Below are 1,153,433 nucleotides of genomic sequence, written 5' to 3'. Positions count from 1 at the left end.
TGCAATCTCAGTGGGCGGCTTGTCATCACTGCCGCCCCGAGCCGAAAACGAGCCGCAGAAAGCCAGCAAACGGAACCGCGGCCGTTTCCGTGGACCCCGGATGGCACCCGTCATCTAGGAACCGCCGTACCGGCGTTGATACCACCCGGTTTTTACACAAGCTGACCTTTAATTAGCACGTACTTAAAAGGAAAAAAAAAAAACAAGCAGCCTGCCCTTACCCCCTCCCCCACCCCCAACTTCCACCCCCATCACCCATTGCCTGCTAGAAGTAATTTCGGTTTTAAACCGGTTTCCTTTTTTTAAATTAAGATCGCTAATACCCATTTTCTCCGTACAGGAGTGTAAATGCGATTTCACAAACGGCCGCTAGAGGCTGTGTTCTAAGATGCGTCTCGTTACATGCTGTATGTTTCGCTTAAAAACCCGGCTTGCTCGTTTGACGAAAAAGACTATTAGCGGCTCCCGTATCTCAACGTTCCACCGTCAAGCCGAATGTTCATGTGTCTCCAACTCACCTCTCCCCACCCCCAGCCCTTGTCACATGATGCCAACTGAGTGTTGTTTTTGTAAATTTACATTTTTTTTTCTTCTTTAAACTAAATTAAATTACCCGAACGCATTAATCCCATCGCCAGGATAGGAAGACTTGTTCCTCGTGAACTCCACTGCACAAATTAGTTCATATCTCATTTCGGCGTTTCATTTTCGTTTTTAATTCATTTGTTCGACTAAGATGGCGTTCAGCTCTGGCGAGTGACGAAGGTGGCATCGTTCGGTGTCTATGCTTAAACTGCGTTTAATGAAATTTGCAACAGAATGCAGCCTGTGGGCTCATAGCTGCCTTCCCCCTCCCCTTGCCCTTTTTTTTTTCTCTTCGTTTGCTCTGATGAAAAATGTCGAGTGTTTACAATCATTCAGTTCGCCCCACGTGGTGCGCGACCATTGTTTGACCAACCTCTACCCGACTGACTAACTGGACTGTTTTTGTTTTTTCCGTGCACAGTTGCTTTTTTGTTGCTGCGATCGCCAATGTGTTGTGTTAATTTGCGCTTAAGCTTTAGCCGATCTTGTTATAGCAGTTACACCTCAGTGTTTAAAAATATTTGTATTTTTTGTATCCTCCGCTGTTTGTTGACTTCCCGTTCACAGGTTTTGCTTCGGCGAGTTTGTGACATTTGGCAGTTTTAAATTACTACGTTACTTTAGTCGTGGCAATGGTGGTTTGAATTATGTGACACGGCATGGCCGATTTGTCATGTCACTGCACTGATGTGATGTGGCGAATGCTTGCTTGCAGGTTCCGGTAACAGCTTGTCGATAATTTTGTGGATGATAAAGACTTTTGAGCCGTTATAACGATCTTAACTTTGCAGGTTAAACATTTCACCTAGTGTGGTGTGGTCAACGAGTTATGATCATGTGTGGGCGAGTGAGAAATATACAGTAATGACTGAACGACTGTTACACAACACCGCACTCTCAGAGATTGATAGAGAAGTGTTTGTGAAGAGTGCAACCTCTCTTTCCTCTTAAAGATAGCCTTAATTTGCTTATCTGAGGTGTCCATTAGGGAATGAGGAAGCGATTTTATCATCAGAGATTGGGGGATGTATCTCGTGGGAGAGTTTGTATTGTTTATTTGATCATTTCATTGGAGAGTTCAAAAGAACACTTTCATACGATAAGAATGGCACAATGCTGGCAGTAGGAATGTCCGTACAAATCTAAAGGCATAGAAATTATGCTCGAGAGGAGGAGGCCTGGACACGGGGCGTCAACTTTGAAAAAATTTGCTCTCTCCCTGTTTCCGCTAAAATTTCATTTTTGAAATTTTTGCCAAATACTGCTACATGTACAAAGAGAGCAATAACACTAGTGCCATACCTCACAATTTTGAAAAAAAATTTTCGCAGGTTGCTTTGCGAAAATGCAACTTCATCAGATAAACACATAGTACAGCATTGCGTTAAATGTATAAAATTGTACTAATTCACCAACAATTATTTGATCTCTACTTGTGCATACCTAGCTGAAATGTAACTTCAGCATATCGATATTGATTTTGGATTTCTCAGTCCTGAGTACCTGAAATTTGGTTAAAACCTTTCCTTTTGGTTTTGCAGAATTCTGAATGGCACAGAAGCTTGAAAGATGGTGCTAGCAGTTAGTGACCTCTTGCTTGTGAAAAAAAAAATTTTTGGCAATGTCTGTGATTGATCAAGTTACGCTTTCAAAAATGCCGCTCATTTTTACCTTCCCCCGTAATCCACAAATGGTGCCCAGTGATTTACTAGCAGTAATGTTACAATGTGGCACCTGGTACAAGATGCTATCCGTGCATCATGTCTTTGTTTTCGAACTGTACATGTTAGAACAAAAATATGTATTGCATATAAAGTTGTGTCAAGTGAAAGTGCTGGCTGCGGTTTCATCATTGCTAGCTCATTCTTCAAAACATGTTTTTAATAGAGTTTTAAAGATCGTAACACCACAATAATGCGTTTTTTTTTTTACATTGTCCAAACCACACCCATTGGCCCCATGCATAGTTTAGCATTCTTTAAGCATTTTAACTAGCCATCATGTTGTGGCAATCGTCGGTACATTGCGAGATTCTGTTATCACCTTATCATGAAGTTGCTTAAAAGAAAGTTGTGAACTTGGTTGTACAACTACTGCTTCTAACGCGTCCTCTTGTCTGCATGAAGGCATTGACGTTGCACTTTCAGATGTGGGAAACGTTATTTCAAAAAGGCAACACAATAAACGTTCAAGGTTCGACGAGTAGGGTTTACAGAGTCAGTGTGGTATGATGAGTTGTCGCATTCCTCTTGAACAACTCACAAATAGCACAGGCTCTGAATGTCGAGACAGGCTTTGATTTTTTTTTTTTTTTGCAACGTTTAGCTCAGAAAGGGAAAGACCCTGCTTATGTGATGCAAAAGTTAGGATTACGCTAAACCACGAGTTAGCTTTGCTAGCGCTTAAACCAAATTTTGCAAATTAGTAGCAAATGTTGGCTTCAATACAATTTGCTGATTTGCGAGGCTTTGGTGCTAAAATGCTGAAAAAAATAGGCCAAGCCGTTTGGCAGTCGGAGCAATTGACATTTTAAGATATAGTTCCGAAGTGGGCTTTTCCGCAGTCTTCATTTTAGCTTACGACACATTGCAGATACTCAAATTTGCTCTTCCGAGATTAAAAGTTAAAGCTGGTTTGCTTTAATTTATATTTGTTATGTGGCATTAACCCCTTTCTTTTTGTAATAGAGAACACTGCTGACATTAAGTACGTTTAATACAATTTAAAAGAAAACCAGAAATGTTATAGTATTCAGCTAAATTTATGGTTTTTAAATTTTGTATGCATATTTTTTCCATGCATCGGATTGAATTATAAATTAAATAACATTATGTGGAGTCGTGTGTTCATGGTCTGTGTTAGGTGACCCTGTCCTCTCAAGTGAACACGTACCAAGGTAAAATATAGAAAGAAAAGCCTACATGCTTACGAGCTTGGAAATGTACAGAACATGAATGTTGTCTGCTGGAAAGGTCTGCTGCCTCAATTGCAGCCTCCGTGCTACAAAAAGATGTCACTGCTTGCATATTTGTTTACGCAATTGTAGCTTCAACAAGATGCCGGAAACATATTTTATTAGACGTAAAGGTGAACAATTCTTTTGGCAGGTCGAAAAGTGATTTAACATTATATACACTTCCTATTAGTGTTCTTATTCAACCAGAGAAAAACAACTGCGTTCATTGTAAACACGTAAAAAACACCGGCCTTTTTATGCATGTAGCTCATGTTTTAATTTATGAGACTAGCCATGAAAAATTATTTCAAAGCTGTTGATTTGAACACCTTCATCATTTGTCTCCAGAGGACATACTTCGTTTAAAAATATTCACCATGCTATCAACAGAGCTGATGTCACAAACTTATTTGCGTACAAATTGCAAGTGGAACTGAACGTATAGTAGAATAAAACATTTCCAAAAACAGTTCAACTGTCTCACACACACACTTTGTGCTGTCTGTCTTGATGCTGTGGTGAAAACGATGATTGTAAACAGTCTTGATTCGGGAGTGAAAACGATGATTGTAGTCTGGCACGCAAGCGGTTTGCAAATCTGAGAGAATGCTCACTGCGGAAGATAGGTCAAGAAGGGCCATTCGACTCTTTTGAAACTGGCTGGGATGATTGTTTCAGCTTCTGGCTTTCTCGGGACTGTTGGCTCTTTTGAGGGCGTTTTTCTTGTTCTGTACTCTCTTGCTGCCTTTCTTGGGTTTGCAGGCACTCTGACGACTGTTGACTCTTTTTCGGGTCAGGAGGGCGTTTTTCTTGTTCCGTACTCTCTTCTTGCTGGCTTTCTGATGACTGTTGGCATTCTGGAGAGTCGGGAGGGCGTTTTTCTTGTTCTGTACTCTCTTGCTCGCTTTCTTGGGTTTGCAGGCTCTCTTGTGGGTCTGGTGGCACCTCTATTTCTTGGGCTACAATCTGCTCAGGGCTCTCTTCCACTCGCAAACCCTCTTGCTCCCTGACTTCCACAAACTGTTCGGAGCCCACCTGAGTGTGCAAACTCACAAGCTGTTCAACGACCATCTGCTCCAAGCTTTCCTGTAGCTGGGAAGAAGTCTGCACTTCTTCGACTTCCATGTGCTCTGCGCTGTCGCTCTTCTGAGGACTCTCCTCAGACTCTTGGTCTTTGGCTTCCATGTGCTCTGCGCTCACTCTCTTCTGCGGACTCTCCTCTTGCTCTTTTCCTTCGACTTCGAGAAGCCCCGCGCTCGCTCTTTTCGGCAGACTTTCCTCCTGCTCTTGGTTTCTCGTGTTCTTCTTTATTGCTTGCGTCCTGACTTGTGATTTCCTGTTGAGCAGCATTTTTCGCAGTGTCTTGCATGGTGTACATATTGCTCCTGTTAGGGTGAAAGCAGAGACAAGGCAGTTAGGAAAAGCTAGCAAAAGAGGTCGGTCTAATGCTAACTAAATGCGGTTTATTTATCCAAAGCTTGGTTTGTATACAGAAGGGTACACAAAAATGCACTGCATACATAGTACCATTTTGCTGCCCTGAAGTATCAAAAAGCATTGGGCTACACTGAGACCTTGAAGCACACAACATTAGCAGCCTGCTGAACCGCTTGACTTAGTCAATAGAACTCGAACACTTGCGGAGTTTTTGAGCAAAAAAAAAAAAAAGCAAGACAGGAACACCGAAAATGGTATTTTCAGTGTGCCACATAATGGCCATACGCAGTTCACCATATGGATGGTATTCACTGAAAAGTTTAGCTGTCAATTTCTTCGCTTGGCAACACTGGAAACTGCCTAAGACATGGCCGAAGTGCCACAGACCATAGAGTTTCCTACTAATATATACTAGAGGGAAATCTGTCGCTGCAGTTGCAGGCCGCCGTGGGCGGCGCCATTGCCGCTAGCGACGTTCCTCGCCTACTTGGCTTGGCTAACCATACGGCTTCTTTTTTGTCGCGAAGCCAAAATCAACGAAAAAGGGTAACATTTTTTTCTTGTTCATCGTACCTGAAGCTTCTAACTACTGACAAATTAACCTTTTTGGAGTTTCAATTTTATAATAACAAAACAAATTTTATGAACCATCTACGGTAATATTGGTCCTTTTTTGCAGCCAGAGCCAACTTTTCAGCCCGTTCATGAGCCATGCCAAGGACAAGTGGAACGCGCCTGCCGGGTACATGACGGAACGCTCGCTGAAGTGCGGCTCCCCTAGACAGTGGCGCCAGATTTCCCTCTAGTATATGTTAGTATAAAACTCTATGCCACAAACATGGTGTGGCTAATGCCACAGTGCTCACACGGCACAGAAAAAAAAAAACACTGGCGTGCATCGTCTGCTCCGCTTCAACCCGATTCTGAATGGTAGTGTCAATAGAGATGTTATCAATCGCACTCACATTAGATCGGAGGCATTACTTTGCATTCGGTGGGGTAGAGTTTGGAACGTCTAACGCACGTTGTGTGCTTAGCACGGACAAGTACCGCCATCCCGCGGAGCCCGCCGCAACCAGCGACGGCGCGCTCACATGGTTGCCTGCATGCGTGCCTCGCCAGTGAATACAACCTACAGTTATGTGCCAATTTTAATGGCAAAGCTTTTATAAATATAAAACTCAGTGTGGGGGAAAAAACCACTATGACAGTGCCCCATAAAAGCACTAATGGAGCTGTGTGTTTTAACATGCACACAGATCCACTAGGATTAACTTTTCGTTCACAAAGCAACAAACTGCAAGGTTCGATTTCTTGCAAATCTGAGCCAGATGTTTCGCTACCGTGGCAAGTTTGAATGCGGCAATAGGAATACGATGAAAATTTCGCCTGTACCCAGTTATCAAAGAGACGCATGTTACCGTTGAACGTGTCACAGAAGTCTAGCCGCATACTGCCATAGACATCATCATACTGTGTACAACATGAAAACAAAACGAAGATTCAGAATTTCAAGAACAGCTGCTGAACAGATGTAGTAAAAGCAAAGCAGAAATGTTTCACGACCTGCACTACAGGCAACAAAAGTGGTAAGTAAAGGATACTTATGCATTTTGCATACTTGACGTGGATGAACACACAAAGCAGGTTTTACGAAACCCTCTACTACAAGAACGTTCTCCTTACGCTTGAAGACCAAGTGTACACAATGGTGGTAATACAGACAGTGCTGTATGCAACCAAAATTCTCCCTGCCGAAAAGTTTCGAACAAACCAAAAAATTTAAGAAAGGCCCCTGTTGAGTTTCTGGCGCTGCTAACAAATAAGGTGACAATTCGCAGTTCATGGTAGCAGTATCATTTCGTCAGAGCACTTATTAGATGCAGAGAATGTATGCACCGTTATCATTTGTATAGATAAGCCTGTCAAGCATTCCAGCACCAGCCAAGTCGACAGCTATCTGAAAAAAGTACTTCACGTTGGTGCATAAATGTAGACAACGTTATTGAACTCCCTTGTTTCCTTGTTTAAAGCTAATGTGCATAGCTAGGACAGTTGTTGAACTTTTAAAGATGGTACGAACTGCCCGCAGCATTGTGTTGTGAGCAAGAGTTGGTTGGCAGAGAGCGATTTTCACGGATTAAAGATTTGAAATGCCACGTCTGCTTCTATTTAAAGGAGCCATGAAGAGAAAACACAAGTTTGGTTCATTCAAAAGATTGTCTCGTTAGAATCATACTGACACCACTTTTAACGTAAACTTCGCTCAAATAAGCTACATAATTAGGAAAAACGGGAATGGTCATGCGACCCACCAGCTCATTTCCCGCAACAGAACCTGTGATGTCACATGGGCTAAGCTCTGCGATTGGCGGAGGCTGGCAGAAGCAGACGCAAATTAGGTAGAGCTTACAAACTAGACGAACGAGCGATTTGCGCTTAAATTTAGGGCACATTCTTTACAAAGCAATAAGAATGATGGGACAAACAGTGGAAGTTACGAAAGCACATGTAAACATAGAAGTACTGATGCGTTCTGCTGTTCGTACTGCGCACAGCATGCTTTGGTTTAGCTGCACAGCACTACGGGGCTTGGGGTTGTCGCAGACGACACTGGCCGATTGACGCAAGCAACGGTGTCTTACGTGACCCCATTTGTCGAGCGAGCACTGTTTCAGGGAACGAATATTTTCTCCCAGAACAAAAACAAGCCAGGTTTAAATGCGGGCAAAAACAAACCAAACGCTTGCCACGGTATGGTGGCGCCATCTAGGTTACGGAACGTAAAGAAACGCGGGAACAAACCAACACCGCTGTACAGGGTGGAGACAATTTTTGAACGGTCCCGTGCCGCCGCAATTGGGCCAACGGGCTCAACGCGTTATTCTTTTCGTTTCCCACGAGACCTAGCAACGCGAAACGGACAATATGATTCAAACTTCTTCAGTAAACCGCGTTGCGGCGATAATTTTAGCGTGGTTTTGACACAATGACTTGCTTCGGCGGCGAGCGAGCAACCGAACATGGCGGCGCCAGCGTTACGTGTCTCTACCCTGTACGGCGGATGCGTGAATGAAGGTACTCTAGGCTGCAGAGCGGTCGGTTCCTGTGATATCACTTGGGACCATGAAAACGCACGATTGAGCGGGAAAATCAAAATTTTAACCTAAACTGTTTAATTTCTCAGTGAATAAAACACCGTTTGTATCCGGACAAGCGCTGGGGGCACTATAAAACACGAAATCTTTCGAATAAAACCAACTTGCATTTTCTCTTCATGGCTCCTTTAAGGAAACGCTTCGAAACTTTAAGCACTTGTACTTAGCCTCAAAAGTGCCGTAATTCTTCTACTGCACTGAGAAATACTGACGTGTATGGAACGTTGTCCTAGCGGTAAGAAAATCAACACGTCCTTGTATTCGCCGCGAGCTCGACATGTAGGTGGTGACAGCGTCGCGCTGCTAGTGTGGATGCTCTGCTGAGCGGCCCGTAAGAATGTACACTGTGGGCGCGCTTCGTGCCTTTTTCCCGCCGTATGTGCGCACGAAAGGTGCAAACAAGAGTGGTATGCTGTAGTTCGGTTCCTCAACGTTCAATGTATAGCATGGAAGTGGCAGTCAGTTTTCATTACTACGCCAAAAAAAGCGACGACTCATCAGGAATCTCAGAATGGCCGTAATTGTGACAATGAACTTGTACGCTGTGGCTCATAGCAAGCTCAATCTTTCCAGACTATGGCTTTGAGCCTTCAATAAAAGCATAAATAGAAACAAATCAGGAAGCCTCGATCTCTGAAATTCAGTTTACAAAGGCAATCTCAATCGCTTTCACTGGTAGCATGACGCATTCTTGCATTTGTGGGATTCCCTGAAATGGTAACACTACTTAACTGCCCCGAAATTCTTTCTAAGAGCTTACGATATATTTTGTGTGTTCAAAAGGCAACATAAAATTACTGAATTTCGATCAGCGCAGAGATATAAATGTAACCGCTCTAACGGGTCTTTTAAATGAAATTTTAACGACTCTGAAGGAAGGTTTGATGAATAACGGTTTCGGATCACTTATTTACGGCTTTCGTCGCAAGTGAACGTGCGAATTGAATTGTCAACGCACGCACTACAATCAACATCTCATGTTTAGCTAGGTTTTCGCGAAGTGACAAGCAGGTTTACGGTGTGCAAACCAAGCTTCTGGGACCTCACAGTGAGCACAAATTTTCTGTTACGGCTGCTCTGCTGACCATTTGTGTTCCTTTTAAAATCTAACAGGTGCCTGCAACAGCGAGATGTGTTTGCATTCTTGCGTATAAATGTCGCTTATGAACCCTAAAGATGGCAATAAATGAAGTTGCGCTGTTGCAGATGTAGTAAAACATTTCCTTTTTATTTCTCGTTGCGAATCAGCGCAACGACTTCCCAGTAACTACTTTGTTTTGTATACTGAATATCACCTTTGTCTTGGCATTTAATTCTTGAGGATTGGTTAAACAATAAAATTCTGTGCATTTAGTTTTTTTTTTTTTTCGGGAAGGGGGGGCGGGGGTCCTGCCAATGTTGCAAGAGCAGCGAGAAGAGAACGCATGTAAAGCGAAAAGCCAATCATGGGAACAGGTTAAGCGCCAGGCACAACTGGAGGAAGTAAAACAGACAGGAAGTAAACGCCCCTTTCCTGTCTGTTTTACTTCCTCCAGTTGTGCCTGGCACTTAACCTGTTCCCATGATGAAGTACCAACTAGCTCGCATCGACACACGAAAAGCCAAACTGTGGTTATCAGTATTACTTACAATCGAAACTACACTAGGCGTCGTGTTCTGTAGCGGTGAAAAAGCAGTACGTATTTTCAAAACTGATTAACCCCCCTTTGGTCCGGGATTGTCCAGGAATTGTGGCTCGCCTTTTTCAAAATTGTATTGAAAGCAAGCATTGTGGGAAAAAATTAAAAAAAAAACAGCGATTCATGGCACACACCCCTCACACATGTGGGCAACAACGTGCATTATATTACGCGTTTTCTCGTCTTTCTTTAAACTTAGGTCCACCGTAAGAGGTTCTGAGTGAGACACGTTTCTGGACAAGGTGATTCATGTGGGATTTGAAAAAGATATATATGACAATGACACACGAAATGCCACATGACAGACGCGAACTCACAACTGCTTAATTTTACCTAAAAATCCTCCCTAAATACTCTTGCGCATCCATAGAAACGCATTTTAAATAATACGTAAAATTAGCAACTCGATGCAGTTGAATAAATGTTTATTCCTCCTCCTCAGTATAAACAACGACTGTCCAAAAATGGTATTTATTTTAGAAAAGGTACGGGAAGAATTCGATCACACAGGCGCTTGCGTGTGTAAAATACGTGTCCGGTAATGTATGGGCGATAGCGCACGGGTCGTGTGCAGTGTAAATGTTTTTGTTTGTTTCTTCTTTCTATAAAGACACAGCGCAATTTTACAAGGGTGTGGAGTTTGCACGCGTACGCACAGGTCTTGTCGCTTCTTACCCGTTTCGCGTACTAAACTTTTATCCTTTAAATAATCACCACGCCACCTTCAAAAAGCACCCTTCGACGTTCCCGAAATGGCCGACGACTGCACTCAACAATACGAAAAGTGCAATGTCTGGAAGCAATGTTTATAACACGTTTCACACTCAAGCGGTGACCAGGGCGAAGATGTTTCGTGGAATTAAACCAGCGCATTAACCCGCAACGGCCGCTGATTATTGCGTTTCTAGAGGAAATGCGCAAGCAGAGGTAACTATGCCATTGTTTACTGCCAAACGACCACACATATTGGTTGTTTTGTCGTGTGCAGCACGTGTCTTGCGCCGCACGCAACGTGAAAAAGCAGACGACGCGAGAGTGCCATCCACACTAGGAGCGGTTCGTCCCGCCGCCGCCAGGGGCCGACTGTGTTCGCGCTCGGGGCGAATACCGCTTGTTTGTAGGCAGTGTGGTTGCTGGAAGTGGGCATTTGTGCTTCTCGCCTTCACAAAAAAAAACTTTACCGTCCCTTCATAAAGAAAGTTAGGAAAAGCACGAAAGCTTTTTCACATTAAAACTGTGTCAAAACCTTCACTAAAAGTGCGTCCGACCTTCATTGAAAGTGCATCTACTCGATCATCAAACCTTGAAATACCAAATCGCAAACGAAGAACGCACCCATGCGACGCTTTTTGCGCACTAGGTAAAGACATCTACAAACGATCTAAATGTATACCGATACGTGGTTTATGAGATAAAGGTGTACTATTGTACTCCTACTTAATGATTGATGCACGCATTGTCTTATTTACAACCGTTCCTTTTTCGCGATTTTCAAGTCACCGTTTTGACACAATGGAAGGCCAGTTTCACGCACCTTCCGTGTGCCCAGAGACTACCTCTGCTATTCGGTCGACCAACTGGTCTATGGGGAAATGCATTAGTTTTCTGACAGGACGGCATCGGTCCCACTAACAAAGCTTTCGCTTTAAAAAGGCAGCGAGTGCGGTACGCCCGCTTCGAAACAACACGACTTCAACGAAATTACCTTCAGCAGCGACATTCCTCTCACAGTCCAAGCTGAAGATGGTGCCTTCTTCGTTCTTGCCCATTTTCTCCTTACAGCGAGTCGAAATCACTGTCGAAACCTCCGCGAACTCGGGCGCTGACATCGTTCCTTTACAGGTGTGAGTGGTGTGGGCGTCTTGCACGATCGCCTCGGCTTCCTTGAGCGACGAAATAATCGCTCGACAGCAGAGCACGCCGTCGAAGAAGGCCTCCGCCACCACATCGGGTCCCTCGACCGTCGAGAAGCTCACGCACTTTGGGTGCGAGATTTCTATCCTGTCGCCGGTCGTTTTAATCACCGACGTGACGTAGACCACCCTAACCGTTTCCAGGGTGTGTATCCGAGACCAGCCTTGCGAGGGAAGGCCGAGATTGTTCTTCAAGTAATCTATCGTCAACGGGCCGTCTTCAACAGTCTTCGGAGTATCGCAGGGTGTGACAGTATCGACAGTATCGCAGGGAGTGACTTCCTCTTCGCACGTCTCCACAACAGTCTGCTTCCGCTCGTACGTCCTGAGGTGGACCACGGTAGGCTGAGACGAACGAGCGTTTTGCGACGTCGAATCGGTCAAAAAACGCCGGTTCGGGGACGATCGGGGGTTCGGTAGCTCGCCGTAGGTTTTCTTTGGTTTCTTGGACGGCGGATAGCCTGTCAGCGTCGTTGGCTGTCTTCCCTTCGTCGGCCTCGGCTTGGAGACTTTTTTGGAAAGATAGCCAGGCAAATCGGGCAACAGCGTCGGCACTGCACCTGGCGCAAGAGACGGCTTTCCACGCGGGATTCGGACTTCGGCGCCATTTATGACGTGCACGTAGTCGCGCAGGATAAACCGCGGCTCGAAGTGGCGTTCGCAGACCGAGGAACGCACGGTGAGGGGTCTGTCCAACCGTCGCAAGTTGTGTTCCCACTGTTTCCTCAGTTCGGCGTCTTTGGGGGCCGAGAACAGGGATGCCTTGGGGGCCCCGGCGTAGCCCGTCCGACAGCCGGGAGCAAAGCAGAAGTTTTGCTTGCACAGTTTCCTGGCAGTGTTGGACATGTCGCCGCCACGAAAGTCGCGAAACGGAATTGTCGTTCGCGTTACTGCATTTGAAGGCGCCTCGAAGTGACACACTGACACAATGACAATTAGAGCATCCGAACGCACAGTTGTGGTAGTTGCGGTTGTGGCTCCGTTGTTCGATTGATTTGTTTGTCGACTGTGGCTTGTGGCTCGCTTTGGATGGTTATCAAAATGAGATTCAGTTTCGTTTCGCCAACGCGTAAACCATGAAGTAAAAGTTAAACTATTACTTCTTTCATAAATAGGTTTTTACATGTTTTGTGCTTTCCAGCTATGTTCCAATCCTTACGGATTGATTTCTGCTCTTTTGCCGCTATAGGTAGCGCAGTGGCTGTAGCCGGGGAAACTGGCGGGGGATTTGGACGAAGGGGATGTCGCCAAGGGTCGGCTTTTGATTGAGCTACTGAAGATTTAATAGTTTGCTGTCTTATGCTCACGTAATTAGTACCGACCTAAAACCACCAGCAAACCGCCCTCTTTTCGCTGTTAAACTCGTACAGATTTGTGTCTACGCAGAGCCGTTGACCTGGATCACCACTGCACGTGCTTCGTTTTGTTGCTATTTTTTCTTGGCTGCTGTGTCCTAAACGGTTGTTTTCATTCTGTAGTTCTTTGATTCGAGGATATCCCGGAATTTATTTTCGTTATGGTGAAGGTAAGGCGCGCAGTCCTGGCTATAACAGCGACGAATTGAGCCAAGGCGTCTCGTTTCACTGCTTCCAGTACGTGAAGCCGTGGACGCAAGAAAAACGGGATAAATGCGCTGGGCTTTCTGATTGAACTTCGTCGCCTAGTGTGTTCTGTGCACTTCGGGAGGGCCTGCTTTGATGGAGGACCCCAAGTGTTGCAAGATGCGAGATACAAATGGCGCAGGCTTCGTCGCGGTGCTGTGCCAACCACCCGCGACGATGGGCAAAACAGCACTCGTGATCAAGTACCGTATTTTCGCGCCTATAATGCGCCCCTACATATAATCCGCGCCCCAACTTTCAGCCCGCCGGAAAACAAAAACAACAACAAAAAAATCCCTCGTATTGTCCGCACATTTGATACAGGAAAGGCTGCACCAAAGCTACTGCTCAAGCAACACATCACGTGCTATGCAGACAGAAAAAGCGTATATTTAGCAAGTAGAGTACACTGACTGCAAGGCGAAAGTCACAACTCACTCATAAAATTCAGTTAGAGTGCGCTCGTCCTTGTTTTTTTTTTTTTTTGTCCTTGTATGTTTTGTGCCTTTGCTGCCATTGAAGGATTAGTCAGTGTTACTGCGTAGAAGCTTCACGGCACAACGCGCATTGCCATGAAGCTGCACTAAAGGAGAGACCCCGCGTATTATTTATCCGCGCCCCTACTTTGCCACTGAAATTTCCGCATTTTTGGTGAGGGTTATACGGGTGAAAATACGGTGAGTACTGTTTTCTCGGAATATTGATTCCCGTGGGTGTCAACTGCTGCATATAAACGCCCGGGCTGCTCATTCAGCATCGTGTGGCGAAGCTAAAAACTTTTAACACGGCTCGGTTAAAGCTTTCCACTCTGAAATGGTCCGCCTAAGTTCCCCCTAGTGCCTCGCAGTGTGTCTAGTTTGATAGAAAAAAAAAGCCAGTATATCAGAGTAATACCGTGAACGAGGCGCCCGCAACATTCACTGCTAGGCAATTGGGTTGCGTACTACGTCAGTCTGTGAGTCAATGAACTTAATGGGCTGCTGGTTACCTGCCAATAGATATTAGTAGTTAGTGAGATCACTGTACCACTGATTATTGTGCGTAACATGCTATTAGTGCAGTCACTGAGTATGGCCACAGATGGGTTGGTCACTATATATGGGGTGACCCACCGATTGCCAGTGCTTCAGTAACCGAAAGCTAAGTAGGTAGCAGTTTGCCGTACATTTTTTAAGGCTCTTGAAAAGGCCTCTTCGTGTGTGCGACGCTATATAGGATGCAAACACATTCTCAAACAGCACACACATGCTTTGCACAACCTTCTGCAAACGGACTCTTTTTATCCTGCTGTACGTGCAGCAAGATCACAAATCGTAGCTGTTGCGAGAGAGAGAGAACGCCTTTAATGAAAGCTGAAGAGGTCAGCCCCACTAACGGTAGGGCTTGCTACTCCAGATGGGGTGAATACAGTAAGGTGACAGCGAAAAATAGACAGTTGCGTGTTATGTTGAACACAGCCGGATGCTTAACACCATAGCGTTATTAGGTTCGTTGAGCGATTTTTCCAGCACACTAGGCATCTGCACCTGTCGTGCTCCTCAGGCGTCCGTGAAAACAATAGAGAGTTTTAGCAGTCCGTATGTTCCGTGTTGCACGTGGTTACCGTGTTGACCGGGACCCGTCTGGGTACTTGCGCATTCGACGCGGTAGGGGGATTAGTTCCACGGGCATGCCCTCGCCATGCTCGTGCATTCGTCACGGTGGGGTGCGCCTCCTCGCCCTTCGTCCTCGCCCTTCCGCGCGCGCAGGCGCAGTCGGGTCCCGATAATCACGGTAACTACGTAAACGATGGAACATACGGACTGCTAAAACTCTCTAATGTCATCCCCGCGAACCAGAAACAACGGCGACGGAGTGTGAATGGAGGAGGAGGCATGGCAGCAGGCTCGCCAACAACGATATGCAGTAAAAGCTCGTTAATTCAAAACTGGGTTAATTCAACCTTCCGGTTAATTCGAACTCACGCCCCGGTCCCGCACAGCGCTGTATATTTCAATGGGATAAAACTGCCGGTAATTCGAACGCGTCGATATCCAGAACGGTTAATTCGAACTATGATCCCCTGGTTTCCATCGCTCCTGGTAGAAGAAGTCGGCCCAGAGTGATTACAATGTGTTGCAGATCCATACCAAACCAAATTTACTAGAGATGCAAAACAACGAAGCAGAAAAACAACTAGGTGACGCGCGCGCTACGCTCCTGCAACAGCTTATTTCGCAACGCCAATGCTCCGGCGCATGCCATTATTATTTACGAAGCATTATTTACTAAATCACCCGCCACAATGAATGTAGTAGCGCCTAATCCGCGATAACGAGTCCAGAGGTGGCCTCTTTGTGCTCTGCCCGCGCAGTGTGGCGCGATTATTCGAATTCCGCTTCATTCGGACAATTTTACGGTGCCCTTCGAGTTCTAATTAAAGAGCTTTTACTGTAACAGTGTAACAAAAGCGGATACGTGTTTTCAGCCCTCGTTGCGTGCATAGTCGGGTGCGTTCTCCAGAATTCTGTATTTTCGCTGATGAGTCATTGTTTTCGTGTGCCGCTGTATACCGTTGCTGCTATAGCCTCGCCCTCTAATAGTTGATCTTCAGCGCTGGAGAGCTTCGATCGTGAATGCAGCAGCTCCATTACAGAATGCTCCCTCACCCACGAAGTAATGCCATTGCATCTGAAATGTTAAGACCTAAATGTAGATGTCCCGTGCAACATTTCTTTTTTCGATACTCTAGAAAAACATTGCAATTTATAGGGGAAGATAGTAGTGTCCCCCAAACTGTGCAGACTTTGATTACGGAATCGGTGCATTTGCATTTGTACTACGACAGTTCAGAACCTCGGTGCATGCATTTACTGTTGTTCTTTGTGCAAAATATACGCTGTGCGTTTTTTTTTTCCAAGATGACCTAAAGATAAATCTTGCCGAACGAATTAATATTACAGGATTGTCTAGAGAGTGAAACTACATAGCAGCTACTAGCATTCCGTCCGAACAAACTTTCACCCTGTGAAACTGATTTAGCCCTTCTTGTCTGCGCCGCGTTGTGGCCCAGCGGGAATGGATGCAGTCTTCTTGTTTTTCTATCGTTATTTGTGTAGGCTTCTTATCCTTTGTGGTTTTGTAGGCCTGGAATTGGCCGCTACCTCATGGAGGCCTTGCTTTGAATTTAGGTAGGTTGGTAGCACCCAATGATAAGATTGCACTTGTGAGTTGTGTGGGTATACGGTTAGACGTAACTCCGACGCATACAGTTGATTGATTGATTGTGGGGTTTAACGCGCCGACGCAACGCAGGCGATGAGGCGCGCCGTAGTGTAGGGCTCCGGATTAATTTTGACCACCTGGGGATCTTTAACGTGCGCCGAAATCTCGTACACACGGGCGTTTTTGCTTTTCGCCTCCATCAGAAAAGCGGCCGCCGCGGCCGGGAATCGAACCCGCGACCTCGTGCTCAGCAGCGTAACGCCTTAGCCACTGAGCCACCGCGGCGGGTTTGAACCCCCCACATCTTCGACAAGCTCTGGACGTTGTTCGGGCCGTGCATATCCTCCTCGAGCTCATCGAGTTTGCGAGCAAGATCATGCCGGACGTCTCGGGATCATAAAATTGGTCCTGAAGAGATGTGTGTTGTTTGGGGGTGTAATGCCTGTGCACCCCCGGTATAGCTTGTATTCACTGGCGAGGCACGCATGCAGGCAACCATGTGAGTGTGGCGTCACTGGTTACGTCGGGCTCCGCGGGATGGCGGTACTTGTCCGTGTTAAGCGCATGATTTCTGTTTGACATTCCTAACTACCCCACTGAACGCAAAGAAATGGCTCGACTCCAATGTGAGTGCAATTAATAACATCTCTGTTGACACTACCGTTCAGAATCGGGTTGAAGCGGAGCAGACGATGCATGCCACTGTTTTTTTTCTGTGCCGTGTGGGCACAGTGGCATTAGCCGCGCCATGTCCGTGCCGCTTCGGTAATGCCCGTGGCCGTTTACAGTGTTACCAAGCGGAGAAATTGACAGCTAAACTTTTCTGTGAATACCACCTATCGTAACGCAAAATATAGCGCATGTCGTTGCGTCGTGACTTCGCTTGTTCTCCTAGAGTTCCCCCAGTAGCCCTGCACGCTTTACCAATAATGTACCAAATTTCTCAGACCAAGATGGTACTGAAGCTTGCAAGTTCGGGTGAATACTTTCATGTTCAGGTCTCATTTCATACTTACTGCACATGAATAACGAAGCCGTTACAAGCGCCAGTGCAGACATCTGGCAAAAACATAAGTGCGACTGCGGTAATTTAATATAAGGGCCATTCATTCTCTCAAGTTCACCGGCTCATAAAAAAATGGCCGGTAAGCCATAAGGGACTGAACACCTATGTTCGGTTTAGAAGAACTAGCCCTTGGTAATTCGCTCAGCTCTATGATCCAGCCACGAAAGGCGTTAATTAAAGCGCAGCTTTTTACCTCTACCGCCCATAGGGTCTGTCGCGACCGTTGGTGTCAACAGAAAACTCCCGCAAACAAATAAAATAAGTTGCTGGCGCCATCAGGAATCGAACCTGGAATGAATAGATAAATGGAGCCAGAGCCCGCCTCACCGATTGAGCTACGAGCCCACGCGGAGACGGGGGAGACAGACGGTGCACTCACCGAGCCCATCTACGGGTTTACCCCCTGCGTCCTCGCAGAATTCCACGTGATAGCGTCACGCGACCTCTCGCGCCGCCGTGCGCTCCGCCCATGGCACGTGTAGCGGCTGTGTGCGCGCCTTGCGCATGTGCTAGGAGTTAAAACAATTAAAGGAAGCTCGCACCAACACATGACACTTATCTTCTCGTGAGATGGCATGAGTTGGTTTGAGCTTCCTTTAATTTTATAAAAAAAAAGGGTTTCCACTCATGTGCTTAACCAATACCACTCAACCAACCAACCACCGTTCATGAATCATGCACTGATTTAACCTTAGCAAATAATACCTCTTTGAAGTAATAAAGGGTGCGGTTAAGCGCTTTTAATTGTCCCTGGTTTCACTCTTTGTAAAGCCACGTGTGTGAGTTCAAGTGGCGTCGTATGGGTGATCGTTGTGGGTGTCGTTTACAGATTCGCTTTCCAGCCACCTTCACAGGGTGGACTGGCGCGTATTTTTTCTAACCGAGAAAAACGCAAGCAGTATTGAAAAGCTTTTGCATTTCTTGTTACAGTGACGTAACCCGAGGAGCGGGAGTGACGTAATGTGAGCCAACACTAAAACGTACTTATCAGTGTTAATTACACGTTAGCATGCAAGTGATACGATAATACGGAACTAGAGGCCGCACTGCAATCGCCCAGTCATGTTTCTTGGTGGTGGTCTAGGTTGGCACCCGCTAATCACGTGAACAAGATTCTCTGACGTCATAGATAAATCGTCGGAAAGTGGCTGAGGATTCGCCACTGCTTCATACGTTTTCTTTGCTATCATCTTGATTATTTGTTTGAAGTTTGAGATAAAATTGGTGTCATTGTTATCGGGACAAAGCCGTCTTTTTAAAAGGACTCTGCAACACTTCCTATGGAAAGGTTTCCCTCTGTCCTTCGCTTCTGGAAGCGCGGCGAGAGCTACAGCTAGCGCCAGCACGGAGCGGTACTGCGTGATTTGCTCGTCGCACCAGATACGTCTTCCGTTCTTGCTTTGCTTTTGGGGCTTGCTATCGAAGGCGTTCATTGCTTCAACAGATGGAAAGCCGCTACACCGCTGTAATGACGTAATTCCAGCGGTCGGAGAATGCCAAGACCGGGAAAGAGAGAGGAATCTTTTGTGCAAGTTTACAAGTTATCTGATAGGCACAGAGCAGTAATTTGTGGCCGCGGTACTTTGCGAGACCCTAACCTAAGTACTGGATGTGTTGGCTAAGTTCTGCAGGTATTTAAGATTTCGAAAAAAAATTGCAAAAGGTGTTGCAGGGTCCCTTTAATGAACCAAACTCGTATTTCGTCTTCATGGCTCCCCATATCGAAACCGAAGAAGCCTTCAGCAAACTCGAGTAGAGCGGTTCCAACGTCTGCGTCGGTTCGCGTAGCCACGACCGAAGCGGATCGAAAACGAACGAGACAGCATATCAGTAGCCGAGGACGGGGCTTAGCGTCGAGGCGCCAAACCAAACGCGCACGATTCGGTGAAGGGGCCCAGATTGGCTTAAGTGGGATCCATGTTTCCGACGCCGAAATGGCTCACCCGCGCCGCCTGGCGGCTGGAGGCGGCGGCGTGGCACGTGTCCGGAGTCAGTAACGAGCGTCAATCAAACGCACGCCGAGGAGACTTTCCCTCTGGGGTTGCAGCGACCGGAAACAAGAAGGGGAGGAAGTGGCAGTCGCGGAGGGGACGAGAAAAGGTGGAAGCTTGTGGGGATGGAGTGGCGTTAAGGGCGGTGCCCTGATAGGAAGTAACAGGCCGTGGGGACATGCGAAGCTATCGTGGCGAAACATCGACGAGGGTGGCGAAATGAAATGGACTTTGCCCCCTCCCCTCATACACACCTCCCTCTCTCCTGGCTCCATTCATCTGGATTGTCTCGGATTGTTCGCGTGCTGTTGTTTCTGAACGAGACTGGGTGACGCTGTGAATTCCTATGGTTAGAAAAACGGAGGCCAACATATCGCTAGCCGCCTTCTTGTGAGAAACTATACTGTGGCGTCAGCATAGGAAATAAAAATGTGCTTTGCATTTAAACAAAATGAATGCATTCTGGGAAAAGCTCAGGGATATTGTTTCATTGACTCTGTAGAAGGATTTGTACTAGAGTTTAACACGGAATGTGTTACATGCCTCGTTTTGCTAAAAAGATAGTTGACCAGTTCGACTGACGCTCTAAAACCCACACTGCTTCAAAAGAGGTTTCACCTAAAAGGTGTTATTGCTGTCGACAAACCCAGAACTTCATTCAGAAGGGGACGGGGAAGGGGGGGAGGGGGGGTTGTTTTGCGCGTACCGTTTCCACTCTGTGTTTACAAACCTCGGAAGACACCGCAAGAAATACGAACAATTGTCTTAAAGCGGCCGTGAAGACATAACAATAGTTTGGTTTATTAAACATGTCCGAATAAGAGCAATACCATTTTTTTCGCCCGCTTCAAACAAATAATCTAGGTCAGTAGTTCTAAAATGGTGGACCGCGGACGGTAGTAGCAGGGGGGGGGGGGGGGAGGCGCGGGAATTTTGGGGGCTTGCAAAGCCCTCCCCAAAACTCCCCCCCCCCCCCCCCTACACACACACAATTTTATTCCCCTTTAATTTCTTTAAGGCCGAGCGCAAGTTTAAACGTTGGCTTTCTGGACAGCACTCCAGCCGTGCGGAAAAAGGCAGACGCACAAAAGGCCGTATATAGGGGTTTGGAAAGTTTTACCTACAGGGTCCAATTGTTGGACAATATCACACACAACAAAATAAAAGTCAGACACAAAAGGCGGATATTGAATACGTACGTGGGATACTTCAGATCTAGGTGCAAATTGTTTGACATTATGACACGGATCATCGCCTCCCATTCTGGGGTCCCCATCACTTTGGCTAGTCTCAAATGGGTCCCCTGCACAGAACCATTGATCTACGTATTGAATGGGCCATGAACACAAAATACAACCTTGTTTAATTTCGCAGAAAAAAGCCTTTGGTAACTTACTCAGCGGCATCCCACCCACGAAATGTCGAAAAAAATTCAAATTTCGCGCTACTGTGACGTATTATGGGCAGGAGGGACGTAATATAGAAGCCAGCACAAAAACGTAGTTTTTATTGTGTTAACTCCAAGTTAGCATTGAAGTGATACGATCATACCGAATTAGATGCCCCAGTATACAACCGTCCAGTTATGTTTTTTTCGGCGGCCGCCAATCGCACACGTTTTTGTGACGTCACAGAAAAGTTGCCCGAAAGTGGCTGGGGAATCGCCACGGCTTCATCTGTTTTCTTTGATATATCAATTGTTTTTCCGAAGCTTGTGATAAGACTGGTGTCATTGCTATCAGGACAAAGCAGTCTCTCTAATGAACCAAACGTATTTTGTCTTCATGGCACCCTTGAAAACACATGAAGCAGTTGCCACTCCCCACCTACCTTCTGCCGAGGTATCTGTGACGTCACAGAATCGTGTGTGTGCGATTGGCGACCGCCGACTAACACCACCGCCAGAGGGCAATTCCGTTGGATCGCGACACTTAAAAATTTTGCAGGCTTTCTCCCTTTTTTTGGTTAAAAAAGAAAACGTCTTAACGCCTTTCGTTCCTGGAATGGCGCTGAATGAGTTACCAAAGGCTATTTCTATTAAATTGAGCAAACAGATTTTATTAACAGCACAGCTGTTTAGGCCGGCCGAAATTCGTCCGGTGTAGACAGAAAAATTCCCCGCATTTCCCCGAGGGGAAGAATGTGAAAGTGCGAATGCACGAGTTGAATTTGCGTGGTTCGGTAATGTTCGCGAAAGAGAGATCACACACACACACACAACTACAAAGAAAGAAAGATGCATTTATTCACAGACACCTATTTGTGTTGTCGTTGTACTTGATTGCTAGAGCGGATCTCAGCTTTGAAATTTCGTGTCAGTACTCCTTTAAGCGGGTGCATTAGCCCTTCTCACGCCCGATTCCTGGCCAATCCCCCACGTGGGTATGTGCCATGTCAGCGGCCAGGCAGCGCGCGCCCATCTCCCCCCGTTGCCAAGGAAGACGAGGAGATTCCTGGCCAATCCCCCACGTGGGTATGCTATGCGGACATCGCCGGTGGACGCAGGTTCAGGGTCGCTTAAGAAGTGCATCGCACTTAAAACACTGTACATACTTTAATGGTCTTTGTTTTACGGTGCCGTTCAAAACGGTTTTGCGCTGATGTGGTCCGGCTGCTCCCTCTCTCCTGGGATCCGCTGTCAGTGTGGGAGAAGCTAGGTCGACCTCCAGCTGTGCTATTTCTCCAGCCTTGCACCACTAACGCAAGCTGCACCAATTTTTTTATTTTAATGGCCCCTTTAATTGCAATCCTCATTCGTAGGTTGCCTGTGCTTATTACATTAGTATGCAACAACATAAGGGGTCGTTGCGAAACCCGGTTTCTTCGTGCTGCCACTCATTTAAGAGTTGCATTAGGGATACTATTACGATCGCTTCTTCATTAACGGCATGGTCCCGTATCTTGTGACTGCGTTACACTAGTGCAGCCAGTGTAGTATAATGCATCGTTTCCCTGCACCGAACCTGCACTCTGTGTTGCCAGTGCAGGCTGAAAGAATACGCCGAGGGACGAATCGTATGTCTTTCCGCTGTCTTTCGAGTGGCGCGGGATCTCTTCTCTGGAATGGGATGTTGGACATGGTCGCAGTCGAGAGGCCGCGCGAAACGTTACGAGTAGACGAAGACGATGGGCCTTTCGGGTCATATACGTCCGGGAAAATTTCTCTTCGAGCCGAAAATGAAACGTCACGTACTGTGATAAAGTGTATGGCGGACTTCTCTCGGCAGTCTTCCGCTCCCTAGCAGCCTCCAGTAACTCCTTGTTCTCAGATACTCATGTAGTCATGATTTTCATACTGCAAAATAATTTACACCATTTTTGTCTATAGCTAAACCCTTACACCATATAGAAAAAACAACAACAAAGAAAAACACTTCCGAAGGGTGTAATTAACGGTGAAAAACACTTCCGAAGGGTGTAATTAACGGTAAAACGCCCTTTACAAGGGTGTATTCTGGTGTTTCTGCAAAAGTGTACGGGTGTTCTTAACAAGAAAACACCTTTAAATGGCGTTTTTATGTGTTTTCCTGCTATTTATAGACCGTGATGTACACCCTGAAGGGTGTAAATTATTTTATAGTGCAGACACGCTATTTCCGTGTGCCTTATACGCCTCGAGCGTGGCCTGTAGGGGCGCCACTGAAATCCCCCTAGCGGCCCGTTTCGAAAGCAGGCGCGGGAGTCGGCGACCCGCTCCCCAGTGCCGCCGCTGCTTTTGGGGCACGTTCACGACTGAGATTTACCGTTTGTGGGCGTTTGAAATTCATGTTTGTGTGGAGCAGTCACTCTGTTCTCAAATGGGGTGTGTTTACGAGAGTGTAAATGTTTCAGACGCGATCTTAGTGTGGTATTTTCTGTCTGTATAAGCGCCAGGTGTGTGTCACAGGCCAGCGTCGCGGAACCGGCGCATGATGGAGCCGATTGTAGTTACACTGACCTGAATTTACTAGCCGTGTCTCCGTAACCACCGGTTCCTCAGATGTTCATGCTACGGCTATACACTACGATTTAAATCGGTTTTGGGCGCTTACGTAATCAGCGGAGCACTCATACCTGACACCACACCAGTTACGTTTGCCAATATTATACCTCAGATATTGATCACCACCATTTACAAGCCAGTCTGTGCTAATTTCGGGAATATTCAACAAAAGTACGATGGACAATGCATAATTATACTCGGGGATCAGCACACGACAGAGTCGTCTTGTCGTGAGGTGCGCGCCCGCAGACCTTCATTTGCTACATATATCCTCTGCGAGCAGCGCGGAGACGGGCTTACAATATAATCCACGTCCGCGACTGAATGCTTCTTCGAAATATCGTCATATGGCACAGGGAGCCTGCAGAATAAACCAGAAACTGAAATCAGAGGGCCTTATCACATACCACACTCTTCCAACGACACATTTCATTGCTTGTTGAACAGCCTACCCTTTATACTTCCAAAAATGCGTCCGCCGTACGATCAGCTCTTCGTTGAAGTAGAAAAACAAAAGAAAAGTGAACGCGAGATTTATGTGGGATTACTAAAACGTTCATTGCTTGATTCCGCTCCCCATTTGTACACGGCGTCCCCCTCCCCGCACTCGCCCCCCCCCCCCACCCCTACCGATTTCTCGTGAAATAGCAGTGCATTTCGCGTATAGTTGGTCTAGTGAAACCTACCTGGCTTAAGTTTAGACGAACTTCACGTCTTTAGCATGGCAGAAGCTGCACTGTTTTTTTTTTTTCATTTCCGTTAGAGCTATTATGTTTCTAAATTCCGCATTGGCACAGCATTTATTTTCCTGTGGTTTCATTTCCTTGGTTATTGCTATATGGCGTGTGTGGGCACATATTTAACGACGCACAGGCTTGGAATATACTTTACATTTTCGCATGGTTTATATTCTTATAAAAGGCATAAGTTATTGTCCGGGATTGGGTAATCACATCCCCGAAACATATTTTTCTGCGGCGTATATATGCGAAACGAAGCCGTATTCGTTGTCCACGCTGCAAAATGAAGCCAACCTCTCATTGTGCCAGTATCAGGTCTAAACGAGGCGTCAGTAGAATTCATTTGTGCCTCATGTTTCGGAGGTGACAGGGGTGATATGTTGCTGCCGTCGCCGACGCCCGGAAGAGCGGCGACGAAGCGCGCAGAACCGCGTCCCCGGGTAGCTCTTGCAGGCGATCGCGTACTCTACGAAGACGCAGCTGCTTTTTAAGTGACCTAAACGTACTCTTTGCCTATAGTCGTCACCATAACAAGTTTTTTTTAGGGCGCGGAAAGGCGAAAAGAAGCGAAATAGAACCAAAACACTGCACGAACCCCTATCAGTAACGCAGCGCAAATCCCGTCAACGCCGCGGAGAAGCGGCGGCAGGCGGCGCAGCGATCGCAAAGCTCGAGGCGTATAAGTCTTCGTCAATCTTCGCCTGTAATGTGTTCTAGAAAACCAGCTTTCCAAGTAACTTATTTTTCTACTCATGATTAATTAACTTCTTTGATTCCACATTCGCACATTTTTGCGAAAGTCGCTCATCAGTAAGATAAACGACTTTCGCTCGCCATTGGGCATCGTCGACTTATTACAAACACCCCGTGCTCACTCTCAACCATCAAGTTGCAAACAGTCAGCAAGTGCGATCAATCTACGCGGCGACGAGCCGACAGCGCGGGACAAACGGCCCACAATCCGGGACGAAAAGTAACTCAAACAAGCCAAAGCAAAACGGTGGTAGCACGAAAGGTTCGACGGCTTGTCATGCATGTCAGTCAGCTGGGGACGCTGGCGGCCGGCTACTCTCCACGACCCCCCCTCCTCCTCCCCGTCCTTCGCGAACCACGTGTTCTTCACGTAGCGGCAGGCCATCCAGCTTCCCAATCAATGGCCTCGCACAAAAAGATCGATGATTCCTCGGGCCACCGAATCACAATGGCCACTCCCGCTTCCCCCACCCGTCGCATGTACGTCGCGCGTCACTCAGAACGGGGGGAGCTAGTCCACCCCACGCGCGCGCGTCCCATTCAAAATGCCGAGCGCGAGTGAGCTGCCTTCCTTCCCATGACCTGTGCACCCCAGCGCCCCCTCCGCGTCGGCTTGGGTCAGTTGCTTATTCCCTCAACCTATTCGGGCGAACTACTCCCGGCTGGATGGCTGGATTGTGCTACGGAGCCGGGGCTCTGATTAGCCCCACCGGAGTGGCAGTCGCCGCGTTGTTGGTTTTGTGGATACGAAGTTTTTTGTGAGCCTGATGCATGTGCATAGGCGGAAAAGTAGTGAAATTAGAGGTACAAAGCTTCTACGCGTTCATTTTCTTATTTTCTAAACGCAGTGACGCCAGTAGCTTCTTTTGGATGGTAATTTTGTTTCCCCACTGTGGCTCCAGTGCTGCCCGAGGGTCGCCCCAGTGTTGCCCCAGTGTTTCGCCTAAGCAAGAGGGCAGATGAAAGCAACGCATAAAAACAGTGAAACTTGAGTTCGAGGTGAATCGGAACTATTTAGTAACTGCGGAGATAATTGTCTCTTAGCATGACTTTACTTAACTGAACCTACGGTTACCTAGCCTATCCTAGCCTAATCTACCTCTAAAATCAGTCCTTTCCACTGCATTACGTACTAAAAAAAAAATCAGTTCCGACGTAAACTAACCAAATCTAACCTAACGTAGCCGAACCTAATCGTTTTAGGGGAGAAGCCCCTTAGGGTCTGGGTCGGTTGGCGTCTCCTGTCGTCGTCGTAATCGTCGTCTCATGTAGTCACGTTACTAAAACACCGGGACACTCGTTTACGCCTCGCGCTAGAACGCTACGCGTGCTAAGAAGCACTGGGACACTCGTTTACACCTCGCGCTGGAGCGCTTCGTAACGCGTATTAAAAAAAAAATACACCGCGGGACCCTCGTTTACGCCTCGGGCTACAGAGCTTCGTGAAACAAAGGAGACTCTTACAGCGAAGCTGTATACCTCTACACCCCCCCTTCACGGCGTCATCTCAGTTGGGAAAGGCGCCAAGAATACACTTTACCCTGCATGCTTCGCCAGTCCCCCGGTTTCACGTTAGTGGAGATGGCCCGGGATTTTCGTTCTTTACGACTCTTACCTCGTTGTTTACCATATAACTAACAACTGCTGGGGCACTCGCCCCCTGTCTGTGAACTCAGCCTGATGATACAACAACGTCGACACATTCCGCGGGAAACCGCACCTTCAACTCCTCAAGGGCAAACCTTTGCCTTGACCGTGACAGAGACAGTTTGCCAGCCTGTCCAATCCTCCGCTCAATGCCAATCTTGGAGCATTTTTTAAAGCAAAGCTTTCTAGCTTTACCAGCCAACGGTTCTTTCGTGGCGTGCGGGAAAACAAACTCCAAACGCGGCGGAGGCGGCGGGGGGGGGGGGGGGGGGGAGGGAGGGGGTGGCAGAGGGTTTCACTCACAGAGCACACTGTAGATGGCGCGGCCAATTTACCCAGCGTTCCCCGCGCGGAAGTGCCTGCTCGCCGGTGGTGGCGTTGGCGGTACGGCTTTGTCTTCTGCTTTAGCGACGGTTGTTTTGGGCCTATTTTGGCGCAGCTTCCGTCCATTGCGCGCTGCCTTCGCACGGCTTGATTAACTTCTTCTACAGCACCTCCAGGGTAACCCGTACCCGAAGGAATTAAGTGGTCGTACGGCAAACATACGTTAAGGATTGGTTTGCAGGGCGGGAAAACAAAATGTACAAACGACATACAGACATCTGAACGCTGGATAAACGCTACCTTTTGCGCAATGCTTGCCACGAATGAAACTCCGTTTTATAAATTGGTAAATACCAATTCGGTTGTGTTTTAAGAGGTATTACAAAAGGCAAAGTAGCAACTGGTTCTTATAAATAGCGATTATAAAAGTCCCCTCAGCTTCTCGAAATTCTCAAACTTACTAAGCTAAACTAGTTTAAATCGGTATAAAAGCTCACATGCCGAATTATTTTCGTGTCTGCACTTGTGTCGCGCGGTGGTGTAGCCCCAAGCTAGCACATCAGGATGGCTAGGTTCTGCTATCTCACCCTTCGAAAGACGCTCCTCTCCGTTTTCTTTATCCTGACTCACGGCCGGGCTAGAGCGGCGACGGCCGGGTTACAGCGGCGGCATCCGCCGTTCTAGCCCGGCCGTGGCCGGAGCTGCTGCTGCGTTTGGGACGCCGCCCCCGCGAATTCCAGGTAACGGCTGGCAGAATCTCTGTTTCCGCTCTTTGTAGAGCCCCGTGTGTGAATTTAGGTGACGCCGCATGGGCAATTGTTGTTGGTGTTGTTTAAAGCTTGGCTTTCCGACCACCTTCACAGCGTGCGTTGAAGCCAATTTTTTTTTTTCTAAATAGGTAATTTCATTCACCAAGAACGCGTTACTGCGAAACGAAGTGCTGCTTCTTCCTTATCGTGAATGTTTGCCTTTAAAGGGTGCTCCATGGCAGACATAACGATGCTGCGGTGAAGCCATCAAAACAGAGTTAGCAGAGAGGGAAAAAAACAGGCGGCATATCTGCTTGCTTCAGTGTGAATGCCGCTGAAAGGTGATGGCAGTCTGCCACACTTGCCACGTAAATCCTTATCCGCTCCCACCCCTCACGCTCTGGACCTGCCCTCTCGCTCCTCTCGGGATAAATTGAATGGAGGTATGTTCAATGCCACCTTAGATTTCAGTCAACCTAATTTACAAGCAGGGTTCCGCAAAGGCTGTTCAACAATAAACCCTATTCATACGATCAATCAGGTGATATAGAAATGCGTGGAGTATACTCAACCCCTATATTTATTTTTCATAGATTACAAGAAAGCATTTGACTCGGTCGAAACTTCAAAAGTCATTAAGGCATAACGGAACCAGGGTGTAGATAAGTATTATGTAAGAATACTAGAGGTTATCTACAATGGGTCCACAGCTACCATTATCCTCCGTAAGGAGAGCAGTAAAATACCTATAAGGAAGGGCGTCAGTCAAGGAGACACAATCTCTCCAATGTTACTCACAGCATGTTTACAAGAAGTATTCAGAACATTAGATTGAGAACAGGTGAGAGTAAAGGTTAATGGAGAATGCCTCAGTAACCGCAGATTTGCTGATGACATTTTCTTGCTAAGTAACTCTGGGGACGAATTGCAAAGCATGATTGCCGCACTGGACAAGCAGAGTAGAATCGTGGGCCTGCAAATAAATGTGCAAAAAAGTTAAGTAATGAGCAATAGTCTCGAGGGAGCACAGCGGTTTGAAATAGCTGGGACTTTCCCAAATCCCACCTATCTTGAACGAGATTTTACATATTGAGATCAGGCAAAGTGATGACATCGCAGAAAGGAAGGAAATGTGCCGTAATAGGCCGTTTGACTCCTTTATTTTTCTTTTGTTGAACCCTACTGTTTTCTAAAGGCAAGTTCTACAATATTTTTATATTGGAAAGCCTTCTACAGTGCCATATTGCTTCACGTGCTCGCCGGCGGGGCTTGTATTTCGTCGGTGTCCGCTCTGCGACGATGTCCTTGCGGTCACCGTCGTCTGCTTAAAAAAAAAAAAAACCTGTCGTCTGCGCGCTTCGCCCGCACCACGTCGGACGCAAAAACGCCGCTCGGTCCAAGTCCGGCCTCGATTTAAATGTCACGTTTTTTCAGCATTGCGATAAGTCAGAATAATGCACACCACGTAATTTTGCGTCACAATGAACAACACACCGTTTCAAGTGAAGTCAAGTAATCCGGTCATTCGTGTTTACACAAATGTACGCGTTGGCGTTATTAAAGCCGAGAATCTTTCTTGGGTCATACCAATACGCGAAAATTTTGGTCTGTCTGCCGGCATCTATGTCACTATTCAGCCGCCCGACAAAAATTTTAAGACATGGTTCACTAAAAAGTATATGTAGGCAAAACCTTTCAAAACTACTAGATTTGGTGGCATGTGTAGTAGTTGTCAACATTGCTCAGCAAAAAGAAAACATGGGCCATAATTGAAGCACAACATAAGTACATAAACACGACTAGCAGCGTTCTTCTGGTTAAAAATTGGCATGGGAGGGGCTTTTTGTGATTGCAAGTAAAAAAAATGCGCTCAAAACGGTTAAAAGTTAAAAAGCTCGAATTCGATCTTGTGGTGCGCGAAGCCTAACAGTAACAAAAGATCCCAAGAGATGGCGCGCGAAAAGTTCGAACGCGGGAAAATTGAATCGAATTGAGAAAACCTGCATTGCACTTTACATTTGAATGGGGAAGAGGGGAGGGGAAGAGCGTCAGAGGTGGGAGGGGAAGAGAGGAGGTATTGTTATAAAGCAAGGGGTGGGGGGTGGGGGGCGGAAGTCTATCGTTGCACACAAGCAAGTTGATACGCGACCAATTCTTCGTTACAGAACTTTCGGCACTCGGTGCTGGACATTGTTAGAGAAGAGGCCATGATCGATACAAGGCACGTGCTGCTGCTCCAGCTTCCAGCGGCTTTGCCGCTTACAGCGACGCCCTTTTACGGTCACGGAACGACGGAAGTCGGGAGAGAAGAGGGCGGGAGGGGTCCGGATGAAGCCTGCACAGAAAGAGGAGAAGGTTGTCCGAGTCCCACTACACGGCAGAGCAGGGAGAGGTTGAAAGAAACCGGGCGACGAACGACCATCGCGCACGTGCGTGTGTGTGCGCCGGGGGGAAGTGGCCGCAGCCGCCCAACGTCCCCGAAAGCGATAACCCCCGTCTCACTCTCTTCCTCGCGCCACATTCCCTCATCCGATGGACGGCGCCGGCTGTTGGGCCCATTGTGCGACCTGCCACTTTCGATTACAACACGGGCATTCATCTCCTATCGCGGCGACCGGCGTTGTTGTCGCCGTCTGCAGGAGGCGAGAATAGCAGACGACAGCGTTTCGCAAGCAGACGACAAAGGCAACGTCGTGACTCGGTCGTGGCCGGCGGGAGACCGTGGTCTGCAGCGTGCGGAATAATACGCTGCTGGGGAAAAAAAAGTAGCTTTACCAAATGTGAGAGCCCTTATTCGGCGGAATATGTCTCGGACCTCCGACAGAAATAAGTTGTCCGGCGTCGGCACGTGCTGGTCCTATTTTCCTGTCTCTTTTCAAATGCGAAAAATACCAACCATCACCCGATCTTCTGACACAGGTGTGGTCTATGACACACACACATGCCCTATGTGGGTACCTATATGGGAAAGTTTCGTTTTCGTTGGAGCCTAGAGTTGAGTCAGCTGTTTTCTAAACCACTGCCTCGTCGGAACCTCGTGTCGACTCAGCCAAACTGCCCTGCTATGCCAACTCCACCACGGTGAGCTCTGTCAAATGACTCCAGGTACAAAAAAAAATGCAGGGCGGCAGCCTTCAATTTAATATCGTGCGGCTCTGATCTCGCAGTTCTAATATCTTTCGCGAAACCCTAAATTAAAGGAAACAAATCTTAGTTAATTACTTGTCGCCTACTCCCGTTGTAGATTTAGCGTGCCCCTCCTATACCGACGTAATCGAGCTGCCGAAAAGGCTGAGTTTCTACGCTGAAAACCAAACCATTTCTCAGAAAGAAAGAGGAAAAAAACCATGGCTATAATCTTCACGAAAGACGTCTGCACTACGAAGCAATAGTAAAACATTGACAAGGCTTCCTTGCAGCCCCCGAAGTTAAAAATGTGCTGAGGTGGCAGTTATTCGCTTCAATTCACGCTGTATAGACGTAGGAGACGGGGAAATAAGTGGCCCTGTCCTCCCCGCTGTACGGATCGCTCTGTCTGTCCATTATAGCGACGGCGACAACGACTTCGGGGGCGAGAATTGGATTTCGCTTTCGTCCTTCGTCTTCGAGCAAAGAAATCTCGCCGTGCGCACACCACCGGCCCAAATCGCGTCGAAATGGGCAATCGAGGAAACGCCCGGCTTACTTTCTCCGCTCCTTTTTAACGACCTCTCGACACTTCGACAATTTGAGTGCGTCGTCTCCTTTCTCTGTGTTAGGTTCCTCCTTTTGTTTAATCGATCCCCTTCGCTTGAAGCTTCTTTCAGTTAAGCGCCCTAAAGTGTGTGTCGACCTGCGGGTTTATAATAGCCTTCGCTATCTCTGCTTCTGGGTGCGCAACGCTATCAACATGCGAGGACTTTGACTCGTAAAGCTGTAAGTCACTCGAACTCCAATAGGGCATGCCCTTATTTCGCAGAACTTAAGTCTGTGACCCTTCGTCAAGCAGCACTTCGTGCGTCAAGTGGCGATTCGGATTTATCACCTACTCAGTGCAACGTTAAAGCAACGTAATGGAGGTGGTTCCGTTAGTCATTTAAAGCGCAGTCAGTTTCCCGCTGTTCATCAGCTCAAACTTCAGAGGCAACTGCACTCTCTGAGCTAAGGGTAGCTCTTCGCTCGTTACAACGTGAAATGACCCGGATGATTTAAGGATTTGGCTTTCCAAAACATCACGCGACATTTCTCGGAGTACTGTGTCATTTTCACCGTAGCAGGTGCAACAAGTGCAAGAGCCGCCGTTTTCATTGACGTAGACCCAATACCTAGTGACTTGGGTCCACTGCCGGCAGGGGTTTATGTAGGACGCATTTGTTGAATGATGCAGCCGAAAAAGTGGGCGGACGATTTTGGTACTCCCTAAAGCGAAATTTGTGCGCAAGGTGAACTGCAGTCTTCTGGTTGACGGCGCATACCTTCTACGTGTCACGAAGTGATCGCCGCATCAGCGAACGCACGACGGCGCGTGATATAGCGTCGCCGCAAGAGACCACGCCTTGCGCCATTCGCCATAATTTCATGCTCCGCTTTCCTGCTCGCTATATCTTCGGTGGCCTCTTCGTTCTCTCTGTAATCTCATAGCACTTCGCCGACGAAGAGAATGTCTCCCGCCGTGTCGGCATACCGTCCTCCCCCTCACACTTTCGCCATATTTTCATCCTCCACTCGCTCTACCTCAGTTGCCTTCGGTATCCCCTTCGTTCGCTCAGTTACAACGAGGGACGACGGAGCCGCGAAACCGCAGGAGCGGGTGCTTAAGTGCTGCGCGCCAAAATACGTCACGTTGTCGCCGGCAATGAGAGCCGCAAGCGGTAGGCGGCGTGTTCTAGCGGCGTTTTAGGTTCAGTATAATTAGAGCGAGTTTTTTACGCCAATTAGGTTTAACCAGAGATCATTGTGCACTGACAAAAAATGGTTTAAAAATTACTTTGAAGCATGATTTAATTTGACCCGAGCTTGAAACAGCTGCTGCGGCGTTGCTTCGTATGACGTTACAGCTTAGGCTTTGACGTCAGCGCCGCCGGGGTTCGTTGTACTGGCAGAATTGTACAAATATCTGAGGAATAAAAAGTGGGCTACGCCGAGAGGGCGAGCACTGTAGCCAATTTATCTTTAAACCTCAACGTTTAAAAACAAATGAAGTGAAACAAACCCAATGGTTTCGGACAAGTAATTTCAAACCTCAAGCGGCGCCGATTTGGTTAAAAGAATTTAATCGGGATCGTGGTTAGCTGCAATGAAAGCTGTAAATTCACCGCTGCCCTCATGTATGCAAAAATGAAGTTAAGATTACAAGCTATCCAAACCAAAAGCGCAGTAAATAAAAAGTGTAGAAGGAAGCGCCCGTAGCCTATCCAATCGCTCGTTGCCCGACTTTTTGTATTCCTTGAGTGATTCGGCAACCCTACGCAATAAATCAACACAGAAAAAATAACGCGTCCAACAACCAACATATTTTCCTTCAGTTGTGCTCTTTTCTCATTCTCAAGCGCATCAAGAGAGAGAGAGAGAGAGAGAGAGAGAGAGAGAGAGAGAGAGAGAGAGAGAGAGAGAGAGAGAGAGAGAATATGGACTCATCAAAGCTTAATAGAAGTACCGCAGGCGATGCATTTTCGAAAGTCCAAGTATTCACTCAATGCGAGTAACACGTCGCTTATGTCTCGGTCGTCTGCACAACTGCGGACGGTGCAGACGGTAAAATAATACAGAGTTGCTATAGCAGTTACTTAATACACACCGGCTGCGAAACTCCCCATGGGCCCCATGTATCACAAAACCGGTCCGTGGTTGGCCCGCCTGCTCTGGGGCAGACAGGGACAAGCACGGGGCAAGTTGACTAGCCTGACATCTGTTGACATAAAGTTAAAGTAGTACTCAAGTGCTTTGCTTGAGACCGCTGCCGTAAGTCATAAAAAGGAGAAATACTTGGAAATTTAAGCAAATATTACCTATTTTTTGTTTTCTAAGTTGAAAAAGAAGCTTTATTTTATTGTGTTTTTTTTTTTGTTAAGTAAATGTTTAGCAAAATCAAGTTTATGTCCCCTAAGTGTCGCACCAGTACACTTGCTCATCAACCTCCACAAAGCGGGGGTGCCCGCGCCGTCCGGATTCAGAAGCGGAGTTTCGCCAGGGGCATATTTTGAAGAAATCTGGTTATTTTAAAGCAGAGCTTCACTACTTTCGTCCAGCGATTTCGTGGAGGATGCGCAAGGTGACCTTTTGACCGGAGACACCCCCATCGGCGACACACCCCTCGCAGCGCATTGGGTGATTCGCCGGGCCCACTGTCGGCGCTGCGCACAAGGCCCCGTTTTAAGCCGTTTTGCGACTTAGTGGCGGCGGCCGCTACGGGAGCGGCCGCTCAGCTGATCGGCAGCCGACCGAACCTGCCGCCTTCCACGCATGCGCCGTTGCCGCTTGGTTGCCTAGGGCTATGTGACTCATTTTGCGCCGTTTCTCCGAAAATGAAAGCGAGGCCGGGCCTGTGAGCGTTGCACGGGACCGAACGGCGGTGAGCCGTGGTCGGCAGTACAGCTACATGAAAGGTTAACCAAGCGAAACCAAGACTCAAGCTTTTGCTTTTCATGTCCAAGATTAGCTGAGCTAAGCCTCAACCATTTTTTAGGGGCGAAGCCCCTTCGCGGTTGGGGCTGTTGGCGTCTCCTGTCGTCGTCGTCGTAATCATCGTTCGTCCCATGTAGTCACGGTACTAAAACACCGTGACACTCGTTTACGCCTCGCGCTAGAGAGCTTCGTGCTTCAGAGACACGAGACTATCACAGCAACGCTGTAGACCTCTACCACCCCCCTCCCCCCCCAATGGTTTCATCTCCGTTGGCAAAAACTCAAAGGCGCCAAGAATACCCTTATACACTGCATGCTTTTCCCTTCCCCGGGTTTCACATTAGTGGGGATGGCCCGGGATTTTTTTACATGCATGGCTACCGGAACTAAATGCCTTAGTTTGCGAGCTCGATACCCATGCACGCGTTCTCTTTGTTCGTCTTACACCGTGTAAGAAGTGGACGCCATGACTGCATTCGCCGCCATCACTGACCACCGTGCGAGCCTCTGCGTCCGTCGCGGGCTTACGATCACTTTTATTCGGCCGTCGTGGGTGACGGTTCACTGAAGTGACAGGAATTTCGGCGACCGTAAAGGAGCTCGAAAGTGGCTTCGATATATGACCATAGGTACCTAGAGGAAGCCAACCCAGAGGCACAGAACCGTGCAGATCTATCGGGATTAAATGACAACTGCACTCAAGTTGCAGCTCGGACAAATTTATTTTTAACAAACAGTACGTACCACCGAACCAACTGGGACCTGGCAGCCCCAAGAAACTCCCCGTTATTCATCTAGAGCCGTTTAAAATAGCTCCGTCGCAGACGACGCTGCACCTGCCGGCGGATCGCGCAAACAGCCATGAAGCGGAAGTGACGTGCCGTTCGGCCGGGTGCTTGTTCCTTCGGCTAGCCAGGAGAACTGGTCGAGCGCATCGAGATTGTGTTGGCTGAGCCAAGCTGAGCGCGCTTCTTCGAGGGCTTTCGCGTTGCGCGCAGGTTTGCTCCGGCCTGGTCACTTCAGTCTGGTCGTAATGGCCGCGCTCTTCGCAATTTCGATTTAAAAATGGCCGAATTCCGCTGGTCGCCTGAGCCGTGCACGCGCGTATTTTAGCTGTCATATTTTGTATCTGGAAGTCTTTTTAGGAATATTATACGGAAATAGGGTTTTGAAGATGTCGAAATTTTCAGTGCAGTTGGCTTTATGGGGAGCTGCCACGGCCATTAAAGGGATGAATCCACGAGTAAAATTATAGCGGAATCGTACCCTTGGAATGGGAAATCTACTTCATGTGGCTGCAAACAGAAATTTATAGCAAGAGAAAGACGAGATCCTTAAATTGAACGTAGTGTCTAGAGTGCCGTCCGACGGCACTCTAGCTGATCGTTGCAGGCATGGATAGAGTGCCGTCCGACGACATTCGAATATTTAAAACTAGGCTAGCACCACCGATAGAGTCTGTCGTTGTAGTGTAGAGGATCCGTCTTAGCTTCTTGATCCCAAAGTCGGTGGTTTGAGACCGGCTGTTGCCTCGGTTGTTTCTTTTTTTTTTTTTCGTTATTTAATTGAGGTGTAATTTTTATGCCTTAGGTTAGTTTTGGTGTTTTAAATGATTTCTTTGTGTGCGTTAGGTTATCTTATGCTATGTTTAGGTTAGGTTGCCTAGCTTTACGTTATCTAGAGCGATGTACTGCCAGACTCTGCAATTTTGCCCCCAAGCGCCGGTGGACGTCGATATAGTGGAGTGCTTATAATACCGTCGGACGGCACTCTAGACACGGCCTAAATTGAAATCTGTCTAAGCGAACTTAACCGTCACTGAAACGTGCACGGTGGTAATAAACAAGAACTTTTTTTACACCGAAGCTGTTCACCTAGCTCCTGGGTGCATCCAGCGCATGCGTTCCCGTGGCGGAGAAGACATCCCCGAGCCGGGATGGGTCCGCGGGAACAGAAATCCGGGTGTGGAGAGAGTGCGGCGTCGGACGCGACACAGCCGCTCCCGCCACCAGTCACGTGGACACCGCCGGACGACGAGACGCGGCAGTATGGTGCACTTATTTGGACTGCACCACCGTCGTCAATCGTGTTGTTTTCCGTCAGTGTGTGTAACTCAAAGAAATTAAAGTGGCTTTTCTAGTAGGAAATTCTCCAACGTATGAATGGGTTGGCGCTCTATTTTCTCGATACATTTTTAGAAAATGGCTGTTAATGTTTCAGTTAGACTTTTATTGCCTGTGCAGTCAGTCAGTCAGTCAGTCAGTCAGTCAGTCAGTCAGTCAGTCAGTCAGTCAGTCAGTCAGTCAGTCAGTCAGTCAGTCAGTCAGTCAGTCAGTCAGTCAGTCAGTCAGTCAGTAAACTTTGTTGAGGAGAAGGAGGAGGAAGTAAACAGTAAACCGTGTTAGCAGCCCAACTAGGTTAAGTCTCATTTCACTATGCCTGTGCCACAATATATAGTCCAATGGAACTGTCGCGGCCTCACAGCAAAGATTGGAGAGCTTTGGGAACGTGTTCGCCTAGGCAAACTCCGAGCTTGGGCTTTCCTACTACAAGAGACAAACTCTCTACCTCGCCTACCAAATTTTACGGCTTACGCTACGCCATCCATACATGACCGGCGCTGTGGCTCCAATGGAACTCCGCCAGGCAAAGCCGCCATCTACGTGCTCACGGCTTATCCGCAGACTCAGATCCCCCTAGACATGTGGTGTACGGAATGGCAAGAAGTGGTTGCAGTGAAAGTTCAACTGCCCAAGTCAGCAATAATCTTGGTGTCATGTTATGTACGCCCACACAGCGGACGTGCGCCTCGTCTAAGATTGGGCTGGTTAACATCTCTACGGCATTCCCACGCTGCCTGCCCAATACTTGTGGCCGGGGACTTTAATGCCCCTCATTGCTACTGGGGTTATGCTACCTCAAGTGCACGCGGACGGGTGCTACTTGACTACTTCAGCGATGCGCACTTCACCCTGCTTAATGATATCTCATGTCCTACGCGCCGATGTACTCATCCCCGGATGCCACCCTACTCGCCCGACTTAACCTGGTGGCTTGGAAATGATACGGTCTCCTGGCACCGAGAGGCCGACTGCTGGGGCAGTGATCACCATCCCATCATGCTTGGCATTGTCCCAACCATGACGCGTCGCTTACGACGACGCTGCACTGTAACAAACTGGGATATGTTCCAGGGCAACATCAACACAATGCTCACGGTGCCAAGTCCGGACCCCATCACTCTCGTTAAGGAAGCCCTGCGAAGCGCCTGTGAGGACACATGGGTAGAGGAATCCCGACCGAAGCCTGACCTTCGACTCTTACAGCTATGGGCCCAGCGCAAACAAGCTGAAGTGGCTGCCTCCCGAGATTCCTCGTCTGTGGAGGCCCGAATACGCTTACAACGTCTGACTGCGGCTGCCAGGCGTCATGAGAAGCGTCTGTCAAGGCAGCGATGGCTGAGCTGGTGTGAATCGCTCGGCCCATCGGCGACTACGTCATCCATCTGGCGCACCTTTCGTGCGATGGAAAGTGGAGGCCGCACTCCAGATGCGGCAGCCAGTGCATGTTTGGCATCGGACAAGGATCCTGCTCAATTTGCCGCCGATGTTGCCCGCGCCTTGTTTCCTGCCTTTGACATTCTTCCAGCCAGCAACCCGTGCCCGTTTCCTCTGCCGAGTCACGTCGGTTCCTCTCCTCCTGACGACGCCGTGCGTGGAATTCAATCGCCTTTCACCATAGCCGAGTTCCTTGCTGCGATTGATCACGCCAAACATCGAACCGCTCCAGGGCCAGATGGCCTTACGTACGAGGTGTATAAGAACCTCGACGATCCAGCCCTCAGCAAGCTCCTTGACTCCGTTAACGAGGTCTGGCTCTCTGGTAACATACCAGAATCTTGGCTCCTCGCTGATATCGTCCCGATACCGAAGCCTGGTAAGCCACCCGATCAGCTCCCTAATTTGCGTCCAATAGCCTTGACGTGCACCCTGTGCAAACTGTTGGAGCGCATGCTGGCAACCCGGCTTCAATGGTGGATGGACACTTTCCGGTGGTATCACCCGGCGCAGATCGGGTTTAGGCCCCGTCTGGGTACCGAGGATGGGCTTGACCACTTCTCGTCAATGGTGTTACTGGGCGGCCGATCACACAAAGTGCGCACAGTGCTTGCCATGGACATAAAAAAGGCATACGACAACGTTAGCCACGGAGCCATCTTGGAAATTCTCCAAGGCCTTCTTCTCCCGGGCAAGGTTTGCTCTTTCCTCCGGAACTTCCTCACCAAAAGATCCTTTCGGTTCGCATTGGCGGGACGAGTTACGGTCACTTTACGCCTGTCCGCGGAGTGCCTCAGGGATCGGTAATCTCGCCCTTCCTTTTTAATGTTATTATGTTACCACTGGCCTGGCATCTCGGCTCTATGCCTGACATGCACTTTCTGATGTACGCGGATGACATCACAGTGTGGACTGTACACCCAGACCTGACTCGGCAAACCGCGTGCCTCCAACAAGCCTTGTCTGACACGCAGAAATGGTGCGAATATGCTGGACTGACACTCTCCGTCGAAAAGACAGCTATTCTGCCTGTGGCCAGTGCTTGGGGCCGTCGCCGACTGGCGATGTCTCCAATCGCATTGCAACTCTGCGGGCGACCCGTACGCACTGCCACCTCACTTCGCGTGCTTGGATTAGAAATTTATGCGTCTGGGTCAGCGTCTATGTGGATACGTTCAGCTCGCCAAAAAGCGGGACAGATGCTCCACCTCATCCGACGCATCTCACAGAAGTCTGGTGGCTCCTGTTCCAAAATGGCCCGTCTACTGGTGCGGTCTGTACTCCAGCCTCGGCTTGTTTACCAGGCACAATTCCAACACCTGAACCAGGCGGAGTGGGCTCGACTTGAGGCAGTTAACCGAGCTGCAATGCGTGCAATTACCTGCCTCCCTAGGATAACACCGATCCCGGCTCTTCAGGCTGAAGCTCAAGTTAACACCTTGGATGAGCTTGTCCATCAGCGTCGGTCCGCCCGCATGCATAAACTCACCTTTGTTGCCGAGGCAGCGGCGTTAGGAAATTACATGGGTCGTTCACTACCCACATCTCCAGCCTGCGTCGTTACCAGGCCACCTTGGCTATACCACCAGGTGACCGACAACAGGCCACTAACGCGACTTCACAATCGATGCAGCGGACATACTGATACGCTTTTCGCTGTCGCGCAAGAACTGGCGGCGGAGTCTCAACCCCAGGTGGTGCAGGCATTTGCGGATGCTGGGGCCAAGGACTACGTGGTGACGACAACACTACAATGTCCTTCCCAGCCAGAGGCCTGTCAAACGTGCTTCTACGAAACACACCGCACCCTGCCGTCTATGCTGGCTGAGCTTACGGCCATCCGGGACGGCTTGCAAGCACTAACTCCTGCTCTTCATCAAGCCCCTGGAGGTACTACTTTACAAATTTATACAGACTCCACGGTGGCCATACGTGATTTACGTCGAGTGAATAACAACTCGGCTATCTCGAGGGACATTCATGACATACTGGATACGTACCCCTGCCCTCTGCGGCTCTCGTGGGTCCGGCGAAATACGCTTCCCGCTCACATTGCGGCGGATGGTGCCTGCCACACTGCATTTGTTCCACGACCATTGCCTTTACTGACATTAGATACCCCAGGACAGTTTTTACAAAAGAAAGAAGATCTTCGTCGCGCCACACGAGCTCTAATTCCACCGTGTGGAACGGACCTCCCTAGCCGACTCGCTCGCTGGGAGGAGGTCTTGCTGCGAAGACTTCGTGTTGGTGTAGCCCTCTCTCCCGCTGTTACCCGGGAGTGGCCACCACGCTACCATGCCCCGTTCGACCAGAGCTGCCCCTTTTGCACGGCTCCTGCCCAAGATGCCGACACAGAACATTTGCTGTGGACGTGCCCTTCATTGCAAGCGGCCAGAACACGACACCTTCGAGGCACAGGCCTCCACCCTGGCAGACCACCTGACCTCCATCGGTGGATATGGGGACCCCACCACCGCTCCCTTCTTGCGTTTGTTCGCGAAACGGGAGTTAACCTATACTTGTAGCATAGTATTTATGCCAACGGGCATACTGTCGCAAAAAAAAAAAAGTACAATACAGTTGATCACATGACTAAGTATGCGCGTACCTAGCCCCTTAGTGGCCGAAACGTCAGAGAGAAGTCTGCCATTCGTTAGTCTTGCTTTCTTAACCTTTGTTCTGGAATATTATGAAGAGCGAACTTTCTGCAAGAAAGGAGGAAAGAAGAAGAGGAAACTGTAACGCGCGAAACCCTACACACGGCTGAGTCAGGCGTGGCCCCGAAAACGGAAATCGCGAACTCGCATCTGGAAACCCGGTCACGTTGGCGCGAGCGCATTTCCGCGGCGCATTGCTGTTTGACACGCTCGCAGCTTCAAGCTGCGTTTCCTTGTCGGCTTCCGCCGTTTCTCCATTGATTTTTTTTAATCCGCCAAGCCACACAACGGCGCGTCGATGTGATTCGGATTTCGCTAAAGTGCAGGTCGGTCCCCAAGTAATGTCCCGTCTTTTTTTCTCTTTTACTCCCTCGTTTTCATCGCACGCCTTTGTTTTTTACCCTGCGGTTTATCTTGTGTGGAGGAAATAATAAAGATAAAATATTCACTGCCCCTTACCGAACTTCGCTCTTACCCGTTTTGCTTTCCCGTTTTTATGAAACGCGTTGAGCAGAAAAAGATATCTACGTCGAAACTACTGCCGCAAAACGTGCCTTTCGGCTTGTTTGTTTATGTTTTGTTGCCAGCGCCTGGTTGCGTCCTGCTATCTCCTCCTTTTGTACGCTGCACCGGCAAACTTTGTTTTGATAGAGCAAGGTAGCGACACTAGATAAGATACAGAGTGCGGTCACTGAGGCGTACAGGTCAGCAATGGCGGCCATTTTGGCGTTTATCGGTGTTGCCAGATTGCCGCTTCTGCGGCCTCGCTCCTAACTTTGATGAGGTCATTTGTAAACTACACTGCCGAGGACGCAGAAACACGGCATCTTCGGACATATTTCTGCAGCTGAAAGGGTGCGAAGCGTCGTTCCGAACGCGTCGGTTCCGAACGCGTCGTTCCGAATGCGTCGTTCCGAACTGGCGTCGTTCCGAACACGAATGTTTGATTCGCGTTCGGAACGACGCCAGTCGCGCGAAGCCGCAGAGCAGGCAGAATAAGCTAAGGCTGCCACATTTGACCCGCAGAAAACGCATAAACAATAAAATGGTGGTGCCCATGAAGCGTCGCAGTGTAAACAAGTGTCACGTGGTGCGAACTGACCAATGACCATCGCGGCGGAACGGAACAATAGGAGAAAAGAGTGCCGATACTCTGTAACCTTACCTAGTGACACAAGGGCAAGGGTGTTGCATTGCGGTCGCTTTCCTGGACTGTTCTTGATTAATCTACGATATTCTCGATCAAAATCGAAGTATCTAGTAACTAGAGCACTGTAGATACATTTGTGCTGAGGAATTCAACGACGATAGACAGTGCGTGTAGCTTTGTTGGCCGCTTCTTCACCCGACAACTACCCATCCGACCTGATATCGTCTACACAGATGCTGCAGAATACAGGCATCAAGATGCCTACGCGGTGGCAGTTATCAACCACCTGCACTCCACCCCGGGGCAATGCTATCATTATCCGCACTGATTCCCCAACTAAGGCGGAAGAGATGGCAAACGCTCCGGCTCTTATTTGTCGGCCACAACCTCGAATCATAATCTCAGATTTGAAACTGGCCAGTCAAAATTTTGCGCGAGGCAATATCTCCTCGAATATATGCGATCCAAATTATCCAGCAAAGTCCACCCACTATTTCAGTGGCACTCGTCTGGGTACCTTCTCATGCAGGGATAGAGGGGAAAGGCTGCCAGGTCTAGCGCTTCGTCGCCAAGCTGGCGACTTTTTAGAGGCTCGTGGTGACAGAAATTCCATTGTGGCGACTTGGCTACTTTCTGGCTTCTCTGAGCATTGGTGATTTGGTATACAGTAGCGGACCGATTTTTCGGACCTGGAGGGGAATGAAAAATAGTCCGAATAAAAGAGCAGTCCAAAAAGTCCGCGTGCCGCAAATACGAACTTTGCTTCATTTAAATAGGGCTAACGAAGTCGCGAATGGTTCCTTGCCTTTAATTCCTGCTTCGTGTGAGAACGTCTGCTTGCATATCTGGAAGCATCACGTTTTCTTCGTCGAAATTGGACAATAATCAACACCAAAGCGTTGGCAATGTTGGCAATCGACACTGTTGCAGAGTCCCTTCAAAGAAAAGTGCCATTTGACTTCGCCGCGTGTGCGTTAGTAGGCGAGGCACATAAAGCAAGGCAAACACGCGGAAACCTAAACTATGACGAAAACGGATACTATCGCTTGCACAAACTTGCAATGCAATAACCCTAACACACTCCACGCACGCTAACACAGAAGTACTGCTCCGATTTAAAATGGCATGCTTCCCGATTATCCAAGTCACTCCTCATTAGAAAATTCCCCGTAATCTCAAGGCGTTCGCACAACAAACGTTGCTTCTTTCTCTTTTTTTTTACCCACCGCATGACATCAGCTTGCAGATTTGCAACGTAGACGCGCCTTTCTGTTTCATCAAAAGAAAGAAAACGACGATGCACGTACAAAATAAACTTGCAGAACTAAATCTCCCCCAGACCTGACTTGGATGGCGGAGTTAGTGAAGCCACATTCGCCACAATGAGACCGCAAAAGCACGAACGGGGGAGCTTCTAAGACGCGTTTTATATTCGACAGAACTCGACGGGGGCGACGTTTTGTGTGTTTTTCTTAGCTTCGGCCAATCCCCCGCACCCCGCCACTTGAATTGCTCACGGGGAAGAGGGCAAACGGATATGGCTCTTGTTTTTGCGAAACAAAAGAAGGCGAAAGGGTCTAGCGGACAAGCCAGGAGAGGAAACGTGTTATGGGCACGGGGGAAACGCGCGCCGCGTTTCGGATTGGACTTTGGCTAGGCTTGGATTCGCTCGAGTGAGGTCGGGACCGGTCAGAGGATTCTCCCCCGGGGGCTCAGGCGAAAGGGAATCCCGGGCCGGAAGACGCTTTGGGAGGGGACCGGAAAGGCTGCCAGCCGATATTGGCCACGCTAAGGCAACATTGAAACTCTCGACAATCCCCGGGGGATTTCTTCTGGAAAAGGAAAACCACCAAGCTCAGACGAAAAGCTTCTTTTTCTCTTCTTTCTTTCTCGTGCGTGTTTGTCAGAGGACCTGGGCGCACGTTCGAATGGAACGCATAAGGCAGGTCGCGAGGTTCTATTCTGAATCCGAAAATCGCTGCCCGAGATGCCTCGATTCCGTTGTCTTCGCGTGTTTGTTGGCGGTCTTCACTGGATTGCATGCGGACGCGATGTCGGCTGCTAGCAGCTTCCTGCGGCTTTCTGCGACGATCGTCTGCTTGCATAACCTCGCTCGCAGCCGCCTACGGGGCCTGCGGTGGTCGCAGACGATAAGTAGGTGCTTATGAAAGCAGAACACGAGTCGAGTTCAAACGGCGCCTGAGCTAGCTTTGAACGCGTTCGCATTGCGGTAAGGGCCGCGTTAAGGGAGCGAAAATTCAAGCACTTTTTTGTCCACGTAGGCAGTGTAAAGAGGAAGAAGAAAAAAATGCTTCCGAGAACGAACATGCCGTGACTGAGAGCTCTTCAATGCGTCGTCTGCGACGTTTGCTCTCGACCTCTTATTTTTGTATTGCGGTTGGAAGCGGAAGCCCGGCGGAAGCTTCGGGCGCGATATTCGTGTCACGTTGCCAGTATCGGATTGCGGGTGACAAAAATACGAGAGGCTGAACTGTGGTGGAAAAGGGGAGGGGAAGGGTGGGGTGCCTTGATGCCTAAGTCGATATTACTATACGTTTGCGTTAAAAGAAACGAAAGAGAGAGAAAACGCTGCTGTGGGTAAAACGAAAGTTTATTCCGGCCTTCCGTGCGCGCAGGAAAATAAAGAGGCAGTGTGCGTTCTTTATTAAGACTATCTGTTTTTCTATTTTTTTAGGTTCTAACCTCGTGGTGTGCTAAGCATGCGCGAGCTTTGGGTTGAGCTTTGTCCGCCACTTATCCAGAGAAAGGGATCACGTTATTCTGTTGGACTGCTTCTTCGACGTCGGTTATTTTTATAGCTTCCTTTAAAAAAATAGGTTCAATACTTTGCTCAGTGCATAAATCCTGCGGCACGTCTCACTGGGTGGCAATATTTACGTCATCCACGATGATACCATGTTTAACGTTCCCTCCAACTTTTACGTATAAATAATACGATTATTATTAATAATATTAGTTAATAGTTCCTTCATTTTCTATCCAAAATTGATTGGGGAGATCGGGAAAAAATCTGAGAGAAAAGTGCAAAAAAAAAGGAAAAAGAAAAAAAAACAGCTTGACTAGTTTCCTACTCCCAAATGAGAAAAAATACGAACAAATACAAAGAAAGATCGGCAAACAGGGCAGAATACACCGTGCGCTTACACTTTGCACACATAAAAATAAAAATTATACAATATCAAATACAATAAACACGTGATTGTTGGAACAAAAATATCAAGACTAAACAGTAGTGGGCGCTAAAAACATACTACCCTCCCCTCTACCTCCTTCCGTTGTTTTGTTATCGAATTGTATTGTACGTATGCACGCACGTGCGTTTGTGCGACCTGGGATAACTTGTAATTAATTTCAAAGCTAACGCATTTGAACGAAATGGTGAACGCGACCGACGTATGTTTAAAAAATAACGCGAATATATTCAAAACCTGTCGTCACGATGCCAATACCCTTGATTCATGCGCGATGGAAGGTGACGGGAGAGGCGTCTCATTTGCGGAGAATGATAGTCGTAATCTCGTTTTGGGATCACCGCAGCCTTAACAAAAGCAGTTGGGCTACCGAGAGAGAAGAGGTAATAAATAAATTTAAATTAAATTTCCTTTAGGGGGAGCAGGCGGGGAGGTGCTGTATCGCCGAACGTGTGCGCTTGGAGGCGGACGTTTCGAGTCGAGTGGTTTTCAATGGTTCCCCCGGGAACGCTTCCACACCCGTGATTGCCTAACGGGACAATGAAATCAAGTGAGGTTGGCAGTGCCTAATGTAACATCCTTTCTGTGTAACAAAAAAAATGATGTAAGCTTTGATGGCGACAGCTATAGTCGCGTGCGCATGGCTTTGTTGGCTAAAATGTGTAGGGAGGGGCTGTGGGACAGAAAAAAAAGTATAACAAAGAAAGAAATTGGGCGACGTTGTACTCCCTCGTTCACGTTAGTTTTCAAACCTCGTTTTCGGGTGGAAAGAAAACGTATACAGCGATTAAATGAAGATTGCGTATGGCAAGGCTGAAAATAGGGCAATGGCGAAGTTGCCAGCTTTTCGCGTTTGTTTTTTGCATGCTGAACTCAGAGAAATGTTCGCCTCGCCGCGTCTTTTTGGGTTTTTTTTCTTTTCTTAGTGATCCATCCCACCCGAAAAAGGCGCAACATGCAAGATCTCTTTCGAAGAAAACGTCCGGTAACGTATCCTCGTTAACGGCGGCCGCAGGTGAGGAGTTTCGAAATACCACTTTTGTCTGATGCTATATCAACACTTTTTTTTCGGTTGTTTCCTGTTTCGCTCATTATTTTCTTTTCTTTGAAAGCAGAGATGCTTGACGCAAAAAAGAAAACACGAAATGATGTGAACGATTCCTCTTCTTTTTTTCTTGCAGATCAAGAAAGGTATCCCGAAAGCTCTGTCATGGAAAATAACAAACGTTTATTACACTCCTACTAAATAGCCTAAATAAAACGTCAAGCATCTAAGCGACGAAAAAAAAAGAGGCCTTGCTGCCTGATGACTCATAAAGTTCTGGGAATTTGAAAAAAAAAAAAGCATAATTTAGCTTTCACGGCTGCTGTTCGTCAATTGAGAAAGCGCATAAAGCGCCTTCTGAAGTACACGCTTTCGCTACTAAGTGATACCGTCGCTGTAAAGTGTTACGGGTAATAATTAAAGGTAAGGTAAAAATGAAAACGTACTTTTCTACCTGCCTGAAGGACTCTAGTGTTATGCAAGATAAAAGAAGTGAAGAACATACGTGCACGTTATTGTGTATGACTGAAATTGTTTAGCACATAGCGCCTTTAGTCGTGCTCTGATAGCGAGGCTTCAGCGTACCATTATCGCTTAAGTGGTGAGGTGTATATGCTAGATGGACCTTATAAGTGACTTTACGCTATCATCATCATCACGTCGTTGCTGAGCGCAAAACGCGATCGCTTTCCCAGCCGTCCCGTGCAGTTCGTTGTAACAACATTCCGTTATCTGCTTGTACACTGAACCTAGTTTTCTTATCACAACAATTTTTAACACGAAAGTGTTTTATTCCCGGATACACAAAGATTTCACTGACGTCATATCCGTCACGGAAGTGACGCCAGTTCAACGAAGCACGCGGCCCGTAAAGGGTGCACCCCTGCACACAGGGTCTTCTTGCGGGGAAGCAACCTTCAGTAGTATAGAGTACGTTATACTTGGGGTTGTTCGTTTTCGGGTTAGATATTTTAACACGAAAGTGTTTTATGCCGGTATATACCAAGATTTCACAAACGTCATATCCGTCACGGAAACGACGCCAGTACACCTTTGCCGAAGCGACCCACCAGCAGGACGTCGCTCGCCAAGCACACCGACAAGACAGCCGCCGACCCGCAAATCATGCTCAGCTGCAGATTTCGCTGCACATTTCACTTTCGTGTTTTACCGATTCCTATGACAGAGGAATCAATCACAGTTTTTTTTTTGCTATTCTCAACTCATCCCGTACGACGCTATATAATAAGCCAATCGTCCTTTTTAATAAACTCCGGACTGTAGGCTGTTTGCTTCTGGACATTGTGAATAACGGGAGTGATACGCCTTGCCCAGCCTCCTGCGCCTACGTCGCGACATCGACAAAGTCAGCTCATGACATTGCTTTTTTATATCCCTGCGTAGGAAGAAGAATAACGGCTTAAAGTGTCTTTCAGCATGTACAAATACAACAGAAATAACTAGACGATTGTGCAGGAAAGTTGACACTACAAAGACTTCACCACACCCAGAAGCTTTATCATTCACTTATCCCTAAAAAAATGCAATTAATCATGGATAAATCGGGGCTTCCTTACAGAGCAAGCACTCCCGCTCTAAAGTGGCACTTTTCAAACCCTGCGGTCAAAATGCGTATCATTGATACATTTGCATTCATAAGTTTCCTCTACGCCTCCTCCCCGGTTCCTGCTTTTAAAAAAAAAGGAACTAAAACCGGAAATTCGGCCATCGTTACGGTTCCCCCATTGCGAAATCCTCCCCCTTTTTCATCTCATTTCTTCACCTATCTCATTGCCCGGGGGTGCGCCCGATCATAACGACAGTAGCGTGCGTGAAGATAAGTGCGCAGACAGATAAGCGCCCTGCGCATAACAAAGATCACGGTAGAGAGTCGTCGGGCTAAGAGGAACGGCGTCGATTCAAAATCAAAATCGGGGAGACCCCGGCGGATAAGGTGTGGAGAAGAAACATAAAAGTTCAAAACGTGGGCTGGGGGAACGGTACGTTACGGCGGGCGACAGCACGGCGAAAGAGATAGCTTCCAACTTGCAAAGCGAAAAAGCCGCGATGAGTCAGGGTCAATGGATAATCCATGCAAATGGCGCGCGCCGCGAGCGGATCCTATCCTCGGACCCGGCGCCCTAATCCGGAGAGATTAGGGAAACGTGCTAACAATGGCGCAAGGGTGCGTTGGTCGGTTCGTTCCGGAAACGCCTACACGTCGGGGTGCTTCCTCTCCACGATCGTGAAAAGTGCGCGCAGATTACGGCGGGCATCAACAAAATAGGGAACGATGCCCGGTTCGTACCCTGAGAGGGGCGGTGTAGCAGAGTGCTGCAAACAATGGAATTGCGCATGCGTGAACAGAAGTGACGTAGACTAATGACAGGACAGTGCAGACGATCTGTGCCGGCAGCGAGCAGGCGGCGGTCTTTTTGAGCAGACGATATTGCGGAACGAACTGGCGGACGGGGCGATGAGATTCGGCGACTAGCGACCTCCCTTCTTTTTTCTGATGTTGTTTATAGTCCTAGACGTGGCATCTGTCGTTTCTGCGGAAATCGACCGACGTGTTTAAATACCGCCCGAACGAGACCGGCAAAATTACATTTATGAGCGGCCGATGACTAGGGAATAACTCTCAGACATTAACGTATTAGCACAGTGCTGTAAATTAGTCGTTAGTAATATACAGGATGTCCCAGCTATCATGCACCAAGATTTTTAAAAAGAGCAATGGCGTTACTCGAAGAAAACCTAGTGCATAATGTTTCCAGTACAGTAGAGTAGAGGCCACTAATTGTTTCGTTAATTAAATTGATTATTTAAACATAAATAATTATCTTACTCGAGAAGTATTTGCCTAATCATTAGAGTGTCATTGAGGCATTTGTATGTACCCACGAGGGGCATCTAACTGCGATATTTTCAGCGAAGAATTAATTGTATACTTCTTTATTGTGACCGATAAAGAAACCCCGAGAAATATGAAAAATACCACGTGAAGGCGCTCTTGCTCGCTCCATAAACGGGCACCTTCAAATAAGCTGATTGAAAACAAATGCTGTGCCCGTCACACGCCTGAGGAGAGAGCGCATCACCTTGATAATGGCATGGAAGGAGCAGCAACAGCAAGTTTCGCGGGTCGCGTGTGGCCGATAAGACACAAACTCGGTCGCGATTTCGTCCTTGTTTTTTTTTTTTTTCTTGATTTTATTCTGGCTAGCTCAAAGGCAGCCTGTTCGAGGGCACTGCTTTATGACACGGACGGAAGCGCGTTCACGTGGTTTTTTTTTCATATTTCGCGGGATTTCTTTATCACTCAGAATAAATGAGTACGCAATTAGCTAGTCGCTGAAAATACCGCAGTTAGATGCCCCTCGTAAGTACCTACAAGTGCCTCATTGACACCTTAATGATTAGGACAGTACTTTTTGAGTTAGATAATGAATTTCAATTAATGAATTAATCCCGATTAGCGAAAAAATACTGGCCGCTACTCCACTGTACTGGAAACATTATGCGCTAGGTTTTGTTCGAGCGACGCCATTGCTCTTTTTAAAATTGCAGTGCATGAGATAGCTGGGACACCCTGTATACAAGGTAATGCGCTGACCGATGAACGTCGTACTTTTGATTGATTGATAGTAGGGTTTAACGCGCCGACGCAGCGCAGGCAATGAGGCGCGCCGTAGTGCAGGGCTCGGGAATAATTTCGACCACCTGGGGTTCTTTAACGTGCGCCGAAATCTCGAACACACGACGGGCGTTTTTGCTTTTCGCCTCCATCAGAAAAGCGGCCGCCGCGGCCGGGAATCGAACCCGCGACCTCGTGCTCAGCAGCGCAACGCCTTAGCCACTGAGCCACCGCGGCGGGTGGGGCCGTAGGCTGACTCAATAAACCTGAGTAATTCATTCAAAAGTGGGGTAATTAAAAATGGTAGCTGAGATAGATGAAAATACGCAGGTATACAAATCCTCACAAATTGCAACCGTTTCGTATCATAATTTTCTCCATAAATCTCGGTATTCGAATAAATTACTGGTACTATATTCCAAATCTGCAAAACATAAGCTCCCATAAATCTATAAAACATAAATAAGAAAACTTTTTTAATGTATAAAAAAAGAAAACATCCCAGCAGTAAACTTTTTTCTTACAGTTAGACTAAGCATGCGTAGTTTTGTACGTGTTTAATTCCATCCACGAACAAACTTCGTGAATAAGAGAGAGAGAGAGAGAGAGAGAGATTAACGAGGAGAGTTATTCAACTCGGAGAGCAGGAGGTGACGCGAAGTTCCCGATAGAGACGCCAGGGGCGGCAGTGGCGCTGCGGTCGTCCCGCATCCCAACCTCCTCTCCATAAAGGGCGATGCCAAGGAAGAGGGGCTCGGAACACGGGGCTGGCTCCATCGAGTTTGGCAGCCAGGGAGAACGGCGATCCGTTCCAGTCGGTGCCCTAGCCCGCTGGCGGATGGGCTGGAGCGGGTCGCGGCTCTTTCTTCGATCGCAATGTGCCGCCGAGGATACCTTCTTTTGAAGCGGAAAGTCGCCGACCTTAGACTAGGCATCAGATATGTACTGTTCTCTGACAAACGTTATAAGACGGTTTAGGCCGGCAGATTAACCAACTCTACCGCTGTGTAAACAACACGTCCTCCAAAACCGGGCAGGTGAGGAAACGTAAACACGGCAGTTGCGATGGTTCGCCTCCGCGATCACGTTTCGCCGCTCACACGTCTGACGTAAGACAGTCCTGGGAAGGCCTGAGAGGAACACTCGGACGATGTCATGATGGAGTGACGTCTGCGGAGCTACGTTCTATGTTGGCGACGTGAGATGGTGGCTGTACGGGAACGCGTAGGACTGCGTTTTCGTCCGCTGCCCTACTGTTGTTTTCTGCTGCTATTTATCGGTTCTCGAGCATTGACCACTGGTGTTGGGGTGAAACAGCACGTGACGTCACGGCAGCAGCAGACGATAACAGGAAATCTAGCAGGAGACGATTACGACGATGACGACGTCACGGGAACTCATGTGGAAGGGTCGTCGGACTACGAAAGGGCGGCTGATGGATGGACGGCTGTTCGAGCCCGTGTTGCCGGACGGAACGATGCGGAAGACAATAGCGGGGGCAGTTTTGAGAAACTTGAGAGACGTCTCCCGGGTGCGCTCATAATAGGCGTGAAGAAGGCTGGAACCAGAGCACTCTTGGAGTTCCTGAGGCTTCATCCGGACGTGCGAGCTACGGGACCTGAGACGCATTTCTTTGATCGCCACTACAACAAGGGCGTCGAGTGGTACAGGTGAGAATGAATGAATGAATGGCCTTTATTTAGGAAGAGGCCTGAGGCCCTGGTGGGGGTTAGGGGGAAGAGGAAAGGGTAAGACCCGTATTACAAATAATGATCACATGACGTTGTAATCGTTTAGAGTTTCTGTTCCGGTTGGCTGCAGGCACGGTTTGAGCGTTCCATAGGCACTGGTCGTTGGTATGTGGAACACTGTCAGGAAGGTCCACAGGAGTACAGTCGCGTGCACGAACACTTGACAAAAGGAGTCAGTCAGCCACTATACAACTCTGTACAGACCACTTTGTAGAGCAAAGTTTGCTACCCTTTCAAGGGTACGTGGATCGCCTCTAATAAGCTGCAAGTGCGCTATCAGTGTATGCGGGGCTGCCTGAGAGTCTATGAGTTGCTCTCTGCCTCTTGATAATGCTGAACAAGACCAAATGAGATGAAAGAGATTGGGGTTAGTATGAGCCACACAGAAGGCACATTTAGATGCCGAAGCCTGATTTCTTGTCCATTTAGAAATTATATTCGGTGTGTAAGCCGCATCCGAATACACCTTGTTGGCGAATACTTCTTCTCGTCTCGATATCGTCTTTAAGTTTCAAAAAACCAGGTGGGGAAGCTTCAGCCAATCGTTGTCTTCTGAGTCGTTTGAATCGGTGGTACTGAAAAGTTGTTTTTTTTTCTGTCCAATAACTTAGTATTGCGGAAACAACGGCAGCATATTTGTCGCGGGAAATAATGAAACGTCATCGACAATTGGTCAACTAGACAAGACTAGAGCATGATCTTCGAACGTTGAATGACGACAAGAGCAAGTGATATCAGTGGGTCACCACCGCAAAGCAGGCACGAACGTTCTGGGTTAGGATAATAACGTTTTGACATGAGAACAAGACTTTTTCGCTCGTATATTTTAGGAACGGGCTGTCATGCGGGGACCCTCTAGAATAAAAGAATAGGTAACTCTCCGAAATGCTTCACTGATACTGTGATGCTCACTTGCGGCACGTGTGTAACTTCTCGAGTGTGCAACGGATGAGTTAGTTCCTAAATCTTAGCGCTTGGGACTGGTGCTGCGATATCGCGAAGCTGGTTGTTGCAATATGAGCTTGCACCGAACTCGGAACGGTGCCGTTAGCGTGATTTTTTTGTTCATGTTCAACTGTCAGACGAAAACATCTCTTCGACTGGTAGCCTCGAATTGATAACAGCCCTCATTCAGTTCTTGTTTTGATTTTATGGGTTTTTACAAGCATTTAACGCGCACACGTTTCGATGTCGATCATTATATTTGTGTCCTAGCGAACGTATATTTTGCGGGAAATTCTGCGCTATCGTCATTTTGTTACATACGTGTTAAGCATCGAGGGTTTTGTTTTCGTCGATTTCATCTAACCATACCCTTAATATTGCTTCTTCAGCTGCTGTTTTTCCGCCAACTGCTCGTAATCTATTTACGCATGAGTTCGGGATCACTGCTTTCAAGCAAGAGGTTGGTTTTCATCCGGATGATTGTTTGAGCTCCTGATGAGGGCATAATACAAAAGCTCTCGCTTGCACGAAATTTCCGCGTACGACTACGTGCTTACAAATCATCCACAGATATTATGTGAGGCGCGCATCATAGGCGTCGCTTCTACACGTCAAATCGAAAACAATTTTTTTTTCAGTGTTTTCCTCCGTAGAACGCTGCGAGCGTCGCTCGTTAGGTGAACTTCCTAAGCGTACGCACCTACCTAACAGGAAAGCGTGCTTTACAAGCAGCGTGAACGTAAAGTGGCTGAAGGAGGGTTGTCCAGGATAGGTCGTCTTGCCCAGGTTAGCAACCCACGTCTCTCAAGTGGAAATGTGATTGTGTAGGGAGGGACGTTGCGGTGTATGGTCTCTGGGACAGGTCCAGAAAGTGGGGCTTAGTGTGGGTATGGAGCCGCGTTTTTGGCAGGTGTTCGGTATTTGACGTACAGCATCGGCGTTTGGTAAGGAGTACGTTTATGCTTGCCTTAAGAGCGTCGTCTACTTCCGCAGGAGAAAATAGGGTGGTCTGGGCAGTTCACTGCGTAATATCCGAAGCATCTTCATGTAGGCTCTTCGTTCCTAGTGGCGCTTTTTTTCTGTCCTCTGCCGGCAAATATGTCTTAGGCCAACCATTCGAAGCATTTAAACATCAGGGTGTTGTGGCTTCAGCGTGGGCGTGAGCGGTGCCAATGAAGAAGAGTACTCTGGCGGCCATTTAAAAGAGGATAGCGTTGTCTATATATCAGTGAGCATAGCTGGTATATTTGGAGGCGGTGAGACTGTTGAGACTGGCGTTCGGCGCCTACGAGGACATTTTGCCAATACAAACAAAATATAGTGCCAGAAAATAAACAATAACGCCTTCCGGCGAAAGTACTACCGAAAAAAAAAATCTACGAAAGATTGCGCGAAAACTTTAGCCTATATCAACAAAGCAAGACTTGGAACGTATATCTTTGTGTGATGAAGAAGCACTTGACAACGACGCACTCCGCCTTCAAAGGATGCGAATTATTTTGAAAAACCAGAGTTGCTTTTTAAATTTTTACTTGCCCGAAGGAATGGTGGGTGTGGTCGCTTCGTAATTTTATTCGATTGCAAAACCAACCGCGAACAGAAACTGCAACCTCTCGCGGAGCAGCAGATCATCTAAGCTACCGGGCAACCTCGGAATGAATGAATGAATGAATGAATGAATGAATGAATGAATGAATGAATGAATGAATGAATGAATGAATGAATGAATGAATCTTGAAAGAAACACGCACAGCGCGCAAAACAACGGGACGAAAGACGGAGGGATGTACAACACAAGCGCTGTACATCCCTCCGTACAAGTACAAGCGCTGTACAAGTACATCCCTCCGTCTTTCGTCCCGTTGTTTTGCACGCTGTGCGTGTTTTTTTCGAGATGATTTACCAACTCGCCCAACTTTCGGTGTTACTTCAGAATGAATGAATGAATGAATGAATGAATGAATGAATGAATACACTTCTGAAAAAGACTATTTTTAACTTTATCCTTGCCCTTGTAAGCTGGTTGGTTTTCTCAGTACAGGAAACCACACAAAAAAAAGAGAAAAACACAAAGAACAAAACAAAAAGCACTGAAAGAATCTACGCGAAGCACACAACACTGGGCGTTCTATCACGGCGCCGCAGCAATAGCCTGTCCAGGGGGCGCGCAATCAAAAGGTGCCTTGCGTGTAGCGGGCGTCAGGTTGGAGGGCGATTAATAAGCAGTAAATGACACGCATTAGGGGAGCAAGCGCGACAGGTCGTAAGCGGCGTTGCTGCTGGGGCCCGTGCTGCCACTCCCATCAGATTGTTCTCTCCGTTCCCCCCTTTTATTTATCCCCTTCTACACCCTCCCCTTTTTCTCCCGAGTACATTTATTTTTTCTTCGCGCCTCGAATTGACTTGTCCCCTGTCCGGAGAAACCGGCAAGGGCCGTGGAAAACGGTTGCGCCCCCTACAGCCCCTTACTTCGACCAAGATAAAAGACGGAGCTAGAAGCAAGACAGTTTTTTTTTCTTCCTGCGTTAAGGAAGAATGTTTTCGTGGCTGCTTTTAGTGGAAGATATCACACCTCCCAGCTGCCTGGTGATAAGGTAATCTCCACGATCAGTTGTCATCGTCTTTGTAGAAGGGGGAATGTCCAAGAAGCCAAATCATCACTGTAATGAGATAACAAGGGCGGGAAACTTGGGTTTAAGGGGAAAGATTGGAGAGGCGAGAACATGTGTGGCTGTTGGAGGTGGGGCGTTGACTGCACTTAACGGTAGTGCACTTAAGCGCCTAGCCAATTACGGTGCGTTAGCTGAGTCCAGTCAGGTCGCGCCTTCTGGCGGGCGTGACTGCCCCCACTAGACGAGAAGGAGTAGCGGTGCGTGTGAGGGCGGTGTGTTTAAAGAACACTTACGCCGCCTTGAGGGCTTCCCTTAAAGTTATTCGATCTGGTGACACGTATATAACACACAGCCCAGGTCTACAGTTAAAAAAAGGGTGACCCGTCCTCGCGTTTTTCTGCCGTCGAATGTGGCAGCTCGATGCTGCCTAACAAAAATGGTGGCTATGATTAGGGTAACTGGCGGGTATTGAAGATATCTAGTAGGCAGCTTAAGTTGGCTAGGGCACATTTAGCCAAATGCTTTTGATTCTACTTACCTAGCCAGCTATCAAAAAAGACTGTCCGAAGGCTTCACCAAGTCCTGCCAGAAATTCCTGAGGACAGTAAGCGTACAGGAGCTTGGGTCAAAAAATCGGGGTGGAATTGAGTGCGAGATACCAATAAGCATGGGTACACTTCGGTGCAAAGCTTTTTTCTAACTGTCATTGTCAGCAATATGCTTCAATTGATCCGGCAGACGTCCACAAAGTGTGCGCTGCCTGGGTCGTTTGGCTTCCCGTCTGTTTATATTTCGAGCCCTAATAGTCCGCCCACACATCATAAAAGGCACTGTACTACATGTCATTGGTGACACAGATGCTCTCGGTGGAACTAATGAACAGCAACGCAGGAACAAAAAACCGCAAGGAGCGTGTAGTTAAGAAGGCACAGCTGTTGAACAGAAAGTCAGACGCCCACCAACGATGTTCGGCGTTCCGTCCGAGTCGGTGAATAATGCATACGTGGCCTTCTGTCCCCCACATCCATCCCTTACTCGCTGACACAATGAATAACAAACAATAGAAGAGTCATTTGGGAAAGTCCTTCCCTCCGAACAACCCCGTTCCCCCCTTTTCTGCCTCAGGGCGCGGTTCCGCACCACTGCCCAGCAAAATAAAAAAGAACCGCATGAAGAGGGACGTGAGCAGACGATAAAAAAAAGCTGCAGACGACAGAAGTAGAAAGGCAGATGAAGCAGGAGCAGACGATGGCACTTAGGCGGGAAATTTGAAAAAGTAGCAAAAAAAAAAGAGGAAAAACTGCCAGGACGCACCGATTCATATAAATGTGTACGAGCTGAAAAAAAAAAGCAACGAAAGAAAATGAGTGTAGGAGGTGAAGTAAATTCACACAATGCAGACGCAAACACGAAAAATAACATTGGATGTAGCAAAAGCTAAACAAAAACATAAAAGAACTAACAAGCGTGACGACAAAAATGGTATAAATCATTCCGCAGAAACACCACCAAGTATCTGGGGTCTTCATACGGCTTTCTATTTCCAGCCTGCCTGGCGACCCCCTGCCCGCTATCGGCCCCTTCAGCCGCCGCAAGAAATGGCAACATATAAACCGATAGATGGAACGAGGAATGTATGAAGGCGTAAGAGGCGGCGCTGTTTCACGCACGCCACAACGGAGAAAGCGTCGGGAAAGGAAGGGGGAAAAGGGGAAAAAAGGGGAAAAAAGGAGAAAGGTCTGCGCCGCAATCAATGCACAGTCACGTTTTCTAATAAAGCTGTTTCCTTGTTTCAGGGGGCAGGGTCTGGGGAAAAGCGAGGGGAGGAGGGCTCCGACGCCGGGAAAAAGGGGAAACAAGGCGCTCGACAATGACGTCACAAATCATTGCGCTCGAAAAACGCAAAAACCTAAAACGTCACGATGCGTTCACTGCGTTATGTATGAACAAAAAAAAAACACACAACAGTGACAAAAGAAGCCCCGCAATTGAGTTCTCTGCCGCGCTAGCTGCCTTGTATGCCTTTTTAGATTTGGATCGTAACTTTTTCGCCTGTTTAAGTAAGTGTACGCCGGTGGCTCTTTTGTAGGTTTTTTGGTTTTCCTTTCTGCGTGATAAAAATTGCTTACCAACGCTGCGAACGTGGCGGCGTGTCGAGACGCGGAAAACAATTCTTCAGGCAGCCTTTTGTTTTGTTTGTGCAAACGTTTATTTAAGCACCTTTTATTTTGTTCTTTCTCTCCTTTCCGGGTTCAGCGCTCCGTCATGCTTCGTTGTTCGGGATCGCTCGCGAACGAAATTATTTTGAGACGTCGTCGGCGCGCTTGTCGGGTCGTCACAAATGGTTTTCTGGTTCTCAGGGCGCGTTCCGGACGCTTGGTATAGATGTGACGAGATATGGCGGGAACGAGCTTCACGTCGTAGCATCGACGCCCATAAGATGAAGTTCGAAAACATACACGAAGTCCAAAAAAAAAAAAAAAAAGCTTACAGCATGCATGGCCCTTTCTTGCTCGACATACACACTGCAAATTATTTATATCCCAAATCGAATCGGATTTTCGTGCAATTCTCTCCTAACGAAATATTGCATCCTAAATTTGATCATTCGGAAGGGGGGGGGGGGGGAGGGGGAGGTATACTCCGTTTCACTGAGAGTTCTTGTTTGTTTCTTGGGGGACAATCACGTTACGAGATCTTTGGGCGAAATATAATTTTTCATTCGGGTGATTCAATAATTCTTCGCCGCTGCCAACGATGTAAGATGTGTATCGTAAACAGGCTTACGATTGCGCTGGCTAGGCCCATAACTCCATTTCTAGCCTGAACCGTGTTCTTGGATAGGGTGAGGGCTGTCGTCACAAATTTCGTTTGTTTTTTGAAAGGGGACGCGGGTTCGATTCGCAGTCGCGGCACCCGCTTTTCTGATGGAGGCGAAAAGCGAAAACGCCCGTGTGTTCGATATTTCGGCGCACGTTAAAGATCCCCGGGTGGTAAAAATTAATCCAGAGTCCTCCACTACTTCGCACCTCCATCGCCTGTGTAGCGTCGATGCCTTAAACCCCCAATCAATCAATCAATCAATCAATCAATCAATCAATCAATCAATCAATCAATCAATCAATCAATCAATCAATCAATCAATCAATCAATCAATCAATCAATCAATCAATCAATCAATCAATCAATCAATCAATCAATCAATCAATCAATCAATCAATCAATCAATCAATCAATCAATCAATAAATCAATCAATCAATCAATCGATCAATCGATCATTTAAGACTAACGGAGACAGCGCAAAGAGCGTGAGGAGGAAAGCGTAGGAAGAAACAACGCGAGGCTTTCCAGTGATGAGAAAAGTCTTCTCACAAAAAAGAAAAAAAGATAAGGCGAAATTGAAGGAAATTCCTGCTAACGTTTTTTTTTTTCGGTGCATAAAAATATAATTTCAATAAAAAGATGGTTCGCGCAGTGAGGAAACGAGACGGGGAAATAGTGACGCATAAAAAAAAGCTCTCGCAAATTTGAGTGTTCGTAGGTTAGTGCCGAATTACCTTTGCTCTACGAAGGAAAGTTTAACATCCACCTCGATGCAGCCGTACGGCGACAAAGGAAAGCTCTACAGCTTTCTTAGAAACTTCGCAATTTAAGAAAAATTTGTCCTGGTCCAGGATTCGAACCCGAGACAGCCTCTTAACCTGAGCAGTCGCTCTACCAACTGAGCTAACCAGGAACTAGCATTGAGGTGGATGTCAAACTTTTTTTCGTAGAAACTTACTCCACCTTGGTGATTTCGCCTAAATCTGGTTGATTAACGACCATTGCTCTGTTTCGTGGTGTTCTCTTTCTTTTCGTTTTTTAGAGATTGCCTGCGCTTGATACTCTTACGTGGGCTCTATTTGGAAATTCCCAGGTGGTCGAAATTAACGTCGAGCCCTTTACTACGGCGCGCTACATAGCCTAGGTCACCCCCAAATTTGAGGTTTCTACGCGAAGAGCAAAGGTTAACTGCGTATCACTCTAACTTTGTTTTATTTTCCCTTGATTTTTTAACACTTTATGTGTTTATCTTGTATTTGTACCTAATGTTTAGAGCATAAATTACTTTTCCGTCGTTCCTTAGGAGAATTTGTTTTCGGGCAAGCACTGTTCCTTCCGTGTTTTCGTTGTTTTCTTTTGACAGTGAATTATTGCTTCGTTTCTGCTGTGTCGCCGACCCCGCTATGTAAAACACTTCTCCGTGAAGGCCGTTAAGGGTAATTTCATAAATAAATAAATAAATAAATAAATAAATAAATAAATAAATAAATAAATAAATAAATAAATAAATAAATAAATAAATAAATAAATAAATACACTATCGAGTACCCCCAGGCCTTTGCGAATTCGAAAGTTTTGCGTGAGGTTCATGCAATTAACTTAACACCGTTAGAATGACGTTATTTAATTTGTAGTGTGTTGATGCAAATTTTCGAACTACGGTTTCATGACTACATAGAGTGAGAGCACTGTGTATACGTTGCTGGTTTGTACAAAGCTCGTTTCTAAGGTCTCCTTCGTTATTCTCGCGACAGATTCCAAGAAAAGAGAAAGGCTGAGGCCGGCCCTGTAACGTATCAGACACAAGTTTCAATAAAAATAAACGTAGAAAAAATGACACAACGCCTCAACCGCGGTCTGTTCTGCAATCGAAAAAAAAAAAAACTTCGCGTAAGCGTAAGGTTTTTTATGCAGCAAGGTTCTTGCCTGGTAAACAATATATGACAGCTTTGTATGCAAAAGACGACCTTGTTTGGCAGGCGCGTCTCTCAAAGTGTCAGCCCTTGTAGTCGCTTTCCTTTCGTTGTTGTTTTTTCTTCCTCCTCAGCTTTATTGCTTACTTGTCTCGCATGCAAAACACTTGTTTACTCACACGCACCCCTCCTTAAGGGCTTTCCAAAACTTTTCGTACTCCTGACAGCGAATTCTCGGCCAACTATCGAATTTCTCCCTTTTTTCCCTTCCGTTTCTTGGCGTTGCAACCATTCCATCGCAGCGGTCTCAAGAGGGTGTCAGCTTCTTAGCGCCCCGCGAGGCCTTAAAGCCTCTACTCTCCGCCTTGGCTTGGCCTGGCTTGTCTGGGCTTGGCTTGGCTTTTTCGTTTTTGTCGCAGCCCGTATACAACTTTCCTTGTTTGCCCCCGCGCGACACGATGCCCGTAGTATGAGCCGGGAAATGCGCACCCAGAAGTGTCGCATTGATCTGCGATGGATCGATATCACCCGAGTGAAATCGACTCCCCGGCTCGATTCCAGCCGGCCCGTCAATAAACGGTCGAACAATGGGTGTTTGAGGAAGCAATCGATGCCTTCTGACAGGACCGAAGCCACAGCCGGGGTTTAGGGGCTCTTCCGCAGTGAGTCGGAATTTGAAGTACACGGATGAGAACTTTTTTTTTTCTTTTTTTAAATACGTGTTGAGTACAAACTCGCGTCAGCGATGGCGTGTCGTATCCACACCTGGGGCGTGAGATTTGAAAGCGTTAACACCGCTTTGGAGAGGTCGACATGTATCGCTGTGGTGACAGCGGCGGATTTCAAAGTTGGCGGCTTGGGAAGGCTCGCTAGCGGCTCGACTCAAGCCAGGATGCAGTGGAAGACTTTCTTGTTCAATTTCTTTTTGCGTGCCTGCTTGCTCGATTCGGATGCAAGTGGTCATAAAAGATATTTTTTGTATGCGTTTTAAATGTATTCTGGTGAATCCTCGCCCGAAATCGTACGCCCGTCCATCTCTGAAAAAAAAATTGAGAGAAAAAGTGAACTGATAAGCATGCCGAGAGGAATTTGAAGTGCAGTTTTACTTCATTACGCAGTTCGCTTATATCGAACAAGTTTCGAAGCTCTGTAAATTTGGAATGCTTTTTTGAAGCCTGAAGAAGCTTGGTGTATATAGTGAGTAACAACAACAAAAAACAAGTGTTGGCCATTTGTGACCAAACTATGGCTTTGGTTGCCTATAAACTGTCTATAAAAGTCGGTCTTTTATGTTTACAGGTTTCCTCGGTAGTGTTTTCCTTTTTCACGGCTTGCTGCGTTTACCGCCGCTTGCCTGATATAGCCAGGTGTCTATTGTCAGCCATTCGAATGTCTTAATTATCGCCTCTGCCTACTCGCGGGCCCTTCTTAGCTGGTACACTTCGGCCTTCAATGCCTATATCCGCACACGCAAAAATCTTTAAAGCGACTATGACGGCAAATACAAGATTGGTTCAGTGGAAATAATGACTGTGCAAATTATAACGCAGGCTGCAAGGAGCAAAGCTAGATAACGTAAAAAACAGACGAACAAATTCGTAATCGTCTGTGAGTTTCGTGTGTGTTCGAGCATTAAAAGCATTATGGTTAAGCGTCTAATTTCAACCATTTCATGCTCGCTTTGTGCGCAGGCTGCAGATGCCCCTAAGCCTTCCCGACCAGATCACCATGGAGAAGACGCCGAGCTACTTCGTGACACGAGAGGTTCCGGCACGGATACGAGCCATGCGGCCCGACGTACGCCTCCTCGTGGTCGTCCGGGACCCCGTGACACGTGCGCTGTCCGACTACGCCCAAACAGCCTCCAAGCGCCCCGACACCACTCTCCCTTTCGAGGTCCTGGCCTTCCACAAGTCCCCAAGAAGCAACAGCGACGTCCTTCTAGAAAATGAGGGAAATCGGACCTCTCAGAAGACCCGTGGGAAGAGTCGAAACGTGGCTGTGAAAGGGCGTGCAAGCAGGCCATTGCGGAACGTCAGAAGTAGAAGAGCGTTAATAGTGTTGAGCAATAAAAACGACAAGAGTGACAACGAAGCTTACGTAACCGACAGCAGTTTGTACGGTCATCCTGGAACTGGGCGCCAGAATTCCAGGAACACCCACGAAGGCAAAAGCAACGAAAATCGCGAAAACAACCGTAGAGCTGCAAGCCTTGCTGCTTCCAGCAGTGAAAAAAGTGAAAAAAGTCCGGCACTCGAAGACGAGTACAGTGGAAAGAATTACGGCAGTGAAAGAAGTCATACAAGTTGGGGCAACGAAAAGAATGACCAAAAGGTACTCCACAAAAGAGAAGAGGGGAAAGGATACGTCAATTCCTACTTGAAGTCGCCCACGGATACAAGGACTGTTCATCCTTCTGCGAGGACGAGCAGCGGCCACCATGCGACAAGAAGTACGAGCAGCTTCATCGCCGACGAACAAGACGTCGACACAACAGGCGACGGCTGTGATGGGCCCGACGTCGTCGTCAACGAGAGAGGCGAAGCGTGCAACAACCGCACCAGTGACGTAAACGAGTCCTGGTCGGGAATACGCATCGGTCTCTACGCCCGACACATGTCCCGGTGGTTGAGGCACTTCCCGCAGTCCCAGATCCACGTGGTCAGCGGCGAAGAGCTCGTCAGGAACCCAGCCCGCGAGATGGGCATGGTGCAGGACTTCCTGGGCCTCAGACGCCTGGTGTCCGAAGACCACTTCTACTTCAACAGAACCAAGGGCTTTCCTTGTCTCAAGAAAAGCGAAGGCAGCGGCAGCCCCCACTGCCTCGGAAAGACCAAAGGCCGGACTCATCCGCGTCTCGACGAACGAAGTCTGCGCAGGCTGAGGACGTTCTTCGAGCCTCACAACAGGAGGTTCTACAAGATGGTGGGACGGGACTTCCAGTGGGAGCGCGCGAGGTGAACGACGAATGCGAGGCGTTTAGGGTCTGCTTTGTGAACGCTAAAAAGCCTGGTGGTAGAACAATGCGCTATTGGTCGACGCAGCAGTAGAGACAATTACTAGTGAAGAACTGCGCGTCAGGTCCTGCGCGGACGTCAATCATCCCGGGCACCTGCGAAGCTTCTTATTAAAAATGTGTTGGTGTGTGATGCAGCAACGGTCAAAACACATATCTTCTACGTTAAAAATACGCACGTTTGCATTTTGTCACGTAGATCCACAGTATAAAAAACTGCCATGCATATGTAGTATGGAGGTATGTAAAGCAGGCGGTTTTGAAGAAATATCTATCATGGCAGTCTAATCACATTGACTTTATTTACATTTGATAATAACGATGAAGGTCACATGCTGCCCACCGTGTATTTGTGCGAAATGTGAAAAAAATGTATTTTTGTTCGGGACCAAAAAGAGCCCCTCTTGATGTTTAAACATATAAGAGATAAGTCTAGGGAGAGCAACAGTTTCGCATTAGGGGCGTGCTACTAAGGGGACGACAACATCGTTAGAGGGAGAGGGTTGTCTGTACGCACTGTCGCCTTGTGTCTCAAGTCGAGGCATTTGCCGCTCTCTGGGGGGTCTTGTTAACCTTTTGAAATCGGTTGGTTCATGCATTTAGACATCGCGCCAAGCAATAAAATATGCGTGTCCCAGTAAATATGCTGCAAGCACAGCGTGAGTATTTTTCAGCCCCTGACTTCGAGATGCCACCATGGCTGCAGTTGGTACAGCCATGGTTGGGGTACCACGTCGCTTCCCAGCTCTTGTAGTTTTAGTGTGGACTAATAGCCCTGATGAGTGGTCTGTTGAACAAGACAGGCCATGGGCTCCAGTGGCAAAAGTAAAAAATAAATTAGCGATTCATTTCGACGCATTGGAGGAGTACCTCTATCTTCTTGACCTGCCGTGGTAAGAGGCATCTATAATGGCATAGGACACCTGTTCTTTTTTTCATTTTTATTCGAAGAGCACCTCGTATGAGGACATTGTTTTATTTTATACCGCAGCGGCACTAAAATTTTACGCTCTGCGACTCGAACTCTAAATACCGAGTCACAGCGGACTCTTATGGTTTTACTCACGCTCGTGTTACTGATGATAGCAACCATTCTACAGATCTTGTATTGATTGCTTAGTTTAAACTTTACTACAAACAAGTTCTAAACTAGTTTTTTTTTTTTTTGGTTCCTGACGATTGTAGTGCGCGACGCATGCGATTCTCTTACACGCTTCCTGTTTTCCTTGCCGATAGCAACGATGTTTATAAAACACGCGTTAGTTATTTCGCGGCTAAGGGAATTTGAAATTCTGCAAAATTACATCCAAATGCTTGTTGCCAGGCGCAAAGCTTTAACCATATCCATACACTGTGCCTAGGAAGTGACCGTATTGGGCTTGAACATGAAATAACTCCTCGACTGGCGTTATCTTCTAGAATATTTCCCCACTTATCCACTCAGAAAAAAAAACTATACCACTTCAAACTTCTTTTGTTCTCCAACTTGTTTTTGAGCTCAATGGTATCTCCAGTGCACTTTTTCTTTCTTTTTCCTTTCCCTTTAAACCCAATTACTTTTTTTGAACGTTGAGGTTATTTCGAGGTTCCTCTTTATTTTGCAATTCTGCCTTTCCGGGGCGGTAACTCCTTGCCTAACCGAAACGTGTTTACCACTGGTATTATCTTAGAGTAGATGGACGAAATTTTCTTAGAATTTTCCCTGAAGCTCGAGCTCAATCCCCCCAGATAAAAGAAATACGCCTTGAATTCTTGTGACAAACGGAGCCGATCCTAAGCGCAGTTTGTTTGCTTGCTGGTGGGCGTGCTGCGAGGGCTGCTGTGTCCTCACCGGCTAGCTGCTACGGACATCCGTGGTCCTTCGACAACAATAAACGAATGTCGTGTTTGTTTTGTATGTTTTGTTTATTTATGTCTGAATGATTCTAGAGTAGAAGAACCCTTGTTAAACGATTGCTTTATACGCAGTCTCCCTTTATACGAAATATTTCATGCTCCCAACTGCGCTGCGTAAAGAGCAGTTAATTTCCGCATTTAACGAAGCATTACTTACAACAAGGTAAGTTTCCCGTTCCGAGGGCTTCGTTAAAACTAGGTCTGGCTGTATGTACTTGCTTTACCAAAAGGGTCGCGATGGTTAACGCTTTTTTCTATTCATCAGTTTTGCTGTGATAGCTGCTGTTACTACTGCACAGCGCCCATCCTAGGAGCGTCACCACGGTTTTCAAAAATGAGAATGGCAGCGCAATTATGTTCGCTGGCGGTACAGAATTTACGAAGAAGAGTGGCGGTCAAAGAAACAACGGCTCAGGTTTAACCTTTTTAAACCTAGTTACCACGAGCAAGAGCGAAGTCTATGCAATAAATGCTTCGCGAATGTTGGCCTTTGCTTGAGATTACGCAGCCTGACGTCTAGCTATACCAACTGGATTTCTGTATTCAAGCTTTATCTTGCACTGGAGGGCACACGCGGACACCCCAGCCGGCACTGAGCGACCATGCGCTGGCGAAGCAGCGAGTTCACCCTCGCTTAGTCACGTGGGGCCGCAGAAGCGAAGTTTCGAGCAAGGGACGCGATTAGAAAGAAAGGTGCACCTTGCATGCCGGCGGCTGAAGCTCACTTGTGACGTGAAGATTGAGTGCGGTAAAGCTATCATTCTCAAAAGAAAAGGTGTGACGACCTTAGGCTGCGCGATACAAAAAGCCGGAGTAAAGAAGCGCTATGGCTTAAGATAAGAAGGAATAAAGTGGTGGACCAAGCGTAAACTTGCACTATTCATAGACTCGTGGAGCGCGTACAATGCACGGCGACATTACCGCAACACGCTGTTTTCGCTTGTGCCTTCGCACATTAGCGTGCGAGCTATAATGCCCCCAGAAAAAAAAAAAAAAAAAAAAAACCTCCTTGCATTTTTACTCATCATCATCCCGGACAGCCTATTTAGGTCCATTGCATGACGAAGGCCTCCCCCATTGACCTCCACCCGTTTCTGCCCTGCGCTGCCCGAGTGCATTCTTTGCCTCGTAATTTTCTTGTTTCATCTCTCCATCGAGGGCCTTCCCCCTCTTCTAGTCCCGTCTCTCGGCGTCCATTCTGTTGTCCTTGTGGTCCACCTGGTGTCCGTTCGTCGTACCACATGACCAACCCAAGTGCGTTTCTGTTTCTTAACCTCTACGATATCATCAATTCGAGTTTGTTCCCTAATCCAGGTAGCTCGTTTTCTGTCTCTAAGCGTTACTGCTAATATTATTCGCTCCATGGCACGTTGAGCGGACCTACGTCTGCTTGCTAGCCGCGTGAAAAATGGTTGAAAATCTCTTGTACGAGTAAAGAAGTCATCTTGACCGAACGCGTTGCCCGGTATCAAATGGAGAACAAGCGAACGCAGTAAAATCGTAAAAAATCGGGGAAAATACGCAAGAGCAGCATGCCCTGGCATTTAACTGGAAACTACTGGGGAAAACGACATGCTGTCGGGGCAACTTTCGAAAGACTGAAAGGTTCTATGAAACAGGAGTCAATAAAACAGCTTTTTTTAAAAACAGCGAAGCTGTTTAGCAAATCGTTATTTTTTTGTCCTCAGTTAAAAGTAGCAAGAAAATGCTGAGCTCACGTGAGTGCGTCCTCCCGGGCCGACCACCCGGCAGTAAAAAAAAAAAGAAAGAAAACGCCGAGCGCTCATGTGTGCGTGCCTCAGGGTGACCGACCTGCCTCCCCAGTGCCCGTTTGTCAAGCCAAGCATACACACTTAGGGAGATTGTCCAAGATTGGACAAAAAGAACTCCAGCGGTAACCGTAATCGTGGCAACACTTTCTCGAGACGAGAAAGACACGTCATAGCGTACGCCCATCCAAGGTGGTATCCAATGATTATCACTTCCAGGAAAATGAGGAAACCTCACAGTTATAGCAACAATGATGGAGCAAAGGTCATTGCGGCAGCGAAAAAGAAACAAATCGGCTGCAATCATGGACTTAAACTGCCATGATGCTCGTGAAGGTTGCGTAAAGCTTGGGTACCTTCAAGTCTTACGCGTTGGTGTGAGCTTCTTTCTTCTTGTTTTTTTTTACTCTTGCAAAATGCGGGGAACAGACATAACCCGTTAAATAGCATCAAGAGAAGTGAAAATCGATTTGTTTTAGAATACGCCTTGGAAAAGCATTACCGGAAGTGAATAACCAGGAAAGACTATTCTAGAAGGTAAGTACGAAGGAGAAGCGAGATTACGGGCAGAAAGAAACACCACACGATGGCGTGTCGTACTACACGTGAAGCGCTTATCCCCACGTAATGTATTAACGGTACCTGCATAAGATCTAAATCAGCTAAAGATCTTGCTTGCGAGAAAAAAGTACAGTAATTCACAGACGGAGGGCAAGTCGGAATCTACATGCTCAGCTAATAAAGTGATACCGGAGTAAGCAGTTTGTCATGTAAGTTTTGAAACATGGAAATTTTGAAACTGAACAATGTTACCAATATGACAGGGTGAGCGCTGGGACCTTTGCCACTGAACCACCGCAACGGGTGTGTTTACGAAGGATGAAGTCATGAAACTCCATCAGCCCTCAGCTGGCGTAGCTGAGGAGTAAATCAAAGGCTAGCTGGTCCTGCAACCGTGAAATGCGTTATCATATCCTTGCTGTTTATTCATTTAATTTTATTAGACACTGCAGTTCGTAGACCAAGCAGTTGGGGAAGTACAAACAGTATTACATTCAAAACAAAGCATTTGAAAACGATGTAGGTAATACATGTTCACAAAACGGTAATCGAACCTGAAAAAAGAAGAAAAACAAGAACAAGGGAACAAGTCTTGGCAGAAAAAGCATACCCCAGTGACAGCAGCAGGGCGTAAATGCTAAAGCAGTGCAATAGAATGTATTTTTTTCTTTTTTTTCAAAATGGCAAACATCACGCGCAGAAAGCCCTTCCTCCGGCAACACATTCCATTTATCGATTGAGCGGGGGGAAAGAACGATTACTTGAAAAGGTTGGTGCGATCGAAAATTGGGTTAAAGTGTGCTTTTGGGTGTATCTAGCACGGCAAAATAAACAGGGCTGTAGGTAAAATTCTGGACTATTATTGAATTGATGTGACATAAGTGAAAAGAGAAACTATAGCCGCGCAATCTGCCTCCTCTTTTCCAAGTTTATTATATTGTTGTTATCCATAAGAAGCGAAGGCGACGTACTGGTGCTATAAGAGTTATAGATAAATCGGACAGCTTTCCTTTGTACCATTTCTAGTTTATGAATATCATTTTTTTTTATTTGACCCGTGCTGCGCATGCGTATTCCAGTTGAGGTCTCACAATACAACTATAGGCTAGTAACTTCACATGAGAAGGTACGGCTTTTAGTTTATAGCGCAGAGCCCGAGTTTTCTAGAGACTGACGTGCAAATTTTATATATGTGAGTGGACCAAATCAGACGGTTAGTTATACAAGATGGACTTTAGAAGATGGACGGACGGACGAACGGACAGACAGACAGACAGACATACAGACAGAGTGACGGACGGACAGACGGAGTGACGGACGGACGCGCGCGAACTGAATGAAGGAAGGAAGCAAGTGAGTAAGTAAGTAAGTAAGTAAGTAAGTAATAAAGTAAGCGAGTAAGTCCCTAAGAAACTAAGTAAGTGAGTGAGTACGTAAGTAAGCAAGTAAGTAAGTGTGTAAGTAAAAAAGTAAGGGAGTGAGTCCCTAAGAGTAAGCAAGAAAGTAAGTGGGTGAGTGAGTACGTAAGTAAGCAGGAGGAGAGGAGAAAAGCGAACGGAAAGTCCGATGGGTTATCCAGGCGTAGAGCCCGGATTCCTACTCGAGAATGGGGAAGGGATGTTCAGGAGATGACAGAGAGGGCAGGCGAAAAAAAAAGGAATAGGAGCGGGGCCGCGCACGCACTTTAGTCCCTTTGTGGGCGCTATAGCCTTTCATCCAAGCATGTGTCCTTCATGAAACGCAGAAGGGCTTTTATTGCCTATTGCGAAGTCGATTGTAGGGGTCGATGTCCTAGAATAGTCTCTACTGTGAGTGGTTGATTGTCCTATTTGCTGAGCTCGGCGGCCAAAACACGTCTTTCCGATTAATACTGGGGGCAACGACAAAGCACATGTTCGATTATCTTGTAGGTGGCCGATGAGACGGTGCGGCAGGGCCTACATTTATTCAGAGTTGCGTGGGGACGACAACATGGGCCCGAGAATCGGAGAGCGCCCGTAGAGAGCGGCCGAGCAACGCGGAGGCCATCGTGTTCTGTCTTGCGTCATCATCTGAAGAACTGATGATGATGCGGTGCCGGCGTTGATTATGATGCCGCTACAATCTCTTCAACCTCGCAGGCATCGCAGTGGGCACTACTGGCCATCCCGATGAGGAAGGAGTAGGCTTTCGTGAAGGCCACTCCCAACCACAGTTTACAAAGTAAAGTAGACTGTGATTGAGACAGCCCACACAGAAGACGGCTCTGGAGCAGACGGACCTGTTTGTGGAGGCGCGGAGGAACAAAGTCTGGTGTATTACATTGACTTATTGAGGCCCCGCGCGCAAACTGACGAAGCACCCTAGCGGCATCGGTCCTTGAAAGCGGAAGCAAGATGGTGCTTTCATTGCCATGGCCTGTCCGGGCAGCTGCATCAGCCAAAACATTACCGGTTATTCCACAGTGACTTGGCAGCCACTGAAATAAAATATTATGGCCCTTTATGACGACCTGGTGGAATAATTTTCGAATTTCTGTCACCAATTGGTGGAAAGGACAGTAGCGCAGGGCTGCTTGTAAACTTTGCAAGGCGCCATTGGAGTCGGTAAAAATAGACCATTTTTGGGGAGGAGCTTCCATAATCTATTGAAGAGCTTCATGGGTGGCTGCAAGCTCAGTAGACGTCGAGCTAGAGACATGGGCGACTTAAGTAACTAGTACGTAGGAAACTAAGTGAGAAGTAAGCAAGAAAGAAAGAAAGAAAGAAAGAAAGAAAGAAAGAAAGAAAGAAAGAAAGAAAGAAAGAAAGAAATGTAAGTAACAAAGAAAGTAAGAAGGAAAGAAAGTAAATAACTAAGTGTACATGGTGACAACTGTGTCGAGAAGCGTCGGGGTGCAACCCCACGGATTTCTTGCATTTTAAGTTCTCGCTGATAAAATTACGCCTCTTAACTGGAAATTGTTACCAAGTTGTCGCCAGAGCCAAAACGTTTTGTGACACGTAATGTTCCACAGACTGCGACTGTTTTATAGTTTCGATACATGTAGCCTTTAAACAAAATTCTGCAAACTTCTAGAATTAGCGCTGACGTTTCCTCCTGGGGTGCTGCGCGCTCCCAACGCAATCGGGATCGCAAGAACATGAGAGAAATCGCATAAATGTCCACGTTACAGCCCGCACCGTGTTCACCGCACTGTCAGCTTTTTTCGAAGACCGCGAACCCAGGGAGCGGTTAACGAACGGGCGTCCAGCCCCCGGGCGGTGAAAAAAGCCACACGGCTTCGGCTTTCTAATTTGATTTCCGATGTGTTGCATCGCAGACCGCACCGTTATACTCTACCCTACAAAAAAGTTAAATACTCAAAGGAGCTACAGTGAAACCAGCTTGCTGAAAAAGCTTGGCTGTAACTTTTCTGCAGTAGCGTGAAAGGTGCCTTCTTCCGTTCCCACCCCCGCATCCCCCAGCCCCCCCTCCTATACTGGGTTCAGTTGCCCGAGTTAACTTACCCTTTATGACGCGCGCTTAAAAAGCTGACTGCGCAGTGCAGGCTGGAGCAATTAGTTAACTAGATTAAAACAGACCCGGAAGAGCGAAAGGGGGTGGAAGCCATGGATGCCTAAAGGCGTATCTGCGATCTGTCAGTGAAACACTAGTCGTAACAGCGCGATCGAGTTAGAATTTTACGAAACAGTTCGCTTTTCAGGGGAGAGTTGTGTGACACCACAATTCAACCTTTTGTGACTCTGTTCCTTTGTAAGGATTGGGGGGAGGGGGGGGGGTGCAGGCGTACAAAAAATTCCCGGGCCATTTCCACTAACGCGAAACGCGGGGAGGGGCGAAGCATGCAGTGTATAAGTGTATTCTTGGCGCCTTGGCGTTTTTGCAAACGGAGATGAAACCGTTTTTTGGAGGGGTAGAGGTATACAGCTCTGCTGTAAAAGCCTCCTGTCTTTCAAGCACGAAGCTGTCTAGCGCGAGGCGTAAACGAGTGTCCCGGTGTTTTTTTCAGTACGCGTTACGAAGCGCTCTAGCTCGAGGTGTAAACCAGTGTCCTGATGTTTTTTAGTATGCGCGTTACGTTATAGTGCGAGGCGTGAACGAGTTTCTCGGTGTTTTAGTACCATGACTACATGAGACGACGATTACGACGACGACGACAGCAGACGCCAATAGCCCCAGCCCCTAAGGGGCTTCACCCGTAAAAAAATCATTTTAAGGTACACATAAACGCACACAAAATCGGAGCTCGCCCCGGGAAACGGGAACAGCAGACCCCAAGGAGGCTTCTAAGATTCGGTGACGGTCCGTAGAACGTTCTGGAAGCGCCTTGTATACGTTGCCGCTAGGGCTGAGAGCTTCAACCCACATCGCTATGGGTGACGACGCGCCAGGCCGTAGTCGCGGGTCGGGAGCACAGAGAAAGTACGCCATGGCGGAAGAGATATAGAGCCGTTCTAAATGCCACCGTCGGGAGGATGCGACTGTGGATAAAGCTGCTTCCGCTTCATCCACAGTTCTACAAAGAGTTCCGATAGCAGGTCAACAGAAGGCCCAACTACAGACTTTCGTTTTCACATTCTTAGAGAGTAGGCAGTTTCAGTGCGCGAATCAAATTTGAGGGGCCAAAAAAAGTTCATTAGTGTTTGTAGTCAGCAGCAGCATCAGGTAGGCTCCCCGCAAACGAATTTGTGGATCAACTGAGGGAAGACTCATTAATAAAAATTGCGCCCACCTCCCCGCGAGGGGAACCCTGTGTAGATGCGACGCATCGTGGGGTTCACTTGGTGTTTCCGTTGGATTGATTCTGAAATCGCGTGAAACGTGTCGGGAACGCGTATGATTCGTATGTTTTATGATTATTATTATGTTTTATTGGCCAATCTTGGTCAATCTCTGCTTGGGGCTTCGCTGTCGCAACGACCTTTACTCCATCATTGTTGCTGTAAGTGGGAGCTTCTTTTCTTTTATTGCAAGTGTTAATCATTGCCCCATCATGCGTTGTATCAGTAGCATCTTGACGTAGTCTGAATGAGTCAAGGATATAAGGCGCGTTCGTAGCATTTGATTCTGTGTCGGTTTTGTGGCGCAGTGGGAAGAGCACCATGTACCTCGCGTTCCGCCCACAGGGTCGTGGGATCGAAACCGGGCGCCGCTGACTATTATTTTTTTATAGTGTAGGGGGAGGGGTGTGGACGGACAACAACGCCGTATGGAGGGACAAGGCGAGTGAATGAGATGCAGTCGCATCTAAAAAGGCAGAGAGTTTTGCCGGCGTTTCCAATCGCTTACATGCTTCTCTGCTGAAGATTGGAGATGTACACTCTTTGAAAAAATGCTAGTAAAAGGGAAGTAACGAGTTGTGTTTACTAACTCCTTACGAACTTTACTACCCCCAGCACGGTACGTACATCCTGCCTCTAAGTTATGGAACTTAAATACAATCGTTACTAGTCAAGACTGCGCACTTAGTAATTCCTGCTTGTTTGATACTAACATTCACTGATAGTAGCAAAACTCCATGAATTATTGAAGATATTAAGTACAGAAGTTTTTCCACTCCACCTCACGATTAAAACGTTCTTGCAAATCCACATGCTTTCTTGTATATGCTCACGTTAAAATGCCTAACTACAAAACTATCGCTAAAACATTTGATTTTTACGACAAGCCCGCCGACTCTATCCGAGGACTATCCGTTGCTGGCTATAAAAGCAAGAAGAGCAGATGTATTTCTAACGCAACTCTGTGATACTCGCTCTCCTCGTGCATCCCGTTGGTTTGATTGCTCAATGTAGTTGTTGCCTAAATGTGATATGGGCGCGTTGAATATGTCTGTGCTCCGCGCTCAGCCGATCCACATTGTCACGCGTATCTTTTTACTTTGGTTATGCACGGCCAGTTAGTAAAAGCACTAAGTACCTACTGTGACAAGTAATTGGTTAGTGTTCTATGAGTAAGTGCCACGACCTTTTTTTTAAGAGTGTAGAGGAAAAAGGACCTAGAAGAGAGACAGGAAGGGAAAAAAATGATTGTCCTGTCTTGACTTGCGATAACGGACTATTTTGTAAGACTGCGTCCCAGAATTCACAATTCTGAAATGCGGTCAATGTCCTCCCAATAGGAAAACAAACTTTTTAGAGCCTGGCGCTGCTTTGAGGAGCAAGTGGCGCTGCAAGTTTGAGGAGCAAGTTTGAGGCGCTGCTTTGAGAACCGGCCCTTGCACTGCGCGCAAAATGTCCTGAAAGAAGACCTCTCATGGTGTCATGTAGGCCGCAAACACTAATAAAATATGTGCGAATTAAAATTTAGTTGGCTCCCCACCAACGAAATTTTAATTCGCACGCCGCTTTGCATCTTTAATGCTACTCTTCCTATATCGGCGTCAGGGCCGCCATTTTCTCGGAATGTCACGATATTCGGCGAGAAGCCTAAACGAAGATAGCAACACTACAACGCCTGAAGTAGTGTCAGTGTGACATCGCGACGTGGCTCGTTGTGCGAACTCCAGAAAAACAGACTTCAAAATTCCATTAGCTACGACGTGTTCCACTGCGCGTGATTCAGAAATAATACACAAAGAAAAGAAGTGCGAGCGTTGCTAGGCAACGTCTGCGCATGCGCAGTACCACGCGGAACAGTGGAGAGGGCTGCAGCGGTAGTAGCTGTTCCGCTGCGCAAATTCACTACAATGCAAAAGTGATTTACACCCCTTACAACCTACCAAAATACAAAGATAAACACCCTTTGAAAGGGCGTAATTAACGATAAAAAACTCTATTACATGGTGTATTCTTGTGCTTTTTCTAGGGTGTAAGCTTGTTATAGACGACAAGACACCCTCAAAGGGGGTTTTGTTTGTTGTTTTTTTCCTAGGGTGTAACGGTGTCAGCTATAGACGGGTATTTACACCCTTAAGGTATAAATTAATTTACAGCGTACCGAAGAAGTACGAGACCATCGAAGCGCGGTGAAACGCGTGAAGGGACCTGCTGTGGCGTATCAACGTTCATCTACCACGCAGCAACACTAAATCCAGCGACATGACTCAGCACCAGTGATGCTCTAGTATTTACACATAAAAATAATTACTTATGTGTGCGCTTGGTTTTTGGCCTGCAAAGACGGGACCTCAGCGAATACATAACAAAATTGCAATCTTACAGAATGGTGTCATCACAGAAGCCTAACTTTTACAAGAACGTTACTCTCAGTCCGCAGGTGGTTCCCTCTCCTTTCCCGAACCGACGCTTAAAGAAAATCACAATGTCTAACTGACTTCGAAAATAAGCTTAATGGAGTGCTTTATTCAAGTCTCTAAATAACTCTTGTTCTTGCTGCAACTGAACTCACTGACTTTGAAAACAGACTTAAAACTGTGCTTTATTCAAGTCTGTTATTGATACTTATTCTTGCTGCAACTGAAATTTGACTGTTTCATCCTGATTTTAGCCGCACAGCGCAACACCGAGGCTTCGCAATCAGTCGTTAATTGTTTTCCAATGACTGATTCTCATTCACTACCAAAACTCAAAATGAAGGTATCGTGTGACCACTTGTAAAAGACTTTAACATGGTCAGGCACGAGATCTGGATGAGATTCAGCAGTCTACAAAACAACGTGCTCCCATACACAACTTGATTTATAAGCACACGTCGCCTGCAGTTACAAGAACACAGCACCCGCTATCTACCCGTTATCTGATCCGGAAAGGCGGCGAAAGATAGTATTCATAGCATACGACGCCTGTACATTAGTATCCGTCGGTTCATTAGCGAAAACGACAAAAAAAAAGAAAAAGAAAACAGGAACGTTAGGTATACGTCTTTCTGGTACTGTACTTGATACCTTGCAGAGAAGAGCCGATGTAATCAGCAAACAAGCGTTTGTTTGTCTTAAGAATCGACGCACCGGATCGGCTTCTTTCCCCCAGAAGACGTCATTAGTCCAGGTGCAGCTATAATGCGCGATACGAGAAGGCCGCTCGGACCAAAGGCAAACAGGGCGTCAAGTCAAAGCCAATCCAAGCAAAGCCGGAAGAAGGAGTCGCGCTGCCTGTCGTGTACGAAGACACCCTACCTTCAGTCAATGCTTACGTACTACGACCGTAACGGGCAGACAACAAAAAGAAAAAAAAGTTGTCCTCTTATTCATAGCGCCCTGAGTTAGGGTTACGCCCGCGCTATCATCTCTTTTCGGCTAGCTCCATCGGCCCAATCCTGTTTGCGCAGCAGGCGGTCGTTAATCACGTCGAGCGGGAAAACAAAAGACGAATGGCAGAAGATCGATACAAAACTCAGCGCGGAAATACGTAACGGCGGGGACGAAGTTATCTACGAAAGTCGCTCGATCATTATCGTCGTCGCAGAAAGGTCGCTGTCCACGATGTAGCGCCGAAGACCTAATGATGGCCGCGCGACGTTGGACGGGCGGACAAACGAACACGTTTTCGTCGCTGAACCTGGAGGCAAGGTAGAACGCACACAGATGCGGCGCATTTGCATCCGCAGACGATGTGCAACGCGTGATGAAGCGTCTGCTTCGGACGCTTTCGCCCGGGCCAGCAGGTCTTCAGTATATATGCGGCCGCGGATACGCCGTTCTGCGATGCAAATGAATTTCGTGTCCGCGGCGAAATGAAACGACCGTTAGATGGTTTTCTCTGCGAGCTTACGAGAATCGTAATAGCGTTGCTCAAAAAATGTAGCAAGCACGATGCGTGGAAAGTTAAAATAATAAGATACTGTGAGCCGACACGCGTAAACATGCCGGACGTAATGTGGTTTAGTCGAAAGCGACGAAATGAAGATTGGCAGTCGATTATTCCGTCCGATAATGCGAAAATTCGGGTTACCTAGGATCGGAGGCGTAGCCAGAGTGGGTGTTTCGGTGTCAGAACATTCTCTGAAGTTTTCTTAACGGTGCATTCCCCAGTCTGTCCCCTCCGCATTTAGGCCTTTTTTTCAGACCAGGCTGCTCACACACCGCATCGGTAGATTATTATGTCAAAACAAAATGAGAAAATTAGATAAGAATATTAAAATACAATGATATTTTTGCTTACGCTGCCTTTACTTTTGGAGGAGGAGGAAGAAACGTTTATTTTACATATTTAGAGCAGATGGGCGGCCGCCTTAGTCCAGGTAGCCGCGTGCTGTCGCTGCTCGGGTGGCCCGCTGGATCAGGCTTTGCTGGTCCTGCAGGTCCGAGCTGGTCAGCGCGCATTCCCACTGCTCGAGAGTAGGTGTGGGGAGTGGGGAGGGGTGGTGTGGGCAGAAGAATACGAGGTGGGGGGTTGTGTCTGGGGTGTGGCAGTCACGGCAGTTATAGGTGAAACGGCTGGGGGAGATATGGGAGAGGATGGTGCCGTTGTAGAATGTATTTGTTTGGAGACGTCGCCAGATGCGGGATTCTTCGTTGGTGAGTGCAGGGTGTGGGGGAGGGTATTCTCGGCGGGTGTGGTGATAGTGCGCTAAGATGTCGGAGTATGTGGCTGGTAGTGGGTGTAGCGTGTCAGTCAGGGTGTCCAAGTCGCCCGGCCTCGTCGGGAGTGCCCGGAAGTGAAGTTCGCGGGCCGCAGCATGGGCTGCTTCGTTCCCGGGGAGGGAGGCATGACCTGGGGTCCAAACGATGGTCACGTTAGGAGGTGATACTAAGGCTTGTAGAAGCTTGAGGGCAGGTAGAGGAATTCCTCCAAGGAGGTATCTTCGACAGGCTTGCTGCGAGTCCGTGATAATTGTGAGGTAGTCGCACGTAGCTGTATGCATTGCTAGGGCTATTGCAGTAGCTTCCGCTGCAGATGGGGAGAGGTGGCGGTATGTGGCCGCAGTGTATGAGGTGCCGTTGGTGTCGGTGACCACTAGGGTTGAGTGGGAAGTTGAGTGAGCGATGTCGGTGTAGCGGGTGTCGTTGTCCGATGAGTACTTCTTATGTAGGTAGTGAACACGAGCGTTGCGACGTCCTTTGTTGTACTCGGGATGCATATGTCGTGGAATGACTTTGATGGTGGCCCGAATATGAGGTGGTATCGGCTGTAGTGCTTCGTGGGGTTCTGGTGTAGGACGGCCTTAATTCTGGAGGACTGTGCGGCCTGTGGGGGTGAGCGTAAGGCGAGAGAGTTGGCTGGTTCTTTGGGCTTCTATAAGTTCGGAGAGCGAATTATGTATGCCAAGTTGAAGGAGCTTGTTGGTGGAAGTGAAAGCCGGTAGTCCCAGGGCTATCTTGTAGGCCCGACGGATGAGAGCATCCAATTTGGAGTGTTCTTGGGGTCGGAGTTGGATATAGGGAGTGCCATATGTAAGCCTGCTGAGCAGTAATGCTTGCACAAGTTGACACGTGTCTTGTTCTTTAAGACCGTGTTTGTGCATGCATATACGACGGATGAGGTGGGCGAGTTGCGATATTGTGGAGTGTAGTTGGGGTAGTAGTGCTCTTCCAGATCCATCGGCGTGGAAGCTTACACCCAGGATTCGTAGTGTCTTCACTTGCGGGACAGGTTCCTGGTGAATCATGACCTGAGGGTCCGGTGCCGGTTCGGGGGGTCTTCCACGGGTAACGTGCACGAAGGACGAGAAGGGCCGATTTTGAGTGGTGACAGGTGAGACCACGTGGTGCTAGGTAGTTGAGGACGGTGTCCCACCCCTTGTTGTAAAGCGGATTGCTGGGTGCCGGATGATCCTTTGGTGATCCAGAGGGCAAGATCATCCGCGAAGAGAGCATGGTGAAGGTTAGGGATCCCGGAAAGCTGCTTAGGCAGGTCTAGAAGGGCGATATTAAACAATAAGGGGGAGATAACAGAACCTTGTGGGGCGTTTTTTTTTTTTCCGGTGGTTTATAACACCCTCCAAAAAATGTTTCTTTTCCGACGATATTGTTGCGAATGGGGACGCTTTTATGGCATTACGTCAATAATCCGATTACATTGGGTTATAATAGCGATGATATTGCATTTTCAACGGCTTCTAATATTCCCGGTACTGATGTCGGCTACGAATGGAACCAGAAAACCGGAACGGGTCGTCGACGGGTCGGTTCTGAAGCAACGCCACGTCTACGCCGTACGAGTACTGCTCTCGCTTCGAAATTCATTCAATGGTCTTCGCGCTGCGTTATCGGGCCAACGACGCTTCTTCCTTTGCGGTGGGTGGGTACACCTGCGGTGCTTTCACACTACGCGTTACCATGTTGACCACGTTACCAGGTAGCCCAAGGAAGGCCATCGTCTCCGGCAACCGGCACGAGAGGTAAGAAGTCACGAGAGGTAAGTCACTCTCTCCAGTGAGCAACGCGAAACATGATGAATTTGGAAACAGCAAAAGCATCCAACGACGGCAACTTCGATGATCATGACGAAGATGATAATGATGCTGACGATGACGATGATGATGATGCGTAGGGCATGCACGCGCCGACAAATTTTTGCCCGGAGTCAGGCATATATGCTTACCTGAATATACATCAACCCAATATATCGAATATCGGGTCAATCCCCCAATCTTTTAATGTACACGTCGAGTCCCCTCTGAGATTTTGGGGAGGAGGAGGAATAACCTTTATTTTTTAAGGGAAAGGGGAGGGGGAAAGGAGAGTGGGTGGTGGCCTCAGTCCAGGCCGCCTTCAGTCTCCCCAGCAGCCCTCGCCCGGGAGATCAGGTACTCCTGATCCTCGAGCTGGAAGCTGGTCAGCCTGTGCTCCCACTGCTCCAATGTAGGTGATGGAATTGGGTTGGGATGTTTGGCGCACTCCCATACGAGGTGATAGGTGGTGTTTGGTGTATTGCATGTTGTGCAGTTGTAGGGAAAAGCAGTTGGTGAAATATGATGCAAGATTGCCATGTTGTAGTAAGTCTGTGTTTGGATTCTGCGCCAGATTCGAGAGTCTTGTGTATTGAGTGATGGGTGAGGAGGAGGGTAAAGGAGGCGCTCCCGGCGATAATGATACAAGATGTCCGTGTATGTTTTTGGGACTGACTGGCTGGGCGAGGCGATTGGAGGTGTGTCGTCGGCCTCCCTTGGGAATGCCCGGTGTAAAATGTCGCGGGCAACGGCGTGAGCCGCCTCATTCCCCGGGAGGGAGGCATGACCAGGCATCCGAACAATGTGAATGGTCGGGAGAGTTTTGGCGTGTTTTAGTAGTGTGAGCGCATGCAGAGATATTCGTCCTGATAGGTAATGCCGGCACGCCTGTTGAGAGTCAGTAATGACTGTAATAATTTGCTTTTTGCTGGAGGTGGCCGCTAGGGCGATGGCTGTCTCTTCTGCGACATCGGTGTCGGTTGTTCGGACTGTTGCCCCTTCGGAACCCATGACCACTGCAACGTGGGCCTGGCGGTGGGGATTTCTTGCGACGTCTGTATAATATACATCCAGGTTGTCGGTGAATTTATTGATTAAGTATCTTATTCTCGCCTGTCTTCTCCCTTTGTTGTATTCCGGGTGCATGTGTCTTGGAATGGGGGCTACTTTTATGTTGGTTCGTATGTTTAATGGGATCCGGGTAGGCGCGTTAGATGGTGCAGGGATGGAGTAGCCCAGTTTGTCCAGAACCACCCGGCCCGTTGGAGTTAGAGCTAGTCGAGTTAGTTGGCTTGCTCGTTGTGCTTCCAGAATTTCGCTCAAGGTGTTATGGAGTCCAAGCTTGAGTAGGTTTTGGGCAATCTAAAAAATTATAATGTCAAAATTGTGAGTGAATTGGCCATAGCCATGCAGACTGAGTAATGGAATCGTTTAGGACTCCTTATCGTCGCCGCCAGCGTTTCGGTTAGAGAGGCGACGTCCTTCGAATGAATAATTGTTTGGGGGACAATAGGACAATACTCGTGTTGTCGGGCCCGGTTCTCGGTTTCATTGCGATTCGTTGCGCAGTTACGAAATGCAACAATTACCGCAATTCAGCGCTACCCGTCGAAATTAAAATGTTCGCTGTTTTGTTTTTTCTTCGCTTCGCGTTTTTCCCGGTGGCATATGAAAGAAGGTTTAGTTATGGGACGAGAGGAGAAAGTAGGAAAGAAAAAAAGGGGGGTACGAAAATCACAGATAGTGGGAAACCGATAACACTGGTCCAGTTCAGTCTTGTGCAGAAAGTTCATGTGTGACCTGCGGGTCTATCTTGCACCCAGCGGATGTAATCAACCGGTTTATCCCACCGGAGATTAGCCCCTCTAGGCGCGTCGTCCCGAGCCATCGTTGTTCCCGAGAACATCTACACAAGATACTTAACATCAGCTTCAGCAGCCGGAACCGGACAGTGTTTATTCCTTGGCGAGGGGGCCAACTTCGTCGCATTCTGCTATAAAAAGTACCCAAAATGAGGCATACGTTTGTGAACTTCGCAGGCCGTAAAAACTACCCCATAATACTACCCCCACCTACAGTTACAGTTCTTACGGGTACGGGTACAGTTACGGGTCTTGCAGTTAAGCTGTAACCGAAGAGGGTTTTAAACACTCTTTAATTGCGATACTTTGTCATGTTCAAGCTTAGAGTATGGAGGCCACATTGTGAAGCTTTTTCAGCCGATTCATGAGAATGTTTCCACAATGATTTTTTTTTTTTTCAAAATTGATGTTTCTGTGGCACCATTCTTTCCCAGTGTGGTGACGTCGACTTTAAGGCGCCAGAAAAAAAGTAAAAGCCCATTTGATAGTTAAAACGCAAAGCTTTCCCGTGCAAGCTGAGTAAAAATCGAAGTCCCTAATTCAAACTGCTTTGACCGTGTAGGAATGCTTCTTAGTTACTCACAACCTTTTGTTCCGCATAACATGTCGATTTTTGGAAGGGCCCAGGCATGTAACATGTTCTTGGCATAGAAATTGGTCTATGTAATGCAAATTCTTATTGTGCTCGGAGTCACATACAGCGGCTCCATGGGGTTTTCACAACATTTGTTTGGTCGTCTACCATACAGCCAATGAGGCACGACAACCTTTTTAGACTAGTCTGCGCTGGCGGGCTAGGCTTAACCCATCTCTTTGGGCGGCGCATAGTTCCACGGTTGTTCTTTTTTCGGGAGTCCACCCACCCTGTTATTGCGTTTTTTTGCAAGTTAACCTCACCGATGTTTTGCGTGATCTCGCTGTATCATCATCGCCATCATCATCATCATCATCACCACCATCATCAGACCTTGTTTGCGGGATGTATATTGTACACCTCGATATGGTTTTGGTTGGTTTGTTTTTCCCAAGATTATATGTTCAGTGTGTCTCGTGTTAAGCACTACCAGGACGTAATCTTCATGCTTTTCCCAGCAGCACTGTATAGAACTGCTTGTTCAAAGTTGTCTGGACAAGATGCGCTCTTACGTGTCCGTAAAATGCCGCTTTTTCCCTCAACAAAAACGTTCTTTCTCAAACTGCACACCTAAACTTTGCATGTTAAGACGTGGCTGCACAACCGAAACATTTTTTAGTCTACTGTAAAATGCGCCTGTGCGGACGTACCGGGAATAATCGAGCACTGCTTCATAAACTGTAAGGATACCATACTCTTTCGGGATGTCCTCCAAAGAACTTTTAAGAACTTTGAACTGACTTCACATGGTATACGGCATCTCGTATCACCCGCAGACGTTGACGTGCCGTATGATTGTTTTTTTTTTTCATTTTGATCGCTGTGCATAGTTTATGGAAAACGCGAATTCTGGATAGGTACGCTGAGTCTATGGTTCCTTCCAGATCGCACTTCTGCCAATGATCATTAATATTAAATATGCCTACGATCACGATGATTCTCGCCCTGACTGCATGGTATCCCCTGCTAATTAAGGCTTTCACTCCTATTGGGGTTTTCACTCTTGCCCCGTTTTATAACAAATGTACACAATTTTTTCTTGTGTTTATTTTTGTTTTTAACGTTGTATTGAACTAATTTTTGCGTGTACGTAGTTGAAAACATGTGTTATATTATCATTTCCTACGTTGACCCGCAGTGCGATAAATATCATGTGGAAAACAGAAAAAGAGAAAAGAATGCCGCAATTGGATAGGCGTCGTCATCATAACGCTAGGGACCCAGGTTCGATTCCGACCAGGGGAAGAGTTTTTTTTTTTTTTTTTCTTGAGGTGCTTGTGCAAAGTTAGCTTTCCTGTAGTGCATCTTGCCGTGCGGCGGACACCATCAGTGAGACATAGAAAGCTTCGCTTTAATAAGGCGCTTGGATGTAACAATTCTGTAGCGCGTTGAAGACCCCGAACCGTACCACTTAACCCCTACGGAGATCTTCTGAGCTCAAGTGTAGCTACAGTACGTAAAACCAGAGTTACCGCGGGTAAAGCCGAACAGGAAGAGGGGATTCTCAAGCAGGAAATACCTGTCCTTTGATCTGTCGTGGCAACCGAGTAATCGCTCTCCCCACATTTAAATTTTACCCGGGCAGGGTATACAGAATTTACCCTGGGGGAAGAATTTTTTTCCAGTTTCAGCGGGATAAAGTTGTAGGGACGCAGCTTTTACGTATGGTAGAGGCTGCGTCGCACACAGCGCACTGAGCGCGCGTCGAACACAGATAGTGACGTCAGCCCCGACGTGTCATGTGCCCCGTGCGTGCGTGTGTGATGAACAGTGAGCCGCAATGAACACGAGTAGTGCGCATCAAACCCGGTACATGCGCACATACACCAAGTCCGGTGTAAAGGCGGCACTCACGAGTGCAGCGGGGGAGTTGGGCGGTACAGCCCGGCCCCAGCTGATTGCCCGGATGGGAGCGGAACGAGGCCGTCAACCGCAACCACGACCCTTGGCCAGCCCAGACTAACCAATGCATCTGGTGAGGGGTGGGCGGTGCGTCTTGGGACAATGAACTCTGACACCTTTGTGAGGGGCGGGGAAGCGCTGTCTTATTTTCTGCACAACCGGAGCAGTTCGCGTTTTAGTGCCGCGTTGCTCCCTTGACCGTTCTGTTTCAAGCGGATATTTTTGTACGTGTCGTTTTTAACACGAACGTGTTTTATTCCTGGATGCACAAAGATTTGCATGACGCCATATCCGTCACGGAAGTGACGCCAGTACAACGAAGCAAGCGGCCTGTAAAGGGTGCACCCCTTCACACAGGGCCTTCTTGCGGGGAAGCAACCTTTAGTACTAAAGAGTACGTTATACTTAGGGTTGGTCGTTTTCGGGTTTTATATTTTAACACGAAATTCTTTTATGCCGGGATATACCAAGGTTTCACTGACGTCATATCCGTCACGGAAATGACGCCAGTACATCTTTGACGAAGCGACCAGCCAGCAGGACGTCTCTCGCCAAGCACACCCACAAGACAGCCGCCGACCCGCAAATCATGCTCGGCTGCAGATTTCGCTGCAAATTTCACTTTCGTGCTTTGCCGATTCCTATGACAGAGGAATCAACCACAGTTTTTTTTTTGTGTGTGTGTGTGTGTGGTCCCGGAATCAACCGGTGATTTCGGTTTCTTGTGTGTCGGCGTCGCTTGGTCGGGCGGGGTCAGGCTCGCGAACAGTTCACACAGGATGGAAGTTCCTTAAACGTTTAAGGGCATTTCGTTTCATATAAATATTTACAGCGAAGCACACTGAAGAACATTATTTGTCCAAGTGCTTTCTACAGCACACCTGCTTTACACGTTTAGCTAAACGTTAATTTAGTTCCACCGCTAGGACCGCGCGTGTGTGAATCTGCGTATGAAACGGCCAGAAATATATCACACTGATGTACGATAACTGATTTTTTATGAGGGAGAGGTTGCGGTCACTACTACAGCGTGGACAGCGAACCCGGGTTAGAGCAAATGTGGAGACACTGATATCGAGTACTGTGTCTTCCAACCTAGAGATGGCATGCCCGTAGCCGTGCGTCTATAACTACCCTTCATTGAAGCATCTTGCACGAAACATGTGATATGTCTGAGGCTAATGCGGTTTGTTTAGAAGACAAAGTTTCTGATCATTTTATTCCTGTTTTTTCGCATCTCAGTTCTTTTGTTCGTAGGCCCCAAGGATAAATCGATTTCAGACAGCTGCACCGGATGCAGCCACGTCAAGGCACGCGCATAGACTTTGGAGGCACGTACTCATCTCGTACGTACGCACTTACGTCTAAAGATGAGTTCGGAACCCTTCTTCACGGCTGTTGTCGAAAGTTTGCAGATCGAACTTTCACCTTTGGTGTAGTACGGGTTAACGACTTCCCTGTCTAAGCGCAGCCGGTCAACTTCCCTTATTCCTTATGAAGCAGGCAAGTGATAAAGCGTATATCTCCACTCATCACATGAACAATAACAATAGACAGGCGGCGCAGAAGGATAGTGTAACTCAAAAACAAACAAAAACATCTTAGGGGCGCTCATCTCCACGTGCACAGCCGCCGGCTATAGGGACACCAGATGTTGACGGAGGCCCCGCAAGATGTGCCAAGAGGAATTAGGGAGAGTGGGGGAAGCGCAGAACGAATTCGAAGGAAGGGAACGTTCGCCATCGTAGAAAGGGGGAGAACGGTAGGGGCCCGTCAGGAAGGAGCACGCGGCAGATGTCATTGATCGACCAGGGAGGGAACCCCCACACTCGCTAGAGCGCGGCCAACCCAATCAGAGATGCTCGGCACGCACTGCGCAGCGTTGTAGTACGTTGGACGCGCCACCCTACCCTCCCTCCCACTTCGGCATGATGATAGTTGCAGTTCCCGAGGCTTCCGGGAGAGCACGGAGCTTCCTCGTCCGCTGCCCCATCCAGCCCGCCACTTCGTCGCGTCCACACATCTCGTACACGTTCGCCGCGAAATTTGTTCTTTCGTCGGCTTGTTCCCTCTTCACGTGCTCGGGCCGCTGATTGCGCAGGAGTGCCGCGCTCCTTTGTCACGTGACCTGGCGCTTCGACGAGACGGAGGAGGGAAGGAGAGGACGGACGACAGCGACGACAAGACGTGTTGTGTCAACTAAAACTCGACGCGCGGCGGTGTCGACGGTGGAGGGAGGTCGTTAGGCCGTGTTTTCTGCGTCGCGGGGGTTAAACGTTCGCGGCCGGGACGCTGGAGGTAAACAAGTAGTACGTGGCCGACCGAAGCCGGGTCGATGAATTTAAAGTACACACGGCAGGGGGAGGGGGGTTGCAGAGAGTGGCTACAAAAATTGAAAAAGATCGAGGTCAGGTTGTCCTGCTCGGAATAAATGGATGACTTCGGAACACGACTAACGGGCTCCCTACTCGATCTCTACATCTGCTCGCGTCTTTCCCAAGTACGTAGACACGTAGAGGGATCTTTGTAAAACGTTACAGCAGTCAGAAACAGATCCTCTATCATAAAAGACAGACTTCGAGGGAGTTGAGGGAAGCAGTGTGCCATATAGAAACCTGCAGTTTCTCGCACAAAAACCTGTTAAGATTTTATTTCGTTTATTACACTTCCTGGAATTTTCAGAGTTACTAATAAAGGGCTTCTAGTCAAGACTACTCCCAAAGAACAGTTTAAACCGGGCAGAGAAACAATTATACCCGACAAAGCAACTAACAACAAAATAGAACAAGCAGAAACATGCTATCTAGTTCGGTTTTGAAACTGTACGTTTCGGTGACAGATTCAGCTGGTAAGTGATTACCTTCACAACGCTTTTTGGTTTAAAATCAGTGTTATCTGAACTCCGACTTTCTGCGAATGACGAGTATTATTGGGTCCGGGGATGGTCTCGAAAAGACCAAGTTTCATCACTTTCTGCAATCATCTCTCATCGGTCTTTCTTGTTTTCTCTGTAGCTCTACACACTTTTATTCAAGGTGTTCGAAGTTTTGTCCCTGAGTGCATGTGTTCTGTGTCTTTCAATAGCAAGCTCCTCTTCTGCCGTATGCTTCCGTCTATGGTTAACGTATATTCAGTCCAGTAGGCCGTTTGGCCTTAGGCGCGCATGGAAAAACAATTACAAAGCAGTGCAGGGAGGTATGAACTGGGCGCGTCGTTTGAAGTTTGAGAAGCGCAGAGTAAAATATGTTTTGAGAGGAGGCTGAGAGCAATGGATTAACGTAGGCGGGCAGCTAAGGTGTTTAGGTACCTATAATTGAAAAGTGTAGACACGCAGTGGTTAAGGAAGACTAGAAGGCTAACGATGAAATACGGAAAGAACAGTGGAGAATCCAAAACAGCCAAGGCAAGGCCAAAAGTGGTCTTGATAAAAGAGGCAAGGCAGATAGAAACGGATAAATGGAGAAAAAAAAATGGAAGCCAAAACGTCGTTAGAGATGTACAGGGCTGAGAAACTGGACATCAGAAAGGAAAATTTCTACGATAATTCCCAGGGCAGTGCTTTGCTTTTTGAGGCTAGAGCAGGTTGCTTGCGAACTCAGAGCTTTGTGGGGAAGTATTAACAAAATGATGGGGTATGCGTGGTCTGCGGAAAAGAAACAGAAACTATGCGGCACATAGTGTTAGAATGCGAGGGTATCCATTTAAATCTACATGAGGGAAATATTCGGCTTCGAAGCCCTAGGATTTTTGGGTAGCACAGAGGAAGTTAATTTCAAGGCTGTCGAGGTGACGAAGAGAACATTAAAATGCTGGTGAACGAAAAGCAGAGAGAGAAATATCGCCTAGGACAGCTACCACCTGTAACAGGAAAAAAAAAGTATTTTGTGCCTAATAAGTTTTTATTGTGCCTGCCCTAAGGAGCGCTAGTAGGAAACCAAAAGTGTAAAACATAGGGATATTAGTCCTTTTTGTTAAGATGACACGTCATCACCCCGCTACAAAGGGGAAACCAATAGCAATCATCATCATCATCGTTGCCGTTCTTAAGTTATAATTAGTTGTACCCGAGTACAGGCGCATAATAAGCAGGCGCTCGGAGGAAAGGCCTAGAGCCATTTGATGCACTGCCTCGCAGCTGCATATAAAAGTATTGGCCGTGGTCCATATATTGAAGCTGAAGCTCTAGAGGGTCCGAAGGGGGCGGGTTAGCAGTTTGTGAAGCGCTTGTTTGGATATAGCCTGTTTATATACTTTGAGTGATTTTTGATGTCCATCTTTGAGTCCGAGAGCGCAGTAAGCTTTATGGTAAGGATATTTGGCTACGTCCACGTATACCATGTGTGCCGTGGGGGAGGGGGTCGGGTTCTACATGCGATGGGCGGCTCGGGCTTTGCGTCTACTTGTGTGTATGTCTGGGTTCATGTTGCAAAGTACTGGTCAAAGCCTCAGTTCCCAATTCATTTACTCTTCTTTTGCTGTCCGAACGTAGCGATTGTTAGCAAGCACCCTCTGCTGTTTCGTTGACCTGACCGGCGCAGTGACAGGTGCTCTAGAGCTGCTGGGTGCCGAATGTCGTGTGTTCGGTTGTGAGTTTATTTGGGAAGTTCCGACCAAATACCGCACCATTGTGACAATTATGGTTAGGGAGTGCTGTTTGTGTCTCGGATAGCCCTCCTAGTATGGGAAGGCCACAACTTTTAGGCGCTCGGGCGGTCGGCGTCTCCTGTCGTCGTCGTCGTCGTCGTCGTTTCATGTCGTCACGGTACTAGTCCTAGAACACCAGGACACTCGTTTTCCAGCGCCTCGCGCTGGAACGTTTCATCTCCGTGGGCAAAAACGCGTACTAAAAGAACACACTGAGACACTCGTTTTCCAACGCCTCGCGCTAGAACGCTTCGTGCTTCAAAGACACGAGACTTTTACAGCAAAGCTGTATACCTCTACCCCCCAACGGTTTCATATCCGTGGACAAAAATGCCTAGGCGCCATGAATACACTTATACGCTGCATGCTTCGCCCCTCCCCAGGTTTCACGTTAGAGGAGGTTGCCCGGGATTTTTTTTTTTATTGCTCGCTTTGTTATCTCTTTATGCTTACCGAAGCGGTTTGTAAATCGTTTCAACGCTCGCCGACCGGTTTGAGAACCGTTTTGGTGCTTGGTTTAGTTTAACCAAAAACTGGAGCGTATAGAAATGTGTCCGAACCGTAACCGAACCAGATTCTTTTTTTATTATTATTTCTTTGGTTTTACTCCATGAGAAAAAAAATCAATGAAGAAAAGCGACCGTAAGTGTAAAAGGAGTTCATTTGGTCGCAGTCTCCCACGCACTTTCGGCACAAAAATAAAAAGGGCGCGCAATTCAAAAGCGCCATTATGAATAGAGGGGCCGAACCGGACCACGTCGCTTCCTGAAGTTACGCAGCGTCGCAGCCACCGGCCTTTGCCGTCTCCCTAACGATTAGCGGCCCGAACAAGAACTGCGCGAGTACGGGATAGGGAAAAAGAACAGGAGGAGGAGGAGGAGGAGGAGGCAGAGGGGGAGGAGGAGGGAAACAGAATGGGCGAAACACCTTGGGCTACAATTTCGGTGCGGGTCCAGACACCGACGGCGGGAGCGAGTAGCAAGTACGGAAGTCTCCGGGCACAAAGCACCCGAACGCAGATCAATAATACCGGGCACACCAAAACAGCGGCCTGTTCGTTCGAACCCCCTCCTCCTCCTTCTCACAAAAGAAATTGGCGACACAAAAAGCCGACGTGGTGTTCATGCTCGGAGTTCGGTGTAAGGGGAAAACGGGGGTGGAAGGGAGTGGGGGGAGATTGGAAGCAATTTGATTTATGAACAGCGTAATATTGGAAGGTCATTTCGGGAAAAGCCGTTTCATTTCATGGCGCGACTGGAGAACTCTTCTTGAGGATGTGGGCGGAGCCAAAGTTCCTTTCCTCCTCTTTTTTGTTAACCCCTCCTGCCTCCTCCCATCGCGACTTTAACGCGTTGCGAAGATGATGTACTCGCGAATGCATCACTCCTCGCAGTTTTTATTTATCTTTTACAGTTTTTCTCCGCCTGCACCCCCCCTCCCCTGCCTTCTTTATTGTTTTTTATGTGTATGGACGGGATGCTTGTGTCTTAATTCCGCGGGAAGAGACGGAGAGATTGAGCGAAAGAGAGAGAAAGCGCGGAATGAAACTTCTTCGCGAGCGCTAAAACTGTAAATCAGCGCCTGGAAAATATGGGCGCCGTGCTTTTGCAGGAAATTTTGAAACTCGATGAGGGGAAACCCCCCCGGGGTAATATTGAGTGAGAGATGGAAACAAGAGAAAAACGAGGCAGTGAAAAGACAGAAATAAAAACGAACCATTTTCTTTCTTTCTCCTTTTTTTTTTTTCGTGCACTCTTGAGCTCCCATTCCGCGAGCCATTTTCCATTTGCCCTCCCCCTTGACAATTGGTGGAGCAAAACGAGACGGGAAATGACGACGCGTCCGACCTTATTATTAACGGTCCCTTTGCTTCTTGGTGACCCAGATTTGTTAACGTTTCTCTCTGCGTGGTTTATCTGATATTCGCGAGTTACCGGGATAATTATGCCTCATCGGCCTCGCAGGGACTGGACCGTCCAAAGCTCCCTCTGGGCATGCGATCACGAAAGGAGAGGTGTCGAGAATCGAGCTCCTTCGAATTTGAAATCTTTCGTTGTATCTGTTTATTTGTTACTGAGTGATGTTAAGGGGCCATAAAGACAAAATACAACTTGAATTAATAGGAAAAAAGGTATCCCCTGGTAAATTAATTCTTTTCCCTGCCTTGGGATACGTTTCAAAGCGAAAGCAAATTTCTTAAAGGGCTACTGACACGAAATTTTTGTGTTACGTTTTTCTCGCGGCTATAAGTGATTACGAGCTTACTAATCATAGAATGGCACATTGGATTGTCGAATACAGCATAAATAATTACTTACACCTCCGTTTATTCGTTCCTGTTTCTATTTTGCCGAAGCGAACACCGAGGCAGCCGCCATGACCGGAAGGCGCATTTGACGTCACGGTTCTCGTCGCACCCCAGCCGATTCCGGTCTGGGCCACGGTGTAAGATATATTATTAGGTGAGGACACAGCTTACAAAACGAACGTGTGCTCTTTGTTTTGATAAAGTCGCCAAACTGGCGCCGCTGAGACCGTTGATTGCAGCGCCCGCCAGCGGCAGAGAAAAGAAGCTGCCCGAGCGCCGCCCACTTGGAGGTGTTCGGATCCCTTCGGCTCCTTGTCGGGCCTTCTCGGCAGCTTCCGTAACCGGTCGTCTGCTCGTTTTCTGCTCGCCGCAGCTTGGCTGGTTCCGCCGACCGGGGGTGCAGACGATAATTGGAAGAAAGCCGTGCGAAAGCCTTTGCGCTCGGCCCAGTGTTTCAACTTCTAAGCATGTGTTTTGAGTCGGTAACAATCAAAAGAAGGTATAAAACACTAAACCGAAGGGAATGTGTGCCTTGGTAGCTGTTGAGCGCTCACACCAATGAGATTTTATGCTGCGCTTTTTATGCTTGCGCAAAGAAAAGATGGGGTGCAAATGTTTTATTGAGTACGTACTGCAACGGATGGCAAGAAAACGTGACAGTAATCAACGTTACCTGAGATCCTAAACGAATGAATGCGTACTCTGCAGCCATCCCCAGCAGAAAATGATGCTACTTGCGGTCAGCATTTTTTTGAGAGTGCGGTTGCGCGAAAGGGTTCTTTTTGGTGCTTTGAGGGGATGTACTACTGAATGTCGAAGAGGTGCGCGCTAGCAAACGATGCAGTGCTGTCGACTTTACCGTTGGCTACAGCCCCCCAAGCTACTCCGTACAAGCAGCGGCAAAAGAAAGCGCCCACTGCCGGAACAACGCTCTGACATACAAGGAAAGTAGGTAGTTTGTGAAATGGATTAAACTGGCGGCGAGTACGCTGATGTTTCTTCGTCGTAAATGACGTTGCACAACTGGGGCTCCAGCGGAGACGAATCGATGTTGTCAAACTCACTGCCGGTGTCCATGTTCTGAGGAGCTGCGCGCGCGTCTTAATGAACTTAGGACGCCCGAAATCTCGCAGCTGTTTAAACAATGCAATAAATTACGCGTTAAGATCGCGTTGTGTTAGCTCACACGGTGAGCTCAAACAATGTTGTTTTACACGCATGCCGCCGGTGCCTGCGAGCCACCTGTCTTCGGACAGTCGTTGTTCAAGTCGCTTGAAGCCTCGGTCACCTCGAAGCTTAGTTAAGAGTTCTGCCACCAGATGTCCTTTCAATCAAAGGTCCACGCGCGGCGCCACGGCGCCACCAACTCTATTTGACAGATTTTTGGGCTGCTGTGTCCACACCTAAAGCATATCTTACACCGTGGTCTGGGCGCGGGCGCGCGCCAGACCGGCCCAACCGGCCGTAGTCGCACGAGACGTCAGTCTCAAAAACCAAGACATGATGCACAAGGCGGAAAAGAGCGCGCCCACAGCACCGCGGCCGCCTCGATACGTCACGGGAGCCTTGACGTCGCCCGTTTGGGTCAAAGCGCATATCACGTCATGTGCTCCCTCGATGTCGCGGATGAGCTTTCTCGTGCGCGCGAGAATTACAATTGATTTAAAATATGTTCTACTGAACGGTTACGGTTTAAACTTCCGAGGGGGTATCTTCATATACAAAGGAAGCCTTTTTCATAGTGATCTGAGCTTTGAAATTTCGTTTCAGTACGCCTTTAAGAAGGAAGAGGACCTTTAAACTCTCTACAATATCTGCAAACAGCACCTAGTGTCACGTGGCGGGTGGTAAGGTTGTCTTGTCCAGCTCAGAGGGATGACTGCAATAAAGCCGTTGACGGGTTTACAAAAACGTACATTTATTTTAGACACATGAAAGACCCGTACGCAAAGCACTAAAAAAATCAACTGCACACAACCGATAAACACTCAAACCCCTAACTGAAAAATCCAAAAATACGATTCAAATCCGAACCCAAAAGTGTCTACAGTAAAGTTCTACACAATTCGTTAAAATATCCTTATTAGTAAACAATAACACTGTCCTCAGCCAGGTCTCTACCACAACTACTTTCTAGTTGTGGTAGACTCAAACCCCTAACTAAAAATCCAAAAATACAATTCAAATTCGAACCCAAAAGTGTCTACAGTAAAGTTCTACACAATTCGTTCAAATATCCTTATTAGTAAACAATAACACTGTCATCAGCCAAGTCTCTACCACAACTACTTTCTAATTGTGCCCTCGGACAAGTGTCCCTAATGGACTGGCCTACCCCGGTCGTCGGCGCTGACGTGTTGCACCCAAGGAGGTTAAAAAAACTTGCTCAATTTTTTTAACTTCCTTGGTTGCACCCTTGGGTGGCCACGACTCGGTGGTAGCCGTAGTCGTCGCTTGTTGACGCCGGCGTTCGATGCGCGCGGTCGTTCCTTGGACGGCGTGGGTTCCGGGCGTCCCGACGTGTTTCCTCGGTAGTCGCTGCCGCTGGAGGTCCCAGGTAGGTCTCGACGAAGGTCGCCGAAGGTCGACGGGGCGTGGACGCTGAAGAGCTGGTGTCCGACCAATGCCGCTGGGGCCGCCAAGACACAGGTTGGTGTAGCACCTAGGACGCCGCAGCCGATGTGAGGTCGGCCCCCTCCTGCCCAGGCTCGAAATGTATATTCTAGGCACTATGCCCTGGCTCGTTCCTCACGTGCTTCTTCCCGCTCCTGGTTCCGTGCCTCCTCCCTTCCACGTGTGCGCCCCGCTTTTGACCCGTCTGTGCTTGATCGCGGCAGACTATGATTAGTTCCATGCCCTTTCGTGTCCATATATGGCTATTACGCCACGTCTCCTGCGCGGCGTTCTCTGATTGCCTGACCAGTGCGCTAACATATTTGGCCATGATGCCTCGGTGTTTAGACGCGGAGTTCGTTTATTGGTGCGTTCCTGGCGCGCACTTCAAATTTCCGTTTCTTTGTTCCTATCTGTTCTTATCTCTGGGGGGGTGTTGATGCATCCCCTCTCCGGGAATGCCCTTGACCCATGACTCCCAGACATCGAAGAGAGCGTCGAGTCATTTGTGTATCTGGGTAGAGAACGTCAAAGAAGAAACAAAGAGTACTCTCAAGTCTCGAATTTCGGTCACCCTCGGCAGTGCAGTACTTTCAATTTTATAAGCGTATTGCGACTGTTGAGTTTTTACTATAGGATACAACTTTCGTTTTTGAGGGGTTCAAAATTACATCGTTTGTGGTACCAACAATGAAATGACCCAATATCACTCTGCAGAGAACTACAGTCGTGAACATTGCGCACTTCTTTAAATATTTTAATATCAACAGCGTACAACAAAAACGAAGAATTTTGTATGGCAGGAGCAACAACGTTAATAAAAATGGAATAAAGAAGGGGACCCAGAAGAGAGCCCTGGGGCACACCACTGGCTGCTTTGTACCTAAATGATGTCTGACCGTTACCACTTATATAGCAATATCGCTCCTGGAGATAGCAACGTATAAGATCCACCAAATAAGCGTGGACATCCAACAAAATGAGCTTGGCAAGCAAGAACGAGTGATTGACTACGTCAAAGGCCTTGCTCATGCCACAGTGTACGGCATCAAGCTGGTTTTTACTAATGACTGCTGAGACAGCCTGCTCCACGAAGCGTCCGAGGTTCGTGAAAGTTGAACGACTTCACACAAAGTCATGTTGATTACGAATGAGGACGTGTCTAAGCGAGAAAGATAAGACCATGTACAGAGAGAACTCGAATATTTTAGACGCAGAACAAAGGAGAGAGACTGGCCTATAGTTAATGACGTCAGTTTTGGGGCCTGGCTAAACAGGGAATACACGAGAGATTTTTCGGGAGCGACGGTACGTGCCAGACTGGATAGAGTTATTAAATATTTGAGGTAATACAAAACGAATATATTTTCATACGTTTTTAGAATGACAGCAGGAGTACCATCTGGCCCACAAGAAAGCGAGGGCTTCAGCCGCTTGATACTGGTCCGCACGATGTTCTCGTTCAGTTTTCAAACAAACGGGGTTCCCACTCTTGTGACAAGAGGCGTTGCTGTCACTACCACCACTAACCCAGGCGGCACAGAAAGTGTGTCCCAAGACCGGCCCGTCTATGGCCGCTTTCTGGCATGTCCGGCCAGCATCCAGGTTCTCGCAGCCACTGATCATACGTTGCACGGCCAACATTCGGCAACAAGCGCTTCGGTATTTCTCCGGCCGCCCGTATTCAGACGCACAATGGCAGCTACCCGGCAGCCAGATATTTAGTTCACTTTCGGCTGCCGATGTTGAGAAAGAGAACGGCCGAAGTACGGCCTTAGGACATCCGTTTTTCCTTCGGGTAGCGGTGTTCAGCCGAAGCACGGCAAGCGACCGGTCACAGAATATCCATAATAAATGTGGCAGTTGGTGTTCGAAAGGAGACCGGCCGGAGCGCGGCTACCGCGCATTCGCTCTTTCAACGGTGAACAACAGAATATTCGTTTTCTTCGGGCAACCGGTGTTATAAAGAAAACCGGCCGACGTACGGCCCCAGAATGTACGTTTTTCATTCGGTTAGCGGTCTTCGGTCAAATTAGGGCAAGCGAACGGCCGCAGAATATTTCGCAACCGGTGTTCAACAGAAGACCAGCCTACGTAAGGTCCCAGGTTATACGTCATTCTTCCGGTAAGCGCTGTACAGCCGAACAACGGCACGCGTCTGGGCGCCGAGAATTCTTGCACAGACGTGTTTGGAAGGAGAGCGGCCGGTGTAGGGTCGACAGCTTTTTGCCTGGGTGAAGAAAAAGCCCTTAGGGAGCCGAACTTCGCAGACGCGCTTTTCGTACGCTCGGTGTTTCTACGTTTGAAGTGAACGAACATTGTTTGTCAAACAGTAATGAGTGTTCTCGGTGAACGGGCAAGGTGCAAGGACTCACTGGACATGAGCAGGGAACCTTCTAGGCCATCGAAATGTCATTTATTGCCACAAGAAGACTGCGCCACACCGACGGGTGAGCTAAGCCTCGCCAGTCATAGCCGCTACCACGCCTCGCCCGCCGGCTTCATCGAGGCATCAGCTCTAGGCTATTCGCCCTCTGAAGGAATGGACAGCATTGGAGACATCAACCCGGCAGAAATGTCCGACCCGAGGTGGCTGTGGTTCACCAAAATAACTGGCCTTAAAGGGGGTCGAGCAAATGGCCACCACGCAGGAGCTCAACCGGCGCCATGTCAAGGACTCCCCACCAAAGAAAGGCAAGCACGCGCAAAAGCGCAACTTTGCGGCTATTCTTCTTGCAATAATACTACGAAAAACAATGTTGCACTATTTTGTTGTAGATAAACGTAGAAGAGGCTCAGCTGGTGCATTGGTAGGCTCAACTTCGTGCCCTGCACTATGTTACTTCATGGGATTTCATGACTGCCTATTTAGAAACAAGTGGTATTTTAAATTTGCGATAACAATAGAGCCTTGTCAATGACGAAGTCTGGATGTTAATTTAGCTGCGGTGTTTGAAGGTGAGCTTACCTACACATGGTATATGACTCATTTGGTTAAACATAATCGCCAGCATCCTAACAAACACGGATTTCGTCAGGTTTTTCTTGCTCAACGCAGCTGTTGAGTTCACGCACGATTTGGCTCTACCAATAGATAAGCTTAAAGTAGTTGACTGTATTTTCTTGGATTGCAAAAAAAGCATTTGACGGTGTTTCATATCACCTTCTTAGTACTCTGCGGGCTATAAACTGAATGAATCGGTTATTGCATGGATAGCCCAGTATCTCTCTCTAAGACAGCAGTGGGTCGCTGTCAATGGTTGTTCGTCCGGATATGTTCCCGTGACCTCAGGAATTCCCCGAGGCTTAATTGCGGGCCCTCGTTTTTTCTGTTATATATAAATGTTATTAATATTCGCCCTAAACCTTTGTTCGAAATGTTCGGGAATGACAGTGTAGTTTAAAGGACTATAGTGAATGAACGTGATTCCGAATACCTGTAGCAGGATTCGAATTTAATTACATCCTGTGTGCTGATTCACAAAAGTCGTTGAATGTTAAAAAGTGTGTTAACGTCACCTTTACAAAAAACCTTTATTCAAATAAATAACTAGGAGTTTATTTAAAGAGTGATTAGAGGTTAAATAGGCACGTTCACAACTTAAGAGTTACGGCTGCACGTGTTTTTGGCTTTCTGAGACAAATTTCAGCGAACCTCTACCTAGCTTAAAAGAACAACCGTATTTCGCTCATGTGCGCTTGCTGTTGGAGTACGCATGTGTTTTATGGAATCCCTACGCCAAAGAGCTGGTTGATACACTCGAAAACATACAGAATAGAGCAGTGCGATTCGTATTAGGTAATTGGCACTGTCAACTTAGCATGAAGGAAAATAAATGTAAACTTCAATGATCAGACGTGAAAGATCACAGACGAAACCTCAGGTTGAAATTTTTTCGTAATATCTATCATTCGAAAACTGGAATAGAAGGGGAGAAGTATATCCAAGCGCCATTCTACATGTCCCCAAGTGGGACAGCTAGCTTAAAGCAAATTATTAACTTTCCTTTAAAGGTGACGCCTTGCGCGATTCATTTTATCTTAGATCAATACAAGAGTGTAATCATCTTCCACGTATTGTTGTATCCACTGTTTATAATGGCGATTTTCACCGCGCTTTGTAGAATCATTTTGTTATTTGGTCTCAAATTTGATGCTTAGGGTTATGTATGCCCCTGCTGTAATACATGCAAAGGCGAAGCAGGTATCTAATAAATAAATAAATAAATAGATAAATAAACTTGCGGAGCCGCAAGTTCGCCATCGACGGTTTGAGAACCTTACACATTCAAACTCCACTAATGAAACATGTATTGTTTTATTCGTTCCAGTATGCTAGGTTTGCTGTATGAATAGTACCATTGCTATGCTGTTGGTTTGAAACAAATTATGAAACTCTAGTCTTACGCCTTTCCTTGCGTGAACACAGAGGGATAGAACTTCAGCCACCTGAAGCATTGCGTCATTCGCAACGCGTCTAGAATTTTTTTAACGTAGTACGGCGTTAGAGGAAAATGAAGTTCTGTTGGACTATTAAGTGGTGTGCACGTAACTCATGAAAACAATACGGAAAATAGATTGAAGATGAAAGCACTTGTTCGATCTCTCCTAAGATCAGCCCTGTGAAAGATCACCAGAAAAGTTGATCGAATAAAAACTTTCTTTGCAAGAAAAAAAAAAGACATAGTTTTTGTGTGAAGGAAATTATATTTAATGCTCCTGAGTGTTTTGTGGAGTACTAAACCTTTCGTAAAGGCATTCGCGTCGGTTTTATACACAGCAAACCTGGTCAAGCAACTGTTGTAAAAATAGTTGATTTAGTCAGAGCATGAAGGTGTTCAGGAAGATTGTCCTAAAAGAAATTGGTTAAAGCGGGACTTTCATCTTTGTGAAATCAAACCCATTAAAGTATGCGCGTTCCGCCCCCTCTTCTTCCTTCCCCATTTATTACAGGTAAGCTGCCCCGCAGAAGATATCAGGACCTGGACAATACATCTATTCCAGCTCTGCAAAGAAATGAATATTTTCTGTGTAAGACGGTAAAAGAGGAACAGCAATTAAAGGAGCGACAATTTGCAAGCACTGTTGAATAAATAAATTTTGCTGTCAACTGACGCTGCGCTGAAGGCTGGACTGCTCGTGGTGGCGCGCGGGCTCACTTTGATGTGGGTGCAGTGGGCCCATTATGGTGGGTTTGTGCTGCTGCCAAGCGCGACTGAGTCATCCTCTTGCGCTGCATGCAGTGGTCGTTCACCGGCCTCAGTACAATTAACGTACTGTGGCTGAACTCCGATGCCCGTTCCGTGGCCGAACTTCCGGCAGCTTTACTCCGGCTGGAGTCCGACGACCACATCTCGGCTGTCCTCCGGTGGCCGTACTTCGGCCGCTTACGGGTGGCTTTGGAATGGCCGGTGCCCTGCGGCTGGAATTTGGCCGTATGAACGTAAGCCGGTTGACTGGCCGACGGACACTGGCCGTTGGACAGCCATGGGAGTGCGGCCGTATACGGCCAAAAGGCCCACGGCTGCCAGAAAAAGGCCGTACAGAAAATCACCGGCCGAAGGACACCGGCTTGAGTTAGGCCGAACAGTCCTGTGCTGCCTGGGAAGCCCAAAAATAGAAGAAAACTGACGAACAAAGCAGTCGGCCACCTCGGCAACTTTATCGCCGTAGAAGTCTAGTAGACGAATAGATTCTTTAGCTGTACTAGATCTAGAATGGATGTATTCCAAAAGGCTCCAGGTCGATGAGTTGCTCTAGCTTCTACTGACATCAGGTACGAACCACGATCATGCTTGTGCAATATAGTGTGTAGCGTCTGTGAAAGGGAACTAGCGACACTCGGCCACATCATGAAGTGCGGCGGTGAAGTGCGCGATGGGGACGGGCAGTCCCTGGATGCCACGTACCCCGAGCAAGTGGAACGCTGGTTGCGCTCCATAGGCTCATCATCACAGAGATGGGCGATCCAGCGGCTCGAGGAGGCCCTGGCTAGGCAGAAGAGAAAGGGGACCAAGGACCCGGTTACCGGGTGCCGTGGGACCCCAGTACCGGACGCCCTGCCAGGAGCACACCCCGAGATCTAGGCCCAGTGCCCTAGGACTTTTAATAGACTAGGGCATTAGAAGGGAAGCCCCGAGCCCTGCGCGGCCGGTTGGCAACCCCACGCAGGATCTGTAAATAAAGTCTGTTCTCTCTCTCTTTGCATAGGGCACGTAGGCGCCCTATATAATAATAATGATGATGATAATAATAATAATAATAATAATAATAATCGCCTTTTGCAGGTATATCTTATTGTGGATATTAGCCCTGCTATTCCCTCCGTATGGCTACGTAAAACTAATCGATAGAATCATTATCATAATAATCATCATCATCATTCTTGAAACCCTCGCTTCCATTACGTTACCATCAACATCATCGTATCCCCGCAGCCGGGTACAAAGGAAGGAGCCCCATTCCGTGCTGTCGTTTTCTTTTGGTTAGATTACTTCTTCCTCGTCACTATCAGCACCATCGTATCAGCTGCCAGCGGGGCAAGAAGCAGCAGCCCCGTTCCACGCTCCCGTTTTCCATCAGTGAGGCCCGCCCAAAAAATGCACCAGCAGTCGTCGCGGTCCGAAGACCTGGGCGCAGGTGCCGGTCCCTCGGCCACAGCGCTGGCGGCGGCGCTAGACCAGCGCAGCCTCGGTGCCCTGGGTCAGCTGGCGAACAAAGGAACGTCCTTGCTACGGCGCACGGGGGCCATGCAGGGCGGATTCAGAATGTCCCGGAGGACCCTGATCCTCTCAGCCGTCTTCGTGACGGCCGCCTCGGCGATCGTCGTCTTCGCCGCCATGACCTTCCACGAGCGGCACAAGCCACAGAAGTATAACGGCCTTCTGGACCTGAGGCCGCCCCGCGAGAACCCCTGGCAGACGCGGCACATGCCGCTGTACTACGAGTGCAGGTCGAGCGCGTGCCGCGCCACAGCCGACGACCTGCGCAAGCACGTCGCCTGGTCGCTGAACCCGTGCTCGGACTTTTACGAGTACGTCTGCTCCAGTGACCGGCTGCAGACGAACGTGTACGACGACGCCGTGGGACACTACCTCCGCGAAGTGCGGGAGGTGATTCGGAAGTACGAGGGCCTCGGATTGTTCTCCAGGACCAAGATGAGCAAAAAGATCACCCGCTTCTTCTCGTCCTGCGTCTCGAGTCCCCACGACAGGGCTTCTTGGAGGTCCCAGTTGAAGAAAATCTGGACGTACCTGGACCTCGACAACGACCTTCAGGGAACCGAGAGTGTGTTGGCGACGTTCTCAAGAGTCCTCCAAGTCTTCCCCATCGTTCACGTTTCAGTGCTGGAGGCGTCGCACAAGACGTGCGTCGTGCTGAAGAAGCCCGAAGGACACGGCGCAGACCGACTGTTCCACGTTCCGCACGCTTTCACCAAGTCCTTCCCCAAGTTCGCTGCAGACCTTCTGGCACACAAGGGAGAGGTCAGTGGCGACGTCGAGGAGCTCATCAGCTCTGCAGCCAGGGTGGAAACCCTACTCCAAAGGTACTCGGGCCCTCAGGGCGAGCAGTACTACCCCCTGAAAGAGTACGGCGACCTTCCCGCCTCGGAGGTCGGGAACGGGAGCACGGCGTTCGACTGGACGTCTTACCTGAGGAACTTCCTGAGTGGAGTTGTTTCGGTAAAGGCTGACTCGTGCGTGATCGTCAAGAGCCCCGCATACTTGCGTCACGTGAGGAAAGTCTTCAGCAAAGTGTCTAAAAAGGACTTGCGTTCCTTTCTGAAGCTAAGGGCCGCTATGGCTCTTATGCCCTTCCGAAAGTTGGCCGACGCGTCGACGTCGGAAGAAATCGAGAAGTTGTGCACGCTGGCTACGTACAAGATCTACCGGTTCGCGTTCCTGAAGCTGTTCAACGACACCCTCATGATACAGGTCTACGTGAGTGCGGGTGAGAAGGAAGTCATCGTCAGGCAGTCTTACAGGTAAGACAATGGCTAGGCTATGACAAAGACCAGACAAAGACCAGACCAGGCTAGGTAAGACAAAGACTAGGCTATGCTCGCTCCAAGCGTAGTTGATAGCTGCCTAACGGTAAAAAAATGCCCGCGTATCTGCTCATTTTGTTGCAAATGTCGGCGAAAGACGATAGTAGACTGGCACGCCTGGCAAGTAAATGCATCCCTTCTCTTTCCCGCTTACCTCACAGGCTGTCCCACTCCCGCCTCGTTCCTCCCAAGATAAGACGCGAGGTTTGCTCAAATTTACCTCGTTCCGCTGCTCCAAATCGGGTCCCGCGATGCCTGCGCTGCCATACGGCAGCGACGCGCTCGAATCGAGGCATCCTACTACAACGTTTATAGAACCAGGTTGCCATACTCCACGAGCGTTCCAATCGGAACGTAGAACCTATCTAGTGGAACCCTTCGTTGGTGTTGCCGTTTGATGTTTTAAATGCCGCCAGGTAGCGCGGGAGACCGCAGGCGATGGTTTTCTGCAGTTGATGTAGTATTTCATTTGCTATGGCGAAAACCAGGCATCCGTGAACTTTTTATTAAAGGAACACTTCAAATATCACTCATGCATTGATTTTCTGCCTTATATTTGCGTAATGTCTTGTTCCTGTTCAACAACATCGACAAGTATGAACATTAACACCGGACTTAGGCGTTTAGATTTGGCTGTGGGCATATAAGACTATTGGGCAGTTTGTTTCACTTTGGCCAGGTGGCTGAATCGAGTCACAGAGACATACAGACAGACCAAAATTTCTGCGTTTAAGTAGCCCAAGAGAGACTATCGTCTGTAAAAAAACGAATCTGCGAACATGCTTCCGCAGGGAAGCCAAACTAATCCTCTATACGAAGTATGAGCAGCAGAGGTGCAGTAGATAAAAGTGCAAGATTCAAAGCACGGTTGTTTCTAATTGAAGATGTAGCCTTATTCCTAGTTAGTGCGTTTTCTACAGGCAGACGCCCGGACACTATTGAACCGTTGGGGTGTAACACTGACATTCCACACACTGGTACTGCCGGTGTTCCTTGGTACTCCGAGCAATCCCTGGAACACTGGAATAACAAAGATGCGCCAGATATTCTAGCGCAAGCAACTTTAATGATAGTACGTATAGGCGCCCCGCACAGCATCAGCAGCCGTAGACGATCGCACAAATTTTTACGGAGGTGGTCAGGTGGCGTATGAGATACCCAGAAAAGAGGGCATCACCAAGCTTAGTTCCGGAATAAATGAACGAATATAAAAACAACAGAGAATTCCTATAATCTTAAGGCATTGCTTAAAAAAATAGCTGACAGTTACGACACTCTTTAATTCAAAATTAATAGCTGTTCAAAATTCAAAATAGCTGTTGCTTTGGAGGCGCGCACCTATGTATGCTGGGGTCGGCGGCGCAGAGACTCTGCTAGAGCCGCTCGTTTAGCGGTAGCAGCAGACGAAACACTTCCTTCGTCTCAGGAAGTGATCGCGTCATCGGTGAACGTATTACGGCGCAAGCTAGTCTGGCGTTATCTCGTAGCCGGTTGCCGCCGTAAAGCCCGCCTCGCGCGGCACCCTCGGTATACCGCCCTCCTTCTTACACTTCTTCCATACGGTCCTCCTCCTTCACTTTCCTCCTCGCTCACTTTTCGGTGTCCTGCTCGTTCTCTCGGTTACAATGAGGCCCATGCAAGAGACGCCGCAAAATCACAGGAGCGGGCGCTTAAGAGCTGCGCTCTAAAGGGTTGTGGCATGTCTAAGCACTCCTTGTGATGTGGTAAATGCTAAAGCATTCGTGTTTAATGGACCAGCAGAAAGGGTGATTGGTTCCCTTCGCCCGGTTCCACCGCTTATGCACCTTTTCGGCACGTAATTGCTGTGAGATAGCCCATTTTGCTGCTGCTATTCAGGTAGACATGAGGCAGAGATAACTAGAAGGGTAAGAATGGGGTGGAGTGCATTCAGTACGCATTCTCAGATAATGAATGGCAGCCGACCGTTGTCCCTGAAGAAGAGAGTATATGACAGCTGCATCTTACCGGTACTCACCTACGGGGTAGAAACTTGGAGGCTCACTAAAAAGGTTCAACTTAAATTGAAGACGACTCAGCGAGAAATGGAACGGAAGATGATAAGTGTAACATTAACGGACAAGAAGAGAGCGGAGTGGGTCAGGGAACAAACGCCTGTTAAGGACATATTAGTAGAAATTAAAAAGCAGAAATGGACGTGGAAATGCAATGCGAAGGCAAGATAACCGTTGGTCATTAAGGGTAACAGAGTGGATCCCTAGAGAAGGCAAGCGTGGCAGGGGGCAGCAGAAAGTTAGATGGGCAGATGAGATTGAGAAGTTTGCGGGGATACATTGGTCACAGTTGGCACAGGACCGAGATAATTGAAGAATCATGGGAGAGGCTTTTGCCCTGCAGTGGGTGTAGATAGGCTGGTGATGAATATGATGATGATGATGATGATGATGATTCAGGTAGGCCTTGCTCCCCATGACCTTTATTTGCTATGTCTATATACACCATGAGGACAGTGCACACCTGATAATATAACGATCTATTTTAAGCGGTCGCATACACCGTATAGTTTGTCCACTTATACTCCTTTTAGCCGCATACATCCTTTACCACATGTTTATTTGACTATACTGCTGGCACCCTTACCCTACCCTTGCGCTAATAAACTCGAAATAAAGTACTGTCTCTTTAGAATGTTCGGGCTAACGTGCGAGGGAATGACGATAGGACACAAAGGGAGCGGACCTGTCTTCACACGATTTTAAGTTGAGGACCACTGGGAGCATTCCAGATGAAAGCGAGCCTACACGAGCTACAACCCTTACTCGCAAAGTTGCAATTCTCAACTCGTCCATTTTAAAGCGAAGCTTTCTATGCCACACTGATGGCGGCCATCCCATCACCAGTGGTTTCACTAAACAATGATGAAGATAAGTGAAGGCGCGTCACGCGCCTCAAGAAAAAAACAAAATTAAAGCCGTTCCACTCGATGTGAAAGTTGGCGGAAGTGCAGAGCAGTGATTCGCTATAATCAGCTGTGGCGCCATCATCCGCTCACTGCTGCCACTTACAGCATTTCAAATTTCCCGCCTTCGCAGTGCTCGCGCGCCGCCTGCCTGAAACTGCGCCAGCAGGAGTTCTGTTCTATTTGTGCTTTTCTCCCCGCACGTGCCGGCGTTGCACTGCCACATTTTGCGTTTACTATCGTAAAAACCAACCCAACGGGCGTCCTTAACTAAAGGAACGCGGGCGCTGCCGGTTAATTACGTATATTTTTCCTCAAATGTACCTATAGTTTTCTTTGCTCTAAACAACGGGAAGTTGTATGACAAGCGCCAGCGTTTCACGAGTTTCGAATGCTTATGACTATATAAACCACTTGTCTTTCGAAGCCTCTGGGGTACGCCGCGAACAGCGTTACCCCGGGACGCCGCCTTGGTGCTGTATGTACTTGGTGCTCAACATGAGGGAAATATTCAGCTTCCAGAAGCCCTAGGATTCAGGGGTAGCGCAGAGGAAGTTAACATCGAGGCTGTCGAGGTGACGGAAAGAAGATTGGAATGCTGGTGGACGAAAAGCAGAGAGGGAAATATTGCCTAGGACATGTAACAGAAACAAAAGTATTTTGGGCCTAACAAGCTTTTTGTACCTGCCCTAAGCAGCGCTAGTATCAAACCAAGAGTATGAAACAAAGGTATATTAGTCATTTTTGGTAAGGTGGCATGTCATCACCCCGCTACAAAGGGGAAACCAATATCAATCAATCAATCAATCAATCAATCAATCAATTAGTCGAGCGAGCGAGCGAGCTAGGACGACAAGGGGAGCGCCTAAAGTTCTCTGCACTTAAAACGCTTCCCGTGGTCGGAATAGAACCACGGTTCCTCGTGTTATACAGCCGACGTTCATCCGACTGCGCCACTGCACGGTCGAAGCAGTTTGTATTTTGGACTTTGACTCAGGTTGCATGGGAAAAAGCTTCGCGTTTGTTACAACCTTTCTCGAAAAATCGAAGGGGCTTCGATTTTTACCGGTACAATGGCTTCATTGCGCTCGACCGTTCGTACAGGAACATCATCACAGAGACGGGGCCATCGACCAAGGGCAAGTCCAAGGTGGACGAGGCGTTGAAGGATGCCAAGTCGAAGTACTTCCGCATCATCAAGGACGTGGATCGCTTCTACTACAACGACGCCACCTATCCCGGCAAGGATCTGGCCTTCAGCTACGTGCAGGGGCTGGCCTCCATGACGCAGTCGTGGCTGAGCGCCGTGGTCGCCTCGGGAGGCAAGGTGCAGGACAACCAGCTGAACGTGCGCTACGACTTCGACCCGGACTCGAAGAAGCTGGTCGTTCCCGTGTCGATCGGCCAGATGAAGCTCAAGGGCAACAAGGAGTTCTTCCTGGAGACGACGCACCTCGGAAGGGCCATAGTGCGCTTCCTGTACAGGGCGTTCCACGAGAGGGCGCTCTTCTCGTCGGGCCCAACCAAGCAGCCCGGCGGACGCAACGCGACACCCATCGACTGCCTCGAGAAGCAGTACGGATCGCAGGTGGGGAAAGTGAAGATTAAGTGTTGATTGATTGATTGATTGATTGATTGATTGATTGATTGATTGATTGATTGATTGATTGATTGATTGATTGATTGATTGATTGATTATAGGGTTTAACGCGCCGACGCAACGCAGGCAATGAGGCGCGCCGTAGTGTGGAGGGCTCCGCATTAATTTCGACCACCGGGGGATCTTTAACGTGCGCCGAAATCTCGTACACACGGGCGTTTTTGCATTTCGCCTCTGTCAGAAAGGCGGCCGCCGCGGCCGGGAATCGAACCCACGTCCTCGTGCTCAGCTGCACAACGCCTTAGCCACTGAGCCACCGCGGGCGGGTGAAGGTTAGAAGTGCGCTTGTGCGGGTTACTGTGCGTGCGTGCATGCGTGTGTTTGTATTTGCACGAACGCGCGATGTCCTTTCCTTGCACTGTGACTATTCTCTGTTTTGCAGAACGTTCCTTCTGGGTGTTGCTGCATAGTTCTTGCTGGTATTTGAACTTCTACCCTTGCTAGTATTTAAGCTCCCAGGTAGCGGTACTCTCCTTTTGTTTTATTCCGCCAGATTTTTTTTTTCGCCGAGGGTTGCGCTGCACCGATTATATTTGAAGTATGTCCTAGATGTAACGTGGAATATTGATATTGCTGCTGTCATAGGGCAGTGGGTACGATGGGCAGTTCTTTTAATATCCCGATTTGTATACGTCAATCTTCCAGGAAAGAAGTTGGGTCCTCTAGCTCCTCGCTTTTATGGATGAAACATTGCCGAAGAATCAGGCACTGCTCCTCAGGGTACCTGAGGGCTTCTCTTTCCGGCCTCCTCTCAGACTTGCGGAAGCGGAAGTTACGGGAAGGAATTGTGTCTACAGACACGATGTCACACCTTTAGCGGGCAGACTGCGGCCAAAAATGCTACCGCTAGAAGATTTACGCTGCAATTTATAATACGTTTTCTGTATGCGTTCCCCCCTTTTTCCTTGTCATACAACGTTATGCATGCATCGCTATAAGCAGAACTTGAAACCATGTTTTTCTCGACGCATAGCAAACGTCGTCATTTTGACCCGTGCCCACTAACCGGGGGAGGAGGACCTGCTCCAGGTATGAGGAGCGGAGGAAAGGATGATCTCTTTCAGTGAAGAAGGCAGTGACGAATCATCTGTTCCTCGGGTTAGTGCGCAGTGCGGGTAGATTGAGCAGGACTGTAGGCGTATACGTGCAACGCCATTCCGTTTCCAAGTCGGTGCAGCCCGGGTGCTACCTGTTACGCCATCTAGTGGTCAGCTTTGAACTCTGCTACAGTATTTCTGCTCAACTGATAAAAAAAAGGGTGGCTTTTCGGCCTCTGTGTCCTAGCGGTTAGCTTTGCGCGTTCGAACGGTAACGTCATTGCTTCGAGTCGTAGCAATAGCACCTCTTTTATTTACAGACTTTCTAAATTAAAAAAATGCTCCCTTGTTTTGAAAATCTCATGTTCTTTTGCCGCATTCAATGCTCTTCCCAGGCCATCAACAATACTAAGGTGAACGGCCGTCGCGTCATCCGCACCGTGGCGGCGGACAACGCGCTAGTTCCAGTCCTGCACAAGGCCTTCAGGACGTCGTTGTACATCCACAAGATCGAGGTGATCAACTACAAGCGACTCGAATTGTCCCTGGCCAACCTGCCCGACGTGGATGCCGACCAACTGTTCTTCCTCATGTACGGCCAGACCTTCTGCGACCCGCACGAGGACACGGCCCAGGTCCTAGCGCATGCGCCGTGGCCTCCAGCAAAGATTAGGCTTAACACCCAGCTGGCCAACTACCCGAAGTTTGCCGCGGCCTTCAAGTGCCCTGACGGGACGAACATGAACCCCAAGAAACGCTGTTCCGTCTTCCGCTTCAAGTGAGCCACATCGAGAAGAAAGACGCTAATTCCTTCTGTGTGTGTGTGTGTGTCTTGTGGTATCAGAAACTCGGAAGACAGGGAAGGGAAATGAATGTCCGTGGCTCACCGTGCGAACACGCTTGTCATTTTTTCACCCTCCTCACTCATCAGCTCAGAGTTCACTCTCCAGTTTTTGCTCTCAGTTCTGTAGGTTGATTCAGTGTCGTACTTTTTTGTAGCGTGAGCTACACCGACCGAGGTTGAGCAGTTTCGCGTGGCTCCTGGAGAGCCGTGCTGCGCATGCGCGAGGAGCAGTGACGTCTCACGGCGCACAGCTGGCACGGCGGAGCCGCCGCCGCCACCGCGTTTGGGATTGAATTGAATCGCATTAAATTAAATTAAATTTGCTTGGATTGGAAGAGAGAGAGAGAGAGAAAAATAAACGTTTAATAAAAACGAGCAAATTTGGTGCTAGATGGCAGGGGCACCAGCCCTGTGGGGGTCATCCTTAGTCCGGGATGCCCTGGTCCTGGCTGGCTGCCCGGGCTCTAGCGACGACTTCTTGTTGCGCCGCAAGGTCCGAGCTGGTCAGCCGGTCCACCCACTGCTCGTAAGTAGGGTTGGGGATTGGAGATAAAGACGGGGATTGTTGGCATTCCCATACCAGGTGGTATAGGGTGCCAGGGGATGGGCAGTAAGCACAGGTCGTGTAGTATTGGGTAGGGTACATTTTGTGGAGGAGTGTAGGGTACATTTTGTGGAGGAGTGTACGGTGGGGGTAAGAGTTAGTAGCCTTCGGAGGGTAGTGGCTTCGAGACGACTAAGGCGAGGGTGAGGGGGAGGATATCTGCGGCGGCTGAGGCGGTAGTGGGTGAGGAGGTCAGGGGGGGTGATAGGGATATCTGGGCAAGGAGACTGCCAGTCGGAGACGGCCTGGCGTGCATACTCGCAGACAGCGGCGTGGGCCGCATCGTTTCCGGGGAGTTTAGCGTGGCCGGATGCCCAGATAAGTTGGATGTCGGGTAGTTCGTAATTAGCCTGAAGCACGGTGTAAGATATATTATTAGGTGAGGGCACAGCTTACAAAACGAACGTGTGCTCTTCGTTTTGATAGTCGCCAAACTGGCACCGCTGTGACCGGTGATTGCAGCGCCCTCCAGCGGGAGAGAAAAGAAGCTGCCCGAGCACCGCCCACTCGGAGGTGTTCGGATCCTTTCGGCTCCTTGTCGGGCCTTCTCGGTAGCTTCCGTAACCTGTCGTCTGCTCGATTTCTGCTCGCCGCAGCTTGGCTGGTTCCGCCGGCTGGGGGTGCAGACGATAATTTGAAGAAAGCCGTGCGAAAGCCTTTCCGCTCGCCCGAGTGTTTCAACGTGTTCTAAGCATCTATTTTGAGTCAGTAACAATCAAAAGAAGATATAAAACACTAAACCGAAGGGAATGTGTGCCGCGGTGGCCGTTGAGCGCTCACACAAAGGAGATTTTATGCTGCGATTTTTATGCTTGCGCAAAGAAAAAAAAATGGGGTGCAAATGTTTTATTGAGTACGTACTGCAGCAGATGGCAAGAAAACATGACAGTAATTAACAACGTTACCTGCGATCCTAAACGAATGAATGCGTGCTCTGCAGCCATCCCCAGCAGAAAAGGATGCTACTTGCGGTCGGCATTTTTCTGAGAGTGCGGTTGTGCGAAACGGTTCTTTTTGGTGCTTCGAGGGGATGTATACTACTGAATGTCGAAGAGGTGCGAGCTCGCACACGATGCAGTGCCGTCGACTTTACCGTGGGCTACAGCCCCCACGCTACTCTGTACAAGCAGCGGCAAAAGAAAGCGTCCGCTGCCGGAACAACGCCCCGACATACAGGGAAAGTAGCCAGTTTGTGAAATTAATTAAACTGGCGGCGAATACGCTGATGTTTCTTCGTCGTAAATGACGTTGCACAACTGGGGTAAGTCCATGCACGAAGGACGCCCGAAATCTCGCAGCTGTTTAAACAATGCAATAAATTACGCGTTAAGATCACGTTGTGTGAGCTCACACGGTGAGCTCAAACAAACAATGTTGTTTTACACGCATGCCGCTGGTGCCTGCGAAACACCTGGCTTCAGACAGTCGTTGTTCATGTCACTTAAAGCTTCGGTCGCTTCGAAGCTTAGTTAAGAGTTCTGCCACCAGATGTCCTTTCAATCAAAGGTCCACGAGCGGCGCCACGGCGCCACCAACTCTATTTGGCAGATTTTTGGGCTGCTGTGTCCACACCTAAAAGTATATCTTACACCGTGGCCTGAAGGATGCGGAGAGCTTTGGGAGAAATGCGGCCGCGAAGATATCGGCGGCATGCCCCTTGCGAGTCACTAAGTACGGTGACGTAGTCTTTGGCTGTAGTGGCTGCTAGCGCAATGGCTACTTCTTCGGCCGTTGGGGCAGTGGTGGTGCGGATAGTGGCCGCCGAAAGCTGTTGAAAGCGGTGGTCGACAACGGCAACGGCGTAAGCTCGCTGGGTGTAGTAGCGGGCAGCGTCCGTGTACCGAGTGATGGAGCTAGTGGAATGTAACCGGTGCAACGCGGCCGCACGAGTAGGTCGGCAGGCGATGTTGTATTCCGGATGCATATTTCTGGGGATAGGAGCCACCGTGATTCGATTCCGGATATCAGGCGGTATGCCAACCGGGCAGTCGTCGGCTGGGGGAGTGGCATAACCCAAGCGTTGAAGAGTGCAGCGCCCCGTATATGTAAGGAGAAGGCGTCGTTGCTGTGACAGCTTGTGCGCTTCAAGAAGTTCTTCCCAGGTGTTGTGGATTCCTAATTGGAGCAACTTGCGGGTGGATGTAGTGGGCGGAAGGGTGAACGCGGTCTTATAAGCCTGGCGAATGATCACGTTGAGCTTGTCTCGCTCCGCAGGTTTGATGGCCAGGTATGCGGTCCCGTACATAAGGCGGCTGGTCAGCAATGCCTGAATGATGCGAACCGCATCGTGTTCTTGAAGGCCGAATCGACGGTGGGCAACACATGGGACTAATCGAGTGAGTTGAGTGAGCGTCCGCTGGAGTTGGGGGATGGTGCTAGACCCACTACCGTTCTTAGGGATGTTTAGTCCTAGTATTCTTAGTGAGGCGACATTGGGTACTGGGTGGTTGTCGATGAAGAGGTCAGGATCTGGGATTGGGTCGATGCGTTTCTTGTACGTGCGAGCGCACAGTGGGATGAGCGCAGATTTTTCTGGGGCGCATTTGAGGCCCCTCTCCTGCAGGTACTCCTGAATGACATCAATAGCAGCTTGGAGCGAATCCTGCTGCCGGCCGGTGGAGCCCTGTGCAACCCAGAGTGTAAGGTCGTCAGCATACAGAGCATGATTGACCGTGGGGATTGCGCTAAGTAATGGTGGCAACTCTCGCATCGCTAGGTTGAATAGTAGCGGAGACACCACTGATCCTTGCGGTGTCCCCCTGGAGCGGAGAGTGAAAGTCGTGGATCGGAAATGCCCGAGGCGGACTGTGGCCGTGCGGTTTGTGAGAAAAGCAGTCAAATAGGCGTTCATTCGCGGACCGCAGTTTGTGGTTGCTAGTCCCTTGAGGATGGCCTCGTGTGTGACGTTGTCGAATGCGCCTTTAATGTCAAGGGCAAGGATAGACTTCTTGCTCGAGGTGGTGAGGTGATCGATGATGTCCTCTTTGATTTGTAACAGGACGTCCTGAGTAGAAAGGTGCGGGCGAAATCCAAACTTGGTAGCGTGGAGGTAACCGTTGTCCTCGATGTAAGGAGTGAGGTGGTTAAGCACCATGTGTTCTAAAAGCTTGCCAACACAGGACGTGAGGGAGATGGGACGAAGGTTTGCGGTGTTTGGTTTAGGGACCAGCGTAATGTCCGCATGCCGCCACTGCTGGGGGAGAGTGCCAGCAGCCCAATGGTGGTTATAGTAATCTAAGAGACGGTCAATTTCCGCGTGATCAAGGTTCCGGAGAAGCTTGTTGGGAATTTGGTCATTGCCTGGGGTGGTGTTTCGTGTGAGCCTCAGGAGTGCAGCTTCCAGCTCCTGCAGCGTGAATGGGGCTTCGAGAGAGGGATTAGGGGGTCCCTTGTAGGGCGGGTAGCGGGCTGGGGGTTGCGTCGGGTCTTCCTGGAGGGACTGCTTGAGACTACTCAGCAGCTGGTCTTCCGTACCGGGGTAGGAGTGAATGAGGCGCCTGATGTGATGGTGTGTGGTAGCCTTCGTTTCCGTCTTGCCCATAAGGGAGCGGAGCAGGTGCCAGGTACGGCGAGTGCCCAAGGTACCCTGAAGTCTCACACAAAATTCTGCCCAGCTCTGCCGGCTGAGCTGGCGAGCGTAGTTCTCGGCCTCTTCCGTCAGCTTTGCAATGCGGAGCCTAAGCTTACGGTTAGTGCGATTGCGCTTCCACCGTTTGGTGAGGCTGCGGCGAGCTTCCCATATGTGGAGGTCCGCTTCCCATACGTGAAGTCCGGAGTAGTGTCCCTGGTAACGCTTGTGCCAATACGGGTGGGGAGACCTGTTGCACAGGTGAAAATGCTGTTGTTGGAGGGCATGGAAAAGACGTTGGCCCTTAGGAGTGTCGTAGCGGTATCCCCACGCCATGTGGGGGGCATTAAAATCACCAAGAAGAATAAGTCGGTGGCCACAGGTCCGTTGCCGTAGTGTTTGTAGTAGGGCTTGGATGCCATGAAGGGTTTGTCGGGGGGTGCTGTAGATATTTAGCATGTATAAGCTCGGTTGCGTTTTCTGCGGAGGTAAAAGTTCCACAAAGGAGCAGTCAAGGTCCGTCGGTAAGGAATGGGTCTGTACCGCGTGCGCAGTACGAATGAGGATGGCGGTGCGGGAGGTGGGTTCAGTCTGGCGAGATTTGTAACCCTGAAGGGTGATTGGAGTGAGCTGAACCTTAGCTCACTCTACGTGTGTCCTGGCATAGCCAAGCTATGCCACTGCTAATTTTTTTCTTTGCTGTGTTTATCCTCTTCACTTTCATGTCCCCTCCGCATTCTGAGTAGGCGTTGTTCTTCGACGGTGGAGCTGTTGACAAAGAAGAAATAAATTTCATGTCACCTTGTGCGCGGCTATTCTCGTGTGAGGTTTTCTTCTGCCATTCGCGTTCTTCATTTTGTTCCCTCTAATACCGTGACAGGCAAGAAACGCTTCCGGGGCAACGTAAAAGCAGAGTCCTTAAAAGCATTGAATGACTCTGGTAAAAGCCATTACTTCCGTAGCTCGAGCGCTATGTTTTGCGGGCCATATTTGCAGAAACATGAGCATAATGCGGATGGGGAGGGGGGGGGGGAGGGGAGGTGAGAGGAGTTTGACGCTTAAGACCACTACACTCCCCATTTCGGCTACCAGTGAAATATAGGAGGTACTTCATAAAATACTGAGCGGGAAGGGGTCCTGCATTGTGACCAGCCCTGTGGTTCCTACTACTTTCATTCTAAGTCTTGTACATATAAACACGGCGACCTGAATCTTGAATGAGGTGGTGGGCGTAACGTATATCGTATGAAATATCGCACGATGCATTTGTATGAGCGTAACGCACGAGCGCCAGAGCTGCGAAAGCTTGAGGTGAGCGTAAGCTAGAATCACGATTTTATGTTTTACTGATATTAATATCTTGCTGGCGCATCATGCCAACTTGTATCATAAAACTGCCAAGCTTACCTGCTTTCGACAGTGTTTAGTAAAAGGGAGGGACAGAAAAATTTCACTAGTGTTTAATCTGACACGTTCTTTTTTTTTTTATGTGAATACACTGGTACGCCGGTCACCACACCCCCCTAAAGTGCCTGTTAGGGCAAGATGCAGCCGGGTTCAGTGTCATGGCTGACCGGAATGGGGTTCTACGCTTTAATGGCATGATTATGTACACGATGATGATGATGGAGCATACCCCAGAGGGGATTCAACGCCCTGCCGCCGCCGCATAATGCCTGTGCCACAAGCGAAACGCACACTGACGCCACTCTTGCTCGCAGTTCGACACTCTTTCTTTTCCGGCGCTGCATATAGACGATGTTCTCACGTTGCAGGGTGTTGTACGTTACCTTAGCAAGCCTTTTTGGGAGCAAGGCTAGCCCAGCGGATTCTACAGTTTGTCGAAACGCCCGAGCCGAAGGTCGTGCTCCTCGTAGCGGTTCCCACTGATGCAACGCTTTTTACAGGCCTCGGACATGTCCGCGCTGCGTCGTGGCTTCACGTTGAGCACGCCGATTGCGTGCTCGTCTCTACTTTTACTCCCGCCTTCGAGAAATGGAGGTGGCAATGAAGCATTAGTCCGTAGTCTTAAAACACGGGTTTTCCGTCCATAAAGTTTCTGCTTCTAACGTCCCTCAGGTGTGGTCATCACTTCCGTTTTCAGCGGTGCTTCAACCGTCGTCTCTGCTTCAGCAGCGCCAACGTGGTGTGCGGCTGAACCACAACGTGTGACCAGCTTCTGTCTGGAACGCATACCGAAGACGGCCTCGAACAACTCTCGACGGGTTGATTGTGTTGCGGTAATTCTTGTGGCCTAAGTTGACTGACGTTCGCTGATCAGACTTGCGCCTGCCAATAGTTTTTAGTGTTTTCTTTTCGGTGGAGTGCGCTTCTGACGATGTTATTGCCCTGATGATCCTCAACGCAAAAAACGGTTCTGCCTTTTCTGGATAAGGCTTCGCTGTTTCCTCAAGTTCATACGCAGTGGTGAGCAGCGGTTGTTCAGATTTTCCAGCTCGAGTAATATGTAACGACTTATATTCGTGCACGGGTGCAACCTCACACATTTCGGCGATTGAAGTTAGTTTGGCTTGGGGAATTTCCGGGAAGGATTCACCCTTCGTGAAGCCCGGAGCGAAGATGTACTTGAACTCCCACGATGGCGGGTCAATGCGTGATTTTTGAAGAGATCGTGGTACTTTCGATTGGATAGGGGCCATTTGAGTTTCCCCTAGCTGCGTGGTCGATGAAAAGTTCTCGCCGTCTTTTCTGACAGGCGTGGGCACGCTTTCGGTGAACGAGTACAACAAGTCTCTGGGCGTTTCTAGAAAGATTACTATTTCGGAAAATGCTGTACATTTTATACGTAAGAGTTCATTGTTCTCGAGGCATTGTATCCAATTGCTGAGGCAAGCACTCGATCGGAAGAAGCAGAGCGTGTAGCGATCCGCCTCCTCAACTTCCTGCTCAATTTTATCATCGATTAAGTAAAAAATATCGGAGTCGAATTCTATAAGATCATTTCTGATTTGATGAAGGTCCTCTAAGTTAGTTTTCAGCTTTTATACGTGGCGATTTACCCTCAATCAGGTCGATTAACACCTGTCCTTCACTTCGAGTTGTTGATCAATTCGCTCTCGCGCTACGAACGACTAGCCTCCTGGTTAGTTTAGTTGGTAGAGCGACTGCTCCGGTTAAGCGGTGGTCCCTGGTTGGAATCCTGGACTAAGACAAATTTTTTTTTCAACTGCGAAGAGCTTTCCTTTTTAGCCGTACGGCTGCATTCAGGTGGATGTCAAACTTTCCTTTGCAGAAGCTTACTTCACCTTGGGGATTTCCCCTAAATCTGGTCGACTGAATTGAACAGCCTGTCGCTACTGCTCACAATTCTCTTAAAGCCGGCACGAATATCGTTCCGCGACGAACGCAGAGCGACCAGCTCCCCAGCTTGCTCTTCAGTAGCATTACTGTGTGTGCCAAGCATGGTGGAATGGACGGGACGTGGTGTGTCTGCGTGGGTTGGAGAGCTGCGGTCTGTTTTTGTCGGTGCACCGGGGATGGCCACCCCGGTGTCAGTCGAGTCTGATTAGTCGCCCGCCGCTCGAGGCCGGCGGTAGGAACGCCAGTGTCGGCGTCGGTGCCTTCGAGGGAGTCGGTGTTCGGTACACGGTCGCTGTCAGCCATGGTGCCAGGTGGCTCAAGGTGAGTCGGCGGTGAACGGTTCTGGGTCTCTCATGCCTACAGCCCCTGGCATCCCTGCTGCTCTCCACGTCGGTCCCTGGTCTTCTTCCCGGGTTTTGGCACCGGATTTTAGGGCAAGGGGAGACAGACAGCAGGGTTCGGAGTCATGGCTGAGCGGAATGGGGTTCTACGCTTTAATGACATGATTATGTACACGATGATGATAATGATGGAGTGTATACCCCAGCGCGGATTCAACAGGGCCTTTAAAGGATCAACAAAAAATGTGGTTCGAATCCACGCTGTGAAGGTGGTTGGTCTGCGTTGCTGTGAATGACACCCGACACGATTGCCCATGCGACGTCGCTTGAATTCTCGCACGTGGCTCTACAAAGAGTGAAACCAGAGACAAGTGAAATGTACTTAACCATGCTTTCTATTACTGCTTGACGACATTCACGACTGTTTTAGATGCGAATCATCTCGTGCTCGGGGCTGTGTCCCTCCCTCCCTTGTCCGCCGTCCGCACTCTACTGCGCATGCGCATCTCTTCCTCCCCGTCAGCGTTTGGGCTGACGTCAGCGCAGTCCACTATAAAAAGAAATGGTAAGGCGGCGGCCGGTTTCGATCCCACGACTCTCTGGCCTCAACGGGAGGTACGTGGCGCTCTTTCCACTGCGCTACAAAGCGAGACGGGAGCATGTGCTAAGAACGCGCCTTATGTCCTTCACTCATTCAAACCACGTCAAGAAGCTACTGATACAATGAAGGCACGCGAAGCTGAACGTCAACGGAAACGACGAACTGAAAACTAATGAGAACTAATGGGGACTGGCTGTAGTTCTGGTGTCTTTACTTTCCGTGGTCTACCCAAGGTAGCCTGGAATGAACTGAATGTGCTACACCGGTCTCACGATTTATATATGAAAGCGTGGGGACGTCACTACGTTATTTCTATGCTGTTGGGTACTTTAGCATTAGGAGCAGCTTACGCAACCGTAATCATTACCGGTATGACCAGCCCCCTTGGGTAGGTATGTGCCGGCTGTCAGTGAGTATGTGTACGCCTTCTTAAGGATGATAGTTTTCTTCTGACGTCACCCTGAAAATTTGCTTTGGTGGTAGAGGTATGCTATACCGGTAGTTCTTATATATGAAAGCGTGGTGACACACGTAATTTCATTGATTGATTGTAAGGTTTAACGTGCCGACGCAACGCAGACGATGAGGCGCGCCTTAGTGGAGGGCTCCGAATTAATTTTGACCACCTGGGGATCTTTAACGTGCGCAGAAATCTCGTGCACTCGGGCGTGTTTGCATTTCTCCTCCATCAGGAAAGCGGCCGTACGTGATTTCTATGCTATTGAAAAAAAGCATAGAAAACAGCTCTCTATCTATCTATCTATCTATCTATCTATCTATCTATCTATCTATCTATCTATCTATCTATCTATCTATCTATCTATCTATCTATCTATCTATCTATCTATCTATCTATCTATCTATCTATCTATCTATCTATCCTCACTCTCTTCCTCTCTTTCTCCCTCTCTCTCACGTAATGCGCTGGAGTCATCGCAGTGTACCTTTTTTTCACTCCAGCAGTCTAATTCCATCGAATTATCATCTAGATACGCGAGCAACAGGGAGTTAATGGGGTTCTTTACCGTATTTCTCGTTCATATTATCTCAACAACATGCTTTAATCTCAGGCGCATGCCCGAAAGCGAAAGTTCCAGATGGCGAGTAACATCCACTTCCACTTTGTAACTTTCACGCCAGTTAAACCTAACAACGGATGAATTCAGTCTGATCAATGAGGACTGTAATGCCTGAAACAACAAACGTAGCCATTATCGACCGTAACCGAGAACTTTCTTCCAGGAGTGCTTCGGCCTCACAAAAACCACCCTAGTGCCGTCTTAACGCCCCATAGGGCTCCTTACGTACGAGCCCTCCTGGACGCCATAACACTACGAATAAAAAGCGCTACCAAAAGTACCAGCTGCAGAGAAGACGAGAATTACAACGCACCCGCCCTGCAAGGGCCGTCTGTACGTCTGTTGGCACGTTTGCGCGTAAGAGTGGGTGGGTGCGTGCGAACGTACTGACCGTTATCCCTATCTTTCCCCGACGCTAACTTTGTTCCGGCTAACGGTCAGTGCCTGGAAATGAGACCCACTGGCTTCCCCCTCCGACCCGTCTCGGCTTAGTACGCGCCTCCGAGTTCGCGGCTACAACGCCCACGGGACGAATCGCGCCGTGCAAGCCAACGCTTATGGCTCCGGCTTCGGCTTGATCCGGTGATTCGCAACTCTTTCCCCGGCCGCTCAAGGCCCCCCATTTGTTCGCTGTTTATATGCTTTTTGCTACGGACAATAGCCACTCGACGTGCTTAGCGTTTTCTTGATGGCCGGGGGAAAGATTCGGCGGCAGTTGTGCTCTTGATTTGCGAGATATCTTGCGCGGGATTACGTAAGCTAGAAAGCGTTACTGTGTAATCTCTATAAGTTTGGCTATTGTAACTCGAACTTTCTGATAATCGAAGTGACACACTGGCACTGAGAAGCGTTGTTGAAGCCCTGAACAGTTGAAACCTGGCGTAGTTCACATGCATTCCTAATTCCAGGACCGTTGAAACTACCGAGATCGAGCTTGGAACGGCTTTTGTCTTCTAAACCAGGAAAACAGGAGATCGAGTGATGGGGAGGGCGCGGGAATATGAACGCGTTCCTTTTAGGTGCTGGTTACTGGCGCGGCAGAAAGTAAGGTAGGCAGGTGAGATTAAGGAGTTTGCGATGTTAAATTGGTCGCAGTTACCACAGGGGCGGGATAACTTGAGATCTATGGGAGAGGCCTTTGCTCTGCAGTGGGAGTATAGATGATGATGATGACGACGACACCGACGACGACGACGACGATGATGATGATGAGGAGGAGGAGGAGGAGTAGGAGGACTGGCGCGAGGGCGGATTAAGGAAAACAGCGCCATTCAAAAAGTGAGTGAGTGAGTGAGTGAGTGAGTGAGTGAGTGAGTGAGTGAGTGAGTGAGTGAGTGAGTGAGTGAGTGAGTGAGTGAGTGAGTGTCCTTCCGACGAATACAAGCGCCCGGTGCAAGTTTGTGATACAGAAAGTAATCCCTATCACAACGCACCTGATTGAGCGTGAGTGCATTGTAACCGGGATTTTATCCCCATGATGTCGAGTCCCCGTACCACACCAGCCGCCACCTCAACTCTACGAATTTAGAAGAAACTCCTTCCGTTCGGCGAAATTGTGCACAAAATTTCCACAGGAAGCTTGCGGAACCAGTTTTTTTCTGCACGTTTGATACAGACCTTGTAGGGAAACGTGAAGTGTAAAATAACTGAAGACACAGATTCATGTTTTTTTATTTTTTTGTTCTCTTGTTCTCCTTCGCTCTGGTCGTTTGCACCGAGGGCAACAGCTGGGCGGAGGGCAGAGTTCATCGACCTGAAAGCAGCTGGGCTTACGACAGTCCTTAGGAGGTTATACGCTCCTCACCTCGAGGAGAAAAGAGGTTGAAGCCAAGTTCTCTTTTTTAAATATTTTTTTACCTCCTTAAACCCCGACCTCCCGGTATCCCGTTAATACCGTAGAATCGACGAAAATGCTATTCACTGTTTCTTTTCTGTGCTGAACTTTCAACACAGCAAAGTCGAACTTTACCTCTAAGAGGTCTTTCTTTTCTACACAAAAGTTGCTCCAACGAGTATAGAGTGCGATGAGGGGTCGATGTTGCCTAGGTACGGTAATTGTTTACTCGTGATCTAAATTTAATAATCTACCTCCATATAATCGCTATCCACAAAAAAATGAGAGTGTTCTTGACAGGGTGAAACTTCCTTCGTGGATCATTCCTGGATGCGAAGGAACTGATAGATAGCACAAAAAAAGGTTAGAGTGTGATGTGATTGATTATGTGGTGATAAAGACACGCCAAAAGCTCTAGAGCCTGGCGCGTAAAAAGCTGTGTTTGTTTTCCGTAACTTCAGTTTATTTCGTTATTGTAGCAACTTCCAGCAACATATTCAAAGGGGCCACGAAAACAAAACATCATCAGCAGCATCATCGTCATCATCATCAGCCTGTCCCCGCCCACTGCAGGGCAAAGGCCTCTCCCATTAATCTCCGATTCTCCCGGTACTGTGCTACCTGCGATCAATTTATCCCCGCAAACTTCTTGATCTCATCTGCCCATCTAACCTTCGGCAGCCCGCTGCTCCGCTTGCCCTAGGGATCAACTCTGTTACCCTTAATGACCAACGGTTATCTTGCCTTCGCATTACATGGCCTGCTTACCTCCATTTCTTCTTCTTAGTTTCTACTAATATGTCTTTAACACCAGTTTGCTCCCTGACCCACTCCGCTCTCTTCTTGTCCCTTAATGTTACGCCTATCATTTTCCGCTCCATTGCCCGCTGAGTCGTTCTCAATTTAAGTTGAACCCTCTTAGTGAGCCTCCAAGTTTCTGCCCCGTAGGTGAGTACCGGTAAGATGCAGCTGTCATACATTTTCCTCAGTTTCCTCTTCAGGGACAATGGCGATCGGACAAAATGAAATTTTTCTTCATTTTTTTATTGTCCCAAACAAGTGAAATCAATTTTAGCGCGATCTTTATGACGTCACAGGACCTTGTTCGTGTGATTGGCGGCCACCCACCAAAGCCACCACCAAGAAACATGACTGTGACGTCATAGTGGCGTTTCCAGTTCCGTTCATAAAATTTCATAATAATCGATATGCTTTTAAAAAATTAGGTGCTTAGATGTACGTGAAAACTACCTCTGCAGTGAGGTTATGCGCCCAGGAGACGCAGACGGAAGTGGTAATTATTTATGTCAGTGGCTTAGTTAACTAAAACTGAATAATTACTTTTTAGTGGCTGCAGTAAGCAGGCATGTTAGCATTGAAAAGTTTGTCGCAATTATATTTCTACGAAGTTCTATTTGGCAAAATTGTTCTAACAAATCTGTGCCCCGAGATATCGAACTGCGAATTTTAATTGCCGTTCGCATGATTACGCATGCAAGACAGTGAGGACCGGCGCAAAGCTCCTATAGGCTAAAGTGACAACTGGCACCCATTCATTCTTGGCTGGCGTTATCGCAATCTTCAGTACTCGGAACCGCTATCGAAACACAGAACAAAAGGGCGGAGCTTTGCACCGGTCTTCACTGTCTAGCGTGAGTAATCAGGCGATGGGCAATTAATCTTCGCAGTTCGATATCTCGAAATAGGGATGCGCTAGAAGAATTCTCCCAAATGAAGCTGCTTATAAGCACGATTGCGGCTAACTTTTGAATAGAAACGTGACTCCTTACTGCAGCCACTAAAAAGTTAATTGTTCAATTTAAGTTAATTATGGCACCGACATCAATAATTACCCCATAATTTTGTGTCCGTAGCGTGTAATCTCACTGTGGCGTGTAACCCCCCTGTAGAGGTGGTCTTCACGTAAATATAAGCATCTATTTTAAAAAAAACTGTCGACTTAATTTTGATCCCCCTATACTAGAGGAAAATCTGGCGCCACCGTCTAGGGGAGCCGCTTCAGCGGGCGTTGGCCCGTTTCACTTGTCTTTGGCATGGCTAATGGGAGGAATTAGAAGTTGCCTCTGGCTGCAGAAAAAATAAAAACAATATTACTCTAAACAAATATTTAAATTGGTTTCATTATTATAAAGGTGAAGCTCCGAAGACGTTTGTTTGTCACGGATTATTTCGAAGTTTAAAAAGAAAAAAAATGTTACCCTTCTTTTGTTAATTTTGGCTTCGAGACAAAAAGAAGCCATGTGGCTAGCCAAGCCAAGTAGGCCGGAACGTCGCTAGCTGCAATGGCGGCGCCCATGATGGCCGGCGACTTTTTATAAAGTTGAAGCTCCGAAGACGTTTGTTTGTCACGGATTATTTCGAAGTTTAAAAAGAAATTCGATTGGCTTGGCTTGGCTTGGATTGGATTGGATTGGATTGGATTGGATTGGATTGGATTGGATTGGATTAAAGTGGATTGTGTTGGATTGTGTTGCGTCATAGCCGCGGCAGGGGGTTCACGGCACGTTTCACGCGATGGGAGAATCAACCTAACGAAAAAAACCACAACGAAACCCCCTATGCGTCGCATCTACACAGAGGTTCCCGCGAGGGGAGGTGGGAGTAATTTTTTCTTATTTTATCCCCTCCCAATACTCCTCCGGTACCAGCGTCACATCTTTAAAACAGTCCATTTCCCTTCCGTCACTTGTATCTCGCCGTCATATCGCACGTTTATGCCTCCTTCATGGGGCCTACTATCATCCAAAATCCAGGCATGAATTATTAAAACCATCCCACCGCACGTCAGTGTACCTAAATCACACCCAGCCAATAGCACACTTACCCGGTCGAACATCGGCATTCACAAGTTCATTCTTTCCCAATGCAATAACCCTTTGGAATTCGCTACCCGACAATATAGTATCATGCACTGAATCTACCTCCATATACTCGCTATCCAGAAAAAAATTAGAGTGTTCTTGACAGGGCCAAACTTTCTTCGTGGATCATTCCTTGATGCGAAGGAACAGATAGCACAAAAAAGGTTAGAGTGTGATGTGATTGACTATGTGGTAATAAAGACACGCCAAAAGCTCTAGAGTGTTGTCTAATAAATGAAGTGAAATGAAATACATATAAAACGAATGTTTCGGAACAAAATGAAAGGAACTTTCAATATGAAACAAGAAGTTCTGTGTATTAAGCACTGACAATCAAATCAATAAAAATTCAAGCAACACATAACCAGTAAAAGTGAAAACAACAGGTTTCCTTCTAGTGTATATTAGTATGAAACTCTAGGGTTCCGTTTGGACGTATCACCCGTATTCTAACCTGGAGCTGACACACTGATGATAGTGCTTTCAGAAGGGCTCTTCGAATGTCATCTCCAGACTCACCGCAGATTCCCCGAGAAGCAATCCTGCATTTGTTTTTCGCATACATCTCGATAGCGTGGGGAATACTCGGAATACACCCGGATTATTGACGGAGAGCCCGAGACCCTATATCGAAGAGCCCAATGTTTCCTTCCCTCTACTGCGTCAGTGCTGAGCTTGAAATTCGAAAGGTTTTCTTTATTTCGTTCTCTGTTTCGGTTGGAAAAAAAACTTTCCCGTCCCTTCCTAAACAAAGTTGAGAGAAGCGTGAAAGTTTTCCCACATCAAAACTGTGTCAAAAGTGCGCGAAAACCTTCGCGAAAAGTGCGTCCACCCTTCGTTGAAAGCGCGTCCAATCGATCGCCAAACCTTGAAAGACCCAAATCGCAAACGAAGAACGAAACAATGCGACGATTTTTCGCGCACTAAGTAAAACCATCTACGAGTGATTTTAGTGTACAGCCTAGTCTTCTTATAACAACATCCAGTTGCCAAGATAATCCCACCATTATAACCGATAATTGTTATAAGCGGGTTGCGAAATAAAAAGAGGGAACAGAGCTCAAAATGTTTTATTCGCATGCCAGCAAGGTGGTACTACAAATAATTTGCGGAAAAGAAGCCACAGTCAGTCACCTTTCTTTGCCGCGTGTGAAGCTAGTGCAAATCTTTTCTAATAGCATCAATTGGTGTTTCACCTAGCTGAGGTAAATGTCCTTGGCGGAAACAAAGTCCCCGAGGGACTGTGTCACGCACTGGGCCTCGTAAGAAGACACTACCTAAGTAGGCTGCGCAAACGCGTCACTAGAGTCATCACTGTTGCACTTTTGGTGCACAATATAGCCGGATTCAATCGTTATATCCGATATCGTGGCACTGTATCATTGTAATAAGCGGTTTATTTTACCATGGAAAGAATACAAAAGCGGACGGTGTCATAGCTGTTCATCGTTATATCCCATATATTGTTATAAACGGTATTGTTATAAGTGGACTCGACTGTATACCGATACGTGGTTTATGAGAGAAATGTGTACTATTGTACTCCTTCTTCGTGATAGATGCGTGCATTATCTTATCGAGAACCGATCCTTTTTAGCGATTTTCAAGTAACCGTCTTGGCACAATGGAATCCTGGTTTCATGCGCGCGCCGTGTGTTCAGAGATCTTATCAGATCTTTTCGGTCGACCAACCGCTCTATGGGGAAATGCATTAGATTTTTGATAGGACGCCATCGGTGGCCTTAAGCTACAACAGTTCAAATCATTAGAGAAAAAAGAAGAAGAGCTTTGGAACATTTCTACACGATCCGAATGTTCATTGTATGTAAATTTATTTTAGTTCACAGACCCTCATGTTTTCGTTCCTTCTTATGGCGTAGCATGCTAAGCGATATGGCTCGGCTAACCTCGCGTTTACCATTAAATGCATTCATTCTCTCTATATATGAACATTGTATTCTGCTGATGGGCGAGCGTCTCCTGCTTAAAGCATCTGTTCTGAAAGGCCGAACTGTTTGGAAACGTTTGTTCGGCAAGTTGACATTGATAGGTGTAACCAAGTCGTCCTCCAAAATACCGGGACGAAGAAGTTTATAAAAGTATCAGCTCGCATTTGTCAACACCAACGAGAAGGAATACTTCTCAGAAAAGACCTGCTGCCATTTGCGTCTTCTTGCACGTGACGGAAACGGTGCTTAAGATTGAAAGGAACTTATTTCGAACCCTTTCGATACGATCACTGTTGGACCTGCAAGTTCCATTCCAAACAACATAACCGTATTCGAGAAGTAGTAAGCAGAGAGCCGGTTACAACTTTAAGTGCCTTTATGTCATTTCAAGTTTATGTGCCGTATTTATTAATGTAAATCATGTTCTTGTGTGCTTGTTTGTTTTCCCTTTTACTGGTTATGTGTTGCTTGAATTTTTATTGATTTGATTGTCACTGATTAATACGCAGAGCTTCTTCTTTCATATTGACAGTTCCTCTCATTTTGTTCCGAAACATTCGTTTTATATGTATACTCTGTCTCTAACATTTGCATTGTGTATTTGCTTGTATATTTTCTTCTTTCCACGTGAACGTTTCGCTTGGCCGGGTGCCATGGCTGGAACACTAGAATTATTTTTATTTTTTTGCTTTCTCCAATTTCTGGTACTATTTTTACTTTATTGTTTCTGTCATATATATGGTTTGTATGTTTTGTTTCGTCTTGATTTTTGTTTGTTTCTATGAATGTTGTGTATAGGGTGTACTAGCACCAAGACCCTAGGGCTGTTCCTGGGCACCGAAAATAAAGATTGATTGATTGATTGATTGATTGATTGATTGATTGATTGATTGATTGATTGATTGATTGATTGATTGATTGATTGATTGATTGATTGATTGATTGATTGATTGATTGATCGTGACTGTTTACACGGTCGTAGTGAAGAGGATAATAATGCGGACTTTATCTAACTCACCGAAGATAGCATCCTCAAAACGGCAAACTGAAAAGAGCCATGTTACGACAGTCTCTTCGCTCAGCCGACCACCTCCCAGAAATCCTCTCCGTGGCCTTGAGATATTTTCTTCTTTCTCTTTCAGCCCTGCCTATTTTCTCCGCTTGGAGGCCACGCTTTTCACCGCGTCCAGTGCGAAAAAGAACTCCGCTTAGCCATCGAAGAAAAACCCTGGGGGAGAAAAGTTTTAACCCGGCGGCCACGCGCCTACTGCCGAACGTGCTTTGCCTCATTAGCATAGAAATTACGCACGCCTGGTCAAGGCCCGACAGACTCGACATTCCATCGTTTCGCCTTGCCCTCTTGATATCTCAGCCAGCCGTGTCACTCATAAGCCTGTAGGCCGAACACTGCCGTCACTTTGCGTGGAACTTTATAGTCCACGGGCACGACGACTAAAATTGAAGTACGAAAAATCAAAATTCTGGGAAACAAAATTGAACTCTACCAGCTGGGAAGGTCGTACAGGGGAGGTCAGGCTCTAGTTTGGAGTGTCTAGGTTTCGTCGGCGGGAGCAAAACCCTGCATGCCCCAGCATTTTTATATTTTGTTTCTGTTCAAAATAACTTTGGCCACTTCATTGAATAATGGTAGGAGTAACACCTAGGGACAGGAAACGAGCTTCCTGGTTCAGGAAACAAACTAGGTAGATTGTATCGTAGCTGTAATAATGGAAAAGAAATGGACTTGGGCTGGCCATGTAGAGAGACGGACTGAGAACATATGTACCACCAGGGAAACGAAGTGAATACCGAGAGACGTGTCTAGAAGAAAGGGAAGGCCAATAAATTCGATGGAGAAACGCAATAAGGAAATTCCGGGTGAAGAGTGGACTCGAGCAGCGTAGGACGGGGTCGGTTGGAGGTCAATAAGGGAAGCCTTCGTCTTGCAGTGAACCTGAGTAGGCTGTTGATGATGACTGGGAGTCGAACCCGCCCTCTCGCACAGCAGAGGAGTGGGTGGCCTTGCACGCTATATTTCGATACAGTGCCTCGTCTTCTGCTGGGATTTTTACAGTGTACAGGGCTCCGCGATTAGTGGTGACTCTCCGGGTCTTTGATACGATACGGCGTCCATTATTAGGCCGAGCAACCGTCGGCAGCTTTATGCAAGGATAATCGACCTCATCAAACAAGATATGCGAGACTACTCGTTGCAACAAAATTTCTGTATGAGAAAGTGTTCTACGGCTTTCACTGCTGTGTAATAAGGGCAAATTTAAGCAAGGCTAAAATGGGGGCTAGTTGGTTCTGCATCTTCTTGTTTAAAACAGGACATGGAAAGAGCACACAGGACGAGACGAAGCGCGAAAACAGCACGGTTTTAAAACAGAGGGTTTTAAAACAGCGCAATTCAAGAAGGGCAAATTGCTTCTTTTTTTAACCAAGTATCACTTACAACTAAGCACGTCTTCGTTCCAAGGTACGTCGTAGTAACGACGATTTACTGCATTATAACAGAACCGATGCCAGCTTCCACATTCGACACTTCGACTAGCAAAATGTCTTAGGAAGGGCAGTTTGAATATTGGCATTTTATTTTTCGCGTACGCAGTTGGTCTCAGATTTCACAAAAACCTGCATTTTACGAATGTCCCGCTTTTTGCGAACAAAATATGATTCCCCCTCCGGTGTCCCATAGGGTTAATGCTTCCTGATTTCACGAGGTTCCTGACTTTACGAAATACAGTAACCACTCGTTATAATAAAATCACTGTATTTGGAATGTTTTATGGACATCACACCCGCTTTTAGCAAAGTCTCGCTTATAACGAACGCAGCTTCTGGTCCTAATGATTTTGTTATGACGACGGCTTATGTAATTCGCAGGTTCCGGTGCCGTCATTAAATTGAGATTAGACTTTAGTGCTGTTACTTATGCGGACGAACAAAAGCGACATCTTTTCTGGCATTATGAATCGGTGACTTTTCAACTATGAGGAAGGAAAGAAAAAAGGTAAAGGAAAGGCAGGAATGTTAACCAGGCTACGGCCTAGTATGCTCCTACACGTGGAAAAGGGGAACAATGGGGGGAAAAGAGGAAAAAAGAAATAGAAGGGGAAAAGTAATGCCAGAGCGTAAAGGGGAGTTTCCAGCGGTAGGGCACCATCGAGAAAAAGTTTAGTGAGTTCATATAGGGAGTCTTTTATGTATAATCCTTCTGAAAACACATTCAGACACGGAGGCGTCGTTAAATGATAGCGCTTCGTCTTCGAGAGTGATATTGATAATGCCGTTCGCAATGAAGTGTAACTGGCGTCAACTGATATAAGGCGACATGCAGCATGATTAGGAAAATCAGCCCTTCTTTCTTGTTGTTTAAATAGTTTGCTCATTTTTCGTTCAGTTTTACCCCAAACGAAATAACCGTCTTTCGTTTGATTGATTGATTGATTGATTGATTGATTGATTGATTGATTGATTGATTGATTGATTGATTGATTGATTGATTGATTGATTGATTGATTGTAGGGTTTAACGTGCGACACAACGCCAGCGATGAGGCGCGCCGTAGTGGAGGGCTCCGGATTAATTTTGACCACCTGGGAATCTTTAACGTGCGCCTAATTCTCGTACACACGGGCGTTTTTGCTTTTCGCCTCCATCAGAAAAGTGGCCGGCACGGCCGGGAATCGAACCCGCGACCTCGTGCTCAGCAACGCAACGCCTTAGCCTCTGAGCCACAGCGGCGGGTTATAACCGTCTTTCGATTCATTTATAATTTAGCTCTGTCGTTAGCTGCGAATGACAAACCCAGCCCATAGTTGGTAAAAGTAAAACTTACTTTCCCATTTTTCCTAACTAGTTTCAATAAGCGATGTTTGGAAAACTTCTTATCCCGAGGGAACCGGGGACCCGCTGATGCGAAAACAATGCCGCTTACTCGAGAGGTAAAGGAAAGACAACAACCGGGTTCAAACTCAACGTCTCGAAGAAAAAGTGCTGGAAGGCGGCCATGTTTTGAGAGCGCCTCTGCCGACCCCTTGGGGCACTTTCAACAATGCCCTCCAGAATAGAAGGTCAGGATGAAAGCGAAAAAGAAGGCGCTCCTTGTGAGGGGAACAAAAGGTTGCGTTCGCTTTTATTATAAGCACTTACAATGTGCCTAATTAAAGGAAAGACGGGGTTGTTTCGAGTTCGTTCAAACTTGAGGGCGGCTTTGTATCACAGGACGCTTTGATCAAGGAGCAATACCACGCGAGTATCAAAGAAGCGGGAAGAGGTTCTGGAGCAAGCCGGTTTGTTTGAGCTGGGAATTTGCGCAGAAAGCTACATATGGGCTATTATAAGGCGTGGTCGTAGACTAGGCTATTGCTATAACATTCCTCCAGGGCTACATATCAATATAAACCACCCGGGGCTTTTTTTTTTTTTTTTTTTTGAGTGAGCCTAAATTTTGTACACACGGTCGTTTTTGTTCGTCTCCATCAAACAGGTAACCCAAACGGCACAGAATGGAACCCGCAAAGGCTTCGTAAAAACTGGTCGAAGCTGAAAATCGACGCAAAAGGAACTGAATTCAGTTCCATCAAGTGTGAAATATGCTTAAAAAGCGCAGCTGCGGGTTGCCTTTACGAATATTTCTTTTAGCTTCGGCTTCTTTCTTGTACGTAATGTTGGAGTCTTCTTAGCGGGTAATTGTCATATAATTTGTATCCGGGTAGTTCCGGTAAAACAAGAGTTGCTGCCGCTTCCTCTAATCATACTCCCTCCGCAGATGGCCATTTATTGACAGGAGATAGTAATTCTGTAACGTTTACAACTTCACTCCGAATTAATTAGGACAAGCAAATGAAACTCGGCATTACGGTAAAGTCATCTGAACGGCTAATTGTCATATAATTTATTTTGCGACAGTTTTCATGACACAAGAGTTAGATCCGTTTTCTGAAATCATACTCCATCTGTAGATGGCCACGCTTCGCTGCACAACGTTAAAAGCAGCTTAGAAAGGCCGAGCTTACCGATCTCCTTAAAGCCAGCTTCACCTCTAAACACAAATTGATTTGTGGGAAGACATTTTCCCAGGGGCAATCTAAGACGTCTGATATCAAAGAATGAAGGCCCTGGGACATTTCTTTTTTTCATCTTTTTTTAATATTGGGAACCGCTTTTTGGGGGAGGCGGGAAAACCTGCTCCGAAAGGATCGTGACTCGATGCCAAGAGAGACTGTCATGACGGCTAGCGCGTCAACTCCGTCAAAAAACCGCGTGTAACTCCGCTGTTAATCTCGTCACTGGCGCATGCCCGGAATGCTAGCGCGATTCAGAGTCACCCTTTCACTTACCGCGTTAACCCAGCAAACGCAGTACTATATAACATACCAAGAAAACCGGTTCGTGTGCTGTGAACATCAACATGCGCTCAAGGATAAAAAACCGGTTGTGCGCATGGGTCATGACACTAACGCTGCACCAGGTACCGTTCCGGAACTCTTTTCTTTATGTGGAAAGAACAGGCCACAGCGGTACCCAGTGCAGATAAACTTGAAAATGGCTCCAATCCACCCTGTGAAGGTGGTTGATCTGCGAAGCTGTAAACGACACTCACAACGATTACCCATGCGACGTCACTTGGATTCACACACGTGGCCCTACAAAGAGTGAAACCAGAGACGACCGAACGCAGCAATGACGCCAGAAAGAAAACGGAGGAGCGTATGGCGAAGGTTGAGGAGGACGGAGGCTTGCGCGGGTATGGCGTCATCTCTCTCACCACCTCCCCTTCACTCTTGTTTCATGCGTCACCGCCAAAGAGCACCCTCCCCGCGCTCCCTAGAGGCTGTTCCGTTCACCGCTAATCTAAACCACGTGAACGCCGTTATCACAAATTACGCGGTTTGCCCTTCACACGATGGCGTTGAATGAGCGCAGGTAGACCCGCCGCTGTGCTCGTTGAGTTCACCGTCTGTCTCCCCGTCTCCTCGTGTGGGCGTAGCTTAGTCAGTAAGACGACGGGCTGTCGCTCCGTTATTCTATTCGTGTCCAGGTTCAATTCCTGTCGCGGCCTGTAGTTTCTTTTTGTTCGCGGGAGTTTTCTGTTGAGCCGACGGTGGCTACAGAACTATTGGCTGGTATAGGTACTCTGCTCCGTAGTAAAACCGGTTTTTATGCGGTGCCGATAGGCATAGTAGACCACACTGCGCGTGCGCAGTGGCAAATTCAACCACATCAGTGTCATCGTGCGCATGCGCATTTCCACCGCCCGCTTCCCGAGACAGTCTTTGCAGTACCCTTCACGCGGCAGTGTCACCGCATGCAATCTGCCTGTGCAAAAAACCGCGTGCTCCAATACGTAGCGCGACTGTCACGTCATTCTGCAATTACAACAACGCCGCCAACGCATGCACGACTTTCCCATTGCCACCTTTCCAAAGCCCACTTGGCCACGACATTCCAACATTGCAGCGTTTTTCTTTTCTTCAGGCACCGGGAAGTGTTGGGCGAAGGCACGCTTGCCTATTCTGTAAATCACGGCTGCAAGCGGGAGGCTGCCGACCGTGGCGAGCTCGCACTTTCACCCCGTGAGCCAAACGAGAAAGAGAGAGACATACATCACGGAGTAGCGAACGTACGAAGAAGGGGTGCCGCGGAGAAGAGATAGTAATACAGAAGGGACGCGAACTCGCATTAGAGCGGAGCACGCGTGACTCGTAAATAAAACCGATGCGCCGGAACAAATAGCAGCAGTCTGCGAACACTGGTGGTGGGTGGGTAGGGACGAACAGGGTTGCGGGGGAGGGCGTTTTCGGGAAGTAGAGACGCTTTCGCTGCCCTCACTGGAGTGGCGTCACCGGTTAAATTGTGCGCTGAAGGTAGAAGGGGAGCTGACTGGTGTATCCCTGAAGGTGATGACGTTCGATGAAAGCGACCAATGCTTGAAGCCGACTGTAGACATAATTTGTAACAAGCCTTGATGAAGTAGCTGTTGGGGAACATATGAAACCTTGTCGGATGCTACGCGAAATAGGTTAGGTAAAAGAGTGCTAGGAAACAAAATGGTTACGGACGGCGTCAAAAAAAAAAAAACTGAAGCAATTCTGCTCAATGCGAACCCTGTCAAGTGCGGGGCTGTGATTCGCCAAAAAGGCTGGGGCGCCTTCTTTTGACTAGTCTCAGTATCAACCTGGCATTGATACCCAAAGTTATCGCGTTAGTGGGACTTTCTCATAACGAGAACAACCTATAATCATGTTTACATTCAGACTTCTGCAGCCTTTCTAACACTTCTGTGTAGATTTTTTTTTGTTTCCTTGACAGGAAGGCAACGAATTTACGCATGTAATTCATGCACTTTACGAAGTTTCGCGTTTGTTTTGTTTTTTTTTTGTTTTTTTTGCGTACTTGCTAACTTTCCCTCTAGTTAATAATTTCGTTCTTTTTAGCTTTTTGTTTTGTTCCTTAATTTCAGTTTTGATTAGTCTCATATGGACGAAATCGAGCAAGCATGCAACCTATGCAACGCATTAGTCGCCCGTTGTCAATAACTTTGACCTGCGCGGATTCTACGTCTTTTGTCTTTTAAAATCACCGCTGCTCGTCGATCCTAATTATGTGTAACTGCCTGGCATTTTGTACTTCAACACGGAAATCATGCGTGATCATCATCTGTGAAACTTTAAAAATAATCTCAGCGTACCCACTCTCCAAGCAACCGCCGATGTTATTCTCTAACGAGTCGAAAATTACTAATACACTAAGTGCATGCTGAACTACCCTATGATGGCGCAAGTAATTCATGTCTTAGCTACGATTTTCATGTCGTATAAACTATTCTGGGTGATAGAGTACAAGTACGGTGCGAATGGCCTTTGAGAGTGCCAAACTAGCGCCGTGCGTTTCTATAGCTTACAGAAAAGCTTTTCTGTTATATTCTATAACTCTTTTTTATAATTCTGTAAGTTTTCTTGTGATTCAGAAGCTTTTTCTCACACACAGCATGCAAAAGTCAACTAACGCGACTCAGCTTATGTGCAAAAGTTCGGACTTCCACTCCGCTTGGGAGAAACGTGTAGGTTGCAAGCCCCACATTTCCCTAGCTCCTGCCTGCGCCGGCGCGCAGGGCGTTGCAAGCCGCTATGGAAAAGAGCAGCTCACGGTCGTGACCGCGGAAGAGAGGAGAAAACGGGGGCGCGGGCACTTTCTTTCTGGCGCCGTTCGCAGGAATGCCGTAATTAGCTAATTAATAAAGTGGCCCCTAGACAGCGCACTGGGCGGGGGACTTGGAAAACGAAACAGCCGGCCATCGCCACTGAAGGGGGAAGAAGAAGGAGCGAGTATTCAAAGGCAGCGAAAACGAATACACTATTCGCCGCGAGCAGACGATTTCAGCGGACGGCTGGAGCGGGGCATCACTGGAGCAGACAACTTCTGTAAACCACTTGAGTAGGCCACTTTAGCAGACGACTGCACTAGTTGCCTTGCGCAGACGATAGAAGCAGTGCAGCGCACACATCGCAGTCAATCGCGTAAACGCAGTTTGGTGAAGCGGGAAGGAAAATAAAGTGGAATTACTTTGTTGTTACACTGTCATTAGTGCGGGGAGAAGTGGGTGTGCTGCTTTTATAAGGACTATGGAGCATAAAGCAATGTCCCAAATAAACATGATAATTTCGCCGCAGGCGGTGATAAGTGGCGGGTTCAATCTCTTCTGGACATGTTTACCTTATGCTAGGGTAACTAGTATTGTAAATAGGCCTATATAATAAGTAAATCGTCATATGGCGCAAAAAAAACAACGGTAAACAAGGATCAAGAGAAAGAGATAGTACACATACACGTGCGTTAGCAACTGAGCCCTCTTGATCGCCCCAGACAATATAAAGGAAAAAAAAACAGAATGACGTCAGAACGCGCCAGTGAAGAAAACAAATAAAAAGCAAACAAATGTTCAAGGTGCAAGCGCATCCTTTCATTATCCTTGCTTCTTTTCTTTCCTTTCTTTTCTTGGTCCTTGTTTAGCGCTGTTTTTTTCGCCATATGGTTTAGGACGAACTAGCCCAAAATAATACCTTAGTTAGGAGTAAAGCAAAGCATTACGTCTCACCATGGTGCAACGCTTTGTTCAACTCAGCCGCTAACCGAAGCGGACGACTCTATCGTTACGTCAAACTAACCCCTACAAGCTCAAGGCCGGCAGGTTACAAGTTTGCATACGACGCTCACGTATACACGCTGAATCGGGCAAACCTTCAATTCTCTCGATAATGTTGCTGTCTTCGCTTGACATCTAAACTGCGTCATTAACTCATCTCATTATAACGGCATTGCTTTAGGAGGCATGTCTGGCCGCTAAGAGCTGCCGCGATAGCCCTAACAGTACATTTATGACAAAATCACGCTACTTTTAGAATTACATAACTCTACTATAGTTGTAGCTAACGTATAAATCAAGGCGATTGCTCCGATCAGACAAACTTCTACTTGTTGACAACGGCAATGCCAGAAACTTTAGGAACGGGAGACGTTAAAAACGCGGCAGTTTAGAAACAAAAAAAAATCCCGGACCATCTTGACTAACGTGAAACCTGGAGAGGAGTGAAGAATGCAGTGTACAAGTGTATTCTTGGGGCCTTGGCGTTTTTGCCAACGGAGATGAAACCGTAGGGGGGTAGAGGTATACAGCTTTGCTGTAAAGGTCTCTTGTCTTTGTAGCACGAAGCGCTCCAGCACGAGGCGGAAACGAGTGTTCGACTGCTTTTTTTTTTAGTACGCGTTACGTTCCAGCGCGTGCGTAAACGAGTTTCCCGGTGTTTAGTACAGTGACTACATGCGACGACAATTACGACGACGACGACATGAGACGCCACCAGCCATAGCCTCTGAGGGGCTTCGCCCCTAAAAAACAGCAACCTCCTCATTTTCGCCGCGATTGCTGGGAAGTACTAGACAGCGCGCGTCTGATATACTCATCAACGTCATCTGATTATGAACAGGGCCTAACACGAGCTTTTTGACGACTTGAGCGTAACCTGCCCCGCCATGGACTACGTCACTAGCCTCGCTCACCGCTCACGGGAAAAGTTGGGGGTTAGTTAGGGATGCAGGTATTGGGAGTGCTGGCATCCAGTGACAAGGTGATTCGTGTCTAGTAAAGTTGACAAGTTACGTCCTTAAAGGGGCCATGAACCCAAAATACAACTTCGTTTAATTTGAAAGAACTAGGCATAAGTAGCTCGCTCGGCTCCAATCGAGCCACTAAAAACGTTTTTTTTAACCGAACAAATGCGAGAAGTGTAATAAAAATTTCAAATTTCGCGCGACACTGGTGTAATATGGGCAGCAGTGGCGTCATATGGGCCAGCACTGAGAACATTTTTAACAGTGTGTTAACATCACGTTAGCATTCAAGTGTTGCGATCAAACGGAACTATGGGCCCCACTACATAGGCGCAGCCATGTGTCTTAGCGATGGCTTAGGGCGGCAACCGCCAATCGTACCAACAAGATTCTGTGACGTCATGGACAAGTTGCTGGAAAGTGGCGGGGGAGTCGCCACTGCTTCTTTTGTTTCATTTCATTTCATTTCATTTCATTTCATTTATTTACTCTCAGGGCCGCAAGGCGTTACAGAGAGGAGTGGCATTTTACAGGACTAAGAAGTAATACAGCATATAATATTAGTAACAAAAATTACAAAAAGTCGCACACCGCGGACTTGAAATGAGCTGGGTCGGTGATAGCGATGATTGAGGCGGGAAGGGGGTTCCATTCGGAGCTGGTTTTGGGGACGAAAGAGTAAAAATGAAGATTTGTTTTGCACATCGGTACTCCAACCTTGAACTTATGATCAGTCCGGTGCGAGACATATGATGGTACTGAAAAAAGTGCATTTTTTAGATATTCGTTGTAAAAAAATATTTTGTGGAACAAACACAAACGAGAAATGGCTCGCCTTTTAGCCAGGTCAGGAAGGTTCAAGGTTAGTTTCATATTAGTTACACTTTCTGTCCTGGAATAATTGCATAGTACAAAACGAGCCGCACGGTTTTGAATACATTCGAGATCAGTGACGAGGTTGTTAGTATATAAATCCCAGACGCAAGAAGCGTATTCCATTTTTGTTCGAACGAGGGTTTTATATAGTAGAAGTTTTAACGAGATTGGTGCTGAGGCAAAGTTACGCCGAATAAAGCGGTGCATGCTGTTAGCCTTGTTAGTAATGTACTCTATATGTGTGCGCCAAGAAACGTCACTGGAAATGTGAACGCCAAGATATTTGTACGTGTTAGCGGGATCAAGCGGGGACCATTCAGACTATATGTGGGCAGTTCTACTTCTGTTTTGGATTTGGTTATACGCATTGCCTTACATTTACCGACATTTAATTTCATCAGCCATGTGTCACACCAAGCACTTACGTTATCGAGGTCGTTCTGCAAAATAGAAATGTCAGATGTGTTAGAGATTTCTCTATAAACTACACAATCGTCAGCGAAGAGTCTGATAGGAGAGTTTCCCCTAATGTCTTCACTATTTGTATGAAGTAAGCAATAAAATACCATTTTTCTCAGGTCAAAGCAGTGTTTTATTTTTATTTAACTTTTTTAAACTTTCATTTTGCCTTCAAGACCCCCTTAACACTTTCCCAACGCTAAAAACGTTGCAGAATCTATCATGTCTATCCTGATTAGGCGCTCGTCAGTTCAACATGCTCAATGTTGAACTACAAGGAATGATCACATGAAACACCTTCTCGTGCCTTTATTAAGACGATCAAAGCAGTGTAACAGTACGCGCAGTAGAGCGACTAGAGTAGAGTAGAGTGGTAAAGCGAGTAGAGTAGTAAAGCGAGATATAAACAAGCAAGTTCTGCAATGCTTCCCTATAGAGTCGCCGAACGCATTCAGGCACACTCTCCGCTGCTTGTGATCGTGGTAAATACCGTCACGTAACAAGACGGTGGTTGCTCCTTGTTTCATTTGGTCACCGCCTCCATGACGTACAGGTTGGTATAGAATCGTTGTCCGTTTGAAGCTTTGGGACTTTGCAACACTTGTGATAAACGCTTCCCTTTCTTTTTCACGTCTCGAAGCACTGCGAAAGCTATAGTTATCGGCAGAACAGAGTACTAATGACGTAATGATGTAATTCCAGCTGTCGAAGAACGCCAAGACCGGGAAAGAGAGAAAAATATTTTGAACAAGTTTTTAAGTATCTGATCGGTATAGAGCAGTAAATTTCGGCTGATGTACTTTGCGACCCCTTAACCTAAGTACTGGATGTGTTGGTTGACTAAGTTCTGTAAACATTTAAGATTTCAAAAAAAGTTGCAAAAGTGTTGTAGGGTCCCTTTAAGAGTCCAAATAATCGCTTCACATGGTGCCTTATCGGAGCTATAACCCGAAGGGCGAAGAGCCTTGAGTATCTATCTGCACTAACGCATTCTGTACAGTCCTTGCAACATGACAACGAATTGTTTCTTCTTGACAGCGTTAAATGCGGGAAACATTAAAAATGAACGAAATAAGATATTATGCTGTGATTGTTGCGTTGTACAAGGCAGCATGTGTCGGAATTATTCAAAGGCGTCATTCGATTTTGGATAGGGCTAAATACAAGTTTTCTCGTGACATGAGCACAACGCCCCACGTCACAGACGACGTCTATAATGCATTTTTGCATGTAAAAACACTTCTTGTGCAACAGAATCGTAACATACGAAAACATTCTGGGCTGCTCTTTCATCGTGGCTCTATGCAGTCTTTTAGATGCGAAGAAGCTTATTGTGGTGCCTGTACCCTTCACCGTTGTGTGGGCGCTGTTGTGCGGCGTCCACACCCCCACTGCGCATACCTGGCCAGGCACCGCTGATGATGGTTGTGGCAGGATGCCCCTAGGGATTGGCCAACCAAAGAATCTGTCACGAGATAGCTTCACGTTCAACCGCCGTCGTCATCTTCCCTTAGGGGAACCTCCTCCCGCAACGCCGCGACGAGTGCCACGGGCAACGCCGCCGGTAAAGCCACCTGCAACGCCAGAGAAGAGGGCACAACAAGAACAAGACGAATAAGGAGCAGCACCTCCTCCTGCCGTGATCGTCCACCCGGAGCGTGAAGACGCCGACCTCATCCCGAGCCAAGACTTGGTGCGCCGTGAGTGGCCGTGCGCAAGCGCCAGGAAATCATAAACCGGGACGAATACTACAACTTCATGAGGATGACAAACGCGGAACAACATGAGCTACTGCGCGAGATCATCCACCGGCAGACGACGCCGTCAGCACCTCCGTTACGGGTCTTTTTCACCGGACCGGCCGGTTGCCGCAAGACGTTCGTCCTCCGCCTTGCATTGGACCTCTACAACCAGTACAGCAACAGCGGCAACAACACCGCCTACAAAGCGTTCGTCATCTGCGCGAGCCCCGGAAAGGCGGCTGTGGCAGTGGGAAGAACCACGGCGCACGCGGCTTTCAAGCTCTCTCGGAAGACCACCGGCCCCAACAAGGACGGAGGCCTCAGCGCCAGCGAGTTGAACACCTTCCGCGTGGCCTTCCGCAACGTGAAATGCGTGATCATTGACGAGGTGAGCATGATGTCTGCGGGCAATCTAAACGCAGTCGACTTGAGTCGACCCCATGGCTACTCCGCACAGGGTCCCCCTACGGGAAGATGGTGAAACATTTTTCAATGTATAAACTTGCTATATACAATGCACACTATATTTTATATTTTCAATATACGGCTGGCATTCTGGCTGACTTTCGACGGTTCGACACCCTTCGGCACTGCGGAATCGGAACACCGCTCGATGATCCACATTGGACAGATTTCTCATCACATGTTGTCTATGCTGTCAAACACAAACCAGGTATACGAGGACAATGAACTCTTGCTCGTCTGTACTGAGGCTTGTGCTAGTCAGAGTAAGTGCAACGTCTTCGAGCTCTTCGTGCGCCGGTCTGCTTGACGCGAAAGAAACGGGTTTCAGCTGATCACGCCCCGTATGTGGGAGAGGCCTTCGTCCGGCAGTGGTCACAAATACAATGATGTTGATGGTGATGATGATGGTGAATAATAATAAAGAAGAAGAAGAAGAAGAAGAAGAAGAAGAAGAAGAAGAAGAAGAAGAAGAAGAAAAATTCGACGACGACGACGACGACGACGACGACGACGATGATGATGATGATGATGATTGTGACACTGGTGGTGGTTGCAACGACGACAACGAAGACAAGAAGGAGGGGGAGGACGCGTACAATTGGCATATCTTCTGGGCGCTCCCGTTATTAGAAATTAGTCCCTTTAAATCCTTCGTCGATATTCAAAAAGCAAGTCAAGGCAAGTTCGGTACTCGGGCCAAACCTATAGCCAGTCCACGGGAAAGCAGCTAGTGTTATCGCGACGCTCGAACACGAGGGTGTGCTCCAATCCCGTTAATTCCCGCACTGAGCCCGCAGTGTCCCGCCGTGCTTTTTTGTTGCTTCGAGTTTGTTATATACACCCCCAGTCCCCGTGCGGATCATTAGGTAGTTAGCGGGAACTTCCGCGACCGGAAGGCTTACAAAGCTCCAGCACGCAACAAATCAGCATACGTGTGGCGTGAAGCATACCGCCTGGCGCAAGTAGTAGATTCACGCCCGCGCGCTTTGGTCGAACGCGAATTGCGCTTCACCGAACGTTTTCGCGAGCGCTGCTCGCTCGAGCGCGGTGCGCCGCGGTATGCCTGAGAGCAGTGCGCGCGGGAGCGGTGATTTTGGGGAGCAACGGGTTTTGGCTGGTCGTGGGGAAATAGCGTAGGGAGGCGGTTGTTTTCTCTTTTCCTTTCTTTCTTCTTTCTGCGGACGCTACTCTTCGCATAGCCGAATCATTTCGCCTGGCGTCGCGTCACTGTTCAATCTGCAGTGCCCGCTTTAGAGTTGAAGCGCTCGGAAAAGTTGTGCCTTCGGTCGGTGTTGTCTTTCTGCGCTTTTCTTGGTCCTCTTCGAATGCGGAAATTTTAAACGCGGCCCAGTGAAACTGAGTTGTGCGCGGTAATGCCTCCGCGAAGCTTCTTTTATTTTGCTTTCACGGTTCCTCTCGGGTCGGTTAATGAGCCGTTATACGCGCAGCGAAGCAGCGGAGATAGACTTCCCGTAAACTTGTTGTAACGTTCGCGCCGGAGGCGTGATGACGGTTTTTAACTTGACCTCCGCGCGTAGAATGCGCTGTCGTTATCGGAGCGTCCGGAAGGAATGCGGAAGTTGTGTTATGTCTCTCGAGTTTAGTTTTTCGTCGCATTTTCGGACGGCATTCCACGATCGTCGGATGCCAGCCAGTGTTACGATTGACGTTGGTTGAACGCAGTTGAGGCTTGTGGCACGCTTTTTCATTGAAAGGAAAAGCGTACAGCCAATCTGTACAGCCAGTGATGACTTTTGGGGCAGAGGCTGGGGTGACGTATTAAGCATGTTCAAGCAAAACTTATTTCAGCTCAAGAAGCAGTGGAAAGAAGGTTGGTAGGAGTAATGCTTAGGGATTGGAAACGAGCCTTATAGATTAGGGACGAAAATCTGGGAGGAGATATCACCGGTCAAACGAAGAGTTGCTGAGACTTAGACTATAGGCTTGCAATGCGGAGAGAGAGAAAGAGAGAGAGAGAGAGAGAGAGAGAGAGAGAGAGAGAGAGAGAGAGAGAGAGAGAGAGAGAGAGAGAGAGAGAGAGAGAGAGAGAGAGAGAGAGAGAGAGAATAAACATCTTCAATTGCGAAGGCATTGGTGTATGGTGGTGAGAGCACCGGACTGACAACCAGTGGACCATCAGGGCAGCAGAATGGCTGTAGAGAGACAGGAATAGAAGTAGGGGATGACAATAATGTTGACGGAGCGAAGAATAAAGATAATCCAGGGACAAAGAGGGGAATGGGGCGTCCTAAAACAGGAATGTCTTGAGGAACACGGGGAAGATGTAGTGAATACAAACAAGCCTACGATAATGGTGACGTCGACGACGACGATGAAGAAGACGAACAATTATAATACGAATAAGAAGAAGCAGCAGAAGAATTCGCCCACCTTCACAGTCGAGATGCGAAAGCTGAGGAGACAATGGAGATGGTGGTCTTTACCAGCTTTATCTTGGCTTTTCTTAGGTCTGCCGAGCGTACGCCGTCTCTCTCAACTAGAACACCAGCACGTCAGAGCTTACGGTCATCACTAGGCGAAGCCAATCCCCGACGCGCGCTTCCCCACTCGAACATCTGCGCCGCGACGCCCACTCCCCCCACCCGCTTGTCGGCTCGTTGCCTCCTCGCCACTTACCCTCACACCTCTTGGACTAGAGTTTTTCCCTCTCCACTTTGCTTCGCCAATTTTTGAGCGACGCCCGGCACGGATGGAACTCAGGCTTAAACAGCTCCGCGGTTAAAACTCACCCTGGTTTCTAGAGCCACATAATATTAATAATCATCATCATCACCACCACCACCGCCATCGTCATCGTTGTAAATTGTATTGAGCCCTCTCCCCTTTCAAAACATTTCCGAAGCCTTTGTATGGGAACGGTGGCTGAGTAATTTTTTACTGTCGGCTCGAATCCTTCGTGTACGTCTTGCGCAAGAAGACCAATAATCGCTTTCCGCGATACTACTTGAAGTGCGCAATGTTTTTGATCGATGTGCACCAGACAGCAGCGATGGGTTAGTTCTCGTCTGAATTACTACGTCCACATATAAAAAGCAAGATCCCAGATTATTTTATTGCACCTATCTAGAAGCACATATATGTCAATTAGTTTAACAAACCTCAGTTCTGTGCATGTGTGGTTAGAGATTACGCTAATACCAATCCTCAAACGTTATACGGAATAATTCGCAGAATGGTGGGGCTCATATTAAGAATACAGCGTGTTCTATCTTTGAAGTCCAATTACCGGGGCACGTCCAAGTCGCGGCGTTCCCTTCTTACCTTCGGCGTATCGATAAATCGAAATTAAATTGCTTTCCGCCCGCTCGGTTACAAACAATAGCGCGCCCCCAAAACTTGCCGCTATGCGGAGTTTCGTGTGTCACATTAAAGGAAGGACATTTCGCCCGACGGCTCCTCCCCATCGACCGACGCTTTAATTTCTCGTCTGCGCAAGCTGCTGCAACCGTGACGCAATAGCTCGTTTGTGCCCTCCTCTTACTCTTTGTCGGGTACCCCTCTTTTCTTTCTTTCTTTCTTTCTTTCTTTCTTTCTTTCTTTCTTTCTTTCTTTCTTTCTTTCTTTCTTTCTCTCTTTCTTTCTTTCTTTCTTTCTTTCTTTCTTCTATCTATCTATCTATCTATCTATCTATCTATCTATCTATCTATCTATCTATCTATCTATCTATCTATCTATCTATCTATCTATCTGTCTGTCTGTCTGTCTGTCTGTCTGTCTGTCTGTCTGTCTGGTCTTCCTTCCTTCCCTATCTCTCTGTCTCTCTCTTCTTTCTTTCTCCGCAATTTACGCTGTCATCTTTTTTTTTTTCACAAAGCTTGAAAGCTGAGAACTTCCAACTTCCGTCATTCTTGAATGTGTTCCAAATGTCTTTCAGCGTCTTTCAGTGTCTGTCACTCTCTCGTTTTACACATTTGAACATCTAGATTTAGCGCCGTATGAGATTATATTCTTAGAATAGAGAAAGATGAACGTACGCCCGAATACATTTTCGGGGACTTATCTCCACCTTGTGGGATGTCAGCTTAGAAAAAGTCAGTCGCCTTAGTACTGCGTTTTGATTGATGCGTTCTAAACTCCTTTGGCGTCGAGACTAAGAGCCTAGGGGGGAAAAACGTCCAAACCAGTTTTAGGGGCAGAAACTTTCCTTCGTTTCTTCTTTTAATGCTGTGAGCATTGTTTACCATACGTCGAAAAATATTTGTCATCCTGTTGACGGGTTTCCTATTCTCGTCTCGTGTCCACAAGAGATAATTGTTCGTCCATTACGACGACATTTACATGCAGATATTACTCCACGCATTGGCGTACGCAGGATTTCGTCGGCGAAGTGGCGCAACCATTAAAACAAGGGAAAGGAGGAAACAGTTAAGAGAGAAAAAGGGGTAAGAAAGCACAGCGAAAATTTCTTAAATATTAGCAAACAAGAAATTCAGTATGTATTGGGAGAACTCTAGATAACCTTGCAGCAGTCATCATATTTTTTCTTCGCGATCACTGCGAGAGTGCTAATGGTAATTGTGAGAGTAAACGCCGATGCCGCCTTGGCTTAGTGCACAGCTTGCGACAGAAAAAAAAAATTATCGGAAGTCGTTATTTTTGATGACACACGGGGTCAGTGAAAGGCCTCGTTCATTACACCTTCCTACCACCCTGCTCCCCAGGATGGACCGGACAATTTTATGGGGGAAGGCTTTGGATTGTTCCCGCCTCCCTGCATACGCCAGTGCATGATAGTGTTTATTTTCGCCAGCTTGAAAGACCAGAGCAAGTTGCTTAGTGCTGTCTAAACACATTAGTAAAGCTGGGTTCAGCTTCGCAGACGATTCGGCACTTCAGTCTTATCCCAAGGTTTGCAGCAGATCTGAAGTACACCGAGTTTCCCATCGACGCTGCTTCCGATGCTTATAGCCATAGTTACGTCCTTTTCAATGGCCTTAATTGACTTTTTTTTCCTGCAAAGAACTTAGTTCTGTGTCACATGAACCCCGTACTGAACTGGAGCATCAAGACCTTCATGCCATGACCGTTTTGCACGTCATCCACGTAATCCGCGACACGTCAGCGGTCTCAGCGCGTCCACACGTGCAGGGTAATTCCAGAGACACATCTGCTCCAAATTCCACGGCGGCCAGCCGCCACTGTGACCGCTCCAGTCAACGACTTGCGACGCCTCGCTTTGTGACGCCTTTCTCAAATGCTTGGACCACTACCATTAGTGGGCGAGGACAGCATGCTACACCAGGTGGCTATCCATCGCCTTCGTTCGCACGACGCCGTATTTGACCATTCACGTTCATCTGAGCCCCATTGATCACTCCTCACGTCCAACTAAGCCTTATATGTGTTTATCTGCGTGGGCTGGTATACAAGCTGGCCGAAGGCTACCTTCAAGCTCAGAGGCACCATAGTGCGTGCTGCGCCTTCATAACCTGTTGGGTTTCACGCACGCATGGTAACGATGGACCAACGGTCGCCAGTTCTACGAGGCCCCTGAGCGTACGTCATGTCTGGACCGCTGCTTTCCACGGACAACTGAAGGTCCTCATCGTCGTTCGGGTGACTCACAGAAGCTGTTCCTGTTGTGCTTCTTAAATCCGTCCTGTTCTCAAGGGACACCTAATTGGCGCTCCTTACACCCACGAAACAACACTTCATTTTCCTAGCGAAACCTTCATCACAGCGCCCAGAAAAGCGCAATTGCCTCCCGACCACATCGATGACCTCTTGGAGCTCTTCCGGCTTCTTCGCTCGGTTTCCCCACGATTGCTCCAGCCTATCTGCCACCTTCGCCTTCGTTCGTCAACCAGGACCTCCGTCAACCAGGACCTGCAGCGTCCACTCAGGTTTTTGCGGGTCGGGAAGGCACCCGCCCTAGATTAACTGCATCCTATACAACGGGCCCTATACCAGGTTCTTCACCGAACAGAGAGGAGTGCTTGTATCTGATAACGTCGGGTAAGACTTAATTTTAAGTGGCTTATTGTTATTAAGGACTTATTGCGTGGTAAACCTCGGGAAGGGCAGATAAGAGCGGTCAACGGAGTTGCGTTGTACTGGTTAAGGGTACATGCACTCGTAGACGCGTGTACGAAGATGAGGTATTAAACGAATGGTTTAAGGGCTACTTACTCAGCGTGGAGTAACAAAAACGAAGATTCCGCAGTTTTTTTACACCAGGCACGTATAGAGGAAAGCCGAGTGGAGCCGTCATGCTTTTTGCATATAATTGCGCAGAATATTCAATCTCTTCCACTTAGGAGCTGTGCCTAACAATTATGCTTTGCTTTTTGCTGTAGCGAGCAAGGACTCCTTACAAGGATCACGTACATTAAAGTAAAATCAAACACATCATGATCAGATTTATAGATAAGGATTTAGCAATGGTAGTGAGCAACTGCCGTTATGTTCCCAATTAAGGCGCAAAAAAAAAACAGACGAAAAGATGGAGCCAAACAAAGGCAGGGTGTCCTGTCTGTGTATACCCCCGTCTTTTCGTCTGTGTCTTTCTGCGCCTTGTGAACATGAACCTAAACCAACTAGCCCAGCTATCTGTTTTGGATGCAGTTATGTTGCGAGACTAACAATGACGTCGAAGCCACCCATTCTTTTTCCTGAAACATTTGTGCTCGACCAGAAGCAAGAGCTCATTGGTCTGTATAAACGCAAAACCCGGCTCGGCCACAGCGGAACCGGGTTCACTTCTAGCGAGCAAGAAATTGGATTCCCAGCACGCCTTCTACCAACACAAAGGCAGGGTCGATAAAGCTGTCTCTTTCGAAGCACGATGTCTTCTTAATCAAAGACACGACCGACGCCGAAATCCCTCTGAGACAGCACGCAATCCCACGAGCGTCTTAGCTTGCCACGCTGTGCTGTGTACAAACACAACCGAAATTCCAAATAAACGTGCAATTGGATAGCACGAGTAAATCAAAGGGGCTTGCAAATGGTAGCGCTAAACACATAACAAAAGGGCCGCGGGGGCTATTAAAGCAACACATTGGTGAGTGAGACCGGAGTTAACACGCGGCATTGTCGCCACAACAAAGGGGAAATAAAGAGGCAACAAACCCGATAAAACGCAGTCCCGCAACGCTACAAGCGAAACGCGCATATATAAAAACGGTGCACGAACGTGACCGGCATTACCGACGAAGACGTCTCTACCACAGCGCATAGCTGCGGTGCCAACGCGGATTTCGCCCAAAAAGGCGGCAATGTCCCACCAAAAAGGCCGAGCCCATGGTGCGAAGTACAGTGACGCGAACGCAACACGCGGGCCCCATTCATCACCATCATTCCCTGACTTTCCCCCTTCCCCGTCCCTCCTTCTCTCCCCATCCATCCATCCATCCAGGAGAGCTCCCCCAACCGTTGTTTGATTTTTGCGCCTCTGGCATTGGCTTTGGCTTGACTTGACTTTCTTTTTGTTTTACCGGCGGCAGCAGCAGCGCCTGCTCGCGTTCGGCGCGCCTGCTGCAAGTTTCGTCTGCTGCGCTCGTCCCTCGGTCATTATGGCCGGGATGCAGTTTGCTTCGGCTGTGGTAGCCGCAGGGGTTGGCTTTGGATGCGGCTGCGGCTGTGACTTCGTGGAGCGGTTGAGCCGGGCACGATGCCTGCTGCGCGGGAAGTTCCCCCACCTCACGGGAGAAGGGGGGGTCTAAGCACGGTGAAGGCTAGCACTTCATGCACCTTCGATCGTCTTTCTTGCATAGCTTATCTCTTCTTCTCGTTTGTGTTCTCGGAGTGGAAACTAAGCTCATACTTAGAGCCTGAAGCGGGTGATAAATAAGCTCCTGAGATTCTGCGCTGACTTTATTGTGAGATCCCCATCTTGGCCAAGAAATGACCCGTCGTTCAAAAAAAAAAAAAAAAAGGCATCCGAAATTGCTTTTCCCACTCCAAGCTTTTCGAACCACGCAACGAAATCCTGCAATGATATAGTCCCCGTATAATGCTACAGCATTAATGCATCCTTGAAATGTGTTTCACTGGTACCCATCACCTTATCTCTTTGTCTGCATTGAAATGTTGCGTTTGTCGCAACGTTTTTCCCTTCCTCTACAAATCTAACTACCATTATCACCACTCCCGTTCTCAGGAAATACAGCGGACTTTGATGCCCTCCCAATTCTCGGGGAAACTTGGACTGCGATGCAGACAGACATCGGATCTTTGCTTGGCGGCCTAGTAAGCGTAGAACTAGTAAACGGGGATAAGTTGGTAAGCGTGTAGTAAGCGGGGATAACTTGGTCGCAGTTAGCACAGGACCGGGATAATTGGAGATTAATGGGATAGGCCTTTGCCTTGCTGTGGGCGTAGATAGGATGATGATGATGATGGTGGTGATGATGATGAAGATGATGAAGCGTAGAACTTATAATACAAAAGTATTCGCAGCTACTGTCGACTGAAGGATAATCGATAAGACAGCGATGCTGATTTATTGATAAAATATACGCCCGCACATCGTTATCAGTTCATTTATTTATAAAACTATATATAAGCTCGAACATTATTCGCAGCTTTTCAAATAGTGGCGCGGCTTTTTACAAGCGCACGCATTTACGACTTGCAGCGACACACTCAAGGTTGTTTGTGCAGGGCGTAATATATGGGCGCCAACTAATTTAATGACTTGCAGCCGCTGAGCAAGTCTGAAACTCAGAAAATATCCTCTTGTGTGCCAAGCAAAACGCCACCCCCACTCCCCACCCGCTGAGAAAAAATATATAGGGTGTTAGAACGCGCGGTTACTCAAAGGCGCATGCAAGAACACGGCGTTGGCAGCGAGAAAATGCGTAAGAAAATGCAGCAACAAAATCTCGAGAAATCTTTGGCCGTAATGGCCGTAGCAACATCATAAGCGCACTCTCGCGTTATCGGCCGCTTCGTCCGGCAATTTGCGGCGCCTACCTTCAAGGAACAGGTGCCGGTAAGTGTCAGCTGCGCGTTTCTGGGCCATCGTCGCTTTGCGCATACCCGAAACGCGTTTAAAGTTGGAAGACGGCTTTTATTTTTTGAGCGCGTATTGCGGCGACTAGATTTTTCAGCGGTCATCCGAAGCTCGGGAGTCTGCTTGTGACCCGCTGTTGCTTGCTTGTGCATACGGGTGATGATGTTTGCGTGCAAGTAGCATTACGGTACAACAACTTTATTGATAGTGCCTGCAGATTGCTTGTAGCCCTGGTCTTGTTAGGGTACTTCCCGCAACGCGGCCTTGAAGTTGTCTCGGTTGGTGTCGTCTCTACTTCGAAAAGATTCTTGCAGGGGTTGCTGAGATGTTTGCGTGCAACTAGCAATAGGTGAGATATCTGCAAGGGTTGCTGAGGCAGATGCTAATCATATTATAGCGCAACCACTATCGGTGGCCAACCACAAGAAATAAAAATATGTGAACGCACTCTGAAGCTTAATAAAAGTGCTGGGTACCCACATATTAGACATTCGAGCAGTAGTGTATTGGACGCGCTTTAAACCGCCAGCCAACCCAGTCGTTTCAGCTAGTCAAAAATACCGACCGACCGACCGATCGATGAATCAATCAATCAATCAATCAATCAATCAATCAATCAATCAATCAATCAATCAATCAATCAATCAAGCAAGCAAGCAAGCAAGCAAGCAAGCAAGCAAGCAATAGAGTTTGCTTTGCTGTTGATTCGGGTTTTCTGTCTCATTCTCTGCACCGCTAAAAAAGAAGACTAGTCATGAAAGACACTGACCCCTTGCGAATCAATGGAGGATTCGTTCTTTCACTGAACAAACCACATCTGTGGCACAATTGCGCCCCCTGTCGACGTCATATTCAGAACGACGGGACGTATTTATTCCAGTCGGGTACCTACCACCACGAGGCCGGTATTTTCCCTACATCGCAAAGTATCCAATAAGCTGATTCCGAGGTGTGTACGGATTCGCCATTCGCAAAGATTTATATTGCGTTGAGTAGGAGAGTCGTATGAATTTTAGATCAATCGGAGAGAATAAGTAGGAGCGCATGCGAGTACTAGCCAAGTGATTTCCCAAGGGAATGGGGAAGGGGGGGGGGGGGGGGGCGGGGGGGCTAGTAATGATTATAGCGGGGATTGCTGAAAGACCGAATAAGCGATCCAGAGTTTCTGCCATCGACGGAATTGGGAAGAAGGTACATCAAATCTTGCGAAAATCGGAGCAATGTTAGTCAATGTTAGTTAAAGTTTGGCTTGCCTTGACCCGTCGGGCAGTCTCAACCACAACATTACAATCATTGAGAAGTGCGGCTGATACTTAAGTACAGGTTTATTTTGGGTAATGCTGCGGGAATTTCATTGTATGATCAACATATTGGCAACGGGAAACGACGATAGCCTCATTTAGCGGGTCTGCTTCTTCTTTCGCTACCAACCTATGGGACGACCATTTGGAGCAATTGGCGCATTTGTTCGGCTACCTGCTGCAAGTCATTTCTCATACAGTTAAACCGTCCCTGTAATTCTCTGATGCCATTAAAGGCCTTCTGCCATTCTTTTGAATTCTGAAATTTGATTTTGGCGTCAGGTTGGACGAGCATCTATTCCGTTATTGGTTGTGAGCAGGCCCCTGAAGACTGCCTACTGTTGAGAGGCTGGAGAGACTGACCGTTTCCGATCGTTGGATTTGCGTATGAAGCTGAGTTTCCTTCGCACTAGATGAAGCTCTGTTCGATGAAGCTTTGAGATATACTGCAGTATCTTAACCGCAGAAGCCAAATCATGTTTGCACGACGGGAAAACATTCGCTAAGCTTTATAATTCAAACTCGTTGGATAAATCTCCTTCATTGCTGATGTTCTAACTTCAAAATATTCTTTACCCTCCCCTTATTGAGTTGGCGATTTCCACGAACTTTTCCATTTCTTCGTTTCTTTTTCTACGCCCTTATTTCCGCATGATCGTTTAGCAAAATAAGGTTCACGGGACTTGCCGTTATATATCTGTGACACCCTAACCTCATCTCATCTCGTCTTTTCTATCCCGCAAGCCCGAAAACTGTGAAACGGGGTCCCAAACAGGCCGGACCGCCCTTCCAAAACCACTCTTTTTAATCTCGGCGCACGTTGACCGATGAGGTAGAAGCAGCCAGTTGCTTCTTTTTTGTTTTCTCTCCTTTCTACTTTCATATTCTTTTTTGTTCTCACGTCTTGTTTTTGTTTTTGTTTTCTCCTTTCTAATCTTCCCCATCTTCGGCATCCGGGCCTCCTCCCCACTGCGCCCTATTCTTCAATCTCATCGTTTCGACCAGCGGACCCCTCACGTGGTTTTATCTGCCCTTTGTTCCTATTTTATCTTTGTTTAGTACAAACTCCTCTTTTTGTCTTCCTGTTCCGCACGCCATTCTGTTTCTCTCAATTTCGCGGCCGGTTCCCCTCGCAAGGGCCACTTCGAGGCTCAACCTGGCTTGGCGTGGCTTGTCTTGGCTTGGCATAGCTGGCGCCTTCTTCTCGGAGGTCTTCAATCTTTGGGTGATCGTGGCCAGCGACGCCTTCGAGTTTGGTTCCCGAATACGCCCGCGTAGCTACCAGGAACAACGCGAATTGGGGGAAAAAAAAGAAAGGTGTCCTAAATTTTGTCCGGATCTTGCCAATCAATCACGTGCGCGCCGCAAGGAACAAAAGTTTCTTGGACTTCGTCCATCCGCCAACTTTTCTCCTCTTGGTCCCCTCGTGGCGTGAAGGTTTGGGAGGAATGGCTTTACAAAGGAACTAAACGCATCACGCGCCGAGGCATTCGCAGACACCATTTTAAGTTGATGATGGCGCAGACCCGACCGCGCTTGTCAAGCTAATTCTACACGTTTATTTTCTCTTCCTTCGTTTGTTTTGTTCACTTTGCATATATGTTTGTTAGCTCCTTGTTTGTTTGTAAAGGAGGTCTCGGCAAGAAAAAGGCACAAATCTAAGAGAAAATTGGTGTTTTTGTAGAAGGCATTGAGCAGAGAAAAAGAAAATGCAGACAAAGTTCGATTTAACCTGGTGAATTTGGTACTTAATTCCTTGATTATGAGGTCTAGCTCCCCGACGGTACATATGCGACGAGGCGTGCCGTATTGGAGGGCTCCGGATTAATTTTGACCACCTGAGAATCTTTAACATGCGCCGAAATCCCGAACACACGGGCGTACTTGCTTTTCCCCTCCATCACAAAAGGGGCCGCGGCGGCCGGGAATACTATTACCTTCCTAACCGCCTTGCTGTGAGAAGGTTCCAAGTTTTAGTTATGGAGGGGCATATACTGCTTGCATTAGCTTGTAATTTATCCTATAGAGCGAATTTTTTTTTTCAGCAAAACTGTTCATGCCTAGGATCCAGGAGAGATTATCTCTGGCAACGGAGCGATGTAGACAAAAAGGGCCCATCACCCCGCGAGGGGGACTCGAGTAAATGCGTCGCATAGGGGGTGGTTGTATTGCGTTAACGTTTAGTGTTTGGGGAGTTGGTGGTAGTGAATGCATTGTATCAGCAGCTTCTTGACGTAGTTTTAATGAGTCAAGGATATAAGGCGCGTTCGTAGCTTTTCATTCTGTGTCGGTTTTGTGGCGCAGTGGGAAGAGCACCATGTACCTCGAGTTCCGCCCACAGGTAGTGAATGCGTTGTATCAGCAGCTTCTTGACGTAGTTTGAATGAGTCGAGGATATAAGGCGCGTTCGTAGCCTTCCATTCTGTGTCGGCTTTGTGGCGCAGTGGGTAGAGCACCATGTACCTTGCGTTCCGCCCGTTGGGTCGTGGGATCGAAACCGGGCGCCGGTAAGTATTATTTTTTTATATAGTGTAGGGGGAGGGGTGCGGACCTGTTGTTGAGAGCGAGGAGGGTAGCGTGATGCGGGAGAGGGGGAGTGGGGGAGAGGGCGCACCTGGAACGGCTGTTGCGGACGCCGAGGCACGCCAACGCCGGGTGACATCGTGAGTTAAAGAAGTGCTCTGCATTTAAAAAGCGCACGTCAGAGTAGCGCCACGTTGCGGCGCTTGCTCAAACCCCCAATACCGAAAACTGTGCGTCACAGATTCAGCGTATGGTAAATATTAATAAAGTAAAAAATTAAAGCCACTCCACTCAACGTGAAAGCTGTCGTAAGTACAGAACAGTGATTCGCCATAATGGGCTGTAGCGCCGTTATACACTCACTGCTACTACCCAATGCATTTCAAATTTCCCGCCTCCGCAGTGCTCGCGCGCCCCCTGCCTGAAACTGCGCCCCTGAGAGTTCTGTTCTTTTTGTGCTTGCTTTTCCTCCCGCACGTGCCGGCGTTGCACTGCCACTTTTTGTTTTTACCGCTTACTATCGTAAAAACCAACCCAACAAGATTTCCTAACTAAATGAACGCGGGTGCTGCCAGTTAATTACCTATATTTTGCGTCAAATGTACCTGCAGTTTTCTTTGCGCTAAACAACGGGGAGATGTGTGACAAGCGCGAGCGGTTCACGAGTTTCGAACGGTTATGACTATTTAAACCGCTTGGCTTTCGAAGCCTCTGCGGGACACGACGGGTACGCCGGGCTCTACTTGGGTCCGTTATCTCGCTGCGCCGCCTGATTCTGGCAGTCGCTTGATATCGAGCGTTACAGCGATCTACGACGACAAGGCGAGCCCCCATTGGCCTTAAATGGGTCCTACGGCTTTCATATTTTGATCAAAGACGGCTGACATTGCCTCTGAAGAATGTCTTCTGAGCAAGTAATTCGGGTTTCGAGTTGAAGCCGACTTTAAGGGTACCGGTGTAACCTTGGTCTTTGTAAGCTGACTTTAACAGCGAAGCTGTTTAGCAATTCGTCGATTCCAGCGTTTCCCAAAACTCAGTATAGCAGTATAAAGAAAAGAAATCACCGGCACGATTCGAACCTGCGTCTAATAGATCAACGGAGTTTGATGCAGTCGTCTTACCCACTCGGCTACGACCGTGAGTCAGTACCCGAGAGTCAAACGGTTTACTCACTCGGCTGTGATTGTGGGAGAGGAATCACGTCACCTTCTAGACACAGAACACGTGACAGGGTGCACGATGCACCTGCGGGCGCCTAGTAAAAGTGTGCGTCTTCCGTTCGTTCTTTCTGCTTCTTCCATTTGCTTCTTCTTTGCCGTTATAGCAACGGAGACGGAGTAAAGGTCGTTGCGGCAGCGGAGAAGAAGCAAATCGGCTGCAATCGGGGGCCTAAACCGTCGTGATGGTCATGAAGGTTGTGAACAACTTCGCTACCTTCAAGTCTTACGCGTTCGTGTGAGCTCTCTTCCTTTTCTTTCACATTGGGGGCTTGGCCGCTAGAGGGTCGAATGGTGAAGGCGGTTCATACTAAAAACGGTTCAAGAACTATTTATAGTTTTCTTTTATTGAAAAATTCAGGATTCTTGACTTTCGAAGCACTCATCCACTGCAGAAAAAAAAATTTACTCCTAACTCTTGTTCTCCCCTACCCCGTCCCTGTTGTTTCAATAGACGTTTTCTCTCTCTCTCTCTCTCTCTCTCTCTCTCTCTCTCTCTCTCTCTCTCTCTCTCTCTCTCTCTCTCTCTCTCTCTCTCCATCGCCTGCTGTCGCCCGCGACACTATGTCTTCTGGCGGCATTTTAAGAAATCAAACGGCAACGGTAAAGAAATATTCCACTAGATAGGTTTCGCGTTTCGCTTGGAACACGCGTGGAGTAGGGCAACGTAGTCCTATAAACGTTTAAGAAGGGGCGCCTACCTTCACGTGAGTTTCCGCAGTACGGCAGCGCTGCATCGAGGCATCCGGCCTGGAGCGGTGGAACGCGGTCCGCATGGCTTGGACACCGGCACATACAGCAGGAGCACAGGGTAACCAACTGGAAAAACTCCCACCTCCCCTCGCGGGAACCCCTGTGTAGATGCGACGCATAGGCGGAGCGGCGAAGGAAACGCGTTTTATAGAGCGCATAACGTTGAGGGGACTGCGTAAGCTGGTCCCAGTCGATGACGACGTTGGCGTACTTGCAAAGCGGCGTGGACTCTAGGTGTTTGAGCAAAGCGTGGATGTTGCTTCGCCGGAGAACGGCACACCGATTATATGCGCAGCGCGCCCGAAGGAGAGGAAACCGCGGAAGAGAGAGTACTGCACATGCGCCGGCCCCAGCGCGTCTGCCGCGGCTATGACGCAACGTGCCGCGGCTATGACGCAACACAATCCAACACAATCCACTTTAATCCAATCCAATCCAAATCCAATCCAACCGAATCCAAGCCAAGCCAAGCCAAGCCAATCCAATCCAATCCCAATCCAATCCAATCCAATCAAATCAAATCAAATCCAATCCAATGCTCCTCGCGAGAGAGTGTTCGTTATCGGAGAGGAGAGGGGGTGAGCGGCGGAGAGCGCAGCTCGCGCGGCAAGGAGAATGGCAGAGGGGTGGACAACGCCGACAACAACGACGACGACGCCGGAGGGACAAGCCGAGTGAATCAGATGCTCTGCATCTAAAATAATGTTGCCCGGGAGTGTGCACAAAATCCTCCCTCGGTCATCCCCGTCGTCACTGAGTGCGCTGCATCCGCCCAAACAGACGCACCCACTACCAACTGGCAACTAGAGTACCGACGATTTAAACGCAGCAGGCAACGATTGGCTAAAGCTTCACCACCTGACTTTTTGACACCTTTAAAGACGTTATCGAGACGAGAAGAAGCCTTCGCCAACAAGGTATATGCGGATGTGGCTTACACACCGGACATCATTTCTAAATGGACAAGAAATCAGGTTTCGGTGCCTAAATGCCCCTTCTGTGCACCACAGACTACCCCCAATCTCATCTAACTTGGTCTTGTTCAGCATTTTAGATTGGCAGAGAGCAACTCCTAGAGATTCAGGCAGCCTCGCATTCACTAACAGCGCACTTGCAGCTTATTAGAGGCGATCCGTGCACCCTTGAAAGGGTAGGAACCTTTGCTGCACAAAGTGGTCTGTATAGAGTTGTAGAGTGGCTGACTGACTCCCGCGCTTTTTTTCAGGTGTTCGTGCACGCGACTGTACCCGTGTGAACCTTCCTGACAGTGCTCTACATACTTATGACCAGTGCATATGTGAACGCTCAAACCGGCAATATGTGCCTTCCCGTTTCCTTTCCCCCTAGCACCCACACCAGTCCCTCCAGCCTCTTCCTAAGTAAAAGTCATTCATTCATTCATTCATTCATTCATTCATTCATTCATTCATTCATTCATTCATTCATTCATTCATTCATTCATTCACATTGTGTGTTGTACAGTGAAGTATGTCAATCAACGGCTCTAACTCTTGTGTCATCGAAAGTATCCTGGAACAAATTATATGGCAAGTAGCCGCTGAGACGACCCTACCGTCACGTCGCGTCTCATTTACTTGTGAATTAATTCACAGGGAAGTTGTGAACATTACATAAAAAATGGCCGCGTATCTACTACTTTCGTTGTAAATGTCGACGGCAGAGACTATCGTCTTTCGTCGAAATTTCCGAAGTAAATGCCTCCCTTCGCTTTCCCGCTCGCCTCTCATGCTGCTCATTTCCCGTCGCGCTCTTCCCAAGGTAAACGCGCTAGATGTTTGCTCAAATCGATTTAAATTTACCTCGTTCCACCGCTCCAGGCCGGATGCCTCGATGCAGCGCTGCCGTACTGCGGAGACTCACGTGAAGGTAGGCGCCCCTTCTTAAACGTTTACAGAACCACGTTGCCCTACTCCACGCGTGTTCCAAGCGAAACGCGAAACCTATCTAGTGGAATATTTCTTTACTGTTGCCGTTTGATTTCTTAAAGTGCCGCCAGAAGATAGAGTGGCGCGGGCGACAGCAGGCGATGGAGTAAAATTTTTTTCTGCAGTGGATGAGTATTTCGAAAGTCAAGCATCCTGAATTTTTTTAATAAACGACAACTGTAAATATCACTTATGTATTATTTTCTGTCTTAAACTTGCGTAATGTGTTGTTCTTGTTCAACAATGTTGACGAGTACGAACATTGCCACCGGCCTTGAACGTTTATATTTGGCTGTGAGTATATAAACCTACTTTGCAGCTTCTGTTTCACTTTTGCCGGCTGGCTGAATCGAGTCACAGACAGACAGGCTGAAATTTCTGCGTTTAAGTAGCCCAAGAAAGACTATCGTCTTTAATACTGTATTCTGTGAATAGATGGCCATCTACGCAGTGAGTATGGGTACAGGAAAACGGCTGTAGCTTTACCAAAACTGTCCGTAAACACATTATATGGCAAGTAGACGCTAAGACGACTCTAAGATTACGCACCACAGCTTTGCTGGTCTCCCTTTTTCATAGAATGGAAGGGCACTGATTTTTTTATTAGGTTTCATTGCAATATTAACTGCTTCATTCAACCCAGTGAGGAATGTCCCTGCACGAGCTCCTCTCTTCCTTTGGCTCAGTTCAATGCGTCATAGAAGTTACAAACTACCTGGCATTTCGAGGTCAGAACGCCTGAGGGCCACAGCCCTGGACTCCACCAGCTTTTAATGCCCCTCCCCCTTCCGCTTTCACAAAATCCATCCAATGGCACAGTGGATAACGACGAGTTTTCAGTTTTCAGCACGATGAAGCTTCTTTTCTGGGAGATGTATTTATTGTGCTTATCGCTTGGCCACTGGCAATGCTTGATGTACTCCGTGACAGGCGTTGAGTGATCCTGGATTCTAAAGCGAGGCTTGCTTTCTATGCCTCGCTTGCGCCATAGATCGTAACACCAAGACGCACTGCGGGAAAACCGACTTTACACAATGGGTTTCCCCAAAGGGCACATGAAGAAGAAGAAGAAGAAGAAGAAGAAGAAGAAGAAGAAGAAGAAGAAGAAGAAGAAGAAGAAGAAGAAGAAGAAGAAGAAGAAGAAGAAGAAGAAGAAGGAGGAGGAGGAGGAGGAGGAGGAGGAGGAGGAGGGGGAGATGGTGATGACGACGACGGTGCCTATTATTATTATTATTATTATTATTTTTTTTTTTTTTTAGTTTGTTTTTATGAATGCTTGTATATGGTGTACCAGTACCAAGACCCTAGGGTTGTTCCTGGGCACCAAAAATAAAGGTTGATTGATTGATTGATTGATTGATTGATTGATTGATTGATTGATTGATTGATTGATTGATTGATTGATTGATTGATTGATTGATTGATTGATTGATTGATTGATTACGACGCAAACGGCATCATGTCTCTTCTGAAAAGCATTCCTTCCCTTCGGTGTCGACGAATGCGAGCTGATATTATCTTTCTCTATAAACTTCTTCATGGTAATATTTTGTGTGACGATTTGGTTACACTTATCAATGTCAATTTGCCAAATAAACTTTTCAGAAAATTTCCAGCTTTCAGACCAGTTGCTTTAAATAGCCGACGCTCGTCCATCTGCCGAATACAATGTGCATATAATGAATATTCCGTTCGGCTTGATATATTCCAGAGCTCCTTTACTTTGTTCTCTAATGAGTTGAAAACTGTTGTAGCTTAAGTCCTTTATGTCATTCCAAATTTATGTACCCTATGTATTATGTGCAAACTGTTCTTGCTTGCTTTTCACTTTTTCTTGTTTTGTGTTGCTTGAATATTTGTACGTTTTTAGTGTCAGTGTTGGTAATGCTGAAGGTTTTCCCCCTTTTTTTTTTTTGGAACTTCCTAATATGTTGTTAGAAAACCTTGGCTATATACGTATACTCTATGTCATGTTGATTCAATATTTGCTTGTATAGTTCCTATTTTTCACATCTACTGAACGTTTCGCTGTCCGAGTGGCATGGCTTGCAACACTAAGCCTGCCTTTTCTTTTTTGACTTTCTGTTCTTTTTTTTTTTTCCTTTTTTGCTTTCTAAGATTTCTGTAACTATTTTTACTTTATTGTTTATGTCATACATATAGTTTTTGTGTGTTGTCTTGTCTTAATTGTAGTGTTTTTTTTTGTATGGTGTACCAGTACCAAGACCCTAGGGTTGTTCCTGGGCACCGAAAATAAAGGTTGATTGATTGATTGATTGATTGATTGATTGATTGATTATTATTATTATTATTTCCAAGTGGTGCTCAGACAATAGATTAAATCTTAACTCTACAAAAACAAAGGTCATGTCTTATAGCAGAAAAACGAACCGCTCTTAATTTTGCTACAGTATTAACGGCGGTTACTTGTCTAGAGTTGAAGAGATCAGAGACCTCGGCGTGCTTTTCGACAGTGCCTTAACTTTCTCACCTCATGTCACTCAACTTACTAGGCGGGCGCTACGCTCTCTTGGGGCTGTATGCAGGTTTTCTCGAGAATTCCGGTTTCCTTCTTCATTCCTAAAACTATTCAGAACGCTTTGTATTCCGCAACTAGAATATGCTTCTGTCGTTTGGAATGCAACCTGTAGTTCCAACTGTCAACGTATAGAGCGTGTACAAACCAAATTTTCATCAATATTTAGGCATCGTTTTCCTTCGGAGCCTATCCCTATAACTGTTTCTCTCAGTTCCCGGCGGACCCACTCAGACCTTCTTTTCATGTACAAATTGCTTCATGGTATTATTTTATGCCCGGAACTACTTGAATCAATCAGTTTTCGCGTTCCACAAAAAGCTACAAGGCTCGCCCACCCTTTTAAAGCAGCTGGAGCTCTCAGCACACGTTCTCCTCTTCAAAGGATGCAGCATCTGCATAATGTTCACTCCGAGAAGCTCGATATCTTTCAGCGTCCTCTTCGGGAGTTTTTGGCCGGGTTGTCAGCTCTGACACACTAGGTTCATCTTGGCAGTGCTCTTTTTCTTCACTTATAGTCCTGACGTGTGCATTGACTTCACCGAGCTTGTTCTTGTTCCTGGTTATTCGTGTATTGTGCTGATACTGCGACTGTAATTATCGTAGAATTTTTCTTTTTCTGCCGTTTTTATCATTAAAAGTTGCCATATTCACTTCATGCGTCCATTTGAAACTGAAAATGTACGCTTCCCGAATCTTGTAAAAACTTTCTTCTTTTTACTCACCCTTCCGTATAGTTACGCTTATTGTAAGATGTCTTCTTGCAACTGACCAGACATTACAGTTTCTATTGATTGTGTAATGTTGCCTAAAATTACACTAGGGTATTTTTATTCTTCTTTGAAGTTGTAGTTTCTTCTTATTTTTTGCTCACTCACTGTTCTTTTGCCAGCTGTTGATGCATTTCATTGCTGTCTTATACCTTTTCTGTGCGCCAGCACGACTTGATTGTGTAAAGGCGGTTGGATTGCACTATTTTATTTCTAATCTTCTTTGCCGTTTTTGTAGGTCTTTCTTTCTTTCCTTTTTTTTTTTTTTGCTCACTGAGTGTTTATTAGCCAATTGTTGATGTACTACAGTGCTGCATTTTCCCCTCTTAGTGCTCCAGCACGAAGGGCTCCGCTGTTCCTGGGCACTATAATAAACATTGATTGATTGATTGATTGATTGATTGATTGATTGATTGATTGATTGATTGATTGATTGATTGATTGATTAGGATGATGATGATGATAATAATAATAATAATTTGAAATGCGAAGCGGCTCAAGAAAAACTCTTCCTGTGGTAATGGTGGCAGAAAAAGTTTATTTTGAGCCTGGTGGTGTCGGAGTGATCCCTCAGTACACGAGGCCGTGGAATCGGACCTGTGTCCTTCGCGTTGTGAAGCCGACGTCTATCCCATCGCGCCATTCCGACACGGTCGAAGCAGTTTGTATTTTGAAATTTGACTTCGGCTGAGGTTGCATAGGAGAAAGATTCGCATTTAAACAATCTTTCTCTAGAAAAGGGGCATTGTTTTTTATTTTGTTCGTCGAGATTGTTGCACATAATAGATTGCTTGTGATGCGACAAATTAATTTTCCGATACCTTTAGTTTCGGGCACCCCCGTCCCATCGTTGCACCTTAGTGAAAATGGTTTTCTTCGAAACCGGCTATTTTCGGCGGAGCCTGTACAAACTCCACCGTTTCCTTTCCGGTGTTATTAATTGCACAGGTAGAATTCATTCACAGATGGGGAGAGCGACTGCTTCTACGGGTATTTACAAATCCGTTCACGAATTAATGCCCAACTCCAAATAATAACCGGGACGTAATCCATCTACGTCGGCTGAATTCTCGTACCACGCTCTACTGAAGCACTACGCTTTGACTGCGGCGGGGAAATATTCATTAATGAAATCGGTGTCTTGTTTCCAGTTATTCGGTTTCTTTTTCTCGACCAACCTGCGTCAGTCCACTTCAGCAGATGATCTCCAGATCCAAGTCAATAAATGACCCATTCTGGAAGCCGTGTTGGTAGCACTGAAAAGGCCCAAAAAAGAATGAATGAAAGAACACGCGTTTATTGAAAGAATAAAAAAAGAGAGACGGAGAGAAGTCCCCTTGACATAACCGGAGGCCTCGTTCAAGAGTCGGAAAATGGATAGGAAGTAAGGAGTAGAGAGAACAGGGAAAGAAAGGCAGCTAGAAGCAGTCCTCAATGCCGGCTTCTGGGATGAAAATCAGCAGAGTCCAGCAGGTCCTTCCTGTGAGGTGGGGCTGCAAGAGCATTAACCCAAAGTTCGTAGTCTGCAGGTCGTAGCGGGCCAAGTGTCTTTAAGCAGCGTTCTTCAGGATGTCTCCTCAGCAACTGAGTTAAGGGAACTACCGGACTGATGGCGGCGCAACGGGAGGGAAGGACGCAGGTATGTGCGGTCATTATCGGGTTGGTGACCCGACATACGTAAGCTGGCAAAGGACGTCGACCCTAATTAGCGTGTTTCTGTCGCCATCGCCCGAATCGGCCCGTGCAGCGTACGCCTCCTTATTGAAGAGAGAATACGCAATATTGAAGGCAGGTCGTCAACCTTGCGTCAGTCCCGCACTTGAAACTCTCTAAATAAAAAAGGGCGGCTGCAAGACAAAGGAGGCGACTTCCCCAGCGGGAACCGTGGAATCGGTAATCGTCGAGCTACAAGCATTTAGGTGTGTTCCGTGCTCGGACAAAAGGTCTTCACGTCGGAGCAGCGTCAACGCTTTCTCGCCCTCGCGGTCACGTGAGCTAGCCCCGGGGACGGATTCAAGCATGGGCGGGGCCTAAGTGTTTTGAACTGTAGGTTTCTGATTGCGCCATACTTTTGGGGTTGAATTCCTCAGGGCAACTCTAGGGATTTTTGCTGTGAACCAAAAAGTGCACGGTGTTATGCGCCACCGAGTGTTGCTCGTTGCCCGATTCGATTACAGACCCGGTATCCAAACCTGTATAATCATCATGCAAATATTTGTATAAACTTTCCTTCATCAGCACGCCTCGGACTCCTGATCAAGGTTTTGGGAGACCAGTCACGCGACCAAGATGGAATCCCAAACCCGGATCCACGACAGTGCGCGTCTGACATTAGGCCTAACGTTGCGCTTTGTGATCTAACGTCATCGACCAGTGCTGACAGGTTGACGTACAATGAGTTTTATGCCACGTTCAGACTGTTGCCGCAAAGGTCGTAATATCTTTAAAGAATGACGTATTTCACGTCTCAGCCAACCGATCGTGACAAACCGTTTTTTTTTTTTGCGTCCATAGATCACGATAGGGCATTTGCGTAGGTACTCGGAACATAGCCTCAAATTGCCTGGTACGTCGTTATGTTTAACGTTAGGGCTACATAACGTTATGCTAAGTATAGACCTAACAACGGTGATTGGAGAAGCCTCTTAGCCGTAATGAATGTAATGATGGTGGCGGTGATGCTGATGACTATTATCATGATTATAAGGGAAAAGTCTTTTTACAGGTCATTCCCCACTATCACGCTGTTTCGAGTTGAATGAAAATGCAAAATAGCAGATTAGGTCCGATTACTAGGGTTGGTTAACTTTAGGTTAGTTAGGTTGGATTTAGGTTAGATTAGGTTCATGATTGAAAAAGCGCTACTTAGACATGAAGACGAATGAAGAGACACACGGGACGAAGCGCTGATGAACGTATACCAAGAAGCCCAACTAGCAGTTCTTCTAAGTTAGATTAGGTTACACTACGTTGCGTTGGTAGGTGATGTGACTGCACGGCCTGCAAAGAGACTCTCCACGTTGTAAGACACCTGATTACAGCATGCGCTGCGCCGAGCTTCGCAACGCCTCCACTGCATGCCTCACACAGTGGCGCACCAGTCACTGGCAATGCAGGGCGCTCTGCGCGGTGCACCGCCGCCAGAACCTGCCGGCGATGTGCCCACAATGCTGCCTCTATCTGTTCGGCCATTGATCATTAATGCTTTCGTAATCGAAACTCACAAGAAGTTCTTCGCTGTCGGCCGAGTTTTAATTATTGTTAGAATTGACGAAACACGTGACAAAGACGCACTTTAGCTTAAACAGAGGTAAAATGAGCTGAAACAAAAGCGGATTATATGTTTAATCAAACCCATGGTCACCGACAACGTATTTGGAAGTTCGGAGGGGGTAGCGGAAAGCCATGCATATTTTATATGGCCACCCACGCTCTCATTGGACATTTGTTCTCATTTTTATTATTTCTTTCCGTCCAATGGCTGTTTAGGCACCATGTTTCCGTCTTTAGCCGTTTCAGGTTATTTGGAACATGTAATTAGACATGTTGCATGTCTTTTTCATGTCTACAGAAACCAAGCGTCGTATGACAGATCTAAATTGTTGGAACTAGAGCAACCGAGGCTCTCTCTCTCTCTCTCTCTCTCTCTCTCTCTCTCTCTCTCTCTCTCTCTCTCTCTCTCTCTCTCTCTCTCTCTCTCTCTCTCTCTCTCTCTCTCTCTCTCTCTCTCTCTTTTAATAAAAGCTTCGCATTAGAACCCTGACTTTAAGTACTGTCCCGCTCTCAAAGCACTTCGCTTCGTTCAGCAGCCACTCAGCATCCGATTTCATCAATTTTCCTTCTTTCGCGCTGCTTTCGTATCGTTTCTGTTTTACGCTTTATTCGACCCATGTGAATTACCAATCTCTGCAATTAGCCGGTCTGGCCTCTTGAGCTTTCATTAAGGACCCACCTCTTCCCCACCCCCCTCTCCACCCTGCCCCCTTTCCTCTTCCTTCATTACTTATGCTGCCTTTTATACCATGTTACTTATACCGTATGACTCTAAAATTTCAAAACGATGGCGCGTGTTTTTTCACCAAATAGACCGAAACAGTTTCCACAACATCGTGTTGTTCGGTTTCCCGGGCTAACGTAACTCAACTAAGCTGCACAACCAAGGAAGCCTCGAGAGGTATTGGGGGGAAAACAACGAAAATCCACGTAAACCGCGCGACTCGCCGGCTTCAAAGGACAGGAAACTGGAACGATAAAAAGAAAGGAAAATAAGAGTGGTGGGTTAAGCGAAAAAGCGCGGCAAAATTTAAAATACAAAACAAAACGCGAGGTCCTCCCAAGGGGAAGAATATTCCCAATTTAATTACGGTAATGACCCGAGACGCGGGAGAGGCACCCGGAGTGCGTTTCACCGGAACAACCGGTAGCAGCCACAGCAAGTGGGGAAGGAGGGGAGTGGCTGCTACTTTTCCGGAAGTAAGGCGGAAGCAGGAAGGAGGGGAGGAAGTGTACTTCCACTTGTGTCGCTCATCCTTCCCCACTCTCCTTGACGAAGGGAAGAAAGTTTCAATCTTAGGTCCCTTGTTTTTCCCTTGTTTGGCCCTCAGGCGACCTTTTTCAAGTTTCTCGTACACAGCGAGCTTTTCCTGTCGAATGGGAGGAAAAAGAAGAGAGGGTGAGAGTGAGAGGGACGTGAAATTGGAGCCGAAATCGAAGCGCGGTTGTTTTGGGCGCATCGCTGTTGTCTTGTTTTCAAAGTTGTAGCGGCTCTCGCTGCTTGGTGGTCGCTGGTAAACAGCTAGCGCACGATTTGGAAGATGCCGCATTGGGGGAGACGATACCGTTTGTAACGGAACAGGCCTCCACGGAGGGACGCATGGTTTGAAGGAAATCAGAATACACGACTGTTTATAAGCATCGTATGAAAGGCTGTTGCGGATGTTACTCCGAAAATGTAAAGGAACAGGGTAAGCTCACAATAGAAAAAAAAAATAGTTTGTTTCTTGCTTTCTGGCCGTTCTGAATCCATGTTTCTTCTGGAATGCGTTCAGATTATAACCAAATTTTCCGCGCCATTTTTGGGTGAAAACGTTGGCTTTACGAAATGAAATGGTAAACTGATCCCTTTCCGCGTTCGCCACACTCACTGGACTAAAAATGAGATAGGTTGGCGAAAACAAAAAAGAGAGACGCTGTGGCTGTGGTTTTGAATACAACCCTGGCGAATTTTAAAGAAAGGGATCAGTCAATGTTTCTTTTCCACCAACTTTGCAATGAATGTTGTTTTTTTATGCTGAGCCTCTTTATCTAGAGATCAAGTTTTTAGAACGCATGCCGCTGTTATTTGTAAAGTAAAAAGGCCTAAAAGCTTGTGCTTTCCTTGATTTTTACTGAGCCTTAAGCATATGCATGGTGCATGGTGCGTACCAGGGTAATTGCCAGAGCCGTATAGTCGAGGTGAAAATGATTGCGAAACAGGCTCACAAATACACTGTGCACATAGTGTGCTTAGGCAAACGGAACAAAACGGAATGCTGCTCAGATGGGCCATTGTTTAAAGTCCAACTTATCGTAACAAATAAAAACAAGGCTGCGCCCCATGGATCGCCGCCTGGTGTAGCCAAGACTCAAATCAAACTTTGTTATGCTTACGATACAACAATAAAACGTATATATAAATACAACATTACAGTACAACAATACAACACAACAAAATTGACCACATCTTTCCGCGGGGGGAAACCATGGGGTGATACGACGCATCTGGGCGGTGATTGTTACGGTTGCATGGTAGCAGACCTGTTAGTCTCCATTCAAATCATCGGTGGTCATCGGATGTCATCGGAGCGGCGGCGGTGGAGCGACTGAGCGGAGCGGCGCAGTTATCGCGTTTATATGTAGCGCGCGTTAACGGTGAGGGGAATGAGAGAGAGTAGCGCATGCGCATGTGTTAACCGAGCGCTAACGCGCGCTGACGCACAGCTGGCATGGCGAGGGGAGCGAGCGCTAACGCAAGATGGCGCTGTGGTGAGAGCGGCGTTACCGCGCAGCTGGCGTGGCGAAGAAAATGGGGGAGAGGCGTGCGGATGGACGCCGGATGCATGCATGGAGGGACAAGGCGAGTTAAAGAGATGCGTCGCATCTAATATACATCGCTCCGAGGAGTAGGCGCAGCGAGGGCGTCTTTGTCTACGACTTTGTCTACGTCTTTCTATACGACTTTGTCTACGAGAACATCTTTGTCTATCTGTCCCAGTCTACGAATATGCTCGCGATCGCAACCTCTCCCCATATTATGAAGATAGCGTGACGTAAAAAAAGCAACAATTTGCGCTCTAACTTCCTTGGCGTATAATCGGGCTCAGTATCACCTATAACGATCACTAGCACTCCTAGCTTTATACGATCTGTGCCTGGTATCCAGGGCTCAAAATCAAGTGCACAGCGTAACGTCTTACTGCATCTAACCACACATCGATTTTCCCGGCGAGTGTCATTGTTTTTACTATATTACCGTCTGCGTACTTACGAGCGTGGCAGTTCATACTGGGTGAGAATGTAGAGAGTCTGTAAAATTTTTCCAGGCCATGCTAAAAGTGCATATAGACCACAAAAATATCCTAGTATACAAGGTTATGCTTCGAGTGGGGCCGAAACGTTTTATACCAATGAGGCAGAGAAGGCGTCTTTCTTTTTTACTCTCATAAAATAATCTGGTCACAGTTAAACGTTACACTTGTGCTTTGATTTCCTTGTGGCCAGAAATTTTTGGCTTGGCCTAGAAAATTTTGTCAAAGACTGTGCACCATATTTTCTGATAAAAAAACTAGATGGCCTTTGGACGCGACCGTCGCGTTGCTACTTTGCCCGCTGATGGTTTAAGCCCCATACCAGTACATCTTGTTAGTCGGGGCATAAATGGCTTAAGAATAATTCAAGTGGCGGCGATGGGTGCAATAATTAATGCCTGGGAAATTTTCCCCCAGGACGCTATTATCCCATGTTTATCCCCTTTCCTAGCACGGCCTCAGACCGACTTTATATCGAATAAATTTACGAATTTCTATCGATCAATAGAACGGAAGGGCTCAAAATCCAATCTTGGTTTTAACAAAAGCCCCAGACCGAATCATCTTCAAGACGGCCAGGTCGAAACCCAAGTGGTGTCGCCAACCCACGGAGAATCTCGACCGATAAATACATTCGGGGGCTCCCGCAGTGGAAGACGACCGCTAGCGCTTCGAACAAGAAAATCGAAAGGTATCGAGAAAAGTATCGAAAGAAGTACCAAAAGAAAATTTCAAAAGCGCCTCTTCTCCGGTGAACTCTAATGATTGAATAAATCTTTGGAGGCCGGGCATTGCTTAACCGTCGGACGTATTTTCTCTCTGCCTTAGCGGCGGCGTAAGCGTCAAAGGCCGTCGTTCTCCTTTTCCGAACGTCTAACTCGAGAGGACTTAGACGGGAGAAACGTGATTTGTTCCTCGATGGCGCTGCCTAGATCGGAATTCAGGGCATTTAGAGGGGGGAAAAGGTTTCTTTTTCCTTCCATCTCCCAGGCTTTTGCCGCCGAGTTCCATAGATATGCCGCTCCGTCATCTCATATATATATAATTGCGGCCGCCGCTTCGCGTGCGAGACTGCGGTTCAATACTTGTCGCTCAAGGACCTCCGCTCCTGCAAAATGAGAAGCTTCAAAACGACCCACCATTTCCGGTGGTTTGGGATTTAAATTCGTCTCTTTATGCGATTTTAAATACGGGGGCTGCCGTCGAAGCGGTTATCGAGGGTGGGTTCGCGATCTTTTGACTGCGGACGCTCTCGAGCGCTCACTGAAAGGCACAAGAAGGTTCGCGAAAGACGTATCCGTCTTCCCTTTTTTTTTTTTTCGGAGATTTGTATAACACAGTGGAAGCGGCCAGTTGAAAAAAGTTGGGTGAAAAAAAAATTATCTGAAATTAGAGGAGTGTCTCACGTTTTCAAAGCGGATTTAATTCAATGGCACTTTTTGCGGGAGGGCCACATAAATACAGAATATGTTCGCGGTAATGTGAACGCTGGGTGACTGTGGTTTTAACCAGAGGCTGCAGGTATCATAGCCGTTTCGGCCCCTGTTCGAACGCCACCGATGCTTGTTCGCTGAGAAGCAAGTTGTTAAAGCTGGCATTAATGCTGTTTCACTTCCACTTCCTCGTGACGTAACGTCAGAAGGACTTCGTCCCAAAGCGCCCCGAACAAACCAGGGTCATATTCTCGGCAACACATGCAATGAGAGAAGCGAGAAGCGTGGCCTGTTACGAACGACGCATTCCCCGTTTTGTACATTGTACTTTCAAGGGGGCAATGCGTATCATGGTGTTCCTAGGCTTTTTAATACCGCGAGATCTCTTATGAACAATAACCAAGCGAGAATAAATGGTTTAACTGGTTTATTGATTGGAGAGGCTGGGAGTGAATGTGCGCCCGACTACTCAATTTCACCAATAAATGGTCAAAGACCCAGCTTTGGTGCTTTTCCGCTTTCGTGAAATACACCTTGCGGTATTTTCGGTAAAGAAGGACCTTACGAGCCGCTTCGTCGGCTTTTTGGTTACCTTTGATGCCGCTGTGCCCAGGTATCCACTGCATTTTAATGTTGTGTCCAGCAGACCAGGCAAGATGGTGAATGTATGATATATCACAGGCTGCGATTTGGTGGGGGAAAAATCTACTTCTCCTACATTGAATTTGCAGAGCTGCCTTGGAGTCCATGAGGATACTCCATTGGTGCGGCTTATGGCGCAGGATGTAAACGATTGCATGGACTAACGGTAAAAAGCTAAAAGACCCAGCTATACAAATCAAGTGTTCACGAGAATTTTCGTGGATTATACTAGTTGTCTGTAAAATATCCTCCTGGGTTGGTGTTCATGGACTATAGAGAGAGAGAGAGAGAGAGAGAGAGAGAGAGAGAGAGAGAGAGAGAGAGAGAGAGAGAGAGAGAGAGAGAGAGAGAGAGAGAGAGAGAGAAGGCTCTTTATTGGAAAAGCAGAGAGGTTTGCCGGCATTTACGGACGCCTAGATGCTTCTCTGCTCTGGGTTGGGGATGGGGGAAGAAAAGGCCGAAGGAAGAGCTGGGCAGGAAAGAAAACGAAAACTGTCGTGGACTTGGCGCGGTAACGGACTTACATGCATATTTTTGTTATGAGCTTCGGCCACATAATTACAATTTTGAAATTATGCCAATTTCATCCAAATAAGAGAATAAACTCCGTAGAGCTTGGCGCTGCTTTGACGGATGCATCCATGGTCCTAAAATAATTCTGAGAGTAATTGGTCCCTGTTCTAGACGTTCCACGCTTTCAAGGAAGTGGGATCTTGGTTACATACAGGCCGCACATTCTAATAGAATGTGTTCAATTGTTTCGACACAAGCACAATTGTCCCAGTGCGGATTTGGCGTCGCTCCAAGGTGAAATAGGTAGCTATTTGTGTAGGCACAGTTCAGGCGTAGATGGCGGTACAACGTTTCCAGGTTACGAGGAATCTGTGTCGGGAGTTTCGACTTCAATTCTGGGTCAATAGTGCGCAAAAAGCCGCGAGTATTTTGTAAGTTGCTCCATACACGGCTTCTTTCAGTCACCGCAAAGTGGTGAGCCATGGAAGAAGCTTCTGCTTTCGTGAAATACACCTTGCGGTATTTTAGGTAAAGAAGGCCCTTACGGGCCGCTTCGTCGGCTTTTTGGTTACCCTTGATACCGCTGTGTCCAGGTATCCACTGTATTTTAACGTTGTGTCCAGCAGACCAGGCAAGATGGTGAAGGTATGATATATCACAGGCTGCGATTTGGTGGGGGAAAAATCTACTTCTCCTACATAGAATTCGCAGAGCTGCGTTGGAGTCCGTGAAGATACTCCATTGGTGCGGCTTATGGCGCAGGATGTAAACGATTGCATGGACTAACGGTAAAAAGCTAAAACGCCGCCTAATACTTTGACATTCGAGGCACGAATAAACTTATTTTGAAGACCCGCATCAGGCCACGGTTTTAGCAAAGTATTGGTGCTGGTTCTACGTTTTACGTACGAAACCCACCTCAAAAGCCAATGTTCTCGAGCACATAATTTAACAGGAATGAGAGAGCAATTTAAACGCGCGATTGTCTTAAACTTTTTCGTGGAAGCGCTCGAATACTCAACACGCTGCCTTGACGACTGTTGTAAACAAGCAGTGACACGGCCGAGAGCTCATCGAAATTACGCGGGAAAAAAAAGGAGAGAAAGAAAACACAGAAAAGCTTTTGAATGAATGCGGAAAGAAAACTAATATAACAGGCGAAGAATTACCCTCTCTGAGACAAAGCACGGGCGATATGCATTAGCCTTCTCGCGAGCCGTTCGCTGTGCGCGACTGTTTTCCGTCTCGGCGATAAGTAATCGGTCCACTTAAAATTCCTAAGCCCTTTAAAAGACGGCGGTAAGGGAGGAGGGGGGCAAGGATTTCTCCTCTGCCTTACAGAAGAGCAACGAAAAAAAATTTTTTTTTTCCACGCAGAGCTTCGGCATCTCTGAGTAGAACCGTCTGGTAACGCCGAGAAAACAAAAGATGACACAAACTCACTAGGTGGCAGAATTGGAAACTGAAGAAGAGTGCAAGAAATTACGAACGATACAGAAAGCGGAAAGGGGACGAACTCAGCTTAGGAAGAGGGAGCGGAAAGTGGACTTACAGGGAAAGAAAAGCAGAAAAAGTCCAGAGGGCGAACGCGGAGGCAACTGCCTGGAGCGGAGAGCTAGGCCTGTCGGTTTCCTTATTGAAGCCATACGTTTTCTCCCAAATCCCCCGGGGTTGAAATTAGGGAGGAACAAAAATAGATGAACGGGAAAGTAGTGGTGGCAGAAAAAAAAAAAGATACTCGCGAGGTGGAAAAAAGTGAAGCGTGGGCAATGAAGAAAAAAAAATAAAGAGAGGGAGGTTTCCCCGAAAATGTCACTGTCAGTGTGAAATGTAGGAGCAAGACGTTTTGAGAAACAGCGAGCTCACTGCGGTAGCAGGAACTAAGAAAAGAACTCGGATATACGCGCCTTCCTCACTAACATTTAGAGTTCTCCCATCATTCATGCTATTCCTTTTACGGAGAACGGCGGACGTTTTATGGTTGAAAGCGCATGACCTCGTTAACTGTTACACGCTCATGATTACCGCGCCGAACCGTCAGTAAGAACAAGTTTGTGAATTAACTTACTAGATGGGCACTGTGTAAGACGTAAAAAGTTGCCTTGTTGAAAAGGAACTGAGAGAGTGACCAGTTGACACAAAGAACAAACATCTCGACTAACGTGAAACCTGGGGAGGGGCGAAGCATGCAGTGTATAAGTGTGCTCTTGGCGCGTTGGCGTTTTTGCCAACGGAGATGAAACCGTTGGGGGGTAGAGGTATACAGCTTTTATGTGAAAATCTCGTCTCTTTGAAGCACGAAGCGTTCTAGCGCGAGGCGTCAACGAGTGTCCCGGTGTTTTAGTACCGTGACTACATGAGACGATGATTACGACGACGACGATAGGAGACGCCAACAGCCCGAGCCCCTAAGGGTATTCGCCCCTAAAAGGAGATCCGATTGTATAGCCGAGACGGAATAGAATTATACAAAATGAGTGGAAGTGCTTATAAGTGCAAAATAGTGTCGGTTATGGAAATATATGCAAGTTAATACCTGTGCTATGCAATAACTATTATAAGCGTGGCTGTATAAGGCGCCACTTCGCAGACCAGTAAGCATGCAATGCCCGAGATCCGAAGGCAATGATATCATCGTCATCATGCGCACTAACATATATATGTCCACTGCAGGATGCAGGCCGGCAAGTTCCTGACACCACGCTGGACTTCGCAGATTGACATGTTACATGGTTTAAAGGAAATCTGGGCATCATCTGCATACATGGAATAAGAGATTTTAGGTGGCAATGCCTTTCCAAGAGAGTTCATCTTAATTATGAAAACAGTGCAGCTCAACACTCCACATTGTGGCACGCCATTTTCTTGCGCGTGAAACCTTGAGAGTGCACTACCGACTCACGCGAAAGGTTCCCTCGGACAAGTAACTAATAAGGGTGTTTAACATGTTACCCGAGACACCGAATAACTTGAGGTCACTAAGTATGTCGTAACGCCAAGCAGAGTCATAGGCCGTCTCTATGTGGAAAAACACCGTAAGACATAAGTAAGGCCATTGACTTCCAACTGCTCCTGCCCTGCGCTGTCCGAATCCATTCTTTGCTACCAAATGCTCTTGTCTAATCTATCTATCGAGGTATCGGTCTCTCCTAATTTTGGTCCCATCTCTCGGTATAGCCACTCTGTTATTCTGGTGGCCAGTTTTCTGCATTACACGCCCAGCCCAACTCCACTTTTCTTGGCTCACGTGACTTAATTTGAGCTAAGATGTCTTCCTTAGCTTTGTTCCCTAACACAAGAAACTCGTTCCCCACGTATACGCCTTGTTCCTACCATTGTTCTTTTGATGGCTCGTTGGGTCGACCTAAGTTTCCTTTGAAGTTGCTTAGTACGTCCAAAAGTTTCTGCTCCACAAGTTGTCTCCGGGTTGCATTGGTTGTCCACAAGTTATTCAGAGCGCAATTTTTTATGCTCTATACGAATAACGGCCGTGCGTAAGCATCTCTTCGGGATAAAGGCAATGTTCAGAGTTCACTTTCATGGCGTAGCTGCGGGCGCATTTCGGGAAATCTTAGTATTCTTTTTTTTTTTGACAACGTGGTGACATTTCGGGCTGATAGATACTGTCCTTCTGGCACCAGGATAAGGAATCGCTTGCTGATACAACAACGTGGGCACTGATACGAAGCACAACTCGCGAATACCGTGAGGACCACGTCGTGACCCGTATAACCTTCGGCTGTGTAAATATGCTTTCACTGACCCCATTTGAATATGTCGCATAATATACTGGTACACGCGTGAACTTACAAACACCCTACTCTTTCTCCACTGTGATTGGATATTCGGTTGCCTTGAAATTTTCCTTGAAGTGCTGAGAGTAATTCGCCGAATTAGGCACCGTATCTGCTACATAACCATTAGCCAAGTATTTTTTCTTTGCAATAAACAGTAAGAAGAGCTCTAAAATCACAACAGGAATACGGCAAAACCCTAACAATTCCTGTTGTACGGCAAAAACTTTGTTGTGACAACAGAAGTCCTGTTGTTACGACAAAGCCATCTGTTGTTGCGGCACACATTGCTGTCGTGACGACAAAGTCAATTTTCTCAACGACAAACATTCCTGTAGTCACAACAGAACTGCCATTTTACGCTACTCTTCACAATGGGCAATAACATTAAAAGCATGCGCAACTACTGATGGAACATCAGGATCACGACAAGACAGGAATTCGGCACGACGGAACATCAAAATCAGGACAGGAATACGACACATGACAGAGCTTCAGAATCACGACACGACAAGATAGACGACAGTACGACACGCGAAAATACGACAAACTCTACAGAATTTTTTCTTGCCGTCATTTTCGACTCAGAGAGATCAAATAATTCACTTTAAGTAGCAAAACTTTAAAACATCTGTAGCAAAACACCCCGTGAATTATTTGAAGAAAAAAAAGAAGCGACCAGGTGACAAATAACTGAGAAATGGAGTAGAACATAAAAGGTCTTTGTGCGAAATCGCAGCGTTGAAGGTCCGGCAATAGAGAAAAACTATTTTGCGAGAGTTCGTATACGCGAGAATGTAGTTAAAGCTTTGAGGAGTTACAGTAACATTGCTTCTTCTTGTTTCTTTCCTTAAAGAATGGCTTCAAAATACGAACACAAAACAACGGCCCCAACGAAAACGACAAAACTAGGTGCAAAGTTAAAAAAAAAAAAACGGGTAATAACGAACGCTCATTTCTTCTGAAGCAATATTCCCTGGACAGGCACGAAGCTGATAAGGGCTAGATAGTTTCCCGCGAAACAATTTATATTGAACCGGTGCAAAAAAGGGGGGAAAAAAGTATGAAGGTGGCAACAATGTAAAACTAAAGGCGTCTTCCTTGAAACAGGCCGGCGCGAAGGGCACTTTATTAAAGACATACGTTTTCCCAGAAAACCCCGGGGGCTTCAAATTACTTCAAATTAGGAAGCTTTAGGGAAGGAGGAGGGAACGTTTTTATGTTGGCCCCGGGTTTTTCGCACAAGCAAATACAAAGATGGCCGATATAGCCCATGTGCGCACTCTATCTTCCGTTCTTCCTCACAGTAAGTTAAAACACCGGGGTACGGTACAGGCCCTTATGGAGGAGAATTTATTTTAGCCACTGCATTTAGTATCACCGGACAGATCTTCACATTTTTGTGCTTGCTTGCTTGCGAGCTTGCGGGAGCACTTTTCTTTTAGCACAGATTTGAAAGATCAAACGCAATTGTCGATACTAGAGACTGAACCCGGCCCGCACCAGATTCGAAGCTGGTGCCACCTCCTGTATCGCTCCAATGTGATTACTATAATCATTGGTTATTACTCCAGTTCCTTCCGCTTACAGATTAAGATCACGTGTAGTTTGGTAACACAGCACGCGCTTTTTTTTTACGGCTTCACACTTTGTGACCGCCTGCATTTTTGTTCTGTATAATGTCCTTATACGTACGAGATAAAAGGCTGTTTTTTTTTTACCGCCCTTTACAATCCTGAGTTTTCAAAACGAAAACAACTTGCTTTGTGCGCTCTGCCATCGATAAATTTTGGCTGGGTGTGTGCAAGAAGTTTTCTATTGAGTTGAATTGATATGTGTTTATCTTCTTACCTGCAATGTTGAAAATGATAATGGAACTCTCCTCGAACCACCGCCAAAACGAAAAGCAGCCTCGGCCGATTCCGCTCCTACAGCTATTTCCCCATTTAGGAAGAACGACTGACTTAATTGCAGCCATCAAAAATGCATGCAGAAATGCACTGGCTGAACAAAAAGACGAATACATTAATCTTCATCAAATCCCCTTAACTAACCAAACCACTATGCAAGCTAAAATTGAAGCGCTACGTGCTGGAATGCATAGCTTCATACAAGGACTGGTATCCAGCAATACTGCCCCAACCCTTGCGCAAAATATTCCCATCCCTCATTTCAATCCCGCCAATGGACAAACGTCAAAAGCCAATTAAAGTCTGGCAGTGGAATTGTAGGGGCTTTATCAGAAAACGCCCTAACCTGGAGATGCTTCCTTCAACGGAATCAGAAACACCTCCCGTTATATATCTTACAGGAACCTGGCCTCAAAGTAAAACTCACAGGGTACCAAACATTTCAATCTAGCAATAATCCGTGTATAGCTGCGCTTGTACAACGAAACGTCCCCGCGGAATGTCAGCAATAAGATAATATCGACGTACCTCATGATCTTGTCTATATCCCCCAAAACGCACTGCCTCCCGACCTTATATACTGAATGCATATACCAGCACTCGGGCACACGCCCACAGCTTTACTCAATTTTTCGCTCTAGCCTCACGAGCCGCGCAACAGCACCCACTAGTTGTACTAGGTGATTTCAATGCGTGGGGCTAAAGCCAATCCACACGAAAAGGGCGCCTGTTATGGAAATTGGTACAAGCCCAACGACTCACTGTTAAGTCAGATCCTTCCATCCCCACGATGATATGTAATAGTGCACAAAAGGACACTTCGCCAGACCTCTCTTTTACACGCCGGATAGATGTGGCAAAATGGAGCTGCACGACCCACACTTTGGGCAGCGACCACATTATCATTCAACTGGACATTCAGCTTATTTCCGCGTTAACACCACGCCTTCGACAACAACACCTCACCGATTGGGACGCCTTCAGACGTGCTTGCGAGCAGAAAACTCTCCGAGAGGTCAATGCCGCTACACTTCAGGAGTACGTTACCGAACTGATAGACGCTAAACGGCAGCATGATCAGCTAATAGATCCGGATATTCCCGGTGAAACGGTGGACACTCGCCTACAACACCTGTGGGACGCGTACAAAAGCTTACAACGCAGATGGAGGCACCAGAAACATAACAGACGCCTTCGCCTTAAGCTATAGCAAACGTTGGTAAATCAATCGAAGCATACACAGCCGAGTTGACCCGCGCGCAATGAGGGCAGTTTTGTGACCAGATGAAAGGCAACCTTGGCATGCGTCGCACTTGGGCCATATTGCGCCATATGCTCGATCCCGGTCACTCCCGAACGGCCAACAACCATCGCCTCACAATAACAATCCAGACATTCCCTGGAACTAAACAAGAGCTTCTAGGACGCCTCCAAGCCCTATACATTGCCCAGGGGAGCACGATATCACTTCCGCCTTATCAAGGAACGGACAACCAGGAGCTCGATCAAGATATAACTGAATCCGAGGTCAGAGCGGCACTCCTTACCATCCGAACTGGGTCAGCACCAGGTATGGATGGCATAACAAACAAAATGCTCTGCAATCTTGATGACAACTCCATCACAGTATTCACCCAATACTATAATTATTACTGGACCAATGGAATCATACCACCTGCGTGGAAACACGCCAAAATTTCCCTGATACCTAAGCCTAGAAAACCGCTCAGCCTTGAACACCTTCGCCTAATTTCTCTTACGTCATGTATGGGAAAAGTCATGAAGCACGTTGTTCACGCGCGTCTGGTAAAATATCTTGACCGAACCGGGGCATTTCTGCATACTATGATAGGATTCCGGCATGGGTTATCTACACAAGACATACTTCCACAATTACAACTCGAGATCATCACACCTCCCTCCAAAGTGGATGTGGCAGCCATTCTTGCACTTGATATAAAGAAAGCTTTCGACCGAGTATCACACACAACCATACTCCAAAATTTATAATAGATGGCTCCAGGCCAACGCAAGTACAACTATGTGAAGAGCTTCTTAACCACCCGCACAGCAGTGGTACAAATTGGGGATATTGTAACAGACACCATACCCCTTCCTTCAATAGGTACTCCTCAAGGGGCTGTACTCTCCCCCCTGCTTTTTTAACCTAGCCTTGCTCAATCTTCCTCAGCAGCTTGCTCGGATTCCTCATCTTCGACATAGTATTTATGCTGACGACATAACCCTTTGGACGTCGGGAGATAGCGACGCGCAGATAGAAGATGTTCTTGAAACCGGGACTGACATAGCCATTGCAGAAGCCACTAAGGCAGGCCATCAATGCTCCCCAGAAAAGTCCGAACTTCTTGTACTTCCAGCGAAACGAACTGCTCAGTCAACCACCTCAATAAAAATCTGTATGAGCACACAAACGTACCGTCAGCATCGAGCATAAAAATCCTAGGGCTCACTATACACAGTAACCAAGCCAACACTCGTTACATAGCCCAGCTCACCTCCCGGGTCAACCAAACGATTGGCCTCATACGCCGCATTACTGTCCGCAACAAGGGGCTAAAAGAAGCCGAGCGAATACAGCTAATTCAAGCTTTTATAATTAGTCGCATTACTTACTCTTTGCCATACCTTAATCCCTCTCCATGTGAATTATCTAAACTCAATTGTCTGATTCACAAAATTTATAAAACTGCTCTCCAGATACATCAAAGTACTTCTACTGCCCGACTGGAGCAGCTCGGCGTCTATAATACCGCGGAAGAGCTAATCGAAGCTCACCTGCTTAACCAGTTCTCTCGCCTGTCGGAAACACCTACCGGCTAGGCATCAAATCCCCAATAATAAGTGACGAGCGTGCCCCCATTCCCCAAGAAATGCATGGCGTGCTACATGTGCGCCCACTACCGCGCAATATGCATCCAGTGCACAATCACAAGCGAAAAAAACAGCGTGCACGGGCATTGGCTAAAAAGTACCCCATCAGTCCAAATACAGTATATGTAGACGCTGCTATAGTTACAGACATCACGATGCACATGCAGTGACGGCTATATATGACCCCATGGCACCCCCCATCAATTCCCTCACCATACGTACGCACCACGTGGCATCGGCGGAAGAGGCGGCCATTGCGCTGGCTATATCACATCGGCCGACCCCGGAAATTATAATTTCTGATTCGAAAACGGCCATCAAAAACTTTGCCAAGGGGACTATTTCTCCCCTGGCGCTCAAAATTCTCCTTCAAAATTCTCCAACCTCCCAGATGGAGCTGATCTGGACTCCTGCCCACACAGGGCTGGGGGGCAATGAAGCTAGCGGTCAACACAGCAGCTCGAGAGCTTACCATCCGAGCAGGACCTAGTCTTGTCCCCCTCCATGGAGCCCAGTCGGCTCGCGACAGCCTATTGAGCTTCCACGAAATCACTGCGCATTACCGCCTTACCCGCCGTCGATACCCGCCTGCTCACCCGGAACTGACTAACGCCGAGGAGCGACTGTGGCTCCTCATGCAAACTAACACATTGCCATGTCGCGCCAGGCTGAATTTAATTTATCCTACTGTGTACCCCTCCCCCAACTAACCTGCCTGTGGTGCACACGACACCATCACTCATCTTATTTGGAATTGCCCCAAAGACCCTTTTCCCTTAATACCCACTGGCGAGCACTGGTAGGAGGTGCTGCGCAGCTCAGACCTGCAGGTTCAGAACAATCTAACGGAACGAGCGGCCGAGGTCACCAGCAAGATGCAGCTGTCGGTCGCCACACCTCAGTAACCCAGAATGTACAAAATACAAAATTCTCTCTCTCTCTCTCTCTCTCTCTCTCTTCCTCTCTCTCTCTCTCTATCTCTCTCTCTCTTCCTCTCTCTCTCTCGCTCTCTCTCTTCCTCTCTCTCTCTCTCTCTTCCTCTCTCTCTCTCTCTCTATCTCTCTCTCTCATGTGCAACTCCAAATAACCTTTTTTGTGCGTTATCTTCTTTTTCTCTTTGCTGATATATAACGTGTTATTTGTTGTACCGGTTTTGTTCATCCGAAATCTGATCTTATTTTACAATTCTGTCTTCACACTTACCCTTTGTTACCCCCCTTACACAATGCCCTGCAATAGGGACCTGTAAGGTTTTTAAATAAATACATAAATTGAATAATTAACCACTCAGTCGAAGCTCCTTTGTGGCACGCAAGCGTTAGGAGCATCGACCACGAGAAATCTGTGCGCGTATCCAAATAAGCTCTGAAGCCTCCTCAAGAGCGAACGTAGACAAGAAAACGAACGCTAGTGCAACAGAGAAGAAAGAAAACGCGTGACGTCAGCCCGCACCGCACCTCCGCAGTGGGGAAACGCGGCGGAGGTCGGTGCATGACTCGGCGCGCTGGTGTCTGTGCGTATGTATGTGCCCGGCCTCCGTCATCAGCAACGGCGTGAGGGAGTGGAGAAATGCCGTGCCGATAGGGGGAAAGGGCGTTAGGCGCAGGAAGAAACCAGTAGGGTGCAGCACGCGTTAAGTAAGTCAACAAAGGCCAGCTGAAGCCGGCTAGTGATGAAAATGAACCAAGCGAGGTGTGCTTGGGCTCGTAGAATGAATTCGTACAAAATTTTTCGCAGTTTTTTCTTAAATTAAAGCGTTTATTTGCTTATACCAGCATACCCACCAAGAAACGGCACACACGAGTGGATGTATACGTGCGAGAATACGCGTATACACTCCCACGCATCATGTGAGTCGACAACTTTTCGAAGAGTTTGAATTTATGCATTGAGGCTGCATAATCCTTACTGGATAGGGAAGAAGGAGGGCCAGTCTTAAGAAAATAACTTCCTCCTCCTCGAACTATTTCCTCAATTCCCACAATTCGGGGCGACGCTTCCGAGCAGTCTGCGCCAACTCCTATATACTGAATAGATAACAAAATCCTTAAAGCCATTTAGGGCCCAACTCCATACAACAGCAGGAGGCAAACGATGCGCGTTGCGGAAACCCCGAAGCCATGATGCTAGGCCCAACCTGTACACCGCGTAAACAAATGCCGCAACGACCGCATTAAAGCATAAACTCGGGATATAACGGGGAAAATGAGCGTACGGACGCGAACAAACCACGACCACATAGGTGCACGCTCCCTTTTCCTGTTTAAGCCTTTCATCCCAGGCCTCGCTTTGCGCAGCAAAGCCAGCGGCGGCCGTTTGAATGTAGGAGAGGAAATGCGAGAAAGTGGCGTTCTAGGACAGCTCGTAAGACAACGACATTCGCTTTCGGTGTCAAGTCGTGATCCCACTTGCGGCTTTCCCGGGCTTACGAAGGCGACACGTACGCATCGAGGCTTTTGGGATGCCTCCGAGTCCGGGCGTCCGGTGAAGGCGCAGAGAAAAAGGGAGCGTGCGCACAAGACTGTGGGACTGTGTGTGAAGCAGAAAGGCACCGGCATGCAGGCCTAGGTGTTTTGCTTGTACGGAGAGCAGCTTTGACGCTGTTGCGCTCAACCGAAGTCGTTCCAAGCGACCGAATGTGCTCTAGAAATGATGGGGGCTTAGAACATGGAGGAAACCTTTTCTGTACTTCCTCCCTTCTCAATTGCGTTTACCAACCTGCCTCAACTCACAACAACGCCAACCGTATACGGCTTGCTGCGAACGTAGTGTTTGCATTACACATAGATCATTTTAAGCGTATGCGCGTATGCCTACCACGTTTCGCGTTGTATTCGATGGAGCCGCACGGACTGCGAACAAGGTAAGTCGTGGTTGTGCAAATTTCGAATGAGCGCGAATTAGAAAAAAAAATGGACGCCACCCCGCTATGCGAAAGTGGATGTCCAGCGCAGCTGTTGTAATCCCCTACACACGTTAATGGGGCAGGGTACGAAATGTTCCTCGTCTCGCAAGGCTTGTCGCTTGCACTCGGCTTCTCTGGCGGCAAATGCTGGGTCCCGATGCATGCGCTCGGCGTTTTGGGTGAGGACTGCTGGGTCCTGCTTAGCGTGACGCTTGCGCCAGCCCTCGAATGACGTCAACCTCCTCCACTTTCGAGAGCAGGTGCAAACGTAATCTTTACCATGCAGGACGCATGAGGCGTTCCCACTATTCACCACCGGTGCCTTATCATCCATCATGCGGTTTCGATGCTTGTTTTGTGGTTTCTTCTTTACAAAAATACTGAGTTCTATGATGCACGTCTGATTATCCTGGCGCATGCGGTTGGCGTCTTGGACGAGAACTGCGGTGTCCTGCCTGGGTTTTTAATTTACGACACGAAATTTCCCGACCAACGAGAGGCTAACAGCTTCGCTGTAAAATCCGCTGGAAATAACGCACAATGTGACCCTACAGCCTATATACAGGCCCACGTCAGAGGTGACCGTGGACCTTCCTCAGACTGTTTGCTCCAGCGGTGATGATGTTGGTTTCAAGTAGGAGGCGTCGGTTTGACCTGGGGCTAATTCTGACCCTGATACAAAGTGCTTAGCAATAAATTAACATCATTGGCGATTACAAAACACAATTCCTTCATGTACTTGCGCGTGCGCAGGAGCGGAGCGTGCATTGGATACCGCGAAAAATTGGTAGGAAGGGAAATTGGGAGGTCACGCACTGTATAGTGGCGCCATACTTGCGCAAGCCTCGCCCCCTTGGATATGACAGCGCCTGCGTGTGATTTTCTGTGGTTGTGTATGTGTGTTTGTTCCTGTGTACACTTGTAGGTCTGCGTGTACGTGTTCATGCGCATGCGCGCGTCGGTGCTCCCACAGAGGGAAGCACACTGCTCTAGAGCCGGGCTGCCAAGATTACATTAACATTCCAGCTCACCACAGCGAAGATCAGGGCCCGCCAGCAGGGGATATATCACCGCTGGGGCAAGTGCGTAAGCAAAGCGTATCGTCCTCTATCTGCTCTCACGCGAATAACCTCGTGGATCTCCACAGGGCCTCCCACGCACCCAAATCCCAGCTGCAGCCTCTTCGCCCGTACCACGTCTCCTCTCCCTGAACTGCCTTCGGCCGAAATGGAGTTTCCCTGTTCCTCGCCTTATTCGCTGACAGCAAGGAGGAAGGTGGTGGATTAGGAAGGAGCCGCCATTCTGCCTCGCCCATAACTCCTGTTTTGACGGCCCGCCACCGCACACGCCGCGGAGTCTCGGAGAAATATGCCGTATGCTTGTCAAGCGAGGACTTGGCGACGACGGCGCCCGCAACACTGCAATAGAACGCCGGCACACGCGACACATTAAGGTCAGACCACCCTTTGTGCGTGGAAGCCATTTTGGATACTACTACTACTACTACCACTACTACTACTACTACTACTACTACTACTACTACTACTACTACTACTACTACTACTACTACTACTACTACTACTACTACTACTACTACTACTACTACTACACAGGAATCTAAATAACGCACTTTCGCTAAGTCGCGGATTAGTGATCATAAATGTGTTAATGAAAAGTTTGCAGTGACACCAGGTGTCCTCTCTGATCGCAGCCAACCAGTTTTGAGCACCGTGTCACGTGCTTTATGAAGGAGTCCTGCTTATACAACTAATTTTAAACGCTGCAGCTTTTGCTCCCGTGAGTGCAGTTCATTCACTGCACTTTTATGAGAGGAAAATACGTCTTCCTACCCACCTTTCCCTTTCCCGTTCTCCTCTCTCTCTCTCTCTCTCTCTCTCTCTCTCTCTCTCTCTCTCTCTCTCTCTCTCTCTCTCTCTCTCTCTCCAGTTCATAAATGTATTTGCCCTCATCATGCATTGAACAAACATGACTTTGCTCATCTAAAAGCAGCAGATCTAGCCGTTAGCAGAATCCGCCTCTGAAAAATTTGTTGACGACTACGACCTCTCTCTTCCTCTCTCTCTACATCCACCCATCCACCTCTAACGCCATGCTCTTATGGCACTCCTCGAAGCACCCTTACTTTCGCATGGCAATAGGACGTGGCTTGCCGAAGGAAATTGTCCTTGCAGCGTAAACTGAAGTGATATCGGCCTCCACACAAAGTAATGTTATGGTCCTATCCGTTACAATTACTATTCGCAAACAATTGTTCTGCTTCAACAGTAGAACAAATCAACTGAAACGATTTGGGCGCTGTTGAATGAAAGATAAACAATACAAGGGGAAAAATTATACAGGTTCCGCTCGTCAGCTGTAAGCCACAAAGCTGTAAAGTGTATGTATAATATAGTTGTATTTCGCGCGCTTTAAGCCGCTTAAGAGTGCTGGTTTAGTTTTTTCAGAAAAGGGAGGCAACGCGTATTCCACCGTTATTTTTTTATTTTTTATTTTTTATTTGACATACTACCAATCCCATTAGGGATTCTAGCAGGAAGGGCGTGAACATAAAAATTCGAATAAGTACACAATCAGAATCAAGTTAAGAATCAAGTTACCTTGCAGCTGTGTAACCGTATTTCCATAGAATTCAGATTTAAATCAAAATTACTGGCCATTATGCATAAGCAGATCAGGCCGCAGCGCGGAACTGTTGGCGCAAAGCAGTGAGTGATTTGTTTAAACAAGTTTTACTATGGCAATAGCTGCCACGTGACAAGTTAACTGTATTGAGCATGCACGTTCACAAAAACAAACAGTACGGACAGTTGGACCAGATCAACGATCGCTCTTCACGTTGCTCTAAAAGCAGATAGAAGAGGCCCTTGCTTGGACCGCCGCTTCTTTACCACGTGACACCCCGCACAGCCAATCTCAAACGCCGCCGCCCCTCTCCCGACAAGCAGAAAGAAGAGAAGACGAACTTCCACGCTCACGTCGAGTCGAGGTTACGCACGAAGTGTGGCTTTCATCTGCAAGTCGAAAGCTTCTCCGCCGCCGGTTGGGGGGCGCTACAAAGCCGGAAAGGCTTAGCGAAGATGCGCCTCCTCGCGTATATTTCTTCGCCTCCTTTCCCCGTCGGCCACACCGCCTGGCCTCTATTAACTTCCCCCCAAAAGTGGCTTTGTCCCCGTCCTCCCGGTGGTGTTTATCTTCGCCGATGGGGGCGCTCCCCAATCTTCATAATCCGCGAAGCCTAACGGTGTATGCGGCCGCACATCACGCCGAATATATGGAAAGAAAACAAATAGAGAACCTCGCCTGGGCGTGCGTGTTGGTCTTCGGACGTGGAGTAGACTTCCCGCTGCAAGGAAAACTTGGAAGCCCGGGTGCACTCTGATAGCGAAGCCTACGAAATTTCACTTCAGCTTCATCATTGTTCGAGTCATTTCGGCTTTCTTCTTGTTGTTGTTGTTTTGAAGCACGAGCGGAGACCAGCTTTTGAGTAAGGAGGGCGTAGTCTATAGGAGCGAAAAGGAAAAAAAATGTTGGTCGTACACCGAAGCAGCCCTTATGATGCAGTGAACGCTAAGTGTTTAATTGTCGAACGGAGATGCGGGGATCGCGCACGCCGTCATGTTCTATATATATATATATATATATATATATATATATATATATATATATATATATATATATATATATATATATATATATATATATATATATATATATATATATATATATATATATATATATATATATATATATATAATATATATATATATATATATATATATATATATATATATATATATATATATATATATATATATATATATATATATATATATATATATATATATATATATATATATATATATATATATGTACATCGCATACATCGCCAGCCTACCTCAACACGGGGCGTATACCTCAACAGCGTGCGGCTGTGAAGCAACTACGATGGGGTGGCGCTGACCCAACAGATGGAGAATCAAACACGTCACGTATATATATATATATATATTACCTCAACACGGGGCGTATACCTCAACAGCGTGCGGCTGTGAAGCAACTGCGATGGGGTGGCGCTGACCCAACAGATAGAGAATATATATATATATATATATATATATATATATATATATATATATATATATATATATATATATATATATATATATATATATATATATATATATATATACGTGACGTGTTTGATTCTCCATCTGTTGGGTCAGCGCCACCCCATCGTAGTTGCTTCACAGCCGCACGCTGTTGAGGTATACGCCCCGTGTTGAGGTAGGCTGGCGATGTATGCGAAAAAGAAAAAAGAATGTCGGATTGCGCCTGGGACAGACCGCGGTGAGCCCGGGACTGCCTGGCGTCTTGACAATCAATGATCGATTGCGAAAAAGATGGCCTTACCGGAACAGTTAAAGATATCGCCACTACGTGTGCAATAAATGTTGAGCCCTCCAGACAAGTATATGGTGCGTTTGTAAAATAAAATGAAATACCCGGACGTCGACCTCAGCCGTCTCGAATTTTGCATGGCGGCACACAACACTTCATGGCACGGGTACTGTGCGATAAGTTTAGATAAGCTGAGTAACTTTAGACCACTCTGCCCGAACACTTCATCCGTCTAACCGACTTCCCGCCTCGGGTTTACCAAGTGCAAACCCGAGACGCTCAGCTGAGGCGCCAGAAAAATTACCGCTGTCCGGTCACACGAGTAGGGTGCATTTTGACAACTACACAGTTTTACTTTTTTAGTAGACTTCAAGATTGGTATGTCACGGTCCCTCTACAGTTACCTTGCTCCATGGAATTCCCCTTCAGTCCTCGGGCAAAGCAATACGAAAGCGCCAGTTACCCCTAGGCCCCACGCGGTGGCGCGACAATCCCGTGACTTCTTTGCGTCACCCGTTCTTAGCTACACTTTTGAAAGCTCGTTTCTTCACTTGTAGTTCAAGCATATAGTTCCTCCTAGCGCACATTCAGACCGCTTCCCACTACTGCTTCATCCGCCTGGTCAACAAGAATATTTCGATAGCTTTCTAACTGTTGGAGCGACCTACGTGAACGCTGGGTGAATAATTGAGCCCTTGATTGCGTTACCCTTCATCCTGGTCGTCTTATCGTGGCTTCCACTCCAGCCAATACCCTTTCAGGATAACATCACCTGCTGACCTCCAGACAAGGTAGTTTCCTCTCTACTTCCATGCACGGTGTCTTTGGCGCTGTCAGCGCGGTCAATTTGGCGAAGCCGCAATTGATTGCAAGAGACATCTCTCCTTGTTCACTGAATTAGAACGCTATGCACGGGTTTCGAGGGCCGGCTATAAAATTCTTCAGAAGCTACCTAACTAATCGCAAATAACTTGTGCAGGTGGCTCAAAACAAATCATCGGTGAAAAAATACCCAATGGCGTACCACAAGGCCCTGTTCTAGGTCCAATACTCTTTTCCCTATTTATTAATGATTACCCTAGCTCCCTTTATATATAAAGAGCGCAAGCTGTCCTACATGCAGATGATACCGCCCTAGTTATTATATATCCGTCACTTACTGAAATTCAGTCAAGTGGAAATAACGAGTTTCGGAATACAATAGGAGGGTTCAACACCAGCAGGCTCTTAATAAACCTAAAAAAAAACAAGTTTATTGTTTTCTTCTCTAACCGTATAAAAGGACCGATACTATGAATCCTAACAATAGGAGGGATAGAAATAGACCAACCAGGTTGACCAGTACAAATATTTGGGAATAACCTTAGCACTTGATTTCATTGAACACCGCACATATAAGAGTTAAGCCTGAAACTAGCTTACGGATGCTGCACGCTAATGAAGACAAAAACACATTTTAACAAAGAAACGTTACGAATAATCAATTTTAATATCTTTTATTGCCACCTAACCTACTGTATAGAATTATGGAGTTTAACCTATGCATCATATCTATAACCCCCATAAATGTCCTTCAAGAAAGAGCCTTAAAAACCGTGGTATCAGCTCCAAGGACCTCAGCCTACGTACCAAGTTTCAACGAACCCAACGAAATGTATTTTAACGTAATTCGCAAATACAAAACCGCCATTCTCGTTAAAGGAGCCATGAAAATAAAACACAATTTTGTTTAATTTGAGAGAACTATAGGGTTCAGTACCCCACTCAGCTCCATTCCAGCCAAAAAATACGGTTTTTACCGAAAAAAAGTAATGAGCATTAAAAAAGTTTCAAATTTCGCGCTCCAGTAACGTGTTATGGGCAGGAGTGACGTCATGTGGGCCCGCGTTAAAAACAGTTATCAATTTGTTAAGTTCCCATTAGCATTTATGTAATGCGGTTGTCCACTTCAGTAGTTCAGCCTCGTGTCTTAGCGATGGGTTATTTGGGCGACCGCCAATCGCACAAACCAGATTCTGTGACGCCATAGAAAAGTTGACGGAAAGCGGCCGGAGAGTCGTCACTGTTTACATATTTTCTGTAATATCTTCATTATTTGTTCGTCGTGCGCGATAAAAGTGGTATCATTGTTATCGGGATAAAGCTGCCTTTTCAATGGAGCAAACTGTATTTTGTCTTCATGGCTCCTTTGTGTGTCTTCAGTACGAACGCGCCTTAGCGGCCAGCAGTTTTTTCAGTGACTTCATGAGATACGCGACATGCGTAAAATAGCAACGCCAATTTGCAAAACTGTATAATTTATATGGTCGTCACCTCATGTCTTTTATTTGGGGCTAAAGTATACGATCACTTATCTGTCGGTATTGATTGCTTGTCAAGCTTTGCACTGGCATTAAAGAAACACCTTTTTTTTCGAATTCAGTCCAGCACGCTCATAACAAACAAATCGGGAAACGGAAATCAGTTCGTTATATCTGTTTTTCGCTATATCTGGACATAAAATGTATGTATACAAATGGTAACGAGAAACGAAGATGTGTTCGTTTAACCCGGGATTTCGTTAAAACCAGGCTCGCTATAAGTGTGGTATACTGTATTGAACTTCTTATAACCCATGGAGTGTTATCATTTGTTGCCTGTACTGCCCAGCTGATGGGATTGTATACAAAGGCATTTTTGTAATGGGTCCTTACTAGCCTTGTCAGCTGAGAACCCGTATGCGTGATTCATGATTTTGTCATGAATCTTTTGGAATAAAACATGATATTTCTGATATCTTAATATTATTATCGCTATGACTTATTTTTCCTAATATAATAGTAATTTTCTGGCGGTAAACATATCAATTAAGACAACAATGTTCGTGTCGTTAACCCCGCGCCGAAAGTACTCCTAGTGTACTATTGCTACCCACTTAAAATATTTTGAGAGATAAACTTTTTTGTAGCTGCGATTTGAGTGTCGCAGTAAAGCTATGTTTACATAGTGTCTCTAGATTCTAGGTTGTAAACAGCTTAGCACTCATAACACCCCGACAACGCACGAAGCATATACGAGTGTGGGCATGGCAGCTTGTGCAATTTCCTATTTGCTACAGGAGGTACCTATACCTAGAATCACGGAGTACTGATCTTAACCTCGTACTCTTACAGAATGCAACGCACTGCAGCAACACGTAACGGCGACTTGGCCGGACGTGCGTTTGCCAACTCCACAGAATGTGCCGCGAAGTACGAGGCCTTGGTCGCGGACTTGGCTCCCTCCCTGACAACCATTTTCGATTCCTTCAAGACGGCGTTCCTGCCAGACGACCGCTCGTTTGCTAATGCTGCAGAGACTGGTGAGAGCCGGGAGGCGGGGCAGTTTTTAGACGTCGGATGTGGACCGGGAAGGTAAGCAAATCATAGTGAGTCACCCCTCTGATTGGCTAAATATGGCCACACACACGCCTGCAACTAAACGCACGAAATTGAAAAGATAGCTAGCTCACTAAAAAAAATGGGCCCATCTCCCCGCGAGGGGGACTCGAGTAAATGCGTCGCATAGGGGGTGGGTGTATTGCGTTAATGTTTAGTGTTTGGGGGGTTGGTGCTATCACGTGTACACCACGCAGCTATCACGCCGCTAGCACGCCGCTGAGTCGCCAACGCACGCCGCTGACGACGTATATAGTTTGAATGAGTCAAGGATATAAGGCGCGTTCATAGCCTTTGATTCTGTGTCGTTTTTGTGGCGCAGTGGGAAGAGCACCATGTACCTCGCGTTCCGCCCACAGGTAGTGAATGCGTTGTATCAGCAGCTTCTTGACGTAGTTTGAATGAGTCAAGGATATAAGGCGCGTTCGTAGCCTTCCATTCTGTGTCAGCTTTGTGGCGCAGTGGGTAGAGCACCATGCACCTTGCGTTCCGCCCGCAGGGTCGTGGGATCGAAACCAGGCGCCGGTAACTGTTATTTCTTTTTATAGTGTAGGGAGAGGCTGGCTGCTGCGGACGCCGACGCACGGGTGACATCGTGAGTTATACAAATGCTCTGCATTTAAAACAATATTTGAGCCAGCGCACATACGACAAATGTGATCCCGAAACCGCCTACGCAGTTTACAGGAACTCAAAAGTTTTTTTTTTAGTTATTCCCTTAAAGGAGCCGTCTGCTTAAAAAAAACATTCTGCTTGCAACTGTACGTGCGAACTTATCTTCTTTTTTTTTAGTGGTAAACAACCGATAAACTGTCAGGTCGTTCAGTATCACACCCGCCGCGGTGGCTCAGTGGCTAAGGCGTTGTGCTGCTGAACCCAAGGTCGCGGGTTCGATTCCCGTCCGCGGCGTCCACTACGGCGCGCCTCATCGCCTGTGTAGCGTCGGCGCATTAAAGCTCGTAATCAATCAATCAAATCAATCGCATTTCCTAGCGCATCCGGCTAATCCGATCGATGCGCCAGCTTTTACATGTAGCGCATCAGTTGTCGCTCCCTGGCCGACACCTGCGCGGCCCTGTACGAGGCAGTCTTCGCGTGCCTCCCGCACAGGGCACCCCGTGCGACGGATTTCTAGTTCGATACGTTGGCCTTCGCATATCAAATTCAATTCAGGTTCTTCAGCATTTTAAAGCAAAGCGTTACTACTCTCGTCCAGTGGCCTCGCTGCGGATCCACAAGTTGATTGATTGATTGATTGATTGATTGATTGATTGTGGGGTTTAACGCGCCGACGCAACGCAGGCGATGAGGCGCGCCGTAGTGGAGGGCTCCGGAATAATTTTGACCACCTGGGGATCTTTAACGTGCGCCGAAATCTCGTACACACGGGCGTTTTTGCTTTTCGCCTCCATCAGAAAAGCGGCCGCCGCGGCCGGGAATCGAACCCGCGACCTCGTGCTCAGCAGCGCAACGCCTTAGCCACTGAGCCACCGCGGCGGGTCGGATCCACAAGTTAACCTTTTGACCGGAGACGCACGCCCTGCGATACAACCCTCGAAGCGCAATGCGTGATTCGCCGGGCCCGCTTTCGGTACTGCGCACAAGGCCCCGTTTCCAGTCGTTTTGCTCAACTAGCAGCGGCGGCCGCCGTGGTTGCGGGCGTTCAGCTGATCGGCAGCCGACAAACCCCGCCGTCTCCCACGCATGCGCCGCATGGGTCGTCTCGGGCGACGTGACTCGTCTTGCGCCCGGCGAAGAGGAACGCCGCGTTCGCCGCGAATGAAAGCGAGGCGGGCCTCCTTTTGTGAGCGCTGCACGGGGACCGAAAGGCGTTGAGCTGTGGTGGGCAATACAGTTGCATCAAAAGTTAACCGAGTGAAACCAAGACTCAACCAGACTAAGCCGAGCTTTTGCTTCGCATATCCAAGATTAGCTGATTTAAGCCGCAGCCATTTTTTTACATTCATAAAACAATGCCAGGACAGAAACAAAAAGCCACAGAAGGAGCTTGACGGGGTTTCTGCCCCACAATTGTCGTCGGATGCAACGAGATAAAGACTCATTGTGCACTTTCATAACATACAGTCAACAGGGACTTAAAACATGATACATTTTCGGTTTATCCTAAACACAAGCATGATATGCGGGTATGAGATACTGGTATGAGGCAAACGCAGCATACAATCGAAAACAGAAGAGTGGGTACAAACAAACATATGTGCAAGAAATGAGCAAATGAACAATAACATACGTGTGGGCATATTATAAACGTACGAGTGTCTGCAATTTAGGATATGGTCAATGAGCAATTGATAAAATATTCTTTCCACTTGCGCTTAGAACGAGTATTTATATTAACGTTGGCGTTTTCTAGGCGATTTAAAAAAATTGTCATAGCATACTCTGTTCTGTGCATGCCGTGGTTTGTTCTGCAAAAACGTACAAGCCGATTCTATTTTTGTCTCATATCATAACGGAATTCTGCGGTTGTACGGAGATTGCATAGCGTGAAGAATCATTTGTTGTTAATATGTAGGTATTTATTATATTTTGTAATTAAATTGTACCTGTACATTTGCGTGACAGGAATAACATTAAAGACGGCAAATAGCTCTTTCGGATGGTTCCTATATGCACGGTGTCCCAGCTACATGCACTAAGATTTTAAAAAAGAGAGAATTGGTGTTACTCGAAGAAAATCTTGTGCATAATGTTTTCAGTAGAATGGAGTAGCGGCCAGTAATTTCTGCCGTAATGAAATTCAATTAATTATTCTACAGACAATAAACATTATTGGTAATTATTCTAATTAATTATCTAACTCGAGAAGTACTGTCCTAATCATAAAAGTGTCAATGAGGCAATTGTAGGTACTCACGAGAGACATCTAACTTCGGTATTTTCAGCGACGAACTAATTGCGTACTCATTCATTCTGAGTGATAAAGAAACCCCGCGAAATATGAAAAACACCCCGTGAACGCGCTTCCGTCCGTATCCACGTGGTCCGTATCATAAAGCAGTGCCCTCGAAAAGGCTGCCTTTGAGTTAGCCAGAATGAAATAAAGAAAAGAAAGAAAGAAGAAATCGCGACCGAGTTTGTGTCTTATCTGCCCCACGCGACCCGCGAAACTTGCTGTTGCTGCTCCTTCCATGCCATTATCAAGGTGCTGCGCTGTCTCTTTGGGCGTGTGACAGGCAAAGCGGTTGTTTTCAATCAGCTTATTTGAGAGGGCTGCTTTATGACGTGGGCGGGAGTGCCATCACATGGTATTTTTTTTTTTTTTTCATATTTCACGGGGTTTCATTATCAGTCAGAATAAATGAGCACGCAATTAGTTCGTCGCTGAATGTACCGCATGCCTCCCGTCGGTACCTACCGTCATTGACGTTTTAATGATTAGGACAGTACTTTTCGAGTGAGATGATTACTTAGAATAATTAATTAAATCGCATTAGCGATAAAAATGACTGGCCGCTATGTACTGCAAACATTATGCACTAAGTTTTCTTCCAGTAAAGTCATTGCTGTTTCTTAAAATCCTGGTGCATGATAGTTGGGACACCCTGTATACCTCCGTTTCGAAAGTTTATGGTATCTGCCTTCCTATGGCGCATTGGTCCCCAGTACGTTCATGCGATGCGCTACTGTCGCATTCATGTACACGCGCTTTATTTTTTGCTGTGTTTGAGTGAAATCAGCCCAACGCCTCCTGCATACGCAAGGGGCGCGGAAAGAACCAGGATGGCTGTCCAAGGAGGACCCGGAGGATCCTTCCAAGGACCGCCGCGTATGTGCGCATTGAAAGCAAAGAGGGGTAGCTCTACTTTTCAACGTCGGCAGGCGGCGGTGACGCTAGATTTCAACGCACCACTGTCCTTAAGAGATCTAACGAGCCGCATTAGAATTAAAGACGAAAAAATTCGAGCAATAAATAAAGGTAAAGAGACATAGCAAAAGACACTCATGTCGTTTGCTGCGGCGGGAAGGTGCTCAGCGCTCGATCTTGGACACTATAAAGCTTCTGTCGGCAGATATCAGGGGTTCACAAGCCAGCCAGTCCGTAAGGGAAACAGCTTTATCAGAGTACGCGAGCTTACTAGGCGTTTCATTAACGCCAGCTTACTTGATCAACCTGGCCTGTATAAGGACGGGTTGGTAGTATACCATTAGGTAGTACGTTTCGCCGCCCCGTGGAGGACGCGCAAGTCAATGACCTGACCAGCGTGATTAGTGACAGCTTTCCACTAGACCTGTTTTATCAACAGCGAAGGCAACGACGTAGACGCTTACCCAATCAAACTATTTGAGCGTGGCCGGTTGACGGCTGACGGTATCCTATATTAGTAAATACGGTATTAGTGCTGTGTAAATGCGGTATTAGTGCAACGTTTTTACGTTGTTTCCACAGCTTTACGCTCCAGCACCTGCTTCCCCGCCTACCTCCTGGACTCAAGAGGCTCGTGGCAGTGGACAACTTGGAGTCGATGCTGGAACTGGCCAAAAGGAAAAATGGCCACCAGAAGATAGAGTATAAAAGGCTGGACATCCTCTCGGAAAGAGACGTAGCCACCTTTGTCAATATCGAAGGCAACTTCCGGATGGTGTGCTCCTTTCTGACGCTGCACTTGATCGGTGACCACCAGCGCGCCATGAAGAACATCGCGACACTGATGGAACCAGGCGGAGAGTGCTTCATTATTTTCTACCAGAACCACGCTCTTTGCGAGATCTTTGCGGCCATGATCGATTCGCCGCGATGGAAGGATTACTCAGACGTGAGTATACTCACAAAGTAGGCCAGGGAACCATTACACTGTAAAGTGAATTAGCTTCCTTTACGTCCTACCAAAAGCACAAGAAAGCATAAATGGTTCAGGAGAGCTGCATTACACTCTGGCATAAACACGTGAAGAAACCTTTTACAAGGTGTTTTGTCATTTACACCAGCCTTAAAAGGGGCCATGCATAGAAAATACAAGCTTGTTTTATTCGAAAGATTTCCTGTTTTATAGTGCCCCCAGCGCTTGTCCGGATGCAAACGATGTTTTATCCACCGAGAAATTATTCAATTTCAGTTCGCGTATTTTCGTGGTCTGCAATGGCATCAGGAACCGACCACTCTGCGGCCGATTGCGAAGCCTTGTTTACCGTTAGTGAACCTAGATGGCGCCACCACACCACAGCAAGCCGTTTTCTGCTTTTGGTTTGTTTTTGACCGTATTTAAACCTGGCTTGTTTTTGTTCAGGGAGAAAATAATCGTTTCGTGAAACATAGGGCTCGCTCGACAAATATGGTCACGTAAGACACCATTGCTTGCGTCAAGCGGCCAGTATCGTCTGAGACAACCCCAAAGCCCCGCAGTCCTGTGCAGCTAAACCAAGCATAGTGCGCGCACTACCAACAGCAGTACGCATCGGTACTTCGATGTTTACATGTGCTTTCGTAACTTCTACTATTTACCATACCCTTCTTACTCATGTAAAAAGAATGTGCCCTAAATTTAACCGCAAATAGCTCGGTCGGCGAGCTTATAAGTTCTGCCTAATTTGCGTTTGCTTTTGCCGACTTCCGCCAATAGTAGAGCTGGCTAGTTGCGGGAAATGAGCTAGTGGGTTGCATGGCCATTCCCTTTTTTCCTACTTATGTAGCTTATCTGAGCGAGGTTTACGTTAAAAGTAGCGTCATGTATGACTCTAACGAGGCAATCTCTTGAATGAACCAAACTTGTATTTTCTCTAGAGGGCCCCTTTAAAACGGTGTTTTTTGTGTTTCGGCTGTTGTGTAAGGGCGTCAGTTACAGACAGTAAAAATTCCTCTTAAGGGGCTAAATCATTTTACAGTGCACGGCTGCGAGGCTTCTACGAAATGAGAAATGTTGCGAAACTTAGAGCTGAGTTTGACTACAGAATTGTCAAACAAGATTATTGGTTAATTATGAGGTTGCCGAAACTATACAGGTGATGAGGTGCGCCGTAGTGGACAGCTCCGTATTAATTTCGACCACCTGGGGATCTTTAATGTGCGCCGAAATCTCGAACACACGGGCGTTTTCGCTTTTCGCCTCCATCAGAAAAGCGTCCGCCGCGGCCGGGAATCTAACCCGGGTACATGTGCTCAGCAATACACAAGATTATTATAACGCACACCATCGTTTTAATACCTGAAACGGTGTGCTTCATCTCCTTCTAGGGCTTTTTTTCCAGAGGCGGAAGTAGGCATATATTTTGATATTTAAGGAAAAGATGCGGAATTAGAAATAAATAGTACAGTGCAAAAAAGGAGACAGAGAAAACAAGCGACGTGCGTTCTTTTGCCTCTCCATTTCTGCGCTGTTCCGTTCTGAAGAGTGCCAACTCCCCAATTACAAACCTTATAAGTAGGAGGGTTCGTCGTCACATGGCTACGAAGAGAATAACACATAGAGTGTACGTAAAAACGATAGCACAGAAGGCGACCTTTTACGGGGAGAAGAAGAGGCCCATAGACCCCATTACCTGCATTTCCTCTGTCAAAACTCATGTGCATCTGTTTTGTGAATGTCAACACACTATTACAATGTATTTAGCTAGAGCCACAGTGTGGAAGATTTGTCGCTCAGAGCTCTCGCAGTGACCTTGCCGAACCTCTGTTCCTCGGTTCTTCCCAGAACGTCTTTCAAAAAGAGAACAACCAAGAGTCACGGGTTTTGATGAAATAGTCGGTGTTTTAGTGCAACTAGTTTCGTCGGGCAGAAGCAAGAATTTAGAGACTTCCACTATTGTAAAGATGGAAGACCAGCGAAGCTGTATTGGCACATAACTATATGGTAGTGTCTATTATACCAGCATCCATGAGAATTACCGCCAGAACTTTCTTACGGCAGTCTCCTCTCATTAGGCAGCTTTAGCATATCGGTACCGTGTTTGCGTTACCGTTTACCGTGTGAGTGCACAGCGCGAGAGTTACCGCGAACGGTAACTTACCGGCACAGGCTTCACCGTCGCCAGCGGCTTCCGGTAACACGTACGGTAAACGGTAACGCAAACACCGTAACTATATGCTAAAACTGCCTATTGGCTAAGCACGGTATGCGGAGATTCTATGGGATAAATATTCCCTAAAAAGCCGTGCTTGCAGCTGCCCCTGTAGCGCTGTATATAGTACTTAGTTTTAAACGAGAGGGCTGAGGTTCGAGTCCGACATTGCGATGTTTTCTTTTCTTTTTTTTTTTAGCTATCTGAATTTTTTGGTCATCGCGATTTTGTTAACACATTTTTTTTTACTTTTTACTATATCAAGAGATCGACGCACAGGACTTGTAGAATTGGTTGAATTACGTTTATTATAGGTTGTGTTCTGTGTCGTTGGGCTGGGTTAGATTAGGTTTGTTGCAGTTGGGCTGGATTTGGGTAGGTTATGGCGCGTTCGGTTAGGTTACGCTAGGTTCGGTGAGGTATATATGTTATGTTAGGTTACGTTGGGACGTAATATTATTTAGCAGATTTTATGCCAGCCAGCTTTTATAAAAACTGCCGTGAGAATTTTCTGGGGGTAATTCTCACGGCTGCCGTGAGATTAGACGCAGCCTAACTGTATTGAATTATGTGTGGTGACCTACTATATTGATCGACTAGAACCACGCACAAGTAACTTCCTCAGAAGTAATTGTAAATTTATTCTTACATAGTTAGTTTTATGATAGTCCCGGTAAAATAAGCGTTACGGCAGTTTCTGTAACCGCACTCCCGCTGTAGCCGTTCATGTAGTGAGAGCAGGCGGCAATTTTTGCAACGTGTATAACTTCAGTGTGCAACTAATTCTGACAAGTAAGTGAAACTCTGGAAAAGGATATAGACGTCTTAGCGGTCATTTTCACTATGATTCTTTCAGGGAACTGCATTAGATTGAAGACTGCAGAGCATTTTGCACTCTTTCTGTAGTGAGCGCGTGCGATTCTTTGTCAACGCGACCCGATAGAGGCAAGGAATTTCGGTCGGAACCTAGCGCAAGACATTTTCACTGTAAAAGGTCACGTAGGGAAGAGGGGATATTATTGCCGTGGTTTCTGTGCCGTGTTCAACATTTACAATTTTCTAATAACACTGCAGAATGATTTACACCTTTAAGGGGAATTTTCACTGTGTATAACTAAAACCTTGCCTCGAAGAAAAACCCAACAAAACACCCTCAGAACGTGTGTATAGTATAACTAAAACCCTTGCAAAAGCGTGGAAAACAGCGCGAATCAACGGGACGAAGAGTATACAAGACACACACACACAGCGCGGTCTTCTACTCTGCGTCCCGTTAATTCGCGCTGTTTTCCACGCTTTTAACATGCACCAACCAGCCCACTTGCTTCCCGTTCTAAGACACCCTTACACCCTATCGAAAACACAAGGAAGCACCCTTCTACAGGGTGTTTTGACATTTAAAACACCCATTTAAGGGGTGTTTTGTGTTGCAAATAGACAAAAATTTACATCAAAGGTGTAAACTAATGTGCAGTACAGTACAAAAGCTACATTATTATCCCTTCAAAATACATCTGATTTAAGTTTTTTTTTCTCCCCTAAAGTTGCTCAAGGGACTGATACCACCCACGAGGCAGATGGAGACGGCCTCGTCCATGCGCTCGCACCTCTTAGGCATCGTTGAGGCTGCCGGCTTGACTGCACTGGCGTGCGAAGTGTACCGTACCTCGGAAGGCATGGGTCGCTGCACTGAACGCGCTATCGGTGCGTGATTTTTTCCTTTTTGTTTAACTTGCTGTTTTTCAATCGGAACGTCCAATAGATTTCTGCTGACGCTAAGCCATTTGGCAGCAATAAGAAAGCTAGTGATAATGTTCATCAGTGTCGGTCCTCAGTTCAGTTAAACCTTGCTCTTTCCGAAACGTAGTCAAGCTACATGTTTAACACTAATATGTACTAATATGTATACCTTACTCTAGTCTGTAAATGAGCCACGCTTCAGCGAGCGTTCTACCGTGCACCGGGAAGCAAAATTACTTTTGTCCTTAGCATGACTTCCCAACAAGCTGAAAACTTGCCTGAGGCTGCAAAAACTAAAATATCATTGAAAATGATTTTTTACATTGTGAAAAATAAAGCTCCGAAGCATTTATTTGTCAGGGATTACTTGGAAGCTACATGCTAGACGAACAAGAAAAATATTACCGTTGTTGCTGCTTTTCGCTTCAAAGGCGAGAAGAGTAAGCCAATGCGGTTAGCCAAGCCAAGTGTGCTTTGCTAGGTGCTATGGCGTCACCAACGACGGCACACGAGTGTAGCCACAGATTTCCCTCTAGTGTGTATTAGAGTAAAATCCTATGACTCCATCAACCCCGCAAGGTGCACCTTGAGCAATCTCAGTAATGGCGAGTGGCGACACCAACAACCTTTAGCCGACGCGCACAAGCTTTGTCCAGAGGGTAATGTGATGAAAGGTGGAGGGCAGAAATCATAAGCGTTGGCCGTTGGAGCGTTGATAAACTTCGGGCTGATGTGCTCTGCGCACCAGACAAAGAGTTACGGGACCGTGCTGAGACAAGGGTAAACTCACGGGGCTTAGTACCCCGTATACCCCGCCTTATATAATGCCGCATGATATCGTCAAAACACTACCCCTAAAACGATCAACCCCCAAAGACCGCCCGCATCGAAATAATTCACCAACCTGTTGCTTAGTAAGCCAGACTATATCCCGCGATTTCTAGTCATCCAATCTGCAGCATATGGAACTGCGATGGGCAGCAGGCCTGTCTTCAGAATCACCAGGTTTCCGGAAGGCGCGGTTGGGGGAAGACACTACAAAGCAAACAAGCTTTCATCTAGTGGAATACTTAAAATGTATACAGCCATCGACGAATAAAATGCGAACACGAAATATGAACCAGAACCCACAAATAGCTCGATTTTAGGCCAAATTGATGCGTGGCTTGATTACGGTAACAATGTTGGGAAATGTGGCTTTCCAAATGTACCAATAGCGCGCCATTGTTTGAGCTCCCGAACAGTATTTCTCAATCATGTGTGTTCTGGTTGATATTTTCGTGTTCGCATTTCATTTGTCTATGATTGTACATAATAAGGAATAGTCAGGCAGCCTCCTCAGCCAGGCGAGCATGCAGTACTTCGAAGCAGCCGGTACAGCACATCGAAACCTAAATTTCTGCAGGAAGCGAACTCTGAGAGAGAACATCAAGCGAAGCTGATGCAGATCTTGTAGAAGGTAGACGGCGTACAAGAACAAGCCATGATAGGAGTCAAGCGGATCGCAACCGTCATCCGCAAGATTTCACGCGAACTTGAAGAACACGTCTCGATGCAGACGTCTTCCGAATGGCAACGCATGCAGAAAATGCCATGTACGGGCAGAACATTTTCTGAAAACTAAACTGGAAACGAAAGCCTGTCGCAGTTACTTTAGAAATTCCCCCGAAGAAATCCGGGAGCAACCTTCGAAGAAATCCGTGAACAACCTTGCAACCATTAATCTTCCAAGGTTGTTCCCAGCGGCTCTACCTTAGAGACCTTGGTTGAAAATACGGCCCTTCCAGTATACAGGGACAATATAGCACAATGTCGCTCTTTTTCACCTCTACTACGTTATATCTTTAAATTTCATTCACCCTTCACAGGCTACATTCAGCCACCGGCGCGCAAGCTGCGCCTTTCTGATCGCTTCGCTATCTTGGAGCATCGCTGCTGTTGTACAACGTGACTAGGCGAGGATTTACGGGCTGCTTCGCCGACGCTTGGTCCCTCTGTCTCGCTATAGATGGCACGCAGGCAGACTGGGCTGTCTGTGAAAGCCCTCCCGCGCAAGTGCAAGGCTGAATCCAAGCATCTTTTACATACAGCTAGACGGAAAGATGCCAAATATCAAACAAAGGCCAATTATCACGAAACACTGTGTGCATAGTTTTTGCTTTTGCTCGTGATAACTAAGTTTAGATGTGTTAAACCTGAGTCATTTTTCCCTCGATGACCTTTTTAAAGGGAAAAGACAACCGATTTTTGTGGACTGCATGTCCACTAGCTCATATGAAAGCCAGAGTTTTATAAGCTGGGGTAACTACAAGGTCGTTTTAATAAACAGGCGGCAATAATTTTAATATTGCACTAAAATCTCTAAAGCCGGAAAGGTGGCGACACGTTGTGTCTGAAGGTGAAACAACCTCCTCGATTTCAACGCATGATTCGAAAACCACACGAAGAAATAGGAAAGGTTGCACATTATTGTTGTTTTAGCAGGATACAAGTTTTTAAATACATCTTCTAATCTAACATGCAGTTAAAAGTGTGTTGCAGCACGGCTCGCTGCCATGGTTGCCAGCATTCCTTCTGGTGGGACACACATGGCTGGTAGACCTAGAAATTGCGATTTCAAAAGTTCTACGGCGCTATCAGCACATCCGTTTCACGTTAAGGTGTTTTAAGTGATGTCCTTTCATTTTGGGATAGAGAAAATATACTCGAAAAAAATTTGTTGTCTGTCCGTTTAATGCTGTGCCATCTAAGAGATCAGCTATGGTTAAAGGACAGCGGGACCTTTGTTGGCTACGTGCCCATGCGAATGTTATCGATTACATTCAATGCTCTTTGGTTCCCTGTTTGCAGATTTTTACACCTATGGGAACCCGTTGTACACTTTCCTGGAGGAAGACGAAAAGCTTGAGTTGCGGGAGTTTATAAAAGAGTTCGTGGAAAACTTGGAACGATCATCGTGTAGCGTTCTGCGACAGCGGAATATGCTTGTCATACATGCATACAAGTCGGACAAATAAAAGAGTGGTTAGAATGAATGAATGAATGAATGAATGAATGAATGAATGAATGAATGAATGAATGAATGAAATCTTTATTGAGAACAACAGGTGCAGTTGTTGGGGCACCCGCCCAGTGGAGGGGATCCCTCCCTAGTCCGGGATCCCCTGGCGGCGGTTGGCTGCGCCGGGCCCTTGCACTAGGTTAATAAGCTGGAACGTGGGGTACTTGCTGGTCAACCGCGCCGTCCACTGTTGTAGGGGAGGTGGGTTGGGGATTGGTTGCAGGTTCGGTGTTTTCTGGCACTCCAACACCTGGTACTGGGCGCCGGGAAGTGGCTTGATAATCTATTAGATAAATGACATTAAGAAGCGTGCGGTGTGGATATGGGTTATAGTTTACAATCGCCTGAAAGTCATTGCTTCATCCCTTGCGTGTTGGTGGTGTGAATTGGGGAAAATTCACCGTTTGTGTCAGTAGTCCGCCAAGACGTCTCCAGGGTAGCGCAAGAGATGTTGCAGGTTCTTGCACGGGTCACTGCCCCGTGAAAGAAACAGTCCGGTGTATGCAATCGCGGGAAGCGGCGTGAGCCGCCTCATTCCCTTCGAGGAATTCGTGTCCTGGCACCCAAACTATATAAAATTCGGGAATACTCGGTCTTGTTAAATAATAAGTGCTGTTTTCGAAATGCGACCTTGCCAGGGGCCCCTGACCCTTGTCCATCTGGCGGGGCCCCCGGCCTTCATGCCGCATTGCAGCATTACCGGGGGTGAAAAAGTGTCTGGCGGCATGTACTGACACAGCCGGTGACAAGTTGAGCGTCCACCGTGGCTGCGGAAGTCACCATGTGCACTCGTGTGCCTTGGTGGCGCCGGGCACCTATCGGTAAAATAGGTACAAGCGACTCCCCGTCCATGGCGCACGGGACTACAACGGGACTTCCCTTGTGTGGGACTGCAACGCTTGGGAAGTTGATTCGGCTTGTACGGGAAATCGCCCCTATGAGAAAGGGGTGGCTGGAAAAATGAAACGTTCACCGCAGCGATGGCTCAGAGGTACAGCGCGCGCATCGCATGCGGGAGGCACCGGGTTCGAATCCGAGTACCACCGTGCACCTAGTGTTAATGAGTACAGGAATCCACGCCTGGAAAGCTGCTTTTACCCTTGCGAGGAGCCCCTGACCCATGCTCATCTGGCGGGGCCTACCGGCCTTCTACAACATCGCATTGCCGGGCGGTGAAAGGGTCTGGCGGCAGGTCCTGCCACAGGCGGTTGCAGAGTTGAGCGTCCACAGTGCGAGGGTCCCTTGTGCGAGGGTTGCAACCCTTCGGAATGTGAGCCAGCTTGCACGGGAAGTCGCCCTATGGAATGGGACGGCTGCAAAAATGCATGCAACTTTTTTTAATGCCTTACCTACGGCACCAAGTTGTGTCCATGTGTCTAATGCCTTACCTGCGGCACCAAGTTGTAACCGTGAATGTGGCAACGGTATAGCTTTACCTACTGCATTAGAGAGAGAGAGAGAGAGAGAGAACAACTTTATTTAGCCACACAAAATTGCGGCGACTACGTGCCGGATGGGGTGGTTCCCTCTTCACGGGACCCATATGCTTCCGCGGCTGCCTGGCCCCTGGAGATCAGGACGAGCTGGTCTTCCAAGGCGGGGCTGGTTAGCAGGGTCTCCCATCGCTCGTTAAAGGGTGTGGGAAGGGTGATTGAGGGTTGGGTAAGGGGTGGGGGGATTGCCTCGGTGAAATCGCACTCTCCGATGACGTGCCGGAGCGTGCCCAATTGCCCGCAGAATCTACACTCTTTCTTGTATATCTCGGGGTACATTCTGCTTTGGAGATAGGGGTGCGGGAAGGATCCTGCTTGTATTTGGCGATAGATCGTTTGCTGTACTCTGCTGAGCGACTTGTGCGGGTCAGGATATGCTGTTCTTTTCAGTCATGTGCTGGCCCGCATTCCGAGCATGGCCGGTTTACATTTTCACAATGGAGCATATTTTTAGCCTAGTGCCTATTAAACTTTTTGAAACCACAATATGATAGTTTCTAGTTGAACGTTAACAATTCCACCTCAGACACATTGCCATGGTATCTCTCAATGTATTTAGGTTTTGTTACTATACACTAGTAACACATTTGAGTATATTTGAAGCAGTATTTTCTGTGCATTTAAAATGCATTACTAATACATTTTGCACGTATTTAAAATTACATTTTCTGAGCATTTTTAATGCATTTAAAATGCATTAAATATATATTTTTCATGCACTGCTTAAGTATTTTTGAGGTACATTTTAAATACATTGTAAATGTATTCTAAATGCAGTTGGAATGCGGACAAAATAATGCAGAATAAATACAAAGTTAATACGTGTATTAAATGCATTCAAAATACATTAAAAATACGGCATCTTTTCGCTAAGGGTACCGCCGTCTGCCTTCCCTGTAGTGGCTGGTGATGTCCTTGTAGGTCGTTATGGCCTGCGGCTCGTGCTCGCCTGCCCGGTGTTCAAGTTCTCGGGCAAGCTGGTGGGCGAGTTCGTTGCCCTCCAGCCCTGAGTGAGCCGGTGTCCATATAAGTTCGACTTTCTGCTCGGGTATGCGGCGTATTCCTCCCTCTAGTATTCTGACTGCCGTCAGAGACACCTGCCCTTTTCTATAGCTGGCATACGCTTTTTGCGAGTCCGTGATTATTTTGCTCGCGTTAGGCAACGTGAGCGCCAAGGCTATTGCCGCCTCTTCCGCTTCTTCCGGGAACGCCGTTTTGACAGATGCGCACGTCACCAGAGCGTCTTTCGTCGTGACCGAGATCGCGGCTCGTGTCGAAAACTTGGGTAGAGAGGCGTCCGTGTAGAGGGTGATCCCCGTTCCACCTTCTTGTTCTTCCGCTTGTCTCAGCGTTTCGATGAGGGCCTTGACCCTGGCCTTTCTGCGCCCGTCGTTGCGACCCGGTCTCATGTTTTTGGGCAGGGGTTTGCTCTCGATTTTCTGAGACCAAAGTTTGGGTAAAGGTCCCATTTCCGTGTGGTCGGCCTCTTGCCAGCCCAGCTTGGCCAGTACCATTCCGCCCGCCGAGGTTTGGCTGAGCCGCACTCTCTGGGTAGACAGATGAGCTTCTACCAACTCTTCCACCGTGTTGTGTTTGGCCATGCCTAACAGCTTCTCGGTGGACGAGTGGCGCGGGATACCCAGCGCCACCTTTGTTGCTTTGCGGAGGATCGCGTTCAGTTGATCTTTGTCTTTCTTGGGCAGCTGTAGGTACGGCGCCGCGTATACGATGCGCGACGTCACAAAGGCCTGGACCAGCGTGAGCGCGTCGTCTTCCTTCAGTCCTCTTCGCCTGTTTGTGACCCTTCGTATCATGTTCGTGACCTGTTCCGTGGTGGTCTTTATCTTGCTTAGCGCCGCTGCCGCCTTGCCGTTGTTCTGGAAGATCACTCCCAGGATTCGGGCTTGCGTGGTCGGCGTTATGTTCGTCCCGTCTATGGTAATTACGCACCTTCTCTTGCTCTTCTTTCTTTCTTCGGGGCTTTATGATTAGGAACTCCGATTTTTGTGCCGAGCAGTCGAGGCCGCATATCTTTGCATAGTCGTGTACGGTGTCGGCCGCTCTTTGAAGGGTCTCTTCCATCCAACTCTCCGACCCCGCTCTAGACGTCCACACGGTGATGTCGTCCGCGTAGAGAGCGTGGTCAATGCCCTCTATGTCTTGGAGCAGGGCTGGGAGCGGGAGTAGCGCCAGGTTGAAGAGCAGGGGCGATAGGACCGACCCTTGCGGGGTGCCCCTGTCTCCCAGCGCTATCGGCCCCGACGTCTCGTCCCCGATCTTAATCTTGGCCGTTCTATTACTGAGAAAGTCCCGGACGTACTTGAACGTTCGCTCTCCGCACCCTGTGTCTCGCAGGTTACGAAGTATGCTGTCGTGGGTTACGTGGTCAAAAGCTCCCTTGCCATGAAAGAGGCGAGGGCCTTACTTACGACACTTAGTTGTGGCCGTGAAAGTACAATGCTATAGCCTTGCCTGTGCTGGTAGGCACCCATAGCAGCAAAAAAAAAAGGAGACACAAAAGTTTGGTGACAGTACTCCTCTAAAGGGTGTATAGTGTAAATAACACGTACCTCTACACCATAGCAAAAACATGAGAAAAATCCCTTTTAAAGTGTGTAACGGTTTTATTTGTAAACAAAAATCGCTCTCAAGAGTTTTACAGTGTATAGAAAACTTTGGCTGCAGCCGAGCAGCATCTTATTAGCTTTTATTACTTTCAGAGATTTGAGGTTACAATCAAATTAATTTGCAGGCGAAGTCGGAGTAAGGAAAAGACTGCATCGGGACTCCGGTTACTTATTAGGAAACAATAAATGCATTTAGCGGAGGGAAATGAGGCGGGAAATGTTTTTTTAACTAAGGTATTAAATTGGACTGGTTGGCTATGTGTCATATGGCGCAAAAAACCGAGCTAAACAAGGGCCAAGAAAAGAATACACAGACACGAGCGCTGTCTGTGTATTTTTCTCTTTGTCCTTGTTTAGCGCTGCTTTTTTTTCGCCATAAAATGTTTTGTAAGTAGAAATATATGCTAGCTTGCCGAAGGGACGTTGCAGATGACATACGGAGCTGAAACTTGGCGCCTTACTAAACAACTAGAAGCTCAACGGGCCATGAAACGAATAACGTCAGGAATAACACTCAGGGAACAAACTAGAGTTGACGATATCATAGCTCAATTAGGAAAAAAAAGAAATGGTCTATAGTGGGCTGGCAATGCAGTGAGACAAAGCGGTGGAGAATTAAGGTAACAGAGTGGATACCTGGGTCTAGAAGAAGGGGAAGGAAAATAACACGATGGAGAAATGAAATATGGAACTTCGGGGGTAAACTCTGGTTTCGAGTGGCCCAGGACGGGAGTGGTTGGAGGTCAATGGGAGAGGCCTTCGTCCTGCAGTGGACCTGAAGAGGATGATGATGATGATGATGATTGCGAAAGGTTTGCTTACGGATTACTGGTACATTGTAACTCCAAGGAATCAGCGCAGACAACAGGACTGGGTTACGTGTTATCTTGCTTAGTCCCGTCGTTTGCGCTGTTTTCTAGAAGTTGCAATATGCTAGCCTGCCCCGCAGCGACCCACGCTGCTTTCTGGAGCATGCGCCAAGGATTCAAAATTCTTTAAAACGCAAGTTAATATACCGAACTCAAGGTGCAGTAATGAGCAAATAATTCACTTTTATGCTTGGCATTGCCATTATCAACTGAAGGCGTAATGAAATCTGCTAGAACCGCTATGTGCAAAAGTTTTGTTTTGCCATGAAATCTATTATCGATGGAGGCGCGATTCATTTATGGCTATTTTTATCATTGATTGTTGTGTTGTAAAAGCAGCGCAAACTGGATTAATAACTGCGCAATAAATATCTTGACCCGTTTCTCCAGCCTTAACACGTTAAAATGCAATAAAAAAATAGCAGTGGCTTAGCTCGGCTATGCCAGGATATAGACTGAGCTAAAGTTCAGCTGCTTATTCTTAGCTTTCCTGGTTGTCTAGGATTAGCTTGATTATCATGCTTACTGCTGCTTCAATGACACACACACGGTATACGCATTATGTGACTCATGTATATTTATCAAGCGGCTCCGGCACAGCGTCACCAATCGCCCCAGAGCTAAGCTGGTTCCACAGGCGCACGCCGGTGTTGCTGCGACGCACGAGCCATCGGTTCCACACCCGGCCACCCTTCGCATGATGATCAATTGATGATCATCCACTTAAGTGGACCGGGTCACCACGTGCGGAATGGAGGTCGGCGAAGACGCTGGGCGCGTGGGGAGTGTAAGAGACGCCGGGCAGCGAGCAACGTTCTATGCGCCGTGTGACGTCACTGCTCCTCATGCATGCGGAGCACGACTCTCCAGGAGCCACGCGAAAATGCTCAACCTCGGCCAGTGTAGCTCACTCTACAAAACTGTAATCAGAGAGGAAAAGTAATAGATAGGGAGGGAGGGCAGATAAACAGATAAACTGCGTATAGGTGTATATATATACCTTCCACAGGGCCACTAAGCGTAGCTTGTTTGGTGGCTGTAGGGGCTGCGATTAAAATAACGATGATAACGCCGACTTAACAACAATTCTCTGTAAACGCTCCTCTTGTAATACCTAATAATACGTTTATTCGTACTCAGGGAGGGTTAAGCGAGGCTAGAGTAGCGATTGGAAGTTATTTTTCGTGGAAAACCTGAATATTACTTGAAATTATATACTATTATAGCTAACACACGCGCTACATGCTAGGCATTATAATTTACAGTATTGCTAAAATAAACGACAGACGAAAATGTTGGAAACCAAAACGTTAAAAGAACCGCTTTCCGTTTTCGCATGCGTTTCCGAAACCGAAACTCTCGCACCACTTTGTGATTTACGAGACAGGCTCGCCACCTGTCGACTTGCACGCCAAGCAGCGAATGCGAAAAATGGCGCAGCCCAGGCATTCCGTGTGATCGGGGGTGGTCTAGGCGGAACGAAAACACGCTCTCGATCAGTTGACGGACGCTCATTCATCGCAATGGGATAGTGAAACGCCCATCGGTGACTCGCGAAGGAAAATGATTCGCGTATTTGTTCCGTGTTACCGTCAGGTCGACGCACCGAACGGGCGTCAATACGTCGTCTACTGCGTCGAAGTCAGCGTCTCGGGCGTCTGCCACCGACTGGAACGAAGGTACCGCACCTTCCACGCCCTCCACAAGAAAGTCAAGCGTATGCTGGGCAACCAGGCGCCCTCGGGGTTCCCGCCAAAGCGGCTCCGGGGTTTGAACCCCAAGTTGCTCGAGCAGCGACGCGTGGGACTCGAACGCTACCTCCAGGACTTGGTTCGGATTCCGGCGCTCTCGTCACAGCTGCTGTCCTTTCTGGAAGTCCCCGCCACTCCGTTGTCGCCCGCGGCGAGCAACGCGTCGATCGACAGCGACGAACAGGAGTTCAAACCGCTGCACCAACCCGTTCTGGGCTTCCCGAAGGATCCGTACTTGGACACTTCCAGCAGCGACTCCCTGCCGGATATCGTTATGCAGGGTGTGATGACGGGACTCTTCGGTTATGAGTACGACGACTGAGCGGGTTGCACCTTTACTATGTTTCCCGAAACGTTTAACACTTGTTTCTGTAGTGTATCGGTTACGCGGAGTTATAACCGTTGGTCTTGTTTCGGGGCCTCAGTAGGCGCGGTTTTGTTTAGTCAGCGCTTGGCGCTGAAGTCGCTTGCGCGTTCGGTCACAGATTTACCGTCGCTACCGTAACGACGGCTCAGGACACCGAACAGCGTTCGATTCTAGTTTTATAACCGCGCTTTTTCGTTAAAATAATATACTCATACCTTTAACAGCTTCCCTGACCAGAATTTGCGCTTAGTGTAGCTGTAGGAAGCATTGTGTTTACGGTCTGTTTACAATTTTACGCTCTACCCGAGTTGTTGTTTTGTTAACCAAGGAAACCTCTACTGCGAAGCTTTTTTTTGCGCAAAAATATGCGAAGCATTTGCAGTTGTGTCACAAATATGTACGTTTGTTCTGCAGTACCTGCATTAAAATTATCTGGAATACTCTAGTAATGAACGTTCTTGTTTGCGCCGCCAATTTCACTGCAGCAAATTACAAACTGTTGAGATTAACTGTCGTGCTGCAAAAGGCCGCCAACACAATTTTCAGAAGTCTTAGCTTGTCTGAAATTGATTACTTCCTTGTGTTTGGCTGAACAGCTTCCCCGATATATTCGTAGACAAAACGCTGTGATTAAATTTGTTTGTAGAGTCTATTTTTTAACAAGCTATCTGACAAGGATCAGGACCTAATATTGATTCCTTAAATATCTATGAACTGCTGCGACAGCAATGTAGAGATATTAATAGGGTCTTCGAGAACCCCTTAAAAAAGCCGAGTTTGTCTAATAACACCAGCCGTTCTGTACAGGCTGCCCAGTGATGCCAATTGGCAAAACTATTGCCTCGAGGCCCTGATAGCATTTCTTATTTCGCAATTATTTAGCCTAAATAGCGTTAATAGGGGCCCTATGTCGCAAAAAAGCTGGCGTCAGCAGCAACGTTGGCTGCGAGCACAAAAACGGCTTGAGTGAAAGGTCCCATAGTGCCACTTTGAGGCCCCCACTGAAACCCCCAGTGTCATAAGCGCTTGTCCCAATAGATGGGGTGCATGCAGGGGTGGAAAGTTTTCACCACTTGTGGGTGCTGCTAGCGTGTAATGTGCCATTGGTTGAATGATGATGCAATGCGAAAGGGCCCCATAATGCTGTCGTTTTCCACATTTAACGGCGAATTTTCTATTCCATTGCTATAGCCTTCTGAATGAAGGAAAGTTGTCTACGTTACGCCTTTACGTCCCCGTTATAGAACATTCCTTTGTCTTCCGATGACCTAGAAAGAGTTTCAGTAAATTGATGGTGCACCATAGCTTGCCAGTCAAGCCTCTACTGTTAGTACCTCTTTCATTTGCTCAGTTCAAGAGTTACTTTCGTGCCGGTGCAAACTTTTATTGTTTATGCACTCCTGTTCAATCTTGCACAATACCGAGAAAAAAGAGAGCATTCTGCTGAAGGTGTGAATTTCAAACAACAAAGCAAGCTGGGCTTGGGCTGTTTGGTCCATTTCCGTTAAGCACTCCAAAACAGTGCATATATTGAGCTTTAAAGCGCACTACAACAGTACTGTCTGAATGCCCGTGTTAAATTAGCCCCTGGCACCAGTTCTTTTTTGTCACAAACTTCGTGTCATCGCCGTCAATGCCGTTTTCGAGTCTTCGTCACTAGGCTGAAACCACGAGCAGCCTGATTGGCTGGTGTGGGCTAGTCGAGCAGAGTTATCTATTGCCTCGTTTTGAGGAAACCCTGATGATTTATTTTATTTTGTTGAAACCAGTCTGAACCGAGGCCTGTGTTCTATGTCATGCTAGAATGGTGGCGATAAGGTCATCAGCCCGAAGTTTGACGAGTCACAGCTACTGTTATGTCAAAATGTCACAACTTATGCATTCACCTTGGCTGCTCGCACAGTTGAATAAACAACTTTTGGGGAGAATGCAGTTGGAGTTTTGTGTTCTTGGCTTTACATTTGCATGTTTTTCTGCACGCTTGATTTGTGCTTGTAATATGGAGGCTGTGGAGACAAAATACAAGTTTCGTTTGTCGAAATGGCAGCTTTCTACAAATAACAATGGTACCAATTTTGTTGAAAATTTCAACAAAGATATTGAAGGAAAGAAAGGAAGCAGGGCTGATTCGTAAGCCACTTTCTGGTGACGTCTTTATGACGTCTTGTTTGTGCGATTGGCTTCAGTCGACCAAAGCCATTGCGAGAAACATCTATGGGCAAATGTAGTGGGGCCTCTTGTGCGATTGGCTGCAGTCGACCAAAGCCATCGCGAGAAACATCTATGGGCAAATGTAATGGGGGGCCTCTATCACTTGAATGCTAGCATGCACTTAACGCACTGATACAGTTGAACCCCTTTATAAGAGACACGTACTGGGGAGCAGTTTCTGTCTCTCATACGAGATGTCTCTTATAAGCAGGGAACCATGTTTTCACTAACTGATTAACCCCTAGTTCAATGTGGGCACCATGCGACTAAAATAAGCTCAAAAGAACGCTACAGCAGGTTGCAAAAGATTCATTCTGATTTATGTTTGGCCCCCAGAATTTATGAAATAGTTCTGAACCTTTGCTTGCTTCATGACTGTATTTACACTGATTTTTACAACAGATTCTACAAGATTTCTCTCCTTTCACTGTTTGCAAAAGATGAATCATAGATGTCGAGTTCACAAGCCTGATGAATAGCCAGAGCGCACAACTTCTTCCGCTGTGTGCTGTGGCTATCCATCAGGCTTGCAGGACTTAACACCTGTGATGTTTCTTGATTGGGAGCTACGTGATTGGGAGTGCACACTCCCAGTATCTTTGGCTTGCGCAGAAGCTCGCTTGTGTGGTTGCGCTCGTTCTCATGACGGTAAGCTTTAACCACTTCTGTACGTTGCGTTTCTGTTGGCAGGGCTTCTCGTCATCGTTTAATAGCTGATTGATTCACTGTGTGTTTGCTTAAGTTACAATAAATAGCGGCTGCAGGCGTCTATCGTCTCCCTGTGTTTCCACAACGAAAGCAACTGCAGTTCGCCACTGGTGGCACCGCATCAAAAGTTAAAATGTCTCTTACAAGCGAGATTGTTGACCAAAGTTGAAGGATAACTTGTCCCTTTTAACCAACTATCTTCTACATCCGATGTCTGTTACAGAAGAAGTAAAAATTATGGGAGAGATAGGGTTGGCAAACCATGTGGGTGAATAGTGTCTCTCATATCCGATTGTCTCTTACATCCGTGTCTCCTATAACGCGGGCCTGAAGAGAGCCGAAGCCTGCCTGCTCCACCGAGTAAGAACAGACTCAGCCCGTACACCAGCTTGGCTACATAAAATCAACATTGTCTCACCCCCTTTGTGCCCCTCGTCCAGTGTGACTGGTGACAATGATCATTACATTATGAACTGCTCCAAAACCAACCCTGAGCGGACAAACTTTTTTCGTGATCTCCAGAAGTTAGGAGTGCCCCATGCTACATCGGAGGACTTTATTTTTACTAGGGACCACTGGATTGTGCGAAGAGAGGTGTCTCATCTCCTACTCGGATTCTTGGAGTCCACAGGACTAAGTGAGGTGTGGTGACATTGTGTGTCTGCGAGTTTAGGACTAAGTGAGGTGTGATGACTTTGAGAGCTTCTGATATTGTATTGGGGACGATTAGGCGGAGCAATGGCCGGCAGATGTGCAAGGCTAAGTCCGCCTCATTCAGCAATACTTACTACTACTACTACTATAACGAGGTTCAACTGTAACTATGTTTTGAGTGCTGGACTCTATTGCGTCGCTGTAACTAGAAATTTGAGTTTTTCGACATTTCTCGCACTTTTTCGGTTAAAAAGCATCTCTCATGGCTGGAATAGGGCTGAGCGAGTTACCAAGGCTGATTAGATTCAAATTGAAGTAGGTTGTGTTTTGTCTTCACGGTTCCTTTAACCTGTTGGGCCAGGCAGACAAAATACAAGCTTGTTTTATTCGAAAGATGTCGTGTTTTATAGTGCCCCCAGTGCTTGCCTGGCAGCAAATGGAGCCATGTTCACTGAGAAATTGATCAATTTAGGTTCAGATTTTTATTCTCTCGCCGGATCGTGTGTTTCCGTGACGTCAGCAATGAAGTCCTAAGTGCGCGTATCCAAACGAACTTCCAGTGCGCCATTAGGCTCTGCAGCTTTGCTTACCTTGCTTACCGTCAGTCCTCCCAGACAGCACTACCATACTGAGCTGCGGACCGTCGTCTGCCGTGGCTTTGTTTTTGACGTATTTGCGTCTGGATTGTTTTTGTTGCGGTAGAAAGTAGTCTTTTCATGAAACAACTACTTTCTCGACAAACAGGGTCACTTAAGACATCGCTTATGCCAACTGGCCAGTGTTGTGCAAGACAAACTCCAAAGCGGCGGACTGCTGTGCAGCTAAAACAAGCATAGTGCGCCAGTACCAACAGTAGTGCACATCGGTACTTCTATGTTTACGTGTATTTTTGCAACTTTCATTGTTTACCCCACCATTCTTACTACTGTAAAATGAATATGCATTGCAATTAAGCGCAAATAGCTCGGTCAGCGAGCTTATAAGCCATGCCTAATTTGCGTTTGCTTTTGCCGGCCCCAGCCAATCGCACAGCTGGGCATATGACATCATAGGTTCTGTTGCGGGAAATGAGCTTGTGCGTCACATGGCCATTCCCTTTTTCCTAGTTCCATTAGGTTATCTGAGCTGAGCAAAGTGTGCGTTAAAAGTTGTGTCAGAAGTATTTTAACAAGGCAATCTTACGAATTAACCAAATTGTGTTTTGTCTGCATTGCCCCTCTAAAGCACTAGTCTTGTCCGAACTCATTTTGTGCGAGCATCATTTCTTCACTGTATACGGCACTCCTGTAATCCTTACCTGTACACTGGATATGCTTTTGTTTGTAGAGTTCATGTTGTGCTACAAATAATCGAAGCTGGGAGGCAGTAGCGTATATGCAAAAGAACAGAACATTTATGTACACATTATGCTTTCAACAGCGTTCAAACAACATTTTCCTGCCAACACAAACACACAACAGGTTACAGCGTTGCATGGGGAAACAAACGGCAATGCAGTATGCTCTCACTGTGGACGATTACAAAAATCGTGTTGTTTATTTTTCCCGGCTTGCGGTGGCGCGGCCAAGTTTTGTTTCGAGGGTTTTTCAGTTGCAAAGAGCGAGAGGTAACTGTTTCGTGGCTTAGCTTTTTTTTGGTACACCTAGCCTCTATAAAATTGCGCGTTGCACTTCATTTAGAAGCCCTTTGTTAACACTCCTGTACACATGTGCGGTGCTGTGAACTGGGTCGTAAACTTAGCGGTAACAAATCAAAAAGTTGTGGATTATTGAAGACGGCTTACGTGGGTGGCTGTTAACATTGGCTGATTACTGGAAGTACAGTGCTCTGATTTCACCCTCTTTTATCCCTTTGGTGTAGCTCTATCTGTTAGTGATTCACAAATTGACGATTCAGTGGTTGACCTCTGCATGGATTTGCGTCGGATCTCATTTTGTTGAGAATGAAAAGCATATACTTCAGTATCGAAAAATTTCTTGAGCTACTTGAGATTCTAGCAACTCCTTGGCTCCCTGTAGCAAAGGTCTTGACAGTGACTACATATTGCTGATTGCGCACCAAAAACTGCTCTATTTCTAGACCCAGTTCGTACACACCTCACACTGTACTTCGCGCCATTGATAACCCTAGCCTGAAAAACATTACCCACTGAATTTTGTATAGCGTGGCTCCTTCGTTTGAATACGCAGTATTTTTTTTCTCCTATGGTATGCTTACCAGCGGGCATAAAACAAGCTTAAAATGCTCAACACCTCTAGACACTGAAAATGGACGATGCATATTCAGGTGCGTTTCACTTTGCGGTCCTACCCAGAGAGAGAAATGTACAACAGCGGGAACAGGGACAAAGATATATATATGTATATATATATATAACACATTTTTCTTCAGTTACCGCAGCCTAGGAAACACACGTCATATCACAAGACACACTTTGACTACGGCTGCCACCTTTTCACCCATATCTGTGCAACCTTCAGGGTCCACGCTGCCGAGATCTCGACAGGCCGCTACAAGTAGTGGCCAGCAGCAATTAAGTCAGAATGACAAACCATTGCCCGCAATGTTACCATTCCTCAACACGCTTCTTCTTTCATCAGAAGTACGACATAGTAGTCACAGACCTTTATGATGTCTGCCTTTTTTTTTTTTTTTCCGAGGTTTCCAATTCGTGGAACCCCTCGGGCTTTACAGAGATTCTCCAAACGTACCACAGCAAAGCTCTTTAGTTCCAGCGAGTTCTGACGCTGCTTTCCCCACACACTCTTGTTTTGGGTACTTTTCAAACAAACCTAGCATCACTTTTCTCGTCTGTCGTTACGTTTTCCTATTTAAGTTGTACGCATTTGCCACTCTACCACTTTGCATGTTGGAGCAGGTTACTCTAACAAAGATTCGAACATAACAGTGACATTTAGTTTAGTATTTGGTGGGAATTGAGGAAAACATTTGTGTTTTGTTGAAACCTTTTCAAGAATATACTTTTAAATCGCATCGCTTCAAATGAATTCGACCTCAAGTGAGATGATAATCACGTATTGTAGTATTGCCATTATTCATGTTGTATTAATTTCATTAACAACTAAGCTTGAAATTTGGTAAAAGAAAGTGTTAAAATGTCTCACTGTGTGCTCTAAGTTTGTTTTGCCTAAAGTCATTGAAGCCTCAACTTCAAAAAAGGTGCCCTAAAGGAGCTGAAAGGTTTTGCCCCCATATTTTCCTAGGTTTGCACTGTTTTTGAATCAAATGGCTGGTTCACTTAGAGTCATTGTATAACAGATACAGCTGGTCACTATTGGTCAAATCTAATTACCTGCGTCTCACACAGAAATGTCTTCGATACACTAAACAACAGACTCTGGATCCCTCAACGAAAAGAAAGTTACACCTAGTAACAATAACATGTTGTTGCCCCGCATTACATTCGGCTTTGCGATGATCAGAACTGTAGTGGCTTTTCTGTCTGCTAAGGCACCTTTTCATCAGTACTGTCGGCTCTTGTTAATTCAGCCTCAGTTAATTCGATTTCACCACTTAATTGATCTAATTTATAGAGACCAGGAGGGTGGGAAGCAATGTATTTTGACTTTGGTAAGTTCACTTATCTGCTTCATCCAGCGCAGTTTTAGTGGTCCCAGCAGGTATCAAAATTAACAAGAGCTGACCGTTGTTTGTATTTAGACTTCCTATCCACACTACATGTTATTGGTAAACACTTTGATCTTCATTATGAGCACTATTGCTCAAAGCGAGCTCACGTTTACTCTTTTTCACTTCTGGTTATGATGCCTTCCTTGAACACTATTACAACCATTTTTTCAGCCGTACAAGCTGCCACTAAGTGGCTCTATTTCAGGAGTGCTATAGTACTTATTGTTCTGCAAGCACACCAGAGCTGCACATAATGCTCACTTTTTGGCCTGTAATACTTTCTGTTGGATCTAGGTTAAACTCTCGAAACAAATTTCTACGCAGAAAACACCTCGCAGAAATGTCAACATGGAGCGAATTTCCTACGCACACCAGCACACTTGCCCCGGCTTTCTACTGTGGCAGCCCGTCTCACACACTGGGAAAATGAACGACGCCCACGACAAACACGCTATCACAACGATCAAAATAAATTAGACAAAACCAGGATGGCGGCGCCCAGCACCACTACATGAGAACATACTTTGAAATAAATTAGGAGCACGACGTGAACCAAGCCAGCTCGAAACCGCACTTTCCCAGTGCCAACAGTTATGTCTGTCAACAATTCACAAAGTTCCGCAACGTCGACAGTGTGTATAGTCAGCCTCCCTTCTTGAATCGCCGATGAGTTGAAGAGGCTTTAATAGTAGTAGCTTGCGTGATTGCTTGTTGTTTGAAATGCTTTGTTCACTACCTGCGGAAATAAAACACTGTCACCGCGCACGTCAGTCAAAAAGGTGTCGCTCGGTGCAGCGTCAAAATCCCCCGTAGTTGCTGCCGGAGTGTACTTGCAGCATCGTCGAGTTTACCCTCAACTTTTAGCTGCCATGTTACTCGGGAGAAAGTTCTAAAACACATGAGCACACTCCAGTCTCAACAACGCAATCGCAGACAGCATGAATTGACACACTGCGGAGTCTACATTTCCTCCGAGTTCCGTAACCTCACAAACAACCGCCCCTTGGTCCATGGGTTCTGTAGCTTCAGCGGCTGAAAGTCTCCGCTGAGGCAGCGCTCGCGCGAGCCCACCACAGCGACGAGGCAAAAGTCCGCCAGCCGCTCGTCACCGTACAGCGGGCCTGTCCGCCCCTTGGCGATCACGGCTGTGTTCAGTTGTCGCACCACGAGCTCCACTACTTCCCTCGCTGTCGTCTCCGCCGTGACGTGAAGCTTGATACTCGTTCCGGGCGGCAGCCCCGACTCGTACGCCGCGTACACCCGGAGGACACTGGGTGCCAGCGACGACGACGACAGGGTGTCTTCCTCGTAGTCGTCATCGTCGACGTCAAAGGACACCGATCCGTCGCGACCTTCGTTCGACGACGTCTCGTCCATCTCGTCCGCGTCTTCTTGCGACCTGTCCAGAGCGAGGCGCGACGCCGATGCACAGCGCCGGATTTCAACGGGTGCGCCTCCGACGGCTCCCGAGGTCGTGGTGTTTGGTCCGCCGACGGTGAGGAACAGCTTGGCGTCGATGAGATCGTCGACGCGGGAGACTCGTCGCGCCTGGGCTGACGACGTTGTCATGGGCGGCACTATGGACGGCTGCGTCGGCCGTCGCCGAGTGGGGCTTGACGATGTGGGTGACGGTGCCGTTGAGCTGGGTGTCGTCCAGATGGCGCCAAGCGGCAGCCCTCCGTTGAGCGTGCGGTCGCGGGCGAAAGACAGTGCATCCATGATCCAGCGCATGCCACGCCATGTCTGCTCCAGTTGCGTCTGGAACTCCTGCAGCTGCATGAGCCGGTTCCGCGCTGCTGCAACTTCTGGAGCCGAGAAAGCCTGAGAGCAAGAGAGTGATTGAGAGTTAAAACTCCTCGTAGAGCTGAAGACAAACATGCTGCCTTTTGCAGCATCAGTGAAGCAAATCTATTAACATGGAAGATTTAAGCAAGAAAGTATTTTCACTGCAATGACTCCTGGTACTTGTACAACATCTGAGGAGAAATTTCTCCTAATTAAGTAACAAGAAAAGAAAACTTGATGGTAGTGAGAACTTGATGCTCCATAACTGCACGTCCCAATTGGCTTTCAAGCAAATTAAAGTTCTGCCCACTATGAACTTATGGAATATCCAAATACAAATATCACAGAGGTCAATAAATGAAAATGAATGTCCCAGTGAATTGTGTTCATTCCCTTATTGCTGTTTGCGCTGTTAATTTTCCGTTCATTTTTATCAGACACCAAGAAAACAAGGACGCATTGCCACCAGACAAAGCACACTTGAAGGCTAGCATGTGGTAAAAGGCACTTAAGAAAGCAACGGGAAAGTACCACTTTGGCCATTTTCAGCTGACGCGACAGGGAATGTTATACAGGTGGCGTTGGCCCGTGAAACAATAGCCGTGCCAAGTTGTCTGTCGTCCATAGATCAAGTGCTTCTTTCTACTGCTTTTTGAATGCACAACCCTGAGCCATAAATAGTGTATAACTTTGGTCCAAAATGTTCCTCACCAAGATGAGCCTCACCCTCCGTTAACGATTGAGGATTGGAATCAGCTTCCAAATGAAATAGCCAATGAGCATTGTGAGCCAGCGCACCGACTACTAGCGACACCTGCCCGACACATCAGAAGCCAGCGCCGCAAGCGCACAGACTACGGCGACACCTGCCGGCCACATCGAAAGCGAGCACGAAGCCGAGGAGAGCGAGTGTGCGGCGCGCGGCCGGCGGTAGTAGCTTGAGAGGCTCCTCGAGGCGTCTTGCCTCGCTAATAAAGTTAGTTTTCTGCCTTCGAGTGCCTTGGTCGCGTCTCGGGCCCTCGCTGGCCCGCGTCGCCCCTCACAACTGGCGCAGTCGACCCCGAACCGTGCCTGGAGCATCGCCCCGTGAAGTTTCGTCGCCCAGCGCTCCCTCCGTGTGCAAGTGCTACCGCCCACTTCGCCGGAGCCATTTCGCGCTTCGCCCTGTGTTTCGCCAACTATCGTGTTGGCGCCTGCCCGCCCGATGAAGTAACCTGCCTTCAGTGCCCACACCGTTCGCCCTACTCGCCCTCTCGTCTCGTAACCAGTTTGCTGCCTTGTACCGCCATGCCGCTCGTGAATTGGAACGAGGCTACGCCAGAGGACCTCGCAGGCTTTACAGCAGATTATCTCCGTGAAGAGTTGGCTCGCCGAAATCTGGACGCTACCGGGCCGAAGGAAGAAGTAATAAACCGCCTTATCGCCGACATCGCTCAAAACCGCTCAGCCACGCCCACTTCCCCAGACTCCGCGGCGTCCACCCAGCGCCCTGACACAGCACCGCCTACGCCGGGCTCCGATGCAGCACAAACTACCGAGTTGCTGACAGGTTTACTTCAGCAGCTCCTTCATGTGTCGCAACGCGCTGCAGTCCCTGTTCAAGTCACAACTCTTCCAGACCTGTCCGCATCGCTTCCTACTTACAGTGGGGACGGCGGCATTTCAGCGTCCCACTGGATTGAAGAGTTGGAGCGAACTCAAAACCTTGCTTCGTGGCAGCTTTCAACACTACTCGCCGTCGCCATGAGCAAACTTCGTGGAGCGGCCGCTGATTGGAAAGCCGTCATTGGCCGTCAATGCCCGACGTGGGAAACGTTCAGGCAAGCGTTCCTAGATCAATTCAGCGCCAAGCAGACCTTGCTGCAGTGGCAACAAGTAGTTACTTGTCGCGTGCAAGCACACGAAGAGAATCTTGTCAACTACTCTCTGGCAAAGCTGAAGCTCATCTCTGGATGCCCAGTCACTCTCTCGGACACTCAGCGCATAGAGTATGCCCTTCAAGGCATTGCCGACTCGAACCTGGCCACTACTATAGCAGCACAACGCCCAGCGACCGTCGCAGCATATATGGACATTGTCACTCAGCTTGATCAAACACTGAGCCATTCGGCCATTCCATTTTTACGCCCAGGGTATCTAAACGCCACACCACCCACTCCAAGCCTACAGTCGCCTTCCCGCAACTCAGCGTACAACGAGCCGGCCACAGCGAATTTCAGCCCTGCCACCAGACCAACAAGAGTTCCGATACCACACCATCTCCGCTAAACATGGTGCTCCTGCCTACCGTCCTGGACAGAACTTGGCCGAAGCTGTGTGCTTCCAATGCCGCCAAAAAGGACATCTCGCATCCAAGTGTCCATCTGGAGCTACCGCTCCAACGTCTAGTACACATTCTTCCCCAGCTCTCCACAGTACCCCTTCGGAAACCCTCGATGGATCACTGGTCCAGTGTGCCCTTGTTACCACCACAATTGCTGGGATTGGTCAAGTGGATGCATTTCCCGACAGTGGATCGAAAGTGACGCTTGTTTCCCGCTGCCTGGTCAGCTCTTTGCCCCTCTTGCCCTGGACTAGACCCCCTCTAGTCGTCGTCGGTGGAGAAACAGTAGCTCCAGCTGGTGCCGTATGTTTGAAGGTTTCTGTCGGACCTATCACCGCCTTGGTTGAAGCAGCCGCCCTCCATAATAATGCTGTGCCACTTATATTAGGTGAAGACTGGTTTTCTGCAAGCCATGCACAATTGGTGTTTCAGCCACCCATGCCAACTGAAATTCGCCACGCACCCACAGGAACGATTGTTCGGTGCCATGAACGACTGTTGCCCAGGATGTCGAACGCTGTTATGATCCAGGGGCCCTCTTTCAATCACCATATGCCTGGACATCACAGATCAGCAGGCCTCCAGCGTTTGCCACTCCCAGGACCAGAAGAGCAGCCGTGGTTACCACTATCTTGCCAAGATAATGTTCCAAACACCTACAGCCCCTCTGCGGCATGCAAGCAAGCTGCTTCTCCAATAGTTGAGCAGAAACGCAGCCAATCCAAAAGCAAGTTGAGCAAAAGTCGCAGCAGCAACAGCACAAGTGGCAGTTCCCGCAAGCCCTCGTCCTCATCGAGCAGTAAAGCGCACAAGAGCAGTTCAAGAAACAAGGAGCGGCACAAAGATCCACCCCAGGAGAAAAACAAGTCATGTGACGCCAAACCTTCATCTGCAGGAGATGTTGAGCACAAGGCAGAGCACAAGCCACCCGAACTAAAGCAGTTGGAAGCCAAAATCACAGAGCCAAAATTGTCTGAGGCCAAAAGTTCATCGTCAGAAACTGATTCAAGGCGAGCAGACAAGTCATCGCAGAAGCACCGAGACAAGTCGTTCAGCTACAAAAAGCGTTCCTCCAAGGGGCACAGTTCTCAAAAAGAAGCAGCATTGAAAGTCTCTTCGCTTCTACCGCCAGCACACGCAGAACCCGCCTCCGCAAAGCCTTCAATGAGCAACTCCGTGCTACGTCGTCCACCATCGTCGCCGCCTCCCCCTTCCAACAAACCGCGAAAGCAGAAGTCGGAACGGAAGAAAAAGGAGTCTTCCAAATTGCATCAGCCCAAGAATTCGGCCAAAAAGCCCCGGTGTCGGCAAAGCAGAAGCCACCACCAGAACCCTCGGAACGGAAGTTACGGCCAGAGCCTCTGGAGTGGAAGCTGCCAGCGGAGCCCCTGGAGCAAAAGCCGCCCGAACCCCTAAGCGCTTCAAGGACTATTCTCTCTCGCAGTGAAGGCAGCAAGCAGTGCCACTTGCGTGACCAAAGGGACTTGGTCCAACAGAGAGGGGCCGGATGTGAGCCAGCGCACCGACTACTAGCGACACCTGCCCGACACATCAGAAGCCAGCGCCGCAAGCGCACAGACTACGGCGACACCTGCCGGCCACATCGAAAGCGAGCACGAAGCCGAGGAGAGCGAGTGTGCGGCGCGCGGCCAGCGGTAGTAGCTTGAGAGGCTCCTCGAGGCGTCTTGCCTCGCTAATAAAGTTAGTTTTCTGCCTTCGAGTGCCTTGGTCGCGTCTCGGGCCCTCGCTGGCCCGCGTCGCCCCTCACAGCATAATCCTCTGAATGAAACACATTTGAAAACTGTACCGTCGTAATGTCTGTGTATTAGTTGTGTAACCAGTTGCTTTTTTATATTTTGCACTTTTATGCCACTTCGAATTGTGGCATTAGTTGCGTAGCGAGTTTTATGAATATTATTTCCCTGTAATCCCAACTTTGGAATTGTATCCTGCTTTATGTTCTTGGTCAGCAATTGCCTTTGTGTATGCTTGTTCGACTCCCCCCCCCCCCCTTTATGTAATACCCTGTGAGGGGTCCTTAAAGGGACACTGAAGTGAATTTGTCAAGCTCCCGTTTTTGCTTGCACTGCGTAGACTGGCTCAAATTAGCACACTTTTCATCGTTTATCCGGTTGACAAATCGGTAATTATTTTACAAAGCGCGAAAGAAGAAAAACTACCATGCGCGGTTTGCGGCGGCCGCACCAACTAAGGCTGTGACGTTGAGAGGAGGGGCGCCGTGATTGGACGATGCCCAAGGTTAGCAATCACACAAGTTTCGGTTTCGGTTTCGGTTCTGTAAAACATAACCAATGGCTTTGTTGGATGGGCATTCTCAATATCTCAGTAATCATCGTACCGCGCTTCTGCCATGTTGTCGGCTGTAAAATGCCCAAGATAAGCCTCCCAGGACGGCTTGTAGTCGTAGCATTCACTAGCCGAGACCTACGCAGTGCATGAACGCCCTCCGCGTACCCGCAGACGCCCAAATGTCATGCGCTTTTCCCCCATATTTGGAGCTTGCCTCCCTCATGCCTGTATCGTAAAAAGCGTGTTCGCACCAGGCCAAGGGTCTGTTCATTCTGGCCTGTGCCCACTATCTGCAAGCAGTCGGTGCTTATGGCAACAGCACGCCAACGAGAACTCGCTAGCGCGCCAGTGCCAGCCTGCGCGCGTTTTGTGAACTAGTTCGTGTAGCCATGAACGTTGCGGCCCAAAAAAAGGTGAACTCAATATAGAAAACATCGGCGGAAAACAAAAAAGTCAACTTACAAAAAAAAAAGCACGTACCCGCGGGGATTCGAACCCGTGACTCGCAAAACATTTGCGGCGAAATTCCAGCGCCCCAGACCGCTAGGCCACAGAGCCGGACGCAAATGCTTTGCTAATATAGGGTATATATTGTACAACCGGTTTACACTTTTATTTAATTTTGGCATTTCAAGCCGCTTAGGTGACTATTTGTTGTACTGCGATCGTGCAGTAAGCGTCGCCCGAGTTTCCACAGTAGCTCACGTCTAGCAATTGCATTTCGTAGACGGAAAAGCGTTCGCAGATGCGTAGTCGTGCTGCTGACCGCTGTGCTTGTTCGCCCAGCGCAAAAAAGTGCTTCCCGCGCCCTAGTTTTACGCCGTACGGTAAAAATATCAGTTGATTTTATTTGCTTAGTACCTATATTGACTTCGCTGACTCTTCTCCCGCCTTCAAGAGGCCTTATATTTTCCTACTGGCGTACCAGTCAGCGAAGCATCGCATGTGCAGCGCTTGTGTGAAGCGACCTTGACTTGGAGCTAGATACAGTGTACAAACAAACCAAGTAAAGAAAGGCACATTCTTCCATTCACAAACGTGTCCTGGCTTCGTTTCAACTAAGCGAACGAATTGCGACCAAGCAATTTTTTTTTAACCTCCTTGATTGCGACGACCCGCCGGCGGCCGGCGGACGAAACGCTGGGCCGACGGACTCTGTCGGCCGGGGAGCCGTGCAGTAGCGCAGCCGTGGTGCAGCCAATTGCCAGCTCATCCCCTCCTGACGTCACACGAAAACGCCACAGAAAATGGGCGAGCGTAAAGAGAGGAGGACAGCGTTTTCGAATTAGTTTTTCTACTAAATAAAATCGCGTAAACGCGCCTACAGTGGTTGAAACATGGCCTGGGGACTCCGGACTACAATTTGCGCTTGTAATCCCGCAATGTTTAGATATCACTTCAGTGTCCCTTTAAAGGCAAATAGATGATGATGATTAAGGAGGAGGAGCAGGAGGAGTAGGAGGAGAAACATGTTGTTTGGATGTTTGGAAACACAGTGAAAGAGGAATCACCTCTCGGTTGGCGTGTTGTGCGAGCACCGTGTCGGTCTCGAGGATGGCAGAGACGCGGGCGTAGCGCGCTATGAGCGGCGCCTGGTAGGTGCTGAGGTGCACCACTTCGAACACCTGCACGGGCAGCGCCAGGCAGTCGGCGCGCGAGGTCAGCTCGTCTCGCTGGCCGGGAACCGAGCAGACGCTCTCCACCGCAGGCAGCACCAACAGGAAGCTCACTCCCTCCGCCAGCTCCACCACCTCGGCGTCGTACAGCCTGCGTGCGGAAGAGAAGATGCACCATGTTTGTCATGCTAGGGTTTGCACGTCGCACTACAATTGATTGATTGTAAGGTTTAACGTGCCGATGCAATGCAAGCAATGAGGTATTGCATAGTGCAGGGCTCCGGATTAATTTTGATTACCGGGGATCTTTAACATGCACTGAAATATGCACACACGAGCATTTTTGCTTTTCGCCTCCATCAGAAAAGCAGCCACCGCAGCTGGGAATCAAACCCGCGTCCTCGTGCTCAGCAGCACAACGCCTTAGCCACTGAGCCACCACGGCGGGTAACGTCGCACTGCAAACAACGCTGCCGAACACAAAATGTGAAGTTCCAGAGTTCACATCCAGGCTGGCCATCTGACCACAGAGCTCACTGCAGAAAGCAGGCTAATTCTCGCGACTTCAAATATAAAGCAGGCTGGAAGGATGTAAATCTTTTTTTCAGATCTCGGCTAGCCAGAAGATAGCTGTGGGGCTATTATAGTGTGAATTGACACTAGGCGAAGGAGGGTAGGAAGCACGGGGTGATATTTGAGCTGCGTAATACTTGAGCTGCGTAATTTCGTGCAGCGCAAAATCTGGAAGCCTTAATACTTCGTGCACTTTTCCAGTTAAAAAGTATCTTTCACTGCTGCAATAATGTGAAGTGAGCTACCGAAGGCGAGTTGTTTCAAATAAAGTGCATTTTGCATTCACAATGTGTTTAAAGGAACCCTGCAACACTTTTTTTAACTTTCTTCAAAGTCTCAAATGCTTTCAGAACGTGGTCACTGAACACATCCAGTACCTATAATAGGAGGCCACAAAGTAGTACCTCAGCCAAAAATCACTGCTCTATGCCCATCAGATAACTTAAAAACTCACTCAAGTAAATTTTCTCTCTTTCCTGGTCTTGGTGCTCTTCGAGCGCTCGAGTTACGTAATTACAGCGGTGTAGCCGCTATTGGCCGGCTTTCCTTCAGGTGCAGCAATGAGTGCATTTGACAGCCACTTTAAGAAGAGAGCCACAAAAGCAAAACATGAACGGATGACGTATCTAGTGTGACAAGCAAATGACACAGTGCTGCTCTGTGCTGGTGATAACTATAGCTTCTGCAGTGACTCCAGAGGGGAAGGAAAGAGTTAAAGTTTATATCGGAAGTAGTACAGAGTCCCTATAAGAGATAGAGTGTTAGGGACATTGCTGGGTCCATACCTGTGGGCGTCGTACAGCTCCGGTGGAATCTCCAGTTGGGTGAAGAGGTTCCTGGCCGCTTTCGAAACCGCCCGCTGGAAGCGCAACTGCGATTCATCCGGTGGCTGCCTGCTGCATTCAGGCTCTCCGCCAGTCTCTGGCGACGATGACGGGGCTTCGTCAGGCCGCAGTTCGTCGCCGCTTGTTTGGGTTGGTACCGGCTGGTTGAGATCACCCAAGCTCTTCAGCCACTGCCACTCCTCACTGAAAAATAGTAGAGTGGAAGTGGAAATGGAAATGGGTGGTTGCATGCATTGCCTGCTCGACACAAGTTCCGGAGCTGATTTAAGATGTCACCAGCGCCATGCAGCAACTACCGTATTTACTCGCGTAATGAACCCACTTTTTTCCCCGAAAATTCGGCATGAATTTCGGGGGAGGGTTCATTATGCAGGAAAAAATTTCAACAGATTTTTAGAAGTTGAAATTTCATACAATAAAGCTGCTAAGAGAAGCGCTATCAGAGCCTTATTATTTTTGTAAAAACATGTAGGTAATTATGTAATCAAATTTCTTTTATTTCTAACTTGCTAGAGGCCCCCTACTCGCCACGGAGCTGTTCAAGTCGCTTGCGGCTTAACATTCATTGTCGGCCCGCAGCGTATCATCTTCCGCGCTGTCAAGGCACTCCAAAACTTTTTTTCCCGCACCGGGAAATTTCTTTTCTTTGGGGCTGCGGAGCACACGGGGATCTCTTTTCATCGCCCAAAAACGTCTCGCACGCAGTGGGTCAACACTGAAATGCTGCCCAGCCACGTGGTTGCCATGTGCATCAACGCATGCTCCACCACCTTCAGTTAAAAACCGGCTGTGTAGCTCACGTACTAGCCAATCGTACAGCGCGCGCCAGGAGCACAAAAAAAGGTCGGAACACAGCTGAACAACAAAATCACACAGCGTAACCGTGGAGCAGCAAGAGCAGAGGGGTGAGGAGTACGTTTAGTGCTTTGTTTGGACGCCGCTAGAACCAGCCGGTAGAGCAAAGAGCAGGGAAGGAGTGCGGAGAACGTTTTGTGCTTTGTTCACACACCACAACATTTTCATGACGCAAGATGGTCCGTTTTGTGTTCAACAGGTGGCGCTACGCAAGCGCGCAAATTTTAAATTGTGAGCCACGGCATTCGCGCTCACGTCTCCAGCTACCGTTGAGATTTCTTTTTTGTTATATGCGTTTTTAGCATTTCTGCGCATACTCTAGCGTGATGCCAGGTTGGTGCGATCATCTACGGCATCATCAACGATGCTGAGATAAAAGCATATTCTCGGTGCATTTTCTATTTATTCAAAGTGACAAAAAAGGAAATTCCCAAGAAGAAAAGTGGGGGAGGGTTCATTACGCGAGTGGGTCTATTATGCGAGTAAATACGGTAATTAATTAAGAAGGTTCAGTGGCATTTGTGGTGGTAGATGGTTCACGCTTTTTAGTATTGGGTAGCCATTCAGTCTACACGAAGCTCAAAGTCAGCTGAGAATCATGGTTCACTTTTGAAAGGCTTGATAACTTGTTGAAGCAGTTATCCGTTTCCAGTAGTAAAAAAAAAAAAAAAAAAACAACTCCTGTTCTAGTTTGTGCTCTGCCTACATGATCTGAGTTGATCACATCTGGGTATATACCGTATTTATTCGAATCTAACGCGCCCTCGATTGTAACGCGCACCCGTTTTTCGTGACCTCCCCCCCCGAAAAAAAAAAATCTTGATTGTAACGCGCACCCGTCAGCCAGCACCTGCTCGCTTTGAAATCGCTCCTGTTTGTAGGGCTAACTGCATCGCCCGGACTTTGAGCAGCTCGGTCGTCACGGGCCACTGCGCCGCTCGCTGCTCTTGAACGTATTCTGCGAGCCGCTCTTCTATTTCGGCGAACCGGCCCTGCTTCGGTCCACTGAAGCCCTTTCGTGTAGCCTTTCTGGCGAAAATAGTCTCCTGCTGCTTGCGCCAGTCCCGCACGCATGTTTCCGGAACTCCGAATGCGCGTGATGCGGCCCGATTTCCGTCCGTCTCCGCACACATTATGACTTTCCTTTTAAAAGCGGCATCATGATGAACTCGGCGTATCTTCGCTGTCGGCACGTCCATGCTGGTAGATCAAACGCAGAAAACGGGTAGACTAACCTAAGCACATGTACTACCACAGCACACGGAGGACGCTACGAGGCGGCCATTTTGAAATGCCGATGGCGATATGATATCGGAGATTTAGGCTCGTACTCGATTCTAACGCGCACCCAATTTTTGGACCCGATATATCGGAAAAAAGGTGCGCGTTAGATTCGAGTAAATACGGTACGTGTAATGCCAGTTTCACTGTGATGCCAGTTTTTTGTGATTGTATGACTCATTTTCATTTGTAAGCTCTCCTACAATAACGTCATACTGGCACCGTAGGTATTTGCACTAAATAAATATATTTATTTGTTTATTAATACATATATAAATGAATGAATGAATGAAATGTGTCACGAAACAAAACAAACAGTGCCTGCCAGTGCTGTGAAACAGTTAAACTGTATGAATGTTCCAATCTTGAAGTTTCCCCATGAGCAAGCGGCGTACCGTGAGACGTGCGGGTTGTCCCGTATGCGGCAGTGAGGAAGCACGTTGGGATTCCGATAGGGCACCATGATGCTGATGAGGTCCATGGAGCTCTTGAGTTTCAGGTAGCCCAGGTAGAGGCCTCGAGGCAAGGGACGGCTGCTTGTTTGGTTGTATGTCATCATCTCCTGCAACCCACATTGCGGAAACGTCATCACCGGTTGCAACAGCCACGTTCCAACAAAACTTTCAGCACACTTTTGAGGAAGCATTTGCAGGCACAGGCAACGCACAACATGCAGTGATCACTTCAAAATGTTTGTGTACAGAAAACATCCAGCTTTAGTGGAACAACGAATAGTAGCATACTTGAGGAAGTGGGGTGGGACTCACATGCAAAAATTCCTCAGAGTTTACGAGTACTGCTTTTGTGCGTGTGTTTGCATGTTTACTGCTTACACATTACTTATACGTGATATGTGATATTTATCGAAGACTTTTGAACGGGGGAGCTGCTTAAGTTTGAGTTCCATCCGTGCCTGGTCATCAGCGAACACACAGCAGATATATATGCAGCAGCTACGTGCAATCGCCCAGAAGACTGCAGTTCACACTGCGCTCAAATCCATTTCGCATTTGGGAGTATCGTAATTGTCAGCCAATTCTCTTCTTTTATTTTTAGCGAGCTTTGTTCGGCTTTCGCCACACACAAGGCCGAACGGATGGAGCAGCACGGACCTGTATGGAGGAGACGAGCAGCTCGGAGGCTGATGGCAGCTCCCCGCCGTCGCTGACGCTGGGCATGCGGCGCTGGATCTTGGCCAGGGGGATCCAGCGCACGGACAGCGCGCTCACCGTCTTGGGCTCGCTCACGTACTTGGCCACGCACACCACCGCCGTGCCCTCGTAGTCCCGCAGGGGCTTGTAGTACACCTGGCCCAGGTCTTGCACGCCCAGCGCAGACTGCAGCGTGAATTCAAGCAGAGTTACTCAGTATACCGCAATTGTGAAACTCCCCATAGGCCCCGCTATCAAAAGGCGGTCGGCGGTTAATAGCCTCCTGTGCTGGGGCAAACAGGGGGCCAAAGTTGATTAGTCTGCCATCTGTGAGCAGAAAGTTGAAATAGCACACAAGTGCTTGCGGCTGCTGCCGTGTGCCATAATAGAAAAACAGTTGAAACATTAGTGAACATTACTTAATTTAATGTTTCTTGAACTGAAAAGCAAGCTTTATTTTATTAGGTTTTGCTAATAAGTAAATCTTTATCGATTTCAGTTTTCGTGCCCTAGTTGGCGTGCCAGAACACTTTAACAAAGCAGGGGGGCCCGTACCTCCCAGATTCGGAAGTGGAGCTTCGCAACTGAAACTCTGATTTCAAGCGGAGTACGGAAAGAAAAAAATAAGAAAGCTTTGAGATTAAATGCGGTCGAAGGACAAGAAAAAGAAAACGCCACGCAGTGCAGACTAACCAACTGAAGCTATTTTCAACGTGCATGTAAACTCACACTGCTAGTCTGCACTGCGTGGTGTCTTCTTTCTGTTTGCCCTGCCCTTTTCGTGCATGATATATCCTGTCATGTCAGAAGACCAACTATCCCCTCGGATTCCTTTTAAGGAAGAGAGAGCAGTTGACATTACTGCCATTTACTATACTTCACAAGAAAGCTGCATTTCCATGTCAAGCTGCCAAAAAGTGTGCAGAGGGAGGAGTTGCTTGTAGCTAGGTTTATTTGGCACATCACTGACTGCTCCCTTCAGCGGTATCTGAAAATAGTTTTGTTCATCCACTGAACAGTGTTCACATTTTCATGCCAAGCAAGGTTGCTACATACATTAAAAGCAATCCCTGAGAATTACGATGTTTGGAAGTCCAGGCAGAGATAACACTTGCCCTTGTATGCTAAGCAAACCCCGCCAGATGTTCACCACAAAAAGTTCTAAAAGAAAAACTGCTTCAGGTACGTATGCACTGGCCTGCGCACGCCATTGGGATATGCTGTACGTAGAAACCCCCGTGAACATGAAAAGGGCATTTCTAGAAAGAATAATTTCCAGCTTCATTTGTGACTATATTTATAGATTCTAGCCAGAATTGATAGCTTCTAACTAGAAAAATTCTTAGTCTACCTAGACACAATTATCTCCAGCTTGCAGGTTTTTTTTTTCTTCCAGCCAGACTGGCAAATGCTAGCTGGAAGTAATAGCTGCCAGACAGCTAGAAATGAGCTAGAAACTGAATTTCTGGCTAGAAATTTTGCCTATTTCCAGCTAAGAAATTTCTGTTTCAATAATTCAGCTAGAAAAAAATATTTTCACCTCGGAAGGTTATGCAAGCTGAGTTTTTTACTTGGCAGTTCTATTCCAGCTTCATATGCCTCACCTGCATCTGTTCGACGGTCTGCAGGAGCTTGCTCCGGAAGTGAACGTTAGACGAGCTGTGGCTCTTCTCCATGTCCTGCCTGAGTGTCTTCACATCATCCCACGTGCACGCAACCTGCATAGGCACAAAATTTCGACGCTGTAATCATGCCCCACCGCACAAGCGGGGCTCCATGCCTCCCGGCTATACCATCGTAATATTGTTCTTTTAGTGTCAAGGCACTCATTGCCCCGTTAAGCAAAAAAGCCAGCTACGGCACTGGTGTCGGTAACAGCAAAGTGGCTCCTCGACCACATTTCTTTGGGGCGTTTCAAAGCGCAACGCATTCCATAGCACATGCTTTAACTAGGCTGTTCCTAAAAGTGGCCATCCACTCCAGTATACCGCAGATGAGGGGAGTGGATGCCATGCAAACGAACGCAGCCATGCAAACAAACCGACGGGCCGAAAAATCGACCATTGCTGCCAACTCTCCCAATACATGGTGGCAGGAGCGAGCAGCACACATTTTATAGTAGTAGGAAGCAGATGGAAGCCATTTGAAAGCTTAAGGTGGATGCCAGTCACGAAGCAAATCATCTCACGCGGCAAGAGGACACAGCCTTTTAAGAACACAGGGCAGAAGCAAAGCATCTAAGGTGTCCAATCGGGTGTTAATGCTTTCTCATTCAGGATCTTTAAAGGGGCCTTGAAGACACGTTGCAACTTCGTCCAGTTTGAAATAACTAGCCTCTGATAACTCAATCAGCTCATTACCGCCACAAAATATGTTTTTAAAATGCAAGAAATATAAAAAAACTTTCAAATTTCCTGCTACAGTGACTTTGTTATGGGCAGGAGTGGCACAATGTGGCCCAGACCCGAAACCCACAGTTATCAGTGTTTTAGTTACACGATCGCATTCAAGTGATTAGATCGTCGGAAAGTGGGAGGGGAGTCAACACAAGTCCATTTTCTTGACATCTCGGTTATGTGTGTGAAGTCTGTGACAAAACTAATATAATTGTGATGGGGACAAAGCGAGCTTTGTAATAAACCAAACTTGTATTCATTGTCTTCATGGCTGCCCTAAAAAGTGCTTGGGTGTCCCTGAACATTTGTTTTTCGTTTCTTTAGCTATACGTGGCTTCCTCTGCAGCTACAAAAGCGGATCGGGAAAGTGACGAGGAAGAGGAGGGCGCCGCCGTGCCTTCATGAGCCAGTGGAAGTCCGTGTGGAAGGAGGCCGGGTAGGAGTCGTCCACCTCCAGGATGGGCAGCGTCTCCTCCGTGGTGACCAGGATGCGGTCCTCGTTGTAGAACAGGCAGGCCAGGTACACGCCCCGCTTGAGCGTGCGCTGGAACTTGGGCGCTGCCGCAAACAGCTGCCGAATGCTCTTGCGCATCTGCCGCCTCTGCGATATGGATGGAGAGGGAGAGAAGAGAGGAAGACTCGTCAGTTCGTGAAGCTTTGTTGAAGATTTGGCAGTTGGTAGTTAAAAGTCTGACAAATGTGGAAATGTGTTTTCTTTGGGGTTACCGTATTTGCATGATTCCAATGCACACCTGATTGTAATGCGCAGAGCCCACTTGAAAAAATTTGGAAAAAAGTTTGGTTTAATTGTATTAAATTACATTTTCTGAGGCCTTTGTCAACATGGGAATACTGATGGCTGCTTTGAAGCTGATTCCAGCTTTGAGCCTGAGTGTAACACGCACACAAATTTGAAGGTTACTTTTAGAGAATAAAAAAAAAATGTGCGGGTTACAATCGTGAAAATAGGGTACGTGTCACCCTGAAAAGCAAAGTCACGATCAGGATAGAATGGTGGACTAGTGGGTGAGACACTTCGCAAGGTAACAGCCCTGAAGATGAGATGACAGATGAAGAGACAAATTAAGATGCAGCGCTGCGATGGTTCCTCTTATCTTATGTGCTTGATCCCTTGGTACTCCTAGTATGCACTCATCAATGCATCTGCTCCTTATCAGCAATTACTATGAAGACACAGGTAACTGCAGGTTAATTGAATCTTGACAACAATGTCAGTGCTTTCAGCGCACTGAGGACCAAAAAGTCGAGCCTACCTGCTGCATGGGTGTGACCTCGCACAGCTCTCCAGATCCCCCAAGTGCCGTCGCAGGACCGACGCCGCTGCCGGTGTTGCTTCGCTGGAGTTCGGTGCAACCGTGCAGTGGCCGCGACTCCATGACTTGTAGGAAGAGGGAGTCAAGCCGGTCAATGCGGCCCGTCCACCGTGGAGAGCAGTCCTCCACATCACGCCAGCCTGGTTGGGTTACAAAAGAGGAAGAGCGCTTCTTAGTGCTTCTCTTTCTATGCCCAGTCCTGTCATTGGTAATACGTATGGGACCTCTTCACCGAAAGAATTGTTCTGTTTCTAAGGACTGATTTTCTGTGGAGGCGTCCTGCTAGAACATGAAAAAAATTAGCCCAACTTCACTGACTTTAATGTCGCAACTTTGATGTTAATAATTAAGCGAAGCTGCCTGCGGTTCCCTAATCACAAGAACTTGTCAAAGCCAGCAGATCGATTCCCCTCGCATAGCTATTCCGTCTCCACATCTCTGCGCTCACGTCACCACGCCTCGTACCATGAAAACCACGACGAGGAACAGCGAAAGAAATTGGGTGCGGTACGGTTGTCAACAACCTTGGACGTATACGCGCCCGCGGGCGTGCTTCACCACCACGCGTCTGGGCAACCAACCACTGCAACCAACCATTAACTCAACATGTTGAGTTAATGATAAAGGCCTGAACAACACTTATTCTTATACCCCGCTCAAGAACCCCCCACCCCCCCTTCCAAAAAAAAAAAAAAAAAACGTACTCTACCAGTACAGTTGGCCGTGTAGTGCACTGTCGGCAGATCCTCACAAGAACGGTACCGTATTGCAACATAACAAGAACCTAGCTGTAATTCATTTCAGAACTTCTTAATTTTTTGTTTATCTCTCCTCACCCTCCGGATATGCCAACCTCCTTCCTAGCTTACAATCAGCTGCGATTAAGCTACACTCTCGCTATTCGCGCCTTACGCGGCGCCTAGCTGCCTAGCTGTTATCTGTCACTCCCGCTCGGCGGCTTCTGACCTTTCAGCGATAAAGGCGCGCTCGCGATAAAGATAACGCCGCGCCCGTGCGGCGGCATTGCAGAATGAAACTTACCCGGTTTTGCCAATAATAAGCTAAAAGCTGTAATTTACACTTCCTGGAACGTCGCCCGGCAGCAAAAAAGTTTAGCGCTCGGGGGAAAAAAAAAAAGAAAAGAAAAGGCTCTGCGAGCGTGTTGGGCTGCTACCTCCGCCACATTGACATAGATCCCAACCTCAAATAGATCCGCCCTTCCGGGTTGAAGCGTTCGAAACAGCATTAAATTGCGGAGTTTTGCAGAACCTTCCCCAAGCGAACCATCCCTGATAAAGCCCGGGCACCGAGGGCCGACGGGACGCTTGTACCCGTTTTTACCGGTGGGTATCCGGCGGTGGGTTTCGAACATGCCACCTCCCGATACCGCGACGGGTGCCCCAAGCCACTAGGCCACGGTAACGGTAGGTTACGCGGTTTTAACATCGCAATTTATACACACCAATTAATTGACGCGTTTGTCTATGAAACTGATGCTTGCTTTTTATTATTATTGCATTTGGTCATAAACGATGGTGGTGATGTTTTGTTTGTCACACGTTCGAACAGATGCACACGGGCGCCGTTCGTTATAAATTCTGGGGCACTTAGAGGGACACTGAAGTGAATGTCAGCTGGGCTACCGTTTTTGCTTGCACTTCGTAGATTGGCTCAAATGAGCACACTTTTCATCGTTTACCCGGCCGATAAGGCGGTATTTATTTTATACGCCTCGAGCGCGGCCTGTAGGGGCGCCACTGAAATCCCCCTAGCGGCCCGCTTCGAAAGCAGGCGCGGGAGTCCCCGGCCCGTTCCTCACTGTCGCCGTAGCTTTTGGGGCTCGTTCAAGACAGCGATTTACCGTTTGTCCGCGTTCGAAATACCGAATAACGTGGAGCAGGCACTCTGTTTGGAAGCGTGGTATGTTCACGAGAGTATAAACGTTTATGAGGCGATCTTAGTGAGATCTATATGAGCGCCGGGCGTGTGTCACAGGCCGGCGTCCCGAAGCCAGAATTTGCATGCAGCTGATTGCAATTCCGCTGCCTTGAAATTTTGTGACTGTGTCTTCGTAAGCAGTGTTTCCTCCGATGGTCATGTAGCGGCCATACACACTATGATGTGAATCGACTTTGTGCACTTAGAAAATCTAGCGGAGCACTCATACCTGACAGCACGCAAGTTACGCCTGCCAATATCACATATCAGATATTGATCAGTACCATCAACAAGCCAATGCGGCATAAATTTCACAAACATTGTACCAAAGAAGTACGATGGATAATGCAAAATTACACTCCGGAGTCCGCACACGACGACAAATTTAATGCTGGGTCGTCTTGTCCCGAGGTGAGCGCTCGCAAAGATTCATCTGTTACATTTATCCTCCACGAGAAGCCCGAAGATGGGCTTATAGAGTAATCCGCGTCCGCGACCAAACTCTTCTTCGAAACACCGTCATATGAGTCATCACACAGGGAGACTGCAGAATCTAGCATAAACCGAAATCAGAGACCCTTATCAGATACGACACTCTTCCAACGAGCCCGTGTGTACGAGATTTCGGCGCGCGTTAAGGCTCTAGGTGGTCAAAATTAATCCGGAGCCTCCACTACGGCGTGCCTTATCGTCTCCGTTGCGTCGGCGCGTTAAACCCTGCAATCAATCAACCAACTCTTCCAACGACACCTCGTATCGCTTGTGAACTGCCTACCCTGTATTCTTCAAAAAATGAGTCCGCCGAGTGATCAGCCGTTTTTCAAGGCGAAAAACAAACGAAAAGAGAACACGCAGCTTGTGTGCGTGATTACTAAAACGTTCATTCGTTGATTTCGCTCCGCATTTGTAAACAACGATAGTTGAGCGTCCTCCTCCTAATCCCCCCCCCCCCCCCCCCATGTCTAGCGAAATATCAGTGCATTTCGCATCTAGTTGGTCTGGTGAATACTACCTTGCTCAAACAAACGTCTTTAGCATTTCAGAAGCTGCACTCGTTTTTTTTTTAATTCCCGTACGACTATTCTATTTATTCCTTTCTGCAGACCATTCATTTTCCCGTGGTTTCATTAACATATACCTTGGCTCTTACTGTAAGGCATGAGTGGGCACATATCTGACTTAAGATTTTATTTTCTGTACTTAACATTTTCGCGTGGCTTATATTCCCATAAAAGGCACAAGTTTTTGTCAGCTATTGGGTTATCACGTCCCCGAAACATATTTTTCTACGACGTACATATTCGAAGCAAAGCCGCATTTGTTGTCTGCGCTGCAAAACGAACCAACCTCTTACAGTGCCAATATTAGGTCTAAACGAGGCGACAATAAATAGAATTCACTTGTGCTGACGTGTTCGAAGGTGACAGCGGTGATATGCTGCTGCCATCGCCGACGCCCGCAAGAGCGGCCAAGAAGCGCGCAGAACCGCCTCCCCGGGTAGCTCTTGTTGGCGTTAGAGCGCTCTACCAAGACGCAGCTGTTTTTTTAAGTGCCCTAAACGTGCAGTTAGCTTACAGACGTCACCATAACAAGTTGTTTAGAGCGCGGAAAGGCAAAGAGAAGCGAAAGAAAACCAAAACACTGCATGACCACATATCAGCCACGCAGCGCTAATCCCGCAAACGCCGCGGAGAAGCGGCGGCAGGCGGTGCAGCGATCGCGAATCTCGAGGCGTATAAAGCATGAAAGAAGCAAAACTATAACCATGCGCGGTTTGCGCCTGCTGCAACAACTAACCGCAGTGACGTCAGGTAATGCTGCTACGTGATTGGACGATGTCCAAGATTAGTATTCAAATAAGTTTCGGTTTCGGTTCTGTGAAACAACATGCTTGGCATCCGACGTTATCGTTGGATGGGCATTCTCGATATCTCATTAATCGCCATACCGCGATTCTGTCATGTTGTCAGGTGAAAAATGCCTCAGATAAGCCTACCACGACGGCTTGGAATCGTTGCTAAGCAATCACTAGCCGAGGCCTACGCAGTGGATGAACGCCCTCCGCGTCACCGCAGGGGCTCAAATGCCATGCGTTTTGCCCCCATCTTCGGAGCTTGCCTCACTCAAAGAAAGGCACATTCTTCCATTCACAAACGTGTCGTGGCTTAGCATTTAGTCCGCCGGCCCCCGTCGGCGGCCGGCTGACTAAATGCTGGGCCGACTGACTGTGTCGGAAGGTCGGCGAGCCGTGCAGTAGCGTAGCGTAGCGCCGTCAAGCCAAGTAATTTTTCCATACGTCACACGAAAACACCACAGAAATTGGGCGAGGATGCAGAGAGGAGGAGAGCATATTCGAATTGATTTTTCTACTAAATAAATTCGCGTAAACGCACCCAGAGTGGTCGAAACATGGCCTCGGGACTCCGGACTACAATTTGCGCTGGTAATCCCGCAAAGTTTACAAATCAAGTTCAGTGCCCCTGTAAGCTGTAAGCCTGCTCGGAGCACTATTGTGACGGGGGCAGTTTCCAACCACCCATAGAATTAATACTACTGACTCGGCCACCCACACAGCTGCCACGCTATCTTACGGTACTTAATCCACCATAATTTATCTTCATTCACCTCAATCCCACTTAACTAGTAATTACTACCAATCACTAATCAATCATTCATTCATCTGAAGAGTGCCAGTTACGACTTCGAAACGCAACCGGGCATCTTCCGGTAATTTCCAGTTTATGCATTTATCCATGCGTTCATTACTTTTCAATGGCGAACAGCAGAGCCAATCAGAAACGAGTTTTTTTTTTCTTTTTTTTTTTTTAGTGGATTGCGACGTTGCGACATTTGACTACGGTCCCTAAAATACACAAGCAATACTATGGACCGTAGTTTGGCCAGTTTGGCTTTGTTACCGCCGCCTTGGGTCAACGTTTTTAGATTAGGTCAGTTGGCAAAGAGCGCGGCCTTCCAAGCAGCGCGGCGCGGGCCGGTGCTGTCGCCGACCAGGCGGTGGCGCTGCGGTAGCGTTGAGATCGGTCTCGGCGCGTCGTCTGCTACTCCTTGCTTGGAAAGGCGCCGGTGAACGACCACCGCACGCCTTTAATGTTCTTCTTTGACATGCGAAATCCAACTTCGCTCTACTCTTACGCTTCAGTGACAAGAGCTTTACATTTTTATCGACATTATAACGAGAAACAAGCTGTACTTAAAGGTGTTGTGCCACCAAATTTGTTGCTTGTGCATTCTTTGTTGCAAACGTTTTATAATTCGTTAGAAAGCATGATACATGCTCTCACACGCACATATTCTGAGTGAAAAATTTATTATCGCACGATTCATGTGAACAGGATTCGGTTTCGGTTTCTGGGCGCCGCTTCAAGCAGTGACGTCACATTGTTGCGAGGAGCCTCTGCCACGGCGGCGCTGCGGTACGTTGCGACTTTACTGCGGCGTCTGCTCCCCCACATACGTGCTTCACCACGGAAGTAAACACGCCAACTCGTCACGTCAAGCCGCGACAGCTCCGACGCGGATTCTTTGTCTGCATCCTCGGATGCAGACAAATGAAAACCATGGATTTGCAAACCATACAAATGCTAAAAAAACGCTCAAAAAAAAAAAAAAAAAAAAAGGTGCCCCCGCCGCGAATCGAACCGGCAACGTTGACCGGATGGGCGGAACGCGCGAGACCACTGAGCCACCGAACAAACAATTCCACACCGCGATATAGCCGGTGTACTAGATGGAGGCCCATCCTTGGAGTCGTACGTCGGTGTTTACTAGCTAGTTTACAGAATTCCTGGCTTGTAAACTCACATTTTTTAAATAGCGCTTGCGCAGCAAGGTTCCGCGAAGCCCCCACGACAGCTTATCGCCATCAACTCTGCTCTTCTGCGAAAGCGCTCGCAAAAATAAGTGTGCCCGACTGCGACTGCGATTTTGCACTGAAGGGATAGTGCTTGCCGTACTTTGGTTTTACGTTTTACGTTAAAAACCTTTGCCGATACTGATCTCTTATTACCCAAATTACCCTACGTAACTGTTCTTCTGCACGAAACTGACCTTATATTTTCTACAGGCGAGCCGATCACACACGCATTCCGGGGTAGCGGCGTCGCAGAAGAGCACGGCCGAAGCGTCGAACGCCAAAATACGGATCGCATTAGCGCTAGTGTTGAGTTGCATGGGCTTCATGGAACTTATTGAGTTTATTACCCTCCAGAAACTAACAAAATAGAGCCGCGTTCATTGCGGCACGAATGTTGTCGGGGCGCAGTTTTCGCTTCTCGGTCGATTGACGACGCGTCGTGCGAACAGTCAGGCGACCGTTTTTGTTGGCGTCTTCGGTCGGCGAGTCAGTCACACTACGGCGACTTTCCATCGGCCGACGTGTTTGTGTCGCCGTCGGCGTGGTGTGACAACGCGGTCTGGCAATTCGGCAGTTGGCCGATGTTTTAACGACTCGTCGGCGTCGCGCGTCGCGTCGTCGTCGCCGTCGTATCGGTATAGTGTGCCGATACGACCAAGCGACCAAACAAACTGTAGTAACTGGAGTTCACGTTGACGTCGCTCGAGTCGCTAGCGTTGTATGACGTCACAAACTTTGCTGAGCTGGCAATTCACTGACGTCATGGTTAGTGGCGCTAGCGATGGGTCCCGATTTCCAGAAGAGCATTTAGGTAATTTTTAGAAGCGAATTAAAATATATATTAAGCGTTTGCTGTACCCAGCACTTCGTGTTGAGGGTCGTTGCATGCAGAGGAAGCCTACGGCAGGCTTTTTACAGACTTAAAATTTGGTGGCACAACACCTTTAAGAAGAAAAAAAAAAAGGCAAGGCGAACACTGCACAGTCCGCTTGTCTTCGGCTGCTTCCCGTTCTATTTATTTATTTTTCCATTTAGTTTTTCCCCAGTACGGGATCCCTTATAGCTCAATAATGTTTAAAGCATAGCCGAACACGTCTTACACTTCTGAAACTGCGGGAAAGCCTACAATAGTCAGCCATCTACTTGGAATCAAGAAAAAACGCCTCGACATTTTTATTTATGCTGTGTAAGAAAATGCAGTAGGTACGTTGTCACAAGAAAATGTTTACAACCCCAACAAAACTGATCAATTGAGCCGATTGGAAACCAAGTGCTGACGTGCGCGCTCACGTGCACGCGCTCACGTTCCCGCGCTCAGCAAATTCTTGGTATTTTAACTGCGGACACGAAAAATTACGATTTGTTAAACAGCTTCGCTGTTAACAAAGAATATTGAACCAATTAATAAACCAGTGTTTTTTTATTTCTTTGACAGGTATAAATGTGGTTTCTTAAAAGAAATAAACGTTTTTTCTCGGATGAGAATGCTTGTCGTACTGCTATTCTTTTTTGTTGGTTGTAAATCTGATGGACTATCTGTTAAGGTCACAGAAACTTTCATTTATCTCCTTGTAGTCCTGATAAGCCGATTTTTTAAAGCGTTTCGCCTGGTAGTTTTTCCGCTGAGCCATCGCTTATGCTGTCTTCTGCGTTGATTTTTCCTGCTCGTTTCTTTTTGCAATCTGCAGATAGGCAACACTTCTCAGTTTTGACTAGTCAGATTGATTTATAAGAGGTTTAACGCGCCGACGCTTCACAGGCGATGAGGCGTGCCGTAGTGGAGGGCTCCGGATTAATTTTGACCACGCAGGGGATCTTTAACATGCGCTGAAATCTCGATTGATTTGATTTGATTGATTGATTGTAGGGGTTTACGCGCCGACGCAACGCAGGCGATGAGGCACGCCGTAGTGGAGGGCTCCGGATTAATTTTGACCACCTGGGGATCTTTAACGTGCGCCGAAATCTCGTACACACGGGCGTTTTTGCTTTTCGCCTCCATCAGAAAAGCGGCCGCCGCGGCCGGGAATCGAACCCGCGACCTCGTGCGCTGAAATCTCGAACACACGGGTGTTTTCGCTTTACGCCTCTATCAGAATAGCGGCCGCCGTGGCCGGGAATCGAACCCGAGTCCTTCCGCCCAGCAGCACGGCGCCTTAGCCACCGCGCCGGGTTGGGATCTGATCTGACAGCACCGTGAATATGTTGTGCCGCACACACTGCATGCCCTTTCACGGCAGTTGTTGCGGATGAAACGTCTGGAAACAGGTAACATTTGTTCCAAGGGCTGATCTTTAGCAACAATGTAGCGAATAAATGTTGTTACATTCTTCTGCCTTGTCAGCTGAGGGTGAATATTCCCATTTTTATCGCTGTAGCTACACGGCGTAACAAGCAAACCTCTTGAATTAACTTCAACCGACAAGTTTTGCCCGACTATTGCACCCTTCTCAATGACCACAATTGCACCCAGAATCTCCGAGCTTGTAGAGGATAACCTGGGTAGGCGAAGCCTTCACATTCTACGATTGAAATGTCGGACATTCGCTGAATTCCTGCATAACCGCGAACCACAGCTCAGTTCCCAATGTACGTGCTGACATCGGCGCTTTCTACACCACTCGCGCCACTTACGCCAGTTTCCTCGTGCAAAGACCCATCATTTTCGCAGGACCCAACATAGGTGGGAACCACTGTCATCCATTTGGGTGGTTTTCGGCATGACTTTGACGTCTTTGGTGGCGACAGATGCTCAGGTATGTCAGGGAAAATACGGGGCGCCGCGGGGTCCCTCAGAGTCCACCTGCCTTACGGTATCCTTACAGTTTGACCACTCACGGCGTGTTCGTAACAGTTGACGATGTCTGAAGGCTCACAATGAATGTCACAAACGTATGTTTACGGCGTAACCTCGAAGTTTTTCCGCGGAATAGGCCTCCTGCGCTGCCCAGGGGGCGCTGCGCAAGCGGCTTCCGGGCAGTACTTCCGGGTAGTACAAAGCTGCGCGGGTCCCATAGGATCCCGTGTTGACAGAAGCAAAATGAGCTCGACGCTCCCGATTATTTTGCGACGTGGTCACCAGCTCATCCCCGACGCGTCCGATCTATTTCAGCGATCAACTTGGCACTAGGGGAAAAAGCTTTGCAGTGCTAAACACGTTTACAGCGCCGACGAAAGTGCCGGGACCGTGACGGCGTCTGCTACTCTCAGGTTCACCAATCGATGGTCGTACGGAGTGAAATTTTAAGTGAAGTTTCTAGTTTAAACTAATACTCTAGGTGACAAAGACTTCTCAAAAACAGCCGATCAAAACAGAAGAGTGGCGCTATCGGCGATGATCGCGCTTTAAAAAGCCAGCGAGTCCGGCGGACCGCAGGCTCGCCTGCTGCGGTGCGCCGCTCTTTTTCGTACCTGCACACTATGCGCGCACTTTCACTAAACAGTGCTCGTTTGCGTCGCCGTTACGAATACATGGTGCAGCGTTAGCTTGCCGTTTTGTTGCGTGTCTCAGTGACAAAATGCCGCGACCGTCAGACGCGTGAAATCTGTTTTGCGATTCCAAAATTACTGGCCGTAAAACAAAGTGGTCGAGCGAACTAAGAGGCCGCCGCTCGCGCTTTCCTTGTTTGCTCTCACTTTACTTAATTACGCTCTTGCAGCATACATTCCCAGTTCGCACTTAATAGCCTAGGATGAGGGTCAGCAACGGTCGAGTTCCATGCAGCCGACACGGCGGAGGGCTGGACGGCAAATGGGGGGGGGGGGGGGGGGGGGGGGGGGCGCAAAAAGAAAAAAATTCTGTGAATTTCTAATAATATTTGACAATAATCTGGCGAAGTGTGAAGATGGGAGGGGGGGGGGGGGCAATTCAACTGGAGGACGCTCGCTGTCTAACTCCATTTGGAGTCAAAACTGGCGTGTCGGCGTTCAGATTCGACGACCCCTGCATGCTAGGAAACCAACACAGTCAGTGATGATCGTATATAAATATTCGGGGCCCCGCGCCGTGTATGCGGCTGTGTTATGTGATGTTATAGAAGTACACATCTCTGCAGGCAGCGGGCGTGTGATTTGGTGCGTGTTTTGCGTCCTTTAATAGCGCTTAATTTGATTATTTAATGGGCACTATTGCCCCACCTATTCGCTAGTATACATGTACCCTAGTGCGGCGTAAAACGTTACTCAAGAATCATTTAGTTTGCGAAAATACGAAACAAAATTTCCACTCGTTTCAAAGGCGGTGCCAGGCCAGCAGTGTCAGCTGAGTCGGCTGCCAAATTCTTGCGTTCGCTTGCATGCTCCCGCTGAGCAACCTTTTGGAGTTACCTCAGGCTATAGTATGAGCAGCGTTCCGTGTTTATGCTACTCGTGAACTTTCCTTTGTCGACCGCACGCAAGAATAAAGAACGGTAATCGTCGTCAGAAAGTTAGACCACCCGACCCATGGCGATACTGTCCCACGCCGCGACGACCGCGACAGCTCGCTCAAAAGAAAGCCGACAAATCGGCTTCTTTTAGCGGATATTATTTTGTTTAGCCTCTGCAGCTACTTTAAAGGCTATCTCATACAATATGCAGTCATTTAAACACGCCATAAAGCGCCACAACCAACTTTCACTCTGGCTTGTAATTGAAAACACATGAAGGGCGGCGAGGGTCGTCTGCTTTTGTACTACCCAGAGGCGTTAATTGGCCGCTAGGGGCGCTGCCTGTCGCCAAAACTCCAGCGCAGGAGGCCTATTGGTTTGGCGCTCTTCGTTGGTCACACGTCCAAAGCTTGGGTATCTGGCTTCTTGCATCGGGCGCTCTGCCGCGTGGGCTCGTCGAGCGCTAACACCCGCTCGGCTGCCCTTCATTGGAGTCTCTTCTATCCAGCAAACTTCTTGGCTCGAAAACATCGTGGACGGCTCACTGCGCTAGCTCGCCTCGTCGCTTCACAATTCGAGAGCGTCTCACGGATGCCGCACGCCACACTGCAGTTTGCGTGATGCGTTTTGTGCGCGGTGGGTCGAACCGCGGGGGCAAAACTGTCTTCTGCCGCTTACCTTTCTATCCTTTACGTATCCCTTTCTTATCGTATTACCTACCCATATAAAGGGTGTTACAGGGCAGACTACGTAATCTTAAAAAATAGGCTTTCGGAGGTAAAATTGTTGTTCTTGCGCGAAGTGGTCCGAGGCCGTGGCGGACGCAATAAAACGAGTTCAAATTGCTATTTAGCAAAAGAATTGACTATATTTTTGTTAATTACCTCTTTAATTATTCTAGTTCGGTGTTTGATTGTAATGAGGAAATTGTAGAGGATCATCGGGCAAACCGATAATCATCATTACATTTGCGAAATCGTACTTGTGTGCAGAGCTGCAGTGCTCAGAACCTCAGCTCTTTAGATGAGCGCAACGGGCTCCGTGCGGCCGTGGAGCGACGTAAAGCCACGCCCACGCGCTCATGTCACCCGGAGCTGTACACGTCACACGCCCACATCTTCGGCTCCAGCGGAAAGTGTTGCGCCGTGGGCGCCGTTTGCGTGCGAAGATAAAGCCGAAACTAAAGCGCGGAGGGCGTTTGACAAGTGCTGCTCCGAGTGACGTGAGCGCGTGGGCGTGGCTTTACGTCGCTCCACGGCCGCACGGAGCCTGTTGCGCTCATCTAAAGAGCTGAGGTTCTGAGCACTGCAGCTCTGCACACAAGTACGATTTCGCAAATGTAATGGTGATTATCGGTTTGCCCGATGATCCTCTACAATTTACTCATTACAATCAAACACCGAACTAAAATAATTAAAAAGGTAATTAACAAAAATATAGTCAATTCTTTTGCTAAATAGCAATTTGAACTCGTTTTATTGCGTGCGCCACGGCCTATGAACACTTCGCGCAAGAAAAACATTTTTACCTCCGAAAGCCTATTTTTTTTTAATTACTTAAAGTCTTCCCCGTGACACCCTGTATATTCCCTTCCCGCTTTGGGTAGAATAAGGTGAACTCCCAGCTGAGTTCAATATTATCCCAAGTTAACGTCCTTCATTCTTTCTTTAAAACGAACTACTTCAACATCGCAGTAAACTAGAATATTTCACTAGAAGCTATGACGCCGGCATGACGTCATTTCGGTTCTCTTTGCGGTGAAGTTTCCCTGTGGGGCAGAACTCGCGTGTAACCCGGGCACCCGCCGGTGCGGCTTACATGCGCGAAAATACGGTGCAAAGAGGTGCTCACTCGATGGCCTCGCCGACGGCGGCCAAGAGGTCTGGTAGTCGCTGAAGCCCTTGGCGTTGCCGGCTGCCACGCGCACGAAGTAGGGCCTGCCTTTCTCCAGGTCCCGGATCACGAACTCCAGGCTTTGCACGTCGCTCAGCTCTCGAGAGCCGACGCCCAGAGCGAAGTCCTCGCGGTCGCACCACTCCACTGCGCATGCGTGGTGGGAATAGGGGTGGGGGGGGAGTGTTCGGGTTTAATGCGTCCCCGGCAACCGGTAAGAAGCTGTAACGTGCTTCAAATTCCAAATTCCGTGTCGCTTTTCAAGCTTGCTGCGGCACCGGGCATAAACTCTCAACGCGCGCCGCTGAATAGAACCCACACTGACCCTTTCATCCCGTCACGGAACGTAGAGGAATCAAGACGACAGTTTCAAGCCGCCTCAGCTCTGCCAACAGACTTAAGGACGTCGCTTCCGGAGTTCCGCCTGTGATTCTGCAAGGTTGCGCTTTGCCAACTATACGACTAGAAGGCAAGTGCACGCTTTCGCTTGGAAGCTGCGGCCTTACAGCCGACGGCACAAAAATTGAGTAAACAATGGACGAGGCAATGAAAGAACGGCGCCACCATGCAGTGCACCGTATATACTGTCTGTGGTACTCGCCCGTGCTTAAGCTATTGATGCCGCCCATTTTTTAGCCTACACGTGTCACGTTCGCCAACATGCCAGAACCTTGACTGCTCGAGACAGGGCGATAGCGAAAGGGCCAACGCATTCAAGGTTTCAAGTAGGATAGAAGACCAGTACCCGTGGCAGCCTCTCGGTGCCCTTGTCTCGGTGCCTCGGTGCAGCTAGTCGGCTTCGGCCGCAGTGTTAAAAGCGGTTTGCAAGCGCGTGTGCAAATGTGGATGTGCGCACGAGTAGATGAGTCGGTTAAACCATTGTAGGCGGTGCTGGTGCCATACTGTGCGTTCGCACAGCCGCAGTTGGTCCCTCAGCACATTCGGGGTGCCGCACTGAGACCTATTTCCCGGAGTACTGCAAATGCCTCGTGAGCCTCATCACACAGAGTGTCTGAGCTCCCTACCTCGGTACTTGGTGACGAAGATCCTGGCTTGGAGTGCGGACAGCGGCTCGGAGAAGCGCACTCGGAGTGAGCGCGTGCCCACCACATCCAGTGTCACCTGGCTGGGCGGGTCCGGGGGCCCTGCATGCCGAAAGGAAGCGCTGTTATGACGCTGCTGCTGACCGTGCGCACAGGAACGATGCATGCGAACTTTGATTGATTGATTGTAGGGTTTAACGCGCCGACGCAACGCAGGCGATGATGCGCGCCGTAGTGGAGGGCTCCGGATTAATTTTGACCACCTGGGGATCTTTAACGTGCGCCGAAATCTCGTGCACATGGGCGTTTTTGCTTTTCGCCTCCATCAGAAAAGCGGCCGCCGCGGCCGGGAATCGAACCCGCGACCTCGTGCTCAGTGCATGCGAACTTTATGCTGACATCTACGGTAGCAGGGTGGTTTCCGAGATACAGAGATTCCGTTAACATGGTGGAGGGATAAAATCAGTGAGAGGCAAAGGATGGACTAGGGCGTCGTAAAACATGAACGGCTGGAGTAGCCCCGGGGAGGCTTTCGTCTTGTCGTGGACATTGCTGCTGCTGATCATGATGATTATGATGAATGGAGTCACTGAGTACAAGTGCGCACGTTCCCCTCACGATGAAGAGCAAAATATAGCTAGCATTATTTCTTTAGTAGCGTCCGTGTTGTAGGGATAAAGAGGTAGGGAGAGTAGGGAAAACTCGCAGTGATGACGTGCTCAGAAGGATACACCAGCATAATACACTCAATGCTAACAGAACAGAAAGACTCACGGAGTTCGTCGAAGCCGGCCTTCATCTCCGAGATGAGCTCCAGGCGCCGCTTCCATAGGCTCAGCTGGCGCTCTTTTTCCTAGGATCGAAAACAATTTCATGTTTCATCATCATCATAATCATCATCATCATCATCATCACCACCACCAGCCTATCTACGCCCACTGCATGGCAAAGGCCTCTCCCATTATTCTCCAATTGCCTCGGTCCTGTGCCAACTGTGACCAATTTATCCCCGCAAACTTCTTGATCTCATCTGCCCATCTAACTTTCTGCCGCCCCCTGCAACTTTTTTAGGCTTAACTTTTTCCAAAGCAACTGATAGGACAAGCCGCTAAAAGAATGCACATTAGAAACGAAAATTCGCAATGCGTCCGCGAAACGCGCATATTCTACAACGGCTTCAAGGGCTAAACCCCGCGCATCTGACCCTTTGTTTCTTGCGCGCTTCAGTGACTGCACGTAATTCTATTTCCAAAGGTAGACCAGAGCGCAGTCTATGTCCACGGTAGGTTTTTCACCAGAATGCTTATATGCACCAACTGAACATGCACATGTAGTTCCCAATGGCGCGGTGTAGGTGCGATAATGGCGTTGTGATTCGGTGCGGCAGATACTAGCAAATAGCGTTACCTCTATTAACGTTGAATGTCCAATCGGCCTAAGCAGTGTGGTCTGTTTCTACGGCCTGGTAGCAGCCTTTTATCGTGGAACTATGCTAGCGGTGGTATAGTTGACGGAGTCGACAGGACGATCTTACTGGGCATGCGCAACGCAGTCCAAAACATGCATTGACTCTTATCAAGCTCTAAAGAATAAGGAAGTCTATACGTGGCGGGGCGGACGACTTATGAACTCGCCACACATGCGTGTTCCGAGGATCGACAAGGTAAATATCGCTCGGGGTTTTCGCGAGAGGTGGCGCGTACCTTGAGCAACGCGTTGGACAGGCTCCCCTGGTTGGCGGACGCCGACGCGACGCATCCAGTCAGGTCGTCGACGCATCGGTGTGCCTCTCGGAGCAGCGCCGCCAGCTGGCTCGCTCGGGCCTCGGGGGTTGGGAAGCGGGGACTCTCGCTGGCCCCGCGGGACTGCAGGAGACGAGCCAGGGAGGACTCGCCCGTGAGGACGGCCACATCCAGCGCCGTGAAGCTGTCCGTGTTGACGCTGCGGGGAGAGATGCGACCGCAAGGATTTAATATATATGTGGCGTCTTTGTGCAGGCTGACTAAATTAATCTCAAGCCCGCCACTGCGCAGCATTTCAGAGCCTAAGTCTAGCTCTGACTCGCAAAAGCTCCCCAAATTTGGTTGCACGCGAGGAAACGAGATCCTCGTGCACGCGTGCGCTGGCTGGCAGTATGGATCGAAGGCGATAGGTAAAACAAACAAACAAACAAAAAAAAAACGACAACATCTGCAAGTGACGTGTGTGATGCTATGTCAAGATGCTCTTTTATCCGAATACTCTACATTGCACGTTGGTAGGATCAGGTATATCTTGCAGTCGTTATGAAGTAGCCCTGGGTACCCTTCTTTGGTGTCCGTTACGTCTAACAGATGGAACTATCCGTAGGTGGGGTCAACATTTCTGCACATAACAATATGTCTGCAAAGAACGGATTCGGAAACCAATATTGCAATCTGCAGAACTGCACATGGGTAGGCAAAGCTCACGCTTAATTCGAAGTAAGTCCCGGGTATCCTTCTTTGGTGCCCGTTAGGTTAAAGAGATGGAAGCCTCTGTGGGCGGTGTCAAAAGTTCTGAATATGAACACACGTTTGCAAAAAACGGATTCAGAAACCACGATTGCAATATGCGATACATCGCTGCCCACTTAAAAACAAAGCAGCGAAGCTCAATCCAAAACGACGAAAACAGTCAACACCAGAAGGGCCGCCGGCTGACACTTACACGTATTTGCGTTTCATCGCCAAGCGAAGAAGCTCCTCTCTTCTCCTTTGATTGGCTATCCGAACAGAATTCACAGAGCGTAGCAACACAACCGTCGTGGACGCAAAAGATCGATCATTGTCCAGTGGGAACAGGTGGTCTTTTCAGCTCAAGCCAGGTGACGCTTTGGCTCCTTACAGCAGACGACCGTTTCGCCGGCGTTGCAGACGACGACTTACCGCGGAATGCAGGCGATAACTTCGCAAAGCAGACGACGACTTAGCCGATGTGCAAGACTTTCACCGATTCGCAGACGACCGAATGTGTAGCTCGTAGCAGACGAATCGGCTTCACGTACGTGCAGAAGACGTTGCAGCTATGGACTGCCGGAGTGCAGACGACAATTTCGCAGACGTGCAAAGCAGACGACGGATTAGCCGGTGTGCAAGACTTCGCCGGCTCGCAGGCGCCTCGAACGAACGTGCGGACTCGTAGCAGACGATTTTACTGCTACGCGGACGATCGTCTGCGCGGACGTGCAGACGTTCCGGCTCGCGCGCTGGGAGCAGCGGAGGCCATCTGCCAAGTCCAGCGTTCGACAGCCGTCGTTCCCAGCGAACAAACGCCACGGGGCAGGAAAAGAGCGGAGGAGGCTGCGAACCGGGAAAGCCATTGGACCGTGTCTGCTCTTTAGCTCGCCGCCCCGGCCCAGGCACGGGCGTCGGTGGCGGAGTCACGGCGGTTCGTTCGCGCACCTCTGACGTCGGCAGCGTTGCTCCGCGCGTGGAGGCAGCGGGCCAGAAGATCCGTTGTTTTGCTTTCTGCTCCCCCCCCCCCCTCCCTCACGCTTCTTACAGCGTATTTCTTTTTCTCTAAATGCCAAGCAGAACAAGGCGACGGTCTCATAGAGCGCGAGAGGGCTAGGCGGAAGTTTACACGTCTTTGGCGTCCGCGAATGACACGTGCTCGCCCGGGGAGAACGACAACAAAAAGTGACAAGGAAGGAAGATAGATGTGGATATAACAGGTGCACGATCCCGAGCTCAACAAAAACATGTTTTGCATGTAATACTAGGACGGATACCGCTGTCGCGGAGATAATTGTAGGAGACGTGAACGAAGACGTGACAAATAGTTGGCAAACGCTTCAGCTGCAAGTTGAAATATCAACGTCATCTAAGATATTTTCGAAAATAAAAATAGAGTGCAGCGGGTCTGGCGTAGCTAAAAATATCGAGCAGAACATCACACAGCACATACCGAGCCTGTGGTGGAGTATGAAGGGTGGTTGTGGGTCTCAGTCCATAACTGTTCGTGGAACGAAGTGAGCCCGCTTTCGTGGTAATAATGTCGGAGAGAGCGGGTGCCTATCTACCAAAACCCAGAATTGGTTTATTTCCGAGCAATGGTCATATAGTAAGCGAAGTACGCCAGGTCGATGGAAAAACAACGAGTGTACTGGAGGACTGGTCGAGGTGTTGCGGATTGACCATCTCGCCTGGACACGTCTCGGTTCTCCTCGGCGGGTCATATACGCTGGCTCCACTGTATTTGGGAATTCAGCCTGACCATGGTTATTCGGGGCTGGGACGGACTGACTCTATCCAGCGATCTTTAAGCGAGCATAGAGCAGGGGTGGGTTGAAGACAGTGCGAAGATGGGGATGGCGTTACGTGGTGGCAGAACCAACGAACGATAACAGCCACGGCTGTGCGGCACTGGATTCGTCTTCGGATTATTATGACGACGATGGCTTACAGAAAGTGGTACATACATACTCGAGGGGATTGGCCAAGAAAAATTTGGTTTAATTGGCGAGGATAATTCAACAAGACGAAAACAGAAGCGCGCAAGGAAAAATTAAATCTGAATGGTCAAGCATGGCGCGCAGTGGTAATGATGATAATAATGATGATGATGATGGTGATTTTCTAGTCGAACGGTACATACCAAATCAGGGGATCGGCCAATAAACAGGGTTTGAAAATATTCTCAGGCGGCTGCAACTGACAACAGTGCACCGCTGTCAACTACTTTTCTGCAGTAAATGCACGTGTGGTTAACTGCCGAAGTTCACACCTTTTTAGCAGCAATAAATGCCTTCGCGAACATTTTTTCCGCCAAGTTAGGAGCACTGTACATACACTTAAAAAAAAACCCTAACCGACAACATGTTCTACTGTTGTTTTTTTCTTTTTCAGTCATGCATCGAAACCAATTTTGAGCTATGTAAGATGCTTTGGGCTTTGCAAAGTGGAGTAGGCTGATTGTGGTGTGATGATGATGATGATAAAAGCGGAGTAAGTTTTCTGCAAGCTACCATGGGTCAATTTCACTTCGGCTAAGCTGGATTTATTTGAATTTCGGCAACAGGTCGTTCACCCAGCAGTGCTGCGAAAAGTTTCCAATCAGCTCGGTAGACAAGGAAGGCCACCACAACATTGTATTTTGATTAACAAAAGCATTTTGCGCACACTTATTTAAACTAAAACGACACTTGCATCTACTGTGAGACTCAAATTCAAGGTGCAGGATTACGAGTGGTTTTATACCTGCGTTGCACGTGTGTTGCAGATAACACGGCATGGGCCCCGCGGCCAAGTGGCGGGGTACAGATCTTGGGAGGACGCCACCTCTACTCCGTCCCCTCTTACTTTTAGGAGCGAAGCCCCTTAGGGGATGGGGCTGTTGGCGTCTGCTGTCACCGTCGTAATCGTCTTCTCATGTAGTCACGGTACTAAAACACCGGGAAACTCGTTTACGCCTCGCGCTAGAACGGGACGCGTGCTAAAATAACACCGGGACTCTCCTTTACACCTCGCGTTAAAACGCTTCATGCTTCAAAGAGAAGAAACTTCTGCAGCAAAGCTGTATTCCTCCACCCCCCAACAGTTTCATCCAGGGGTTTATGCAGAATTTCGATTTTGGGGGTGGGGTGTCGGTCGGATGTTTGGGGGGTTGTATAAATCCCTAAGCGCTTGTTGTTGTGGAATCTTTTTGGGGGGGTGTCGAAGTCCTTCTGGGGGGGTGTTGGGGGGGTGTTAGGGGAGTGTGTATAAATCCCTGGTTTCATCTCCATTGACAAAAACGCCAAGGCGCCCAGAATACACTTATACAGTGCATGCTTCGCCCCGATGGCCCGGGATTTTTTTAATGACCCTAACTCGGCATTCTCCGGAAATATTGTTGCCCACACATCTTGAGAATACCCTGGGACCAACTTTATTATGCCGGCAGGCAATATTTCCTTTTGTATTTAATCTTTCCGAACCCCGAAACATTCGCAAAAAATACACTGGCGTCACTGACCGCTTCCATTACGCCACAGCGCAAAAATAAACCGACACTATTTCGAGCGAAAAAGCAAACGTCAGCCGCGTCGTCGCCAAGACGTTCGCACTTCTCCGCGAACACGAGCGATTTGTCTTGGGGAGGGGAGCGAAAGAAACAAACCTCCGCTCGAGTGGTGCACCGGTTTCGCGCCGAGGGATAAACCGCTCCCAGCCGTTCTGAGCGCGCGTGGACCTATCAGAAATTAAGGTCGAAGGCTGACAGCGGGGTAAAGCTCACACTTTATTTGTCTAGTAGCTGCGGGCTTTGAAAACGCGCAGGACAGGCGCCCAGGGTGGTTTCTAGCGTCGATGTTCCAGAACGCGTACGTGAGCTCGCACACGCCCGAGTTGCCTCCTCCTCTCTTCCGGAAATCAGTTCCGTCACGCTTTTCTGCGCCGTCACAGAGACGAAGCCATCTGGGGCGAGGCTATGTGGAGATCCCGGCCGGCTTGTCAAAGGCGCGAAAAGGGAATTTGCGAGCGGTTGCGGATGCCGAGTCCTAACGGTCGCACAAAAGGAAACACATTTTCTTTTCGGCGGAAAACGGAAACTGGCGCTTGGAAATCCTGTTTTGAAGCTAAATCTTTCTTAGTGTAACCCATGGCGTCCCGTAAAAAAAAAAAAAAAAAACGAATGCATTTCCCCATAGACCGGTTGGTCGCCCGAAAAGCTCTGATAAGACATCTGGACACACGGCGCATGCGTGAACCCGGGCTTCATGTCAAAACGGTCGCTTGAAAATCGTGACAAAGGAACGTTTCTAGCCAAGACAATACATGCTTCGATCATGAAGGAGGAGTACAGTAGGATACCTTTATCTCACAAAACACGTATCGGTGTACATTTAGATTGTACACCGATACATGAACGCATCAATAGATGCGTTCACTTAGTGCGCGAAAAATCACCGCACGTGTTCGTTCTCCGTTTGCGATTTGAGTCTTTCAAAAGTTTTGACCATCGATTTGACGCACTTTCAGCGAAGGTTTCAAAGGCTTAAATGCTGTCGAGAAAAAGACGATTAGAATACTAGTGGACGAAAAGCAGAAAGGAATAATGCCTAGGACAGCTACCACCTGTAACAGAAAAAAAAAAAAGTATTTTGTGCCTGCCCTAAGAGCAGTGCTAGTATTAAATGAACAGTATAAAACATAAGTATATTAGTTTTTTTTTGTAAGATGACACGTCATCACCCCGCTACAAAGGGGATACCAATAGCAATCATCAATCATCATTTGACGCACTTTTGACGCAGCTGTGATGCCAGAAAGCTTTCGCGCTTCTCTCAAAATTGTTAGGAAAGAATGCTAAAGTGGTTCTTTTTTTTTTTTGCCTCGAATTTTCGCGGGATGCCGAGCGTTTTCGGAGCGCCTGGCATGCCCCGTTTTGTCTTGTGGTCGGCTGTTTAGGACTCGAGGTCACGTGACACTGAAGTTAGTGAACGAGGCAACACCACTACGGTTTTTAGCACTGCGTGTTTCATATTGCAGTCTGGAAGGAAGTTTTCAATTGTCAAATAAACGGAATACGTTCGCAGCTCGTTAAGCCTCGAAGAACATTTCCACCTTGTAAAGCATTCTGGCTTCAAATAACCATTGACACTCGTGGCCAAGCATTGTTCGCATACACACATCGCAGAATTTACTAAAATTGACTCTGCAACACTTGCGATAAACGCTTTTCCTCTTTCCTTCACGTCTGGAAGCAAAACTCCAAAACGGCCGGGAGGGCGATCAATGACTGCACGAGCGGAAACTATCAAAAAAGTGCCCAGGAATTCCTAAATTGAACGATTTCGAACGATACTTGACGACGGGAGATGACACAATTCCGTGGCTCGGCCACGGCCACGTTTTCTCCTAACGTTTTCCCCTAACGTTTTCCCCTCCCTAACAACAGAGCGGGAGCGCCACGATATTTTAAAGCGAAGCTTTCTACGCCTCACTGGTGGCGCTGAACGCAAAAATGCACTGCAGGAAAGCCAGCTTTACGCAATGGGAGGGCACATGTTGATGATCATGATGATGAAACGCAAAGCATTCTTCAAGAAAAGAAAAAAATTCATTTATGTTATTTTTGTTGGCTGAAATAAAAATGTTTTTACCGCCGCAACCGTAGTCGTTATTGAACCTGGGTCCCTCGCGTTATGAGCTCAGGCGTTGTGCTGCTGAGCGCGAGGTCGCGGGTTCGATTCCTTTCTGATGGAGGCGAAAAGCAAAAACGCCCCTGTGTACGAGATTTCGGCGCATGTTAAAGATCCCCAGGTGGTCAAAATTAATCCGGAGCCCCCCACTACGGCGCGCCTCATCGCCTGCGTTGCGTCGGCGCGTTAAACCCTACAATCAATCAATCAATCAATCAATCAATCAATCAATCAATCAATCAATCAATCAATCAATCAATCAATCAATCAATCAATCAATCCTCGCGTTATGAAGCCGACGTCTATCCCATCACGCCATTCCGACTTTTTTTTAGAGCGAAGCTGTTTAGCAAATCGTTAGAGTATGGCGTCCGCCGCTAAAAATACCAAGAAAATGCCGAGCACACGTGAGCGCGTGCCTCGCGGCGACCGCCCAGCGTCCCCGGCGCACGTACCCGGCGCACTTTTGTGGGGGGTCCCAGTGGGAACCTATGCTCAGGGACAATTTGTTTCTTCCATTAGTATCTGGGGTGCCGGACTTACGCCATTCCGACACGGGCGAAGCAGTTAGGAATTTGGACTTTGACTGACTCAAGTTGCATGGGAGCAATTACCTTCGCGTTTTAACCATCTTTCTATTTTCCCATAACGCGCCCACATTTCGGATTAACAAGCTTCCCGATACACTCACCCCATCCACTCGTCAGATTTCATACGAAGCGTTCCCGCAACGTAAGTTTTTTTTCTTTTTAATTGCGTATGCACTGGTTATAACGAGTTGCCGGAGCAGGAAGCCGACTTCGTCAGAAACGGTACTTCGCTAAAAGCGGATATTATTCGTTCTCGATGCACTGCTGCGGGGACCGCAAAATACTTCGAATAAATCGAATTCGTTATAACGAAAGTTTGTTGTATGTAACAAACGTCGTTTCAGCTTACCTGTTGACGTCCACGTCGCTGGATTCGAGGATGGAACGCGCCCGTTCGATGTGGTGATGTTCGACGGCGGCGAACAGGGCTGCGAGGTGGAAAGAACAGTCCGCACACAGTGAGGACGCGAACCCCGGCCGCGAAGCCCGAGAAGTTTCTAACGCGTTAAGCGCCTAAAAGTAGGACTGCAGGACGAAGACTAAGCCAAAAACTAACCGTCCTTCGCGACATACGCCCAGCAACAAAGGTACGGCTAGCGCTCTATAGCCTTGCCCGCAAAACTGTAGTTGAGTGTAACCTGAATAAAACCAGACAAGTACATGAAGCGTAAATCTAACTGCTATGGTCAGGCGTATAAAGGATGGAATTATAAAGAAATTCCCTGAGTTCCCTACAAGAGGAACCAATTGAATGTACTGCAGATAACAATCACAATTCAAATGGAAAAATTTATCGCTATGCACGCTGCATCCGAACAGCTTACATAGGTAACAATCAGTCCACAGCTTGACGTACAGCAAGTACAATTTGTACTATTTTGAATGGGTACCGGTTTACGGCAGTACACCTCAAAGCGTTACGTATACATATGGTTGAAGTCCCATGTTTAGGCTTCACGTACAGGATGACTCCGCACGGCGCCCGGGCCGTTCCATTCGTGGGATACTCTCACGCTAAGACACCTGACATCAACCCTCGCGTAAGGCAATCTCGAAAACCCCCGCGGTTTAGTACAACGTCGCCGAGAAACACCGGTCACCGAGCATGCGCAGCGTGTTAACTCACCCTGGAGATCAATGTTGAACTTGTTGAGTTTCTCGAGCTTCTTGCGTTCGGACTTGGACAGCGAAAAGCCGTCGAGAAGCAGTTCCACACTACTCTGACGCAGGCCTGACGTGTCACCATCACCGCAATCACCACCACCATGACCGTGCACACCGCGACGATGCAGGGTGCGGCAGCAGAGTGCGCAACAGGCCGGAAGAGGGCGCACGGCGCAGAAGGCAAGACCAGTGACGGGTGGTGATGGTGGCAGAGACACCGTGCAGGTTTGGGGGGTTTGTGATGGGCGGAAGAGGAAGAGGGTGGAAGGGAGGAGGGAGGAGAGGGAGAAAGAACAGTGAGGTGGTGCTTGTGCGATTCACAAGGGTAGAGAAGTGAGTCACAACCATCATGCCCGGAGGTGGAAGGAACCCCCAGTGAAGGTCGCACACGCCTAAGAAGGTGCAAAGCCGCGTGACACCGCACAAGGCTCATAATAAATATATAATTCACACTGTATAGATCAATGATGGCTTTTCCACACTTTCTAACCTGGATGGTTCGATTTTTTTCGCGGCGTAAGTCCGTACTACATGGTGTTTTTCTCTTGCGAATTCGGTGGCGCGAATCTCAGCACTCGCGAATTTCGCAGTTCTTTTTCCATTTAGCGGTTTTCGCATTTCAGAGACCCATTATTGCAGTTCAATTACATATGCACCGGGAAAAACTTTTTGCTCTTCTAAAAGTAAGAAACGCTTACCACTTAAACAAGTTTTTACGCCTCATCGCCTCATATTACCGTTGTGAAACAGTAACATTCACCTAGCTGTGTTCCGACTGGCCCCCAGTACGGCCGGACTACGCCGCAGTAGTGGCGTTCGCACGAAAAGTTCGCCCGTCGCAAAAATTTGGAAATTTTCGGCAGCTGCGAAAATTCATAGCTCTCGGCAGCACGAGCGGCGCCTCAGCTAGCCCCGACACTTGCTGGACGGGGCTAGCTGAGGCGCCGCTCGTGCTGCCGAGAGCTCGAGCTTCAACGCCCGAAAGTGTCACCCCCACCCGGGGGTAGGCATGAGTAGGTGACGGAAGCCATGTGGCCGGCTGACACGACGTGAGGCCGCGTCGCGTTTGCAGGACAAATAAAGATGTTTTCTCTCTCTCTCTCAGCTAGCCCCGAATTCGCAGGCGAATTCGCACCATGTATACGACGGGCGTTAAGATGCAAGCTGCATAAAACACCTTTATCTCTTTATTTTGTTCAATGGGTTCATCCAAGAAAAGCAAGTTACGGAGCACCGTGCCGTTTACACCGCGGGAATTAACACTGTTGGCACCAATTATGGAACGATTTTCGCCGGCGAACTTCGCGCGGCGGTGCAGCGGAGAGCGGCAACGGCGTTTGCCGTTTTTTCGCCGCAGTTTCGCTCCATGTGAACGGCGCTTAGCTCAGATCGTTAGCCGCACAGACTAGACGCAAAGCCATAAAAAAACCGCCATGCACTCACTTCTCAGACAGAAAGGAAAATCAGTGCGAACTGTGAGCAAATCCATAGTGCTGACGAAACAGGCCATGCACATTTTGCAAACATCCAAAAAACGTGCAAAAAATGTCGTACGCTGCGTCAGTTAAGTGTTCCTCGCCGTTCGAGGAACACGAACAGAAGCTGCTGCTATGATGCTTTTAGCGCTCTACGCGACTACTCACGATCACTTTAAAACGTCGTATCGCGTTCACTGTGAAAGCGATCGGAGGAGATGGGCAAGGCAAGCGAATTTCTGGACGCCTTTGCGCACTACCTCGTTGTGCGATCTGTGTACCACACATGGCACCCAGGTGCGTGTAGACGCAACTACAGTCAAACCTCGTTATAGCGAAGTAGTATTGGGGCAGTAAATTATTTCGTTATATCCGATATTCGTTGTAACAGTATAGGTAAAAATCGGCTCTAATCTCGGCAATCTGGCTCTCGCAGAAATCCTAGATACTAGGACGCATTATTATAGTCTTCGAACCCGCTATAAATGAGGTAATCCTTGCCTGTCCTCTTGTGGAATTTCAGACAAAAACGGAGCGGAATATGGCAGCGTGAAATTACAACAAAACAAAGTTCGTTTGACAAAACAGGCCTGCTATCTTGTTTATTTAAAAGAAGATGCGAAATTCGCCTGGCGGGTTTTCACAGCACTGCAGGATGGAGTTTCACGCAAAAAGGGACGTTTTCTACTTTTGTAGTTATACAAACTGTTATCTTCAATTATTCGTAGCTTTTTTAAAGCTGGCTTTCGAGTTTCGGGCCTCGCGCGAACAAAATATTCCTTCGTTATAGCAGATATCGCACAGGGCTCTGGCGGTTTCGGTTTTGTCATAAAAAGAGTCAGTGAGACTCAAATAAAGCGTGACCAACCAAAGTTTGTATTTAGTTCGCTGTAGCCGATAATTCGCAATATGAGTGTTCGTTATAACGAGGTTCGAATGTGCTCCCGCAAACTACTCCCTCAAAAAAAAAAAACTGCGACAATGAAAGAAAATAAACAGCAGCGGTTGCAGTGCTTGCGAGCGAGAACGGAGATGCGAATCGTCAAGCAATGAGCTCAGCACACGTGCTACGAACTTGACATGTTTTCTCCAGTAACGCGTGACGAGAGGTGTCCATGCTGACTCAGGCCGTGCAAAAAAGAAAGTCGAAGTGCAGCGGACGAGAAGATGACAAGCTGTGTCATGGCGTGCGGACGCCGTCACCTCCAACTACGCGAACTGCTTCTGACGGAGCGCTAGGTACACCCACAAAATGCACGGTATAGGTATATGAGCACGCAAGGGTTTACCATACCAGTGAGGTAGGAGCCAAACTTGGGAATTTGTTAAAATAGACAGTAAGGAAGAAGATGAAGAAGTTAAAACAGTAAGCACGAGGGAACATCCTCATCATCCCTTTTCTCATCATCGCTATCGTCATTCAAGCAAGGAAGAAGCTGAATAAGTTAGAGGGTCTAATGGGACACTATATTTCTCATCCGCCCATATAAACCAGCGACCAACGCATTGCGATTTTTTGTCTTCCAAGTACTTGGACAAGCGAGAATTAAAGACGTCTCTTGAGCAATCTAGCCCAGAAGGCAGATTTGCTCCTCCAACTGGGGTCTCATTTGCAGAACCACCACATGTTTGTAAACAACGTGGTGGAAACTGTAAAAGCTCGCAGCTGTGGTTTTGCGCACACTTTCGCAGCCGCCATTTTGACAGCAGTTGCTAACGGCACCAGCACCACCGCGCTGATACGGTGGAGGTAACAAGCATGTTTATTTACAGAGAGGGACTCAAAGACACCATGTTAAACTTTGGCGAAGTTCTGTGTCTAGGGGAAAACGCAAAGGTTGCGGGAACTAGGAAAAGAACTAACTTCAGAGTTGTATTATGTCCGCGTCACCGAGATGCTATGGTGGCGCTAATATCATCCGCAACTGCAGTCAAAAAAGCAGTGGCTGCAGACGTGTAGGCAAAGCTGCCTACAAGTGGGCATTGTAGCGACTGTGGGCAATATTTGGCGTAGCAGAACCGCAGGCGGTTTAGCGGCAGCCGCTCTTCGTTCATAAAAACACATGCGCGAATTCCCACCTGGGACGCCCTTTGCGAGTCGACTGGGAACGCTGGGCGAGTTGGGCAGCGCCCCCGGTCGCGGCGAGTGGCCCGACGTCGGGGTGGTCTGGAACGGTGTCTCGTCGGCGCCGTCGGTGGTCCCAAGCAGGCCCCCGCACGAGCCCTGCTGGTGGGACGCGGCAGCGACCGCGGCCGCCGTGGCGTCCAGCAGGCTGTCGATGCTGGCCGAGCGGCGAAGCGGGGTCGACGCCACGCCGGGGAAGCCCGTGACCCTGTTTGTGCGTCGCCGCAGGTCCGGAAGACGGGAGACAAAAAAAGCAGGGGCGAAAATGTCATTAAAGCCCCCAAGGTATTATTTCCGAAGATGGAGGTGCCGTCAAACCGGCAATTTTCTCAAAGGCTGTGTCTAGAGTGCCGTCCAACGGTACTATATGCACTCTCTTAAAGCGACGTCCACCGGCGTTTCGGTGAAAAAATGCCGCGCCCGGCACTGCTTCACCCTCCAGCAATGTAACGTAAGGTAACGTAACGTAACGTAAACTAACCTAACATAACGTAACGAACAGAAAAAATCATCTAAAACACCGAAAACTAACCTAAGCCATGAAAATTATAATTAAAGCTAAAGACGTACAAAAAATAAACGAGATAAGAGCCGGACTCGAACCACCGACCTTAGTAGCACGAAGTTACGCTCTACACCATAACTGCAAACGTACTGGCCTGGGGGTCAGCCCAGTTTTAAAAGTTCGAATGTCGTCGGACGGAACTCTAGCCTTGGCTGTAGCGCTGAGCTGGATTGCCATCGGACGGCACTCCAGACACTGCGTTTCTCAAAACAAAGAACGCAAAGTTGACAGGCCTTGTATATACTTCCGAACATTGTAACTGCACAATGTTGGGAGCGGATTTGAACTTTACAGCGGAGCACGAACGACAACCTTCGACGCCGTTCCTTACGAAAGGAAATTGGAGGAGCGGGACGTCGCTCCGAGGATACAGAGTTGGTTCAAAGCGGATCGTGTCAACTTCAATGATAGCTGCATTTCGCGTCGCGCGTCCCGCAGCGATTTCAGAGCCCATTTTAGTAACGGTAATACCTCATTCCAAAGAAATCGTCGGTAGCAAGATGAAGTCTGTTATAAGCGGTATTTTGATATAAGCAGTTTTACGCGACTATTCATGTGTTTGCGTACACTCTTGATTGGGAATGCGGCCAACTTTGAATGAAGCGATGATTCTCATAAATATACATAAAACCTCGCTATAACTAAATAACTTTATCCGAAACTTTGCTTTTTTCAAAGTGCTTCAGGGTCCCCACTGCAGTGTATGCAGAACACATCATTCTCGCTTTTAACGACGTATCGCTTCGCTTATAGTGAAGCCAGTTTTCAGTGCCTAGGAATTCGTTGTAACGAGGTATTTCGTTATAGCGAGTGTCCAGAGCACGCGTAAGCGCACTACTCACGGGTCGAAGACGGACGACGTCGAGGATGCGGGTCCGGGCGGCGAAAGCAGCGTGCTGCTCGCCGATGGCGACCGTTCCCCGGGAACCTTCTCCTTCTGCATCAGCAGCCGCGCTAGTTTGGCGAGGCCGCCCCCAACGCCTCCTCCCGCGTCCTGCCTGCAAGTGACGCGTAACGGCTGTGCTTAGAGACGGTCAATCCTCCAGCGGTATCCACAGCTACAACCCACGGAAGCAAAAACTTCGGAAGCAAAAGTTTAGAGAAGAGCGAAAGCTTTATCACATCGAAAAGTGCGTCAAAAGTGCGTCAAAACTTTCGCTAGAAGTGCGTCCAATTGATCAACAAACCTTCAAAGACCCAAATCGCAAACGAAGAACGAACCCGTGCGACGATTTTTCGTACACTTAGTAAACGCATCTACGAACGATCTAAATGTACACTGATACGTGGTTTATGAGATAAAGGTATACTACTGCACTCCTCCTTGGTGACCCATGCGTGTGCATTGTCTTACCTAGATGCATTCCTTTTTCGTGATTTCCGAGCAACCATTTTGACACTGAATGGAAGCCATGTTTCACGCACAATGCGCCGCGTGTCCGGAGATGTTATCAGAGCTTTTTGGTCGACCAACCGGTCTATGGGGGAATTAATTAGTTTTTTGGCACAACGCTATCGGCCACACTAGAAAGCTTTCGCTTTAAAAAGCTAAATTAACACAATAGAAAACACCCGAACTATTCTGCTGATCCTCACTCAGGAGCAGCAGTTCACAGCAGTCCGGATGGCCGAAGCCGCAGGACACAAGGAATCCTGGCTGACGGCTAAGCAAGGCAGATCGTTCAAAACTTCTACCTTTCAAAACCCATCTCGGGCGTCAAATGAAGTCTTCTCTCTCTCACACACACGTTGGAATGTTAAAAAGTTACGATTACCGCGAAACCCTTCTGGGTCCCTCCTCGAGGGAAATGGTTAGAAGATATAAAGCAATTCCTAACTGAGTTTGGTGCAACCTGACAGAATTTCGTATAGTCCAACGTCGTGTATAATGCATTTTAACCTGAATTAAACGTATAATCATGGAAAAATTAAACGCGAACCCGAAAATATGAACCAGCCCCCACAAATAGCGCGATTTCTTTCCATGCAAGTCAAAACGACGCGTGGCTTAGTTACAAAAACAAAGTTGGGAAACGTTTCTTTCCAAATTTACCACTCGCGAGCCATTATTTTATCTCCACTATCCATATTCTGTGATTTTGCATATTTTGGTTCGTATTTTTGTCTTCTAATTTCATTTGCCCATGACTGTACATTAGGCGTACGTTAAGCGTACTTCACTCAGCTAGAACCATCCGACGAGACGTGGCGTTGGGGAAGCGTTAGCCTCGCCTTCCGGAGGCACCTCGGTTCGATTCCGACACAGCCCCAGATGTACACAAATTAACCACTCACTTCTTGGCGCTGGTCCCGTCGCCGCGGGAGCTTCCCTGCGAGGCGCCGGAGCCCGCCGACGAGAGGCTGTGACGGGGCGACGGGCTGGGCGACACCCGGACCCCGTCCTCGTCCTCCACCAGAAGCTGGCATCCTGTACGGCGAGATTGCCGGAAAGGAGAGGAGACATCAACGAGGGAAACGCCACCGTCATCCTCATCGTGCACCACCACTACGGCATTACTTTCACGGCTAGTTACTCGAGAGCTTCTTGAGTTTTTTGCAATGTATCTTGGCGCTATCCAGAGGTGAGAACTGGTTTTGTGTACAAATGTGTTTCCGCAAATTTTCATCGAGAGAGGAGACACGAGGTTAAACCTCCTGTCGTCGTCGTAACCATCGTCTCATGTAGTCACGGTACTAAAACACCAGGCCACTCGTTTACGCCTCGCTCTAGAGAGCTTTGTGCTTCAAAGACAAGAGACAAATGCGTATACCTCTGCCGCGCAACGGTTTCATTTCCGTTGGCAAAAACGCCAAGGTGCCAAGAATACACTTATACACTGCATGCTTCGCCCATCCCAAGGTTTCACGTTAGTAGGGATGGCCCGGGATTTTTGCCACTGTTCCAGCTAAGTCGACCAGAGTTCACACTTTTCTAAAAGTAGCACAAGCTGCAGAACCTATCATTGGGGATGTGCACGGTTTTTTTTTTAGTCAAAACAGATATGGGAAGACGAGTCGTAAAGGGCAGACAAGTTGGTGGCTAGATAACGGTATTCTGGCCGTGTTAGTGCTCAAGACTTTCCGCGAAACATTGCCTCCACAAAACGGCCCTGAGAGCTTTTGGCGAAACACGCATCCCCCGTGTTCAAATCTCGTGAGTGCGGTTTCTAAGTGAAAAGCCGAAGATAAAAAATCTAACACAATTAGCGTTATCTGCGGTTGCACTCGAGTTTCCTAATCTCATATTTTGTCGAACAACTCCGACGACTCTTTCCGCTCGTGCCTTTGTTCGTTTTATCATCCATGCTAAAATACTCAAATACTCAACAATACCCCTACACGCGAGCGAGTCCCTCAGCATCACGATGAGCGAGCTTACACGGCGTAATTAGGTCATTACCCAGGGGAAGTGGCGACGGATAGCCATTATGGAGGCCCAATTTCGCCTCAGTTATATAACGCAGTGCGCTTTATCGCGCAAGATGCCGCGGGGAGCAGCGGTACGCGGTTATCATGTAATTGTCAGTATAAACGCATTCGCCGTGTTGTGGCTCCCTGTAGTTTAAGCGCTCCCTCGTTATCGAGCGATCCCTTTAAAGCAGGTAATAAAGCAATACGGGGACAGGCAAATTTCCGCACGGCAACACAACAGCAAAGCGTAAGAAGGCAGCGTCGTGTTCATACTCCGTACTTCTTGTTCTGAGGTTTCAGGCTTTTTTTTTTTTTTTTTTCAAATATCTTGGGGAAGCCCGATTCCCCGTAGAAACGTCAGAATGAATCTTGTTATGTTTTTCACTGTGACTGTTCAATCGTACAGTTAACCTAATAGCCAGGAAATCTTTTTCTGAACTATATATAAATATGTGTATACGTATAACATTCAAGAATTACCGATTGGGCTCCTTGTCGTCACTTTACCATACATTTCCACATATTCTTATGAACGTTGCGTTACCATACGTGAGCTTCATCTAGGCAACGAATTCGCTGAAATCCCTGGCACAGCTCACCAAGTTTTTTAAAAGGCTAGCCACAATTCGAAACCGGGCGTATCGCATTCAAGAAATATCAATAGGTGCAGAACGGCCTTGAATCGACCGTATTTCTCTCAGAATCGCGGTGAGAAGATAACGTGCTAGAAACATAGACCTATACCAGACGAGAGAGAGAGAGAGAGAGAGAGAGAGAGAGAGAGAGAGAGAGAGAGAGAGAGAGAGAGAGAGAGAGAGAGAGACTAGGCATGTGAACGCGACGAAGAGGACACCTAAAAGCAGCGAAATTCGGTAAGCGATAAGGCAATTCCGTCATTTCGAGGAAAACTTCCAAAGAGGCTACACACTTCAAAGGAACACCGCTACCCTAATGAGAAGAAGAAAAAAAAAACGCATAGGCACACGTCCGTGGCGATCATGAAACGGATACGAACGCCCTTGTTCGCTATCCGCGCACCAGAAAGGGCAAAAATAAAACGAGCGGCAGATATGTGTGATTAATGACGCGATTTCACAAGCAAGCGAATGGAAGGGAAGAAAATAAAGAGAAGCTCGTGAGGAGATGTGGCACGAGTAGCCTTTCCGCCCTGATTATATTTCCAGTCTTGCCCGCATCTCCCGCGGTTCGACCCTGGATCACATCCAATAAGGTATTGCATTCGAAAGCGGCTCGCACAATTCAAGCGAGGCTCATCTCATGAGGAAGCCGGCAGAGGTGAGGACGGGGCTATTTACACTTACAAAATCCGCCGCTCGATGGATCGGCTTTCTTTTGAAGCTCAGAGTGCTTCGTCAGAGGCAAGCGAGAGCTCTGGTCACGTCCGTGAACAACAGACGTCTCCATGCATGCAGCACGCCTAAGGCATGCATCGGCCGCTTCAAGCACCGGGAACGGACACAAGGACGTAGAAGAGGCACTTAACATTTTTTTTTCTAGAAATTCTCCGCGGCAACATTAGCGGAAGATTAAGTATCGGGCGGGACTGAATGAATTTTCATTCGGTTCACGGCGAAGAAGATGAGGCACTCATATATACGACGGGTGATCATATTTCGTTCCGTTTTTTATCGTTTTTGGGAATCAAGGCCGCCGAAAGTCTCAGTTCTGCTGAGTCGGCCGGCGCCAAGTTGGACGCTGGGGGAATCTTCCGTTACGGGAATCTCGACGATTATGGCGTTATCTTCGTTTCTTTTTCGCGCGTATTGCAAGCCGAGAAGCAAATTTCACGGCACAATGCGGCGGTTTTATTTTGAGCGCGCCACTCCCACGTGCGGGTCTGAGTGAGATTTTAAAAGGCTAAAAAATTCCTCGGGGCGCTTAAATCTGCTCACGTGATACAAAGCCGGAATCATTACGACTTCGCCGGGGGATATTAACTGCGGAGCTGTTGTGCAAGCCGTAAGTTCGGTGTTGCAGGGAAAAATACCAAGAAAATGCGGAGCGCTCGTGAGCGCGTGCCTCACGGCGAACAGAAGACGCAGTGGCTTTAGCAAAAAAATAAAAAAAAGAAAACTCCAGCGCTGTCGTCAAGCGCCATACCGCGCATGTAATGCTTGGCATAAGGAACGCGATGACATCGATAGATATGACGATCACTACTACTAGCACAGTGAAAAGCGGCGACGGAACACGTAAATAAACAATTTCAAACTTGTATAAATGCGTGGTGATGTGTCCTTGAGTGTTCACGTGTAAACAAACCCTGCAGCTTCGCTTTGGTTCAAGCCTTGCGCGACTTGGTGTAAGCTTCGCCAGTTGAGCTGGTGGAAGTGTATACCATGCTCATGATGACTTTGAATCCACCACTCGCTGTAAGAAGACGACGACCCCTCCGATGCATATTAGCCGACGATTACTATCGCCGCAACTGTGCAAATAAACATTCATAGTAAAACTTCACTACGTGTCGGGCAATGCTCACCAACAACAGTTTCGCCATTCAAGTCTTGCGCGTGAGTGCAAGCCCCCCTGAATTTTTTTTATCCAATACTCCTTTACCGCTACAGCGTGCTTGCGTCTCTTTCTTCGTTCTCGTTCCCTCGTCTTTTTGGCGCCTGTTGGCAGGCCCGCGACACTCAACGCCAAAGCTTCTCCCACCCAACAATTTATCCAGTTGAGAAATAAACTTCTAGCCGAGAGTTGGTTTCGGTTTATATCAGCGGTTTCGCTTCGCTCGACAAGAATGACTACAGCGCTGGCATATACGGTGCCCGAGATCTGTGCTCACGATCTCTGCGATGTTAACTGTGATGCCGGAAATGCGTTGCGCTGGAAGAAATGTCATGACCCTAATGATGACATTTATCATGACCGTACAGTAACGCAGCACAATGATAGCGTGCGGCGGCGTTTTCCAACCCGTGAGCAACGATGTATGATCAGACGATAAAATAGACATAAAAATGGGAGTAGGTGCTGGTTCACTCACGCGCAGGTTCGATTCAACTCCAAACAAATCTGGCAACCCGAGAACATAAATGTTCCCTAAAATGAAAGCAAAATATATAAAAGTGGGAACAAAGCTGCACCAGCAAAGCTTTAACGGGTTACAGCCAATTAGAAAAATAAAAATAAGGGGAGCCAGGCTCCAATCACCTTTTGGGAAGAAAGCCAATATAAAATAAATAAATAAAAAGACCACTATTTTGGGAAATGGCGTTCAACTATGCCCCTTTTGGGGTCCTTTATGCAACCGTGTTTTGAGGACGCACGGGCTATAGGGAGTCGCGAAGTCCTGAGCACTTGGAACGCAGATAATAGCATACCGGAATATCTACACGTCTCGCCACTTGATAAGAACGGAGAACTAGGTGTTGCAACACCGTCTACGGAAAGAAAAATATATTGCTACTTGGCGCACCTCACACTAGCGGTGCAAGGCTGGAGGAACGGCAGAGCTGGCGGCCCCGCTTCCTTTGTCGGGGACCCGGATGTTGCACCTCGCGCGGATTTCCGAACTTGCCGCTCAAATTCCTCCTTGACTGGCAGGCCCGGATCCTTCCGTCCGGAGCCTTTCACAGCTCTCCAAGAGTGGACCGCTTTAAGGGTGACTCGCCGGTTAACATTTTTATGGAACTCACTACTCCATGACCCTCGGATCCAAAAACCATCGTTGACCGATGCAAAAAGCTTTACATACGCATATCGATTTTCACAACTGCCTAGCTTTCCTATTTTCGAGCTATGCCACTTTTGTACTGAAATAAAAAAAAAATAAAACTCTTGCTTGCTCGACGGCTAGCGCCATCTAGCGATAAACCAAAATGTTTTTTTTGTTTATTTTTTTTATCTCACTAAAGAAGTGATATATTTCTAAACGAAGCAAACTAGGCCGTTTGAACATTTCTATGAATTTGAAAAAAGCTTTTCGTATCGGTACACGATGTAAGTCGGTGGGCAGTGAATTAGTAAGTATACCACAGGAATATGATCAGTCGAGTCCCCCCTTAACACGTAACCCACGACAACCGGCTTCGCGAACTCGGCGCCTGTCTTTTCGACTTGAGGCGCGAACGCACGTGAACTGGCGAGTAGAAGAGTGAGCGGGAGAGAACGCCACGCCGAGATTTCGGCGCACGTTAAAGATCCCCAGGTGGTCAAAATTAATCCGGAGCCCTCCACTACGGCGCGCCTCATCGCCTGCGTTGCGTCGGCGCGTTAAACCCCACAATCAATCATCAATCAGAACGCCACGAACGCTGGGCAGAGTGTTCGCGAATGTCGAGCTGGCCGACGCCGGCCGCTCCTCACGGGGCGCACGCTCACGTGCGCTCTGTATTTTTTCTTGGTATTTTTTTTTTCTGGTGACTCTCGACGGCGGAAGTAAAAACTTAAACAGCTCTGCTGTTAATAAGGTGAGCCATGAGACAGGCGACCCATCTTTCAACAGTTAAACAGATAAGTCGACAAAAATTCGCAAATTTTTCGTTACATTCAGGTTTCGAGTTAAGGCTCACGTGAATGAAGTAGACACGAAAACCAAAATGCTAGACATCAGTGACGGTGAACTCACCCTTCAAGGATTTATTTCACAGCAAAAAAACTGCCTGATTTCCGCCGGCTGCTTCTCCGGCAGCTTACTCACTACACGGAACTTTAAAGAAGCACGGTCATGCACTCCCGTATATTCACAAACGAAACTTAAGTATCACTTTTTGCTTTTGACACTCTTCGGAGCCTGAACGAGTTTCAAAGACCAAACTGATGCTGAAAGGACGCCTTTTCGCGAACGTGATGCTGTTTGCCGCACTCAAAATTGGTGACAGGGTGCTATACGCCTCGAGCGCGGCCTGTAGGGGCGCCACTGAAATCCCCCTAGCGGCCCGTTTCGAAAGCAGGAGCGGGAGTCCCCGGCCCGCTCCCCCCTGTCGCCGTTGCTTTTGGGGCTCGTTCAAGACAGCGATTTACCGTTTGTCCCCGTTCGAAATACCGAATAACGTGGAGCAGGCACTCTGTTTGCAAGCCTAGTGGGTTCACGAGAGTATAAACGTTTATGACGCGATCTTAGAAAGATCTATATGAGCGCCGGGCGTGTGTCACAGGCCAGCGTCCCGAAGCGAGCATTTGCATTCAGCTGATTGCAATTCCGCTGCCCTGAAATTTGTGGTCTCTCTACCTCGCAATATGCATAACCCTAGCATTGCACAAGGCAGGCATTCATGCACACTGCGAGGAACCACCGTGGGTTCGAGCTAGTTGAGCACGCTCACGATACTGCAACGCCGTCGCGCCAACTTAACACCGCCTCTGTTGGGCAGGTGGAGAAGGGAGCGACAAAGGAATATGCCCAGGGTACGGAGGGAAGACGTTTATTTTATACTAACGTTCTAGTCACATATTTTACAGACCCAATTACATAATTTACAGTACAGGTATACGTACTTCCCGTTAGGTGAAAGAGGCGATGGGGCGCCACGCGCAAGTGCGCACGTTTCGTCGGCGCAGAGCCAGTGGGCTCTTCTGTCAGGGCAAATTCCGGGTTGCGCGCACGTTGTGCGCGCGCGCGCATCGCCGTGCTGGCCAGATCGGCTCGCAGCAGCGAGGGAGACGGGGCCCATTCGCTCACAGGCGCGTACCGCACGGCGTGATCGTCGAGTGTTAGGTACGGCCTTACTATATGCAAGCGTAGGGGCAACAGGAGCAGCCTTAGGCACGGGCCGCAGCCGGAAGGGCTGGTGGGCTTTCGCCGGCGCATCAGAGTTGCCGCCGGCTGGTAAAGAAAGCGTCACATACCTTCGGCCAACGCCTTCGGCGTCCTGGAAGCGTCTCTCCGAACGGACCCCCGCGCAGGGCGCGCGTTCGCCTCTCGGCGAGAGTCGGGTTCGGGCCTCGTTCAAACGAACCAATGAGGTGAGGTTAGCTCCGCTACCAGGGCGGAGCGCCCGCTGCGTGACAGTGTTTTATCGCCACAACGGTCTCTGCAGGCTTCACCTCACGCAAGAGTTTGAGAGACGGCTCGGCTCTACACAGAGGCGCCAAGACGAGCCGGAATTTCGGAGGAGAGAGGGGAAAAGCGCCGCGTGATGGCACAAACCCAGTGCTCGCGCAATGGCTAGGGCGTCCGGATCCCCACACTGGCAGGCATTCATGCACACCGCGAGGAACCACCGTGGGTTCGAGCTAGTTGAGCACGCTCACGATACTGAAACGCCGTCGCGCCAAATCAACACCGCCTCTGTTGGGCAGGTGGAGAAAGGGGCGACAAAGGAATATGCCCAGGGTACGGAGGGAAGACGTTTATTTTATACTAACATTCTAGTCACATATTTTACAGTCCCAATTACATAATTTACAGTACAGGTACGTACTTCCCGTTAGGTGAAAGGGGCGATGGGGCGCCACGCGCAAGTGCGCACGTTTCGTCGGCGCAGAGCCAGTGGGCTCTTCTGTCAGGGCAAATTCCGGGGTGCTCGCACGTTGTGCGCGCGCGCATCGCCGTGCTGGCCGGATCGGCTCGCAGCAGCGAGGGAGACGGGGCCCATTCGCTCACAGGCGCGTACCGCACGGCGTGTTCGTCGAGTGGTAGGTACGGCCTTACTATATGCAAGCGTAGGGGCAACAGGAGCAGCCTTAGGCACGGGCCGCAGCCGGAAGGGCTGGTGGGCTTTCGCCGGCGCATCAGAGTTGCCGCCGGCTGGTAAAGAAAGCGTCACATACCTTCGGCCAACGCCTTCGGCGTCCTGGAAGCGTCTCTCCGAACGGACCCCCGCGCAGGGCGCGCGTTCGCCTCTCGGCGAGAGTCGGGTTCGGGCCTCGTTCCAACGAACCAATGAGGTGAGGTTAGCTCCGCTACCAGGGCGGAGCGCCCGCTGCGTGACAGTGTTTTATCGCCACAACGGTCTCTGCAGGCTTCACCTCACGCAAGAGTTTGAGAGACGGCTCGGCTCTACACAGAGGCGCCAAGACGAGCCGGAATTTCGGAGGAGAGAGGGGAAAAGCGCCGCGTGATGGCACAAACCCAGTGCTCGCGCAATGGCTAGGGCGTCCGGATCCCCACAAATTTAGTGGCAGTGTCTCTGTAAGCAGTGTTTCCTCCGATGGTCATATTGCGGTCATACACACTATGATGTAAATCGACTTTGTGCACTACAAAATCTAGCGGAGAACTCATACCTGACAGCACGCAAGTTACGCCTGCCAATATCACATATCAGATATTGCTCAGTACCCTGAACAAGCCAATGCGGCATAAATTTCGCAAACATTGTACCAAAGAAGTACGATGGATAATGCAAAATTACACTCCGGAGTCAGCACACGACGACAAATTTAATGCTGGGTCGTCTTGTCCCGAGGTGAGCGCTCGCAAAGATTCATCTGTTAAATTTATCCTCCACGAGAAGCGCGAAGATGGGCTTATAGAGTAATCCGCGACCGCGACCAAACGCTTCTTCGAAACATCGTCGTATGACACAGGGAGACTGCAGAATCTAGCATAAACCGAAATCAGAGACCCTTATCATATACGACACTCTTCAAACGAGCCCGTGTGTACGAGATTTCGGCGCACGTTAAGGATCTTCAGGTGGTCAAAATTAATCCGGAGCCCACCACTACGGCGTGCCTCATCGTCTCCGTTGCGTCGGCGTGTTAAACCCTGCAATCAATCAATCAACTCTTTCAACGACACCTCGTATTTCTTGTGAACTGCCTACCCTGTATTCTTCGAAAAATGCGTCTGCCGAGTGATAGCCGATCAGCCGATCGCAGCTTGTGTGTGTGATTACTAAAACGTTCATTCGTCGATTTCGCTCAGCATTTGTAAACAAACGATAGTTGAGCGCCCTCCGCCTCACCCCCCCCCCCCCCCATGTCTAGCGAAATATCAGTGCATTTCGCATCTAGTTGGTCTGGTAAATACTACCTTGCTCAAACAAACGTCTTTAGCATTTCAGAAGCTGCTCTCGGTTTTTTTTTTTCATTCCCCTACGACTATTCTATTTATTCCTGACTTGCAGACCATTCATTTTCCCGTGGTTTGATTAACATATACCTTGGTTCTTACTATACGGCATGAGTGGGCACATATCTGACAATGCACAGCCTTTGAGTGTACTTAACATTTTCGCGTGGCTTATATTCCCATAAAAGGCACAAGTTTTTGTCAGCTATTGGGTTATCACATCCCCGAAATATATTTTTCTACGACGTACATATTCGAAGCAAAGCCGCATTTGTTGTTTGCGCTGCAAAACGAACCAACCTCTTACAGTGCCAATGTCAGGTCTAAACGAGGTGACAATAAATAGAATTCACTTGTGCTGACGTGTTCGAAGGCGACAGCGGTGATATGCTGCTGCCGTCGCCGACGACCGCAAGAGCGGCCAAGAAGCGCGCAGAACCGCCTCCCCGGGTAGCTCTTGTTGGCGTTCGAGCGCTCTACCAAGACGCAGCTGTTTTTTTAAGCGCCCTAAACGTTCAGTTAGCTTACAGACGTCACCATAACAAGTTATTTAGTGCGCGGAAAGGCAAAGAGAAGCGAAAGAGAACCAAAACACTGCATGACCACCTATCAGCCACGCAGCGCTAATCCCGCGAACGCCGCGGAGAAGCGGCGGCAGGCGGCGCAGCGATCGCGAATCTCGAGGCGTATACTCGGTTACAATTCAAGAACGGCACCACCTCATGTGTATCACTCCGCCAAAGCGCCGGACCTGTGACGTCAGTGCGCGCGCGTTTTGAAAGGGGTTTGCTATGAATGCGTGATATCGTCTGCCTTGTCTCACGCAGTTTGTTTGTCGTCACTGGAGTCGTTAATAAGTATATGAAGTCCAAAAAATCACGGGAACGGCTCACGCCATGTTCAAAATATTCCCAGTAACGCCCTACTTGCGCTGCGCGGAGAAACATCCGGCTACGGTGATAAGGCACAGCGGCAACTTCCGGTGCCGTTCTTAAGCTGTCACCGAGTATAGCTGGGGTCACGGAGCTAGCTCCGTGGCTGGGGTACTGTACCCGGCGGTGACGTTCGTCTTTCTAGCCGGCGGAGACGACATTTAAAATTGCAAGCCTGTCTTGGAAAGACAAAACTTTTCGTTTTTTTTTGGCAGCAGAAATCATCACCCACGTACCGAAACTAAATACAGATAGCTGCGGAGACGAGCGATAAAAGCCAATCAAACCGACACCTCACTCACGCGTGCACTGCGGGCAGAATTCGCTAAATTAGTGCATTTCGCGAAAACATGGATTTCAACGGGGTTGGAAACGGGGAATAGCGAAACTTCGTTAAATCCAGGAATTCGTTGCAAAGAGGTTCGTTACATCCAGGTTTAACTGTACAGCATTCAAATGGCGGCCATGACAGAGCCGGCGGCGGCTGCATACAGCTGCTTCTTCCTCGGAGCTCCGTGTGTGGGGGGATTGTCCAGTTCGTCTTCTCGTGACAATACGGTAGCACTGATTGTGTTGGTAACGGACGGTCAGCAGGAACACCCACAAGTTTCGCGCCATTCGCGAAGGTCCCGGTTCTGTTTCGCGAATTCGGCACTTCCTCCCACGATTTCGAATAGGCGTATCGTTCGATCTCAACCAGTTAAAATCGGGTGGTTCCCATCATTCTCTCGTTTGTTCCCCTCGATTAGGAACAAATTTCCCGTTTCACCTTTTCCCATTTCGCTTAACTCGGGAATAACCTTCTCGGTTCGATTCAGGTGATTCGAACTGAACCGCGTGAACTGGATCTTCTTTTTCGATTTTTTTTTCTAGTTTAGGAATAGAAATTACGTGTCGCCGAGCAGCAGCCATTTTTTTTATCTGTAGTACCGCGGAAATTGCATATTACCGTTCATGTTTTCAAGCAAGAAGTTCGCAAAGCGTTCTTAAACAGCTGTCGGCTTCTGTTTCGTAATAGCCTGCTCAAACGATCATGTCAAGCACAAGTGCAATTCCCTTTAACGTGATTCTAAACGGTGTTAAACTTCTGAGGAGGCAGATATCAGTGGCAATCAATCCGAACTCCGAATCGCCCCAAATACCTCGAACACTACTTTTCGAACCACCCGCCGCGGTGGCTCAGTGGCTAAGGCGTTGCGCTGCTGAGCACGAGGTCGCGGGTTCGATTCCCGGCCGCGGCGGCCGCTTTTCTGATGGAGGCGAAAAGCAAAAACGCCCGTGTGTACGAGATTTCGGCGCACGATAAAGATCCCCAGGTGGTCGAAATTAATCCGGAGCCCTCCACGCAGGCGCGCCTCATCGCCTGCGTTGCGTCGGCGCGTTAAACCCCACAATCAATCAATCAATCAACTTTTCGAACCAAGTCCGATCAGATCTGAAGTGAATGTATTTTGTGGGCTCTCCTGCTGATTCCGCCCCATATTGGTTTCCTGAGAACTTATCCTTTTGACGCTGCCTATGCTTTTAAAGCGTTTTCGAACTATCTCCAAATCATTGTTTCGTTTCGGGGCGATTGTTTCGTTTCCGAGGCGGTTACGAATGAACAAACCTTGTGGATTCCATGTGCACATCAGGCGAACCGGAAACGCTACAACGCTTACGTCGAGACAAGCTTTGTCAAGAGAGGAATTTCATCTTCTCTTACAGCTAGGGAGGGGCAATGGGAAGTTGATTGATTGATTGATTGATTGATTGATTGATTGATTGATTGATTGATTGATTGATTGATTGATTGATTGATTGATTGATTGATTGATTGATTGTAGGGTTTAACGCGCCGACGCAACGCAGGCGATGAGGCGCGCTGCAGTGGAGGGATTAATTTCGACCACCTGGGAATCTTTAACGTGCGCCGAAATCTCGAACACGCGGGCGTTGCCGCTTTTCGCGTCCATCAGCAAAGCGGCCGCCGCGGCCGGGAATCGAACCCGCGACCCATGGGAAGTTGAGAAATAGGGAGCACGGCCTGAGGACGAACATGTGACTCCAGTGGGAAGCGCACTAAAACTTAGATCACCGTCAACCCTCGAGTTTCCGTACTGAACACAAATGACAGGACGTTATCAGCAGCCTGCCTGCTTCCCCAGTGAGTCAAAATCCCCCTCTCGCCAGGCAAAATTTCTGCTAAACACGATGCGCAGGCGATCCGAACGGGATTCACGTCTTGTAGGAATGTCGGGCCATGAAACCGCATCTCCAAGTTCTGCCATTGAAAACGCTAGTTGCGCAGCCTGGCTGATTCAGGCGGCTACATTGCCGTATCAACTAAATCCTGCGACTCATTTTAAAAATGCGTGCGTTACAACTGCGCTACAACAGCGAAAGAGTGCTGGATTAAGGACGCTGAATTTTTTGTGATAACAAATATTTCCAATCAATCAATCAATCAATCAATCAATCAATCAATCAATCAATCAATCAATCAATCAATCAATCAATCAATCAATCAATCAATCAATCAATCAATCAATCAATCCAATCAATCAATCAATCAATCAATCGATCGATCCGTCAATCAATCAACTAATCAATCAGTAAGTAAGTAAGAAGTCAGTCAGTTAGTCAGTCATATAAATAAATAAATAAATAAATAAATAAATAAATAAATAAATAAATAAATAAATAAATAAACAAACAAATAAATAAACAAATAAATAAATAAATAAATAAATAAATAAATAAATCAGCTAACAGAGGTTTCCATCCTACCCTGCTTGTCGCCCCGACCCTCGGTAGCCGTACGGTCCGCAAGTCGTCTGTCCTTCGAATTAGATGCGCTGCTCGACGTCTTCCTCTTCACCGCATTCGCTCTCACCAACGATCCTGTAGTCCTAAGCGTTACGCTATCACGCTTCTTCGACGGCTGTCGGGCCATGGAAACACCCTCCATTGCGAAGCTGGCCATTCGTTCGACTAACGCGTCGTTTTGCTAGCATTCGCATCTATTCACCAGAGCCGAATGCATTCCCGACGCACCCACTCAATAGAAGAAGAACGTGGGCGCCGAATGAGTGCTTCCTGTATGAACAAGCGACGACGATTTCGCCACGGAGGCACCAGCGGGTGGTCCCGAGTGTCTTGACCCAGTCAAGCTCACCAGCGAATCCTCGAAAAGATTCGCGCTAATTTTTCAGCGGGAAATACCCTCTAAGCGCAGCCTGCATGCAAACATCAGCTTCATGCGAGCTACCAATGCAGAATAGCCGCCGGTTTGCGCAAACGAACGGGCAGGGTGCGTCCGGCGACACACGCGGCATAGCGGGATACCAAACTTCCAGGTGTACGCACTCTATCGCTCGCATCCTGGTTCCGCTTTCGCAACCCGCGAGAAATCCCCCGAGGGAGGATTTCGCTCGCGAACTTGCCGCCTCGAGCAACGCCGACGTCATTTCCACGACGGCAGCTAGCCGAGAGGCATGCCCGGAGGCTCGCATACTGCGCGTGTTGCGAGCGTAAGAACGCCCGAAAAGGGGCCCTGCAGCGAGCGACGCGCTCGGAATGTCAGATGGGGGAACACGAACGCGGGAAAGCCCCTCCACCGACGGCTAGACGAGCGCACCGGCCGACCGACTGACCGACGACGGAGCGCCGGATTTCGTCTCGCGACAGGGGAACGTGGAACGAATCGAAAATTGGCGTTCATCCGCAGTGTGTTCGGGGCTGCACAGCGAGTGCACCACACAAAATACGAGCGACCGAGTGCGAGTAACAAAACGCGGCTGTTAGTAACTTGCGATTTAGTATACTAACACTGCAACAAAAACAACGTTGGTTCGACTGCACTGGTTTAAAACAAAAGACGGACTAGAAAGGACACATACACTTGTCGCGCAGCTTATTCGTCATGTGTATGTGTCATTTCCAGTCCATCTTTTGTTTTAAACCATCGCAGTCGAACAAACTATGTATAACCAAGTAGCCCGCCACCAGCACTACTCAAACAAAAACAAGGATTAAAAGCTGAGGCGTACAGGACAAGCGCTCGTCCTGTGCGCCTCAGCCTCAGCCTCTTCATTAACTCTTCGTTTACAAACACACAGTGAACTAATTGTGACAATTAAATAAAATTTTTCGGAATGATAAATCGTCTCAGCGGCCAATTTTAGAACGGTTTTTCACAATATATCTGCATCAGATCGAGCGCTACACGGTAATCTCGAGAAAGTTGGTTTTGCCGCAAAGCGCTTTCTGTCTTGGTCGCCAGGGGCGCGAAAAATTGTCTGCGAGTGAAGCAGGCGACGCTATCATGACGCCATCGAGTGCTACCAGCTGCCCCCCCCCCCCCCCCCTTCCTGTGATTGATGACGTTTGCGTCGCCAGCCGATGACGTCACCACACGACCCAGTTTTCACATGTTCGACGACCCCGTCATTCTGGCAGGCCGCGGACGGCAGAGTAAACATTCCAGCCGCGGTGACAGCTAGGCCACATCGCCGTCGGCGCCGAAGAAGTCGTCTGCAGAAGGCCGGTGGCCAACTTGGCTAGTGGCTTCACGCGATTTATAGACACTTCTATCGCTGGCAAGCGGGAGCCAACTACGAGTGTTCGGGACTGTTGAAAACGCGCGCGTTAAGATGTGTGATCGCATGAGAGCTTGAGCTCTTTGAAAGTCCTTCAAGAGGACTTCCGTACAGTACACTTCAGTCGCCAACGCAGACGCATCTACAATCTCGGAATTCTAGCCCCCGGTGGGCGCTACAAGTGCAGCTTTTCGAGGCATCGCATTTCTTTCGGAAGTGACTACTCCGGAGTTATCCAGCGTAGTGCAGTTACGTTTCGCGCAGCTTATAGTAAGTGAGAAAGCTCGTTGTTTAGAACGCCGTTCTACCACGTTCCACCTAGAACTATGGAAACTATCCCATTGAGACGGATGCGCAGTAACTTCGGACAACGAATTGCACAGAAACTATCAACAGTTCCGCAAAGCTTTTAAAACAAAGCTTTACTACTTTCGTCCAGCGGTTTCGCGTAGGATGCGCAAGTTAACCTTTTAGCCGGAGACACACCCCCGACGACACACGCCTCGAAGCGCATCGCGTGATTCGCCAGGCCCGCTTTCGGCGCTGCGCTCAAGGCCTCGTTTTCAGTCGTTCTGCTCCTATGAGTGGCGGCCGCCGCCGCGGTAGCGGCCGATCAGCGGATCAGCAGCCGACCACCCCCGCAGCCTCCCATGGGCCATGCATGCGCCGCTGGGACGTCTCGGGCTACGTGACTCATCTCGCGCCCGGCGAACAGGAACGGCGCTCGTTCGTCGCGATCGCGTTCGCCCCTGCGAACGCCACCGGGCTTCCGCGTTGCACGGGACCGAACGGCTTTGAGCCGTGGTCGGCAATACAGCTAAATCAAAGGTTAACCAAGTGAAAGCAAGACTCAACCAGACTAAGCCAAGCTTTAGCTTTGCATATCCAAGGTTAGCTAAGCTAAGCCGCAGCCATTTGTTTGTAGTGTTCACATCCAAGTCGACTGCCTGATCTGTGCGAAATATTAGTCTGCTGCTATGATTTGGCTACGTTCCTGAGCGGTCGGATTTTTGAGCGCGAAAGCTGGGGATGCAGAAGTAAACTTTATTAATCGGAAATGGGGTGGAGTGAGGGGGGAATGAAATGTGTAAGGGAAGGCAAAATACCCCAGAAATTTTAAAGCTCACATAAAAGGTCATTGTCCATATTCAAGTTCACTCAGTACTGGAAGACTGACGGCGTTGGCCAAGACGTATTCGGTTACCTGTTGAATGAAGGAAGGATTTGTTCTTGGATATTATTTGTGAAATTTAAAGAACTTGCTTGTCAGTCAGCGAATTCAAGCACTGACGAACGCACGAGATGCATTTTTTCATCCGAGGCCAAGACGCAGCTACAAACCCGTTGCGGACGGTAAGGTTGATGATGATTGATGATTGCGTTTGGTATCCCCTTTGTAGCGGGGTGGTGACGTGTCATCTTACCAAAAGAAAAGAAACTAATATATTTATGTTTTATACCCTTCGTTTAATACTGGCGCTGCTGTTAGGGCCGGCACAAAAAACGTATTACGCACAAAATACTTATTTTTTCTGTTACAGGTGGTAGCTGTCATAGGCAACATTCCCCTCTCAGCTTTTCGTCCACCAGCATTCTAATCTTCTCTTCGTCGTTTCGACAGCCTTGAAGTTAACTTCCTCTCCGATACCCTTAAATCCTAGGGCTTCTGGAAGCCCAATATTTCTCTCATGTACGTTTGGATGGATACCCTCGCATTCTAACACTATACGCCTCATAGTTTCTGTTTCTTTTCCGCAGACCACACATACCCTATCATTTTGTGAATACTTCCCCACAAAGCTCTTAGTTCGCAAGCAACCTGCTACGATGAAGTTGGTGAAAGATGTTGGCACCACCATTATCATGCCGGTAAAGTCACGCGCTTTTTTTGAACGGTCGCCGAATTCCACCGAATGCACATATACACGACGCGAGGACCGCTGCCGCTAAAGTGTTTGCAACGACGAAGGCGACACGAAGCTTGTCGAGAATGACGCAAGTCGTTTTTCGTTCAACGAACGCGTCGGCGCGTTCCTCTTCGTGCTTGGCTTCCCTTATTAGCTCACGGTTCTTCGGAATGCTGCGTTACTCCACGTCGGCGATCATGGGGCCAAACGCTGTTACAGCTACCGTGGTGAGCTTACGATTGGAGTTCCGCCAGAGAGCGCAGAGTTATCCAGGTAATAATCAGCAGCCTGAAAGCCTTCCAAGGAAGCCCGAGGACGTTTTCGTAGACGAGATTCGGTTGTTAGGGCTCTAGTCGTCGTACAAAGATTACTGACTGCACCGGCTAGCTACATCTTACCGGCTGGGTGAGGGATGTGAGAGCTCTTGACCAATGATCATGGTGATCGGTGTCACCAGCAAGCCCAGGAGAAGGTACTTTTCCTTGGCTGTCATTTGCCGCACAGAAATGATACAGCACGTGAACATTACCGCATTATTGCTGCTGTTACCTCCTCAGTAAGCCTGACAGTGCGAAACTGGGCGTCAAACGGACACAAAGGACAGCCGAATGCACGAACATGCACTCACAAACATCCACAAGCACAAGACGCACTTTGAAGGCAAGAGTGTAACAGAAGCCAGACTCGTCGTGACGCATTTTCAAGAGTGAAAGGAAGGCCAGGACGCCGACCCCGAAATCAACAAGTGAAATTTTAACGTTTCGGCTCCCATATATGTGAGCCTTGGTCACAACATGTACTCAGAGGCTTGTCTCAATGAATGAAGCAAAAAAAAAAAAAAACAGAAAACTTTAGAAAGATGGCCCTTCAAGGGAAAGTTGGCCCTTCAAGGGTTGTCCCTTCAGACTGCCCAGCGCGAAAAAGCGCTAGTAAACAACGGAGGAGGGGCTGTATCGCTGTCTTCGGGAATTAACGAGGAAGTCAGGCATTCGACGTAATTAAATGAGTCGTGGGGGGCCGGCCCCGATGTTCGTGAAGAGCTCCTCAGAGACAACGTTTTGAAATGTCGCGAATTCTTGACGTCATCCCGGACAACTACCGAAGTTGAGGATAGTATTTACCAGGTTCTGGTGGCTAAACTGGAATGGCGCCGATGTCACGAGCTTTCGCTTTAACTGTGGCTGAAAAAGATAAGCCTTTCGATAGCCTGCACACGTGTCCCTAACTGCGCGTACGCGTCAAGCAGTCTATATAAGACCTTTCCACCCTGTCTTACAGTTACGTTGCATGTAGACAAGGTTCCGAACTTTTATGACCCCAGCGTACGAATTACGACTTTTTCCGATCAGGAAACAAAATTTGGAACGCTCGAATAGTTTCACCACACGATACCAGAACGCTTTCCACAGTACCTTAATGATAAAGACACGCCTGCCCAGTGCAAATGCCAGTGAAATATATATTCGTAGTGAAAAATAACGCATAGTAACCCCCTTGTTGTGCACTAGACTGCACTAAACCTTGTGCTGTTTTTAACACGAAACTGTTTTATTCCTGGATACACCAAGATTTCACTGACGTCATATCCATCACGGAAATGAAGCCAGTACAACGAAGCAAGCGGCCGGTAAAGGGTGCACCCCTCCACACAGGGTCTTCTTGCGGGGAAGCAACCTTTATCACTAAAGAGTACGTTATACTTGGGGTTGTTCGTTTTCTGGTTTTATATTTTAACACGAAAGTGTTTGATGCGGGGATTTGACCAAGATTTCACTAACGTCATACCCGTCACGGAAATGACGCCGTACACCTTTGCCGAAGCGACCCTCCTGCAGGACGTCGCTCGCCAAGCACACCCACAAGACAGCCGCCGACCCGCAAATCATGCTCAGCTGCAGATTTCGCTGCACATTTCACTTTCGAGTTTTACCGATTCATGTGACAGAGGAATCAACCACAGTTTTTTTTTCCTTTAATTTTTAAAGCGTAAAATGTAAAAAGAATACGGTGTCGGAAGCGTGTAATCCGCCGCCGACCCCGCCGTCCCTCTGTGGGTCGGCGCAAGTGCAATGACGCGGTACGCTGAGCGTTCAAAACGCCGGCTGCGCTCTAAGTAAACAGTGGGCACCCCGCCACGCAGGCGCCGTCCACTCGGGACGCTCTCGGACGCGCCGGCTCGGGTATTACCACTAATAAATTTCACGCTGCCCATTCCCGGGTGCGCTCACTCCGCCGGGTCAAAGAAACGAATATTTTAATGCTACCAACGACGACGCCGATTGTAGAGCACTCGTCAATGCGACGGTCGGTCGACGAACCACCGCGATTGGCTACTTTCCAAAAACGTCACCGCGATACGGCAGAAACGGGCCAGTCAGTAGCGAGAAAAGAGCAGTGGGGATAAAGGAGGCCCCTGCGGAACACCAGCGTCACTTGCGCGCTCGCGGTTGCGCAAGTCGCGCGATCGACGTGCGAGATAACTTCCTCGCATTTTTCACGGCCTGCTTTATCGACGACCTACCGCCATTTCCACGTGCCAGGCGGTACTATCTCGTGGGCGCTTACTTCTTTTATTCTAACGTCAACGCTGAGCGCGATATCGAAATTTACCATCGCGCACTCTTATTTATATTGCCTGCGGACACGACGGCGATGTCCCTCGCGCGTGTTTGGCCGCGTAAAAATCTTCGCCTCGAAAACTGGAATGCTGGTGGAGAGTTGTATGTTGACAGCAGAAAATGGTATTTCCCTGTTCCCCGGAGTTTGCGCATCCTGTATACTGGTCGTAAAGCGGCACGGCGAAAGGCGCGTTCCAAAAAAAAAAAAAAAAAGTACACGAAGCGGCGACGGCTCTCGCGTTCCTGGCGTACCGAGGAGTCCGACGGCGAAAAAAAATCAGCAAACAATGACAGCTGACTTCAAGAATTGTGACAGCGCGGATTCTTTGTTAAGCGAGGACTATGACAAGTGCACTTCAAAAGCAAAAGTTGAAAGACAGAAAGAGGAGGAGGGGGCGGGGTACAAGAAAATTAGGTTAACAAACCGCAAACGTGGGGAAGGGACATGTGATAGCGTGAGTGATCATGCTAAGTGCGGAAATGACAGCTTCGGCGCATGCACAGTAACGTCGACGGAGCTGGACGGTCACGGTGACACGGTTCCACGGACGCCCAAAGCTCGGATCAGGCTTTAACTATAACCCAAGCTACAACGTGACTATAAGGTGTGCCGTATATAGTGCTAACCGCGAGAAAAAACGTTCGCAAGCGAACACCTCAAGGCACCACATTAGATCCAGCAGTGACAAATGTTGGCGCAGGGATATGCGATTATGATGATCTCATAAGAAAAGTACTTCACGCGGCACCTTCTGAAGTTGCTGCTTTCAAAAGAAATAAAATATAAGCCTGTCGGGTATTGACATAGGGCAGATGATCCTCCAGACACACATGGTGTTGGCGGTGCCCCCTTTGGTGAATCGCCCCCACCGACGCGTGTACCGTGTGAATGGGTCTGCAGGCATCAACGGCGTGTATTTTGGAGAAGCTGCAGCGGCAAAATATACACGCCACAGTGGAATTTTTCTCCCGCTGCAAAAGGCTGTCTTGAAGCAGCGCACAAAACTTCAAGTACAAATCCCGCAATAACAACTTGTAAGGAAATGCTCATGGCCGATTCGCACCCCCCGCCATCAGTGCGACCTGAGCTCCATTCCTAATACTTTTCAACTGGGAAACAAAGCATTTTGCGCTTGAAATCTAGGCCCGGCCGCGCATGCGCTGTGATACCGGCCAAGGACACAGCGACGCGGACACACTCCCGTAAAATGTACAGTGACCTCTCGTTATAACGAAATCATCTTGTTAGAGCTGGTCCATTCGAGATTTTTTGCTGTGGAAGGAAATGATCCTCGCTTGTAACGAAATACGCTTTAACAAAGTCAGTTACCGGTCGCGATGACTTATTTATATCGGGGCTTACTGTACGTAAACTGTACAGGTCGTAAATCCCTGTCCATAACTACACAGTAAAATTATTTACACCCTTAAGGTTCTATGACTAACACCCTTACACCCTAGCGAAAAAACCAAAAGGAAACACCCTTTAGGGTATTTTGTAGTTTATAACACCCTTACATATTAGCAACAACACAGGAACACAATCCTCTAAAGGGGTTTTATCGTGAATTACACTATACTGCAAAGGGTGTTTTTTGCTTTTTGAAAGGGTGTAGCGAAAAGGGTGCAAATCATTTTACAGTGTAACATCCTCACACCCTAGCCTAAAAGGGTGTTTTTCTTTGTTTTTGATAGGGTGTAAGGTTTGCTACACGAGCGTTTGAAAGGACATTCGAGCCGAATGGCCTTTGAAGTTACAAATGCCATTGGAACTGGAAGGAGTTCCGCCGATCTACACGACAATTCTCAAATGCACTTGAAAGTTTCCGCGTTCACCCACCACGTTTTGATATCGCCGCTGCTGTCCGGTTCCGTTCTCATAACTTAAAATTTAATTTTAGAGTTAAACTGGGCAAAAAAAAAAAACAATTATTATTGATAGACTTGATAACAACCCACAAACACGTAGCTTTTTGTTCTTTTTTTCGCACCACCGGTGTTGAGACTACCAAGTTACCTTGTATTTGTAGATAGAATGATAGAAAACAAAAACACGTGAACAATGGTAACGATCGTGCACTATTAAAAACCAGGTTTTACTCTTAAATAATTGTTTTTGCAATTACGGCACGCAAGAACTGAGCGCGAGAGTATGACCGTTCTCGTTTGAAAGGCCTTTTAGAACCTCAGAGGTCGTTCGCCCTGTTGACTGAAATGGCATTTTAGCCAAATGCCTTTGAAAGCCGTCGTGTATTTAGCAACTCAAAAGTGGCATTTGATTGATTTGATTGATTGTCAGAGGCGCGCCGTTGTTGAGGGCTCCGGAATAATTTCGACCACCTGGGTATATCTAACGTGCGCCGAAATCTCGAACACACGGGAGTTTTCGCTTTCGCCTCCATCAGAAAAGCGGCCGTCGCGGACAGGAATCGAACCCGCGACTTTGGGCTAAAGTGACATTTGAGTCAGATGACATTCGCTTCAAACGTCTTTGAAACGCCCGTGTAGCAGGGGTAATAGTTAGAGACAAAATAAGTGTAAATCATTTGATATGGGTACCTAATATGGCCAGCTTTCGCTGAACTCGTGTTCAGTAGCACAACGCCGTTGCCACTGATCCACCGCGGCGGGTTGCCCGTACATTCGTCAAGCTATCAGCAGCTCGGACTACTCCACAGCTCTCAAAAGGAACTATCCCCCTGAGCAAGCTCTCCGGATCTGATATTCCTCCCCGGCACGTTCACATTCGAAGCACAATCAGCCGCCTTACATGCTCTTATACAACACGGACACACCGCTGTGCAGTCCATGTGCAGCGAAGTCCAGTCACGTACGATCCCCAGCACCTGACCTCCAAAGGCCGCATCCTTCGCCTCTGCTTTTTCTTCTCATTTCTTCGCATATATATCTTGAGCCGGAGAACGCACTCAGCACGCGAGGCTTAAATGCGGGCTAATTTTCAATGCTCCCGGAGTTTCCGCCTCGCTTTGTTGCGGCCCAAGTGAGAATGTGCGGCGAAGAACCGATTCGGGGGAAAGTCCTCGGTGGAAGACAAGTTAAGAGGAAACCGCCATCATCCCCATCAGGGGAATTGCCGCTTTCGACACTCTCCGACGCGGGGGGTATTGTTGCAGGAGTGACACTAATCCGCGGGTGGTAATATGCGACCTCGGCGGCTAATGTGCACAGAACAGTTCGCACACGTGGTGCTCCGTATCCGATGCTGTAAGGTATGTATACCTTACCCGAAGCTGTGAAACAGGTCGTAAAACACTGGGCGTCGCCCGCGTTTTAGGTGCAAGTTACACGCCTTGTCCGCGCAATTTTTCCTCGATTGTTTTTTTTTGTATTAGCTGTATTTTTGTTCAGTTTGAACAGCCGACTTGAGCGAGTTGAGTTCAGTTTTTTGTTTAATGTTGGTCTTACGTTCCCTCATGTACCTGTCGGTCCTCGACGCCTCCATCGTGTACTACACCGTCACGTGGAATTCATAATAATGACAAATTGCGACGGACCAGCCGACAGATAGGGGCCGCCCCTGAAGGTATTGGTCCACTGACCGTGCTGTAAGACCTCGGAACGCGCCACAGAAGGGATTTCGACGAAGCGTGTAAGACTACAAGGTCTCTTATAAGCACGTAGCGCAAAGCAATGCATTGCGGGTAAGACTACGAGGTATTTTATTGGCACGTAGTGCAGAGCGGCGGCATTGAGTGTGAGTCTACAAGGCCCTTTTTTAGGCACGTATTAGAAAAACAACGCATTGGAGGCAATACAGGTCTTGCGTAGGCATGTCGTACCATGTCGTACAAGGCAACCCATTGCGTGTAAGACTACAAGGTCTTTTATGGACACGTAGTTACGAAGTAACGCATTACATCGTAACACACCTGTGCATGAAGCAAGTAAGTTGCTTCAGTCCGCTGTGAAGCTGGAAACTAGGACACGCAGTAGTCGCAGTGGCGAGTCAACAAAAGGTCGGCGTTTCCCCCTCACTCCGTTTCGTTGTCGAGCGCATTCTAAAAATGTCGGTAAGCCGAACCTGATTGACGATTTTTTCCCCCACTGCAAGCTTGGAAGGTATTAAACGTGTTAAGGAGGACTGAAGCAACGGTGAAGACAAAACACACCCTTGTTCTGGTTAACAGAATTCTAGGCTTCGATAACTCGCTCAACTACATTCCGACCCCGAAAGAGGCTGTTTTTTACCGAGAAAAGCTAAGAAATAACGAGAAACTTTCACGTTTTGTCGTCAAGGACATCATTAAGCTTTACGTTACGGCAGCCAAACGTTAAGCCTAAAAGTAGGCCTAACGCGATGGTCAGGGCAACGAAAAATAAGGGAAAAGACACAAAGGAAAATGATGATGATGACGGGTTTAAATCACTCATCTCTGTCCTGCTGCGATTCATTGAAAATTCTAATCGAGTCTCGTTATAATTGATTTTTGTCACAGCAGACTAACTGCGCATGCGCAGCCCAGTTCACAAAAGGCCGAGATGTACTCTGCGCTTACTGAACAAAAACTATGCACTGAATTTTAGCACCCAGCGTAGAAACAAAGCGGTCCGCGTGTTTGAGCTGCAGCCTCCCCTTTGAGTCGCTAAATAAAGTGTATTCTCTCTCACTTCCCCTTGTCGTTACAGACACAAAATGAAGCTAAAGAAATCAAAGCCCCTTTCTTAAGAGAAGCATGGTTAAAATGTGAAGCTTTCTCCCACGAAACCACTCAAAATCAAAGTTGCAAATCCAAACTTTCGACCACGTCGCAATGGCACAATCGGATTGACGTCGGCTTCATAACGCGAGGTATACCCAGGTTCGATTACGAACCAGGGGAGCCTTTTTAGATGCGACCGCATCTCATTCACCCGCCTTGTCCCTGCATCCGGCGTCGTCGGCGTCCGCCCCTCCCCCATTCTCATCGCCGCGCCAGCTGCGCTCTCCGCCGCTCACCCTTCTTTTCTCCGATAGCGAACACTCTCGAGAGGGGCATTGGATTGGATTGGCTTGGCTTGGCTTGGATTGGATTGGATTTGGATTGGATTGGATTGTGTTGGATTGCGTTACGTCATAGCCGTGGCAGACGCACTGGCGCCGGCGCGTCCCCTCACCGTTATGCGCGCTATAAAACGCGGTGCCTGCGCCGCTCCGCTCCATCGTTCCAGCGCCGTTCCTCCGCTGTCCAACGCTGCAACGTGAACCCCCTATGCGTCGCATCTACACAGGGGTTCCCGCGAGGGGAGGTGGGAGTTTTTTTTTTTTTTTTCTTGAGGCGCTTGATGTGCCTTCGCTTATCACCATCATTGTCCTGTCAAAATCATTGTTTAAGGTTTGCTTTCCTGCAGTAAAATTCGGTCACGGGACGGGCGCCATCAGAAATGCATACAAAGCTTCCCTTTAAAGAGAGAGACCACTAAGCAAGGTCGGTCGCGGACAAGGGTAATAAAACCCGAGTAGCAGTAGGATCGGTTATTCCAGAGCGCCTCGGCCTTTAGGACGCAAAATATCTCGGGTTGGTTAAAAAAAAAAAAGAAACAGAAATGGCGGCACCCATCCATCTCAGCCGGGAATGCAGCAGGCCTGCATGAAAGAACCACCCACAGTGCTGAGCACGGCTTGAAGGACGTTTAAATAGGATCCGGTCCGGGTAGTTCCCCAAGTAGTCTGTTTTCGAAGAAAGGCCATCGCTGTCTAAACGAAGAGGAAGTTGCGGTCTTTTCGAAGGTATACGACGTTCGCAGTCCACCGCCAGGCCATATTGCGTCAGTGACGTCGAATTCTGGGCGCACGTGTAACAGACGCTCAACTTTGCTCTCACAGGCCTCACCATAGTTGAAAGCGAACACTTGAAAACAAAACACGTACGAAGACAATAATAAAGTACCGTATACTGGACTTTCGCGGGCGTTGCTCGGCGCTCTTCAGCAGCTGCAGTGAGACCACATTGAAGGTCGCCCATCCATCGTGGCAGACCCGCTCCCCCTTTGGGCAGGCCTTCGCGCGCTTATACGGTGGTCACGTAGCTCGAAATATACAAATGCAAGCAGCCGCGCGCCGAATGCTGCACAAGCGAACAGCCTCAGTGTTTGAAGAGCTAAGGCACTAGGCTATGATCACGAGGCGGCGGGTTTGATTCAAAGACCAGTGGTTGTTTTTCTGGTGGAGGCAAAGAGTAAAAAAAAAATTGGCGTAGTTTTCACTAGTGTTGCAAGGCTGGAGAAGCAGCGGAGCTGGGGGTCGACCTAGTTTCTTTCGGTTTTGCTAAGTTTTGCTATGTTTTGCTAGGGTTTACTAAGTTTTCATGCTGTACTTCAATTGCGCGAAAAAGGGACCAACGAAGACTTGAGAGAAAGAAACGACACGAAAACGTCGTTTTCTGAAACCCATTGTGTAAACTTGGCGTTCCTGCAGTGCATTTCGGCGCGACATCGAATGCCATCATTGAGGCAGAGAGAGAGAGCTTCGCTTTAAAAACTCGACAAACTAGGGTCTAACAACTTCCCTATCAAACCATCTGTAACGTTTACAAATGAAGCCAGCTTTTTTTTTTTTTTTTCGTAACGTTACGCGAGCCCACCCATAATCCTCTCTTCAGAGCCGCGCAGGGTTCGGTGCGTCTGACGTCATAGCAGCCAACCTCTGTCGTCCATTCACGCAATATGTCTATCCATCTACAACGTGTAAAGAATATGTTAGCACACGTTCAGAATTTGATAGCTCTGAATTCAATTCCGCCGATCCAGCGAGTGACATTCTCACGGCGTAGCACTCTGTGGCTACGTTCTCGCAGCACTCCTCCTTACAACTTAAATTTACACGAATACAGGCCTGTCTAGCGTTCTCGGATGTAACCGAGGTTGCCTGTGTAGGCACGCAAGCGCGGGAAAAAAAAAGTGTCACGTTCCGAAGCTTCCCCGAAGCGACCGACACCGCAATCAGGGCAAGGTCGCCGCGCATCGCGAAATATGAATACGTGCGCACAGATCAGCATTGCCTCCGGCCGCGCCGAAAGAAAGAAATAACTAAAACGTGCGAGAATGTAGCTTTACTCGTCGAGAGGTGGGCCGCGTACTGTAGACTGCTTTTATTCGAACAGTACTGTGAAATTTTAGTAGCTCCGTGAGCTAAGCAACTCGATGTCGTGACCCGAGAGGTGGAACGTAGGGCTTTTATCTGCTGCTTGTAAGGCCGCGTTCAGACTGTTGCCGCAGACTGTTGCCGCCGTAATAACTTCAAAGAATGACGTAATTTCAGCCAACAAAACTGGGTGACATGCCGTTTTTTACTTCCATAGATCACGATATGGCTTTTGCGTCGGTAGTCTGAACATAGCCTAACACACGACATAGCGATAAAATTGCCTCACGCAAATTCTACCCTTATTCGTAAAACGTTATACAGATTATAACTTTATAAATCTCGTAAAGTTTTATAAAAATAATGACCTGCGTATTATCGCGCACATTACAATATCCACTGAAAATGATAAAATAGGCAAAGTTATTGCGTAATAATCAAAGTCATTATGCAGATATCTTTTATCTGTACAATAAAGTTATGAAGATTATAATTTTGTAAAATGTTGTAAATATACGGTTATGTTCATACACAGTAAACCGTCGTTACAACCAAATCTTCGCGGCTTCGTTATAACCAGTAGTTATAACCGGTAGTTATAACTCACTTCGTTATAACGGGTAGTTCGTTAAAAACGGGAAAGCGATGGAATTTCCGTCGGCGTATACCCCGGTCGGAAGGCGTCCTTCCGTTGAGGTCGCGACCCTGGGGTGCATATTTACGTTGAAGGATGCGGCTAGGAGTATTCCAGATTGAGATAAGAACGTCGAGATAAACGATCCGACAGTGGGCAGGACGTTTGTGGTTCACTTGATGTAGCTGTTCGCCGGGCACACGACCGGCGCAGTCACGCGATCACCGGAATCGTGCGCTCACCGCGCGAAAACGACGCGTGCGGCTGGTTTTGGCGTCAAGTACACACACGGGCGAGGTTAAGCGTCAGGGCCACGTTTTGTGACGGCTATAAATTTCCAAACGGAGGCAAAGAACTTGCCAGAACCTCTAATGACTCTGTGGTGCCCGATCGGTAGGAGATAAGTACGATGCTCTGCCACGGGCCGCCGGCTAATGTTATTTTCGTGATTGTGGTTTGTGGGAAAGGAAAAGGAACGGAAGTTCACTGGTGATATTTTTAGCTCGGCATGCAGGCAGCTCAGCTGCATACAACCCAGTGCGGGGGAGGGGAAGTAGAGGGGGAGTGAAAGGGCAAAGTAAAGTGTTAGATATATGTAGAAAAATAGGAGAAAAAAGAAGAGATAGGGCTGTCAGTCCGGGCACATCAGTCAGTCAGTCAGTCAGTCAGTCAGTCACTGCAGTCCGGGCTACAGCCGCTGCGTGAGGCCGGTCGTCTCCAGGTAGTGGAGCAGACGGACGAAGACTTCCCGTTGGGTTGCCGCAGGCCCCTTCGGGAACAAGGTCCTCCAGCGCCGGGAAGGCCTTGACGCTGGAATGCTCGGTGGAGCTCTGCACTCTTCGCCGCGTGGTGGGGGCAGAAGCAGAGTAGGAGCTCGAGCCGGCCGGTTCCGAACAGTTCACACATGTAGGGAAGTCCTCGCGCCCATCTCGGTGCAGGCGGTCCGCCACGTTGCCGCAGTCGAGCCGCATGCGGAGCAGCAGGCAACAGCGTTACGTGCACAGGTGACTGTCGGCGAATCGAATGCCACGGTGATTGCCTTGCCGGCATTTATCCTTCGGCGTTCAGCCTTCGTGAACAATCGAATCAGATCTAGAACGGTACTACAATAAAGACATGACAAAGGCAACTATCCAGTAAAGATTCAATTAAATTCAAGGAGAGTGATTTGTCGTGGTGGAACTTGCAAGCCTCACTGCACCAAACAACCAGACGCCTTCGAATGACATTGGAAATCTCCCAGTGGCCCCAGACAGACCAGACAGACCGCACACCCAATGCGACCACAGCTAAAGGAAAACATTCCGTTACGAGGTAACTGCACCTTGATGAAGCACAAAATATACTCCCACGCAAACACCAGATGGTCTTGGACTTTAGTAACACGCCTAACCTTACACGTGGGAAAACTGACGACTAAAACCTCACCGAATCATCGGCGGGTCACCGCAAATCAAACAGGCCCACCCATGGTGACGTCAGCGCGATAAGTTTAATCCCCCTCGTAGCGGTCGCTCCACATCCAGTAAACATGTTTTCAGGTATTCGCGCCAAATTGATGGCGACTCCGTGCCTTACCGGGCCGAGTGGAATGCGCGTGGTTATCGGATTTGCCCTCGTCGAGAGCAGCACGCCATGGCGCCGTCTCGGGCAGATGTGCAGACGCTGACGCCACCCAGGCGCAATCGCTAATTGAGCACCGACGTTGCGGCTTCCAATTTAACGAGGTTCGCTACGGTAATCGCGCTTCTCTAAAACGCTCGCAGCACGTAAATCCCCCGAAAGAGAAGAAGAAAAAAAAAAAGAAGTCGCCTCGAGCCAAACACCGCACCGGAAAGGAATGGCTAAGTCGGTGAGGTTTCCCCGCAAGCAGCGCGGTTAACTCACGTTTTGAATTTATTGCTTTGAAAGAAAAGAAAAAAAAAGCGCGGGGAGATAGTAAAAAAATGAGGAAATGTTTCGAATATGTGGATGAAAACAGCTATACGAATGTCGTCGGCGTAAATCTTCGGCTTCCCGTTCGATGCCACTTGTATACACACACACGCGGAACACGTCGCGACAGTGCGTCGCGTCGTGCGTCGGAACGCGGGCGCCAATTAATTTTGCCGCGGTAAAAAAGCGGAAAGATAGCGGTGAGTGTTGCTGTACGCGGTGAAATATCAAATTCCGGTGATGCGAACGTGAACTCCGCGCTTTCAAGCCGGCCGGCAACCGAGGAGTGACGTTGATGGTACAGCCCTGTGAAGTGATATATTCAGCGCAAAACAAGATGCCAACGCGTTCATCGGGTCACAAACACACAGTAAACTCGCGCGGAATGCGCTGACGACCTTCAGGGCTACCTTCACTTTTTTTTTGTTTCTACTCTTAACGCTTGGGTGAGGGAGCGAAGCGGGTTATTTGATTTTAAATCACGTCGACGGCAGTGTTTGCAAACTCGGTGAAGTTGTGCGCTCTTATATCCGCATTGGTGAGGCAAATTACGCGAAAAGAACGGAATGTGACCATAAATTTTGCCTCGCGTACTTCGCTGTCGCGTAGCGGCTGTTCGCTAGTTAATAGAAGCGCTGATTTCACGACCTCAGTGTATTGGAACGGCGTTAACTGATCACTGTTTCATAAGCAGTAACGGCCAGGTTACGAATAATTTGAGCAACCTGCGAAGTAAACTGAAATATCGACTGTCTGTCTCTCTGTCAATCGAGTCAACCGCCGGGACGAAAAAAAAAAAAACACTTGAAACAATGCCTGAGCATGGAATGTATGCAGGCAGGACCGTTACAAACGACTATTTAGTAGCTTGTGGCATGTCTCACAAAATATTCAGCGCAAAGAAAACTTCAAGCATTTTTGCTGCAAAAAGAAGTACGTAACCGAGAGTGCCAGCGTTATTGTAAATATAAATGCACGTTGGATTAAATTTTAAGATATTAAATGAACAATAAAACACTCTAAAAAGGGGGTCGGAGAGAGGGGAGGAAAGTGAAAGAAAGACCCCCTTAAAGGGTGTTTTATCGAAGCGCGTGTTTTTGTTTCTTGATAGGATATAAGGATGTTAGTTACAGACAAAGATGGCGTAAGTAATTTTACCGTGGAGATACACGGCCAATGTCTCTTTAGAGCGAAAGCTGTATTACTTCACGTGCAAACCCGCAAAACGCCTCGTAGCGTCCGTCTCACCTTCAAGCGCAGCCAAGGTCAAGTCAGCGCTTCGTGGAGTTGCACAGTGAAAGCGTCTAATCGTTCTCGCCGTGAGGATGAGTGCGAGGAGGGGAATATAGGGAGAGAGAGAGAGAGAGAGAGAGAGAGAGAGAGAGAGAGAGAGGTGATTTGGTGGAAGAAAGGAAAGGAAAGTGCCCTGGGGATATTATTGAGCTCAGTAGGGAGCTCACCTGCATACAACCCAGTGCGGTGTAGAGGGGAAGAGGGGATAAAAGACTTGGGAGGAGGTTAGGGGTGGAATAGAAAAGGTGTGAAAGAGAAAGACAGGAAGAAAAGAGAGAGAGAGAGAGAAGAGAGAAGAAAAAAAAGAAAAAAAGAAAAGAGGGGGGGGGGTCATTACATAGGCGACAGCGGCACGAGTGTTGGGGATATAGGGAGGGAGCAAGGGTGTGTGCCATCAGACAAGAGGGCGCTCAACTTCACTGCGCGTTCGTGTCTGCAGCGGCGACTGTGCCCACCCTCGCCTGCGCTTTCTCTTGAGGTGCAATTGTGTGCGCGTTCACTGCACGCTCTCGCAGCCAAAACCGGGTCATCGCTCGACAAACTTGGTTTAACTGCATTCAACAACGGCGTTTTTTTAAAGCGAAGCTTCAATGTGCTCACTGATGCTCTTGTACGCCAGTATGTCCTGCAGGAAAGCCAACGTTCTCTGGCGATGGGGATGGATGATCGTGAATGAAGTGAACGAAAACAAGCTCCCCGTGGCCTGAATCGAACGTGGGTGCCTCAATTTATGAAGCCGGCGTCTGTCCGGTCGCTCCGTGTCGACACGGTCGAAGCAAACGCGAAGCGGCAGGTGCCGGTTCACGCCGTACACCCCAAACCCAAACGTTAGGCCTACGGAGTGCACACCCGATAGTTGCTGTGGGTATTCTAGAAAAGTGGTGCGTATACTTCCAGTGCAGCACACACTCGCCGTGTGGGATTGGCCGACAAAAGCATCCATCACGAGAAAACTTCCCGTTCAACCATCCTCGTCGTTAGACGGAGGGGTGCAATATTTTTTTTTTTGTTTTTGCTTCCACCTGAAAAACAGCAGCCCGGACGGCGGTACTGAACCCGCGACCTCACACTCAACAGGGCAGCAGCTGCGTACTTCAGAAGTGCGTACATTTCTGTTTACACCAACACGAGCGCGCGTAAGGAAAATACAGCCGCTGCACCGAGGTGAGATCCGTCCTTCCAGAATGACAGACGAGACAAATATCCACCCACGGCGAGCTGAATCTTAAGACGCGCCGTTTTTACTTCGTTCCAAGTCGCACCTTGGATCTTTCCCGACGCATCACGAGAAACTCCTCATACTTCGATTACAGCTCTTAATCGCATAATAGATGAGTTATTTTTACAAGTTGCGCCAGAGACTCCAGGAAACACGACAGGCCGAAAAAGGCTGCGACATGTCGTAAGTTGTTTTTAAGTGCTTTAATACCAGCTTTCTCTTTCCTGGCCCCTATCGGTGTTTCCTCCTCGCAGCCGCTATATGAGATAACCGATTTCTTTTTATTTTGCGCTTCGCAGCACTGCAAGGCCGTGCGGCGGCCTTCCTTGAGCAATATTGATAAGCCTCTAAGCTCCTTGGCACGCGACGAAAACATTTCGCTAGCTTCCTTCTTTAAAGGAGCCATGAAGACAAAATGCAAGTTGGGTTTATTAGAAAGAGTGCTTAGTCCCGATAACAATGATACCAATATCATCGCAATCTTCGAACAAATAACGGAGATATTAAAGAAAACGTTTGAAGCAGTCGCGACCCCCTAGCCAATTTCCCGCAACTTTTCTATGACGTCACGGAACCTTGTTTGTGCGATTGGCGGCCGCCTAACTGACCTATCGCGACCACACATGACTGGACGTCTGTAATGGGGCCTCTAGTTCCACTTGACCGCATCACTTGAATGCTAACGTGCAGTTAACGCACTGAAAATTATGTTTTATTGTTGGCCCGTATGACGTCATCCTTGCTCATAACACGTCACTGTGGCGCAAAATTCGAAAGTTTTTAAATATTTCTTGCGTTTTATTCGTTAAAAAAACAACTTTTGTGGCTGTAATGGAGCTGAGTGAGATACTGAATCCTCCTTCTTTCAAACTAAACGAAGTTGTATTTTCTCTTCATGGCTCCTTTAAGAAAAGGAACGCAAGCACGAACGAGATATGGACATTCCGGACATTTTTGAATAAATGCCCGGATTAACGGAAGGCGCGGGGTTTCACATGGGCAAGACACACGCGTGCAGTGAGCGCTTATACGGTAGAGTTGTGGCTTCACACTAATAAAGCAACAGCGCACATGTGTCCTCGTGCAGTCGACCTTAAACGTCCTTGGCGTCCACACCTATCGTATAGTAAACACGAGGGCGTGCTAGTGAACGCCGTGCGCTTCAAATTCATGCGGAGCCTCCACAGTCGCGCAAAATATGATGGATAACTCAGCTAATTAAGTGAATTTAGGCGACTAATGAAATAGCTTATTAACGTTGCTAATTGAAATAGTTAAAGCGAGATACTGTGGATGACAAAATTAATTTGTGTGGACGTCAATATAACGGTTTCCGATGGAATAGTCACGCGGGAGGAGGAAGAAAGATATGCCGACGGTGGACGGGAAAATAGCGCCGCTAGAGGGAGTATACACGTGCACAAATTCAAAAACTTGTCCAAACAGGGGAGTCGCCACTCGGGCTTCCTCTTTCAAGTCGTCTTAAGGATAACATAAGAGACCCCGTTAATTTTTTTTATGCGACAGTTTTTAGATGCAGAGCATCTCATTCACTCGCCTTGTCCCTCCGGCGTCGTCGTCGTCGTTGTCGTCGGCGTTGTCCGCCCCTCCCCCATTCTCCTCGCCGCGCCAGCTGCGCTCTCCGCCGCTCACCCCATCTCCTCTCCGATAGCGAACACTCTCTCGCGAGGGGCATTGGATTGGATTGGATTGGATTGGATTGGACTGGATTGGATTTTGATTAGAGTGGATTGTGTTGGATTGTGTTGCGTCATAGCCGCGACAGACGCGCTGGGGCCGGCGCATGTGCACTACTCTCTCTTCCGCGGTTTCCTCTCCTTCGGGCGCGAACCGGTGTGCCGTTCTCCGACGAAGCAACATCCACGCTTGGCTCAAACACCTAGAGTCCACGCCGCTTTACAAGTACTCCAACGTCGTCATCGACTGGGACCGGCTTACGCAGTCCCCTCAACGTTATGCGCGCTATAAAACGCGGTCCCTTCGCCGCTCCGCCTATGCGTCGCATCTACGCAGGGGTTTCCCGCGAGGGGAGGGGGGAGTTTTTTTTTTTATTTTTTCAACATCGGGCTTTTTCAACCAGGCACGAGCATTCGGCCTCCACCAGGAACCCAAAAAGAATGCCGCCATGCTAAGCTGGCTCTTGCTGTACTCATGAGCGGAACGCTTTGGCGATTGCCTCCCGAAGATGCAGGCGGACGAGCACGCTGAAACGCGGTTGTCGCGTTTGTACAGCGACTTTATGATCACTCTCCTTTTGAGAGGGACCCGTGGTGTGTCAACGGAGAGGAGGAGGAGGAGGAGGAGGAGGAGGAGGGAACAATAATAAGAATAAGCACAATAAGAAAAAGAACTGTAAGAATAAGAACAATAAGAATATCAATAAGAAGAATAAGAGGAAGAAGAAGGAAAGAAGAAGAAGAAGACTAGCAATTTTTTAGCAATCTCTTTTCCAAAAGAGAAATTAACCCTGAGATTTGCTTAGTACTATTCCACGGTACTAAAGAGCGGTGGCATCGGAACGTCCGATGGAGAGACCAAGGCCGTTCCTTCAAAGATAGGTGTCTTCGCACTTGGGAGCTAGTCTCCGACGTGGCGAGCCCTGTCGCCGACGACAGCCTCGAACCTTAACCGTAGACGTTAACCTAAGCTGCGGAAAAACTAGCGGAAACCTTCGGGTCAACGTAAACGAACAATGTTCGACATCTTACAGAGCTCCACATTTTGTGTATTCGTACCCCCTTCCCCCCCCCCCCCCCCCCCCCCCTCCCCCCCCTTCTTTTTTAAAGGTTGCACTCAACGATGTAGTCGCACTGCTGTGAATAACAGAAACCACCTCACGCCCAGCATAAGAGCATCGCGGCGTTACAGAAGGCACCACGGATGCCATGGCTACTTCACTAATGTATTCTCTGCGCAGCCGGAACTATACACCATTTTCCTTGCTAGAGGTGGGCGCCGCCATTTGCTTTTTCTGACCAGACGCTAGCGCCGTCTATGAAGCGACCGCCGAAACCTCCGCGCTGGGCTGTTAAGTGCGCCGTTCTTGGCGTGCGTCTGCTCGGTATCCGTGCATTTCCGAGTGAACCGTAGTGGTTTGGCGTTAAGTTAGCGGTTGCAGTGCTTGTGTGTGGGCGTTCTGTTTTGTTTTCATCATCTGCGGACGGATTTTAGGCCCTAATTTGCTGCCAGAGCGGGAAATTCCGACCCCGGCTGTTGCGAGCAGCAGTAGCAGTGTGGTGGTGGTGCCGGTGGTGCTCCGCAGTTCCGCGATGCAAACGTACCGGTATGGCACCGACTGACATAGAAATCGATATCAGGGAGTAAATACGTGTTTTCAATGCCACCGTGCTTGTTATGTTCACCGATTAGTCATGTTTACGGAAGCGCGGACGTCGAATGCGGAGAGCGCACAGCATATGTGGGTCACGGTGATCCGTGCTCGCGATTGACTTTCGACGAGGCGATTGCTAAGCTGTTGACATTGCAATGCAATATAATCTTTCTTAACTAGACTCATGACGGTTACTGACGAAACGAAATTACCTGGGCGGAAAAATAACACGACCGCACAACCAGTCAAATTACTATTCGAAGGTTGAGCAAAAGGGTTGACGTTCGGGCGAGTTAATATTGGTTGATCATGATCGTGATCATGATTGACCTAACTCTGCGCAGCGCATGTGGCCTGTCGCTCGGAGGCCACCTTTGTGAAACCGCTGCTTGCACCACAAATGCTTTACGCGACCAGCAGTAACTGTTTTGTGATTGTAATACTTTAGATTCCGTGGCAACGCAAAAGGATTAGAAGCTTTTCCTTTGACCGCGTTGTGAACAGGTTGAGTTATTTTCCAAATGCAGCGTTCACGCGTATCTCAAGCTGCGTTTTCACATTGGGCTGCCTGCTTATCCTGCTATCGACCAGCAGTGTGCGATGGAGAAAGTTATTCTTTCATATCGTTTGGCAGTGTAATGAGTTGGGCTGAAAAAAAGTAAACAAAACGCCGTGATTTCAAAGGTTAGATTAGATGAAAAGGGGATTGTTTAATGCCAATCGGCTGTAATGACCAAACAATATATGGTATTTTAAATTGACTACAAGGAACCAGAAGTTATTGTAATGTTGTATGGTATAGGCGCTCGTGAAAGATCCTCAAGTGGTCAAAATTAACCCGCAGCCCTCCACTACGGCGCGCCTCATCACCCATGAAGCGTCGGGGCGTTAAACACCATAATGAATGAATGAATCAATCGATCAATCAACCAACCAATCAATGCTGTATTGTAAAGGATAAAGTTGCTTCTAACATTTCTGGGGGTTCCGTTCCCTGACGCAGCTTTGCGTATGATAAATGGATTTTGCTCCGTCTGCTTGCCGTCCAAGTGCACACAACAAACCCTGGAGTTGGTCGTTGGTACGAAGTCGTTACGATTTATGAACGGATTCCACCGATATCTCAACTCGGTGTGCGTTGGGAAGCGATGCCGCAAAAACACGCCGCAACCGCACTGCATTTTCTCCAGGCAGTGCCGTGCACATGCGTGCTGTCAGCGACTGTTTCTCGCTTTCTCTGGTTGTTCAATAACCCACCACCGCGCAGTGCTGACCAAGCGACGCTTGCGCCTTGAACGGCATCGCAGCATTGGCTAAAACAGTTGAAAGTTCCGCAAAAACTAAGCACACGAAGCGAAATACTCCTGAACTACGCAGCGGAGCACACCGCGCCGAGCGATGTTAGCAGCCCAGCGCGCTCAGGCAACGCTGGTCGGCCGCCGAGAGAACTGGTTTGAGAGTATTTTCCTCCTTTCCCGGCTGCTTATGGAAAATGGTGTATACGCCTCGAGCTTCGCGATCGCTGCGCCGCCTGCCGCCGCTTCTCCGCGGCGTTGACGGGATTTGCGCTGCGTGGCTGATAGGGGCTCGTGCAGTGTTCTGGTTCTGTTTTGCTTCTGTTCGCCTTTCTGCGCCCTAAAAAAAAAAAAAACATGTTATGGAGACGGCTATAGCAAAGAGTACGTTTAGGTCACTTAAAATAAAGCATCTGCGTCTTCGTAGAGTACGCGATCGCCTGCAAGAGCTACCCGGGGACGCGGTCCTGCGCGCTTCGTCGCCACTCTTCCGGGCGTCGGCGACGGTAGCAGCATATCACCCCTGTCACCTCCAAATACGTCAAGCACAAATAAATTCTACTGTCGCTTCGTTTAGACCTGATACTGCTACAGTGAGAGGTTGGCTTCATTTTGCAGCGTGGACAATGAATGCGGCTTCGTTTCAAATATATACGTCGCAGAAAAATATGTTTCGGGGATGTGATTACCCAATCCCGGACAATAACTTGTGCCTTTTATAATAATATAAACCATGCGAAAATATTCCAAGCCTGTGCGTCGTTAAATATGTGCCCACACACGCCTTATAGCAAGAACCAAGGCAAGTTAATGAAACCACGGGAAAATAAATGCTGTGCAAGTGCGGAAGAAACATAATAGCTCTAACGGAAATGAAAAAAAAAAAAAACAGTGCAGCTTCTGACATGCTAAAGACGTTCGTCGAAACTTAAGCCAGGTAGGGTTCACCAGACCAACTATACGCGAAATGCACTGCTATTTCGCGAGACATCGGTTGGGGGGGGGGGGGGGGGGGGGGGGTACGCTGTGTACAAATGCGGAGCGTAAACAATTAATGTTGCGGTAATCACACACAAATCTCGCGTTCACTTTCCATTTGTTTTTCGACTTCAACGAACAGCTGATTGTACGGCGGACGCATGTTTGCAAGTATACAGGGTAGGCAGCTCAACAAGCGAAGGTGTTGTTGGAAGAGTGTGGCATGTGATAGGCCCACTGATTTAAGTTTCTGCTTTATTCTGGAGGATCCCTGTGCCATATGACGATATTTCGAAGTATTTATCGCGGACGCGGATTATATTCTAAGGACGTCTCCGCGCTGCTCGCAGAGGATATATGTAGCAGATGAATTTTTGCGGGCGCTCACCTCACGACAAGACGACTCTGTCGTGTGCTGATCCCCGAGTATAATTATGGATTGTCCGTCGTACTTTTGTTGAATATTCCCGAAATTAACACAGACTGGCTTGTAAATGGTGGTGATCAACATCTGAGGTATAATATTGGCAAACGTAACTGGCGTGCTGTCAGGTATGAGTGCTCCGCTGATTATATAAGCGCACAAAACTGATTTACATCGTAGTGTATATCCGTAGCATGAACATCTGAGAAAACGGTGGTTACGGAGACTGCTAGTAAATTCAGGGCAGTGTAATCTACAATCGGTTCCATGATACTCTGGTTCCGCGACGCTGGCCTGTCACATACACCTGGCGCTTATACAGACCGAATATACCACACTAAGATCGCGTCAGAAACATTTACACTCACGTAAACAAACCCCATTTGCGAACAAAATGTCTGCTCCACATAAACATGGATTTCAAACGCCTGCAAACGGTAAATCTCGGTCGTGAACGTGCTGCAGAAGCAGCGGTGACATTGGGGAGCGGGACGCGGACTCCCGCGGCTGCTTTCGAAACGGGCCGCTAGGGGGATTTCAGTGGCGCCCCTACAGGCCGCGCTCGAGGCGTATATAGCTACCGCGCGCGTTCATTTCTACTATGCGGCGGCGCAGAAGCCGGAGAGAACACGCCAAAGCGGAGCGCTTTAGCAGCGCGACCGCGTTCGACAATGCCTTACAAACGCCGATCACGCTCACGATCGCGCATGACGAAAAAAGAAACCGCCTAAGTGTAAGCCCGCAAGCTACGTCGTTCTTCCACGCGCGTTTCCAAGCGGAACTGCATAACTGGAATACCCTTCCCCATATAGCACCCACGGGTCGCGCGCCGTCGTGAATGCAGTATGCGGGACGTCCCCATCTGCTTGCCTCTTCCAATCCACGCTGTGGCGACAGGCTGGCGCCGAGGCGTCGCTCCCCGAAGAGGCTCCGGGGATTGAAATAAAATAAAAACAAAACGGACCTGGAATACTGAGAAACGCGCACTGCATCGGGTTCTGTTCGAGCTTACTGTGGCGCCATTGTAGCGCTGCGCCGAAGACGCCGATAAGAGAACGCATTCCAAAGCTCTCTTTGCTGCTTCTTGCTTTTCCCCGTTTTCCTTGCCTTTTGTTCGCCGTTCACGGCCTTCCTCGCTGTTTCTAGGTTATTTCCTCGTCCTTTTTAGTCTCTTTTTTTTTTCTTCGATAGCGAAGAGGCGGCGGCGCGTTGAATGCTAAGAGATCAGCCGCTCCTAATCGCGGCTTAATCGATTGTTGCCTTTACGGTGGTCGGAATATATCTCCCCACTGAGCCACCTCGCAATGCCGCCGGGCGTAATGTCGCTTGCGCAGAGCCCCCGAGCTATACAACGCAAGAATAAAGTAAAAATATAAGAAAACAAGCGGTGAGAGTTGGTTGTGCATAACGTAGAAGAAAAAAAAAAGCGAGCGATCCAGGAAGCGATTCACTTTTTACGCAATTAATGATGACGAAATCGTGCGCGGGTCCACGCACACACGCTTGTGTGCCGCCGCGGTGAAAGTAACTGTTGACTGGTGAACATTAGCGCTCTGAGTGAATTCCGAGCGCAGTGACCGTAGTCACGCATGACCTCGAAGCGAGACCGCAATGCGCCGAAATACCGGAGGAAATCTCACCACAACGTCCTTCCGTTCCAACATCGTCTCAAGAGCCGTGCATATCAGGGTTATTATCGCCTTACTGTCGCGTTACTTTTCACCGTATAAGCGACTGAAGCATTCGCTGGAACAGAAGCTTTTTTATTCGTTATATACTTAGTTACGAGAAAGAGAGAGAGAGAGAGAGAGAGAGAGAGAGAGAGAGAGAGAGAGAGAGAGAGAGAGAGAGAGAGAGAGAGAGAGAGAGAGAGAGAGAGAGAGAGAGAGAGAGAGAGAGAGAGAGAGAGAGAGAGAGAGAGAGAGAGAGATCACTTTATTCTGGTAAGGAGGCCAAACGCCCTCGGGGCTAGCAAGAAGGGTAAAAAGGTAGGGGAACAGCAGCTCATCAATTGTTCTCTGTTCACAAAAGGTTCCGTGTTCACACAGAGGTTCGCTGCTCACATGGAGACCATTACCACTTTTTCTGACATGCTTCGGCGACTGATATCTTGAGTCACAAGCTCATTTCAGTAATTTTCGAAGGAAGTTTAATAACTTTACACAGTGTCTAACTAGTAATGTGCCATCAAAGCCAGAATTTATATATTTATTCAATAAATTTCAAGTTACTAGCCAGCTGCAGCTACACGCAGTCGGGTATGTAATGTCCGCGTGAAAGCGGACTATTGGGAGCGGATAGGCTAGAGTTTAGCCAACAGGAAGAGCGCTCGCAATTTCTTTTATTCGAGAAATAGTACACCTTCATCATTCCCTACAACTGGAAACTGATTTTGTTATAAGATATTATTCGTTAAAAGCGGAAATCCTGCACTGCAGTTGGAATCGTACAGAACTTCGAATGAGCCTAGAATTCAAACAAAGCGATTTCGTTATAGGGAGAGTTGTACGAGGGTGAAATAACAGCGATGTCCAGACTACTGAGACCACAAGTGGCCACCAAGGGCTTTTAAGTTCACGTGGCATTTAAGTTCACACATCCACCTACTGTCCCTTATAGCTAAGCTTGAGCGATGAGTATAGTTCTCGCGAGAAAAAGGTAGCGGCCAGAAAAACACCTGGTCGGCCTTTTGTAATGCCAGCGTGTCGCACACGCACACCAAGTCCACACGCAGGATCAAAAGACTGCCGTAACTCTATGGGAGCAGTTTTCTATGCTGCCTTGGCATTTTCCGACATTTCTTCCCTCGAAGGTCGACGCGTAAGGACAATCTTAGCGCGAAACTCAAACGTTTTTACATGCAGTGACGTCATCAGTAGTTTCGGCACCGAGAAAAGGAGCAGTTTCACGATAAATTGAACGTAAAATGTGCCTCGATCGACACAAAGCTTGAGAGTGGACGCAAAATGCACGAAGACAAAATACGAACAAGTTAATTACAAAGACTTCTTTGTTCCGATAACATTTATACTAATTTTATCGCGAAATTAAAAGAAGCAATGGGGATATTAAGGAAAACATGCGAAGCAGTGGCGACTATCACGTCACAGATGATCGATTATGAGAATTAACGCGCCGACACTACACAGGCGATGAGGCGCGCCGTAGTGGAGGGCTGCGGATTAATTTTGACCGCCCGGGGATATTTAACGAGCGCCGAAATGTCGAACGCACGGGCGTTTTCGCTTTTCGCCTTCATCAGAAAAACTGCCGCCGCGGCCTGGAATCGAACGCGCGTCCTTGGACTCAACAGTACAATGCCATAGCCACTGAGCCACCGCGGCGGGTTATGACGCCACAGAGCCTCGTTTGTGTGATTGGTGGCCTTCAACGCAACCCCCATGAAACATGACTAGTGGGGGCCCTAGTTCCGTTTGATCACATCACTTGAATGCAACACACTGACAATTATGTTTTTAGTGCTGGTCCCCTCCCCTGGACCCCTGCCGGACCCCCCTCCTTCCCATATTACGTCACAGTAGCGCGAAATTTGAATGTTTTTTTTCTCCATTTCGTGCGTTTTTCAGGCAAAGAAGACGTCTTTTTGGCTGTAGCGGAGCTGAGTGCGTTACACAAAACTAGTTCTTTCAGGTTGAACAAAGTTGTATTTTATCTCCACAAGCCGCGCACTCTATAAACTTTCCATTATCGTCTGTTCGTCATCAGAGTCGTCCAGACAGCAGCGCGAGCATGTAAACGCTGTTTCGAAGGTCCGCCGTTTCCTAAGGCGAATTGAATCGTACGATCGCCTCCCGTGTCACGCGAGACCGCGCACAAATGCTCTAATGCATGTTGCGATCGTAATCCGCTACCGAGCTCCGAAGCAATGGCCGTGAAGTTCGGCGCGCGCGGGAAACTGCGCGAAGAACAATGGAGCGGTAATCTCCGAAAGCGCTGCCGCACGTCGCAGCGGATCAATGAGGCCAAGGGATAACTACTGTGTAACCTCGTTTTCGGACGTATATATCGTAGCAGAGCGGGCCGCTATAACGCGTGCGGAGGCAGTTTGTGAAGCTGTATAAAGAACATCCATTGCTTTGAGTGCGTTTCGTATACAGCGGCGTCGTGTCGTTCAGGAGCCCGCACAAATAACTTCAAGATCGCTATTCGTTTCTGAAGTTTTCATCATCATCATCATCAGCATCATCATCATCATCAATACCATCCCCATATCCGTTCACCCAACACGAATGTATGCTGGAGAAAGAAACCAGTGCAAGATAGAGGAAGTACAAATGTAAAGTAGAACCAAAGTAATTTCGCTCCCGCCTTAGTAAGGAAGTGCGGATAGGACAGTTTTTCGGAGTTTAGGGTAGTTGGTATTCTAAAATTAGAGCATTTTCAAGGGGTATGGAAATACAACAGACAGCGCTGCAGTTCGCTCTGTTAAGTTTTTTTCAACGCTCATAATTTAACGCATAAAACCCGTGAAAAAGTTCCTGAACAACAAGTGAGCGAACTACTCACAAAATAGCGACCAAAGCGCTCTGGGTATATGACGAATGACTACCAACCTCCTTGGTGGTCATTCTACATAACCCGGAGCGCTTTAATCACCATTTCGTCGCTACTAACTTACTATATTTTTTACCTCCAACTTGCCTGCAATCGTCTCAGGGGTGGCATCAACACATTATTATTACCAACCCAGTGCTGTCTGAATATACGTAAATACAAACTCACGGGAGGCCGTCAAGGGAGCCGGTTCGTCGAGCTCGTCGTCGGTAGACCCCAAAGAGCGGTCGCCGCCATTGCCGTTGACGAGGGCACCGTTGACACCTCGACTGACACGTTTAGCCGGCGAGAGGGACTTGGCCCTCGGGTGTCCGAATTCATAGCCTGAGCCGTTGCTCCAGGGATCGGGCTCCGGGCTCTCGCTGCCCGACAGGCGCGGTTCGGGCGTCAGGCTTCGGCAGAAGGCCTTTCCGCGCCTGACGACCTTGCTGAGGACCACGACCGACGCCTCGGAACCCCGCCTCGCCCAGCGCGACGCCCTCTTGGAGGCCTGGGTAGGGGCGTCCACGATGATTCTCACGGGACCTTTCCCGACGGGCCACAGCGGATAGGATACGCAGGGGGGGCCCGACTTGCGGCGCCTGAACGCTTTGTCCATCATCTTGGCGGGCGACGGTGCGGATGGAACAACTCCGTGTGGAACAATTCCGGATGGAACAACTCCGGATGGAATAAGTCCGAAAGGTTTCTAGGTCTCGGAGGTCTAGACTCGTGGGAAAACAGCTGCGATGCGGGTATTTCAGATGACGTTCCCAGTAAACTCTTCAAAGAAGCGGCGTTTCTGCCACCAGTGTGAAGGATATAGGTACAAGCGTAGCCACTTCAATAAAGAACGAAGCTGTATTAGTTGAAATTATTGAGCAGACTTTGGTTGAGAGCAAATATTTGGCTCGATAATAATGCCCGGTTTTTGTAAGTGCTTGTAAAACACTTCATAAATCGACGGGAAAAATGCCGTACTGCTAGCCGCCGTTCCTTTTTCGCGCAAATGCGTGGAAGTTGCTGAAATGTTTTTTTTTTTTTTTTTTCGTTTAGAAAGTCGCCGAAAAAGCGGCGTGGGACATTTCAAACTAAACGCGTAGCCTGACAAACTGAAACGAACTGGCCGTTGTCGTACTCGCGAAAATGGAGTGTGCCAAATAATGACTAAGCAGTTCGATGGGTGGTCCCTCCAAGGTAAACAGAAAGGCCAAGACTTAATGACTCACCGGCTAGGCTTGCTAACGTTACCTCGCAAGCCTAGAACAATTAACTTCCGGCACGCAGTGATTATGTCGATCAAGGGAAGGCGGGAATATTTAACACCACCGGCTCTCCTTTCGAAGCAGGCCTTGACGGCGACATGTCAGAGCCGCCGGTCATGTAGATGAGCTGCCATAAAAGTACAAGGTGAAGACCCTGACTCGAATAACCTCCAGAGCTGACTCGACGCGAAAACTTTCGCTGTGTTCATGTTCTGGCCGGAGGCTTTTTGGTATAACGTGCGGCAGCCTGCCGGCTTTTAGAACGGTAAAAGGCACCGTGTCTCGTTGCAGTCAGTGAAAGCGTTAAGTTCAGGTCTCTAACGCGGTAAAAGATGCGTGAAAACAAAGTGACCTTCGCTATGATATTACAGTTATGTCTACAGGCAGGATGAACGATCCGAAAGCCTACAAACGGCGAGTTCAACTAATACTAACGGCACTACGCAAGTTAACCTATCGCGGCGAGTAGCGGCAGGTGGTGGAGGAAGGCAATCAACGAAAAAAGTTAGTGAAATGAGCTTGGGTTAAGGTAAGTCCTCACGACAGTTCTCTCTTCATCACTGTGTACCAGGCCGGAACTTGCGCGAGGAAACGGGCCCCTCCAGAAGACTATCCGGCTGACCGACGTCCGTCCACGGAGAGGATGTCCAAACAGCCGACGACGAGAGACAAAGCGAAGCGCGAAGTGTCCGTCTCTTGTTTTCTCCAGGTCAACATTTATCCCGACATTCCGCGACCTTCTTTTCACAGCCGCTCGACGACGATGACAAATGGCGTCGTACACAACAAAACCGCGCACACACACACGGTCACACACGCACGAAGAAAAAGACGACGACAGACTCCGAAGATCAAGGGAAGCTCCGGAGGACAGGCCAGCACTGGCTGTCGCGACACGGCGCCTTCTCCAGAGCTAACGGAACACGGAGTAGAAGAAGGCGCGTTGTGGCGCACTTCGGGATTCCCGCGCAATTTTCCCCCTCGCGTTCTCCCTCTCACTGGGCACTCTGCCGACGCCGCTCCGAGTCGCGGAGTAGGAGAAACACGTTCGCACGCGGCAAAGTCCAGATTCGCTTTGAGTAGACAGCCACCAACCGACACAGCCGGTCGGTCTCCGTGCCCTCTCTTGCAGACGAGGCGAACGGGCCTACCAACCTTGCTGTTCTCCTTCGACTTGTCTCTATCGTCGCTCTCCCCCTCCTCTTGATTTCGTGTTCCTCAAAAGACGACGCCCGCGAAGAGGGTAGAGGGGGGCGGTCAGAGAGAGGTGGCAGAGGGAGAGGAGGCGGGTAAGACAGCAAACAAGCCTTCGGGCGCGCTACAGGGGCGACGACGGGGCGTCCAGAAAGCGACGGCGCCTACGCGCCTCTCGACTACGTTGCCTGCCGGCCCGCGTGGAAAAGTCGGCGCGTGAGACCTTTCGGCGCGTGCGGCCGAGCCTACGCCGATGTAGATAAGGATATAAAACCCCGGTCGGCCCCCGTGCTCGTGCGATACGGAGCTTGTAAAGGCCAACGTGAGGTGCGTTTGCGATTTCGCTTGTTCTCCTCGGGTTGCCGTTCTTGATCGTCGTTGGCTCCGCGTCGTTGTTCCTCACGTTACGCCGAACGGAGTTCATCCTCTTGGGGGGAAAAGAAGCGTTTATGTGGGCGGCGGTGTGGCTAGAATGTCGTAGGTGATCTTGCCGTTTCCGTTCTTCCAACTCAGCTATGCTTATTTGACGTTCGCAGGACTGGATTGAACGATAACGACGCGAGGAATTGGTTTCTCACTGTCTCTTTTTTGCTGGGTGGATTTAAGCATCGCAACATCACTTGCTTCGATTAGCTTATCTGTTTTCGAGTAAAAAAAAATTTGTCAAGACGCCCTTCTCGTTTCGTAGAGTTTTGCCGCATTGGATCAAATTCACCGATGATGACGACGGCGTACGGAATGTTCACGCTGATAAGCGGGCATGGAAAAAATATGCCCGAAGGCGCTTAAGGAGCTTACTCTTATGAGTTATGATTGCGAAAGGGAATTCATGTTGAAATGAACACCCCGGGGTGCTCTTTGGATTGTCTATGTTGGCGTCGCAGCCAAATGGGAATTTGTGAATCAGCCGTGAGCCTCTAACTTAGCAGTTGTCATCGTCACTGAAAATCCCACTGAGTGGGTATGTGGGAAATTCGGTTGGCTATGTCGACGTCGCAGCCGAAAGAGAATTTGTGATTCGGCAATGAGCTTCGTACGACCCATGTCATCACTAACCTGTGAACCTGAGTGGATATGTAATAGGGAATTGTGGTTGGGTATAGTGACGTTGCAGCCAAACGGGAATTGGTGAATCGGCCTCGAGCTTTTGACGACAGCTGCCATCGTCATTATCCTCTCCTGTTGAGTGGGTATGTTAGCATTGTGTGCGGGTACAGTGGCGTCGCAGACAAATGGCGATTGGTGAATGGGCTGTGAGGTCCTGACGACAGCTGTCATCATCATTGATCAAGCAACCCGAGTCGATATGTCGTCTGGTTGTAGGATTGCGCTCGGTATAATACAAAAAGCATTGGAAATGACACACACACTTAACGTAAAGACTGTGCATGTTACATTCAGCCTTAACATGTGGTTACGTTAAAGGGACCCTGCAACACTTTTATCAACTTTTTTCAAAATCTTAAATAGTTGCAGAATGTAGTCAACCAAAACATCTAGTACTTAGGTTGGGGGTCGTAACGTACCTAAGCCAAAAAAATTTCGAATCTATGCCCATCAGATAACGCGAAAACTTGCTCAAAAGTCTTTTCTGTCTTTCCCAGAGTTGGTGTTCCTGGACCGCTAAAATGACGTCATTAGAGCACTGTAGCGGTTATTGGCCGTTTTTCCTTCAGTTGTATCAATGAACGCATTCGATATACACTTTAGAAAGAGAGTCACAAGAGCAAAGCGGAAACGGGAGGCGTATCTGGTGCGACGAGCAAATTGCGCAGGGCCGCTCCGTGCTGGCGCTAGCTGTATCTTTCGTAGTGCTTCCAGGCGAGAAGGAAACAGTGACAGCGTCTATCGTAAGTGTCGCAGAGTCCCCTTAACGTTCAGCTTAACGACGTGCAAAGCAACGTTCCACCACGCGACGTCCTACAGCGCCTGAAGGCGCTTGTAAGTGCAGTCAGAGTGGCACGCAGAGGGTACGATGGTCTTTGCCTAGTCAAACAAATAATAGCCTTAATTATTGCATTACGTAGGAAGTTTGCAGATGATAAAGAGCTGTCATTTGAAATAAATGAGATTTGATTCTAGATTCAGTCGGAGAAGTCAGTGCCGACGTCTGTGGAAAAAAGAAAAGAAAAACATTTCCATTTGAGACGCCGAATAAAAAGCGGTATGGGTTCCAGAACCACAGAACCGTCATTATCGTCGCTGTCGTCGTCGATCACCACTACTACCACCACCACCATCAACATCATTATTATCACGGTTTGTCGCGAACTACCCCCCACGCGTATAGGCATTTCCTAGTCAGCACAACCAAGCGACGCGTGGCGCCATCTAGGGGAATGTTTGAAGGGGAATGTCCAGGTGCATGTCGCCTTCAATTGAATCGCTCAGAACCGCTTGGTCTCGTAGTGTAGTAAATTCCGCTCCTGCGAAGCAAGCATCCTAACCCGGGTTCAAATCCCGTTACCGCTTTATTTTTTTCATTTTCAAGGGTTTGTCGTATTTGAATGTTAACATCTGTTATCACACATATAATCTATTTATGACATCTTTATGCGTTATAAATGGGATTTAGGGGATTTTCGTTGCCTTTTGGTCAGTTTCAGCTACTGCTTCTTGTGCGTTCTTGCGGGTTTGCCCCCTTTTAGTCGGCTTCGGCTATTTATGTTGAATATTTTTCTACACCGTGGTTTTCAACCATTGCAGGTCCGTTTTCGTCGTTATTTATTTCAGTTCGGGTGGTTTTCTATGCTTTAGGTACGCTTACCCCCCACCTTCAAAAGATTTCCAAAGCCTGACAGCAGATCAACAGAAGGTCCAACTAAGCTTTAGTCTTCTCATTCTATAAAAGTTCTAAGCATCCCCCCCTTATTTTTTCACCTCTATCAAAAAAAAAAAAAAAGATCCGTCGTTGCTTGGATCGAACTCTTGTTCCCGCGCTCAGCAGAAGAACGTCTTGCCGCCACAAAGCCACCGTGGCGGGTCGCTTGTATTAATTGTATGTGTAGTACTCCCTTCGTCCGCTGACAAATACCAAAGGTGTGAGTTCTATAGGCACGTGGTTAAGGGGAATCCCCCTAGCCGGATCAGCTTACGTTGCAGCGACGCAGATAATGCGAGCACTTATTAGCGAGAACAAAGTCGTAAAACCGCCACACAGGCAAGGAAAGGCGGACAGCTCAAGTTTGAAACTTCGCGACTTGCAACGCTGAAAAAAATCCCCTCGTAGAAATGCGCTGGGCCGCGCCAGTCGACTTCCGTTTAGGCGATTCCAAAATGAAGCTGCAGTGTACTTCTTTCTGTTTCGTTTTCAGATCTGCTTGAGCGTCAGCCACTGGATAAACTGAGTGACGTCAAGAACGCGTAAAAGTGCGGGGCTTTACTGACATGTCAAATGCCGAGCTGGAATTCGCGGTAGGCGAAGTTGTGGGTAGACCCCGCCTCTTCTCTCCGCCGAACGTTTTCTAACTTTTTAAAAACGACAGTCGTTTAAACTCGAACATTTTGGTTGGTCTGTTTGTCTATCTCTTGGTTCAGTCGTCAGGCCAAAAGGCGGAAGAATTCTTGAAGGAGAGGTTTATGCAGCCTGCGTTTTTGCAGTCGCCCCTTTCCATAGAGGCGATTTCCCGTGCAAACTGGGTTCACTTCCCCAGCGCTGTAGTACCACATAAGGGCCGAGCGCCAGGCCGGGGAGTCACTCGTACCTCTCTTACCGGTAGGTGCCCGGCGCCACCAAGGCACACGAATGCACATGGTGCCTTCCACAGCCACGGTGAACGCTCAACTCGCAACCGCCCGTGGCAGGACTTGCCGTCAGACTCTCTCACCCCCGGCAATGCGGCAACGTGGCATGATGGCCGGGGGCCCCGCCAGATGGACAAGGGTCAGGGGCCCCTCGCAAAGGTAAAAGCAGCTTTCCAGACGTGAATTTCCCTGTCAAAAGTCCGCACTCGACCAGGGACGCCTGTACCCATTAGAGAAACAGGTGGGTGCCCGGGGGTAGGCGGATTCGAACCCGGTACCTCCCGCATACGAGGCGAGTGCTGTACCTCTGAGTCATTGCTGCGGTCCATCTGTCTGTCTGTCTCTGTCTGTCTGTCTGTCTGTCTGTCTGTCTGTCTGTCTGTCTGTCTGTCTGTCTGTCTGTCTGTCTGTCTGTCTGTCTGTCTGTCTGTCTGTTCCTTGATACAGCCGCCAGGCCAAAAGGTAAAGGAATTCTTCAACAAGACGTTTATGTGGGCAAAATATTTACAAACTAGTTAATTTGGTGGCGATGTCCGTACTGCTCAACATTCTCCAGCCAAAAGAAAACATTACGCATACGTGAGGCACAACATCAATACGTGAATATTACTTTCGATGTTCATTGAATTAATAATCCATGGCTGAATGATTTTCGTGATAGAAAAATTAAAAAAAAAAACGCACCCAAAAAGATGTTTTGAACCAAAAATACAGAAAGCGTCCTCTGGCGGCATTCTAAGAAGTCCAACAGTAACGGCAGGGACCAGGTGATGGCGCGAGCAGTGGAACGCGGGAAAATTGAATTGACTTGAGCAAACCTCCACCGTGTTTATCGTGGGAGGAGACAGAGAGAGAACAGTCTTTAATGAAAACTGGCGAGCGAAGTGCATAAGGTGGGCGGGAAAGAGAACAGAGGCATATGCACCACAGAGGCGGCAGAAGACTATCGTCTTTCGACGACATTCGAAACGAAGTGAGCAGATACGCGGCCAATCCTTTGTGGTAAGGCGAACGCCTTCAGTGCCCCTTTCTGCAAAAATCCCAGGCCATCTCCACTGACGTGACACATGGGGAGGGGCGAAGCGTACAGTGTACAAATGTGTTCTCGGCGCCTTGGCGTTTTTGCCAACGGAGATGAAAACGTTGGGGAGCAGAGGTATACAGCTTTGCTCTAAAAGTCTCTTGTCATTGAAGCACGAAGCTCTCTAGCGCGAGGCGTAAACGAGCGTCCCGGTGTTTTTTTTAGTACGGCTTACGTTCTAGCGTGAGGCGTAAAAGCGTGTCCCAGTGTTTTAACACCGTGACTACATGAGACGACGATTACGACGACGACAGGAGACGCCAACAGCTCAAGCGCCTAAGGGGCTTTGCCCCTACAAAACATGTTGTAGTCGTTGTTGTCCAGTCAAAAAAAATGGCCGCCGCTGTAAACAGTAAACAAAAAAAAAACGGGTGTTCCCATTGGAATTCAACCCCCATCGCCACAGTAACAGCCCCATGTGGTATACCATTATGCTAACTCCGCACTTTTTCCCGCACGTTGCCAAAAGCGGAACAAAAGTTGTCGTTGCTGCTGTTTCTTTCTTTGTGGCACATATCCACTAAGGGAATCCACCTTCACTAAGGGTAAGGAACCGGGAGCTTTGATGGTCTAATGTGTCCGCTTCACAAAATTTACAAAAACTATGAACCGCAAACGTGAAATTGGTAGAAAAACGCGCGTCACGTGACACCTGAACGTGATGGCACGGGAGTAGAAGGGGTGCCCACCATTTGTACAAAACCCTGGAAGCTGTAAGGTGTGCCAGTCTGGTTACTTTCGTAATTCGCGCCGTAAGACAAAGACACGTTGTAATTCACTGATTTGATTGACTGATTGAAGGGTTTAACGCGCCGACGCAACGCAGACGATGACGGGCGCCGTAGTGGAGGGCTCCGGATTAATTGTGACCACCTGGGGATCTTGAACGTGCGCCGAAATCTCGAACACACGGGCGTTTTTGCTTTTCGCCTCCATCAGAAAAGCGGCCGCCGCGGCCGGTAATCGAACCCGCGTCCTCGTGTTTAAGAAACGAAAGAGGCTGAGAAAGAAAGAGGCCGAGAACGAAAGAGGCCGAGAAGAAACGAAGAGAAAGAAACGAAAGATTACTGGGATTTGCAGAGCGCTAATTGCGGTGCATCTATTTTCGCCAGGTCTGAAAGCGCTTGGGTCAACTGTTCTTAAGCGGCAACCCCATGGAACGTGTTGCTCGCGTCTGGCGGCCGTCGGCGTCTCCTGGCGGCGACGCGGAAAACCTTGGAGAGCGCAATTTACACCACCCCCATCTGCCAGATTGGCTTGTTAGCTAAAAACCGCCTAATTGGTCAAATTAGCTCTTTCCTTTCTTGGCTTTGGTCCTCTTCAACGACCCTTTCACGTCGCCACTAGGAGACGCCGACGGCCGCCAGACGGGAGCAAAACGATGCATGTGGTTGCCCTCATGCGTCTCAACGCACAGATTGACGCAGCCATGTCACGACAGCAGCGCCGGCAAAATAAATAAATAAAGGCCAGGCAGTTCTTGCTTCCGAACGGGCAACCTTTGCACAAACATCTGATTGAAACTGTATAACGAATAGGGCCTTCCTATTTGAATAGGCCTGTTGACCCAACTGTCAAGCGGATGGGGTACACTTCCCTAACCCGTCATTTTTGTACGCAGGCAAAAACGCCGCGCACTCGAAAACGTAGCAACCGAAATAAGTGTGCCACGACAGGAGGAGATTGCCTCACATTCGTACAAAATTGTAAAGCTCAGTGTTGGACTGTTTACAGTTGTCAGTAGGTCAATGCGCAAGCCCTTCCACTGTTGCACTAGTGTCGACACTCCGGCGCTCTTGCTGGAGTGCCGGAAATGTTGCAAATAAACGTGTCTTCATGAGCCATTTATGCAGTTGAAAGGTCCCATATCGGGAGAGGCCTTCGTCCAGCATTGGACATAAGGATAATGATGAATTAATAAATGGAGTAAATGCATGAACAAACAAACAAACAAACAAACAAACAAACAAACAAACAAACAAACAAACAAACAAACAAACAAACAAACAAACACACTGACCAACTAGTTAACTAACTAATTAAATAATAAACTAATCAACTAACTAACTAATGTGCGCCACTTGGCAGCTGTCTATTTAATGTGGCCCATTTATATTTAATGTACGCAAATATATCTGCTAACTGCAGTACCCGACGAGGCCCGAGTGGGCCAATATATTAATGGGTCTAACCCATATTGACTTATTCATTTCTTCTCATGATTTCTTAGTTTCCTGCGGAGTTGTAGCTGTTAGAAGAAAACTTGGTAAAACGGTTTCTGGACATTGGTGTGGGTTACCTATATAAAAAAATCCCGTTCGATATCTCAGCAGGCCTGCAATAAAACGAGGAATTCCTGAAAACAAATATTTCAGAAATTTTCACTCTCTCAAAGGCATAATTAAAAAAACAGCATTATACGAGCTCTTATAGCTCCTACATGCCTAGAAGCGCAGGTAGCCGGGAATTCCCTTCCGTTTTAAGGCCAGAACTTCCTCCTGTCATAGCGCCAATTTTGGAATCTCGGCACGAGTTCACTGGTAAGGCCCACTACAACACAGCCGGGTGACATAATTCTATTTTGGACTCCGAATTCTACATCTCTCAGTTGAGGCAAGGGGGTTATTAAGAAGATGCCTAATGTCCCGCACCAGGTGCTGCGTTCCGAGGCGATAAGTCTTAAAGGGGCCATGAAGACAAAATACGTTTGGTTTAATTAAAGAGACTGCTCAGGCTGCTTTGTCACGATAACAATGATAATAATTTCATCGGAAACTTGCAACAAATAAAGAAGATGTTAAGAAAAAATTACGCCCACCTCCCCTCGCGGGAACCCTGGTGTGATGCGACGCTGAGGGGGCTTCAAGCGCAAGCGGAGAGCAACCGTCGACCGAAATGCCGCCGGAGAGCGGCACACCGGTGCGCAGCGCGCCCGAAGCAGAGGAGACCGCGGAGAGAGAGAGCACTGCACATGCGCAGCACCGCGCGCAGCACCGGCGGAGTGAGAGCGCGCTGGGTCGCACACCCGCAGATGTTGAGAGAGAGTGTTCGCTCTCACCTGGGCACGCGCCAGTGCGTCTGCCGCGGCATATGACGCAACACAATCCAACACAATCCAATCCAATCCAATCCAAGCCAAGCCAAGTCAAGTCAAGCCGAGCCAATCGAATCCAATCCAATCCAATGCCCCTCGCGAGAGAGTGTTCGCTATCGGAGAGGAGAGGGGGAGAGTGGAAAGGCTGCGGACAACAACGGACGCACGCGGACAACAACGGACGCACGCAGGAAGGACAGGGCCGCCGACAAGAGATGCTCTGAGCGTCGCATCTAAAAGAGAAAGCAGTGGCAACTCCGCCGCCACTTTCGTCACGTGACAGTAAGTGGCGCCTCTGACGTCTCTGTGACGTCACAGAAAGTGACGTCTCTGACGTCCCTGTGACGTCACAGAATCTCGTGTGTGCGATTGGCGGCCACCGACCGAAGCCAGCGCCAAGAAACATAACTGGGCGATTGCACACTGAGGACTCCAGTTCCGCTTGATCGTATCACTTGAATGCCAAGATGCTGCTTTAGATTTTCGTGCTGGCCCGTATGGCGTCACTCCGGCCTCGCGTCACTGAAGCGCGAAATTTGAATCTTCTTCAGCATTTCTTGCGTTCTTTCAGTTAAGCAGAGATCGCTCGTGGCTGGAAAGGAGCTCAGTGCGTCACCAAAGGATAGTTCTGTCAAACTTAACAATGTTGTATTTTACCTTTATTGTAGATTTCAATGGGTTACCGACTTAAGCTTTTTAACTGACACTTGTGGACAAATCAGAAACACTTAAGTGCATGGCAGCCCTGGAAACAACGTGACCCACACCACTGCAGCAAGAGGACATGTTTCTCAACGTTCGGGTTCGGCAATTTGCGTACCTGTCGGCGTTGCCCCGTTCTGACTTAATCCTACTGTCGTACTGTGTCCTCATTCGCTTCCTTCAAGGATGCGCCGACATGGACTGAAACGTTTAAGAATTAATTGATACTAGTCACATTATGCAGACTTGCTTTGTCGAACGAGACTAGCGATTCCTCACGGCGGGTGTTCTGACGCGATTGATTAATTACACGCTCCGCATGCCCTCAGCAGCTTTCGGAAGGATGTCTCCTGATTTTTCCTTCACCGCTGTAGAAGTAGCGCACAGGAATGCGTAGGAGTGAGGCAGGGGTCTTACGGTAAGAAACGGGAAGTACTGTCTCGCATACGCAATATGACGAAGCGTCTAAAGGGCAACTGAAGTCTTACCTCACCATGGAGTTTCGCGGCCTGCGAGGCTCCTACAGTGCGCCACACTTCACCCCTCCCAACGTTCCCTTCCCCAACTAGGCCTCGCGCCATACCGTTGAATAAATTGTTCTACTCTCTCTGGGATGCGCCAGCGCATGGCGGCGCCATCCTGGCAGCGGAGCCGTCGTGGTCGGGGCGGCGTCGACCCTGTGCAAGACATTTCTAGACGCAGTGAGGCTAGAAAACGTTGCAGCTCTGCGTCCCCAGCGTTCGCCGTCGGCGTATCTTCAACTCAACAAAGTAACAAGTGCATATAAGATCACGAAAAAGCTGGGTAAAGCAGTGGTCATCGGTGGTCATCGGGACGAAAGCTACGCAGATACATTTATTCTCTTCATCGGTAGTCAATATTAGTCTAGAACGGAGGGGGATTATTAAAGCGAAAGACATATGATGCTAACGGGCGCGCATTGCTTTTGGAAGCCCGGGCGGATAGCTTCAGAACAAGCATACTGTTACGAGGTGAGGATGTGGCAGTATTTATGCGAGTGGGTAGGGGAACAGAACTGAGTGGAGGCTGCGGAAGTGGACCAGAAGCCATGCGACATATTGCAAGGGTATCCAAAAATGAGGAAAAAATTACCCCACCTTCCCGCGAGGGGAACCCTGTGGAGATGCGACGCATCTTGGGGGTTCACTTGGTGTTTCCGTTGGGTTGATTCTCTAATTGCGTGAAACGTGAGGAACGCGTATGATGTATTCTTTATTTCTTTGACCGGTGCGGGAACGACCGCGGCTATGACGCAACGTGGCGCGGCTATGACGCAACACAATCCAATCCAAGCCAAGCCAAGCCAATCTAATCGAATCCGATCCAATGCCCCTCGCGAGAGAGTTCGCTATCGGAGAGGAGAGGGGGTGAGCGGCGGAGAGCGCAGCTCGCGCGGCGAGGAGAATGGGGGAGGGGTGTGGACGGACAACAACAACGCCGTAAGGAGGTACAAGGCGAGTGAATGAGATGCAGTCGCATCTAAAATAATTAAAACCATAAATTAGACTACTACAAGGGCTCAGTAAATTACAAGACAGTTTCTTCAAGCTAAGAAACCGAAGTGAGATGTAGCGGCGTGCGTTATAGGATGATGTGCACCAACAACCCCGTATTACGAAAGGGGAACTACTAAAAATCACCGTCATCGTTAAACGCAGCGATCAGTGCCACGACGCTGCTTCAAGAGCGAACTTTACTATGAGCTGTGTTGTGTCGCTCCTAAATGGAGATCGATGCAGCTTGTATAAGTACCAGCCATACCACTCTCAGCCAAATGCGTTTACATATTGGGTCATTCCGCTCCTACAAGCATTGCCGCCATTTATTCAGGAATCTCTGCAGGGCAGAATGATTCCAGAGTCATAACTCCGAAACCGGAACTCTGGAACATTGATCCCTTAAAGAAAATGGCGGATGGAACATTTCAGGGTTATACAGCAATGTTTCTAGCGCAACCCGCAAATAAATTGCCGGATCGACGCCAAATAAATGTTATGTATACATGTATTGAAGATACTGAAATTCTGCTATCATTCGCTTGGGGTCGGCGAAGAGTTTCGAACTTGGCCTTCCCGAAGAGCAGGTGATGAGTGGTTCGGCGCAGCCAACTTTAGTGACTCAAATGAATCCTATAACAACAGTGATTTAGCTTGCATAACTTCAAGCTGATACGCGTAAGGATGTTTTTTGCGGTCTTATAAAACTTAAAAAGCAACTTAAAGCTTGTATAGTAAAATCTGAAAAGCGGTAACCTCCGCTGAGGAAGACGCCACTCAGAGAGAGGTGCACAAGGACAGGCGCCTGTCCTTGTCATTGTCCTTGCTCCTGTTTTTTTGTACTTCTGTCCGTGTGGCGTCTTCCTCAGCGCAAGTTATCCCTTTTGAGAATACGCACCAACTCGCCCAAGAAGTCCTTCTAAACTTGTATAGTAACTTCTTTGACTGAGTAAATCCTTTAAATTATCCAAGCGAAAATGTGGAATAACACGTGATCTGGTCCCAGCTTATAGCTACAGTTGAATCGACCATCAAGCCGCCAAGTCAAGTCAAGCCGCTAAGCTGCGGCTTTTTTTTCCTCCTCCGCAGCCGTAATTTACATGCCTCAAATAAACTTGAAACTTGAAAACTCGGTGTATCCCTGTCTCATGTTCTGAGTTAAAACGCTCCAGTATTGCACACCGCGTTTTAACAAAAGTTGCACTTTGACACGACGATTAAAGTAATGTGTCATCCAAGTCTTCGAAGGAAGGATACGTTGAATTACGGGTCAGAGTAAGTGGCACGGAGAATAGTAATTGCACGGAGTCGAACCAACCTGGCACGAGAAAGGCCGAGATGTCGCCGAGAACTGCATACTCGCTCTGTGCGGCAACACCTGTTATGGTTAAGCTCTGCGTGTCATCACGCTTCCCTCACTTCCGTTGCTCGTAAAAAACACGAGCAGTAGACGCACGGAGAAGACGCCGAGGTAATGTCCGCCACCAAGGCCGTGCGGGGCAGGGCCTTGTTACTACTCAAGCCGCAAACAAGGCTGTCTCTGTTCCGCAACTCGTGCACAGCAGCGAGTTATGCAGTAACGCACAGAGTAGAGCTATAGACGTATCCGTCTAATGAATAAATGAATTCTTTATATTCAACGATGTACTATGGTCATAAATTGAAATACGAACAATGGTGCGAGTGGTTTTCAGAACATGTTGCACTCCCTGACGACGGGCCGTGTATACACAGCACGCGTGGAGTGGGAAAGCCCGCTGGTAACTTATTCGTACTGCGCAGGCGTGGCCCTTCGCTTAGAATGCGGATCATACATTAACAACCACACGCACCGTTGTTCATGTTTCAATTTATGATGACAGTACATGCAAACGTGCACACATGAAAAAGATGGCCAAAGACAAAATTGGCGCAGCTTTCTTGCACTATATAGCAGTGCAAGGCTGGAGAAACACCAAAACTGGGGGTCGACCTAGCTCCTCTCCACACTGACAGCAGATACAAGAAGAGAGGGAGCAGCCAGACCCCAGCAGTGCAAAGCCGTTTTGGTCGGCGGCACTGTAAAGCAAGGACAGCTAAAGTATGTACAGTCTTTTATTCACTAGCAATCAACGTCACCCCTTTCGTCGTCATCTTCCGACGGCACAGCCGCGTAGGGCAAATCCTTCTTGTAGCGCGTCCTTGCCTCGGTAACGGGGGTCTGGTTGAGATCCCCACTGCCCGACAGAGCCGTTCTCGCATTTCACGCAAAAAAGCAGATGTATCTTCGCAATCGACAGGTTTCAGCTCCGCGTCTTTCATTACGCAACCAGTGTTGGTGCAACGGGAAGCACAACTAAAGTTTGAAGCATCCAAGTAGTGGCAAAAGGCTTTCAGCAATATTGCGGATCTTCAGGGGCAATTTGCCACTCTGAGACAAGACATACAGAAGAAGATCATGGAGGAAATGCACAAAGTCACACAAATGGCCACTCCGCATACTACGATACGTAAAAATAAGGCGCCTCAATAGATGCCCCACTCGATGCCCCCAAGTCGTCGAATAATGCAATGGAATTGTCGTAGTTTCGCTCAAAATGGACCGTTACTCACCTCCCAGATATTTTCAATTTGTCTACTCGCCATACTTGTCCAGGAGACTAGAGGCTCATGTAGGATTCCCAACTATACAACGTACATGAATCCTAAAATCACTTACACTCCCCAAAAAACGGCGAAACTTCCAAATGCACCTGGACAGACAGCCGTGTTGATGCATAAGTCTTGTCAATCTGTTCAACACCGATGGGATGCAGCAAGTAATCCTAACAGACAAGTCGTCGTCGTCCGCACTGAACCGCCAAGTGGCAAAACTCTGAATGCAGTATCAGTCTACTACCGGCCGCAATGCAACTCAGGAACAAGGGACACATATGATTGGATTTCGCATATATTTTCTCTAAATTTTAACGGCACGGTTATTATTGGTGGAGATTTTAATGCTAAAAGCACACTCTGGGGTTTCTCCCATTGTGATCTCCGTGGAAATATTTTGCAACAAACGCTGGAATTTGGCCCCCAACAACTGTGCAATAAAACTTTTGTTCCTACTCGAGTCGGTCTTCACAGCTCACAACAATATAGCACTCCGGATCTGACCATCGCTACTCCGGGCATTGCAAAAAGATGGCAGGCCCTGACCTGTACGTGGGGCAGCGACCCCTTCCCGATTATAATCCATCTAAACGGTAAAAAATTACGCACGAGGAATACGTATACTGCCGTCAACTGGAATGTATTCCGTTCTCAATTTCATACGGTTCCTCAACCTGACCTCTCTGAGTTCGTCGCCTCCCTGAATACCTTGTCTTTGCTTGTCGGTTGCAATAACGTACGCGGGAAACGTACTAGGAGTTGCATGAGAGAGAGTGTTGGGTCACCTGACCGCAGGTGGGGACATGTGTAGGATTGGTTGGTTCTTGTGGCCAATCAATGGTTCGTATTAATTATTTTGAAAGGGGTTTTCGCTCTTTCTTGAACGCACCCTTTGGAGGCGTGGTTTTTGGGATCAAAACCGGAGTGTTGGGTTTTGTCCGGGGTCGGTCGAGAGGGATCTAGTTCAGCATAGATCTTGGCTGAACAGGCTGCTGCGGGCAGAGTGACAATGTAACCGTCATTCGTTCTGATGTAAATACTTGGAGTAATGTAAATAGTGTAAATAAACCTAATATCCAGCAAGAAAGGCAGTCTTCATCCCTCACCTGCTTCAAGCATCGGACGTCGGTCATCGGAGTGAGTCGAGATTGCCCTCTTGGGTCGAGCATCGACAGAACATCATTATTTCGTCTTCATCATTCACCAAGAAGATGGAGAGGCGAAATCTAACTTATGACTCCAAAGAAAGTATGCAAATTGAGCTTCAAGCTGCTGTGTTCAGCTTGTAGCGCACCCTCGCTACATTCTTTTTTTTTTATTGCGCCATTTTGCCCCAGGGCATCAGAGGAATTGAAAGAAAAAAAACGAACATTCAATCTGCAATTATCTCCTAATAATACAGAATTCCTCAACGTGGAGGGCAAGCGCGCGACGAACCCGGATCAAACCATCGAACTTCAAGTGGACAACAAGGTTATTACCTCTAAAAATAGCATTATTAAGCTCCTGGGGTTGCAGATAAGCAGCTGTAATAGTCCCGCTGCATGGATTCGCCATTTAAGAATTACTTGGCGCTACACATTACACTTGATAACTCGCATCTCTGGAAGGTGGATCACGTCAAAATGCATGTCTCATGCTTGCTCGTGCCGTTGCGCACGGACGACTGACTTACGGGTTCCCCGTTTATGAATTGCGACCCCGCCATTTAAACGAGCTGAACATCCTCAACAGACATCTAATCCGTATACCATCTCGGGGCTTCCACTCCATACCAAAACGGACGTACTGTAGGAAGCAGTTTCGCTTCCTCCCGTCGCTAACCTGGTAGAGGAGACGACGCTCCGCTTTCAGAAGCACTTTGGACACGTGCCTCAAGGGCAATCTATTTTGAAGCGGGACACATTAAACAGTACGTTTAATGCTGACACCTATCCACCTGCTATACCACCCTGGGCCACCTCAGACGCCGACCCATTTCGCGCCGTAACCGCGCTGTGCGGGAACAATATGTTCACACTCTCGCCAAAGACAAAGCTCCAGATGAAATCGATATATTTACCGACGCAGCCATGAACGGCACAACAGCAGCAATGGCCTGGACCTGCCCTGACATCCCCCAGCGCAATGGCTCTCGCAGTATAACAAGCACACACGGTCACACTGATGAAGTCGAACTTTTCGGAATCCTCGGCGCCATTCAGACCATACAAAGTGCGAGCTCATTTATCACCACCAACAAGTTCCGTGTCATCACTGACTACCACGCCGCTCTACGGGAACTGAACAGGACCTTCTCGGCCAATTCGACGGCCACCAACAATCTTTACAAAATTCGAGACCTCACTCACGAAGGGTTCAAGATACGCCTGGTCTGGACTCCTGCTCACACACATGGAGCGGGCGGAAACCATTCGGCGCATAATGCTACCCGGGAGTGTTTACGCAATTCTCCCATGGTTCCCGCGTCCATCCAGGAAAGACCTGACCCCCAACAGGCATTCGAATTGGTCTGGCAGCAAAAATACCGTCGAATTCAGAACCTCAGCCCTTGCCGACGCCTCACCACCTGGTTTTCTTGCTCCTCTGCAGTCCCCGCCAAGAACAGGAGAAATGTTTGCCCATAAAGTCTACGCTGACTCGGCCTACACTCCGGACGTCATCTCCAAATGGACAACGCACAGGCACCTTGCTAGTCCTCGGTGACCCTACTGCGGCAGCAACAATACACCGAACCTTTTCCACCTCATCTGGGCTTGTTCAGCTTACTCAACTGACCGCGACCAGTTCCTTACAACGCAAGTACGCCCGAGGACTTCTGAAGAACATGTCCAACATGTCAGAAACAACCCCCAAATTTTACAGCAAATTAAAGAATTCGGTCTCAAAATAAGTCTCTATAAAGTAGTATGATGGCGGATCGTTCATCCACTCTCTAGGAAACAAAAACACCCTTTGTGATACCTGGACGGCTCCTTTTGGATGGCCCGATGATGGTCCCATTACAGTGTCTCGCCACAACTTCAACTGTGCATACCGTGATAAGTGAACCCTCACAGTGCAGTGACAAGACTTTATTTGAACCATCTTCCCCTACCCTTTCATCCCATGTCCCACAACAGGGCCCATTGGCCTCCTCCTATAATTAAGTCATCCATTCCATTCCATTGCCTCGGTAGACCTCGACTTCTTCGTCAGCTGGTTCCTCGGAGCTCTGGGAGGCAGCGCTGAGCTGCTCCGACCCGGGGAGACAGAAGATCATCATAGCCCGGGCTGCGAAGGTCGCCGCACAGCTCCGGCTGCCGGCCACCTCCCCCGCTTAGAGGTCTTCTTTAATAAAGTCTCTCTCTCTCTCTCTCTCTCTCTCTCTCTCTCTCTCTCTCTCTCTCTCTCTCTCTCTCTCTCTCTCTCTCTCTCTCTCTCTCTCTCTCTCTCTCTCTCTCTCTCTCTCTCTCTCTCTCTCTCTCTCTCTCTCTCTCTCTCTCTCTCTCTCTCTGTGGCCGTCTCCACGTGTAGGGAAGGTGCCATTACCAAATTGAGAAGAGAAGATTGTGAAGGGGCCGGGCGGTCGCCGCGAGGCACGCGCTCACGTGCACTCGGGGTTTTCTGTCTACGCCGGACGGATTTGTGTTGGCCTAAACAGCTCTGTTGTTAAAAAGCTGTTCTAGACGTTCTGATTATCCCTTGGCCCCATTGGACACAAAACAAAAACAGGGTGGTCAGCACTCTGAATTGCGACTGAGTACAAATAACGAAACCAAGGCAAGACAAAGGCCGGCGATATAGGCCATTCGAAACCCAAAAATACACGAATCTGGGGTCGAGTAATGAGCAAACAAATAGGAGTTTGTGTACTGGAACTGATGACATGAGTTGATAACTTGTTCAAAATAAATGCGGAGTAAATGACGATGTGCCGAGCATGGCGGGAATTTTTGCGAGCGTTTTAAGAGCAATTATTCGCGAGAAATCTGCGTTAAAAGTTGATGTCTCCTTCGAGCCGTCTTCGTGACAAAGATCCTGACCTTTGGCCGTGACGAACACATTGGTGAGTCAGCGAGGCGAGGCTTGGCGGTCTGAGCACGTTTAACCTTTATAAACAGAACGTGACGAGCTTACACCTGTCGATATGTCCGCTGCGAAGTATTCATCTGCGGCGGTGCCCCCTGCACCGTTCCACTTCTCGTTGATTTGACGCCTATTTAGACGCACAATTTCACTTATACATGAGCTATCTAACAACAGAATGCGGCCTGCAAATTTGAACACACCATCACTCGCCGTAAGAGAGTAAGGCAGCCCACGAAAGTTATCACTCGACATTTATTTGCAAATGTCTGAAAAATGGAACATATGAAAAGCATTTCTGACTACTTTTTGTTCTGTGCAAGACACAAAATCTGTTTTTCTTAATTTTTTTTTCAGAGTATCACGCAGTACGACGACATATTACCAGCAATGTTTGATAAACAGTGATACCTCGTTAACTCGAGATTGCACATCTCGAAAAATCGGCTAATTGGAAGTTTCCCGCGGCACCGAACCATTTTGTGTATGTCCCATGTATTTGTTGCCCTTTATTTCGAAGTATTGTTGGGAAAAACTGCGGATGTCTTGAAATCTCGAATGAGAGTGGAAGAAAATTTCGTCGTTGTGGACCGTTTCACAACATTCGCGTGATGCTGCCGCGCCTAAGTCCCTCGATTTTTCTCGTTTAGAAGCGCCTACCACAAAGCCGATGTTATCGCCTCTTGGAACTCTGCCAAGAGGTGATAAAGCTTACCGATAACGGTGCCACTGAAAGCGACGCGACCTTTCTGGAGTAGGCACTAAACGCGCAGGATGTGCCCGTGACAGGAGAACTTACGGACGCCAAAATCTTTGAAATGGTCACAGAAGGAGGGAGGGGTCGGCAAAGACGGGGGCGACGAAGACATCACGCAATATTACCGGTCCGACAGACAACAATTCCCTCCCCCTCACCCTGCACTATCCAAGGAAGAAGAATCGCTTTGACAAGCTGCAAGATTCGCTCGCTTTCTTATCATCAGAAATGCGGGATTCCGCCCACGGAGGTCCGCTTGCTCTTTGGCCATCTTCAGCCATCTTCGGGACACTGGAAGCGTATTTGCGCGATCCTGAAGTCGGAACTCCACCGCCAGATCAGACACCTGAAGGATTGGCTACGCCACTTCTGCTTCCAGATCGAGCATCCATGGGCGGCTTCAAACAAGCTTCGGGAGCATCTTCGTCTTGCTGCACTTCTCACTGAGACATACTGGAATGACTGTAGACGGTCCCTGCCAAAGAAAGCCAAAGGAAAGGTGGAGGCCTCTGCCGTGACGTACTTGGAAGGAGCCTGTCTCCCCTCAGAATTTGACAACCTTTTGCAAAAGGGTCCCAAGTTCTCCTTGGAACCTCGGGCTCGCAAGCATGAACTTCTGGCTGCGGTGCACAGAGTTGCGGATAAGGTCGTTGCTGAAGAGAAGACCCACTGTGTTTCTGAGGGAGTTGAGTGCCTAAGTCGGACCTGGACTGCCCGTCATGGGACTAACAAGGATCTGCGCCCCTTGGTTAATCACTTCCAACAGGAGCACCTTTCCCTTGCACAGGCCGACAAGGAAGGTGGGTTTGTGGTTCTCCCTTCTTCCACTTTCAAGAGAAAAGCGTCTGAAGCCATTGATAAGAATTTCAGAAAGTGTGAATTGAAACCGCGAAAGGCAAGGGCTTTGGCCTTGAGTCTCCTTAACCGGTTGAGTTTGGAGCGGCTAGAAAAGGAAGTGCGCAAGAGCCAACAGGACGTTCTGCGTGTGTTCTTTACAGCAAAGACGCACAAGCCTGGGTTTCCGTTCAGAACGATTGTTACAGAAGAAGGATCTTGGCAAAAAGTGGTGTCCAACTATTTGAAGAAATCGCTAGAGGGTCTTGTGCCTACAGATCCGTTTCTTGTGCGTAGTTCTTTGACTTTGGTTGAGTGTCTTCGGGGGGACTTTCCCAGTGCGAATGCTGCCTTCTCGGTAGACATTACGGACTTGTTTTACTCAGTCCCTCATGATGAACTTTTTAAGGCTGTGCGGGATCTAATTGAAGAAACGGGTGCGATTTCCTTTCAGAATAAGTCTGGAATCGCGGTGGATTCTTTCCTTGAACTTTTGAAAGTGTACCTGAATTCCACGATCGTTCAACATAATGATGGGTTCTTTGTTCAACGGCGTGGAATATCTATTGGATCCTGCGTCGCGCCCGTGCTGTGTGACATATTTCTAGCCCAGTTTGACACAGTGCTACACAGCTCAATACAAGACTCCCGCATTGTCAGGGTTTTTAGATATGTTGATGATTTTTTAGTCTTCTTGCAGCTAACAGATACGGACGAGCTCACTTGTGTAGCGGACCAGATTTTAAACCTGTTTACTGCCTGTTCCCAGAACTTGGTTTTTACGCATGAAGTTCCTTCTGACAAAACCATCAGGTTTCTAGATTTAGAAATTAACTTCATGCCCGACCAGCACGTGTGTTGGAAGTATTGCCCAAGGTCTAAGAAGGCGATTTTGCCGTACAGCTCGGCACACTCAAAGTTGGTTAATTAAGCGAGGGATTGCAAACCTGTGTTTTCTGAATGCCCTGAACAAAAGTTGTCCGCACGTCATGCAGGTGAGCCTTGCAGAACAAGTAGAACGCCTGAAAGCGTCTGGTTTTCCCTCTCATATGTTGCTGGCGGTTGGGGAATCTTTGAGTAGGAAATTAAACAAGCCTCCTGGAAAGTCTTGCTGCCCAGAGAAGAATGCGAGAAAAAAGGTGGAAGTGATTCCCTACTTCCACAGGACATCGCATGGACTGAAAAAGGTTGCGCAAAGATTTGGTGTCACCATGGTATTTTCAGCACCACGAAAACTTTCTGGGCTGTGTTCCCAAATTACTGGGGGCCATCGGAAAGGCGACCCCTGCAAGACTAACCACCAAACAAAGTTTACGTCGTGCGCGGGGGGTGTTGTTTACTCAGTCCCACTGTCCTGTGGGAAAATTTATATTGGACAAACGGGCGGGTGCATTAATGAACGTTTGAGGCAGCACCGAGCAACTTTGAGTTCGGGCACGGGTAGCAATCTAGCTTTACACACAAAAAGCTGCCAGGATTGTGTTCCAAAATTTCACCATGCCGTAACTGTGGGGAGGGGCAAATCAAGACGTGAGCGTGAGTTACTTGAGGCGTTTTTTATAAGAAAAAATAAGAAGACATGTGTCAGCGTTCCTTCGGTTGTTCTAACAGATAAAGAATTTCACTTCCTAGATGTATAAAGTTGTCTCTTCATGCTGTCAAGGTGTGCGCGTGCGCGTGGTTTTGCATATAAGTGTATCGTAGTTTCCCGATTAAATCAGTTGGTAGTCCAGCGTTGTGTTTGTGTCCCTCCTTCTCTTGTCCTGCGTGTGCTTGCCGCTGGTTTCTTTTTTGCAAAAGAATCGCTGCTCCGCAGACTACAAACCAATACCTTTCCTCACCCGGTTCGCCTGCATCGTATGTTTCCAGCTCAATACTGTGCTATATGCCAGTTTTGTTCACAACCCGGAACTCTAGCTCATATTATAATACAGTGTGTGTGCAATCCCAAACTTCCACCTCTCCGATCCCCTCTTCCCACACCTGAGCTGCGGGAGAACCTGGTGACCAGCGACCATCTGGACGTCCAGCAGCTCCTGGCATCCAGAGCGAAGGCTCTCTGCTCACTTGATGGATTCCCGGACTAGGGAACCACTACCACTTTAGAAAGCTCGGATAAACGTTTCTTTCTCTCTCTCTCTCTCTCTCTCTCTCTCTCTCTCTCTGACGAACCTCCTCGAGAGGTGCCGACATCTGCCGACACGAGGAATTTGCTGCGCTTGCTGTGAAATACGGTTGGGTGCAGCGGCGGGGAAGATCGGCTCATGCAATGCGTTAAGCAGCTAGAGGATTCCTTAAGCCCGAGTACGACCGCAAAGCAGAACAACATTACGCAGTTCTTTTCTGCTAAGTAAAATTGCAGTGCCACAAAACCGAGCCGGTGATCGTCATGTTTTTTATCTTTTTCAAACATTTATGCAAAGCAAGATTGGAAGCTGCTGTTGAAGAGCTGGTAAGTAGTAGCGCTTTTTTTGCAAAGAGCTTGATATTTCGAGGCAATTCGCGCAACTTTGCTTATCTCGAAATATTTCCCGGTTTTTGTATCTTCTAGTTAACGAGATATTACTAATTAAAATTTATGTTAAATATGATAGTGAGCTCAAGGTAGGCGCAGGTTTCATTCGATTACTAGATTAAAGATGATTCGAAAGACAGAGTAAATATTGTACGAGTTAAGCCTCATTGCAATAATGAACAGTTATAACATGCCTTAGAAAAAGATAACTAGAAGCGCTCTATGCAAAGATGTTCTTTTTTTTGGAACACTGGCATTTCGAAGCAGCTAATTCGTAAGATGAACAGGTGCCACATTAGATTAAAATTTATCTTTCATGGCCCATTCGGTGTTATCATCGTTAAAAGGGTAAATAACAAACACTACGGTTTTACGCTTTGTTTGGCCCATCGAAAATAAGGTTTCCAAGTTAGTGGGAAGTTGCTATTTTGATATGTGTGAGTACTGCCACGGATCATTCTGCATAGGAAACACAGTGTGTATCTTTCATAGCAAGAGTTCACAGCACGGTAAAAACGACCCTGATGCAAATGAAGATGATCATCACCACGGCTGATCTGAAGATGTAATGGGCCACCTGGGTAGTTTTCATCCGTAGCACGTTACCAAAGATAGAAGCGTCAAATAAGTTTACGTAGCCGTTAGTCTGTTATAGAAGAAATGAATACGTAGTTTCATTGGTACTCAGGACGGGTGGAGCCAAGCGTAGCGCAGCAAAAAGCGCTCATGTCATTGTCGCCCATACTAAACTTGAGAAGCGTCCGACAAGTTTACGTAGCCGTTAGTGCGTGTAAGAACCCAACACATTTGTCCAGACTTTGTTTCACCGCACATATCCGCCAATAACAGCACAAAACCTTCAAAGCACCGTAGCAGACACGGCAAAAACAACGGGAGGCTGCACAGTCCAGTGCACCGGCTCATTCCACTAACGAAATGAGCGCCGAGTGGTGGCGCCACCCGTCCAGCTGCCCAGTCCCTATACACGGCTGTCTCGTACACAGAACGGCAGCGTCGATGCGAGATTCACGGACGAACGAACCCAGCCATTGGGGAACCGAGATTTATTATGAGAAATTAAGCCTATATCTAAGCGTCGCTTTAAAGTGAAATCGAATTGTGTGAACACGGTCTGAAGTTCAACGAACCCTTCGGAAAGGCGTCGGACACCAACTTTTGCGATGGAGAGAACGTGGAGGCTGGGTGCGAAAAGCACGCAAACATTTAGTCACCACACCGGCGGAAATCACTGACCAACAAGCGTTCTACGTGTAAATGTTGCATGTAATGTTACTCCGCCCATCCAGTCGAGATGTATAGAGGGTGATCAAAGTTAAGTCGACAGGTTTTTAATAAGTAAGGCGCTTAGAATTTTGTGGAGACCACCGCTACAGTGAGGTTATGCGCCAAGTGGAATCACAATGAGGTGGGTAACTATTGATGTCGGTGGCTTAATTAACTAAAATTGAATAACGACCTTTTTAGAGGATGCAGCAAGCAGGCATGTTTCTATTGAAAAGTTAGACGCAATCGTGTTTCTACGCAGCTTCGTTCAGCAGAATTCTTATAGCGCACCCGGACTCCGAGAAATACAACTGAGAAATTTAATTGCCGTTCCCTCAGTTACGCATGCAAGACACTGAGGTCTGGCGTAATGCGCCTCGCTTTTGTGACGTTCGTGCTGTGTGAGGCGTTTAGTTTGACAACGGAATGGAAACACAGGCAAAAGTGATAACTGGCACCCTTTCAGTTTTGGCTGGCGTTATCGCAATCGGCAGTTACTCGGAACTGCTATCGAAACACAGAACAAAAGGGAGGAGCTTTGCGCCGGTCTTCACTATCTAGCATGTGTAATCATGCGAACGGCAGTTAAACTTCGCAGTGCGATATCTCGAAGTACAAATGCGCCCGAAAAATTCTGCTACATTAAACTGGCCAGAAACATGGTTGCGTCTAACTCTTGAATACAAACATGCCGGCTTACTGCAGCCCTGAAAAAGTTAATTATGCAATTTTAGTTAATTAGGCCACCGGCATAAAAAATTACCGCCTAATTCGGTGTCCCTCTGGGCACGTAATCTTACTGTAGAGGTAATCCTCGCGTAAATTTAAGCGCCTAATTAAAAAAAAAAAACCTGTCGACCTAATTTTGATCACCCTGTATATGAAAAAGCAAGGTGCTGGTCGTGAACTACTCCAGGAACCAACGATGTGGGTTGTGAATTTTACAGGCTAAAAGAGATCTTCTTAAAACAAGGCAAGGCCCACTGCCAGGATGGTAAAACCAGGTTCCAACGAAATTTAACAAGAAACATTTTTCTGAAGTTTTCTTTCCTTTGTAATTTAAACGCTATAGAATTTCGTGGAGAAATTTTATTTCAACACCATAGCGGCATTTAAGTATCAATAACCACGCAGACCCCCACACTAATGATGTTGTGCCTTTAAGAAGAAAAAAAGACTTATCTGCAAATATCAGGAATGCATTACCATGTGGGCTGGCGTACAAACGATTAAAGGTCTACGATCCCGACACTAAACGGTGATTTATGACGCTTGACCTGAATACGAGGAAATATTAATGAATACTGAGAGCGCTGCGCGCCCAGTCGTACCCGGGACTGACGTATTCAGGATTAATTTAAGACGTCTTTTCCTCGGCCTCCATAAAGCCAAGATAGGTTCAAAGACTGCATACGGAATTGTCGTACTGCTTGTTAAACTGCTTTCAGTTGACCTCGAACACAGATGATTATGTGTGGATTTTAATGGCGCAAAGCACACAACACATAGCTCCGGAATCGAGAAAACAAATTCAGGCTCTTTATTATGAGAAAGATGATTTAAACGCGAAGCTTTCTCGCATGCAACCTGTGTCAAAGTTCAAGTCCAAAATCCAAGCTTCTTCGACCGTGCCGTAAAGGCGCCATTGGATTGACGTCGCCATCATAACGCTAGGGGCCCAGGTTAGATTTCGGCCACGGGAAGCGTTTTTTAAAAACGTCTGTCTGTCTGTGTCTGTGTCTGTGTCTGTCTGTGTCTGTCTGTCTGTGTCTGTCTGTCTGTCTGTCTGTCTGTCTGTCTGTCTGTCTGTCTGTGTCTGTGTCTGTGTCTGTGTCTGTCTGTGTCTGTCTGTGTCTGTCTGTCTGTCTGTGTCGGTCTGTCTGTGTCTGTCTGTCTGTGTCTGTCTATCTGTCTGTGTCTGTGTCTGTCTGTCTGTCTGTCTGTCTGTCTGTCTGTCTGTGTCTGTCTGTGTCTGTCTGTGTCTGTCTGTCTGTCTGTCTGTCTCGCGATTCAGCCACCCAAGCAAAAGTAAAGAGAATATTGGAGGAGACGTTTGTATGGGCAAAGTATTTCTAAACTGCTAAATGTGTGGCAATGTTTATGCTCGGCAACATTGTTGAGCCAAAAGAAAAAAGTTAGGCATATTTCGGGCAAGGAATCAGTACACAAGTGATATTTGGCATTGCTCTTTTAATTGCAAATACATGATTACTTAACTTTTGCGATAGCAAATATAAAAAATTAGCCTTAAAATTTTTTTTTATTTGCGACAGTATGCCCGTTGGCATAAATACTATGCTACAAGTATAGTTTAAAATTGTTTTTGCCATAAAAATACAAAAAAGCGCCCGCGGCGCCCTCTCGTGGCAGTGCCGCAAGTTCAGAAGTAACGAAACGTCCCACTAGATGGCGCGAGCAATGGAACGCGGCAAAATTTAGTTGACTTTAAGAAGCCTCCAGTGTGGTTACCGTGAGAGTAGCAGAACGGGAGGGGATGAACTTGAGAGGCGGGCGGGAAAGGGAAGCTTGATTGTGGGGTTTAACGCGCCCACGCTTCACAGGAGATGAGGCGCGCCGTAATAGAGGGCTCCGGATTAATTCTGACCACCTGGGGGTGGGGGGGGGGGAAAGGAAGAGAACCACTGAAGTGGCAGGGACGGCAAAAGACTACTGTCTTTCCACCTCCACAGAGGAGTCAGCGGACACGCGGATTTTTATATTGCGGCGCTTGAGGTGCCTTCGCTTCTCATCATCATCGCTTTAGGAAACCCACTGCGCAAAGTTGGCTTTTCTGTATCGGATTTTACGCAATCAGCAAGGCATAGAAAGCTTCGCTTTAAAACGATGTTACGTACTTGGCTGAAACATAGCGCAACAGAAGCGTCGAGCACTGCAGCCACAGCCAAGCACGACCAAGGGCTATTGACATTTGGATGCAGAACACATTCAAAGAAACAAAGCACGACCCCAATCTATTAAAAGATTCAACAGCGAATGTCTTTTAATGGTCTGCGAGCTTATTTTCATGAATGTGAAGCACGAAAATAAACCAGCTGTTATCGATGGTGTAATCGTTTTAAAGGATGCTCGCATACAAAACATGTGGTCCTCAAGGCTGAATAAATTGTTTCATTCGTTCTTTAGATTGCCTTTTCGAATTATGAAAAAAAAAAAAAATCTGCTGCGAGGGTGTTGTGACCGAGTTGTTACAAAGCGTTTGGAGAAAGTACCGGAGAAAAGGAGAACGAACTTTTCAGACCTTACAACTGACGCTGGAGATCGTTCCCTAGACGTTCCGCTTCATTTGCGGTAAGCGTCCGTTTTTTAGATATTTGGGAGCACTCAACGCGTCATAGCCGTCACTTATGCTGCGTCCGTGCCGCCTCCGGACGCCCGAACCTCGCCCCGAAATAGGTACGAGGAAAGCCGGAAACGCAGCCTATGCGTATACGACATACCCATACACGTATATATCGAGATAAGGCATAACCGGTCCACAGACTGCCGAAAAGCAAATGTCAGAATGCCGCCGATAGGAGAGCACGTCCACAGAGTGAACCCAGAGTGCTCTTTGCGTGGACAGGGAAATGGGTCGCAAGAGGCCTTTTGATTTTTATTCGTTTGACACGCGGAAAGGATAAAGTATCGCGACGTTACGGCGCGTTGAAAGAAAAGTTGGGCCAAATGATTCCGGAGAGATAAAGTCTACACAAGCGTCATGTTGGTCCGGTCACGATTTTTTTTTTCTAGCAGACTTTCTCGCAGCATTGACGTCCTTAAACAGGTTTTTTGCCTACGAATTCCGAATATGCTTAATACAGCATTTGCATTCACGGAAGTGTTTGTTCAAGAAAGTGCATATGCCTTATGTTTTGTTTTATTTGAAAGCTAGCTGTACAGCATATTAGTGCGGAAGCAAGCGGATTTAAATCTACTGGAACAGGTTATTATCACTAAGAACTACTAAGAGGCGGCGGTAGTATGCGATAACTAAGAATTCATAGTCGCGTAGTCGGCCGGGATGTAGTCGCACACTTTCTACGTTTAATAATTATAGACCCCACGAATAAAAAATTTACACCATCTTCCCGCGAGGGGAACCATGGGGTAGATGCGACGCATCGGGGGTTTCCGTTGCGTTTGAAAGAGATGCGTCGCATCTAAAAAAAAAATCGAAGGGCAGACAAGTTTGCTATGGATGAATACACGAAAGCATAGTTTTGCTACGCGGTGTTTCCAAGATCTGTTTACGCTTTTACACAAATCAGGTTCAGCGAGGTTCCAGTAAAGAAATGAAACTTGAGCAAGTTGCTACTGTAGCATTTTTAAAGCGAGAGCTTTTTTAGTGGGACCAGTGGCGTCCTGTCAAAAAACTGATGCGTTTCCCCATAGACCGGTTGGTCGACCGAAATGCCCTGATAAGATCCATGGACTCACGGCGTGTGCGTGAAACCAGACTTCCACTGTGTCAGAATGGATACTTTGAAATCGCGAAAAGGGAACGCATCTAGATAGGACAATACACGCATCGATTATGAAGCAGGAGTATAATAGTATACATTTATCTCATAAACCTCGTTTCGGTATACATTTAGATCGTTCGTACATTCGTGTACTTTGTGCGAGAAACGTTAAGTTCTTCGAGGGTGGGACGATCGATTGGACGCACTTTTACAGAGGGTTGCACGCACTTTAAGCTCTCGCGCTTCTATCAACATTTTTAAATGAAAAGAAGGTACTTTTTTTTTCCTTCTTGAAAGCGCCAACTACGGACGCGAACAACAGAAAGGAAATGACGACACGAAGCGCTTTGTGTCGTCGCCTCCTTTCGGCCGTCTACGTCTGTAGTTTGCGCTTTCCTGCAAAGAGTTCCTTTTCAGTAAATAAAAATCCAGTAAAGAACCTTGCTTTTAATGACAGCGAAGCAGAGCCAGCGGATTACTCTTTGGAGCTCATGATATGCCCCCGCGGACATTGCATTTATCGTCTGGGCGACACAAGACTTGGTAACTCTTGATGTGCCGCCAGTAGTTATGGAGACGGGCTGGTCGAACGGATCAGTTGCCGGTACCCTTGGCTATAGGTACGCCTCTTCGTCGACAAGCCACACGAACACGCTCTATTTGAGCCACAGTCAAAAGCACAAGTTTTTGTAACCGTACTTCAAGTATCTGAGGTCATCGACGTTCTAATCGCTTGCCTAGGATGAGTAAAAAATGAAAGAAGTATTGTAAAAATAACCTACGTTCAAAGAAATACTATTAAACAAAGGAAGAAGTAAAGTAAGAAAGAAAGAAAGATAAATAACGGAGGAAATAATGAAAAAAGCCGAAGAAGGACAGCAATGAGTTAAGAAAGGGGCGAAGAAGGAGAAAAGATAGATAGAGCAATGAGTTAAGAAAGGGGCGAAGAAGGAGAAAAGATAGATAGAGGGAGATAGAATGCTGACACACCACATTGACAGACCACTACGACGATTGAAGTTACAATGCGGGAGAATCGAGTGATCAAGGTCATACCGCCGTTTCATTAAATGCAAGTCACTTTCTCGGCTTCGGCCAACTCCTTCCCCCTGGCTTCGTTCCGCCGCACTAATAAAGAGGAAGCAAAAGCTACACGTGGAGCCATAGTGCCCATAGTGCAATGGGCGACAGTCAGCCATTGCAACCCTAAAGCGTAAGGATGTAAGGCTGGTTTATATCCTTATGGTTCTTATTTTTCGCCCGCCGTCCTGTTGAGAGATATACGGTGTCAGAAGGTATATGCGGAGGACGCGCGTGCCGTTCCCAGTCTGAATAACTACACCAAGATTTTAACGCCCTGTGGTGTATATACAAAGGCCACCTGCGAGTCAGTTGCAACGGAAGGAAAACAAACAAAAAGGAAACCATGCTGAGATAAACAGCGAGGTTGCATCTGGATACGCTCCAGCTTCAGTATATAAAGTCCGCAGTTTGCAGACGGTAGTGGTGTAGTGGCAACGTGTTGGAACACGTGCTACTAGGGTTAAATGTGTCTGCGGGGATGAGGGAAGTTGGCGCGCTGGTAAGACACGTCACCATTCGGAACGTATACGTAGGCAACACTTGGAACTCTCTCACTCTCCGCACGCACGCACGCACGCACGCACGCACGCACGCACGCACGCGCACGCACGCACACACACACACACACACACACACACACACACACACGCACGCACGACCGCACGCACGACCGCACGCACACACACACACACACACACACACACACACACACACACACACACACACACACACACACACACACACACACACACACACACACACACACACACACACACACACACACACACACACACGCACGCACGCGTACACGCACGTACAAACACGCACGCACGCAGCATTTTATTATGAACAGTTAGTTGTTACTGATCCTAACAACATGTTGTACACGCCATACCGCCAGCGTTATTTTTCAGCCCTCAGCATCTAAACTAAAGTGCTTTGATGCGGCCCGTTTTTTCTGCCCCGGCAACATTTTAGCGCGTTGGACATTTGGAAACAGTGACACTTCGCTGCGTGGGCAGTTGACGCGGGAGGCGAACTCTAGAACGACACTTCGTGTGGTCCCCAAGTGGCAGCCTCCATGACTCTTCCGAGGAAGCAAGGCGACTGGTACAAAATGAAGTGTTTTTTTTTCCTTCAGCCATTTGGAAAACAAGCTTCAAGTCAACTGAACTTTAGAAGGCTCACGTGTAAGCTATGAAAAAGCAGTTTTCAGTGTTTAACGCGCCGAAGCTACCCCTGGGATATGAGGGGCGCCGTAGTGGAGGGCGCGGGATTAATTTTGATCACCTGGGGATCTTTAACACGCGGCGAAATCTCCGCACAAGGGTGTTTTCGCTTTTCGCTTCCATCTGACAAGCAGCTACCCCGGCGGGTAATCGAAACCACGTCCTTGGGGTCAGCAGCACAATGGCTTAGCCTCCGAGCCACACCGGCGGATGCGTGTAAGCAAAGCAAACATGTGTCAAGTTCCACGTCAGCTCGATGTCTTGCTACAGAAGTTCCTTTTGATTGATTGATTGTGGGGTTTAACGCGCCGACGCAATGCAGGCGATGAGGCGCGCCGTAGTGGAGGGCTCCGGATTAATTTTGACCACCTGGGGATCTTTATCGTGCGCCGAAATCTCGTACACACGGGCGTTTTTGCTTTTCGCCTCCATCAGAAAAGCGGCCGCCGCGCCCGGGAATCGAACCCGCGACCTCGTGCTCAGCAGCGCAACGCCGTAGCCACTGAGCCACCGCGGCGGGTAGAAGTTCCTTTTTAACATAACACTATTAAAATAACATAACACTATAAACATAACACTATTTAACATAACACTATAACAATATTTTTATAGAGGCGCCCCGCGAACAGCCTCGCCAATTCTTCAGCGTCCAGTGTTGTCCACTTTCCTGTCTAGTTCCAGCGCTGTGTTTTTGCAACATCAGTATGTACCGACAAACCCGCAGTAATCCGCTTTTGCAGTCCACACACCCTTCGCTTGCAGCCGTAGAAAGTCGGCAGAGCAAGTGCCCCCTCTCTGCTCGCTCGTGTAGCCTGTACGCAGGTGAGTTTGTGGACGCGGCTGAAGAGATCTGTTTGCAAGCACGAGCCGTTGGGTGAACAAATTTAGCCTCGCACGCTTTGGCGTACGTGACGGAAGGGCACAGTCGTAAAAAAGCAGAATGTAGTTTCTAAATACTGACCCGTCTCCCTTCCCAGAAAAGAAATAAGCCAGACAGGGCTGCGGTCGACGTTGGTAGCGTTCGTTTACACCAGCGATGGGTGTAAATCACTCAGCCCGAAGGGCTCGTAACATACTCGATTTACGAACGCTGTGTGTGTCGTATGAAACCACGTGTAATATGCGCTTCTGGGCAGGAAGTTCAGTCTGATGCGTACACTGTTAAATGGTTTATACCCTTAAGGGTGTAAACCACTACCTATAACTAACCCTTACACCCTAGCAAAAAAACAAAGGAAGACACCCTTTAAGGTGTTTTGTAGTTTATAACACCCTTACACACTAGCAGAAACGCGAGAATACACCCTTTGAAAGGGCGTTTTATCGTTAATTACATACACCCTTTCAAAAAGTTCTTTTTGTTTTGTGATAGGGTGCAAGGGTGCTGTTATAGACAAAAAGGGTGTAAATAATTTTACAGCGCAGCTGCCATCGAGGAACGCAAGAAGGGTACGCCGGTAATTGCGTCGTCACTACACCAGGTAGCCCAGCTAAGCCTACTGTGTAACGCTCAGTAATAAAAAATGTTTCAAGGCTAAAGTAGCAATATTTTTCTTCTGGTAGCTTCGCAAATGTTAGGATCCGGTCCAGTAACCACGGTCCACAAACCACGTTTCCAGTGCAATATAATATACAGTATGAAGTACACTTTGTACCTCACTCGGAAAAAATCAGCATCATCATTGTTCTGTGGAACTGAATGTGTAAAGTTGGTTCTTCTGCAGTGTGTTTTGGCGCGACAGCCAATACTATCAGTGAGGCGTATAAAGCTTCGCTTTAAAACCTTATATGCGCCTTCTGCAGTTCATTTTGAGAGTTCACGGCAACCTTGGCAAGTAAGCACGGTTCCCCTGGAAGGCGTTGCCTCACAGGCGCTAATTAATTCGCCACATCCGGGCGGAAAGGACGCCCGGCTGTATGAGGTATACGCCGGAAGACGACGCAGAGTGAAGACGTTCGCTCCTGTCCTTCGCCCGCGCACGAACGACGTAGGTTAAACGAATACTTGAGTTGCCACGCTTAGGCGGAAATTAGAAACGACAAAAAAGCTGCAAGAAAAAGAGAGAGAGACGAAGAAAACGTAATCGCGCTTTCGGAAAGATTGAAACGTCGTTCGAAATGCGTCCCGACGCCAACGCCTTTTAACTACACGTTTATTTATTTTCAGGCCTCGAGTGACGGACGTCCGCGATGTGTTTCGCGTTCTATGTTTAAAGCCCCTCCTGGATTTGCGTCACACGAAGCGCTGCCTATAGCCCTAATAGGGGCGCGTCTAAGCCAAAAAAAAAAAAGAACCATATATAAAGCAACGAACCGGGGATGAAATGAAGTGATGAACAAATCGTCATCGCGCGGGCACCACTTAAGGAAGAAGAACCAGAAAAAGGATCGCGCCTTGCCGCGGCCGTAATAGTCTCACTCTGTAGGAATATTGACGGCAATTTGACTCGAATTTTTTAAAGAGCGAAGCTCTTTAGCAAGTGGTAATTTTTTATGTCCGCAGTTAAAAATAGCAACACATTGCCGAGCTCGCGCACGTGAGCGCGGGCCTCGCGGCGACCACCCAGCGTCCCCTGCGCACGTTTGTCAAGCCAAGCATACCCACTTAGGGAGATTGGCCAAGACTGGCCAAGAAGTCCAGCGTTCGCCGTAATTGTAGCAACACTTGCTCGGAACGAGAAAGACAGGTCATAGCGTAGGCCCCTCGAAGTTGACGTCCAATGATTAACTCTTCAAAAAAAAAATTACAGAAGCTCCCACTTATAGCAACAATAGTGGAGTTAAGGTCGTTGCGGCTGCGAGGAAGAAGCAAATCGGCTGCAGTCGTGGACTTAAACCGTCGTGCTGGTCGTGAAGGTTGCATGCAGCTTCGCTACCTTCAAGTCTTACGCGTTAGTGTGAGCTTCCTTCATTTTTTTCGTGAAAACTAGACGGAACATTTTCCAAAGAGTACAAGGCGCACTGAGCGTCCTTTAGGAAACTATTACATTGTAAAATGATTTACACCCGTAAGACTGTAAATCACCGTCCATAAGTAACACCCTTACAATCTAGAACAAAAAGGAAAAACGGAAGACGCCCTTTAAAGATGTTTTGTCGTTCATAGCCCCCGTACACTCTAGCAAAAGCAAAAGAATGCACCTTCTAGAGGGGGTTTATCTGTAATTACACCCCTTCAAGGAGTGCTTTCGTTTTTTAAAGAGTTTAAGGGTGTTAGGTATAGACAAAAAGGGTGCAAATCATTTTGCAGTGTAGGGTACAGATTAATATAGATTAAACGCTATGTACTCTAACGTGTGCCAGTCCTCGCACATATCGAAATGTGTATTTTCTTTCCGACGCCAAAACAGCCTTTAGCGGCGGAAATTCGACTTGAGACCAGTGTTGCGGAGTTACGAGTCCGGAATTGGAATGAATCCGGAATCATTCCACATTTTTGCGACCCCGGAATGGAATGGGAATGGAATGGCGACAATACTTGAAGGAATGGAATGGGAATGGAATTAAGCGCCTTTTGCCCGGAATTGAATGGGAATGGAATTACATGTATTTTTCCCAAAATAAAGCGCACTTTTCCTTCTACGCGCTGTTTTTTTGTCAAAATATGCAAAAATACGCAAAAGATCCCACCAGCCCAAGTTCAAACATTAGTAAGCCGGAGCCTTGAATTTAACAATAACTCAGTACTGTTACAATCGATTGGCTGATTACATGCACGGTATATTTAGAAGCAGCGATTCTACTACAATTATGTCCCTAAATACAGCGCTGCTACGAAGTTCGTCGCGATTCTCCGCCTAATAAACGCGACTCTAAGCCGTTGGTATCCGTCGTGGGGAACTACCGCGGTGGCATCCCCCCCTATCTCTCCCACCAACTTTTTTTTTTGCATTGGCGGCGCCTTCGCCCCGGCTGTGAGCTGTCTCCCCACGCTTCACTTTTTTTTTTTTTGCGTCCGGAACCGTCGGTGATCGCATCCCACCTTGCCGTCATCGGGACGCTGGCGCGGTGCTTGTGTTCACTGCGAAATTTCGCATATCAGCTTACGCCCCATCTTCCTTCGCGCTCCCCCCTCCTCCCCCAGGACGTTTTGCAATACTGGCCCTCCTGTCTAGACACTAGGAAGCCTTTGCCCGAAGCAGCGTCTACGAAGGCCTAAAATATTGGTTCGAGAATCCACCCGAAACAGGAGAGCCCATGTGATAGGGACTGCGGTCACGCTTGCGCCTGCAAGCTGCACGCTGCAAGCTTTGTTCCTAAACGGTTCCGACCTAACGGAAAGTGAACGCTAGCCACTTTCCCTTGCTTTCCCGACTCGCAAGGGCAGTTTCCGTTGTAAATGTGACGTCAGCTGACGTGGAACGCGTGTTTTCCACGGCATCTCTTTTAGTGACAGACAGCGAAGTGAAACCGGCTCTCAAACACCTATTTCAAGCAGCTCGTTTGTCAAGCGCAACACACAGGCAGAAGGCAACTGTATTAGTTTACTTTTTTTTAGAACTGATCGTTGGAGCAGCCCTCATTTACACTTCGCGTTTTCAGAACTGAACGGCGAAACGCCCATTTGGCTCACACCATTTTGTTACGTAATTTTGATGAATGAAACCAAAATAAACTTGTTTCGACCTTTCACGGCAGCTTGAGACCTTGCAGCATATAAAATTCACGAGGAGACCTAATTGCGCTGCTGAGCACGAGGTCGCGGTTCGATTCCCGGCCGCGGCGGCCGCTTTCCTGATGGAGGCGAAAAGCAAAAACGCCTGTGTGTACGAGATTTCGGCCTAAGGTGGTCAAAATTAATCCGGAGCCCTCCACTACGGCGCGCCTCATTGCCTGCGTTGCGTCGGCGCGTTATACCCTACAACATATCAACGAGGACACCTACGCACTTTTTTCTGGCGTAGGGATTTCCACAACACTAGACTGACCGGCTGCCGAACGTGTCCTTCTATTATTATCGTTATCATTTTTCTTTACATCTTTTCTTTCGGTTGATCGCCCAGATCAGAGGACACTTGGGGGAACCTTCATTGCTACTCCACTGCATGCAACTCCTCAAATACAGGCCTCAGTTATACAATTAGTTACGCAGGCCTTGGACTCAGTTTTGCTGAGTCCAAGGCCGCAACGCATTCTCTCAGTACTTCTTCAGTTAGCTAGAGCCAACAGTTGCATGGTACTAAAGTGTGAACAATCTCCCAATTTCTAAAAGAAAAAAAAACAAGACGCACATTAGTATACGAACCAATGCACTATTTCAGTATACACTAACGAGAGAAAAAAGAATTTTTTCAGCGCATTGGTTCTCATCGAGACACCCATACAAAGGTCGCGCATACTCCAAGCCCAGCCTGAACTTTCGCTCGTGCGCAGTGGATGATACCTGACCCACGTAACTAAGCTTTTCGGCAAGGGCGACATTGCATACCTGCGCACACGCAAACACAGGAAGTTCTGAACCTATCCGTGCTTTTAAGGCGCGCTTGACACGCGTGAGTGCTGACGACCTCAGCGGCCCGTGATCCGTATTTGGTGCAAAGGCAGGACAAAGTGCTCGAGCGGTAATTCTTCCAACTGATACCACCAAATCCGGTGGTTCTGTTCCTCGTTAACAAAATTATAGTTATAACCATGGTCACGACCGCTCCATACGCGTGATAACTGCTTAAGGAATATAATGTCTTCTTCAACCATACATTTGACAGCACAAAAATAGAACATGTCGTCACGTTAGCATTAACACATTCACACTTAAACAATATTAAAGCATCACAACTCGTAAAGACGTGCTGACCATGCAAATACTATAATAACTACCTGGAGAACTGCCCCTGTGGGAACTAGTAGGGTGATTGCACTGAACGAGATATGCCACAAAGCCACTATCCCTCGACCTTGGTTACGTGTTTTGCGTATTTTAGCAGTTCTTAACGCGTGTAATAACATCAGCTTAATGGTGGGTTCATTGGTAACTTGATAATCACCCGATAAAACGTTGAGGAATTAGAGGAATGGAATTGAACTGCCCGGCAATTCCCGGAGTGGGAATGGGCGATGTTCCGGCATTCCGAGGAATTGAAAGGAATGGAATTCAGACAACTTGTAATTCCCCGGAATGGAATTGGAATGGAATGGGGACGCCCATTCCGCAACACTGCTTGAGACACCGTGACACGCAGCGCAATACAATACGCTAATGCAGGCAATACCACACAGCTAATGCAGCTAATCCGCTACAAGGACAATTACTACCGACGTCGCTGAGTGGTTTTAAGCACACGGTGTCGGGCACGCGACTTATAAGCACTACGCTACGACGTTTCTTTCGAGTGGTTTCGCTTTGAAAGGAACCAAAGCCCCTTTCTTGGGAGAAAGTTGGCAAAAACTCGAGGCTTTCTACCACGCAACCTCAGTCAAATCCACAGTCCGAAATGCACTCTCACAGAGCCGAAAATATTAACTGCCAAATTCCAAAGCCAAAGTCTACTTCAATTCAGACAAAGTCCAAGGCCAAGTCCAACCCCACATCAGCAAAATCGGAAGCAAAAGTCCAACCCTGCTTAGAGAATGTATTACATCACCACCACCACCACCACCACCACCACCACCACCACCACCAGCATCATCATCATCATCATCATCGTCGTCGTCGTCATCATCGTCATCGTCATCATCATCGCTAACCGTGTGTACTTCCAAACTATATTTTGCGTATTACGAAAGGTACGTTATGTGTGCAAAGTCATCGTACTGATATGTGTTAGGGTGTATGGTTGATGTACCCTTCGGGAAACCCACTGTGTAAAGTTGGCTTTCCTGCATTGTGTTTTACTCGCACGTCAACGCCATCAGCGAGGCATAGAAAACTTCGCCCGGGTTCGATTCCCGGCAGCGGCGGCCGCTTTTCTGATGGAGGCGAAAAGAAAAAAAACGCCCGTGTGTTCGAGATTTCGGCGCACGTTAAAGATCTCCAGGTGTTCGAAATGAATCTGGAGCCCCCCACTACGGCGCGCCTAAACACCTGTGTAGCGTCGGCGCGTTAATTTAAACCACACCATAATCAAAAAGAAAAATGCGCTCTGAGAAAACGCCGACATGTGGGGTAACGCAAGGCATGAAAAATCAGCCGGATTCATAAACACTCCTCTGCGTCCCTTCATGGCGTGAGAGAGACATGGACAAACCAGGCATATAGCGTCTTTCTCAGATTATCAGCGACAAACGTGCTAACAGACCACGGGTGGTTGTACGCGCGCATGCACACACGTACGCACACGACATTAGCCACTGAAGATTGCCGTGTCGGCTGCTGGTGGAATGAAACTCATCTCTCCTGTCGTATAAGCAGATGCATTTGACTCCTCACCAAAGAAGGTTAACGCTTTTAAGGAATGCTCAATGTGCGCAGATGAGTCTGGCTTCTAGACGAAATTACCTTGGAGCAAGGATTACTAATTCCCTGGCTATAGCACAATCCACGGATCTTACGGACTTTCCGCGTGACTGGTGGTGTCAGCAAAGCAAAGATGCCTAGTTTGCTACTCCAGACTAATGCGGTTACGGCCACTACGGTAAATTTGATGACGACGATGACGACGACGACGACGATTATGATGATGATGATGATGGGTGACGTGCGCACAGGGTGTAGGATATTTACAGTGTCTGGTGAAGACTTGATCCTAGTGCGAGATCCAGTTTCGAATTGTGGTACCCGTAGGAACACCGAAAAATATCCTGGGGTTAAAAAGGGTCTTCGGGTGTGTGCCAAACACACAAGGCGTATGCTAGTCTTGAAATTCGCATGCTCCATCGCTACCAGATGGGATGAATGCCAATTCCCTTTAGTCCTCGCTACCAACGCGCGTGCTCGCCTTCACAAAAGGAAACGCTGCCGGTAACACGACCTCACACAAACTCAAAAATCTAAGCGATGTCGCATACAAGCCGTTCGCGAGAGACGTCAGTTTGTCACGTACACAGAAAGCGTGCGAACCACCCGTCGCACAATCAGGGGTCACTTGGACAGGCACCACGCCACGTGTCCCGGAAGAAGGGCGCTCTCCGTGCTCAGTTCGCTATCGGCATCGAAGCCGATTTTTACGACCCATGGCGTGATAGTTTGATGCCCAGCCAAAACGCTCCATTTGGCTCGGGGCGGTAGTTCGGTAGCCGAGCGGTAATTATGACAAAGTGCCGGTCCTTATCAAACACTCGTGCAACTGCATCATCAGCATGCAGAGCGTTAGCATACGCATGTGCGACCTAAGCCTGTTGTTTATCAGTGATAATGAGCTAGGACGCAATATTAAGGCATTTGCGCAACGAGACAGCTGAGGTATGCATAACGTATTGGCAACTCGTTCCGTGGTAGCTGTCCACGAAGACGGGGGATAGCTGCCATTATTCGGCGAACCGTGCTGACGCAAGCGAGCGGATAGCGCGACGGAAATGTTAAGAGGTTTTTTCCCTATTCGCTTTTGATAAGGGGCCGGAAAAATGAACGAAAAAAATTAATTCAAGATTCATTGCTGGATCTTCGAGAATGAGCGAACACTTCGTCCCTATCCCTAGAGAACTTGAGGCTCGGTTCGGTGCGCGCGCCTTGCGGCGGCCTCGTGTTTTGCCGCCCCGCACTAGCTCAACACTCCGTTGTACAGCGCGTGCAGTGGTGGCGGGAGTAAAGGAACCTGTCGAGACGGCGTACAGGCGGGTGGCGCGTCGCGTTTCGACTTGCCTTTACCCTGGCAACGTCGGTATCGTTGCGAAGGCAGCTCTCTCCCCGCGGTCTGTCCACTCTGCCGCTCTGTGATCTTCGGTCGCCCGCTCTGTTGACAGATCGACGCGGGTCTGGGGAGTGACGCGAAAAATTTTGCCGGCATGCCCAATCTATTGTTCCCAAAACAAACACGGGAAAACGAAATTAGCGTCGCTCCTTAACCCAAGTAGCAGAAGGAGTGTGCGTCTACTCTTTGAAATGAACTTCATCTGCCGCAGTATCAACGGCTAAGAATTGGCCGCGTATCTGCCCGCTTCGCTGCAAATGCCGTCGAAAGACAATAGACTTCTCCTGCCGCCCCTGCCACGTGACTGCCCCTTCCATCTCTCCCGCCACTTCTCAAGCTGTGTCTCTCCTGTCTCACTCTTCCTGTCTCACTCTTCCCAAGACTGCCCAACAAACGTCCATTGCTTAAGCAATGGACAACGTTTGTTGGGCAGTCTTTTATTGCCCAGTGGTAACTTTACATCGGTATCTTGAGATGCCACCTGAATTATCCCAGTCGAAAAACACAACAGAAATTTCTGCCGCACAACAGAAATGTCTGTTGTGCAACAGGAACATCTGTAGCAGAAAAGCGAACTTTGTTGAAACTACAAGATGGTCTCTTCAGCGACAGGAATCTGTGTAGTAGAACTAGAGATTATCTGTCACACAACCCGCCGCGGTGGCTCAGTGGCTAAGGCGTTGCGCTGCTGAGCACGAGGTCGCGGGTTCGATTCCCGGCCGCGGCGGCCGCTTTTCTGATGGAGGCGAAAAGCAAAAACGCCCGTGTGTACGAGATTTCGGCGCACGTTAAAGATCCCCAGGTGGTCAAAATTAATCCGGAACCCTCCACTACGGCGCGCCTCATCGTCTGCGTTGCGTCGGCGCGTTAAACCCTGCAATCAATCAATCAATCAATTTATCTGTCACACGCCAGACATTCCTGTTGTACAAATGACAAAATGTCCCAACCCCTTACAGGATCATAATGTCGTATTTTCTGTTATGTTTTTCGACTGGGATCCAAGCACTAGGAAGCAGCACTCCACCGTATGCGCGGCTGAACGTCGTCTGCACGCGATACTTCCGCTTCAAGCTCAATCAGTCCGACTCGCCGCTGTCCTCAAAGAGCGGCGTACATACGCGAAGACCTGCAGTGCCTAATCTGTGATTGTGCCGATTTAGTGCACAAACAGCGTCCCTCGCACCGTCTCCAGGCCGGACTAGAACTGAGGGACTTAGTCCTTGGAGTTGTTCCAACAATCCCTCTAAGGCGTACCTAAAAAAGGCACAATCTTGAGCAGACCCTGTAAGTAGTTAAAAGCATATTGCCACGAGAAGACGATGACCTGCCTTCACGTAACGATATGTACACCTCATCATCATTAGTATATATGATGACATGTATATATGATATGTATATAGATCCCGCGCCGCTCAGATCAACCAGATTAAATCACTGTAAAGTTGTGCGCCTCTACTTTAGCCGAAGTAAACGGTTTCAAATGTCGTATTTCCCCCGCACAAGTGAAGACTCGAACGCGCTATCTGAAAGGATTGTTCAGTGTACAAATGTTAACTGTTTTGAAAAATTGCTACTAACACAACTTTAATAACCCCTCTCCTGCTAGGGCAGCAGTGCTGCCTGCAGTATTTGTAAATAAATAAATGACCATCGTCACCGCCTTCATTTGGCGCAGCAAGCCAGGCAGCTTAGGCCGGCTGCCACCGCCAGTTTCATTGAAGATCGTTCTCTCTCTCTACCTCTCTCTCACTTCTTCAAGTACCGCAACACGTTGCTGTAATTCTTTTTCTGTTTCGTTTCCTTTTCAGAAGCAGCGGGTGTGCAGGGGTGAGACAATAGCGCCGTATACCAAGGTCCCGGGAGCGCAGCGACGAAGTACGGAAACTTCCCACTGCGGGCGGAAAGCTGATATACCCGGCTGCCGCATCAAACCTTCTCGCCAGTGGGTCTACCACGCTGAGTCTACATGAATCCCCCCTCCCCCCAAAATGAAACGACGCGAAGCGCACGCCGATGTTGTACAGCCCTAGCCCACCCTTCCTTCTGCCCAATTAAGATCCACTCCCACGGCTCCGCTGTTGCCCTCTTCCAGTCAACTCTCTCCACTCATTCCGTTAGTCTCGCGGCCACCGCGAAGGCCAGCGAAGCCACCCGGAAGCACTGCCGGGCACAATGGGGTCGTTTCATTCACCCCGACGGGAGGAGGAACTTGAGCTGCCTTCTCAAGGCTTGTCTGGACGGATGAGTCCTCTCTCATTTAATGTCGCAGCCCATTACTACAGCGGTGCTGTCTCGCGCTGGGGTCTGACCAAAATTGCGGGTGTGTGTGCCGGGTCCCGTTGACAAAGAATCGCACACGCTCGCTTCTAGAGCTAGTGCTAGACGCTCTGTGTATCTCTCAATCTAATCTAGGTACCTTCGATCCCCAAGAACCATATGAAGCAGGTGCGGAGAAAGCCTATCCGTAACCCACATGCCCATTGAGTGCAAGACACTCGACACACCACGACGCAAACACTTTCAAGAACTACACAGAAGACAACCCATTCCACGCCACCCATCATAAGTTTTAGGAGGCGATCCCATGTTTCTGTCAGGCGCGTTAAGTATTTATCGGAAGTTATATTTCCACACCTAATTTTACACCACGCGTAATCACAACATGACCTTCTAAACCAGCCATCTTAATTGTCTTTAATCGATTGACTTTTGTTCTGGCTAACCGATCTAAGTATTTGCCTTTTAAGCTTCGTTAGCTAACCACTCTTCTATGGCGCTCCTTGCCCGAGTTGGCCTTGTGCCATTACAATCCAACCGTCATCATCATAATTTCAGTATCGTCGATAAAATTCTTCTGAAATCGGCCGCTAAGAGGACTCTATCGTTACGCCGATGTTCATTTGCTTGTCATAATTAGTGAGTTCACAGTTCAGTTGTAAAGGTTAGAGATTACAAAATGAGGATGGTTGCAGGAAATAGCTGTCAATTTTGCTTGATCGGAACTATCCCAAAACATACTAAATGAGAATTAATTTAGATTTTTTTCTGAGGTAGTTACGTGCATGTATCCTCATTCTATCAGCACAGTACGTCACAACACATAACTTAATACAGTTATCCACCAACACGGCTTCGCTGGTCTTCCGTCTTCACAGTACTAGGCTCTAAATTTTTTGCCCTCTTCTGAGCATTCCGAGCTCCGCGGGTGAACCGTAACCGTCCGGGTGATCCGAACAAACGTTTTATCATCAAAACGAAGTTGCGGACTGGCCATTCCCATCCACGACCAATGTCAACAGTGCAAACTGTGCATTTTGGTGCCACTGACAGAGTGAAATGTGCATCTTGTGAATAGGACCTTACAACTAGAAGTGCGTACACTGTGTGAATTGTGATGAATTGTGACCTCTCCCTTTCTGCTCCCCCTCCGCCATCCTCACTTCCCCACAGGGCCTCATGGCATCTCGTCCTTAATAAAGTATTTCACTCACTCACTCAGACGTAAAAAAGTGAAAAAGGCTTACGGAAACGTTGAAATTTGTACCAAAGTGTGCGGATTAATCTCGATAAGGTAAATCGGTCTTTATAAACTAGCGATAATTCACGCTCGAAGGCACTTCCTGATTTTGTTTGCGTTCCTAGAAGTTCAAATTATCAGAAGTTTTCGTAAATATGACTCGGGGCAACATACCGCCTTATGTCGTAATGAAACATTCACATATCTAATAATACAACCTTCACACACAATACTGAATTCGAAAGTGATATACCAACTTCGAGAAAATAAAATAAACGCGAATGGATGATTGCTTTGTCTGTGCGTGAGGGTTCAAAACAAAGTTTTCGATGCCAGCAACGGCAGCCCGCTCATTGCGGGAATCGTCTGCGCTGATCGAGAACTTGCAAATCCCAGCAATGTCCTGAAAGGCCTGGGCAGCTGTCATGGGTTTTTCACTGTCACTGCCGCAAATAAGTTCACAGTAATATTAAATAAGGAAAAAAAATCACGAATAACACCTTAATTACACCAAATAAATGAAAACTCAATCCAGTGTTTTTATAGGCCTTTTCAGGCACTCTGGCACCCTCTCTGGGCTAGTCAAGAGAGGACGCCACAGCCATTCTGGCGGATGACTGCCCCGCACTTGACACCTGTCACGTTCAGTGGAACTGCTTGAATTTTTTTCTATTTTAGCGGCCTTGATCTGCCTTCGTGGAAAACCATTGTGCAAGTTGGCTTTTCTGCAGTGCGTTTTGAGCGTAGCCATCTGGATTTTGGACTTTGAAGACATCTGCTTTCGACCAGCCAAAGCTTCGTGTTTCAGCCATCTTTTATTTTACCCACGATCATCATCATAGTAAGAGGGAGTTGGCGTTCCTGCAGTGCGCCCGCCGCGGTGGCTCAGTGGCTAAGGCGATGTGCTACTGGTGCCCAAGGACGCGGGTTCGGTCCCGGCCGCGGTAGCTGCTTTTCTAATGGAGGCAAGAAGCGTAAACGCCCGTGTGTTCGAGATTTCGGTGCACGTTAAAGGGACACTGAAGTGAATTTGTCAAGCTCCCGTTTTTGCTTGCACTGCGTAGACTGGCTCAAATTAGCACACTTTTCATCGTTTATCCGGTTGACAAATCGGTAATTATTTTACAAAGCGCGAAAGAAGAAAAACTACCATGCGCGGTTTGCGGCGGCCGCACCAACTAAGGCTGTGACGTTGAGAGGAGGGGCGCCGTGATTGGACGATGCCCAAGGTTAGCAATCAAACAAGAAGTTTCGGTTTCGGTTCTGTAAAACATAACCAATGGCGTTGTTGGATGGGCATTCTCAATATCTCAGTAATCATCGTACCGCGCTTCTGCCATGTTGGCGGCTGTAAAATGCACAAGATAAGCCTCCCAGGACGGCTTGTAGTCGTAGCATTCACTAGCCGAGACCTACGCAGTGCATGAACGCCCTCCGCGTACCCGCAGACGCCCAAATGTCATGCGCTTTTCCCCCATATTTGGAGCTTGCCTCCCTCATGCCTGTATCGTAAAAAGCGTGTTCGCACCAGGCCAAGGGTCTGTTCATTCTGGCCTGTGCCCACTGCCTGCAAGCAGTCGGTGCTTATGGCAACAGCACGCCAACGAGAACTCGCTAGCGCGCCAGTGCCAGCCTGCGCGTGTTTTGTGAACTAGTTCGTGTAGACATGAACGTTGCGGCCCAAAAAAAGGTGAACTCAATATAGAAAACATCGGCGGAAAACAAAAAAGTTAACTTACAAAAAAAAAAAAAAAAAAAGCACGTACCCGCGGGGATTCGAACTCGTGACTTGCAAAACATTTGCGGTTAACTACATAACGCCTCAGCCCACTCGGCCACGAAGCCGGACCCGCACGGCTTCCTAATATAGGGTATATATTGCACAACCGGTTTACACTTTTATTTAGTTTTGGCATTTCAAGCAGCTAGGTTGTACTGCGCTCGTGCAGTAAGCGTCGCCCGAGTTTCCACAGTAGCTCACGTCTAGCAATTGCATTTCGTAGACGGAAAAGCGTTCGCAGATGCGTAGTCGTGCTGCTGACCGCTGTTCTTGTTCGCCCAGCGCAAAAAAGTGCTTCCCGCGCCCTAGTTTTACGCTGTACGGTAAAAATATCAGTTGATTTTATTTATTTAGTACCTATATTAACTTCGCTGACTCTTCTCCCGCCTTCAAGAGGCCTTATATTTTCCTACTGGCGTACCAGCCAGCGAAGCGTCGCATGTGCGCTTGTGCAGCGCCTGTGTGAAGCGACCTTGACTTGGAGCTAGATACAGTGTACAAACAAACCAAGTAAAGAAAGGCACATTCTTCCATTCACAAACGTGTCCTGGCTTCGTTTCAACTAAGCGAACGAATTGCGACCAAGCAATTTTTTTTAACCTCCTTGATTGCGACGACCCGCCGGCGGCCGGCGGACGAAACGCTGGGCCGACTGACTCTGTCTGAAGGCCGGGGCGCCGTGCAGTAGCGCAGCCAGCCAATTGACAGCTCATCCCCTCCTGACGTCACACGAAAACGCCACAGAAAATGGGCGAGCGTAAAGAGAGGAGGACAGCATTTTCGAATTAGTTTTTCTACTAAATAAAATCACGTAAACGCGCCTAGAGTGGTCGAAACATGGCCTGGGGATTCCGGACTACAATTTGCGCTAGTAATCCCGCAATGTTTACATATCACTTCAGTGTCCCTTTAAAGATTCCCAGGTGGTAAAAATTAGTCAGGAGCCCTACGACTCGGCGCGACTTATTTCCCAGGTTTAGCTGCGGCACGTTAAAACCAACAATCAATCAAGAAATTTCTGCAGTGCGCTTTGGGGCAACGTCGCCATCAGTGAGGCATACAGAGCTTCGCTATAAAATGCCATTGTTTCATTCTCACACCGTCCAGCAGTGTCTTCTCAGCAATTCATTTGTGTATTGTTGTGAAGAAGACTGAAGGGGCTCGCTGATTCGAACTCCGAGGGATACACGGGACCTCAGGGACGTATTTATTGCAAGACACTAGTTCCATCATGGTGCTTCGATATCAGACTTCTTACAGGGAACTCTAAGGTTTTACGAAATCTCGTCTGGTCGGGTCAAAGATTCATACTTGAAGAAACTGGTGATCGCCGCCCAAAGGTTTATTATAAAAAGATAAAAAGACGTTTCGGCTTCCATACGGAAGCCTTGTTTACTCTAGGTGAACAAGGCTTCACGTAGAGTGAGGCTTCTAGTGAACAAGGCTTTCGTATGGAAGCCGAAACGTCTTTTTATCTTTTTATGATAAACCTTTGGTCGGCGATCACCAGTTTCTTCAAGTATCAGACTTCTTATATTGCTCTCCGAAATGTGTCTTTCTAGCAACACCTACCTGTATAGCAGTGAAGGCACCTTTAAGGTACTCAGTGTATAGCACAGCGGCCTTAGCACCCATGTGGCAGTTCCTGCAAAATCTTCCGTCCAGTGGATCACAGGATCCCCTGTGTAGAGCCTACGTGGATATCACATGGCCTAGCTCCTACTTATCTTGCAGCGGCGGCGCAAGCATCCTCGTAAAGATAGGCACTTGTCTCCCAAAACAAGGACTCGTCCCGCCAAACTGCACAGGTGACGTCCGGTTGGTGTTTGCCGAAACGTGGGGGCCCGAAGTACTTCCTTCATAAATGATTAACCAACCTGTTGTGGACGACGGAAAGAGAACGTAAACAAGGCTTGGTCGTCTGAAACCGCACGCGTCGAACGAAGGAAGAAAAATATAACGGTACGAAAAAGCTGCTATAAACCGACAGTCAACAACGTAGCAAGCTGACGGCAAAATTAATAGCGCTCGCCGAAGCTTGTAGCAACTTTACAGTCGGAAAGCTTCCCTGACGCGGTGGAAATGGCTTAATCAAGTTTGTGCGGCAGACGACGTCGAGCTCTTAAAACAAGGGAAAACAGTCATTAAATCGAATAGAGCTGAGACAACATGTGAGACGCGTGAACACGACGTCCGGCTTCAGTGCCGAAGAACATCATGAAATCAAGCTGCATGTGTGAGTGGCGAAAACAAGGCGGCGATACCGCTAGAAGAAGAAGCTGCTGTATAGCGGGCGCGACGAACTAAAGCACGCGCGCAGAGAAACCGGCTTGCATGGTGGCTTCGCATTTTACGAGCTCGCTTTTACGACCTCCGTGGACAGGACTTGTATCTCTAATGTCCACACACGGGATGAGGACGATAACAGGCCACCGAAGAAAGTAGGCAGGCAGTCCTGAATTCCAGTACAAAAACTGAAAATGAAAAGCGCGGGGAAGAGTGTGCGACCCTGCGGCGTCCATTACAATTCGCGCCTGCGTTCGCGACGACGTTGGACGGAAGCACACGCACGCGTCTTGTCCCGGCTGTTTTCGCGTGCACGAGATGCGCTAGCGCATGCATGTTGGCGCGTTCCATGTGCGTCCGCGCGGACGTAGTCTGCGTCATTATAGATGAGAACACTTCTTCCTACGCGCGTGGGCGGAGGGTGCGAAGCGAGAAAGAAAAACGGAGGCGTTTGTGCTGTCAGAGTTTGAAAGTATTATGCTTAAAAATTTCAACACGTTCTCTTGAGAAACTTTGAGGCCTAACGCTTTTGGGTAATTTAATGGAAATAATTTTGATTTATAGGTTTCGCGCTAATTCGCGCTGCACAAACGTGGACATGATATTGAACAGGATGCTGACATGTCGATGATGGAACGTAGATTTTTATCAGGCGGGCGAGTACGTTATTTGGTGGTGCTTTACTATAGTATAGCATTTTACTATAATAAAGACAAAATACAGATACAGGTGCACCGCTTGATATACCATTTAAGTACCATTTCACTACAAGTATACCCTTTGTACTGACCATAACTCGTGATATAGGACGCATATGTGCTTGAATTATTATGAACTGCCCTCACCTACCCGATTCAATTTTGTCGAACATTAAGAACACATGTGGGAATGGAACGGATAAACTATCATCTACACAAATACCGACCAGGAAGGTAGTTTTGTCTTGTTCACGAATGCCTGCTGCGGTAGTGACTGATCCCGCTATTTTTGGACCAAACAGGTTTGATTGGAACTTAACTTACGTCTGAGAGTAACTTCTTCCTACCAATTCTAGGATGTATACACCTTGGAAACAGACTCCAGGAGTACAAGACATTTGACTGTGCTGTTACAGTTTCCGAGGTAAACCGTGTGACTGGGATATTTCAGTGCAGTTGAAAATGCGAACGTCCGTTTTGTTTGAAAAGACGAACGTCAGTACCCAAAGGGGCTGTCAGACATGCCCCTAAATATTAAGAATGCGGGAGAACAATGTTCAGATTATGTGGTCATGATGGTCATCATCACTAAAGTGCCTTGGCTCCTTTCGATTCGCTGCGCTACGACTGCGTTATGCCTAATAACACTTTGGATAAAGCTGAAATTGGAGGAAACTGACAACACCCCGTCTCATGCAAAAAGGAAAAGAAAATCCCACAAAACTACTACTACTCTTAACACTAATTCAAAGAAAGCAGCAGCTGCATTCCGTACCCCGCGCTCCCTTACTTCTGGTAGCCCATATACTCGAAGCCAACACTAAAGCAGTATACGTCCACGCCCGACGAGAAGACAAAGAACTCTGCGGCGCGCATAGTTGAGAACCTACCGCTGCGAGCAGATACACCTTCGGTGGACGCACACTCCGCCACACAACCCGCACAGACAAGTTGCAACTGTCTCGAGCCCTAGCTCACCTCCACAGACGTACGTGGTGGCTGTTTTCAAGCGAAGCCTGTATTGGATGACTCGTGTCGCCGTCGGTGCTGGCGCCGTACGCCAAAACCCTCCCCCATAGCTCGGCAGACTCACTCACGAGTGCACTCACAATCCACCCCCCTCTGACCACTCATGAGCGAGTGGTGAGCGAGAATCGCCATCGTTTTTAACTGGCGAGTGCGAGTGAGAGAGAGTGCGAGCCCATGAGCTGTGAGCCCCGCTCACCACTCGCGAGTGCACTCGCGCTACTCGCACCATTTGCGAGGCTTACCGCGGTGAGCGCCACTATGGCGCTTGTACTCGCTGTTGGCTATTTGTCGCAGGAGCCGCTCGCCGTGATGTCTGTTAATGGCGGGATTGCTTTTAGCTTCGGAAATATGTCGTCACTGAGCTCCTGCTATCGGCAACCTTGAATTAATTCTCTGGTGGCGTGTTGATTTAGGAATATGATTTGGATGGCCTTCTGACGCCGTAATGCACTAATGCTGTTCGGTTTCATGACTCATGCATGTGCTGCACACACTCGCGTACGAGGGGAGACGACGAGTGGTGAGAGCGAGCGCGAGTGAGTGCGAGTGGTGACGGCGAGGGGTGAGCGTGAGCGCAAGTGAGTGCGAGTGGTTGTGGCGAATAATGAGCATGAGCGCGAGTGTGTGCGAGTGGTGGAGGGCGAGTAGTGAGCGTGAGTGCGAGTGGTGAGGGCGACTGGTGAGTGTGAGTGTGAGTGAGTGTGAGGAAAAATATGTTTTTGTGTGTGAGTGTGAGTGAGTGGCGCCCAGTTTTGACGAGGTATGTCCTCCCCACCCGCAGCGCGCGTCCGCTCCCACAAGTGGCGCGCCGGACAACTCCTTACTCCCAACCAATCAGGCACTCCCTCCCTCCGGAGAAGGGAAAGGGAGCTTAGCTCGCTACGCGCGCGCCACCTGCGCCATATGTAGGCCGCGCTTGGTCCGCTCCGCCGAAGAGCAAACGAAGGACATAGAACACAACATACCGAAACACAAACGCGGGGCATTTGCGCTCGGGTGAAGCTCAGTGGAAGGACAAGGGTTGGGTTGGGATTGGTCGAGAGTTGGGCCCTTGGTTTGACAGGGATTTGTCGAGGAATTGGTTTGCGGTATCACAGGGTTGGACAAGCTTCACAGGGTTGGACAAGCTTCGCGTGCACCCCTGTTTTCGGTAGTGAAGGGGTTGATAATTTTTTTAAGTGACCTTGTGTGCCGCCTGCTCTCCCAGGACAGTTGCGCCGCGCGGTTGGCAACACGGAGCAACGTGATCTACGCGCCGACGACATCTATAAGGCTTCATACAACGAACTATCAACAGCAGCGAATAGTAAAGGCAGTGCAGAGCGGTGAAGTATCGCTGAGTGGACCTTCCATGGAGGACCCCATGCCTTCTCTGTTTTGGAGAAAGCACGGGGGCTAAAGTACGAGTCATGGTAATAATGTGAGATGAAAGAGAAAGACGCAGATACAGTTGTGGATCACTGGTACCTCCAATGAGCCGGGACGCTTTTAAGAAACAGCTGCACGAGGTTATTCTTTGGGGACGTGGCCGCTGAATGCCAGCTGTGTCGCGTGGTCGCTTTCGCGTCGATCAAGGGGCGGCCCACTGCTTCTTAACTTCGGAGGACGGCGGTTCGCAAGGACTTGCAAAACACCTGAGAGAACAGTCTGTGAACACACATCCTGCAGACGTGACTGGGGTGTTTGCGCGGAATCAAGTAAGTGGGCCCCTAATTCTAAATGCTGATCGCATTTCTGCGGGGCTTGTCAAAAAGCTCTTGTTCTTTTCGTCTGCACGTGCTCTTCATCCGGCGAGCGAGCTCAGTATCAGCTTCACGCGCTCCTCACCACACTAACCACGTTAGTGAGGAGTCCGATAACACTGTCTGAAAAGCGTTATCCCTACTCCGCTCCTAAAATTACACTGGTCAGGTTCTGTTCACCCCTCCGGTTACACCGATAACACTTCTCCTTAGCTTAACATTCTTAAGGCCCTTGAGTGCCCAAGTGTGCGCAAAGCCATCGTCGTCATTGTTGTTGTAGTTGTTGTGCGTCACAAAAAAAATGTCACCACTATAAAAAGAAAATAAAAAAATGGCGGAGCATCTACTACTGGCGCAAGGCTGGAGAAACAACAGACAACGACAACGGCGGGAACTCCTTACGCGGCGTAAGACCACGCGCAAGCCTGGACGACGCCGGATGCTCGTCGCGCTCACGTGTACACGCTCACCTGCGCTCGGTATTTTTTGCAAGAGTATATACTGCACGAAGGTCGTGCCTCGCTCCTAGCGCCGGGGGAGTTTTTAAATGCAGAGCATTTCAGTAACTCACGATGTCACCCGCGTTGACGTCCGTAGTCCGCACCGCACCCCTCCCTACTATACAAAAAAAAATAGTATCCGGCGCCTGGTTTCGATCCCTCGACCCTGCGGGCGGAACGCAATATGTACATGGTGCTCTACCCACTGCGCCACAAAGCCGACACAGAATGGGACACTACGGATGCGCCTTATATCGTTGACTCATTCAAATTACTGCTGACGAGCGCTCTCTCGTCAGCAGTTGCCACAAGTGCAACAAAATTAACGTAACGCAAACTGCTTAACGTCGTGCGCCCCCGGAAATGCTCTGCATTTGATCGTGCCCCTCGCGGGGGGGATGTTTCACTGCGTCTTCTCTCGGTCGCGAGACCCGTGGCGCCATCTGGCAGAGGCGCGGCACAACTCGTAGCACTTTTTGTTTCTTGGTATTGTTCTTTGGCGAACGCCAGCGGGCGGTCGCCAAAGAATAAAGCGGTTAAACAGCTATGCTGTCAAAACACATTTGGGAGCGCACGAGATTTGAAAGCGGGTATCCACAGTAGGAGCCCACTGCATTATCACTGCGCCATCTCCGCGCGTTGTTAGCGCTGGAGGAAAAGTTGCACCTGCGCGTGACGCGTGACAGGTGAACGTGACGGCACGTGCGTAGAACCGCTGCACTCCAGCAGCGCAAGGCTCTGATTCTCGGGAAGCTGTGGCGTGAAGAGTGGCCAGTTTGTTCGTTGAAAGTACTTGGGGCCAAAAGAAGACGAAACGAAAGCGAAGAAAGGGACGCAAATACGATGTAGTAGTAAATAGATTGTTTCACTCAGTTTTTCGCCTTCGAAGCACGTAAGCAGACCTAAGTACCCCAAATAATTTTTGTGAGCATTGCAACGAGAAGCAGGATGAGGGACTGTCGCTTTTGAGGGTCATCCCGCTCCTTATGACGCTCCTCATGTTATTTACGAGAGATAATAGGACTATTTTTCCAACCTGTATACATTGGCTGCACTAATGCAGACAGTGCAGTGGGATGTCGGGGCCTACTTGGATACTTGGGGAAAACTGACGGTGCGTCTTTGTTAAAGCGGAGCTTTATTGTTCTCACGGATGGCGGTGCTGTAATTAAAACGTACTGCCGGAAAGCCAACTTTACACAGTAGGAGGACACATGATGACGATTATTATTATTATGATGATGACGCGTACCGATGATGAAATAAAAAAAAACGCTTCCCGTGGTCGGACTCGAAACTGAGTTCCTCACGTTATAAAGCCCACGTCTATCTGATTCTGCCATTCCGACACGGAGGAGGAGGAATAAACTTCATTTAAGAGGCATTAATTGGTAACTTCGCAATGAACTGAGATGGTTCCCTGTTCACGGGAATCCACATGCTGCTCTCGCCTCCTGGCCCCTGGTGACCAGCCGTAGCTGATCCTCCAGGGCGGGGCTGGTCAGCAAGATCCTCCATCCCTCGTTAAAGGGTAGGGTGGGGTTGGTGGGGCGAGGCTCAGTTAAGGGGGGCCGACGATGGATAGGGGGTGACGCGCTCAGCTTTCTCGTGAGGGGTTGGATTGCTCTCATCTGAGTTTAGACATTGGCTAGAAGGCACTATGAACTTTGATCGTTGTAGATTGGACTGAGCCTCAGGCTGTTTGCGCTTTGATCGTTGGCGCTTTGACTTTGACTGCAGCGGCTTCGTGTTTGGCATTTCGCCATTTGATATTCGCACACAAGCAAGCTTCGCGTTTTAGCCATTTCTCATGTTTGTAATCCCTTGTTGATTATTCGGTTTTTTATTTGTTAGGTCTTGTTTCGAAAGCACACATACACGCGTTTCCTTGCAGAAAAGCGGTCTTTCTTCGAACACATTTTAAGTTATCATTAGCTAGCTCTTGATTTGTTTTCTGTCTGTTCCTATTGAGTGAGTGAGTGAGTGAGTGAGTGAGTGAGTGAGTGAGTGAGTGAGTGAGTGAGTGAGTGAGTGAGTGAGTGAGTGAGTGAGTGAGTGAGTGAGTGAGTGAGTGAGTGAGTGAGTGAGTGAGTGAGTGAGTGAGTGAGTGAGTGAGTGAGTGAGTGAGTGAGTGAGTGAGTGAGTGAGTGAGTGAGTGAGTGAATTTTTGTTAGGGAACACGTGTACCTAGTCTTGCTTGGAGTTCCGGCAACCGCTCCACCCAAGCAGCACAAACTTTATGCGGCCAATCACCACGAGTCACAGAGGTTTGTGTCCTTCAAAAACTGGAGAACCAGGCGCTTCTAGTGATCCAGTACCCGTACGGGAAAAAGAACGTCCCCCAAAGAGGCACACGGGGCGGCTCTCCCAGTTTTTCGATGCACCCATTTTGAAGTTCGACGTATCCCCTCAAAAAGAAAAAGAATGTGAACCGGGTGGAGTTAGCGAGAGGAGAAGGATAAGGAGCTGCGTACTCCTGTTCCGCATTTAAAACACGCGCCAGAAACCACAACAGTCGGATACCGTCCGCTACAGTTCGTCCAACATGTTATTCCTGCAAAAGCATGTGCGAGAAGTTTCAACCAGCAAACACTACTGCAACCCAACGAAAACAAACAAAAACAACAACAAAAGTATCGTACATTTCAGCCGAAAAACAAGAGACGCAAAGGAGAAAGTTTCGTGCGAGTGCAACCGTTTTACGAGTCGGGTGGGGGTACCTTGAGACAGGTGGATGATGGAATAAAGATAACCTGCGCGGCTACGTGGGAGAAGCGAGGGGATGACGAAAGCGTCAGCCGCCGCCAACGTTGGCCGCCGCCACCGAAGAGCCTGAATCAGCCATTTGAGCCGCAGGATCCCTCACCGCGAAACACACGCGAAAGCGGTGTGTCGTGTATACATTTGCGCAGGGCGTGACCCAAGGTTGCGCAGCAGAAGCTCGCTGTATCTGCCTCAAGTGGGGACCGAATAACGGATGACAGTAACACCACCCAATCGACGAGAAAGCCTCGCTACTTGGTTATCGTTCAAACGAGTACCTGCCCGTAAAATGGTCACTGTTTAAAAACTACGAGTAGGCGGTGGCCCGCAGGGCGTGCGCCTGTATCCCACTCTGACGGTGATCAGATTAAGGAAGACAGTGTTCCTGGTCTTCTGATCGAGGAGGTGTTGTGTATACATTACACCGCTCCAGGCGTCACGAGTGGCTTCAGACAGGGAGCGACAGTTACTCAAGATTCACGTGCGTTTCGAATAGATCTTGAGTAAGAGAAGGCATCTCATAGTCGTCTTCATTTCAAGGTCCGCCACTGAGAATGAATGCGGAGAGGCATTAAGCGAAGCGTCTTCAAGGTGCCATTCCAAGCCGCGTATTCACCGGAGCCCGGCCACTCCTACAACGTCCGTCTACGCGTACCCCGCCCACGCGTGGGAATCCGACAGACTGCGAGCCGTACGCGAGCCAACCGAAGTACAGTTTTCGAAGCATTACTGAACAGGATGTCATGCCGTCTTGGTAGCGGAAAGTAGGGTGAATTAATCCTTTCCTCCCCAGTTACTGGGTGCCGGTGCCGAAGCAATATTTTTGTGGCATTGCCTAATGCAGCTTAAACGATCTGCACGTCACATTTTAGTGGACTGCTGCAGCCGTCGATTTAAGCCACCGTCAACACGACTGGGCGATTGTAGCGGGGCTTCTACTCGTTCGATCGCATCACTTCAGTGCTAACGTGCCCTTAACACTCAAAAAGCTGAGCACGACGTCGCGGGTCCGATTCCCGGCCGCGGCGGCCACTTTTCTGATGGAGGCGAAAAGCAAAAACGCCCGTGTGTACGAGATTTCGGCGCACGTTAAAGATCCCCAGGTGGTCAAAATTAATCTGAAGCCCTCCACTACGGCGCGCCTCATCACCTGCGTTGCGTCGGCGCGTTAAACCCTACAATCAATCAATCAACACTAAAAAAGCCACGTTTTTGAGCGTTAACCAATGTTACGTCACTCCTTCCCATAAGACGTCACTGTAGCGCGAAATTTGAAAGTTTCTGTGTCGAAAATGACAAGAAAAGTTCCTCTAGTTCGTCGTAATCTTTTGTTGTGATTCTGGGAGTTGGCTATGTCACGACAGCATGATGGCTGCCGTAGCGAGAGGCAGTTTTGTTGTGACTAGAGGAATGTTTGCCTTTGAGAAAATTGACCGTCGTTACGACATAAATGTGTGTCGCCACAACGGGGCATCTGTTGTCACAACAATTTTTTTTGTCGCATGACAGGAATTCTTGCCAGGTTTCCGCGGTATTCCTGTTGTCATTTTAGACTGGGTTGTCAACATTTCTTGCACTTTTTCTGGTATAAAATGCCTTTCGTGGGTCGAATGGCGCTGGGTGAGTTACCGAAGGCTAGTTATTTCAAATTAAGCGGAGTTGTATTTTGGCTTCATGGCCCCTTTAACGGCGACGGCAGTCGCGGAGCGGACGCGGGTCGACCCGACAAAAGACGGAGAAGCCCAAGACTCAGCGGATGTTCAAGGCAACGAACTGTACGCACAAGCAGGGAATAACGCAATCGCGGTAGGCACAAATCAACGAGGTGGGCGCCGTGCTCGTACGCAGGTAGAGGAGCAACAAACCACAGGAGTGGCGATAATGCGTTCCAACCAGTGGTGCCGCCCAGTGGTCTTCTGGGAAGGTCGCTCACGCGCGTTCCGACTCCCCCTGTAGGTAGAGGAGGTAGGCGCTCGAGGATACCCTAGCCCCACTAGGGAGAGGGCGTCGTCAGCGCCTCCGTGCTTCATATCCCAAGTTGTATGGGTTCCATATGATGTTCTCGCTTTGAAACGTTCTGTATATACGGAGTTATAGGAATAAGAAATTCTTACCTTTGCTGACACTGTGCAGGAATAGAAACAGGGATTTGTTTCCGCAACACTGGATAATAGAGCATGTTATTAAGTTAGACCATTTTGACGCCGTTTTTATCTCTGTACGACTTTCAGAAACGCCAAATCATAGTCCGTATTAATTCATTATATACAGAGTATATAGAAAAAATATCGTGCCGAATTTCGTGCTTTAATTAGGACACAAAGACAAGTGTTGAAACGTTTCTGTTCTGAAAAAAATATCTTTGATTCTTTTCTTTCTAGAAATATTATCTCCATTAGTGATTACTGGGTGCATAAAACTCCGTGTGAATTTCGTATTGCCATAATTCCGTATATACGGAACGTTTCACTAGGGTCGTATGGTTTTTTCGATAGGGAGCTATGTTCAGGCAGGCAATGCTTTTCCTTTTTCGCGAACTTCCCTTTCGCTAGCGAAGGAAGCCCGTTTCCGTCGTCACCTTACCACCGAGATGGTCAAGGCAGCTGGTACTTACCTTCTGTTTCCCTTCAAGCGCTTGAGCGGACCGAGCCACTGCAGTTGATTGCCGGCGAGCAATGGCTCCCTTAACTCCGGCCGTAAGTCAACATAATGGCCGCAACGACGACGAGACCATCAGTGGTGCCGATTTTTGTACTCACGTTTTTTTACGGACACCGTGAGTCAGTCTCACTGGTAATCGCTGCGTGAACTTTCTTCGAGTGGTCGGACGACTGCGAAGAGGCTTTTCAGCAGCTGAAGGCCGCGCTCACCTCAGAGCCTATATATTGCGCCATTTTGATGAATCGAGGCCTGTCATTCCTCATACTGACGCTAGTGGCCGGTTCTCGTGCAGTCGGATGAACAGCGTCGGGAGGTGGTTATTTCATACGCCAGTCACAGCCTCAGTTTCGCGGAGAACTATAGTATCACACAAAAGGAGTGTCTCGCCCTGGTTTGGGCCGTCCAGAAGTTCCAACCCTACCTCACGGCAGGCACTTCACGCTTGTGACGAACCTCCATGCCCTATGCTGGTTGCAGACGCTGACAAATTTAGCAGGACGCCTCGGACGCTGGATACTTCGACTTCAGGAATATGACTTCACTGTAACATACCGATCCGGAAAGAAGCACCTCAATGCCGATGCTCTTTCACGTTTTCCGCTGCCACTTCCTGACACTATTTCAACATCAGTGCCATCAGACAAGATGCTTCCACTCGTACCTATCAAATGCACGTCGTTTGACCTTTCAAGCCTCCCAGAACTTCAAAGACAAGACCCGTACTGCCGTACTATAATCGACCGGCTTGCCGGCTCAACGCAGCCTCCTAACAGTCGGTCCCGTCGTCAAATTCAGAGCTTCGATCCGACTCTTAAATGGTGTGCTGCATCGTATCAACCATCACGTATCTGGCTACGAATGGGTTCCCGTTGCGCCGCGCACCATCCAGCCGCAGATTTTGGAAGCCCTTCACGACGATGCCACAGCGGGTCGCAGAGGCTTCGACAAAACATATGATCGCGACCGCTGTCGTTTCTTCTGGCCCAGTGAACTATCGCGTCGCCCCTACTTGCGCCCCACTGGACCGCCGCTACCGTGGCAAGGAAGTCGTGCAGGTGGTCTCACGCCTCGAGCCGTTCGTGCGCCGCGCTTCCCGAACACTTGCGGCCGGGCGGCCGCCTCGTCCGGAGGGGGAATGTATGTGAGCAGTTAGTCGTGCGCAACCCCTTTGGGACAGTGGCCGCTACTACAGTTACCCAGTGGTCACTATCCCATACCTCATCTCCCTTTCATAGTCATCCTCATCATCATCTTCCATCTAATCGGCTCGTGGTCCTTCTCTTCACCTTCGGTTGAGTGTGTGTTCCGCGACGGCTGCTACGCCTAATAAACGTCCTGCAGCACCTGTCCTTCAAGATCCTTACAATATGTATGTATGTATGTATGTATGTATGTATGTATGTATGTATGTATGTATGTATGTATGTATGTATGTATGTATGTATGTATGTATGTATGTATGTATGTATGTATGTATGTATGTATGTATGTATGTATGTATGTATGTATGTATGTATGTGCGTGTGCGTGTGCGTGTGCGCGCGCGCGTGTGTGTGTGTGTGTGTGTGTGTGTGTGTGTGTGTGTGTGTGTGTGTGTGAAGAGAGAGCAATTGGTACCCACTCGCACAACAAAGTTCAAGAAGCGCAAGTTAGAATAACCAACCCAAGTGTATGCGCCTCGCTTGTCATCTTTCTGTTAGACCTTTTCTTCTACCCTGTTGCATCCGGGAAGGCGTACCCTAGCTGGGCTCCGTCGCCTACGACATACGTGTGGTAGCGTGGTGAAGCGAGCGGCCAGCCAATGTTGCTGCCCCGAAGAAGACCAGAAGCCGAAGGCAAACGTAACTTGTTTACTTCATGGAGAGAGATGGCCGAAGCCAGACAAGAACAATGCCCCGACGGGCGAGGTTAGAGTACAGGACTCGAGCAGAGTGACAGCATTGATTCACTGCTCAAACAAGAATGAACTACAGAGCTTGGAGGGGTCTTATTTATACCCAAAGCGCCAACGGTCAAAACAAGCGTTCCTTTTAGATTCTGCACACGACACGAACGGCACAGACACACACAGCACTCTTTCCAGAGTTCGTAAGCGGTCGGTAGTAGCGGCGCACGCTGAGTCCGAGAGAGGGGAGAGAGGAGGTCTCGGAAGCGGACGCGGTGCTCCCACGTCCTTCGGACAAGTTGAAGCCTACCTCGTCTGCCAACGCCGGTTTGAATCACGCCGATAGCGAAGCGCCAGAGATCCAGACACGTCGCAGTTTGTTTTCCGTCGACTGCAAGTGTGAGTCAACGACAGGAAGGCCTGCTCTAAAGGCGCACGTAGTGGAGGCTTCGCCGCACATCCGAGGAGTATTGCACGAAGCACAGCGGCGGGCTGATTCGTAACAACGCCCACTAACAGTCTTATACAAGCGAAGCTTGTATTGGCTGACTCATGTCGGTGTTGCTGTTCGTAGTACAGCAAAACTTCCTCCTCACCTCCCTCCTCTCCCTCCTCGCCCGCAGCTGGCGACTGGAAACCCCTGCTCCCACACGTGGCGCACCGGATCACGCCCTACTCCAAGCCAATCACAGGAGCTCCCTCCCTCCGGAGAAGAGAAAGGAAGCTTAGATCGCTACGCGCGCGCCCCCGCCGCCAGGGTAGGCCGCGCTTGGTCCGCTCCGCGGAAGAGCAGGTTGTCCTGAAAGAACGACTACGGAAGCGGGCCCGTGAACATGCGCGGGCTCGGCGAGCTTGGCAATTGGAAAGCCATGCGAAACGACATCGGCGGTCCACTGAAGACGTCCGGCAAATAGAGGTTGGACACTTGGTTTAACAGATTTTACAAGGAATTGGTTTACTGTTTCATGGTGAATGGACAAGCTGCGAGTGCACTCCTGTTTTCGGTAGCAGAGGGGTTGGTTTGTTTCGACGACTGTTGTTTTCTTTCCTTCATTCCTTATTATTGTCCTGGCAAGTCACACACCCATGCTGTAATATCACGAGTGCTTCTTCAATTACGTTTCTTAAGGCTGAAAATAAGTGTCCGCTCCCCTTCCAGATAAGCGGCAGTCGGCCTTGCTTTCCATCGCGGCGATAAACAAAATTATACCCGTACTTAGGCTTCTTCCAGCGTTTCACGCGATGAGTTCCTCTGGCGGCGCCGCAGTGCCAAGGTTTCTCCCCGCGTGCAGCCAGCAAGGTTACGCGCCAGCGGTAGACGCGTATGATAATGCGGCATATTAATGCACGCGGACACTCTCCACTCGACACCCTCGCTTTCCGCCCAAGTGGAGCGGAAGCTGCACAAGCGGGACTTTCGATGATAAAAAGGGCGATTTCAAATTGAATATCTGTTTTCTTCCTTACTGCCTTCCGCAATTTATCGTGTGCTTACGTGCACTCACGCACACACACACATACTACATAACACATACATGTAGATATGTCAGCAACAACGTCCTGTGCTAGAGCACGAGTGCGCGCGCGATTTTGCGTGCGTGAATGCGTCTGTCTGTCTGTCTGTGTGTGCGCGTGCGTGCGTGCGTGCGTGCGTGCGCGTGTGTGGTTTCTAACGCCAAAACTGCGTCGGTTATACGTCAGTCTACTCATACACCCCCGCCACGGCTACATGAACCGACGAGAATCAACACAACGAAATAAGAAATAAACAAAGCGTTGGGAGGATCCTGGTAAGCGGAAATTTCAGACGCGCCGCTCCGCAAGGAAGTGCCCAGCCATCACCTTCATTTTTACTGGTTGTTGTTTACCTCATCCCTCGACGACCTCAGCGTGACGCGCTCTAATGAAAAGCTTAGCGCGCGCATAGCGAGCTCTAAACGGGCGTTTGACCTTATTCGAGACATAGGCGGATCCCCAGGCCAGGCAGATCCTATGCGAATCATAACAGCGATAACTGGAAAACAGCCCGAACAGATGCATAGACAACAGGTAGAAAGACAGAAACACGACGTCTATTCGCGTCTGTTGTCTTCGTCTGTTCGCAGTGTTCTCCAGTCATAGCATACCAACCCGCCCAAGCTACCGCCCTTACATAGCATCGAACTCGATGGATACGAACAAGAACTTAGGTTATTCGACAGATCCCCCTTTCCGAGCTTCAGTCGAATGAGACGGCCGGCAAAAGGACGAAGAACTGCGGCAAGGAATGTCGCAGACACCCGGACACAACGTGACAGGTTTCGGTTCTTCGATTCCATCTGAACACATTTCCTTTCGCAAAAACGCTCAGCGCATGCAAAACATGCGAGCGTGCAAGCAATATGCCGAAGTAGCACGTGATGACACCGGAATCGTGCGACCGTACCGTTGAGCGGCACGTAACAACCGCAGGGTAGATTACGAGGTAAAATAATGCATGCCTGCTACCGCCGTTATTGATGCCCAGAGTATTGATGATTGACATGTCAGCTGGTTAGTGATCGCGGTCGGCCGAGCACGTGCTGTTTAATAACGCATACGGATGGTAGAAGTGTCAGCAATAACAATGACAGATGTGGATAAGGCAATTACGGGAGGCCGCGAGAAAAATAGCGGCGCCAAGGCGGAGCCTTGCGGAGTTCGGGGCCATTGCTATCTCGTTCGTATGACTGCGGCGAAAAGTGACAATCAATCCTCCCGAAAGGCGACAAGACGCCGAGACGACTGCACGTGCAGTCTTCATGAATCCAATCAGCCCTCTCACAGAATAGATTCAGTGACCTAGGAAACACAACCTCGGTGTTTTTTAGGGGCGAAGGCCCTTAGGGCCTCGGGCTGTCGGTGTCTCACGTTCTCGTCGTAATCGTCGTCTCATGAAGTCACGGTACTAAAACATCGGGACACTCGTTTACGCCTCGCGCTAGAACGCTTAGTGCTTCAAAGACACGGGATATTTACAGCAAAGATGTATACTTCTACCGCCCAACGGTTTCATCTCCGTTGCAAAAACGCCAAGGCGCCAAGAATACACTTATACACTGCATGCTCACCCCAACTCCCCGGGCCCGGGATTTTTTTGACATCTATGCTTGGTTACGGCATCTTTTTCATTCATCGCAGATTTTCGCCAACTTGCCAAATAAGTGACCGCTCTGTGATGTCTGCTTTTAGTCCTGCCGTCTGGTCTGGTTTGCTGTATGAAGCGAGAACCTTACGTCATTTTACAGCAAACCTGTCTTGCGCTAGCTGCTGACAGAAATTGAGTGCGTTTGTATACAAACTCATGCGTTCACACAAAGGAAAAAAAACGCGCGCGGTCGCTTCAGAACTAGGGTAAAATTCTCTACCTGTCACTATCATACAGGTGTCAGGTAAAAATTACAGTGAAATTGGTCGCTAAGATGACTGTCATTGCGCCCAGTTTCATTTACTTGTGATTTCTAGTTAGACCACAGTAACGTTTTAAAGGTTACACAATTCCCGTCTGCTGTCAACTCATGGCCGTCTACGGAGGGAGTATGGATGCAGACAAGGGCGGAAACTCTTGTTTCACCGTAAATATCCCGGAAAAAATTATACGAGCAACTATTTAAAAATATTTCCCAGTCGAAAGTGACGACAAGAAACTTTCCTGGGGTTTGTCGTATTTTTGCGTGTCGTACTGTCATCTTGTCGTATATGTGTGTCGTGATTCTAGCAGATGGCTATGTCCCGACAGCATGATGGCTGTCGTAGCGACAGACAGTTCTGTTGTGACTAGAGGAGTGTCTGTCGTTGAGAAAATTGACTTTGTCGTTAGTACAAAAATATGTGTCGGAAGAACAGATGGCTTTGTCGTAACAACAGGGCTTCTGTTCTCACAACAATTTTTTTGTCGTACAACAGGAATTCTTGTTAGGTTTCTGCGGTATTCCGGTTGTCATTTTAAACTGGATTCTGGAGAAGTTTTGTGTATGTCTTTATTGGATCCTTATAGGAAGACACCATAGAAGAACGCAATACAGCTTCGCTGCTCTTCGCCATTGGCTGTAGCGAAAGGCCCTCAAGTTTTCCCTCTCTTCCAGGAGCAGCGGAAGAGAAGGCTCTCGCGCGGGTTTGTTTACGTTGTCCGAGATCGTGCCGTGGTTACCTGAACAGACGACTCTGCCAGGCCAGTGGGTCAAGGAGAAACGGCCGAGCGATAGCAGACCATAGCAGACGACGAGCAAAGGAAGAGCAAAGGGTCCCGTTGCAACGAGGAAGGCACGGCCGTTGTGGGTCGTCCGGTTCTCACAACAGCAGACGAGGAAAGGGATCTGCACTTTACTCTCTTGAAGTTTTTTTGTTCGTAACTTGTTATTTTCTTACTCTCCCAGGAGACAGGAAGTAAAGGCGGCTGTTTGTCACGGTCGCACGACCTCGCTTTTCTTTCAATCGGCGTTCACACTCGCCAGCACAACTATATATATGACGTGGAAACCGGTCCCCCGAACTGGTTTAAATCAAACCGAAGTTGCATGGCGTAGACGTGCGCTACTTGAGAGGGTACACGTGTGGGAGGTTGTGCGGACGCCGTGACAGGCATTACGCTGGGCGAACTGATGCGCACAATAGTCGAGGTCAGCGAGCAATATGTCGGCGAGGTAAGTCATAACACCCGGAGGCGTGGTAGGTAGACAGGAAGGTTAAAAGATGTGTGTGCCATGAGCGGTGAGCTCCTCAGATAGCTGGCGATTTTCGGAGCAGAGTTCAAGCACGTGCGTAGGTGCCTTAACGAAAACAAGATTGCTCTGCGGATATGGCGGTATTTCCCGGCGTGCGGTGATGCATTGATGATGTTTACCGGACTCGCCGAGTATTAGTGGTTATCTAATTGGTGTTGGGGTTCTAACAGTGGAGGTGGTGTTGCTGGCAGTAATGTGTGCGGCGTCATCAAAAAACTCCGGGCCATAGTTACTCCCGCCGTATACCAAGCTCATGAGCACGCTCCTTACGAGGGGCGCCCGGCGTCGTACAGGCTTGCACGTGGTGCTCACAAAAAATGTCAAGAGAACAGCTCACGCGCCTCAAGGGGGCAGCTTAAGACAGCTCGCGCTACGGACGCCCAGTTCGCGAAGCTGGTTTCCGCCGGTTTTAGTGCGTGACTACGCGTTACACTTTGGGAGAGAGAGAAAGAGAGAGAGAGAGAGAGAGAAGGAACTTTGAGCCCAAGCTGGTAGAAGGACGGAGGTGACAGGGAGGAAGTCACCTGGCCTTCCTCGTTAGATGGCGGTCATGAGCGCGTGGGCCCTAGCGGCATCTTCCGCCCGCTGGACGAGTAGTCGTTGTGAGTGGACTATGGGGGTGAGAGCTGAGCAAGGCGGCCTCCCACTGCTCTTGAGTCCTTATGCTCGATTAGGTGAACGAGGTTTCTGTGGGGCCACATGATGCGTTGTACGGTAGCTTTGTCTGCACACCACTTGCATCTGTCGGAATAGGTGTCCGGGTAATATCGGTCGTAGAGAACGGGGATGGGGAAGGTGTTTGGCTGTAGTCGTCTCCACGCAACCGGCTGCCATCTGTTGAGGGAAGAGTGTGGTGCAAGGTACTTGAGACGGCTCAACCTGTAGTGGTGCGTAATCTCCCTGTACGGGACCAGCCTGTCTCTGCTCCCCATGAACGTAGGCCCGATGTCTCCGTCGAGGTCAGCCTGGTTGCCGAAATCTCGGGCTGCCTCGTGAGCCAGTTCATTCCCCGGCAGGGACGAGTGTGCTGGTGTCCATACAATGCGAACATGCTTGCATCTGTCACCAATAAACGTCAAAAGGATTTCGTCCGCTGGCAGGGATATTCGTCCCACCAGGAAGTTTCTTATTGCCGTCTTGGAGTCAGACACAATAATTTTGGCTTCTGTGCTAGCTATTGCGAGCGCAACAGCCGCTTCTTCCGCCACTTCAGGGTGCGTCGTCAGAATTGTGTCCCAGGTCACTGCCTTGCTGGTCTACCACGGCTACGGCCGCAGCCGGTCCTTCGTGATAATCCGCAGCATCCACATAGAGGACATGTGGGTTCCCGCACAGCTTCCGGTGAAGTGCCGTAGGTCTGGCGGTTCTTCTGTCTTGGTGATGATCCGAGTGCATATTTCGTGGTATGGGAGAACCATGGATGTATGATCGAGTGCTGTCATCCAGAGAGCATTTGATACCGTGTTGGGAGAAACGTGAAAGTCTGCGGACAAAACGATCCGGACCCGCCAGTCATGCATAAGGAAGACGACGATATAGATGGATATGACGATGACTACTACTATCAGAGTGAAAATCGACGACTGAACACGTAAACAAACAATTTCAAGCCCAAGGCATTGCGTGGTGGTGTGCTTTTCAGTGCTTGCACAGATATAAATCCTCCAGCTTCGCTATGGTTCAAGCCTTGCGCGACTTGGTGCAAGGTTGGACCATTTTTATCGATGCACAGTTAAATGTTTCTCGCGTTTAGCTACCTGGGACCCTATTCTCGACTGCATAAATTCCCGGGAAATCTGTGAATTTGTCGGCAGTCTTTTCTGCTTGGCTTTCAATTTTGGTCACGTGCTTCCGGTTGACAAAGCGGTTGCTAGTGCTGTCGTCATTCTGACGTTTCATGACGTTTACTGTCAACAGGTATACAATTTGCCTTATTTGTCCCTACATGAAGTGCACAATTCTTGGCCTGCAATGAAAAACTAGGCTGACTACAGCGGACATGACAACGTAAGCCTCTCTTTGCTATTCAACAAGAATATTGCTTGTAATACACGTCCTCTGTGTGATTGGCTGAGAAGATGTGACGCAATTTAAACAGTTGGCGGTAACGATTACGTCATCATCATCATCATCACCAGCCTATCTACGCCCACTGCAGGGTAAAGGCCTCTCCCATGATTCTCCAATTATCTCGGTCCTGTGCCAACTGTGACCAATTTATCCCCGCAAACTTCTTGATCTCATCTGCCCATCTAACTTTCTCCCGACCCCTGCAACGCTTGCCTTCTCTAGGGATCCACTCTGTTACCCTTGATGACCAGCGGTTATATTGCCTTCGCATTACATGCCCTGCCCACGTCCATTTCTTCTTCTTAATTTCTACTAATATGTCTTTAACACCAGTTTGCTCCCTGACCCACTCCGCTCTCTTCTTGTCCCTTAATGTTACACCTATAATTTTCCGCTCCATTGCCCGCTGAGTCGTTCTCAATTTAAGTTGAACCCTCTTAGTGAGCCTCCAAGTTTCTGCCCCGTAGGTGAGTACCGGTAATATGCAGCTGTCATACACTTTCTTCTTCAGCGACAATGGTAGGCTGCTATTCATTATCTGAGAATGTCTGCCATATGCACCCCACCCCATTCTGATCCTTCTAATTATCTCTGCCTCATGGTTTGGATCTGGGGTCACAACTTGGCCTAAGTATATATATTCGCTTACCACTTCCACTGCCTCGCCACCTATCTCAAACTGCTGTGCTGTCCCGAGGTTATTGATCATTACTTTAGTTTTCTGCATATTAATTTTCAGGCCCACGGTTCTACTCTGTTCGCCCAGTGCGGAAAGCATGCTTTGCAATTCCTCCCCCGAGTTACTTAGCAAGGCAACGTCATCAGCAAATCTGAGGTTACTGAGGTATTCTCCATTAACCTTTACTCCCACCTGTTCCCAATCCAACGTTCTGAATACTTATTCAGAACGTTGAATACTTCTTCAGAACCTCCCATGAATACGCCAATTAACGATTACGTCATGTATTGGCAACTTAAGCCTGCGTAAAAGTGACATTAAGTTACGTAACACCTTGAAAATGGCGGCTACTTTTGCCGCAAAATAGGGGAAAAAAATTTCCCGACCTTCGGCGCCGCGAAATGTCCGCGAATTCGCAGCAGGCGCAGTTTCGCATGCACGCAGTTTAAAGTATGTTTTCTACCGAAACAAATTATAGTTTCAACTTATTCCAAGTCAGCGATCACGGAGCATACAAATAACGTGCAGTATTTTGCTTTTATGTTTGGAAATAAAATAAAAATTATTTGTTTGGCGTAACCGCAACATAAGAGGGCAGTACGAGCCTCTCCATGACAAAGATAACCCAATGCATGGCATTTGCTCACACTCGTCCTAGTAAGCTGCTGGGTCACACGATCGAACTCAAGAGAAAAACAACAAAGAAAAGTGACTCTTCTGTTCATTACAGCGCTGACTGAAGTCGAGCATGACGAATGAGTGAATCGGCGACATCGGTACGCTCCGCGGTCATCAGGCGTAACGCTTCGCTGCTCTTATGTGTCATACAAGCAATGGTCGCGGCCGTCTTTTTCTGTGATCACGCCATAAACTAGTAACATATATATAGCAGCAGACGATGGCGTGGCGGCGGTGGCTGCCGGGAAGGTGATAACGCAACAAAGCTTGCATTGAAGCAGAGAGCCCAACTATGTTACTAAAAGCGATTGAAATAAATAGATACATACGGCAAAAAATTGCATGGTGTTCTTTAGCTCGACATCCGCTTGGATCAACGTTACTCGATCGCCTTGTGGTGTTGACTCCAATTTTGACCTGCAGAAATGTGTTTCTCTTGCCAGCCTCAGCTACCGTCTTAATTTTTATTGTACATGTCAAGTGTTTTTATATATTTTATGCACAATATTTGATACCTTGGGTGTGATCTTTATGAGTGAAGCGTCAAATTACACTGCATGTCGTCTGACCTATACGTGCATCGCGTCACTGATTGCTTACGTTGTGCTTACGCAAAAAACATGGCGAATTTCACGGGAATTTGTGCAGTAAGAATAGGGCCCCTGGCTTTGTTATCAAGAGTCATCACGAAACAAAATATATCAAAAAAAGACGCGGGCTGTCCTAGCAGATGGCACGCGCGCGGTGCGAAGGCGGGAAAATTGAATTGTATTAAGAAACTACCATTGAATTCATCACGACGGAGCGAAAGGGGTCGGGAAGAACGGCAAAGGAAAAGGAAAACGTGGCAGGGGTGGCGGACGACTATCGTTTTTCGTCATTTTCAGTAAAGCAAGCAGACACGTAACCAATTTTTTTCGCTCCCAGTTGCGAATATTCTCTCTCTCTCTCTCTCTCTCTCTCTCTCTCTCTCTCTCTCTCTCTCTCTCTCTCTCTCTCTCTCTCTCTATTCCCCCCAGTGCGCCGAAGATGAGGTAAAGCGGAAGAACGCACGTATCCAAACGAGACAACACATAAGGAGTGAAATTCACCAACGTCTTCAACTATCCCATTATACAGTGGCAGGAACGAGCAGAAGCGCGACGCGTATGAGACAGATCGAAGCCTTTAGAAAGCGTCTCGAGCGGCAAGATTTCAGAGGCCTTCGGCAACGCGAGGTGGAAGCGCGGCATTTGAAGCGTTGAACTTGAGCGAGAAAGAGAGTATAAACTTTCTTCGACAAGACATTTACAAGACATTCATTCATTCGCACGCACAACCCATGAGAAATGCTAGGGTGTCGTCGGGTCTTTCTGACTACTCTCATTTCATTTTCCCTGCGTCGCGCAATTAACCGAAAACAACGTGGAAATTCAGTTCGAGTGAAACTAGAGCAGGCCTTTCCTCCGCCGAGTGACGAAGGAAGCAACCTGTAAGCCTCGCTTGCCTGAAAGCGGCGTTGGTGGTTTTCGCACACGGTATTCGTCGCCGGCACGTCCGGAGACACGCGTCGTCCACGTGATCGCAAGAGATCTGAGCGCGGCTCGGGGAAGAAAGCTATAGCGCGATCTGCTCAGCTCGTTCTCATCTCAGGCACGTATCAGCGCCCGATACCTGACGTCTCTCTTTGCGGGAAGCTGCTGTTGCAAATACCAGCGATGGGCATTGTAACGTGCAATCAACCGGTTGCCTCCTTGTTTCAAGTTGCCGCAATGGACACTCGGTGTTGTGTCCAGCTGGGTAGAAGGCCAGAATCACTTGCACACTAAGGAAGGCCCGAAATTATATTGTAAAACCATCTGTCAAAGGAGTTGGCGAGGCAGTAGGCAGTTATTTAAAGGAACCATGAAAACAGCATACAAGTTTGGTTCATTTTTTTAAAGGCTGTTTTGTTCCAATAACAATAATACCAATTTAATTGCCAATTTCAAACAAACAATCGATATATTAAAGATAACATATTCTACAGTGACGAATTCTAGTGAAGAATTCCAGCCAGTTTCCGGCGAATTTTCTATGACGTCACCGAATCTTGTTTGTGCGATTGGCGGCCACAAGTTACTGCCAAGAAATATGACTGGAAGATTGTGGTGGGGCCTGTAGTTCCGTTTGATCAGGTCACTTGAATGCAACGCGCAGTGAACACACTGATAAAGACATTCTTAGCGCCTGTCCATAACACGTCACTCATGCCCGTATTACGTCACTAGGGCGCATATTTTGAAAATTGTTCAATATTTATTCTGTTTTGGCGGTAAAGAAAAACGTTTTGCGTGGATGGAACGGGGCTCAGTGAGCAACCAAGTCTAGTTACTTCAAAACTGAACACCGCTGTATTTTGTCTTCATACCCCGTTTTGTCTTCATACCGGAAGCTGGTTCAACTTGGGCCTTCCTCCTATAGCGCTTAGTGGCGAAAGCACGACAGCATGGCTTGAAAATTAGAATGAAATACGCACTTCCTCAGCGTCACGCGTTCAATCTTGCGTTTTCTTATATAAACGTGGCCCCCGCAAAATACATGGGCTATCAAAGTGGCCCGAAACACGCTTCGTAAAAAATCAAAGTCCATTTCTTAAGAGGAATACGGTTAAAACGCGGAACTTTCTCCCATGCATCGTGAGTCAAAGTCAAAGTCCGAAATCCAGACTGCATTGACTGTGTCAGAAATGGCGCAATCGGATAGACGTCGACTCCGATCACGGGAAGCGTCTTTTAAGGCACCTCGCGTTTCATCATGAGTGTAAGATTGGCTTTCCTGCAGTGGGGTTGGGGTGTTACGATCTGCGGCGTAAGTGAGGCATGCAAAGCTTCGCTTTAAAACGGTAAGCTCATATTTCCCTAAATCTGTTGCGACGGAGCACGCAGAATTCTATGCCGTATAACACAGAAAAAGGACCCACACTTGGGGTGTACTGAGTTGTGTGGTGCTCGGCGTTGGTGGCACCAAAAACGCGACGACGCGATTGCTTCCTCGCACACATCTCCTTTTAGTACCTGCCCGTCAGTGCTCTTAGTGCTTCCTTTTCACAACTTCTCTGCAGCCGCCACGCAAGATGCGGTGGGTTTAAGGCAGATTCAAGACGTTCTGCGTCTTCAGCGATGGTCGAGGGGTGGCGCTATAAACCGCAGCTCGAGTCAAGAGGGAGTCGCCGCCGTAAGCACGCGTTATGCGGAGGTGGTGGGTTCGATTGCCGCCTACGGAACTCAGCTGATTTTTTTCAGGGCTTTCATGTCTTTGTCGTTTCTGACGGAGAAAGGACAATCTCACGATAATTCGGCCTTACAAAAAGCCATTTGAAGCAGCCGAACACCAATGGTAACAAGGGCTGAAACCTCCAATTCATATATTGAGAGCATCAATGTGGACGCTGCAATAGCGCTCGCTTCAGGGACACATGGAAGGTGCCTGTTAGTTCTGCTTCCAATCCACCTTGCACTTCGTCTGCTCCTCACGACCATTATCATCATCGCGTCCTACCTCATCTGTTTCTCATACCCATCCACATTATTCCTGGTGCGGGAGTTCTGCGCTGCCGCTTGGAATAAACGTGCTGTGTCGACTGTCTCTCCGGAGCCCTTCCTGTGTGACGGCTGTCGTTGACGCGTCTCTAAATATATATATATATATATATATATATATATATATATATATATATATATATATATATATATATATATATATATATATATATATATATATATATTGTAAGCGCAAGTGACTGCCGAGCTTCCTTCATCGTTTTCCCTCCATTTATTTGCCATCAATGCATCGTCTTCGCCTTCTTACCTCGCCCGTTCATCATCAGCACCTCATCGCCTGGGCGCGGAACGCTCGATCATCATCATCGTGGTTTGAGGTCCCTTCTCGGGTTCGGGCTGCTGCTTGCCGAATAAAAGGCCTTCTCGCCTTCAACAAAGCCTTCTCGCCGGAGCCTCTCAATATATATATTGGCAGGGTTGGCAGTCAAGAAAACCTCGGAAAGCAAAGGGGAGGTTGTGGTGGGTCATAGAAACAGATGAATTTTTTTAGTCAAAGAAAGTGGTCTTATTTACTTTTTGGACTTATTTACTGTTTTATTTCACCGAGCCCCTCATTCCATATATATATATATATATATATATATATATATATATATATATATATATATATATATATATATATATATATATATATATATATATATATATATATATATATATATATATATATATATATATATATATATATAGGGAGCAGTTGAACTTTTGAAGATGGTAGAGAACACAAGAAAAGAAAACTTTGAACAAGGTAAAAGCACCCGAAAGCAAGTCTCTTTGCTGAAACGTTGGCAACAATCGTGCTTTTACCTTGTTCAAAGTTTTCTTATATATATATATATATACAGAGAGAGAGAAAGAGAGACCCTAGCGGCATTATCAAAATAATGGATCTGCGCCGCAGATTTTCGCCTGCGAGAGTCTGCTATTCACGGCAGCAGTTTGGAACAGACCTACGCCGTACTGTTACCGGAATCAGAATGAGGTACGTCGTCCGGGCATCTTGGGATTTCGCTTTATGCAACAACTCGCCTGAGAAAATCACCAACAGATGTTTACCACGATAAGAAAAAGGACCCCGATAACAGACCGGTTGGGGGGGGGGGGAGGGGGGGGAGGAGGGTGCATGGAAATATTAAGAACGAAAAAATGAACACGAACGAAAACTTGGCGCCGGTTTATCGCGCCCTACTGGCCGCATTAGCGGAAACGACGATTCTCAGATGTGACTTGCCTTCCGCATACACCCGAACGTCCCCGCGAAGCCAAAAAACTGTGTTCGGCGTGTTTTCAAGTCCAACTCCATAAAATCAAAATTTCCATTTTGGATTCTCGCCCATCGTCTTTCCGGTAGCTCATTCGTGAAACGTTGGTTTCTCAATACAGCGAGAGCAAAAGCCATTAGGCTGAAAGGGCACGTTCTAAACCGCGCGAAGTGCTGTTGAGATATGCGGAATTATGAAACTAGGGTTCGCCGATTATCTTATCGATAGCCCCTGGTCGGGAACATCGTTCGAGTTGAGGAAGAAAAGCCTCTATAGATCAGATAGCCTTGAGAAAGAGTCCTTATTCCAGGACCCCTTAAACCCTTCTTAGGCTCAATCTACACCAGCCAAAGCTGGTCGTCAGGGTCCGAGCTCACGTAAACACTCCCATCACCGCTTAAACCACACGCAAAGTGGCCCTTTCTATTCTGGGAGTCTAGAGACAAAGCCTGAGAAAGCGACGCGGCATATCTGAATAACAACCGCTCGCGTATGCCAGTGCCATCTCCACAAAACGTGCCTCTTCGTAGAAGACAACGGAAAATGTAAGACGAGGCACTGGTGGAGGACGACCTCCGCTAAGGACGTTGCTGTGGCGGGAAAGCGCCGTTTCTCGTACAATACGTTCTGTGAATGCTAACTATACCTCGTACGTCACATAACGCTGCGCGAGGACAATTTTATGGGGCTATACCAGCCGGTTAGAGCGTGGAGAAATGCTTTCGGCGGCAAGACCGACGTCAAACGGGAGATCTATAGGGCGACGAAATAAATGTGGGGACAACGGGGCAAGAGGGAAAAAAAAAAAAAAAAGATGCCGCTTCGTGCGCGTTTGCCTTTCTTTTTATCGTCGCCTTGCCGTCTCGCGTTTTCAGCCTTTTCCCGTTCGGGTCTCCGTTCGAATTGCTTCGTAAATTACGGTCGAGCGGTAATTAGTGAGGCCGCGCTTTGGAAACGATACGTACAGCCCGGATCTTCTCTCGCGTGCAATACAAGAAAGAACGCAATTCCTAGAGCGCCATGCAACGGCACTCTAGCTCGGCGCTGCAGCCATGGCTAGGGTGCCGTCCGACGACATTCGAGTTTTTAAGATAAGGCTGACACAGGCCAGGCGCTTGCCGTTGTGGTGTGAAGGTTCCGTCTTAGCTTCCTGCTACTAAGTCCGGTGGTTCGAGTCCGGCTCTTGCTGTCCTAATTTTTAAGTGCAGAGCACTTTATGGACTCGCCTTGTCGTAGTAGCTCGCTAACGGTCGATGCTACTGCCGGAATCAGGCAGCGCAGCGAAAGAATAACGGACCCAAGAAGTGAAGAGGTTTGTTTGTCCATCGAAGCAGATACATTGCCTCGATGGAACTATGCATCGGGTAACAAATACACATGAGTCTGACGTACCGTCGTGAGGGGTTCACGCTGAGGTTTCGAAAACCATGCGGTTTAAGTAGTCATAACCGCTCGAACCTCGTGAACCGCTGTCGGTTGTCATACATCTCCCCGTTGTTTATCGCAAAGAAAACTGCATGTAAGTGCATTTGAGGCAAAATCAGTGTATATAACCGGCAGCCCCCGCGTTCATTTAGTTAGGAACACTCGTTGGGTTGGTTTTTACGATAGTAGGCGAAAAAAGCGGCCGCGCAAGAAAAAAAAAATGGCGCGTTCGAAATGCCGCAGAAAGGCTCCAGTCGAGCGAGAAAAGAAAATGGCACGGTCGAAATGCCGCTTAAAGGCTCAAGCTGCGCAAGAGAAAAAATGGCGCGTTCGAAATGCCACAGAAATGCTCCAGCCACGCAAGGAAAAAAAATTACGCGCTCGAAATGACGCAGAAAGGCTCCAGAATACGAAATTAAAGCAAGCACAAAAAGAACAAAACTCCCGCTGACCCAGTTTCAGGCTGGGGGCGCGCGAGCACTGGGAAGGCGGGAAATTTGAATTGCATTGGGTGGAAGCAGTGAGCGCATAACGGCGCTGTAGCCATTATGGCGAATCGCTGCTCTGCACTTCCGACAGCTTTCACATTGAGTGGAACGGCTTTAGTTTTTGTCTATATGTAAAGTTTAATTATAATTTTTAAGGCTTAGGTTGGTTTTCAGTGTTCCAAGTGATTTGTTTTCAGTTCCATGGGTTATGTTAGGTTAGTTTCCGTTACGTTACGTTACAGTTAATGGGAGCGAAATAGTGCCAGCCGCGGCATTTTTTCATCGAAACGCCGATGGACGTCGCTTTAGTGGAGTGTTTAGAATACCGTCAAACGGCCCTTTAGACACAGCAGAGAAAACAGAATCCTCTCCCCTTCACCCTCCTCCCTTTCAAAGAGTAAGTGAAAATGTCCATTTGTACGTTCGTATGCCCCTGCATTTTTCCATCGCTATCATCATCAGCGTCACTACGGCTCGCTGAAGAGAATTATGGCTGGGATAACGAGGATAATGACACTTTGTTTTCTCCCCTGAGGTGCTGTATCACAATTAATCCCATCCATCATCATCACCATCGTCGCCGTCATCATTACAGGTTTCAGAAGTAGTTTGAAGATGGGAGAGGGGGGCTGAAGGCAATCATTGACTATTAGTAATTCATTATTAATATTATTTTAGTATTATTATACTTTGGTTTCTTGATGCCACCGGGTTATCGTATAGCCAAGAAGCGTCGTGCAAACATTAGCCGCGCCTATCTGAAATCTCCTGGTCTATTTGCGAGGAAAGATATGTGGCAACTTCAAAAAATGATTCGTGTAGTGGTCATTCTTATACACATTTAAAATAGAAACAAGAACACTTTTGAGCTTCAGGTCCAGCTTACGCAGTTTTTTTTTCTTTGGAGCCACGATTTGTCTGATCGTGCCCAGACCCAGTTCCCCCCCCCCCCTCCCCCCTTCCCCCCCCCCCCTTTCAGAGCCCCTGGCCGTCACCGTCGCCCTTATCGTCGCCATCATCATGTAAATCACCGTCGACCTGGTTACGTCCACAGCAGAACGACGGCCTGCGACATTTGTGTGTCACCCGCCGCGGTGGCTCAGAGGCTATGGCGTTGCACTGCTGAGCACGAGGTCGCGGGTTCGATTCCCGGCCACGGCGGCCACTTTTCTGATGGAGGCGAAAAGCAAAAACGCCCGTGTGTACGAGATTTCGGCGCGCGATAAAGATCCCCAGGTGGTCAGAATTAAATCTGGAGCCCTCCACTACGGCGCACCTCATCGCCTGCGTTGCGTCGGCGCGTTAAACCGTATACAATCAATCAATCAATCAATCATTTGTGTGTCGTCCTGTGAAGTGAAGGGCGGGATCTCTGCCCTAGAGAGGGACGATTTAAGTGTGAGTGCGAGTGTGAGATGGAAGGCGAGTGTGAGTGTTCGTGCATACGCACTTCCCCATGCCTAGCACATCCTGTGTTGCTCCGAATCTGGTCGAAACAAAAGCTAACCCTAATTTTTTCATCGTTTTATTCTCTTCTAGTCTCCTATAGAGCACGTTTGGAGTGCGTCAAACTAATTAGACAATTACAAAATGTAGGCCAATTGAGAGAATTTTCGAAGTATATTCCGGCGAACCTCGGCAAGTCCTTTGGAGCCGATATTTTGGCGTCGCCTATGCGAAACCGTTTTCAACTCTTCGGGGGACTCGCATATGTCGTTGCAAACGTAATTTTCCCCCTTCTGTCCTTTCGTAAGCCTACCATCATCTACTCCTGAAAATATGCGCTGGTAAAATTCCGTGATGGCATGCATTTGTTCCCCCGGGCATTTAATTTCGGCGCGCGTCTTGGCGATCAAACAAGCTTGCCCAATGACGTAGTTTGGTACGCTTGCGTTAGATACGCGTTGAAGGCGACGATAATTATCTATGTCGCAATTACATCTCGTTGAAACGTAGCGCTGAGCCATTAAACGACCAAAAGGAAAGTTGAATGAAAAATTGTGGCTCCACCGGTCTCTAGGCCGGGCGTAGCCCCTAACGTTATTCTTTCATCTGGGTTTCCTGTTGTGAGTCGAAGCTTTGCATGTATTTCACAGCGGCACACTCGTCATATCGCCACGTAAAATGTGTCTTTAAGAGCTTCTTACATCATGGAATTGGGACTGCGCACCGCTTATATATGGGATGTTATACGACAAACATGGGCATATATTTACCATCCACGCCTTATTAATGTTTTCTAGAAGCCGGTTATTAAGCATTGAGCGTATATGATTTAACCGGCTCGAGTTCATCTCAAAGCAATGAAGAAGCGTAATTAATGTCTTGGGCCTAACGAGTCGAATGCTACCAAAGGCGGAAGTGATTCAGTTATCGCAATTCGGCATTGCACACGGAATAAGATTGATTGATTGATTGATTGATTGATTGATTGATTGATTGATTGATTGATTGATTGATTGATTGATTGATTGATTGATTGATTGATTGTAGTGTTTAACGCGCCGACGCTACACAGGCGATGCGGCGCGCCGTAGTGGAGGGCTCCGCATTAATTTTGACCACCCGGGGATCTTTAACTTGCGTCGAAATCTCGAACACACGGGCGTTTTTGCTTGTCGCCTCCATCAGCAAATCAGCAGCCGCGGCAAGGAAATCGAATCTGCGTCCTCGTGCTCAGCGGCAAAACGCCTTAGTCACTGAGCCGCCGCGGCGGGTACGGAATTATAGCGCACACGAGAAGTACACTTAAAGATCGCGAAGCGACCTGGATGAGCACCTATATAAAATCGACGCCGTCCGGGTAAAAACGATTGTCTCCTAGGCTGCTTAGGCGAGCCTTGTGGCATACGCTTTAGAGCGTCAGCCGACTTTAGAACGACCGCTAGTTGATGCACGCGTAAGTCAGTTTCAGCCGAGGCCTAACAGGAAGAAATTCGCTGTAGTGAAAGAATAACGAACGCCACTTCGCAAATACAGTCGACACACCACGCATCCGAGAGAGAGAGAGATTTAATGAAAACTGGCGATGTCAGCCGAGCTAAGCTGCCTGGCTTGCTACGCCAGATGAATGCGATGACGATGATGATTTTAATGATGAAGAGGAGTACATATGATTTTAACTAATTACAAAGCCTGATCAAGACTTGTGTCTTTTAGGTACGGCAATAAGGCTTTCGTTGCACGAGCGGCACGTTTGGAAGAATTCCAAGGGCCTAATACGTCCCTGAGTTCTAGTCTTACGGAGAGCGGTCGGCACAGGTTCACTGCGAGAGACACTCTTTGCGTACTAAATCGCGCACAGTCACATATTAGGTGTTTCAGATCTTCACGCACATCACACTCCGGGCACAGTGGCGAGGTAGACTGGTTGATTTTGCAGCAGTAGTATCACGTGTAGGCGACGTTCAACTGCATGCGGTGCAGTACTGCTTCGTCATGCTTGGATAGTCCAGGTGGCATCTTTAAATTGCAATGCGGGTCGATAGAGTAGAGGGGCGCGTAATGACGGCATGCGTCTGCCCAAAGCGATCGCTGCATGCTCCATGCCACACTGGATGCAAGGGCTGAAGCATCTTTGCGAGAAAATGGCACAGGTATTTTTGATCCACGTTGGTCATGCGCTGTGGATGCTGCAACGTCCGCCTTCACATTTCCAGTTATCCCGCAATGGGCATGGAGCCACTGAAGTGCTATTTGATGGTGCGCTTGCAGGTCTTGAAGATGCAATGCTTGACATCAAGCACAAGATTATCTTTGGGGAAAGACGCCAGACATTGCAGTGCAGCCCGATAGTCCGTGAAGATGGCCCAGACGCGTGCCGGCTGCTCGAAGATGTGAACCAAGGCCATCCGCAGAGCTGCAAGTTCGGCAGCTGTAGACGATGTTTTATGGCTGAGCATGGCACTGAAGGTGGTGCCGGACGGAGGTATCCACACTGCGACAGTGGATGATGTGGATGACACCGATCCATCAGTGTACAGATGTGTATGACCTCCGTATGCGTTGTAGATATATTCAAGAGCAAAAAACCGTAGAGCGGCAGGTGGAATATGCTCCTTGTGTGTAATTCCGGGCACCGTGGTCACTATTTTAATGGGCGGGAACATCCAGGGCGGGTGGAGATGAAGTGCTGGCGGCTGGTACTGCTGCGGCAGCAAGTCGCACATTGCCTGGCCACAATACGCAGTCGCACGCGGAGAAGCTCCTGCGTGCCGAGAGCCAAGGGCGCAGACGTCGACATTCCGTCAGTGCTCCAACAGTAGAGGTAGTTTTTGGAACATACCAACAGTAGAGGTAGTTTTCGGAACATTCCAACAGTAGAGGTAGTTTTCGGAACACAATGGAAGGCCTCAAGATCTGTGCTTGCGTGCACTCTAGGGCCTTGATAGTTCCTTTAGAAAGAGGGACCAAAACGGCGATGCTGTAGCGTATGAGGCCAACCCAGAGCGATTCGTAGAGCCGAAGGAGAGGGTTAACGGAGCAACTGCCGGAGTTTCCGGAGAGCATACTGAATATAGGGGCGATTGATGCAAGCTTCTCCTTGAGATGGCGGACATGAGGTGACCAGGTGAGTGACCTGTCGAATGTCACCCCCAGAAACCTATAGCGGAGAATGTATGGGATGACATTGCCGCCAACAGTGAGTCGGTAGTGCGTGAGGTCCCGCTTCGTAAAAGCCAACGCAGCACATTTGCTTGCCGAAATTTCCATTCCTCGTGCTGCCAAGAACGATGCAATGGAGTTGATTGCTCGCTGCAGCCTCGACCGTAGCACACGTCTGTTACGGCCAGAGCTCTATATGCAGATGTCGTACGCGTACAAGGAGATTTCAACCGACTGCGGCAAGCATTTTTCCAGGCCTATAATGGAGATGTTGAACAGCGTGGGGCTTATCACCCCGCCCTGGGGAACACCTCGAGTCACTCTGTACAGTACTGAGTCGCCGCTGTGTGTTGACATGTATACATACCTATCGGAGAGATAGTCTGATAGCCATGCATACATGTGGCCTCCAATTCCTGAAGACTTCATAGCCGAGCGAATAGCATCATGCGCTACGCAGTCATAGGCTGATTTGATGTCCAGGAGCACGGCAATGATGATGTTCCGCCGATACTTAGCTTGTTTGATGCTGGTTGCAAGGGTAATGGTATTATAGATGCTGCTATGGCCCTTGCAGAAGTCGGACATCTGGGCCGGGTACACATTTCTGACTGTCAGATCCCAGTCCAAGCAATACAGCCCCATCTTCTCCATCAGTTTGCCGACACAGCTTAGGAGGGCTATGGAACGGTAAGACTCTATGGCCGTTGGAATTTTCCCTGGCTTTAGAACTGGCGCAATGCGGGCGTGTTTCCGTTTTGGCTCTAGACGGCCGGTCTCCCATGAGCGGTTAAAAACGTTTGGAAGGCACCCTTTCCCCTTTTCGCCTAAATGCGAAAGGGTTGTATAGCTGATGTCGTCCGGACCTGAGCACGTGGATTTTTTGATGGAGGCCAGTGCAGCCAGCAGTTCTGCCATTGAGAATGGCACGTCCATGGCAGACGACATCGCTGGGGAATTCTCGCTCTGGGGCGAAGACGATGGTGGTAAAGGTGTCGGCGCCGTGGTAATTTTGCTACAGAAGGCGTTAGGAACGTGTAGGTCAGTCGTGTTTGTGCTGAGTGCAATGGAGCTGAAGGGGTGCAGTTGACTTGGTGGGGCCCGCAGGCTTCGGAACAGGCGCCATATTCTGGAAAGCGGCTTCCCCGGGTCCAGCTTCGAGCAGAAGGACTCCCATTAGCGCTTGGGAAGCTTGGCCATATGCTTCTGGACCGCCCTCTGAGCACGCCTGGAAGCTCGGATATCCTCAGGCGCTAGCGTCCGACGGGCTCGTCTTTCGGCTCGTCAACGCACTGCTGGAAGCCTCTCAAACTCTGCGTCAGCAGTGCTGTATTTGGGTGGCAGCCTCATCACTTTGGTGCTAGACTTACGAGCTCCTGACATTGTCTACGCATCGTATAGTGTGCAGTAAGCTCTATGGATAAAGTAAAGAGCTATTTAATTTTGTGCACCGTACGCAGCAACGTATACTAGCCGACGCAGAGCATTATGCACGGCACGCGTCAAAAGGTTTTTGGGCCACCACCAATCTCCCATGTCGTTAAATATTTAGGCGCAAAAGTCTACCTGCGGGCTGCAATTACTGCATTGGACTACAAATGTAATCATAGAAAGCCAAGCCCAGTTTTCTGAAAATAGGGCGGATGACGTGCAGGTTGTCGTATTAATAGCTGTAATGGCGATAAGAGAGAGAGAGAGAGAGAGAGAGAGAGAGAGAGAGAGAGAGAGAGATTGTACAATGCTACGCTTGCTACTTCAGATGGTAGGTGAATACATAGTGGGCTGGAGGAAGTGCGAACATAAATGGGACCGGAACGTAGACACGCGCACACATAGGAAAAGAAGGTAGACAGGGCACAGTAACAAACCAGTATCTAGCCATGAGGAAGCACTCTAGACACAGGCTTGTTCTTTTAGGTTAGGTTACCTTGCTTTACGTTATGTAGAGCGATATATTGGCAGACGCGTCATCTTTTCACAAAATATCGGCGGCCGTCGATATAGTGAAGTGCTTATAGCGCCGTCGAACGGCACTCTAGACACAGCGTTCGTCGGGATTCCGCCAGTGCTGCAGCTTTGCGCGCCGTCCCCTGGTTGCAACTACTGCATCGGTGGCCTCCTTGGAAAAACGTGGGATGGCCCTCGCGTGCGAGCTGATTTGAGATCACATTGCTCGTGATGCCACAGTGCCCGCGCGGCTACTGCATACCTCAAACAAAGTTAAAAAACGTGGAGCAAACTAGACGGGACAAGAGAGACAAGAAACACAGATACAGGCGCCAACTTCCAACTGTTTTTTTTTTTTTTTTCTGAAAGAGGGTCCTGGCTAAACGAAGTCAGTACTTATCTTCAGCGAAGCCTCAGCAAGCTTGCTCTGCACGACCCTTTCTTGGTGCGAAGCTCGACTGAACTGGTGCAAGCTCTAGTGGAAGGCGATCTGGCATCTGCTACTACTGGGTTTTCGATTGATGTGCGAGATCTATTTTATTCAGTGCCCCAACAAGGCTTGTTCAAGGCTGTCCGTCATACCATAGAAGAGTCGGGTGAACTTGACTTCCAGAATAACGCTGGCATAAGTACAGAACAGTTTTTAGAGCTTTTAGATGTTTACCTGAAATCCACCATCATTTCTTTTAATGATTCTTTTTATGTCCAAAAAGATGGCATTTGTATTGGTTCTTCTGTAGCACCCGTTCTATGTGACATATATCTTGCTTTCATTGACAAGCGCATTAACGCAAAATTCACCAACTCTGACGTCGTTAGAATTTTTAGATACGTAGACGATTACCTTGTGCTTTTAAATTTAACTCATTCTAACCTTGACTCTGCTGTGGCTGAAGTGACTAATACCTTTCTGTCGGAATCAGGCGGACTAGACTACACCTGAGAGTTACCGCAAGGGAATTCCATTCAATTTTTGGACCTTAAGCTTAGTTTCGCAAAAGACCACACGTGCTGGATGTACAACCCTAGAACTAAGAAAAGCCTTCTTCCGTATGACAGCGCTCATTCCAAACTGATAAAGAGGGGAATAGCTACCACATGCATTAATTCGGCCTTAACGAAATCTTGCGAGCACAATCTGTTTGCAGGTTTTCGAAATCAGATTAGCCGCTTGGAAGCCGCTCGATATCCTCCCACGGTCATTACAAGTGTCTGTGAAAGCACCCTGCAGAAGCTAAAGCACGGGAAAAAACTGCAGGAGCAGAAAGAAAAAATGAGAACGCACGTTATACCCTACATTCACCGGCTCTCGCACAATGTAAAAAAGGTTGCCGCAAGGTACAATGTGCGAATTGTGTGTTCCGCCCCGTGCAAGCTGGCCAAGGTTTGCCCCATGATGACTAAGAAGCCACCGGAAACATGCTCGAAGAAGCACGACACACGCTACACCCAGTGTGTAAAAAACGTCGTCTACAGTATCCCCTTGAAGTGCAAAAGGGTATACATTGGACAAACGGGACGTTGCTTTAATGAACGTGCGAGAGAGCACCGGTTGGCCGTCAGCAGCAACATGGGTGGGCACCTAGCAGACCACTGCAAGCGCTGTGGGTGTGAGCCATTGCTGAATGAGACGACCTTTTTAAGGCGAGCAAAAAACAAGACCGAAAGGGAGATCATCGAGGCGGTATTTATAAAAAGAGCTGGTGAAAAGTGCGTCAGCACGCCATCACTGGCGTTAAGTGATAAAGAGGTGTCTTTCTTAAAAGACAACGTGTAGATTGGCACGTAACGCTGCTCTCCCCTCTTTGCTGCTGGGTTTGTGCTTGGACTATGTGCGCACGCCCTGTTTTTTGCACTCCTGTGCACGTTTGCAGTTATCATGTATGCATTCTCGGCACTTGATCTTGCGTGTTTTTGGCCCCTTTTACACTTGTCATTTTGATTATACATGGTTTGTTATTCATGTTGCTGATATATCGTATATAAATACGTGTGGTTTCTGGTGAATAAACAGTTGGAAGTTGGCGCCTGTATCTGTGTTTCTTGTCTCTCTTGTCCCGTCTAGTTTGCGCCACGTTTTTTAACTTTGTTTGAACTATGTACCAACTAGAACAGCAACAAGTTTTGTTACTGCATACCCTTTTCGCAGTGTCTCTGTATGTATCCGTTGATTTCATGAACCAGCAGGCTTTGGCGAATTCCTCGCTTCCAGAGTTCTTGTAACGGAGAGCGAGATTGCAGGAAAATAAATCAGAGACTCGGGGGAAACTCGTCGATAAAGCACAGCTCGCCCTTCTACCAGCTCGGTTTTTACGGCCGATGTTCTTTGGCTGAGCTCCTGGCTCTTACAGCTACCCTTGAACGGTGCACGTACACGTATACATGTGAGATTCCGAGGTAACTGACCCATGAGCTAAAACATGGCTATACATGGCGTAGCAGCAAGATATGTGCTGATGCGTGAAGTAGGTGAATTCCGATGGAGGCATTGTTGAGTTTTTGCTTGATCCTGGAACAGGGAGCAAGAATATATAGGAGACAAAACGGCCCATTGCGGCAAGCGCGGGTGAGCGACACATGTGACGTCACAATGAAAACCGAGGCGGACTGCCAAGCTTCGTAGCTGTGACGGAGAAGGAGAGGGTAGCGGCACCTGATGGACGAAGTGATAGCGGCCGCAGTTCATTGCTCCGTGATCCCGGCACTGTTGTTCCTATCGACCACGCAGAAAACAGCCCCGGTGGCACGCGGGACAAACGGGCTTTAATAGTGGAGCGGTAGCAATTGCCTGACACGACTAAGGGAGCTGGCGGTAAAGTAATGCCCGAGACAGCAGCGTACAAGCACCGAATAATTCGACGGGCAATGCTACTAAAAGTCAAAGCGAAAATTTATACTGTTGACGAAAACTCGTGCGTCCAACATGACGCTGGCAGTCGTAACCTTAAACCGCACGCTTCGGAGAGCTGTCGTTGGAATCGTACACTTGGGGATGTGGCCCTCTTCCAGAATTTGAGTCAGCGGCACTCGAAAATGGTTTTCACTTGTTTTTCTCGGTATCGCGCCGCTCGTACGTCCATACCCAACAGGAAAGAGCTCAAATTTCGGGCTATCGTTCGCACTTAGCTTCGCCCCTTGACATTTTACCCTACAGCTACACAGCCCGTCAAGCCCAATGCCGACACAGCGCACAACGCACTTCCAAAGTGCAAATTTTGCGCGCTTGTAGAACAAGCTTCGTCCGTATACACATACGCACACCCTCCGCAAAGACAAAGAGAGCCGACTGTGTCGGCGGCTCAAGATGGAAAACTTCCTGGAACCGTTAGACGCTGCCGATTCCAAGCCGAAAACAAAAACGCGCCCAGAGCGAAGATGAATGCAGACGGAAAGACAGAAACGAAAAGACAGTACACAGAGAAACTGAAGGAAGAGTCTGTTTCGGCCGGCGCCCCGCAGACCCGACTGTAAACACTCCTTCTTCGCCCTGACTCAGCCCAGGGGTGAAGGGGGCCTCCCCTACAAACACAGTTTTTTGCGTCACGCGCAGTTTTGACAAGGACGCGTTCTTTCCCCGGGAAAATAACAACGCCCCTGCGTGTGCCGACGCCAAGTCATCCCAACTGTGACGTCACGGGCACGTGTCTGCGTGACGTCACCAGGAGGCGCTGCCTAGCGCGCGCTTTCGATCCGGCCAGCTCTCGGGGTGATGCTCAACAAAAAAGCAACACAAACGGGAGAGGGGGACACAAGGTCGTTCCTGTGTTTCCGTTTATTTATAATCCGTATTGTGTAACGCCGCACAAAGGGTTGTGCTGGTGTCTTAAGTTTGGTTTTTGGCTGAGGACGCCGCCAGAGCCCAAGGGCTCACGGCCGGCGACTAAGCAACACAGCTGGCAAACTGAATAAAGTTTACTCTCTCTCTCTCTCTAGGGGATTTCATCGGTGTTGACCTTCCACGAGGCCCAGCTTTTCCGACCCGTGTAAGGACAGGGAGTGACTAGAAGATGCAGTTATACGAGGAGCCGCGTCCCCAGTTATGTCGTCAATCTCCTGGACACTGCAGCCATGACTGCACGGCATTAATAGCATACCCAGCCATGGCCTTGTTATGAACCACGAGAGGACGTTCCTGACGAAGCACTAACCAGATGCGTTACTGGTCGAGGCCATCACCTCGTCCCTGAGGGCCCCGTTAACAAATGGTTATGCGAGCTCCGACGACCTTCCTTGGTCGTTAATGGATGATGGTCGTGGAGAAACGCATGGTAGCCGGCGGAAACGACGTCCTCGAGCTTGTCGGTTGTTCCGTAGTCCTCAAAACAGCCCCCATTTTTTGTGTTGTTTTGTTTCAATGCCAGATGGCGAAGAAAGAGGGGGAGGAGATGGAGAAGAAAAAAAAACAAGAATAATGGATTCATTCTTCTATCGGTCAGTGTCATTAACATCATACTTCTCGAAGGTCATGGAACGGATAGTCCACGACTGGTTGGCCTGGGGGGTAAAATCAAGACACGGACTACGTGACTGAATGACCAGCTTTGGATCACGGCTAAAGTATCCGGGATAGTATCCTAGACCTGGTAAATAGTATTAAGTACAATCCAAGGATAACCTGTCGATACTTGCGGCCTTTCTGGATGTGGTAAAGACATACGAGTGTCACTGGCGGAAGCCATTCCTGACAAGCTCTAATGCATGCAATTCCAACGCTCCTGCTGCTTTTGTTTGTGTGAATGTGATTACTATTCCAGGATTTAACGTTCCGTATCAAAAAGGTTCCTACCAATTCGCGATAAGGCGAAGCTTCTGTTGGCGTGGTATGCCAGGCCAATCACGCCGTCAGTGGCAGAAACAGAAGAGGAAGAAGATGAAGAAAAGGAAGAGGAGGAATACGACAAAGATGCGGAATAAGAAGAAAAAATGATGAGAAAGGAGAAGAGAACGAATGTAATGCACTGATTTTCTATTTTCTGTCCACTTAGCTGAGTGGCTGCCAATAGACCAATTTTCGAAATCTTAAATGCTTGCAGAACATAGTCGACCAACACGTCCAGTAATTAAATTGGGGGATCGCAAAGTACCTCAGCCAAAAATTACTGCTCCATGTCTCAATGAGATAACTTAAAAACACGCTCAAAATTTCTTATCTTTATCGGTCTTGGCGTTCTTCGACCGCCGGAACTATGTCATTACAGCGGTGTAGCGGCTATTGGCCGGCTTTCTTTAAGTTGCAGCTATGAACGCACTCGATAGCCACTTTAAAAAGACAGCCACAAAAGCAAAGCAGAAACGGAGGGCGCATCTGCTGCGACGAGCACATCGTCCAGTACCGCTCCGTGCTGGCGATAACTATAGCTTTCGCAGTGCTTCCAGGCGCAGAGGAAAGAGTGGCAGCGTTTATCGGAAGCGTTGCAGAGTCCCTTTAAGGCAAAAGCCTAAAGTGCCCTACTGTGCGAAAAACCGGTGATATTATCGTTGTCCAGCACACAAAATTACCTCCGCCCCGCTGCAAAGAGTAATTAAAAACACAATTTGAGTTGGTATGGGAATTGAACCGGGGTCTCCGGATTAGGAACCGCCTGCCTTACTACAGCGCAACCTCTGTACGTTGCCACCGGTGGAACACGAATTAGCCTATAGTGCGCGCGTCGCGCGACAGGAGAGCGTGACGGCAAGTGAGGAGAACAGGTCTGCGCCAGCCACGGAGAACGCTGATTCCGGCGAGGCTATGGCCTGAAGTGTCTCAGGTGTACATTTAAAGTCATTCGCGCCAAAAATACGAAGGAACGGAAACGAAGAAAGGGATGCAAGCGCCATGCAGCGGTGAAGAAGTCGTTGATAAATATCGAAGCCCTAATATTTCGCGTTCAAAGCGCGTAAGCATAGCTATTTTCCCTGAGAGAGAGAGAGAGAGATTTGATGCCAGAGATTAGTTTCGAAAGGTAGACGCCTTCGACGATCTCCATTCCTTAACCGTCAGACACGATTCTTTCGATCCTGGCGGCTTCGGCGATCCGGACTAAGCACCTTTTTCATCCAACTCAGCTAGGAACACGCGGCTTTGTTCCCTACACCACGACTTTCGGCTCCCGTGCCTAAGCATTGCACACCGGACGTCGTGTCGGTCAGAGCGGTAGGTGCAGAAACAGGATCGGGTCAGTGAGTGGAAGCGAGGCAGCAGCGAGAGAAATAGAGAGAGAGGGAGGATGAGGGAACAGCGTCCGAAAAAAGCATCGACTCCCCATCGACGTGTGCGGGTCGGCAGTGCGTGTCAACAAGTCGGCACGCGCCCGTTTCTAAAGATAAACCGCGCTCTGTTACGATCCGAACACGCGTTCACCGCGCCCACCACTACACCGGGCTCCCCGTGGGGGGAGAAGGAAGAAGCTTAGTAAAGATGGGAGGGGAAAAAAAGTGAAGCAAACGGGGCCAATCCACTGCCCGTGCATGCGCGCTGTCTACATCGCGTGCGCGTCCTCGTTCAATCGTGTGCTGACAGCGTAGCAACGCATTTGCTACCGCACCAATCGCGCTTTTGTGAACGGGAAAGAGAAGCGCTGGTAAATTGACCCAGAAACACTTCCACAGCTGGCAGTTGAATGCGTTCACTCGATCAACCTCTTCGATTCCGATAAACCCACCGTACGTTTTGGCGCGTAATTTGAAGCGTTGTTAAGGCAGCCTCTCTTTGGACGACGCAACCAGCACTGCGCGGCGCGTTTTTAAACGCTTCCGAGCCGTACTGCGTAAAATAGCAAAGCTACCGCTGTGAGTGCATAGTGACGTCACACGCGAAACGAGATATGCACGCTTTGTGTCGGCGTTGCCATACTTTTTACAATTCCTGCCTAGTCCCTCGATTCACACTGAGGTGTCCAGCTTGTTGTTCTGCCTATTTGGGAAGCGAGGATGTTCTAAGATTTCGCGAGATTACATTGGGTGGTATTGTTGGTTCGTCAATACGGGCCAACGAAGAACTCCCTCATGGCGTCGAAATCAAGATGTCGTAGCAACTGCCGATACTGCGGTGATGACACTGTAGACAGAGTTTATATTTTCGCGCGTGGCGTGTCAGTAGAAGGGAGTTGGATTTCAAGCCTTTCACAGCACGTGGGAAAAATAATTACGCCGAGGCTGCAACTTACGTTTAGATCCGAGTGAACGTAAAATGATGGAAAACGAATTTCATGATGGAAGAAATGATGAGGCTGAAATAAGACGAAATTAAGTTGGATCGGAATAATCGGATTATGTAACGGCCTTGTGGTGGTTGAAACATGGCGGCCACACGTAAACGATTTTAGGCCTAGCCTAATGGGTATAAATAATTGCATGGAAATACAGACTGTTCACCTTCACGCTCTAAAAATTTTCAAAATTTTCCCGCTTGTAACGAATTCCTGTCTGTGCCCCTAATCGAAGCATCAGGGAACGACCGATTGTAAAATAAATGACACCGAAACGTGAAGGTGCCGTCTGTATGCGCCAAGGTGATGACTTGAGTGTGGATTTCAGCTGTCGCTGAAGTTTATGTCGCGCACCTAACGGTTGTTACTCGTTTATAAAAATATTCGACAGAAGGGCTTTGTTAGAACTGACCCAGTTTCAGCCATTACATAAAAATGACCCATTTTACGAATCATTGTCCGTGAGGCAAGCGGCGAGGTATTGAACGCACAGACCTTGTCTGGGGAGCTTGGCGAACCCGAAGTGACGAGGAGTAATGTTGGACGTAGTTTTAGGGCGTACCGGGGACATACTTGACAGGGCTCGGTACAGGGGGAATTAAAAGAAATGCGAACAACGGAGTGCACAGCCTCCGTCGCATGCTGCGCCATCTGGCTGCTAAGGCAGTAAACTGGGCGCATGCGCACTTCTTCGAGAGCGTTTGAGAGTGTGGCCTACGTGAATCGCAAATGATTGACCAAGAAGCGACGGCGGTCGTTTATTTTGAGGCGTCTTTTCACGCTGCGTCGCCACTGAGCAGGATGATCTTTGAAGGGCATTATGATGCCTCAAATAAATGACCGGCGTCGCTTTTGTATCAAGCATTTCCCCTAACAGTAGGCCATACTCTCACACGCTCTGAAAGAACTACGCATCAATCAATCAATCAATCAATTTATTAATATCTCCAAATGATACCTGGGGGTTATATACAGAAGGAGGTCCCAAGGTCAAAGACTGTAGCGGGACCTCCTGCCAAGAATAACTTAAAATACACTGAATAATAGCAGCAAATGAAAAGAGGGATGTGTACAAGAATGATGTAAAGCAGAGTCAATAAGTTAATTACATGGTAGCAATAACTATACACTATCAATTTAGAAAAGAAAAGCACTGAAAAACAAAGCATCAGGAACAATCTTGGTTACGTCTGAGACAGGGACATCAGGTAGCACTTTAATTCTTTTTTGAATTTGTGGAATGTGTTCGAAGACTTAATGGTGGGTGGCATAGAATTCCATAGACAAATAGCCGAGAAGTGCGCTGTCTGTTTGCCGTAGTTAGTTTTTACTCTCGGTAAAATGAAATTGTGCTTAAAAGCAAACCTAGTGGTGTTAGTATTAACAAGACTAGCGGCCAAAAAAGAGAAACACGGAAACTCATTGCGAAGCACCTTAAACAAAAAAATACCTAGGTTATAACTCACCAGTTTGGAAACAGACAAAATATTATTTGAACAAAGCAATGAATGAGCATTCGCGCCATACGTGCTTGACGAGATTATTCGAATAGCTTGATTTTGTATTATTTGTAATGGGTTCAGGTGAGTGTCGTATGTATTGCCCCAGCATGAGATGCAGTATGTAATATGTGGATGAATAAATGAATAGTATAGTGATATTAGCGTTGAATGACTGAAGAAAGATCTTGCTTTAATGAGGATGCGCAAGCCGTAAGCCATTTTTCTCTTTACGTTAGCAATATGATGATGATACTTCAAGTTGGAGTCAAGTAGGACGCCTAAAAATGAGGAGTATTCACTAGCGAAAATTAGCTGATTGTCAATGGTAACAGATGGTGTGGATGCTATGGCCCTTTGGTGGGAATGGAAGACAACAAACTTTGTTTTAGAAGCATTAATTTTTAACTTATTAAGATTACACCACTGTAACACGTTACGAAGATCTACATTTAGTTTAGACGTTAGAGACAAAACAGTACTGTCATAGTTGTAGAGGGTGGTATCGTCTGCATATAATAGACATTTTGAAGAGGCAAGGCAATTCGGTAAATCGTTAATGTATAACAAAAAAAGTAGTGGCCCCAATATGGAACCTTGGGGTACGCCAATGTTAGTTGTTCTAGGTTGCGAGTAGACGTCACTTACGGAAACAACCTGAATTCTATCTCGTAAGTAATTTTTAATGAGTAATAATGGAGGACCACAAATTCCAAGCAATTCGAGTTTAGTAAAAAGGATAGAGTGATTGATAGTATCAAATGCTTTAGACAGATCGATAAAAACTGAACCAGCGTAGAAGCCTTCGTCAATAAATGATTTTAGCTTGTCGGTAAGGGAAACGAGGGCCAGATCAGTGGAATAACCAGGACGGAAACCAAATTGGCATGAAGAAAGAATATTAAATTTATTTAAATAGTTTGTTAGACGAGCTGCAATTAGTTTTTCAATTATTTTACTGAAAAATGGCAATATGCATATGGGCCTGTAGTTAGGAAGCAATGATCGATCACCGTTCTTAAAGACTGGAATAATTTTTCCCTGCTTAAGTTCCTCCGGAAACACACCGTTTTTAAACATTAGATTAATTAAATGAGAAAGTGCCTCCGAAATGAGATGAGCGACCATTTGTATTTGGCTGGGGTGAATATTGTCAAGCCCGGAGCTGGTTATTTTTTGGTTGTGTATGGTATTAAAAATTTCGTGGGGTGTTGTAGGTGAAAGGAAGAATGAATGCGGTAGCCTTGCGTAGTTAGGCTCATAACTGAAAATATCACTTTGATCATGACTGAAAAAGAAATTGCAGAAAGCGTTAGCCATATGAATGGGTTGAACGTACTCGATACCATTGTGCGATATTTTGGAGACATGATCGTGACGCATGCGTCTATTTAAGAAAGAATTTATAATTTCCCATTTTTTCCTTAAATTATGGCCAGCTTCTGTTAATTTATGTTCGTAATACTTTCTTTTGGCGGTCTTCAGTTGCGCAGAAATGTCGTTAGCTAGTTTTTTATACCGAGCAAGTAACTTGATGTTGAAAGGCCGTTTTTTTGTTTTTTTGTAAAGATTATCTCGCCTGCGCATGGCCGATAGGAGTGTATCGGTCATCCAGGGATTGTGTGCAAATGGAAATTGCCTTTTACATTTTCGGGTGCAGGAGTTAAAAAGCAGGCATGATGAAATTATCAGTAAAAACTGGGAATAGGCTTTCTGCGTGTCATCTGTGTGCATAACTTCAGACCAATCTACTTTTGCGATCGCTTCAACGAACTTTTCTTTGTCCAAGATATTTTTTACAAAAGCAGACGAACGTTGGGGCTGGGTACCGTTAAATTTGATAAAAATGGGGCAGTGATCAGTAATATCGATGTCAAGAACACCAGCTAGAGGCGGAGTAAGTAGATTAGACAGGGCGTGATCAATAAGAGAACCACCGCCGGTACTGGCATGACGAGTTGGAATATTAATAAGACACTCAAATCCGAAGCTGTGAATTGTATTTGTATAGTTAATACATCCGGAAGATGTGTTATCAAGTAAATTTATGTTAATGTCACCCAAGATAACCACATTTTTGTTTTCCAAGCACACACTGTTCAATGACTGTTGAAGAGCTAGGCAAAATTCAGGAATCGATGTTGATGGGGAACGATAAATGCAGCCACAGATAAAAGATTTGCCATCAATATTTAGAAAAGAAGGATCGAACTCAATAAAGACAGATTCACAGTTGGTCACCGAGATGTCTAAATCATACCTTCGCTTATAGGACATATTAGAAGACACAAATAAAGCTACACCACCGTGGTTACTTGTTAACCTGTGACAATATTCGGGTGAATAGGAAGGGAAGCAGTACAGGTCCTTATCGTCGTCCTTACCAGTAAACATGCGCGCAGTTTACTGACAGTGCAGCCAGACGGTGTGGCATGTGTCAGAGGCTGTGTGCTCCTTTGTTCATTATTATTTTTTTGGCCGGACTCACCCAAAAGAGACTGTTATGCCCCCGTGGACTTTCGCAAGTACCACGGGGATACACAAGAGGATGTAGCTGTCCTCACCTCCTTTACCGCCTTCCCCATCCCTGACTAGACTTTGAGTCACCCTTTCCGAACAAAGAATTACAATATAGAAATAATAATCTCCCCTGTATGTTCACCCGGTGGCAAAATAAGCCGGGGCACGCGAGCGCATGGATGATGATGATTAGTTGCTCTCCCTTTGAATCGGGGCGTCGGTTGTCAGCAACCGACTTGCCTGTTTAATTACTCTTACTTGCCCTACTCCCAGCTAACCTAATAAATTTGCATCCTCCCTCCCATCTCCCCCTCTTCCCTGTTTTAAACTCATCGCTCCCACCCCCCTTTTTTCTCCCCTCGCTGATCTAAATTCTCGTCCGTATGATTACTCCGCCTGCGTATCCATCCCTTCCCTACTTTTCCCTACGTACCCACATCCTTTCCCTACCTTCCCTGCACGGCAAAATGCATTACCGCGCCATCTGACGGCGCCCTTCTGGTGTAGAGACACCGACGTACGCATGTGCGTCCAACCACGCTTGCTGACCTGTCTTTTCTTTTGCTTCAGGCGGCACAGCTGATCACATTCAGCGTTTTGGGGACTAGGGGCACCTTCTCTGCTGGACACCTATCGCTCGCACACGCTTAGGCTGCGGGTGGCGCGGCTGAAGTGTACGTGGCCCGCTCCGCCCTGATCCGACAGATAACATATCTTGGCCGACTCGGAGACGACATTGTGCAATCTGTATTCCAGCACGTTTTTTTTTAAAGCCAAAGCAGAGTCCTTCAATGCTTCTCTAGTCATGAAACTCCCGGCCAAGTTTCGTACGGGGACAGAGGCTACCGCGAGTGGCGCCACTGCAGATCGGAGGGCATCGGGCGGCCGCCGCTGCTCTGTAGCCAGACCGGCAGGCAGGAACGCAGTAGCAGTATGCCCGTTCGCACCAAATTTTTTCGCCACTCACAAAATGATAAGTCCATTTGAGCGGCCCAAGACACGTAAAGCGAAAGCGCACTGCTGATAAGGTGGCGAGCGTCTTACTCCGTCGTCCGTTCCCTGCCAAGCGCGCTCTGACCACGCCCACGGCTGCCCTCCGATCAACACGATCGAGTGCCGTGGCGCGGCAGCGTACGAAGCTCTCCCATAGCGTGATGGTGAAGTTTCATGACTAGACAGGTATTGAAGGACTCTGGCCAAAGCTTTGTTCCCATCCCCATCCTCTGGACACGCGGCACGTGCGTGAAACTGGGCTCCTATTGCGCGAAAAATGTTACTTGAAAATCGCGAAAAATGTACGGTTCTAGATAAGACAATACTACACCCATCGATCATGAAGGAGGAGTTCAAAAGTATATACCTATATCTCATAAACTACCTATAGGTATACATTTAGGTCATTCGTACATGTGTTTACTCAGTGCGCGAAAAATCGTCGCATGGGATCGTTCTTCGCTTTTTGCGATTTGCGTGTTTGAAGGTTTGACGATCGATTGGACGCACTTTCAGCGAAGGTTGCACGCACTTTTAGCGAAGGTTTTGATGCACTTTTGACGCAGTTGTGATGCGAGGAAGCTTTCGCGCTTCTTTCAACTTTCTTTTGAATGGAATAGTTTCAATAATTTTCCCCTATAACGCAGTTGGTTGTTAAATAAAAATGAGCACACCAAAGCAGGAATGGAATTGAGGCGAGAAATAGCTTGTTGGAATAAAGTGTGACGTGAAGGCATCTTGTACACGTACGAAAACAAGTACAGAAGGAGAAAATACGCGAGGAGAGATAGGCGCAGTGACAGGCTTGACAAAAAATTCCCCCGCATTCTCCCCGAGGGGGAGAATGTGAAAGTGCGAATGCACGGTTGTCGGCCCGCTTGCGGCGCTTGCGCTCGGCCCCCGCAGCCCACCGCCTCGCCGCCTTCTCTTCCATCTCTTCCATCGGGTTTGTAGTATCACGTGTGCACCACGCAGTTATCAAGCCGCTATAACGCCGCTGAGTCGCCAACGCACGCCGCTGACGACGTAGTTTGAATGCGTTAAAGATATAAGGCGCGTCACTAACGCTGATATCACCGTCGCGTCCGTGGCTAGGTCGGTAGAGCGTCGCGCTGCGGCCGCAAAGTCCTCGGATCGAAACCTGGCGCCGGATGCTGTTTCTTTTTCAAATATAGAGGATCACTGCGGACGCCGACGCCGCCGCCGGCGGTGGATGGTTTGGGGTCGCTTATAAAGTGCATTCGCACTTAAAAGGACTCAAAAGAAATTAAAGCCGGCATTCTACACTAGCCTTTGGCGTAAAAACGAAAGCACCGTAAAAATGAAGGCAACGTAAAAACGAGAGGGACCCCAAAGCGCCAAACTCCGAATGTGATCAGCTTTGCCGCTTGAAGCGAGGAAAAGACAGGGAAATGAGCGTGGTTGGACGCGCACACGCACATCAATGTCTCGACATCAAAAGTGCGACGTCAGATGGCGCGGCAATGCATTGTGCCACGTGCTCGCGTGCCTCGGCTTATTTTGCCTCCTGCCGTACCTTAGTATCACTCCCTCCTCACCTCCCCTGTTAGAAACAGTCTGATTTGTGCCGGAACATGCCGTTTGATGGTGTTATAAGTGCTCGTCTGAGCAGGTTGATAAAGTTTATTGGCGAGTGCCCGACCACTGGTATTGGAACGTAAATTACAGCAGCAGCTATGGGCTGACGTGGTCAACGTGAGTTCATATTCAGATCCTTTAAATTTCGAAGTGTGTTGCATCCAGATGGAAGCAACCTCAATTTAAGCCCTGCGTGGCCGGGAATCGTGTCCTTTGCACGCCGGATGCCTGAATAAAGTTCCATCTCTCTCTCTCAATTTAAGCTGTTTAGCTCGAAAGCCGTGAAACTAATTAAACTGCCTTTGTGACAGGGTTTCGTATGCTAAACGCAGCGCACCATGTACGAACTAATTCCTAGACACGCACGCTTGCGCGTCTTGTATCACCACAACTACCACCACCGCAGCCATCAACATCGTCATCATCATAATCGTAGTCATGTTCATCATGAGCACCATCATAACCATCACCATCATAAAGTAGTGCACCAGGTGCAACCTGATTTCTAGAAACTGACTTATTTCATCACAACCACCAGCAAAATAATAATCATCGCTGTAGTCGTCACCACTACCACGTTCATCATTAGCATCAACATAACTGTAATAACCATCATCAGCTCGTTTTTGTCCATTACAGAAGACCTCTCCCATGCTCCTCCAGTCGTCCCTGCCTTGCGAAGCCCTAGTCCATCATCTTACTTAATTCCTCAGACCTCAGAGCTACTCTTACGTAGATTGATCTTTTAACACAAAGACTACTGAAAAGCACGTTGTTTAGCAATGGCGCCCGGCTACAAATCAGCGATCCGCCGCCTTGTAAGCACGCGATTCCGAAACGGACCATTTTCGAACGCGCGCGGCTAGCGGGAGTTTCGAGCTGCAATTCATGCGCTGAGCCCGTTTCGCCGCCTATGCGAAAAGAGCTCACTTGCGGCGCTCCGAGCTAGTGGGTCACCCCAACAGATGGCGCCACCAACCTGAATGTCGTTCGAGCAGACCCGCGAGCTGAACGCTTTCTTCGTCCTCCTCTTCCAGGCGAAACTTTTTCCGTTTTGAAGTGCGCTTCCCCTCCCCCTTCCTGCTCAATATAAACTTACTGCACAACTGCTCCTCCCAATTAATGGTGAGCGGCTTATTGTCATTGCGGACGCAACTGGCCTCACAACTGGAAACGACGGTGCAGCAGTATTTTTATACGGAGACAGGGAAGCCAGCAGTCAAGCATCTATCGCACTAATAGATGAGGAAGTAGATTTCCTAGACAAGTCTTGTGTGTAAGTGCGTACGTGATATGTGTGTGTGGCTCGGGTATGATTTCATCATTTTTTAATCTCTTCTTGGTTGCTTACATAACACGTGTTCTTCCAATAAAATTTCATTTGCTAGACAGCGCCTGTGTCGTCTATTCTCTTCTTCGTGTGTTGTTTCCGTTCGCGCTGACCACCATGGAAGCGCTATAAGGAATCAAGGGGAAGTAGTTTGATTGTGTTTTGAATGAATACAACCATTTTTTGAAAAAGTTACATCCTAGAGCAGTCAAAGCACGCGACCAACTACGGCGAGGAGCGAACTCACGAATTTACCCGCTCAATGCCTTACGAGCTCGGCTACCCTGGAGGCTGCATTCTCCGCCACTTTCTGTGGTGTTTATGTTAATGAAACCGTACCTTGCGCCTTGAGCGTGGTAGCTAGAGCCTCTCCCAAAGGTGTCGAGCGTCTACATCCTGCTATTAAGAGCAGTCGACTGGAGGGAAACGGTCTTGCGCTTTGGTGTCGGTTAAAGCTGATCATCCTTGGTCAGACCCCTGAGTGGGTATGTGTCTGATCTGATGATGTTGATGATGATGATGATGATGTGCGAAGAGTGGCTGACGGGCAACAAATCGAAGGCCAAAAAAATCGAAGGCACCTTAGCACTTGTTATGAGTCGTGAATGCGATCGAACTCCAAGTGAACTCCACTGGGTGCTCCTTCCAGTTTTGCGCTGCAAGTAATTATGAATGTTCCGCCGCTGTGTGAGGTCAGCGGAGAGCGTTCTTAATATTCCGCCGAACAGCGCACACACAGTCACAGCTGAAACTTTCAGCTTTGCACATGGCTTTGCGTAGCCTATAGCCCGGACGGTCCTTAAAAGGATAGACAACCAATTTTTGTCGACTATATTTTCCTTATACCAAATGTAAGGGCATCACTTAAAACCCCTTAACCCGAAATGATTTCGCTAATAGCGCCGTAGAACTTTTGAAATCGGTATATTTAGATCTACCACCCACATGAGTCCCGCCAAAATGAACGCTGCAACCATGACAGTGGGCCGTGCGGCAACTATAGAGTTAATACTACTATAGTGCCTAGAATATACTAGTACACTATAATATTCTTGTATATTCCAGGCACTATAATAGTACTGCGGCAACACACCTTTAACTGTATGTGAGATTAAAAGAGGTATTTAAAACTGCTCCACGGGTTAAAAAAAAAAAAAAACAGTATGCAACTTTTCCTATTCCTTCATGAGGTTTATAAATCACGTGTTGAAGTCAACGGAGTTATTTGGACAGGTAACGTAGTGTCACGTTTAGACACTAAGTGTCGCCACATTTCTGACTTCGGAAATTCTAATGCAAAATTAAAATTATTTATCTCTGATATTTAGAAATTCCTAGCGGTTACCCCAAAATATAAAACGCTGGCATTCATGTGAGATAGACTACATGCACTAAGCAGAAATCGGTTGTCTGTCCCCTTAAGTAGTGTTCATTGATTGCGAAGTACATAGTTTGCACTGACGTCAACGGGGCTGCCATGTTGGTGCACGCGTGTGAAATGGGAGGCTGTGAACTTCTCCGCCGCTCTCATTTCGAGCACTGCCGAGAAAACCGAGCGCAGTACATCAGAAAGCTCACTACAAGATTCTGTTGGGCTAGTTGGTGTTGCATATTTACAAGAAAAAGTGCGCACCAGGGGCATGGTGCAAAAAAAAAAAAAAAAAAAATCCCGGGCCATCTCCACTAACGTGAATCCTGGGTATACGGGCGAAGGATGCAGCGTATAAGTGTATTCCTGGCGCCTTGGCGTTTTTGCCAACGGAGATGAAACCGGGGGGGGTGGGGGGGTAGAGGTATACAGTTTTGCTGTAAAAGTCTCTCGTCTTTGAAGCACGAAGCTCTCTAGCGCGAGGCGTAAACGAGTGTCCCGGTGTTTTTTTAGTACGCGTTACGAAGCGCTCCAGCGCGAGGCGTAAACGAGTGCCCCGGTGTTTTTTTAGTACCCGTTACGTTCTACCGCGAGGCGTAAACGAGTTTTTCGGTGTTTTAGTACCGTGACTACATGAGACGATGATTACGACGACGACAGGAGACGCAAACAGCCCCAGCCCATAAGGGGCTACGCCCCTAAAAGGAACAACAAGCGGGGCGCAAGTCTTGGTATTTCAACAGCGGAGCTGTTGTAAATCGAGCTTTTCCGTAAGTCTCCTGTAGGTCGCTCGTCACGCAGGGGGAGGATCAGGTTCCAAGGCCCACCGATAGAGGGCACAGTGGTCCCGCAGGGTGGTTCATCTCCCTCCCGTTAGGGGAGGGAGCGCCTCCCACGGCTGAAATTTAACTGCCGATTTCTTTGCGCGAACCATAGAATTTGCGCGGGGACGGCGCTGTCGTTCTCAGGCGAGCGCCCGTTGACGTTCGATCCGAACACAAGAGAATCACAACTACCTTGTTTCAGAAGATTTCACAGTGAATGGAACTGGGTTTAATTATTTTTCACTGTCCCGACCTTGTGCGCAGTTTTTCCTGTAATTAAGGAACACCGTAAAGGGGGGGGTGGTGACCTCACGTGCAAGCCATGCTACGCTCCTCCAGAAGCTGTTTGCCTGTCCCAGACGCCAAGGCCAGATTTTTAGCCTATTGAAGCTTTAAATGCTCGCGCATTAAAAAAAAAATAAACACGATAGCAAGGACAGACAGAGTGGCATGGGTGAGACAGGACCAGCATTTAATGGGGGAAGCGCTCCCCCGGGAGAGCGCTTTCTCGCCGTCGCATAACAGCCACCAACTTTCCCGGCGTCTGCGGCAGTGTCGATTGCCGTCCCCGAGGGTGAAGTCGCGCGGAAGACGAAGCAGAAAGACCTCTACTTCGGCCGCCAGGAAGACAAACAGGGGCCCTTTCGGCGGGGCGTCTCGGTTGACGACGGTTCCCGTGGGTGGCTTCGTATTCCGTCGCTCGGTCGACGCCGACCCGCTGGGCCAGTGCGCACATCGCTCGGCCGTCCTGTCGGGTCGTCGCCACTCATTATGGGGGCGACACGGTCTCGCGGCGCCGCAGACTGCTCCTCGGGGAGGGGAAACTTGTTACTGCGGTTTGGCGACGCCATTTGCAGGAGGCTTTCTCCACCCTGGTCACTGGACGCCTGTTTTGTAAGCGGCCCCAGACAACCCTGAGAGATGGCTGCCGAAAAAAGTTTGCGAGACAGTGTGCCGCATGCGGGAGCGTCATCTTTTGAACGATAAGAACAAAACTTTGTGTGAGGTTTAACACAACGACATGCCGAGATAGACGGGGGTAAAAACAAGTACTGGAGGTTAAGAGTCCTGAAGGCCTCTGGTTATCCCAATGCTATTTTCGGTACACATCAGAGACCAAAGTCCCCGTACCTGGGCGAACGCACGGATGAACGCAGACGGACAGAAAGACAGAAAAAAAAGGGACCAGACACACAGTAACGAGGCTAATATTACACACATTGTATGCAGAATCAAAATGACTGCATGGCATGTGGTACCCTTTCAGATAAAAACCGGACGTTCGCCACGGCCGCAGTAGTGTTGCTAAAAACACTGGACACCGGAAGCGCGCACGCACACGCATGTACATATTACATATTACATATTACATATATATATATATAAGGTAAGTAGAGACAGAGCCACACGAGAAAAACATTAAAAATAATAAAAGTTTACTCACGTTTCAGGAAGAGGACTTCCTTTCTTCAGAGTACGGAACTCGCACTCTGTGTGAGTTTTTATGCTTCCAGGCTATATATATATATATATATATATATATATATATATATATATATATATATATATATATATATATATATATATATATATATATATATATATATATATATATATATATATATATACTTATATACAGAGAGCGAGAGAGAGAGAGAGAGAGAGAGAGAGAGAGTATGTGTGCGTAGCGAAGTTTAATTTTTGAAATGAAAAGGAGAAATTGGAGAAAAACCTACTACCCAGACAAAAAATAAATAAAAGGTTAATGACAATCCAGTCTTTGGTTCCCGGAAAGACACACCAGCGGCTATAACGGCCCCGTTCCAGGAACAAGTATATCCGGCTGGCCATTTGCCACCGCTTAGAATCCCTATTGCTGCGCCAGAATGGGTTCAAATGGCAGCGGCGCGTGGAATTGCACGCGACGGGAGACTGAAACCGGACGCTACACTGGACCGACCTGGACACGTGGCGAAACCGCGTTAATCCGCGAGGGCAGGGCATAAAATTCGCGGGTCCCAGGGAATTATCGCCGGGTAGAAGCGGAGACGCGCAGTTAAAGGGCCACACAACCGAGAGCATGCACGGTGAACCAGCCGCTTCTATGGCGCCGAATGCAATCCCTTTCAGCCGAACTGGAAATAGCCGCCATTAGAAACTTCGTCGGAATCTCCTCTCGGCAGCCTGCAACAACGCCTCCACGTGTACAGCCGAAAGGCTGCGACTGCAGCGCAGTATGTTGTTTCACTTGATCGGGAAGCAACCGCAAAAACCGCGTTGCTTTTTTGTTTTTGCGGTTGCAAGCGAAACGCAGCCGGTAAAGTTTACTGTCACTAAAACACCAGGCGGACTGACTATCACTGTCTTAGCTTATACGGCGGTCGTGCACTCTAACCGGGAACAGTGTGTCTGGGATTTGATACACGGAAAAGGAAGAAGAAAAAAGTTTACAGCTGGTATTGATTGCTTCGTGGCAGATTCTGCGAAGAGGAGGTTTCGCTGGCTGTCTCGGCTAAGCGCTAAGGAAAATCCAAGGCACGGACTTCTGGTACGTCTCGTATCGCACCAGCCGAGACAGCGCGTCTAGACACTGTATAAACATCCGCAGGGCTGATACGGGGGTCGTATAAAGTTACCCGAAGAAACGAAAAGAAAAAAAAACGTTTAAAGTATGCAAGAGCTATCCTGTTTGGTTTCGCGACGGTTTGGAGCTAAAATCGAAAAAATCATTGCACGTAACTGTTGTCGTGCCAGCGGTAGACATAGAAAACCAGAAGGTTGACTTTGTGATGAACATACCTGGTGATGGGCTTTCTGTCTAAAAAGAACAGAGGGCCCGACATATGATGAGCATTATTCTTTTAAACGCCAGGATAGCCTCAATAGAGTAACATTTTGTCGCGATAACTAAGTTTACAAGGGTTAAACCCGAACCATTGTTTTTTGACAGCGAAGCTCCTTAGCAAATCGTTATTTTTCGTGTATGCAGCTAAAAATACCAAGAAAATGCCCAGGATGGCCACTTAGGAGGATTGGCTAAGAATGCCGAGCATACCGATTAAGGAAGATTGGCCAAGGTTGGGCAAAACGAGCATACCAACTTAGAGAGATTGGCCAAGATTGGCAAAAAAAAAAAAGAAAACCACAGCGTTCGCCGTAATCGTGGCAACACTTGCTCGGTACGAGAAAAACCCGTCATAGCGTACGCCACCCCAAGGTGACGTCCACTGAGTATTACTTTCAAAAGAAATGAAGGAAGCTCGCACTTAGAGCAACAATGATGGAGTGAAGGTCGTTGCGGCAGCGAAGAAGAAGCAGATAGGCTGTAATCGTGTAATGAAGCCGTCGTGATGGTAGTGAAGGTTGCGTACGGCTTCGCTACCATAAAGCCTTACACCTTAGTGTGAACTTCCCTCATTTTTCAATGACCAGAACACGACCGATGCAACCTAGCAACCTTAACAAAACTTGAGACATGTCTGAAGTTTCAGTGAGATAACTCACCTTTTGTTTTCGGCCTCTTTGTTGTCGTTATTTATCGGGTTGACTGACTTTGTGTGTGCTTGTGCGTGCGTGGGCACGCGCCTATAAATATGATACGTGTCTGTACTAAAATGTAGTGTTAAAGACAGCACTCGTCCGGTGTGCTTCGCTTTCGTCCTGATCCGCTTTTCTGATGGAGGCGAAAAGCAAAAACGCCCGTGTGTACGACATTACGGCGCACGTTAAAGATCCCCGGGTGGTCAAAATTAACCCGGAGCCCTACACTGCGGCGCGCCTCATCGCTTGCGTTGCGTCGGCGCGTTAAACCCTACAATCATCATACTTTCGTCCTCATCTTTACGGTACTGTACCCGATCGAATTACACGACTCAGGTCATTTCGCACTATCCAGGATAACACCCCTGAGGCCGAGTCCAACTCAGCCACACGACGCTGGCAGCCAACGGGAATTTACATGCAGTTTGCCAGCCACGGGTTCATCACGACGGTAGGGTCAGCGCACTATAAGCGAAGTAATACTACGAAGCGAATCTTTTCAAGTTCATTTAAACGCCTCGCATCATCATCATCATCATCATCATCATCGTCGTCGTCGTCGTCGTCGCCATCGTCATCATAATCTAATATCCATCCCCTGCGGCAAAATAAACAATATAAAATATTCCGCAATACAAACAAAACACACAGGCTTTTTATCACTGGAGGGGATATGCCAATGCTATGCATTTCATGTCAAACAAACAGGCCGACTTATTGGTAGTGCAACCCAAGACCACCAGCCACGCTGTCTTAGTGGGTCAAGAAAAAGATACAAGGAAAGCGCCAAAGGAGACCACGGATACATCTGTGAAAGGAGACCGTGCTAGAGATGAAGGCCTGGCAGGCATCGACTGCTGCAATGTTGCCAACAGGTTCAGATGCCCGCAGCAACTACCAGGTTTTGGTAACGATGCGCACTTGCACGTGCGCAAGGTGTCTGGCCATGGATGTGTGACATAGCGCTCTTCACCTACGTCTCTTTCTCTCTCTCTCTACCTTTTCTGACTTTAGTTGGGCGGGCATCGACAGGATAGACACAGTTACAACGCTCTCTTTCCCTCTCTTTTAAAATATTTAAATCAATTTTGTGTGTGAGAAGGTGCTCTGTACCTAGGTCTTTCTCTTCCTCATTCCCCTCTCTTTTACGCTTGCACCCCGGATATCAGCAAGATTCATTAAAGTTACAACCGACTGAAACGTTCGCGTGGAGCAAATATAGTTCCTCAGACCCGTGAGGACGAGGACGCGGGTTCGATTCTTGGCCGCCGCAGCCGCTTTTCTGATGGCGGCGAAAAGCAAAAACGCCCTTGCGTACGACATTTAGGCGCACTTTAAAGATCCCCAGGTGGTCAAAGTTAAGCCGGAGCCCTGCACTACGGCGCGCCTCATCGCCTGCGTTGCGTCGGTGCGTTAAACCCCACAATCAATCAATCAATCAATCAATCAATCAATCAATCAATCAATCAATCAATCAATCAATCAATCAATCAATCAATCAATCAATCAATCAATCAATCAATCAATCAATCAATCAATCAATCAATCAATCAATCAATCAATCAATCAATCAATCAATCAATTGATTGTCTATGACTGTACCTCCATTTTACTAAAAGCGAAGATCCAATAAAGGCGAGGTCCTAAATGGTTGCTCACAAACCAGCTCAGGAGATAAAGAAACCTAAGATCAGGTAACGAGGGACACCATGCAACTCGCTTTCTAGTAAATTAAACGCGTTGTATACCAGTCGTCAATACAGAGCCGCACGCACAACTCGCGCTCAAAAGTGGACTCAGAATGTCGGTCATGATGCAAAAGTAATGAGCGTAGTTTCCGAGGGAATTGGCTAAAAAACAATGACCTCCTTGCGACACAGTCTGGTGTCGTCACGGTACAAATTGCTGTCGTCAAGGCACGGCACTTTAACCCAACGTCGTGTTTTTTTTTTTTTTTGGCACGAAGGGAATATTGGGTTTGCGACGACGTCAACGCGAAGCCAAGTTGTTCAAACTTACATCCACCTTGTCGGCAACTTGCACTCTAAGTGGCTGACTAGACTGGTAAAGGAGTGCGCTGTGAAATTTTAAGCACCTCCAAAGCCGTTCCGGCGCAATAAACCCATAAATACGTGTAGTCTGCGCTAACTCGTTATCGGCATTTTTTATAGATCATCAACCATTTTATGGTCCCGGCACAACTTGAGCGCTTGTCCTGACGCAACGCCTATAATTTATAGCGAAGATCATTTTATCGAAGTTATGGTTCCACGCGCGAGAACCGCATCTTCCCATTGAAGCACGCCTCCGTCAGAGGTTGTCGAGTGAATTTAGACGACCTGGGCTGCTTTGTGCAAATGGCGAAATTTTGCCCGAATAATAGGGCGTTGGTACTCAGCGGAGACAGGATTCACTGTTATAAATTTTTACCTTTATTTCTGGTTGGGGTTATATTGTTTAGAAATACCACTGAAAGCGGCGCCTTACTGCACTGCCACACCTTTGAATAAATGTGGAAATTTGTTCGCCCAATGTCGGCGCATGTAAATTAGCTTTTGCTGTTCGCTTTCAAAAAACAGGGAAGTGTGACGAAGAAAGACAGAAAGAAAGAAGGAAGGAGCGAAATAAATGAAAAGAGAAAGCAAGAAGATAAGAAAGTATATATAGAGAGAGAAAGTGAGAGAGAAAAAATGTTAGGCCGATACAAACTGTAGAACGAGGAGGCAGAGCGGGTTTTTGATTTTAGGAGCGGACAGAAAGAAAATTAAGGGACCGGCAACTTAACCACCACACTAAAATGCTGCGAATTTATGGGTCTCCATATAATATCAAAATTTCACGTGCGTGGTGTCGGGTGATATGTAAGCAGTGTTGATCACGGGCAGATTATTCGTTCCCCCGTTAGTAATTCGCTCTTTTCATTTCTATGTGGGGCAACAAGCCAATTGCTCGGTGCTAGACTAACTTCAATCAATCAATCAATCAATCAATCAATCAATCAATCAATCAATCAATCAATCAATCAATCAATCAATCAATCAATCAATCAATCAATCAATCAATCAATCAATCAATCGTTTATTTTTCGACACAAGGTTGTGGTTACATCAGATACATACTGCTTGAAGGCGCCTGGCGACCCTTGCAGGCGGCAGTGCTTTTTAAAAATGACCTATTTTTGGAGTGCTTAAGGTTTTTAAAGCGCTTAAGTGTTAATCAGGGAACTTCTATGTACCCTTAAAATGATCTCTCTTTCCTCTCTCTCTCTCTCTCTCTCTCTCTCTCTCTCTCTCTCTCACCCTTTGCTATCACGGGAGTGGTGACCCCCATCTCACATAGCCAAAGCTGAAGCAGTACGCGGGTGTGTGGTTTTGAGAGGGTTCGGAGACGCGTGTGTGAGAGGGTTTCGCACTATTTCACAGTCAACGTTGTTGCTATCGTCGAATGGCCGAAGGTCACTTCTGACATAAATTAACAGAGTTCTCGCGGAAACATGGCCAGATACGTCAACTGAAGGACTTCCACATATTTACGTAGTTTTCTTCCGTCGTCGTGCTTCGGGGGGCACAACGCACATTATCCGCCTTAAATACCAGAGAAGTCGTTAGTGCGCGCCAGTACGTATACTTCGCAACGAAGTTCTTAACGTGGGCGAAACGGGATACATGCTCCATTTCACCACAAAATATTACTTCGGCGTCAGCGCGGCGCCCTTCCCGCCATCTTGCACTCCTTCAAGACGTGCAACGTTCGCCAAATCTGAGAATTAACAACGAACTAGAGAAAACGATTACGCGTCGTCTCATGCCGCAGGTCAGAAAGCGCAAAATTAAAAATTCGTACGAAAGTGGGCGAACGTACTGTTAAATAGTCGTGATTAATGGTCCAACCGCAACAAAAACCTCTTATTTTTGAACCGCCTTGCTTCGCCGCAAATTCGGTTCACGACGACCAGCGGTGCCGCGCCATTGAACGGGAGAGAAAAGTCGGCAAACTGCGAGGAAATGGTGTTGCGCACGCGAAAATTTCGAACTTTGCAGCACTTCCTTGCTGTAACTATTCTTGTCTCCTATAATTCCTCTTGATTCTAAAAAAAAAGACAGCAAATCCGCCGGGTAATGAAATAATGGAGTTTCTAAAGTTTTTAAACGCTTCCCCCGTCTGGGTGGAAATATATGAAGTTCGGATAACAGAACAACATTCTTGTTGCGCACTGTCTGTTGTTTGCCTCGCTGATCGCGACGTAGATCTAAAAATTCCGATTCCCAAAGTTCTAGGGCGACATCCGCAAAACCATTTCGGGTTAAAGGGGCGCTAAATAGGGTGGCGAAGGCTATAACGCCTGTAGCTCTCACTCTTTCCTCGCGTCTCAAAGCGTTGTGGATGCTACGAGCTGATAAGTTCGAGCAAAACAACCTACAGACACGCCTTGTCGGGATGCTTGCGCTCCTAGGTACGTGCATCCATTGGCTACGCTCAGTGGGTCGTCCGGCTATTTGTTTTGAGCTGCCGGCGCGCATGCTCCACCTACTACTGGCTGCGTGGCACTGCCTCTCGCGTCAGCTGCGCTAGCGATGACACGTCAGTTCTAGCATAGGAGAAACTAGCGTTTGGAGGCCAGGTAGAAGGGCCCCCAAAACTACATTCTCGCTCACGACAGTAATAGAAGATTTCCAGCTACGAGTAGCGGCCCGCTTGCGTTTCTTGCATGCGGCACTGTCGTGGCGAACAGGCCTCTCCGTGGCTGGGTCATGCAAAAAAGATTTAGCATCGCCGCAGTTATTCGGTCACCGCTTTATGAAACCGCGCCGACGACGATCACCAGCACAACCTTTCACCACACTATCGTCCCCTTTCACGCATTTGTAAACTTATTTTCTGCAATAGTCCGGATATGGCAGGCGGCGACGAGTTTGAGCTGCTGCGATGTGTCCCAATTCGTGCGGGGTCTATGTTCACCGTGAATGGAGACGGTTGTCGCTGTCGCGTGCGTAGCGTTTCTGCCTGCAGAAGAAGCTCCGTGCTTGTCAGCGTTATTGATATCTTGTCAACGACGCGCTATATCAACGAACTCAGCTAAGTTCGTGTGACGGATGGCGACGATCGACATTCGTCCCTACAAAATACGCCGTGCCGGAGTGTCGCTCTCGTAGACGCCGCCCGTGCCGCCGAAACCACCTGCGGCCTCCCACAGAGCAGGAAGCGCTGATTGGCTGCAGCATTTGATGGAACTCGCCAATAGCGCCGCCGCCGTCTTTAGCGCTAGGAGCGCTATAGAGGCTACGTCAGAGGCAAAAAAACGACGCCAGAGCTTCATTGAGTGGTGGAAAGACTTATCGTGTAACCAAGGGAAGAAAAAAAGGCTTATCTAGCGATAGCGCGCTCGAAATCGCGACCTATTTAGGGCCCCTTGAAGGTGCTCCAAGTGACGCCGCTTCATTTGGGATAGACAAAGTATACCCGACAAAAGTCGGTTGTCTGGCCCCTTCAAGGGACCCTGTAACACTTTCGATAAACGCTTTCACTGTTTCCTTCGCGTCTGGAAGCACTGCGAAAGCTATAGTTATAGCCAGCACGGAGCGGCACTGCGTGATTTGCTCGTCGTACCAGACACGCCTTCCGTTTCTGCGTTGTTTTTGTGGCTTTATTTTTAATTTTCTATCGAAAAGCGTTCATTGCTGCAACTGAAGAAAAACCGGCCAACAGCCGCTACATGACCTTAATGACGTCATTCGAGCGGTCAAAGAACGTCAAGACCGGGAAACAGAGGAAAATGTTTTGAGCGAGTTTCCAACTTATCTGATGGGCATAGTGCAGTAATTTTTGCCTGAGTTACTTTGCGACCTCTTAATCTAAGTACTGGGTGTGTTGGGTGACCACGTTCTGCAAGCATTTATTATTTAAAAACAAAGTTGAAAAAAGTGTTGCAAGGTTTTTTTAAGAACGGGGCTTTGATTTTTTGAATGCGAAAGCATTTAATGGCAATTTAATCTCGCCTTTTCACGTCTGGACCTTTTGTTTTTCTTGTGTTGGAAACAGTCCGAGCCACCAGCCTTCTCTTCTCCGTCCCTCGCGACCGGCCGGTCGGTCTCTACCTTTAGGCATCGAAGCTTGCTCGGTACGTGGCATGTTACCATCGCCTAACCGCTACTCGAACGACGCGACGCTCTATAGACGTCATCTTCCATCACCTGTCGGTGACGTCACACCCAATCCACCCGTTCAGAAAATCAGGAAACAAGGGTACGAGGTGGCGATCACCTGACACCCGACACCAAAGTCACGAAACGCTCGACCACTGGCAGAAAAATGTTTGACGATGAAATTTCCGGAACTTTGGCCATTCCGAGGCACTAAGCCAGCAATTCTAGAAGACTGACTGAAGAGTCCCAAATGATCAGTGCAGGCCTTAGAGGGGTTCCATGAAGCTCTCTCTTCGCAACCCAGTACCACGTTTTTAAAGCGGAGCTTTATATGTGTTACCGATGGCGTACGCCGCGTCAAAAATGAATTAATTCCAGGAAAGCTAACTTTCTCACACGTGATCGTGGGTGAAGCGAAGAAAAAACGCCTCCCGTGGTCAAAATCCAACCGGAGTCCCTCGTGCTATGAAGGCGACGCCTATGCGATCGCGCCATCCCTACACAGCGGAAGCAGTTTGGATTTGGAGAGGTGTGCATGGACGCGAAAAATTAGACAAAAAACCAAAGCTATTCCATTCAACGTGAAAGCTGTCTGAAGTGTAGAGCAGTGATTCGCGAGTGTTTCTCGTGTTATTCCGGGGAGTACCTCGTGTCCGTGTTGTTCTTTGCAACGCCGCCTGTATAAAATTGCTCGATACAGGCGGCGTTACTCCTACTCTCCCGCCAAGAGTGCCAAGAGGGCTGTAGCGCCCTCTCTTGACGAGTTTCAGCATCAGTGCAAATATCACTCCCATCACTTTGCATATGAGTAACGTGTGCCTCTGTGGCACAATGGGATATACATTAGCTTCGCGACGTGACGGACCCAGTTTCGATCCCGACGGAGGGAAGCGGTTCCCTTTTCGAAGCGACTGTTCGGGAGCGCGACGCCGTGACCTTGGAAGAGCTAAGACGACAAGCCGGACCCCTAAAGAGCTCCGCACTTAAAATCATGCATCCCTCCGTCTAACGACGACGATAGTTGAACGCGAATCTTTCTTTGCGTGAGAGCAAACGGCGAAAGTTCAAAGTCAAAGCCGCTGCGATCGAAAGTGCAAACTGCTTGCGAGTCAAAGTCAATGCTCAATGAATCAAAGTTAAAACCGCCTGCGAGGCAACGTCCAAATTGCGACGACAACCAAGGAATCCCTCCCGAGAAAGCTTCGCGTTCAACCATCGTGGGGTGCGTGATTTTCCCTCTCCCCAACCTTGACGTTAATGCGAAAAACTGGTTGTGTCGAACACAACACGTGCAATCCTTCTTCGCTCTATAGCATTGCGCAAGCTGTTAGGTTAAAGGGACACTGAAGTGATATGTAAACATGCCGGGATTACTAGCGCAAATTGTAGCCCGGAGTCCCTAGGCCATGTTTCGACCACTCTGGGCGCGTTTACGCGATTTTATTTAGTAGAAAAATTAATTCGAAAATGCTGTCCTCCTCTCTTTACGCTCGCCCATTTTCTGTGGCGTTTTCGTGTGACGTCAGAAGGTGCCGAGCTCGCAATTGGCTGCGCTACTGCACGGCTCCCCGGCCTTCAGACAGAGTCAGTCGGCCCAGCGTTTCGTTCTCTGGCCGCCGACGGGTCGTCGCAATTCGTTCGCTCAGTTGAAACGAAGCCAGGACACGTTTGTGAATGGAAGAATGTGCCTTTCTTTAATTGGTTAGTTTGTACACTGTATCTAGCTCCAAGTCAAGGTCGCTTCACACAAGCGCTGCACAAGCGCACATGCGACGCTTCGCTGACTGGTACGCCAGTAGGAAAATATAAGGCCTCTTGAAGGCGGGAGAAGAGTCAGCGAAGTCAATATAGGTACTAAGGAAATAAAATCAACTGATATTTTTACCGTACAGCGTAAAACTAGGGTGCGGGAAGCACTTTTTTGCGCTGGGCGAACAACCACAGCGGTCAGCAGCACGACTACGCATCTGCGAACGCTTTCCCGTCTACGAAATGCAATTGCTAGACGTGAGCTATTGTGGAAACTCGGGGTACGCTTACTGCACGAGCGCAATACACAAATAGTCACCTAAGCTGCTTGAAATGCCAAAACTAAATAAAAGTGTAAACGTGTTATACAATATATACCTTATGTTACCAAGGTCGGCTGAGCCGGTTTTTCTTTAAATTACACACTGGCACGCTCCCTGTTAAAACTTGGATGAAAGATCGGGGTCTGTCTATAGCTTGGTCGACAGACTGTCGGCTCTGTACTCGACCAGAGACAATTGATCACTGCTTTGTAGACTGCAGAGATGCTGTCTTTTTCTGGGACATTCTACAGCGAACGCTCAAAAAAGACATGGATATTACGCCTTTCTCTATCCGGTTTTTGCCATTCGACTATCCTGGTGAGCCACCTTATGACATGTTCGTGTTGATTGGTTTGTACAGTCTGTGGCGATGCCGCTTATGTGATAGGCATGCTGAGCCACCAAGATCAACTAAGTCTTATTTCCGAGAAACTGTGGCATTTGTACATAGTGTGTATAGTTCGCTTGACCAACCACCTGACTGGTTCCCTCTTTTGAACGCTTGTGTGTGTTTGCCTGAATTTTGATGTATATTTGCTTCTCATAACTTCAGGGTATTCTTTTGTTTGCTTGTATTCATCGTACTGCAACGTCTGAGCGTATTTTCCCATGTAATAAAAAAAAAAATTCGTGGCCTAGTGGTCTGGCGCGCTAGGTGTGTTGTCGCAAGTGTTTTGCAAGTCACGAGTTCGACTCCCCGCGGGTACGTGCTTTTTTTTTTTTGTAAGGTAACTTTTTAGTTTTCTGCCGATGTTTTCTACATTGAGTTCACCTTTTTTTGGGCCGCAACGTTCATGGCTCCACGAACTAGTTCACAGAACGCTTCCAGGCTGGCACTGGCGCGCTAGCGAGTTCTCGTTGGCGTGCTGTTGCCATAAGCACCGACTGCTTGCCGGCAGTGGGCACAGGCCAGAATGAACAGACCCTTGGCCTGGTGCGAACACGCTTTTTATGGTACAGGCATGAGTGAGGCAAGCTCCAAATATGGGGGAAAAGCGCATGACATTTGGGCGTCTGCGGGGACGCGGAGGGCGTCCATGCACTGCGTAGGCCTCGGCTAGTGAATGCTACGATTCCAAGCCGTCCTGGGAGGCTTATCTTTATGCATTTTCACAGCTGACAACATGGCAGAAGCGCGGTACGATGAGTACTGAGTTATTGAAAATGCCCATCCAACAACGCCACCAGTTGTGTTTTACAGAACCAAAACCGAAACCGAAACTTGTTTGGTTGCTCACCTCGGGCATCGTCCAATCACGGTGCCCGCTCCTCCTAACGTCACAGCTTTAGTTGGTGCGGCCGCCGCAAACCGCGCATGGTAGTTTTTCTTCTTTCGCGCTTTGTAAAATAATTACCGATTTGTCAACCGGATAAACGATGAAAAGTGTGCTAATTTGAGCCAGTCTACGCAGTCCAAGCAAAAACGGGGGCTTGACAAATTCACTTCAGTGTCCCTTTAATATTAGCCGCGAGAGCAAACCAGCCTTTCCGCAGCGTCACCAACCCACACCGCATCTTTTCAGTAGGCTATTCTCACACTCAGCTTCTCCAACACAAAAGGGGCTCCCGGCCATTTCATTAAGCAAATCCACTGCCTCTCCTGGCACGTGGCCTCGTTGCTCGCGTGCCTATACAATTTATTCGTATTATCCCATTAAACAGCGAAAACTGCTGCAGTACTCGTGGTAATTATGCCGCGGCTGTGTCATGCAAACTAAGAGGAAGATATCGCAGAAAGAAAAAAAAAAGCCCAACAGTCGGTACGTTTCTAAGGCATAGCGTGCGGCATAAAGCAGGCCATTTCCAGGCAAAACCATTTAGGAATGCAAGCCCAGCCAGCCCGATTTCGCCACGGTATGACTGACGACAACACCTTTTGGTTTGCCTAATCGACCGCTGTCGATGTACAATCGTTGGAGTACGACAGAAGTTAAGAGTTGCCTGAAAAAAAGCAAAAGTAGACAGGGAGATAGTAGAGGGCGGAGTTGGTTTGCAGGCTTCCGTCTTAAGCTCCGAGGTGTTGCCCATCAGAGCAGACGCGTATAGTACTCGCAAGGTCGTAAAGAAGCAGCCGGGTAGACCGCCTCGTACAACAAACGAACACGGGCATATAGGGACGACTATCCACTCTCCCCTGCGCCAACCACAGCTGCGAAGCTGGCAACCCGCACCCCGCTGAGAGATCGGCCCTCCGCTACTTCTCCCTCGCTCAGCGTTATCCCCAGGGCGAAAAAAAGCAAACTGTACCGGAGGAAACGAGGGCACTATGCAAGCGATAAAAGAGAGAGGAAGAGAGAGGAAGAAGAAAGGGAAGTAGGCTGGGAGGGAGAGAGGGGGGCAGTCATTCTGTCCGCCACAGGCGCGGATGTAATAAAAATTTACGGCGCCAATATCCCAGGAGTCGCCGCTTTTTTGTTCCCCTTTTGCCTTCGGCCTGCACCGCCGTCGTCTCTTCGTCTCCCAGCCGTCTTCGTTTTTTGTTCTGTCCTTATTTCCGTCGGAACATCTCTTCCAAGTGAGCGGTTCTCGATCTCCGGACCTCGCTGCCCCCTTTCATTCGTCGTCCTCTTCTTTCCCGGAGACAATCTGGCCAGTGCTCCGGTTCAGGGACGACCTCTCCACTAAGCACCCGTGCCCTCCTCACCCATCTAATACCATCTTCCTTCCTGCGTTTCGCAGGCGACCGGACCATTTACGAGTGCAACCTAGCAGCGTGCCACTAAAGAGAGTAAAGGAGCACTTGCACAACGACGGTCGTGCTCCCCGTGTCGCACATCTTGCCTCGTGTGCTCTGTCCGAGCAGGCGGCGGTTCGCCTCCCGGCTGCAGCTGTGCATTTTATCAGGCTCGTTTTACGGAGTTGGGTCTTTAGAGATGACGTCGACTGTACGTCGTGCCCGTGCCACGATCATCAGGCTTGCCTTTAAAGCGTGCTTCACAGCAAGAAAACCGATGCTGCGGGAGAAAACAGCTAAACAAAGTTAGCAAGTGCGGCATAGACCAATAAGTTTCCTGTGCCTCAATTATAAGCTTTGCCTTGAAAGCGTGCTTCACAGCAAGCAGACTTATGATGCGGGGAAAGCAGCTAAACGAAGCAGCATTGATACATTATATTTGGTGGAATGACCGACGTCACCAATTCGATACTAATCCGATACTAAGTATATGCAATCAATCAATCAATCAATCAATCAATCAATCAATCAATCAATCAATCAATCAATCAATCAATCAATCAATCAATCAATCAATCAATCAATCAATAAATAAATAAATAAATAAATAAATAAATGAGGGAAACTTTCACAGCGTCGGCCGTTATACGAAAATTCCCGCTGAAGGAACTAGCAGTTGGAAGGCGATGCCAACGCAGAACAATCACATTGAATTCGCGCAATAACCGTATGCGACCTCCTTTTCTAGGATATCTTCCTGTTTCTCTTTTTTTCCGCTGTGTTGTTCATTTCAGACAAGTCACTGACACAGCTCAGCGGGAAAAACACTGCGTGACAGGAGGGCTTAATGGACACTGTAGATATATTGTCAGAGCAATATCTTAATGATGCGTGCTTCGCGTTGGAAAACGGAGAACAGATCGTTAAAAGGAAAGGAAACGAACATGCGAGAAATTTTATTAACCTCAATAATGCGCGCTATCATTAACCGCCCACAGCGTTATTCCCTTAGGACTGGAATCAGGAAACCTGGACCGTTGCCCAACCCGGAAATGTGGAATTGTGGTAATCAAGGAACAAAGCCATCCGCTAATCAACGAACGAAGACGAACAAAGCCATTTGCGAGCACAGGCTTGGGCCCGTACCTAAACGTGGCTATCATCATACTCCAGTCCTGGTTATCCTTTATAGCCCTGGTATACGTTCTTTTTGCCTTTGTTTTTGTTTAATGTGCAGCCGAAAGATTCATAAGAGCTGTAAATCATTTATGGTGTTTGCGGCACGTAAAACGAATAACATGAGTAGTTCCAGGTAGCAGGATGTCCGGTACACAAAATAAGGTCAGTTCGTTTACGTCGAGCCCGCGTGGCTTGTGTGGTTTTATCACCCAATTGGGATGCTGCCATTTCACTCAATGAAGGTAGACACGCACTGGGCTTAGGAAAACAATTGACAAGAGCTGATATTCTACTTCCTCTTGGTGCCGTGTCACGGCGCTGTATTCCTCATGAGTATGCACGATTCCCGGCATCGACCCGCCGCGGTGGCTCAGTGGCTAAGGCGTTGCGCTGCTGAGCACGAGGTCGCGGGTTCGATTCCCGGCCGCGGCGGCCGCTTTTCTGATGGAGGCGAAAAGCAAAAACGCCCGTGTGTACGAGATTTCGGCGCACGTTAAAGATCCCCAGGTGGTCAAAATTAATCCGGAGCCCTCCACTACGGCGCGCCTCATCGCCTGCGTTGCATCGGCGCGTTAAACCCTACAATCAATCAATCAATAAATCAATCAATCAATCAATCAATCGATTCCCGGCATCGGGCCTGTCTGTCCCGTTACCCGTTATTCTCGATTGTTTAATGTCAAGAAGCAGCGCGACCGCTACTTCTAAAGCAGCCTGGAAAGTCCATCGAACGCGGACTTGAACACGTACAGTCTCCAGCAGTCTTAGCTGGAGCAACGCTTTCCGCAATTATGACCATCTCCTTTCGTAGCGTAAGGTAATTTAGCCATAACTTTTGCGCTGCTATGAAGTTAAAGGTGGCACTTAAGTCCTCCCCAATGGTTTGAACTGTTTTACATCACAGAGTTCGAGGTATGTCACGGCAAAGTAGAATACAGTCAAACCTCGTTATAAAGACGTATTATCAAAACAGTAATTTAGTTCGTTATATCCGATATTCGTTGTAACAGTAGAGCCAAAAATTGGTTCAAACTAATCGGTTAATGTGGTTCCCGCAAAAATCCTTGATACAAAAACGCATTACTTTAATATTCCAACCTACTACAAACAAGGTAACCCTTATCTTTCTCGTTGTGGCATTTCAAGCTAAATGAACCAGAACATGAAACAGGAAATTACAACACAACAAAGTTCATTTAAAGAAACATGCCTGCGTTCCTATTTTTCAGAGGAAGGATGGGATGTTTGCCTGGTGGCTATTCGAAGCACTGAGCATGATGAAGTCTTCCACAGTGCCGACGAACAAAGGGGCCTTTTCTACTTCGGCAGTTTCGGACGCCGGGAGTTTGTCCAAGTAGCTTCTCAGCCTACTCGTCAAACAATTCTTCGTTATATGCGACAGTTCGCGCGGCTCTCACAGTTTCACTTTCGTTATAAAAGAATAAGCGTCATCGAAATGAAGCATGACCACCCAAAGTTCGTATTAAGTTCTTTATAACTGATAATTCGCTATATCATTGTTCGTTATAACGAGGTTCAACTGTGCGATGTGGACGATCGTTCACGTAGGTAGCGGCGTACGGGATGTCATGGCCGAAGTAAAAGATAGTGTTTCCATTCAAAAGCGCCTTGACGGCCGCATCACCGCGTGCGAGATGATACTAATGAACTGCTCCTAGGGAGGCGTCCAGTGGTAAAGCTCCGCCCGCAGTTAGAGAGGCCCGTGTATAGAACACCTCAGGAAACAACGCCAGCGAACTCAACGTTACATTTTTCATCGCGATTTGTACTCGCGTAGGCAGGCGGTGCCATTATCTTAGGTTTTGAAGAAGGGATGCTCCGCTGGATGCGTCTTCATCTTCATCGACGGAGAGAAGCGACTCTAGCAATGGGTGACGTGTCTTGCGCCGATGGTTATAAAACTCAGGGAAACATTCACGCTCTAACGCAAGCCGGTGTCCCCTGCCTTATTTGTGCAGCTGTGCATGCGGCTATGCACATTTCTCATCGAATTCCAGGGTTCCTCGAACAGCCGTTCAAAAGGGTAATCGCGGTATTACGACCGAGAAATCCTCCTCCCCGCAGTCCCGCAATACCAGTATTATGCAGGTGCTCCCGACCGGTCGCCTTCCGTAAACACAGCCGTTTATATTGAATAGCCCACCATCCCATCAGTTTAGTAGGGCGCAACGAAAGCTGGTAGCTTCCGTTGCCAGTCATTGCGTACCAATCACTGCTTCAGGCCGGGCTAGAATAGTTCCAGAACGTGTCCGCATTCATATCTCCCGCGACACGACCTCCGAGCAATACGAGTACCTCACTCCCAGCAGATATATGAGAGGCCCGTCACTCCGAGGTCGCCATCCAGGAGCCGTGAAGGGCCCTAGGAATGGGCGAAACTATCCGTGGCTGGCCGAGGTTCTTTCGAAGTACCTTAGGCTGAAATGGAAGCTTTGGTACTACACACAGAAGACTTCCGGCAAAGCAAACTCGGAGAAAGCAGGAATACCTGCCAGTTGATAGCCTTTTAGAACTCCCTCTTATGGGATATAACAAATAAGTGATTTCGGCGCACGCTCAAGGTCTCCAGGTTGTCGAGCCCTCCACTAAGGTACGCCACACAGCCCACGTGTTGCTTCGGCGGGTTAAACCCCTAAATTTTTTTAGTGTGCAGCACTTTGGCGTCCGCTACTGTAGTTTGACGGTCACGTTGTCCTGTCTACCAAGCGAACGAAGGGAGAACACAAGACAGAAAGAAAAAGGAGGAGGACTGTGGCAAAAGTGTGAGGTGGAGGGCGGTATGCTGAGCATACACAAGACGTTCCCCGGCGGCGACGCATGGCGAAGGTGTGAAGGGGAGGCATTGAGACACGCTGGCGAGGCGACGCGGTAAGAGTTGACGCAATAGCAGCGCGTGCAGTCGTGCGCCCGGCGATGATGTGCGTTCGCTTCCTGAGACGCAATTCGCGCAGCTGACGCAGAGGCCCACCACCGCTGCCGTCGAGAGAACCCACGAGTGAGTGCTGCATCAGCGCACGGCAGCACCCAGGAGCGAGTGGTGAACAACGAGTGAGGAAACCGGTGGATTTACTTCCCGTCCTCTTCGTGCATGGCTCATGACATTTGCGCGGGAGGTTCAAACACGATTCGCAAGAACATGCTCGGTAGCGGCAACGCGCTGCGAGGTAACGGCAGAGTCGCGCGAGCAGCCATGCGGTTGCTGATAACGCGATCATTTCTTGAGACGGAGAAGATATGTGTCACGACCGAGAAGTCTGAAGTTCGCGATACGCACAAAGTTTTCATTAAGGAGTATAGTTATCGTCAGCCATTTTCTATGAAAGCAAACACGCGGGCTGAATGCGACTTTCTCTCTGCGGGAGGTCGACCGTGAACGCCGCTATATACGTGCAAGGAAACACATGCCCGCCGATTGTTTCACTCACTCGTGGCGCCGTCCTGTGCACGCGTCCGCAGAGCTCCACCCGAAGGACTGCGTCTGGTGAGGAGTCTTGCAGGAGGGGGCGAGGCTTCCGGCTTGTCCGGTGAGCCTGCAGTGGGCACAAAAAGAGAGAAAAAAAGAAGAATCATGGGCCATTCCACTCCGGGTAGGGGGATCACGGGGAAGATATTTCAGCGCACGACATTTAAAAGAAAAGAAATTTTGGTATACATTTGCCGTGGTTGAGCGCGGTTAAACCAAGTTGATTGGATGAAACAAAAACAAAAATTCCCCGCATTTCCCCGTGGGGAAGAATGTGAAAGTGCGAATGTACGAGTTGAATTTGCACGGTTCGGTAATGTTCGCGAAAGAGAGATCACACACACACACACAACTACAAAGAAAGAAAGATGCATTTATTCACAGACACCTATTTGTGTTGTCGTTGTACTTGATTGCTAGAGCGGATCTCAGCTTTGAAATTTCGTGTCAGTACTCCTTTAAGCGGGTGCATTAGCCCTTCTCACGCCCGATTCCTGGCCAATCCCCCACGTGGGTATGTGCCATGTCAGCGGCCAGGCAGCGCGCGCCCATCTCCCCCCGTTGCCAAGGAAGACGAGGAGCGCGCGCACCCGCAGCTGTTGCTATGCGGACGGCGGCGGAATGCGGACGGCGGCGGACGCTTCAGGCTCGCTTAAGAAGTGCATTCGCACTTAAAAAACAGCGGTGAACACAGCACACAGTTAGAAGAAAACGGCGAGACAAGCTGGCAAGCTCACAAGATGCAAATTGCTGGTCACAGAGGAACGAAACGTTGTGGTGCTCCGCTCTACCTGCCGCCATGTTGTCAATACGGGAACACGCAATGGTCGTAGCGTACGCAAGCTACTTTGCAGAAATAGCGTGTGTTCATCTTAAGACCACTCAAAGCAATACAAACTTTGCGTTCTGCGCATGTACAGTGCAAGCGACACAAGGGAATAGCGTACGGTAACACTTTGCGTGGTGCTAAAAACGCGCTACGAAAACTCTATATTAGGGTGTTCTAGCATACCGTTACCATGTTTACGTTACCGTCTACAGTGACTGCAGGAGTCGACTGCGCATGCGCGAGTAGTTACCGTAAACGGTAACTTACAGACAGAGGTTTTACCCCCCCCCCCTCCCCCGAGCTCTCTGCATGCGCCGGCGAAGTGTACCCCCGTCTTGATTACAGCAAACGCACTGCGCTCGGAGCTTGAAGCTTAGTGCGGCCAATTAAAGCAACCTTAGTTGATGTTGTTTATTACGTTATTCCTCCAAAATTATGCTCAGGAGTACAAGTGGCTATTTTTCTCAGGCGGAAGAGAAAAATGGCCACCCCACTTGGGCTAAGGCCGCTAGCCTCAAATTCTTCGGACGAGTTACTGAGTTCGCAAAGCGTTATTACGCCTCCAAAATTGTTCTGCAGACAGTAATGTAGGTTCATGCGTAATTATTACAACGTTTTCTGCTTATTTGATACCGGAATATTAAAGCAAAGCTCTCTAGCTCTACCAGCCAACGGTTCTTTCGTGGCGAGCGCGACAACAAACTCCCAACGCGTCGGAGGCGGCGTCGGGGGAGGGAGAGGGGGGGTGGGGGGGGGGGGGGGGGGGACGGAGGGCTGGTTTTACTCACGGAACACTCTTGAGATGGCGCGCGAATTTACCCAGCGTTCCCTGCGCAGAAGTGCCTGTTCGCGGGCGGCGGCGTCGGCGGTACGACTTTGTCGCCTGCTTTAGCGACGGTTGTTGTGGGCCTGTTTTCGCGTCCATTGCGCGTGCGTTCGCACGGCTTGATTAACTTGTTCGACAGCACCGCTAGGGTAATTCGCACCCGACGGAATTAAGTGGTCGTACGGCAAAGATACGCTAAGGATTGCTTTGCAGGGCGGGAAAACAAAATGTACAAACCACATACAGACATCTGGCGGCTAGAGAAACGCCACCTTTTGCGCACTGCTTGCCATGAATGGGACTCCGTTTTCTAAATTGGTGATGACCAATTCGGTTGTGTTTTAAGAGGTATTCCAAAAGGCGAAAGTAGCAACTGGTTCTGATAAATAGCGATTATAAAAGTTCTCGCAGCTTTTTCGCAATTTTCAAACTTACTAAACTAACTAGTTTAAATCGGTATACATGGGAATCACTATGCTCACATGCCGAATTGTTTCGGTGTCTGCGCTTGTGTCACGCGGTGGTGTAGGTCCAAGCTAGCACACCAAGATAGCTAAGTTCTGCTGTCTCACCCGTTGAAAGACGCTCCTCCCCATTTTCTTTCTCCCGACTCACGGCCGGGGCAAAGCAGCGGCGTCCGCCGCTCTAACCCTGCTGTTGCCGACACTGCTACTGCGTTCGGGACGGCGCTCCCGCGAATTCCAGGTAACGGCTAGCAGAATCTCTCGTTTCACTCTTTGTAGAGCCACGTGTGCGAATTCAAGTGACGTCGCATGGGCAGTTGTTGTGGGTGTCGTTTTATTGCTTTCCAACCACCTTCACAGCGTGGATTGGAGCCAATTTTTTTTAGCGTAAGCGTGAATTCTAGTTTCACTTGATTCCAACTGTCCACAGTAGATTGCGGCAGAGTAGATTGCGCCACCGACATCATGTTTTTTTTTTTGAAACTGTACAGGAGGTGTCTAAAACATTCTCAAAACAAATAGTCTATTGTGAACGCTTAATCGTAAAAGTGAACGATTCAGGCTCTTTAAACAAGAGCAAATAGCTCTGAGCAAAAACGTTTTGCGTCATTTGTTTTGAGACTAATTCGTCAAGTGTCGCTACCAACCGCAAAGGCTGCGCTAAAACGCGTCCTACCGTTTTCAGTGGTTAACGGAAACTCCTGCTTCAGTTAACACGGTAAACGGTGACGTGAAAACGGTAAAGATAAGCTAAAACTCCCTGTTAGACGCTTCCAGTTTTCGTAAGCGGCCGAGGCGCTGGCTTGACCATTGTTGGTTTTGAAGGTTAGATAGACGCTACGAGCAAGGGACCTTTTTTTCAGTTTGACTTGTAATAATCTTCGCCTAAAATAGAAGTGCAGTCCTAGCGTGGGATAGCATGTTTAGAGGGCGTCGTGTTCTTAATAGCGTTAAGCTATTTTTTAGCCACATACTCTCCAAACGTTCAGAAATTTTATTTTGCCGACAGCTGAACCCAGTTCTAAAATCTCATCAGAGTCATCTCTACACTTCAAACTCTTTGAGCGGTTACTGTTGTTGCGGTCATCTTCGTTGGACGAAATAAAGCAAAAATATGAGTAGTCGGAGTCCGTACTCCTCGGTTCGAGGAGCACACCCCTCAAAAATAAAAAAAAAAAGAAAGAAGTGAAGGAAGACCGAAAGGAATGGTGAAAGAAGGAAAGAAAGAAATAAAAGACGTAAAAAAATAACACAGAAGGTAAGGAAGATCGAAAGGAAGAAAGAAAGACGGGTAAAAGGAAAGAAAGAAAGAACGAAGAAGAGAACGAAAGCAAGAACAAAAGGAAAGACAGAAAAAGAAATGTAGAAAGAAAGGGAGAAAGAAAGAAATAACGAAGAAAGAACGAAATGAAGAAAGAAAGAAAGAAAACAACAATGAAAGAAAGAGAGGAAGAAGGAAACAAAGAAAGCAAAAATAAAGAGACTAAGAAGGAAAGACAGGAAACAAAAAACAGAGAAAAAAGACAGAGATAAATAAAGAAAGAAAAAAGAAAGGAATAAGGAAGGAAGGAGAGAGGAGAGAGAGATCAAAACTTTAGTTAGAAAATATTTAGAAAACCGGGTTAGCGAGGGGGGTGGCGGAGGAAGAAAAGATTACACAGCCCACTGCGATCTGTGAAAACAATAAAATTCTCCGTGACCTTCTTTTCCGCCATCAAAAGCCGGACAAGAACTTCCACACTGCTACTCTGGGTTTGTAAAGGTCGGAGGTGGCCCATAAACCATTTCGCGGCTCAAAATGTCCAGAGAAGGAAAGCCGTCTGCGGATTTAATGGCCGAAAACGGCAAGTGTACGTGTAGGAAGTTACTGTTATAAAGCACTTAGACTGCGCGGGCAGCCGCCGTTGAAACGGTTCTCAAATATGAAGAGCGGCGTTGGATATTTTGGAACAGTGCAATTCTAAGCTGTCAACAACAGATGGCAATCTGAAATCTTGTTCAAGACACAAAAAACGACAGTACACCTCAAGAATTCAAGCGTAAATGCAGAACTGGGCGAGCAGCGTTGACGGCAGAAATTTTAATATTCGACCATAAGAAAGAGGCGATTTTGAGCAGTTCTGTTGGACGCTTTTCAAATGTTTCGTAAAAAATGTTCTCGGTTCTGCCGGGAGCCCACCTTTACCGTTCGAAGTATTCGGGGACCTGAAATGCCAAAAAATTACTGATAATAAAAAATGCTGAACTGTGGTCTGCCGAAAGATTAGAGCGTCCTTTTCAACATAATGTTGCGCGGGACTTTTTAAAGCGAAGCTTTCTGCGCCTGTATTGCGCCGTAGATCGTAACACGTAAACGGACAGCACAAAAGCCAACTACACAATGGGGTTTCACAAAGCGGACGTGATGATGATGATGATGATGATGATGATGAGGCCAACGTCAATCCGGTAACGCAATTCCGACACGGTGGAAGGACTTTGACTCAGGACCTTTAGGACTTTGACTCAGTTTGCGTGCGAGAAAGGTTAGCGTTATAACCATCTTTCTCTGGAGAAAAGGGCTTTGATTTTTCTGAAGGCACAACGGCAAGCATGTACTGTCGGGAGCAGAAGTTTTTATTCTACGACAGCAGTATTGGAAGGGCAGCGCGCCGCTACCACTTGAGTTGGGCCCTTCATAATTGTACGCCTATTACCTATACAGCTTAACTGCGCACCTGTTCGTTTTCTCGCGCGCTTAGTCCGCAGAAATAACAGTATGATTCCTGACATGGAATACAGAGTTTTGCTCCCGTCTGTACGTCGCAGATGGAAGAAGAACTTGAGAATATTTCTTTTATTTTTTATGCTTAGAAAAGGCATGAAAAGACACGAGTTTCAAATTTCGCCGAATTTGAGGAGATGTTTTGACATGTCACCACCTTAGTTCGTACTATTCGCGTCCAATGATATGCATTAAACTGATGGAAAGGCTAATGGCCATTGCAGGTGATCGATGCCTAATTTTTTCATGCTTAGATTTAGGAAATTGAAGTTGGGGCGTGCCTTACCACTCGACCAGTAGCTCGCTGGGCCTTATCATCTACAGTTTCTGTGGCGACGGGTTGGCGCTCATGCTTCTCTTGTTTGAATCCCCCTGGGGCTCCAGCATCCATTTGTTGCGCGCTAACAGCCCCTTCGCTAGACTGCGCGGCCCTGATGTCACTAACACTGACGTGGCAATGAAAAGGACCAGAAAGCCAGAAAGAGTGGTGACGAAATTGACACCAAAAGCTTCGCTGTAGAGTATACGATCTGGCACCACGGCGTGCCAGCATTCAGGCATTGCTTCTTTGCGGCCGGCCCATTGGGTGGCATTGCTAGTGGCCCATCATCACAAACTTGTCCGCCGCGGACCCAGAACACTAAGCGCGCACTTAAAACAGGCCATGCGCCGGTTCAACTCAGCATCAGCTGTTTCAGCCATAACGGAGGATTGCAAGGTAATTTGTCACTCACTCACTCACTCACTCACTCACTCACTCACTCACTCACTCACTCACTCACTCACTCACTCACTCACTCACTAACTCACTCACTCACTCACTCACTCACCCACCCACCCACCCACCCACCCACCCACTCTCACTCACTCACTCACTCACTCACTCACTCACTCACTCACTCACTCACTCACTCACCCACCCACTCACCCACCCAGCCACCCACCCACCCACCCACTCACTCACTCACTCACTCACTCACTCACTCACTCACTCACTCACTCACTCACTCACTCACTCACTCACTCACTCACTCACTCACTCACTCACTCACTCACTCACTCACTCACTCACTCACTCACTCACTCAAAAACGTATGGAGATAATACATAAATAACAGTAACGGAAAGAATAACTTAAAGATGATAGTGACAGTGCTCTGATATTGTCGGCTTGCTAAGCTTGAATAACTACTAGCGCTAAGCGGACAGGACCAATAGAGGAAAAGGGGCAGGGCAGACGATAATCTTTCCATGATCCTCTCATCGCAGCCTCTCACTCCGCAGACGCCGTGATTATATGCCAAGGAGAAACCGGGCACACCGAAGTGATTTTCCGGGAAATGTCAGAGCCGCAAAGCGGATAAAGGCAAGAGGTGGAAGAGTCTGTCGCTCACAGGAGTCAGGCGGCGTGAAATCGCGGAGAGACAGGATCAAAATGACCCTACAAACAACCGTACGAGATGCTCGACAACGTCAAGTTTTTGTCCCCAAAACTTTGGTGGCGCTTAAGCGTTCTTGTCGTTGTTTGTTCATCTTTTATAGAGAAAGACATCGCTGCGTAAGTGCCAACAAATTTTAATTAGCGCGAGGAAACGCTAGTCGTTGGCCTGACAGTAGTGAACTAATCCCCAAGTATCAGCGACAACAAGTGCCCTAAGCCTTTGCTATTCGATCTGTGGCGTGTTTACGGAAGTGGCGGCTACGAGGAAGCTCTTTCGCGCTAATTCCCAGCGGTGCAACAGCAGCAGCCATGATCTAGTGCCGGAGGGAGCGGCGTGCCGCCGCGAGAAAACAAGCAGCTGTCGATGACAACTCTGCTCATTCTGGGCACGTACGTCACCACAAAAGAACAAACTGACCGAGGTGACTGCCGCTAGGAGCAGGGGTTGCACTTTGTCGTACCGGTGGTATTTGCCTGGGTTCACGCTAAGACGTCATAAACGAAAACCGGCGTAGGTGAGCATGATTCCTGTCAATTCTTTACTGCGTTTTATTTTGCAGTGTTAAATCTCCGTTACGTTCAGTATTCTTGTATTCGGAGGCTGTATGTTTATTGTCTTGAGAAATGGTGTTAGTAATCGAGTTCTTACGAAGAGACTCAAAAAAAAAAATCCTGGGCCATCTCAATGTGAAACCTGGGGAGGGGCGAAGCATGCAGTGTATTAGTGTATTCTTGGCGCCTTGGCGTTCTTGCCAACGGTAATGAAACCATTGGGAGGTAGTAGAGGTGCACAGCTTTGCTCTAAAAGTAAAGTATCTTGTAACTGAAGCACGAAGCTCTCTAGCTCGAGGCGTAAACGAGTGTCCCGGTGTTTTTTTAGCACGCGTCGCGTTCTAGGGTGAGACGTAAACGAGTTTTCCGCTGTTTTAGTACCGTGACTACACGAGAAAACGATGCGACGATGACAAGAGATGCCAACATCCGGCCCCTAAGGGGATTTGCCCCTAAAACAAAAGTTATCTCGAAAGCTAGCCTTGTATTCCTTCTTCTTTAAACGTGATGGCGTTTGACACCAAGCTCACGCCGGTAACATCTACGCATGCGCAGCAGGGATTGAAAGATTTGTTTTATTTGAGATGTTCGTGACACCTTTAGTACCATTTTTAAAGGGGCCGCCGCGTGCATAGATAAATTTCTTGCTGTGGATCATCAGCCCGACTCTTCTCCAGCAACTGTACTCTGCTAGCTTCACCGCACAAAGACTCTACTTGCAGTGAAGCAACCTGTAAAGGCAAACTTAAACCTTTTTTTTTTTTAAAGTGGTGTGCGACGGGTACAGTACCGCTTAATTCCGTAAAACAAATTTTGATGTACGCGCCTGTCTGTTCTATGGCATTTATTTTCATAAGGGGTAGCTGTTCAGGATAAGTTTCTTGCTACGGATCGGCCAAACTCATTCCCGGCAACTCTGCTCTGCTAGCTTCACCACACAATGACTCTACTTGCAGTAAAGCACCCTTTGTAGGCAAACCTAGATCTCTTTTTGAACTATGTCACGGGTTCGGTGCAAATTAAAGTTCGTATAACCCCTTTTGAAGGACCAGCATTGGTCAGGGGTCGAGAACAAACAAGTACGGCTGGCCTAGGAGCATTAATCTGGGAAGCGACTAAGGCCACAATTATGAGGTCAGTTTACGCAGGGTCGGTTTGTTCGCCAGGGCAGAAATTGAAGGTAAAATTAATTGACAGTAAAATTAATAACTGTTACTGTAGGGCCCACCCCGTATTCATCCCGACGTTTACATGTCCCAGTGTCTTGATGTTCTGAAAAGGCCGGAGTACTGGCAATGCATCCCCTGAGCTGCGCGTATGTGGTCAACCCTGTTATCACCCTCTTTTCAGCACAGAACCAGGGTCCAACAATCTCATCCCCACCTCTTCTCTGCGCCAACTGAACCCAATGTGGCCAATTGCTACCACTCCATTTCCAATTTCCAGCTGACCCGTACCTAACCCTCCCCACAACTTAAACATGGGAGCTGAGTTTGAGGAGGTAGTAGGTCTCAGATCAGGTGCTTGGCGGAGGGCTTCGGGTCACCGAAGCCCTCCGGACCACGGCCTCCGCCTGAGACAATCGTCTCATTTCCCAAATAAAGTTTATTTCAAAGGTACGAGCTGAAGCCGCACTGACAGATGATGCCATATAGCCAAGAGACGAGCTCACATACCTCGTAGTGGACGCCAGCAACCTCACAACTTCGAGTCCTAGAACCCTGATGTAACCTGCCGAAGATGGGACTTGGCGGTCCGCCCCACTATGAAGCACATCGCGTGGGAGTGTGCTGGGACTGAGGGTGTTCGCACGCTTATCGCATTCCAGTGCCCAGGTATGAGTACTGGATATTGCCACGACGGCACTCCAATGTGGCCCGTGTCCTGCGTTTCCTTTGGGGTTTCGCACGCGAGGCTGACATCGTGAGCCGGACTTAATAGGTGACCGGTAAAAAGCGCAAAGGCTCATGGGTACGTCGTCTGCTCCCTCAACTTCCGGTTCGAGATCTTTCCTGGCCTCCCGCACGCCAGCGGCTTTCAGGCGTGTGTGTGCGTGTTGTTTAGTTTAAACAGGATGCTTACCTTTCGGAGAAACCCCTAAAAGGATCAATCATTATTGTTTATTGAAAGCGCGATGCATGAGCGCTTTTTTTCTAGATGGAAACAAATTAACAACAAGCACACACGCGCGTGGGAGCCGCCTATGTACGGAAGGCCAGGACAGCTCTCGAACCGCAAGTGGTGGCATTCTGCGGTACAAAACAATGTACCCATAAGCCTTTGCGCTTTTTACTGGTCACCAATTTGACCCAGTTCCTTCCCTCCCCACCATCTTTACAGGTCTCTGTACCATCCCCTCCTTAATAAAGATTAATTTATTCATTCATTTCCTTCTCCCTTTCCTGCTGCGCTGTGAGTCACTGATGATCAGCCGTTAGATGGCCCAGCATCGTCACACCCTGCAGCCCCACCCTAGAGTCCGTCCGTCCATACTGACCCCTGAGCGACTCGGCCTGCGGCTGCTTCTTCTTTGCGTGCCGCTGCCTGTGCTGCTGCGTCATGGCTGCTCCGGCCAGGGAAGCCTGCTGCTGCTGCTGCGCGCCGGCGTCCAGCTGCGCCTGGATGATGCACAGGCTGGGCGTCACGATGGCCGGCAGGGTGCGCGCGCGCAGCAGCGGGGCGGGCTTCCGGCGGGAACCGGAAGCGGAAGTGGCGCCCAGCAGCAGGCCCTGCGGCAGGCACGAGCCGCCCGCGCCGGCCGCCGAAGAGGTGTTCGAGACGCGCTCCGACACCTGGCTGCAATAGAGGAGGAGAAAAAAGGGGGGAGATTGGAATTAGAACACTGCTCACTGGAATCTGTATAGCGTTAAACTCGAAATGCTAGGCTGTCAGTTCAGAAGCTCTTTATCGACCTAGGTTAGCCTTCGGAAGCAGGTTACATGATTAAGGGCAGTATGATTAAAGGGGCGTCGCTGTAGTGTATAACACTGGGACACCTTCCTGCATACGTCTTCTGCATATATGGACTCTAAATATTACAACAAATTGAAGTGAAATTGCAACTGAGTTGAGTATCGGGACCTCGAAAGCCGATAAGAGGTATTGAGACTATTCTCAACAACGCAAGCAGAAATGGATGACTATAGGATAGTTTGATATAAGGATACTGGCGTGCGAAAACGTCGACCAAAACGACGAGCTCGCTTTGACCTTTCTCAACATAAGGTCATTGACATGCCATGACGCTGACGTCAATCACGACCTCAAAACGATACTAAAACCCAACTTTGCATCCGTCATTGATCGCCTACAACAGCTTTGCCATTCAAGTCTTGCGTGTGAGCGCAAGTTTCCCTGAATTTTGTGTTTTGTGCATGCAAAAACGCATTGCAGAAAAGCCAGCTTTTCCGCGAATGCTCAGCAGAAAACGGTGGCAGTGTGTCTTTCTTAGGAATGAGCGCCATGAACGCCCTAGAGAAATAAAATTTGCTGATATCTTTCACTTAAATTCTGTGTCACCAATATGTCGCGCTCTAAAAATCGCCCGTCATCATCCACCATTACGGGGTGGAATGGATCATGATTTTTGCTTGTTTTTCTTCCTCGCTCTTTCACAAGAACTTCGCGATAATCGGAATTGTTCCTAGTATTTACAGAATCGCGGTGGTGTATGTTTTCAATACACAAAAAATGTAATTACGATTTTATATCAAAGTGAGCCGTAGTTAAGCGTGATTACTGCTGCAGCCTATTTACACAAAAACACACAGTCACGCACGCACGCAGACGCATACGGGCTTAAATATGCGTGATTGTTACTGAAGCTTACACACACGCACACACACGCACACGCACACACACAAAAAACACACACACAAGCACACACCAAAAATGAGGGCCCCACATCTCCAACTTTCTTCGAATTGAAACCTTAGATAAACAACTGCGCTCACCGCTGTAGTAGGCCAATTGCAAGGGGGCCTTTTATCCCTACAAACCCAATGCGGGTTACAAGAACTTTGGTGCGGGTTGTTGGTTAATGGTTTGAAGCAGATTTGAACAGGGAAGAACAATTGGACGCAATACTCGGTGTTCCACGTGTTCCGAGTCTTTCGTCTCGTTTGTCTGTGCTCTTCAAATTTGCTTCAAGACGCTATGCGGGCGTGTCTCAATAATCTCTAACATAAACGGAACGACAACCTTACCAGCTCTACAGAAAATATGTTCGTTTCCCAATTTCATAAAATGTGCCCTATGAGGGTAAATGGTTGAAAAATAAATTCACCAACTCCAGATGTTTTCTATAGTTAAGACCGTGAGTTGGCCTGTAAAGATAGCGTTAGTTTAGCACGTAGTTTTCGCACAAATTTAAGTATTTTCAGGTTTAATAATCACCACCACCACCACGACCCCCGTTATCATCATCATCAGCCTATTTGTATTCACTGCCGAACGAAAAATTTCACCATAGGTTTCCAATGACCCTTTGCGCTGTACGAGTCAATTCGCTGTCAGCAATTTTCTCACTGCACCCCTCCATAGAGTCAAATGTGTTCACTTATTTCTATTCCCGTGCAAATGTATCCACCCTGCTACTCGGATACTTCACCTGTCATCAGTTCTGAGGATTACATGACCGGTCCAATCTTATTTTAATGAGACCCTGCAACCCTTTTTTCAACTTTTTTAAAAATCGTAAATGCTCGCGGAACGTAGTCACCCAACATACCCAATGTTAGATTAGGGGGTCGCAAAGTACCTCAGGCAAAAAATTACTGCTCTATGCCCATGAGATAACTTAGAAACTCGCCCAAAATATTTTTCTCTCTTTCCCGGTCTTGACGTTCTTCGGCGGCTCAAATGACGTCACTGAGGCCATGTAGCGGGTATTGGTCGGTCTTCCTTCAGTTGCAGCAATGAATGCTTTTCAATAGCAACTTTCAAAATAAAGCCGCAGAAACAAAGCAGAAACGGAAGGCGTATCTGGTGCGACGACCAAATCATGCAGTGTCGCTCCTTGCTGGCGATAACTGTAGCTTTCGCAGTGCTCCCAGACGCGAAGGAAAAAGTAAAAGCGTTTATCCGAAGCGTGTCACGGTCCCTTTAAATGCCTCATTATGCAAAAAGCCGGCATGGTTGTTATTGTTGTCCGATACAGAAAATGGCCGCCACTGTAAAGAGTAAACCAAAAAATTGGAAGCGTATCCGCTCTCTTCGCTGCGAATGTCGACGAAAGACGATAGTCTTCTGCCGCCTCTGCCACGTGAATGCCTCTCTTTTGTTTGCAGCCCTCTTTTGTTTGCATCTGTCACGCTCTTCCCTCCCACAATAAACGTAGTGGAGGTGTGCTCAAGTCAACTCAATTTTCCCGTGTTCCGCCGCTCACACCACCTTCTAGAACCTTTCGTTACAATTGAACATGGAACACTGCCACAAGGTCCAGGATCGCGCGAGCTTTTTTGTATTTTTGGGTCGAAATATTCTTTTCAGTGGATATTTTTTGTTTGGTATCGCAACTATCAACCACAAATTTATTTTCATTGAAAAGAACACTGTTAGTACTAGTTGTGTATTGATGCCTTGCCTCAGATGTGCCTAATGTTTTCTTTTCGCTCAATGATGTTGACATGCATTGAGTTTATTTCCAGATTTAGTGGTTGCAAAAAGCTTTGCCTGCATAAACCATTCGTTACCATAATCTTTGAACTTCTGGCCAGAAGGCTGAGTCTAGGGGTAGACAGACAAGCAGACAGACATTTTCCTGTTTAAGTATCCCAAGGAAGTCTATCGTCTCTAAAACACGCGGCTTCGTCGCTGCCGTACGAAAAATAGCAGCCAGCCTGGTACGCCTATGCTGAAAACTCTTGCCTCACGAAGCGGCGCGGAATAACTTGAGACACTTTTCGAAGCTAACGGAGCATGAACCAGTCAACGCTTCACAGTTATGCGTGTCCCCTTTTTGCGCACTGAACGCGCCAATACCGTCGTCGTGGTAGCCGGGGCGGCTTGTCTGATGACGGTGATTATGCTTAGTATGTTTACTGGCTCCCCCTTCTCGATGAAGTGGTGCTGCGCAGTGAACTTAGTAGTAACGCCGCTGTAAACTCACCTCGCCTTCACAAACAAAAAAATCGCGGGCCATCTCCACTAACGTGAAACCTGGGGAGGGGCGGACCATGCGGTGTGTAAGTGCATTCTTGTCGCCTTGTCGTTTTTTGCCCACGGAGATGAAACTATAACGTGAAACCTGAGGTAGGGCGAAGCATGCCGTGTACAGGTGTATTCCTGGAGCCTTGGTGTTTTTGTCCACGGAGATGAAACCGTTGGGGGGTTCAGGTATACAGCTTTGTCGGAAGTCTCGTGTCTTTGAAGCGCGAAGCGTTCTAGCGCGACACGCTGGAAAACAAGTGTCTTGGTGTGTTCTTATAGTACGCGTTACGTTCTAGCACGATGCGTTGCAAAACAAGTGTCCCGGTGTTTTAGTACAGTGACTATATGATACTACGACATGAGATGACGACGAGATGAGACGCCGACGGCCCGGGCCCTTAAGTGGCTTCACGCATAAAAGCCGCGCGCAATTCCCGTCTGCGAGGGTGGATGACCAGCGGAGCTTGTTAGCACTCTACATAGAGGCGACCCACAATTACGGTAAAAATGGCGAGAAAATTTTAGTTCTCTTGAACAATCGCGGTGGTCATCACTAAGAAAGACGCATAAACGCTTTTGGTTTGGCTCTACTGCACTCGAAAATGGCGCGAATCGATAACCAATCTACCCAAATGCCTGTCCAAGTCATGAGACATAATCTTGCGGCTTAATTAAGTTTTGATCTTAGAAATGGTGCCTATTATTAACTCTCCGGCTCAAGACGCATATCCAACTAATGAGACAAGTAATCTCGAGGCCCAAATCAATGTTTCGAATGGCGTGCGATTTTGATGGTGGCTGCGGACCAATAAAAAACGCATCGGGCCGTTTGTTTTCCAGCGCCTCGCGCATCGAAGACGCGTGGAGCCTCGGAGTTTTGTTATAGAAAAATACACGGAACCCTGGCCACAGAAGGTTCACTCAAAAAAAAAAAAATGCCGTCTACTATATTCGACTTCGGGCTAGTGGGCCTTATTAAAGCGAAGCTTTCTACGCCTCAGTGATGACGTCGATGACCGAGGAAACGCACCGCAGGTAAGCCCATTTTACACAATGAGTTTCACAAAACGATGATGATGATGATAAACGAAGCTGTCTATGCCCAACTCATGGCGCCGTTCGCCTCACTCGTGACGGTCATCGTAACGCCCTAAACGCACTGCTAGAATGCCAAGTTATATATTCAGTCTCCACAAGGACACGTGAATCGGCTCAGTTAAAGAATGCTTCCCGTCGTCGGAATCGAACCTGGGTCCTTCGCGTTATGAAGCCGACTTGTTGCGCCAGTCCCACCCAGTCACCACTTTGGATTTTGGACTTTGACCTTGACTCAGGTTGCATGGAAGAAAGCTTCGCATGTTAACCAGCTTTCTCTTAAAGAAGGGGCTTCGAATTTTTGTCCAGATTCCGTCCTGACTTGCTCGCTGCTTTCGCCCTCTTTTCTTTATCTATTTTGTTTTCGTCGTTTTTCTGTCTTTCACCGATGTTTAGCGCAACCGTCGATGTGGCGGGAAAAAATTACACCATCTTCCCGTAGGGGAACCCTGAGTAGTATGCGAAGCAGCCATGGGGTCGACTGGAGTTCCCATTAGTTTTCAGTTCGTCGTTTCCGTTGACGTTCAGCTTCGCGTGCCTTCGTTGCATCAATAGCTTCTTGACGTAGTTTGAATGAGTGAAGGATATAAGGCGCGTTCGTAGCACATGCTCCCGTCCCGGTTTGTAGCGCAGTGGGAAGAGCGCCACGGACCTCCAGTTGCGGCCAGAGAGTCGTGGGATCGAAACAGGGCGCCGTCTAACTATTTCTTTGTATAGTGGACTGCGCTGACATCAGCCCAAACGCTGACGGGGCTGAAGAGACGCGCATGCGCAGTAGAGTGCGGACGGCGGAGAACGACAACGAGGGAGGGACACAGCCCCGAGCATGAGATGCTTCGCATCTAAAAAAACGAAACAAGCACCGTAACCGGCTGAGGGGCGCACTCGCCAGGTCGCACGTCCCTTTCATCGAGTGTCCCTGCAAGAACAGCGACGATGAAAAACCTGATAGAACCTGTCTAAACAGCTCTCAATAGCAACTATAGAGGGTAAAAGAAATAAAGGTTGCATTCAGGAATAAATAAGAAAAAGTAGTGCGGGGATATAGACTGTGAACTTAACAAACTAAAATCATCAGACGCGTACAGAAAAAGCTGAAAGGCTTAACTTATATTGAGGACATGCAACAGCGGTAGATTTTTCTTCGTGTTTTTTCTTTTTTCTTCTAACGATACAGCGCAAGTAAGGCAGTGAAAAGCCGCTTAGCAAGATCTCAACAAGAGATTACATTAACCCCACCCCAACCCTACTCCATTAGGTGGCCAAAACCCAGGCTACGAAGCTATCGGAGTATGAAGCTTACAACAAAACAGACTTTAAACAAGGCGCCCTACCGGAAGTAATTACAGCGAATGCTTATCGAAGCAAACACGTTTTTTGAGGGGAAAGAAGCTCGGCGCATTACCCACCCCCAGTAATCCCCACGCTATAGAAAAAAATCGCACGGAACTCTCGGGATTAAGAAAAACAGAAGAGTGAACATTTAATGAACTTTGCTTGAGATGTACGAGCGAATCCGTTCTGATAAGATGACAGCCCACAACACGAGGGCGCTGATCGAGATTGAAGTGGGGATGCTATGGTTACGCGGGAGGAACACTCAAAGCACGCCTTTATCCATTTGCCGGCCCCTGAATCATATAGCTACAGGCCCGCGACCTAAAGGGGAAGACAAGGAAACGTTTCATCGTTGCGTAAGCGAGTTATTGAAGTAATGATTAGCTAATCCGCCCGTCATGCTTAAAGGAGCCATGAAGACAAAATACGAGTTGGGTTTATTAGAAAGACTGATTAGTCCCGGTAACAATGATACCAATATCATCGCAATCTTCGAAAAAATAACGGAGATATTAAAGAAAACGTGTGAAGCAGTCACGACCCCCTAGCCGATTTTCCGCAACTTTTCTATGACCTCACGGAACCTTGTTTATGCGATTGGCGGCCGTCTGGGAACTGACCTGTCGTGACGACACATCACTGGACGTCTGTAATGGGGCCTCTGGTTTCATTTGACCGCATCACTCGAATGCTAAGGTGCAGTTAACGCACTGGAAATTGTGTTTTATTGTTGGGCCATATGACGTCATTCGTGCTCATAACACGTCACTGTGGCGCAAAATTTAAAAGTTTTTAACTAGGTAATTCTTGCTTTTTTTTTCGTTAAAAAACATCTTTTGTGGCTGTAATGGAGCTGAGTGAGATACTGAATCCTAGTTCTTTCGAATTAAACGAAGTTGTATTTTCTCTTTACGGCTCTTTTAAAAAGAGAGACAACCGATTTTTAATAAGTATATTTTCTTTCCCCCAAATGAAAGGGCATCATCTTGAAAACAGGCGCGGAAAAAACGTTGACCACAAAAAAAAAAAAACACTTAGGACGACGCGCTGTTTTCAAAATGAGCGCGTCGTCCTGTGCCTTTGTTTTCTTGGTAAACGTATTTTTCCGCGCCTGTTTCCAAGATGAATCAACACCAACTCACCCAACTTTCAATCCCGTTAAAGGGCATCACTTAAAATTCCTTAATCCGGGACGGTTTCTCCGACAGCGGGCCTGGAACTTTTGAAATGAAGATTTTGAGATCTGCCAGCCATACGTGTATCACCGAAAGAAATGCTGCCAACTATGACAGTGAGACATGCGGCAAGACGCTTTTAACTGGATGTCAGATTAAAAGAAGTTTTTAAAAACTTGTCAACGGCTAAAACAACAATAATGTGCAATCTTTCCTATTCCTTCATAAGGTTTTTGACCCACGCGCTGAGACCGAAGGACTTGCTTGGGGCCCTATTCTCGACTGCGCAAATTGCCGGCATTTCGCCCATGTTTTTTTGCGTAAGCACGACGTAAGCAATCAGTGACGTGCTGCACCTATAGCTATGACGACATGCAGTGTAATTTGACGAGTCACTCATAAAGATCGCTACGGAAGTATCAAATATTGTGCAAGAAGGATATAAAAACACTTGGCATGTACTATAAAAATTAAGACGGTAGCTGAGGCTGACAAGAAAAACACATTTCTGGAGGTCAAATTTGGCGCCAACACCACGAGGCGATCGAGTAACGTTGATCCAAAAGCGAGCGAAAGGCGGATGTCAAGCTAAAGAATATCACACAATTTTTTTACCGTATCTATTTATTTCTTTCAATCGCTTTTAGTAACATAGCTGGGCTCTCTGCTTCAATGCAAGCTTTGTTGCGTTATCACCTTCCCTGCCACCACCGCCGCCATGCCATCGTCTGCTGCTATGTTACCAGTTTATGGCGTGATCACAGAAAAAGACGGCCGCGACCATCGCTTCTATGACACATAAGAGCAGCGAAGCGCTACGCCTGATAACTGCTGAGCGCACCGATGTCGCCGATTCTCTCATTCGTCAAGCTCGACTGCAATCAGCGCTGTAATGAACTAAATAGTGACTTTTAATTGTAATTTATCTTTCAAGTTGGATCATGTGACCCAACAGCTTACTAGGACAAGTATGGACAAATGCCATGCATTGGGTTCTCTTTGTCATGGAGAGGCTTGTACTGCCCTCTTATGTTGCTGTTACGCCAAACAAATAATTTTTATTTCATTTATTTCAACATACTGCATGTTATTTCTGTGTTCCATGATCGCTGACTTGGAAGCAGTTGAAACTATAATTCGTTTCGGTAGGAAACATGCTTTAAACAGCGCGCATGCCAAACTGCGCCTGCTGCAAATTGCCGCACATTTCGCGGCGCCATAAGCCGGGGCAATATTTTGCCCTATTTTGCTTGTATTTCGTGACAAAAACAGCGGCCATTTTTAAGCTGTTACGTACACTACGTCACTTTTACGCAGGCTCATGGAGGAAAGAAAAGGTTCGCAGGCTGAAGTTGCCAATGCATGACGTAATCGTTCCCGCCAACTGTTTAAATTACGTCACGCCTTCTCAGCCAATCACAGAGGGGGTGTGTATTACAAGCAGTATTGTTGTTGAATAGCAAAGACAGGCTTACGTTGTTATGTCCGCTGCATTTAGTCTGGTTTTTCATTGCCGTCCAGGAATTATGCGCCTTTAGTAACGAGAAATAAGGCAAACTTTAGAACTGGTGTCCGTAAACAACATGAAACGTCAAAAAGACAACAGCACACACAACCGCTTTGTCAACCGGAAGCACGTGACCAAAACTGAAAGCCAATCAGAAAAGACTTCCGGAAAATTTCCTGAATTGCCGGCAATTTGTGCAGTCGAGAATAGGGCCCTTGGACACGTAACTTAGTGCCACGTTTAGACACCGCGTGTCGCCACCTTTTAGAGTTGAGAAATTTTAGTGGAAAATTAAAATTATTTCTGCCTGTTTACTTAGGAATTCCTTGCGGTTACCCGAGTATAGGAAACGCCGGCTGTCATATAAGCTGGACGACATACACACCACAAAAGCAGGTTGTCTGTCCCGTAACGGTTATAAAGATGTCATTTAACGCACTCTGTTCGAGCTTTTTAATCACGTACGTGCGTTTATTGCAGTGGAACCACACACTGGTTCGGGGCTCTTGGAAATAGTAGGACCTCCTAGAAACAAAATCGCTGAAGTCTTTTGCTAAGTTCAGTAGAAAGGATTCCCACGTCATCGCGCAGAAAACGGGAAATTTCGACAAAAATCATGAGCTGTAACGGTTAAGGCTAATACCGATGCCCGTCAAGCTATTTCTTATCGTCCCTATTCTCAACTGCCCGTCTAAATTTTTTAACGCGAACATCACCAAAGAGATAAAGAAGTGTTTTGACGAAAGGAATCAGTAAATACACATCCTTGATGCCTTGCGTTTGAGCTCCAACCGGTCCACAGGCCTCATTCAAATTCCGTTATAGTGATTCTGTGGAAGCTAAACGGGGTCCTCCAAACCACCTAAGTGTAGGTTTACTGGATGTTTCTTTAACAACGGAACTGTTGTTGCTGTCCATAAAATGTGCAGCGTCAGAAAAAAAAAAAAGAAAAAAAATGTGTGTCATAGTTACTCCTGCCGTGTACCGCGTTTGTGAGGACGCGCTATACGAGAAGCGCCCGCTGTCACCCGGGCTTACGCATGGCACTCACAAAAAATACCAAGAAAACATTTCACGTGCGTCTGCACGTCAAGCGGGAGTACAAGACAGCTCGCACTACAGGCGCCCTGTTCGCGAATCCCGTTGCCGCCGGTTCAAGCGCGTGCCGACGCCTCCCACTTTGAGAGAAACGTGAAAGCCTGCGGACAAAAAGATCCGGGCCCACCAGTCATGCATGAGGAAGACGACGATATAGATGGATATGACGATGACTGCTTCTACCACAGTGAAAAGCGACGGCGGAACCTGTAAATAAACGATCTCAAAGCTAATGCAATGCGTGGTGGCGGGTCCTTCAGTGCTTACATAGAAATAAATCCTCCAGCTTCACCATGGTTCAACCCTTCCACGACTCAGTGCAAGCTTCGGGAATTTTTTGTCCAGCGCACACGTATCCACAAACATCCGCTCTATGTGAAAAGAACTAAAGCGCGCCGCAAGCTCGTCGTTTCCGCTGCAAAACATGTTTTCCGGACAAGCCTGAGCACACACGAAGCGCCCGCAGCGCTGCACAAAGCAAAAACGTTCCCTCAGAGATGGGCGAGACTCCAGATCATGCTTGTCTTGGCCGCGGTAAAGTATGTGCGGATCGAAAGCCCCCCAAACCTCACAGCGTTTGTTGTATTTATCGCGACTTCCGCTTGTGGAGTGTTACTCTCGCCGGTGAGCCCTGTTGAACGAGCCCGATTCTGCGAGTGTTCATTCGCCAGGCATGAGTTATTTTAAGCGACTTTCGTTCAAGTCGTTAAATGAATTGGGGAAAAATTCAGAATACTAAAATTTATTAACACGCTTGTTGAAACGTTTTTGGACGAGGAGAAAAATGTTGACGACGGAAACGGTATGAATGAACTGTAATCTTTCAACAAGCTTTTTTGATTTATTGAAAAGAAAAAGCACCTGAAGCACGTTTCTTGGGCTACCTAGGCCTTTCTGGGCTACCAAAACGCTATAATTTCGGTCGTTTGGTTGGTCGGTCAGTTGGTCGGTCAGTCGGTGAGTAAGTCTGTGATTCACAAAAGTGAAAAAAAGTGCTTGGACAATAAGTATATATAGGCAGGACAGTTCCAACTGCCACCACGGCTCCTATATTTCAATTTTAATTTATTCCGGACACAACTAGATACATATAGTTATGTACACGAGGCGTGGCAAAAGGAGAATCGTACGTCTCTTGACGAGGCCTCCGCCCTGGAGAGTAAAGATCGGAAAGAAGTGGATGCAATAAAAGACAACAGGATAGTGCAAAAACTCTGCACTACGTCCACACTATTACGCGCAAAGGAAATCTTGGAATATTTGAGGTGTAATATAAATACATGAAGAAGAGAGTAACATCGTTCTATTAATTAGGAGAGAGAGAGAGAGAGAGAGAGAGAGAGAGAGAGAGAGAGAGAGAGAGAGAGAGAGAGAGAGAGAGAGAGAGAGAGAGAGACTCTTTATTGAAAGGGGAAACGCACAGAGGTTCGGCGACATCATCATCACCACCACAATCCCCCCACCACCACCATAATCATCATCATCACATTATCATCATCATCTTATCTACGCCCACTGCAGGGCAAGGCCTCTCTCTCTATCCCCGCAAACTTCATCTCCTCTGCCCATCTAACTTCCTGTCGCCCCTGCCACGCTTGCCTTCTCTACGGATCCACTCTTACCCCTAATGACCAACGGTTATCTATTGTTCCCCTTCCCCACGTGTACGATAGCAAACTAGGCCACAGCCTGGTTGACATTGTTGCCTTTCCTTTACCTTTATTCTTCCTTGCCTTCGCATTACATGGCCTGCCCACGTCCATTTCTTCTTCTTAATTTCTACTAAGATGTCCTTAACACGCGTTTGTTCCCTGACCCAATCCGCTCTCTTCTTGTCCCTGAATGTTACACCTACCATCTTCCGCTCCATTGCCCTCTGAGTCGTCCTCAATTTAAGTTGAACCCTCTTAGTGAGCCTCCAAGTTTCTGCCCCGTAGGTGAGTACCGGTAAGATGCAGCTGTCATACACTTTCTTTTTCAGCGACAATGGTAGGCTGCCATTCATTATCTGAGAATGCCTGGCGAATGCACTCCACCCCATTCTTATCCTCCTAATCATCTCTGTCTCGTGCTACGATGCCAAGTAGCATGTTCGCCGACATGCTGTTCTGCAAAGAAAGGAGGAGAGGGAAAAAAAAGGTAGTAGGTTAAGTGAGTAAAAGTGCCATTAGAGAAAAAAAGAGAGTAAAATCAAAATAAAATACAGCCCTGCTTCAGGGCAATGAGTTAAATGTGTCTTGAAATGGCAGGAAGGCTACAACGTCACAGATAAACCAATATCCAGGAGAAACCCGTATAACGCAGACAGGGCTTTGCACTGAGCAGAGGGAGAGGGGTATGGCCCAAGTAGCAGTCTCAGTGTTACTGGCCAGTGGTGGAGGCAGTCAATTTTATGCTGTCAGCGGCACCGTGATTCGGCATAGGCAGAAGAGTCCAGTAATATGTGTACGGCAGTTTCAGTTGAGCCACAGTAATAACAATATGGGCTTGATGTCTGGCCTATTTGATGTAGATAGGAATTTGTTAATGCTGCGTTGAGATGGAGCCTATGGAATAACGTTTCCAGTCGACGGGGTAGAGAATACACGCTGGATTAGCTTTTACAATAGTAGGTTCACTACTCGTCGATTTCGGGGCTGAAGAGGGGCGAAATATAACCAAGCACTGATAAATAAAGATGTCGACTCGTGCAGTTTCAAGCGAGAATAAAAAAAAGCTCACACATCTCCACGCCGTGAACGATGCCGAGAGTGCGAAGCACTGGGACGCAAGCTGTGCATTGCTTGTGTGATGAGCGTCACCGTCCGTGCGTGCTGGTGCACTGGGATTTTTAAATGATTTTGAGGTGCAGTAAATGCACTCTAGGTGACAAGTACCACACGAAAGACAATTCGCGTCCCAGTACTTCGTACCCTCGGCATCGTTCACGGCATCTTTTTCCTCGAATTATCGTTAGATAGTTTAAGGTTTTTGCTTTATTTTTGCGTTTTCTACCCTTTGAAGTTCGCGCTCTTTGCTACTACAGTTACCGGCGCTCTCCCCAGATGGCGCGGGGATGGTACTACGGTGTGCGCCGCTCTCGATAGATGGCGTACAATGCTGTGCGCACGTAAAGAACCTTGCGCACGGACATTGCCAGACATCGGCACGGACATTGCGAGGTCGTAAAGGGCTTCGCCTTAAAAAGATAATGACAAAAGGTGCGCCGTCCCAACAGGTGGCGCGAGAGCAGTGATAATTGATTTGACTTTGGTTGTTTCATTCATCATGGGAGGAGGGAGAGAGGAGCGGATGAGTGCAAGGAGGCGAGAGAAGAGGCTGCTACGTGGCAGTGGCGGCAGCCGAAACTCGTTATAACGAATAGGCATCGGGGCAGTAAATTAGTTCGCCATATCCGATATTTGTTGTAACAGTAGATTTAAAGATCAGCTCTAACAAATCGCCACCTCTCGTCGCCACACGAGCTTCCACAATTTTTCCGTTCTGTTCATGTGTGCGTGGAGCAAGCAGCCCAGACGACAAAAATTTTCAAAATTTTTAAAGCGATTAAGAAACACGGTCGTGTTATCTTTCAGTATTGTATTTTGCCATTTTTATGCCAGATTTTGAATTTTGAACTTGGCGCGAACCAAGTAGATTTCTTCGTTACAGCCGATATCACGCGTGGCTGGCGCTGTGTCTGTTTTGTTATAAAGATAAACTAAGTGGCACAAAGTAAAGTGTGACTGAACTGAAGCGTGAAAAACCAAACTTCGAATTTTTTTGCTATACACAGTAAGTACCTATATCAGTGTTTGTTATAATGTGGTTCAACGAGGTATAGTCCTTCGACGACATTTTCAGCGAAAAAAACAGATAACGGCTATTTTACGGAGGAGCTGATATTGCTAGGGGGTCGTGCATTTTTCACGTCTTGAACAAAATCTCGTGGGGCTTCAAGTGTCTTTAAAGCGCGAGGCATTCTATTGCGCGATCGCTGGAAAACGAACGTCCCGGCCTGTGTGCTATAAACACGCGGTCGCTACAAAAGTCGCATGCCGTTCAAAACATGATTTCCGTCAAGCTTATACGTATCAGCTTATACATATGAGTATTGAGTAGATCACTAGCACCATTTGCAAGCTCAGAACACCACCGATACCTAAAACGTATACGTCTCGTCACTTGGATGTGTTTTAACACGAAAGTGTTTCATGCCGGGGTACACCAACATGTCACTCACGTCATATCCACCACGGAAGTGACGTCGCCAGAAAAAAGTGCCATTGACGTCGCGGCGCCCGGATTGGAGCCCATGCCCTCCCGAGCCCTCTCGCCGCTACGGGAGGTACGTGGTGCTCTGCCGACTGCGCTATGAGCTGAGACGTGAGCAGCTCTACGAATGCACCTTATGTCCTTCCTTATGACTCATTCAGCAGTGCTGCCGTCTAGGAGAGGCGAAGCGAAGTAGTGCATCATGACAGTAATGAGCGCCGGCAGTTGTCTCGATGCCAGCGCCTTTGTGTATAGGGGACGCGCGTGAATTGAGGCCTCCTCCGCTATGGCGTTGTTCCCATGACCGTTGTGTTTCAAGCTGGTGTTTCTGTGCATGTCATTTTTGGTTTTGTCGTCCCGGAATAAACAGTTTACTTTTTTTGGTTTCTTGCGTGTCAGCGTCACTTCGACTGGCGGGGTCAGGCTCGCGAACCCTTCGTTCTTTAGGAGGTTCTTTTAACATTCAACTGCTCCTGTGAAGGCACCTTTCACTTTCGTTTTTTTTTCCGATTCCAGTGAAAAAGGGATCAACCACAATTTTTTGAGTGGATTAGTTATCGCTAGGAACTGTTTTAAAGGTTAGCATAGTCAAGATTTCCCAAAATGAAGGAATGGCCGCCACCAACACTAAAAAGAAGTAAAATATACTCATACTTTTCCACCAGCTAACGTGTTACTTCTATGCCGTGTGCTTCTAAAAAGCTTCGCTGGTCACCCACCTTCACAGAGTGGAACGGCTCATGATATATATATTTTTTAAATTCCGCTTTTGCGCATTTCTGCAAGGCGCTGTACAGATATTACTCCCTCGTTAGTTTCAAGTCAGCGGCCAAACTTAAACAGCACTCACACCCCGCGCTTTCTGAGACCAAAAGAGTCCCGAATGCGAGCTCTGCAGCAGTCTTTCTCTAAACAGGCCCGCGGCAACTTTAACGGCACTCTTTGTGCGTTCCGTGTATACCGAAGTACGCGTGGGCGCTTATCTGAATAGCCGTTTCTTTAGGAAACGCGCCCGCGGGGTTCCCACCCATAGTACCTTCAGAGTTTCGTATGATAACGAGGGTACCGCCACTACGAGGATCCTCTGAAAGCGAGGAAGAGGGAAAGGGAAAGGAGGCTCGCTATTTTCGCTTCGAGCTCGTGCTCGCTTACGGTGCGCTACTCGAGGTTTGCGCTCGCTGTCCTGGCGTTCTTTAAAGACTCCCTGTCCCATGCAGAACTCAGCGCGCGTATATAAACTGAATACAGTAACTCGGACGTCGGTTGGTCTGTCTGTTGGCCTGTCTGCTGTAAGGATTAGGCGGTTGCTGGTGCTAAACGAACGGCTGCCCCATGCTAAAAACCAACGCATTTTAACACGAAAGTGTTCTATTCCTCGATACACGGACATTTTGCTGACGTCATATCCGTCACGGAAGTGACGCCAGTACAACGAAGAAAGCGGCCTGTAAAGGGCGCACCCCTGCACACGGGGTCTTCTTGCGGGGAAGCAACCTTTAGTGCTAAAGAGTACGTTATACATAGGGGTGTTTGTTTTCTGGTTTTATATTTCAACACGAAAGTGTTTTAAGCCGCGATACACAAAGATTCCACTTACGTCACATCCGTCACAGAAATGACGCCAGTACACCTATGTCGAAGCGACCCGCCAGCAGGACGTCGCTCGCCAAGAACACCCACAAGACAGCCGCCGACCCGAAAATCATGCTCAGTTTCAGATTTCGCTGCACATTTCACTTTCGCGTTTACTGATTACAATGACAGAAGAATCAAGCACAGTTTTTTGTTTTCTCTCGATCACTGAGGTTGCGCAGGTGCCGAGTCCGTTTTCCTTGCGTAGCATTTGATAGGAGCGGATTGAATTAGGGTTCGGGATTGTGACCCGCATCCTAAACAAAATTTGTAGAGTGCGAGACAAGGAAAAGTGAGGTTTTGAGAAGATTATCAAAGCGCAGAGGCCATTCGTCAACGGAATAGCCATAACTCTCGAATGGCGCATTCAATTGCAGCACTGGCGGAACCCGGACCTGCAGTACGCCCCCCTTTACCCTATCAACCAGCAGTGTACGTTTCGTATACTCACGGTTTATACAGGCAAACAGAGTGTGCTATACATCGCCTGCGCCTCAAAGTAGCCTATACCAAACGCTTTGTTAAGAAAATCGGCCCGGTGGCATCACCTCTGTGTCCCCTTTGCGGTGTACGAGAAGACACTGAACACCTGTTCTGTGTTTGTCCACGATTCAACTCGGCGTGAATGACAGCGCGAAGTTTATTACGGGCGAGAACTCTCAGCATGAAGGACTTTTTAGGCCCATGGAACAGCGAAGACAGTGAGGTGCAGGGTTTTAAAGCTCTTGTGCGTTTTCTCAGAAACTCTGGACTCGACTCCAGCGTGTGTCAGGCTGGTGGATATTCTTTCGTTTTTCCTGTTCTAATTTGTACTATTCATTTTAGTATTAATCCTCATCAAATTCTCACCAACCATTTAAAGTTGCAAGTCCAGCATTATGCAGGGCTCACCTCTTCAGTCTCATTAAAGAATTCTCTCTCTCTCTCTCTCTCTCTCTCTCTCTCTCTCTCTCTCTCTCTCTCTCTCTCTCTCTCTCTCACGATGCGCTGTTGTCTTATGCATATAACTTGTTTATTTAATGCTTTTCTGACTTTGTAACGGTGACTACCATGGCAGAGTAGGAGACCTGCCCTGACGAATAACTTTCCTGCAAGGTGAAAATGTGAATGCACAAACTAAACTCCCGCATCGTGTATATATATATAGAATTGCTGGCAGTCTATAATGCAAAGAGTGCAAAGAGAGGCATTCGGGGTGAGTGTTAGTTTTTTACTACGATTAGTGAAGTTAATACTATTTTTTTTTTCAAATTTTATACAGAAAAAAAAACAGTGAAGAAAAACACGCGCCCAGAGAGAGGACCTCGTTCCCCCCTCTGGGCGCGTGTTTTCTTTACTTTCCTTCCATGCGAAATTAACATGTTCTCACCAAGCTTAGTAAATTTAAACAAGCCTAACACTTCCCCTCCGCCTCCCTTAGCGTTAAAGAATGCCGGCCATACAGTCTGCATTTCCCCAACTGGTCTCTCATTCCTAACCATACGAAAAAAGTAACCCTTGGGGAGGCGGGTAACTCCAGCCTCTGCATTAGGTTATGATGATGTTGTGGATGACGATGATCCTGCGGAAAGACGCACGCACAGACAAATGTTACGCTTAGAACTAGGCACACATAATATACTACGCTGACACCTTCTTACCTAACACGCTTTTCCAGGCAAGGGCCCTCCATGTGAAGGACTGTGTCACTACTATCAACCTTCAGTATAGCGCGGAAGGGCAGGATTCCCGCGTGACTAAAAGCCTGAAAAGAATCTCGAAGCGATGAACGCGTTATGCACCCCCGTTTCTCCGCACGTGCGCATTCAGTCTCCACACACGCGCGCCCTGAAACGTGAATGCACGAGCGCGCGCACTCATTAGTGCCTTCACCGCGGCAAAGCTTGGTCGCTCCCGACGACCCCTTTTGAGAAGCGCGTTTCCCGTTCCAGCTAGTCTAGGCCTCGCGTCGCGACGTTCTGCAATATCTCAAGCAAGCAAAGCGGTCTGCTTGGTCAGCGGAAACTCACGTCCGCCCCAACGATCCCGCATTGCGAAAGAGGAGAGGGCGGCGTGACTTTGCTCCGAGTGTGTGTGAGGAGGGCGCGTCGAGAAAAGCGCGCGAAATAGCGAACGCGGGAGAACACTTTTCCGGGGAACGAAAAAAGGGGGCTTTGCCGCGTAACAGCGGCTCCGCCGCCAAGCAAGGGGTTACGCGTTGGCCCCGAACATACGCGCCGTGGAAATGAGACTAATATACGCTCGGGTCGAACGCCGGAGCTGACGCCATCATCGCACGGAACCCCTGGCGGTGTCCTTTGAATGTCTGTTTCGTTCCTGTCCCAGCAAAACTCCTTGTTGTGGATATTTGCGCCGATGTCAGCGGCTTGGAGATTGTGAAGCAGGGCAAATACGCAGCAACGGCTCGGACAAAGTTGGAGGATTTGTATGTCTGTGGTGCCTGCTTATAAAGCTGCAAAGCTGAAGACAAGGCGACGACTATGTCGTTAGCTGATATATATATATATATATATATATATATATATATATATATATATATATATATATATATATATAGCGAATCAGAATGGGACATGAGGGGCTCGTTGATTTAAGACACAAATAAGGTTTGGCAGTCAACAAAACCTCGGAAAGCAAAGGGAGGATGTGGTACGTCATAGAAACAGATAAAGAATTTTCGGAAAGACAGAAAGAAAGTGTTGAAAAAATGCCCGCCGGGTGGGGTCCGAATCCAGGACCTTAAGAATACGCGTCTGGTTCGGTGACCACTACGCTACTGGCGGGGCTATTTTCCCCTCCACTTTCTGGGGTATTAATGTTAAGGTGTTTTTGTTTCCTGCGCTTGGGGGGTTGTAGCCAGCGCCACTCGAACTACTCGGGGTGAAGGTGACCTGCTTTTTAACCCCCGGACCGTGACTCGAGTGTCTACGACATGTTGAGAGTCGACCAGCGCTGAACCCTCTTAAGCTCCCTATTGCACCAAGACTGCCAGAACAGAGGCCCTCGCTGGCTACCACCCCCTGGCTGGCTGCCACTGTCTGACAACCCGAAAAGCCGGAAACACAAATACCTTAACATAAATACCCCAAAAAGTGGAGGGGGAAATGGCCCTGAGGTAGCGTAGTGGTCATCGCACCAGACGTGTATTCTGCAGGTCATGGGTTCGGATCCCACCCGGCGGGCATTTTTCTCATTTTTTTTCTGTCTTTCCAAATTCTGTATATATATATATATATATATATATATATATATATATAGTGAGAGAGAGAGAGCACTCAGTCAAGAACGCCAGGGAAAGCAAAGGGGAAAATGTGGTAGGTCATTTATTCATCTTGAAACAGGTTAAGCTTTGAAATGTTTGTTTGAAAGATAGCAAGAAAGTGGAGAACAACATGCTGGCCGGGTGGGGCCCGAACCCACGACCTTCCCAATACCGGTCTGGTGCGATTCCAACTACGCTACAAAGAATCTCTTGTTCACTCCACTTTCCTGGGTATTTATGTTAAGGCAATTAAGGTAAGGCGAGCACGTTTTTCTACACTTTATTTCTATAGGCGAAGAATTCGAAGGCGAGCAAAGGAACCCAGAGGGACTGGTCTGCCGAGTCGTGCATGTCGGCAGCCGCTGTTGCCACTGGCGGGGCTTTAATTAAAACCCCCCGTCTACGAAGGAGCCTAGCACTTGACACGTTTCACGCATCGTCGCAATACGCGGGAGAAGGCTCCTGAAGCGCTACGTCTCGGAAATCAGAACGCGCAAGGAGAGCGGCATTGCCTGCTAATTCTACCTACCTCGCTTCCCCCGGCGGTTGAACGCCAAAGGCGACCCGGAGAACAGATTATTAAGGGACTAACTGGGCACTCAAGCGAACGTTCGGAAAAATTAAAGGCGAATCACAGTTAACAAGCTAGTTAAGAACACTGGAGACAGCGCCGACACCTCTTTTCTAGAAGACAACCAAGTCCTTGCTCCGTAAGTTGCTACCCGACTTACTTCATTGACGTCACTCTGACGTCACTGATCTCAAACTTGACAGGATGTGTCGCAAGGCGTATATTCAAGTATAACGAAAAAAGCGAACCTTATCCAGACAGGGGAAAACCCGGTGACGAAACAGATATGACGGAGATTCGACGACACATTAAAGAAGCCCGCGTTCCTCTTCTAAATTTAGCGCATGAGTAACTGAAGCGGAAAGAAATGACGTCGCATTCGATTAAAGGGAGGGTGGGAGTTACTAAGAAACACCCTGCCAGACGGTGGCGGGAGACAACCGCTTTCCGCGTCATTTTACCCCAGACGGTTTTCCATTGACGGCGCCAACCACGAACCATGAGTCAATCAATGTACACGTAGATGTGGGTCGCAGAAATCGTTCGTGTATATATATATATATATATATATATATATATATATATATATATATATATATATATATATATATATATATATATATATATATATATATATATATATATATATATTCCCTTTAAGTTAAAAAAGCCACAGGGTTCCGGTAGTTAAAAATAACCTCGTTCCCAGAGCTGATGACATCCGCTTTTGTTCCTTCGTTCTGTTTAAATGTGCCCGGCGACTGTCTTGCACATCCGGTAAAATATCGGAAGTGGATATATGGCTAGTGGGAGAAAAAAAGGGGGCCAGGAAGTTGGCGTGAGGTCGATCAGTGTCGAAGGACTCGCGAGGGCCTTGGACAAGAGCGACCGTCCTGTGTGAGGTTTGTTTCGATCCACTTTTGCTTTTCGTCGCGTCGGGCCTTATAAACCTTGAGACAGCTAAAAATAGCCGAAGCAAGGACAGTTCAATATTCGAACTTAAGTATGAGTCGCGCGGCGGGGGACGGTTGGCAGTATGCCTAAACTACGCGAGAATTCTTTAACGCTTGTTAAGGTTTTATATTCGCTCGTGTTGTCTTTGTACTTGAGGAAATAATTAGATTCGTTATGGTCTATTAACGCGCGGTGTTAAAAGGCACAGAATACTGCGGAATAAAAAAACGCTTAATCTGAAAATTTAGGGCGAATTAAAGAAGAGGTTACAATGGGACACAGCTCGCCTAAAGTAACAACTGGGTAACGCTCTAATCCGGAATGTTTCAATAGTATTCTACTATTTCGCATTCCGATTTGTTTGATTCCACAAAACGCTGTATTGCAGATACTATATATACCCTCCAGTTTGATAGTTTGGGCTTTCAAGTTTTTGTACCATTTGTGTGTTTGCGATTCACGCTGATTTACTTGTACACGTTCTAACAACCGCCAGAGCTTAAGTTTCAACTCTGGGATCTCTTTCTTTATACAGTTCATTCTTGCGCAATGTTAAATGCAAGGAATAATAAGCAGAAACTAGATAAAAAAAAAACCAGCATACTGGTATTTAGTATGCTGATTTCACCGAAATATGTAAGCGGTAGTTGAAGTGTGATTTGTAAACTAGCACTAAAATTCCCCGCATTAACCCGAGGGGAAGAATGTGAAAGTGCGAATGCACGAGTTGAATTTGCGCGGTTCGGTAATGTTCGCGAAAGAGAGATCACACACACACACACAACTACAAAGAAAGAAAGATGCATTTATTCACAGACACCTATTTGTGTTGTCGTTGTACTTGATTGCTAGAGCGGATCTCAGCTTTGATATTTCGTGTCAGTACTCCTTTAAGCGGGTGCATTAGCCCTTCTCACGCCCGATTCCTGGCCAATCCCCCACGTGGGTATGTGGCATGTCAGCGGCCAGGCAGCGCGCGCCCATCTCCCCCCGTTGCCAAGGAAGACGAAGAGATTCCTGGCCAATCCCCCACGTGGGTATGCTATGCGGACATCGCCGGTGGACGCAGGTTCAGGGTCGCTTAAGAAGTGCATTCGCACTTACAATAGGATCGAACCCAATTCCAGGCAGCGTGAAATCTGCTGAAACCGCTGAGCTGTGGTTCTCGTCCGTCGGCTCGAAAGTCAACGGGCGCTCGCCCAAGAACGGCAGCGCCGTCGCCTCGCAAATTCTGCGTTTCCCGCAAAGAAATCGACAGATAAATGCCAACGGTCAAAGGTTCCCTCCCGTCTCCCTCCCCTCCGTTGCGCTGCTGAGCACGAGGTCGCGGGTTCGATTCCCGGCCGCGGCGGCCGCTTTTCTGATGGAGGCGAAAAGCAAAAACGCCCGCGTGTACGAGATTTCGGCGCACGATAAAGATCCCCAGGTGGTCAGAGTTAATCCGGAGCCCTCCACTACGGCGCGCCTCATCGCCTGCGTTGCGTCGGCGCGTTAAACCCTACAATCAATCAATCAATCAATCAATCAATCAATCAATCAATCAATCAATCAATCAATCAATCAATCAATCAATCAATCAATCAATCAATCAATCTCCCTCCCCTAGCGGGAAGGAAAGCAACCTGTCTCTCTTTGCAAGAACAGTGCGCCCTCTACCGGTGAGCCTGCAAAACCGGTTTCTGCGAGGCCCCCGACGGGTCTGTGAACATGCGTGACGCACGACCTTCAGCAGACTTACGAAAAAGCTCGATCTACAACAGCTCCGCTGTTAAAACAATCCTACCCAAGGAATTTCGTGCCGCCGCAATCGCACGAAGCAAATGAAATTGCAATAAAACATTGCACAAGTAAAAAAAAATGACGGAAGCTCACCCTAATGCGTAAGACTTGAAGGTAGCGAAGCTTTGCGCAACCTTCACGACCATCACGAAGGTTAAGTCCACGATTGCAGCCGATATGCTGCTTCTTCACTGCCACGATGACCTTTACTGTATCATTGTTGCTATGAGTGTGAGCTCGTTTCTTTGGAAGTGATAATCATTGGACATCACCTTCGAGGGGCGTACGCAATGAAGCGTCTTTCTCGTTCGAAGCAAGTGCTGCCACGATTACGGCGAACGCTGGAGTTTTTTTTTTTTTTGGTAAATCTTGGTCAATCTACCTAAGTGGGTACGCTTGGCTTGGCAAACGTGCGCAGGGGACGCTGGGCGGTCGTTGCGAGGCACCCACACACGAGCGATCGGCATTTGTTTTTTTTTTGCCGGCAGGTCGACGCAATCTTCCGCAGTCTCCCTATGTGGGTATGCTTGGCTTGACAAACCTGCGTAAGAGACCATGGGGGGTCGTCGCTGGGCACGCACACACGCGCGCTCGGCATTTTCTTGGTTTTGTTAACTGCCACACGGTCGCCGCGAGGGCCTCACTCACGTGCGCACGCTCAACAATTTCTCGGTATTTTTAACTGCGGACACGGAACATCGTGATTTGCTAAACAGCTTCGCCGTTAAAACGTCACATCTGCGACACACTGACGTCACCTAGTAAACCTGTCACTGCGAAGTGTACACGATGTCGCACTCTCGTAAGATGATTACAGGGAGCCGCGCTGACTTTTCGCATTACCGGACCAAATATTCGTCTGGAAGCTCCGTATTTCGTTATCTTGATTTTCTCTGTTCCTCGCAGTATCGGACTTGATGGAGTCCCACAGTGTTCATTTTCTTCGAATTCCTTCAATTATTAGAGAATACGGGCGAGAAAAATGCAAAAGCGAGCGGCACGGGGCGAGAGAAAAGTGCTACCGCCAAAGCTTTTAATAATAAAAAGGTCCTTGATTTGACAGGTACACAAGAAAATCAAGAATTTCGACGACACGTGTTGCCATCCGCTGCATTAAAAACGTTTAAAAAACGGAGACTGTTGCAGTGAGCTGTCTTATTCTGGGTCTCCGAGTTACAAAAAAAGAGAAAAAAACTGTTAGCGCTCTTTCGCAATCCTCGAGAAGCTAGAAAAGTGATGTAGTCGCATGGAACTGCCTCGGCAGGGGACTAAGCACGCGCTCAGCCGCCGAAACGGAGATTTTATGTTTTTTTGTCGTCTCTCAACGCTGCAAAGACGGCCTACAGCGGACGGCATTTCGTACTCCTAAAAGCAGGTTATGCGGAAGATACGCCGAATTCGTTCGAGGAGCGAGTTTTTACGCAGCCGCGTCCGTAGACGCCCGTTTTTTGCAGCCGGGGGAGCGAATAAAGCACACTTAAGCTGTTGCTGCTGAACTGAACACGAGGACGCGGGTACGAATCCCAGCCGCGGCGGCCGCTTTTCTGATGGAGACGAAAAGCAAAAACGCCCGTGTGTACGAGATTTAGGCGCACGCTAAAGATACCCAGGGGGTGAAATTTAATCCGGACCCCTCCGCCACGGCGCGCCACATCGCCCGTGTAGCATCGGCGCGTTAAACCCTACAATAAATCAGTCACACCTAAGCTGCTACCTCGTCTGCATCCTTTCTTCCGCAATCGAGCAGGGTCACAATACATAAAGCAACCGTATGGGGATAGCGTTTAGCGTTTTCGCCAACACCCCGCAGTAACGCGTAGAATACCAGCCGAGAGGAGAATGGTCAGGTGTTCAGTTATCACGTTAAAAAAAAAGAAGGCGTAACCCGCACTTTCCTTTTTTATTCTTGGGTAAAAACCAGCGCGAACTCAGACAAAGACGAAGGAAGTGAAACACAAGGACAGCGGTTCGTATTCGTCTGAGTTCGCGCTGGTTTTTATCCAAGAATGTCTTTCCAACTGGCCCAGCTTGCAACCCTCCTGCAGTTCCTTTTAAGTGCGAATGCACTTCTTAAGCGACCCTGAATCACGCGTCCACCGCCGTCCGTCCGTCCGCACCACATACCCACTTAGGGCGATTGGCCAAGAAGAGGTTTTAAGTGCGAAAGCGACCCCACCACATACCCACTTAGGGCGATTGGCCAAGAAGAGTTCTACCCATTCGGCATATCTTCGTGACACTAACCACTTCCTACGGGAAATTAACAACATAAAAATCCCTGATGGCGCCTTCCTTGTAACTATAGATGTAACTTCTCTGTACACAAATATACCTCACCGAGATGGGATTGAAGCCCTGGTTGAATCATATAGCATACATCGGGATCACGAGGCGCCAAGCCCACAAGGCATTGAAACTTTGACCAGGCTACTGTGGAATTAAATAGCTTTTAATTCCACAAACAGTATTACCTACAAAATAAAGGCACTGCGATGGCTACTCGAATGGCACCCAACTACGCTAATATATTCATGAACGATCTCGAAACAAAATTCCTATCAACCCGTGAAATTAAGCCACGGTTGATATCACCCGTGCATTCGCACTTCCCCATGCTCCCCTTCGGGGAAATGTTTTAAACAGCAGCGCTGTTAAGCTTTCAGTTCCGCCGTAAAGCGTTACCAGAAATGAGGATTGGTTTGACTGATTGATTGTAGGGTTAAACGCGCCGACGCAACGCAGGCGATGAGGGGCGCCACAGTGGAGGGTTCCGAATTAATTTTGACCACCTGTGGATCTTTAGCGTGCGCCGAAATCTCGTACACGCGGGTGAAAAGCTGCGGAACAAACCATCCGGGACTGCCAATCATGGAGAACTCTCAGCGGCAAGTTCGGAAACCCATGTGAGGTGCAATAGCCGGGTCTCCGACGAAGGGAGAGGAGGCCGCCAGCTCTGCTGTTTCTCCAGCCTTGCACCACCGGTGTAAGCTGCGCCAATGTTTTTCTCTCCATGTTTTAATGACGTCGCAAAGCACTCAAAGGAGAATCGATGCATACATCAGGGCTAGCTGGGCATTTTTTTGGAATGAATCCCGGCATCTAGCGTAGCCCGCTGGTGTCCCAGGCAACCGGTTGGTTTAAAGCCAGAGAGATCTGCGGCTTGATTGCATTGGAAACTAGATGACACTTACTAGTCTGCATCCAGGCTTTCCGGATCTCAGCCCAATTTCTGTCCCATTGACTATGTCTAGGGTCCTCATTCATGAATATGTCGGGGATCCCCAGTGGGCTTTTATAAAGTGGTCGAGACTCCACGATGAAGTACTTAAAGGGACTCAGTAACACTTCCGGTAAACGATTTCACTCTTCCCTTCACGTTGGGGAGCACTGCGAAAGCCATAGTTATCGCAAGCATGGAGCGGAACTGCGTGATTTGGTCGTAGCAGCAGATATTCCTTCCGTTTCTGCTTTTCTTTTGTGGAGCCTCGTCTTTTTAAAGTGGCTATCAAGTGCATTGATTGCTGCAACTGAAGGAAACCCGGCCAATAGCCACTACATTGCTGTAACGACGTAATTCCGGCGGTCGAAGAACGCCAAGACCGGGAAAAAGAGAAACATCCTTTGAGCAAGTTTCGAAGTTTCCTGACGGACATACAGCCGTAATTTTTTGGCTGAAGTATCTTCGACCCCCTAATCTGAGCACTAGATGCGTTGCTTGACTACGTTCTGGAAGCATTTAGGACTTCCAAGAAAGATAAAAAGAGTTAACAACGTGAGGGTTCGAGCTAGTTGGTACTCCATAGTGAAAATTTAAAGCGCAACAAATTTAGACAAAAGACGAATGACACAAGGACAAGCGCTTGTCCTTGTGTCATTCGTCTTTTGTCTAAATTCGTTGCGCTTTAAATTTTCAATAAAAAGAGTGTTGCAGGGTCCCTTTCAATACAATCGAAATGGTCAAACACTTTGTTCTTGCAGCTACGGTCACCGTACACATATCCTACGCCTACCTAGAGACCGCTTAAGGGCCCCAGACTGCGATTTCACAACCAATACACTACGCCTTCGGGCCGTGGAATTAAACGTATTCACGGAAACAGCAACACATGGTTCTATATCCTCCTAACCATGCCGCCAACATATATTTCACTTTGTTCGGAAACTATTACTACGTTTCGCAACGCTTAGAACAAACCGCTTAGGACACAGAAGCCACCGCAAGCTTGTACGGTAACTTCGGGAAGAGCGGTGGTATTTCCGTCGAGACGGGAAGTGTAACCGATCGGCTTTCTTTAAATCCGCTTTCGCAAAGCCACCCGCTTCGTAGCGTCGTTTGGAATTACCGTTTCACAATAAGCTTTCCTTTCCCCTAAGCTGCGGATTCGGCGGCACACTCCAGATCTTGTATCATAGCCAGAAACTTGAACGGTAAGAAAATGCTTCTGAAACCTCCTCCGTAGGGCTTTGTAAACTGAACCGCGTATTTTTTAGGCGCTTCAAGATATATGCGTCGTCTCGCTCCTAACTCCGATGGTGCGTTTCCACTTGGTCGGGGACGAAATAAGGAAGAAAGTCTGGCGGCGATAAATGACCACGACGGGCCATTTCAGGGCTGTCGCCGCCGTCGTTCGGGCTATTGCGTCACGTTACCATAGCCTGTAAAATGAAGCGGTCCTGTCTTTAAATGCACTTTTCCTAAAACCGCAAGGTACAGACAAATAAAAAAAAAACTCATCACACTTTACCGTAACCCGCATTTAAAGGAGTGCTCGGGTTGCCAGTTTAGCGACGAGAAGATGCAAATGCAAAGTTCCTTTTGTCATCGCGTCGCGATTCTGCATAAACCCTGCAGTGTCGCAACGCAGAGACAAGTCCTGTAACAAGAAGAAAGACAAGTCGCATAGCCGAGTTTTTTTTATTGTCTAAAAATGAAGAAACCGTGCGCTGCTCGGTTGACTGAACGGTGCTCTCTCTCTCTGTATGAGAGCGCACGAAAGTTTTGGTAAGAATTATGTTCTCCGCGAGAATAAAATTGAGTGTTTTTAAATACACATATTAGAGAAGAGGAACAGGTCTGGGGATGTAGCGCGAAAGACTTACAGCCAGTGGACCACCGGAGTCATGGAGTAATCACTGCGAAACAAGATTAGAAGAAGAGGTACACCATAAATTCAACAAAGGGGTGAAACCATAAACTTCGGAGGCAAAGAGTTAGCTTTGACACGCGAAGACAGGAACTCTTGGTGCGAACAGGATCATCATCATCATCATCATTATCGTCATCATCATCATCATATTCAGTGTAACGAACGTAGTGCTTCGCCTTGACCACGTCGGTTTGGTTACTTCAATTACCAAGAGTAACCAAGTTCAGTTTGGTTACTCTAAAGCGTAACCACACCGGGCACACTCATCTCGAGCGCACTTATCGTGGTACCTGGCGTGGTATGCTTCGCATACAAAATGAAAACACAGCCTCGTCTTACCAACTAATCAGGGCATGTTCTAATGGCCAGAGTCAGTTCCCCTTTTGAATAATTTGTTGACAACATACAGTAAGCTGGAGGTAGGCACTGCTCCGCGAAAAAAGGCCCTCATTTAGTTCTAAGCCACCTTGCGTGCGTCGTTAGGTTTGGCCAGGCATTGCCTGGTAAACAAGCACAACGGCTTTATTTGCGGAGTACGTTTGGTAGAATCCTCGTCTCACCAGCCGTCATTAGAGAGTTTTAGCATGGCGGGTACCGTCCGCTAACGCTACGGCGGCGGGTAGCGGGGCCCGACTGGGCAGGTGCGTGTTCGTTAGGGCAGGGTGGATTAGTTTCGCGGGCCGGCCTTCGCCATGCCCGCGCATTAGCTCCACTGAAGGGCAACCTCCTCGCCCTCCCCGCGCGCGCCTGCGCAGTGGGGTCCCGGTAACCCGCCGCCGTAGCTCGAGCCTCCGGTAGCCGCGATGTTAAAACTATTGGTACCACGCATCCGCAAAGATTTGGTATTAAGTAAAAATTGTAGTAACTCAACGGGTAACTCAACCAGTCATCAAACCAGCATACTCGAGAGCTACCACACAACGCCTGAAACACCGCCTACTGCGGTAGAGTTACGGCTCCTTTATAATCTGGATCACCTCGCACGCAGCGATGCGTGGATCGTCGTGTGCGTATACCCAATTAAGTGTGAGTTTCCCGCGCCAAATCAACGCCTGGGTTATGAGGGACACCTTAGCGGAGAGCTGGACAATAATTTATTCCGCCTTGTTATCTCTAGCGCGCACCTAAATATCGACACACTGGCGTGTTATCTCTTAATCTATCAGAGAAACAGCCACGGCTCGCTACGTAGCGTTCACTGGGCTACGTCTTACCCACTCGTCCACCATGGCGGGTGTGCGTATAGATGCACGGCGAGACAGCGGGGAGATTGAAAAACGGGCGAGCATCCTAACACAGAAAAAAATGTCAGCAAAGAAAGTACTGAATTTCGGGGCACCATCTATCTTTCAAGTTTTCATAGATATGTTTTTGCATTTTTCTTCTTATCCGGCATTGCAAGCAAGCGAAAAGCTCGGCTAACATCGCTGTTTTTATTATATTTGATATGTCTCTCTCTCTCTCTCCGTTCCTCTGTGGGTTTATATTCATCTTTTATAAAAGCATACTGAGCATTCTCATCACGTCGGGAATTCGCTTTAGGATTTGAAAAGAAAATAAAGATACAAACACAACCCGATGACTCTAAATGATTAAAACTGGAATACAAATATCTACTGCCATCCTTCAACTACAGCATCGCTGTCTCCCGCTCCCATTGACAAAAAAAGCGCGGAAAAAACAGAGCTTGTTCGTAACCATCCCGTTATAAATAGGCGGAAAACATGTTCCCGGAACCGGAAGAAATCCGGGGACTTGCAAACCCAATTACGTGGAGGTTCGTCGTCATTCGGGAGAGCGTTCCTTCGGTCACACGCAGTTCGCACGTGCTTGGGAGGAAAAATTTCGACGGCTCTCTTTTGCGGACTCAGCGAGGTCTTCCTTAGCGGGGGGGACGACTGGGCTCTACCCCGAGTGTCGATGCTGCGCGCAAGGGGGACCTGTGCGAGGAACATAGACACACGAGCTTGACGGAAGTTCTTCGAAATGAAAAACCCCCCTGGCTGTCTCGCTGCAATCACATTACCGAGAACCCGAAAGGAATGGGACCTCTTCTAGAAGAATAAAAAAAAGCAAGAAAGAGAGCAACACAAAACCCCCCCAAAAAATCCTCTACCACCAGAAATTATATTCACCGCGAAAGAACTTTAAGCGAGCAACAGGGAACTGAATAAGGAGCATAATATTGTCACGAAAGTATAAAGGGTTATCTGTAGTTTCAAGGAACGCAAACCGACACGAACGGAGAATACGTGGGTAAGTGCTTATAGTAGTCTTCTCTCTGTATGTCTTTTTTCGTGGGCTCAAACTACAAATACGGAATACCAACTAGCGCAAATCCAAACCCTTCGTCATATAAGCAGTTACGGTACCATTAATTTCTAATAACGAATGAAATGAACGATCAAATATTCAATCCTGAAGAGTAATTCAAATTGAACAAACCACTTAAGTCTTCGTACGTGCTTGGAAAGCGAAAGACGGGCGATACTTATTTGGGCCAGGGCCTATTTTTAGCGTTCCTCGTGTTTTCGTTTGTACGTCGGTGTTATTTCCCTACTGTCGTCGAGCAGTGAAAACCAAGTTCGAGAAACCTTCTGCCCGAGGCAGTACCTGCACAATTGAATGGGAGAATTACCTCTCGAGCAGCGTTTTTTGTTCAGCTGCTCCCATATCTGGAGGAAAAAAAATTAATGATGGTGTTTCATGCTTTGACATTTCATGGGACAAAACTCGCTTTCCGCCCCTCTAATGAAAGACACTCTCACAGATGAGAAATTATTGTCATCCTTCAGCGCAGCGTGCCAGATGTTGTCGTCATCGATAAGAGGAAGTTGAGACACGGCGGCTTATTAGAGCGCGAACAGGGAAAAGGACAACGGCGTTATCTTTTTTATCTATCTACAATTAGTCACTGTGCCTCGGGTCAGTGGGATCGCAGAATAGAGGCTTTGAAGCCGTAATTCATTTTTAACGCTGTGATGCCTCAATGCTAGTGAGAAAAATCGGAACGAGCTTTGTTTTAACTGTGTAGATATTGGTTCGATTGCCTAGTACTACGCGTGACTACAAGCGCTGGGACCGCGGCAACATGAACGTTCGTGTTCTATCCATCAGTCGAGGAACACATGCCATATTACTACTACCCACGTCTTATTCACGTGGTGCACTTTCTTGTCACATCATGTCACATCATGGAAACCGCCACCATAGTTTAGGTAGGACAAGAATGGGAATTTTCCTCATCCCACCCATGGTTGCCCTGATAATGATGATGATTGATAGTGGTATGCCCTTTGTAGCAGGGTAATGCCACGTCATCTTACCAAAAAACAGTAGAAAGAAATTAATTTACCCATGTTTTACACTCCTCGTTTAATACTAGCGGTGCTCTTGGGGCAGGCACAAAAAAAAAAACTTATTAGGCCCGAGATACTTATTTTTTCTGTTGCAGGTGGTAGCTGCCCTAGTCAATATTCCCCTATCTGCTTTTCGTCCACCAGCATTCTAATCTTCTTTTCGTCCCCTCGACAGCCTTGAAGTTAACTTCCTCTGTGCTACCCTTAAATCCTAGGGCTTCTGGGAGCCGAATATTTCCCTCCAGATTGGGATGGATACCATTGCATTCTAACACTAATAAACTTCTATCCCTCTCCTCCTCCACTAAGACTGTTTTGCCTATCCAGTTACCTCGGTCCTGTGCCAACTGTGACCAATTTATCCCCGCAAACTTCTTGATCTCATCTGCCCATGTAACTTTCTGCCGCCCCCTGCAACGCTTGCCTTCTCTCTCTCTCTCTCTCTCTCTATATATATATATATATATATATATATATATATATATATATATATATATATATATATATATATATATATGTACAGAAAGAAATGCCGGCAGTCTACAACGCCAAAAAAGGCATGGGGGAATGGTTAGACTATGTTTTACCGTTAGTGACGTTACATTATTATTATTTTTTTAAATTATTACGTGCGAAAGAAAGAAAGAAAAACACGCGCCCAGAGTGGGAACCGAACCCACGCCTTTCGATTAGATCTCGAATGCCTTACTCGAGGGCCTCGGTTCTGGCAGCCTTGATGCCAAGGTAGCATAAGAGGGTTTCCCACCAGTTACCCGCTTATGACAGGCTGTAGACGTTCGCGTCACGCCCCGGGGGTCGAAAAGAAGGTCCCCTTCTCCCCGTGTAGTCTGAGTGGCGCTGGCTACCACCCTCAAGCGTCAGATACAGTTGTAGTAAATATAAATACCCCAGAAAGGGAAAGAGAACACAGTCGCCCAGATAGCCGAATCGGTAAGGCATTCGAGATCTAATCGAAAGGCGTGGGTTCGGTCCCCACTCTGGGCGCGTGTTTTTCTTTCTTTCTTTCTCACGTAATAATTAATAGTAATATTAATAATAATATTGTAACGTCACTAACGGTAAAAAATAGTCTAACCATTCCCCTATGCCTTCTTTGGCGGTGTAGACTGCCGGCATTTCTTTCTGTATTTCCTAACGAGCCCCTCATTTCCAAAAAAATACCCTATATATATATATATATATATATATATATATATATATATATATATATATATATATATATATATATAACACAGAAATAAGGGTTGGCAGTCGAGAAAACCTCGGAAAGCAAAGGGGAGGATGTGGTAGATCATTGAAACAGATTAAGAATTTGGAAAGAAAGAAAGAAAGTGAAGAAAAAATGCCCGCCAGGTGGCTGGCGGGCATTTTTTCTTCACTTTCTTTCTTTCTTTCCAAATTCTTAATCTGTTTCAATGATCTACCACATCCTCCCCTTTGCTTTCCGAGGTTTTCTCGACTGCCAACCCTTATTTCTGTGTTATTTTCAACGAGCCCCTCATTTCCTATTCTGATTCGCTACATGCATAGCGAGGGCCTCTGTTCTGGCAGTCTTGGTGCCATAGGGAGCTTAAGAGGGTTCAAAGCTGGTCGACCACTCTGGACATGTCGTAGACACTCGCGTCACGACCCGGGGGTTAAAAAGAAGGTCCCCTTCACCCCGAGTAGTCCGAATGGCGCTGGCTACCACCCCCAAGCACAGGAAACAAAAATACCTAACATAAATAGCCCAGAAAGTGAAGGGAAAATCGCCCCGCCGGTAGCGTAGTGGTTATCGCACCAGACCGGTATTCTGGAGGTCGTGGGTTCGTATCCCACCTGGCGGGCATTTTTTCTTCACTTTCTTTCTTTCTTTCCAAATTCTTAATCTGTTTCAATGATCTACCACATCCTCCCCTTTGCTTTCCGAGGTTTTCTCGACTGCCAACCCTTATTTCTGTGTTATTTTCAACGAGCCCCTCATTTCCTATTCTGATTCGCTACATGCATAGCGAGGGCCTCTGTTCTGGCAGTCTTGGTGCCATAGGGAGCTTAAGAGGGTTCAAAGCTGGTCGACCACTCTGGACATGTCGTAGACACTCGCGTCACGACCCGGGGGTTAAAAAGAAGGTCCCCTTCACCCCGAGTAGTCCGAATGGCGCTGGCTACCACCCCCAAGCACAGGAAACAAAAATACCTAACATAAATAGCCCAGAAAGTGAAGGGAAAATCGCCCCGCCGGTAGCGTAGTGGTTATCGCACCAGACCGGTATTCTGGAGGTCGTGGGTTCGTATCCCACCTGGCGGGCATTTTTTCTTCACTTTCTTTCTTTCTTTCCAAATTCTTAATCTGTTTCAATGATCTACCACATCCTCCCCTTTGCTTTCCGAGGTTTTCTCGACTGCCAACCCTTATTTCTGTGTTATTTTCAACGAGCCCCTCATTTCCTATTCTGATTCGCTACATGCATAGCGAGGGCCTCTGTTCTGGCAGTCTTGGTGCCATAGGGAGCTTAAGAGGGTTCAAAGCTGGTCGACCACTCTGGACATGTCGTAGACACTCGCGTCACGACCCGGGGGTTAAAAAGAAGGTCCCCTTCACCCCGAGTAGTCCGAATGGCGCTGGCTACCACCCCCAAGCACAGGAAACAAAAATACCTAACATAAATAGCCCAGAAAGTGAAGGGAAAATCGCCCCGCCGGTAGCGTAGTGGTTATCGCACCAGACCGGTATTCTGGAGGTCGTGGGTTCGTATCCCACCTGGCGGGCATTTTTTCTTCACTTTCTTTCTTTCTTTCCAAATTCTTAATCTGTTTCAATGATCTACCACATCCTCCCCTTTGCTTTCCGAGGTTTTCTCGACTGCCAACCCTTATTTCTGTGTTATTTTCAACGAGCCCCTCATTTCCTATTCTGATTCGCTATATATATATATATATATATATATATATATATATATATATATATATATATACACACACATGTGGGTAAGGGCCCCCACAAGCGCCGTTTATTTTTTCCCCGGTTTCTTTTTTCCCCCACATGTTAAAATTCATACTGTCAGGAAAAAAAGAGGCAGACGTAATACCACGGCCGCATAAAACCACAAAGCCAGACGAAAGAGCATTTGCGTGCGCGAGGCAGTGGTGAGAGTAGATGCACACGGGATACACGGCGGGATCCTAATTTCAAAAGACCCGCGGCGCTTTCTTACCTAATCCAGTTGCGAAACCGAGCGCGCAAGAGGGCATGCAGCCAGGCCTGGCTTTAAAGGGATTTGCGAAAAAGGCGGCACGTGCTCAAAAAGTTCGCGCGAGACGCTGCGGGGTTTCAACTCTTAGTATCACAACGTAGGCATCAGGATGCCGTAGGAAAGACAGCGGCGTAGAAGAAGAACACGCGGCGAGGCAGTCTTGCGGGTCTTAGCCCCGGGGCCGGTTGGCGCTGTTGTTCCTACGATTATAGCGCGCGCTCCATAAATCAGCATGGCTGAAAGAACAGAAAGAGGCGAGAGATCGTTGCACGGAAACTTCACGCTCTAGACAATATTAAGCGAAAGAGAAGCAGGAAAGGGGGTTGGGAGGCGAGATAATATTTAGCGGCGTCTAAGAGGATTTAGAAATCGCGGCGCGGCGACTTAGCCGCAGGTCGTCTGAAATCTCGCCCCGGGCTGGAACGCTCTCTCAAAGTCGATGCACTGGAAGCCAAGAAAAAAAAATAGTAGGTGGGGACTTAGGGAAGACTTTAAGTAGTTACTTTTCGCTCACTACTACTCCGTACGACGATGCAAATGGTAAATATATGGCCCTCTCTTATTTTTGCTAGTAAGAGCTTTTTCGCCGTTCTTACCAGGGTCTCGAGTTCGCTGTTCACAGGAGTTTACTGTATAAATTATGTGGCCATGTTTAGGTAGCTTGGTTTTTGCTCTTGTCCTGGTTGGATTAGTGGATGTTATACCAAGCGTTCGCTCTCGTCCAACCTGGCCAGACTTGGGCCTCGTGAAGCAATCTCAGGCGTTAAATGAGTTTAGGTGAGCTAAACGCGTTTCTTTTTATTTTTTTTGTTCGCGTGCGTGCGTTCCACCGCAGGTATTTTCGGCCTTTAAAATTTTAAACGCATTCCTATGTATTGAGGTCACGGGAAAGGCAATCTTTCGTATTTTTAGATGCGACTGCATCTCATTCACTCGCCTTGTCCCTGCATCCGGCGTCGGCGTTGTTGTCGGCGTCCGCCCCTCCCCCATTCTCCTCGCCGCGTGAGCTGCGCTCTCCGCCGCTCACCCCCTCTCCTCTCGGATAGCGAACATTCTCTCGCGAGGGGCATTGGATTGGATTTGAATGGATTGGCTTGGATTGGCTTGGTTTGGCTTGGTTTGGCTTGGATTGGATTTGGATTGGATTAAAGTGGATTGTGTTGGATTGTGTTGCGTCATAGCCGCGGCAGACGCACTGTCGCCGGCGCGTCCCCTCACCGTTATGCGCACTTAAAACGCGGTGCCTGCGCCGCTCCGCTCCATCGTTCCAGCGCCGTTCCTCCGCTGTCCAACGCTGCAACGTGAACCCCCTATGCGTCGCATCTACACAGGGGTTCCCACGAGGGGAGGTGGGAGATTTTGTTTATCAACATAACTAACAAATGAAGTACACATGATGTCTTAGGACGACAGGAGAACACTCGAATCACCGGTACCAACGAACGCCTTTGAAGACGAGAGAAAACGCTGTCTGTTTATTACAACGAAAGAAATGTCAGCAGGGTACGGAACTTTTCGTTTAACATGGTCGACTATTTATTTAAAAAAACTGCAGACAGTTTATGTAGCTCAGGCTATATTAAGGAGAACTCGCGTGTAAGTATACTATGCATAGACCATTAGCAAGAAGAACGTGTTGAAATAGGGCTGAGTCTAGAATCACGACCGCAGAACAGACGCAGAAAAGATAGGTCAAGGCACAGAGGGGAGACCTCAGGTTTATCGAATGCGGTCCAGGAGGTCAGATGACAAATCTTCGAAGGTGATTTCTCATGCGTCTCTCTCACACACACAAAGCTTTTCTTCATTTGAGTTCGTTTGAATGATTTTTCTCGCATGGCCATATACTCTGCATGGGCGTGTTCATGGCAAAGAGTGAATAGCAACAAGAAGAAGTGGTATGTGATCAAGAGTTATTTCGAGTAATCACAGAAAAAGCTAGTTGCACATAACATTAATACATTTTGTTGCCTTTTATCGCACAACACAAATCGCCCGTTCGCGCTTACACACACACACACACACACACGCACACACACGTATATACATATGCAGGAACATGAATGCATGCACCATCCATCCATCCATCCATCCATCCATCCATCCATCCATCCATACATACATATATGCATACATACATACATACATGCACACATACATACATACATACATACATACATACATACATACATACATACATACATACATACATACATACATACATACATACATACATACATACATACATACATACATACATACATACGTACATGCATACACGAAACACCGGGTGGCAGCCGCACGTGTGGCAGTGCGAGGGCAAAGGCGGTCGCGGACGTTTGTCGAAGGAGAGCGCATGCTCTTGTAATCTAACGTTAGCACACGTACCGCCTTTGCCCTCACACTGCCACACGTGCGGCTGCCACCCGGTGTTTGAGGAAACGGATATTGTTACCAAGCACCCGAAGCAGTTACACCGCGAGAGATGGTTGAAGCCTGTCACATTAGCAAGAGGGGCGAAAAGTGCCTGAGCCACCCTTCAGTGGTGCTTACTGATAAAGAGGTCCAGTTCGCGGATAACGACAAATAAGTCAAGTTCCCTTTTTCTTTTTCTCTTTTTCTTTATTCTTTATTCTTTTTTTCTTTTTTTCTGTTTTTCTTTGTTTTTTGTTTGCTATTTTGACACGTGTGATGTTGTTTGCCTTCGGCATAAATTATTGTGGCTGGTTTGCAATAAATTCAGTTGAGAGTCAGACCCCGTCTTGTGGTTATTCTTCTGTGTCCCGTCGTTCGCGCTGTAAATATGAACCCGTACCAACTCGCCCAATTGCAACTGTCCTACACACATACATACCTGCGTACATACATAAATACATACATACATACACGTACATGCATACATACGTACATCCGTAGACATAAACACATACGTACATACATAGATACATACATACATACATACATACACACATACGTGCATACATACATACATACATACATACATACATACATACATACATACATACATACATACATACATACATACATACATACACACACATACATACATACAGATAGACAGACAGACACAGACAAATGTTGTACACCGGAAGCCGCCAAAGGCTTACGTCCCCCATTCGGCGAGCTTTCGTTAGTACCTCTTCGACATGCTGCACTGACCACGCGGGCAGCGTTAATTATTTCAGCTACCCAGACAGGTAGCCCAATTCATCTGAGACGTAAGTAACAGACAGGCCGACAGCTCAATAAGCCTCATCGCACACAAACGCCCTGCGCAGAGCTACCAAGTCCAGCCAACGGGCCTCCGGAGCCAAGTTACGTCTGTCGCATTGCACGCAGTTCCCTGGCTATCCTAGCTTTGGCGAATCAATTGCAGTTACCGTCGACCGCACGCGAAACTGCGTGTAGGCCGCGATCGGGCCCGGAGTTCCTCGCAGCAAAGTCTGGCGGGAAACTGTCCAATTATCTAATTCCCCCACTTTCCGGGCGCAACTGGGCAACGCAGTCGACTTTAGCGGGCAGCCGGCCAGATTGAGCTGGCGGCGCGAGGCGCAGATTCAGTCGTCCCCCCGAGAGTCGGTCGGGCGAGGCGGCTCGCTACACCGCACGCACCGGGATTAAGACAAGAAACGTATACCCGGACGAAATTGAGGAGGATGCAGAACGTAGGCGGGTAGACCAACCAGCCGCTTCTCCGTGATTGCTGCCGGTGTTAAGTCGCCTAAATACCGCCAGGTCTCCGCGCACCGACACCCCGGGGAAATTAGGAGTAGAAAATGAGGAACGCCAACACCATAGACGACCTACGCTTGCGCCGGGAGACGGCTTGTTATTTTTCTTCAGCCCTCTCCGGACCTTCTTTGCGTCGTCCGGAACTCTGCCTACTCCTCCCTCCAATTCTTGTCCTCTAGCGTCCCTTCCTCCTATTTCCTCGGCGACACCGCGTTTTATCAAAACGAAGTCGGCATTCCTGCTCCGCATTGCTGCTTTGCGCGCAAGCCGACCTTTCAAATGGAAGGGTAGCGGCGCTTTAAGAGACACGCGGAATAAAAGGGGGAAAAAGAGAAAATGCAAAAAGAAAAAAACGTGGAGCAATATTGGGTCAGGGTAAGCCGACTCCGTGTAGAGACTTCGCCCTTCGTTTTATCCTGACTTCCTTTTTTTTCTTCCGGTTTACCTTTGAATGCGCTGGCCCGGCTTCATTTGGTGTTATTGTGTCACTGGGACCCTCCGGCATGCGACAAAGATGCTCGTTAGTCGGAAAGTTTACTTAGGGAACAAAAAAACAAAATTTGTCAGCGTGACTTTTGCTATAGCTTAAGGGTGTTCACGAAAATGAAAGCGAAAAAAGGAATAAAAAAAAACGAAGAATTCAAACACCTCTCCGTCTAATGACGACGACGGTTGACACGCGGAGATTTCTTGCGTGTGACTCAAACGGCGAAGTGTCAAAGCCAAAGAAAGAATGACTGCAGTGGAGTGATCCCTGAGGGTGGTACTTAAACGTTAAGTTCGGTGAAGACGCGTATTAGGGAGACTGCGCTCCGTGTCGACTGAGTCAGAATGGCGAAATAGGCTCCATAACTCGAAAGACCCAGGTTCGATTCCGACCAAAGCAAGCGTTTTTTTCTTGAGGCACCTGTGTAAAGTTGGCTTTTCTGTATTGCGTTCTGTCGTGCGCAGGACTCCATCAGTGAGGAGTAGAAAAATTCGCTCAAAAAAAAAAAGGCTCAAATATTGAGGTTCACTCAGGCGTTCTCCTAATCGCGACAATATTAAAACCAAGCAATGCGCAAGTGAGAAAAAAAAAAAAACGCTGAAGCTGTAGGCAAATGAGAAAAAAATACTAAGATTTTTCGTAGTTTCATAGGATAGTTACGTTATAAGGTCGAAACAGAGAAGGCGGGGTGTTGTGTTTGGAGGAAGGAGGGTGGGGTGGGTTTTTTTTTTCTTTTTCGCATCGTTCTTTAATGCAGGAAAATACCTTACAAAAGGTATCCTACTTCAGGGCTGACAAAATAGAAGTCTTGGGAGCTGGGTGAGTACAAAAAATGAAAATTCTCACGCAATCTACACTAACGTGAAACCTAGGGAGGGGCAAAACATGCAGTGCACATTCTTGGCGCCTTGTATTCTTGTATTCTTGGCGCCTTGGCGTTTTTGCCAACGGAGAGGAAACTGTTGGGGGGGTAGAGGTATACAGCTCTGCTGTAAAAGCCTCGCGTTTTTGAAGCACGAAGCGTTCCAGCGCGAGGCGTAAACGAGTGTGCCGGTGTTTTACTACCGTGACTACATGAGACGATGGCTACGACGACGACATGAGACACCGACAGCCAGAGTCCTTAAGAGGCTTCGCCCTTAAAAGAAGCCAGGCGTCAGGGGGAGTTTGAAAACGCTAAAAAAATAGTCACAGAAATAAGTTAAGCATAGTATGTGTTACACCATTTACACGATTAAACACCGAGATAATTTTGATCATTTGCTTCAACATCTAAACAATATCAAATACAAAAAAAATTGGCCGCGTATCTGCTCCTTTCGTTGCAAATGTCGACAAAAGACGATAGTCTTTATCGACTTTTGCCAGGTAAACATCTCCTTTTGCTTTCCCGCTCACCTATCATGCTGTTCGTCTTCCGTCCCATTCCTTTCAAGGTAAAGACGCCAAAGGTTTGCTTAAATCATTTTAAATTTACCGCGTTTCACAGCGCTGCCCCAGCGAATGTCATCATTTTGCCGTTTCTCTTTTACTTTCACCTCGCCCTTTTTGGGCCTTGTTTCCGACCCGATGCTTTTCTGCATTCCTGAAAATCCACCAAACGTCGGTTATTAAAGAAATAAACGCTGGCACTGACGCAGTTTAGCTATGTTTTGCTTCAAGCACGCCAAAGATTTGCTTAGCGCTATACATTGTGGACACGTATGAGCCGTACCAGCCAGTGCAGTCCGTTTGGAAAGAAATCGCCTGTGTTTACTCCGCGTTTCCTTTGTTAAGGTAGAAATGCATTTGACAACTGTATACGGTCCCCCGTGGGTTCAAACGGCTTCAAAAAGCACCGAAACAGAAAAAGAAAGCAGAAAAATCAAAATCCCTTTCTTAAGATTAAGATGGCTAAGACGTGAAGCTTTCTTTCATGTAACCTGCGTCAAAGTAAAAAAATCCAAACTTCATCGATCGTGTTGGAATGGTGCAATCGGATAGACTTTAGCGTCACAGCGCGATGGACACAGGTTCGATTCTGAACGCGGCAAGCGCATCTTTTTCTTGAGGCGTTAGATATGCGCTCGCTTATCATCATCACCGTATTGTGAAACCTACTCTGTAAAGTTGGCTTTCCCGCAGTGCGTTATACCGGGACTAACGACGCTATCACTGAGGGATTTAAATTTTCGCTTTGAAAAATTCGCCGGGATTCAACCACGTTATCCTGGGCCACAAAACCCTGTAACAATAAAATCGCGGTTTTCACAGCCAAAAATAGCTCGTTGGCAAGCCAAGCCAAGCCAACTAAGAATGGAACATTTTTCCACGCTGCCACAGTGTCTTAAATGAGGTTCGCCCGTTTGTGTTCTAAGTGTTTCTTTCCTCGGTCCTGTTTCGTTCGCGCTGTTTGGGTTTTTTTCATGAACATAAACCAACTCGCACCAGAGTCCGGATTCGCCGACACACTTTTGGTAGGACTTCTTCCAGTGTATTTTTGTATAAAACTGCACGAGTCGTACGAAGTTTGCCCTGAGCCGGAAATGACGTCACAAAATGTCACTGCCAACGCAGAAATCTTCGTGCACGATGACCCCGCGGCTGCTACGAACGTACATACAGGACGAAAATTGAAGACAGAAGAACCGTCACAAAATAGCGCGCACTGGTTACGGCACCATTGCGCGAAAGAAAATTCAAATGAAGCTGCTGGGCAAACATAGCCCAATAATCGAGAACACCTCCGTCCTGTTTGTTCGCTAACGAACAGTGTCAACAGAAACGAAACCCGGGCTTCGCGAGCGCGCTAACGAAGGTCTCATCGCGAAACCGAGCCAATTACAAAGCGCCGTCGCTTCCTTCGCTCTGCTCCTTCCCGCGCCCACACGTCACTACGAAAACGTCGTCGCCCCAACGTGTTCGCCTTTATTTTGGAGTCTAGTGTAAATAGAGACGCGGGAGGTCGCCTCACGTTAGCGGCTTTGATCCTGGGGGTAAACAACCTTTTGTATGAAAGACGTCCCTCGGGCTGCTCCTATGTTCAGCTGTATACGTTCGCGCATACATTACGTGATAAGCCCGTCAATCCAGATGTCGGATTCCGTTTGTGTTTTAAACTGGATCTGTTGCATATCATATTGCGTCGACATTGTGCGTTAGCTCGCTGCTGAAGCTGTGAATGGGCGTTTCTTGATTTTTTTTCCAATTAGCTGGAAGCGAGATAACCAAGCATCGGGACGTTGCATTAAGATATATCGTAATCAAATGTGACAAAACGTAAACGCAAGCACAATACACGACCATTTCAGAGCATTGGCCCAGAGAACCCCCCCCCCTCCCCCGAACCCTTTCTCAAAAAGAAAAAAAAATAATACACAAGAAATTCATCGGCGCACCTAAGTCTGTTTTCGCGCTTTCGTTTGTTTGTCTTACGGTGCGAATTTTTGTTCGTCTTACGGTGGTCAGCAGGCAGACTGGCGTCCATAAAATCAAGGTTCTTCGCGGCTCGGGTGTACCTGTTTTATTGGCGTGCAATCACATTCACGTGTCACGCGGCCCGCACCATTCTTTAACTTTAACGTTTCTAATGAACTGTTTTGTGAATATTATGAAGCGGCCGCTTTAGCCCCTCATGGCTTTCGATTCCTGGCCAATACCCAAACGCGCATGCGCCAGGAAAAGGAGCAATAACGACAACAACAACTCTTGTGGGAAGGAAAGAACAATAAGAACTGTTGTTCCACCTGTTCTATGAAGGAACGAACGATAGCAACGACAACAACAGTTGTTCCACCGGTTGGAGAAAGGAAAGGACGATAGCAACGGCAACAACAGTTGTTCCACCGGTTGGAGAAAGGAAAGGACGATAGCAACGGCAACAACAGTTGTTCCACCGGTTGGAGAAAGGAAAGGACGATAGCAACGGCAACAACAGTTGTTCCACCGGTTGGAGAAAGGAAAGGACGATAGCAACGGCAACAACAGTTGTTCCACCGGTTGGAGAAAGGAAAGGACGATAGCAACGGCAACAACAGTTGTTCCACCGGTTGGAGAAAGGAAAGGACGATAGCAACGGCAACAACAGTTGTTCCACCGGTTGGAGAAAGGAAAGGACGATAGCAACGGCAACAACAGTTGTTCCACCGGTTGGAGAAAGGAAAGGACGATAGCAACGGCAACAACAGTTGTTCCACCGGTTGGAGAAAGGAAAGGACGATAGCAACGGCAACAACAGTTGTTCCACCGGTTGGAGAAAGGAAAGGACGATAGCAACCGGTTGGAGAAAGGAAAGGACGATAGCAACGGCAACAACAGTTGTTCCACCGGTTGGAGAAAAGAAAGGACGATAGCAACGGCAACAACAGTTGTTCCACCGGTTGGAGAAAGGAAAGGACGATAGCAACGGCAACAACAGTTGTTCCACCGGTTGGAGAAAGGAAAGGACGATAGCAACGGCAACAACAGCTGTTCCACCGGTTGGAGAAAGGAAAGGACGATAGCAACGGCAACAACAGTTGTTCCACCGGTTGGAGAAAGGAAAGGACGATAGCAATGGCAACAACAGTTGTTCCACCGGTTGGAGAAAGGAAAGGACGATAGCAACGACAACAACAGTTGTTCCACCGGTTGGAGAAAGGAAAGGACGATAGCAACGGCAACAACAGTTGTTCCACCGGTTGGAGAAAGGAAAGGACGATAGCAACGGCAACAACAGCTGTTCCACCGGTTGGAGAAAGGAAAGGACGATAGCAACGGCAACAACAGTTGTTCCACCGGTTGGAGAAAGGAAAGGACGATAGCAACGGCAACAACAGTTGTTCCACCGGTTGGAGAAAGGAAAGGACGATAGCAACGGCAACAACAGTTGTTCCACCGGTTGGAGAAAGGAAAGGACGATAGCAACGGCAACAACAGTTGTTCCACCGGTTGGAGAAAGGAAAGGACGATAGCAACGGCAACAACAGTTGTTCCACCGGTTGGAGAAAGGAAAGGACGATAGCAACGGCAACAACAGTTGTTCCACCGGTTGGAGAAAGGAAAGGACGATAGCAACGGCAACAACAGTTGTTCCACCGGTTGGAGAAAGGAAAGGACGATAGCAACGGCAACAACAGCTGTTCCACCGGTTGGAGAAAGGAAAGGACGATAGCAACGGCAACAACAGTTGTTCCACCGGTTGGAGAAAGGAAAGGACGATAGCAACGGCAACAACAGTTGTTCCACCGGTTGGAGAAAGGAAAGGACGATAGCAACGGCAACAACAGTTGTTCCACCGGTTGGAGAAAGGAAAGGACGATAGCAACGGCAACAACAGTTGTTCCACCGGTTGGAGAAAGGAAAGGACGATAGCAACGGCAACAACAGTTGTTCCACCGGTTGGAGAAAGGAAAGGACGATAGCAACGGCAACAACAGTTGTTCCACCGGTTGAAGAAAGGAAAGGACGATAGCAACGGCAACAACAGTTGTTCCATCGGTTGGAGAAAGGAAAGGACGATAGCAACGGCAACAACAGTTGTTCCACCGGTTGGAGAAAGGAAAGGACGATAGCAACGGCAACAACAGTTGTTCCACCGGTTGGAGAAAGGAAAGGACGATAGCAACGGCAACAACAGTTGTTCCACCGGTTGGAGAAAGGAAAGGACGATAGCAACCGGTTGGAGAAAGGCAAGGACGATAGCAACGGCAACAACAGTTGTTCCACCGGTTGGAGAAAGGAAAGGACGATAGCAACGGCAACAACAGTTGTTCCACCGGTTGGAGAAAGGAAAGGACGATAGCAACGGCAACAACAGTTGTTCCACCGGTTGGAGAAAGGAAAGGACGATAGCAACGGCAACAACAGCTGTTCCACCAGTTGGAGAAAGGAAAGGACGATAGCAACGGCAACAACAGTTGTTCCACCGGTTGGAGAAAGGAAAGGACGATAGCAATGGCAACAACAGTTGTTCCACCGGTTGGAGAAAGGAAAGGACGATAGCAACGACAACAACAGTTGTTCCACCGGTTGGAGAAAGGAAAGGACGATAGCAACGGCAACAACAGTTGTTCCACCTGTTGGAGAAAGGAAAGGACGATAGCAACGGCAACAACAGCTGTTCCACCGGTTGGAGAAAGGAAAGGACGATAGCAACGGCAACAACAGTTGTTCCACCGGTTGGAGAAAGGAAAGGACGATAGCAACGGCAACAACAGTTGTTCCACCGGTTGGAGAAAGGAAAGGACGATAGCAACTGCAACAACAGTTGTTCCACCGGTTGGAGAAAGGAAAGGACGATAGCAACGGCAACAACAGTTGTTCCACCGGTTGGAGAAAGGAAAGGACGATAGCAACCGGTTGGAGAAAGGAAAGGACGATAGCAACGGCAACAACAGTTGTTCCACCGGTTGGAGAAAGGAAAGGACGATAGCAACGGCAACAACAGTTGTTCCACCGGTTGGAGAAAGGAAAGGACGATAGCAACGGCAACAACAGTTGTTCCACCGGTTGGAGAAAGGAAAGGACGATAGCAACCGGTTGGAGAAAGGAAAGGACGATAGCAACGGCAACAACAGTTGTTCCACCAGTTGGAGAAAGGAAAGGACGATAGCAACGGCAACAACAGTTGTTCCACCGGTTGGAGAAAGGAAAGGACGATAGCAACGACAACAACAGTTGTTCCACCGGTTGGAGAAAGGAAAGGACGATAGCAACGGCAACAACAGTTGTTCCACCGGTTGGAGAAAGGAAAGGACGATAGCAACGGCAACAACAGCTGTTCCACCGGTTGGAGAAAGGAAAGGACGATAGCAACGGCAACAACAGTTGTTCCACCGGTTGGAGAAAGGAAAGGACGATAGCAACGGCAACAACAGTTGTTCCACCGGTTGGAGAAAGGAAAGGACGATAGCAACGGCAACAACAGTTGTTCCACCGGTTGGAGAAAGGAAAGGACGATAGCAACCGGTTGGAGAAAGGAAAGGATGATAGCAACGGCAACAACAGTTGTTCCACCGGTTGGAGAAAGGAAAGGACTATAGCAACGGCAACAACAGTTGTTCCACCGGTTGGAGAAAGGAAAGGACGATAGCAACGGCAACAACAGTTGTTCCACCGGTTGGAGAAAGGAAAGGACGATAGCAACGGCAACAACAGTTGTTCCACCGGTTGGAGAAAGGAAAGGACGATAGCAACCGGTTGGAGAAAGGAAAGGACGATAGCAACGGCAACAACAGTTGTTCCACCGGTTGGAGAAAGGAAAGGACGATAGCAACGGCAACAACAGTTGTTCCACCGGTTGGAGAAAGGAAAGGACGATAGCAACGACAACAACAGTTGTTCCACCGGTTGGAGAAAGGAAAGGACGATAGCAACGGCAACAACAGTTGTTCCACCGGTTGGAGAAAGGAAAGGACGATAGCAACGGCAACAACAGCTGTTCCACCGGTTGGAGAAAGGAAAGGACGATAGCAACGGCAACAACAGTTGTTCCACCGGTTGGAGAAAGGAAAGGACGATAGCAACGGCAACAACAGTTGTTCCACCGGTTGGAGAAAGGAAAGGACGATAGCAACGGCAACAACAGTTGTTGCACCGGTTGGAGAAAGGAAAGGACGATAGCAACGGCAACAACAGTTGTTCCACCGGTTGGAGAAAGGAAAGGACGATAGCAACCGGTTGGAGAAAGGAAAGGACGATAGCAACGGCATCAACAGTTGTTCCACCGGTTGGAGAAAGGAAAGGACGATAGCAACGGCAACAACAGTTGTTCCACCGGTTGGAGAAAGGAAAGGACGATAGCAACGGCAACAACAGTTGTTCCACCGGTTGGAGAAAGGAAAGGACGATAGCAACGGCAACAACAGTTGTTCCACCGGTTGGAGAAAGGAAAGGACGATAGCAACGGCAACAACAGTTGTTCCACCGGTTGGAGAAAGGAAAGGACGATAGCAACCGGTTGGAGAAAGGAAAGGACGATAGCAACGGCAACAACAGTTGTTCCACCGGTTGGAGAAAGGAAAGGACGATAGCAACGGCAACAACAGTTGTTCCACCGGTTGGAGAAAGGAAAGGACGATAGCAATGGCAACAACAGTTGTTCCACCGGTTGGAGAAAGGAAAGGACGATAGCAACGACAACAACAGTTGTTCCACCGGTTGGAGAAAGGAAAGGACGATAGCAACGGCAACAACAGTTGTTCCACCGGTTGGAGAAAGGAAAGGACGATAGCAACGGCAACAACAGCTGTTCCACCGGTTGGAGAAAGGAAAGGACGATAGCAACGGCAACAACAGTTGTTCCACCGGTTGGAGAAAGGAAAGGACGATAGCAACGGCAACAACAGTTGTTCCACCGGTTGGAGAAAGGAAAGGACGATAGCAACGGCAACAACAGTTGTTCCACCGGTTGGAGAAAGGAAAGGACGATAGCAACGGCAACAACAGTTGTTCCACCGGTTGGAGAAAGGAAAGGACGATAGCAACCGGTTGGAGAAAGGAAAGGACGATAGCAACGGCAACAACAGTTGTTCCACCGGTTGGAGAAAGGAAAGGACGATAGCAACGGCAACAACAGTTGTTCCACCGGTTGGAGAAAGGAAAGGACGATAGCAACGGCAACAACAGTTGTTCCACCGGTTGGAGAAAGGAAAGGACGATAGCAACGGCAACAACAGTTGTTCCACCGGTTGGAGAAAGGAAAGGACGATAGCAACCGGTTGGAGAAAGGAAAGGACGATAGCAACGGCAACAACAGTTGTTCCACCGGTTGGAGAAAGGAAAGGACGATAGCAACGGCAACAACAGTTGTTCCACCGGTTGGAGAAAGGAAAGGACGATAGCAACGACAACAACAGTTGTTCCACCGGTTGGAGAAAGGAAAGGACGATAGCAACGGCAACAACAGTTGTTCCACCGGTTGGAGAAAGGAAAGAACGATAGCAACGGCAACAACAGCTGTTCCACCGGTTGGAGAAAGGAAAGGACGATAGCAACGGCAACAACAGTTGTTCCACCGGTTGGAGAAAGGAAAGGACGATAGCAACGGCAACAACAGTTGTTCCACCGGTTGGAGAAAGGAAAGGACGATAGCAACGGCAACAACAGTTGTTCCACCGGTTGGAGAAAGGAAAGGACGATAGCAACCGGTTGGAGAAAGGAAAGGACGATAGCAACGGCAACAACAGTTGTTCCACCGGTTGGAGAAAGGAAAGGACGATAGCAACGGCAACAACAGTTGTTCCACCGGTTGGAGAAAGGAAAGGACGATAGCAACGGCAACAACAGTTGTTCCACCGGTTGGAGAAAGGAAAGGACGATAGCAACGGCAACAACAGTTGTTCCACCGGTTGGAGAAAGGAAAGGACGATAGCAACCGGTTGGAGAAAGGAAAGGACGATAGCAACGGCAACAACAGTTGTTCCACCGGTTGGAGAAAGGAAAGGACGATAGCAACGGCAACAACAGTTGTTCCACCGGTTGGAGAAAGGAAAGGACGATAGCAACGACAACAACAGTTGTTCCACCGGTTGGAGAAAAAAAAGGACGATAGCAACGGCAACAACAGTTGTTCCACCGGTTGGAAAAAGGAAAGGACGATAGCAACGGCAACAACAGCTGTTCCACCGGTTGGAGAAAGGAAAGGACGATAGCAACGGCAACAACAGTTGTTCCACCGGTTGGAGAAAGGAAAGGACGATAGCAACGGCAACAACAGTTGTTCCACCGGTTGGAGAAAGGAAAGGACGATAGCAACGGCAACAACAGTTGTTCCACCGGTTGGAGAAAGGAAAGGACGATAGCAACGGCAACAACAGTTGTTCCACCGGTTGGAGAAAGGAAAGGACGATAGCAACGGCAACAACAGTTGTTCCACCGGTTGGAGAAAGGAAAGGACGATAGCAACGGCAACAACAGTTGTTCCACCGGTTGGAGAAAGGAAAGGACGATAGCAACGGCAACAACAGTTGTTCCACCGGTTGGAGAAAGGAAAGGACGATAGCAACCGGTTGGAGAAAGGAAAGGACGATAGCAACGGCAACAACAGTTGTTCCACCGGTTGGAGAAAAGAAAGGACGATAGCAACGGCAACAACAGTTGTTCCACCGGTTGGAGAAAGGAAAGGACGATAGCAACGGCAACAACAGTTGTTCCACCGGTTGGAGAAAGGAAAGGACGATAGCAACGGCAACAACAGCTGTTCCACCGGTTGGAGAAAGGAAAGGACGATAGCAACGGCAACAACAGTTGTTCCACCGGTTGGAGAAAGGAAAGGACGATAGCAATGGCAACAACAGTTGTTCCACCGGTTGGAGAAAGGAAAGGACGATAGCAACGACAACAACAGTTGTTCCACCGGTTGGAGAAAGGAAAGGACGATAGCAACGGCAACAACAGTTGTTCCACCGGTTGGAGAAAGGAAAGGACGATAGCAACGGCAACAACAGCTGTTCCACCGGTTGGAGAAAGGAAAGGACGATAGCAACGGCAACAACAGTTGTTCCACCGGTTGGAGAAAGGAAAGGACGATAGCAACGGCAACAACAGTTGTTCCACCGGTTGGAGAAAGGAAAGGACGATAGCAACGGCAACAACAGTTGTTCCACCGGTTGGAGAAAGGAAAGGACGATAGCAACGGCAACAACAGTTGTTCCACCGGTTGGAGAAAGGAAAGGACGATAGCAACGGCAACAACAGTTGTTCCACCGGTTGGAGAAAGGAAAGGACGATAGCAACGGCAACAACAGTTGTTCCACCGGTTGGAGAAAGGAAAGGACGATAGCAACGGCAACAACAGCTGTTCCACCGGTTGGAGAAAGGAAAGGACGATAGCAACGGCAACAACAGTTGTTCCACCGGTTGGAGAAAGGAAAGGACGATAGCAACGGCAACAACAGTTGTTCCACCGGTTGGAGAAAGGAAAGGACGATAGCAACGGCAACAACAGTTGTTCCACCGGTTGGAGAAAGGAAAGGACGATAGCAACGGCAACAACAGTTGTTCCACCGGTTGGAGAAAGGAAAGGACGATAGCAACGGCAACAACAGTTGTTCCACCGGTTGGAGAAAGGAAAGGACGATAGCAACGGCAACAACAGTTGTTCCACCGGTTGGAGAAAGGAAAGGACGATAGCAACGGCAACAACAGTTGTTCCATCGGTTGGAGAAAGGAAAGGACGATAGCAACGGCAACAACAGTTGTTCCACCGGTTGGAGAAAGGAAAGGACGATAGCAACGGCAACAACAGTTGTTCCACCGGTTGGAGAAAGGAAAGGACGATAGCAACGGCAACAACAGTTGTTCCACCGGTTGGAGAAAGGAAAGGACGATAGCAACCGGTTGGAGAAAGGAAAGGACGATAGCAACGGCAACAACAGTTGTTCCACCGGTTGGAGAAAGGAAAGGACGATAGCAACGGCAACAACAGTTGTTCCACCGGTTGGAGAAAGGAAAGGACGATAGCAACGGCAACAACAGTTGTTCCACCGGTTGGAGAAAGGAAAGGACGATAGCAACGGCAACAACAGCTGTTCCACCGGTTGGAGAAAGGAAAGGACGATAGCAACGGCAACAACAGTTGTTCCACCGGTTGGAGAAAGGAAAGGACGATAGCAATGGCAACAACAGTTGTTCCACCGGTTGGAGAAAGGAAAGGATGATAGCAACGACAACAACAGTTGTTCCACCGGTTGGAGAAAGGAAAGGACGATAGCAACGGCAACAACAGTTGTTCCACCGGTTGGAGAAAGGAAAGGACGATAGCAACGGCAACAACAGCTGTTCCACCGGTTGGAGAAAGGAAAGGACGATAGCAACGGCAACAACAGTTGTTCCACCGGTTGGAGAAAGGAAAGGACGATAGCAACGGCAACAACAGTTGTTCCACCGGTTGGAGAAAGGAAAGGACGATAGCAACTGCAACAACAGTTGTTCCACCGGTTGGAGAAAGGAAAGGACGATAGCAACGGCAACAACAGTTGTTCCACCGGTTGGAGAAAGGAAAGGACGATAGCAACCGGTTGGAGAAAGGAAAGGACGATAGCAACGGCAACAACAGTTGTTCCACCGGTTGGAGAAAGGAAAGGACGATAGCAACGGCAACAACAGTTGTTCCACCGGTTGGAGAAAGGAAAGGACGATAGCAACGGCAACAACAGTTGTTCCACCGGTTGGAGAAAGGAAAGGACGATAGCAACGGCAACAACAGTTGTTCCACCGGTTGGAGAAAGGAAAGGACGATAGCAACCGGTTGGAGAAAGGAAAGGACGATAGCAACGGCAACAACAGTTGTTCCACCAGTTGGAGAAAGGAAAGGACGATAGCAATGGCAACAACAGTTGTTCCACCGGTTGGAGAAAGGAAAGGACGATAGCAACGACAACAACAGTTGTTCCACCGGTTGGAGAAAGGAAAGGACGATAGCAACGGCAACAACAGTTGTTCCACCGGTTGGAGGAAGGAAAGGACGATAGCAACGGCAACAACAGTTGTTCCACCGGTTGGAGAAAGGAAAGGACGATAGCAACGGCAACAACAGTTGTTCCACCGGTTGGAGAAAGGAAAGGACGATAGCAACCGGTTGGAGAAAGGAAAGGACGATAGCAACGGCAACAACAGTTGTTCCACCGGTTGGAGAAAGGAAAGGACTATAGCAACGGCAACAACAGTTGTTCCACCGGTTGGAGAAAGGAAAGGACGATAGCAACGGCAACAACAGTTGTTCCACCGGTTGGAGAAAGGAAAGGACGATAGCAACGGCAACAACAGTTGTTCCACCGGTTGGAGAAAGGAAAGGACGATAGCAACCGGTTGGAGAAAGGAAAGGACGATAGCAACGGCAACAACAGTTGTTCCACCGGTTGGAGAAAGGAAAGGACGATAGCAACGGCAACAACAGTTGTTCCACCGGTTGGAGAAAGGAAAGGACGATAGCAACGACAACAACAGTTGTTCCACCGGTTGGAGAAAGGAAAGGACGATAGCAACGGCAACAACAGTTGTTCCACCGGTTGGAGAAAGGAAAGGACGATAGCAACGGCAACAACAGCTGTTCCACCGGTTGGAGAAAGGAAAGGACGATAGCAACGGCAACAACAGTTGTTCCACCGGTTGGAGAAAGGAAAGGACGATAGCAACGGCAACAACAGTTGTTCCACCGGTTGGAGAAAGGAAAGGACGATAGCAACGGCAACAACAGTTGTTCCACCGGTTGGAGAAAGGAAAGGACGATAGCAACCGGTTGGAGAAAGGAAAGGACGATAGCAACGGCAACAACAGTTGTTCCACCGGTTGGAGAAAGGAAAGGACGATAGCAACCGGTTGGAGAAAGGAAAGGACGATAGCAACGGCAACAACAGTTGTTCCACCGGTTGGAGAAAGGAAAGGACGATAGCAACGGCAACAACAGTTGTTCCACCGGTTGGAGAAAGGAAAGGACGATAGCAACGGCAACAACAGTTGTTCCACCGGTTGGAGAAAGGAAAGGACGATAGCAACGGCAACAACAGTTGTTCCACCGGTTGGAGAAAGGAAAGGACGATAGCAACCGGTTGGAGAAAGGAAAGGACGATAGCAACGGCAACAACAGTTGTTCCACCAGTTGGAGAAAGGAAAGGACGATAGCAACGGCAACAACAGTTGTTCCACCGGTTGGAGAAAGGAAAGGACGATAGCAACGACAACAACAGTTGTTCCACCGGTTGGAGAAAGGAAAGGACGATAGCAACGGCAACAACAGTTGTTCCACCGGTTGGAGGAAGGAAAGGACGATAGCAACGGCAACAACAGTTGTTCCCACCGGTTGGAGAAAGGAAAGGACGATAGCAACGGCAACAACAGTTGTTCCACCGGTTGGAGAAAGGAAAGGACGATAGCAACCGGTTGGAGAAAGGAAAGGACGATAGCAACGGCAACAACAGTTGTTCCACCGGTTGGAGAAAGGAAAGGACTATAGCAACGGCAACAACAGTTGTTCCACCGGTTGGAGAAAGGAAAGGACGATAGCAACGGCAACAACAGTTGTTCCACCGGTTGGAGAAAGGAAAGGACGATAGCAACGGCAACAACAGTTGTTCCACCGGTTGGAGAAAGGAAAGGACGATAGCAACCGGTTGGAGAAAGGAAAGGACGATAGCAACGGCAACAACAGTTGTTCCACCGGTTGGAGAAAGGAAAGGACGATAGCAACGGCAACAACAGTTGTTCCACCGGTTGGAGAAAGGAAAGGACGATAGCAACGACAACAACAGTTGTTCCACCGGTTGGAGAAAGGAAAGGACGATAGCAACGGCAACAACAGCTGTTCCACCGGTTGGAGAAAGGAAAGGACGATAGCAACGGCAACAACAGTTGTTCCACCGGTTGGAGAAAGGAAAGGACGATAGCAACCGGTTGGAGAAAGGAAAGGACGATAGCAACGGCAACAACAGTTGTTCCACCGGTTGGAGAAAGGAAAGGACGATAGCAACGGCAACAACAGTTGTTCCACCGGTTGGAGAAAGGAAAGGACGATAGCAACGGCAACAACAGTTGTTCCACCGGTTGGAGAAAGGAAAGGACGATAGCAACGGCAACAACAGTTGTTCCACCGGTTGGAGAAAGGAAAGGACGATAGCAACCGGTTGGAGAAAGGAAAGGACGATAGCAACGGCAACAACAGTTGTTCCACCGGTTGGAGAAAGGAAAGGACGATAGCAACGGCAACAACAGTTGTTCCACCGGTTGGAGAAAGGAAAGGACGATAGCAACGACAACAACAGTTGTTCCACCGGTTGGAGAAAGGAAAGGACGATAGCAACGGCAACAACAGTTGTTCCACCGGTTGGAGAAAGGAAAGAACGATAGCAACGGCAACAACAGCTGTTCCACCGGTTGGAGAAAGGAAAGGACGATAGCAACGGCAACAACAGTTGTTCCACCGGTTGGAGAAAGGAAAGGACGATAGCAACGGCAACAACAGTTGTTCCACCGGTTGGAGAAAGGAAAGGACGATAGCAACGGCAACAACAGTTGTTCCACCGGTTGGAGAAAGGAAAGGACGATAGCAACCGGTTGGAGAAAGGAAAGGACGATAGCAACGGCAACAACAGTTGTTCCACCGGTTGGAGAAAGGAAAGGACGATAGCAACGGCAACAACAGTTGTTCCACCGGTTGGAGAAAGGAAAGGACGATAGCAACGGCAACAACAGTTGTTCCACCGGTTGGAGAAAGGAAAGGACGATAGCAACGGCAACAACAGTTGTTCCACCGGTTGGAGAAAGGAAAGGACGATAGCAACCGGTTGGAGAAAGGAAAGGACGATAGCAACGGCAACAACAGTTGTTCCACCGGTTGGAGAAAGGAAAGGACGATAGCAACGGCAACAACAGTTGTTCCACCGGTTGGAGAAAGGAAAGGACGATAGCAACGACAACAACAGTTGTTCCACCGGTTGGAGAAAAAAAAGGACGATAGCAACGGCAACAACAGTTGTTCCACCGGTTGGAAAAAGGAAAGGACGATAGCAACGGCAACAACAGCTGTTCCACCGGTTGGAGAAAGGAAAGGACGATAGCAACGGCAACAACAGTTGTTCCACCGGTTGGAGAAAGGAAAGGACGATAGCAACGGCAACAACAGTTGTTCCACCGGTTGGAGAAAGGAAAGGACGATAGCAACGGCAACAACAGTTGTTCCACCGGTTGGAGAAAGGAAAGGACGATAGCAACGGCAACAACAGTTGTTCCACCGGTTGGAGAAAGGAAAGGACGATAGCAACGGCAACAACAGTTGTTCCACCGGTTGGAGAAAGGAAAGGACGATAGCAACGGCAACAACAGTTGTTCCACCGGTTGGAGAAAGGAAAGGACGATAGCAACGGCAACAACAGTTGTTCCACCGGTTGGAGAAAGGAAAGGACGATAGCAACCGGTTGGAGAAAGGAAAGGACGATAGCAACGGCAACAACAGTTGTTCCACCGGTTGGAGAAAAGAAAGGACGATAGCAACGGCAACAACAGTTGTTCCACCGGTTGGAGAAAGGAAAGGACGATAGCAACGGCAACAACAGTTGTTCCACCGGTTGGAGAAAGGAAAGGACGATAGCAACGGCAACAACAGCTGTTCCACCGGTTGGAGAAAGGAAAGGACGATAGCAACGGCAACAACAGTTGTTCCACCGGTTGGAGAAAGGAAAGGACGATAGCAATGGCAACAACAGTTGTTCCACCGGTTGGAGAAAGGAAAGGACGATAGCAACGACAACAACAGTTGTTCCACCGGTTGGAGAAAGGAAAGGACGATAGCAACGGCAACAACAGTTGTTCCACCGGTTGGAGAAAGGAAAGGACGATAGCAACGGCAACAACAGCTGTTCCACCGGTTGGAGAAAGGAAAGGACGATAGCAACGGCAACAACAGTTGTTCCACCGGTTGGAGAAAGGAAAGGACGATAGCAACGGCAACAACAGTTGTTCCCACCGGTTGGAGAAAGGAAAGGACGATAGCAACGGCAACAACAGTTGTTCCACCGGTTGGAGAAAGGAAAGGACGATAGCAACGGCAACAACAGTTGTTCCACCGGTTGGAGAAAGGAAAGGACGATAGCAACGGCAACAACAGTTGTTCCACCGGTTGGAGAAAGGAAAGGACGATAGCAACGGCAACAACAGTTGTTCCACCGGTTGGAGAAAGGAAAGGACGATAGCAACGGCAACAACAGCTGTTCCACCGGTTGGAGAAAGGAAAGGACGATAGCAACGGCAACAACAGTTGTTCCCACCGGTTGGAGAAAGGAAAGGACGATAGCAACGGCAACAACAGTTGTTCCACCGGTTGGAGAAAGGAAAGGACGATAGCAACGGCAACAACAGTTGTTCCACCGGTTGGAGAAAGGAAAGGACGATAGCAACGGCAACAACAGTTGTTCCACCGGTTGGAGAAAGGAAGGACGATAGCAACGGCAACAACAGTTGTTCCACCGGTTGGAGAAAGGAAAGGACGATAGCAACGGCAACAACAGTTGTTCCACCGGTTGGAGAAAGGAAAGGACGATAGCAACGGCAACAACAGTTGTTCCATCGGTTGGAGAAAGGAAAGGACGATAGCAACGGCAACAACAGTTGTTCCACCGGTTGGAGAAAGGAAAGGACGATAGCAACGGCAACAACAGTTGTTCCACCGGTTGGAGAAAGGAAAGGACGATAGCAACGGCAACAACAGTTGTTCCACCGGTTGGAGAAAGGAAAGGACGATAGCAACCGGTTGGAGAAAGGAAAGGACGATAGCAACGGCAACAACAGTTGTTCCACCGGTTGGAGAAAGGAAAGGACGATAGCAACGGCAACAACAGTTGTTCCACCGGTTGGAGAAAGGAAAGGACGATAGCAACGGCAACAACAGTTGTTCCACCGGTTGGAGAAAGGAAAGGACGATAGCAACGGCAACAACAGTTGTTCCACCGGTTGGAGAAAGGAAAGGACGATAGCAACGGCAACAACAGTTGTTCCACCGGTTGGAGAAAGGAAAGGACGATAGCAACCGGTTGGAGAAAGGAAAGGACGATAGCAACGGCAACAACAGTTGTTCCACCAGTTGGAGAAAGGAAAGGACGATAGCAACGGCAACAACAGTTGTTCCACCGGTTGGAGAAAGGAAAGGACGATAGCAACGACAACAACAGTTGTTCCACCGGTTGGAGAAAGGAAAGGACGATAGCAACGGCAACAACAGTTGTTCCACCGGTTGGAGGAAGGAAAGGACGATAGCAACGGCAACAACAGTTGTTCCACCGGTTGGAGAAAGGAAAGGACGATAGCAACGGCAACAACAGTTGTTCCACCGGTTGGAGAAAGGAAAGGACGATAGCAACCGGTTGGAGAAAGGAAAGGACGATAGCAACGGCAACAACAGTTGTTCCACCGGTTGGAGAAAGGAAAGGACGATAGCAACGGCAACAACAGTTGTTCCACCGGTTGGAGAAAGGAAAGGACGATAGCAACGGCAACAACAGTTGTTCCACCGGTTGGAGAAAGGAAAGGACGATAGCAACGGCAACAACAGTTGTTCCACCGGTTGGAGAAAGGAAAGGACGATAGCAACGGCAACAACAGTTGTTCCACCGGTTGGAGAAAGGAAAGGACGATAGCAACGGCAACAACAGTTGTTCCACCGGTTGGAGAAAGGAAAGGACGATAGCAACCGGTTGGAGAAAGGAAAGGACGATAGCAACGGCAACAACAGTTGTTCCACCGGTTGGAGAAAAGAAAGGACGATAGCAACGGCAACAACAGTTGTTCCACCGGTTGGAGAAAGGAAAGGACGATAGCAACGGCAACAACAGTTGTTCCACCGGTTGGAGAAAGGAAAGGACGATAGCAACGGCAACAACAGCTGTTCCACCGGTTGGAGAAAGGAAAGGACGATAGCAACGGCAACAACAGTTGTTCCACCGGTTGGAGAAAGGAAAGGACGATAGCAATGGCAACAACAGTTGTTCCACCGGTTGGAGAAAGGAAAGGACGATAGCAACGACAACAACAGTTGTTCCACCGGTTGGAGAAAGGAAAGGACGATAGCAACGGCAACAACAGTTGTTCCACCGGTTGGAGAAAGGAAAGGACGATAGCAACGGCAACAACAGCTGTTCCACCGGTTGGAGAAAGGAAAGGACGATAGCAACGGCAACAACAGTTGTTCCACCGGTTGGAGAAAGGAAAGGACGATAGCAACGGCAACAACAGTTGTTCCACCGGTTGGAGAAAGGAAAGGACGATAGCAACGGCAACAACAGTTGTTCCACCGGTTGGAGAAAGGAAAGGACGATAGCAACGGCAACAACAGTTGTTCCACCGGTTGGAGAAAGGAAAGGACGATAGCAACGGCAACAACAGTTGTTCCACCGGTTGGAGAAAGGAAAGGACGATAGCAACGGCAACAACAGTTGTTCCACCGGTTGGAGAAAGGAAAGGACGATAGCAACGGCAACAACAGCTGTTCCACCGGTTGGAGAAAGGAAAGGACGATAGCAACGGCAACAACAGTTGTTCCACCGGTTGGAGAAAGGAAAGGACGATAGCAACGGCAACAACAGTTGTTCCACCGGTTGGAGAAAGGAAAGGACGATAGCAACGGCAACAACAGTTGTTCCACCGGTTGGAGAAAGGAAAGGACGATAGCAACGGCAACAACAGTTGTTCCACCGGTTGGAGAAAGGAAAGGACGATAGCAACGGCAACAACAGTTGTTCCACCGGTTGGAGAAAGGAAAGGACGATAGCAACGGCAACAACAGTTGTTCCACCGGTTGGAGAAAGGAAAGGACGATAGCAACGGCAACAACAGTTGTTCCATCGGTTGGAGAAAGGAAAGGACGATAGCAACGGCAACAACAGTTGTTCCACCGGTTGGAGAAAGGAAAGGACGATAGCAACGGCAACAACAGTTGTTCCACCGGTTGGAGAAAGGAAAGGACGATAGCAACGGCAACAACAGTTGTTCCACCGGTTGGAGAAAGGAAAGGACGATAGCAACCGGTTGGAGAAAGGAAAGGACGATAGCAACGGCAACAACAGTTGTTCCACCGGTTGGCGAAAGGAAAGGACGATAGCAACGGCAACAACAGTTGTTCCACCGGTTGGAGAAAGGAAAGGACGATAGCAACGGCAACAACAGTTGTTCCACCGGTTGGAGAAAGGAAAGGACGATAGCAACGGCAACAACAGCTGTTCCACCGGTTGGAGAAAGGAAAGGACGATAGCAACGGCAACAACAGTTGTTCCACCGGTTGGAGAAAGGAAAGGACGATAGCAATGGCAACAACAGTTGTTCCACCGGTTGGAGAAAGGAAAGGATGATAGCAACGACAACAACAGTTGTTCCACCGGTTGGAGAAAGGAAAGGACGATAGCAACGGCAACAACAGTTGTTCCACCGGTTGGAGAAAGGAAAGGACGATAGCAACGGCAACAACAGCTGTTCCACCGGTTGGAGAAAGGAAAGGACGATAGCAACGGCAACAACAGTTGTTCCACCGGTTGGAGAAAGGAAAGGACGATAGCAACGGCAACAACAGTTGTTCCACCGGTTGGAGAAAGGAAAGGACGATAGCAACTGCAACAACAGTTGTTCCACCGGTTGGAGAAAGGAAAGGACGATAGCAACGGCAACAACAGTTGTTCCACCGGTTGGAGAAAGGAAAGGACGATAGCAACCGGTTGGAGAAAGGAAAGGACGATAGCAACGGCAACAACAGTTGTTCCACCGGTTGGAGAAAGGAAAGGACGATAGCAACGGCAACAACAGTTGTTCCACCGGTTGGAGAAAGGAAAGGATGATAGCAACGGCAACAACAGTTGTTCCACCGGTTGGAGAAAGGAAAGGACGATAGCAACGGCAACAACAGTTGTTCCACCGGTTGGAGAAAGGAAAGGACGATAGCAACCGGTTGGAGAAAGGAAAGGACGATAGCAACGGCAACAACAGTTGTTCCACCAGTTGGAGAAAGGAAAGGACGATAGCAACGGCAACAACAGTTGTTCCACCGGTTGGAGAAAGGAAAGGACGATAGCAACGACAACAACAGTTGTTCCACCGGTTGGAGAAAGGAAAGGACGATAGCAACGGCAACAACAGTTGTTCCACCGGTTGGAGGAAGGAAAGGACGATAGCAACGGCAACAACAGTTGTTCCACCGGTTGGAGAAAGGAAAGGACGATAGCAACGGCAACAACAGTTGTTCCACCGGTTGGAGAAAGGAAAGGACGATAGCAACCGGTTGGAGAAAGGAAAGGACGATAGCAACGGCAACAACAGTTGTTCCACCGGTTGGAGAAAGGAAAGGACTATAGCAACGGCAACAACAGTTGTTCCACCGGTTGGAGAAAGGAAAGGACGATAGCAACGGCAACAACAGTTGTTCCACCGGTTGGAGAAAGGAAAGGACGATAGCAACGGCAACAACAGTTGTTCCACCGGTTGGAGAAAGGAAAGGACGATAGCAACCGGTTGGAGAAAGGAAAGGACGATAGCAACGGCAACAACAGTTGTTCCACCGGTTGGAGAAAGGAAAGGACGATAGCAACGGCAACAACAGTTGTTCCACCGGTTGGAGAAAGGAAAGGACGATAGCAACGACAACAACAGTTGTTCCACCGGTTGGAGAAAGGAAAGGACGATAGCAACGGCAACAACAGTTGTTCCACCGGTTGGAGAAAGGAAAGGACGATAGCAACGGCAACAACAGCTGTTCCACCGGTTGGAGAAAGGAAAGGACGATAGCAACGGCAACAACAGTTGTTCCACCGGTTGGAGAAAGGAAAGGACGATAGCAACGGCAACAACAGTTGTTCCACCGGTTGGAGAAAGGAAAGGACGATAGCAACGGCAACAACAGTTGTTGCACCGGTTGGAGAAAGGAAAGGACGATAGCAACGGCAACAACAGTTGTTCCACCGGTTGGAGAAAGGAAAGGACGATAGCAACCGGTTGGAGAAAGGAAAGGACGATAGCAACGGCATCAACAGTTGTTCCACCGGTTGGAGAAAGGAAAGGACGATAGCAACGGCAACAACAGTTGTTCCACCGGTTGGAGAAAGGAAAGGACGATAGCAACGGCAACAACAGTTGTTCCACCGGTTGGAGAAAGGAAAGGACGATAGCAACGGCAACAACAGTTGTTCCACCGGTTGGAGAAAGGAAAGGACGATAGCAACGGCAACAACAGTTGTTCCACCGGTTGGAGAAAGGAAAGGACGATAGCAACCGGTTGGAGAAAGGAAAGGACGATAGCAACGGCAACAACAGTTGTTCCACCGGTTGGAGAAAGGAAAGGACGATAGCAACGGCAACAACAGTTGTTCCACCGGTTGGAGAAAGGAAAGGACGATAGCAATGGCAACAACAGTTGTTCCACCGGTTGGAGAAAGGAAAGGACGATAGCAACGACAACAACAGTTGTTCCACCGGTTGGAGAAAGGAAAGGACGATAGCAACGGCAACAACAGTTGTTCCACCGGTTGGAGAAAGGAAAGGACGATAGCAACGGCAACAACAGCTGTTCCACCGGTTGGAGAAAGGAAAGGACGATAGCAACGGCAACAACAGTTGTTCCACCGGTTGGAGAAAGGAAAGGACGATAGCAACGGCAACAACAGTTGTTCCACTGGTTGGAGAAAGGAAAGGACGATAGCAACGGCAACAACAGTTGTTCCACCGGTTGGAGAAAGGAAAGGACGATAGCAACGGCAACAACAGTTGTTCCACCGGTTGGAGAAAGGAAAGGACGATAGCAACCGGTTGGAGAAAGGAAAGGACGATAGCAACGGCAACAACAGTTGTTCCACCGGTTGGAGAAAGGAAAGGACGATAGCAACGGCAACAACAGTTGTTCCACCGGTTGGAGAAAGGAAAGGACGATAGCAACGGCAACAACAGTTGTTCCACCGGTTGGAGAAAGGAAAGGACGATAGCAACGGCAACAACAGTTGTTCCACCGGTTGGAGAAAGGAAAGGACGATAGCAACCGGTTGGAGAAAGGAAAGGACGATAGCAACGGCAACAACAGTTGTTCCACCGGTTGGAGAAAGGAAAGGACGATAGCAACGGCAACAACAGTTGTTCCACCGGTTGGAGAAAGGAAAGGACGATAGCAACGACAACAACAGTTGTTCCACCGGTTGGAGAAAGGAAAGGACGATAGCAACGGCAACAACAGTTGTTCCACCGGTTGGAGAAAGGAAAGAACGATAGCAACGGCAACAACAGCTGTTCCACCGGTTGGAGAAAGGAAAGGACGATAGCAACGGCAACAACAGTTGTTCCACCGGTTGGAGAAAGGAAAGGACGATAGCAACGGCAACAACAGTTGTTCCACCGGTTGGAGAAAGGAAAGGACGATAGCAACGGCAACAACAGTTGTTCCACCGGTTGGAGAAAGGAAAGGACGATAGCAACCGGTTGGAGAAAGGAAAGGACGATAGCAACGGCAACAACAGTTGTTCCACCGGTTGGAGAAAGGAAAGGACGCTAGCAACGGCAACAACAGTTGTTCCACCGGTTGGAGAAAGGAAAGGACGATAGCAACGGCAACAACAGTTGTTCCACCGGTTGGAGAAAGGAAAGGACGATAGCAACGGCAACAACAGTTGTTCCACCGGTTGGAGAAAGGAAAGGACGATAGCAACCGGTTGGAGAAAGGAAAGGACGATAGCAACGGCAACAACAGTTGTTCCACCGGTTGGAGAAAGGAAAGGACGATAGCAACGGCAACAACAGTTGTTCCACCGGTTGGAGAAAGGAAAGGACGATAGCAACGACAACAACAGTTGTTCCACTGGTTGGAGAAAAAAAAGGACGATAGCAACGGCAACAACAGTTGTTCCACCGGTTGGAGAAAGGAAAGGACGATAGCAACGGCAACAACAGCTGTTCCACCGGTTGGAGAAAGGAAAGGACGATAGCAACGGCAACAACAGTTGTTCCACCGGTTGGAGAAAGGAAAGGACGATAGCAACGGCAACAACAGTTGTTCCACCGGTTGGAGAAAGGAAAGGACGATAGCAACGGCAACAACAGTTGTTCCACCGGTTGGAGAAAGGAAAGGACGATAGCAACGGCAACAACAGTTGTTCCACCGGTTGGAGAAAGGAAAGGACGATAGCAACCGGTTGGAGAAAGGAAAGGACGATAGCAACGGCAACAACAGTTGTTCCACCGGTTGGAGAAAGGAAAGGACGCTAGCAACGGCAACAACAGTTGTTCCACCGGTTGGAGAAAGGAAAGGACGATAGCAACGGCAACAACAGTTGTTCCACCGGTTGGAGAAAGGAAAGGACGATAGCAACGGCAACAACAGTTGTTCCACCGGTTGGAGAAAGGAAAGGACGATAGCAACCGGTTGGAGAAAGGAAAGGACGATAGCAACGGCAACAACAGTTGTTCCACCGGTTGGAGAAAGGAAAGGACGATAGCAACGGCAACAACAGTTGTTCCACCGGTTGGAGAAAGGAAAGGACGATAGCAACGACAACAACAGTTGTTCCACTGGTTGGAGAAAAAAAAGGACGATAGCAACGGCAACAACAGTTGTTCCACCGGTTGGAGAAAGGAAAGGACGATAGCAACGGCAACAACAGCTGTTCCACCGGTTGGAGAAAGGAAAGGACGATAGCAACGGCAACAACAGTTGTTCCACCGGTTGGAGAAAGGAAAGGACGATAGCAACGGCAACAACAGTTGTTCCACCGGTTGGAGAAAGGAAAGGACGATAGCAACGGCAACAACAGTTGTTCCACCGGTTGGAGAAAGGAAAGGACGATAGCAACGGCAACAACAGTTGTTCCACCGGTTGGAGAAAGGAAAGGACGATAGCAACCGGTTGGAGAAAGGAAAGGACGATAGCAACGGCAACAACAGTTGTTCCACCGGTTGGAGAAAGGAAAGGACGATAGCAACGGCAACAACAGTTGTTCCACCGGTTGGAGAAAGGAAAGGACGATAGCAACGGCAACAACAGTTGTTCCACCGGTTGGAGAAAGGAAAGGACGATAGCAACGGCAACAACAGTTGTTCCACCGGTTGGAGAAAGGAAAGGACGATAGCAACGGCAACAACAGTTGTTCCACCGGTTGGAGAAAGGAAAGAACGATAGCAACGGCAACAACAGTTGTTCCACCGGTTGGAGAAAGGAAAGGACGATAGCAACGGCAACAACAGCTGTTCCACCGGTTGGAGAAAGGAAAGGACGATAGCAACGGCAACAACAGTTGTTCCACCGGTTGGAGAAAGGAAAGGACGATAGCAACGGCAACAACAGTTGTTCCACCGGTTGGAGAAAGGAAAGGACGATAGCAACGGCAACAACAGTTGTTCCACCGGTTGGAGAAAGGAAAGGACGATAGCAACGGCAACAACAGTTGTTCCACCGGTTGGAGAAAGGAAAGGACGATAGCAACGGCAACAACAGTTGTTCCACCGGTTGGAGAAAGGAAAGGACGATAGCAACGGCAACAACAGTTGTTCCACCGGTTGGAGAAAGGAAAGGACGATAGCAACGGCAACAACAGTTGTTCCACCGGTTGGAGAAAGGAAAGGACGATAGCAACGGCAACAACAGTTGTTCCACCGTTTTAGGAAGGAAAGAACGATAACAACGACAACGGTTGTTCCACCGGTTGTAGGAAGGAAGGGACGATAACAACGACAACAACGGTTGTTCCACCTGTTGTATGAAGGAAGGAACGATAGCAACGACAACGGTTGTTCCACCTGTTGTATGAAGGAAGGAACGATAGCAACCACAACAACAGTTGTTCCACCGGTTGCAAGAAAGAAAGGGACAATAGCAATGACAGCAGCGGTTGTTCCACCGGTTGCAAGAAGGAAGGAACGATAGCAACGGCAACAACAATTGTTTCACCTGTTGTATGAAGGAAGGAACGATAGCAACGACAACAACGGTTGTTCCACCGGTTGTATACAATGACAATACTTGTTTCACCGGTTGTGGGAAGAAAGGAACAATAACGGTGACAACTCCTATTTCACCGGTTGTAGGAAGAAAGGAACAATAACAACAACTATTGTTACACCGGTGGCAACAGGCGAAGGTAGCACAGCTGGTCGTGCACTGCGCTGCTATTGTAGAGACCCGGGTTCAAATCCGATCGCATCACAGATGCATTTTAAATCGAAGCTTTCTGTGTCTCCCTGATGGCATTGAAATGCGGAAACACACTGCAGGAAAGCCAAGTTTACACAATGGATTTCACAAAACGATGATGATGATGATAAGCGAAGACGCATCCAGCGCCCCGAGAAAAAAATGCTTCCCAAGGTTGGAGTCGAGCGTGGGTCCTCGCGTTATGAAGCCGAAGTCTATCTGTTTGCGCCATTTCGACACGGTCGAAGGAGTTTGGATTTTGGATTCTGACTTTGACTTATGTTGCTTAGGAGAAAGCGCCACGCTTTAACTCTTTCTCTTTACAGTGGCGTCCATTTTCTTGAAGGAATAACCGCTACAAAGACCACTGCGGTTTTGCGTCGAATGGGGCACTTAAAGGAGCACTGACACGAAAATTTTATGTTACACTTTTATTGCTTTTATCGATGCCTAATGGTCCGGCGAACCTGAAACAGCCCTTCAAATACTTCAGCGCGAGAGAGTTATTTACATTGAACGGACTGAAAATCGTTTGTTTCAAATTCCTGCGCTTTCATCCCGAACGGCGCATATGACAGACTCCCTGCCTGACCTCACCGCTTTGTGCGGACGTCACCGGCGCCCGCTTGAGAGGGTGTTGCGCCCGCTCTCCGCTCGTGGGGCCGCGCGCGTGAAGTGACGTCACGAGTTTTTGACGAGCGCTGCCGCGTCACTTCTTTTGGCTTCACGGGATGATGTCACGATGATGTCCTTTTGTTGAGTGCCGCTCCGCACGCTGCTCCCTCGGCGCGATAAATGAGGTCCAATGGAACTATGTTCTTCGCGTTGCAGGCCGCTCATATTTGAGCCAGTGTATTCTGTTGAGTGAAGGAAGAGAACGGTGCAATAATATTAACGCCGAAAATTGGTGTCAGTGCTCCTTTAAGGCTTTCGCCTTATGGGAGAAAAGCAACGGTGAAAGTGGACATGCGGAATCCGCAGCCCGTCTTCCTGACCAGGCACTAACAAGCTGAAGTCAGGGCGCCAAGGGTAACAGTAACTGCCGAATCGACCTATAATCGATTCTGGCCGTCGCAGATGGAGGTCGGATTGTCGCGACATAGGTGGGGGAAACCAATTAGCCCACGTGGCGACCTTTAGCCTGTACAGCGGAATCAATATCGCGGCCGGATCACTTTTTCATTCCTATAGGAACGAAGGTTCTAAGAAACACTGCGGAACGGATACATTGCGACTCCAAACAGAGAGACCCAGATTTCAGCACAAAAAGCAAGGTTTGCCTTGACCCTTCTGTCGTAGATAATAATGGGCCGTGGCAGTTCCAGGTACGGCGGCCGAATCGGGCAGATGTACTAGATGAGAAAAAAAATAGCTGTCGCAACTTCCGAACCCACTTCTCGCTTAATTTTGGCTGTCCAACTTTACCAGTGCATCAGTATGCCTACTTTACTCAAGGGCACGTCGAACATTCCTAGAGATTGAGGACCATGGATAGAACTACGGCGGCCTTCGATGGAACTAACGACGTCCCTAGATGAAAACAGGAAAAGCGAATACAGGAAAAGAACTAGTGAAGGAAATAAAAGGGTCAGACAACCGATTTCTGTCAAATTTTTTTTGTTCTATACCAAAGGAAAGGGCATCTCTTCAAAAACCTTAAAGGAGCCATGAAGATAAAATACAACTTCGTGTAATTTGAAAGAACTAGGATTCAGTATCTCACCTAGCTCCATTACAGCCCCAAAAGATGCATTTTAACGAAAAAAAAGAAAGAAGTATTCAAAAACTTTCAAATTTTGCGCCACAGTGACGTGTTATGAGCAAGAATGACGTCATACGGCCCAACAATGAAACATAATTTTAACTGGGTTAACTGCACGTTAGCATTCAAGTGATGGGGTCAAATGCAACTAGAGGCCCCATTACAGATGTTCAGTCATGTGTCGTCGCGACAAGCCTGTTAGGCGGCCGCCAATCGCACCAACAAGTCACCGTGACGTCATAGAAAAGTTGCCGGAAATTGGCTAGGGGTCGCGACTGCTCCACACGTTTTCTTTAATATATCCGTTATGTGTTCGAAGATTGCGATGATACTGGTATCATTGTTATCGGGACTAAGCAGTCTTTCTAATAAACCCAACTTGTATTTTGTCTTCATGGCTCCTTAACCCGAGGCGGTCTTGCTGATAGCGCTCTAGAACTTTGGAAATCGAAATTTTTAGATCTACGAGACATACGTGGCCCGCGGAAAGGAATGCTGGCAACGATGACAGCCAGCAGTGCAGCAGCACACTTTTGACTGTGCGTGAGATTAAAAGCGGTGTTAAAAACTTGTCCCCGGCTAAAACAACAACAATGCGCAACCTTTCCTACTCCTTCATTCGGTTTTCGAATCACGCGCTGAGACCGAGTGAGTTGTTTGGGCACGTACGGTATCGTTACGTTTAGACAGTACACGACGCCACCTTCTAGACTCCAGAAATTTTAGTGCGAAATTAAAACTATTTCCGCCTGATTATTTAGAAATTCCTTGGGGTCATCACAGTGCATAAAACGCTGGCTCTCATATGAGCTAGACGACATCCACTCCCCAAAAATCGGCTGTCTGTCCCTTTGAGCGTAACTGCTGGTGGAGACTGTACAACGACGAAAATTTATCGGGAGTTTAATTCTGTCAACCTGCTTTGAAGGCGAACGCAAAGCGATTACCGGGCTTTTTTTTTTAGATGCGGAGCATCTCATGCTCGGGGCTGTGTCCCTCCCTCCCTTGTCTGCCGTCCGCACTCTACTGCGCATGCGTGTCTCTTCAGCCCTGTCAGCGTTTGGGCTGACGTCATCGCAGTCCACTATAAAAGAAATAGTTAGGCGGCTCCCGGTTCCGATCCCACGACTCTCTGGCCGCAACTGGAGGTATACGGGGTGCTCTTCCCACTGCGCTACAAACCGAGACGGGAGCATGTGCTACGAACTCATTCAAACTACGTCAAGAAGCTGCTGATACAACGAAGGCACACGAAGCTGAACGTCAACGGAAATGACGAACTGAAAACTAATGGGAACTTCAGTCGACCCCACGGCTGCTTCGCATACTACTCAGGGTTCCCACTACGGGAAGATGGTGTAATTTTTTTCGGCTACATAGTGTTTGCATCTCTCCCTTGGCTTTAGTTTTTTTCCTCTTTTGACGTGAACTGCTCCCACAGGCAGAGTAAACGTCCCCTCTCCTCCTATCCCCTCCTTTTCGCCTGCCTTCTATTTCATCCCCTGAACAGCCATCATTCAGTACCGAGTACCCCCAACGCCTAGCTAACTTCTCGGTCTGTACGTTCGCCTTCCTCCTCCTCCTCATTGACAAAGGATCTGCCTACTTAATATTACGCAACCACTCAACCAGAGACGTAACTAACTAACCAATCAACTAACTCCTCCCGTGGGTGACCAGCTAACCAACCTTCACGAGTGACCAACTAACCAAACACCGACTAACCAACCATGACCGTATATCATATCTTGCACTCGTCAGGCTGTCTCCGTCAGTAAGGTTGCTGATACTAAGGTCGTTGTCTCAATCCCAAGCCGTGGATAGCTTTTTGGGGGGGCAAACGCCTTAAATGCTTCATGAAGTGCGAAAAGTGACCTCCGTCCGTCAACACTAATTGTACTGAAATGACTATCACTGTGGAGAGAGAACAAGTAAATAAGAACATATTTGGGTTCGTGTGGGATTTTAACCCGATAGGCTAGAGCAAGAGCCAAGTGCGCTAGCAACAGCGCTAAACCTGCACACATCCGAACAAAAATAAGCCTCGTGAGGGCCGCGTGACGGAGGAACGTGACGAAACGTGAGTAGAACAGCTGCACGCGGAAGAGAGTTTTGACAGCGTGGAAGATGCCGCGTGAATTGCCGCCGTCTGCCTGTCGGATTCACTCGCGTCAAAAGACAAATAATGGAAATCGAAGAAAGAGACTGAAAGACGATTTAGATGAAAAGAAGTCTGGTAATTCCTAAGCTCTCGCTTTCAAAACATTTAGGCTGACATAGGTTTCGGTGAAAGTTTAGGGGCCAAGCTCCTTAGGGGCTGAGGCTGTTGACGTCGCCGGTCGTCGTGGTCGCAGTCGTCGTCTCATGTAGTCATGGAACCAGAACACCGGGAACGTCGTTTAAACCTCGAGCTAGAACGTAACGCGTACTAAAACAACACCGGGACACTCGTTTACGCCTCGCGCTGGAGCGCTTTGTAACGCGTACTAAAAAATACCGGGACACTTGTTTAGGCCTAAAAATACCGGGACACTTGTTTAGGCCTCGCGCTAGAGAGCTTCGTGCTTCAAAGACGCGAGACTCACAGCAAAGCTGTATACCTCTACCCCCCAAAAACGTTTTCATCTCCGTTGGCAAAAACAGCAAGGCGCCAAGAATACATTTATACACTGCATGCTTCGCCCCTCCCCAAGTTTCGCGTTAGTGGAGATGGCCCGGAATTTTTTGTATATGAAGCGATCACTTCAAATGGCCTAAATTGGCACCAGACAACGAGCCCGCCACCACGGTTTAAATACCATAATCCAGCAATTGATCTGGAGAGCGTTACACAACAATCTTGATCACTCTTAGTCGTCTAATAAGCCTATTTTTGTCTGTGTCATCGTTCACACTCTAAACTCCGCGCGTTCCTGTCCCCACAGCAGGAATGGGGGCACCGCATTGGCTCAAGCCGCTTGACGTCACGCGTGACGCCACAACGACGAGCCCTCACTCAAGCTATTATTCCCTCGCAAGACCGAAGGCGTAGCAGATACTCTCAGGGAGAACCATTCACCAAGCCGGCCTTCGTTATTTTTTTCTTTACACTTTATCCGCAAATTAGCGTCCGCTCTTCAAGACCCTGCAACGATGGCGCAGCACCCTTTACGACGCGAGAAAAGTTTCCCGTGTTTTCTAGGGCGCCAAACTGAAAGTAAGGAAAGGCAAACATTCGCCCCGCCCCTTTGCTTCCGCGGGGAAGAAAAACAAACAAGGAGAGCGGTCCGACCAGCCGTGTGTCCATTCGGGGCGGTGGTCCTTTCAGGCGGTCTCGTGTCCCCTCCACGTCTCATTACCGGGGCGCTACTCAACGACACCGAAAGAAAAACAGAACCGGCGTACGGAGAAAGAAAAAGACCCCCGTGAAGAGGCACCCGCCCAACTTAACCTGGAGGCCCTCCAGAGCTGGATCCCTATAATAGGAACCAATTGGAGAGAAGTGCATGCCTGCCTTTCTTTCTTGGTCGCGAGAAAGAGGGAAACAGACGGAGGGAAGGCTGGGGGGTGTTTCTTTGCTTAGAGTCTTTGTTGGCGAGTACATGGGATGCAACTCATCTTCAAGGAGGACGTAATGGCGTACCGGCTGTCTTTGATAAGCATCTGCGTGTATCGAAAACGGCCGCTGTGCTCGTATGGAACAGCAAGTACTCATGTGCGTATCGAAGCACAGATGTGTACTTGAGCGACAGAAAGAAGCATTGGTAAAAGGTCAAGGACCTGACCCAGCAAAGGTGACGACCGCGTATCCGACTCGAAAATTTCTGCGAAGCTTAAACTGAAACCTAAAACAAAAGAAAGATGTTTCGAGATATGTGGTTGCCAGTTTCGGTGAGGAACAACTGTTTGTTAAGACTGGAAGTTAAATGAATCTGCACCTGCGCACAGTGTTTGCGGACAAAAAAAAAAAAAAGTCGGAAGCACGCACTGCGTGAGTCTGCGTGCGTTTATCCTCTTTTCCCGCAAAGAATCCGCAGAGAAATCTCACCGACAATTTCTGCATGAATGCACAAAGTTTTCCAAATTTTTGCATCCTTGAATTGGAAGGAGAGATATCTTTTATTTGGGCAAGATAAGTCAAGTTGGGGTAAAGGGGAGTAAAAAATAGAGGTGTCTGTGGCCACGGAAATTTGATGGTCTATCGGGGTTTCAGCAGTGAGACCGTTGGGCTCCTTAAAAAGTCCGGGCAGGTCGAGCAGGAGGTATGAGGAAAGCAAACTGACGGCTGTGAACTGCTCGCGCTAGACCACTTTTTGTGAAGTAGTGCGCAACAAGAGAGAGTGTGGAGGGGTCCAGTGTATAAAGGTCGATGTGTGAGGGTAAGGACGGGAGCACAGAGCACGAAAATCTACGTTAACGTATTCTTTTTTGACTGCTTTATGGTCCGCGTGAAAGAAAGAGAGAAAGAAACAAAGAAAAAAGGAAAGAGAGAGAGAGAAAGAGAGGGAAATAAGGAAAGAAGAGATATAGAAAGCGAGGGAGAGAGAAATAAGGGGAGAAACGAAGAAAGAAAGGAATAAATTAAGAAAGAAAAGAAATAAAGAAAGAAAGAAAGAAAAGAAAGTAAGCAATAAAGGAAGACGGAAAGAAATGAAGAACGAAAGCAAGAAATTAATGAAAAAAAAGCGATAGAAAAAATCAAAAAGAAAGAAAGAAAGAAAGAAAGAAAGAAAGAAACAGAGAAAAACAATGGTAGGAGAAAAGAAATAAAGCAAGAACTTAAGAAACAAGGAGAGAGAGAGAGAGAGAGAGAGAGAGAGAGAGAGAGAGAGAGAGAGAGAGAGAGAGAGAGCGAGAGAGAGAGAGAGAGAAGGAAAGGAAGAAAGAAAGAAAGGAAGCAAGAAGGGAAGGAGAAGAAAGAAAAGAACGTAATTAGAAAGGAAGCAAAAAATGGAAACGGCGGACAAAGACCGCCGTTTGCGATTCCTTCGATTGGGGTCTTCGTACGTGTACAGAGTTGTTTACTACAGGTCCTTAAGGAATATATACAACAAACTGCTTTGTGACAATACTCTCCGCAACTATTGGGGGACCGTTGCTCGCAGTGGTACAACGTTCCTATGCTCATTCGGTGTCCGTCGCGGCTGAGCGGGTAGCGTGCGCCCCGCGTATTGATTGCGCGTCCAGAGATGAGGCTCGCCAATTAGGGCGCAACGGAGGGAGGGAGACGAGAGACTGAGTTTACCCTCGGCGTATACCTATAGTACAGATGACCGAGCAATCGTCCAGAGACGGACAGGGAAACACTTAAGCCAGAGCAAAGACCGACGTGCGGTGACACTTTGTCACCCCCGGATGCGTGTTTCCAAAGGCTTCGCTGCACATAGCAGTCACGTGACATGTGTGGCGTCACTGCGTGCGCTATTCTTTTGAGCGCCTACTAGAACGAGCCCACCGTTCGGGCAATGTAGCCTCGATGTAGAGTACTGAGTATTGGCGCTGACGGCTTGTGTTCGAGACCCAGCAGGTCTATCTCTTAGGTTTTTTCTTTATTTCCTGATTTTTTTTCTTTAATTCTTTTTCTTAAACTCAAATCTACGCGTTGGTTTGGTTAATAATGGTGATTTGGTATGTGTTAGGTCGCTTTAGGTTTGGGTCGCTTTAGGTTTAGGTTGCATTACCGTTCTCCATTACGCGACAGACATGTCAGGTGGGGGCTCAGCAAGCGTGAGGAAGCGGTAGTGCACCGCCTTCGTCTCAACGTGGCGTACACACGGCATTTCCTCAGCAAAATTCAACAGGACATTTCACCACTCTGTCCAACATGCCATGTAACAGAAGACATCAAACATGTCATCTGTACCTGTCGAAACTTTACAGTGCCAAGGCAGACTCTCCAAACATCTCTGTGTATACCACACCACGCAGGCCTTGAACTAAGGGCAGTTATGGGCCCTTGGTCGGACCCACGCCAGGCCGTACGGGCTACCAAAGCTCTGCTCGTGTTCTTGCGTAGCACTGGCCTGGAACAAGTGCTGTGATGAACTTAACTTCCAAACTCTGTGTATGTGCTTGAACACTTGTGTGCATTACCTCGTTATTTATTTATTTATTTATTTATTTATTTATTCATTCATCTATTTATTTATTTATTTATTTATTTATTTATGTATTTCAGTTCACAGACTCTCATGTTTTCGTTCCCTCATATGGCGTAGCATGCTAAGCGATATGGCTCGGCTAACCTCGCTTTTACCATTAAATGCATTCTCTCTCTCTCTCTCTCTCTCTCTCTAGCTGTGCAGTGAAGCGCTTGGAAATACGCGCCCCCGGATAGATCCCGCAAGGTAAAATGTACTTTTAGAAAAAAATATATGGCCTAATAAAAATCTAACATCCTTTATTGAAAAGTATGGGTGAAACGCGAAGCTTCTCCGATACAAATGCAAAGTCCACAATCCAATCAGCCAAAATCCAAACGTACGGCAAGGCTGAACTAAGCGAATTTGATGTTGTGGATATATATTCGATTTGAAAAGGCTTTATTGACAAAGATCCTGCAGGTTGATGTTGTGATTTGCTATCTGAATGTACTGATTCGATTAGATCAGCGTTCTTGTTGATTTGCACTTTGGCTGTTTGGGCTGTGGGCTTTGCATTTGTATCGAAGAAAACTTCATCATCATCGCCATCATCATCACGTGTCCTCCGATTGTTTAAAGTTAGCTTTCCTACAGTGCGTTGCGGCGTAACATCGCCATCAGAGAGGCATAGAAATCTTCGCTTTAAACTATATTCATGAATTATAAATGCCGATTCGTAGACCTCCCACAGTCATTACGCCAAGAAGAAGACGGCGGTAGCTGCCGGAGATGTGATCGCGTTGCATCGTCGCAGTCCTGATCGAGCGTGCATAGAGGGTACCAAGTTCCGGTCACTGACAGATTGCTAATTAACGCAGTTCGAAAGTGACGCGCCGGCAGCGGTTACGTCACGGATCACCTGTTTTCCCACGCAGCTAGTAACCGCGTTCGCCTCAGCGCAATTGTCTGAGAGTCATTGCTGCACACAAGCACACCCGCACGCGCGCGCGCGCTAATACACTGGGTTTTAAAGGCGCAAGAAAAAACGCGGACACTAGAAGAGAAAAAACAACCAAAACAAACGTTTGTCTTTGTTGTTTTTTTCTCTTCTAGTGTCCGCGTTTTTTCTTGCGCCTTTAAAACCCAGTGATCATGTCGAACCAACTGGCCCACATTAAGCGCTAATACAACCCTCAAAACTAGGGCTTCGGAAATGCTCAACGCTCAACGCTCAACGGCTTCGGAAATGCGATAAAGAATGGCTTCAAAAACTCGATAAAGAACGCCATTTCTGCGCTTTCTTCAAACTCAAGTGCAACGTACCTCCTCAGATTACCGGCTAGAACTAAAACCCCACCGCGCAAGCTATCCACTTTACGTGCCGACAGAGAAGCGAGCGCGCAAGCAAACTACTCGGCAGTCAGGCCCATTGCACACCGCTGCTACACGCGCAGGCCTTAAATTGTTAAACACGGAGTAATACTTAAATACTATCCAACTATGCGCGAGGGCCTCGGCGCTGGACAACACTATCTTGCACACCTCGTTAACGAAGCATGGGTGAGTGGCTTTCGCTACAACATTGCAAACAGGCTGTAGTCGGAGGGATACCTAAAGCCGAGAAACCCCCATTAAAGAGGCAGACTTCCACCAACGTGCGTTACCTCTACTGTGAACAATCTCATCAAGCGTGCGGCGATCAACCGACTGAAACATCCATTTGAAGTGAAAACAAACAATACTACCGAGTAGAAGCGTGGGATTAAACATTACGTGAGAACTCATGATTGTATGTGGATGCTTAGGAGTTTGATCGCACTCACTTAGAACCCCTCATTAAAAGAATAACATATCTCTGTTGCCGAATATTTCAAAAACCCTTTTCGTAAATAGGTCCGTGAATATTGTTATCTCGGGAAACGTGTGTGTCCTTACACTGCAAGCTCCACAAGACGTTGGACCTTCTAAATGGGGAGACCATACAAGACATCAACGCATTCAGCACCGCGTCAGGTGGGTTCCACAAGGGTGCATTTTATTCCCAATCTTGTTCGGACTGCCCTTGGGACGCATACCGATGAATATGCAAAACTTATTTCGAGCAAGCATAATGATTCACAAGGGAGGACATGGTAAACAGAATGAATAGGCAGGGACTGCATGCGTGCAGACTTTTTCACGGTGAGGGTCGTATCTTGACCACCAGCATGCTCGCCTCTGCTGAGAAGTCCCAGCTCCTTTTTATATAAAAGCCATCGGTGGGTTACGTCAATCATCTGGGTGTTCCGTCAGACAGCCGGCAGAGCAATTCCACTCCCTCAGGATCAATCAGCTCATGAGAAGCTGGGACGCCGCCCTACGCCTCACCAACTGAATGGGATCCGAAGGGCCGGTACATCCATTACACGTGCGGTGGGCCGGGCTGTTCCTACTTCAAAAATTACACGGGAAGGTGGGGCGTTGGGGAAAGCGCGTGTTTTGTCCTCAGAGGGGCCTTGAAAAAGGGGTACAGTTTGTTTAACTTCAAATATCGAGCCTTTGATGACTGACTCAACTCCATACCGCCCTGAAAGACGGTTTTTCAACCGGACAATAAAAAAAATGCAAGAATAATTGGGAGACTCAATTTTCGCTTTACAGAACGTCACCGGTGACGCAATAAAGGGAAACACTTAAAAATACTTGCAGGTGTGCTAACTGGCAGTTACCATTCGAGTATTGATTGATTGTAGGGTTTAACGCGCCGACGCAACGGAGGCGATGAGGCGCGGTGTAGTGGAGGGATCTGGATTAATTTTGACCACCTGCGGATCTTTAACGTGCGCCGAAATCTTGCTCCCACGGGAGTTTTTGCTTTTCCCCTCCATCAGAAAAGCGGCCGACGTGGCCGGAATCGAACCCGCGTCCTCGTGCTCAGCAGCACAACGCCTCAGCCACTGAGCCCCTAGACACACACGAGCTAGGCACACATCATCAAAAGAGACACCTATATTCCGCTCACTACGCCCGCAGCAACGCCACACAAGACACACAGCTACGCAATAGTAAACTCGGTAGTTCGCTATTATACAATGAGGGCTAAATCACATGCATATGACTTCAATACCAGAATAGAAGGTACACACCCAATGCAAGATATGATAACTGTTTGGTGTAACTGGACCACAAACCTGTACAGAAACATGACCTTTAAACGTTTTGAAAAATAAGAAGACAGCAAAGAACGGCCAATCGACAAGAAAATGTTGAAGAAAGGATGGAAGGACTAAAGGTAAAAGAAAGGCAGGAATGTCAACCGGGCTGTGGCCTAGTTTGCTATCCTACACTCGGGGAAGGGGAACAATGGGGAAAAAAGATGAAAACAGGAAAAGAAGGGGAAGGTAAAGACAGCGTAAAGTGAAAATGTTGCAACGCTCGTGCATAGGTACGCCCTACAGAAAAGACAAAAGGACTAGGATTATAGGCGACCTCTCCTCAATCCCTCCATGCCACGTGCCGATCGAAACTTGTACCTTAATTGGCGCTGCAGAGGGTGCTCCGGTGCACTTAAAATGGAATTTTCCCGAGCCAGGAACGATCGTAGAAAAGAAAGGGCGATGGAAAGGAGAAGGAGATTATGAGACGCGGACAAAGGAAGGCGATCAGACGACGTGGAAGCTCAACGGCAAACAGGGCAGCGGCCCGCTCAGCGGTTATGCGCCGTCTGGAAACATTGTGAAACGTCTTGCCGTCAGCTCCTCCCTCCTTCGCGTGTTTACTTATTCGAAAGCAAATTGAAGACTCCAGGTCGTTCCAGAGGAGGAGGCGGGGGAGGTGTGCCGCTTTCGTCTGCATTCCCCACTTCTCGAGGTGATTTTCCTTAAACGGGATGGCGATGTCCAAAAACTCCCGGGCCATCTTCACTAACCTGAAACCTGGGAAGGGGCGAAGCATGCAGTGCACAAGTGTATTCTTGGCGCCTTGGCGTTTTTGCCAACGAAGATGAAATCGTTGGGGGGTAGAGGTATACAGCTTTGCTGTAAAAGTCGCCTGTCTTTGAAGCACGAAGCGTTCTAGCGCGAGGCGTAAACGGGTGTCCGGGTGTTTCTTTTTTAGTACGCGTTACGTACCAGCGCGAGGCGGAAACCAGTTTTCCGGTGTTTTAGAACCGTGACTACATGTATGTATGTATGTATTTATTGCACAAAAGAAAGAAAGGAAGGTCCAGCAACAGGTGTAAATTGTCTCGCCTAGGCGGACACCGGAACGCCTGCTGGTGTAGGGGAGGTGGGATAGAGAGGAAAGAGTACATAGGAATAGGGAGATAGGGTAGAGGGCTTGCATCAATCATATATAACACATAGGCATGATTAACAAGAAATATAAATACAACGTATAGGTAAAAACGGGGAGTTAAACAATTGAGCAAAGTAACATATAAACACACACACGAGTTAAACAGTTGTGCAAAGGACGAATGCCGCGACTGCATGAGACGACGATTACGACGACTACAGGAGACGCTAAGTGCTACAGCCGCTAAGAGGCTTCGCCCCTGAAATATACAAGGTAATTAAACTACGCAAATTAACATTTGCTCACGTAAATCAGCGCAAGCCAAAGAAGCCATGGGAAAAGCTGGTAGAGGGGGATGGAAAATTATTGCCGGCACCGAAGAAAATGTTGGGCATGGATCGGGTTATATATTGCAGGTAAAATGTACCGGAATATATACTGGCACACTATAATGCAGGAAACAATTCAATGGGCAGTGACGATTTACGCAAATTAGAGTGAATAAATGCGACAAACTTTTCGGAGCAAGCTTTTTACCCAAACTAACCATCGCTAACTCTACAGAGAACGTGCGTAGATTATTGCAGTAAATACCACAAATGCCGCGTGATTCCGTTCTAGACTGTCCCTCAGATGTTTTTTGCAGGAAAGTGTACCGGATGACGCAAGAAAAGGCGCATAGAAACATACAAGGATGGGTTGGGGATCGGCGCGTCAAAGGACAAAAAATTACACCATCTTCCCTTAGGGGAACCCTGAGTAGTATGCGAAGCAGCCATGGGGTCGACTGAAGTTCCCATTACTTTTCACTTCGTCGTTTCCATTGACGTTTAGCTTCGCATGCCTTCGTTGTATCAGTAGCTTCTTGACGTAGTTTGAATGAGTAAATGACATAAGGTGCGTTCATAGCACATGCTCCCGTCTCGGTTTGTAGCGCAGTGGGAAGACCGCCACGTACCTCCCGTTGCGGCCAGAGAGTCGTGGGATCGAAACCGGGCGCCGCCTAAGCATTTTTTTATAGTGGACTTCGCTGACGTCAGCCCAAACCCTGACGGGGCTGAAGAGACGCGCATGCACAGTAGAGTGCGGACGGTGGACGACAAGGGAGGGAGGGACACAGCCCAGAACATGAGATGCTTCGCATCTAATAACAGGGAAATCCGTTGGAGGTTGTAGCGCAAACATACCCCCACATTGAAAGTGGGCAGAGGTTCGAGGTCTTCAAACAACCGACAGCTGCGCAAATTATGTTTCTTTAAAATAAAGCTACTCAAATTTCTAGAATGGTCTGCTATTGCGCAAGCACTCTTACACCCCTTCTGTGTTTAAAGAACCTTTCGTTTCTTGGAGGGATTAAAAGAACACGTCAACCCACACAGCGGCTTTTCTTGCTTTTTTATTTCTACAGTTAATCCCGCGAGGGCGCTGGATTACATAGACTACTGAGATTTAGGGAGTTCATTTTCAGTTTTTCGCTTACTATGTTTTTGTTAATTCAGTGGGTGCGGTGGATTAGGTCAGAATTTTTATGCTTTTACTCCATTTTAGTTTTTATGTATTGTTGTATTTGTTCCCGTCTGATAAAAGAGAAAATGGTTTGCAGATTCGGTGCTGACAGCCAAACTGGGTGACTTCTGTTTCAATATTTTTGTTTTCTTCTCTGTTTTTTACAATAATCTACAGTTACGTTTATTCAAAGATTTAAAGATTCAAAGATTTTATTTCCTGAGAAGTACGAGGAGGCAGGCTGGGACTAAAGGCTACAAAGCCTGACAGAGGCCCCAGACCACTTTGGTACAGTACAATGATGAGGCAAAATCAAACAAGCTAGAAATTCTAATGTGAGTTACAAAAATACAAGCAACATGTACAGCACAAGACATTAGAGAACAATATGGGAAAGGTACAGTAACGCACATTGGAGTACAAAGCAGTAAATAAACAAAATACAAGTGGACAATCAGAGTACAACTATGATTGAGTTTTACAGATAGACACAATTACAAAACGTTCGCATTTATAACGGGTCTAGACGACCTCCACAGTTATAGCCATTGAAGCAGATATTCTGATTTAAGAGGTATTCTTTCGCCTCTGTTTTAAATATGTTTCTACTGCAGTTGAAATCAATGTGGTCTCCAAATTTGTTGGGTATGTCGGTGCGTTGAAACAGAGAAGACTGCCTGCCGTAGTTTGTTCGCAATTTCGGTGTATGTATTTTGGCACACCTAAGAGGGTATATACTGCTATTGTCGTTATGTTTGCCATGGAGAGTTTCTTTGTGTATAGCTTGTAAAAGCTTCATAGAATAAATTTGGTCAGCCTTATGCATTAACCCCGTCGATTACGCATTTTAGTGACGATTTAAGGCCTGAAACTTTTCATGTTGGGGGTAGTCGTCGAAGAACGCTCACACATAGAAAAATATAAAGCAACGGCTTTTCTTCCTACCCTGGCATTTACCCACGTTACCCAAGGGCCGAACTTGTCGTGGTAGTGTGCCTAACAAAATATCAAAGCCTCTTTATTAAGAGAGAGATTGTTGGAACGCGAGCTGCTTCGACCATGTCAAATATGGCGCATTCCTCTGGTTGCCTACGGGATCAGGTATCCACCCATCGAAATCGGCGTGGATATACGCCATCACGACACATCGACGCCAAACAGTCCGGAGAGCACTTTTCAAAGTCTTCTCGACTGATTATTTAAGTGTAGAGGGCTCAGTCCGGCCCCTGGAATGGCTGCCCGTGTTTGAAACACTGACAAACATGAAATAATTTTAGTCACTTCTTTGTTGGTCAAGTGTTGGCTAGTAGTTTTATGAGTGTAGTGCCTTGTTTGTTGTTTTGTGTCAGAGTACGGCGATAAATAAGAAAAACAAAGTCAGAATAGTGCATTCGGATGGCCGCCGGCTTCATAACGCGAGACACCCAGGTTCAATCCCCACCACTGGAAGCGTTTATTTCTTGAGGCGCTTATACGAGCCATCGTTTATCATCATCATCGCTTTGTGAAAGCCACGGCGTAGAGTTGGCTTTACGGCAGTGCGTTCTGCCGCGACATCGAACGCCATTCGTGGACCATAGAAAACTTGGCTTTATTAGATTATTACAATGATTGAAAGCCTTCACATCGACGATTGCGGATTTTTGTGCCGGCACAAGGACCCACACCTATCGTCTTCCGTTCCAACGGAAGATGATAGGTGTAACATTAAGGGACAAGAAGAGAGCGGAGTGGGTCAGGGAGCAAACGCGGGTTAAGGACATACTAGTAGAAATTAAGAAGAAGAAATGTACGTGGGCAGGGCATATAAATACGAAGGCAAGATAACCGTCGGTCATTAAGGGTAACAGAGTGGATCCCTAGAGAAGGCAAGCGCTGCAGGGGGCGGCAGAAAGTTAGATGGACAGATGAGATCAAGAAGTTTGCGGGGATAAATTGGTTGCAGTTAGCACGGGACCGGGGTAATTGGAGAACAATGGGAGAGGACTTTGCCCTGCAGTGGGAGTAGATAGGCTGGTGATGACGATGACAAGGACCCACACTGTTCTCCTCGAAAGTACTCCTCATAGAACGCTTACGCAATAAAAGTATAGGACAACGGTACGTCAAGCCAGTTCGCGTGCTCCCCCGTTCGTGGTACGTATTCTTACGTTACCTAAGCGCCCAATTTTGCGCGTGACAAAAGAACGGAACACCACGCTCGACTTAGTTGACATTTTGCAAGGCGGAGTTCCGCGAACGGGGCGATGACAAAGGGACGTGGGATCAGGTGTCAAGCTTTTTTAATCCCCCTACATGCAAGCAGCGGGGTAATTAAGCGCCGGGACACTCGCGTTTCCCGGCGATGCTCGCAAGGCAGCGAGCGACAAGCTTAACTTAATCTCGGATCTGCCATTCAGAAGCGTTGCCCGAGCAGCTCTCGTCCGCCAACAACAGGCGTGTAAACTGTAGACACTCTACGTTACACCATAAACTGGGGCAAAGAACGGGAAACTCAAGTAAAGAACGAAAAAAAAAATCAAAGCCGCTTTCTTAAGAGGAATTGCGAAGCCTTCTCCCCCGCAACCGGAGTCAAAGTCAAAGCCCAAAATCCAGACTGGTACGACCATGTCGAAATGGTTCGATCGGGTAGACTTCGGCTTCATAATGCGAGGGACTGAGGTTCGATTCCAACCGCGGGAAGCGTTTTTATAGCGAGGCGCGTGTGTAAGCTGGCTTTCCTGCAGCGCGTTTTCGGCGCAACGATTTCGATTTTGGACTTCGACTTTGGGGTTCGAAGACATTGGCTTCCGAGCAGAGAAAGCTGCCGTCAACCATCTTTCCCTTCACTCACGGTCACCATCGTCGTCAGAGAAAGTTTGCGTTCCTGAAGTGTGGTTTGGGACAGCGTCCCCATCAGTGAGGAATAGAAAGCTGCGCTTTAAATAGCCAATCCCACCGTTAAAAAAGTTTCCAAGCGTAAGTTTACCTGACGACGGAAATTCAATACGAAAAGTTCATTTTTGTAACCATGATGGTATAAATTATACCTACATATATGTCTTTCCCCCCTGAAACGTTCCGTATATACGGAAGTATGGCAATGCGGAGTACATTCTTAGCATGACACAAAGTCGCCACAAAACAAGAAAGATTTTTGTCAAGCACATGAAAAGTAAACAGTCCATACCTGTAGGAAAATTTGACACCTGTTTTACGTCTGTATGATCACTAGAACCGCAAAATCATTGCCCGTATGAATTCCGTATATACGGAGTATGCGGAAATCATACGGAGCGGGATTTTGAATATTGATGATGATAAAAACACGAAAACTGTGCCAAACGTTCATATTGTGCGAACTCATATGATTCCCATGTTTGTGGAAATAATATCTAATTTCATTATGCTTCATGGCGTAACACTCCGTATAAACTCCGTATTCCCATAATTCCGTATATATGGAACGTTTCAGTAGGGGTTAACGAACGGTCACGGAATAGCTACGGTTCACAATCACGGAATTGTTCCGCTCGCCCTTAATAAGAGTTCGACTTGCATACATTACGACATATTTGTCGTAGTTGGGCTTCCGTTGCGCGAGCACTGCACCGAGACCACCGCCACTGGCGTCAGTGTGTACCTGAGTAAGAACTGCTGGGTCGTAATGCCGGAGGATAGGTGGTGAAATTAACAGATGTCGTAAGGAGGAAAATGCTTCACCACGCTCTGAGGACCACGCAGAAAGAGCGTTATGGTCGTTCAGCAGTCTTGTTAGGGAGGCAACGATGGCGCGAAATTGCGGACGAAGCGCCGAAAATAGGAACAGAGCCCGATGAATCTGTGAAGGGTTTTCATGGAAGTCGGCTTGGGAAAGTCGGCGACAGCACGTAGCTTATCGGGATCAGGTGACACACCATCCTATGAAACAACGCGGCTCAGAATAGTCAACTTGCGCACACCAAAACGACACTTCTTTAAGTTCAGTTGGAGGCCGGCAGAGGTGAGACATGGCGGGATCTGGTGGAGACGAGTTAGATGTGTGGCGAAATCGGGAGAGAATACGACGACGTCATCTAAGTAACAAAGACATATATTTTGTGCAGTCAAGAAACACAAAACAATGGCTGAGATGTTGGGCGACGAGGAAGGCGGTGAAAAACTGCGAGTGAGCACCGCTATTAATTCGGCACATTCAGCGCTATTAATTCAGCGCCACTATTTGTTTGAGCTATTAATTCAGCACATTCTGGTGATGATGTTAACTATGTCCCCCAACGGTTACATCGCGATAGTGTATTTCCTTTATAGTAGATATGTACTTTATTCTGTTCTGAAATTAAAAAAAGAAAGAATGACCACCCAGCCTGCGTCACAGGTGAATTACTTAATTACGTTGTTTTTGACTGTTATAATTGAGTGACCAAGGAGCTTAGAGAACGCAATAATTAGGACTAGGACCAGTGAGATATATATATATAACCTTGCGACGTGATTTCATAAAGGGAACGGGTTCCGGTATGGCGCCCCCCCCCCCCCCGGTACGCAGCGGGTGGAGCTGCGCATTCAAGCAACCAATGCGCGCCCCTCTGAGAATGGGTGTAGTCACGTCACCAGTATACCATTTACCCGAATCGGTTATTGTCCGACGGTTTCGAAGATACCAGGGGCGGTATTCTCGTAACTGTCCCTTTTGAAAACGTCCCTTTTGCGTCCCTTTCATCGTGACGTTCTTCCAGTTCAGAAGTGGACGTTGGCAGCATGACGGAAGGTTGGCAGTAGGTTTGCTGCGCTTGCGTTACGTCACTTCCGGTTGTTTGCTTTTAGCCAATCAGGGCTCGCCAAAAGGGACACTGTTGAAAGGGACGCAAAAGGGACAAAACTTGAGAATACCGCCCCAGGTCAGTGCCGTGCGGATGGCCGGGAAAAGATTGCCACATCGTCATTCTCCCCGATAACGATAGCCACCCCGCGTCAGGACAGAGGGCGGCGGAGATCGTACACACCAGCTCTCCTCTGCTCTCCCCAACCCCGCATCTCGAAGAAATAAGTTGGAAAGGCGTACGTACCCTACTGCCACCACTTGCTAAGTAGGCGCAAGAAAGCGTGATTAGGCTCCTGCCGACCAGTGCGAAAAAAAAAAAATCAAATCCCCTTCCCTAAAACAAAGATGGTTGTCTCCCGTGCAACCTGAGTCAAAGTCAAAGTCCGAAATCCAAACTGCTTCTACCGCGTCGGAATGGCGCAATCGGATTGACGTCGACTTCATAACGAGAAAGACCCAGCTCCGTTTCCGACTTCAGGAAGCGTTTTATTCTCGAGACCATTGGCGGATCCAGAGGGTGTGTCCGGATGTCCTGAACCCCCCCCCCCCTTTTTCCCACTTAATTTTGGAATTTATACCCCCAAGAAGATGACCCCTCAAATCGTAGAAAAACTCTAGTTGATTCTTTTTCTATTTCTTGTATTTCCGGTTTTCCAAAATTTCCGTGAACAAAAAGGATGCTATCACCCTTCTCCGTCTTATCATCATCATTATTATTATCATCATAATCATCATCATCACTGATAGAAGCTGACTCTCCCCTCAGAAAAAAATCTGGAAGGAAGGAAGCAATAAAGGTAAAGGAAAGGCAGGAATGTCAACCAGGCTGTGACCTAGTTTGCTATCCTACACGTGGGGAAGGGGAACAACGTAAAAGAAGGATGAAAAGCAGTAAAAGAAGGGAAAAGGTAACGAGAGAGCGAAAAGAGGTGTGGCCAGCGCCACGACGCTATAGGCGATAGAGGTCATTGACTTCACAGAGATCAGTCCCTTGCGCTACAGTCTGCTGTGCGAGTTCGTCGTTTTTAGGAAGTACAGGAGGGCTTTTGTGGCCTTGTGCGTAGATGACGGTGAAGGCCAGTGGCCCAGGATTTTCTCCTCAGAGAACGGCCGCCGAGAATCGAGCTTCCGTAAAGTTGAGGAGAGTTGCCTTCTTGCCGATGAAAAACGCGGACATTCGCATACAGAAAAAAAAAAAAAAACTGGAGCCGCCCCTGCTTGAGGCGCTTGATGTCCATTCGATTATCATCATCACCATTTTGTGAAACCCAATTGTGTAAAGTGAATTTCCTGCAGTGCGTTTGGAGAAACGGCGGCACAACTGAGGCACAGAAGGTTTCACTTTAATAAACGTCAGACAATGGCTCCCACGCAGTACGACCCGCTTTAACCGGCCCTATGGAGCCCCATGTTCACTATATCACAAGGTATAACCGAACCAAGACGGCCACGACTCAATTATCAATCAGTTGGTTCAGCAGTGGAAGGACGAACTGAACATCCTAGATTCAGAAATCCCCCCGCGACTGACTGTACGTGTGGAGGTGGCAACAAGATACAACGGAGACCTAAAATTGATTCTCCGCTCCCATAAGGTTTTAATGTATGTTAAAGTTCGTACTTTCTCTTTCGCTCTCACTTTCAGATCACGGCAGCACAGTCCAGTTCCCACGAAAAATATGTGGGCTGCGATGTACTTCCCTTAAACGGGCGGCCCTCAGGCAGCACCATCCTATATATGCAGACTTCGGTGTAAACTGACGAAATAGTAACCCTACCAGGAAAATAACAAAATACATTTCTTAGTAAAGAACATGACAGACAGTTTGTTGGAAAATCCTGGGCCATCTCGACTAACGTGAAACCTGGGGAGGGGCGAAGCAAGCAGTGCATAAGTATATTCTTGGCGCCTTGGCGTTTTTGCCTACGGAAAAGAAACCGTTGGGGTAGAGGTACAGCTTTCTTTTAAAAGTCTCTTGTCTTTGAAGCACGAAGCGCTCCAACGCGAGGCGTAAACGAGTGTCCCGGTGCTTTTTTAGTACGCGTCACGTTCAAGGGTGAGGCGTGAACGAGTTTCCAGGTGTTTTAGTACCATGACTACAGAAGACGACGGTTACCACGACGACGACGACGACGACGACGATAGGAGACGCCGACAGCCCCAGCCTTTAAGGGGTTTCGCCCCTAAAAGAATCACGCGGCGGCTCTACAAACACGTGATGATGCTATTAGCGTTGGCTTGACTCATTGCTTTGTGCCCCGCCCTAGGGATAAGTTATACATTGCCCTAACAATTTCCATAAATTATCATCATTATCGTCCAAAGCGTACTACAGTGTGCGTAGCAGGTAAATGTTTTTCTGGCTTCCTCACAGCAAGAGTGTACTTGTTATACTCTTTCTGAGAGAAAGCATGTACGCTCCTGTACTTGTTAGAAGAGTGTACAGGCAATGTTTGGGGACGATGTATATCACGATGGCGCGGAGGACGTGACGAACAGGCGACGTCATTTCTCTATAAAAGTGAAGGTGCTAGATCGATGTGAACACAATAAAGTTACCAGATAGGAGGGCCCCTGTGCTAAAAACCACGGAGAGCGGCGAGAGGAGGTGCCGACACTACTACTACTACTACTACTACTACTACTATTACTACTACTACCACCACCACCACACCACCACTACTACTACTACTACTACTACTACTACTACTACTGCCGCTACTACTACTGCGACTACTACTGCTACTGCTCAACTACTACTTTTACTGGCACTACTGGCGTACATGCACGTGTGTGAGGAAGGGGGGAGGAGGAGACGGGTCTATAAATTTAATGGCGTGGGGTAAGTGTATAACAGATTTTTTTTTAAAGTTGAAGTTACATTAACAGGACATGAGTACAGGCTAGCTGGTGCTGCAAGGCTGGAGTGGAAAGAACTTAAACTTAGACCAGTCCTGCGTTGTCTTTCTGTTCCCTGTTGCTATTGTTCTAATTTTAAGCACTTTCCACTCCAGCAACAAAGTTACTTGCTTTGCTTATCCTCAAATAAGGGCTGTCGAAAATTACTTGCTTTCTGAAAGTTATGACCCCAGCTTAGGCGGCTTCGCTGCCTCCTCTCATCCCCACGATTTGTCATTTTGCAATGCTTCTTGCAAAAACAAAAGCGAATAGAAGAATTCTAACAGTGTGTACAGCGCTCCCACTTCTCAGGGTTTTTTAGATGCAGAGCATTTCTTTAACTCACATGTAGCGTCCGCCGTCCGTCCGCAACAGCTCAGCGCGCAGGTGCGCCCTCTCCCCCACTCCTCCTCTCCCGCATCACGCTACCCTCCTCGCTCTCAACAACAGGTCCACACCTCTCCCCCTACACTATATAAAAAAATACTATCCGGCGCCTGGCTTCGATCCCTCGACCCTGCGGGCGGAACGCAATGTACATGGTGCTCTACCCACTGCGCCACAAAGGCGACACAGAATGGGAGACTACGAACGCGCCTTATATCCTTGACTCATTCAAACTACGTCAAGAAGCTGCTGATACAACGCATTCACTACCACCAACTCCCCAAACACTAAACGTTAACGCAATACACCCACCCCCTATGCGACGCATTTACTCGAGTCCCCCTCACGGGGAGATGGGCCCAATTTTTTATTTTCAATTTCTAGTTATCTCTTGCTCATTTACCTCGTACCCCTTTTACATTCTCCCTGTCCTGTTTTCCTTTTATGTTTTTTTTCAAGCTTACCCTCCATACTGGCTTTGGGCACAAAGAAATGACCGCAGCAGACACGTACTTTGATGCGCAAAAATGTAAAAACGGATCGGGAGTAAAAAAAACCAAAGCAATGCATTACAAAATCCCTTCAGGGGCAACTCTTCAGAAATGGGCCCGGTCTTTCAGGTGCGAGGACACGTTCGGACAAATCCGTTGAAGCGAGCTTCTACCGCACACGTCCGCCGGACACGCTGCGCATCGACCGAATCCACATTCGGCCCAACCCAACCGTGCCCCCCAGCGCTTACTCAGTGACCACAGCAACCGTTCATTGATTGCACACCGTTGCGACGTGTCGTGCACCCACATCAGGTGTATGACGAGCTGGCGTGCGGCAAAATAATCAATGCCCGTCGCTCGCTTCGGTTTACTTTTTCCCGGTTCGACGACCATCAAGGAGATTCGGTCGGGCAGCGGTTTCCTCTTGTTCTTTTTATCTCGTCTACGCAAACGCGACGGTTTGCCGTGTCGCGTTTTGCGAATTTAACGAGGCCGGGCGTTTCGCGAAACTTCGTGCGCCCGGCCCATTGCCAGCCGGTCGATCGTATATATATCGCCGCCCCGCCGTCGGAATAAGCACGTCTATACGGGGAATTCAGTAATGGCATGCTGGAAGCAGGAAACCTGGTTCGTTCTGTTCGCCGCACGGTATATTTCTTTTGCTCTGTGTAAACACGTACCAAACGTCCGTTCTATGAAAGGAAAGTGGGTGACTACGCAACCGGTTCGCCCACAGATTCAAGCTGGCACCGCAACCTAGACGGCGCGATATGGCTGGAAACGAGCGTGTACTCTTTTCCTCTTATCTCATTACAATGTCGCGTAACACTGACGGCCACGTCGTGAACGAAAGAAAGGGGAGATAAGAACAGCGTCCGGATTTAAACGATTTTAGGTTTTCAGCAAGCCCGTAGAAAGCATGGCAATTACGCAAACCCGGCGGAAAGGTGGGAACGGGGTTATTGTAAGGTGACATCACAGGGTACAGGGTAAATGACACAGGGGAAAAAATTCCTGACGACTAATAGATCGACAACTAAAGTTTTTAAATGTTGGTTGATCGATTGTAGGGTCTAACGCGCCGACGCAACGCAGGCGATGAGGCGCGCCGTAGTGGAGGGCTCCGGATTAATTTTGAGCACCTGGGGATCTTTAACGTGCGCCGAAATCTCGTACACACGGGCGTTTTTGCTTTTCGCCTCCATCAGAAAAGCGGCCGCCGCGGCCGGGAATAGTTTTTAAATGTGTTAACAACAGCAAAGAAGCGGGTGCCAGCTAAAATCAGTGCCTTTTCTTAAGAGAACGATGGTTAAAACGCGAAGATTTTTCCTATGCGACCATAGTCAAATTCAAAGTCCAAAATCCCAAACAGCTTCGACGTATCCGAATGGCGCACTCAGATAGATTCGACTTCATGCGAGGACGCAAGTTCGATTCCGACCACGGAAAGCGCTTTTTTGTTTCTTGAAACGCTTCATGCGCCAACGCTTATCATCATCATCTTTTAGCGAAACCCACTACGTAAAGTAGAATTTCTTGCAGTGCGTTTAGGCGCTACGTCGACCGGTATCAGGGATGCATAATAAGCTTCGCTTTAATGACGCGTGAAGCTGTTCTTTACTCGTCAGCCATGTAATACGAACTTGCCCAGAAGTCCGCACTAACATCATTTAATAAACAAGCGGGTGCCAGCAGATGCCACGAGAAGTGTCCCCAAAACCAGCGCCGTTTTTCGTTCAAGCGCGGCGAAGTGGAACGCAAGATGTTCTACTTCAAAAGAAGAGCGATAGAAAAACTTCAATTTCGAAGCACGCGCAACAAACTCATCACACAACCCAACGAGGTGTGCGCGCAACAAAAAAGGCTGTAATCCGGCTTACCTGCGAGCGGCGCAATATTATTCAGAGCGACGTACAAAAAGGGCATTGCAAGTGGAGCCGTGAATACGGCACTTATGCACCTCATAACCCATGCTCAGCGAAGGACCGCCTACACACAAAGAAACTTTCGTTTCGTTTCTGTTATTCTCCCCACGGCGTGAATGCGCGTCACTCAGAATACTAGAGCTGCGGCTTCTCGCAAGATGCGCGAAGACGCCTTCGCGGCTGTGTTCCCAGGAAACGAGACTAACGCTTGCCGCTGACGTCACGTTAAGTCAGCGAGACGGGACAATAAGGCGGTCCACGCACGACGCCGGGAGAAAGGCCATCTTTTCCGCGCTGTCTACCCGCTCCCAAAAGCTGTTCCTGCAAAGTGCCGCTTTGGCGCCCGTGACGGATGTAAAAGACAACAAATAGGGCCGACACGGATGGTCTCGGTGAATAAGATATTCGAAACGGCACAGGGGAAAGAAAAACAGAAGCGGAGGTTAAATTACACATGTCTTCCGCAGTCAAGAAATGTTTCCGGAGGGAACCGGAGGGCGATAAGCGGTGACATATCGGGACAAAAGTGGTAAGAAAGGAAGCAGGAATAGGGAAGGAACTAAAGGGTAGAGACGGAAACTCGGAAAGGGGTGGAGGCGGTAGCGGCCGCCTTTGTACCCAAGTGGGGATACCGGAAGTGGGGATACCGGAGCTGGAGGAATTGGGTCGGTGCGTTGTCTTTCGACAAGCATAATACGCGAACTTTAGGAGAATCGCTAAAGAGTGGGGACAATTGGGGGAAAAAAGGAACGACGTCATCACGAGGTTGAGTGGGGGTGAGTGGAATTGTGAGCGACGACGACGACGCGAGGAGCTTTGCGGTGCGTAGAGACGCTGCGACACCCTGTACTTCCGTCGCTTCTTTTTCCGACACCCAATCCGAAAGCGCGTAACGGCGCCAAGAAGCCCTGCGCGACGAGGTTGCGAAACAATAAGGAAGTTCCCGCGAGCAGGGAAGAGCGAAACTGTACTTGCTATTCCGAACAGCGTTTGTGCGATTGGAGAAAGCCCGTCCCGTTGTCTGAATCAGTACATGTCCGATTGAGTTGGCGACACTGGCGTTACAAGCGTGACCCCTATAAACGAAAAAAAAAAAAAAGATGCTATAGTCGTATCTTCCTTCGTGCGACCAGCTTCGACTTTGGTGAGAATACTTGGAGGAAACAGAATCTGATTTAGTCAGGCGCGCTAACGGTTTTCTTTGTTGTTGTTTTTTTGCTCACCTCATATTTTATGCTCTCTTCCTAGTTGCTTTATCATTTTTTTTCTGATTCCCGTATTTGGGATAACGATTTGCTCTGTTCGATTGTATACATAGACAAGTGTACTGAGATATGCGTTGCTGACACAGTGTGTAGGGGGCTGAGAGCCGCCGTCAGGCCGTCTATGCCTTTAGTCCCAGTCTCCTCTCGCTCAGACGAGAAATATAGAGGTTTTCCAATGTCGAGGAAGCTACTGCCGAGACAGGACTGGACAAGACCAGTGATTTGTGCAACGGTTGCGACATTCGGTCCGCTTTAAATGACGGGCTGCTTCCAGAGAACACTCGTCAACTCTTGTCGTTTCCAAATGTAAAAAAAAAAAAAAAAAAAAGTACGAGAAGTTGCAGAGTCAGAACACTGGTATACAGGCCTATACATTTATCGCGGATTTTTTGTTTATCTACACTGTAATAAGACAGCCCAGCGAGTTCCGCATACAAGCCATTCTCGCGAATTTAAGTCTGTTTACGTGCTTCGAAGGGTAAGCCTAGCGATTATCAAGGAATTCGTTACCGATATATGGTGTTTGCGTCTCTTTCGTCGCTTTCGTTTTTTCTGTTTTGGAACGAATTACTCGGGCGCGCAGACTGAACGCTATTCACGCGGCACCGTCCCCACTTTCAGAGCTCTCTCCTCCGCGTGCACCACTTCTACTCACGTGCCGACACGTGCACCGGTCCCGCGGCGCGCACCAGGCTTAGCCTTTTTTTTATTCCCCAGACTGCGTCCCAATTGGCATGGCCAACAGCCCTGCTTGTGATGTGTGCGCCACCGAAGAGACGACCGAACACTTTCCCTGCCATTGCGACCCATTCATAACGCCGAGGCGACAACCTCGAGCACACTTCGCCGACTCGACGACCACCCCTTCACAGCACAGACAGTTTTGTGTCCTGAGCGTTGCCTCTCACAGGCCGAAAAATCTACGAAAGCCTTACTTCGCTTTTTGAAGGACACGGGTCTATCTGAACGATTGTAGGGACATTACTACAGTGCAGCGTCCCTACTTTGTCAATTTTATCTGGGTACCGCCTTAATATTGAGCATTTTCTTGTTTTGTGTGAGTGCTTTGTAGTGCTTTTGTGTTTGCCATGGTCACGCCTTGTGTTTTTATAATTTTCTTCCCTTTATTTTCTCTTTTAATATGTACCCCTGTCCTTCCTTTCCCTTTCATTTCCCGTATCCTCTCCTCCCTGAGTAGGGTAGCCAACCGGACAGTACCCTGGTTAACCTCCCTGCCTTTCCTGTACTGTTCCTTCCTTCCTTCCTTCCTTCCTTCCCAAGCCCTGCCAGTTAGCTCAGTGGTTAGCGCAAATAGCTGGTGCTCCTCTGACGCGATCCAGGCTCAAATCGCACACGAACCAAATGTGTTATTATTTCTTTATTTCTCTTTACGGCGGGAGCCATTTACGTACCATTCTTCTCAAAGCGTTCTTCTGAAACATGTAAAAACAAAATGTAAAAACAAATTGTAAGCGGTAAATGTTGCCCAGCCCTTGTGTTTTTAAAGACAAGCGTGAGCTAGCGAACATCACGAAATAGGACGCGACACCGTAGCCCGAATGCTTTGTTTCAGCTTCGATCGCCTTAGTTGGAATGTATTGCCTTACGTCACAAGCGCAGGAAAAAGGTGCACGCGGCAGCGCTCGAGAGCCTACCGCAAGAACTCAACCACCAGCGCATACATAGGGAACAGCCAGGGGGAACAGTAATTGAGTATTAGCGCAATCAGCAGTACAGACTGCTGTGACAGCCGACAACTTTATTTACCACCCTCCTCGCGCAGGTTTTCTACGCGTTCCTCAAGACGGAGGTACCTCACGGGAACGCTTGACAACGTCAGCTCATAATGGCCGTGTGGCCGCCACGCATATTGTGGACTTTCCCCGGGTGTCGGCCTGTATAAATGACGTCGGAAAATGAAGGAAATTCAATTCACACTAACGCGTAAGACGTGAACGCAGCAAAGCTGCACGCAACCTTCACGACCATCACGAGGGTTTAAGTCCACGATTGCAGCCGAATTGCTTCTTCTCAGCTGCCGCAACGACCTTTACTCCACCATTGTTGCTATAACTGTGAGCTTCTTCCATCTTTTTTCTTTTTTTTGAGGTTATAACCATTGGACACCCACTTAGAGGGGCGTACGCTAATACGTGTATTTCTCGTTCCGAGCAAGCGTTTCCATGGTTATGGCGAACGCTGGACTTTTCTGGTACTTTTTTGGTACGTTACTCTGCGGACAACAAAAATTACGATTTGTTACACAGTTTCGCCGTTAAAAGACCTTTTCTTATTGGCTTTCAGCTTTTGTTAGTGAAGTGACCGCCAATCAGAACAGGCTTTTAGGAAGGTGGTGATGGCGAAAGATAGCGATGATGATGCGCGGCTAACGTCACAAAAACGAACGTGAAATGGCAGAGAGGAATGCCAGCTTTAGTTGCAGCCCTAAATAATTACCACGACATAAAATTACCTTTTTGGATTCGGTATCGGTCTTCGCTCTACCGATGCAAGCCGTTTCGCCGCAAGACAGAAGCGTGCTATGCCTGCTGGTCCACGGGACACCGACAAGATGTGTGCCCCAATGCTCAAGTCACCCCCCGCTGCCCCCGCTGCGCCACCGCTAACCCCGCCGAACCCCATGACTGCTCCCCACGATGTATCGTCTGTGAAGGCCCCCACATCACCGGATCGGCTGACTGCCCACGTCGATATCAGCCACGACGGCGGGCACCTACATACGCCCAAATCGTCACAACGGGTGATCCAGCCTTATCTACCTATGGACAAAGTGTTACACAAGAGTTCCCACCACTGCTGCAAACCGGACCCTCCGGCCGCCAAGGTCCCCTGAAGGGATCTCCCATCAAGCCACCAGCCGGCCAACCACAAGGACTTCATGCCAAGCATAAGCACGCGTCTCCAAGTGGACAACAAGCCACCCCGGACCACCAGGTGAGCTGCCCGGTAGCGCCTGCCCACTGCTCGTCAATCAATCCCCCACCTCCTCCCCTTAGCCCCTCACTGGATATCCTTCGGGAACTCAATGCTATCCGGGCTGAAATATCCCACCTCTGCCAAGAGAATGCGGCTCTGCGACAAGAAAACCAAGCTCTCAAGTCGCTAATATCCCCTAGGCAAGAGGACCCCACTTCTCCCACCCCTCCTCCCCCTAAGCGCAAGGCGGTCTCAGATGACTCGCCCTCCTCTGAATCTCCCCTTACACCAGACGAGCAATTCCAAAACCAAATTACAGAGGTTGAGGTCGCCTGCAAGCAGGCGCTGACGGAGCAAAAAGCTGAGTGCTCGAATATTCACCAAGCCCTGCAAGCCGGCATATCCAACGTCCATGCTAACGTAGAGGCCTTACGCTTAGAATTGCGCAACAGCGTTCAAGAGCTCGTGAACAAAATTAATACCCTGTGCAATCCTAATCCGGCCCTCGCCCTTAATTATGACATCCCCAGGGAATAAGAAGAACCCGCGGCCCATTCGGGTCTGGCAGTGGAATTGCAGGGGGTATCGGCAAAAACGACAAGCCCTGAAACTTCTAACTCAGGCAACGGAAACTCCCCCTACGGTCATCGCGTTACAAGAAGTAGGCTCGTTAGTTAAGCTCCCTGGCTATAAGGCATTTCAGGGTAACGGCAACCTCACAACAGCCGTACTAGTTGATCGTAATATTCCTGCTGAACGCACACAGTTTGATGGCATCGCGGTTCCTCACGATCTGGTGACTCTCTTTCCGAACAAAAGAGACGCTGAGCGGCTGCACATCCTCAATGTGTACAGCAGTCCGAAAGCAACAGGGCATACATTTAATCTCCTCTTCTCTTTTGCAAAACAGACTATTGGACCCCATGCGCTTATCGTAGTAGGCGACTTTAATGCGCCACATACAGCCTGGGGATACCACCATTGTACACGCAAGGGCAGACTTCTCTGGGATCAGATTCAAGCACATCGTCTTACTACAGAGTCGGACCCGTCGATTCCAACTAGGATCGGCAATAGCGTGCAGCGTGACTCATCCCCCGATCTCACCCTCACCGTGGCCTCCGCGATCGGCTACCGGCGGCGCGAGCAACGGCGCGCCGCCGGCAGCAAATCGCGGAGGCCACGCCTTCACTTATCGCGTCAAACACGCATGTTGGACCTCCACTCCTGACACATTAGGAAGTGATCATTTCATCCTCCAAACGGATGTGACCGTAGCCAGCTTCGTGCGCGGCCGCCCTCGGCAGACCTTTTTGCCGAACTGGGACAACTTCCGACAAGTACGTCAAACTCTTGATCCCCCAAAATTAGTACCTCGGGATTAGACAATTGGACTCAGCAAATTCTTAAAGATGCTCGGCACACAAGTATCATGCTAGATCCAGACATTCCTTCAGATATGGTTGATTCCCACCTACAACATTTGTGGGCTGCCTACCGCTGTATACAACGCTGATGGCGCAAACAAAAGCACAACAGAAAACTGCGCTCTAAACTATCCCGCCTCAAGGATGAAATTGAGCGGTACTCCGCCCAGCTTGCCCAAGATCAGTGGCGTAAAATTTGTAATCAAATGAAGGGAAACCTCGGAATGAAACGCACTTGGTACCTCCTCAGGCATCTGTTAGACTCCACTCGCGCGAAGACCGAGCAGACCCATCGGCTTACAATTGTCACACAAAATTTCCCTGGTACCAACGAAGAACTACTAGACAAAGTTTGCTCTCTATATGTCCCCACTGGTGACACCCAACAGCTCCCACTATATAAAGGACCACCCAATACTGATCTTGATGCCGATATTACAGAGGCAGAGGTACGCAGCGCCCTCCTTGATCTCCGCCCCCGGTCAGCGCCGGGAATAACCAACAAAATGCTCCGTAATCTGGACGACTCCTCCGTATCGGCTCTTACAGATTATTTTAACCACTTTTGGAAGCTCGGTTATCTCCCCCAGGCATGGAGGCACGCCCAGATCACCCTCATTCCGAAGCCCGGGAAGCCTCTTACCATCGATCACCTCAGACCCATCTCACTCACCTCATGCATAGGTAAAGTCATGGAACACATAATCCTCTCTCGCCTCACGCTCCACCTTACATCTACTGATGCTCTTCCGCATTCAATGATTGGCTTTAGGCCCGGATTATCCACCCAAGACATCCTGCTACAATTATCTCGAGACGTAATAACACCTACTACCAAGCGCGACACAGCAGCAATATTGGCTCTAGACCTCACAAAAGCCTTCGATAGGGTCTCGCACGCTGCCATCATGCGCGGCTTAGAATCGATTGCCCCTGGAGAGCGCACTTACAATTACGTGCGTGCGTTCCTCACGGCGCGCACGGCATTTCTTCAAGTAGGAGATCTTAAATCGAAAATTATCACTCTTCCTTCCATTGGTACTCCGCAAGGGGCAGTATTATCACCCCTCCTTTTTAATCTGGCTATTCTTAATATTCCCAAACGCCTAGAAGTAATACCCCACCTTCACTACAGTCTGTATGCGGACGATATAACGCTATGGGTAACAGGCGGTAGTGACGCACTAATTGAGGACACCTTGCAGCAAGGGGCCCAAGCGGTTGCCGAAGAGGCTCTCTTGGCAGGCCTTGCGTGTTCACCCGCCAAATCCGAACTGCTCCTTCTACCATCTAAATTCAGATCGCGAAGCCCCCCAGACATCGCAGTTTCCATAGATGGCCACCTGATCCCAGAGGTGCCTGCACTTAAAGTGCTAGGGCTGGTAATACAGCGCAACCGAGGCAACACGCAATATATCTCAAGATTAAGTTCCCATGTAAATCAAACACTTGGACTCCTTAAACGAATTTCCGGTCGAAATCATGGACTCAAAGAACAGGACAGGCTACGACTCGTACAGACATTTGTCATCAGCCTGATTACTTATTCCCTCCCCTACCTCCGAGTCACCAATGCGGATTTGGCCAAAGTTGATACTCTAATTAGGAAGGCATACAACTACGAATTCCCCAGAATGCACCCACTGCGAGACTTGAACGCCTAGGGATCCACAATACGGCTCAGGAGCTGATTGAAGCCCACCACATCAACCAACTCCGCCGACTTTCAACTACCTCCACTGGTGAGCACATTCTAAAACGTTTGGGTATCCGCGCACCAGAGATCTCCGACACGAAGGTCCCCATTCCAAGAACCATCCATGCCTGTCTCCGGGTTCGTCCCCTCCCACGGAACATGCACCCCGAGCACCACAGGGCTCGCAGGGAGGAGCGAGCGCGGAAACTAGTGAAGAAATTGCCAATCCGCCTAGACATCATGTATGTTGACGCGGCAGAATACCGCCATCACGATGGCTATGCCCTCGCAGCCATCAACAGCCCGGATAGCCCCCCGGTTACCTCTCTTACCGTGCGTACCACTTCCCCAGCGGTGGCGGAGGAGGCTGCAGTAGCACTTGCGTTAACAACCCGGCCTACTCCAACAATTATAATCACAGATTCGAAAACGGCCATTCAAAACTTCGCCCGTGGGTCAATTTCCCTCGTGGCATCCAAAATCCTCTTCAAAAATCCCCCGACCTCTACGGTCGAACTCATATGGACCCCGGCGCACACTGGTCTGGGAGGGAACGAGGCGGCCCACAATGTGGCACGAGGGCTTACTATCCGTGCCGGGGCTAGCATCACCCCCTACCATGGTGCCCGATCCGCGAGGGACCGACTAATTACCTATCACGACATCGTCGTGCATTACCGCCTCGCCCGCCTCCATTATCCCCCCGCTCATCCAGGGCTCACCAACTATCAGGAACGCCTCTGGCGACTCCTGCAAACTAATACCCTCTTTTGCCGGGCAGTACTCCATCGAATGTACCCCGATCAGTATCCCTCACCGAATTTCCTCCTTTGTGGCGCCCCCGCAACACTTGTCCACTCTATGTGGGCATGACCCCAAGACCCCTTCCCGTATGTAAATAGTGATGAGCAGTGGGAGCGTGCGCTGGGCAGCTCGGACCTGGACTTGCAAACATACCTGGTCACAAGAGCTGCCACAGTCGCCGCCAGGCTTCAACCGACGGCCACAACGTACCGCTGACCACAGGACTCAATAAAAGTGTTTCTCTCTCTCTCTCACGGTTTTAAATATTTAAACGACTGGTTTGTTTGCGGTTACTTCAACACTACCAAAATCTTTAAGGTGAAAAAAAACCCTCTGCAGGTCACAAGGGAGGAGAAAAATGAAAGTCGGGTTTTCGAAAAAATATCCAAAAACACGGAAGAGTAAATGGGAAAAGAAAGACGGACGTCAATTCATTCCATCTGTAAGGAGTACAGAGGGAATGAATTGACTCTTAACTGACTCCGTACTCCAGCTGCACAAAGAGAACGAATAGAGCCTGACTCTGCACTCCATTTGTACAAAGGTAATGTCTGAATCTGCACTCCATTTGCACAAAGGTAATGAACGAAAGTACGAGAGGCCCTTTTCCTAAGTTGCTTCCGCCTACGGTGCGTAGGACTGATATATCGACCACTGGACGAGTGCGTGGGCGACTCTGACGTAAGAGGAACTTGCGAGAAGATGAAGAAATCGTGAATGGTGACCGGGATTCCCGTTTGACGCGTATGCTGTCTCCGTGCTTGCGGTCATGACTCAGCGGCGGTGCCGGACCCCACGCGGACGAACAAATTGAGCAGTCTGTCGCAACCAATATTCATTCGGCTTAACGCTAAGGCGCTAAAAATATCGGCATCGGAGTGAACATCGCATCGTAAGTAGCGCTTGAAACGGGACGACAGAAGAGAAGACACACACGACGGCGCTAACTCGCAACTCGTAACACACGACAGCGAGTTAGCGCCGTCGTGTGTGTCTTCTCTTCTGTCGTCCCGTTTCAAGCGCTACTTACGATGCATCAAAACCAACTAGCCCAACTGTGAATTTTATCGGGGGAACGTCTACCGAGTCTGAAATATCGCTTTCAAGCGGAATTAAAAAATGTGTTCAGGCAGCCGTCAGCCCCGTAAACTCCCGTCGGTCTAAATGCTATCTGCCTCTAATCTCACGGCAGCCGTGAAAAATACTTCTATAAAATTTTCACGGCAGTTTCCATAAAAGCTGGCTGGCCTAAAATTCGCTGAGTAATATTACCTCCCACGGTAACCTAACATAAACTAACCGCACCAAACCTAACCAAACGTAACCTAGCCTATTCTACCCAAAGTATTCCACCCTACCGAGCGTGCTATCCAAATCGAGCACAACTGTAACAAATGTAACCTAATCCAGCCCAACGGAAAGAAACACAACCTACATTAAACCTAATCTAACCAATAATAAAAGTCCTGTGAGTCGACCTCTTGATAATATAATAACCAGAATAAAAAAAAAACACTACAAAATGAAGATGAGCAAAAACTTCAAAAATTGCGAAAGCTAAAAAGCACTTCTCCCATGCCGGACTCGAACGTGAACCTTCTCGCTGAAAAGCAAGTGCGATGCACAAGGCCACAGGAGGAGCTGTAAAACGAGTTTTCAGGGAATATGTGTCCCAAAGAATCTCCAGGTGGTGTGTTTAGCCAAACAAAAGCGACTGCCTTGAGATATTTCTGACGGTAATTCACGCGGTTGCCGTGATAACAGACACTACCAAGGGCGAATTACGTAAAAAACACCCCCCATTTGCAGTGGATGCGATTGTCAGCCACACAAAAAAATTGGCGAAGCGTGCACTACGTCACGCAAGGCTAGAACCACTGCGAAGCTGGAAGATTTCTTTTTATGTAAGCACTGAAGGACACACCACCACGCATTGCATTAGGTTTGAAATTGTTTATTTACACATTCCGACGCCGCTTTTCCCTCTGGTAGTAGTAGCAGTCATCGTCATATCCATCTATATCGTCGTCTTCATCATGCATGACTGGCAGGCCCGGATCGTATCGTCCTCATGCTTTCGCATTTCTCCCAAAGTGAAACGCGTCAGCCCGTGATAGACCAGGCGACCACCGGCTTCGCCAACTGGGCGTCTGTACTGCGAGCTGTCATATACTCCCCCTTGAGGCGCGGACGCACGTGAACTGTTTTCTTGGTATTTTTTTGCGAGCGCCACGCGCAAGCCTGGACGACACCGGGCGCTCATCGTGAGGTGCGTGCTCACGTGCGCAGTAACCGGCGGGAATAACTACGACCGCCGCCATGTTGTAAACACAGGGACACGCAAGCGCCTCAACGTACACTAGCTATTCTGAGTAAATAGCGTACGTATCACGAACGTACGCTAAGCGCGAAAATAGCGTAGCCTACCGCGCATGCGCAATGCAGTGACGTAAGGACATAACGTACGCTATTCCTTTACGTAGTCCTCCGTACGCTGTACTCAAACCCTCTAATACTCCAAACCAAGTGCCTGTACGGTGAAGGAAATTCAACGATTTCCATTCTTTCAATTTGAATGCAGAGCATTTCTTTAACTCACGATGTCACCCGTTCTAGATGTCCATCGTAGTCCGCACCCCTCCCCCTACACTATATATAAAAAAATAATACTTACCGGCGCCTGGTTTCGATCCCACGACCCTGCGGGCAGAACGCAAGGTACACGGTGCTCTACCCACTGCGCCACAAAGTCGACACAGAATGGAGGGCTACGAACGCGCCTCATATCCTTGACTCATTCAAACTACGTCAAGAAGCTTCTGATACAACGCATTCACTACCTGTGGGCGGAACGCGAGGTACATGGTGCTCTTCCCACTGCGCCACAATAATCATACCCACCTGCTAATAAATGGTGTCACGTGACCACGTAATTACGTCTCCTCATTTATTTACAATACAACAACCAACAGCAACAAGTGCAACAACATTAACGTAACGCAAACTACTTAACGTCGTGCGCCCCCGGAAACGCTCTGCATTTGATCGTGCCCCTCGTGAGGGGGATGTTTAGTTTCCTGCCGCAGCAAGAACCAGGCGGCCTCCTACGCAGTTTGTGGCGCATACCCACTTGGGGGATTGGCCAGGATCGCTTTACTTACTACATGCCGGTTACGGCAGGGTTTGACTCGAACAAATGTTCTACATGCGCATTAGCGCTTGACGACAGCGCTAAAGCTCTCCTCCTTCTCTTTTTTTACAAGAATCCAATAAAACTCAAAGTAAGGCCCGCGCGCCCCGCGCAATTTCCCACGGCCTCAAAAGCGGGAAGAATCCACCGCTGAGTGCACGTGCCACGCCGTGCAAGGCTTGACTCGGCCGAGCGGCGAAACGCTGGTCGTCGACGCTGAGAAAAAAAAAAAAAAAACAGCGAGGTTAGCGCAGCGCCAAGGAGGCGCTAGCTTTCAATATTTCGCCGAGGCGGAAAGCAGAGCGCGGTGGAGATCGAACGACCGGGGCCACGAGGGCTATTCTCGGAGGGGGCCGAGATCGATGACCGCTTCTCCGTGCCTCTGCCCCGTGCCTGTGGGCACGCGTAAGGTGGACTGGGAATCTCCTCCCCACCTTCCCGGAAAATAAATTCGGGGAAAAAGGTAGTGGGTAAGCGAATGGGCGCGACCCCGTGGAAGAAGGGAACGCGTCGTGCCTATCCACTTTTCTTCCCTGACCGACATCGTAAATAAACGTAACGGGAAGAGGGGAAAAGGAATGCCGAGCGCCTTTATTCCCCACGCCGACGCACATACGCGAAGCGTCGCAGGCGCGAATGAAACGGGCGGCGGGAGAACGGGGAGGTGGATGGTGTGTGTGAACCATGGCAGAAAAAAAAGGAGTCGCAACTGAGTGCAGCCCTTTGGCAACCCTAATACCTCACACTAAGAAAACAAAACGAAACAAGGAACCCCCTTTTCTCCCTCCTTGTTCACCTCTCAAAAGTGTTCCCTAAGCAGGGACCATATTTCCTGCGCCCGCCGTTCGCACATGACAGGGTAGTGCGGTGGGGAAAAGAATAGGGAACGCACTGGCCTATTCTCCCTAACTTGTATTTGTCTTCGTCTCCGTTTTCGATTGGCGAAAGGAGACGGGGAACGGCAACGCAGGGTATGCACCTGTGCCCCGGACAAATAGAGGAAGCTCTCGGGCTGTTGCACATTGTGCGCGCTAAATACGAACTTCCGATTAACGATCGTGACACGTCGACGGGCTAGGGAACTCTAAAGGTTTTGGGGGAGCGAAAATCATCAGGGCGTTGAGCTTCATTTACTCTTTTTCGCTAGGTGTTTTAAAATGATACAGTGGTCACCGTAATAAAAATACCTGCACTTAATTGCAGCAGTGTGATACAGGTAATTGGGCATGGCGGCAGCTCTCACCTCGCCCTCGGCCATAGTTTCATACTCTAAGATATACTAGAGGGAAACCCGTCGCTACAATCCCACGCCGCCGAGGACACCGCCATAACAGCGAGTGACGTTCCTCGCATACTTGGCTTGGCTGGCCACATGGCTTACTTTTGCTCCTGAAGCCAAAATCAACAACAAATGGTAATCTTTTTTGTCTTGATCGTCTTGCATAAAGCTTCTAAACAATTCCTGAGAAATAAATATCTTTGGAACTCTATTTCTATAATAAACGAACAAATTTAAACACTATTTTGCAGCACTAATATTGCTGCCATTTTGCAGCCACAGGCAACTTTTCAGCCTGTTCATAAGCCATGCCAAGTACAAGTGGGACGTGCCTCCTCTGTACATGACGGCACGCTCGCCGAAGCGCGGCTCGCCTAGACATTGGCGCCAGGTTTCCCTTTAGTATACGTTTGTATGAACTCTATGGCCCTTGACAACAACTTTCAACTTCCTCAACAACTTGGAGGAGACCTGCTTTGAACTTAGAGAACCCTTGCAATTGAGTTTACATGTACTGCCTGACCACCTAATCATACAACTGAGTTTACATGTACTGCCTGACCACCTAATCCTTCCCACCACAAAATTGTAAAGTCACTCGTGCCGTTCGAGTCGGCGCGCATTTCCGCACAAAACCACGGGACGTATGCGAGATCGCACGACGGACACGTACGGACCGCCCAGCCGCACGAAACGCCAGGCGAAGGTAGCACGTTTCCCCGATTATTCGTTAGGGCAATCAATTTAAACGCCAAGTATCTACACCTGGAAAGGGGCGGGGCGGCCGCTGATTACCTAATTGCGGCTACCGAAGCTCCAACTATCTCGGTGCTAATTAAGAAATGAACGTGCCCGAGTGTTTCCAGAGTTTCTAGAAAATAGGGAAAAAAAGATATATTAAAAAGTAGTTTTATCCTTGTCTCTAGCGTTGCAGAGTAAGGAAGGTAAATATTAAAGGAGCAAAAAAAAAGCATACGCCGGAGACAAACGATAACGAAAGGAGACTGCTCTCATGTTTCCTTTTGTTCCCTTTAATTTAGTTTGCAACCGCGCTAAAATACGCGAGGTACACTGCCTAGAATCCTTAAAGAAAAGAATATGCCCCACATCAAAACTTTCAAAACGTTGTTTTCTCTCCGGTGCGTATTTCTCGCGAAAATCCCCCCCCCCCCCTTTTACCTCCCCAACGGCGTGCATTTGACGTACGTTCATTAGTTTACGCCCGTCACGCACACAGGTTAGGCAAACGGGGAAGTACTTCATATTTTTACGGTAACCTGGAAAGGAAGACACTAAACGTGTACGAAGATTCCTGGTTGTAGCAAACAGAAGCGAAAAATAAAAGCAACTAACTATAAAGGGGGTGGTAATATCCGAGCTCGAAACCGGAAGAAGAGATAAGAATAAGCATTCATATCCATTACTGCTAGAGCTATACGCACTGGTGCGGTACGGCGAACATAGGGAAACAAAATGACAAGATAGCGACGATAGGGTTCCGAGTATTCTGCGCGTTATGTTTTTTTTTTTTTTTCATTCGGCACGCGAACTTCATCAGACCTGGCCAACCGGCCCGCTGAAAATCATTCGGGCGTGCTGAGGGTGCTTTATTTTCCCCACTACTATTCCCTAGAAAAAAATAAGTGGGCTAGCGAAGTATGTAATAACGGATGGAAGAAACGGCTTAACGATCCTTTTTTTTTTCATTAATGGGGAATAAAGAGTGCGATACACGGAAGAGAGAACCGGATGATGCGATGCGAGATTACATTCATCCGCATCCTCCCCATCAACTGCAAATTAAGGATGAGAGAGGAAATGATGAAGTGTCTCGACCGTACTGAGAAAGATGGTCTCTTGTTTTCTTCTAATTACGTCATTCTTAATGAAGCCGTTCATGCGAAGAAACGCGGATCGCGATAATGTGGTTGTGAGCCGCTCACACGATTACCCCGTGGAAGCAGAGGTATGCGTCAAAGGTTTCATGAGCGCGCGAATTTTGAAAAAGAGAATATTGCGTTGAGTTTTGGGGTATTTTTATGAAAGGGTAGTATTACGCCCCAGAGGCTTCGTAATTTGTTCGAAATACCGACGATAGGGCTGCGCTTCTCAAGATACGCTTCATTAGATGAAAAATCGATGTAAAGAGTTTGCGGGGGATAGATATATTGCAAAGTTTATACACGAAGGTATGTAAACTTTGACTTTGATGGAGCGCTATTCCAGAGCCTCAGGGCTTGAGTTTACGAACAACGTAAATAACGGAAATCGGGAGACATTAGGCAGTTTTAGCATATTGTTACCGTGTTTGCGTTACCGTTTACCGTGTTACCGGAAGCCGCTGGCGACGGTGAAGCCTGTGCCGGTAAGTTACCGTTCGCGGTAACTCTCGCGCGGTGACTCCCGCAAACACGGTAAACGGTAACGTAAACACGGTAACGATATCCTAAAACTCTCTATTAGAGATTTATACCAGAGTGGAGAACCGGTCCCGGTACGGTACTGCGTACGCCTGCGCGTGCGCGAAACCAGCTCTTTCGCCTCAGCAAACGCGCAGAGGTGCCGGCCGCCTACCGGGTACCGTACAGGGACCGGCTCTCCGCTCTGCTATAACTCTCTATTAGAGAGTTTTAGCATTCCGTGTGTTCTGTGCGTTCCGTATGTATCGTGCGTACCGGGACCCGACTGTGCCTGCGCGCATGGGCACGACGAGGAGGGCCACACCTCACCGGAACAAATGTGCGCGGATGGCGAGGCAAGGGTGGCCCGTCAACGGAAGTGAGCCACCCTTCCGGAACGAATGCGGATGTGCGGTGTCCGGTCCGGGTACTTATAGTATGTACGGAACGTACAGAACACGCGGAATGCTAAAACTCTCTAATGGGGCACAGTTTGAGAACTATTCGATGTGTTTGTCAGGTTTCCATTATAAAATAATCCTGCATTATGAAATGTGTCATATGTATGGCGCGAAACTTTTATCAAAATAAAGCGAAAACTGCACAATTGATGCAACTCATCCAAATATTTTTTTTCGCGTAGAAAAAAATAGCCTAGCTGTACTTGCAGAGGTGTGTACCCTGGGCTTGCCCAAAAGCGAGCGGTTTACCCCTGACCTATGCACGCACGGAGGGGACACACAAAGCAAAATGTGCTGTATTTTCTTAGGCGATTATATTTTTTTACTTTAGAATAAAACCAAAATCCTTTCAGGTTGAAATGACAGCTCCGTGTGCTCCATCCGCATAATCAGGAGCAATCGCGATTTTATACATAGTACCGTGAGGTCATTATCACAACTATGCACCCCGATAATTTCCTTCGTATTGAGCGAACTTCATGTAGCTGGCGCTGCAGCATCTTGCACATTGGAGGCGGGAAGTTTTTGACTGTTTCTTTATTTACCGCCGTAAAAATGAGTTAACTAAACGAACGAAATCAAATAGGTAAGAGTAGTGATATTTACAAACGCCAAAAACAGATAATACGCAATCAATGTTTATAAATGAGAGCCGGTGTCATTAAATAAGCCTAAAGGGACCATGCAACACTTCGATCGACTTCTTCAAAATCCTAAATGCTTGCTGAACGTAGCTAATCAACACATTCAATACTTAGATTAGGGGGTCGCAAAGTACCACGCCCCAAAATTATGCTTTCTGCCAATCAGATAACTTAGAAACTCGCTCAAAAGAGGTTTCTCTCTTTCCCGGTCTTGACGTTGTTCGACGGCCCGAATTACGTCACTGAGGCCATGTAGCGGATGTTGGCTGGTTTTCCTTCAGTTGCAGCAATGAACGCTTTTCGATAGCAACTTTAAAAATAAAGTCACGAAAACAAAGCAGAAAGGGAAGCCGTATCTGGTGCGACGACCCAATCACGCAGTGCCGCTCCGTGCTGGTTATAACGATAGCTTTCGCAGCGGTTCCAGACGCGAAGGAAAGGATGAAAGCGTTTATCGGAAGTGCTGCAGGGTCCCTTTAAACAAGTTTATAAGTGGTTTTAACACGTCCGTTTAGCGAGAGGCGGTGTCCACGCCTATACACCACTGATAAAGGAGCGCAAGAGGAAGAAGCGGCGAAATTCCCCATCCTCGTAAACTCTCCCACAACAGGGCAACGTGTAGAGGACAGAACGAAGGCGTTGGAAAGCGTGAAGGCCGACCGCCAAGAAAAGCGTCTCACTTGGCAACATTTCGAAGCCCTTCGACAACGCCAGGGGAGAGCGAGGCGTCCCAGGCGTTTATCTAAGCATTGGTGCTCTCGCGTTCGCAACCGACAAGAAAGAACTAGGGGTCGTCGAAGTTTTTAAGGCGAAAGCCTCTTTAGTGGGACCGATGGGGTACTGTCAAAAAACTAATTCATTTCCACATAGACCGGTTGGTCGACCGAAAAGCTCTGATAATACCTATGGACATACGGCGCGTGCGTGAAACCGGGATTCCACCGTGCCACAACGGTTACCTGAAAATCGCCAAGAAGGAACGACTCTACATTAGACAATATACGCATCGAGCATGAACAAGGAGTACAATAGTATACCTTCCTCCCATAAACCAAGTATCGGTATACATTTAGACCGTTCGTAGGCGCGTTTCCTGAGTTTTCGAAAAATCGTCGCTCGTTGTTCGTTTCGTTCATTCTTAGTTTGCAATGTGGGTCGTTGAACGTTTGACGATCGATTGGACGCACTTTCAGCGAAGGTGGGACGTGCTTGTAGCTTTAGCGCTTCGCTCAACTTCTTTAGGAAGGGATGATAATTTTGTAGCGTAAGCTACACTGGCCGAGGTTGAGCAGTTTCGCGTGTGCCGAAAAGGGCCGTTCTGCGCAAGCGCGAGGGACATTGGCTTGGCTTGGCTTGGCTTGGCTTGGATTTGGATTGGTTTGGATTGAAGTGGATTGTGTTGGATTGTGTTGCGTCATAGCCGCGGCAGACGCACTGGCACCGGCGCGTGCCCAGGGGCCCTATTCTCGACTGCACAAATTGCCGGCAATTCAGGCAAATTTCCGGAAGTCTTTTCTGATTGGCTTTCAATTTTGGTCACGTGCTTCCGGTTGACAAAGCGGTTGTGTGTGCTGTCGTCATTTTGACGTTTCATGTCGTCTACGGACACCAGTTCTAAAGTTTGCCTTATTTCTCGTTAATAAAGGCGCATAATTCTTGGTCGGCAATGAAAAACCAGACTAAATACAGCGGACATGACAACATAAGCCTGTCTTTGCTATTCAACAACGATACTGCTTGTAAAACACACCCCCTCTGTGATTGGCTGAGAAGGCGTGACGTAATTTAAACAGTTGGCGGGAACGATTACATAATGCATTGGCAACTTCAGCCTGCGTAAAAGTGACGTAATGCTACGTAACAGCTTGAAAATGGCGGCTGTTTTTGTCGCAAAATACAAGCAAAATAGGGCAAAATATTTCCCCGGCTTACGGCGCCGCGAAATGTGCGGCAATTTGCAGCAGGCGCAGTTTCGCATGCGCGCTGTTTAAAGCATGTTTCCTACCGAAACAAATTATAGTTTCAACTGCTTCCAAGTCAGCGATCATGGAACATACAAGTAACATGCAGTATTTTGCTTTTATGTTTGGCAATGAAATAAAAATAATTTGTTTGGCGTAACCGCAACATAAGAGGGCAGTACAAGCCTCTCCATGACAAAGAGAACCCAATGCATGGCATTTGTCCATACTTGTCCTTGTAAGCTGTTGGGTCACATGATCGAACTCAAGAGAAAGATAACAACGAAAAGTGACTATTTAGTTCATTGCAGCGCTGATTGCAGTCGAGCTTGACGAATGAGTCAATCGGCGACATCGGTGCGCTCCGCGGTTATCAGGCGTAGCGCTTCGCTGCTCTTATGTGTGATATAAGCGATGGTCGCGGCAGTCTTTTTCTGTGATCACGCCATAAACTTATAACATAGCAGCAGACCATGGCGTGGCGGCGGTGGCGGCAGGGAAGGTGATAACGCAACAAAGCTGCGATTGAAATCGAGAGCCCGGCTATGTTAATAAAAGCGATTGAAAGAAATAAATAGACACAGTAAAAAAATTGTGTAGTGTTCTTTAGCTCAACATCCGCCTTTCGCTCACTTTTGGGTCAACGTTACTCGATCGCCTTGTGGTGTTGGCGCCAAATTTGACCTCCAGAAATGTGTTTTTCTTGTCAGCCTCAGCTACCGTCTTAATTTTTATAGTACATGCCAAGTGTTTTTATACATTCTTGCACAATATTTGATACCTTGGTAGCGATCTTTATGAGTGACTTGTCAAATTACACTGCATGTCGTCATAGCTATAGGTGCAGCACGTCACTGATTGCTTACGTCGTGCTTACGCAAAAAAACATGGGCGAAATGCCGGCAATTTGTGCAGTCGAGAATAGGGCCCCAGGTGTGTGCCTCAATTGCGCAGTAGCCAAGTCTGACGCTGCGCCTGAGCCGCTTGATAGCCGTTTCGCGTGGCTCGTGAAGAGCCGTGCTGAGCATGCGCGAGGAGCAGTGACTGGACAGGACTGAATTAGACTGAATTGGACTGGACTGGATTGGACTGGATTGCTGAACTTTAGCTCACGCTACGTATATCCTGGCATAGCAGAGCTAAGCCACTACTATTTTTTTATTTCCTGAATGTCTGCAACCCAATGGAACCGGAACAGCTTCTCTAGGCAATGCGGCCCCCACACGAATGGTGGGGCCGTTAGCTGCGCGTATTTCTTTTTTGAGGCCGCACAGGCCACATTCGTGGCGTCGCTCTTGCTGATGGCGCGCTACAGGCTTTTCTTTTTCGGTTATCTGGCGTGCTGCGGACACAATTATCAGCAAACATGCGATATTTTAATTTTGTTTAGACAACAACCAACGCAATGTTTATATCCAATTAAAAAGAAGACTGTTAACGTCGGTTATATGTACCTTTGTTTCGCCTCATCTTCGCTCAGTGGTTCATCCGTATTAAATAATTTCGCCCTGCACAAACTGTGCCACCGGTTCTAGAGGTTGGAGAACGTGTTTCCCTATAGAGAGAGAGAGAAAGAAAACCTTTAATGAAAGCTGAAGAGGTCAGGTCTACAAACGGCAGGGCTTGTTACTCCAGGTTGGGGGGAATGTAGTAAGATGACAGGGGGAAATAGAGAGAGAAAGAAAAGTGGGGGGAGGGGGGGGGGTCATGCACAGATATATAAAATGTATATGTTCAGAGGGTTTCATGATTTCGCCAGGGTCCACGGAAGTGTGAGAGTTCTAGAGGACCTCCACGTCGGAGTCGCACAAGTGCCTCCGATGCTGTTCCCTGTGTACTACCCTATCGCGGGCAGTGGCTTAAAATGTGCCTGATGTTGTCGATAGTAGAGCACACTAAACACAATGGCGACTCTACCCAGCCCCGCTTAAACAAGAATCTTCGGGTGTATGCAACGTTAAGTTGCAGCCGGTGTAGGACGCCTTCAGTGCGCTAAGGCAGACCCCGTGGATGCCAGAAATCGCACTTTGGGTCTATAGCCTGAAGAGGCGCGTAACTTCTCAGAGGATCCTGCCAAGCCGGAAGCTGGAGTTTCCATCTTAGGTCAAATGCCGCTGCTTTGCTATCCTCGTTGGAAACGGGATTCCAACGGTGTAGTTGAGGTCGTGGGCTTCTCTGGTGGCCGCATCGGAGACGATGTTGCCCGTTATATCAGAAAGAGCTGGTAGCCAGTGAAGGCAAATTTCGTGTCCTTCGCGCACCGAACTTGTGCATATTTCATTCATATCCTGGACAGGTTTGTTGCGACAATCAGGCGGCTCATTTAGTAGTTTCAAGGCTGGCGGCCGGGAATCGGGAAAAATTATCCACCGCCCAGGAGGACTTGTGCTTATGTGAAGGGGTGCTGTTCTGACAGCTGCTAGCTCAGTGGTGGTGGAGGATGTTCTGTGGCTGAGCTTTTCTCTAATGGACCACCCCGCTGAGAGAGAGAGAAGGCTCTTTATCAGAGGAGAAAGCCGAGATGTTTGCCGGAATTTGGGCACCGACATGCTGCTCGGCGGGGGAAGGGGGAAAGGGAGAAAGAAAAGGCCCGATAGAGTACAGGGCAGAAGAAAGAGGAAGAAAGAGAATAAAATAAAAGAGAAAAATAACAAAAAGATGACGTTCAGTTCGTGCCAGTAGTGTGATTGAAAAGTCTGTTTTTTTTTTAATTCTAAATCACTGCAATGACACCAATCCTGTCGAGATAGGCGAACAACGCCTACAGTACTTCACGTTGAGCTCGTGGGGATGACCATGGACCAAGGAGGGCTTTCAAGGTAATTGGTCCTGGGATGAGGCGCTGTAGTTCCTGCTCAAGATTGCACCTTGCGTTGATATATGCAGGGCATTCCAACAGCAGATGCTCCACGGTTTCCAACGATCCGCTGTTGTCGCAGTAAGGGTTTTTCGTGATACCAAGCCGAAAAAGGTATGACTTCGTAAGCGCTGCTTTGAGGCGAAGTCGGTGGTACAGCGTCTCTAATCGGCGCGGAAGTACCTCTGGCAGCCTCATCTTGAGCTCAGGGTCTATGTGGCGCAGAAAGGCATGGTGGTGATCTGGACGGGACCAGAGACGGTTCCGTTCGGAATCCATGAACCGATTGCTGAAGAGGCCGAAGTCACAGATGCATCCGTGTACAATTGGATGTGTTCTCGATAACGCGTGTGGATATGCTCCAGGACAAAATATTCCAAGGCCGATGCGGGCATAGACGACTTTTTGCCTATTCCAGGTACAATGGTGCACACAACCCATGCCGCGTGCAACTTCGGTGGAGTAGTAGCAGGCAGTCTGGGTAGGAGGTGATTTTGCCCCTCATTTCCTTAGGCTTCATTGTGAACGAAGCGCGCGGTACGCCGATTTTCGAACGGAAATACGGGCTAAACACGATCTTTGTTAAAACACGCTGATACTAGAACGAAGAACTCAATATGACTCTAAGCGGTACAGAATTATACACGCTCAGGACGCCCAAAGGGAATACTAACGCGACCAAATTGCAGAATGCTTCCCAGGCGCAGTCTGTTTGGCTTATTCAAAATCATACTCAAGAAAATTGAAGCGCAGAACAAGAAACCAATCCGAGACGACAGAAGCATAATATATTCGCAATATTTTAACTAGGTTGTTTTCGCCTTGGAGCCGAAGTGAGATAAATGTTTTTTTTTTCCTCGCCCACTTTGAGGTTGAATCCCGGAAATCGGGCGATAATAGATCCTACAGAACGCGCGCGCTTGAAAAGAAAAAATAAAAAACCAAAGATGATGGGCCTAATCTCGTACAGCGTTTTCAAAATTGGACGTCAAGTTTCTCTTCAATTTTGCTTCTCTAAAAAATGGGTTCATATTCGCCTTCACGATGCGTGCGCCAGCAACATTCCGACCCGCTTCGAGTGAGAAAAAAAAAAAAAAAAACCTTTCGCCAAGTTATTTGTTTGCTTCAACTGCCAATCTCGTTTCCGAAGAAGGCTACAATATTGCCCTTCAAAACTCCTCCCAATTTATTTTTCTCCATAACTGTTTCGTGTAACCACGTTCCCTGAATTGTTTACTTAAAGCCCACGTCGAATGTGTACGTGGGGCCAGCTGGAAAACCAGACGAGAAAATTGGACGCCTTGAAGCAGCCTGGACGTATAACCAATTACCGTTTTTTGTTCTTTTTTTTGTTTTCTGGGCGTAAGTGGGTGCTGAGAAGCAATTTACGGCTGTATGTGCCCAAATCGAGTTTAAAAAAGAAAAAGGAAATAAAAGCAGCAGCGTCAACATATAGAGTCTGGCGTGGGGGAGCGGCATTTGCGCTTTTCTTTTTTTTTACAGGAACCACGAAGTATGAACGATTGGTTCGCGGTGAGATTAAGATGTTTACGTGTTTCGCGGCTGCTGTTGTGATTAGGTAGGTTATCGTCAGGGCATAGATGTACACTTTTACAGGAAAGCAGAAAACGCAGAAACCGTATGCTCCGGGACTAGCACCCACGCCTAATATGGCCAAACGTAAGCCTCAGATTCATTGCAGTAATATTAGCGGTTCTACTCGGCTAAGACCGTATTTTCGCGCGTGTAAGGCGCACCAAAGATGCGAAAATTTTAATGGCAAAGTAGAAGTGCCGATAATACGGTGGGTTTTCCTTTACTGCATCTTCACAGCAATGCGCGTTCGGCCGTGAAGCTACTACATAGTAAGACTTGCTAAGCCTTCAATGACAGCGATTGCTCAAAACATACGAGGGCAAGGAAGAAAAATTTATTAGTGAATTGTGACTTCCGCCTTGCACTCAGTGTATTATACTTGCTAAATGATAAGCTTTTTTGTCTATCTACACAGTATGTGATGTGTTGCTTGGGCAGTAGCTTTGGTGCAGCCTTTCCTGTATCAAATGTGCGGGCAATACGTGAGGATTTTTTGTCTTTTCCGGAGGGCTGGAAGTGGGGGTGCGGATTATAGGCAGCGGCGGGTGATATGCGCGAAAATACGGTATCACCTCTATTCACACACACAAAAAAAATGGAAACTTAAGTGCGCTTACGTAATTTGAAGACAAAAGCCAATGATTTTATCCGAGACTTATCCGTTGCTGCATTGCGTTAGCGTCTATTTCTTTCGCTTTCGCTTCTTTGTCTTTTCACTCGAACGACCCCGACAGGCAGGTTGGCCGCAATTCACACGGCAACTTCACAACAGTCTGAACTCTCCCCATTCTGCACCGGTTCTAATCACTCGCCGTCGCGTTCACATGTCGTGGGCACGCATCAGGCTCTGGCGCGGTGCCGGGTTAACGCTAGAGTTATCGTTCTTCTTTGCTTCGCCGGCGTCGCGGGTTCAAATCTCGCACGAACTAAATGCGTTCTTAACAGCGGAGTTGTTTTAAGGTTGAGTTTGGTCCGGTGGCGTTAACAAAACAAAAAACAAGAAAAAACTCCTCCCGCGCGAGGCGCCCTGAACGACCTCCGCGAAGCTGCGTAGGCGGAGCGAAGCCTGGCCTAGCCATGTTTATTTATTTATTTATTTATTTATTTATTTATTTATTTATTTATTTATTTATTTATTTATTTATTTATTTATTTATTTATTTATTTATTTATTTATTTTCGGCAGAGACGGCCATTTGGTACCATTCATGCTGTCGCTGACAACTACGGTGACTTTTCGCGTTTGATGAGACATCAAAAGGCTTTAGCCTGTAAACTACTCTCTACAAAATCGTTGAAGCGCCTCATGTATTGTGCATGTTTTGTACCACGTTTTGTTAGCGGTACCTTTTACGTCTTTTCCATGTGGTGTTTTACGTCGAAAACTGGTAATAAAAAAAAAAGAACGCTTCCGGCGCTGGAAATACTTGCTGGTCAAATAATCGGGAGCCCTGCGTTCGATCCCCATCCATACCTAAAGTTACCTATTTGTATTTTCAACTCAATTGGTTTTCTTCATTTTTGCACCATCACCCATTTTGAGTGTCATTTTTTTCTAAAGCGAACACCAGATTTCAGACCTATCGAGTCAACTAATCCTTCATCGTATCACAACGTTCACTGACCCCGATACGTACCAGTGAATTGCAGCCACCGCATTTTACATTCATTGATTGATTGTAGGGTTTAATGCGCCGACGCAAGGCAGGCGATGAGGCGCGCCGTAGTGGAGGGCTCCGGATTAATTTTGACCACCCGGAGATCTTTAACGTGCGCTGAAATCTCGTACACACGGGCGTTTTTGCTTCTCGCCTCCATCAGAAAAGCGGCCGCCGCGGCCGGGAATCGAACCCGCGTCCTCGTCCTCAGCACCGCAATTTACAAGCCGTAATTGTGTGGTAATGGTGGTAATGATGGCGGAGGCGGTGGGGCGATGGTGCTAACCAGCGCACGCGGTCGTCACTGATTTGGCTGTTATCTGTTCGTGGCGTCCCGCAAAAGCAAGAGATAAAACGCTAAATCACCGACGGCGCAGAGATAATTACAGTAACTCAACTATAACAAAATGGCCGCCCATCTGCCCGCTTCGCTGCAAATGTCTTCCAAAGTCGACAATCTCCTTCCGCAATTACTGGTAAACTGAACAAAAAGCGACGATTACATCTACTTCGTATGTGGACGTCCGCTCCAGTAGGGGACAAAACCCCGCAGGGTGAAAGGAGAAAAAATATCTTACAGGACAGAAATACCGTATTTTTGCGATTCTAGCACTCTCCCCTGCGTCCGAAAAAAATATGAAAAAGAAAAGTTTGCATGCCAATCTAAGCACCCCCTTTTTATTAAGCAACCACCGCAAGGTAGATTTCAGACGCGTGCAAGCGGGCCGAGTTGACGTTGTGGCCTAGTCATTTATGAAGTTTTCAATTACAAAACACTTCAGCGCAACAGGAGACGACGTGCTGGGGGACACTGATTTTTCTCTTGAATGTTTGCCAGATAAAACATTATTAAATGCCCCCGTCTCGTCAACGGCCGCGAAAAAAAGTGGCGGGGGCGGGGGGCGGTAATTTATGCATTTCGAATCTAAGCACCCCCCTCACTTTCGGCATCGCGATCATGGAAAAAAAAAAGGGGTGCTTAGAATCGAGTAAACACGGTACGTTTGCCGAAAAGAAACTGCCGCTCCGTCGAAACGACAACGATGGGGGAGCGCGAAGCTTTCCAAAATCAAGTCCAACACCAACCGAACCAACCAGGAAGCGAGCGCTTCTTTCTTGCCGGGGGCGTTTTTCGCACTGGGATTGTGCTCTCCGGTGCTTGACTGATACGGACATTCTTCCATGGCTTTCGCGAGCGTTCAACCCTCGTCGTCGTTAGACGGAGGGGTGCACTTTCCGTCCGATTTAGCACGTCCATGCACCACTCCGCAATACCAAGCTGCTTCGACAGTGTCCGACTGGTGAAATCGGATAGACGTTGGCTTTTAACGGCGCGACGGACCCCGGTTTCGATTCCGAGCACGGAAAGCGTTTTAATTTTTATTCACTACACCCACCATCATCATCACTGTCAGAGAAAGTTTCCTTTCCTGCAATGCGTTTTGGGTGGACTGTAGGCGACATCAGTCAGAGGCTGAAGCTTCGCTTTAAAAAGCGGTGTTTTACCGCAAGGAAGCCCGAGAGGAATAGATTTGATTGATTCATTGATTCATTGCAGTGTTTAACGCGCCGACGCAACACAGGCGATGAGGCGCGCCGTAGTGGAGGGCTCCGGAATAATTTTGACCACCTGGGGATCTTTAACCTGCGCCGAAATCTCGTACGCACGGGCGTTTTTGCTTTTCGCCTCCATCAGAAAAGCAGCCGCCGCAGCCGGGAATCGAACCCGCGACCCCGTGCTCAGGAGAGAACGAGAACTGCAAGAAGGGTAAAAACTGTGCGTTGTTCCAAACAAGTCGGAGATGCCATTTCCGAAAGAGAGAGGAAAACAGTGAGTTACTCCAATGTTCGAAATGGCCTCCTATGCCATTGAGAGAATAAACCCCCCACCAAAAAGCAAGATTTTTTTCAGTGCTCTAATCTCAAGATCCCGGAAGGGGGATGGATACAAAAAAGGACAGAAACAGACAAAAAAGGGTGTAGAGAAGCACCTTATGCGTTTTTTTCTTTCAAAGTTTTACAGCTCGGACAAAGAAACAAGGGTGGCGACGGCGGCGGCAGGAAATGCAAGAGTTTAATGCGGAACCTATTTTAAGAAAGTGTGAGGAAAGAACCGTACGGAGCCGACCGCAGAGGGCAATCCGGGAAACGAGCTTCGGTGCGCGATGAGCGAAGCCCCCCGGGCATCTTCCTTGGAGCGGCCGGCGGACGCGAAGACGCTGCGTCGAAGAAAAGGGCGCCCGCCCAAATCCCTGTTTACTCTTCGGCGAGCCAAAATTACGGTTGAACTTTTTTCTACTCTGCTGTACTCTCCGAACGTCGTCGGTGCGAAAGGCAAACAAGAGATGGAGAACAAACACGGGAAGATGAGAGGATGAGATTTGCATAGTAAATGAGATAGAGGAATAACTAGAGGGTCGGATGGACGGGCGGACAGAAGCTTGTATGTAAGTGTTCATGCATGCATCTGTATCTATATACTTACGTATTCATGCATTAAGGACAAATGTAATGCAAACACGAACACATGCACTGGAAAACACAAATAGCACGGCCTATTTCCTTATAAGACAAATAGTCGCGTGCCTCTATTACAGTAACAGAGATTTAAAATGTGTATTTCCAAATATATCACTAGCTAGCCATCATTTCATATCCACCATCCATATTCCTTTATTTTGCGTGTTCTGGTTCGTATTTTTGTGTTCTCATATAATTTGTCCATGGCTGTATGTATGTATGTATGCATGCACGTATGTATGTATGTGTGTATGTATGTAGGTATGTACGTACGTATGTATGTATGCATGTATGCACGTATGTATGTATGTATGTATGTATGTATGTATGTATGTATGTATGTATGTATGTATGTATGTATGTATGTATGTATGTATGTATGTGTGTATGTATGTATGTATGTGTGTATGTGCGTATGTATGTATGCACGTATGTATGTATGTGCGTATGTATGTATGTATGTATGTATGTATGTAAGCAGCCGCCTTTAAATTTATTTTCTTGACCGAACCGTATTTGCGCCCGCACTCATACTCTCCATGGAGGCCGCATTTCGTGGTGATTTATGTTCAACACCAGGGGCCGAATTCGCTAAAGCGACTGCCGCCATTTTAAAATGACGCGATATCGGTGAACAAACGCGTGTATTACTCGGCTCGGCAGTGCCTGTTAAGGGTCAGTAGACTGTAGAAATCATATCCCCCTGGTGCAACGTCGCCATCAGTGAGGCATAGAGGGCTTCGCATTAATGACACGCTAAAATAATTTTCCCTCTCAAATCCCTGCCTACAACTAACACCCTTACGCCCTAGATAACAAACAACGGAGGACACCATTAAGCGCGCTTTGTGGTTTATAACACCCTTACACCCTAGCAAAAACACAAAAATACACCCTTTAACAGTGTGTTATAGTTAACTACACGCTTTCGAAGGGTTTTTATGTTTGTTTTTTGATAGGGTGTAAATGTGCTAGTTATAGAAAAAAAGGCTGTAAATCATTTACGGTGTATTATTAACAAAAATAATAAAAGCTACACTAGTACGCTCTCCAACATTCTGCGATGACGAAAGCAGGGAAGCTCGCCGAAAACCCACAAAACGCGCAATAACTCGGTTGCTTCGCTGCAGGATCGAGTCGTGCGCTCGGGGTGAATATATATTGAGCATTTCGCAGTACACGCGCTGCATATGACGCAACGCGCCCGGCGCCGCGCTCTGCCATTCCACGTTTATCAACTATTCCACGCACCGACCGCCCATAACTCCCTGAGTTCTCTATTCACAGCTCCATCCCAGGAGAGTATACGGCGTCGGCCGCATCTCAAGCGTCCCGACGTAAAAATTCTTACCGTGAGAATTATGCACGGACCGAGAGGAAAGTTACTGCTCGACGTATGCGGCAGATGTGTCGAAGTCTTGCGACTTTGCAACTCGAAGCCAAAGGTATGTCGTTAACCCTTAACACTTTTTGCGACGGAAACTTAGCTGTTGGTACTCTACGAGTGCATGCAGAATTATGTCAAAGGTAAGCTACTAGATTCACGGCGTCGTTAATGCATAGAATTCATGTTGTTACAGTATATTGTAAAATTATTTGCACCCTGTAGGGAGTAACTCAGTGTCTATAACTAACACATTTACACCCTAGGAAGAAAAACGAAAGAAAACACCGTTAAGGGCGTATTTTCGTTTATAACACCCTTGCACCCTAGCACAAAACACAAGAATACACCCTTCTATGAGTGTTTTATGGTTAATTACACCCGTGTGAAGGGTGCGTAAGTTTCTTTTACGATGGGATGCAAGGGTGTTAGCTATAGACAAAAACGGTGTAAATAAATTTACACTGTACTCAAAACTTCCGCATGCTTAGCGACCACTTGTACAGGAAATGGCAATATCCCCACGCATATAGGAATGGTTCCTATAAAAAAGATATTAAAGTTACGCCATTCTTTTTTCGTTTCGGAATTGTCGAGGAAGTTTTGGATAAATTTCTGCTTCTTTACGCTACGCTATAGGCTGGCCCGACGACAGCAGCTTAAATCTCAAAGAGCACCTATAACTCTTGCAGACCGGTAAAATGACCCGGCAAGCGGGCACTGTGCCAGGACACTGGACGCGCCAGATCCAGATTTGTCGGCGATAGAACATTAAAAACACGGCGGCGACAATCTTTTTATCATCATCATCATCATCATCATCATCACCATCCCAATCATGCGTCCACTATGCGGACAGCATGAAGTAAGCTATAGCCGGATGTCATGGGAGCTGTGGGGGGCGCTCTGCATAATTTCCGGCGTTCAAGAGGCATTTCGGGTTGTTTCCTGCATGGAGAAAGTTGAAGCAGACGGCTGCGCATGGCGCACTTCTCCGGACACCGTAACTGCTTGGACCTACTGCACGCTAGTCGACGAGCGCGTAATTTGAAACCTCTCGCATTCAGGTGAACGTGACACTTCTGTAGGCACCACCGTTGCTAAAGATTGTTCGCGCACCGTGCGTTGCTGTGGACGCCGCTGTCGCAAGAGACTCACTATATGAGGGGAAAGGATCGGCGAGTCGTTTGCTTGGATTCAATTTGATTTTATGGGTTGAAGTACTAGGTGGTAGGACATAAAAAGGAGCCTTGAAGTTACCAACGGTTTAACCAACATGCGCTATCGTGATTGGTCCGTTGCCCATGTAACACGAACCCAGAACAACAGGCCGGCCGCGATTTCCTGCATCTTTTTAGTATCTACAGCTTTGTGTCGGTCAACACGCTCATACACCATAGCCACCAATCGCGGTGTCATCAATGGAATGCTTTGTAAATTCTGCGCTCTCATAGTCAGAGATAAGTCTTGATTGCCTACATCGCGTGAGGGCGGTGGACACGAAAGCTTTTTTTTTAAAGGAAAGCTTTCTTCGTGGTACCGATGGCGTGCTGTCAAAAAACTAATGCATCTCCCCATAGACCGGTTGGTCGACCGAAGAAGATCTGATAAGATCTCTGAACACACAGCGGGTGCGTTAAACCGGGCTTCAATTGTGCCACAACGGTTACTCAAAAATCACAAAAAAAGGAACAGGTCTAGATAAGACTATATATACGCGCATCAGTCACGAAGAGGGAGTGCGGCGAACTGGGCAAGTTCGTGTGCGTTCCGGGTGAAAACAGCGCAAGGAAAGACGAAGACAGAGGTCGGGTAAACACAAACACGGCGCCGTGTTTGTGTTTACTCTACCTCTGTCTTCATTTTTCCTTGCGCTGTTTTCACCGGGAACGTAAAGAAGGAGCACAATGGTATACCTTTATCTTATAAATAACGTATTAGCATACATTTGGATCGTCTGTAGATGTGTTTACGTTGTGCGCGAAAAATCGCCGCGTGGGTTCATTCCTCGTTTGCGATTCGGGTCTTTGAACGTCTTGCGATCGATAGGACTCACTTTCAGCGAAAGTCGCACGCATGTTTAGCGCAAGTTTTACACACTTCCGACGCATTTTTGATGTCAAAAAGGTTTCTCGCTTCTCTCAACTTCTTTTAGGAAGGGGTGGTAAAACTTTGGTTTCGCAGTAATTTCTATTTTTAGATTTCTCCCTCTCTTTGTTTCGAAATTTTCCAGAAATAATTTAGAGTTGTACTAATAAAGCGGTTGAATGACCTAACTCCACCAATTAATGCATTTTAACACGAAAGTGTTTTATTCGGGGATACACAAATATTTGAGTGACATCATATCCGTCACGGAATTGACGCCAGTAGAACGAAGCAAGCGGCCTGTAAAGGATGCACCCTGCACACAGAGTCTTGTTGCGGGGAAGCAACCTTTAGGACCAAAGAGTACGTTATAATTAGGGGTGCTTGTTTCCGGGTTTTATTTTTTAACACAAAAGTGTTTTTATGGCGAGATACACCGAGATTTCACTGACGTCACATCCGTCACGGAAATGACGCCAGTACACCTTTGCCGAAGTGACTCGCCAGCAGGACGTCGCTCGCCAAGCACATCGGCAAGACAGCCGGCGACCCGCAAATCATGCTCAGCTGAAGATTTCACTGCACATTTCACTTTCGTGTTTTGCCGATTCCTATGACAGAGAAATCAACCATAATTTTTGTGCCGCTACAAGGCGTTAAATGGTTAGTGCTCCGTGGTACTCAGCATGGAATGCTCCCACGTTAAAAAAAAAACAGCACATTCGTTTTCCCGCAATATTTTTGTCCATTCGCGCATGGAGCAACGTTTGCACCGGCCTGGCGAGTCGGCGCATTGCGGCGGCAACACCAGGGAATTGCAAGCTTTTGCTAAAGCGGGCATCCCTCGAGAAACCATGCGAAAGAAAGAGCAGAAGAATTACGCGGCCATTGCAGCATCCGAAGCCGACGGACATCACTGCGCGAAGAAACGAATTAAGCGAACCAAAGCGGCTGCGTTCGTTAATTGTTCCGCTTGGAGGAACGGCTTCTCGAGCAGTGCCCGCATAATAAACAAGGGCGCGCGCTAGCGCCTTCGACGCGTTTTATCGTTCGAGTGGCAGGCAGTCACGAGAGGCCGTGAGGAATGACGGGATGCGATGCGGGAACGGGAAGGTACATCAGCGGGGATTGAAAATTGGAACAGTAAACCAGTAATTGCCCACATATTATTAATTGATTCAAGAATTTCTATGAAGGCTAAACGAAAACAACGCATTAGTTCGTCTATAACATTTGATGTGCCCCACTTCTGACGCATGCTAAGATGCTATTAATATTCGTAACTGCTAATGAGACCCTGTATATCGCCACTTAAAAAATTCCGTCCCAGCAATGCCTTTGTAGAAGTGAAGCAGACCTTACAAAGGCTGCGTACATAGCGTTTTATAAGCACACACTAGTTCTTATGGAGGTATATATAAATGACTTTATGGAATTCATACCTTGATATCTGACCCTCGATACTGCATCCGTATAAAACATTACTCAAGCAACACGTACGTGTGTAGTTCTGAAGCGGACGTTAAAAAAAGTTTAGTATACAAGGTGTCCCAGCTAACGTGCAACAAGATTTTTAGAAAGAGCAATGGCGTTAATCGAAGAAAACCAAGTGCATACTTTTTCCAGTACAGTGAAGTATCGGCCAGTAATTTTCTCGTTAATGAGATCTAATTAATTAGTTATGATAGTGATATAACTTGAGAAATGCTGTCCTAATCATCTGTCTTAATACTGTCCTCAAGTACTGTGCGAGGGCATTGCTTTACGATGCGAAAGGGAGCGCCGTCACGTGGTTTTTTCATATTTCGTGGGGTTTCTTAATCAGTCTGAAAAATGAGTACGCAATTATTTCGTCGCTGAAAATACTGCAGTTAGATACCTCTCCTGGGTACCTACAAGTGCCTCATTGACACTTTAATGATTAGGACAGTACTTCTGGAGTTAAATAGTTAATTGCAATTAATTAATTAATTAGATATCATTAGGGGAATTGCTGGTTGATACTTCACTGTACTGGAAACATTAGACATAGGTTTTCTTGGAGTAACACCGTTGTTCTTTTTTAAAACCTTGGTGCGTGATCAAAGGGTCTTAAGGAGGCATTTAAAAAACAGGCTTAGGGCCTTCCTACTACGGTGTCAGACAGCCTATATGACACATGAAAAAAAAATGTCTTCCGAGCAACGTTTGTATGTAGGAGTGAATCCGGCTTCTAAGGCCTCTGTTTATACCACAGCGGCGTACAATTTCCCATTGGGATCCAATTTCCTGTTCGCCAATTTCCCCTTGGGAGTTAGTTTCTCGGACTTTCTAACCTAAATTTTGTATACTTAGTAGCGAGGCAAGAGAGAGTGCTATCCGCTGCACCGCGAAAGCAGGATTGCTTCACAGCGAGAAAGCATGAGCATGCGCTTACTATTGTAGAAGTCCGTCTTTTTCCCTCAAGGTTTTATCGCAGGTATTTTAACACCGTCATCTGCTAGTACATCCGGAAACTCCCCTAAAATCCCGGTAGATAGAAAAAAAAAACAGACAGGTAGCTAGTGACGGCTTACCGCACATAGATGACGACTTCCTAGACCCATATCCAGGGTGTCGAACCGGAATTTTTTCGGGTTCGGTTCGGGTTCGGGTTCAAGCCTTTCGGGTTCGGTTCGGGTTCAGTTCCAGAGCACCATTCCGTTCCGGTTCGAACCGGTTAGAACCGGTTCAAACGGGTTCAAACGGGTTCAAACGGGTTCGAAGAAAAAAAGCAGGTGTGTTTTTTTCTGTTAATTTTTTGTGCTCGTTTTTTGTTTCCTTATCAAGTCGGCATAAAAACAAAGTCATAATGAAGGTTTCTTTGTCTGAATATTTTGTCTTCGCCAAACTAAAGCGACCGTGCCACACTTTTTTTTTTAACTTTTTGCTAAATCTTGAGTGCTTGCAGAAAGTAGTCAACCAACACATTAGAATATGGGGTCGCAATGTGCCTCAGCCAAAAATTACTGCTCTCTCCTCGCCAGATAACATAGAAACTTGCACAAAATATTTTTCTCTCCTTTCCGGTCTTCGCGTTCTTCGACCGCTGAATGACGTCATTACAGAGGTGTAGCGGCTGTTTGCCGGCTTAAGTTGCAGAAGTTGAAGTCCTTAAGTTGCAGAATAGAGCGCATTTGATAGCCACTGAAAAAAAAGCTACAAAAGCAAAGCAGAAACGGAACGTGTATCCGCAGCGACGAGCAAATCACGCACTGTTGCCCTGTGCTGGCAATAGCTATAGTTTTCACAGTGCTTCCAGGTGCGAAGAAGAGTGAAAGCGTTTATCGAAAGTGTTTATTTATTTATTTATTTATTTATTTATTTATTTATTTATTTATTTATTTATTTATTTATTTATTGTTGGGTTTAACGCGCCGACGCAACGCCGACGACGAGGCGCGCCATAGTGGAGGGCTCCGGATTAATTTTGACCACCTGGGTATCTTTACGTGCGCCGAAATTTCGGACACACAGACGTTTTCGCTTTTCGCTTCCATCAGAAAAGCGGCCGCCGCGGCCGGGAATCTAAACCGCGTCCGTGTGCTCAGCAGCGCAACGCCTTAGCCACTGAGCCACCGCGGCGAGTTTATCTAAAGTGTTGAGGAGCTCCTTTAACTGTACTTGCAAAATGTTTTCTATGGTAGTGTGACGAGTATGTGGCGCCGACTGCCAAGCGTGGCAGGTGGCATTTAGAGAAATTTCCTTCTGCTCATCTTTTATCTGCTAACAGAGCTGTTAGAAAGAAAGAATTGCTATAAAGACTCATTGGACGACGTGTAGGCGTGTATAGGACGGCAAGTCACAAGCAGCAGTAATGATCACTTGTAGAGAGAGAGAGAGCGAGAGAGGGGACAGAGAGAGAGAGAGAGAGAGAGAGAGAGAGAGAGAGAGAGAGAGAGAGAGAGAGAGAGAGAGAGAGAGAGAGAGAGAGAGAGAGAGAGAGAGAGAGAGAGTTTAATTATCGAGGCAAAGTTTCAGAGAGGCGTCCTCATTCGAGGGGGCCGACTCGACAGCCGTTTCTATCAGTAGCAACTGATCTTTCAGGCCGGAGCTGGCCATGGCTGTCTCCAAATTCTCTATGGAAACGTGGAGGTTGGATGGATCTACGGCACACTTGTCGCAGCCGCCTACTATGTGTATGAGGTTTCCAGGCTCTCCACAGAAGCAACGAAATGGAAAGAGTTGTGTTCCGTCAAAGAGGCGAAGTCTAGTGTTGTGTGGGAAGGTGTATGCCCACAGGGCGCGGAGTAATCTTTCCTGGTTAATCGGTAGCGGTTTGTGCAGGGAGGAATACGTTCTATGGAAGAGGCCATAGTGCTGAGTAACTTCCTGGTCTGTGATTTCAGGGTGCATGCACTCGGGCCGGGCTTCATCAGCGCTGGCTAAGTGAGTCAAATCTCGACCCACGAGGTTGGTGATCTTGTTTGTCGGGGATGCCAGTATGAGCTGGTGCCCATACAATCGTGACTGGTCTCGTTGGTAGTCTCTGAATGATCATCGGAAGTGTTGTAACATACAATCGACCGTTGGCAAAGTTGGGCCACGCCTGCTAAGAGTCTGTTATGAGAGTTTTGGCGCCGCGTTGGCTCAGCGCACGTGCTATCGCTGCTTCCTCAGCTTAGAGGGGGCTGTGTTCCGGGGTTGATATGCTACACCTGTGGGAGGCTGCAGAACGGCAACACAAAGAAACAGAAGGTATTGAAGAATGATATCGGGCGTCTCTTGCATCAAACCAGTTGATCGTTCCTCCTTTTTTTTTCTTGCAGTTTATTTTCTTTCCAACTGTCTCCCCTCATATATACACACGTTTTGAAAACCCTTTGATGAATATAAAATATGCATTAATCATTTAGTTATTAACTTTAGTGCGAGATGTCAATTTTAATATAGCAAGAAAACATAATAGCGCAATACGGGCATGAAGAAAGACCTTTTATAGCATTAAGGCGGTCGTCACATAACTCTGCGGCTACTTTGTGAGTGACAAAATTTTCTGATTGGTCGACAAGGAGAACGATTTCAAAATGCCAAGGACCCCAAAGATTTCATAATTGGTCCGACCGTCGAATCCGCCTTAGCTGACCCGCTAATTCTTTTAATCCAAATTAATCAACTCACTACTCCCACTAATTCACATTAGCTCATTCACTCACCTAACTAATTCACCTCAGTCGACCCGCTAACCCGCACTAATCGACTTCAATCCATCCGCCTCTTAAGTTTAAGGTTGAGCAGATTCAAGATAACATGAAAATGCTATCAAATATACTTTAAAAGTGGAAATTAGGATTCCCCATTTTTTTATATCTCATGTTCTCTTAGAGCAGTAACCAAAGGACACAACGGCACTGTATACAAGAAAAAGTGACGCTAATTTTTAGAATCGCGAGTGTTTGTGTCTCACTGCTGTTTGTATATAACTGCCCATTCAAATTAGAATAAGTGGAAGATATGGATTTATTGTTGATGGTGACCCTGAAGGCCTTCACAAGCGGACAGGGGTGCATGCGAATTAACAACACATTGAAACTTTACACGATTTTAAACACCATGTAGATAGAAACCATGAAGAATATTCGATGATATGTTTCCTCGTAATATGCGTTATAACTTAAGTTATGCTAAATGTAAAAGATAATTGGGAGAGATGGGCAGTACCTAACGGAAACTGATAGTATATACGGACAACTTTACATTAAATTGAGGGCAATAATTAGAAGAGAACATGATGGGCCTTGGGAACTGCAGACTGCGCAAAATATTTCATGGTTCTGTCTGGCGAGTGGCAAAATATCTTCAGACGCAAGGTAGGGTACCGAAATGGAAAACTAGAAATCACATTCTTGAGGCCCCGGAACCGGTTCGGAACGGTTCCTTCGATTCGTTCCGGTTCGGGTTCAGTTCCAAAATGGCGGAGAAAATACGGTTCCGGTTCAGTTCCTGTTCCGGGCGAAAATTCGGGTTCAGTTCCGGTTTTCGGTTCGGTTCCGGTTCCGGTTCGACACCCTGCCCATATCCCTATCCCCCCCCCCTCCCCCTTTACATTCGTTTGCTAATTTGTAGTTGAGCCAATAGCATTTTTTTAGCTCGCTTTAAAATAATCAGAAATGAGGTAATATGCCGCAGCGAAGCTTTCTCAATTTAATTTCTTTGTACTTTAAGAGAGGCTGCAATAAGCAAACACGTACGCATCATTGACTAGAAGGAGCAGGGATGCACATTTCTGTGCATTCATGGAAGCTGCGCACCGGCTTCTAAGCCTCGATAACCAGGTGGATTTGTGGGTACTTCCCCACATTTAAAAAAGTCGTCTATGGTCACTTTTGATGTCGGTCGCCACCCCGGTACTTTTAGATTATTTATCGCTCACCAGCTTCCAGGTTGGATGAGGACAGTTTAAGAACAAAATGTAGATTTTTAAAGCGAAGCTTCACTTACCTCATCGAGCGGTTTCGCCGTCGCTATAAATGTGACTTTCATTTGACCGAAGCTGCGCCGTACCCTTGGCAACGCGTCACGTGACATATCGGGATGAGCTCCTCCTGCGGCCACGTTCACCGCTGCCGCCAGCGCTGCCGGCTTGGCGCATGCGCGCTACGCAGCTGGTTCGCGCCTGACCCGTGACTCTCCACGCGCATGCGAGCTTGGCCACGAATGAGAGCGAGGCGGGCCGTCTTCTCTGAGCGTAGCGCGGTAGCGGGAGGCTTTGAGCCGCCGTCGGCAAGCGACGTCTGACTTCACGGATATGGCCCGACGAGCTGTTCGGCTAGGAAAAGGCCGGAAGCTGGACCGGAACCGTTGACAAAGGCGGGCTTTGGGCGAATAGAATAGTAATTACAGCTAAACCAAAGGTTAACCAAGTGAAACCAAGACTTAACCTGGCTAAGCCAAGCTTTCGTTTTGCATATCCAGGGTCAGCTGAGCCAAGCCGCAGCCATTTTTGTTTCCTACCCTCTTTTTTCGTCCCTACAGATAATTTGCAAGGCACCGCAGGCACCGCCAGCCTCATCGCCAATGCCAAAAAACACTCAGCACCCCATCGCATGGGAGACGTACAGGCTCCCGACTCGGACCCCAATGCAGGCACCGCAACACAGAAAGCCATGACGGGCGCCTCATGGACCCTTTTCAAACCACGGGACCCACACCAGCATCTAATTAACATAATTAATTAATTAATTAATTAATTAATTCATTTATTCATTCATAATGCTGTGATGGACTGCTTTTCCCACAAAATTTTAAAACATCTCGAGCTTCCAGCCGTTATCTACAGATCTTGGTATCGTTCGTAAAATATCCCAATATTCTAGCGCACACAACTTCTGGACATGTGGCAGCGTTCCCCAGTGTTTCATCCCGATGGTGGCACTGATGGTCAAGTGTTCAACGCGAGAGCGGCGTCCCGGCCTAACTGAATCAAAGGGGATAAGTAGTAAGAGGAAGATGTGCTCAGTGAGTCAGTGTGGTCTCTGCGTCAAAGGCCACAGGCGCGCCCAACTGGGAGGAACAAAGTTTCTCACCCCACTACTTCGACAAGTCCCCCAATTTATTCGGGTAATTACGCATCCGATAATCAAACTTTCTTTTCCAGCGAGCTACTTTTGATGGAACGCCCGCGATGACTACACGCGAAGAAAAGCGAGATAAGGAGCGCCAACGGGAGCTAATCTTAATTAACATACAACGCTTTAACAAAGGGACGCAGAGGAAGACACGCCGTTTCTCAACTCCCGTTCGCATAGACTCGACAACTTAAAGCCCCCCCCCCTCCAAAGTTTGGTGAAATTGATATTCAGCCCGCTTCGCCCGTCCGGAAAGGGGCAAAAAAACTTTCGCAATCAATGATTGATCGCGGCTTTTCACGATCTAGGGGAAGCCGCCGTCAGTAAAGCGTTGCGTTCGGCGAAGGCAGCACACAAGCGTTGACCGCCTCGCGGCCCGGTGGCTCGCTCATCGGAGAATGGCCCCGGCTATCGAACCAATTTCGTCTGAGAGCACAGTGTTGTCGGACGGACGCGAGGAAAGGCCTTAAGAGATTGAACACGCCTGCGGGCGAAGCGCTGTGAAGTCTTCCCGCTCGCTTTTGAAATTTATGCCTCGACTGAACGCTTAACGTGACCAAAGTTCGCCGTCATCTCCCCTATAAATGTAATTGGGTAAACTCAACATAGTCCGTAAACCCTCGTCATGAGAAAATCCCTTTATGCGAAATTTCGGTTTAGTGAAAGCGTTTAGGGGCGAAGCCCCTTAGGGCTGGTGATGTTGGCGTCTCCTGTCGTCGCCGTCATCGTAATCGTCGTCTCATGTAGTCACGGTACTAAAACACGGGAGAAACTCGTTTACTCCTCGTGCTATACAACGTAACGCGTGCTAAAAAACACCGGGACACTTGTTTACGCCTCGCGCTGCAGCACTTTGTAACGCGTACTAAGAAAAAACCGTGGCAGCGGGACAGCCGGACACTCGCTTACGACTCGCGATAGAGAGCTTCGTGCTTCAAAGACAAAAGACTTTTACAGCAAAGCTGTGTACCTGTACCCCTCAACGGTTTCATTTCCGTCGGCAAAAACGCTAAGGCGCAAATAATACACTAATACACTGCACGATTCGCCCCTCCCCAGGTTTCACGTTAGTGGAGATGGCCCGGGATTTTTTTTCACGGCCCACACGTACTTGCAGAACCCGTTTTCAAGGAAACACCGGTTATAACGTGGTTAATTTGTTGCCCCGAAGACTTCTTTATAACGAATATTTTCTTACGTAAGTTCTCGCTATAACAAAATCCCTTTACGCGAAACCTCATTTCATTCCAAGTGTTTCATAGTCCCCGCTGTAGCGCACCGAGAGCGAGTCGTCTCCGCTTTTAACGAAATACCCCTTATAACGAACCCCGTTATCTGCTCCGTGGGCTTCGTTACAACGGGAGTTTAGTATATATAAATTGTATCAGGGAGGGATTACCTAAAGTTTCTCATAAAACAGGCTACCGAAGTATTACATGGCTCCACTGAGCAGCCAGAACGTGAATTCAAACGTACAGTCTTTGTCACAATTTTCTAGGCCATTCTAAAAGCTTCTAGGCTCCAATAAATTCAAAGCAAAGCTCAACTTTAAAATGTGAACGAGTTATTTGACGACAGTGAAAAGAAAGATGCTTTGGCCTGTTTTCTGGGTTAATGTACGTAACTATCACCCTCGAGATAAGCATGTACTTTGAGTTCTTTGTATCCTAGTAACTTTTGGTATGGCCCAGAAACTTTTGACACAGACTGCACATATGCTCATGTTACTTGGGTGAAATGCAGGTGCAGTAGCCTAAGTTCTGCGTCACCTCGCTGCTGGAATGTCCTTGAGAAAACGTATCGAGCGCAGGAAGGCAGCACACCCTTAAAGAAATCCTAAACAGGATTCCAAAGGTTGCATTTTACGTGCGTGATCGCTAGAGTACTATCTAAGGATTGTCCTGTCGCAAAAATGGTTTAGAAGCGCTGAGTATAAGCCGAGTTATCGTTCATTAAAAGGGACCAGCAATAAGGCCTGGAGCTTTCCCTTTCATCGCACCTCCAAAGCACTGTGGAAGCTGTGACGTCACGACCAGGCGCAAGACCACCTAGAGAAGCAGGACAAGGCCCTTGCGGGTTCGATATGCGCGCAGCCCTTGGATCCGCTCGGCGCTACGTCACGGTTTTGAAAGACGATAGTCTTTCTTGGGCTACTAAAGCGCAGAAATTTTGGTCTGTCTGTCTGTGACTTGATTCAGCCACCCGGCCAAAGTGAAACCGAAAGTGCGCAATAGTTTTATATACCCACAGCCGAATCTAAATGTCACGGTCCGGTTTAATGTTCCCACTTTTCAACATTGAATAAAAACAAGACATTACGCAAATATAAGGCAGAAAATCAATACATGTGTGATATTTGCAGTGTTCCTTTATCAAAACGCACGCGGATGCTTGGTTTTTGCGATAGCAAATACAATACTACCTCAACTGCATAAACCGTCACCTGCTGTTGCCAGCGCTACCATACCATCTGGCGGCATTTAAGAAATCAAACGGCAATAGCAACAAAAGGTTCCACTAGATGCGATCCACGTTCCGCTTGGAACGCGCGTGCTGTAGGCATAGAGTTTCTACTGTAGGGCATCGTGGTTCTATAAATGTTGTTAGTAGGCTGCCTCAATTCACGCGAGTCTCCGCCGTACGGCAGCGCTGGCATCGAGGCACCCGACTTGCAGCAGTAGAACGGGTTAAATTTAAATTGACTTGTGCAAACCTTTGGCGTGTTATCTTGGGAGGAGCGAGACGGGAAAGGAACAGGATGAGAGGTGAGCGGGAAAGAGAAGGGAGGCCTTTACTTGGCAGGGGCACTCAGTGGACTATCGTCTTTCGGCGACATTTGCAACGAAAGGAGCAGATACGCGGCCATTTTAGATGCGACGGCATCTCATTCACTCGCCTTGTCCCTCCATACGGCGTTGTCGTTGTCCGTCCACACCCCTCCCCCATTCTCCTCGCCGCGCGAGCTGCGCTCTCCGCCGCTCACCCCCTCTCCTCCCCGATAGCGAACCCTCTCTCGCGAGGGGCATTGGATTGGATTCGATTGGCTTGGCTTGGCTTGGATTGCATTGGTTTAAAGTGGATTGTGTTGGATTGTGTTGCGTCATAGCCGCGCCACGTTGCGTCATAGCCGCGGCAGGGGGTTCACGGCACGTTTCACGCGATGGGAGAATCAACCTAACGGAAACAACAACGGAACCCCTTATGCGTCGCATCTACACAGGGGTTTCCACGAGGGGAGGTGGGAGTAATTTTTTCTTTTAGCTGCTGATGGGCGTGCTCCGCCTACTACGGCCGAGCCGGGTCGGCACGCTCGAACCACCGTGCGGCCGTGCTCCTCGCGTCGGCACGTCAGGTTTAGAATAGTAGAAACGAGCGTTTAAAAAGGGGGTTCTAAACACAACGTGCTCGCTCACAATAGGAATTGAAGATTTCCACCGACGACTACCGACCCGCTAGCGTTCCCGGATGCGGCGCTGTCGCGGCGAGCAGGTCCCTCCGAGGCCGCGCAGAAAACGCTTAGTTTGCATCGCCGCAGTTATTTAAGTCACATTTTTACAAAACCGCGCCGCCGACGATCCCCAGCACAATCTTTCACTGCACAATCACCCCTCTCACTAATTTATAAACTGATTTCCAGCAATAGCCCCACTCTGGCGGGCGGTGCCAAGTTTTAGCTGCTGCGATGCATGCCGTATCGTGCATACACTGCACAGTGGGCTCCTCGCTGTATGCTTGGTCTTAGTAGATAGCTTTTGTCTAAGAAGACCAAAGCACGTTCGGAGGGAGTAAAATACAGAAAGCGGCTCTAACTGTTGTTTTACTGTAATTATCCCGAAACAACTTACATGACAGTTAGCCGCTAAGACGACTTTAACATTACACCGAGTTTTATCTGTTTTTATATTTACATACTTCACAGTGAAGTTGTGGAATTATCGCCTCCTTTGTGGAATTATCGCCTACTTGTGGAATTACTACTTGTGGAATTGTGAAAGTTGTGGAATTATCGCCTACTTTCAATACATGGGCCTCCGCTGTAGCGAATGGACAGCCCGATGTTTGTCCACCGGAATAACGCTCTAGTTGGTCAGTTTTTTTCTGGTAATAACTGTGAAGTATGTTCAATCAAAAATTACAAACAAACGTGTTTTGCTTCGTGCACCCATGCTTGGACTACGACCCGGTCCAACCATATTGTCGCTCACGTTGAGGCTCGGCACCACATCTTTGCTGGGCAGCTTTCTTCACAGAGTGGAAGAGCACTAACTTTTTTTTTTTTAGGGGCGAAGCTCCTTAAGTCATGGGTCTGTCCATCCCTTGTGTCTCGTGGTACGTGACCGCCGCATGCTTTCGGAGATGTCGCAAAGTGGGCCGCGTTGCACGCGCAAGAACCGGCTGCAACCGGCAGCGCAAACTCGGCACCGGGAGCGCGAGCTTGTCTGTGTTCGCCAACGGAGGCGCGAGCGCACGTGCACTGCGAGGGGGAGATCACGCAAGAGATCACGCCACGAACGCAAGCAGTCGTTCTCGGAGATCAAACGAGACGCAAGGACCTTTGCTCGTTTCCTCTCGTCTTGTTCGGGCACAAGTTCGCCCTAAATAAAAGTTCTTTCTTTACCGTTGTGTCCCATCCTACGTGACAAATTCTGGTGGAGGTGCGGGGTAGTCCTCGATGGCGCGGGGTCTTTCACCAGGTCTGGGCCTGGGAGCATTGACTCCGAAAATAAAAGTTGATTTGTACAATGCACGCACACAGTCTTACGTCTTTCTTAATGATGTAATGGGCGAACTTTCACGGGAGAGTTACGGTTACCGATGATCTCCCCCTCTCGAGCTTCGCCCCACTTATCATCATTCATTCCGTGGACATGGCGTGATTTTTTTTTTTTTTTTTTGGATCTGTTCTCCGCGGCGCAGGGCATAGTGTGGCCGACGGCCACGCACACGCAGCCGCAGACGCAGCCAAGAAAACGTACGACTTATAAAATTACCCCGTATTACGACCTATCCGAAGCTAAAAGCAAACGCTAAACGTTCGAATGAAGAACGGCGTCGACGCGCCGGAGTTTGCAGCGCTACAGCGACGCGAGGACAGTTTTGAAATTTTTACGCCGACGGCCCTCGACACGAGCGGGCATTGCTGGCGACAGCTTGCTGGCGTTTCTGCGTGCCCGTAATTAAATCACGATGGCGGTGTACCAGCTGACGGCATAAGAGAAATTTAAACATGGCGCATCGCTGCCACCGCACTTGATTGGCTGCTATAAGTCGCGCTCTGATACTGGGTAAACTTTTCGTGTTTCCCAGTGACGGATGCTGGAAGTTTCTTGAGCGTGGTCCATCTGTTTTGAAGTACACGGTCATGCGGAGTTATGCACAAATAAAATGCGAACGCGCAAATATGAGCGGGAACACATAAGCAGCGCAATTTCTCTCTGTAAACGTCAGATTGTCGCATCACTCCCTAACACCAGCAAAGTTCTTGAACGTGACTTTTTTTTTTCAAAAACGACAAAGCCGCGCCATTATGTAATCTCCACGAAGTAAATCTATCAATTTGCGTGTTTTGGTTCATATTTTTTGCGGCTTCGGCTTCGCTATCTTCAAGTCTGACGCATTCGTGTGAGATTTCTTGATTTTTTTTTTTTGCTTTCATTTCTTCGTCTTGCGACGCGAATCACTCCGATAAGCTTACTTGTCCGTATTCCCCCGGCAGCTTCTGCATGGTCAGACCTCTTCCAAGTTTGCACCTGTTCTAATCCCGTGCCGCCACGTTTACCTGTCACGGGACGCGCGTCTGGTTCATTCGTGTTCCATTCCGGCAAAGTGGCGGGCTAATGCTAGTGTTAGCGCGCTTTGCTGCTGCTTTGGATGATGATGATGATGATATCTGGATTTTAATGGCGCAAGGCCAGCTAAGGGCAAAGAGCGCCAAACATAAGTGATTTCATGACAGCGATGTGAAAGTAAAAGTAGAGGGTTTCAGTAAACATACACAAACTAAAACAAGCTAATGAAGATGACTGGTGTAAAGGGCCAGGTTGTCATGATGCATGATAAGAGATGAGATGTAAAAAATTGACATTGGTGAGAAACTTAAAAACAAGCTTGGTGGAAAACATGGGCTCATCTCCTAGAAAGTACAATGGGTGAAACGGAACGTGTTGTCTGTATAGTTGTGGGAAGTGTTTGCGTCGTGTTGTGTCAAGTGCCTTGCATTGGATGAGTACGTGGATTACGGATAGGCCCTCGCGACACCTGCTGCACATGGGTTTTGGAGATCCAGTGAGCAAGTGCGAGTGTGTTGCATGTGTGTGGCCTATCCGTAACCTTGCTAGGGTCACTTCAGTGTGTCTGTTGTGTGAGTCAGTTGTGTATCGTCCCAAGTGTGGCTTTATTACATGTAGTTTGTTGTCTGACTGTTCACTCCAGTGTGTTTGCCATGTTTTACGCAGGTGTTGTCTGATGACTGGCTTCATGTCAGTGTACGGTACTGTTGTTATGTCTAGAGTGTTTCTCAGTGCAGCAGCAGCGGCCATTTCATCAGCAAACTCATTGCCCGCGATGCCAGCGTGGCCTGGAACCCAGCAGATGGTAACATTCAGACCTGACGCATACGCCGACATCAAAGATTTAAAAACCAAATTGACAATGTAATTTTTGGAAGACCTTTGGGATGATAATGTACGCACGATGCTTAGTGAATCCGTGATAATGATGGAGTTTGCGATATTATGTTCATTGATGTGATTTAAAACAAGGAGTATACCATATGCCTCCGCTGTAAAAATGCTAGAATTCACATGCATGGTTTTACAAGCACTGAAATTGGGTCCGTGTGCAGCACAAGACACCGCAATGGATGTTTTTGAAGCATCAGTAAAAAATTCTGTTGCCCCATATTTCGCCTGAAGATACATGAAATGCTGCAAAACGGCAGTTGTGGGCACCGTGTTTTTCTTAAATTGCGTAAACGACAAATCACACAATACAGGACGAAGATGCCATGGGGCTATAGAATCAATGAGAGATGTTGTAAAAGTGTCTAAAAACGAGACAGAAAGTTCAGAGGCTTTCTCCCTCGCCCTGAGCGAGAAAGGCGCAGAAATAGATGGACGATTTAAAAACAGTTGGGATGTAGATGTATCGTTCATTATAGACTTAATGGGATAGTGAGACATTGATGAAACTTTAAAAGCATAGAGCAAATCAACATACTCGCGCTGGTACCCAAGACACCATCTGTCACACTCGACGTACAGACTTTGCACGGGGCTAGTCCGGAAAGCACCAGACGCAAGTCGAAGGCCCAAGTGCTGCACTGGGTCGAGCATTTTCAAAGCAGTTTCCCTTCCCGAACCATACAAAACACTCACATAGTCTAACCTCGAGCCTACCAGGCTGGTAAACACTCGCAGCAGAAGTTGTTTGTCAGCACCGTACGAGTGATGCGACAAGACCTTTAGAATATTCAGTGTTTTAATACATTTTTGTTTAGTTGTTTGATGTGAGGGATAAAGGAAAGTTTTTCATCAAGGACTATACCTAGGAACTTGTGTTCTTTTTTGACCGGTATCGAGACACCATTCAGTTTGATGTCTGGATCTGGCCTGATCCCACGCCTTTTGGAGAACACAACACAAGTGCTCTTAACTGGGTTTAGCTTAAAACCGTTCTGATCAGCCCAGCCAGCTAGCTTATTAACACCAAGCTGGACTTGGCGTTCGCAAATTGACATATTACACGACTTAAAAGATATTTGGACATCATCTACATATATTGTACAGGAAATGGTTCGTGGCAACGCCTTTCGAAGTGAGTTCATCTTGACTATGAACAACGTACAACTCAAAACGCCACCTTGAGGCACACCATTTTCCTGCACAAAAACATTTGAAAGGGCAGTACCAACTCTTACACGAAAAGTTCGTTCTGCCAGGTAGCTATAAAGAGTGTTAAACATATTGCCCGAAACACCGAATGATTTCAGGTCGATAAGTATCCCGTATCGCCAAGCGGTGTCGTAGGCTTTCTCAAGATCAAAAAAGACCGTAGCACAAAACTGTTTGTGGACAGAGGCATCCTTTATATACGACTAAAGGGCGACGAGTTGGTCGTTTGTGGATCGCCCCACCCTGAAGCCGGCCTGGCAGCTCTCGAGAAGACCATTGTATTCTAAGAAGTACACGAGTCTCCTGTTAATCATCTTCTCGAGAAGCTTGCACAGGCAGCTGGTGAGGGCGATGGGTCGGTAACTGGCGGGAGAAGACGGGTCCTTACCCTCCTTCAGGAACGCCACTACAATAGCCTCCCTCCAAGATTTCGGAATGTGCCCCGAAAGCCATATGTTGTTGTATAAGTGTAGGAGTGTTTCAAGAGTATCTGGGTGTAGGTGTTGTATCATTGTGTATGTAATCTGGTCTGCGCCTGGAGCTGAAGGTTTACATGTGCTCAGGGCAGCCTTCAGCTCATAGAGAGTAAATTCAGAGTTGTAACCAGAATTTGACCTGCTATTATCACGTAAGGACTTCTTTTCACAAGCGGTTTTATGTCTCAGGAAAGTGTTTGTGTAGTGTGCAGAGCTGGAAACGTGTTGAAAATGTTGTGCAAGTGTGTTAGCCTGGTCTTCCAGTGTGTCCCCTGTTGTACTAACCAGGGGCAGGCTGTGTGTCTGTTGTCCTTTTAGTTTTCGTATTCGTGTCCATACCTTGCGTGCGTCAGTGTATGAGTTTATAGATGTAAGGAAGGTGCGCCAACTCTCTCGTTTTGCCTCACGGCGCACACGTTTTCCTAACGCCTTGGCCCGTTTGAACAAAATGAGGTTACCCGACGTGGGGTACCGACGGAGGATACCCCACGCCTTGTTCTGGGCCTCCCGCGCCCGCCTACAGTCCTCATTCCACCACGGCCTCCGCTGGTTGCGCGGGGCACCAGAGGGGTGGGGAATGGACTTTTCGGCGGCGTCGAGGATGTGCGCCGGAGGAGTTGGGTAGCTTCTTCAACGTGTAGGTGTCCTATGGATGTGTGGTGTAGTTTGGTTGTCTCTGTAAATGTATTCCAGTTAGCTCGTGCTTCATTGAACCTATTATGGGAAGATGGACTGCTCGGGCCTGTACCTATATACGTTAATGAAGTGGGGAAATGGTCACTGCCATATGGGTCAGGTCCCGCACCCCACTCGAGAAGAGGAAAGAGAACTGCGGAGCCAATAGCCAAGTCAAGACATGAGTATATGTTGTGTCCTATGTTATGATATGTAGGCTGTTTATTGTTGAAAAGGCATGCTCCAGAGGATGTAAGAAACCTCTCTATCAGGCGACCTCGGGCATCCGTACGAGAAGAGCCCCAAAGAGAATTGTGAGCATTAAGGTCGCCTGTTAGAATGTATGGTTCAGGCAGCTGGTCAACCAGCGCCTCGAAGTCAGAGCTCAAAAGTGTAACATCAGGAGGAATGTATATGGAGCATACCGTTATCAACCTATTAAATATTATTAAGCGTATTGCTACAGCCTCAAGGATAGTGTTTAAAGTGACCGGGTGGCATGCTAAGGATTTCCGGACTATTATGGCCACACCGCCAGAAGAGTGTGTGCAGCCATCCCTGTCTTTCCTGTATACCAGGTAACTATTCAAGAAATTTGTGTGTTTAGAATTCAAATGTGTTTCCTGAACACACATTACACTTGGCTGATTGGTATGCAGAATCTCATACACGTCGTCAAGATTATTCAGAAGGCCTCTGCAGTTCCATTGTACTATGTTCTCTCTTCCCATTATGAAGTGTTCGGAGCTACTGGACTGTGTTGTTTATGTGTCGTCTTTCGGGGCTGTGACTCTCGTCTTTTTTGGCTTGTCGGGAGGCTTTGGCGTCGGGACGCGTTCCTTGCGGTGCACCGCAGACAAGAACGGACCGACGTCCATTTCATCCTCGGATGTCCTCAGAGCGCCTGACGGATCAGGCTCCTTGGACCGCGAACCCTTTGGGGCGCGCTTTTCCTTGCCCGCAACCACCGAGGGATTCAGGAACACCTCGGATGGCACAGGCGGTGCGGTGGGGTGGGAGCTGCCGCTAGTTCCTCCGTCTCCATCTCGTCTGCGCCCTCGCTTGTGCTTTGGGACGCTGGAGTGGAAGTGGAGGATGCAGCATCGCTTCCACCAGACGTGGTTGCCCCCACAGCCGCTGCTGGCTCAGCGAGCGGTGCGGAGGCGGGTTGGGCTGCCCGAGGCAACCCAGGGGGGGGCGGGGGCGGGACCAAGTCCGACTCGCAGTACTGGGTCCCCGCAGAAACCAGACGCCGCTCCGCCCTCCGGCGAGCTGCGTCGGCGTACCTGCCCAGAGGGAAAGAGGCGAACCTCTTCCGCGCCTCTGGGAAGGTGATGTTTTCAGTGAACTTGATGTTAATGATTTTCTTTTCTAATTGAAACTTTTCACAGCTGCGGGACCATGCTGCGTGCGGCCCCTGACAGTTTGCACAGGTGAAGGTAGTAGAGTCACAGTTTTCAGTAGGGTGGTCATGTGCGGCGCATTTCGCGCAGGTCGTTTTGCCGCGACAAGAAGTTGTAGCGTGCCCGAATCGCTGGCACTTGTAGCAGCGGCGCGGGTTAGGTATGTACGGACGTACACCACACCTAATGAAGCCAGTATTGATGTGCTCAGGAAGTTTTGATTTGTTGAATGTCAAGATTATATGCTTTGTGGGGATTTCCTTATTGTCTCGTCTGATGGTGATACGCCTCACTGCAGTTACACCCTGATCTTTCAGGCCTTCCAACAGATCAGCTTCGGTCTCATTCAACAAATCGGTCTCCGAGATCACACCCTGAGAGCTGTTGAGGCTACGATGGGGAGTGACTCTGATGGCCAGATCTGCCATGCAGGTTTGCGACAGGAGGTTAGTGGCTTGTTGCTGCGTCTTGACATTGACTAGGACTTCACCGGTACGGAGTTTCTTAGCATCAAACGATTTTCCGAGGATGCCTTCCAGGAACTTAGTGATCAAGAATACGGACATGAAAGAAACAGGGTTTGTTTTGTCAACTGCCTCGATAACCAAGAATCGAGGATAGTTGTCAGGTTTCGGAATGTGGATTGTTGGAAGGGATGGAAAGGAAACTTCGGTGCGGCCCCTTTTCGGGGGCCGATCACGTCTGGGGGGGGGGGGTTTGATTTATCCATATGGCATAGGAAAAAGCAGGGAGACGGCGGTACTTTCTTCTTTGACCTTACCCTGGTAGCCAAAGAGGTCCCGGAGCTCCCTGCCTGGTGAACAGACAGGGAGCCCATCCGCCGGAGCTTGACCTGGGCTCCGACGGCCACCGTTCGTGGTTTCTAACCCTCCACCTATAAACACATCGCCACGGTTGAATCCAGCTTATGTTTGGGGGCTGGGGGTCCGCGGTATCGCCAGTACCGTCACCAAGATTGCTCGAGGTGCCCCGTGCGGGGTGCTGCTTTGACGGCCCAATGCTCAAACCCCACACGAACTGAAATGTGTTTTGATTTATTTATTTTCTCTTCGCAGTGGCAGCCGATTCGGTAATATTTGCGCTTACGGGCGACAACTACAGTCACATTACGGGTTTATTCGCATTAATAAGTATTGGGCACCTGGCAAAATATATCAGTGTTCCCGCGCTGCGAAGATGGAAGTGCCGCGGTATGCCGGCTTCCAGATAACAAGCGTTGTTGGTATCGCACCACCATGTGGGAGCGATGTACGTGGACACGCTTCGCTATACGACGGTGCTTTAGCGTACTTAACTCTACAAACTAGATCGCTCTAGCTTGTAGCGATTATAGAGTTTATAGTAGAGTATAGTATGTACAGTTTATAGTAAAGCAAAGTACAGTATGTTGAGTTTATACTTTGTGGAGTCTATAATCGCTCCTTCCGTCCTCGTCTACGCGCTGTTTTTGAAGTTTTAAGTGTGCGTGCCCGACAAGCCCGCCGTTAAGCCCTTGTACTACAGCGCTTACCTACTATCGACATCAAATGAACAAAGAAATAGTGCTCAGTCCTGACTAGCATTTTAGCACAATTAACGTACGGCAGAATCAAAAGCTTTTTTGCTCCGTGCTCCTTAAAACAAAAGCAGCAGGGTATGCTCAGAAGTTTCGGAGGATGGCAAGGCGAAAGACTAGTTGGAACTTCTGTTGATCTGCTGTGAAACGCGCATGAAACTGCCGTGGAACTCTGCCCCCCCCCCCCCCCCCCCCGCGACCGTTACCACTGACCGGCACTTTGGACAGCACCCCTATAAGCTCACTCGATCGCCCGGTGCCTCCTGTTCTCCCCGTCGGTACCGTCACCTCTCAAAACGGCTGGCATTGTGTATATTGTGGGCATTGGGAGTGTGCTGCTCTGATATCTATGCGTGGAAGCGACTTCACCATGGTGTGGTTACATCTAGTGTGGAACACGGCGGGTCAATCTCTCTGATCTTTCTGCGCATCCAAGCCCATCGCCACTGTCATCTGTGTATATTTATCAGGACCATCATCATCCCCGGGCGGTTCCTGCTTTATTGTGGCCTGTGATCGGCAGCATAATTAAAGGTGGTCCTTTTGCATCTCGGAAGTCTGTCTCTCACGAAGGCACTGAGTCCCTTTGCTGAAACGTTGGCAACAATCGTGGTTTCTACCTTGTTCGAAGTTTTCTTTTCTTGTGTTCTCTGCCGCCTTCAAAGTTTTATTGTTCCATATATATATATATATATATATATATATATATATATATATATATATATATATATATATATATATATATATATATATATATATATATATATATATATATATATAGCGAATCTGAAATGGGAAATGAGGGGCTCAGTGAATTAAGGCAAAATAAGGTTTGGCAGTCAAGAAAACCTCGGACAGCAAAGGGGGGGATGCGCTATAGGTCATAGAAAGAGCTGAAGAATTTTTTGAGTCAGAAAGAAAGTGGTGAAAAAATGCCCGCCGGGTGGGATCCGAACCCACGACCTCCAGAATACCGGTTTTCTTGACTGCCAAACCTTATTTTGCCTATATATATATATATATATATATTATATTTATGCGTGTGCGTGCGCGCGTGCGTGCGTGCGCGTGTGTGTGTGTGCGTGTGTGTATATGTGTGTGTGAGAGAGAGAGAGAGCAAACCGTCACACCTTTTTAAACTGGTGTGTTTTAGAGACACATTTTTATATGCAGCCGAGAAGTCACACTTATGCACCAAAGCTTAATTTGTATTCATTTGTATTGCATTATTTTCCTACGCGCCTTCGACATTGAAAACGCGTTTAGAAGACATTAGTAGTACATAGGTATCGCCTACACCAACGGCCGCGCAAAGGAATTTCGCCCACGCTTTCAGTCCCCTATGCACCTGCCAAAGCGTAAACTTGTGCGCCATTTATAGGCTGCTCTATACTCACCAAAACAAGAAGGGATGGAGGGGAGGCGGGGACGACTGGAAGCAGCGCGGTAATGTCCATTACAATTGGCACAACCCGAACGGCCGGCACCCGGCAGCCGACAACATCTAATGCAAACCCGGACACAAAGCCCCAAAATGAGAATTCTTCGCCCCAAAACTGAACGATCCGTGAACACCGTATTTCCGCAACTTGTTTACTGCTCTATATTGCGCCGGCCTCTGGAATTCACTAACGACGTCTTTTTTCTTCTTCTTCCTCTTTCGAATTCCTCTCTTATACGCGCGGCGTTTACGACCGAGGTTTATAGAAGTTTGGCCCTGCCGACCGTTCGTTCCCGTTCTGGGCCAATAAAGCCTTTTTTTGTTCCTTATACTTCTGCTTTTTTCTGTTCGTTAACTCGCTTCCCTAACTTGAAATCAACCGCCGAGCGCACCCGGTCCCCGATCGCTGATGCGGACGACAGCTTTTCCGCGAGAGCCGCCTGTCCCCGAACAACTCTGGCTTCGACTTCGGCTCGGACTTTTACAGCTGGGCTCCCGAATGGCAGCGCCGGCTTAAAAGGGGCTTTAGCGCCGCAAATAAACCCTCGCCTGACTTACTTTGTTTCCGCTTCATGGAACACGGAAAGTGTGGTCGTGCTGTCCAGTCAACGACAGGTTCCATGGCGCACAGTCCAACTCGGCTTGCCTCACGAGTAATACAAAATGAAACCTAAAAGGAGGTTCTACTTTTTTATCGCCTCAGTTGGGTGTTTACGTACCGTTGGGCTTGTAGCCTCGCAAAACATTGTCGGAAAGGTTCGACATGGTGGAAGTTTTTGCCTTTCGAGAAAGATTTCTAGTACCTCCTTCGTCCTGTTCCCTTCAGGCCTGCCAAGCACAGACGCTTCGTAGCATCGCGTGCAGAGGTGCACAACGGAAACAGCGGCGAATTTGGGGTTTCGAAAACACACAAAAAGAATCTCCCGATAACTTTTTTCTCTTTTTTTTTGACCATAGGAACGTAACTTCAGAAATTATGGGTGATCTGATAGGTTCGCTCTAGGCCCGCAGGCGGGCCTAATGTTGTTCATTTGGGTCCGCAAGTGAGCTCAAACTTATTGTACTTGTTTTGTCAAGTCCTTTCATCCCGTTCAGAATTGCTACCTCGGGATCTCCAATGGTTATTGCTCTACCGCATAGCGGGCTCTCAGGGAGACCGTCAACGCGTCCCGTGCCGCTTCGTAGTGCTCAGACCACCTACTCCTCCTCTCCGCTATCATCTTTCCGCGTGCGCCGCCATTTCCTAGTGTAGGCGTGGCGCCTATTCTCTGTCGTGCCATTGCTAATCTCGGAGGCAGAGTCGACATAGATACACATAAGCACCCCCTTTGTCCGTTTGTTTTTCCCGCCCTGTGCGTTCGCGTGTGTGTGAACACCTCCCACCCATATAATAACTCTGTCTTGCCCAGCCCAACATGTCACCAAGGGGTTCACAATGCTGTATTAATTTACATTATGTTAGGACAACGTTGCATGCAATACGTTAAAATAACGTTAATTTATTTAATGTGCTAGATGTGAACTTGGGTTAAATTTAACACGTTAAAGAGAGAGAGAGAGAGAGAGAGAGAGAGAGAGAGAGAGAGAGAGAGAGAGAGAGAGAGAGAGAGAGAGAGAGAGAGCAATCCTTAGCACTAACACGTTAACAGTTGACGGGTTAAAAGTTAACGTGTTAACCCGTTCATTAAGTTACCACGTTAACTTAATACATTCGATGCCAACGTGCCCGACGAAAAGATTACCAGGATGAGACAGGTGTTGCCTAATAAAATCATGCACCTCTCCGTGAAACGACGACGATGGTTGAACGCGAAGCTTTTTCGTGACGGATTCTTTCTTTGGTTGTCGTCAAAGTTTTCCAAACAGCTGCGACCATGCCAGAATGGAGCAATGGGATAGACGCCGGTTTCATAACGCGAGGGACCCAGGTTCGACTACGGCTACGGGAAGCGTTTTTATCTTTCACTTCGCCGTTCTCGCGTTACAGACGCCGTTACTGAGAACACTAAAGGTTCGCTTCAACAGCGCACCGTCCGACCACAAAGTCGCAATTCACGAAGCGGGTGCAGCACTGACCACTGTCACACCACGCCTGGCACTACAACACTGCATTCTAAAATGATTTACACCGTTTTTGTCTATAACTCGCAACCTTACCCCTATCAAAAAACAAAGACAAACACCCTCTGAAATGGTGTAATTAATGATAAAACACCGTTTAAAAGGGAGTTTTCTCGCGTTTTACTAAGGTGTTCGGTGTTATAAACGACAAAAAACCTTAAAGGGTGTTTGGGTGTTAGCTGTAGCCGTGTGGCCTGGTTGTTCACCGCATTCGCCTCAACGTCGCTTCTACCGGCCACTACTTGCACAAGGCGCGCCGAGTTGCCTCCCCTCACTGTCATGTATGCAGTGTCCGTGAGGTCATAGAACATGCGCTGTGTGTGTCCCCGTTCCGACACCCCGCGGCTAACCTTGAAGATGACTTTAGGACTGCGTGCTGATGCACCACTGAAACTTTGCGACGCCATTGGTCCATGGCAGTCAACTGCCGCGGCAACACGGAGTACACGGGCCTTGGTGTCATTACTTCGTCGTTCCGACCTGAACGAAACCCTGTGAACGTTTACCCTAACTTTACTACTGTGCGTATGCTGTGTGCGTGATCCTGTGTCCGATAGTTTCTGTGTGCTTATTTGTGTTCGTAGTGTCTGTATGAGTTTTTGTGTCATCGCTTCCTTTCACTTTCGCACCTCTCATGTTCATGTGGAGTAGCAAGCCAAACTCGCTGCCAGGCTGACTTCTCTTCATTATTGAATACATTCCTTCTCCTCCTCCTATAGACAGTGATTTACACCAAAATCACTTTCACCCCTCATTTACACCCTTATAGGTGTAAATCATTTTACAGTGTGCGGCAGGAGGTAAATATTTGGCTAAGGTAAATAAGGGGAAAGGGGGCTCCGGTTGCTCGAACAGCGGCTCGCCCATGCGCTGCAACTGGCGATTATTCAGCCGGCGGCACCACGCCCGTTTATCTTTTCGTCATTCCCGAACAGGCAGGCAAGGTAATATACAGAACGTCTGACGGAATTGTGTTAGCCGCGAAACTTGGTTTCAACGTAAGGCTAATAAAAAGTGACGACAAATTCCCTGGCCCGCGCCGCAAAAGCGATAAAATCGAGGGGCGCAGCGCAGCCCCTCGCAAACAAGGAGGTGCTAATAAAATCAGTTTGTCCGCTTTCTTTTCACGCGGAGTCCCAAGAGAGGGGGACCGCTGTTCTTCACAGAGAAGTCCGTCGCTGTTGCCGGAGCGCGCATTCGTTGCAACGCGTCCAACGTGAACGCAGAACAAGATATCTCCGCGTAAAGCAAGAACGTCTCTGACTGTCGAAACAGTTTGGCTACGACGGCGAGCCCGTCTGTCGGGAAAGCCCCGCGCACACTCGCAACAGGCTGCAGGGCTGACGAGATAAATCCATTAGCGAAACGGTGTTCTGTACGCGGAACCGGCCCGTCTTTTCTAATTAGCCGCGGTTGCGCCGGTAGAAGAGGCCGTATGCAGATAGCTCCCCGGTATACGTGGTTTGGGGGTTCGGCCTGAGCTCGTTTCGAGCCCCGGATAGACAGCGCACGTGTTCGGGCGTTGGGCTTAGAAAGGTTAACGGGTGCTCGGGTTCTTGCACCTGCCCAGCCTCGCGCTGAGTTTGTGTTGACGCTGTGAAAAGTTTGGCATACACTTCCACAGCTTTCCTGTGTACCGCGGTAGCCGTATACTATACCTTAGAGCATGCACGTCGTATAGAATGGTCGTCAGCGTAAGCGTCTTACTGAATGAATAATAAAAATATTATTAATAATATTAGTACTAATAATAACAACAACAATAATATAGCAAAGTAGAGATAGTCCATATATTGCTCCACACGTAAGATGCAGTATGGTTCGGGGAAAATGATTTAGAGCGAAAGCTTTATCACGCAATGCCAAGAAACGACATTGATCGAGTCGCAATGACCTTGAGCGGCAGGAGCACAAGTGTGGCAGCCGTGATGCTACGCCACGGGATGCGATGCAGAGAGGCACCGCAGCTGTGCTTACGTCGAGCTTCCTAGCTTCTCTACGACGTGACTGGGAGAGGGTTTAGCGGCTGCTTCGCCGGTGCTTGATCGCCAAGTGTCGTTATGAACGGCTAGCCGGCTGAGCCGTCTGTGCGTGTGCTTCACCTTTCGCTCGTGGTAACTAGGTTTACAAGCGTTAAACGTGACCCATTTTTATTATGTTTATTTGGGGGGAAGCGGGGAGCCCACCCTGCGTACTCACACGGGTTCGTCCGTATCATAATCACGTTTTCGCAAGAACTTCTTGGCCATAAAAATCGCGCACTCAGGTCAAAAAGAGCAGTGAAAATGTGGCAGAATTGCCTGACGGGCAGTGCCCTGCTATGAGTGGTCAAACTACCGCCAAATTTGTTAAAAAGCATTCCTCAGTCCCGACGGCTCTCCCTCCGTACCGCCTGCACGCCCACCCCCGACGTCCGCGGACGGCACTTCGCGAGAAACCGCATATATACTTTGACGTCACTAAGCGTAGGGTTTCCTATTACTATGTAGCAAAGGGAGATTTGTCGCTGCAATCGCATGCCATCGTGGGCTCCACCTTAGCCCCTAGCAACGTTCGACTCCTACGTGACTTGGCTTGTGTTCGCTTTTGAAGCCAACATCAACAGAAAAGGACATTTCTTTTTTTTCCGTCTTGAATGAATGTTTTCAATAATCCCGAACAAAGAAATCCTTAAAAGCTCCACTTTTCAGTTGAAAAAACAACTTTAAACAATTACTAACAATGATGCTGTTGTTTGTTACAGCCATAGGCAAGTTTTAAGCCTGTGCATGAACCGTGCCAAGGTCAAGTGGGATGTTCCCCTGTAGACGACGACACGCTCCCTGAATCGCAGCTGGCCTACACAATCACGCCATATTTCTCTCTAGCATAAATTAGTAGGAAACTCAATGTGCGTAACGACTCCCGTTACCCGCTAAGACAGCGGAGAAACACTAAAATTTTTATTCACCCTGAAACTCGTATTTGATTGCTCGCTCGAAATAAAGATGGCGGGTGCTGCACTTGGAACGTGCAAATGTAACGCCAAGTTGGAGAAAACCACGCAACAATTCGCTTCGGTTTTTAAGAAGGACATGAAATAACGAATGGATTATTCCCATTACGCGCTGTATGCTGACGGAAAACGTCAATTTAATTAAGACCGGAGAACGGCCTACCCTTCTCCTCTGTTTCTGCGTCCGACGGACGAGGCTCCGCGTTCGGCTGCCCAGCACGCGCGCACGCCGTTATTCCGCTCCAACGCCCCTCTCGGCAAAACCGCATTAGGCGCGCTTCAGCGCTTCTAACGACGTAAGTCCCGGGAAAATACGAACCGAAAAGGCGTCGCAGATTGCCGGAGACACGTGTCGCAACGAACACACGTAGGTCGTCTCTTCCAAAAGCGCGTGCTTCATTTAACAGCTCTCACCGCCAACGTCAAGATGAGATAGAGAGAGATAGATCGAGAAAGAGCGCCGTGTAAACCCCTAATGTGTATTTTCAGATTAGTGTCCACTTCTGCCATTTAACACATCTCCCCCCCACCCCTCCCCCTTTTCTGAAGCGGGATGTCAAATGGGCCGTGAGAGGCAGTGGAGTGAACGCAGGGATGAGAGAAAGGATGAGGAAGATGCTGGGGGAAAGAAGATGGGGACAGAATCGTGATGGAAGAACATTAGATTTAACGGCGGCGTCAGACGGACTGCGGGCTATCCACGTGGGACGTACGGAACATTACGACGCCGCTGCTAATGTCTTTCGATGCGGTGACTACACTGGGCGGCGCAAGCGGACACTCGTGAATGATATTTAGAGTGAGAAGGAGAGGCTGGAAGAACGTTTCAAAATGCGGTAAGGCAGGCTTACACGAGTGCGACGCAGTAGCAGACAGAGAGGAAAGGACATAACCTCGCGCGCGGATTGCGATACAGCTGGCTGTATAGGCCGAAAAACATCGCTGGGACCGAGTTCACTGAGACGTCGAGTGTCACTTACAGCAACAGACCGGCGGCGGCAAAACTGTGGCAGCAGGTGAGGGAGCACTGTTGCGTTATTTAAAAGACAGAGGGCGGCTGTTATAAAGCGATTGTGAAACAAAGAAGATGGGGGACAGAAGAATTGTCTAGAGAGACCGGAAAGTTCGATACAAGAGAAAGACAACAGTGTTCCCGTCTCAAAATTTAGTTTACCGCCCAACAAAGAGGTCTGGTCGCTCTGAGAGCGAGGGACTACAGGGGACAAAGACGCGGTCGTCGGGCCATTGTCTTTGTCACGTGTAATTAGGTTATGGGTTAGTAAAGGGCGAAGTGTCGGCGGGATAGGCAGATTTCGCAGGGCGCCGGTTTCGACACGAAGCGCAAGCTCTGGAGTACAATGAACCGGTTGAAACTATCGACGCGAGCAAATAAACGTTTAACAAGGCGTTCATTAATATGTCTCGTACGACTCTGGTTTGTTTGAACGCGTGCTCTTCTCGCGGGAGACGGCCGGGGAGCCGCTGTTTCAGACCGGCGTAATTGGCTCCTGCGTTGTAACAGTTAAGCGCTCGCGTCACCTCTGTGGCGTCACAATTGCGAAAGCGCGGCGCGCTCAAAGTCAATTCTTCATCCCGTTTGTGTGACGTCACTCGAATGACGACGCGACTTTTCAGGGTTAGAGCGGCTCTATTTATAGATACATGAGAGGGCAACTATACGTAAGAATTCACGGCTTCTGTTCCATCTCCATGATCGTGCCCTTATTTTCTTCGTGCTTGCTGCGTCGCATATCATTGATGAGCATTCAGTATGGCATGTTAAAAATGGAATAGCACACAGGTTTAAAAAAGTCAGCTCCGAGCACACAGCAGTCTGAAAAAGAAACGATGCATACGTGATTTCTAAGCACTAGAATATTAAAATTGATTCATTGTTTTCTTTTTTTCAAATTCCCTAAATCTACCCAACGGATGTTTGCTGTTTAATGAAAAAGATGAACTATAATCTAAGTTATCACAGCACGTGCTACAACGAAGACCTAAGAAAGATATAAAATAGCTTTGTTATAACCGAAAATCTACTATAAACGGTATAATGCGCTCATTATACGTTGCAAGAGGGCGTTCCTAGTTACACTTGAGGCTGAGTGGCATGGTAAACGCAACCAAACCTGCATACCGACCAGCGGCCGGACAGAGTGACACTCAAGCAAATCGGGGAGCACGAAAGCGACGGAGTTTCCGGGGAGCGCTCGGAATGCGCCCGTAACGCGGTAATTGCTCGGAATGCGCGAGCAGCTACACTCTATCACGCGGACGCACGCGTGCAATGTGGCCGCTGGAGTGCTCAGCTCGAATCGATATTCTCCTATGCTTGCTCGTAATTATCAAATGCAGCCACGACCCACCGGACGCAGTGGCACTGATTCCGGAGAGGCCGATAATTGGGTAGTGTGGTGGACTCGCGCTAGTGAAGCTGCGAAAGGTTTCAGAGTCACGAGAGGGCTATTAGGGTGTTTTAGCGTAGCGGATAGCTTAGCTACGCCAGCTCGGTACCAGCCGCTGCTAGCGTAGCGCACGCTATCCGTCATGCTTTTTAAAACACTTTATTGAGAGGCCCATCCAGATGCTATTGGGTCTAGGAACCCGTCGATGTTCTGCAACAAAGAGGGGTCACAATAATTGTTTCTTTTTTTTAGGGGCCAAACTCCGTAGTGCCTGGGGCTGTTGGCGTCTCCTGTCGTCGTCGTCGTAATCGTTGTCTCATGTAGTCACGGTACTAAAACACTGGCAAGCTCCTTTACGCCTTTGCCGCCTCTGTGTACGAGATTTTGGCGCACGTTAAAGATTCCCAGGTGGTCAAACTTAATCCGGAGCCCTCACCTACGGCGCGCCTCATCGCCTGCGTTGCGTCGGTGCGTTAAACGCTACAATCAATCAAATCAATCGTTTGCGCCTTTGCGCTAGAACGTAACGCGTACTAAAAAGCACCAGGGCACTCGCTAGAGAGATTCGTGCTTCAAAGCCAAGAGACCTTTACAGCAAAGCTGTATACCTCTACCCCCCCAATGGTTTTATCTCCGTGGGCAAAAAAGCCAAGGCGCCAAGAATTCACTTATACACTGCAAGCTTCGCCCCTCCCCAGGTTTCACGTTAGTGGAGATGGCCCGGTTTGTTGTTTTTTTTTTTGCTGAGAAATTTGTGGATATGCAACACGTCGGCGAAAGCAGCTTAAACCGCCGTTCTCTATCTAAAATGTCTGTCTTTGTGAGGGTCAAGGTAAGTGAAGCAGCTGAGAGCTTAACGAGATGTGCTTAAATAAAAATAGCTTACTTCACCGAGCCCAACGCTATTAAATGAAAATGACTGTCCAGCGCTACCCTGTGCCGATATCGATTGAAGCTGCCGAAGTGTACAGGTAATAATTAAATCGTACTGCCTTAACTGCCGGAGCTCAACGAAAACGCCATAATTTACTTAACTTCTAAAGTTAAAAACTCAAACGCTTTTCCCTCCTACCTTCTTCAGAGCATCACCCTATAAAAATCTACCTAGCAGGTTTTTTGCAAAGGCTGGGGCGGATTCGGCGGTAACTGCACACGACAGTCACGTTGCGCGCAAGCGTCTCGCACATTAAGCAAACACTTAATGCAATAACTCGCTGGGTCCCACTTAATCCGCTTAATTCGGAAAGTCATTCAACTTCGGAGCACATGCTTCCATTCCAGCTAGCCGATGGCATCTCGAAACTCATCTTTGAACAGTTCGCAAGGACTCCTCTCGCACTTGCGCCTGTTTTTCGAAGAACGTGCCCCAATTTAAGATATTAGCCGGGGCGCCCTGACCGATGTTAGTGCTGGGTTTTACTACACAAAAGCCGCGGGAATAGCGCGAGCCACCCCACGCCGTCAAACCAAGGAGGGAAGGGGATTGGATCCGACGACGCTTATTGCGATTGCCGGGTGAACGAAAGTCTGAAATAAACGGCGCAAACTTAAACAGCGTACAAGTAAAGCTGGCGTAATACTTCCCTTTTATGGACCGTAAAACTAGCCCGTCTGTTTTCTACTACCCGCAAGCCACGCAATTACGAAATACAATTCCCACGGGGTATTGTTTTCTTGGGAAAAACAGGAATCGTGCAATGAAGGCACGGATAGCAACTCTTTGTTTAAGCATGTCAATAAAAGCTAGAGAATAGCCGCCTTTGCGCTCAGCACACACAAACTTCCCGTAGGGAACCGAATAAACGAGCACGCCCCCGGAGACTCCACCCTGGATTTCGAAAACGTTTTCGCGCGAAAAGAAGAATGCGTTCCTAATGAAGCTAATGGCTCGAACTCAAGCGGCGGTCAAGTGGCTGGGAGTTCCTTTGTTCCACGCCGAAAACAACCGCGAAAGCTTCCCTCAGACGCCGCTCTTGTTGCTTTGTTACTCCGCTTTTCTCCATTATTTCCTTAACTTTGTTACCAATTTCAAACACAATGCCGACCTTCTTTCGTTCCGCTTGGTCAATACTTTTTGTTTCTTCTCCCGAAAGAGCCACACACAGGCAGACCGTTCCCTACAGGAGATCGCATCGTGAAAGTAGGCTCCACTGCACAACGGACACGCGGCTTCACCTTTGTTGCGCAGGCTTCACCGCGCGTCTACTCATGTTGCAAGAAAGCCTACCATCAGGAGCGAAGAGCCGACGGGGATCCTAGACTTCTTTCCAATTTTTATTTATCGGTGTCATCCGAAGCTTTCATTCGAGTAAACAACAAACAAGGAAAGATGAGCCAACGATAAAAATTTGCAGGAGACGGGGGGAAAAAGTATAAAGAAGCGACAGGCGGGAGATGCTCCCAGGCTAATGCGCTTTGAGCCCGTCTGACAGGGGATGCCTCGAGAGTCAGTGGCACGTTGACCTTTTCAAAAACCGACTCGCCGACTACGATCGCCCTTGCTTTTCTGGACGTAACCTTTCCGGTGGCATTACCCTACCTCTTGTTTGTTTTATTGTTTGCTATCATCATGCACTTAAGCAGAGCCCGGCGAGTTCACTCAAAGGAGAAACAAGCACTGGTAGCAAGATTACCACAAGCCTTTCAAGGATAGCGCAGTACCAAAGACTCAACAGTGGTTATCCAAGAACGTGAGCTTGACAACGGTAGCTTAGTGCCTACAGTAAAAGGACACTTCCGCGACAGGATGTGGAGTTCGCTGGCGCATTTCCGGTTTCCTGAACGGAAACTTGGTAATAGTGTCGTTACACGGAAAGGCTACGGGTCATTTTGGTTGAAGGGCTTAGCCTAAAATGTTGCACCGAGACGAAGTAATATCTGTTGCACCACGTGAGACCTGACGCGGTTGGTTCACAAGCTACTTGGAAACTATTTTTAAGCCACTGTTGAGTAACGTTTCCGAATCGGATCAACGGGCAACTGAATTCGCCAAGATGACCTTTAGCTGGCGTCACGCGAGGGGAGTACAAGAATCCTTGGTGTCGACGTGGCACGTTTTCTGAGGTTGTGCCACGATGAAGAGGCCCACGAAAAGCAAATACATAAAAATGAAGGAAGCTCAAACTAACGCGTAAGACTTGAAGGTAGCGAGGCTGTACGCACCCTTCACGACCACCACGACGCTTTAAGTCCACGATTGCAGCCGATTTGCTTCTTCTTCGCTGCCGCAGCGACCTCCAACTCCATCATTGTTGCTATAAGTGTGAGCTTCTTTCATTTTTTGGAAGTGATAATCATTGGACATCACCTTGGGGGGGCGTACGCCGTGACGTGTATTTCTCGTTCCGAGCAAGTTTTGCCACAATTACGGAGAGTGCTGCATTCTTTCTCGTTCCGAGCAACGGCGAAATCTGGTGCTTTGTTTGGACAATATTGGCCAATTTTCCTAAGCGGGTATGATGGTCTTGAAAAACTTGCCCCGGGGAACGCTGGACCTACACCGCGAAGCACGCACACTCAAGCGGTCGGCATTTTCTTTGTTTTTTAAACTGCCGGGCAGTCACTGAAATCTTGGCCAATCTCCCGAAGTGGGTATGCTTGGCTTGACAAACGTGCGCACGGGACGGTGGGCGGTCGCCACGAAGGCCGTGCTCACGGGCACCCGCTCGACAATTTCTTGGTATTTTCCTTCTACAAGTTTAAATCCTTACTTGGGAACTACCTGCTTGAAGTCTAAACTTTCCTTTTAGTGTAACATGTCCCTTCACTTTTATGCCTTTATCTTGTTTACATTTTTGTTCTGTCGTATATTGTTGCTGTATCTATGATTTCGAGTAGTTCATGATTATCACTGTATATAGTTATGTTTACTTCTATTGTTATGCAAATGTTTCTTTGTCTTTTGCAATGTCTTCCTTATTCTGTGTATCTTCAATGAAGGTTCCTTATATGGCTTCGGCCTTGGGACCTGCCTCTACTACAACCCAGCTGTAAATATGCATAAATTACTGCAATAAACTTGAACTTGAGCCTGAACACTTTCCCAAACATGTCTCCTCCTTGGCAAAATTCGCGACCGATTCGTCAGCCAAGCTTTCAGTAGCACCGACCCCTAGCACCCAATTCCAACCGGGTCCGTTTCTAACGCGAAACAAATGAGAATCGGACCGAATCTCGTCGGCAAGTACCCAGTCTGCTGACCACCGTTACAAACGAGAACGATAAATCTGTGCCGTATAGATTACCGTCTTGTTTGCACCGGAAATGAGAATCATTAACTCCTTCCCCAGGCTTATAACGGAGGGCATGAAAAGGTGCTTTCACCGATTGGGTCTCCGCCTGGTAACTGCTTTCGCGCCAGCAATCAGATTCTCCATGCGCTGCTGCTTACGATTAACGCGGATAGATGGGGCCACTCCTGCTTGGGAAGCTGACAAATAGGGCTGAATCGAAAGAGGAAACTTTGTACAAGAAGGCTTAAGACAGCGACGAAGACGAAACAGGAGCGAACGGTGTTCCGAGGGCTCTAACCACATTCGCGCCCCTTACAGAAACAGTAAAACCGATGCGGGAAAAAAAGGAACGAAGGAACGACAAGAGGATGGAAGATGGATAAACTTTCATCCTCGAGGGAGCTCGCCGTCGCCTTAGCACGCTAATGAGCGGAGCCATTCCGATTCGCTAACGAACCTTCCGCAGATTGCTGCGTCTCCTTCAGCTCTCCCCTGGGGTTTCGCCGTTACTTCCATCAAGGAGCTCCGCTCCGTGCCTCGTTTCCACTGCCAACGACATTTTTGGGATGTGCGTTGGGGATTTATTTTTGTACGTCGACGTCCGGAGGACGTCCTGACGACGTGCCGCATTTACGCGAAGGTCTGCTCATCACCCATTGGGAGCGCGGCTTCCGAGCCGGAAAAAACACTTCGTGGGAGATGAAAGGAGATGCAAATCGCTGTTCTTCCTTCTGACTGTCTTCGCCTGGTACCGGAGCTGTCTAAGCAGTACGTGCGCGCCATCTCGGTTAAATCACTCGTAGTCGGAGCACACGTGTCGTATGCATGGCAATGACATTTACTATCTAAGAATAGTTTTCACGCCGTTGAGATTTTTTTTTGAGGCTGGTAAACAATAGGAACCTAGTACCACTTGTATCGTCGACGTGATAGTTAAACTACCCCACGTCAGGTTTAAGTCAGACAACAGTTGTCGCCAACATGGATGTTGCAGTCTGTTGCCGTACAGTCAACTATTCGTTCGATTAGCAAATTATTTGAGGTCATATCCAATAAAAGAATGATTATCATTCACAGCTCGCCGTCTGCAGGCCAGGGCCTTCTCTGATGACTCTTAACATCTCTCGTGACGCGTCATCAATTACCTCCAAACTCTCAAGGCGTCACCGCAACACCCAGTAATATGCCCCGCTTGTTTCGTCGTGTTACACCAGCGATATTTTTGTAGCTCTTGTAGGATAAAGGTGTAGCAGCCACATTTTAACAGCTGGGTCCACTGGAGTAGGTGGCAGCAAAGTTCGACTATCAAATACGGTAGGCGTTGTCACGTGTCTCCACAGTGACTCTGCAGAAAAAATGGTTTAATTTTTGAGCATTCAGCAAAAGAACAAATGGCGCACGGCGGCCGTGTCAGACCACGGACGTTCCTGTGGTGACTTTTATTTTTGACATTTAGCTTGCCCCTTCAACTCGCAACGGCAAAATAACCAACTAGAAAGTGGATTACCCTTGTCCTATACCTATTTCCATCTCTATCGCCTTCCCAGTCTCTTCCCCCGCAGTCAACACAAAGGGCGTGTAGCTTTCATTCCTTACATGTAGGCACCCGATGCATTAGCACCTAAAGTACTAAAACACCAAGCGGCTACTTTCTTTTGCGCGGAGCGGTGAGAGCTACAGCTTCTGGATAATTGCCGTCCAGATCACGGGGTGCGCTTGTTTTTTCGTGATTTAGAAATTTCGAAGACATGCGGCTGAGCGTGAGTGTAATCGCTCGACATCACCTTTCATTTTGGTGTTTCTTAATACACTCCACAAACACAGTTTCTCCCCTCCACACCAGACCTGAAACTTCGAAGAATCCCACAGTCTGTCGAACGACGCAGTTAATGACAGAGGGCACCTCCTATACTTTGGACCGCTAGCTGCGCGGAATGAACACGTTTTTTGAATTTTGAGCCATCCAGGAAGGTACGCTCACCGCTTTGAGTAGGACGAATCGAAAAGTAAGTCGTTTTTTCCCCTACTCAAGTTCGGCAGTCACGAGGCAGAAAGCCGCCGTGGCGAAGCGCGATGTTCAACGGGACACTGCAACCAAACTCCTCCTATCACCCGAGATCCTTGTGTGGCCTAATCACTATGATTAACGGCGAGTATCGGCTTCCCGAGAGCGACACCAGCGGAGGCCACAACAACGGCGACAACAAATTACACGTCGCGAACCCCCACGCCCAGCTATAATCACTTCCGACGCGCGAGCACGGAGGCCGCGAAAGCGTAGGGCCGGACATGGATGTCGCAACGTTTCACATGAGACAACGCTAAACCAGCATTTATCGGAGGGGGACATCGAGAGGACGCGTGTGTGAAGGCTGAGAGGGCATAATTAATAACTCGACGCCTTTCATGCTCGACGTACGTCGAGAGTGTCCTTCCGAACACCTTTCCGGGGGCAAGGCCTTGTGTAGGGGACGCGTTGGCGGCCTGGTATGCGGCAGCGCTAGTAAGGATGATCTCTACGTGGCAAACATCTTTTAGTTAAAGGCGCGACTAAAAAAATCAATTTGTCTGTCAAGGTGTACACTTGATTCCCTTGATAACTACCATACGCTCCTCCTCAGCTGGTAGTGCAGGCATTTGATCCAAGCTTCTGGTAGCTGCCTCTACTGTCCCAACTGGGACTGTTCTTGCCGTCACCATTAGTGATTATTAAGATGCACTGATACTACAGTATACCCACTTATAGCTAACCCGGTTTTAACAAATTCCGGCTATAACGAACATATCCTCGCTTGCAGTTACAATTTGTCTACAGATATTTTATGTTCAGATGTAGCAAAAACGGATATCACGACCTCATTCCAGTTTCACGATGTACTCCTTATAGGGAGACTGAAATGTATGTGCATCACATTTCACAGCTCTCCACAACACCTATTTTTGTAGAAGAAGGTTGAAACAAAAAGAATGTTGCCCACGAACGGTTGTAACTGAAGAGCTGTTAAAATTTATTGTGACTCATTTGGATGCTCGCCATATTCGGGAAAAGTTTATGAAGCTCTCACCGGCGTTCTTTTACAACAACTTCAAGAGTATTTCAACTCTTTGAATTCTCGGTAGAGTAGTTGGGCTTTTCGCCCCGCTTGGTTTTGCACAGCACAATCAAGAAAGCGTGAAATATCCCCCAATCAAGCATTCGCGATGAACAACACGTGCGTGACGTTTTTACACGATCTCTGAGCGTCGTTTTAAAATGAAGACCTTTTTGACGCCCCTATGAAACTGTCCCCCTTCAAGACTGCTTTCAACTTTTAAGGAGAGAAAAAGCGCGTCGGGATAACTGCTTTCAAGGCTTTTCCGCGCTGTTGAACTTTCGTCTGCGATATTATTATTTTTAGGGGCGAAGCTCCTCTTGCTCGGGCCCTGTCCCGTCCCTCGTTGCTGCTGTATACGGCACGGCACATTAATGATGATTGTTTCAGGATCACCCTAGGGATTGGCCAACCAAATATTGGCCGAAGAGGTCAAAACGTTCAACGCGTTCGTTGCTACCCAATAATGAGAAGAGGAAGAAGAAGAGGCTGTCGTTCGTCGCTGTTGTCCCGTTACGGTCTCTGGTGCAGCTCGAACGACCGCACACGTCCCACCAACATCAGAGGGACCTGTATGGACATTGCCTTCTCCAACTTCCAAATACAACCTCTCATCCAGGATCCTCTCGCCACGTACTTCACCGACCACAAAATTATAATTTTCAAAGGAAAGCGCTTCCCACAGCTTTGCAATAAGTAATGCAATCCTTGTATATAATTTCATCGATATGTAAATGATTACATCTTGTGTGTATATAAGTGTATATAATTGCATCGATATGCAAATAATAAACACCGTGTATATAAGTGTACATAAAAACACCCCTACAACAATGTGTCGAGTCTTCAATTGATGTGCGGGCGAATGTTGCACGCTTTCACCGATAGGCATTGGAGCTTCGCGCCTCTCATCATCATTCACTTCGTGAAGATGGCGGAATTTCCTTTAAACTCAGATCCACCCCGTGCGTAGTCTGCTGAAACAGCCGATCTGTGGTTTTTTTCTGGCGGCCGGAGCGTCAGCTGGCGCTCTCCCGAGAACAACAGCGACGTCGCCGCGCAAATTCTGCGGTTCGCGCGAAGTAATCGGCCGCTAAGCGTGAGTGGCGGGAGGCTCCCTCCGCTCGCCCTCCCATAGCTGGATGGAGAGGAACCATCCCCTGCGAGGTCACTGCGCCCTCTATCGTTGAGCCTGGGAACCGGTTTCTGCGAGGCCGCCGGTGGGTCTGGGAACCTGCTCACTACCCTTGCGCACGGAGTAAGAACAAGGGAAACGACTTTTCTTAGTAAGGCCAGATAACGTCACAAGCGTTTGGGCTGGGCTAGGCTACCTGCATCTCTCGCGAGAGATTTCACGGCCGCCGCGCTCTTCATTTCTCTGTGCAGCCCCAGAATGAAGTTTGGTCGCTGTCCTTTCGCCGATCAGATGCCGCTACCGTCTCCTTCGCCGTCGTAGCTACGGAACTGTGTAGCCTGCGTTAGTTTTTTTTAGTTGTGACATTATCTGGTTGCTCGCCCGCGCTTGCCGCAATGGGCCGTTCCACCTCCTATATATTATTCTTGCTGCGTCCCCATGCGTGACGCACGACATACAGTAGACGGACGAAAAGGCTCGGCTGAGCAGTCACGTACCGCGTTCATCGGTCAGTCGATTGTTTTCCGGCAGACGGGCGGCACTCACCTGCAACGACAAAGAAAAGTAAAACGAAGGTTAGCGTCGTGTAGAAAAAAGGAATCCAGTTTAAAAATAAAGAATTTCTACAAAGGGCACCAAGTAAGCAATCTGCTGCGGTTCTACGTGGTTAAACAAAATTGTTAAGCGATAGCCCCGTTTACACGCCGAGAGCGCACAGTGAACGCGCACACAACTGCACCGCAAGACAACACACAGTCCGCTCGGTGCAGTCGGCGCGTAGACGCAAACGCAAAGGGAACTTGGATGCAGCCAGCACCTTCTAGTATTATTACTAATGACAAAGGCTTTTACCCTTTCCCTCTATCCTCCTGCCCACACCCCAGCCTCTTTAGGGACGAACGAGTAATTAGGCGCTTTCACTGCGCAACCGCACGAGGCGCTGGCTTGACCTTGGCTGAGCTTGAAGGTCAACATGACGGAAGGAGACGTTTTCTGGGTCTACACATGGGGAACAGAGCTTTCGCTCTAAAAGCCAGATTTCAAGCTTCCGATTCGGCGCCGTCGGTAATAGCTGCGGTTACCCCAAAATGCGGCCAATGAAACACGTTACCGCAAACACTGAACCACACGCAATCGTCTTACACTACGATGGCACTCATCATTGTGCACAGCAGCCATGTTATCGACCACGTGGTAGCTAGCGCATCATAGCCAGGTGGCTTTAGAGCCAACCAACGAAGATTACATCATCTGTCTCAGCGCCTGCGCATCAGGATCCTCATGTACCAGCTCTTTTTGGGAGTATTTGTAAAGAGGGGAAGCGCGCTTCCACCTCAGAATGAGGCAACCATGCCGCGTCAGCACTCGTGCTGACGTGCAGCGTTGCAAAAGCTGTGGCCGGGGTATATGTAAACCGGAGAGAGAGAGAGAGGGAAAACTTTATTGGCCGAGAAAATGGGTCAAGGAGAAACGAAGTCTTGATGCTGCTGGTGGGAATGGGGCTGAAGGCCCCCTCCCTTCAGGACTTTTTCTCCTTGAGTTAGGATGGCGGTCACGTCGTGGCGTTAGGCCGGTGCCTTCTGCGATCGTGTTTGAGAACTCCTTTCTTTGTCCTTACTTAAGCGCTCTTTTTCATCAAACTATGAGCCGGCGGACCTGTACGTACAGGTCGGGGCTGCGAAACGGGGCCTCCCATCCCTCCCCAGAAGGAATTTCGGGGAAAGGGTGCTGGGGGCATGTCCCCATGATGTGGGCCAGCTCGGCATAGGCACCACATAAGGGACCCGTAAACAACAATCTGTACTAGTAGCTCCGAAGCCTAGATTCTGCCCCACATTTTTTTTGCACTACAGGAGACAATAGCCGTTGACAAATTTCGAGGTTATAAGGCCTCTAAAAGCGCAAACGTGAAAGCGATGGCTCGAGCGACTATTCTTTGCAAACATCAAGAAGCGACGACTGATCGGGAGTGCAAGCGACCTCTATGCACGTGAGCGTAAGAGGCGATCAACAGCGAAGATCTTCTCCAGTGGTCTACCCGAGATGAAGAGACCCACCGATAATCCCATAATGCCTGCCCTGGACGTGAAGTGCGACGACTTAAGTGAACACAGCCACCTTCAATACCAGTGCTTTTAAAAGCCCACTTAACGAGTGCCTGAATGCGATTTTTATAGCGTAAACAACTAGGCCAACTACCGCGAGCAATATCCGCATCAATATTGGCCTTCACTGCCTACGCCCAAAGGCTTTTTTGTTTGCTGCAAATGCACTGACAAAATTGTCTTGAGCTTGCAGCGTTTATTGAAGGTTCGTGAAATCGGAACAATTCAGAGTGAATAAAAATGCATTGCATTCCAGCATACATTCTGGCTACACGTATGCTGCGAGTGCGTTTATCGTTACAAAACCTCCATTGCAGCACAGAGTACATTTACCATTTCAACAGTTTACGGTAATTATGCTTGTTTACTTTATTACTGCAACATGTGCAGTAAATATACACTGCAACAGAATTCCGGTAGTTAGAAAGAACCGGAATGGTACTGTAATTACGTTGTACAGTACAGTTCCTGTAGTGTAGTTGCACGGAACATGTTCCGTACTGACCTAATAGAGTTTGTTCCGTAACCCACCTATGCGGGACATTCGCTATGTTCGCTATGAATATGGAATATGTTCCGTAGCCTAGCTACACGAGACTTTTACTGCTGGCCATTTGTACGGAACATTTCCAGCATCCAGTTAATACGAAATTTGTTCCATACCCTATAACCACGGAACGCTTTCCGTCACCTAATGCTGCAGAACTTGTGCCGTAATTTTGTAGTACGGCACATGTTGTAACGGCAAAGTTAGCATAAACATGTCCCGTAAATTAATGTTTTTTAATAGTGTGGCAGTCGTGAAACTGGGAGTGGCCGTCGTCAAATTTTTGTGCAAATATATTCAAACATGGAGAAAAGTTCCGACATTAAGGAGTACATTTACTCCTAGATGGCAGCAATTTGTCCCACGTACTCTACGAAAGCATAAAGACTATTTATACAAGTCACAAATACACCTACATTTTCTTCACGTGTACTAGAGGCCGCCAAATGTCAGAAAGAAAGCGTATCAGGTACGAACGTGAAAAGGAGGTGGAAGGCGTCAGCAAGAAATCGATATTTCAAGGCTAGAGTATTGAGGAGTACCCTGAGGAGTACATTTACTCCCCAATGACGCCGATTGATCCCATGTGCTGTATAGAAGCACCAATAATTTAGTAAGACTCGCACACACACCTACTTTTTTCTCCGGGTGTATGTACTAGGACTCCGCATATCACAAAGTATAGCGAGTTTGTAACAAGAACGAAACGTGAAAAATGGGTGGGGATGTAGTACGCAACGAAATCGATATATTAGAGCCTGGAGCGAATTCAGTGGAGAGGCGAGTACATTTACTCCACGATGTCACCGATTAAGCCCATGCGCTCTATACAAAAACTACTACTTCTAGAAGTCACAAATGCACCAACTTTTTCGACACGTGTATACGAGGTCACCGAATATCAGAAGGAAAGCTTAGCGACGTAGTAACCGGAGCGAACGTGAAAGAGACAAAAAAAAAACGGAACCCCACGAAATCGATAGCTGAAGGACGCTCGAAAGCTATCGACCGGAAGATCAAAACACGCGTGTCGTGAGAGAAATTCTCATCACCGCGAAAGCATTTTTCGCAGATGCTTTTTTCTTTGCGTCTCGTCTTGGCGCTTACAAGTCCGCCCACCACGATGGGAGAAAAATGGAAGCGCCTGTCCAGGCCTCCAAAAGCGAGCGCTCGTGGCTCGAGCCCCATCCATGTTCCAAAAAGACCGTGACAAGCCATAGAGAAGGGACGGACATTCGTAGCCTTCTTCCCTGCACTTCACAGCTAACTTACCGGAAGCACCGTTCGCCAAATCTGTGGCATCAAATGGCCTTCCTATCAGGTCTTTAATTACGCAGCTTACGGCGCGAACTTTGGTAAACATGTTTATCGTTTACGGTTACTTCATAGAAGAACGACCGCGGGAAGCTTTTTTCGTGAGTGCATATAGATCGCATATCACAGGTGTAAGCCAGACCAAAGTTGCCCCGCTAAAGGGCTTTTGAAAGGTACACGGGACAGAAGCAAGCGCGGTTGAACAGGCACTGGAGGGAGTTGTGAGGATCGTCAAACGACCTTACAAGATTAAAGTTTAGAATGCGTCATGTTTCGATTTTTTGTTGCGTGTCAAATCGACGAGGCATTTTGGCAAAATGTATCGCCGTCGATCCGCGTTCAGGAGCCGACCGAATAGATAGCGACAGAGCGCTTGCGGAGAGATGTGACGTGAGCCGAGCTCGTGGCGGCATTGGTTGCGGTTGCACTGCGTTCGCGCCGCTGCCAACCATAGGGAAACATCAAATCGAAGTGCGGCTCACTCCCTTTCCCGCCCGGCGCACCCTGCGCTAGACGGATGGACGCGTCCCGTCACCGCTGTAAAATTGGGCGTTCACAGGGTGCAGGACCGAACAGGAGGCTTGAGAGGATAGTTTGGGAAAAGCGCCGGCAAAATGCCGACACTGGTAGACAACAAACGAGGCGGCAGACAGCCAATGCCTCGTCTAAAGCGAGTAAACGTGACCCCTTATGCCTGTGCTACACGGCTACTTTCAATTGACAATTGAACGCTGCAAGTGCGCCCTGTGCATTTACAATGGGACACTCGATAGACAATTGGTTCAACGGCCTTCGGAAGGCCTTTGAAACGGCCGTGTAGCACAGGTGTAAGACGGTTAAAACGCCAATCAAGCAGTGTTAAAAAGCAATACCCTAGCCGTCCAGCGTGAGCTGCTGGAGAGTCCCACCGAGATATACTGGACTGAGTGCACTCGGTCTTAACGAGAGAGTCTGAAGGTCGCGCTTGCTGTAGCATAAAGTGTATTCCTCCCTCACCTTGACAAGGCAATGAGAACAATTTGAGTAATACCTTTGTTGAATTGCCGTTAAGGCTGATGACGCCGCCAGAAGACAATGTGATGTCATAGCTGAAACTGACATCACGGTCTGCCTTTAATGACGTCACTCGTCCAAATTCCACTTGAAGTTGCGGCGTCACGCGCCATGTTAAAAAAATTCGCATTATCATTCTCGTACATGACGAACCTTCTCCTACTTGATGACACTTTTTGAACCAATGACCTTGAAACGTCCTTGCGGTTTTCCAAAGCGACTTTTTGTCTCCGCTACTCTTCGAAACCATTTCGCCTGGATATATCCCCGTCATCTAGGAGCGCACACAGAGGTAGAGTCGTCACTCGCATCGTTGGACACCGCAAGGCTTTGCTGGTAAGACTCCACGCGGTAGGTGCGTAGTTAACCAACCTCACCGTAACAACGATTTTAAATGTGCGCGATTCAAAAACTGCCCTGCGTCCTGCTTCGAATCGGCGCGGGGCCATTCTGCCTGCGAATGGCGATGGCGTGGCAAAGAAAAAGAAAATATCCTTTTTACGGCTTCACCCGAAAAGGGGCACAGGAAAATTCCGCCTTGCGCCGTCCGGGTATCTCTAATGCAATTCTTCGGTTCTTTTGTATCTGCTTTTTTACTTTACGCCAACTGCGCGCATTCTTTTTTTCGATGGGGAAAGCTTTCATTACGTATACGTAAGGTCGTTTGCGCAGGGAGGTAAGAGTTAATTATAAATAATCGCGTCTGCTTACAGTGTAGGTTGGGCGTCTAAGTCGTGCATGATTGACGAGAAGCGCACGCGCTGCAGCTGGCAAACTTTGTGAGAATTACAACATCTAACAATGGGATTGCGAGTTTTGTGTTAAATATTCAAAACACGCCGGCGAGGTTGCATGTTAGACCATGGCTGGACAGTGGGCGGAGACCGTGGCTGGCAACCATGGCTGAAGAGGGAGCGTATGAATCTGATGGGGAGAAAACCAAGCGTTGTTATTGGAAGCGCTGCGCGATTGCGCTTTTCCCACGCTTCAAATAGATTAGATCGCACTCGCCGAAGCTGCACCCGGGTTGTGAAGAGCGCCGTAGTGTAGGGAACCGGATTAATTTTGACCACCTGGGAATCATCTTTAAAGTTTGCCCTAACCCCGACATACGTGCGTTTTCGCTTTTTGCCTCCATCTGAAAAGCATGCTACCGCGGCCGGGATCGAAGGCGCGTCCTTGGGCTCAGCAGCACAACGCCTTAGCCATGGAACCACTGCGGCGGTTCACACGCCTCGATACCTACATACCGAGGCTACGAGTAGGGCCTACCGTGCAAATGCAGTTTTCTGACCTAAATTCGAAAGCCTTAAATCGCTGTCGGGAAGGGAGAGGGGAGGGGGGAGGGGGGAGGGGGGAGGGGGGAAAGCCGCCGTCCTAGAAAGGTGACACAGAAATTTCGGGGATATAAATTCCCATTGGATGCGACGTATTCTATAGCGTGCGCCTCGAAAATAAAGCACACAAAGAAGAGAGGCCGCGCTGCTAGGCAACGCCTGGGCATGCGCAGGACCACCCGGCCGTGCCTGCTCCTCACCCCGAGGCGCAGCAGTCACCAAAGAGCCAGAGCTCTCTCCGCCCGGCTCAGAACGCCAGCGACGTTCCACTGGACGAATTCTCCAGTCATATGAAATACTTAGGTCTCCTCGGAGGCTTTTATTCGTTTAGTGCGAAATCCCCGTCAGCTCACCCCTTCCATCTTATATTATGAAGCCTGTTTCGTGCGGAATAAAATTGGGAGAAGATAAATGAGCTAAGAAAATGAGGATGAAAATACTTTTAGTTCTAAAGCTCGCTCCCCTTTCTTCATCGTGTGGTTGGAGTGGCGATTTTGTGGAGCGTTAAGATCGACGGAAATATCTTCATCAGAGAAAGCGCCTCCTGTAAAGCTGTCTTCGACCATTCCAACATGTACATACACAGAGCGCTCGACCCTTCACGGCCAAATGGAAAGAAAGAAGGCCAGGTTGTGGACAGCAGTTCGAGCAGGCCATTGAACTGTTTTATGACCCGCATGCTCTCCTAACCAATCCACGCCTATAAAAGTGGAACCTTACAAGTAACTACATGTATTTTTTCTAAAGGCCTCTGCCATTTTCCGCCCCATTACTGGACTACTCAAGTCCCTGGGCGTTCCACTCATTAACCTTGCTCCCCTCATTGTCCGAGCTCATTACTCCGGGCTGACCCCCTTTCCCCGCAATTAGGCGTGAATGTCAAGTCTGCGCACGGCCACATCGGCGGAGTGTATAACTTGCCTCGCGCGCGGTAAAGACAGGGTTGAGTCAATCGATGTGAAAGCGCTCAGCGTGCGCCACCGAGGCGTGACACACGCACGCACGCGAGACTAAAGGGCAAGCACAAACCACCCATCGCGCACGCGCTTTCTACGTTGCTGCCATGTATGCCACCACATGCACATCCGCTCCGCGCGTGTAGCAGACGCCAGCGCGCCGAAAAAGCGGCCAAGGCGAATAAAAGGGGAAACAATACAGAGAAGCGGGAAGGGGGACACTGAAAGTCGAGAGTACAGAAGTGAAAAAAATCGATGAGGAGAAGGGAATTTGCTGGAGACAACGCCGTCGCAAGATTGTCTCGTACACGCACGCGTGGGAGAATCCTTTCCACCCCAGCCACGGCCGCCGCCGGCAATCGATGGCCAGATAGCTATCGATCCCGGCCGCCACCGATCGATCCCCGATCGATTCCTTCAAATTTCTCTATCAGTTTCTTACCGTCCCAGCCTCCCTGCCCTTTCTCGCTCTCTCAATAACTTCGCGCGCGCCTGGTGCTCCTCTTTAGTTTCCTCAACGTTTCTTTTTGTACTGTATACGTAGTTTATATCTTCAAGCGATGCCACTGCGGTAGCAACACTAAAAAAAAGAAATAAAATTACGCGTCATGCGAAAGCCCGAAATAAGGGCAATACAGGTGCGTACCCCTTTCGGTAGCAAAAGGTACGGGTTGTCAAACATCGATTACGCTGTTATTACACCGGTCGTCCGCGTCCCATGGGCTCCATTCATAACACTCTCCCTATTACCCGAGTATCCTTGATAGCGCGGCGAAAAAATCGACATTTCCATCTTTCTTGTGAGCGGGCGCGTGTCGTGTGTGAATACACTGCAGCCGTCAGCGTTCCCTCATTTTAAATGCAGAGCATTTCAGTAACTCACGATGTCACCCGCGTTGACGTCCGTAGTCGTAGTCCGCACCCCTCCCCCTACACTATATAAAAAAAATACTATCCGGCGCCTGGTTTCGATCCCTCGACCCTGCGGGCGGAACGCAATGTACATGGTGCTCTACCCACTGCGCCACAAAGCCGACACAGAATGGGAGGCTACGAACGCGCCTTATATCCTTGACTCGTTCAAACTACGTCAAGAAGCTGCTGATACAACGCATTCACTACCACCAACTCCCCAAACTCTAAACGTTAACGCAATACACCCACCCCCTATGCGACGCATTTACTCGAGTCTCCCTCGCGGGGAGATGGGCCCAATTTTTTTTACATTAGTAGCGAGCCCAGAATTCTGGGAAGCTCACCTCTCGTGTCATTAAAGAATCCTCCCTCTCTATATATATCTTCATTTGTCTCTTTCAGCGCGAAAATACCAGAGAAGATTTTCACAAAACTCAGGAGTGAAAAAAAAAGCTGTGTCGATTCAAAGTCAACTTTGTTTCCAATGCTATTCGATTGCTATTGGAGGCCAAACAGTGCCTCGCATTTTTTAGGGAAAAGTTCACTATGATCCTAGCGCGGGATGATGCAGGTAATGATGATTTTAACGACTATCTGTATCAATACTTCGACCACCATAAACATAACATGGCTGATTAATATGTTGTTTAAAGTACGACGATGAGGATTGTAAAATCTCGGGAGTCTAACATAAGCCCAGCAGCTTGCACTAATACGAAGACAGCAGCTAACTTTCTCCTTGGTGGACACTTGACACGCTGGCCCTCAATTCCTCTGTCTACTGAACTCACCAACTCGACATGTCTGAAAGAATGATACTACACCATATAAAAACGCACAAAAAATTGGCCGCGTGTCTGCTCCTTTCGTTGCAAATGTCGACAAAAGACACTAGTCTTTCGTCAACATTTGGCAAGTAAACGCCTCTCTTTGCTTTCCCGTCACCTCTCATGCTGTTCCTCTCCCGTCGCGCTCCTTCCAAGGTAAATACGCTAGAGGTTTACTCAAGTCAATTTAAATTTACCGCCTTCAACTGCTCCAGGCCGGGTTCCTCGAAGCCTGCGCTGCCCTACCGCGGAGACGCGCTTGAATCGAGGTGCCCTACTTCGACGTTTATAGCACCACGTTGGCCTGCTCCACGTGCGTTCCAGGCGGAATGTGGAACCTATCTAGTGGAATCTTTCGTAACTGTTGCCGCTTGATTTATAAATTGCGGCCAGAAGCTATAGTGGCGCGGGCGACAGCAGGCGACGGCGGAGTGATTTTTTTTCTGCAGTAGATGTAGCATTTCATTTCGCAAAAAATCAAGCATCCATAAATCTTTTTACAAAGGAACATTGTAAATATTACTTGTGCATTAATTTTCTGCCTTATATTCGCGTAATGGCTTGTTCAACAACGTCGACAAGTAGGAAAACATTGACACGACTTAGACATTTAGATTTGCTGTGGGTATATAACACTATTGCGCAGGTTTCATTTCACAGTGCCGGGCGGCTGAGTACAGACAGACGAAAATTTCAGCGTTTAAGTGGCCCAAAAAAGACTATCGCCTTTAATAACAGCGGTACACTATTTAATGCGGTTGCCCTGACAAAGAAGTCTTCTTGTCGAAAAGTTGGCACCGGGAGTCCAAAAAAATGGTCGGCTACCGTGCCGTGTTTATAGTGCCATGTTGCTTTATATATATATATATATATATATATATATATATATATATATATATATATATATATATATATATATATATATATATATATATATATATATATATATATATATATATATATATATATATATATATATATATATATATATATAGTGAAACAAGTTGACTGACACGTTTCCCGTTTTTTTCCGGTTTTTTTTTTGCCCCTTTTCCCTTCCCGCTGACTACTGTTACACCATTGGCGGAGCGCGCAGGACTCACTCTTGTTTTTGATCTTGTATTTGCTTGTGTGCCTCTTGTACGTGTTTTCGTGCTGCCTTTTCGTCCGTGTTCTTTCCCCTTCCCTCACTTTCCACCTTTTTAGCCAATCGGAATGCCTCCCTTGCTCAAACTGTTTGAAACACCCCTCACCCGCGACCTCTCCTGCAAGGATGAGGGAAGTAACCCTCCCTCACAGAAGTTTTTGTATAAAGGCGCAATGTGAGAAATTAAAATACAGCTCTGAAGAAGGAGTTTCTAACTCCGAAATTGTTGGCAACAAAAACGGGAAACGTGTCAGTCGACTTGTTTCACTATTTTTATACTGGCCCATCGAACCTCATGATCTCTCTCTCTCTCTCTCTCTCTCTCTCTCTCTCTCTATATATATATATATATATATATATATATATATATATATATATATATATATATATATATATATATATATATATATATATATATACATATATATCTATAAGCAGTAAAAGAAACTTCTCGAGGAGCCAGAAGAAATAGTTGAGAAAATGGTAGACAAAAACGGTGGTTTACTGACGTTTCGACTGGAGGACCAGTCTTCATCTTGAGTAAACGTGCGTCTACCATTTTCTCTCTCTCTTTCTTTTTATATATATATATATATATATATATATATATATATATATATATATATATATATATATATATATATATATATATATATATATATATATATATATATATATATATATATATATATATATGTATATATATATATATATATATATATATATATATATATATATATATATATATACACTTATACACTTGCACGTGAAGAGAGATGGAGAGACAGAAAAGGAATGCGCACTCGTCGTCATGTTGCCGCCTCGTTAGACAGGCAAACAACGAGTCGACAACCCCAGCCGAGCGTAGGGACAGGCTGATGACCACAAGGCGCCTCGAGACAAGGCTCCCCGCCACCAGGCCAAACAACGTGTCGCGGTTTCTCCCGTACAGCACGTCGCAAACACGGCCACACTAGGGCGCCTCGCGCATACAGAGTAGCTGCGACCCCCCCCGCCCGACAATAAAAATAAAAGTGCGAGACGCAAATGAGCACCCTGGCGGAAAGTGACCGCACAAGTGGGGAATAGAAGTGCCCTCAACGGAGCGCGACCCACGAGGTAGCAAATGCACTTGAAGGCAGCCAACGACAAAAAAAGACCGCGAAAGCAACGAGGTAGAGAAAACAGGGTGGCAACTCAGCAATGTGTGCACGTGGGAGGCTTGCTTCAGAATACATCAGCGAGCGCATCGCAGAGCCAACGCCCCTTGCGATTTTGGCAAGCGGGCCGCGTCTCCACAACCTGCTGACTCGACAGCCCGGTGTTAATACTGAAGAACACTGTCACTGAACGAAGCGGGGCTGAGTGTGCGTTCTGTTTTGGGGACTGCGCGAAACAAATATCTCCGCGAGGACTAATGGTAATGCGGATACTGGTTTACGTGTGGGGAAATTAAGGGTAGAGGTAGTCGGACCCACCAAGGCCACGTATGGCCGTGCATATAGAACGTCAGCGCGTGGCAGTGAAGAGAACCCCTTGTTAGCGCAGTGCAGGCGTTGTTTGATAAGTATGCCAGACTTCAGTGCCATCACACTCTATAAAGGTGGATGACCAGCAGAGCTGCTGGTGGTTTTTTGGTTGGTCCTTAAACTGCACCGTCACGCTGGGGAGGAGTTCAGAGCGACTGTAGCCATGCCAACGTCTTTCGTTTTTTTCCTAGAGGTATACGGGGTCTCGACGGGCATCGTGCGTACGCTTCGCATTGTCGGCCCGATCGTCGTCGGTGGTTTTCTTCCGCCGCGTTCCGTAAGTTTAGGCTTCACCGTGTAACTCACAGTGTGGGAAAGCCGCCTTACAAAGACCATTCTTACACAAGTCGGCTTCACTTCTAAACACCAACGCATTGCTGGGAAGACTAAAATATGATAACAGGTGCCGTAGGAAGAAGGTGTGTGACAAAGTGAGACGGAACGGAGCGACTTTTCTCGGCCTACGCCCGCAAAACAGGAGTTAACCAATAACACCCTAGCCGTAAAAGTACAAGTTAACCACCTTTTTATGGGAACAGTAACCATTTTGCTAATCAAAATAGCCTTCGGTGAGGGCCGCACGTGTGGCCCTCCCTGCTGCGAGCGAGCGAGCGAGCGAAGCAACTTTATTAAAAATGCCTGCAGAACGATTAGCCATCCCATGTAAGGGAGGCGTCACTGTGACGCGTCCAGGATGTCTTCCAGGCTGTTGGCACCTGTACTCCGGCCGGGGCATCACTACTCCCTTTGGTCGACTGCGCCTGCCCCTGTTTTAGGGTGGCAGCCTCGCTGCGGATTCACTCGGTCGTTCCCTTTCGAGGGCTGCCGAGATCTTCTGGACGGCCTGGGCTTGCACCTCTTGATCCTAGCAACGCGTTGTGGCCTCGAGCAGCGGCGGGATGAGAGCCGGAAACCACTTGATCGCATAAAACCGACGTTTACTCGCGAGATCTATGGCACGCAAGACACGTGCGGCTTCACCACACACTCTTCTTATGGCGTAGTGTTTCACTGCCGTGGTAAAATGACAGTGCGGATTTTTAAGTGCAATGCACTTCTTAAGCGACCCTGAACCTGCGTCCACCGGCGATGTCCGCGCACGTGGAGATGGGCGCGCGCAGCCTGGCCGCTGACATAGCACATACCCACGTGGGGGATTGGCCAGGAATCTCCTCGTCTTCCTTGGCAACGGGGGGAGATGGGCGCGCGCTGCCTGGCCGCTGACATGGCACATACCCACGTGGGGGATTGGCCAGGAATCGGGCGTGAGAAGGGCTAATGCACCTGCTTAAAGGAGTACTGACACGAAATTTCAAAGCTGAGATCCGCTCTAGCAATCAAGTACAACGGCAACACAAATAGGTGTCTGTGAATAAATGCATCTTTCTTTCTTTGTAGTTGTGTGTGTGTGTGTGATCTCTCTTTCGCGAACATTACCGAACCGCGCAAATTCAACTCGTGCATTCGCACTTTCACATTCTTCCCCTCGGGGAAATGCGGGGAATTTTTAGTGCCGTCCCAAATGTAGAGAATTATCAAGTGCAGCAAAATACGCACTGACGGCGGCGATGGCGTCTTGACTGGAGGAAAATGTCCCCCCCGAGCCGCATGTTAGATTTGCAAGGTGCCAATTCTGGAGAATATGGGAGAGGCAGTGACTAACCAGTTGAGAGATAAATTTATACAATTCTGCCATTGCGACGAAGATAAATGGGAAAGTGCTTTGTCTGGGGAAAAAAGTAGTCTCTTGCCCGCAACGGTGGGCTGTTTTTAAGCTCTTCTTCGAAACACTCAGACAACTTTGCATATACTCAGCTATTATACTTTTCAGTATCCATTCTGGATTCCTAGAAAAGGCAAGAGTGGCAGGGGCGGCAGAAAGTTAGGTGGGCAGATGAGAACAGGAAGTTTTCGGGGATAAATCAGTCCCAGTTAGAACAGGACCTGGATAATTGGAGATCTGTGGGAGGGGCCTTTGCCCTGCAGTGGGCTTAGACAGGGTCATAATGATGATGATGACAATATTTCTAAGTTTTGCAAGCTGCCGATAACGGTTACTTCATACGTTTTCAAAAGCCCCCCCCCCTCCCCCCCCTTCCTAAATTGCAGCAACCATAATTTCCTATAGACGTGAAGGGAGAGCGAAACTTGAGAATAACGTCATTCATATAACTATGCACTATGACGCACATTACAACGTTGAAAAGCATGCCTTTGCAAATAACCCTTTAAGGTAGGTTCCAAACGCCCTCAAAGTGGCCAGGCACACCAGATGGCGAGCAGCGCGACCTCCCAGGTTCCGAGCTGCAACCTTCTATTCACCCATTTCCCGTTACTTTCTTGTGCTACAGCTGCTGATGCGTTGCCGGCCGTCCGGTGTCCGCGCGATCGGTGGCTGAGTGTGCGCATGTTCGTGGTGATGTCTGAAACCTTCACGTTTCAGTTGTTCACATAGCCTTCTCCCGGCAGACCAACGGGAAGTAGTCCTCTGTGACCTTGACAGGCGCGTGAGCGACTGTGTCGCCTTCATTTTCTTGTCGGCTTAGTTTATTTTTTTTAATTTTTGTTTTCCTGCTATCAGGGCGGACGTCAGCTTGCAGGATCAGGGCGATGATAGTAGCCTCCGTACGTCGGACACATCCCGCGACAATAGTCAAGAAGGTGGCGCGAAAACCTGCGGGTGAGTTGATTGACTGTAAATACCATAGGAAGGGAGAGAGAGAGAGAGAGAGAGAGAGAGAGAGAGAGAGAGAGAGAGAGAGAGAGAGAGAGCATTTCAGTGAGACTTTTCTTTCGGTACGAGGGTATACCCATTGCTTCTGGCGTGAGCCGCGCGGTGGCCTCTGTAGCACGGGTTCAAACTACGTAGGGCCTCCTCGGATGGGATTAGGTGTAAGTTATTTTGAGGGCAAGCCATGATTATGTAAGGTAGATTGGTTGGAGGGCCGCATTGAGGCAATCAGGAGTGAAGTGAAGTACGCGGACAAGTGTATGCGCGTTAGTTTTGTTTAGTTTGGAAATGTGTTTGCAAGTGGCTCTAGAGGTGTGCTTGGTAGTTGGTTAGTTTTTTGACCACCTGAAGGTAGACCAGGCAGGAAAGCCGGTGATAGGACGTTGTTTCGTTGTAAGAGACTGCGCCGTCTCTTACAGATCTGTTTCGGTGGTTTGTAATGGTCTAGCTCCCGCCCGTACAGTGAGGCCTGGCGCCATTTTGTGAACTGCTAGTTTCCGTCAAGGCCAGACTGTACCGGTACATGGGAAGAAGCGACGACGTCTTGAAGTGAAAGGCTCGCCTTTCGCGTGCGCGCAGCCAAGGCGCGGCCGCACGTATAATTCAGCTGGCCTGCTCAATATTTCCGAGATAAAGAAAAATTACACTCACGTCTTGTGAGACAAAGAGGACTTTTTTGTACGTGGGTGGTGAAAATGACGTCGGGGATGAAAAGCATGCCGAAGGCAGCCTTCAGTCCCGTTCGCGGTTTCGTTCTTATTAGAAGGTTCGCGTGCTCTGCCCGACCGCGCCCACGAAAAGGGATGACATTGTGTGACCCCAGTTTGCATAGGATCTTTTGCGGGCCAAATAAGGCATCGCGGCCAGGGTGACACGGCGAAAAAATATACATAAAAGGCATATGCCCGAAATAATATACAAAATTCAGATGTTATGTATTCCGCACGCCGAAGCTACATGAGGAGCGCCATAGTAGAGGTCTACGGATGAATTTTTGACCGCTTGGGGATTTTAATGAGCACCGTAATCTCGACACCGCGTGTTTTGGCAATTTAGCTTTAAAAAAGGCTGCAGGCTCCTTGATGCCAAGGTAACATAAGAGGGTTTCCCGCCAGGTACCCGCTCATGAAATTAACAAGAAGTAAAAAATAAGAAGAAGAAATGGACTAGGGCAGGGCATGTAATGCGAAGGCAAGATAACCGTTGGTCATTAAGGATAACAGAGTGGATCCCTAGAGAAGGCAAGCGGGGCAGAGGGCGGCAGAAAGTTAGATGGGCAGATGATATCAAGAAGTTTGCGGGGATAAATTGGACGCAGTTAGCACAGGCCCGGGGTAATTGGAGATTAATGGGAGAGGCTTTTGACCTGCAGTGGGCGTAGATAGGCTGGTGATAATGACGACGACGACGACGACGATGTCGATGATGATGATGATGATGATGATGATGATGATGGCCTGCTCATGACAGGCTGTAGACATTCGAGTCACGCTCGGGGGTTGAAAAGAAGGTCCCGTTCTCCCCGTGTAGTCAGAGTGGCGCTGGCTACCACCCTCAAGCGTCAGATACAGTTCTAGTAAATATAAGTACCCCAGAAAGTGAAGGAGAACACAGTCGCCCAGATAGCCGAATATGTAATGCATTCGAGATGAAATCGAAGGGCGTGGGTTCTGTCCCCACTCCGGGTGCGTGTTTTTCTTTCTTTCTTTCTTGCGTATATTTTTAAAAATGTTAACTTCACTAACCGTAGTAAAAAAAAAAGTCTAATAACACCTGCCTCCTTTGGCGTTGTAGACTGCCGACTATATATATATATATATATATATATATATATATATATATATATATATATATATATATATATATATACCAAGAGAGAAAGAGAGAGAGAGAGAGAGAAGAGAGAAAAAAAGGTAAATGATTGTCAGAAAGATAACACAGAGGAGACTTTTTACAATATGTGTAAAGGTCTCATCATTGTCTCTCCTGTGTTAGTAACAAGAGTTGGTTCTCCCGTCTCAGAACTCCCTATCCGTGCGGTGATAGGGTCGACGTGAATTCAACACGTACGAAACGGCCACCTAGCCGGTCTCTAAAAATACTTCGCCGCCGTCGAGATCGCTGTGGGCCATAACTTCTTCCAAGTGAAGTATCGCCGCAACCGGAGAATCGTCGGGGAGGAGAGGAATTTCCGAAAGAGGGCCCGTAACCTTCTAACGCATGCGAAAGTCATTAAGAACACTTGACGCACACAATTTTCGAAAAATTCTTTGAACTGAACTGTTTGTTTAAGCAAATTTTCAGCTTCTGGGCGCAGGGAAATGGAAAAAAGAGGGTTCGTGACTTTCTGACGCCTACTGAAGTCACTAAAAAGATTTCAGGCACAAATGTTTTGAAAAGTTCTTTAAACTGAACCGTTCTTTATAGCGAATGTTTTGCAACTGGAGCTTTACTGTATACGGCTAGCGCACTGGTGCGAGCATTGTACCCCCGACCTCCTCTTCACTCAGACGCAAGATGTTCCCGGCCACCCAACGAACCTGTAAGCGCAGAAGAGGCAGCCCACAAGCAAGGACTACTTTGCACGCGAGAGGAGGCAAGTGATCGATCTGAGTATAGTCGACACGGCCACAGTGTGCTGAGCAATCGACTTCGCGGCTTCTCTGGTGGTCGACCTCGTAAGGCTCTCTCGTCCTTCGATCCTCGCCCGAGTGCTCCCAATACTCTACCCCCGCCTTCGTCTCTTCCCCAGTCCCCACACACTGTCCGTTTCCCTCCCTAAGTTCCCTGTTGCCGTCGCTGGAGACTCTTAACCTTTATTGACGGCCCCCGGCTGCCATGTTTCCCAGCCGCCGTTTCTCGCCGGGGGAAACACTAGAGTTCATGACCTCCCCAGACTCTGTACAAACAGAGTACGCCAAACGCGCACGCCAACCCGTCCACCAATGGATGTGCTACTCCCTGTAAGGGCAGTCGGGAAAAACAACCCGGGAAGAGATTCGCGGGGGAGTTGCAGAGCTCCGCTAAAAAATGACTCCCCCGTGACCTGGAAACAAAACAACAACAGCAACAAAGAATGCAGCAATAGTAACCGAAAAAAAAACGGGAGTGCATCTAAATTTAGAATGGGACCCACACAAAACGCTCCTTTCGTACCGATTTCTTTCGCCTCGTTGCGTTTGTCCGCGATACGTGCCAGGCTGCGCCGCAATGACGAGTGGTCACGACAGGCTTCCAGTTCGATCGAAGAGAAAAAAAAAAAAAACATTTGTGCTTTTACAGTAATTCCGTGCAGTGATGATGCGCCTTAGGATGGAACTCGATACATGTAAATCAACGCCAAGGCGCCTAATACGAGTGATGCTACATGAAGGAGTAGCAATACATGCCACCCAGATGTTTGTGGAAAAAGAAAACATCAGTACTACTGATGAAATGCTGTTAGGCATCATGTTTCCAATTCGTCGAAAGAACAGAGCAGTGACAGCTCGCGATAGCTAGTGCTATGTTTTCAACATGTGCGCGCACGTTCCAATGTCTGCTGAAACTTTCCCGCCGATCGCGTTCCTGTTATTAAGGAAACAAATCAGCATTTCACGCTAAAAAATTGCTCGTTTTTTATTTAGTTGTTGCTGTTTTGATTTTGGTATCGGTGTGTTTGTTGTGAGCGGTTGAACTAGAATTTCCCATGCGAACCAGACCTTGGCGAAACTCCAGAAGCTCTTTAGGCGTCGCATATTTCAGCGGCACTTTTGATACTATAGCTTTATAAATTTCATTGAAGACCATTGAAACTCACTCGAGTTCACACGAACCGTACCGTTGTAACAACAGTTGTGCCCAAACATTTCCATGACCATTATGTATGCATACGCTTAATCACCTTACTACTCCCATCATCTCCTCCTCATATTTTTTTTATTTATTTTCTTTTCTCTCCGTTTCTTGATGTCATCTCCCTGTATTCACCCCCATCTGGAGTAGCAAGCCCTACCGTTAGTGGGGCTGACCTCTTCAGCTTTCATTAAAGGCTTTTTTTCTCTCTCTTTCTCTCTCACCATCGCTGGCAAGGTTTATAGACGGCAACACGGCAATTCGACGACATCCCAAGCTCATGCATACATACCACAAAATGACAGCGTTTTGTCAATTAAAAAGCTCACTTCCATTCCACTCCGTTAAATTGTATGACCAGCGGAGGTGGGTTATTGATTGGCCGCAAATTCCCGCTGAAACCGCGCCGTCGCGCCGGGAAAGCGTTCAGCGGGATTGCAGCCACGCGGACGCCTTGCGGTATGCGGGGTCCCGTCAGGCATCGCGCTTACACTTGGTTTCTGCGGCCGGATCGTCGTCGGTGGTCTCCCTCCGCCGCGTCCGCCGTTTTTTTTTTTTTTTTTTTTATGAAGAGGCTTCACTGCGCAATTACAATGTGGTAAAGCCAGCTTGCCATCCCCAAGTGCTTACACCGATCTCCCTAATGTCGGCTTCACTTCAAAAGCGGAAATCACTGCTTAGAAGCCATCTTTCCAGAGACACTCGAGGGGCTGGCGAAATATTGAAATGCCCTGAAGCACTGGGGCGAGATCGACCACGATGACGCCAGCAACAACAACAAAAAAAAATTCCAGGGAAGCCTTTTTTTCTGCCCGAAAATTTTGTTACAACCCGCCCAATAGTTCACAGAATTAGAATAATTTATGGTCTAGCGGCACGCTTTCTGTTGTCGAAGGAATGAAGGTGAGTGTTCCCTGCTATGTCGTAAGCGCGCAAGCCGGAGCGCTGAGCGCATTATTTTTCGTACGGGCAAGATTCGTTAGACACGTTTACAGTCTTACATAAGATTCGTTATACACCTTGGTCATAACAAGGTTAGGGTGCAACTTTTTTCAACCGTGAGTTTTCCATGCGGTTAACAAAACAGACTACCTCCACTCAGTACAAAAATCGCCTCCAAAACGCATTGAACACTTCGACTCAACTCCCCTGCACCTGGGAAGTCACATTTCGGTCCACAGTTAGGTTTTCAGCCAGCATATTGATCTGATGTAACATTTAACCACTGCGTGTAATACCAATTATATAAGCGGACGGTTGCGGCGCGTCTTGTTCAACAAGACGCTGCAGATACTGACGCATACCTGATTTCAATAGAGGGTAAACACGAATGAATAAATGCAACAAGCCAGGAGCGTTCCTTGTAAATCTAGACTAGTTTTGTTCTCTCTCTTGAAAGGGAAGGTGACGAACATTTTCATGCACGGACCGGTGGTTTTCATAAGTATCCTTTTGCGAGTGTTTGTCAAGTATTATACAACCAAGAACAAGGTTATATAAGAAAGATCCAGCCATGACATCCAGTGGGGTGAAAGGTACCGGCTTGTCAAGATTGTGTAATGCGCAGGGTAAAAATGGCCGTTTCGGTAGGCGTATGTTTGAAAAAGAAGCGCGCAAGACAAATAGAAGCCACCTACTCTCGTTTAGAAGCAGCGCGTGATCTCCCTCCCTCCCTCCCTCCCTCCCTCCCTCCCTCCCTCCCCCCCTCTCTCTCTCTCTCTCTCTCTCTCTCACACACACACACACGCGCGCACGCACGCACGCACGCACGCACACTTTCTTTCCACCCCTCTCTCAAACTATATATCTCTCTCTCTCTCTCTCTCTCACACACACACACACACGCACGCACGCACGCACGCACGCAGACTTTCTTTACATCCCTCCCTCAAACTATCTCTCTCTCTTTCTCTTCTGTTTTTCCCACACACTCGCACGTACAGACGCAAACAACACGCACACGGCAGGTTGCTTCACAATGAGCACTCATGATCGCCCTAAAGCTTTTATACAAACACGCCACTTACCTCAGAAGCCCAGCCTAATTAGCAACTCCTGATAACACATGCACGCAAGTTTAGGACATATACAGACAAAGAAGCCCTACTGCTCGCCTTTATTTTTTCCATCTACATCCAACTTAGCGGGCTCATTTGAATGTTTAAACAACGAGCGATCGCCCCTCGGTCTCTTTACCCCCTTCATCTTCGCCGTACTAGGTTTAGGGTACGATTATTTAAACTTCGCGAAGAACTATAGCCCGCATAAAGGAGACGCCCTTAACTGTCACCATCTGCAAGTCTCGGGGCTCAAACTTCTATCACACGTCTCCCAAAATAATAGAAAAGAAGCTGCTACGACCAGGAATCGATCTGCGAAAGCTTTCCTAATTAAGCTAAAGAGTTGAAGATTGATGAAGGTCAAAAATGAAAAAAAAAAAACTGTTCGTACTTAAGCAGCGATGAAGGTGCACTAAAAACAAAAAGTATGAGAAAGAGACACAGGTATAAGTAAAGTAATAAAACAAGACAGGCGCTGCCACTCCCCCTTTTTTTTAAGAGAATTTCACAAGTCTGCGGAAGAAGGAGCATAATTTGATCGAAGAGCCGTTCGTGCTAGCCAGTAAGAAAACAAAAAAGACGACGAAAGGAGAGGGTGCTCGTTAAACACATTGTACGATCGTATACCCTTATGTCTGAAATTGATAACCACGTCTTTGTGTCTGTTCTCACTAAGCCAGCTACAACACAGCAGTACCGTAATATGCAGCGAAGTTATTAAATTTGAACACGGAACGGGATAACCAAGTTGCACTACCTTAACAAACATATCTATAGGAAATCATGCGGGAATACCCGCATCTAACGTCCTGCTACGGAAGACCAATTACGTTTAAGAAAATAACGTGCTTCTTTTCCTGCCCTGGAGCTGTATTTTCACTGGTTGCTTTTAAACGATACTAGAGTATTGAAAATTGCGCTCCCGTATGTTTTCCAGCAGTAATCGTGTTTTACTGGCGCAGGAGCACCGATGTTCAAAGAGAAGAAAAACGTTTTGGCTGTCGTCTTTCTGCGGCTACGTATACAGAAACCTTCATGATATGGGTTTGGATAATATGAGGGTGTATGCGCAGCTCCATCTAAAACGTAAATAATGTAGCCAAGCGTTCTTTCGGTCAGCAAAAATTCGGACTTGCGGGAGATTCCGGACTCTCACGCGGCACCGCCAGTTGGACGATAGGAGTAATGACTCGCGGATTTTTTTGGACTTGCTCTTTTGTTCGGCTATTTTTCGCTCCCCTCCAGGTCCGAAAAATCGTTCGGCTACTGTAGTGTAGATGATAACAATATGAAAGGAGTATTGAGTCAAAGATGCCAGTTACCTTAGAAGAAGCAGTGGCTAGAGAAGTGCGGATGCCGGCGCTACAGGGGAACCATCAGTTCCACCTTCATTGCTGAGGATATCTTGGCTTACATGCCTTACCAGTTGAGACTTGAAAATCTAGTGATGTCAAAGTTATATAAAAGACGTCTTTTCTTGTGTGTCAAAGAACTGACAGTGGGTTTGGCTGCACCAACCACAAAATATCATACGAGAGCATCATGCCATAACCTTCGCACGCATTTTTCTGGCGTTTCTGCGCATGCGCTTGATGCTGGCTCCTCTTTGACCGTCGTTGCGTATGCGCAAACAAGGAGGTCAAGTAAAAAGGCGGGTACCGCAGAGAGCAATGTTGGGGCTATGTGGCACAGGTTGCATTCGGGCGACATTCCATATGCCCACAGAAACCCACATACCCAGACTTTCTCCGACTTGCGTCGGCGCGGGATTCTTGCCTAGTGCCCCCAGCGACACGCAGTCGGTCGATAAAAACAACTGGCTCTAGGGCTCCTGGTAGATGTCTGCCTAGATCGACGGTCACCGTACCCTGCGCTCATCGTCGTCGCTGGCTAGGCTACTCGGGCTGTAGCAAAGTACTTGGACAACTCGACACGTGCTGTCATGCACGTGAACGACACAGGCACTCGTAGTTTGCTACTAAGCGCAGCTTAGCTACTGCACACCACCAAAGACTGACGTCCTTAAGGTAATTGCGCAACTAAGGCGTACAAGGCTAACGATGCTATCACACGTGTCCAATGGAGCGCGGCCAATTTCAACAGCGGAGCTGTTGTAGGTCGAGACTTTTTGTCCGTCTGCTGTAGGTCCTGCGTCACGCAGGGGCTCAGACCTACCGATAGAGGGTGCAGTTGTCCTGCAAGTCGGGTTCCTCTGCCTCCCGCTAGGGGAAAAAGAAAAAGGAAGCCTCCCGCCGCTGACGTTTAGCCGCCGATTCCCTTGCGCCAACCGTACAATCTGCGCGGCGACGTCCCTGCCGTTCTCCGGCGACCGCCTCTGAGCCGACACAAGAGAACCGCAGCTCCGCAGTTTCAGAAGTTTTTACACTGGGCGGGAGTGGGTTTAATGTTCTTTTATCTTTCATGCATCGGCTTCTGGGAAACACAAAGCAAATAAGTACACCCTAACGTTAGGTTGCAGTTTATTCTCGCCTACCACGAATACGCCACTTAAAATTCCGCCGTACACAAGACGTCAGAGGAAAAAAACGTCCCACGGGCTAAGACATCCTTGATCACCGCTCTTTCAAAGCTACCGTCATCAAGAGCTGCATAAGCTCGCATCAGGCAAACTTAAACAATCGACCTTTGATTTGATGGGGCAAGTAAACACAAAGAGAAAAAAAACAAGCCAAACTTCTTTAGCTATCAAGTAGAAAGAAGGGAATGAAGCGGGTTGGCAGCCGTCACATATGACATGCGAGGCTTCAAACTATAGTAAGGTACCTAATTATGCTTAGAACCCAGCCGTCGACTGTTTCCTTTGATTTTTCGTTGCTTCTCCAAGCTAAAGAGGATTTAAAGACGCAGAGTGCTGTTTTTTGTTACCATTAATTATGCCCCAGACGTTGTTATAAGCATACTTTGGAGGCTGTCTACGCAGTCAGCGCAGTTGGAGAGGCTTCATCACTCGTCCCTCATCTCCTCGAAACTGCGCCGGCCTAAGTGACTTTCCTCTGGAGGGCACTCAGTTACGGCTTAAAACCTAGCCCGGTTTTCATAATGCATGCGGCACTGGCTCGGCCCTGAGGGTAAGCTCATCTGAGAGCGGATGGTTTGAGAGAGACGAATGGCGGATGATTGAATAAAAACTGAGAAGTTCTTGTATGGAAGCGCATATTCTTAACTGAGTTTTGACCTTCCTTGGGCGACTCGGGGTGATCGCTTGCGTTGCTTCTTCATTGCTGCTTCTGATGCGATTTTGAAGTATGAAAGAACGCTGGGTTACCCTACGAGGTGCTCAAAAGAAAAGGCAAGGATTTGCACGGTGAAGTGCAATGCAAAATTTAACTGAAATGTTCCACGCGTGCGTTCCATGCGTGCGCCACTTCATTTGATCGAATGTCAGGGGGAGTGCGGTTGGATGAGAGCAAAATGAATGGAGGAAGGTTATGCAATGCATATAACTGCTGCCTACACAATGTTCCCGCACAGTGTTCATCCCACAAAACGGGTACTGAGCTAGACGCCTGATGCAACACGAGATGCAATGCCCATGCGATGCTTGATAGGAGCCTAGATGCAATACCATATGCGATGCCCGAGCATTGGGGCCCGATGCGATTCCCCATGCGATGCCGCATCCGATGCCAAATGTGGTGCCATATGCGATGCCAGATGTGATACCATATGCGATGCGATTCCCGATTAAAAAGCGATGCCTGAGCGACCGAACTTCGGTACACGTTGCGCGGAATACCAAGTACGATGTTAACTAGCGAGACAAAACATCATTAGCAATTACCCAATATGAGGTCACAATGTTTAGAAACATCAGCACAGTCTCGACGGCAATTACGCAATTAGTAGCAGCTATTTCAATGATGAAAACGTGAGGAATAAGATTTAGGAGCGCGCGTTACGTTCCCAGGCAAAACAGAGCAACTGTGAGCGGCGCAGAAACGTCAGAGTGAATTTTTCAAGACGTCGACGGGAAAACATTTCCTGGAAATGGTTCGCGCATAGTAAGCGTTTCCGATTGTTTATGATATCGCTAACAAGCCTACCACGAAACCGTCGATAACGTTCACGTATGTACCCAACAAAGACAGTTCAAAATACCACTCCTCCTGAACTTTCGATCGCTGTTTACTGCCGATGCACTTAGATTCCAATACTATGCATCGAAGAAACATTAATTAACTGACATTTCAGGTTCAGTTCGCGGGACTTATTTTAAAAGATAACAACGATTCACTTGTAACTTAGATATTAGAGAATCCGATTCCCAAGCTGTTCTAACGCGGTTGTCCCTGCGCGTGAGGCCACTCCTCCTAGTTATCAGCGCTACGAATAACTTAATTTGACAAAATCGGAACTCCACCAACGTCGCGCCACGACGGGCATACCGTTCCTTCTAGGACTGCACTTAAAGGGACCCTGCAACACTTTCGATAAGCGCTTTCACTCTTTCCTTCACGTCTGGAACCACTGCGAAAGCTATAGTTATCGCCAACACAGAGCGGCACTGCGCGATTTGCTCGTTGCACCAGGTCTATACGCCTTCCATTCCTGCTGTGTTTTTGTGGCTTTTTTTTCTTCAAGTTGCTATCCAAAAGCGTTCATTGCTGAAACTGAAGGAAAAGCGGCCAACAGCCGCCACATGGCCTTAGTTACGTAATTCGAGCCGTCGAAGAACGTCAAGACCGGAGAAGAGAGAAAAATCTTTTGAGCGAGTTTACAAATTATCTGATGGGCATAGAGGAGTAATTTTTGGCCGAGGTACTTTGCGACACCCTAATCTAAGTACTGGGTGTGTTGGGTGATTGCGTTCTCCAAGCCTTTAAGATTTCAGGAAAATTTGAAAAAAAGTGTTGCAGGGTCTCTTTAAATGAAATAAAGGACGGTTACGAAACAACTCGCAGAGCAAACGCAGGGGGCAAGGGTCGTAGCGGGGACCGGAAAATATTGACAAGTGGAAACTACGAAGTCGAGTTAGGTTGACGTACGAGAAGGGTATCTCCAAAGACACCTTTAGACAGAACAAAAAAGAAGAAATTGTGGTGCCGAGATAACTCGAAGAGCAAGTGGAATGGGGGATGGCCAGAGGGGGTGAGGAAATATCGGGAACACCAAAACGTTGACCAGGAAACCGAGTTAGGTCGGGGTACGAGAAGAGCCGCTTTACATCCAACGTTTAGACAGAAGCGGAAGAAGGGAAAAAGATGCCGCTAACGTGGCCCCGGACCAAGTCACAAAAACACCGAGATGCCGGAAGCGTCCGAGTGTAGCCGGGGGTGATCGGCTCACAGCGGAACCGGAAACGAAGGCCGCGAACCGAACCGGCAAGAGACTGCCCAAGTTCTCTCCGAGAGAGCAAAGTTGGGAGGCACACAGCAGGAAGCGCTGCTAAATAAATGCGGCCGAAGATTGCGGAGCAAACATACGCGATACAGCTCAAAATACCAGAGCTGGCGCCATCAGCGACAGCGTCGGCAAGGAAGCCGAAGGGGCCTGTGTCTAGCAACGGCCGCGGTGTCGGCATCAGCTTGAGCAAGACTATACACGGTCATAGAGTTTCATACTAATATTTACTACAGTTGAAACTCGTTATAACGAACACTGATATAGCGAATTATCGGCTATAGCGAATTATATACGAACTTTGGTTTGTCACGGTTCATTTCATTGGCACTTGACCTCCCAGTCGAAAAAGACGACAGAAAAAATTTCTGTAGTTTTGTCGCATTTTCGTGTGTCGTACTGTCGTCTTGTCGTAGTCTTGCCGTGTCGGGACTGTGGTGTTCTCTCGTGATTCGTATTCCTGTCCTTATTTTGATGTTCCGTCATGCCGAATTCGTGTTTTGTCGTGTTCCTGGGTGTTCCATCGGTAGTTGCACATGTCTTGATTGTTATTGCCCATTTTGAAGAGTAGCGTAAATGGCAGTTGTGTCGTAAGTACAGGAATGTCTGTCGTTGAGAAAATTGACGTTTGTCGTTACGACAGAAATATGCGTCGTAACAACAGATGGATTTGTCGTAACAACACGACTTCTGATGTCACAACAAAAGTTTCTGTCGTACGACAGGAATTCTTGTTAGGTTTTTGCGGTATTCCTGTTGTGATTTTAGACTGGGCTTTTATAACGAAAATGACAATGTGAGAGCCGCCCACAGCCGGATATAACGAAGAAATATTTGCTCAATAGGGTAAGAAGCTAATTGAAAAAACTCGCGGCGTCCGAAACTGCCGAAGTAGAAAAGGCCCCTTTGGTCTTGGACACTGTGGAAAACTTCATCCTGCTCAGTGCTGTGAATAGCCACCAGACACAGATCACATCTTTCCTCGAAAAGATAGGAACGCAGGCATGTTTTGTTAAATGAACTTTGTTCTGTTGCAATTTCCCATTTTATGTTCAGGTTCATTGATCTTCAAATGCCACAAGAAGAAAGATAGGGGATACCTTGTTTACGGTAGGTTGGAAGATTAAAATAATACGTTTTGGTATCACGGATTTTCGCGGGAGCTGGATTACCGATTGGTTCGAACCGATTTTTAGCTCTAGTGTTTCAACGATTACCGGATGTAATGAACTAAATTACCATCCCGATGCTATTTCGTTATAACGAGGTTCGACTTATAGGAAAATCTGGCGTCAGTGTCTTCGCGATTGTCGCTAGAATCGTTCCACTGTAACTTCGCATGGCTCCCCAACAAGTTCGAAAGTTGTCTGTGGATGTATCAACCACAATTAATATTTTTGAAAGATTAGTTAAAGCCATTTTATTATTATAAACGTACCACCCGTAGATTTGCTTCAGCGATGAGGCGAGATTCGTCAGCTTCGCGCGACCATGCCTGATTCGGTTAGAGACCAGGGCGCACAATACTTTAGACATTACGGCACATTTCCGCCTCTCACGCCGCCAGCTCCCTCCCGCACACCCGGATTTATCCAACAGGGAATAACGGCTGTGGCGACTGGTGCTAACCCATACCCTGCCCTGTCGCTACCACCTGCACCGTATTTATCCTTCCATCTGCCCCTCCCCCAACTGCCCGGCCTGCGGAGCAGTGGAAACCCTGGACCATCTCCTCTGGAACTGTCCCCACAACCCCTATCCCCCCTTAGCAGACGGTGGGCACTGGGCTGAGGCGCTGGGCAGCTCCGACCTGTCTACCCAAGGGGTGGTCACGGCGAGGGCTGCTGCGGTCACCGGTACGCCGGTCACCACGCCCCCCTAAGGGGCCTTTAAACGCTCAATAAAATGTTTGTCCTCCTCCTCCTCGACCTATACTTTTTTGAAGTTCGTAAGGTGTGGCATTCAAGCGACGAGTGGTCGTACCCGAGGAGGAGGTGACCTTGAACCGCATGCCAGGCTGAAGAAAAAGATATGAATGAAAGATCGCAAGGAGATGCCGACGGAATGCAGTAGAGACCGGGCACAGCGCATCTCGGCCTTTCCCTAGAAAGAAAATAAAATGTCCTTCGAAGAAAAACAATGGGGAGATCAATTAGAGCGGTATGCGTTCGTGTCGTGAAGACAAACGGCGGAGCGCGGAGGAGATTAAAAGCCCTTCTTCGACGTCTAATAACAGATGGTAATGCAGAAAAATACAAAGGATCGCCCGAAACAGCTGGGGTGGAGTAGTGCTTGGAAATGGGAACCACACTAAGAAAGTGAAATGGCCAGAAAACAAAGGCGCAAGTAGGAAGGGGGCGTCTCTGTCTCTAGTAAACTTATATATATATATATATATATATATATATATATATATATATATATATATATATATATATATATATATATATATATATATATATATATATATATATATATATATATATATATATATATATATATATATATATATATAAGTAAGTAAAGACCGAGACACACGAGACAAACATTAAAAATGAAGTTGCTTTAAAAGCAAAGGGGTTTTCATTGTTTTTTTTTCTTTTTTTCTCTCTCTCTCTGTACTAGGGTTAGCGCAACCTCCATACCAACAAGCCCAACACCAAGCCTTACTCACGTCTTAGGTCTCTCTAATATGTCATATTTGGGGTTGCTTAATTTTGGCTTCCACGGAGGGACGAGAAACACGCGTGCAATATGTTTTCCCTACTTCTTACCAGCTGAATTTCGCCTAAGCTCGTTTGTGAACAGAGGAAGAAGTGTAGCAAAACGTTCTTCAAGTGCAGCGTTCCAACGGCTTCAGACTTAGTCTCTAAGAGTCCCCAAGAAAGTTATGCAACTCACTGGATACTAAGCTGCCACCTGCACCACATTTGTCGTGTTCTTACAGGGGTACTTCACTTTGATTATTCCACTGCCTACGTTGATGTCCCTGTGTTTTAAAGCACGCACTCCAAAAACTCTAGACCATGCACCACAGCTAGCGAGCGCTGAATAAGCCGTATTGAAATTCTGGACAGATGTATTCAAATTCAGCTAAAAAAACTTCGCCAAGGAAAATTCGAAAGGACACAAGCCACCCGACCCAATTTTCCGAAACGCGTGGTCCTAAACGGCTTGAAAACGGCTTGGAAGTGTGGCGGTTTATACAGACACTTGAGCAACATCGGCTTCCTGTTTCGTAACTCCAAAAATGAAATTCTCGCCGATCTTTCGACACGCGTACACGCTTTCCAAAACGCTGACCACAGTGGTGGTTGCGAAAGGGATTATTCTATGATCCACGCTAGCGTACGTCGTGGAATTCCAGAAGCATTCCCGCTTCTATACAGACCCCGACCAAAGTTTGTAGCTCAGAAATATGTCGATGGCAACACCTAACCCGGAATAAAAGGATAGACGTTACTGTACACACGGAAGACTGAAAGGCGCTTACTATTGGCCCAAAAGGGCTTGCAATCGAATGTCACCCGCACACGACACGCGAGACAGCAATCCCCGTTTGCATGCCCGCACGCAAGCTCCATTTATAGACGGCCTCTGAAAGGCGCAAAACAGAGCTCCGTGCAAACAACGTAGACACCCTGAATGTCAACCCGCGCGTCCGGAGTTGAAAGAAGGCAGCGCAGGACAGCACGCAGTTTGGTTTAGGCCTGAATTTTGAAGCTGCGTGGCAACGGGGCAGAGTTATGTTGTCCTGGGCGTAGGGGGAAGTGTAGCGACGGTGCATGGCATTTGGATTTTTTTTTTCTGTACCTATTCGAAGTGAGCTGTCACGAAAAAGACTTTTTTAACAAAAGCTTCCGGGTCGACCTCGCTCTCGCTGCTGCTTTGCTTCTAAGCAATGGCGCGAACACCTACGACGGGTGCGTGAAATGTCAGATGAGAAGGGGTGATTATACAGGCCCGATTCGAAGCGAGAAATGCAGAAATCAGCGCATTATTTTTATCATTAGCACACACACAGCGGTAGGTATAGAAAAGGGCAATGCAAGTTGTATAAACCTAGAATTAAGGTGGCAAAGAGGGCGTCATTGGCACAACAGCAGATCTTGATAACAAAAACAAACGCCTGCGGCTTACCTCAGCCAACCTTGAATATGCAAAACGAAGACTTGGCTTAGCCTGGTTAAGTATTTGATTCACTTCCATGGTTAACCTTTGCTTTGGCTGTAGTTACTTTACTATCCATCCAAAGCCCACCTTTGTCTACGGTTGTGGTCCCGCTTCCCGCGTTTTCCGAGCCTAACTGCTCGACGGGCAATATCCGCGGGGTGGTCAGGCGCCGCTTGCCGACGACGGCTCAAAGCCTCGCCCTCCCGCACAACGCTCAGGGAAGATGGCCCGGGCTCGCTCACAGTCATGGCCAAGCTCGCATGCAGGCTGCGAGTCACGTGGTCAGGCGCGAACCAGCTGAGGAGAGCGCATGCGCCAAGGCGGCAGCGGCATCGGCGGGGGTGAGCGAACGCGGCCGTCGGCGGACCTCGCGGCACGGAGAGTCACGTGATACGTTGCCAAGGGAGCGGCGCAGCTGCGGTCAAATGAAGGTCAACTTTACGGAGACGACCAAACCCCTCGACGAGATTAGTAAAGCTTCGCTTTAAAAGCAAGCCGGAGAGTGCCCCACGGCTAAAAGAATGCGATAAATACACACGCGGGCGTGAGGATGGGGAAGGGAATTAGACATGTTACTCCTTACGGAGGGGAAACGCGGTGACTCCGCTCGGCATTCCACTTGGCACATGTGAAAGCAACGAGCACGTCGCTCATTTCGGTCCACACGTTACCGGGCTTGCTTCTTGTTTCTCTTCGCCTAACTGGCAGTCTTCAGGCTTTGGGTGAGCTCAAGCTGCGAGTGCCGGGAAGAGCGAGCTTCACTGTGCAGCTCGCGCATAGTGTCATAGTCCCTGTTACCAGAGTGCCCGGGGATTCGGAGGACATTGACGTCAACGTTCTAGTCGCGCTGTAGCTAGCGGCAAGTGTCTTTTACGGCACATTCTGTGGCGGTCACTCGCCGCGGACATACGGGGTTTTTCTGTGGCGTGCGGCTTTCCGGGAAAGCCCTAATTCCCCGCAGTTGTGTCATCCTTTCTCTGGACGAGGACTCGGCGGAAAGAATTGGTGAAGGTAAAGGGGGCGGAGTTCGAGTTCTGCAGCAAGGGAGGAGTTTTTCAAGAAGACATTCTTCTGAGCGGTAGAGGCAGAGTCCTGTCTATTGGCTGCAACAGCGGCAATTCGAGTCTCGGGGTCCCACGAGCAGTCCGAATAGATGCGTAGCTCCACAGAGAAATTGGTGGTCCTGGGCCGTTATTTCCGCAGGTAGTCGTGTACCGCTGCCAGCTTTCCTTACGTGATTGGGGATTAAGCGAGATTCACTGATCAAATTCTTGCGGAACTTACTAATTCCTGACCCACGAGATTAAGAAGCATCGTGTGCTGATAAAAATGGTTTACAGACACACGAAGATGTTCCTATAGCCCTGGTTTGCTTCTTTTAGAAATATTTCATTTATTTACTGAAATCAGAAGTAAACAAGAAACGAATTTCAGTTTGCGTAGTTTTCTCTAGACGGCGCTAGCTGTGAAGCAAGCGATGAATTTATTTCTTTGTTTCAGTGCATAAGTGACATTATTTCCAAAATAAGTAAACTAGGCCGTTTGGAGCACTTTTGCGAATCTGCAGAACTTCCCGTACAGGTGTCCGATGGCTTTTAAGCTTGTGAGTCATGAAATAGCAATAACGAGTCCCATAGGAATGTTAACAGGTGAGTCAGCTGGTACGGCTTTTGTCAGCGGTTCCTCATGCAGTACAGCCGATGTCCTTGTTGGGTGTTCGGTAGGCTGTGGGCCTCGCCCTCTTTCGTCGATCGTTTATAACCTTCGGGAAAAAAATAAACTCACGCGTAACAGTAAAGTCCGCGGCTCGTGTGTGTGCGTGGGCAGGGCGGTCACCCCTCGTAGATCCGCTCTATACCTCCGAATACGCCGAAGTGTAGTGTGCGCTGAGCATACCAACTTGCGCCACCTGGTGGAAAGGAAAGAAGGTTGCGTGTGACAAACATAGCCCACCTTCCCCTACACGAGGATTGCATGCTGTCAACTGCTCTAGAGAGCTTTGCGTGTGAAGCTTGCGCAGTGAAACTGTGGCGAAGCATGGCTTCATTGCTTCCAATCGAAAAGCGATTCCACAACTTTTCCTGTCGGCGGTGTGTACACGGCCGTCGCTGTAGTGGAATGTCGCTCGCGCGCTATCAGAACACGACAGAGCCGCCGGCCGCCACGCAACTAACACAATTCCCGTTCCATTTTCCCGCCACAGTGCTCCGCGTACCTTAATGTTTTTAAAAAATGTACAACAACTAGAAAAATAACAGCAACAATAAGCACATATCCACGTTACCGCTGGCTGGGTGATAAACCACATAGCTGTGTAGATACGCGTGCACTGGAGTTACGAGCGAAACGAAAAAATTGAAACATTTCCACCACCGGGAACGTAGGCGAAGTTTATCTAACTCTGTGAAACTGTAAACCAACCCCTTGTGAAATCCCTGCCAAACAAAATGCACAACCCCTGCTTGCCGAACTCCTGCCTCGGCCCGCCGTCGCCATTTCGCCTGGCTTTTCAATTGCCGAAACTCAGGATTAGCTCGCCCAACGGTCACACGCCCGCTCCCTTTGTCGTTCTTTCTGGGCTGCCTCCTCTTCGGCGGAGCGGACCAAGCCCGGCCTATCCATGGCGTAGCTGGCCCTGAACGGACGAGAAAAAAGCGCGCACGTGGCAAGCTAACCTCCCTTTCCCTTCTCCGGAGAGAAAGATCGCCTGTGATTGGATGAGAGTATGGCGTGATCTATGCAACCGCTGTGGGTGAGGAGGAATGGGAAGGGGTAAGGAGGGAGTTTTGACGTACGTTGCCGTTAGCAACAGCGATGGCGACATGAGTCGGCCAATACAAGCTGCGCTTGGAACAGGAGTGGTCGCTGTACAATAATGTGTGAATAAGAACCAAAGGAAGCAAAAAACAATAAAAATCGTAGGTGTCAAAACGAACGTGTTGGGTAGTAATCCAAAACAACTATAAGATGACGAGAAAGCCGGTTGAATGACCGTTTCTCAAAAAAGGCGAAAGGCGTGAGAGTGGAGACTGGCGGTGTAGTCGACAGGTGCGGAATGTAATCGAGTTTGGTTTCCAGAAGAAAAAAAACGCGAGCATGCTGGCTTCCTAGCCACTGAACGACTGTTTGGTTTGCTCATTTTTGTATACCATGAATGGAATCGTCTCCGTATATACGTTAGCTTCAAAAACTTCAATGTAGTAGCCACTCACTTTAATAGAAGTAAACGCAACGCAATGATTCCTACAGAAAGAAATAGATGATAATCTATATCTTCTTCCTACTCATGTTCATTTTTAGACCGTTCACGTTAACTGCAGTACCAACGCAACTCCCAGCGGCGTCTAAACACTCCTATCCTGAGGTACCCGTATTCATTCTTTGGCACCAAATGTCCGTACTCGATCAACAAAAGCGAGTGTGTTACCCGTCTTCCGTACTTCAGGTCCCTTAACGGTAGTACTTCCTTTACATCACAAAAATAAACACTCACAACATGCAGTAAAACCGGAAATACGATTGGTTATTACGTGTGGATAAAAGAAATTAAAGAAATATACCAAGAATACGGTACCTTTTGAGCCACAGAGGCGACTTACGTCGAGAGGTTTACAAAATCAAAACAAGACAACATGCCCGCGCCTTTCTTCAGTCGTTTCTTGAAAGCACTTCATTCCCCTTTCCGAAAAGAAATGTTCGCTAACGGTAAAAACTAGCAGCGAAAAAGGTTCGCGGTTTGTCGCGGACACCTCGCCTCCTTTCAACGACGTCCATTTATTCCGCGCCGAGCCCCTTCCGAGGTGCCCATTAAGAAAAAAAAGAAAGATCAAACCTCGCCCCAAAGTGATTTAGAGTTGTTCCAGTAGCGGGAAAATATATTTCGCGCGCTTTCTTTCACGCCCGTACGGCATCAACGATCGTAACTCACCTCCGGCTTCGAAAACGCGGGAAACTCTCTTCGAGCAGGTTCGGAAGCTCGGAAGAGGCTGCGCTGCTACGAGCCGGAGTCAACTTTTCCCTCGCAAACTTTTGGGGCTCGTAAACGGGGGGAATGGTCGGCAAACGCGAGCATTCGTATAAGCGTGCACGTACAAGACAAAAGGGCTTTTCGTTTTCTTTTGCTTTGCCACCGTACGGCTCGAACCAGCTTCCAGGCGCCCTCAATTCGTCTAAGAGAAGGAGAGGAGATTCCATGACGCCAACGCTTCTCCCAAAGCTCCATCAGAAAAGAAGCAGAAACGAGTTCGAAAAGGTATGCAATCGAGGCGAACGTAACAGCTGTCGGCACTTAGTGAGGAAGCTTCGGCGGCTCTTGGGCGGAAAGTGGAAAATTTGGACGCCGACCAGCCCTGAAAGGAGCTAAGCACAAACGAAGAGAGTGGGGGACGAGCCTGCATGACAACAAAGGAGCGGGTTGTGTCCTTGGATTGATTTTTTATTGTACGCCTGGCACAACACCCACAACTCCCGCCAGCATCGCGGTCGCAAAAGTCAGAAAAGTGAGAGCCTGCGCGTGTGAATTTATGCACACCATTCTCGCTATCGCTCCTCCTTCCGTCCCACACTACCCTCATATAGTGCATCACTTCGCCGGCGAAGCGACAGGTGCGTGACGTCAATGCGCGCTCGTATTTTTAAAGGAGGCAGCGCTGAATGTGTGACGTTGTCTGCTTTGTGTCGCGCAGTTTGTATGTCGTCGTTGCGAAGTTAAAAGCAGGCTAACGCCGAATAATCTTGTAAACAACTCGTGTCACGTTCTAAATTATCGAAGTAACGAGCTCTCAGTTGCGTCGCGAGGAGAGAAAGACGGCTTCGCTGATGAGGCGCAGGGGCAAGTTCTGTTGTCGTTCTTAGTTGCACAAGAATATAGGCGTGTGTGACAGTGACCTGCGTTCGAGACCTAATGATATCGGTTTTTTCAAGCCTGAGACCTTCGTGTTCCGAGGCACGTGTTTCAATTACCACAATTTCAATTAACGACGGACTGTAGAACGTTCTGAGCTTCAATCCGCATCGCTATGGGTGACGACGCACCAGACTTCGACATGCCGCTCGCCGTAACCGCCATCGGGAGTAAGCGACTACGGGTGAGGCTGTGGCGGCGGCCCGAAGAGAGAGCAACATGCATGTTAAAGAGAAAGTCGAACAGAAAATCAGCAAGAAATCCAACTAGGCTTTCACGAAAGAATCAACATCTGGGCGAGTAGGTATTGGTGGAACATCTTCGAACAACAGTGCAAAAACACTGACACTACGGGCAGAAAATGACAGGACGACGGTGTACTCACAACTAATTTTATTGAAACGCGAGTTTGGGTACTTATATGGTACTTATACGGTACTTATACGGGTACTTGTCTGGTGATAGGCTTTCGCTTTCACATTGTGAAAATGTTCAAAGCACACCGCGGATTTTTTCCTGTGTTCTTCGAACGTAAGTTTTTTTACTAGTAATTCGCACAACGTGTTAAGTCAGCTTTTTTCTATTATTTTTGTTAGTTGTGACAGCTTTGTACGTGTTAGACCATTTCAGGCCGAACGCCCGAAAGGTGGTAAAACATTACCTGTTTAAATGCGCTAAATGCTTCGGCCATCTCCGTCGCGTATACACTTCAGACTGGTGATTACGACTCGTTCGGCGTGAGACTCTGACCCCTATTGGCAGGATACAAAATGTCCTTCAGGCAACATATCCTTGCCGCAAAACGGCCGAACACACGTCTTGCTACAGCAAAAGCCCGTCAGTGCTTACATCAACCCCCCCAAGAAAATTCAATGCCGCTTATTAAGGAGTGCCGACCGCTGGGGCGAATACTGCCGAAGTCGCTAAGGCCAGAGGGCCCTGAAGACCATAAATTAAACTGATGCTCATTAGAAAATGTTAACACATTTTTAAATTAGGTGGTTGGTCTACAACAGTACCGAGTTGGTGCTAGATAATGTGTTCTTCGCTTCAAAACTGCGCTTTCAATGAACTCAATTACCTAAAATTACCTCTTGCTAGTATACATGACAATGGGTTATTTCATGAAGCTATTTGCGTTCGAGCATTTGTGATTGTAAGTGCCAGTGTAAGTGTAAATGTAGGTGTAAGTGTAAGTGTAAAAATAAGTAAGTGTAGGTGTAAGTGTTAATGTAGGTGTAAGTGTAAGTGTAAAAATAAATGTAAGTGTAAAGGTAGGTGTAAGTGTAAGTGTAAGTGTAAATGTAAAGGTAGGTGTAAGTGTAAGTGTAAATGTGGCGTAAGTGTAAGTATAGAGTGTAAGTGTAAGTGTAAATGTAGGTGCAAGTGTAAGTGTAAAAATAAGTGTAAGTGTAGGTGTAAGTGTTAATGCTGGTGTAGGTGTAAGTGTAAATATAAAAATAAGTGTAAGTGTAGGTGTAAGTGTTAATGTAGATGTAAGTGTAAGTGTAAAAATAAATGTAAGCGTAAATGTAAGTGTAAATGTAAATGTAAGTGTAAGGGTAGGTGTAAGTGTAAGTGTAGATGTAAAGGCAGGTGTAAGTGTAAATGTGGCGTCACTGTAAGTATAAAGAGTAAGTATACATGTAAGAGTCAGTGTAGGTGTAAATAAGTGTCAGTGTAAATAAGTGTAACTGAAAGTGGAAGTGTAAGTTGGGTATGATTTACCAGCACGGAATTAAGCCTGAAGGTACCTTCGACTCCACACCCATCGAGAATGGCAAGCGAGTGCACGCTGATGCCTAGCGTAGCCGGATGCTATCTAATGTAACAGACGCGTAACTATACCCTGTGCATGCCAGGAAAGGCACTCTTAACGTATTCATTCCGACGCACCCTTACGCAACAGGAGCTCGTCTGAGCGTTCGAAAAGATTCCTGGACAACTCGAACGGCCGCCAGGAAGTTTGTTGTCAGCTTCACGCTAGGGCTCAACCCACGAACGAGGACAGAACTACCCCCAAAAAGTTCACCGGGGCTTGCGAAGCGCGTAAAATTTAAGAACAGGAAAATTTTCTTTAAAATATAAGTAATCGGTGGAAATAAGTCCGCACGGCTTCAAATAAAACATGCTCAAATTCTTGCCAGGTTCGTTTCGTGAGAAAGCCGTATATCTTCCCTCTGAAGCCGTGCGGCTTCCTCAAAGTTGACGTGCAACTTGCACTTCCGGAACGCTGTTTCCTCCCGGGGCTTCCACTTAACATTTGTCTGATACCCTTACCAAAACGCGCGAACGCATATCTGATGAGATGATTCCCGTGAGTTTCGCTTCTTTGCAGCAACAAATACGCGCAGAGAAATATCACCAACGCCCCGCAGCCTTTCACGCATATAACATATGCGGGAAGCAATCCGATCTGTAAGTCAGAACGGACGAAGCCGGGAAAGAGGACATTTGCATGGTATTGACTCGCGCCGCCCCGAGTCGTTCTTGCCACTCGCGCTGAGAAACACAATTCCCGCATGACAGATGGGAAGCGGCGCGTTGCGTGCCTCCGTGTCAAAACTGAAGACAGAATACAGATGAAAAGTAACAAAAAACAAAGCCCCTTTCTTAAGAGAAAAATGGTTTAAACGCGAAGCTTTCGCCGGTGCAACCTGAGTCGAAGTCAAAGTCTAACATTCAAGTTGCTTCGAGCGTTCCGAAACAGCGCAATCGGATAGACGTCGGCTTCATAACGCGAGGAAAGCAGTTTCTATTCTGGTCACGGGAAACGTCTTTTCTTTTTCTTTTAAGGAGCTTGATGTGCCCTTGTCGAAAGCCAATATGTAAGTTAACTTTCCTGTAATGCGTTTTGGCCGTAACTATGCGGACGGTACCAGTGAGGTGAACGACGCCATGACTGGAGCGCAGAAATCTTCGCTCATCATCATCACGGTTTTGTGAAACAAATTCCGTAAAGTTGGCTTTCCTGCAGTGCATCTTGCTCGGACATTGGCGCCATGAATGGCGCATAGAAAGCTTCGCTTTAAAATTAGGGCACTGCACTGCTGGACGTGGGCTCTGGGTGTGACGTAACCACAAAAGAGGTTTACCAAAAGAAGAAAAGATCGTTTCTCACGTTGGCGTTGGTGTGGGATCTAAGCTTTGCCGTGGATAGATATCGGATCCACAGCTCTGAAGCCCACTAAAGGAAGAAAAATATTTTCTGTGACTGAAGATTCTCTCCCTATTTTCGCTGCACCTTACGCTATATGGTATGGTAGTAGTTTTTCTCGATATTAAAACGAAAGTGTTTTATTCCGATGATTGATTGTAGGGTTTAACGCACCGACGCAACACAGGCGATGAGGCGCGCCGTAGTGGAGGGCTGCGGATTAATTTTGACCCCCTGGGGATCTTTAACGTCCGCCGAAATCTCGTACACAGGGGCGTTTTTGCTTTTCGCCTCCATCAGAAAAGCGGCCGTAACGGCCGGGAATCGAACCCGCGACCTCGTGCTCAGCAGCGCAACGCCTTAGCCACTGAGGAGGAGGAGGATAAACTTTATTGGGAGCATCGTAATGTGGTGTGGGGCCCTCAGTCCAGGACTCCATTAGAGACCCCTGCCTCTACGGCCCTTTCCACCAGCCTAAGCTGCAAAATTTTGCGCTTCCCCGGGCACCCTGTACCATATGGTATGGGAGTGTTCGGCAAACCCCAAAATTCCAAGAATCGCGCACCCTTCCCGTGAGCAGTGGGAGAAGGAGCTGTCCAGCTCCGGTCTCTTAGCCACTGAGCCACCACGGCGGGTGAAAGTGTTTTATTTCGGGATTCCCGAAGAGTTCACTTACGTCATATTCGTCATGGAAATGACGCTAGTACAACGAAGCGAGCGGTCTGTAAAGGGTGCACCCCAGCACACAGGTTCTTCTTGCGAGGAAGCAACCTTTAGTACTAAAGAGTACGTTATACGTAGGGTTGTTCGTGTTCTGGTTTTGTATTTTCACACGAAAGTGTTTTGGTCGGGATACACCAAAATTCCACTGACGTCACATCCATCACAGAAATGACGCCAGTACACCTTTGCTGAAGCGACCCGTCAGCAGGACGTCGTTCGCCAAGCACACCCACAAGACAGTCGCCGACCCGGAAATCATGCTCCGCTGCGGATTTCGCTGCACCTTTCACTTTCGTGTTTTACCGAGTCCTATGACACAGGAATCAACCACAGTTTTTCTTTCCTCTCCCAATCCCACCCAGGAGCAGTGGGAGGGCCAGCTAAGCAGCTCCACCTGGAGGATAAGTTTCAGCTGATCTCCTGGGCACAACTGCACGTGCTCAGGAAGTCCTAAACTGAGGACATTTCCTACGCGACGAATAAGCTCAACCATCGTCCATTTACCCCTTTTTAATGAGCGTTAATTTATTAGTATGCATTAGTACGTGCGTGTGTGTATAAGTATTAGCGTGGGTGCATGTGCGTGGGTCGGTCGGTTTTTCTGTTCACCACGAGATTATATACCTAAAATGACCAGACCCCTTTCTCCTTATTCGCTGTTACTTTACGTGGCAGGTGAGAATTGTACACATTTGTCGCGTTCCACCTGCTAATCGCCGACAGCTTATGGTCGGGCGCTTACACGATATTTCTATCTTGGCCTCCTTACAGCCGAACTGGGACCAACTGCGACCATTCCTTTTATTTCTACATTGTGCAAAAAGTAGTCCCTCCTCTACGAGTCTTTCTACCGCAATGAAACACTAGCAAAATCCCGCCGCCATTAAGCTTCAGGCGTTCGCAGCTCCCTGCTGCTTATGACGGCGCCTTCAACAGCTCTCTGACCTCAACGTCGCGACATCTCTCCCGACGGCGCCTCCAAAGGTCGCGAGGGTCGCCATAAGGATTAGACGTCAGGCTCCATCTCTGCTCGCTTCCGATACTCGCTCGCCCCTTCCTTCGACTCACACGTCAGCACCCAGCACTTTGCGCTTGCTCCGGTCACAGACGAACAAACGAACCTACAAAGCAGAAGACAGCGGCGACAGATGTCACGCCATACTCTCCCGATCTAGGTGGTCGTGCGGCAAGGCTTAGCACGCCGACAAGAAAGAAGGGGCGCGTGGGGAGATTTCGGCCTCCGGCTCGGATTGGCTAACTGCTCGCTGTCACGCCATGTCCACCGCGCGAGGGTGGTGGTGAATATGTCTCAGCGCGTATACTCTCGACGCCGTTATCGCACCACGGGCACCGTGTGGAAGCGTTGATGGGCTTGCTACCCATGCAAAGGTTAGCGGACCAGGCCAGAGCTGGGCATGATCGTTCCCAGCAAATTTGGGGCTACCTTCAAGCTTTTTTTTTCTTTTGTCTCCTTCACTTTTCCCCACGCACGTACCTGAAGCTGGGGAGAACAACAGGAAGTTCTGACCTTTATTGTCTTTCGCTGTGGTGAATTATACAGTGGTGGGCTTAGCGAAGGCTCTGCCGGGAGTAAACGCTATGTTGACGAATACCCTGTAGACCGGAATTAATCAAAGTGAGATCAGAGGTTTCCTCTGGGGTGGCGGGATTAAAACGTTACTGATGTCCCTTGAATTCGGGTGTTGGCGAAGTTACAGCGCTATAACAATATTCCTTTATTCGACGTGCTTTCAAAACCATGTTCCCAACTGCAGTGAACGGAGAGCAAAACAACCCCGCTTTTCGCGGAATGTGGGTATAACGAGGTATGTTTTCGCACCAAATATTTGGTTATAGCGAGGGTACAGTGCATGTGGCAAGAGGAAATCGTTGATACAACTTGTGCTCCCGATCTCGTACGCGCGTGCGTAGTGAACTAACCCTAGCGAAGTCGTGATTTTAAAGGACAATAAGAGCGCTTTAATCTCGCTACTTCCGAGTCAAGCTTCAGTTTCGCAATAACTCTACTGAGCTCTATTCGCGGGGTATACGAAAGGCATCTGTTGATGGAAATGCTTGTTCATCAATGCGCACAGGCGAATGAGGTAAGCACTCCTTTCCCCAGATTTCCTTTACTCTTTCCACTCTCGGCTGCACGCACACGTGAAAAAGAGGGTGCAAAATTTTATTTAAAAGTGGGAGCACGTCCATTATTCCTGCCACGTACAGGTGTAAGAAGACTTTCACGCTCACACCGACGGCCATGTTTACACCGCTGACTGTCGGTCGAAGTCTGTGCGTGGGCGCTCAATTTATCAAATACAGGTGCAGAAAACAGAAGTTTACGGGCAGCGTTCAGGAAGGACAGACCAAAACAAATGCCAAACGGAGCAGTGGAATGCCGTGGACGTTGTAAGACGGTTCTTGGAAATGCACCGTCCGTACACGGAGAACAGGCGCACTTCTGAGACAGCGATAACCCTTGCGCACTTTGACCGGAAAGGACAGCTAACGTCGCATCAAACGCAGCATCTGAGGCGAAACACCACTCAGAACAAGAAGGCATAGGGACGTGTCAGTGTGATCCACGTGGTCATTCGAATCGTAAAATCATGAATGCGGGTACTGCAGACCACATGCGACTAATAAACGATAGTTGGATCGAAGCAGAAAATTGGTGTAGATGAAAGAGAAACAGACAGAAAGAATTACCATAGGCCTTGCGCCTCTAAGTGGCGTCTCAAAGAAACTTTCACTAGCGATGCCATGAATCTTCGCCGACTGCTCATTCGTCATCGTAGCTTGACTTCGGGCCCCTCGGGAATCGGCGTCTTCGGGCGTTAAGACAATGTTTTGTCTAAGATAAACCAGGACCAACGCTGCCTTGAAGCACCAACAATATAAACGAAGTAACCGAAGAGTAAAAACAGCACCAAGCCACCTGGGAAAACACAGATTCACGGCGTGGACGATTGTCTACCCTAGCACTTGCGTTCATTTATCACTGCGTGATCACTACGCTAGGGAGAACGAAACACATCAGACTAGTGCAAGTTTTCATATCTTATCAGTGCTGCTGCAAGGGCGCTCCTATATAGCAGAAGCCGCTGTTCCTGATGTAGACCACGCATTATTAGGGATATCGCCTTAGATGACTCTTGAAACGCGAAAAGTAACCGCGAAAATTAAACTGCAAAAAGTAAAGGAGAAAACGTTGCTTGCCGGCGAAGCGGGCGGCAGCGGCTCGCCCGCCGCCGCCCGCCTGCCGTATGTAAACAAACGTTTCGTTTCCGGCTACGTCACCCGACTCCGCAGCCATAATTGGCTATCTGGGTGTTCGATGTCGTCACGCGATGAGGGATCTCGGTCCAAGAGCGATCGGCTCCGCCATCGCAAAGCGACGAAAAGCAACGGCCGCCTCATCGTTTTGCGACGGCGCGCGACGTGGCGAATCGCCAGTGGGAATGTGCCTTAAGACAAAGATAGTTCAAACGTAAAGCTGCTTCGACCGTGTCGAAAGGGTGCAATCGGATAGACGTCGGCTTCATTACGCGGGGTACCCAGGTTCGATTCGCACCACGGGAAGAATTTTCTTCTTGAGGCACTTGATCACCTTCAATTATCACCATCACCATCATCGTTGTCGTCGTCGCCGTTTTGAAAAACGCCATTGCGTAAGTGTGGCTTTTCTGGAGTACGTTTCACTCGGAGGGACTACGCCATCAGTGGTATATAGAAAGCTTCATTTTAAAACCTATCGACAGTGGCATTAAATAAAGTACTTAAGTTGCATTAACTAAAGTGGCATTAAATAAAGTACTAGTTCAGGTCTTCAACGGCGAGGCAGCGCTCGACAAAGTCTTTGCGGCCGACGACGAAGTATATGAAGATTGCAGAGGGCACTGTACAAATGAAGCACTCATATACTTCAATTTTCATTTGATTTAATACTTTGCTGACGGGTGCCATATATATAAACAGGGTAAATGGATCTCAGCGGCCTATACGGCGCTCGTTGAGTTTAGCTAGGGAGACGAACACACCTCTGCTGTGAGATCGGCCTTCCACCGATGTGCAAGCTGGCTTTGATTTTTTTTTTCAATGCTTGTCCACTTAGCTGCCGTCACGACAACAGCGACATCCTTACCGTACATCACCTTACAATTCCGTGTTCTCGTGTTGGACACATGCGAATTCAACATGAAACGAAGGCCCCCCTTTTCATGCTAAACCTAGGAAAGCGCTGAATTATTTGGTTTTATTCTGTCTTTGGGAGGCGCACTCGGAGTTCAGTTCAGTTCAGAAAAAAAAATTATTGAGGTTGGGGAAGGAATTAAACGGAGAATCTCGGGTGGAGTCCTCTGTCCAGGGCCCCATAAGCTCGTGTCCCGGCCAGGCCCTGTCGATCAGCTGGCGCTGGTCTTCCAAGGTCCCGCTGGCCAGAGTCGCCTCCCACATTTCTAGTGAATGAGATGTATTGTTCTTGGTTCGCCAAATAACTGGGCAGTTACGTACGGTGTGGAAAAGGATGGCTTTTTCGTTACATCGAAAACAGTTCTCGCTAAATCTGTCTGGGAACATAAGCGCCAGTCTTGATTTGTGTGGGAATGTGTTTGTTTGTATTCTTCTCAGTGTTTGTGCATCGTGGGTGTTCAGTGCAATGTGAGGAGCGGGTGGTGTTCTCCTTTCAAGTCTTTTCTTTTAAGACGTTCCCCGTAGGATTCGTATGGTGGAAGGGCGTTGGAGTGGCCTTTGTCGCTGCGATTTGTAAGACTTCTCGCAAGCGAGTCCGCTTTTTCGTTTCCTTCCAAGCCTTTGTGCGCTGGCCACCATGTAATGTTCTGTTCCCGGTTCAGCTCCCTTGGGATGATATGTTTAGAGCCAATTGGTATTACCTCGGCAGTGATGTTTTTGATGGCTCTTGTCGAGTCCGTGATGGTATTTAGGCTCCTGTTGTTTGCCTTTCCTCACCTGATAGCCATCAGAATAGCACTGGTTACGGCTTCTTCAGTGTCCTGTCCTCTAAGCGTGGTGTAGTCTATGGGCGAGCCTTTGAAGTCGGCAGCTGCTGCAATGGAAGAGCCGTGTGGCCTCTTACTTGCGTCAGTGTAGACAGTGTTTACATGATTTCCGAAGTATCGTCTTAGAAAATTTGTTCTTGCTACTCTCCTTTTCCTATTAAGGGTTTGTCCAGGTGTTTGAGTATAGGTAATGTTTTTATGCCCTTCTTTTGGTCTGGTGACAGTTCTGTCGTTCTGTTTTTTTTTTCTTTCTTTTGCCGGAAAGCCGATGTTGGATAGGATTGCTCGGCTTATACGGGCTTTGAGTAGTCGTTATTTCTGGTTTGCGAGCACTGCATCCCTTATTTCTCCGAAGGTATTACACACACCGAGATCGTACAGCTTTTGATTAGCTGCGTAGATGGGGAGGCCGAGTGCTCTTTTATAGGCTGTCCTAATTGTCGCATTGATCTTATTTCCTTTAGAACATGGAAGGGTAGGCTGTAGGCTATCCTGCTGTTATTAGGGCTGTATATTGGAGATTGTAATATTGTATTGAAGAGGCCGTCCTGCAGTGGGCCCAGTAGATGATGATGATGGCAATGACGACGATTATGATTATGATTACGATTATTATTACGATTATTATTATTATTATTATTATTATTATTATTATTATTATTATTATTATTATTATTATTATTATTATTATTATTATTATTATTATTATTATTATTATTATTATTATTATTATTGAGCCCTCTTCAACGTTTGCCGGTGCTGTGGCGAATACGAACGGGACGGTGGCGGACCCTGCGCCCGACCAGCTGATGCCAGGGTCGACAACTTCTTCGCCTTCTCCCCTACTAGGTCCCCCATCCGGTGCGACTCCTCGCACCGACTCGGTGAAGTCCAACAAAAAGAACGTGAGTGCGGCGTGTGTAGGCGCAGCAGACACAACTCTAATCTCCGTTGTGCAGCGACCGAAGCACCCGAGGCGCATCTTCGTTTCGAAGCTATCTCCCTGCACCACCTCTGCGCAACTGACCGCGCACTTATCGTCCGTGGACGTCACACCTTTATCGTCCCAGCGGCTGAAGACAAAGTACGACTCCTATTCTTCCTTCTGCGTGACTGTAAACGAGGACTCGTCTCAGCGTCTGGCAGATCCCTCCTTGTGGCCTAAGGATTGTCTTTTTAAACCGTTCCGAGGAAAGCTGCTTCCGGAGATGATACTTACTACCGATGTCGCGTAAGATGACAAAAGGGATAAATCGAATAGACGTCTATTATCAGAATGCTCGCGGTCTTCGCACCAAAGCGTCTGAATTTTTCTCAGATTTAGTTTCTTCAAGTATTCAGGTTATTGTTATTTCCGAAACCTGGCTCTGCGGTAATATTAGCTCTTCGGATTATTTTCCACCAAACTACCAAGTCTTTCGTAAAGATAGGGATTTTCGTGGTGTTAAGCAAAAGGGAGGGGGGGGTGTTAGTTGCGGTTGACAGTACTTTTCAATGTGTGCGGCGTCATGAACTGGAGGGCGACCACCAGTCTGTCTGGCTAGATATACGACTAAATGAAGGTGAGATGCTTTTACTGGGGGCATTCTATATTCCTCCGGATATTTCTCCTTCATCGTTCAATCATGTTCTTACATCTATAGAACAAGTATTCGCATCTCACCAAAACCATCAGCATGTTATCCTGGGTGATTTCAATACACCTGGTGTGCAATGGGATAGCCTTACTCTTCAACACTACAACTATTACGTGCAACAGAAATCCAGCATGCTATTAGACTTCGTAGCCTTTACATCCATGATGCAACTTAATAATATCAAAAATAGCTCCGACAACATCTTAGACCTCTGCTTTTCAAACATTCAGAATGCACGAGTATCGAGGTCTGGTATTTCTCTTGTTAAACCCGACAAGTTTCATCCTCCGTTTTTAGTTTCTTTTCCAATCTCTTTTCAACGCCGTACTGTCTCGTCGAAGAATAACGAATTATCTTGCTACTGTTATGCTCGTGGGGACTACATTGGCTTGTATGACTTCTTTTGTACATTTGATTGGTCGGAAATTCCAGATCTTCCTGTTTGTGATGCGCAGGTCGAGCGGTTCACTGAGGTTGTCAAAAGCGGTATGGACAAGTTTATCCCCAAGTTCAAGCCCAGCCGCTCAAAGTACCCGTATTGGTTCTCCGCAGAACTTCGTACCGCGCTTAAATTAAAGGACCGCGCCCACAGAAAGTCAAAGAGCACTGGACTTGCTAAATGGAAGGAGGAATTTCGGTCTAACCGAAAAATATGTAAAAGTCTATATGAGCGTGACAACCGCTCCTATCTAGATTCCGTGGAGAGCAGCATGAATTCCCAGCCTGCAAAATTTTGGAAGTATATCCGGTCTCGTCAAAACAACTCTTGTGATCGCATCAGCCTGGTTAATCCCTCTGGGGAACTGGTTCATGACGTCGCCAACTATTTTGCGCAGCAATTTAGCGCTACATATGGCCAGCGCGATGAGACAGTAATGAACCTTTTGTTAAACCATGTACAAGGCCCTAGCCTTATACTATTAGACGAAAAGCTGGTTCTTGAGAGCCTAAAGCGCATGAAACCATCTTTGTCCTGTGGCCCTGACGGAATCCCTCCAGCCATTGTTAAAACCTATGGCAGTATTTTTGTACCTGTTCTAACTTCTATATTCAATAATTGTCTAAAAACAAACGTCTTCCCCCGCACGTGGAAAATCTCTCGAGTGCGTCCAATTTTAAAGACAGGCCCGACGTCTGACGCAACAAATTATAGGGCTGTTTCTCTCCTTTGTGCCTGCTCCAAGCTGTTTGAGACAGCGCTTCACAAAGTCTTATCAAGTTCTGTACAAAACGTCCTTATACCTAACCAGCATGGTTTTATATCGGGAAATTCGACAACAACAAACCTCGCCTGCTTCATGGAGCAGGCCTCCGCAGCAGTTTCAGAGAGGGGCCAGTTGGACGTTGTATACTGTGACCTGAGCAAGGCATTCGATGTTGTCTGCCACTCGTTGTTACTTAATAAGCTTTTACTGTCTGGCGTTGATGCACCACTCGTGGCATTGTTATGGAGTTACCTACACAATCGGTTTTGTTATGTGAGTGTTAACGGCAGGAAGTCCGCTATGTACAGGACAACAAGTGGTGTGCCCCAAGGCTCTGTGTTGGGCCCTCTGTTGTTTTCTATTTTTATAAACGATGTGTCAGTTGCAATCAAGAAGTCTTCGTTCCTAATCTATGCTGATGACATCAAAATATTCAAACGTATTAAGTCTGCTGAGGACTGTGTTTCCCTAAACAAAGATGTGTCCTTGTTCTCTAAATGGTGTTCAAAGAATAGATTAACTCTTAATCCAAAGAAAAAAAAGGTCATCTCTTATAGCCGAAAAACAAACATCCTTTACTTTCCTTACACCATTGACGGCGGCCCCCTGTCTAGAGTTGATGGTATCAGAGACCTTGGAGTGCTCTTTGACAGCGCCTTAACTTTCTCGCCCCATGTCGATCAACTTACTCGGCGGGCTCTCCGCTCTCTTGGTGCTGTATGCAGATTTTCACGGGACTTTCGGTCCCCTAATTCATTCCTGAAACTATTCAAAACACTTTGTATTCCTCAACTAGAATATGCCTCTGTCGTATGGAATGGAACCTGTCATTCTAACAGCAAACGTATAGAGCGTGTTCAGACCAAATTTCTATCAATATACAGGCATCGTTTTTCCTCTGGGCCTCCCGAGACTGCCTTAGCAGTATCCAGATTCCCATTGCCTGTCTCTCTGAGTTGTCGGCGAACCCGCCTAGATCTTCTTTTTCTATATAAACTGCTTCATGGTATTATCACATGCCAGGAACTACTTGCACAAGTCAGCCTTCGTGTTTCGCAAAAAACAACAAGGTTTACCCCCCCTTTCCATAATGCTACAGCACTCAACACCCATTCCCCCCTCCAAAGAGTGCAGCGTCTCTATAACTGTCACTCTGGGAAACTTGATATATTTCAACGTCCCCTTCGGGAGTTTTTGACTGGGTTGTTAGCTGTGATACAATAATTACTCTTCTTTTCGGCACTTTTTTTTTAGTTTTTTATATGGTTTTTATGTATGAAATGTCTTCACAGTTCTTGTTTCTGGTTTGTAAGTCCAATATATTCGGGACTTTGTGGCTGTAACTGCTTCATTGACTTGTCATATATTACGGTATGCTACTTGCTTTCCATCGCACCCGATTTATTGTGATGTGTCTGGTACTTTCCATCTTCTGTTGCTGTTTTTCATAAATCAGTTCCTGTATTTTGTTTCATACATTCATGTTTAATTGAAGCTTTGTGTTTTCGCCTATATCTGCGAATATGTTTTTATGTCTGCTTACTTCACCCAACTGCTGTGACCATTTTTCCATATACTTTTGCCATTGATCCACCATTAGAGTTTTTTAATCGTCTAATTGTGTTTGGAATACCTTTTTATTATCTTTAGGGTTTTACTGCTCTTTTTTTTTTCTTCGCTCGGTCTTCTTGTTGACTGTTTATATTGTGAGTTTCTGCTGTATATTAGTGCCGCATTTTGTCTTCCTCAGTGCGCCAGAACCAAGGCCTCGGCTGTTCCTGGGCACTCTAATAAACATTGATTGATTGATTTATTGATTGATTGATTGATTGATTGATTGATTGATTGATTGATTGATTGATTGATTGATTGATTGATTGATTGATTGATTGATTGATTGATTGATTATTGTTGTTGTTGTTGTTGTTGTTGTTGTTACTACTACTACTACTACTACGACGACGACGACGATGATGATGATTATGCGTCTTCTGGCCTATCGCACTATTCGCACTTCTGTTTGCACAAGACCGGCGGTAAAGAAACCCTTTAGCAGGCCACCAACCCCTCCCGTTTTCAATTCCAAGTATCCGGATAAAGCGCGGTGCATCGGCACAGGGTATCAAAGAGACACGAACGCAGTTTCCTTTAAATGAACGCCCCCGGTGACCTTTCCCTCCAGGCAACCACAATAGTTAGGTCTTCCTAGCGACCCAGTCCATACCGTATACACGCCGGCCGAGTTGGCGCCGAAAGTCCCATTCAAAATTCGCGTTCCGCAGAAGGGGTCCATTTTTCAGAGAAGAAGCCGTGCGCACACGGTTAACAACAGGCCAGAGATCGCCCGCATTATGCGCGCGCGCGCACGCGTGCTCCAGGCGCGTTAAGCGCAATGCTTCGGGAGCTCGATGCATGCAAATGGGGCTTCCAGCGTCGCTAGTCATAAAGCCACGGTCGGAGCGCGCGCATTTTTCGGAGGTCATACGGGGCTTTTTTCATACGACACTCGCAGCCGTATGCAAATTATTTCCGGAGCTGACTCGGACCGTGCCTCGCGTGCACCCGAGTTTTCCTAATTGTACTGCGCCGATCGAAACTCTACTCGGCTGACATTGATCCGCGCGCACCGGTGCATTTCTTCTTTGTTCTTGTTCACGGGCTTTACCGCAGACCAATTGTTAGCGAGCTGCTTTGCGTTTCGCTTTGTTTACGCTCTACGGTTCACTTTGATTACGCCGAATAATACGAAACTGACGCCTCGAAGGGGAAAACCTGTCGCGTTAATGGAGGTCGATCCGTGCCGCGAAAGTGTCAAAGCTGCGCTCCGCCAGCCTCGCTCATTGCTGTGAAGGTGATTTTGAGGGTGAGGTTCCCTCCTCATCAAATAACTTTGTGTTTGGCGCTCTTCGCCCATGTCGGCCTTGCGCCATTAAGCTCAAACCATCATCATCATCTGTTTTGAGGTTGAAGGTTGCGAGGGAGCGCAGAGCCCATAATTGGCCGGGTGCGAGACGATTGTATTTTAGAACGCAATTGAAACGAAAATTGACACGAAAAAATGAGAGCCGGTGGCGGTGACATAAGCATTCCGGGCGCGCGCCTTTAAACGCCGCGTTGCGTTTCGCCCGCAAAAAAAAAAAAGAAAAAGAAACAGCTTCGAAGGAAGTCCTCTTGCTGAAACGTCAGTAAACTTTTAAACTTTTATAGAATGTTTTTCTTGTGTGTCTCCGTCTTTAAAGAAAAGAAAACTTTGAACAAGGTAGAAACCCCGATAGTTGCCAACGAATATATATAATTATATATATCTATGTATATATAAGGTTTGTAGAGACAGAGACACACGAGAAGGACATTAAAAATAAAAATAAAAGTTTACTGACGGAGTCTTCTCCCTGCAACGTCAGTAAACTTTTATTTTTATTTTAATGTCCTTCTCGTGTGTCTCTGTCTCTACTAACCTTAATTTTTCGCGCTCTGTGTGAGTTTTCGTTTCCAGACTATATATATATATATATATATATATATATAGGGAGTAGTAGAACTTTGAAGATGGTAGAGAACACAAGAGAAGAAAAACTTCGAACAAGGTAAAAGCACGATTGTGGCCTACGTTTCAGCAAAGAGAACTTGCTTCGGGAAGCCAATTCTCTTTGCTGAAACGTAGGCCACAATCGTGCTTTTACCTTGTTCGAAGTTTTTCTTCTCATATATCTATATATATATATATATATATATATATATATATATATATATATATATATATATATATATATATATATATATATATATATAGAAATTCCGGCAGTCTACAACGCCAAAGAAGGCATAGGGGAATGGTTAGACTATTTTTTACCGTTAGTGACGTTACATTATTTTTTAGTATTATTACGTGAGAACGAAAGAAAGAAAACCACGCGCACAGAGTGTGGACCGAACCCACGCCTTTCGATAAGATCTCGAATGCCTTACCAATTCGGCTATCTGGGCGACTCTGTTCTCCTTCACTTTCTGGAGTATTCATATTTACTAGAACTGTATCTGACGCTTGAGGGTGGTAGCCAGCGCCACTCAGACTACACGGGGAGAAGGAGACCTTCTTTTCAACCCCCGGGGCGTGACGCGAACGTCTACAGCCTGTCATAAGCGGCTAACTGGCGGGAAACCCTCTTATGCTACCTTGGAATCAAGGCTGCCAGAACCGAGGCCCTCGCTAAGCTTTCGCACGATAATAGGGTTTTGGAAAAGAGGGGCTCGTTAGGAAATACAGAAAGAAATGCCGGCAGTCTACAACGCCAAAGAAGGCATAGGGGAATGGTTAGACTATTTTTTACCTTTAGTGACGTTACATTATTTTTTATTATTATTACGTGAGAAAGAAAGAAAGAAAAACACGCGCCCAGAGTGGGGACCGAACCACGCCTTTCGATATATATTTATTTATTTATTTATTTATTTATTTATTTATTTATTTATTTATTTGTATTCGTGGGTGCATGTGTGTGAGCAAAGCGTGCGCGCGCTCGTTGCAACCCGCGCGTGTGGCAACAGTGGTAACTTCCTCCAACCCTCGCACGTCGGAATCCGAAACTTTGCGTCCATTTGTCTTTCGCCGCCGCCGAGAGCTGCTGACACTAGGCGATTGGCAACTCAGTGAAGGCACGCACATGTCATAGGTGGGGATGATAAGAAACTCGTTACTGATAAGAATTGTACCATGCTTCATCTGCTGATAAGAGCGATGCGAAGGATGCTTTACAATGTACAAGCTCATCGAAAGCTGCGATACGAGTTTTGGAGGAACTGGCGCCGTTAGTAGAGCTGCTGCGTTAGCTTCGTGTGGAGCGTTGGCAGTTACACCCCTGTTCAAGAGCAAATCGACATTTCATCGACAGCACTCAGACTTTATACACGAAGAGAACTTGTCCGTGTTCCTCTTTATGCCACAGGGCAAACTTAATTAGGGGAGATGGACTGCGCGCTAACAGGACAACGGGCCCCGTCTCGAAGAGCACCATGGCATAAACTGTGATATTGGGAATCATATGCTGTATCAATTACCCCCCCTCCTCCCCCCAAGTACTGAGTTTCTGGTAAGAGCTTACACCGCCGGTACAGCCTGTCAGTGTTTTTTTCTTCGCAAGAATCTCTCTCTCTGCACCGGGACTCGGTGACTGAGTATAAGACGATGCTGTAGGGTGGGTGACTATGTTAGTGAGAGTGAGAAAAAAAGCATGCGAAGGAATGGAGGAATGGCAAATGGAAAGGCAGAGATTAAAAGGAGCACAATGTGCGTTTACATGACAAGCCTGTTTCCGCGTTAGACGGTTTAATAGTCCAAACTCTTAACTGCGTTCTCCTAACCTGCATCCTAGCACCAGTAGTTAAACGACCACATTTAGGGGAAATCCCCAAGGTGGAGTAAGTTTCTACGATGGAAAGTTTGACATCCACCTCAATGCAGCCTTACGGCCACAAAAGAAAGATTTGCAGCTTTCTCGGAAGATTCGCAGTTGAAGAAAAATCCATCCTGTACCAGGACGATTTTTCCTTCAGCTGCGAAGTTTTCGAGAAAGCTGTAAAGCTTCCCTTTGCAGCCGCGAAGGACGAATTTTTCTTCAATTGCGAAGTTTCTGAGAAATCTGTACAGCTTTCCTTTGTAGCCGTGTGGCTGCATTGAGGTGGATTTCAAACTTTCCTTCGTAGCACTATTACTGTGCTAGAGGGTTTATTTACATAAGGAAACGGGAACAACAGCGTCGAAGGAGGCGGATCACTGGACCATCGGTCCGTACGAGTGTAGGTCGGCATAACAGCGAACCGGCTCTGCCGTTGTCTTTCCATTAGTGACCGTCGAGAGCTACGCAATTGTATCGTTATTTGGCCGCGCAGTAACCTCGACTATTACGATTGTTCAAACACGCTGCGCTACGGTTCTTCCGGCATTTCCACGCTCGCACCGAGTGTAATAAGAACGAACCATCTTCCCCTTCGGGAAAACCAAGTTTCTCGCTAGAAGACGTAAGTAAAAAGCGCAAAAAAAAAAGAGGAGTGAAGAATTAATCCGGTAAAGCGAGTGGATAAAGTGCTAGAAGAAACGGCCACTCCAGAAACTTCCTTATCACCGAAAGGGGGTGGACAAAAAAAACGAAAGAAAAGAAACAGAGTTTGGGGAGGAAAAGCCCGACTTTCGCTGCCTGGCGGTGGCAAACGAAAATTGGCTCATCGCCTCCCTGGAAGAGCCAGCAGCTCAAAGTGGCACACACTCTTGCGCGTTGTCCCACCGCAGAGCGACGGTCGCCGAAGAGAAAAAAGCGACAGGAAAAAGGCGTTGCGGGAAAGTCTCGTCGTTCTTCGCCGTCTTACCAGCAGCGAGGAACTTGGGGAGGCATGGGGTAATGCGACGTTCAAGTAAAACGGGTGGCAGCGAAAAAAGGAAAGAAGGAAAAGAAGCAGCTGGTTTATCGCCGTAACCACTCCGATCTTCCGCTGTTTGGACAGGGCTCCTCTCGAACCCGGACGAAATGGGGACACTTAGCGGCAACTCCGCGACAAGCCCGGGTAAAACACTAACGCCCCTCCTCGCTTCTTGCCTTTTGGGGGCGATAGAAGACACCGGGGCAGCAGACGGCAGACGAGTGGCTGGACAGCGAGCGGTTTCGTGTCTTCCTTGGTACGCCGGAACGCCGAAGTAATGGGGTCTTGACGCGGTACTATTGACGCACTTCCGCGAACATATTATCCTGTAAAGGATAATAACTTCGGATATAAAGGAGCGAGAATATAAGCGCCGAGGGATCGACATTTGGTCGTGTTGATGTTGGTTGAACATCTTCGAACAACAGCGTAAAAACAGAGACCCTAGGAAAAGAAGATGACAGGACAACGCTGTACTCGCAACTAATTCAGCGTGCAGCTTGTTGACTGTCTACGCTCACTGCTGAGTCCAGTGAAAAATACGCGCATCTCCTATCAGGCAGGATACATGTAGCACTGCTGCATAACCTGGTGAGAGCCCTCCTGACAGGTGAGCGTGACGGCGCGCGAGTAGAACAGGCACACGCGCGGGGGAGCTCTGGCTGCGGGGGAGCTGCCGCGTTTATTGCGACCTGTCAGAGCACCTGTCGGAGTATTCCGCCTCTAAACACCAAAAAAAAACAAAAAAAAAACGGAAGCGATGAAATGGACGCCCACACGAGGTAACAGAAAAGAAGTCTGATAATCGCTAGGCTTCTGCCTTGAATGCACGAAAGCACACAGGCTCCCTGGGAGTTTTTTTCATCCCCTTGGCACCCTTTCATACGAATGCCATGTTCCACGCGCACGCGGAACATTGGGACCATCCGCTACTCGCAACGCCAGCCCTCCGCTACATATAGGACACCTAAAGCAAACTCCTTAAAAACCCCATTTGGCTGCGAACGCGGGTACGCACCAGCCTCACGTCCCTATTGGCTGCGACGCGTCATGTTACTGCGAACGCAGAAAAGTGATGTCCGGACGACTCCACCGTATATGCGACGGCGCGACATTTACGATTTATTATACGTCAGCCGGAGCCCACGGATTGACCTACAATAAGTCTGACATTGCTTGGCACGTCGTAAAACTTAACGTTAAGGTTCCCGGACGTTCAGGATGAATATGGGCCTAACAGTATTCGCATATCCTCCAAAGGGGTTTGGCCAATCACGATGGCAGCTACCATCGGAGGCTTGCGGCTGAATCCCCAATGCTCGTTTGTCTGAACGTCAACATACCCGTACACGCATCTTTCTGCAAAACACCCTTGTAAGAAGTCTCAGGGGCCTCCCTGAAATTTTCTCTCCTTGACCCAACTTGCTTTCGCATATTAAAAGATGCAGGTATGTGGGTGCAGCGGCAACTAAGCTTTACCAGCATCAGTCTCCGCATCGGGTAGTTCGGGTTGCTCTCATCACGGGCCGTCGACAGCTTCAGAAGCCGTTGTGAAGCCTTCTTAAAAAATCACGCTGAAAATGGGGTCGATGCAAGCGAGACGGAGCTAGACGAGTGTTGATGAAACCTGCCACGGCCGACGATGCCCAGTCCAGTGAAGTGCTAAATCCTGCGCTGCACTTTCTGCTTGCGCCTGCACTTCTTGACGTGTTATGCAGATGAGTTAGGCCATATGGCACGTTTCATAAACGTCGCCTTTTCTTCATACGACTCTCCTTTTTTTTTTTTGTGTCGTTTTTCGAGACAGCGCCTCGGAGCTGTTTCAGCCCAGCATTATGAAATGAAAGTTGATTCAGCGAGTGTCGTGAAAACAAAAGACGAAACATAAATCGAGAATTGCATAAGAGGTTCATATTATATAAACGGAGAGCAGTTGCTTCAGCCGTATGCATTTAAGTATAAGTGGCGTAAGTGCTGCAAAAAAATTTTATATTACGCAGAAAGGGCCAGAACAAAAGCCACGTTTGCTTGTAAATGAAACACTAGTGCAATCAGCTGAATAGCAACAGAAAGGACTTTAACCCTTTCAGTCACCATGTCTCCATATGGAGACGCGACTTCCGTCGTCGTTTTCCTCGTGGAAACGAAAAGAGTTCATGCTGCAGAGCGGTGCGGCTGTTGTTCGAAACCTACGGAAGTGAAAGGTAGCACCATGTGATGTGGAATGGCGGAACCGCACTCATAAACATCGTTTCAAAATGGACGCCACCAAGCGTACATCGTTTAAAAACGCTAAAAACACCTCTTTCATGTGCAGAAATTATTATTTCACCTCCTTGTTTGTAAACTGCCTCAGGATATTTATTATTTTTATAGGGAAATTCAGGATTGAGTAATGGTGTCTCCGTATGAGGACACGATGCCATTTGCGTAATAAGTATTCTAGAGAGACTGAACTTTTTTTTTTCTTACCTCTAGACACTTGACACTGCTAAACTTCCAAGTGTGGAATTTTTCTGCAGTGAATATAATATTTCATGACTGAAAAGGTTAATGTGTGACCACTGGCCGTGCGAGCAAGTGGGATTTGGTTGGAGTTCAACGGAGACTTGTTAACAGGTGGCCTCCATTAGTGTGTCTGTCTCCTTCACTGCGCCGTGGCAAGGCCACTCGCGACGTCGTGTATTTGTGCATGCATGCATGCATTCATGAATGTGATCAATGCTTCCATGTATGTATTTATTCATTAATACATTCATGCAGGAATTTATTCATCTTTACATTAACGCATTGATTAGGTCATTTATTAAAATATTACAGCATGAACTAAAGCATACATAAGTGAATTGTTCATTGATTGATTGATTGATTGATTGATTGATTGATTGATTGATTGATTGATTGATTGATTGATTGATTGATTGAATACATAACACAGGAATGCATGATTGAGTGACTAAATAAGTGCATGCCTGCATGAATGAATGAATGAATGAATGAATGAATGAATGAATGAATGAATGAATGAATGAATGAATGAATGAATGAATGAATGAATGAATGAATGAATGAATGAATGAATGAATGAATGTGAGTGCAGGCGCGTGTATGTGTGGGTAAACGACACACCAAGTTATCAGCAAGATATCCCCGTCTTCCGCCATACAACCGTCACGACATATCAAACACCCGCATCAACACTCCGGTGACTGATCGTCCACGCACAAATTACATTTAAATTTAACTTATCGACGGGAACTCGGCGACAGCAACAGAAAGCAACCCCACGCACCCGAAACAAGGACAACGAATCTTTGAATACCCTGTTTTCCAAGCGTCGATGTCCGTACTGTGCGACACTATTCTTTTGCTAGAAAACGCAAATAAGCTTACCCCTTCACATGCGCAGGTGTGCTTGCACGTGCTCCCCCCACAAAGCGGCTGTTTTTCACGATGTCCGCTTGCGAGCAGTCTCGGCTATCAATCTCTTTCAACGTCAGCCGGCACGGAAGCACCGTCCACACAGGCGCGGCCTTTACGGGCTCAGGTTTGCCTGGACGCACGCCCACTGCACAAACACTGTGATGCTCGCCCCGTCTCGGCGCTCTCTATCAAAATACGGTTTGGACGGACAGAGAGGCGTTCCGGAAGCTGTGCCCGCGACCTCCATTCAATAGCGAGGCAAAAGCGACGCACACACCCACAACCGCGACTACGCACCGATGCGCCCAACATTTCGGGGCTTCCGGGAAAGCCGGCACTGTTCGATATCAAAAAAGGCCTATAGTTTTGACCCGCACATGGCCTGAGGCAAAACAGGTCAGCGATTTCAAAGGTGCCCCTTGCCACAAAAAAAAAAAAACGCCGGGCGCGCCAGCCACCTGGCCCCTGGCCGTTGCCGTTTTCGGACTCCGCACGGGGAATTGTTTGATTTTTCTACTGTGGTGGAGAAGGAAACAGCTATTATTTACGGGGGAAAATATCCCGAAGGTTTATTTCGCTCGTTGTTCGAATGTTTTGAGAGTCCCCTGAAGGGCCAACATTTTGCAGCTAAGAATAATATCGCTGCATCCAGTTCATTCCCAGTAAAAGTTGGGGGTTGACGTCGTAAAGTAGCGGGGCAGCGTCGAAATAGCACACGACCAATCACCAGGCGATAAAAAAGCACCGACACGAAGGAACCGACACCGACAAGCACGGAGACAAAATAGCGTGCGAAAAAGGGCACAGCGACAAAGCAGCAGAGCGATAAAACAGCACGCTTTTGTAGAACCAGTGAAGCGGCAATTATTCACAGTTTGAAGAGAGAGAGAGAGAAGAAACTTTATTTAAGAGGCGTTCATTGCGAACTCCACACTGGACGGAGGTGGTTCACTGTTCACGGGAATCCACATGCTGCTACGTGTGTACTATCAATTAACCGGGACACTGACTAGCCAGTGAGCGGAAGGGGCTTGGCCGGTTGGGTAAAAATCAAGTCCCACTGCTTTCTTTCGAGATGGAGCAGTCCATTTTTATTTTGAGCCAACCGGCCGAACTTTGCATAATAGTAGTCACTCAGGTTACACATTAAGTAAACGAGACGAAAGAATATAAATCAAATCCCTCGACTAGACAGTCAGCGGAAGCGGTCTTGCCGGTTGGGTAAAATCATGAGGGAGTGCTTCCTTGCAGAACCCGACGACGCCACCGAGGACAGCTTCCCAGCACAGAAGTCTGTCTGGCCCTGTACCCAACCGAGTCCTTCCGTTGACTGTCTAGCCAGATTGATTGTTAATTATTGATAGCGACCCTGGATAGTCACAGACTCCGGCTACTCAATGAACGCAAGCGGCTTGATCAGTTGTGGTAAAAATCAAGATCGATTGCTCCAATACAAGACGGCCGACATGATGAAACTCTGTTTATACCGTTATCCTTGCTGCCTGCTGTTTTCTCGCATGCTGGTTTGACTTTTCGCTGTTTTGTCACTACGCCATTTTGTCGCTTGCTGTTTTGACGGCGTGTTATATTGTCGGTGCTGTTTTGTCGCACGCTGTTGTGTCACGGTACCCTCAGGCAGGACAGTTGTAACATTTTTTTAGGACGCCGCCCTTTGTCGCCCGTCTCTGGGCTGAGCCGCGTCGCCGTCGTCGTGACCGAGCGAACGATGGGAAGACCGACGAGTGAGAGAAAGCAAGGAAGGAGAGTGTCGCGAAATTGGGAGGGGAGGGCGGTTCGCTGTGGCGGCGCGAGCCAGCGCTTTCCGAAAATGTGCGGTGGGGGAGGGGATGCGGCAGTATGCTGTGCCCGTACGAAGCGCTCGACGGCGCGACGCTTCGCAAAAACGTGAGGGGGGCGTGCGAGTGTCTATGATATGCGTTCACTTACGACGCAGCTCGCGGTCACTTCCTGAGACGCACTTCGCGCCGTAGACGCAGAGGCTCACCATAGCTGCCGTCGAGAGAACCCACGAGTGAGTGCTGCCTCAGCGTAGTGCTGCTGCGCCCAAATATGGCATTAGGGAGTACCGTAATCGCCAGCCTATTTTTTAAAGACGTGGTCACTGTCTCACTGCGTTCAGTGATAAAACACGCTGGAAAAGAGAGAGAGAGAGAGAGAGAGAGAGAGAGAGAGAGAGAGAGAGAGAGAGAGAGAGAGAGAGAGAGAGAGAGAGAGAGAGAGCCATTGCTAAAGCTTTAACATTATTCAGCCAGGCCCGCAAACTAGGAAAACATCACGCACAGACTACGATGAGCTGCAGGGAAGCGAATGCAGTGCGCCATTCTCTTTCAGTGCACAACCGCATGCACCAACACACAGTGAACATCGCGCGTCGCCACTGCATAACCCTATTTACCTACTTAGTACAGCAAAACTGTCAATGGATAGGATCCAAGAGACCGTCTCCGGCGCCAGACCGAGCGTAGACCAACAACTTCCAGCGTATAGGAGAAAAGTCAAGAAATAAAAACAGGTCCTAGGGACTTTACATTTTGGTATAATCCGACTTATCCTGCCCCTAGAGAACTCTCTTTTCAGCAAAGCACATATGCTTAGAAATGAAAGTGACTTTCGGAGATTGGTGTAAGCTTGGTATCTGTAAGCTGGCTTTTCCACTTCAAGCGTTTCGCAGGGAAGCATGGCTATCCATGGAGAGAGTATGGTAATAGCTCCGCTTTATACTCCTCTCCCCCATCACCGCCTCTCCTTCTATTCGCGTATACTCGTCGCAAGGCGCTGCGTCGCTAGGCGCCTAGCTCTTTGGCGGACACCTGTGCGGCGCACTAGAGCCTGCGCCGTGATTGCCATCATCATCATCCCCATCAGCCTGTCTACGCCCACTGCAGGGAAAAGGCCTCTCCCATATATCTCCAGTTATCCCGGTCCTGTGCTAACTGCGACCAGTTTATACCCGCAAACTTCTTGATCTCATCTGCCCATCTAACGTTCTGCCGCCCCTGCAACGCTTGCTTCTCTAGGGATCCACTCGGTTACCCTTAATGAGCAACGGTTATCTTGCCTTCGCATTACATGCCCTGCCCACGTCCATTTCTTCTTCTTAATTTCTACTAAGATGTACTTAACACACGTTTGTTCCCTGACCCACTCCGCTCTCTTCTTGTCCTTTAATGTTACGCTTATCATCTTCCGTTCCATTGCTCACTGAGTCGTCCTCATTTTAAGTTGAACCCTCTTAGTGAACCACCAAGTTTCTGCCCTGTAGGTGAGTGCCGGTAAGATGCAGCTGTCACACACTTTCGTCTCCAGGGACAACGGTAGGCCATCATTATCGGAGAATCCTTGCCGAATGCACTCCAGCCCATTCTTATCCTCCTAAGTATCTCTCCTCTGGTTGCGATCCGGGGTCACTACTTGGCCTGATTAGATATAATCGCTTACCACTTCCATTGCCTCGCCACCTATCTCGAACCGCTGCGCTCTCCCAAGGCTATTGAGCATTACTTTCGTTTTCTGCATATTAGTTTTCAGGCCCACGATTCTACTCTTCTTGCATAGCTGCGCTATAATAAAAAAATGTGACGTTAAGCCTGATGTCCTAAACCTCAAAATGCGACGTTAGAACTAATGGCCTGCGTCTAATAGCCTTACAGCAAGCAGAGTAACGTCATAATCATTGTACGTGAAGCGGTGGGTAGCGGCTCTCCACATTCACCTCAGAACATGGCGGTAGGCCTATATATGTCACGCCGTGGCACGCCTGCTTTACCTCCTGCATCTCCTGCATGCTCACATCACCCATTAGCGGTGGGGCGCTTTATGGAGCTGTCCCCAATCTTCGTACGAAAGCATTTTCATTTTTATATACTTTACCATGATCGTAATCAGCGTCAGCAAAATTCGCCTTTCCTGCAGTGCGTTTTCGCGTACGGACATCATCAATGAGGAGTTGAAAGCTCCCCTTTTAAAGTAACTGTCCCTACTCACCAATCTTCACTGTCTTTAGTGTGTGACGACGAAATCGCCCCACTATCCTTAATAACCAACTTAGCCAATACTCAATATAGCTAAACCCGAACAGGGCAAATCTCACCGCAGCGACACCTTCGCTGAATTTTCCCTGTAAGGGCTGTGATTTTAACACAAAAGTGTTTTATTCCGGATTCATGAAGATTTCCCTTACGTTGATGCTAGTACAACAAAGCAAGCGGCCTGTAAAGGGTGCATCCCTGCACACATGGTTTTCTTGCGGGGAAGCAACCTTTAGTACTAAAGAGTACGTTATACTTCGGGTTGTTCGGTTTAGGGTTTTATAATTTACACGAAAGTGTTTTACGCCGGGACACACCAAGATTTCACTGACGTCATATCCGTCACGGGAATTACGCCAGTACACCTTTGCCGAAGCGACCCGCCAGCAGGACGTCGCTCGCCAAGCACACCCACAAGACAGCCGCCGACCCGCAAATCATGCTCAGCTGCATATTTCGCTGCACATTTCACTTTCGTGTTTTACCGACTCCTATAACAGAGGAATCAACCACAGTTTTATTCCTAATTATCGCTCACCTTTTTAAGTGCGATGCACTTTATAAGCGACCCCAAACCATCCACTGCCGGCGGCGGCGGCGTCCGCAGCCCTGCTCTCCCTAGCAACGGCGCAGAGCGGAGAGGAGCGTCGGTAGCAACGGCGCAGTGACGTCACTCACCACGTGATGCCACGCCCTCACCGCTCCCTCGCGGCGCGGCGGTGTGCGCCGCGCGCATCCCTCTCCTCACCCGCGCCGTGACGTCACGCACCACCTCCTCTCCCGGCAGCTGCCGTGCGCCGCTGCGCGCGTCCCCCTCCCCCTTCGCTCGGTCCTCCTCTCTCCTCGCTGGCTGCAGCTGCGCGCGCACCCCTCTCTCTCGCGCGCCCGCCTTCTCTCTCAGCCACCTGGCTCGGCGCGCTCAGCGCGGCGTACCCCCCTTTATATGCAGCGCTAAACCGCCAGACCTCCGTGGGTCGGCTCGCGCGCGCTCTCTCGCTACAGTCTCCTGCTCGCTCTGCTCCAGTTTAGACCGTTCGCTGGCTGGGCGCCTCTCAAGGCGATGTCAGAATTACTACGCCGTGTACTCTCGGCGCAAGAAATGCATTCGCACTTCCTCACGATTCCCTTCGGGGAGGTGGGGGCAATTTTTTCTGGTGTAGTTGCCGTGGTTCTGCTGAGACTGCTTGGTTCCTCACCGCGTTGTTAACCACCGCCGCAGCGTATACGTTCTGCGCTTGTCTTGTACGCGCCGGCGCGCGAAGTCACGGGTTGAATGACCACCCACGCTGATTTATTTTCCACGCACCCTCCTATCTGAGCAATCAGAACGCGTTAGAAAAGACGCGCAGGGATTAAAATTACCCGTAGCCATCCTCACGGCATTCCACTCATAGGACGCCTATTTCCTCAGCGCACTCACCATAAAGAAAAATTTTATTACCGCCTCGACGGCATAGATTCTATTTCTTTTGTCCCGACGTATTTCGGCCACCGTTCAGCCACGTAAGGCGATCAGGTCATCGTTCCCCGTTCCACCGTCGTTCTTTTGGCATGATCGAATCGGTCAAGCAGGATGAAGAAATGGGAAGGGTGGCGGAGCGGCGTATCAGCAGAGCGGGAAAGTTCGAAACGCCGACGAAAAACCAATCCGTTTCATTCTCGAAGAATCAAATTTCAATCGGGGGAAGCAATGCGAAGAGAAATAAAGCAAGTGCCGTCGGAACCAAAAGTTTCGTATTGCGCTCATCTAGCGTCGACTCGGCTCATCAAATCTCTCTCATTGCTCTTCCATCACGGTGAAAAGAATCGGGGCCCCGGACACAGAGCGGAAAAAAAGGAGGGGTAGGATGAAATTGAAGTGAAGAGGATCATGTTGCCTTTCTTTCAGGGATTCTCTCGAACCGTTGAGGCAAGAAACCATTCTTTCCCCCTTTTTTTTGTCACAATACGTTGACCGTCACGACATTCTAAAAGCGACGAAGCGCGCAAACCCGAAGACAGATTGAGCCGAACGCCGTAGCAACGGTAAAATAAGTCGCGCTCTATAATAGCCCTGTCGCCGCGTGAGTGGTTAAACATCTCCGTCAGATCGGCTGGTCGAGAATGGCCCTCTGAAGGGCGGAATTGTTGTTTTTGTTATTGTTGCTGCTGTTGCCGGTATTGTTGCTGCTTCTATTGCTGTTATTGATGATGCTGCTGCTCCTGTTGCTTGTGTTGTTGTTGTCGCTTTTGCTGCTATAACTGCTGCTGGTATTGTTGTTGCTTCTGTTGCTGTTGTTGACCATTCTGCTGCTCCTGTTATTGTTTGTGTTTTTTGTGCCATTACTGCTGCTGGTGTTGTTGCTGTTGCTGCTGCTGTTGTAGTCATTGATGATGTTGTTGTTGTTGTTGCTGTCGTCGTCGTTGTTGTTTGGTACTCGATTGAAAACGGCACATCGACGTGCCACGCCCGAAACAATGTCCGGAGTGGAATAGCCCATGCGCGAACTCTACTAGTAATACTGAGAGAGATTTGAAACTACTCCTAATTTATTGCGGCAATCGTATTTTACAGAAAACTTGGAACAAAATTTATTTTGCCGACCTTTTGCTTGTCTCCTTTCAAGTTGCTCCGTACATATGACTCAGACTGGTACAATGCTTGCTTGATTTTTAGTGCGTAGCACTTTGGCGGCCGCTACTGTGATTTGGCGGCAGCGCCGTAACTGAGCGAACGATGGGAAGTCCGAAGAATGAAAGAAAACGGAGCAGGAAAGAGTGGCGAAACTGTGACAGGGAGGGTGGTTTGGCGAGGCGGCGCGAGACGCTCCTCCGAAAGTGTGAGGGGAGGGAGCAAGCGTCTTGTTCTTTCAAGTTCACAAAAAGCACAGAAGCCCAGCACGCGCTGCGTGCTGCACGTTCATCGGTCCTTCGGGTCCTTCGTCGTCTCGTTGCGTGGCTCATCCGAACCACGTGACATTTGCGGGGCACGTTCAAACACGATTTACAACAGCGTGCTCGGTGGCGTCGACGCGCTACTAGATAACGGCACAGTAGCGCGCACCGCCATGCGTTCACTGGTCACGCGATCATTTCCTGAGAAGCAGCAGCTATGCGCCTTGATTTAGAAGACTGAAGTTCGTCTTGCGCACAAACTTTGCATTATGGAGCATTGTAATCGTCAAGCAATTTTTGCTTACATCGTATACTGCAATGAGAATTTCAACCGCCGAGCAGTGACTCCCAAGCTGAAGACAATGCATTTACCTCGTTATTATGACTACGTATCACTGCAAACCTCAACCCAGTCTGCATTATCATCCCAACATTATTGGTGAATCATAATCGTTACGATTATTGTCATCTTTATCGTTATCAGTACCGTTGCAACTGTTGATGTTAATGTTACTGTTGCCGTTATTTTTTGGGTGAAGGCCCTTAGGGGCTGGGTCTGTTGGCGTCTCCTGTCGTCGTCGTCGTAATCGTCGTCTCATGTAGTCACGGTACTAAACCACCGGGAAAGTCGTTTAGGTCTCGCGCTAGAACATTACGCGTACTAAAAGAACACCGGGACCCTCGCTTACGCCTCGCGCTAGATAGCTTCGTGTATCAAAGAACAGGGACTTTTACAGCAAAGTTGTATGCCTCTACCCTCCAACGGTTTCATTTCCGTTGGCAAAAACGCCAAGACGCCAAGAATATACTTATACACTGCATGCCTCACCTCCCCAGGTTTCGCGTTAGTGGAGATGGCCCCAGGATTTTTTTATTGTTGCTATTGTTATGGTTATTACTGCTGTTGTCGCTAAATTTTACCGCTGTCGTTTTTGTCCCTGTTGCCGTTATTGTTACTGTTGTCGCTAATATAATCGATGATGTTGCTATTGTTAGTATTCCTGTTCGTATTTCTACGAAACAAGAAACGCAGGAAATTGACAAACTAACGTGCAACCACAATTCAAAAGAAGCCTTCGTAGTTACGCGGAGCGCTCGAGATATCGTGATCGATAGCGTAACCATCGCTTTCAGAAACTATAATAATGCGTACGTAGTTCTACGTACCCGAGCCGGAGCGCGCTAGCAAGAGCTTCACTTCACGACAGAGAATGTCGTAAAGACATTCCGCCTGTCTCTTCTATTTCAGGAAACGCGAGAAGACTCCCCCTTCGGCAACTTTGTCATCCTTTCGCGGACCACGGCGCGCACACACACAAAAAAAGGAATCAAATAAGAATTTTCTACAATTCCTTCCAAGAGGGAGGCATTTTATTTCTAAGTCTATTTTCGAGCAGGGCGCCTTAAACAACTTCGACATGCGCGCGTCGGTCTCCACTTCGAGAACAAAGCACTTCAGCGTAGTCCGCGAACGCAAGCGTATATGTTGGTATTCACGGCGCGACCTGTGCCGAAGGTCCGTGTGCCAGCCGACTCCGCCGTGACGAGAGGTCGCAAGTGCGTCTGGACGGACGAAGTCTTTTTCCCGCAGCCACTGAAATCCCGTGTGGGTGTGGAACTTTGGCGATGCTACGCTAGGATGCAAATAAACGTTCTTCGCGTGGTTGAGCTGATAAACCCGTTGTCTGTAAGAATAACAAATAACAGATGTGGTCTGGTTGAAAAATAAGGAACCGGTTGAAAACTGTATGTGGACAACGCAAAATCAGATTAAAATTTTTCGGACCAACTGGAACTTTGTTACGAGCTTCAGACAAGCTAAGCCGCCGGGAGAGAATTAAGAATTGAAAAGTTGAAAAAGAAAACTGACTAGCCTGCAGCGCAAGGAAAACACCAGCCGGTGATTTACTTACTTCTAAGGAGCATTGAATCATATGTCTAAACTGTTAAGACAGATACAGAGGAAAATTATGTGCCCCAGCACATCGGTGTTTAGAGAAAACACGCAGCTATAGAGCGACGAAGAATAGAAAAGGTAAAAAGGAACGATTTTTCTTTGCCGCATTTCGAAAGACTACGCAACTTTTTCCCACACCCGAGTCGCGTCGTGAACTTCGTAATCGACTGTCGTTCCCAAAACGGCGGAAAGTGCACTCCACTGTTCACGGAACATAGGAAGCAGCAACAAGGGCATCGGCAGTATTCAGAGACAAAAAAGACGCGGCCGCGTTACTGCGAAAAAAAAAAAAAAAAAGCACGCCGAAATCCCGCAATACCAGCAAAGCCAAGCTGAAGTCAAAGCCTCAAAAAAAAAAAAAAAGAAAGAAAGAAAGAAAGACCTAAATCCCTAAACGAGCAGCCTCCAGGGGCCGGGGAGCATACAGCTTCAAAACGAAGTCACGGAGCACACGAACGTTACGCAGTCGTGCCAACGCAGACCAAAGAAGCCGACTGGCGACAAGCCTGCCCTTGCCCCCCTCCCCCTCCCACCCCCTCTGCCTCCAAGAATTATACCAAGCTAAAAAGTAAACGTTGGTGCATGAACAGGGGAGAAAAGACAGAGATACAGAGAGAGAAATAGAGGTATAGTAATATAAGTTTTTTTTATTAACAAGGGAGGGAAAAAAAGGACCTCAAGAACACCAGTTAAAGAAGGCTATTGCAAGCTTCATAAGTAGGAGCTGCACTATTCTCCGAGTAACACTCGGAGCTGCCCTCAAACACCTCTAGTCTCATTTCTTCTACACCGAACAGAACTCGGCCCGATACTACGTGCCGAGTCCTGTTGGGTATATAGGGAAATGGAGCCAGAGGTGTTGCAGAGCTGCTAAGAGTGTTTACTCGGAGGACGGGTGGACAGACAGACAGACAGACAGACAGACAGACAGACAGACAGACAGACAGACAGACAGACAGACAGACAGTCAGTCAGTCAGACAGTATTAGATGAGGAATGAACACGCGAGACTGTATTGCACTGCTTAATTTAGATAAAAACATGTATTCGTGTTTTTTTAGGAATATGTTGTCAGGAATATAAAGGCTTCCGAAGCCGAATGAAGCAGCGCAACACATATACAGTCGAGCTGCTACACTATCATTGGTATTCTTAGTCGCTCCTCCGCTCGAGCCTGCAGTGCACGAGGAGATCCTTGAAATCGATTTCCCCATGCATAAGCACTGCGAAATCCTCCCCTCAGCCGAGTGGAGGGAGCAAACGGAGTGGATGAGGGACTCAGAATACGGCCATACGCCTTTGTGAGCAGCAAGATCGGAACTCGGAAGGCTTCGTCTGTCTTGTCCTCAAGCGTGAAAACGCGGACGAGTGAAGAATTTTCAAACAGCTCCACGAGAACGCCGTTTTCGCGCCACAAAAAGAGCAGAAACCGGTGTTTTTTGCGGAAGTGTACCGAATTTATATGGTCTCCTCGATTTGGCTACACTTTCTGCACCAGTTCAGGCGGTGCAGCACTCGCGCACTCGATTTGCCAGTGCACCTTGCGCCACCTGCACTTCGGCCCTCGATTTGACGCCGTGCTGCACCAGTTCTTCTACACTTCTGCACTAGCCCCTGTGCGAGTTCTCGTCTCGTGCAAGGTGTAGCGTGCCAAAGAACTGGCGCTGCACTTGCACGGCACTTTTGTGACCTAGTGCAGAAAGTGTAGCCGAATCGAGGAGACCAACAGTATCGCGTTGCTTGCCATCGCTATCTGCACTTTTATACATAAACGTAGACAGTTTTTTGCCCTCAGCTTCCCGAAGTCGCCTACCACCCACAAAAACGAAGCACTGAAAGCGGGAAGCACCAGCGAAACTTCTTTACTAGAAGGCATCGAGCGTAAAAGAGAAAAAGTTGACTAGTTCGGGGCAGACGTGCGTAACTAGGCTCATTGGTTACCCAGGTCCGCATAACCAATTCGTGGCGCTGTCCGATAAGGCGCACGAACGTGACGCAACCAGAACACCGTCCGAAAATCTTGCCTTTTGGCGCCCTTCTATATTCCCTACCACGCCGAACGCCTTAAACCGGAAAACCAAAAGCAAACCATGAATTAAAGATAAAGAAACAGTCAGACAGGACGTGACTTTCAAACGCTTACTTCTTTTCTTTCCCACTCACCCTTCCAATTCCCTTCCCAACTTCCAACTAAGCCTCTATGGCCTTTCATCAATTCTCGGAGTTCAAAAGCAAGATAGGAACTCATTTTCAGTGCGGTTGCGCAGACGTTTCCTTATCTCATCCTCTTGTTAGTCTCGCGTGTTATCTTTTTTTTTTGTTGTTGTTAGCCGGCGCAATTTGATTTCCCTTCGTCCTTTCAAGCTCACGTACATGAATTGCATTGGAATGAACCTGACGCAACGCCATAACGAAGTTCTTTTCGTCCTTCTAGCTGTATTCCTAAAGGGTCCGTGAAGACAAAATACAGCCTGGTTCAGTTTAAACGAACCAGCCTTTGGTACTCCTTCAACTCTATTTTAGCCACTAAAGGCGGTTTGTTAACAGCAAAAACGAAAAAAAAAAACAAATCCCCGGGTCATCTCCACTTACGTGAAACCTGGGGAGGGGCGAAGCATGCATTTTTTTGCAGGCAGAGATGAAACCGCTGTGGGCAGCGGTATACTGCTTTGCTTGCAGAACGAAGCGTTCTGGCGCGAGGCGTCGGAAAACGAGTGTCCCGGTGTTTTAGTACCGTGACAACATGAGACGACGAACGACGACGACGATAGGAGACGCCGACCACCCCCAGATCCTAATGGTCTTCGCCCCTTAACATATGGAGAAACTAAAATTTCGCGTCTCAGTGACGGCATATGGGCAGGAGTGAGGTAATATGGGCCAACGCTAAACACGCAGTTATCATATTGTTAACCACACGTTAGCATTGAAGTGAGAGCATTAAACGGAACTAGGGGCTTCACTGCAATCACCCAATCATAGTTCCAAGCGGTGGCTTCCGTGGGGGGCCGCCAATCTCACAAAAAAGATTTTGTGACGTCACAGAGAAATCACCGAAAAGTGATTGAGGGGTCGCCACTGCTTTACACATTTTCTTTTAGTATTTTAAGTTCCCTATAAAACTGGTACTATCATTGTTACCAGGACACAGCAGTATTTTTAATGAACCGCAATTGTATTTCGCCTTGATGGCGTGTTTTCGTTCTAACCTTGGAGACCCCGATCGCTTTCTCTTTTTTTAGGGGCTGGGTCTGTTGGCTTCTCCTGTCCTGTGTCGTCGTCGTCGTAATCGTCGTCCGTCTCATGTAGTCACGGTACTAAAACACCGGCACACTCGTTTACGCCTCGCGCTAGAGAGCTACGTGCTTCCAAGACGGGAGACTTTTACAGCAAAGCTCTATACCTCAACCCCCCAGCGGTTTCATCTCCGTGGGCAAAAACGCCAAGGCGCCAAGACTACACTTATACACTGCATGTCTCGCCCCTCTCCAGGTTTCACGTTAGCGGAGATGACCCGGTATTTTTATTTTTTTTTATTTTTTTTTTAATTAGAATATCTTTCGTGATCCCCGGAATAAATGATCAGTAAGTACATTCAGTGGCTGAGAATTCTGAAATTTAGATGCTTGGGGAGGTATTTTATTGGTTCTGTAGTACAAGTTGCCTATCGATCGTCCTGTCCGTGGGATGTTCAAGTCACAGTTGCTGCCTCCGTCGCAACCGACGTGGAAAGGAAACAATCGCCACTCGTAAGAGGGGAGAATCAAGGGTGCCAATCCGTGGTGTTCAGCTAGACCTCAAGAAGTTCCAAAAACTAACGGCTACAAAACTGAGTGTCGCTGAAAGCTTTTTTTTAGGTGACACGGTTAATTTGAAGTTCAGAAATTCAGCGCCCCCTTTCACACTGTGAAGAAGGATGAGCAGGAAAGGTGGGCGCAGTTCAAGAAGAGCACGAAACAAGACACGCTGTTTGTAATTTGCGATAGAGAAAACTGCCTATTTAATTAGTTGCATAAAGCTTGGACGAACCAGGGTTTGACTCTTGTGGACAAACATCTACCGTAGTAGTAGCACACGTATTGACAGCGGATGATAATTTCACAATATTTACAATTATCTGTGAACTGTATAAATAAAAAAGCAGATAAAACTCGGTGTACTGTTATCGTCGTTTCAGCGACTAATTCTGAAGTAATTTTTTGGGGGGTAGTTTCGATACAGCAATAGTTACAGCCGTTTTCTCTAATTATACTCCCTCCGTAAAGACTGCAATGTATTGGCCGGAGACGCGAGTTTTGTGACGTTTACAAATTCACCGTTAACGAAATAATTACGAGCAGTAATTCTAACTTGATCTAATGATATCTTCGCCTTCGCAGCCAATTTGAGTGCGATTTTTCTCGAGATACTTAAATTATATTGACAGCTACAAAATACATTACACTAGTTTTGAAGACGGAAATTCTCGCCATACGCGCCTCAGTCGACTGACGGAAGTACAGTCTGAACATAACCATATACCCCTTCGCTGTAAAAAGTAACAGTCGCCCCTTCCAGAATAGGCTTAGCGCAAAAAAGGGAGTTTTGTTCCCAAGATATCGTCTTCGAGCCGACGGCGCACCCGGAAGAAAATGCGGAAGCCAATTTCCGCTCTTTAATTCGTCCGTTTTTCAGAAGGTTCCATTTGCTCACTTACCCCTATACTTTTTTATTTCAAGTTTATTTCCGGTACACGTCAGCCAGACCCCAAGCTCAAAAGTAAAACGCCTTCCAAAGACAATAGGGTACGTCTTGACGAAGATATCCTCTGAACTGGAAACGCTGGCCACGCCAGTCGGAAGCACTTCCTGGTTAGATCGATTCTGTGCCTTCCGGGGTCGTCTCGAAAAGCTACCCTTCTTGTGTTGTCTCTAGCAACGCTGAATTTCTCCGCCCGGACCCAATACGTCAATAACACTTAAAAGCATTAGGTCCACCAGAAAAAAAGGGACCTCCCGGAAAAGGTGTTATCTGCTCTTTTTCACATCAGACGTAAAGCGGGAAATGTAATAATGTCCCAGAAAACTGGACTGGAGTTCAGGAAAGTAGATCTTCTGAAGTTCTACACATTCTCGTGGGACCGTCCTAACAGTACGGTATTTTTCAACGCCAACTTGTGCGGAGTTAAGTGAGTAGAGTTACAAGAATGTGATGAGGGCTCACAGAACATGTATGATGGAAAAACGATTTTCATTCATTCATTCATTCATTCATTCATTCATACTGTCAGCCTTGTTTCTGCTACTGCAGGGGTGTAAACTAAAAACAAAACAACAGAGAAACAACTGCAACCAGTTACGAGTCTTCACTCGCGAAGCTTCACGCCCATTGTGGAGAACACGTACGCAAAAGTAAAGCGAGCATGGCGACGTTACATGGAAGAAATGCATAGTTGCACAGTTCGTCATCATATACTCAACGGAGTAAAAAAAAACAACAAAAACTAAATATAGATATTGCTCATTTCTCCATTAGAAACTACAAAAAAAATGTTTCCCTCGACGCTAGCCCCATTTTCAGGTTTCATTTTTGTACGCCCTTTTAAGTTCCGCACCGCCAATAATAGCACCGCACCGTTCGTTGCAACGAGTTGTTCCCGTCTTTGCCGTTTTATGCGCGCCTTCCCCCGTTTCTAGCTCGATTCCCGTCCTCCTCAAATCAAGCCCCAACTTCTCTGTTTCGCCAGAGAGGAAGGACGTAATATCAACCCATCAACCCAGCCGGCGTTTGAGCGGCTTAAGTGCATCTCAGATCGCGTTGCGCGACCTGAAGCATGTTTTCAACGATCAACTCACGCCCACTTTTTCCCTCTCCCCTCTTTTCCTCTCCCCACTTTCTCCCCACGTTTCCCCTCCAATCCACGGTGGCGCTTCCGAGACGTGTTTACGACCATTACTCGGTAGCACGCGTGCGGTCCCATTTCCATCCCAAGGCCTCGAAAATGATGCTCGTCGAAAACAGCGCGATCGCCTCACCGAGCCTCCAATTACGCGCGCATTTTTGATGAGCTTATGCGCAGGCAGGCTGTGCGAACGGCCTCTCGAGCCTGAAACTATTTCTGGAAGGCATTCAAAGAAACCAGCGCCGCTTATTACCAAAGGCGTGCGGATCGGGTTTCGGCGTTGAACGAGGAGCGCTTTACAAAGGCCGCGCTCCGATAATGGTCGCGCTACTGTTGTATTATGAAACAGCTGCTTGGAAAGCGTTTTCTAAACACTATTAGCGCCATTTCTCCTGTGTGGGACTCAAAAATGTCTAGTACGCCGTTTCCTCCAACGCAAAAAAAAATTAGAGCCGTTCCACTCAATGTGAAAGCTGTCGGAAGTGCAAAGCAGTAATTCGCCATAATGGGCTGCAGCGGCGTTGTCCGCTCACTGCTACCAACCATCCCGTGCAATTCAAATTTCCCGCCTTCACAGTGCTCGCGGGCCCCCGGCCTGAAACTACGCCAGCAAGAGTTCTGTTCTTTTTGCGCTCGCTTTAATTTCGTATTCTGGATCCGTTTACCGTCTTTTCGAACGCGTAATTTTTTTTCTTGTGCGTCTGCAGCCTTTCTGCGTCATTTCGAACGCGCCATTTGCTTCTTGTGGGCCGCCTTTTCGCTTACCATCGTAAACACCAACCCAACGAGCGTTCCTAACTAAATGAACGCGGGCACTGCCGGTTAATTACGTATATCTTGCCTGAAATGTACATGCAGTTATCTTTGCGCTGAACAACGGGGAGATATATACGACAAGCGCGAGCGGTTCACGAGTTTGGAACGCTTATGACTATATAAACCGCTTTGCTTTCGAAGCCTCTGGGGTACGCCGCGACGACAGCGCTACAACGGAACGCCATGTTGCTCTACTTGGGTCCAGTGAGCGAGATATACGACGACAAGGCGAGCGCCTAAACTGCTCTGCACTTAAACGAACGAGCATATCGATCATAGCCTTAATGGGTAAGGTTGTTTTCCAAGTTAGTAAGGTGCATAAGACGTAAACATTTTTCAGCGTAAATCATAGCGGATCTTTGAACGCCAATGCAAATAACCTTTACAAATAAATGACAAGAGTAAGCTCACGGGGATGGGCTGTAGATAGAAAAGCTCGTTAACTAAAAATAGTCCTTAGAGGGGAAAAAATTAATGCCGTTCCACTCAATATGAAAGCTGTCGGATGTGCAGAGCAGTGATTCGCCATAATGGGCTGTACCACCGTTATCCCCTTACTGCTACCACCCATGCAATTCAAATTTCCCGCCTTCGCAGCGCTCGCGCGCCCCCTGCCTGAAACTGCGTCAGCGGGAGTTCTGTTCTCTTTGTGCTTTTCTCCCCGCACGCGCCGGCGTTGAACTGCCACATTTTGCGGTTACTATCGTAAAAACCAACCCAACGGGCGTCCTTCACTAAAGGAACGCGGGCGCTGCCGGTTATTTACGCATATTTTTCCTCAAATGTACCTATAGTTTTCTTCGCGCTAAACAACGGGAAGTGTATGACAAGCGCCAGCGTTTCACGAGTTCCGAACACTTATGACTATATATAAACCGCTTGGCTTTCGAAGCCTCTGGAGTACGCCACGAACAACAGCGTTACCCCGGGACGCCGCCTTGATGCTCCATGTACTTGGGTCGAGCGAGCGAGCTAGGACGACAAGGCGAGTGCCTAAAGTGCTCTGCACTTAAAAAAAGAAATTGGCCGCGTATCTGCTCGCTCCACTACAAATGTCGTCGAAGGACGACAGTCCTCTGCAGCCCCTGCAACGTGACTGCATCTCCTCTCTCCCCTCCACTTCCCAATCTGTTATCCCCTCACCCCTGTCTCGATTCTCCCCTAGTAAACGCAATGGCGATTTGCTGAATTAAATTCATTTTTCCCCCGTTCGCACTGTTGGTGCGCCACCTGTTGGAGCCTTTTGTTGTTACTGTTGGGCTTGCGGTTCTGCCACGAGCTCGAGCGCGAGCCCTTGTAGCATTGTTTCTCTAAAACATTGTTTTTAACGCGTTTTCTTCCTTTGCTATCGCAATAATCCTGCCAACGTGTATGTGCTAGTATTACCGTATTTACTCGCGTAATGATAGCACTTTTTTTCCAAAAAAATTGATGCAAATTTAGGGGTGCGTTCATTATGCGGGGTAAATTTTTTGCGGAAAACTTTTGAGCACAGAAAAGGCAAGCAAGTTCGGGGTCAACATTTTTACGATACGTTTCAAGAACATAATAAAAATAATAAAAGAAACATAAAAACTCCGCACACCGCCGCCAGCGGCTTTGCAAAGTGACGCAAAATGCAGTGTTGTCAAGAATTACGGAATGCGCCGGAACGAGTTTGCTGCGAGGTGACAACAGGGCGACCAGTAAGTGGCTGCCGCTGTCACAGTGCGTGACATGAAAACAGAGATGGGGGCCGACGCAGTAAGCTGAGCGCATTTCTTTCTTTGTCTTGTGAGTACATCATGTGCATTTAGTGAGAGTTTCTTCCTCATCAATACTGAACGCATGCTTGCCGATATCGCTAATACCGGCAAGTCTGCGGCCATAACGTAGCCTTGTCCGCTTTGAAAGGGAAGGAAACAGAGGTAAGCACGATCATCATGAGCTAGACTGGGCACACATACGACATACTGCTGCGACAAGTTCAGGGTGCATTCATTGCGCGGGAAATTAAAAAAAAAATCAAATTTTGCCGACAAACTTCAAGGGTGCGATTATTACGCGAGTGTGATCATTATGCGATTACATATGGTAGTTATGTATTGATGCATTGCCTCGAATACGCGTAATGCTTTCTTTTTGCTGAACAGACAGACAGACTAAATTTTCTGCTTTAAGTATCGAAGAAATACTCTGTAAACTTCCGATAAACGCTTTCACCTTTTACTTCGCGCCTGAAAGCTACGGTCTACAAGCAGCGAAAGCTACGGTTGTTGCTAGCACAAAGCGGTACTGCGTGAGATGTTCGTCGCAGCAGATGTGTCTTCCGTTTCTGCTTTGCTTTTGTCGCTTTCTTTTTAAGTAGCTATCGAATGCGTTTATAGCTGCAACTGAAAGAAAGCAGGCCAATAGCGCTACACGGCTGCAATGACGTAATTCGAGCGCTCGAAGAACGCCGAGACCGGGGACGAGAGAAAATCTTCAGCAAGTTTCTAATTTGTCTGATGGGCAGAGAGCGATAATTTCGGCTTAGGTACTTTACCACCTCATATTCTAAGTACTAGATCTGTTTCTTGAGTTGGTTCTGAGAGCATTTAGGATTAAAATAAAAAGCTTAAATAATTGTTGCAGGGTCCCTTTAAAAAAATACCCGTATTTCTCGGATACATACAACGTTCCCCGTACAGAAGTGTCAACGTTCAAAGGAACGACGCAAAAATTCACCCTGGCTGAAACCAAAGACAACATAGGCCATGTGCACCGCTTTATTTAAAAATCGCGCCCGGGCCGAGCCTCAACTTCGCCAGGGAGGAGGATGTGAATGAAGCTCATGCATTCCTGAAGATACACTACCGATGTTAAATTAGTGTTTTTCCGGCGATGGAGTTACAGCGTTTTATGGTAAAGCTCACAACGACGGTGTAAAACTGAAATTTTTATAAGTACGGAGTAAGACTATTTTTTATTATATTATTATTAATTTAATATAGCTTAGCTGCTCTGTAAAGTTAATACAAAACTTCGTACCACCGAAAGGCGCGATGTACGTACAGCCACTTCTCAACTGCATTTTTAAGGAATGAAAAACGCCCCTAACAAATCTGGGTGCGTCAGGGAGGGGGGGGGGGCGTAACGCTGGACCTTTTTTTGAACCCGTTTTATCAAAACCTTTACTCTACGCTGATTGATTGATTGATTGATTGATTGATTGATTGATTGATTGATTGATTGATTGATTGATTGATTGATTGATTCAATTACCCCTATGGATCTTATCCCCATACATTGTGGGGAATCGTTCCTACTTCCTTCCATTGGACCACATATGCCCGCCCTTCCCCCCTCCTTGTCTCCATAGATCAGTCAATTCGCCCTCTTCCATTCAATTCCATCGCAGCCATTCCACATCCGTTTCCATTCCATCCCTTTTATCGCATTCCATTCCTACCCCATCTCCCTGCCCACAACACCAAAAGAGGTGAATTGGGTCGTCTCCTCTCTGATTGCCGCCGACGCGCTCTCATCATCACTCACACTGGAAGCAGGAACAAAACCCGGAAGTAGAAACCCTACTGTCAACAAACCCTAATCCAGGATAAGGAATGGATCCGCACTAAAGAAGCGTGCCTTTCCCCCAACAGCTCCCCTCCTCCCCCCCCCCCCCCCCTTTTTTTTTTTTTTTGTATCCAACCTTCCAGTCCTTTCTCCCAGCGCCCCCATTTTCTCCCATTGCGGCGGTCCCCGTTGGCTAGGCGGCGCATACAAAGTGCATTTCCGGCATCTTCACAGCCCTGCACGCCTTTGGCGCCCGAGACCGACGAGATTCGCATCGGCTCCCGGCTCCTTTCACGCCTCTCTTATACGGCCCTCCTTCTTGCTACTCCTGACCGGCAAACATCCCACTTTGCTTGTTGACATCATTAGACAACTTGGATCGACTTGTCTCGACTCCTTCCTTTGAGTTTTGCTCCCCCCCCCCCCTTTTTTTTCGTCGTCCTTTGATTCTTTGAATCATCAAAGAAGGTGCATCTATACATTGCGTTTTGTCAAGCATGTGTCAATGTTTACTAATGCTGAATCACTGTGTGCCCCGTGAGGGAAAAAATCATTGGTTGTAGGCGACAAATGTCGCCGAAATTCCACGCGCCTTCAACTTCAAAATACAAAAATTACGATGCCACCTGAGGTCTACTTATGGTTCGGAGAATACGAAAGCATTGGTGTCCGATTGCTGAACGTGTCATTTATTCAACTCACCTTTTTCCATATTGAGCCAGATGTCCCCCTCTTTGTGTCAACTTCAGTCCTTTTAATTCAATTTTCCCGCATTCGCAGTGTCCGCGCGCAATTTGTTGGGACAGCGCGCGTATGTTTCTGTATTAAAGGGAGCGAGTTACTAGGCACACTGGGAGATTTTAGTGGGGGCTAGCCGACCGCAGCTAGTGAGGCTTTGGGCCGTGCTAATCAAGCATCCGAGGCGTTCTATAGCTAGATGCGTAGGAAGTCTAACGTTCCGGTGTGGGTGCTATTAGCACGTGGTCACCAACCGAGGCGCACGCCCTGCAAAACGTGATTTGGATTGCAATCTTATACGTCTCATTTCGTGGATATGCATCTCGAGTGGATTAGTTGTCAATAGGCACCACTTCGAAGATCGGTAGAGTCGAAATAAAAAGCCGCAGGGTCGAGAACTGGGTCACTTGGTATACATTTATTGTGATGGAACAGGGCAAACTTTACGGGACGAGCTCTTTGCGTTATTCTCTCATCCCGTAAAGATTTAGTGAGCAGCACTTTGGCGGCCGCTACTGTGATTTGGCGGCAGCGTCGTTACCGAGCGAACGATGGGAAAACCGAAGACTGAAAGAAAACGAAGGAGGAGAGTGTCGCAAAATTGTGAGGGCCAGGGCGCTTCGCCGAGGCGGCGCGAGACACTCCTCCGAAAGTGTGAGGGGGAGGGCAGTATGCCAAGCCCGTGCCCGTCACGTGTGTGAAAAGTGCCCTCGGCGTCTACTGGCGCCCGAGAGAGGAATCCAAGAAAGCGAGCGTCTTGTTCTTTCAAGTTCACAAAATCGCAGAAGCCGAGCACGCGCCGCGTGCTGCACGTTCATTGGTCCCTCGGGTCTTTCGTCGTCGTCCGCGTTGCGTGACTCATCCGAACCACGTGACATTTGCGCGGCAGGTTCAAACACGTCTTACAACAGCATGCTCGGCGGCGCCGACACACCAAGGACACACTGTGACATAACGGCAGAGCAGCGCGCGCCATCGTGCGTTCGCTAATAATGCGATCGCTTCCTGAAACACAGCAGCGATGCGCTTTGACCCAGAAGGCTGCAGTTCGCACTGCGCACAAATTTCACTTAAGGAACTATCGTAATCGTTAGGCTTTTTTTTTTGCCGTCCAATCCCAACAATATAAAACTGTGTGAGTGTATGTATGCGTCTTCGTTAAGGATGACAACCATCAACGCTAGAAAATTAGCATCTGCTCATACCCACGGCCTAAATTCTGCCTCACCCCTACGTGGTGTGCTGGAGATTTTCGCTGGCCGTCCAGCCTCACAGAGTGAAACTGTTCATGATTTGTTGCCATCCCACTATCCTGCACTAAATTAATTAACATTTGCTAATCTCACACTGCCACATACATCGGTAGGCAGTAGCTCGCCTGTGGCCAATCTCCACGAAGGTATTCCCTCCTTCCTTCTTTTTTCGGCGGTTTATCTGCCCTTTGCCCCGCGGTGCGTCGTATTCCGTGCATACGGGCCTCTGTTTGCGTTGTGTATGAAGAGTTGCGTCTTTCGCCGTCCCCACCGGACATCTGTCGCCAGGGCATCTTGCGTCGGCGTCCCCTAATCAGATTGTCGTTGGTCCACTCCCTGTTGGCATTGACTGCGGCTCCCACTATGTCTTTCTCCCTTTTCTTCCCAGCGCTGGACATTGGGGCGGCCCGACCCGACCGACGTACGTGGCAAAGCTGCTTCTGCCATTCTTTCCGTACCCAGCCGTTGCGCTTCTGTTCCCGTTCGACTCTCCGAGATTTGGCTTATCTGATTTCTCCGATTTATCTGCTTTACTTCCTGCTTACTCAGCATAAGACCCAGTGCAAGCTGCACGTTGAGGTAATTTGAAGAGGACAAGAAAAACTAATTTGTGCAAGAAAATACGTGAAATAGTACTTACGGTAAGAATGGTAAATCACTCATTTAAGCTAGAACGAAAAAAAAACAAAGCTACTGAGCGGCTGAAAAGTGTCGATGAATGCGCAGACATTTTAGGTGCGCATGCACTTTATAAGCGACCCTGAATTCCGTTGACCGCCGTCCGTCCACATAGCAACAGCTGCGGGTGCGCGCGCTCCTCGTCTTCCTTGGCAACGGGGGGAGATGGGCGCGCGCTGCCTGGCCGCTGACATGGCACATACCCACGTGGGGGATTGGCCAGGAATCTCCTCGTCTTCCTTGGCAACGGGGGGAGATGGGCGCGCGCTGCCTGGCCGCTGACATGGCACATACCCACGTGGGGGATTGGCCAGGAATCGGGCGTGAGAAGGGCTAATGCACCCGCTTAAAGGAGTACTGACACGAAATTTCAAAGCTGAGATCCGCTCTAGCAATCAAGTACAACGACAACACAAATAGGTGTCTGTGAAAAAATGCATCTTTCTTTCTTTGTAGTTGTGTGTGTGTGTGTGTGATCTCTCTTTTGCGAACATTACCGAACCGCGCAAATTCAACTCGTGCATTCGCACTTTCACATTCTTCCCCTCGGGGAAATGCAAGGAAATTTTTTACTCTGCTTCCCGGTTTAGCCAACCTTGGATTTTTTTGGTGGCAGTGAAGGAATAAGTCAACCCAGGCAGCGCCTTCTTGTGTGTGTCATTTTACTTAATCGGGTGAGGGCGCCGGACCGAAAAAAAAACTTCGCTTCGTTCGGTTATATTTTTGTGCTTGTTTCTTTCCCTTACAGGTATCTAAATTTATCCTGTTACAAAGATTAAAATGTCTTAACTTCGACAGTCACACATGTAGGCACTATACACTGTTCGCATGGGGGTTCACGGATTCAAATTCGAATATTGAATCGTTTATTTCTTTTTTTTTTTTTTTCACTGTAGAGCACGCCTCGGCGATGGCGTAAATGTCTTGCTTCCTTTTTTTTCTTTAGTCGATCTCCGCTGACCGAGGCCCTGCCGTTGCAAGGAACGATACGAGGGCACCTTACCTTATTATGGTTTAATAAATGTGAAAAAGTCGGTGTGTATTTGAGTGCTCCTGCACGTCAGTGCCTAAAGGAGTGCAAGCAGCCGCAGCGGCGGCTGGTAGTGCGGCAGTGCCCCAAGCCGAGCCCCTGCTGGCTCGCTAGTGACTGGTGCGCCGCAAGGTGAAGCCTAACACAGTTTACTCTCGTTATAGCTAATACACTGGTATAGCGAATTATCGGCTATAGCGAACTAAATACCAAAATTGGTTGGTCACGCTTCGTTTTAATGACACTTATTTTTTTATAACGAAGTAAAACTCTGAGAGCCACGCGCACTCTCAGATATAACGAAGAAATGTTTGGCGAGTAGGCTGACAAGCTACCTGGAAAAACTCCCGGCGTCCGAAACTGCACAACCAGAAAATACCCCTTTCTTCGTGCACACTGAGGAAAACTTCATCGTGCTCAGTGCTGTGAATAGCCACCAGACAAAGATCACATCCTTCCCCGAAAATATATGAACGCAGGTCTGTTTGTTGAAATGAACTTTGTCCTCTTGTAATTTCCCGTTTCATGTTCTGGTTCATTCATCTTGAGATGCCACAAGGAGAAAGGTAAGGGCTACCTTGTTTGTAGTAGGTTCGAAAATTAAAATATTGCGTTTTTGTATCAAGGATTTTTGCCAGCGCCAGATTGCTGATTTGTTTGAACCGATTTTTATCTCTACTGTTTGTAACAAATATCGCATATAACGAAATAAATTACTGTACTGCTACAACTTCGTTATAACGAGGTTTGCCTGGACGTAATTTTGTATTTTACCTTTGAGGCACGCGCTATGGGGCTCTGCGCATGCCCAAATGTTCCGTAGGAAAGCGAATTAAAATCTCAGGAACAAGCCATCAACCGCGTCGCACCCGATGGGCCCGCTCCTTTTCTTTGTTTTAAAGATTTATACATACATACTTATGGATCACGCGCAGTGGAACCCGTCGACGCCAATGAGAATCGAGGTGTAGATTGATTTTTTTTTTTTTTTTTGCTGAATGAGGTGCCTTAAGGCTTGCGGATTGAAATCACCTGTAGTAGCTTGAAGAAGTGCTGACAAGAAATTTTTGCGTTACCTTTATTTCGCTGCTATGGGTGCTTACCAGCCCAGTGAAAATACAATGGCGCATCAGATGGTCGAGCGCGGCGTAAATAATCATTTACAGCCTCGTCTATTCGCGTCAGTTTCGGTTTCGACCAAACGAACAACGAGGCGGCCGCCATGACACGACGGCACTATGACGTCACTGTTTTAGACGCATTACGGGACGGTGTGGACGCGCACGTTAGAGAGAGCGAGAGCGTCCAGGCCGGCCGCAGTCACACGCTCCAAGGAAGCATGACGTCACCAATACCAAAGCTGTGACGTCATACACAAGGCGGAGCAGTGCGCGCCAACAGTAGCCAGTGTCTTGGCTACATCACGGAAGCCCTGACGTCGGCAGTTTCGGGCGAGGTGAATTGCGACACGTCATGCCAATGCCGATGTTTAAATGGTATCTCTACTGAGCTTTCAATTGATTTAAAATAGGTTAAACTCAACGGTTACCGCTGAATCTTCCTGGGAGGTATCTACGTATAGAAAGGAAGCTTTTTACGTAGTTATCTGAGCTCTGAGATTTCGTATCAGTACTCCTTTAAAGGAGCCATGAAGAGAAAACAAAAGTTTGTTTTATTCGAAAGATTAGGTGTTTCATAGTACCCCAAGCGCTTTCCCGGAAGCAAATGATGCTTTATTCACTGAGAAATAAGGCAATTTAAGCCAAAATTTTAAATCTCCCGCTAAAATTGAACATTCCGTGACGTGTACAATGGCGTCATAGAGCCGGTCCATGAAACAGATACTTAGTATGTCGACTCCATATAGCACCCACACGCGGGAGTCGATCGAGACGGCGGCCATTTTAAAAATACTAGTAAAGCCTAGTGCACCCGCAGCCCTAGTCATGGAATCGCCTGATCCGGAGAACAAAACTCTCGCCGAGGAGCTCGGGCTTGCATTTAACAACCTCACACCACAAAAATGCTCAATGCTTCTAAGTGCACGAGCGGCAAGAGTTGTGGGATACGCGGTGGACGGGAAAGCGACCATTCCGCGATAGACACAACAGACGAACGCCCAGCCGTCGGCACCGCTGCCTCGTCAGCCCCGTCGCGACGGACGAATATAGACTGGTACGTATGTGCCGTATTTTGATTACGGTTAATAATAGTTCAATTTCAGTAGCAGTATCACTTATGCCAGTTGGCCGGTGTCGTGTATGGAAAGCCATTCGAAAGTACTCGAACAAACTGAAGTTTTCAGTGGTTGTAAACTGGAAACGAGCTCGTAACGACAGCAGCAAGCCAACACCATTCGAAACTTACGCGACGACTGGCACTATCTCGTCGCTTCTTGCTGTTCCTTACTCCCCTCGTTTCTATTTTTACCTTTGCTGGTTGGCGATATGACGGCCAACCTCCTGTGAAGGGATTACGATACGAAGCAACCTTGGATTTTTCCAGCACTCACAGCACTGCTGTGAGTGCTGGAACGGTTCGTTGGCCCCGAAGAGCCTCGAACCCGAAAATTCGTCTGCGCGACGGCGAGATGTCGAGCTCGGCCGGCGCTAGTTTCGTATGCATTGGCGCACACGCTTGCGAGTTCGTTCGGACCTTCAACCGTTTACTCCACCGTTCTTTGTCATAAAAAGAATGTGCAGTATGTTTCACGGGCATTTAGCTCGCTATGCAAACTGTAAGCCCTGCCTAACATGCGTTTGCTTTTGCCGGCCTCCGCCAATCGCAGAGCATTCCCAAGTGACATCACAGGTTCTGTTGCGGAAAATGAGCTGGTGGGTCGCATGGTCATTTCCTTTTTTCCTAATTATGTAGCTTATTTGAGCGAAGTTTGCGTTATAAGTGGTGTCGTTATGGTTCTAACGAGGCAATCTTTCGAATTAATCAAACTTGTGCTTTCTCTTCATGGCTCCATTAAGACTCACTGGGAGGTTCGGGGATTTTGCACCCCCCGTCCGCCACATGCACCTTTTGAGTGAACGATCAAAGCGCTACAGTGCTGAAGCATTCGGTATATACGGAATTAGGGGAATACGGAGTTCTTTCCTAGCCTTACACAAAGCCACCACAAAAGAAGGAAAATTTCTGAGAACCACAAGATAATAAAATAGTGCATACCTGTCGAAACATTTGACGCCTTTTTTGTCTGCGAGATTACTAAAACCGCCAAATCATTGTCCGTATATATTCCGTATACACAGAGAATTCGGAAAACACACGGAGTGTGAGTTTGCCTATTATTGAAGATAAAAAACTAAAACTCCGCAAAACGTTCTTATTGTGCGAAGTGATATGATTTTTCTGTTTGTGGAACTCGTATATGGTTCAGTGACGCTCGGGGACGTCATACTCCATTTGAACTCCGCATACAGTGCTGCGGCTACAGTGGGTTTCACGCCCACCACACCTCGCTAATTACCACGCCAAAGGGCGTGCGCCCATCACACCGCTTCCTCTTTAGAAGGTATTCAGCCAGCACGGAACGTCCCTTGCATAAAGCGTACGTGTGAACTCAAACCCAGAATGAGCCTTCCTCAAACACAAAAACCAGGGAGACGTAGCGGCGAAGTGCAGTGAGCGATTGACCAAACGCATTTCTGGCCGTGCACCTCCCAACGAGGTTCGTCCCCGCCAGTTCGTACGCGTGCAACGACCAGCATCACCGCGGACACGTCCACACAGCAGGCGTGACGTTGTACATTAATGATTCGAGCGCGCTAAGGGACCAGGGCGCGGCCTTGGTGGACTGCGCCGAGTCAACAACACAATTCCATCCCCATCAAGAGATGTTAGAGCCGATGGGAGGCTCGTACCACTGTTCGAGCAGACGCGTATATATATAGCCGAAGAAGCGGAAGGCCTACGGGCAGCAGGAGCGCGGCACGGACATCAAGAATTTAAGCACCTGAGTGCCTCCTCTATCAACCAACTGCCCAAGAGCACGATTCGAGCCCTATGCGAGTGCTTTGGCAACCGGGCGTTGTTGCTTTCGCGGTGCCCACGTGGAGGAGGTGCCGCGCAGTTCCATCTTCTATACTGCAAAAGGCCCCCCCGAGGTGCCTCTAATTGGCCTAAGCTATCTCGGGAAAAATGTTTTTGCACTCTGGGAGAATCGCCTTTGTGGTTGCCAACGAATCTCATTGTCAGCAGAGTTGTATCCCGGGAGGTTCTTCGTTCGAATATCAATGGCTACTGAACCGAATTAACTCAATTAACTCCATTTTTGCTATGGCGGGCATCCGTACCGTAATGTACGCAGAGAGTGTGGGATCCGGACCACCCATATCTTGGAATTGCACGGTCATTTGTAGAACTTTCGAGCGGAGTTCGAGGGCCAACTTCAAGTACTGTGCGCGGCTGCAGAGCGTCCCCAGTAGGCGTCAGGGAGGGATATCGTGCCCTTCTAATAGAGTTCGGACGCCCAGTCGATCGCAGTCTCTCTCCCACCTCTTAGCTGCAGCCCCCTCTCCCTCCAGTAATACCAATAAAGTACCACCCAAGTAATAAAGTAATAAAGTACCTATCTAAGCGGACTCCCCAGCCGTGTGTTTTGGGCGTCCATGACACATGTCAGATGCTTGTTTAAAAAAAATTCATTTATGCCACCGCACCTCCGCACTGGCACAACGGCAAATTAACTGTCAGTGTATAGATAATTATTTACGCAAATGCATCGTTAATTGGTACTAATTACGCTTTTCGCATAGCCCGGGAAAATGAATTGTCAAATGCAAGGTCTTGGCGAGTAGGGCTCGCCGCTCGCAAACGAAATCAAAGGTGGCGAAATAACTCGAGCTAATGAAGGAAATTTACATAGGCCAGCAGTGTTCAGAGTAAAAAACCAACTAGCCCCATTTCAAGCTCTGGTTTACATAGGGGATAATAATTCAATCTGCCGCAGTACTTATTTTTCCATCCACGTAATTCCACCGACCAAATCGGAAATATAGTGGCTCAAACGATTGCCGCCCGTCACCTCATTGGTTTTGCCGATAACCGGCTCCTCCTACTCCTACATACACTTACAGAGGAAACGGGAAGTGTTTACGTTTACCAGCCCGGCATTCAAGAGTACAAGACATCCGCAACCGAAATGCTCCACAAAAAGGGGACACACGCGATCGCATAAAATGTCAGCGACTGACCGAATATCTGCTCCTTGAAACTTTTAATCCGTCCGCAGTCATGTCAGTTCCGAGTTCGATATCCCGGCGGAGCCGGAGAGCCGCGAGCGTATGGGTTTGACTTTCAACGGCTCCCACGAGTAAAAAAAAAAGAAGAAGAAAAAAACAAACCTCAGGAGAAAACAAAAACAACCGTCAAGTAGCTACGCAAGAAAAGTACAACGGATAAAAAATAAGGTCTAAAACCGCACGGCTGGGTGAACAGAGTAAGCCCATCAAGGGCGCAGAATACGCGATCTGGGGATTACATAACCAGGCCACGGATAAGATCCGCCCACGCGGAGGCTTCAAAATCAAGCGCGCGTTGGGTCTGTGCGTGTGACCGCCGTTGGACTCGGATCAGTGACTACTGACTCCCCCGCCGGCGAAGCTCCCCCGTGGGAAACGAGCGAAGACGAAGAAGAAATCAAAGCCTCCGCGCATGGTCGGTAGGCCTGTGCGTCAAGATTGGGTCGCCGGGTGTACTCAGCAGATGCTGGATATACTTCCGCGCCCAACCACTACTTCTCGACTTTTGTCGGTTGGGCTTCAGGCAGTTTCGCGCTTGATACGGCGTGGGGTACAGCAATATGTGAAAAAGAGTACACAAGTCGCCCTGACATGAATGAAACGAAATTTCGGCACAAGTCTACGTTGAAAGAGGCCCGCCAGAACGCAAAAACAAATTATTTACCTTCACGCTTTAGTTACATTCACACTTGCGTTAAGCCCAATCAGCCTCATCATATGATGATGATGGGGCTCTCTCTCTCTCTCTCTCTCTCTCTCTCTATATATATATATATATATATATATATATATATATATATATATATATATATTATAGAACGTCGTTCCATATAAAGAAAGGAATGGTCATCATTCTCCGTTGCTCCAGTGCGCCGTAATGTGGTTCAATTGATGATTGATGGAGCCATACTTCAGCTCTAAAGGCCTTGGATCGTGGAACGAAGCTAGGAAGTGCCCTGCTCCATCATTCAGGAAGCACAAAACTGCCGTCAGTTGTTGAGGTCAAAAAGCATTGAGTGCCGACGCAACACATGGGCTCCGGTTAGATGATGGTGCAGCTGTGGTCGGGCTAAACTCAGCCAGAATTTTTTAAAGCGAAAGCCGAAAGTTCCCGTTTTGCGCGCGCGCGCGCGCGCGAGAGAGAGAGAGAGAGAGAGAGAGAGAGAGAGAGAGAGAGAGAGAGAGAGAAAATAAACATCAATTCGTCCCCATCAACCCCATTCTGCGAAAAACCACCATTGTCCGGTCAAAAAATGGCCGAATCTGTAGAGAGTAAAAATGAAAACGCGTGTGATTTGGTGGGATAAACGTTTTGCAACAATAACAACACGTGTGGTTGAACGGGATCTGAAGCGGTGTCGCCACAGCAGCATCCCAGTGTTCTAACAACTGTGCTATGACCACGCGTCGCAAGCGGTACAACGAAAGTTGTACTGCGATCGAAAAGCAAAAACGCCCGTGTTTTAGAGATTTCGGCGCACGTTAAAGATCGCCAGGTGGCCAAAATTAATCCGGAGCCCTCCACTAGGGCGCGCCTCATCGCCTGCGCAGCGTCGACGCGTTAAACCCTACAATCAATCAATCAATCGATCGATCGATCGATCGATCGATCAATCAATCAATCAATCAATCAATAAATCAATCAATCAATCAATCAATCAATCAATCAATCAATCAATCAAATGTTGCAGTTGTTGTTTCCTCCTTCGTGGCACATAGGGATTTGGGGTATTTTCAGAGCTAATATGCACATTGCACGAAATTCACGAAAATACGCATTATTAATATAACAGCTGCAGAATGGTGCAGACCAGCTGACACCTGAACGTGATGCAACGTGATTATAATAGGTGCACAGTAGCCCCGCAGAACCCCGATCCTAGGGAAGCTGTGGCGTGTGCCAGTCAGCTTGCTGACGTAATACGCACCGTAAGACGAGAAACAAATGTGAAGAATGCGAAACATGCAATGTGTAGCAGAAAAGAGGGCGGTTGAAGTAATTCGCGCCAAAAGACAACGAAACGGAAGCGAAGAAAGAGACGCAAGTTCCATGTAGCAGTAAAACAGTTGTGGATAACTATCACCAGTCTTTGGCCTTCGAAGCACGTAAGCAGACTTAAGCGTCCAGAGGGTTTCTTTTCCTTATTTTTTGTTCGTCACCGAATATTACGCAATTACTGGCCCGCTACATTTCATAACAGGAGCTTAGCTACCACGAGAAAAAAACATAACTGGAAGAAGGGGGGGGGGGGGGGTACTCGGCTTAACGGCGAGCCTACAATTTCCACTACTACGGGGAATTTGAGGGAAACACGATCATCAATTAATTCCCCTCTGGGGAAGTCACCTTGCCCACGGACACGCGCATTTCTCCCGGTGTCCGTGAAGACTCTCCGCCGCCCGTGAACTCAGTGACGATCTGAAGCCCCCGCAGTGCAAATAAACTTCGAATTTTCCGCGTTCGAGTTAATTTCCGCTTCGCTTAGCCGCGCACCGTTATTTATGCACGCGTAGCGCAGTTCGTCCAACCATCTCCATGTACGCCAATGGGGTCGCTGTATCATGACTCCATTTCATCTCCTTTGAGCTCCCCTACTGGCAAGCGCCAATCTAAGCTTTTATATGGCGACCGACCTCTCAGGACAGCCGCAAAGTGGCCGCCTGGAGTTGGTCGCGCTTGGAAGACTTTGGAAGCACCCTTTCATGTCCGCGCAAGGGCACACCGCCATAAAGAGATGTGCGCAAGGCCTGGAAGAGAACATGGCAATTATAACAGACACCAACCACGAAATAAGTATACAATACACGACGGTTTGGATCCCGTACGACAGCCGAGTTAGCGCGAAGATAACAGAAAAAGAAAAATGCTGGGCTCCACCTCAAATCTCTGACAATCCAGACCACACAGCACAGACTTAACCTCAGCGACGGCAATTTCTTACACTTATGTAACCGCGTTGTCTACGTCCTAAACGGGACAACCCCCGCCTTCATGTCCATCGGAAACGATGCAACCGCATGGGAGCCGGAACGTCTCTGCTTTTACAAACTTTTGTGGACGGTGTCTCGTTTTAGAGAGACCATGAAGACGAAATACAAGTTTTTTTTTATCAAGAAGACTGCTTTAAATTTATCAAAAACTTCCTTCAAATAACCGAGACAATAAAGAAAACGTATGAACAAGTGGCGACCTCTCAGCCACTTTTGGGGGGTTGAGCTGGAGTACATAAACTCCACAAAAATCGGTTGTCTGTGCGTTTAAAGCTTTCCTTTATTTCTCGTGGTTGTTTTTTTTCAGTTCTTCATTGGCCGGAGTGCAGCTATGTGGGTTACCAAAGGCTGGTTCTGTCAAACTGAGCAAAGTTATATTAGGGGCGAATACCCTAATGGACTTGGGCTGTCGGTGTCTCATGTCGTCGTCGTAAGCGTCGTTCAATGTAGTCACAGCACTAAAACACCGGGACACTCGTTTACGCCTCGCGCTTAAACGTAATGCGTACTAAAAAAAAACGCCGCGACACTCGTGTACGCCTCGCGCTGGAGCGCTTCGTAACGCGCACTAAGAAAACACCGGGACACTCATTTTCCAACAATTCGCGCAAGAGAGCTCCGTGCACCAAAGACTCCATACTTTTACACCAAAGCTGTGTACTCCTACCCCCCAACGGTTTCATCTCCGTTGGCAAAAACGCCAATCCGCCAAGAATACACTTACACATTGCATGCTTCGCCCCTCCCCAGGTTTCACGTTAGCGGAGGTGGCACGGAATTTCTTTTAGATGCGACTGCATCTCATTCACTCGCCTTGTCCCTCCATACGGCGTCGTTGTCCGTCCACACCCCTCCCCCATTCTCCTCGCCGCGCGAGCTGCGCTCTCCGCCGCTCACCCCCTCTCCTCTCTGATAGCGAACACTCTCTCGCGAGGGGCATTGGATTGGATTGGATTGGCTTGGCTTGGATTTGGATTGGATTGGTTTAAAGTGGATTGTGCTGGATTGTGTTGCGTCATAGCCGCGCCACGTTGCGTCATAGCCGCGGCAGGGGGTTCACGGCACGTTTCACGCCATGGGAGAATCAACCTAACGGAAACAACAACGGAACCCCCTATGCGTCGCATCTACACAGGAGTTCCCGCGAGGGGAGGTGGGAGTAATTTTTGTCTTCATGGCCCCTTTAAATGTCTTCAATGCCCACTCCTGCACGGTGTTCCGCTATCTCTCCAAATTACCCTTAGCAGTAGAGGGAGAAGGAGAGAGGGAGGTATGCTGCCCTATTTCTGGTGACTAATACCGGCCGGCCGATCTTCCATACGTCATTGTTAACGCCAGCAACGGTGCCAGCACCGCCGCCGCGTCTCCCTACGTGTGTCGCGGTGACGACACGTTATCCCCTCGGTCGCCTCTCCCGTCCTTTTCCTCCCGAGAGGACTCGAACCCTACGCGATCCGCAGAGTGTGACCGAGTGCGCGCCCCCGGGGCACGGGGTTGCTGACGGCGCGCTCCCGTCGCCACGGCGGGATAATTTACGGCCGCGATTTCGTCTAGCTCGGCGCCGACAACGACGGGGGCTGGAACCCGGGCCTCAGCTCTTCCCCACTGCGTCCCGGGCATACTCGGGAGACGCTCCCCTATTTTCTCCCTGTTGAGCGGAATTGTTTATCGCCAAAACGCTGTATTCTATTTTTGCTGTGTTGCCTTTTATCGCTCTGTTTGTCATCCTCCTTATATAGGATTCTCGCGACGTGCCGTCGAACTTTTCCCCGCTTCGATTTTTCCCTTCTCTAGGTCTGTCCTTCTTTCCTTCAGCCGAGTCTCCTGTTGGTTAGATTGTTTGGGTGACCTCGTTATCGCAAACCTGCCGCGCAAGGATGCGCCAGCGAGTGAGTGAGTGAGTGAGTGAGTGAGTGAGTGAGTGAGTGAGTGAGTGAGTGAGTGAGTGAGTGAGTGAGTGAGTGAGTGAGTGAGTGAGTGAGTGAGTGAGTGAGTTAGGTCAGTGTGTGACTAACTGAGTTGAGTGAGTGAGTGAGTGAGTGAGTGAGTGAGTGAGTGAGTGAGTGAGTGAGTGAGTGAGTGAGTGAGTGAGTGAGTGAGTGAGTTAGGTCAGTGTGTGACTGACTGAGTTGAGTGAGTGAGTGAGTGAGTGAGTGAGTGAGTGAGTGAGTGAGTGAGTGAGCGAGTGAGTGAGTTAGGTCAGTGTGTGACTGACTGAGTTGAGTGAGTGAGTGAGTGAGTGAGTGAGTGAGTGAGTGAGTGAGTGAGTGAGTGAGTGAGTGAGTGAGTGAGTGAGTGAGTGAAGGAGGGAGTGAGTGAGTGAGTTAGGTCAGTGTGTGACTGACTGAGTTGAGTGAGTGAGTGAGTTGGGTGACTGAGTTGGTGAGAGTGAGTTGAGTGAGTGACTGAGTTGGGTGAGTGAGTGAGCGAATGAGTTAGGTGAGTGAACATGTGCGCAACATAAAGCGCGAATGAAAATAGGAAAGCTTTTTTTACCGTATACGGTGACTGCACAATGTCACCAGGTTGACGAGAGTGCAAAGTTGGGCTTGTTGGTGATGCATTCTTGTAGGCAAAACGCGAGGCAGGTCTGCCTCATGCTTTGCCTACAAGAAGGACACCAGGTTGCTTATTATCAAAGAAAAGGGCCAGATGCCCTATCACTTCACAGATAGTAATGGGTGAGGTGTCGATACCAGCCACATTACAGTATGTAGTTAGCTATCATCCGATAGAATCGTTGCAGTGCAGTGTTTTTACCTTTTTCGCTGGGACGGGTATCCGACTGAACTTCTGCCTGAATACGCTAGTGATTTCTCTCTTGTTTTTCTTTGTTTACCCTTTCACCGTAATTTTTCTTTCCTTCCAAGTTTCCTAAACTGTACACAGAACGTTTCACTCGCAACACCACTCCATTTTTGTTTCAGTCGTCAAAAACACGCACAAATCATGAACGACACATCTACTAAAAAGAAAATGGATACTAATTGTAAGCGACCACATCGAATGCTCGGCGTGGTGTACACGATCCCACCGAATAGACGCGAAACTCTCAGCGAAGAATTAATGCACCGCGTTTTTCAGGCCCGCATTCGCAAAGAGATGGTTCGGACGGCCCGACAAACGGCGCAACGACACAAGCAAGACGGTTGCAAAGATGATGCTCCCCCTGGCGAAACATCCCGAACAAAGCACAAGGGATATGGGGGAGAGCTGGGAGAGGGAAGCTGGAGTGGGCATAAAGAAGAAGCAAGACGCCCATAAAAACGAAAGGCTGTAAGAAACACACAATAAATATTAGGGTCACGACGACACAGCTGCAATAATCAAAAAACCGCAGCGACAGTTCCACAGCGACGCACACCAAGCGCTGTATACTCGGAATGCGTATGTATCAGCAGCAACAAAGCACCGTACCCAAGAGAGAGAGAGAGAGAGAGAGAGAGAGAGAGAGAGAGAGAGAGAGAGAAAGGCGGAGGTACCCGGAAAGAGAGAAAAATATTCCCTCTTATCTTTGTTTTCTCTTTCGTCTTGGTTATATATATATATATATATATATATATATATATATATATATATATATATATATATATATATATATATAGAGAGAGAGAGAGAGAGAGAGAGAGAATCTGAATGGGAAATGAGGGGCTCGTTGAAATAATACAGAAATAAGGACTGGCAGTCAAGAATGCCAAGGAAAACAATAGGGCAGGATGCGGTAGGTCAGCGAAACAGATAAAGAATTTTAGGAAGAGAGAAAGGCAGTTGAGAAAAAATGCCCGCCGGGTGGGATCCGAACCCACGACCTCCAGAATACGCGTCTGGTGCGATGACCACTAGTACGCTACGGCGGGGCTGTTTTTCCCCTCCACTTTCTCGGGTATTTATGTTAACGTATTTGTTGTCTGCGCTTAAGGGTGGTAACCACCGCCACTCGGCCGCTGTAACGAGTATATAAAAATTGAAGCCGTTCCACTCAACATGAAAGCTGTCGGAAGTGCAGAGCAGTGATTCCGGCGCCTTCCTGCGAATTTGGAACGCGCCGTTTCTGGCGGCTACTTTTTACGCTTACTATCGTAAAAACTAAACCCAGCGAGCATTCCTAACGAAGTGAACCCGGAGACTGCCGCTTAATTACATGTGTTTGCCTCAAATGTACCTGGAGTTTTTTTTTTATTTTTTTTTTTATCGCTATAAAACGGTGAGATGTATGACAAGCGCCAGCGGTTAGGGAGTTTCGAACGGTTATAACTATATAAACCGCTTGGTTTTTGCGAAGTCTCTGTGGGACGCCGTTGTACGGTACGCCGTCTGGCTCTATTTCGGTCGATTATCTCGTTGCGCCGCCTGATTCCGGCAGTCGCTCGACGTCGAAGCGTTACAGCGAGCGAGCGAGCTACGACGACAAGGCGAGCCCCTAAAGTGCTCTACACTTAAAACAGACGTGAGATTCGATAGCCCAAGATTCTACTTACGTTAATTTCTTGTACATCGGGCTCTGTTTCTTTGTTTAACCTTGTTGACAGTAATATCTGTGCCACTGTCGTACTCAAGTTGTTAATAAGCATCACCACGTTATCGCCTTCAAAGCGCGTAATCAGACTTAGTGCCCCTAGGAATGTTAATTGGACGGGCCAAGTGAGAGCGTCACTAAGCATGTTTCCTATACGATAACCCGTCGTTTTCAGTAGGACGAATCGACCAAACTTCCCGACGCAACCGTGAAATCGGGTTTGCACCTCCGGTTGTAACAGTTTTAACTTTTCGTAAACTATCGATTTACGTATTCTTCCGAGCCCGACATCATGTTTCTACGCCACATCCGGTTCTCTTATCAGGGACTACATTTCGGTACAAGGGGCGACAGAACAAATAAATGTTTGGTTGATGAAAGAAGATTCGCAAGGGCGTTCTCTAACGGCAGATGGGAGTAAAATAATATACAGGAAAAAGAAGCGGGAAGTTATGAAAGACGGGACTAAACACGGGACAGAAAGGAACCAAAAACCCAAGAATAAAGAAATACAGACGGCTCTATATTAAACTAAAGTAGAATAGGGCGGGCCGCAGAAGGGAAGGGAGGTAAAGGTTACAGAGAAAACAAATAGGGAAAAGGGGTGGTAAGTGAACGTGGCAGAAAAAAAGAGGGACGAACGGGATGGCCCGTAATGCTGAGGACAACCGCAGGGAGAACGAAAAAAGAAGTGTTAGGGAAAAAGAAGTGGTAAAGCTAGGGAAATGTTCACGCCAGCGCGTGTGAAGCGAAGGTAAAAAGAGAGAATTCAATCGGGCCATTACGAAAACGCAGTGTTCGTCAAAAAAAGGAGAAAAAAAAAAGCCTGTGGTGAGCCAGTGCAGCGTACGTGTTTAAGCCAGAAAGTGAACGCAAGAAGCGCAGTCGAAATCGTTTCCCTACAAGCTGTTGTAATGTGGGCGTTGCCGGCGGGACTTGCCGGAAACGCCTGCGCTGCGTGCACGCTTTCGGGTAACCCGCCAAAGCGATGTAGCGGGCCTGCCGACGAAGGTTACGCCGCGTCAAGGCTTCCTTGCGTTCACGTTAACGAACCTATTATGTAATCAGGCCGCTCCAACACCGGACTAATGTGGACAACATGTTTTGCTAACTAACCCGCCACTGCGGACGTTACGAAACTATGAGCACAGGCTCAAAGCAATAAAAATGCAATGAGGACGACGTACAGCTTTGTTCAATTTGAAAAGCAAAGCCTTTGGTAACTCATTCAGTCCCATTTCAGCCACAAAAGACATTTAGTTTGTTTAAATAAAAGAAATCTCTAGTTTAATGCACCAATATGGGAATGAGTGACCTGATGTAACTGGCCAGTATCGGTGGCTTCGGTATGAAGAACAGGGCCAGTGGCGGCTGTCAAGGCCGCTAACACTGCTGCCACACTGAAGGGCGATGAGCTGCATCCGTCGATTTTATAGAGCTTAGAAAAGGGCAGGTGATGATGACCAGATATGACGATAAACCAGTCAGCCGGTCATGCGCAGGATAGAGCAGACGGCGGCGGAATTCTGTGTTCATGGTGGCTGCATTAGTCTTGCCGGTATCGGTGACCTGGGTGTGAAAAATCCCGTGCCAACACCGCTAACGTGAAACCTGGGGAGGGGCGAAGCATGCAGTGTGTAACTATATTCTTGGCGCCTTGGCGTTTTCGCCAATGGAGATTCAACTGTTGGGGGATGGAGGTATACAGCTTTGCTGTAACAGTATCGCGTCTTTGAAGCACGAAGCGCTCCAGCGCGATGCGTAAACAAGTGTCCTGGTGTTTTTTTTTTTTTTTTTTTTTGTACGCGTTATGTTCTAGCGCGAGGTGTGAACGACTTTCCCGGTGTTTTAGTACCGCGATTACATGAGACTAACGACGATTACGGCGAAGACGACAAGAGAGAGCAACAGCCCCAGCCCCAAGGGGCTTCGCCCCTAAAAAAACACAAGCACTGAAAAACTTTCAAATTTCGCGCTGTAGTGACGAGTTTTGGGAAGGAGTGACGTCTTATGGGGCAGCCCTAAAACAGCTATCGGTGCGTTAACTGCACATTACCATTCAAGAAGTACGATCAAATGGAACCAGACGACCCACTACAATCCCCCACTCATGAATCTTGGTGGTGGGCTTGGGTCACGGGCCGCCAATAGCACAAATACGATTCTGTGACGTTTACCTTATTTGTTTGAAGTTTCCGATAATAGGGTAGAATAAAAAGAAATGGAAAGGCCGGGAGGTTAACCAGATGCAGAGCCCCAATTGTGACTCTGCACTGGGGAAATGGGGTTCAGGGTATAAAAGAGAGGAAAGACGAGAAATGAAAGAGATAAGAACGGTAACTCCCCCACTCGTCTTTTTCTTTGGCACTAAAGTCGTCCGTGTAATCGCGTATCATTCAAAAAATCAAGAAGTGCTTTTGTCGCCTTCTGAGAATTTGACTGTGGGGACCTATGCCCCAGGATTCTTACTAATGATCCAATTCGCAGTGTTCCGTGGCCAGAACGTTTACCCTCGGGGAATGTTGGGGACAGCGACAAAGAAGACGCTAAACTGTCTCTTCAGCCCCACAGGCGTCGCAGAGGTCGCGGTTGGCCATTCCGATGAGTATTATTGCTATAGGAACAAAGCATGCATCTCAATGAACCAAACCTGTATTTTGTCGTCATGGCCCCGCGTTACAGTAAACCATCCTTATAACGAAACCCCCTTGTTCAAGATATCGCTTCGTTCGAGGTATTTCCTGCTTCCCACTCCAGTGGACTGAGGGCAAATCATTTCTGCTTTTAACGACGTAGCGCTTATAACGAATCCAGTTTTTACTACCGAGTGCTTCGTTGTAAACAGGCTTTGCATTAGTTTAAGTTAGATGCAAAAGGTCACCGAATAAAAAAAGTAAGACAAGAGGAGATGGAAAGCAGCACATAAATTAGGGGTTCATTGCATTTTTACAGGATCACTTCTATGCGACATTTATTTAAAGCCGAAAGTGACCACGACAACTTCGTTGAAATAAAATGAAGATAACTAAGCTATCCATCGCTAGTTTTTTTTTTCACGATAACTCGCCAGTAAAGCGATCTGCATTGTTAAGTGGCAGCGCTGCAGCCAAGTATAACGCTGTGACTATCAAATAGCCCCCTATCATCCTCTAGTGAAACGCATAATAATCAGTTAAGAGCCCGTCACTGCTAAGCCGCGAAGCGTTGTCATATTGAAGGCGAGAGTAGCTACTTTTTTGCTAATCCTGTTCTTTAAGAGAATTCGTAATTAAACGCCTACTCGCAGCGTTAGAGCCAACGTCCTCGGTTCAACCAAATATGTTGATCCTCGTTACCCGAAAATCTGAGTAGTCCCCGTATCAGCGCACACATGCAAACAAAACATTATCTACCGGCGCATACACGCCACTTTGCTTGCTTCTTCAAAGGACGTGCCTGTCACTCCTTCAACTCCCTTTGTATCAAAGTACGAGAATGTTGTTGACGTCAGTGCCTTCAAGGATAAAGCCAAACCCCTTTTCCTTGCCGCTGCTCTCTGAAAGATAGCGGAAGCGGAGGAGTCACGGTCGCTTTCTTGGAGTACCGCAAGGCACTCTTTTTCTTCTCGCCCCCCTGCTGTTCATTTTTCTGTTCTGACACGTACGCTGACGCAGTACGCGAAAAATTTTCCGGAAAATACCCCACCGGCAGTGTATACAGCGTCACCGTGGATGACGAAAAAGTCACGGCTGCCTTTCAAGGCGGCGTGCGAACAACGCACTGGGAGCAAAAAAAACCCGAATCCTCGAGAACGTCATTGCGTCAGCATCTTTCGCAGCGGGAAGTTTAAAATAAATTTGAAAACGCAAAAAGAGGAAGAATGGGGACGAAGCGCACGGGAAGGTGATATGTGTGGGGGAAAATTGAAACGAAAAGTGACTCTGCCAGCCTGGGTTAGATAGCTGTCAACATATGAAAGGGCGAACTGAGCAACAATGCACTCGAGAGAATAGAGTTTTGCGAGGAAGACGTAAAGGGAAAGCCGAAAGCAGGGACTAGGGAAGAGAACAGGGAAATAAGAATTCACGGAATAGGGAGAAACAGACAAAAAAAGTGCGAAAGTCGGAAGTTGGAAGTATGACGGCTGAAAGGCGAGAGGGAATAAACTGCAGGTCATGCGCGGGGGCGTATATAACAACCAGATTGAATTCGAGGGCCGCAGAGCCAACTGAAAGGCACGCGATTGTGAAGAACGAAAAGACGCGAAGCGGATTTCGCGCGCCCAGCGTTCGGCCGATACGGTGTTTAGGGAAAAGGCGATAGAATTGGGTAAACAGAAATATCCGGGCAAAATGTGTTTACTCTAGATTGCCGGGCCGAGAAAAAGGCAACGAAAGCGTGGAAAGGATGCCTACCGATGCTTTTTCTTTTGCGCTGCGAGCCAATACTTCGAGAAAACGACCAAAAACGAAAATTCAGGGAAGCTTGCGCTCACGCGAAGAACTTGAACGGCGAAGCCGTTGTAGGTAAGCGTTTCCGGACGCAAAAATAAGTTTCAATATCGTTGTTTATTTCTATAGTTGCGGTGCTAGTAACCGTCGTTATACGCATCGAAGAGGTCGTCGTCTTCTTCACGGCGAGTGGTGGACGCAAAGTCATCCTCGGCATTGTAGATTTGCACCAGCTCAACTGGCGAAGTTTGCACTAAGTCGCGCAATGCGTGAACCATAGTGAAGCTGCAGGCTTTCTTTCCACGTGAGCACTGACGGACACATCGCCACGCATTTGTGCAAGTTTGAAATTATTTATTTACGTGTTCCGTCGTTGCTGTGCACTGTGATAGTACTAGTCATAGTCATATGCATCGATATCGGCGTGTTCCTTATGCCAAGCATTACATGCACGGTAGCGCTTGACGACAGCGCTGGAGTTGTTTCTTGTTTTTCCCCTCTTTTTTTTTTTTTTTTTGCTAAACCCCTGCGCATGCCGGGAACGTGCAGCGGTTACGGCGAGGCATGCGCTCACGAGCGCCAAGCATCTTGTTTGTATTTTTCTCCTGTAACGCCGAACGTACGGCTTGCACAACAGCTCCTCTAGTAGAAAACCTACCGGTTATGTCATCGTGCATGCTTCAGCAATATGCAACAGCGATGGAGGGTGCAGGAAGGCATCCTTGGAGAAACAAAAGCTGATCGCCGACAGGTCGCAAACTGCTAGTAACACAACTAAGCTGTATGCGCGCGAATGATGTGAAACTTTGGAGGTTCGAGACGTCCCTAAACTTCAGAAATATGTGGAGAAACAAAATAACGCTCGCAAAAACGTACCGCGTGACGTCTCACTCTTAATTTCCGGTACTTTAAGTGCATATGAATTTCTACGAGGACCTAACGAGCATAGAGTTTTATACTAATATATACTAGGAGGAAATCTGTCGCTGCAGTCGCGAACCGCCGTGGGCGGCGCCATTGCCGCTAGCGACGTTCCTCGCCTACTTGGCTTAGCCAGCCATACGACTTCTTTTTTGTCTCCAAGCCAAAATCAACAAAAAAGGGTAAGGTTTTTTTCTTGTTCATCGTACATGAAGCTTCTAAATAATTGCTGAAAAATTAATCCTTTTCGAGGTTCAATTTTATAATAACAAAACAAATTTCATGAACATTATACAGCAATATTGTTGCTTCTTTGCAGCCAGAGCCATCTTTTCAGCCTGTTCAGGAGCCATGCCAAGGACGAAACGTGCCTGCCCGGTACATGACGGAGCGCTCACCGAAGCGCGGCTCCCCTAGACAGTGGCGCCAGATTTCCCTCTAGTATATATTAGTATGAAACTCTATGTTAACGAGGAAGCCAGTATGTCCGTCTGTAATGATATGAAACTTAGGAGGTTCGAGACGTCCCTAAAATTCAGGAATATGTGGAGAAACAAAATAACGCTCGCAAAAACGTCCCGCGTGACGTCTCACTCCTAATTTCCGGTACTTTAAGTGCATATGAATTTCTAGGTGGACCTAACGAGGAAGCCAGTATGTCCGTCTATAATGATATCAATATAAAGCGCCAGGGCCTTCGTACGTTTATGTCAGACTCCTTCTATTATTACCCCTGTAAAATTGCCCTCCCGACACAGCATTTGTATGTAGTAGTGAAGGAAATTTTAAAGAGGTTCGTCCTATGGCGCGTTCAGGAATAAACCGGTGTTGCTGACATACTTTATATATGGCTCTTGGGCCATCATACCTTGATATCAGACTCATATTTCCGATTAAAATGTCTCCCAAGTAATGTGTTTGTGTGTAGCAGTAAAGCCAATGCTATAGGGGTTCGGTGTAAAGTGGTGAATGGGAATACGTAGGGTTTTAAAAAAGCCCCGGGGCCTTCCTAACCTCAGACCAGGCTGCATGCATGGCACCTGAAAAAAATCTCATTCATTTTGTAGAAGAGCATAAAAGTTTGAAACGTTAACTTGGCTCGTTCACTGCTTGGAAAGTAGACAACGGGAACAAAACTGCTATTTTTCTGTGTCAGCATTTCATGCGATGACGCGGTATTCATGACCCTACAAAAATGCAGGCGCCGGAACTATTAGAATAATGCCTTGTAGATGCTGCACCAGTGAGAATTGGACGCATGTGCATTCTCCACAAAATGGGTATGTATGGCTCGGAAAAGACGCATTGTAGACATAAACTCGTCAACGTCACTGTCGGCATCGTCTGTACAGCTACGATTTATTGCACTGGGTGTGAAAAGTGAATTCTAGCACTTCACAAACCGTTCCCTTGAGAGTACGGCAGATGTGAAGAGTGCCAGCTTAACAAAGAGCACCATTGTCGGTGCAATACGAATATGTCATCAGCCGCTCTTAAAATACGTCAGCATCCCTCTTTTTAAAGACGACATTCTTTCTCAGGCAACTTGAACCCAAAATTTCTTTCTGTCTGTCTGTCTGTCTGTCCGTGCGTCCGTCCGTGCGTCCGTCCGTCCGTCCCTAGATTTAGCTGCCCGGCCAAAAGTTAAAGAAATTCTTGAACAAGACGTGCAAATAGGCAAAACATTTCCAAACAAGTAGATCTGCCGGTGATGCCCATACTGGTTAACATTCTTCTGCCGAAAGAAAGACTGATTGATTGATTGATTGTGGGGTTTAACGCGCCGACGCATCGCAGGCGATGAGGCGCGCCGTAGTGGAGGGCTCCGGATTAATTTTGACCACCTGGGGATCTTTAACGTGCGCCGAAATCTCGTACACACGGGCGTTTTTGCTTTTCGCCTCCATCAGAAAAGCGGCCGCCGCGGCCGGGAATCGAACCCGCGACCTCGTGCTCAGCAGCGCAACGCCTTAGCCACTGAGCCACCGCGGCGGGTGCCAAAAGAAAGCATTACGCATATGTAAGGCAAAACATCAATACATAAGTAGTGCTTTCACTGTTTTTCTATAATTAACAATGCATGACTGTCGTTTTTTGCGATAGGAAATTAAAGAAATGCGCATTAAAAACAATATCTTGACGCAAAAATTCAGGAGGCGCCTTGTGGCGGCATTCGAATAACTTCAACAGTAACTACAGGGCCCAGGTGATGGCGCGAACAGTGAAACGCGGGGATATTGAATCAGCTTGAGCAAGCTTCCACTGTGTTTATCATTAGAGGGGCGAGACGGGAGGGGAAGTGCAAGATAGATGAATGGGAAATGAACGAGAGGCGTTTACGTGGCGGGGACTGCAGAAGACCACGGCCTTTCGACGACATTTGCAGCGAAGCGAGCAAATACGCGGCCAATTCTTCGCTTGTGTGATTAAGATGGCGTGGAAGGCAAAAAGACGGGACCGGATTACAAGCATCGGCATTTCAGAGACTGCGAAGGTCACAGGAAATAAAGGCACCCGCCGACGCGGGTTCGATTCCCGGCCGCGGCAGCCGCTTTTCTGACGGAGGCGAAAAGCAAAAACGCCCGTGGGTTCGAGATTTCGGCGCGCGTTCAAGATCCCCAGGTGGTCAAAATTGTCCCGGAGCCCTCCACTACGGCGCGCCTCGTCGCCTGCGCTGCGTCGGCGCGTTAAACCCTATAATCAATCAATCACAGGCCGCGAAGACAAACCCAGTCCGAAAGGCGCTGATTGAACCATCTATCACGAACGTAACGGAGATCTAACGGGAGGAAATTAGGACAAGAAGCTGACCGCATAAATCATGACATGCCGCGAGCTAGCAGGCTCGCGAGTTTTAAAGCGAAGTTGTACAGCAAAGGGGACAGCGATGCATACGAAAAAAAAGTCAAGGAAAAGCGGCAGAGCTGCCCCCGGACGAAGTGAGAAAAGACAGTCAACGTCAATAACACTTAGCCAAAGTACGCTCGTCCCATCGACAGGACATAACTCCAGGCTAACCTGGAGCGAATAAAATTAAAACAAAAGACTTTAAGAAAAAAATAAACGTGATAAATCGTGCAAAAACACCTGTTACCCAAACATGCGTCTATGATTCGTTGTTTAATCCAGGGTGGTTGCAGTTCGAAGCCAATCCCGTGTGCTTGGGTAGGAATCGGTAAAAGATCGAACGTGTTGCCTCAAATCAGGCCCCGCTGAAGCGACGTCAATTGGGGGACAATGGGGAGAGACAATGGGAACAAAGCTCGCAGGCCTTATTAATCAGGTGGCGTTTGCCTAGGGAAATGAGGGGCCAGCGCCAAGGCCAGGCAAGGGCGACGTTCAATGCCGCCGGCGCTTCCCCAGACAGGAACGCCCGACGTGAGGGAAGCTGGGGAGAGGGGAACTGCAGGGGAAATGGGTGTGACGGGCTAGAGGATGGTGAGAAAGGGAAGAGGGGAAAGAAAGGAGGGAAGCGGCAGGGCAGAAAACTCGGTTTGCCAAACGGAAATGAGAACGCCTCCGGCGTCGACGGCGCACTGTCAGCGACGGAGCAGTGAAACTAGACAGGCCAGAAATAAATGAAAAGGAGGGGCGACGAACACCACCCTGAGGAAGCCCGGGCACGTGTGCGCGACCTGTATGACCACAGTTTTCTTCTTTTTCTGTTTTCACTTTTCACCTCCATGACGAACCAAGTCAAGGTGGCAGCGAGAAGTGCCGAGAGGAATGTTGCCAACTTGGTCGCTTGTTTGATCCATCGTTCTCTTCCTTTATTGCTCTGTCAGACTTTTGTCGTTTGTCACGAAACCCGTTGAAACGCTGGCGACAGAAAGAAGGATACGCCGGAACTGCAGTCGTCTAGGCGCCTGACGGTTTCGAAAATAACAGCGGGGTGAGGGGACGCTTGGGGGGACAAGGGCGCAGAATTGGACGCGGTTGAAACGGTCTGAAACCGACTGGTGTTTCTATTTGACACCCGTAGATATCGCAGTCACCCTGTTCGAGTGTCCCAACAGCGCATCACAGCAGAAGCGTAAAAAAAGATGATGACACAGCGTAAGAACAACATTTAAAAAGATAAGCTGCGTTCAACAGCGCCTTAGCACACTCCGTTGGCTTTTTTTTCAGTTTGGGAAATTTCGCACAGTTATTTGGTATTCGAAGCGACCAACAAAAAGCAGGAAGAAATAAGAAATTGGGGAAACTCTACTCCGTGAAGGTCATTCGTCCGCGATAGCGCCATGTACGCTCTGTAACAATAAAACCATTTTCAGTGCTTCAATTACATTCCTTTGAGATAAAAATTATCAAATTCCATTTAATTTATTTTACTTTTTTAACGAATAAGATGGTTGAAACACGCAGCTTTCTCTGCGCGAAATTAAGTAAGTGGTCGTATGCTGTTGATGCTTGAATTCGATGTACTTAGAAGTCCGAGTAGCAAGGGGAAAGTCGAAGTCCAAAATCCAAATTGCTTCGACCGTGTCGGAATGGCGCACTCAGATAGACGTGAGCTTAATACCGCGAGGAACCCAAGTTAGATTCCGACCACGGGAACTGTTTCTTTTTCTTTTTTTTTTTTTTGTTTCATCGTTACCAACATGCGCCCTCCAATTGTGTAAAGTTGGCTTTTTTGTGGGGCGCGCTTTCAAAGGTTACGACACCGTTATTAGTGAGACTACGAAAGCTTCGCTTTAATAATTTTGCAATGTTTGAGCCCAGCAACCAGTGTTACTACTTCGGAAACGTGTTTGCCTCCGTAAGACGCTACATAGTCAGGTACCGAAAAGTGCAGCAAGTGTCAAATAATGATTCGCATTAAAAACATGTTGTGGTTTCCCAGAATACGCTTTGCTTTCAAAGCGAAGGGGAGGGCCTTTTGAATAGCGTATTCCTGATGCTTGCCCCTGCCAAGCTTGCTTTTCCACACAATGATAGCGCTTGCGGAAAAGCACACTTGGCTGGCGCAGTGCGATGCATGTCGTTTTTAAGATGTTACCCCCAAAATATCGGCAAGCTCCATTGGATTTGCGGTCACTGCTTTGCACAGCGCATTCTTGACCAAAAGAAATACCGCACTTTCGCGCGGATAAGCCGCACCAAACATGCGAAAATTTCAGCGGCAAAGTAGGGGTGCGAATAGGACGCGGGGTTTCCTCTTTAGTGCAGCTACAGGCAATACACGTTGTGCCGTTAAGCTCCTACGAAGTAACACTGACTAAGCCTTCCAAGGCAGCGATTGCGGAAAACATATAAGGACAAGGAAGAAAAAAACAAGAATGAGTGCACTCTAACAACTGAAACTGCGCAGCGTCACCACAAAAAAAATTATTTAAAGCGCTAAGAACAGTGAAATACACTGAGTGAATTGTGACTTTCGCCTTGCAGTCAGTGTATTCTACTTGCTGAATATACGGTTTTTCTGTCTACATAGTACGTGATGAAATACTTGAGCAGCAGCTTTGGTGCAGCTTTTCCTGTATGACATGTGCGGGCAATGCGCAAGCACTTTTTTTTTTTACTTTTCCGGCGGGCTGAAAGTGGGGGTGCGGATTATATGCAGGGGCAGGTTATACGCGCTAACATACGGTACACAATCGAAAGCTGCATCACAGTTAACACGGCTCAAGTGCCAGGGTTGGTACGTTTTGTATGGTTTGGTGCGAGCTAAGGCGGATGTGTATGCGTGTGTTCAACTTGGTGTTGAAATGTCCGAATCATCCGCACAGTTTTATATTGCTGCTATAGACTCGACGTATGCCCGATCACGTGTTTTCATATGCATCCATTCTGTCTCCTGCGGTCAAAGCAAGAGAATATAATTTAATCTTGGTACGTTTACCGATCCTCTAGCCTACTCCTCGATTATCGCAACAAGAGCCTTTTGTATACATTTCCGTACCAGCCTCTTCGGGAAATGAGTACTTGCATAGGATTTCTGCTCTGTGTTTCCTCGGTGACAAAAGGTCGGAAAACGTTTCTCAACTGTAGAGTCTTCCTTCCTTCAACTGCTCTGTCATGCAACGATGACCATTCAAAACTATCGCGAAAGACATTTCCCCAAAGCACCCCAAAAGACATCTATAATCAAACGTGCCCCAAAGGCGCTTCATTGTTCTCACAAGAATTCTCGTGTGCATGATTACTTCACTCCGTTCCATACTTCTACAGCAGGAAGCCCGCATTGTTCTACGTTCCGAATGCAACAAAAGAAGGCTTCTGACTATAACGAGACCCAAAACTCCATCGAAGCCCGTGATCATACGCATACCTACCCTCGAATATCGTCTCTCCAAATATCCCCTTCCTGGAGGCTTCAAAAGCAGTCATTGCGTCACCAGCGGCTCAATTTTCCGGAGCTCGAAATTACAGTCACGCAGAACGCAGGCTGGAGGAAAAGAAACGTAGAAAGAGACTCAAGGTACAAGTGGCTCACATTTCAATGTTTCCTTGTCTACGTTTCAGACACGGCCGATGGAAACCCCTCCTATGCGAGTAAGGCGAAGACACGGAGATCAAACCAATCGACGATTCGAAGATCAAAGGTTGCGCACTGTCGTCGAGAGTATCGCGAATACCCTCCGAAAGATGCTGTAAGCGTTCTGAGGCTGAGCAGAGCCGAGATGAGACCAGGAATGGTTCCTCTAGACGGCAAGGTAGACAGCCCTCGATGGGAGAAAGAAAGAGAGGACGGCGTTCGTCATAAGAGCACTGACGAGCGGTAGGCGTTGCGCGCATCATGGCACACGGCGCCGATGACAAAGAAGGCGTCTGGGAGGGAGGGGGCCCGTTCATGGAGAGATAACGAGGGGGACTGAGAGGAAGGGTGAGGTGGGAGGAACTCAACTATTTGTCCCCTCCAGTTTTGCTTTCTTCTTCTTCTCAGTGCGCTCACGCCGACAACAACGGGAAAGCCCTCGACATATGAGATGATGCCGCCCCTCTATACCGGGATTGGAAAAAGAGCCGGGAATCCAAGAGGTGCTGCAAGCTAGGCGCCCTGATGCGGATGCAAGCAACCAGAGGAGGCAAGTGAGGAACAGATAAATTAGAAAAAGAGGGCAGGGAGCGAGGAACTCCTGGAGTGAATAGAAAATAAAAAGGAACCACACAAAAAGAGGGATAAGTTGGAGTGGAATTTAATAAAAAAAAAGGAAACGAAACTAGGGAGGAACTTCAGAGAAGGATGAGCAGAGCCATGAAGCTGCGTAGTGTCGTATCACGCCGTTGATTTTGCGCCGAATGACGCCTGTCATAGTGAAGCATATCGGGATCAAATACACTCTGTAGATGAAATCACTCTTCTTACGAGGAATGATGGACTGAGAGTTGGTTGTCGACCATAATTGGGCTCTAAAAAGCACGTCGGTTAGAGTATGACGGATACATGGACTCAGCCCCGTGTTTCGTCCCTGTATGACGCGTAAACTGTCTGTCTGTCTGTCTGTCTGTCTGTCTGTCTGTCTGTCTGTCTGTCTGTCTGTCTGTCTGTCTGTCTGTCCGCCCGCCCGTCCGTCCGTCCGTCCGTCCGTCCGTCCGTCCGTCCGTCCGTCCGTCCGTCCGTCTGTCTGTCTGTCTGTCTGTCTGTCTGTCTGTCTGTCTGTCTGTCTGTCTGTCTGTCTGTCTGTCACCCTACTCCTTTGAAGCAGGTTCTTCTATGGGAAAGTTGAAATGATGTTCGGGCGGAATCAACACAGTATTCAGTACCAAATTACTGAGGAGCTTTTCAACAGTGTTGAATTCGACAGTACCTCAAGAGCTTCAAACACTAAAAAGAGTGCAGATAATGTAAATTTATAGCCACAAGGAAAAACATAGTTGCGATATTTCACAAAGGAGGGATCATGAAAAAAACAAAGCCGAGCTTTCGTCCCGTTCACGGCAGCGTAGTACACAGCGCAGGCAGGCAAAAATATTAGAACAAAAAACTAGGGCCTATCTAACTTGGCGAAGCACAACAAAGGTCTGGGCTCAGGAACACATCGAAAAAATTCCCACGCAAAAGCAAAAAAGATTCAGGGGCTTTAGAAACTTCGGACACCAGGCACCAGCGTACGCAAGGCGCTAGGGTCAACGTATTTAGGGAAGCGGGCATGGACCCGGAGATTCGGGTAGGGAAATGGAAGCGAACAATTGCAAACCTCCCAGGAGAGTTGAGAATCAAAAAAATACGTCGTATAAACTCGCACGTTATCACCACCAGTCGAAAAAACAATTCTTTTCTCGCTATCTCACCAAACAGCAGCATTGCACGCACCGGGAACAATAGGAGGCAATTCGGAAACAAAGGCCGGACAGTGACCTCCCAAGAGTCACGAACTAAACCATTTCATTTTTTTTCCCTTTCTGTTTCGCGAGATATCGCGAATATAAAACACAAAGCCCGCCCGAAAAGTTTCTCGTTTGAGTGAATGCGAGGGGGTGTCAGGCAGAACGCGAGAGCGTTACAACAGAAACGGACACAGCCAAAACACAACCGTTGTTCCTCATCTCCAAGCAGTAATGTTAGGTAATCTCCAATAACGACACCCACAATCTGCGTCGACCCACACGCACACGCAGCACCCACGTGCGTGTACAGTGTAAATTAGTTTGGAAAAACTGGGGCAACCAGAGTTCGCGAAAGCTGCTCCCAAGCTATCTGCCAAAGCACAACGACCCGCTGTTTCTTTCGGACAAAAGAGAGTCGGTAAAATAGCGATGGCCATTAGGTTAGGAGTCTTTCTTCTAAAAAAAAGCGCCCTGCCAGATTCCCCCGAAGAGCGTGGGCCGCCGAACCTTTTTTCCACAATAGCAGCCTCAGAAAGAGCTTTTACAAAAGAACGAGATAACATCTGCACTTGTCGCGCTTCATGTAAGTGCGAGGGAAAGCGTTCTTTTTTGTCCTGCTGGCGTTTTACTCGTCGGCTTCCAGTTGAACGACTCCGCGAGACAGCGCATTGCCCGCTGGACCGGCTGCACAGGTCATGTCTCCAATAGAAACCACGCGTTAGTGCGGAATTACACTGGGACGCGTTTTAATGCGAAGCACTGCGTGTCTCACTGGGCGAAAAACCCGGTGCTGTGAGAACAGCATGCTAACAAAACCGCGCGAGCACCCAAATGAAAAAAAAAAAATATGGCTCCGTATCTGCGCCTTTCGTTTCAAATGTCAGTGAAAGGAGATAGCCGAATGACGTCCCTGGCAAGTAAATGCCTCCCTTCTCTTTCCCGCTCACCTCTCATGCTGTTCCTCTCCCGTCTCGTTCCTCCCAAGATACCACGCTAGAGGTTTGCTCAAGTCAGTTTAAATTTACCGCGTTCCACTGCCCAAGTCGGGTGCCTCGATGCCAGCGCTGCAGAGTGGCGGAGACGCGCGTGAATTAAGGCACCCTAATACAACGCTTATAGAACCACGTTGCCCTGCCCTAATCCACGGGCGTTCCAAGCGCAACGTGGAACCTATCTAGTGGAACCTGTCGTTGCTGTTGCCGTTTGATTTTTTTAAAATGCCGCCAGGTAGCGCGGACATCAGCACGCGACGGTTTTCTGTAGTTGATGTAGTATTTGATTTGCTATCGCTAAAACCAAGCGTCCACACATTTTTAACAAAGGAACACTGAAAATATCACTCATGTATTGATTTTCGGCCTTACACTTGCGGAATGTCTTGTTCTTGTTCAACAATGCTGACAAGTATGAACATTAATTGACGAGAATTTAGGGGAAATACCCAAGGTGCAGTATGTTTCTGCGAAGGAACCAACTTTCCTTCGCAGAAAATTACTCCATCTTGGGGATTTCCCCTGAATTCTCGTCAATTAACACCTGTCCTTCACTTCGAGTTGTTGATCAATTCGCTCTCGCGCTACAAACGACTAGCCTCCTGGTTAGCTACGTTGGTAGAGGGACTGCTCTGGTTAAGCGGTGGTCTCGGGTTCGAATCCTGGACCAGGACGAATTTTTCTTGAAGTGCGAAGTTTCCGAGAACGCTGTATATCTTTCCTTTGTAGCTGTATGGCTGCATTTAGGTGGATGTCCAACTTTCCTTCGCAAGTATGAACATTGCCACCGGACTTAGACGTTTAGATTTGGCTGTGGGTATATAAGATTATTTGGCTGTGGGTATATAAGATAAGTTTCTGTTTCACTTCGGCCGGGTGGCTGAATCGAGTCACAGGCAGACAGGACAGACCAAAATTTCTGCGTTTAAGTAGCCCAAGAAAGACTATCGTGTTTAAAGAACTTTGCCCAGCTTCACTGACTTAAAGTCGCGAACGCTGATGTTGACAGCGAAGCTGCCTGGCATTGCCCAGTCACATGACTGAGCTTCATAGAAGTTTTCAAAGCCAGCAGATCGATACCCGTTCACGCCAATGCCTTTTGCTGTGTTCCACTGCTCGCGCCATCTACTGGAACCTTTTGTTACTTCCCAACACTGCCACGAGGGGGCGCCGCGGGCTCTTTTTGCGTTTTCACGGTGAATTTTTTATTTCCTATCGCGAAAAATCATGAAGCCATGTATTTTTGGACAAAAGAACAATGCAAATATCGCTTATGCATTGTTGGCTTGCCTAAATTTGCCTAATATCTTCTTTTTGCTCACCATTCTTGACAAGTATAAACATTGCCACTAGATTTAGCAGTTTAAAAAGCTTCGCCTATATAAACGTCTCGTTGAAGCATTCTTTTAGCTTGCTGCACGTGCGCTTAGTGTTTGCTCTTCCCGTCACTAGGCTGTGCTCATTCCACATCGCTAAGATGGCGTTACCACATCTCGTTCCATGAAATCCTCGAAGAAGAACAGCTTCGTTGTTAAAAGCCGCAACAGTGACGGGAATCAATGGAACTAGGGCGACGGGCAAGTGACTTACCCACAAATCTATCCCGTCGGCATGCGGAACATGGTTTCGAAGTAATTTAAAGGGGCCCGGAAGACGAAATACAACTCCGTTCAATTTCAAAGAAGTAGCCTTTGGTAACTCACTCAGCTCTATTCGAGCCACGAAGAAGGTTTTTCAAACAGGGACGCTGTATAAGCTGCTGGTTGGGCCGGCGAATGTGCGAAGGAAAACCTAACCCAGCGATGACGTCATCGCGCGCACCGGCACCCCTCTCGCCGCGCTCGGGCGGGACTCGTGTCGCCACCTGGCGGAGGCGCGATACAACTGGTACAAGCACGGCTTTGGAAACGCGTCACGGGGTGCTCGCTCTGTCGCTTTTGTTGCAACGAGTGGTGCAGTTTTGATTGATTGATTGATTGATTGATTGATTGATTGATTGATTGATTGATTGATTGATTGATTGATTGATTGATTGATTGATTGATTGATTGATTGATTGATTGATTGATTGATTGATTGATTGTAGGGTTTAACGCGCCGACGCAACGCAGGCGATGCGGCGCGCCGTATTGGAGGGCTCCGAAATAATTCTGACCCCCTGGGGATCTTTAACGTGCCCCGAAATCTCGTACACACGGGCGTTTTGTTTGTCCCCTCCATCAGAAAAGCGGCCGCCGCGGCCGGGAATCAAACCCGCGACCTTGTGCTCAGGAGTGCAACACTGAGCCACCGCGGCGGGTGGTGCAGTTTTGACGGTGAAAATCGAATAATTAAAGCCAAAATAAAAGAAGCGAGAAGGTTGAAAATCGATCACGTTAATTAACCTCCTAATTACCGTCCCACGCGCCAAACCACACAAGCCAAACGGTGGCCACCGAACGAGTTCAAAAATGTTGAGCAAACGCTCGTCCCGCTGCGCCCTCCGCTACTCTTGGAGCTTCACCGCAAAGCCGATAGGCCCGCGTACATTGCACAGACTTAAATGACCGAGCGTCCATTGATCTTTTGGGGGCTAACGACGACACCGCGCGGAAAGCTTGACCGAGTCTCGAAGCATAACCACGCAGAAAACTTGGCCGAGTCTCCAAGCATAACCACGCAAAAAACATTGCTGAATCAAGAATAAGCTAAGTGGGGGGGCCACCAGTTTCACTGTTTGCCAAGTCTTGGTACCACCAGTGCGAAGCCGCCCGAATTTTTTTTTGTAACCCATAAAACCGCAATAAATATTGATAAACTGTCAAATTCTGCGTTCTCAAACGCCCACACGCGGTAAACTCACTAAAGAAAGGAAATATGTTTACAGACTTGCTTCTTGCGTTTAGTTTAGCATGCATACACATCGCAATCCTAACGGTCACTGTAAATTAAATAGGCTGCGTCTAATCTCACGGCAGCCGTGAGAATTTCCTCCGGGAAATTCTGACGGCAGTTTCCATAAAGGCTGGCCGGCCTAAGATTTGCTGATGAATATTACGTCCCAACGTAACCTAATGCAACATAACGCCACCGAACCTAACCTAGCCTAACCGAACGCGTCATAGCCTACACAAATCCAGCCGAACTGCAACAAACCTAATCTAACGCAGCCCAACGACATGGAACACAAACTATATTAAATGTAATGCAACCCATTCTAGAAGTGCTGTGCGTCGATCTATTGATATAGTAAAAACCAGAGTTAAATAAGCATTAACAAAATCACGATGACCGAAAAATTCCAAAAGCTAAAAAAAAAAAGCATCTTAATGTCGGACTCGAACCTGAGCCTTATCGTTTAAAACCAAGTACTATACCACAGCGCTTTTTTTTTTCTTTCTTTATTATACTATACCGCAGCGCTACAGGGGCGTTTTTGTTTTCTATATTTCCCGGATTCGACAGTACGCAACACATCACAGATCATCCGCGTAAATGATATACAACAACGTGGTGAGGCGGCCCGACTGAGGGCTAGTGATGTCCTTTAAAATTCCATCAATGACTTAAGCTGCTCTACTTTTGGCACCCACACAGGCCAGACCTCTTGTGATTTAATAACCACCACAAAGCGACCTACACTTTCTCTGAAATACTGCTTTGCGGAACGGGCAATCTACACGTCGCTGTACAGTCTTGATGCGCGTGAGCGCCATATGCTGTGGAGGCCCAGAGGCATGACTAAGTCTCAGCGCTACAGGGGGAATATTTTAGGGAATATTTATCCGATAGAATCTCCGGGTAGCGTTTTCGGCCAAGGAGAGGCGACTGCTGTGAAAAATGACTGACGGAAATCCTCACGGTAGCCGTGATGGTGGACACTACAATCAAACACGATTATAACGAACCCGCGGATAGAGCGAATTATTCTATATATCGAACAAAGAAAGATCAGTTACGAAAATACACGCGAAACATATTCCTTATAACGAAGTTCACATCTGCTATATCGAACTCGGCGCGCATAGAATTGCCGCCAAAATGCATGGTCTCGGAGCGGCGATCGAGATGTTGATTGGCTGTGATGGAGATGTTCAGCCTCCCATAGAGCGACGTGACTCCCGGCACTTTCCGTAACTGTTAAACACGCGACTGACTCACGATTAAACCCTCCCTGTCAGCGAGTCCTGACCAAAATGGAAGCATCGGCGAACTGTGGGAAGAGCCCGCCAACGTTCCCGATGTTGTGCTGAAAGGAGTGCCCTTCGAGGACTGCCTGAGTGTCGACGGCGACGTTGCCCCCCCCCCCCCCCCCGTGTGAGCCCCTCGGACGCCGACACCGTCGCCGATGTCATGGCTGCTGGCGCTGATGGAAGCACCGAAGAGGCGGGGGATGTCGCGAACGGAAGCCGTCCGATGCTTAATGAAGTGCTTTCGGCATTTAGTGTGCTCCACCAATATTGCTTCGATATTGAAGCACACGGACTGCAACTGATGCAAATGATGTCTCACGTAGAGAATGCTGTGCTAGTTGACGCCGCCAAAACGAAAGTGAAAACAAGAATCAATCACCGCTTTTGGGGAAAGTAGGTAGTTACAGCAGAAAGTGGCTTTATTGCTTGTAAAAAAATGATATTTTTGTGTATGGTACTGGCATACTTTATTATGTTCGGTTCTGGATGCGGGAATGGCAGGAGAAGGGGGGGGGGGGGGGGGGGAAGGGGGTCTCGCGTACTGCGAACTCGTAACAAAAAACTCGTTATGGGCGGGTTCGGATATTTCGAACTATTGGATATATCGAACTAATCGTGGTGCATATTGCAGTTCGCTATAACCGGGTTTGACTGTACCAATTAAATAACGTGGTGACCAACTATTGTCCCCTCCCCTCTCTTTTTCTCTACCATCAAAGAAAATTTGGCAGTAGACCGCCCATGCATACCTCACATGCCCTACGGGTCATTCGGAGGGACATTTCAGAATACGACGAGAGAGGAGGACAGGGGGAGGAGGAGAGAAAATGCCAGCTGCAAGCGACGTGCGAGAGGGCTGCTGTCGAAAGGGGGACGCTGTTGGCTCTTCGGCTTATTGATGCGACGCCTGCAGGAATGCGAGATTTTAGGGGGGATGGGGTATAAAAAGAACAAAAATGTAGGCCAGCGCAACTTCGGGAATTGCCAGAGGGCACGGCAGGGAAGTGAATGGGTGGTCAGTGGAACTTTACCCGCTCTATTGTTCTACGCGCGAACGTCCTGACCACTCCGCGCGCCTCGGACAATACCGGAAGGTATAACGCCAAGGCCTGGAAGTCGTTTGCCTCATTAGAAGCTGTTCTGTTGCGTGATGGTCAAAGCGCAGATCCGCTTTCACTTAAAGGAAGGTGTCTTACTTAATAAGGAAATGTTTTCGTTTAAAGACAAAGGTTCCGGTAATAAAGAAATGATTGCATTAATAAACAAATATTTTAGTAATAAACGAGCATTCCCGTTAATAAACGAACGTTTTCGTTAAAAAGGGAATGTCGGTTCTAATGCCTGAGGCTACATGCACGTGTGCTGGAAGACGCGCGGTGGTTGGCGGTGGCAGGTTAATTGAAATGCTAAAGGAGCTATCGCAGGTTCCTTTAACAGGTAATGAGAAGATAGTTTCGAGATTTTACGCCAGTACTTCCACGCATTAATTTGTTACTAGCTATTGCAAGCGTGGAGGCTGATCTACGAGTTAACAAGACCGCCTTGAATGCATCCACCAAAAGGAGAACCTCTAGAAGGTAAAGTCGCCCAAATCAGTGAGACCGTATTGATCTACTTTTCGGCGACACCTGTAATCTCGCACACACGGGCGTTTTCTTCGGCATTTCAATACCGGAATTTGAACACGCCACCTCGCAAGCACACAATATGAACCATGACCCAGATTTGAAGGCATATTCGGTTTACCGACGACGTAACATATGCAAATTTATTCCCAGTGCAAATTTGTGATAATCAGCTCCCCGATTTTGCCTCGTCCTGTGCTGTTTTTGTTTTAGGCAGATAAAATCATGTGGAGGAAAAGCTTGTCTAGACGCGAGGTCACGGGAGATAAGCCCAGCAGCGGCGGCTGTGTTTCTTTACGGCAACAAAGCAGAAGTATTAAAGAAAGATCACTTCAGGGGTTGTTCATGGGATTCAAATCATGTAGTGCCTCAAGCACGTAAAGAGTACTGGCCATAAAAGATCGTTACCTTGGCGCATGACCAGCCTTCCGAGCACGACGGCCCTGTATTGAACAGAAAAAGAAAAGACGACCTTTCCAAGCTGCCACTAAAAGGCGTTCCCAACGCAGCAATCCTAATGGAATGCTGCACTGTTCTGGAATGCTTCCGGTGGCCAGCCGTGGTGCAGTATATTTCGGAGTGCCCGCCCTAGAACGCGATTTACAACTACTTCCTCTTAGCACCGCTAGTTCCATTTTTATTGCTGCAGTGCAGTGACCATTATTACCGGGAAACTCATAAAAACGTGGATTTCAGGAACTAATTTATTTTCCTGTGAGAGTGCGTTCGGAAGTAAACTGCTCTCTGGAACCATAGGCCTCTTAACAACGCACTCAGTTCCCCCCGTTTGGGCACATTTGGCTCGGCCTAGAAATAGCGTTTGTTTTTAATAAATCAGTTAAACTCCCTAACACGACGTCTCATTAACAGGTGTGCGCTCGCTTGCAGTATGTACTAAATATTTGTCTCAAACGTATAACGGTTTCTTCTCTTTTTGTGCTTGAAAAATATCTCCAGGAGCGAACTTTCCTGCAAATTTTAGTAGTCTCATGGAGGTCTGGTAGACTATGCAGATCTGTAGGATAAGTTTATGTGGTTAAATAAATTTTTATAACGACTTTTACTGGCACGGGGACTGTTTCATTAGCATATCGAACGTTGTGGGCAGTGGAAACTTATATAAAAAAAGGACAAGGTGGGCAAGAAGTGAATAAAATATTTGTTTCGTAAGTATATCAACTGTTTTGTACATAGTTTCTTCGTCCTTCTTATGCCCTATGGCAAAACGGAGCAATAAAAAAAAGATGTTAGTTCCTTTTAAAAACACTGACTTCAGAGGGCATGTTGAACTTCCTATGCACCCACATAACTACAAAATTGATTGATTGATTGATTGATTGATTGATTGATTGATTGATTGATTGATTGATTGATTGATTGACTGATTGATTGACTGACTGATTGACTGAGTGACTGATTGATTGATTGATTGATTGATTGATTGATTGATTGATTGATTGATTGATTGATTGATTGATTGATTGATTGATTGATTGATTGATTGATTGATTGATTGATTGATTGACTTTGACACAAGAGGTACGGCAGCCCGGTGGTAAAAATGTGGAGAACAGGGAATAGACGGGGGTGGGGAGAAGAGCCAATGCAGTATTGCGGTATCGTATTCAGTTCCTGCGCACTGCTCTCCAATACACAAAACCAACCACGAAATAAAGTGGTCGCGGTAAAGTAACCGTGAGAGAGGCAAATTCGCCTCACGAACTTGTATGAACCGCGAAACTGAGATTCCTTCACACGCCTGTAAATAAAATCTGTTCAAGTGAAACAACAGTGACGAAGGTTTTATTTTTTATATATATTTTTGTACACTTCCTTAGACCATTTTCCACTCCGGTAGGCGTTGATAGGGGTTATGATTTCCTCGTTACGACCCAGGACAAACTTTCCGCCAGTAGCCCCGCTTTCGCGACATTCAACCTTCACCTCAGCATCGTTGTGATTGCCGTGAAGCACTCTTTAAAGGCAAACCCGGTGTTCTCTTGTCTGGCGTGAAGTCATTTGATGGGCTGAGATAAGAATTCCCACCTGTTCCCCCTGCCCTTCCCCCTTCCTGAGCACTGGGGGACAGCACTGTCCAGCTCGGACCCTGACGACCATTTTTGGCTGGTGAAGACAGCCCAAGAAGCTGGATGGTCTCAAGGGGTCCTGGAATGAGCCGTCTCACCCAAGCTAACTGCTCCAGAAACATGTTTACTCCTCCTCCTTTGCTAAATATAAATTCGGTCAGGAACTTCGAACCTTGAAACACATAAAATTTGATATATGTATAAATCGCCCCTCCCCCTTTTTTTCTCTCTCTCTATTTCCCTCCGTTATTCCCGTGTATTCACCCCCCCCCCCCCCCTCTAGAGTAGCAAGCCCTACCGTTAGTGGGGCTGACCTCTTCAGCTTTCATTAAAGTCTCTCTCTCTCTCTCTCTCTCTCTCTCTCTCTCTCTCTCTCTCTCTCTCTCTCTCTCTCTCTCTCTCTCTCTCTCTCTCTCTCTCTCTCTCTCTCTCTCTCTCTCTCTCTCTCTTTCTCTCTCTCCTGTCCAGCTGTTGACCAAGGGGGCAAGACCTACTTCTGACCAGGGACGCCGCGGTCCGGACAGCGCATGGGCTCCTGCACTGAGGAACCACTCTTACAATTACTGTTTGTGATCTTTCTTTCTGTCACCCGCAATCCCTCTCTTTTGATATCCAACTACTTGAGTCTGAAATTTGAGTATGCAGTTAGCTTAGGTGCGGTGACTATAATCTGACACAGATTTAGCGCGTAACTGCTTGCGGCCGCTTTCCGAGTAAAAGGGCCCGCATGCGAGAAATTGATTTCGGGTCGCTTATGGCCAGGCAGTCGACATTCCTGTGTGTAGCACCTCCAAACACAGAGCCCCAACGGCAACGTGTGCACCGTCAACGCTCTAAATTCCGCATTCCGCCCCGGCGTGCCGTGATTCGTGTGTGAGCAGCAGCTGAAAATGACAGGCCCAGTGGTACGCGGTAGGAAGATATAACGGATCAGTGACCGAACTCCAGACATTTGACTTAAGACAACACAAGCTGTAGGTGATCGCTTCAAGAACGCATTCAAAAAACGTGTCGAGCGAAGAACAGAGACAGTGATTCCGGCCTAACATCGCGAGCGTATTCCGAACGAATGCTTATTATGCGAATGTTCTTCCTTGAGGTGTGCGAAACAGATAATAAAAACAAATTAACAGCAATCAATACTCTCTTCAACAAGCAAAGGAAAAAATACTCGATTTATATTTATTTCTCGGAAGGGTCAAGACAGGAGACGGGCGCCGGTCAAGCCTAAAGCAGCAGACACATGTGCATCCAAGCAAGCCGGTCTCCGACGCGACGCGGAAAAATGTCTAGTAGGTTGTACGCACGCGGGAGCGGTCGATCCTGGATCTTCCGGCAACCAAATCGGTTCTAGGTGCGGCAGACGAGTGTGCGAACGTGTCCTCTTACTCTCATGTGTTTCGCCTCCGGCATCCGGAACACCTCAAGTACTTCCGTAAGCACCCTTTCTGCTCTTCCGAGCTTACACTTCAACGTCCTTTCGTAGGGACCTAATGATGCACACGGGCACGGGCAAATTGTTTTCTGGGATCAAACATACATTACACTCAATGACAAATGTTACCTTCTCCTTAAAGGGACTCTACAACACTTCCGATAAACGCCTTCACTCTCTACTTGGCGTCTGGAAGCATTGTGAAAGCTAGGGTAATCGCCAGCAGGAAGCGACACTGGGCGATTTGCTTTTCGCAGGAGACTCGCCTTCCGTTTCTCCTTTACTTTTGTGGCTTTTTTGAAACGGCAATCGGAAGCGTTTATTGCTGCAACGGAAAGAAAGAACGCGAATAACTTCTCCATTGCAGTTCTGACGTAAGTTGAGAGCTTGAATAACGCCAGGACCGGGAAAGAGAGAACATTTTTTCAGCAAGTTTCTAAGTCACCTGATGGGCACAAAGCAGTAATTTTTGGCTTAGGTACTTTGTGACCCGTTATGTAAGTACTGGATGTGGTTGTTGACTACGTTGTAAAAGCATTTGGGGTTAGGAAAACAGTTAAGAAAGGTGTTGCAAGGTTGATTGACTGATTGATTGAGTATGAGTGATTGATTGCTTGATCGATTAATTAATTAATTAATTAATTCGTTGATTGATTGATTGATTGATTGATTGATTGATTGATTGATTGATTGATTGATTGATTGATTGATTGATTGATTGATTGATTGATTGATTGATTGATTGATTGATTGATTGATTGATTGATTGATTGATTGTGAAGTTGAACCCGCTGACGCTAACAGACGATGAGGTGCGCAGTAGTGGAGGACTCCGGATTAATTTTGGCCACTCGGGAATCGTTAACGTACGCCAAAATCTCAAACAGACGGGCATTTTCGCTTTTCGCCTTCATCAGAAAAGCGGCCGCCGTGGCCGAGAAGCGAACCGGCGCCCTTTAGCTCGGCAGCACAACGCCTTAGGCACTGAGCCACCGCGGCGAGTTTGTTGCAGGGTCCCTTAAACAGCATGTTTGCAGCGGTACATGCGAGATTCACAAGGTGTGCAGCCAAACCTTCTCACCCCTTAACTATTGATTTAGGCAAGTGCATGAAAAGGTAAGTCTCGAACACTTTCTCGTCCTTAGTTAAATAATTTTAAGAACTACACTCCCCCACGCCAGAAGAATATATTTACTTGTTAACGCTTTAATTACTCCCAGTGCATCTTTTGACAGGTTAGAACAAAGTGAAAACCTTGCCTGAGGTCTGGAAGACAAAACAAAGCGGACCGAACGCGCCCCCCAAAAAACACAGCAATGGCTGCTTCAAGAAGGAAACTTCGGCGCAACTCTCAAGGAGACCCTGAAAAGCCGAGAGACCCATACATCACGCGCAGCCGTTCCATTTCCTGTTTTTTCGTTCCCTATTGCCACCTAGGGAACGCCGAAGAGTTTTCGAAACCAGGGCTGGAACAATAACAACCTCCCTGAAACCACAGACATTCCTCCACCACCACCTTCTTCCTCGTTTTGCTTTTTTACAATTTCACTCTTAAGAAATCGGCCGGAATCATAAGGAAAGAAAAGGACAGGCAGTAACGACTCAGAGCAAAACACTGGACGTGCGAAGTTGTATCTACGAACGACAAAGGGTTTTCAACTCTGCTCCCAGGCCTCCCCAACACCTCTTTTTGCGGACGAAAATTTCTCGTCAGGGAAATGGATCGTCGGAGTGCAGAGCTTCGGTGAGAGATGGTGGGGTGTACCAATGAGGAAGAATGAGTTTCCGGGCGACGTCAAACTCTGGGGAGCACGAAGAGCGATAGGACAAAGGGGCGGAGTATCTAAGGATAAGAACGAAAAAATTGAAGTAAAAGTACGAAGATGGAACGCGCGTTGGAGGAGGAAAACGAGGACGAACGAACGAGGCAGACGACGCCGAGGTCGAGAAAAGGAGCTACTTTCGAAACAATGAAAAACACCCGCCGAGACGTGAGAGCCGCGACACTGCCTTTAGTGTGTAGTAGGAGAACGTGTGAATGTGTGCCCCCGCGTTAGGTTTTCCTCTGAACAAGAAGCAAATAAAAAAAACTATAGATATTTTCAGACGTGTTCCGGAGGTTTTCGTCGAGATATCAGGCTGTGTCGCACATTCGGGACAGCGTCCTTTCGCCTGACGTTTTTTTTTTTTTTTTACTTTTTTTGTTTTGTGTGTGCGTGTGCGTGCATGCGTGCGTGCGTGTGTGCGTTTGGAGTGAGATGGAATCCGCGTCGAAACGCGCTCGTTGTAATCTGTCGCACGGCGCACATGTACGCGTGGTCTGACATCTTGTACGGCTGTCAGGGCAAATGGTCGAAAGACAAGCGCACCTAAAAAAGCACATCATTGGGTGGATTTCACACGACACTGCGCTAACATGTTCTTGGGCTTCCGAGAAGGAAAAAGAGAGGAAGAGACAGAGGAGAAAGAGAGAGAAGGACAGGGAGAGATGGAGAAATGGGGAGATAGAGAGGAGGGAAGAGATAGGGAGGTAGGGAGAGGGAAAGTGAAATAGAAATATAAAGGGGAGAAAGTGTAGCAAGAGGCGTAGAGGGGTGAGAGACGGGAGAGGCAAGGATGAATTGAAAGACAGAGAATGAGATAGAGGGATGGATGGAGATACAGAGAGAAAGAGACACAGGTGAAGACAGGGAGACAGGGGGAGAGAGAAACAGAACGGGAGAGGGAGGGTAGAGAGGTTGAAAATCTGAATGGTCTACCAGCATCTGTGTTTACTTCTACAGGTATTGTCGGAATGAATGGCCCGGAAGGAAACACCGCAGTGGATTTGTATCAGGATACCTTTCGGAGCCCTTGCAACGGTTTTATCATGGCCCGATTGGCTGTGCCAAGCCCCAAGCCAACGGCCAGTAACTACACGTCTCCATTTGACTGGGTGAACTTACGCCCCACACGAGTCGCAAACGTAAGATCAGCCGTCATTTATCATTAATGAAGGAGGTTGGGCTCTAGTGCTACGACGAATCAATGTGACTCCGCTTAAAAGCTAACCCTATCTTCAGCATCCCATACCATGATGCCGGACTAGTCGCTCATTAACGGTGTGGGTAGACGATATCAGGGAAACATTTCATTGCACATTTCTAGCGCCTATGTGTTCCAATCACTCATCCGCCCGACGTGAAGGGCACGAGTACTTTGACAACAAAGAGGCTGCGTTTGATCATACCGTGCGGTGGGATTTCCAGAGGAGGCCTCTACGAGTTTGCAAGCAGTGAACCCACCAGCGACGGTGCCGGGGCGTCCGGTTAGTGGAACCCCGCTGCTCCTAGTCAGTTCCTCCCGCCCCGTTCGTCTCGTGTAATTAATTGTTCCGCGCGCTATTAATTTCCCTTTCAGCTCACTGCGCGTGATAAACGTTACGCACTGCGCGGAGCTGCCCGCTCTGACGTCTTCTCAATGCTGCGGACCTATGTACGCGTAGAACTTCAGCCACAGCAAAAGCTTAATTTGGGGCTCATTCGTTTGACATCTTGGTAAATCGCCCTGCTTTTAGGGCTAAATGATAAAGGGGCAACACACACACGCAGGACGATGAGCGATCTAATAATCATCAAAACGCACTCTGATATACACAAGCGCCAATATAAAGCAGACTATTGTGGAAGCATGCCGACCGTGACCTTCACGGAAAGCAAGGTCGCGATGCTCACGCACGCGCAGAGAAGCTGTGAGTTTGGGATGGGGTTGGACTTTATTGTAGTCGCATTCATATAATTTCGATTCGACATGCCACATACGTTTCCTGTATCTTACTGTCTGTTTTGAAGAAATAAATGAGTTTTTAGTTCACGCTTCGTCCTGCATGTGTGCTGCCTCTATTTTGTTCAGTCGAAAAAGCAGCGCGATTTTCCCAGGATTAGAAAAACTTCACTGGAGCCTGCGAATAAAGTCCTATTAGAGATTCAGCCTGCGCCCTAACATTGAATGTGCCTGTTGACTGCGGAGCGGCCAATTTTTTCGTCTGGAGGAACCACCTACGCGGGAGTTGAGCAATCTTCTAAAAACTCTGACTGGACAAAACAATTTCTTGACCGAGATTAACCGAGAAGTAGAAAATACCGCGGACATTGAGAAGCTGGAATCGGAGATGTTTGGCGCATTTGATTTTGAGGCCACGGTAATATCGACAATAGATAAACTGGAAATGAAAAGAAGCGAGACCATAACTGACCGGCACGCTCTCATTATGTCTATTAATACCCGAATAAGGTGAGAGATCAGACAGCGCCGGGAAAATACGGAAATAGAACACGAAAATAATATTACTCTGGTAATCCAAAAACAAGGAGGCCAGTACAAACGAGAATTGAAGTCTGAAGGTGTACCAACTGTAAAGCACAAGAGTCTTGATTTCTGTGTCGCAAATAACTTGTGCAATCCTATGGACAATAACTGCCCAAAAGAAGTAGGACTGATTCTGGAGACAGCGAGACAGGCACAGACAGAACCAACAGTTGACGACTCCGACCACCATGAACTGACATCAGAAACAACTACTATGTTGGCGTGTGCTGTTGAAACGACATTTATTACCGGCACCGAAAAGTGGCATGAAGTAGAAAGCAACGGGCCATTTGAAGAGCGGGAGGAAAGAACCACCGTATTTCCGTTTTGCCCATTTATATTTCGGTCCCCTGGTGCAGTGAATCACATCCAACCTCTCAAATGTCGCGAGAAAAGCGCAAAAGAAGCTGCCACACCCGATGAAAATAAAAGGGAGACTGGTTCATCGTGCAACACGACTCATTCAAGACCGCAGCAGCACCAGAGGATTCGGGTTGCCAGGATGAGTATAAAACACCGAGTGGTCAACAGCGCAAGGAAAGCCGAGAGATTAAAGCGAAGCAGAAGACAAAGGGAGGTAGTGCCATTGAATTCAAAAAAAGTCTGCAGAACTGAACAGCGAACTACGAAAGCAAACTTCTGTGAAGAACAGAAGGTCATGCAGGCGAACAAAGCGTTTTGCATCAACAAGCACCAGTGAATTCGTCGGTTCGAAGACTCTCGTCTACGCGAAAGGTTCAGCGCCTGCTCACCCAGGCAACAGTTCTACGCTTCGTCGTCGTAAGAAGCACAGTTATCATCGGTGGAAGCAGAAGCGACGATGCCCGACACTGCTTGCTTCTATACGGGCATGAATGACGTTTGCGCGCCACCTGGACTGCTTCCCTGACATGGACTTTAAACACATAGATAAACTTACAGCCATCTTCGCGCGGGCGAGGATGTTGGAAAAGATGATGCCTCACCTCCTCGTGCCCATCATAATCATCATCAGTGTTATTTTTGATTAAAGCACTCATCGGAACGGGTCACGGCGGCTCGTCCCTTTCTCCACAGCGACCGAGGTTTGACGGAAAAAGCATTAAACAAATGAAAAAGGACTCCAAGAACAGTAGAACTGTACTTGGAGAGCAGGTGAATCTTATTGGCACCATTAGCAGCTCTTTTCCAATTCTTCCCGATGATAATTTTCTTGGGCACGCCTGAAGGCACTCACGAAGTAAGCTAGCTGTTCATCGCCTTGCCATGAATTTCCAAAACGCTTCAGAGGTGGTTCGCGCCCTCAGGGAGGGGGGCGGGAGGAGGATTTGCCAAGTCTAGTAAGCGGTGGCTATTTAGTTAAGTACTAAGTTGGTAAATATTGGAGTAAAAAAATAAATATAACCACAGTTACCCCGTAGGGAAGGGAGAGAGAGGTGGAAATTATTGTTTCACATCTCTCATTTTCATTTCGTTCACTTCTTCCGTTCCCTCCGTCGTTGCATCCGGGGACAAATCTTCCGTCGCCGATCTCCTAATTGCAGCCTGAATTCATGATATTCCAGCTCCCAAAATTAAAACAAAAACTTCTTAAAACAGCCACGAAACAGTCTGAACAGTCAAGCCAAAAGCAAACTTCCATTGGGGAAATGCATTTGGCTCATTTTGATCCACGAAACAGCAGCACCTGGCGCATTTTCGATACTAACTACGATCTGGGTACACGATTTCAGGGCGTTATTTCACCTATTTTCCTCCCACCCCCCTTTTAGGGGACAGTTTTCGTGTTTTTCCTGTCACTGGAGTTTTAGCTGACTTAGTTTCGGTTTCTGGGTCGGGCTCATTCCGAAAAAAAAAAAAGCCTCACATATCCCAGATGCGAGCACTGACATGCGTTCGCTCTGGCGATAAGCTTAATGTTTCTGGACTTCCCGCATTGCGTTTTTCGCAGAGCGCGGGGACACTATGAAGTCCCGGATCCTCCTGGAAATGGAATATTCACCTAAAGCAGAACATATATATATATATATATATATATATATATATATATATATATATATATATATGAACGGGCTAAAATCCTCACTATGATTATACAATCACACTATCGGCCCTCGATAGGCATTGGATAGGCGTGGCTGGAGATCTTCGGGAGAGGCCTTCGTCCTGCAGTGGGCACAACAGGGATTAAGATAAAGATAAACAAAAAGATACGGAGGGGGCTGGTCACACAGTCACCTCTGGGATAATCCGGCCGCAACAACCACAATCACGCAAAGTGCTTAAAGCTTCGGTTTAAAAATACCCTCCTCGGTCAATGTTGGGCCACGGACACGGCAGTGTCGCCAGCCCATATATTGCGATCAGCCTCAAGCAAGCGTCCGCAGAACCGCTCTCTTTTAGGACAACCCATTAGTTGACCCCCAAGACACGAAACCAAAGATCAAAACGGCACTTCGGCACTGAGACCGGGTTTTCACGGTCATTGAAACCGCGGGATGCGTCTGAAAAAACACAGGGCGAATGAACTTGGCGATAAATCTCGCACGAGCCGCACGTGTCTACTAAATTGAAGGTCGGCCAGCCAAGGAGATTTATACGGGCACCGCGATCCGTCGTGATTACCGCGACAGTGAGTGGCCGACACCACCGGAAGCTGCGACTCCGGCATCGACGGCAGAGCGCGATAGAAAGCTGGAATGGAGGCGGGAAATTCAACTGAAACGCGTGTCGCAAGAGAAGCCGCCCTCCTCGGTCAATGGTCTTGTTGCCGTTGTTACTTTTGAAGCTCCAGTCCGTCGCCGTCATGCTGGTGAGAGAGGGGATACAAGGACGTGCAGCATTTCTCGGCGTCCGTGTCTTTGCAGCTAATAGAAATGAAAAGAGAATGGTAGGACTTGCGCTATCAGCGGGTCAGGAAAAGAAGGAGGGTGTATCACGGTTGTGTACGGATTTGCTTACGTCCACCGAAACGAAAAAGCCACTCGTCCCTCGTCCGCTCACTGACACCTGATGTGTGCAAAGTAATATATAACTTCGTGTCACTGGTGCATATATACATAATGTAGTGCTATAAGTTGGCAGATGCAGAGATGCTCCATCCATGTAGCTCAAGTGTATGTTGCAAGTACGGACGGGCTATGCGGTAAGCCGCCTTGGTTAATGATGCAATATGTCTATGTCGGTATGCCGCGAATGAGCCTTTTATGAGGACGATGTGTTGAAACACTCTCCGCGCTAAGGACGAAGTAGGGTCTCCAAGCGTTCGGCGCACCTAGTCCCATGGCGGCGGCAGCTCCGGCGGGCCAGTAGTCGACCAAATATCCATCTATTCGTCTATTTCTATACGTCTGTCTGTCTGTCTGTCTGTCTGTCTGTCTGTCTGTCTGTCTGTCTGTCTGTCTGTCTGTCTGTCTGTCTGTCTGTCTGTTTGTCTGTCTGTCCGTCCGTCCGCCCGTCCGTCCGTCCGTCCGTCCGTCCGTCTGTCTGTCTGTCTGTATGTCGGTCGGCCCGCCCGTCCGTCCGTCCGTCTGTCTAGTGTGCGTGCGTACGTGTGCGTTGATTTGCGTCGACGCGTGTGTGTGTGTATGTGTAGTGTTTAAGGAAACAGGCGTGACGTGAAACTGCGAACCAACACAGCCGGCAATGTGAACCAACAAGAAACGGGGGTTACGTCGTAACGTATAACTGCAACGCTAATACCAGCGAATACTTGGATACATCGGAGAATGAAATGCATTGGTGGAGTCGTGGGAGTCTCACACGACCTCTGCGTGTTCTTACATTAGCCATACATTAACTATAATATCTACTGGACAACTTATGACTGAGAGGCGAAGGTTTCTCTTCCTAAAAGCGGTAGTTTCTCAGTCATAGGAAATAGTTCGCAAAAGGCGACAAAAGCCATTTTCTGTTATCTAAACGTGAACGTCTCTAGTGCCCGAGATTTTATAGTATTGAGTGAGCCGGTCTCAACTCCTATCTACTTCTTTTCGCCTGTTCCATGTTAAATTCCTGAACCCCCTCCTTTCGTACAGGGTGGCAAACAGAGCTCTGTACCTGGTTAACCTCTCGGTCTTTTCGTACGTTTTTCTCCTCCTCCCTCCATCGTTTTCTTCGCTATCTGAGGTGCTTCAAGCAAATTTAAACTACCCCAAACAAAAACAAAAAAATCCCGGGCCATCTTCACTAACGTGAAACCTGGGGAGGGGTGAGGAATGCAGTGTATAAGTGTATTCTTGGCGCCTTGGGGTTTTTTGCCGAAGGGGAGGAAACCGTTGGGGGGTAGATGTGAAACATTGGTCAGAGGTAAAACTTTGCTGTAAAGCTGTAAAAGTCTCGTGTCCTTGAAATACGAGGCGATACTGGCGCGAGGCGTAAACGAGTGTCCCTGTGTTTTTTTTTTTTTTTAATACGCGTTACGTTCTAGAGCGAGGCGCGAACGAGTTTCTCGGTGTTTTAGTACCGTGACTACATGAGACGACGAGTACGACGACGACAGGAGACGCCAACAGCCCCAGCCCCTAGGGGTTTTCGCCCTTAAAAGCTGCCAACAGCAATATTTGGGTGACGCCATCCGTGACCCGTCAATTCAGCACCCGTTGTGCCTAGTACCTGTCTCGAAACATTAACAGCAAACGCCGCACACAGAGCTCCCAAACAACCACGATTAGCTCTCGTGAATTCAAATGTGAAACATCCCAAGCCGAGCGCCGCACCGGGCCTCCTTTGCCGGACACTTCGTCTGCCCTGCCCCGGCCAGGGCAGCCACCCAGATGGGGGCATTCCTCCGGAGTCACTAACTAATACGCGAGGAAAGGGAGAGTAATACACGCGTAGACGGCGGAGAAGGCGGCGGCCGCGGGCGATGTTTATTGTGACGAGGGCGAGCCGGGGCCGTTTGTTATCACTTGGCAGTGGCGGCACAGGCGTCTGCGCGTCTTCTCTTCGGACTACGAGCGCCTCCCGAGCGCAGACGATGCAAATTCATTGGCGGCAACGTTGGCCCGAAAGACGCGCGGCAGAGCCACTCGAGTCGGGCACGGACTTTCCGCGGAATCCGCTCAACACGAGAGATACGTCTCGGTCCTAAGGCTGCGTTCCAATTCGCGGACAGCCGGGTAGACAGCCTACGAATCAGTCCATTTAGACGTCTAAATGTAGAAGAATCGGAACGGCGCAGCGGTGACTAACGCAGACGAAAACATGGTAGCAGACATGTTGACAAACGCAATTAGCCGCAGATGTAAAAAAAATATTACCGGAGGCGAAAAGCAAAAACGCCCGTGTGTACGAGATTTCGGCGCACGTTAAAGATCCCCAGGTGGTCGAAATTAATCCGGAGCCCTCCACTACGGCGCGCCTCATCGCCTGCGTTGCGTCGGCGCGTTAAACCCTACAATCGAAAAAAATATTACCGTTATTAATACAAACATTACGTGATGTAAAAAGTAAACAAGAGCATCTTGACCGCAACTAAATTATACAAAATGTATTATTAAAAGAAAAAGTTAGTTTGTCACAACAATAATACACAGAAAGGTGGCGCGGGAGCCACTTTTTAGCTTAGACAGGAATGTAGTCTGCATCGGTGCTGACCCTCCCTCACTTCATGTCATTAATGGAGTGCTTTTCCCACCAAGACAAGCGAGAAAGACCATGCCAGCTCCACACCACATGTTAGATGCCGAAGAAGCAAGGAACATGAAAACTACGAACCGTCATTTTCCTATAGAAATCCAGGCTGTCCCTCATGTTCCCAGAGAGACCTAACGAAGAATACCACAAATGCAAATTAAGAGCAGACTTACTCTACACGGCCTGGAACTGCCCTATAATTTGACAGCAGAGCACCTACCAAACCTCTGGAGAGTCCAGGAATTTAGCATTGTCCAGCTCAGACCTTTCGACACAACCGAGCTGCTGGAAAGAGCCAAGCTGGATGCCTTTGCTACTGGAGTAATGTAAATAGGACTTCACACAAAACTCTTTCCACATTCCCTTCTCCTTATTTTTAAATAAAGCTTTCTCTTACTCTCTCCCTCCATTGGATGCTGTCTCCACGAAGCAGTCTTCGTTTCCGGCTTAGTTCGAATTGGAACCGGACGTAACATGGCGGACTTTCTGCGAAGACGGCAACGAAGCCGTCTAGAGGGGAAATTGGAACGCACCCTAAGTGTCCGCTCTAATACGGGAAAGGATGTCAACACCGGCGTGGACGCATTGCTTTAGAGCGAAAGCCTGCGAGCATCGCAGGCTCCGGCCTCACTATAAAAATTAGTAGTGGCTTAGCTCTGCTATGCCAGGATCTACGTAGCGTGAGCTAAGGTTCAGCAATCCAGTCCAATCCAGTCCAGTCCGATTCAGTCTAATACAGTCCAGTCCAGTCCAGTCCAGTCCAGTCCTGTCCAGTCACTGCTCCTCGCGCATGCTCAGCACGGCACTTCCCGAGCCACGCAAAACGGCTATCAAGCGGCTCCGGTGCAGCGTCAGACTTGGCTACTGCGCACACCTGGGCACGCGCCGGCGCCAGTGCGTCTGCCGCGGTTATGGTGCAACACAATCCAACACAATCCACTTTAATTCAATCCAATCCAGATCTAATCCAATCCAATCAAATCCAATCCAATCCAAGCCAAGCCAAGCCAAGCCAAGCCAATGTCCCTCGCGCTTGCGCAGAACCTCGGCCAGTGTAGCTTACGCTAAAAAAAAGCAATACCGGGCCATCTCCACTGGCGTGAAACCCGGGTAGTGGCGAAGCATGGAGTGTATCAGTGTATTAAGAGATTGCAAGTCTCTCTCCTGCCACACGGCGCGCGCTGATTGGGCGCCGGAGAAGCACCGGTGAGAGGAGCAACCGCGCGCTTGCTGAGGCGGTGGCGCCCTCTCTTGCGTTGAACCGGATTTAAGCAATTTGTATACCCATCTGCCCAAGTTTGGGGTAGTAGCAGGGGTCAACGCGAGCGCGGTGCAATGCCCGCCTTAGAGGCTCGTCCTCAGTGATCAATGAGGCTCCTATACTACGAAAGTATTGCACTGACCGACCCTCCCCCCCCCCCCCCCCGATCAGGCCTACATTGCAAAGACTGCTTTTTGGCCTCATGTTGATGAATCGACAGACAGACAGACAGACAGACAGACAGACAGGCAGAGACCAAAAATATCTCGTTTAGTTAGCTCAGAAACGACTGTGATGTCTAAAAAAGGTGGCAGCATATAAATAGAAAATTAGAGCCCTTCACTACTGTGAAGGTGCAACACCTGCGAAGCTGTATTTGTGGATAACTATATTGAGTTACATGTGGTGCTTACTACATTTATCGAATACAGACGCCTACGCGTAACACTCTTAGAATATTTCGTAAATTAGTTCCCATTTAATATGTTTCGCGATAGTTTCGATTACGCAAGAGTTACAGCCGCTTTCTGTAACCATACTTCCTCCGGTGACGGCCACATATTGACAGTACACGAAAATTCTGTAACGTTGGCAACTTGACCATCAACCAAACAATTAGGACAAGTTGATGAAACTCGCCGTAATGATAGAGTCGCCATAGCAGCAAATTTCAGTGGAATTTCAGTAGGCAAGATACCTACAGAAGACTGAGAGCTACAGAGCTTTTTACACCGTCTCTGGGAGCGGATGGATGGAAATGACTTTATTGTGTAAATCCTGCAGTAGGTAAAGCCCGGTTGACGGGCCGACCTCAACGTGGCCGTGCGTTGCATCCTCTTGGGCAGCCCTACTCGACAGGAACCCCTTTGCGGAGTCCGTGCCTTTCGAGCGCCTTGAGAACCTGCTGGATGGCCCACTCTTGATCCGACTTGTTGGTAGAGGTGATGGCGATTTGGAGATCTGCGGGGTATTCTGTGAAGCTGACGCCGTCTTGTATGGCTGCACAGTCCCATAGGATGTGCCAGCGATTGGCCGTACCTTGTTTGCAGATGTCGCACTGTGCGCTCGGATAATCGTCGGGGTACATGTGATGGAGGAGCGCCGGTGTGAGGACCGACGCAGTTTGGAGGCGTCGTAGGTGTACGGCTTCTTCCCTGCTTAGAGATTTGTGGGGTGAGGGGTATAGCTGGCGAGCAGCCGTCATGTTCTTGAGGATTTCTCCGTATCCACTCGGTGAGTCTTCAGCCGCCGTCCACCATTCCCACTCCGGACGGGCACTTGCGGTGGGGGCGCGGTGGGTGAGAGCGCGCGCTTCCCTGTGGGCCGTCTCATTGTGGTTCGGTGCATACGGTGAACAATTTCCCGCATGGGCGGGGATCCATCTTAGTTCCTTGCGTAGGCCTGGCGAGATTGCTGTTCGCTCTACAATGCGGGCGGCTTGGGGGTTGATGCGTCCTCTTGCGAAGTTGCGGAGGGCTTGTTGTGAATCACTGAGGATAGTGTCGCAGTCCGGTTCGGTCATGGCGAGGGCGATAGCCAACTCTTCGGCCGCAGTGGCGTTGTTGCAGCATGCGCTGGCGGCTTGGGTAGCTTGGCCCGTGCAGGCGTTGATCGCAACCATCACGTAACGGCCGTTGCCGTACTCGGCCGCATCGACGTAGCGGGCGCGGGAGTCGTCCCCATATTGCTCCACGAGGAACTTGGCCCTGGCTTGACGGCGTTCTTGGTTGTGGTCAGGGTGCATATTCTTAGGGATAGGACTGACGTGAATATTGGCTCGGATCGTGTCGGGGAGGTTGGAAAGGTGTCTTCCCGTGACTTGGGGACCATAGCCGAGGAGCGAGAGCGTGCGATTCTTTTTTGACGCGATCAGACAGATGCACGCAATTTGGCTCGGAACATAGCGTAAGACAGCTTCGCTGTAAAAGTGAGTGGAACTGGACAGTTAAACTGGACTGTGAGTTAAACTGGACTGTGAGTTAAACTGGACTGTGAGTTAAACTGGGCTGTGTGTTAAACTGGACTGTGTGTTAAACTGGTCTGTGTGAGTTAAACTGGACTGTGAGTTAAACTGAACTGTGAGTTAAATTGGACTGGGTGAATTAAACTGGACTGGATCTGCGGACCACGCCTGACACAGCACAGGGCGAGAAGAGAAAAATTCAGCAAGAGAAACATTTACGATGCCAGTTTCAGTTATAGTTCAAGGCGTGGCTGCCCGTTCGAGCTGTTGTCTGTCGAGTGCTCGCTAACGAATTCCAGTAGGAGTTGCTCTATCAAACGACGCACGAACCGCAAACTTTGGCGTCCCAATTATATCTCATCTGTGCCCTCCACGATTCCGGCATTATTCGGGCGGTATTGGAGCCCCATCAGCGAAATGCATCGCCACCTTTCCTCTGTACGCGATAAGCTACTCCGCAAGTAAAGCATGGAAACGGTGAGCTAGCTGTACCTGGGCAGGCCTAAACAGCTCCCAGGGGACGGGCAGCGCTCAACAGTGAGCGTCGTGAGAGGAGCAATCAGCAAATTGCCCCGTTACGCACTTAACGGACAAATGAAAGCGGCCTTAGTAAACAAAAAGAATGCCATATAAATAAATAAACACACACTCACAGAGTAAGAAAAAGAGACAACAACAAAACAATAAAAGATAAAGCGAAAAAAAAAGAGGAGAGCGACAGTATGAGCTCGGAACGCCAAAAAAAAAACAAAAGGAAAATATTGAAAAGAAATATGAAAGTTTGCAGGAACTCCCTGATGCCATTTCTCGAATTAATGCTCGAACCGCCCCGCTATACATACAGCTCCTTTAAAGTTGGCTTGAGTATCACACATAGGTGCATTGCTGTAGAGATGTTTTTAGGACACCATTAAGAATCTTTGATACTAAAAATTAAACCTTTTATCAAATATCCCAATCAACAAACTCCGTGTGTGCCCACAAAATGCTATACAAGCAACCAATTTAAAGTTGGCTTTATTAGTATACACAAATGCTTTGCTGGGAGGACACTTTTCTAGGGGCAATGTAAGAAGCCTGATACCAAAGTAAAATAACCAAAGGACCCTTTGTGAAATACCTTTATCAGTCGGGTTCTCAACTATACAAATTTTCAAACTTGTGCGTGCCTGTAATTAACACTTTCGTACGCGGCTAACGAGTGACACATCAAGCGTTACAGTAGGAGAGGTGGGTTTCCTGGTACAGTCCACAGTGAAAAAAGGTTAAATATAAGAGGCAACAGAGGCTAGTAAGAACGAGGTGGAGGAAGGGATGCAGGGACGGGGAAAACCATGGCGACACAGGCTACGTGACAATGACGGTGCCAGCCAAGATTGAACAACACGAGCAGTGAGAGCCTGATCTTTCTCGAGCATGTCTGATTCTTTGACCGTGAAGAACAAACAATACACAAAGAAACCATGTGCGCGGCAAATCCCCCGGTGGCTACAAGGAAAAGAAAAACGGTTCCCTTCTCTCCCGTGAGCTAGGAGGTGTCTCATGGACGATATGCAGCGAGGATCTGCACCCAAGCGTGCGCGTGGAGGAGGTTGATCAGCACGGATGCGGCGATACTGTTTGCCGGAAGCTCCTAAAGAACACGTAGCAGGCCTTTTATGGCTAGATACGCCGCGAGTCTCACTCTGAGTTTCGGTATCAACAACGGTGTAATTCTGTTGTGCTGTGTTTCTCGGGGTCACGTATCGCTCCCTCTGCCCACTTCAACACAACGTTTTCTTCGGCCAACACCACGACCACCGCGTCAAACCTTCGGCGAAACTCGCCACCTTGGACCGCCAGGTCGGGAGAGACACCTCAAGCTTCGAGACAGCCGACGATAGTTGGTATAAAGAAGCTTTTCAACCGTCTTTTGTCGTCTATTAGCAGGGAGTCTAGTTAACTGATTAGTTGTACATATTTGGCGTTTCTTCGTGTTCAATATTCATATTTTTAAGCAATACTGCTAATATCTATTTATTCTTCCTCGTTCGTTCGTACATCTGTGAAAGCCGAACGTTCAAGTTTGGAGTTAGAAGTGTCTGTCTGAAATGCCGTGGTACCTCAGTTGTAATTTTATAGCCGTCACTATAAAGATTCTTTTATTGTTCAAATTGGCACTTCGAGGCTTCCTCTTCTCTGCTACCGGAGACAGCCAGGCATCAAACAGAAAACACTTTGCATCGGTTATCAGTGGAGGATTAGCTTTCCTGCAGACTAGCTTGCGACACACTAAGGCACAATTCGCCCAACATGGTGGGCAAAAATACTTCAATGTTAAAAGAGTCGTTCAGATGCCCTATATAGCATGCACATGAATTCCGGAGCCTGCAGCCTGATGGGTTTTCTCCGGTGATAACTTTGGGATGGGACACTCCCGTCCTTTCGCGATATACTTTCAGGGGTTCCTCAAGGCTCGACGCTTGGCCCTCTCCTCTTTAACATATTTGTTAATGACGTCCCGCTTCTTATTAGGTACTCTTCGCTTTCTCATTACGCCGTATATGTGAAGCTCTATCGCGTGGTTTCATAGCCACACAACGGCATCTTTCTGCAGAAGGACACCAACGGAATTTATGCCTTGTGGGGCACCAACTATTTCCATCCAGCTGAATCGACAACCATCGTTATATCGTATGTTCGTAAGACTACCCCGCTTTTTTACATACACTCTGCGCGGGAACACGTGAAACGCGCTATTGCAGTGCGGGGATTTAAGTGTAATGCGGAATGAAGAACAGCTTTTCAGCTCTCATAGGAACTACCTGACCGACTACCGCCTCCGTAATTCTTGGCACGATTTCCCGGGCAACCTGCGAATTCACACAGCGATGACGGTTCGTCCCATTCCACCGCAGACTAATTTTATCTGAGCTCTGCCTTGCCATAGCAAATTGGAATTGTTTAAGCTCTGGGTCGTCCCTTCGACCGGAAAGGATTCGGAAGGGCTTCACGGGAATCGTATTGCGTCGTTGCTCATCACTGAGAAAATAGGCGCCAAGCGCGCTTCCCAAACTTCTTAATCTGTATGAGCTAACTACCGGGCGCTCCAGAAGCGACCTGATTTTCTTTTCAACTGTATTCATTCTAAGTGCGACTACCCTGATGTCGTAACCTCAGTTCATCAGAGAGCACCAAGCCGACCACACCGCTTGCATGGCTGCTTTAATGTAAACGTTACGCGGAGTTTCTAACCAGCTGGCCGATATGGCAACATGCTTTTGCAGCTTACTTTTGCATTCCATCGATATTTTTTTTTTTGTAATTACACGATTTCTTGTAAGGGCTCTTCGAAAAATGTGATAATTTGAATGCACCTGTTGTGGAGTTATTCCAACTGTACTTCTTACCCTGCTTCTTGTACGTCTTACACTGAGACGACCGCGTGATTATGCCCTGTCTGTATTAACGCATCCACACTCCGTAGCCCAACTCCGTACCTATAGGTTGCTCGCAAATTTTAATTTATGTTTATTGAATTTCTTTCTCCACACACTTTATTGATATCTTTCTTTGGATCTATTTTTACCCTTGTTTGATTTACTACCTATCGTTAAATACTGATCATTTTAATTATGTTCTGTATTCAGTGCACCCAGTCAATCCCTCGTGAAGGCGCAGCTCTGTTGAAGAGGAGCTACAATAAATAAATAAATAAATAAATAAATAAATAAATAAATAAATAAATAAATAAATAAATAAATAAATAAATAAATAAATAAATAAATAAATAAATAAATAAATAAATAAATAAATAAATAACGCGCTGATGTCACTGTCTCCCGATGAGGCTGTAGCAGCAGCACCTGGGGTATGCACACCGGTCTCAGCTCTTCCCTTGGAACGACAATCGCCGGTCGCGTAACAGAGTGAAGGCCACTAGAACAAAGCCCAGTCACAGCACATCTTCGATAACTCTCGCCCACACCCACCGCCGCACAGAATCGCCATCATAACCTCATAAAGCCTAGTACAGATCTACTCCAGGCTCCACAGCAGAACCACCAACGCAGTAAGCATCACCATTCCGACCTGCCCACTAACCAAGAACGTTAGCTGCAACGACTAATCGCCAAGAAGGACGCGCGTAACAAACACGCCGGGTCTTCTCATCCGCAGTCACGCGCTGATGAAATTACGTGCTTCCGGGAGTGTATACTCCCCTCTGAGACTTAATTACGCGACCGGAAGCTACTTCCGGGAAGAAGGAGATCAGTTTGCATCGCCCGCGTGGACCCTACCTCCTATCGGGGAGTGTCCTTAAGATTGCCCCTCTCTTCCCATCCTCTTCCGTTTGACACGCAATGGTGGAAACGCCGTAGGGAGCGCGTTTCCGGGTAAGCGTGCGCAATACGCCAAACTTCGTCGCAATGGCGATGTAGAGGGAGCATCGAAGGATCGAAGAAAGTTTGATTGTGCAAGTAGAAAGAGTGTCGTCGTATAAACATGCACCTGCGGAGCTATATCGAGTTTTCCCGGCTCAAACGAACCGTCACAAACGGAGGACCGAGCAACGTCCGATTGAATTACGCCGCAACGACGGCGAAGACCGCGAGGAATACAAAGGATTGCGAAGAACGTCGCGCCTGACCAACTTCAGATATTGTCCTCCAATCTGTATTTTTGTTCGGATCCAAGAAAGCAGCCTCGTTAATTTCACGCTCGAAGAGCGCTCTTACTACAAGTCTTTTTTTTTTTTCCTCTTGAGGAGCGGGAAAATTACAAGATTCTTCTTTTTTTCCGACTCTTTTTTGTTGTTATTGCTCCTAGTCGCTTCTTATTACGCCCCATGTGCATCACCTACCTCCCACCCCCTGCCACTACCTTCTGCGCATCGTCATCGCACGCTGCCTCCAAAACACCCGCGCATCTGAAAATATTCAAGAAAGAAATAAACCCCGCAGAAAAAAATAAAGAGTCATACCCGGCCACGTTCAAACAATGGCTCTTATTGTGGCTTTCCTCTCGCCTAGCTTCCCTCAGAATGCCAAGGAAAGCAAAGGGGAAAATGTATGTGATTTATTATCACCGAAACAGATGCAGACTTTTTGAAAGAAAGAAAGAAAAAAGGAACGTGGAGAGAAAACAACCCACCCGGCGGGCATGTTTTTTTTTTTTTTCGCTTTCTTTCTTTCAAAAAATCTGCATCTGCTTCAGTGTCAATAAATAACGTACCACATTTTCCCCCTTGCTTTCCTTGCCTTTATTGACTGCCTACCGATATTTCTGTCTTAATTTACCTATCCCCTCATTTCCCATTCCGATTCTCTAAGTGCGTGCGTGCGTGTGTGTGTTTCTGTGCGTGTGTGTGTGTGTGCGTGTGTGTGCGTGTGTGTGCGTGTGTGTGTGTGTGTGTGTGTGTGTGTGTGTGTGTGTGTGTGCGTGTGTGTGTGCGCGTGTGTGCGCGCGTCTGCGCGCGCGTGTATTTCGTAAGCTGATTGCCACATACTTTGCAGCTGTGCTTCGTGTCGATTTGTTTTTTTCTTCTATTTTCCTACCCAACTTCGAGCGAAGCGGCCTGTTCTCAAGCCAGGCCGTGCCCGCGCATTCTTTACAATTTCCGGTGTTGAGCTACACTTCGGCGCTGTGCTGCCTGCGGGGTCTTTGTAATGAGGCGGCCTGCCGGCATATTTATTTCCCGACATCGCTGAACCCAAAACAAGAAAGCGGGGTTCGGTTTCGATGCTTTCAAGGAGGCTGTTTCCACGAAACCAAACTTGCTCCAGGACAAGTTGGAAGAAACAGCAAAAAGAGTGTGGACAAAGAGATGGCAAAAAGATTATCTCTCAAGATGTTACTGCAACTGTTATTTGCTTATGCATTTTCTCTTACTTTCCCCAAGAAAACCTCGTAGCTCTCGGTGCACGCGCCATTTTCGCCTGATCGTCACCTTGTCCGGAACACCGCAGCCATCCCACCGTTCTTTCCGCCTTTCCTGTCCTTTAATTGTTGTTAGGTAGATACTGTCGCCGTCGCAATAAACACCTCAATAGACAGTCACCACTCGTGTTGTGTGTGTCTTGCCTTTGTACCCGCTATCCGCTCCATTATTTCCAGCTAGTCACAACCCAACTAGCCCGAAATGGTACCTTCGTTGTTCCGACACTTGCTCGTGTCAATCTCCCTCTTCGGAATTCCAATATGGCTACCAACCAGCCACCCGAGTAGCTCGCATCATCCTAGGGTGTACATAAAACCCAAACCCTTCCCCCTCTCTGAGTTGTGGGAGAACCGGATGACCAGTGGTCAAGTGGAGACCCGGCTTCTTTTGCTCCGATAACGTGAAGAGCCTCACGAATGGCTGCAAGTTCTGTAGCTGTCGAGCTCGTGGTATGGGCAACACGGAATCGAGTTGTGGTAAAATCTGCTGGAACAACCACCGCACCCGCCGAACTGGATGACGTTATTGAGCCATCCGTGTATACATGTATCCGGTCGTTGTACCGTTCGTGCTGTAACAGCATTGTAAGCTGTTGAATGGCCAATGATGGCAAGGCGGCCTTTTTGTCGATTACCGGAACGCTGAGACGGATCTCAGGCTGTTCCATACACCACAATGGGGAGGACGACCGCCGGAGCGTACGTGAAAGACTGTAGTGCCCAAAACGGGACTAGAGAGTGCGCCTTCCCCCTTCTACCTCTTCCTCTTCTCCCGCCCTCTTTTTTATAACCGGATCCCCACTCCCCCAGTGCAGGGTAGCAAAGCGGGCGCTACACCTAGTTAACCTCCCGACCTTTCCGTGCTTTCTTTCTCCTTCTCTAGCTTCTTTTGGCGTCCGGAGCGAAGACCTGCCGACCGTCCCATGGATCCCTGGACTGCGGGACCACCCTCACAAAACATCTCGACAAATGTGTCTGCCACCATCATACCCGTGCTACGCAAAGATGAGATGACGGGAAAACAGGCACGCTTCCTACGCGCTTCGGCGAACGAGGAATGGCGCTCCTGGTAATAACGGCACATTCTAGCGTTGGCACGCGTCAACACGCCCGCTGACAAGCACGCGTTCGCCCCGAAAGAGCCGTCAGGATGCAAATGCCCTGGCCGGGGAGACGTCGCTCCGCCGCAAACCCCAAGAAACGCTGCAACGAGAGCCACCCCGTTACGCCGAAGCGTGCCGAGACGGAGAGGGGGAGTGCATACACGCGCCCCGGCTCGTCGGCAAACGCGAAAGGCATGTCACAGCCCCCGCCTTCCGTGTGGGCCGTCACCACCACTACGGCGCGAAACGCACACCCGTGGCAGTAAAGCGGCTTCTCCGCGTTACTTCGCGCGAGCCTGAGACAGCTGGTATGCGCGATGTTGTGCCTCTTCTCCCACACACTGCCACGACGTGGCGTTCTTTTTTTCTTTTTTTTTCTTTTTCGCTAGCGTTCGTTTGGTGTGCTCGGTGTCTCCGAGGCATGTCGTCTTGTCCCGGGGAGCGAGATTTGGCGAGAAGAAGATCGAAGGATGGCACCGTTATATCAGAGTGGCGGCTGGCCGTCCCCGTGGTTTGTTTTGTACCCTAAAAGGACACTTGCGGAGTATTACATTAGGATGAGGGCTAAAACAGAGTTCAACAACGGTTGTTGGGATTGGTTAGTGGAGGCTGGAAAGAGGGGATTTTTGGAGGGGGCACTGCGTTTTTTTTTTTTTTTTTTTCACATAACGTATAGTGCGAATTGCGAAAGAGACGGCAGGTGTTTCGTGGACCCTCTTCACCTCCTAGTATTACGTCACGGGCGTGAGGGTAACGATTAGAGCCTACATCGTAACGGCGCCCAAGCAAACTCCCCTTGCACCATGACTTCCTCTTCCAGCCTCGATCAGAACAAGCAGTAAGGCTGATACCAGAAAATCAAACCCTGCGACATCGTACACAGCCGCGGGAGAACGTATTTCGCACTGAGCTATCCCGGCTGGTTGGCCAAGCTTGCGCAAATATTACCAGTACTATAGCGGCGTTTCGAAGGCATCGTGTATTGAGCAAATTGCCCACTGCGTTCTTTACACGGTGGACAGGAAAGGCCGCCAGGTCACCTATTCATTGAGAGCACAGAAGATCAAGAGAGAGAGAGAGAGAGAGAGAGAGAGAGAGAGAGAGAGAGAGAGAGAGAGAGAGATCAAGAGAGAGAGAGAGAGAGAGAGAGAGAGAGAGAGAGAGAGAGAGAGAGATTTATATAGCATAAATACCAGCCTGGTACCGAGCCCGGCATATGAAAATTAATAGAACCAAAATATGTGAAACACGACAGCACCCGAATGCGCGCACAAACCCAGACAGATGCACGCACGACCACATAACACACGCACAAGAGATAGTTCGATTAGGGTAAAACGTTCGCACAATTCAGCGTTAAACGAGTGACTGGGTACCCGTCGAAAGTTTGAAAAGGCCGCCGGCTACACTGTCAATTAAAATCTTCCCCGTATAGCCCAGGTATCAGGCAGGGCCTAATTTGTACGAACGAACGCACGCATTACAACAGCACGCACGACTAAATAATGAACACCGTTCGTCTTTTGAGCGCTGCCAGTCATGTTGTGTTAAGCTATCGCTAGCTTATCTGGCCCCACGTTCCAACTATACGTGCACCAGCCACTTCGCAATGCGCCGTACGTCGGGATAAATAATAAACCGATCTCGGTGTCGCATTGACTCGATGCGACGGAGGTGCGCACCGATGGTGCGGATCTATACGGCAGCTGGCGGCCGCTTTGCTGCCTACGCGTCTCGCGGGGAGGAATGACATCGAGGCAAGAGGACGACAGCTCCAGGCATAGCCGCGAGAGTCGACGCTCCGATACGAAGTGGAACAATACGAGAGACGACGCAACGCCTTTCCTATTGTGCCACTTTCGTTCGATGAGAAGGCTTTGTTTCGCTTTTTTCTCTCTCTCTCCCCCCCCCCCTCCCCCACCGCCACCGTAGCTGGAACAATGCGGCACAGTGCAGGCAAGAAGGTTTTTTTTTGTTCCTCGCGTTGGGAGACGTGACACCGTCGGTTGGCATTGTCAATGGGAAGAAACTTGGAACGTAAGGCACTTGCCAGCCGTGACAGTTGGTGTAAATCTACCCAGACATGGAAAATGAGAAACTACGACAAGATTAAGGAATTCATCGTACTAGCGAACATTAAGACAGGGACAAAGCTAAAGAGAATACGAAAGACGACGAAACACACGAAATACACATCTAATGTGTTTCGTCTTCTCTTTAGCCTTGTCCCTGTCTTAATGTTCGCTAGTACGATGAATTCCTTAGTTAGTCACCAACTAGCCCAACTTAGTGATTTAGTTGACGGTACGATGGTGCGGCGAATTTTAACGTTGCTGAAGTTAAATTATGAACTGAAAAACTGGTAGAATGATTCGATTCGGCCTTATTTATTTATTTATTTATTTATTTATTTATCTAGTTATTTTTTATTTATTTATTTATTTATTTATTTATTTATTTATTTATTTATTTATTTATTTATTTATTAAAATTATTTTCCATAATCCACCAGAATAAAGTGTATTCCTCCTCTTCCTGAGCACCCCGTTTACCAAGCCTCCGTGAATCCCCCTCCATTGGTATCCTTTACTCTTTTGGTATGCGTGAATCAAGAATTGATTGATTGATTGATTGATTGATTGATTGATTGATTGATTGATTGATTGATTGCAATCTACGAATAAAGGTGCTTTACCTGACTAGCAGTTGCGCTGAGCCTCGAGCCACACCTCTTTTATGGAAGTGTTATACTCATCCACAATGTTGAAATTCGGAGGATATCGCCTCATTCGCCGATTGATTTTTTATCTATTGCCCAATCACTTGCGTCGACAAAGACGACGACCCCAAAGGTGATTGTTCAGACTCGTCTCCTCAGCCCGATCTATTGCGCCGACAAAGAGAACGTGGAGGAAGGCTGTGTCGACAGGTGAAGCCCAACTTTTGGGCGTACAGAACAACGCGAAGGCCTCGTAACTTCCCTTATACGGCTGATAAAAGAAAAATCGATGGATCCCTTAACGTGTTCCGGAATGAATAAGAAAAGGAAGGAACGACAGCACACGGAACGTTCTTGAACAAGAAAAAGTAACCACCACCATGCTGTTCTTTCTAGAGCTACCCAGCACCTAAAAGTGACAAGCGATCCATTCTCGCGCGAGTCCGACGACATATTCGACTCACGTCGTCACACAATGCGTTTCCGCTGCGATAAATCTTTTCACACCCGCTGTTCTTTTATCTCCTTCCGATCCACGGTTTCAAGAAAGTTGTTTTGCGTGTGTCTGTATGATTGAACACACGCCTGTAGAGACGCGCTCACGACAAGCCCGGAGCACGTATGGAGGAAGTGCCGTAGAACTGTCGTGCCTCACGCGTGCAGTAGTCGCATAGATGGGAATTGAAAGCCGGCTGCCAGTGCGGAGTTGGAAGACCAAGGAGACAACGGAAGCTCCTTCGCAATGATGAAGGGCGCTCAACTGAAAGTTTGACAAGGTGACACGAACGCTTTCGCGCGTAGCGCGAAGATGAAATCGCTTCGGGCGAGGCACCAAGGGAAGCGTTCAGTGGAAATGCGAATTGCGACAAAGTGTGGTGGGTGCTTTTCTGCAAGCTGCGATTTCGTGACGTTGTTAGTGGTGTCATCCCGCGAGAAAAATCCTTGCGGCGAAGCCTACTTTACGGCAACGATAGCAATGTCAGTCGACCCTGATGCAGTAAACCCTTAATTGGTATAACAAAATTGCTTCATTCAAAATTTTGCTGTATTCGAAGTTCGTCATCTTCTCTCCTCCAGTGAATAAATGATAAATCAACTTCGCTTTTAACAAAGTACCGCTTATAGCGAAGCCGGTTGACTGTCCGGAGAGCTGGAGGACTGTGAAGGAGGCGCGCGAAGGAGGGTTCGAGGAGCACATCATTTTTGCGACCCACTGCCGTCACGCGACCTTGAGCGCTCGCCGCCCACAGCAGACGCGGAGCGGTTATAAAAGGAGCGCGAAGCAGTGTGTGTCCAAATGCACGTAGCGAAAAACCTTGTCCTAGGATTACGCCTCAGCGAGCAACCGCTATGTAGAATCGTCGCCATTGATGTGCTGTCATTTCTTGTTACATCACGTGACAATCGCGCATTTTTGTTTTTATTTTGTTTTTTGTGATCACACTTTTCAGCGCTGATTCCCTGCATGGTACAGCGATTTTTCACAATATTGTACCTGTTGCGCGGAATAAAAAGTCTCTCAAATGAAACAAAGCGCTCTCTACTCCGACTTGTCGAACAGTACCAAACCAAGAGTTTTTCAAACTACAGTGCGCAAAAAAAGTGCTATCTGCATTCCAAAATATTTGATTGATTGATTGATTGATTGATTGATTGATTGATTGATTGATTGACTGATTGATTGATTGATCGATTGATTGATTGATTGATTGATTGATTGATTGATTGATTGATTGATTGATTGATTGATTGATTGATCGATTGATTGATTGATTGATTGATTGATTGATTGATTGATTGATTGATTGATTGATTGATTGATTGATTGTAGCGTTTAACGCGCCGACGCAGCGCAGGCGATGAGGTTCGCCGTAGTGGAGGGCTCCGGATTAATTTTGACCACCTGGGGATCTTTAACGTGCGCCGAAATCTCGTACACACGGGCGTTTTTGCTTTTCGCCTCCACCAGAAAAGCGGCCGCCGCGGCCGGCAATCGAACCCCCGACCTCGCGCTCAGCAGCACTCCAAAAGAACTGGCCACAGCCAGCAAGACGACTTGTTCCGTGACGTCACCACCGCTGGGGTGTGCACTTCACAATGCACAAAACAACCTCAAGACGGTCGCAGCTTAGTATCCCCCCCACATTCGTTCGCAAATACGGCGGCACTCCGTGCATTTCGTCCACATCGGGCGGCCGGGTTTCATCCTCCGATCCCGGCTTGTTTAGCAACGAACTCGGAAAGTCTGCCCTTTTTTTCTATCCAAGGAGAACCCATTAACGCAAGGTGAATTCTCGTTGCACCACAGGACGTTAACCTTCTAACGTGCCTCTGCAGACCAGCTGAAGAGAAAGACGTCTGCCAGTGTAAACGACGGAATAGCGCCTTGCGGAAGCCTAACCAACGCGATTAAGAACATTCGCACCTCGGCAGCGCTTGCCATAGCCCAGGCTTCGATGCAAGTAGGAGAAACGGAAGCAAAAGCGAAAAATACTAGTGCCATCATCTCTCGAATCAGCGTTGTACAGGTGCGCCTAACGGCGGTAATTTCCTCCCCTGTGTGCAGACAGACAATGCGAAACGAGGAAAGAATGGGCCCCTTTACAAATCATACACGCTTGCTCTCCCTCGTGGAGAACGACGGGAAAATAAGGCACGCCTGGTAGGTATAGTACAGACAAAAGGCAAGGCGATAGGACGTGTGCGCCGTCCGGGGCCGAACGCAGCCGTTCGATAGCTCGCTCCAGAATGGCTATAATCAATCCGTTTGCTCTGCGCGGAACGCTCCAAGAAGGCGCGCAGCTGCGCCAAATGTCGGACCGGAGAGAGCGCCACTCCAGAGACGAGAGCGACGACACAAAAGCTCTCCCGCAATCACTTCCCGGCAGCCGCCGTTGTTCCTTTGTTTCGCGGCCCTTCCGTTCGACGCTTTCTTTCTTCGCGCTTATTTATGAGCGATTACTTATTTCTTCGGGGGGCGGAAGCAAAACAGTTCTCCTCGAAGTCCAGGCACGCCGTCACCTAGCGAAGCGCTAAGTGCGATGGGAACTGCCTCCGGCAATGCTCCTCGCGCATGGTGGAGGGACGTGGGCCCCGCATCCCACCACCAAGTGGCTGTGCGGCAGCGTAACGCGCGCATTCCACGCCTCTTACCCTGGTATTCTGAGTCCGTCCTCCACTCGAGCCCCCGCTCGAGGAGATCCTTGAACGCGATCTCCCCATGCATAAGCATTGCTGAACCCTTCCCTCAGCAGAGTGGAGGGAGTAAAATAAGTGGAAGAGGTACTCAGAATACGGCCCTTACCCTGGTATTCTGAGTCCTTGCTCCACTCGAGCCTCCAGTGGAGGAAATCCTTGAAAGCGATCTCCCCATGCATAAGCATTGCTGAACCCTTCCCTCAGCTTAGTGGAGGGAGTAAAATAAGTGGAAGAGGTACTCAGAATACGGCCCTTACCCTGGTATTCTGAGTCCTTGCTCCACTCGAGCCTCCAGTGGAGGAAATCCTTGAAAGCGATCTCCCCATGCATAAGCATTGCTGAACCCTTCCCTCAGCAGAGTGGAGGGAGTAAAATAAGTGGAAGAGGTACTCAGAATACGGCCCTTACCCTGGTATTCTGAGTCCTTGCTCCACTCGAGCCTCCAGTGGAGGAAATCCTTGAAAGCGATCTCCCCATGCATAAGCATTGCTGAACCCTTCCCTCAGCAGAGTGGAGGGAGTAAAATAAGTGGAAGAGGTACTCAGAATACGGCCCTTACCCTGGTATTCTGAGTCCTTGCTCCACTCGAGCCTCCAGTGGAGGAAATCCTTGAAAGCGATCTCCCCATGCATAAGCATTGCTGAACCCTTCCCTCAGCAGAGTGGAGGGAGTAAAATAAGTGGAAGAGGTACTCAGAATACGGCCCTTACCCTGGTATTCTGAGTCCTTGCTCCACTCGAGCCTCCAGTGGAGGAAATCCTTGAAAGCGATCTCCCCATGCATAAGCATTGCTGAACCCTTCCCTCAGCTTAGTGGAGGGAGTAAAATAAGTGGAAGAGGTACTCAGAATACGGCCCTTACCCTGGTATTCTGAGTCCTTGCTCCACTCGAGCCTCCAGTGGAGGAAATCCTTGAAAGCGATCTCCCCATGCATAAGCATTGCTGAACCCTTCCCTCAGCAGAGTGGAGGGAGTAAAATAAGTGGAAGAGGTACTCAGAATACGGCCCTTACCCTGGTATTCTGAGTCCTTGCTCCACTCGAGCCTCCAGTGGAGGAAATCCTTGAAAGCGATCTCCCCATGCATAAGCATTGCTGAACCCTTCCCTCAGCAGAGTGGAGGGAGTAAAATAAGTGGAAGAGGTACTCAGAATACGGCCCTTACCCTGGTATTCTGAGTCCTTGCTCCACTCGAGCCTCCAGTGGAGGAAATCCTTGAAAGCGATCTCCCCATGCATAAGCATTGCTGAACCCTTCCCTCAGCAGAGTGGAGGGAGTAAAATAAGTGGAAGAGGTACTCAGAATACGGCCCTTACCCTGGTATTCTGAGTCCTTGCTCCACTCGAGCCTCCAGTGGAGGAAATCCTTGAAAGCGATCTCCCCATGCATAAGCATTGCTGAACCCTTCCCTCAGCAGAGTGGAGGGAGTAAAATAAGTGGAAGAGGTACTCAGAATACGGCCCTTACCCTGGTATTCTGAGTCCTTGCTCCACTCGAGCCTCCAGTGGAGGAAATCCTTGAAAGCGATCTCCCCATGCATAAGCATTGCTGAACCCTTCCCTCAGCAGAGTGGAGGGAGTAAAATAAGTGGAAGAGGTACTCAGAATACGGCCCTTACCCTGGTATTCTGAGTCCTTGCTCCACTCGAGCCTCCAGTGGAGGAAATCCTTGAAAGCGATCTCCCCATGCATAAGCATTGCTGAACCCTTCCCTCAGCAGAGTGGAGGGAGTAAAATAAGTGGAAGAGGTACTCAGAATACGGCCCTTACCCTGGTATTCTGAGTCCTTGCTCCACTCGAGCCTCCAGTGGAGGAAATCCTTGAAAGCGATCTCCCCATGCATAAGCATTGCTGAACCCTTCCCTCAGCAGAGTGGAGGGAGTAAAATAAGTGGAAGAGGTACTCAGAATACGGCCCTTACCCTGGTATTCTGAGTCCTTGCTCCACTCGAGCCTCCAGTGGAGGAAATCCTTGAAAGCGATCTCCCCATGCATAAGCATTGCTGAACCCTTCCCTCAGCAGAGTGGAGGGAGTAAAATAAGTGGAAGAGGTACTCAGAATACGGCCCTTACCCTGGTATTCTGAGTCCTTGCTCCACTCGAGCCTCCAGTGGAGGAAATCCTTGAAAGCGATCTCCCCATGCATAAGCATTGCTGAACCCTTCCCTCAGCAGAGTGGAGGGAGTAAAATAAGTGGAAGAGGTACTCAGAATACGGCCCTTACCCTGGTATTCTGAGTCCTTGCTCCACTCGAGCCTCCAGTGGAGGAAATCCTTGAAAGCGATCTCCCCATGCATAAGCATTGCTGAACCCTTCCCTCAGCAGAGTGGAGGGAGTAAAATAAGTGGAAGAGGTACTCAGAATACGGCCCTTACCCTGGTATTCTGAGTCCTTGCTCCACTCGAGCCTCCAGTGGAGGAAATCCTTGAAAGCGATCTCCCCATGCATAAGCATTGCTGAACCCTTCCCTCAGCAGAGTGGAGGGAGTAAAATAAGTGGAAGAGGTACTCAGAATACGGCCCTTACCCTGGTATTCTGAGTCCTTGCTCCACTCGAGCCTCCAGTGGAGGAAATCCTTGAAAGCGATTTTCCCATGCACAAGCATTGTGGAACCCTCCCCTCAGCCGAGTGGAGGGAGCAAATGGAGTGGAGGAGGGGCTCAGAATACAGCCCTTAGTCTTCGAGTGATCAAATGTCGCGCAGCAGAAACACACGGGACGGAAAGAATACACACGGGCGAGCGCTCGTCCGTGTGTATTTCTTCCGTCCCGTGTGTTTCTGCTGCGCTACATTTGATCACTATGAATTACCAACAAGCCCAGTCTACAGCTTTACTTAGTCTTCGAGTTGGGGACGATAGGGAGCACAAGTTGAGATGTCGATTGATTGTGGGGTTTAACGCGCCGACGCAACGAAGGCGATGAGACGCGCCGTAGTGGAGGGCTCTGGATTAATTTTGACCACCTGGGGATTCTTAACATGCCCCGAAATCTCGTACACACGGTCGTTTTTGCTTTTCGCCTCCCATGTTGCGATGTGAGAGATGTGGATATCAATTGGATACCGTTTTATACTGCATGTTTTTTTTTGTTTTTTTTTTTTTGCCTACTCCTGTCTGTAATGATTCGTGCCTTGGGAGTAAATAAATTAAATGAAATGAAATGAGTTTCGGCAAAATGCGGGCGTTCAGGGGTCCACGAAGGAAAAATGCGAAGTTGGTTCATTAATAAAAGTGCGTTGTCCCGATAATAATTGTAGCGATTTCGTCGCTAATTTTGAACGAATAACCGAGATGTTTTAAGAAAACATTGTTTTAAGAAAACAGAAAGTTGTGTTTCGTCTTCATGGCCCATTTTATGCGCCAGAATTCTTGCCGAGAACCGCAAGCTACCAACCGCGCAACGCCCCGAATCTGCACACCAAAATGCATAATCAGTTAGCACTTTCATTCGCTATGGTGGTGGAGCTAACTGGTCGGAGGAAAATTTCGAAAATCAGAAATACAGGAATAAAAAAATCACAAAATATAATAACGAATTACCGGGCTTTCAAATATGTCTATTTTTTAAAGTCCACTCTCACATTACGAATACGAAAATAAAAACGGGGCGAAAAAAATGAAACCAAACCGGAAAAATATAAACCCAGTGTGAAATCTGCAGAAATGGCGGAGCTCTGGGTTGTCTTTACGAAGATTCAGTTTATCTTCGGCTTCTTTCTTGTGCTTAATTAATGTCAGAGTCATTTTAGCGGCTAATTGTCATGTAATTTGTTTCCGGATAGTTCCGGCAAAGTAACAGTTCCATCTGTTTTCTGTAACCATACTCCCTCCGTAAATGGCCATGAATTGACGTTTACAGCTTCCCTGTCAACTAACTGATTAAGACAAGTAAATTAAACTCACCGTAACGGTAGAGCAGTTTCAGCGGCTAATTGTCATGTAATTTTTTTCGGAATGCTTTCGACAACACGAGCGTTAGAGCCGTTTCTGTAACCATACTCCATCGATACGTGGCCATGCTTCAATGCACAACAGGCAATGTGAAAAAAATCCAGCTTTGAAAAACCAAGGTTATACCGATCTCCTTAAAGCCAGCTTCACCTCTGTACACAAATGCATTGCTAAAAAACAGGTCTGTAGGTGCAATATAGGCCTTGTTATGTCAAAGTATCAATGCCCTAGACCTTTTCGTTACTCCTTTACGAATTTTAAGTTCAGAGCCCTTTAGTGGCTCACCTTGTCGTAGCTTTGCTGTAACGCGTAACGCATTACGCACTAAGGTGTGAAGCGACTGCCGGAATAAGATAACGGAACCGGAGATAACGGACCCAAGTAGAGCCCGGCGTCGTACCGTCCGTAGCGGCGTCCCCCAGCGGCTTCGAATACCAAGCGGTTTATAATAGTCATAACCGGTCGAAACTCCTGAACCTTTGGCGCTTGTCATACATCTTCCAGTTTAGTGCAAAGAAAACTGCAGGTGCATTTGAGGAAAAATATACATAATTAACCGGCAGCGCCCGCCTTCATTTATTTAGGAACGCTCGTTTGGTTGGTTTGACGATAGTAAGCGAAAAAAAGTGGCAGTGCACCGCCGGCACGTGAGGGGTGATAAAGCAAGCACAATAAGTCTACGTTCTTATCAATGTGCGCCAACTCATCAACTCGCCCAATTTTCCATTTTGTATGACGCGCGGACTATAGAATTTTAAGGGCTATACATTTGGTCCCGTCAGCGCAGTGCTTCCTTTCACTCGACTGGCTAGGACGCCCGGCGATCCTTTGTCGCGATGCGTTTTACGCTAAAAAATGCACGCTGTCGAAATCTGAGGGTCTCAAGGTCTCCACAGGCACATCGATTTCGCACAAAAGGCGTCTTCATCGAGAATTTAGAGCGATCCCCCTCGAAGGCAAGTCGTCGCATAACACAAGGCACAATAAAATGAAAGAGCGCATCGACTTTCAATACTAACTTCTGAAATGCATGGTATATCATTCGATAACCTCCTGTCATGGCGAGGAATAATGCTTAGCGTTATGTAGACGCTAAGCCATACTCATTTTTGAGGGGCGAAACACCTTAGAGGCTCGGGCACTCGGCGTCTTCCGTTGTCGTCTCATGTAGTCAGGGTAAATAAAGTTGTCAAACTATGGTCAAAGAAAGAGTTTATAATGAATAAAACCGCTTCTAAAAAACTTGATGATTTAAACTAATTTAAAATACTGGAATGAACAGTATTTAATTGCATTATTAGTATACATTTGTGAAATTCCGTCTCGATATTGGCTTTAAACGCCAGGTGTTCTTCTGTAAAGCATACTACTTAGCATACTGCGGCGCGTGACACGAAGGCAACTTACGGCCAGTCTGCCTCTCATTTAATTGCTTAAGTCGTTTCAACGCAAGAGAGGGCGCCACCGCCTCAGCAAGCGCACGATTGCTCCTCCCACCAGCGCTTCTCTGGCGCCCAATCATTGCGCGCGGTGTGGCAAAAGGGACTTACAATCTTTGAATACACTTATACAGTGCATGCTTCGCCCCTCCCTAGGTTTCACGTTAGTGGAGATGGCCCGGAATTTTTTTGTCGTTTCATGGTGTTGCCCTTTTCATTAACAAAAGAAACAAAATTTCCCCGCATTTCCCCGAGGGGAAGAATGTGAAAGTGCGAATGCACGAGTTGAATTTGCGCGGTTCGGTAATGTTCGCGAAAGAGAGATCACACACACACACACACAACTACAAAGAAAGAAAGATGCATTTATTCACAGACACCTATTTGTGTTGTCGTTGTACTTGATTGCTAGAGCGGATCTCAGCTTCGAAATTTCGTGCCAGTACTCCTTTAAGCGGGTGCATTAGCCCTTCTCACGCCCGATTCCTGGCCAATCCCCCACGTGGGTATGTGCCATGCACAGACACCTATTTGTGTTGTCGTTGTACTTGATTGCTAGAGCGGATCTCAGCTTTGAAATTTCGTGTCAGTACTCCTTTAAGCGGGTGCATTAGCCCTTCTCACGCCCGATTCCTGGCCAATCCCCCACGTGGGTATGTGCCATGTCAGCGGCCAGGCAGCGCGCGCCCATCTCCCCCCGTTGCCAAGGAAGACGAGGAGATTCCTGGCCAATCCCCCACGTGGGTATGTGCCATGTCAGCGGCCAGGCAGCGCGTGCCCATCTCCCCCCGTTGCCAAGGAAGACGAGGAGCGCGCGCACCCGCAGCTGTTGCTATGTGGACGGACGGCGGTCGCCGGAATTCAGGGTCGCTTATAAAGTGCATTCGCTCTTAAAACGTTAAAGAGAGCGCACACAGCGCGTTTGCAAAAAATGAATCCAGCAGACAATTCTATTCTCTTAAATTTAGCAGTTCTGTGGATTTAGGCCAGAATAACTCAAAGCTGTGGTCTTCAAAGCTTTGAAGGTTCTGCGAAGAACATTATAACACGAAGATTTGAAGAATATGTGAATAACGGTGAAGATTTGAATTTCTAATTACTGGATTCGAAATTCGATAGGTTGTATAAATTCTATTCGCTTGAACTTCTATTCAATTACGAAATTCTATTAGCTTGAACAGTTCAATTTGAGTTCGCATCCGCATCAGATTTGAGTTCGCATCCGCGTGACTTGGACGTGTAACAATTTAATTACAAAAGAAAACTAACGCCGCTTCATCTAACGACAACGATGGCTGAACCGTTCAGCTTTCTCGTGAGGGATTCGTTGGGGTTGTAGGTGTGCACAGAGTTTTGGTGACGGGACGGTCGCCATCAATGAGACCAAGAAAGTTTCGCTTTAATTCCAAGCTGCTTCGACCGCGTCGGATTGGCGAAATCAGATGAACGTCGGCTTCATAACGCGAGGGATCCGGGTACGATTCCGGCCACGAGGACCGTTTTCTTCTTGAGGCACTTGATGAGCCATCGCTTACCCTCATCATCGTTCTGTGAAATTTATTGCGTAAAGCTGGCTTTCCTGCAGTGTGTTTTTGTGATGGACGGCCGCAATCAGTGAGGCGTAGAAAGCTTCGTTTTAATAAAATGTTTCTCAAACAGTACGAACAACCAGCGCGAAAACGAAATCTGGCGATAGCGTGCATTTGAGAGTTTTTTCAAAACTTTCTTCGATAGCAGCTTGTTTTTTTTTATCTCTAGAACCAAACCATAGTAAGTCCTCGTTACAACAAAATCGCTTTATTCAAAACGTCTCTTTCTTAAAACTGTTCCATTGTTTCTACCGCAAAGTATGGGGTGTAAATTACGCACGTTTTCAGTGAAGTATCACTTGTGACAAAGTCGGTTACCTGTCCCGACCGCTTGCGAATCACGAACTCGGGAACAAACTCGAGCTAACAGCGTGCGTTGAACTTAACAGAAGCCGAGTAGTCCGAGAAAACAGTCATTCGCGTCACTAACCCACAAATTCAAGAACGTCAAACAATTCACCCAACGGCGCCCCGCCCCGGCAGTTACAGCCAAGCCAAGCGCCAAGCCAAGCCTCCCGCAGAGCCACTTGTCGCGAAGTTGCCCAAGTTTCAACACGAGCGCCCAAACACTTTCCCGCGTCCCTCGTCTGCACTGGCATTCACAAATACACACACCCACGCACCCGGCACTATCTGGAAAGAACTCCGGCTTCCAAGACAAAACAAGCACGCAAGCGAGTCGAGCTCGGAAACGGCGCCGCGTCGGTGCCTCAGAAGAGTGGACGCTCGAGAGAAAGGCCCTGGAGTAGGGCCGGCCGTTAAAAGCACTTAGGGCCTAAAAGATGTTTTCACTGTCGACAGCAAGGCCCTAGTACACGTCCATCTATTTTATGGATGCGTCCAGGCGGCGCGAGAAAATGCAAACGGCGATGAGCTTGGGAATCATGCATCAGGAGAAGAAAAAGGGTTGGCCGCTATGGGGGGACAGAGCCCTGTCACGGACGCCACTAAAGGCTAAGTGTGTCGGCGTCAGCGGTTTCGCGCCCAGCGTTGCTCTGTTCTGCTTCCGATTACGACGTCCACAGTCGCCGTATCTCGGGTGCCCCCCCCCCCCCTTCACTTATAGGTTTATACAAACACCGATGGCTTTAGCTTGGCAGTCGCACGTAGCCTCTCCACTGTTTCGAGGGCTGTAGCTCAGCGTAAAAGAGTGCACACGGGACAATGACCGCTGAAGTTTCCGTTCCCAAGAGTTTCACTGAACCAGGTGATCCTCGTCATAGGATAGGATAGGATTACTCCAGCTTAGGAATTTAACCTAAATCTGGTCGATCAACACCTGTCCATCACTTCGATTTGCTGATCAATTCACTCTCGCTCTACAAACGACTAGCCTCCTGGTTAGCTCAGTTGGTAAAGCGACTGCTCCGGTTAAGCGGTGGTCCCACGTTCGAATCCTGGACCAGGACGAATTTTTCTTCAACTGCGAAGTTTTTGAGAAAGCTGCATAGGTTTCCTTTTCATCCGTACGTCTGCATTGAGGTGGATGTCAAACTTTCCTTCCTAGGATAAGACGCAGCGTCTGCGTACGAGGAATCCAAACATAGGAGCGTCCGTACGCTGCCCCAACACCGTCTTTCTTGCGAATAAAGCCATTAATTTTGGAGAAACCAGACTTCTAGGCGAAGATATGAGATCCGTCGAAGCTGTACCCATCGATCATGTCGCAATGTCTGGTCGTCCTCTCGAGTGTCACTCACGACGCTGATGCTTCGCCGGCCGTATCCATATTCAGAACATCCTACATGTCATACGACGTATTGCGGTTCGGGTCTTCCGTGGGCGCTGGCCACGTCATCTGAGGTTCGACAGGGGAAAAGATGAAGCCACTGAAACATCCAATAGATTATAAGCAGGAGTCGTTGGAGAAACTGTGCCAACCGAGATTTATTTCCCGCGAGTTCGCCCTTCCTCGGGCTCCAACTTTTTCCCCGAGTCGCATATGCCTCAAGGCCACGTTGCACAATGCAGGCCTTTGGTCTACGGACGCGAGCCGGGCGCTAATGCGAAGCAGTGGCAATAAATAATGCCTTCTTCCTACGTCAGCGTCAGCCTTTCCGCATCTGCATCGCGAATATGCGCGCGAAACTGTGCGACGGCGGTTTTTTTTTTTTTTTCAAAAAAGAAAAGCCGCCAAGGAAGACGGGCGCTATAATCGCTAGGGAGAGAGGTGATGCCATAAAGGATGGGGGAAAGGGGGACGGGTTTAGAAGCACTTTCCCGACATCCACGTTTATGCACGCTACGCCAGGCCAGCCGCACAGCGTGAGGGCGAAAGAGGACGATCGTTGGGCCTCCGTGTGATCGTTTAATTTCTGACCTTCCAGCGTAACGACGCCGCATATATCCTGGATGGTCCTGTTTATGCCCTGGGATGCGTAGCCGAAAACACTCGAGCGTCATTTAGTTCGGCCTTTTTTCCACGTGACGCACGCGCGGGAGGTGGTTCCGGAAACCGTTAGGATCTCGCAGCCCTCCCTGAACCGTCCCTCTTTCTCTCCCCTTTCCTTTAGGGTTTAGGGAGCGTCTGAGTGAATTGCTGTGATTGAAACTAAACTACAATAAAATAACCCTGGCATGAATGTGTCTTCCTCACTCACGGCGTACGCAGGCGGGGCCCGGGCGCACTCCACCCCCCCCCCCCCCTTTTAAAATTGTTGATCCTGGGGTGGGGGGGGGCGAAAGACGAAAATAACTCTGCCTGCCAACGAGTAATCACTATCGATAATTTGTTTTGTGCGAATAAGCTACGCATCAATTGATTGATTGCAGGGTTTTAACGCGCCGACGCAGCGCAGGTGATGAGGCGCGCCGTAGTGGAGGGCTCCGGATTAATTTTGACCACCTGGGGATCTTTAACGTGCGCCGAAATCTCGTACATACGGGCGTTTTTGCTTTTCGCCTCCATCAGAAAAGCGGCCGCCGCGGCCGGGAATCGAACCCGCGACCTCGTGCTCAGCGCTACGCATCAACCACGTGCGGCTGCGACGCACGAAGCCGCATGCGAAGGTCGGCCGTTTTGTAATTCTGGTGGCGGGAAAATGAACAATACAATCGGGAACAATACAAGTTACGCGGGGTACGACGTCATCTCCAACCCCCTATATTTTTAATTTGTGTAAATCCCATTATTTGCCTCGTATTTCTTCTTGCTTTTTTATTTTTTTCTCTTTTCGTGCTTTCCCGTTCCCTCTGGGGGCGGCATAGACTCCCCCCCCCCCCTCCCCGCACCAATTAAAATTATGTGAACGTTACTGGTTGCAAGCAAAAATAAAATTCTGAAGACTCATTAGATTAGGGTGCATGGTGATACGTGAACGTTTGTAGCTGTTAAATATGTAAAGGAGTATATTTTCATGGAGCTCATTTGGTTCCGAAGAGAGCAATAATGAGACGCCTCATTAGAGGAACCACGCTGTTCTGTTCCGCGTGCTTAAAACCCTAATGGATATTTTAACTCTGCAGATAGTAATTGCACGCCGTGGCTAGCACTTTATGCTGAGAAGCACATCTTGCGCAGGCTGATATTATAAGACACTTCTAATAGCCGAGCTTTGTCCGCCCGTCGCACCAAAAGCCTCCAAGCCTCAAGAAAAAAATTTGGTTAGGGAGGTCCCGCGAGTCGAACCCGGGACCTATATGCCATGAAACTGGAAACAAAAAAAAAACACTTCCCGTGGTCGGAGTCGAACCTGGGTCCGTCGCGTTATAAAGCAGGCGTCTATCCGAATGCGCTATCACCGCTTTTTTGTTGTTGTTGTTGTTGTTGTTGCGAATTCCCGGCGCACAGCATTTCTTTTGGCTTTATAGCGCGGACGTCGGCTTTGCACTTGGCCGCTGATTCTAGCGCCTGCCAATGCATGCGGTCCACTTTGGGAGAGCTGGGAAAGCCTGCGGACGAAACAATCCGGGCCGGCCAGTCATGGAGAGCTTTGAGCGTCATGTTCGATGTTTATCCTCTCTCTCTCTCTCTCTCTCTCTCTCTCTCTCTCTCTCTCTCTCTCTCTCTCTCTCTCTCTCTCTCTCTCTCTCTCTCTCTCTCTCTCTCTCTCTCTCTCTCTCTCTCTCTCTCTCTCTCTCAAAAATCTATTGAGGTGCAACAGCCGAGTCTCCGACGAAGGGGAGGGGCCGCCAGCTCTGCTGTTTCTCCAGCCTTGCACCACTGGTGCAAGCTGCGACAGTTTTATTGTCATTCAGATCAATTTGTCGCGCCCCCTTCACAATAAATACAAGGTACAGCAAATAATTTAGGCAACTACCACAAGAGTGTAGTACGTAATTAAAAGAAAAAAATGCAGAAACTCCATTGTGATAATTGTGGGATAAATGGGCAAGCCGCTTTACTATGCGCACTGATGATGATGATGATGAAGATTCCTATTGGTTTCCCTTTTGAAGCAGGGTGATGACATGTCATCTTACCAAAAAGGACTAATATAACCATGTTTTACACTCTTGGTTTAATACTAGCGCTGCTTAGGGCGGGCACTAACGCTTATTAGGCCCGAAATGCTTTCTTTTCCCTGTTACAGGTGGTAACTGTCCTAGGCAATATTCCCCTCTCTGCTTTTCGTCCACCAGCATTCTAATCTTCTTTTCGTCCCCTTGACAGCCTTGAAGACTGGTCTCGTATAAAGTGGGCTTCACTGCTGTGCACAATTACGCTGCTGTAAAGACAATGTTTCAGGGGCAACGTGAGCGGTTTTAGGTGGAAATGCGAAGGCCCCACAGCTGTTAAAGCCATTTTTGTAGCGTAAGCTACACTACGCTACCTCGGGCAGTCTTCGTGGGGTGACCAGTTTTGCCCTTGAGCGCTATAGAGGTCAAACACCACACCCCCTTCCGCTAGCGCGGCCGGCACGCAGCAGCGGCCCGATAACAGGGAGAGATAGGCGAGGAGTGAAAGGAGACGTGCGCAGGACGCGTGCGCGGGGCGTGGCGGAGGAAGGCTAGGAGGCCGCCGCCGCAGCGATAAGCGCGCGCCACGAAGGAAGGCCACGAGGCAACGTGCGGCGCAGAACAGTGTGCGATAGAGGAAGACGAACATTCATGAAGCTGTGATCCCTCGTGCAGCGGCAAGACTTAAACAACGCCCTGAGGCGAAAAAGAGGGTAAACGCTGCTGCTGCGTACAGCTTCGCTACCTTCAAGTCTTACGCATTAGTGTGAGCTTCCTTCATTTTTTATGTGACGGAGTGTATGTATGCTAAAGCTCTCTATTTTTTCGCGCAGCGCGGAAACCGCATTGCTCGAACGCACGTGTGTATGCCGCTTTAGGTCCGCCTGTCAATTGCACGAAGACACCGAGAGAACAAACGAAGGAACAAGCGCTTCTGTTCAGCTTTTGGGTTATGACGATTGAAACGCATATCACAGCTTTTCAGCCCTCAATGCGAGCCATTCATATCGCATTGTAACGCTTGAATGGAGGAAACGTGTACGACTGCACATGTAAGCCGTTACCGTTCGTCGGAGGCTCATGAAAGTCTGATTGCAATGCGTCTCTGCTTTGCAGTCCAACGAACACAGAAAAACACTTCATAGCCTTGATCCGTACAGGACTCCTGTTAGATAATAGATTTTTAAAAAATGAACGAATGAAACACATCATAAAAGAAGTTAAAACCTGTTCCCGATACTTAGTCACGGAAAATCTTGTTCTGTGCATGACGTTTCCTCTCGCTCTCTCTTGCTCCATCTCTCTCTTGCTTCATTACTTTTAAAGAGCCCTCAAATGCATGCATTAGTATGCACGTAAGCCCGTGTAGAAGATGCTTATGCACGTACACCAATAGAGCTATTCATCGTTCCCTGTATTCGTGCCATAAAGAATGTACGAGCCGTGCTGCCGGCAGTGACCCGATCAGTCGGGATAGGTAGGGAGCTCTACACACGTAAAGCAGGCTGTGAATAATGCACTCTACGAGGCAGCGTTCATCATGAAGGGGGGTAAACTTTGCCTCCGTTCGCGCATACAAAACACGACGCATGTACTACAACACTTCCCGGCAGCCAAGGGAAGGAGGCATCCACCGGGGCCCCAATCGGAACTGAGCATCTACCACCCACTGCTGCGCCCGCACCCACACACATGCATATTCACATATAACCCGGGAGAGAAACAAGTCGGCGATATTGACTGCGACGTAGCGTGTGCTCGCTCTTCGGAAGCGGTGAATGAACGGTTTACCGATGTCCCTAAGCCGAAACGCCGGCGAATACGCACGGATCGGCCAGAGCATCGCAGCGAAAGTAGCGCGAGCCACACGTCGTGTGGGTGATGCCGTGTCTATCAAAAGGTATACCAGCGAGAGATACATTGTGACCATAACGCCACGTGGCATACTGGATTATCTTCCGGGTAGGCCGTCTCCGGGCACTACCACGAGCTTCCGTGTCGGTATCGGTAAGCCAGTGCTCGTGATAGGCCCGCAGCAGACGATTTGAAGCGACTGTGTCACAAGAGGTTGTGGAACACAACGATTCTGCGTGTTTTTTTACGGCGACTGCTTCAAAGGCAAAAAGCCAATCAAGGCAAACATTTCTGTAAAAGGCGGAAACGTGAAGTGGCTCATTCAGCGAAAAATTAAGGGGTTGGCGTTTCCCGGCGTCTGTACGGGGATCCTGAATTCCCAATGGCTGCAGAGCGTTCCATAGCACCTGTTACAAATACGCAAGGAAAAGGTACACAGGTACGTAGATGGTAGTAGATCTTGATTTGAGTGGAAAGTCAAGGACTTCTTTCTGTGGGGAAAGCATTTGGGGAGGGGGGGGGGGGCAGTCAGTCTGCCCGTAAGAAACCATTTAGGAAGACCTCATGCAAGTAGACCGCTCTTGAATACTCACAGACAACCCCGCCCCATTTTGCCCCCCCCCCCCTTCCCCCACCTTATGAAACCCTCCACTTCGCACATCATTACTAAGTGCATCTCTTGTCGAATCCCTTCTAAATGTTCATTCTGTGAGACTAATCCCCGAGCAGAGCCCAAAGACAGCGAGCTTCTAGGAGACACCAGCGCATGCGCAGAGAAGCAGTACAGAGCTCCAAGCAGCACTGAGCGGCCGGACATTGATGCTTTCCCAGTCATAGCTTATAAAACATGCTTAGGTATTCGCAGAGGTGTTTTTGCTTTATCGGTGAAAGATGCCATGCGCGGCGGTGGTGGGAGAGGAGGAAAGCCCCGATCGCGTTTAGTCGCTGTCAAGGGAGAACAAGACGACCTCGAAACTGCAACGATGGCAACGGGGTGGGAAAGCGCACATTTAATGCATCGCACGCTTGGATAAAGTGCGTTCTAATTGCCGCAAGAATGGCGGACCGGCGGCATTGCGAGGAAGGCGTCGTGTTGCGGAAACACCTGCTCAACGCGCCGCTGTTCGCGTGACGATGCCTTGTTGTTTCCAAAGCAGAAAGAAGAACGCCATGCTCTCCGCACTGTCAACAGTTAGTTAAGCTTGTGGTTCTATGTATCGACTGCACTCATTCGGATTCGCATTACTGGTGACTGTTCTGTGATATCATCTTCAGAACAGTCCTGCATAATAACTCCATGCCTGTCGGTACGTATTTTTAGTTTTCTACGACATCGTTATCCCACATCAGTTTCGTATGACATGGGACCCCACAAGCGTTCACCATTACACATCTGCCAGGTCGTAACATAAGAGCCAGTAAGTTTTTTGTTTGTTTGAAACTTTGAAACTTCAACCATCAGGATAACTTTCATCACAGGAACTGTTCCAGCGTTGTAAGACACTTCAAACGACAAAAATGTAGGTCGAACGAAAACTGCGTCGAACAGAAACAACACAGTTAAATTAAACCTTCTTTTTGTACATCCCAGTTTGTGCGAACCCCGCCAAAAAGAAGTGTTTATCTTTCAGGCGAACGTATGCGCGAGGGGAACTAAACCCGAATTTTCCCAAAAAAAGAGCGTGCGCGGTTATCGTATGTTCTTGTCGTACTTGGTGCACGCGGTTGATAAAATGTGTACTGCGCGAACGACAAGGACGTCCTCCGCCCTTGGCACTGCCTTTTACTGCACGCATCGTAGTTCTCATTCTGGCTCCACGCTTTATTTGTTTCCTTATTGAAGCGTTTGTAAAAATCTCGTAGGCCATGCCAAAGGTTTCTGGGCCACAAATAATTCGAAGCGTCAGCTGAAATTTTAGCGATGTCCAAAACATTTTATGAAAGCAAGAAAGAAAGGTGTTTTCTCTAGCTTTCCGGCATAAAAGGTTTCAGCCTCGCTCGAGAGGTAAGCGGGTACTTTGAAATTTTTGCGGCCTATGCACTCTCGGCATGGCCTAGGAAATTTTGGGAAAGACTTTACATATAACCAACCCCGGTCAGTTTTTTTTTTTTTTTTTTTTTGTACGTGGGCCTCTCTTGTTTTTTTTGCACGTTTTGCCTGGGTTTCTCCTCCGTTCTCGCCCGGACCACTACCGACTTTATCGGGTGCGACTTTTATACGGGCTTCCAAGTAACTCTCACCTGCCCTATCGATAGATTGACTCTTTTAGGTGAGACTTATTTATGGGAAATGCTAGACCAAACCAATGCAGCAGCTGGCCACTAAGCTTCGATGCATAAAATTTGACAAAAAAACTCCCAAGTGGGCATACATCTAGCTCCTTCAAAGTCGACTTCACTACTACGCACAGATTCATTTCTTGAAGCCCCGTATAAGCGGTCTCATACCAGAGTAGGAAGCTCCTAGGTCCTTTTATTAAATGTCTCCCAAAGATCCCACGTATATCTCTTAAGCGCTATCTAACAAGTCCCTTTAAATCTGGCTTCGTTACAAGAACGAACCGTTTTGCTGGGAAGTTTTTGGGGGGCAATATAATGGCTTTTGCATGAAAACATGAAGGTCCTCGCACCTTTTGTTAGATACCTTTAAAAACCTCATGTATTTTTAGACAGGGCTATGCAGCGAACTTCTTTGAACTCGGTTCAAAGTTTGAACTTTGCATGGAAGGATTTCTGGGAAAGCGTATTTCTTCGCGGCAGTATAGACCCTTTGCAAAATGGCCAAATCGTTGGCGGAAAAGCAGCAAGCCACTCTGGCAACAATGTGCACCCGCTGCGACGCCATAGAAAGGAAGCGAAAAGGCTGCGAGCACAGAGTTTCTATGGAGTAGCTACCGTCCACGTAATTGCATGCGCGTCACGCGAAGTGGTGTTTCCCACTGCAGGATGGGAAAATAACTTTGCCGCGCTTCCTTCGATAGAAGAGCGGCATATTCGGGATTTTTATTCTTCGAGGTCGACCACCGAAAGGTCCTACGAGTACGAGCGATCATACGTCAGCGTGGAGTCCTACGTTCCGCCATCGTCAGTGTTGACAAACAGCAGCAAGCAAAGGTAGGATTTGTTGCTAATAATTTGTTGCCTTAGCGCTGCCTCCTTGTTTGGTTGTCGAGTTTTAATTGTGTTTAATCGATGCGCCCTTGCCCCGTGGTAGCGGCGGCTGGCCGCTGTGAACTTTGCGTATGTTCAAACTTTCAAAACTATTCGCGAAAATGACCAAAGCATGCATAATGAAACTGACTTTGATGTCTCTGCCAGGGGTCAAGTTTGCGATTCAGCGCCTCTGTACTTGCGGCGCTTAATTTTTCCGTCGGTGAATGCGGTGCTAATGCGGGAGCGATAGGTCGCACGCGTGCGTCAGCAGCGAGCAGAGGCAGTCGACCTTGAGAGCAACTCAGAGGAAGGAACAAACACAGAAGAAATAGGAGAAAAAATGGGCACGTCTCGACTCGCCCCAGACGAGCCGTTGTGCAGCGGGGTAGATAAGCGGAAGCGATTTGACCAGCGTTAATCTTCGAAAGGTAGCGCAAAACACCACTTCAGGAGAGAAATATGACTACGGCGATGGGGCAAAAGACTCGTGGGGCAACAGACTCGTGAAGCCGTGGGCGAAAACGTGCAACCGCAACGGCGTTGCTACGACCTGCTTCCTTTCTAATGGCGTCGTCGCGTTCAGCACCAGTGTTACCACCGCTGAATTCTCAGTGTTGTCCGCCTTTTGGCAAAGGTTCTTTCATGAAGGCGTAAAGGCCCCCTCTTGAACCAAAAATTAACATTTAGCAGCCCAATGATGACCTCGATTTGCCCTTCACTCTCTCCGAAGTCTATACAGCCACAAACCAAGGCAAGGCGATATCGGCACCTGGAAAAACGTCTACTCAGTCTGCCTCCACCGGCATTCACTCCCCTCCTCGACCACGCCAACCGCCTGTGGGCATCCGGAGATGCGCCCCACCACCGCCTCAAATATTTATAATATCCTATTCCAAAACCAAACTAACCCCGGTCTAATATTAATGCAGCGGATCTCTACAACCTTCGCCTTATCTCTCTCATCCCCATACTCTGCAAGCCTATTGAGCGCGTAGTAAACGGTCGCTTTATTCATTATCCGGAATATGCACAGCCTTACTTTTACCCTTGATAGGTTTTGGCTACATCACCGCGTGAATAACCGATCCCATTCGAATATTTCACCACTTGACCTTATTCCATGCCGGAAACCTTCGGAAGACATTCGACCGCGTCGATCAATCAGCTATTTTTGAAGAATTTGCGCAAGTTATCACTGTAAAAGAAGCCAAGCATGGGTTCAGAATTTCCATAATGCTCGCCCCAATCACCTTCAAAGCTCCTGCCCCGGCTGGAGACTTCGCGTCTCCTTCCTCGACCGTGGTGTACCTCAAGGTTCAGTCCCATGTTGTTTAATCCGGCCACGACCAGAAAAGCTACTCGGCAGCTCGGTTTACAATTTATGCAGATGTTATAAAGCTACGGACGGTATTGAAGGACTTCTCTTAACCAGGAGAAATGTGCGGATTGAACTGCAAGCCACGGCGACCAGCCTTGAGGAATCGCTTGCAAACGTTGGCCTCGAACTCGCCTCTGACAAAACCGAGTTGCTGCCCGTATCTCGCCCCATGCCACCCAACCACTACCAACTTCCCGCCATTTCACTTGATGATGATGATGGTTGGATGTTTATGGCGCAAGGCCAACTGGGGCAAAGAGCGCCAAAACAATAGTCATATATCCGCCATTTCACTTGCCTGAACCTCCATTACTCCCTCATTCGCACCCATTTGGCTAGTAGGAGTGCGCATTGGCCACGAAAATAGTTCTACAATCTGGTTATAGACCAGCTGAAAGTCAACGGAAAGGCATTATGCACACCGTTCGCCGCTTTTCCGATAAATACGCAGGTCAAACTGCGGCGCAGGTCACACTGCAACCTAAACTCTGCCCCTTGAAGTTGCGGTCAACACCATCACGTATCGGGCCCAAGCTTATTAGCTCAACTGCACACACTGGCGTCTGCTACGCACCCCACACCGAGCTACTTCCCGCAACGTTACCGGCCTCCCTGAACATACCCCCTCACTCTTGCACGCCGCAGTGCCAATCCCTCCCCTCCAAATAATCGTTCAAAGACAAAAGAGCCAATCCGTCCACAAGCGCCCCCTTACCCACCAAGCAACTCAGATCATTGCTCGGGACTTTGAACAGCTTCCACCGCAACCCATCGTTTCAGCGCTGCCCCCCTGGCATCGCCAACTACCCACCGATTTCGTCCTGTCTCAACACACACAGAGTAGCTCTCTCCGCACTCTTGCGGATCGAACTGCCACACTTTAAGAACCAAACGGCGTCAAGAACTTGATACATTTACTGATTCGAGCATCACTCCATTCGCTGGCATCACAGCCTGGACGTCCCTCGATCTACCATCCCACATGCTAGTCAAACTGAAGCTTAACTTTACGCAATCACCCATGTATTTGATTACCCGGCGCAGCTACGGACCCAAATCTGTATCCTAGCCGATTCGTTGGGAGCATTAGAAACCAACAAAAACGCCATTGCCACAAACACACTCGGCTGCAAAATCCTTCATCCGATAACCGAACTCCACCGGAATAGCTCGGGCACTTGCATCGATAGGACACCGGTCATGGGGGCTCCTCATCCCCGCGGCATCAGGCAGCTCATGCAGCTGCGATGGAGAGTTTTTGCGTTAGTAAATCCGCTGTTTCTCCCACACGGGCCCCTCCAATCGACGTCTCATCCTCGCCAGCTCTGCAGATACACCGTTATAAGAAAACAAATTCCGCTTGAAAAACCTTACGCCACCTGGGTTCATCATTCTGCTAACTAAACTTCCGAGAGCTGCTGGGATGTTCTTAAACAGGCACCTAACCAATGCCAGCCATGCACCCGAAACCGTATACGCAGATGGTACACGCTTATACCGCCCCACCACACTGCCCGCAGTGCCGCTTTCCTACCAAAGCTGACCTGCACCATACTATTTAGTTTCCCCAAAAAATTAACTCGCTATAGAAATCCCCCCTCCCCCCGAACCACAGTACGCATAAATCCTCATTCCGCGGACACCCCCAGTCGTCACCTAATCGCACTGAAGACACACGACAAGACCAAAGCCTCTCGACTATAGCATCTTACCCCGACCTTTTACCCGCTTCCCCCAACCTGCTTAGGGGCCACCCTGCCTCCAATAAAAGCATCTCTCTCTCTCTCTCTCTCTCTCTCTCTCTCTCTCTCTATATATATATATATATATATATATATATATATATATATATATATATATATATATATATATATATATATATATATATATATATATATATATATATATATATATATATATATATATATATATATATATATATATATATATATATATATATATATACGAAAGCAAGTCTCTTTGCTGAAACGTTGGCAACAATCGTGCTTTTACCTTGTTCAAAGTTTTCTTATATATATATATTAAACACTATGCAGTGTCCCTGAATGTCGTCTGTTACGTTTACACAAATGCATTAATGCATTGCAAGGAAGGCACAATTCTGCAAAGCAATTACGAGGTCGTCTACAGAAGTGTGAAGGCCCAAGCACATTTTAATAAAAGCATGTTCGTATGCGGCGACAATGACGCGGATCAAGCGGTACACACGCGCAGACTGGTTTTATCGTTGAGTCCCCGTAGAAATGCATTCAAAAACACAATAACGACGGGGAAAGCGAAGAGAAGCACTTGAAAGGGTAACGGAAACAGCGCATGACAAGCTTAAAAACAGACTACCGATAATGCAGGAACACGCGATGGCACGAAAATGCACAAACGCATCACAAAAAAAAAAAACGACAGAAGGACGGCAGCCTTTCTCGGGCTACTAAAAAACACACTCAGAGGAAAGTGATGACCATGACCTAACGACCGTTAACGTCAGGAGCATTGCTATAACCTAAAAAACAGGTTATGGGCTCCCACGTTAAGGCGATTTGACCTCTACTTTATGTAAGTGTATATATAAACGCTCCTCCACGTTCCCCGCTAACATGTAGCAAAAAGGTCATTCCTGCCAGGAACGTCAACTGATTGACGGCAACCGCTTACGCACTTGCCACGTCAATCTTGAGCGCTTTATTTCTTCAGTTGTGACCTTTCTCAAATTTTGAACGACAGTGCCACTTTTAAAGAAAAGTGCTAGTGCAAAACTATAAATAGCGTCTCGTGGCTGCTGAGATCAGCGCATAAATTCGGGCGGTGACTTTAAAAAGTGAAACCCTCCTTATCACTTGGCAGTACGATGTAAGTGACTAGCTCGAAATTACGCGCATCAGAAAGATGAGAATTTACAAGCAGCCCAAAAACGCGCAAATCTCATAGTTTGTCGTCGAGGCTTGCGGCACAAAAACCAAAAAAAAAAAAACTATTCGTATTGATCGTACACAGTGAGGGCAACCAACGCTTCGTAATTTCGAAACAGCTTGTTCGAAGGTTAGAATGTAGGAATACACTAGCCAGTATGTATACAGGGTACACACGATTAAGCAGTGCATAAGGCCGCCGCACTCTTTCCCACCAAGTCGAACAAGAGTGCTCGGTGGTCAAAAAAGCAGCATCGGGGAAGAAACAGCTCTCGTAGGAGGTGAGCACTGATACAGTGCGCACTATTATCAGTGCCCTAAACCTCTCCATTGTCACCCAGCTGAATTTATCTCCTTCACGAGGGATGAGAGGAGAAGGGGCTGTTTTGCAGAAGATAAGCACTTAGTGCACTTTCAATTGTTTGGATCCCCCCCCCCCCACTCCCCTCCCAATGCCACCTTTCATATTTCAACAGAGCGAGATGACGGAAACAAGAAACAACAATAAAATGCAAGAGTAATTCTTGCTTCGCGTTGCTTTTATTCTCGCTCTGTTGCACCAGGAACTAGTGATAACCCCGTTATCCACTCATCAAGACGAAAGGGGAGGGTCCCCAATTGCCCCCCCCCCCCCCCATTGTGTCCCCAGTGTCCGCCAGCGTTCCGCGCCAAAAATTATTGGTTAACCAGCAACGACAAGAGCAGAGGCAGAAAAACCAGTTCGCCAAGTCATCCATTCATACAGAAGGAAGGGCCTTGTCCCCAAGTGTCCCCTGGTGTCTAAGTGTCCCCTAGTGTCCGTCAGTGTTCCCCAGCCGAACATTGTTAGTTAACTAGCAACGAGAAGCGCAAAGGGAGGGGAGCCGGCTCGCCCAGTTATCCATTCATCCAGATGGAGGGAATCGGTGCCCGAAAGTCCCCCAGCGTCACCCCAGTGTCCGCCAGAGTACCCCAGTCGAACATTGTTAGCTAACTAGCACCGAAAAGAGCAAAGGCAGGGGAGCCGGATCGCCCAGTTATCCATTCATTCAAATGGAGGGAACTCGTGTCCAAAAGTACTCCAGTGTGGCCCCAGTGTCCCCCGCCGAATATTATTAGTAAGCGAGCAACGAGAAGAGCAAAAGCAGAGGAGCCGGTTCGCCCAGTTATCCATCCACCCCGAAGGAGGGGGTTCGCCCCCAAGTGTCCCCCCAATGTAGCCCCAGTGTCCGGCAGTGTACACAGCCGAAAACTATTAAACAAGCAACTGAAATAGTAAGAGGGACCGGTTACCTTTTCGCTTTTTTCTTGTGGAACGCCCGCTTCAAGCGGATGAGGAGGAAGGCCGCCTTGTCCAAAGTCAGGGTGCCCGACTTTGGCTCCGGGGGCGCCGGCGGAGTGGACCACATGGTGTCCGCTGCAAATCCTCCGACGGTCTACTCCAAAAGGTCCTGGCTTCGAACGCCGGCGGGAAGAAGACGCGTCGCGAATGTATCCAACGGAACCGCACTGAACTAAGAATCACACTACGTGTCGAAGCAGAGGCACGGGCGAGAAGTCCTTCACGGCGGCACCAGAATCGAGGTCACTTTGCATGTTGCACGAGGGGGAACTGCGGGTGTGGGCGCGTTCTTTTGGTCGATTCAAGCGGGAGACGTTGAGGTACAAGAACTTCCTCGCTGTGATAAAAGCGGTTATGAACAGTTTCACGGGGACCAAAACGCTTACCGATGACCAAGCTTTGACGTCAGTGGTCAGGCAAGTCGAGGCAAACCAACGCAGGGTTCAGAGCAACCGGATGCACTGAGTGTTCACGATGACGGTTTTGCAGACAAGGTCCCTTGACTAGAAGAGCGTCAGACGTAGACCTGAAGGCCAGAGGCGTCGACTATACCCGCGCGATCCCACTCACAAGACCACGGTTGAGCGAACACCAACGAAATGAGTTTCGCGCGTCAAATCGATGGGAAATGACGAAGTAAGCGCGGCTCTAAAGAAGGATAAAAAACACGAGAGGACGTAATCGGCCTACTCCATCTGTTCACCATGCCCCACTTCCCGAGAAGACAAAAGCGAAGATGGTTCGTGAGCGCATCTTCTTACAAGCATTTCAAGACGTATATCGGGCATTTGGTCTTGCAATATACGTAGATATTTAGTAACCAAAAAGCGCGCCGGTAAGTGACCATACCTTGGCTACGAACCAAAACGTCCAAAGTTTTCTCATTCGAGTGGTCCCACTTCGAACTAATTTGCTGAGGGGTTACTAACTGCGTATATGAGCAAATGTGGGTCACTGACGCTACCTTGAAGGCTTGTCCGCGATGTTTAGGATCTAAAAGTAGAACGTATCCGGGAGCTGACGTGACCAGCACTAAGAGACACGTGCTTTGCCTTACGGCACGGCATGTCTCCAGTCCGAAAACACAAAAGGCCAGTAGACCTACACTTAATTCGCTAAAAATGACGAGTCGAGTCAAACATGCTCGCAGAAATAACAGTGATAGCTGTGAGGCTAGTAATCACCACAATGTCACGCCGTTACCTGCTCGCCGCAAATCGTAAGTTTTAAAGCCACGAATCAACGTAACTGCTGCCTTAGAAACGCACGGTTTGCCCGCTGCAAGTTATTGCGAAGCACCACGAACACAATCCGACTTCTTCGCTGCCGGCTACAAAAGGCAACCACCGTGAATACGCTGTCAATCGCGTAGCACTGAGCCTTTCAGCTCACCTAAACAGCCATTTCATTTCAGCCGAATTTATTTTATATGCGGCAGAGGAATATTTTCCTAACACGTAAGCAAACCAACAAAGCGACCTATGCTGACAGTACGGCGGGACTGCGATTGAGCGTTCGCTATTGTCTGTCAAGCGGTCACGAAGGCTCGAACAAAACATGGGGCGGGCCGTCAGCTACTGTTAAACAGTCACGCGTAAGCCCTGCTGTCGACTTTCAATTGACAAACACTGCATGCAGAAAAAAAGAACCTCGTCGAAGCGAGACTTTTCACAGGTATCCAAGTAGCGCGCGCACAGCTACGTATCCACGGGGGATAGTCGCGAAGAACCTGACGTTCCACTAACACTTTGCGAAAAATACGTCGCTGCTCGATCACGATGTTTCTTCAGCTATTCAAGTGAACGAGCTCTATCGGGCACGCTCTTGCAGCAGCGCTCAACAACAAGCGAGGCGCGTGGAGACCCAGTTAAGGCCTTCCACCAGGACCGCGCGCCAGAGTTTGGTTGTAACCGAGGCCAAGACACCGAGAAGTTCGGCGGGAGGACTCAACCTCAAAGGCCCGCTCGCGGCCCGAAAACAAAGCTCTGCGTAGTTAACGCGCATTGCCTCGTGAGTTTTTTTGCTCTTCGAACCCGTTTTAACGGCGGCGGTGAATGACGCCCAGCAGGTATCCCCTAGAGCGTGCGTTGCGGGCCCTAGCAGGTCGGCCCGTTGCCTGGCACGCTGGAACAACACGCCACCAGCCGGCCTTGTGTAATGACTCTCTCAAGAAGAGGTACGGTGCTCTTGGTGGCCCGTTAAAATCCGCTCCCTCAATCCGCTTTACGAAGATCGAGAGAATGATACGGGCATCCACAGACGTTGCGCCAAAGCTGACCGAGGAAGCTACGACTACGCGGTCAATTGGAGTCAGGTTTAGAAATCTCCTATCGAACGCCACGTCCGAGGCAAACGTTCAGTTTACGCTTCCCAAGTTCCACTCGGGGCGGAGTAAGTAACGCTGTCCAGTTTCGAGAGGACAAAAGTCAGGTGACGTGGGTCTTTGGACGGAAGGGGTCCACTGACATTAGATGAGATCACCAGTGAGTCTGTTCGCTTGGCCGACTTCCAGAAGCTGTACGTCCTTTCCGTCTTGGCGATGAATGGAACTGGCAATGCGCGCTGAACACTTCATCCCATACAAAGATAAGTCTTGAGACTCAGTCAGCACGATGTAACAAAGTTCACAGAGGTCACAGCCGTGCACACAAAATGACCTCGAAACCGGCAGTTTGGCGCCAAAACTTCTTCGTCACACCGAACTCCACTTCGGAAACACGTCGCTTATGCACTACGCAAACTCTGAGAAGTGGGCACTGGAATAGTTTCGAAGTTCGTAGGACCCAATAGCACAGGGGTCCGGCAGGTAAGGATCTGTTGAGACGAAATCCTCGTATCTTATGGACAGACACCACTGATCCTGGTTTGTTTTCGAAGACAAGAACACACTCCAACCCACGCAACTGTCGCGCGAACTCTTCTTCCAAGACTGTATTCCTGGGAAGAAACGACTGGTACGGCTACGTTGACTCACGCACAGCGCCTTGGCGTGCGCGCACGACGACGGAGTCCCTCGAAGCAGCCCGCGCCGGCCAGGTCGCCGTCGCGAGGGAGCGTCGTCCCGAGCCGGACCGACAGACTGACCGCCGCCGCAGCCACCGCAGCCGCCTCCGCTGTCGAAAGAAACCGGGAAAGTTCGGAGCAGACGCCAGCTGATCACGCGCCCGGGCTAGCCCATCGGGAGGCGGGGCTCCGACCTGGGGTTCGCCCTCCTCCTCCTCGACTCTTCCCTCTCGCAGCGCGTCGGAAGCCGGCGGAGGTCGGGCGTCGAGAGAGAGCGCCATCTCGGGGACTGCGGCAACACTACTCGCTGTAGACCTCGCCTCACACGTGCTACGCTGGACGAACCGGATCGTCCACACTGGGGTGTTGCTAATTAATGCCACTGCCCTAGATTTGCTAAATAAAGGCTTTCAACAGGGACAGTATTCCCCCTTGCCCAGTGTTAAAACGGACTGGGTATTGCGAATAGCAAGCAGCTTAAATGGTTAGCGGGGCCTGTACTCCGCTTTGAAAATCTTCGTGGAGTCGTCTGGCATTTACAACTTTCTAGAGCGTTGAGTATTGGGCTAGTTGGTTTGCCTTTGGAACGAATACAAACAGCGCGTATGACAAGCGATAAAGAAAAGACAGTCACACACAGGGCTTGCTTACAAATTAAATTTTTCATTTTGTCCCACACGGAGGAGGAGGAAATAAACTTTATTTATCCCATCTGTGGTGAGTGCGGTCACTCCGGACCAGTGAGGGGTGTCCTCTGTCCAGGACTCCCTCGCTGTAGCCCGCCTTCCGTGCCCAGCTCACATGTGCGGTGACGCGTGACACCCACGTTTTCTCATTCCCCCTCATTCCCTGTTTTCCCTAAATTTCCCCGTCTCTTCTTTCCCCATTTCCACTGACACCAAAATACGTCACAGCACGAGAGGGTGTCTGACGCCTGAATAAATCACCACCGGCACGGATTACCGCTTTGTGAAGAAATGAACTTGAGTACCGAATGGAAGCTTGTACATTGCCGCTCGAGTAGGAAAGGCATTGGTGAGAACCATCAACGCGTACAGGACGGCAACACAAGTGACGTGACACAAACACAGCCCTCTGTCGCTTCGTCTGTCAGGGCCGTGCGCGCGTCGCTTGATCTGTCATCCCGTCTTCCGTGTGCGGCAACCTGTACCTGCGTGTTGTGCCTGTACTCCCGTGCACCAGGTGAACTCGCTTCAATAATGAAGTGGTTGGGAGTCTGCGCTCGCAATCTGATCCCGGCCCATGTCTCCTTTAAGATTTGTTTTCTTAACTATTAGGCGTAGTTAATTGGATACAAAACACTAACAAGCCCTGATTGTTACTTCGCAACCTATACGTAATGTACAGTCATGGTCAAGTGAAATGCGAGCGCAGAAATATGAAGTGGAGCACACACATGGAGCAATTTGTTTCAATGCAAGTCAAATTGTCGCATTGCTCCTTAACAGTAACGAAAGTTGGAAATGTGACTTTTCAAATTCACCAGAACCGCGCCATTATGTGATCTCCACAAATCATATTCTTCGTTTCTGCGTGTTCTGTTTCTTATTTTCGTGTTCACTTTTCATTGGCCCATAACTGTTCATATAAGCCGTCGTTGCCTGCGGCGGGGAACTTCATTTGGTCATGGTATTATTCTGCTCAGTTGAATATTTTGACCCGCTCGATGTTATTTGCAAACGTCAAACCACCTGGCAACAGTTGTAAGGTAAGGAACTGGTTATGCCAACAAACGAGGAACGCCAACACCCACGAATGCTATGAAGAGCACCGTCCGATGTGGTTTTATTTAAACTTCGTGAATTTGGGGAAAAGACAACTTAACCCACATGCCGAACTAGTCTCTGTCGAAACAGGAGCTTACGGTCTATCATTCTTTAACCACACTACTTAAAAGCACTACACACACATCCGTGTTAGCAATCTCAGAACGCCCCCCCCCCCCCCCCCCCTTTTCCCTCGACAATACCAAGCATCGGACCCTTGATCTCATGTTCAAGCAAAATGGCCAATTAGTCACTGCGGCGTGTGGAACCGATAATGTACGATTTCCCTCAAGCTAGCACTTTTACACCCCCCCCCCCCCCACCTTGTTGCTTCGTCATCCCCGACGCAGCATTATCCCACCTAGCTAAAAATGGCCACGAATTTGCTCCTCTCGTTGCAAATGTCGACGAAAGACGATATTCGACTGGCACCCCTGCCGAGTAAATGCCTCCCTTCTTTTTCCGCTCACCTCTCATGCTGTTCCTCTCCTGTCTCGTTCCTCCCAAGATACCACGCTAGAGGTTTGCTCAAGTCAGTTTAAATTTACGGCGTTCCCCTGCTCCAAGTCGGGTGCCTCGATGCCAGCGCTGCCGTACGGCGGAGACGCGCGTGAATCGAGGCATCCTACTACAACGCTCATAGAAACACGTCGCCCTACTCCAAGAGCGTGCCAAGCTGAATGTGGAGCCTATCTAGTGGAACCTTTCGTTGCGTTTACCGTTTTATTTCTTAAATGCCGCCAGGAGCTATTGTAGCGCTGGCAACAGAAGGCGACAGTTGTCTGCAGTTGATGTAGTATTTTATTTGCTATCGCAAAAACCAAGCATCCATGATTTTTTTAAATAAAAGAACACTCCAAATATAACTTATAAGTATTGATTTTCTCCCTTAAATTTGCGTAATGTCCTGTTCTTGTTCAACAGTGTTGACAAATATGAGCATTGACACCGGACTTAGACGTTTAGATTTGGCTGTGCATGGGTATATAAGACTATTGCGCAACTCCTGTTTTACTTTGGCCGGGTGGAGTGAACTGTGTGTGTAATGAGCGGTGTGATAGTGTTGTGAAGTGATACAAGCAGCGTGTATGGTTACCTGCTTGAGAGACCTTTTAGTATGTTCTATTTAGGCGACCCCTGTAGTATTTAGCACAACGGATCTTTTTGTCGGTTATTAAATTTTTTTTTTAAACAGACAGACATGCAGACAGACCAAAATTTCTGCGTTTAAGCAGCTTAAGAAAGACTACCGTCTTTAATGCATGCACACTGAGGAAAAAGAGGGTCAGAAAAGAGTCCCGGCAACAATGACTCTTTTTTTTTTACACTTGTTGGCTCCAGTAGAGGACAAACGCAGTCACAGAACTTAATGATATTAAGAAATTAATGATATTGTTGATGGCATCCCGGTTAAAATTAAACTCTACGCTGATGACTGTGTACTTTATAACGAAATATGCTGTCCCGCAGACCAACAGGTGTTAAATAATGCTCTACAAAAAGTGTCCTCCTGGTGTGATGAATGGCAAATGTCTATTAACTTCGAAAAAAGTGTTTATGCAAATAACTAATAAAAAAATTCCATTAAAGTACGAGTACTCTACTACCCATACTAAACTTTCCGAAGTCCCACATTACAAGTATCTTGGGTTATTGATCACAAATGACCTGAATTGGACTAAACACATTAATACGGTAACTAACACTGCAATGCGTAAACTGTTCTTCCTCAGAAGAGCATTGAAACTTTCAACCCCCTCCGTCCGCCTTCTGGCTTATAAAACTATAGTTATACTGACTTTGGATTATGCTTCCATTATATGGCACCCTTTCACCAAAACTAATATCAACAAGCTAGAAAGAGTGCAAAAAAAGGCCATTCGTTTTATTTATAACAGCTTCGGACGCACTTCAATTACGGAACTTTCAAGTCGAGCTAATCTACCAACACTAACAGAAAGAAACCGCTTATCTAGACTAAATTTTCTATATCAACTAGTAAAGGGGTATTACAAGTAGGACATTTCTGAAGTTCTTTCATTTTCGTCCGGATATGCAACTCGACAAAGGCATGAGCGCACAATAACACCTTATGCAACCCGTAACAACTGCTTTAAATATTCCTTCTTTCCACGAACTATAAACGACTGGAACAAGCTAACCAACACCGAAGTTTTACAGCCATCCTTAACATTGTTTTCTTCTAGCCTCAACAACAGTGTTTAAACTAACGTGCCAATTAATCTTGTCCCCACAAACGTTGGAATTTTTTTGTATATTTGGAGTTGCTTTGTGCGTACTTTTGTTTCTGTGTGTTTTTATCTTGCTCCTTTGAAAATTGATTTGTTTGCATATTGAGCATTCCTGTTTTTCATGTAACCCACTCTGTGAAAATCCCTAGATGGGATTGCAGTTTTCATAAATAGAACAGAGACGCGGTTTGTCCAACCCTTTCCGTCTCCGTTAGCCACATATGCACCCAATTTCAACCAAACGCACCGACAATAAATCTGGTCAGAACTAACTAGAGGAACTCATTGTTTAGCGCGCTGGGTGTCCGCTATTTAAAGAGACAAAGGCGAAGCCAAACACAAGACAATCACAGCCGGAGACGATGGCTGAACCAAACAGTCACAGACGAAGCGCAAACACAGCATGAGCACAACAGGAGAAGAATACGTTGTGCTAGACTTCAATTCGCGCTTGGTCTCTGGCTCCTTTGATCGTTGCCGTTAACTAACCGGTCATTAGAACCATTAACACGCCTACGCTGCGCTCGAAGTCGTTCACCCCAAACAGCGGCGTACGTTGGCTCCGAGCAACAAAACCCCTCCGAGCGTTTTCACTCCGGAGCGCGTGCCCTGGCACGCGCTATACGGAGCGGTGGCGTTTATTTATCCGCGTCGGCCGATCAAATCTGTGAAGCAACGCTCAACAGCAGCGCCTACCATGACGAAGGAGAGCAAGAAGAAGAAGGAAAAAGGATTGCCTCGCCCCCATTAGGTTAACACTGTCTATGCGCAACGCTATGTCTTCTCCCGCTGTAAACAATCAGCGCAATCAGATGCCGTGCAACGCTCGGGGGCAGCAGGCGAAAACACAATGCTGGCGATCACGTCATGCGGCGGGTCGTCAAGATCGATCTCAACTCAGTCTTCAGAATCGCGATATAAAAAACGACAAACAATGCGCACGAAAGAGGCGCGCGCAGCAGCCCCTAGCGCTTGTGGAGTGCCGGCATCGCCTCGCTTTGGTCCGTGGTCTGTTATTTTGGTTACGTTGACTTGGCTTCACACACCGCGTAGCTTTCATCAGCAAACAAAACAAACTTTACCCTAACTAACCAAACCAGAAATTTACATAATCGTATTTCTGGAACCCTTCGCAGCAGACCCAGTCTCATTGAAGTTACTTTGAGTAAGGCGTAACTTAACAAAGACGTATCGGATCTGGTGTTCCCGACTACGGAACGCAGCGGGGCAATGCTAGCAAGCAAAAAGGCAAAGCAACTTCAAACCTATACGCACCATTTAAAAATCACTCAAACGGCGGTTTTGTGGCATAGGGCCAGCCTACGTAGAGATCTTCTCCAACCTAACAAATATAGTACATAACTGCGTAGTAAAAACAACGTATAAGTAGCAGAAAAAGTACGATAAACCATACAAAAGTCAAAAACGCAGTTAGAGGATATGGTTGCCTGCATTTTTTAGGCTTCCATCTATTGCGCACAAGCAGAAGTTTTAATTTCTCCTGAGAGCAGCTGAGCTTTTGCGGTGTGCTGCTGCGATTTCCTCGTCGGAGGCTTGTTGGAGGGTGCTCTGTATCTCACCTGGGGATCTAGTGTTTGCTCAGATCATTTATTTGATGCTGGAAATGCTTGAATGTACGCTTGATGCAAGAGATGCGCACTATCGTTCCGTGTATGGTAAGCCCGGCAAGGTTAAAAAGTGTCGGGAATAATACAGACCCTTGCGGGACTCTTCTTTAAAGGGGCGACAAAACAGTAGTGTTGTTAGTACGCCCCCTTTCAGACGGCATCTGGGCTTTTGTAGTTCTGAGTGTAGGTGTACAACATGCTGCTTAAATATCATTCGCGCGTTTTTATTCCTGTTCTTTTTAGGCTTCATTCTATACTGTTATTTTTATTAAATCGTTGGACGTTTTATACGGCCCGTGAATTAAAACGGAATGAATGAATGAATGAATGAATGAATGAATGAATGAATGAATGAATGAATGAATGAATGAATGAATGAATGAAATACAAAAAGAAGGTTAAAATCCTGGTGGAGTGGAGGGGGAATGGATTGTAAAAGGCGCCACAAGTCAGTTGTAATAAATGTAACCAGTAAAACACGAAAATGAAAGCTACACCACTACGTCAGTGTGTCATATGAGTTACGCAACTCTCAAAACACGCTGCAATAATGTTCCAAGAATATGTAGCGGCTACGCAGAACTCAATCCTTCAACTGGAGCAAATTGCAGCGCAAGTTAATTAGCTTTGACAAATTACTTCAAAGCTGCCGCAGGGGCAGCGGCCGCCTCCTTTCGAAAGCTGCGAAACCTCCGGAATAGGGTGGTCTGCAGAATGTCGACATAGCTCACTATCTTGAAACAGTTGTAACGGCTCGTACGAGGAGGTTGCATGCGCTGGGACCGTAGCTTCTCAGTCGCCGGGTGGACATAGGTGGAAAGGGCAAGGGTGGCAGCCCACCGCTGCGCTGTCAGTCTCGGCAGGTCGTTTATTCAGAAGATCGACCTCACATCAATGTCACTGCTAAGATCATACAGAACACTCAGCCCCTGATGATTATAAATTAGCCCCTGGACATTTTGCAAGACAGCTGTGTCGCCCGGGGTGTATTTTTAACGCCTAATGTGCGCGGCTGTTCGTGATCTAATTTATAGCCTACCGGAAGCCGCGAACAAAAGGGATGAAGTCTGGGTTCCTTTCAGTGAAAAAAAAAAAAAAGGATTTACGATCCCTTCCTAAATAAAGTTGAGGGAAGAAGCGCGAAAGCTAAAAGTTCATCCAACCCTCGCTAAAAGTGCGTCCAAATCGATCGCCAAACCTTCAAAGACCGAAATCGCAAACGGAGAACGAAGCCATGAGACGATTTCTTGCGCACTAAGTAATCGCATCTACTAATGATGCACGTGTATACCGATACGTTGTTTATAAGATGCAGGTATACCATTGTACTCCTCCTTCATGATCGATGCGTGTATTGCCTTCTCTAGAACCGTTCCTTCTTCGCGATTTTCAGGTAACCGTTTGTGACAAAATGGAAGCCCGGTTTCACGCATGCGCCGTGTGCACAGAGATCTTATCAGAGCTTTTCGGCCGACCAACCGGTCTAGAAAAAATATTCACCCCACCTCCCCGAAGGGAATCGTGAGTAAATGCGAATGCATTTCTTTTGCGCGAGAGTGCGCGGAATTTATAATTAATGAGGAGACGGTGATTTGTAGCGTAACCATTTATTTAACACCTGTTTGTGTTGTCGTTGTACTTGACGGCCACGATCACTGCCTTGTGGTCGGTAAAGTGCACAGTCAAAGGGTCTTTGAGAAGCATGCGGGCGTGGGAGAGTGGGGCGAGCGTCGAGAGGAGAAGCACCGAAGCACCGCGCCTACCCTCGCCTACACTCTCCCACACACGCGGGAGCTCCTGCGAGCTCCCGCGATGCGAGCGCCCTCACACGCCCGAGCGCGCTCCTCCTCTCCACTCACTCGCCGCTGATCCGCCCGCTATCCCGCACCACCTGCTCCGGTTGCTAGGGGAGAAGAGGAGGTTCGCGCTCGCAGCTGTTGCTCTATGGGAGAGGGGGTGAGAGCGGAGAGATAACACCTGCGGGCGCGTGGACGCCGCACGGCGCCTGACATGGCTCGACTAAGAAATGCATTCGAATTTAAAAATGCATTAGTCTCCTGACAGAACGCCATCGGTTCCACTAAGAAAGCTGTCGCTTTAAAAAGGCATTGGTTAGTGTAAGTTTACAGCGACCACCCTAAGTTGACCGATCATGCTTCAAACGGCAACTTAACAACCACGTCAATATTTTACCTCGAGAATTCGAGGAGGCGCTTTGGCACCAGTGACCCTTTTGTTGAACCTAGGTGAATTGTTAGTGCCGGACGCATTTTTTATTATTATAGCTAATTTCGAGAGCAAGACCACGTCATGAATTACAAGGGTTACAACCTCTTCTCCGTATATATTCACTTGTTCGTAAAGCATACTCAAGTCACGGTGAATTACTTGGGCGGGGCCTAGCGTGCATTAAAGTTTTAAAAAATGTGGAATTTAACGCGCCGAAGCTACCCCTGGACTATGAGGGGCGCCCTAGTGGAGAGCTCCGGATTAATTTCGACCATTTTGGGATATTTAACGTGCGACAAAACCCCGACACGCGGGCGTTCTAAAGCGAAGCTTTCTGTATCTCACTCGTACCGTGGATTGTAACACCAAAACTCACAGCAGGAAAGCCAGCCTTACACAATGGCCATCCCCATAGGGCACATTAGTGTCACTTGATAACATAGAGAGTACCGTCACTGGAGCATAGAGTTTCATACTAATATATACTAGAGGGAAATCTGTCGCTGCAGTCGCGGGCCGCCGTGGGCAGTGCCATTGCCGCTAGCGGAGTTCCTCGCCTACTTGGCTTAGCTAGCCATACGGCTTCTTTTTTGTCTCGAAGCCCAAATTAACAAAAAAAGTAACATTTCTTTTTTTTATTCTACATTAAGCTTCTAAAAAAACTACTGACATTTTGGAGGTTCAATTTTATAATAACAAAACAAATTTTATGAACCATCTACGGTAATATTGTTGCCTTTTTCCAGCCATAGCCAACGTTTCAGCCTGTTAATGAGCCATGCCAAGGACAAGTGGAGCGTACCTGCCCGGTACGCGACGGCACGCTCGCTGAAGCGCGGCTCCCATAGACAGTGGCGCCAGATTTCCCTCTAGTATATATTAGTATGAAACTCTACGCACTGAAGCACGCAAGGGAGCAACGTCTGCCATTTTGTTGTTTATCAGGGTTGCCACGTTGCCGCTAACTTTGACGAGGTCATTTGTATACAACACCACCGAAGACGCAACAACACGGCATCTTCGGACGCACTTCTGCAGCAGCCGAAATGCTGCAAAGCGCGTTATCTTTGATTGGCGTTCGGAACGATGTCAGTCGTGCGCAGCCACAGAGCAGGGAGGACAAGCTGAAACTACCACAGCTGACCGACCGAAAACGCATAAACAACAAAATGGCGGTGCCCATGAACCGTCGCAGTGTAAACAAACGTCAGGTGATACGAACTGACCAATGATCACGGCGGAGGCACGGAACAATAGGGGAAAAGAGTGTCGATACTCTGTAACCTTATTTAGTGACACCAGGGCCCATGATGGTGATGATGATGATGATGATAGTGAAACGTGAAGCGCCCCCTGAAAAAGAACGCTTCAATTGAAACATGGTCAAAATTAAAATGGTTGCAGCGCAGAAACGACGACGGACGAGTAAGGAACATACTCGTCCTTCGTCGTTTCTGCGCTGCAACCATTTTAACTATGTATCAACAAGCCCAACTGGTTCTCAATGAAACATGGTCCCTCGCGTTACGAATGTCTACCCGGTTGTGCCATTCCGACACGGTCGAAGTATGGATTATGGACTTTGACTTTCAGGTTGCATGTTGAGACGCCGCTGTGCAAAGAAAAAATTCGCCTTTCGACCGTCTTCCCCGGTAAATGAAAGGGGCTTTGATTTTTTTGCTTTTTCCCTCCATCTAGAAAGCGGCCACCGAAGACGGGATCGAACCCCCGTCCTCGGGCTTAGCAGCGCAATACCTTATAACCTCTGACCCAACGCGAATCGTGCACTCCTATATAATCCATGATAAACGCCCCAAGGTTTACACTATTAACGCACAGTTTAAACGAAGATACCGTCGTCAAATCATATCCGCTTACTAGGAGCACGTAAAAAACGATTCCCAGACAGTGCAGACGGCCGTGACACGATTTACACTTCGTAAGGTTCTGGAACAAAGGACAGCCGCACCCCGTGAAATGGGACACACCTAGGCGGCCGACAGCTGTTGCGAGCAGCCGGCAACGACGCTGTTATGACAGCCACGACAGTACAAGCCGGTGCACTCTCGGCAAAGCAACGCTGTTATTGTGTGGGGCGCGTGACAGTGCTAACTATTCTTTTCAACCTGTACTCGCTTCAATTGCAGCCGCTTCGTGGGTCTTTCGACCGTTTAAAGCTACCACCTCCTCCCATCTTGGCAAGCAAGAAGGATACGTTAAAGGAGCCATGAAGACAAAATACAAGTTGGGTTTATTAGAAAGACTGCTTAGTCCCGATAACAATGATACCAATATCATCGCAATCTTCGAACAAATAAGGGAGATATTAAAGAAAACGTGTGAAGCAGTCGCGACCCCCTAGCCAATTTCCCGAAACTTTTCTATGACGTCACAGAACCTTGTTTGTGCGATTGGCGGCCGCATAACTGACCTGTCGCGACGACACATGACTGGACGTCTGTAATGGGGCCTCTAGTTCCGTTTGACCGCATCACTTGAATGCTAACGTGCAGTTAACGCACTGAAAATTGTTTTATTGTTGGCCCGTATGACCTCATTCTTGCTCATAACACGTCACTGTGACGCAAAATTTGAAAGTTTTTAAATACTTCTTGTTTTTTTTTTTCGCTAAAAAATATCTTTTGAAGTTGTAATAGAGCTGAGTGAGATACTGAATCCTAGTTCTTTCAAATTACACGAAGTTGTATTTTCTCTGCATGGCTCCTTTAAAGCTTTTATGCAGGTACAAACAAGGTTTTTCTTAGGGGCGAAGCCCCTTATGGGCTAGGGCTGTTGGCGCATCCTGTCGTCGTCGTCGTAACCGTCGTCTCACGTAGTCACGGTACCAAAACACTGGGACACGCGTTTACGCCTCGCGCTGGAGCGCTTCGTAACGCGCACTAAAAAAACACCGGGACACTCGTTTACGCCTCGCGCTAGAACGCTTCGTGCTTCAAAGACGCGAAATTTTTGCAGCAAATCTGTATACGTACGCCATTTTTTCCACGGGGGAAAACCGTTTTTATTTATTTTCAGAATAAACGGGTAAGTACCGTCGTTCTTCCCGGTGCCCAACAAAATAGACCACAAAATGTGACCTTCGTGTGAAGTTTGAGCGCGAACCGAGCAGCGGTTCGCTCACGAAATTTTTTTAACATGTTTCAATTATTGTCGTAACCAACCTCCTGGATCGTAACACCCTGTATACTTGTTTTGGAAACCCTTAAATGAATATAAAATATGCATTAGGCAATGACTCACTAACTTCAGTTTGAGATGTCAACCTTATGCTAGCATAACAACGCAATTGAACGTGCATAAAGACATTTTATAGCATTCAGGTGGCCGTTACATAACAACTGCGCAACATAACAACTGCGCAAAATTTTCTGCGCAACTAAATCTCCTGATTGGTCGAGAAGGAGAGCGCCGCAAAATTTAGAAATGCCAAGGACCTCAAAAGTGTCGCAGTCGGTAGGACCCTCTAATGCACCTTAACCTACCCCTCAATTCACACCAATCCCACTGATTCACATTTAGCTCATCCACTCGTCTCACTAATCCACTTCATTCGACCTGATAATCCGCATTAATAGACTTTTTTTCATGCTCCCCTTAATTTCACGGTGAAGAAGATTCAAGGTGATATCGAAATTCTGTGGCATCTACTTTAAAAGTGGAAATGAGAAGGCCCCAAACATTTTTTTTTTCAATTCTCATGCTCTCTTAGAGCAGAAGGGACACAATTTCACTGTACAAAAGAAGGTGCCAATGACTTAACGAACCGGGAATGTTTGTGTCTCACTGGTGTTTGTATAGAACTGCCCATTAAGAGTAGAATAAGTGGAAGATATAGATTTATTGTTGATGGTGTCCGAGAGGGCCTTCAAAAGGGGGCAGGGATGCATTCAAATTAACAACACAATGAAAAGTTTACACAATATTAAACACCATCCAGATATAAACCATGAAGAACAGTCCATGACATGCTGCCTCTGAATATACGTTCCAGCCTAACTTATTCTAAATGCAAAAGAAAATGGGGGAGATAGGCTGTATCTAACGTAAACCGATAGTATATACGGACAACTTTACAATAAATTGAGGGTAATAATAAGAGAACCTGATGGGTCATTGTGGGACTACAGACTATTCATAAAAATTTCTTGGTGCTGTAGGGCGAATGGTAAATATATCTTCAGACGCTAAGTAGGAACCGCAATCGAAATCTAGAAATTACAGTTTTGAAGCCCCGGAACCGGTTCGGAACGGTTCCTTCGATTCTCTCCGGTTCGGGCTCAGTTCCAAAATGGCGAAAAAAAAATACGGTTCCGGTTCAGTTCCTGTTCCGGGCGAAAATTCGGTTTCGGTTCCGGTTCCGGTTCGACGCCCTGCTCCTATCCGATGCGGCCGTGTTTAGGCTGCTTCCCTGATATCAGCCGCCACCGATACCGACGCTTTCCAAATTGGTATTTCTATTGTGGACTCGACGAGGGTGTCCGTCTGTCCATCTGCAACGCATGATGTGTCCCGCTTTCGCCCCATACAAAAACACTGTTAATGAAATACCCTAGGGCACTCGTATTTCCATATTAGACCGCTTACGCTGTCTAACAAGCAATGCATTTGCGCGTAGGAGTGGAGGCTACTTTAAAGGGGCTTGGTGTATAGCACTCCATAGGGCCACATGCAAAAGTAGTTATCAAAGTCCTTTGGACCACCATAAGCTTTCTATGCCTCACTGATGGCGACCAAAATGCACGGAAGGAAAGCCAACTTTTCACAATGCTTTCACGAAGCAATGATGAAGATAAGTGAAGGCACATCAAGCGCCTCAAGAAGAAAAAAAAAACGTTCACCGTGATCTGAATAGAACCTGGGTCCCTCGCGTAGTGAAGCCGACGTCTACCTGACTGCACCATTTCGACACGGTTGAAGTAGCTTGGATTTTGGACTTCGACTCAGGTTGCACGGGAAAAAACTTGGCGTTTTAACCATTTTCTCTTTAAGAAAGGGGCTTTGATTCTTCTTGTATCAGACTTATCAGACCTCTTGTATAGCCCCTAAAGTTGTCTTTCTTACAAAGCACTTGTGTGTAATAGTGGAGGTGGCTTCAAAGCGACCCTGTGTAACGCGCTGCCTAGGGATGCATGTGATATTATGGGTGTGTACAATAAACGAACCTACGGTCTTCCAACTTTAGTACCAAGCCGCTTATAATGCGCTTGAATTACTTATTCTCAGAAATGCATTTGTATGCAGTAGTGAAACCAACCTTAAAGGAGATCGGTGTATAGCACAATGGTTTATGTGCAAAATCTTAGTTGAAGGTTTGTGCTTTTATTTACCTATTCGCTTCCAGTCGCAGAAGTCCCCCCCCCCTCCCCCCCCAAGGACTTGTTCCCACAGCCTCAGCCGCGCTGGGACTGGGTAAGAAGCTCCGTTCGCTTGGCGCTCACTTTTACGGTGTGCGTATAACTGGTTTACAGGATGAGACGTAAAATATTGATACCCTTACCACCGAAACAATCCCGACCGAATCTTCTCGGCGGTCCTCGGGTCAGAAGCAAACACGACTCACGGTGTACACAATCATGGTCAAGCCTGAATCCCAAGTGCCGTTCAGGGACTACGACGCGGTCGATCGTAAAGCGAAAACCAAACGCCTCGAAGCGCAATCTCTCCTTCAGCGTTCGCCGCGTCAGTTCCGACACACATGTCGCTGATCGGTGCGCAACGCCACGATGTGTCGGGAAGGAAAACGCGCACAAAAAAGCGCGCGAAGCGATAAAAGCGGCGCATTCGGACATAAGCGGGTCAATAAGCAGTGGTTATATAGTGACCCACATAACGCCTCGTAGGCACGCGCCACGACGGCCGGGCAGTCTTTATCCGCGATGTCACCATCGAGGATTTCGCGATCGCATCCCGACGCATTTACGCGGCCAACCGTTAACGCCGTTGCTGTCCGCCATAAACGCCCACTGCGACCGAACCGCGTCGGTCTTCTCGAAGCCACCCAGAAACCTTGACTGAAAAAAGAAACTTGTTGCCAAGGCTTAGCGACTTCCAGAAAAAAATACCCGGAATGACGTCATCATATCAGGGATCACCGATCTGGTTTGCGTCCCTCCGATTGGCCAGAACCGGGAGACACGTCACTTTAGGAGGTATAGGGCAACCAATCGCGTGATGGGAAAAGCAGAGGGCGAGGAACAGATCTGCGGGAACGTCTTGCGCGTTGATGGTGAAACATACAACTTATACGTCTCACGCTGGCGCGTGATCGTAAACAAAGCGACGGAAATTGCGGCTCCTCGCTGGCGGACATATGCATGCACACACGCGCGTATACGCGCGCGCACGGCGCGCGTTAACCGAGCGTCAATTTCAATCGGTGCTGTCCGGTATACTCTCCAGTCTGGAGGGACCTTTCTCGAAAAAATAAATTTTAAAACTGAGAAGAGTCGGGAAAACTATACGCGCTATATATTTCTCGAGTGCACTTCTTCCGCGTGAACGAGTAAGGGGATGTCTTCCCCCGTCTGCTGCGAGGCGCGTTCTTGGCGCCGATGGCGCAAGATTTGATCGAAGTAAACGCGGCGCGGTTCGTAAATGTCACCGCACTTCCGTCGCTCGCGGGGAACTTATGAAGCTTGGACACATCGCAATATAGCCACGGTTACACAAGGCTTCTGGGCAGGGCGGTCATTAAGTCAGTCCTCGTTGTACTGATTACCCCGTAACCGCTGCCGAGTGATTAAGTGTGCTCATCTGCCCTCAAAACGACGGAGGACGCAAAACCGAAAGACAAAGCGTCCCAGGCGTGCAATTCTTTAAGAGCGACCACTTTAAAGCGAAGTTGTGTATAGCTCACCCCTCGGGACTTATTCACGTCGTGATCAAGCAAAAGGAGATGATTTGCGGCGAAGCCAACTTTCTGGCGAAGCCCTAGGATTTAAGGGTATCAGAGAGGAAGCTAACTTCAAGGCTGTCTAGGGGACGAAAAGAAGATTAGAATGCTGGTGGACGAAAAGCAGAGAGGGGAATATTGCCTAGGACAGTTACCACCTGTAACAGGGAAAAAAAGTATTTCGTGCCTGGTAAGCTTTAGTGCCTGCCCTAAACAGCGCTAGTATTAAACCAAGAGTGTAAAACATGGTTATATTAGTCCTTTTTGGTAAGATGACATGTCATCACCCCGCTTCAAAGGAGAAACCAATAGCAATCGCCATCATCATCATCATGTATAGCTCTCAGCTAAATGAGTCGCTGGGCCATAAAATAAAATTCAAGGTAAATTTCGCTTTTGAAGGTGCCAATTGAGTGCACAGCCATCTCAAATCCGCTCGCATATCAGCACAGTTGAGTCGTAGGGTGAAGCAATATTTCATTACTTTATTATTAGAAACATATCTTTTACTGCGGTCGTCATATATTATAAGTTTTCATAGCTCTTTCTGACTTATCCGCGAGAACTTTTATGAGCTTTGTATCGTATCTTTGCAATGTAAGCGTTGTTATGTATGTTTTTTTGTGGTTTTGCGCCAGTTTTGAGCTTCAAGCTAACGTCTGAGAAATGGTCTGAATATGTCAATGAATATGTTCACGTTTATATTGTTCAGCATTTCATGAGATGTATTATTTTTGTACATATTGTCAGAACTGTTTTTGTCTATTAAATGTTTTTTTCGTACTAAACATGTCGCTTTTTTTAGCCAATGTATAATTTTCTCTGCTTTTCTGTTAGAACAGTGTTTGATATCCTTCTATTGGAGCTCCCCTGGACATTTCCTGTAACTTCTGGACCTCCTTCTGCATTGCGTATGAACAATAAAAGCAGTAAAAAGAAAAACAGGTTGCGATAACAGGTGATTGTATTCACATTCGAAGACGTTCCTCCCCAATCACCATTTGGCGAGGACGCAGGTTCGATTCCCGGCCGCGGCGGGCACTTCGCTGATGGAGGCGAAAAGCAAAAACGCCCGTGTGCACGAGATTTCGGCGCACGTTAAAGATCCCCAGGCGGTCAAAATTAATCCGGAGCGCTCCACTACGGTGCGCCTCATCGCCTGTAAAGCGTCGGCGCGTCAAACCTCACAATCAATCAATCAATCAATCAATCAATCAATCAATCAATCAATCAATCAATCAATCAATCAATCAATCAATCAATCAATCAATCAATCAATCAATCAATATTTGCTAGCATGAGTAGCAGATCACATGCCATTGTTTCTGTTCCCACCCCTCTAGTGATGGAACACAGGGCTATTTTAATGCGTAGCATTCTTTGCCGAGTACTCCTTCCCCTCAGCCTGGACAGTGTAACGCGGTGCATTCGCACAGCTGTGCATAACTGGCAGAAGTAACACATTTATTCGTTTTAATAGCATAAATGGGATATTTGGTCCGAACAGACATTTGGGAAACCGAAAAATAAGAAAAATAGAAAAAAAAAACAGAATGTTCACAAAAATGATATGACGAAATGAAGAATTTGTGACCTTATACATGTCCTCCAAAAAACGAACACTAGGCTAAAAACGCTCCGAACAGAACGTTGGAAATGCTAATAAAAAAATAGCGAGAACGGAGCAACCCTCCACTACGCCTTGCATCTGCGGAAAAAATACATTATTACCGAAGTAAGGCCGTTATAACGGTACAATGGTATAATGATTATAGTGGTATAATCGCTATAATGTATACATTTAGACCATTGGCGGAAAGAAGCAAAGGAAAACCTAAAAAATTACACCCATCTTCCCGTAGGGGAACCCTGAGTAGTATGTAAAGCAGCCATTGGGTCGATTCAAGTGCCTTGCGCTGCTGAACACGAGGTCGCGGGTTCGATTCCCGGCCGCGGCGGCCGCTTTTCTGATGGAGACGAAAAGCAAAAACACCCGTGTGTACGATATTTCGGCGCACGTTAAAGACCCCCAGGTGGTCAAAATTAATCCGAAGACCTCCACAACGGCGCGCCTCATCTCCTGCGTTCCGTCGGCGCGTTAAACCCTAAAATCAATCAAATCAATCAATTCAAGTGCCCATTAGTTTTCAGTTCGTCGTTTCCGTTAGGTTGAGGTACGTAGCTAGCGTTATATTTACAGTTTGGTTTCCATGGTAGCTACCACACTTTTCACTTACCGCAACTACGAAATGGGAAATTGCGTTGAGCCCATGGCTGTTTCGCATACTACTCAGGGTTCCCCTACGGGAAGATGGTGTAATTTTATTAGATGCGACGAGGCTATGTCCCTCCCTTGTCGTTGTTGCGCCGTCGACACCCCCACTGCGCATGCTCGGCTTGCTGAACGCCCGGTGGAGGCTCCTGGAGCGACAGTGTCACCGGTGTCTTCCTGGGCCGGCCCAAGATGGGCCGAGCATGCGCAGTGGGGGTGTGGACGGCGCCACAACAAGGGAGGGACAAAGCCCCGACCATGAGATGCTGGAGCGACAGTGTTGCCGGTGCCTTCCTGGGCCGGCACGAGACGAGCACGCTTCCCCTTAAAGGGCTCCTGGAGCGGCAGTGTTGCCGGTATCTTCCTGGGCCGGCGGATGGATGGACGACGGACGACGGAGCCGAGAGCAAGAGATGCTTTGCATCTAAAATAATAAAATAGGTTAACGTCCTTGGCTGCTCACAGACAAATCTGGCTGTGAAGTACTCACACTCAAGAAAAGCGGCGTAAGGATGCCACGCATTCGTAGACAATTCTCCGAATTTCTAGAGATTTTTTTAGCCTGCAATCGCTGCACTTAGTGTAGGCTCGGTATGACGAGGCCAACGAACGCGACGCTATGCTGACTGCGCTAGTGCACACCCATTGTAGGTTGAAAAATTACTATTCGTAATGGCATTATTCTATTATGCTGACCACTCACCCGCAACAATCCCTGAAGTGGATAGGGATCGCGTCCCCGCTGCTTACATTAGAGATGATGCAGGAGCGGGATACAACGACGATAACGAAGGGAAGGTTCTGAAGTACAGGAAACCCTCGGTATAACGAATTCCTCGGTACAATAACCTGACTTCGTTATAACCGGTGTTTCGTTGCCAGCCGATATGATTAGCTCTCTCGGCCCCGGGGTGAGTGGTTAAACTTCGGCTGAAGCGAGAATTCGAGTTATAGCGATGTTTACTGCGCGTGCGGACGGACGTATGATTGCTTTGAGCCCGTAGATGGGGCTGCCGATCAATTCGAACCCCCACGAAATCTTCACGCCAAGCTGAATTTCTTTCATACGAGCGCTCGCGTATTTCGCCTCCGAGAGAAATACAATGAGTGAAGAGGCGTAAACCGCCTACCGGTACCACCTATGTATAACCGATGACCAACGGACAAACAGCACGAGTGGCCGGGTTCGAACCCGCGACCACGGGGCGGCAGTGCAACGCTTCAGCCGTTCAGCTATCGCGAAGCGGCGGTTGCGCTGATATCATCAGGAACAAGCATTCGACGCCAGCGTCCTTTCTCGCTCAAACTTACTGGTGGAAGAAAAAAATCCCGGGCCATCTCCAATCGCGTGAAACACGGGGAAGGGCGAAGCATGCCGTGTATAAGTGTATTCTTGGCGCCTTGAAGTTTTCGCCCACGGAGTTGAAACCGTTGGGGTGTACAGCTATGCAGCTTTGCTGTAAAAGTCTCGTTCTTTGAAGCACGAAGCGTTCTAGCGCGAGGCGTCGGAAAACGAGTGACCCGGTGTTTTAGTACCGTGACTACATGAAACGACGATGACGGCAGGAGACGCCGACAGTCCAGGCCCCTAAGGGGCTTCGCCTGTAAAACAAATTGGCGCATCTTGCACTGGTGGTGCAAGGCTGGAGAAACAGCAGAGCCGGCGGCCCCTCTGCCTTCATCGGAGACCCGGCTGTGGCACCTCACATGGATTTCCGAACTTGCCGCTGAGAGTTCTCCATGGCTGGCAGGCCCGGATCGTTATGCGCGCAGCCTTTCGCATCTCTCCCAAAGTGGACCGCGTTCGCACGCGCTAGAACCCGCGGTAACCGGCTTCGCGAACTCGGCGTCTGTGCTCCCCGCTTCAGGCGCGAACACACATGAACTGACGAGGAGAAGAGCACGCGACAGATTACGCCACGAACGCTGGGCAGAGTGTTTCCGAAGGTCGAGCGAGCCGACGCCTGGAGCTCCTCACGAGGCGCACGCTCACGTACAGTAGGTATTTTTTCTTGGTATGTTTTTTAGATGCGACGGCATCTCATTCACTCGCCTTGTCCCTCCATACGGCGTTGTCGTTGTCCGTCCACACCCCTCCCCCATTCTCCTCGCCGCGCGAGCTGCGCTCTCCGCCGCTCACCCCCTCTCCTCTCCGATTGCGTACACTCTCTCGCGAGGGGCATTGGATTGGATACGATTGGGTTGGCTTGGCTTGGCTTGGCTTAGATTGGATTAAAGTGGATTGTGTTGGATTGTGTTGCGTCATAGCCGCGCCACGTTGCGTCATGGCCGCGGCAGGGGGTTCACGGCACGTTTCACGCGATGGGAGAATCAACCTAACGGAAAAAAAATTCCCCGCATTTCCCCGAGGGGAAGAATGTGAAAGTGCGAATGCACGAGTTGAATTTGCGCGGTTCGGTAATGTTCGCGAAAGAGAGATCACACACACACACACACACAACCACAAAGAAAGAAAGATGCATTTATTCACAGACACCTATTTGTGTTGTCGTTGTACTTGATTGCTAGAGCGGATCTCAGCTTTGAAATTTCGTGTCAGTACTCCTTTAAGCGGGTGCATTAGCCCTTCTCACGCCCGATTCCTTGCCAATCCCCCACGTGGGTATGTGCCATGTCGGCGGCCAGGCAGCGCGCGCCCATCTCCCCCCGTTGCCAAAGAAGACGAGGAGATTCCTGGCCAATCCCCCACGTGGGTATGCTATGCGGACATCGCCGATGGACGCAGGTTCAGGGTCGCTTAAGAAGTGCATTGCACTTAAAAAACAACGGAACCCCCTATGCGTCACATCTACACAGGGGTTCCCGCGAGGGGAGGTGGGAGTATTTTTTTAACTCCTCACGTGGCGCAAGCCCACGCGCAAGCATGGACGACGCCGGGCGCTCCTTACGAAACGCACGCTCACGGTATTTTTAAATGCATAGCATTTTAGTAACTCACAATGTCACGCGGCGTTGGCGTGCGCTGTCGTAGTCCGCATGCGCGCCTTGTCGTAGTCCGCATGCGCGCCTTGTCGTAGTCCGCAGCCAGGAAGAAATAACAGTTTCCGGCGCCCGGTTTCGAACCCATGACGCCGCGGGCGGAACGCAAGGTGCCCGGCGCACAACCGACCGAGCCACGAAACCGACACAGATTTCGATGCACCGAACGCGCCTTATATCCTTCACTCATTTCTCGTTTGTTTCGAAAGCGCCACAAGTTGTCCCGCGCTTCCAAAAGATGGCGACACGGGTCCCGCGATCAAGAGATACGACTTGCCGGCGCACCCCCTCGGAAATGCTGTGCATTTGATCGTGCCCCTCGCGAGGGGGATGTCTTTTTATAACCACTCGGTTCCTCTTGGAGTCCACGTATTGACCGCAGGTGGAAGTTCCTAAATAAGTCTAACAGAACGATGAACTCCCTAATTATGACTATTTCTTGTTTTTTTTTGTGTGTGGTAACTCTCGACGGTATAACTAAAAGCTTAAACATCTCTGCTGTTAAAAATGCATCTACAACTAACAAAATCAGGGTGGAAAAAGTCAGGCGAAAAACGAAGTGCGCGTGAAAACTGAAAGGGTCAAAGCGGGTAAAACCTGTTCCGAAATGTGACGTTTAAATCGAGCTACGCGGAAAAGTTACACCCGGATTAGAGGGACGTGTCGAAGTGGGCGGCGACAGATTAAGTTCAAGCATCTTTATCGCGCGCCGAAATCTCGACAAACGTGAAATAAAATTTATAAGATTTTCAGGAAACCAAACGACTTCGGCTCCCTTACGCAATTATGCTGGTGAGTAATTACGTCTCTCGACAGACGGGAGTTCTTACAACGAAAGGTAGACGACCAGCATAATTGCGTAAGGGTGCCGTAGTCCTTTGGTTTCCTGGAGATCCTATAAATTTTATTTCCCTCCTCCCTGTAAATAAAACCAAACACAGTGGAATTCGTTGCTCCTCTTTCATCCTTGGACATGTTCCCGGGCTTTTTGGTGCGGTCAGCAACATACGCTCAGCACCGGGGCTGTGTTTACAAGGCAATCCACCCGCATAATGCAACAAACAGCGAGGAGCAGAAACAGCTTGCTCAGCGAGCTCATTTATATCTCTCCATCACACTAAACATCGTAGAGAAAGTTGCGAAACATCGACCTTAAAAAGGAACGAGGGTGAATTCACCGGACCATGATCGTAGACGCGCATGCGCGCGCCATCGATTCGCATAAATGAATGAAAAAGCAGCCAGCAGCGAGAGAGGATGCGACGAAGACAGATTTATTCGTAAACATGTACAAAGGCTCCCGCGGTGTCGTTTGGAAATTCCCGGTTACGGCATCGGAGTTCGTTGGCGTTTCGATATACACAGATTCGCGATGTATGTCGAAAAAAGCGCGCCTATTCCAGGAGGCGGAGTTATGGAGACTCGTGTCTATATTGACGTGAGCGTGGCGCTCGTTGAGTAAACACGGGTGGTCTATAGAAGTGAAAGATGCCCGCCCCCGGTGGGATATGTGTCAGCCGTATACGTTATCGACTGCACGAACCGGTTGCGATCTCTGCGGGAGCCGCGAAAAAAGGAGGTTGAGAAAAGTTGAGCGAAGAACCTGCTGGTTCGTTCGGGCAGTAGCCGCCCATTCGTTCGAAACGGAAAACAAACATAACAAAGAAATTCTGAACGTTTTATAATTGCGAGAGACACGGGGGTGCTGCATAACCGACGTCAGCTTAATCTAAATATTAATTACTTACAGATTTATTGATCGTCTTGTATTATGAATTGCTTAGGCGAGAAAAGTAATCAAAACGGTCATTCATTATTAATAACTAAAACGACAGAACTAGCAATTGATTGATTGATTGATTGATTGATTGATTGATTGATTGATTGATTGATTGATTGATTGATTGATTGATTGATTGATTGATTGATTGATTGATTTGAAGCGTTAGGCATCGTCAGTCATGTCAGGCTGGCCTGCTGGTAGACAAATTCTCGCCAGCGCAATTAGCAAGCATCGTTATTACCGAGGGCGCGAGCCAACCGATCAACACCAAAAAACGCTTTTTTTTAATTGCGATAGTATGCCCTTTGGCATAAAGTCCTAAAGGTACAAGTTCGCACCCGTTTCCCGGAGGAAATCCAGAAGACAGCGGTGGTGGGGCCCCCACAGCCATCGTTGCAGATCAGGAGGTATCCCAGGATGCAGGCCTGTACCGCTAAGATGTCGGGATCTCGCTGAACTCAGGGAAGGGCACGTCCATAGCAGGTGATTGGTGTCGGCGTCCTCGGCAGGAGCCGTGCAGAAGGAGCAGTTATTGGTAAACGGGGCATGGTATCGCGGTGGCCACGCCCGCGTTACCGCAGGAGAGAGGGCCACCCCAACTCGAGGTCAGTCTACGCAGCAGGACCTCCTCCCAGCGAGAGAGCCCGCTGGGAAGGTCCGTTCCACACGGTAAGATGAGAGCGCGTGTGCCGCGACGCAGGTCTTCCTTTAGTTGAACAAATTGGTCATGTGGGTCAGTTGTCAGCAAGGGCAGGGTCCGTGGAACGTTTAAAAGTTTAAAATGCGATTTTTAAGAACATTTCAACGGTTTACCCTCTAGGACAAAATGCCCGAATAGAGACACCAAAGAGCAAATTGACGTGCTTCGAAAAGTCGTCCAGAACACAATCAAGCTCAGATCAGTCAGTTGCATGTAACCAAGATGCACCTGCCATATGAGGAGGCTTACGGAATACCTTTCGGATTCACTTTCTGACTGACTTTGACAACCTGGGCTGTCTATGACGTACTTGGTTAGCTTATCAATAGAATCCCAAGAATCAATTAGACTAACATCAGTTTTTTGGCGTGTCCCATAGTCTCATTCACGCGACCATTTTGGTTTTATTCTCCGCTCCCGCCCCCCACCCCCCTTCGTAAGAAGAAAGTCGCGACCGGGAATTGAACCTACGACCTGGTGTCACAGCGTCTCAGCGGGTGGCTGTAGAATACTTGAGATATTGCGCCTTCCACATCCATTATGACTATGATCACATTATAACTATGAAACCCTCCAGCTCGCCCTACGCCATTGCAACATCAACGACAGGTAACGTATCAAATCGCAGACACGGTAAGACTGGGGTGGTAGGGGACTACACGTACACGCGCTAAGGTAACAGCAATATCAGCGCATATACGGTAGTTCATCTTTACGACTAAAATAACGGCCCACGCATGTACGAACCAGTGCGTACACCTATAACAGCATCTCCTTGGGACTTTTTAAAACCAGCAGCGCTCTTGTAACTTCACGCAGACAATAAATACGGACGGCTTCAGAGAACGCGTCGTAAAACTTCGTTCCCGTCCTTTGTTTCTGTCTTTTTTTTTTAATTTGGTGCTGCTCCACGTTCTGCGGCTTATGCCCCAAAAAGATCCGTTTGGCGCATTCTGAAATAAGTGCTGACGTCACAGCTACGTCACCGTTGTCATGGAAACGTTACGCATGCTTTCACTCACGTCGGACTGAATAGCAAGTCGCGGGAAATAAAGCCAAATTTTCGTTTTGTTTTTGTTTTTTTGTTCCGCGCAGGAATATAAAGTGCGCTACTTCTTTCCATTTCCAAACTGTAAAGACCAACCGCCATAACCGTAGAACAATAAAGTTTTAAAAAGTAAACAGCAAGAAAGCACGGTGACTCATAAACCGTTACATAGACCCCGTACCCCGCCATCCAGTACCCGTCAACACACATGCCATCTATAAGCACTCCTATATACAAACCAAAAATTGCGATTTTTTTTTTAATGTGCGTAATATTATTACACAGTGTACGGTATACTGTACAATCTTGAGAACTCCGCGAAACTGGAAAAATTCACACAAAATACTACATGTCCCAGGATTCGGAAAACTGTGAATCTTAAATCACCGCACAATTTTTTTTCTTCTGGATTAAAAAAGAAACACTCCGCTTTCGATTCCCGAACAACTCTTCATTTTTTCCCCCTTTATTTACGATTTCAGGTGCCATTCACGCCCCAAACCAGCGTTCGGAAGTCAACCGAACACGCCGCATTTCCACCAGCATTTCACCTCGCGCGTCACAGGTTTAAAATAAATAATGCAATAACGGGGTAAGAAAACATTAAACAAGAAAACACAAACTAGGAAAGGAATCAACACCCTCGTAAGTAACCTTTTCCCGCGCTTTTGAGACCCGCGGCCTTGAAAGAAGACATTTGGTGGGAAGTGCCTCTTCGTTACCATATTTGCTTGTTGATACCATCTCCGCTTCGACCGAGATTCGTAAGAAACGGGGCGTTTCTTGCGAAGCGAGGAAATGCCGACCGTTTTACGAGCGGCGCTTGGGAGAAAACAGCCGTAAATTCGTTGAGCGGAGTTGAACGAAATGTGAAATGTGCGCCCACGCCTGTTTTCGACTCTGCTGTTTGTTTGTTTGTTTGTTTGTTTGTTTTCTTTTTGGCCCCAAAAGCGGGGGCGCCGTGGACATAGTATGACTTGCGACTCCAAACTAGAGCCGTTCAGCTCGGAACTCAACAAGTCGGCGTGCACTTCAGTCAAGCATGAATGACGCCATGCGGCGGGCCGGCCTGGCACATAACAAACCTCAAAACAAACGTTCGAATTAATTTTTTTTTATTCAGAGCATTCGTGGCGCCAGTATCCCCCCTGGCGCACAAGATAACGCGATTTGCTCTCGACGAAGACACCAAATGGTAATGATAAAAGTAGGTAGAAGCTTTTTTAAATAAACAACGATGAGACAAACTGCCTGCGATGAACATGGACAAGAGAAACATCATGGGAAGAGAAGAACGGTTTCTCCTCATGGCATGCCTTCCCTCGCACTATTCCAAACGCAGGCATAAGTGCAGGAGTATTAGGGACGAGGATGCTCAAATTTGAAGGAATTTCCCGCGGTTTGTGACTTGTGGCCCCCGTAATATCTCCGAAGACGAATCGTCCAAGTTTGGAGGTCTCTCTTGAGTCTACACACCAGAAGCAGCGCCCCGTAAGACGATAGAATTCATGTAAGTTCATAAGCCCGCGTTCTACTTACTTTTGACGGCAGCTAGAAATAGGTCATGAATACAAAAAAAAAACGCGGTTCAATTTGAAAGAACTATCCTTTGCTAACTTACCCCGCTTCGTTAGAGCCCCGAAAGAAGATTTTTAATGAAAAAAAACGCAAGGAATATTGAGACTCGAATTTCGCATATGGGGGTGTAATATGGGCAGGGGTGACGTATAATAAGCCAGTACTAAATAAATTTTGATCGTTGTTTTACCTGCCCGTTCGCGTTCAAGTGATGCCGACAAATGGAACTAAATTTACCCGCCGCGGTGGCTTAGTGGTTATGGCGTTGTGCTGCTGAACACGAGGACGCGGGTTCGATTCCCGGCCTCGGCGGCCGTTTTTCTAATGGAGGCGAAAAGAAAAAACGCCCGTGCGTTCGATATTTCCGCGCACGTTAAAAATCCCCAGGTGGTCAAATTAATCCGGAGCCCTCCACTACGGCGCGCCTCATCGCCTGTGTTGCGTCGGCGCGTTAAACCCCATAATCAATCAATCAACTAAATTCCCAAATACAATCGCCAGGCATGCTTCTTGGCGGTGGCTTTGGTTGCGCCCTCCAGTCACACAAACGAGATTCTGTGACCACAAAGAAAATCGCTGTAAAATGGTTGAGGAGTCACCAGTGCAGGAGTCACGCAGCGGCGCTGCGTGATTTGCTCGTCGCAGCACATACGCCTTGCGTTTCTGCTCGGCTTTTGTGGCTTTGCTTTTATAAAGTGGCTATCAAACACGTTCACTGCTGCAAATGAATGAACGTCGGCCAACAGCCGCTACACCGCTGTAATGACGTGATTCCATCGAGAGAGAGAGAGAGAGAGAGAGAGAGAGAGAGACAGACAGAGAGAGAGAGAATGCTCTTTAATGTGAACTGGTGAGGTCAGCCCTGCTAGGGACAAGGCTTGCTACACCAGATGGGGGGTGACTACGTTGATGAGTGGTGCATATCAGACATCAGGGTTACAACAGGAAGAAGACAAACATGAAGCGTTGAAAAAAAAGGAAAAAAAAGGACAAGAAAAACAAGAGATTGCTGCCAACAGAGTCCGGACAAAAAAATACAATTGAAAAGAAAATCGTTAATGGAAACGCTGAAACAAAATGAAAAGTAAACGAAGGGAAAAAAAGTAACAACACCAACCCAAGAAAAGTAAATAGATGAACGCCACAGTGCGAAAGAGAAGATATCGTGACACACTTGCTCTGTCTCTGATCTAGAGAGATTTGTCCAGTTCAGTCTCTCGTAGGAACTGGAGCAGAACAAGGTACATAGAAGAACGTCAAGACCGGGAAAAAGAGAAAAATTTTCGAGCGAGTTTCGAAGTTAAAGAGGAATACACCTGGAAATCCATGTCGTCGTGGGGGGTTATGGGAAGACCACAGCTCCTGGCTTGAGCTTGGCGTCACAATTGGATTCTTAAGCGCTTTTTTTGGATTTGCTTTCTTGACTATGCGTTATACGAGCTGCGAGATAGCCGAAATCCTCCCTGTTCTGTGGTAGCCGTGAGCCGTGGCAACTCCGTGTTCGGTGAAAGAGCAGGCAGTGCGTGATCATACCTAACGTAGGTCATGCCGGAGTCGCGAGAACGTATGCCTGAGCGGGTAATATGCTGCCGCGAAAGTTGTAGCTGACGAAAAAAAGGAACCAAACGTACTTCGACGAAGACAAGGTACTACAGATACGGGCGCCTGTATCCGTCCTATTCTGTCTTCGACCTCAACTGTTTAATGCCACGTCCTCTTTTTTCTTCTTCAAGCATCAACCAGCTCGCTCAGCGGCAAGTTTTGTTAAACTGTAGCTGACGGTTGGTGCGCCGGTTCACCACGAAGGCGACGGTTTTATAGGCACGCTCAAAAACATTTCCACGCTCTTCAAACAACCTATAATTTGAAATAATGGTAAAATTAACAAAATAAAAGTCCATAATGAGTTTCCTCCAAAATATTAACATTGTTGTTAACTACCAGCTTGGTCTGCCGAATAGTAGGCACGACCGTTCCCGCAAAAATACGCTTTATATACTTCCTTTTTCATAAGCTTTAAAACAGCCCCTTTTTATTTTCCACTTATATATTAACACACCATTCTTCGCGTTTTTGTTGTGGCACTGTGTTCGAATGTACGGCCACTTACACATTTCAATGCAAGCAAATGACGAAGGTATGGAGAGCGCGCTGTGTACTGGCGGTCCATGACGACACAGACGGCCTTGATATGAGCCGCGTAGACGCTAGCGCCAGATTCATCTCTAGTGTGTATAGTAAGAAACTCTATGGGCTATCGAATGCGTTCATTGCTGCAACTCAAGGAAAGCCGGCCAATAGCTGATACAGCGCTGTAATGGCGCGATTCCGGTGGTCGAAAAACGCCAGGACCGGGATAGAGAGAAAAAAATCTTTTGAGCAAGTTTTAAGCTATATGGTGGGCATGAAGCAGTGACTTCTGGCTGAGAAACTTTGCGACCCCCTTATCAAAGTACTGGATGTGTTGGTTGACTACGCTCTGCAAGCATTTACGATTTCAAAAAAAAAAAGTTGAAGAAAGTGTTGCAGGGTTCCTTTTATATCTCAATTATTTGTTCGAAGTTTGCGCTAAAATTGGTGTGACTGTTATCGGAACAAATCAGTCTTCTTAATTAACAAAACTTGCATTTTGTCTTCATGGCGCCTTTATTAGGGAACGCCAAAATCAAGAAACCTGCCAAAAAAGCCGTCAGCGAACTGCACCTCCGCACATTTGTGTTCGGCGGTGAAGCCAACGCGCAAAAAAAAAAAAAGAGAGAAGATAGAAGTTGAGCGGGCTAAAGAAAGGGCGGTACATTATGCGATTAATTTATAGCCTAATGGCCAGCAAACCGTGGGCTTGGGGATTATTCTCCATTCACGCCTAGCGGCAGAATCAGACGGAAACACCAGACGAAAGCCTATCCCACAGCGTCGCAAGTTTGTTTCACCGCCGTGCTAGCGAGTGATGCCGTAATGCCGACCCCGAACGGCCGCTCCGCGCAAACGAGATGGAGTTGCATTACCACATCTCTTGGTTAGGCTTAGGCTAAAAAACAAAAAAAAAGAACGCGGGGGTGGGCAATAAGTTCAAATGCGCTCATATCATTAACAGGGGGAAAGAACACGGCACGCGAAGTACTTTTTCTCTCTTGTTTCCGTGTATATTCCTGCCGTAATGTCGGAGAAAGGCTACGTCGACACAGGGCGCTTTTCGCAGTGACAAGCCAAATAGAATCTGTCGCTGAAATAAATAAAGAATCTGACCTAAGCGCGCAGCAGAGAATAGAGACATACCATGACCTCCCGCTATTATTCAGGAAAAAGATTCGTGTAAATGGAGCAGGCGTTCATTACAACTTTCGGGCCGTTGCAAAAGGGTGGTCTTCCCACGGACGACACGTTTCACGCTGCTGTGCAGATAGCAAGATGGATGGATATATATATATATATATATATATATATATATATATATATATATATATATATATATATATATATATATATATATATATATATATATATATATATATACACACACAAACTGGAGCCGTACTACCCGACTGTTGGGCAAACCCGTCAGGTATAGGCGAGGAAGAGACAGGTCGGAGGTCGGAGAGAAGGTTATATACATTGTAACGAACAAGATGAGCTACCGCAGCAGGCCAGCGCCTAGCCGATGCCGCAGCGCTATCCGCCCATTTGGGTATGTGCAAGCGTTATCCCGATGACGAGGCGCAAAGTGAAGGTTTCAGCCCTTCATTGACGCCGTCTCTAGTCCACCCGGAACGCACTGCAGGAAAGACAACTTTCTCTGACGGTGATGATGATTGATGATTGTGGGTGAAGTAAAGAAATATTTAAACGCTTGCCGTGCTCGCAATCGAACGTGGGTCCCTTGTACTATGAAGCCGATGCACAGTCGAACCTCGTTATAACAAACACTGATATAGTGAATTATCGGCTATAGCGAACTCACTGCGAACTTTAATTAGTCTCGCTTCATTTCAATGACACTCATTTCTTTATAATGAAGGTGAAACTGTGAGAGCCGCGCGCACTATCGGATATAACGAAGATATATTTGACCAGTAGGCTGAGAAGCTGTTTGGAAAAACTCCCAGCGTCCGAAAGTGCAGAAGTAAAAAAAAAAGGCCCCTTTGTCGTGGACGCTGTGGAAAACTTCCTGCTCAGTGCTTGGAATAGCCACCAGACAAAGTTCACATCCTTCCTCGAAAAAATAGGAGCGCAGGCCTGTTTTGTCCAGTGAACTTTGTTCTGTTGTAATTTCCCGTTTCATGTTCCGGTTCATTGAGCTTGAAATGCCGCAAGGATAAAGATAAGTGTTAACCTGTTTACAGTTGGGTCGAAGATTAAAACAATGCGTTTTTGTGTCAAGGATTTTTTGCGGGAGCCAGATTACCGATTGGTTTGAACCGATTTCTAGCTCTACTGTTGCAACAAATATCGGATATAACAAACTAAATTACTGTCCCGACACTACTTCGTTCTAACGAGGTTCGACTGTGTATATCCGATTGCGCCATTACGGCACGGTCGAAGCAGTTTGGACTTGGAGAGGGGTGCATGGACGTGAAAAATTAGAAAGGAAATACAGCCCTCCGCCTATAACGACGACGGCGGTCGGACGCTCGAGAAAGCCACGGTATGCCTGTATCACTGCACTACAGAGCACAATCTCATTCAGTAACCCGTCCCGATAAGGGTACGCTCGCTTCTGAGTTGGTTCGTTTGGTGTGGGGCTTGACTTTGATTGATTGATTGATTGATTGATTGATTGATTGATTGATTGATTGATTGATTGATTGATTGATTGATTGATTGATTGATTGATTGTAGAGTTTAACGCGCCGACGCAGCGCAGGTGATGAGGCGCGCCGTAGGGGAGGGCTCCGGATTAATTTTGACCACCTGGGGATCTTTAACGTGCGCCGAAATCTCGTACACACAGGCATTTTCACTTTTCCCCTCCATCAGGAAAGCGACCGCCGGGGCCGGGAATCGAACCCGCGACCTCGTGCTCAGCAGCGCAACACCTTAGCCACTGAGCCACCGCAGCGGGTGGGGCTTGGCTTTGGAAAGCTTCTCATTCCCCCGTCGTCGTCGTTTCAACCGAGGGGTAGTTGGTGTTCCCATGAGTTTCGTTTGTATGCGAGGACCTGCGCTCGGCTCCCTAGCGGTCTTCGACAAAAAAAGAAAACAAAATGAAAAACTGACAAATTTTGCGCTGCTATGACGTAATATGGGTCGGAGCCACGTCTCATAGGCCAGAACAGTATGCGAATCAGCCATGGGGTGGACTGAAGTTCCCATTAGTTTTCAGCTCGTCATTTCCGTTGACGTTCAGCTTCGCGTGCCTTCGTTGTATCAGTAGCTTCTTGACGTAGTTTGAATGAGTGAAGCACATAAGGCGCGTTCGTAGCACATGCTCCCGTCTCGGTTTGTAGCGCAGTGGGGAGAGCGCCACGTACCTCCCGTTGCGGCCAGAGAGTCGTGGGATCGAAACCGGGCGCCGCCTAAGTATTTAAATTTATAGTGGACTGCGCTGACGTCAGCCCAAACGCTGACGGGGCTGAAGAGACGCGCATGCGCAGTAGAGTGCGGACGGCGGACAACGACAACGAGGGAGGGAGGGACACAGCCCCGAGCATGAGATGCTTCGCATCTAAAACATGGTTACCGGTGCGTTAACTGCATCTTAGCATCGATGTCGTGCGATAAAAAATTAGCAGTGGCTTCGCTCGGCTATGCCAGGATATACGTAGTGTGAGCTAAAGTCAGCTGGTTATTCGTGGGTTTCCTGGTTGTCTAGGATTAGCTGATTATCATGCTTACTGCTGCGAAAACTATTTCCATTCCAATCCAATCCAATTCAGTCCAGTCCAGTCACTGCTCCTCGCGCATGCGCAGCACGGCTCTCCAGGAGCCACGCGAAACGGCTATCAAGCGGCTCCGGCGCAGCGTCAGACTTGGCTACTGCGCAACGCAGGCGCACATCTGGGCACGTGCCGGTGCCAGTGCGTCTGCCGCGGCTATGACGTCACTCTTCTGGAATGCGCAGACCGGCGAATGTGCAGGCCCAATTCTCTACACACCCGCATAGAGTTTCTTAGTAAGTATACCAGAGAGGAAACTGCGCCTGGTAAGCCATGTCGTCGTGGGGGTTCATGGGAAGACCGCCCTTTTTGGCTTGGGCTTGGCATGACAATTGGATTTTTAAGCGGTTTTGGGGATTTGCTTTCATTACTATGCATTAACACGTTTACGAGCTACAAGGAAGCCGAAATCCTTCCTGTTCTGCGGTAGCCGTGTTCGGTGAAACAGCAGGCAGTGCGTGATCTCACCTGACGTTGCTTATGCCGCAGTCGAAGGACGTATGACTGAGCGGGTAACATGCCGCCACGAAATTTGTAGCCGACGAAAAGAAGAAACAAAACGTACTTCGACGACGACAAGATACGACAGATACGGGCGTTTGTATGCGTGCTATCTTGTCATTGTCCACGATTGCTTAACGCCACGTTTTCTTTTTTCTTGTTAAACTAGCTGACAGTCGGTGCACCGGTTCACAACGAAGGCAAAGTTTTCATAGGCACGCTCAAAAAACTTTCCAAACTCTTCAAACAACTTATTATTTGAAATAATGGTCAAATTAATAAAATCAGAGACTCTAATGAGTCCCCCCCCCCCAATATTAACATTGTTCGTAACTACAACCTTAGCCTGCGGAATAGCAGGCACAACCGTTCCGGCAAAAATACGCGTTACTACCTTTTTCCTTAGTTTTAAAACAGTCTGTTTTTATTTTCCACTTACATAATTGCACACTATTCTTAGTGTTTTTGTGGCGCTTTGTTTAAATTTGCGGTCGCTAAAACGTTTCAATTCAAGTCAATGATGAAACTAAGGCGAGCGCGATGCATAATGGCGGTCCATGACGACACAGACGGCCTTGACGTAAGCCGCATGGACGCTAGCGCCAGATTCCTCTCTAGTGTATATTGCAAGAAACTCTATGCACACCCGTACTACAGTTGCATTGGATTTCCAATCCAATACAATCTAATACAACTTAATCCAACACAATCCAATCCGACCCAAATCCAATCCAATCTAATCCAACGCTCCTCGCGCTTGCGCAGCACTGCCCTTTAAGGTCACGCGAAACTGCTCAACCTGGGCCAGTGTAGCTTACGCTACAAAACGAGTCTAGAAGCCCACTTCAGCGTCCAGTCGTGTTTAGTGGCAGAAGTTTATGTCGACACCCGCTGCGGTGGCTCAGTGGCTATGACGTTGTGCTGCTGAGCCCGAGGACACGGGTTCGGTTCCCGGTCGCGGCGGCCGCTTTTCTGATGGAGGCGAAAAGCGAAAACGCCCGCGTGTTCGAGATTTCGGCGCACGTTAAAGATCCCCTGCAGGTGGTCAAAGTTTATCCGGAGCCCTCCACTACGGCGCGCCATATCGCCTGCGTTGCGTCGGCGCGTTAAACCCTACAATCAATCAATCAATCAATCAATCAATCAATCAATCAATCAATCAATCAATCAATCAATCAATCAATCAATCAATTAGCTTATGTCGGCGGCAGCCAATCGCACGAACAAGACTGTGTGACGTCACAGAGATGTCACCGGAAACTGTCTGGGGAGCCGCCAATGCTTCATTTGTTTCCTTTAACATATCGGCTGTTTGTAGTTTGCGATAAAATTGTTATCCTTGTTATCAAGACAAAACGGCATTTTTAACGAACCAAACTTTCATTTTGTATCACTCACTCAGCAGTCGCGCTCGCAACCCTATATTGGCCGTCGCTATTACGAGCCCGGTGCCGAGGAACAAGTGCTCAATGCAACCGGGGCCGTAGAACGAGAGCGCGCGCTCCTTACAAGGTCGCCACCACCCCACCCCCGCGAAAATCATACCCGCGCACTTACCCTTTTGACGCTTCAGCCAACCAAACCAAGGGCTTCGAAGGACGATCCCGCGCGCAACCCAGTAGAAAAACACCACAAAAATATCTGCTGTACCACAGAAAGTTCTGTTGTACAACAAGAACATATGTCGTAGAACAGGGAACTCTCTGTTGGAACTACAAAATGGTCAGCTGTGTGATAGGAATATCTGTCGTATAACTACAGAACGTCTGTCGTACGACAAAAATTTCTGTTGCACAAACTACAGAATTACCCATTCCCAACAGGATCATCCTGTCGTATTTGTGTTGTGTTTTTTGACTGAAAAGGTTTACGTTTAAATTTGTGGCCGAACCACTTCGATGGAAAAACGGGGAGCAAACCATCACGGCGTTAGTTAGTTGAATCTTTTATTTGAAAGGAAGGCCATAGCCAATGACGGGGTGGTTGGGGTCGGGAAGGGAAGGGGGACGGCGCACACACTATACAAACCCGATTTTTTTCCTCCTACGTTAGCAAGCAAAACCCTCCGCTCTTAAAAGACTCAACACACGACGAACACAAAGGGGTACGTTCGAGCGGGCATGGTCATGGGCCTAATTTCCTAATGCATGTAGGCCGCGTCTCGGATGCTTGTAACTAGAATTACAACGCTGCAGAAACGGATTAACTATTTTTTCATCTGCATAGAGGAAACCAACAATAACCCTGGAAGGCAAAAGACGAGCTTAAAAGCCAGCCCATTCAAATGCATAGAGGAAACCAACAACAGCCCTGGTAGGCTAAAGACGAGCTTGAAAGCCAGCCTGTTCAAAATACGTGCGTTTGACTTCTCTGATGGCGAGAGAGAGAGAGAGGGGGGGGAAGCTGCACTGCAATTTGATCCGGAAGGATATATAGTGAAGCATGGTAAGGGCATAGAAGCGTACAGATCCGCAATGACTTGCAAAATAAATAGAAACCAGTGCGGAAACTTCGGGTAACTAGGGTTGCAAAGGTTGTTATCGAGTCTGAAACGGGCTTCGTACGATTTGAGAAAGCGCGTCCGGTTCCACGCTCCGTAATGGTAGATTGCGAGCACAGGAAGAACCGCATTGGTAAAATGACTCCTTACGTCGACAGGGGGCTTATAAACTTCCACCCCAAAGAAAGGGCAAAACGGAAGGGAAGTAATTTTCTCGAGTGGATTCGGTTTTCGCCATCGGATCGCGCTGTCGCAAAACGGAAGCGCCCAATTATCGCTTCAATGCTGTCTGACAGGAGTGCTCAAACTGCGGCGAAGCCGAACTTTAAGAAGCAGGCGAGAATTTGCGTTTTTCTTTCTTTTTTTCTATCTCTCTTTATTTAGGTCTTCCGAGTGTAAAGTATTTGACAAGCGACGACACCGTTGGCAGTTGGTTGCGCTCTGCAGCGCCCTTCAAGAACCCTTAAGCCCCCCCGAGAAACCCAGTTTAACGGTTCTTGTCACCGCTATTCCTTCCTGGCACTACAATGGCGCTCTTCTTACCTCGGCCCATCAACTTCCAACGCGTAGGAAAGCAATTTGTTCACGTTGGTTCCCTCATTCAATAGACAAAGCGCGGAAAGTTGGAAATTTTACGGCGCCGCTTCATCGTGCACTTATATGAAGTTATTTTAACGCATGACTGCGCTAGCGCGGCACTATAACTGGCGTACTTGACAGGCTTGTCTGACTGTGCATGCGTTGTTAGACAAGTACCGCGCTACGGCAACAAGTTGAAATAAATTTGCCTTACTTTACTAGACTAGTTTACTAGAAATAATTAACTGGAGGTTTTGTTCTTAGGAAGATAGCCTCGGCTGGGTTACCCAAACGTAAAACTTTTGATGTGTATGTCTATTGATTGATTGACTGTAGGGTTTACCGCGCCGACGCAACGCAGGCGATGAGGCGCGCCGTAGTGGAGGGCTCCGGATTAATTTCGACCTCCTGGGAATCTTTGACGTGCGCCTAAATCTCGTACACATGGGCGTTTTTGCTTCTCGCCTCCATCAGAAAAGCGGCCGCCGCGGCCGGGAATCGAACCCGCGACCTCGCACTCAGCAGCGCAACGCCTTAGCCACTGAGCCACCGCGGCGGGTATCGTGTCTGTCTATCTCTCGCTCGATTCAGCCGCCGGGCGAAAAGTTAAAATAATCCTTGAATAAGAAGGATGCGTAGTTAAAACCTTTCCAAACTACGAAATACGGTAGTACACTTCGTAATTATGAACATTTTTCAGAAAAGCAAAACACTAAGCATATTTGAGGTAACATATAAATACATAACTGATAATAGAAATGTTTTTTTTTAATTAAGGATAGACAAGGGCTTGATTTTTGCGATAGGAAATAAAAAACGCGTCGAAAACAATGTTTTAACCGAGAATGAAAATAAACAGCTCGAACTAGAGCCCGACGCGCACCCCAAGCCCAAGAGTAACAGAAGGTCCCGATCAGAAAAGTGCGATCACTAGGCGAGTAAATACGGTATACCGTATTTTCTCGCGTAATGGTCGCACTTTTTTTTTCCCAAAAATGTGGCCATTACACGAGGTAATTTTTTCGCGAAAAAAGTTTCAGCGCAGAAAACGCAAGCAAGTTGGAGGTCAGAATTTTTACGCTAGGTCTCATGAACATAATAAACGTAATCGATGAAAACACAATAAAAACTCCACGGACCACTGCCAGCCGCGTTTCCTCCGCAGCAATAATGAACTCATGCGTGCCGATATCGCTAATATCGGCAAGTCTGCGTCAATGACGTAGCCATGTCCGCTTTGAAAGAGGAGGAAACATAGGTAAGCGTGACCGTCGTCAGCTGGACCTGGCACACACATGACATGGCTGCGGCAAGTTCAGGGTGCGATCATTGCGCGGGAAATAAAAAAAAATCGTATTTTGACGACGAACATCAGGGGTGAGATCATTACGCGAGTGCGATCATTATGCGAGTAAATACGGTATATGGCGCGCGAGGAGTGCGGACGCTAGGAGCGAGCGCGGGAAAAATTGAATCGAATTGAGCGAAGCTCCACTGCGGTTATCATTGGAGACAGCGAGACAGGAGTAGAAGAGCATGAGAGGTGGGCGGGGGAGAGATATAAGAGTCAGTTACGTGGCAGGAGCGGAAAATATGATTATCGTCTTTCGACACTTGCAGCGAAGTCAATTTTTTTTTTTTTCTGTTCCAACGCCACCTCAGACAGTAAAACTACTTTCTCTCTTTCTGTTCCAGTTCCAAACCAATCGCCCATGTCACCCACTTATTTTTACCGGCTTATGCCGTGAGGCTTTGAGGATGTCTATGTCCATGTCTTGATGGGGACTGGCGTGATCACATTCCTATGCGTCATGATCCACTGGCTTAAAAAGCATCGCGTACCGGCACGAAATGTTTTAGAAGTTCATAGAAATGTTCCTAACGGTCCAGTTCGCTTCTTTTAGAAATATATCCCTTCTTTGCTGAGATAAAAATAAACAAGAAACGCATTTTTGTTTATCCAGCTTTCACTAGATGGCACGAGCTGTCTAGCAAGCAATAGATTTTTTTTTAATTTCTGCACAGAAGAGACATACCTGCAAAATAAGCAAACTATAGGCCGTTCTGAACACTGATATGTATTTGTAAAGTCTTACAGGTGCACGATGATTCTTAAGCCCGCGGGTCATTAAATATTAAGTCCCATACGAATGTTAACAGGGGAATCCCCTCTAAATTAAATTTTACATTGCAAAGAAAAAAACACTTTGCTTCAGTTTTCTTCGCTGCCGCTGCAAGGACGGCTATTACAACTTTGCCCGTACACCAGTAAAATTAAGGACCCATCCTGTCCTCGTAAGTGGACGGGCAACAAAGTTGGTAGATATGCAATTACAAAACCAAACTCGCTGCAAAAACAATCGCCACAAAGAATTTCACGCTTGAAAGGTTTTATTTTGCCATAACCTTAACGAGAATGGTCTTGTATAATCACTGTGGTACAATTCAGTCACGTCGCCCACAATGCGCGCCACATTCCAAGCAAACAACAGATCTAAGAAATAGTGGCCGCGCATCTGCTCGCGTCGCTGCCAATGTCGTCGAAAGGCGATAGTCTTCCACCGCCCGTACCACGTGACTGCATCTCCCGTCTCATTCGCCCACCTCTCACTCTGTTCCCCCCCTGTCTCTCTCCACCTATTGGAGGTTCGCGGAGTTCAATTTCACCGAGTTCACTCTGCTGGCGCGCCATCTGTTAGCAGCCACGAGCGCGAGGCTCGGGCTTTGTGGTGGTTAAGAAACTTGTGGTTAAGAAACTTTTTTCGATGCGAATTTTTAAACAGCGAAACTGTTTACCAAACCGTAATATTTCGTGTCCGCAGTAAAAAAAATACCAAGAAATTGCCGAGCACGCTCCCGTGAGCGCGCGCACGTGAGCGTGGCGCTCGCGGCGACCGCCCGGCATTAATAAAACCAAGAAAACGCCTAGTGCTCGCATGCGCGTGCCTCGCGACGACCGCCCAGCGTCCCCTGCGCGCGTTTGTCAAGCCAAGCATGCCCACCTGGGGAGATGGGCCAAGGCTGGCCAAAAAAAAAAAAAACTCCAGCGGTCGCCGTAATCGTGGCAACACTTGCTCGGAAGGAGAAAGACCCACGTCATAGCGTACGCCCCTCCAAGGTGATGTCCAATGATTATCACTTCCAAATAAATGAAGGAAGCTCACACTTACAGCAACAATGATGGAGTAAAGGTCGTTGCGGCAGCGAAGAAGAAGCAGATCGGCTGCAATCGTGTAATGAAGCCGTCGTGATGGTCGTGAAGGTTGCGTACAGCTTCGGTACCATCAAGTCTTACGCGTTAGTGTGAGCTTCCGTCATTTTTAATTTGCTCGTGCAAAAATCGAGCGCACATATACTTTTATTTAAAAGAACCCTGCAAAGAACAGTTATGGATTGGCGTTCTTTCTTAAATAAGCCAAATAGTATATTTTTGTTGAACAGTGCCGACAAACATGAAGCATGTTTCTAGGTTTATTGGATTAAATATGACTTGCCTATATGAACGGCTCGCTCAAGAATTCTTTAAACTTTGGCCGGGCAGCTGAATCGAGGGACCGACCAAGAGAGAGAGAGAGAGAGAGAGAGAGAGAGAGAGGGCTTCATTTTCATCTCTTGCAAGTAGGAGTGTACTGTTTTCGGGAGCGACAGACCAAATACTCGAGTTTGAGTAGCCCAAGAAAGACTATCGTATTTAATACAGATTCCCTTTCAGCCCTGGCTGTTACATCCATCGCGTCTGGTAACGCGTCTTGCAGAACTCGCAACGCCGCGACGGGTGTCCACGTGAGCGGCGGCTGGCTGTGCACGTATTTGTAACGTGGCCTTTGAAGATTTCAGGTTTGCGATGTTCACGTGGTCTTCTCCGGACACTCCAACTGGGACAGCGTCGCGTGAGCGCAACGCCACCTAGAGGGTTCGAGACCGAGACCGGTTATGCCACTTTCATTTCAACAGCACAGCTGTTTATGCTTGAGCTTGGTCCGTTGGCGTTAGAAAAAAAAATACCAAAGAAAAAAAACTCTCCCGGCGCGAGGCGCCTAGCACGACCTTCGCGCAGTGGCATTAGCATAAATAAATTACACCATCTTCCCGTAGGGGAACCCTGAGTATGCGAAGCAGGCATGGGGTCCATTCAAGTGCCCATTCGTTTTCAGTTCATCGTTTCCGTGAGGTTGAGGTACGTAGCTACCGTTTTTTTTTTTTTACCGTTTAGTTTACATGGTAACTACCACACTTTTCACTTACCGTAACTACGAAATGGGAAATTGCGTTGACCCCATGGCCGTTTCGCATACTACTCAGGGTTCCCCAACGGGAAGATGGTGAAATTTTATTGTATGGGGGTGGGAGGTGTTAGAGTGGAGAGTCATTAAAGAGAGAGAGACAGAGAGAGAGAGAGAGAGAGAGAGAGAGAGAGAGAGAGAAACGTTGTACGTGGTATGAATGTCTTTTTTAAGCATTATCATCATCATGTTCAACGTAGGTGACGTCGAGCTGTGGTTGGCGTTCCGCTTTGATTATGACCGCCTTATGGTCTGAGAAATGTAAAGTCAAGGGCTGTTGCAGTGGATGAACCCTAAAGTTGCTGAAGATGAGGTCGATGAACGTTCCCCGGATGCTTGTGGGCTGCTTGTAATCACGGCCCGCCGAGACTCGCCGAAGCACGTCGCTGAATACGACGATGAAACGTCGAAGGCGCGTGAAGCGTGCTAGTCTCGTGCCGGCCCAGGAAGACACCGGCAACACTGTCGCTCCAGGGGCCATAGAAGGGTAAGACGCCACCGGGCGTTCAGCAAGCCGAGCATGCGCAGTGGGGGTGTGGACGGCGCAACAACGACAAGGAAGGGACATAGCCCCGACCATGAGATGCTTCGCATCTAAAACATAGCGCACGTCAGCGTGGGCCACGTGAGGAGCGCCCGGCGTCGTCCAGACTTTCCCGTGGGCTGGCGCCACGTGAGCAGCTTCGCCTTCGTCATCGTTGTCTTCAGCGTGGCGTACCCGTGGCGCGCAGGTCGCTACAGGCCAGTCGCCGGTCGCTCGGACACTTCGTAACGCGTACTAAGAAAAACACCGGGACACTCGTTTACGTCTTGCGCACGACAGCTTCGCGCTTTAAAGACACGAGACCTTTACAGCAAAGCTGTATATACCTCTTCTACCCCCCCCCCCCCCCCCCAAACGGTTTCATCTCCCGGCGAAAAAGCCAAGGCGCCAAGAATACAATTATACACTGCACGCTTCGCCCTTCAACCAGGTTTCACGTTAGTGGAGATTGCCCAGGATTTTTTTAATGCAGTGCATTTCAGTAACTCACGATGTCACCCGCGTTGACGTCCGTAGTCCGCACCACACCCCTCCCTACTATATAAAAAAAATACTATCCGGCGCCCGGTTTCGATCCCTCGACCCTGCGGGCGGAACGCAATGTACATGGTGCTCTACCCACTGCGCCACGAAGCCGACACAGAATATATATCGCCTTATATCGTTGACTCATTCAAATTACTGCTGACGAGCGCTCTCTCGTCAGCAGTTGCCACAAGTGCAACAGCATTAACGTAACGCAAACTACTTAACGTCGTGCGCCCCCGGAAATGCTCTGCATTTGATCATGCCCCTCGCGAGGGGGATGTTTCACTGCGTCTTCTCTCAGTTGCGGGACCCGTGGCGCCATCTGGCGGAGGCGCGGCACAACTCGTAGCACTTTCTTTGAAAAGCACCTCGAAAGCGCGGCAAATATGAAATAGGGATGACGCGCTTTCGAGTTTCTCTGCTTTTTTTTTTTTTAACTTGACCGCCGCGCTTGCCCAGGGGCTAAGGCGTTGTGCTGATAAGGCCAAGGACGCGGGTTCCCACCCGCTTTTCTGATGGAGGCGAAAAGAGAATACGCGTGTGTGTACGAGATTTCGGCGCAAGTTTAAGATACCGGAGTGGTTAAAATTAATGCGGAGCGCTACACTACAGCTCAAGCCTCATTGCCGCGGTGTAGCGTCAGCACGTCAAACCTCATAATCAATCAACCAATGTTTTTAACTTGCCGTTTGAGTGGGAGGGGTGTGACAGGCACTGAGCGGGCGATTTTTCTTTCTATTTGTGCTCTAGCTTGCCTAACTGGTGCAAGTGAGCGGCGGTGTCGCGTTCATCTCTTCGCCTGCACCTCCTCTTTGCGCCGGAAATCCACGAAAAACCTTGACCAGCGAGAGGCCAACAGCCTCGCTGTAAACCCTCGCACGGGGCTAGCATAATTCGATCTCAGTTATGTTTCCATTTACGCCAGCAAGCCACAGACCAGCAATGGGGCCACTGTTGGTCTGCCGTTTGCCGGCCCCCATGCACTGCAGCTTTCCCCTGGCCTTCCAGAGCGACCATTCAACAAGAACAATGCGCGTTCCACTACGTGCCAATTTTCTGTCCGTGCAGAACCATTTCGCCTAAGTTTACAAACACAGCTGTTTACGTAGGATTAGTTGGAAAGCACCTATTAATTTAACGCATCGTTTTGAGCAAGAGTTCTCGTAACGCTGCTGTTTAAGCGATGCCGCGTGTGATCGGCTCGATCACACGCGGCACCTCGTTAACTGCACGTTGCCTTCCACGCGAAGGTGCAATGCTTGATGGGGGGAAATGCGCGAAATTTGAAAGAGCGCTTCGAGCGATCGGCGCAGGGTAGAGTGCGCGCAGGTCTATAGTTGGGAAAGGGAAACTATAGAATCTTCGCAGGCTGACTTCGCGGTGCGGTAAGCGTCTCCGCGGCGTCAGTTCGTGGCTGAATCTCGCACTCATAAACAAAGTGATGCAGGTTAATTAGCGAGTCTCTTCTCTAAAGCGCATGCGTGGAACATCATCGGCGGTGGTGATGGCGGGCTGTCGTGGTCTCTTCGTTGCCGTCACCACTTCCACAACGCGACGGGGTCATCTGTCGTGGCGTAGCCAGATCGCGGCCCGTAATGACGAACACTTGGGCAACCCGAGATAGCCCTTTGGGTAGCGGGCGGGTCGTCGGGTTCGGGGATGGCAGCTGTAGAAGGTTGTACCATGCGACGTTGCTCCATTTGACGTTGTTCATTTTCTCGGCTTTGTCGTAGAGCGCCCGGGGTTGAGTTCGTGGATTGGAGGCGGCAGTGGAGTTGTGCTTCAGTCGCTAGCCCGTGGGCCCGCATGGTTGCCGGGGTTGCCTGTGTGACCCAGAACCCTCTTAATGATGATTGAGGTGCGTTTTTCAGAGAGTTGAGAGAGGTATAGACAGCAGTTCGCGTGTCACGGACGGCTGTCAATATGTTCGCTCCAGCATGTTCGCGCACTTTATGAACACAAGGTTATGAACACAACGCCCGATTAAGAACACAAAATAGGTGGCCTAAGGATCACCCCGAGACAGTGAAGCGATGCGGGAACAACGTGCCCGCCACGTAAACATCCATGCTGCTGTATCATCATCAGCAGCAGCAGCAGCAGCATGGCGATGGAGAGAGCTGCGGCGGCATCTGCGAAAAGGCGTTCGCCACGAGCGAGGAAGTGGTCGCCCTCGGCGACCTTAATGTCGATGTCTCCAGGACGTCCATGTTCTCACAGCGAATTCGCGAGCGTGCAAGACGACGACGTGGTCCGTCCCATCAGGAGCAACGGCGTTGACAGGACCGACGACGGTACGTGTTCGTCAGACAAAACCCGTGAGTTCTCGGCTGTTAGCGCCTTGTGGTGCTAACAGCCGCTCATTCAATGACTTTGCACACGCTGTGTGTTACTTTATTGTACAAGAAGTGTTTTCAGAGGAAAAAGTCGATTATTAATGTTGTTAAGAAGGAACAATTCATGCTGCAACGATTGTGCTGAATGCGTTAGTGCAGAGAGATACCCAAGGACCTGCATAGTTCGGGTTATACTTCCGATGTGGCACCATGTGACTCACTTATATGGACCTTTAAAGCTTCAGACGCACAGCGATTCTATACCGATCTGGGCCTCCCGAATGCAATGACCAAAAAAAAAAAAAAAAAAGACCAGGCCGTCTCCACTAACGTGAAACGTGGAGAGAGGCGGAGCATGAGGTGTGCAAATGTACTCTTGGCGGCTTGGCGTTTTTGCCCACGGAGCTAAAACCGTTGGGGGGTTGAGGTATACAGCTTTGCTGTAAAAGTCTCGTGTCTTTGAAGCACGTACGAAGCGTTCTAGCACGAGGCATTGGAAAACGAATGTCCCGGTGAGTTCTTTTAGTACGCGTTTTTGCCCACGCAAATGAAATGTGCTAGCGTAAGGCGGTGAAAAACGAGTGTCCCAGTGTTTTAATACCGTGACTACATGAAACAACGACGACAGGAGACGCCGACAGCCCGGCCCCTAAGGGGCTTCGCCCCTAAAAAAAACGTAACAACGCTCCCCCCTTGGAAAATGGCAAGTATACGCCTATCGCCGACCGTGTACGCAGCAGCCCGCAGTGGGTACGTAACCGGCAAGCAGAGGTTCGCTCTTACCACGTGACACTACGGTATATATATATATATATATATATATATATATATATACAGGGTGATCAAAGTTAAGTGGATAGTTTTTTTTTTAAATAGACGCTTAGATTTACGCGAGGACCCCCTCTCCAGTGAGGTTATGCGTCCAGGAGGACACATAATTAGGAGGTAATTATTGATGTAGGTGGCTTAATGAACTAAACTTGATTAATTAACTTTTTAGTGGCTGCAGCAACCAGGCATGTTTGTATTGGAAAGTTAGATGCAATCGTGTTTCTACGCAGTTTCAACTGGCAGAATTCTTCTAGCGCATCCGTGGTCCGAGATATCAAACGGCGAAGTTGAATTGCCGTTCGCATGATTACGCATGCTAGAAGTCAAGACCGGCGCATAGCTCCTCACTTTTGTTCTGTGTTTTGATAGCGGTTCCGAGTACTGCAGATTGCGATAACGCCACCCATGCATGAATGGGTGCCAGTTATCACGTTTTCCTGTGCCTCCACCCCTTTGTCGAACTAAACACCGTACACAGCAGGCACGTCACAGAAGGGAGGAGCTTTGCGCCGGTGCAGGCTGTCTTGCATGCGTAATCATGCGAACGGCAATTAAACTTCGCCATTTGATATCTCGAACTACGAATGCGCTAGAAGGATTCTGCCAATTGAAACTGCGTAGAAAGATGATCGCGTCTAACTTTTTAGTACAAACATGCCTGGTTACTGTAGCCACTAAAAGGCTAATTAATCCATTTTAGTTAATTAAGCTTCCGAAATCAATAATTACCTCCTATTTATGTGCCCCCCTGGGCGCATAACCTCACTGTAGAGGTCGTCTTCGCGTAAATCTAAGCACCTATTTAAAAAAAAAACCGAAGAAAAAAGCACAAGGGGTGATATATATATATATATATATATATATATATATATATATATATATATATATATATATATATATATATATATATATATATATATATATATATATATATATATATATATATATATATATATATATATATATATATATATATATATATATATATATATATATATATATATATATATATTATATATATATATATATATTGCCGGTTCTGTGTTCGCAAGACCAGATCAGGCTGTAGATGACTGCAGTCTGAGCGGAGAACCGGTCCACGTGCGACGCCCGGTGCACTCGCACGAGCTGCCCGCTTGCATGCAGTGGTGGTGCCGGTCGACTATACCAGTCACTTCCTACTACAAGCGACTATCGTTTACTACGACTACTCCCTGTTCTACCGCGCAGGGCACGGTTCTCCGGTCTGCCATAACTCTATGTAACCAAGCTGGACGTGCTTCCAAGCTGGAGGGTATACCGTCACCTACAGTCTACAATGGTGTCAGGGACTAACTTGATTCCACGCGAACCGTGTTAAATCTTACCTGCATTAGTCTTTAACGCAGGTTAAGTAGCCAAAAGCCGGTGGGGGTGATCCAGCCCCACTCGCCGCTGTATACCTGGAGAAAAACAAACGAGAAGAAACGGGCCGACCTGACAGCCAAGATGTCCTCGACGCCGTCGAAGTCCTCTAGGGCGACCACTGAAGCACCACGGCCGCGGCCTTTAGTTCCACTCTTCGAACCTCCTCCCAGATCGTTGGCGAAACACAGGGGACGGCTGGCGGCCGCAGCAGATCCGGCACGGTCCGAACTCCGCGATGTCCGTTTCGGCGACCTTCCGGAGCTCTTCTTTCCGGACGGGCCCGACTCGGTCCGGTCGCAGGAGCAGCTCAATTCCTCGGCACTGCCACGGACGCCGAGTGCGTAAGAAAGCAGACACCGCAGGGACAGCAATGAGGAAAGTCGTGTACGGGTGCTACGCTTCTTTTTTTATTACTACTACTGCGTTTCCTCTCGTTGTCCGCATTCGTCTCGCTTTTTCTGTTCTCGTTTTGTTTGTCGGGAGGCGACAAGCGATTTGTGGCGTGCCACGAACATCAACATTTCTGCTCCTAATGTATCTCTCCCAGTGCGCGCGGTTATTCGTGAGTCGGGGAAGCCGCGTTACGTCATTTTTCGCGCGTTTCTCGGGCTGTGTCGTCACGATATTCCGGCAAAGAAGATGTTATACACGGTGAGGACAGTGTGCATTAAAATTCCTTTCTTTTTCGTTAGAACAGTGAATAGCCATAAAAGTAGCACCGTCGCCCAGCCCACCCCTACGTTTTAATGTTCACATTTTGAAACTCTTGCGGTGGAATTCCCAGTTTTGTCCACTTAACGTCCGTTTCAGAGTGTCCGTTTTGAGCGAGCCCCGATTGGCTGAAAGCAGACGACTGAATGTGACGCAGCCATTGACGGATCCAGAGGGGTGGTCCGTATGTCCTGACCCCCCCCCCCCCTTAATTTCGGAATTGATAACCCCAATAAGATGACCCTTCAGGTTGTAGAAACAGTCTGGTTGATGATTTTGTTCTATTGTTTGAATTTTGGTTATCCAAAATTTCGGCGAATAAGAAAGGCTAGTAACCTTCTCATTATCATCATCATTATCATCACTGATAGAAGCTCGCACCCCCCCCCCTCAGAAAAAGCCTGGATCCGCCCCTGGACACGATCCACCCATTGGTCAGAGGCCTCAACAGAGCACCTACGTCACGAGTGAAACGGGCGCGAAATGGACGTTTTCGAAACGGACACGACTCAAAACGTCGCCCCTGGAATGTGTAGTGAAGAACAAGTAAGTATTCTGATGACCGATGGCGGTACTTTTCAAATGCTTCCATACTGATACATCGTATTTGCGTCTCCTTCGCTTTCGTTTAATCGTCTTTTAACGCAAATTACCCCCACAGCTTCCCCAGAGATTGAGTTCTCCGTGACCTGTTATATTCACGTGCCATCGCGCTCACCTGTCACGCGATATGAAGTCAGGCTAACTGCTGTTCCGACGCTGGCAAAGTGCTCTGACTCTAGAGACCCGGGTTGACCTTCCTTACGAACTCGAACGTTTGTGATTTACTCCTTATAGCGGTGGCCATTTTATGCGCCGGGCAACAACATTAACGCCAAGAAACATTACTGGGCGATTGCAGGGGAAGCCTCTAGTCCCGTTTGGTCGTATCACTTCAGTGATAACGTGCAGTTAATACGTATATAACTACGTTTTCAGTGCTCGTCCATATTACGTCACCCCTGCCCATAATACGTCGCTGTAGCGCAACACTTAAAGCTTTTTTTCAATATCTGCGTTTTTTTTAAAGAAAAAGGCACCACGTTGAGCTAGTTGGCGGTGAGATACAAAGATAGGAATAGCGCCCATTTTGACGAAGCCAGTGAACCGTCAGCGTTCAGTTTAACAGGGAATTTGACGAACAGAAAGCGCTCGTGTTGTGTCCACCCTTCGTCAAAATGTGCGCTGTTCCTGCATTTGTTGAACATCTTTCGAGGCTGAAATGGAACTGAGTGTGTTGCCGAAGGCTGGTTCTTTCAAAGTCAACAAGGCCGCTTTTGTTTTCATGGCCGGGCCTTTAGGCTTGAAAAACATAAGCACGGCCTTTCACTTGAATGCACATTATAACACGACGCTAGAAACTCACATGGTCACAATTTTCGGCACGGGTACGGATGTGGGCATCCACTTGTGCGAGGACTTCACGGGCTTGCTCATGGCGACCGGCCATCACAGTCGTCTGCGGCCACTGCGACGGTCGTCTGCTTCATGATACGGGCAGAGCCACAACCAAAATGGCGGAGTCCCCGCTGGCCCGGTTGTCTGCAATGGAGATTGCGTTGAAGCAACGGGCAACGGTTGCCCTGGAAACACGTACAGACAGACAGACAGACAGACAGACAAATTGATTTGTGTTTGTTGTTGCTTTGTGGGGATATGTTTATAAATTTAGTTTCTGACCACAAGTGTGTGCGTACGTCGTCAGGGTGGGTAGACAAAAAGTCGCGCCGACAAAACTGAATATCCTGCGGCAAAGCTAACTTTCTGACGAATGCTCTATATATAGCTCTCAATCTAATGAGGCATACATTTGAAAACAATCATACTGAAATTGCCTGCTAGGACGACTCGATCATTGCACCGGGTTTCATTTATACTTGTATTAATTAGTTCACAGTAAATTCGTAAACGTTACAGAATTCCCGGATGCTGCCAATACACGATCCACCCACAGAGGGACCATACGGATACAGAAAACGGCTGTAACTATTAGGCAGTTTTAGCATATCGTTACCGTGTTTGCGTTACCGTTTACCGTGTTACCGGAAGCCGCTGGCGACGGTGAAGCCTGTGCCGGTAAGTTACCGTTCGCGGTAAGTCTCGCGCTGCGCAGTCGACTCCCGAAAACACGGTAAACAGTAACGAAACACGGTAACGATATGCTAAACCTCTCTAATAGTTTTAGCGATCCCGAAAGGAATTACATGACGATTGGCCGATAAGACGACTCTAACATTACGCCGAGTGTCATCAACTTTTCACAATTGCGTAGTCCACAGTGAACCTGCAAATATTCTAGAAGTCCCATCTCCTGTCAGCACACGGAGTTTTACTGCAGGGAAACGAACGGCCCCATTTTTGTCCGCCAGAATAAAAACGCTAGCCCGTCGTTTCATTCAGCTATGAAGTATGCTCAATCACGAATTACAAGCAAACGTATTTTATCAGTTAGCGCACTTCTTGGACTTCACTGCTCCCAGCTCCTCTAGTCATCCCTCTTCGCAGAGCGGAAGGGCACTGAATTTTTTTACAATAGCTGCCTTTTTTTTTTTTTTTGCAAGCCGCCATTAGCGGAAATGCCACCGCCCCCTTCCACACGCTTGATTTATATATTTCTATTTGTTAAAAAATGGAAGCCCGTGCGGCGAAATAGGCGTCTGACCTCTCTATGTCAACAAAAACGAATTGACCTTCCTGGACACGCAACTGTCGTTGCACTTATCTAAATCCTGACGGTTTTTTTTAATGCGTCTATTAAAACGAGAATCCCTGGGGCATCTTGCTAGTGCATCAGACCCGGCAAGAGAGAAGTTATGGGTCACGGTGCGTAAGTCTTAAGTAAGCGGAACGGGTGTCAAGTATTCTTTCGTTTTGAAACCAAGGGCACTGAACGCATAAACGCATTGCTGCTATCGGTAAAATTCGTGCAGTTATAGTAACAATTATGTTATCTTTATATCGATATCCTTAAAAACGAAAGACGCTTTCCGCGCGCGGTAGTCCGGACAACCCTTTGACCTCAGTCCACGTCGAGAAAGAAAGAACACCGATGCATAAATTTCTCCCAGGCTGACTGCTAAACGCAACGTCTAAACATTCTTCGTTACATGAAGAACAACAAACATGCACGCAAGGCATAAATTATGCATGCATACATGGGATTATCGTCTGCAACCGGCGCGGGAGAAAAAAACGCCGCGAAAGAAGTTTTTGAAATGAATCGAAGGAATGAAACAAGTTGCAAAAGCAGTCAGCGCATGTACCCAACGGCCGAGTGCCGCAAATCGATTCCTTATTTTCATCGACGCGATGTCGCAGCTCGAGAATCAAACGCCCGGCGGCAAAAGTCGTATTCACCGCCTTTCCGCACGATGTTGCGAAAGCAAAACTCGAAACAGACGACGCGGAATTCGACGGACGCTACGCATGCACCTGTCACCCGGGAAACGGTCGCCGCATCGGAGGTTGGGCGTCGCTGTGCACGGTGTAGCGAAAGTGCTCGAACGTCGCAACAATCCGGAGCCGCTTGCAGTTCAATTTTTCTCACCTCTGATACTCCGTTTACGGCGGTGGTTGTACTGCTCCGAGCAGACGAGAAGCGCGGAGACGGGGGTTTGTTTAGGCCTAGCGATGCGGAATGACGGCTGGGAAACTTTTCCTTTTCATTTTTGTCTGCTGCGGGTCGTCTCGGACCTCCCTTTCTCGCCCGGAAACTTCAGTAAAGTTTCGCCGCCGCCGGTCAATGACGGGTGAGGGCTAATGCCGTAAGCGGGAGAGAGGTCGACGAGAAGCCGGGAGGTAGCCAGCCCGCCAAACCACTCCGAAATGAGCGAAAAACAAAACACGGGCGAACGGTCCGCCCACCGACTGACTTTCTGAGGCGTTTAGCTACTGTGGATCCGGCCTGCAGCAACGTCTGCAAGCTTAGTTAATAATTCGAAGCAGCCTCTCATATGTGCTTCTATAAGCGCTTGAATGTTTTTGTCTTGAAGAAAATGCGGCTGAGTTACAAAGAAAAGAAATGTTACCCCAGTTAAGAAGCGCTTCGCGCGACGGAAACTGTCGTCTGCTGCAGTCGCGTTTTATATCAATGGTGCCAGACAACACTTACCGCAGTTATTTGTCGGCTGCAATACCAAACGTGGTTTTGTAAATTTACCCAATAAACATTGTTCTGTTGCCTAATAATTTTTGCTAGCTATTTTATTGTAAAATGTATTACTTAAATGTCTTCGTACTGACTAATTTTTATAATAAATTTCACAACAAAAACTACACGTGCATGTCGCCACTTGCTCTCGCAGTTTGCTACTTGCTACTTTTTCTAGTTTCGGTTCTCTTATTGCGCGCCTAGGGGCAGTGGCGCTGGGGAAACACTCCTCCTCTCATTTTTTTTTTTTTTTCTTTTCGCTTCTCTCCGGCGCGCTGGGGGCGCGCATGCGCGATAACGGTCACCGCAGTTGCTGGCTGAACTCTATGGCTGGCTGCTTCCGCACGGCGAGCAGCGAGACCGGCGTGCTGGCGCGCGTCTCATGTAGTGGGCGATTTCTCGTATGTGCTCCCTCGGACTTACGGTGCTACAAAAGGGACGCCAAGAACACCAGGATGAATCGTAACGCGATGGCTCCGAGTGCTGTTAGCAAAAGGTGAGAACGTCGTTCGTATGCCGTACGTGAAGCTGAGCTGAAGGATGGGACTTGTGTTGTGCGTGTGCTGTACTTGAAGACAGACAGCATTGTCTGTGTTGTATTGGTCATCGGTGTTTCTCGCCGCACGTCGCGTTCGCGCACGTAAGGCGAATAAAGTGTTCAAGTGATATCCGAGCTGGCGTCGTTACTGCTCAAGCGGCGTGGCTTCGTGCCGGCGGAGCGAGGCCGGCGAGGCTTGCCCGTTGGAGGCAGCGGGGTGGCGGCGGCGGTTGCCGGGCTGCGCTATTACGTTTCGTCTACTTTCCAACGGGGGCGTGGCCCTCGGGGCCGCTGACATCTCTGACGTCGACGGCGCGGCGCCGTCACATCCGCTGCACGCTTTGCAGTGGCAGCATCTGCCCCAAATAAATTTGACGATTTACCTGTAGAACTCCTAAACTGTAAACGAGAACATATGCGCTTTTGAGATGATTACGTTAGGCACCGAAAAATTTTCGAATCCACGCCCGCATCCATTGCGAAGTCACGCTCTAGTCTAGCCGATCCGCTGAGTGAAGAAAAATGTCGTGCACTGTGTATGCTGTAGCTGCTGCGCCGTAAAGTTTCGCTGAGCTGTGCCAGCTGTGCTACCACATAACCCCTCGCTGGGTTGGGTGGGTGGTGGACTGTGATGAAAGTGTGCCGTGTGCTTCATAAGCCGTTGTATTGTGAGATGCTGAGAAACCGTGCAAGATTCCCAGCCAACTTTCCGAACATGCGATCGTCCATTTCATCGTCAAAGGATTTACTGCGTGACTTGATGTGTTCGCTTCTTTTTTGCTTTTTATTTACGCATCACGGTGTGCTCGACGCCTGAGCGAGCATGTTTCGTATGCCCAAACGCATCGCCGCATACCTTATGGTTTTCTTACCGACCAAGGCGGAGTGGCACTGTGTTCGTGTATCCTCTCTGCAGGCATCAAACAAAGCTTATCATCTCAGGCTAATCAAGCGTACAAGGTTCCCACTAGTTGAATACGTTGTATAATGCCTTTAACAATGCCTTTAAGACGAAAAATAGCGTGTAGTACTTCCTAAATTAAAAGATAATGCCGACGCCGGCCTTTTTCGTATTGTAGCAAGCACACTTGTTTAATTCAAATATATTGCACAATTGTCCAGTTTTGAATATGCTTTTGTTTCCCTTTTAAATTGCGTGAAGTTTCTAATAACAATGTATTAGTAGCTTTTTGCGAAACTGCGGCTTGCGTTAACATGCGTGCTACGAGGCTTTCGGCTGCGGTGGCATGCCTGCGGTGGGAACCGCTGTGTCGTTCCAGTTTCTGGTGCTTCAGGCATGTAATTTGACTGCTGGTAAGCTGCCTGCTTTCTGTCCGGGAATTGGAATGTAGTGTGCCAGCTCTGTCAAGCAACTGTTGGTGGGTGAGCCTCTTACCGGCAGTTGTGGAAAGCCAAATATCGTGCTGTGCTTCGTAACTCCTGAAAAAGTGGTGCGCAGCATTGTTATCTTTTGTGAACGCTTCTTTTTTTTGTGGGATAGAGGCATTCAGTGGGCAGGTGCCGTGCGTGACGTTGACTGTTCTAGATGACGAGCAGCTGTATTGCTTTCATTGCCGATGTGCTTCAAGCTGTACCCAAAAGGTCGACATGTCAACAGTGGACCTGTATTGTCTAATATTAATCGGCGCTTCCTGTATGTAGGCCAACCCACTAAGTTTCTCTGTATTTGTCTCATGCGTTAGCAAACAAATACCAATTGAGCTATTTAAATCCAGCCCTGTAAAACCGGCTTCACTAAGCACAAACGCATTGCTAGAAAGACATCTAATAAGGGGAAATATAAGCAGTGTGACAACAAAATGTGGGGTTCCAAAGACTTTTTTAAATGCCCAATTAGTGCATTACGTCACACTTTTTATTCCTATCGGGTCTGAAGGTACGAGTCTCTCATAATTACGCATGTTAATTTGCCTGATTATGTGTTTACATAGCATGTATTATGTACTGCCCTTTTTTTCATTAAGGGCCGACTTGCCAAAGAATGCTGACACATTAATACTGTTACACTTCTCGTCATTGAATTTTTTAGTGAAAAGAACTGCTGAAATGACCCCTTAAATGCTGCTCATCCGATACTGTTTTCACAATTTTCACATCAGTTCTTACAGTGTCCACCATGTGCCCCTAGCATACAGCCAAAGACTTGTTGAGGCATGCACAAAAAATTTCGATGCATATCAAATAATTGGGTACCACTGCATAGTTACATGTTCTCTGAGCATGCCTAGATTGGAGCTCTCCATTGCAAAGTACTGGTTTGGTGCATAAAGGTGTGAATTTTGTGAAGCAACCAGTCTCGCAAAAACAACTTTATTTTATGTTAGCTGAAAGTCTGGTTTCTGATTACTCTGATCGCTGATTACTCTGGTTTCTGTTGGCGCCACGTGCCCGGTCTTGAAGAAAAATTTCGAGTATGGCAGGCAGTGTGATAAGCGAATAACAAAAAATGGGGCAGCTGTCTGCTCTTCGAACAGCCTAGCAAAAATGACGGCAGCAGCGGCCTTTGCTTAGTGCGCATGCGGCCACTTTCGCCGAGTTTGCCGTATCACTCAATCACGAGGCGCTGATCGACCGAACGGTCGATGCTCCGGTGATATTGGTAAAAAATTGGACGGGTGTACATTGTTGGCAGCTGTTTGTCTTGTGTTACTCTCCGATAGTACATCTTAGGCACCTGTTTGTTTTGTGCCACTTATTGATTTTGTTTAGCTGGACTTGTCCTGCCACCAATTATTTCTAATATTTTAGGACGTTCAGTTTCCATTTTTAATGTTTGTTTGCACTGCCTGTGATGTGTAAGGTGGCAAATGTGGCTATTAAACACAGATTTCCTGGGCACATTATTCTCACCATATTGCACATAGCTTGTTCTTAGCTTATGAACCTATGATTCCAAGCTATTGCCTTCAAACCTACCGCAAAAACGTTAGTTATACCGGGGTGTCAGCTCAGACCAAGTTATGAATCTATGTGGTACTGAGGATTCTTTCAGGCGTGCCGCTTGTTGCATTTTAAGTTGTCGGATACACAGAGATAACCCAGATGAAGAGAAGGACGGACCAAGGGGGCAGCCTTAGTCTGAACAAGGAAGTCGAGGATGGTGCCTGGAAAGCCGAGAAGGAAGAAGTCGGGGGATACTGAACCGGCCTATCGTGTCCAGTCGGTAAGACCAACGTTGGTGACCACAATGTGGAGAAGGCGTTGTTATAATCCGGAAAGAAGAATGCTTTAGCTGAAAGTAAAGAACAGCTCGTCAGCAACAAAACACAAAGCTTTTAAATGAAGCAAAGATGGTGTTGGATACTCCTGATGTGGAAAGTTCAGGCTCACTCATAGAGTGGCTGCAGTCCAACAACAATGAGTTGAGCAAGCTGAATGCCGAGGTAAAAAATGTTTACCTGACGACGAGTTCGACATACAGTAGAATCTCGATAAACGGAAATCGCTTAAACGGAATTGCCGCTTAAACGGAACAGTCGCCTGTAAGTTGGTTGGTTTTGTATTCAGATAACGCAAAAAAACTCTCGGTAATCAGAACTAAAATTTCCGCGCCACCGTGTAAACGGAACTAGAAATGGAACTTCTAATGAAACCCATCGGGATGAGAATCAGCTTTCTACGCTTCCGGCTGTTTTGTTTTTGTTTGTTTTTCTTCCATGTTTTTTTGACCTCATTGGTCTCGTAAGCCTCATCTCATTAGTGGTCAGCCGTATTAGCGCAACGAATGCAACATCGCACTTCTTGTTCCAGTCGTTTGGTCTCGATTCAAGGCGGTCAGGTTACAGGGCTTAGCTCCTTCTGCCTTGTTTGTGCCATCGTGGTGCTATTCACGCTTCATTACCGCGTTGCCGTATTCTACATTCGGTGGCTCGTAATACTCGCGAAGTTGAGGCCTCTAACCTCCGTGAAGACGCAGTTTCAAGGACTCAAAGATAATTGACGCATTTTGTAGTGCACAGCGACTAATTGTTGCCAAATCAACTTTGTAAATGCTGTGCCTAAACCTTTTTTTTAGTTTTCTTGCTTTCTAAAAAACTATCAGCTACATTCACCTCCTAGTGCTTAGAGTTCCATGAAGTGGTATGAAGAGTGCGTACGCACACAAATGTGCACTTTTACACATCTATCTCAGTAAACGGAACTCCTGTTAAACGGAACTAATTTTTTTCGGTTCCGTCTATCGAGAGTCTGCTGTAATTATGAGGTACGATGACGCCACCGAAGGCATGCTGGGCTAGCTAAAGGCTAAGAAGAGAACGGAGTGTAATTAGGATTAATGATTAATAAATACATATTACAACAACAAGAGATCGCTATGGAATGGTCAACGGCTGCCGGGATCGACAGCCCCAGCACCTTCTGTAGTGTATTCTCAGAGTGACGAGTGTCATCTCCATGGAAGCTCCATGAAGCTCCCAATGCTGCAGCTCCAAACATTTAGTGGGGAGTTGTGCCAGTGGCTCAGCTTTTGGACGCAGTTTAAAGGAGCCATGAAGACAAATACGAAGACAAAGTTAGATGGGCAGATGAGATCAAGAAGTTTGCAGAGATAAATTGGTCACAGTTGGCACAGGACCAGGGGAATTGGAGAATAATGAGAGAGGCCTTTGCCCTGCAGTGGGCGTAGACAGGCTGGTGATGAAGACAAATACAAGTTTATTTGATTCGAAAGATTTCGTGTTTTATCGTGCCCCAGCGCTTGTCCGGATGTGAACGATGCTTTATTCATTGAGAAATTAAGTTAAAATTTTGATTTTCCCACTAAATTGTGCGTTTTCGTGGTCTGCAATGACATCACAGGAGCCGACGTCTCTGCAGCCGATTGGGAAGCCTTGTTTACCGGTTATTGAACCTAGATGGCACCATCATACAGTTGCAAGCCATTTTCTGCCTTTGGTTTGTTTTTGACCGCATTTAAACCGGGCTTGTTTTTGTTCAGGGAGAAAAGAATCGTTTTGTGAAACATAGTGCTCGCTTGACAGATATGGTCGCATAAGACACCGTTGCTTGCGTCAATCGGCCAGTGTCGTCAAGCCTCGCAGTCCTGTGCAGCTACACCAAGCATAGTGCGCACAGTACCAACAGCAGTACGCATCGGTACTTCTGTGTGCTTTCATAACTTCCACTGTTTGTCCGCCCATTATTACTACTTTAAAAAGAATGTGCACTAAAATTAAGCGCAAATAGCTCGTTCACCAAGCTTATAAGCTCTGCCTAATTTGCGTTTGCTTTTGCCGGCCTCCACCAATCCCAGAGCTGGCTGGTATGATATCATAGGTTCTGTTGTGGAAAATGACCTAGTGAGTCGCATGGCCATTCTCTTTTTTCCTAATTACATAGCTTTTTGAGCAAAGTTTATGTAAAGTGGTGTCAGTATGATTCTAACGAGGCAGTCGTTTGAATGAACCAAACTTGTGTTTTCTCTTCATGGCTCCTTTAAGGCAGCCATCCACAAAAATCCCAGCCTGAACAGTAGACAGAAGTTTCATTACCTTTGGTCGCTGCTGCATCCATTGCCAGACTGCAACCGATGTTACCCAGACGCCGTGGAAATTCTATTGCGACACTTTGGTGACACGCCGGATTGTACAGGAACATCTGGTACAGCTTCGATCACTCCCTTCAGTGGTGTCATCGAATAATGTTGGCAGGCTCCAGCGAATGCTGGACCACGTGCAGTGTCACGTGCGTGGTCTGGCAGCCCTGAAGGTTTCTTCACACGTACTTTACGATGATGACAAGCGTGCTTCTGACATTTTAAGCAAACACTACATCGCAGTGGGTGGCTAAGGCGTTGTGCAGCTGAGCCCAAGGACGTGGGTTTGATTCCTGGCCGCGGCAGCCGCTTTTCTAATGGAGGCAAAATGCAAAAATGCCTGTGTTCGAGATTTTAGTGTGCATTAAAGATCCCCAGGTGGTCAAAATTAATCTAAAGCCTTCCACTGCGGTGTGCCTCATCGCCTGTGTAGCGTTGGCTCGTTAAACCCCATAATCAGGTCGCGTGGGTTTGTCGTATGCGGCAACAGTGTTGTTTTCGAATAAAGTTGCATAGATTACATAAAGCGTCACTGTAGTTTGGTTCCATCAGACGTAAATTTTCTTACTTGACCTTTAATTGAACGTAACTTCCATTCACATTTACTTATTTATACATTTGTTTACAACACTGCTGGCCCTTGCAGCAGGTTGCAGCAGGGGTAAAAGGTGAACAATACACAATGTCCACATAAACAACAAATCTAGCTGTCCTTCAAAGTTTTCAGAGGATTTGCATCTTGTGAACATTTTGGGAGAAAGAATTTCAATGCACCATTGTACAAGAAACAAAATTTTTATCAATTTGTGGTGCATACGACTGAACGAATGGATTCAATTTATGGTTCTGTCAGATGGGAGTAATTCTTTACTGTAAATGTCAGGTTACATCAGACGTAACTTGAAGCATATGAATAAGGTTACATCGGACATAATTTTAACTTTTCATATTGGGTTACATCAAATACATCCGGCTAAATTTTTTGCATGGCATGTGTTTTAAAGTCAGCTTCTTCTGAAACAAACAAGCCATACAAAAAAGCCCGACAAACTAAAGCGCATGTATATTTATAAGTAACTTTAGCCATAACACACTGTTTCTCAATATGGCATGGGTCTACATATTTAATCGAGTTGGTAACTACATGGAAAATATATAGCTGTCATTCAGCAATATTCTGGTTTGCCTTGACAGGATGCATTGCCGATGATCAAAAACCAAGGCTAGCATTCTAATTGTGTGACACTCAGTTCTTAGCTAGGCTGAAGACAGCTTTTTTTTACTTCTACTTTTCTATGGTTTAATAGTTAATTTCAGTGTCTGTCAACATCCTCAAGGCCTGCAGGACAGCACCACTTCTTGTACATGAGTTTGGCTTAAAGCATTTGAAAGAAGTGGTTTATCCAATTTTTTTTAATAAAGAAAGGAAGTCAAGGAGATAACAAAAAAGAAAAGGACTCTCACTTCCAAAGACATGCTATCACGCTTCAATGCATAATGGGAAGAATGTACAAAAACTGAAAGATGTCATGCAGGAACATCAAAATGTATGCGCTCACTTGTGTCGGTGGGCCATGTGGAAGAATATTTACATAAGCAGTGTGCATAGTACCACTAATGCGTCCTGCCAGTGACAAGATATGGGGCAGAAACGGCGGCTTGCTTTAAGAACCAGAAAGAAAACTAATGTTGCCTCAATATGCCATGAAATGAAGAACGTTGGGAGTAATGCTTAGGGTCAGGAAAAGAGCGGCTTTGGATGGGGAAACAAATTCGCGTGTAGGATAGTATGTATAGTTAAAGTTACCTAAGAAAAAGTCGACTTGGGCTGGCCGTGTAATAAGATGAAATGACAACCAGTATTACCAAGGTAACTCGATAGAGAGGAGAAGTGAAAAAATCTGGGTGCAAAGAACGGACTGGGGTGGCTCAGGACAGGAGCTGTTGGAGGTTAATGGGAGAGGCCTTCCCCCTGCAGTGGACCTAAATAGGCTATTGGTGATTGATGTTGAGTATATGTGCACTTGCGTGTTTTTCCAGATGGGATGTACTAGAAAAGCAGCGTCAAGAACTGGCGACAGTCTCAAATTCAGAGCCAAACATGACGTAAAAATATCGAGTCATGTGCAACCTTCCCGTCGCAAAGCAAAAGGTAGATTTGATGCTGCAAAAAATTGCAACCAATGCATTTGAACAGTGAAAATGAACCTACAGTGCACTCTTTCAATGGCATTACTTTTAGACAGATGCTCAATTTGACACGACAGACTACATGTAAAATTGGCTTGGTTGTGCCTATTAAAGGCTGGCTTTCAGTTTTTAGTGCCTATTGTTGCACCTAAATTTTCGTTTTAGTTCTGAAAAGTTTGCTTGGCAAGTGTCAAATGTTTGATCTTGCTTAGAGCTTTTCATTTTCATTTTTGTAAACAAAGCAACGTCACCAATAAAAAATTTACCACAAGGCTGAATTTTGCCTGTCAACTTTCTTTAGAGGGACATTAAAAGCTAAATATTTTACTTGAACTCTTGGAACTGAAGTTTTAATTCTACTTTGCGACCGATGACGCTTTGTTTGCAGGGAATTAAAAAAATCGTGCAGCACTTGCTTCATTTCCCTCCCATCTTGCATGATGCAGCAGAATGTGTATGAACTGCCATGTAGTTCTTGGTAAAACTTAAGCAGGTTTGGCCCCTTTTACAGAAACTGTGTGAACGATCACAGTTAAAGGCAAAGCTGATGCCTAACTTAGTTGCCTATTTGCTGGTTGTAGTACACTACAGTTGAGCGAAAGATGTTTCATGTACTATACTTGGTCGTTATGATTTAGGGCACCCATAAAGTCAAGGCACTTGTACACAGCCATTGTGAGTGCATGTGTCGGCTTTCACTTCCACAAAAATGGTACGTTCCAATCAGTTATTCCACCGATGCATGGCTATAAGCATTACTAGTCTTTTATTGTGGTAATATTTGGCACGGAATATACCGCAAGCATTTCACACCCTACAAGTTCTTCAACAGAGAAAATAGAGCAAAGGCAAACCATCTGTATACAGCAGGTAAGAAATGCTGTACACAATGGCTCTGGTGATTGTCATCATTTAGCAGAAAATGGGATGAAATTGAGAGCAATAAGTTACACTTTGTTGCAACTGGTTTCGAATATCGCTGCTTCATATTTATGGTACATTAAAAAATTCTTGTAAACTGTGTACTTCAAAGCACCTTAATTGTATTTGCAGAGAGAAGGATGTTCGCAGCATTTATGTTTGTAAATGCATTTACGTTTGCAAACTCCATTGGCATTACATTTCACCGAGCATCAAAAAAGAAAAGCACTGTACTTTCACTGCATAAATATACAGATGCACTAAAAAAATGTTTGGTCATCCAAATAACCTCACTGCACCAGCTCCGTAATCACTAAGCGTTGCACAACTACAAGCTACGAGAAAGAACTGTATGGAACCCATCAGAGAGGAGGTTTGGAGGACACAAGTTTTTGTGCTAGCAGGAGCCAGTGCAGCCATGAATTTTGTGGAGAGCTCTACAGCTGGAGTATTGTATTGCTGCCTGAAATGCAGTGCCACACAATTATTGTTTACTAGTCACTCTTGTCCACGCTCTAATGGCTACGAAATTGAAAAGAAATGAAGGGAATTATGCGCAAAAAATTGCTTGTATTCAAGCACATTCTTTGGATATAAACAGAACAATGTAACAGTGCTGGTTAGTAAAACCAGTGGAGTTTAAAAATTTTACATGCAACATAAAAAACAATGACAGAACTTCTCTTCTGAACAGAGAAACTTTTGCTAGAAACTAAGCAACAGTACCAATTTGTCCAAAGGTGTACTCGCCTTTCTATTACTACTTGAAAGATTTCAGAGGGCAGCACTTGAATGCATTTTTTTTATTACTCGCGCTAATGAACTTCGGTTACCCATTCAACCCGTCGAGCCCGTGCAATTGTCTCGCCATAATCGCTGGCATTGCGCAAGCTGAGTGAGTACAGCAGGCATAAACAAATTCACACTAACATAACGGCGAAACTGCAGGCTGTTTGTTAATCTTGACATGAGTTGTTCAACCAGTGTAAATCTAGTACGCTTGCTTAGCCCAAGATGAAAATCCTGGTTTCATTCTTTCAGCGCGCATACAAGAACATGTAGTTCCCCTCCGCCTTGATCACTACAAAACCCAAGATAAACGGCAATGCGTTTGGACATACGAAACATGTTCACTCATCTTAATGCGTAAATAATAATAATAAAAAAAAAAGACACATCACGTCACGTAGAAAATTCCCTGGCAGTGATATGGGCAATCGCAGGCTTCAAAAAGTTTGGCTGGGGATCTCACACCATCCTTCAGCATCGGACAATGGTAAGTATTCTGAAGCACAATGCGCAATTTTTCGAAGTCACCACCACCCACCCAACCCAGCGGGCGGTTCTGGGGTTGCACGCACAGAACCGGGAAGATTTGTTGCACAGCTGGCACACACCATGGCAGCTGTCACCAGCTGGCACACAGCATTTTGAATCGGCTATAGCGTGATTGCGCAATGGATGCTAGCGTGGATTCAAAAATTTTTCGGTGCTTAACAAAATCATCGCAAAAGCACATATATTCCCGATGAACAGTTTAGAAGCTCTACAGGCGAATTTCAAAATGTATTTGGGACAGCTCTGCTGCTGCTACTGCCACTGCACAGCGTGCAGCGGATGTGACGGCTGTGTGGCCTCGACGTCAGAGACATCAGAGGCCCCAAAGGCCACGCCCCTGTTGGAAAGTAGACGAAACAGAATAGCGCGTTTCGGTTCGTCTGCTTTTCCAAAAGCAGACTGTTCCAAGAGCAGACGGCCGCCCCATTTTTTGTTATTCGCTTATCACACTGCCTGCCATACTCGAAATTTTAAAGACCGGGCACGTGGCGCCAACAGAAACCAGAGTAATCAGCGTTGCCAAACGCAAAGTTCGTTCAGCGCTAGGTTCGTTCAGCAACGCTGACTACTCTGTTTTCAGTTGGCGCCACGTGCCCGGTCTTGAAGAAAAATTTCGAGTATGGCAGGCAGTGTGATTAGCTAATAACAAAAATCGGGGGCGGCCGTCTCCTCTCGGAACAGCCTAGCAGACAACGGCAGCAGCGGCCTTTGCTTAGTGCGCATGCGGCTACCCTCGCCGAGTTTGCCGTATCACTCCATCACGAGGCGCTGATCGACCGAACGGTCGACGCTCCGGTGCTATTGGTAAAAAATTGGGTGGGTGTACAATTGGATAGATTTCAAGTATTCAGAGAACTGCAGTCCAAGGGCTATCAGGCACAAAGCTAATCACTTTCAGCTAACATAAAATAAAGTTGTTTTTGCGAGACTGGTTGCTTCACAAAATTCACACCCTTATGCACCAAACCAGTACTTTGCAATGGAGAGCTCCAGTCTAGGCATGCTCAGAGAACATGTACAGGTGCAGTCAAAAGTAATTGGAGCACGGGAGCTGTGGCCGAACTGCATCGGAGCGCCGTGTAGGTGCACCGGCGGTAAACGAAAGGAGCAGAACACGCATGCGCGCCTGCCGACGGTGATAGCCCATCTATACTTCTCAACCCACTTCTTTTAACGCAGCTTCGAGCAAATTATTCGCAGCATACTGGTCTCAGCGATGGCGCTGATAGCATACCCACCTAAACATATTAGAAAAGAAAAATTGTCATTTCAGACCCTAGCGATTACGACGCTTCTCCAGCAACTCGTGGGCGCTGAAAGTGTGTGAGCGACGCTGCCAGATACCACCTCTGCTATCAGCGCCATCGCCGAGACCAGTATGCTGCGAATAATTCACTTGAAGCCGCGTTAAAAGAAATGGGTTGAGAAGTATAGATGGGCTCTCACCGTCGGCAGGCGCGCATGCGTGTTCTGCTCCTTTCGTTTACCGCCGGTGCAGCTACACGGCGCTCCGATGCGGTTCGGCCACAGCTCCCGTGCTCCAATTACTTCTGACGGCACCTGTAACTATGCAGTGGTACCTAATTATTTGATATGCATCAAAATTTTTTGTGCATGCCTCAACAAGTCTTTGGCTGTATGCTAGGGGCACATGGTGGACACTGTAAGAACTGATGTGAAAACGGTATCGGATGAGCAGCATTTAAGGGGTCATTTCAGCAGTTCTTTTCACTAAAAAATTCAATGACGAGAAGTGTAACAGTGTTAATGTGTCAGCATTCTTTGGCAAGTCGGCCCTTAATGAAAAAAAGGGCAGTATGTACATGCTATGTAAACACATAATCAGGCAAATTAACATGCGTAATTATGATAGACTCATACCTTCAGACCCGATAGGAATAAAAAGCGTGACGTAATGCACTAATTGGGCATTTAAAAAAGGCTTTGGAACCCCCACATTTTGTTGTCACACTGCTTATATTTCCCCTTATTAGATGTCTTTCTAGCAATGCGTTTGTGCTTTGTGAAGCCGGTTTTACAGGGCTGGATTTAAATAGCTCAATTGGTAGTTGTTTGCTAACGCATGAAACAAATACAGAGAAACTTAGTGGGTTGGCCTACATACAGGAAGCGCCGATTAATATTAGACAATACAGGTCCACTGTTGACATGTCGACCTTTTGGGTACAGCTTGAAGCACATCGGCAATGAAAGCAATACAGCTGCTCGTCATCTAGAACAGTCAACGTCACGCACGGCACCTGCCCACTGAATGCCTCTATCCCACAAAAAAAAGAAGCGTTCACAAAAGATAACAATGCTGCGCACCACTTTTTCAGGAGTTACGAAGCACAGCACGATATTTGGCTTTCCACAACTGCCGGTAAGAGGCTCACCCACCAACAGTTGCTTGACAGAGCTGGCACACTACATTCCAATTCCCGGACAGAAAGCAGGCAGCTTACCAGCAGTCAAATTACATGCCTGAAGCACCAGAAACTGGAACGACACAGCGGTTCCCACCGCAGGCATGCCACCGCAGCCGAAAGCCTCGTAGCACGCATGTTAACGCAAGCCGCAGTTTCGCAAAAAGCTACTAATACATTGTTATTAGAAACTTCACTCAATTTAAAAAGGAAACAAAAGTACATGCTTGGCAGAGCGGATACACCAACACAGTGCCACTCCGCCTTGGTCGGTAGGAAAACCATAAGGTAAGCGGCGATGCGTTTGGGCATACGAAACATGCTCGCTCAGGCGTCGAGCACACCGTGATGCGTAAATAAAAAGCAAAAAAGAAGCGAACACATCAAGTCACGCAGTAAATCCTTTGACGATGAAATGGACGATCGCATGTTCGGAAAGTTGGCTGGGAATCTCGCACGGTTTCTCAGCACCTCACAATACAACGGCTTATGAAGCACACGGCGCACTTTCATCATAGTCACCACCACCCACCTAACCCAGCGAGGGGTTATGTGGTAGCACAGCTCAGCGAAACTTTACGGCGCAGCAGCTACAGCGTAGCACAGCTTGTTAATCGCACACAGTGCGCGACATTTTCCTTCGCTCAGCGGATCGGCTAGACTAGAGCGTGACTTCGCAATGGATGCGGGCGTGGATTCGAAAATTTTTCGGCGCTTAACGTAATCCTCTCAAAAGCGCGTGTGTTCCCATTGACAGTTTAGAAGTTCTACAGGTAAATCGTCAAATTTATTTGCGGCAGCTCCGTTGCTGCTACTGCCACTGCAAAGCGTGCAGCGGATGTGACGGCGGCGCGCCGTCGACGTCAGAGGCGTCAGCGGCCCCGAAGGCCACGCCCCCGTTGGAAAGTAGACGAAACGTAATAGCGCAGCCCGGCAACCGCCGCCGCCACCAGGAATCCAACCGCCGCCGCCAGGAATCCAACCGGCATGAGAGGGGAGAGCTTTACCTCTCCCCCACGCAAGCTGCGCGTTCTCGCATTGTTGCCATGGCAATTATAACGCCTTCAAGGCCAACATGGCGGTGACGTTGCTAGGGCAACAACAACGCAGTAATGTTTCCCCAGGCTCACCAGGGGAGAATATGCCGCATGAGTCGCAGTTAGCCCGGACGCTGGGTTGAAGGTATAGTGCCTGGAATATACTGGCACTATGGGTCTATTCGTTTCACCTGCACCGCGTGAACCAGTTCAGGCGGTGCCACACTTCGCCGTTCGTTTCAGCGGTGCAGCTCGCGGCACCTGAACCGCGCCGTTCGATTCACCGGTGGTGCCGACGGGTGCAGGACGGGTTCATGGCTTTGCCTGCACTCCCTGCCGAGGAGGTGCAGAAGCAGACGAAAAATGTGCAGGTCTGGTTCCGCCGATGGCGGAACCCGCTTTGCACCGCTGTGAACTGGTTCTTGGGGTGCAGGCTGAATGGGAGGAGGCGGTCTCTTAGCCTTCAACCCAGCGTCCGGGCTAATTGTGACACTAGCCTAGCGCCATATTCTCCCCTGGTCCGCCTGGGGAAACATTACTGCGTTGTTATTGCCCTAGCAACGCCACCGCCGTATTGGCCTTGAAGGCGTTATAATTGTCATGGCAACAATGCGAGGGCGCGCAGCTTGCGTGGGGGAGAGGTAATGCTTTCTCCTCTCATGCCGGTTGGATTCCTTCCCCCCTCCCCGTCCCCCCCATTCCCACCCGGCAACCACCGCCGCGGGCAAGCCTCGCTCCGACGGCGCGAAGCCACGCCGCTCGAGCAGTAACGACGCCAGCTCGAATATCACTTGAACACTTTATTCGCGTTACGTGCGCGAACGCGACGTGCGGCGAGAAACACCGATGACCAATACAACACAGACAAGGCTGTCTGTCTTCAAGCACAGCACCCTATCCTTCAGCTCAGCTTCACGTAGTGCATACGAACGAGGTTCTCACCTTTTGCTAACGGCACTTAACTTCGCGTTACGATTCATCCTCGTGTTCTTGGCGTCCCTTTTGCAGCACCGTAATGTCCGAGGAAGCACATACGAGAAATCGCCCACTACATGAGACGCGCGTCGGCCTCGAAGCCTCGCCGTGCGGAAGCACAGAACAGGGAGGATTTTGCGGAAGCAACTGCGGTGACCGTTATCGCGCATGCGCGCCCCCAGTCGCGCCGGAGAGAAGCGGAAAGAAAAAAAAAAAGAGGGGAGGAGTGTTTCCCCAGCGCCACTGCCTCTACGAGCGCAATAATAGAAGCGAAACTAGAAAAAAGTAGCATTGGCCTGGCTATGGTTTGCGCGCCTTCTTCAGTTGGCGGGAACCCTCCCTGTTCTGTGCGCCAACTCGCCACGGCAGCTTGCTCTTACGGGCGGACCCTTTTATGGCTTATTACGTTATTTACGCCCAGATTTATTTTTCTACGAGTAGACTGCTTTTATATAGATAAACAATGCTTGTGTTAGGCTCTTGCGACTTGCCTGTGAACCACAGTAGCGTGGACTCCCAGCCGAAAGGTCAAATTCAGGTAACACTCCCTCTCAAGATTGTCTCGTATTCTGTGACGGAATTTTTAATCTATTGTTTCCGCAGCTGATTATTGGACCCATGTTTTCGGGCAAAACGTGAGTCGGTTATTTTCCGCTCTGATCTGCCTCTTAAACTTAACCAAACGCTGAGCAGTTCGAAGTGCTTACGTTGCAATTGCTTCCTTTGCGTGTTTCAGAACCGAGCTCATGAGACGGCTCAAGCGCTACGAGATCGCCAATCACAAGTGCCTGATCGTCAAGTATGCGGGGGACACCCGTTACGACGCCGAGAACATAAGTACTCACGATAAGTGAGTACTAGCGACTCACCTTTGACTTCTTGAATCCTGAACTTCTGACCTTTGCACTTGCAGGCAGGCCATGGCAGCCGTGAAAGCCACCACGCTCATTGACCTCAGGGATATGATGTCCGACTTCAGGATCATTGGCATTGACGAGGGACAATTTGTAAGAATACCTCGACACTACAATATTGGCTATTGTAGTGCTCGACACTACACTAAGCCAAATTGGGGCTGTTGTTGTGTGGTGTGGTTTTGCGGGATTCCAGTCACTAGCAGCCTTATGTGAGTGGATGAAGGTGTAATTCGTTATTATTTGAATGCCAAGAACGTATGAGCAAACCGGGCCACTATTCATCTGTGTTGTGACAGGAATGAGTAAAGTTTCGTAATAACAATTGGAAATTGGTGTTCCACGTGAAAGCGGTATTCCACGTAGTAACAATTGGAAATACGTGGAACACTGCTTATCATGCCTTCAAATGAGTAGGGTGATGTGAATCTTGCTCCTTATAAACTTGCAAATGAGAAGCAGAACAACATGTACACACACTGGAAACCTCTCTCTCCAAGTACACACCTCACCATGTGGTTAGAGCTAGTGCAGCTGGAACTCCTTTAGGATTCTTGTAGAGCGCAGTCAGCCTTTTCCCCATTGCAGTGTGATTGCAGTAGCACTTGTATGTAATTTCTGCAACTTTTTTCTTTTTCTTTTTTGCTGGCACGAACCGTTCTACTTTATGCAAGGCAGTCATGCAGCGCTCGCACCTTTTTGCTCCCTGCGTCAATGCTGAGATGCACACAAAAAGCAGCGTAGAGCCAAGTGCACTGGCCTTTGTGTATATGGCTAGTAGCGTGTGATGTCATAGAAACCTCTCCAGAGGATTCTCCCCACCTTCATGGCATCGTTTGAAGAAGGCAGTGCTTCAGGCTCTTTAACACGGCAGCAACACTCGTGTAATCTATTCAAGCATGTTTAGAGCGCATGAGTTTGAATCCTGTCGTGCTTCACTGAGATGCCCTGAAGGCACATGTCTTTCCTGCAGTTTCCTGACATTGTGGAATTTGCGGAAGACATGGCAGAAGCGGGAAAGATTGTTGTCATTGCTGCCCTGGACGGGACATATCAGCGACAGGTGATTGATTGATTGATTGATTGATTGATTGATTGATTGATTGGAATGCTTCACTGATTCAGACGCTATGAAACTCCGTAGACCATGGTGGGTGACGACAAGTTGCTCAGGTTTGGAGTGTTGACTGGTGTTGAGGGTGAACCCAGCTTGCGATTTTGGGGGTGAAGCCCCTTAGGGGCTCAGGCTGTCAACGTCTCATGTTGTCGTAATCGTCGTTTCTCATGTAGTCACAGTACTAAAACACCGGGAAACCTGTTTACGCCTCGAGCTAGAACGTAACGCGTACTAAGAAAACACCGGGACATTCGTTTCTTCCTCGCGCTACAGAGCGTCGTGCTTCAAAGACACAAGACTTTTACAGCAAAGCTGTTTCCCTATACCCCCCAACGGTTTCATTTCCATTGAAAAAAACGCCAAGGCGCCAAGAATACGCTTATACACTGCATGCTTCGCCCCTTCCCAGGTTTCACGTTAGTGGAGATGGTCCGGGATTTTTTCTCATCAATTCAAATTGCTGGATAATTAAAATCATTGTCCCATCGTCATTGATGGGGTGTCGGTTACACTAATCTGTTTACAGTGATGAATTATACTAATTCATTTACACTTTAAAATGTTAAAGAATTCGTGTGATTTAACGTTCCATTATTTTCTGCGGATGTTCTGTTCCCTTCTGATTCGAGTTATTGAGGTTGTGTTGTAGTAGAGTTGACTCCCGTTAATGCAAAGTCCACGGGAACGGCAAAACACTTCGAATTAACCGACCTTCCAGTCAGTTAAACAAAAAGCATGAGAACAGCATTGTTATTAGCCTGCCTTGATAACGTTCAGGATCTCGAGTTTCGTCGCCAAGTTGACAAGGCTTGCCATGATAGTTGAGACTTGTTGCTAGAATTAGTCTGAATCATCCACCGGATAAACTGCTGTCGGCTCTGTGCGTAACACCACAGAAAAACCTCAAAGGAGATGAATGCTGGCGCCGGTGCGAGTCTCAACTGGCGTGCCATTCCATCAGCTTCTCAGTTATGATGGCGCCAACATGAGTACAGAACAGTTTTTTTTTGTGTGTGTGTGGTTGAAAATTTTGAATTTTATCGAGAAATGACAGTCACCTGGATGCTTCTTGTTCAAATTAACTTTTAATTGACCAACGTAACGAGTTTTAGCTTCAAATTATCGAGCAATTTCTTCATTAGCTTGCGCGTAAAATTGCCAGAACCAGAAAATCACTTCCATTTAACCAATAATATCAATTAAGCAACTTCAAATTATCGACATTCAACTCTATCACAAGGAGGGCAATGACAATCACAAAGGTGTCTTTACTCTTACAGACAGCAGCATTTATTGGGCTAGAAAATCGTTTGTCTCTGGCCAGGGATGTTTTTATTTGTAACGTCGGCACTGTCTTCAGTTTTGTCACCCCGTGCCCCTCGTACTGTCAAAACATCTAATTGTGCTTCCATGTCTGAAGTACCTTTTCATGTGCAAACTTTGAAAAGCAGTAACAATAAGTGAACAGGTTGCTTTAATGGTCAGCTTGAGTGCCCTAAGGTGCTACTATTGTCTGTTTTGCCTGTTTTGGAATGGCAGGGAATGTTTTAAGTGCAGAACACTTTAGAAGCTTGCCTTGTCATCGTAGTTCGCTCGCTGGACCCAAGTATAGCCACATGGTGTTCTGTCGTCGCGGTGTCCCACAGACTTCGAAAGCCAAGTGGTTTATACAGTAGGAGGGTTTGTAACTGGGCTAGTTGGTTCATTGCATGAAATTGAACAGCGCAGGGACGGGACTAAAGCGTGAACCGCATGGAGCGTTTTCTGCTTGTGAAAACGCGCCGCGCACGCCACAGGCGCGCTGACTCTACCGCGTAGCCACCCGGACGCTGCGCGCGCCGCCGCCGGCGGCGGCTTCGGCAGCGAAGCGGTGCCGGGAGTTCGAGCGACCATTTCTAACCGCTCTCTAAAATGCCCCTGAAGGCACGCACGAAGTTGCTTGTGAGGTAAAGGAGCTTATAATGTGGGCGAAAACTGTACTATAAAACATCATCCGCGCCGCTAGTGAAAGCGCCCATTCAATTCTGCTGGGGTAGTAAGCCTAAACATCCCCGGCGGAGCCAGCCGGCTGTCTTGAGAGCTTCGAAAACGCTGCTATGAGGCGCGCGCCTCCCCATTGGCGCAAGTCGCCAGGCTCCTCCCACTGCCGCGCGCGACGCGCGTCAAAATCTAGCCAAGGCAGATGCTGCCGCGGGCGCGGAATCGTCCACACGAGCGTCGAAAAAACGCACGCGCAACGCCGACGCGCGCGAATCGCGTGAAAAAACGCTCCATGCGGTTCGGCCTTAAGAGCAGAGGCGACAAACACGGGCGCTGACTAACAAAAGTTTATTTTTCGAAAGAATTGTTCAATTTTATGTTTATACAGTCATTAGCGTTCGACACTTGTGAACCACTGGCACTTGGCATACATCTCCCCGTTGTTTAGCACAAAGAAAAATTGGTACATTTGAGGCAAAATATACGTATTTAACCGGCAGTGCCCGCGTTCATTTAGTTAGGAACGCTCGTTGGGTTGGTTTTTACGATAGTAAGTGAAAAAAGGTGTCAGTGCAATGCTGGCACATGCGGGAGGAAAAGCAAGCACAAAAAGAACAGAACTCCCACTGACACAGTTTCAGGTAGGGGGCGCGCGAGCACTGTGAAGGCGGGAAATATGAAATGCCTTGGACAAACCTGCATTGAATTTATCGAAAGAGGAGTGAGACAGGGCGACGAAGAGTGTGATGGGTGATAGCAGTGAGCGAATAACGGCGCCAACAGCTTTCGCATTGAGTGGAACGGCTTTAAATTTCTGCACCTTGCTTCGCAGGGGTTCCCCAACATCCTGACCTTGGTTCCACTCTCGGAGAGCGTCATCAAGCTTTCTGCAGTCTGCATGCTCTGCTTTGCAGAGGCTGCGTACACGAAACGCCGGGGATGTGAAAAAGAGGTTTGGATCTGCGTTTTATTTTTATTTATTTATTTGTGCAATACTGCGCACTATGAGTGGCCAAAGCAGGAGCGGTTTATCAATGCAACAATGTGGTGAACCCGTTGTAGACAAAGAAAAGGAGATTGTGAAAGCAAGTAATCGTAGAGCAATGAACAGTTTAAGGAAATAAAAGAGAACAGGCGTATTTCATACAATACGAATAAGATACGAAAGAGAAAAGCAAAAGCGTGTCGCAATAACAGAAATTTTAAACAATAACAGAGAGACTGGTCGCCGGCGCGGGATGTTAACATTGTTACATTTTATTTGAAGAGCTGATCAGTCAACTGAGGTGCATTGTTAAGGAGGTTATGTCTTGCAAGGTATTACAGTCACTTATTGTATGGGGGAAGAAAGAAAATTTGAAGTTCGTGCGTGCAAAAATCGGAGTAAATTTAAGGGGGTGATAGTTGCTGATAGGTCTGTGAGGCAAAAGTTGCAGATATGGTACAGGGTCAAGTGATGGTTTATGGCTCCAAGGTTGGTAAAGAAATTTTAGTCCTTTTTTTTTTCCCCGGCAGTTCTGTAATGTCGGGATGTCATTTATTTTCATTCAGCTGGTTGGCGAGTCATGTTGGCAATAACGATTATATATGAACTGGATGGCCAACCTCTGAATTTGTTTAAGTTAATAGCGTTGTTAGTGCAGGGATCCCAAATGACATGCGTATAGTTAGTGTCGTAAAAGGCTTAGTTTCCACAGTGTTGATGCACAAATTGTGTTGATATGCGTTAACCAGGTTTAGTTATTTGCTAACGTTATGCTGAGGTATTTAAAGTTATCGGTGTGAAAAATTTCAACGCCCTTTATTGAGTAAATGTACAAAAAAAGGGAGCATCTTTTGTGTGTTATGCACATAAACATTGCTTTGGTTTGGTTAAGCTTCATTCCCTATTTGTTGCACCAATTAGTTGTAAAATTTAGACTGTTATTGAGGGTTATTTGGTCATCAGTTCATTCAACAACTCTGTGCAAAAGACAATCGTTAGCAAATAAATGAGTGCCAATGCTTTCATGGGCACAAGAAGTTATGTCGTTAATATAGACCACAAATAATAAGGGCCCCAAAACGCTTCCTTGAGGCACCCCAGAATTAAAGGATTGCAGATCTGAAACGTACCGCCTTCATAAACAAATTGTTTTCTATATTGAAGAGATGAGGCATCCACTTTATTAGTGTAGATCGGGCATCGAGTTGAGATTTTCAAGGAGACCTGAATGTGGTACCCTATGAAATGCTTTGCTGAGATCAAGAAATGTTGCGTGAACTGGCTTGCTTTGTCACAAACTGAAGAAAAGGTATGTACAATAGAAACAAGTTGAGTGGTGGTAGTAGACAGGCATCATTAATGTGTACATTCAGACTCCCAACTAAGCCTGGATGCAGGCAGAAAATGCTTGTTCTAGGTGAAGCAGGTCAAATAAAAATTAATTTCAAAATAAAAAAAAAAAGCCTGCCATGTTCATACTCTTTGCCTGACTTGAAAATTTGCTTTGTTTCTAATTTCTCTTGCTTATGATGGCCTACTTACTTTATCGTCAGCCAAGAGCTCGGTAGATAGGTGTGCGAAAACTTTGTACATCTGAGGGGACTTCAGACTGGAAGCCGCATTCTGCTAGGGGCAACAGTTACATAATTGCATTTTCATAATTCCGCTAGTTATAACCGAAAGGAACTGGTCAATGACATCTCTAAATTATTCCCCCTATTCTGTCTTGAGGGAAGCAGGCCAAAGCTGCCGCAACCAAGTCCTAACCACTGTAGTTTTTTTCAAGTATACAACTTCACACAATTAGAACTGGAAGTCTTTGCTTCAGAAGTGTGTAACTATCTGTTGATTTGTACAGAAATTAGATTTTAAAAAACAAAGGGGCTTGTACCACCATTGCAGTAAAATGAAAACAAATTTTTTTTTTTTGGTAACTATAACTGGTCATTAAACAGCAAATGAGCTTAATAATCAGTTGGGAGAGGCTATGCCCTTAGGTTGCTGGGTATTTAAACTCTTGTTTAACTATGTCCCTAATGGACTACAAGCAAGGAACAGAATTTTGACCGCTTCATAATTTCAGTCTAAATGGAGCAAATTCGCCTGCTAATTCACACCATGTAGAATGGGCTATAGTAAGACGTCTCAATGGAGCCTGTTTACAAAATAAAAAAATAAACTTCCCAATCACGAGGACCCTCATTCAGCAGTTGGAATAATTTTGGCTAACATTTTCATTGGAATCTGGCTGGCTGTGATGGTTTAAAGGAGCCATGAAGACAAAGTGCAAGTTTGATTCCTTAAAAAAAACTGCATTGACCCAGTAACAGCCGTGCCAATTTTAATGTGTCAGAAAAACAGAAAAAGCAGGGCCGACTCACCAGCCAGTTTCTTGCCGCATCCTTACTCTGCCACGGGGACTTGTTTGTGCGACTGGCTGCCATCGACCACAGCCAACGCCAAGCAGCATGACTGTGCCATTGTAGTGGGGCCTCCAGTTTTGCTTTTTCATATCACTTGAACGCTCAAATACTGTTAACATACCGATAACCAAATTTTTAGTATTTTCTCTATAACACGAGTGCTGACATCGTGTGGCACAAAATGTAAAAAACTGTTTAATATTACAGCGAAGCTTTAATGTTCTCACTGATGGCGCCTCTAAGCGAGTATGCCCTGCAGGGAAGCGAACTTTCTCTGACCATGATGATGATTGGGAATGAAGTGTAGCAAAATTACAACGCTTCGCGTTGTGAGGTGAGCATCGACAGTCGTTACCCACAGGGTGATGTAGGATGAAAATGGCGTTGCTCTGCATGCCTAAGGCTGCTAGCCACAAGAAGTCAGGCCTAACTTCCTGTTTTGAGGTTCGTGACGATAGGTGTAACGTCACATTCTGGGGTTTGACAGCTCAAAACAGCACCCACTCAAAAAATTGCTCATTGAATGCCAAGCAGCAGTTCCCGATTTGCGCCGACACACCGAAACCTAAATGTTAGGCCAACGAATGCACACCCGAAAGTTGCTGCGGGTATTCCGGAAAAGTGGGCGTACCTCCAGAGTAGCACATACTTACAGTGTGGGATTGGCCAGCCAAAGAAACTATCACGAGAAAGCTTCGTGTTCAACCACTGTCGTCGTTAGATGGAAGGGTGCATGGTTTTTTTCCTAACTTTTTTCAGTTAGAGAACATCTTTTGGGGCCGAAATGGAGTTGAGTTACCTAAAGGTTAAAGGCATGGGAGAAATACCCATATGTATGGTAACAGAATATCATGACTGGACGTACAAACACCACAACTCTAAAATATGGAACTTGGGAACGTGTTTATTAAACCCTCCGCGTAACTGAGCGCAAAACTGCACCCGCACACACCACCAAGGCTTGTCGAAAGTGCGCTCGGCGTTGGATAGACAGTTGGAAATGCTTTTTAAGTTTCATAACCGTGCCTTCCAAACTGTACTTGTTTTTGTTGTCGCTGTTCAGGTTGAAGTCATCGGAGGCGCTGACAAATACATGGCGGTTTGCCGAGCTTGCTACTCCGAAGACGATGTGCCCTCCAAGGCGTCTTGAACGGCCGTCTTGAAAGGGACACAGATTTATGTAATGTCTCCCAGTGATGCATGAACACCTTCGTTATGGCTCCACTAAGTACCTATCCTTTGGGTTGTCTGTAAACCATGGGTTCACTGCTTTTATCTTATCATAATCATTATTGACTATGTGTCAATGATCTCTGTGCTCACGAAAGTTGCATTTCACTTACATTCTCTCCTTACTTTTTTTTGCTTCACCTTTGAATGTATCCAAACAGCACCCCCTTCTTTGCCTTGTAGGGGAAACTCATTTTTACCTATGACGAAGGCCAGTTCAGTCCTGAGCAAGGCATATTATTGACGGTCCAATACGTTATGTAAAGTTTGCACTATAGTGCACTGCTGTTCACACAACCGGTGCAATGTCCTTAAAGGAGCCATGAAGAGAAAACACAAGTTTGATTCATTCGAAAGATTGCCTCGTTAGAACCATAACGACACCACTTATAATGCAAACTTCGCTCAAATAAGCTACATAATTAGGAAAAAAGGAAATGACCATGCGACCCACCAGCTCATTTTCCGCAACAGAACCTGTGATGTCACTTGGGAATGCTCTGCGATTGGCGGAGGCCGGCAAAAGCAAACGCATGTTAGGCAGGGCTTACAGTTTGCATAGCGAGCTAAATGCCCGTGAAACATACTGCACATTCTTCTTATGACAAAGAACGGTGGAGTAAACGGTTGAAGGTCCGAACGAACTCGCAAGCGTGTGCGCCAATGCATACGAAACTACCGCCGGCCGAGCTCGACATCTCGCCGTCGCGCAGACGAATTTTCGGGTTCGAGGCTCTTCGGGGCCAACGAACCGTTCCAGCACGCACAGCCGCGACCTTGCTTCGTATCGTAATCCCTTCACAGGAGGTTGGCCGTCATATCGCCAACCAGCAAAGGTAAAAATAGAAACGAGGGGAGTAAGGAACAGCAAGAAGCGACGAGATAGTGCCAGTCGTCGCGTAAGTTTCGAATGGTGTTGGCTTGCTGCTGTCGTTATGAGCTCGTTTCCAGTTTACAACCACTGAAAACCTCAGTTTGTTCGAGTACTTTCGAACGGCTTTCCATACACGACACCGGCCAACTGGCATAAGTGATACTGCTACTGAAATTGAACTATTATTAACTGTAATCAAAATACGGCACATACGTACCAGTCTATATTCGTCCGTCGCGACGGGGCTGACGAGGCAGCGGTGCCGACGGCTGTGCGTTCGTCTGTTGTGGCTATCGCGGAATGGTCGCTTTCCCGTCCACCGCGTATCCCACAACTCTTGCCGCTCGTGCACTTAGAAGCATTGAGCGTTTTTGTGGTGTGAGGTTGTTAAATGCAAGCCCGAGCTCCTCGGCGAGAGTTTTGTTCTCCGGATCAGGCGATTCCATGACTAGGGCTGCGGGTGCACTAGGTTTTACTAGTATTTTTAAAATGGCTGCCGTCTCGATCGACTCCCGCGTGTGGGTGCTATATGGAGTCGACATACTAAGTATCTGTTTCATGGACCGGCTCTATGACGCCATTGTACACGTCACGTAATGTTCAATTTTAGCGGGAGATTTAAAATTTTGGCTTAAATTGCCTTATTTGTCAGTGAATAGAGCATCATTTGCTTCCGGGAAAGCGCTTGGGGTACTATGAAACACCTAATCTTTCGAATAAAACAAACTTTTGTTTTCTCTTCAAGGAGCCATGAAGAGAAAACAAAAGTTTGTTTTATTCGAAAGATTAGGTGTTTCATAGTACCTTAAGCGCTTTCCCGGAAGCAAATAATGCTTTATCCACTGAGAAATAAGGCAATTTAAGCCAAAATTTTAAATCTCCCGCTAAAATTGCACATTCCGTGACGTGAACCATGGCGTCATACGAGCCGGTCCATGAAACATACTTAGTATGTCGACTCCATATAGCACCCACACGCGGGAGTCGACCGAGACGGCGGCCATTTTAAAAATACTAGTAAAACCTAGTGCACCCACAGCCCTAGTCATGGAATCGCCCGATCCGGAGAACAAAACTCTCGCCGAGGAGCTCGGGCTTGCATTTAACAACCTCACACCACTTGAACGCCCAATGCTTCTAAGTGCACGAGCGGCAAGAGTTGTGGGATACGCAGTGGACGGGAAAGCGACCATTCCGCGATAGCCACAACAGACGAACGCCCTGCCGTCGGCACCGCTGCCTCGTCAGCCCCGTCGCGACGGACGAATACAGACTGGTACGTATGTGCCGTATTTTTATTACGGTTAATAATAGTTCAATTTCAGTAGCAGTATCGCTTATGCCAGTTGGCCGGTGTCGTGCATGGAAAGCCGTTCGCGTGAGCTCTCTGCTGCGACCAGAAAGATACAAGCGTCAATGTGCGGTGTTTACGGCATTTTTTTCCCCCAAGGTCAGAGCCTTTGGCGGCGATTTGACGAAGTCGGCGACGAGCGCCAGCATGTCCCAGGAGTGAGCTAACGTAAGGGTCCCTGCCGTAATCACTTCCTCGGAAAAAGCGAGCACACTCGTACTTCCTGTAGCTCTCTTTCTTCTCCGTTTGCAAAGTTCACAAAAAGTAGCCACTTGCTTCGCCGAGGTTCGTCGTTGGGCAGCACATGAAAGGAGATCTCCTCATTGGCGGGGATGTCGCACTCCCTCGACGATTTGCCCGTACTACATGGGCAATTCAAAACGTAGCAACGAAATTTCATTAAAGTACTCGAACAAACTCAAATTTTCAGTGGTTGTAAACTGGAAACGAGCTCCTAACAATAGCAGCAAGCCAACACCATTCCGAAACTGCGACGACTGTCACTATCTCGTCGCTGCTTGCTGTTCCTTACTCCCCTCGTTTCTATTTTTACCTTTGCTGGTTGGCGATATGACGGCCAACCTCCTGTGAATGGATTACGATACCAAGCAAGGTCGCGGCTGTGCGTGCTGGAACGGTTCGTTGGCCCCGAAGAGCCTCGAACCCGAAAATTCGTCTGCGCGACGGCGAGATGTCGAGCTCGGCCGGCGGTAGTTTCGTACACATTGGCACACACGCTTGCGTGTTCGTAACTTCAACCGTTTACTCCACCGTTCTTTGTCATAAAAAGAATGTGCAGTATGTTTCACGGGCATTTAGCTCACTATGCAAACTGTAAGCCCTGCCTAACATGCGTTTGCTTTTGCCGGCCTCCGCCAATCGCAGAGCATTCTCGAGTGACATCATAGGTTCTGTTGCGGAAAATGAGCTGGTGGGTCGCATGGTCATTTCCTTTTTTCCTAATTATGTAGCTTATTTGAGCGAAGTTTGCGTTATAAGTGGTGTCGTTATGGTTCTAACGAGGCAATCTTTCGAATGAACCAAACTTGTGTTTTCTCTTCATGGCGCCTTTAATTTCATTGCCCATCTCACTGCATGTGTTGTCATTAATCACGACAATAAAATTCTTATACCATCTGTGGTGCGTACCGGGTGATTTGAGCCTTCATGTTCAACGGCACGGTACAGCTAATTTATTACAGATCAAGCGCTTTTGTAGACTGGTTGCTTTCCGTTCCACTGCCCTGGAGCGTACAAATGTTCTGTGCACGGAGACAGCGCTGGTAATGAATTCAAAAGTTACGGCTGTGGCTGATGTTCCAAACATACTCCCAGCTTACAGCTGGGACACATTGACACTTTTATCATTTACTGGCTTAATGAAGTTCTGCAACTTTCTTGCACTATGCATGCAGGGTGTGTACTGCTTGAATACACAGTGGCAAAAGAGAGAATGGTGGCTAGAGTTTTCCCTCACATTTTTTGCCCGACTGAATGCACATGTTTTGGATTGTGTGCTACGGTGATCTGAGCCAATATGCTGTCAGTTCATTGTGACACACTTCAGTTAGGAAACTTGCTCTTCGTGGGTGCTAGGCCTACTTTCCGAGAGCAACACCAGCCGGCATTTTGCCCTAACTAGGGGTGGGAAGTAAGGCATCGAAAAAACGTGGAGGCAGTCTAGATACACGGCACACCAGGATTGTTAAGTTCCTGATGAGCTTGTACCTTGATTGCCAGATTCCACCAGAATGACTGGTGTCCCCACAGCCACCACAACCTCAAACGATGCAGTCACCGTCCTCGCCAATTTCAACAGACCTGCCGAAACTATTTCTCTGGCAACATCTCTTGGCCAACACTGAAACTATATTTCAAACTCAAAGCAACTTTCCATTCTATCATTGTGAGGGGCCATGGTCACACCTCTTTACCTGGGAACAAGGTGGCACACACTGCTGCCTGCAGTCTTTATCCCCAGGTGCTCCTGAAGGGGGCACCTGGGCCTGTGGGATCGAAAAATTGCCCGAAAAAGCATTTTTCTAGATATCACTTCTCTTGATTTGCACAGTTTTGCCTATGAAAATGCTGTATGTCGAACAGTACCAGATACTTATAAACACCATAGAGGCCCGATTTCAAAAAAAAAAAATAATAATTTTCCCATAATTCCCCATTTTTTCGCCACAAGTGGTACCGCAATGATACGAAATTCTCGAGAAGTATAACCCAGCATGTAGTGCAGCTAGGAAGATCATTTCTTTTACACTGAGAAGCTGAATGTTTGAACCATCCAATATGGGAAGCATTTTGTGTTTTATTAGTTTGATATGCATTATTTTTAATTGGTTAGCACTAGTAGTTCAAACATAGAGTTTAGAATTTATGTAAATGTGTATGTGATTGCAGAACAAAAAAACTGCTTCCCACATCTTATTCCCTACAACTTCTGCTGTCTATTCATGCCTTGCTTGTAATCCTTTGTTGAGTGTTTTTTTTTTTTTTCCTATTCTCAAGAACAATCAAGAAAATTTTTCGTTCATCTCAGAAACCAGTTACCTCGCATCAAAACTAATCAGATATTTGAAATAAGCTAAAAAACTGAACAAACCGATGAAGTTTCGTCAAAATTGGCTGGAAAGCAAAAAACAAAAGTTTCTGAGACCAGTGTGTCTAACCCCTCTTCTCGTTCCCAGCTGTTACACAGACATCCTCTAGCATGACCACCAAAGCCGCCCTGTCTAACTTCCTCCCCACTCACTCTTCAATACCAGCGATGCTTTCCTGTGGCGCCACCTGCAAACCTAAAACCTACTTTAACTCTCCATTACATATCCTTTGTGACAAACCCATACGACTTCCAAAAATTCCACACTCCCATACCACGTATCGCTTTGTATGCGAATGCCCCGACCACCAATTCCATTTGGCTTGGGGATCAGATAAGCCCAACCTCCCAAGCCAGGGCAGCGATGTGGGTGGCGGCTTTTTGAACCAAGATGCCAACCACGTTTCCTTCCGGCTCCAATAAACATTGCTCAACATTTGCCTGCCTCCACTTCGGTCTCTCATATGCTTTCACGCCAAGTTTTATCCGGCTATCTGGATTGGTTTATCCCTTACTCTCATTTCAACAGACACCGCATTTATGCCTTTGCAGATGCTTGTCAAGGCCAACAATTTTGGGCTCTAATCAAGGTTACATTTTCCTTCACCAGGTCCTGGCAGGGCACGTAGTTTAAGAATAAATTCATTCTCGTTAAAAACACGAGCACTACATCCTAAGAACCAATCAATAACTGGCATTTTGTGGTGATGGTGCTGCAATGCACACAAGTAATTTAAACCACCTACTGTGTAATTGAATTATTGAGGGGTATATTAGGCAGAGGTTCTCGACTGCATAAACAAATGGCAATACTGTAACAAATGCACCAAAAAGCTACCTTTGTTGATTACTTAGCTGTTTCACTGACACATCAACACACCTTTGCAGCTGCTTTGGGAAGCTTGAGCACCTTTTGTGCCGGAATTAGTTTGTGCTGTACAGCAGAATTTCAGGATTCATTGTCTAATTATATCAGTATAGCTCTGTCCCTGAAAACATGTTTGCTTGGTATAATAAGGTCACCTTGCCGTTCTGCGATACCCAAAGTAGGTGGAAATACTAATGGTCACTCGCTGCCTCCAACTAAATGTGTTCCCACACCAATACTGAAGCACCAAGTCTCCATATGCCACATGTGAAGCAGTTGACGATTACAGGCTTTCTCAATCAGCCAGTACTAGATGTCTGCGAGGGGCTTTGGCAACAGTTATGCCGTAGCTAACTCGCAAACTGAAAGTGGACGAAGCAGTTCATAGTTGGAACTGACAACTTGCAAAAATCTTAAATCTTCACGGCAGTTGGTCAAACGTCCACATTTTTTTTAACCACTCGGAACTTGAGATTTGCACGACAAAGCGACAGTAAAACCTCTTTATAAGAGACACTTGGTTATAACAGACATTTGAATGAAGATTGTTTAGTCGGTTAACCTATGTTCGCCACGTTAGCAACATTGTTTACAAGAGACCACGGTTACAAGAGACATGTTTCTCAGGTCCCTTGAGTGTCTCTTGTGACGCAGTTTTACTGTAAGTGAAAAGCAACGCGCACGAATGCTATGTGAGCAATTTTGTGCAATTGAAGATGACAATGTTTTGGGTAATCTGAATTGGTTACATGTGCCATCGCCTAATCAGCAAAACTTTGCACATTCTTGCGAATAGTATCAACTGTTGCAAGGGAAGTACTTTGCTGTGTTGTGAAGAGTGACTATCATGCAGCAGCAAAGAGCTAAGTGAATATAGCTTTCTCATGTTAACCAGCCCACCCATCCAGTACAGTTTCGTTTGAAATTTGTGCAACTGTCCATGTCCATGTTGTACATGTGCAATTGTCCATGTCAATTGTCCAGAAAATTGTCCATGTGTAAAAACATGGGTGACCATATGAAGATAATGACACGACTATAACCTGAGCCTTTTGCACAGCAACATTTCAGTCCGCAAACAGGGTTTGCTGCTAGTATTCTTCTGCTACCTGCCATTAAAAACCGCGAACAAAAAAAAAAAGTTGTTCGAGATTTCCTCTACCTATTTTCACCACTTTAAATTTCTCTCTTGAGATGGGTAACCGATGCGAAAGTCGCTGAAGAAACCATGAACAAGCAACCAAAAGTCAGCAGACTTTGTAACATCAAAAATACATATACTCTTTATTGCAACAATGCCATATATACTAAACTATAATTACACTTCCATAAACAAAAAAGGAAGAACAATCTGCATCGACTCGCATCTCGGATGGACCAAGTTGCAAACACCGAAATGGAATGTTCGTTGTCAAACACAGGCACTTTGTACATTCCTCCCTCCACTAGTGTTTGCCTTGGCAAAAAATAAAACAACCTGCATCGATTGAGACACCCTAACGTTCCTTCAGTACTCTCTATTGCACTTTAACCACTTCACGGCCCCCACAACTGCGCTAAAAATAGAAGTCCTCACTTTTCTAGACATGAGTACTACACTTGACACACCATCTGTTATAAAAGTCTTCCGAGCACTTGATTACACACCAACATCCCCTTCACCTTAGAGGGTAGTTATCGCTTTCCACGCAACGTTCTTTTACAAGCACAATTCAGGCAGACCTTGGCAGCAAGCATATTTATCAACAGTACACTATGCCACTTTAATAACCTTGAGGCAGAATATATTATGTCAATGTTCTTCGCATATCTGAACAAACAAGTGTACAAACCATAAGGCAGGCACTGTTCCAACAGCACACCTAAATCTACTATCACAAACACTCGACATCACTCGAAGTATGCTAGAGCACCTACTTTCTGAAGTAGTTACACACTGGCCAAACTAATGAGCAAAGCAGAACTGAGCGGCGTTTAAAAGGATGTCTCTGAAGTCTTTTCGGCGACAGCAGGCAGAGTACTGTAAAGTTTTCTCAATTTCCATTATAAAAAAAAAACAGCCCCTCTATTTCATCTATTACCGTCTATGGGAGCCAAGCATGTCAGATTTACACCTAATGCGAAAAAATTAAGCAATAGAAAAAAACTAGAATGGCTTATTTAGATGTAAAAAAACGTGAATGGGTATTGCCAGCAGTATTTTAGACTACAAAATGCGACCTTCCTGCTAAGTTTGAGCACAGTCAAGACAGCTGTTACACTGAAAAGCTTGTTTAAAGAGGCTCACGTACTGAGGCAACACCCTGTACTTGACGCTCCAGTTCGAGCATTTAATTTATATTTAATAGTTCCCATTCTCCCCCCGCCCCCCCAAGGGGCCCGTCAAGGCGCAGCCACCATCCGAAACAAGTGTGCAGGGCCCCAGATAGGTCAAGAGGCTTTGAATAAAAGTTGACACGACCTCCAGTTGTACCGTGGGAAGTGGTGGAAATTCAACAAGTCTAAGAACGGGCTGTGACATCTTGAACTACAACACAGCACACTGAACAACGCAAACAGTCTTAGACTTAGTTGCTTTCTCAACAAGTAAGGGATGCAACAACGCAGGATGCGAAAAAAAAGTTTGCTTGCATTGGTAATGGCCGAGAATGCAACAGAAACAATACAGCGATACATAAATTTATGAGAAAAAAAAAAGCTTATACAGTGAGAATACTGGGCCTGTTTTAGACGTGGAGGAAGAACAGCACTAACAAAAGAAGCCACGACATCGAAGCAAAACCACCGGCTTTTGTTTCAACGGTAACTGGAATGTAATGCAGTACTAGTAATCTTTGCCTCCAGCTTCTGGCCGACAATACTGGTGTGGAAACGCAGTTAAGTAACGAGCACACGAAAAAAAGATGAGCAACTGTCAAGTCGTACACAACTGTCGCTGCTATGTGATCACAAACAGGAGGGAATAAGAAATTGCATACACTCTTACAAAGTAGAAACCCTGCTAATCACCATCATGATTACCAGCCTATCAACGCCCACCGCAGGGCAAAGGCCTCTCCCATGGATCTCCAATTATCCCAGTCCGGTGCTAACTGCGACCAATTTATCCCCGTAAACTTCATCTCATCTGCCCATTCCTCAATAAGTCGTCCTCAACTTGATGACTCAGCGAGCAAAGGAACCCTGCTAATATGTGCCTTGAAATACTTAACAGCTGCGTGGTGAAGGTTTGGTCCATTTCTAACTTCTGTGCTTCAGTACTGATTTTCATACATCCCTCGAGGTCCCTTCAAAATGTCTCATTTTGTATACGGCGTCTGCAACTGATCTATAACATAAAACTACCTGATAACTGCTTTTAAGGCACAGAACCTTATCCTACTGCTAAAGATTGGCCCAAACAAGTGGGTGGGGGATATGGAGGTTAGCACTGGCCTCACCTAATGGCGCAGCAGTCACCAATGAGTCAGGTTGCTCTACGCAGCACATCTCTGTACTCACTGCCGGCACCACAGCCATTTCAGTTCCTCTCAATGCCGAGAGCATGCAAATGGATATTAATGCCTTCGTATTCACAACTCGCTTTTTTTTTTTCCCCCTGGATGTTCATCACCCTCCCCCCTTGCTTCATCTTCTAGGCCGAACAACGGTGATGGTTAACAAAACCCGTATAAGTAAGGAAGGATCAGTTCACCATAAAACACCCTGCCTCGTTGCTAAGTGTGTCACCAATGGCAGCCAAGATACATATCAGATGGTTATGGCTACATGCACAAAGCCCTGACAATGCATTTGAGTTAAACAAATCACACTAACCGCCAAGGCACTTCACTTTACACAGTTCAGTTTTCTCGTCGGTGCTAGGTTTCATAGAAATTTAGCCAAGACGGCAAAGTGTGTGTTAGAGACTGCACGCATAGAATTTTAACAAGGCTAAGGCATCCTTGGAACAACAACAACAAAAAATCCAAATGTGTATTTGGCTCGGGACACCCGGTCAACTATTGCCACTTGCAGCGAGTTTAACGGCTGGGAATACAACTCTAGCCCCAGCAGAATAACCACCACACATTCTGCGATCATAACTTAGTGCAAACTTCGGAACCAACCAGAATAAACATAACTCACACAACGATAATTTGCTCCCAGCAGCGCAAAAATGGTTAACGAACAAGCTAGAAGCACCTCTGAAATGTGGAATGAACGGTGCGCGTGCCACGAGTCCAAACTTAACAAGGTTTACAAAAATAGCACTACAGTTTTCAAAATAATCTTTGGGGCTCAGAAGTAATGCGACACGTAAGAGTACATCCCTTTTCAATGGACAACAAGAGTACAAGAAATGGAAGACTTCAGCTTCAGGGGCACACTGGCGTTTCTGGAATGGGTGCCTAGCCTACCCTCCAAAAAAGCCTAACCACATAGTCCAAGTAAAGGCTCTGCTGTCCAAAGCGCTGGCAGCAATACAGCTACTCGGCCAAAACGCCAAACTCCGCAAACCAAGCAGAACAAGTCTTTTTTTCATGTGCCCATCATCTTCAGCTCGCTGCGCACCTTGTGCAAACGGTGCCGAATGTTGACCATTGCCAGCTGCGAAAACGTACGACACTAATCAGTAAAGCTTGCTAGCATGCACACTAAGACGTTAGAGCATTCACTTGCTTCTACACAATACAAAATAAAGCTCTATTTACACTGTCTTTGGGGTTTAAAATGAAGCTTTCATTGCAAAAACTTGGCACACTTTCCGGTTTGTCAGTGAACCAGTACACCGCTTTTGCACAACGTCACCAACAGAAGTTGCGTCACTTTGGTGATACAGTGGCTGACAATGCTGTTGATGTGTCTACAAACCTGAGAAATGGCCTGAGGGGTTGCACCATTTGGGTCTACCCGAAACAATATTCGGCCCTCTAAACATTCTATGATACGAGCGACAAACTGAAATGGAATATGACATGTAATAGGCAATGAAATATCAAGCGTGTTCTCTAATCACAGGGGCAATGTTGAGTCTGCAATACTTCTCATGACTAAGGCACCCTCTAAAAGGTGCACACATTTTCTAAGTTTGTTTTTTAGTGTTTTCAAGATGAACATTGAAAAACAAACTCAAAATGCCAGGATGGCTTTAAACGGCAAATACCTTGTTTACGGCCTAATGATAACACGGATAATGATGACGGATAGCTCATGATAGCTCATCAGGATCTACCAAAGGCTACCAGAGTTCCACACCTTCCACAGTGTCATGCACAGTCTCCCTTTCCCTCACACAACTGCAACCTGTGGAGGCAAACTCGTCACAGAACCAATTTATGCACCAGCAACCACCACTCACAGGCACCAAAACTCACAAGGAACTAAGTTTTGGAATCAACTCATCCCAACTTTACACTGCAATACTATCATGCAGTGAGGAACGTACCACAATTCCCTTTGAAATTAGCATCTACAGGAGCGAATTTGTGGCCCGCGATGAACAGGCACAAAACACAAGCGGCAAAAAAGCAGAAAGCAAACCAACATGCGCAGTCGAGCATCCCTGAATCAAATGCCGCGGTGTCTGCGCTACGAGCATTTATCCCTCAGCACCCTTCTCTCCAGAAGCATTGGATTAGATCGAGAACAATGTTGGTTAAAAAAAAAAATCGGGGCTAGTGACGACGGGGCGCAACGCTTTTCCTATCAAACAAGGTTGCCGTGCGCTCAGCAAGAAAAGGATCAGATAGCCGAGCGTGGCCAGGCACTAGAAACAGAAAATAAAGAAGGCATGCTTGTGGCGATATGGCAGGGCCTTACTGTAGCTGGGCGCTGGTTCCTGCGTTGTCATCGAGGCACAGGTGTGGCGGCTTTCGGCAGCATGTTGGCGACAGCGGGCGCCATTCCGTTCCACAGGCTTCCCAGCTGCGTCAAACGACAGAAAGTGTAAAGAGGTCGTCCCCAAAGCTTGCATTGGTGTTCCAGCTACACCTACACTGACATGTCATAAAGGGTGAGGGTGGGGACTACTTTGGGCGAGTTTAACCTCTTCTAGCCTGAATTCAGCGTAAGGCACGAAAGTAATTTTTTTGATTTCGTTTTTTCTAGTCTGCTTATAAAGAAGCCACATGAGAATTTTTACACATGCCGGAGTTTTCGGAACAAACCTATAATGTGACATTTTCTTGCAACCAAAGTACTTAGATTCATTTAGTAACTACGAGTTTCAATGGATGACCACCGATGAATGGTGATCAATGGCATAAGCCGGAGAAATGACAGCAGTCAGCACTTTACTCCCCTGAATGGGACATATATGATGATACTTCTGCCATATGTTGCCATCCTTGGGTATATTCTGCCTGAGCACAGGTAAAACAGCTACCGATTCTTTGTTCTGGTTGCACGGCTTACAACTGGCGAGATGCGATTTCGCGACAACCGGTCATGAGAGATTAAACTGCCCAGAGACCGTTTATGTGCACTGGAATAGCGTACACATTGGTGTTTTCACAGCTAACCTCAGTCAAAAACATGGCTGGCTAAGTTTCTCCGGTCATGTAAGATCATAACGCCGGGGGAAACTGCTTAATATATGAGGCAACAGCGATGAGATGGCCATAACTCGAACCGACAATAAAAAAAAAATTTGCAATATATGTGAAACTTTTTCAGAAGGCTTCCCTAGAGCTCAGAATCGATCTGCAGCTTGCAATACTAAAGTACAAGACTAGTTACGGTAGTTCATCAAGGGGAAAAAAAAATGGTGATGCTCTTGGCGTGGCTTATGCAAACCACAACCACAAATGAAGGACGACTGACTGCTGGGTTGCAGTTCTCACTATTACAGCTGAAGTGCATAGTCGCACTTGCAGAGTGCCACTCTAAAGGACCACTCTTAAGCCCCCATTATGTGTTTTGCCTCCATTGGCATAACTGAGCAAACAACCTATTGGCGCAGGGGAGGGTGAAAGAGAAAACATGGGGTGCAGCAGTAACGGATGACAGGCACATGAGGGTCAGGAAAGCTAGGGAGAAAATTGTGGACAAGTGATGTGGAGCACATGGTGTTATAGTCAAGCTAACAACTATGGCTACACTGCAGAAGGAACAGCACCACACGAGCAGGGGGTCTGTTTGCAGCGCCTGCTGTGAAACGCACATCTCCCAATAAGCGATACAGTCGCACCTAGGGTTACCAACTCTTCAATGAAGGAGGTCGGCATAGTTGGGGGAAGGAGGGCATAGCGCACCCTAAATAGAGGCACAAAATTAGTTTTCTTCACTGCAGTATCTTCCAGACAAATCAAAATCCACTGTTTATTGTTGTGGCCGCTTGAAGTGGGACTTCAGCTGGCTAAATTTCTGCTAGCAACAACTGCTCCTGCGGGAAGAAACGTACTCGTAGAAGTTGTCACACTTCGCGTGGAAGTTCAGCTTTACCTATAGCTCTGCCTAGACAAATTCGTGCTAACTGTGTTCCTATGGGTAGTGTGACGCGCCTTGTTAAGCGTGCGTTGGATCACATAAAAATTTCCATTTGTCGGTCCGGAACAAACCCAGGACATACAGCTGTCCCGACAGGGACGCCACGGGACTCGGGGCTGTGTATCAAAAGTCGGGACAGTCCCGTGAAGTCCGGGATGGCTGGTAACCCTAGTCTCAATTCGATGCGTGCCGAGCAACACGCTGCCAACTGTGCGAGGATGCCCACCTTGGCGTGCCCGGCGGCCTGAATGCGCACGAGCGCCTGGGTGATGCCGCCCAGGGCCTCCATGTGGGCGTACACCATCTGGCTCTCCAGGTGCACGCAGTGCAGCGAGAACTGCGTCCGGTGCTCCAGCTCCTGCGCCTGCTTCATCGGGTCCACCTGCGTGTGGCGATGTTGAGTTTGAACCAAGCCCCCCACGCCTTCGTGTACGTTAGGCCTACTTCGCGACTAAAACTTGTTAATCTAAATGCAAGTCAGCTGTTAGGCCTAGTTCAGACTGCTATATAAATAAACCTGATGTGTACAGTTCCCCTCACAAATCACTGCAAAGTCTCGGGGAAGAGAGGAAATGCAGAAAATAGGGCAGACGCCTGTTTGGTTCACAGCAAATGTCAACAGACAGTAGTTCTCTTGTACCACCCTAACCCCTGCCACATAACTCTCCCTCTCTTAGCCCTCACACTCCTCCCAGGATGAATGCAATAAAAGTCTGTTCAATTTATATCTCCCTTGTCCACACTGCATGCACGTAATCTGTTGGAACGGCTCACATCTCTTTATATATTTTTTTTTCCCTTTTTAGAACAGCATGAGCCAATAGGTTTTGTTTCAGTGCTTGCTTTTATCTCAAATCTCTTCAGCGCCTTGTATAAAGCATTGTTTATTCGCTTCCGCAAAAGCCAACCCAATGTGTGCCTTTAACTAAAAGAACGCAGGTACTTTCAGGTACATACTTAAGCTTCTAAAATATGCCCAACACTTCCTTAGCACTCAGCCATGGCAGCAGTTTATCACAGTGAAGCAAACATATACACAATTATTTTTTTTCTTCTTCCTGTTGAGAAGTGGTTGAATTCAGCAACAGACAGACAGACCAGAATTTGCACTGAAGTAACCCAAGAAAGATTAGTCTGTTTTTTTTTTCAATTTTTTTCAAAGAAATTGTCCACATCAGCAGATGAATCAGCCAGGGATGTAGAAGCACATTAACTTCTTTTCTGCCATGCTGGGCACATGGCAATAATTTCTAGCTGGACTGGCTCAATGGTGCTGTTTGCCACGCACAGTGCACCACACTTGGCGTCTACAGACATCAATTCCCAAGCTCCGTGTGAAAAGAATGCCACCACCAAGTCTGGCCCGTACTCACCGCGCCAAACGAGTGGGTGGACTTCTTCACCATTCGGTTGATGGCCTTGTGGTGCCCTAGGACGACGCCACTCTCGTGACGGTCACACAATGCCTGTAACAATAGGTAAATAGACAAATAAATAAGCGAGGAAATATACAAACGGCTACCGAGAATGCTTTTGAGTTCATAAACCCAACTTGAAATTATTGTCACAATAGTGACTTGGCCATGAGGCAAGGCAAAGTAGAGGACTCCTTCATAACTTCGATTAGAAGATATCTTACCTTCCCTTTTTTTTTTGGCATGCATTGAATCATCAGAAAACCGGTGAGCTAACGTATCAGCTAGGCCCATCAAAATGTTCTGTCATCAGGCATTAGCAACATGTGCATTAATGTGAACAAATTTATTGCAAATACTGCAGTGCGGGACTTCAGAAAACAACGTCTATGCAGGCTGCTTCGTTCTGTAGATAAAGGCATAAACAGCACAACCATCACCTTCATATGCGTTATTGTTCAGTCAACAGAACCGCTTTTTACACTGCAAGCCACCTCGTAACATGATACATTTAGAACCTTATCATGTCATTTATTCGCTCCTTTGAACCTATGACCAAGAAAAACGAGCGTAGATGTACTCTAACTAAACTGGCCTGTCGCATCACTCGTCAGGCAACAGAGTGATCAGAAACATCCATATGCAAAGAGTAACTGCAGTCCTAAATGTTCCAGATATTTACTTATTAAGGTGAAGCTTTAGTGCTCTCACTGATGGCGTCTGTAACGCAAAAACAGGTGAAGTGAAAGAAAAAGAAATCACTCTCTTTAGTGGTTAAAGCTCTTGGGGTAATGTTGAATTTAACAGGGTTGAAAGCCTCCTAAGTAATTTGGTGCCGAATACCATGTTGATTCCGCCTAAACATTATTTCTATTTTCCTGTAGACGAAGCCACTGATTCCACAAGGCAGCTAGGAATTGCAGGTATGACGCCAGTTAGTGTGCAAGCAGCATCAGTCAATGCGATTAAAAAAAAAGAATGCGCACCTTGTAAGCAACTAGAAGGTCCAGGAATAAATTCAGCTCCTCTAGAACTTCCTCTTCTTCATGAAGCGACTGAGGAAAAAAAAAATACAACGAAAATTAAGAACATGGCACTTTTTTTTTTTTTTTTTTCACAAGGATCCCAGAGATAGCACTTCTCATGCTTAATTCCTGTTGAGATTCAAAGCTCAACACAAAGAAGAAGACTCAGAAGAAGAAGACTCGTTTGGGCAAACAAAATTTTTCTGCACAGCAGAAAAAAAGAAAAAAGTATAAGTTAGAAATATGCAAAAATAAACAAAGAAATAAAAAGTCAATTGTGTATTTAAAAGCTGTGCATAACAAAAGCAACCATTAAAATTTCTCAGACTGATTTCATTTTGGAACACTTAGATTAACAAATGATTCCTCCGCTACTTTGAAATTGAACACTTTTTACAGATGCCTCTGCAAGGTTATGCAGGCAAACTTTGCAGAAAAAAAAAAAAACTACAAATAGCACATCAAAACAACAAGTATACGGTGCATGTCAATTTTCAAGGTATTTTTTTTTTTGTTCAACCAGCCTTTGTGCAGACTTCAACAATCACACACGTCAGAATCAGGCAGAGACCGCTAAAATTTGAAATGATCATTATTACTGGTTTTCAATGGCACAAGACCAGTTAAGACAAAGAACAGCAAAAAAAATACTTGAGGCTGCAGCAATGGGAGCGAAAAAGACAAAGGAAGAAAAAAGACAGCGAAACTGACCTGTTCGGAGTGAGCTTCATGAATGGGCACCAGCAGGCTTTGTAGTGACCGCAGTGCCTTTTGCACCACGTTCCAGGCCTCATTGCCTCCGGTCGCCCAGTCAGACTCCAGCTTGGATATGTTGCTCAACGTGCTGCATGGCACAGGCATCACTGGTCACTACTAGCGCCCAGTATTCGCGCAAGTAAAGCTATAAAGCTTGCTTATGACGAAACAGAAACAATCCTTAAAATTAGGCATGGTGACTGACTGGGCTACCGCATTGGTGCGATTCTAACACAACGCGCGCATAGGTTTGCGCAGAAAAATTAAAAAAAAAAAAAACGACACTGACTACTGTGCAGACGAAAATGATATGACATGACGTACCTCGAAGAAGCAGGTTTTATTTGGCGTATGCTAATGTGGAAGCCAGAAATGAATTGTGCTTGATAAGTATTGCATATCCAGCTGCTGCTGGACATAAAGTTATAGCGGGAAACACTGAAGCTGTTTGCAATTTCAAGTGCCTTGATCTTCATAATTCTAAGCGCGACGGGTTAATTGCAGCAGCACAAAAAACGTGCAACAGCTGACCAAGGTATGCGGAATGTCATTGAGGAATTAGTGCGCTGAAATTCACTCACGTGGTGTTGACGGATTGTTTTTATTGGACTGAGTTGGATTTTGGGAGGGCTTCGTGTCCGTTCCGTATGGCAATGCTGCTGGCCGCTTTAAAGCCTATTTTTGTGTTGAGCCCGATTATAACGCACGCACAAATATTAAGGCTACCTTTTAGCAAAAAAGGGTGCGCGTAGAATCATGAAAATACTATAGTCGGCAATCTCAGCCAACTTCCGTCTAGTTGCTGACTCTACTAGTTAGTCGCAATCTCTCCAAACTCTCTTAAGCCTAGACGTGTTAGTGTCCCGTCACCAATAGTGTTGAAAGAACCATATGGAAAGAAAAAGCACTGGCTTGGAAAGCTTACAACCTAAAATGTAATTGAACAACAGAATTTCCAGTGTAACTGAATTTTCACCACATAACTGCCAGAACAACGTACGAAGTCTCATTGAAAAAAAAATGGTGACACAACTTTAGAGCTTCTCCGCTACAGTGAAGATGGTACAGACCAGTGAGGCTGCACTGGTGGGTAACTATATCAAGTCTCGCCGTCTCTGCCGCAGAGTATACTATGCAACCTCCACGTGCCCCCGGTTCCTCGACACATGCATCCGGACCACAACCAGGAGCGTCGACTTGCCAGGGCAAAGACGCTCACCGTCGCACACGCCACGGACACCGGCGCCTTCTATGTCGACGTCGCTCAGTACCCAAGCCGACCGAACGCTTACGCTGCAGTAGTCATAGCAGCTGTCTCTGGCGAGCTGTACACCGCGGGTAGTTTCACGGCTCGCGACGCCCACCACGCCGAAGAGATGGCCATGCCCTGGCACTCACGAACCCAAGATGTACCACCGTGCTCAGCGACTCGCAACCAGCGATCCTTAGCTACGCCATGAACAGAGTGTCCCCCAGTGCTGTGAGGGTGTGTGGTGCCCTACCTCCCCGAATGACAGACGCAAGCAATTTTTTAGAACCTAGCAGAAGGCAGCTTGGCCGTAATACTTTGCGGTTCCTATGAGATGAGGAAAAAAAATTTAGAGCCGTTCCACTCAATGTGAAAGCTGCCGAAAGTGAAAAGCAGTGATTCGCCATAATGGGCAGCGCCACCGTTATCCGCTCACTGTTACCACCCAATGCGATTAAATTTCCTGCCTTCGCAGTGCTTGCACGCCCCCTGCCTGAAACTGCGTCAGCGAAAGTTTTGTTCTTTTGTTTGTGCTCGCTTTTCCTCCCGCATGTGCCGGCGTTGCACTGCCACATTTTTTTTTTTTGCTTACTATCATAAAAACCAACCCAACAAGCGTTCCTAACTAAATGAACGTGGGCGCTGCCGGTTAATTACGCATATTTTACCCCAAATGTACCTGCGGTTTTCTTTGCGCTAAATAATGGGAAGCTGTATGACAAGCGCCAGCGGTTCGCGGGTTTTGAATGCTTATGACTATATAAACCGCTTGGCTTTCGAAGCCTCAGGGTTACGCCGCGACGACAGCTGCTACAACGGAACACCATGTGGCTCTACTTGGGTCCAGCGAGCTAGCTACGACGACAAAGCGAGCCCCTAAAGTGCTCTGCACTTAAAAGCTGCCACTCCGATGAGCGCGTGTGGACTCCCACTCACGCGAATTCCCTGCCGACCAGCAGGATGTCCACGGCGGCCATCTTGGAGCGGTCGACCATGCGCTGGGCAGCCTCCCGCAGCTGGGTAAGGCAGATGTAGACCTGGCGCAGTTGCTCCCGGGCCATGGCAAACTGCACCGTCGTGTCGGTCGACACCAGCTCCTACGCTTTTCAGGTGAAGAGAACGCACCGGGGGGGAGGGGGGCAGCTTAGCACGCTGTCCAGCCACAACCACCAAAGACACTTTTGATTGTAGGATTTAAAGAAGTACTGACACAAAATTTCAAAGCTCAGATAACTATTTAAAAAGCTTCCTTTGTATATGGAGATACCCCCTTGGAAGTTTAAACTGTAACCGTTCGGTAGAACATGTATAGGGGGGGGGGGGTCATGGCTCTTGAAACAGCTTCCTTTCATTGTTAAACCTCTGTGGAACTTGTCAGTCTTGCTGCCTTTTTCCCACTGATTTCAAATGTGGCATTTTTTGAGTCAGCCACCTCGCTACCAAGATAATTAGAGATAATTATCCATGTTTGCAGGAACAATAGACAAAACAGCACCAGTCATAAAACTAATCTTTATATCTTCCAATACTATGAGCCTTGGTAAGTGCAATAAGAGAATCGGTTTTTTGATACACTGCTGAGAATTAATTTTACACCTCACTAAACTTTGGTGTTTGAAATCGGTATTCGAAATGGTTCCTTGCCACTGGTGCCACCAAAGTTTAATGAGCTGTAAAATTAGTTCCGAGCGGTGCATATAAAAACAAAAACGCTTCTCTTATTGCACTGACCAGGGTTATAGTATTGGAAGATATAAAGATTACAGTTTTATGACTAACACTTCTCTCTATTGTTCCTCCTAAAATGACTAATTATCTCTAATTGTTTCGGGAACTAATTGACAGGCTCAATAAATAATACCTTATTTGAAATCAGTGGGGAAAAAACAGAAAGACCGACCAGTTTCACAGAGTTTACTTAAAAATTAAATTGTTTTAAGAGCCATGTCCTCCCTTAAAGGGACCCTGCAACACTCTTTGAACAGTGCAAGTAAACCTGCGCAACGTTTAGATTACACTGCCAGGAATACCTGAGCCAAATATTACACGTGCACGTGAAGCGGTGAGCGCGCAAATCGACGTGAAAGACGCGGAAAAACAAACCGCTCTCTCTTCAGTTGTCCTCATTATGCATGGCCCGAGGGACGTCACATAGGCCACGGCTGCCCGATCGGCTGTCACTGGTCAACTTCGCGGGTAGATTCTCCCATTTCCGTCGTCGTCATCGCTGTGTACGAACCTCTTCTATGCCTGAACCTGTAGGCACAGTTTTGCCGTTTCTTTTGTGTTTTGAGTGCGCGCGGAGTTTGAGCGATGAGCTCAATACTTCCCTTTCAACGGGACCACTCGACTACAAACGTTTATTGCTTCAAAAACGCCCTACCAGCCCGAGCGCGCACTTGCGAGCAGGCACCCATGCCTGCTTTTTTGTGGCACCAGACCGGAAATAGGCCCCTCCGAGTTGCGGAGAAAAGGAGAAAACTACCCGGCATGGGATATATCGAAGGCCGCCGAAGAGAACGCCGCGAGCCGCCCCCCTCTCCGGGAGAGAGCGCGCAGCTTTCGTCGCGTTGCCCGCGGTCGAGTTGAGAGGGAACGATTATGCGCGATTTCTCATCGCGCGTAGTTTCGTTAATTGTGAACGGATTTTCATAATTCTTGCGGGAGGAGATTTCTGGGACAATAGACTTTATCCCAAAATACATTACTAGTAGTCGATGGCAAGTGTTGCAGGGTCCCTTTAAAGAAGCCATAAAGAGAAAACTAGGGGTGTGTGAATATTCGAAACTTCGAATATTCGATTCGAATTTTTTGGTATTCGATTCGATTCGAATGACACTTTTATGGTTCGAAAAATTCGAACCACCCAAAACTAAAAAAAAAAAAAAAAAATTGGACCGTGTCTCAGCAGCAAAGTGGCGAAGCATATACACGGCGAACGGTACGTGCTTTCGCAGACTGTATCCGGGTTGTTGTTTTCTGCTCGCGAAAACGCTCTGCGCACGCCCAACGCGCGCTGACACCGCCGGGAAACCACCCCCACGCTGCGCGCGGCGCGGCCGGCGGCGTCAACATGGCGTCGGCTCCAGCCGCGAAGTGGCGCGGGCGCTCCAGCGACCGCTTCTAACCGCTCTTTAAAATGCGGCTCAAGGGAGACACGAAGTTGCTTGTGCGGTAAAGGAGCTGATAATGCATGCGAAAACGGTACTATAAAACATCATCCGCGCCGCTAGAAAGCGCCCGTAAAATATTTGCCGTGGTGCTAAGCCTAACCATCTCCGGCGGAGCCAAGCCGGCTGTCTCGATCTCATCGCAAGTAGTCAAGCTCCTCCATTCTGCCGCGCGCGTCGTGCGTCATTTTCTGACTGAGGTAGGCGCTACCGCGGGCGCGAAATCGTCGATGCGGGCGTGAAAATACAGCGCTCGCAGAGCCGAGGCGAGCGAATCGCGTGCAAAAACGCACCATATATGCGGTTCACGCTTGACTGTTGCGGCGTGTAGCGAGCTTGGGCACAGCGAGTGAGGAGACGAGTGCGAAGCTTTGCGTGCTCCAGAAAGGACTGCTTTGCGACATGGGGGCTAAAAAAAGCAGAAAAAATCACTAATTTCTTCACGCGAAAGTAAGAGAAGAAATAAACGAAAACTTTTTTCAGCGCTCAATTTTTTGGTCTGTGTTGGTTCATACGAATTTCGGATGATACGAATATTTTTCGCGGTCCCGCGAGATTAGTATCATCGAGATTTTACTGTATCAGCGCGCGGCAATGTGCACGAGCTCGAGCATGCCAGCCACTAGTGTCTCAAGTGAGTGGCTGTTTTCGGTATCTGGTGGAGTCGTGACGAGCAGGAGGTTGTCACTGCTCCCCGAACATGTCGAGCAGTTAACCTTTCTCCATGTTAACATTTAAGTGAGTGCAGACCTTAACCTGTTGAGTGCAATGGTATTGTGTAATTTCTAATTTTACTTAGTATGATTTGTTGTGCAATAAAGTTGCAGTTTTTGTGTCTCTAGATGGTGAAATCTTAATTTTACAAAAAACAATAAGTATTCGTGTTCGAAAAATATTCGATTCGATTCGAACTTTGTTTTTATTATTCGAATTCGCTTCGAAATTAAAAAATTGATATTCGCACACCCCTAGAGAAAACATAAGTTTGGTGCATTTAAAAGATTGCCTCGTTAGAATCATGCTTCCACCACTTTTAACGGAAACTTCGCTCAAATAAGCTACATAATTAGGACAAAAGGAAATGGCCACGCGATCCACCAGCTCATTTCCCGCAACAGAACCTATGATGTCATACCAGACAGCTCTGCTATTGGCGGAGGGCGGCAAAAGCAAATGCAAATTAGGCAGAGCTTATAAGCTTGCCGAATGAGCTATTTGCGCTTAAATTTAGAGAACATTCTTTAATGGTAGGACAAACAGTGGAAGTTACGAAAGCACATGTAAACATAGAAGTACCGATGCGTATGATGCTGTTGGTACTGCGCGCACTATGCTTGGTTTAGCTGCACAGGACTGCAGTGCTTTGGGGTTTCAGACGACACTGGCCGACTGACGCAAGCGACGATGTCTTACGTGACCGTATTTGTCGAGTGAGCACCATGTTTCACGAAGCGATTGTCTCCATGAACAAAACAAGCCAGGTACAAATATGTTCACAAACTAACCAAAGGCAGAAAACGGCTTGCCGTGGTGTGGTGGCGCCATCTAGGTTCACTAATGGTAAATAAGGCCCTGTGATGTCATTGCAGACCATGAAAATGCACGATTTAGCGGGAAAATCAACTTTGAACTTAAATTAATTTCTCAGTGAATAAAGCATCGTTTGCATTCGGACAGGCGCTGGGGGCATTATAAAACACGAAATCTTTCGAATCACACAAACTTGTGTTTTGTCTTCATAGCTCCTTTAACTGCAGTATGCTTATAGGATATGAAATAAAATACTTCGGTGACCATTGCGTGAGCACACTGTCCACGACCCTATCTGAGATGCAAGGTTGGCTATCTGAAAGGGAGGTGGCTTCAACCATAGTCGATTCCTCATGCTGCCTCTTGTGATGCACGTCCTTGTGCGACCTATTATGTGTGCGGATCTTGCATTGCTTGGCTTCTTTTGTTTTATTTCTTGCGTATGACAATGTCTCATTTTGAGTGTTTAAGTTTGCACTTTTATCAATAAGGCTCAGCCGGAAGTAAGCGCTTGTGCCCGTCATGTCTTTCTGTGCTTGTCCATTTCTTGCGCGACACAAGTTACGGAAAAAGAGGTAATTTTACCGAAACACAAACTTTTCAGCTTTAATCAGAGATGTCTGTTATATCTCCAAGAATCAGGAACACACACTGCAGTGGATGCTAACGAACCAGACATAAGCGCCCACCACATTTGCTCCCGCATAAAAGGCCTTGATTTTGAAAAAACACTGCAACACTTTACAAAATCTGCTTCTGCAAGCTCTGTGGCAAGTTTCCAGTAATCAGGCGCTTGCCGTAACATTGTGCCCAGAACCTCCTAAGCTCTGGACAAAACAACCACAGTCATCATCCTCTCTGTGTCGACTTCAGGAACGAAATTTTCTCCCGTGTTACTCCAACAGTTCCCGTCTAGCGACACTTTAACCCTTTGATGCCCACTGTTGCTCAGGAGCAACAACTCAAACAATATTTTTTCTCTCGCACTTTGTGGGCTTTTTTCTGACATTTAACACCATCTGTTGACAGCCAAAGGTTACCAGACCTTCAAAAATTAAAATAGAGAGGGTAGCACGTACTTCTGTGAGCTAAAAAAAAAAAGTCTTGCTTAGTGGCAGGTAAGTGAAATTGCGCAATTACATTGCTAATGCAAATGATGGCAATACAAACTTTATGTTACTGTCTTCACTTGAACCATAAATCATGCTGATCAAGGTAGCTCCCTTATTCAAGTGATATATGGGCAGCCCGTGCCCAGTGTTTCCCAGTGGGTACCAGTGTCTGTACTAATGAACCAAATTTTTTTCTTACTTCATATCTGCGATGTCTGAAGTTCTCTTAGATCGTAAAAAATGTTTTCACAATCCTAAGCAAAAAATTAACGTTTTGGGCATCAAAGGATTAACCTACACGTTGCCTCTGAAATTTCTCATTCCATCCCTCCATCGAGTTAGTGGCCCTCCCTTCCTAGCCCTGTCTCTCAGTAGCCACTCCGTTACCCCGGTAACCCACGGTTCTCAGTTCCCACTACATGCCTTACCCAAGTCCATTTCTTCCTCTTAATTTGAGATACACAAGACGTCCTCCACCCCAGTTTGTTCTCTAACGCGGGATGCCGTCTTCCCATCTGTAAAAAGCGTTACTCCCATCACCCTCTTCCCGAAGCTCGTTGGGCTCGCCGAAGTGTTCCTCAAAAACGCACTCACGTCCGACCTCCGTGCCACATCGCTTGTGAGGAACTCGTCGGGCACGTTCTTGCAGTACTCCTTCAGGCGCGCTTGGACATCCTGCAAACGTGAAACAGCTCGCGTGAAAACCTCACCCGAGGGAACCAAAACGTTGCAGCCCCGAGGAAACACAGGTGTCTAAGCAACGAGGCATAAACGTGGGGCAACTCGATACAACACCAGTAGATCAAAAACTCAAAACAAATCTAGACTGAACATGAACCACGTAAACTCCATCAAACTACACATGATCAATTGAAAATTTGAATAGGTTGGAGAGATAGCTAGATAGATTGAGAGAGAGAGACAGAGAGAGAGAGATACAGATATAGAGACAGACAGACAGAGAGACAACTCACCGTGCCAGCGAAGGTGAGGAATATGTGGACCGCCTTGTCGAAACCGAGGACGGGATGCCTTGCCACGAGCGTCAGGAAGCGGCGAAGTGCTCGCCGACGCTCCTCAATGAAATGGGAGTCAGCTGCGGGGAATCACGTCGTCAGCATCACGCGAGCTGCTTGGCTAGCGGTTTTTTGCAGAAGTACAGTCGCCAGCAGAAGTTTGCGGGATGTGCAGCGCGTGGCGGAGCGGCGCAAAACTGCATTGCTGCGCCATCTGCAGCCAGCAAGCGCCGGGTCGAGGCTCAAGGAACTGGCGTGTTAGGCGCGCTTTGCGCATGCCTGTCCTTTATTTGTTACCCGGCATCTCTGATCGCTCGCTTGCCCGTGACATGCTTTCGATATTTGCGGCAGCCGCGTTGGCGCCGCGTGACCATCGCCGTCGTTGTGCTATCACTGGTGCTACAAAATACGCAGCTCGCGGCCGCCGTTTGCGCGGCGCGCAGCTTTGAATAAATCTTAGGCTATGTTCAGACTATCGACGAAAAAGCCATATCGTGATCCATGGACGTAAAAAGACGGCATGTCAAGCTGTTCGGTAGATTGAGACATGAAATGACGTCATTCTCTAAAGTTAGTTACGACAGTTGCGGACAGTCTGAACCCGGCCTTATCTTTTAAGATGCAATATATAATGGTGGTTGAATAGGAAATTATTTTATTTTATTTTTAACCTAAGCACCGATAAACTGTCAGCTGACCCACAATTGCCGTTGTAGTCATCTCAGGGGCTAATTATCACAAAATTTTCTTTGGGGTAGTTCCAACAAAACAAGTTACAGCCGTTTTCTGTAACTGTACCTCCTCCTTAGTCTCATGTATTGAATGCCGCATCGTTTACGGCTTCCCTAAAAACTAATTATGGCAAGTAAATGTGATTCGGCGTAATGCTAACGGTCGTCCTCGCGGCCAATTCCAGTATGATGTTTACATGATACCTACGTTACATTGAGAGCTAGATCTTTCCCCAGAAAGTTTGTTTTGCCGCAAGATTAAATTTGGTGACGCGACTTTTTTCCAAGCACCACATCGAGGTACGCAGTTTCCTACAGGTAGCCTTTATTAGCTCCTGTAAAATAAATTTAGTCGTGGACCATTACATCACTTGGAAGATAAGATTTATTGAATGCTGCGCGCCGCGCAAACGGCGGCCGCGGGCTGCGTATTTTGTAGCACCAGTAATAGCAGAACGACAGCGATGGTCACGCGGCGCCACCGCGGCTGCCGCGAATATCGAGAGCATGTCACGGGCAAGTGAGTGAGCACAGATGCCCGGTAATAAATAAAGGACAGGCATGCACAAATCGCGCCTAGCCCGCCAGTTCCTTGAGCCTCGACCCGGCGCTCGCTGGCTGCAGATGGCGCAGCAATGCAGTTTTGCGCCGCTCGGCCACGCGCCGCACATCCCGCAAACTTTTGCTGGCGACTGTACATTATGACACCGCTGAAAGCACTGCAACAGTGTATTTGCTTAGCATTCAAAACAAACTATGTGCACTAGACTCACAGCCCCCTTCAAAGTACTGCTCACTCAAGCTCAACCACCAGCCCCTCTCGCCTTGTCAGATAGCAAAAACGTCAAAACCAACCAGAGTTCGAATCACAAAGAAAGAAATAGGAAAAATCAGGAGACGTGTTCACCAATAGGTAACGAAAATGAATGTTCACCAACAGGCAACGAAAACACTGTTTTTTATAAACTATGTGCACGTTTTCTGCAAGAATGAAAATTTGGTGTTGCATAACAAGTACTAAATGGCTGACACACAGACTGACTGCATCAACTACCCATTATTAAAAAACATTTTCTTTAAAATTGTCAGAGAAGCATTTGGCCTTTGCTGACTACATGCTGGATGCAGACTGTAGTTCAGGACTAGTTCAGGTATGAAATGAAACGTCCCCAACTTCCACCAAGACGACTGCTCAGTCAAACATGCATACCCATGGCACGTTTAGGCGGAAGTTGGGGCACCGCACGGTACGGGAACCGTTGCACCAGGATGTCAAACAGCGTCACGAAGTCATTGTACCGCCGTTCCACGCGCGACTGGTACCTCTGCAACAGCACCGGACAACACAGGCGCGACGTCAGCCACCAAACAACGCAGCAAACGTCAACTCTCCTGGTCCAAAGATAAAGATGCCACGATCAAAGTTCAGACAATAAGGAATCAATTTGTATTCCGCATTTATAAATAGAACGAAGAAAAAAACAATAAATAAATAACCTGCTACATGCTCTATTCATCTTACAATGGTTTCAACAAAAAATGTGTAGGGCCCGTCTTCAGTCTCAGCCAAACAGTCACAAAATGGCTTCTGTTTACTTGACCCAACTAGGAAAACTTACGACACGTGCCGACAAAGAGGGTGCAAGTTCGGCAAGAAGGGGATACTAACGCGCTAAGGGGATGCTAAGGGTCTGTCAAGAACATCGGTGAAGTTTGTTAGCCACATCCCAAAAAGTGTGGCAAGGACCTTATTATGCCCTTGCTGCGGAAGTACTCGAATTATGCTCATTGGCACCGCAACAAGGACAAGTCCTCACCGTTCAGTCGGTACCAGGCCATTGCGGGCTAGCTGGTAATGACTGGGCTGACCAGGAGGCAAAGAAGGTTTCTGCAAATGCAGATGTTGTACGTCTGCCCTGCGCAAGGACGGACACGACCACCCTTCTGTCTACCATTCTCCGCCACGCCTCGGCAAGTCACTGGTCCCACGCTGACAATCGTCATAGAAGACTACACTGCCTGGACCCCGACTGCAAGTTTCGGTTACCTCCTGGTATTCAGTGAAACTACGCCACGCTGTTTTACCGACTACGGCTTGGCGTAGCCTTTACCCGTCGCTACAAGCACCTCATTGGCTTTACAAGTGACCCCGACTGTGAGACATGCCATGTACTAGAGACTATTTCGCATGTTCTCTGCCACTGTCCACGCTATGCGCATCCTTGAGAACAATTAGAGAGAACATAGGCTCGTTTGGACTGTCGTGTGGTGTCGGAGGAAGTGCTGCTGGGACCTTGGCCAGACGCGAAGCGTTCCCACAAGGCATTTAAAGCTGTGCTGACATTTCTGCGCAGCAGCGGCCTCTCAGAGATATTGTAGTTGAGGCCAGTGCAGCTTAACTTTAACACATACACCGTATCGGTATAGGCATCTTCTACACATAGCCATTAATTTATTTCTCCGCCATCTTCATCTCTCTCGTCCTCTATCAACGCTCTTTCCTCCCCTTCCCCTTCCCACACAGAATAGCTGGCCAGAAATACTACCATCAGGCCGACCTTTCTGTGTTTTTTCATTTCAATAAAATTCCTTTCTCTCTCTCTTGAACAACTTAATTACATTTGAAACAGCCAGCCTTTCATAACTCCCTCAAGTCCATTTCAACCACCGAAAGACACCATTTTAACCAAAAAAACACGCAAAGTATTAAACTTTCAAACTTCACGCTACAGAACGTCAGCAGGGAGAACAGACGTTTCTTGACAGTGGCTTCGTACAGCGGCAGCCAATCGCAAAAACCAAGATTCCTCGACGGCATGGAGAAATAGCCATAAACTAGCTGCGGAGTCCCCACTGCATCATCTGTTTTTCTTAACACCTCCATTCTTCCTTCGAAGTTTGAGATAAAATCAGTATCACTGTTATCGGGACTAAACCTGTACCTTGTCTTTATGGCCCATAAAAAAAAAAGGCCACTTCATTTAGCCATACAACCCAAGTGAACCCAGAGTTCTTCATACCAGATGCTAAACTCCACAACAGAGTATGGGCTGAGGACAAAAAGTGAACGTTTCTAAACATTTTAACACAACTTAATGAAATAAAGCTCGCTCTTAAAATGAGAACACAATAAATTACGCAATGTTTAGTTGTGTTTCCAAGCTTCCTTTCTTTTATGACTTATGGCAGCAGCCACAAGCACTCGAGTAGAGCCGTCCACTGTCCCAGTTAGTGCAACACTTTATTTACTTATTGCCTCCTCCTGCTTTGGTGTAATGTAATTCAGTCAGAACTTCTGCATTTCTTTTGAGTTTAAGGGGCCATGTACACCCTGCACATTTGTTTGGACAGTTTTTCGTTGGAATTTTGGAGATTCTGCGGTAAAGTCGAATCTGGTGTTCCAGCTTAGCCTGTGGAGGACTGTACTGTTTCAACTTTTAGTCAACAGATGGCAGATGTTCCAGCTTAGCCTGTGGAGGACTGTACTATTTCAACTTCCAGTCAACAGATGGCAGATGTTCCAGCTAAGCCTGTGAAGGACTGTACTACATCAACTTTCAGTCAACAGATGGTAGGCTAGTCCATTAGCCCCAGTGCTTTCCCGTTCGCCCCCTGCGCAAGGGCCAACCCCAGACCGGCCTTTGATTACATGGGACCTATGGGGAGTTCCGCAATTGGTGTAAATCGAGCGAGCCAAGCCAGTCAGCCAGCCAACTTCAGCCGAACCACCCACCCACCTGACTAGCGACCTCGTAGACGACGTGCTTGAGGATGATGCCTTTCTTCTCGGGCACCAGGGCCACCCGGATGCTGTCCTGGGCCACCATCTGCTCGTAGTTGGTGTTCAGGATGCGGGGGTCCGCGCCACCGTTGAGGTCCAGGCTCATGGCCTTGCGCTGCACCACGCTGCTGCCGTTGATGCCCAGCCTCTCGCGAAGCTCCGCGGGGCTCCCCAGCGAAGGGTTGGGCAGCACTGCAAGGAGGGGGAGATCTAAACATGCATATTTTTTCATGGGACATCCATTCAGTGATGAACAAGCAGACTCAAAGCAACATTTCGGGGTAGGAACAATCTTCGGTTGGAATAGAGTCTTGCTGGAGTAAGACAGGGCTTTATTAACACTCGCCTTAATTTCTATACCCACAACCAGAGAAAAATCAATCAGTGTTAAATTGCAGTTTTGTAACACATTCCCACTTTCAAAACAACAATAAAAAATCTTCCCCAAACTCAAGAGCTCAGGAAAAAAAAGTGCAAGATGTCCGACAGATTACTACACACACAACCCACCAACATACTTTTGGTTCCATGTTCAACTTTGACCACGTCTGCTTTACAGCAAAGCTGTCTACAGCTAGGGTCCAGCAGATCATCTCCAGTGACAGACCGAGCATGGACCAACTATTTTCAGCATGTGGAAAGAATTCATAAAAAATCAAAAAGTCCTAAGGCCTCTAATCGATACAAGACGGCTCGTATGGCGCCTGAAAATATCCCTTCCCGGCAATGCATTCGTGTTTACAGGTGAACTAAACTTAAGGGGATTGGTGGAAACTTGGTTTTTGAAAGCCGGCTTTCCCCCAAAGCATGCCGTACAGTGAAGCCCACTCAAAGAAAAGATAGGCGGCAATGGCTGCGAACACAGCGGAAGGAGACCGCTGACGACAATCAGGCCGTGGATGCTTAGTGCCAGTGCAATGCCCAACAGCAGCCCAAATACTGCAAAGCAGAAAGCATAAGACGTCAGAGTCGTTACAATTCCACTGGACTCTACCCAAGGGCGCTGGCATGGTTTGAGCGGGAGTTTGCGGCCAATCCACAACCGACAAACAGCTCAGCTGGCCATCCACCGTCAGAGTGGAAAGGCATCGAATTTTTTTTTTTTTACCCAGGGGCCAGAGAATATTCGTAGGTGTGACTCGCTAAATTATTGTAGTTTCTCAATATATACCCATTCTCAAAATGAGAACAAACAAAACATCTGCAAACTAGGAATTTAGAAAAAGTGCGAAACGCCAGACAGAAATTACCACACGTTTCCCGCTGACGAAGTTAGAGTTCTTTTTCAACTTTAAACGCACATACTTTTAATGCCTTGTTCGAGCCACTTTCTATTTTACTATGAAATCGGGACATATTTTACAAAGCGAGAATCAATGGCTTCTGGCAGACCTGGTCTCGTGGTCTCTTTCACATTCAACATGCTTTCACCACAACATTTCCACACTTTTCCTCGCACCAAACTGTGCCAGTCAATACGGTGACAACTGAAGGTGATCACACAGCGCTACCTGTTCTGTTGTAGTAGTCACCATCACACCCTTGTTGTGCATCTACTACGACTTGTGTTAGCTGCAGCCCCCTTTTCCTTCAACCCTTTTTTTCACGGTTTACTGAAATACCACAAATAACATATGAAAACAACCCCAAATAACAAGAATCAATGTTCCCATATGATACGCCCACTGCAATTTTCAAGGACCCGTGCAGTTCCTTTGCTTCCACAAGACTTGCATTCAAACCACGGCCCACAAAGCGTATAACGTCATAGAAAGCAGGTTTCTTTTGTTCTCTTGCATACTTTTATGAGAAGTTCAATGTGCCATGAGGTGCTGTTGTCTGCTGAAGTACTACGGCTCTCTGAACTTGCCAAATTGTTGTTGCAGCTTTTTGCCAAGGAGACCACAACACTGTAGGCAATATTGAAGTACAGTTGAACCTCATTATAACAAACACTGATATAGAGAATTATCGGCTATACCAAACTAAATACGAACCTTGATTGGTCATGCTTCGTTTCAATGACACTAATTCTTTTATGGTAAAAGTGAAACTGAGAGCCATGTGCACTATCGCATATAACGAAAAAATAGTTGGCCAGTAGACTGAGAAGCTACTTGGAAAAGCTCCCGGCGTTCAAAACTGCCGAAGTAGAAAAAGTCCCTTTGTTCGCGGACAATGTGGAAAACTTTGTCCTGCTCCGTGCTGTGAATAGCCACCGGACAAAGATCACATCCTTCCTCGAAAAAAATAGTAACGCAGGCCTGTTTTCTCACATGAACTTTGTCCTGTTGTGATTTCCCCTTTCACGTTCTGGTTCATTGAGCTTGAAATGCCGCAAGGAGAAAGATATGGATTACCTAGTTTACAGTAGGTTTGAAGATTAAAATAACGCAATTTTGCATTAAGGATTTTTGCCGGTGCCAGATTACCGACTGGCTTGAACCGATTTTTAGCTCTACTTTTACAACGAATATAGGATTTAACAAACTAAATTATTGTCCCGATACTATTTCGTTATAACGAGGTTTAACTGGAAACGGGTTTCACTCTCCAAGACACTCGCTGATTGATTGATTGTAGAGTTTAACGCGCCAACGCAACGCAGGCGATGAGGCGCACCATAGTGTAGGACTCCTATGGATTAATTTTGACCACCTTGGGATCTTCAACGTGCACCGAAATCTCGTACACACGGGAGTTTTTGCTTTCCGCCTCCATCAGAAAAGCGGCCGCCGCGGCCGGGATCCAAGACACTCACCCTCGAGGTTGAGGAGAGACCGCTCGTCCAGCGTCCTCCCCTGCTGTGCAAGCGCGACAAGCGCCAGGCTCTTGTAGAGACTCGTCTTGGTCACAGGTCCCTGCTTGGCCCCCGCATACTCCCACACCTGCAGTGCAAGCAACAACCAGCAGAGGAGCCAGTTACCCACAAAATCCGGACGAGTAGGGCTCGAACGTCGAGAGTGTCAAGAGTCATGCCACTGGTATGCAAAGACGACCAAAGGCAAGAAGCAAAACCAATTTGCACCGCTTGGACTGTCCCATAGCAAACCTAATGACATTTGGAGCCATTAATGTTAGCTGCGACTGCCATTTTTTTGGCGCTGCGGGAGAATACTGAATGATATTAATGCGAATGGCATTTGGCAACTGAACCAGTTTGGGGAACACGTTCGCATTCGACAGCAGTGGTGCATTTTTAAATAAGGAAGTTTAATAACAACCGGTGCAGCACTGCGTTTTAAAGGAGCCATGAAGAGAACATACAACTTCGTTTAATTTGAAATAACTAGGATTCAGTATCTCACTCCGCTCCATTACAGCCACAAAAGAAGTTTTCTTAACAAAAAAAAAAAAAAACAAGTATTCAAGAACTTTCAAATTTTGCGCCACAGTGACGTGTTATGAGCAAGAATGACGTCATACGGGCCAACAATAAAACAATTTTCAGTGCGTTAACTGCACGTTAGCATTCAAGTTATGCGGTCAAATGGAACTAGAGGCCCCATTACAGACGTCCAGTCATGTGTCGTCGTGACAGGGCAGTAAGCGGCCGCCAATTGCACAAACAGGGTTCCGTGACGTCATAGAAAAGTTGCGGGAAATTGGCTAGGGGGTCGCGACTGTTTCACACGTTTTCTTTCATATCTCCGTCATTTGCTCGAAGATTGTGATGACATTGATATCATTGTTATCGGGACTAAGCAGTCTTTATAATAAACCCAACTTGTATTTTGTCTTCATGGCTCCTTTAAAACCTGCCAGTAAACCAATATTTCTCCCTGAACATTGTCTTATGAGAAAAATAAAGTGAACACCTCCTTTGATAAGCTCTGCCACGTTTGCCGCTATCCGGATATGGATTTATTATTTGCCCAAGCTTCCGACGTGAATGTCATCTGAAACAGAGCTACGCTTGCTTTGTTTTAAAATGTAAAGGGCCTAGAAACATTATGGCCGCATTTTACATTATTATTTTACAACTCTACGAGTTTCCCAATTGCCACCGCTATCATTACCAAATTACATCTATTTCACCATGCAGATCCGCACGGCCAAACCGAATGTCATTTATAGCTAATGTCGTTCACATTGAAAGAATTTCCGTACGAGGAGTATATAAAATTGGGCTACTTGGTGCCTACCAAGCCTCAACAAAATGACGAAGAACACTAAAGACAACTCAGTGTCCACATCCACAGATCGCAGATGCAGAACCAAATAAAATTATGGTGCAAGAAACTTGTGCTTGCAAATAATGTGCCAGGTACTCAATTTCTGTATTAGAGTGTGTGGTGCCTTGCATTTCTCATCCCCCGCCATACTCAGAGGCAACCGCTATTTCGCAAGATAGAGTACTGCAAATACAAAATGGCACCGTGAATATGTGACTTCGCAGAATCTTACAAGGATATTATGGCTTTAATTGTAAATGTGCAGGTTTACGCCTGCACCTGGAACAAGTGCTGCCATTCGTCACGGTTTCCGATGTCACACCTCCAAGTCCCAAAAGAAATGTGGAAGAAATGGGATCAATAACTACCTGCTTTACCTATTAATTTGCGAGCTTGGAAACTGGCTTTCATCATCAGATGTGAAGGCAGGTATAAAAGATCCAATAACAAAAAACTCAGTTTGGCTTTAGTATTACTGTACAAACAGGGCCGCAAACGGCACCTTCACTTCTGCAACAAACACTCCCACAAAAAACTTTGTTTACGGAAGCTTCCTATGTTTCAATCCTACGATAAAATGGCGTTGAGAATGCATTTTTCTACGTTATTTATTCAACCACTTTAAATATCAATATGATAAAAAGCCAGAATACATGACAGGCACCAACAACCACGCCATTTCCCATTCTCTTAACTGCAGAATTTACTGCTTTGCCCGAACAGTACAGACTATTGCTTGCACCCAACACACACTGTTTAATAATACGCATTGTTCTGAATGCTTGGCTAGCAACCGTGCAACTGAAAAGCTGCTGATCCACTGCACACCAGAAAGCCCTATTGGTTATTTCATGCTGCGAGGCATCAATTACACACTTCAGCATGAACCTGCCCTAAATGCATTTGCGGGTGGTACAACAGTTGACCTCGTGGTGCAAAGAAAGTGTCGGTCAATTTTTACAGAAATTCTGAAGAAATGTATTTCACCAACTTTCCTCAATGCACAAGCGAATATTGACAGCAAACGTGTCTAGCTTAGCATTCTTAGGCTTAAAAATCAGCAGCAGCAACACTGGAATCAGTGAACTGACTGCACAGTACGAACAGTTGAAAGAAACAGACTGCTGCAAGTGCTATAACTTAAGGTTCTACGATTGCCCTCAATCCCAACAGTGTTATATCATTGCTGCTTAAAAAAAATTGTTTTGGTGGTGAAGTCTAAACAATTCATAGAAGAGCCCTTTGGCACGCTGCCAAGCGCTCCCGCAGCCACATTCCCTACACTCTAATCAGCGTCACAACTTGCTTCAATCAGCTAAAACTACAGATAACCTCTAATTGCTTCCCCCTGCCTTGAAAACAAGTTGAGCAGACGCAAGCAGTTACAGCGCGAAAATTGCTTGTGCCAGCTAGGCTTCAGAGCACAAACGTATCGCCTTTCTGTCTACTCAAAACAAGCTTATCTCGAGCAATCCTTCCTGGTAACGCACGCAAAGCAAGCACTTTATGGTCAAATACTTGCGGAAACCTGTCGCAGCTCCGCACCCATGACTGTACTCAGAGGCACAGTGTTTACAGGAAGGACAATCAAAGAGAAGCCACGCACGATCTTAGAATACCAAACATTCCAAAATGCAATGTAGTAAGAAGCTGTTTCTAGAAGCATTCTTTGCCAATCACCGAATCAATTGAGATGACGTATAGTAGCTGCGATGCTAAGAGAAAAATTCCATGCAGTGGCTTCTGAGGCCACACACAATCAACTGGACGGACAGCAATCTGCCAGCCACCTGTACGCCATCATTACACCACATCTTGCACCTTATAAAGGGTCTCATGAAGACATAATTTACCTCTGAGGGCCCAAGATACCCAAATTGCGAACCAACTAGCTCGTCTCTCCATTTTACCTCTGTTCAGTTTGAAAGCAGTAGCCTTCAGTAACTCACTCAGTTCCAGTCGAGCCAGAAAAAAAATGTTTTTTTAATCCTTTAACCGCCAATTTAACCTCCGAAAAACGTACCAAATCAGCCAATTTTTTTTAAGCAGTCGTAATTTTTTCCACGCAATTCCGATTGTGAAAATATATTACATCACTGATTTCTGCTTAGAATTAGCACAGAAATTAAAAAAAAAAAACTGCTGTTGAGGGTGGCTTTCCCTCAATGCACGCTGTGTCAGAACGTACTGGAAAGTCAGTTTTTATTCGGCGTAATACATGGTAACACGCTAGCACTGCTTTCTGCACAGCTCCATGAAGCACCTGTTTTAGGGGCAAAGCCCCTTAAGGGCTTGGGCTGTCTGTGTCTAATGTGGTCGTAACCGTTGCCTCATGTAGTCACGGTACTAAAACAAAGGAAAACTTGTTTATGTCTCGTGCCGGAATGCTTCGTAAAGCGTATTAAAAAAACACTGGAACACTCGTTTACGCCTCACGCTTTAGAGCTTCGTGCTTCAAAGACAAGAGACTTTTACAGCAAAGCTGTATACCTCTACCCCCCAACGATTTAATCTCCATTGGCAAAAAAACGCCAAGGCGCCAAAAATAAACTTATACACTGCATGGTCCTCCCCAGGTTTCACGTTAGCGGAGATAAATGGCCCGGGATTTTTTTCCTTAACAAATCAATTATTTGTTTGAAGTTTGTGATAAAATTGGGATCATGAGTATTGGGACAAAACTGCCTTTAACAAATAAAGCTTGGATTTCGTCTTTATGTCCCTTTTAAACACGAGCTACCTCTTTTCGCCTCCTGTGTGAACAAGGACCACATAGGGGATACGAAAGGTCATTTCCGGCCCTCAGATTACCTTAGTTTACGTCAAACACTTAAAGCCTTGCCTAACTGGCAGAAGAAAAGCAGGAGGCACCGAAAAAGGGACAAACTTTCAATGCCAGAGGTCATACATAAAAATTTCTGGAATGTCATGGGGTCAGCTGCAGCTACTACAATGTGTCCATTCAGGAACAAACGACACTTATCAAACCAGAACACTCAAGATCATTGTTCTGTTCCGAATAAGTGTGAGACAGCTTCAAGTGCATTGACCGAAAAGATTAGATTCCTTCTACCTGAAAGCTGTGGGAGAGTACCACGTGAATGTACAAATGAAGGCTTCAGCGAAGGATGCAAGAAGCGGGTACAACATGTCCAGTTCCAAAAGCATACATTGCTATAAGGAGTCCAATCTAAAAATGAACACAATTTTTTTTATAGTTCTGCAATGAAGACACCTGTGGACTTCCTTGACCCCTCTAGAAGAAGAAAATTACGCAAACTCCGAATTCAGCGTAAATTGAAAGTAAAAAAAGTTTCCACAGCACTTTTCCAAGATAAAATTATTTTTCGCACCAAAGAGCCTCACTTATGGAAGTTAGTAGGTGCCCATGGGCTATGGGTTTAAATTTCACTCGGCACACAAACAACATAAAAGGCAGCGGATGAAACAATTTACCAATTCCTGCCTTTAGCGGTGTTAATATTTGCAACCAACTCAGCTCACCAAACCATCCGTTTAAATCTCGTCAGAGTGCATAGAGCAAGATCGTAGACACTGCGCAACGCAAAACAATGTTGCTTTAGGTTTGGTCCCACATGTGTAATTGGCACCATTCGGAGGCAAACTGCAAGGGGCCATGCCAACTCTCAGTATCTCCCTGCACGAAAAAGGTGAGGGGGTTTGTTGGGGACCGCGGTTTGAATCCCTAATCAACCCTTCATCCCACACTGCGGAAAATAAGATCAGATCCACTTTTAAACCTGTTTAATAGCACAGACGAAAGCCACCATGCTGCGTATCACAGCAGAGCTCTCATGGGATAGCACACAGACAATCTCACTGTGATAGACTGACGTTAGATACCAATCAAATCATCTCAGCAAGCTCAAACCCTTACCCAAGCGACACTGATTGATTGACTGCGGGGTTAATTGATTGATTGATGTTAATTGATTTAACGCTCTGATGCGACACCTGGGCAAAAAGGCACAGCGTAGTGATAGGCCCCAAATAATTTTGACCACTTGGAGATATTTACCATCTCGGCCAGGCGTTTTCGCTTTTTGCCACCATCAGAAAAGTAGCCAAGCAATGTTGTAGCTTATCCCGTGCACCCACAGCCTTAGCCTATCAAAGATATCAGTGCCAAAAGCATGCAGATGTCTCGGAAACTGAAACACCTACGTGAATCAGATGTGTTCACTTGTGGTAGCTACTAACCGAACACAGAGCAAAGGAGGAAAAAAAACAATGAGGGCGATGCTGATGACAGGCCTTCAATTCTCCCTTGTTCGCAGTAGCGATATCTCGAACGTAGACTGGGAGGGCCACTTATCACCGCTCCGGCGAAAAAGGCGAAGAACAACGCAGGTTTGCCTTATCTAAGAAGCATATTGCAGTATCCTGGATTAGTACGCGTACGGGGTCTGCGTCCCTCCCCCATACTTTATTAGTGTACCACGTGATCACACACTACCACCCCCACCTCCCTCTAATCCCTGCCTCAACCTTGCATACGAACAAGACATAATTGGGCACGTATCTGTCCGTGCCCGCCGCCCTAATGGCTAGTTCGTGACGCCGGCGACGTCTGTAACCTTCTGCGGCCAACGTGTACGTCGTTACGAAAGGCCCTGAAAACATTAATTGCAGAGAAAAATAAAATCCGTCGCTTCACCGAAAAATTCAAATTTTCCCGCCGTTTCAGGCGAAATGCGACGGTTTCTGGTGGCTACGACGAGGCGAGAAACACGTTCGTAAATTTTCCTTTCGCGCTGGTCGCCGTTCTGCGCGAGCCGAAAACACCGCGCAATATATGCATGTCCCAACTCCTCCGCGGCTAGTATATTGTTACGCGAGGGCCGAGTAAAACCCAGCGCGCGCTGCGTCGACAACAAACTTGCCCAACGGGTTTCAGCTGAGCTCGCCGCAAATGACTTTCGCCCAACGTGACGCTCCATCGACGAAAAAACGCGGTCAGCCGAGAGCGAGAAGAATAGAGTACGAAAAAGGGTCGTCTTTCTTTACCGAAGAGGGTCGGCCCCCCAGTAATTTCGCATACGAACAAAAAGAAATAAAAAAAATGGAGGCGTTGTTTTTCCGCCTGCATTGACTGCCCTCATTTTGCTCTAACATCCCACCTGATCCAACGTCGACTTCGGAAGATTGGTCGCCGCGAGCAACCGACCGAAAAGTTCGCGGTCGATTTCATTCTTGTCGCCCGGGTTCAGCAGGCTATGAACTTCCTTGTAGAGCGCCGGGACGGCACCTGGAAGGGCAAAACAAGAACGAGCTTCTGTACGAACGAAAGAAGCCACCGGAGAAAGCGAAGCAGCTTGAAGATATCGGCGGGAGACGTCAACACATGTAATTTAGAAGGCGATCGGGCAGCTCGTACGCACTCACCGACGCTCAGGTCGACCGTCATGTTGAGCTGGATTTTTCAGCGGTACGCTAAACGATACCACGTCGTTGCCATTACTTCACACTTATTTTGGGAAACACTACCGGTTTAGAAGGCAAACCGATCGCACCACATGTACCGCGCACCATCTCACGCTCGCGACAAACTTTCACCGCCCCCCTTTCATTGGGTGCGATGACGCGGCGGTGCAGAAAGGCTTGATGGTCATCATAAAATTGTAAAACTCTCCGTAAGCTTTTTGTTGTAACTATACCAAAATAAATTATTTATCAGACACTACTTAGGGCTTTGAAAAGCTAAAAACAAAAGTTGTATTTCTCGCACACCGACGTATCTTTTTTTCCGCACCACGTTTTTTGCTTCCGCAATCAGCCCGCCACTTGCAGAATGGCGGCTGTTTCGGTCTGTTGCCATGGTGAGCGACGTGAGTTTGACGCTTCGAGCTTGACAGCTCGTCTCCGCTGCTTGCCAAAACAATTAATCAAAGCACCCTGTTGCTTGAGCGAAGCGCGTTGAAACTCCCACTGCTTGTTCTTCCACTCCGTAAAACTTCTACCTAGTTTTGCTTCGCCGTGTCGTGTGTGTCACCCTAGGCCCGGCGCCAGTCGTAGCTAAACGCGTCGCGAGCTGTTTCCCACTTCGTTGACCGCGTGTATTTGTGTTAGCGTGACGACTTCGTCGTAAGAAGGGTACTTTCGGATTTGCAGACGTGACATCGCTTCCTCAGGGTTGGCACCCGATGAACGGCCCGGCGGTCAAGAATGACGTGTCGCCGAAACCTGCGTCCGCGACCACGAAGCCGTCGCCGGCTCCAGGTTCAAGACATTCCAACGCCAACGCGGCGAAAGCGCCTGCCGTTAACGGAAACCTGACCAACAAGGAACCACGTGGGTTTGAACTGCTTGTTCAAAACCGTTGAAAAAAAGAAAAAATCATGGTGCCGGGTCCCAAACTGAAACTTGGGGGAAAAGCAGCACACGTCGCATTTGGCGTTGTGGCGCATGGGACTGTGAAGTGTACAGATAATTGTTTATTTGAATCCTCGGTAGAAATGTTCGATTTCCAGAAATATATATATTGGTGTCCTACACTGACGTAATTTTAATCAAGAAATCACATTACAAAACTTATCCCGGACCACGCCTTCCCAGCATTCGGATAGATTGTAGACCACTTATCATTTAATGACAGCAAGCCGGGGCTGGGCGTTGACGTGTCTTCCTTTTTTTATGTTGGTATAGGTGCGAGATCTCCAAATGCTTCCGCCCGAATGGCAGCAGAAAAACTTCGTCAGGAAGCAGCGGCCCTTCAGAAGGTGAGGTCACAGTTTCGCATAATTAACATCCAGACACAATCTCGTGAATAGCAGGGAAAAAAATCGCTTAAATTGCTGAGAGAGCAATATCAGGAGGTACAAAGTTTGTTCGGAAGCAAGTTTATTTGCTGACGCATAATTGTTAACAAATAGTTAATACGCTCTTGGCTTACTAAAGTAATTGTAGGAGGACAAAACTGCCCAGTTCATGATACCGTGCCAGTCATTTGTGAACTGTGGGCCTTCTGATTACAGGAGAATCCCGTTGATACGTTCTTGGTTCATACGATTTCCGGGTTAGTACGTTCTCAATTGTGAACACTCTCGTAGTATTTTTCTTACTCCATAGTACATTTTCCTGGATAGTACATTTCTCCCTCGCGTTTCTTTTAGAAATGTATCAACAAGGTTCTACTGTACCTATTGCTGCCATCATATCTAACAGAAGGAACTCCATATCAGGATACTCTGCACCTTACCTGTGTAAGCCCTCATTCACACAGCCGTCATGGAACCGTCACGTCAAAAAAACCGCGACGGAGACGTAAACGGAGTAGTGTTCGTACTGGAGCTCTCCGTCAGAGTACAGGGTCGTCTGCCCGGTGACCAGTTTAGCCTAGAATTGAGTATACTTAATCTGGAAGTAAAGAAAATGGCTTAGATTTTTATGTGTGCTCACTTTTCGCTAAATTGAGCCGTAAAAATTTGTTTTCTGATTGGCTGGTTCACCACGTGGCGTGGTCCCGTCGCGTTGACGGAACGGAAATGTAGAGCTCGGCCTCCTGCCACCATTGCCTGAGAAAGCGTCGCCCATGACGGAAGACGGTGACATGATGGTGACGTGACGGGGTTAAAAACGGCTGCATGAATGAGGTCTAAAACTGTAGCACGAACAAGACGGGATGGATAGAGGATGAAAATGTGGTCTCTTAGGGGGCACTGTTTGTAATTTACATAACTGCACATTTTATGTCAGTCTCGACCAAACCATCTCGCACCAAAATACTTTCTCAATCCACTCACATCCTGCATCACTTTAATCTACCGTATTTTCCGGTCTATAAGTCGCACTTTTGTATAAGTCGCACCCCCCTCAAAACGACATTTTTACAGAAAAAAAAAGCATATAAGTCGCACCAGTGTATAAGACACACCGGTAAACAAAACGCACTTGTTAAACAGGTAAACTCACCAAGGATCAGTTCATTAGAAAGTGCAGCAAAAGTAAATTGTTGCGGTGGATAAGACGCACCAACGAAAATTTCAGAAAAAAAGTGCGACTTATACACCGGAAAGTACGGTAGTCTCTACTCCCAAATATCTCATAACCCCGCCGTAGTCATTTGCTTCTGTTTCTCGTCTAGTTTGGCTGCATCCGTTTTTTGCGTCATTAACCTTCTTCCCATGCTTCGCCAGAGTTCCACAATATACACCCGTTGTACTTGAGGGTTTGACGGCATACCGTCTTAGTCAGGAAACATGCTCGGTGTGAAAAAGGGAGCCGTTGTGATCCCAAAAGGTCATTTCTTTATTTTGAATTTGGTCAGCGATTAGTAAACTACTTCATACACCAGTTGTGAAACTCCACTTCAGAATCCGGGCCTTGGAAGCAAAAACTAAACTCGGCTAAACATTTACCTTCACTGACAAAATTTACTGTAAAGAATTTGCTTTTTGAGTCAGGAAACGTTCAATTATGCAACGCTTACCAAAGTTTTTATGGCACTTCGTGTATCGCTAGTGGCAAAATTCGCGAGCAGCTGAGTAGTGTACTTCATTTTTGTCTCGACGGATGGCAGGCTAATCCGATTGTCTGTTTGCCCCGAACACAGGAGCCCAACCACAAACTGCTATTTGATACATGGGGCCTGTGGGAAATTGTGCAACTGATGTGTATCGAGCAACTCTGATGCTTCACCCCGAATTCCCCCCCACCCCAGCTTCCCTTGTCTTTACCCTAGAATATCGCAAATTTATACAGTAGTCAGATTCATTGTGAAAAACAGCGCAAGAAACACAGGGACAAAAAGAACAGGGCACGACGCACAGTGCTGAACTCGCAACTGAAAGTTTATTATAAAAAAACAACAACACGTATTTCTACACACAAAAAAAACGTACTATCGCGTGAACAGATAATACGGCGAATGCATGTGAGCAACAACAAGTTAACATCTAAAAACAGTGTGGCACACAATGAAGTTCTGCATCCAAGCAGTTAGGCAATCTGCTAGCGGATAAGAAATTGAAATGCCTCGTCAAGTAATGACACAGACGGAGCACTAACGCACTTGCCCTCGTTCCTTCTAATATGGAAAGCCTCTATTATCTCTTGGACATGCTGGTTTTTATTCTTGGCTACCACTTTTTTATCCTTAAAAACAGGTAAACAACCTCTACATTTTTTGCAGTGCTGTGCAATGTCTGAACAGTCATCGCCCTTCAAAGAACGTCTATGCTCCATTAGTCGAATGTTACGGCATCGGCCCGTTTGCCCCTCTTTTTTTTGTCCCTGTTTTTCACCATAAGTGAATCTGCACCAACTAGCCCAACTTGCCATCTTGCTTATACAATAGTACTTCACAAAGTCAATATAGCACTGTAGAAACTTTCAGTTATGAAGAGGGAGTGCCAACAGTACGAAGAAAATAGTACCAAGATGCTTCGTTCGCTTCCTCCTGGTTGGAGGAAACAGTGCGACTGCAGATGCGGTACCTGATTGGCTGATGCCATTGCGTCCTCCCTCCTTATTGGCTGGTGCCTGCTGTAACTTTCGCAGTGCTGCGCGAATTTCGTGAAACATAGATGCTCAGTGAACAAAGTGCGAGATGTAACGATGACCCGTAAAACGCTTTCAGAGAGTGGCGCAGTTCCGCGCAGAGAACCAGGGCTTCAAGGCGAAGATCAAGCGCCTCGAGGAAGAGTGCGCACGCAAGACGAGGCAGCTTGAGAAGCTCACCCAGGTTTCCAAGGTGAGGGACGCTTCTTGCCTCCGACTCGGAGTAAACGTTTTTTTGGTGAGAAAAAGAGGTTTATCCAGCTTTCTTTCATGTTACTGCAAGGAAGAAGTCGAATGAATACAAACCACAGAGCTGCAGGAGATCCTTGGTAGTAGTAGCGGCTAGTTTCCAAACGTTCTATCTTTCAAGTAGCGTATTTATTATGTGGCAGTCACACAAATTATGTTCATTATGTGGTGGTCACGAGCTGTTCTGCTTGAATAGTCCATGCAAGAAGTGGACTGTAATTTGGGACGGAAGGGTTGTAATATTTATAATACAAACAGGTTTGTGTGATATAGGTCCTGTCTTTGCAGTCGTTCTTCTTCTCAAGTGCATTGCATTTTTGTAAATAATCGAGGAATATATAGTCTGTTATATATAGTCGAGGAATCGATATATATAGAAATATAGTCTGTTGTTTCCTCTCGTTTTAAGTTCGCTCACAAAAATGATTTTTATCGGTGTACCTTTAGCAGTTTGTTTTTCATTGCACTTACTATTGTACTGTTGTGTCAATTTGCCAGTGTGTTGTGCCGTAAGAGTATTTCCAACTTTCCAAGCACTGTGATCACCTGTACGGAGAATTGGGGTTGCAATGTACCTCCCCCTCCTCTCCTTGTCTTTCTGCTTCTTTGAGCTTGCTGTAATGATTGAAAATAAGTCATTTTTATTATCATTCTTACCATCTATCAGTCACAGATTATGAAATGTACAGCAGAACCTGCTTTAAATAAAGAAAAAAACTTTTAAATTTGTAATTCTAGACAAACAAGGCATTTTTAATCAGAATTTGATTTGACGCACTTCACAACTGTGCTGAAAATATTTTCCACGATCATAATAATCTGGAAAGTTTTTATATTTTTTTTTCAAGTATGTGTAAGTTAGAAGAACCAGCTCTTCCAGGCTACCTTCACTGCGGACCATATTGTTTTAATGTAATGCAGTGCACGAAACACGCAATATTTTGGGACTATGGACAGGTTTTCTGAAAGTATAGGGCTGCAACTAACTTTTATCTTTTTTTGTACTCACACGTAAATAAATGTCTGAGTGGTGTAGATAAGCTTTGTCACACTCTCTTATCTGTGACATCTTTGCTAGGACAAGATGGCTGCAGCCCAGGAACAGAGGAAAGGGGATGTAAGTGCTTTCGTGGTCACCTTACATCATCCTCATTCTTATCTGTACAATTGTTATCAGTTGGGTGCTTTGTATATTTAAGTAACCTTGTCTCACTCTGCTTTCTATCTATATCAGTGGTATCAGTTGTTTACTTTTTATATTGAATTGTTACTTTGTTTCTTTAGAAGTGTAAGCCAACATTTCATTTATGCAAATTTATTTGTTTGGGTAGAATCGGGTGGAAGGGAAACAAGATAAGTTTTTTCATGTGGTCATGCCTTTAGTTACTTACAGAGATTGAAACCCCAGCATGCAACTAGTGCTTAACACATATCTTTATATGCGATGAAAGGCTATCTTTCCTTTGTTATCATGACACAAACACTGTGTCGTGCTAACAGATGTTGTCATGTTGAATTAATTTGTTGCTTTCTCGTTGTGAAGACCTTGTGAAGACTTCTTCTCTTTTCTTTTGCGCTCGCCTTGCAGGAAGCCTTGAAGCAGAAATGTGCAAGGCTGGAAATGCAGCTCAGGGAAAAGGAAGACAAGCTGAAGTAAGTTATTTTGTCTCCCCCCTTTCTCCCCCACCTCCTCTCCCCCTCATTCCTGGCCTATCGAGTTTCTTGAGCCAACTCTCCGTAAACATTTCATGGTGGAGCCCTCGCTGGGTTCCTTCTTGTTTATCACATCTATCGTCGTAGTTTCATGAGCAAAGTATTCTCTCTGTGTATGCAGTTTTTGTGCTGCTTTGATTTTTGTTTATCACAGCAATATCTTGGATGAAGGCAAATTGAAAAACAGGCCGTGTACGTGTTTTGTGCCTGTTGGGGAATCCTGGGTGGCTTGATTGTGCGAACCTTTCTACTATAGCCACCTGTGGCTCAGCAGGCTTGTGTTGTGTAGTAATCTGCCAAAATACTCGTGGAAAAAGAAGCACCTGGATTCAAGGCAGGTTCAGTCAGGCAGACCCCAAGTGTCCCTCCCCTAGCCCGGTGGTCGCTTGGATGTGTGTAGGCCTGAATTTGTAATTTGAGCAATTGTAAATTGCTGTTAAAAGAATCATTGGTTCGAGCAGTGTTGCAGAAGCTAACGGGAAAAAATAACGTCAGGTTAAAACAGAGGGGTCAGAAATCATGCCTATTTTGTGAAGCTCTGGTCTCTCAAATCTTTCTTTGTTTTGTTGTTGTTGTTGTTTGTCAATGTTTACTTACCCTGTCGAGTGTTTGCTGAAACAGAAAACTCCAAAATGCTCAGCAGAGGCGCTCGTCGGAGACGGCCACTCCCGAGAGGCAGCGTCCATCGAAATCTCGACTCACGAGCAGTCAGCCACGCGGTAAGGATGCTAATTTCTAGCGCACTTTTGAGACAAACGAAACTTACAGAAGCTAACAGGGAGAATTTTCTGTGGCAAGCAGAGCACTTCAGTGTTCCACAATGTTTCGTAAGAGTAACCATCAACTAACGAGTGCTCAAAAGTTAAGGATTTGGAGGATTAGAGTATGTAAAACCAGCCAACCAGTAAAGTTTCAAAGCTGTAGGTGTCTTGGGAACTTTCTTTTGAGATGGCAAAATGGTGAAGAACCTTAAGGGGCTTGGATTCAATGGTGCAATACGTGCGTGTCTTCTGTCAGAGTAACTTTTTAGCCTTGCGAGAGGCTTTCATGCGTGTGCTTGTCTTGTTTCTAAATGTGAATTATTTTTTTGCATGTTTGCTTGTTTGTTATTGGACACTTGCATTGCTAAGTCCCTAGGACTGCCTGAATATGTCATATTTCTTTCCTGTCTTTTAGGATCAAGCGCTGAGCTGGTGAAACTCCGAGAGCAGATGGATCGCATCAGCCAAGAAAATCGCCGCTTGACTCTTCAGCTTAAAGAAAAAGAGTAAGCGTATGCTGTGTTCTCAGCTGCAAGTCAAGTAAGCAGCTGCTAATGTGTGATTAATTAACCATATCCATCCTAACGTGTTTCTCTGGTACTTACAATGTGCAGCGTTTGCCAAAAGCTTGCAGGCCAGTGCACTTGCCTCCTGAGGCAGGAAATTCCCACAAATCTTGCTTGTAATCTGTCCAAACTTGTCAGCACCAAGTCAGTAACAAAAACGACACAAAAAACAGCTTTCCTGAGGTTTTTTTTGTGTGCATATTTTGGTTGTATTTGAGGGTTGAGCTACTGTAATTGTGTGGTATGGCGATGATCACTGTGGACCAGAAACTTTTGCAAAAGTTGCATTGTCAGAGACAGTTGAAGTGGAAACAAAACAATATGAGCAAGGGCAGTTTGTCAGTAGCTTTTGAAAAGGAACATCCTCAAATAAACACAGTGGTTGTGGTTCTGTAGACAGGAGATGGCTTTAACCCTTTGTGGATCAAATTTTTTTTGCCAAAATGCGATCCCCCAGGGTCGATTTTTTTATTGCTGATTTAAATTCTTCGGACGAATCTATTTCGAGAAAAAATTGTAATTTTTTTATGGTGACCATAAAGTGAAAGTTTGCCCATTACATCATTAAGAAAGACGTAAGACTGTGTGCGTACATTGTACAAATCAACTTTTATTTTCGGAGTCAATGCTCCCAGGCCCAGACCTGGTGAAAGACCCCGCGCCATCGAGGACTACCCCGCACCTCCACCACAATTTGTCACGTAGGATGGGACACAACGGTAAAGAAAGAACTTTTATTTAGGGCGAACTTGTGCCCGAACAAGCCGAGAGGAAACGAGCAAAGGTCCTTGCATCTCGTTCGATCTCCGAGAACGACTGCCTGCGTTCGTGGCGTGATCTCTTGCGTGATCTCCCCCTCGCAGTGCACGTGCGCTCGCGCCTCCGTTGGCGAACACAGACAAGCTCGCGCTCCCGGTGCCGAGTTTGCGCTGCCGGTTGCAGCCGGTTCTTGCGCGTGCAACGCGGCCCACTTTGCGACATCTCCGAAAGCATGCGGCGGTCACGTACCACGAGACACAAGGGATGGACAGACCCATGGCTTTAGGAGCTTCGCCCCTAAAATCATTTGTGTTATTACATACATGTGGCGTATTCGTGAGTAGCACAACAAAAATTATAGTTCTCAAAATTATAAAAAAAAACAGGAAAAATGCGTCAGTTCTGCGCTCTGAGGACGAAACCAAAACTAGCTGCTATGTAGAAGCAATAGCTGGCACACCACTGTAGTAAAGCATAAAAAAAAAGATAGGAAGAGCCATCACCACAAGAAAAAAATTTCACGTATTTCAGTAGTGTGGCAGCACATGCCAAGCGAGAGAAATAATCGAAAAAGGCGCGCTTTTTAAACATATAAGTGATGATGTACATGTACATAATTGACCATTTTGAAGGTTTTTTCAGGGGACGTACATGTACGTCATTGACCCTGAAAGGGTTAAACGTGTATCATTTGGCTTCCCTTCGCCGATGGCATGTGGGCTAACGCAACAGCTAGGGCTGTGGAGGACAGTTAGCGCCAGCTGAGGCGTTCTAAAATCACAAAACTTTTCGCTGCTATAAAATCCTCGTGGTCCAGCAGTGATTTCATTGCCACATGATGTGTTTGTTCTCCGAGTGGGAAGAAATGTGTTGGGAGTCCCACTAGGCTATTTCATGGCATTGTCGAAACAAGACCTGTTTATGGTACACTCAGGCACCGTTTTCTGTCGGTCATCTTTTGGGTGTCAAGTCTTCGTCCGTCACTCGCAGCCAGGAAATCCGCCGACTCAAGTCCCAGCTACAACCCGCGCCGGCCAGGACACCGGTCAAGACGCCGGTCAAAACTACCCCGAGGACGCCGGTTACAAACCGGAGCGCAAGACCGGCCAATTCGAGCCGGACAGGGTCAGCCACCGTGGAGCGCAAGAATGTGGTGGCCGCGAAACGGTCAAACACGTTCAGTGTGACGCGTGGTGCGCCGGAGCCAGACGACAAGATGGAGACATCGGCGATTTCCATCGAGTCAAAATCGACGCCTCCCGAAGACGTGAGTGTTCCTGATTGCAATTACACCGATGCAGTTGAAAGGAAGATAATAAAAGTAACTAATGCAGAGCATCGCGTGGAATATACGCACGCACAATCTCACGCTTCATAGTCAGGTGGGATCTCTCCTGATCCCACTCTCAATCAAGCCGCACTTGTTAAATATACCTGACCTTGACAGAAGTCATGGGAATGTGTTTGTCGTATATTGGGCTCCAATGCTAAACATAGCATTGTCAACATAACACTTTTAGGACCTAGAAGTTCACATCATTCTCATGCCTGTAGTGCGGAGAGTTAGTTATCCATTCCTACACACAGTTGGCAAAGTCAGAAATGGTTCTAACACGGCTGTTTGAAATTAACAGGTTGTGGAATTGTGAAAGTTTTCAAGTTTTATAGCATTGGCTGTTACTGGAAAGATGTCAACTGTTTGGCACGTCCACGCCGCAATCGTGAGGCTTGCCTTTAAAGGCCGCTCCACTGCACACACTCTTGCATTGCAGTGAAAGCAGCAAAACGAAGTTAGCAGTGAGGGAGCTATTAAAGCATTGGCTCATGTGAATATTTGTGATTGTCGTTTACGCCAGGAGAAGGCAGATGCTGTAAAGAAAGGCCATTAGTAGTCGCAGCACATCCATGTAAACTCTGAAAGCGGCATGGACATCGTGTTTGCATTCAGTCTGGGGTCACAGTTTGTGAACCGTGAACCCACACAGTTTGTGACGGCATCAATGCTTGCGCATGCATCAATCCACCACAAATGTTTAGCAAGCTTAATGTCGGCCAATCCCCCTGGATTGGCATATGTCGGTTTTCATGCCACCACTACCATGATGATGATGATGATGACGATAATGATGATGATAAACAATTTTATTTGGTCCAAGTCTGAGAAAGGGTTACAGGCTATGTTACAATGTATTGGTTTTACTAAAAATTTCTCTCTATATGAAGTCTGGAGAAACACATCGCTCCATGGCAAGGAAAATGAAAAGGAAACGAAAAAATCTTTCGGTGGCATGGTATTTTTTGTGGCACCAATTGATATTTGTGGCCTTTCTTTCTGTGTTCTTTATTTTTAAGTGGTTTTTTTTTTTTTTTTTTTTGAGGATTGTCACTGCGATTCAGCCGTAATTGGTGACTCTCTCCAGCCACTGTTCACATTTGCCGAGCCAGTATTAGAAGTGAAGAAGACAAAGTGTTGCTTAAGGAAAAGCCTGCTAGTGTCAATATTTCTCCGCATAAGACTGCTTGGAGAAGATGTCGGAAAAAAAGGTAACCGAATACACCCCTATATGCCACTTTGGTTGAAATTTTTTAGACACCCATTGGGTGCAGAGTCTTCAAGAGTATTGGCTAGGCTGTGCAAAGGGTAATTTCTACGTGTGTGTTGTATTCATGACTTGCTGCCATTAACCTAGGAATGAGCACTCGTGGATATTCCTTGATGCTTGAAGCACTGGATAGTTGGAACACATTACCGCGGCAGGTCTGTATAATGTGTGCGCCCATTGTGCCTTTTGCTTTGTGCAGTGAGGATAGAGAAGGCTTACAGGAGAGCCTCATCAATGCATTTTTAACTGCAAAATAGAGCCATATTATCTAGAAAAACATGTCATCTGAATTACTGAAAAAAATAAAATTACCAGTAACATATTAGCAGGGTCTTACTGCAGTTCAAATTGCCTGCCCTCAAACTGATCTCGCATGTAAGCCAGGAGAGAGCCAGTTTAAATGCTTAAGCATGTCTATGTGGGCTCAACGAATAAAATAGTCTTTCTATTGATAAAAAGCACTAGAGCCTTCATTTTTGATACAAGACCAGTTACATATTTCCCCTGGAAAACGTTTATTCAACAATGCAACTGAGTGATGTAGTCAAGCTGACGAGCTCGGTATAGAGCCCATCACAGGGTACGTGGTGTTGTATCAAGATATTTGTAAGAAGCCCTTAGGCTGTTTATATTGCCCCTGGAGAAATGTCTCCCCAACAATGCATTTGCGGGGATTAGTGAAGGTGACATTACAGGAACGTTACAGGGTGTACAGCAGAGCGACTTAACAAAACACACGTTTGTTCACCTTGAAAGAACTAGCTTCCGGTAACTCACTCAGCTCCATTGCAGCCACAAAAGATGCTTTTGTAACAGAAAAAACACAAGAAATTAAAAACTTTCACAATTTATGCCACAGTGATGTAATATGACGGAGTGACGCATTATGGGCAAACATTAAAAATATAGTTATCTGTGTGTTAACTGCACGTTACCATTCACGCTTTATTTGTCTGCTTCATCTGCTTTATTTGTTGTAAGTTTACGACAAAATTGGTGCCATTGTTGTTGGGGCAAAGCAGTGTTTCCAGTGAACCAAACTACATAGTATTTCACCTTCAAGGCGCCTTTAAAGGAGCCGTGAAGAGAAAGTACAACTTTGTTTAATTTGAAAGAACTAGGATTAAGTATCTCACTCAGCTCCATTACAGCCACAAAAGATATTTTTTAACGAAAAAAAAAGCAAGAAGTATTTAAAAACTTTCAAATTTTGCACCACAGTGACATGTTATGAGCAAGAATGACGTCATACGGGCCAACAATAAAACAATTTTCAGTGCGTTAACTGCGCGTTAACATTCAAGTGATGCGGTCAAACGGAACTAGAGGCTCCATTACAGACGTCCGGTCATGTGTCGTCGCGACAGGTCAGTTAGGCGGCCGCCAATCACGCAAACAAGGTTCCGTGACGTCATAGAAAAGTTGCGGGAAATTGGCTAGGGGGTCGCGACTGCTTCACACGTTTTCTTTCATATCTCCGTTATTTGTCCGAAGATTGCGATGATATTGGTATCATTGTTATCGGGACTAAGCAGTCTTTACAATAAACCCAACTTGTATTTTGTCTTCATGGCTCCTTTAATGATTTATCGAACTACTCGAGACTTTCTGCAATTTTTCCGTGCCCTTCCGACGCTCGCAGCAGCCGGAGAAGCAGGCGTCGTCAACCGGCTGCAATACTCCTGAGGGAAAAGGAGGGGCAAAGCTGAACCCCTCCAGCACGTCGGTGGGTTCACAGAGCAAGCCGAAGCCGGCGGCCGCGGTCAAGCCGACCCGATCCGGCACATCGCTGGACTCGCCCGTTCCGCCGAAGGCGATCAAATCGGTGGACGTCAAGAAGCGTTCAGCGTCCGTGCCGCTGGAGGATCCGAAGGCCGAGGCGCTGAGACAAAACGTCGCCGCCAAGAAGATCCAGCGAGTGTGGCGCTCGCACAAGGGGGTGAGCAGCTTCCCGTTTTTGTAGCTGTGGGCTCGTTTTTAAATAGAAAGCATAAAATGCTTTACTGAGCAGAAAAGCCGCCATTGCCATCTGTAGCAGCGAAAGGGCTCTGAAAATGGCTGACAGAGCGAAAAGAATACAATTGATTGATTGATTGATTGATTTATTGTAGGCTAGAAAAGCCACCGTCGCCATGTGTAGCAGCAAAAGGGCTCTGAGAATGGCTGACAGTGCAAAAGGATATGATTGATCGATTGATTGGTCACAATCGATTCATTCATTCATTCATTGTGGGCTAGAAAAGCCACCGTTGCCATGTGTAGCAGTGAAAAGGCTCCAAAAATGGCTGGAAGTGCAAAAATGGTATGTCTGATTGATTAATTGGTTTTGGGCTAGAAAAGCCCCAATCGCCATGTGTAGCAGCAGAAGGGCTCTGAAAATGGCTGACAGTGCAAAAATGATATGAATGATTGATTGATTGATTTTGGGTTTTTTTGCGCCAGAGCTACACTTGGGCTATGAGGGACACCATAGTGGAGAGCTCCGGATTAATTTTGACCGCCTGAGGATTTTTAGTGTGTTGAAATCTTGACACCCAGGCGTTTCCGCTTTTTGCCTCACTGGGCCAGGAATCGAACCTGCATTCTTGGGCTCAGCAGTGCTATGGCTAGAGCCCCTTACTTTTTGCGGTGGGACATTTCAAATTCTGCGATTCTAGACAGGGGAATCTGCAAAATTCCGCAACAACATTGAAATGGCATAAGCTACATGCGACAGTTCATTTATTAGACACTTCAGACTCCTAACGTGCTAGATTTTATTTACACCTGAAAGAAGCTGTTGTGGCTGAGCATCTGGTGATGCTTTGTGCTTTCTTCGTCAAGAGAATGGCGCTTGTGAGGCACGATGTCACCACAGCGACTGAATGACTTTTCTGTGTCAACAGAGTTGTTTGGCACCGACAGGTATTCAAGGGCGATGGAAGAAAGTGTTGGAGTCAGGTGTTCCATCCCAGCCCAGAAAGCCAGGACATCAAAATCTTCACCTGGCTTTTCTTGTTTAGAAAGAAATTGTGCCAAATCCCTGTCACTAGACTTGAGGTCTTGGGCAGACTTCAGGTACACTTGCCATTCAGCAGCTAGGGCTATAAATCTAGGAACGGCCCCAAACTCTCCCACTCTCGAAGAACTTCCAAGTGTCGGAGCTCTCCAAGTATACTAGCGCCTTGCTAGCCGCTTTACTGATTGCATCCTTCATTTGTTTGCAATCTGACCAGCCTTGTTGTGTGCAATGTTCTCTTTCTGTGGCTATGGCTAAGCCCTTTGATTCGGTTGAAGGCTGCGCCACCTAGCCACTTTTATTATTTGATAAGGTAGGAATACGCAGATGCAAATTTAAATTTTCAACAGTAAAAATGTTGCAGACAATTAATAGAAACCATTTTGCTATTGCTAATAGAGAATACCACTTTTCCGCCACATTTCACCGAATGTATCGTTTTGGGGACGTAGTGCCACGCTTTTAACATTTTTTTTTTTAATTCCGCGAAAAATTGCAGAATCGCGGAAAGCTAGGGGCTCTAGCTATGGCTTAAAAGCATAAGACGAAAGCAATTGAGTTGGAAAGGAAATTAGGAAAATTTGGGGCTGGAGGGAAATGGAACCCAAGGTGTCCGGAATGGGAATTGAGCACGCATCCCTGACACCACTAATGCTCTGTGGCCCTAGCCGATTTAAAGGTGGACCTTACGAATGCGTTGTGGCCTTCAGGTTAGAAAACGACAACCGGTACACGCAGCTGAACGTGAAATGCCTTCAGTGCGGCTCGGCAGGTCTTTAGGCTCGGTAACCACACACTATGGCTGAATTTGGGCATAACGATACACCCACTCAGGTGGATTGGTGAAGGACGATGGTAGCTGCCATCAGAAGCTCACGGCCGTTCCACCAAATCTCGTTTGGCTTTGACGTCGAAATAACGAACCGAAATACTCGGACCCACTCAGTGGGACGGGCCTGGGACGAATTAACCAACCTTATCACACTCCTGGGGGGGCATATCCTGCATTCCGAGCAGTTTCCCGAAAAAGAAGGATTAACTGTGTGTATTTTTTTTCCACTGCGCAGAAAGGCAGCAGACGAGGATCGCAGGCAAGCTCGGCAGAGACGTCGCAGCTGTCTGAAAACTCGCAGCATTCGATTGGCTCCGTGGGGAGGAAGCCGTCGATCACCAAGTAGAAGATGCCCGGATCAACTCGCCAGACTGACTCAAATGACGTTCCCTTCCATATGCCGTGAAGTTTGGTCGATAAGCATTCACTGGAAGTCAAATTGTATGCCGGATGAAAGACCAGCACGAGTCATTCACTATTTGCGGAAAAATACTCGAAGGCACGTTGTTGTGTAGCACTGTAGCGGGTTGATTGTGTATCGTTTTAGAGCAGCTCAACACTATCGAGGGTCGTGGAAATTACTATTATTTTTTTCTTGGGAAGGGTGATGGGGAGGGTGTGCTCAAAGAAACCGCCGACGTATTAAAACATTCCCGATGGATTAATTTTGTCGTGAAGCTCGGAAAACGTTAAAAAGGCATGCATTTTGACATCAGGCACATTTCTAATCAATTGGATGTGTAGAAAAAATGAGTACGCTTGAAATTTCAATTTTTTTTTTAAGTTGTGAACAAAATTGTACATCTTTCCGAACTGTTTTGTGTTGGTCACTCACAGCGCAAAACTTCACTCCATCAAAATGAACACTGCCTCCCCTCGAGTGATAAAAAAAAACGATCAAGTCTGTAGAACGTTGTTGCCTAACTGCATAAAATGTCAACGACCAATATACATTTAAAGCAAGTTGCAAAAAGGGCACTTGCACTTTGACGAGGAACTCGGAAGGTCACAGACGGGGGCCAAACTGGAGCAGTTTAAAAAATTGCTGCCAGTGCCTCAAACCTGTACTGTCTATTTTGGTTACAACGTTTTATTTGCTAACTCGTGCCTCCAAGCATGAGAATGTTAACATTTCCACTAAAAAACATGCATTTTTAACCAAAGAATCTCATTTTGTACCCGTGCTAATGTAAGATTACTCCTGATAACCTAGACCACAGGAGTATGTAACGTCGGCTGTTACGAAGCTTTAAGCCAGTATTTCGAGCCATTGTCTAGCATGCGTAGTGCGAATACTCATTTACTCAAGTGATATTTATGTTGGTAGGAATTTTTTGTTCCTAGGAATTTAGGGCCAAATCGTTTAATGGCCATTTGGAATGTGAATTCCAGCAATTATGTTATTCTAAGGCTGATAGGTTTACTTGGCCTACTAATGTCACAAGTATTATTCATTTTTGCAGTGTCCTCTCGTAGATGTGCTTACTATCGAAACGTTAATGCTCGACGATTGCACATTCCACGTCCATAGGGTGACATGTATATGACAAGTTGTACCAGCCTTGCGGTTATTTTCACGCTTCGAACGGGCATTTTTGTTTTGTCCGTAAATTTACGGTGATTGCATTTCTGTGACACACACTGATGTGTTGAAGATGTGGTTGATGGAGTTGTTCCACATGCTGGCAGTGTGGCGGAAATAAAGCTGTTTAACACGCTACACGACTGCGACTCAACAAGCTCATTAATTGATCGATACCGTACTCTCTTGTTCTGTGTCGAGTTAACACGATTAATAGATTAAACATTTGGACTTTAGTATAGATGCACGAGGAGAAATCCAAGCAAGAACTGAATGAAATGCACATTACAAACGGAGCAACACTTTGTCGACTCAAAGTGGAAATGACAAGTTTCTTCTTAAATGATTTTCGCTCTGGCCTTGAAAGGCTGCAGTTATCTTTACTCCTGAATGCACAGTTTTATGTCATGGGACTTATAGCGCTAGAATATATAAACAAAACAGCGGTTGCGATGCGAATTTTAAACATACTGCACTTCTCAGGCACTTGCTCCAGTAGCAAGTCTCCTTTTCAACGAAGCACTTAACCTGGCTTTCAAGGGAGCTGAGAAACTTTCAGTGCAAAGAAAATGTAGTTATTCTGCTTTAATTCCGCCAAGTGGCATAGCCACGAATTTTTAGAGAGAATGTTTTTGCCCTCCGTCAAGCGCGGCATTTGGAATGGCATGCGGAATGTGGCTTGGGCTATCTCCAGCTTCTTTCCCTTAATTCGGCTTCTGTCTACAGGCCATGAATAGCATCAATAGGTTGGGTCTGAAAGAATGCATTTCTAGAAATTTTGGGAGGCAAGTTTCAAGTTGTCCAAGGAGCATGCTGAAATCCTTTAGTTGCAAGTTGGGATGAACGACTATGGGAGGCCAATTTGGTATTTGAAAAGCTTAGTTGTGCGAGTTCAAAGTTAGCGAGGTTTTACTGTGGAGTACAAGGACCAACTCGTTAATTAGAATCTGGCAGGGCCACTAAATTTTGATCACGTTTGGATGGGAAATTAAATCCAATCAGGCAGAATGCATAGCTTCATAGCCTACCAAGACATTTTTGATTTCGAAGCGGGTCAAGATTTGCAAAAAAAAAAACCATCAGCACCTGCATATACTGCAAAAACTCAATTCATATAAGAGGTGTGCAAATATTAGTAACTTCAAGTGGTAACTGTGAATCAAATGAAATAGCAGACGAAGCATTCAAATTTACTAATAACAGAGCATTCAAAGTTGGCTCTGCCACATGGCGTGCTAACGTGCTCCTTTGCATTGGCTTTCCCATACGATACGAAAACTGTGCAAAGAAAAACCTGATACGTGAAAGCCTTCGCGAAGCAAGTGGTTGATAACCCTGGCGCACGTTACTTGATGTAGAAAGCTACTTGTGTAAAATTTAAGCCGTCAGGAAGTTTCCTGTCGATATATAGTGGTGCGAGTTAGGGATCAACAGTTATATTGCTTGCTGTGAAAGCAAACAAGCCACTAGAACGCCTAACCTCGTTTAAATGGCTGCAGGGACAGTTGAATATACTAGCTGTATTCACAAATGTTGATGTTGACAAACCGGTGTTCCTTCGTGGCAATGTGTGCAAAAATCTCTGTTCTACTGCTTTGTTATCTTATCACGCATTAGTTCTAGACACGCTACAGCCAAGATATTTGTATTCATAAAAATGATTCGCAGGCAGTTTTTACCATTCATATTCGATTTACGGCACCAAATTTGACATTTGCGCTTTACGCAGCGGTGGCTGACAGCAGGTTTTTCGAATTTCCAGTTGTGTTTTTGAAGTGAAGCTTTCTTTGCCCAACTGGCGGCGACTGGCCACACCAAAACGCACTGCAGGAAAGCAAACTTTCTCTGGCGATGATGATATTGTGGGCGACGTGAAAGGTGGTTGAAATGCAAAGCTTTCTCTGGTTGAAAGCCAAATGTCATCAGAATTCAAATTCAAAATCTTTACGGCCAAAACTTGCTGCAGGAAAGCCAATTTGTACAATGGGTTTCCACGAAGGCATATTAAGCGCCTCAATAAAAAAAAAAAAAAAAATCACGCCATATCCACGGAATGAATGATGATAAGTGGGGCGAAGCTCGAGAGGGGGAGATCATCGGTAACCGTAACTCCCCCGTGAAAGTTCGCCCATTACATCATTAAGAAAGACGTAAGACTGTGTGCATACATTGTACAAATCAACTTTTATTTTCGGAGTCAATGCTCCCAGGCCCAGACCTGGTGAAAGACCGCGCCATCGAGGACTTCCCCGCACCTCCACCACAATTTGTCACGTAGGATGGGACACAACGGTAAAGAAAGAACTTTTATTTAGGGTGAACTTGTGCCCAAACAAGACGAGAGGAAACGAGCGAAGGTCGTTGCGTCTCGTTCGATCTCCGAGAACGACTGCCTGCGTTCGTGGCGTGATCTGTTGCGTGATCTCCCCCTCGCAGTGCACGTGCGCTCGCGCCTCCGTTGGCGAACACAGACAAGCTCGCGCTCCCGGTGCCGAGTTTGCGCTGCCGGTTGCAGCCGGTTCTTGCGCGTGCAACGCGGCCCACTTTGCGACATCTCCGAAAGCATGCGGCGGTCACGTACCACGAGACACAAGGGATGGACCGACCCATGAGTTTGCGCTGCCGGTTGCAGCCGGTTCTTGCGCGTGCAACGCGGCCCACTTTGCGACATCTCCGAAAGCATGCGGCGGTCACGTACCACGAGACACAAGGGATGGACCGACCCATGACTTAAGGAGCTTCGCCCCTAAAAAAAAAACGCTTCCCAAGGTTTCAACCGAACCAGGGTCGCTGGCGTTACGAAGCCGTTCTCTATCCAGTACAGTCCAGTCCGTTCTCTATCCAGTCACAGTAGTTTGTACTTCGACTTTGACTGCAGAGAGAAAGCTTCGCGTTTTAACCATCTTTCTCTTAAATCAAGAGGCTGCTTCGATTCTTTTGTTAATTAGACCTTTTTTACACACGATATTTCACGTTATTTCATAGCTCTGCCCTAGTTCATGAGGGACACTGCTAGGCATTTTATAATGTAATTTTTTGCCAACTGTTTGCATTTTTGTCAAAAACGGTGGTTGCTCCACATGCAATTTTTGAGTTTCGTGCAACTCCTTCGTTACGGCGTTAAAATGACCGATTTTGGGTGCCTCCACAATAACAATTTTCTCTTGAGCAACTGGACACATTCAGCTTTGTTATACATCAAGTTGTAGCTCATACTATGCCCATTTAGATTCATAGCAGCAGTTTTGGGACAGGTACAATTATTCAGTTCAGTTGTTTAGTAAAAAAAAAATGCAAAAAAAGCATAAACAATAGAAATGCGATTGTACTAAGCCAGAAATCATTTTAGAAAGTCTGGAAGATACAAATTGTTTTTATGTTCCTTAGCTATCATACACCAACACCAATATATACACCAACCCTGTACACCACGTTTCTAGATTTCTGAAGACCCGTCAATCCAGCAGCCTTGACAGCTTCGCCACTCAGCGAAGCAGTCGCGCGCCGCCAGAAAGCAAGGTAACCTTGCAAGTGGAGCAAAAGACATTGGTTTTGCTTTGTGCCTTTGTTTTTCGTAGTAGATCTTGCAACTTTTCTTGACTGGTGTTGTACAGAATTCAGGGGTGAAAAGGGGGCGTGTCCTTGCAGTACCTTGTTGTACTCAAATATCTGCTTCGTCGGAACTAGAATCTGACGATCCCATGCTGTTGCTAGAGTCGTCATTGCTGCCGGGGTCAGAAAAATCAGCAGCAGCAGCTGCCGAAGTGCCAGCTACGTTAGACAGCCTTTGCGAACGCAACGACGTGAAGTGCACATTACTTGCCTTCGGTTCACATTTTGCTCACGTGGGCTCCACTCTGAAAATGTAATCAAATGAAACAAACTGAAAAAGGAGTTGCCAATAAACATGCCAGATGCCGGCAGTTGTCTGCAAGGTGCTGTTTTGCGTTTTTGCGGGAGGCTTAAGTTATCGGAACTCTCGTGTCCGATAGCCTATGGCACCGTAACAAGAGAGTTAAAAAAACTGCAACCGCTTTGATTGCCGCACACAGAATCAGGACTCCCAAAGGAACACAACAAGGCCAGCAGCTTTCACTTCAGGTTCTCCCAAACAAGTTTATTTGCATTCATCCACCAAGTGTCGAGTGCATGAGAAAGGGGGAGGGAGAGGCGCAGATGTGCTTATGCACAGATGGGAAGGGGGCGGGTCTCTGGCTCACAGCGAATGTTCATTACAAAGCGAGGGGCAGCAGCAACACTTTCACGACAGGGGAGGGGGTTGTTGCGCGAAACCGGAGTCCTTTAAAAAGACGCGGCCGGAGCGCGGCTGCATCGATGCGTGTTATGTACAAAAGAAAGTCGGCAGCAGAGCTTCTGCCCACGTCGCGCGAAGGAACTCTTCCGTAAACACTCTTCTCTTCCGATTCCAGGCTCTGCAGCAAAGGACAAACACACAACAAGAGCCAAATTAGCACAAATGAGTTGACACACAACAAGAGCCAAATTAGCACAAATGAGTTGTGATAACATTTTTTTCTTATTACATGCAAATTACGAAGTATTTTTTAAAGCTCATCTCAATTTTTAAAGGGGCCATGAAGACAAAATAAAACCTGGTTCAGTTTAAAGGAACTACTCTTTGGTAACTCACTGAGCTCTTTCCCAGCCACGAAAGACCAAAACAATGCAAGCAGTATCGAATAACTTCCAAATTTTTCGCTGCAGCGACATATGATGGGCAGGAGCCAGCACTACATTTTTGTCACTGTGTTAACTGCACGCCAGCATTCAAGCGATACAACCTAACGGAACTAGATTACACCACTAGAATCACCCAGTTATGTTCGTGGCGGCTTGGTCGGCGGCTGCCAATTGCACAAACAAGAAGTCATATATAGATGTCACATAGACGTCATATAGATGTCGAATAGACGTAATATAGACATATAGACGTCGCATAGACAGAGTATAGACGTCCAATAGACGTAATATGGACGTCTGTGACACCACAGAAATTGCCTGAAAGTGGCTGGGGAGTCGTCGCTGCTTTATCTGTCCGTTCACCAAACTTGTATTCTGTCTCCGTGGCTCCTTAAAGTTTACAGAGATGAATGGCAAGCAAAAAAACTGCACCTAAATGCTGGGGAAAAAAACCTCACCTTCACTTGTCGAATCTGTGGTTCTCCTCGCTGTCTCCCCGGTCTTGCCTCCTCTCCCGGGAACCCCTGTGAGAAGGCAAAGGGAAAACAAGACAGGAATTTTCAGAGCCAATTCGTGGGCAGCACTGTGCAATTCTCAAGTTTAGAGCTACACCGCCGTCACAACTACAAACAAGCGAAACATCAACACATCTCACTACAGCAAAAGATTGTAATAATTTTATAAACAAAACTATAAAACTAGCGAATCGTGTGTCCCTTCTGCGATCACTGGTGTTTAGACGTCAACAGAGACCTCACATGGACCATAAAAGCTCACAACTGACTGGCACATTCTTGACACGTTTGTAACTAGAAATGCAATCTACTAGAAAATGTACTAGAAAATGTACAGTAGGACCTGCTTACAATAGACACTCAAGGGACCCAAGAAACATCGTAACAAAACTTGTTGAGCTAGTTGGTTCATGCTTATTGGAAACAATTGAAGGGGTGCTAAGCAGACGAAGACGAAGTAGAAACACACACCACATACAGGGGCCAACTTCCAACTCAGTGTTGGAAGTTGGCGCCTGTATAAGATGCGTGTTTCTACTTCGTCTTCGTCTGCTTAGCACCCCTTCATTTATTTCCAGCAAGAAACATTTCTTGTAAACATGGTCTCTTGCATGCAATGTTGCTAACATGGCAAACATAGGAAAACCAACCAAACCGTTTTTATTCAAATGTCTCTTATAACCAAGCGTCTCTTGAAACAGCGTCTTGTAAGGTTTTACTGTACTTGCAACTTCATTAACCGTGGTTTAATTGGTGACCTCACTGAAAGCTATACATGTAATCTTACGCCCCAGCCACAGGGCAGATATAATGACATTTAGAGCAAATGCCATTTGCTCTAAATGTTATTACTTTGGCGCTACATGAAAATACCGAATGACACTCGAGGCAAACGGAATTTAGCAGCTAAATGAGGTTGGGAAGCTCATTCAGCGGAAGCTCACTCGACAGCAGTGGTGCCTCACTAGACAAAGTGCAGTAATAAACAAAAAAAAAAAAAACTGTTTCTAAAAACTGTCAGTAAACTTGTATTTTCCCTTTAACATTGCTTTTCAAATAAAGAAAGACAAACAAGTACTTACAAAAAAAATTGTCCCCAAATTGCTTTTTAAAAAGTGGTTGCCCAGGCGGTTTGTGTTATTGCTTCAGCCATGACGGCAAGTTTGTCTACCGGTTCGGCGACAGGCGGAAACCAGCGGACACCTCTAGGGACGGATAAAAAAGTCCACACTTGAATCAGTGTGGCCATTTTCAGTAGCGCCCCGATATGGATTTCTCGCAGACTGGTCTTGGCTTGTGATGTCTACTTATGTAACCTAAAACAATTATTTTCTTTTTAATTTCAAAAAATTACATAGAACCGCGTTCATAAGTTAAAAAAAAAAAACGTGAGTGAGAAACATACTGCCCAGAAAAATGCATGATCTGCTGCAGTAAAAACAGCAATTGAGAGACGGAACGTGAGCATTTAATGGCCTTTTTTCAATGCCTGCTGGTGCACGCTTCAGCCCTTTGAGAGCACGAGCTCATTTTCTAGACATTGCAGACTTATGTCCGCACTGGGATTGTCCTTCGCGCGAAAGTAACTCTGCACCGCCGCCAGCTTTCTCAGAGGCTTCATCCAGCGCCAGCATTGCTTCATGACGCGATTCCGCCACCATTTCTTCAAAGGTTAGCGTTTCACACGTTGGGACGTTGTTATACAGGCGACGTCAGCTAAAGGCAGCCACGTTACAAAGTGACTATGGCAAGCCCAGCACTGCGGGAAAGCCGCCAGTGACCCAGGCGGCCCGACCGCCGCTCGACGCCTGCTTATTGCACCGCGCGCACTGAGGCTCGGTCCGCACGCACGGCAGCACGTTTTTTGTTCTACAGTGTATGACCCAGTCGTAGTTGGATAATTTTTTTTAAATTTTGAACTTACTTACCGGAAAACCGTGTTATCCAAAAACATTATCACCAGGAGAAAAAAAAGGCCGTAACACTATGGGGCATTTTTAGTGTTTACTATTGAGAGAGTGTAAAAACCGAGAAACCGTATGAACCCGGGAACGTGTCTACGTGGTTCTGCTGTATTTGTTTCATTTTAAAGAACTATTACGTATGTATGAAAAGATTCTCGACGCACTTGAAGTACAATTTCGAAATTTTGCAAGCTTGCCACTGCGATTACAATCAAGTGACATTTGTTTCACTGTGTAGACCCGTACGGTCAAACCAAATGTCATTAACACCTAATGTCATTCACTTTGAATGACAGAGTTGCTGTGCGACAGGGGTATTACCTAAAAAATATACTGCTGACATAGACGATTCGTAGGGAAGTCAACTTCTGCATGCTGACCAATCAGTTTCCTTTTGAAGATAACAAGTTTTGTGCTATACTAAACGGTTAAAAAATAATCCCACTGAGATTCAAATCTGAAACTGAGCCTTCCGCAATTTAATTTTATCTTTAAATGTTTCAGACATCCACCCCACACAAAGCAAAATGTGCAAACTTTTTTGTAAATCAAAACAGACTGCCAACAAGACCACCACAGCCATGCCAAGTGCTTTATTCCTTTATTTCATGTTTCCCATTAAAAAAAAAAAAAAAAAAAACAAAGAAGGTTGGGAGCAAAGAAAGCTGTGGAAGGTCAATAGAGAAGGCCAATAAAAAATAAATTAAAATGGGCGGAGGCCCAAAAGTATTTTTTCATAACAACCAATTTGAAGATGAAAAGCCGAGCTCATACACCGGTAGGTTGACGAATCAGTCAATTCCTATTTTGTGGTAACGAATGCATTAAGCAAGCGTTCGCGACTTTGGTAACTTTACCGAATAGTATTACTCACGCATTTGAAGCTGGCAAGCTTGACTAGCGAGTGCCGATTCATTGAATGCCGCCTCGCTTTTGCCCTCACTGCAACGCAAATATTTCAGCGAGCCAGTATTTGCGGAGTAGCAACAAGTGATGATGCACAACATGCCAGCAGCTACCGTTTTTCTCAAGCGTAGTTTTTTACTACGACTGGCAACAAAGCCATCGCGGCTGCGCCAAGTCCGTCAAGCCCCTGTGAATACGTCTGGCTCAAGGTGGAAACCTCACGACAGCGACGGCTGTGCAGCGGCGACGTCAGCCGGCTGCTCTTCGTCCGGCGACACTTGCCTGCGCTCGCGCGACGAGCGCCGGTGGCGGCTGTCTCGCCGTCGCTCGCGGCTCCGGTCACGCTTGCGGTCTTTGGAGGAACCCCGGGAGTGGCGCGACGACGAGCCACGCGACCCAGAGCGGCTGCGGTGACGCCGTTCCCGCGAACGAGACCTGCAAATAGCCAAGGGGTTAGGGTCACACATTATAGGAGCCGCGAAGGCAGTGGGGCCTCTAGTTCCGCTTCATCGTACTGCTCGAATGCTAACGTGCAGCTAATACATTTAATACCCCTGCTACACTAGCGTTCGAATGTCATTTGAACCAAATGCCAAGTTGTGCTGCTACACTAGGTTTTGAAATGCCATTCGGCTCAAATGACATTCGAGCCAAATGAGCACCGAGAGAGACAGTTGGGCTCTCAAATGCCATTTCTAGCACTCTCGTACGCAGCGCCTTCAATCGGCAATAAAAAATATAATACTTCCGTACGTAAAACAAACAAAATATTTTTGTTTGTGGAACTTTGTTCATTGTTCATTTCCTTAAAATATGAAATCAACATACTTAATTTTCATACTCTCTAAACCAGTGGGTCAGTTGCAAGAAAAAAAAAAAAAAAAAATAGAACTACACAAACAGCCACCACATTAGAGTCAAAACTGGTGTCTCTTCTAATTTGATATCATTTTACTGCCTTAGACTGCTCCTAAATTTGATTGTTCTATTATTGTACGAAAACAGAATGGGGCGGCAACAGTGCCGCTACAGCACGGCGAGCAATTGTGAAAGCTTTCAAATGCCATCGAAATTGTAGTGCAGCACGGCGGATGCTGAATGGCATTCAAAGCACCCCATTTGAGTCAAATGAGATTCGGACCCTAGTGTAGCCAGGGTATAAGACTGTTTTGATAGTGCTGCACATATGTCACTCATGCCTATATTGCATCACTGTAGCACGAAATTTGAATATTTCGTGAATATATTTCGTGAATATATCGTGAATATATTTGAATAAGCTGGTAATTAAAAAAATCAGGAAAACAAATGCACGGGTCTTAAATTTCTTATCCGGGAGTTCACCACATCAAACCTCAAGCTATGTCGGATTCTAAACCTACCAATTCTTTTGAGTAATGCTTTCCGAACCTCATGAACAAGTGCAGCGATGCTTCTCCTACAAACACCACTATCCATGGCACATAAGTGTAAAGCTATTAGCACAATAGGTCAGCAAAAAGCTGCTCATATTTCCAACGTGGATCAGCATTGGCAAGGATGCAAATGATATTTGTGCCTATTGAACATTCATGATTGCAAGACAATGAGTACTGCAACAGGGAATCAACTACATGTACAGCAGTGTGTTAGCGAACACTCAATTACACACGTGAAAGAATCTGACCTCATGTCCCCGATAGAGGGTTGTTGTTGTAATCCTTTATTCCAAAGGGAAAGCCATACGACAAAAAAAGCCCTAAACTGACCCTACTTGCAAGTTCATTCACAAAAGTCGTTCAACAACCGTTAAAAGGTGCTAAAGTATGGGGTGCATTTACACCCTCAAAAGGTTCAAATGCCTGCACCTGCACCCTATGAAAGACACAAATACATGATGAGAATTTATGCCCCAAAACCATAGGTCGGCGTACTCACTCGTGAGTACACTCATTTGTACTCATTTGTACTCAAACTCACGAGTGAGTACGATGATGAGTGATCACACACCCAGAAAAAAACAGTGAGTACGATGACGAGTGAGTACAGGGGTAAGTCCACTACTCGTGAGTACAGTACTCATGAGTACACTACTCATGAGTATGAGTACTCATGAGTACAATATTCATGAGTTTGAGTACTCATGAGTATGAGTACTCATGAGTACACAGTACTCATGAGTATACATCACTCATGAGTACACAGCACTCATGAGTACAATACTCATGAATACTGTTTTTGCGAGTGCTTGCACTCTTGAGTATATGCACTCCTGAGTACAGTAGTGCAAACAGTAGTGCAAACAAGAAAACGGACGACAAACGCTGCCGCCCGAAGACACGCAGAAAAACGCAGTTTACGGCCACGGCCGCACCGACAAGCCCCGAGCTCCCCTGAGCCCGACCCGGCCTGAGAACACGAGGAGACGCCGGACGCAACGCGAGTGCTTACGTTCCGTTTCGCTTTCTCACATGTACTTGCCTTCGCGCAGTAAGCCGCCCAACGACAGTGCACCGCGTAAGACGTTTTCTTCCTCTATCCTGATTTATATGTAACCTGTGTTTTTCTAATCAATTAAACAATTTAATTTTTCTACTTAGTCTTTCATTCGAGCTACGACCTAGCTAACAGTGCAGATAAGTTGATTATTCGTGTGTAATACAAAGTGAGTACTCATGAGTACAGATTGAGTACTCATGAGTGCAAAATGAGTAGTACTCATAAGTGCAGAATGAGTAGTACTCATGAGTGCAGAATGAGTAGTACTCATGAGCACTGGCACTCATTGGGTACTCATGAGTATAGATTGAGTACTCATGAGTACAGATTCAGTACTCATGAGTACAGATTGAGTACGAATACTCGTGAGGACAAATGAGTTTGAGTACAAATAAGTACGATTACAAATGAGTATTTGATGAGTGAGTACGAGTGATTTTGTGAACAGACGAACTTTTTGAGTCTGAGTTTGAATGAGTACACCGTGAATGAAAAAAATTGTGATTGAGTTTGAGTGAGTTCTTTCTGTTTTGCCGACCTATGCCCAAAACGTGCAAATGCATACACTTTATGAAAGCTGCTAACGTACAGGGAGTATTTATGGCCTCACAAGGTGTGAACGCCTACTCCTTAAGAAAGATACAAACGTATGGGGTGCCTTTACACCATAAAGTAGGTGCTAAGCCCTACTAGACATCAAGATGCACAATTGGATAATTCAGTAGAGCCCCAAAGCTTTGCCTAAACCAGCTTCAGTTGCGACTCAAACAGCAAAAATCAACCCCACTAAAGGGTGTGGGCCCCGGGGAGCTCACCGGCGCCGCACGGACCGGTCCTCTGCAGCCCCTCGCCGGCCGCCTCCGGGGCTGCGGCTGCGGCTCCGCGTCTCCTCCACCATGCCCCCGCGCCAGCCGGCCCGAGCGGCCTGTGCCCGTCGCTCGGTCTCCTTCTCAATCAGCTCCGCGGCGCGCGCCTTCTCGCGCTTGTCGGTCACCGTCTGCTTGAGCTGGGCCAGCTTCTCGCGGATGGCAATGAAGCCCAGGTGCAGCTTGCCCCCAAAGTGGTCGGCCAGCCGCCGGTCGTTGTCGTGGATGCCCAGGTACGCCGAGCACACGTCGCACACGCGCAGCTGAAATGAACAGGAGGGGAGACAGGGGGAGGCCCTGGTCGTTATTCACCCATCATGTTACAGAGCCGATCCGCCTGCCTACTCCACAACACTGCTATACAACTCAAGTGAAGCTTTCAATGTCTCACTAAAGGCATCTGTGTGCACACCACAGAACGCACTGCACAAAGGCTAACTTTCTCTGATGATGATAATGATCGTGGAATCGCCTCAAGAAAAAAAAAACGCTTCTCGTGGTCAGGAATTTAACTTGGGTTCCTCGTGTTATGAAGCAGACGTCTGTCCCGATTGCGCTGTCCCAACACGGTCAAAGCAATTTGAATTTGGAGATGGGTGCATGGACGTGCAAAATTAGAAAAATATGCACCCCTCCGCCTTAAGATAACGATTGCTGAATGCAAAGATTTCATCGCGTGAAGCCAAATGGCAAAAGGTCAAAGTCAAAGCACCTGCGATAAAAAGTCTAAACTGCGGGCAAGCGAAAGTCAAAGCTCAACGAGTCAAAGTCCAAAGCATATGTGAGTCAAAATCCAAACCGAGACAACCTCAAGTTCAACAATCGTTGTCATTAGACGAAGTGGTGCAAGATTTTTATTCAGTTTTACAACAAGAGGGTTTAATTACTAAGGTTACTGCACCTGCCAGTCAGCTGCGGTCTTAACTCAAACACTAACTCCAGCTATGCACACAAACAAAATATTGAAACACGAAATATTTGTTGGAAATGACTGAGGCGAGAATTTACCCCATCACCTTCTGGAGACGAGTTGAACACACAAGCCATACGGCGGCACTGCATACTTCCAACTGAACAACAAATTTAACGTTCACTGGATTGAACTCAACTCGATTCCAGTCCCCGAACTAAACACAGCGACTTCAGATCAATTTATGCATCAACACACTTCACCCTGTGCTTAAAACATCACAAACATGTGATCTGACAACCGGAAATGAAGAGAGCTTATGAAATTTCTTCCCCCCCCTTAAAAGTTCACACAACTTTGGCGACATAATCACAGTGTGAGTAAACGTAGCGCCCACCTTCTGCTGCTGGTAGGAGGAGGCCGGCATGGAGTTGCGGTAGTCCTGCTCGGCCTCTGCCTTCTTCCGCCGGATCTCCTCCACCTCCTCCAGGAGCTTCAGCGACTCCTCCACATTGCCGTCGGCCCCCTTGGCCTCCGCAGCCGCCAGCTTCTTGCCCATGCTCTCCGCCAGCTCGTGCACGCGGTTCAACTGCACAAAGGGTCAGACGGGGCAAAGTGCACCGAGCTGCAGTTACCCAAAAGTAGCAAACTCATAGCGCAAGGCACAGGCAGGGGCGGCAACGAAACCGCACGTGATTCACGTGCAAACGTCCAATGAAAGTCAATTTTGGGATAGCTAAGTGATATACACACACACAAGGTGAACCCTCCTAATTCTAGGTGTTCCATATGTGATTCACATACAAACGTCCAACCAATGTCAATTTTCAGATCGCTAGGTGATATTGTACACACGCACACACACACCAAGTGAACCCTATAATTCTAAGTGTTCCACACGTGATTCATGTACAAATGTCCAACCAATGTCAATTTTTAGATAGCTAAGCGATATTGTACACACACACACACACAGTGAACCCTCTTTATTCTAGGTGTTCCACATGTGATTCGCTTACAAACGTCCAACCTAAGTCAATTTTTGGATAGCTATGCGATATTATACGCCTCGAGCTTCGCGATCACTGCGCCGCCTGCCGCCGTTTCTCCGCGGCATTGACGGGATTTGCGCTGCGTGGCTGATAGGGGCTCGTGCAGTGTTTTGGTTCTGTTTCGCTTCTTTTCGCCTTTCTGCGCCCTAAAAAAAAAACGTGTTATAGTGACGTCTTTAGGCAAAGAGTACGTTTAGGCCACTTAAAAAGCAGCTGCGTCTTCGTAGAGTACGCGATCGCCTGCAAGAGCTACCCGCGGAAGCGGTTCTGCGCGCTTCGTCGCCGCTCTTCCGGGCGTCGGCGACGGTAGCACTATAGCCCCCCTGTCACCTCCAAAACATCAGTCACAAATGAATTCTACTGCCGCCTCGTTTAGAACTGATACTGGCACAATGAGCGGTTGGCCTTATTTTGCAGCGTGGACAACGAATGCGGCTTCGTTTCGAATATATACATGGCAGAAAAATATGTTTCGGGGATGTGGTTACCCAATCCCGGGCAATAACTTATGCCTTTTATAAGAATATAAACCATGCGAAAAGGTTAAGTATATTCCAAGTCTGTGCGTCGTTAAATATGTGCCCACACACGCCATATAGCAAGAACCAAGGCAAGTTAATGAAATCACGGAAAGATAAATGCTGTGCAAGTGCGGAATTAAGAAACATAATAGCTCTAACGGAAATGATTGATTGATTGATTGTAGGATTTAACGCGCCGACGCAACGCAGGCGATGAGGCGCGCCGGAGTGGAGGGCTCCGAATTAATTTTGACCACCTGGGGATCTTTATCGTGCGCCGAAATCTCGTACACACGGGCGTTTTTGCTTTTCACCTCCATCAGAAAAGCGGCCGCCGCGGCCGGGAATCGAACCCGCGACCTCGTGCTCAGCAGCGCAACGCCTTAGCCACTGAGCCACCGCGGCGGGTCTCTAACGGAAATGAACAAAAAACAGTGCAGCTTCTGACATGCTAAAGACGTTTGTCGAAACTTAAGCCAGGTAGGGTTCACTAGACCAACTATACGCGAAATGCACTGCTATTTCGCGAGACTTCGGAGGGGGGTAGAGGAGGGGGACGCTGTGTACAAATGCGGAGCGGAATCAAGCAACTACGTTTTAGTAATCACATACACAAATCTCACGTTCACCTTCCTTGTTTTTATACTGCAACGAACAGCTGATCGTACGGCGGACTCATTTTTGGAAGTATACAGGGTAGGCTGTTCAACAAGCGATGAAAGGTGTCGTTGGAAGAGTGTGGTATGTGATAGGGCCCTCTAATTTCAGTTTCTGCTTTATTCTGCACGCTCCCTGTGCCATATGACGATATTTCGAAGAAGCATTTAGTTGCGGACGCGGATTATATTCCAAGCCCGTCTCCGCGCTGCTCGCAGAGGATATACGTAGCAGATGAATGTTTGCGGGCGCTCACCTCACGACAAGAAGACTCTGTCATGTGCTGATCCCCGAGTATAATTATGCATTGTCCATCGTGCTTTTGTTGAATATTCCCGAAATTAACACAGACCGGCTTGTAAATGGTGGTGATCAATATCTGAGGTATATTGGCAAACGTAAATGGCGTGCAGTCAGGTATGAGTGCTCCGCTGATTATGTAAGCGCACAAAACCGATTTAAATCGTAGTGTATAGCCGTAGAATGAGCATCTGAGGAACCGGTGGTTACGTAGAAACTGCTAGTAAATTCAGGTCAGTGTAACTACAATCGGCTCCATCATACGCCGGTTCCGCGACGCTGGCCTGTGACACACACCTGGCGCTTATACAGACCGAATACACCACACTAAGATCGCGTCAGAAACATTTACACTCTCGTAAACACACCCCATTTGCGAACAGAGTGACTGCTCCACATAAACATGGATTTCAAACGCCCGCAAACGGTAAATCTCAGTCGTGGACGTGCCGCAAAAGCAGCGGCGGCACTGGGGAGCGGGACACGGACTCCCGCGGCTGCTTTCGAAACGGGCCCCTAGGGGGAGTTCAGTGGCGCCCCTACACGCTCGAGGCGTACACCGACACACGAACACAAAGTGAACACAAAAAAAAAAAAAAAAAAAAAAAAAAAAAAAGTTCCTGCGATTTTGCAGCCGCCCCATTCCATAGGGGCGATTTCCCGTGCAAGCCGGGTGAACTTCCCAAGCGTTGTAGTCCCACACAAGCGTTGTAGTCCCACGAACCGTCTTTATTCTAGGTGCTCTTGAAAAAGATGTGCACCAGCTTCGCGTGAATAAGACAAAGCTGACCTACTATGGCATCTTTTCTGAGAATAAGCAGTACTACGGCCTTGCTTGCCTGCAAATAAAATGTTTTGGCCTCCGTTTTGTCTGTTTTTTTTTTTCAACCTGCTAATAACAATTATTGGTTATAATGATGGAATTTTCTTGGCACTTAAATATTGTTATAGGTTGACTAGACTGTATACAAACATGAGCAACTTCCTTCTCTCCACCCCATATGCGTTTGCATGTAGTGAGCTTTTCTAACAATTGCGACATGCTTAGCTTTTCTTGCTGCCTTATGCAGAACCATACTCCAAGCAATCTTCCTTTAGAAGACTAGTAAAAAACCACGCCACAAAAATAAACAGCCAGGAACAATGCCAGCCTTGGCATGCCCTTGAAGCAGAGCTTTGTGGCACACACTCATCCCCAATCGTCGTTATGAATTCCGTCCCCCCTTACCTTGAGCGTGACTTCGGCGCTGAGCTCTTCCTGGGTCTCGGCGAGGCGCCGCTTGGCCTGCTCTGTGCGCCGATCGCACTCACCAATGAAGTTCTGGAGGTGCTCCATTGCCTGTAGGTAGCGAGAAGTGGGGAAAGAGGGCCTTTACCATCCTCATAACGACCACGGCAGCTGAGAAAAAAATTGGGAAAAATGACTGCTGCAGCCTGAAGCAAAAGTACGGCAGATTGAAGCACAATGTTGGATGCCTTGCTCAGAGGCCTTAGTCAAAGTTTAGCTAATACTGCCGCGAGCCAAGCCCTTTGATTTGTTTACTTATGTTTCGTTACCAGTGTCTGACCCTGGCTAGCTTGTCTTTTAAGCGAAGGGCACTTTTCCTTTTCTCGTATGCCACATCGGCAAGCTTGTTTAAACAGGCGGTGTTCTTGTTTAGTCGAAAACGTTCTCGGCCTAAATCGACATCTCCAGAAATGGGAGCACTCTGGACACTGAGAACAGGCTGCGGCATTCGATAGCCAACGGTCATCTGTGCATGTCACCTGCTGATTGCTCCTTCAGCATTTGTGTATTCCTGAGGGGCACAAGTTTGCTCCAATGAACTTTATTCTTTAAAAGCACCACAATGTACTTAGCTGCGTGACAATATGATAAAAGACGTTAAAAAAATGATGAAAGAACTGCCCCACGAAAGTGTGGAACACGAGGCAAAACCAGCATGAGCACACAGGTTGAAAATGTCGAACACAGCGATTTCAAGTGACAAATAAATGCTCCTCAAAAATCGTCTAGTCTGCCATGCGACAGCAGTATGGAAGGGAAGTTAAATAAACTGGCAGCATCCCGGTCGGAGAAGCTTTGCATGGGCACAAGTTAGCGTGCCATGTGACATTACAGCAGGCACCAACCGTTATTTCCCATCTTCAATCGGCCATGCAGACATAATACGAGTTGGTTTTGTTCGCAAGATTTCGTGTTTTGTAGTTCCCCCAGCGCTTGCCCAGAAGCAAACGATGCTTCATTCACTGAGAAATTAATTTAGGTTAAAAATTTGATTCTCCCATCAAATCGTGAGTTTTCGTGATGTCTGCCATGAAGTCATGAAGGCAGGTGGTCTTCAAGCTAAACCTAGTGTGCTGCGGAGCCTAGATGGCCCCACTATACCGGGGTGGGCCGTTTTCTGCCTTCGCTCTTTGTTTTTGACCGTATTTGTACCTGGCTTGTTTTTGTTAAGGTAGAAAATAATCGTTTCGTAAAACATGGTGTTCGCCTGACAAATACGGTCCCGTAAGACACCGTCGCTTATGCCAATAGGCCAGTGTTGTCTGAGTCAACCCGAAAGCTCCACAGTGCTGTGCAGCCTTAGTGCGCGCAGTACCAACAGCACTGCGCATCGGTACTTCTATGTCTTCTGCTGTTTACCCCACCATTCTTACTGCTATAAAAAGAATGTGCCCTAAACAGCTCGTTCGGCAGGCTTAATTTTCATTTGCTTTTGTCAGCCTCAGCCAATCGCAGAGCTGGCACATATGACATCATAGTTGTGTAGCGGGAATTGAGCCAGTGGGTCGCATGGCCTTTCACTTTTTTCCTGATTATGTAGCTCATCTAAGTGAAGTGTGCATTAAGAGTGGTGTCAGCATGAGTCTAACGAGGCAATCTCTTGAATGAACCAAACTTGTGTTTTGTCTGCATGGCCCCTTTAAGCACTTAAAAATTAAGCAAGCCGAGAAACAAGCAACATGTACAACTGCATCAATGCTTCTCAGAGAAGTCTTGAGGCAAACTGCGGCACTCACGTCGACATCGTAGAAGTAGTCCTTCTTCTTGGAGGCACTTTCATAGTCCGCCCTCAGAGCCAAGTCGTGGATCTTGGGGCAGTCCCCCAAGTCCATCCTCTGGAAAACACAGGGAACAGGGTCGCAAAGGACAGTCTGCTGCCACTGTCCGCGTTATTTACAGTCTACGCCCGTTTAAACGGACCCTCTCAATCCGGAAAAAACGTCCGCTGTAGCCGAAGTATGCAGTAGTCGACTGGGGGGGGAGGAGGGTATATATGAGCGCAAAAGTGGGTACTTCGACCAGTATTGCATATACATACTATATAAACACTTTGTTCTTTCTACACCCCTGCAGCACCTCTGCACAGTGCTCGCACGAGGGCAAAAGATCGCCCAAAGACCGTTTCCAAAGCTTAGCACCAGCACCTGGAAAAAGCCTAGCGCATGCAGTCAAGTGTCTAAAGATGCACGATATGCTTAACATGAACAAATACAGCAAGAATATAACTAGGAACAATTAGTAACCTATTAACCAGCTACAAAAATCAGTCGTGGCCATCAGAATTGGCTAAGCTCTTTTAAATCCCTTCGTGACGAGGCGGAATTCCCCGAAACCGTTCGTCAAACAAACAAATCGCATCGCTGCCTGACGCTTCAGCAAGCAAGAGACTAGCCTTCGTCAGGGGAGAATTGCTCTGACGAAGGCAAGCCCCTTGCCGAAACGTTGGCAACTATTGTGGTTACTACCTTGTTTGAAGTTTTTTCTTGCACATCCTACCATCTTCCAAATTTTATTGCTCCCTATATATATATATATATACTGAGAAAGAGAGGCTCACCGTGGAGGCCAGCACATCGTGGGGGCAGCAGGCCAGCAGGAAGCTCTTGCACACCCGGGGGTCCGTGAAGTGCACCTTGTAGCGGTTGTTCTCGCCTACGAGGGGAAAGCAGGGCCGCAAGGGAAGCCCCACAGGGGTCACTGCACCGGTCCTCATCAAGCGGGGGAGGCCACACGCCCTCCTTTCCCTCCCGCCATACGCTACCCGTGCCTTTAACCGTCAAGCCGTTAAACAGTCGCTACCCTAGCAAGAAAGGAGCGCCAGTCTGGAACCAAAATGACGACTTTCTACACTGGGAGCCCATTCCGCTCGTGTACACGCCCGTTTGCCCAGTCTTCCAGTTACGGCACACTAACTTGCCCAAGCTTCCACACTTACAAACTAATTCTGCTCAAGAAAAAAAGATGGCGTCGATCCTGGAATCAGTACGAAGAGTCAAGAATGCCATTCTTCTTAGCTGACAAAGCACGCTCCACCGTTTGTGTCGAAGGGCTGCACTAGCCTACTGGAACAGGCTAGGTTTGGATCGAGAGTTCTGCAAAATGTGCTCCTTCGCCATTTAAACTGGAAAAAACTATGCGCTTCTCACAGGGGCCCCAACCTGGAAGTACCACAGCAATGAAAGGCCAACACTGCACACCAAAGTACATGCCACATCTTGAACGAAGCTGCAACTAGACTCCAGTTCAGACAAACAGGGAAAATCTCAAATGACGTCACGAGTTCTAAGAAGCCCAAATCAAATGCCTAATGCGCCCAGAGCCTGGCATTGAAAGATGTGTGAAAAAGAGCCATGACGCACAACACCTTGTAGGTGAAGGAACAAGTTGCCACAGGTTGTGTTGTGACAGGCTTTTCAGTGCCACATGAACGCAAGAAGTAGAGCAAGATACAAATACCACTGCACCACATAGGCAATGATTCATCAGCAAGCCTAAAGTTCTGCAACTGGCCTAGGCAGAAGGGGAAGTATGCCTCCTTTGCTGGGGTCTGCTGGGTGACAGGGCAGACAAAGTAAGGCACTTTCGCTTTGTTTTAGAACAAAAATTCAGCTCAGGCGGTGCTAAACAAGTCTCCACATTACTGAAAATTGCAAACGGTGAGAAAGGAGTCACCATTTTGGCTGCTGAGCCAAGCATGGAGTCAAGTCAGGAGTCAATTCTGGAGTCAAGTGTGTGCTCCCAGGAGTCAAGTCTTTGGAGTCAAGTTTGTTGCTCCAGAAGAAAGGTCCAGTTTTACTCTCAATCGACTAGCAAACTCAAGAACTGCAACCAAAGGTCAACTACTCTAAAAGAAGGTGTTGGTCAGCCCTGGTACCAAGGGCCTGACAGAGACTGAAGAGTGCACCCTTACAAACGATGACTGGCTTCGAACAAACCAACACTGATGAAAGCTCATGCCAGAAGCTCATAAAACCAAGCACCCAGTACTCAAGGAGGCATACTGTAGACCGATCCCTAAAAGACTACTTACGTAAAAAAAACCAGGGTAACCCTTTTATTGAGCAGGCTGCACCATCCAAACAAGCTAGTGTCCTTAATCCCCAAGGCTTGTTTCATTGACGATCTCACATTAGCACTACACATTACATTTCTTCGGCCAACTCAACACTACCCACATGACTGGTGCGTACTTTGTTTGTGACCAAGCATTGCGAGGCACACAATGGCTCACCACTTGCTGAGAACAGACGAAGGCAATGTGCACCGATGTTCCGCCACGTCGTCGCGAGGTCACCTTCGCCACACCTCATTCACAAACAGGTGAGGCAGTTTCGTTTTTTCATAAAAAAAGACTTCATGCGCGCAGTCAACAACACAGTGTGCGTTGGCAACAAAATTTTTCACAACAACAAACAGAAAAAGCACCCCGCCAGACTAAGGAAAAAAAAAGAGAACGTAAATTAAACAAAACAAAAACTGGGGGGCTGGGGTGGTAAGTCCGGTGAATTGAATTGACGTACCCGCCGGAGCCGCTCGCCGTGTCCTCTCAAAACACGTAAAAACGTACCCAAAACCGGGGGAGCCCCAAACCACCAGCCAGAGTGCGCCACTTGAGAGAACCTTCCCCTCCTGTGCACGAAGTGTGTCTCCGTCGCTCTTTCCTCTCTCACTCTCTCTCCCTGCCCTACACGCCCTTTCACAAAGAAAAGTGCAGAGCACACCACAGTGACACTGTTCCAACTCGCTTGCGACAAGCGCGCGCTCCCGCTCCGCCCTCACGTACGGGAGGGGGAGGCAGGGGACGGCGCCACAGAGCAACACAACAGCAGAGCGAGCAGAAGAGAGGAGGTGAGAGAAGGAACGTCTACGTACGGAGTCTCCAGCTCCACGACGGCGATGCTCGAGAGAGAAAACACTTACGGCTCGGCGAACAGGAAGGGAGAGGGCTGACGTGCGCGGCTGGCTCTCACAATAGTAGTGCGGCGGCACACGGCTTTCATGAGCAAGGAGGCGGCGGAAGGAATTGTGGCGGCAGTGGGCAGCCGCCGCGCGTCTCGTCGAAAGAGCAGACAACATGCGGAGACTCCCCAAAACCTGTAACCTGGCCCCCAAATGCACTAGGACGGTCCCCGCACGCACACCCGCATTCGAGAACAGGAGAGAACCACGCAGAGGATAGAGCATTGATCTGTTGTCTTCAGCTGCGAAACTAGGGTTCAGAAGGTGCATGCAGCACAGTGGATACTACGTGGCTCTCAACAATCTGCGATGACATTCTACAGTAGCGAGCTTAAAAGTGACAATGATGTGTTGAGGCCTTGCGGTTCCACCTGTCGATGGTCGCTTTTAACACAAGAGCATTGCTAGGTTCATTCAGCGTTCAGCGGCGGTCTTTTGGGCACTAGTTATTCACAAGCTGCCACAGTTATTAGATATGCCCATCAAGCATACGTGGAAAGTCATCACTTCCAACAGGCAACTGTGACACGCTCCCCTAAAACTCTAATCGGGCGCAGCAATAACAGGAGGAAGATGAAATGATACTACGGCAGAGAATACAGATACGAGGAACAGGTAAACTATTTGAGCAAGCACGCCACACCCATGCAATGAACTTGTTCCCTCCCATTAGTAGCACCCCCCATCAGAACTGGTGGTGCTGGCACCAACCCTGCATCACCTAACTACAAAAAGTGGCTGAAATTTATTCTAGGCTCCTGAAAAGCAGAGGAAGGCATAGATTATGAACAGAAATGAACTAAAATGTGTCCTGAGCAGAAATTACGCAAAGTAAATAGAGTATAATTACTCCAATTTACAAATTACTTTTCAAATCTCTTGCAGCACGGTCACCATCGTGCACCTATCCCGCCACGGCGCTCACAGAATATACACCACGAAGCACTGAAACTGTCCCATTCTCACTAAAACTAAGCATCACCCCGCAGCCGCACGTTCTCATGCCCACATCTAAAGCCACATAAGCATAGACGTCCTCTGGCGATTTCTTCGGCCAGCCAATCGTAGAATGTCAAAGTGATATAAATGCACACATCCAGCAGATTGTTGAGAGCAGAGTAGCATCTACTGTACTGTATGCAGCGTGTGAAAAACTAGTTTATCATGGCAATTAATGCTTGGTAGTGAGCCACATTTAGGTCTTCGAGCTTCCTCATACATTTTTTTACGTACGTTTCAAATTTACACTACGATAGGACATACTAGCTTATCGAGCAGTACTAAATTCCACAAATCTAAAAGATATGATCCATTTTGTGTGCCCAAAGGCTCAAAATATGCTACACTGCTCCTTCGTAAAATCGGATGGTTTCATGCTAGTGCACATTCCCCTTTCCCTGCATGAAAACAGCATTTTTGCTAAGCAAAATTTTAGCATTTAAAAATCTACTCCGCCGTAGGTATCAGACATTTCATTTTGTTCTACTCGCCACTCAACTGCCATAAAATTTGCAACTTCAGTGTATTTGCTCACCCAGTTTTGGGGCTACCTAAATGTTTCAGCTGAAAACTAGTGCTTAACGGCATAGTTCAAAAGATATTACAGCGACTCCCCAACCGCACCTAGTAATACCTGCTGTGCGTTTCATCAAGACTCGTAACCAATGAACATGCCACAACTACATGCTTATAGAGGAAGCTAAGTAGGCTTATTTTCTAAAATAGACAATTAGGACAACATACAACTTTGCTTCTCTGAAAAGATAGTTATAAAGATAGTCATATAGCATGTAATAACATCTCTGCATTTCCTGTGTATCAGTGAGAAAGCTTGGAAGCCCTTTTTTACATCAATACAAGCCACCCATCTCCACAGAAGCCCGCGTGTAAAGGGACCCTGAAGCGAGTCCTAAACTTTGCCTAACTGCCTTTGTCTAAAGTATGAATAAACCACGTTCCGACTTTCCCCACCAATTTATGTGCATTTCCAATGATAAAAGAACATTCGAAAGGGCTGTTTCCCCAAACAATCCTTACCACTCATTTACAATGATCTCCAGGACGAGGGGTTTACTGTCCGGAACAAGTAGAAACCCAGGTGGAGGGTTCAACTGCGTTTTAGTAAGATCGAACGGCAATAGCTACAACTTCCTCTTCCTTCATCCAAGCAAAGTTGTATGTTATCGTTGCTGTTCTTTTGCAGAACACGGATGCACCCGGGGTGGGGGAGACCAATGTAGAGTGGCTCAAGAACCGAGGCGGTTACTCTAAGGGGGCAAGCACACAGAGAAACAAGGGGCAGCAGAGGCCTCCTCTCCCTCAGGGAAACCACACTATGTGCAAGAGAGATATGCACTTCCCAGAGCTAGAGCAACAGTGTACAGAGGAGGGTACGTAGATGTATGTATATGTATATATATATATATATATCGGCAAGCCAAAGACTCACGCAAAGTACAGCACTGAACAACTACACTCTCCCGGTTCCAGGTCAAGAGACGGGCGTCTCTTTAGAGCTTCGCCTGGAAAAACACGGGAACACACCTGTGTATAGCCCCGCATGGCCCCCCCCCACGCACTCAGCCCAACACTAGCTCTCTGCCTGCTTTCGTTAAGTCGTGCCCACAGTGTGGTCGTCTCCACTGGAGCCAGGCACCACGCCCAGCGCATGCAGAGAGAAGCCTTGCGACAGACACCTTTGGCGAGCACGGCGACTTGTTGACAACCAGCGTAATTGGGCTACGAAAGGGGTACATATACCTAGAAAACTTCAAGGGGCCATGAAGACCAAAAACAAGTTCCGTTCATTAAAAGACTCACAATTCTATTGCAAACTTCAACAAATAATCGAGATATTAAATAAAACTGAGGAAGCAGTGGCGACCCCCCCCCCAGCTACAATCCAGGGATTCCGCCGACATTGCAGAATCTTGTTTGTGCAATTGACGGCCACCAGCCTAAGCCCCGGCACACAAACATTACTGGGCAGTTGCAGTGGAGTCAGTCTCCAGCTCCGATGGATGCAAATAATAAACTGACAAATATGTTTTTAAAGGCTGGCCCAATCACCTCACTCCTGTCAATATTTCGCCACTGTAGCACGAAAGCTGGAAGTCTCAATATTTCTTGCATTTTTTTGCTTAAAAAACGTCTCTCATGGCTGGTGTGGAGCTGAGCGAGTTTCGCAAGGCTAGTTCTTTGAAATTAAACGAAGTTGTATTTTATCTTCATGGCCCCTTTAAAAAACCTTCACACAGACATGTTTTTTTTTTCCCCGCCCAAAACTTGACCGCACAGAAGTACCGTTTTAACGCCACTTCAGCCAGGTTTTGGTCTGTTGGCATTTGTCTAACCATTCTCCTGCAGTAGTATGCAATTTCTACTTCCAACACAACAGGGGTGCTTTTTGTTATTTTGCTTTTGTAATAGCAAATCAGCTTACGATTAAAGCACACCCCCCTTTCGAGCCGAAACTACACAAAATGACTCTAAAAAGCTGCCACACCTTTTACATTTTTTTACTGCTGAAGCTGCGCTAACATAGCGCCTCGAATTTGTGCACATACCTGCCCGTCGGTAAATCAGATGTGGCGTTACGTCCGTGAAAATATAAACTAGGAGCGGAGACGCTACCTGGGTGCAATGTTCAGGTACGTACGGTAAATACGATAATACGTACGATACGTCCATACGATAATACATACGATAAATACACAGCAGAACCTTGCTGACACACCTTCCAATGCTGCCCTGCACAAGTTGCATGCACAGCAAACATGAGCTTTTGCCTCACAGCTGCAAGGAAGACGTATCAAAGTTTGAGGACTTGCGTAACTGAAAGTACTGCGGGAGGTACTATTCTTGTACTAAACATTTTTGTAGATGACACTCTTTCTTGGGCTACTTCGACGCGAAAATTTTTGTCTGTGTGTCTCTGCCCCTCGATTCAGCCGCCCATCCAAGTTAATAGAATTCTTGAACGGCACATTTATACATGCAAAGCATTTCTGAACTACTAAATCTGGTGGAAACGTTCATGGTGGTCAGCGCAGACGAAAAACAGGACAAGAGATAGGACGACCCAAGCGCTTGTGTCGCCCTTTCTTTTCTTGTCCTGTTTTTCGCCTGTGCTGACCATCATGAACATCCTCCAACTCACCCAATTCACTACATTTACCGGTGGAAATGTTCATACTTGTCAAGCATTGTCGAGCAAAAAATAAAACAGCCATATTTGAGACAAGACATCAATACATGTGACATTTGCATAGTTCTTATGATTAAAAATAAACGGCTGCTTGATTTAGGCGATAGCAACAAAAAAATGCGTCTTAAGAAATGTTTTGTTTCCACCTCCACAACGTGAAGCCACATTCTACCTATCCCCTATCCCAACAGATGGCGCATTCGTGCACAATAAACTGTTGCATTAAAAAAACACTAACGGAACAGGAAAGCCTGCGATTCAAACTTTTTTAGCTGGGGACAAGTTTTTAAATATCGTTTTTCATTTCGCATACAGACAAAAAGTATGTTGCCAAGCTACTCTATGTCATGATTGCCAGCATTATTTTTGGGAGGGATACATACGGCTCGCAGATCTAAAAAGTTCTAGGGCGTTATCAGCAAAACCGTTCCTCGTGAAGGTGCTTTAAAGGAGCCATGAAGAGAAAATGCAAGTTGGTTTTATTCGAAAGATTTCGTGTTTTATAGTGCCCCCAGTGCTTGTCCGGATACAAACGGTGCTTTATTCACTGAGAAATTAAACAATTTAGGTTAAAATTTTGATTTTCCCGCTCAATCGTGCGTTTTCGTGGTCCAAAATGACATCACAGGAACCGACCGCTCTGCAGCCTAGAGTACCTTCATTCACGCATCCGCCGTACAGGGTAGAGACACGTATACGCTGGCGCCGCCATTTTCGGTTGCTCGCTCGCCGCCGAAGCAAGTCATTGTGTCAAAACCGCGCCAAAATTATCGCCGCAACGCGGTTTACTGAAGAAGTCTGAATCATATTGTCTGTTTCGCGTTGCTAGGTCTCGTGGGAAACGAAAAGAATAACGCGTTGAGCCCGTTGACCCAATTGCGGTGGCACGGGACCGTTCAAAGGTTGTCTCCACCCTGTACAGCGGTGTTGGTTTGTTCCCGCGTTTCTTTACGTTCCGTAACCTAGATGGCGCCACCATACCATGGCAAGCGTTTGGTTTGTTTTTGCCCGCATTTAAACCTGGCTTGTTTTTGTTCTGGGAGAAAATATTCGTTCCCTGAAACAGTGCTCGCTCGACAAATGGGGTCACGTAAGACACCGTTGCTTACGTCGATCGGCCAGTGTCGTCTGAGACAACCCCAAGCCCCGTAGTGCTGTGCAGCTAAACCAAGCATGCTGTGCGCAGTACGAACAGCAGAACGCATCAGTACTTCTATGTTTACATGTGCTTTCGTAACTTCCACTGTTTGTCCCATCATTCTTATTGCTTTGTAAAGAATGTGCCCTAAATTTAAGCGCAAATCGCTCGTTCGTCTAGTTTGTAAGCTCTACCTAATTTGCGTCTACTTCTGCCAGCCTCCGCCAATCGCAGAGCTTAGCTCATGTGACATCATAGGTTCTGTTGCGGGAAATGAGCTGGTGGGTCGCATGACCATTCCCGTTTTTCCTAATTATGTAGCTTATTTGAGCGAAGTTTACGTTAAAAGTGGTGTCAGTATGATTCTAACGAGACAATCTTTTGAATGAACCAAACTTGTGTTTTCTCTTCATGGCTCCTTTAAGTGATGCCCCTTCATTTGGGATAGAGAATATATACTCGACAAAAATCGGTTGTCTGCCCCTTTAACGCTGTACGAGAATGATGTTCCAGTAGATGGTGCACGCAGTGCAACAAAGCAAAATTAAATTGACTCGAGCAAACCTCTACTGTGTTCGTTGTGGGAGGAGCGAAACGGGATAGGATGGGCGGGAGACTGTCTTTCGACGACATTTGCAGCAAAGTGAGCAGATACACGGACAATTTTTAAACTCTATAGCTCTAGCTCTTTTTACGTGCCAAAACTACATCTGCACAATGAGATGTGCCGCAGAAGAAGGCTACGGATTAATTTCACGCTTTCGAACTTCTGATGTGCCTAAACTTTGTCACACGGGCATTTTGACTTTTGCCTTAAAAAAAAAAAAAAGAAGACCGGGATTTAACGGCTGAGATTTAACTTGCATCCTTGGGCTCAGCAGCCCAATGCCTTAAGAACGAAGCCACCGTGGTGCAAGAGGCCTGCTGAAGTTATGGACATCAGTTAGCTGCCAGATCCTGGCAGTAAAAGATCGAAGCCAAACTAAGGTGGGTACCAGTGCTAACATTTAAATGTGCACATTTTATGCAAGGGTACCAGTGCTAACATTTAAATGTGCACATTTTATGCAAACTTAATATCTGTTCAATCCAAAGTTTGTACGGGCACACATCCACGTCTTGATGTGTCATTGTCATGACATTCTCCGCCCTCACAATGACCAAATTCTGGTGGATTATTGACCGTCCCTTCTAGGGCGAGTAGTAGGATCAGCAGCCCTCTTATTAAAGTTCCTTCTGCAGTGGCCACTTTAAACCGGAGTCTGCTAAGTAAAAGGTGCAATCTGAGGATATTTATCCTGTTCGTGGCAGGCTAGCCTAATGTCACGTACATCGTCTATAAGTTTATGCCCTTAAAGGAGCCATGAAGACAAAATACAAGTTGGGTTTATTAAAAAGACGGCTTAGTCCCGATAACAATGATACCAATATCATAGCAATCTTCGAACAAATAACGTAGATATGAAAGAAAACGTATGAAGCCGTGGCGACCCCCTAGCCAATTTCCCGCAACTTTTCTATGACGTCACGGAACCTTGTTTGTGCGATTGGCGGCCGCCTAACTGACCTGTGGCGACGACACATGACTGGACGTTTGTAATGGGGCCTCTAGTTCCGTTTGACTGCATCACTTGAATGCTAACGTGCCGTTAACGCACTGAAAATTGTGTTTTATTGTTGGCCCGTATGACGTCATTCTTGCTCATAACACGTCACTGTGGCGCAAAATTTGAAAGTTTGTAAATACTTCTTGCTTTTTTTCGTTAAAAAAACGTCTTTTGTGGCTGTAATGGAGCTGAGTGAGATACTGAATCCTAGTTCTTTCAAATTAAACGAAGTTGTATTTTCTCTTCATGGCTCCTTTAAGAGTGCAGTGCACTTTAAGTCGATACATGCACACATACATTCCATTGTTTGGATGATTCTTAAGCAACATCAGTAATGGTACGTATTAGCCTTACATTCCATGCTCGAGACAAAAAGAAAACTTTTAGTAATACATAGCATTCAAAGCCTAACAAATATTGCAAGCACTAATACCATGAGATCATACAGCAGATATCTCAGAGGGCCACTGAAGCCAGCCCAGCCCTACCTATCTGGAGTTCAAGGTAACAAGGTGCAAAAAAAAACCAAATGGTTTTATCCGTAAAATTTTCTAGCAGTGATTAACATGGTGACTAGGTTACGAAAGCCACTGAGTAATATTAGCACCTACAAATGGCAAACAGCACGTTCAGTTTTGTATGCAGCAATAATTTTATTTAAAAAGGCTGCTTTCACTGCCACAACCCACGTTTCTGGTAATGTTATGGCTTAAATTTGGCTCTGCAAATATCTTTTTAATGCACCTATGCGAAGCAAGGTAATCGAAGCCAGAAACAGCCCGTAAATCTAAAAACTAGTTTCGCAGTTGCATTCGTAAATCTTAAATCCAATAGCAGACGACTAACTTATAACATCCCTCGCATATGGAGACGACTTCGGCTCTACCTTAACTTTTTCGTTACACTTCAATGACCGAAAAATATCGACGTGCACTCAAAACCAATTTCCGGGTTCTCCCGCCAACCTCTTTGAATCTGGCCAATAAAGGTGTCTGTCGCAACGCTATGCAGGCAACGTACAACTAGTTTTCCCCACAAAATCCACACGAATCCATGCGATACGGCTGTTAAAACCAACAAAGAACCATAATTCGCCCACAGATCACATAAACCGCACTTCAACCACACGCTCCCAGTCAGCCCAACTGCACGAACGGCAAGCACACAATTTTTTTTTTTTTCCCCCGAACTATTGAGCAAGGCAATGATATATGATGACGTCGCCTATCATTCTTTAAACGCTTCCACAGAATAATACTACGCTCGGCGATAAATTGATCCTGGCGGCTTCGCAATCGCACGCAAAGCGACATTAACAAATAATGAAAAGAAGAAGCCCTGTACACTGCAAACAAAACGGATCGAAACGTTCCCGACACGGAAATAAGTCGAGCCATTGCGGCTGTGCAAATATAGACGCGGGTGCGCTGGAGGTGAGATGGCCTTTACGGGGCGCGGATCTTGATCTGGAAATCAACCTTTGAAGACTTAAAGCAGGGCTGAAGAATGAAGTTTTTAAGAAAAATAAAATAAAGGGCTCGTCGAGAGGTTCGTAAATGTTCAGGTCATAGCGGCCATTGCAAGGCGTCCTCGGACAATCTCTCGGCCCGTGCCGAGTAGTAATACTGCTTCTGTTTCGTTTCCGGAGCGTTATTACGCCAATTCAAACACGATCAAAAATGCAAGTTTCGCTAAGTCCGGTATGACGAAGCGTAGGTCCCGGAGAAAACGCAACGTGTTACGAGAAGTGTGCCACCGCGGCGGTAGCTACGCCAGCTACGCGCCTAGTCGTTAGCTCCGAAGGAGCTGACCCAACCAACTGCTCACAATTTAAAGGGCCGTAGAACTTACCGTCGCGGCCGGTGCCCATTAGCTGGTCCAGCATTTGACGCATCTGCTCGTGTGCCGACATGGCGAGCTTTTTAGCAGTTTAAGACTACGCGTTCAGTATTTTTTCTCGCCTTCCGTGAAAAAACCTCACGACACGACACACCAACGGCGCAACCAACGCCGACAAAATGGCGGGCACGGAGTTCACAGCAGACGACCACAACGTGGCGCTTTGCAGCAGGAAAAAAATATTAAAACTAAAACCTGCATAAAGCAATTTTTCGTATGAAACTAAAAAAAAGGTTGGAAAATGCTTATTTCAATGCACTGACTTACAAAGTTTTGTTTTAATTCCTTTGTTGTTGTTTTTTACGACCATGTGGCATCTTGCTACGCCAGCTGATCGTGTGAGCTCTCTAGCGGACAGTTCAGATACGTTCTGAAATTTCAATGCACTGACTTACAAAGTTTTGTTTTAATTCCTTTGTTGTTGTTTTTTACGACCATGTGGCATCTTGCTACGCCAGCTGATCGTGTGAGCTCGCTAGCGGACAGTTCAGATACGTTCTGAAAAAATAGGATTCTCAGCTGTATCTATTTCGCGAACTGAGTAACCTTCTCTTGTCTTTCTCCACGGATCTTGGTCCGCAGCTTGATGGCGAGTTCAAGCATGGCATAAAGGAGGCCGTGGTTCAAGTTGCAACGTTGCCCATTCGATGCGTTGCCATTATCGCCGAGGCAAGAGTGAAAAAAATAAGGAAAGCAAGAGAGGGGCTGCAAAACACACAGATGGTCACGCGACCGATATGTTTTCGAGTCTACAGGTATGCATGCAGTCCAGTTGCGTGCAGAAAGTCCATCAGCGACCTGCAGTATCTATCTTCCTGCATCACGCAGCTGTAGTCGTCCGGTTTAACCTACCAGAGACCAACCTCTCTGAGCGCGCCGTCTCGAGCTATTCCTTGTTCCCGCGCACGTCCAAAAGATGCTTGGCATCAGCTTGAGCCGCTAGAGCCGTACACTTGGGACAAGTTCCTGGTTTTTGCCTTGCGAGTGCCCCCAGGTCCAAGTGACTGAAGCCTACCGAGAGAAACTTCCTCCACCTGAGAAAGATTAGGGGGCATGGAGCAGACACACGGGGGGATCAGGGCACATGTGTCCCTTCTCAGAAGAGATTTCTGCGCTAAAAGACGCGCGCGCGGATCACAAGGAAGGGGGCTAGGGGAGAATTCAGGTGGGGTAGAAGAGTGGGAAAGATGGTCCGCTAATCGGTTCAGTATATTCTGACCAGCCTGTACCCAATGTACACAGATCGTTAGCTCCGATGTTCAGTAGAGGCGGTGAATCTGCTGGCAGATCAGAGGTGTCTTCACTTGCTTCAGATGCTTCACAGCGCTGAGCGAGTCTGTGTATATGTGCACCTCCGGGACGTTATGGAGTGCACTTGCATTAATTGCGTCATGTACAGCCTGGAGCTCCAGTATCAGCGGGTTTAAGCCACAACTGATGGCATACATGACACTTAAGTTTTAAGCCCAAGTAGTACTTCCCGCATTTAATGACTTACTCGGAGGCCGACATGGCCCACAGAGGGATACTATTTCCAAGAGGTAACATCCAACACACAAGCAGAAAAATTCATTGTTCATAACAAACATTTTTATTACACCAAACAGATGCCACGTAGATAGACAGCGTCCAAAACCGTGGACAAGGTTAGTTACCAGCTTAATTGTGCAATTACATAAGGTTACAATGTAACATGTGAGGTCCCAGCTTCGCTATCATATATTAGTTGTGAGTCTCGGTATTTGCTTACCTTAACACAAAAACCATTTTTATGTCAGGTGTAAACATCCCCATGTCTGAAAGCGAGCATTGGAGACTTTTTGCTGCTCCTCACTGCTCAAGTTTTCAAACAATACTTGCACATCCCGAAAAATATTGCTGCGTTTCATCCGTTACTCAAACTTCTAAAAAATCTCGCTCTGCGCGATGAGTATTTTATCCACCATGCCACGTGGTCAATATTGTTCATCTTATTTCAAAATAAACACATCAGACAACAGTGTTGTGACCTTTCAAAATACAATGGGTAAAATAAAATGAAACACAACCTTTAAAATATCTTCAGATCCATTCCTTAAACCTAGAAGTGTCCAAGTACCATTGCGACCTATATGAATTCCGATATATAACCTCCCGCTGCTGCTCTTTCTTCACAAGCACAACAGAAACGGAGCTTCAACAAACCCGTGTAATAGACAACCAGAGTTTCACCACTCGTGACCGGCGGACAAGCCGCAATGCAGCCAAGACAAGTCAGAATCCAGGCTCGCACTGTTTTTGCCCACAGGCGGATGATCACCGGGAGCTTTGAGAGAATAACAAACTGCCGCCAGCCAAACATCTGCATCCAACAAGATAGTTTCAGTTTCCGTTACAAAGAAGGCAGCATTTATGTGCATGTCTCAACGACGTCACGCTGATATCGACACAGAGAGCTTGAGATTTATCTCGTCGATGAGTTTCTTCACACGTTCAGAAGCGCCCGAGAACTTCTGCAGGTCTGGTCCAAGCATCTTAACCAATGCAGGCACCTGCGGCAACCAAAACAAAAACAGCAAAAATTTAGTGCATGAAAACCACTGTACTCTACCTGGGATAATCCCCCGTCACTACTAATCCATGGAGAATTTGTTTTTCTGTGCAATAACAACACTTATCCCAGCATATACAAGGTGTTACATCGATGTCAATTTTCTGATTATGCAGGCAAGTGCCATTATTGTTCTTAGTGTTAAACAAAACCGACCACAAACTGCAACCTTCGTGTAACGTGTCACCGCAAAAGGAGCAGCGGTAAACGCAACACGGACATAGCACTCCACTGTCGGGTTCCACCTGCCGCAGGTGTTCAAGGTTAAATTTCACGTTTTTCCTCACTGCGATGCACGCGCTTTCTTTGTATACACAATGTGCCATCTTTCGAGGGATAACTGAACTTTGTTAAAGTTTTCTTCTTTTTGCACTAGGGTGCAGCACAATGTTCAGCATGGGCCTTTTGGATTCCAGACGCCATCACGTGCGTGCTGTTCGCTGAGATGCACGGTGGCTTCCTCATCGTGTGCGTTTTACATTGGTGCACATGGAAAAAGCAATGAAGACTTCAGTGAGGAACAGAATTACGTGATTTTATAAGATATGTGATTTGACAGAAGCAAGTGACGAAGACCACGACAGTAGTGGAGTGAGCTACGCATTTTGTCGAAAGACAAACGAAATGGCGGTGAAAGCTTTTGTTCTGGCTTTTAGAGGTTTCCATTGCCAACAGTTTTATTTTGAGGTGCACACTGCTGCAGAATAATGGCAAGAAAGAGCAGCGAAACCTGCAGTACTGCTGCAACCTCATCCAAGGCCTGTTTGGTGATGTGAGGACTCGAGCCATAAAGTGGGGCCCGTCTGCACGTATGGAGTGTGGAAAAAATCTAGATGGGATGAGCCATATCATCTACAAGCCTCCAGGCCAAAGCAGCAAGGACTGTGCTGTTTGCAGCGAAAGAAAAACCATAGGAGACAGGATGGAAACTGTGTTTTTCTGCAAAACCTGCAGTAGCAGTAAAATCCCTGGCCTGCACCCAGGAGAATGCCTCGAGCTGTTTCACACGCTGCTCAAATACCGGTAAAGGAGTTGCAAGAAGAATGCAAGAGAAAAAACAAATACCCTCAGAGTTTTTCTTGCACAGTTCGCGTTTTTCTTCATGGTGCCAGAAACTGGCAAAATAGTTCCGGGAAGAGGAGGGCCGGAACACGAGTAAAAGTTTCGGACCGGAAAGGGTCAAAGATGGTCATTTATTGATGTACCACCTTGTATATGCATTGAGTTAGGCTTTTCAGAAAGTTGCACTATGTTGAGCCATTCGGCTCAAACTTGCACAAATTCGAACTCCCTTTAATAAACCACACTGTTCTTGCACTAATGACAAGTAGTTTTGCTGTTACATCGCAGCTTTGTCACGCATCTCTATCTAACAACTATGCTTCTTAACTGTTTCAGCGATAAGCTTTGCCATATAAAAAGTGGATTGCACAATTTGTTCAATGCTACGGTCCAACAGAACGGGGACCTTGCTGCTTCAAGTTCCAAGAGTAGTTTGGTACCAAGCGTAGCGTGGTACTTGACCAGAAGTGGTTTGAGCAGAAGTGGCTTCAGGTAGCTTAAACAGAAAAAAAAAAAAAATGCAAGCTTGTTCACTTACATCATTGTAGCTGATCTGTAGGAACCTCAACAGGGCTGTTAAGCAGTAGAAAGCTGAAAAAGAAACAAGAGATGGAAAATGTAGGTCCTTCTGCAAAGAGCTCTTATTAAGAGGGCAAAAAGCACCGTCGTAATGAGCTGTTTGGCATTCTGCTTTGCTCATAACATGCAGCAACATTATGCTTGCTCTGCTGCCACGTTAACTAAAAGTCACAGGAACATCGTAGGAAAGCCGGACAACAATTTTTTTGCTCGTTTTCGTCCGATACGTACGCTGGACTGCAATACAGTCAAAACTTGATCTAACGAAACTCGATCTTACGAATTTCCTGATTTAACGAAAAAATTTGGATTCTCCCGGAGGTGCCCATACAGCTCATGCTTTTATGAACTCGAACAAACGAAATAGACTCAGCGCTATTCCAAAACTAAATACGCTAGACTGCAATGCAGTCAAAACTTTATCTAACGAAACCCGATCTTACGAATTTCCTGATTTAACGAAAAAATTCGGATTCTCCCGGAGGTGCCCATACAGCTCATGCTTTTATGAACTCGAACAAACGAAATAGACTCAGCGCTATTCCAAAACTAAATACGCTAGACTGCAATGCAGTCAAAACTTTATCTAACGAAACTCGATCTTACGAATTTCCTGATTTAACGAAAAAATTCGGATTCTCCCGGAGGTGCCCATACAGCTCATGCTTTTATGAACTCGAACAAACGAAATAGACTCAGCGCTATTCCAAAACTAAATACGGTAGACTGCAATGCAGTCAAAACTTTATCTAACGAAACCCGATCTTACGAATTTCCTGATTTAACGAAAAACTTCGGATTCTCCCGGAGGTGCCCATACAGCTCATGCTTTTATGAACTCGAACAAACGAAATAGACTCAGCGCTATTCCAAAACTAAATACGCTAGACTGCAATGCAGTCAAAACTTTATCTAACGAAACCCGATCTTACGAATTTCCTGATTTACGAAAAAATTCGGATTCTCCCGGAGGTGCCCATACAGCTCATGCTTTTATGAACTTGAACAAACGAAATAGACTCAGCGCTATTCCAAAACTAAATACGCTAGACTGCAATGCAGTCAAAACTTTATCTAACGAAACCCGATCTTACGAATTTCCTGATTTAACGAAAAACTTCGGATTCTCCCGGAGGTGCCCATACAGCTCATGCTTTTATGAACTCGAACAAACGAAATAGACTCAGCGCTATTCCAAAACTAAATACGCTAGACTGCAATGCAGTCAAAACTTTATCTAACGAAACCCGATCTTACGAATTTCCTGATTTACGAAAAAATTCGGATTCTCCCGGAGGTGCCCATACAGCTCATGCTTTTATGAACTCGAACAAACGAAATAGACTCAGCGCTATTCCAAAACTAAATACGCTAGACTGCAATGCAGTCAAAACTTTATCTAACGAAACCCGATCTTACGAATTTCCTGATTTAACGAAAAACTTCGGATTCTCCCGGAGGTGCCCATACAGCTCATGCTTTTATGAACTCGAACAAACGAAATAGACTCAGCGCTATTCCAAAACTAAATACGCTAGACTGCAATGCAGTCAAAACTTTATCTAACGAAACCCGATCTTACGAATTTCCTGATTTACGAAAAAATTCGGATTCTCCCGGAGGTGCCCATACAGCTCATGCTTTTATGAACTCGAACAAACGAAATAGACTCAGCGCTATTCCAAAACTAAATACGCTAGACTGCAATGCAGTCAAAACTTTATCTAACGAAACCCGATCTTACGAATTTCCTGATTTAACGAAAAAATTCGGATTCCCCCGGAGGTGCCCATACAGCTCATGCTTTTATGAACTCGAACAAACGAAATAGACTCAGCGCTATTCCAAAATTAACGAAGTATTTCAAGTTCCGCATGCCCTCAACACGAGCAAGAAGAAGAAATCCCGCCGAGTTTCTGGAAACAGCTTCGTCGCCTTAACCAGGGTGTCTAGCAAATTGCCTAATTCAATTTCCCTGACTTTTCCATGTTTTCCATGACAATTTTAAACGAAATTCCCTGACATATACAACACGCCATTCTGTGGAAATGGTCCCTGAAGCACATAAAAAGCGTAGGAAAACACATTCTATCATTGGGAAAAACACATTTGTTGCAAGTGCCCTAACTCTCAGAATGCACTTTAATTAAGTCCAGTTTGTTTGTTCAGTTTGAGGCTTGCTTGCCTTCAGTTACGGCTTCAGAGTTTATTTCATCTTGCGGGATAGAATTCAAGTTGCGCTTCAGCGAGCACCTTTTGCTTTTTTTCTTGATTGTCCTGGCTCGACATGCAACGTGAACCGCATGGTGCGTTTTTGCACGCGATTCGGGCACGTCGGTGTTGCGAGTGCGATTTTTGGCGGCCGCGTCGACGATTCGCGCACGCGGCAGCGCATTCTGCTTCGCTCAGAAAATGATGCGCGTCGCGCGCGGCAGTGGGAGGAGCCCGACGACGTGCGCCAATGGGCAGCCGCGCGCCCCATGTCGGCAGTTTCGAAGCTCTCGAGACAGCCGGCTGGCTCCGCCAGAGATGTTTAGGCCGGCTTACCACCCCCGCAGGTATTGCATGGGCGCTTTCACTAGCGGCGCGGATGATGTTTTATTGTACCGTTTTTCGCCCACATTATAAGCTCCTTTATTTCACAAGCGACTTCGTGCGTGTCTTAGAAGCGCTTAGAAGTGGTCGCTCGAACTCCCGTCACCACTCCGCGGCCGAAGCCGCCATGTTGCCGCCGCCGGCAGCACCGCGCGCAGCGTGCGGTTGGTGCGGGTGGTTCTGCGCCAGCGTCAGCGCGCCTGTGACGTGCGTGGCGCGTTTTCGCAAGCAGAAAATGCCCCATGTGGTTCACGCTAAACCATGTCATGTTCCTTTTTTTTTTTATTATGCAACTCTGGCTTCTGATGTCACAAGAAAAAAGTTCTTTCAAGATTAGCTCCCAAAGAGCGCTGCCTTTTAAAATTTGCTGGAAAAAAAGCGCGTTCTGCGTGCGATTTGGGCACCACCTACATCATCCCTCTGCGCAAATGCACCCAGCAACTTGAGCCAGCTGCGAGCTGCGTGAACCGCACGGCGAGTTTATGCACGCGATTCGTGCGCGGTATTTTCACGGCCGCGTCGACGATTTCGTGTCTGCAGTGGCTCCTTTCCTGCACAAGCAAGTGCGTTTGTGCCTTAAGTAGCATTTTAAAAAGCGGTTAAAAGCAATCGTTGGGGCTACCGCACTACTCCGCGGCCGGTGCTGCCGCCATGTTGCCAGCGCCATGTTGCCAGCGCCTGCTGCTTGGCACGCACTGTGCGGGTGGTTTCCGCGGCGGCGTCAGCGTGCCTCAGGCGTGCGCGGCGCTTTTTCGCTTGCAAAAAAACCAGAAAACGTTTCATGCGGTTCACGCTTTAGTCGCGCGCGAACATGTCGCGTTCGGTAACTTCTCGGGGGCCTCCAAAACTGTTCTACCGTATTCTAAAACTGTGTGGGCAGGCCCCGAAGTGGTTTTCCCTGACTGGTACTACTTGATTGAAAAATTCCCTGACAATTTCCTGACTTTTCCCGGCGGCTCGAAATTCCCTGACTTTTCCCTGTTTTCCCAGTTTTCCCGGTCGCTAGACACCCTGTTAACGAAGCGGCAGCAGATCTGAGCTTCCAGAACTACCTGAGTGCTGATGCAGATTCCGGCACGGTGGAGGTTTTGAATGATCAAGAAACTGTACAGTTAGTTTCCGGTGCACAGAAGGTGTCAGAGGATGCTGATGACTCAGAAACTGATGAAGCTCCTGTGCCCACTCCAGGCCAGGTGACGAACACCACTGACTTGCTCAGGCTCTTCACTGGGGCTCCCGGAGGAACCAACGACGCGTTGAATGTGCTTGCATGCTACGAAAAGTCTGTCTGCTCAATGCTAACGAAGCCCATGCAGGCGAAAATCACAGGTGTTTTTTTTTCAGGAAAAAAAGAAATTTATTTTCACCGCGGCCTGTTAGCGAATTAATAAATTGCGAGCGCCCCAGCTGCTGCAATTACAATGTCACGGTAGCTGCTGGGATGTGCCTCCCCTTTGGCACCAAATTCATGGAATCAACTGCTTGTAAAATGGCAGTCCCAATTTTACGAAGTTCTCCATTTTAACAAAATAAACCTTAGTTCCCGGCGGCTTCGTTAGATTGGGTTTCAACTTTCCTTGCAGAAACATCATGTGTTTAATAAAATAATATTGCATATCCTGCAGCCATAGTTCCACCCCGCAGAGCGAGCTACTCGTACAGCAGGGCAGTCAATGCTAGTCAATTTTGAACCTCAGAGGTATGGCAGCCCTTGCCACTGCTGCCTATTGCTTCTCATCACTGCAAGTAATGCCAACAGGCAGTGCACACACTTTGCTCTGCATAAGCAGATGCATCAAAGGCTGTAAGTAAATGTGCTATTTGCCAGGCAGCTGCTCATTCAATAAGGTAGTTCGCACTAATAGTTTTACGAGTACACAACTTACAGCTGCAAATTTTCGAAGATTGCAACAACTCTGTCTTGCCAGATTTGTACACGTCAAAATGGAGACCAAAAGATAAATGAATAAATACACGAGAAAAGAAAAACACCAGGGAAAACAAAGTGTTGTCCTTCACAAACCAAACCTCATACAAAGTGTTGCACATCAAAACTTCTCTGGGAGATCAGTGGATAACGAGTTGAGTATTTGGACAACAATTTTCCTCCTATTCAATCCATGCTGCACAGCATGGATTAAACTGCTAAGATAGCAGTTTGAACGGGAGCCAATTTTTACACATTCCATGCAGAGAGAAATCGAATGCCCACAGATACTTTAGTGCCAACTTGTAAGAATACCTGCGCCACCAATACCTCAGCTGGCATTAAGAAGCCCCAATCAATTAACAATTACTCCAGAGCAGCACCACCCCTTTTACACAGCTTGTTCCACACAGTAAACATTGATTTGGAATTTATCAACAGATTAACTGTGGTTACATAGTCACGAGTTTGACGAAAGTTCGTCTGATCGGGTATCATGATGAGGACGAAGATGAGGTCACTGTCCAAGTCAAGGTGAAAACACAGAGACGTTTCGAGACCTGTATGGCTTCCGTAGGGTCTCATAGGGGTTCTGTACGGGTCCCGTACAAATCTTGTATGGGTCTCATTTGGGACCCGTACAACTTCCGCACAGGTCTCAAAACGTCTCTGTGTTTTCATCTTGACTTGGACAGTGACCGCATCTTCGTCCTCGTAACTGTACTTACCTCCCTTGATTCCGATACAGTAGTGGAGCAAAGTTTCAAAAGCACCTTTCTAACCAGGATGAATATTTTTCGTAAGAATGTGTACTGCCACATGGGCTCCTTAAAGTTTCTATCGCTAGTCCTCGGAAGGTGTGTGCAAGAAGTCACACGAAGACAGAGGACAGGCCCTTCTCACCTTGTTCCTCTTTGACGTCTCCATGCAGGTACTGTAGGATGGCTGTGGACAACTCAGTGGCCGTGTCGTCAAATAGCTGCGGGGGGGGGAATAAAAAAAGAAAATGAAGTGGCAGTTAACATGGCCTTCTTGATATCAGACAAGAAGCACCACACCTGACGGCAGAGTTCCACTCCCGTTCGCCAGAACAGTTACCTTCGTTGTCTGCTTGAGGCCTACTTTTGCAACGAAAAACAAACTGTCGCGCACTCACACAGTCAGCCACATGCTGGTATCAGCCCTCCACACAACTCTCAGGTTCCACCAAACCTGCAATTAAACTTGTTACCCTAAATGTGTACCACACTTTCGCACGTACAGTCAAACCTGGTTAACTGGAAGTCGCATAATTCGAACCAACAGATAATTCGAACTGGTGCCTTGGTCCCGGCAGAGTGACGTGTATTTGAATGGAGGAAAACTTTCGCTAATTCGAACCCGAAACACGCGCACTGTTAATCCAAACAATATTGCCCGTCTGCACAGACCACTTTTCGTGACTTTTGAAGCCAAAGGCAAAAGTTCCATGCGTCACTAGCCTCCGCAGCTTCCAAAACTCATAACTGCATGCCTGCTCTGCGTACACTGAAGCGGCTGGCATAAACCATGCGACTTCTATGCACTGCAGATCGTAGTTCAAAAGTATGCACCTGCTTCTTCGGGTTCACATCTCAAACTGACAATTGAGTATGCCATACTTTTGCAGCACAGAATTATTGAAAGTGCACTCTGAAGGACGTCAATGCCATCTAGTACTTTACCGCGCATGCGTTTTTAATACTGGTAGCATGTACTGCCAATCAAAGGGACCCCAGCTAATTTGAACTCCAGCTAATTTGCACAGGTTTTCTGTCCCCTCGGAGTTTGAATTAACGAGGTTGGACTGTATTACCTGCACCAAAAACACGAAAATTTCGGGGTTAAAGCAGGGGTGCAGAATATACGTGAGGTATTTCCTTCGATGCGCATTGTGCCGCGAGGCCCTACAGCAGCAATAGCGACTAAGCTGCTCTTATCCAACTGATAGTGCTCATTTTTCAGACATAGCTCAAAAATATAAGTAACAACCTAAGAAAAAATATCGGGCAAGTCAGCTAGAGAGTCCCGCAAAGGAAAAGTGCTGTCTAAGAGTGAAGAGTGAGTGCCAATACTGAAAAACGCCACGAAAACATGGCTCCACACCATGATGACGATTAGGTACAAGTTGAATTTTGTTTGAAATGAGACAATGGCTTTCGCCACCATATTGGTCTATTTTTAGATGCTTAATTTAATGTAAACTGTCTCTAACTTTTAGCTTTTTGATGTATAATAAGTGTATTCTGAATTTATGCAAGAATGGTAGGTGGCGACTCCTCTTAATGTTTCATTGACTAGATCATTCAAAGCACACATCAATCATTTTTACACTGAATGGATAACGCCGACAAGCCGTGTCTGTAGGCCTGATGCTGCGCTGCTTTGTAAGTGGATCGTTACAGCATGGAAGGTGATTCCAGGTGAAATAGTTCGCAAGAGCTCTAAGAAAGGCTGTGTTAGAAAAAGCGTGTATGGAACTAAAGATGATATTGTGTGTGACAGTGACAACTGTGGATCAAGCAATAGCTCCAGTGAGAGCAGTGACGAAAATGTGCGGGCAATATGAGGGGATATTTTTTTTATTTGTGGCCTAAATGTGTGGGTGCAGATTATATGCATTGGCGGGTTATACGCGGGAAAATACGGTATGCGCTGAAACTGCGTGTTATGAGAATGCAATCAATGAATAAGGGCACCTTGAAGGGACCATGAACACAACATACAACAACTTTGCTGGAATTGAAGGACTGCTTTATCAGAACAATATTCACGCGAATTTTAACACAAAATTTTATCAACTAAGTTACCTAATGAGGAAAACAGAAGAAAAAGAGGGCAATTTACCAGCTACTTGTGCACACCCAACTGGCGCCGTAAGCCTAATTGGTGTGGTTTGCTGATAAAGGCAAATGTACCAAACATTTAAACAGTTTAGGGACTTGCACTAGAACTCGCAATGTTCCAAATAAAAAATAATTTTGGGACAATAAGGCAGCAAACAAATGCCTACAGTGGTATCACAATAATGCAGGGGAAATCAAATGAATCAAAGGCAAATGTTACAAGTGGAGAGGATGTGGCACTTTTTTTTTAAATAGATCTCACAGCTGCATGGAAGCTTTCAACGTCCAAAGATTGATGAACAAAATAGGCCAGGTAGAGCCAGGCTGCCTACAGAAATGTGTTGACGTTTTTGAACCGAAAAAGATAGCCCTGTCAGGTGGCCGCAGTAGCGGCCGACGACCTACCTCCTTCAGGGACAGGTTGAACATGAGGGCAGCGGCCCGCTCCTGCGCGGCCGGCCGGTCACAGAGGAGGCCCTGGACGACCGCCCGCACCGTGGCCTTGGCGTTGTTGCACGACTGGCCGCCCTCCTCGCTCCACTCGGAGATGTACAGCAGCCAGTCGTAGCTGCTCACGTTGCTGCACAGGTTGCACAGCTGCGTGCACCAAGGAGAGGGAGGGAAATTTGAATTTGTTGCTGGGACCACCAGTGTCTAGACCAGCTGTCGGTGACGAGACTATGTGCAGGCACTATGCAAAGGCCACAACCATGGGCCACAGGTTCCTGCGCCTCCTCTATACCATTAAAAGCAAAGCTTTCCTAATCTCATCGAGCGATTTTGTCATCACGCTCAATTTGGCCTTCATTTGACCGCAACTGCGCAGTATCCTTGGCAATGCATCACGTGACTCACTAAGCCAAGCTTCACCAAAGGTCACGTTTTCAGCGGTCCACAGCTCGTTTGCGCCTGACCACATGGCTCACCGCATGCATTGGCAATGGATGAGAGTGAGGGCGGTATTCTAACCACCCCACAGATATCACCCGACGAGCCGTTCGACTTGGAAAACGTTAGAAGCGGGACTACAACAGCAGACAAAGGCAGGTTTCGGACAAATAGTATAATAACAACAACTAAATCACATGCTAACCAAGTGTAACCAAGGTATAACCAGGCTAAGCCAGGCTTTCGCTTTGCATATTGCTATTACTTAGGGTTCCACTTCACTAAATAGCAAAATTAAAGGTTTTCTTACCCCAGGCTAAACACAGATGACTGGAAAATTAATTTAAAGTGTGAGGGCAACCCACTGTGGACAGGAACCAGTGTTGACAATACCTTCTGGGGAGTGTTCACAAGAGCATAACCCTGGAAACCTGTAAGTAGAGGAGTGGCACGACTCTGTGCTTCTGTGCTCACAGCTAGTTCTCGGTTCCTCCATCTCATTTTAACGTCCCGTCCACCCACTGTGAGGAGCTGTTCTCTCGTGCTGGACACAAATGCCCAGAAACACTAGCACCACACAAAATGTGACACACACAGACACCACAAAACACCCCACGTCACCCATGCTGCTTATTTTTAAAGTAAGTTTTCCATGTCTCACCGATGGCGTCCGTGCGCACCACAAAACACACTGTAGGAAAGCAAACTTTCTCTGACGATGATGGTGATCGTTGTCATCAAGCACCCCGAGAAAAAATGCTTCCCGTGGTCAGAATCGAACCTGGGTCTCTGGTGTTACGATCCCAACGTATATTTGACTGCGCCCTTCCGACACAGCCAAAGCAGCCTGGATTTGGAGAGGGGTGCATGGACATGCAAAATTAAGACAGAAAAATAATGTACCCGTCTGTCTAATGGCAATGACGACAATTTTATACTTTTTTGGTGTGAAATTAGATGGCGAGAGGTCAAAGTCAAAGCTGCTGTGATCAAAAGTCCAAACTGCATGCGAGTCAAAGCTCAATGAATCAAAGTCCAGACTCGGACGACAACCCAGTAACCCTTCCCGAGAAAGCTTTCCATTCAATCATTGTCGTCGTTAGACAGAGGACGATTTTTCTCCCCGTTGGTAGACCAGAAATGGCCTTGAACGAAGCTACTCCGCAGCAGGCTACCGCAGGCTACTTCATGCAGGCTACTCTATGGAGTAGCAGGCTACTCCATGGGATTAGACCATAATGCTCTCCATGACACAGTAAGAGAGGAGAGAAATATAGAACACATATTTACATGTGTGTGCATGCTACAGAATAATGTGGGAGAAGGGATTCCATGAATAAACATACCAAGGAGGTTGCAGAAAGCTGATAATGCCATTCTTCACTGAGTTAAAATTGTGTTGTGACTACATGGTCTAAAGAAATTAAGCCGAGAAAAGGTCTGCCGTTATCTACCCAGAACTTCGGTATCATGAGTACAGCACTCTACCAATTGACTTGCTATGGCCAGTGTCTTTCTTTTAAGTTCAATGTGGCTTGTACATAGCAGAGTTCAGAGATCAGTTGGTAACCATAAGAGAAGTGGAACATCTCTCTTCGTCAGTACTGCCTTTATTTTATATCAAGTGAAATGGGAATCAATCTTAGCCCCCGTCTCCAAATTCATAGCTGTACAATGCCTGAATTCTTCTGCTAGGCAAGTTTCTTTTGACTGATAGATTAGCTCATCGAGAATACAAACACACCAATCTTAAGCGTAGCTTTCGTGGAATAGGGTAGAAAATAGCAAAAACGTGAGGACAGGTGTCGCCCCCACTGGCTTACATCAGACATGGTTAAAATTCCGTGCCAAATATTTTAACAATACGCCTTCACAAGTTTATAACAACTTTGGATGTTTTTGTAGAGTCATGTTTTAACGTCCAAGAACAAAAAGGAAGCTAGAAACAATATCACGGGAGCTGAGCTTATCAGGAACAGAGTCAATAAGAGAGAGAGAGAGAGCACACAAACGTACCAGCTTGAGCACCTCGTCCTGCTCGTCGGGGGGCAGGCTCTCGATGCGGTGCACGTAGCTCATGATGCAGTGGCTCTTGCGGTCCTGGTGCAGGAACAGGATGACGTCCTCCTTCAGGGCCGCCGCCTGCAGCACCCGCAGCAGCGACAGCCGCACCGCCGACGACAGGCCCGGGTCGTTCAGCAGCTTCTCTGTCGGTTGGGGGAGGGTGAAGAAGCAGCGGGACAATGAACGTCCCCACCAACAGGCCAACACAACTGGGTCGCTGTGCAGTAGCCTTAATTTGCAGCAAAGCTTTCTTTGGCTCTCCTCCCGCTTTTACAGGGGCTGCTGCTGCTGCTGCTTTCTGGCCAGGTTTGCCACACCCAAGGGGCTCTGAAACGGGCTCGCGGGGGTGCACCAGGGAAGGTACACCAGATAACAGTGGCTGCCCCGTACCGCACCCAAGGGGATGGCTGGGAAGGTGACCGGTTGGGTGGGGTTGTTGCCAGGGGAGGCCCAGTTCACACGTGTATCATGCTCTCTGCTATCCAACCTGCTTTATAAAGGAAGTACGCAGTAATAACTGGAATGCTGCTTGTGGAACTAGAAAAGCCACAAGGGGTCATCAGAACTGAATTTGAGAGCGCCCAAAGACTGAGCAGTAAGAAAAAGTGATCGACAACAGGCTCATGAAAAGTTAGATGAAAGCTGTCGATCAACATCTAACCATTCAATGTGTAAGCAATGTTGCTGCTCTGTGTCCATGTAGTTACTCAACACACTGGGTGCCTTGCCCTTTTACTACAGAAACAGCGGCAGAGGGCCTCTTGTTTTTTCGAGATCAAAGAGCAGTTGTGAATGTGACACTGAATCATGGTCTTGAAGCAGAAAACGATAAAATTCTCCTTAGGACCTGGAAATTTTGGAGCACTCCTACCTGCAGGGGCTGGCTACAAATGGAAAAGTGAAGCTACTTTCTAAGGACAACACTACACTTTTACAGCACAAGAAACTAAACAATTGCTGGCCTTGTTACTTTCATCCCTGCATGAGACAACAAAAATTTCTCGTTTTAAGACCACGCTCAAATCCTTCACATTCCAAACGATAGTTTACAGCAAGCCAAGACCACACTGACGACTTCCCTCACATTGTCCTGACACCACAGATTTGTGGCTACAATTGTACAAATACCAAGAAGTTCACGGAAGAGAGATTGAGCTTTCAGCTTTTCAAACCTTGTCTCCCGAATTTTGACCCTAGCTTTGTTGTCTTGTCTTCCACTTCTGCCTTTTTAAGGCAAAAGCCTAGGTGCCTCATCATATGTGAAAAGTGGCCGTAGTCGGCAGCAGCTTCAATTTCAACGTGGCTTGTCACCTTGTCAATTCATCCCCTCTCTAGCTTACCTGGAACGGATCTGTTTCCTGTCAGGCATCTGTTTCCTTACACGTGAAAGAGATGGCTTATCTCGGCAGCTAGTGAGCTGTACAGGGTTTTTCGGCGGTTTTTCCTTTTTTGGGGTTCCCACCTGTTTTTTGTTGACGCATGCATGGTCTGGCGATTGGGATGTTTACATTCTTCGTGTTTCCTGATTAAACTTCAGTTGAGAGAGAGAGATCGTCCTGTGGTTCTTTCGTTTGTGTCTCGCTTTCAGTGTTGCGCTTTTTGAAGGCTTCGACATGCAAACTCTCCAACTAGCCCAACTCACCATTCTGCTGCACAATAAGTCTGGTTCGTGTGGGATTTGAACTCAGGTCGCCAGAGTGGCAACCGACCACCCTAATCACAGTGCTGGCCCCACACCCTGCCAGAATGGAACAAGAATCAGACTGGTGCGCATGTTGGTCAGGTGAACGCACGGCCCATCAGTAGGACAGGTTCACGTGGAGCACTGAGTGTGGGGATGCTGCCTGTTGAGGTAATACGCATCAAAAGACAAAGAAACAGGAGCGAAAAAAGAGATGTAACTGTCATGCAGGAGTAAAGAAGCCTTTGATAATCGCTAGGCCTTCACCTTAAAAGCACGCTGACTTTACCTCTGTCACATGGGCACTTTCAATCACGATTGAGTCGATCCGGATCGAGCTCAATCCGGATCGGGCGCTGCTGCATGGCCGTTTCAATCGCCATTGAGCCTGATCCCACTCGAACACAATCCTGCTTTCCCAAGCACGATTGAGGTTTCGAAGCCCGATCGGACGAAAACGGTGGTACTCTCGTCCCCGCTGTCCAATGGCACAGAAGTTGACAACTTCAACTAATGCCACAAATTGTATCAAATAACGACCTAAATAAGCATGCGGTAACATTTATATAGTAACGTATACCAACAACCGTGCAAAGTTACCAGACACCCGCTGCGAAATACATTTTTGGCGCCACCTGGCGTTCTTGTGTGCAACCAACGCAACTTCTCGATTGGGATTGCAACATGCCGTGTAGCAGCGGCGGTGCGGCGAGCGCGCTTGAAAAGTCAATCGCACTTCCCTTCAGTCTGGATTATTGAAAGTGTCCGTGTGACAGGGGTATTAAGTTTCCAAGGAATCTTTTCTGCAAGTGACAGCAGTGGGGCGGCCCCAAAGAGACGTACGGAAAAGGTCCAGCTGCGGAGTTCCTAGGGCCCAGGCCCCGTTGTCGGTGACCAGGTACTCGTGAAGCTCCCTCAGTGCTGCCCGCTCCTGGTCGTCAATGACGCCTTCCAGCTTAGACTCCAGCTCCTTCAACGCGGCCGCACCCTGCGTCGAAACAAGATTAATGACACAACAATTTGCAATAAATAAATCGGCCCTTCCACTCTGTGAAGAAGGACGACCAGTGATTACTGTCATGTAAACCTTACTCTGAAGAAGGCAAGTCCCTTGCCGATACGTGAGTAAACATCCTTGTTATTATTCTTGCCGTGTGTTCGACTATTTACTTACACTATATACACATATATACACCGACAGGGAGAATTGGCACACAGGTGGCAGGAAGCTGCTAAGGCTAATCGTGCGTCCATCAATAAGCCTGGCACGTAGTAGAATCTACCACATCTACAACTGCACCAGTCAACACACAACAGACGCTGCGCGCCGCCACCGGCACAGACGCACAGTGAACATGCAGAGTGTGGGGTGAAGCAGAAGTTTTTAGAGCAACTGCTCGTTTTTCGTGCCAAGAGCGCGCTGCGAACATGCACATTTTGCGGTGCACACATCCTTACTTGTTACCCCTATTCCACTCAATGGCACTGCGGCTTGCCCAACGAAACTAAAACTCCTCATAGTACTTGAACGCAGTTTTGATATCCGTTCACCTCAAATACTTTGAAATATTGGAAATTTTAAATTTGGGTCGAAGCAAATTCGAATACTGTAATATTCGTTCCAATATTTGAAGCAATCGAATATTCACACAAGCCTAGAAGACTGTGTACAGCAACAAGTTTGCTAGCACAACCAGTTGCACCAGACAAGCGACTCGCTCATTCTAGCTTTCAAACCACAGCAGACTTTTCGCACAATCCGAAGCACTGGAGTTTCCACACTTTAAGACTTTCAGGGATGCCGTTTCATACTTACACTGCTGGCCCGAAACAAAAGACTGCGCAATAATAGCTTTTCCAGAGCTGTAGACAGAGGAATAGTACACACAACTACAGGGGCACTCTCCTATACAAAAAAGATGACCGTGTATGACTTTGACACTTCAACCCTCACCTTACACGGTATATCAGCCTATTCTAATCCCAGACATCATCACTTTGTAATTACTCGTCATTATCTAATCCCTTCCCCACCCCTTCCCATTGATGCTACACGCCACACCAGCTGCTTTGAAATGATACCGTAATTTTTTAAAAGGATAACAGAGGAACATCTAATAGAACAAACGACAAGTACCACTAATTCCTGATAGGGTGAAACTTGCTGCGCTAAAAAACTCAGGGTCAATTTCTTTCCCAAAACAATTCATAGGAACATAAAAAACGGTGACAAACTCCTCCTAAGCAGCTTGAAAAGCTCTATTGGACCACGCTTGTGAACCACATTAAAAACACGCCAGGACTATAGACGAATCCCTGTCACCCAACCAAGAAGCCAAGCAGTCCTTTAGGCATGGGTTTCAAAATAAAGTTTCTCTGTCTCTCTTTTAAATCTCATTATATGAGGTAATGATGATTATGGGGATGCCGTCAGGGAACACGGGAATGAACTGACAAACTTTCACTTGGAAACAAAGATGCATCATATATCGACAAGCACAAAAAGACATGGAAGCTACTATTAACTCCTTAATTAATTAAGGGCTTATGACACCCTGAGCTCGTCATGAGCAGTTGCCACTTTTTTGCTTATGACGACCTGTGGTCGTCATGGGTCTTTTGTGCCTTGGGTCCACAACGCTTTTGATGAGCACAGCTCATCAAATGCTGCCTTCATATTTAAAACATAGATGGCAGCGCAGATTCTGTCATTGGCGCTTTTATTAAATGAGAGTTTGCACACTAGATGGCGGAACGCGTGCCTTGTGTTTCTAGCGTGTTATAAACATGTGGCCCCATCCGTGCGGCATTCTACATTTTCCTCCCTCAGATTATGAGAGCGCAAATAATGAGGACGTCGGAGTTGTGTTTGATTCCTCAAATGAAGAAGATAACGATGGCATTTATAAGGACAGCGAGTCTGTAATAATTTCAGAACACTCCTCAAATGCCCCATGCATAGGATATTACGGTAGTGGAGAGAGGAATGACCATAAAACAATATTATCTGCCATAAAATGTTTTCGCAAATGTTTTTCTGTTTTGAACGTGTTATTGCAGCCTTTCACACAATAAAAAAAAATTGGTAGTTTTGGAACATAATTTTTTCGTTTAATGAGCCCTTAAGGGGTTAACCTCTAGTGTCGAAATAGAAGTGACGAGAAGGGTAAAAATGGACTCACATCGACTTGAGGATAGAAGACTGGAGGATCGCTGTACCGCCGAGACTTTCTCACGGGCGGAGGTCGGTCTTCCAGCTCCCCGTTGCTGTCGGCAGCTGCTGAATCCGAAGCCGGGCGTGGAGCCGACTCCGAAGCCGTCTCTGCGGCTGCCTCTGAAGACATCTTCTTGGTTTTAGATGATGCCGATTTGCGCTGCTCAGGTGTCGTTGATTTACGCTGCTCGGGTGTCGTCGATTTACGTTGTTCAGGTGATGTTGATTGGCGCTGTTCGGGTGATGTTGAACCTGAAAGGAAAGTTTGAAGTTCAACTTGTTTCATGCTCGAAGCATGGACAGAGAAAACACAGCCCGAAGCAATGACTTACGAAAAGAATGAGAAAGGCACTGCCTCACAGGTATTAGTGAATTTCAGTGTCAGCTAAGGTTACTACTGGTTATTGATTAATGTAATTGGTAATATTTCACTAAACGACTTTTCTTTTTCAAGCTTTGGCCAACACATCCGAGGGTATGTGCTAGTAAAGTATGCACACTGCGGCATACTTTGCTAAGCCGTGCACGAACTTGCCGTAAGCAAACAGCACACATTTCAAATACAACAACCATAATCTTCAAAGAACTAACACTCTAAAACAAACTGCAGTGCCCCATCACCTATGATGATCCTTTAACTCGAGAAGTTTGAGAAGATGCTGTTATAATAAAAAAATGTTACTTAATCACAGGAATTTCGGCATGGAAGCACAAAACGTGTACTTATAGACGTTAAAAAAGTATTAAGCACTAATGACAAAATTAAATATCGATAAATATACCATTGTTTTGCCCCGACCTTTAGGCTCAGTTAAATATTTCAGGCTTTATTGTTGGTGTGAATTAAAAAATTTCGCAGGGCTGAAGCATCTTCATAGCATCTCTGAGATATGCTGAAGCATTTTTTTGCAAGCTTTACTGGTCGTCATCACATTTTTACAAAATGCTACCTGAAAGTACAGAGATAGAAACAGTAATGAAAAGTGGAGCAATGCCAGTGCAATAAAAAAGCAGGAGTTCCTGACCATGTTAAAGCATTTGCAAGTCCTCATAAGGTAGTTAGGCTAGTAATGAATTAAATACACTTGAAATTGAATACGGTCGAATGTTTTTTGTGTGCACCGATTCGTAACAGTTTTTATTTAGATACGATGATCAAAAGCACAGTTACGTCTGTATCAGCAACCTTGAAGGCTTTAAAAGAACAGCAGACAGAATGTTTGGCTCTAAATCCCCCCCCCCCCCCCCCTTCTAGTTTCAATGAATAAACATTTTGCTAATTTAAAACTTACGACAATCAACGCTCCCTCTCTGCCTTGGCAAAATGCTTTCTATTTGATGTCTACACATCTGACCACTCAATATTTGCTTGATTCCGGCATTTTTTAACAGTGATGCGGTTAAACAAATCGTAATTTTTAGTGTCCGCAGTTAAAAATACCAAGAAATCGCCAAGCGCGCACACTTGAGCGCGGGCCTCACGACGACCGCCCAGCGTCCCCTGCGCACGTTTGTCAAGCCAAGCATACCCACTTAGGCAGAGTGGCCAAGAGTGGCAAAAAAAAAAAAAAAAAAAAAGAGCCAGTGTTTGTCGTAATCGTAGGTACACTTGCTTGGAACGAGAAAGACTTGTCATAGCGTACGCCCCTCCATGGTGATGTCCAACGATTATTACTTTAAAAAAAATGAAATAGCCTCAGACTTACAGCACAAATGATGGAGTAAAGGTTGTTGCGGCAGCAAAGAAGAAGCAAATCGGCTGCAGTCCACGATTTAAACCTTTGTGTTGGTCGTGAAGGTTGCGTACAGCTTCGCTACATTCAAGTCTTACACGTCAGTGTGAGCTCCCTTCATTTTTTTTATTACCCTACCCCGAACTTCAAGTTTAAACATTTCAACTGCACTAATGATTCAAAAACAGCGAGCCAGAGTGTACTCACTCCGCTGTCCCGACGGAGGAAAGGGAATGAAGTCCGACGGAGCCCCGCCACCAAAGCTGAGCCCCCGTGCTGTTTCCCCTCGGAGCGAGAGGTTCTCAAAGTAGGTTTGAAGCGTGCCACCCAATGGCCTGCGAAGAAGCACACATGCAAATGACAATGATGAGAAAACAAAAACAAACAAACAAACAAAAACACTAGACCAAAATGAGTGTGTAGCACTTTTCGATTCCTTGGCTTGGGGACATGAAAAAGAAAAAAAAAAAAGAAAAAACTTTTCCCCTTTAGCCCCACTGTCAATCACGCAGAATAACAACGACTCCAGAAAGCAAAAATGCATACTCTTGAAAACCACACAATCACATCTCAATTCACAAAGGATACCAACACTTGATAGTGGTACAAGAAAATAAGTAGAAAAGCAAGGTAACTGCCACTCTTGCCTACAAATTTCACCAACATTGTAGGGACTCTATTTACAAGCCTATCCAGTGCTGCACGCACGAGCTTTAAAAGCAGAGAGGCCTCACCGCTGAAATATTGAAATAGTGAAGGAAAAAAAAGCTCACAAAAATCATCACAATCGACAAAGATGTTATAAAAAGCCAAAAATGCTTGAAAATGAGGCTAGGGTTGTCAATGAGTTTTTCCAGCCAAGGCCTAGGCCTGCGTTCAGGCAGGCAACACTAACGGCAGCTTAGAACCACCACCAAAGTTGGGACCAAGAAACAACCAAGTTGAAAGCAAATGTAAACTTCAGCTAACTACACACACAAACACCTCACAATGGTTTTAAATCTGCAACCAGCCTAGAGTCTGCAGAATGTCTAAATTATTTTTTTCGCCAAGCCTCGAGTTTCTGCAGAGCACCGGACCACCACCAAGCAATGGGGCCTCAAACCTCAAAACAAACATGCAATAACACTCACCGCCCCACAGTTAGTTTCAAACTCCGAAGACAAAAACATGAACCGCAAAAATAAATTCCCCACCCCCGCCGCCGCCACCGCAAACCAAGACGTTCACTCCCTCCAGCAAGACCCATTTAAGGAAGCCGCACGGGAGCCACTTACCACTTCTAGGCCCAATCAAACACCGGAGCCCCCAAGGCACAGTGCACGCAAACGAACACACCAGAGTGTGTCAGGGAGCTCAAACGTCGATTACCTCAGAGCAGACGCAAGGCGTTGTTGCCGACGGCGAAAGCGGCGCAGAGAGATAGACGGACTCAGCCCCCTCTCGAGTCGATCCAGAAGGGGTGGAAAAAGCTAGCAGCACACTCCTCTTCTCTCCGGGTTTGGGAGTTTGAAACCAGTGCCCGGTTTACGCTTTCAGCCCTCCCCCTCTCTGCTACCCTCGCCTAAATTTTCACCTCTAAGTTTTGTTTTTGTTTTATCACTTTTTTTCGCACTTCGCCAACTCTTCGGCGACCCTCCCCCTCCTTCGGTTCATGCCCTGTCGCACGCGTGCACAGACAAGCGCTCACACCCCCCCAAGCGGGGAGTAGGCTATTTTGAGGAGCCCCTCCGCACAAATATAGCGCGGACACCACCCCATACTCCCCTCTCCACACTTCGATGAGGAGAGGGAAGGGGTGTGGGGAACCCTCAGTGGCTCAGCCACCACGAGGTGGCGTAGTGCCAAAAATAAGACAGTGAGCCAGACGTCCGAAAAGAAAAAGGAAAAAGGAAAGCAAAATGCGAAAGAGCCCAACAGCTGGAGGAGGAAGCGCACTCAGCCACCTGGGATTCCAAGAATGCTTTCCGAGAAATGCATGAAATGCAGGAAAAAAAAAAGCTTCCCTCTTCCTTGCCCTTCCCCTGGTTCGTAGAGGAAATTAACGTAACTTGACGGCACGAAGCCGCATTGTTACTACCCACGTGGCAAGAAAAAAAAAATAATAATAAAGCGACGCGGAGAATACTGTTGCCACGAGCATCGCAAAAGAGTGTCGGCTTTCAAAGTTCATGTCCCTGCTCGTTTCCCACACAACTTATTGTGTAAGACAACCTTCCAATCTTCATATGGGGAAAAAAAAAATGAAGTGCCATGCGATTACTTCCGTAGCGAGCATGGCAGTTTAAAGGAGTACTGACACGAAATTTCAAAGCTGAGATAACTATGTAGAACGCTTCCTTTTTATCAGGAGATATCTCCCAGCAAGTTTCAACAGCAACCGTTCAGCGAAACATATTTACAATCCATTTTAATCTTCGCCCGCACGAGAAAGCCCGGAGTGGACCGACATGACATCATCTGCTACTTGCCCCAAACTGCCGACGTCGGGGCTCCCGTGACGAAGCCGACGCGCTGGCTGTGGTTGGCGCACGCTGCTCGGGCATGTGTACACGTCATGGTTTTTGGGACTGACGTCATGCTGCCCGGGCCTGTGGGGACGGCGAAGACCTCGGCCAGTCGGGGCGCGTGTGTGTGCTCGCTCGCGCGCGCTTCCAGAGCGGCAGCGATACGGCAAGAATGGTGACGTCACATGATACCTCCTGTCATGGCGGCCTCTCGGCGTTCGTTTTGTCAAAACCGAAATTGACATGAATATACGACGCCGTAAATGAATGTTTACGCTGCGCTCGGCAGCCTAATCTATCATTCCATGATTAGTGAGCTGGTAGGCACGCATAGCAGTAAAAAAAACGTAACACCAAAATTTTGTGTCAGTACTCCTTTAAATACAAAAAAAAAAAATTGTCCACCTTCGCAATTGAGACGTGAAGAAGAGGAAACAGCAGAGCTGGTGGTCTTCACTAGGTTTAATTTGGCTTTTCTTAGGTCTGCCCCTTTCTTAACAGAAAGATGGTTCTTTTTCCATGCAAACTGAGTCAAATCAAAGTCCACAATCTACCCTCCCAAAGTCCAAAATCCAAACTGCCAAAGTCCACTCCAACTGAGTCAAAGTGTTCAACGCTAACACCCGTGCTACGAACCCAAAGGAAATGCTGCGTGCTCCAATGCGATGACAGTGCAATCGGATAGACGACTTTTTCACAACACGAGGGACGTGATTTCAACCACGGGAAGCATTTTTCTTGAGGCACGTGCTCCCCACACCTTCTCGTCGGCTCTTTGCCTCCTCACCACTTCCCCTCACACTTATTGGGTTAGCATTTTCCTCCTCTCTACTCTGCTACGCAAAGTTTTGAGCCCCACCAGGCACAAATGGAACTTGAGCTAATAAAAAACAAAAACAAATACGCAGTCAAAAGCCACACTCCTGTATGGCAACGCACGCCTGCCCAACTGGTTATTTGTAGCTAGCTGCTAGGTTGTAAGAAGCTCCTCAATTGTGCCAGCCCTCGCGCCTGTGATACGATTGTGTTTGATGCTCTCACCCCCAAACCACGGCACGCGATCTTGGAACACCAAGTGGCTCACAATAAAGATAGATACTGCCATGCCACACACTTATCCTTTCCATTTTGCGTTTGACAATAAGCAGGCTACAATATAGCAGGAGAGAGAGTGCAATAACTGTCACACATCCATTACAACATGGTGCGCATTGCACTGAAGCTGCCTTTGGCTACAATTCATGCATTACCTGCAACCCAACATTCTTCTAGACATTTATCAATCATTGGTGCAGGTTATACGCAAGAAACTACGGTGTCTTGTCAAACGCAAGAAGCACTGCGTCATTACTGCCCCCCCCCCCCCTCCCCCCTTCCCTAGCTCAAAAATTAGGCTTTGTACAGTAAAACACTGCTTCTTCCCAAAAAATTGCTCCAGTCACCTGCTTCGCTTTGAAGTTTAAGGTTGAGCGGTGCTGAACCAACGCCTTACTGGTAATCAAGGCTTTGAAAGAATTAGGCTACACAAGGTGGCTACCATGAGGCATGAAAGCTTGCGCACGCAGGCAGACATTCCTATTACGAATGTGCCTGCACCAAAAATAATGGCACTGCAGAAGGAAATCAAACCTTGAAATTTCACGATCAACAGAGAACTAGCACCGAGAAAAGCAAGGACATATACGACTGCTACAGGTAGGCTGCGCAGAAATCGCATGTGAAATAGTTGAGACTGCTCTGGCCAATTTTTTAGCGCGCAGCACTTTGGCAGCCGCTACTGTGGTTTGGTGGCGGCAACGGCAACAGCGGTGTAACCGAACAAGCGCAAACGGAGAGAAAATGGGGGAGGAAAGTGTGGCAAAAGTGTGAGGGGGAGGGCAGTACGCTGAGCTTGCACGAGATGCTCGTTCAAGTATCTGGCAAAAGTGTGAGGGGGAGGGTGGCATGCACCGCTATGGCATCACCTCTCTCACTGCCTCCCCTCACAATTTCGCCATGTGTCGCCGCTGGAGAGCACCCTCCCCCTCACACTTTTGCCAGACGCTCCTCCTCCATTTGTGGCTCATCCGAACCATGTGACATTTGTGCGGGAGGTTCAAATACGATTTGCAACAACATGCTGGGCGGTGGCAAAGCACTGCAAAATAACGGGAGAGTAGCGCATGTCGCCGTGCGTTCGCTGACAACACGATCACTTCGTGAGACACAACAGATATGCACCGCTACTGAGAAGACTCCAAATTTCGCATTAGGGAGCGTAGTAATCGTCAGTCATTTTTTTCGCCTTTCTAGCCCTTACACACGAGAAATTCCTTTACAATGAAAGCTGTGTGCCTGAAGTGAGGCCTCCAAACCACACGCATAGTTGTCACTATATCCGCGCACAAGAAACAAGAAAAGAATTGCGACAAGGTCAACTTTATTGAACAACCAACACTAAAGCAAAGACCACAATTTCTGTTCATGAAATGGCGATGTAGAGAATAGATGTCCCCACCAGTGAGTCTGTAACCAACAGGAGACCTGTCTGTAATGCCCCCCACCCACTGAGTTGTGCAAGAGGACATGTGAAGGCCACTGCAAGAATGCTGCATGGTCACATCCTTGATAAGTTTCTGCAACAGGGATGTTGGGTTAATGATGATGTTAAATACAGTTGGACCTCATTATAAAGAACACTGATATAGCGAATTATCGGATATAGCAAACTAGATACAATCTTTGGTTGGTCACGTTTCATTTCAATGACACTTATTCCTTTATAATGAACGCTAAACTGTGACAGCCACGTGCACCATCGGATATAAACGAAGAAATATTTGACCAGTAGGCTAAGAAGTTGCTTGGAAAAACCCTCCAGCATCTGAAACTGCAGAAGTACAAAGGCCCTTTTGTTCATGGACACTGTGGAAAACTTCATCATGCTCAGTGCTTGGAATAGCCACCAGACAAAGATCACAACCTTCCTCGAAAAAATAGGAACGCAGGCCTATTTTGTCAAATGAACTTTGTTCTGCTGTAATTTCCCGTTTCACGTTCTGGTTCACTCAACTTGAAATGCCACAAGGAGAAATATAAGGGTTGCCTTCTTTATAGTAGGTTGGAAGATTAAAATAATGCGGTTTTGTATCAAGGGTTTTTGCGAAAGCCAAATTACCGATTGGCTTGAACCAATTTTTAGCTCTACTGTTACAACAAATATTGGGTGTAATGAATTAAATTACTGTCACGATACTACTTAATTAAAACGAGGTTTGACTATACTATTTAACCTTGGACATGAAAAAGCACGCCACCTCTGGAAGTGACAGACCAAATGTAATGCTACAGAAAGGGACGACGTCACTTCTGGTGACATCGTGTTGTGCAGTGAAGCAGACATCTCATCGTACATAGTGCTGTTCTCTTACGGTGCTATTTCCGCATTAGCGATTAACCGTAACGTTCTGAGAGAATGCCTCGCCCGGACTACAGGACTAATTCTCTTTTGGGGCAAATGATCTAATTTATACTAAAAAACCCCAAGCACCCCTCCCCCCTGCAAAATCGGGTCAGCTTCAGTGCCTCTGAAGGTCCAGAAAGCTATTACATAAAGCTTACGGGAGCTCTTACACATCTTTACATTAAAACTACCGCAAACAAATTTTATGAATAAAACACCACCTAAGTACGGAATTTTGCCACTTTCTTGAGTAATGGTTCAAGCAATTTGTTCACAAATTATCGCCCACTAAGACATTCCAACTGCACTGTCTGCAAAGCATGACCGAGTAGTGAAACCCCCTGACTGACCTCCTTTACATTACATCAGACATATAGCAAGGAATGCACAAATTTGCTTTGCCACAAAGCATGTGCATTCCTCGAACTTCTCTCTTGGCTTCTCTGCCCAACACCACGGCTTTGCAGAGAAACAAAAACTAAAAACGTGCAAGAATCTTTTACAAAAACCGGCGAACAGGAAATGCAGGGTACAAGAAGAAATGGCTTCAAAGAAACATTTCCACCCCTCTTTCCCCCTCTTCCTCTCTCGCCGTGCCCTTGAAGTCTTCCTGCCTTTCGTAAGCCCAGAAGTAAACCTGACACACTCACTGTTTAGAATCACTGCTGTAACCCACTCCCGTAAACACGTCTGCCTTCATAATCATAGCCGGCTAGATCGTTAAAGCCAAGTGAAACAAACAGAACATGAATACGAACCCACGCAGTTCCATTTATCCAACACGATGCAAAATGTGTCCTGTTTAGTCTCAGAGCAGTTCCACTCTTCCCCCTATCCTGCTTTGCTCGCTCGTGCATCACAATGGGTCCTCGTTACGCCAAAGATAGCCTCCCTCCCCTCTGCCAACCTAGACGCTAGAAAGACTGCAGCCTGTGAAATAAACAGACAGTTAAGAGAGAAGGTTTCTCCCATTGTTATGAAATGTTGAGTCTCTCCGCCAATGCAATGGCTTGCCAGTTAAGTTACGTCAAGCTTGGCAGGGGCTGTTTTTTACCCTTCTGGTCCCTAAGGAACTGCTGTCTTGTTTTCCAGGTAGCTTTGCCTATTCATGCACAAAAAGAAAGGGTTGGCAGGCTTCCTCTTCATCCTCCAACGCAACACAGCCAGACAGTTCATTATTGTGGATAGGAATGCGTTTAATAAAGATTGAGACACAGAATGCCTTCCAGAAAACAATACAGGCGCATTTTTGAATTTACATTAGCAGACAAGAACACCAATGAGTACCGAATTCAAGCAATTGAAAGCTTCGCTTGTACTGCTCTGATTGGTTTTGCCTTTGCACCCCGAACAGAGCTAGATTTCGCAAATGGGGCGGGGGGAATACACATGCATGCGAATTTTCTTCTGTTTCTCCTTTGCTGATGGCATTCTGGGTGTGGCATTAACCCTTTGAGTGTCAAGGCCGTACATGTACGGCATTGGCAAACACTTTCAAAATGGTCAATGACATACATGTACGGCATTGCTTGAATCTTTAAAAACCGCGCCTTTTTCGCCAACTTCTCTTGCTTGGCATGTGCTGCCACACTTCGGAAATGCATCAATTTTTTTTTCTTGCGACGATGGCTCTTCTTTTTATTATTATTATTTTTTTGTGTGTGATTTACTTCAGCGGCGCGCCGGCTATCGGTTGCGCATTCGCTAACGAGGGGGCGCGCTGGGTATCGTCCACCGGGCGCCTCTCGCTTCTTGCGCCTGCCGCATACCAAGGTCGCCTGCGAAACTGATGAGGCTCTGTTCTCCTTTTTTTTGTATTTTATGAGCGGTGCGCCGTCTATCGCTCCAGCATCCGGCCATGCGCACCCGCACGCGCCCAGGCGTGCGCAGCAGCTGGTTTTGGTATCGTTCTCCGGGCGCTTCGTGCTTTTTGCGCCCGCGAAACTGATGTCTATTTGATTTTCATTCACTCAAAAGGTGCAGGCTTGTCACTCTCTCGTTCTTATTTAGAATTTTTCTTGTGTAACGCCATTATAAACCACATGCATGTAACAACACAAATGATTTTTTTGTCACTTTACGGTGACGCAAAAAATTTTTTTGATTATTTCTTCTCAATAAAAATTAGCCCGTAGAATTTATATCAACAATAAAAAAAATGGACCCTGGGGGGTCGCATTTGGCAAAAAAATTCGACCCTCAAAGGGTTAAAGAATGCCTTTTGCTATGCAAAAAAGGTCGACTGAGGTCCTTTGAATGAAAAGTGAATTCACTTGCAGGAGTGTGTTTGTATTTCACTTCCACCAGAGACAAAGTTACCTCAAAATGGTCTCGACAGCTTCGCAATCTTTGTGCACTCTTATTCATCCCTGCATGGCGACATTTTTACACTCGAAGACAAAAATAGTGAGTTCATTAAACCTTATGTGGAATGTACCTGGCATTAGTAAACGAACTGGTGTACATGTAAACGGAGTGTAAGACACGGCCGCTCAATCGAAAGGTCAAATACAAAAATTAATGAAACCTTAGTTTTCGGAAAAAAGAAGTTCACCTAAGTCCACCTTAGTCCACCTGAATCCACTTTGATCCATCACTCATTGTCGCCATCCATCACTAATCAATCATGAATATGTCCTAATTCATTTAAATCCACCTAATTCTACCTTACTACTGATTACTATCAATTACTAATCAATTATTAATTTTGGCAATCATTAATCATCTGCTATAGATGGCTGGCATGCTTTGGTTTGCCTTCCTTTGGTTACTTGGGTTTTTGCATCATTCGTATCAACTCCAGGGTCATTCGAGTGCAACCTTCCATTTAAACATTCAAAGCATTCACCTTAATAAGCAACAAGCAGTCTCAGGACATTACGTTAGCATTACATAGAGGAACTAAAACAAAATAGAGGAAATATAGGGAATGAACCTTGGTCTTTTATCATGTTTTTAGCCATTTGCAATGCAATGTGAGCCTACTGTTCAAAAACAAAAAAGAATCGCAACAGCGTGAACACGAAAGACAAGAAATTTTCCCCCAAAGCAATAAATTCAACAGGAATGCACCTAGGAAGCTAAATTCAGATAAAATACGCAGCTATGGAAATGCCACTGCCGGTCAATAAGACCCGAGCAGCGTTTAGGGCAAATGAACGTTTCAGAGACATTCGTCCTGCTGGTTGTTCTCACCACCAAGGGACCAGCCATGCAAACCGAATTTGAAAATAAGAAAACACCACGGAACTCAATATGCAACATTGATGCTACCAATGTTCACTCTGGTGAAGCCAAATTGAAGGGAAGCAGCATTTTTAAGCCACAAAAAGCGCCAAGTAAAAGAGGACCAACACAGTCTAAGACAAGTTTCAAGCGAGGAATTTTGAGCAGTGTAATATACACTAAGGGCAGAATCAGAATGAATGAAGAAGCTGTGAATAAAGAAATGAAAGAACGAAAGAACGAATGAAGAACTCTGAAAGAAAACCTCAGAAAAGCCTGTTTTTCTGCCAAGCCAGCCATGACCACAACATGGCTTCCCCACGTAGCATCACAGTGTGCTGCAGTGAAACTAGCTAACTGGAAGAACTAACGCTACGAAGGAAAGTTTGGCATCCACCTCAATGCAGCCATACGGCTATAAAGGAAAGCTACAAAGCTTACTCAGAAACTTCGCAGTTGACAAAAATTCGTCCTGGTCCAGGATACGAACCCGGGACCACGGCTTAACCGGACCAGTCGCTCTACCAAGTGAGCCAACCAGGTGGCTCGAGCCAGTTTGCAGCGCGAGAGCGAATTGATCAACAACTCGAAGTGATGGACAGGTGTTAATTGACCAGATTTAAGGAAAATCTCCAAGGTGGAGTAAGTTCCTACGAAGGAGTGGTTGACATGCTGGACCACGATGAATTTTTCTTCAACTGCGAAGTTTCTGAGAAAACTGTACAGCTTTTCTTTGTAGCCGCACCGTTGCTCTGAGGTGGAAATCAAACTTTCCTTCGTAGAAGCTTACTCCACCTTGGGGATTTCCCCTAAATCTGGTCGAAGAACTGCACTTTTTTTTTGGTAGGAAGATAATGGAACAACTGGATCACGGGATAATGGGTAACACGCTAGCCCAGAAAATGGCTAAAAACATTTTACTGGTCCCTTGCAACCTAACCTGTTAACTTTAAAACTTTTTTTGCCAGTTTTATCCCGAACAAAGCCCATTTGTAGCACTAAAAAGAAAACAATCAACCTCTCCTGTGCTCTTTTACCATCTACTACCATGAGCAATTCCATGTACCCTATTGATCTTGCTCACGGCAGTAGAAAGAAGCAAGCGAGGGACTAGAATAGCACAAAAGTTTATTTTATCTTCTTCACCAGACATGACAGGCAAAAGAAAAAGCTGCTGTGGACAGCTTGACAAGCTCTCGCCCCGTGTGTATGCACAGGCAAAAAAAAAATGCATTGCAACTTTTCTTTTGTCAGGTCCCCTATGTGTCACGTGCTACGCAAGGGCAATACTTCCTCTCCCTTCGTTGTCATTCTCCAGCACTTGATCATGTAGCGTCCTGGTGCTACATGTTATAAGTCAAACAAATCAGACACAATCAATGTCCCAGGTGATTTCTGGCCTTGAACACGATGCTGTTAGTTCTGACTTTTGGAAGATGCGCTGCTATAGTGTGTCACACTGTGACCCACTACTTTAGAATCTTCGTACCAGATGAAAAGTGGAACAAAAGGGGCTGTTCTTCTTAATTAAAGGGGCCATGAAAACAAAATACAACATTGTTCACTTTGGTAGACCACTCAGCTCCCTTCCAGCCGTGAAAGATGATGTTTTAACTGAAGAGAAAAAAACGCAAGAAATACGAGAAAACTTTTCAAATTTCCCGCTACAGTGATGGAATATGGGCAGGAGTGATGCAATTGAGGCCAGCGCTAAAAGCATAACTATCAGTGTGTTAACAGCTTATCAGCACTCAAGTGATACCACCAAACAGAATTCAAGGGTCAGCTACAATCGTACCCTCAGGTTTCTTAACGGTGGCTTACAGCGGCAGCCCCCAATCAAGCGAATGAAACTCTGCGACGTAATGAGACGTCGCTGGAAGTGGGTGGGAAGTCACCACTGCTTTACATGTTTTCCCTAATATCTCCATTACTTGTCTGAAGTCTGCAATAGAATTGGTATCACTGCAATCATGACAAGGCAGTTTCTTTACCGAACCAAACTTGTATTTTGCCGTCATGGCCTCATCATCCGTACCACCGAGCAATGGGAGGCGGCACTGGGTAGCTCCGACCCGCAGATGCAAAAAAAGTCTGACGGAACGGGTTGCCTTGGTCACCGGCAAACTGCAACTACCAGTCACCGCCCCCTCCTAAGTACGTATCGGAATAAAGTTTATTTCTCTCTCTTCTCTCTAACTTGGGGGGTTCCGCCTCACTTCCTGCTCCTCGAGATAGCGGGGAAGTGGAATGACATGCTTCTGTTTCGCGCGAGCACCGCGATTGTGATCTTGGAGTAAAAACACGCCACCGCTTTTTACACCAATGATCGCGATTCCTTTCGTACCGAAATCGCATGCAAGACTTTGAACACTGCGCAGCCGTCGTCACTCGGACGAATTAAAGAAAAAAGAAACCTGCATGACTTTCTTTTATCTTTTGTGTGTGTAGGCAGCATCGTCCCGCCAAGAAAAAATGTCTACCACCTTCGCAATCGAGATGTGAAGAGTGAGGCAACAGCGGAGCTCGTGGTCTTCACCAGCTTTAACTGCCAAAGTACGAAGCAAAAGTCCACTGCAATTCAGCTGAGGTCCATAGCCAAACGCTCGTGCAATGATCCAAAAGGAAATGCTGAGTGCCCCAAATGTGATGATAGCGCAATCGTACAGGCGCCGGTTTCAAAACGCGAGAGACCCAGGTTCGATTCCAACCCCGCGAAGCGTTTTTGTACGGAGGCATGCACTCCCCACACCTGCTTATCGGCTCCTTCCCCCTTACCATTTCCCCTCGCACTTTTTTGGCCGAGTATTTTTTTCCTCTACACTTTTCTGTGCAGAGTTTTGAGCAGCGCCAGGCACGGATCGAGCTGAAACATCAAGAGCTCCACTGCTAAAAATTGGCTGTGGCACTAACTCAGTTACGCCTGCGTGTGCGTAGAGAGAGGTACGGTTAACGTTATTGTTTGGCTTGGTTCCCCGTACAATTACGACCCTTCTGTGTGCGGGTTGTCTTTCCTCCGTGGCCTCGGCCTGCTGCCTCCTCTTGGTTTTGTTCCGACGACGAAGCCTGGCTTCTCTCATTCTCTGTGACTCACTTTCCATATCTGATGACAAATCCCACCAATCCACCCATTCTTATGTGAAATTTTTTATTTTTTATTTTCTTCGTTTTATTTTTTTGTGTGCTTTTTATTTTTTCGTTTTATTTTTATTTATTTTTTCCCGTGGCGAGTGGTGCTGCGAGCTGCGGCGGCTAGGAAATCGCTAGGTTCCCTAGCCACCAGAGGTTCCCTAGGAACCACTGCCAGCTAGGGAACCGCTCAGCTCGCGGCCACAGCGAAACGGCGAGAATACGGACAGACAGCTTTATTTCCTTTGAAAAGGAGGAGTACGGGACTAAAAGCTCAAGCAGCTTGACGAGGTCCCGACCCCATCACAAGTCACCAAACAGCAGCGTGATGATCAATCAGGAACAATGAATGCAAATAAATTGACAAGTGTTACATAACATCGAGTAATACAAAACTTTTGTGAGATAACGCAATAACAGTACAGAAAAGTTCATAGGCATAGTCATGAAGTGACGTGAACACTAAAAGCAGCAATCTAAAAGAAACGGGAATAAAGTTCAAGGCATGTACTATTCCCGAGATGAAATGAGCTGGGCGAAGTGTTTGATGAGATAGTTAGGATTACATGACGGATCAAAATCCATATGACCGATCAAAATACCGCCATTGTAGCTCTCGCCACAAAACCAGAGAGACTCACGTGCTGAGGAACTCGTCGGGCAGGTCCAGAATCTCCTGCGGAATGGACTTGCCCGTGAGGAAGACGGCCACCTCTTGCGTGAAGTTGTTGCAGTTGTGGCGAAACAGGTCGTACGTGTGGGGCCTGCAAGGTGCGTGCAACAACAACTTTCTTTTACGCAGCCTTCACTGCATTCACAAACATTTCCTTAATCTTTTCAGGCCTGGTGTCCTATAGTTAAGACATTAACGAAAATTCATCTAGCAATTCCACAACAATACCAAAACCGCTAGATTTCTGGGAGATATTTCTTCAAGGATGCCTCTTTCGATTGATATCACCACTGTTCGTTTTTTGCTACGGCTGAACGCTGGAGAGAGGAAGGCATTGCACTGAAGACCAAACTGGAGTCAGAGTAACCCTAAGGACCGAAGTCCTACTTCGATTACATGCCTGTAACTCAAAAAGTACTTTCAATACCTGCTTTATTTTTTGTACGTGGGCTCACTGCGTTCCATAATTTAGGAAAACACAAAAAATTTTGTTGCTGTTGGAATTTAAAATTTTAGCTTCCTAATGAACTAATTAAATATTGTGCTTCTAAATCACTAATTACTCGCACCTCAAGCTCAAATTTTTGTTTGTAAGCTTATAGGATCCTAATAATAAGGAAAACACACACAAAAAAAGCTTTTTGCTAGAAATAAAAAAAAATTCAGGGCAGAAAGGGTTAAACCTATTTTTAACTGCAAGCTGTAGCTTCACTAGCGACAACTTCACAAAAGGCCAATATTACGAGATGGGTGCAATGCGCGGCTTTCGAGACACTCATTCATGATCACTTAGAGACAAGAGTGCAGTAAAACCTCCTTACAAGAGACACTCAAGGGAGGTAGGAAACACTTCGGTTGTAACCAAGGTCTCTTGTGTGCAATGCTGCTAACATGGCGAACATTGTAAAACCAACCAAGCCGCTTGCCTCCAAATGTCTTTTATAACCAAGCACCTCTTGTGACAGTGTCTCTTGTAACAAGGCTTTACTTAGTTAAGAACAAGTTAAATTCTCGTAATTTAACCAGCTCAGATTTTAGATTAGACTACATTCATACAATCAGCACACCCAGATTCGTATAACGTACGCAGTTATGTTTATGTAGGTTCGACATTTCCTCAAACAGCTTATTCCACTAGCCCGCAGTTAAATTCATAATAGCTAGATGGTTCAGACTATGAAATTAGTTCCCGGGCCAAAAATAACTACCACATTTACTAAGTTGATTGAAAAATAGAGCGCGACGTGGACAACGACAGTAAAGAAAGACGACGAGACATTCACTAATTTCACAATTAGAAGGAAAATTCTAACGAAAAATACTACCTACTACGCCCATGTAAACCAAATGCTTGATGCAGCCATTCACACACAGTGAATTTTACGATTTTGGTGTACAGTGGCCAACGTACCGTATTTTCGCACGTACCACCCACACCAAAAATGCGAAATTTCAGTGGCAAAGTAGGGGTGCGAATAATACGCTGGGTTTTTCCTTTAATGCAGCTTCACGGCACAGCACGTTGTGCCGTGAAGATGACCTTGTGTATAGCAGTGAGGACTGTGGCTCAAGCTATAGCTCTAGGAAGAGCAGTGACACTGAGTAAATTGTGACTTTCGCCTTGCAGTCAGTGTATTCTACTTGATAAATATACACTTTTTCTGTCTACATAGTATGTGATGCGTTGCTTGAGCACGAGCCCTTTCCTCTATCAGATGTGTGCGGGCAATACGCGAGGATTTCTTTTACTTTTGCGGCAGGCTGAAAGTGGGGGTGCGGATTATATGCAGAGGTGGGTTTCAGAGGCAAAAAATACGGTATTTTCGCCGTGTTTCTTTGCTGATCAAATTTTGACAATTTCCCTGCAGCCTACACCTGGCCATTTTCTGTGACCCTCAGTGTTGCTGGGCATACTTTATTCAAAGCTTTGCAACAGGCCTGCAAAGGACACCCACTGAGCAGCTAGTTAGGGATGGCAACTAAAAGAGGAAAAAAATACAGTCACGGCAAATAGCCAAAAAAGCTGCAGTAAAATGAAAACGCGCAACTGCTATAGAAGTTCTGGTCCTACAAGCGCATAAAACAGCTGTGGCACTATTTTTAGAATTATACTGCCTTGGAAATATCGCTACAACCAACCAGCTTTGAGGGACAAACATACACTAAAAGCTTTGCTGCGTCAATCATTAATCTTTCTGGTGCAATAAGGCACCTTTAATAAATCGTATGGGAAAAGCAGTTCACACATAAGTAAGTAAAATAACTTTTCTCTGGTTAAAAGTCAAGCATCTGGTATACAGATACAGCACAGCCCATTTTGCTTATTAAAACTCGGTAGAAATGCGTTCTGGGATACGTTTTGGCAAAACTACACACTATTGTTTAAACACCTGGATTACACATTTGGAAAAGACCAATGTATGCAGATGCCTACAGTTTTTTGTTGTTATAAAGTTCCAATGGCAGATCCCTACTGTTCCTCCCTGTTCACAAAATCTCAGTGGCAGATGCCTACAGTTTTTCGTTTGTTTACGATGTACCAGGGGCAGAAGACTACAGTTTATTGCTGTTTGTTTACACGGTTCCAGTTGCAAATTCCTGCAATTCTTCTTTCCTTGTTAATGAAGTTCCCGTGGCAAATGCCTACAGTTTTTTGCCTACAGTTTTTTACACTTTGCAGGACAGTGTAAAACTGCATCAACTACACACCATTTACATCACCTCTGAAGAAAAAAGAGAAAAGTTGCTTTACACCGGCAGTTGATCTGGTCATTAACAACCACTTGACGAGGGCATGACAAGTTTGTGGTCACACGGTGGTAGACAGGTCTCTTTTTTTTTTCTCTTCCAAATGGAAGACGAGTCCCCTAAATGTAACCGCTGTTTTGTCTTGCCTTTCTCTGTGTCTCATCCCAGAGTAAATTAACTGGGCTTTTAGCCTCAAAAGAAGCTAGTATCCCACTGCTGGCACAATCTATAGATTGGCTACCTCTTTGTAAACATTTGTAAACAAGCAAAAAAAAAAATCTGTAGGCATTTGCCACTGGAACTTCATTAACAAGGAAAGAAGAACTGCAGGCATTTGCAACTGGGACTGTGTAAACAAACAGCAATAAACTGTAGTCGTCTGCCCCTGGTACATCGTAAACAAACGAAAGACTGTAGGCATCTGCCACTGAGATTTTGTGAACAGGAAGAAACAGTAGGCATCTGCCATTGGAACTTTATAACAACAAAAAAACTGTAGGCATCTGCCACTAGAACTTTGTAAACAAACGGGGAGAAACTGTAGACATCCGTCACTAGAACTCTGTAAACAAATGGAAAGAAACTGTAGGCATTTGGAAATGGAACTTTGTAAACAAATAAGGAGAAACTGTAGGCATTTACAACTGAAACTTGGTAAACAAATGGGGAGAAAGTGTAGGCATTTACCACTGGAACTTTGTGAACAAATGGGGAGAGAGTGTAGGTATTTGCCACTGGAGCTTCGTAAACAGGAAAAAACTGCAGGCATTTGTCACTGGAATGCCTACAGTTTTCCAGCCACCACAATTTCGACAGCAGCTGCCAAAGCAGCCAACGCCACTACACCTTCGCAGCATTCCACTATAAAAGTAGGTCTCGTTTCTCCGCAGCTGATCCAAAGCTATCAGCTCCGTGCTGCTTTGTTTCGGAGCCCCAAAACCTTTGAAGCAGAATGACCTACTTGTAGCTCGACTCTCCCAGAGCAAAGATGTACTCCAGGAATAGGCTGTAGGGTAGTTCGGTGCGACCTAGGCTGAGGATTTGGTCTGGTTCCTTAAGAATGGTCTCCCCCTGAAAGAAAAAAAAATTGAATCATTAAAGCGGTCACAAAGACACAATACAAGCTTGGTTCACCAATAAGACCGCTGTGCCACGACCACAATATATTAATTTAGTTGCAAACTTAAAACAAGTACCGTAATTTCCGGTGTATAAGTCGCAGTTTTTTCTGAAATTTTTGTTGGTGCGTCTTATCCACCGATGTGACTTATGTATGGAATAAATTGGGTACGTGGTGGCTGTGCACAGTCCGCGCTCGAAAAGGTGCCTGTGTGCTGCGTGATGTCAGCGCTAGTTAAGAGACAGAGCTCTATGGTCTAAATGAATTAATTTTGTTAGCAAGTTGGAGGAAGAAGCCTTGGATGGTTTTGCCTAAACGCCATCTGTAAGTACATGCCATCTGTGTGTATCAATAAACCATTTTTGTCAAGTTTGTTGTCTAGACTTTGTCCTGTTGTCTGGGCCCCAACCATGCACTTGCGCCAAACTTTCTAACGAACTGATCCTCTATAAGTTTACCTGATTAACAAGTGCATTTTGTACACCGGTGGGTCTGATAAACCGATGCGACTTATACATGGTTTTTTTTTCTCTCGGAAAAACTGCTGTTTTGAGGGGGGTGCGACTTATACAAAAGTGCGACTTTTAGACCGGAAAATACAGTAATCGAAATATTGAAGCAAACATATGAAGCGGTGGTGACTCCCCAGCCATTTGTTTGTACAATTTCTCTATGACATCACAAAATCTTGTTTGGGTGATTGACAGCCACCGACCAAAACCACCAAAAAGAAACGAGACTGGGTGATGATAGTGGGGCATCTAGTTCCATTCGGTCGTATCACTAGAATGCTAATGTGCATTTAACAGATGTGCATTTAACATGCATCTAACGTTCATCTAACGCGCATTTAACATTTAACGTGCATCTCAGCCTCACAGGGGATAACCTGCAGGTAGTCTGAGGATTCCCCTCAGCATAGAAACACATGTGAAGAACGAATGCCCGAATGCTTCTAGGGGAGTCCGTGGCAAGTCCAAAACTAAGAGCGCAACTGATAACTATGTTTTTAGTGCGGGCCCATTGTATATCCCTCCTGCCCCCATAGCGGTATTCTACGTCACTGTAGCACGAAACCTTGAAGTTCTTTTTAATTTCTTGGGTTTTTTCTGTTAAAAAATGTCTTTCATGGCTGGAGTGGGGCGGAGCTGATGAGTGAGTTACCAACAGCTAGTTTTTTTTTTCTAATTGAACAAAGTTGTTATTTGTCTCCATTGTCCCTTCAATCCAGACATATCTGCAGCCACCTAAATAATTCTGACCCACCTCTGATATTCGAAAAATCTTTTTTCTTTTTTTTTAGATGTGCTGAATAATTTACCGTTAAGCTCGCAAGCTCAGTATTTCACTCTTACCTCTCACTGATTTGCAGCACAAGCTTATACAGCATTGAGTATACCAAAAACAAGTTTTTTTTTAATCTCTAGGAACTTTCGAATAATTGAGGACACAACCCACGTATACTTGGAACTTTCAACCACCATGGCAGAAAACACTCATGCAATTAAAATGTGCTAATTTTGGTTAAAATCGTGTTAGAATTGACAACGATAACTAGAAACTCAATTTTCAAATCTGGACTTTCTTGAATTTTTTTTCCCTAAAACCCTTCCGTTTGAAAGGCCCACACAATTTCAATTTATCAAGAGTTATTTAAACGTAGAAATAATTACCGAGCATATTTTTGCCCGTCAACTTCAAGAACTGTTTAGAGAATTACTGCAAACAAATTAATATAACAGTGCCGTGACATCGATCTTGCAAACCGTTCAATTCATTAAAAAAAATTAAAAACGTCCGTGTGTGAGAGATTTCAGCACACGTCAAAGATCCCCAGGTGGTCGAAATTAATCCGGAGCCCTCCACTACGCACCTCATCGCCTGCGTGCGTCGGCGCCTTAAACCCTACAATCAATCAATCAATCAATCAATCAATCAATCAATCAATCAATCAAAAAATTCGTTATACACCTTCGAACACAAGCGACACTTCGATATGTGAGAAACTTACCACTCCGCAACTTTCGATGCCCATGGATCCGAAGAAGTACTCCCTGCCATAGGCCACGATACTCGTATGCCATATACCGGGCAGCTGCTTTCCTAAACAAAGATGTACCAATGTCACGGTCAGAAAACACTGACGCAAGCACCGGCAACGTACGAAACGAGTTTCGGAATCGCCCGATCATGTACGGTAACAAAACAACGGCGCGACCGAACAGGAGGCAACATAAATCCGCACGTTATCGCGGAGAATTCACCACCTGATACGCTGCGAATGTCATCAGATGACTGCGAGAGCCCAAAAAGGCTATTTATAACCGCCCAACCACTCCGGTTTCGTGCCCGGGTTTGCGCTGGGGTCTATTCGCTGAATGTATAAACAAACACAGCGCAGGAAACTAGCATCGCTTGCACGCTCACGGCATTTTGAAAGCTTTTTCAAGGTCATGGGAGGAAAGACATTCGTGCAATGAAACCGGGAGCTGCGAAAATGGAACGCAAGTGGCGAGAGATCACCTAAAAACATGGACGAAAGCGTCTTGGCAAGCCCCTTGGAGAGATCGTAAATGTAGAGCTGCACTTCGAAACTTGTCTCCGCCTGGATGTGCGAGGTGTCTTCCATGTCTCCGGCGCTCATAGCAAGGCGGACTGAAGAATCACTCTTGACTGGGCAGGGATTAAGGCACGCTAGTAGACAGCACGGGTCGGCCTGCACATCAGCCGGCGGAAAGGCAACATTTCCGACTGCCGATGATGTTGCAGAACGGAGCGAGCGTACCACAGAACAGGGAAGCGTACCAAGCTCCCTGAGAACCATGCGACTGGCGGATTGCCGCGTTGGCCGCTTGAAGCGGTTGGCGCTCAGAGCTGTAGCGACGACGTTTGCGGGGGCGGAAGCAGCTGCTCTCAGGAGCTTTGCGCGCACGGTTTTAAAGACGATAGCTTTAAAGGGTACCTACATCAGAAAATTTTGCTCTTTCTCCCTTTCATTCGAATCAGCGAGCTATGTTGCTACAGAGCCTTTTGAACCAGTGACAGACCGGCACTGATATCCCTAGCAAAAATTATAATAAAAGTTTGTATTGGTCCAATACCATTAAGTATTGGTTCTATTTGAGTATCTATAGGACCAATACAAAATCTATTGTTCTGATAGGGTCACATGTATTGGTCCAATAGACCAAATGGTATTAGTTGGATTAATCTAATAGGCCAGTACTATACTGATTGTCGTCGTTCTGGAGGTCGTGGGTTCGGATCCCACCAGGCGGCCACGTTTGTCTCCACCTACTCTCTTTGTTTCAAAAATCTGTACCTTTTTCAACGATAATAGAGTTTTAGCACTCCGCATGATCCGTCTGTTCCGTAGTTAGTGTTGACCGGGACCCGACTGCGCCTGCGCGCGCGGAACAGAACGAGCCCCCCCCCCCCCCCCCCCTTGTAACGAATGCGCGGGAATGGCGAGAGCCGGCCCGCGAAACAATCTACCCTACCGGGACGAATGCACAAGTGCCCAGACGCGTCCCGGTCAACACGGTAGGCACGTACAACATGGAGCATAGGGAGTGCTAAAACTGTCTGATAAATGACCTACCACGTACTCCCCTTTGCTTTCCTTGGCTTTCATGACTGACTACGTCTGTCTTAATTCAATGACTCATAAACTGAACCGAACTGAACTGAATGGAACGACCGGAACTGAACCAGAACAAAATTATTTCACCCAACCGTAACCAAACCGTTGGGTGAAATAATTTTGTTCTGGTTCAGATCCGGTTCGAAACTGCACATTGAACCCGTTCAGAAAGAATAATTATGACTAATTGCGAAAAAAAAAATCTTTGTAGTTTTTCTTCGCAAAATCATTTTCTCTGTAAAATTATTTGTAAAATCATAGAGCTTTTAATCAAAAATACGTTTGGTTTATTCAAAAGGTATGGCTTTGTCCCAATGGCAATGATGTTGATATTAATGGCAGCTCTAAACAATTTAGGCTTGATAACTTCGTAAGTGAATGAAGTTGTTGCCGTTCACCATTTTTGGTTCAGCCCTTATGACGTCACAGGCGCACATTTACGCGTTTGGACGCCGCTGATCAAAGCTAGCGCAAAAAATGCGCGGTGATCCACCCTGTGAAGGTGGTAGGAAAGCGAAGCTCTAAACGACACCCCACATCGATTACCCATTCGACGTCTCTTGAATTCCCACACGTGGCTCTACAAAGAGCGAAACGAGAGACAAATGAAATTAACGCACTTAACCACACCTTTTATTACTTCAAAGAGATATTCTTTGCTAAGAATAAATCAATGCATGGTCTATGAATGGTGGTTGGTTAATGGAGTTCTGTTGGTGAAGTACATGAGTGGAAACTCTTTTTTTTATATAAAATTAAAGGAAGCTCAACCCGGTATTAGACGAACCCACTTCTCCGTCACAGCCGCCGCTGACGGAGGTGACGAGATCGACTGCAGAGACGCAGGAGCAGTGAGATGCCATGCGTTGGTGTCAGCTTCCCTTAATTTTTACTAATTCCTAGCGCATGCGCAAGGCGCGCTAGGAATTAGTAGATCACCTAAACATGGTGATCTTCAACTTCAAACCTTCAACTCTTCAAACCTTCAAACCTTCAAACCTTCAGATCTTCAAACCTTCAAGCCTTCAACTCTCCATCGGGGGAGAGTTGAAGGTCGCGGGCTGCGAGGTAGCTGGAGGTGTTATGGAGAGCTTTCTGGAGGCGCGGCAGTGTAGATCGTCCAGAACATGAGGCACACCAGATACAGATGTAATCTGCGTATAGCGTGATCTTCCTTCCACGCGGCAGGACTCGCTTGAGTGAAATGAGGGTCAGGTTAATAGCAGTGGACTTGGTACACCCCCTTGTGGTACACCCTTTTCTACAGCGTAGTAAGATGTGGGGTCGCTTGGATTAGACATAAAAAGATGCCGTCCACCAAGGTAGCCTGCTATACATGAGTATATCCTGCCTCCGAGACCATGGTCATCAAAAGCGGCAAGGATTGCTGCGTGGAAGAACGAGTCGAAGGCAGCTTTGATACCCAGGAAAATGGCAGTTGGTGTGCAGCCAGAACTGAGTGACTCGTTGATAGAAAACACTACAGCGAGGATGTCATCTATGGATGACCTGTTTTGGCGGAAGCCATTCAGTTCTTGGGGGAAAGTTTTCCTGCTCTCAAGAAACCAGATCATTCTTGAATGTATCATTTTTTCATTAACTTTTCAACACAAGTGAGTAATGCAATAGGCCGGAAAGATGCGTAGCTTGTTTGCGCTTTCCCAGGTTTTAGAAGTGGTACTATTCTTGCAAGCTTCCACTCCGGAGGCACTTTACCTCTCTGCCATATTGAATTATAGAATTCTAAAAGACGCAGCTGAGATGGCCGTGACAAATGAGCTATGGCTTCACAGCTGACGCCATCATGGCCTGGTCTGGCTCACTTGCTCACAACGGAGATGGCCGAGGAAAGCTCTTCTATTGTAAAAAGAAGGTCAAGTGCTGGTTCCGACACTCCCGAGTTCGTAGAGGATGACAACCGCACAGGGCGGGGTGAAAGCGTTGATGACGTTGAGATAAGTCTGCAATATTCCTCGGAGACTTCTTTCAAAGGTGCGCGCTCGTGCAGCGAGAGGGCAGCGAATGGTTGCGTTTGCGCATTCCATTAGCAACGCTCTTCAAGTGTTTGTCCAGAAAAATTGCCCCCGAAGACCATCGATATTTGGCTCACATGTAGGTACAAGGGCATCGGCTTTATCACCGGGGCATTCAAGCCGAACGTTTCTGAAGGCGGACTCTTAGGGTTGCAGTTTTGTCACTTCGGATTCACTTAACGTTACGCTGCCATTAGGCAGAAGGAAGGCCATGTCCCGAGCAGCTAAGCTTTAGCGTAAGTCCCGTCGTCACCTGATGTCTATGGGGAGAAGCAGGCGCGTAGCCAGGAATTTTTTTCGGGGGGAGGGGGGGGGGGGTGCCGTGGTCGACCAAAAGATGGGGCGGGGAATGTGCAGGCAAGGCTTCTTGCGCGTTGTTTTTCAATCGAAGCTTGAAATAACTGACTTTAACATGAGATTTGTGTATGCTGACCACTAACAGCAAAGCCAACCTTAAGGAGCTTAGATGATGATGATGATGATGATGATGATGATTACCTAAATTCCCATTCGCCGGTCCATGGGCAGGCCACGGGTGATTCGTTCGTCCGTAGAGCAGGCGGTTATGCGGGCACGCGCTCGAGAGCGTGACCATGAGTTTTCTCGTGAGTGGCGCGCGGTCCCCGAAGTTCGTCAGGCGGAAGTGGAGCCTGTGGAGGCCAACACTGGGTGTTTACTATCAAAATTCGCGTTTTAGATTTTACTTTAGGAAAGGGACTAATAAGTTTTCTTAATGTAGTCGAGCACGATTTGAAGGTTATCGCGCCAGCATCGAGCGGCCACGCGGGCCACGGTTTCGTTTCGGAACCATGAAAATCAAGATTTCGCACTCTTCTCTCCTTTGTTGGCTGTTCCATGCTACAACAATGCCCCGCCCGACTGACATGCCGCTCTTTGGGTTTCAAGCTTTACATTCGTTGTTATCAAGCACAGACTTGGTTGCCTTTTATCTACGCCGACGATAACGAAACTGGCATGGAAGATTTGCTAAAGCTCGTGTTCTCTCTGCTTCATTTGAAAGAGTAGCTTTCCCGCGATAACTTTCGAATCGCAGTGGATGGTACGTGCAGCACATTCGTATATAATGGTGGTAAAGCTAGCGAAAGGGTGTCTTTGTCCTTAAGCAATCACCTTTTTGTTATTTTTTGTTAAGTAAACTTACGCTTAACGGAAAACCTTATTGCACTGCTGTTCAATGTTAGGCTTGTTGCACGTTTCTTAAATTTCATTCTATTTTCATCCGTTAAATCGAACAGACATGGCTTCAGTAAAATTCCGGCTAAGCAAAAATCGAATGCTGATTCTAACCAAGAGAGAGGTCAAGGAAACAATGGAATAGTGGCAAAAAGACAAACCTCCACAATAAAGAGAATTGTGCCGTTTTGTCGATGTGGAGGAAATACAAGATGGGCAAAGCAATGCTTTTCATACAGCAGAAATTATGGAACTGCAATAGTCAATGAAATGCGATCTCGATAGAAAAATAAACATTTCAAGGATTGATAGTTGACTGAACAAAATACAGTGACGTGTTCTGTCACGTGATTATACTTTGTACCAGTGTAAAGATAAGGAATGACAGGCTAAAGTCCAGACCACGGAGCACCGTGGTCCAGACCACATGTATGCCTATATGAGGCTTTTCCTGCTGTTCCACCATTTCCCGGCCGTGCTGTTCCGCCAGCGAAACAGCGGAACTGCCTCGATCGGCTAGCGGCAGGTTCCCGGCGCTGCTCGGTGTACCCGGCGCGAAATGTAGCCGGGCTGTATATGTTGACATGTACAGCATCTGGAGCGGGCACAGGGATCAGACGTTGACGTAGCCCTTGTTTTCAGCTTTATATGAACAAGAATGTCCTTAAAACCGCAGGTTCCGCGCCTGCAGGCGACTTCAGGCGGTTCTGCAGGCTACTTATACCACCGCACCTCAGCCTGGCACAAAACATTTTTCGGGGGGGGGGGGGAGCACGGGCCCGGTGTGCCCCCAACCCCTGGCTACGCCCCTGGGGAGGAGGGGCAAATCCTTTCCGGTGACGACCACAGGAGCACCGTGCTCTTCGGAAGGTGCGGCACTATACAGTTTACCGTTAGGTCGATGAGGACGCTGAGCGAGCGGGGATGGCTTGCATTCGTGGAGAGAAGGGCATTTGGTGTACTCCAATGAACACCGCGAAGCGCTCACCGGTTATATCTCTGTGGTGACCCGGCCATGCAAATGTTAAAGGCCTTGAAAGCCTTGAGGGCCACTGTAGACTTGGGTGCAGGCACCTGTCTCCCAGGAGTGCCTGCAGCCAAGGCGAAACGTATAGGTCATTTGAGCTGTAATGTCGTTTGAGTTCATTTGAGCAATATTTTACCTGTAATGGTAAAATGAGTACTAAATGCAGCTTGGCTACAAAACGATGCACGCATGCGCAAACAGAAATAGTGCATACTTCGCGGCTTCTTTAGCATAGCGAGAAAGAACAGGAAAGCCAAGCAACCCCTCATGTTTGGTACATCCCCTGATTGGGTATGCTCCATGGCTTAAGGAACAACAACAACACTATACACAACAACCACGAAAACAATAATTTCCGTCAAAAGACGAAGAATCATGGAGCAGTAAGGGATCTGTGCTCAGCCATCCTGAGCATAGAAAACTCAAATCGATTCCAGCTGTGATTGGATTCCTTTACGCCGAAACTTACGTAATTGGTTTGAGGTCCTCCCAATTCTTTTTTTTAAATCTTATATTTTACTCTCAGAAAATTTTGCCAACCTCTCAAAATTTACTATTTACGGGAGCCTGTAAATAAATAACATCTCTTTTCTTACCCTTGATGTTTGGCCGATCCCCTATTTGGGTACCTCATAATCAGGAACCTCATAATCATCATCAGTAAGGGATTTGTTAAGAAGTATCACCAGGCTTTCGTCCTCGAGGACCATAAACAGGGTTAAGTGCCACGATGGATTTTTATTGAAGACTTTCCCAGAAATAATTTTTTAAAAATTTGTAACTAGGACGCGTCTGCAGCATTACAAAGAGTTTCATTTGCTTGTCGTAACAGGCGCAGAATAAGTGAGTACGTACCGTTTTTCGAAATTCTGTCTCACGTGTGTAGTCACCATGACAGAGTCGAAAATCAGGCTTCCTTTGAAATGTTATCCTTTGATTTGTTGCCCTTTTTATGTGTCCTTTTTGTCGATAGACGTTCTTGCCGCGATGTCGTCAAGTTGTTTAACAGCTCAGTTTCCGCTGGCTGTTTTTATATTCTTGTGCCTTATAAAATTCGGCATTTTTCTTACTCCATCCTCTCGGTTTCTTTTTTTCATCTCTTTCCTGGATCCTCAGTTCTTTCCATGCAGCATTTAAAATACCCTTAGGCAGCCTCGTGTTGCCATCTAGGTTTTATATTAACACGAAGTGTTTTAAGCAGGGGTCCACCAAGATCTCACTGACGTCATATCCGTCACGGAAATGACATCTACAGAAAAACTTCGATTGACGTGGCTGCGCCGGATACTCTATGGCGCCGGGATTCGAGACACGAACTCTTTCGCCGCAACGGGAGGTACGAAGCGTGCTCCCAACTGCGCTATGAACAGGCGCGTAAATAGGACGACAAACGTACCTTATATCCTTCCCTTAAGATGGTGCTGCCGTCTAGGAGAGGCGAAGCGAAGCCTTGATGCCAGCGCCTACGACTTGCGAATTCGCGCTCGTGACACGGTCCGCTGCTCCTTTCGCTGCAGCGGACCGTGTGTTCACCGAACGATTCGCTGACAACCCGTTTGGTTTCGTTCACACGCACGGTTTGCGAGCGCCTGTCGTTTCAGTTGAATTTATTGAATGCTCCGGCGCGTGCAATTAGTGTTTAACATTGATGTGTATAACGGTGCCATACCGACGATATAGCGATGTGCAAATTAATATCGATGCACAATAAACATTCAACTGCTCCTGTGAAGGCACATTTCACTTTCGTGTTCTACCGGTTCCTATGAGGGACCAACCGCATTTTTTATTAACACAATGATTGCCAATTCTGAGATATGGCAGTGCGGTTTACCGAAAATTATCAACCAGATTTAGGGGAAATCCCCAAGGTGAAGTAAGTTTCTGCGAAGGAAAGTTTGACATCCACCTGAATGCAGCCATACGGCTACAAAGGAAAGCTATACAGCTTCCTCGAAACTCCGCAGTTGCAGAAAAATTCGTCCTGGTCCAGGATTCGAACCCGGGACCACCGTTTAACCGGAGCAGTCGCTCTACCAACTGAGCTAACCGTTTGTTGTCTAATCGCTAGTCGTTTGTAGGGCGAGAACGAATGGATCAACAACTCGAAGTAAAGGACAGGTGTCAACCGACCAGATTTAGGGGAAATCCCCAAGGTGGAGTAAATTTCTGCGAAGGAAATTTTGACATCCACCTGAATGCAGCCATACGGCTGCAAAGGAAAGCCATACAGCTTCCCCAGAAACTCCGCGCAGTTGAAGAAAAATTCGTCCTGGTCCAGGATTCGAACCCGGGAACACCGCTTAACCGGAGCAGTCACTCTACCAACTGAGCTAACCAGGAGGCTAGTCGTTTGTAGGGCGACAACGAATTGATCAACAACTCGAAGTAAAGGACAGGTGTTAATCGACCAGATTCAGGAGAAATCCCCAAGGTGGAGTAAGTTTCTAAAGGAAAGCTTGACATCCTGGACCAGAACGAATTTTTCTTCACCTGCGAAGTTTCTGAGAGCAGCCGTACAGCTTTCCCTTGTAGCCATATGTGGATGTGGATGTGAAACTTTCCTTCGTAGAAACTTGTTCCACCTTGGGGATTTTCCCTGAATCTGGTTGATTAACACCTCTCCTTTACTTCGAGTTGTTGATCAATTCGTTCTCGCCCTACAAACGACTAGCCTCCTGGTTAGCTCAGTTGGTAGAGCGACTGCTCCGGTTAAGCGGTGGTCCCGGGTTCTAATCCAAGCCACCCCCCATCTTACTACGCTGTAGAAAAGGGTGTATCACAAGGTGGTGGACTAAGTCCACTGCTATTTAACCTAGACCAGGACGAATTTTTCTTCAACTGCGGAGTTTCTGAGGAAGCTGTATAGCTTTCCCTTGTAGCCGTATGGCGGCATTCAGGTGAATGTCAAACTTTCATTCGCAAAATTATTATCACCATCATCATATCGTCATCGTCGTCGTGTCACGTCTTCACGCGACCGCGTTCGGAAGAAGGCTTCGCTCAGCGCTCCAAGCCGTAGGCTAACTGGTCCTGTCTCTGCCCGCCGTCCCAAGGCATCTCTTGTTTCATCTTCGATCCAAGGCTCTTCCAGGATGACCGGTGAGTGTGCAACGGCGATAGCGTCTCGACAGAGCGCTCGTAGGCGGTGTCGCTGAGCCTATGCCCGGCCGGAGGTTTTGCCTCGACTGGGAGGGCACTTAGCTCCCTATTGGTGCTGTTAAGAGCGCGATGGCCTTCGCGATAACCGAGATAACAACGGATACCTTCATAGAACGCCAACAGATGCCGTCGTTTAGAAATGCTTCGGAAAATTTTGGAGGACTGGTAATCCTGACGAAAGATTTTATGCCGTGGTGTGTCGCGCACCTTACCGTAGCCATAAAAAATTATGATGTGTTTATCCACTGCGCACAAGAGACGATTCATCGATGGAAACTGCATGTCTACATACGTTTCAGAAGTAAATTTAGGTAGTGTCTATTATCACGGCAACCGTTAGATTACCGTCAAACTTCTATCCTTCTATGGGATATATTCTATGGGATAAATATTACCTGAAAAGATTTGTTTGCAGCTACCTCTGTATACCGCTGTGGTAGAGTACTAGCTTTTAACCTAGAAGGGGCAGGTTCGAGTCCGACATTGCCAGTTTTTTTTTTTTTACTTAATTTATACGCACGACGTCGTAGGGTCTGGCGGAAGCCATTATACGCACGACGCGACTGACGCGCCAACGCGGCAGTTGCTGAAAACTAAAAGCGCCCTCCCCATACGTGTTGACGGTTCCCCAAGCCACTTGGCAGCTTCGACGGATGCGGCATGGCATTCGAAGTTGTGGCGCGATTTATTTGCTTTAGCGATTTCGATCACGCCTTTAGGGAAGCTCAGCTGGAGAACATCACCCTTTTCGTAGTGAAAGCTACAAAAACAGTGGACGTCGTCAATTCGCGGCTAAGTGCTGGACTTGAACTACTGCAAAAGAAGCTGCAGTACAAAAACGAGAAAATAGACTCGGACATCGCCGTGAGTGTTAAAGGGGTCCTGAAATGCGTTCCGCCGATGCATGGATGTACATGTAACCAAATAAAGCAATGTATTAGCAATCTCCTCCTGCAAGAATTTTGTTAAAGCGATGAATATTAGCTGAGAAATCGTAAATCGAAAACCGCGCATTATCGTCGCGCCGTATTTCCTCCTCCTTTCAACTGTTTCTTCTCTGTCGGCCTCCCCTCCCATGATGCTTCGCTCCTCAGCGGTGACGTACTTCCGCTATTGCGCTCCCACAGACTGCCGTCTGCTACGGGCCAGCTCTTTCGGCTTTTTCATCTTTGTTGACACCATGGACACTCCTCTAAAGGCTGGAAAAGCGAACGAAAGACCTGGCCGCATGTGTGCGGCCTGGCCTTGCCCTTTCGCGGTGTACGTAGCTGCAGTTGGTATCGGCGGCGAACTCGCAGCAGCGCAGGGAGAATCGTGCGCTCGTTCCCTTTGGTGCACCGCGCACTGTTTATCCAAAAAGCGCGGTCTCAGATGTGGGCCCGCTGGTGCCGGGTCTTATTTTGCGGTGGTTGTAATTCCTACTACCGGCGGCATGTGAAAAAAAGACGTTTTAAACCGACACAGAACCCGTGCACAAAACGCGCCGGATCGGATTGCTTTATCAGTGGCGATGAACGGGAAGGCGCAGAGCAAACCAACGCCGCACTCGAGCAGCGAGCATCCGTGTTCTGCCAAGCTGCACTGTGTGTTGCATTCAATACTGATGGGAAAGCGTTGTTTGAAATTGTATTGATAGACGTAAAATGTTCATGCACTCCGGCACTCCGCTAGCAGATCAGCCGCCGAGTCATTTCGGAAAACATTTAACAGATGGCGCCGTATGCATTAGCATGTCGCAACGCAAAACTGATCAGACGTTCTACTAAAACTCCCCTCGCGATGTTTACGTAGCGGGACGCAAAAATTTAGCGTTTAGCGTATGCAAAGGCACAAACGCTGTACTAAAACTCTCTATTAGCAGCAAAATAGCGTGCGTACGTGAGGCTGCTTGCGTTTACAAAGCTGCACGCCGAGCGCTTACGTTTCAAACCTAGTGACATCGTTTAAATACACTCGCAAGCACAGTGTAACGTAGTCACATATCAACCGTATGCTCAGGCGACAAGCAAGAGCTTATTTTATGTGGGACGGAGATTGCGCATAAAGGCCCGTTCGCACTTGCGACGAAAGCGAGCGAAAGCGATGGGAATTTCGTCGCTTTGTCGCGCGACGATCGTGTTTGTCGAACTGTCGGGAGAAATTTTCTTCGCGCGACAGAATTCCCGGCGCTTTCGCTCGCTTTCGTCGCAAGCGGGATTGGAAAGTTCTGCCCCTGCCGTCTGCTACGCAGCGCGGAGGCAACCGCGCGATCTGCTCGGGCCGGACGAACGCGCACACTCCCGCACGGCAGCGCCCCAAGCGGCAGCCGGCCGCGTACATCGCTCCCGGCGCCCGCCTGGGGCCCGCCCTCGGCACACTAGCAACACTAGCCAGTATATTTCAGGCACAATAATGGAGGAAAGATCTTTTGCTTCCGATGAACCAAGTTCTTTGCCCCTGTGTTTTTAAATACGTGAAGTGGTTAGCACGTCGCCCTCACGCAGCTCTTTATCGTCGTAGCATCGCTGACTGTCCGAACGAAGCTTGCAGCTAAGCCAATTCAGCGACCGAAGCTGTGTGTGTGTGTGCATCGCCTCCTATGTGTAGCGTTCGTTTCGCGATGGAATGCGACGTTGTACTTCTGCGGGTGGATAGTGCTTCCCATGGTCTGGATTATCTTTCTCGAACGACGAACGACTCAACCTCGCATGGGGTATGTGTAGTGTGCCTGGCTAAAAGCCTTCTCGCTTGCGTGCCAGAGTTCAGTGACTTGCTGTTCGTCCCCGCAAACAAGGCGCGAGGTGAGTGCCGAATTTACGACGGGCAGGAGGAAGCAACCGATCGTCTGTCAATCGCGGTTCAGACTTGCAACGCATGTTGTGACGTTGTGTTCGTTCGAAACGCATCTCTGGTTTGTTTTGAAGTTGAATAAAATGTATCCGTCAAACCCGGGCATTCGGCTCAGGGCGTTCTCTGCGATTGCACGAAAGTGCCACGGGGCTTCAACGCTTTCTTTAGGGAAGGTACTCAGGTAAGAGAATATCCATGTCGTGTTATGGCCGTGTTGCATTCAATACGAACGGTTAAGCGTTTGTTTACACTTGTTTCGTTTGTCGTAAAATGTCCAAGCACTCCACTCCGCTGGCAGATCAGCCGGCGAGCCGACGCTGAGCAGACGACTCATCTTTTTGCCGGAAGTGCGTGAAAAAGCCGCCCAATAGCAGGATGTCTAGCTCATGACGAACATATGGGAATCGATGATGTAGACATGTGAAGATGGCGGCGTCCAAAAACACGAAGGAAAGGGTGAGAAAAAAGCGACAAACTTTGCTACAAAAGTGTGAGCTTTCCGCTGCGCGTAAAAGAGTAATACTTGACACAGCTGACGTTGACGACCCAATCTAACGATTGCGCTAGTTCATTTAGTGTGCTCAAAATGCCTTTCAGGGCCCCTTTAATGAAAGCGTCGTATTTTCTGCACGATCGGTGCAGTTTGTTCTTGAGTGTCGCAACAACGCTGATGCATCTACACATGTCGTTTTGTTTTATTGTATGGAATACACTGGTTATTTCTGTTTCCTGCGTGTCCGCGTCATTTCGTCGAGCAGTGTCAGGGTTGCGAATTCTTCGCACATGAAGGAGGTTCCTTCCCGACGTATACGTAAACCATTAGGTTCTTGGTGTTCAGTGCACATTTGGTTTAATTCTAACTTTTAGTGTGTACGTAAATGGCGTATGCCCAAAGGAAACATAATAGCTGTTATCATTGCTCAACACATGTGCATGTGCTTGAAATTAAATGTCGTGGGTATTCATTTCGAAACGGTTAAAATTCGGCTTGCATGTGGTCACCGAAATACGTTTCAGATAAAATGAAATGGGAGTGCATCTGGCTTGTTTTTTTTTTTTTTTAACAGAACTTTCAACTGCAATTGCAACTGAAATTTCTTAACGCGCATGAGTAGAACATATTAAGAGCCCCGAATTTCCCATCGGTAATAGGGAATATGGTCGGTGTGTCAAGGGCGTAACGTGGCACAGCGCATGTTAAATAAGTCGCATTACGGCAATCGTAGGTAAAATAAATGCATTATCAGGTTCTATGTCTTGCTTTCCATCCATAACGTCAGCTATGCTTTTACGGAGCGCGAAAGGAGCGCGATACGGAGCGCGAAAGTTGATGAAAAGCCATTTCGAGGAGCGTTGTACGGCTTTCATTTGAACCATCGGATTCGCGACCCGTGGTATGACCACCATACCCGTGGTGCGACGGAAAACAGCGATACGGCCGCTTGGTAATTCGGCAAAACGCTCTCTCGTGGCGATTGGGACGGCCGGAACAACGCGCCGGCGCGCCAACGCGGCAGCAGGAGCAACCGGCGGCGCGCCGGCGCGTTGTTCCTGCTGCCGCGTTGGCGCGCCATTCGCATTTCAGGGACCTTAACCGTGCGTATAGTGGCTCCCGCCAAACTTCACGACGTCGTGCGTATAAAGTCAGCCTTTTTTTTTTAGCTTTCAGAATTTTTCGGTCATCGTGATTTTGTTAATGCGTTTTTAAACTCTGCTCTTTACTATACCAAGAGAGCGACGCACAGGACGTATACAATTACGTCTAATTTACGTTGTGTTCTGTGTTGTTGGCCTGGGTTAGGTTAGGTTTCTGATTGATTGATTGTAGGGTTTAACGCGCGGACGCAACGCAGGCGATGAGGCGCGCCGTAGTGGAGGGCTCCAGATTAATTTTGACCACCTGGGGATCTTTAACGTGCGCCGAAATCTCGTACACACGGGCGTTTTCGCTTTTAGCCTCCATCAGAAAAGCGGCCGCCGCGGCCGGGAATCGAACCCGCGACCTCGTGCTCAGCAGCGCAACGCCTTAGCCACTGAGCCACCGCGGCGGGTAGGTTAGGTTTCTTGCAGCTGTGCTGAATTTGGGTAGGTTCATGCGTTCGGTTATAGGTTACGTTAGGTTCGGTGTTATGTTATGTTACGTCAGGACGTAATATTCAGCGAATTTTAGGCCAGCCAGCTTTTATGGAAACTGCCGCGAGAATTTCCCGGAGCGAATTCTCACGGCTGCCGTAAGATTAGACGCAGCCAATAATTTACCATCCAGTACTTAACGCGTAACTGTTGAAAATTACATATATTTATTTAAATTTTATTGTTTTAAGGCTGTCAAAAACTCCTCCCCCGGATAATTGCGTCCGCTTGCAAACACCAAAGGAGGGGTGCGAGACAACACTTATTTATATTTTAGCAGGGTGGCCGGCCCGTGAGTTTTCACGTGTGCCGAGATTGCTGGGGTGAATGAAATCACAATGGAGATGCTCGACTACGTTTTGAACTATATAGGTTTACTGTACAAACAAAAAGACTACAGGGCAACGCCCGACACAAGAGAAAAAAAACCTCCACACTGCCATCGGCCTCGTGCGCGCAGGCACTAATCGACCGTACGCTAAGCGCACGCGCGCTAACTCAGACAGCTGTACGCGACACACTCTAGAGGCAAACACCTTTTTTAACCTCGACAACGCAACTACAACAAAAGTACTAACAAGTACGCAACATGCAAAACACTCTAGAGGCAAACACTTGTTTAAACCTCGACAACGCAACAACCAAAAATAATACTAACGATTACGCAACACGCAAAACCCTCTAGGGGACAAACACCGTTAGTTACAAGTGACGCTAGAAAAAAAAAAAAACCGAAGGCAGATGTCTTAATCCGATACAGCAAACAATTACGAAGGAGGGAGCGCGGGAAGAGAAAGTCTCTACGAGGCAAGGAGAACCCGCTGGTTTAACGGCAGAAAGTCACGACGAGGTGGAGACGGCCTCGCCGGGCAGCAGCTCACGTGTTCATGGCTCTCTTCATGGCTCCTTTAAATTGAGACCGAGTCTTGCCTGGGATGGCGCGTCGGCCGCGCTGGCGAGGGGTGGTTCAGCAGCTCTCTTCATGGCTCCTTTAAATTGAGACCGAGTCTTGCCTGGGATGGCGCGTCGGCCGCGCTGGCGAGGGGTGGTCGAATGAAATTATCGAGACGCCTATAGCTTCACGGAGTGCATTCGGCAGGCATTCTCAATGACGCGAGACCTCATTTCACAACCATCATACCACTCATCAGGCATTGATCACCATAATAAGGTTGCCACTCCGTTGTGCCGCATGAAATTAATTTCAGCAGCCTTCTTACCGAAAACACGTGCCGATTGGAACCATCATCCTTCATCCGTTGTAACGATAACAGACCCTTTGTTGTGGAAGGCTGCAACTGCTCAGCAATTTTTGTAACTATAGGAAGTTTCCGCTATCTATGCTTGTTTTGATTTGCTTGTTAGTTTACTACATATCCATTCCTTTTTTTAGTTGACCTAGGTTGCTTGCGTTCTTTGTGCTCCTGACACTTGTTTCTTTTCTTTGTTTTTTTTTCCTCGTCTTTATGCCTTTGTGTACTATGAAATGTTGTACCCACCCCCTCTGAAACACCCTGCGGGCCCTGAGGGTATTCAAATAAATAAATAAATAAATAAATAAATAAATAAATAAATAAATAAATAAATAAATAAATAAATAAATAAATAAATAAATAAATGCCAGCCTACCGCTGTCCCTGAAGATGAAACTGTATGACAGCTGCATCTTACCGGTACTCACCTACGGGGCAGAAACTTGGAGGCTCAGTAAAAGGGTTAAACTTAAATTGAGAACGACTCAGCGGAAAATATAACGGAAGATGATAGGTGTAACGTTAAGGGACAAGAAGAGAGCGTAGTGGGTCAGGGAGCAAACGCGTGTTAAAGGCATATTAGTAAAAATTTAGAAATGGGTTTGGGCAGGACATGTAATGCGAAGGCAAGATAACCCTTGTTCATTAAGGGTAACAGAATGGATCTCCGGAGAAGGCAAGTGTGGCAGGGGTCGGCAGAAAGTTAGTTGGGCAGATTAGATCAAGAAGTTTGCGAAGATGAATTGGTCGCAGTTGGCACAGGACCAGAATAATTGGAGATCCATGGGAGAGGTATTTGCCCTGCAGTGGGCGTAAATAGGCTGGTGACGATGATGACGACGACGATGATGATAATGAGAGAAGTGCGAAGGCGATGATTTTTCGCGCACTAAGTAAACGCATCTACGAATGATCTAAATGTATGCCGATATGTGATTTATGAGATAGACGCATAATATTGTACTCCTTCTTTATGATCGATGCATGTAGTGTGTTTCCAGAACCAGTCCTTTTTCCCGATTTTCAACTGACCATTTTAACAACGATAAATCCAGATTTCACGCACGTTAGAGTCGACTTAGCGAGTAATTGTCGTGTAATTTGTTTTGGCTACTTTCGATGACGCCAGAGTTTGAGCTGTTTCCTGTAATCATACTCCCTCCATAGAAGGCCGTGCTTCACTGCAAAACAGGCAATGTGGAAAAGCCAGCTTACAAAGAAACAGCTCGCACCGATGTTATTAGTCTTCTTCACCTCTAAGCATAACTGCATTGCTCGGAAAACATATTTACAGGGGCAATTTAAGCAGTTTCATATCAAAATATTAAAGTCCTAAGACCTTTATTTTTTATGAGAGCTTTTCGGTCGGCCAACCAGTCTATGGGGAAATGCATTAGTATTTGGACAGGACACCTCTGGTCCCGCTAAGAAAGGATGAGAAGTGAGTGACCCACCAACGCAGCTATATTAGGGCTAGAGTGTACTAGAGTACACTCTATTAGGGCGCAGCCCTTTGGCGGCCATCTATGGGCTGAGCCGCGATGTCGGCGTAACCGAGCGAACAACGGCAAGACCGACGAGTGAAAGAAAAGCGAACGATGAAAGAAAGCAAAGGAGGAGAGTGTCGCGAAATTGTGAGGGCAGGGCGGTTCGCCGTGGCGGCGCGATCCAGCGCTGTCCGAAAATGTGAGGTGGGGAGAGAGGGGGCAGTATGCTGTGCCCGCACGAGGCGCTCGACGGCGCGACGCTTGGCGTACGTTTAAGCGCTTGCTTATGACGCAGTTCGCGGTCCCTCCCTGAGACGCACTTCACCGCCCTGGCGCATTATAGCTAAATCTGGCTGCTGCGCCAAAACAATTCAAAATTCAATTTCACTTCTCGCCGCCGAAGTAGGGGCTCATCATCGCGGCCGTCGAGAACCCATTAGTGAGTGCTGCCTCAGCGCACTGCTGCTGCGCCCAAATATCGCATTAGAGAGTATCGTAATCACCAGCCAATTTTTTCAGCGTTCAATGGCTACTCCAGATGTAGGGTTGGGGTGCCTGGCTCGATGCGCATGACGCTTTCCTCGCTACGCTAGTGTGGACAGAGAGTTGGCCCAGAATGTGGCAGCATGCTCCAAACTGCCCTAATGGGTACGGATCAAAGAGACATCTGCTAATTTCACCGCCCTACTTTCCGTCCAAACAACGGTTTCCATTTCACAGACCAATCCACCGAAGTAAACACGCTTACCTGATGTAAATCTGCAGGCATACTTGGAGACCACGATACCACTGTTGTTGGATGCCCCCTCCGGCACCCGTTCAAGATCCGCGCCCCTGCGGTGTGGTTCTTCATCGCCATCGCAGCGCTCGTCTCGGGAGGTAAGCTTTCAAGAACCCGTGGAAGCGAAAGAAGTGTGCTATAAGTAGACTTAAACATGAGCTGACATCAACAAGGCTTCTAAACCAGTTTCTCCACCTGTGAACAGTAATCCATTGGCTTTAGCTCAGTGCACCATGGACCAATAGTTCTTATTTCCGCATTGAAGTCCCTTTTGATTTCTGTTGCAAAAACTCTGCGTCAGAAGAGGAGGTTCAGCATGTTTTGTTATTTTGTCCCACCTACGTAGGCTCGAGGTCAACTGTTCCACGTCAACATAGATGGTATAACTTGTGTAAGAACAAGAAACTTTTAAAATCATTTTTGGCTGAGGGCAATCCCTGCCTCCAAACTCTGAAGTGCCAAGCCTCAAAATGTTTGTTTACACTCCTCAGCGACAGCAGGGTTCTTCAAATACCGTAAATCCTGTACACTCTGAACCTTTGCGATTGCCGTTTCTACCCTGGTTTGGTAGACCCCTCTCCAAGCTTGTACCTTTCTTTTAAAGCCTCGAAAACACTGTTTTTCTAGCAAAAAGTTACTCAAAATGACTGCTTTAGAAAGATGTTCTGATACCCTGTAAACCGTCGTTATAAAGAGCCCCGAGGACAAAGAACTGGCTTCATTATTGGCTCAGCAAGGCTTGGGAGTGGGCTAGTTGGTGTTTTAGCATCTTGAAGTGCAGAGGTGCGCTGCCTGACACGAAACGTAGGACAGGGTTAATGCCACAAAAACAGACAAGGTGAGGCGCAGGCAGCGCACCTCTGCACTTCAAGATCATTATTGGCCTCGAGGGCATACTGTGGCGCCACCAAGAGTGACGTCACTTGTAGGACGCCGGGTTATGTTGTCGTCTGCTAGAACACATTTCGTGTGCTTATGCGACCGCACGTTTTTTGTGGTGGCCACCATGTGACCCCTCCTCGCGGTTTTGATGCAAATTACAGAACAAAGTTGCCACAGACCGAATAATCCGTGCAAGCAATCAGCGACTCGCTTGCTCCCGGTGACACCGCCGCGGCTAGGTGCTACTCTCGCCGCTCGTACGGAGTCAGCTAACGCCAAGGCAATTGATGCCGAGAAAAGTACGCTCTTAATTCATTATGAAATACTCACGACGTGACATGTACGAGACTGTGTGCGCAAAGAAAATAGACTTTGCAACAGCGACGGATACGTGCCGCTCAGTTGTGATTTCACCACGCGTACTGCGCGCATTGCCTGGTAAAAATTGAGCGGATTGCTTCGCCGCACATGCTTAAAAGTGCTGGTACGATCTGCAGTTTGTGGCTTAAGCAGTGCATATTTCCCCTCCAATGTTTTTTTTATTGATGCCCTGATTTGATTAACGATCACTAGTACTCTGTACTGCTGATATGTTCACTTTTCGCGACAACTTGTCCGCAATGTATGAATGGTATAAACGCGAGTTTTCAATGCCTTCGAGCGGGGTTAGACGTGCCTATGTTTATTTTTGATTAAGGCCTCGACGTGGAAATTTATAATTGCAACACGGGCTTTTGTCTGTTTGCAATGAGCCTGCGCCTTTCTCTAGCATCATGTTCGAGAACTCACGACTGCTCACAGAAGGTGCGGCTGTGTACGAAGCGAAGCACGTCGTGGGGTTAAGGGGAGTTTTAGAATAGGGGAAGCAAGCGTTGGGGGACCCCAAGAAGTTAGGGGAACCCAAGAGGGTCTTTGCAACAGCTAGCTCGCCGCCAGTTTCGGCTGCGCGGAGTGTTATGGTTGGCAACTTTAGGCTTAGCGTCGCAGCAGATATTTCATCGCCGCTATCGTTACAGTCGCGAATGACAGTCCCTAACACAACTTTTCACCACACTGTCACCCCCTTTCTCGTGTGTGGAAGTTTGTATCCGAGTTGACTGCCATTTAAGCTATCGATGATCAAGATGCCTGCTACAGCCTCGGCCGGTTTTTGCGCGCAGGTATCGTAACCTTTCGGCCGCTCGCCGCACCGTGCGTAAACGGGCCGGCGGAGCCGGGACCGACGTGCGCGCCGGTCGGCGGACGTCGCAGATGATATTTGAGCATCGCTTTGAAAATCACAGCTGATGACACTAGCTAGCTGAATTTTTCACCACACTAACATCCGGTTTCGCGAATGTGGAACTCATTTTCCGCAATCAGTGTGATTTTAAAAAGCGGCAACATGGTGTTGCTGCCGCGACCTGCGTCGGTTCGAGCTTCCAGCGGGCAGGCACGGCGGACATGTGTGCAGAGCGTTTTTTCGACCAGTTGACGCTTAATGATTTCCTGCTTCATCCATCTCTTGCGAACGACAAGCGATATCTAGAAATTTAGCTCGGCGATCATCGTAGCCTACAATGTTGATCGGGGAAACGAGCCGCAGCTTACGGTTACAGCGGGTTCGGTCGCATACGTCCGCATACACCACCACGCTCAAGTCGTTTGCGGGCAGTCTACCACGGTTATAAAGTCCCCATGAGGTCAAACTACGCTCCACGCACTGATAATTCTTCAAACGCCGAAAACGAAAATACACTTAGAAGGCGCGTCCTAACGAAATGCCACGCGCTACAAGCCAACTATGCAGCAAGGTAGGAACGGGGATCCTATGGATCCTACAAGTGACGTCAAAACGATCGCAGCGCAGGCCTCTCCAGTGGTGGCCCTCGCGGCCAATAGGGGACGTTTACGTGAAATCGTACATTTTTTTAGTGCACGCAGTAACAGCACCGAAAACCCCGTATACAGCAATATTTGAAATCTGGCGATTTATCGGTAACGACTGCTCCGTTAGTAGAATGGGAGTAGTTTCGGACACGAGCACAGAACGTTTCTACGAACAACAGTAGATAACGTAAAACGCTGTCATACCGGTGCTACACAAGCTTGTGGGAGGACATTTGAGTTGGATGGCCGATTTACACGACGATTCTCGAAGGCAGTTGAAAGTTTCCGCGTTTTCCCACCATCTTTTGGTGTCGCCACTGCTGTCCAGTTCCCTCCTCGTAGCTTGACTTAAATTTGTTTTTTGAGTTTAACTGGCAAAAAAAATTATTATAAGTGATAAAATTGTTAACTGCATACAACGTGCACAAAACAGGCAGTTTTTTTTTTGTCGCAATGCCGGTGTTGAGCGTACCAAGTTACCTTGCAGTGATAAATCGAGTGATAGAAAACTAAAACAAGTGTAAGATTACGAAGATAGTGCGCTTTAAAAACCAAGTTTTACTCGCGTAAATAATTATTTTTGTAGATACGACGCGCAGAAACTGCGTGCGAGAGAACAAACGTTCGCGTTTGCAACTAGAAGGCCTTTGAAATCCTAAAAGGTCAGTTGTTGTGCTCCTTTGACTCAAATGACATTTCAACCAAATGCCTTTGAAAACCGTCGTGTAGCAGCTCAAAGGTGTTTTTTAAGCCAAATGACATTCGACTCAAAGGCCTTCGAAACACTCGTGTAGCACGAGTATCAGGCTGTGCGTCCAGCATTTAATAACAGCTGCACGTATCGGCGTGCTGCAGGTGCAACGTTTAAGGAAGAAAAGCGGTGAGGAGGATAAGTATGCAGCTTCCAGCGATGGTGAAGACGAGGAGAAGGATGTTTTAGAAGGCTGTCGGTTTCTGAAAGGCTTAGGGAAACGCTGGAATTTGACTGGGGGAGAAATGGTGGAGGAAGTGAGAGGCTATGAGAGCAGGTAACAACAGGAGAGGTTTCCCTAGTCAGCGACACAAAGCCCGCACTTAGCGTGGCCGAAATAACATGCGGCGCAAGCACTACGCAACAACACTAAATTTGCGGAGAAAGGAGCAAATACGCGACCATTTTTTTTCCAATCCGGATTACGCTGGCAAAAAATTACGCCCACCTCCCCTCGCGGGAACCCTGGTGTGATGCAACGCATCTCATGGGGGGTTGCATTGGCGTTTTCCATCGTATTGATTACGCTTATAGCAGGGATTCTCACGCGAAGGGGAGGTGGGCATAATTTTTCATTTTCACCATGCAATGCACATGCAGTACGCGTATGCTCAGGTACAGTCTTTGTTGCGGACGAGAATGAGTGCCTTGTGGTCCGTAAAGTCCACAGTTAGGGGCTCGACGATTGCATCAAGCAATCGTCAAGTACTGCGAGATAGTGCAAGCGTAACGCGGACGATCGCCGACTGAGACCATCGGAGCGCGGCATGCCGCTTTATATTCACAGCACCCGAAGGAGAGGAGAGCGCGGAGAGAGAGAGTACTGCACATGCGCAGCGCCGCCCACCGGCACCTAGCAACGCAGTGAGAGCGCGCTGCGCCAACCCGCAGCTGTTTGGGAGAGAGTGTTCGCTATCGGAGAGAGGAGAGGAGGAGAGGCGCAGCTGTGCGGACAACGCCGGACAGACGCAGGAAGGACAAAGGGGCGAGCATGAGATGCGTTGCATCTAAAAGTCTATCCGCGGACAATTAGCCATACCATAGAACAATGCGCTGGGTAAATGTACTTATTATTAAAGTGGCGTACCGTGGAATGGTTGGTTTAACTGGGAATCCTTTACCAAGAAAGAGAAAATGATCACCTCAGGGTAGTCAACGCATATCCGAAAAAGGTCTACAAAACACGGCCCGGGATGAGGTTCCGGCGATCTGGGTTCGGGACATGCTGTCAAATAGCGTGCATTGTTGGCAAAGTATCCAGATAAACAATCAATGCACCGATATCGTACTTGCTTTTATAACAAAAATCGAGGGTTCCGCGAATAAAGTTGAAAGACGTATGGAAGCCTTCTACCACTGTGAAGATGGCAGAACAGCGAAAGTACATTGAAAATATCAATATTGGGTTATGTATGGTGACATAGTGTATAGTGGAGCACTAAATACACATACACCTAACTTCCGTAAAAGTCCCGTATAATTTGTTTAGTGATCGTATTGATAGCACACGATTTGCAGCCATTTTCTTTAACACTACTGCTGCCGAAGACGGCGATGCACTGACAGCAGACAGGAATTAGGCAATGTTTACATCTTTACTATGAAGTAATTATTGTTAGTAAATAACTCGGGATAATTATCGATAGAGTCGTCTTAGCAGCCGATTGCAGTTTGATTGTTTTCAACATACGTATATTAAATTGTGATCCTTTTACGCTATCTCTTCAACGAGCGTGTATGTTTTTTTTTTTTGGCGGGACCCGATGTACGCACACAGTTTCGGTCAGAACTTAGCGCAGGACACCTCCGCTGTAAAAATTCTACCACACATAAGCGCATCTTATAACGTCCTAACACCGAAAGCACTCATGTTGAATGGTAGAACTGATATGCCGGTACGAACAAGCGTCGCGTGGAAGGCACCGGATGCGTTTGGTGCCCCGTAAGACAACGTGGTGGGAACAGTAGTACATTGCTGTGCTGCTCTTGATATCATCATCGCCTGTTTTAAAGACGATAGTCTTTCTTGGGCTACTTAAACCCAGAAATTTTGGTCTGTCTGTATGTCTGTCTGTCTGTCTGCCTGTGACCCGATTCAGCCACCCGGCCAAAGCAAAACAATGCCTGCGCAATAGTCTTATATAGTCACAGCTAACTCTACGCGTCTATGTCCGGTGGAATGTTCATACTTGTCAACATTGTTGAAGGAGAACAAGACATTACGCAAATATGAGACAAAAAATCAATACAGAAGTGATATTTGCAGTGTTCCTTTATAAAAAAATCAAACATGCTTGAATTTGCGAAATTAAATACTTCACCAACTGCAGAAAAAGAATCCACTCCGTCGTCGCCTGCTGTCGCCCGCGCCACTATAGCTTCTGGGGCCATTTTAAGAAATCAACCGGCAACAGTTACGCAAGGTTCCACTAGGTGGGTTCCACGTTCTGCTTGCAACGCACGTGGAGTAGGGAAACGCGGTTCTATAAACGCTGAAGTAGGGCGCCTCGATTAACGCGCGTCTTCGCCGTACGGCAGCGTTCGCATCGAGTCACCTGGTTTGGAGCAGTGGAACGCGGGAAATTTAAAATGATTTAAGCAAACATTTGGCGTCTTTACCTTGGGAGGAACGCGACGCAAGAGGAACAACATGAGAGGTGAGCGGGAAAGCGAAGGGAGGCATTTACTTCGCAAAAGCCGATAAAGACTATAGTCTTTTGACGGCATTTGCAACGAAAGGAGCAGATACGCGGCCAATTTTTTTTCCTCCGTGACGTTTTGTAGCGTGAGCTACACTGGAGGAGAGAGAGAGAGAAAATTTTATTTTTTTTCTATTATCGCAGTGGTTGGGGTGGCATCCGTGAGCCGCCTCCGTCCAGGCAGCTGCTGGTAGCACTTCGGATGAAGGCCACCAGGTCCCGTTGATCTTGGTGATTGCAGGTGGTAGCCAGCCACAACTTAGTGTGATGTGTTCTGAGTGCTGAGGTGTTAGTGCATTCCCACAATATATGTTCTTGGTTAAGTGTGGCGTTGCAGTGGCTGCACGGGGGGAGGGGGGGGGTCGGGTGGTGCCATGCCTTAGGCGGTGTAACCATGCCGGGGTTTGTAGCGTGTTTGCGATTGTCTGAGTAGTGTTTGTTCTCCTCTGTCCAACAAAGGATGGGGGTGTGGATACTCCATTCTGTCGTGGAGGTGCTGCCTCAATTTAATACGACGTTGTGGGTGAGATTTCAGGGTACATACATGGTCTGCGGGAGCCCGGATGAGTGCTTCACGGGCGAGTTGATTGGATCGTTCGTTCCCAGCTAATCCCATGTGCCCAGGTACCCAGTTAATTCTGGCCAGTCCTTTTGCTGTGGCTAAAAGTTGCGGTGCAGATGGAAAGGTGATTCCGCTTGCAAGTAGGTGACATGCCTTCTTGAAGTCCGTGTAAATATTTGTAAGTGTGTGTGGGGGGAGGGGGGGGGGGGTCGTCGTTCGGCCTATTGCGAGTGCTATGGCTAGCATTTTAGCTTCTTCCGGAGTGGTACAGCTGGTGTGTATCGAGCATTCGCCCTCTTTGAGGTTCGAATAGGCTATTGCGCACATAGGTCCTTTCTTGGCTGCATCCGTGAATATGCGTTTTTGGTGGGGATCTCTGACAACCTTCTTTGAATAAAATGCCGCTCTAATTTGTTGTCGAGATGGATTCCCTTCTTTGTCCATGTACCGTGGGATGGGTGCCACCTGTATGTGCTTGAGGATGTCTTGCTTGAGGGGGGTTGTAGCGACCTGGGTGAGGCTTGGTTGGTATCCGAGTTCTGTGAGTATAGCTAGTCCCGAGTGAGTGCTGTTTAGCCGTATTAGTCGGTTGTGAAAGCGTGTGGTTATAATTTCTTCGGTGGTATGGAGAGTCCCTGTGTTGAGAAGCTTCGTTGTGCTGGCGCTGAAGGGGATTCCTAGGGCAAGTTTTGTAGCTTTCCTGATTAGTGTATCCAGCCGATTTCTAATGTAAGGGGCTTGATATCTGATGCGGGTGGTAATGAGGGCGTCCCTGAGGCGGATTAAGGCTCCTTCCTTTAGTTCTGTTTGACACTCTTCCCATCATGTGTAAGGTCTGATCACACTGCTGTATGATTTGGCTGACAGCTCTGTGTCCTCCGCCGTCACTTTGTATGTGGAGGCCCAGAATTTTTATGGAGGGCTTGGGGTATATGTCGTGATTTTCGTAGCTTACGTGTATGGTGGGGGGATTCATCGAGGATTGTGCACTACTAAGAGTTCCGTTTTCTCTGCAGAGCATTCTAGTGCTATGTTGTTGTGGGCTGCTCTTCCTACTGCATTCAGGGCCAAGTGCAGGGTGTCTTCCCATGTATTCTTGGGTATGGGTCCAACTAGTTTGTCCTTGATGTGGCCATAGCAAGGTATGGGTTCGTGTACCGTTCTACAGAGTTTCCCAATCTAGTAAATACCTGGGTGTCATTGTGGATTGTGCATCCTGCTTCCTGTAGTGCATATAGCAGTTTGCGTCCCTTCTTGCTGTCTTTGCTGTACCCCCAGGCTCGGTGTGGGGCGTTGAAGTCCCCAGCTAGTAGGTGTTCGTATGCACTTCGCGTGCTCTTGGGTCTTAATATTTCCTTAAGTAGCGGTTGTCTTTCGGCAGGCTGTACACATTTGTGATGTGCAGCGGTATTTCGGTCATTTGGATTGATATAGTGATGCTGTTGTGTGTCATGTTCTAGGTTGGCGGGAAGTTCCTTGAGAATGAGGAGTGCAAATTGGTCTCTGGTTTGGAAGGTAAAGTAACCTGGTAGGGTTGGATGCTTTCCAGGTTCCTGAAGAAATACAGTCAAACCCGGCTATAACGAACCCGGATAGAGCGAATTGTGCTACACATCGAACAAACAGTTTTCAGTTACGGAAATACATGGGAAACATATTCCTTATAACGAAGTTCACATCCGATATATCGAACTCTGGGCGCCAGAATGGCCACCGAAATGCATGATCTCGGAGCGGCGATTGAGATGTGGATTGGTCGCGACCACGAAGCAAGAGCCGCGACTGAGACAGTGCGCCTCGCACGGAGCGACGTGACGCCCAATACTTTCCGTAACTGTTTCCGACGCGCGGGACTCGCGACGAAACCCACCCTGTCAGCGAGTCCGGACCAAGACAGCAGCATCGGTCAACTGTGGGAAGAGCTCGCCAGCGTTCCCGATGATGTCGCGAATGAAATCCGTCCGACGCTTATAATGAAGCGCTTTCGGCAGTCGATGTGTTCCGCCAATGCTTCTTCGATTTTTGAGGACGCGGAGTCGAGCTGGTGCAAACAATGTTTCATGTAGAGAATGCTATGCTAGTTGAAGCCGCCAAAACGAAAGTGAAAACAAAAATCACCGCTTTTTTTTTTTTGCAACGTGGGCAGTTAAGGCGAAAAGTAGCTTTATTACTTGCAATAAATGGATTATTTTCATATGGTAATGGCTACTGTACTGTGTTCGTTTCTGCATACGCGGATGGCGGAGTTAGCGAGGGGGGGGGGGCTCCCGCGTATTGCTAATTCGTAACAATAAGCTCGTTATAGGCGGGTTCCGCTATATCGAACTATTGGATATATCGAACTAATCGCGGTGCATATTGCAGTTCGCTATAAACGGGTTTGACTGTATATCTGGTTTCCTAGGTAAGTTTTGGATCCACTGATGTAGGGCTTTCTTTTGTTTTTGAAACCCCTGCAGTTCCACTGGATGAGGCTTAGCTCTGCAACCATGTTGTGGTTGATCTTCAAGGGTGGTTAGGTGGCCTGCTGTTCTGAGTAGGTGGTCGAAGCGCTGCTCCAAAAGGTGGATTAGTATGTCGGTGAGGTGCGTCAGCCCTCTCTCAAGGAGGGCATCGAGCACTTTGTCTATCATAGCTGCTATTCTTTCTTACAGTGTTGTGAGGAGGGTGTCCACCTTTACCTCTACTTCTTGGAGCCTTTGACTGCGTATCTGGAGGTCAATGTCGCTGTGAGCCGACGGTGGGATTCCTCCACCATTAGGGGTTCCGTCATCATCTGGTCTTCTGCATTTCGGGCCCGGTGTAAAGCGATTTATTGCGACGTTAGATTCACCATCCATGTCACTTTGGATGTCTGATCTGGTGACCGTAACTGATGGTGAACGGTTGGGAGGAAGGGAGCTTTGTTGTGCGAGTGTTTGTGGTCGGGGTAGCATCTGTTCTCGTCGGGCATGTGTTTGCGTCCTAACTGCACCTCTGTAGGACTTAAGGAGTGGCTAGCTAACCTGTGGTTGACCGGCGTTTTCTGGCGATTGTTGCTTGATCAGGTCCTGGGATCGGGATGGTGCTCCAGGCCTTGATGAGCTTCGTTGCCGTGAAGAGCTTTTCGATCGCGATCGGATGCCGTTGTGGGTCTCGTGTTCGGCGAAGCGTGTGTGGCTTCTTCCACGTTGTTGGGCTTCTTCTTGCTTGGATTGCTGTGAGTTTTGCTCGGTGTTGAGGTTCCTACGGCGGATTATTCGTTTGTGGTAGGCTTGGTACCGTACTGCGCTGTCCGCAGCTTGTCTCTTCTCGCGGGTTTTGTCATCCGCGCTGTGGTTGCCTCCGCAGTTAATGCATTGCGTCAGGCAGTCTTGGGGCCAAGGTTGAGCAGTTTCGCGTGGCTCCTGGAGAGCCCTGCTGTGCATGCGCGAGGAGCAGTGCCGTCTCACGGCGCACAGCTGCCGCGCCGTAGCCGCTGCCGCCGCGACTGGTTTGAATTGGATTGGATTGGACATCGTTTTAGCAGCAGTAAGCATGATAATCAGCTAATCCTAGACAACCAGGAAACCTAAGAATAACCAGATGAACCTTAGCTCACGCTACGTAAATCCTGGCATAGCCGATCTAAGCAACTGCTAATTTTTCTTCTTCTTTTTGACCGAGAGGCTGGGTAAATCGTCCTTCTTAGCCTTACATAGATGCCATCAACGGGTCGTGCGTTTACACACAATTAAACGCTAGTTGTGTAATTTCAATCCTCAGATTCCTCCTGTAGTATCGAATACGTGTTTCTAACGCACATTTTTAAGTCGAAGACCCAACCCAGCCATTATGTTTACCGTTACCTTTACCTTTACCCTTTACCCCCTTTTTCGATCGCGATCGAAAAAGGGGTGGTAGCCAGCGCCACTCGGACTACTCGGGGTGAAGGGTAGTCCGAGTAGTCCGAGTGGCACTGGCTACCACCCGCAATTGCAGGAAACAAAAATACCTTAACATAAATACCCGAGAAAGTGGTGGGGAAACAGCCCCGCTGGTAGCGTAGTGATCATCGCACCAGACTGGTATTTCGGAAGTTGTGGGTTCGGATCCCACTCGGCGGGCATTTTTCACCACTTTCTTTCTGACTCAAAAAATTCTTCATCTGTTTCTATGACCTACCGCATTTCCCCCCCTTTGCTTTCCGAGGTTTTCTTGACACTGCCAACCCTTATTCTGTATATATATATATATATATATATATATATATATATAGAAAGATAGGTCGGCAGTCTACAACGCCAAAGGAGGCATGGGGTGTGGCTAGGCTCTTTTTTTGACTAGGGTTAATGAAGTTAACATTCTTTTAAATATACGGAAGAAAGAAAGAAAGAAAGAAAAACGCGCCCAGAGTGGGGACCGAACCCACGCCTTTACATCTCGAATGCCTTACCAATTCGGCAATCTGGGCGACTGTATTCTCCTTCACTTTCTGGGCTATTTATGTTTACATCTGACGCTTGAGGGTGGTAGCCAGAAGGTCCCCATTCCCCCCGTGTAGTCAGAGTGGCGCTGGCTACCACCCTCAGATACACTTCTAGTACGTCGGATACCCCACGCCTTGTTGTGGGCCTCCGACGCCCGCTTAGTCATTCACGGCCTCCTCTGGTTGCGCGGGCACCGGAGGCGTGGGGAATGTCGAGGATGTGCGCCGTGATGAGTTGGGCTGCTTCCTCCACGTGCAGGTGTTTTATGGATGTGTGGTGTAGTGTAGATAATTCTGTGAATGTATTCCAGTTTGCTTTTGATTCGTTAAACCTGTTGTGGAAAGATGGACTGCCTTGGCCTTTACCTGTGTACGTCAGTGAGGTGGGGAAGTGGTCACTACCATATGGGTCCGTGCCCACACCCCACTCAAGACATGGAAAGAGAACTGCGGAGCCAATACCCAAGTCAAGAAATGAGTGTGTGTTGTGTCCTATATTGTGGTATGTAGGCTGTTTCTTGTCGAGAAGGCATGCTCCAGAGGATGAAAAAACTTCTCTATCAGGCGACCTCGGGCACCCGTTCTGGAGGAACCCCAAAGAGAGTTGTGCGCATTAAGTTCGCCTGTGAGGATGTATGGTTCGGGTAGCTGGTCAACCAGTGCCTCGGAATCAGGGTTCAGAAGTGCAAAATCAGGAGAGATGTAAACGGAGCGTACCGTTATCAATCTATTAAATATTATTCTACGGATTGCTACAGCCTCAAGGACAGTTATTAAAGAGAGAGGGTGGCATGCTAATGATTTCCGCGCGACAATGGCCACACCACCCGAAGAGTGTATGCAGCCAACCCTGTCCTTTCTGAATACCATGTACCCATTTAAGAAATTGGTTTGGAATTGAGGTGAGTTTCTTGAAGACACATGATACTTGGCTGGTTGGCATGCAGCATCTCATGCACATCGTCAAAATTTTTAAGGAGGCCTATGCAGTTCCATTAGATGATGTTTTCTGTTCCCAATATTTACATTTAAGAATGATTGGAGTGTGTGTGTTTGTGTTGTCTTTCGGGGCTTGTAGTCTCGGAAGTGGCTTTTTGGGCTTTTCTGTTGGCTTGGACGTCGGAGGCCGCTCCTTGCGCTGCAGGCAGGAACTGCCTGACGTCCATCTCGTCGTCAGATGTCGGAGGGGTGCATGACGTACCGGACCCCCCGAACTTGGCCCCACTTCGGGGGCCCTTCGTTATGAGCCGCCACCGCAAAGGGCGTCGGGGGCTCGAGAGGTGGCACGGACGGTGCGTTGGCAGTGGTAGCCGATGCGGGGTCCCTGGTGTCCATCCCCTCGGCACCCTCCAACGCACTTGAGTACGGGGAGGCAGGGGCGGGAGCGGCACCGGTCCCGACGGAAGCGGTTGGCACCACAACCGCTGCTGCCTCCCTGTCGTTAAACCCCGCGTTTTCCACCATTACGAGCGATGGAATACGCTGGAGAGAACGGAAAACACTGGAAAACGCCCAGCTGAATGACAGCAACGCGGGGAGGTTGCTGGAAAGCATCTAATTACACGGGGACGTTGCCTCTGGGGACTGGGTAGTACGGTCTCATGCGCTGCTCGATTGGACACGAGAATGCCGCGCACTGGTTACGTGGTCGACTGTTTGTATTTCAGCGCCGCGATCGACGCAGATGCTCCGAAACCTAGTGTTTGTGGTCCGTGCGGTGCCGCAAAATCCAACATTTTTTAGCGTGCGCTGCACGGAAAGAATTCTGCGTACGAGTGACGATCAACTCGTTCAATTGCATTGCAAGCGTCTATCGTAATTAAATTCGGTTGCATTACTGCTATTAGCATTCCGGCCGCGTTTGAAAAAAACCTTCGCTACAAATTTGCAATTAACAACGCAAGTTAGCACAAATCATGGTAATGTTGGGACATCTAAGCGTAGCCCGCTAACCAAACAAATGTATAAACAAAGAACCTTCAGAAATGCCTTGGGTTGTTTGAGGGAATTGCAGTTGGATATATTCCACCACAAACAATCTTTGATAAAAGAATCGTGCAATAAGGGTAGCCCATCGGCAAAACGGGCGTATAAAGGACAAGCAAGACGTGCTTTTTGATAATTATTGCAGTTTACATTTTGATATGTATTTTTGGGTGTCTTTGAGAGCCCATTGTCTCAATCTGCGTGCTGTTTTTTCTAGCGAGCAACCTTTTTATTGTAACGCGAACCTTGTGTCCCATCAAATTTGTCGAGTGAAAATAAGTTTTGAAAACCAGCTAACCAGTTGCCGCTACCTGTGTGAAAAGAAAAAAAATGGCGCCAGTGATGCCATGCATTACAAAGACGCATTAAAAAAAGAATAAACGTAGAAACAAAGAAAACGCGTGCCTTCGCTCTGGCCCGGCCGTTCGGCAGAAAGTTCGGGGATTTCTAGGTGGTGTTGGGATGCATCGCCCTGTCGCGCGACAACACTCGCGGGGCGGGGAGCCCACAATAATAGGAGGTGTCGCGGAACAAGTTCTCGTGATCGGCCGGGGAACACTTTGTTCCCTCCTGCTTTGCGTCTTTCGGTCAAAATTTGGCAGTGGCTGCGTGGCTTAGTGGCTCGTCCACGTTTCCCATCTGCGCTGTGTCTACTTGAAGTTACGCGTAACTTTTTTGCAAAAACGTGCATCTTATGCCTCCAGGAAGTGTCAGCAGCAACATGTAAAACTACTGTAGCCGTGATAAAATCAAGAACAGTGGTCCGTATTCCAAGCATCTCGAAGTGAGTGCTCCTCTAGCGGCGACAAACCGTGGTGCCTGGGATTGGTGGCACTTTGATGCGAGTGAATACGACGAATCTCACAGGCAGCGTGATTTCGAATATGTGCGATGTGCTTCGACAATCGACTGAAATTGCAGTGACCCATGCGTTACTTTGGCAGGTATCGTGCGTTCGTACTGTTCGAGATAGTGCTGCACCTGCAGAGACGTGCGCTTTTCACCGCAGGATACCCTTCCAGGCCTTGCTGTACAAATGCATTGTCAACGGATGAAGGTTCACCAAGGAACGGAATCCAGCTAAGGATTCACTTTCTAATTGAATTTTCTCACGTTCTCTCACGCTTGGTTATTACATGAACCAGGACCAAGAAATATTTGTTTACTTGTGTTTTAATGAACCTATGGAATATAAGGAACCATTTTTCGAACGGTTATTGTCGATGCTCGTTTAATTTTTTTTCTATCCGGGAGAATAAATTTTCTTTCGAACCGATTGAGCGCTATGATGGAACAATGCAGTCAGCAGGGCGAAATCAGCTGAAAAGGGTCCAAATGAGTCTGGCGAAATTTTGTAGCGCTAGATAGGTTTCTGTGAAGGAAGGACTTCTGTATTTTCTGTTAACAGCTATGTGGGTTTGTAATTACACGGCTATTAAAGAAAAAAAATTAAAGCCGTTCCACTTAACGTGAAAGCTGTCGTAAATGCAGAGCAGTGATTCGCCATAACGGCCTGTGGCACCGTTATCCGCTTACTGCTACTACCCATCACGCTCTTCGCCTCCCTGTCTCACTTCTCTCTTGATGAATTGAACGGAGGTTTGTCCAAAGCAGTTCAAATTTCCCGCCTTCGCAGTGCTCGCGCGCCACCTGCCTGGAACGAACAGCGCGAGCGGTTCTCGCACGTGCCGGCACCTTACTGCGCAGTACACAACGCGTTGTTTTTGGCGGTCCCATCTCCCCGCGAGGGGGACTCGAGTAAATGCGTCGCATAGGGGGTGGGCGTATTGCGTTAACGCTTAGTGTTTGGCGAGTTGGTGGTAGTGAATGCGTTGTATCAGCAGCTTCTTGACGTAGTTTGAATGAGTCAAGGATATAAGGCGCGTTCGTAGCCTCCCATCCTGTGTCGGCTTTGTGGCGCAGTGGGTAGAGCACCATGTACATTGCGCTCCGCCCGCAGGGTCGAGGGATCGAAACCAGGCGCCGGATAGTATTTTTTTTATATAGTGTAGGGAGGGGTGCGGACAACGACGGTGCAGACTACGACGGACGTCAACGCGGGTGACATCGTGAGTTACTGAAATGCTCTGCATTTAAAAGGCCTAGCGCGAGTATTGGCCACGCTATCCGCTGGAGGTGGCGTGGTCTCCGGCGTGTTCCAGCGCGCGCCAGATCCACGCGTTTCCGCGTCCGGCGTGTTCCGGGGTCCGGCGAGCTCCAGCGTTCCCGCGTCCGGCGTATTTCAGCGTTAGGTAGTAGCCCCATAATCAGGCGAACGCTGGAAGCGGAGCCCCAGCGCCGCTGCGTTTTCAAGCGGTGTGGTGACGGGTTGGGCTGCCTGAGGCAAACAAGCGGAGTGCGGGGGAGGGACCAAGTCAGATTCGCTGAACTGGGTCCCTGTGGAAAACAGACGCCGCTCCGGCCCCCGGCGAGCTGCATCGGCGTACGTCCCCAGAGTGAAAGAGGCTAACCTCTTCCGCGCCTCTGGGAAGGTGATGTTCTCAGTGACCTTAATGTTGATTATCTTTGAAATTTTTCGAAGATGCGGGAGTATGCCGCATGCGGGCCCGGGCAGTTCACACAAGAGAGGGTGTTGGATGAACAGCTGTCGGTAGTATGATCCTGTGCCGCGCATTTGGAACAGGTTGTTCGGCCACGGCAAGAGTTTGTACCGTGCCCGAACCGCCGGCACTTAAAACAGCGCCGTGGGTTTGTGATGTAGGGACGGACGGAGCATCGCATAAAGCCAGCATTTGTATGTTGCGCAAGTGTTGATCGGTTAAAGGTCAAGGTTATGAGCTTGGTGGGAATCTCCTTGTCGTCTCTGCGGATAGTGACGCGCCTCACGGCTGTGACGCCCTGATCCTTCAAGCCCGCAGAGAGATCCGCATCCGTTTCGTTCAACATACCTGGCTCAGAAATCACACCCTGGGAGCTGTTGAGGCTCCGGTGGGGTGTGACCCTGTCCAGATCAGACGGTCGAGTTTGAGCTAGAAGCTTTGTGGCCTGCTGCTTGTCGTTTACCTCGACAAGCACCTAACCAGTCCTTTGTTTTTTAGCCTTGTAAGATGTTCTAATTATGCCTTCAAGATATTTTGCAATCAAGAAAACTGACTGCGATGCAAGAGGTTGGGCGGGATTGAGGAATTCCATGACAACAAATCGAGAAAAATTATCTGGTTGAGGAAATGTTAAGGATGGCAATTGCGGAAAAGATACTTCAGTGCGGATTCTTTTCAGGGACCGATCACGTTTGGGGGGGGGGGGGGGTTTAGAAAATACCATATAGCATAGTATATAAGCAGGGGACGGGGGTACTTTCTTCGCTCTGGTTACCCTGATACCGAGAGAGGTCCCGGAGCTCCCTGACTGGTAAACAGAGAGGGAGCCCATCCGCCGGAGCTTGACCTGGGCTCCAACGGCTACCGTTTGAGGTTCCTATCATTCTCCTTAAAACACATCGCCACGGTTGGTTCCAGCTTATGTTTAAGGGCTTGGTGTCCGCGGTGTCGACAATACCACCACCAAGCTTACTCAAGGTGCCCCGTGGGGGGTGGTGGTGGGTCTTTTGTACCTCAAATCTCTGAGATTCGACTCGTACTTATTTATTGCACACATGGGCATTTCGCGTAACGCAGGTTGCCAGGCCGCGACGATTGTGCGGGACGCAGTGCCCAGAATCGTCCTGAATGTGGTCAACCGCCAGGGGGGAATAGGGCAAAACCTCCGCTACGTCCTGTCCGAGTCGAGCCGGTTCGTGTTTTATTTCCAATTCGACAACGACGACCTGTACGGGAAGCTGGAGCTCAAGTACGAGGATCCGGTCGGAGGCGAAGTGCTGCAGCCGTTGGTTATGAAAAAGTGAGTCCGCGAAACAGGGTTCCTCTATCAAGGCCATGTAGCAACGTATGTGCGTAAAAGTTCATTTCGGTTTGTATGTAGTACTACTTAAATATTCAAGTGAAATTAAAACTTCATTATTTCAGAACATTGGGCAAATTAGGAAAAAATCAGCCAAGGAACACCAAACCTTAAGGAATCAAGGTTTTGGTTTACAAGCTGACACATGACCCTTGTTTCACTGTACTTATAGTGACCTAGTAGTAATACTAGTGACCTAGGAGTACTTATTTGCACTAGTACTTGTACTAAACACAAGTACAAGTACTATACTAGTTCAAGTACTAGCATAGTACTACGCTAGTACAAGTACTATGCAGCTCCTAGTACTAATATAGTACTAGTACTATACTAGAAATTTCTTTAAGAACATTCGGCAACTTGGGGAAAAATCAGCCAAGGAACAAGGACTCAAGGTTGTGGTCAACAAGCTCATGCATGACCTTTCTTTACTGTACTTATAGGTACCTAGTAGTACTACTAGTGACCTAGAAGTACTTTACAAATTTCTACTAGTACCTGTACTAAACACAAGTACAAGTACTATACTAACTCCAGTACTAGCACAGTACTGTACTAGTACAAGTACTATGCAACTTCTAGTACTAGTATAGTACTAGTACTATACTAGTGCTAGTAATAGTATTTTACTAGTGCTAGAAGTAGTATAGTACTTGTACTATACTACTCGGGGCCCCGACATTATCCTGGATCCTCGGTCGTGTCGCAGAGCATAACTGAATTCGAGAGCGGCTTGTGCCTGGTGGCGAAGGCAACCGCAGTTCGAGACCATTTGAAGTAGCTGCGCTCTGGCCAGCAATAAGATGCTTGGCGCCACGGCCGAGCACGTTTTTTCCTACATTGCCGCTTTCCACCACACGCCGCCCCAAGATTAACCGGTCACATGACTAAATCACTGGGGAGGCTAGCAACTGGGGGAGAGTGGCCGGAGTAGGAGGAAAGGGCTTGGTTGGCCGCTCGGGCCTGATGATTTTGGCATGTAAATAATACAGGAGGTGGTGGTTTAACTGCGCTATGGTTTAACTCTCGATGTTTTCGCTGTGACGTCACTGCTATAGTTGCTCTGCCGACCGAGGATGCGTGCATGGTCGCTTGCGATGCGCCCCAAAACGAGAATTACAAAGGCGTCTCCGGAATTCAGGGAGCAATGAATAGTGGAAATATTTGGGATTTCTGTTCTTAAAAGGTCGTTCAAGGAGACAAAATTAAGCAAAGACGAATGCATTTAACCTCCACGACCCCTTTAATAGGTAGCGTGTAGAAGCGTACGGTGTGTACGTGATTCATGCACGTTGGTCCAAGGGATGAACCGCCTCACTTCAAGTGATGTTAACAAGTTCGGCGCGTACATAAATTTGGAACAAGGCAGTTTCGGCGGGAAAAGGATGCATTCGCTAAAGACCATTTTTTGTTCATCTATGGGCATGGACAGACAAATGAAACGCGAACGCGAAAATATTACCAGAATACACAAATAGCGCTCGCGATATCTTTCCATCTAGGTCAAAATAACGCATCTCCTATTAAAAAAAACTTTGGGAAATGTGGCTATCCAAATAGGCCAATAACCTGCCATTACTGAATAGAATAGAATTTTATTTTACATCATGTGCATGATGCAGGAGACCTGCGGGAAGAGCTGCAAGAAGTCGGCTTGACAGGGCCGCAGGCCCCCTTCATTGGCATGATACATAAAATTGTACAGAGTAATAAAACACAATTTTTTGCAATGAACAAAAACATGAAAGATCACTGTACACATATTGTTAGGCACGCTGCCAGAAAAGGATGACTACCAGATTTCTTTTATTACGTATTTGCAGCTCATAGTGCGCGAACGAAAAATTTCCCATAGAGACAAGACAGCAAAATATTTGACAGAACAAATTAACACCTCTATAGCACAAGGTGACAAATTAGGCTATAACCAAAGTGAAACAGGCCAGAAATGGCATGTACAGTTTGAACTGCTTTCGCAATGCCACAAAACTGATGTTCTGAAGCTTGATGTTTCTAGTATTCAGATTGTTTAATTTCCGAGGTAGTCTGTTTTCTAACATTTGTAGACCGCATCTGGTTGTGCAAGTTGTAATTTTCCGTGGCTCAAAATGACGTGTCTTACGTTATTCTACATTTTTTTCAGTTTACCTATTTTCTGACTCAAACCGTCAGCGCGTTTACTTTCTTCTTTACACAACTTGCAAATTCGATAGCCGTAACATTTTGTGGTTGGGACGTTGTATTTTGTGAATAAGTCGCTTGTAAGATAGTGCATCCGTACATTTTCAACAGCTCGCAAAAACTTTTTTTGCAGAGTGAGAAGTCTGTATACATTGGATTTAGTTGCTGACACCCATACCAAGTGACAGTACCTCCACGAAAAGTATTTCTCAATTTTGCTTGTTCTGGTTTATATTTTAGTGTTCACATTTTATTAGACCATGACTGTACACAGCTTGCATACTGTCCTAAAATTCGTACAGTCTTCGTCTTCCTTCCTGGTGAGGGCTGATCCCGGACCAGGACGAATTATATGACAGCTACGACGTCACAGATGTTTTCTTCATGTTTTCTTAATGGCGGTAAGGCGGTATTTCAGGTAACCCTAAGCTTTCCACTTCGGACGTTACCGTAGAGAGAAGCTCTGCTTGTTGCTTTTGGTTGCGTTTGCGGTAGGTTCCAACTAGTTTAGTGACCTTATTTAGTGACACTAGTTCCAACCACTTGTAGATCTATAGATTTCCTTGAATTTATTGGGGCGCCAATCTACCACAGCGGCAGAAAAAAAATTTGTGTTTATGTTTTCCTTTTTTTCTTTTCAGCGTGACGTAAGTTGTCCGCATTGGATCTCCCTATTAAATGACCGCCAAATCATTTTAATTTCGTGGAAAATTTCGATGACGATAAAAGGCATCACCAAAACGTTAGGGCTTTGCCCTGCAAAAAACAGTGAACACTTTAAGCTAAATGTACGTTAGCATACAAGTTATGCCATTAAACCGCACTAATGGCGCCACATTGATCGCGTAGGCATGTTTCTTGATAGTTGCTGTCGCAGTAACGTTGTGACGTCAAAGTCAAAATATCCCGGGACCTGTATCGTGTTCGGCCATTGCCTAATCGGTGTCCTTTAGTATCTACCTTAGTTGTAAAAGTTCGGGCTAAAATTGGCGTCATTGTTATCTGGTGAGTGCAGTGTTTTGATAGAAGCAAGTGTTTTGATAGAAGAAGTGGCTCCTTGAGGGTCTTTCACGGTGTGGCGTAATATTTTACGTTATTTATATTACTTTCATGTGGCAAAGGAATTACTGCGGCGAGCCAAGTGGTTTACTCTATTGTATCATTCTAGTGGAGCTGTGCGTCACTACTGTGAAGTAATATAGTGTAATTGTTTGATTTTCAGATATATAATTTACAAATTGTAGATTTATTAAAATGCAAAATTCTTGGAATTCAAAGCGTAAAGATGCAATATTAAGCCCTTATCTGAAGGAGCAGGGGCACAGCAGTGCTTAACACATGTCCTGCCTTATATCACAGCGGTTTTAACCTAGAGGAAGAACCACGTTTCCGTGTACACTGGTAAGAATAGAATGTTTTGGAACCCAACAGGTATTAAAAATATTCCGGAGGCATACATTTATTTCCGCCAAAACTAGGCAAACCTTGCGTGCCAGGTTTTTTCGTGCCTCATAAAACATTGCAAATCGGCTTCAAAAGAGCATTTTTTTAACGAGATTTATGTGCACATAAGAAACCAAAAGCAGCTTTGACAGCTTCCTGACTAATTCTGTTTACTTTATAATGGAGGCAAAAAAAAGAAAACGCCCATGTATTCGAGATTTCGATGCACGTCAAAGATCCCCAGGTGGTCAAAATTAATCAGAAGCCCTCCGCTAGTCTTTACCGCCGGTGTAGCGTCGGCGCGTTAAATCTCACAGTCAATCAACATCTATTTCATCAACTTACCTGACGCCGACCTGATGAGGAAACAGTCCCGGCTAGTAGCTTACACACCACGGGCCCTTACGAGTGAAAGTCCCGGATGTAACCAGGTGAATACCCCTCCCACCTTAACTATTAAACTCCGCATGGATTGAAAGTTAATTTCAGAAATTGACACACTATTGCATGCATTTGGCAGAGTCTTATCTACCGGAAAGAGTACAACACCCACGATGAAAATTTCAGCGTGCCTGCTTCCTTCATTATGAAATTTGACAAATCGCAATGCACATACTGGTTTGGTTTTGTTCGTTTTTATAGACTACACAGCTATTTTTATTGAACGCCGGAAACACACGGTACTAAAACTGCATGGAGGTTCCTGTTTGTTGGTATGTCCTCTTTGTATGCTCAGTAAGCTGTAAGATGTTTAATATTCCCACCATGATAGACAATTGTAACCCCGTTGCCTAAAAACGACTCTGCTGTTGGGGCCAACGCAGTTTCGGAATACATTTATTCTTGTTTTGTTTCTTCGCTCAGTGGCCAAAAAATTGCGCTGACCAGCCATCGACTAGATTTGAAGGGAGCCAACGTCACTCTGCGCATGGCGTACACGATCCACAATGGCCCCGTCATCATCAACGCTACCTTCATCCTGACGCCGTACACCGGTAGGCATCGTGCCAAATTTTGCGGTCTGGTAAACTAGCAACACCCTCAATATGTCATATCGCTAGTTCTCACTGCTCAGCATCTGGCTCTTCAGGCGAACGCTTGCCTCAATAGCCATATTTTCCTACTTTATCGCTGCGAAAAAAGCAAGAGTGAATTAAATAGTACCTTGCTTTACTTCTAGTGGATCCTAGAAATGTATCGAAATTCTTCAGGGGGAGTGTCCTAAGGCTCAAAGATGGTTATTGTGTTTAATGACGCCAGGGCTTCTACGCCAAAGAGCGCCAAAACAAGGGTGTGTTAATGTCGCGGATGAGTTATATGCTGCATGCTTTCGTCAAAAGATGGTTATGTAAAAATGGTGTATGGGGCCAACGATTGTCAGTAAAAAGTGAATAAAACTAGTTGAGAGAGTAGAACAAGATTAGGGCTAAAAATCAGGGTGCCTCGGAGAGAGTTTTTGCCTAGCACAAAAAGGATGAGGCCACTGAGTGTCACGGAAAAGTACCTCAGCAGTGTCCTCATTACTGACGGACAAGCTGGGGTCATGTGCGATAAAAAATTTTCCTTAAAAAATCAACGTCGGCGAGGTCGTCTAAAACTTTTTCTAACTGATTATTCCTTCATCCGAGAGAAAGTGTGCCAGGTGTATTGGTATGTGTTGCGTGTACAGATTAGCGAAGTGTCTGTCTTTGTCTTTCGAGTACACTACATTCAACTAGGATATGGTGCGCAGAGAGAAATCCTCCACATTTATCACATCTTGGCTGTGGTGTTCCGTTCAAAAGATATTCGTGTGTGCCATGTGTGTGCCCTACTCTTAAACGACCATTAGAGCAACTTCTACAGACCTGTATAGTTTTCCTGTTATGTGTCTACCTATTTGTGGTTGAATTGCATGAAGTATGTATTCCGTTTGCATGTCCCAGTGTTTCTGCCAGCGTCCCTGGAGTTTTCTTTTGATGAGCGATTTCAGGTCAGAGTAAGGCACTGTCATAATGTCCAGACTTCCACGAAGAGCAGCAGCCGCTGCCTCCCTATCAGCAGCCTCGTTTCCCGCTATTTCGCAATGGCCAGGAACCCAGCAGACTATGATTTTGAGCCCCATCGATTATGCTGACATAATAGCGTTTATGAGCGAGTTGAGCACTGCATTCTTATGGGGCTTCGCTAACGATAGGGCTGTTACTACACTCAGTGAATCAGTGTATATGACTGAGCAAGCTATTTTATTTTGTATTATGTGTTCTACAGCTATCGCAATACCTTGGGCTTCACCCGTGAAAATGCTGGTGTTAGGGTTTAGCATTTTTAAAACGGAGAGGTTCGGTCCATGCACAGCACATGATACTGCAGAGTTTGTTTTGGAGGCATCTGTGTAGAACTCTGTACATTGATATTGATGTTGAAGGGTTAGGAAATGTTGACGGATCAAGGCACATGGTGCTTTGTTTTTGTCTATTTTTGAAAAGGGCATGTCACATACCACTGGCGCTAGCTTCCAAGGGGCTATAACATCATACAAAGTGGTTTTGTATGTGTCTTTGAAAAGAAATCTCCATGTTGGATGCTAGAGTGTTTACGGTGATCGTGTAAGGCTGTGAAAGTAAGGGCCTTTCATGGAATATACAGTGGATGTGTCATGTATTAAGACGTTGGATTGATGCTTTACGATTTGTTTTTTTTACTGCGTATAGCTAGGCTGTGTAGGCACGCTGATTTTCCAGTGACCACATATCTGATTCAACATATAAACATTCTATTGGGCTGGTACGGAAAGCACCAGTTGCCAATCGCAGGCCTAGATGATAAACAGGATCGAACAGTTTCAGCGCAGCATTTGGGGCTGACTGATACACCACACTACCATAATCAAGTCTCGATCTCATGAGGCTGTTGAAGCTTTTGAATAGTCATGACCCATCCGTGCCATACGATTGCGGAGAGAGAATCTTAAGAATGTTCAGTGCTTTTACACATTTTAATTGTATTTCTTTGATGTGTGGTATCAAAGATAATTTCTCATCTAGCAGCACACCCAAAAATTTATGCTCTTTCTTTACTAGAATGATTCTTTCATCAAGACACACACATGGGTCGGGCCGCACACCTCACAGCTTAGAAAACAGCACACAGCTGTTCTTGTCTCCGTTAAACTTTAAACCATCCTCATTTGCCCATCTCGAGGGGCTGTTCACTTCTAGCTGAATTTGTCTCTCACAGATGGCCAAATTGCATGATTTAAAACTTACCTAAATGTCATCCACATAAACAGAATAAGAGAGTGAGCGGGGCAAAACTTTTCCTAAAGAGTTCATTTTGACAACAGAGTGAGTAACTCAAAACACCTCCTTGGGGTACACCATTTTCTTGAGTATACACTCTCGATAAAACATTCCCAAGCCGCACGCGATATGTCCTGTGCGAAAGATAGTCCTGTATAATATTTGGCATATTGCCACAAATTCCAAACGAGCAGAGATCCAGTAAGATGCCATGACGCCATGCAGTGTCATACGCTTTTTTCGTGTCGAAGAAGACAGTAATGCAGTGCTGCAGATGCAAATTTGCATCCCTTGCAGAAGACTCAAAGGCCACGAGGCTGTCAGTTGTGTACCTCTTTGACCTAAACCCTGCGTGGGCATTGTCTAAAATTCCATGATATTCTAGAAAGTACACTAAACGTCTGTTAATCCTTTCTTCAAACAGCTTACACAAGCAGCTCGTAAACACAATCGGCCTATAGCTGCTTGGTAAAAAGTTTTCCTTTCTACCTTTTAGGATTGGAATAACAATGACCTCTTTCCATGATTTTGTGAGACGTCCTGTTCGCCATATTTTATTGAATAAATGAAGAATTGCAGCTCGGGTGTCTGCGTGTGCATGTTTTATCGTTTCGTATGTGATACTATCCGCCCCTGGGGCTGTTTTCCCGCATGTTGAGAGTACTACAGAGAACTCATGCATAGTGAATGGACAGTCGTATCGCATTTTTTCCCATTTCATCTTTCGCAGAGGTTGTTGTTCCGTTAGATTTTTGTGTCTTAAAAACTGTGCGGTGTAGTGAGCAGGGCTGGAAACATCCTCAAAGTGTCGGCGAAGAGCATTACCTTGATCTTCAAGCGTGTCTCCAGTCGTGCTAACAAGTGGGTTCCGCCCTTGTAATGCACTTATCATTTTCCAAACTTTGTGTATATCTGTGTATGAGTTGATGGATGAGATAAATGCTTTCAAGATCTCAGTTTTGGCCGTGCGTCGTATTCGCCTGCCCATTGCTTTTGCATGTTTAAAAAAAATGAGGTTTTCAGTGGTAGGATGCCTTTAAAGACACCCCAGGCTTCGTTTTGTTTCTTTCTAGCTCCCCTACACTCCACGTTCCACCAAGGCCTCGATTTGTTATTGCTTCTACCAGAAGTCTGAGGAATAGAGGAACGATCGGCACTGATAATGTGTGCGGTGATGATATCTGTAGCGTGGTCAAAGTCAAGGTGTTCTAATTGTGCATAATACAGTTGGGATATTTTGAATTTTTTATAATCCGCACACTCGTCACTAAATCTCGATGCACGTGTTGGGATTGTAGGGCTGCTTATAGCGCCTAAAGTAACAGGAAAGTGGTCGCTGCCAGGGATGGAGCCTACACTCCACTTTACTAAAGGAAAGAGAGTGGGGAGCCTATTGCCAGGTCGATCGCAGAGTATGTGTTGTATGTTGTACTCTAACAACTTGGGTGTTTTTGTTAAACAAGCAGATACCAGATTAGAGCAAAAAATTTTCTATAAGTCTCCCCCGGGCATCGGCACGTCGAGAGCCCCAGAGCTCATGGTGAGCATTAAAATCACCGATCAGTATGAAAGAGTGTGGGAGCTGGTCAACCAGACTTTCCAATTCATTCGCTCGGAGTTGGTAATCAGGGGGTATATATAAAGAACACACTGTTAACTTATCAAAAATAATTGCCCTCATGGCAACCGCTTCAAGGTTAGTTTGCAGTCTGATCTGGTGACATCAGTCGACTTCTGAACGACTAGGGCAACACCTCCAGAAGAGCGAGTGCAGCCATCTCTATAGTTTATAAAAACTGTGTACTGTGTCAGAAAGTGTGTGATTTGCGTTCAGATGTGTTTCCTGGAGTCAATTTACATCTTGCTTGTGTTCTGACAGTATTTCGTAAATTTCGTCAAGATTTTTCAACAGGCCCCTATAATTCCAGTGTACAATGTTCTGCAGCATAGATTTCCTTTTAGGGAAGATTGTGCTTGTTTGTTTGTTTCAGTTTCATTTGTTACGTTGTGGACCTGTTACTCGTGTTATTTGCTTTCTACGCTCAACTGAGGGGCACGGCTCCCTCGAAAGCTCTGGTGCCACCGGGGACGGCGTTACGTCCATTTTCTTAGCGGCGCCCCATGAGCAGCTTATGGGTCAGGCTCTTTAGGACGTTCTCCGAAAGGGTTGGCGTCTTTGTTGGCCACGCGCGTTGGAGGCGCAGAACGCGGCACGGCAAGCGTGGAGGATGGAGCCGGCCCTGCCATGTCCATGTTCCCCGACCTCTCAGGAACACTGAGGGTGGGTGTAACAGACACCGGAGTGGCCGCACCATCTCCAGAAGTCTTTGACGCCACTGCTGCTGCAGTCACAGGCACTGTGACGACGTTTTGGGCTGCCGAGGGCAGCACAGCGGGGGGCGAAGATGGTACCAAGTCAGCATTGCTGTACTGGGTCGCCACCGACAACAGACGCGGCTCCGCCCCCGGCGAGCCGCGTTGGCATACCAAGAAGAAAACATGGCATGTTTTCTCCGCGCTTCCTGGTAGGTGATGTTTTGCGTTACTTTGAGGTTGATTATTTGTTTTTCTGCTTTCAACTTTTCACATGTTCGGGAGTAGGCTGCATGTGGTTGTTCACAGTTGGCACATTTCAGCTGATCGGTTGTACAGTTTTCGGACGTGTGATCGTGCGCTGCACACTTAGCGCACGTCAGACGTCCGCGGAAGGAGGTTGTACAGTGCCCATACCGGTGGCACTTGAAGCATCGGCGTGGGTTGGGGATCGCAATGCAAGAATCCTGCAGGGACTGATTGGGGAAGAGTGCTCCGATCAAAAGTTAGTATCGCATGCTTCGTGGGTATTTCATTTCCATCACGCCTTATCATTATTCTCCTGACTGCAGTAACTCCTTGGTCACGCATGCCATCTAGGATGTCCAGATCAGTTTGTTTCAAAAGGTCAAGCTCAGAGATTACGCCTTGCGAGCTGTTTAAGCTTCGGTGTGGAGTGACAGATACTTTGACGTCGTGCATGTCGGTCTGGCTCAATAGTTTACTAGATTGTTCTTTAGTTTGCACTTCAACGAAAATGTCACCTGATGTTCGCTTCTTTGACTTGTATTTTATGCCAACTACACTCTCTAAGGACTTAGCTACCGAAAAGACTGATTTACTGGTGATTGGGAAATTGTCAGGTCTTGTAAACAATTGAGCAGAAAGTGGCGGGAAAGCAATTACTTCGGTGCTAGCCCTCCGATCGTTTGGTTGGGGGGGGGGGAGTGTTAGAATATACTATACGCTATAGTATAAAGCAGGGAGACGGGTACTTTCTTCGCCAGCCTTACCCTGATAGCTGAAGAGGTCCCGGACCTCCCTGCCTGGTAAACAGACAGGGAGCCGATCCGCCGGAGCTTGACCTGGGCTGCGACGGCCACCGTTTGAGGTTTCTACCCTTCACCTTAAAAATCATTACCACGGTCGGTTACAGCGTGAGTATGGTGGCTCGGGGTCCACGGTGTTGCCAATATTTTCCCCAGGATTACTAAAGGTGCCCCGTGCGGGGCCTAAGGCTTGATTATACCACAAAACCGTAGATATAAAATCGGGATTATGGGGAGGGTATTTCTAGGGTGTTTTAAGCAGGAGACTAGAAGGACAATACGCGTAGATTTGGAACTACGCTTTCAGATGGAGAGTATTCCGTAAAACTCCCAATCTGCCCTGAGGCTTCATGCGACGGCCGTTCGGAATGTACGGCATTTAGTGCCCTTCACCCGATATGCATTTTGCTCTCATAAGCTGAAAAATAAAACAAAACCAGCAGACAAACTCTGCCGAATTATTTGATCGTGTTTGTGCTAACTCACAGGCAGTGAACAGCCATGTTCTTGATTTATCATCTTTACTGTAATAAAAAATAAAACCGCAAAATAAATTATACTATAACTACATACACGCCCGAGCCCGTGCTAAAAAAGAAAAAAAGCTGGGCGTCAACGCTCCCGGAGAACGTCATGACAAATGCAGTGCCCATTGGAGAGCATCTGCCCCTGTGACGTGGCCAGTGACGTCACTCGTCACAACACCTGACCGAGGTTTTCCTGACCGAGGTTTTCCTGCGAGCAGACCGGTTATAAAACGAACTTGTTTTATTCCGGGATACACGAAGGTCTCATTGACGTCATATCTGCCACGGGAATGACGACAGTACAACGAAGCAAGCGGCCTGTAAAGGGGACACCCCTGCACACAGGGTCTTCTTGCGGGGAACCAACCTTTAGTACTAAAGAGTACGTTATACTAAGGGTTGTTCGTTTTTGGGTTTTATATTTTAACTCGAAAGTATTTTATGCCGGGATGCACCAAGATTTCACCGACGTCATATCCGTCACGTAAATGATGCCACTAAACCTTTGCCGAAGCGACCCGCAGCAGGGCGTCGCTCGCAAAGCACACCCACAAGACAGGCGCCGACCCGCAAATCAGGCTCAGCTGCAGATTTCGCTGCACATTTACTTTCGTGTTTTACCGATTACTATGACAGAGGAATCGACCACTTGTTTTGTATTCGTGTTGCCTCTTTCTTCGCTTTTATTTTGTCGTCTTTTGACGGTAGTTGGTCCGACTAGCCGACCGGCCCTAATGGACTTTTTCCACTCCAAGAACAGCGCTAGTAGACGCGAACATAGAAATCACAATTGGTGGCTATTTCGGCCACGATTGCCGGTGACGCTCTTTCCCATTATTGCTAATCGCGGGGCGCGCCCGTAGTAATAGCTAAGACTCGAGGCTTGCTTTGCACGAACATCGCACTTCGCTTTTAGGTGCAAAGCATCTCTTAGTCGACCCTCCATCGTCCGGCGTCCGCACCTCTTCTCCTCTCCACAACAGCTGTGATAACGCCACTCTCTCTCCCCTCCGCCTCTCCACAACACCTGTGCGCTCCTCCTCCTCTCCCTCTGCCCACCAACTGTCCAATCAGCATGGGTGCTCCTCCTCATGGGTGCTCCTCCTCCTCTCCACTCCCTCTGCTCTGCAAATAAACCCGTCCGTGCTCCGCTCAGCTGCTTCTTCGGTACTGCGCCGTCCGATGACTGGAAATGTACGCCAACGATTCCGTCAGCGATCTGGCTGGCACACCTTCAACTAGCGCTAGCCAGCACACCGTCAGAATTCCGCGAGCACCTCCGAAGACAAGGCTGCACAGAGGAGAGCTCGCGACGCCGAACGCAAACGGCCGCGTCGTGCAGCGAATTCCTCGCTTCTACGAGAAGCCGCTTTGAAACGCCAGCGGTGAGTAGCTGATCTAGGTGGCGTTTGGCAACGTGACGCTTCGAAACGCCAGCGTCGAACAGCGGATTCCTCGCTTCGAGAACGAGAAGCCGCAAAACGTTATTTAATACGCTACTACACGTGTCTTTACTCTAAGAACCAATTAAGACGCTACTACTCCACAGCTTTGCATCCCCTCAGGGTTCCCACGTGGGAAGATGGTGTAATTTTTTTAACTTAATGCGCAGACGTAGCTCTTTGGGTGCGCTCTTGATGAAGTTTAGCACGCTTGCCACTGCCAGTAATAGACCCTATGCGAAATTGCTTGGTGATCTAGCAACACTGATGTAAACAAGACCGTCCGCCATATTGGTACGGGCGACGTTCGCGAAGTCTCGTATTGTCATGGAGGAAAGAAAAGCTTTTTTTTCCTCCATGCGTATTGTTTACTGTGGAAGAGTAGGTGACGGTAACGCGGTATGGCTCAAACTGGACTGCGTTTTCCGGGTCCTGACCACGGATTGTGGACGAAGGACTCGTCTGCGCTGCCGACTGTGTCTGAGGACTCATACCACTCGTAGTGCCGCGCCAAATACCCATCCGAGCGGTAGCGGAGCAGGGCATGCCGCCTAGCCACCGAGCCGCATTCCTCGCCTTCATCGGTGCAGACAAACACGTGCGACTCGCAGTAAGTAAATCTTTGTTTGTTTTTTCCTTGACGCGAGTTAACCGGTATGAGCATTTGTATAGCACTTTGTTCACCGTTATTTACCATGCAAATGCGTAGCGGGGACCCTGTTGCAGTAACCCTAAAAGAGGAAAGCGATAATCGCCAGACCTTGCCGCTAGTGGGTGGATTGAAATGGCGTACATACATTGAATTTACGGGATTATTTTTGGCGAAGATGTTTACGGAAAGGTTGCGGACGTTTTCCGTGACGGTCGTCCGCCCGCGCGTTTGCCGCAAAGCATTCGTGCTGTGCGGAGAAGTCAACTACAAAAGTGCACATGCGCCTTGAATTTTCTTTTTTGTGTGTGTTTTCATTATTTATTGCGCATGTCCTGCCGCAAAAATCTGTGCGTCTGGCTTGTCCTTTTTTGGCGGTGGGGTGGTTGTGGTAGTTTCTAAAGCGCATGTTTTGAGTGTGCTCGAACCCGAACAGATAATACCGTAAAACCTCGTTAGCTCGAACTCACTGAACTAAATTTTTTTTAAAAATTCGATGGGTCATTGGTATAGCCCGAATGTTTACCTGTTTATCTTGAAAGGTTTTGGAAGTGAGTTGCAGATAATCATAATATTGCTTGCTTAAGTTATGACGAACACGAATATGCGGGTACTGGTATCATTATTAACAAAGCATGCAGCGATACTTGCACGCTCGAACTTGAAAAACAATTTTGACATCATTGCTGTTTGAGGTGTAGATTATTGCCCTTGCAACAGTGTTAACCAAGACACAAAATATGGTCATTTTGAGTCTGTTCCTTGCGGCCACTGCTTCCTGCTCTGTTCCTTTAGCATAAACTGTAGCGGACTAGTGCTGTTCTTCCCTGAGTGCTATTTACTGTTACTCTCTCTGTTCTTGCAGGTTGGGCCTCATCCATGTGGTCAGCAGCTGCTTTCGCTCCCAGAGAAAAATTGGTCGGCCCTATGTTGTGTGCCTCACCTCTGAGACGGACAGAGGGGGAGATTGTGGAGGCAGCGTGCGAGTGCCCGGCGGGTTGCAGTGGATGGAGCATGCAGTCACATCCTGGCGGCTGTGCACCTACTCGTCCTCTTGCAAGCCCAAGGTTTTAAAGAGGCGCCACCGGAGCTGGCGTGCGCAGCTGCCACAACAGTGGGGACGTCTGAGACAGCAGGGCATCAAGCCAGCGAGTGTCCAAGACATTGACTGGAGAAGCCCACAAGAAAATGGCCCCTCCCTTCCCTTGCCAATGCGTCTGTTCGATGCACGTCGAATGCAGGAGCAATGCGAGCAGCAATAAAGTGCCGTGCAAGCGCTTGGGAGAAAACTTGGTAGCCTTTGGAATGGGTTTTTTGCCTCATTTTTGCTGCCCTCACCCCCCACAGTAACAGAAACAAGGACTGGCATGGCACCTGGAGGGTCACCTATGAGCTACCAGCAAGCATGCAAGCCACGTCACGCCGTGGTCATCTCGCGAGCACGCAGAGGCTGGGCAACGTCGTGTTTACTAGACCGCTGCATGCAGGGGTGCGCGAATGCTTCCATTTGTTCCGTTTATATCCACAGTTTACTATACTGCACGCGTTATAAATCAGCGAAGTATTTTAATTTACTGGGATTTTCACTGTGGATACAAAAAAAGCAAAAGCACTCAAGCTGATGCGCGGCGGACTGATGCAACTCTGGCCGTTTTTTTTTTGATGAAAACTTGAAAATTGCCTCAGCTACCTACCTACATCAATGGCCACTATCATTACGTCGGAGGCATGCATGCAGTATGTGATAAACTAGAGGAGTGAGTGTGTATTTTAGTCGCAAAATATTCGAGAGTAAATACATCGTGGCTGAAATGACAATGGGCAACTAGTTAACTTGACGTAAACAAACCTGCCAGCCCGGCAAATCGGGAACCAAGTGCAGAAACTCGAATTTTCAAACGTCAGATCATCATAAAACAGTGTACGCTACTTCCGCAACGACACGCGGCTAAATGCACCGAAAAGAAACTAACAACATACTCCGATTCCGTGCGCGTCCGCCACAGAGGAAATTTTCAACCGCGCCGTGACGGCGTAGTGCGGGAAGAAAAGTTTACAGCCCTATAGGTAAGATAAAGGCTCGTGTAGGGGCTAAGCGGTACCATTTAACATTGAAATGAAGCGGGCGTAGAGCCACAGGGACGAGTGAAGAAATAAAGCCTAATTTTGACAACGTGTGGTACTGTTTCCCCGCTCGAGCGCCGCTGTCAGTCATAAATAGGTGACGCACGCTCAGGCTTCATTTAGAATACAAAGGCTGAACCACGGAACTCCAACGCAGCTGTATTTTTCATCCGGACAGCTACTACGAAATCCCGCGCTTAGCGAACCAATGACAAATATTCGCTCCCAGCGCACCGCGCCCAGCGTAAAAAGGTTGCTCGCGCCGGCATAGTTCGCGTCAGAAAGTTCGTTCAAGGGCGTGGAACTTCACGTGCACTTTCTCCATCTGGACCGGTATTTCCTCATGCGTGCACTGCGGCACGCAGCATGCGCCGGCATTGTAGTCCATCACCAAGAGCGGTCAATGCCCGCCTTCTATGTTTTGCTACTTGGTTTCGGTTTCAAACGACCGTACCAAAATGGCGGACCTAGTTACCGGAATCGACGTGAGATGGCGGGGCGCATTTTCCATAGGGTCTATTCGAGCGCTTTAGTAGTGGCAACCGAATGCAAACCAGAATCTTTTTGAAGTTCGCCCCGGCGTGGCCATGGCATCCGAAAATGTGGCAATTGCGATAAGAGCTAGTCACCAAAAACAATGGTGGCGCCTGCAAGCGCGTGCGCAGATTAAGTTCGTGGAAAAGGTCCATTCACGCGGCAGCTTCCCCAGAGCCAAAGCCTTCTCACACCTTCGCGTGTTCTATTCACGTGCCGTTACGTTCACACGTCACGCGGCGCCCAATAATTTTTTATCCCCCATCAGCAGGCTGCTGGATTAGAGCAATTGTAACGAACCACTCCTGTTCTGAAGATCCGGGTTCAAATCTTACATGAACTCCAATGTCGCTTCTTTATTTATCCACTCGTGGCAGCGGCTGACATTTCGATACGATTTATACAACTTGGGGCTTCGCTTGGCAACAGGTGCATATCGAACAAGCCCCATTCCATCCCTTCATGTTGAATCTAATCAGTGGTCCTTGGAGTACCAGCGCACTTACACAGCTCTGATGTATGCTGCAAAGATTACTTCAATGAAGGAACACCCTTTGAACGCAATTATGAAAAATAACACTAATAATAAACTTTTTGAAAATCGACCATCCGTAGCACCACCCTTCCCTTTGGCAGTGTCACACCTCTCAAAGGACCTACAAGTTCCTCTTGCTGAAGTTTACTGCACCTCCATTCATGAGTTGGTTGCTCCGTGGGACATTTGCTCAATTCAGTGTGACATGTCTTTCGGAGAACTGCAAAAGAAAAATGTGCCAAACTTTGTTATTACTCAGCACTTTCTGTCACTCAGGGACAAATACAAGGCAGCTGAATTCTACACAGATGCCTCGAAGACTTCTGCAGCGGTGTCTTGTGCTGCAATTGGCCCCATATTCACTTTGTCCAAAACAATGAACAGGAACACTAGTATATTTACTGCAGAGGCATTTGGTATCCTGCTAGCTTTAAACCACATTCTCCAAAACAAAATTAAGAGCTCAGTTATATACACAGACTCACTGAGTGTTGTTACAAAGCTTTCATCTCTAAAGGCTAGTAAAAACCCAACTTTTAATGCTGTTCTAAGAGCTCGGTACTCGGCTTATAGTCTCAAGCTTGCTGTCACAGTGTGCTGGGTTCCGGGCCACTGTGGCATTGCTGGAAATGAAGTCGCTGACCAAAGAGCTGCAGCTGCTGCCCTTCGTGAAAGCATAGATATTAAGCTGGTTCCATATCAAGACCTCAAACCTTATGTTAGGAGGAAGCTGCGAGAGCACTGGCAACAACAGTGGGATAAAGAAATAAGCAACAAATTACATGTCATTAAACCTGAAATTGAAAAACCTCCTTCTGAGAAACATGCTAGATCAATAGAAGTGGCCTTATGCAGACTTAGAATCGGCCACACACACATCACACATTCATACCTATTGACTGACACAAACAAGCCACAGTGTCATCGATGTGGAGGGCAGCTATCTGTCCTTCATGTGCTTATTGAATGCAAGATGTGCAACATCGAAAGGAAACGTCACTTTAATGAAGTTTACACATACAATATTCCCTTGCACCCTTCATTATTTCTTGCAGACCATCCCATGTTCTCTTACAAAAAAGTTTTTAGCTACCTTGCAGACGTAGATTTTCTAAAACACATATCTTACTGCCCATAACCTCACCTGTGCTCATGACGTGTTGCAAAACAATGGCGGGACCTGAGGCTTTACACCTTAGGTGCCTGCATTCACTGTGTTTTAATGTCACCTTATTTAGGCACCCTTTCTCTTAGTATACTCATTATGTTTTAACATGGCCCAATACACCATTTTTCTTAGAACATTTTTAATCTAGTGCCTTTATTACAAATCTTTCTTTGCCTTTGTCGGCCTTGCGCCTTTAAACCTGAGATCATCATCATCATCATCTCGATACTATTTGCGTTGATGCTGACGATGACAACGACGATCGCTTTTCGCATTCGATGGAATATTTAAGACATTTACCTTAAAAAATTGTTACCGCTTGCTACAAAAGGATGGGCTCTCTTTAAGTTGAAGTTTAGGACTTTTGAGTTAGTTCGGGGTTATTCGGAGGATTATGCTCGCCACAGAAATATATGTGAAGAACAGATGACCAGTTGCTTCTTGGTGTGTCTATGGTGAGTCCGGGACCGGTTCTGAAAGAGCCCTAGTATAAAAAACCCGCATGCACAGTAAACTATCCCAGACAAAAACAAGTATTCATTTTCCACATATATGTCTACGTCAGAAAACTCCTCATACTACCCGAAATCTATATGGTTAAATCTGAGACTAAAATCGAAGGGTCCGATCTGCAGCTTATGAAAACTGAGTCAGGAAGCCTAAATCAAAACTATTTACGGCAAAATATCCCAACACTTTATAAAGATTTTAAAACAACAATGGGCCTTTTGAGCAGTAAAAGGACGCAGTGGGAACAAGAACCTAGTCGAAAAATACATGAAAAATTCTGTAGTTTTCTCGCACTTGAGCATCGTACTGTCGCCTTGTCGTATTCTTGTCATGTCGTGATTCTGATGCTCTGTCGCGTGTGGCATTCCTGTCCTGATGTTGATTGTCCGTCGTGCCAAATTCCTGTCTTGTCGTGGTCCTGATGTTCCATCAGTAGTTGCACATGGTTCGATTGTTATTGCCCATTGTGAAGAGTTGCCTAAATGGCAATCCTGTCGTGACTACAAAAATGTTTGTCGTTGAGAAAATTGTCTTTGTCGTTTCGACAGAAATGTGCGTCGTAACAACAGATGGCTTTGTCGTAAAAACAGGTATTCTGTTGTCCCAATAAAGTTTTGTCGCACGACAGAAATTCTTGTTAGGTTTTCTCGGTATTCCTGTTGTGATTTTAGACTGGCAACATTGTGCCCCTCGGGCCTTACTGTCATAGCTTCTTTAGGCATGCACTTAACGTCCTCGTGATCTTGGCCGCCTAGAAGAATATACCACAGTGATAACTTTTTCAAATAACCCCTAGAAAGCGAGATATGAAACATTTGGGGACAGGAACAAACGAGGAGAAATTTATCAGCGCTCGCTTTCACGTTCTCGCAGAAGACGTCAGCACGTATTGTGCCACGGACGAGGACTGCCGCAGATATTCCTTCTCCCACTGCAGAGATGGCGTTTGCAAGTGCCCGAAGGGAACGAAAGTGAACAGACAACGGCGTATGTGCGCTTCACGTGAGTATCTGTTTTATGGCAAAGTTTATAAGCCTAATATACAGTCGAATCTCGTTATAACGCAGTAGCATCGTGACAGAAGATTAGTTTGTTATATCCCATATTCTTTGTAAGAGCCAGGTAAAATAAAAAATCTGGCTCCCGCAAAAATGCTTGATATAGAAATGCCTTTTTTAGGCTTCGAATTTACTATAAATTAGGTAACCCTTACCTTTCTCCTTGTTGCATTTCAAGCTAAATGAACCGGAACATCAGTACGTGAAATTGCAACAGAACCAAGTTCACTCTACAAAACAGGCCTGCATCTTTATATTTCTTATGAAGGATGTGGTCTTCATCTAGTGGCTACTCCCAGAACTGAGCAGGGTGAAGATTTCCACAGTGTCTACGATCAAAGGACCTTTACACGTCAGCAGATTTGGACAACGAGGTTTTTTTCAAGTAACTTCTCAGACTCCTGGTTAAATATTTCTTCGTTATACCCGATACCGCGCGCGGATCTCACAGTTTGAGTTTCGTTATAAAATAATAAGTGTCGCATTGGCGGGAAGCGCGAAATAACACGAGGACGAGAGAAGAAACCAACAACATAGTCGAGACCAAGCGCTACTTTATTTATTTATTTATTTATTTACTCTCAAGGCACATGGGCATTACAGAGAGGAGTGGGGGGTCAAACACTCTACAGGCAATGCAGCAGGAGTGTGGCTACACATAAGAAACATATTTACATATTTGAAATATACACATCAACTGGAAATATAAACAATAACAGGAAAGGAAAAATCAGAAGGTTCATAAAACCTTCGCCATACCCAGGAACAACACAGTAGGATTTACACAAAACCGCGGAATTCATAGAAAAACAGCCTGAGAAATAAAGAAAATTTAGGTAATATGCCACTAATACCTACCTTAAAAAATTGACTGAAGTCAATCAACTATCAACTGAAGTCAATCTACTATCAATTGAAGTTTTATTTCGAAACAACACTGCTTATATACAATAACATGGTGTCACTAAAACACAAGGAAGATATCATGGAGCCTAAAAGATAGCCTTAAAAGTATACATTGTAACTAGAAACACTAAGCCATTTTACACCAGTTCGCCACGAGCCGGTAGATATTGCAGTTCTTCTGGTGACAGTGAAACGGACGGAACGCTGATACAGTCACCACCTAATCTGAGAATTTCCGTGGCTTCGATAATTTCTCGGGTAGTCTGCTCTCTGTGTCGGCCTATTACCGTGCATTCTTCGAACAGCGGTCTGCAGCCACATCGGAGGCAATGCGAGCCCAGATGGCCACTAGCAGTATTCGATACGCTGTTGCTGTGGTCGCGCAGCCTTTCATTAAGGCAGCGGCCATTTTGTCCGACGTAACGTTTTTTGCATGAGTGGAGGGGTAGCGAGTACACAACTCCGTTTTGACAAGGCACAAACTTTGCTCTGTGCTGCTTATCGCACCTCTTCCCTAGCCAGTGAAGGTTCACTGTTGACTTTTCTGTAAAGTGGCGAAAGTTTGTCGGGGGCAGAAGAAACCAGTCGCTCCTGAATCACAGACTAAAGAAAATTGTGCAGGATTTAGGAGTGTCAGTGGTTTTTTCTGCCCCCGACAAGCTTTCGCGACATTGCAGAAAAGTGAACAGTGAGCCTTCACAGGGGAAGAGGTGCGATACGCAGCACAGAGCAAAGTTTGTGCCTTGTCAAAACGCAGTTGCGTACTCGCTACCCCTCCACCCATGCAAAAAGCGTGACGCCGGACAAACAGGCCGCTGCCCTAATGAAAGGCAGCGCGAACACAGCAAAAACGTATCAAATACTGCTAGTGGCCATCTGGGCTCGCATTGCATCCAGTGTGGCTGCAGGCCGCTGTTTGAAGAATGCACGGTATTAGGCCGACACAGAGAGAAGACTACCCAAGAAATTATGGAAGCCACGGAAATTCTTACATTAGGTGATGACGATGATTGTGTTTAATGGTGAAAGGGCTTCTAGGCCAAAGAGCGCCAAAACAAGGGTGTGTTAATGTCGCAGGTGACTTTGGTGTATAGGGCCAACGATTGTCAGTAAAAGGTGAATAAAACTAGTTGAGAGTAGAAAAATATTACGGCTAAAAATCAGGGTGCCTCGGGGAGAGTTTTTGCCCAGCACAAAAAGGATGAGGCCCCTCAGTGTCTCGAAAAAGTACCTCAGCAGTGTCCTCATTACTAACGGACAAGCTGGGGTCATGTGGGATAAGAAATTTTTCTTAAAAAAATCAACCTCGGCGAAGTAGTCTAAAACTTTTTGTAACTGATTATTCCTTCATCCGAGAGAAAGTGTGCCGGGTGTATTGGTATGTGTTGCGTGTACAGATTAGCGAAGTGTCTCTGTCTTTGTCTTTCGAGTACCCTACATTCAACTAGGACATGAAGCACAGAGAGAAATCATCCACATTTATCACATCTTGGCTGTGGTGTTCCGTTCAAAAGATATTCGTGTATGCCATGTGTGTGCCCTATTCTTAAACGACCATTAGAGCAACTTCTACAGACCTGTATAGTTTTCCTGTTATGTATCTATATATTTGTGGTTGAATTACATGAAGTATTGTTTTCGTTTGCGTGTCCCAGTGTTTCTGCCAACGTCCCTGGAGTTTTCTTTGGATGAGCGATTTCAGGTCAGAGTAAGGCACTGTCCACACTTCCACTAAGAGCAGCAGCAGCTGCCTCCCTATCAGCAGCCTCGTTTCCCGCTATTCCACAATGGCCAGGAACCCAGCAGACTATGATTTTGAGCCCCATCGATTATGCTGTCATGATAGTGTTTATGAGCCGAGTTGAGCACTGCATTCTTATGGGGCTTCGCTAACGATAGGGCTGTTACTACACTCAGCAAATCAGTGTAGATGACTGAGCAGGCTACTATTTTATTTTGTATTATGTGTTCTACAGCTATCGCAATACCCTGGGCTTCACCAGTGAAAATGCTGGTGTTAGGATTTAGCATTTTCAAGACGGAGAGGTTCGGTCCATGCACAGCACATGATACTGCAGAGTTTGTTTTGGAGGCATCTGTGTAGAACTCTGTACATTGATATTGATGTTGAAGGGTTAGGAAATGTTGACGGATCAAGGCACAAGGTGCTTTGTTCTTCTCTATTTTTGTAAAAGACATGTCACAAACCACTGGCGGACGAGCTACGACAAGCCGGGCCTCTAAAGTGCTCCGCTCTTAATACTGGTTCCTCCTCTCGAAGCGATCGCCAATTTCGGTGATCACTGCGTGACTTATAGCCCAGGCAGCTACACTCAATCACACAGGGTTCTTTGTTATGATAAATTTTATACACGAGACAGGGATTTCCATTGTGGTCTAGTAGTGAAAGATTAGGCAAGTTCAGATTGATTTTATTGATATGAGATCTGTGGAAAAAAGACGGGTATAATATAACGCGCACAACAATTCTGAATACATTCGGCGCTACGCTTGGACACGCGAAAGTTCAGACGTAAATGTCAATGGTGCGGTTTACATGGCATGTTAAGGGATCGAGGTGAGCTTGCTATGATAGGCCGTTAGAAATGTGAACACCGATGCGTTTGTACAAATAAACGTTGCTTTCAGGAGCTTACCATGTAGGCATGATGGGAGTTGGAGGGATTACGTGTATTCCTCACCCGCCGCGGCGGCTCAGTGGCTAAGGAGTTGCGCTGCTGAGCACGAGGTCACGGGTTCGATTCCCGGCCGCGGCGGCCGCTTTTCTGATGGAGGCGAAAAGCAAAAAAAAAAAACGCCCGTGTGTACGAGATTTAGGCGCACATTAAAAATTCACTATCTGCAAACACACAACAATGAACAGGTATTCAACAACAACCCGAAAAAGAATAACATATGCACAAATCGGGACGCCACTGCCTGATGATGCGAAAACGCGACAAAGCGACATGCGCTTCTGACAACAACTAATTTTTAGAAACAAACAATTTACGATAACTCCGTGTGTTATTCAACAAACTAGCTATTGTATAAGATTTTTGTATGTTCAAAATACTTACATTCCTTGAGTGAAGACGGATGACATTGGATGGCCAAAGACGAACGCGGATCGTTGGCATCAACCGGAGGAACGGCAGGATGCAGCACTTTATGGAATAGACGGTAGTTGGCGCCACTTGTTCTATATGTTGCCAGGCATGTTTAGATTGCGTCTGAGTGCGGTCGTAACAGCTACCATTTTTTTTTTCTGCTTGCGCGGCTTATAATCGGTTTGATGCGAAATCGCGACAACCGGTCATAAGAGATTCCCAGGTGGTCAAAATTAATCCGGAACCCTCCACTACGGCGTGCCTCATCGCCTGCGTCGGCGCGTTAAACCCTGCAAACAAAAGCAAACCCTTCCTGTCCAGCTTCTTCGCAGACGTACTTGGTGCCTCCAATACGATACATAGAACGACCTGCAGTTATGAGCGCCAGACAAACCGACTCACCGAACGCTATCATGGCACCCTGTCCGATATGATATCAGTGTATACATTCAGCCTGATCACCGCAATTGGGACAAATTTGCACCATTTGTAACGCTTGCCCACAATACGGATATTGAGCGAACTTCAGTCTACTCCCCCATTTTCCTTGTTTTCGGCCGCCAGCTTTCCTTCATGTTAGACGCTTCTTTCTTTAACCCAGAGTCCGTTTCTGATTCATTCTCAGAAAATTTCGTCTCTCGCCCAAGCAATGTCGGCGACTTGCTCGACAGAGCACTGAAAGTCGCCAACATGACCGCAAAATTCGCTATGACGAGACTCACCGTCGCGGTTGTTACAAGCCCGGTGGCGAGGTCCTCATGGGCACTGCTTTTCGCGTACCAGGCTTTTGTGAGAGATTTTTACATCGTGTTATGGGCCCTTACATCAGTGCCGAAGAGTGCTCACCAGTGAATTACATAATTCCGCCCACTGACCCCCTCCACATACCACAGGCGTCGCGAGAGAGAGAGAGAGAGAGAGAGAGAGAGAGAGAGAGAGAGAGAGAGAGAGAGAGAGAGAGAGAGAGAGAGAGATAAATGCTCGGGCAAAGGGGGTCTATCTGTACAATAAGGCTGGAGTCATAAGGCAGCAAGACAGGGGATAAAAAGTCTGCTTGTTTTCGACGTGCTGACCCCAACCAGCGCTGAAGCCGCTACCAACCCGACTCACTTCAGCAAACACCAAAAATGTAGTCGACGCGCCGCAGCATCCGGTCCAGACCTTTAGAAATCAGTAAAAACAGCCTGTTTCTGATTATAATAGGGGCTGCTCGCACGGGAAGGGGGGCCTGGCGCTCGGGCAGTAGCTAGTGACCAGCACCGCGACCGTGAGACTGGCTGTCGGGCACCCTCCTTGCGTTGCTATTCGCAATATTCTGGTGCTACTAAACCTGGGAAACTCGAACCACGAGCCAACCTGACCTGACGTGGCGCAGACTCCACGGACGCTAGGCCTGGGATCATCCTGGAAATTACCCAATTCTGCGGGCGTTGGCAACGGACGCTGTCCGCCGCTTGTGCTCGTGCCTAGTCCACCCGGTCGCCTGGCAACGGATTACCCTGTCACCGTGGTGCGGCGGCGGAGTCTACAACGAAAGACACTGACGCCATCGAGTCCATGCTGCTGAATCCTGCCACGCCTGCCGTTGATCTCCCTCCACAGGCCGCTGAACGTCATCAACAAGAGGTACGAAGGGACGAAAGCCCTTGACCAGAAGATACAGGAGCGCGTCAGTGATGAAGACTTGGAATCGGACCTGGCTGCCTCTTAAGAGTACAAAGCAAAGGTGGCAGCTATTCGTACGGGCGTCGAGTTTACGGCGAGGTCCACGGCTCCTTTTATCTCCGTCGCCGGGGATCCTGGAGCGGAAAATCGCCAGAACGAGTCCTCGGACGCTAACCTGAATCCACCGTCGGTCCCTCCCGTTGTCCCCAGCACAAGATTCGCCGCGCTGCACAAGCTGCACTTCACGACATTTTCGTGCGACCGGCGGAGCTGGCAAGAATTTGGGACCATTTCGACGCACCCATTCACAGCAATCCCGCCTTGAGTCCTATAAAAAATGACGTACCTGACGTCCTACTTGACGGGCAAGGCAAAGACAGCGATTGAAGGGATACGACTCACACAGTTCAAGTACGACGCGGCTATTGGCGGTATGCTCGACCACGGGCGGCGCTGCGAATCGCGCCTCCGTGACGTCGGCTTAGGGATTCTCGCATTTGTCGTCTGCTTCACTCCGGATCGCTGTCCCCGCTATTTCTTTGCGCTTGGTTGACGTCTGATGCTTGACCGCACCAGATTTTGCGAGTGCGTAACTTTTTATCATAACAATAGATTTAAAATCACATAAACTAGCCCAGGGCGCGAGATACTTTTGGATATCGCTGCGGAAGAAACATTGCCCGCGTCGAAGAGTCGGAGCTAGGCGTCAGCTTCTGTATTAAGCAATCTTTCTAACAAAGGGAACAGTCAGGTGCCAGTAAATGACAACAGCGAAAATACAACACCAAAACAAATTCCAGGCCTTTGGGGCTGTCGGCTTTGGCAGAAGGCATTACGATTCCCCGTAATCCCGGCGATTCCCGGTAAGGTAGAACAGTTTTTGCAACCTTGCCGAACGCTGGAAAGTTGCATCACATCACTTTACGTTGTTATGGCATGAAAGTATGCCGCCATGCGGTATGGCGCGCCAAAAATGTAAATTAAGTTCCAAATAACCTACTGCAAGTACAGGCCCGTGCGGACTTTATACCAGGCTTCCAACCAGTATGGAGGTTTATTGAGCAAAACGAGTCACGTCTGCTCTTGACAGTATGCTTGTTCAGACCTGGGGGGATATTTCGGTACGTTCCCCACAGCCATTACTTCTCTATATTCAGATATGCGTTATAGGAAAACTTCACTCAAGAGGAGGTGGAAGAGGAGGAGGAGGGGGAACTTTATTTAATTTTAAAATCGAGCTGATTAGTGGGCTGGGTCATCAGTGCAGGACAAGAGAGCAGGAGTAATTCTCTTCAATCCATCGGACGCCATCCCGAGTAGACCAAGATTTCTTTTTTTAGGCCTGGAAGGGTTGGAAAACGATAAAGAGCCGCTTGGAAATATTCATCGGTTTCGTTTCTTGTAATATACACACGTATGCTATTTATTGTACTTGTTAGCGTGTATATCAAGCACACCGTAATCATGTCATAACTTGTCGGGTTGAGAGTCAGTTCGTTATGATAACGATGGCTACGACAGAAAGTCGGAGCACGAAAGCTGCCTTCGAGGACTCTGGACAACGTCGTCTGCGGCGCGATCTCGGGGGCGTAACACAAACCTTCTCTTTGTATTTGCATGTCAATAAACAAAGCACGCTGCGGGTATGCACCTTCTTGCCCGCAGCCATAACGAAAGCCAATATGTGAAAAAGGGAACGTATGCCATACAGCCTTAAGAAAATATACACACAATCTTTGTGAGCCTACCAAACATTCCCAAACCTACTAATAAGACATTTGTGAAGGTGCAGAAAAATTAATGCGTTGGGAACATAAAAAAAAAACATTCATCTGATACTAGTCAACAACAATGAAATAAATAGACGACGGCCGTTTTATTTCCTGCTGTACGATGCGACCCGCTGCTTGGAGTGTAGCATTAGACGGTTGTGTCTTCATAACAGCATCTCAAAAACAATTAGGGAAGCCTACGCATTTCGAATACTTATCGAGGAGCTCTGCGCTGAACCCCGCGTATAAGCAAGGAAGGACGAGTTATAAACGATCTTTTGACCGAGCCTCTCACGAAGGTTGTTCTCTTTCTCTTCATGTGTTGCAAACTTGTGGGGGATACAGATTGAAGTTACTCAGATGTGTCAGAACCTTCCAAAAATAACTGAATTACTAGAAACACGCTTTTTGATGCCCTAAAGCATCAAAGCGGGCGATTTCTAGTGCAGGCACTGCTGCCCCTCACAAGCGGAGTGTAGCAGACGACAGTGGCGCGAATCCCTAAGCCGACGTCAGAGCCAGGGGGCGCCACTCAAACATCTCATCGCCAATAAGCACCCTCACCGCCTTGTTTGGTCGTACCGACAGGCTCGTCAAGGACCACATTGATAGCTTGCTCGCCTTGACCTTTGTGCGGAGCTCCGCAGACATAGAAAAAAAAAGGCTCCAATCCACACTGTGAAGGTGGCTGGAAAGCAAAGCTGTAAACGACACCCACAACTATTGCCCATGCGACGTCACTTGAATTGACACACGTGGTTCTACAAAGAGTGAAACCAGAGATTTTGCCCGCCGTTACCTGGGATTCGCGGGTGTTGAGTCCCGAACGCAGCAGCGTCGGCAGAAAGAAACCGGAGAGGAGCGTCTTTCGAAGGGTGAGGAGGAGGATGGCACGCGCTGCTACTGCGTCACCTATCTCAGTGCTTTTCCCTCCCTCTTTGTTTCATGTGTCACCTTCAAATAGCACCCTCCCGCTGCTCATCCGCTGAACCAAAACCAGCGTCGGTGTCCCAGTCTCTGGGTGTGGGCGCAGCTTAGTCGTTACGACGACGGGCTCCTGCTCCGCTTTCCTTTCTTCGGGCCCGGGATCAATCCCTGGCGGTGCCATTGGTTTTTATTTAGCCTGGTTGGTACTTTCTTGTAGCGCACGCCATGACGAAACCGTTGGCTGGTGTGGGTAGAAAGCTTTGCTTTAAAACTCCGAGACACGGGTGATCAGATCTCCTTCCGTGTCAACGCGTTGGAAGGGCTGGGTGTCGCTGGAACGGAGTATGCGGTGGTCCTCCATCGTGTCCTAATGAAGGTCGTGCCATCCGACCTCAGCATCGTATACCAGCAGAGCATCAAGGAGTCATCCTCTGCAGCTGCGTCCGACGAAACAGTCAGCTCGTCGGAAAAGGAGAGGCAAGTGAGGGATATTTTGCACTTTCTCCGCATTTAGTAGAGGCTCGCGAGGAGGGCCGCTTGATCCTCCGAGTGCCCCGCATCGGCGCAACCTTGACAGATACGAGCCGCAGCAGTCAGACCCGGGTCCGCCACCCGCCCTGTCCTTGCCGACTGTGTTGGCGCAGCCGCTCTTGCCGACAGCTCCTCAAACTCCACGCCGGTTGACGCGTGTTGCTTTGGGCTGCATGCGACCACGAGCTAGCAGAGTGTACAGCGCCCTTAAGAACGGGTTAAAAAAGAACAAGGTTGCAAGCTGCCAGGCTCTGCTTCTGCTGCGGCAACTCAAGCCATTTAGCCCATGTGTGCCGCACAGAGAGAAGGCTTGTTTGCACCACATTAAACTTTTTGACACCCTTTTTGGCCGAAAAGGGTGTAAACATCTTGTTCCATGGCTAACACCCTTAGAAGGTGTTTTGGCAAAGAAGGGTGTGCGGATGAAAGAAAGGTGCTGAGCTCAACACCCTAAAAAAGGGTGTTGAGCATCCTCACACCCTTTTTTAAGGTGATGGCATGCGCAGTTGCAATGTGAATCGGCGAAGCGCGCAGGATTCAACACAAACAGTCAATACGCACAAGTTACACTTCGAACACAAATTAATTGAGGAAGGAAACAAACGGGGTACAAGCGGTGCAGGGAGTGCATACTTAGTAATACATGTGCTGTTCTTGCTTTTATATCCAGCAGAGGAAAGCCCCCCGATCAAGTGGTGGGCTTGTCGCAAAAAGCAGATATTTTAGCGCTAATTTTGGAAGTAAGAAGTTTAATATGAGAATATACAAATTAGCATGCGGATTTCCAAAAACTTTGAATCACGAGGTAGTTTTTATGTTCCATAACTTATAGAATTTTATTAAATACCAAACAAATCTTCCCCGCCACCTCAACACCCTTCAAAAAGGGTGTTCATTATTTCAACACCCTTTTTCCCTGAAGGGTGTAGAGCAACAAATTAGGGTGTTCGAAACCAAGAAAAAGGGAGTACAGAAAAAGGGTGGAAGAAAAGACCGCCAACTAAGAAAAAAGGTGAGGAGACCTCCAACTTTGGAGGCATATGTACCTGTTTACACGGATGGACTGAACATTTTCGACAATCGGGGGGTGTTTGTACGTGACGATATTTCAGGCAATATGAATTGGCATAATTATTACCAGTGAAGCTGAATATGCTTGAACTAGTTTCGGTGACGTTAGCAAAAAATACAAATAAAAAAAACTGCGGCACCTGTAAATGGTGCACCACCGCAGATAGGGTATTATAGCAGTGAAGTCGGCTTTCGAGCTTGTTAGAGTGTGAGCAGAAGGGACGTATGCGTATGCGCACCTCTTACTATAGCATTGCAAAGGTACTAGTTTTTTTTTATTCGAGAAGGCAAAAAAAATTGGCGCAGCTTGCAATAGTGGTGCAAGGCTGGAGAAACAGCATAGCTGGGGGCCGACCCAGCTTGTTTCCCCCTTGGATGCCCTGGAAGTTAGGGGGGACACACTGGAACAGTCTTGTGATATCCGGCTAAACTTGGCTTCACCCCTCAGCGGTCATCATAGCTTAGCAAGAACATTGCAAAGCTTAGCAAACATAGCACAACTTAGCAACACCTGAATAAACTAGGTCGACCCCCAGCTCCGCTGTTCTTTTTTTGGAACTGAACACCTATTTCACACCGTTTCAACAACTTACAGAAAGCCAAGCGTGTTGTAGTCGGTAAACACCCTTTTCGCCACACGACTATAGTCTTTTTTTAAGGTTCAAAGTAGTGTTGCACGTGCCAAAGATAAACTTGGGGCTTGAGAGGTACCGCATATGGAAACGAGCGATCATTGCATATGAGCAATTATTTTTTTTTGCGTTTGAAAACTTCTTGCGAGTAGAGGAGTATATGAGGTGATGTATTTTTCTTTACAGTGCTATTATGCATCAAAGCATGGCTTTATTCAATGAACAGCTGAACACATTCTCCGCACCTTTTCAACACCCTAAGAGAAACCAAGGGTGTAGAAGTCGATGAACACCTTTTTCACACAAAAAGGGTGTAGAGCTGAAAAAAGGGTGTTGAGATTCAAGAAAAAGGGTGTAAAGGTCTCCTAACACCCTTTTTCCGCTTATGCTACGCCCTTTTTGGCTAAAAGGGTGTAAAAATGTTTAGTGTGTGCTCGCGACGGCATCGGACGTCCCTCTGCAGCGTTACGCATGAAGAACCAGTGGGCGAAGGACGGGTTTCGTTCTTTGTCGGTCTTGACGGTCGAGTGTCGAGAGCGGCACCTGCAATCACTTCCGCATCGGCCAGCTCCACCCTGACTGCCCTGTATACCTGCAGACTACGTGCCTCGGCGAAGGGACCTACAGGACCGCTGCTGCTGTGTCGCCTTCTCGACACCGCGGCAGCCAGCGCACGTTCCTTCGTCACGATTTTTCCCGCCCACTGGCCTGTCCCATCAAGGGAGCCGAGTGCCTCTCATCACGTTTGGCCATACCCTTCCAGCGGAAACCCTTCAATGCTATCTGATCTCAGTGACTTTTAAGAGTCGGCGTGACGACCAGGTCGTGACAACTAACGCGTTAGAAGTTCAGGAAATCGGCGTCGTCTCCAGTCCACCCGTCAACGACGAGCTTCTCCGCTCACTGGAATCCCGCGGTTTATCCGCGACGGACCGCTACCTGTACGACACGTTCTCAGAAAAGCGAGTTAGCGTCTTGATACGCTCTGACCTCTATTGGAAGGTGTCGTCCGGAAGAATCTGGCGCTTGTGTCTTAACCTCGCTGCCTCCGAGACATTTTCAGTTGGACGCTGCAAGGAACAGGGGCTGTCAGCAAAAGAACCGCAAGTGAGTTCGGTTCTACTTCGATGCAAGCCTGCACGGCCTCGCAGCCTCCCCCAAGCATGGTCAGGAATGTCGCGGCCTGTGGCGGAAGTCAGGAGAGATACCCGCGCTCAAGGTCCGGTTGCTCCACTCGACGAGTGCCGCGTTCACCGCAGAGGCCAAACCAGGCACGCAAATCAAGGCGTCATCCAGCCGGAAGAGCTACTCCAGAGAGTTGTGAGCAGAGGAACGAAGTCAAGCTCCGAGAAGTCGAACTCCACTCAAGTTTGCCAAATCGAAGCCTATGCAGGGGTCGCTAGAGCCTATAGGAGCACCGTGCGTACGTTACCGTCTCCGGACAGTTTAACGCACGCTTCACAAGTTTCCGAGTGTTCCAACCCAGTACCGCTGGCTCTGAAGAGTTTAGAGCGTGAGCCACCAGACCTCGCAACTCCTTCGCATGAATCGCGGCTAGATCAGATTTCCCCACGAATTGAACCTGCCGATCCGCACATTACGCCTCGAGTGCCAGCAAGCAGAATGTGAGGCCCCGAAAAGCATCGTGCCGTCGAATGATGACAATGCTCTCTTGAACACCCGCATGGCCTCGCCAGTCCTTTTTCCGGGCGCTGCCCTTGAGAACTTTTTCCGGGTGCTGCCCTTGAGAACAGCGCATTGTTAGATGCAGAGCATCTGATTCACTCGCCTTGTCCCTCCGGCGTCGTCGTCGTTGTCGTCGTCGTCGGCGTTGTCCACCCCTCCCCCATTCTCCTCGCCGCGCCAGTTGCGCTCTCAGCCGCTCACCCCCTCTCCTCTCCGATAGCGAACACTCTCTCGCGAGGGGCATTGGATTGGCTTGGCTTGGCTTGGATTGGATTAAAGTGGATTGCGTTGGATTGCGTTGCGTCATAGCCGCGGCACGTTGCGTCATAGCCGCGGCAGACGCGCTGGGGCCGGCGCATGTGCAGTACTCTCTCTTCCGCGGTTTCCTCTCCTTCGGGTGCGCTGCGCATATAACCGGCGTGCCGTTCTCCGGCGAAGCAACATCCACGCTTGGCTCAAACACCTAGAGTCCACGCTGCTTTACAAGTACGCCAACGTCGTCATCGACTGGGACCGGCTTACGCAGTCCCCTCAACGTTATGCGCGCTACAAAACGCGGTCCCTTCGACGCTCCGCCTATGCGTCGCATCTACACAGGGGTTCCCGCGAGAGGAGGTGGGAGTGTTTTGTTCTCGGCCGCTGTTCTTGAGAATAGCGCCGCTCATCTATCGGGCCTTTCATCAATGTGGTGCAGCCCGAGGCCGAGGAAACTCCGAGACGCCGCAAGCTGACTGCATGAGCGGTTGAGTTCACCGGCGCCGTGCTGCTAAGGGGGACAGGGTAGGATGCTTGTCCGTCCATTGCAGCACCACGTGCGACGCACCGGCGCAAGTGCTCTGCGATAAACTGTGGACGCACTTGTGGTGTGCAATAAGATGTTACGGCTCCACATGCAATTTTCGTCGTCTTAGGCTCCTGCATTTTCATCGCCCCATGAAACGCAAAAAGGGTTATTGCAAATCTAAAAGTCATCTACACAAGACGATTCGAACAAGACGATTAGCGACATCTCAGCGAAGAAGTTATTTACGGAAGCTGTCCTGAAGAAGTCCTGTAGCTGTGAAAACGCGACGCTTATAGCTGTCTATTTGGGTGCTTGCAAGACGTCTACAGAACTTCTTGCAGGACGTCTCAGCAACTTCTTCTTGACGTTTAAATAACTTCTTCTCTTGCAGTTTAAAGAACTTTTGAAACTGCATGAGCGCTGTGCTTCTCCTGAACATCCTAGTGCTGCCACCTGTTTTGTCAATTGTAAATGAGTGCATTTTTTGATCAGCTGCCACCTATTAGTAGTTTCCGTGCGTTTGACCTGCGCACCTTGGCGGCGGCGGAGTGTGTGTTCTCGCACTGGAGGGGCACGGGGCAGTTCGGGCCTGAGGCTCGGGCAGCTGCTCGTGACCAGCCCAAAGAACGGGCGACCGGCTGTCGGGCTCCCTTCTTGCATCGCTATCTGCAACACAGCTGTTTACATGTATGATTTCATAACCAATTTTTTCTAGCGAAAGCTAGTGTACGATACCTCCGGCATTCTTCGCGGGGTGACCAGTTTTGACCTTGAGAGCTAGAGGTCAAACCACACCTCCTTCCGCAAGCGCCCGGATTGGAGCAGCACTCGATGGCGGGGAGAGAAAGGCATGGAGGGGACAGAGAAGCGCGCGGGACCCGTGCCGCCACCTGACGGAGAAGGCGACGACGCCGCCGCCGCAGCGATAAGTGCGCGCCACGAAGGAAGGCGACGTGCGCACAGAGCCGTGTACGATGGAGTAGAACGAACATCTAGGTGTAGAAGTTCGTACAGCGGCGACGCTTGAACAACGCCTTGAGGCGAAAAAGACGAAGCACGCTCGTGATGATGATGATGGTTGGTGTTTAATGGCACAAGGCCAACGAGGGCAAAGAGCGCCAGATAAAAAGTTGTTTAATGGTTGAAGAGAAATAATTACCACAGAAAGGTAGGTATAATAACATGTAAACCGGACATAGTAAAATCAACTAGAGATAATGGTGATGACCGGTGTATAGGGCCAGATTTGATTATGCATGATAGGAAGTGAGGTTTAAAAACTTTACGTCTGACGAATACTTAAACACGCGTTTCACAGAAACCATGGCATCGTCCCCCAGAAACAACGATGTGTGTAGCGAAATGTGTTGTCTGTATAGTTCTCAGAAGTGTATGTGTCGTGTTGTGTCGAGTACCTTGCATTGAATGAGTATGTGAACTATGGATAGGGCCTCTCCGCACCTGCTACACACAGGTTTTGAAGAACCTGTGAGCAGTACGAGTCTATTGCATGTGTGTTCCTTAACCGGAATCTAGCCAAGGCGACTTCTGTGTATGTATTGCGAGGTGTCAGTGGTGTATTGTCCCAAGCGCGGCTTTATTACGTGCAGCTTGTCTGTCTGTGCACTACAATGTGTTTGCCATTTTTTGCGAAGTTGTGTGAAGTCTGGCTTGATGTCGGTGTAGGGTAATGTTATGTCTACTCTATTCAAGAGTGTAGGAGCAGCGGCCATTTGATCCGCGGCTTCGTTCCCCGCGATACCACAGTGGCCAGGGACCCAGAAAATGACCAGTTCAAATTTGCGAGCATAAACAGACATAACAGCACTGAAGACAAGATTGAGTACATGGCTTTTAGAAGACTTTGGTAACGATAATGCACGCACAACACTTAGGGAATCTGTATAGATAATGCATTTCGGATAATTGCTTTACAGGATATGATTAGCAACAAAAAGTATACCATAGGCCTCCGCCGTAAATATACTAGTACTACTATTCACAGTTTCAGTTTTAGTGACATTAAGGCCAGGTCCATGCCCAGCGCATCACACAGAAGTGGCAGTTTTCGGGGCGTCAGTATAAAATTCAGCACTCTGGTATTTATACTACAGATACAAGTGCTGCAGGATTGCACATGTGGGCGCTCGGTTTTTCTCTATATGTGTAAAAGATGTGTCGCATCATACAGAGCGGAGATTCCATGGTGCTATAAAATCTATTACAGAAGTTTTGATGGTATATAAAAATGAGACAGAAAGCATCGACGCTTCCTCTCTAACTCTGTAAGAGAAGGGTGCAGAGAATTACTTTCGGCTTACCAGGAGATCAGTTATGGATGTATCGTAAAAATCTGATTTACAAGGATGGTTAAAAGCGTAAAATAGGTCTGTGTATGCTCGCTGTCGTTCTAGGTTCCATTTATTACACTCCACATAGAGGCTTTCGACCGGGCTAGTGCGGAAGGCGCCACATGCCAGGCGGAGCCCCAGATGAAGCACTGGGTCCAGCATTTTGAGAGATGTTTTACTTGCTGACCCAGAAACAACACTGCCATAGTCCAATCGTGGATCTTTTAGGCAAGTAAAAACACGTTAAAGAAGCTGTTTGTCAGCACCATGTGAAGTGCGCGAGAAAACCTGAAGTATACTCATGGCCTTTAATTGTTTGAAGGAGCCAGGAAGAGAAAGCACAAGTTTGGTTCATTAAAAAAATTGCCGCGTTAGAATCATACTGACACCACGTTTAACGGAAACTTCGCTCAAATAAGCAACATAATTAGGAAAAAAGGGAATGGCCATGCGACCCACTAGCTCATTTCCCGCAGCAGAACCTATGTCATACCATACAGCTCTGCGACTGGCGGAGGGCGGCAAAAGCAAACCTAAATTAGGCAGAGCTCATAAGCTTGCCGAACGAGCTATTTGCGCTAAATTTAGAGCACATTCTTTTTAAAATCCTAAGAATGGTGGGACAAACAGTGGAAAGTATGAAAGCACACGTAAACATAGAGAAGTACCGATGCGTATGCTGCTGTTGGTACTGCGCGAACTATGTTTGGTTTAGCTGCGCAGGACTGCGGGGCTTTGGGGATGTTTCAGACGACACTGGCCAATTGACGCAAGCGACGACGTCTTACGTGACTGTATTTGTCGAGCGAACCCCATGTTTCATGAAACCATTGTCTCCATGAACAAAACAAGCCATGTACAAATACGTTCACAAACCAAAGGCAGAAAACGGCTTGCCGCACTGTGGTGGCGCCATCTAGGTTCATTAACGGTAAACAAGGCCCTGTGATGTCATTGCAGACAACGAAAACGCGCAGTTTAGCGAGAAAATGAAAGTTTTAACTTAAATTATTTATTTCTCTGTAAATAAAGCATCGTTTGCATTCGGACAAGTGCTGGGGGCACTATAAAACACGAAATCTTTCAAATAATACAAACTTGTGTTTTGTCTTCGTGGCTCCTTTAAGTTGCTTGATATGTGCGGTGAATGTGAGCTTTTCGTCAAAGACTACACCTAGGAACTTGTGCTCATTTCTGTCTGGAATCGAGACACCATTGAGTTTGATGTCTGGATCCGGCCAAATGCCACGCCTTCTCGAAAACAAAACAGAAGTGCACTTGTCTGGGTTAAATTTAAAAGCGTTGGAATTTGCCCAGGCAGCTAGCTTGCTAACACCAAGCTGGACTTCGCGCTCGCAGATAGACAGGTTACAAGACTTGAAGGATAATTGTATGTCATCTACATAGATTGAAAAGGCAACTGATGGTGGCAATGCCTACCTGAGTGAATTCATTTTCGCAATAAACAAAGTGCAACTCAAAACTCCGCCTTGCGGCACACAATGTTCCTGCCCATTCACCCTAGGGAGTCCACTTTCAACTCTTACTCGAAAGGTTCTTTCGGACAAGTAACTGGCAAGCGTGTTTATCATATTACCCGACTTGCCAAAAGGACTTCGGGTCGTCGAGGATGCCGTACCGCCTCGCGGTACCGCTCTTTCTAGGTCAAAGAATAGTGTCATACAATACTGCTTGTGGAGGACAGCATCTTTGACATAACGACTCTACTGCAACTAGTTGATCGTTGGTAGATCGTCCCGCCCTGAAGCCTGCCTGGCAGCTCTCGAGCAGACTATTTGGCTCAAGAAAGTACATTAGTCTCCTGGTTACTATTTTCTCGAAGAGCTTACACAGGCAGCTTGTTAGGGCAATGGGACGATAATTTGTGGGAGCGGAAGGGTCCTTCCCTTCCTTCAAAAAAGCCACTACGGTGGCCTCCCTTCAAGAGCCTGGAAGGCGCCCCGACAGAAATATTTTGTTGTAGAGGTGAAGGAGTGTTTTAAGTGTGTCTGCATGTAAGTGTTGTATCAAAGTGTATGTAATGTAATGAGTGAAATCTTCGGCTCATGAAGTGAAAAGGGGGTGTTGTAAAAGGAGGTGGACTTATCATCTCGCACGGGCTTCTTCTCACAGGATATTTTGTGTTTCATGAAAGTGTTGGTGCAGTGTACTGAACTGGACGCATGTTGGAAGTGTTGTGCGAGTGTGTCAGCCTGGTCTTCCAGTGTATCCCCTGTTGTACTAACCAGGGGCAGGCTGTGTGTTTGTTGTCCTTTGAGTTTTCGTATCTGTGTCCAGAGTTTGTGAGTGTCAGTGTAAGAATTTGTGGAAGGGAGGAAGGTGCGCCAACTCTCCCTTTTTGCCTCACGGCGCACGCGCTTCCCCAGTGCTTTTGCCCGTTTAAAGGAGATAAGGTTACCCGACGTGGGGTACGGACGAAGGACACCCCACGCCATGTTCTGGGTCTCCTGGACTCGCCTGGAGCCCTCGTTCCACCAGGGCCTCCTTGGGTTGCGCGGGGCACTGGACACCTGGGGAATGGACTTTACGGCTGCGTCGAGAATGTGCGCCATGAGTAGTTGGGAAGCGTCTTCTACGTATAGGTGTCAAATGGATGTGTGATGTAGTTTGGACGTTTCTGTAAATGTACTCCAGTTTGCTCGAGCTTCATTGAACCTTTTATGGGAAGGGGAACTGTTCGGGCCATTACCTGTGTGTGTTAATGCGGTTGGGAAGTGGTCACTACCATATGTGTTAGTGGCAATGTCCCACTCAAGAGATGGCAAGAGTACTGCAAGGCGAATAGCCAAGTTGAGGTATGAGTACGTGTTGTGTCCTATACTATGGTATGTGGGTTTGTTTTTGTTAAATAGGCTTGCTCCTTAAGATGTCAGAAATTTCTCAATGAGGCCACCGCGTTCATTTATACGGGAAGAGCCCCAGATTAGAGTTTGCGCATTGAGGTGGTCTATGAGAATTAAGGGCTCGGGAAGCTGATCTACAAGGCCCTCGAAATCAGAGCTCAAATGCTGGAAGCCAGGGGCGATGTAGATGGACCATAGCGTTATTACCCTATTAAATATTATCGTGCGGATGGCTACACCCTCTAGGACAGAGTTTAAAGAGACGGAGTAGCATGCTAATGATTTCCGGGCGACAATGGCCACACCACCCGAAGAGTGTGTGCAGCCAACCCTGTCCTTTCTGAATACAAAGTACCTACTTAAGATATTTTTCTCTTTGGGATTGAGGTGTGTCTCTTGGAGACACATAATGCTTGGCTGATTAGCATGCAGTATCTCGTAAACATCGTCAAGACTTTTAAGGAGCCTCTGCAGTTCCACTGAATGATGTTTTCTGTTCCCATTATTTACATTTAAGGACAAATGGAGTGTGTGTGTGTGTGTGTGTGTGTGTGTGTGTGTGTGTGTGTGTGTGTGTGTGTGTGTGTGTGTGTGTGTGTGTGTGTGTGTGTGTGTGTGTGCGCGTGCGTGCGCGCGCGTGTGTGTGTGTGTGTGTCAGTGGCGTAGCCAGGGGGGCTGACCGGGCTTCGCCCCCCCCCCCCGCCGAAATTTTTCCGGCCGTCGCCGTGCTGCCTGTATGTCTGGTACGTCGCCTGTGAACAAAGCTGCATATCCTTCGAAAGTGCCACTAATAGAAGCATTTACGACTCAATGTCTGCCTTACGCAAGGGTGTTTACACAAAACCACGGCCGGACTCGACTCTTTTTTCCGCGCTGCGGAAAGGGAGTCGAGTCCGGCCGTGACAAAACGAAGCGCCTAAAGGGTTCGAACCGCTGAGGGATGATTGCGGAGGGGGGCAGCCCCGAAAGCCACGGCGCCTTTGGGTAAGCTCAGCGCATGGGTCGCCAAAGGCATACGTTGTGTCCCTTTGTGCGAGACATGTGGCAACACAGAATAATCGGCCGGCTGAGCCGTTCTCAGCAGAGGAAAGTGACTGGGTCTGAGAAGAAAGGAGTGGTCCGCACTAACTCACGGCGGAAAAAAGAGGGACCGCCGGCCATTGATGGTTGAAGACTGGTACGATGCAGGCCCGAAAGGGAACAGACGACCTTTGTATGTTAAGCAGAACAACGTGCAAGCGGCGGTGGCTGACCATGGCCTCTCCATCTCCTTGAAAGGGGGAGATCAAGCGGCAGTGGGCACACATTCAAGACTCGGGCAAGGTAACTGAAGAATGGGATGGGGCTACGTAATGGATGAAACATGCAGTTTAGCTGGATGAATGTCGTGCGCGGGCAGAGGGCCTTTGCGAATGACACACAGCAAGGTATGCCCCTCTTCCTTGCGTCAGCCCTTCAGTCTTCCTTTTTCACGTTTCTGTCGAGCCCGGGAGGGTTTTGTTGGAGTGGGCTCAGATTGCGCGCACTGAGTGTCTCCTTCCGACGGCGATGTTGCGACAATCAATTTCACCCCTGCGATTAGGCAGCTTTGTTTGGCGGTATTCTCCCCTAACCTAGGAAACTAGAGAACAGCGGGTCGACAAAAAAGGCGCGCTGCGGCTCCCCGAGCCAGTCCCAGACTTTATCCTAAATGTGTAAGCACGACGGTCACCAGCCCTGCCACAGGCAGACGGCGTCACGTCAGTAACAACGATCAGATGGCCAGATTCTACCTCGATCACAACCAAAGCCCCTCCATTGCGTCCACGGCCGCTTTTTCCCTGGACGGCGCGCGGCTGCCCAGAGCAGTGTATATTCAGGGGCCTGAAACACAACGGCAATATATGCCGCGAGGATAGAAGCGTCCATGGTTTTGAGAAGCTCATGTTCCAAGTGCCAACACCCAAAGAGGCCGCGAAGAGTAAGTCATTTTCTTCCAGTGATTAATCCTTGCATGATCACTGATGTTTTTTGGCGACGGAGGTTGCATTGTACGTTAAGTGCAGTGCAGATCAGTTATGCATTCTTTGATATTTAAATAATATTTCCCTTATATTTACACGATGCCACAGTACCTTGTGCCTGCGAGCTAAAAATGTGTATCTCGTTTTATTTCGAATGCAGTATTTGCGTTTGAATTGGTCGTTGAAAGCGCCCACTGTGGGGCGGGTAGGTGAGTTTTAAAGAGGGAAAACGTAAAGTCTACTCCTGTAAACGCCTAAATATTTTATTATGCACGAAGTTGGAGAGGGTTACTCCGAGTGCATCGGGACAGCGTTAGTATCGGTGCATGAAGAGTGAAAAATATATTTTTTCTGGCTGCAGTTTTAATAGTTTGCTTTTACTGGGACGAAACTCCATGTGAGGTAGCCGCTGTCGCATTGTGTGCGCGTTATCGGGACTTTTGTTACCGCGTTTCATATCTACGCGTGCATCCACTGCTACACCCAATTTTAAACCCATAGCAGCGTGCACAGCGCAAGTGAAGGACTTTCGTACTGGTGGCGAAGAAACGAACGTGCCTTTCTAGTAGAATTTTCCTTTAACTCTTCCTGGCCTTCGTTGAAGTTCTGTGAACGCAGGAGTATCGTCCTTTCAAGGCTCAATCGGTCGTGCAAGACAACAGAATTTCCTAATTAAATAAACGGGCTACAGACCGCAGGCCCTCTCAAGAGAACCAGCACACCTCCCCCCCCCTCTTCCCCCCCCCTTCTCACACAACTGCTACGTATACATTCTAAAATGTTGCATGAAGGACATTTTGAGCAATCGTCAGCATTTCTTAAGTAACCGACATGACCAAGAAATCATCACGGTTAACAACTGCAATTTTAGCCAATCTATCCTGTCGTAGCCTGAAACCATGCTTCAGTTTCAACATCACGGTCGCTGTCAACCAAGAAAATGGTTCAAATGTGTCATTACTGTCCGCTTCATACTGAAGCATGGTAGACTTTGGTCTTTCGGTATGCGGGGCCATGCCAATGCGCATGTTTTCTTGGGGCACTCCGGAAAACAAAATGCTGACTTGTTTCGGGCATCGCACCATGCCCGAAGGTCATGCTGGCTCTGCACAGCTGCCCAATCCTCCGTTTTCTGGTGGATCAAGGAGATTCCCAACATAATTTCCATTTCCCGCGTCTCTAACGAAAACTACAAAACTCCTGTGCGCCCTATACATTCCAGAGCCGCCTATGCACATGCACTGATACTTTTTTATCGTTTAGCTTTAAAACCGGCAGTTTGTACACGGCTAAAAAATGGCAGCGCACGCGTCAGCTAAAAAAGTATGTCCTTTCATTAAAGTTTGAAACAATAATGGTAGGATCGCATGATAACTCTTTCCTCAGATCTCACGACAAAATTCAAAACAGCAATATTTTGCTCAGATTGCACAGAATATGCCTAACCGCAAGAGTATGATCAGACATCGTCGTCTTTGCGTTATCATTTTGTCTTGCTAAACAAAAGTTCGATACAGCATCGAATGGTGAACTTTGCAGTGACTTGCGTTACCTCATCTGGGAGTGGTAACTAAATGGGGTGGCTGCTTCAGAAAAGTTACTGGATAGTACACGCCTTCAGGCAGACTATAGGGCATTTATGCACGAAGCATTGAATACGTGACAGGTAATAAGGCAACTATTTGAGAACACCAAGCTCATTACAGCAGACTCTACATTTGGGCTGTGCCGAAATGTAAACCAGATCCATTAATTTACAAAGCACAAGCTTCTCATGCCTGCCCGGAGACCTGATAGAAGCTACGAAATGGACTGAGACACAAAACAGAAGCGTAAATTCAAACTGGCATGACTTAACAAATACCGATGGCTGAATTATTCCGCTTTGCGTGTGGATTAATCCTGCCATGTTCGTGTAATTTTGGCCCTTAACAGCGCTGTTATTGCGCGTGATGCCTGTGTGTTTACGGTTGATATTTGTTAAAATTATTGCTAGAGATATAACGCTTCTTGTATGCATAATTCATAGCCTCTCGTTTTTTAAAGATAAGACCTGCGCTTTTCGATTCGATGTATACTGCACAGAATGAGCTCCATTGACCTTACACTGGAAGCTACTGTACGGGCGTTGAATGCAAAACATTTTATTTTGCATCTTGGACAAGAACAACTAAATAAAAAATCTAATTCTTACGGCCTACGTCATTCTATTGCGGATGTCACACTCACAATACTCCACACGTTGAAATAAAGCAAGTAATTGCATGAAGCTATGGCCGTTTAATGCAATGCCTGCACAAGGTTCACGTGCGTGCAATGTACGTCCCGTATCACGGGCAGAGATTTGTACCACGCGGTCTGCGGATTTCCGCCCAGTTTACAACTTCAGCTGCCACAAATACAATCATAATCAACGCCAATATCACGAGAGAACCTCAAAGGGCCTTTTAAGAGAAAATACAATCTTGTTCATTTGAATAGCAACTAGTCTTTGGTAACTCGCATAGCTCCATTCCAATTACAGGCGTTTTTTCAACCGAAGCAATGCAACAAATGTCACAAATTTTAAAATTTAGCGCTGCATTGAAGTGATATCATCAGGAGTGGTATATATATATATATATATATATATATATATATATACAGAAAGAAAAGCCCCTCATTTCCAAACCCTATATATATATATATATATATATATATATATATATATATATATATATATATATATATATATATATATATATATATATATATATATATATATATATATATATATATATATATATACAGAAAGAAAAGCCCCTCATTTACCCCGCAGGGGGCACCTTGTGTACTCAAGGTGTTTTGGTGAGTAGCGCCACCACGGTCCCGAGCTCCGCAGGGGTGCCTACTGCCGTAGGCACTTGGTGACTTGCAACACCACGGACCCGAGCACATGTGGGTTGGACCCACCCACGCCCCGGCTGTGCGTGGCTGAGCCGTGTCCGGGGAAAAGGGAATCCTGGTGGCTGAGCCAAAGCCGGGGTTGTTTTGGACCTTCATGGCCCCCCGGTAGAGGCAACACACCACTTTGGCCCCTGCTTCTCGCAGACGGTGCCCCCGGTCTGACCCGCCCGGGGGGAACCAGCCAGTCGCCTTTTCCTGCCTCCCTCTCAGCTCTTTCACCTTCCTGTCTTCTTTTCTACCCCTATCCTGTCATCTCTTCTTTTCCTCATTTCCACACATTTCCAGGCGGCGAGGGTTTAACCCTGGGTAAGGAATCAACCTTGAGGACTTAAACAGGGTTATAGCAGCTATGTATGGCTAACGCGCATCTAGCGCGTTCCCAGGTTGGGCTCGGTGGTGGGCGGCCAGCATAGCTGCTGAATTGATTTCACTTGTTATGGCAACAAGATTTTCTGCATCCCATGATCGTCCTCCAAAACGGGGACGCAACGAAGCAGTCCAGCAGTTTTTCACTCCTAAAAAGTCAGAAAATTTCCTAAAGTTCCACGTCATGCACTGTGAAAAAGAAGGCTTGTCAATGAGACGTCTGTCACCATTCTTGGTAGCCAAAGTTCTAACGAATGAGCTAGGCGGCGGTTATAAAGTAAGCAGGTTGGGAAGCGGTGACCTTCTCCTAGAAGTACAAGATGCAGCCCAGTGTGCCAAGTTGACGAAAATAACCACTGTTGGCGACAATCCTGTGAGCATCAGTCCCCACCGATCCATGAACACTACCAGAGGTGTTATCTCTGATGAAGACTTTCTGAACTTGTCTGAGCAAGAACTCCTGGAAGGGTTCGAGGGCCAAAATGTTGTGAATGTTCAACGAATCAAAATACGTAGAGATGGGAAGGAAATTTCGACCAAGCATGTAATCCTCACATTCTCGACCAGTGTACTGCCCGAGTCTGTCGAGGCAGGCTACGTTAAAATCCCTGTGCGTCTGTATATTCCAAACCCCCGACGCTGCTATAAATGCCAAAGATTGGGCCATGGTTCACTGAGCTGCCGAGGCAAGGCAGCATGTCCAAAGTGTAGCCTCCCCGACCACTCGTCTGACACCTGTGAAGCTCCACTCCACTGTGTAAACTGCATGGGAGAGCACGCCGCGTACTCGCGCTTGTGCCCGCAATGAAAGAAAGAAAAAGAAATAATTGCTCTGAAGTATAAGGAAAACATTACCTTTAGGGAAGCACGACAGAGACTGTTCCTGACACACACTAGCTTTGCCGATGTAGCGCGACGGGGGGCGGCGCTACGCTCGGTTCGAGTTCCCCTTGGAACCCTCCCAGTGAGGCCCCAAGGGACACCCCAAGCCCCCTCAGTGCCGGTGGCTAAGGCCACTGCACATTCCACAAAAGAAGCGTCAAGGGCTGCCCAAGCACCCCTTGATGCCAACGCTAGGCCCCTTGCTGGCACTGCAGTGCCGGTCCCTGCTGAGAGGCAGGCTGCCGCAACCAGCCAGCCTAGCCCTGCTGACGAGGCTTCGCAAGAAGCCATGGACACAACGCCAAGCCCTCCGTTGCGTGGTACGCCGATAGGGCGCGGCACGTCGCTCGACCGTTCAAAGCAAAAGACACCTAGGGTCACGGCTCCTGGGAAGGTGTCTTGAGCCTGGGAGGGTGACAGCATGGCACTTCCTTAATCCTTGTTCAGCATAAGCTGATGGTAACTGATAATGTAGTTCAATGGAACTGCAGAGGCCTCCTGAAAAACTTGGACGATATCTATGAATTGCTGTCACAACACCAAATAAGTATTATGTGTCTCCAGGAGACACACTTGAGGACGAACCAAACTAACTTCTTAAAGAACTACTCTGTATTTAGGAAAGACAGGGATGGCTGCATGCATCCCTCTGGAGGAGTTGCGATTATTGTGCAAAAATCAGTGGCATGCCAGTTCTTACCGCTGAAGACCAGTTTAGAGGCTGTAGCCATACGAGCCATTATCTTTAATAAACTGGTAACAGTATGCTCACTGTACATACCTCCAGACCACGGGCTCTCCAGTATGGAGTTTGAAACATTAGTTGATCAGCTGCCAGAGCCGTATCTGCTAGTTGGGGATTGTAATGCTCACCACCCACTCTGGGGTTCTGCACGCACGGATGCTAGAGGACGCCTCGTTGAAAAGTTTCTGCTATCATCTGGAGCATGCATACTTAACAAGAAAGACCCAACATATTATAACACAACACATGCCACGTACTCCTGCATAGATCTCGCCATAGCCTCTCCAGTTCTGTTTCCAGCACTCCAGTGGAAGGTCATTAATAACCTGTACGGAAGTGACCACTTTCCAGTGAGCCTCAAGCTTGTAGACAATAAACAAGACAACACTCCATGCCCACAAAAGTTCAAGGAGGAGGCCGCAGACTGGAAAAAATTCAAAGAGCTCTCTGAGTATCACTATACACTTATAGACAACCTTGGTATTGATGAAGCTGCTGAGACTCTGACCACCCATATAATTGAAGCTGCGCTGAAGTCCATCCCCCAGACTTCTTTTAGTAGGGTTGCTAAGCCAAAACCTTGGTGGAATGATGATTGCAGGCAGGCCCGTAAGGAACAGAATAAGGCATGGGGTGTCTTGCGTAGGTGCCCAACGACTGAAAACTTGGTACTTTTCAAGCGGGCAAAGGCTAATGGCAGACGGATTCGGCGTATTGCGAAAAAAGAAAGCTGGAATCGTTTTGTGTCATCAATCACATCATATACTGACACGCGGAAAGTATGGAGGAGAATTAAAGCACTCCGAGGAAGTAACACTCTTACGTACCCTTTGGTCAGCACAAGTGGAGACACTTTACAAGACCAAGCGAATGCCCTAGGCAAGCATTTTGAGTATATATCAAGCTCAGCTCACTATTCAAATAACTTCCTGAGACACAAGAATGCAGAGGAACGGAAGATTGTACGTGAAAAACGGCAGTCTGAGGTAGGGTATAATTGCCCCTTCACTATGCAGGAGCTTAAAGTGGCGCTCACTACTTGTGGTAAATCATCACCAGGTCGAGACCGAATAACATACACCATGATTAAGCACCTGCACGACGACACGCTAGAAGCGCTCCTACTGTTGTTTAACAAGATCTGGCGTGCAGGGCAATTTCCAAAAGTCTGGAAAGAAGCTATTGTGGTGCCGATTCTAAAGGAGGGGAAAGATCCATCACTTGCAACTACTTTCAGACCGGTCGCTTTAACCAGTTGCTTATGCAAGGTCTTCGAAAAAATGATTAACCGTCGCCTTATCTATTTTCTTGAGTACCATGGTATTATAGACAATCGCCAGGCGGGTTTTCGCTCTGGTAGATCGACAGCAGACCACCTAGTGGCTATTGAATCCTACATCAGGGATGCATTTGTTCATAAGCAGCATTGTTTATCAGTTTTCTTTGACCTCCAGAAAGCTTACGACACAGCCTGGCGTTACGGTATTCTTTGCGATCTGCGCCGCCTTGGAGTTTGTGGAAACATGCTCAACAGTTTGAAAGATTACCTTTCGGAGCGCACCTTTCAGGTTAGGGTTGGAAATGTCCTCTCGAAGATGTTCGTCCAAGAAAATGGAGTGCCACAGGGTGGTGTGCTCAGCTGCACCCTTTTTATTGTTAAAATGAATTCCTTGGGAACTGCACTGCCTCGCTCCATATCCTACTCGCTATATGTTGATGATGTGCACATTGCGTTTAAATCATGTAATATGTCCATTTGTGAGAGGCAAATTCAACTAGCTGCAAACAAACTTACAAAATGGGCAGATGAGAATGGCTTCTGTTTTAACCCAGAAAAAAGCACGTGTGTGGTCTTCTCTAGGCAGCGTGGTATCCGCCCAGATCCTGTTATTAAACTCAATGAAACACCCATAGCAGTAAAAAAGGAGCACAAGTTCCTTGGGGTTGTGCTTGATGACAAACTTTCATTCATTGCACACCTCAAACGCCTTAAAGTTAAATGTTTGGATACAGTCAGGATCCTGAAAGTCCTCTCACACCAGTCTTGGGGTACTGACACAAAGTGCCTAATGGCCTTATTCAATAGCCTTGTGAGGTCCCGCATCGACTACGGGTGTCTTGTTTATCAATCTGCCGCGAGAACAGCACTAAAGATGTTAGACCCTGTCTACCATCTTGGCCTTCGTCTGGCTACAGGTGCTTTCCGAACAAGCCCTGTTTTAAGCCTGTATGTGGAAGCCAATCAGTGGTCTCTTGAAACACAGCGGAAGTACACTGGGTTGAATTATGCTCTAAAAGTGACATCCTTGACCGGACACCCGAACAGCACTCTAGGTAACCAGGCAATCAAGCTTTTTGAAAAGCGACCTGCCATGGCTGAGCCATTCCTTCTGTCGGTGAGGGCACTGGCCGCAGGCCTGGGAATATCCTTCACTGACGCTCAGAAAACCAGCTTTGCTGACTTTGTCCCTCCATGGGATCTCTGCCCTATCTCTTGTGATCTCTCTTTTATGAAGATTGACAAAAGAACCGCTCCAAAGGAATTAATTATGCAGCATTTTTTGTTTTTGCAGAACAAGTACAGAGCATCTGAGTTCTACACAGATGCGTCCAAGTCAGCTGGTGCAGTATCATGTGCTGCACATGGTCCCAACTTTTCCACGTCGAAGACTATGCCTGAAGCCACATCTATATTCACTGCTGAAACACGCGGCCTTGTATTGGCTGTAGAATATATTATTGAGAACAATGTCCAAAAGTCAGGGATATTCACTGATTCTCAAAGTGCTGTGCAGGCTTTAGCGTCAGGAAAGTTACAAAAAAATCCAGTTTTTAATCAATTGCTAAAACTACTGTGCTCAGCCCACAAACAAAAACTTGAAATCACTGTCTGTTGGGTCCCAGGTCACTGCGGAATAGCCGGAAATGAGCAAGCAGACAGGAATGCTGTAACTGCAGCTCTTCGGAGTGACCTAGATATTCAAAGCGTCCCGTACGAGGATCTTAAAGCGTACGTACGTAAGAGGCTGCGCGACCAATGGCAGGAAGATTGGAATGGGGAAACAGCAAACAAATTGCACATGGTAAAACCCAAGTTAGGTAGATCGATCTGTGAGAAACGAGACAGGATCACAGAGGTTACTCTCTGTAGACTGCGCATAGGCCATACCCATGCTACACATGCGTACCTATTGAAAGGAACAGAACAGCCACGCTGCTTGAGGTGTGGAGGGACGCTATCAGTCATTCACGTACTGGTAGAATGCAAACTACTTGAACCGCAAAGAAAGCTTCATTTTCCAGAATTGTACACACGCATGATCCCTCAACACCCATTGCTGTTTTTATCAGACGAGCCACTTTTCTCTACTAACCGTGTTTTTAAGTACCTCTCAGACGTAGATTTTTTAAGGTATGTGTCGTATCACCCGTGAGCCGAGCCACCATCGCACGCTAGAACCCGGTAGGGCCACTCATTGCTACCGCAAAGACGGTGGCAAGGGGTGCACGTAGAAAATGCCTGTCATAGTGTCAAATGTTTTTACTTGGCCCTCTACACCAACAGAAATCTGAGATACCTTTTATTATATATTCTGTACTTTATATTCTCACTTGAATAATCCTCACCATAGTCCTGGCGCTCTTTGGCCTTGATGCCCTTGCGCCAAGAAAACCTATCATCATCATCATCAGCCCCTCATTTCCAAACCCTATATATATATATATATATATATATATATATATATATATATATATATATATATATATATATATATATATATATATATACAGAAAGAAATGCCGGCAGTCTACAATGCCAAAGAAGGCATAGGTGGCATAGGGGAATGGTTAGACTATTTTTTACCGTCAGTGACGTTACAATATTTTTTTATTAATTACGTGAGAAAGAAAAAGAAAAACACGCGCCCAGAGTGGGGGCCGAACCCACGCCTTTCGATATGATCTCGAATGCCTTACCAATTCGGCTATCTGGGCGACCGTGCTCTCCTTCCCTTTCTGGGGTATTTATATTTACTACAACTGTATCTGACGCTTGAGGGTGGTAGCCAGCGCCACTCAGACTACACGGGGAGAAGGGGACCTTCTTTTCAACCCCCGGGGCGTGACGCGAACTTCTACAGCCTTACCTAGCGGGTAACTGGCGGGAAACCCTCTTATGCTACCTTTGCACCAAAGCTTCCAGAACCGAGGCCCTTGCTAAGCTTTCGCATGATAATAGGGTTTGGAAATGAGGGGCTCGTTAGGAAATACAGAAAGAAATGCCGGCAGTCTACAACGCCAAAGAAGGCAAAGGGGAATGGTTAGACTATTTTTTACCGTTAGTGACGTTACATTATTTGTTTATTAATTACGTGAGAAAGAAAAACACGCGCCCAGAGTGGCTAGCACTAAAACGTAGTTGTGAGTGTGTTAACTGCACGTTAGAATTCAAATGATAAGATCAATGGAGGCCCCTTACAATCGCGCAATCATGTTCCTTGGCGGTGACTAAGTCGTTGGGCGCCAATCGTACAAACAAGATCCACTTTCAGTGAAATCGCCGCCGGAAAATGGGCGGGGATTCACCATTGCTTCAAACGGTTAATTTAATATATCGATTATTCCTTTGGAGTTTGCGATAAAACTGGTATCATTGCTATCGGGAAAAGGCAGACTTTTTAATGAACCAAACATGTATTTTATCTTCATAGCCTTTAAGCGCGCTTGCAAACTACCACACTTTTTTTTCTTCAGGGAGAGGGGGGGGGAGGGCGGAGAACAACCGTTGCCACCCCCCGACCAAAAATCATGGCTACGCGCCTGGTGCGTGCGTGCGTGCGTGCGTGCGTGTGTGCGTGTGTGTGTGTGTGTGTGTGTGTGTGTGTGTGTGTGTGTGTGTGTGTGTGTGTGTGTGTGTGTGTGTGTGTGTGTGTGTGTGTGTGTGTGTGTGTGTGTGTGTGTGTGTCTTTCGGGGCTGTTACTCTGGGATTGGGGTTTTTGGGCCTTTGTTGGCCTGGACGTCAGGGTCCGCTCCTTGCGCTGCTTTGTAGGCAGGAACGGCCCGACATCCATCTCCTCGTCAGACGTCAGAGGAGTGCCCGACGGACCGGGCCCCCTCGACTTGGCCCCCCTTCGGGGGCACTTCGTTTGGCCCGCCACCTTCGAGGGCGTCGGGGGCACCAGAGATGCACGGGCGGTGCGGTGGCGGTTGGGGCCGTTGCGGGGCCCCCGGGGTCGATCCCCTCGGCACCCTCCAATGCACTGGAGGACGGGGAGGCAGGACACCGGTTCTGACGGAAGCGGTTTGCACCGCAACCGCTGCTGCCTCAGCAAGCGGAGTTGTGACAGGTTGGGCTGTCTGAAGCAACCCAGCGGGAGGCGGGGCGGGACCAGGTCAGCCTCGCTGAACTGGGTCCCTATGAAATCCAGACGCCGCTCGGCCCCCCGGTGAGCTGCGTCGGCGTACATCCCCAGAGAAAAAGAGGCGAACCTCTTTCGCGCGTCTGGGAAGTTGATGTTCTCGGTTACCTTGATGTTTATGATTTTTTTCTCCAGCTGAAATTTTTCACATTGCGGGAGTACGCCGCATGCGGCCCACGGCAGTTCACACAAGTGAGGGTGTCGGATGGACAACTGTCGCTTGGATGATCTTGTGCCACGCATTTTGCACAGGTGGTTCGGCCATGGCAAGAGTTTTTACCGTGCCCGAACCGCTGGCCCTTAAAACCGTGCCGTGGGTTCGGGATGCAGGGACGGATGGAGCACCGGATAAAGCCTGCATTTATTTATCTGTTGTGGAAGTGCCGACCGGTCAAAAGTCAAGATGATGTGCTTGGTGGGAATCTCCTTATCGTCTCGGCGGATGGTGATGCGTCTCACGGCAGTGACGCCCCGATCCTTCAAGCCCACAAGGAGATCCGCATTTGTTTTGTTCGGCAGATCTGGCTCAGAGATCACACCATGGGAGCTGTTGAGGCTCCGATGGGGTGTGACCCTGATGTCCAGATCAGCCAGCCTAGTTTGAGCTAGCTTTGTCGACTGCTGCTTGTCATTTACCTCGATGAGGACTTCACCAGTCCTTTGGTTTTTGGCCGTATACGATTTTCCAATTTGGCTTCAATAAATTTTGCAATCAAGAACACATCACGGCGATGCAAGAGGTTGGGCTGGACTGAGGGATTCCCTGACAAGAAATCGAGATTAATTATCCGATTCAGGAAAGGTTAAGGATGGCAAGGGGGAAAAGATACTTCGGTGCGGGACCGATCACGTTTGGGGGGGGGGGGGGTAGACAATACCATATAGCATAGTATAATGCAGGGGACCGGGGTACTTTCTTCGCTCGGGTTACCCTGATACCGATAACCGATAGAGGTAGCGGAGTTCCGTGCCTGTTTACCAGGCAGGGAGCCCATTCGCCGGAGCTTGACCTGCTCTCCGACAGTCACCGTTTGTGGTTGTGATTTCTGCCCTTAACCTTAAGACTCCTAGCCAAGGTGGATTACAGCGTGAGTATGGGGGCTCTGTGGTTCGAATCCCGGTGCCGGACAATTCCCACCGGATTAAAAAAAATCCGCGTATTGATGGAATTGCACAAAGGGGCTTGGGGTGCGGCCTGACCCCGGCGACCATTGCCGGTAATGCACTCCCTCACCAGAGCAGGATTGGCCACCCTGGTATAGTAACGGCCACAACCTCCCATGAATACGCCAATTAACCCACGGCCCTTAGTCCCCAGCGGCTGCGAAGCAACTGACCACGGCGGCGGTCAGACCTGTGACGCAGCAGAGGGTGCTAAGAATCCCTGGATCCGGACAGGCCGCCAATGGAATCTGAACCTGGCAACGCTTAACGCGCGAACCTTATCTAGCGAAGCAAGTCTCGAGGTGTTGTTCGAGGAATTAGAGGGCATTAAATGGGATGTAATAGGGCTTAGCGAGGTTACCTTTACGGTGCTGAAAAATGGACACGTCCTATGTTACCGCGGTCTAGAAGACAGAAGAGAACTGGGAGTGGGATTTCTAGTCAATAAGAGCATAGCTGGCAACATAGACGAATACTATAGCATTAACGAAAGGGCAGCAGGTCTTGTAATTAGGCTCAATAAGAGGTACTACAAGCTCAAGGTGGTGCAGGGCTACGCGCCCACATCCAGCCACGACGACCAAGTAGTGGAACGCTTCTATGAAGATGTGGAATCGGCAATGGCTAAAGTAAAAACACAGTATACCGTTGTTATGGGGGACTTCAATGCTAAAGTAGGCAAGAATCAGGCTGGAGACAAGGCAGTTGGGAACTATGGTCTGGGCTGTAGAAATAGCAGGGGGGACCTACTAGTTGAGTTTGCAGAACGGAATAACCTACGCATAATGAATACCTTCTTCTGTAAACGGGAGAGTCGGAAGTGGACCTGGAGGAGCCCGAATGGGGAGCACAAAAATGAAATAGACTTCATATTATGCGGTAACCCTGGCGTCGTGCAGGATGTGGAATTGCTCGGAAGGGTAAGGTGTAGTGACCACCGTATGGTAAGATCTCGAATTAGGCTAGATTTGAGGAGGGACCGCAACAAGTTAGTACGAAAGAAGCCGATAAATGAGCCAACAGTAAGACGTAAAGTAGAAGAATTCACGATCGCGCTGCAGAACCGATATTCCGCTCTTAACGAGGAAGCCGAGCTTACGACACAGGAAGCCAGCGACAACCTTACACGCATTATCACGGAGTGTGCAGTAGAAGTCGGGGGCACTATGGCTAGACAGGATACTGGTAAACTTTCACAGGAGACGAAAGAACTAATCAGGAAACGGCAAACCATGACAATCTCTACCGCAGCTGACAGAATAGAACTAGCCGAGCTCTCGAAGTTAATCAATAAGCGTAAGACAGCTGACATACGGAAGTATAATATGGACAGGATCGAATACGCTGTATGATGACGATGGTTTGATTTTATTGGCGCAAGGCCGACATGGGCAAAGAGCGCCAAACACAAAGTTATTTGATGAAGAGATAACACGGACTAAAATCAGTTAAGACTATGAGCACGGCTGGTGTAAAGGGCCAGGGTGAAGAACAAGAGTGGTTAAAAGATAAATAAGTTGGCTGGTGTATAGGACCAGGGGTAAAACTATGAGTGGTATGAGATGAGTTGTAAAAAGTGGACTTCTGATAAGAACATAAAGGTGCGCTGAACTGAAAACATGGCATCGTCTCCTAAGAAGTATGACGGGTGTGGTGGAATATGTCGTGTGTGTAGTTGTGGGAAGTGTTTGCGTCGTGTAATGTCGAGTGCCTTACATTGTATGAGGATGTGGATCACGGTTAGGGCCTCTCCACACCTGCTGCACAGAGGTCTTGGAGACCCTGTGAGCAGGTGGGAGTGTGTTATATGAGTGTGGCCTATCCGTTACCTATCAAGGGCAACTTCAGTGTGTCTGTTGTGTGTGTCAGTCGTGTATGGTCCCAAGAGTGGCTTTATTATGTCGAATACGCTGTAAAGAACGGAGGTAGCCTGAAAGCAGTGAAGGGACGTCTTGGCGTGGGGAAAAATCAGATGTATACACTTCAGGATAAGCAAGGTAATGTCATCACAAATAGGGATAAAATAGTAACAGTGGCCGAGGAGTTTTATAGAGATCTGTACAGTAGACGGGACATCCAGGATAATGCCGAACGAGACAGTAGTTCAGAGGAGATAGACATCCCACCAGTAACGACCGAAGAAGTAAGCAAGGCTTTGAAAGAAATGAAAGGGGGCAAAGCACCTGGTGAGGATCAGATAACAGCAGACCTCTTGAATGATGGCGGAGAAAGTGTACTTGAAAAACTGAAAAACCTGTATACGCAATGCCTCATGACCGCAATGGTACCGGAATCTTGGAAGAACGCGAACATCATCCTAATCCATAAGAAAGGCGACATGAAGGACTTGAAAAATTACAGGCCGATCAGCTTACTGTCAGTCGTCTACAAGGTATTTACCAAGCTAACCGAATTTCTGCAACCTTAGATTTCAGTCAACCTGAATAACAAGCAGGGTTCCGTAAAGGTTATTCAACAATGGACCATATTCGCACGATCAGTCAGGTGATAGAGAAGTGCGCTGAGTATACTGAACCCCTATATATAGCCTTCATAGATTATGAGAAAGCATTTGACTCGGTCGAAACCCTAGCAGTCATTCAGGCATTACGGAACCAGGGGGTAGATGAGCATTATGTAAGAATACTAGAGGATATCTACAATGGGTCTACAGCTACCATCATCCTCCATAGGGAGAGCAGTAAAATACCTATAAGGAAGGGTGTCAGACAAGGAGACACAATCTCTCCAATGTTATTCACAGCATGTTTACAAGAAGTTTTCAGAACATTGGATTGGAAACAGGTGGGACCTCAGTAACCTCAGATTTGCTGATGACGTTGCCTTGCTAAGTAACTCGGGGGACGAATTGCAAAGCATGCTTTCCGCACTGGGCGAACAGAGTAGAACCGTGGGCCTGAAAATTAATATGCAGAAAACTAAAGTAATGATCAATAACCTCGGGACAGCACAGCGGTTTGAGATAGGTGGCGAGGCAGTGGAAGTGGTAAGCGAATATATCTACTTAGGCCAAGTTGTGACCCCAGATCCCAACCATGAGGCAGAGATAATTAGAAGGATCAGAATGGGGTGGGGGGCATATGGCAGGCATTCTCAGATAATGAATAGCAGCCTACCATTGTCGCTGAAGAAGAAAGTGTATGACAGCTGCATCTTACCGGTACTCACCTACGGGGCAGAAACCTGGAGGCTCACTAAGAGGGTTCAACTTAAAGTGAGAACGACTCAGCGGGCAATGGAGCGGAAAATGATAGGTGTAACATTAAGGGACAAGAAGAGAGCGGAGTGGGTCAACGAGCAAACTGGTGTTAAAGACAGATTAGTATAAATTAAGAAGAAGAAATGGACGTGGGGAGGGCATGTAATGCGAAGGCAAGATAACCGCTGGTTATTAAGGGTAACAGAGTGGATCCCTAGAGAAGGCAAGCGCTGCAGGGGGCGGCAGAAAGTTAGATGGGCAGATGAGATCAAGAAGTTTGCGGGGATAAATTGGTCACAGTTGGCACAGGACCGAGTTTATTGGAGAATAATAGGAGAGGCCTTTGCCCTGCAGTGGGCGTAGATAGGCTGGAGTGATGATGATGATGGTGATGATGGGGGCTCTGTGTCAGCGGTGTGGCCAAATACCGTCACCAAGATTACTCAAGGTCCCTTGTGCGGGGGACGAAGCACGCTACTGTTACGTCCTGCTTCGCTACCTTCAAATCTTGCGTGTTAGTGTGAGCTTCCTTCATTTTTTTTATATTCGGACAACTAAAAAGTGTCGAGATATAATACCGCGACACGTTTTATCTGGGACTATATGTTTATGTAGCTAAGGTTACTCGACTGGTGCAAAAGCCGGAGGTCCATTTACAGTTTTACCCTAGTCTTCTCACCGAAAGCTACCGGGATAAGCCTCAGCACGTCATGGGCGCGTAAGGTAAACCTTGGTAATCACAAAATCCTATGGATACAAATCAAATTTGGTTGAAAAGGACACTTTGTAAAAGATGAAGCGATTTCCGCACCATCCACTGCAGTGTGCAACATGAAACGCACCTTATTAGGGGGGATTCCCTATAAAGGGAGTGCCTTATAATGAGGGTTTACTGTATTTCGGGATTTCGGGAAACCCAGCTTTTCTGTGGTTCCAGGGAACCTTTGAAGGTATTTGTGTAATCTGGGTCGTTTCACGCACGGTTGAAAGCTTGAAGAAGGGCACTGACTTAACCCGTATGTACTAACTACTGCTCGTCGAGAGTTGTTCCAAGCTGTTGTATCAAATTAACAAAAATTGCGACTGAGGCTGTTTGCCGTTATCAGGCGAGACAGATGAATCGTTCACTGGTGATAAAAGTGACCCTGACGATATTTTCTCCACCTTTCAGCGTGCGTCGCATCGTCGGACTGCACTAATCTGACAGGGGATCCTGAATGCCTCAGGGGCCAGTGCGTCTGCAAAAGGAAGTACTTGGTAATCAATAAAAATTGCGATTATAATTCAGGCGAGTATTTAGTGTACCTATAATCCCAAATAAATTTTATAGCATAATTGCTATACTATTTTGGGCTAAGCAAAAAACTGACACCCGTACCCGGAACAGGGGTGCAAGGGGTGCATGTCCCACCCTGGGAAACCGTAAACCAATGCCTTGTGAAATCCCGGTAAACCCGTGCCTACCGAACCCCTTTAGTGGTCCGCCATTGTCGTTTCGCCTGGGTTTCCAGTTCCGACTCATAGCCCCGCCAACGTGAACTAGGATAAACTAAGTTTATTCTTCCAAATGAAAGCGTACTTGTGCATCAGCCAGCCAGTATTAACTCTAAAGCCTGTGTGCGAGTCTGGTTAGTCTCGGCTGAGAGCAGTATAGAACCAGATGAACCGACAGACAAGATATGCAATTCGGAACATATGAATGCAAGTACAAAAAAAAAAGGAAAATGTTTTCTTGTCAGAACATAAAGAACAACAAAAAGGACCTAATACAGGTGCCAACAAAATCAGAATGCTGACCGAAGAAAGCACTACAGTCAAACCCGGCTATAACGAACCCGGATAGAGCGAATTATGGTATATACCGAACAAAAATAATTCAGTTACGGAAATACATGGGAAACATATTCCTTATAAGGAAGTTCACATCCGATATATCGAACTCTGGGCGCCTAGAATGGCCGCCGAAATGCATGATCTCGGAGTGGCGATTGAGATGTGGATTGGCCGCGACACCGAGCAAGAGTTGCGACTTAGACATTGCGCCTCGCACGGAGCGACATGACGCCCGACACTTTCCGTAACTGTTTCCGGTGCGCGGGTCTCACGACGGAACCCGCACAGTCAGCGAGTCCGGACCAAGACAGCAGCATCGGTGAACTCTGGGAAGAGCTCGCCAGCGTTCCCGATGATGTCACGAGTGAAATCCGCCCGACGCTTATAATGAAGCGCTTTCGGCAGTCGATGTGCTCCGCCAATGCTTCTTAGATTTTTGAGGATGCGGACTCGAACTGGTGCAAACAATGTTTCGTGTAGGGAATGCTATGCTAGTTGAAGCCGCCAAAACGAAAGTGAAAACAAAAATCACCGCTTTTATTTTTGCAACGTGGGCAGTTAAGGCGGAAAGTAGCTTTATTACTTGCAATAAATGGATTATTTTGGTATGGTAATGGCTACTGTACTGTGTTCGTTTCTGCATACGCGGATGGCGGAGTTGGTGAGGGGGGGGGGGGGGAAGGCGGGCGGGCTCCCGCGGATTGCGAACTTGTAACAATCAGCTCGTTATAGGCGGGTTCGGCTATATCGAACTATTGGATATATCGAACTAATCGCGGTGCATATTGCAGTTCGCTATAAACGGGTTGGACTGTAATGAACTACAGACAAAATGCAGCCATCATTCTTCAATATTAGGCAGATATTTTCTTAGGCTATCCCCTGCTGTAATTTCATTGAAGAAAAGTGGAACGTAGAAAGCGCGAGTTCTTTTCCCGTAATTTGTGTATATTCCCGGAACAGTAAATCGGTCAACCTGTCTCACGGGGCGTACTTTTATCTTCGGTCATTATAATCATTGACGTCATCAGAATCGCAGCTTTTTAAAGTGGGCTTAACTGGATATCCAATCAGTTTAACCCTTTCAGCCCTGAAGTTTTTATTTCTCTCGAGAAAAAAAAATTCTGCATGTTTTCTTTAATACTATATTGGGACCCTAAAAGCCAAAAAACGAAATATTCAGCTTTTCATGCAAGTAATTAGTGATTTCTCAGCATGAAAGCCAATTAGGCCGTCAAGCAAATAAAATCTAATTTTACAGCAGAAACAAATGCAGGTTTTTCCAAATCCTGGAAAGCAGTTAGCCCACATACAAAAAAAAAGGCTGGTAGTACAAGCACTGAGTGCAGAGCACTTCAGTGGCTCGCCTTGCCGTCCTCGCTCGCTGTAACGGCCGATGTCAAACGACTGCCGCTATCAGGTTGTGCCGCGAGATGACGGACCGACGTAGAGGCCGGAGTTGCGTCGTAGGGCGTCCTGCAGAAGCTTTGAAAACCAAGCGGTTTAAATGGTCATAACCGTTTTGAAACTTCTGAAACGCTGGCGCTTGTCATACATCTCCCCCTTGTTTAGCGCAGATGAAACTGTGGGCACATTTGAGGCAAAATATATGCAATTTACCGGCAGCACGCGCGTTCATTTAGTTCGGAACGTTCCGTGGATTGGTTTTTCCGATGGCAAGCGAAAAAGAAAGTGGCATTGCAACGACGGCACGTGCGGGAGGAAAAGCAATGATAAAAAGAACAGAACTTCCGCTGGCGCTGTTTCAGGCAGGGGGCGCGCGAGCACTACGGGGCGGGAAAATTGAATTGCTTTGCGTTGTAATACTGTGCGGATAACGGCACTAAAGCCCATTATGGCGAATCACTTTCTGTGCACTTCCGTCAGTTTTCGCGTTGACTGTAATGGCTTTAATTGTGTTTAGATTTAGAGCCATGTCATCAAACTAGGACTTCGGTCCTTGGGGTCACCGTGACACCACTTTGATCTTCACTGCAATGCATTCTTCTTTCTAACGTCCAGCTTACGCAAGAAAAAAAAGAATAATGGTGATATCTACCGAAAGAGGCTGCCTTGAACTGTTTACCAGAAAATTAGCTGTTTGGTTTTGTTCTCAAATTGGTAGAATTACTTTGGTGCATGTCCTAAATATTGGACGCCAGGGCCAGAAAAGTTAAGCTTCGTTCGAAAAAATTAATGCCATTGCGCAATGCGAAGGTGGAGACAAGCAGATCTATGTGGCAACTGGGAGGTACCCGTTTCACGCCCAGAGCCGGGCTCCAGCGCCCTGTGTTAAGAAGAAATCCTGGCGCTTCTCACGCTCTTGGAGCGCGGATCACGTCAGCTTGTTTTTAAGTGCAGAGCACTTTAGGCGCTCGCCTTGTCGTCCTATCTCGCTCGCTCGATTCAAGTATATAGAGCACCAAGGCGGTGTCCCGGAGTAACGCTGTTGTTCGCAGCGTACCCCAGAGGCTTCGAAAGCCAAGCGGTTTATATAGTCACAAGCGTTCGAACCTCGTGAAATGTTGGCGCTTGTCATACATCTTCCCTTGGTTTAGTGCAAAGAAAACTATAGGTACATTTGAGGAAAAATATACGTAACTAACCGGCAGGCCCTGCGTTCCTTGAGTTTAGAACCCCCGTTGAGTTGATTTTTACGATAGTAAACGCAAAATGTGGCATAACAATGCCGGAACGTGCGGTGAGAAAAGCACAAAGAGAACAGAACTCCCGCTGGCGCAGTTTCAGGCAGGGGGCGCATGAGCACTGCAAAGGCGGGAAGTTTGAATTGCATGTGGTGGTAGTATAGTAAGCGGATAACGGCGGTACATCCCATTATGGCGAATCACTGCTCTGCACTTCCGACAGCTTTCACATACGAACGGCTTTAATTTTATTTTCTTTTCTGAGGAGATATAGAGGGGAAAAACTACATAGAAGTGTTTGCCTTCATCGACTTTACTAGGCTCAATAGGCTCTACGAACTCAAAACATGTAGGTCATGCAAGGAAACCCGTCTCTCGGTCTGTGTAGTTTCATGTGTCACACTCTTACCGCGTACGAAAATGCTATCAGTGGAACTCACGAGCCGTTACACCCTCTGAAGGCGGATGACCAGCGGAGCTTTTCAGCGCACAATCTACACGGCCCATCGAAATCAGGAGGTTAGGGAAGATTTCTCTTCAGGAGAAGATGACGGTGATCCCTGGTGGAGACACAAAACATCCTCGCACACTTTTTTTGCTTACTCTACGAATGTCAAACACTGTGCCTATTGATAGCTAATCCACTCAAAATTATTATACATTTAACTATACGTAAAAGCTTAGTGCGTAAGTTATGTTTTAATCTTGGGAATGGCGCTTATGATTCCCTAATCAACTCCGATGCATACCCAAGTGATGAGATTTATTCGTTTGACGTAGAGTTCATGCTTTAAACGGCGTTCGACCCACGGTGACAGCAGTGCACACACTGGGACATTCGTTTTTACCCCTCGCGTTATATACCCTCGCGCTTAAAAACACGGGTCTGTGTCCACAGCTACGAAAAATACGTGATACTCCTAGCCATATTAAATTCGCTTCAAAAGCATTTGGAACTTCATCTTTCCATGGAAGACCGCTTATATTGCTTATAAAAATGCCTCTCCGCCAATGCCTTTCGTATAGTATTGAAGATGACTTTATAGAGGCTTTGTGTATAGATCGCCAAAAGGGGTACATATGGATTTAAGGAGGCTTTAATTAAAACGCCATATGGACATCGTACTTCCGTTCAAGAAGCTTATAATGTCCCTTGAATTGTACTTCCGGCAATGACGAAGTAAAGCAGTGAAACCGACTTTTAGGATGCACCGTGTAACGGCATTCCGTGGGGATGCGTGTCAGGTCGCGAAGATATTCAGTAAACGTCCCAAGGCCGTGCTAGTGTGATATCGCACTGGTTATGGTCCCCTAAATAGTGCCCCTCCGGCAATGCGTTTGGGTAATGTAAGAAAGCAGACCTTAAGCCCTCGTCTTGTAGAAGAGCGACTTAACGCATTTACCCTACAATGCTCACTTGGGAGTTTGGACAATGTTTTTAGCGCAGAGCACTTTAGGGGCTCGCCTTGTCGTCGTAGCTCGCTCGCTGGACCCAAGTAGAACCACACAGCGTTCCGTCGTAGCGGCTGTCGTCGCGGCGTAACCCAGAGGCTTCGAATTCCAACAGTTTATATATTCATTAGCTTTCGAAACTCCTGAACCACTGGCGCTTGTCATTTAGCGCTTGTTTAGCGCTAAGAAAACAGCAGGTACACTTGAGGCAAAATACACTTAGCCAGCAGCGCCCGCGTTCAATTAGTAAGAACGCTCGTTGGGTTGGTTTTCACGATGGCAAGCGAAAAAGAAAGTGGCATTGCAACGACAGCACGCGCGGGAGGAAAAGCAAGGATAAAAAGAACAGAACTCCCGCTGGCGCAGTTTCAGGCAGGGGGCGCGCGAGCACTGCGAAGGCGGGAAATTTGAATTGCGTTGGGTGGTAGCAGTCAGCGGATAACGGCGATACAACCCATTATGGCGAATCCCTGCTCTGCACTTCCGACAGCTTTCACATTGAGTGGAACGGCTTTAATTTTTTTATTCTTTGGCGCGTTACAACTACGAAAGGTGGCAGCACCCTCAGGGCGAGCTGCTGTGCTGTAAATTCCTCGTAATGACCGTGATATCGCGCTTGTTTGAGGCTGAAGCCAACGTTTCCCTACCATCTGAGAACTACACGGAACTCACGTTCCAACGTAATACCTGCAAGCTTAATCTGATTTCCTCCTGAACACTACCTGTGAGTGCCGCGCAAAAGTATGTAGCACGACACTGGTGAGTGAAAAAGTAATTCATCCTGATAGCCAACACAAACTAGTGCAAAAAAATGCATGGCCTGTGACGTCCACAGCAGGGTGCTTTGTTGCTTACACCAGTAGGATATCATGGGGAAGATTACTCGTAATTGCTTGCTGGCTAACTTAGAAAAATCTGCCCTAATAGTTTAGGCCACGGTACTCAGGCAGAACCACATTTTAAGCCCAGTTTGGAACGGGGTCAGCAGGGAAAATTTCTAATGAAACAGTATGCCTTACCTGCGAAGATTGCTGGCGCTAAGCTGACGCCGAAACACCCAACACGTGCGTCTAAGCTTGACTACCGGCCACGAGGGATTGGCGGGGAACGAAGCGGCTAACAGCACTGCCCGAGAATTGACGAACCGGGCGGGTGATCCCAAAGGCTATGGGGAAAGACCGGAAGCACTCAGGGCAGCCAGGGCACTCTACCCGCCCCCTCACAAAAAGTTAATCGCAATGGAAGCCACCATCTGGAGACAGATTCCAACGAATGCCTATACAAACCTCGACAGGTATAGCCTCATTCACCCAGGAAAATACCGACCACAACGTTCAACCTGCAGCAGCACTCCCACACTATACCACATCACTTGGGAGTGCAACAGCAATTGGCGTGAAGACACAACACCAGAGAAAAAACTTGAGCTATGGGAGGAAGCCCTGGCCAGCTCGAGCCTGGAAGACCAGCTCCATCTGGTCAACCTGGCCCGAGAGAAGGCCAGACTCAGTGGAGTCCTGGACTAGGGAACCCACCCGTCAGCGACACCAATAGTCTTGTTTTTCAAATAAAAGTTTGTTTCTCCTCCTTCTTGCATCCTCATGTGTGTAATAGTTCGGCTCGGCCAGCTTAACATCAGCCGTGTGCGCTCTGAGGAGCCAACTTTCTCCTTTGACGCATTAGTTGTAATTCTTGCAGGTACTTAAGTTGTCCTTTCTGGAACCCCGAGTAAAGGCGGTTATTAGGGAACTGATTTTCATCGCAGGATGCAACAACGATGAAAATTGTGGCCTCGGCATCTGCCACGAGGGCTACTGCGTGTGCCCGGCGGGATTCTGGAAAACGTCTGCCACAGATTCGGGCGCTTGCCACCAAGTCCGTAAGCCTGCAACGTTCAGACGTTCAGTTCTTAAATCTTACGTGGGTCCAACGTTCCCGCGTGTTCGAAAATCGAGAACAGCGAACGTGATGATCTTAATCTATCCGTCTTTATTTTGTTCTCTCCTCAACTACTGCCACTTAGTCTGGGGAACCACGACACGAGAAAACCGGTAGTATTTCGGCTGGCGTACCTGCAAATTTTCCCGCCACGTTTCTCGCGGGGCTAACATGGTTGCCAGAACAGGAATACCCTCCCCCCTAAAAGCGCGGCGGCACGGGGGTCATTCCTGGTCTGGCAACCATGGCAGCCCCGCGAAAAAAATGTCGGGAAAATTTGCGGGTACGCCAGCCGAAATGCTGACCCTCGATGGCACAACACAAACGAACTTTTTTCCAAGCACAAAATTTTGCAAGTAACTAAGTTGTATGAGTAGCGTCTGTGTCATTCTTTCAAGCGTGAAATTAAATAAAGTAGATTTCTACTTCTAAAGATACTTCTGCTAGAGCCGCGAAAACATATATGCCGAACAAGAAATGCAGACATATGAAACATTAAAATATACAGAACAACTTATAGCGTGCAAACCCTAGAAAACAAGCTTCCACGACTGCTCAATAGCTTCGCAGATAAAAACATATACTCCTTGGAAGATTGACAGATTTATCATTTTTTCTTTCATAATTCATGTTATCGCTATGTTCATAATTCTGCGCCTTAAAAGTGTATTCCTTTGAATGTCTTCTCTTTCTCCGTTTTGCGTTTTTTTTTGCCAATGCAAATCATTGCAGCTTTTTATTCCAAAATTTAGCTGCGCTGTACATCTTTTATTTTTTTATTTTTTCTTTTTCTTGTAATTTTCCGCAGTAGTTTGTAACAAGGCTTAGAAATGTTAACCAAGTGTTTCTGTGTATTGGTGTTACAGTTGAACCTGGATGCAACGAACCTCTATGTAACGAAGTCCTGGATTTAACGAAGTTTTGCAATTCCCAATGGACCTTTTTCCAGTAGCGATCTGCGCATGCGCGGACTGCCGGTCCGCCATTCTTGGCAGGCGCCTCCGGCAAAATAAACAAAAGGGCGCCGCCCAGCTTTCTCTTTGGGGAGAGGCTATGCTGTCCAGCGCTGCGTGTTTTTATTTTTTCTCTTTCAACACCTTGACGTGGGTTCGCAAGTGCACACAAAAAGGGCTTTCTAGGGAAAGGGACAAAGACATTTGAGGCTGACCACGCTGGAAGCACATGTAAGCCAGTGAGGGAGTAACAAAAATGAAACAAAGTAAAGAAAAAGGGGCACTTCGACCACTGCAAATTAGTCCCGGGAACGACACCTGCTGCCGTGACATTCACGTGAAAGGCACGGGTCACCGGTTGGTGCGGAAGGGGCTACAGTACCAGGATATTTTTTGTGGACGAGTTCTACGAAAGCTCGATTTTTGTGGGCGTGCATTGCTGCCAATTTTAGTTCTGCGTGGCGGCCGCTAGGAGGATCGGTACTGGAAAAAGGTCAATTGCCACCCCGATTGAAGCCGCTGGGTTGGCGACTTCTATGAAACGAAGGCGTTGCGACGGTTAACCTTGATGCAACGGATTCGCTACGTTCTGAAAAATGGGCAGGAGAAATGCGCTAATTTAATAAATCTCGCCCGCACCGCAAATTCTACCGTGCGTTTCCACGTGTGAGTGCGGTGTCGATTAGATGTTAGGCCTGCCTGGCGCCATGTACCCGCGCGTCTCCACTTTTGTCTTCGTTTCTTCGGTGAGGAGTTCTGCTGCCAGAAAAGGAAAAGTTCGGTCTTTTCAAAAAAATTACGCCCACCTCCCCTAGTGGGAACCCTGGTGTGATGCGACGCTGAAGGGGGTTCCATTGTGCGTTTCCGTTAGGTCGATTACTCGAATTGCGTGAGCAATCGTCGGGTAATGCGAGAGAGAGAGAGAGAGAGAGAGAGAGAGAGAGAGAGCAAGCGTAGCGCGGACGACCGTCGACTGAGAGATCGGCCGGAGCGCGGCACTCCGCTTAATGCGCATCGCGCCTGAAGGAGAGGAGACCGCGGAGAGAGAGTGCGCTGCACATGCGCACAGCGCGCTTGCGCCGTGCGCAGCGCCGCCCACCGGCGGAGTGAGAGCGCGCAGCACTGCGCACGCCACAGATGTTGGGGGAGAGGGTGCGCAATCACGGCGAGAGGAGAGGGGGTGAGCGGAGGAGAGACGCAGCTGGGCGGACGCGGACGCCGACGACGACGGACGCAGGACAGGGCCGCCGGCAAGAGATGCTCCTCTCAGCGTCGCATCTAAAATGCACCCAATTTGAAATGCCGTTTCCGCCGGCGAGAAAGAAGAACGTCGCCGCCCGGTACACTAGTACCCCAGCTTGACGCCCTTTCAGAATAAGTTTGGTCCTTGAAATTGTGATACTTAAGTTACACTTGTGAATATGAGGGCAAATTTGAATACCTCTATTCTTTGGGGTTCCGTGTAGTGCCTAGGCTGGGGCGAAAGCAGCTGGCGCAAATCACGGAGTTTTTCTCTGCGAAATAAATACTTGAAAGGTCAGTGCACCTTCACTGATGTCTAGCATCGTGGTTACGTTACTGCTTCATTTACGCGAGCCTTACTCGAAAACCTGCATGTAACGAATAATTGAGATTTTTTGTCAACTTCCTTATATCCAGGTGCAACTGTATGCAAATTTGGTTGTATTTTTTTCTTTTTGATCGTTGCTGTTCGCCAAGTTGGGTCAGCAGCTTCGGTCAAGCTGCCTTTGGACAGCTTTTACTGCGGGTCCTTGTCCTCATGTACGCAATGAAGATTAAATGAAGGTATTACTGTTATTATTATTACTTTGGATGTCGTCCCATTCGTGGTTCTTGAAGACAGCGGCATTTCCACAGGGGCACCCACTTGCCGTTTCAGGATTCCTGGGGGCACTTAAGTCTGCCTACGTGGCTTTAAAGGAGCCATGAAGACAAAATATGAGTTTGGTTCATTCGAAAGGCTGCTTTGTCCTGATAAAAATGACACCGATTTCATCGCAAACTTCCAAAAAATAACGGAGATATTAAAGAAAACGTGTAGATCTGTGGCGACGCGCTAGCCAGTTTCCAGCAACTTTTCTATGACGTCACAGAATCTTGTTTGGGCGATTGACGGCGGCCAAACTAATCAATCACCAGGACGCATGACTGGGCGACTGTAGTGGGGCCGCTAGTTCCGTTTGATCGAATCACTCGAATGCTAACGTGCACCTAACCCACTGAAAATTATGTTTTTAGTGCTGGCCCATATGACGTCACTCGCGCCGATAAAACGTCACTGTGGCGCGAAATTCGAAAGTTCTTAAGTATTTCTTGTGTTTTTATCGGTTAAAAAACGTCTTTGGTGGCCGGAATGGGGCTGAGTGAGGTACTGAAGCCTAACTGTACTTTCTCTTCATAAACCCTTTAATTAAGGCGCGAGCGTTATGGCTTCCGCCCGCTGGCATTGCACGCCTCCTGCACTCGGGGGATGTTGGCTTAGTTGCTAGGTGGGGGGAGCGATTTCCGCTTATTAAAATGAAACGCTTATGTCTCATCGGAAGGTTGACCACAAATGAACACTTATGATGGAAGAACTCCGGTGACCTAAAGAAAGCCAGAAGAATGAATAAATGTGTTCCAGTGGTGCAGAAATAGATGACGAATTACCAAAATTATTTTTGTACTTGATGGCAATGATTCGTAACATATGATAACATGGATATTTTAATTAGGACGAATCAAATTGAGTTATGAGAATTGTGTAATTTGAAAGAGTAACAATCGATTGGTGATTGCTAATACTTATTAGGAAGGTTAGATTAGAACGCGTGAAGACAGATGCCAAAAAATTGAGGCTGATTAAGGTAGGAATTCAGGATGAATGTTGGGATCAAGACGAATTAGGGAGCATAGGTGGGTAAAAGATGGAATGCAGTAGAATAAAGTGGATTACGGTGGAAGTGATATTGATTGGGCGAGTGTTAGTGGATTAGGACGGATGGAGATGGCACAAGAGAATTAAAATGTAATGAGGTGAATTTAAAGGAATTTAGGGTGAATAAGACTGATTAAGGGCGGTATAAAGCGAGAGACGTAAAATTTCACAAATATTTTTAGTGTCATTGTTTTTCTTTTTGTTTCAGAAAATGACAAAAACTTCGAACAAGATGATTGCGCAGAGATCTACAAAGAGAAACCACTCACTTGTTATGCGAAAGCATTAGATATCTTACAAAACACAAAGGGACTGTAGGCGTCTCCGACAACCCAGTGGAACCAATAAAATCCCGGGCCATCTCCACTAACGTGAAACCTAAAGAGGGGCGAAGCATGCAGCGTATAAGTGTATCCTTGGCGCCTTGGCGTTTTTGCCAACGGAGCTGAAACCATTGGGGGGGGCGGGAGATACAGGTATACAACTTTGCTGTAAAAGTCTGTCTTTGAAGCTCGAAGCTCTCTAGCGCGAGGCGTAAACGAGTTTCCCAGTGTTTTAGTACCGTGACTACATGAGACGACGATTACGACTACGACAGGAGACGCCAACAGCCCTAGCCCCTAAAAGGCGTCGCCCCTAAAAGCCGGCCGTTGTGTAGAGAACATGAATAAAATACCAACCTCGTCTGCGAATGGGGTTTGAACCCGGTCGCCAGGGCGGCAGCCAAAGCTGTAACTGGAGTGCTAACCCTAACCACGCTGCTAACCCTTTGCCATTAGCCTGACGCGTGCCCCGTGACCGGTGAACGTAGCGACGCGTGCGTAGAACAGGTGGCCCCAGAGGCGAACTTACTGTGGTAAAGCTGCCGCGTGAGTTCTGTCCTGTCTGCTTGTGGGGGCAATTCGCGTCAGGAAAGAAACGTGCAAAGGCAAGAAACGAAAGTGAAGAAAGTGACGCGATCCAACAGCGAAGAAGGCTGATAATTGCTGGCTTTCTCATTCAAATCACATGAGCAGACAAAAGAGCCTAATTAATTTTGTTGCTCACACTGAAAAGAATATAACTGTTGCCTGCTGACCATTCTGAAAACCATTGCAGAGCTACCTGAGATGTAAATAGTCTGGGTTCCTGGGCATGAATCCATCGACGGTAATGAGGTGGTTCACACCTATACAAGCGCATACATACACCGGGCCGTTACCCGAGACGGAATGTTCTCCGCTGACCCCAAAACGGACCCACTTCTCCGGTATTCAGACATAGGCTTGTCGGTTAACCAGAGAAGCAGCCACCACTCTTCGGCGATTGCAGACAAATTCTTATCCCCACAGCACCCTCCTCCACTCCATCTACCCAATTCAGTATCCCTGCCTTTGCAGTTTCTGTCCGACGCCCGGCACCCTGTACCACCAAGTATGGGAGTGCCAACAAGCTCCAAACATACCCCAAGTCCCCTTCCCAACTTTTGAGCAGTGGATGGCTCGTCTTGTCGATCCGGACCTGGGACACCAGCAAGAACTGGTCAAGAGGGCCTGGACGGGAAGTCGCAGCCTGGGTATCCCGGAATAAGGATGCGCTCCACCGGGCGAGTGGCCCGCCATCAGCACTCATCAAATGTTTATTCTCCTCCTCATGCTGCATTAGAAATGTCCAAGAAGAAATGTCCAACACGGTCTCAAAATGTGTGTGATACATCCCGTCAAGGCAATAATTTTAGAAAACTTTCCTCCCCGTAGATTGTCTCGAAAAGGTTCACCTGCTTCCGTCACGTTTACACGCCGGTTTGGGGAAGGGTGGGAAAGGTACTGATTCTGCACGGACTTCGTAAGTTGAACTAGAAACTTTAAAGCGCACTAAAATGGGGTTAATGCGCGTGGAAAAAAGGCGTTCGGCCGCGGCGGCCGCTTTTCTGATGGAGGCGAAAAGCAAAAACACCCGTGTGTACAAGATTTTGGCGCACGTTAAAGATCCCCAGGTGGTCGAAATTAATCCGGAACCCTCCACTACGGCGCCCCTCATCGCCTGCTTTGCGTCGGCGCGTTAAACCCTACCATCAATCAATCAAAAGAGGTTGCACCACGACGGAATTCCTCAAGGAAGCTCTGGATATTTTTTTCTTTTTCAAACTTATCCTCGTTAAAAAAACCTTTTTTTCCCAAATGCTTTTATTCTTTTACCGATAACATCTCTGCATAAACCGGGGCTGCTTTTTCGACACATATATGTCGACTGAAAATGTCTCCTTAATCTTAGTGTCACGAAGACAAAGATGACACTGTTGTCTTAAAGGAAAAAATGTTTATTGGAGCGAGCTTGCGTTCCCCTAACTAAAAAAATACACAGGCGGCGAAGCAGCAGTCAACAAAGTGACGTACGCAGGCGAGTGTCGGCGAATCGAAAGCCGCGGCGTCTGCTCTGCGGGCATTTATCTTTCGGCGCGAGTGCTTCTCGAACCGTCGAATTACATCGAGGACACTGTAGATCAACGAAGATTATTCTAGGCTAGTGACGTTAGGGCGAAACACTATCCCTATCAAACGAGATAACCCGTGCGGAATAAAAAAATAAAGAATGGAACAAGCGCTTCACATGGCACACAGATAACAAAGCTCGGCGCGGCTGGGCGGCAAAAACAAAGCATAGACAAATCCAATACATGGTTCGTGCCAATAGTAAGCCACGCTTTCGTTTTCAATTAGATGTCCGAAAAAATTATCATCACGGATTATCTAGCGTGCACCCACAGGTAAAGGTCAAACTTTTCGTCTAGCCTCTAAAGCCACCCTGGGTGAACGGATAATTTGAAACAAATAATATTATGATAACTTTCCCTTCTTTCTTACCTAGTTGCATGTCCCGCCGTTTAGGTGCGGAGTACCTTAGGGCCGCACAATGTCCATCCGCGTCCGTGCGCATAGCATTTTCCATCTGCAAAAAATCACACAGGCAACGGCACCGGCACAGGCAGGATTCGAGCCTGTGCCTGGTAGACCAGACAGAGTTAGTGTCAGTGGTCTTACCCATTGGGCTACGACCGTGAATTCTTACCCGAGAGTCAAACGGCGTACTCCCTCGCCTGTAACGGTGCGGAGTACCTTAGGACCTCTCAATGTCCGTCCGCGTCCATCCGTGCGCACATCACCGTCAAACGAAAATCAAGCGAAATTCGATTTGAGCCGTGAGTTGCAGTTTCATTTAGGGAACAATCAAGGTGCAACTCACGGCTCAAATCGAATGACGGTCGGGGCGCAAATCGGATGTCACTCAGGGCTCAACTTGGATGTCATTTCGAGTCCCCGTACTCCGCACACTCCCCTCATCCACGGAGTGTAGATGATGCCATTTTCCTTTTACAGTGGTGTGGTTTGTACGGTTTAAGGTGTAAATTTCACAATTTTGCGGCAAGTTCACGCGACGTAGACGTGAGTAAATTCGAGGTTTGCGTCTTGTAAGGCCGTGCGTCTCGCACACAAGTTGGCTACAACTTGTTGAACAGTTGTCAAACTTGGCAAGGCGATTCTCAGGCGTGTAAACGGTCACTTCACTGCACTCTTAATAAAAAAAAGGTCGTAAAAAGGTAGTAACGGCCGTATTTACTAACTCCTTACGAACCTTACTACCCCGCGATTTCGTACGTAGGCTCTGCCACTAACAACTGCATGGTTAGTAAATTAACTGAGTGCAGGAAGTAGTATGCACTAGATTAAGGTCGTGCTTATGACTAGGTTGTGCATGGCCAGTTAGTAAACGCATGTAGCTCAGAAAAGTGCTATCGCTGGGACCTCCAGTTACTAAGTACCTAATGTATACTGGGACACGTAACTTGTTAGTATTCCATCAGTGAATGCCCCGACCTTTTTTTTTAAGAGTGTGTGCTTTTATGCCCTGACCACGGAAAACGCATTCTACCTCCTCGTTACATCCGTTGTAGTCAATTTTTTGCTAGGGTTTGGAATGTGCTTCCCGAGAGAATAGGGCTACATCAGCAGCTCTGCAAATGTCCGTGCACGTGTTTTGAGACTTGGAGTTTGTTACGGAACAGCTTCTTCGGGCTTGAGCTGTGTGTCCTAGCTATTTATTAACTGAATCTGGCCACGCCGGCGGCAGCGTAAAAGCTCGCAGGTTATCTTATGTTACGGCTACAACGACTGGAAGGCGAGATCCCGAGTGGCGATACATTAAAATGAGGCTCATGACTTCACTTGTTTTATGCTTTCTTTTTTCCAAGTCGCGTTCGCCTTCGGCATATAAGTCATTATAACGCCGTCCACGCAAGCTCTGTTCGTTACCCACATTCTGTCCCTTAAACTGTTTTTCTTATCTAGCATCGCCGCTTTTATGTTCCCTCATGTTCCATCTTTCTTGCTCGATCCGCTCTGCAGGAGTGCGGAGTGCCACCTACCGCGAGTGCTGATTTTAAAGCCCGCGCTATGAAATAGATTGCCCTGCCGAACACCTAGGGCGCTTTATTTTGCAACGAAATGTTTTTACGGGATGGTTCTCTCAGCGACGTTGAAGGTCGACGTGCCGATGAATCATACGAGGCTTTCGCCTTACAAAAAACTCCTTGGAGACCTTAGCTATCGCCTGAGATTTCGCCTTAAAAAAAAAAAAAGAACTCCTTGGAGAGCTTAGCTATTGCCTGAGAGACGGAAATGCGAAAGTCCCCATCAGCTTCCCCTGAGGGGTGCGGTGCTATCGAACGTCTCTTTTCCTCCCGATCAAAGTCCGCATTATTCGGACGTTATTTATTTTTTTATTGCTAATAATTACAGCGCCAACACACCATTACTGCAGAGACGTTCGAAGCTGAAAAAGCGCCGTGCAATAAAAAACGACATCGAAGTCAAACTGTATGTTACAAAAAAATGAAGGAAGCTCACACTAACGCGTAAGACTTGAAGGTAGCGAAGCTGCAGTGTACGCAAACTTCCCGACCATCAGGAAGGTTTTTAGGTTCACGATTGCAGCCGATTTGCTCCTTTCGCTGCTGCCGCAACGGCCTTTACTCCATCATTGTTGCTTCCTTTTGTACCATTATAGCTTCCTTTTTTCGTTCAAGTCATAATCGTTCGACATCACCTTGGAAGGACGTAGGCTATGACCTGACTTTCTCGTTCCGAGCAATAGTTGCCACGATAACGGCGAACGCTGGAGATTTCTATTTTTTTTTTTTAATCTTCGCCAGTCTCCCAACTTGGTATGCTTGGCTTGCAAACCTGGGCCGATGACGTCGGGCGGTCGCCGCGAGGCACGCACACACGAGTACTTGGCATGTTTTTTACTTCCGGGCGGCCGACGCAATCTTGGCCAATCTCCCTAAGTGGTTATGGCTGGCTTGACGGACGTGCGCAGGGGACGCTGGACGGTTTCGCCGCGAGGCCCCGCTCACGTGAGGGCGCTCGACAATTTTTTTATTTTGTAGCGTAAGCTACACTGGCCGAGGTTGAGCAGTTTTGCGTGTGCCATGAAGGGCCGTTCTGCGCCACCTTACAAGCGCGAGGGGAATTGGATTGGATTGGCTTAACTTGTATTTGGATTGGAATGGATTGAAGTGGATTGTGTTGGATTGCGTTGCGTCATAGCCACGGCAGACGCACTGGCTTGATCATGGAGGAAGAAAAAAGTTAGGAGACGGCGCTACCGGAGAAACGTGAAGCCTATATATAAAAATGTAAAATCGAAGTCGGCCCAGGCGTCACTGCACCCCGTGACCCCATCGCGCCGCTACCGCGAGCTCTTCAATTTCGTCTGCTCGAAACTACTCTGCTGCCCGTTGTCGGGAAGCCTGCTATATGTTGTTTTTTTTCACGGCTTTTGTATTTCACACATACGCGGCACTCCTGCCCGCACGCGGGCATGAGATTACCGAGCAGACAAATGCAAGAACGGCGGGGAAAAGCTACCGCCAACCAAACACAAGAGATGCGCCGGAGTCGGAGACCGCCGCCGCCGCCGGCCCACCCGACCATGGAGGTCACGTGCTGGGCCGACTTCGGCGGCTTGAGAAAGAGAAACGGCGGAGGGAGCGGCTTCAACCGAGCTGGGCTTGCGAAGGCTAGCTGCGTGACGTCATGCCGTCTCCTAACGTTTTCTTCCTCCATGGGCTTGATTGTTGATTGTAAGGTTTAACGCGCCGACACAACGCAGGCGATGAGGCGCGCTGTAGTGGAGGGCCCCGGATAAATTTTGACCACCTGGGGATCTTTAACGTGGGCCGAAATCTCGTACACACGGGCGTTTTTGCTTTTCGCCTCCATCAGAAAAGCCACCGCCGCGGCCGGGAATCGAGCCCGCGACCTCGTGATCAGCAGCGCAGCGCCTTAGCCACTGAGCCACCGCGGCGGGTGCAGACGCACTGGCGCCGGCGCGTGCCCAGGTGTGCGCCTCAATTACGATGTAGCCAAATCTGACGCTGCGCCGGAGCCGCTTAATAGCCGTTTCGCGTGGCTCGTGAAGAGCCGTGCTGAGCAGGCGCGGGGAGCAGTGACTGGACAGGACTGGACTGGACTGGACTGGATTAGACTGAATTGGACTGGACTGGACTGGACTGAATTGGATTGGGCTGGATTGGACTGGATTGCTGAACCTTAGCTTGCGCTACGTATATCCTGGCATGGCAGAGCTAAGCCACTAATAATTTTTTTTAACCGCGGATACGAAAAATTACGAATAGCTTAAGAGTTTCGCTCTTCTTATCCTCTGCTTAGCTCTCTGATCCAGGAAGCTCGTTTGCTATCTCTAAATGTTACTCCGATCACCATTCCTGCCTTGACCCGTTGGCCCCACCAAAGTTTCTTTTCAAGTCGTTTAGAAAGGCGCCAAGTTTCTGCTCTATATTGCATCACCTCACACTTATTTCTGAACTTGCCGCTGACAGTTCTGCATGACTGGCAGGCACGGATCGTTTCGTCCGCATGCTTTCGCATCTCTCCCGAAGTGGACCGCGTTAGCACGCGCCTGAACCCGCGGCCAAGTGCAAAGCTGACGCCCGTGCTACGAACCCAAAGAAAATGCTGTGCGCCCGAAATGCGATGATAGCTCAATCGAATGGACGCCGGTTTCACTGCGCGAGGGACCCAGTTTCGATTTCTATCACGGGAAGCGTGTTTTTAGGGCGCAGCCGAGACGGGCCGAGACGGGCCGAGTCGTGACCGAACGAAGCATGGGGAGACCAACGGGTGAAAGAAAAAGCGAACGATGGGGAGACCGACGAGTGAAAGAAAGCAAAGGAGGAGAGTGTCACAAAATTGGGAGAGGAGGGCGGTTCGCCGTGGCGTCCGAAGGGTGCGGTGGGGGTGAGGAGGGGGCAGTATGCTGTGCGTGCATGAGGTGCTCGACGGCGCGACGCTTGTCGAAAACGTGAGGGGGGCGGGCGCGTGACTATGATGTGCGTTCGCTTAAGTCGCAGTTCGCGGTCCCTTCCTGAGACGCACTTCGCGCGCCGCCGACGCAGAGGCTCATCATCGCTGCCGTCGAGAAAACCCATGAGTGAGTGCTGCCTCAGCGCAGTGCTGCTGCGCCCAAATATCGCAATAGGGATTATCGTAATCTACAGCCATTTTTTTTCTTTCCAGTTGGCTGCACATGCTGTTCCTCGCCGCTGCTAACCCGTACCCCTCGGGCCTTTGGGGTGGCCGAGTGGTTCTGTCGCCGGTTTCACGGCGTAAATCCCCTGGGTTCGATCCCCAGGACCTCCCTAACCCCATTTCTTTTTCTTGAGGCTTAGGGGTTCTCTGTCTAAGACAGACAGATTTGAGTCGACCCAAGCAGCCTTGCTGTTAAAAAACTCTGTGGAGGATGAACGGCTATAACATGCTAGATAAAGCAGTCATCTCTGGGAGTCTGAAAATAATTTGCAATATCCAAATTCACGCCCACCAGTTGACACTGCAGCCGCGGTAATTAACCATCATCCTTGCCGAAACAGCAGCGGCGCTATTTTACGCTTAATTGCAAGATGTATTTGTGGTCGCGAATGTACGTATTCTGGAGGCAACGTCGTTCAAACACACATCCCGAAGAAACATCCTTAATGAAGCACCGACGTAGTTGCTGAGAAGGAATTACGATTGCCCACTGCAGCATGCAAGACGAAGGAGGACTGCGGATTCTGGAGTAACATGGATTGCGCCACGACGATACCCGGCACGACTGACAAATTCTGCACGTGCAAAAAGGGCCACGCGTACCTCGAAGGCGCCTGCAATCCCTTGGGTAAGCGACAGCCTTCAGCTTTTAAGATTTACGAACAAAACAATCGATGTATTTAAACACCGTCGGTGAAAAACCATCTTGACCAGAAGTTCCATCAAGGTATCTATATGGTCCGATCGGCAAATGATGATTTGGGGAGAAGGCGTGTTGAGTAAAGCAGTCGAATATTCGATCTCGGTAGAAAGATGTATTGAGAAAAACATGCACTCTGTACATATCGTTACGCAGCGTAGCTGCAACGCGCGGCGGGTGTTTTCTGTACGATGCGTAGCCCACACATGTCGAGGTAATGTGCCGCCGGTGGTTGCCATTGCCACGCTGGCTCTGCTCTGCCTGCAGCGCGGCCGCCCTTGCCCGCCGTTCTCGCTTGAGCTTCGCTTCAGGAGGTAACTCGCTGCACGCGCCCTGTACACGAAGATTTCGCTGACGTCATATCCGTCACGGAAGTAACGCCCGTTTAATGAAGCAGGCGGCCTGTAAAGGGTGGGCGCCTGCACATAGGGTCTTCTTGCGGGAAAGCAACCTTTAATACTAAAGAGTACGTTATGCTTAGGGTTGTTCGTTTTCGGGTTTGATGTTCTAACTCGAAAGTGTTTTATGCCGCATTACCCACGGTTTCAATGCCGTCACATCGGTACCGAAAATTACGCCTGTACACCTTTGCCGAAGTGACCCGGCAGCAGGACGTCCCTCGCCAAGCACACCTACACGACAGCCGCCGATCCGCATATCATGCTCAGCTGCAGATTTCGCTGCACATTTCACTTTCGTATTTGACTGACTCATATGACAGAGGAATCAACCACAGTTTACTCGCTCCCTCCGATAAACCGTTCCGACTTACAGTTGTCGGTGGATAATGATGATGATTGCTGGATGTTGTCGGTGCATACGAGGGTATCTACGTCACCTGCAAGCGCAGCCAATCTCATTCCCATGTGCTTCTAACTCCTTTCCGACTATTTTTTCTACCGCATACCCATGGGTTTGAACAGGAAATGCTTTCTGCGTGCAAGAAACCACCCGTTTTTTTTCCGCCGAGCCACAAATGGAGCCTTACATATGCCATTGTTGCAATAACTAAAATATTTAACAACATCCCAACCCCATTAAAACTGTCCAACCCTATTAATAAGCCACTGCACTCGAAAGCCCAGTTACGGAGCTCCTCGACATCTTAGAAATACCACCTTTTAACTCTTTCCGTACGGCGCCATAGGCCATCGGACACGGAGTTCCGATGATTTCAAACGTCTCGCGAAAGCTAAAAACAGCGCATGGTGGACAACCAACGCCATCTGGCGTCTTTATTGACAACTCATTTTTCGATTTTATTATGTTTTGCTGATATTTTGCGTGTAGAGACTGCGCTAAGAGAGAGATTTCAAACCGCGGTAGTGGCGGGTTGTGTGCAAACCGCGTCCGCTGTATTTGGGCTGTATTTTTAAGCAAAACGGGCTTCCTATATGAAGACTGCGGCTTTACACATTGATGTGTTGGGACTGGACAACGTACGGTAGGGATATTTTGCCAAATGCGCCGCGTCATTTCGCGTTATCACCTTCGTGATAGCCTGGCACACGTGTCAGATTACCGCTACAGAGCGATGCGCGACACTTCTCAAGAGCGCTGGATTTTTTTTCTGGTTTTTCACCACTAAAGTGAAAAGGATTTTGTGTCAGAACACAAAAAAGTGCGCTTGGATGCATGACCGACTTACACACGAGTAGCTTCGAGGAGTGGCACAGCCGTCAGTTCCGCTAGGTTGACGGGGCAACAATACAAAACTGGGTGTACAGCGTAGATATATATATCCGTTTCCCGCCAGTTACCCGCTTATGACACGCTGTAGACGTCGCGTCACGCCCCGGGGGCTGAAAAGGTCTCCTTCTCGCCGTGTAGTCTGAGTGGCACTGGCTACCACACTGAAGCGTCAGATACAGTTGTAGTAAATATAAATACCCCAAAAAGTGAAGGAGAACACAGTCGCCCAGATAGCCGAATTGGTAAGGCATTCGAGATCTAATCGAAAGGCGTGGGTTCGGTCCCCACTCTGTGCGCGTGTTTTTCTCTCTTTCTCGCGTAATGAATAGAAAAAATATTGTAACGTCACTAACGGTAAAAATAGTCTAACCATTCCCCTATGCCTTCTTTGGCGTTGTAGACTGTCGGCATTTCTGTATATATATATATATATATATATATATATATATATATATATATATATATATATATATATATATATATATATATATATATTGAATTATAGCCAAGAAATGTAGGAACAATTTATATATCTTAGAATTCCTAAAATAATTTTTAGGCTCATTACAATCGCCTATATATGTTGCGTGTATACTTTTTGTGCATTTTTTTCGGATTATTTGACTAATAAACTGTAAGTAATTGTACCTTTCACAAAACTGCTGGCATGTGTTTGTAAGAGCAATCTATAAGCTACAATTACACGCACAGCAATGCTAAATGTGCCCACTAGCTCAAGAGAAAACACTCAAAATCGGCCGTTTTTCCGCCGTAACGACATCGTGCAAAGTGGTGCAACTAAAAAAGTTTGTATTTCGCGCGTTCGTTTTTCGCACTGCCTTGATAGTAGCTCGCGTCGCATCTGAGAGATGGCGCCACCAGTCCATGGCGCGCGCGCCGCTCGTGGGACCTTGTTCTCGGCGGTTGTACTCGGTCTTTGCAAGAGGTAGCGTCAACATCCCCCTCGCGAGGGGCACGATCAAATGCAGAGCATTTCCGGGGGCGCACGACGTTAAGTAGTTTGCGTTACGTTAATGTGGTTGCACTTGTGGCAACTGCTGACGAGAGCGCTCGTCAGCAGTAATTTGAATGAGTCAAGGATATAAGGCGTGTCCGTAGCCTTCCATTCTGTGTCGGCTTTGTGGCGCAGTGGGTAGAGCGTTGCGTACATTGCGTCCCGCCCGCAGGGTCGAGGGCTCGAAACCTGGCGACGGATTGTATAATTTTTTTTTTATATAGTAGGGACAACGACGGCGCGGACTACGGACGCCAACGCGGGTGACATCGTGAGTTACTGAAATGCTCTGCATTTAAAAATTACGCCCACCTCCCCTCATTGTGCGTTTCCGTTTTGTCGATTACGCGAATTGCGTGAGCAATCTACGGGTAATGCGAGAGAGAGAGAGAGAGAGAGAGAGAGAGAGAGAGAGAGAGAGAGAGAGAGAGAGAGAGAGAGAGAGAGAGAGAGCAAGCCTCGGGCGGACGACCGTCGCCCGAGAGACCGGCAGGAGCGCGGCACTCATATGCCCAGCGCGCCCGAAGGAGAGGAGACCGCGGAGAGAGAGAGCGCTTCACATGCGCGCAGCGCGCTTGCGCCGCGTGCAGCGCCACCCACCGGCGGAGTGAGAGAGCGCGCCGCACTGCGGGCGCGCTATCACGGCGAGAGGAGGAGGGGCGCAGCGGTGCGGCCAATAACAACGGACGCACGCAGGAAGGACAGGGCCGCGGACAAGAGATGCTCTCAGCGTCGCATCTAAAAAAACTGTTCACGGGCACACGCTTTTCGTCGTATTTCTTTCTCGTGCCTCTCGCGTCACTACAGCTGCTATATCCAGCAGAAGGTCAAGCTAAAGGCTGTGCGCAGAAATGCGCGGATGGACACAATTTACGTTGCAGTTAGGCATACAATCACATTCCAAGACAGGTGAATGCCGCCTCCTCAAACCACTGCACACTGGTGACGTATACCGCTGTCACATACTGTAGAATAGGCATAGTATGATCTGCTTGGATCATAATTCCCTTGGTTGACAGGTCAGCCTATAATGCTATGTCTTACGCAAAAATTTACACCATCTTCCCGCGAGGGGAACCATGGGGTAGATGCGACGCATTGGGGGTTGCCGTTGCGTTTCCGTTATGTTAGCGATGTCAGCGTGTGGATTGCTATTATTGTGTATCCTATTTACGCAGCATGTTCACCCCCGATGTGTCGAATCTACCCCATTGTTCCCCTCGCGGGAAGATGGTGCAAATTTTTAACCGAGCGCAAGCTGCGCGCTAAGGCACAGCTGGCACGGCGACGGGAGCGAGCGCAGCCGAGCGCAAGCTGCGCGCTGACCACGCTGACGAACAGATGGCGCTGCGGTGAGAGCGGCAGAGCGCGCAACTGCCGCGGCGAGGAGAATGGGGGAGGGATGCGGACTACGCCGCGACAACGACGCGGGACAAGGCGAGTTAAAGAGATGCGTTGCGTCTAAAAAAAGCGACTGTACTGTATGCCGTATCTTGGTAGCATTATTTTTGTAAGCTGACATGTAAACCAAGTGACATACGTTGCTGCAGCGGAAGACGTCAACAGTCATGTGTGCATTTTCGTGCAACAGGGGGCATATTCGAGGAGAACAAATCAGAGATTGCCGGGACACTGTTTGCCAGCTCGCTGAAGACTTACAGTACACAGAGATCACAGCGCAACGAGAAAATTTCGGTGCATGGTCATGGCGCGAGAGGGATAACTTTGTAACAACCTTGCACAACACAATACAGGCAAGGTGGTGAGGTAAGCGCACATGTGACAAAAAATTAGGGGAATAAGTCGCGACAAAATGATTGCCTACGTATCCGTTCGCTGTTCTGCGAATTCCGCCCCAAATTCACCACCGTGGCAAATCAGGCATCGCCACGCGTGTAAGCTTACGAACAGTGCAAAAAATGGTTCAGGTTAACCTTTCTAAATAGAATATTAACGATCAGAAGCAAGCACTATGCACACAATGTTTTATGACTGTTCTCCAATGGTTGACATTCGCAGCCTGCCGTACAGCTATCATCATCAGCAGCAGAAGCATGTGTACGCCCACTGCTGGGCAAAGTCGCCTCTCCCATAGATCTCGAATTATCCCGGTCCTGCGCTAACTGCGACCAATTTATCCCCGCAGACTTGGTGATCTCAGCTGCCCATCTAACTTTCTGCCGCCCCCTGCCACGCTAGCCTTCTCTACGGATCCACTCTGTTACCCTTAATGGCCAACGGTTATCTTGACTTCGCATTACATGGCACGCCCACGTCCATTTCTTCGTAATTTCTACTAATATGTCGTTAAAACGCGCTTGTTCCCTGATCACTCCGCTCTCTTCTTGTCCCTTAGCGTTGCACGTATCTTTTGTTCCATTGTTCACTGAGTCGTTCTTTATGTAGGTTTAACCCTTTTACTGAGCCTCCAAGTATCTGCCCCGTAGGTGAGTACCGGTAAGATGCAGCTCTCATACAGTTTCATCTTCAGGGACAACGGAGGCTGGCATTTATTTATTTATTTATAATATTTATTTATGTACGTATTAAATAATTAATTAATTAATTAATTAATTAATTAATTAATTAGAATACCCTCAAGGCCCGCAGGGCGTTGCGTTACAGAGGGCGTGGGTACAACATTTCATAGTACACAAAGGCATAAAGACAAGGAAAAAAACAAAGAAAAGAAACAAGTGTCAGGAGCACAAAGAACGCAAGCAACCTAGGTCAACTAAAAAAGGAATGGATATGGAATGGAGCAAACAAGCAAATCAAAACAAGCATAGATAACGGAAACTGCCTATAGTTACAAAAATTGCTGAGCATCGCAGTCTTCAACAACAAAGGGCCTGTTATCGTTGCAACGGACGAGGGAAGATGGTTCCAATCGGCACGTGTTTTCGGTAAGAAGGCTGCTGAAATGAATTTCGTGCGGCAAAACGGAATGACAACCTTATTCTGGCGATCAATGCCTGATGAGTGGTATGATGGTTGTGAAATGAGGTTTCCCCTCATTGAGAATGCCTGCCGAATGCACTCCGTCAAGCTATAGGCACTCGATTATTTCATTCGTCCACCCCTCGCCAGCGCGGCCGACGCACCTTCCCAGGCAAGACTGGGCGGCCAAGAGACAGCGAAGCAGCCGATAAACTCTCGCCTAGTCTCGTGATTCGCTTGCGCTGAAGCGCGCGGACAGCCAGCCCAGTCGGCGAAGCGCGATTAAGCGCAGGCGAAGCACCCGTTTTACTCTCACTTAATCACGTGATACCACAGCGGCGGGACTCCCAGTGAGAAGGCGCAGCTTGCGCTCAGCCGGCTGAAGGTCACTTGCGACGCAGTGAATTGGCTTGAAAAATGTCGCGTAGTAAAGCTTTCGCCCTTGAACACACCGAACGAAAAATGAACTCGCTCTTCTGTTGTTTTCATTCTGCGTCGCGCTGCGCGCAAGTGCATTTACGCTGAGGTACGACGTATTGAAAAGTAGACGGGTTTTGATGCACCACTTGGGATGGAAATCGACTCTGTACCGCAAGTTCGTCGGAAGGGCTATCCCGTACTCAACCAGATGTAAAGCTCCATGTGGCAGCACTAACTCTTAAAATCCACTATATCATTTTCAAAGTTTGTGAGCATTCTGTTCGAAGCAAGACAATTCGCTTCCAACGGTTCACTGCAGTGTGCATACCTTAAAAATTATGCAACGAGCTTCATTCAAATGGGAGCTGTTGGTACTTGTACTTTAGCAGTGTGGAGGCACTGCTTTTACTAAACAGTTCGGGACTAGGGGCTCAGCTGAATGGGCTCATGGTGAAACGGAAGCGCGAAGGAACGACGATAACCAGACAGAACGATTACAACAGGACGGAGCGCTACTATCAACTAGACATTTATTGAAAAAACACGAACATATATACGTGAAGAGAAGACACAAAATAAGATGCTGCATCTCTTGCGCCAGACACAAGCGAACCTTTTGTTAGGTAACATCCAGATAGTCTGCTTCAAGTGCCTCCTCCAAGTGGATCAAGTGTAAGTGCCCCCTCCGTATCTCTGTCTTATCTTGAAGCAGCAAACTATCTGGATGTTACCTCACGAAATGTTCGCTTGTGTCTGGCCCAAGTGATGCAGCATCTTATTTTGTGTCTTTTATTCATGTATATATATTCGTGTTTTTTCAATAAAAGTTTAGTTGATAGTAGCGTTCCGTCCTGTTGTAATCGTTCCTCCTGGATGTCGCTGTTTCGTCGCGCTTCCGGTTCACCATGAACCCTTACCAACTTGCCCAGCTTTCTTTGTTGCTGAATGGGACCATGCGAAATACCTAGTGATATTGTTCAGTGCGAAGACTCTTCACTTCATACCAATGTTTCTAACACCTGCCGCGATGGCGCACTGCCTCAGGCGTTGTGCTTCTCAGGGTTCGATTCCGGCCAGAATGGCTGCTCTTCCGGTAGGGGGGAGGAGGATAAGAGAAAACGCCTGAGTGTCAAGATTTCAAAGCTCACCAAAGAACCTGAATTGGCGAAAATGATTCAGAGCCTCCCACGGTGGCACTCTTCATAGCCCAGGCGAAGCTGTGGCGCCGTAATTTAAAAATGTAAGCGTTTTAGATGCGAAGCCTCTCATGGTCGGGGCTATGTCCCTTCCTTGTTGTTGCTGTTGCGCCGTCCACACCCCCACTGCGCATGCTCGGCTTGCTGAACGCCCGGTGGTGCCTTGCCCTTTAATGGCTCCTGGAGCGACAGTGCTGCCGGTGTCTTCCTGGGCCGCCACGAGACGAGCACGCTTCCCTCTCCTCCTCACAGCCGTATAAACCAAGTGCGCACACGCGCCTCGCGCTACTCCACTGCGCATGCGCGTCTCTCCTCCATTCTCCTCCTACCAGCCGTATAAACCAGATGTGCACACGCGCTGCGCGCCGTCCAGTCTGCTTCCAAGCGCCGTCTTCGCCGGTTCTGCTACGCTGCTGCCACACCAACCAACCCCCACTGCTGCTTCGTATCCTTCTCAGCTAGGGTTGCCCGAACGGTAACATGGAGTAATGTAATCATTACAATAATGGCGTATACAAGGCTCAATTTGAAATATTTTGTTGCCTAGACAAAATGACGTACCAAAAGGCTCACTGACGCATTGGTAGGAGCAGTGGCGCCGTAACTACTTTTTTCCTGGGGAGTGAAAAATGCGCTACCATAAACATTATCATCATCATCATCATCATCATCATAAATTATAGTAATATTAGTTATTTCAAATGTCATGATTTATTTTTTTTACTGATTCCGCAGCGTCTGTACCATGGAGCTACAATAACTAGTAAACATAAATCACACTAGACCTGCCAACGTAAAATCAAATCAATCCCAATCACATGTTTACTCATCACAGATGCTGCAGAGAGCTCACGGTACCTGGACCTCTACACGAGGCAACGGTGGCACTCACGATTACATACTTTGTTATTTATCAATGCGCAAAATCAACGTACATCAAAAAATAAAATAACTTTAAAAATTTGCAAAAGCAATCTCTACTCCCACCACATTTGATACATGCTTCCTAACCGCGAACAAACTACAAAACCTGCGCATTCATGCTACCAAATTAAGGCTTCCACGACGAATATTGACAAAGCAAGTGTTAAATTCACAGATTGGTTGAAGAGGCAAGTTATGCTATGCGTTAAAATGTACATGTAGATTGAGCAATGTGTTATGTTATTAGAGTACGTGTAATTGTTTGGTGTGCCATTGCATTACGAAAAAACAGTGGTGCGATACGGACGCATTCAAATTTCGTAACATATACCCATACTGCTGATATCTCTGCTTACGACCTGTGCGAGCGTGAGAAATTAGGCGATTGGTGCAGGCCACTTTAAGAACCACGTTTCATAAGAAACCTGAGCTGGTTACCGTAAAGAGATATTGCTCATAATGTCCAGTGGGGCTGGCTATTTTCATGATAGTGTGAGCCGGATACAAAGGGGAAAGCCAATATGCCATCCATCCTTTGATTGATACCGCAGGCATCGAATATGTGAGACGGGAGATAGCCTGTCAAATGCTTCGTACGAAGGCCTGTCAACATGTATCTGCTGAAAACTGGTAACATCGAAATAACTATTTTTTTAAGAATTGTCGGCTTTCATAAAAGTGAAAAATATCGTCAAATTAGTGACAAGCTCCACGAGTACTTCGACTACATATTTATTTATTTATTTAAAAATACCTTACAGGCCCCTATTGCAGGGCATTGTGTAAGGGGGGTAACAAAGGGTGAGTGTCACGACAGAATTGTAAGATAACATCAAATTTCGAATGAACAAAAAAACGAAACAACAAATAACACGTTATATGTCAGTAAAGAGAAAAAGAAGTTAACGTACGAAAAAAGGTCATTTGAAGCTGCACAGGGGAAAATTGATTGATTGTAGGGTTTAACGCGCCGACGCAAAGTAGGCGATGAGGCGCGCCGTAGTGGAGGGCTCCGCATTAATTTTGACCACCTGGGGATCTTTAACGTGCACCAAAATCTCGTACACACGGGCGTTTTTGCTTCTCGCCTCCATCAGAAAAGCGGCCGCCGCGGCCGGGAATCGAACCCGCGACCTCGCGTGCTCAGCAGCGCAACGCCTTAGCCACGGAGCCACAGCGGCGGGTCACGTGGGAACACTGCTGGTGGGAAGAAATACAGATATGAACAATACAACTTAGTAGAAAATGCCTTGCACACACGCAGCTATAATTTATCGTAGCAGAGCGCAAAAAGCAAGTTGTTCTCGTTTTGAAAACTCAGGATTGTAAAGGGCGGTAAAAAACAGTTCTATTTCGTACGTATAAGAATATTATACACTACAAAAATGCAGGCGGTCACAAAGTGTGAAGCTGTAAAAAAAAAGAGCGCGTGCTGTGTTACCAAACGACACATACGACCTTAATCTGTAAGCAGGAGGAAATTGAGTAATAACAATTGAATATAACGACATTAACGCGATACAGGAGGTGGCACAAACAGTTGTAAAAAACCAGTCTAAGTTTCTATGACTAAAGGAAAGAGTGCAGAAGTTGTCGGAATTGTTCAGGGTCTGATTGAGATGCGATGTCAATCGGGAGATCGTTCCACAAGCGTATGACGCGACGAAGAGCCGATGAGTTGAAGGCGTCGGTTGACCCATATAATCGCGTGGAACTTAAGTTATTATGCAACCTGTCCAATCATCCATCCAATGCTTCTGATCATCCAATCCTTATGCACTTTGCCTTCTTCGAATTAACTTTGCTTTCCCGGAACCGTCGGGGCTCAGCAGCAGCCTTCAGGTGCCCTTTGACTGGGGTACCGTGCTACTCCACGTGCAAAAGAGGAGGAGCCATCGCTCCTCCAGCACCTCTGGTCCATCGCCCCTCGGTGAGAGCGTGGAAAAAGGGAAAGCCTCCTGTCCTCATGGGGCTATGATTAAAATAAATGGTGCAGCCTTCACTGGTGCGTTGTGGTGTATGAACGCGAATGGAACACAACCTAGAATAAGTGATTGTGTCGTTTGTCACAGGTCACCTCGGTCCCTGTCCGTACGACACCTGCACTGTGGAGTACTCGGAGTGCAGGCAGCCGCAGAAGATTTGCTACTGCAAGGAGGGCTACGTCCTGCGCACCTACAATAAGCATTGGGCCTGCGAAAAACAAGGTGACATAGAACATCGCCCGTTAAGTAGTCAGCGTGGCTTTTGATTGCTATATTAATTCATCCCGTAAAGGGGTCATGAAGACAAAATGCAACATTGTCCAACTTTGAAGAATTACCCTTTGGTAGCTGACTCAACCCCATTCTACCCGAAAAAGAAGTTTTGTTAAAAAAAACGCCAGCAATAATTAAAACTTTCACATTTTTCGTTACACCGACGTAACACTGCCAGGACTGGCGAAAATGGGCTGGAGCAATACCACAATGAGCGTGGTAACTGCAAATTATCATTGAAGTGGTACCATTAGGCAGAACCAGAGGCTCACGTAAAATCACCCACTCATGTTTCTTGGCACCCAAGTAAAAATGGTAGCTGGTCCCAGCTGGTTTATGGTTGAATTCCCAACTGGGGCCAGCTGGTCTTAGCTGGCCCAGCTGGGAATTTAACCACAAACCAGCTGGGACCAGCAACATTTTCTCCTGGGTAGTGACACATGTCGGCGGCCGCCAATCGCACAAACAGGATTCTGTGACGTCATAGAGAAATGCTGAACAGGGCCCAGGGTGTCGGCACTTTCTCGTCTGCTTTCGCTGTTTCCATTCTGAATACAGTAAAAGCTCGCCAATCCGAACTCGAAGGGACCATAAAACAGTGTTCGAATTAAGCGGTGTTCCAATTAGCGGGCGGGCGCTAGAATGAACGGAAATCGCGCCACACTGAGAGGGCAGACCACAAAGCCACCTCTGGACTCGTTATTGCGAATTAGACGCTACTACTACACGTTTATGGCAGGTGATTTCGTAAATAATGCATCGGAAATAATAATGGCATGCGCCGGAGCACTGCGTAGCGCGCGCACAACGCTGTTGTTTTTCTGTTTCGTTGTTTTGCACCTCTAGTAAATTCAGTTTGGCTTTGATTTGCAACACATTGTCATCACTCTGGGCCGACTTTTTCTACCCGGAGCGATGGAAACCAGGGGATCATAGTTCGAATTAACAGTTCTGGATGCCGACGCGTTCGAATTATCGGGAGTTTTTCCCTATTAACATAAACAGGGCTGTGCCGAGACCGGTGCGTGAGTTTGAATTAACCGGAAGTTCGAATTAACCGAGTTCGAATTAACGAGCGGTGCTAGGTTTGCAATAAAATTGACATCATTGTTATTTAGATAATGCCGCCTATTTAATGAACCAAGCTTGTATTCACCTTCACGGCCACTTGAAAACGGCTTTAAGTGTCCCCTGGTCTGGTATGTGAACTGCTTCTTTACACGGCTTAGTATTGAACTGATCCATAATTTCTGATTGTGCGTTTTGTACTGAATTCACGATGACTTTATTTCGTGATGTTCGCAGCAATTGAAACTGTGAATCGGCCGTGCACAGAAAGCAGCGAGTGCTACACAGGCGAGATCTGCGAGGACAACTTCTGCACGTGCCCAAAGGGCAAAGAACTCAAAGATCTCAAGTGCATCGGTAGGTGGACAATTTGACCACATGTTGTTGCTTGCAGGGCTGTCTGGCGGCGACAGAACAGGGCACTTCAGCTGCTTCAGCAAAACAACAAGCGAAAATCTTGTGTACAGAGCGCGCTACACACACACACACACATACACACACACGCGCGCGCGCGCGCACACACACACACGCACAAATATCAAATATATATAGAAAGAGAGAAGAGAGAAGAGAGAGAGAGAGAGAGAGAGAGAGAGAAAATAAGGGTTGGCAGTCAAGAAAACGTCGGAAAGCAAAGGGGAGGATGTGTAGGTCATTGAAACAGATAAAGAAATTGGAAGGAAAGAAAGTGGAGAGAAAATGCCTGCCAGGTGGGATCCGAACCCACGATTTCCAGAATACCGGTCTGGTGCGATAACCACTACGCTACCGGCGGGGCTATTTCCCCACCACCTTTTGGGGTATTTATGTTAAGGTATATTTTGTTTCCTGCACTTGGGGGTGGTAGCCAGCGCCACTCGGACTACTCGGGGTGAAGGGGACCTTCTTTTTAACCCAGGGGCCGTGGCTCGAGAGTCTACATGTCGAGAGTGGTCGACGAGCGTTGAACCCTCTTAAGCTACCTTTGGCACCAAGACGGCCAGAACAGAGGCCCTCGCTATGCATGTAGCGAATCAGAATAGGAAATGAGGGGCTCGTTGAAAATAACACAGAAAATAAGGATTGGCAGTCAAGAAAACCTCGGAAAGCAAATGGGAGGATGTGGTAGGTCATTGAAACACATAAAGAATTTTGAAAGAAAGAAAGAAAGAAAGTGGAGAAAAAATGCCCGCCAGGAGGGATACGAACCCACGACCTCCAGAATACCGGTCCGGTGCGATAACCACTACGCTACCGGCGGGGCGATTTTTGGTTATATATACATATATATATATATATATATATATATATATATATATATATATATATATAGAGAGAGAGAGAGATAGAGAGAGAGCAATAAAACTGGGAAGATGGTAGGGAACACAAGAAAAGAAAACTTCAAGGTAGCGACCACGTTTGTTGCCAACGTTTCATCAAGCGACTTGCCCTACCTTGTTCGAAGTCTTCTTTTCTTAGAGAGAGAGAGAGAGAGAGAGAGAGAGAGAGAGAGAGAGAGAGAGAGAGAGAGAGAGAGACAAGGGTACGCAGTCAAGAAAGCTTAGGAAAGGGAAGGGGAAAGTGTGGTAAGTTTAAAACTACTGCAGATTTTTTTCTGTGAAAGAAAGTGGGATCCGAAAGCGGGAGGGACCCGTACCCACGACCTCCAGAATACGCGTCTGGTGCGATGACCCCTACGCTACCGTCGGGGCTGTGCTCCCTTCCGCTTAATCGAGTGTTTATGTTAGGGTAATTGTTTGCTGCGCTTGTAGGTGGGTCCTAGCGCCATTCTGACTACGTGGAGTGAAGGGGACCTTCTTTTTAACCCCGGGGCCGTGACTTCAGCGTGTACGACATGTCGGGAGCAATCGACCAGCGTTGAACCCTCTTAAGCTAGCTATGGCACCAAGACTTCTAGAACAGAGACCCTCGCTCTGCATGTAACATATATATGTGACGTATTAGGATATTTAAAACTCTGTCCTCGTTGGACGACTATGCTAAAAACACGCTTTGGAGCCACCCAAGGTTTGTTTTCAGAAACGCCGGCATCCGAACGAAATGTCGACAAATACACAGTTGTGCTAGAAGCGCATACTACCTTTTTTTAGCTATGCCGGACTGACTTACTTACTCATTGAGTGATCAACGCCCAGCCAAACTACTAGAATAGTCGGGGGTACATTTGTATCATGGGGTACAGGGGTTCACTAATTTGAGATTTTTGTTTTCGTAAATTCCTGATTCTCACCTGCTCGCATATCTAAGTGCTTCTCGCTAATATGTGTAGCTGTTAAAAATATAAAGAAAGTAGTTTCAGGGCGTCGCCCTAAACAACGGTACTGGGGCGATTATGCATTACCGAACAGGAATGGGCGTTGTTAAAGATTCTTCAATACATTTTTCAGTGACTGATATATGTAATTGGTCTTAGCTAGTAAATGTTGCCTATGCAAATGCGCAAAACCAGTTTTAAGGATTTCGCCTTGCGACGCAGCTAAAATAACGATTCAGATTTTTTTATATTAGCACCCATGACCTGCCGAAAAGGCTTAAAATTTGATGTGAATGCCAAGCGAAGTTACTGGTTGTAGCCTACTTCAAATTTGAGAAGCACATCTTTATTATGGCGTAGGAGCCCAACATTGCTGCATTTTTAAAGAATTACACCTTTGAGTGAGTGAGAAGTGTTAAAAATGTTCCATAATTTCTTGTTTTTATAGCAGGCCCGTTGAGATAAGAAAGATAAGGAGCAAATTCGTGTTGATATAAGTAACTGATACAATTGTGCAAGAACTCTTTTCCAAGATTTTCCATAGCAGCCATGTAATAAGAAAAAATCAGGGTTTTTGGTAAATCACCTATGTTTTACAAATTTTTCAAGAAGTATTAGTGGATATTTCCGATTCATTTTTGCCTATACATGCATGCCCATAAGGTTGTCCAAAAACCAATTTGAGGATTTTCCCCATAAAATATGTAAAGAAGGTAGCAGGATTTTAAAAATTACACTCCTCTCGGAGTGGAATTTACTTCAATTTTCCAAGGTAGCATAGCAGTCGTCATCTGTTGGAAATTTCTGCAACCACACGCCTGCCGTCATGACCTCCGAGATAACCCCGCGCATCTCGGAGGTCTCTCGGAGGTTTCTCGCAGGAGCCCATGTTATCTCTACCTATAGAAAAAAGTGCCCTACTGACTGACTGACTCACTGACTGACAAGTCGACGACCAGACAAAACTGCTTGGCCTAGAGACTTCAAATTTCGAAAGTAAATTTGTGGCATGGCGTAGGGGCTGATCAAGGCGGGATTTTTCGAAATTGTATTCCTAACCGGAGAAAAGCGATAAATTGTGTTTTTTTTAATTCGTGATTTTTTCGCTTCCCCGTTCACATATCCAATGCTCTGTTCTGATATGTGAAGCCCTTACATATAAAAAATAGCTTCGTGGTTTCGCCGTAACCAACACTATTAAAGGGACCCAGAAAAGCCTTCTGTAAAAGTTACAAAAGGCCTGTATTGTCACGTAGCACCAATATAGCGATGCAATGTCGTTGGAATTATTGATCTACATTCAGTATTAGCTGCGCCAGAAGCAATTAAATGCACCTCTCCCGACTTGCCGATCGACTCCTCCTCCCTCTCTGCCTCCTTCAAAGCAGCTAGCTACATTCCTCCGCCTAGGCTCGCGTCAATCACTGCGGACCCGCCTTTGCCGCCTTTGCCTCGGGATCGCGCAGGAAGGAGGAAGAGCAGCCGGAAGCCAATGGCAGTGACGCCGCCGGCGGCCGACCTTGTCGGCGATTGGGCGAATCAAGGGGCGCCTTCGCCGTTGCGTCAGCAGCGATCGCCGTTGCGTCACCCGCGGTCGCCGTTGCGTCAGCCGCGGTCGGCTCGCTGCGGCGTCGCACTCATCGGTTGAGAAAGGCGATCTTCAAAAATTGTTTACAAATTATCTGTACAACGTATGGGGCTCACACTTGGCTCAAAAATCCCCCGTTATGTGTTCTACCACCTGAATGCATTTGATTGCCACCTTCACAAAGCTTTTCGGGGTCCCTTTAAGGCACATGCCTCCGGAGGAGGCCCATGTATTGAAAGCAGGCAGGAGTTCCTAAAAGTGTACAACTACATGGTGAGCTAAATAATTATGACAAGCAAGAGATAAGTGTTATACCAATTGGTGTAAATGCACGCCCGCACGCACGCACCACACACCACACGCGCGCACGCACACACACCAAGGAGCTACATCTCTCTGTAATTGAACACGCATTTTTTTGCAGTTTGATAACTTTTTTTCACAGGCAAGTCGTAATGACACGGGTCGCTCCTTCTGCAATCGCAGAATAGAGCAGAGCAGAACAAAAACCATTCGTGTGCCAGAATTGTCCACTATCTCCCCCACGTCCCACTTGGTGCTCTATTAACTTACCTACCAAGGTGGTCGCATCTCAAAGACTTTTCTGCGATGTTTTACGGAAACATGAATGGTGTCGGCTGTCACTACACCGAATGCGGAGTAGTCGGGAGCTGACAGCAGGCCCATCTCGTTTAATGAACCGAGTGTCACTAGATAATGTTAGAGTATCGGCACTCTTTTCTCCTATTGTTCCGTGCCGCCACCGTGATCATTGGTCAGTTCGCACCTCGTGACATTTGTTTACACTGCGACGGTTGATGGGCACCGCCATTTTGTTGCTTATGCGTTTTCTGTCGGTCAACTGTGATAGTCTCAGCTTGTCCTCCATGCTCTGCGGCTGCGCGCGACTGATGTCATTCCGAACGTGAATCAAAGATAACGCACTTCGCAGGATTTCAGCTGAAGGAGTGCGTCCGAAGATGCCGTGTTGCTGCGTCTTCGACAGGGCTGTTTACAAATGACCTCGTCAAAGTTAGCGGTGAGGCCGCAGACGCGGCAATCTGGCAACACTAATAAACACCAAAATGGGCGCCGTTGCTCACTTGCGTTCCTTAGTGACGGTACTCTGTAGCTTATCTAGTAAGACTAATTTGAACCCACTTCTCGAAACGAGGCTGGTCTCAGAACAACAGCGCAGAACTCACTCGCTCCGCAACCTTTCGTCCCGCAGACGTTGTCCTGGTGGACGTGAAAACAAACATCGGGCTCCTCCTGTGGCTGTCTGCCGTGATGCTCGCGCTTGTCGTCGTGTTCCTGTCGTTCGGCTGCTGCCTCTACCTGTTGGCGCAGCGGGCCGAGAACGAACAGAAGGCCATAGCGGAAATGTTCGACGCCAGCGAAAACTTCGAGATCAAGGGGACTGCATAAGCCGCCCTGTTTTCGTAAGGACTTTTGTGATGATGATGATGATGGCTGGATTTTTGTGGCTTAAGGCCAACTGGGGCTACAGCGCCAAATCAGTCGTTATTTATGAGGGGTGAAGATCTAAACACTAAAATCGCTCAGTAAGGCCTAGAGTAAGAACATTTGAAGACAATAGTGGTGGCTGGTGTATATGGCCAGTTTTGATTACACATGATAGAAAATGAGGTTTAAAAACTTTATATCTGACAAATACTTAAAAACGCATTTGATAGGGACCATGGCATCGTCACCCAAAAACAACTTTGGGTGGAGGGGAATGTGTTTGTAGAGTTGGGGAAAGTGTTTGTGTCGTGTTATGTCAATTGCCTTGTAGTGAATGAGTATGTGGACAACGGACAGGGCCTCTCCACACGTGCTGCACAGTTGGGAAGGGCTCTTGTTTTTGGCAATACAACAGACTTTTCCCGCGTGTTGTTACATATCCTACCGCTACCACTGCCATCTGTTATCGGTAAGCACAGCTGCATTAAAGAGACACTAAACTTGAATGAGGCCAATTGTTTACCGCGAAAACATAACATTCTACAATTGTCGAGACCCTTTACAGATGCAAGTGTTTTCGACATTGTAAATTTATTCAAATCAAGCGGCCAGTTGTTAACTTTGCTTTGTTTTATTGACTTTAGGCGAGATGTTTCCAGTCGTGATAGCAAAGCGATGCTTCAAACATTTTTTATTTGTCAAATCAATGAACGAAGGTCGCGAAACTGAACGTTCATACGCTCGCGAAAAGGCGTCTGCAAAATTGTATTTTCAATGGCAATAAATCCGCTTCAGCGGTTGGCACCATAACCAGTGCGGAAACTGGTCAACGTCTGAAGCGGTATTCTCTCAACTGGGAGGTAATTGTAAAATAAACACTTCGGTCGCCCATCATGCACTACACTGATGTCGTAAATCCGCAAGTGAAGTTTGCAGCAAGTTCGTTTGAACGATTCTCCTATTTCCACTGTAGTGAACAGTTCTGATCGACGGGCGGCGTCAGCCTAACACTGATCCTTTATCTCCGCTTTGGTGTATAGTTATCCCCCACATAAGCTGCTCTTTTGCCGTACTATGTCAGATAAGTGCCGATACTTCTTGGCCACTCTTGGAAAGCTGTTGAAAGGGGCCATGAAAACGAGACAGAAGTCTCGGTCATTAAAATGCTGATATCACCGGATAACAACATTGTCGATTATATTGCAAACTTCGGAAAAATAATGGAGATTTTAGCGAAAACTTGTGACCCAGTGGCGTCTAGCGAGCCGCTTTCCGGCGATTTCTCCGTGAAGTCGCACATTATTGTTTGGGCCGTAGGCAGCCGCCAACCTAAGCCACAGCGAAGAAACAAGATTGGGCGATTACAGAGCGGCTCCTATAGTTCATACCACAAGCTAGGTGCAGCACTGTGGAGGCTACATTGTTGTCAACAGTGCGCCCACGGAGGGCGCCTAACTCGCCGTGAAGGGGGTCCTGAAAGGACATTCCCTTCTCCCCTCTCGAAAAGTGGAACCGCAAGGCCCCGGCGCCTTTTGTCGCTTCCTTCGCGGTGAGTTAGGCGCCCTGAGGGGGCGGGCTGCTAACAACAATGTAGCCTCCAGGGTGCTGCACCTAGCTTGTGGAATGAACTATAGATTATTTTGATGGCATCAATTAAACGAAAAGATGCAATTAAGACACTAATAACTGAGTTCCCTTGTGAAAATGACGAGCATTTCTAGCAAGAAATCATAATTTCCGGCTTCATTTTTGACTAGATTCTCAGATTATAGCTGGAATCGACAGCTGCTAACCAGAGAAATTCTTAGTCTAGCTAGATACAATTATTTCCACCTGGCGGTTTTTTTTCCTTCTAGCTGGATTGACAAATGCTAACTGGAAGTAAATCTCAGTCCAGGTAGAAATGAACTAGAAACTTAATTTCTAGCTAGAAATTCTGCCTACTTCTAGCTAGAATATTTCTAGCGAGATGAAATTTCAGGTTCGACCCAGTAATCCAGCTAGAAAACATTTTTTCGCCTGGGTTTTAGTGTTGACTTGTTTTACGCCACTTCTTCCCATAATACGTCAGTGCCGCTCGAATTTTGAAGGTTTTGCAGTACTTCTCACGTTTTGTCTTCTGCTCAAAAATTTTGTTTCGCCCCTGGAGTGGAGACGAGCTACCAAAGAATGGATCTTTCAAATTACGTGTCGTCTTCATAGTCCCTTCAAACGTGTAATTATAGTGCAATTAAAAAGAAGACACAAAGAAGTGAGGACAAAACTGTTGATTGTTGTGCGGTTTCTCCATGTCACGTGCTTTCAAAAACGAACGCTACAATGAATATTAGTGTTTCAATGAACCAAGATAAAGAAGTCATACTGAAGCAATTTTTTTCTTCTTGTTTATTTCCAGTAGTCGAAGACTCGCCCTCTCGTCAGCAGGCTGCAAGTGATGCGAACATTTCGGCTGTATTTCAGATTCGCCGATTGTACATACTGATCCCTACTTTGCGTGAATATTTGTATTTTAAACACGTGAACACCTTCGCAGTGCCGGCACGTACTGTGCCTGTGTTTTTCTGCTTTTTTGCCTACCTGAACTTCAGTAGTAATTTCAGATGAACATTACTGATGCGGACCTCCCTTGTATTCGTGCTGTTCTCACGAATAGACTTTTTCTTTGTTGTTAAATGTCGTCGGACTGCTCCATGGTCCTGATTACGGCATAGGTCATGGTCTATACGTACTGTGTATTTAGCATTGCTCCGTACGGCAGACATTTGGTGCCTCCACGGGATATAACTGCATTGTATACCTAGAAACTGTTGCTGATAGTTGCTTTCTAAAAGAGATGGTGATGCTTTCTTGCCATGCTTTTAAAAGACTTTTTACACGGTTACTACGTATATGCTACAAGTGGGAAGTCTACCCCGTGTCGCTGTCTTGGCATGTGAACACTACAAACCCTTCTCGAAATTGGGTGCAGTTGTTTTCTGTCTTAAAATGCACTTCAACAGCACTTACGGGAACCCACAGGAGCGAACATTCCGAATTGTCTCAATTGTAAGCTAACTTTAAAATGGCGTTATCATGGATTCTATTGAGTTTTACTGCGATGCGTACGCTGCTTAAACTACCGAGTATCTACTGAGTGTTGAGATTTCTTAGAAAATTCCATGCGTAAACTTTCTGCCAGTACCACTGTGACGTAGCGGGTATGACTTCGGCGGATTTCTTGTATCGTACGTTTACGTTGTATTATTCGCTGGCACGGTTTCGCAGAAACGTATGCTAGTATTAATTTTGCCACGGTCAAAGGGGTTACTGTTTTGTGTTGTGTGAAAGGCTCAAATTGCCAGGAGAACACACAAAAACTACGCCTAAGATTTTTGCTCACTGCGTTTGCTGATAAAAGAATAAAAACTGAAGTTACCTGATCCTTTATTTTTAACGTTGTATTGTGTGCTTGTGATGTGTTTCTAGGCCTGATTTACTTCTAGATAAAAGGACATGAAGCTGTACAGCAGTACGGTTGCGCTTTTTTCTTGCTTATGATGATTGCTGTTGAGCAGCACTACATTTAGTCACTCAGGTCGTGGTTCATGTGGTTCATTTGAAGGCGTATTCAAAGGTTTTCCAAGTACCTTTCAGAAGACTTATAATTTTAAATATTTTTCTTCGCCTAAGAAATCACTTTCATGCAAAAATAACGCTGGAGCACAAACTGCACTTTAAACTCGGTCACCCACTTGCTCTCCCAGTCCGGCCCTCACCTAATGCACCACCTCCTCTCGCATTCCCCCGCTTACCCGCTGGCTAGATCGCTCATTTCCGCAATCTCTCACTCTAACTCTCCCACTCGCCCACTCGCCTCACCCACTCGCTCACCCGCTCCTTCACTCCCCCACTCGAGTACTTGATCGATCGCGTACTCGTCAAATCTCTCGCTCGTTCCTTGTTCACTCGCACCCCCTCACTCACACACTGGCCCAATCACTTGTCCACAAGCACAATCATCCACTTACACACTCGCTCACTCACTCGCTCGCTCACCCGATCGCACAATCGACCACTCACTTTCTCACTCTTCCACTCGCTGTATCCTTCAATCAGCCATTCGCTCAGTTGCTCGCTCACTGTGCACTCATTTCCTTGCCTACTCGCTCACCCACCCTCCCACTCATTCGCTCGCTCGCTCACTCAGCCACTCACTAGCCCACTTGCACACTCGCTCACTTGTTCAATATGCCCACTCACTCACTCGTTCACACCCACTCGCTCGATTAGTTGCCCGCACATTGACTCACCCCATCGCTACCATCCACTCGTTCACTCGCCTACAATCCCACTCGTGAGCACACTCGTGCAATCACACACTCGCTCACCCACTCACTTTCTCAATCTTCCACTCGCTCTTTCACTCACCCATTCGCTCAGTCGCTCAATTCCTCGTCCACTCATTTACTTAACTACTCACTCTCCCACCCTGTCACCCATTCGCTCGCTCGCTAACTCATCCACTCGCTCACTCGTTCACCCAGTCACTCACTAGGTCACTCGCTCACTTGTACAATCGCCCCGTCGTTCACACTACCACTCGCTCTCTCAGTTGCTCACTCGCACATTTACTCACTCTATCGCTACCATTTCAACAGCTTGTTCACTCACCTACAATCCCACTCGTTAACTTTCGCTCACTCGCCCTCGCTCACACACCCCCTCACTTATTCTCTCTCACCCACTCGCATACTCACTCGCCCACTCGTTCACTAACTCAGTCAATCACGAAATAATACTAACTCACCCACACGCCCACTCACTTGTTCACTTACATACTCCCTCACTCATTCACTCACACACTAGCTCACTCAACCCCCTCACTCGCTGACGCTCCCAAATGCCCACTCGCTCCCTTGTTCAATCACCCACTCGCTCGCTCATTCAATTGCTCAGTCTACTCGCACACTCACCATTTTACCCACTCATTAACTCACCCACAACCTCGTTCACTCATTCCCTTGGCCATTCGTCCACTAGCTCGCTCGTTAAATCGCACACTCGCTTACTCATTCACTGACCCACTTTCTCACTTATTCGCTCTCTCGCCCACTCGCATACTCGTTCACTGAAATTCGAAACAACGCAAAGAGACGCGACAAGAAAACGACGACACAAGGCGCTAACAACTGGTTGGTTTTCTTGTCCCGTCTTTTTGCGCTGTTTCGAATTTCAGTATGCCCCACCAACTAGCCCAAACCACCGTTCTAACATCGTTCACTAAATCAATCACTCAACATTTCTTAAACTCACTCACTCACCCACCGGCTCACCAGTCACTCAACCACTCACTGGCTCAGTATCCCACTTGCCCACTCACTCCCTCGTTCAATCGCCCACTCCCCCACTCGTTCACCCACTCGCTTGCTCACTCAATTGCTCAGTCGTCTACTTGTACTTCAAGCTTCGGGCCATCCTTTCTTAATAAAGTTTTCTTCCTTCCTTCTACTTGTACTCACCATTTCACCTTCGTTCGCTCTCATTCAGTAACTCGCCCATTCGCCCAATAGCTCACTCGTTCAATCGCCCACTCACCCACTCGCATGCTCACTCGTCCACTCTTTCCTTCAGTCACTCGCTCACTCACGCAATCGGTTACCCTACATTTCACCAAATCACTCACCCACACGCCCACTTAATTGTTCACTCACCTACTCACTCACCAACTCGATGACTCACTGTCACTAAATCACTCGTTAACTCTCCCTTTCCGGAACTCGCTTACACACCCTAATGTCCACTCGCTCACTCGATAATCCACTCGCCGACTGGCTCCCTTGTTCACCCAATCGCCCATTCACTCACTCCCCATGTTGCCCACTCCCTCACTACTCACCCTATCGCTCTCGTTCACTCGCTTTCTTTTCTTACATCCTCCGGAGCATGCCTTTTCAACAAAAAACAGCCTACATACCATAACTTCGGACACAATACATACTCGCATCTTGACTTGGCTATTGGTTCCGCAGTTCTCTTTCCATGTCTTGAGTGGGGTGTGGGCACAGACCCATATGGTAGTGACCATTTCCCCACTTAATTAACGTATATAGGTATAGGCCCGAGCAGTCCATCTTCCTATAAAAAGTTTAATGAATCAAAAGCAAACTGGAGCACATTCACACAAACAAACACCTACACGTGGAGGAAGCTGCCCAACTCGTCACGGCGCACATCCTCGACGCCGCCGAAAAGTCCGTTCCCCAGGCCTCCAGTGGGTCCCGCAGCGCAAGGAGGCCCTGGTGGAACGAAGACTGCAGGCGGGCGCGAGAGGCCCAGAACAAGGCGTGGGGTGTCCTTCGCCGGTACCCCACGTCAGATAACCTCCTTTCTTTTAAACGGGCAAAGGCTTTTGGGAAGCGAGTGCGTCGTGAGGCGAAAAGGGAGAGTTGGCACACCTTCCTCACTTCCATCAATTCATACACTGATACACACAAAGTCTGGACACGAATACGAAAGCTAAAAAGACGACACACAGCCTGCCCCTGGTTAATACAACAGGGGACACACTGGAAGACCAGGCTAACACACTCGCACAACACTTCCAACACGTGTCCAGCTCAGCACACTACACTAATACTTTCATGCAACACAAAACATCTGCAGAAGAGAAGTCCTTACGAAACAAGAACAAGTCAAATTCTGCTTACAACTCTTAATTCCTACTTCATGAGCTGAAGGTTGCTCTTTCCACTTGTAAGCCCTCAGCTCCAGGGGCAGATAGCATTACATACACCATGATACAACACCTACACACAGACACTCTTGAGACACTCCTACACCTCTACAACAGAATATGGCTTTCGGGGCAGCTTCCAAGGTCTTGGAAGGAGGCCATAGTTGTGGCCTTTCTGAAGGAGGGGAAGGACCCTTCCTCTCCCGCAAGTTATCGTCCCATCGCCCTGACAAGCTGCCTGTGTAAGCTCCTCGAGAAGATGATAAACCGTAGGCTCGTGTACTTTCTGGAGTACGACGGTCTTCTCGAGGGCTGCCAGGCAGGCTTCAGGGTGGGGCGATCTACCAATGATCAACTTGTTGCACTGGAATCCTACATAAAAGATGCATTTGTCCATAACCAGTTCTGCCTTACTGTATTTTTCGATGTTGAAAAAGCTTATGATACAGCCTGGCACTACGGCATCCTCAGGGACCTTAAGTCATTTGGTGTCTCCGGCAACATGATGAACACTCTTTGTAGTTATTTGGCCGAAAGAACCTTTCGAGTGAGGGTTGGCAGTGCACTTTCCAATGTATATTTGCAGGAAAATGGTGTGCCGCAAGGTGGAGTTCTAAGCTGCACTTGTTTATAGTTAAGATGAACTCCCTCCTAAAGGCATTGCCGCCGACCATTTCCTGTTCCATCAATATCTTTTAAATCCTGTAACCTGTTAATATGCGAACGTCAAGTACAGCTCGGTGTTTAAAAACTTGCTGGCTGGGCGGACCTTAACGGGTTTAAACTAAACCCGGCCAAAAGTACTTGTGTTGTTTTCCCGCAAGCGCGGGATTAACGCGGACCCTGAGATTACGCTTAACCGTGCACCTATTCCTGTTAAATGGGAGCACAAGTTTTTAGGTGTCATATTTGACGAAAAGCTCACGTTCATCCCACACATCAGAGCACTTAAACATAAATGCCTCAAAACACTAAACATTCTCTAAGGTCCTCTATGGTGCAGACAAAGAACTGCTTCTCCGGGTCTTTACCGCGTTAGTCGCGTCTCGATTAGACTACGGCAGTGTCGTGTATGGGTCGGCATCGAAAACAACTCTAAAAAGTCTTGATCCAGTACTCCACTTGGGTCTGCGCCTTGCGTCGGGTGCCTTCCGCACTAGCCCGGCCCAGAGTCTATATGTTAAATGTAATAAGTGGTGCCTTGAGTACCAACGAACATATCTGGACTTTCTCTACGCTTTTAAAATTTCATCTTTTGAATAACTATCCTTTTAAACCTGTTTTTAATGATACATACACATCGCCAATGTTTCTAAATCGCCCGTCTGTTCCTTTGCCGTTCTCACTTAGAGTGAGACAGGAAGCTTCAAATTTCGACATCCTTTTTAGACATTTACACATTTTCTTTTACTGACGTCTTACCACCCTGGCAGCTTCAACCTGTGTGTTGTGACTTGTCCTTCGTGAAAATTGATAAAACCAGGGTACCACAAAGGGCTATTTTGCAGAACTTCTTGTCCCTGCAGTCCAAGTATGAATGTGCAGAGTTTTACAGTGACGCATCAACAACTGCCCTTACTGTGTAGTGTGCGGCGCACGGACCCGATTTTAGAGTCTCTAAGACCCTGAACTCGAAGACCAGCATTTTTACGGCGGAAGCCCATGGAGTTTTGCTTGCTTTAAATCACATACTGCAACATGAAATACCCAAGTCTATCATTTTCACAGATTCACTGAGTGTTGTACATGCATTGTCATCCAACAGGTCTTCTAAAAACCATGTTCTTAATGTAGTGTATAAAACCATTATGTCAGCTTATGCATCAAATCTCGAGGTGATCATCTGTTGGGTTCCAGGCCACTCTGGGATTGCGGGAAATGAGACCGCTGATCAGATGGCCGCTGCTGCTGCACATACAAATACACCGGACATAGCAACAGTACCCTACACTGACCTCAAGCCACACATCAGACAACACCTTCGTGAAACATGGCAAGCACTCTTGAATCAACAGACAGACAACAAACTACACATAATAAAGCCACTCTTGGGACTATACACGACTGACACACACAACAGACACACTGAAGTTGCCCTTGCTAGGTTACGGATAGGCCACACTCATACAACACACTCCCACCTGCTCACAGGATCTCCAAGACCTCTGTGCAGCAGGTGCGGAGAGACCCTAACCGTGATCCACATCCTCATACAATGTAAGGCACTCGACATTACATGACGCAAACACTTCCCACAACTACACACACGACATATTCCACACACCCGTCATACTTCTTAGGAGACGATGCCATGTTTTCTGTTCAGCGCACCTTTAAGTTCCTATCAGAAGTTCACTTTTTACAACTCATCTCATACCACTCATAGTTTTACCCCTGGTCCTATACACCAGCCACCTTATTTATCATTTAACCACTCTTGTTCTTCACCCTGGCCCTTTACACCAGCCGTGCTCATAGTCTTTTAACTGATTTTATTTCGTGTTCTCTCCTCATCAAATAACTTTGTGTTTGGCGCTCTTTGCCCACGTCGGCCTTGCGCCAATAAAATCAAACCATCATCATCATCATCGTTCACTCGCTCACACGTTCCCTCAGCCTCGCCCAATCACTTGCTCCCTCGCTCACTAGCACATTTACCCACCCAGCCTCTCGCCCACTCCCTCTCTCACTTGCTTACTCCCCCTTTCACCGACTGGCTCACTCACTCGCACGCACTCGCTCACACACCTTTTCGTCCACTATCAGCCACACTACCGCCCCCTCGGTCACTGGCTGCCTCAGTCACCCACACTCACAATCGCTCACTCGTTCAATGACCCACTGGACCGCTCGCTGACTCATTCACTAGCTCACTCGTTCACTTTCTAGCTTGCTGCCTCGCCCACTGGCTGAATCCCCCACTCACCCGCTCACTCATTTTCAACTCACCCACTCGTTCTTCCACCCACTTGCTCGCTCACCTAGTCGCCCACTCGCCTACTCGCTCTCACTCGCTAACTACTACTCACAAGCGTACTCTCTGGTTCACCCACCCACTTTGTCATTCCCTCACTCATCCACGTACTCCCTCGCTCACCCAACCAGTCGCGCACTCACCCAATGGCTAACTCGTTCGCTCACCCAATCAATTTTGCTCACTTGCATACTCGTTCACTCATTTTCCCACTCGCCCGCTCCTGCTCACTCTTTTAGTCACCCATTTGCTCACTCGCTCCCCCTGTCACTCAACCTTTAGGTAGTGATGATGATTGTGGCCAAAGGCCAACAGGGCAAAGAGCGCCAAATACAAAGCAATTTAATTTTAACCAAAGTCAATTGAAACAAAAGGCAATGAAGATGACTGGTGTATAGGGCCATGTTGTCACCATGCACGATAAGAAATGAGGTGCAAAAACTTGACATCGCTAAGAAACTGAAAGTGAGCCTATGTGAAATTATAGGGTCGTCATCTAGAAAGTATGAGGGGTGCAGTGAATGTCTTGTCTGTAGATCTGGGGAAATCGCTTGTGTCGTGTTGTGTGATGTGCCTTACATTGTATGAGAATGTGGATTACGGATAGGTTTTCTCCACATTTGCTACTCAAAGGTCGTGAACAACCAGTCACCAGGCGTGAGTGTTGCATGTATGTGGCGGCTGTGGCCTATCTGTAACCTGGCTAATGCAATTTCTGTGTCTGCTGTGTATGTCAACTGTGTAACGCCCCAAGCGTGGTTTTATAACGTGTAGTTTGTTGTTTGTCTCTTCACTCCAGTGTGCTTGTCAAGTTCTCCGAAGGTGTGGTGTGATATGCGGCTTCAGATAGGCGTAGGGAACTTTTGTTGTGTCCACTGTATTCAAAAGTGCTGCAGCGGTGGCCATTTGATCCACGGTGTAATTATCGGCTATCCCGAGTGGCTAGGCACCAAACACACATTCAATTTAAAATTCCAGGCATATGCAGATATAATGGTCTTAAGAACAAAGTTGATCACATAGTTTTTGGATGACTTTGCAGATGACAAGGCATGCACCGCACTCAAGGAGTCTGTATAACTTACACACGTACTTAGGAATATCTTGTTCACTAAGGCGTTGCGCAGCTGAGCACTAGGTCACGGGTTCGATTCCCGGCCGCGGCGGCCGCTTTTCTGATGCAGACGAAAAGCAAAAAACGCCGGTGTGTACGAGATTTCGGCGCACCTTAAAGGTCCGCAGGCGGTCAAAATAATCTGGAGCCCTCCACTACGGCACGCCTCATCGCCTGCGTTGCGTCGCCGCTTTAAACCCTACAATCAATCAATATCTTGTTCACTACTATGTAACAAGAAAAATGGCACACGCCCCCGCGTAAAGATGCTGGTGTGTATAATTCGATCTGCATTAAGACGAAAACCGTGCGCAGCACTTGAAACCGTGGAGGCAGTTTTGGACGCATCACTGTAAAATTCTGCAGAGTGATATTTCCCCACAAAAACAAGAAGTGCTGCAGAATTGAAACTCTTGGCGCTCTATTTTTGTCAATTTTTACCATTAATAAGTCGCGTAGCGCAGGGCAGAGTGGCTACGGGGGTAAAAGATTGGTCAAAGATTTTTTACAGCTATCTGGAAAGGAGACAGCCAGTACAGACACTTGCTCTTTGACTCCGCGTGAGAAAGGTGCAAAAATGGATTCGGAATCTAAAAAGAGCTCGGACGGGAATGTATCACTAAAAACAGGTTTCAAGAGATGGTTGTCCATTGATGAAATTTTAAAGGCGTATAACAAGTCAACATTGGTTTGCTGGTGCGCTAAGCACCATTTGTCTCACTCTGAGTAAAGACTCTGGACAGGGCTAGTGCGGAATACGCCATACGAGAGTCAGAGCACCCCACGGATCGGGGATATTGGAACGGGTGGTGTTCTGCAACCGCTACCATCGAAGGCGTCGGGCGCCACGGTTGGTACAGGAGGTCAGGCGGGGGTGGAAACCACTGGGGTTTCCTCCGCGTCCATCTCCTCTGTGACACAAGGTGTACTGGTGACCGCGCAAGCCGAGACGGGAGGAGCATCATAGCTCCCGCCGGTTTTTAAAGACGATAGTCTTTCTTGGGCTACTTAAACCCAGAAATTTTGGTCTGTCTGTATGTCTGTGTGTCTGTATGTCTGTCCGTCTGTCTGTCTGTGACTCGATTCAGCCAACCGGCCAAAGCAAAACTATGCCTGCGCAATAGTCTTATATAGTCACAGCTAAATCTACCCGTCTTGGTCCGGTGTAATGTTCATACTTGTCAACATTGTTGAAGAAGAACAAGACATTACGCAAATATGAGACAACAAATCAATACAGAAGTGATATTTGCAGTGTTCCTTTATAAAATTTCAAACATGCTTAACTTTTGCGAAATTAAATACTTCATCAACTTCAGAAAAACAATTCACTCCGCCGTCGCCTGCTGTCGCCCGCGCCACTATAGCTTCTGGCGTCATTTTAAGAAATCAACCGGCAACAGTTACGCAAGGTTCCACTAGATAGTTTCCACGTTCTGCTTGCAACGCACGTGGAGTAGGGAAACGCGGTTCTATAAACGTTGAAGTAGGGTGCCTCGATTAACGCGCGTCTTCGCCGTACGGCAGCGTTCGCATCGAGACACCCGGTTTGGAGCACTGGAACGCGGGCAATTTAAAATGATTTAAGCAAAGATTGGCGTCTTTACCTTGGGAGGAGCGTGACGCAAGAGGAACAACATGAGAGGTGAGCGGTAAAGCGAAGGGAGGCATTTACTTCGCAAAAGCCGATAAAGACTATCGTCTTTTGACGTCATTTGCAACGAAAGGAGCAGATACACGGCCAATTTTTTTTCACCGCAATCGCTGCGGGCTGGCTTTGAGGTGTGGTGACGCTGGGTGGCTAGCACCACATTCGTATCGCTGACCTACGTCGCCGCTGAAACCAGGCGCCGCTCGGCCCGCCAACGAGCTGCGTCAGCATACTTCCCCAGGGGGAAAAAGGCGAATCTCGATCGCGTCTCTCAGAAGATAATCACCTGAGTGGCCTTAACACTGATAATCTGGTTCTACTGTTTAAATTTTTCGCATGTTCGAGAGTAGGCCAGTAGGCTCCCCGGCAGTTGGCGCAGGTGAAGGTTTGCGAATCACAGTTCAGGGGCGGTATTCTCGAGTTTTGTCCCTTTTGCGTCCCTTTCAAAAGTGTCCCTTTTGGCGAGCCCTGATTGGCTAAAAGCAAACAACCGGAAGTGACGTAACGCAAGCGCAACAAACCTACTGCCAGCGCCCACTGCCTAACCGGAAGTACGTCACGATGAAAGGGACTCAAAAGGGACGTTTTCAAAAGGGACAGTTACGAGAATACCGCCCCAGATCAGTGGTCATGCTGATCGAACGTTGCGCAGGTAAGGCCGGCTTCAGACTGCTGCCGCAACTGTCGTAATACGTTTAGAGAACGACGTCATTTTACGCCTCAGCCAACCGAACTGCGGGACACGCCGTTTTTTTGCGTCCATAGATCAGGATATGGCTTTTTCGTCGGCAGTCTGAACATACTAGCAGTTAGGCAGGATTAGGGATGTGTTGCCGAACTGAACATTGAATAAATCCTGCACTGTAGTTCTGGGGGGTGTTGATCGGTCCCAGGTTAGGATGAGGTGTTTGGTTGAAATTTCTTTGTTTTCTCGGTGCATGGTTATGCATTTCACTGAACTTACGGCCTGACTTCGAAGTCACTCGAGTCAGACCGGCTTCAGTTTCGTTCATTAGGTCCCAATTACGCCCCGTGAGAATTAAGACTGCAGTAGGGCGCAATGATGTCCAGATTTGCGATGGTTGTCTGGCTCAGGAGTTTTGTTGCCCGCTGCTGGGTATTGACTTCTACCAACAGCTATACAGTTTTTTGTTTATTTGCTTTGTAGCACTCTCCGTTTATTCCTTCTGTGAACTTTGAGATCAAGGACACGGACAGCGAGGAAACAGGATTTTTTTTCAACATATTCGATAATAAGGAAGCGGGGTAGTTATCAGGTTTTTGGGAAGGTCATGGTCGCAAGAGGTGGAAACAAAACTTTAGTGTGGCCCCTTTTAGGGGACCTGTCTTTGGGATTAGCGAAATAAAAAAAAACGATAACGCACATCGAAAAAAAAAATGGTTGCAGCTCAGCTAAGTAACCCTGGTTACGCAAAGGGAAATCTTGGCTTAGCCTGGTTGTCTTGGTTTCACTTGGTGAACCTGTGGTTTAGCTGGAATTATTATACTATTTGTGCGAATCGTGGCTTTGTCTACGGTTTTGTTCCCGCTTCCGGCGTTTTGCGAGCCGAACGGCTCGCTCTTCCCCAGTCTCCGACGCTTGGCGTATCGGTCCCTTTCCAGTAAAGCAGCTCGTTGGGTGATACCCACGGTGTGGTCAGACGATGCTTTCCGACGACGGCTCAAAGCCTTCCGCTCCTGCGCAGCGCTCACAGAAGACGGCCCGGTCTCGCTGTATACATGGCGAACGCGGCGTTCCTCTTCGCCGGGCGGGCGGCGAGTCAGGTTGTAAGGCGGAGACCCTGCAGCGGAGAGCGCGTGCGCCAAGCCGGCAGCGGCGGCGGCTAGCGAACGCGGCCGTCAACGAAGCGTGGCCGGCAAGTCACGTGATGCGTTGCCAAGGGTTCGACGCAGCTGCGGTTAAATGAAGGTCGAATTCCCTGCGACGGCAAAAAAGCACGGCAAGGTTAAAAAGCTTTGCTTTTCTAATTGCTACTAGTGCGCGAACAGAACTACCCGCCCCTGTATTTTGCAGGGGCGGGAAGTTGTTTTCCCGCACTCTTTCACTCATTAACCCACTCGCTCAATCGTTCACTCACCCAATGACTTGCTCACTTTTAAATGCAGAGCATTTCTTTAACTCACATGTAGCGTCCGCCGTCCGTCCGCAACAGCTCAGCGCGCAGGTGCGCCCTCTCCCCCCTCCTCCTCTCCCGCATCACGCTACCCTCCTCGCTCTCAACAACAGGTCCGCACCCCTCCCCCTACACTATATAAAAAAATAATAGTTACTGGCGCCTGGTTTCGATCCCACGAACTTGTGGGCGGAACGCAAGGTACATGGTGATCTTCCCACTGCGCCACAAAAGCGACACAGAATCAAAGGGTACTTCCGCGCCTTATATCCTTGACTCAATCAAACTACGTCAAGAAGCTGCTGATACACGGCAGCAGTTGCGTCGATCTCGTCTTCACCAGTTGCTGCAACGCACGACCACTGCTTAAAGACCCCTTAACAGTACACTTTAGCGACCACGAAGCCGTCGTTCTCAGCGTCCAATGCAACGACAACAGCAACAAATAAATAAATAACGACTTACAACTACCTACTCCTTGCCTTCACTTCTTGCGTCACAAAAAAAAAAAAGAAAAATTAGGTCCATCTCTCCACAAGCTAGGGGGACTCGAGTCGCAAAATCACGAAAGTAATAATTAATATATGAAAGAAATAATAGTAATAAGCAATAATAGTTAACACATTCACTACCACCCCACCACCCCCAAACACTAACGTTAACGCAATACACCCACCCCCTACGCGACGCATTTACTCGAGTCCCCCCTCGTGGGGAGATGGGCCCAATTTTTTTTCACTCACCCACTCGGTAACTCATTCACGCACTCGGCCCCTCACTCACTCACCTACTTCCTCACTCGCTCACCATTTCGTCTCACTCACTCACTCACTCACTCACTCACTCACTCACTCACTCACTCACTCACTCACTCACTCACTCACTCACTCACTCACTCTCATCAGCTCACTTTCTCATCCACTCTCACGCCCATTCGGTCACTCATTCACTCACCCAATTGCTCACTAGCTCACGCGGTCACTCACCCACTCCTGCTCACTCGCTCGCCTCTCTTCCACCCCGTGGCAACGACGTCTGCAAATAACCCGCCTGGAATACGGCGCTTCACAGATTTTAATTGCTTTCCTGTGCTGAAACTGATAAGACTCGCCGCGGTGGCTCAGTGGCAAAGGCGTTGCGCTGCTGAGCACGAGGTCGTGGGTTCGATTCCCGGCCGCGGCGGCCGCTTTTCTGATGGAGGCGACAAGCAAAAACGGCCGTGTAAACGAGATTTCGGCGGACGTCAGACTCCAGGTGGTCAAAATTCATCCCCTCCCCTACGGCGCGCCTCATCGCCTGCGTTGCGTCGGCGCGTTAAACCCTACAATCATGCAAGTGTCCAAGAAACTGATAAAATCCGAATTTTATCATGCTGCTCCCGTGGAGCTAGAATTGGGTAAAATCAACACGCGTTACAAAAAGATACTTGCGACGGAGCTGTGCATGTGGAAGTGCTAAAAAAGCTTTCAGCCACGACCTTTTTTGCTGCATGTACTAGCCCTAAACTCTAAATGTTTTTGTAGGTTGATAACATAATTTTGCGCCGTAGCTCCTTTTAAAGGTGAGCCTAAAGTCAGCGTAAACACACAGCTCCTATTCATATGTGAGGGATTGGGAAAGGATAGTTTGACGACATTACTAGGTGTAACTCTTACGGATATCAAACGAGCGTTGCATATTAATAAACAAGCCGGGGTGGAAGATATCAGAGAAGAAGTTGAGAAGAAGACGTAGTCCTACACTGGGCATGCTAAACGAGAAACTGATGACCGGTGACCATCGGCAGGGAACAGTAGTTGCCGAGACACGAGAATAAATTTGGGGAAAGCCATTACCCAGACGTAGGGATGAAATAGAAATAGTTGGAGGCAAAGAATTTACTCAGGCATCGCAAGACAAGAAAGAACGGAAAAGTACGGCTCCTCCCTCCATCCTACATGTGAGTTGTACTAGTAGATGACTTTACCTCACACATAAGTGGGAGAATCCGAGGCTGATAATGAGAAATACAGGTTCGACAGGCGATATTCATTCAAAGATAAATGCAAGCCCGGCACTGTCTGTGCAATGCATAACGTCAATCAAACGCGTTGATATGCCTCGCACCGCCTCTATTCCAACTCAGAAAGTGCCAAACCGGCCTTGACCTTTCAGTCCAAACCTTTACCCACTTTCAGGACGTTCCGATTCGGGAAGCGGGTAAAAGAGCCAGACCGGAACGGCCGGACCTTTTCCCCACATGTGAGGAAAAACGCGAAATTTAACCTTGAACAATCAATTCCGGCGTACCCCGAAAGCGGACCGTTATGGCCGTGTAGGGCAGGGCCCGACGACGGATCGGAAAGGCTGAATTATGAAAAAATTGTGTTCAATTGAGCTAAGAGAACATTTAAAAGTGAAAAATGAGTGTATGTGCCATAGAGAAAAAAATAGAAAGCTGGGTCTACAAATTAGACCGTTTGCGTCGAAACCCTCGAATCTACCTCTGGGCTCTGGATGCCAAGAAGCGGAGTTCTTTTAGCTGTTACCAAAAAGAACAGGGGTGTTAATGGGAACCAATAGGTAGCGTTAGGTGCGCACCGGAAGTTCCGGGCTTCTATACACAGGGGAACGGAATCTCGCTCCACACCACACGCTCAGAATGTCTGCTCCCGTGTTTCCTTCAGACTCTGCTTCCAGGCTGGCTGGATCATACGCGTATAATTTCTGCCATTTACGGTTACTCAGATGCCATTTATATTCGTCGCAGTTTGCAGTGGCTTTGCGAAACAAAACAGCAAACTGCATACAGCAACACGTTTGCTGGAAAGTTACTTCGACATTTACGTTCTCATAGAAATGAAAAAAATCAAAACGCGAGAAACTGTCATTTGCCATGCCGATGTCCCACGAAGTATTCACGTGTGAAGCATCACATAAGTCGAAATTCTTAGTAGTCGTAGTAGCTGGTCAAAGCAACCAGTACCGCGCGCACAGCAACAAGCGTAGCACATTGTTTGAGTGCATGTGGTACTTTTAAGGTGGCATAAACCGAAGCATTCGCTCTTTTCTAATGAATAGCAAGTGACATGGAAACCGAGTACAAACAAAGAGGTGAAAAAAGAACAAAAGAATGCAGAATTGAAATGAGAAAAATTAAGTGCCCTTCCACCCTGTGAAGGATGACCTGCGAAGCTGCACGCCTTTTATGGATTGCACGAAATAAAACACGTTTGTATGTAATCTACGGCAGAGAATACTTCCTAGCCAATTGCCTGAATGAAATTTGGAAGGAACCGAGCTTTATCCTAGTGGACAAACCTACAGCTGTATCTTTCCCTCCCGCGTATACCTCACTATTTGTGTAACACGCCAACCCAATCCTCTCTACCACTGAGGACACGGGACCGGTCGCATTGGGCAGTTTGACGGTCACGTTTAACATCACGTCAACACAATGGGCATGTCATCAGTAATGGCATGAAACGCATAGCTGCGCGTGCTCGCCCCCCTTTCCCTACCTCAGCTCCCAACCCGTGAACGCACCAACCGGCCACTGGTCATGAGCGGAGGCTCATGACCGGTAGCCGGTTTATCGGAGTTGCCAATTCGCCAGTCATGAGCGGATGCTCATGACTGTCGCATATGTCGCTCTGAAAGCCATTTAACCTGAATAAGTGATATCGGCCCACGTCGGCGTTCCAAGCCGACCTGTTTCTGTTCATATGGGAGGGATTCCCAGCTACTCGACCAGCTGGAACTTGAGGCGGCAACGGCGGCGGCAGTGGCTTTGCGTTGTTTTCACGCCCATTCACGCTTCTGTTCGGGCTAACGCTTCTTCAGTTTCCGTTCTTCCTCTAAACGAACGACATGCGCCCGTTCAATAGCTAGTTAACACCTCTCGATTACGGGGGGCAGCTAATAGGGCGCATTGAGCGATGAGACTCCCACGTTTAAATGTCCCACCACCATAACGGGTCTGTCATCGGTAGTGGCATAAAGCCCTGCTGTGCATGCATGCCCCCTCCCTCTACCCCTAACCGTATACGCTATAAACCGGAAACAGGGAGTGGGCGTCTAAAGATACGTGAAATGATGATGATGATGGTTTCATTTTATTGGCGCAAGGCCGACATGAGCAAAGAGCGCCAAACACAAAGTTATTTGATGAGGAGAGAACACGAAATAAAATCAGTTAAAAGACTATGAGCATGGCTGGTGTAAAGGGCTAGGGTGAAGAACAAAAGTGGTTAAAAGATAAATAAGGTGTCTGGTATATAGGACCAGGGGTAAAACTATGAGTGGTATGAGATGAGTTGTAAAAAGTGAACTTCTGATAGGAACCTAAAGGTACGCTGAACAGAAAACATGGCATCGTCTCCTAAGAAGTATGACGGGTGTTGTGGAATATGTCGTGTGTGTAGTTGTGGGACGTGTTTGCGTCGTGTAATGTCGAGTGCCTTACATTGTATTAGGATGTGGATCACGGTTAGGGCCTCTCCGCACCTGCTGCACAGAGGTCTTGGAGATCATGTGAGCAGGTGGGAGTGTGTTATATGAGTGTGGCCTATCCGTAACCTAGCAAGGGCAACTTCAGTGTGTCTGTTGTGTGTGTCAGTCATGTTTGGTCCCAAGAGTGGCTTTATTATGTGTAGTTTGTTGTCTGTCTGTTTATTCCAGTGTGCTTGCCATGTTGTGCAAGCGAAGGGGGAGACAAAGACTTTATACGTAGCCAGACTGAGATATCATCATCATCATCATCACCAGCCTATCTACGCCCACTGCAGGGCAAAGGCCTCTCCCATTACTCTCCATTTGCCTCGGTCCTGTGCCAACTGTGACCAATTTATCCCCGCAAACTTCTTTATCTCATCTGCCCATCTAACTTTCTGCCGCCCCCTGCAGAAGAAGAAATGGACGTGGGCAGGACATGTAATGCGAAGGCAAGATAACCGCTGGTCATTAAGGGTAACAGAGTGGATCCCTAGAGAAGACTGAGATATAATATTATTCTTCTGCCAGAAGAACTATGACCAGCTGGTCAACGAGGGCCCCCAATGCGACGTCGTGGGAATGGCCTTCAAGCTAAAGAATTATGTGCTCACGCCGGCGTTCCAACGGGGCAACTTGCTTTCTACCGGCAGGGACCCGGAGATAGTGGGCGAGGTGGAATTCGAGGCGGCGCGTCTACATTCCCTGCGGCGGCGGTGGCTTTCTGGAGTTTTCGCACCCATTCGCGCTGCCGTTGATTTTCCGTAATCATCTGATAACGGTGCTACGACCGCTGTCAGCCGACTGCGTAAATTGTAGCTTAACAAGGCAGAGGTTTGGGCGAGTTGGTATATATCATACTTGAAGGTTCAATGCGCGAACTACACGAAGACAAAAAAGAAGACGAGACAATGCGGAAACTTTCAAATAACCTTATTTGAAAGAAACGCGTTTTTACATACACCAAATAATCACGTCACCGTACACCTTCCACACGACACTACTGAGGAACGTGTTCAGACTGTTCATCATTACAAAGCATTACTTTGTCTTAAAAAGTACGCTTCTTTTTTGGTGAGCGTGAGTGCGGAATAGACCCTTTGCAAAATGGCCAAATCGTTGGCGGAAAAGCAGCAAGCCACTCTGGCAACACTGTGCACCCGCTGCGCCGCCATTAGAAAGGAAGCGAAAAGGCTGCGTGCACGGAGTTCTCTATCGAGTAGCTGCTGTCTGTGCTGTGTCGCCACGTAATGGCATACGCTTCCCGCGAAGTGGTGTTTCCCACTACTGGATGGGAAAACAACCTTGCTGCCCTTCCTCCTATAGAAGAGCGGCATATCCAGGATTTTTATTCTACAAGGTCGACCACTGAGAGGTCCTACGAGCGATCATACAACTTAAGCGTGGAGTCGTACGTTACGCCGTCGTCCGTGTTGACAAACAGCAGCAAGCAAAGGTAGGATTTGTTGCTAATAACGAATAGCCTTAGCGCTGCCTCCTTCTTTGGTCGTCGAGTTCTAATTGTGTTGATTCGATGCGCCGTAGCCCCGTGGTAGCGGCGACTGGCCGCTATGAACGGACTATGAAGTCTCTGCTGACCGCTCACTTTGCGTATGGTCAAACTTTCAAAACTATTCGCGAAAATGACGAAAGCATGCATAAAGACACTGATTTTGTTGTCTCTGCTAGAGGTTATGTTAGCGATTCACCGCCTCTGTACTTGCGGCGCTTAATTTTTCCGTCTGTGAATGCAGTGGTAGTGCGGGAGAGATAGGTCGCACGCGTCCGTCAGCAGCGAGCAGAGGTATCCGAACTTAAGGGAAAATCGGAGGAAGGAACAAACGCTGAAGAAATAGAAGAAAAAAAAAGGGCATGTCTCTGCTGGCCCCAGACGAGCCGGCGTGCAGCGGGGTAGATAAGCGGAAGCGATTTGACCAGCGTTCATCTTCGATAGGTAGCGCAAGACACCACTTTAAGAAAGAAACATGACAACGACGAGCGCATTCTCCCAGCTAAACGGCTTATTGTTGAAACAGAAATATGTACTTGTAAAAAAGTTTATGTACGCACTGTGCAAATGTACAAAACCGCATTGTTACTGCGCCTATGTAATGCAGTAAAACAACGCAAGTGGAACATCCCAATCGCCTAGCAAGAATATCCTCATCACAATATGCAGTGTGCACACATAACTTTTAAGTATTTTCTGTCACCAATAAAATGTTAAGCTGCAAGGCAGCGCTAGTCACTGTCATTGTCCGTACTGTGCTGTGCTGTTTCGTGCTTTCTTTTTGAGCCGCACTGCTTAAGATGCCTGGCCATTGCTTAGCAACTGAGACGAGCTTTCGTCTTTTTTTTGCAAGCTTGGCATTTCTTCCACTCTGGAGACCAATGTCCACATTCCAAGTCTCTCCTCCAATCCACGTGTTCCCTCGATTTGGATGAGTGGAGGACACCGGAGTGCCTTTACACGAGAAAATTGCTTTCAAGGGTCTCTTCGACTGGAGTGGAGGAGGGATTCAGAATACCGGGGCTAGAGTCGCAGTGTTTTCATGAAGAGTGCATATGGTGCTCTCACACAAAAAAACTAAAGGGAGCTTTATGTGATGCTTGTGTTACGCCTCGTTGATGTTACGTTGCACAATTTATGCATGCTGTAACGTTGTGACCAGTGCGCACACTGTTTATAACATTAGTTTATTTGTGTGTGCATGTATGTGTAGCGCCACGTGCTTACATTCCTCAATATTCAGTCACAGTTTTTGCTAAGCTAAAGTACACCCAACCGCATCACCCAGTACTTAATCGTGCATACCATACTTCCTTTCAGCGATGGACTTGTCTTCCTCAAAGCAGCCTGTTACCGCAGCAAGAAGAAGAACTCGGAGCCGTATAATGTAATTGCTGCAATTGACGAGCAAGGGGTCATCATTGATGGCAACTGTCAATGTGCCGCCGGAACGGTTGCTTGCAACCATTTGATGGCTGTCCGGCGCACCGTGTCTCTTCTGCAAGGAAAAGGGTTTTTGGAGGCCCCCGAACAGCTGTCGTGCATCGACCTGCCACAACAATGGAGGGTTCCTCGACGCAACTTTTCGAAAGGGAGGTCAATTCAGGGAGTGGATTGGAGGAGTGTGAGAGAGGGAGGCCTTAGTGTCCCTAAGATGGGCTGGCCGAAAGAGTGCAGGCTCTACTCCCGCAACCAACAGCAGCAACAAGAAGCCCAAGCTGAACTTGCGAGAGCGCTGCTGTCAGACAACCCCGAATGCTTGTCTGCCAGGGGCCTACTGTCAACCCTGGGGCAGCCTTACAAAAAAACAAAGTATGGGCCAGCACCTGCATCGTCGCCGTTAGCGTACCAGCAAGCCCTCTTGCCGCATGGTTTTGCTGTCCGTCTGTCCGGAATCTCGCCACAACCTTCCACGGCGGCACAGAGTCTTGTGCCAGAGGTGAAATTCTTTAAGGATGGGCAAGCATGGCGCCCACCGACCCACCTGGAGGGCAACCAAATTTTGCAGGTACGCTTGCGCAAGTTTTTGCAACTTGTGTAGTTCAAAATGTTTTATGATAAATGGGCATTCTAGTTTGCGGCAGTGAGACTGCTGAATTTATTTGCTTGGCTTTCTCACTGTGCCTCTCCCTCTCAAGGCCAGAATTCCTTCATTGTTACTGGTTAAGTCGCTCTTCTGTTTTAAACATAGCTTCTCTACATCCCTGCTGGTTGAAGTTTATCAAAGTTTTACTGTACTTTGTTTACATTATGATTGCAGAAGGTTCGCACAACCCTGGATTCTTCTTGTACAATCGAGCAAAACACAAGAAGACAGGCCCGGAGTGAAACATGGAAAACAGAGAGGCGCCTTAGGTTGACCTCATGCAACTTCGGTGTGGCAGCAGCCAGGCAGCATTGGACCTTGAAGGGTCTTCAAAACATCACAGCCAGCAAGGACATCTCTCACATTGCCCCCATAAAGTGCGTTAATGACTTGTATGCTTGACAAAATGTTTTAAAACCAGTTGCATGTAAGGAAGCACTTCTGTTATGTGGTAGCAGCAGAGACTTCATGTACTGCAAATTCATCACGGCACAAGCATCAGATAGAGCTTGACATATTGTTTATAGAAACTCATTATCAGTATTTTTGTGGCATGTAGATGCCACTGCAATGAAGCACAGGAGTGCACATTATGGGGCCAGCGGGAGATAAACCAAAACAAACAGATGGCGCAGAACACCGGTTGCTCAAATGTATGTAACCAGAGCAGAAAGTTATTTATTTGCCAATGCCATTGCCCTGGTACACGTGGGAACTGGGGGTGAATGGATTAAGAAGCCACTTAAGTAAACCAAAGGCAGTAAATTGCGGTTCATTTGTCATTCTTGTGTATTTTCATTGCCCAGGCTGGCTTGCAAACCCCAAAGTGCTTGTTGCACGCAATTGTCACAGTGAACTAGTTAATGAGTTTGGCTTTACCAAGTACTATACATGTTCAGGTTTTCGAAGTGCTTCATTAGGATTTTTTTTTTCATTTGTGCAGGCACGGAATTGCAAATGAGCCCCTGGCTGCCAGGCGATACGAGGAGGTGATGCAAGCAATGGGCCACAACGTCACCGTCAGCAACTGCGACCTGCTGGTTAACCCGGCATTTCCTTGGCTTGGCGCATCACCCGACAGGATTGCTTACGACCCAGTGAATCATCGTACGGGGTGGTAGAAATTAAGTGCCCCCACTCGCTGCGCAATAAGAAAGTAGAACAACTCAGTGAGGCCACTTTTTTTTCTGAGCTGAGCGACAGCGGCCCCAGGCTAAAGCATGACCACTTGTATTACGCCCAGCATGTTGGTCAGATGGGTGTGTCGGGACTTAGTTGGGGCAACTTTGTCATTTTTGCCGAAGATTTTATACTCATTGAGAGGCTAAGGTTGAACCTGACAGAATGGGAAGCCCTGAAAGAAAAGCTGGATGAATTTTACTTCAACACTTTATGCCTTACCTAGAAAATACTCAGTAGGCAGCCTTAGCCCTGATCCAGTGTTCACAGAAAAACCCTGCAGCTGCATTTGTAATCAGGAACACCGAGGCCCAGTAGAAGCACGTTACAGCCCCCCGACCTTTTTTTTTTCCAGGGGCACTCAATTGTTGAAGGTTTTGAAGCTGCGGGAACTCAGGGTATTGCATGCAACCGCGAAATAATTATCAATAGTCATCGCAGGCCTCGTCTACTCCATGCCCGTTGTTTACATTTCATCTTGTTCTGTTCTATATTCTGTGTTTGTAAATCTTTGCATTAATTCTCTTGTATTCTTTTTAAACCTTACATTGTACCCATTTGCCTCTTTACCACCCTTCCCAGGCTCTGAGTGTGATGCATGTACAGTGGAACCTTGTTGTAGCGAATTATCGGATATAGCGAACTAAGTACGAAGCTTGTTTGGTCACGCCTCATTTCAATGACACCTGTTCTTTTTATAACGAAACCGAAACCTTGAGAGCCGCGCGATATCGGCCATAACGAAGAAATATTTGGTTCCCTCGAGGCTCAAAACTTCACAGCTAGCATAATAAAAGCAAAATGTACAAAAGTGAGACAAAACAACAATATTTTAGTAGCTTAAGGGCCTTTATTGTGTAGACACTGTGAAAAACGTCATTCCACTGAGACTGTGAAAAGCCACCAGGCGAAGGCCACATCCTCCTTCAAATAAATAAGAAAGCCAGCCTGCTTTGCCGAACGAACAATAAGATTTAGCGCAGCAAAAGACACGGACGGTGAAAAGGACGGAACAGGCGCTAACTTGCACCTTTTGCAAGTTAGTGCCCGTCCCATCCTTTTCACCGTCTGTGTCGTTTGCTGCGCTAAATCTTATTGTTGTAACATGAACCAACTCGCCCAACAACACGTCTTGCTGCCGAACAAACTTTGTTCTGTTGCAATTTCACGTTCTCACGGTCCTGTCTGTTTAGTTTGAAATGCTACAAGGAGATAGATAAGGACTACCCCTGTTTATAGTGGGTTCGAAGCCTAGAACAATGCGTTTTTATCTAGGATTGTTTCGCGAGCCAGATTTCCAATTTATTAGAGCCAATTTGTACCTCTATAATTATAACAAATATTGGACATAATGAACTCATTTACTTTCCCGATACTGCTTCGTTATAACGAGGTTCGACTGTAAATGAAGGAATGTCGAAAATAAAGTGTATTTTTCAGGCAGAGTAGTGTACTTTTTATTTTCGCATTGTGCTGCCTTCAATCATCGGCAACTCTTAGCAACGGTGCTTGAAAGTTCGTCAACACGGCACAAATTCCCCACATTTGGTTTGCCAGAGGTGCTAGTAAAATGGGGATGGAGCGATCGAAGACATGGAAAGCTTTAATACGTTGAATCTTTCTTTCAGCGTGAATTCGAAGGGCTGCTATTTCTTGCGTCTTCTGCGCCTCTTGGGTTGTGAATTTGCCCGCTTTTAGGAAAGGCGGAATGTTCAAAGTCACACCCTTCTCTTGTAGGAGGTCTTCAATGCGGAAGCCTTTGTCGGCCATAACTGAGTCACCTGGCTCAAATTCCAAGTCAAGTAAGCCGCTCTTTATCACACACTCTCTGTCTAAAGTCCTACCAGTGAAAAGCTCAGACGCAAACGTAAGCACTCCGGAAGGTGCAACAGCAACAAGCCCCTTGAAGGTGTGCGTCGATTTGTAATGCGAGGACACTTCTGACTGAGTAACCATCGATGATGGGACGTCGCACCTAATCTCGGTGGCGTCAAGGAGCACACGGGTGGTCTTGTACTTTTCAGCAAATGCCGGAGGCATGGTGGCATCAATTATATGCCGTGGCAGCCACAAATCTAGGGAGAACATCCGCAAATAGATAAAGTCTACCCATGAAGAAAAGATTCTTGAGACGGTGCTCGTAGAAACTTCAAATAGGTGTGCAAGGTGCTGGTGAAATAGTCCCAAACGCAGCTTTATCAAAACCAGGAACAGCTGGTTTTCGGCTGTTATTTTCCGCTTCCGCCCGCTGCTGACATAACTTGGCTGGCCGCTGCTGTTTTTGCGAGGCCTTTGTACGAATTTTCCGTCCTCGCCTGCCTCCAAAAATTTTAAGAGATTCACAAAAGAGCTGTACCGTGGCAGTCCAGTGTAAAACTGTATGTCTTCATCACTGTCTTGGAATTTTTCACTTCCAAACGGGCACGACCCTTCCTCCATCTTCCTCAAATTGCTCTGGGCAGCTCATCAGGCAGCAAGTTCAATTCTTTGTCCTGATTGCTTAGTCTTTGTACAAGTCGGCTTACTTCTGCCTGCAGTTCTACTTCAGTTTCCGTGCTTCTGTTGAGCCGAACTTCAAGCTCTGCTCGCTGTTTGGATTTGTTCCTGCGCATGTCAAGGTGAGATTGGATCTCAGACTGCAGCCTCAGCCTAATTACTAGGTGCGCCTCTAGCTCCTTTTGGAGCCTTAATTCATTGCTCCTGCTTGTGGCTAATTGTTCTTGCAGTCCTGAGATAATGTCGCCACACCTGCACTGGTTTGAAGCATGCTGCTGCGGCAAAACTTCATTCTCAACAAACATTTCTTGCAGTGATGCATTGCTCTCGTGGTTCAATTCAGAATGAGCAGCCTCCACAAAAGCATCCTGTTGTGGATGGCTGTTTTCACTGTTGACTGGTGGCACGCTGTCTGCTTGGTCGGTGTTTTTCCTGCTGCGTTTGACAGCAGACTCGGGGGGCACTGACCGGTTGAGGGGTGGATTCCTCTGGGGCTTCACTTTCCGGAAGGCGAACACTGATGGCACAGCGGTGTCGTGCAGCAGCCGTCGGCCACATGCTACACTTGACCAAAAGTCGGATTCCACGAAATGTTCCGAACACTCATTTGTTGCTTTGGAGACAGTAAAATACTGTCCCTCATCTCTTTTGATCGCTGTAATCCACCTTTTCTTTATTTGCATGTCGGTCGGAAACTTGTGGTAGGACACCTGCAAATAAGTTATGCAAGGTATAAACATTTGATGTATCTTTCCCCTGTACCACATACACAAATTGCAAACAAGTGCTCAAGTTGTCATGTGTATTCGATGCTTCTTTCACCTGCAACACAATAAACAAATTGCAAACAAGTGCTGTGAGCCAGCGCACCGACTACTAGCGACACCTTCCCGACACATCAGAAGCCAGCGCCGCAAGCGCACAGACTACGGCGACACCGGCGACACCTGCCTGCCACATCGAAAGCAAGCACGAAGCCGAGGAGAGCGAGTGTGCGGCGCGCGGCCGGCGGTAGTAGCTTGAGAGGCTCCTCGAGGCGTCTTGCCTCGCTAATAAAGTTAGTTTTCTGCCTTCGAGTGCCTTGGTCGCGTCTCGGGCCCTCGCTGGCCCGCGTCGCCCCTCACAACTGGCGCAGTCGACCCCGAACCGTGCCTGGAGCATCGCCCCGTGAAGTCGCCCAGCGCTCCCTCCGTGTGCAGGTGCTACCGCCCACTTCGCCCGAGCCATTTCGCGCTTCGCCCTGTGTTTTGCCGACTGTCGTGTTGGCGCCTGCCCGCCCGATGAAGTAACCTGCTTTCAGTGCCCAAACCGTTCGCCCTACTCGCCCTCTCATCTCGTAACCAGTTTGCTGCCTTGTACCGCCATGCCGCTCGTGAATTGGAACGAGGCTACGCCAGAGGACCTCGCAGGCTTTACAGCAGATTATCTCCGTGAAGAGTTGGCTTGCCGAAATCTGGACGCTACCGGGCCGAAGGAAGAAGTAATAAACCGCCTTATCGCCGACATCGCTCAAAACAGCTCAGCCACGCCCACTTCCCCAGACTCCGCGGCGTCCACCCAGCGCCCTGACACAGCACCGCCTCCGCCGAGCTCCGATGCAGCACAAACTACCGAGTTGCTGACAGGTTTACTTCAGCAGCTCCTTCATGTGTCGCAACGCGCTGCAGTCCCTGTTCAAGTCACAACTCTTCCAGACCTGTCCGCATCGCTTCCTACTTACAGTGGGGACGGCGACATTTCAGCGTCCCACTGGATTGAAGAGTTGGAGCGAACTCAAAACCTTGCTTCGTGGCAGCCTTCAACACTACTCGCCGTCGCCATGGGCAAACTTCGTGGAGCGGCCGCTGATTGGAAAGCCGTCATTGGCCGTCAATGCCCGACGTGGGAAACGTTCAGGCAAGCGTTCCTAGATCAATTCAGCGCCAAGCAGACCTTGCTGCAGTGGCAACAAGCAGTTACTTGTCGCGTGCAAGCACACGAAGAGAATCTTGTCAACTACTCTCTGGCAAAGCTGAAGCTCATCTCTGGATGCCCAGTCACCCTCTCGGACACTCAGCGCATAGAGTACGCCCTTCAAGGCATTGCCGACTCGAACCTGGCCACTACTATAGCAGCACAACGCCCAGCGACCGTCGCAGCATATATGGACATTGTCACTCAGCTTGATCAAACACTGAGCCATTCGGCCATTCCATTTTCACGCCCAGGGTATCTGAACGCCACACCACCCACTCCAAGCCTACAGTCGCCTTCCCGCAACTCAGCGTACATGAATCCTCAGGCTGAGTCAGACAGAACGAGCCGGCCACAGCGAATTTCAGCCCTGCCACCAGACCAACAAGAGTTCCGATACCACACCATCTCCGCTAAACATGGTGCTCCTGCCTACCGTCCTGGACAGAACTTGGCCGAAGCTGTGTGCTTCCAATGCCGCCAAAAAGGACATCTCGCATCCAAGTGTCCATCTAGAGCTACCGCTCCAACGTCTAGTACACATTCTTCCCCAGCTCTCCACAGTACCCCTTCGGAAACCCTCGATGGATCACTGGTCCAGTGTGCCCTTGTTACCACCACAATTGCTGGGATTGGTCAAGTGGATGCATTTCCCGACAGTGGATCGAAAGTGACGCTTGTTTCCCGCTGCCTGGTCAACTCTTTGCCCCTCTTGCCCTGGACTAGACCCCCTCTAGTCGTCGTCGGTGGAGAAACAGTAGCTCCAGCTGGTGCCGTATGTTTGAAGGTTTCTGTCGGACCTATCACCGCCTTGGTTGAAGCAGCCGCCCTCCATAATAATGCTGTGCCACTTATATTAGGTGAAGACTGGTTTTCTGCAAGCCATGCACAATTGGTGTTTCAGCCACCCATGCCAACTGAAATTCGCCACGCACCCACAGGAACGATTGTTCGGTGCCATGAACGACTGTTGCCCAGGATGTCGAACGCTGTTATGATCCAGGGGCCCTCTTTCAATCACCATATGCCTGGACATCACAGATCAGCAGGCCTCCAGCGTTTGCCACTCCCAGGACCAGAAGAGCAGCCGTGGTTACCACTATCTTGCCAAGATAATGTTCCAAACACCTACAGCCCCTCTCCGGCATGCAAGCAAGCTGCTTCTCCAATAGTTGAGCAGAAACGCAGCCAATCCAAAAGCAAGTTGAGCAAAAGTCGCAGCAGCAACAGCACAAGTGGCAGTTCCCGCAAGCCCTCGTCCTCATCGAGCAGTAAAGCGCACAAGAGCAGTTCAAGAAACAAGGAGCGGCACAAAGATCCACCCCAGGAGAAAAATAAGTCATGTGACGCCAAACCTTCATCTGCAGGAGATGTTGAGCACAATGCAGAGCACAAGCCACCCGAACTAAAGCAGTCGGAAGCCAAAATTACAGAGCCAAAATTGTCTGAGGCCAAAAGTTCATCGTCAGAAACTGATTCAAGGCGAGCAGACAAGTCATCGCAGAAGCACCGAGACAAGTCGAAGGACAAAAGCTACAAAAAGCGTTCCTGCAAGGGGCACAGTTCTCAAAAAGAAGCAGCATTGAAAGCCTCTTCGCTTCCACCGCCAGCACACGCAGAACCCGCCTCCGCAAAGCCTTCAATGAGCAGCTCCGTGCTACGTCGTCCACCATCGTCGCCGCCTCCCCCTTCCAACAAATCGCGAAAGCAGAAGTCGGAACGGAAGAAAAAGGAGTCTTCCAAATTGTATCAGCCCAAGAATTCGGCCAAAAAGCCCCGGCGTCGGCAAAGCAGAAGTTATCCACCATCGTCGCCGCCTCCCCCTTCCAACAAACCGCGAAAGCAGAAGTCGGAACGGAAGAAAAAGGAGTCTTCCAAATTGCATCAGCCCAAGAATTCGGCCAAAAAGCCCCGGTGTCGACAAAGCAGAAGAAGCAAACGGAAGTTACGGCCAGAGCCTCTGGAGTGGAAGCTGCCAGCGGAGCCCCTGGAGCGGAAGCCGCCCGAACCCCCAGCGCCAAAGGCGCCTACCCGAGCGCGTGAAGGACTATTCCCTCTAGCAGTGAAGGCAGCAAGCAGTGCCACCTCCGTGACCAAAGGGACTTGGTCCAACAGAGAGGAGCCGGATGTGAGCCAGCGCACCGACTACTAGCGACACCTTCCCGACACATCAGAAGCCAGCGCCGCAAGCGCACAGACTACGGCGACACCGGCGACACCTGCCTGCCACATCGAAAGCAAGCACGAAGCCGAGGAGAGCGAGTGTGCGGCGCGCGGCCGGCGGTAGTAGCTTGAGAGGCTCCTCGAGGCGTCTTGCCTCGCTAATAAAGTTAGTTTTCTGCCTTCGAGTGCCTTGGTCGCGTCTCGGGCCCTCGCTGGCCCGCGTCGCCCCTCACAGTGCTCAAGTTGTCATGTGTATTCGATGCTTCTTTCACCTGCAACACACAAGCACTACAATTCGTACAAGTGTTATTCCAAGTGTTCGTGCATAAATCGAGATTTAATGAAAAGCAGGATTCTAATTCTGTTCGAGTACGGCGTCATAATGCACGGTATGCGCCGTTAACACCAAGAGAACAGAATGCGCATAATGTAAAGACAACAAATAACTTAGTTCGCGTTCTTGATCTACTGCCGGCGAAATATCAAAACAAACGGAGCAAAACACGTATGCAGGCTCGACTCGAATTTTTGGCTGCACCGACACCACTCTACAGCCTGAATGTTAGGCGCCCAACCTGCGGCGGTCGTAACCCGCATGTGAAACTGTACCGCAAAACAGCTCTCTAAAAAAAAAAAAAAAAGGAGGATCGCGTTTGCAGTTTACATCTCTCGAAACCGTCCGTCAGCGCGAGAACGAAACACGCATGCAGGCTCGAATCGGCTGCACCGAAACAATTCTGTTGTTTAAATGTTCGGCGCTAATAACGGCATGAGTCGTGACCGGCACCTGAAACGCAACTCTCATCATAACGCCTAAAAATGATGCATTGACCAGAAGATTGTCAATAAAACGGGAGACGCTAAATACGCGCATCGTACGTAACTTTTGTCCGGTATCGTTCACGTATCCGTGCCGTTTGCAGAGAGACACGCAGCAGTGCGAGGGCATCGTGCTTTGATATGCTACAAGAGCATTAGCGCGTACACGAAACAAGCAATAAAACCTCTATGGGGCAGCTGACTCGTGAAGCCGTGGGCGAAAACAGGCAACCGCAACAGCGTTCCTACGACCTGCTTCCTTTCTCATGGCGTCCACCAGTGTTGCCACCGCTGAATTCTCAGTGTTGCCCGCCTTTTTGCAAAGGGTCTATTGCGAAAAAAAAATCTTTGTAGTTTTTCTTCGTAAAATCATTTTCTCTGTAAAATTATTTGTAAAATCATAGAGATTTTAATCAAAAATAGGTTTGGTTTATTCAAAAGATGGCTTTGTCCCAATGGCAATGATGTCGATATTAATGGCAGCTCTAAACAATAAGCTTGATAACTTCGTAAGTGAATGAAGTTGTTGCCGTTCACCATTTTTGGCCCAGCCCTTATCACGTCACAGGCGCACATTCACGCGTTTGGACGCCGCTGATCAAAGCCAGCGCAAAAAATGCGCGGTGATCAACCCTGTGAAGGTGGTAGGAAAGCGAAGCTCTAAACGACACCCCACATCGATTACCCATTCGACATCTCTTGGATTCCCACACGTGGCTCTACAAAGAGCGAAACGAGAGACAAGTGAAACGCACTTAACCACACCTTTTATTACTTCAAAGAGATATTCGTTGCTAAGAATAAATCAATGCATGATCTATGAATGGTGGTTGGTTCATTGAGTTCTGTTGGTGAAGTACATGAGTGGAAACTCTTTTTTATATAAAATTAAAGGAAGCTCAACCCGGTATTAGACGAACCCACTTCACCGTCACAGCCGCCGCTGACGGAGGCGACGAGATCGACTGCAGAGACGCAGGAGCAGTGAGATGCCATGCGTTGGTGTCAGCTTCCCTTAATTTTTACTAATTCCTAGCGCATGCGCAAGGCGCGCACACGGCCGCTACACTTTCCGTGGGCGGTGCGCAGAGCGGCGCGAGAGGTTGCGTGGCACTATTGCGTTCTGGGGAAATGGGGTTAAACCCGTGCTCGGTGAGTGCACCGTCTGCCTCCCCAGTCTCCACGTGGGCTCGAAACTCAATCAGTAAGACAACGGGCTCTCGTCCCATTGCTGTATTTGTTCTAGGTCCGCTTCCTGGCGGTGCCAGTCACTTCTTTTATTTGTTCGGGGGAGTTTTCGGTTGACTCAAACAGTCGCGAAAGAACCTTTGGGGTAAAGGTACAAAGCTTGGCTGTAAAAATAAGGTCTGTGACAGTGGTGCCTCGAGTTTTGTTTCAGCGTGCCCCTTCATTGCTACGACGCCGTTAACGCACTGATAAATCGGTTTTTCCACGTTACATCAGCGCTGACGTTGGGCAGTCACACGTGGAGGTTCTTCAATACTTACCATCGTTTTTGGTGAAAACAACGCCTTGTGGGGCCGGAATAGAGTAGAGCGAGTTAACAAAGGCTGTTTCTTAAAAATAAACCAATGTCACCGTTTATTTTGCTTTTATGGTGTCCTTGACGTCCCATGCAGATCGTGTAGGCAGAGGCAGCTGGGGAATAGCGCCGACCACGATCTTAGGCGACTTCGGTATAGCTGCCTTTTATGCCCATCAAAAAAAAAAAATCCTTCTGCCTTTTTATACCACTAACAATCTACCACCGATCGTAGAAAAATTCTGACAGTGGCTACTGATTCGTAATCATGGTTTCCAGCCGCTCTCTTTTGTAACCAGCCTCTATATACAGAGGTTCGATGTACAGAATTGAAATTGTGGGACGATACTTTATCAAGATTGATGTGGCTTTATATCATAGTATGAATGCACCGAGTATCCCTCTTGGTCCCCACGCAGAAACCATAGAATGCAATAATGAGAACTTTTAAGGCGTGAATCGCCGTTGCACCGTGCAACAATCTGGTGGCCTACCTGCCCATCCACATTTCTAGGGGCGAAGCCTCTTAGAGGCTGGGGTGTTAGCGCCTCCTGTTGCCGTCGTCATAACCGCCGTTTCACGTAGTCACGGTACTGAAACACTGGGAAACTCGTTTACACCTCGCGCTAGAGCGCTTCGAAACGCGTACTGAAAAAACACCGGGACACTCGTTTTCGCTTCAAAGACAAGAGAGACAGAGAGAGAGAGAGAAAGTTCTTTATTAAAGAAGCAGAGAGGTTTGCCGGCGTTTGCAATCGCCTACATGCTCCTCTGCTAGGAATCGGGGATGTGGGGAAAAAATGGCCTAGAAAGAGGTGGGCAGAAAAGAAAAAAAACTGGTGGGGCTTGACGTGCTTGACGGACTATTTTTCAGATTGTGTCGCAGAATTCACAATTTTGAAATGTGACCAATGTCCTCCAAATAGGAAAAAAGAACGTTTTAGAGCCTGACGCTGACTTGGCCAAGTCTATGGTCCTAGGATAGTCTCTAGAGTTACCGGCCCTTGTTCTAGGCGTTCAATATCTTCAAAAAAAAAAAAAAAACGAGATCTTGGTGCCATGCAGGTCACGCACTCTAACAAACAATGTTCAACCGTTTGTACAGAAGAACAGTTGTCGCAGTACGGGTTGGTCGCCAGTCCGAGGCGAAAAAGGTAACTAATAGTGTAAGCCGAGCTCGGTCGTAGGCGATGGTATGTTTCTAGGCTACGAGGGAGCTGTCCTGTAAGTCTTGATTTTAACTCCGGGTCAACCACGTGCAAAAAAACCTGGTTATTCGGTTTGTTAAACCACAACCGGCTTCTTTCAGTTGCTGCAAATCAATGCGCCATTAAGCCTCTGTTTTTTGTAAAGAACCCTTTGCGGTATTTCCTGTGGTTAAGGCCCATACGGACCGCTTCATCGGCTTTTTGATTTCCAATAATACCACTAAGGCCTGGTATCCATTGCCATTTTATAATGTGTCCAGCAATGCAAGCGAGGTGGTGAAGGTAGGAGATCGCAGGCTGCGGTATGGTGAGGGGAAGACCTGCTCCTCCTTAAAAAAACTTGCAGAGCTGCCTTGGAGTCCGTGAAGGTGCTCCACTGATGCGACTCCTGGCGTACGATGTAAACAATTGTCTCTTTAAGGGCATAGAGCTGAGCCGCCCTGGATGACGTTGGTCACTCCAGACGAAATTAGACATTTCATCAGTAAGTGGCACGTACATTCCAGATGAAGAGCTTTGCGGGGTGACGATCCGTGTGAGTTTAGCTGAATGCATTTTATATATGTTTTATAGCACGATATGTAGTATTTAAATCTGGGGCATTGCCTTTTTGGCGCCGATTCGGAGGATGCGACACTGAATTTGTAAGGGAGTAACGTTTCAAGGAGGGAAAAGTGGCGGTGGCATTATTTGTTTGGGTTGGCTTGGAAGTAACAGTGGTATACTGCCAATCGCTTGGGCGAATCCAGAGCTCGAGAAGCTTGACGTTACCTGACTTAAAAAGTGGTTTCTTGAGTGAAGACGATGCCTCAGGTGCAGACGGAGAGTCTCCTGTTTCCTAACCACGTCAAAAAGGTAAACAACGTGCCTCTGCAAGGGTTCGACGCTCGAAGATCCCTTCGGAGAGAGAGAGAGAGAGAGAGAAAGACTTTATTGGTGTCCTGCAAACGAGGAGAGGTAAGGGCCATGCAGGGCCTTCCTCCCCCCGTGACTTAGGTCGTCCTCAAAGCAAGGGCCCGCTGGCTTCCGCGCGGTCGGTTCCCGCGGGCTCTCGGGGTGGAAGCCCCAATAGCACGCGCCGGGACCTCCCTGCGCCTCTGCCGAGCAAGGGCGGCCTTGAGCCGCTGGATCTCTTGTGCTTGCACGTCGGGGTCATAAGTGTTCATGGCACTAGTGGTTCGAGCGGGCAAGTCCTTCGAGGCACTCGCCTCCACCGGGTTGAGTTCACAGTCCCACAGTAGGTGGGCCAAAGTCGCACATGACACGTTGCACACACTGCACAACACCGACTCGTACACTTCCGGGCACACGTGCCGCGCCAGCATCGGCGTCAGCACCGAGTTCGTCTGGAGCTGCCGGTACAGTACCGCGTCTTCCCTGCTGAGGCGGGGATGTGGGGGCGGCCGAAGCCGGCGCCCCGCACGGTACCACTGCAGGATGTCTCCGTAAGCCACCAAGGGTTCCATCTCTAGTTCCTCCGGCCGTCCCTCTGCCGCCTGCGAGTCGCGGGGAGGCGCCGCGCGGCCCGTGAGTTCGCGCGCGACGGCGTCCGCAGTCTCGTTGCGGTTTGGGAAGCCGCTTCCGCTCGCCCCCGCACCCGCGTGTGCCGGGAACCAGCGAACTGTCGTGACGGTCTTCGGGGCCGAGGACCCCGCACTGCACTGTAACATTCTCACTGCACTCGCGCACACTGAGTCCTTGAGGAAGTTCGTGATGGCCGTGCGCGAATCGCTGAGGATCGTCGTGCACCCGGCACCCGTGAGCGCCAGGGCGATCGCCGTCTCTTCGGCTTGGCAGGTCATCTTCGCTCGCACGCTGCAGGCGCTGTACAGTTCTCCCGTGGTGGCCTTCACCGCCACGGCCACGTAGGTGTCCTTTCTGTCGGGGTACTGGGCCGCATCCACGTAGAGCGCCCCCGTGTCGTTCGCGTGCGTCTCGGTCAGCACGCGCGCCCTGGCCTCCCTCCTACCCCGGTTGTGGTCCGGGTGGATGTTGCGGGGGATCCCTTCGGAAGCCCAAGACAGATGCGTAAATTGTTGTTCCTTGCTGCCTCAAGACTCTTCTTGCTTGTTTCTGATATTCAATGTAGGATAGGGAGGCTGTACCTCAGCACACCATCCACATAGCTGTTGTGCAGCATAGCCGTTGAATGGCAATCACTGCCCCAGCGTGAACCCGCAAGACTTTTCAAAGCCTGTGTGGCCGAAGAAATGCGGGCCCGTTACCGTTTAACGCCGGGTGACCACGGTCAAGTTGCGATTTATTAAAATTACAAGAAACCCACCGCGGTGGCTGAGTGGCTAAGGCGTTGCGCTGCTACACCTGTATCTGGTGTGTCTCAAGTTCTGGACGATATACACTGCCGCGCCTCCGGAAAGCTCTCTATAACACCTCCAGCTACCTCGCAGCCCGCGACCTTCAACTCTCCCCCAATAAGAGTCGCGGGTTCGATTCCCGGCCGCGGCGGCCGCTTTTCTGATGGAGGCGAAAAGCAAAAATGCCCGTGTGTACGAGATTGGTCAAGTGGTCAAAATTAATCCAGAGCCTTCCACTACGGCACGCATAAACGCCTGCGATGTGTCGGCGCGTTAAACCCTACAATCAATCAATCAATCAATCAATCAATCAATCAATCAATCAATCAATCAATCAATCAATCAATCAATCAATCAATCAATAAATCAATTAATCAAAACTACAAGAAATATTTGTACTCGTGCATATGAGAGTGCGCGGCCGCCTAGAATCAGTGGATAATAATCCATGTTTTTTCATGTGAAGGCCATGGCTACGCTCTTATCGGGGGAGAGTTGAAGGTCGCGGGCTGCGAGGTAGCTGGAGGTGTTATGGAGAGCTTTCTGGAGGCGCGGCAGTGTAGATCGTCCGGAATATGAGGCACACCAGATGCAGATGTAATCTGCGTATAGCGTGATCTTCCTTCCACGCGGCAGGACTCGCTTGAGTGAAATAAGGGTCAGGTGAATAGCAGTGGACTTAGTACACCCCCTTGTGGTACACCCTTTTCTACAGCGTAGTAAGATGTGGGGTCGCTTGGATTAGACATAAAAAGATGCCGTCCACCAAGGTAGCCTGCTATACATGAGTATATCCTGCCTCCAAGACCATGCATCAAAAGCGGCAAGGATTGCTGCGTGGAAGAACGAGTCGAAGGCAGCTTTGATACCCAGGAAAATGGCAGTTGGTGTGCAGCCAGAATTGAGTGACTCGTTGATAGAAAACACTACAGCGAGGATGTTATCTATGGATGACCTGTTTTGGCGGAAGCCATTCAGTTCTTGGGGGAAAGTTTTCCTGCTCTCAAGAAACCAGATCATTCTTGAATGCATCATTTTTTCATTAACTTTTCAACACAAGTGAGTAAAGCAATAGGCCGGAAAGATGCGTAGCTTGTTTGCGCTTTCCCAGGTTTTAGAAGTGGTACTATTCTTGCAAGCTTCCACTCCGGAGGCACTTTACCTCTCTGCCATATTGAATTATAGAATTCTAAAAGACGCAGCTGAGATGGCCGTGACAAATGAGCTATGGCTTCACAGCTGACGCCATCATGGCCTGGTCTGGCTCACTTGCTCACAACGGAGATGGCCGAGGAAAGCTCTTCTATTGTAAAAAGAAGGTCAAGTGCTGGTTCCGACACTCCCGAGTTCGTAGAGGATGACAACCGCACAGGGCGGGGTGAAAGCGTTGATGACGTTGAGATAAGTCTGCAATATTCCTCGGAGACTTCTTTAAAAAGTGCGCGCTCGTGCAGCGAGAGGGCAGCGAATGGTTGCGTTTGCGCATTCCATTAAGAACGCTCTTCAAGTGTTTGCCCAGAAAAATTGCCCCCGAAGACCATCGATATTTGGATCACATGTAGGTACAAGGGCATCGGCTTTATCACCGGCGCATTCAAGCCGAACGTTTCTGAAGGCGGACTCTTAGGGTTGCAGTTTTGTCACATCGGATTCACTTAACGTTACGCTGCCATTAGGCAGAAGGAAGGCCATGTCCCGAGCAGCTAAGCTTTAGCGTAAGTCCCGTCGTCAGCTGATGTCTACGGGGAGAAGCAGGCGCGTAGCCAGGAATTTTTTTCGGGGGGGTAGCCAGCGGTCGACCAAAAGATGGGACGGGGAAATATGCAGGCAAGGGTTCTTGCGCGTTGTTTTTCAATCGAAGCTTGAAATAACTGACTTTAACATGAGATTTGTGTATGCTGACCACTAACAGAAAAGCCCACCTTAAGGAGCTTAGATGATGATGATGATGACCTAAATTTCCGTTCGCCGGTCCATGGGCAGGCCACGGGTGATTCGTTCGTCCGTAGAGCCAGCGGTTATGCGGGCACGCGCTCGTGAGCGTGACCATGAGTTTGCTCGTGAGTGGCGCGCGGTCCCCGAAGTTCGTCAGGCGAAAGTCGAGGCCAACACTGGGTGTTTACTATCAAAATTCGCGTTTTAGATTTTACTTTAGGAAAGGGACCAATAAGTTTTCTTATCAGCTATGAAGTAGAGTCCAGCAAAATTTGAAGGTTATCGTGCCAGCATCGAGCGACCACGCGGGCCACCGTCCTACCGATTCATTTCGGAACCATGAAAATCAAGATCTCGCACTCTTCTCTCCTTTGTTGGCTGTTCTATGCTACAACAATGGCCCGCCCGACTGGCATGCCCCTCTTTCGGTTTCAAGCTTTACATTCGTTGTTATCAAGCACAGACTTGGTTGCATTACGAAACTGAAGATTTGCTAAAGCTCGTGTTCTCTCTGCTTCATTTGAAAGAGTAGCTTTCTCGCGATAACTTTCGAATCGCAGTGGATCGTACGTGCAGCACATTCGTATATTATGGCGGTGAAGCTAGCAAAACTGCGTCTTTGTGCTTATTAAGCAACCACCTTTTTGTTATTTTTTGTGCAAATAACGTGAACAGTAAACTTACGCTAAGCGGAAAAGCTTATTGCACTGCTGTTGAATGTTGAACTTGTTGCACGTTTCTTAAATTTCATTCTATTTTCATCCGTTAAATCGAACAGACATGGCTTCAGTAAAATTCCGGTTAAGCAAATATAGAATGCTGATTCTAACCAGGAGAGAGGTCAAGGAAACAATGGAATGGTGGCAAAAAGACAAACCTCCGCAATAAAGAGAATAGTGCCGTTTTGTTGATGTGGAGGAAATGCAAGATGAACAAAGCAATGCTTTTCATACAACAGAAATTATGGAACTGCAATAGTCAATGAAATGCGATGTCGGTAGAAAATAAACATTTCAAGGATTGATAGTTGACTGAACAAAATACAGTGACGTGTTCTGTCACGTGATTCTACTTTGTAGCAGTGTAAAGATAAGGAATGACACGCTAAAGTCCAGACCACATGTACCCTATATGAGGCTTTTCCTGCTGTTCCACAATTTGCCGGCCGTGCTGTTCCGCCAGCGAAACAGCGGAACTGCCTCAATCGGCTAGCGGAAAGTTCCCGGCCCTGATCGGTGTACCCGGCGCGAAATACAGCCGGGCTGTATATGTTGACATGTACAGCATCTGGAGCGGGCAAAGGGATCTGACCTTGACGTAGCCCTTGTTTTCAGCTTTATATGAGCAAGAAGGTCCTTAAAACTGCAGGTTCCGCGCCTGCAGGCGACTTCAGGCGGTTCTGCAGGCTACTTAAACCGCACCCCAGCCTGGCACAAAACATTATTGGGGGGGGGGGGCGGTGTGCCCCACCCCCCCTGGCTACGTCCCTGGGGAGAAGGGGCAAATCCTCTCCGGTGACGACCACAGGAGCACCGTGCTCTTCGGAAGGTGCGGCACTACAGTTTACCGTTGCGTCGATGAGGACGCAGAGCGTGCGGGAATGGCTTGCATTCGTGGAGAGAAGGGCATTTTGTGTACTCCAATGAACACCGAGAAGAGCTCACCGATTATATCTCTGTGGGGGCCCGGCCATACAAATGTTAAAGGCCTTGAAAGCCTTGGGACCTGTCTCCCAGGAGTGCCTGCAGCCAAGGCGAAACGTATAGGTCATTTGAGCTGTAATGTCGTTTGAGGTCAATGGAGCAATATTGTACCTGTAATGGTAAAATGACTACTAAACGCAGTTTGGCTGCGTCCGTAAACGCATGCACGCATGCGTAAACAGAAATAGTGCATATTTCACGGCTTCTTTAGCATAGCGAGAAAGAACAGGAAAGCTAAGCAACCCGTCATGTTTGGTACATCCCCTGATTTGGCCCATGTTCCACAGCTTAAGGAACAACAACAACAACAACACTATCAACAACAACCACGACAAGAATAATTTCCGTCAAAAGACGAAGAATCATGGAGCAGTAAAGGATGTGTACTCAGCCCTCTTGAGCATAGAAAACTCAAATCGATTCCCGCTGTGATTGTATTCCTTTACGCCGAAACTTACGCAGTTGGTTTGAGGTCTTCCCATTTCTTTTTTTGTTTTAATCTTGGATTTTACTCTCAGGAATTATTGCCAACCACTCGAAATTTACTATTTACGGGAGCCTGTAAATAAATAACGTCTCTTTTCTTACCCTTGTTGTTTGGACAATTCCCTAGTTGGGTATGTGCCATTCACCGAGGAACCTCATAATCATCATCAGTAAGGGATTTGTCAAGAAGTATCACCAGGATTTCATCCTCCAGGTCCCCAAACAGGGTTATAGTGCCACGATGAATTTTAATTGAAGTCTTTTCTAGAAATATTTAAAAAGAAATTGTAACTAAGACGCGTCTGGCATTACAAAGAATTTCATTTGCTTGTCGTAACAGGCACAGAATAAGTGAGTACGTACCGTTTTTCGTAATTCTTTCTCACCTGTGTAGTCACCCTGACAGAGTCGAAAATCAGGCTTTCTTTCAATGTTATCCTTTGATTTGTTGCCCTTTTTATGTGTCCTTTTTGTCGATAGACGTTTTTGCCACGATGTCGTCAAGTTGTTTAACAGCTCAGTTTCCGCAAGTTGTTTTTAATATTCTTGCACCTTATAAAATTCGGCATTTTTCTCACTCCATTTCTCTCTGTTTCTTTTTTTCCTCTCTTTCCTGGATCCTCAGTACTTTCCAAGCAGCATTTAAAATACCCTTAGGCAGCCTCGTGTAGCCATCTAGGTTTTATATTAACACGAAGTGTTTTATGGCGGGGTCCACCAAGATCTCACTGATGTCATATCCGTCACGGAAATGACACCACCAGAAAAACTCTGATTGACGCGGCTGCGCCGGGAACTCTATAGCGCCGGGATTCGAGCCACAAACTCCTTCCCCGCAACGGGAGGTACGAAGCGCACTCCCAACTGCGCTCTGAACAGGCGCGTAAATAGGACGACAAACGTGCCTTATATCCTTCCCTTAAGATGGTGCTGCCGTCTAGGAGAGGCGAAGCGAAGCCTTGATGCCAGCGCCTACGACTTGCGAATTCGCGCTCGTGACACGGTCCGCTGCTCCTTTCGCTGCAGCGGACCGTGTGTTCACCGAACGATTCGCTGACAACCCGTTTGGTTTCGTTCACACGCACGGCTTGCGAGCCCCTGTCGTTTCAGTTGAATTTACGCAATGCTCCGGCGCGTGCAATTAGTGTTTAACATTGATGTGTATAACGGTGCCATACCGACGATATAGCGATGTGCAAATTAACATCAATGCACAATAAACATTTAACTGCTCTTGTGAAGGCACATTTCACTTTCGTGTTTTACCGGTTCCTATGAGGGATCAACCGCATTTTTTATTAACACAATGATTGCGCAATTCTGAGATATGGCAGTGCGGTTTACCGAAAATTATCAACCAGATTTAGGGGAAATCTCCAAGGTGAAGTAAGTTTCTGCGAAGGAAAGTTTGACATCCACCTGAATGCAGCCATACGGCTTTAAAGGAAAGCTATACAGCTTCCTCGAAACTCCGCAGTTGAAGAAAAATTCGTCCTGGTCCAGGATTCGAACCCGGGACCACCGTTTAACCGGAGCAGTCGCTCTACCAACTGAGCTAACCGTTTGTTGTCTAATCGCTAGTCGTTTGTAGGGCGAGAACGAATTGATCAACAACTAGAAGTAAAGGACAGGTGTCAACCGACCAGATTTAGGGGAAATCCCCAAGGTGGAGTAAATTTCTGCGAAGGAAATTTTGACATCCATCTGAATGCAGCCATACGGCTGCAAAGGAAAGCCATACAGCTTCCCCAGAAACTCCGCGCAGTTGAAGAAAAATTCGTCCTGGTCCAGGATTCGAACCCCGGAACACCGCTTAACCGGAGCAGTCACTCTACCAACTGAGCTAACCAGGAGGCTAGTCGTTTGTAGGGCGAGAACGAATTGATCAACAACTCGAAGTAAAGGACAGGTGTTAATCGACCAGATTCAGGGGAAATCCCCAAGGTGGAGTAAGTTTCTAAAGGAAAGCTTGACATCCTGGACCAGAACGAATTTTTCTTCACCTGCGAAGTTTCTGAGAGCGGCCGTACAGCTTTCCTTTGTAGCCATATGTGGATGTGGATGTGAAACTTTCCTTCGTAGAAACTTGTTCCACCTTGGGGATTTTCCCTGAATCTGGTCGATTAACACCTCTCCTTTACTTCGAGTTGTTGATCAATTCGTTCTCGCCCTACAAACGACTAGCCTCCTGGTTAGCTCAGTTGGTAGAGCGACTGCTCCGGTTAACCGGTGGTCCCGGGTTCTAATCCAAGCCACCCCCCATCTTACTACGCTGTAGAAAAGGGTGTACCACAAGGTGGTGGACTAAGTCCACTGCTATTTAACCTAGACCAGGACGAATTTTTCTTCAACTGCGGAGTTTCTGAGGAAGCTGTATAGCTTTCCCTTGTAGCCGTATGGCGGCATTCAGGTGGATGTCAAACTTTCATTCGCAAAATTATTATCACCATCATCATATCGTCATCGTCGTCGTGTCACGTCTTCACGCGACCGCGTTCGGAAGAAGGCTTCGCTCAGCGCTCCAAGCCGTAAGCTAACTGGTCCTGTCTCTGCCCGCCGTCCCAAGGCATCTCTTGTTTCATCTTCGATCCAAGGCTCTTCCAGGATGACCGGTGAGTGTGCAACGGCGATAGCGTCTCGACAGAGCGCTCGTAGGCGGTGTCGCTGAGCCTATGCCCGGCCGGAGGTTTTGCCTCGACTGGGAGGGCACTTAGCTCCCTATTGGTGCTGTTAAGAGCGCGATGGCCTTCGCGATAACCGAGATAACAACGGATACCTTCATAGAACGCCAACAGATGCCGTCGTTTAGAAATGCTTCGGAAAATTTTGGAGGACTGGTAATCCTGACGAAAGATTTTATGCCGTGGTGTGTCGCGCACCTTACCGTAGCCATAAAAAATTATGATGTGTTTATCCACTGCGCACAAGAGACGATTCATCGATGGAAACTGCATGTCTACATACGTTTCAGAAGTAAATTTAGGTAGTGTCTATTATCACGGCAACCGTTAGATTACCGTCAAACTTCTATCCTTCTATGGGATATATTCTATGGGATAAATATTACCTGAAAAGATTTGTTTGCAGCTACCTCTGTATACCGCTGTGGTAGAGTACTAGCTTTTAACCTAGAAGGGGCAGATTCGAGTCCGACATTGCGAGTTTTTTTTTTTTTTTTACTTAATTTATACGCACGACGTCGTAGGGTCTGGCGGAAGCCATTATACGCACGACGCGACTGACGCGCCAACGCGGCAGTTGCTGAAAACTAAAAGCGCCCTCCCCATACGTGTTGACGGTTCTCCAAGCCACTTGGCAGCTTCGACGGATGCGGCATAGCATTCGAAGTTGTGGCGCGATTTATTTGCTTTGGCGATTTCGATCACGCCTTTAGGGAAGCTCAGCTGGAGAACATCACCCTTTTCGTAGTGAAAGCTACAAAAACAGTGGACGTCGTCAATTCGCGGCTAAGTGCTGGACTTGAACTACTGCAAAAGAAGCTGCAGTACAAAAACGAGAAAATAGACTCGGACATCGCCGTGAGTGTTAATGAAAGCGTCGTATTTTCTGCACGATCGGTGCAGTTTGTTGTTGAGTGTCGCAACAACGCTGATGCATCTACACATGTCGTTTTGTTTTATTGTATGGAATACACTGGTTATTTCTGTTTCCTGCGTGTCCGCGTCATTTCGTCGAGCAGTGTCAGGGTTGCGAATTCTTCGCACATGAAGGAGGTTCCTTCCCGACGTATACATAAACCATTAAGTTCTTGGTGTTCAGTGCACATTTGGTTTAATTCTAACTTTTAGTGTGTACGTAAATGGCTTATGCCCAGAGGAAACATAATAGCTGTTATCATTGCTCAACACATGTGGATGTGCTTGAAATTAAATGTCGTGGGTATTCATTTCGAAACGGTTAAAATTCGGCTTGCATGTGGTCACCGAAATACGTTTCAGATAAAATGAAATGGGAGTGCATCTGGCTTGTTTTTTTTTTTAACAGAACTTTCAACTGCAATTGCAACTGAAATTTTTTAACGCGCATGAGTAGAACATATTAAGAGCCCCGAATTTCCCATCGGTAATAGGGAATATGGTCGGTGTGTCAAGGGCGTAACGTGGCACAGCGCATGTTAAATAAGTCGCATTACGGCAATCGTAGGTAAAATAAATGCATTATCAGGTTCTATGTCTTGCTTTCCATCCATAACGTCAGCTATGCTTTTACGGAGCGCGAAAGGAGCGCGATACGGAGCGCGAAAGTTGATGAAAAGCCATTTCGAGGAGCGTTGTACGGCTTTCATTTGAACCATCGGATTCGCGACCCGTGGTATGACCACCATACCCGTGGTGCGACGGAAAACAGCGATACGGCCGCTTGGTAATTCGGCAAAACGCTCTCTCGGGGAGATTGGGACGGCCGGAACAACGCGCCGGCACGCCGCCGGTTGCTCCTGCTGCCGCGTTGGCGCGCCATTCGCATTTCAGGGACCTTAACCGTGCGTATAGTGGCTCCCGCCAAACTTCACGACGTCGTGCGTATAAAGTCAGCCTTTTTTTTTTAGCTTTCAGAATTTTTCGGTCATCGTGATTTTGTTAATGCGTTTTTAAACTCTGCTCTTTACTATACCAAGAGAGCGACGCACAGGACGTATACAATTACGTCCAATTTACGTTGTGTTCTGTGTTGTTGGCCTGGGTTAAGTTAGGTTTCTGATTGATTGATTGTAGGGTTTAACGCGCGGACGCAACGCAGGCGATGAGGCGCGCCGTAGTGGAGGGCTCCAGATTAATTTTGACCACCTGGGGATCTTTAACGTGCGCCGAAATCTCGTACACACGGGCGTTTTCGCTTTTAGCCTCCATCAGAAAAGCGGCCGCCGCGGCCGGGAATCGAACCCGCGACCTCGTGCTCAGCAGCGCAACGCCTTAGCCACTGAGCCACCGCGGCGGGTAGGTTAGGTTTCTTGCAGCTGTGCTGAATTTGGGTAGGTTCATGCGTTCGGTTATAGGTTACGTTAGGTTCGGTGTTATGTTATGTTACGTCAGGACGTAATATTCAGCGAATTTTAGGCCAGCCAGCTTTTATGGAAACTGCCGCGAGAATTTCCCGGAGCGAATTCTCACGGCTGCCGTAAGATTAGACGCAGCCAATAATTTACCATCCAGTACTTAACGCGTAACTGTTGAAAATTACATATATTTATTTAAATTTTATTGTTTTAAGGCTGTCAAAAACTCCTCCCCCAGATAATTGCGTCCGCTTGCAAACACCAAAGGAGGGGTGCGAGACAACACTTATTTATATTTTAGCAGGGTGGCCGGCCCGTGAGTTTTCACGTGTGCCGAGATTGCTGGGGTGAATGAAATCACAATGGAGATGCTCGACTACGTTTTGAACTATATAGGTTTACTGTACAAACAAAAAGACTACAGGGCAACGCCCGACACAAGAGAAAAAAAACCTTCACACTGCCATCGGCCTCGTGCGCGCAGGCACTAATCGACCGTACGCTAAGCGCACGCGCGCTAACTCAGACAGCTGTACGCGACACACTCTAGAGGCAAACACCTTTTTTAACCTCGACAACGCAACTACAACAAAAGTACTAACAAGTACGCAACATGCAAAACACTCTAGAGGCAAACACTTGTTTAAACCTCGACAACGTAACAACCAAAAATAATACTAACGATTACGCAACACGCAAAACCCTCTAGGGGACAAACACCGTTAGTTACAAGTGACGCTAGAAAAAAAAAAAACGAAGGCAGATGTCTTAATCCGATACAGCAAACAATTACGAAGGAGGGAGCGCGGGAAGAGAAAGTCTCTACGAGGCAAGGAGAACCCGCTGGTTTAACGGCAGAAAGTCACGACGAGGTGGAGACGGCCTCGCCGGGCAGCAGCTCACGTGTTTCGGGGGTCCGGGGTGCAGAAGCTGGTCGGCCATGGGACTCGCGGCGACGGGCGAACTCGAGCGCTGAGCCGAGGCGGGGACCGATCCGTCGCGAGCCTACCAATGCACTTCCGCGTCACCCCCGGACTCTTCCCCGCGTAGCACGTTCTCGAATCTCCAGCCGACTGCCCCACTGCCCCAAGCGATCGCTTGCGGCCGCTTAAATAACCTCCGCCGGCCGTCCCGTAGACCCACTCCGAAGTATTCCCATTGTTCCCCTTTTCCCCCTCCTGGGGCGGCAAATTTGAGCCGTAAATTTAAGCGCAAATAGCTCGTTCGGCAAGCTTATAATCTCTGCCTAATTTGCGTCTGCTTTTGCCGCCCTCCGCCAATCGCAGAGCTGTCTGGTATGACATCATAGGTTCTGTTACGGGAAAGGAGCTTGTGGGTCGCATGGCCATTCCATTTTTCCTTAATTATGTAGCCCATTTGAGCGAAGTTTACGTTAAAAGTGGTGTCAGTATGATTCTAACGAGGCAATATTTTGAATGAACCAAACTTAATTCGATACAGCAAACAATTACGAAGGAGGGAGCGCGGGAAGAGAAAGTCTCTACGAGGCAAGGAGAACCCGCCGGTTTAACGGCAGAAAGTCACGACGAGGTGGAGACGGCCTCGCCGGGCAGCAGCTCACGTGTTCATGGCTCTCTTCATGGCTCCTTTAAATTGAGACCGAGTCTTGCCTGGGATGGCGCGTCGGCCGCGCTGGCGAGGGGTGGTTCAGCAGCTCTCTTCATGGCTCCTTTAAATTGAGACCGAGTCTTGCCTGGGATGGCGCGTCGGCCGCGCTGGCGAGGGGTGGTCGAATGAAATTATCGAGACGCCTATAGCTTCACGGAGTGCATTCGGCAGGCATTCTCAATGACGCGAGACCTCATTTCACAACCATCATACCACTCATCAGGCATTGATCACCATAATAAGGTTGCCACTCCGTTGTGCCGCATGAAATTAATTTCAGCAGCCTTCTTACCGAAAACACGTGCCGATTGGAACCATCATCCTTCATCCGTTGTAACGATAACAGACCCTTTGTTGTGGAAGGCTGCAACTGCTCAGCAATTTTTGTAACTATAGGAAGTTTCCGCTATCTATGCTTGTTTTGATTTGCTTGTTAGTTTACTACATATCCATTCCTTTTTTTAGTTGACCTAGGTTGCTTGCGTTCTTTGTGCTCCTGACACTTGTTTGTTTTCTTTGTTTTTTTTTTCCTCGTCTTTATGCCTTTGTGTACTATGAAATGTTGTACAATAAATAAATAAATAAATAAATAAATAAATAAATGCCAGCCTACCGCTGTCCCTGAAGATGAAACTGTATGACAGCTGCATCTTACCGGTACTCACCTACGGGGCAGAAACTTGGAGGCTCAGTAAAAGGGTTAAACTTAAATTGAGAACGACTCAGCGGAAAATGGAACGGAAGATGATAGGTGTAACGTTAAGGGACAAGAAGATAGCGTAGTGGGTCAGGGAGCAAACGCGTGTTAAAGGCATATTAGTAAAAATTTAGAAATGGGTTTGGGCAGGACATGCAATGCGAAGGCAAGATAACCCTTGGTCATTAAGGGTAACAGAATGGATCTCCGGAGAAGGCAAGTGTGGCAGGGGTCGGCAGAAAGTTAGTTGGGCAGATTAGATCAAGAAGTTTGCGAAGATGAATTGGTCGCAGTTGGCACAGGACCAGAATAATTGGAGATCCATGGGAGAGGTATTTGCCCTGCAGTGGGCGTAAATAGGCTGGTGACGATGATGACGACGACGATGATGATAATGAGAGAAGTGCGAAGGCGATGATTTTTCGCGCACTAAGTAAACGCATCTACGAATGATCTAAATGTATGCCGATATGTGATTTATGAGATAGACGCATAATATTGTACTCCTTCTTTATGATCGATGCATGTAGTGTGTTTCCAGAACCAGTCCTTTTTCCCGATTTTCAACTGACCATTTTAACAACGATAAATCCAGATTTCACGCACGTTAGAGTCGACTTAGCGAGTAATTGTCGTGTAATTTGTTTTGGCTACTTTCGATGACGCCAGAGTTTGAGCTGTTTCCTGTAATCATACTCCCTCCATAGAAGGCCGTGCTTCACTGCAAAACAGGCAATGTGGAAAAGCCAGCTTACAAAGAAACAGCTCCCACCGATGTCATTAGTCTTCTTCACCTCTAAGCATAACTGCATTGCTCGGAAAACATATTTACAGGAGCAATTTAAGCAGTTTCATATCAAAATATTAAAGTCCTAAGACCTTTATTTTTAAGAGAGCTTTTCGGTCGGCCAACCAGTCTATGGGGAAATGCATTAGTATTTGGACAGGACACCTCTGGTCCCGCTAAGAAAGGATGAGAAGTGAGTGACCCACCAACGCAGCTATATTAGGGCTAGAGTGTACTAGAGTACACTCTATTAGGGCGCAGCCCTTTGGCGGCCATCTATGGGCTGAGCCGCGATGTCGGCGTAACCGAGCGAACAACGGCAAGACCGACGAGTGAAAGAAAAGCGAACGATGAAAGAAAGCAAAGGAGGAGAGTGTCGCGAAATTGTGAGGGCAGGGCGGTTCGCCGTGGCGGCGCGATCCAGCGCTGTCCGAAAATGTGAGGTGGGGAGAGAGGGGGCAGTATGCTGTGCCCGCACGAGGCGCTCGACGGCGCGACGCTTGGCGTACGTTTAAGCGCTTGCTTATGACGCAGTTCGCGGTCCCTCCCTGAGACGCACTTCACCGCCCTGGCGCATTATAGCTAAATCTGGCTGCTGCGCCAAAACAATTCAAAATTCAATTTCACTTCTCGCCGCCGAAGTAGGGGCTCATCATCGCGGCCGTCGAGAACCCATTAGTGAGTGCTGCCTCAGCGCACTGCTGCTGTGCCCAAATATCGCATTAGAGAGTATCGTAATCACCAGCCAATTTTTTCAGCGTTCAATGGCTACTCCAGATGTAGGGTTGGGGTGCCTGGCTCGATGCGCATGACGCTTTCCTCGCTACGCTAGTGTGGACAGAGAGTTGGCCCAGAATGTGGCAGCATGCTCCAAACTGCCCTAATGGGTACGGATCAAAGAGACATCTGCTAATTTCACCGCCCTACTTTCCGTCCAAACAACGGTTTCCATTTCACAGACCAATCCACCGAAGTAAACACGCTTACCTGATGTAAATCTGCAGGCATACTTGGAGACCACGATACCACTGTTGTTGGATGCCCCCTCCGGCACCCGTTCAAGATCCGCGCCCCTGCGGTGTGGTTCTTCATCGCCATCGCAGCGCTCGTCTCGGGAGGTAAGCTTTCAAGAACCCGTGGAAGCGAAAGAAGTGTGCTATAAGTAGACTTAAACCTGAGCTGACATCAACAAGGCTTCTAAACCAGTTTCTCCACCTGTGAACAGTAATCCATTGGCTTTAGCTCAGTGCACCATGGACCATTAGTTCTTATTTCCGCATTGAAGTCCCTTTTGATTTCTGTTGCAAAAACTCTGCGTCAGAAGAGGAGGTTCAGCATGTTTTGTTATTTTGTCCCACCTACGTAGGCTCGAGGTCAACTGTTCCACGTCAACATAGATGGTATAACTTGTGTAAGAACAAGAAACTTTTAAAATCATTTTAGGCTGAGGGCAATCCCTGCCTCCAAACTCTGAAGTGCCAAGCCTCAAAATGTTTGTTTACACTCCTCAGAGACAGCAGGGTTCTTCAAATACCGTAAATCCTGTACACTCTGAACCTTTGCAATTGCCGTTTCTACCCTGGTTTGGTAGACCCCTCTCCAAGCTTGTACCTTTCTTTTAAAGCCTCGAAAACACTGTTTTTCTAGCAAAAAGTTACTCAAAATGACTGCTTTAGAAAGATGTTCTGATACCCTGTAAACCGTCGTTATAAAGAGCCCCGAGGACAAAGAACTGGCTTCATTATTGGCTCAGCAAGGCTTGGGAGTGGGCTAGTTGGTGTTTTAGCATCTTGAAGTGCAGAGGTGCGCTGCCTGACACGAAACGTAGGACAGGGTTAATGCCACAAAAACAGACAAGGTGAGGCGCAACTTGCGCCTCACCTTGTCTGTTTTTGTGGCATTAACCCTGTCCTACGTTTCGTGTCAGGCAACTTGCGCCTCACCTTGTCTGTTTTTGTGGCATTAACCCTGTCCTACGTTTCGTGTCAGGCAACTTGCGCCTCACCTTGTCTGTTTTTGTGGCATTAACCCTGTCCTACGTTTCGTGTCAGGCAACTTGCGCCTCACCTTGTCTGTTTTTGTGGCATTAACCCTGTCCTACGTTTCGTGTCAGGCAACTTGCGCCTCACCTTGTCTGTTTTTGTGGCATTAACCCTGTCCTACGTTTCGTGTCAGGCAGCGCACCTCTGCACTTCAAGATCATTATTGGCCTCGAGGGCATACTGTGGCGCCACCAAGAGTGACGTCACTTGTAGGACGCCGGGTTATGTTGTCGTCTGCTAGAACACATTTCGTGTGCTTATGCGACCGCACGTTTTTTGTTGTGGCCACCATGTGACCCCTCCTCGCGGTTTTGATGCAAATTACAGAACAAAGTTGCCACAGACCGAATAATCCGTGCAAGCAATCAGCGACTCGCTTGCTCCCGGTGACACCGCCGCGGCTAGGTGCTACTCTCGCCGCTCGTACGCAGTCAGCTAACGCCAAGGCAATTGATGCCGAGAAAAGTACGCTCTTAATTCATTATGAAATACTCAGGACGTGACATGTACGAGACTGTGTGCGCAAAGAAAATAGACTTTGCAACAGCGACGGATACGTGCCGCTCAGTTGTGATTTCACCAAGCGTACTGCGCGCATTGCCTGGTAAAAATTGAGCGGATTGCTTCGCCGCACATGCTGAAAGGTGCTGGTACGATCTGCAGTTTGGGGCTTAAGCAGTGCCTATTTCCCCTCCAATGTTCTTTTTTTTATTTATGCCCTGAATTGATTAACGATCTGTACTGCTGATATGTTCACTTTTTGCGACAACTTGTCCGCAATGTATGAATGGTATAAACGCGAGTTTTCAATGCCTTCGAGCGGGTTTAGACGTGCCAATGTTTATTTTTAATTAAGGCCTCGACGTGGAAATTCATAATTGCAACACGAGCTTTTGTCTGTTTGCAATGAGCCTGCGCCTTTCTCTAGCATCAAGTTCGAGAACTCACAACTGCTCACAGAAGGCGCGGCTGTGTACGAGGCGAAGCACGTCGTGGGGTTAAGGGGAGTTTTAGAATAGGGGAACCAAGCGTTGGGGGGGCCCCAAGAAGTTAGGGGAACCCAAAGCAACACGCTTGCGCGCGCCGAGCTACAGAAGAGGGTCTTTGCAACAGCTGGCTCGCCGCCAGTTTCGGCTGCGCGGAGTGTTATGGTTGGCAACTTTAGGCTTAGCGTCGCAGCAGATATTTCATCGCCGCTATCGTTACAGTCGCGAATGACAGTCCCTAACACAACTTTTCACCTCACTGTCACCCCCTTTCTCGTGTGTGAAAGTTTGTATCCGAGTTGACTGCCATTTAAGCTATCGATGATCAAGATGCCTGCTACAGCCTCGGCCGGTTTTTGCGCGCAGGTATCGTAACCTTTCGGCCGCTCGCCGCACCGTGCGTAAACGGGCTGGCGGAGCCGGGATCGACGTCCGCGCCGGACGGCGGACGTCGCAGATGATATTTGAGCATCGTTTTGAAAATCACAGCTGATGACACTACCTAGCAGAATTTTTCACCACACTAACATCCGTTTTCGCGAATGTGGAACTCATTTTCCGCAATCAGTGTGATTTTGAAAAGCGGCAACATGGTGTCGCTGCCGCGACCTGCGTCGGTTCGAGCTTCCAGCGGGCAGGCACGGCGGACATGTGTGCGGAGCGTTTTTTCGACCAGTTGACGCTTAACGATTTCCTGCTTCATCCATCTCTTGCGAACGACAAGCGATATCTAGAAATTTAGCTCGGCTTTGATCTTAGCCTACAATGTTGATCGGGGAAACGAGCCGCAGCTTACGGTTACAGCGGGTTCGGTCGCATACGTCCGCATGCACCACCACGCTCAAGTCGTTTGCGGGCAGTCTACCACGGTTGACACGGTTATAAAGTCCCCATGAGGTCAAAGTACGCTTCACGCACTGATAATTCTTCAAACGCCGAAAACGAAAATACACTTAGAAGGCGCGTCCTAACGAAATGCCACGCGCTACAAGCCAACTATGCAGCAAGGTAGGAACGGGGATCCTATGGATCCTACAAGTGACGTCAAAACGATCGCAGCGCAGGCCTCTCCAGTGGTGGCCCTCGCGGCCAATAGGGGACGTTTACGTGAAATCGTACATTTTTTTAGTGCACGCAGTAACAGCACCGAAAACCCCGTATACAGCAATATTTGAAATCTGGCGATTTATCGGTAACGACTGCTCCGTTAGTAGAATGGGAGTAGTTTCGGACACGAGCACAGAACGTTTCTACGAACAACAGTAGATAACGTAAAACGCTGTCATACCGGTGCTACACAAGCTTGTGGGAGGACATTTGAGTTGGATGGCCGATTTACACGACGATTCTCGAAGGCAGTTGAAAGTTTCCGCGTTTTCCCACCATCTTTTGGTGTCGCCACTGCTGTCCAGTTCCCTCCTCGTAGCTTGACTTAAATTTGTTTTTTGAGTTTAACTGGCAAAAAAAAGTTATTATAAGTGATAAAATTGTTAACTATACGCATACGAACGTGCACAAAACATGCACAAAACAGGCAGTTTTTTCTTTTGTCGCAATGCCGGTGTTGAGCGTAACAAGTTACCTTGCAGTGATAAATCGAGTGATAGAAAACTAAAACAAGTGAAAGATTACGAAGATAGTGCGCTTTAAAAACCAAGTTTTACTCGCGTAAATAATTATTTTTGTAGATACGACGCGCAGAAACTGCGTGCGAGAGAACAAACGTTCGCGTTTACATCTAGAAGGCCTTTGAAATCCTAAAAGGTCAGTTGTCGTGCTCCTTTGACTCAAATGACATTTCAACCAAATGCCTTTGAAAACCGTCGTGTAGCAGCTCAAAGGTGTTTTTTGAGCCAAATGACATTCGACTCAAAGGCCTTCGAAACACTCGTGTAGCACGGGTATCAGGCTGTGCGTCCAGCATTTAATAACAGCTGCACGTATCGGCGTGCTGCAGGTGCAACGTTTGGGGAAGAAAAGCGGCGAGGAGGATAAGTATACAGCTTCCAGCGATGGTGAAGACGAGGAGAAGGACGTTTTAGAAGGCTGTCAGTTTCTGAAAGGCTTAGGGAAACGCTGGAATTTGATTGGGGGAGAAATGGTGGAGGAAGTGAGAGGCTATGAGAGCAGGTAACAACAGGAGAGGTTTCCCTAGTCAGCTTCACAAAGCCCACACTTAGCGTGGCCGTAATAACATGCGGCGCAAGCACTACGCAACAACACTAAATTTGCGGAGAAAGGAGCAAATACGCGACCATTTTTTTTCCTTCCGGGTTACGCTGGCAGAAAATTACGCCCACCTCCCCTCGCGGGAACCCTGGTGTGATGCAACGCATCTCATGGGGGGGTTGCATTGGCGTTTTCCATCGTATTGATTACGCCTATAGCAGGGATTCTCACGCGAAGGGGAGGTGGGCGTAATTTTCCATTTTCACCATGCAATGCACACGCAGTACGCGTATGCTCAGGTACAGTCTTTATTGCAGACGAGAATGGGTGCCTTGTGGTCCGTAAAGTCAACAGTTAGGGGCTCGACGATTGCATCAAGCAATCGTCGAGTACTGCGAGAGAGTGCAAGTGTAACGCGGACGACCGTCGGCTGAGACCATCGGAGCGCGGCATGCCGCTTTATATTCACAGCGCCCGAAGGAGAGGAGAGCGCGGAGAGAGAGTACTGCACATGCGCAGCGCCGCCCACCGGCGCCTAGCAACGGAGTGAGAGCGCGCTGCGCCAACCCGCAGCTGTTTGGGAGAGAGTGTTCGCTATCGGAGAGAGGAGAGGAGGAGAGGCGCAGCTGTGCGGACAACGCCGGACAGACGCAGGAAGGACAAAGGGGCGAGCATGAGATGCTTTGCATCTAAAAGTCTATCCGCGGACAATTAGCCATACCATAGAACAATTAGCTGGGTAAATGTACTTATTATTAAAGTGGCGTACCGTGGAATGGTTGGTTTAACTGGGAATCCTTTAGCAAGAAAGAGAAAATGATCGCCTCAGCGTAGTCAACGCATATCCGAAAAAGGTCTACAAAACACGGCCCGGGATGAGGTTCCGGCGATCTGGGTTCGGGACATGCTGTCAAATAGCGTGCATTGTTGGGAAAGTATCCAGATAAACAATCAATGCACCGATATCGTACTTGCTTTTATAACAAAAATCGAGGGTTCCGCGAATAAAGTTGAAAGACGTATGGAAGCCTTCTACCACTGTGAAGATGGCAGAACAGCGAAAGTACATTGAAAATATCAATATTCGGTTATGTATGGTAACATAGTGTATAGTGGAGCACTAAATACACATACACCTAACTTCCGTAAAAGTCCTGTATAATTTGTTTAGTGATCGTATTGATAGCACACGATTTGCAGCCATTTTCTTTAACACTACTGCTGCCGAAGACGGCGATGCACTGACAGCAGACAGGAATTAGGCAATGTTTACATCTTTACTATGAAGTAATTATTGCTAGTAAATAACTCAAGATAATTATCGAGAGTCGTCTTAGCAGCCGATTGCAGTTTGATTGTTTTCAACATACGTATATTAAATTGTGATCCTTTTACGCTATCTCTTCAACGAGCGTGTATGTTTTTTTTGGCGGGACCCGATGTACGCACACAGTTTCGGTCAGAACCTAGCGCAGGACACCTCCGCTGTAAGAATTCTACGACACATAAGCGCATCTTATAACGTCCTAACACCAAAAGCACTCATGTTGAATGGTAGAACAGATATGCCGGTACGAACAAGCGTCGCGTGGAAGGCACCGGATGCGTTTGGTGCCCCGTAAGACAACGTGGTGGGAACAGTAGTACATTGCTGTGCTCCTCTTGATATCATCATCGCCTGTTTACAAGACGATAGTCTTTCTTGGGCTACTTTTTTTTTCTCTTTATTTCCAGACAAACACCGCTGTTACAAACATAATACACAACAACAAAACAAACCCATTACACTAAGACATAAAATCACTGTTCCACTCTAGGGTACAGTGCTGACTACTAAAATATTTTCATTTTTGTTAACTCCTCCATTTGTGACAACCAGTCGGGAACACATTGGCGTGCCTTTTGAACTTCAAGAAAAGAGAATATGGCCTCTCGGAAATACTCATTTACTGGCCGCGCATCAATGTCCGAGTGGCGGACTGCCATTCGGCATCTCCATATACTGTGCAGACCTAGTAACATTACTAGATCTAGAGGGACGCCATCATCATCAGGTTCAACGGACAAATACCGAATACCATGGGCATCAATTGGCAGATCTTTTTTCAGCGTACGTTCCTTAAACCCAGAAATTTTGGTCTGTCTGTATGTCTGTCTGTCCGTCTGTCTGTCTGTGTCCCGATTCAGCCACCCGGCCAAAGCAAAACAATGCCTGCGCAATAGTCTTATATAGTCACAGCTAAATCTACGCGTCTATGTCCGGTGGAATGTTCATACTTGTCAACATTGTTGAAGGAGAACAAGACATTACGCAAATATGAGACAAAAAATCAATACAGAAGTGATATTTGCAGTGTTCCTTTATAAAAAAATCAAACATGCTTGAATTTGCGAAATTAAATACTTCAACTGCAGAAAAAGAATCCACTCCGTCGTCGCCTGCTGTCGCCCGCGCCACTATAGCTTCTGGGGCCATTTTAAGAAATCAACCGGCAACAGTTACGCAAGGTTCCACTAGGTGGGTTCCACGTTCTGCTTGCAACGCACGTGGAGTAGGGAAACGCGGTTCTATAAACGCTGAAGTAGGGCGCCTCGATTAACGCGCGTCTTCGCCGTACGGCAGCGTTCGCATCGAGTGACCTGGTTTGGAGCAGTGGAACGCGGGAAATTTAAAATGATTTAAGCAAACATTTGGCGTCTTTACCTTGGGAGGAGCGCGACGCAAGAGGAGCAACTTGAGAGGTGAGCGGGAAAGCGAAGGGAGGCATTTACTTCGCAAAAGCCGATAAAGACTATCGTCTTTTGACGGCATTTGCAACGAAAGGAGCAGATACGCGGCCATTTTTTTTCCTCCGTGACGTTTTGTAGCGTGAGCTACACTGGAGGAGAGAGAGAGAGAAATTTTTTTTTTTTTTCTATTATCGCAGTAGTTGGGGTGGCATCCGTGAGCCGCCTCCGTCCAGGCAGCTGCTGGTAGCACTTCGGATGAAGGCCACCAGGTCCCGTTGATCTTGGTGATTGCAGGTGGTAGCCAGCCACAACTTAGTGTGATGTGTTCTGAGTGCTGAGGTGCTAGTGCATTCCCACAAAATGTGTCCTGGGTTAAGTGTGGCGTTGCAGTGGCTGCACGGGGGGTCTGGTGGTGCCCTGCCTTTGGCGGTGTAACCATGCCGGAGTTTGTAGCGTGTTTGTGCTTGTCTGAGTAGTGTTTGTTCTTCTCTATCCAACAAAGGATGGGGGGGGTGGATACTCCATCCTCTCGCGGAGGTACTGTCTCATTTAGATACGACGTTGGGGGTGAGATTTCAGGGTACATACATAGTCAGCGGGAGCCCGGATGAGTGCGTCACGGGCGAGTTTATTGGCTCGTTCGTTCCCAGCTTATCCCATGTGCCCAGGTACCCAGTAAATTCTGGCCTATCCTTTTACTGTGGATAAAAGTTGCAGCGCAGATGGAAAGGTGATTCCGCTTGCAAGTAGGTGAAATGCCTTTTTGGAGTCCATGTAAATATTTGTAAGCGTGTTGGGGGTCGTCGCTCGGCCAATTGCGAGTGCTATGGCTAGCATTTCAGCTCCTTCCGGAGTGGTACAGCTTGTGTGTATCGAGCATTCGTCCTCTTTGAGGTTCGAATAGCCTATTGCACACATAGGTCCTTTCTTGGCTGCATCCGTGAATATGTGTTTTTGGTGGGGATCTCTGACAACCTTCTTTGAATAAAATGCCGCTCTAATTTGTCGTCGAGATGGATTCCTTTCTTTGTCCACGTGCCGTGGGATGGGTGCCACCTGTATGTGCTTGAGGATGTCTTGCTTGAGGGGGGTTGTAGCGACCTGGGTGGGGCTTGGTTGGTGTCCGAGTTCTGTGAGTACAGCTCGTCCCGAGTGAGTGCTGTTTAGCCGTATTAGTCGGTTGTGACAGCGTGTGGTTATAATTTCTTCGGTGGTATGGAGAGTCCCTGTGCTGAGAAGCTTCGTTGTGCTGGCGCTGAAGGGGATTCCTGGGGCAAGTTTTGTAGCTTTCCTGATTAGTGTATCCAGCCGATTTCTAATGTAAGGGGCTTGATATCTGATGCGGGTGGTAATGAGGGCGTCCCTGAGGCGGATTAAGTCTCCTTCCTTTAGTTCTGTTTGACACTCTTCCCATCATGTGTAAGGTCTGATCACACTGCTGTATGATTTGGCTCACAGCTCTGTGTCCTCTGCCGTCACTTTGTATGTGGAGGCGCAGATTTTTTTATGGAGGGCTTGGGGTATATGTCGTCGTTTTCGTAGCTTACGTGTATGGTGGGGGGCTTCATCGAGGATTGTGCACTACTAAGAGTTCCGTTTTCTCTGCAGAGCATTCTAGTCCTATGTTGTTGTGGGCTGCTCTTCCTACTGCATTCAGGGCCAATTGCAGGGTGTCTTCCCATGTATTCTTGGGTATGGGTCCAACTAGTTTGTCCTTGATGTGGCCATAGCAAAGTATGGGTTCGTGTACCGTTCTACAGAGTTTCCTAGTCTAGTAAATTCCTGGGTGTCATTGTGCTTCTTCCTGCTTCCTGTAGTGCATATAGCAGTTTGCGTCCCTTCTTGCTGTCTTTCCCCCAGGCTCGGTGTGGGGCGTTGAAGTCCCCAGCTAGTAGGTGTTCGTATGCACTTCGCGTGGTTTTGGGTCTTAATATTTCCGTAAGTAGCGGTTGTCTTTCGGCAGGCTGTGCACATTTGTGATGTGCAGCGGTATTTCGGTCATTTGGATTGATATAGTGATGCTGTTATCTGTGTCATGTTCTAGGTTGGTGGGAAGTTCCTTGAGAATGAGGAGTGCAAATTGGTCTCTGGTTTGGAAGGTAAAGTAACCTGGTAGGGTTGGATACTTTCCAGGTTCCTGAAGAAATACAGTTAAGACCGGCTATAACGAAACCGGATAGAGCGAATTATGCTACATATCGAACGAAAATTATTCAGTTACGGAAATACACGGGAAACATATTCCTTATAACGAAGTTCACATCCGATATATCGAACTCTGGGCGCCAGAATGGCCACCGAAATGCATGATCTCGGAGCGGCGATTGAGATGTGGATTGGTCGCGACCACGAAGCAAGAGCCGCGACTGAGACATTGCGCCTCGCACGGAGCGACGTGACGCCCAATACTTTCCGTAACTGTTTCCGACGCGCGGGACTCGCGACGGAACCCACCCTGTCAGCGAGTCCGGACCAAGACAGCAGCATCGGTCAACTGTGGGAAGAGCTCGCCAGCGTTCCCGATGAGGTCGCGATTGAAATCCGTCCGACGCTTATAATGAAGCGCTTTCGGCAGTCGATGTGTTCCGCCAATGCTTCTTAGATTTTTGAGGACGCGGAGTCGAGCTGGTGCAAACAATGTTTCATGTAGAGAATGCTATGCTAGTTGAAGCCTCCAAAACGAAAGTGAAAACAAAAATCACCCGCTTTTTTTTTGCAACGTGGGCAGTTAAGGCGGAAAGTAGCTTTATTACTTGCAATAAATGGATTATTTTGGTATGGGTATGGCTACTGTACTGTGTTCGTTTCTGCATACGCGGATGGCGGAGTTGGCGAGGGGGGGGGGGCTCCCGCGGATTGCTAATTCGTAACAATAAGCTCGTTACAGGCGGGTTCGGCTATATCGAACTATTGAATATATCGAACTAATCGCGGTGCATATTGCAGTTCGCTATAAACGGGTTTGACTATATCTGGTTTCCTAGGTAAGTTTTCGATCCACTGATCTAGGGCGTTTCTTTTGTTTTTGAAACCCCACCAGTTCCACTGGATGAGGCTTAGCTCTGTAACCATGTTGTGGTTGATCTTCAAGGGTGTTTAGGTGGCCTGCTGTTTTGAGTAGGTGGTCGAAGCGCTGCTCGAAAAGGTGGATTAGTATGTGGGTGAGGTGCGCCAGCCCTCTCTCAAGGAGGGCATCGAGCACTTTGTCTATCATAGCTGCTATTCTTTCTTCCAGTGTTGTGAGGAGGGTGTGTCCAACTTTACCTCTACTTCTTGGAGCCTTTGAGAGCGTATCTGGAGGTCAATGTCGCTGTGAGCCGACGGTGGGATTCCTCCACCATTAGGGGTTCCGTCATCATCTGGTCTTCTGCATTTCGGGCCCGGTGTAAAGCGATTTATTGCGACGTTAGATTCACCGTCCATATCACTTTGGATGTCTGATCTGGTGACCGTAACTGATGGTGAATGGTTGGGAGGAAGGGAGCTTTGTTGTGCGAGTGTTTGTGGCCGGGGTAGCATCTGTTCTCGTCGGGCATGTGTTTGCGTCCTAACTGCACCTCTGTAGGACTTAAGGAGTGGCTAGCTAACCTGTGGTTGACCGGCGTTTTCTGGCGATTGTTGCTTGATCAGGTCCTGGGATCGGGATGGTGCTCCAGGCCTCGATGAGCTTCGTTGCCGTGAAGAGCTTTTCGATCGCGATCGGATGCCGTTGTGGGTCTCGTGTTCGGCGAAGCGTGTGTGGCTTCTTCCACGATGTTGGGCTTCTTTTTGCTTGGGTTGTGAGTTTTGCTCGGTGTTGAGGTTCCTACGGCGGATTATTCGTTTGTGGTAGGCGTGGTACCGTACTGCGCTGTCCGCAGCTTTTTCCTTCTCCCAGGTTTTGTCATCCGCGCTGTGGTTGCCTCCGCAGTTAATGCATTGCGTCAGGCAGCCTTGGGGCCAAGGTTGAGCAGTTTCGCGTGGCTCCTGGAGAGCCCTGCTGTGCATGCGCGAGGAGCAGTGCCGTCTCACGGCGCACAGCTGCCGCGCCGTAGCCGCTGCCGCCGCGACTGGTTTGAATTGGATTGGATTGGACATCGTTTTAGCAGCAGTAAGCATGATAATCAGCTAATCCTAGACAACCAGGAAACCTAAGAATAACCAGATGAACCTTAGCTCACGCTACGTAAATCCTGGCATAGCCGATCTAAGCAACTGCTAATTTTTCTTCTTCTTTTTGACCGAGAGGCTGGGTAAATCGTCCTTCTTAGCCTTACATAGATGCCATCAACGGGTCATGCGTTTACACACAATTAAACGCTAGTTGTGTAATTTCAATCCTCAGATTCCTCCTGTAGTATCGAATACGTGTTTCTAACGCACATTTTTAAGTCGAAGACCCAACCCAGCCATTATGTTTACCTTTACCTTTACCTTTACCCTTTACCCCCTTTTTCGATCGCGATCGAAAAAGGGGTGGTAGCCAGCGCCACTCGGACTACTCGGGGTGAAGGGTAGTCCGAGTAGTCCGAGTGGCACTGGCTACCACCCGCAATTGCAGGAAACAAAAATACCTTAACATAAATACCCGAGAAAGTGGTGGGGAAACAGCCCCGCTGGTAGCGTAGTGATCATCGCACCAGACTGGTATTTCGGAAGTTGTGGGTTCGGATCCCACTCGGCGGGCATTTTTCACCACTTTCTTTCTGACTCAAAAAATTCTTCATCTGTTTCTATGACCTACCGCATTTTCCCCCCTTTGCTTTCCGAGGTTTTCTTGACACTGCCAACCTTTATTCTGTATATATATATATATATATATATATATATATACAGAAAGAAATGCCGGCAGTCTACAACGCCAAAGAAGGCATAGGGGAGTGGTTAGACTTTTTTTTTACCTTTGTTGACGTTACATTTTTTTTATTAATTATTATTTTATTAGTAATTAATAAAAAAAATGTAACGTCAATAAAGGTAAAAAAAAAGTCTAACCACTCCCCTATGCCTTCTTTGGCGTTGTAGACTGCCGGCATTTCTTTCTGTATTTCCTAACGAGCCCCTCATTTCCAAACCTATTATCGTGCGAAAGCTTAGCGAGGGCCTCGGTTCTGGCAGCCTTGATGCCAAGGTAGCATAAGAGGGTTTCCCGCCAGTTAACCACTCATGACAGGCTGTAGACGTTCGCGTCACGCCCCGGGGGTTGAAAAAGAAGGTCCCCTTCTCCCCGTGTAGTCTGAGTGGCGCTGGCTACCACCCCCAAGCGTCAGATACAGTTGTAGTAAATATAAATACTCCAGAAAGTGAAGCAGAACACAGTCGCCCAGATAGCCGAATTGGTAAGGCATTCGAGATCTAATCGAAAGGCGTGGGTTCGGTCCCCACTCTGGGCGCGTGTTTTTCTTTCTTTCTTTCTCACGTAATTAATAAAAAAAAATGTAACGTCAATAAAGGTAAAAAAAAAAAGTCTAACCACTCCCCTATGCCTTCTTTGGCGTTGTAGACTGCCGGCATTTCTTTCTGTATTTCCTAACGAGCCCCTCATTTCCAAACCTATATATATATATATATATATATATATATATACAGAAAGATAGGTCGGCAGTCTACAACGCCAAAGGAGGCATGGGGTGTGGTTAGGCTCTTTTTTTGACTAGGGTTAATGAAGTTAACATTCTTTTAAATATGCGGAAGAAAGAAAGAAAGAAAGAAAAACGCGCCCAGAGTGGGGACCGAACCCACGCCTTTAGATCTCGAATGCCTTACCGATTCGGCAATCTGGGCGACTGTATTCTCCTTCACTTTCTGGGCTATTTATATTTACATCTGACGCTTGAGGGTGGTAGCCAGAAGGTCCCCCTTCCCCCCGTGTAGTCAGAGTGGCGCTGGCTACCTAGTACGTCGGATACCCCACGCCTTGTTGTGGGCCTCCGACGCCCGCTTAGTCATTTCACCACGGCCTCCTCTGGTTGCGCGGGCACCGGAGGCGTGGGGAATGTCGAGGATGTGCGCTGTGATGAGTTGGGCTGCTTCCTCCACGTGCAGGTGTTTTATGGATGTGTGGTGTAGTGTAGATAATTCTGTGAATGTATTCCAGTTTTCTTTTGATTCGTTAAACCTGTTGTGGAAAGATGGACTGCCTTGGCCTTTACCTGTGTACGTCAGTGAGGTGGGGAAGTGGTCACTACCATATGGGTCCGTGCCCCCACCCCACTCAAGACATGGAAAGAGAACTGCGGAGCCAATACCCAAGTCAAGAAATGAGTGTGTGTTGTGTCCTATATTATGGTATGTAGGCTGTTTCTTGTCGAGAAGGCATGCTCCAGAGGATGAAAAAACTTCTCTATCAGGCGACCTCGGGCACCCGTTCTGGAGGAACCCCAAAGAGAGTTGTGCGCATTAAGTTCGCCTGTGAGGATGTATGGTTCGGGTAGCTGGTCAACCAGTGCCTCGGAATCAGGGTTCAGAAGTGCAAAATCAGGAGAGATGTAAACGGAGCGTACCGTTATCAATCTATTAAATATTATTCTACGGATTGCTACAGCCTCAAGGACAGTTATTAAAGAGAGAGGGTGGCATGCTAATGATTTCCGCGCGACAATGGCCACACCACCCGAAGAGTGTATGCAGCCAACCCTGTCCTTTCTGAATACCATGTACCCATTTAAGAAATTGGTTTGGAATTGAGGTGAGTTTCTTGAAGACACATGATACTTGGCTGGTTGGCATGCAGCATCTCATGCACATCGTCAAAATTTTTAAGGAGGCCTCTGCAGTTCCATTGGATGATGTTTTCTGTTCCCAATATTTACATTTAAGAATGACTGGAGTGTGTGTGTTTGTGTTGTCTTTCGGGGCTTGTAGTCTCGGAAGTGGCTTTTTGGGCTTTTCTGTTGGCTTGGACGTCGGAGGCCGCTCCTTGCGCTGCAGGCAGGAACTGCCTGACGTCCATCTCGTCGTCAGATGTCGGAGGGGTGCATGACGTACCGGACCCCCCGAACTTGGCCCCACTTCGGGGGCCCTTCGTTTTGAGCCGCCACCGCAAAGGGCGTCGGGGGCTCGAGAGGTGGCACGGACGGTGCGTTGGCAGTGGTAGCCGATGCGGGGTCCCTGGTGTCCATCCCCTCGGCACCCTCCAACGCACTTGAGTACGGGGAGGCAGGGGCGGGAGCGGCACCGGTCCCGAAGGAAGCGGTTGGCACCACAACCGCTGCTGCCTCCCTGTCGGAAAACCCCGCGTTTTCCACCATTACGAGCGATGGAATACGCTGGAGAGAACGGAAAACACTGGAAAACGCCCAGCTGAATGACAGCAACGCGGGGAGGTTGCTGGAAAGCATCTAATTACACGGGGACGTTGCCTCTGGGGACTGGGTAGTACGGTCTCATGCGCTGCTCGATTGGACACGAGAATGCCGCGCGCCGGTTACGTGGTCGACTGTTTGTATTTCAGCGCCGCGATCGACGCAGATGCTCCGAAACCTAGTGTTTGTGGTCCGTGCGGTGCCGCAAAATCCAACTTTTTTTAGCGTGCGCTGCACGGAAAGAATTCTGCGTACGAGTGACGATCAACTCGTTCAATTGCATTGCAAGCGTCTATCGTAATTAAATTCGGTTGCATTACTGCTATTAGCATTCCGGCCGCGTTTGAAAAAAACCTTCGCTACAGATTTGCAATTAACAACGCAAGTTAGCACAAATCATGGTAATGTTGGGACATCTAAGCGTAGCCCGCTAACCAAACAAATGTATAAACAAAGAACCTTCAGAAATGCCTTGGGTTGTTTGAGGGAATTGCAGTTGGATATATTCCACCACAAACAATCTTTGATAAAAGAATCATGCAATAAGGGTAGCCCATCGGCAAAACGGGCGTATAAAGGACAAGCAAGACGTGCTTTTTGATAATTATTGCAGTTTACATTTTGATATGTATTTTTGGGTGTCTTTGAGAGCCCATTGTCTCAATCTGCGTGCTGTTTTTTCTAGCGAGCAACCTTTTTATTGTAACGCGAACCTTGTGTCCCATCAAATTTGTCGAGTGAAAATAAGTTTTGAAAACCAGCTAACCAGTTGCCGCTACCTGTGTGAAAAGATAAAAAAATGGCGCCAGTGATGCCATGCATTACAAAGACGCATTAAAAAAAGAATAAACGTAGAAACAAAGAAAACGCGTGCCTTCGCTCTGGCCCGGCCGTTCGGGAGAAAGTTCGGGGATTTCTAGTTGGTGTTGGGATGCATCGCCCTGTCGCGCGACAACACTCGCGGGGCGGGGAGCCCACAATAATAGGAGGTGTCGCGGAACAAGTTCTCGTGATCGGCCGGGGAACACTTTGTTCCCTCCTGCTTTGCGTCTTTCGGTCAAAATTTGGCAGTGGCTGCGTGGCTTAGTGGCTCGTCCACGTTTCCCATCTGCGCTGTGTCTACTTGAAGTTACGCGTAACTTTTTTGCAAAAACGTGCATCTTATGCCTCCAGGAAGTGTCAGCAGCAACATGTAAAACTACTGTAGCCGTGATAAAATCAAGAACAGTGGTCCGTATTCCAAGCATCTCGAAGTGAGTGCTCCTCTAGCGGCGACAAACCGTGGTGCCTGGGATTGTTGGCACTTTGATGCGAGTGAATACGACGAATCTCACAGGCAGCGTGATTTCGAATATGTGCGATGTGCTTCGACAATCGACTGAAATTGCAGTGACCCATGCGTTACTTTGGCAGGTATCGTGCGTTCGTACTGTTCGAGATAGTGCTGCACCTGCAGAGACGTGCGCTTTTCACCGCAGGATACCCTTCCAGGCCTTGCTGTACAAATGCATTGTCAACGGATGAAGGTTCACCAAGGAACGGAATCCAGCTAAGGATTCACTTTCTAATTGAATTTTCTCACGTTCTCTCACGCTTGGTTATTACATGAAACAGGATCAAGAAATATTTGTTTACTTGTGTTTTAATGAACCTATGGAATATAAGGAACCATTTTTCGAACGGTTATTGTCGATGCTCGTTTAATTTTTTTTCTATCCGGGAGAATAAATTTTCTTTCGAACCGATTGAGCGCTATGATGGAACAATGCAGTCAGCAGGGCTGAAATCAGCTGAAAAGGGTCCAAATGAGTCTGGCGAAATTTTGTAGCGCTAGATAGGTTTCTGTGAAGGAAGGACTTCTGTATTTTCTGTTAACAGCTATGCGGGTTTGTAATTAAACGGCTATTAAAGAAAAAAAATTAAAGCCGTTCCACTTAACGTGAAAGCTGTCGTAAATGCAGAGCAGTGATTCGCCATAACGGCCTGTGGCACCGTTATCCGCTTACTGCTACTACCCATCACGCTCTTCGCCTCCCTGTCTCACTTCTCTCTTGATGAATTGAACGGAGGTTTGTCCAAAGCAGTTCAAATTTCCCGCCTTCGCAGTGCTCGCGCGCCACCTGCCTGGAACGAACAGCGCGAGCGGTTCTCGCACCTGCGGCACCTTACTGCGCAGTACACAACGCGTTGTTTTTGGCGGTCCCATCTCCCCGCGAGGGGGACTCGAGTAAATGCGTCGCATAGGGGGTGGGTGTATTGCGTTAATGTTTAGTGTTTGGGGAGTTGGTGGTAGTGAATGCGTTGTATCAGCAGCTTCTTGACGTAGTTTGAATGAGTCAAGGATATAAGGCGCGTTCGCAGCCTCCTATTCTGTGTCGGCTTTGTGGCGCAGTGGGTAGAGCACCATGTACATTGCGCTCCGCCCGCAGGGTCGAGGGATCGAAACCAGGCGCCGGATAGTATTTTTTTTATATAGTGTAGGGAGGGGTGCGGACAACGACGGTGCAGACTACGACGGACGTCAACGCGGGTGACATCGTGAGTTACTGAAATGCTCTGCATTTAAAAGGCCTAGCGCGAGTATCAGCCACGCTATCCGCTGGAGGTGGCGTGGTCTCCGGCGTGTTCCAGCGCGCACCAGATCCACGCGTTTCCGCGTCCGGCGTGTTCCGGGGTCCGGCGAGCTCCAGCGTTCCCGCGTCCGGCGTATTTCAGCGTTAGGTAGTAGCCCCATAATCAGGCGAACGCTGGAAGCGGAGCCCCAGCGCCGCTGCGTTTTCAAGCGGTGTGGTGACGGGTTGGGCTGCCTGAGGCAAACAAGCGGAGTGCGGGGGAGGGACCAAGTCAGATTCGCTGAACTGGGTCCCTGTGGAAAACAGACGCCGCTCCGGCCCCCGGCGAGCTGCATCGGCGTACGTCCCCAGAGTGAAAGAGGCTAACCTCTTCCGCGCCTCTGGGAAGGTGATGTTCTCAGTGACCTTAATGTTGATTATCTTTGAAATTTTTCGAAGATGCGGGAGTATGCCGCATGCGGGCCCGGGCAGTTCACACAAGAGAGGGTGTTGGATGAACAGCTGTCGGTAGTATGATCCTGTGCCGCGCATTTGGAACAGGTTGTTCGGCCACGGCAAGAGTTTGTACCGTGCCCGAACCGCCGGCACTTAAAACAGTGCCGTGGGTTTGTGATGTAGGGACGGACGGAGCATCGCATAAAGCCAGCATTTATATGTTGCGCAAGTGTTGATCGGTTAAAGGTCAAGGTTATGAGCTTGGTGGGAATCTCCTTGTCTCTGCGGATAGTGACGCGCCTCACGGCTGTGACGCCCTGATCCTTCAAGCCCGCAGAGAGATCCGCATCCGTTTCGTTCAACATACCTGGCTCAGAAATGACACCCTGGGAGCTGTTGAGGCTCCGGTGGGGTGTGACCCTGTCCAGATCAGCCGGTCGAGTTTGAGCTAGAAGCTTTGTGGCCTGCTGCTTGTCGTTTACCTCGACAAGCACCTAACCAGTCCTTTGTTTTTTAGCCTTGTAAGATGTTCTAATTATGCCTTCAAGATATTTTGCAATCAAGAACACTGACAGCGATGCAGGAGGTTGGGCGGGATTGAGGAATTCCATGACAACAAATCGAGAAAAATTATCTGGTTCAGGAAATGTTAAGGATGGCAATGGCGGAAAAGATACTTCAGTGCGGCTTCTTTTCAGGGACCGATCACGTTTGGGGGGGGGGGGGGTTAGAAAATACCATATAGCAAAGTATATAAGCAGGGGACGGGGGTACTTTCTTCGCTCTGATTACCCTGATACCGAGAGAGGTCCCGGAGCTCCCTGCCTGGTAAACAGACAGGGAGCCCATCCGCCGGAGCTTGACCTGGGCTCCAACGGCTACCGTTTGAGGTTCCTATCATTCTCCTTAAAACACATCGCCACGGTTGGTTCCAGCTTATGTTTAAGGGCTTGGTGTCCGCGGTGTCGACAATACCACCACCAAGCTTACTCAAGGTGCCCCGTGGGGGGTGGTGGTGGGTCTTTTGTACCTCAAATCTCTGAGATTCGACTCGTACTTATTTATTGCACACATGGGCATTTCCCGTAACGCAGGTTGCCAGGCCGCGACGATTGTGCGGGACGCAGTGCCCAGAATCGTCCTGAATGTGGTCAACCGCCAGGGGGGAATAGGGCAAAACCTCCGCTACGTCCTGTCCGAGTCGAGCCGGTTCGTGTTTTATTTCCAATTCGACAACGACGACCTGTACGGGAAGCTGGAGCTCAAGTACGAGGATCCGGTCGGAGGCGAAGTGCTGCAGCCGTTGGTTATGAAAAAGTGAGTCCGCGAAACAGGGTTCCTCTATCAAGGCCATGTAGCAACGTATGTGCGTAAAAGTTCATTTCGGTTTGTATGTAGTACTACTTAAATATTCAAGTGAAATTAAAACTTCATTATTTCAGAACATTGGGCAAATTAGGAAAAAATCAGCCAAGGAACACCAAACCTTAAGGAATCAAGGTTTTGGTTTACAAGCTGACACATGACCCTTGTTTCACTGTACTTATAGTGACCTAGTAGTAATACTAGTGACCTAGGAGTACTTATTTGCACTAGTACTTGTACTAAACACAAGTACAAGTACTATACTAGTTCAAGCACTAGCATAGTACTACGCTAGTACAAGTACTATGCAGCTCCTAGTACTAATATAGTACTAGTACTATACTAGCAATTTCTTTAAGAACATTCGGCAACTTGGGGAAAAATCAGCCAAGGAACAAGGAATCAAGGTTGTGGTCAACAAGCTCATGCATGACCTTTCTTTACTGTACTTATAGGTACCTAGTAGTACTACTAGTGACCTAGAAGTACTTTACAAATTTCTACTAGTACCTGTACTAAACACAAGTACAAGTACTATACTAACTCCAGTACTAGCACAGTACTGTACTAGTACAAGTACTATGCAACTTCTAGTACTAGTATAGTACTAGTACTATACTAGTGCTAGTAATAGTATTTTACTAGTGCTAGAAGTAGTATAGTACTTGTACTATACTACTCGGGGCCCCGACATTAACCTGGATCCTCGGTCGTGTCGCAGAGCATAACTGAATTCGAGAGCGGCTTGTGCCTGGTGGCGAAGGCAACCGCAGTTCGAGACCATTTGAAGTAGCTGCGCTCTGGCCAGCAATAAGATGCTTGGCGCCACGGCCGAGCACGTTTTTTCCTACATTGCCGCTTTCCACCACACGCCGCCCCAAGATTAACCGGTCACATGACTAAATCACTGGGGAGGCTAGCAACTGGGGGAGAGTGGCCGGAGTAGGAGGAAAGGGCTTGGTTGGCCGCTCGGGCCTGATGATTTTGGCATGTAAATAATACAGGAGGTGGTGGTTTAACTGCGCTATGGTTTAACTCTCGGTGTTTTCGCTGTGACGTCACTGCTATAGTTGCTCTGCCGACCGAGGATGCGTGCATGGTCGCTTGCGATGCGCCCCAAAACGAGAATTACAAAGGCGTCTCCGGAATTCAGGGAGCAATGAATAGTGGAAATATTTGGGATTTCTGTTCTTAAAAGGTCGTTCAAGGAGACAAAATTAAGCAAAGACGAATGCATTTAACCTTCACGACCCCTTTAATAGGTAGCGTGTAGAAGCGTACGGTGTGTACGTGATTCATGCACGTTGGTCCAAGGGATGAACCGCCTCACTTCAAGTGATGTTAACAAGTTCGGCGCGTACATAAATTTGGAACAAGGCAGTTTCGGCGGGAAAAGGATGCATTCGCTAAAGACCATTTTTTGTTCATCTATGGGCATGGACAGACAAATGAAACGCGAACGCGAAAATATTACCAGAATACACAAATAGCGCTCGCGATATCTTTCCATCTAGGTCAAAATAACGCATCTCCTATTAAAAAAAAATTTGGGAAATGTGGCTATCCAAATAGGCCAATAACCTGCCATTACTGAATAGAATAGAATTTTATTTTACATCATGTGCATGATGCAGGAGACCTGCGGGAAGAGCTGCAAGAAGTCGGCTTGACAGGGCCGCAGCCCCCCTTCATTGGCATGATACATAAAATTGTACAGAGTAATAAAACACAATTTTTTGCAATGAACAAAAACATGAAAGATCACTGTACACATATTGTTAGGCACGCTGCCAGAAAAGGATGACTACCAGATTTCTTTTATTACGTATTTGCGGCTCATAGTGCGCGAACGAAAAATTTCCCACAGAGACAAGACAGCAAAATATTTGACAGAACAAATTAACACCTCTATAGCACAAGGTGACAAATTAGGCTATAACCAAAGTGAAACAGGCCAGAAATGGCATGTACAGTTTGAACTGCTTTCGCAATGCCACAAAACTGATGTTCTGAAGCTTGATGTTTCTAGTATTCAAATTGTTTAATTTCCGAGGTAGTCTGTTTTCTAACATTTGTAGACCGCATCTGGTTGTGCAAGTTGTAATTTTCCGTGGCTCAAAATGACGTGTCTTACGTTATTCTACATTTTTTTCAGTTTACCTATTTTCTGACTCAAACCGTCAGCGCGTTTACTTTCTTCTTTACACAACTTGCAAATTCGATAGCCGTAACATTTTGTGGTTGGGACGTTGTATTTTGTGAATAAGTCGCTTGTAAGATAGTGCATCCGTACATTTTCAACAGCTCGCAAAAACTTTTTTTGCAGAGTGAGAAGTCTGTATACATTGGATTTAGTTGCTGACGCCCATACCAAGTGACAGTACCTCCACGAAAAGTATTTCTCAATTTTGCTTGTTCTGGTTTATATTTTAGTGTTCACACTTTATTAGACCATGACTGTACACAGCTTGCATACTGTCCTAAAATTCGTACAGTCTTCGTCTTCCTTCCTGGTGAGGGCTGATCCCGGACCAGGACGAATTATATGACAGCTACGACGTCTCAGGTGTTTTCTTCATGTTTTCTTAATGGCGGTAAGGCGGTATTTCAGATAACCCTAAGCTTTCCACTTCGGACGTTACCGTAGAGAGAAGCTCTGCTTGTTGCTTTTGGTTGCGTTTGCGGCAGGTTCCAACTAGTTTAGTGACCTTATTTAGTGACACTAGTTCCAACCACTTGTAGATCTATAGATTTCCTTGAATTTATTGGGGCGCCAATCTACCACAGCGGCAGAAAAAAAATTTGTGTTTATGGTTTCCTTTTTTTCTTTTCAGCGTGACGTAAGTTGTCCGCATTGGATCTCCCTATTAAATAACCGCCAAATCATTTTAATTTCGTGGAAAATTTCGATGACGATAAAAGGCATCACCAAAACGTTAGGGCTTTGCCCTGCAAAGAACAGTGAACACTTTAAGCTAAATGTACGTTAGCATACAAGTTATGCCATTAAACCGCACTAATGGCGCCACATTGATCGCGTAGGCATGTTTCTTGATAGTTGCTGTCGCAGTAACGTTGTGACGTCAAAGTCAAAATATCCCGGGACCTGTATCGTGTTCGGCCATTGCCTAATCGGTGTCCTTTAGTATCTACCTTAGTTGTAAAAGTTCGGGCTAAAATTGGCGTCATTGTTATCTGGTGAGTGCAGTGTTTTGATAGAAGCAAACCAGTGTTTTGACTTTGTGGCTCCTTGAGGGTCTTTCACGGTGTGGCGTAATATTTTACGTTATTTATATTACTTTCATGTGGCAAAGGAATTACTGCGGCTAGCCAAGTGGTTTACTCTATTGTATCATTCTAGTGGAGCTGTGCGTCACTACTGTAAGTAATATAGTGTAATTGTTTGATTTTCAGATATATAATTTACAAATTGTAGATTTATTAAAATGCTAAATTCTTGGAATTCAAAGCGTAAAGATGCAATATTAAGCCCTTATCTGAAGGAGCAGGGGCACAGCAGTGCTTAACACGTGTCCTGCCTAATATCACAGCGGTTTTAACCTAGAGGAAGAACCACGTTTCCGTGTACACTGGTAAGAATAGAATGTTTTGGAACCCAACAGGTATTAAAAATATTCCGGAGGCATACATTTATTTCCGCCAAAACTAGGCAAACCTTGCGTGCCAGGTTTTTTCGTGCCTCATAAAACATTGCAAATCGGCTTCAAAAGAGCATTTTTCTAACGAGATTTATGTGCACATAATAAACCAAAAGCAGCTTTGACAGCTTCCTGACTAATTCTGTTTACTTTATAATGGAGGCAAAAAAAGAAAACGCCCATGTATTCGAGATTTCCATGCACGTCAAAGATCCCCAGTTGGTCAAAATTAATCAGAAGCCCTCCGCTAGTCTTTACCGCCGGTGTAGCGTCGGCGCGTTAAATCTCACAGTCAATCAACATCTATTTCATCAACTTACCTGACGCCGACCTGATGAGGAAACAGTCCCGGCTAGTAGCTTACACACCACGGGCCCTTACGAGTGAAAGTCCCGGATGTAACCAGGTGAATACCCCTCCCACCTTAACTATTAAACTCCGCATGGATTGAAAGTTAATTTCAGAAATTGACACACTATTGCATGCATTTGGCAGAGTCTTATCTATCGGAAAGAGTACAACACCCACGATGAAAATTTCAGCGTGCCTGCTTCCTTCATTATGAAATTTGACAAATCGCAATGCACATACTGGTTTGGTTTTGTTCGTTTTTATAGACTACACAGCTATTTTTATTGAACGCCGGAAACACACGGTACTAAAACTGCATGGAGGTTCCTGTATGTTGGTATGTCCTCTTTGTATGCTCAGTAAGCTGTAAGATGTTTAATATTCCCACCATGATAGACAATTGTAACCCCGTTGCCTAAAAACGACTCTGCTGTTGGGGCCAACGCAGTTTCGGAATACATTTATTCTTGTTTTGTTTCTTCGCTCAGTGGCCAAAAAATTGCGCTGACCAGCCATCGACTAGATTTGAAGGGAGCCAACGTCACTCTGCGCATGGCGTACACGATCCACAATGGCCCCGTCATCATCAACGCTACCTTCATCCTGACGCCGTACACCGGTAGGCATCGTGCCAAATTTTGCGGTCTGGTAAACTAGCAACACCCTCAATATGTCATATCGCTAGTTCTCACTGCTCAGCATCTGGCTCTTCAGGCGAACGCTTGCCTCAATAGCCATATTTTCCTACTTTATCGCTGCGAAAAAAGCAAGAGTGAATTAAATAGTACCTTGCTTTACTTCTAGTGGATTCTAGAAATGTATCGAAATTCTTCAGGGGGAGTGTCCTAAGGCTCAAAGATGGTTATTGTGTTTAATGGCGCCAGGGCTTCTACGCCAAAGAGCGCCAAAACGAGGGTGTGTTAATGTCGCGGATGAGTTATATGCTGCATGCTTTCGTCAAAAGATGGTTATGTAAAAATGGTGTATGGGGCCAACGATTGTCAGTAAAAAGTGAATAAAACTAGTTGAGAGAGTAGAACAAGATTAGGGCTAAAAATAAGGGTGCCTCGGAGAGAGTTTTTGCCTAGCACAAAAAGGATGAGGCCACTGAGTGTCACGGAAAAGTACCTCAGCAGTGTCCTCATTACTGACGGACAAGCTGGGGTCATGTGCGATAAGAAATTTTCCTTAAAAAATCAACCTCGGCGAGGTCGTATAAAACTTTTTCTAACTGATTATTCCTTCATCCGAGAGAAAGTGTGCCAGGTGTATTGGTATGTGTTGCGTGTACAGATTAGCGAAGTGTCTGTCTTTGTCTTTCGAGTACACTACATTCAACTAGGATATGGTGCGCAGAGAGAAATCCTCCACATTTATCACATCTTGGCTGTGGTGTTCCGTTCAAAAGATATTCGTGTGTGCCATGTGTGTGCCCTATTCTTAAACGACCATTAGAGCAACTTCTACAGACCGGTATAGTTATGCTGTTATGTGTCTACCTATTTGTGGTTGAATTGCATGAAGTATGTATTCCGTTTGCATGTCCCAGTGTTTCTGCCAGCGTCCCTGGAGTTTTCTTTTGATGAGCGATTTCAGGTCAGAGTAAGGCACTGTCATAATGTCCACACTTCCACGAAGAGCAGCAGCCGCTGCCTCCCTATCAGCAGCCTCGTTTCCCGCTATTTCGCAATGGCCAGGAACCCAGCAGACTATGATTTTGAGCCCCATCGATTATGCTGACATAATAGCGTTTATGAGCGAGTTGAGCACTGCATTCTTATGGGGCTTCGCTAACGATAGGGCTGTTACTACACTCAGTGAATCAGTGTATATGACTGAGCAAGCTATTTTATTTTGTATTATGTGTTCTACAGCTATCGCAATACCTTGGGCTTCACCCGTGAAAATGCTGGTGTTAGGGTTTAGCATTTTTAAAACGGAGAGGTTCGGTCCATGCACAGCACATGATACTGCAGAGTTTGTTTTGGAGGCATCTGTGTAGAACTCTGTACATTGATATTGATGTTGAAGGGTTAGGAAATGTTGACGGATCAAGGCACATGGTGCTTTGTTTTTGTCTATTTTTGAAAAGGGCATGTCACATACCACTGGCGCTAGCTTCCAAGGGGCTATAACATCATACAAAGTGGTTTTGTATGTGTCTTTGAAAAGAAATCTCCATGTTGGATGCTAGAGTGTTTACGGTGATCGTGTAAGGCTGTGAAAGTAAGGGCCTTTCATGGAATAAAGATACAGTGGATGTGTCATGTATTAAGACGTTGGATTGATGCTTTACGATTTATGTTTTTTTTACTGCGTATAGCTAGGCTGTGTAGGCACGCTGATTTTCCAGTGACCACATATCTGATTCAACATATAAACATTCTATTGGGCTGGTACGGAAAGCACCAGTTGCCAATCGCAGGCCTAGATGATAAACAGGATCGAACAGTTTCAGCGCAGCATTTGGGGCTGACTGATACACCACACTACCACAATCAAGTCTCGATCTCATGAGGCTGTTGAAGCTTTTGAATAGTCATGACCCATCCGTGCCATACGATTGTGGAGAGAGAATCTTAAGAATGTTCAGTGCTTTTACACATTTTAATTGTATTTCTTTGATGTGTGGTATCAAAGATAATTTCTCATCTAGCAGCACACCCAAAAATTTATGCTCTTTCTTTACTAGAATGATTCTTTCATCAAGACACACACATGGGTCGGGCCGCACACCTCACAGCTTAGAAAACAGCACACAGCTGTTCTTGTCTCCGTTAAACTTTAAACCATCCTCATTTGCCCATCTCGAGGGGCTGTTCACTTCTAGCTGAATTTGTCTCTCACAGATGGCCAAATTGCATGATTTAAAACTTACCTAAATGTCATCCACATAAACAGAATAAGAGAGTGAGCGGGGCAAAACTTTTCCTAAAGAGTTCATTTTGACAACAGAGTGAGTAACTCAAAACACCTCCTTGGGGTACACCATTTTCTTGAGTATACACTCTCGATAAAACATTCCCAAGCCGCACGCGATATGTCCTGTGCGAAAGATAGTCCTGTATAATATTTGGCATATTGCCACAAATTCCAAACGAGCAGAGATCCAGTAACATGCCATGACGCCATGCAGTGTCATACGCTTTTTTCGTGTCGAAGAAGACAGTAATGCAGTGCTGCAGATGCAAATTTGCATCCCTTGCAGAAGACTCAAAGGCTACGAGGCTGTCAGTTGTGCACCTCTTTGACCTAAACCCTGCGTGGGCATTGTCTAAAATTCCATGATATTCTAGAAAGTACACTAAACGTCTGTTAATCATTTTTTCAAACAGCTCACACAAGCAGCTCGTAAACACAATCGGCCTATAGCTGCTTGGTAAAAAGTTTTCCTTTCTACCTTTTAGGATTGGAATAACAATGACCTCTTTCCATGATTTTGTGAGACGTCCTGTTCGCCATATTTTATTGAATAAATGAAGAATTGCAGCTCGGGTGTCTGCGTGTGCATGTTTTATCGTTTCGTATGTGATACTATCCGCCCCTGGGGCTGTTTTCCCGCATGTTGAGAGTACTACAGAGAACTCATGCATAGTGAATGGACAGTCGTATCGCATTTTTTCCCATTTCATCTTTCGCAGAGGTTGTTGTTCCGTTAGATTTTTGTGTCTTAAAAACTGTGCGGTGTAGTGAGCAGGGCTGGAAACATCCTCAAAGTGTCGGCGAAGAGCATTACCTTGATCTTGAAGCGTGTTTCCAGTCGTGCTAACAAGTGGGTTCCGCCCTTGTAATGCACTTATCATTTTCCAAACTTTGTGTATATCTGTGTATGAGTTGATGGATGAGATAAATGCTTTCAAGATCTCAGTTTTGGCCGTGCGTCGTATTCGCCTGCCCATTGCTTTTGCATGTTTAAAAAAATGAGGTTTTCAGTGGTAGGATGCCTTTAAAGACACCCCAGGCTTTGTTTTGTTTCTTTCTAGCTCCCCTACACTCCACGTTCCACCAAGGCCTCGATTTGTTATTGCTTCTACCAGAAGTCTGAGGAATAGAGTAACGATCGGCACTGATAATGTGTGCGGTGATGATATCTGTAGCGTGGTCAAAGTCAAGGTGTTCTAATTGTGCATAATACAGTTGGGATATTTTGAATTTTTTATAATCCGCACACTTGTCACTAAATCTCGATGCACGTGTTGGGATTGTGGGGCTGCTTATAGCGCCTAAAGTAACAGGAAAGTGGTCGCTGCCAGGGATGGAGCCTACACTCCACTTTACTAAAGGAAAGAGAGTGGGGAGCCTATTGCCAGGTCGATCGCAGAGTATGTGTTGTATGTTGTACTCTAACAACATACAACAAGTTGGGTGTTTTTGTTAAACAAGCAGATACCAGATTAGAGCAAAAAATTTTCTATAAGTCTCCCCCGGGCATCGGCACGTCGAGAGCCCCAGAGCTCATGGTGAGCATTAAAATCACCGATCAGTATGAAAGGGTGTGGGAGCTGGTCAACCAGACTTTCCAATTCATTCGCTCGGAGTTGGTAATCAGGGGGTATATATAAAGAACACACTGTTAACTTATCAAAAATAATTGCCCTCATGGCAACCGCTTCAAGGTTAGTTTGCAGTCTGATCTGGTGACAAGCAGTCGACTTCTGAACGACTAGGGCAACACCTCCAGAAGAGCGAGTGCAGCCATCTCTATCGTTTATAAAAACTGTGTACTGTCTCAGAAGGTGTGTGATTTGCGTTCAGATGTGTTTCCTGGAGTCAATTTACATCTTGCTTGTGTTCTGACAGTATTTCGTAAATTTCGTCAAGATTTTTCAACAGGCCCCTATAATTCCAGTGTACAATGTTCTGCAGCATAGATTTCCTTTTAGGGAAGATTGTGCTTGTTTGTTTGTTTCAGTTTCATTTGTTACGTTGTGGACCTGTTACTCGTGTTATTTGCTTTCTACGCTCAACTGAGGGGCACGGCTCCCTCGAAAGCTCTGGTGCAACCGGGGACGGCGTTACGTCCATTTTCTCAACGGCGCCCCATGAGCAGCTTATGGGTCAGGATCTTTAGGACGTTCTCCGAAAGGGTTGGCGTCTTTGTTGGCCACGCGCGTTGGAGGCGCAGAACGCGGCACGGCAAGCGTGGAGGATGAAGCCGGCCCTCCCATGTCCATGTTCCCCGACCTTTCAGGAACACTGAGGGTGGGTGTAACAGACACCGGAGTGGCGGCACCATCTCCAGAAGTCTTTGACGCCACTGCTGCTGCAGTCACAGGCACTGTGACGACGTTTTGGGCTGCCGAGGGCAGCACAGCGGGGGCCGAAGATGGTACCAAGTCAGCATTGCTGTACTGGGTCGCCACCGACAACAGACGCGGCTCCGCCCCCGGCGAGCCGCGTTGGCATACCAAGAAGAAAACATGGCATGTTTTCTCCGCGCTTCCTATTAGGTGATGTTTTGCGTTACTTTGAGGTTGATTATTTGTTTTTCTGCTTTCAACTTTCCACATGTTCGGGAGTAGGCTGCATGTGGTTGTTCACAGTTGGCACATTTCAGCTGATCGGTTGTAGAGTTTTCGGACGGGTGATCGTGCGCTGCACACTTGGCGCACGTCAGACGTCCGCGGAAGGAGGTTGTACAGTGCCCATACAGGTGGCACTTGAAGCATCGGCGTGGGTTGGGGATCGCAATGCAAGAATCCTGCAGGGACTGATTGGGGAAGAGTGCTCCGATCAAAAGTTAGTATCACATGCTTCGTGGGCATTTCATTTCCATCACGCCTTATCATTATTCTCCTGACTGCAGTAACTCCTTGGTCACGCATGCCATCTAGGATGTCCAGATCAGTTTGTTTCAAAAGGTCAAGCTCAGAGATTACGCCTTGCGAGCTGTTTAAGCTTCGGTGTGGAGTGACAGATACTTTGACGTCGTGCATGTCGGTCTGGCTCAATAGTTTACTAGATTGTTCTTTAGTTTGCACTTCAACGAAAATGTCACCTGATGTTCGCTTCTTTGACTTGTATTTTATGCCAACTACACTCTCTAAGGACTTAGCTACCGAAAAGACTGATTTACTGGTGATTGGGAAATTGTCAGGTCTTGTAAACAATTGAGCAGAAAGTGGCGGGAAAGCAATTACTTCGGTGCTAGCCCTCCGATCGTTTGGTTGGGGGGGGGGGGAGTGTTAGAATATACCATACGCTATAGTATAAAGCAGGGAGACGGGTACTTTCTTCGTCAGCCTTACCCTGATAGCTGAAGAGGTCCCGGACCTCCCTGCCTGGTAAACAGACAGGGAGCCGATCCGCCGGAGCTTGACCTGGGCTGCGACGGCCACCGTTTGAGGTTTCTACCCTTCACCTTAAAAATCATTACCACGGTCAGTTACAGCATGAGTATGGTGGCTCGGGGTCCACGGTGTTGCCAATATTTTCCCCAGGATTACTAAAGGTGCCCCGTGCGGGGCCTAAGGCTTGATTATACCACAAAACCGTAGATATAAAATCGGGATTATGGGGAGGGTATTTCTAGGGTGTTTTAAGCAGGAGACTAGAAGGACAATACGCGTAGATTTGGAACTACGCTTTCAGATGGAGAGTACTCCGTAAAACCCCCAATCTGCCCTGAGGCTTCATGCGACGGCCGTTCGGAATGTACGGCATTTAGTGCCCTTCACCCGATATGCATTTTGCTCTCATAAGCTGAAAAATAAAACAAAAACAGCAGACAAACTCTGCCGAATTATTTGATCGTGTTTGTGCTAACTCACAGGCAGTGAACAGCCATGTTCTTGATTTATCATCTTTACTGTAATAAAAAATAAAACCGCAAAATACATTATACTATAACTACATACACGCCCGAGCCCGTGCTAAAAAAGAAAAAAAGCTGGACGTCAACGCTCCCGGAGAACGTCATGACAAATGCAGTGCCCATTGGAGAGCATCTGCCCCTGTGACGTGGCCAGTGACGTCACTCGTCACAACACCTGACCGAGGTTTTCCTAACCGAGGTTTTCCTGCGAGCAGACCGGTTATAAAACGAACTTGTTTTATTCCGGGATACACGAAGGTCTCATTGACGTCATATCTGCCACGGGAATGACGACAGTACAACGAAGCAAGCGGCCTGTAAAGGGGACACCCCTGCACACAGGGTCTTCTTGCGGGGAACCAACCTTTAGTACTAAAGAGTAGGTTATACTAAGGGTTGTTCGTTTTTGGGTTTTATATTTTAACTCGAAAGTATTTTATGCCGGGATGCACCAAGATTTCACCGACGTCATATCCGTCACGTAAATGATGCCACTACACCTTTGCCGATGCGACCCGCAGCAGGGCGTCGCTCGCAAAGCACACCCACAAGACAGGCGCCGACCCGCAAATCAGGCTCAGCTGCAGATTTCGCTGCACATTTACTTTCGTGTTTTACCGATTACTATGACAGAGGAATCGACCACTTGTTTTGTATTCGTGTTGCCTCTTTCTTCGCTTTTATTTTGTCGTCTTTCGACGGTAGTTGGTCCGACTAGCCGACCGGCCCTAATGGACTTTTTCCACTCCAAGAACAGCGCTAGTAGACGCGAACATAGAAATCACAATTGGTGGCTATTTCGGCCACGATTGCCGGTGACGCTCTTTCCCATTATTGCTAATCGCGGGGCGCGCCCGTAGTGATAGCTAAGACTCGAGGCTTGCTTTGCACGAACATCGCACTTCGCTTTTAGGTGCAAAGCATCTCTTAGTCGACCCTCCATCGTCCGGCGTCCGCACCTCTTCTCCTCTCCACAACAGCTGTGATAACGCCACTCTCTCTCCCCTCCGCCTCTCCACAACACCTGTGCGCTCCTCCTCCTCTCCCTCTGCCCACCAACTGTCCAATCAGCATGGGTGCTCCTCCTCATGGGTGCTCCTCCTTCTCTCCACTCCCTCTGCTCTGCAAATAAACCCGTCCGTGCTCCGCTCAGCTGCTTCTTCGGTACTGCGCCGTCCGATGACTGGAAATGTACGCCAACGATTCCGTCAGCGATCTGGCTGGCACACCTTCAACTAGCGCTAGCCAGCACACCGTCAGAATTCCGCGAGCACCTCCGAAGACAAGGCTGCACAGAGGAGAGCTCGCGACGCCGAACGCAAACGGCCGCGTCGTGCAGCGAATTCCTCGCTTCTACAACGAGAAGCCGCTTTGAAACGCCAGCGGTGAGTAGCTGATCTAGGTGGCGTTTGGCAACGTGACAACGCTTCGAAACGCCAGCGTCGAACAGCGGATTCCTCGCTTCGAGAACGAGAAGCCGCAAAACGTTATTTAATACGCTACTACACGTGTCTTTACTCTAAGAACCAATTAAGACGCTACTACTCCACGGCTTTGCATCCCCTCAGGGTTCCCACGTGGGAAGATGGTGTAATTTTTTTAACTTAATGCGCAGACGTAGCTCTTTGGGTGCGCTCTTGATGAAGTTTAGCACGCTTGCCACTGCCAGTAATAGACCCTATGCGAAATTGCTTGGTGATCTAGCAACACTGATGTAAACAAAACCGTCCGCCATATTGGTACGGGCGACGTTCGCGAAGTCTCGTATTGTTTACTGTGGAAGAGTAGGTGACGGTAACGCGGTATGGCTCAAACTGGACTGCGTTTTCCGGGTCCTGACCACGGATTGTGGACGAAGGACTCGTCTGCGCTGCCGACTGTGTCTGAGGACTCATACCACTCGTAGTGCCGCGCCAAATACCCATCCGAGCGGTAGCGGAGCAGGGCATGCCGCCTAGCCACCGAGCCGCATTCCTCGCCTTCATCGGTGCAGACAAACACGTGCGACTCGCAGTAAGTAAATCTTTGTTTGTTTTTTCCTTGACGCGAGTTAACCGGTATGAGCATTTGTATAGCACTTTGTTCACCGTTATTTACCATGCAAATGCGTAGCGGGGACCCTGTTGCAGTAGCCCTAAAAGAGGAAAGCGATAATCGCCAGACCTTGCCGCTAGTGGGTGGATTGAAATGGCGTACATATATTGAATTTACGGGATTATTTTTGGCGAAGATGTTTACGGAAAGGTTGCGGACGTTTTCCGTGACGGTCGTCCGCCCGCGCGTTTGCCGCAAAGCATTCGTGCTGTGCGGAGAAGCCAACTACAAAAGTGCACATGCGCCTTGAATTTTCTTTTTTGTGTGTGTGTTCATTACTTATTGCGCATGTCCTGCCGGAAAAATCTGTGCGTCTGGCTTGTCCTTTTTTGGCGGTGGGGTGGTTGTGGTAGTTTCTAAAGCGCATGTTTTGAGTGTGCTCGAACCCGAACAGATAATACCGTAAAACCTCGTTAGCTCGAACTCACTGAACTAAATTTTTTTTAAAATTCGATGGGTCATTGGTATAGCCCGAATGTTTGCCTGTTTATCTTGAAAGGTTTTGGAAGTGAGTTGCAGATAATCATAATATTGCTTGCTTAAGTTATGACGAACACGAATATGCGGGTACTGGTATCATTATTAACAAAGCATGCAGCGATACTTGCACGCTCGAACTTGAAAAACAATTTTGACATCATTGCTGTTTGAGGTGTAGATTATTGCCCTTGCAACAGTGTTAACCAAGACACAAAATCTGGTCATTTTGAGTCTGTTCCTTGCGGCCACTGCTTCCTGCTCTGTTCCTTTAGCATAAACTGTAGCGGACTAGTGCTGTTCTTCCCTGAGTGCTATTTACTGTTACTCTCTCTGTTCTTGCAGGTTGGGCCTCATCCATGTGGTCAGCAGCTGCTTTCGCTCCCAGAGAAAAATTGGCCGGCCCTATGTTGTGTGCCTCACCTCTGAGACGGACAGAGGGGGAGATTGTGGAGGCAGCGTGCGAGTGCCCGGCGGGTTGCAGTGGATGGAGCATGCAGTCACATCCTGGCGGCTGTGCACCTACTCGTCCTCTTGCAAGCCCAAGGTTTTAAAGGGGCGCCACCGGAGCTGGCGTGCGCAGCTGCCACAACAGTGGGGACGTCTGAGACAGCAGGGCATCAAGCCAGCGAGTGTCCAAGACATTGACTGGAGAAGCCCACAAGAAAATGGCCCCTCCCTTCCCTTGCCAATGCGTCTGTTCGATGCACGTCGAGTGCAGGAGCAATGCGAGCAGCAATAAAGTGCCGTGCAAGCGCTTGGGAGAAAACTTGGTAGCCTTTGGAATGGGTTTTTTGCCTCAGTTTTGCTGCCCTCACCCCCCACAGTAACAGAAACAAGGACTGGCATGGCACCTGGAGGGTCACCTATGAGCTACCAGCAAGCATGCAAGCCACGTCACGCCGTGGTCATCTCGCGAGCACGCAGAGGCTGGGCAACGTCGTGTTTACTAGACCGCTGCATGCAGGGGTGCGCGAATGCTTCCATTTGTTCCGTTTATA

The 1,153,433-nt window shown here is 47.7% G+C and overlaps 12 protein-coding genes and 1 non-coding gene across 21 annotated transcripts in view; 8 read left to right on the top strand and 5 right to left on the bottom strand.

Annotated features, from left to right (window-relative positions):
• The window catches only part of Gtpbp1 (GTP-binding protein 1), a 35,159-nt gene extending 31,151 nt beyond the window's left edge, over positions 1-4,008 (top strand). For both annotated transcript variants that reach the window (XM_077670897.1, XM_077670898.1), the window contains exon 12: positions 1-4,008. This exon is cut by the window's left edge and continues 1 nt beyond it. In XM_077670897.1, coding sequence (XP_077527023.1) covers positions 1-118 — 118 coding nt within the window. In that variant the 3' untranslated portion in view covers positions 119-4,008.
• LOC144138551 (uncharacterized) lies at positions 3,676-12,732 on the bottom strand. Its single transcript, XM_077670899.1, has 2 exons — positions 11,521-12,732; positions 3,676-4,926 (listed from the first exon to the last, which is right to left on the bottom strand). The coding sequence occupies exons 1-2, from the start codon at positions 12,572-12,574 to the stop codon at positions 4,169-4,171; spliced, it is 1,812 nt and encodes a 603-aa protein (XP_077527025.1). The 5' UTR covers positions 12,575-12,732; the 3' UTR covers positions 3,676-4,168.
• Positions 12,733-50,441: 37,709 nt separating this feature from the next.
• On the top strand, positions 50,442-62,733 carry LOC144139318 (uncharacterized). Its single transcript, XM_077671704.1, has 2 exons — positions 50,442-51,319; positions 61,386-62,733. Exons 1-2 carry the CDS (start codon positions 50,853-50,855, stop codon positions 62,653-62,655), a joined length of 1,737 nt encoding a protein of 578 aa, XP_077527830.1. The 5' UTR covers positions 50,442-50,852; the 3' UTR covers positions 62,656-62,733.
• Positions 62,734-98,772: 36,039 nt separating this feature from the next.
• LOC144139317 (neprilysin-1-like) lies at positions 98,773-106,642 on the top strand. The gene is made up of 4 exons (XM_077671703.1): positions 98,773-98,808; positions 98,881-100,157; positions 104,263-104,746; positions 106,251-106,642. Exons 1-4 carry the CDS (start codon positions 98,773-98,775, stop codon positions 106,635-106,637), a joined length of 2,184 nt encoding a protein of 727 aa, XP_077527829.1. The 3' UTR covers positions 106,638-106,642.
• A 75,517-nt stretch (positions 106,643-182,159) lies between these two features.
• On the top strand, positions 182,160-196,832 carry LOC144139316 (uncharacterized). Its single transcript, XM_077671702.1, has 5 exons — positions 182,160-182,424; positions 184,786-185,025; positions 189,461-189,827; positions 193,611-193,770; positions 196,657-196,832. The coding sequence occupies exons 2-5, from the start codon at positions 184,787-184,789 to the stop codon at positions 196,821-196,823; spliced, it is 933 nt and encodes a 310-aa protein (XP_077527828.1). The 5' UTR covers positions 182,160-182,424; position 184,786; the 3' UTR covers positions 196,824-196,832.
• Positions 185,886-185,958, top strand: Trnas-gcu (transfer RNA serine (anticodon GCU)). Its single transcript has one exon. It is a non-coding gene; the product is annotated as a tRNA-Ser (tRNA).
• Positions 196,833-203,271: 6,439 nt separating the features above from the next.
• LOC144138545 (sorting nexin-24-like) lies at positions 203,272-205,906 on the top strand. Its single transcript, XM_077670889.1, has one exon. The coding sequence runs from the start codon at positions 203,420-203,422 to the stop codon at positions 203,927-203,929; it is 510 nt and encodes a 169-aa protein (XP_077527015.1). The 5' UTR covers positions 203,272-203,419; the 3' UTR covers positions 203,930-205,906.
• Positions 205,907-208,917: 3,011 nt separating this feature from the next.
• Wake (ankyrin repeat and fibronectin type III domain containing protein wide awake) lies at positions 208,918-794,435 on the bottom strand. Of its 4 annotated transcripts, XM_077670881.1 has the most exons (21): positions 794,350-794,435; positions 792,303-792,554; positions 425,422-425,720; positions 416,011-416,115; positions 257,140-257,272; positions 255,687-255,842; positions 254,234-254,487; positions 250,642-250,746; positions 249,865-249,943; positions 242,486-242,723; positions 241,557-241,635; positions 240,765-240,884; positions 239,698-239,886; positions 227,608-227,807; positions 226,731-226,934; positions 225,542-225,655; positions 223,899-224,123; positions 223,182-223,348; positions 220,591-220,833; positions 219,128-219,383; positions 208,918-213,019 (listed from the first exon to the last, which is right to left on the bottom strand). In XM_077670881.1, the coding sequence occupies exons 1-21, from the start codon at positions 794,418-794,420 to the stop codon at positions 212,159-212,161; spliced, it is 4,350 nt and encodes a 1,449-aa protein (XP_077527007.1). In that variant the 5' UTR covers positions 794,421-794,435; the 3' UTR covers positions 208,918-212,158. The 4 variants fall into 4 exon arrangements, with proteins under 4 accessions (XP_077527007.1, XP_077527008.1, XP_077527010.1 ...); XM_077670882.1 differs by lacking the exons at positions 792,303-792,554; positions 794,350-794,435 and adding an exon at positions 744,607-744,761; XM_077670884.1 differs by lacking the exons at positions 416,011-416,115; positions 425,422-425,720; positions 792,303-792,554; positions 794,350-794,435 and adding an exon at positions 387,318-387,451.
• Positions 794,436-812,275: 17,840 nt separating this feature from the next.
• Positions 812,276-821,147, top strand: LOC144138543 (thymidine kinase, cytosolic-like). 3 transcript variants are annotated; one of them, XM_077670887.1, is made up of 7 exons: positions 812,276-812,653; positions 812,719-812,750; positions 812,852-812,914; positions 813,029-813,122; positions 814,003-814,092; positions 816,959-817,078; positions 820,598-821,147. In XM_077670887.1, the coding sequence occupies exons 1-7, from the start codon at positions 812,579-812,581 to the stop codon at positions 820,682-820,684; spliced, it is 561 nt and encodes a 186-aa protein (XP_077527013.1). In that variant the 5' UTR covers positions 812,276-812,578; the 3' UTR covers positions 820,685-821,147. The 3 variants fall into 3 exon arrangements, with proteins under 3 accessions (XP_077527013.1, XP_077527014.1, XP_077527012.1); XM_077670886.1 differs by having other exon boundaries at positions 812,304-812,653; positions 812,852-812,965; positions 820,598-821,143; XM_077670888.1 differs by lacking the exon at positions 812,719-812,750 and having other exon boundaries at positions 812,303-812,653; positions 812,852-812,965; positions 820,598-821,143.
• A 6,574-nt stretch (positions 821,148-827,721) lies between these two features.
• LOC144138542 (sorting nexin-8-like) lies at positions 827,722-859,499 on the bottom strand. The gene is made up of 14 exons (XM_077670885.1): positions 859,302-859,499; positions 859,037-859,164; positions 852,482-852,608; positions 849,677-849,912; positions 847,150-847,264; positions 845,167-845,288; positions 844,787-844,867; positions 839,317-839,477; positions 837,087-837,219; positions 836,337-836,405; positions 835,309-835,401; positions 834,162-834,317; positions 832,268-832,372; positions 827,722-831,055 (listed from the first exon to the last, which is right to left on the bottom strand). Exons 1-13 carry the CDS (start codon positions 859,321-859,323, stop codon positions 832,295-832,297), a joined length of 1,521 nt encoding a protein of 506 aa, XP_077527011.1. The 5' UTR covers positions 859,324-859,499; the 3' UTR covers positions 827,722-831,055; positions 832,268-832,294.
• Positions 859,500-859,660: 161 nt separating this feature from the next.
• Positions 859,661-875,617, top strand: LOC144138540 (uncharacterized). Of its 2 annotated transcripts, none has more exons than XM_077670880.1 (11): positions 859,661-859,735; positions 860,028-860,207; positions 860,562-860,635; positions 863,494-863,607; positions 864,742-864,780; positions 865,252-865,316; positions 865,998-866,095; positions 866,553-866,643; positions 868,453-868,729; positions 871,708-872,004; positions 874,131-875,617. In XM_077670880.1, exons 1-11 carry the CDS (start codon positions 859,708-859,710, stop codon positions 874,239-874,241), a joined length of 1,374 nt encoding a protein of 457 aa, XP_077527006.1. In that variant the 5' UTR covers positions 859,661-859,707; the 3' UTR covers positions 874,242-875,617. The 2 variants fall into 2 exon arrangements, with proteins under 2 accessions (XP_077527006.1, XP_077527005.1); XM_077670879.1 differs by having other exon boundaries at positions 859,677-859,744.
• A 4,153-nt stretch (positions 875,618-879,770) lies between these two features.
• LOC144138539 (putative RNA-binding protein Luc7-like 1) lies at positions 879,771-905,576 on the bottom strand. 2 transcript variants are annotated; one of them, XM_077670876.1, is made up of 9 exons: positions 905,398-905,576; positions 894,193-894,287; positions 893,372-893,470; positions 891,576-891,686; positions 888,215-888,406; positions 886,857-887,170; positions 883,846-883,998; positions 880,637-880,702; positions 879,771-879,910 (listed from the first exon to the last, which is right to left on the bottom strand). In XM_077670876.1, exons 1-8 carry the CDS (start codon positions 905,456-905,458, stop codon positions 880,639-880,641), a joined length of 1,089 nt encoding a protein of 362 aa, XP_077527002.1. In that variant the 5' UTR covers positions 905,459-905,576; the 3' UTR covers positions 879,771-879,910; positions 880,637-880,638. The 2 variants fall into 2 exon arrangements, with proteins under 2 accessions (XP_077527002.1, XP_077527003.1); XM_077670877.1 differs by lacking the exon at positions 905,398-905,576 and adding an exon at positions 899,044-899,062.
• A 1,437-nt stretch (positions 905,577-907,013) lies between these two features.
• On the bottom strand, positions 907,014-946,313 carry LOC144138538 (uncharacterized). The gene is made up of 12 exons (XM_077670875.1): positions 946,010-946,313; positions 945,498-945,589; positions 943,328-943,437; positions 939,587-939,709; positions 926,850-926,977; positions 924,878-925,161; positions 922,539-922,683; positions 919,967-920,157; positions 917,468-917,659; positions 915,102-915,177; positions 909,636-909,688; positions 907,014-907,976 (listed from the first exon to the last, which is right to left on the bottom strand). The coding sequence occupies exons 1-12, from the start codon at positions 946,308-946,310 to the stop codon at positions 907,857-907,859; spliced, it is 1,815 nt and encodes a 604-aa protein (XP_077527001.1). The 5' UTR covers positions 946,311-946,313; the 3' UTR covers positions 907,014-907,856.
• Between the last annotated feature and the right edge of the window lie 207,120 nt (positions 946,314-1,153,433).

The sequence above is a fragment of the Haemaphysalis longicornis genome, unplaced genomic scaffold, assembly GCF_048455015.1.
Source record: "Haemaphysalis longicornis isolate Haplotype H1 unplaced genomic scaffold, Haemaphysalis longicornis Haplotype H1 scaffold_5, whole genome shotgun sequence".
Taxonomy (NCBI): domain Eukaryota; kingdom Metazoa; phylum Arthropoda; class Arachnida; order Ixodida; family Ixodidae; genus Haemaphysalis; species Haemaphysalis longicornis.
The sequence above is the reverse complement of the archived record's forward strand: the minus strand, read 5'-3'. Positions and strand labels throughout refer to the sequence as shown.

Coding starts and splice junctions, on each gene's coding strand:
- LOC144138551 (XM_077670899.1), bottom strand. CDS start 12,574: ATGTCCAACACTGCCAGGAAACTGTGCAAGCAAAACTTCTGCTTTGCT. Junction 4,927..11,520: donor GAGGAATGTCGCTGCTGAAG/GTAATTTCGTTG, acceptor TCACCCTAACAG/GAGCAATATGTACACCATGC.
- LOC144139318 (XM_077671704.1), top strand. CDS start 50,853: ATGGTGGCTGTACGGGAACGCGTAGGACTGCGTTTTCGTCCGCTGCCC. Junction 51,320..61,385: donor AAGGGCGTCGAGTGGTACAG/GTGAGAATGAAT, acceptor CTTTGTGCGCAG/GCTGCAGATGCCCCTAAGCC.
- LOC144139317 (XM_077671703.1), top strand. CDS start 98,773: ATGCACCAGCAGTCGTCGCGGTCCGAAGACCTGGGC. Junction 98,809..98,880: donor CGCGGTCCGAAGACCTGGGC/GCAGGTGCCGGT, acceptor GCCCTGGGTCAG/CTGGCGAACAAAGGAACGTC. Junction 104,747..106,250: donor AGAAGCAGTACGGATCGCAG/GTGGGGAAAGTG, acceptor TGCTCTTCCCAG/GCCATCAACAATACTAAGGT.
- LOC144139316 (XM_077671702.1), top strand. CDS start 184,787: ATGCAACGCACTGCAGCAACACGTAACGGCGACTTGGCCGGACGTGCG. Junction 185,026..189,460: donor GTCGGATGTGGACCGGGAAG/GTAAGCAAATCA, acceptor TTGTTTCCACAG/CTTTACGCTCCAGCACCTGC. Junction 193,771..196,656: donor CTGCACTGAACGCGCTATCG/GTGCGTGATTTT, acceptor CCCTGTTTGCAG/ATTTTTACACCTATGGGAAC.
- LOC144138545 (XM_077670889.1), top strand. CDS start 203,420: ATGATTCGCGTATTTGTTCCGTGTTACCGTCAGGTCGACGCACCGAAC.
- Wake (XM_077670881.1), bottom strand. CDS start 794,420: ATGAGCAAGCCCGTGAAGTCCTCGCACAAGTGGATGCCCACATCCGTA. Junction 792,555..794,349: donor GTGCCGAAAATTGTGACCAT/GTGAGTTTCTAG, acceptor CGTCCGTGGCAG/TGCCGAGGAATTGAGCTGCT. Junction 226,935..227,607: donor AGGTCACACCCATGCAGCAG/GTAGGCTCGACT, acceptor TCCATATCGCAG/AGGCGGCAGATGCGCAAGAG.
- LOC144138543 (XM_077670886.1), top strand. CDS start 812,579: ATGCTTGTGTTAGGCTCTTGCGACTTGCCTGTGAACCACAGTAGCGTG. Junction 813,123..814,002: donor GCATTGACGAGGGACAATTT/GTAAGAATACCT, acceptor TCTTTCCTGCAG/TTTCCTGACATTGTGGAATT. Junction 817,079..820,597: donor GCCGGGGATGTGAAAAAGAG/GTTTGGATCTGC, acceptor GTCGCTGTTCAG/GTTGAAGTCATCGGAGGCGC.
- LOC144138542 (XM_077670885.1), bottom strand. CDS start 859,323: ATGACGGTCGACCTGAGCGTCG. Junction 852,609..859,036: donor CGAAGTCGACGTTGGATCAG/GTGGGATGTTAG, acceptor CTTGCACTGCAG/GTGTGGGAGTATGCGGGGGC. Junction 844,868..845,166: donor TCCTCACCTTCGCTGGCACG/GTGAGTTGTCTC, acceptor TCACGTTTGCAG/GATGTCCAAGCGCGCCTGAA.
- LOC144138540 (XM_077670879.1), top strand. CDS start 859,708: ATGGCGGCTGTTTCGGTCTGTTGCCATGGTGAGCGAC. Junction 860,636..863,493: donor AAGCAGCGGCCCTTCAGAAG/GTGAGGTCACAG, acceptor AAACGCTTTCAG/AGAGTGGCGCAGTTCCGCGC. Junction 866,644..868,452: donor CTTCAGCTTAAAGAAAAAGA/GTAAGCGTATGC, acceptor CGTCACTCGCAG/CCAGGAAATCCGCCGACTCA.
- LOC144138539 (XM_077670876.1), bottom strand. CDS start 905,458: ATGTCGGCACACGAGCAGATGCGTCAAATGCTGGACCAGCTAATGGGC. Junction 888,407..891,575: donor GCGCCGAAGTCACGCTCAAG/GTAAGGGGGGAC, acceptor CCCTTTGTGCAG/TTGAACCGCGTGCACGAGCT. Junction 887,171..888,214: donor CCTCCTACCAGCAGCAGAAG/GTGGGCGCTACG, acceptor TGTTCATTTCAG/CTGCGCGTGTGCGACGTGTG.
- LOC144138538 (XM_077670875.1), bottom strand. CDS start 946,310: ATGGTTCTCAGGGAGCTTGGTACGCTTCCCTGTTCTGTGGTACGCTCG. Junction 926,978..939,586: donor CCCGACGAGTTCCTCAGCAC/GTGAGTCTCTCT, acceptor GCTTCTTCGCAG/GCCATTGGGTGGCACGCTTC. Junction 922,684..924,877: donor TCTTCTATCCTCAAGTCGAT/GTGAGTCCATTT, acceptor GTTTCGACGCAG/GGTGCGGCCGCGTTGAAGGA.